Source organism: Schistocerca americana, chromosome X, assembly GCF_021461395.2.
Source record: "Schistocerca americana isolate TAMUIC-IGC-003095 chromosome X, iqSchAmer2.1, whole genome shotgun sequence".
NCBI lineage: Eukaryota > Metazoa > Arthropoda > Insecta > Orthoptera > Acrididae > Schistocerca > Schistocerca americana.
This window is the reverse complement of record NC_060130.1, coordinates 887,836,501-888,989,933: the sequence shown is the minus strand read 5'-3', so window position 1 is coordinate 888,989,933 and position 1,153,433 is coordinate 887,836,501. Positions and strand designations below refer to the sequence as shown.

The 1,153,433-nt window shown below is 43.1% G+C and overlaps 1 protein-coding gene, 2 non-coding genes and 2 pseudogenes across 3 annotated transcripts; 3 read left to right on the top strand and 2 right to left on the bottom strand.

The window, feature by feature from the left end:
* Positions 1 to 120,587: 120,587 nt before the first annotated feature.
* Trnas-cga lies at positions 120,588 to 120,662 on the bottom strand. The gene has a single exon. It is a non-coding gene; the product is annotated as a tRNA-Ser (tRNA).
* Positions 120,663 to 302,875: 182,213 nt separating this feature from the next.
* Trnat-ugu lies at positions 302,876 to 302,948 on the bottom strand. Its single transcript has one exon. It is a non-coding gene; the product is annotated as a tRNA-Thr (tRNA).
* A 131,005-nt stretch (positions 302,949 to 433,953) lies between these two features.
* LOC124554841 (ephrin-B1) lies at positions 433,954 to 989,066 on the top strand. Its single transcript, XM_047128503.1, has 6 exons — positions 433,954 to 434,123; positions 933,463 to 933,604; positions 968,927 to 969,095; positions 971,276 to 971,386; positions 976,669 to 976,839; positions 981,813 to 989,066. Exons 1-6 carry the CDS (start codon positions 434,005 to 434,007, stop codon positions 981,944 to 981,946), a joined length of 846 nt encoding a protein of 281 aa, XP_046984459.1. The 5' UTR covers positions 433,954 to 434,004; the 3' UTR covers positions 981,947 to 989,066.
* On the top strand, positions 474,706 to 474,823 carry LOC124557339 (annotated as a pseudogene).
* LOC124556897 lies at positions 814,709 to 814,826 on the top strand (annotated as a pseudogene).
* Positions 989,067 to 1,153,433: the final 164,367 nt, after the last annotated feature.

Here is a 1,153,433-nt window from a genome sequence, read left to right as displayed (position 1 = left end):
CGTTCTTCGTAACCAACTACGACTCCAGGCAAAGGGATGAGCCAGTTATCTTGTCGCTTTGCCACATCTCTCTATGGCGGTTTTGCTTCACTTTTCTCGTACGTACCAACTTCTTACATCAACATTCATACTGTCTTTTTGATTTTATTGTCCCCGAGAGGCAAGGGGAGTTAAAAAGAAAAGAAAGAAACAAGCAGCTAGAAAAGACGGCGATACAAGAAAATCCTCTACAAATTATTCCTCACTTACGAAATTCCAGAAAAATACTTACAAAAAACTATCCTTTCATATCAAATGTTTGAGATCAATCCGTAACTGCCGTACTAGATCTGATACACCCAGCATCTTGGCTGTGTCTGTGCACGGCTCTAAGACGTTCTTCTTCTGGACATAAGCAATAAAGAAAGTTACATCCGAGAGCAGGCTAAGGCTGTTCCCTATATCATTGATCTAACGTCTGTGTCGCTATATCCTGGCTGCCTTTCTTCTGTCCAACAACGAGTAAGTGTCTATGGTCCATTGTAAACACACACCGATCTTTTGTTATCCCCATCTCTTTCTCTTTTTCTTCCTTCCATCTTCGTTGGTTTTTTCATTCATCAGCTATTTTTCTGACTTTCCCCTGTAATCTCTCGCCCTTCCCTGGACCAATTAATTTCTCCGTCAGCTTTGATTCTTTCCGAATTAATTTCAGTCCCTTCTATAATTGGGCGATTAATCACATTTTACAAGAATGTTATTAGTAATGTACTTATCACAATATTCATATTACTGCGTAGAGGGCGACCTCGGGGAAGATCAGTTTAGCTTCCGGAGAAACGTGGCAGAACTCAGGGCGATACTCTAAGACAAATCTTACAAAATAGACAAAAGAAAGGCAAACTTACGTTTTTAACATTTGTAGATTTAGAGAAAGCATTTGACAATGCTAACTGGACAACACTCTTGGAAATTGTACAAAGAGCAGGGGTAAAATAAAGGGAGCGAAAAGATGTTCATAAGCTGTACAGAAGCCAGACACCTAGTGTCAAAGGCGAAGGACATGAAAAGCGATGCAATAGTTGAGAATGGAGTGAGAAATATTTGTGACCTATCCCCGATGTTATTCAGTCTGTACATTGAGCACGATAAAGAAGTAAACAAAGTATAAGTTTGGAAAGTAAATTAAAAGTTCAGTTAGAAGATATAAATCTTTGAGGTTTGGCGATGACACTGTGATTCTCTCAGAGTCGACCAAACACCTGGAACAGCTGTTGAACGAAACGGATAATGTCTTGAGAAGAGCTTATAAGTTGAATATCATCAAAAATAAAAGAAGAGTAGGCTACATGAAAGTAGTCGATAAAAATCAGGCAACGCTGAAGGAATCAGATTAAGAAATAAGACACTGAAAGTAGTGGGAGGTTTGCTATTTTGGTAGCAAAATTACTGATGATGGCCGAAGTAGACGGGATATGAAATGCATATATGAAGCTGAGAAATGTAAATTTAAGGGTTAGGAAGCCTTCTCTGTCTGCAGTGTCTTGGACTACAAGCAGATCAGACAAGAAAAAAATAGAAGCTCTTGAAATTTGGTGCTAGAAAAGAATGCTCAAGATTAGATCGGTAGATCGAATAACAGATGAGGTGGTACTGAATCGAATTGGGGAAAAAATGTGTGGCACAACTCGACTAAAAGAAGGGATCAGATGATACAACACATCCTGTGGCTTCAAGAAATCGTCATTTTGGTGATGGAGGGAAATGTGGATGGAGGGTGCTGAAGGGTGGGGGGGGGGGGGGGGGGGCGAGGATGGAGGAAATGCAGAGGGAACCCAAGAAGGTTCAGAATCACGTAGCTTGGAGTAGTTATTCGGAGATGAAGAGACCTGCACAGGATAGGGTAGCGTGGAGAGCTGCATCAAACCAGTCTTCGGACTGAAGACGACGGCAGCAGCAATGTTATTGTTATTTATTACATCGTTGCGCTCAGCTGATAAATGCGATTGAATTTACTTAGCTGGTGACTTTGGTTTCGACATCCAAAACTTCTTCATCTTCTCGGTGCAGTTTCTCTGCCTTTCTGCTGTCTAAGTGCTGTAAATTCCAGATCGCGGTTTGTCTGCTAATTGATGATTCTCCAGAAGTGTGTAGAATGGAGATCTATCCTGGATAATATCACCAATGACGCTAATTTCCTGAAGGACTCTTTCATTTTCAAGAAGACAATTGTCCTTAACTTTCAGCGTAACGACAAATTTGAAAATTATAGAATTTTAATCGTCTCCTGTTGAAAATGTCAGAAATTTTCTGACTGATAAAATTCTCGAGATTTCCTTTTCATCCATATTGCACCAATTCAGACTGGGCCAAAATTTTGAGTCTTTCTTTCTTAATATTCTATGTCTCAAAATATTGATAATGTCTCCAACTATTTAGGTTTCTGTTGCACATAATGCGGTTTTATTACTATGTTGTAGTGTTTTAATTTTAGTTCCGAGCACTTAATTTTTTGTTATGCCTATCCCACATGATTCTGTAGGCTTTTTGTAATTTAGTGATTCTGTTTACACGTTTCACGATTTAATTCTGAAGTCTGGATGATTTTTAGTGCAGTTTTGATTGCACCAACATGAAGCGGTTTTTACGGAATCAATCTCTAATATTGTCAGAGAGACTTTCTAGGTCGTCTGCGAAGGCCAAACGCTACAAATGAAATTTATTTTCACACAGTCTGCCGATAATTATTTCTTTTCTAGCATGAAGAACGTAATAGTAAAATTCATCTACTCTCTTTTCAACAGTGTTTTTTTTTCCTTTCTTTGCGAATGTACATTTCGAACTCACAGTCTGATCTTTACGGAATCAGTTGTTATGGAAGGACTGTCATTGCGATGTGAACACATTAGAAATGCACATCTGCTGATTTTGTTGTTTCCATTGTATATGACATCGGAATGGACAAAGTTACACATGTTTACAATGTTATTTTTTAGTATGTCTAACCCATTTTCTATGCACATTGTAATTTCAACTGTAAGATGTAAGAAATAGTGCCTGGAAGCCCTAAACGTACCAGGTAAAGTAAATGCATACTTACTTACTAGGTTATCCACATAAACTGGAGTCGGTCTCTGGCCTCACCAGTCAGCTCCATGTTCTTCGGTTCATATATTCTTCTCCAGCTAGTCCCATCGCACTCATGTACTCCTTGATCCCGACAATCCATCTCAGCCGTGGTCTCCATGTCTTCTTCCACCATTTTCCTGTGATCTGGCCTTCTCGACACATTACGTGCCCATTCCACTTGAATCTCCTCTCTTTAGTCACTGCCATAACATCCAGAGATTTGAACAACTCCTGCAGCTTGCGTTTGTTTCTTTTTCTCAAGTCGTCTTCACCCTTCTATTTTTTGGGTCAGATTCCTGTTCCTTATAGGGCCACGGGGTGTTTTACAGTCCTGTAGATACTAATCTTCGAAGATCTCGTTAGAAGCCTGGATTTAAGACGCTTTCCGAATGCAAACACAGATCTGTTTCCTGGTCCAGTTCCTACCATTATTTCCCGGTCTATCTCATTCCTTCCACTAACAAGAGGACCGCACCTACTCACCGGTTTCGTCCAAATTTATGGTGTACGTAGTGCTTGGCCAACAATGAAAGTCACAGAGGTTGGAACTCGAGATGGACAAGGATTTAATAGAAATACCACTTTTGGTGCGAGTGGGGTGAGACACGAGCCTTTTATATTAGCATAGTTTCCAGGTAGCGGTTGGCGAAGTAAGAATGGTACAGAATGATAGTAGCAGGGTCGTAGGGGCGAGTCACTATGAATCATTTTTTTGTTTTGTTACTTTCAATTTTTACGTTACTTGTGTTGTTGTGGTGTTCAGTCCAGAGACTGATTTGACGCAGCTCTCCATGCTACTCTATACTGTGCAAGCTTCATCATCAGCGAGTAACGACTGCAACCTACATCCTTCGGAATCTGCTTGCTGTATTCATCTCTTGGTCTCCCTCTACGATTTTTACCCTCCACACTTCTCTCCAGTACTAAATTGGTGATCCCTTGATGCATCAGAACGTGTCCCACCAACCGATCCCTTCTTCTAGTCAAGTTTTGCCACTAATTCCTCTTCTCCTCAATTCTGTTCAGTACCTCGTCATTAGGTACGTGAGCTACCCAGCCGGCCGGGGTGGCCGTGAGGTTCTAGGCGCTACAGTCTGGAGCCGAGCGACCGCTACGGTCGCAGGTTCAAATCCTGCCTCGGGCATGGATGTGTGTGATGTCCTTAGGTTAGTTAGGTTTAAGTAGTTCTAAGTTCTAGAGGACTGATGACCTCTGAAGTTAAGTCCCATAGAGCTCAGAGCCATTTTGATACTCCGTACAAATACTTTCAGAAAAGACTTCCTGACACTTAAATCTATAATCGATGACAACAAATTTCTCTTCTGCAGAAACAAATTCCTTTCCATAGCCAGTCTGTTTTATATCCTCTTCGCTTCGCCTATCATCAGTTATTTTTCTCCCCAAATAGCAAACCTCCTCTACTACTTTAAGTGTCTCGTTTTCTGACCTCATTCCCTCAGCATAACCTGATTTCAATCGACTACATTCCATTATCATCGTTTTGCTTTTGCTGATGTTCACCTTATTTCCTCCTTTCAAGACACTGTCCATTCTGTTCAAACTGCTCTTCCAGGACCTTTGCTGTCTCTGGCAGAATTACAGTGTCATTGGCAAACCTCAAAGTTTTTATTTCTTCTCCTTGGATTTTAATTCCTACTCCAAATTTTTCTTGTGTTTCCTTTACTGCTCGCTCAATATACAGATTTAATAACATCGGGGATAGGCTACAACCCTGTCTCACTCCCTACTATTTTACTTAAACTACAATTAAACCGTAATAATCCTCAAAATATTGTGCTTATCAATATTATCACAAAAAGCGTGAGAAAGAAAGAGAAACGAAAATTCGTGACTGAAAATAATTTCCAAGAAAAGATTATACTTACAGCGTACACGAGGACTCTGCAAATAACTTTTCAAGATGAGATTATAATTAAAGCGAATAGCACCTCGTACTCAGTTTCATTTTGACCTTCGAGCTGCTCTCGTCAGCTGCACGCGAACAAGTTTCTCTGTTTTTACCATGAATATCATCCCAACACTTCTAAATTATCAGCTGCAAAATAATAAAAGGATTTAATTTTATATTTATTTGCAATCCTAAATTTGCCTTTGCCGTTCCTTTTCATGTCTGCTGTGAAAATATTAGTAAATACAGTATACTGAGCATTATTTCCGTTTATTTGCACTATATGTAACGTTAACACAGAAAAAAAGTAGTTTGCACAGAAGGTATCGATTTCAAGACTGTCGCATTGCCGTTCTGTACTCTTTCCTCTGAGCCAACCGCTGCGTGGAAACAATACTGAAGTGAAAAGCCCACGTCTAGCCCGACCTGTGCCAAAAATGCAGTTTTCTAAACGCTTGGCCACCTAAAGCTCCCACTTCTGACACTTTCACTTCCAGTCAAGCCCCGTCTATACCATAAACTCATTCTTGATGACTAGTAGGCGCAAACCCCTAGTGAGGTCTGCCCCAAGGCATTTGAACTCTTTTTACACTTTCAATGGCATCACAATCCACATCTAAAGGTCTTTCATCATTCTGTGTGCTCACCACGAGATATTTGATCTTATCTGTATTCATCTTCATGCCTGCTGTCGTGCATAAATAAATAACAGCGCAAGTGAGTGTTTGTTAAACTGTGAAAACAAAAACACAGTGTGACAAGCATAGAGTACGTATATCTATAGAGTGAGCATAGCCTACCGTGCTTGTTCTTATTATCAAACCGGGAGTAGTAGCGAAACTTGAATATTACACATATTCGTCTTGTTTTATATACGTTTCTGCACGCTCGAGTTTTAGTAGCAGCTATGACGCAATATTGTCGTTGCTATGAATGAAAAGAGAAGTATGTGAAGGAACGACCAGTTGCTTTTCATAGGTATGTATAAAAAATGTATAGCTGTGAATGTCACATTCATATGAGGAAATTTATATGCTGGAAAATATAGAGACCGGTAATGTAAAGTCTTGTATTGTGAAGATAATTTCTGTGATTTTTTGGCCGTGTGTTTACAAGACAAGTGCTAGATAAATTTGCAAGTGTGTCTGAGTAAACTGCCAGTCATTGTATACATATTGGTGCTATGTTCATATGCAGATAAAATTTATAAATGACAATCTGATTAATTTCATTCAGTTTATGCAGGTTCTCAAACACTTGTCTATATCTAAGTATTTCTGCACGACACAGTTTCCCATAGAGTACCACTGTAATTAATTAATTAAAATGGAGATTCGACAATATGAGTAAGTGTAATAGAAAACGTAAAAAAATACTGTTGGCTGTCACTTCTTATCCCGTTACCGACAAAACATAAATAAAGTGGAATCTGAGCTATGATATAGTGGTGAAAAAGCACCAAAAATTGGTTCAAATGGCTCTGAGCACTATGGGACTTAACATCTGAGGTCATCAGTCCCCTAGAACTTAGAACTACCTAAACCTAGCTAACCTAAGGACATCACACACATCCATGCCCGAGGCAGGATTCTAACCTGCGACCGTAGCGGTCGCGCGGTTCCAGACTGTAGCGCCTAGAGCCGGCCGGAGTGGCCGAGCGGTTCTAGGCGATTCAGTCTGGAACCGCGCGACCGCTACGGTCGCAGGTTCGAATCCTGCCTCGGGCATGGATGTGTGTGATGCCCTTAGGTTAGTTAGGTTTAAGTAGTTCTAAGTTCTAGGGGACTGATGACCTCAGAAGTTAAGTCTCATAGTGCTCAGAGCCATTTTGTAGCGCCTAGAACCGCTCGGCCACACCGGCCGGCGAAAAAGCACAATACCATTGTTCTTCACGTCTTAACTCCAACTTCGGTTCCTGGTTTCAAATTTTTAAGATGTCTGTAAAACGCGTATACAAAATTTTACGGTGCTTCTGATTGTGATTTGTCCGTAGCAGCGAAGTACTAACACTTAAAATACGCTAAGCGCTATACAGGCTAAAATGCGCCGTCCCAAGATCACGTGACTTGAGCTGCAGGAGATGTTGAGGACAGAAATTTTCGTTCTGCACAGCCGATTGCTCACTCCATAGGCTAGATATGTATACTCTATGGCGACCAGTCACCAAAGTTTAAGTGTCTGTTTATGCTGTAATGAATGGAAGTAAAATGAATCGCAAGACAGCTGTAACTGGTGATTTCTTTATCGTCACAGCCGATTTCGCTGCATTAAAACAGCATCTTCAGCTGAAATACATAAGTAGGAAAGCATTCCATGTAATACATCTGATGAAAATACCATAACAATCTCTTAAAAATTGTAATATTTTTCGAGAATATTTTTGTACATCCTGTGTAAAGTATTTAACAGGCAGAAAAAAATCAAAATTAAAACGTACTTACAACAGCGTGACATTAGCTCAACAAGACGCTTCCAACGTTCGTAGTAAAAAACTAAATCCCCGGAGGGGGGAAGTTGTCAACATAAATAAATCAGGACATCGGGGTGAATAATACGTTGGCGCATTACGAGGAAAAAAAAATTATTATAAGTACAGTGAGTTGAAATGAAAGACTTTAATAAAGAAAGACCAAAATTGGGACTTCCAGCGAGCTGAATAATGTGCCCCATCCCCCCACCGCTCCGGAGCTTTCTCACGCCCTCCCCCCTTCACTCGCCCTCATACCATTATGAAAAAATGTTAAGACCGTAAGACTGATTGAGCAACAAACCGATAAGCGGATCCGTGTGGAATCCATGAAATGGAGGACACTAAATTAAAACCGCCACATACCGATATAGTTACTGGCACGCAAAAATGTTATTGTCAGGTAGACTACGCCAAGTGAAAGGACACCTAACCATGACAGAAATTTAAAATAATAAGATAACTTCAAGCAACGTAAAACGAGATTCCATACATACCCTGTGATGGTTGCAAGGAAGGCGGTCAGGTGTGTACCTTCGACCATAGATACTAGTAGACTGGCCTTGCTGTGCAGAAGCTATAGGGCTGGTGTGGCTCCAACATAAACCTCGTGACTGTTGGCAAAACGTGGCGGGGTTTCAAATCAGCGGTCTGCCATCCATTGTCTGTATCGTATTTTACCCACATTCCTTAATTGACTGCCAAACGCTTCCAACAAAAATTGCTTTTTTATTTGCGAAAAATTATGTCAGAACTACATTTGACCTGAATTTGTTCACAGTACCATTTAAAAAATCTAACAAATACATCGAACGCCCCTCTGGTGGGCAGCGGGACGAAATTACTATAAACTATCAATTAAAGTAAAATGTCGTCAAAATTCTTTTAAACAGTAAGAGTGGGCTCGTGTCAAGACTTTAAACATTGGATTCGTCGCGTTTTGAGCTCTAGTCACTTATAGAAGAAAATGGGATATGGGAATTATGTCAACTATAGCTGCCAAAATTATCGACTTTCGGAGCAGGTCCATTTTAGACTATCAATTTTAGGTGCACTTCAAAGGTTCAGTTCTTCTATTTTTACAAAAGTTTAAACTATCAGTTAAAAAAAATGATATTTTAGATGAAAGGTGAGACTTTGAAATTTCAGAAAATAATTTTGGAGCCTACATTTATTTAGTAGTATTAGAAGGTAGAAAAAAATTCTCTTCATGTGTCAACTATAGGTGCTCTTACCTTGTTATAATCTCACTTGTATATACAAAAAGGCGCGTATGTGGAGGTGGCTTAAAGTTTTTCCGTTTCAGGGCCTGTATCCAAAGCTCCCTTCGGTTTTCATCCTTAGGGAACCTATGAATGGGAACGAGAAACAGTCATGCTTACTTCTGTAACCGAATTATCACAGATACTTTCCAAAATGTAATATGAGTCTGACTTTCCAGGCATCACTTTCAACACTTTAATTTACGTGATACTCTATTTCAAGTGTAAGAAACATATAAACGTCACTTCAGCAGATTTCAAAAAATGTTCAAATGTGTGTGAAATCTTATGGGACTTAACTGCTAAGGTCATCAGCCCTAAGCTTACTCACTACTTAACCTAAATTATCCTAAGGACAAACACACACACCCATGCCCGAGGGAGGACTCGAACCTCCGCCGGGACCAAGCAGATTTCAATAAACGCATCTGCACTGTCATGGAAACACTTACACATGAAATGTAATGCCATTTCCCCCGACAAAACGCTGAGTACAGCCATAAGCGCAACACGAAACAACCATGTTTTGCCAACATTCACGTGACTTTAGCCCAGAGATGTTAGAGCCACAAAAATGACGTCAGGGCCGGTCTATTATATTTATGGTCGAAGGTGTGTACTCACATGGAAAGATGACATACGATGTGAGGCGCTAGTGACGGATGATAAGACCGCGATACAAGGTAAACGGGGCGGGATTTTTGAATACGGAAGGTAGGGGAGCGTCCTAACAGCGAAAGAACGTATTCAAAGACAGAATAATAAAAAAGTTAAAGATAACAATTACTGATTCAAGGGAGGGTAAATATAATAATGGAAAAAAGTAATACACGGAAAATACGTAGAATCACAAAGTGAATGAAATTGAAATCCACTTTTTAGACAATCAAAGTTATTCAAAATACCACAGACCCGCATTTTTGCTTATGAAGTGAGTGTGTTCTTTTAACGGATTAATGCCGGCACCTCTAAAATGCGATATTAGTATTTTAGTACTGGAAGCAATTTTTCTGACAGTAAATAATGCAATGACGAGAAACATTGCGCCTTTCTCCCAGGCAACAGTCTTACGCTGCTCTGATTTTTAAAGTGCCCCGTCGCCTTTTCTTCTTCAATATCGCAAAACTAAGTGTTAAACACCGTCGGCGCGTCCTCCTTTTAGCTCCACTTCTGTTTTAAATGCAGCGTGGCGAAACTAATGAGTGAGTCCATATGTAAGTGCTGCCATGTTTTCCGGCTGCCGCCTGACACAAAAGCATCCACGCCTCCTGACGAACCCGCGAAGCCTACAAACGAGTGGGCTACTCTTTTTCGGTTTTCATTTTTCGCCGCGTTTTTGTCTTTTTTATTGGGCGCGCTTGGCGGCGGCGGCGGCGGCGGCGGGGGCAGCGAGCGAAACGCGCAGGCCGTCCGCCGGCCGCACACGTGGCAACACGGCCCACAATTACCAGTAAGAACGTGTGAAGGTCGCCACCAGGCTCAGCATGGTAATCAGGAGGCCCGGCGCTCACACCGCCTCTGGCCGCGCGGACGTGTCTCTACGGCGGTATCGCTTCCCTCGCCGGCCGCAAAAGGAACGCGCCGACGTGGCCAGTCGAAAAAAGTTCAAAAATGATAAATGAAAGGAAGAGGCAGAGACAGAAACATCGGGGCGGTAAACTTCCAACGGAGCCCTCGTCTTCGGTTCGGTACGCCCGTAGGTGTTAAAGCTCACCCATTTCTGCATCTACATCTGCATCCGTGCTCTGTCAACCACAGTGAAGCGCAGGGCAGGCACTTTCAATAGACACGTTTGTATTTTTAAGGGCTCTCACACCTTCAAGAATATTGTCAAACTATCAATACACAGTGAGGTGACAAAAGTCATAGGATACCTCATAATATCATTCTGCCCGGAGTAGTGCATAAACTAGACGCAGCATGGACTCAACGAGTCGGTGGAAGTCCCCTACAGAAATATTTGAGCCATGCTGCCTCGATAGCCGTCCATAATTGCGGAACTGTTGCTGGTGCACGATATTGTTCTCGATTACTTTCATCTACATCTACATTTATACTCCGCAAGCGGCCGAGGGCACTTTACGCGCCACTGTCATTACCTCCCTTTCCTGTTCCGGCCGTGTATGGTTCGCGGCAGAACGACTGCCGGAAAACCCCCGTGCGCGCTCGAATCTTTCTAATTTTACATTCGTGATCTCCTCGGGAGGTATAAGTAGGGGAAAGCAATATATTCGATACCTCATCCAGAAACGCACCCTCTCGAAACCTGGACAGGAAGCTACACCGCGATGCAGAGCGCCTCTCTTGCAGAGTCTGCCACTTGAGTTTGCTGACCATCTCCGTATAGCTATCACGCTTACCAAATAACCCTGTGACGAAACGCGCCGCTCTTCTTTGGATCTTCTCTATCTCCTCCGTCAACCCGACCAGGTACGGATACCACACTGATGAGCAATACTCAAGTAGAGGCCGAACGAGTGTTTTGTAAACCACCTCCTTTGTTGATGGACTACATTTTCTAAGCACTCTCCCAATGTATCTCAACCTGGTACCCGCCTTACCAACAATTAATTTTATATGATCATTCCACTTCAAATCGTTACGTACGCATACTCCCAGATATTTTACAGAAGTAACTGCTACCAGTGTTTGTTCCGCTATCATATAATCATACAATAAATTATCCTTCTTTCTATGCATTCGCAAACATTACAGTTGTCTATGTTAAGGGTCAGTTGCCACTCCCTGCACCAAGTGCCTATCCGCTGCAGATCTTCCTGCATTTCGCTGCAATTTTCTAATGCTGCAACTTCTCTGTGTACTACAGCATCATCCGCGAAAAGCCGCATGGAACTTCCGACACTATCTACTAGGTCATTTATATATATTGCGAAAAGCAATGGTCCCATAACACTCCCCTGTGGCACGCCAGAGTTTACTTTAACGTCTGTAGACGTCTCTCCATTGAGAACAACATGCTGTATTCTGTTTGCTAAAAACTCTTCAATCCAGCCACACAGCTGGTCTGATATTCCGTAGGCTCTTACTTTATCAGGCGACAGTGCGGAACTGTATCGAACACCTTCCGGAAGTCAAGGAAAATGGCATCTACCTGGGAGCCTGTATCTTAAATTTTCTGGGTCTCATGAACAAATAAAGCGAGTTGGGTCTCACACGATCGCTGTTTCCAATGGGTGGCCAAATCATTCTCTCGAATTATCCAGGATATTCTTCCAACCAATTGCGAATATTTCTGACCCGGTGCATGGTGCTTTGTCACCCATAAAAATTCCATCGCTGTTTGGGAACATGAAGACCGTGAATGGCTGCAAATGGTCTCCAAGTAGCCGAAAATAAACTGGTTCGGTTGCACCAGAGGCCCCAGTCCATTCTATGTAAGCACAGCCCACACCATTATGGAGCCACCACCAGCTTGCATCTACATCTACATGGATGCTCTGCAAATCACATTTAAGTGCCTGGCAGAGGATTCATCGAACCACCTTCACAATTCTATGTTATTCCAATCTCGTACAGCGCGCGGAAAGAATGAACACCTATATCTTTCCGTACGAGCTCTGATTTCCCTTATTTTATCGTGGTGATCGTTCCACCCTATGTAGATCGGTGTCAACAAAATATCTTCACATTCGGAGGAGAAAGTTGGTGATTGGAATTTCGTGAGAAGATTCCGTCGCAACGAAAAACGCCTTTCTTTTAATGATTTCCAGCCCATATCCTGTATCATTTATGTGACACACTCTGCCATATTTCGCGATAATACAAAACGTGCTGCCTTTCTTTGAACTTTTACGATGTACTCCGTCAGTCCTATCTGGTAAGGATCCCACATCGCGCAGCAGTATTCTAAAAGAGGACGGACAAGCGTAGTGTAGGCAGTCTCCTTAGTAGGTCTCTTGCGTTTTCTAAGTGTAATGCCAATAAACCGCAGCCTTTGGTTAGGCTTCCCCACAACAATTTCTGTGTGTTCTTTCCAATTTAAGTTGTTGACAATTAGGATTTATTGCTTCGTGTTATCTTAGCCACGCTCGAACCTTGCAATCAGCTCTTACCAACCGAAATCGGTAGCCGCCTGACCAAGCCAAGGTTTTCCATTCGTGGGTCCAACCGATATAGTCACGAGTCCAGGAGAGGAGCAGCAGTCGCATCAGTTTTGTGCTGCCATATCCCATCAACAGCACATTTCACCGCACTGTCCCAATGGATACGTTCGTCGTACGTCCCAAATTGATTTCTGCGGTTGTTTCACACATTGTTGCTTGTCTGTTAGCACTGACAACTATAGGCAAACGCCGCTGCTGCCGGCCTCTGTGACCGAGCGGTTCTAGGCGTTTCAGTCCGAAACCGTGCTGCTGCTACGGTCGCAGGTTCGAATCCTGCCTCGGGCATGGATGTATGTGATGTTCTTAGGTTAGTTAGGTTTACGTAGTTCTATGTCCACAGCACTGGTGACCTCAGATGTTAAGTCCCATAGTGCTTAGAGCCGTTTTTGAACGCCACTGCTCCCTGTCGTTACGTGAAGGCCGTCGGCCACTACGTTATCCGTGCTGAGACGTGATGCCCCAAATTTGGTATTCTCGGCACACTCTTGACACTGTAGAAAAAAAATGGTTCAAATGGCTCTGAGCACTATGGGACTTAACTTCTGTGGTCATCAGTCCCCTAGAACGTAGAACTACTTAAACCTAACTAACGTAAGGACATCACACACATCCATGCCGGAGGCAGGATTCGAACCTGCGACCGTAGCAGTCCCGCGGTTCCGGACTGCGCGTCTAGAACCACTAGACCACCGCGGCCGGCGACACTGTAGATCTCGGAATATTGAATCCCCTAACGATTTCCGAAACCGAATGTCCGATGCGTCCATCTCCAAGTACCATTCCGCGTTCGAAGTCTGGTAATTCCCTTCGTGCGGCCAAAATCACGTGGGACACCGTTTCACTGAATCACCGGAGTGCAAAAGACAGCTCCGTCAATGCACTGCCCTTGTCTACCTTGTGTACGCGATCCTACCGCCACCTGTATGGGTGCATATCGCTATCCCAACACTTTCGTCACCTCATTGTAATGACCGTCTGAGAGCGCCTATTGACGTATTGTCGATACACCAGAAATACTGTCCGCCCCCGGTAACTGAGTGGACGCCGGCTCAGTAGCTCACCGTGTTCGGTCAGAAGGCTTAGCTACCCTCTGTAACAAAAACTGAGTGAACGGATCAACGAACAACCTGGACGAGTTCATCGGACGTCCGCCACGAACAATGTCAAAGAAAAATATGGAACAAAATGAGATTTAAAAAAAAAATGGTCAGCACGACAGACTGTCAATCCTAAGTGACCGGGTTCGATTCCCGACTGGGAAGATTTTCTCCGCTCAGGGACTGGGTGTTGTGTTGTCCTAATCATCATCATTTCATCCCCATCGACGCGCAAGTCGCCGAAGTGGCGTCAAATCGAAAGACTTGAACCTGGCGAACGGTCTACCGGACAGGAGGACCTAGCCACACGGCATTTACCAGAAATACTGACGAGCACTATTGATGGCCCTGAAAATATTCTAGGTATTTTCAATACATTCTGAATATATGATGTCAAGTATTGACGGATTGACGATATTCTGCCACGCGGAGTGGCCGCGCGGTTAGAAGCGCCATGTCACTGCGCGGCCTCTCCCACCGGAGTTTCTAGTCCTCCCTCGGGCATGGGTGTGTGTGTTGTTCTTAGCATAAGTTAGCTTAAGTAGTGTGTAAGACTAGAGACCGATGACCTAGCAGTTTGGTCCCATAGGAATTCACACAAATTTGAACATTTTTGACAATATTCTCCATTCAGATGCTGAGAGATCTTCGTGAACCCGTCACACGGCGTTGGTGTGCGTTGTTTATGTTTTCAGGTCGCCTTTGTGCATATCGTACCTCAGATTCAATTTTTCAGGTAGTCTTTTAACGCAAAACAATTTTAATAGGCGTATGCAAGCGTATTCATTGCATATACCACTTTCGAATGGTCAATGGAGAATTCTCTATGACACTGCTTACTTTATTAATCTGAAAATATAATGTAGGATGTTGAATTACATAGCAGTTTTGACAGAAGCTTCCACTATGAAAAATTCATTATCTGTAATGACTATCAAGAGGTCTGTGAAATGCACGTCAGTTTCACCAAATTACCACAAAACGTAAAAAAAATTTTACTTTGAATGTCTGAATATATTCTTGTCATACAGATATAACTGCTTCCAAACAATTTTACTAACTGTCTTTGATGACATTACAGAACTAGACTACAAGCTTTCAAATGATCTTTCTGCCACCAGAAATGGTTCAAATGGCTCTAAACTCTATGGGACTTAGAACTACTTAAACCTAACTAACCTAAGGACATCACACACATCCATGCCCGAGGAAGGATTCGAACCTGCGACCGTAGCAGCAGCGCGGTTCCGGACTGAAGCGCCTAGAACCGCTCGGTCACAGCGGCCGGCTCTGCCACCAGAAATCTCGAAATTACGCCTACTCTCTCGTCTACAGCGACTGATCCCTTATTGACGAACTTTCTTGTCTAGTTTATTACGTATCGACGTTAACAACACGTCGTACGATGCAGGGCTGGTCCAGAAATAGTTTATGAATTCTTTGGCGAACGTGATTCTGATTTCAGTCAGTCAACATGTCACAAGACGCTCCTCTTTTTTACCTGTTTTCTGACCAATATCCTCTTTTTGTTTACTGTTGTTACAGCTAATATAATTGCGGTACACGCTTTCGTTTGAGTGTTTGACATCTGAACCTTGTAAAATCGCGTTGTTAGTTGAAAATATTGAGAATAATATTGATGGTATATGGATTGCTTAAGTATATTGGAGATTTGAGAAACTAAAATTGTCAATAAACAATGAACGGGTGCAGGCCCCTTTACACATACAGTAGAACCTCTTTTATACGGTTCTCATTAACCCGATCGATAATCTTTTCATTTTTTTTTTAGTACTGTAACTGCAGGATATTTGATAGCCCGGAAGTAACAAAGGCTGTTTAAAGCCATACTGACTCTTAATCGAGCGTGAATTTTTCAAAGATATGAAAATGTTCTCCAGAGACCACTACCAGTCACACAATTTTGTCGAATTACTTAAATTAAGTAATGAAGTAGCATGCATCGAGGTACAAATGTGATCTGCAGTCCGCAGCGCGTGATCGTGCGGTAGCGTTCTCGCTTCCCGCGCCCGGGTTCTCGGGTTCGATTCCCGGCGGGGTCAGGGATTTTCTCTGCCTCGTGATGACTGGGTGTTGTGTGATGTCCTTAGGTTAGTTAGGTTTAAGTAGTTCTAAGTTCTAGGGGACTGATGACCATAGCTGTTGAGTCCCATAGTGCTCAGAGCCATTTGAACCATTTTTTTGATCTGCAGATTAAAAAGAAAGTGCGCATGGATGTTGAAGTAGTTTACAGTATTGGCATGTGTTATGTTCATACTGCGGAGAAAGAGAAGGATAACCTACTGTGAGAGAGTATTCGGTAGAAGTCTAGACCAGTGCCAGAGGAGTACTTACGTGTTTGGAGCAACAGTATCGTCAGCGCTAGCCGTTAGGTACGATGAGAAGGAAAGAGGGTGTGTCAGCCGCCAGGCCTACGCGGCCTACCACAGGACAGTGAACAGACGACAAATTCGGAAGTAACAGGAATATATTTTTATAAGCAAAATTATTAATTTAATATAAGCAGTGCAACTGGGTCCAAACCTAAAAACAGCCTCGTAATGTGTGAAACATCCGGAAGAATCAAATATACTGGGTGGCTAAAGTTAAAGTGCAGCTACCTTCAGAGGACCGTGTCGATTGTAGTTATCGTGCGGCAGCGAAAGTTGGTAGATATTCCAATGCGTTAACGCCAAACCAATTTACAATGGAAGAAAATTATTCCAACCTTGGCCACCAGGTGTAAATCTGGAACTGTGACTGCAAGAAACACGTATTTTAATGCTTCCATACATAACGCATTATTAACGGAACATGGGGAGAGGAGGTTAAACAAGTAAGAAAGGAATAATGTTGATTTTTATTATGAATCGCTGCACTTTGTTCATTATAAGCACTGGAGACGTCGACGAGACGCTGTACAGCGCCAGATTTGCACCTAGTGACCAAATTTGGAACTACTTTTTACCAGGGCGAATTGGTTCCGCCTTAACGCATTAGCATATCTACCGAGTTTCACTGTCATACGATAATTACACCCCACACCGAACCTCTGTAGGTAACTGCACCTTAATTATAACTACCCGGTATATGACGACAAAAATTATTAATACAAGTTTTGCGAGTAAAACTGTGGTATTCCAGTCTATCCTAGGCATCAGGCTAAGCTACAGATCAGTCTGTGCCACAACCAGGTTTTTTGGCTTCCACATTCGTTGGCCTCGTCAACTCAGAACCAAACTGTCACATTCCAAACCAACGTAAACCTCCGGCAAAGGTGCAGGAAGTCTGTCACCACAACCATGTTTTTTAGCTTTTACATTCGTAGGCTCGCCAAATCACAACTAAACTGTCACTTTCCAGCCTAACCACGACCTCGTAGTTCGCGACACACTCGGAAAAACTGTCACATATTTGCGACAACGAAGATTATAAATTTTACTACAGCTCGTTTGACTCACAGCAATTTAGACTGTGCTACTAGGTCCCAAACTAACGACAACTTCTTAATTCGTGGCATATTCGGAAAACAACAGTCAAATATTTATGACAGCCACGAAGAAGAGAATGGTTTCTATTTCGGTGGTAGATGCTCGTTTTCTTGTCTCTCATAGGTTACGTGGTAGTATCGTCCCATAGGTCACGCGAAGTTGACGCGCTGCCAACCTATGAGCAGTAGAGAAACACCGCCGTGACTGCCGCTGACCTTGTTTTAGGATTTAGCCGGAATATTCATTTTTTTTAATCACTGTCATTTTTCATGTGAGATGTATGTCTTTTTGTGATGTGTTTAGTTACCTCCATTGCTAAGCCTCCATGGACGTTGTTAACCACTGTCCATAAACTTGCAAAGGACACTTAATTCATCACAATCTACTCTACTGTGCAGTACAAAGAAACAAGATGGATGTCAAAACAAAGCCTATTTCGAGTTAACAATCGATGTGTCGATCTTGGTGTTATCTGTCAGTTGCAATGCCTTCTGCACAACTTGTAGTCGCATCTCGCATCTCCGATGTTGGTCGACGAAATATATTACAATAATAGAATGTAACGAAATGATCGTATGACATTATTTGCCAGGACTGATTCGGCCGCCTGGTTCAAGTCCTTTTTTTTTTTTGACACCACATCGGCGACTTGCGAGTCTTTGTGATGAAGACTACATGAAATGATTAGGACTGTACTAACGTCCAGTCCCAGAGCGAAGAAACTCCCCGAGCTGGCCGGTAATCGAACGCGAACCCCGTGATTTAAAAGCAGTGGTACTAACCACTAGACCGCGAAGTGCGGACGACAAGAGACTGTGATAATTTAATTTTGAAAACGACTATATAAAATTATTTTAAAGAACAAAAACAGCTACTGTCATTGGAACATAACAATCGAAATGAACTTTTGTATGCCCTCTTATTACGTTAGCCTTCTCATTCTCCACAGGACGGTCACAGCAAATTCCAAGACTGTAAAGAACAACTTTAATGCCTATGTGTACTTTATTTAAATGTTTTTCGTATTTCCATTGTAACCCGAAGATCAGGTTTATACCTCGAAACATGTTGCTTCATTAAATAATTTAAGTAAGACAACAAAATTTTGTGACTGGTCGCGGTCTCTTCAAAATGGTTCAAATGGCTCTGAGCACTATGGGACTTAACATCTGTGGTCATCAGTCCCCTAGAACTTAGAACTACTTAAACCTAACTAACCTAAGGACATCACACACATCCATTCCCGAGGCAGGATTCGAACCTGCGACCGTAGCGGTCACGTAGTTCCAGACTGAAGGGCCTAGAACCGCACGGCCATACCGGCCGGCTCGCGGTCTCTGATAAATCCTTTCACAAAAGGGACCGTTTCACACAAAAGGAACTCTTTCACATGGGACGGGGAAATAACGGTTTTTTGCTTTAATTTTTGACACTCGACGACAATAACCATTAATATTATTTTATTCGTGTTGGATCTCGTGAACTCCACTGCCGTCAATAATAGTTGGTGAAGAACGCAATGAGCCACAAATACTTTTAAAAGGTTTTACATTATTTTAATGCCGTAACCAGTTGCGGACTATAGAGTCCATTCCCTGATGAATAACTTTTCCAATTACATTAACGTATTCGTAAGCAGCACGTCATCCCGTCCTTCAGTATGTACGGGCGATGTTTCGTCTTGCTTTGGTTCTTATGTGCTTTTCAGGACGATTCAAAATAAAATAAAAACTTTGGTACGTAAACACTTCATGGTGTTGTTCATGCCAGTTCCAGCTTCACACATGTGGTTCACATTCGATGATTTTGTTTATGATGTTTACCATGTCCTTGATCGAAATGCCATCCGTGCAGGAAACGATCGTAACGACATCTGTTGACATTTTGTATGATTATATCGTGAATTAGACATGGGACGGGGAAATAAAGTTTGTTGCTTTAATTTTGGTCACCAGTGGACATACATAATTAAGTTTGTTAGAAACCCTCGGTGCGTAAGTCCTACCCGACTTATCCCAATTATTTTTTATTGCTGTTCTTCACACAGTGCTATGCCTATCACTTATTTAGTGTTGGTAACGTGGTATGTAACATACTTTACACAACTTCTCATAGTCTCCTAGTATTATTGTCTTCTTTACTGCTTTGTCTTTTTTTTTTTTACGTGTTAAGAAATATTCACTATTGATGTTTGAAGCATAATATTTGCATTTTAATCTATTTCAGCTTGAACATACAAAGTTTCAGCTGTTAGTCATGTGTTGTTGCTACATCCAAAAGATGACTGTAATTTGTGTGAGCTGGCTGACTCCAATTTTGACTCGTTGCTATGGACTACTACGTTTATGCGTTTTGTGCCCTTTCTCTAGAGATTGTGGCCATGGCTGTAACATATTCAGTTTCACACTACAGTAGGAGGATAAGATGTGAACGACATGCAAACCCCTTCTACATGAATGTATAAAAGTGAAGTACTCAACTTCACTTTGCTCAACCTTTGCGCAACGGAATTTACCCGTGACAAAGAATTAGCCATCGTTCCCTGGCTGACATAGTTTAAAACGTGCATGAAGGTAATCGACTTATTTACGTGACCCACACACGAAGTTCACGTGGAAGTACTAGAGCAGGTGTCATCTTTCGAAACTATCACTTTTCACATTATGGCTCTCTGTCCTCGCAACAGTCGGTCGAAAAATCTTCTATAGCTTTGATTGTAGACCTTCACAGTAAATAATTGTCCTATTAGATTGAAACTGCAGGAATAAGCAATTCATCTTTCGGTAGTATTATAGTTGAAACTTACAGCAGGTAAGGCAGGGGTCAGAGCGAGATTATTGGAGGAATCCTCAGGTTCTGTAATCCAGCCCCGAAAGATGTAGCCTGCAAAACCTTCGTTTGATCAGTAGTAGAATACTGCTTGTCAGTATGGGATCCGTACCAGATAGGGCTGATAGAGGAAGAAGAGAAGATCCAAAGAAGAACAGCACGTTTCGTCACAAATTCATTTAGTAAACATGAAATTGTCGCGAAAATTCTCATCCAGCACTAGTGGCAGACACTACATGAGAGGCGCTGTGCAACACTGCGATTTATTGTGATCATGAGCGATTTAGTTCACAAAGAGGCTTACTAACAACCGTTCTTCCAGCGGACCAATCGCTAGTGGAACAGGGAAGGCGGGAAATTTCATTGGTACACAAAGCTCCCTCCGCCACCACCATGAGATTACCTGGGGAATATAAACGTAGATGTAGATAGTTCTTCATAAAACTGATTTTGAGGTGGATATATGCTTCTTCCGACAGCGAGAATGGTGTAATAAGCCGTGTGCAACTGCTAGAGCATTCTCGTAATACTCATGAGTAGAGGAATTCCTTTCTTTATTAACGCCGTATATGAAGTCTATACCGCTGACTTTAGAATCTTGAGTATTCCAATATCAAATGGGCGTGATCTGCAAGTGTTAACAGACATGAGATGAGAACCTTTTCATCTGTGGCCGATGTGATGGGTAACATCACTGCCCCAGTCTGATGCTAGTTATTGTAGATGTCTGGCGTTTAGATAATGCTGGCTGAGAGAAACACGCTGTTTCAGTTATATATGAAGCTGCTGTTTTCCATGGCTTTATTCGTTTGATAACCGACCAAAAAATTGTCGCATTTCATTCCGTTCGTGCAACACCAGCTCCTTTAAGATAGATTTAGCTTTCAGGGGCTATCTAGCTTGCAGTTGACTTCTCTTTTTACTATCGAAACTGCAGCAGTCATCAGTTTTAAACTTCGTTTGAACGCAATAAGAGTTTAATGCGCATGGCTCTGTTGGAATAAGTGTGTCCTTGTCCTACGTATTTACTGCATCAGTTAAGGGGCGATTCATACTGTAACTTCAAATCGTATTCATTGTGTTTTTTGGCAGCATTAATTTATCCAGGGCACTGTTAGGGCTGAAAATTATGTTTATTCATAATCGAATCTCTAATCACTGGAGTTGTAATGCAACAGTCATGAAGCCACATGCTGAAACTTACTGGAAAGAAGTAGGACTTACCTCACTTATCATCGACGGCAAACTGTAAATAGAAAACAACGAAGAAGGTTAGCGGTCAGACGAAAAATGGAAACAATAAGAAATAGCAGAAGTGACAACGTGGAGAGAAGTTATTTCTATAATATTGCATCTACATGCGTGTTAAAACAGAAACAACACATGCCCTGTTGTTGAATAAGCGACCACGAAATTAACACTTTACGCGTAATAGTTAACTTTACAATGCAACCCATTAATTCTATGGTTTAAGTTTCCACTGTCGCACTGCATGGTGTTAAAAGTGCTAGGGAAGACATGAAACAAAATTTCCTAAACGCACCGTCCCAGAATAATTTTGAAACGCTGTAGAAAACAGTAATCAGGCTGCCTGGACAGTTTCTGAACCTCCTTATTCTGATTACAAGTCAAGCGCCTTTGCGATTGTGCCATTAAGTTTCATGAGGATTATGTAGTTTTCCGCCCATATCTTTATTATTCACAACATGTCTTTACGCCACTACAACTTCTTATGTAGAAAAAAATACGATAAAATGTCCAATATAAGAAATAAATTTTTGAGAAACCATACACAAAAAACAGCGGACATCTGGAGCGGTTATCTGACGAACTACGAAAACCTCGTGGCCCATGGCTTTCTCGGCCGTTGCGTGACTAGAGTTGTGTACGTGGACGACACAGCAATTTGAGTATACATTGTTAAAAACTCGTGTAGGAGGGAGAGGAAAATGATACAGTGGCGGTCCGTTACAGAAATGTAGGTGTTATTGTCGACTGCTATCAGTAATTTAGAAGGCGTAATTGCAGTAGTCCACCGATATTCTCCAGTTCCGTTGGACTGCTGCTTTTATGTTTCGGCTATCTAATGCCAGGGCACGGTATTCTAGGCACACATTGAAGGCTATGTAGACTATGATTTGGATGCGTACAGTATTTCTTCAGGACACAAAGACGCAGAGATATAACGACTTCACATAATCTTGAGTGTCATCATATTATTTGAGATTTTCACTTCTGTAGTGTTACACACTACACTCAGCTACTTCCAACTTTTATTTTATTTATTAATTCAGTTCATTTACGGTTCCTGTTTAGTGGTTACGACTATGAAATGATAGCGAATGTGAGAACAGTCTGTGTCTTACGGCATCATATTCTGCGATATCTCTTAATTGAGGAAGAAGGTAACTGTTGTATAGAAGGGTGTCCCCTCTATAACTTCTTGTAGACTGCTGAAACAGTTAGCCATACTGACAACAGCCTCATAGTGCATTCATTCTGTCATGAAGTTTTATGTCGAGAGACAACTGCAGTTGGAAAACAAAAGTAAAATTCATCTGTAAAGTACTATAAGGAGAAATGTTTTAAACCATTCACCAGTCAGTATGGCACAGAAAGAAGTGGTATATTAAGCCGTAAAAATCTTTGGTGACTTGCACTGTAACGTGAAGCATTTAATCCAATCTTAATTGGTTCAAATGGCTCTGAGCACTATGGGACTCAACTGCTGTGGTCATAAGTCCCCTAGAACTTAGAACTACTTAAACCTAACTAACCTAAGGACATCACACACATCCATGCTCGAGGCAGGATTCGAACCTGCGACAGCAGCGGTCGTGCGGTTCCAGACTGTAGCGCCTTTAACCGCTCGGCCACAATCTTAATTTAAAAATTGATGTACATATATATGTATGTATGTACAGAGCGACAATTATTGAACTATATGAAATAAAATCGTTATAATTTGGTTTGCGTCAGGACGTTCAAACTGCGTAGTTGGCCGCGGGACACGATGAGAATTAGTATGCGCTATATGATTTGGTTTAACGACGAAGCCCACTTGCATTTGCATGGGTTCGTCAATAAGTAAAACTAGCGCATTTGGGGGACTGAGAACCCTCAAAGGGTGATTGTGTGATGTGCATTGTCCAGTCACGGAATAACCGGTGCGATATGCCTTGATGGCACGGCGATTATCGAACAGTACGTGAAAGTTTTGGAAGATGATTTCATCCTCATTATCCAAAGTGACACTGATTTCGACGAGATATGGTTTGTGCAAGACGGAGCTCGAACCCATCGAAGCAGGAGTGTGTTTAATGTCCTGGAGGAGCGCTTTGGGGACCGCGACTTTGAAGAACTGCCCAAAAAGCACATCCAATCTCGCCCAGGAAGTTGAACAGCTTACTCTGCATTCTCCACGCCATCTGCTCATTTAAGTTTTTGAAAATGATTTCTTGAAAAACTAGAGAAACGCAATTGTCCTATCAGTGGACTGGGCATTTATCAAAAACCATTTTGCCGGTTAGAAAGTATAAGACGTATTGTGACGAACACCAGTTGCGGATGAAGAAAACGTGTCTTTTCTCTTTAGTCTGACAGTATCTGGTAGAGTTATGCTTCCTGGATTTCGGCATGTATTTGGCAACTAATATTAACTTTTGCTTACTTGTATTCTGTATGCTTGCTTAACACTCCTCTTAGAATGGGAGCCTTATCAACGAAGCAAGAGAGAGAACGTGTACGTCCTCTGTTAATGTATCGCATTGTTTTCTGTGTACTTTCAGTGTTTCAAATGTTTGTGCTTCGCGTGAGTGAGATGTGAATGAAAAATCACTCGAGTAATGGGATCAGTAGCTGTAAATAACCTTGCGACGCACCGCACCTCAGTCGTCAACCGAATTAGTCCATTAGACTAGATCACCCCGGTCAAAGAATTAAATTATTACGCGTTGTATAATTATATCATCAGAATTTCAAGCCTCAAGGCAGGGAAATTTAGAGCGTAAGAAAATAGTTTAGGAGCTTTTCTAAATTAATTTAAGTCCTCTTTGTGGCAGGAATATTGTGGGAATAAATGAGTCGTTTTACAGGTTGTTTTGAAACTACGGTATACAAATACAGCTGGAACTTGCTTTAATCACTGCAGGTGTAGTACACGCAATATTCCTAAGACTGATATTACGTATTTACACGTACTCATTCTAGAAAGAGAAACGTAAAACACTGTCACCGATTCTAACGATACTTGAAATATTTTGGAGATCTGCCATAGTAAAAATTTAAAACGCGATCGTTAGAGACAGTTGTTAGTTTACAAAAAGAAAAGAGGAAAAGAAAAACAACAGACGAAACAGTTAACCGTTGTCTTACGGTCTACGCCCACTTATTGCGGATGATAAAATATAGAAGTGCATCCTTGCTATAACATAACAGATCATAATTTACTTACTGATCAAACTTAAGCCCATCTTTCGGAACCATTGCTTTTCGTACGCTCTTCTTTCGTAACGATCACTTCACGTTACAACTTCACTCCCGTACGACGGGTCAAAGTGCCATATAAAGCAGTTTCTTAATTATCTGACGTTTACTCTTTCACTATTCTTGCCACAGATGTGACATTAATGTATTTCATGCTGCAAATGACAGTTTTACTTGATGAAAAGTGAAAGTAATTATACTGGATCCAAATAGAAATCCTGTGTTCGTATAAAGTTCTGGAGTAATTTTGCCCTTTGATGTAAAAGAACGTGCAGCTGCGCGAAAGGTGTTAGTCTCACGTCTAGGTATCTTAGTGTGTGCATAAAGCTACAGAGAGATCTAGAAACTGCAAATAAGTTTGAAGTGCACGGCAGGGGTACTTCATTCTGTTCTATATTAAGGTTTCACCACCCTTCCATTCACGAATGGAGCATAGGAGAAGTCGATACTTAGTGGGCTCAGTTCGTAGTCTAATATTAACTTCACAGGTCCTAGGCTTACGTTACAGGATTTTTTTCTGGAAAAGACAGAACTCATCACAAAGTAGATGTCTCAAACAAACCTAAGGTTGGTTGCCACATAGCATACAGTCGATAAAATTTCAATAAATGAACAAATTTAAATTATTTACTGAACGTTCTGTCATTTGATTGTATAGATCGTTTATTCTACTGTAGAACCATGATTTTGGCCTTAGGCCGTTTTCAATTGCGATAATGTTGGACATGATCAGACGTACATAAACAAAGCCATCGTCGAAATATTTTAAACTTGGTTACATAACATTGGTGTCACAGCATAAAAACGAAAACATATTCACGAAGTGTCTGGCAGAAATAAAACAAACATTTGTGACATACACTGAGTAACTTCCATAAAATGGTCACCAAAAGCAGTTGTGGCATGTGCAGGCACCATTATCTCAATAATCGAGGTACTAGTGTCTGTAAGTGTAACGACTGATTTTGGTGACAATTTTGTGACTCAGTTATTCAGCTTATGTCACTCAGATTTGTTTTATTCCTGCCAGACACTTCGTGTATATGCACTCGTTTTTATGCTGTGGCACCTGCATTATATAACCATGTTTAATATATGTCGACGATGACTTCGTTCATAGAATTCTGATCATGCCCAACACTGTTGTACTTGAAAATGGCCGAAGGCCGAAATCATAGTTGTACAGTAGAATGAACGATCTGTACAGCCAAATGGCGGAACTTTCATTTAAAAGTACTACATGACTGTGGCCCAAACCATGGTAAAACTATAAAGTTTAAATGACGCGAGTTCAAACGAAAGTGTACTCAACTAACTCTTGATGGTGGGACGAGCACTTGCCGTTGGTGACTGTAGAAACGTGTGCTCCATAGCAGGGAGAGAGACCACTTACAGTATTTTAAGACGTGTAAATAAATTTTCTGCGCGCTGATTCTAGAAACGTACAGTAAATATTGCAGTGACAGAATAGTGAAGAGCCGGCCGGAGTGGCCGAGTGGTTCTAGGCGCTACAGTCTGGAACCGCGCGACCGCTACGGTCGCAGGTTCAAAACCTGCCTCGGGCATGGATGTGTGTGATGTCCTTAGGTTAGTTAGGTTTAAGTAGTTCTAAGTCTAGGGGACTGATGACCTCGGAAGTTAAGTCCTATAGTGCTCAGAGCCAATAGTGAAGAAAGCGTACAGTTACTCGAAAATACAGAACAAAAAGTGAGAAGACTCAATTTTGGAGCTTGGGGCGTTAACTCAAGCTGCTGCTTTACCCGAGGGTGTGAGGGTGAATTTACGAAGATTGAAAAAATCGATGCAGGCGAATAGTTACGCTTCGTCTTTACTGTAAATTAAGAAACAGGGCTAAACATTTCTCTTTTATGTTTTCTAGCGAGTCTGTGGAAGAATATCCTGCCGTTTGATTGAAACTTGTGATTTCTATGTGGGACAGCACGCATGTGAGCTCAGGATATGACATGTTTTGTAAAGCGTTCGGACAGACGTCTTGTTCCGGCAGGATGTCACAAACATCACACCGCGACTCTCTTAATACGGCTAAACAGAAACGTACATCAATCGGCAACTGCCGCGAATGGCACAACCGGTTTAAATCGACAACTCAAGCAGAGGACGGCGAAAAAAGGCCCGCCTCGAAATGGAAGTCGGCTGCGGAGCTCCGCCAGGGTAATTAGAGAGCGCCGCTGCACATGGTAATGAACACATATGCACGGCACCGATGCTAAGCAGCGCGCAGCGCAGGGCATGAACTAAAAAAAGCCCGCTTTGTGTCCGTGTGTTTGCCCGAGAGCATTAACACGTTAATATAATGATCCGCTGTCATTTATTGCCGCGTCAGTCCGCTCATTATACACAATAACCATAGCTCAGCGTCCGTGCGACTTAGGTGGTATTATAAATAATGACTGATTGCGTAATTATAATAGAAATGCACTGGAGAAGCTTGAAAAAGAAAAACGGCCGTCAGCCTACCATGCTTTTCTTCGAGCACAACCACTGCAGACAGGCAGCAGATGCGTGTTCCTAAGTGGATGCACTGCCGCACACAGGCACGATGCTTTTTCTCTGCATCTACAGCTGCGCTCCGGTGTGTGGTGGAGGGTACTTAGTATACTACACTACTGGCCATTAAAATTGATACACCAAGAAGAAATGCAGATGATAAACGGGTATTCATTGGACAAATATAGTATACCAGAACTGGCATGTGATTACATTTTCACGCAATTTGGGTGCATAGATCCTGAGAAATCAGTACCCAGAACAATCACCTCTGGCCGTAATAACGGCCTTGATACGCCTGGACATTAAGCCAAACAGAGCTTGGATGGCGTGTACAGGTACAGCTGCCCATGCAGCTTCAACACGATATCACAGTTCATCAACAGTAGTGACTGGCGTATTGTGGCGAGCCAGTTGCTCGGTCACCACTGACCACTTGTTTTCAATTGATGAGAGATCTGGAGAATGTGCTGGACAGGGCAGAAGTCGAACATTTTCTGTATCCAGAAAGGCCCGTACAGGACCTGCAACATGCGGTCGTGCATTATCCTGCTGAAATGTATGGCTTCGGAGGGATCGAATGAAGGGTAGAGCCACGGGTCGTAACACATCTGAAATGTAACGTCCACTGTTCAAAGTGCCGTCAATGCGAACAACAGGTGACCGAGACGTGTAACCAATGACACCCCACACCGTCACGCCGGGTGATACGCCAGAATGGCGATGACGATTACATGCTTCCAATTTGCGTTCACCGCGATGTCGCCAAACACGGATGCGACCATCATGATACTGTATACAGAACCTGGATTCATCCGAAAAAATGACGTTTTGCCATTCGTGCACCCAGGTTCGTCGTTGAGTACACCATCGCAGGCGCTCCTGTCTGTGATGCAGCGTCAAGGGCAACCGCAGCCGTAGTCTCCGAACTGATAGTCCATGCTGCTGCAAACGTCGTCGAACTGTTCGTGCAGATGGTAGTTGTCTTGCAAACGTCCCCATCTGTTGACTCAGGGATCGAGACGTGGCTGCACGATCCGTTACAGCCATGCGGATAAGATGCCTGTCATCTCGACTGCTAGTAAGACGAGGCTGTTGGGATCCAGCACGGCGTTCCGTATTACCCTCCTAAACCCACCGATTCCATATTCTGCTAACAGTCATTGGATCTCAACCAACGCGAGTAGCAATGTCGCGATACGAACCGCTCGGCCACCCCGGCCGGCGAAACGTGAAAGGTATACGCAACAAATAAATAGAATCTTTTGAAATGTGGTGATACAGAAGAGCGCCGAACACTGGACGGATTATTGGGTACCTAATGTCCAGGTATTGTATCGAAGAGGGAAGGAAAGAACTCTATGGCACGACTTAACTACAGAAGGTATGCGTTAAGAGGGCACACCCAAGTTATCCTTTGAACTACGGCAACTTTTTTGTGTGGGAGAACTTTGCCTTTTGTTGGTAACGGTTCTATCTGGCTTCTTCCCAGTTCCTTAACGAAACAATATATGCGCCACTGTATGTATCACATGCAGGAGACATTTGAAGACTGGAAATATCAAACGCTCTGAGTGCCAGATCTCACATTCGTCATCAGAATCAAAAAACAATGTTTATATTTTTGTACATAGCTGCCGCACGGGTTAGCCGAGCGGTCTGGAGCGCTGCAGTCATTGACTGTGCAGCTGGTTCCGGCGGAGGTTCGAGTCCTCCCTCGGGCATGGGTGTGTGTTTTGTCCTTAGGATAATTTAAGTTACGTAGTGTGTATGCTTAGGGACTGATGACCTTCACAGTTAAGTCCCACAAGATTTCACACACATTTGAAGATTTTTTTCTACATAGCTTATGTTTTATTCATGAAAGTGTGGAGGTATTCTGATACCAGAGAATTTTGCTGTCGACCTCATCACTACAAAAAAAGCGAGTCCAATTAGGAAGTAAACGATTTACTAATAACGTTCTAGGTGTCATAACATGGAAGCGGCTGTTTGCAACCAGAAATAAGACAGTTGTTGTTTCAAGTGCCATTAATACTGAGGCACTACATTTTGTTTGTGGTAATACAAGTACAGAAATACAGCAGTAATATTTTAACTAGTAGAACTGTAGTTTTACAAAAGAATAGCGAAACTAAATTCGAGAACAGTCTTTCACTATTGACTTCTGTTTCTTACTAAACTCCATTCTTGGAATCAGATTATCAAATATTTGCTGTAGAACTCTTTGCGCTGTTGAGGGAGAAATGGCAACATCGTCGACAGGTCTTTCTGTTTTGCAGTTGATAAACATGGCCGGTATTCCAGGTAAAGTACAGCATGGCATTCATCATCCACTGTCTTTCCTCTTCTGAATATATAGAATGTTTTCATTCTTCTCTTTTAGAGTTAGATTTTTTAATAGCTGGATGAGTGTGAGACACTTGGATCATTTTATTTTTATTTTTATTACTGTTTTCGAAACTCAAATTATCTCTTTCAGTAACAAATATGTTTTACTGATGCAGACAAAAGCTTAGATGCACTTCGCTTATCACACACACTGTTTCATCAACTAAGTAGTGGAGACCTTTGTACTCCAAAGGGAATCACTGCTTGGAACACTGCTTGCGCCATCTAGTAACGAATATTTGAAACATATGTTTCCGTAATTTGACACTTGGACCTGCAACAGAGTACTGGGAACACAAGAGCACTGAAAACCCGTTTTTGAAAAAATAGCACTTAGAACGTTCGACACGTCAACTCTTCATTTCTTAATGGCCTTTTTTCCGCGTTTACAGCTTTGTCACATGTTTACAGGTCTTTATCGGTGTTTTTGCTTTGGCCTTTGAGGAGATGATTTACCGATAATCTGCAAAAATCTTTAGCCGTGCTCACTCAATCGCCGGCCGCTGTGACCGAGCGGTTCTAGGCGCTTCAGTCCGGAACCGCGCTGTTGCTACGGTCGCAGGTTCGAGTCCTGCCTCGGGCATGGATGTGTGTGTTGTCCGTAGGTTAGTTAGGTTTAAGTAGTTCTACGTCTAGGGGACTGGTGACCTCAGCTGTTAGGTCCCATAGTGCTTAGAGCCATTTTTGAGCTCACTCAATCATATCCAAGAAAAATCTACTTATTTTGCTTAATAGTGCAAACAACTGTCTTCCACAGTGACTTTCAAGTGTATATATATTATGTTGCATTTAGTTAATTAACATCGCTTAGTAGTGTTGTATCCGGAGCTTTGCAGAAATGGGAAATCTTTGTCAACTTATAATTTCGTACTTGCTTTTTTTCGCTTTATTTTACATGTTGTTGAAATGCAAAGACGTATCAAGACCAAGCTGTGCGGCCGCAGGTACCAATATCATGATGGTAATTCTCTGCAGCTTGCTGTCTCTGCAGTCAACAGTAGGGGAATGAGCGGTGAAAAAGCACCTGAAAGGTATCATACTACGCTTAGAACCAGTAGAAATAAACTGCCTCTATTGAATGACACGGGGGGGGGGGGGCATACTGCATCGAGCAAAGATGGGGAAGGAGAGATCCTCGAATAAGTTCTTGTAGATTCTGTGAAGGCGGAGAACCAGGGCTTTCACGTATTACAACAGCTAATTGAGGGAAAAGTATTTAATATCCAGTTTAAAGAAGATTTAACACACTGTGCAAGACTTCTTCCAATGAAATCTAGGGAAAATATATCATTTCTGATAAAAATTTCAGAATTTTCCTTGAAGGCGGAAGCGTGCGAATTTAAAGCTGCTTATTTCAATATCTTGAACATTTATATGAACATTTCTCTCCGGTAAAGAGTTCTCATAGTTTAAGTAAGTTTTTCTCTCGTGTTTGTTGTTTATGATACTTTAAGACATTTGGCAAAGTTAACCCATTCCTGACAAGGCAAACTCCCCATAGCAGCCCCTCAGATATAGTGGTTAGTGGACCCAGTGGACAGTGTGTCAAAAACTGAACGCAGATCAAGCACGAAAACGGGAAGAAGGTGTACTGGACTGAAAAAAAATAGAAAGAGTGAACGGTCGAAGAACAAGAAGTGCAATATAGAGCAACCGGGTAGATGAATGGCGTCGTGGTAAAGAGTTTACTGTGTTCAAACCTCCCTCCTGCCAATTTTTTTTTCTTCGCTTTTCGCTTTATTCAAATTTCTGTCTGTGTCGTGGTGTAACGTCCGTTTGCAACATCGAGTTGTAAGGTAGGGATCTATATCGACAGTTGGTTCTGCACAACTGCTCTATTGCCAGCCGAATGACTTTCGAATGGGAACTGCAAACGTTTGATGACAAATAGACAATTCAACCGAATCCTACACTGGAAAACACGTCTGGTGTGTCGTACATGGCATTACTGACAGTACGTGTGTCATATGATAGGAATCTCTTACCGACACACCTAATTTGTACGACTGGTAAGTGAGTGAGATACGCCTCCTTGCCCGATGTAGGTGTTCGTATGAATGTGAATGTGATCACGCCCAAGGAAGTGACGAAAACATAATAGTTTGTCACATAAGGAAATGAACAAAACTGTTTCACAATCACACAGATTCCCTGTGCTCTGTAAAAACATATGTTTTTAACGTTTTTGAAGTTGATTTCCGTTACGGAAGTCTTGAGTCTTGAATTCCTTTGTGGGAACATAGTTCGCACCCGTTGATTTGTTGTTTTCATCTCTGTGCGACGTAGTATCTCGCCTGCTCTAACTATTCGTCATATTTACTTGCGACCGTAACGTATTCTTACCACGTGACTCATATTCTATAAGCAATGTATAGTATGACAAGTGCCAAAACTATAGAAAGAGAACAAACATTTCAGTTGTCAGACGGACAGTTCATAATGTTGTGGGGAAAAAAAATGGCACGTGAGAGATTTGAATATGGCTCGCCCGCTTGGCAGTCCAACACCACGACCCGTTGCTGTTATAGGCTGCTCTTTATTGCAATTTTTGTTCTTGGGCCGTTCACTGTTTCTATTTTGATTTTTTTACAGTTCAGTACACCTTCTTCCTCTTTTCATGCTTGATCTGTATTCTATTTCTAACGGCCTGTCCATTGGTCCATCTTAACACTAAATCTGAGGGCGCTTGATGGGGAGTTTCCCTTCTGAGGTGAATTTGCTAGCAATGGTACCAGTTTTTAACGTGTAAACGTTTTATTAATTAATCATGTTTTCACACAAATTGTGAAACTTCAGCTCAGAACTAATGGTTCATGATGGTTCTGACGCATTTTTGTACATACCAGTTGTGAGAAAGAAAGACAGAATGTGGCAAAGTTGTCCTTGTTGACGGTGGCAGCTAAAATTTGTAGTTGGAGATCAAGACTCGTACACGGTAAACAAATTCAAACGGACGAAGGTTGCAATAGTTACTCAGATAAGAAGACAGTTGCACAAAATATATTAGCGAAGAGTTCATCTAACTAATCTTTGTATTGAAAACGACAACAACAGCAATTAAATCATGGCCCGCATCATTCTGCGACTTATCCAAAGCATTTGATTGTGTGAACGATGACATTGTGTTAGAGAAATTACAATTCTATGGTATAAATGGAACAGCATATGAGTGGTTTAAGTCATATCTACAGAACAGGAAGCAGAAAGTCTCTTTATGTGCTTCAAGTGATTCAAAGGAGTTTACCACTTCATCTAACTGGTGTGAAATTACATTAGGTGTTCCACAAGGTTCGATCATGGGTCCCCTCCTGTTCTTGATGTATGTGAATGATCTCCCTTCTTATGTGAAACAAGATGCTAAACTGACACTGTTTGCTGTTGATACAAGCATAATTATTAATCCAGTAAAAGAAAGTCCGATAGAAAATGATACAAATAAGGTATTTGGAAAAATTATTAATTGGTTTTCTGCGAATGGGCTCTGAACTTTGAAAAAACACAGTACATCCAGTTTTCTGCTACAAAAAGTATAATTCCTTCAATAAACATAACACATCAAAAGAAGTCAGTAGCCAGGGTAGAGCAAACTAAGTTTTTGGGTGTATATATAAATGAGAATCTTAATTGGAAAATTCATGTTTTGGATCTCTTAAAGTGACTAGTTTCAGCAACTTTTGCAATCAGAATAATTGCCAATTTTGAGGATGTAGAAATTAGTAAGCTGACATACTTTGCATACTTCCACTCTCTGATGTCATACGGAATAATATTCTGGGGCAACTCAACACTTAGGCAAAAGGTATTCACTGCTCAAAAGAAAGTATTTAGAATAATGTGTGGGGTTCGTAGTCGCACATCTTGTAGGCATCTGTTTAGAAGGTTAGGAATTCTTACTACTGCTTCACAGTACATTTACTCAGTAATGAAATCTTTTCTCAACAACATGGACCAGTTTAAAATCAACAGCGACATTCATGATTACAATACCTGAAAAAAGTAAGACCTACACTATCCTTTACTTAACCTATCTTTGGCACAGAAAGGGGTAAAATATGCTGCTATAAAACTTTTTGATAAATTACCAGATGAAATAAAATGTCTGACAGACAGCAGTAATAGTTTCAAAAACAAATTGAAATCATACCTCCTTGACAACTCATTCTGTACCACAGGTGAATTCTTGAATATGAGTAAATAAATCTGGAGATATAATATATGCATTTTGTGCCATTTGAGGGAATGGGATAGATAATAGCAATGTGTAGGTATAACACTAAAATGTAAAATAAAGAAAAAAAAGCTTGTTTCCTGTGCGCATTTCTTGTGGATTTGACACGTTCCACATCATAACGGGTTTTCCGTGATATTGATCAATGGAACACGTAACTAACTAACTAACTCATTACGTGTGCACGTAAGTGTGAGAGCTTGGCAAGATCTCTGGCAAACAATTTGATGCGAGAAGCCAAACCTTGCACCTCGAAGGGGCAAAGGTGCGGTAGAAAATGGAAAGTGAGAGACATTGTGCTTTTCGAGACATTAGTTTACACCTGTATAAAAATAAAGAATGCTCGACTGTATCCGTGGTGTGCATAATCAGGCGCTGTTGTGAGAGAGGCCGGCAAGTGTTCTCGGCGCGAGGAGCATCCTTGAGGTCTGTGGCGAGGCGCAACATGCCCCGACTTGTCTCTCGGAATAGCTCTCTACACCGGCTTTTGTCGCGTTATATCAGACTCCTAATCTTTCACCGCGACATCAAGCCGTGTACCTGCTCTCAGCCTCTAGTTGTGTTATGCTATTCACACAAGTGCCTGTAATACGACTTGTCTAATTAAGAGTACATAATGAACGACGGGAGAGTCACGCTCGTTTCTGTAACTGCAGTACCGACGACCGCGAACAACGCTATACTACGAGGGCAAATTACGGGAATGTCTTGTCCGAGCCAGTCGATTGAACCTTTGACTCCTTACGCGATAATTCGATGGAAGCGGCTAGTGTTGTTGCTCTCTGTGCGCAGTTTTTAGCGTCTCCTCGGCATTAAACTGGTCTTCTGCAGGGTAAGTGATCCGCCGAATCATTCTATGGTTCGTACGTTGTTTATTACACATCTAAATGCACACTCCGTAGGTTCCCCCTTCAGTGCACGGCGCAGGGTACTTCGTTTCAATTTCGGCTGATCGTTTTCTAACTTATTCGCGAGGTGAAAAGACACACACATGATTTTCGTATATAAAAAGCACGTGACTCCGTACCAATGAAGAATCTATATCGATATCTTGACGAGAGCACAATAAATAAAATGCACGTATCTGCAGTTAAAAATCTAAAAGGGATTACAGCGAAGAATTAAAATAGTAGCAAAAATCTCCCAAGTTTTATGACCAACCAAAGGCCTTTCAGGGTGCTGTGTAGCACCTACTTTGTTGAAATATCATCTGAACGAAGTTCCTAAGAATAGGTGAAAACGTTGGGAGGGACTGGTCTCTACACAGATGGGGATTGTGTGTCGAGCTCACTATTCGTCGATGGTCAAATAATATTGACTGCAGTGACTATGATATAGAGAAAATGATTTAGAAAATACAAGAAACGTACAATAAGGCCGGACTAACAATAAAGTTTTCTAAATCCAAATATTTATGTATAGGAAGAATATGACATAAAATTATCACAGCTGGTAAAACTCTTTAGGCATGTCAGAAGTAAAAATACCTGGTAGTTATAATCTCAGATCAGGGTTTATATAAATAAGAAATAAGGCGGAGGACTATACAGGCTACGCAAGCTATCAGTAAGCTGAATTCCATCCTTTGGTCAGATAAAATTACGAAAAAGACAAAAAGTGTTATTTGAATCAATAATACGAAGTACTTACTCATATGGCGCTGATTCCTAGGAAATTACAAAACAATACAGAAGACGACGTGCAAACGGATTTTTGGGAATTTGTGGAGTTTCAAGGCAACACAAGGCCCCAAATTTATAAATCAGGAACCAAATGAAGCCTTACATGTACATCACCGAAAAGATGTAAAGACGGCGTTTCAAATGGTATGGACGTGTGATGAGATTAGGAGATAGACGATGGCCGAAAGAAGTACTGTGTTGACAACCTCAATACAAGAGAAAAAGAGGAAGGCCCTTTGGAGATTCGAAAAAAATCGAGTGCAAGAGGATATGCAACGAAGAAATTTGAAAGAAGATTCATGCAAGGAGCGATAGAGTTGGACACGAGGTTGCCAGAAACGGCTTAAGGTGTAAACAACTCAAAAAAAAAAAAAAGACAGTCCCTATGACTCCTCACGTGCTTTAATACTTTTTATTTTATTCTCGTGTAGTTACAGAGAGTTACGTAACGGAGACAGAGAAGTTGTTGCACTGTCTACCTCTAATACCTGATCTCTAAAATTATTTAACACGGTTTCGCGAGCATCACGTCGCCTTACTTCCAGTAATTCCTATTTAAGACACTTTTGTCACACTTGTGCATGTGCTGCTCGAAGCTGTTACTATCCTAGCACCGCAGCTTTGAATTCCTTCGATATCTTGCCTCAAGGTCGCTTGATGAGGTCCAAAACCCTGGAGCACTGTTCTAGACTCAGTCTTACTAGAGTCTTGTATTCCCTAATAAACATATTGCACTTCTCTAATATATCTTTACCGAATATTAATCGCCTTTTATGCTTTCCTACCACAAATTTCAAGGAGGAAAGGTAGAAAGTTTAGGGTTTAAACGTTCTATCAAGAACGAGATCATTAGAGACGGAGCATAAGCTCGAAATAGTAGGAAATCAACCGTGTGCGTATTTTAGCAGCAATGCCATTATTTACTTAAGCGATTTAGGGAAGCCACGGAAAACCTAAATTTGGATGACCACTTGGAGATTCGAACCACCGCCCTCTCGAATGCAAGTCTCGTATGCCTAACAGCGGCCACCAAGCTAAGCTGATCTCCATGTTCATTCCATATCTCCTCATAATGTTGCTCCTAATTATTAAAGCCATGTTGCAGCCTCTAGATACTTTTTCCTCAGGCTGTAGGCTAACTGTATTAGATTCATTCTTTTGTTTGTGGTCATTGCATTTATAAAACCTTAATTTCATTTCCTTACAATATCCAGGGACGATATTGTTCCCAGCATCGTCTGCAACGTATACATGACTGTTTCCGACCATTTAAATGTGTTGAGAATAGAAACAAATCTTTTATCCTTCCTTGGGACACACGTCATCTTACTTTCATTTTTGTTGAATTTTCACTATTTAGTATTAAGTACTGGGTTAACAGTTAAAAATACTTATAGCAAATTATCAGTCACACATTTATGAAAATACTGTGTACGACCATGTTCTCATTATCGTTCCAAAACTTGCTACAGTGTTGAACACCTTTGGAAGCCTAAAGAAGACGGAATTCGCTAATCGCTTGCGTCTACAATTTACAAGATATCATGTGAGAGGTATCTCCCTATGTCGTAACGGTCAAGTTCAGAATATGCTCTTGAATCGTGCACCTGGTCTACAGTTCTGTTCTCCTTCGTTTTACCCTCCTTATAAGAGGGACGGCCTGCGTTCTTCTTCAGTCACGTAAAACTGTTCGCTCCGCGCGAGATTCTCTCTACATACAAGCAAGTAAAGGAGCTAATTCAGCAGGATATTCAATGTAAAATTTATTAGGAAATCCTCCGAGCCTGACGCTTTGCTCGCTTCATTCAAGGAAAAACGCCGAATAAGAAGCACAGTCCTAGATAATCTCGACCTCAGATATATCTTATCACCACACTTTCTATGTACCTGATGCTTTAAAATAATGAACTGGTGTTTTAGTCTGTCAACATAACACGGTAGTGCATTTTAGGTTCAAGTACTTGATATTAATGATAACAAACTGTCTGGATTCGATGTCCAACCTGTATCAGGACTGAAACTGTACTCCCAAAGACTAGAGCCTCATTTTTATTGGTAAACGTGCCTCAATTTTTCACCTGGTAGTTATCAAAGTAAGAAAACTGTAATTTTGAACAGAATAATATATCTGGTGAAATTTAGTGCAAATGTAATCTTTAAGTGCGAATATATGGTAATCATCTTCCTTCAGTCCTTTAATAAATGCATCAGTGAGAAAATTCCGCATTCACACTTCCATTTCCTGTAATTTGACATTTTTTACAAGTACTGGAAGGTACAAAAATTTACTCACACCCTGTTATTTACATTTCTAAGGAATTAATTTGTATCATTTGAAATTGTGCTGTCATAATGCTTATATTAAAATTAATGTTATGTATACATCTATTGTACATATAAAGCAGAGTGTATATATGTGTATTTGCGATACACCATGTAAGGTGCCTCTTCCGTGAGGAATACATTTTTACCAGTTTTAATAATTTATTGTCTCTTATTGATGCATTCACGATAGTTAGGAAGTGCTGTAGCCCGAAGCCGGCCATGAATCGGAGAGCGTTTCCCACGCTGGCTGGTTAGGTGACGAAGCGACCGTATGTCGCGAGTAGTGGGGTGGGGCTCGGCGCTGGACCGTAGCAACAAGCGTTAGCCTGGGAAATATACATGACGGGAAGTACCGCCATCTTGGCGCCAAAGTCATCGATTTTGTTTATTTATATTTAATAATTAAAGTCATTTATGACAACATGAATACTAGGAGGAGTCTCTCGAGATTTAAAACTATTTATCATAATTTTGCCTCGTTAAAATTCACACCCGTTCATTAACAAATGCATATCTTAGTAAGTACGAACTTGATCGGAAATCCACGAACTATGACGAAACTAGTAAGAGATACGGACTGCGCGCCAAAGTTGGCACTCGGCGTTAAGAGCTCTTCCTGTCTTGTTCGTTGGTAGCCATGCTCTCGGTTGACGAATAGTTTGTGACATGAGTGTTTCATTACTGATCTAATAGGAATAAAAGTGATATTACAGCATTCTGAATGTTACTTTCGAGTAAATAGATACCCCAAAGTTGATCGACAGCAATTTCAGATAGTTAGCTTCCACCGACAGAGACATCCAATGCGCCAATGAAGAATCTGCACGGGACGACATTTACGAGAGCTGCACCGCGCACTGGTAGGAGGAAATCCGACGACACGACCCACCAAGGCGGATCAAGGGAGGTCCGACTTACACTCGCAAATTCCGGGTGGAAATGCTGACCAGTCATACTGTACGGCACATATACCACCCTCTACAGACTTGCGGCTAAGATGAGTAATAACAGTATCAGTTTAGAAGCGAGGGCATCTTGCAACCTCCCCAAACCCCTGGATCGATTTCAACCAATTTGGCGCAGAAACAGCAGGCCTCACAAGTATCAGCAGTGTGCAGTTTATAACCTTCTGCTTCCAATATGAGCAGGGATTTGGGCAAAAACATGTTTTCTCCAACCCATACTATATAGGCTCCCCTGCACAGCAGGCTCCTTGTGTGAGAACAGTATCGGCTTACCAAATCAACTTGTTTTGCAGGGCAACCTATATATCAGAGGCAAAAAAAAAAAAAAACATATTCTAGGCACTGACATGTAGGCTGCCTTGTAGGACAGGCATATTTTGCTGAAGTAGTATCGAACTGCTTTACCAATCTGCTTTGCGTAGCGGCCTGTACATCAGGCGCAAATAAATGCTTCTCAAGCTCCTGATGAGCAGCTGCCCTGCATGACAGATGTGTCGTTTGAGTAGTATCAGTCTTCTTTATTGAACGGTACTGTACTGGTGAGCGTGGCTGAGAACAATTTGAGATGGACAGAGGAGGGGATGGACACAATGTGGGGTAGGAGGAAATGAATGGAGAGAGGGGAGGAAGGGGAGATGCATGAGGCAGGTGAAAGGTGTAGAGGAGTGGTGGGCAGGTGGAAAATGGAGAAGGGGAGACAGAAATGGGAGAGAGAGGGGGAGGAGGATATGATCAGAAGAAAAGATGAGGAAGATATGGTCAGAGAGAAGAGATGCAGGAAATGGACAAAAAGGGGATGAAGAGATGAAGATAAAAGAGAGTGGGTAGGGGAGAGAGACAGAGAGAGATGGGAGGAAGAGGTGGACATAGATAAGGGGGGGGGGGGGGAAGGTGTGTTCAGTGTATGTGTTGGATGCATAGATGGGTGAAGACACTGGGAAAAAGCTAGCATGGAAATAAATCGTAGAGTGGGATGTTAGAAGCCATGGAGAGGCTGTTGTTTGAGAGTGGGGAAAGTGTTACGAGACAAGTTAGGGAAAGATATTTAACATTCAGTTGTTAGTAGGAGCCTGGTGTTGAGGTTGCCAAGTAAGGAAGCAGGCCAGGTACATTTCACAAGTTTTGAGTATGCTATACAGACCATTTCTATGAATCTGCTAAGATAAAGTCTTCAGCCAGTCTAAATGTAATCGTTATGAAAATCAATTGGTAAATGCATACATTTCAGGAATGCTTGGCATGTACGCCACATTCAGTCGTAAACTGAGAAAAATTTTGTGTCGCGTTTCACGCCAAACTTTTTTTTAATTGCTTTATTCCGAGAACAGCGATTTACTTTCAAATATACGCCATTTTGACTCTTATGTCGTCTTGCTAATTCCATTTTTTCACCGTGTTCGCGTAACTGTAAATGAATCAAATAAAATAAATAATGGACGTAAGTTTCCCAGTCCTTACACATGCCGCCATTCCAGCTGCTTGTATGTCACTATTGCTGTTTCTTACATTTAAGCAGCTTCTCAGTTGTCCCCAGAACTCTGAATGAATGTCATTGTCACAAAATGTACGAGACTGCTCATATTAGGAAGTGGGACAACTGCGAAAAGGCCCGTGAGGTTTATACACTATTCCCGAACAGCAGTGAGCGACTGAGAAATGAAATGTCGTGTGGCTAGGGCCTCCCGTCGGGTAGACCGTTCGCCTGGTGCAGGTCTTTCGATTTGACGCCACTTCGGCGACCTGCGCGTCGATGGGGATGAAAATGATGATGATGATTAGGACAACACAACACCCAGTCCCTGAGCGGAGAAAATCTCCGACCCAGCCGGGAATCGAACCAGGGCCCTTAGGATTGACAGTCTGTCACGCTGACCACTCAGCGACTGAGAATGAAAAGAATGAAACATTTCAATGTTAGCCTGGGCAATGCTCATTTGTTATCTGGCCACGGACCAAGCCCTATGCATTTGGCTGTGTGTAAACCTCAGGTTGATTGTGCCTGTGGAGAGAGAGACCTTAGAACACCTACGTCTATACTGTAACCTCTGTCTACCCAGCAGCGAGTTAACTACCTCCTGGTCAGAATCGGTGGTGACATTCTGTAAATACAAAATCATTCCTATCTTAGTACTTTCCTATCTTCTTGATACACAAATCGTTAACTTTTAGCGCAAATGTTTTCTAATTAGTTTTTAGTTCCCATGTATTTAAAACTGCGACTTTGTTAAAACGCTATGAAACTACTAAGAAATCTAATTAGCTTCATATGATGTATATGTACAATTCAATACTGTGAAAACATGACCTGACTTAGTCACTAGGTGGATGGTCATTTATAAAGGGGAGCAAATAAAATAAAATGAAATAAAAATTATTGCAGATCCACTTGTGGCGTGATAGTGAGCAGCTGTTTAGGACTGTGTCCTTACGCTGTCATAAGTCTCATGAAAATTCTTCAACTCAGTAGCAGTGAACGAGCAGTTTACTACAGATGTGTCCATGCGCTCCTCCATAAGTATCATGGAAAAAGACGTCCAGAAATGATTCGAGCAATGGAAGGGCCGAATGCGGATTATTCAAACTCATACGGGTCATACTTTGAAGGCCGTTAACTGAACATATTTGGTAATTATACAAATTTGCAGGATAACTGCAGAAAACTGTTCGTTTGTTGGCAAGGTTTAAATCGAAATACGGTTGCTCACGAATGCGCCACGATAAACAAATTTTTAGCAGTGAAAGTAGAACAAAATGAATGGATGCAGGTGATCAGACAGAATGCTTACGTACGTGTCACCTGTCAGATTCGTATCTAGGAGTATCAGGATTCCCACACCATTACAGAGTCTCCACCAGGTTGAACAGTCCCCTGCTGACATGCAGCATCCATGGATTCGCGAGGTTGTCTCCATACCATTACACGTACAGGCGCTCGATGCAATTTGAAACGAGACTAGTCCGACCAGTCGAAATGTTTCCAGTCATCAACAGTCCAATGTCGGTGTTGATGGTCCCAAGCGAGGCGTAAAGCTTTGTGTCGTGCAGTCATCAAGGGTACACGAGTGGGCCTTCGGCTCCCAAAGCCCATATCGATGATGTTTCGTTGAATGGATCGCGCGCTGACACTTGTTGATGGGCCAGCACTGAAATCTGCAACAATTTGCAGAAGGGTTGGACTCCTGTCACAATGAACGATTCTCTTCAGTCTTCTTTGGTCCCCTTCTTGCAGGATCTTCTTCCGCCCACAGCAATGTCGGAGATTTGATGTGTCACCAGACTCCTGTTATTCACGGTACACACGTGAAGTAGTCGTACAGGAAAATCCCCACTTCATCGCTACCTCGGAGATGCTGCGCCCCATCGCTCGTGCGTCGACTAAAACAGCACGCTCAAACTCATTTAAATCGTGATAACCTGCCATTGTAGCAGGAGTAACCGATCTAACAACTGCATCAGACACTTGTCTTATATAGCCGCTGCCGACCGCAGCGCCGTATTCTGCCTGTGTACGTATCTGTGTTTGAATACGCATGCCTATACCAGTCTCTCTGGCGCTTCAGTGCAAATGCAGGTGCTAGCCAGGCCTGCAGGTTGCACTGTTGTATTTGACCACGAACTGTACCTATGCGTTTTCCTCAATACGTTGCCAGTGACAGTCTGGTCGGAACAGTGCTGTATGTATCGGTGAGTGCATTATGCCAGAGCTCTATGCGTTGGAAGATGAGCAAATTGTTGGTGCTCGTATCGTCGGTGCTTCCGTAGCCTAGGTAGCTGAAGTATTTGATGTTTCAACAGGTACCGTATCGAAGATTTATACGGTATGCAGGGAAAGCGGAGTAGCATCATCCAGTAAGTCACAGCGCGGACGAAAGTGTGTTGAGACCTCGTGACAGACTGTCATTCAAGAGGAGTGTGACGAAAAGTAAGAGGAAGTCAGTCAGAAAAGTCACTGAAGAACTGAATTCATGCTGACGGACCTCAGCACCGAAACAACACGAAGTGAACTCCATAAGCAGAAAACTGCAGGGTGAGCTTGAATTCCAAAAGCACTCATCAGTGATGCAAATGTCCGTAACAGGAAAACGTGGTGCCGAATCCATTAAATGGGGACTGGTTTTGTGAGTGCTATTATGAATTGTTGCATCTCTCATGGCCATCACGGTCTCCAGATTTCAATAGTGTTGAGCCTCTCGTGTCTACTTTTGAGAGAAGGATGTGTGATCGCTATCCACCTCCATCATCGTTACCTGATCTTGCCATTATACAGGGCGGTCCAGTGATCGTGACCGGGCCAAATATCTCACGAAATAAGCGCCAAACGAAAAAACTACAAAGAACGAATCTTGTCTAGCTTGAAGGGGGAAACCAGATGGCGCTATGGTTGGCCCGCTAGGTGGCGCTGCCATAGGTCAAACGGATAGCAACTGCGTTTTTTTAAAAAATAGGAACCCCCATTTTTTATTACATCTTCGTGTAGTACGTAAAGAAATATGAATGTTTTAGTTGGACCCCTTTTTTCGCTTTGTGGCAGATGGCGCTGTAATAGTCACAAACATATGGCTCACAATTTTAGACGAACAGTTGGTAACAGGTAGTTTTTTAAATTAAAATACAGAACGTAGGTACGTTTGAACATTTTATTTCGCTTTTTCCAATATGATACATGTACGTTTGTGAACTTATAATTTCTGAGAACGCATGCTGTTACAGCGTGATTACCTGTAAATACCACATTAATGCAATAATTGCTCAAAATGATGTCCGTCAACCTCAATGCATTTGGCAATACGTGTAACGACATTCCTCTCAACAGCGCGTAGTTCGCCTTCCGTAATGTTCGCACATGCAGTGACAATGCGCTGACGCATGTTGTCAGGCGTTGTCGGTGAATCACGATAGCAAATATCCTTCAACTTTCCCCACAGAAAGAAATCCGGGGACGTCGGATCCGGTGAACGTGCGGGCCATGGTATGGTGCTTCGACGACCAATCCACCTATCCTGAAATCTGCTATTCAGTACTGCTTCAACCGCACGGGAGCTATGTGCCGGATATCCATCACGTTGGAAGTACATTGCCATTCTGTCATGCAGTGAAACATCTTGCAGTAACATCGGTAGAACATTACGTAGGAAATCAGCATACATTGCACCATCTAGATTGCCATCGATAAAATGGGGACCGATTATCCTTCCTCCCATAATGGCCCACCATACATTAACCCGCCAACGTCGCTGATGTTCCACCTGTCGCAGCCATCTTGGATTTTCCGTTGCCCAATAGTGCATATTATGCCGGTTTACGTTACCGCTGTTGGTGAATAACGCTTCGTCGCTAAATAGAACGCGTGCAAAAAAAAACCGTCATCGTCCCGTAATTTCTCCTGTGCCCGGTGGCAGAACTGTACACGACGTTCAAAGTCGTCGCCATGCAATTCCTGGTGCATAGAAATATGGTACGGGTGCAATCTATGTTGATGTAGCATTCTCAACACCGATGTTTTTGAGATTCCCGATTCTCGCGCAATTTGTCTGCTACTGATGCGCGGATTAGCCGCGACAGCAGCTAAAACACCTACTTGGGCATCATCATTTGTTGCAGGTCGTGGATGACGTTTCACATGTGGCTGAACACATTGTGTTTCCTTAAATAACGTAACTATCCGGCGAACGGTCCGCACACTTGGGTTATGTCGTCCAGGATACCGAGCAGCATACATAGCACACGCCTGTTGGGCATTTTAATCACAATAGCCATACGTCAACACGATATCGACCTTTTCCGCAATTGGTAAACGGACCATTTTAACACGGGTACTGTATCACGAATCAAATACCGTCCGCACTGGAGGAATGTTACCTGATACCACGTACTTATACGTTTGTGACTATTACAGCGTCATCTGTCACAAAGCGAAAAAAGTGGTACAACTAAAACACTCATATTTCTATACGTACTACACGAATTGTAATAAAAATGGGTGTTCCAATTTTAAAAAACGCAGTTGATATCCGTTTGACCTGTGGCAGCGCCAACCATAGCGCCATCTGGTTTCCCCCTTCAAGCTAGACGAGTTTCGTTCTTTGTAGTTTTTTCGTTTGATGCTTTTTTGTGAGATATTTAGCCCGGTCACTGTCAATGGACCACCGTGTATTGTAGGAAGAATAGTATAAGATTCCCTTGAAAACCACAGTAGGCCTGTATTTATCCATTCCGAAACGACTGGAAGCTGTTTGAAATGCCAACGGTTTTTCTACTTCGTGTTAGGCAAGGTAATGTGTTGTGCTTTTGATGTTTCCATATTTCTGCCCATTCCTCTGTATTTGTTGCCATTTAGATCTAATATATTTTCATCATGGAGTCCCCGAACCATCTGTTCTAGGTAGTTTTGATAGAAGGCGTTTAGTAATGTTTCACAGAATATCTTGCCAAGTCCACAAAACTGTAATTATTCCAATTCATTGCTACATAAAATCCCCTCCGATGATTACAGTATGATTGGGAAACTTACGTGCCGGCGAAATGTGGGTTTCTCCGCAGTTTTCAGTGCCATCTGAATGTGAGTATGGTGTTCGATAGAAGATACAATTATAATTTTATGCCCACCCCTTATACTGAGACTTGCCCTAATAACCTGGCATGATGCTTCAGTTTATATCTCAGCTGATGTGAGTTTTTTGTTTACTGCGACAACTGTATCACCTGTTTGGAGTAGTCTGGCGATATTTAAGTAATAAATTTTTACATGAACATTTATAAGGTTGCTTACTTCCATTTAACACTACGTCAGTTCTTAAAAATATGTTTCAGTGAACACCATTAGCGAATTCTTTACAATTGTCTATTGAATAACAGATAAAAAGTTGCACAACATCGCATATTGTTTCGGAATTGTGATCATTGCATTCACAACATTTTAACAAAATATGTATGTTAGTAACATATAATGTTGTTCATGTAGATGTCTGCGATCTTCAGTGCACACGATACACCTACTATTACCGTTTTTCGTTCTTGAGACTAAGAAAATTTTAGTGTAGAATTCAGTGTATTAACAGAATGCTGCGCTACTCCTTCCTAACAAACAGTGAGATTATGTGTACGATGCGTTTTCATGAGGTACATAGCATGAGCCACGAACTACATTTTCTCAGAATCTCTCTCCCGCGTTTTCTTTTTTTTATTTTATTTTTTTTTTTTTTCCCAACATGCATGTCGCTAAATGAAATGAAATGAAATAGACCTTGTCTTCGTATCTCGTTCCGACCCTACACTGGATGTAAGATATGGTTCCGATCTTTTTGCACCACATAATTACCCGTAGGAACAGCGATAAGACACCAATTAACTTCTATCAGTCGTTTCGAAGAAGCAAGTAATTCATTTATCTGCAGTGTAATTTATGGGGATAGAGGACTACGATATAATTAGGACAAATTTGGAATTCCCACTTACGTTCCTATGAGATAAGAGTGTCAACGGAAGGTCTTATCTCGGTGTGATGACCCCTTTATTTGCTTTCCTTCACACAAGCAATAAACGGGCCGCATCCCTGGCTTCGCAGCTGAATCTTTGGAGCGCCAATTAAAATACCTCTTAAGTGCTGCGTTTAAAGCTTACAAACGTGCTCAAAGGAGGATACTGAATTTAACACCCAACTAACCTCTCGCAATCTTATCGCACATTCTTCATATTAATGGGTGATGGAAAGCCTACGCAGATCTCATTGGAACCGTTAAGCACGCACTGTTACTACTATAGAGGCATCGAGTGACGTGACTCAGTTGTTTGAAACTGTATACATATTCCTGAGGAACACTATTCCAATCTCGTGCTGCTGTCGTGCTTTAGAGTGCCTATATGTCTCTGCATGAGAATTCCAGCTTGGCTCCCTAAACAAGGACAGGATCGATTCCCATCTTGATCCTTGTTCAAGTGAGCTTGTGCTCTGCTCCACGAAGTCGATGAGACATTTTACTGCATACATTAATAAACCAAAACATTATGACCACTGCCCACCACGACGTTGGATGCTGCCTTGTGGCGTTGCGGGCACGTGACGATCTAACAAAAGTATGTAAGCGGAGAAGACACGGACGGGAGGGAGAGCACCCTACAGAAGATAGCAGCTGCAAATGGGGACATCCACTGAGATAACCGACTTTGACAAAGGGCCATTATTTTTACGCAGAGTCTCGACAACAGAGAAGCTGGACGAATGTTCACGTGCTACTGTCATGAGCATCTTACGGCAAGAGGTAGAAGGACAGTGAAATTACCATTAGGCGCTAAATGGTTGGACGACCATGACTCTACATCTATCTACATCTACATACATACTCCGCAATCCACCATACGGTGCGTGGCGGAGGGTACCTCGTAGCACAACTAGCATCTTCTCTCCCTGTTCCACTCCCAAACAGAACGAGGGAAAAATGACTGCCTATATGCCTCTGTACGAGCCCTAATCTCTCTTATCTTATCTCTGTGGTCTTTCCGCGAAATGTAAGTTGGCGGCAGTAAAATTGTACTGCAGTCAGCCTCAAATGCTGGTTCTCTAAATTTCCTCAGTAGCGATTCACGAAAAGAACGCCTCCTTTCCTCTAGAGACTCCCACCCGAGTTCCTGAAGCATTTCCGTAACACTCGCGTGATGATCAAACCTACCAGTAACAAATCTAGCAGCCCACCTCTGAATTGCTTCTATGTCCTCCCTCAATCCGACCTGGTAGGGATCCCAAACGCTAGTGTTTTATAAGCTTCACAGAACGTGGAGTTCGGAGGCTTCTCTGCTCTGTACAGTAGGTTAGATTATAATCTGTGGCATCTCTGCCGAAAGAGCACAATCCTGGTGCACACACAAGTGTTTCAGAACACACCGTTCACCGTACATGGTCGAACATCCAGCTCCGCAGCAGACCGCCCTTACGTGTTCACATGTTGAACCAACGACATCGCCGGTTACGATTGCTGTGGACACAGAACCATCGGGATTCGATGATCGTTGATCGATGGAAATGTGTCGGCTCTTCGGATGAATCACATTTTTGCGATACTAGGTCGATGGTCGTCTCCACAAACGCCGTCATCGAGGTGAACGACGGCTCCAAGCGTGAGCGCCACGGTGCAGCCTAGTGGGAGCAATATTATGCTAAGGGGGGCAGTCTCCTGCGCTTTCATGGCGCCTGTGGTAGTAATCGAAGACACTCTGACAGCTGCGAACCACCCGCAACCCCTCATGCTTGATGTCTTCCTCAACGGCAATGTCATCTTCCAACAGTACAGGGTTATTACAAATGATTGAAGCGATTTCACAGCTCTACAATAACTTTATTATTTGAGATATTTTCACAATGCTTTGCACACACATACAAAAACTCAAAAAGTTTTTTTAGGCATTCACAAATGTTCGATATGTGCCCCTTTAGTGATTCGGCAGACATCAAGCTGATAATCAAGTTCCTCACACACTCGGCGCAGCATGTCCCCATCAATGAGTTCGAAAGCGTCGTTGATGCGAGCTCGCAGTTCTGGCACGTTTCTTGGTAGAGGAGGTTTAAACACTGAATCTTTCACATAACCCCACAGAAAGAAATCGCATGGGGTTAAGTCGGGAGAGCGTGGAGGCCATGACATGAATTGCTGATCATGATCTCCACCACGACCGATCCATCGGTTTTCCAATCTCCTGTTTAAGAAATGCCGAACGTCATGATGGAAGTGCGGTGGAGCACCATCCTGTTGAAAGATGAAGTCGGCGCTGTCGGTCTCCAGTAGTGGCATGAGCCAATTTTCCAGCATGTCCAGATACACGTGTCCTGTAATTTTTTTTCGCAGAAGAAAAAGGGGCCGTAAACTTTAAACCGTGAGATTGCACAAAACATGTTAACTTTCGGTGAACTGCGAATTTGCTGCACGAATGTGTGAGGATTCTCTACCGCCCAGATTCGCACATTGTGTCTGTTCACTTCACCATTAAGAAAAAATGTTGCTTCATCACTGAAAACAAGTTTGGCACTGAACGCATGCTCTTCCATGAGCTGTTGCAACCCCGCCGAAAATTCAAAGCGTTTGACTTTGTCATCGGGTGTTAGGGCTTGTAGAAATTGTAAACGGTAAGGTTTCTGCTTTAGCCTTTCCCGTAAGATTTTCCAAACCGTCGGCTGTGGTACGTTTAGCTCCCTGCTTGCTTTATTCGTCGACTTCCGCGGGCTACGCGTGAAACTTGCCCACACGCGTTCAACCGTTTCTTCGCTCACTGCAAGCCGACCCGTTGATTTCCCCTTACAGAGGCATCCAGATGCTTTAAACTGCGCATACCATCGCCGTATGGAGTTAGCAGTTGGTGGATCTGTGTTGAACTTCGTCCTGAAGTGTCGTTGCACTGTTATGACTGACTGATGTGAGTGCATTTCAAGCACGACATACGCTTTCTCGGCTCCTGTCGCCATTTTGTCTCACTGCGCTCTCGAGCGGTCTGGCGGCAGAATCTTGAAGTGCGGCTTCAGCCGAACAAAACTTTATGAGTTTTTCTACGTATCTGTAGTGTGTCGTGACCATATGTCAATGAATGGAGCTACAGTGAATTTATGAAATCGCTTCAATCATTTGTAATAGCCCTGTATAATTGTCCGTGTCTCGGAGCCAGAACAGTGCTACAGTGGTTTGAGGAGCATTATAGTACACTCCCGTTAATGTCTTGGCGACCAAATTCGTCTGATGTAAATCCCATGGACCCACCCGTGTCACTATCTGGCGCCTTCAGCGCATACGCAAATAAGCAGCTCGTTATTTACGCTAATTATATGACCTGAGCGTAGACATCCAAAACCAGATACCTCCAGAAACCTACCGACAAACTGTCGGATCCCTGATACTCATAATCAGTGATGTACTTCGTTCCAAAGGGGGAGAAACAAGCTATTAAGCAGGTACCAAATGGTTCAAATGGCTCTGAGCACTATGGGACTCAACTGCTGTGGTCATAAGTCCCCTAGAACTTAGAACTACTTAAACCTAACTAACCTAAAGACAGCACACAACACCCAGCCATCACGAGGCAGAGAAAATCCCTGACCCCGCCGGGAATCGAACCCGGGAACCCGGGCGTGGGAAGCGAGAACGCTACCGCACGACCACGAGATGCGGGCTAAGCAGGTACCCATAATGTTTCATCAGTGTACTCGTTCCTTCCCCATTTCGAGTAAATGAAAGTCTAAATTTCTTCACTATATTCGATAACAAAGTGAAAGGTGAAAGAAAGGCAGAATTTGAAGCGAACAGAATAGCTATTCACATATTCAGATGATTGCCGTCTTTGTACTGTCGTTGCTAAAATTACTGTTAATAACTGCGAAAAGTTAAAATTATATGTCGAACCGGGATTTAAATCGGACCCCTTTCATTGGTGGGCACTGTTCTTAAGGCTAAGCGCACATTACTTGCGTCTCACTGGTTCACTGGCTTCATCCTACAAGACGCATGTGCGTAGTTGCGAGACCAAACTGCTCCTTGTTCACAGGTATATCCTTCGTAATTCACGTGTTTGTTATAGTAGGGCAACCAGTAACTGGGCACATCTCAAGCCGAAAAGCATGACCACCTCTGCCTATAAACCTTCTTGACTTGCAACTCGCACCATATATATTTACAGAGAGGCACTGACCACTTCACAGAGTAAACCATTCTTCTTTTTAACGCTCAGAGAAGTCTGAAGTACGTACCTGATCTCTTTCCGAACAACGACAAATTTTTTACTGTAGTCTTACTTCACGCAACTTCCTCGAATAACTTAATGGTAATAGTAAAGTTTGCCAGGTTCATTAAAATCGCTGGCGTTTCATGGTTACAGAACGAGCGTATTCTTCTTTTTTTATTTCATTATCGCGTTGAATATTAACATCGTCAAACCACCATAGCTATTAATTCCCGTTTTACTAGGCCAGCTTCTCTCTGTTGTCAACAAATCAAATGCACTCCCATCGTGGGTGGTTATACGACTTCGCACATTTTTCATGTAATCTGTCGCTCATGACAGTTTGAGTTTCTTACTCTACTTCTTGATGGTTAAAACATCCTCTAACAACTACAGCGTGATCGAGCGACATCTTTACAACTACATTCAAATCCTGGCTGGAATTTCCAAGTACCTTCGGTTGATGAGAATGATGACGGGTAGTGGAACCCGCCTACACGCTTCCGGAGGCCCTTGATGCTTAGTTTAAGCCAAACAATCTTACATGCAGTTTAAATCTTGTCACAGCAGATTCAATCCCTCTCTTGAACGCAATAAATACATAACTTCCTTTCCCTGTTAACTAATTGTTAACTTCGTTGAAAATTTCGGTGACATTTGTTATAATCATGTGGTCTTCACTCCACGTCGTTGCAATGGCATATGGGTCATCTAGCAATGTCGCTACTGGTGCTGTTGCTGTGGATTAGGTACGGATTTTGTAGAGTGGGATGTCAGCTGTGTTGTTGGTGCTTCACGGGGTATATATTGGAAGGATGTGGGAGCTCAACTGAAACAGTGCTACACTCAAACTGTGGTAGCAGGTAAGTGTCATAATTCTATTCCAGTTTTTATACAAATTTCACTTCCTAGTATCGCGTGAGTGTTTTCAGGAGTCCGTTAGTCCAAGACGTCGTTTCTACCGCTCCTGCGATGCTGCCCAAGTACTGAGGATAAAACATTCTACTAGCACCACGACAGGGCTCATCTTCCTTCAAACCGAGCGCAACCATACAAGTGCGCGTAAGTGACCTTTCTTTTTATTAATCGCTCATTGTGATTGTTAGGTGTGTTCCATGTGGCACAGTGTAACATGCGTAGGGGCATACCCAGCAAAATGAGTCACTTATTATAAATAAGAAAAAATTAACCTGACGTGAAGTCGAATCTAGAACATTTTGCACTAGAGTGTGGACGATAAGCTTTTCTTTTTGGTAGGGGTGGCGAGATAATGGGATACCAGAGGAGTAGCGGAGAGGGAGGGAGTTGGTTAAGAACATTCTTAACTCCTCTTCTAGCCCTTTCTCGAGCTCTTCAAAATGTTATATTCTTCAGCAAGTTTCCTTTGCTGTGTTCATGATTATTCACTAATAATTTGAGTTCTAAGAAATATGGTTCAAGTGGCTCTGAGCACTATGGGACTTAACATCTGAGGTCATCTGTCCCCTAGAACTTAGAACTACTTAAAACTAACTAACCTAAGGACATCACACACATCCATGCCCGAGGCAGGATTCGAACCTGCGACCGTAGCAGTCGAGCGGTTCCGGACTGAAGCGCCTAGAACCGCTCGGCCACCACGGCTGGCTTGAGTTCTAAAACAATAATTCCCTAGTCACTGGAACAAAAAAGACAAATTAGATGAAAACAATGAAAAGTAAAATAAGTTGTCTTTTCTTTCTTTGTCCATCAACTAAATATTTCTTTCTGTTGTTACGTCGTTACATGTGTTTGAATATTACCGCAGGGGTTTTTTTCACTGAGTTTCTTGCATTATATATTTTCTTATACTTTTAAAGAATATTTTGTAGTTGGTTGGTTTGTCGGTTGGTTTAAAAGGGGGGGAGGGGGAGGGGAATGGACCAAACTGCTAGGTCATCGGCCCCCTGTTCCGAATAAAACAATGCCACAAGGTTGAGAATAAAACAAGCGAGACTGACAACACAAAACGGAGAGAAAGGAAAAACCACAAGAACGACGGAAGGGCAGCAAACACTTAAATGGACAAAAGGGGAGAAGAAAACTACAGAAACACAAGAAACAGGCAGAAGAGATTAAAATGACAAAACAGGTTACCATGGCTGGCTGACCATGAGAATAAAAAAGAGAAGACAGCCATTCTGCAACACATTAAAACCTCCACCCTAAAAGCACTAGGATGGAGGACTCAGAGGGACAAAGGACATGCGCTGAAACTTAGATCAAATGATAAAACCCACCCTCACGAATAAAACGTAGAACTAAATCAGCCGATGAGGCGTTGTCAGATAAAATTAGCGGCAACCGAAGATTTCGTCGCAGGGCAGTCAAAGTGGGACAGTGCACCAGAATATGGATCAATGTTACCGGCCGCCGCATCGACACTAAGGTGGGTCTTCACGGCGCAGGAGGTAGCCGTGGGTCGCCCAAGCGTGGCCAAAGCGGAGCCGGCAGAGAACCACAGAGTCCCTGCGAGAGGCTCGCATGGAGGACTGCCACACATTCGTAGTCTCCTTAATGGCACGCAGTTTGTTGGGCGTACTGAGACTATGCCACTCCGTCTCCCAAAGCCGAGAAACCTGGTGGTGCAAAAACGAAAGGAGGTCAGTTGTTGGAATGAAGATCTTCATAATCGGTTTTTGTATAGCCTGTTTGGCCAGCCTGCCAGCAAGTTCGTTGCTTGGGATTCCGAGGTGTCCTGAGGTCCACACAAACACCACTGAACGATCGGACCGTTCCAGGGCACAGATGGACTCCTGGATGGTCGCTACCAATGGATGGTGACCATTCACCATCGAGCCTTCAGTATAAACCACTTCATGGCCTCGGTACATGTCAAGAATCGAGAGGAAGTGGCAGCGTAGAGCCGCGGGATGAGCTGAGTCCTTTGGGCCATGTGAAAGCCGCGGCCTAGGTGCACACGATGGAGGTGTAAGCGAATGGACCTCGAGTATAGGTAGTAAATGTAAGGACTCCAGTTCAGATAGAAGGGATCGGACGCGGACTGCTATTGTAAGCCCTGACCTGGGCCGCCGATGCGGGAGATGAACCGCCGTGGGTGGGAAAAGGAGATAGTAATTCGGATGAGCAGGAGAACTACGAACGTGTTCAACGTAACTGGCGAGCAGATGTGCACGCCTGACCACCCTCCGCCTGGACGCTAGTCACCGGACTCGTCCTGAAAGCTCCCGTCACTAGTCGACTGCCACAGTGGTGCACTGGGTCGAGTAAATGCAATGCTGAGTGCGCCGCCGGACCATAACCAGACTCCCATAGTCAAAACGGGGTTGAACAACGGCTCTGTAGAGCTGCAGCAGCGTAGAGCGATCTGCACCCCAGTTGGTGTTGCTCAGGCAGCGGAGGGCATTGAGGTGCAGCCAACACTTCCGCTTAAGCTGACGAAGGTGAGGAAGCCAAGTCAATCGGGCGTCGAAAACCAGTCCTGAAAATCGATATACACTCCTGGAAATTGAAATAAGAACACCGTGAATTCATTGTCCCAGGAAGGGGAAACTTTATTGACACATTCCTGGGGTCAGATACATCACATGATCACACTGACAGAACCACAGGCACATAGACACAGGCAACAGAGCATGCACAATGTCGGCACTAGTACAGTGTATATCCACCTTTCGCAGCAATGCAGGCTGCTATTCTCCCATGGAGACGATCGTAGAGATGCTGGATGTAGTCCTGTGGAACGGCTTGCCATGCCATTTCCACCTGGCGCCTCAGTTGGACCAGCGTTCGTGCTGGACGTGCAGACCGCGTGAGACGACGCTTCATCCAGTCCCAAACATGCTCAATGGGGGACAGATCCGGAGATCTTGCTGGCCAGGGTAGTTGACTTACACCTTCTAGAGCACGTTGGGTGGCACGGGATACATGCGGACGTGCATTGTCCTGTTGGAACAGCAAGTTCCCTTGCCGGTCTAGGAATGGTAGAACGATGGGTTCGATGACGGTTTGGATGTACCGTGCACTATTCAGTGTCCCCTCGACGATCACCAGTGGTGTACGGCCAGTGTAGGAGATCGCTCCCCACACCATGATGCCGGATGTTGGCCCTGTGTGCCTCGGTCGTATGCAGTCCTGATTGTGGCGCTCACCTGCACGGCGCCAAACACGCATACGACCATCATTGGCACCAAGGCAGAAGCGACTCTCATCGCTGAAGACGACACGTCTCCATTCGTCCCTCCATTCACGCCTGTCGCGACACCACTGGAGGCGGGCTGCACGATGTTGGGGCGTGAGCGGAAGACGGCCTAACGGTGTGCGGGACCGTAGCCCAGCTTCATGGAGACTGTTGCGAATGGTCCTCGCCGATACCCCAGGAGCAACAGTGTCCCTAATTTGCTGGGAAGTGGCGGTGCGGTCCCCTACGGCACTGTGTAGGATCCTACGGTCTTGGCGCGCATCCGTGCGTCGCTGCGGTCCGGTCCCAGGTCGACGGGCACGTGCACCTTCCGCCGACCACTGGCGACAACATCGATGTACTGTGGAGACCTCACGCCCCACGTGTTGAGCAATTCGGCGGTACGTCCACCGGCCTCCCGCATGCCCACTATACGCCCTCGCTCAAAGTCCGTCAACTGCACATACGGTTCACGTCCACGCCGTCGCGGCATGCTACCAGTGTTAAAGACTGCGATGGAGCTCCGTATGCCACGGCAAACAGGCTGACACTGACGTCGGCGGTGCACAAATGCTGCGCAGTTAGCGCCATTCGACGGTCAACACCGCGGTTCCTGGTGTGTCCGCTGTGCCGTGCGTGTGATCATTGCTTGTACAGCCCTCTCGCAGTGTCCGGAGCAAGTATGGTGGGTCTGACACACCGGTGTCAATGTGTTCTTTTTTCCATTTCCAGGAGTGTATCTCCACTCAGTGAGGGGATCGACAATGAGGTAAAGTTCTGGTTCCGGATGAACGGTACGACGCCGACAGAAGCGCATAACACACGACTTTGCCGCCGAAAACTGGAAGCAGTGGACTAGAGCCCATGACTGCGCCTTGTGGGTGGCTCCCTGTAGGCGCCGCTCAGCAACACCAATACTAGTGGAGCAGTACGAAATGCAGAAGTCGTCTGCATACAGAGATGGTGGACGGACGGTCCCACAGCTACTGCTAAACCATTAATGGCCACTAAAAATAGAGGGACACACAATACAGAGCCCTGCGGGACCCCATTCTCCTGGATATGGGTGGAACTATGGGAGGTACCAAATTGGACACGGAAAGTACGAAGCGACAGGAAATTTTGGATAAATGTCGGGAGCGGGCCTCGGAGACCCCACTCGTATAATGTGGCAAGGATATGATGTCGCTAGGTGGTGTCATACGCTTTTCGTAAATCCAAAAAGACGGCAACAAGGTGCTAGCGTCAGGGAAAGGCTGTTTGGATGGCAGACTCGAGGGACACTAGATTACCAACGGTAGAGCGACCCAGGCGGAAACCTCCCTGGCACAGAGCCAGTAGGCCACGTGACTCCAGGACCCAACACAACCGCCGACACACAATACGTTCCAGCAGTCTACAAAGAACGTTGGTGAGGCTGATGGGCCGATAGCTATCCACATCAAGCGGGATTGAGCACAGTTATGATAGTGCCCTCCCGTCATTGCCATGGAAAGACGTCATCGCACCAGATCCGGTTGAAGATCACGAGGAGATGTCACTTGTAGTCAGACGAGAGATGTTTAATCATCTGATTGTGGATCCGATCTGGGCCAAGAGCTGTGTCGGGACAATGTGCAAGGGCACTGAGGAGCTTCTACTCCGTAAATGGGGCGTTACAGGGTTCACTGTGGCGCGTAGTGAACGAGAGGATTTTCCTTTCCATCCACCGTTTGAGAGTGCGAAAGGCTGGGGGGTAATTCTCCGACGCAGAGGCGCGAACATAGTGCTCAGCAATCGCGCTTGCGTCGGTAAATGACACGACATTTGTGTTAACACCGGGAACGCCTGTTGGGGTCTGGTACCCAAAAGCTCTCTTGATCTTTGCCCAGACTCACTGAGCAAAGATTTGACAGACGATGCTAGTCCGGTCACACATGACATGCCCCACGAGGGGTAGCGTGTTGGAGGTACGGACGGAAACCGCTATTGGCAGAATGTACTAACTACGAAGTAAGCTTCGACCATCGGGAAGGCAGCAGGTAGACTATAAAGATGCTGCGTGTATAATTCCCCGCTAGTGGCCATTTACAGACGGTTTATGGAGTGTGAGGCCGATATGGCGGAAATGGAGAAGGCTGTTTTTTATTTCATGGCCGCCTTAAGAATAAAACTATTACTTTGGAGTACTGTCTGAAAAGCACTGCACTGATATTCACTCAGCATATGACAGACTTCGGTTTATTGGTAGAATACTATGGAAATGCAGTCAGTCTATTTAGGAGATTGCTTACAAATCACTCGTGCAACCAATCCTAGAATACTGCTCAATTGTATGGGATTCATTTTATAAAATTATGGTCCATCTGTAAAAGAGACCTCACATAAATTTGTAGTGCGACCCATTGGTGAGTACTGTTCGAGTGTTTGGGATAAACATGAGGTCAGATTAAAGGAAGCTATCGACAAAGTTTAGAGGCGGGCTGCTAGATTTGTTACCGGCAGATGCCAAAACAACACGCAAGCTTTACTGAGAGGCTTCGGGGACTGAAATGGGAATCACTGGATGGAAGGCGACGTTCTTTTCACGAAGCACTGTTGAGAAAATTGAGATAACCTAGAAAACAGGCATTTGAGACTAACTGCAGAACGATTCTACTGCCGCCAACGTACATTTCCTGTAAGGACCACGAAGATATGATAAGAGATATTAGGGCTCGTACAGAGGAATGTATAAAGTCTTTTTTTCCGACGCTCTATTTGCGAGTGGAACAGGGAAGGAAATTACTAGCACTGATATAGGGTACGCTCCGCCACGCATCTTACTGCGGCTTGCGAAGTACATATGTAGATGTAGATCCGTGCCAAACAGAACCAACAATGGATGTTGAAAATATACAGTGAAGGGCAGCAGAAATGGTCACAACAATAAAGAAATGTGATAATTCTGCTAGCGTTCTTTCTATGAAAGGAGCCCCTCGATGTCGCTGCTTATCAAGTGACGCTGTGCAACAGTCAGAGCTGCACCTGACTGCGAAATTATGCTGTTCCAGATAACAGCGGGCCGCAACACACGCACGAGCTTGACTATTAGGAAGAGTGCTCCTGGCGTGTAAGGTTCTGTTCGGATGCATGTATCCTTTCCGTGTACACAGGGAAAATACTGCGCTGTGGTCGGCAATGCCTATACAGTTCAAATGGTTCAAATGGCTCCAAGCACTATGGGACTTAACATCTGAGGTCATCAGTCCCCTGGACATAGAACTACTTAAACCTAGCTACTGAAGGATTCAATTCGGACGAGTCAATTAGCGAATGTGATGATTAAGGTTGTCCTGAATATTTTCAATAGTCATGATAACTGCGTTTTATATTTCAAGTATATATTTAAAAATCTCGATTGTGGTATTTTCCAATCATTCCTACAGATATTCCACGGAAGAACAGTGGTCCAAATATCCAATCAGACATGTAGATCTATCTTCATCTATACTCTGCGAATCTCTGTGAGCTGTTTGGCAGTGGCAGAAATTACACTGAAGCGCCAAAGAAACTGATAAAGGCATGCGCATTCAAATTCAGATACATGCAAACAGGGAGAATACTGCGCTGCGGTCGGCAACGCCTATATAGGACAAATGTCAGGCGCAGTTGTTAGATCGGTTACTGATGCTACCATAGCAGGTTACAAGATTTAAGTGAGTTTGAACGTGGCGTTATAGTGGGTGCATGAGCGATGGGACACAGCATTTCCGAGGTAGCGAGGAACTGGGGATTTTCCCGTACGACCATTTCACGAGTGTACCGCGAATATCAGGAACCCAGTAAAACATCAGATTTCCGACATCGCTGTGGCCGGAAAAGGATCCTGCAAGAACGGGACCAACGACGACTGAAGACAATCGTTCAACGTGACGGAAGTGCAATCTTTCCGCAAGAACCTTCAGATTTCAATGCTGGACCATCAACGAGTGTCCGAGTGCGAACCATTCAGCGAAACATCATCGATATGGGCTTTCGGAGACGAAGGCCCACTAGTGTACGCTTGATAACTGCACGACACAAAGCTCTAAGCCTCATCTGGACCCGTCAACACCGACACAGGACTGTTGATGACTGGAAACGTGTTGCCGGCCGAAGTGGCCGTGCGGTTAAAGGCGCTCCAGTCTGGAACCGCGAGACCGCTACGGTCGCAGGTTCGAATCTTGCCTCGGGCATGGACATTTGTGATGTCCTTAGGTTAGTTAGGTTTAACTAGTTCTAAGTTCTAGGGGACTAATGACCTCAGCAGTTGAGTGCTCAGAGCCATTTGAACCATTTTTGGAAACATGTTGCCCGTCGGACGAGTCTCGTTTCAAATTGTATCGAGCGGATGGACGTGTACAGGTATGAACACAACTTCATGAATCCATGGCATGTCAGCAAGGGACTGCTCAAGCTGGTGGAAACTCTGTCATGGTGTGGGGCGTGCGAAGTTGGAGTGATATGGGACTCCTGATACGCCTAGATAAAATTCTGACAGGTGACACGTACGTAAGCATCCTGCCTGATACCTGCATCCATTCATGTCCATTGTGCATTCCGAAGGACTTGGGAAATTCCAGCAAGAGAATGCGACACCCCACACGTCCAGAACTGCTACAGAGTGGCTCCAGGAACACTCTTCTGAGTTTAAACACTACCGGTGCCTATCAAACTCCCCAGGCATGAACATTATTGAACATATCTGGGATGCCTTGCAATATATTGTTCAGAAAGATCTGCATCGCCTCGTACTCTACGAATTTATGGACAGCTCTGCAGGAGTCATGATGTCATTTCCCTCCAGCACTACTTCAGACATTAGTCGACTCCATGACACATCGCGTTGCTGCACTTCTGCTTGCTCGCGGGGGCTCTACACGAATGAGGCAGGCGTACCAGTTTTTTTGGCTCTTCAGTATATTATCGTCGCATGTGTTAATATTTCTTCCCGGCCCGTTCACTATCAGAATTTGAGATGAATGTCGCTTATACTCTTCTTTACTAGCTGTTAATTGCCTATCTTCTTCTTGATTACCTATGCTGGCTAGATACTTACGTGGCTGAAGATTGTTACTAGGTGTTGTACTCGAAGACAGTTCTTGAAGTTTTTCTAAGTATGTTCATTTAGTATGTGCGGCTTCTTTCTTCGAACGACGTTCCTGTTACACTCGCTAGCACACACCAGTAATAACTTCAGTGCCTGTAGACGACTCACCTTATAGGATAACGTATTACGGCCTAACCGACAGGAAATTTTCGATTCAGTGCAATAAAATATTGTATTTAGAAGCCGTCTATGTGCATCCGAATCAAAATCTTGTCGAAACTGTAGAAACACCGAGTCAGCCTCTATCCTTGGCACTAACGAAATCATGAGCAGTGCGAGTTGAGTTGAGCATAACATAAGCTTTAGGAATCCATGCTGTTTCCCTTGGAGGTTATTATTTTGTTTCAGCAGGACACAATATTATTTGAATTGAGGTACCTTCTATAATTCTGTTACAACTCGATGTTAAGTCATGTAGGACGGCGACGGTAGTTCTGCCTATCAGCTCTAGTTCCCTTTTTTTTTTTTTTTTTTTTTTTAGATGGGTGTTACCTTCCATTTCCTTCCCAGTCACATAGAGTTGCTCAAGGGATTTGTGATGGATTATAATTAAGGGTGGAGCTAATAAAGTAGAATTAAACGATAATTACCACGAGGAAAGAGTGTTCAGTTTGTGGTCCTCGTGTGCATAGCGATGTCTGACACACTTTCTAGCCACTTGATGGCGCCTGGGGCACCTCGGGCGCTGTTCGCTTCTCTCCCAGTCCTTCCACCGGAAATCAAAACATAAAGACGTCGACCTACCGTCTAGCTATTTCCGACCTAACCTCTCGAAGGCACTCTCTTGGTGGAACACCTATCCAGTCATTATCTTTCTCGAAGCGGTTCTCGAATAGGCAAGCAAATCAAATATTTGTTTCTTCACTGGAAATTTGTAAATTCAACAGTGTCCAGCTTCATGAACTTCTTCTGTGGGTATTCTATTACAGCTAGACGTTGTCACGGACTATATCGAGCTGAGATTTGCAAGATCGCTGCGCCTGGAACCCGTGCTGATTCGTAAAGGGAAGTAGGGAATTTCAGAAACGGCTCTAACCAGAACTCTACCCACAAAATTTCGGAAGTTCTTCAGGGATATTTTCTGAGAATTTCTGTGCAAGGGGGCCGTGGTCTTCGATGACTCGCAACAAGATAATAATGTAATTAAAAAATTTATTCGGGTTGTTATCCCACTTATCCGTTTTTCTTTGAAAATTCACGCGGCAATGGGAATGTCTGTAACAGGCCGTCATCGAAACGTACAACACAAAGCACAGAGTAATGCAACAACCGTCAGAGGCGGAGGTACCATGATGTGATTGCCATCGCTGCGAGAACAGAACAGCAAAACGTCGATATGCCGCTCCTTCACTGCATTCAGTGAATCCATGCAGGAGGTGCTTATCGGTCGTCTCTTCATTAGTAAACCTATCCATATTGTTGTGTGCCACTGTTAACATGCAATTAAAACCGCCGGGAAGCAAACTCGAGATAGAACCAAGTAGTACTCAGTGTAAGCTTGAGGATGAAGAATAAAGTGGCCATTACTGTATCCACAGCAAGAACCGTTACTGAATGGAACAAGTTTGTTTCCAAACAAACCACACAGCGCGCACCGTCAACATTTGCATTGTTATGCCTATAATTTCACTGTAATACACAGCCAAGAAAAATGGAGATAAGAAATAAAACTAAGAGCTATTACTCTGTAACGAGCCAGCAGGACCACGGTTGCCATACACCAGAATACTTCGAAAGATGTCTGAACAGCATCCAGAAATTATATCCCTTTTAAAAATCACATTAAATCAATATATCAATTCTTACTGAATGCATTCTTCTTCATCTTCGACCACATTCGTTCCATACACTGCCCTCCATAAGTTTGGAAACACCATGCTGCGTATTACAACGGAGCAAGATAGAAGTGATCTATGTGAGTTACTGGTTGAATACGGAATAGCAAGCTCAAATAACGGTTAGTAATGACACGTACAGTATCGTACACTTAATTATTGTACATACACATACATATTGGAACATACTAATATTGCTCCGTTTTATGTAAACCGACATTACCTGTCCAAGCAGTTCTACTAAACACGCCAGGTGGCGCTAGTAGACCGCATGCCTATGTAGAGGTACGATATTTACATTTCTGTTCACTTGTAGTTGCGTTTGCATAAAGGTATAACACGCCGCGAAAGTAACTGAAAATGGCCCCAAAGTGCCAGATTCCTTATGAATCACGGGTAATCATAATCACTTTGCACCAAGAAGGCAATAGTATCCGACGAATAGCAAAGAAACTGATGATTTCCATCAGCGGAGTTGTCAAAACCATACACCGGCATCGAGAAACAGGCTCCTATGGAGATCGTCCTCGCTCAGGAGCACTCAGGAAAATATCAGTACGCCAGGAAAAGTATTTGGTAGTGGCCAGTAAACGTAACAGATTAAAAACTGTCCGTGAAGTGACTGCCGAACTAAACGCAACGAGGGATACACCGGTGAGTGTGTCAACAGTGAGACGATGCCTGGCAGGCAACAACCTCCGAGGTTATGTAGCAACAAGGAAACCACTGTTGCGCCCTGTTAACAAGACGAAAAGGCTTCAGTGGGCTAAGACACGCCAACATTGGACAGCGGGGGATTGGGAAAGAGTCTTATTCACTGATGAATTCAAGTTCGAAATATTTGGAAGTAAACGCCGTCAATTTGTACGCCGTTTACCCCACGAACGCTTGAATCCTCAGTGCGTAATTCCAACTGTAAAGCATGGAGGGGGTTCTGTGATGGGATCTTTTGGAGAGAATAAAGTCGGAGGTTTGGTGAAAATAGATGGAAAACTGAACGAAAAGGATTATCATGCCCTTCTCCAGCGACACGCTAAGACATCTGGTCTGCGTCTGATTGGAAATGGTTTGTCTTGCAGCAAGACAACGACCGGAAACATACGTCTCTCGTGTCAAGAACTATGGGAAGTCTCTAGAGGTTCGTAAAATATTGAAAAACATGGAATGGCAGCCCCAATCCCCTGATTGTAACCCACTCGAGATGCTATGGGATGAATTGCACAGGAGGATCCGAAAACGGGAAATCATGAGTGGGTCACAATTGTGGGAGGTTCTGCAGCAAGAATGGAGATAAATTGCAACTGAAACCTTGGCAAAGCTGACGCAGCGCATGCCGGGAGTATGCAAGGCTGTGAGGAAAGCAAAGGGTGGCTATTTTAAGGAATCGAAAATTTAATTTGTGAATCTTCCTGTGTATTATTTGGGCTTAATAAACATTTGGAAAACAACAAAATGCACTTTTATACTGTATTTCCTTTCCATTGTCTATAATTACTAGATGTTTTCAAACTTATGGAGGGTAGTGTATGATCAGATCTCTGCTTCCGGAACTGTCCGATGTTATTGGGCTGTTTTCTTTTTCTTTCTTGTTCGTCCCTGAAGACACTCTCTGAATTTTGTTCCTAAATAAATACATGTTATATGTGTCCATCATTCTGATGTTAGCTTTTTTTGCGGTCATTTAGTGTCTGTGTAAACCATGCTGGTAGTCCTGTCAGCTTCACAGTTTTACTAAAGATTTGCTTCGTCAGTCTGCCTGTCTGTCCGAAGAGCGTGTAAGGTGCCTCTTACGTGACGAAGACATTTTTACCAGTTTTAATAAATTATTGTCTCTCATTGATGTATTCACGATAGTTAGGAAGTGCGGGCCGCGGTGGTCTAGCGGTTCTAGGCGCTCAGTCCGGAACCGCGCGACGGCTACGGTCGCAGGTTCGAATCCTGCCTCGGGCATGGATGTGTGTGATGTCCTTCGGTTAGTGAGGTTTAAGTAGTTCTAAGTTCTAGGGGACTGATGACCACAGATGTTAAGTCCCATAGTGCTCAGAGCCATTTGAACCATTTGAGTTAGGAAGTGCTGTAGTCCGTACCCGGAGAGCATTTCCCACTCTGGCTGGCTAGGTAACGAAGCGACCATATGTGGCGCGTAGTGGGGTGGGGCTCGGCGCTGGACCGTAGCAACAAGCGTCAGCCTGGGAAATATACATGACGGGAAGTACCGCCATCTTGGGGCCAAAGTCACCAATTTTGTGTATTTATATTTAATAATTAAAGCCATTTATGACAACATGAATACTAGGAGGAGCCTCTGGATGTTTAAAGCTATTTATCATAAATTTGCCTCGTTGAGATTAACACCCGTTCATTAACAAATGCATATCTTAGTAAATACGAACCTGATCGGAAATCCACGAACTGTGACGAAACTAGTAAGAGATACGGACTGCGCGCCAAAGTCGGCAGTCGGCGTTGAGAGCTCTTCCTGTCTTGTTCGATGGTAGCCATGCTCTCGGTTATGAGTAGTTTGTGACATGAGTGTTTCATTATTGATCTAATAAGAATAAAAGTGATATTATGGCATTCTGAATGTTAATTTCGAGTAAATAGATACCCCAAAGTTGACCGACAGCAATTTCAGATAATAAGCTTCCACCGACAGAGACATCCAATGCGCCAATGAATAATCTGCACGGGACGACATTTACGAGAGCTGCACCGCGCACAGGTGGGAGGAAATCCGACGACACGACCCACCAAGGCGGATCAAGGAAGGTCCGACTTACACTCGCAAATTCCGGGTGGAAATGCTGACCAGCCATACTGTACGTCACATATACTACCCTCTACGGACTCGCGGCTAAGCTGAGTAGTAACAGTATCAGTTTAGAAGCGAGGGGATCTTGCAAGCGACATTCTTCTTTTGAGAATTTGATGTATTTTGTTGCAACATGTTCATACATTTCTTTGTTAGGTCGTGGCCTGTTGTATTCTGTTTCCATTGACCTTGGGCGAAATATGCTTCTAACGTCGTCTTTATATTTTCATAATTTTCTTTATGCCATCTTTCCGCACTAGATAAAGTATTTGTTTATTAGTCTTGGATGATGTTTGCAGTTTTTGTAATTAAATCGAATTCTTTCATAATATTGATGATTGATTCTCTGTCAAGGGAATCATATAATTTTATTTCTTTTTTTAAAATTTTCAAGTGGCTGAAGGGTATTTGGTAGTACACCAAAGAACACAGATACTGCAAATTGTATTACACGCCTCTACAGACCTTGACAATAATAATTAAGTCTCTTCCTGTCCGGGAATCACTGCAGTTTGTGCGAGTACAAGATGTGGACACTCAGCGACATATGGAGATTTAGGTCGGACCTGGAGGCGTGCTCCGATATCCGAAGTTGTTACAGCGACCGCTCGAGTAAAGAGGGAATCCGCGTTCGAGTCCGATCCAGCACCGATCTCCATTTGCCACCAATAAATTGTGCAGCACGCAGTCTAATCGTATAAACAGTTCCGAATACATTTCTTCCCCTTCAGACAAGCTGCGTGAAGGCACGCGCTAACACCTCGTCCCTGCTATGTAGCACAGCTGTTCACCTCACACGGCAGCTGCCGGTGGTAGCTTGCTCACGTGTCATTGCCTCAGAGCCGTGTGGCTTCCTTCTGCACTGCAATCAGCTAATATTCTAACAAGGGAACCTCCCCATCGCACCCCCCTCAGATTTAGTTATAAGTTGGCACAGTGGATAGGCGTTGAAAAACTGAACACAGATCAATCGAGAAAACAGGAAGAAGTTGTGTGGAACTATGAAAAAATAAGCAAAATATACAAACTGAGTAGTCCATGCGCAAGATAGGCAACATCAAGGATAGTGTAAGGTTAGGAGCGCCGTGATCCCGTGGTTAGCGTGAGCAGCGGCGGAACGAGAGGTCCTGGGTTCAAGCCTTCCCTCGAGTGATAAATTTATTTTCGCAAAGTTATGATATGTCCGTTCGTTCATTGACTTCACTGTGATAAGTTTAGTGTCTGTGATTCTATGATTTTGAGAAGCTGCACAGGTACACAGAGCAGTATTGTTTACGTGATCGTGTGTCAATTATCAAAGTTCAGGCACTTACACATAATCAACTTAGCTCTCCAAAATTCCAGAACGTGTTCAGATTTGCTTGGACATATGCAGGATTTGACGGTCTACACACGGAAAAATTTGAAAACGTTAAAAACAAGTTTTGACAGAGCAGAGGGAAAACTGTGCGACTGTGAAACTGTTTCATTCATTTGTTACAGGTTATGTGACAAACTCTTATGTTTTCATCACTTTTTTGGGAGTGATTATCACATCCACTTGAAAACCTAAATGGGGCAAGGTAGAAGAATCTTTTTACCCATTCGCCAAGTGTACAAGTTAGGTGGGTCGACAACATATTCCTGTCATGTGACGCACATGCCGTCACCAGTGTCGTATAGAATATATCAGACGTGTTTTCCTGTGGAGGAATCGGTTGACCTATGACCTTGCGATCAAATGTTTTCAGTTCCCGTTGGAGAGGCACGTCCTTTCGTCTACTAATCACACGGTTTTGCGGTGCGGTCGCAAAACACAGACACTAAACTTATTATTATTATTTTTTTTAATCTTATTTTGTTCGTTTTCGTTCGTTGTATCTGCTCGGTGCGGACGTCGAAAGACACCCATTTCAGTTCGTTGTTGATCCATTAACTCAGTTTCTTTATTACAGAGAACAGTTAGCCCTCTGACCGAACACGCTGAGTTACCGTGCCGGCATTACAGTGAACAGAGACGTCAATGAACAAACGGACAGATCATAACTTTGCGAAAATAGGACTTGAACCAAAGACCTCTAGTTCCGCAGCTGCTCACGCTAACCACGGGACCACGGCGTTCCTGAGCTCTGATTATCCTTGATGTTGCCCATCTTGCGCATGGACTACTCAGTTTGCATATTTTGATTATTTTTTTCATAGTTCCACACAACTTCTTCCTGTTTTCTCGATTTATCTGTGTTCAGTTTTTCAGGGCTTATCCACTGTGCCAACTTATAGCTAAATCTGAGGGGTGTGCGATGGGGAGGTTCCCTTGTGAGTACTGAAGGTAGATAAAAGCTTTCTTGGAAGTTTCACGTTCAAGAACGTGTGCAGAAACTGAATGCTGCTAGCTTCACTATAGGAAAATCTCTACTGTCTTTGACACTGAAACGCGAAGGCTTGGGTGCTTTGCCTACTTTTCCTCTGCTATCTCGTACGGTATCGCATTCTGTGGCAGTATTCTGTGGTAGCTGTGTACACTAAAAAAATGGTTCAAATGGCTCTGAGCACTATCGGACTTAACATCTACAGTCATCAGTCCCCTAGAACTTAGAACTACTTAAACCTAACTAACCTAAGGACATCACACACATCCATACCCGAGGCAGGATTCGAACCTGCGACCGTAGCAGCAGCGCGGTTCCAGACTGAAGCGCCTAGAACCGCTCGGTGAAAGTTTTCCTTGTGACTTTCCTTGAGAACTTTTCTCTGTAATGTGTTATTTACTCGTGCAGCCCTATTCTCGCACCATTTTTCGGTGTTTACTTATTTTTTTAGTTTCTTTTACTTAGAAACTTCTAATCAATATTCTGTACAATATGTCCTCACTCATTCCATGACCAAGTTGCTTTGTCCCGTGTTGTCCCAAGGTACCTGATAAATAAACAAATAAATACGATGTCTGGTAGCGGTTTCAAAAAGCTCCTATACAGCAGACATTATTGTTGTTGGTAATAAAGGCCAGCGACTACAAAGGCGCTGAACGACTGAAGTGCCTCATTACATGTTCTATACTACTGTCATTGTATTATCATAGGAATGAATGCGGCATTTTCTCCCACTCAGGCAGGGGTTCTTCTTCTTTTTCATAGCCGGCTTCGGCCTTTTAAGCCATTATAGAGTGATTATTTGTAACAGTTAACATGTGTCTAAAATGGCAGCTTTCATAGATAATCATTGGAAAGTGGCTTAAAAATCCCAAATCTGTTGTGAAAAGAAAGAAGAATAGAAGGCTTTGTGGGAAATAATATTATAGGAGAAGTATGGGATGATAAGGAACCGCATGATACGCCTGTAATCGTCTTTCACTGGAGAAAGCCAGAAGACCCTAATCTTGGCCATATGTATCCAGTTCGTTAATCTAAAGCATGCCGCGGCGAAGCTCCGCCTTCTGCAAGACATGCTGCGCCCGGTAGCATAGTGTCAGATTGATTGAGGAAAACGCCCCAGACATTATGTTGTTTCTGTGATTCTGCGCGTTTCTGGACCTCAATCCTGTCGAGCTCATATATCCAGTTTATTGTGCACATTATGTATCCTGATCGACTAATCTCTGCGAGCTGTGAACGGCGGTTGAGTGGTCATGGAGCAGGATGACTCGCCAGTACGTTCACTGTTGAATTGGAGGCACCTATGTAGAAGCGTGCAGCTACTGCCTTAGTGATAATTTGTTATGAGTGTGTCTCTTAACTGCTACTTAAAATACTATAAAAGTTGCATTGGTTATCTAGAACCCCGGATGTGACAGTCTTTTTGTTGTGTACATAGATCCGCGTAGTCAGCGCGTACACAACTTTCCCAATAGAGCGCGCCCCGCTAAGCACAACAGCGCAGGCGCAGTGCTCGTCCGTCTCCGCACTACGAGATGGCGCTGTCTTAGAGACGGACCAAATTCTTCTTCCGCCGATCCGCGTATTAATATGTAACGCAGCCAATGAGATTGCTGCTAACATGGAGGTAAGAATAAGGGGAGATGGCGCTACGTATCCCAGCCGTACTACGTTTTGAAGCCATGGGGGCGTGGCTCGCTGCCATGATACTCTGACCAACACATTGCCAGTGTGCTATAGCGCTGCGTGTATTACAGTCGCTAATTGCACCATATACACATGTAACGTCATCAGATTGGTTGTTTCAAAGTTTTTGTTTAAAATAAAATCTCGTAAAGGCGAAATTCCGCGTTTCTTCTGATTAAAAATAGTTTTTAATGTAATATTACGAATAGCTAGCCTTCAATGTAAACGATACAATTTTGTTAATTCAGTAATAAACGTGTATCACAAACTAAATAATAGAAACTGAAAACTAAGTTAGCTATACCCTCCCTCCAAAGCCCCATAAATACATCTTGTTTGTAATACGTACTGGGACATTTCAGTTACGTTACACTACTGGGAAACACTGTTCATTACCACCAATATTTACTGAAATACGGTACATAGAATGGCAAATGTACACAGTGTCCTGTTTAGGCCTATACTTTACGCCAGTTAATGTAGTGTTAGCTTTTAATTTGGTACATGATGAAGACAAAGTGAGTTACTCAACACTTCGATTATCGTCAATACGTACGTATTATACTGAAACGTGAACTTGAAAACTAAGAGTTTAATTATTTGAATTAACATACCTTTTGCAAATGTTTTGGGTGTGTAGGGAAAACTGATGGTACAGCACTTTCTCGGAGCCTTACTGTTTTAAGGGAAGTTCGGTCTATGTCCTCTTCTCGGAAATGCTGAGAACATATAGTGCTCCATTTAGACGCACGCCAATTCTTCCTCCTCACGGCATTCTCCCACAGAGCTTTCCGACTTTCATTTTTAGGAAATCTAAAATCATTCAGGATAAAAAACACGCTATAGTACAAGTACCGATGTAGCACACGTTCATTCACAATGAAGTTGTAAATTCACACTTAACGAGACAACTTACACATGAAATGTTATTCCCTTCGATTTCGCATCACAATCAGAACGATTCGTACATCCGAACAGCACACAAGTCACCATAATAGCGCAAAATCCTTCCAAAAGCGAGCGACAAGTCTAAACACACAAGCTTACAGCAGCAATGTTTTGGTCGGATTGAGATGGCTACCCTCGGCTTCACATAGCTTCACAGCTGTGACGTCACGGCGTCTCCCTCTATTCTTACCTCCATGGCTGCTAACGTAGAACCTTTTCTCCTCGCGGATCACACTCGCGCAGTGATACCTGAACGCGCGAGGTATTATAACGAGTGTACAGACGTCCGATTAGTCAGTCTGCATTTGTCTGCACCAGTCTGTAACAGTCTGCATTAGTCTGTAGTCAAGTTTCAGTCTGCGCCTAATAAGATTATCATATTCCTGTACATAGCCATGAAGAGAAATGTATAGATACTTTGTCAAGCATCAGAGATATGTAAGAATAAGATTAACGTACCAAGACCAAAGGAACTTCAGATTGTCAATTGTAAATAGCACCCAGAATCAAGTTACGTAAGGTTTATGCTTTTTATTATTTTAATAAATGTGTGTGAAAATTAATCAAGTTCTGTTTAAAGTTGGTCACCGTCAATCTGCTACTCTAAGCGTGCAAGTGGCATTTCTATCGTCAGAGCTAACGGCAGAAGATAAACACGCCACGATAAGACCACGAGACATATTTCTGACACTCGCCTACTTCGTTAGAGCGACAAGTCAAATAATCTGATGGTGTGTGTACCGAAGGTCTTACAGTGCGCACACCACACTTTTCCAACCACTTATTTGTAAACTCAAGTAAGCGACGTGGCCCACGCGATGCGGCGTACAACCCGCGGCTGGTCCTTTGCGTCACTTGTCGGACGCCGTAATTGGCGGGGCATGTGATTAGCACACTGATCTGCCGGCCTTCACCGTCGGCTGTGGAAACGGTAACCGCTACTTCTCCTTAATTATCTCCTCAGTTTTCCTCACGAGGCGGATTAGACTCGCTCCAGTCATCCCAGCACGGAAATTTCCCTGTCGATACAGGGGACAGAACGCGGATCCTCTATGTTGCAGTGACACCAGAGCTACTATGTCGGACCCGTGTATTTGAACTTACATTTTTTAAATTGATAAAACTCATTCAACGACTCTGACATCAGTGCACTACAGTGAACGTCCCGTAAGTTGTTGTTGTGGTGTTCAATCCAGAGACTGGCTTGATGCAGCTGTCCGTGCTACTCTATCCTGTGCAAGCCTCTTCATCTCCGAATAACTACTGCAACCTAAATCCTTCTGAATCTGCTTAGTGTATTAATCTCTTGCTCTCCCTCTACGATTTTTACCCTCCACGCTTCCCTCAAATAATAAATTGCTGATTCCTTGATGCCTCAGAACGTGTTCCACCAAGCAATCCCTTCTTCTAGTCAAGTTGTGCTACTAATTCCTCTCCTCCCCCATTCTATTCAGTAACTCCTCACTAGTTACGTGATCTACCGATCTAATCTTCACCATTCTTCTGTAGCACCACATTTCGAAAGCTTCTAGTCTCTTCTTGTTTACACTGTTTGTCGTCCATGTTTCACTTCCATACAAATACTTTCAGAAAAGACTTAGTGCCACTTAAATCTATACTCGATGTTAACAAATTTCTCTTCTTCAGAAACGCTTTCCTTTCCATAGCCAGTCTACATTTTATATCCACTCTACTTCGACCATCATCAGTTATTTTGCGTCCCAATTAGTAAAACTCTTTTACAGCTTTAAAGTGTCTCATTTCCTAATCTAATATCCTCAGCATCACCTGATTTAATTTGACAACATGCCATTATCCTCGTTTTGCTTTTGTTGATATTCATCTTATATCCTCCTTTCAAGACTCTGTCCATTCCGCTCAACTGCAACGCCTGTATAAGCTAAGTGTCTGGCGCAGTTGTTAGATTGGTTACTGCTGAGACAAAGGTAGGTTATCAAGTTTTATGTGAGTTTGAACGTGGTGTTATATTCGGCGTAAGAGCGATGGGACACACCATCTCCGAGGTAGCGGTGAAGTGGGGATTTTCCCGTACGACAATTTCACGAGTGTACTGTGAGTATCAGGAATCCGATAAAACATCAAATCTCCGACATCGCTGCAGCCAGAAAAAGATCCTGCAAGAACGGGATCAACGACGACTGAAGAGAATCGTTCGACGTGACAGAAGGGCAACTTCTCCTCAACTTGCAGGAGATTTCAATGCTGGACCATCAACAAGTGTCAGCGGGTACCCTTGATGACTGCACGACACAAAACTTTACGCCTCGCCTGAGCCCCTCAACACCGATATTGGACTGTTGATGATTGAAAACGTGTTGCCCAGTCGGACGAGTCTCGTTTCAAATTGTATTGAGCGGATGCACTTGTACAGGTATGGAGACAACCTCATGAATCCATGGACCCTGCATGTCATCAGGGGACTGTTCAAGCTGGTGGAGGCTCTAATGGTGTGGAACGTGAGCAGTTCGTGTGCTATGGGACCCCTGATACGTCTAGATACGACTCTGACAGGTGACACGTACGTAAGCATCCTGTCTGATCACCTACATCCATTCATGTCCATTGTGCATTCCGACGGACTTTGACTATTCCAGCAGAACAATGCGACACCCCACACGTCGATAATTGCTACAGAGTGGCTCCAGGAACACTCTTCTGAGTTTAAACACTTACGCTGGCTACCAAACTCCCCAGACATGAACATTATTGAGCCTGTTTGGGATGCCTTGCAACGTGCTGTTCAGAAGAGATGTCCACCCACTCGTAGACTTACGGATTTCCTCCAGCACTACTTCAGACATTAGTCGGGTCCATGTCACGTCACTTCTGTGTTCTCGCTGGGACCCTACACGATGTTATGCAGCGGTACCAATTTCTTTGGCTCTTCAGTGCATTAGACGTAATACTTGACGGGCAAATGGACGGCAACGACGAGGAAATCATCCACCGTACAATATTTTACCCATCTCCCAAAAAAGCTACACCTGCAGACATACTCCGTATGCCACCGTGCGTTGCGTGGCGTAGTGTACACTGTACCCTACTAGTCAACCCTCTTCCTGCACCACTCGCAAATACAACGAGGGAAAACGACTATCTACATGGCTCTGTATGAGCCCTAATTTCTCGTATTTTATCGTCGTGGTCCTTACACGAAATGTATGTTGAAGACAGCAGAATCGTTCTGCAGTCAGCCTCAAATGACGGTTCTCTAAATTTTCTCAATAGTGCTCCTCGATGAGAACGTCGCCTTCCCTCCAGAGTTCCCGAAAGATCTCCTAAATCCTTGCGTGTTGATCAAACCTGCCGGTAACAAATCTAGCACCCCGTCTCTGAATTGCTTTCACGTCTTCCTGTAATCTGACCCGGTGCGGATCGCAAAAAATCGAGCGGTACTCTGGAATAGATCGTACTAGCATCATAAATGCGGTCTCCTTTGCAGATGAACCACATTTTACTAAAATTCTCCCAATAAACTGATCAACCATACGCCTTCTCTACCACAATCCTCGCGTGCTGGTTCCATTTCACATTGCTTTGCAACGTCACGCTCAGATATTTAAACGACGTGACTGTGTCAAGTAGGACACGATTAATGCTGTATCTGAATAGCACGGGTTCTTTTTTCCCACTCATCCGCACTAACTTACATTTTTCTACATTTAGAGCTAGCTGTCAAATGGTTCAAATGGCTCTGAGCACTATGGGACTTAACTTCAGAGGTCATCAGTCCCCTAGAACTTAGCACTACTTAAACCTAACTAACCTAAGGACATCACACACATCCATGCCCGAGGCAGGATTCGAACCTGCGACCGTAGCGGTCCCGGGGTTCCAGACTGTAGCGTCTAGAACCGCTCGGCCATACCGGCCGGCAACTTGCTGTCATTCATCCCACTAACTACAATTTTGTCAAAGTCATCTAGTATCCTTCTACAATCACTTAACTTCGACAGATTCCCATACAACTCAGCATCATCAGAAAACAAGGCGCAACAAAATAAAGGTCAGTGTCTTGTTTGTTCCCAATATATTCGTCTCGCAAGCCGGAATACGACGGACATGATTCGTCATTCGAAGTACTATGAAATATTTCAAGGCGTTCACTTATCAACTAGTAGCTCTTCTTTTTTGCTAACAGTTATTTGAGGAGCACGTTAAATGATAAGTCAACGTGTGGAAAAAACGGAATTCCAATAGTAAAGTAAACTTTCCAGAGAAAGATACGCTTAATATAAAGCAAATTGGAACTGAAGTTAAGAGAACGGTTAGTTAAATGCTTCGTGTGTTTGTCTGTACGGCGGTAAAAGCTAGACTTTGAAGAAGAGAAAAAGAGACAAAATTGAAGCATTCGAGGTGAGGGTTTGGAGGATAACGCAGAAAGTGAAATGGGCGGAAAAACTGAAAAACAGTGAAATACTGGAAAGGGTAAAGAAACAGAGAACTAAACCTGGCAGAGAAAGGGAAAGCATACTGCATGGGGTATATAGTGTGAGGAAAAGGACTTCTAACAATAGCCATCGAAGGCGCAATGGAAGGACAGAATAAAATAGGAAAAATAAAAATAAAAACGCTGGATGGATTCAAGAGAAGAAGATAAATTACGGAACAATTGGCCTGGAAGAGAATCAGATGGAGACAGCAATTGTGTAAGGGATATGCCAACAGACAGAACAGCTTAGGATACGATGAATAGTGTGAGTACGAATATTAATGACGTTATGTTATTAATTTTCTGGAGTTGAAATTAGCAATCAAATCTTTCAAATTCAAATGGCTCTGAGCACTATGGGACTCAACTGCTGTGGTCATAAGTCCCCTAGAACTTAGAACTACTTAAACCTAACTAACCTAAGGGCATCACACACATCCATGCCCGAGGCAGGATTCGAACCTGCGACCGTAGCGGTCGTGCGGTTCCAGACTGTAGCGATAAAATCTTTCGTTTGTATTGCCATACATATGGTATGCGATATCTCTGTTTACTTTTTATTACCTTTATGCAGTTACTTCCTTTTCATTACTTACCAACCTTTTCTCTGACTTCACTTACGACAAATTATTTTTGACACTTACGTATTTCGGATTTGGAACATTTTAGGAGACGAATCGCTAAGTGAACTAGATCATGCGTCGCGGACTGTTACTGCTGTGGTATTTATTATTATTATTTATTATGAATCACCCAAAATAATTAAAAACAAACCATTGTACCGAATCAAATAAAACTTTGATCAGTCGCCCATTTTAGATGCACAACAAGTATTTGGATCTTCAGCGTTTTCGTTTGTTCTTGTAATTATTTCCTGTGATCTAATTATCGTGCTGGAAACAAAAAAGATGTTCAGGCACGAAGCCAATTGGACGTTGCAGGATGTGTGGTGATGAATTACTGCCACAATATCGACCACAAATAGAGCTGAAAATTAAACATTGTTTCTATTGCCGGCCGATGTGGCCGAGCGGTTCTAGGCGCTCTAGTCTGGAACCGCGCGACCGCAACGGTCGCAGGTTCGAATCCTGCCTCGGGCAGGGATGTGTGTGATGTCCTTAGGTTAGTTATGTTTAAGTAGTTCTAAGTTCTAGGGGACTGATGACCTCCGATGTTAAGTCCCATAGTGCTCAGAGCCATTGTTTCTATTATTTATAATAATAGGCATCGTAAACAGATGCAGTGTGTTTTGTGCCACGTAGTCTTTTAAAGCCTTCATTGATTGATTCTACCTTTTCCGATGCCTACACTGATATTTTTCCGCAGTATACTGGAAATGGATTTATCATATCGCTTTTATTTGCAATTTGATTACTTTTAGTGTAGAAGTCTAAGATTACAGATAATAAAATGTTTCGGGCTATTATGCCGTGGTCGAATGGATTTCACCTTAAAACCCAACGTTTCGTCCCCATCAACGGCATAAGGGGGATGTCGGATTCACACCCTGACTCTCTACTGACTACAGCAAAGTTCCGCGTCCACGTGCTTTCACGCAGTGGCGTGACGTCACATGTTTTGAATGAGCGACCGCAATTGGCCGTTGTCCACTGCCGTCGTCCGCTATTGCTAACACCCTATCATGGAAGACTGGTATACATCTTCATCAGCACCGGATCCAGGTGTCATTCAATTTCACGCCCTCCTCCTTCCAATTGAAATTCCTGGGGCGTTAAATCTATACGGCCTCTCTGTATAACATTTCATGGTACACGCTTGTGGCTGCTAGTACTTGAGTCCAGTCAAAATGAATGTGGTGGACTCCTGACTGCAAATCATCTCCCGCAACAGCTAATCTGTCTGTGTCCCCTCTTCTCCAATTGCCCTTGTGGTCTTTCAGTCGACTACGATTTTAAGGTGAAGTCCGTTCGACAACGGCATAATAGCCTGGAACATTTTACTAATTGTGATATTTCCGGTCGTGAGAGTTTACATTTTTACAATTCGGAGTCTGATATGTTCAACGAATTTTCACCATATGTAAAGTAGGAGACTGAAGTGTCTTTAGCTGTTTGGGGGTGTTATACAGGAAACACTTTATAGTATTGGCGGCAGTATCCCTAGTACCGGTGTCTTGCTAAAAGATAAACTGGTTTTTATCTGCAGCTGTACTCCCCAAACCACAACATAGTGCGTGGCGGATGTTATTTCATGTAGAAGGAAGTTTGAAAACTAGGCAACACACGTCGTCCCACGCTAATAAATTCAATGTCGCGTCTAGTCGCAGTGAAATTGTATCAACAATTTGACCAAGGCGGCGCAGACGTGGCTGACATTCACCGAGAAAGAACACCACCGACATCGCTCACAAAAAAAAAGTCCAGGCAAGCTTTTCGACAAGCTGAAAGAACATCTGTATCGACTGGTTCTATGACCAAGGAGTGGATTTCTATCGTCGAGGAATTGAGCAGTTGGTACAACGTTCCGACTGTTGTTTACTACACTAAACGCCAAAGAAACTGGTATAGGCATGCGTATTCAGATACAGATATATGTAAACAGGCAGAATACGGGGCTGCCGTCGGCAACGCCTATATAAGACAAGTGTCTGACTAACTTGTTAGGTCGGTTAGTACTGCTACAATCGAAGGTTATCTTCCCGTGCTACCATTTCAGGAGAGTACCGTGAATATCAGGAATCCGCTAAAACATCAAATCTCCGACATCGCTGCGGACGGAAAAAGTACCTGTAAGAACGGGACCAACGACGACTGAAGAGAATCGTTCATCGTGACAGAAGTGCAACCCTTCTGCAAATCACTGCAGATTTCAGTGCTGGACCATCAACAAGTGTCAGCGTGCGAACCATTCAACGAAACATAATCGATATGGGCTTCCGGAGCCGAAGGCCCACTCCTGTACCATTGTCACTCCACGACACAAAGCTTTACGCCTCGCCTGAGCCCGTCAACACCGACATTGCACTGTTGATGACTAGAATCATGTTGCCTGGTCGTACGAGTCCCCTTTCAAATTGTATCGAGCGATTGGACGTATACGCCTATGGAGACAACTGTTCAAGCTGGTGGGGGCTCTATAACGGTTGGGGGCGTGTGCAGTTGGAGTGATATGGGACCCCTGATACGTCTAGATACGACTCTGACAGGTGACACGTACGTAAGCATCCTGTTTGATCACCTGCATCAATTCATGTCCGTTGTGCATTCCGTCAGACTTGGGCATTTCCAGCAGGACAATGCGACATCCACACGTCCAGAATCGCTACAGAGTGGCTCTAGGAACACTCTTCTGAGTTTAAACACCTGCGCTGGCCACAAAACTCCCCAGACATGAACATTATTGAGCATATCTGGGATGCCTTGCAACGTGCTGTTCAGAAGAGACCTCCACCCCCTCTTACTCTTACGGTTTTATGGAGAGCCCCGCAGGATTCATGGTGTCAGTTCCCTCCAGCACTACTTCAGACATTAGTCGAGTCCACGCCACGTCGTGTTGTGGCACTTGTGTGTGCTCACGGGGCCCTACACGATATTAGGCAGATGTACCAGTTTGTTTGGCTCTTCAGAGTGTATCTACTTAACTAACTTGTAATTCGCACTTAAGTGGCTGGCAGAGGGTTCACTGAATTAGTGTCACACTGTTTCTCTACCGTTCCAATTACAAAAGGCGTGCACCGGGAAACGAACGCTTAAATCTCTCCGTGCGAGCTTTGATTTATCTTATTTTACCAGGGAGATTGTTTCTACATATATAGGCAGTCGTCAATAAAATATTTTCACATTTGAAGAAGAAAATTAGAGAATTAAATTTCGCGAAACGATCTCGCCGCATTGAGAAACATTCTGTCCTTTCTTTCGCAATAATACAAGACAAGCTGCCCTTCTCTGTACTTTTTCGACGTCGTCGACAGCAGAACTCTAGCAGAGAATGAACAAGCGTAGGGTAGGCACTATCTTTAGTAGACCTGTCGCATGTTCTAACTGTTCTGGCAATTAAAAGTAATCTTTGGTTTACTTCCTCACAATATCATCTATGTACTCGTTTCAGTTTAAATTATTCGTGACTGATTCCTAGGTATTTAGTCGAATTGTTAGCCTTTAAATTTGTGTGATTTATCGTGTAACCGAGCTTTAACGGATTTATTTTTGTACTCATATGGATGACATACAATTGAAACATAATTACCACTTTTCGCACCATACAGATATCGTGTGTAAGTTATTTTGCAATTGATTTTTATTTTCAGATTATTTTATTAGATGGTAAATGACAGCATTATCTGCAAACAACCTAAAAGGGCTGCTCAGATTGTCTCCAAAATCGTTTATGTAGATTAGGAACAGCACAGGGCCTATAATACTTCCTGGCGGAGCGCCAGATATCACTTCCATTTTATTTGACAACTTTCCGTCAATTACTAGCACCCAATTTGATTAAAAGCCGCTTGTGCGCTTGGTTACTGTCTTGAAAAATAGTATTATGTAGCTATGTCACTTTGAAGTGTAGTGCAACATTCAAAAAAAGTTACTTGGAGTGCCATAAAAACGTGTGACTTACTTTTTTAAGTCCCCTCGTAAAACTGCTTTGTAACACTTTCCTGGTGGATTAAGGGCAACGCCATTGCTTTTTGAAATTAAACTGTTGTTTCCATATTAACCTAGGCTAGAGGTTTTGAAGCAGCTAATTGATACGCGCAGTTACCGTGTATGACTTCGTTTTACGAGCCACGTACTGATACGCGCAATTACCGTGTATGACTTCATTTTACGGACTCGGTTTACGCTTTAGCATCCGCGACAGTCGCCACTAGTCAATACGTGGCTTCATACAGAGCCTTATTTTCAACCGCACTCCTAGGGGGAAGGTCTTACACTAAAAGTACCTCGATTTGCAAGAGAGGTCAGAGATTCTCGACAATTTGGCTGTTTTTATCGAGACAAATTCTCGTCCGTATTGCTATGTTTACATGAGGCGCAACTTCCGAAAGACGCAAAACGAATTTCAGAAACCGTTTTCCGCTGTCGTTTTTACGTGTTTAAGGCCTAAAACGGTTCTCCCTGAACGGTCAAGTCTCGGTTCGCCGATCGTCATCTGTTTTCCAAAGTATGAGGAATACCACTCAATCCACGATAAGAAGACTGCAGTATTGAATTGATACTAATGGTCATCACTCCAAACATCTCCTGTAAATGGACGTTCATGCCAGCTTTGTGACCTTCAAAGACCTTATTGTTGCACATCATTGGATTCGTCTCGATAGCGCCGGCCGCTGTGGCCGAGCGCTTCTAGGCGCTTCAGTCTGGAACCGCGCGACCGCTACGCTCGCAGGTTCGAATCCTGCCTCGGGCATGGATGCGTGCGATGTTGTTAGGTTAGTTAGGTTTAAGTGGTTCTGAGTTCTAGGGGACTGATAACCTCAGATGTTAAGTCCCATGGTGCTCAGAGACATTTCGTCTCGATAGCCACTATCAGAAAATAAGTACCAATCTATAGCATCCCATTTAGAAAAACAAAGTTGACCTTCATATCTCTGAAGCGACCCCATCTAGCAACAAAAAACCAAAGTCATATTATGGCCCAATTGTCCCATGCAACTTTTGTCCCACAAACGTTTTAGCTCGTACCACACTTTCGGAGTTATTCTTGGTGACAATAATTAGTGACATACCCTGTATATTTAGTAAAATTAATAGAACTGATTTTACAAAATTTTATGTTAAAACTTCAACATTATTTTAAACACATACAACTCAAATAACTAGGTGTTAAATAGTTTACTTTTATGAACACAGTTTTTATATGAGTTTTTCTTTATGTAAACGAAGATATCGATACCCGCTGGTATTGTACAATTCCTAACATATCATTGGTTTGATTATATTACAAGACTTATCAACAGTCGTTGTCAGCCCACGGTTCACGAATGGAATAGTAAAGGGGAGGGATTAAGTGTGATGCCGAATCGTCTGACGCCACAGAAGCAAGACGGCTAGCGATTTATAGAGAGAACAAATACCTCTTTCACATTCAGAATACAAGGGTAAGAGACTTTGTTTAGAATGAGAGGATTTGAAAATGCCTTGTGAAATATAAGCAATATGTCTAAGCAATTTGAAAAATCCGCCTCTAAACACAGATGAGAGTGATAATTGTTACTGATAACAGTCGATTCCGGGAAGAATAATACAAGAAATTTTCCTTGAAGCATCTATTAACAATTATTGCTATTTTTAACAAGTGAGGAGAAATGTCAATTTAGTAATCTCTAAAACTGCATCCGATACATAACTATCAAAGATTTAAAATAACCTAAGCTAAAGCTGTTCCATATTTTCGTGTGTTTTCCAAATTTTTGGCCAGGAGTTGCGTTTTAATAATTCATGGGTGTTTTGATATCGTCACTTATACAACAAAAAGTTACAATGAGTAATAACGTCAGACGCGATTCTGTATTTATTTCCAGAAGTGGTCTGAAGTCACATTATGCTTATAAACATCGCTCTATGATTACCTCACTTTCTGTGTTTGTTAGTTCTTTAATTCAACAATACTTCGTGTGGCTTATTAACTTTCTGGAAAACATGAAATTGTACTTATGATTTTCTTTACATTCCTACAGTTGGGCATGCAATTTTATTTTCCTACACAGCACTAGTGACAAGAATTCGCCAAAAAAATCTAACAATGTGTTGAGGTACGTGAACAAGTGCCAATTGACGCCAGCAGAGGTAAGGCAGCGGGTTAGAAGTGAGCTTCGTTACTCTGTTGTTAACAACGGAAATTTGAGTTTTGCAGAGGAGGAGAAAGGGTTGTGATAAACAGTTACTCATTGCAGTTGTGTCGAAAATGATCGGCGTGTTGTCTAAGCAAATCGTATTACAGGTAGCTTTCCTCTGAACTTGTCCCACAGTAGCGTTCTCTATCAATTGTATAACAGACCACTGTAGATGATTCTGGCTAGTGGCTATGAAGTGGAGTATGCAAATGAGTATGGAAATGAAGAGAAGGAGACGGGAGTGAAGCAGGGAAGCACAAAGAAGGCCATCAACTCGAACCTCCCCTATCCGACGAACATGTCACTTTTTTTCCGCGTAAAAAATTCTGTGGATCACAAAGTCATAGAAGACGGGACATTTTCAAAAGGATTGCTGAAAAACACAGCCATATTCTAGATGAGTATATCGTCACGGCATTTGTTATTGACGATTAAAGGAAAACGTTGATATTATATACTAAGAAATTCGAACCGAGAAAGTCAGCCCTATGTCTTCCACTTACATTTTCAATTGCTTTAGAGTACATGAATAGTATTGCGTTTTATTTAGAGAGAATACATCAGAATGACTTGACTTCATAAAAAATTTTCTGTGCTGCTCTCTAAGATTATTGTATGATAACCAATAAATTACTTTTAACAATTCCTGTCAACATTAACTTGAAAAACTGATTAGCTGAAGTTGCACAAGAAGAGAATCCTTTTATTCATTGCGCAACTCCCACTTTATTACTTAAAAGAGATTTTATATGCACTGGTACTTCGTTGAATACATTCGTACCCATGTATCTGACTACTTTCCGTAATAATTATGAACTTTTAATGTCTTTGTAGAGCTTTTTAAGTCTTGATACTAAAATAATGTTTTAAAGTAATTTTTTTGAGGGGAATACGTATCTTTTTTGAAGAACTCTGTTCAAATAGTTTAAGAAACAGATTTAAGGTTTTACAACAAATTTCTGTTCTGATAATTTTATCCATATGAGACGATATTCCAAAAAAATTGTTTTGTAACTCACTAGCGAATCGAAATGTACTGAACAAACTACTATTTTTAAAACACCTATACCTGTAATCATGTGTAATGCTATCTTAACTAAGGCACCTCGACCAGTTTATGGAGGAGGTTTTGCAGTACAATTTGAGATTTATCTATAGTCACAAAACCTGAACACCTGCTACTTACTATAGTTCATTATTTGAAAAAGTAATAGTTATGGGTTTTAGAGTTGTGTGAAAAGTACTGAACTGTGTGTTTGGAACCACCCACACTCCGGGAGACCTCTAGCGGATAGAACGGATGTTCTGAGTCTCTGATACAATGTTCCTTACTGATTTAGTTAGTTTATTCGTCCACAGATCATTTACACAATCTTAGTTGCATGTCATATTAATATAAAGAGTTAATTAATTTATACGTACACTCATATTATTATTACAGGGTTAGCTGTCAAATGATTTACATTTTATGTCCAAAAATCTCTTTTTACACACTTTCTTATAGACAAGTTAGCCGATAATCTCAAAAAATGATGGTACACTGTTTATTGATATTTCTACATTTGTCACTCCTTGCATACACGCACACACACACACACACACACACACACACACACACACACACTAATTACAGCTAATGCTGGGAGCATAGCGATACTTCTGCCTTCGTATTATGTTCTTCGTGTTTTCTCCTCCGGTTGTCTGAGAAATTGAATTCACGTTCTCCTTTGTAAACGAGATGTTGAGCTGAGGAAAATGAAAGAAGGTTACGATGTTATCGATCACAGATCTTGCGCTTAAGACTTTGCAGTAAGATGCACTCCTATTTGACTGCAAGGTGTATAATGGAAGACGTGTTTATTATTTATTATTAATTTTATTATTGACTTACTTTACTTGTTTCTCCAAGCTCTGCTCTATATCCTGTAAATAATGTAGTATATTTTGTGTAAGTAACCCTTGAAAGTGTAGCATGTGTCATTTAAAGGGATGACCTTATCGGACTTTTTAACCGTATGGCTTTCACTCATCTCTTAAAAATTATTTGGAAAATTTATTGTACAAATTTATTTCTTGGTATAAAATGGAGTTTTGTGCTCTTTTTCATTTGTTCTTGGAAAATATAAGTTAAATCTAGCTCGTGTTTCACGATCCTCAATGCTGTAGTTCGTAAAGTAATAACTAATGTTGTTCTTAACATACATAACCGACTACTCACGTGGTGTAGTTAAGAGTCCCCAGGTCTTCACAGTGAGCCCATTTACGATTTTTGGTTATTCTGATGGCCCTTTTCTGTAGTTCCGAACATGTGTCAATTGTCTGTGTACTGGATGACAGTAAAAATTCAAAAAAGATTCAGTAATTAAGGATTGAGTTTGTTGATAACTGCAGATACGGAGCCAGCTTTGAGTTCTGCAGACATAATTGAATTACAGATTAATTATCCTCGGCAAAGGTGAACCATTTACTGGCCTACGACTTAAATTTTCTTTATACTGGAAGAGAGATAGCTGATTATTCCCCTACCTTCATCCCATCCGAGTTTTCACTCCGGCTCTGTTACATTTTTGTTGACGGCAAGCTAAACTATAATCTTCCTTATTTCATATTACAATGTCTCTTTCTCACAAACGCTAGATATTTTCGTATTAATCACTCTTTTTCCATCTCTACAATAAGGAGATAATCGGTGCGAAATACTTCAGCTTTTTAGTTTTTCTTTCTCTACTTAGCTAATCACTACTCTTTCTATTTTTTTATGCCGTGGAGACATAATTTCCTGGTCAAGGTTCTGATTTTAACTGTATGCTCCCCTCATGCTCCGGACCTAGGAATCTCATCTTTGATCCACTAGGATGTTCATATCGCTCAGATTGTCTAAAAGTAGTAAATAATAGGATAGGAATTTCACTGCCTCTTCATAGACTTTATATACATTAGATGGATCTCTTTTCTTACATTTTGTCTGATACAAAGCTGTGTATTACTACAGTTCTGCGAACAGACCATACTATTTCAGACACCAATCGCAGCTTCATAAATTATAGGTGCAGTGATCTTACTGTACCAATTAGAGCTATCATTTCGAAAACTGATATGGTGATAGCGTATCTGTGTAAAAATACAGCTTAATTATTACAAAAAAGTAAAACAGCAACCATACACTGTTAGTAATACTATTTATTAAAAAAACTCTCAAGAATTTCACAAATTTATGCAAGAATTTCGATGTAAGTAACGCGAAGCTGAGTTCTTAACTTAGAAAGTTGAGTACGTTATATTAGTTTACTCGTGCGAAACTTTCACACTTTTATAGTTTTAAATAATGACAATATTTGGAACAAGTGTAGTCGTCGGGATAAAAGTAGTTGTGAGAATGAAGAGAAAACCTCTTTAAAAGTGAACCGAACGATGTGAAATAATAATCGTGAATTTATGGTACGTCCTTGTGTATACATTTCCATGTGTCCAAAAATGTGTTTTGGATTCGAAATGCCGGCAGGGGTGGCCGAGCGGTTCTAGGCGCTACAGTCTGGAACCGCGAGACCGCTACGGTCGCAGGTTCGAATCCTCCCTCGGGCATGGATGTGTGTGATGTCCTTAGGTTAGTTAGGTTTAAGTAGTTCTAAGTTCTGGGGGACTAATGACCTCAGAAGTTGAGTCCCACAGTGCTCAGAGCCATTTTAACCATGATGCCCTTTTGTCCATGATAGTTATGTCTCTGTTATATTAAATTTTTTCACAAATAATAAGTTGTAGTGCAAAATCGGTATGCCGTGTCGGAAGCCGATTAAAAACCTTTCTGACGATACCTTATTTATCTCTGTACGATTAGTATGTGCTGAGAAAAAGGTATGTTGACTTGGGAAATAATATATATGATCTTTAGGTCCAACTGCAGAAAACCAGTCCATTTTCTACATCGCTTATTGCTCTAGGCCACCACCACTACCTCTATAAGGAACTTCGTCACAACGAAAAACAACCGACATCGCAGGAACAGCAGGATCTGTACGTAATTTTAAGCTAGAACCGCGATCTGAGCACCACCCAGTCGGTGTGAAACCGGAACGGAGCTTTTTGATCCTAATAAATAGCTTTATTATCTGTGAATGGTTGCTTTTTTTACTTTTTTCGTAAGAATTAAACAATGTTTAGCAGTTAGATAATATTTCTCAAATTAGTAAAATTACTGGCACTTGGCACGCGTTACAGTGTCGGACAAATCAAACGGTAGAGCCAAAAGTACCATAGATTATTCGTCAACATACATGATATAAGGTCTCAAATGAACTTGATCGTCAAATGGAAAACTTATTAGCTGCGACTCTTTATTAAATAACTAGTGGTTTCTTGTTTTAGGAGCGCGTGTTGTTCGAAGCATCGTGCGGGCAGAGACCTGGAATGGGACCTAACAGCTGGGCCCTGGGAGGCGTTAGGCGGCCACTGGCCGCTCGTGACACAACTTTCTCCGCAGTGAAACACCCCCGCCCGTCGTTTCTCCTCAACCTCCGAGTCACGCGGGGCAGATGTGGGCTAGCTTTTCATTACGGGGCCGGCGATGAAACGACCAAAAAGGATACGAGTGAAAAGTTCGTGCCGGCCGTACCCAAACTTCGCAAGAAAATTGCCACGAATTTAAAAATGAGCTTCAAATGGTGCGAACGCTGCCGGCTTTCATTAAGTGTGGGAAATTGTAAGATTGCGCGTAGGGGTAACGGTCGTCCTGGACTTCAGTAATGTGTTGGAAAACACTTTCCAAGCGCTGAGTTCCGTCAGAGTAGTAGGGCCAGTTTCCCACACATTGCCTACCTTAACCATTATTTTATTGCCCACTCCCTCCCCCTGTGACGGGAAATGAAGTACCTCAATAAATACTACGACTACCTATCCTAATTTAATTTCATGGAATCAGTTTCCTCGCGACACTTTCCTGGGTGAACTTACTCACCTCAGGTTTGAAAACATTGAAAATAAAAGTTTGCTAATACCTGTTCCTAGTCCCGCCTATCAGGCGAAATTAACAGCATCTGTTACAGAAGTTGTCATTTCAGCACACACTCCAGTAGTAAGACCAAGTTTCCCGTATGCTATCTGGTGTGAATTGGATTTAAAGGCAATCACAGAGATTTAGTAGTTTTATCGTCAACAACAGAAAAACATATGAAAGGAACCTAACGTATTTTATATTGAGGAACTGTAATAAAAGCCGGCCGGGGTGGCCGAGCGGTTCTAGGCGCTACAGTCTGGAACCGCGCGACCGCTACGGTTGCAGGTTCGAATCCTGCCTCGGGCATGGATGTGTGTGATGTCCTCAGGTTAGTTAGGTTTAAGTAGTTGTAAGTTCTAGAGGACTGATGACCTTAGAAGTTAAGTCCCATAGTGCTCAGAGCCATTTGAACCATTTGAACTGTAATAAAATGTAAAGGAACGATTTAATGTAATAAGAGGGATATCTAGACATCGTCAGTCATTAATTTCAGTCATTCTATACGTAGGTGCTTTCAGCATATTGATATACATGAAACATATCAAATCTGTTAAATGAAGAAACACGAATTAAAATCAGTTATTGAGACAAATAGAACAAACCCATTTCTATCTTTTAGCAGCGGTTGTATTACAAAATCTGTGCTTTCATTTGAAGCAGGATTAACATCTCGCCGGTTCCTGCCCACTAAAATTATCCGAGTATTTCTCTTGGCTAAAATTGCAGACTCGGACATTGTGACTGCGCCCATATCACGATCTTCGCTTGAGTCGACTTGAGGCAGATTTGTTTTTTATTTCTTACAATCAGTAAAAACTTTCAGCTTGTGGATCGATACTGCACTGTCTTCACTTCTTAGCTTGTAACTTGGCTCTTGCGCTATGGAACACGTCTTAGTCCTTAGCCGAGATGGAGACGGATTCAGTATCGTACTGGGAAGGGGACTCAGAAAAGTGCCTGTAGGTGATATTGGCCTCATGTCCGCGGGCGGTATTATACACAAAGCTCACCCAATACACTCAACAACAAAAAGTTCAAATTTTTTGAAAAGTTACATTATTAGAGTTCCCATTCAAAGCTCTTTTATATGTTAAAAAGAGGAAGAAAATTTGGTCGCACTTACTTCACTGCTAACAACCTAATTATGAGCAACCTCATAAAAATTCCAGTTGCTTCATTGTCATATATATCATTAACAAGCTCGACGCACGGCGTGCATTGGCACCTAAAAGTTAGAGGTCGAGAGCACAAAATCAAACACGAGCTGAACTTTGCCTTCAGAGTAGGTACGGGCGGTGTAAGGCTCAGTGATGATATTTGGGAATGCACCCTAATGCTCATGGAGAAAAATACTCCTAGTGGAGAAATTGTGAACGTTGGGTGTCTTAGGAGGTAAGAAATTTTGGTGTCCTAGAAAGAAAGGTGTTTGATCTTGCCCACTCGTCGCTTATAGGATGGCTAAAGGATGTTGCATTCTCGGAATGTTATACAACAGTTCAAACAAATAAAATTAGTAGTTTTATTTCTATAAAGCAGAACTGATAAATCTAACTTTAATTATCATCTCTTGCACTCCCTCTACGATTTTTACCCTCCGCGCTTCCCTCAAATAATAAATTGGTGATTCCTTGATGCTTCAGAACGTGTCCCACCAAGCGATCCCTTTTTCTATTCAAGTTGTGCTACTAATTCCTCTTCTCCCCGATTCTATTCAGTACCTCCTCACTAGTTACGTGATCTACCCATCTAATCTTCAGCATTCTTCTGTAGCACCACATTTCTAAAACTCCTTTTCTTGTCCAAACTATTTATCGTCCATGTTTCACTTCCATACATGGCTACACTCCATACAAATACTTTCAGAAAAAACTTCGTGACACTTAAACCTATACTCGATGTTAACAAATTTCTCTTCTTCAGAAACGTTTTCCTTGCCATAGCCAGTCTACATTTTGTAACCACTCCACTTCGACCATCATCAGTTATTTTGCACCCCAAATAGTAAAACTCTTTTACGACTTTAAGTGTCTCATTTCCTAATCTAATATCCTCGGCATAAGCTTATTTAATTCGACTACATTCCATTATCCTCGTTTTGCTTTTGTTGAAATTCATTTTATACCCTCCTTTCAAGACACTGTCCATTCCGCTCAACTACTCTTCCAGGTCCTTTGCTGTCTCTGACAGAATTACAGTGTCGTCAGCAAACCTCAGAGTTTTTATTTCTTCCACACGGATTTTAATTCCTACTCCAAATTTTTCTTTTGTTTCCTTCACTGCTTGCTCAATATATAGATTGAACAACATCGGGGATAGGCTACAACCATGTCTCACTCCCTTCTCTGTCACTACTTCCCTTTCATGCCCCTCGACTCTTATAACTGCCATCTGCTTTCTGTACAAATTGTAAATAGCCTTTCGCTCCCTGTGTTTTGCTCCTGCCACCTTCCGAAGTCTAAGTTAAGTCGCAGGGTCAGTATTGCCTCGCTTTTTCCAACATTTCTATGGAATCCAAACTGATCTTCCCCGAGGTCGGCATCTACCAGTTTCTCCATTAGTTTGTAAAGAATTCATGTTAGTATTTTGCAGCCCTGACTTATTAAACTGATAGTTCGGTAATTTTCACACCTGCCAACACCTGTTTCCTTTGGAACTGCTATTATTATATTCTTCTTGAAGTCTGAAGGTTCAAATGGTTCAAATGGCTCTGATCACTATGGGACTTAACTTCTGAGGTCATCAGTCCCCTAAAACTTAGAACTACTGAAACCTAACTAACCTAAGGACATCACACACATCCATGCCCGAGGTAGGATTCGAACCTGCGACCGTATCGGTCGCGCAGTTCCAGTCTGTAGCTCCTAGAACCGCTCGGCCACCCCGACCGGCGAAGTCTGAAGGTATTTCACCTGTCTCATATCAGTAGTTCTAATGGAATGTTGTCTACTCCCAAGGGCTTTATATAACTAGTTTTAAAAATATACAGAATTTGTCTTGCCATAAAATTCTGTAACTGAAGGGTTAACAGTATATTCCAAATAGCTGTAATATATTATACAGCACTTACATGCGTAGAACCTTACATGTTTACAATTGCACCCAAAACACAACCTCATAGCAATCAACAACAAAAATTGTAGAAGATGCCAGAAAGTGTTCATGGCTGTTTCTGGTTCACATTCCTTACTGTAATTCTAAAATCAGTCACCAGACTGAAGTACCAATCAAAAAACATTAAGTGTTCCTAGGTACACTTCCCTCGAAGTACAACATTATCCCTGTTCTTTTGCAATTGTTATTTTGGAAATGCAACAGGCTTGCCAAAAGCGATAGGTACGCGACAGAGGAATGTTGCATCACAAACTAGTGACGTGTCGACTGATCTGTCTTCCTTTCTAGATGATGGAATGTAGCTAATATGCATTAAAAGTATACCTTAGAATTTATAGCATGCAGCTCATTTGCACCTGTAATCATTGATCTTTTCCGTGTCAGCGGTTCACGCTTACACAGCGCCAGGGCAGCCGTCCAGTAAGAGATTAATGCAAGGATTGCTTTCTTACTAACACATCTCCGCTGAGAGGCGAAATACTTCATTGGTCAACTGTCGCGAAATATCTGCGGCAACCTTCGAATAAGCATTTAATATGAGAAAGGCATGTAATAAGTGGCATTCCGCGGTAGACATTCCAGGAATATGCTATGTGGATCGAAGAAAAGTAGGGCTGGAAAGCGCGGCAGTTCCCTTAGTGGCGGGATCCGTATCAGGTTGTGTGTGCTGTGGACAGTAAACAGGTTTGTCAAGCGCTCACCGGCCGCCTCGTTGCTAGAGGAGCGTGTTTTAATTTTGTCCTTCACGGACAGCACAATGACTGCCCACGCCGTATGAACACTGGCGTGCGATATAAATAGGCGTTGTAGAGGAAGCTGCGAGATGGAACCCGTCCATTTCGTTCAACCGCATACCGTACCGGTCAGTGAGGCTGTGTTAATATCTAGCTGACAGCTACATGCGTAACTGGAAGATAAGACAAGACTGATTAGGGAGCAGCGTGACATTGCTATGCCGTGTGATTATGACACTGTGACAGAGAAAGCCACAGAGAACTACTTCACATTTATTTAATACAAGACTCGAGAAGAGCTTTTAGACGCTGCTTGCTGACACTGAACGGGTGCGCAGGGTTAAAAATAAGGGCCCGGTCTCTTGCTTGGCTGACCAGGATTCTGGGGCCCAAGACGAAAATCTGTTTGGAACTTTATAACATGCACAGTTGTGCGTTTCGACACGAGTGACTGCGAGATTTGTTTCATCTGTAATATTTCTTAAAATTTCATCTTTAAGGCCTCTTATACGAGTAATTTTATAAATAACACATTTTCATGCATCAGTCACCTATACAGGGTGTTTCAAAAAGGACGTTACATCTTTAAAATATCATATATATTTATTGAAAGAAGATATAGAGCTAGGTTTAGTGTTATTTTGCAGGGAAACACATCAAGGTTTTTTGACCTTAAAGTAAAGATATTGTATGTGGCTTCCGTTGGTTATCCTGCACACATCCCATCGGAAGTCAATTTCTTCCCAAACTCGCTGTGGCATTGCTGGTGCAACTCGCTTAGTGGCGGCGTAAATTCTTGCTCTATGTTCGGCTAGAGAAGCCGGCACAGGATCGACATAATCGAGTGGTGTCAGGTATGATGAACGTGGGGGTCATGCATTTAGCGCATCCATTGACCTGGAAAGCGGTCACTGAGAAAATCCCGGACGTCCGTGAGTTAATGGGGGGTGCACCATCTTGCATGAAATAAACATTTCGTTCTTGGTCTCCTCATCGATCTGTGGTATCAAATATTGTTGTAACATATCCAGGTACACAGTCCCGTTGATGGTTCTCTCGCGGAAAAAAAGGGGCCGCACACTTTGTTCTTGCTCAATGCACAAAAAACTCTCAATTTAGTGTTATCACGAACATGTTGCAATGTTTGATGTGGATTTTCACTGCCTTAAATCCTACAACAATGCGTGTTAAGTGAAAAGTCGACTCGTCAGAAACGATGATTTTGCCCAAGAAATGTTGATCCTCATGTAATCGATTTAGCAATCTGCACAGAAGTTCTTACGATCAATTTTATCAATGTATTTTATTTCTTGTACGATTGTCAAATGCAAATGTTTCTTCAACACACGCCAAACAATCGTATGTGGGATTTGCAGTTCGCGAGATGCATGCTGGGTCGATTTCGTAGGGCTGTTGACAAAACGACATCGTTAGATGTGCTTCGCCGACCTGATGATTTCCCATTTCTTACCGAGCATCCTGTTTCTACAAAACATTTATGCCGCTCATAAATTGCAGGCATACTAGGAGAATCTTTACAGTACTTGATACGGAAATTACGCTGAACTGTTGTCGCCTGTTTCGATTCTTTAAACCAAAACACTCTGCTAGCACGCTCTGGTCCAGCGAAGGCAGCCATATTTAACGCAGCTATCTCTAGCGCTCCTTACGGTGCGATTCGGCACTAGACCTACGGAAGACGAAACTTTATGTAGTGCTATACAAATTGGCGCTACAATCACCTCTATAGGTACTATGAATTAATTTATATGAATTTTCAAAGTTGTAAAGTCATTTTTAAGCACCCTGTATTTAGACTGAAGCGATACGTTTCGGTAGCGTCAGGCGCCCATCTACTAATTGTAAATCATTTTGTTTTTACGTTGCCGTGGGTGTGATCTCTGTTGCTTTGAGTGAGAAAACAAAGCACAGTTAGCAGATGAGTGCCAGGTGATGGCATCAAGCTGTCGGAACACGTCGTGGCAAACTAAGTTATGATATTAAAACGTGACAGAAACAGCGAAGTATGTTGTTTGTAAAACGCTTAAGGTAATCACAGGTCACATCCAGTTCCATACACGCTGTCTGACAAAAAAAAAAAAAAAAAATAAAATGAAGCACCCACAAAACGTGGTTGGATGGCAGTGTATCTTCGTACACGTACATTCCACCAGCGGCCAGCGGGTGGGTAAATGATTATAGAATTGCAATTTCTTGTGACAGGTTGAACGACCAGCAGAGTGCATTACTTTTGTTCGTGTGTAGTATTGTTACCAGGACTGGTAGGGTATATAAGGGGCGTAAACAGATTCACATGTTGGGCGATCGCTGTGAAGGACACGGCGATGCCGCGCACGTGTTTGAGACAGCGATATCAGCACCTGACAGAGTTTGCAAGGAGCCTCGTTGTTGATCTCCATTTGGCCAGCTGGTCGAATCGTGGAATATTCAGATTTGCGGGGCATTCAGATGTGAGAGTGGCCCGAAATTGGACTCAATCGGAATGTGAGGGTAGGGATACTCGTCGTCAAGGTTCCACTCGATACGTCTGAACACCACAAGGGACGGTCGTCGTACTGTTCATCAGCGTCTGCCATCCGAGACCAGGTAATGGACTCACTGCAAAGTTCTGTGCCATTCCGCATCATTGGTAGAAGGTGGTGGTGGTGGTTATTAGTGTTTAACGTCCCGTCGACAACGAAGTCATTAGAGACGGAGCGCAAGCTCGGGTTAGGGAAGGATTGGGAAGGAAATCGGCCGTGCCCTTTCAAAGGAACCATCCCGGCATTTGCCTGAAACGATTTAGGGAAATCACGGAAAACCTAAATCAGGATGGCTGGAGACGGGATTGAACCGTCGTCCTCCCGAATGCGAGTCCAGTGTGCTAACCACTGCGCCACCTCGCTCGGTCATTGGTAGAAGACTAGCAGCAACCAGACTAGGGTATTACCGTCCCTTGCACAGCCTGCCGTAAACAGGTTAACATAAACAACTGTGTTTGTAGTGGTGCCATGGTCGAAAAGCATGAACTGCTGATGAATGGCGTCGTGTTGTGCTCAGCGATGAATCGCAGTTCTGCATTACCCCAGAAGACCACCGTAGAAGATTATGCTCAAAATTCGAAGATCTGCTGATAGGGACTATTGATCGGTTTCGTCCTCGTGAAATAAGTTGTCCTGTAGTCTGCTCTTTCGTTGTGTCATTGATACAGCAATGGACACTAAGCCTGTCGACAAACGTGCGTTGCTGGTAGCATCTCTTATGTTGAATAATTAGGGTTTTGAACACAATCTGGGGGGCTACAGTACGGACAGCAAACGAACTCAACATCCCAAATTAAAAGGTGGAGAAATTCTCATGTAAGCAGTCTCTTGTTATTCGCAGCAGAGGTGAATCCCAGACAGCCGTTATATTAGTGGTTTTCTCTCAGTTATTTCTCAGTGTAAGTTTATTTCGGCTGTACTGTAACGTGGACACGTCTGATATTTCATAAACCGTTCTAAGTTTCTGTAAGCGTTACCTCATTAAGAAGTGATTTATTGCTGTATGGTTAGTATTCTTGACTGTTTCACTTCTCAAAGTACTGAAGCAACTGTTCCTTTTTGTGATACATTTCTACCTGCATTCGATAGCTTCTGAAAAGATGTGTTGAGAGATTTAAAACATCTCACTGTTCGCAGTGAAATATTTCGCAAAAATTGCTGGAAACTGTGAAACACGTAAGGACGACATTTACCGTTAGAGAACAGTTTCAGACCTGTTATGCAATATTGTGTGACAATTTTTGTTACACTGCTACGTTTCGGTAGGCTGCCTCACATACACGGTGATTCACGAAGATATGCAAATATTTTAATATTTTATTCTACTAGTAAAATTAAAGAAAAATGCATATAAACAAATGTTTAGTTACGGACTTAGGGCTAATAAAAGATTTTGCCTGAAATTTAGTAACTTCACTAACATGAAGGAATCGCAAAACCATATGAGGTTAAAGGAAAGCACGATTTCCATTAATTTTTTTTTTTATTGGTCTGGTGAATCTAACAAAACATTTCCCAGACGTGTATCTGCAGTAGTTTTGCAGAACAACTAAACATTTGCGGACCTATGTTTACATGAACTTTTTTTCTTTTGCCGGCCGGTGTGGCCGAGCCGTTCTAGGCGCTTCAGTCTGGAACCGCGGGACCGCTACGGTCGCAGGTTTGAATCCTGCCTCGGGCATGGATGTATGTGATGTCCTTAGGTTAGATAGGTTTAAGTAGTTCTAAGTCATAGGGGACTGATGACCTCAGATGTTAAGTCCCATAGTGTTCAGAACCATTTGAACCTTTTTTCTTTAGTTTTACTTGTAGAATAACAAACTATTTGAGTATCTTCGTGAATCACCCTGTATAATATACGGCAAACGTTTCGAGAAGTTTCCCTGCGAAGCGTGGCATGTGTTATGTCATTGAATTCCTCTTTTCACAAGCTACTGAATGCTGAAACAATTCTTAAAATGGTTGAAATTAGATACATTAACCGGAAAAGTACTCGCTCGTTTACATTCGATCACTTATTAAAACCCTTGTTCCGATATCACGCACCATTTATGATCTTTAGTCGTGTCGATGTTACAAAGTTCCCCAGTACATTATTCACCACTTTGAAGGGCAAGAAATCAGGACGGCTGTTGTTTCCATCGCCTTCTGTGCTGCGGTGGCCACCACGCTCGCCCATGGAGCTGCGGTACGTGCCCAATGAATATTTATGGCAGGAAATTGGCATCGCACAGCTACTTTCAGAGGGGAAGTGATGGCGATCGTGCTGAGTTGTAGATTTTCGTGTAAAATACACCTCAGGGGGCCAACTTGGCAGCAGTGAAATTCCGCAGGCAAACCCATCTCGGATTAATTTTCCAATTATTTGTCGGATTTTTCCATCCCCTCTGGATTACGGGGAATGATAATTGATATAATTTAAATGTAATATGTTTCCGGCGATTGCGTGGAGTGGCCTGTTATGACATGTTCCCGGTTTTTACCAATTGCGGAGTAGCAACAGTTTTCCTGTGCGGTTCGTCTCGGCACAAACCACCGAATTTCCTAAGCACATTTCATTGGCAGCTGAAATATACGAATCTATGATGGCATTACATCTAAGAATCTGAATTTATGCCTTACAGTGTCTGGAATGGCGGGCTGTGCGAAATACCCAGTACGTAGGCCTTCTCTATTACGATTTACCTTTACCGTTTGATCAACATCAGCCAAGTGAAATTCACCGTACAATAAAGGCCTTTTCTGTTATGGTTGGAGTGTTGCTCCAACAGAAACACCAACATCTTCTTCTACATCTATACTCTGTGTGCCACCTTACTATGTGTGTCAGAACGTACTTCGTGCAACATTGTCGCTTTCCCCATCTCTTGTTCCAGTCACAAATGGTTCGCGGCAATAATAACAATAATTATAATCAGCGTATGGCATTGGTGGCCGGGAGACCCCTCGCCGGGCGGTTCGGCCGCCGCTCCACAAGTTCTTTAACGCCACTACGGCGACTCGCGAGTGAATGAGGATGAAACGATGGTGAAAGACACACAACACCCAGTCACCTCCAGGCAGAGAAAAATCACCGACCCCGCCGGGAATCGAACCCGGGACCCCGCGCGCGGGAAGCGAGAACGCTACCGCAAGACCACGAGCTGCGGACGCGAGAGGAATGATTGTTGGTAAGCCCCATGTTAGCTCGAATCTCCCTAATTTTACGTTCATGGTCTTTTCGCGAGCTATACGTAGGACAACATGGCATGTGTTCTAATGTCATCCACCTGTCTTCCAGTAGGTAGTCAACTCAGTATTTTCTTAAGCACTTCCCTGGTCCATCTACCTTCCATCCGGCAGACTACACGTACCGTGCACCTATACTTTATATTCATTACACTCCTGATTATGTGTTGCGTATAGTTATGTTTCTTGGTCCATTTATTTGTTGTCCTGTCTCTTCCGGTAATTCCAGAGATTCATCTCTTAGCTTTTCAGTGGTTTTGCATAGAACGTAAACGTTCCGCTGGCAGTACTCAAACTGGTAATACATTCTCATTGTCTACATACCGTGTTCATACACACTGGAAGGTTAGCTAAGGTTAGCTTTGAAAACAACGTTTAGTTTGATAGAAGCGCTCCAGGGACTGCTACTCTTATGTTTAAGAATTTTGCCGTCCAGTTCAGTCGGTGTTTAACTGCCCGAACTACAAAAGCTCATCATATCTTATTTATATGAATTTTCTAACCAAAGCATGTTTTTGTATTATTATAATTGATTTTCCGGTACACCTTCGGATTTTATTACCCAGTGACACACACATATTATCTTTGAATGTTTTGGGCGATGTCATTAATTAGGATCACACCTTATATATTTAGTTCTAAACAGAGTTTAAGATTCATTTGTTCTGAAAGATGTCAACAGAACTGACTTTCGATTCTAAAAAGAAAACTTCCAAAAGCTAGAAAAAGAAAATAGTTATCTCTAATGCACAGCTCGCTACTCCACACATTCTGATTGTTGACAGAACTGCAAGGAGCATTAACGATCTCCGTAAGTGACATCGAAGAAAATGCTTCTCTACACTCTATGACTAAGCAATGACTTCCCATTTATTGCTTAGAGTTGTGTTTTGTTTATCACTTTCGTTTTAAAAAATCCAAGATATACCTACGCTGGCGGAAAAAATCGCAACACCAAAAAATAATTTATATAAACGTATGAAATTTTGGGAATACATTTGTTTTGGTAACATACTTTGGTGATTAACATTGCAAGGTCACAGTTTAACTTAAGTGTGAGATAAGCCACTGCAAATGTGAAATGTTGGTACACTAATAACTGGTGTAACCGCCTGCATGTTGAATGCCATCATGCAAACATTTGTGCTGTATTGTACAGATGCCGGATATCAGTTGCTGGGGTGGTGTTGTACGCCTGTTGCAATGTGCTCGATTGGAAACAGATCTGGTGACCGAGCAGGCCAAGGCAATATGTCGACAGTCTGTAGAACATAACGGGTTACAACAGAGTGTTAACCTGTTGGAAAACACCTTCTGGAAGGCTGTTCATGAATGGCAGCACAACAGGTCGAACCACCAGAGTGACGTACAAATTTGCAGTCGGAGTTCGTGGGATAATCACGAGAGTGCTCCAGCTGTCATACGAAATCGCACCCTGGACAATAACTCCGTACCAGATCGGGTTGACGGAGGAGATAGAGAAGATCCAAAGAAGAGCGGCGCGTTTCGTCACAGGGTTATTTGGTAACCGTGATAGCGTTACGGAGATGTTTAACAAACTCAAGTGGCAGACTCTGCAAGAGAGGTGCTCTGCATCGCGGTGTAGCTTGCTCGCCAGGTTTCGAGAGGGTGCGTTTCTGGATGAGGTATCGAATATATTGCTTCCCCCTACTTATACCTCCCAAGGAGATCACGAATGTAAAATTAGATTAGAGCATGCACGGAGGCTTTCAGACAGTCGTTCTTCCCGCGAACCATACGCGACTGGAACAGGAAAGGGAGGTAATGACAGTGGCACGTAAAGTGCCCTCCGCCACACACCGTTGGGTGGCTTGCGGAGTATAAATGTAGATGTAGATGTGTATGTCCAGTGAGTCTAGCACGCAGACAGGTTGGTTGTAGGCCCTCAACTTACTCCTAACCAACGCACGGGAATCACCGGCACCGAGGAAGAACCAGCTTTCATCAGAAGAAACAACAGACCTCCACCTTCCCCTCCAATGAGCTCTCGCTTGACGCCACTGAAGTCGCAAATGGCGGTACTTTCTGCAATATCGCAGAAGGAAAATCCAGTTTCTCGTAGCTCTATTACACGACCTCATTCAAACTCAGTAATGTCCTTATAATGAGGGTTTTATCGCCTTGAGGACATTCTCGACTAACATCAACCCACGAAGTCCAATCTCGAAGACAACCAACGACTGTTACAGCCCGTATTGAAAGCAAACCAGATTTTCATCCTTATGTCACTGGTGCAAAATTTGAATAGACATCGTCTTTCAGATGTAGAAACGCGCCTACCGACTTTCGTTTATATCGCACAACTCCTCCTTGGTGTTGCGATTTTTTTCCGTCAGTGTATATTTAAGACTCGTGGACTTGAAGGGTAGGCTAGTTGTACAGCAGGAACGGAAAGCTTTAAACTTTTTGCATTTGCTCATATTTTGGTTATAAAGAAGCTGCGAATAGAAGAATAACGATTTGATGGATATAACTGACCATGCACTACTCGCACTGACTGGCGATGTTGGTACTCATCTACATCTACATCTACATTTACATGATTACTCTGCAATTCACATTTAAGTGCTTGGCAGAGGGTTCATGGGAACCACAATCATACTATCTCTCTACCATTCCACTCCAGAACCGCGCGCGGGAAAAACGAACACCTAAACCTTTCTGTTCGAGTTCTGATTTCTCCTATTTTATTTTGATGATCAGTCCTACCTATGTAGGTTGGGCTTAACAAAATATTTTCGCATTCGGAAGAGAAAGTTGGTGACGGAAATTTCGTAAATAGATCTCGCCGCGACGAAAAACGTCTTTGCTTTAATGACTTCCATCCCAACTCTCTTATCATATCTGCCACACTCTCTCCCCTACTACGTGATAATACAAAACGAGCTGCCCTTTTTTGCACCCTTTCGATGTCCTCCGTCAATCCCACCTGGTAAGGATCCCACACCGCGCAGCAATGTCCTAACAGAGGACGAACGAGTGTAGTGTAAGCTGTCTCTTTAGTGGACTTGTTGCATCTTCTAAGTGTCCTGCCAATGAAACGCAACCTTTGGCCCGCCTTCCCCACAATATTATCTATGTGGTATATGTGACTGTAGGCTTTCCCAGCGTAAACTATTGATGAAGGTTTCTCGGGCCTCCAGCCGGGTGGTAGCGTTGATATCTCGCCACGTTTCGGGAGAGATATCAACGCTACCACACGGCTGGAGACCCGAGAAACCTTCATCAATATCTATATGGTCTTTCCAACTGAAGTTGTTCGTAATTTTAACATCCAGGTACTTAGTTGAATTGACAGGCTTGAGAATTGTACTATTTATCGAGTAATCGAATTCCAACGGATTTCTTTTGGATCTCATGTGGATCGCCTCACACTTTTCGTTATTTAGCGTCAACTGCCACCTGCCACACCGTACAGCAATCTTTTCTAAATCGCTTTGCAACTGATACTGGTCTTCGGATGACCTTACTAGACGGTAAATTACAGCATCATCTGCGAACAACCTAAGAGAACTGCTCAGATTTTCACCGGGGTCATTTATATAGATCAGGAACAGCAGAGGTCCCAGGACGCTTCCCTGGGGAACACCTGATATCGCTTCAGTTTTACTCGATGATTTGCCGTCTATTTCTACGAACTGCGACATTCCTGACAGGAAATCACGAATCCAGTCGCACAACTGAGATGATACCCCATAGGCCCGCAGCTTGATTAGAAGTCGCTTGTGAGGAACGGTGTCGCTCTCGCGGGAACTGACGTTATTAGTGGTGGCTGAGGTACTGCTTGTAACGATCACGGGGTGAAAACCTCACCGATGCACACCCTGCTACTTGCAAACAACATCATAGCGACCGCCAGCTTAACCTTGCATGACAAAACTCACTCATCACCATCAATGTAGTCTTACTCCGTTATTCCACAAGGCGCTCCCTGAGATTCTGGATTCAACCCATGCGTTTTGTGTACAATACAGCGATCAACAGCTACATGCAGTCGCCGTTCCTTTCTTTGGCAGTAAAGTTCTGGAACTATCGGGGGTTAAGACCATCCCATCGAATCCAACCCCAAAGCGATGCCGAGCCTCATCAACCTCACATGCGACGCAGGTCGTCGAATTTCCTCATCTGCTAGCAAATCGTTGGAATACTTTTCTTTAAATAAAACTGACAGTGCATGCTGCTTGCGTAATTACATATGTCAACTCTTTATTTGTGGTCTCTGATTTTTTTTTTTTAATCTTCTGTTTTTCTGTATCTACTAAAAGTAACATTCCTGTAGCTGCTCGCATTGCATTAACTGGAACAGCATGGTGGAATCAGCCTGGAAGCACTGGGACCATTAAATTTTGCGAGTCATATGAAATTGTGCAAGTCATATGTCTCTTACACATTTGCATGGTTTACAGCCGGACCTGCGACTTCGAGTTATTAAAAATTACCACAGATAACGGACTGGTGAAACACGGCTTCTGTTACGTTTTCATTAAAATAATCGAAATGTTGTTGTGAATGATATTGAACAAGCACAGAAGGAAGAGTAAGGAATCTGTACTGGTCTTATCACCGATTTTCTCATATGGAGTATCTTTCGCGAGACTACTTCTTGTGATGCATTTGAGGCAGTTATGATTTCTATGCCGATTTCCATAAAGCAATGAAGGATGTAATCCTAGTGATCTCTGATATAATTACTTTTTCCATATCACTCTCTGATGAATAATTATATACTATGGACTATTCAGAAAGTAAGGAGCGATCGATCACGAAATGGAAAGGGGAAAATCCGATGAAGCTTTGCACAGATGTGTTGGGTAGTGTCTCTAAGTATGTCCGTAGACAGCATCATGTCGCTCTTCTCAGTTTTGACCGCACAGTGAGCGTGTAAAGATGCCTAGAAAATAGTGTCTCCCGCCAAGTATGGGTGCCTGCCGAGAGATTTCGCCTGATTTCATGCAACCCCACATAGCTGTCATGACAGTTCTCGGCCGCATACTTTGGGGCAATGAGTGTGGTTCAAATGGCTCTGATCACTATGGGACTTAACATCTGAGGTCATCAGTCCCCTATAACTTTTTTTTTTTTTTAAAAAAAAAAAAAAAAAATTCTTTATTCTTCAATATATATGATACATATCAACCCACCACCTTATATAATTAGTGGGTCCTAGTTTATACAATTCTAATGTTACTACTACAGCTTACTCTATGTTAGTTTTCCTTTCCCCTATAACTTAGAACTACTTAAACCTGACTAACCTAAGGACATCACACACATCCATGCCCGAGGCAGGATTCGAACCTGAGACCGTAGCGGTCGCGCGGTTCCAGACTGAAGCGCCTAGAACCGCTCGGTCACACCGGCCGGCGCAATGAGTATGCCCTGCAGCGTTTTCGATGGGATCCCCTCATACAGCCCGGACTTGGCTTTCTGCTATTTCCAATCTGCTCCAATGAACCGCTGGCCATAAAGACAACATTTTGGCGCAGACAACGAGCTGCAGTCCAGCGTATAAAATTGTCGTAAGGCACAAGAGGCTGCCTTCTATGACGAGGGTATTGAAAATTTGGTACGACGCTGCGACAGATGCCAAGTCTGAGCGACGACCATGTGTAGAAGTAGCTGGAAGGCGTAGCTAACTGTTGCAAATAAAACAGTTTTGATTTTCGCTGAGGTTTCCATTTCGCGAAAGATCGTTCCTTATTTTCCGAATAGCCCTCGGATATATAGTTTTGTGTGTGTGTGTGTGTGTGTGTGTGTGTGTGTGTGTGTGTTGGGCTTTTAAATATTTATCTTATGTGCAACGCCGTAGTTAACTGTTGTTAAAAAATACGAGTTACCTAAGATGCCTTTCTTTCTTTCTTTGCAGGTGAGTCTTTCATCATATCTAGCACTGGGCGTAACAGGGAACACACTTTGCGAAGCACGAAAGGTTTGACATTTCTCAGCTTTAATTCATTTCTCAAAAGGTTATCTGTTTCTTCACAACAAATGCTGTTGTTACAATATTGTAAGTTGGTATACAATAAGAGTATATGCTGCTAACTTGCTCGGTGGTGTCATACTGTGTGTTTATCTTTACTGCTAGAATAACTGCAATTATTTATTTAAACATTGCTGAACATCTTATGTTTCCCGCATTGGACATGACATTTAGCACTTGTTTCCACAGCCGCACAGCGCACTAAGCAGTAACTAATAAGATCATAACAACTGACAGAAGTTCACTGCTCACGACACTCGCTCATTGCTATAAGAATCAGGATCTCCCAAAAGAATCTTCGGGCCCTAATGAAATTTTATTGGTACGGAAGATGGCAGAGATTGCGTTTGGAATATATTCCGCTCACTTGAGGCGCAAAACAAGTTTATTTTCAATACCCGTTCGGTCAGCCCACTGTGTTGATACATGCGGGAATGGAGTAAAAAACGTGTCGTTCGTTATCGAAAATTACCCATACGCTGTTGCAGGATAGAAAACTGGCTCATACAGATGTCCGATTTTCAGGTAACACCAAAGCTGCTATATAACGCAACAAATCCTGGGAGATATGAATGGCTACTTAAAGCTTCACGTTGCTAAAGTAAACCAAAGGCGAACGAACTGTCTTCCATACCATACTGTGCAGCCAGAGAGACTTGAATTATCACATGACAGAGCAAGCATTACTCTTAAACACAATGTTCTTTGTGAATGGCCACGTGATTTTAACGGAATATAATCTCCTGCGAGTTGGGGAAGTAGCACATCAATGTAATCTGAACATCCCTTCAATAAATACAGAGGAAGTGATCCAATCCGAACCACAATAGTTATGAACAACAAAACAATTGAACAACTCAACAAGTTCCTATATATTACCCATCACATCATGATATCGCCTGAAAGCTGAAGAAATCGTTTCTTTGTGGAACAGTGAAGATCTTTCGGAATATTAGATCGGAGATACTTCTGAAATTCTAGGAACTAATGGAAATTGCTTTATGCAATTAACTTTAATACAAACGAAGCAACAGACCAGAAGAGAAGCAAACGCGTAATCTTAGAAGCGTGGAAGGATACACCTTACTGGACAGAAAGAGAAGACGAACAAAATCAACTACAGATATTTATAAACAGTTTTTTATATTGCCGGGCAACAGTCATACAATAATTTTTAAATGAACACACCGCGATTTGGCTGTATTGTTGTTACCGTCAAACGTCTGGCATTTCGTGGGGGTGCGAATATCTTTCTTAAATGGTTCAAATGGCTCTGAGCACTATGGGACTCAACATCTGAGGTCATCAGTCCCCTAGAACTTAGAACTACTTAAACCTAAATAACCTAAGGACATCACACACATCCATGCCCGAGGCAGGATTCGAACCTGCGACCGTAGCAGTCACGCGGTTCCGGACTGAAGTGCCTAGAACCGCACGGCCACCGCGGCCGGCTATCTTTCTTAATTTATGGCCAATTTTGAGCTTGATGTCCTGGAGTGTATGTTAATGACATAAACTCAATCACTTGAAATGACATAAAACGCCGAAACCCGGGCCGTAGTTAAATAAACAACAATGCAGTCAAATGGCGGTGTGTTCATTCAAAAAACAGATATTTATCCTTGTCGAAATAGGAATCCAATACAGAGAGAAATAGAAGGAGCATGTTACAAGGATTGATGGGGCCAGTAGTCCAAAGATGTTGCTATACTACAATTTCAAACACGGAAGAAGACACAATGGACGAGCGAGAACGAGATGACATGTTTGAGACTTTTGAGGTCGGAACATACGGCTACGATGGTGATGATCATGATGGAAGAAACTCTTATGCTAGGCTGCTAAATCACTGCAGAGTATGAAGATGATAGTGTAATGTCATTGGCAGACGCCCAACTTACTGGGGCTTCTTGTGACAGGGACTCAGTGATAATTTCAGCTTTCGTTTTGGCAGTATTGACATACGCTAGTTGCTGTTTCTTAGTAATACTTCTGTTCTCCTTATATCCTGTCTAGGTGGGGGACAGGGGGTTTAACGTCGCGACGACAACATGTTATAGTTGTTGACCATGCGGTGGATTCCTCACATTCTGCTTCTATTGACACAATTTGACAGGAAAGTCCAGAAACCTCAAGCGCTTGGAAGTTGGGAAAGAACCACCTGCCAAAAATTTATACTGGAGCCTCACATATCTGTTATTCAGATTACACGCGGGGTTTACTTACAATAAATTCGATGTTTTTCGGAACACGTAACTAGCAATAGTAGCGTGCCGATATTGGACTTTACGTCCACGAGCGATCATATGAAACATTCATCGTTTACATGTCTACCATCAGTGCACGCAATGTTTTTGGTTATTGAAATTTCTTTTTGTGGTGAGTGCAGAGTTTTATGGCAATAGATGCTTCATATTTATTTTTCTTTAAGCATGTATTCATCCACTGCTGAATACCCACCTTACATACTCTTCCGCTTCATTCGATTCTGTGCCAAACGGTACCACTGTGTTTCGGTAGACCATTTGATACCATCGAGCAACTTCTTCTGGGCTATTTCAACGCTTCTTTTGTGAACCATCTTATTGCCCCACCTGGTTTGGCAGAGCTACGCCATTTGTCAAACACACTGTCATTTCAGATTGGTAACTCTCTCGTGAATGTGTTACCTGTGTTGTTTTTCTGATGACACCGAGCGTGATGGATAAGACATGGGACTGGCATTCGAGAGGACGACGATTCCAATTCCTGTCCGGCCGTCCAGAATTAGTGTTTTGTGGTCTCCCTAAATCGATTAACGCCGATATCTTGATGACTTCTTCGAAAACCCGATTTTTTCCCCCCAAGCCTGTGTTTGACCTCTAATGACCTCGTCGTCGACGGCACATAAAATCCTGATCTTCATTGCTTTTCTTCTGATGATCTCGTTCCTGGTTTCGTTCCCGAGGCTTATGCCCAGTATCTGCCTCACGATTGCTCTTCGTGTGCTCTGTAATTTATGAGCACTCAGCTTTGTCAGATCCATTGTTTCTGGACAATAAGTTACTACTGAGCAGACTGAATTATTGTAAACACACTTTTCAATCTTCGGTCGTAAAATTTCATGACGCATGTAAATGGTGAGCGATTTTAATCTATAATGTAACTGCGTAGGCTTCCGCGGCCAGAGTCAGTCGACATAGAAGTTTTCTGGGTATGGTACCGCATCGTAATGTATAAACGTTGGTTTTTCTCCATGGTTGCAACCGTGGCCGAAACGTTGGTTTTTCTCCAGCAGCAGTAGTTTTATACATTACGACGCGGTACCATACCCAGCAAACTTTTATGTCGACTGATTTTTATCTATTTTCTTGCATTTTTGCTGTTCTAACAAGGGAACCTCCCCATCGCACCCCTCTCAGATTTAGTTATAAGTTGGCACAGTGGATAGGCCTTGAAAAACTGAACACAGATCAATCGAGGAAACAGGAAGAAGTTGTGTGGAACCATGAAAAAAATAAGCAAAATATACAAACTGAGTAGTACATGGGCAAGATAGGCAACATCAAGGATAATGTGAGCTCAGGAGCGCCGTGGTCCTGTGGTTAGGGTGAGCAGCTACCGCACGAGAGGTCCTTGGTTCAAGTCTTCCCTCGAGTGAAAAGTTTACTTTCTTCATTTTCGCAAAGTTATGATCTGTCCGTTCGTTCATTGACGTCTCTGTTCACTGTAGTAAGTTTAGTGTCTTTGTTTTGCTGGATTCATATTGCCCACGGAATACATCTCACGTATTTAATGCACTCTCGTCCAAAGTAGCGAACAGCCAGGGAGCCTCGTTAGCAGGAATACACTCTCTTCCGTGCGCTTTAGTCGACTGACGTCGTGTGTTTCGATGTTTGTTTAGGTGTAGCGTCCCCATACTACGGCGCAATCACCTCGCATCGGCGGACAGATAATAACTGTCTGAAAATAAAAAATTAAACTTTTCACTCGAGGGAAGACTTGAACCGAGAACCTCTCGATCCGCAGCTGCTCACGCTAACCACGGGACCACGTCGTTCCTTACCTCACGCTAACCTTGATGTTGCTTATCTTGCGTATGGACTATTTATTTTGTATATTTTGCTTATTTGTTTCATAGTTCCACACAACTTCTTCCTGTTTTCTCGATTTATCTGTGTTCAGTTTATCAAGGCATCCACTGTGCCAACTTATAACTAAATCTGAGGGGAGTGCGATGGGGAGGTTCCCTTGTAAGGGTAATAAGCATTATTACGGATTTAACTGTTCACATTGCTGTTTAATTATGTGAAGAATTAAATTGTGGCTGTCAAGATAATTTGGATAAGTTATATCAGAAACGTCTCATATAGGAGTCATTACATCGTACTGTTTTTGTGTGCACTTTTATTATTTTTTTGTTGGGCCGGCCAGAGTGGCCGAGCGGTTCTAGGCGCTACAGTCTGGAACCGCGCGACCGCTGCGGTCGCAGGTTCGAATCCTGCCTCGGGAATGGATGTGTGTGATGTCCTTAGGTTAGTTAGGTTTAAGTAGTTCTAAGTTCTAGGGGACTGATGACCTCAGAAGTTAAGTCCCATAGTGCTCAGAGCCATTTGAACCATTTTTTTTATTTTGTTGTACGAATAATCAAAGAAAAACAATTCTGATAACAGCAATAATCGCATAAAAGAGATACATAGTTTGTAAAAGCACTGTAGTAGTAATTTCCTAATTTAGTGCGATTTTTTATACGTATTATATTTATTAATGCATAAGAGTGGAGTATTAGCATCTAGTATCTACTGCTATCTCCTGCTTTCGAGACTGTTGCATCTGGCAACATTCACCTCATGGCTTTACGTATGTCAATAAAACACAGCTGCGCCTTTTATTGGATTTCAGGTTAAACTATAGTTCCTTCTACAGTTAGCTGGATCAGCTGGTTGCCACATCCGAGATAGGCCACATACTCCAACAGGACTGCATCTAACAAAGTGCCTCATTGTGCAAATCAACCAGTCACTTCTTATGTACTTTATACACAATATCCATTTTTAAATTCTTTCCCGAACTCCTAGCGATAATGAATAAAGAGCAGGTTTTATTTAGTCTGAGTAAGTATTCACAAGAGTCACGTATATTCTGTAATTTATGACAGTAATCTCAGACTCAGGGTTGCAGTAGATATGGTAAATTTGCAAATTTGATTGATTCAGCGCCAAGCAGGATAATAATTCGTACAAGAACGGTAAATATGAAGAACCTATTAATGTATTTTTTCACAATTACTACAGATTTCATTTTAAATGTGATTACCACGAAAAATCGAATTTTACACAAAAAGATGGAAGGAACAGGACACATAAATTAACGTCTAGGCAGGCACAGCTTGCAAGATGTTGCCCACAAAGAAACAAATTTGCAACCAGTGTGGCTACACTGCATCGCACAGTCTTATTAAGAGACGTTCCAACTCCATATTTTCGAGCAAGATACTCAACAGCACATTTGAGCACGCAGTTAAGAGCCCTTTTGCGGGCATGTATATTAGATGAGTGCGCTGCTGGCTGTTACTTGGCTCATCTGCAAATTACTTTATGGCGACTTCGCGGCAGGTGTCGTCGGAAACGTAAGGCGCCACTTTCCGTAAACTTCTTCGTTTAACGACTAGCATTCACACAAGTGTACCGACTCTGGGACTGCAACAACTGAGGGATGCAGTAACGCTTCCGCGTTTACCGACTGTATTCTTCCGACATTTATCTGACAAGTTCGAACGGTTAAAACTCAACACTCATCGAGAGAAATTAAAAAAAAAAAATTATGTTGCTGCAGCAGCACTTCGAACTTTTGCCACGAAAGCGCAGCAGTGAGCAGTTGGGTAAGATGGCGGCAGGCGCCGAGAAAGCGTATGCTGTACTTCAAATTACGTCGCACCAGTCTGTCGTAGCTGTGGTGTAATGTGAAAGACTCACGGTTTACGCCTACTCTGTCATCAAACCTACCAGAACTGCGAGTTCGCATCAGCACTGCTTTTCAACAGCTTCATAGGGACCTGCTCCACCGAACGTGGGAAGAACTTGATTATCGACTTGATATCTACAGAAACAGTAGGCGGAAACACTTGGAACACTTGCAACATGAATTTTTTGTGAGTCTTTCTTTGTGTGTGCAAAATCATGTGAAAACATGTCAAACAATATACCTACAGCAAATTCGTGAAATCGCTTCAACCATTTATAATTCATTAAGTACTTACCGTGTCATGTTTCCCAAACTTGAATGTGCTGTGATAACCGGTCTTTCTATATTCTTTATTCGTTATCGAAGTGCAGGTATGGAGTTTCAACGAAGTGATTAAAACGAAACGGGATGGAACAGCACATGACAACGACAACATATGGATGTACAACATGATTTTCCGTGTATGCGTAGTCCAGTGCCAAAAGCCGCAGTGGTCATAAAATCCAGATCTTTGCCCCGAACTGTTCCAGTGCGCTGTGTTTTAATCACTTTACAGGAACTCCGCATTTGCAACTCGATGACGAATAATAGAAGTTAGGGCAACACAGCAACATCTATTTTGGGAAATATTACTTTGTAAGCAGTGGTTGTGTTACCATGTACTGTTTCAAACAAATGTTTAGCCTTTTAATAAATAATTCTTCATTTACCTTTCTTTCGAATCGACTGATCGTAAGGCTCTGCTACTCGGTAGTGTTTCTTTAGGGTTTTTTGCTTCTTTGGGCTTTAGACCTTCCAATATACACTGCACACTAATGCAGACAAATAAATGACCTCTATGAGTGGCAGAAGACACAGATTTCTCTATTTGAAAATCTTCTTATTCGGTTTTAGCAGGTCGAGCCTGGCTACTTCTCTTGCAAGAAAAGCTGCGTTCTTACTAGTGCTACGACAGCGATATCTTATACTGCGCGCAAATGGCGGTATGTTTGAAGACGGTCTGTTTCCCTCCCTATCCTTTTCCTGCCCGGGCTTGCGTTTCCTCTCCAACCACCTCGTTGCCGACGATCGTCGTCTACCTTTTTTCTCTTATAAAGCAGGAATATCTCGAAAATAAAACTCAAGGAAAACTAGAAGGAAGTGGTTTGGCGGTTTCAGATGCAGAGTAATTTCATTTCTGCCTGTGTGAGGCCAAACTTTCTCGAAGAAAAAAAATTGCCCACTGTTCTCTCACGGATTCGAACAACTTCATTGTTGTTTAGAAAGTAAAATAGTGGCTTTTGTAGTAGTTCTTCTGATTACATTAGCGAAATCGGCAGTTCGTAGCAGTACGAGCAGCAACTCTCAGACGTCGTTGGCACTGCACATACAGTGATTCAATCTTCGTTTATCAAGCTACAAGGAAAATGCTTCGTTTCCTTTAGAGAAATCTAAACAGTTAAATTTCACGTCGTAACACCGTTTATTTTGTAACTATCTTTTAACGGTGACTATGTATTCAAAAGATAAACAAATGAGTCACAACAGTGGCCGACGTTTCTTATTAAAATAAAAGAAGTGGAACTTCAGGAAGAAAAAAACTGTCGATCAACAAGATAAGACTGTCTTTTCTTTTACTGCAGTTTCTTCGTTAGCTACGCTGCGTGTTGCGACACAGACAAAACAAAAATCTGGCCTTTGCTTCCCCTACTTCATTAGCAGCCGTAACACCGAGAAACAAACTAGCCAGTAAATGTAAAAAAGACAGATAAACTTAAATGCACATTAGAGAGTCTTTGTTTAATTGAAACGAAAAATACTTTCTGTGGCCGAGATAGGTAAATATTCTATTACACGCATTATGTGACACCAGTTGGTGTAGTATAGTCTCCATATCACTGAAGCGTTATAAGGGTGGTTAGGTACTTGCTAGGCTACATATACCGTATAAAGTATAGCTTTAAAAAGTAGATTCGATTAATGTCGGAAGACATGAAGATATGGGTTCTGTGCATTTTGTTGGAGAAGGAAACCCAGTGAACAGCTGCAAATTTTTCACGAATTTCACACTGCTTAAAATCCTAAAGTAAGTTTCATCAGCGGCACATCTTGCTGGTAGAACATAACGCTCCTCTAGGTCGAACAGAGATAGTGCTAAACGAAATTTCATTTTCGTAGAACATTTTAACATTTTTTCTCATGTACGTCCACAATCGATAGTTTGAAGTACTGTCTCTCTTAAAGAGCAAGTCATCCTGATTCATTTATACCATTGTATATAAAGATTCACTTGGATCTGAGACTAAAAGTGCGCCGGCACGAGTGGCCGTGCGGTTCTAGGCGCTACAGTCTGGAGCCGAGCGACCGCTACGGTCGCAGGTTCGAATCCTGCCTCGGGCAAGGATGTGTGTGATGTCCATAGGTTAGTTAGGTTTAATAAGTTCTAGGCGACTGATGACTTCAGAAGTTAAGTCGCATAGTGCTCAGAGCCATTTGAACCATTTTTGAACTAAAAGTGCATTTTCAGTGCGTATAGACAACCAGGTTTTCAGCAGCTGTTGCCTTTTCTTTCTCGTCAACTATTTTCTTCCGTTTTAAGCTTACTATTACGTATATTTTAGAACCCGTGACTGACAATTGAATGTAAATACATAAAACTTCAACCAGTCACTTTTTTTAATAATTATTTTTTTCTACTCCATGAACCGATTTTCGAACTTTTTTAGGTTCATCTTCAGATAGTTTCTGGAAGTTACATCATTATTTGTTGCCTAATGCTGGGTGCTAGCTCTGTGACAAGAGGATGGAACACGATTTTTACATCGCCATGGATATTGTTTATCTGTCGACATGGATGTAAATTTAGTTTTTACTTATTGCAACAACATGGGCGGCATTTTTCCGTTAGTGTCCATCTGTCTGCTTCCATTTTGATGGCCAGTTGGTATATCACTTCACACGCATCTTCACAATTTATATTAATTTACACTGTGGCAGCGAAACTTCGTAAGCATCCAGCATGTGCTGTACAACTGCTGCTTGTAGGCCTATGCCATATCGTTTTGTCAAGATCTTTGTTACAAGCAACAGTTGTACAGCACATGCTGGATGCTGGCAAAGTTTCGCTGCCAGAGTGAAAATTAATGTAAATGAAAAAGTGTGAGAAGTGATATACCAACTGGCCATCAAAATGGAAGCAGACAGATGGACTCTAACGGAAAAAAGCCGCCTATATTGCCACAGTAAGTAAAAACTAAATTTACATTCATATCGACAGATAAACAACAGTCATGGCGATACATTAAAGGGTGTTTCATCTTCTTTTCACAGAGACAGCACCCAGCATTATGTTAGAAATAGTGATGTAGCTTCCAGAAACCATTTGAAGATGAACCTGAGAAGGTTCAAAAACCGGTTCATGTAATAATAAATAATTATTAAAAAAGCGACTGGTTGCAGTTTTACGTATTTACATTTCCTTCCGTGTCTGGTAGGTAGGTATTCTTCAGCACAAACGTAAGGAACACTGCCGAAGATTAATGGTTCAAATGGCTCTAAGCGCTATGGGACTTAACATCTGAGGTCGTCAGTCCCCTAGAACTTAGAACTACTTAAACCTAACTAACCTAAGGACATCACACACATCCATGCCCGAGACAGGATTTGAACCTGCGACCGTAGCAGCAGCGCGGTTCCGGACTGAAGGGCCTGGAACTGTTCTGTCACAGCGGCCGGCCCGAAGATTAATTTTGAATACTGAATTGTCTACGACCAGTCATCAGTTCTTGTCGATCCGCATGGTCATTGTTTTGTTTTCCATGCGAAAGGATGGGCCAAGAAATGAGTGTCTTGCATAAGAAAAATGGCACAGATGAATTAGTATAGACTCAGAAGCGCTACTGGACGCTCGAAGCTTGGATAAAAATCATCTGGTTCGATGAGTACATCAGGGTGGACGCCGATGAGAGGGTACGTACGAATCGATTACTGTCAGATTACAGATCCCTCTTTCTACCAGGCTTCAGTTTTACAGGAAAAGTTGATGGGAAAGAAATGAGACTGCTGGTACAGCAGCATCATCTGTCATAGACTGCAGAAACAGGCGCCTTCTCGAAGACCAAGTGCACCGTTTGGTCGCCTATAGCATCCTGCTGGAGACGAATACGTTCAGCGTAACAATCAAAAACCAAGGCGCTCGCCAATTGATTTCGTCCAAATTTATAGCACGCGTGGGGCTTAGTCAGAAATTAAAGCGACAGATGTTAGTGCTCCAGATGGCCAAGGATACAGAAAAAAAAAAATATTTTTGGCGACTGTCGGACGAGGCAATAGCCATTTATGTTAGCGTGGTTTCCAGACAGTTCTTTGCGCAATGCAAAGCGTATAGAACGGTTATCTGAGGATCGTGGGATAAAATCCCTCCGTGGAAATTTTTTCAATTTCTACAGTAGTTACATTGCGAATAAACGGAAATAATGTTCAGTGTGTCGTATTTATTAATATTTTCATAAAGTGCATGAAAAGGGGTCGAGAGCTAGCAAGCGAATGACCTCCGTAGTGGTAGCAAGCGTTGTCCGGTCGATGGGCGGATTTTACCTGGACCGGGAACCTATCCGTGTAGCTGTCGAGGTCCAAATGAAAGTAATAGAATATCAAGTCCTGTGCATCTTAATTACAATCTTTTCTTGAAAAATTATTTGCAGAGTCCTCGTGGACGTAGTAAGTAAAATCCTTTCTTGGAAATTTATTTGCAATCCCAGTCTTACCTTTGCGTTTCCTTTTCGTGCCTTTTATGAAAATATTAATAAATACAATATACTGAAGATTATTTAGGTTTATTTGCGGTATAAGTAACGTAAAAGTTGAAAGTAAAAACGAATCGATGCAACAACTCTCGGATTACCGGTCTGAGCTCTTTCTCGCCTTCAATAAAAACCACTGCAGCTGTTGTAAATCCGTTATTACAGGCACAACCGGTTTAGTAATTTAATTTGCAGTACAGTTTGGCTGTGAATGCCCGTCCAATAAACTGTTATATTCAAGACTGCCAGGCTCGGCAAAAAGGGCATCTTACAAGTATCTGAATGTCAAGACACCTCTAGCAAGATTGATAACAAACATTAGGTTTAATAAAACGTGTGTAACCCATAAGATTTGCTCCTGATGATATATTTTAAATCAGTGCCTTTAATAAAGGATTGACAACAGCTGCAGCAGTTTTTATTCGACATGCAAAAGTTTCGTGGTGGATGCCCGTCCAAAAAATTGTTATGAACTCTTTCTTTTAGGCCAACCGCTGCCTGCGAACTGGGTTCACATACAGGGTGACAATTATTGAACTATATGAAATGAAATCGTCATAATTTCCAAACGATTTGCGTTAGGACGTTCAAACTGCACGGTTGGCCGCGGGGTATGATGGGAATTAGTATGCGCTGTATAGTTTGGTTTAGCGACGAAGCCCACTTTCATTTGGACGGGTTCGTCAATAAACAGAGTGGCGCATTTGGGAGACTCAGAATCCGCATTTCGCGATCGAGAAGTCTCTTCAGCCCCAACGGGTGACTGTCTGGTGTGCAACGTTCAGTCACGAAATAATTGGTGCGATATTCCTTGAGGGCACAGTGACTACCGGACGGTATGTGAAGGTTTTGGAAGATGATTTCATCACCATTATCCAAAGTGACCCTGATTTCAACAAGATGTGATTCATGCAAGACGGAGCTCGATCCCATCGAAGCAGGAGAGTGTTCGATGTCGTGGAAGAGCTCTTTGGGGACCGCCTTCTGGCTCTTGAGTACACAGAAGCGACTGGCCGCCATATTCTGCGGATCTGAACACATGCGACTCCTTTCTGTGGGGCTATATTAAAGACAAGGTGTACAGCAATAACTCCTAAGCCATTACTGAACTGAAAACAGCCATTCACGAGGTCATCGACAGCATCGATGTTCCGACATTTTAGAGGGTCATGCAGAATTTCGCTATTCGTCTGCGCCAGATCATCGCCAATAATGGCAGGCATGTCGAACACGTCATAACCTAAATCCGAATATCTGTAATGACGTTTACATATTGAATAAAGTGTATACACAGCGTAGTTTGTAGCTAATTTCCTTTTTTCGTATTGTTTAATAATTGTCACCCTGAAAATCGTAAATGGCCAATATATATATAATAAATGCTTGGCCATCTGGAGATCCCACTTCCTATTTAAAAAAACGCAGTTGATATCCGTTTGACCTATGGCACCGCCATCTAGCGGGCCAACCATAGCGCCATCTGATGCTTATTTCGTGAGCTATTTGGCCCGGTCACTATCAATGGACCACCCTGTATAATAAATTTGGACGAAATCGGTGATGAGTAGTAGGCCCAGTAACAATATTAAGTACCCATTGACGAAATTTTAAGAATATAATTGTGGGTATAATTTACCAGTTTGAAAATGTGTGGTTATGGTAGACATGTGAGAAAACAGTGACGTATATGGATAAAAAAATAACATGGTATATGCCTGCAGTATTTTATTTATGAGAATTTATTATAACTTTACTGCGTATTTCTTCGAAACAACCAAACTATCGCTTACCATTTTTTAAGCCGAGGATTTCAATTACGTTTCGGAACAACATTTTCGTTTAAGTTTGATAAAAGTTCAATGTGTCCTTCACTGGATGTTCGACAAAAATCCAGAAGACAGTCAATTCGTCCCAGATTTTGCGAGCATGTTTGTAGTCACTAAATTCGCAGATGTTGCTATCCAGCGCATCCAAAAAAATGGTTCAAATGGCTCTGAGCACTATGGGACTCAACTGCTGAGGTCATTAGTCCCCTAGAACTTAGAACTAGTTAAACCTAACTAACCTAAGGACATCACAAACACCCATGCCCGAGGCAGGATTCGAACCTGCGACCGTAGCGGTCTTGCGGTTCCAGACTGCAGCGCCTTTAACCGCACGGCCACTTCGGGCGGCAGCGCATCCAAATTTTGTTAGAATGGGAGGCACATAGACGGAGTCTCTCATAAATCCCTACAAAATAAATAAATAAAAGTACATACCATGAGATCAGGCGACCATGGAGACCAATTGTGTTCGCGCAGTACATTGAGGCGGTACGAAAATCACATAGCGCAGTTGTAACTGAATTACACCTATTGGATCGGTGAACGTCAAACGCCGTTTGTAGCTGTGTTACCGCCATCTCCACTTGAGGCATCCGGCGAATATGAACGAGCGAGTAAACTACATCTACCAAAAGGCAGACCCCTCCGGGTAGCAACATGAACCGGCAACTTAAACCTGACGCCAAGGTAAACTTTTAGTTTCCTCGCATAAGTTAAAATTTACGGGAAGTTTCTATCTTCATGCACGTAGAGTTAGTGTCAAAAAATCGGATGAATATTTTTTGAAGCGCCCTGTACTTCCACCACCACAAATGGAACTGGCCAATTCTTGGTCGATCTCTGCCACACTAATGCGCTTCAGCGATGTCGGTTACGGACACGAGACTAAATTACGCAAATGCAAAATGTGCGGACCGTACGACGATTATGACGTAAATCAGAATTGGACTGACCCTCTTCACGATTTGTAGACTCTAAATGTAAATTCTGTTCCAGTCAGCAAGTTTTATATTGCAAGGTAAAATTGTGACTGCGTTTGACAGGTGACAGTTTTTGTACACAAGATTAAATTTTACGTCGCTGTTGGAGGACAGGTCAAGCAATTCAGTGCAGGTCTGCTCGGTCGGACTGCCAATATCTGTTGTCATAAAAATGCATTGAAACTTGAGTCTGGAAGTGGCAGACGGAAAGTTTCGGAGTAGTCTTTGTTTCTCCAAAACAGACGAAGTAATTTACTGGAAGTCTCTCCAGTGAGAGCAATATTCGTTTCGTCTTGCATTTCTTGTAAACACGGAATAAATTTTTTCCGTATACAAGAACGTGATTTTTAAATCTCGTAGGAGACCGCCCAAAACAAAGATCGTCGACGTGATGTAACGAAAACGTTGTAACATTGGGTGTAGCGAACAGTCACCTACTTTTGAACTGTCGCAAAAGTTTTCATAATAAGTAAATGTGCTTTTTACGTGTAGCCTGATAAGCATTAGGCTGCGCAGTGACGAAAAATCTGTATCTCTACCTCCATAGTGAGCAGCTCAGAGAAGTGCCTACGGTTGAATCAGTATTATCACGCATTATTCTTGCTGCATTGGAAGATGAGAAATAATTGCTGACACGATTCTATACGAGTTTCTTAAATGTAATCTTTCTTCCAGTTCTCTGCGAGAGCAGTAGGTGCACAGCAACAGGCGAGATTCCTCAGGTAACCGTCTCGCGGGAGTAACGGTTAAGTGATGAGCTATGATATCCTCCCTGATTTAAGGGAAACAAGATATGCTCACGCATTATTTCAGAACAGGTTGCAGAACTAGTTGCTGGCGAATCTTCCCGACTGTATGGTCGAAGTCGAGGAAGCTTTTTCGATTCAACAGAACCAGGAGCATCTCTGGAGGAAATGTTAGTAACAAAAAAGTTTCACAGACCACGACTATAGATCCCGAAGGGTTCAACAGCAATTAAGACAACCGGTCGCAAAAGACTTCATTTTTAGATCACAGAACTGTTTTCGAAAGAGTCTGCTTTGCATGAGGTCAGATCTGAGATTTGTATTTGGTCGGGTCACTGTAGTTCGTACCGTTCCGTGTAGATACGCCCACATATTAGCATCATGTGAATCTTTGAATTTGCACTCCACTAAGGTGTTGGAGAGAGTACTGAGATTTTCATTGATGTGTGCAACGTACGTACTTGTACGCAGGGTGTTTGTCACATATTCCTAAAGGAGGTAGTAGTGTAATGGAAGTCCTGTGTTCTGGCCCTCGACCGACCGCCATGTCATCCTCTGCCTATAGCGTCATCGGATGTGGTATGGAGGGGCATGTAGTTAGCACACCAGTTTCCCAGTCGTTGTCGCGATTCTTGGTATTGGAGCCGCTACTCATCGGTCGAGTAGCTCCTCATTTGGCCACCCAAGGCTGAGTGCACCCCTTTCTCATCCTCCCACCAAGGAAGTAATCCTTGGCAGAATCAGAAATCGCATCCGGGTCCCTTGCTTGACAGTCGCCCCCACCCCGCACCCCCCACCCCACCACCCCACCACCGACCACTTAGCTACGGAGGCGGGCTAGTGCAGGTGGTAGTACTGGTCAAAACTAAAAGAAAAATTCCGATAATGATACGTCTGTAAACCAGTACCTATTGAAATATGGGCTGTTGAAGATCCCCAGCGTTTTATTTATAGATGAGGCAAGATTTAGAAGAGAAGGCACAGTAAATTACAACAATATGCACGTGTTGGCAGCTGCAAATCTTCGAGCGGTGATGGAGATGAAGCATAGGGATCGCTTCAGTATCAGTGTATGAACAGGAATTGCCAGTGAGAGACTCATAGGGCCATCCACTTTACCGAGCAGGTGCTCTGTGTCGTCGACTTCTGCTTGATGAATTACCAGCGCTATTGGAGAACGCAACATTACGCTTGCAGAAAGACAACGACTGTATTTTATCCACTACGGTGAACCACCCCATTTTATGCGGGTCTTGCGACACTACCTCACCGTAACTTTTAATGGGCGATGGATTGGTCGAGGACGTCGTGTAGCATGGCCTCCCCGCATACCGCATCTCAGTCCATTCGATTTCTGGCTGTAAGGACATGCAAAGGAATCGGTGTATGTCCAACCCATTGAGAATGTGCAGATGTTACAGGAGCGTATGACCAATGCATGTAACGCAATCCGAATGGACCCAGGTGGATTTGAAAGAGTGCGTGATTCACTGTGAAGAAGGATGGAAGGATGTGTAGTGATGTATGATAACCACGTGCAGCACTGCCTATAGCGTGTACTTCTACGCAGCAAACAGATGGGAATGAGAGGTCGGTTTGGCCCATATCTCAACAGGCTTAGGTTTCTGGACATATCATTATACGAGCTTCCTTTCTAGTTTTGACCAGTGTTACCTCTTGTAGGAATATGTGATACTTTTTTAAACGTCATGTATTTAAAGTTCATTGCCAGAAACCCGTAATCTTACCCAGAGCAGAATAGCTATTCATGCGGTTTTTTCGAGCTTGCGCTTTTTACTCGGTAACTGCGTTATATGAGAAATTTGAAGTTACAACTAATGTGGAGCGTAAACAACAATTGTACCACCGGATGTCACGGGCACGCAATTGCGACTACCCGCCCAGCATAATAACCTCCATTCTATTATATTGCTAATTATTTTCTAGTGTTCCGTCAAACTGTCGCGTGTCATCTATCCTCCCGATCCTAAAGGCTACCTCAGATAGTATACCCAGCATGTTAAAGCACATTCATGAGCGGCTGATTTGGACACCTACGTAGTAGTGTGTAGCCCTGATAACTCGGCTGACATATGCAGACTCGATGAGACACCGAAAGTGTTGGAGAGCCAACCTCCTCCATGGCCGCTCACAGCTTCTTGCAAATCTCGGGGATTCGGAGCTGAATCCAAAGCGCCTTAGGCATGGGCTCAATAAAACTGAGGTCAGGTGACTTGGTGGATGGGGAAGGGGCGAAGTGTCGGCATCAAGCACTTTTATGTTAGTGTCATATCCCTCAAATACTTTTGACAAAATATGAAAGTCATGAGTTGGGTGTTGCAGGTGAAAAAACTGACGCTCGTTATCCAACCGAAGCATCGCTCGTTGGTGGGAGACTCTAGGAGACGTATGAGATGCCCAGATTCATGTTATGCAAACGATCACCACATGAGAGGATGTCCACCGCCTGTTGGCCAAGTTGCCTGCATCGCACCACTTGGTTTTCGACGTGACTGTACTCTGATACTGAAATGTATCAAAATGTACAGCGATTGATCGACATAGATTATCTCTTTTCATACCTTGAATACTCAGTGGTTCTATTCCAGCTCTCATACTAATCTTTGTGATCTAAAGCGTACGGTGAACAGAAGCGGTGAGTTCTGTACCTCATAACCAGGTGTCGGTTCTGGATAGATGTTGTCTAGCAATGAATTGACTGTGACCCGTCAGTGTGCTGGTACAGTCTGTGATATTCGACGGCGACTGTCGTCAGTGATAGATGACTCTGCAAGCAACTTCTTTCTGTACGATCATGAAACGGTAGCGTCTGAAAAGCCGACGGCGTATATGTAGTGCCCCATGAGCAATGCGGCGGACACCAACAAGGAAAGGCTCTAGCATCGCTCGTCTTGTTCTCAACAGTGACGCAGACGGCCACAACAGTACACGGTGTGGCGACGTTCCATTTACACTGCTGGCCACCGTAAATGCAACACCAAGAAAGACAAGAGGTAGCACAACAAAATTTATTTTGTAGATAACATGTTGACCAAGTATCAAATGATTACGTTTACAGACGTCTGTGACATGTGGTTCCTGCCAGAATCAGTAGCCAGAGTAGGCGCCATTGTTGGAGATCACCGCTGCCACACGTCTCGGCATTGAGTCAAAGAGACGTTGGATGTGTTCCTGGGGTACAGCAGCCCAAGCAGCTTCCATACGTTGCCAAAGATCATCTGGTGTGGCAGCTGGGGATGTAATCTGGGTCACTCGTTGAGCAACCATGGACCACATGTTTTCTATCGGCGAAAGATCCGGAGAGCGAACCGGCCAGGGAAGCAATTCAATCTGGTTATTGACGAAGAACCTTTGGACAATGCGTGCCACGTGTGGTCGCGTATTATCCTGTTGAAATATGGCTGTGGCCGAGACCTGAAGGTAAGGAAGGACAACTGGCTCCAGCACCTCGGATATGTAGCGCCGGTTATTTAAAGTACCGGCAATGCGTACTAGAGGCGTGCGAGAGTAATATCCAATACCGCCCCATACCATAATACCCGGTGCAAGACCAGTGTGGCGGTGCATAATGCAGCTGTCCAGCATCCTCTCTCCACGGTGTCTCCACACTCGAATCCGACCATCGTGGTGCTGCAGACAGAAGCGTGCCTCGTCAGTAAAGACAACGTCATTCCATTCTGCCGTCCACATCCATCTGTCATCACACCATTGGCGACGGAGACGTCTGTGGTTCTGCGTCAAAGGTAGACGAAGCAATGGACGTCTTGCGGACAGACCACTCTGCTGTAAACGGCGTCGAATGGTACGCGCAGACACTGGATGATGCGTTACAGACGCAATGTGCTGTGCTATGGTTCGGGATGTCACTGAGCGATCCGTCACTGCCATGCGCACAATTTGCCTATCAGCACGTGCAATGGTGCACCGAGGTGAATGCGATCGACCACGTCGGTCCGTCGTACCCTCCTGCATCCAACGGTCACATATCCGCATTACAGTTGTTTAGTTTCGTCCAACACGACTAGCGATTTCTCTGTATGATAATCCACAATCTCGGTAAGCCACTATCCTTCCTCTGTCGAACTCGGATACTTGATCAAAAGATGTTCGCTGTTGTCTACGAGGCATAACTGATCGTCTTGTGAAACAACCACAAGGTAAACACAAGTGCCGAACGTACACTCGTCGAAATCGCCAAGCCTTAAATGGCGCTATGAGGTGGCGCCACAGGCGCGCGTGATGTGCGTCTGCGCTGAAATTGTAATCAGTTGCATATCTCATCGCTGCAAACTCATGGTGTAAATTTCACTTGATTCGGATGCTTCCTTCAGGGTGTTGCATTTACGGTGGCCAGCAGTGTACGTGGCACGCTGGATACTTCCGTTTACCGTAGACCAAGTCAATACAGTAGCATTTTTAATTCGAATGAAACTAAATAGTTCCAAAAACCTCTCCAAGTCTCTCTATGATGTGTATATGCAGACTGAAGCAACGAATGGAAATCTGTACTTAGGACAGGATTCGAACCCATGTCCCCTACTCACAAGGCAGAGGCGCTAACCACTACACCACCCTGACACAGTGGCTTTGGTCTAAGGCGTGAATGGGAATTTGGATTGAGTATGGAGAGGTGCTAGGATAGACTGTGCCGTTGTTCAAACACATTGTGCCAGGGTTAGCACATCTGCTTATTGAGTACGAGACCCAGGTTCGAATCCTGTCCTTTGTACAACTTTTCGTTCATCGCTTCAGTCTACACATACGAATTTCTAATTTCAGTTGCTTGTGGGTATACACAAGAGAGAAAGTGCTGTGAAATAAACCTTTTCTAGTGGATATTAAGTATTTTCGAGAACACACCAGTTAATGCGAAGGTGCCAAGAAACTCTCTTTTTCCAGAATGAGATTTTTCACTCTGCAGCGGAGCGTGCGCTGATATGAAACTTCCTGGCAAATTAAAACTGTGTGCCCGACCGAGACTCGAACTCGGGGCCTTTGCCTTTCGAGGACAAGTGCTCTACCAACTGAGCTACCGAAGCACGACTGACGCCCGGTACTCACAGCTTCACTTCTGCCAGTACCTCGTCTCCTACCTTCCAAACTTTACAGAAGCTCTCCTGCGAACCTTGCAGAACTAGCACTCCTGAAAGAAAGGATATTGCGGAGACATGGCTTAGCCACAGCCTGGGGGATGTTTCCAGAATGAGATTTTCACTCTGCAGCGGAGCGTGCGCTGATATGAAACTTCCTGGCAGATTAAAACTGTGTGCCCGACCGAGACTCGAACTCGGGCTGTGAGTACCGGGCGTGAGTCGTGCTTCAGTAGCTCAACTGGTAGACCACTTGCCCGCGAAAGGCAAAGGTCCCGAGTTCGAGTCTCGGTCGGACACACAGTTTTAATCTGCCAGGAAGTTTCAACTCTCTTTTTGTTTTGTTTTTAGGGAAATGTTATCTACAACATGGACAGAAATGACGACAATGTAAGAGTACGAAAGGGAGACTGTAGCTGATAAAGGAGTAAAACAACTCTGTAGTCTATCCCCGATTGTATTCAGTATGTACGATCAGCAAGCCTTAAAGGAAACCGAAGCGATATCTGGAAAAACATTATTGTTCAGAGAAAAGAAATAAAATTGAGGTTTACCGACGATATTGTAGTTGTGTCAGAAATGGCAAAGGATCTCGAAGACCTGTTCAATGGAACTGATATCGTCTTTAAACCGGTTATTAGATGAATATCAATAAAAGTAAACAAAGCGTAATGGAATGTAGTCGAATTCAATCAGGAGATGCTGCGGGAATAATATTAGGAAATGAGACACTGAAAGTAGTGGTAGATGAGTTTTGTTGCTTTTGCATAACGTAATTGATTGCCGAAGTAGAGGGGATATAAAATGTACACTTGTCATTGCAAGAAAAGCGTTTCTTGAAAACATCGAATATAAATTGAAGCAGCAGGAAGTCTTTTTTGAAAGTGTTCCTCTGGAGTCTAGTCTCCTATGACAATGAACCGTGGACGCTAAATAGTTTAAACAATAAGAGAATGGAAGCTTTTTAAATGTGGTACAAAAGAATAATGCTGAAGGTTAGATGAGTAGATCGGGTAACTAATGAGTAGGTACTGAACTGAATTGGAGAAAAAGAGAAATTAATGGTAGAACCTGACTAAAGAAGGGATAGAGTGATAGGACACACCCTGAGTCATGAATAGTCTGTTTGAATGCAGAGCAATGTCAGGGTAAAAAGTGCAAAGGGAATCCAAGAAATGGCTAAAATAAACAGGTCCAAATGGATGCAGGTTGCTGTCATTCTGCAGGGACGAATAAGATTGCTCAGAATAGATTAGCGTGGAGAGCAGCATGAAAACAGTCTTATAACTGAACACAACAACAACAGGCTAAAATAAGAGTTTCTGCGTGAAATATTTCTTAGCATTATCTTTTGATAACATGACTTCGGACATTACTGGCACCAGTAACATGTGACGTAACTATCACTCGGTCCCCATCCATTTCACGTCTTCGTCAAGTTAATTGTTTTGAGCTGTAGACTTTCTGCAGTTGATCGATTTTATGTTTAATATGATATAACGTAGAGTGGAAAGTGTTTTATCTAATAAAAATAAAATAAAACTTGCGATCGATATATTCCTATGTATTATTTAGTTTCAAGTAAAGTTGGTAGCAAATCTCAACAAGGACTCTTATCTTATTTCATTAAGGTACATAAAAACCTGTTGCATCGCCATGAGGCCTACGAGCGGTATCCATAAAACGAAGTAGATGTTCTCCTTCACAAGCACGGCGAGAAAATTCTGGTTTTCAAACCGTTTGTGTGAAGTAGGAAAAAATGTATACGACTCTCCTAAAAAATTACAGAATCTTAACTTTAAAGAGCAGTTACTCTCAGCATAGAGAGGAAAAAACTATATTTTTATCTGCTCCTATTTTTTGTGTATAGTGATGAAATTGAAGTTCTGAGGTTAAGGTGTTTAACAACTACTGGGGGCCGTCCAATAACGTTTAGTACGCCCACTCGGCAGACTGCAGAATTTAAGCTGTGCTTCAGACATACAGGGTGTTTCAAAAATGACCGGTATATTTGAAACGGCAATAAAAACTAAACGAGCAGCGATAGAAATACACCGTTTGTTGCAATATGCTTGGGACAACAGTACATTGTCAGGCAGACAAACTTTCGAAATTACAGTAGTTACAATTTTCAACAACAGATGGCGCTGCAAGTGATGTGAAAGATATAGAAGACAACGCAGTCTGTGGGTGCGCCATGCTGTACGTCGTCTTTCTGCTGTAAGCGTGTGCTGTTCACAATGTGCAAGTGTGCTGTAGACAACATGGTTTATTCCTTAGAACAGAGGATTTTTCTGGTGTTGGAATTCCACCGCCTAGAACACAGTGTTGTTGCAACAAGACGAAGTTTTCAACGGAGGTTTAATAACCAAAGGACCGGAAAGCGATACAATAAAGGATCTGTTTGAAAAATTTCAACGGACTGGGAACGTGACGGATGAACGTGCTGGAAAGGTAGGGCGACCGCGTACGGCAACCACAGAGGGCAACGCGCAGCTAGTGCAGCAGGTGATCCAACAGCGGCCTCGGGTTTCCGTTCGCCGTGTTGCAGCTGCGGTCCATAATGACGCCAACGTCCACGTATCGTCTCATGCGCCAGAGTTTACACATCTATCCATACAAAATTCAAACGCGGCAACCCCTCAGCGCCGCTACCATTGCTGCACGAGAGACATTCGCTAACGATATAGTGCACAGGATTGATGACGGCGATATGCATGTGGGCAGCATTTGATTTACTGACGAAGCTTATTTTTACCTGGACAGCTTCGTCAATAAACAGAACTGGCGCATATGGGGAACCGAAAAGCCCCATGTTGCAGTCCCATCATCCCTGCATCCTCAAAATGTACTGGTCTGGGCCGCCATTTCTTCCAAAGGAATCATTGGCCCATTTTTCAGATCCGAAACGATTACTGCATCACGCTATCTGGACATTCTTCGTGAATTTGTGGCGGTACAAACTGCCTTAGACGACACTGCGAACACCTCGTGGTTTATGCAAGATGGTGCCCGGCCACATCGCACGGCCGACGTCTTTAATTTCCTGAATGAATATTTCGATAATCGTGTGATTGCTTTGGGCTATCCGAAACATACAGGAGGCGGCGTGGATTGGCCTCCCTATTCGCCAGACATTAACCCCTGTGACTTCTTTCTGTGGGGACACTTGAAAGACCAGGTGTACCGCCAGAATCCAGAAACAATTGAACAGCTGAAGCAGTACATCTCATCTGCATGTGATGCCATTCCGCCAGACACGTTGTCAAAGGTTTCGGGTAATTTCATTCAGAGACTACGCCATATTATTGCTACGCATGGTGGATATGTGGAAAATATCGTACTATAGAGTTTCCCAGACCGCAGCGCCATCTGTTGTTGAAAATTGTAACTACTGTAATTTCGAAAGTTTGTCTGCCTGAAAATGTACTGTTGTCCCAAGCATATTGCAACAAACGGTGTATTTCTATCGCTGCTCGTTTAGTTTTTATTGCCGTTTCAAATATACCGGTCATTTTTGAAACACCCTGTATATAAGTACTTTGCTACCTTCAACCGCCCTGTCGAAGTCTCGTTTGCTGTATTTTTTATGAAGTGAGATATTTTATTTGTGTGGAGACGCTCGGAATTGCAGTATTTGTTGAAACTACTTTTATTTCGTGACACTATGACATTTATGGTTTTATATTACCGGTTTCAGCGGTATTAAACTGCTGATTTTAGACGTAATAATAATAATCATAATAAAGAACAAACTACATAATCTTTCATATGACGTATGAGACACACTTGGTATCACAACATAATAAAACGTGCGGTAGATGGTCGTGTGGCTCATTGACGAGCTCACTTGGTTATAAATGCAACAAGCAGTTTTGCCGTACTTTATATACCTGAGGCGAGGAAAATGAAAACATTCAGCTTTCCCGTGCATTGGTATTTATAAAATGATACGTGAAACTGCGTTGTATAACATGTAATAAAATATGCAGTATCTACTGAATGAAACATAATCGAAAAAATCTATTATTTATCATTTTTAATACGTGACACGCGAGTATGTAAAATAACTCTTATCTATGTCGTGAAAGTACACTACAGGCCATTAAAATTGGTACACCACGAAGATGACGTGCTACAGACGCAAAATTTAACCGACAGGAAGAAGTTGCTATGATACGCAAATGATTTTCTTTTCAGAGCATTCACACAAGGTTGGCGCCGGTAACGACATCTGCAACGTGCTGACATGAGGAAAGTTTCCAACCGATTTCTCATACACAAACAGCAGTTGACCGGCGTTGCCTGGTGAAACGTTGTTGTGATGCCTCGTGTAAGAAGGAGAAATGCGTGCCATCACGTTTCCGACTTTGATATAGGTCTGATTGTAGCCTATCATGATTGCAGTTTATCAAATCGCGACATTGCTGCTCGTATTGGTCGAAATCCAATGACTGTTAGCAGAATATGGAATCGGTGGGTTCAGGAGGATAATACGGAACGCCGTGCTGGATCCCAACGGCCTCGTATCACTAGCAGTCGAGATGACATGCATCTTATCCGCATGGCTGTAACGGATCGTGCAGCCACGTCTCGATCCCTGAGTCAACAGATTGGAACGTTTGCAAGACAACAACCATCTGCACGAACAGTTCGACGACGTTTGCAGCAGCATTGACTATCAGTTCGGAGACCATGGCTGCGGTTACCCTTGACGCTGCATCACAGACAGGAGCGCCTGCGATGGTGTACTCAACGATGAACCTGGTGCACGAATGGCAAAACGTCATTTTTTTTGGGGATGAATCCAGGTTCTGTTTACAGCATCATGATGGTCGCATCCGTGTTTGGCGACATCGCGGTGAACGCACATTGGAAGCGTGTATTCTTCATCGCCATACTGGCGTATCACCCTGCGTGATGGTATGGGGTGCCATTGGTTACACGTCTCGGTCACCTCTTGTTCGTATTGACGGCACTTTGAACAGTGGACGTTACATTTCAGATGTGTTACGACCCGTGGCTCTACCCTTCATTTGATCCCTGCGAAACCCTACATTTCAGCAGGATAATGCACGACCGCATGTTGCAGGTCCTGTACGGGTCTTTCTGGATACAGAAAATGTTCGACTACTGCCCTGGCCAGCACATTCTCCAGATCTCTCACCAATTGAAAACGTCTCGTCAGTGGTGGCCGAGCAACTGGCTCGTCACAATATGCCAGTCACTACTCTTGATGAACTGTGGTATCGTGTTGAAGCTGCATCGGCAGCTGTACCTGTACACGCCATCCAAGCTCTGTTTGACTGTTTGACTCAATGCCCTGCCGTGTCAAGGCCTTTATTGCGGCCTGAGGTGATTGTTCTGGGTACTGATTTCTCAGGATCTATGCACCCAAATTGCGTGAAAATGTAATCACATGTCAGTTCTAGTATAATATATTTGTCCAATGAATACCCGTTTATTATCTGCATTTCTTCTTGGTGTAGCAATTTTAATGGCCAGTAGTGTACATTCTGAATACTTTCAATAAAATTAGGAACACTAAATAACAAATAGAAATTTTTGCATAAATGCTAAACAGTTTACATTTCTTTTTTATGAGAAGTATAATAGAATCTGCAATACAGTGTTGAAGTATTGGCTAAAATCCATTAGAGGGCTATTCCTCTTCGCCCGATGATTTGTTTATCGTACTGGCGACTGTTTCGAAAGGTAATTTCATCTATGATATTGGGATCTGTCGATTACATCGTTGCATAAGATAGCAACGGGCTTCTGGAACTTGAAGCAGTCGTGTGGAATAGGACAATTTGAGGTCAGATGATTGCTGCCAGTGGAGTGAATGTAGACTTGTAGGCGCTGCTTCGGTCGCCTTGTATAGCTTGAGAAAACTGTGCGAAACCAACCTGAGAAAACATTCATAAAATGTCTTCACCCTATTATTTCTGCACGTTAAATTGTAAGTAAAATGTACGGTGATTGTTTTAGGAAATTTGGACTTCAATGATTTTGAATTTAGTTCTGTTCAGAACAGTCAAAATTTTGCATCCGCATACTGTATCTTGTTTATAACGAATAGTCACGAAATGAAGAGTGTAATGCATAAATCGTTTAACTATTAGCGAGTAACTGGTACTGCTGTTTTATGTTCCTTTATTTCTGTATAATTCATGTCATGTTTCGCTCATTAAGACTCATTTTAAAACATGTTTCAGATACCAGTATTGGCGTAAAAGTTAGAATGTATGCGCGTTAATGGATTGTGGTTCAGATTTATTCACTGTAGGACAAACCGGAAAGTTTATCCGAAGAACGGCAATAACACGACTAAAATATGTTTCCTATTTGCTTTTATTCTTAGATGACGTGATAATCGCAAAGGATTACATAATTTACAGTTGATCAATTGCAAGAAACGTGTTCTTCCTATCTGTAATCCAGAATGCAAGTAAACCATTTTGAGAATATTCATTAACATTTTTGCGGGTTCTTGTTTTTCCTTATTTTACTTCCCTTCTCAGTTATGTACACTTCAAATTCATTCGTAAAATGTCTTTGTAGTTTCATTATTTGCAACCCATTTTGTGGATAATGAGACGCGTAAGCGATGTGCTGGATGAAAAGAAATGAAATATTATGTGATTTTTCTGATGATTTCACATTCCAGTTGTGGTATTACTGACCCTACTATGGACTTACAACGTTTTTTGTTGTAGTAAATCACTGAAAGACGTCAGACTGTACGGATCCACACGTGCATACTCACTCGTTTGCTGTAAATAAACAGCGCGTTATTCATATCAACGCCTAAACAAATACAAAACATATCTTATATTGTAACATAAGGTTTAACTATTTTTGTTCAAATGGTTCAAATGGCTGTGAGCACTACGGTACTTAACTTATGAGGTCATCAGTCCCCTAGAACTTAGAACTACTTAAACCTAACTAACCTAAGGACATCACACACACCCATGCCCGAGGCAGGATTCGAACCTGCGACCGTAGCGGTCGCGCGGTTCCAGACTGTAGCCCCTAGAACCGCTCGGCCATTCCCGCCGGCTTTTGTTCAACTGTGAACAGTGTGGTATCATAGGTACCATTTCATGAGTGTTAAATAATAATCGGTGTTGAGGTTCTTGGCATAATACAAATTCGTTTGCGATAGCAACACTTCACCGACACTAGCCTAATAATCTGCATACGACTGGACATGGTGAAGATAAATAGTTTGTAACAATAATAAATAGGAAACTGAAACCAATATTATTTTCATAACTGTCATTAAAGTATCATTAAAATACTTTTACTTAATTTCTACAGAACAATGCATTGTCAATAGCCATTCCCACCCGAGTTAAGCATCTAAGTAGAGATGAAAGCGACAGCGTCAAACTTTAGAATCCAGCAAGGATGTTTGAAATTGAATGTCTCGTTGCCAGTGAGTTCAGTAGAAACTGAGTACAAGCTCAGTAAAAGAAGGGTCGCCGAGGGAATGGACCGTAGCCTCGGAGAAGCAATTGTCGCGGCACTTCCCTTACATGGTATTGAGAAACCTTCGAAAACCTGAAACAGAATTTCCAGACAGGATAGTTCAATCCTGCTTCTCCCAAAATGCCACATCGCTTTGTAATGTCTTAACTGTACAAACAGTCATCTGCTGTCTACAAAATATTCTCGGTTAACACGTCGCGTCAAATCTTGATAAAATCTCGAACCTTCCACGAAATCTTCCACCGTCTTCCTCAAAAACAACTGACTGCCGCGGCTGCAGCTGTGGTGACCATTTATAGCCAACAGGCGGATAGTAATTTGTCGGCGTAAGTCCCTTAATTATCTGCAGTCCTAAAGGAAGTTGTTATCTCTGTAAAGTGAGAAAACGGAAAAGGAATTTGTGATAACAGAACGTGTCTGAACCACATTCATTTCTCGAGTGGAATTCTACTGTTTGTACCTAGAGCAGGTAAATTACAGCAACGAATGGCTACACAGATAGTTTCAAAGTAATCGTAAATTACAACAAATGGATAAATAGTTTCAAAATAACCATAAAATTTATTGCAATAAGACTAAAGTAACGTAAAACCAACATAAAAGCAAACACCGTCCGAACAAGCTTTGAAGGCGCAACGGCACCGACCGGCAGTCGTTCCATTCTCAGCCCTCAGGCGTGACCAAATACACTTGCGGGGGCCCATGTGGTCAGCACACCGCTTTCCAGGCCGTTGTCAGTTTTCGTCAGCGGTGCCGCTATTTCTCATTCAAGTAGGTCCCTAACTGGCCTCACAAGGGCTTAGACCACTCCGCTTGCCAAAGGCACTCGGCAGACCGGGACGGTGAGCCATCCAAGTACTAGCCACGCCTCACTGTTTAACTTCGGTGATCTGACGGGGACCGGTGTTACCACTGCGGCAAGGCCGCTGGCGTATGACCAACCTATCGACAAGAAAATAGAATAAATGATTAACGAAGCCATGGAATATGTTTAAGAGTTCGTGTATTTGCAGCAGATGAACACAGTGACTGAATGGACATGAGCAAAGTAAGCAGAGTTGTAAAAATGGCCTGCTGTGCCTTCAGAATACTAACTAGGATGTTCGAAACAAAGCTTCTCTAGAAAGGAAAATTTACAAGCCGGCCGCGGTTCTAGGCGCTTCAGTCCGGAACCGCGCGACTGCTACGGTCGTAGGTACGAATCCTACCTCGGGCATGGATGTGTGTGATGTCCTTAGGTTAGTTAGGTTTAAGTAGTTCTAAGTCTGGAGCACTGATGACCTCAGATGTTACGTCCCATAGTGCTTAGAGCCATTTGAACTGTTGTGTGTTACTAATGGAGGCCGAAATGCACGCGTTTTAGCTCACGCAGGCTGGCGTGAGGAGGGAAGAACTATACTGACGTGAGGTCTGGAACATGACAAGGAATTAGAATTCAGAAAGCGGACGTAATTAGTTTGATACTTAACTTTAACCCATTAATGATGAACGTCGCTCTTGAACATTATCTGTTCAGAATAGTAACTGAAAATGGCGCCTTGCTAGGTCGTAGCAAATGACGTAGCTGAAGGCTATGCTAAACTGTCGTCTCTGAAAATGAGAGCGTGTGTAGACAGTGAACTATCGCTAGCAAAGTCGGCTGTACAACTGGGGCGAGTGCTAGGGAGGTCTCTCTAGACTAGACCTGCCCTGTGGCGGCGCTCGGTCTGCAATCACTGATAGTGGCGACACGCGGGTCCGACGTATACTAACGGACCGCGGCCGATTTAAAGGCTACCACCTAGCAAGTGTGGTGTCTGGCGGTGACAGCACATGAACCATTTGAAAATTTACAGCCATTGTGTATGTTCAGTTTTGACTGCATGGCAGTGAGCCACGGACTTTTAAGAGAAAACAAATTAAATGTGATCTGGCAGGTTTTCTCAGCGTGATTGATTAATGGCATACTTCTGCGTGTGCATCCGAGTTGTTGTTTCCATTTTTGCACAATATTTCGACGACCGACCCATTCGTCTCCTTCAGGTGCTGCGAGTTTTGCTGTTATGTATAATCGCTGCGTACACTCCAATCAGACTGTCAATTACTGCTTGTCTAGCGTTGTTATTTGTAGCTGATTCTGAGTACGACTCTCGACATCTACTATGCCCTTTGATGCTCTTTTGTTCTTCAGAGTCCGCACTGGTAGTTCGTTAACCGCACATTCTCTCGGCGTTTTCCACCTCTGATGCAAAAATGGATACAGCAACTCCACAGTACACCCGGAAGTATACCATTAAACAAGCCAAAAACTGAGCTATAGGTGGAGGAATTGGTAACTACTGAGTGAGACCGTAAATTAAATATGAAACTATATGGGTCCAGAGACCTCTTCACGTCTCAAACATGTGTGATGTATATATACAGACTGAAGTGACAAATGAAAATTTGTACCAAGATTGGGATTCGAAGCAGGGTATCCTGCTCATGAGGCAGATGTGTTAACCACTATGCCAACGTAGCACAGTGGCTGTGAACAACTGCGTGGACTATCCTAGCATGCCTCACTCCTTAATCCAAATCCCATTCACGCCTCAGCCTACTTCGTATTCCCCCCACCCAAATTCGAACAGCATAGCAGTGGTTTTCCAACTGTAAAATAAATAGATGGGGTGATAGACTGGAGTGAATGATGTAATTATGACCATAATCAAAATGAAGTGGGCCGGCCGTGGTGGCCGAGCGGTTCTAGGCGCTTCAGTCCGGAACCGCGCGACTGCTACGGTCGCAGGTTCGAATCCTGCCTCGGGCATGGATGTGTGTGATGTCCTTAGGTTAGTTAGGTTTAATTAGTTCTAAGTTCTAGGGGACTGATGACCTCAGCAGTTAAGTCTCATAGTGCTCAGAGCCATTTGAACCATTTGAAAATGAAGTGGAAGTGAGCGTGAGATATATCCAGGCGAATGGATGTTATATAGGCCCAAGAAGTTCTTTTCTGAACTCCGAAAGTTAAGAAAAGATGGAGATGACGATCTAACGTGATGTCGGTGGAGTCATTAGAAAACATAGAAGACCAATGTGGGCTTGTATACCTGACGACTGTACAGCGTGGAAAAGGCTGGAGGTAGCCTTCATTCAGCAGTGGACGTCAGGAGGCTGGCAACGATATGGCAATGATGATGAGAATGATGTACAAAAACTCTCATAACTGGCATTAATGTCCTTATCATGTGGTTTTTCCTCTCGATAGCGAAGAGACTATAGCGCAATTTTTGATTTATTCGCCTGTTAGTGACACGGTTACAGAGTGTGAACTTTCATTTGCCACAGACAAGGCACTTAACGCGCCTTTCTCTCACGGCAAAACTTTGAGTAAGTTAAAATGCGAGGTTAAACCGTTTTCATTTATATGATGACTTTGCAGTTCACTCTTCAGTGTTCGGCAGAGGGTTCGTAGAACTACAGTTAGACTATTTCTCGACCGTTTCACTCTCGAATAGGACGTAGTAAAAATGAACACCCAAATCTTTCCTTGCTCTTATTTAATTAAGAATGCCATTTGTCCCTATGTAAGAAGGCATTAACAAAATATTTTGGCATTCGGAGGAGAAAGTTGGTGACTGAAGTTTCGCAAAAAGAGAAAAAAACGGAAAAAGCCCTTTTTTTAGTTATTACCACCCCAACTCGCTAATCATATCCGCGACAAAGTCTTCTGTGTGATAGCTCCCTAGATATTTAGTCGAATCGAGAGCTTTTAAGTTTTTGTTCCTTGTCACATAAGCGAAATTTAGCGAAATTTTTAGTATTCATGTGGAAAATACAACATATATCATTGTTCAGAGCCAATTGTCACTTTTCCCACCATACAGATATCTTGTCTAATTCATTTTGCAATTCATTTTGATCTTCTCACGACTTTACTAGACGATGAAAGACAGCATCCTCTGCAAACAAACCGAGCGAGGTGGCGCAGTGGTTAGCACACTGGATTCGCATTCGGGAGGACGACGGTTCAATCCCGCGTCCGGCCATCCTGGTTTAGGTTTTCCGTGATTTCCCTAAATCACTCCAGGCAAATGCCGGGATGGTTCCTTTGAAAGGGCACGGCCGACTTCCTTCCCTAATCCGATGAGACCGATGACCTCGCTGTTTGGTCTCTTCCCCCAAACAATCCAATCCAATCCAATCCTCTGCAAACAATCGCCCGCATCTCGTGGTCGTGCGGTAGCGTTCTCGCTTCCCACGCCCGGGTTCCCGGGTTCGATTCCCGGCGGGGTCAGGGATTTTCTCTGCCTCGTGATGGCTGGGTGTTGTGTGATGTCCTTAGGTTAGTTAGGTTTAAGTAGTTCTAAGTTCTAGGGGACTGATGACCATAGATGTTAAGTCCCATAGTGCTCAGAGCCATTTGAACCATTTTTTGCAAACAATCTGATAATTATGATGATTATCATGAATCTAAAAATACTAAACATCTAAGGTGCTCAGTCTCTTATTCTTTTTCATGAAAATTACAATTAAATTGTTGTTAATTAGCATATATATGATTAATTGATATCTAAATGACGTAGGTATTCGAACTGAAAGTAAAAAAAAAAAAAAGAACCGAAACGAGACTCGATACAGGAGTTACCAGTCTCGGCCGCAAATGATTTTTTTCCAACGTTCATGTATTTCACACTTCACGGAAACGATAGTAACGATAGAAAATACCCGCTTAAAAATTTACATCAGCCAGGAATCGAACTTAAGACCCGAATATGACAAGTGACCACTCTACCACACAGCCAGACTGCCTACCAAGAAAAATTGACCATACTTTAGCTTAATAAAGAAGGTCGGAAAATTTCAAAATCGATTTTCTCGAGAATTTCAGAAAGTTGCTCGTTTCAGTAGATGACTTCAGAACAGTTACTAGGAACTGAATCCTTCCTGACAGGAAATCACTAATCCAGTCATACAACTGAGACGGTACTCCATAGGGACCCAATTTGATTAGAAGCGCCTTTGAGGGCGGTATCAGAAACCTTCTGGAAACATAGAAATATGGAGATTCGCCGTTGACAGCACTCACTCCTTCGTGTGACGACCTTGGAAGGGACTTTGAACCGTAAAGTACATTCACATTTAAGACATTCTTAGAGTTGATAGCTGCTGTTTTTAAAGTAATGCTGTAAGCTTTGGCCCACTCCTTTAGTTTTAATACCGTTGCCATCCGAACGACAAAATATATGACAGACGCATGAAGTATTGTCGTTCGGTTTCCACCACCCTGACAGTTACTCGTTTTCAAGTCTGACGACAGTTCGGAAGCGAGTAAGGTAATTACGTTTCTGACATAAGTCGAATTTGGCAGCTGCCGATAAATTCGTTCCGTCTGCTGGTGTAAAAAGTAGCCCTTTGGAATAATCGCGCAGATCTGAAACAGGGCGGTGTAAATCGCGGATGCTCCGGGCAGCAGCATCGCCCACACTGTCGGTCGTTTACGAGTGTAGTGCCACCTTCCTGCCGCGGAATAACAACGGCGCGTAAATTCGTTGTGCAGTTTGGCCAGTTAAAATGCGAACAGCTTTACGACACGGGGTATGAATTATGCCCGAAGGATCTTCGTGGCTAAATTTTCAGCGACTCGGTGCTCTAAAGGGCATTGGAGTTGTGACGCCAGTATTTCACGCAGTGAGCGAATTTCGAATAGCAGGTGAGAGTGAACGTTTTGTTTGTGTCAAGGCTCGCGCTCACAGAGAAGTGAGAGGATGCCGTCCAATGGACGACGCTTTTCCCCCGCAATGGTGGTCGTCTCTCGGTCTTTTACCTCACACCCTAGTGTTGTTCCTTATGTACATCTACATCTACATTTACTCAGATACTCAGCAAGCCACCGTAAGGTGCGTGGCGGAAGGTATCCTGTACCACTACCTGTCATTTCCCCTCCTGCTTGACACGCAAATAGAGCGAGAGAAAAAGACTGTCTGTACGCCTCCGTATGAGCCCTATTTTCTTATATCTCATCTTCGTCGTCCTTATGCGCAATTTTTATTGCTGGCAGTAGAATCGTTCGGCAGTCAGCATCAAATGCCGGCTCTTGAAATTTTCTTAATAGTGTTTCCCGAAAAGAACGCCGCCTTCCCTCCAAGGATTTCCGTTTGAGTTCTCGAAGCATCCGTAACACTTGCGTTTTGTTCGAACCTACTGGTAATAAATCTGGCAGCGCTCCTCTGAATTGATTCTATGTCTTGCTTCAATCCGAGCTGGTACGGACCCCAAACACTTGAACAGTATTCAAGAACAGGTCGCACCAGAATCCTACATGCGGCCTTCTTTACAGGTGAACCACTCTTTCCTAAAATTCTGCCACAGTTTTTACACTCTCGTTCCACTTCATATCGCTTTGCAACGTTACGCCCAGATATTTAAACGACTTGACTGAGTCAAGCTGGACGCTTTTAATATTATATCTGAACATTACAGGTTTGTTCTTTCTACTCATCCGCATTAACTTACATTGCCTTAACTGTCCGTATACCCAGTGAAACGCTGTAAAGTGCTTGCCGGATGCTACTTTTTACTCTTGTTTACGCTGACGGTGACTCACAGATAGCACATATCTGTATCTCATCACAGTTACTAACGAAAGCCACAGGCTGTCCAAAAATTTTATTTGTGAGAAGTTTCAATGGCACAGATAATCGCCATCTAGCATAAAATAACAAGCTACTATACTTAACACAAAAAAAGGTTCAAATGACTCTGAGCATTATGGGACTTAACATCTGAGGTCATCAGTCCCCTAGACTTAGAACTACTTAAACCTGACTTAACCTAAAGACATCATACACATCCATGCGCGAGGCAGGATTCGAACCTGCGACCGTAGCAGTCGCGCGGTTCGGGACTGAAGTGCCTAGAACCGCTCGGCCACAACGGCTGGCTATACTTAAAGCAGATAGTACTATGTAGTCAGTTATAAAATACCAGTGAACTCCACCCACGATTCTTTAAACAGTTGAACTCCCATTTATAAAACAGTTTCAACTTAGATGATTGTATCCCGTCAATCCAAAAAGTTTCGATATTCGATTAATAAAAAATTCAGAAACGTTAATATGTTGATTTCAATGCTTCAGGTGCCTTACATAGTCTCCCCCTTGCTCTTGAGTAGAACGGACAGGACGTTCATACAGTCATGTGCAATTGAGAGAAAAGTACTTCTGTGGGACATTTTTCAATTCGCGCGTCACGTTGGCTAGCTTGAATATCAGTTATGTCGTGACAGCGTTGATCCTTCATGTGAATTTCTGCATTTTATCGTTTTGTAGTACGTCCATATTGACAACACCAAGTCTCATAACCTGTCATGATTTTTGCCAGAAAAGAATTTTCGGCGTCTTGCGTTTCAATCAAGTATCGGTAGGTGCACACTTGTCGTTGTTTTTTTTTGTCAAGGTGTGCGGGACGTACTTGGCAGCAGACATTTTTCTCTTCTTCACAACATTCTGGAGAATGCCTTGAACACTTGATTTAGAGATGTAGCTCCACCGTGATTGGTGGCACAACAATGTTGACACACTACGCTCGCACCTTCCACTATTCAACAGCTGCCTGCTCGCAACTGAGAGGTAGAAACAGATCTGTTGGAATGTTTGTCTAACAGTCGACAAATGATGCTCGAAGGGATCCCTGCGTCAAAAATCTACGGATACCAGTCACCGAATGCTGGCCCCCATTTCGACTGAACCAGAGGTGGGAATCTTCCTGCACGTCGGTCATAGGGCCTGAAAATGGCGTAAGGTACCCCCGAAACCGGTTGCTCAAACAATATAAAAACTGAAAATTTAGACCACTGAAAGGTGTTTTGATTCAACATTCTTTCTGTTGTTTATAGTTGTAAGTTCAAGGTCTCACCCTGGTTAGTGCGTTGGCGTCACGTATACGCCACGAACAAAATCAATCTCTAGAAATTTATAATTGAGTACTTCATAAAAGTAGTGTCTTATAAGTGCAATATCAATGAGTCACAACTGGAATAAGTCAACTCTTACAAATACCTTGGTGTTATAATCTGCAGGGATGTGAAATGGCATGGTGACGTAGGCTCAGTCATAGGTAAAGCATGGAGACTTTGGTTCATTGGTAGGATATAGGGAATATGCAGTGATTCTACACTGAAGCGCCAAAGAAACTGATATAGGCTTCAAATACGGAGATATGTAAATAGGCAGAATACGGCGCTGCGGTCGGCAACTCCTATATAAGGCAGCAAGTGTCTGGCGCAGTTGTTAGATCGGTTAGTGCTGCTAAAATGGCACGTTATCAATATTTAAGTGAGTTTTCACTTGGTGTTATAGTCAGTGCATGAGCGACGGGACACAGCATCTCCAAGGTAGCGATGAAGTAGGGATTTTTCCGTACGACCATTTCACAAGTGTACCGTGAATATCAGGAATCCGGTGAAACATCAAATCTCCGACATCGCTGCGTCCAGAAAAATATCCTGCAAGAATGGGACCAACGACGACTGAAGAAAATCGTTCAACATGACAGAAATGCAACACTTCCGCAAATTGCTGCAGATATCAATGCTGAACCATCACAAAGGTCAGCGTGCGAACCATTCAACGAAACATCATCCATATGGGCTTTCGTAGCCGAAGGCCCACTCGCGTACCCTTGATGACTGCACGACACAAAGCTTTACGCCTCGCCTGGGCCCGTCAACACCGACACTGGACTGTTGATGACTGGAAACATGTTGCCTGGTCGGACGAGTCTCGTTTCAAATGGTATCGACTGGATGGACGCGTACAGGTATGGAGACTGCCTCATGAATCCACGGACCCTGCACGTCAACACGGGACTCTTCAAGCTGGTGGAGGCTCTGTAATGGTGTGGGGCGTATGCAGTTGGAGTGATATGGGACCCATGGAAAGTCTAGATATGACTCTGACAGGTGACACGTACGTAAGCATCCGATCTGATCACCTGCATCCATGCATGTCCATTGCGCATTCCGACGAACTCGGAAAATTCCAGGAGGACAATGCGACATCCCACACATCCAGAATTGCTATAGAGTGACTCCAGGAACACTATTCTGAGTTTAAACACTTCCGCTGGCCACCAAACTCCCCAGACATGAACATTATTGAGTATATTTGGGATGCCTTGCAACGTGCTGTTCAGAAGAGATCTCCACCCCCTCGTTTTCTTACCGATTTATGGGCTGCCCTGCAGGATTCATGGTGTCAGATTCCTCCAGCACTTCTTCAGACAATAGTCGAGTCCATGCCACGTCGTGCTGGAGCATTTCTGTGTTATAGCGGGGGCCCTACACGTTATTAGGGAGGTGTGCCAGTTTCCTTGTTTCTTCATTGTATAAAGGAGATCTAGGCAGGTGTGCCTATTTCTTTGGCTCTTCGGTATATAAAGAAGATCGCTCACAAATACTTGTGCGAAACATCCAAGAACATTGACCAGGTGTGTGGGACCCGTACCATACAGGATTAACAATGGATATTGGACGTAGACTGACATGACAAAAGACATGGTCTACCTCCTAATATCGTGTCGGACATCCTTTTGCCCCCCATAGATCAGTAACTCGACGTGGTATGGACTCAACAAGCAGTTTAAAGCCTCCTGCAGAAATATTGAGCCATGCTGTCTCTATAGCTGTCTACAGTTGCGAAAGTCTTGCCGATGCAGGATTTTGTGCACGAACTAACCTGTCGATTATATCGCATAAATCTTCGATGGGAGTCATGTCAGGTGATCTGGTTGGCCAAACCATTCACTCAAATTGTCCAAGATGTTCATCAAACCAGTCGCGAATAATTGTGGCCCGGTGACATGGCACTGTCATCCATAAAAATTCCATCGTTGTTTGGAAACATGGAGTCCATGACTGGCTGCAAATGTTCTCCAAGTAGACAGGCATCCAAAGGATCGAATCCATTCCATGTAAACACAGTCCACACCATTATGGAGCCACCACTGTTTTTCACTGTGTGTTGCTGACAGTTTGGGTGCATTGCTTCGTGGGGCCTGCACCACACTCGAACCGTACCATCAGCTTGTACCAACTGAAATCGGGATTCATCCGAGCAGGCCACGGTTTTCAGGTCGTCTATGGTCCAACCGATATGCTCGCGAGCCAAGGAGAGGTGCCGCAAGCTATGTCGTGCTGTTAGCAAAGACACTCGTGTCGATCCACTGCTGTCATAGCCAACAAACGCAAAATTTCATCCGGGATGGTTCCTTTCAAAGGGCACGGCCGACTTCCTTCCCCATCCTTCCCTAATCCGATGAGACCGATGACCTCGATGTCTGGTCTCCTTCCCCAAAACAACCAACCAACCAAAATTTCGCCGTCCTGTCCTAACGGATACGTTCGTCGTACGTCCCACATTGATTCCAGCGGTTATTTCACGCAATATTTCTTATTTGTTTGCACGAACGACTTTAGGCAAACGCCGTTGCTCTCAGTCGTTATGTGAAGATCGTCATCCACTGCGTTGTCCGTGGCGAGAGGTAATTCCTGAAATGTAGTATTCTCGGCACGCTCTTGACACTGTGGTTCGCGGAATATCGAATTCTCTAATAACTACCGAGACGGATCGTCCCATGCGTCTAGTTCCAACTAACATTCCGCGTTCAAAGTCTGTCAGTCCCCGTCGTGTGGCCACAATCTCGTCGGAAACTGAGTGCAAATGGCAGCTCCGCCAATACACTGCCCTTTTATACCTTGTGTATGCGATACTACCGCCATCTGTAAATGTGCATATTGCTATCCCATGATTTCTGTCACCTCAGTGCATACAAAGAAGGGTAGCGCGAGTGGTCACAGCCTAGTTAGCCTCACCGGAGGTTGTCACTGAGATGCAAAAAGAACTGAATTGGCAGGCGCTTCAAGACAGTTGGCAACTATCCTGTGGAAGTCTACTTACCAAGTTTTAATAAACAATATTAAGTAAGCACTCTAGGAATACTAGGTGGGCCAGACTCAGTTAGGAAATAATATAAGAATTCTCAGAGAAAGCGGAAAAGTATCTTGAGTTGTCGGCTGATAGTACCACTGCTCTCCTCTTTTAGCGCCCTTAGTGGTATGAAGAAGGTTGTCTTCGAACAGCGCGTAAAATGTGTGCGCCTTTCCTTTGTTACGAACAAACTATGGGAAGTCCAACGACGACTGTTGGACGAAGCTGCGGTCCACAGGGACACAATCGCTCGAATAAACGGACAGTTTGACGCAAGTGACAGTGCTGTAAATCCAAAATCCCGACCAGTCGAAAACTGTCTGAACTGCAGACACACAAACACGTGTTGCTGCGGACGTGGCATTCTCTCCTGAGAAATCGATGTGTACCCGTCGCTTGTCGCTCCCGCTGAACATATCGAGAACAAGTTTCCGAATAGTTTTGCGTGACTTGAAGCTGACGCCGTACCATTCATGCCTTATTCGTGTGCTTAATGAGGACGACTTAGACAGGCGACTTGAGTTTGGTGAGGTGATGTTCACCAAGATTCTCCAGGACCTTGACCTCATGCGGAATATTGTTTGAACTGATGAGGATTGGTGAGAATACAGGGTGTTACAAAAAGGTACGGCCAAACTTTCAGGAAACATTCCTCACACACAAATAAAGAACAGATGTTATGTGGACATGTGTCCGGAAACGCTTAATTTCCATGTTAGAGCTCATTTTAGTTTCGTCAGTATGTACTGTACTTCTTCGATACACCGCCAGTTGGCCCAATTGAAGGAAGGTAATGTTGACTTCGATGCTTGTGTTGACATGCGACTCATTGCTCTACAGTACTAGCATCAAGCACATCAGTACGTAGCATCAACAGGTTAGTGTTCATCACGAACGTGGTTTTGCAGTCAGTGCAATGTTTACAAATGCGGAGTTGGCCGATGCCCATTTCATGCCAGTTATCTAAGCTGGTCTCCGTGCCGTCGTCTGTGCCAAAATGCTGTCCTCATACTTAGCGGTACATGTCAGGAAACAAATGAAAAACAGAGGGAGCCAAGACTGGGGGTGAATGTTGGGTGATCAAACACTTCCCATCGGAAACGCTGCAGGAGCGTCTTTGTTGCAGCTGTAGTGTTGTCATGAAGAAGCACAATGTTGCATGATGACAACATTCCTCTTCGCCTGTCCTGAACTGCTCTTTGTAGGCGACTTCCTCGAATCGCCTGATCCACTCGCCCAACAGAATCATCGGTTGACATTCGCTTCCTTCCCTGACCGTTTGCATCTGTACGTCCTGCTTCGATCCTCCTGCACCATTGCTATACTGTGCTGTCACTCATGACAGTTACGTTATGTAGGCTGCATGGAAATCAGGCGGAACCCCTCAGCATGAAGAAATCGAATGGCAGCACGTACTTCACACTTGGCGAGAAACACTATTTTCTAGGCATCTTTATGTGCCCTCTATGCGCTCAGAACTGAACAGCGCGTCGTGACGCGATCGACTGGCATACTAAAGACACCGCGCAACACGTCTGCGCGAAGCTTCGTCGGATTTTCACAGTGGTAATTCCCGGCCCGATCGGAGCTTGAAAAGAAATAACAAAATAAACAGCCCTCGTGTTCAAATGTGGGGTGAAGCAGCCTGAAATAAGCAATGCTCACTGTTATATGGTGTAAGGATTTCCAGCTGAATAGGTAAGTCTACGTCGTTGTGGAACTTCGAGACACATGCCAGTGGAGACGTAGTCGTCGAGATAATTTCTGCTGCCTCATCATCTCAGGTTTTTTCAGATTATTAGGTAGTATAGGGCACAAACTGAAAAAACAAATTGCCTTTCACAAACTGACCTGTAAGACGCAATTCCTTTATATACACAGTCAGTAGATACATGAGATCTACAGTCAGGATTCTTATTTCAGTTTCGTCTTGGTTAACTGTGGTTAACCGTCCTTTCCTCCGCTGCATTTTGTGAAAGTCCTTACTACTCCGAAAGTTTAGTCGTTACATTCAGATTGCGTCGATGGTCATAATCTCATATGAACTTGAGTAAAGGACAGACCGGCTTACAATATACAGGTTGCCAATTATTCAATTATATGAAATCAAATCGTCATAACTTCTGAACGGTTTGCGTAAGGACGTTCAATATGCCCAGGTTGACCGCGGGGCATGATGGGAATTAGTATGCGCATGCATCTTTTGGTTTTAGCGACAAAGCCCACTTTCATTTGGATGGGTTCGTCAATAAGCAAAATTGGCGCATTTGGGAGACAGAAAATCCGCATTTTGCGATCGAGAAGTCTCTTCGCCCCCAACGGGTGACTGTGGGGTGTGCAATGTCCAGTCACGGAATAACCGGTGCGATATTCCTTGATGGCACAGTGACTACCAAACGGTACACGAAGGTTTTGGAAGATGATTTCATCCCCATTGCCCAAAGTGACCCTTATTTCGACAAGATGTGGTTCACGCAAGATGGAGCTCGACCCCATCGAAGCAGGGGAGTGTTTTATGTCCTGGAGGAGCACTCTAGGGACCGCATTCTGGCTCTGGGGTACCCAGAGGCCACTGGCATGGGCCTCGATTGGCCGCCATATCCTCCGGATCTGAACACATGAGATTCATTTTTGTGGGGATATATTAAAGACAAGGTGTACTGCTATAACTCCAAAACCATTGCTGAGCTGAAACCAACCATTCAGGAGGTCATCGACAGCATCTATGGTCCAACACTTCAGCGGGTCATGCAGAAATTCCCTATTCGTCTGCGCCACATCATCGCCAATGATGGTAGACGTATCGAACATGTCATAAAGTAAATCCGAAGATCTGTAATGACGTTTACATGTTGAATAAAGTGTGTGCACGCCGTAGTTTGTAACTAATTTACGTTTCTTCCATATAGTTCAGTAATTGTCAACCTGTATATTGGTACATTAAAAACAAACAAGGCATTTCGAATTGGTAGGAAAACGTCGAGGTACTTCACGAATCTACTATCCCCAGACGGAGCTGACCAGTAAACGGAGAAAGTCGTAGTTTCCTATTAGTGCGCTCCCTGCGGTGACCTGCGGTACAACTGTAGATCGCGGTGGCCAGTCGAAGGAAATTCAGGGCGAGTTTATTTGGCCGATGCGTCGACGGAATGATATACCCTGATCTTCCTTCCTTCTTCCAAACACTGCTGGGCAGCTAATGCAGACTTACCGACCAGTGCCTTCCGAATGGGTATTTCCGTTACTTACGCAGGAATCGACGAGAAGACGGAGGAGGCGTTTATTTGACGAAAGACAGTGAATAGATATTCACTATGTATGTTCCACTATACTCAACATGTCACAAAGAGCAGCATTTTTTCTCGTCGCTAGTATGTTTTTGCAATCAGCAAATAAATTATTTTAAATTATGCCAAAACAAAGACCAGACATGTGGCCTGAAAAGAGAAAACTAGCTTCGTTCAGGGTAGAAATGTTAACTACTTATAAGTTACTTCGGCCTAAATAATTGTAAACTGTTTTTGCTAATATAACAGTTAAGAGCTAGGAATTATTTTCCTGTTACCAACAAAACTATGTACATCACTCGTTTTGTTACCTCTCTCTGGAGAGTTATTTAGTGCTCTCCACGACAAAAATAATAATAACTTTGTCAGTTTAGAATCTTTCACAACCATAGAGCATTTTGCACCCTTCTAGAAGCTACATGCATCCTCTTAGTCCACGAAATCCACTTTGTCCTATCAAATATCAAAATAATTTTGCACAGAACCGATTATTATGGATCTCAACATTCTATTCAAAAGAGATGGCAGTATATTTTAGGTACTTTTCAACGGCATGTTTAATCACTCTGATCCACACATAAAGACGAAAATTTCTAGAGGCTTCTGTTTGCAAATTTATCAGTAACTTTGGACGGAAATAGAAGGCAGTCAGCTCGATCCACCTCCTCGTATTTGTGCTTGCCGGACTTCCTGTTCTACAATAGCAAGTCGGAGGCTCCAGCTGAAATGGCGCAAAACCTCGGCCTCCGTAAAATCCACCACATCTTGAGAGAGGCATGAGCTGGAACGCATGTGAAGCAATTAGTTACTTTATAGTTATTTTAGTGTCTTTCACATCGACAACGAAGTGTTGTATCTCGCACTTCCGAAACTCAGTGGAAGGATAGGAGCCTCAGGTAGATCTGTCAACGGTTTCTAAACGACGTAATTTCCTGAAATAATAAAATACTAGAAGATTAAAACGTTGCACGAACCGAAATATGAGGCCAAGGAATAGAAAATCGAGTGAAATCGCTCAATACTGGGAAAGTGGCAAAGCCTAATTGGATAATTATACGATTCTAAACAGAGTACACGAAAAAAATTGCTCCTCTTCTAATAGCAGTGTACCGTATGTCGCTGGAGGAGCGAAGTGTTCCCACCGATTGGAAAAATGAGCAGGTCATTTCCGTTTTCAATAACGGTCTTCGAACTTAGGTACAAATCTACACTCCTGGAAATGGAAAAAAGAACACATTGACACCGGTGTGTCAGACCCACCATACTTGCTCCGGACACTGCGAGAGGGCTGTACAAGCAATGATCACACGCACGGCACAGCGGACACACCAGGAACCGCGGTGTTGGCCGTCGAATGGCGCTAGCTGCGCAGCATTTGTGCACCGCCGCCGTCAGTGTCAGCCAGTTTGCCGTGGCATACGGAGCTCCATCGCAGTCTTTAACACTGGTAGCATGCCGCGACAGCGTGGACGTGAACCGTATGTGCAGTTGACGGACTTTGAGCGAGGGCGTATAGTGGGCATGCGGGAGGCCGGGTGGACGTACCGCCGAATTGCTCAACACGTGGGGCGTGAGGTCTCCACAGTACATCGATGTTGTCGCCAGTGGTCGGCGGAAGGTGCACGTGCCCGTCGACCTGGGACCGGACCGCAGCGACGCACGGATGCACGCCAAGACCGTAGGATCCTACGCAGTGCCGTAGGGGACCGCACCGCCACTTCCCAGCAAATTAGGGACACTGTTGCTCCTGGGGTATCGGCGAGGACCATTCGCAACCGTCTCCATGAAGCTGGGCTACGGTCCCGCACACCGTTAGGCCGTCTTCCGCTCACGCCCCAACATCGTGCAGCCCGCCTCCAGTGGTGTCGCGACAGGCGTGAATGGAGGGACGAATGGAGACGTGTCGTCTTCAGCGATGAGAGTCGCTTCTGCCTTGGTGCCAATGATGGTCGTATGCGTGTTTGGCGCCGTGCAGGTGAGCGCCACAATCAGGACTGCATACGACCGAGGCACACAGGGCCAACACCCGGCATCATGGTGTGGGGAGCGATCTCCTACACTGGCCGTACACCACTGGTGATCGTCGAGGGGACACTGAATAGTGCACGGTACATCCAAACCGTCATCGAACCCATCGTTCTACCATCCCTAGACCGGCAAGGGAACTTGCTGTTCCAACAGGACAATGCACGTCCGCATGTATCCCGTGCCACCCAACGTGCTCTAGAAGGTGTAAGTCAACTACCCTGGCCAGCAAGATCTCCGGATCTGTCCCCCATTGAGCATGTTTGGGACTGGATGAAGCGTCGTCTCACGCGGTCTGCACGTCCAGCACGAACGCTGGTCCAACTGAGGCGCCAGGTGGAAATGGCATGGCAAGCCGTTCCACAGGACTACATCCAGCATCTCTACGATCGTCTCCATGGGAGAATAGCAGCCTGCATTGCTGCGAAAGGTGGATATACACTGTACTAGTGCCGACATTGTGCATGCTTTTTTGTCTGTGTCTATGTGCCTGTGGTTCTGTCAGTGTGATCATGTGATGTATCTGACCCCAGGAATGTGTCAATAAAGTTTCCCCTTCCTGGGACAATGAATTCACGGTGTTCTTATTTCAATTTCCAGGAGTGTATAAACCCACATCGCTGTCGTTATTATATTGTAGAATTCTGAAACAAGTTTTATGCTCGCGTATTAACAATCTTCTGGAGACTGAAAATCTCAACACGGATTCCGTAAATGACGATCATGGAGAACCCAGCTCGCTCAGATCGTCCACGGCAGTAGCCACCGGCGCCCACGTTGACACGGTATTCCTTGACTTGCAACAGGCGTTCGATACAGTTCCACACTGCAGCGTCATGAATAAAATACAAGCTTCTGAAATATAAAACTAGCTGTCCTTATGAATTTAAGAGTTCCTAGCAAAAAGAACACAGCGTCCCATTTTTAACGTGGATAAATCTGCAGACGTAAAAGTAACGCCAGGTGTATTCCACCATTACCATTATTTTTCACAGTCTATAAGAAGGGATCGAAAAGTTTCCGTTGGAAGGCCGTGCAGTCCAGGAACGGTATGCCAATCAGACAAAATCGCCATGAGCATTGTGGCAATCATCACACTGACGTACCAGGTTGAAGATACCTGTTTGGTAAAACCCCGTGTCCTGCTGCTTGAAGAAGTGGGTAACTACCTGCTGTACATCCTTGTCCGACAGAAATCGTCGACCTTTCAAGGCCGTTTTTAAGGGACCGGAGACGTGCTCATCGCATGGGAAGAGATCAGGACTATAGAACGGGTCCTCGAATGTTCCCTCTCGAGTAGGCATAACTCCTACGATACGACATGTGCGATATGGGGACGTGCGCTATCATGAAGCAGCAGAACCCCTGGTCGCTGTTCTCCCGAATGTTTCGCCTTCACTGCACACCGTAATTTCTCCAGCGTTGTGTAGCACCGTTCCTCAGTGATCGAGACACCAGGTTCCTTAAAATTAGTGGACGAGGCTGACCTCTCATATCGACTGGCGTCTAGTTTCCATTCGCAAACAATACGCAACTTGGCGCACCACTCAGCAATGGTGGTTTTCGATAGACATACAGCCGCACACACGTTCTTCGTTCTCCATTGCATATATACAGCTGTTTGTCCTTCAGCAACCAAGAAAAGAATAACAGCACATTGGTCCTATTTGGACGCATTTGGTAATAACTAAGCCATAGTTCACATTACAGCATTGTCCGGCCCCGGTAGCTGAGTGGTCAGCGTGACGGAATGTCAGTCCTCAGGTCCCGGGTTCGATTCCCGGCTGGGTTGGAGATTTTCTCCGCTCAGGGACTGGGTGTTGTGTTGTCCTAAACATCATCATTTCATCACCATCGACGCGCAGGTCGCCGAAGTGGCGTCAACTTGAAAGACCTGCATCAGGCGAACGGTCTACCCGCTGGGAGGCCCTAGCCACACGACATTTCATTTCATTACAGCATTTACCGCACTCACGTCGGAAGACGTGAGTGTCTCACAAATCTCTTGCCTAAATGTCGGTGCTCATATACCCGCATCGGAGTCGCGGTGTTGGGTTGTTTGGGGGAGGAGACCAGACAGCGAGGTCATAGGTCTCATCGGATTAGGGAAGGACGGGGAAGGAAGTCGACCGTGCCCTTTCAAAGGAACCATCCCGGCATTTGCCTGGAGCGACATAGAGAAATCACAGAAATCCTAAATCAGGATGGCCGCCGTCCTCCCAAATGCGAGTCCAGAGTGCTAGCCACTGCGCCACCTCGCTCGGTCGGAGTCGCGCTTCGTTGAATATACGTTGCAGCAACGCCCTCAAACGGAAACTTTTTGATCGCCCTTTAAATGGAATGACGCAGCAGTTAATGTCGGAGATTCCATTACATGAGGCTACTATACACAGAGAAGTCGCAACGTTAGATAATTGTAGTGCAATGCAAGAAGACCTGCCGATTAGCGCAAGGATTCGCAGTTGACTCTCATCATAAACAAATGTTAAGTGTTGTGCATAAATAGGCAGAAAGACCCATCATTGTGTGATTCAACGACTGGAGTACACCCACATCCATTAAATGTCTGGGGGTATGCATATGGTGCTATTTATAGCGGAACGACCACATGCAACGAATAGTAGTAATGCACATGCGAATCTCTCATTCCCTGGGGAATCCTCAGGAAGTGTAGACCACCAACAAAAGAGGTAACTTACGAAACCCTCACTGGACCAATACGTGAACATTGCTCAGCCGTCTCGGACTTTTAGCCGGCCGCGGTGGTCGTGCGGTTCTAGCGCTGCAGTCCGGAGCCGCGGGACTGCTACGGTCGCAGGTTCGAATCCTGCCTCGGGCATGGATGTGTGTGACGTCCTTAGGTTAGTTAGGTTTAAGTAGTTCTAAGTTCTAGGGGACTGATGACCTAAGATGTTAAGTCCCATAGTGCTCAGAGCCATTTGAACCATTTTTTTTCGGACTTTTACCCGACAGGATTGGCAGAGGAAATACAGAAGATCCAAAGAACAGCAGCGCGCTTCGTAACATGTTCATTCAGTAAGCGCGAAATCGTTATGGAGATGCTCATCAGCCTCACGTCGCAAACGCTACAAGAGACGTGTTGTGCATCACGCTAAAATCCCGAGAGTGTACGTTCCTAGAGGAGTCAGCGATTATATTGCTTCCTCCTACGTATGCCTCGCGAAAACACCATGAAAGTAAAATTGTAGAGATTCGAGCTTACACAGAGGCTTGTCAGGAATCTCTTTTACCGCGGACCATTCGCGACTGGCATTGGAAAGGAGAGAAGTGGTATGCAAAGTAACCTTCACCACACACCGTGAGGTTGCTCGCAGATGTAGATGTAGTGGAACAAAATGATCAGTTTCATTGATAAATTTTATATTGTTCATGGAAGGTACTGATTCATCATCATTATCATCATCATCAATTTGACGTGTACTACTGAATAAAGGCCTCATTTATAATTCTCTATGCAGTTCGGTATACAGGTACACGCATCCCTGCTGCTCCTTCATGTTTTCTAATATCATTTACTCAATTTGTTGCCTCTTGGACGCGAGCAGAGTATATCGTTGGTCCATTCTGCGTCCTAGAAGTGTCGTCTATCTCCGTATCATTTTCGTAAGAGTAATAATCATATCCCCGCTCCATTCTATTCCTTTATAAATTTGTTTGTTTCCATGTCTCTTCTAGTAATTTCCAACATGAATCCCTCAGGTTCTGAATCTTTTTCTAGTTTAGAGTCCGTGTCTCATTAACACAAGTCATACCTGGTAACAAAGAGTGATTCTTAGTTTTCTAGTACAACACATTGAAAGTTCAGTACCGAAAACTCTTTCTACCGTATCAAAGACACCCCAGGTTATTTTTACTCAACTCTTTATTTCTTTTCCTGTCCGTCCAGTCGTTTCCTTCAACTGCATTCAATAAATAATCCCATCAGTCTGAGAGGCCTCTCAAAAACAAAAATATAATATGTACAATAAAACAAAAGGACAACATGTATAATAAAACAAAAAGATAACATGCAAAATAATACAAAAATACGGCATGCAATACGAATGTCAGTCTTATGTCTCCTTAGCACGTATGCGTTCCACCTTTTCCCAATTGAGGGATCTGAAAACTTCGTCTAGCACAGATTAGAATAATTTTGGTGATATTGGACCTCCGTGTCCGACTCGTCTATCTTCTGGCTTTCACGCTATCCTGATGCTATTAAGTGAAATGTATTTTGTTGAAATTTAGTCAAAAGCTTTCTCAAAATCTATGAATTCCACGCGAGGTGATAATTCATTCTCTTTGCTCCAGTATATAACTTCGTTCAAAACTTCCAGGTGGTCCACTGCGCTAAGTGCTGTCATAATATAAAACTCGTAACCATTTAGCAAATATTTATCATCAACTCCTACTTTCATCGTACCAAGAAAACAACAAGTGAATCAGCATTTCAATATAGCCGAAAACAACTACATACATCCCAGTCGACTCATCACTAAATATTAGATACTAATTTATGCTAATTTTGTGAAGACAAAAAGGTTGCAAAGAGGATATTTTTCCATGACCGAGGGGGGCGAGTTGTTACTAAGAGACTGGACTCGTATTCCGATGAAGCAATTATCAAATCACCGTCAGGTAATCTCGAATTATCTTTTCCCATGATTTCCGCTATTATCTCACAAGAATGCAAACGTCTAATACCTCCCCCCATCCCTGTTCAGCTATCGCGCGAGGTAGCGAAGTGGTTAACACAATGGACTCGCATTCGTAAGGATTATGGTTCAAATACGCGTCCGGCCATCCGGATATGGGTTTCCCGTGATTTTCCTGAATCGCTCCAGGAAAACTCTGGGATGGGTCGTCTGATAGGGCGTCGCCGATTTCCTACCCAACCTTCAAAAACAAGCCGACTTTGTGCTTCTTCTATAATGACCGTGTCGACGGCAGCTAAAACTCTATTTCCCAACCCTTCCGCTTCCTCCTCTACCATCACCAATTTGCCATTAAGAAATGATTTCATACGCTCGTCAGAAGAACCTATAACAGCGCGAGACCAGCGCAGCGTGCTATTTTAGACAGAAAGGCTAAAAAATTATATGAAACCGGCATTGCAGATCGAGCAAGAAGATAAGTTATGAATTGTCGAAGTAATCTGGAGCTGAATAAAACTCGTGTTTCTGTCATCTTAAAATCGGTCTACAAAGAAAAGCGAAATGCTACGGTATTGGATACGGTTTGTGAAAAAGTGCTCTGGTGTGTTTTCTTTTTTGCCAGTCGTTTGCTCAGCACGGTTTGTTACGCATCGCTACAGCTCCCAACACACCAGAGGTCTGCAGAAATGCTCTGTTGCGCTTCCATTGAATCGTTTACGGTTCACAATTTCTCAATATCATTTCATCCTCCACCCCATCAAGCGTACTTTTAGCACACTCTTCTTTCCAGCACAGATCTTACATCTGTTTAGGGATTTCGCAGTAGAGTTTCGTCAATTTTCCCAGTAAGTTAGTAGTGGTAAGTCAGTGCTAACCCATATTAAATGCGGCAGTTTTGCAAGAAAGCAATGCAAATTAGCCATTGACGAAATTTTTAACAATAAAATTATGGGTGGAATTGATCATTTTAAAAACATGCCGTTACTGTAGACGTATTTGAAAACAATAACTTATCTGAATAAAACTGCTACATTGCAACTGCAGGGTGACAATTATTGAACTACATTTTAAAAAACGTAAACTGGTTACAAACTACGGCGTGCACACTTTATTCAACATGTAAACGCCACTACAAGTATTCAAATTTAGGTTATGACATGTTCGATATGCCTGACTCATTCCTTCGCTCTAAACGAACTTGAATGGTAAAGTCATTTAAGCTCGCAACAGATGAGTGACTGTAATTGTAGTGTGAGTGCGCTCAGGACAAGGAGATACGTTATACTTGAACTGGAAGTGGAATAAATTATCTGTGTCATACAAAAGTTTTCACATATTACAACCTCTTCATTATTATTAGAACATTTTGGAAGGGAAGTAATTATAGGATAGCCTCGGAGAAGAGACAGGACATGAACCGTAGGCTCACGGTCAGATTGCTATTGGCACGTGTACCTTGGGAGCAAGTTCGCCCTTCATAACTGGACACTTCTAACTTTCACTTACAGTGAAAATGTCCTTAATTCATTAGACAACAAATCAGAGGCAACTGGCATATTCTGTGACCTGTCAAAAGCTTTGACTGTGTGAATCACAGCATTCTTTTAAGTGAATTAAAATATTATGGCATCACTGGTAATGCTGCAAAGTGGTTTCAGTCATATCTTACTAACAGAAAACAAAGGGTGTTATTACGTAACACTTCAGCAGTAGGCAATCAGACGTCATCTAACTGGGAAGAAATTACACGTGGTGTTCCCCAAGGTTTCATACTAGGTCCACTACTTTTTCTTGTGTATATTAATGACGTATCATCTGTTACATTACCAGATGCCAAGTTTGTCTTATTTGCAGATGATACAAACATTGCAATAAATAGTAAATCAAACATAAATTTAGAAAGGGCAGCTAATAAAAATTTTAACTGACATTAATAAGTGGTTCATAGCCAATTCACTGTCATTAAACTTTGAAAAGACCCACTATATGCAGTTCAGAACTTCCAAGAGATTTCCTTCTAATGTATGTATAAAATATGACGACATGGAAATAGGAGAAGTTGAGAGTGTAAAATTCTTGGGATTACAACTTGATAATAAATTCAGTTGGGAGCGACACACTAACGAACTGCTAAAGTGCCTAAACAAGTCTGTGTTTGCAATGAGAATGATGTCACACATAGAAGATATAAATATAAAAAAACTGGAATATTTTTCTTCTTTTCACTCCATTATGTCATATGGTATCAAAATTTGGGGTAATTCCACAAACCGAGAAAAACTTTTTTGAGTGCAGAAACGTATAATAAGAGTAATGTGTAGTTTAAATCCAAGAACATCATGTCGAAACCTATTCAAAGAATTGGGCATACTAAACACAGCTTCTCAGTATATTTATTCCTTAATGAAGTTTATTGTAAATAACTTTTTCGAACTAACTGCTTAGCACACAGTATCAATACTAGGAATAAGAACAATATACATAAAGATTTAAAATCACTAACTCTTGCCCAGAAAGGAGTTCAGTATTCAGCAACGCATATTTTCAATAAGTAACCAGCAACCACTAAGAGTTTAGTTTCAGACAAGGCACAATTTAAACATAATTTAAAAGAATTTTTGGTGGCCAACTCCTTCTTTACCATCCATGAATTTCTCAACAAGTGCAGTAGACCATTTTAATGAAAATTTATTATACTTTAATTTTTGACAATACTTGGTTGTAACAGCCAAGTAACTAGCTACTGTGTGAATGATGGATTTAATGAAGGCAGATGTAAGTATTAAACCCGTAAATATTAGTAGTTAGTTTTAATTAATGTACATAATTTTACTGTTTGTTGACTGAGGATCATTAAAATTAATTAAACTCAAGTTTTTCTAATTACATTTTTGTAATGTGTTTATCTGACTTGTTCCACACCCAGGAGGATCCCCTCTTTTGTGGGTCTATGGAATGAATAATTAATGTAATCTAATCTAATCTAAATGTCCAATGCCTAACTTTCCTACCAGCCAGACTACAGCAATTAATAAACAACAACAAATCAGTAAACAGTAAGGGGATAGCTTACAGGATGACAGTTGTGAATTAATGTAAACGGATGACGTCTTTAGCAACACCTCTAAAACAATATTCACCACAATGCAGTTTCAACACCGTCTCTGAACATCACTACCGTCAAACACATTATGGAAACTAGTAAAGAAACGGTGCATCTATGACATTTTTGTCACATAAAAAGTATCGCTTGTTGTATCCTCTAAACACACTAAAATTTTGTGCAAGTAATGTTTTTACTCCTTGCACAATAATGTACTTTAATAACTCGTGGGAATACGCTAGCTCAAAGTCGTATGCTTTGATGTACCGCCTCTGTCTAAATGAACACAACGCAAACTTTCCCAAAAAGTAACGCTTTTTTAAATGTTTAGTGTGAACAGATGATTAGTTTGTACAACAAAAAACGCAATACAATTATATGGCAACAGATTTTTACCGTTAAGGTTCCTGTCACCAGCGTGATTATCAAGGATAACTAACTACAATCTGAATTTGGCTGGAGGCGAAAAATAATAGGTTGCACGATAATTACCTTCACTATGAGCGTATGTTGCTCTTCATAAACAAGCAAAGTGGAACGCGCTTGTAAAAAGTTTCACGATGTGAACGATATCCTCCTTCATATCGCGTTGTTTGACCTCTAGGAAACTCCGGTGGACGGAATAGGCAGTGAGCCATTAAGGTTTCGCTGTGTGTAACGAATTATGTGCGAACGGGCTAAGGCGAAAGTTTTTTGCCTCATTCATCCAGAGGTGAGCACTCTCGTCTTACTCGTTTTCATTGCAACGGTGTTAAGAATAATCTCCGTATTATGAGATTACGGCCTCCCCAAAATATTTCATTTAGATGCATTCTTCAGAAAAACTGTTTTAAATTACTTGTTACGTGCGCTAATGCGCTTATAATTACAGTCAAAGCCTGTCAACAAAAAACAAACCTGTTATGAATTAAATTCATCAAAATGAGTACAGTAGCCCTAAGTACGTAAGATTAAATTGCTCGCATCAGTTTCCAGTGCTTAACTGGTTGAAATTATTGAGTCGTTTAAAACTGTGTATTCTCTTCCTGCCATCACTCGCGCGCACAGTTTAGTTAATTACATCCGAAACATATCCGCTTCGGAAACTTCAACTAATAACTGTCGCATGGAAATGTTTCCCTTGTAAGAGATATGTCGTCTTTCTTCGGCGAGTTGTCGTGTGTCTACATATGAAGATGTGTTCCGTTTATCACGCCTACGTTCCCACATTCTCGCAACAACATATTTCGAGATTAGCCTCCTGCAGTGTCTTAATTTTGTGGTAAAACTACACAGAGAACACGACATTAACTTTGTTCGCAAAGTAATTCCAGAGTACGGTCTCAACGTTTGGCGAAGACAGTTAAATCTGTGAAGATGTGGCCCTCCTTTAAAGATGAGCTACACGCAAAAGGAGTGAGTCATTCACTTTATAGGTATTTATCCAGGTAAGTATTATGGTGACTGCAGCTAAAATTATTTTCCGAGGCCGCTATATTCAGACCTTCGCCGCAGGTCATCTCCTTTCTTCTACGTTGACGTGACATAACTTGTTTAATGTTGACGAGAGATCTTTTTTCTTTTCATTGAGCTGCATTTGTTGGGGTTCGCTATATGCGCTATCCATTTCGAAGCTAGATACACCTACGTCAGGATGCATAAATCAATCGAGGTCCGAAATGTTGTGCTATCTCATGCAAAACAGTGCTGTATACTTCCTTTCCGTATGTACAAACTTTATCTGAAAGCGAATTTACCTGTGAAACTACAGGGAAACCTGCACACAAATGGTATATACTGGGGCGATGCAGCAGAAAGACTTGCATTACAGGATTCAGGTGTTGACAAAGATTACTGAAAAAGATGAAATACTTAACTTCAAACAATGGGAAAATCCAGGACGGAATGTAACAATACCATATAGCGGAGATGCTGATTCGCGATAGGCACAATAAAAAGATTCACACAATCATAGCTATCGGCGCTAAGGCCTTTGTCAGCAGTAGACACACATGCACACACACACATACACACACACACACACACACACACACACACACACACACACACACACACACACACAAACACAAACACACGCGCGCGCGCGCGCGCGAACGCAACATGCACACACGTCTCGCAACTTCACTCCCGACGCCCATGGCTAGGTCCATGTTTGCAACCACGACACCATGCAGTGCGGTACAGATGGACCCAGCAACATGCCGAATAGACCGCTCAGGATTGGAATCACATTATCTTCACCGATGAGTGTCGCATGCACCTTCAACCAGACAGTCGTCGGAGACGTACCTGGAGGCAACTTGGTCAGGCTGAACGCCTTAGACGCACAGTGCAGCAAGGAGGAGGTTCCCTGATGTTTTGGGGTGATATTATGTAGGGCCGACGTAAGCCGCTGGTGGTCATGGAAGGAGCCGTAACGGCTGTACGATACGTGAATGTAATCCTCCGACCGGTAGTGTAACCATATCGGCAGCATATTGGCGAGGCATTCGTCTTCGTGGACGACAATTCGCGCTCCCATCGTGCATATGGTGTGAATGACTTCCTTCAGGATAACGACATCACTCGACTAGAGTGGCCAGCATGTTCTCCAGACATGGACCCTATCGAACATGCCTGGGATAGATTGAAAAGGGCTGTTTATGGACGACGTGACTCACCAACCACTCTGAGGGATCTATGCAGAATCGCCGTTGGGGAGTGGGACAATCTGGACCAACAGTGCCTTGATGAACTTGTGGATAGTATTCCACGACGAACACAGACATGCATCAATGCAAGAGGACGTGCTACTCTGTATTCGAGATACCGGTGTGTACCGCAATCTGTACCTCCACCCCTGAAGGTCTCGCTATTTGGTGGTACAACATGCAGTGTGTCGTTTTTATGAGCAATAAAAAGGGCGGAAATAATGTGTATGTTGATCTCTATTCCAACTTTCTGTGCAGGTTCCGGAACTCTCGGAACCGAAATGATGCAAACCTTATTTTGATGTGTGTATATTCCATAATTCTACAATAGATTGACCTCAGCGATATAGGCGTGTAATTATGTGCATTTGACCTACATCCCTTCTTGTAAACGGGAATGACCTGCGCTTCTTTCCAGTCCCTAGTTAACCTGTGTTGCTTCAGCTACTTACGATAAACTGCTGTTATAAGGGAAGTAAGTTCTTTCGTATAATCTCTGTAGAATTTTACAGGTATCTCATCTGGTCGAGATGTCTTTCCATTATTAAACAATTGTAGCAGCTTTTCTATTCCGTGATCATTTATCTCAATATCAGCCATTTCGGCATTCGTGTGATTATTGAAAGGAGGACCGTATTTCGATCTTCCGCTGTGAAACAGTTTCGGAAGTCGAGTTCAGTATTCGGCCTGATGAAATGTTATGAATTGTCCAGACGTCACAGCAGGTTGTTTCTCAGAATCGGGTGAAATGCCTCTCCGGTTTCATGCTTTTGTACAAAGATGGTGTTACTGCAGAATGATGTATCGTGCCAACGCACCAGCGTTTTGGCAGTGTTTTTGTATTTAGTCCAGCCTTCAGTCAATCATCTATATGACTAATATTATTGAAAACCATTGAGCACCCGATTTTCTGGTAAATTCCTGTTAAAATGACAGTTTATTGCGTAGAGTTACAACACTGCTCAATAGGAACAAGGTCGTCACGATTACAACATGACTATTAGTCACAGCGCAATTGTGAGCGATTGTTTTTCGACCTTGAACTGTGTCCTTACGCTATGTCAGGTTCATAAATATCGATCGACTCAGTGAGAGTTTTCTACCAACATGTTCTTCCACTACGCCGGATAATGCTGCCTGCAAATTCAGACACAACGCTGAGCCAGGAACTTTGCTTACTTGCCAAATATGTTAAGCGAATTCCAGGCACCTTCTACATCTACATCTACATTGATACTCCGCAAGCCACCCAACGGTGTGTGGCGGAGGGCACTTTACGTGCCACTGTCATTACCTCCCTTTCCTGTTCCAGTCGCGTATGATTCGCGGGAAGAACGACTGTCTGAAAGCCTCCGTGCGCGCTCTAATCTCTCTAATTTTACATTCGTGATCTCCTCGGGAGGTATAAGTAGGGGGAAGCAATATATTCGATACCTCATCCAGAAACGCACCCTCTCGAAACCTGGCGAGCAAGCTACACCGCGATGCAGAGCGCCTCTCTTGCAGAGTCTGCCACTTGAGTTTATTAAACATCTCCGTAACGCTATCACTGTTACCAAATAACCCTGTGACGAAACGCGCCACTCTTCTTTGGATCTTCTCTATCTCCTCCGTCAGACCGATCTGGTACGGATCCCACACTGATGAGCAATACTCAAGTATAGGTCGAACGAGTGTTTTGTAAGCCACCTCCTTTGTTCATGGACTACATTTTCTAAGCACTCTCCCAATGAATCTCAACCTGGTACCCGCCTTACCAACAATTAATTTTATATGATCATTCCACTTCAAATCGTTCCGCACGCATACTCCCAGATATTTTACAGAAGTAACTGCTACCAGTGTTTGTTCCGCTATCATATAATCATACAATAAAGGATCCTTCTTTCTATGTATTCGCAATACATTACATTTGTCTATGTTAAGGGTCAGTTGCCACTCCCTGCACCAAGTGCCTATCCGCTGCAGATCTTCCTGCATTTCGCTACAATTTTCTAATGCTGCAACTTCTCTGTATACTACAGCATCATCCGCGAAAAGCCGCATGGAACTTCCGACACTATCTACTAAGTCATTTATATATATTGTGAAAAGCAATGGTCCCATAACACTCCCCTGTGGCACGCCAGAGGTTACTTTAACGTCTGTAGACGTCTCTCCATTGATAACAACATGCTGTGTTCTGTTTGCTAAAAACTCTTCAATCCAGCCACACAGCTGGTCTGATATTCCGTAGGCTCTTACTTTGTTTATCAGGCGACAGCGCGGAACTGTATCGAACGCCTTCCGGAAGTCAAGAAAAATAGGACACGTCTGATTTTACCAACGACTGGATTTGTACTTTCCAGTCCTCGCAACGTTTGCGCAGGTTGTTTTCCACGAGATTGCACAGGAGTTCCATCAGTTTTACCTCCTGGCTGAGCAAAAGGGTATGCCTTTGGTAAACTCATCGTCCACCAACTGAGTTGAATTTTGATGATATGAAGTCATTGTATGTTGCATGGTGGACTGTGTTCTGTACAACCACTAGTCATTTCCTTTCCCGTTCCACTCGAAAATAGAGCAATGGATAAACGACTATCTGTATGCCTCCTTATGAGCCCTAATTCCTCGTATTTTATTTTCGTGTTCCTCACGTGAAATGTACGCTGGCTGCAATAGAATCGTTCCGAAGTCGGCTTCAAATGCCGGTTCTCCAAACTTTCTCAATATTGTTTCGTAAAATGAATGTCGTCATCCCTCCAGGGATTCCCATTTGGGTTCATGAAGCATCTCCGTAATCCTTAAGTGCTGATCGAATCTATCGGTAACATATCCAGCACGCATCTCAGTTGCTTGGATATCGCCCTTTCGTCCGACAAGGTGGGTATTCCAAACACTAGAGAAGTACTCAAGAGTGGGTACAGATCTCTCATTAATATGCCACGGCAAGTCTTACCTTAGTAATGCGAGCAGGCTAGTTTCTTTTGTGTTGAGCTAGTAACTCAATGGAAATCATAAGTTTCGGAAAACAATGTATGTATGTATGTAATACGACGTCTTAACGGAACTAAATTACCTATTACAGCTGTATCAGTAATGTTGTAATAAATGATTTGTCTCTAAATAACAGATCCGAGACAAACATACTGTCGGACAGCTCTTTCATCTGCAGTAGGTGTTACGGCGAAGGAGCAAATCACGTTGTCTGAGGCGGAACTTTCACTTCTCCTTCCAGCTGAGCACGATCTGGAGCTTTGCTCTTTACAGTAAGACACGCTTTGAAAGGCGACAGTTCTGAGAATCGTAGACGAACATTCCAACTGTATCATCTTGTATTTCATTGTCAAGAGCTAATTTATGTAAAATGTCATACGAACGGCAAAAGCGTTTCAATCCCGTAAGGTAAAACTATGCAACAAGAAGAGACGTATATACTCTTAAGTTTCTAACAACCCTAACTCGTACGCTACCTTTTGCCAGCCACTTTGCTGCTTCTCTGTAAATATATGTATGAGCACAGTCTCATAACGCATCCAAGCTGATAATATTGAGACAAAGAAAATTGCTATTTCAACGATAGAGACTGTGTGGCACACATAATTAATAGTCGAGGTCTGATGTTACCGAACACTTGAACCAAACGAACTCCTCTTCTTTGTTTTAAGTACGCAACCGGCACTCACTTCAATTGGATAATCTTTTCTATAATGCCATAAGCCGTTTGCGTTATTCTTGGTCGTCTTCAAATGCTTGTGCACTATAAATTAGTTTCGTCAGAATTGGTTGCATTTTATTGATGGTATGCATGGTTGCTTGGTTGGTTGATTTGGCGGAGCGGACCAAACAGCGAGGTCATCGGTCCCATCGGGTTAGGGAAGGATGGGGAAGGAAGTCGGACGTGCACTTTCAAAGGAACTATCCCGATATTTGCCTGAAGCGATTTAGGGAAATCACGGAAAACCTAAATCAGGATGTCCGGACGCGAGTTTGCATCGTCGTCCTCCCGAATACGTGTCCAGTGTACTAACCACTGCGCCACCTCGCTCAGTGATGGTATGCATGATTATTTGTTTAATGGGAAGTTAACGAAAAAATTGGAAATACTGGAGTCTATATTCATTTGAAACTGCTTACTCCACTCATGCCTAGGTCTCCATCCACAAGTTGTATCCACTACCAAATTGACGATGCCTTGATGCCTGGAGCTGTGACGTATCAACCGATCCCGTGTTTTAGTCAAGCTATGGTACAAATTTTTACTAAGAAAGATAAAAAACAACAAACAGATCAAAGAACAGAGTGTAGTGGAAGACGAATTGCGACTGTAACAAAAATGAATAGGAGGCATGCAAGACATGTAACCCGTAAATTGGATTGCAGATGAATGAAGTAAATTCCGTGTTGAGTTTCAAGAGATAAGAAACGACCGAAACAACAATGTAAGTAGTTCACAAGAGAACACATGAGGTCTTCATCTAGCAATAATTCTCAAACAGCTGACGCTCTAATAAATGTTACATAAAATGGTTGTAATAGAGGTTACTTTTTAAAAATTAATTTATTTTCGTGACCAACCTGAAATCGAACCCTTTCTTTTATCCCTAAAATATTTCAAGTTTAACCTCGCTCACCCACACCCTCTCACTCCGCTGACGGAAACCACTGTTGTAACGTTTTCGTCCAAAAAATTAAGAGACCGAGTTTGCTCCTGGCGTATAAACGACTTTAGTGCAGGAACTACGGTGGCAGCTTCAACTAAGAGCTGTAGACAAGAGACGTGCATTCGGCCAGTCAATTGTGAGCAGGCAGTGTTGAGTTGTGGACGTGCGACCGTAATGTAGCAGAATTGTTGTGTCATTAATCGCAGTGGAGCAGCATCTCTAAATCAAGTCTCAAGACATTCCCCAGAATGTTTTGAAGAAGAGAAAAGTATGTGCAAAGTTTTTTCTGCACACCTTGACTCCCGAACAAAAACGACGCGTGAACACCCATCGTGACTTGATGGAATGAAAATCGAGGACGGTTCTCTTCTGGAAGTAATCATCTCAGATGACAAGATTTGGAGTTATCAATGCGAACCGACCTCCTTCTTCTTTCGGTGCTATCCCGGTAGGATGATGGCGATCATGATTGTTAGTAACAACACGGAATAATTCTGTTGAAGACATACTGCACCAGCATCTAAGGTTTTTCCAGGACCTCTTTTGCTGCTGATTTTCCCTTGAAGTATTTTTTTGTAGCAAATCACATCTATTTGTATTACGCATGATATGTCCTAGACGTTGCAACTTTCAGCATTTCACTATCTTGATTAATTTAGGTGTTGTATTTATTCTTCTCAAAATTTCTATGTTTATCACTTTCTCGGTCCAAGGTATTCTAAGGATCCGCATATAAAGCCACAATTCAAAGGCCCCCAGCTTCTTCTCCGTGTTTTTATTTATGGTTCATGTCTCTACCCCATATAGAACAGAGTATACATAGCAGTATAGACGTCTAATTTTTGTTCTAAGAGTTAGGTTATGGCTTTTGAATACAGCACTCATAATCGGAAACACACTTCTTGCTTTTCCGATGCTAATCTTTATTTCTTGCGAGTTATCCCAATTATCATTTATTATAGTTCAAAGGTACGCATAATGTTTTACCCTTTCTATAATTCCTTGGTTTGTGACTAAGTTTACTCCTGTAAGATTTTCCTTATTTACGACCATGAGTTTTGTCTTTGTGGTGATTATTTCAAGCCCATACTGACTGCCAACTTTAGCGATTTTATCCATTAATAATTGTAACGCTTGAATAGTGTCAGCAAATACAGTACTATCATCAGCATGTCGAATGTTGTTTAACCTGATTCCATTGATCAAAATTCATTCTTCCACTTCTTGCATGGAATCTCTAAATATGAATTCTGAGTATACGTTAAATGGTATGGTTGACAAGATACATTCCTGTCTTACTCACCTGAGAACTGTGACTGCTACAGAGTGTTCTCCATTAGTAAGCAACACCATTGTTTGATTCCAGTACAGGTTCGTGATGATTCGCAGATTTCTTTCCTCCATTCCAGTATTTCTCAAAATCTCCCTCAATCAACCTACCACAAAACGAAAAAATGTAAAATAGCTCTGATGATTCGCCAAGACCGAAGAAGATGGGAATGTGAGGCACGAGTTGAACAACTTTCCAAATAAGGACATTTCTGTCACGTTCACATGATTGTATGAACGTTCTGTGCGTTGCGCTCAAGTTGCGGTGTAGAACAAGGGAAGCATTAAAGCCACTATCTTAACTTTTCTTTATTTTTCATTAATCGAGTCTCGAAACTTTCTGGATGGATGGGGTATGTCCTAGGATGTTCGTACGACATGTGGAGTGTACAACACCTCTGATCTTCTGGTACAGTAACTGAACTGATAGTCTAGTAATTATTTGCTGCATCCGTAAAGTGTTACTTGTTTGACAAACAAGTAGCAACATTCCTATTGTAACAGTTAAGGCTAAGTGAATCCGTTGATTTCCATGCCGCTGTCAGTGAAACGTTGAAACTCAAGGGTACGAAGAGCTGTTAATCTTCAGCAAATAACTTTAACGTACTTAGTTGCGTATTGTTGCCTGCAATGAAACGTCCTGCTTGGGTCATCGGTTGACGCAGGTAATTCTCTCTGAGCCTCTGTGCTGCACTCTGTGCGAGAAAGCAACATTGCTGACGGATTACTTGACGTTTTACACATTGTGAGCAGCCATAGCATAATAGTAAGTTATGTCCTTGGGGAAAATGACGACACCTTGTTCTAAGAGCGAGAGCAGATTTATGGCTACCTGCATGGGTTATCCTGCAACTGATAGGCAATAACCGTAGCTTAAAGTTTCTAGCGTGGCATTCACCTCCAGCGCTTCACCTGCACACTCCTGTTAACCGATCTACGCAGCCTCCTGTGATTACGTGCCACAGTCAAGAGAGTTAGAACATTCTCTCGATATCAAACGCCTGCTTTTGCGTAACTGATCTCTAAGAGCTTCTTCACTCATCTGAAAACAAGAGTGTGCACTGGAAGTTATAATTTGAAAATGGTGGACAAAATAGCGCAGAGAACAATAACAAATTCAGAGTACATCGCACAGAGGATTCTGCTGTGATGCGCCTAATAAATTATTAGCCTCGTCGTCTGCACTGAAATTAAGAAACTGGTGCCATCAAAAATAGGATATTATTATTCTTGTCTCAACTATCAGTAATGCTCACGAGAACTGCGGACCCATTTTTTCGATTTAGCTGCTTCTTCAGAAACTGCGGTAGCTGCCGAAGTTCTTAGCCAAATAAATGTTATCTAAACGACGGGAAAAAGCGTAGTGGAAAACGTATTTTTGGCAGGCAGTCTGTGTCCAAAAACATACATTTTGGAACATATTTAAATATTATTGAAATTTCTAGTTGTAAATTCAAGAACTGATCCGTCTAATACATACGTAAAAATGGAAAAAAATCGTAAAGAATTGTTAAGAATTTGAAGAGAAACTGGTATCTCCAAGGTATGTCATAATGGTACTTGCCAGATTGTAGGCAGCATTTCTAAATCTTCAGGATGATGACAGTATTAGACAGTGAAATTCTGCACAACAAGCCTACTTCCCTTTCTGTGGAATCGTTCTCTTCTTTTTTATTTTAATTTCTCCCTGATATCACATAATACCGACTCCAAAACGTCTCCATTCTACATGCAAAGTGATTTTCAATTTTGTGTTGATAGCAATAATAGTTCTACACTTGTCCCACACATATTCTATAGGGGACAGATTTGGGGAATTTGCTGGTCACGGGAGTGCTCCAACATCATGCAGTTTTTTCATAAACACATGTGCCGTGTGTAGACTAGCATTGTCCTGTTGAAAAATGTTGCCACGATACTGTCGGATGAGGGGTGGCACATAGGGCCGCAGGATGTACGTGAAGTACCATTAAACCATCAGAGTTCGTCATTTGGGACCAGCTGTGACCCGAATTGATACCAGGTGGCGTCCCACGCAATGGCGCTGAGAGCAACATAGCTGTAACTCTCCAAACCATTGGAACAATCAGACCTCTCCGTTGACGAGAATCGTCCTGTTGATAAATGGTACCGCGATACTGTCGCGTGGGAGGTAACACACAAAGATGCAGGACGTACGTAACGTAAAGTTGTGCCCGCATAGTTGCCTCAATCGACATCAGCTGTGACCTGAATTCATACCAGATGGACCCCACTCTACGACGCCAGGAGTGGTACCTCTGGGCGTCTCCAAAACACTGGTACCTCTTCATGGTTGCTGCCATACTCGACGATGATAACCACCTGAGATAGTGCAGAATTGGGGAATTTATGGTAAGGACTATGGGACCAAACTGCTGAGGTCATCGGTCCCTAGGCTTATACACTAATTAACCTACCTTACCCAACTTACGCCAGGGACAACACACACACCCGTGCCCGAGGGAGGACTCGAACCTCCGACGGGGGGAGACGCACGAGCCGTGGCAAGACGGCGCGGCTACCCCGTACGGCCATATAGTGCAGAACCGTGACTTATTGCTGAACACAAAGCGCCGCCATTCATCAGTTGTCCGTGCCTCCAGGCTACTCCGAACGCAGCCGTTTGTTTCGTGGCTCTAACGGCAGCCTACTCTCACTATCGCTAGTTTACGATCACATACAGTGTTGCAGGGACCCATTACTTGCTTTGGATGGCAGGTGCACATGCGAAAAGATGAGCTTGCTGCGCAGTATGGCGATCACCCCTTGTGATGGGCCTGCCTCTGTGGCCGAGCGGTTCTAGGCTCTTCAGTCCGGAACCGCGCTGCTGCTACGGTCGCAGGTTGGAATCCTGCCTCTGGCATAGATGGGTGTGATGTCCTTAGGTTAGTTAGGTTTAATTAGTTCGATGTCTATGGGACTGATGACCTCAGATGTTAAGACCCACAGTGCTTAAAGCCATTTGAACCTTCTGAAACCTTGTGATGGTAAGACGTGGTCGACCAGAACCTTTAGGACGAGTATACCTGTTCACATGCAATGCAACATCGGGCTACTGTCACATCCGAGTGCCTCACACATTTGGATATTACACGCTTCGACCAGCCAGCCAAATTGAGACCCACAATGAAGCTCTCTTCAAACTCTGTCCGGTGCTGGTAACACTGTTCTAGACGAGTTACGCGGCATCTCCGTGTCCTTCAGTGATCACTCAACACATGACGCTGCTCGCGCTACTTCTGTACCCTACCAGGCCTGATTACAACACTAAACATGAACACCATTAATGCACTTTGCTGGCCGCTGTGCCTGGCACAGAGAATTGTAACTCTAATCATTTCCGTAATCGCAGATGGTGTGTACGTGTACAAAGTTTCATTGAAATCCGACTATTTCTTCTGGGGGCTTCATTTATTTGTCAGGACGCGTATTGAAATATGCTCCTGGAAATTTCATCTACTGGACTACGGCTGTTGAAGAGCTGACACTAGGAAATCGAACTGCACACCTTTCATTAGAATGAAATGAAGAGCTATGCAGACATAGGAATGATCCAGCTACTATGCGGATATGGGAGACGTTCACTAGATGTTCTAAATTTAAAAAAAAATGGTTCAAATGGCTCTCAGCAATATAGGACTTAACTTCTGAGGTCATCAGTCCCCTAGAACGCAGAACTACGTAAACCTAACTAACCTAAGGACATGACACACACCCATGCTCGAGGCAGGATTCGAACCTGCGACCGTACCGGCCGCGCGGTTAAAGACTGTATCTAAATAAAAAGAATGGCGACTTAGTGTTGAGCTAAGAGCTTATGTAACCTTTCATTAATGATTTGTCAGTGTCGTCTCCATACTTCTTTGTAATTTATGCTTTTCCTCACAAAATCAAGGTTTCATTTGAGTGAGATAACGTCGCACCATACTCAAATAGTCTACAAAATAAGGGTCGATACTTTTATATTCGTCCATTACAAACAGCAATTTCAAGATCACAAAACGAAGATGAGCACATGGAACTTGAAGCTCCGACAAGTGGCTTGCAGAAACTACACTACTGGCCATTATAATTGCTACACCGCGGAGATGACTTGGTACAGACGCGAAATTTAACCGACAGGAAGAAGATGCTGTGATATGCAAATTATTAGTTTTTCAGAGCATTCACACGAGGCTGGCGCCGGTGGCGACACCTACAACGTGCTGACATGAGGAAATTTTCCAACCGATTTCTCATACACAAACAGCAGTTGACCGGCTTTGCCTGGTGAAACGTTGTTGTGATGCCTCGTGTAAGGAGGAGAAATGCGTACCATCACGTTTCCGACTTTGATTAAGGTCGGATTGTAGCCTATCGCGATTGCGGTTTATCGAATCGCTCATTGCTGCTCGCGTTGGTCGAGGTCCAATGACTGTTACCAGAATATGGAATCGGTGGGTTCAGGAGGGTAATACGGAACGCCGTGCTGGATCCCAACGGCCTCATATCACTAGCAGTCGAGATGACGGGCATCTTATTCGCATGGCTGTAACGGATCGTGCAGCCACGTGTCGATCCCTGAGTCAACAAATGGGACATTTGCAAGACAACAACCATCTGCACGAACAGTTCGACGACGTTTGCAGCAGCACAGACTATCAGCTCGGAGACAATGGCAACGGTTGCCCTTGACGCTGTTTCACAGACTGGAGTGCCTGCGATGGTGTACTCAACGACGAACCTGGGTGCACGAATGGCAAAACGTCAATTTTCGGATGAATCCAGGTTCTGTTTACAGCATCATGATGGTCGCATCCGTGTTTAGCGACATCGCGGTGAACGCACATTGGAAGCGTGTATTCGTCATCGCCATACTGACGTATCACCCGGCGTGATTGTATGAGGTGCCATTGGTTACACGTCTCGGTCACCTCTTGTTCGCATTGTCGGCACTTCGAACAGTGGACGTTACATTTCAGATGCGTTACGACCCGTGGCTCTACCCTTCATTCGATCCCTGCGAAACCCTACATTTCAGCAGGATAATGCAAGACCGCATGTTGCAGGTCCTGTACGGGCCTTTCTGGATACAGAAAACGTTTGACTGCTGCCTTGGCCAGCACATTCTCCAGATCTCTCACCAATTGAAAACGTCTGGTCAGTGGTGGTCTAGCAACTGGCTCGTCACAATACGCCAGTCACTACTCTTGATGAACTGTGGTATCGCGTTGAAGCTGCATGGGCAGCTGTACCTGTACACGTCATCCAAGCTCTGTTTGACTCAACGCCCAGGCGTTACAAGGCCGTTATTACGGCCAGAGGTGGTTGTTCTGGGTACTGATTTCTCAGGATCTAGGCACCCAAATTGCGTGAAAATGTAATCACATGTCAATTCTAGTATAATATATTTGTCCAATGAATACCCGTTTATTATTTGCATTTCTTCTTGGTGTAGCAATTTTAATGGCCAGTAGTGTATAATAAACTCAGTGGCGCGCTAATTCGCTCGGTGTTAATTAATGAGACCACGAAATACATTCGTCAAGTGAACGTCCTTTTTTTCTATAGATTATGCTAATGCAGTGGGAAATGTTCCAAGTTCAGTGAACTCAAGAGGCGGCGCCTTAACACGTTGCTTGGTTTATTACGGGACGTCCCAGTGGCCTGCGCTGCGGCGGCCGCGAGGTGATTGTATTGTGCGCCGCGAGTGGTATCTTAGGCCCTGCGTCATCAATCAGGGATGGCGCATATGGTTCCGGTTACAATGCTTATTAAGAGTTTTGTGCGGCCGAAAGAAATTTACTGCACGTACGTTCACAGGTGCAGCTGGCTCAGAAGGGACAGCGTGAAAGCCCATACAAGGCGTGAGACATCGCTGAGTTGTATGGGTGCATACCGAGCACATTGGCCTTCCCGCTGCCGTCTTCAGTGTCTTTAAGAAATATATGCCTCAAGGGTTTTTTACGCAGATTCTCGGCAAGAAGGGGCTTAATACCTCGTAATCGCTCTCACAGGTCGTGCCCCATCTAGTTCTCCCTCTCTCTCCCTCTCTGCTCTCTCTCTCTCTCTCTCTCTCTCTCTCTCTCTCTCTCTCTCACACACACACACACACACAAACGCACGCAAGCGCGCCACCGCTAAACATTCTCTTGTTGAAGTTTTTGTCGTAAGATTTTCGACCAAGAATTGGCGTTTAAGGTAAGCTAAGCTGCTTGACAGTTGCTAAGGCCGGTATTACACTATCAAATTACTTTGTCAAAGATTTGATCAAAGATGTGATCAAATATTCCGTCAAATATATTTGACAAAGATCTTTGACGTAGCGCTAGAAGGGGTATTACACTGTCATCATATTTTTCGTCAAAGTTCAAGATGGCTGACAACAACAACTTGTTATTCACTGCAGCAGTTGCATGTACCACAATTGCACTGTGTGCACATGCGGAAGAGAAGCGTGGGAAAAAAAAGGAAACGTATCTGGGTGAAGCCGTGGGTTTTACGACGGCAAGATAAAAGCATTGCCGGCCGGGGTGGCCGAGCGGTTCTAGGCGCTACAGTCTGGAACCGCGCGATCGCTACGGTCGCAGGTTCGAGTCCTACCTTGGGCATGGATGTGTGTGATGTCCTTAGGTTAGTTAGGTTTAAGTAGTTCTAAGTTCTAGGGGACTGATGACCACAGCAGTTAAGTCCCATAGTGCTATAGTGCTCAGAGCCATTTGAACCTTTTTTTTTCTTTTATATATATATATATATATATATATATATATATATATATATATATATATATATATATATATATATATATAAAGCATTCAACAAAACTTGTTACGTGAGCTTATAGTGGAGGACGTCAAGTCGTACATCAATTACTTAAGAATGGATGAGCATACATTTCTGTATGTGTTCAGTGAAGTGTATCCTCATATCACAAAGCACAATATCCACTTAAGAACAGCTACATCTGCATAAGACAGGCTCACTGTAACGCTCCGATTCCTTGCTACAGGAGAGGGTTAGGTTAGGTTAGGTTAGGTTAGGTCAGGTCAGGTCAGGTCAGGTCTGGTCTCCAATCTTCTTAATCTATTTCTGTATTCAGGGTGCCTCGCGTTATAAAGCGCCTCATCAGCTTCATACATCTCTATTAATTTTGTAGTTCTCGGCACACACCAACTGTATTTACAGGCAATGTTTATAAAAACACTACAGACGACAGAGCGCTGCAGCGATGCTAGCGCTCCACGTGGTAACATGTCACATTGCAGTGAACAGAAGACAAGCGACTTCTTTGATCAAATCTACAGCGAGGCACTAGATTTGATCAAATATTGGACGACATTTGACAAAGTTCCCTATTACACCATCAAATATCTTTAACAAAGATTTTTGACAAAGAAATTTGACAGTCTAATACCGGCCTAAGGGACAAGTGACACTCGCTACGGTACAACTGCCAATTGCTACGGAAAAACGGACAAATGCTAATGAAAACCCGTCCAGTGATAGCAAAAGGAAAGTTTAGAGGGCGGGACGTGTTAACTGCGCCGAAGCTTGTGCACGAACGCTCTGAATACGTTAGACAGACCGCGCCGTACGGTGTTTGATGAAGGTTATTGTGGAACCGGTTAGTGTGGCATTCCATATGGTACGGCAACATGTCTGCAAGACATCATTTGAGTGCTCACAATCGTGAACGAGGAGTTGGACTGCTCGAAGCCGGTCAGTGTCACTAATGTGACAGTAATGAGTGTATCCAAAAGTATCATCTCGGGATTTAAAATGGCCGCTAGAAGTGGAAATGCTATGTGAAAGTTTTTCGGTGGTCGTAGACTGTAAGATGATCGGTACATAACCCTAGTGCCGAAAAGGAAAGGACTCACTCCTAGGCAGGTCGCTCCAGACATCACAATCACTACCGTCAGAACCATTTCGCGACGATTAAATCAGGCTGTTTTGTGCGCACCAAAATGCATCCCACTTCAACCACGCCATCGTCAAAAATGTGTTCGTTGCTATAAGGAGCATGTTGTTTGGGGTCAGCAGCGATGGTCCGGTGTGATGTTCTCCGACAAATCCCACTTCACTGTGACAAGTGATTCTGGCCACCAGTTAGTGTGCAGAGAGAGGAAAACACATTACACATCACAGAAGGTTCATGAATGACATCATTATGGCCTAGGAGTTATGGTGAGTGCAGGCATTACGCACAATGGCCAAACACCACTGAATATCTTGGCGCGAGGTAGCGTCACAGCATAGCGGTACTGGAGGGAGATTATTCTAGATCGTGTCCGTCTGTTTAGGGATGCGAGAGGCCACGACTTTCTGATTATGGGCGACAGTGCTCTCCCACACAGGTCCGCTGAAGTTCAAACGTTCAAATGTGTGTGAATTCCTAAGGGACCAAACCGCCAAGGTCATCGGTCCCTAGACTTACACATTACTTTCAGTAACTTATGCTAAGAACAACACGCACACCCATGCCCGAGGGAGGACTCGAACCTCCGGCGGGAGGGGTCCGCTGAAGTGTTGGACAGACTGGAAAGTGAAGGGGCTCCCTCCGTCGCAGGTTCGAGTCCTCCCTCGCGCACGGGTGTCTGTGTTGTCCTTAGCGTAAGTTGGTTTAAGTTAGATTAAGTAGTGTGTAAGCCTAGGGACCGATGACCTCAGCAGTTTGATCCCATAGGAACTTACCACCGCCACTATAATTTTTCCCCTTCCCTATTCCATTCACGACTGTCCTAGGAGCTCCAATTTCCCACACATTATCGTCGTGGTCATTCCGCGAGATATATACGGAAGGAAGTAATGCGTTGCTCTACTTACCCTAGAACGTACGCTCTCAGAATTTCAAAAGTAAACCTCCGAGTGATACACAACGTCTCATTTGTAGCTTCTGCCACTGGATGGTGTTGAGCATTGATCCGTGACGAAACGTGCCGCCCTTCGTTGGATCTTCTCTGTCTCTCCTATTAATCCAATTTGCTAATGGTCCCAAACTAATGAGCAATATTCGAGAACCGCTCTTACAAGTAGTTTGTTATGCTACTTATTTCGTTGATGAATTACATTTCCTCAAGATTTTCCAAATGAATTTCAGCCTGTTCTGAGTTTCATTCAGTTAGTTTCATGTGGTCATTGTACTTCATGTCGCTTTGGACGGATAGTCCTAAATACCATATAGCTTCACTGTTTTAAGTGGTTTATCGGTAATAGCTTAATCGAACAGTATTGGAACTCTTCATCTCTTTATGCACACTATGTTACATTAATTTGCGTTCAGGGTCAACGTCCAGGCACTGCGGCCGGCCGGAGTAGCCGTGCGGTTCTAGGCGATACAGTCTGGAACCGCGAGTCCGCTACGGTCGCAGGTTCGAATCCTGCCTCGGGCATGGATGTGTGTGATATCCTTAGGTTAGTTAGGTTTAAGTAGTTCTAAGTTCTAGGGGACTGAAGACCTCAGATGTTAAGTCCCATAGTGCTCAGAGCCATTTGAACCATTTTGAACCAGGCACTGCACAACTCATTGATCCTCTGTAGATCTTTGTGCATTTCAGTAAAGTCTCCTGGCGTTACACCCTTTCCATCAAAGCTGATTCAACACGTTGCGCACATACTGAAGGAGCTCTCAGAGAGAAGTCAAAATACATCAGCTGATGGTCTTGGAAGTAATCCTGACCTAGTGAAAGCTTTTGAATGGCACAAACAACAACACAACAACTATCAATACACAAGTGCCTTAAGTGCAGTAAAGATAATCTACTGTTTACTATACAGTGTCGTACATTACAAAAGGTGTTCAAAATGGCGACCACCACGTTCAGTGCAGGCGCCATGTCTTGGTAGAAAGTTCTGGCTTCACGACAGGTTACGAGGCGACCTTGAAATTGGACCTCCCATTCTGATCCAACGCTTGGGATATGTGACACTGAGTAAGTCACTTACTTGCCCATATAGGTGTGCAGGTCCTCCGTCTAGTTGCATCCACATCTGACGACATATGTCAAGTGGTACATCATCTAACAGTTAATGAAAACCTTGGATCTCACTCTGTTCAAACGTGGCGGCGGGAGTGTGGCTCAGGATTACACCCAAGACCATAAGTCCCTAACTTGTTATATTTCGACTCCTCTATCGGCTCCTTCAGTTCGTGCGTAGCCATTTGAATCACCCTGTAGACAACAGCAAACAAAAAATGGTTCAAATGGTTCTGAGCACTATGGGACTCAACTGCTGAGGTCATTAGCCCCCTAGAACTTAGAACTAGTTAAACCTAACTAACCTAAGGACATCACAAACATCCATGCCCGAGGCAGGATTCGAACCTACGACCGTAGCGGTCTTGCGGTTCCAGACTGCAGCGCCTTTAACCGCACGGCCACTTCGGCCGGCAGACAACAGCATCGTTTGGAGCAGCTTCCAACGTCACCCACAAGACCATTTATGCATATTGTAAACAGTAGCAGGACTACTTTTATACTGCAAAATTAACCCCACACCTGTCGATTTCTTCCCGTTAAGAAGAACGCGCTAGGATCTGTCAGCGAGGAACCTCTGAATCCAGTCGCAAATTTGGCCCGATTCTGAGTAAGCTCGTATTTTATTCACGAAGCGACACTGCGGAATTGTATTAAGTTAATTCCGGAAGTCAAGGAACATAGCAACAAACTAGGCGCCTTTCTCTTCAGCGCATACGGCAATTATTTTATGAAAAACCATTTTATTCGTTCATTCTTCTTAAATATTCCGCCGTATCATTTCTCAGTATCTTATAAGCATTACAGGATTTTAGTTTTTTCGCTGACGCTCCAAACTTTCATCTAGACGATTACTGCCGCCGCCACCCAATTTTAGACCTTTTTTTTATGCAAAGTATATGTCGTATAATTACAAAGATTCCGAGTCCGCACATTCGTTCTAATTGCATTTCTGCCTAACGTCAGTGACATCATTACCATTACTCCCGTATTAAAACCGATGACTTCATCCTAATTTTACAAAATGGAATTTTGTGATCAACAGATCTTAGTGCATAATTTTTAGATCCATAATTCATGGATCTGAGGGATACATCTGAGCTGCTCGAGAGCTAAACCTTTTCAGCCTAAGGAAATTTTCTTCTGTTTGACTGTGTATACTAAGATTCCCAGAATTCACTTTATAGGTGGAAAACTGAAACCTCGTCTGAGATTGTTTCTTCTTCAATGTCTATGGTTCTTTCCGCAAATGATTTTGTAAGTGTCCTGGATCTATTGGTACCTCGAGCTATGCTCAAATGGAAGATATCATTGTTTTCTCTATCTGTCTGGTGTGTCACCCCTTCCCCCTCAAATGTTCCGATTTGTATCGAAGATGGTAGCTTCGAAACTGTCCACCATGTTGGTAACACAGCCTCAAGGGCTTTTCTCTATCCCATCACGTATTACTTGATTTTAAGTTTCTGTTAATAATAATTTCATGTGGCTCAATGGCCGGATGCAAGTCTTTCAATTGGCGCCACTCGGCGACTTGCGTGTTCCCAATCGGGGAAGCGGGGCATACAGTTTAACATGGAATACGAATCACGTGTAGTTCCACGGACTCCTCACATTGTTGAGAGGTGAAGGCTACATTCAAGGTAGACTGAAGATTTCGGTGGTCCGACTGTGGTTCGATCCAGCGACCTCTTGGTTTCCGAGCACGCGCCTTACCACTAGAGTCTAGTGACTAGACCACTACGCCCGACAGTGTGTGTTTATCCACATGTTCTTGGTTCAGAAGTTACTTCCACGCCTATGGATCACCCTTCAGTATGAACACATGGGCGACGCCAGTTGACGTTCAGACGATAAAAAATTGTCACATAGACCGATGGTTAGCATATGTTGGTACAAGCTGATAGTAAACGAGAAGTTATAAAATCACATGAGGGATGTATTTCGCACTTTCCGTTGCTGGGCGGGGGGGGGGGGGGGGGGGGACGGTTTAGTGGTTATGGATCATATGACCCCCTGTTACTTAGATTTCCTCGTCAGTGACCACTATGTCGCTTAACATACACTCCTGGAAATGGAAAAAAGAACACATTGACACCGGTGTGTCAGACCCACCATACTTGCTCCGGACACTGCGAGAGGGCTGTACAAGCAATGATCACACGCACGGCACAGCGGACACACCAGGAACCGCGGTGTTGGCCGTCGAATGGCGCTAGCTGCGCAGCATTTGTGCACCGCCGCCGTCAGTGTCAGCCGGTTTGCCGTGGCATACGGAGCTCCATCGCAGTCATTAACACTGGTAGCATGCCGCGACAGCGTGGACGTGAACCGTATGTGCAGTTGACGGACTTTGAGCGAGGGCGTATAGTGGGCATGCAGGAGGCCGGGTGGACGTACCGCCGAATTGCTCAACACGTGGGGCGTGAGGTCTCCACAGTACATCGATGTTGTCGCCAGTGGTCGGCGGAAGGTGCACGTGCCCGTCGACCTGGGACCGGACCGCAGCGACGCACGGATGCACGCCAAGACCGTAGGATCCTACGCAGTGCCGTAGGGGACCGCACCGCCACTTCCCAGCAAATTAGGGACACTGTTGCTCCTGGGGTATCGGCGAGGACCATTCGCAACCGTCTCCATGAAGCTGGGCTACGGTCCCGCACACCGTTAGGCCGTCTTCCGCTCACGCCCCAACATCGTGCAGCCCGCCTCCAGTGGTGTCGCGACAGGCGTGAATGGAGGGACGAATGGAGACGTGTCGTCTTCAGCGATGAGAGTCGCTTCTGCCTTGGTGCCAATGATGGTCGTATGCGTGTTTGGCGCCGTGCAGGTGAGCGCCACAATCAGGACTGCATACGACCGAGGCACACAGGGCCAACACCCGGCATCATGGTGTGGGGAGCGATCTCCTACACTGGCCGTACACCACTGGTGATCGTCGAGGGGACACTGAATAGTGCACGGTACATCCAAACCGTCATCGAACCCATCGTTCTACCATTCCTAGACCGGCAAGGGAACTTGATGTTCCAACAGGACAATGCACGTCCGCATGTATCCCGTGCCACCCAACGTGCTCTAGAAGGTGTAATTCAACTACCCTGGCCAGCAATATCTCCGGATCTGTCCCCCATTTGGGACTGGATGAAGCGTCGTCTCACGCGGTCTGCACGTCCAGCACGAACGCTGGTCCAACTGAGGCGCCAGGTGGAAATGGCATGGCAAGCCGTTCCACAGGACTACATCCAGCATCTCTACGATCGTCTCCATGGGAGAATAGCAGCCTGCATTGCTGCGAAAGGTCGATATACACTGTACTAGTGCCGACATTGTGCATGCTCTGTTGCCTGTGTCTATGTGCCTGTGGTTCTGTCAGTGTGATCATGTGATGTATCTGACCCCAGGAATGTGTCAATAAAGTTTCCCCTTCCTGGGACAATGAATTCACGGTGTTCTTATTTCAATTTCCAGGAGTGTACATTATCAAAACGCAGTAAAGTGCTATAGGCAACTAGGTAGGTGTTTCTAATTTAGTTGTTCAGAGGTTAATTCACATTGCTTGTCATAGAATAGGAGTGCACTTTAAGGAGACATGGCGACTGTATTGGGATTTGAAACGTGTGAAAGAGAGGGATTATACTTCAAGAAAACATGGTGATATTGCTGGGACGCGAACAGCTGATACGTCCTTTCTCCAGATTACCACCCCTTTGCGATGACTCGACAGCAGAGTCGTGTGACATTGTAAACAGTCAGTGAACACTGACCATGCGGTACAAAACCTCATAATTGCACTACTGGAAGGGGCCAAATTCACCTCTAGCGGATGGCCCCAATCGTCATCCAGCAATTCGGCTGCATTATAGTAGTACTAGATAATGGCAGATGACAGACCACACGTCAGGAATGTTAACTGTCGTTTCCATCAGAAGCGTTTTTAGCTCGCCACCCACTGAGGTGGGTGGTGGTAGTAAATTCCTATGGGACCAAACAGCCGAGGTCATCGCTCTCTAGGCTTACACACTACTTAATCTAACTTAAACCAACTTATGCTAAGGCTAGTACACACACCCATTCCCGAGGGAGGACTCGACTCGAACCTCCGACCGTGGAGGGGGGGGGGGGAAAACCGCGCGAACCGTGGCAAGGCGCCTGAGACCACGTGGCTACCCCGCGCGGCTAGCAGATAGATCAGCAGTGAACTTAGTACCGTGATAAGGAGCAAACAGTCTTTCGAATCGTGTAGCTCTTATGGTTGTGGAAGCATAGTCACCAAATACGTCTTCCCTGATGTACATCGATGATATATCTGCATTCGAAAACCTTACGCTGGCCCATCACTCAATGCCATGGCTGGCGTCACTGGGTAGGTTTCTAATCGTTCAGAGACACAGTGATCCCGTTATCCAGGTAAAATATTCTCCTAGTAAGGTAACGCCCGATTCAAAATACCGGATGTAACAAAAAGAATCATCCGATTTCGCATGCCTATATTTCTGAAACTAGGGCCTTCCGTCGGGTAGAACGTTCGCCGGGTGCAAGTTTTTCGATCTGACGCCACTTCGGCGACTTGCACGTCGATGGGGATGAAATGATGATGATTGGGACAACACAACGCCCTGTCCATGAACGGAGAGAATCTCCGACCCAGTCGGGAATCGAACCCGGACCCTTAGGATTGACATTCTGTCGCACTGACCACTCAGCTACCGGGGGTGGACATTTCTGAAGCTAAGAAACATATACAATGAATTTTGTTTTCTGATGAACGGTAAACTCAAAAAGTTTTAATTTTCATACCTGATCATAGGTGTTCAACATGCCCAGCTTGAGATGCAAGGCAATTGTCAATGCAGCATTCAAATTGTTCTCAAACTACAGTGAGCATTTCTTGAGCTACAATTTCCATAGCTGCTGTTATGCGATGTCTCAGTTTATTCATTGTTGCTGGTAACGGAGGCACATACACAGAGGCCTTTATAAACCCCACAAGAAATAATCACATACAGTGAGGTCCGGTGACGTTGGGAGCCAGCAATGTAAGCCTGAATCATTTGGTCCAGTACGACCGAACCATCGTTCAGTAACCTTTTGATTTAAAAATTCCCGCACTTTCAGTTACCAGTGTGACTGTGTCCCATCCTGTTGGTGAATGAAGTCGTTCGAATTAGTCTCCAACTGTGGGAAAAGAAAGTTCTCAAGCACATCGAGATATGTGCTTCCTGTAACATTGTTCTCGCAAAGAAAAATGGATCATACGCCTTTTCCCGTGAAACTGCACAAAACACATTAAATTTTGGAGAGTCCCTGTCATGTTGTACAACTTCATGTGGTTGTACTGTACCCCAAATTCTCACATTATGACGGTTCACCTTTCGATTCAAATGGAATGTTGCCTCGTCACTAAACACTAAACGTGGAAGAAAACTGCTATCCTCCATGTTGCCAAGAACGAAATTACAGAACTCCAAAAGTTGTTGCCTGTCACCTTCACGAAGAGCTTGCAGTAGCTGAATTTTGTACGGTTTCTTGTGTAAACGTCGACGCAACACACGCCAGACGTACATCCGGAGGCATGTTGAGCTGTCGAGCTGCACGGCGAACGGATTTCTGCGGACTCCTTCTCAAACTATGGCAGATGCTTTCGACGTCTGTGTCAGACAATCAAGGCAAATTCCCTTTACACAAACAACCTGTTTCTCGGGATTGCTCATGCCGTCATCTAATGCTCTGTGCTGTAGGAGGAGCCACAGCGTACCCAGTACGAAAGTCACTCTAAACAGTTATTACTGAACCGCACTGCTAAAACGTAGAACACAAAACGCTTTCTGTTGTCCCGATATCATTTTTACTAGGACTGAAGTGGCCGCACACTGCTGCAACCTAGCGGAAGCCATGTAAAACTCGAGAGTTTGCTCTTTCCAACAGTACGTTGTTCACACACAAATCTCAATTAACATAATAATTATGATTTTTTTTAAATCGGATGATTCTTTTTGATCACCCTGTACTTCAGTTTCTACATGATGTCATGCTTGAACAGCATCTGCCACTCCTCATAGCATCTCTCGGCTTACCAACTAAGTTACTTTATCGGTGACCTTTTTGGGAATTGCTGCTGAAGAAAACTCAACAACTGATAAGGTTTGTTTTTTTTTGTAAAATTTAAGGATAATTAAATTTGGGCATAATTTTTAGTGGCTTCCAATAAATTGTACGTCCACGAATAGCTGCACGGAAAATGTGTCGATGTGGGGAGATAACTTTCTTATGTAAATAGCATGTTCATTTTCGGAGGTATAAAGAGTTCGCTGCACTTCAGAGTATTAGAATCACACTCCAGTTTAAATAATAAATGTGCTATACAATTTACACTTCTGTTCGGCTCTCCTCTCACTTCGAAGGAGTTTTATTTTATATAACGTTGTCAAAAGTGTTCTCTGCATGTGGTACATTAGTAAACATGTGACAAGAAGTACTTTTCAAGTACCCTCATCTTTCCTAAATGTTGTCCAATGGCATAATTATACAGGGTGATTCAAAAAGAATACCACAACTTTAAAAATGTGTATTTAATGAAAGAAACATAATATAAGCTTCTGTTATACATCATTACAAAGAGTATTTAAAAAGGTTTTTTTTTCACTCAAAAACAAGTTCAGAGATGTTCAATATGGCCCCCTCCAGACACTCGAGCAATATCAACCCGATACTCCAACTCGTTCCACACTCTCTGTAGCATATCAGGCGTAACAGTTTGGATAGCTGCTGTTATTTCTCGTTTCAAATCATCAATGGTGGCTGGGAGAGGTGGCCGAAACACCATATCCTTAACATACCCCCATAAGAAAAAATCGCAGGGGGTAAGATCAGGGCTTCTTGGAGGCCAGTGATGAAGTGCTCTGTCACGGGCTGCCTGGCGGCCGATCCATCGCCTCGGGTAGTTGACGTTCAGGTAGTTACGGACAGATAAGTGCCAATGTGGTGGCGCTCCATCCTGCTGAAATATGAATTGTTGTGCTTTTTGTTCGAGCTGAGGGAACAGCCAATTCTCTAACATCTCCAGATACTGTAGTCCAGTTACAGTAGCACCTTCGAATAAAAAGGGACCAAAAACTTTATTGGCTGAAATGGCACAGAAAACGTTCACCTTAGGCGAGTCACGTTCATACTGAGTTGTTTCCCGCGGATTCTCAGTGCCCAATATACAGACATTGTGACGGTTGACTTTCCCGTTAGTGTGGAAAGTTGCTTCATCACTAAACACAATCTTTGAAACGAAAGATTCATCTGTTTCCATTTGAGCAAGGATAAAATCACAGAAATCGATTCTTTTAATCTTATTAGCTGCAGACAGTGCTTGAACCAATTTCAGACGATAACGTTTCATAACTAACCTTTTTCGTAGGACTCTGCATACAGTTGATTGTGGAATTTACAGCTCTCTGCTAGCTCTGCGAGTCGATTTTCCTGGGCTGCGAACAAATGCTTGCTGGATGCGTGCTACATTTTCATCACTCGTTCTCGGCCGTCCAGAACTTTTCCCTTTGCATAAACACCCATTCTCTGTAAACTGTTTATACCAACGTTTAATACACCACCTATCAGGAGGTTTAACACCATACTTCGTTCGAAATGCACGCTGAACAACTGTCGTCGATTCACTTCTGCCGTACTCAATAACACAAAAAGCTTTCTGTTGAGCGGTCGTCATCTTAGCATCAACTGACGCTGACGCCTAGTCAAATGTATAACTAAATGAAACTTTATAGCTCCCTTAATTCGCCGACAGATAGTGCTTAGCTCTGCCTTTTGTCGTTGCAGAGTTTTAAATTCCTAAAGTTGTGGTATTCTTTTTGAATCACCCTGTATATTACTCCAGCAACCAGCTTCGGCTCTTGAGGTGTCAGAGTGATAACACAGGAGGTCTCATTATTAAATATCCCTGTTGTCCTCAAAAAGTTTGAAGAAAATGCTCTCCCGAAGTTGTAATGGTGTCTCTCGTATTTTAAACATTTTTAGCACTAGCGTTCAGAAACATTGCACTGTTTTAGTTGCTATGGATGTATCCGCTACAACGCGGACGACCGTTTACAGACACAGACAACTGACAAAGAATGGCAAATGCGATCATATCGCGGTATAAAGGGACATCGAGTCTTTCTCGCTGGAAAACCTTTAGCACGGCTTGCGGCTCGGATAAATCCGATTTGGAAATCAAATATTTCCCGTAAGCCGTAAGCCGGTATTCCGGACACAAACGCGCCCCGACTGGTTCCTCAAATCTTTCGAAAGCCTCTTATAAGCCGCTGTCGATCCGCAAGTAATTGCACGGATCGGTCCTTCCTGTCGTTGTAGGCGGTACATTTTCAGTCCTCGTAATAGACCAAAATCGCCGAATTAACTGTTCTTCTGTTTCCCCAATTCCGTAAATCGTCGAAATTTTGAACCCTGCGTTGCATGTACTAAGTTTAAATGTGGAGCTTCTCACGGAGTCCATGCTTCTTTGTAGTCTTTCTTTAAAGAAGTAACCTTTGCAGAACACCATAACATTCAACTGGAAACGAAGAAGGGTATCTGACTATCATGAGGCTGTGGTTTAGTCCTATAGCCGTACTCTAAAACAGTCTTCATAAATTTAGACCATATATTACGGCTGTCAGTGAAACAAAATTCAGTCTTTAGAAACTTGTCGACTACTTGAGAACCGAAAGTGTCAGCAGAAAAACGAAATTCGAAATAACAAATATCTGAACAACGATCCCAAACGTTTCAAATATTACCTTTCCGAGTCAGCAAATGAAATAGCCCATTCTTAAAAAATGGTGAACTCCATGATCGACTTATAAGACTATCTGCTACATGAAGATTAAACAAGTATAATGAGACTGTATTAATGCCACAATTATTCATTGCGGCTGAAATTAAAAAAGCAACTTTTCATACACACATCAAAAAAGTTTTGCATCACCTCGGTTCCGAGAGCTCCGGAGCCTGTTCAGAAAATTGGAATAGAGATCAACATAAACATCGTTTCCGCCCTTTTTATTGCTAATGAAAACCACACATTGCATGTTATACCACCATACAGCGAGACCTTCAGAGGTGGTGGTCCAGATTGCTGTACACACCGGTACCTCTAATACCCACTAGCACGTCCTCTTGCATTGATGCATGCCTGTATTCGTCATGGCATACTATACACAAGTTCATCAAGGCACTGTTGGTCCAAATTGTCCCACTTCTCAATGGCGATTCGGCATAGATCCCTCAGAGTCGTCCATAAACAGCCATTACCAGTCAATCCCAGTTACACTCCTGGAAATGGAAAAAAGAACACATTGACACCGGTGTGTCAGACCCACCATACTTGCTCCGGACACTGCGAGAGGGCTGTACAAGCAATGATCACACGCACGGCACAGCGGACACACCAGGAACCGCGGTGTTGGCCGTCGAATGGCGCTAGCTGCGCAGCATTTGTGCACCGCCGCCGTCAGTGTCAGCCAGTTTGCCGTGGCATACGGAGCTCCATCGCAGTCTTTAACACTGGTAGCATGCCGCGACGGCGTGGACGTGAACCGTATGTGCAGTTGACGGACTTTGAGCGAGGGCGTATAGTGGGCATGCGGGAGGCCGGGTGGACGTACCGCCGAATTGCTCAACACGTGGGGCGTGAGGTCTCCACAGTACATCGATGTTGTCGCCAGTGGTCGGCGGAAGGTGCACGTGCCCGTCGACCTGGGACCAGACCGCAGCGACGCACGGATGCACGCCAAGACCGTAGGATCCTACGCAGTGCCGTAGGGGACCGCACCGCCACTTCCCAGCAAATTAGGGACACTGTTGCTCCTGGGGTATCGGCGAGGACCATTCGAAACCGTCTCTATGAAGCTGGGCTACGGTCCCGCACACCGTTAGGCCGTCTTCCGCTCACGCCCCAACATCGTGCAGCCCGCCTCCAGTGGTGTCGCGACAGGCGTGAATGGAGGGACGAATGGAGACGTGTCGTCTTCAGCGATGAGAGTCGCTTCTGCCTTGGTGCCAATGATGGTCGTATGCGTGTTTGGCGCCGTGCAGGTGAGCGCCACAATCAGGACTGCATACGACCGAGGCACACAGGGCCAACACCCGGCATCATGGTGTGGGGAGCGATCTCCTACACTGGCCGTACACCACTGGTGATCGTCGAGGGGACACTGAATAGTGCACGGTACATCCAAACCGTCATCGAACCCATCGTTCTACCATTCCTAGACCGGCAAGGGAACTTGCTGTTCCAACAGGACAATGCACGTCCGCATGTATCCCGTGCCACCCAACGTGCTCTAGAAGGTGTAAGTCAACTACCCTGGCCAGCAAGATCTCCGGATCTGTCCCCCATTGAGCATGTTTGGGACTGGATGAAGCGTCGTCTCACGCGGTCTGCACGTCCAGCACGAATGCTGGTCCAACTGAGGCGCCAGGTGGAAATGGCATGACAAGCCGTTCCACAGGACTACATCCAGCATCTCTACGATCGTCTCCATGGGAGAATAGCAGCCTGCATTGCTGCGAAAGGTGGATATACACTGTACTAGTGCCGACATTGTGCATGCTCTGTTGCCTGTGTCTATGTGCCTGTGGTTCTGTCAGTGTGATCATGTGATGTATCTGACCCCAGGAATGTGTCAATAAAGTTTCCCCTTCCTGGGACAATGAATTCACGGTGTTCTTATTTCAATTTCCAGGAGTGTATGTTCGACACGGTTAATGTCTGGAGAACATGCTGGCTACTCTGGTCGAGCGATGTCGTTATCCTGAAGGAAGTCATTCACAAGATGTGATGGGGGCGCGAGTTGTCATCCATGAAGACGAATGCCTCCCCAATATGCTGCCAATATGATTGCACTATCGGTCGGAGGATGGCAATCACGTATCGTACAGGCATTACGGAGCCTTCCATGACCACCAGCGGCGTACGTCGGCCCCACATAATGCCACCCCAAAACAGCAGGGAACCTCCATCTTGCTGCACTCGCTGGACAGTGTCTAAGGCGTTCAGCTTGGCCGGGTTGCCTCCAAACACGTCTCCGACGATTGTCTAGTTGAAGGCCTATGCGACACTCATCGGTGGAGAGAACGTGATGCCAATCCTGGGCGGTCCATTCGGCACGTTGTTGGGCCCATCTGTACCGCGCTGCATGTTGTCGTGGTTGCAAAGATGGACCTCGCCGTGGACGTCGGGAGTGAAGTTGCGCATCATGCAGCCTATTTCGCACAGTTTCAGTCGTAACACGACGTCCTGTGGCTGCACGAAAAGCATTATTCAACATGGTGGCGTTGCTGTCATGGTTCCTCCGAGCCATAATCCGTAGGTAGTGGTCATCCACTGCAGTAGTAGTCCTTGGGTGGCCTGAGCCAGGCATATCATAGACAGTTCCTGTCTCTCTGTACCTCCCCCATGTCCGAACAACATAGCTTTGGTTCATTCCGAGACGCCTAGGCACTTCCCTTGCTGAGAGCCGTTCCTGGCACAAAGTAAAAATGCGGATGCGATCGAACCACGTCATTGACTGTCTAGGCATGGTTGAACTACAGACAACACGAGCTTTGTACCTTGTTCCTGCTGGAATGGCTGGAACTGATCGGCTGTCGGACCACCTCTGTCTAATAGGCGCTGTTCATGCATGGTTGAACCGGCCGGAGTGGCCGAGCGGTTCTAGGCGCTTCAGTCTGGAACCGCGCGACCGCTACGGTCGCAGGTTCGAATCCTGCCTCGAGCATGGATGTGTGTGATGTCCTTAGATTAGTTAGATTTAAGTAGTTCTAAGTTGTAGGGGACTGATGACCTCAGATGTTAAGTCCCATAGTGCTCAGAGCCATTTGAACCATGCATGGTTGTTTACATTTTTGGGAGGGCTTAGTGACATCTCTGAACAGTCAAAGAAGCTGTGTCTGTGATACAGTATCCACAGTCAACGTCTATCTTCAGGAGTTCTGGGAACTGGGGTGATGGAAAACTTTTTTGATGTGTGTATTTACCAAAAAAATGGAAAACTTCGAGATAGTCAGTTTCCTTGGATTTCGAATTAAACATTTTCGGCATGAAACCATACAATGTGTCTTAGAATTATTAAAAAAATTTTGTGTGGTGCCTCCCAGATATGCCGTTTCTGTAGGAAGGTGAAAGTAATTCCTATTGTGGAACCAGGCAAATAGACTATCGAACGGAAATACTATCGACCAATCTTTTTACGTTGTCGGTTGTAAAAAAATCCTGCACGGAGTTTGATACTACATCGACTGATAGGTGTGAGTGAATAGCTCACCTCATACTCAACGCGCCACGTCTTAGGTCATAAATCTAAGCATGTGTAGGCTTGAGATGAAAATGAATTGATTATGGAGCGAGACGTGCAGGAAGAGAGTCAGAGGTTCTGGGAGGTACCGACAAGGATGTGGAGGCATACCGACTCCTGTCGGGTAAGTATCCGTGGAGCGAACATCTCGAGCGAGGTGGTCCCATAGATTATCGACTGGTTTGAAATCTGGGGAGTTTGGTGGCCAGGGGAGTACAATAAGCTCATCCTGATGCTTTTCGAACCACGCACGTGCAGTGCGAGTTGTGTTACACGCTGTATTGTCCTGCTGATAAATGCCATAGTGCTGAGGAAAAAGAAACTGCATGTAGGGATGAACATGACCCAAGAATAGATCCATACTTTTGTCGATTATTGTGCCTCCCAGAATGACGAGATCACCCAGGGAATTCCACGAAAACATTTCCCAGACCATAACGCTCCCTCCTCCGGCCTGCACCCTTCTGACGATTGTAGCAGCGTGTTTGCTCTCGGACGCATCACGCCTTACACACCAACGGTCGTCTGTCCGATGGAGCATGAAGCGTGAGTCATCTGAGAAGGCCACCTGTGTCATCCAGCTGCAGTACTGGCGTGAAAATTCCAGCCTCCGGCGCAGATGAACAGCAGTTAGATTACCAGGCGCCTGCTGCCTAGGTCCATACGGAGCAACGGTCATTGAGGAGACAGTGTTAGCTCCTTGGTCCATCTGAGCGGTCAGTTGCATGTCTATTCGCCCCCACACATCTCCTCAGCCGTCGTTCACCCCTGTGCACCACAACTACCTCGGCGGCAGCTTTGGACAACGACATTTTGCCATGAACGGCATACTTCAGCCATGGCGTCACGCAAACGATTTACAGACTTAACCGTTTTGGTCCTTGGCCAACGATCATACCCTCTTGGACGTCAGATAACTCGCTCCATTTCCGCATTACGACAACCACTACACTGTTTTCCACACCCCCCTCCCCCCCCCCCCCCCCAAACATGCTTATACACCCTCCGCTGCTAGTACTGCCACCTGACGTGTGTAGTTGGTTATCGCACGCTGTTGTCGACCCTGAACCGTGTAAATGGCGCGATAAAAAAAATTAAAATTATTTTGCCACAAGTCAGTGTGCTTGCCCTGACTTTATTTCGCGTCCACCCCGGCGACCAGGGTTCAAAAATGGTTCAAGTGGCTCTGAGCACTATGGGACTTAACTTCTGAGTTCATCAGTCCCCTAGAACTTAGAAGTACTTAAACCTAACTAACCTAAGGATAGCACACACATCCATGCCCGAGGCAGGATTCGAACCTGAGACCGTAGCGGTCGCGCGGTTCCAGACGGTAGCGCCTAGAACCGCTCGGTCAACGCGGCCGGCACATCTGTGCTGATGATATCGTTATGGTAACAGAAGTACAAGGGAGCGTATTTAAAAAAGTGGAACAGCAATTTTTCAAGCAATTACAGCCTTGGTACTGTATTGTGGAGCAAATCGACTTAAGCCAACACTCGCAAAAAAGAAGCTTTGTGTTTTTTATCTTCGCAGCAATCAAGCATCGAGGAAATTAGTACTCTCATGGAGAGACAGAATGCTGGAGTACTGATCCAATCGAAACTGTTTGAGAGTTGAAACTTCTTTGCAAATTAGAACTACGTGCCGCACTGGGCTCGAACCCAGGAATTTGCCTTGGTGGACAATGCTCTTAGCGACTGCACAATCCAGACACGATTGACAACCCACACTCACAGCTTTATCTCTATCGCTATCTCTCACAGAGTACAAACACAGAACACACACACTAGCCCACGTGAACAAGAAGCACCCATAACAACAAGCAAATGGTACACTCTCACTCACAACAACTAAGCAGCCCATAGAATAGGGCTGGCAGAGCGGTTCTAGGCGCTTCAGTCCGGAATCGCGCTGCTGCTACGTCGCAGGTTCGAATCCTGCCTCGAGCATGGATGTGTGTGATGTCCTTAGGTTAGTTAGGTTTAAGTAGTTGTAAGTCTAGGGGACTGATGACCTCAGATGTTAAGTCCCATAGTGCTTAGAGCCATTTAAACCATAGAATAGACTACATACTTAAAAAAACAAGGGCTAAAAATAGCCTACAGGACAGATAACTCAATGCAGGGAAAACTAATGACAACCAAAAGAAGCATAGACAGACACAACCCATCTGGTATTTACTAACTGACATGTCAGGATTGCAAATAAATTTAATATGTAGGATAGACAAGCAGAAACTTTAATACCCAGAACACAAAAGAGCATTAAAAAGTAATAGCTGCCATTCTTCATTTGCTGAGCAGCTTATGGACATGAAACACGACCCAACAGACATCGACACTGACTTTAAAATTCTCAAATGCAGCAACAACCCGCACAGAAACCTAATAATTGGAGGAAACTATCAAATCAAGTCATAACTGAAGCAAAGGAAGTAATAGATGAATACGCAGTTCTTTGCAACGGAACTCTGTTCTCTGCCCTCAAAGAACTATCTACTGTCTGCCACCTTGTTTCTGTAGTTTGTAAACAGTGACAGTGAAAGTTACTTAATGTAGGCCTTCACAGTGAATGATGTTGGTAGAACTCCGCTTACAGATGGTAAAATTATTGTTTATTAAAACACAACCGGTTTCACAGGTTAAAGCCACATCATCAGGTGCAACCTACACGGTAAAAAGCAAAGTACAGTGCCACCACATTTTTTGCATTTTAAAATAAATGAAGGAATGTCAAAAATACACTCAAAACGTTAAAATATGTAAGACAAACCGGTAGGTCATTTCAAATAAGATTTTAGGAACACCTTACCATAACTTAAATAACCCGCGATCTGCATTAACAGCGCTCTTATGCGAAGAGGGGAGCAGCGTCACAAGCACCTCGGAAAATTTAAAAATACTTCACAAAAATGAAAAAAGCCATATTTTGAATGTATTAGAGGAGGTGGAAATTTTTGGACATAAAAACGAAAACGCACAGTTCGCGTTGAACAACCGATTGGAATTAAAACACCATAGCATTCTGGCTGATTTTGATTGTTTGTATGATTAGGTATTAGTATGTAATAAAATTCTATATTATTCTCGCTTGTAAAGGTAGCGACCCAGCGTTCCTAGTCATGGGCGAGGCCCACGAGAAAGACAGTTGGGCGTATACGTACTAACAAAATGGTTCAAATGGCTCTGAGCACTATGGGACTTAACATCTATGGTCATCAGTCCCCTAGAACTTAGAACTACTTAAACCTAACTAACCTAAGGACATCACACAACACCCAGCCATCACGAGGCAGAGAAAATCCCTGACCCGCCGGGAATCGAACCCGGGAACTCGGGCGTGGGAAGCGAGAATGCTACCCCACGACCACGAGATGCGTGCCGTACTAACAAGAATTGCATCTTCTACTGGGATCTGCTATTATGAAGTCTTACTGATTAACAGTATTACAGCAAAATTTAAGTTAAGACAAATACTCGGTATGAATGGTATAACGGCTTGTTTATAGCATTTAGTCTCTTCTGCTCAACAGTCCCCATTTCAGACAAGAAGTGGTGCCCTATGCAACTGATAATTATTTTGACATGATTTTAATTTTATTGTTCCCCAGTACAGCCGCAACAAATTATAAGTAGGCCTATGGACATCAGATCATTGTAGGAGTAATAACAGTAAGACTCCATAATAGCGGATTCCAGTAGAATATGCAATTCTCGTTCGTACGTACACACCTAGCAACGAGTTAACGGATGTAGAAACGTAGTTTGCTGAGTTGTGCGAGCGATCCAACGCAGGCTACCTTCGTGTAGCACTCGTTGCGGCCTGTCTCTCTCGTAGGCTTCGGTCATGAATATATGACGTCACACCGTCCGCCAGCCAGCTAGTCTCTCTTTGTTGTTCCGTGCGCCGCTTTTACTTTGCCCTGCACGGAACGTCCCGGCTGTTCCCACTGGTACGACACTGCCACCAGGTACTTCCCAAATATTAATTTGCATAGTGCCTCGACTGAACACGTTAACAGAGACAATTTTTTTCGCCAATCCGGTCCCTTTTTAAAAAAATTTTAAGTCGGCTCATTATAAAATATTTTCTTTTTTCTTTTTGGTTTCAGGCAAATTTTAAAGAATGGAGAACGTCTTTACTTTTCGCTCGACAGAGAATTGACGATATTCTCTGCATAGTAAATATTGACTAGGAGCGATGGGTATGCCTAAGATCTTTCAACGTTTGAATATACACTCCTGGAAATGGAAAAAAGAACACATTGACACCGGTGTGTCAGACCCACCATACTTGCTCCGGACACTGCGAGAGGGCTGTACAAGCAATGATCACACGCACGGCACAGCGGACACACCAGGAACCGCGGTGTTGGCCGTCGAATGGCGCTAGCTGCGCAGCATTTGTGCACCGCCGCCGTCAGTGTCAGCCAGTTTGCCGTGGCATACGGAGCTCCATCGCAGTCTTTAACACTGGTAGCATGCCGCGACAGCGTGGATGTGAACCGTATGTGCAGTTGACGGACTTTGAGCGAGGGCGTATAGTGGGCATGCGGGAGGCCGGGTGGACGTACCGCCGAATTGCTCAACACGTGGGGCGTGAGGTCTCCACAGTACATCGATGTTGTCGCCAGTGGTCGGCGGAAGGTGCACGTGCCCGTCGACCTGGGACCGGACCGCAGCGACGCACGGATGCACGCCAAGACCGTAGAATCCTACGCAGTGCCGTAGGGGACCGCACCGCCACTTCCCAGCAAATTAGGGACACTGTTGCTCCTGGGGTATCGGCGAGGACCATTCGCAACCGTCTCCATGAAGCTGGGCTACGGTCCCGCACACCGTTAGGCCGTCTTCCGCTCACGCCCCAACATCGTGCAGCCCGCCTCCAGTGGTGTCGCGACAGGCGTGAATGGAGGGACGAATGGAGACGTGTCGTCTTCAGCGATGAGAGTCGCTTCTGCCTTGGTGCCAATGATGGTCGTATGCGTGTTTGGCGCCGTGCAGGTGAGCGCCACAATCAGGACTGCATACGACCGAGGCACACAGGGCCAACACCCGGCATCATGGTGTGGGGAGCGATCTCCTACACTGGCCGTACACCACTGGTGATCGTCGAGGGGACACTGAATAGTGCACGGTACATCCAAACCGTCATCGAGCCCATCGTTCTACCATTCCTAGACCGGCAAGGGAACTTGCTGTTCCAACAGGACAATGCACGTCCGCATGTATCCCGTGCCACCCAACGTGCTCTAGAAGGTGTAAGTCAACTACCCTGGCCAGCAAGATCTCCGGATCTGTCCCCCATTGAGCATGTTTGGGACTGGAAGAATCGTCGTCTCACGCGGTCTGCACGTCCAGCACGAACGCTTTTCCAACTGAGGCGCCAGGTGGAAATTGCATGGCAAGCCGTTCCACAGGACTACATCCAGCATCTCTACGATCGTCTCCATGGGAGAATAGCAGCCTGCATTGCTGCGAAAGGTGGATATACACTGTACTAGTGCCGACATTGTGCATGCTCTGTTGCCTGTGTCTATGTGCCTGTGGTTCTGTCAGTGTGATCATGTGATGTATCTGACCCCAGGAATGTGTCAATAAAGTTTCCCCTTCCTGGGACAATGAATTCACGGTGTTCTTATTTCAATTTCCAGGAGTGTATTTTAGACATTCCCTTATTAATTTTAATACCCACAAAATGTGGTGACACTGTACTTTGCTTTTACGGTGTCGATTGTAATCGACGATGCGGCTTTAAGACGCGAAACTGGTCTTATTTTAATAAAGAACAATTTCACCAGGTGTAAGCGGAGTTCTTCCTAACATCATGCCTTTCAACAGCTGCGGCTGCCCGGAGTAGAAAATAGTTCGTGACTTCACATTGAAGATAGTAGGGAAACCAGAAAGAGGAAGTGAAATATACAGCGCGCGCGCGCGCACGCACGCACGCACACACACACATACACACACACGCACACACACACACACACACACACACACACACACACACACACACACACACGCAAGCGCGCGCGCGTCTTCCATGTACAATTAGCTAATAGTAGGCATAACCATAATATTTCCAATCGTGAAATTTCGAAGAAAATAATATTCTGTATGGCTACAGATGGCAAAATTGCAAAACAAAACAATTGCCTTGTTGTTGTTGTGGTCTTCAGTCCTGAGACTGGTTTGATGCAGCTCTCCATGCTACTCTATCCTGTGCCAGCTGCTTCATCTCCCAGTATGTACTGCAGCCTACATCCTTCTGAATCTGCGTAGTGTATTGATCTCTTGGTCTCCCTCTACGATTTTTAACCTCCACGCTGCCCTCCAATACTAAATTGGTGATCTCTTGATGTCTCAGAAAATGTCCTACCAACCGATCCCTTCTTCTAGTCATGTTGTCCCACAAACTCCTCTTCTCCCCAATTTTATTCAATACCTCCTCATTAGTTATGTGATCTACCCATCTAATCTTCAGCATTCTTCTGTAGCACCACATTTCGAAAGCTTCTATTCTCTTCTTGTCTAAACTATTTATCGTCCATGTTTCACTTCCATACATGGCTACACTCCATACAAATACTTTCAGAAACGACTTCCTGACACTTAAATCTATACTCGATGTTAACAAATTTCTCTTCTTCAGAAACGCTTTCCTTGCCATTGCCAGTCTACATTTTATATCCTCTCTACTTCGACCATCATCCGTTATTTTGCTCCCCAAATAGCAAAACTCCTTTACTACTTTAAGTGTCTCATTTCCTAATCTAATTCCCTCAGCATCACCGGATTTAATTCGACTACATTCCATTATCCTCGTTTCGCTTTTGTTGATGTTCATCTTATTTCCTCCTTTCATGACACTGTCCATTCCGTTCAACTGCTCTTCCAAGTCCTTTGCTGTCTCTGACAGAATTACAATGTCATCGGCGAACCTCAAAGTTTTTATTTCTTCTCCATGGATTTTAATACCTACTCCGAATTTTTCTTTTGTTTCCTTTACAGCTAACTCAATATACAGATTGAATAAAATTGCCTTAAATAACATAAAAATCCAAGAAATCCACAGCATGTGGCAACAAGGCACACATACAAAACTTTTTCTGTTTTTCCAATATGTAAATACTGTTTTAAAAACTCAAATTTGTATGTGTGCGAGTAGTAAAGAGCATTTTTTCTGTTTTATACAAAGATAATAAAAAAAATCCACTGACGATGCTGAAACTTCAGTGAAACATGTCTGGGAAGTAAAACTAGCAATAAAAATTGTGTTTTGTTCAAGGTGAACCCTCTCCAAAAACAAATTTATCTCTTTGCTGCTTTCCAAACAATTCTCTAGTCTGTGACTAAGCCTCTTCCCCGCAATAACCTTCCTTCTAGGACGCTAATCCCTCAAGTTTCACAGTGGACATTCGGCTGCAGTGTGAAAGATTCACTCTGGAAATATTTGACTGTTACTGTAGATCTAGTTCTAACTGTTGCGGAAAGTGGCTCCAACATCATATCAAGGTCAATGGGAGGGACAACATTCTACGAGTTTTAGCCAACACCACTTGGGGAGCCAATCCACCAGGTGGGAAAGCTACTGTTTTACCAGCCTGCCTCTCCGCTACATGATACACTACCCAGTGTCGCATAAATCGAGACATGCCAAGGAAGTCGGCTGCGGCCTCAGTAAGAGTTGCGGTCTGATAGCTGGCCATCTTAAGACGGACCCCTACGGAGAAGCTTTATTTAATAACTGGCTTGACACCTCCAATAGTTACAGTAAGGGAGCAGCAGCTTAAGGAAACACAGACGAGATTCCTACCTCTGCACGACACTTGAGACATACTAACAACATCTCAATCACTAAAGTCCACCGCGGGTCTGCTACGGTCGCAGGTTCGAATCCTGCCTCGGGCATGGATGTGTGTGATGTTCTTAGGTTAGTTAGGTTTAAGTAGTTCTAAGTTCTAGGGGACTGTTGACCACAGAAGTTAAGTCCCATAGTGCTCAGAGCCATTTGAACCACTAAAGTCCATGCAAGACAAAGGGAAGATTAAATTTTAACATCTCGTCGACGAAGATGTCATTAGAGACGGAGCACAAGATGACGTAAGACAAGAATGTGGAGCAAATCGCCCGTGGCCATTTCAAAGTAACCATTTAGGCATTCGCCTAACCGATCTAGGCAAACCACCAGAAACTTAAATTTGGATGTCCGCGTTGCTCCAGAATGCGATTCGACAGTGTTAACAGTGCATTTACTGCAGATATCCATGAACAGCTCACTTCTCGAACGGAGAGATTGATAAAATCTGTGGGCAGTTGTTCGGTTCCACTAGCAGATGACGTTACAGCGGGATACGGAGAGGATTTGGGGCACAATAGTCATTATTATTGTTAGACGTTCTACTTACTTCGGCTGAATTCAACGGAAACATGTACAACTGTGGTTTCCTGGACGTTGCAAGACCACGCATCATAGTTCTGCACCCTCACCCCTGTCCTCTATGCTCTGATTATTGGTCTTTGAAATATTTTGTTTGTGCGCAGCCCATTAGAGTACCCAACCAGTTAGTGGTTAGTTAGTTACGTGTTCCATAGGTCACTTGAAAGATATTTTCATCGAAATTATGTGGAAAGAGTAGCTTACACGATATGTTTTAGTCCTACTCATGCGACTACGCCTAAAAACCAGTTTTTTTTCGCCGGCCGGAGTGGCCGAGCGGTTCTAGGCGCTACAGTCTGGAACCGCGCGACCGCTACGGTCGCAGGTTCGAATCCTGCCTCGGGCATGGATGTGTGTGATGTCCTTAGGTTAGTTAGGTTTATGTAGTTCTAAGTTCTAGGGGACTGATGACGTCAGAAGTTAAGTCCCATAGTGCTCAGAGCAGTTTGAACCATTTGAACCAGTTTTTTTTCAGTCTACCGGGTTTTAAATAAAAATCCGTCCAAGGAATGTGGGTTTTCCAGGATAAATTATTTTAGTCTAGGGTTAAAATTAACTTTGCTGCTTGTCAGACATTTTATGTTTGTGGGCAAATGATCAAGAACTTTTGTTGCTGCATATCGAACCCCATTTTGGCTACTGACAGCTTTAATAATGGAAAGTAAAGGGCATTTTTTCCTCTAGTGTTTTAGGTGTGGACATCGCTGTTCTTCTCAAATTTACATGGATTATTGATGAAGTTCATTAGCGAATATATGTATGTGACGGCGCAGCTAAAATGTGCAACTTCTTGAAGGGGTACCTACATGACGATCGCGGGTGAACAGCATATGTTATTCCTAATGCACGCTATTTTGTAATCATTGCACTCTATACTCCAGAAAATAATTCCGTAAACATTACTGAGTGGAAATATGCAAAATATGTTAGGGGGCTGATCCGTTATATCCAAGACTAACAATTATACAAACTGCAAAACTAGTTTAACTTAACGGTTTGAGAAGTTCAGTAACGAGAGGTACGTACGTTTCTGATCAGTATTTAATACTGTACTTTGAAACGTAAGATTAGGAGTAGTTAGTAATTTTTGAGACATCCGATTTAATTGAGCGTTCAGCTTTCTACTTATCTTTTGTCGTCATGGTTGCTTCATTTCTTTTTCTTCTCAAGTTTGGCTCATTTAAGTAATAGGATGACATCCGCTGCAAAAAGGATTTCTAGATTTCCTACGTCTTCATATATTCATTTAAATAAATTGTTTCAGGACACCTCTTTGTTTAAAACTGTAGAGGCTTTCATGGCCACTAGTTGACACATTGCTTGTTGGATTTCGTTTCTGGATCTTCTGTGGACATTTACGTAATGATTTTCTGATATTTCGCTGCCAACAGCAATGGAGGGTGAATCTTTGACAATGCTAGCCAGCCATTCGTGCTGGTGAAACGTCAGAAAAATGAAAAATAACGTCGGCCGAAGATACCGAAACGAAAACCTACGGGAATTGTGTCAACTTTTTGTTTCTTCACTTATCGTTTCTTACATTTTCCGTCAGTTAATATAGACAACGTCGCTGCTTAGATTCATTTCAGTCATATGTACGTTTTTCCTCACACACCTCTCTGAACAAACTCTACGCAGAATACTGTTTTACAATATATACGGCTTGAGCGCAAAGAAGATAATAATGAGTCATAGAGTGACTCGAATTAAACATATCTTCTTAACGAAGTTTTTATTAGTCATTTACTAGTTAGCATTAATAATTTGAATTTTTAAGCACAAGTAATTTTATATTTGTCGTATCTTCCTTTTATTGTACTACTCGTAAGGAACACATTATATAAATTATGTCTTCTTTCTTTTCTCTTTTCTTTCCAGCAGTTTTCCATTCATTCCCTATGTTTTTCTCTTCTTTCTTCTGTCCATATTGTGCCTGACTTTTTCTTTGTTTTCTCCTGGAAGCCCTTGAAACTTTTTAATTCTGCTCTGAACTTTTCTATTTCTCTTATTCCTTCCTTCGTTATTTCCATTTTCCTTAGGTCTTCGCTTACTTCTTTGATCCGCTGTTGCCGGTACGAAGCCCGGTTGAAAAAGGTGGAGGAGGAGGAGGAATAATACCTCTTTAAAAAACCTTGGATCCCTTGGCCCGGGTAACCGTGAAGACCTCGACGGCAGTGAAGACAGATGAAGATCACCGGCATGGCGGAACTGGTGGTGGAGGCAATCTTCCTTCTAGGGATAATATGAAAGCTACAAATTAAAATGCAAATGTGTCTGTTCCCGTATCGGGCTGTGTTTGGTCAGCGTCTATACCCCATGTGAGGGGAGGCTGAAATAACACTCTGGCACTTACAATCTCAGTTTTAAATGTGAATTGGTTCACATCAGTTCCCCAACACGAGCATCATATAGCTTGTGCAATATGCATCTATTGTAACAAGTTTTCGATATAATTCCATTTTTGAGGATACCACTCTTTGTATCAGAAATGGAAGAATTTTTGATTATTTTACAAGTTTTAAATGTGCAGTAATTAAAAATATCACTTGCATATGTTTTAAACTGCAGAAAATTTCGAAAGAACGTATACTTCAATAACAGTCAAATCATAAAAAATTTCTAGAGTATCATCATTTGATCATTTGAATGTGGGCACAATTCTCTGGAGCGTTTTATATTTACTCAGATGTGTACTTGGTATGAATGACTTGCTGGTGACAAGCAGAGAGATTTTGACTTTGTGCGTCGTAGGTGTGATATAGGTGTATCACGTTGTATGCTAAAACGATATATCGGGCTATGTACCAAAAGTGGGCGTGTCTCCCAGTTTCATTGGAAGTGGACGTTTTCGTTTGTGGGCTAAAACGGTTTAGGATCTTTATCTTGTTACTATTCGTGATTTTTTATTGCACATGAAAGGTATTATGCATTTTTGATTTGGCATGTAATGGAACGGCTGTGTTAATTTAATTGTGGGTGAAACAATTAAAAAGTTAGGATACTGTAAATTCCAGTATGTCTACGAAAGAATTTGCTTATAAAATCTTTGCATGACATATGCCGAAACATTGATGTGGTACCCACATCAGTTTTCCTTACAGGAGCATATCGAGCGTATACAAATATGGTCAGGTGGGTAACGGGTTTTTCAGACCGAAGTGGGTGTGCGTAGCAATGCAGAAGCTTCGGAAACGGCAAACGATTCAAGAAAGACGACTGTTATAACTCATGAAAATCAAGTCGTAAAACTTCAACACCCGACTGGATCGTGATAATAAAAATAGAGAAATCACGCTTAGCACAAAGATATAAATGATACACTTAAATTCTTCCAGTAGTGTAGCCGCGATTAGGGACACTAAAAGATCGTACAATGAAATGTACGCTCTACAATGCAATTTACTCCGATTTTCCGAGTATATAAATAGTTAGATTAAAATGCTTTCCATGAGACATGTCAGAGTTTTGTGCTAACATGTGGAAAGATGGAGACATGAATTCATTAGGATGTGCAAATGATAATTCAGTCATAATAGGTTGCCATTATGTTCTTATGTCCTTATCAGTGTTTTCTGGAAGTAGATGTATAATATACGGCAATTCTCAATGTTCTGGGTGGCGAGTATTTACCCGACTCTTTATCCACCGACATATTGAAGCACCTGCTTTTTTTTTCTTTTTTCCAGTTTAACGCTAAGCGTTTTGAAGAGTCGTTAGTCAGTCTTAAACGTATTTACATTAAAATAGAAGTTGTACAGGAGCATGAATATCTTACAAAGTTAATACGTTTACTGTCGTTATAGTAAGTTTTATAACCACAAATAGTTTCGTACGATACATTTTAAAAGCACACTGCTAGCGTCAGATGTTCAAATCTTTATACTTTATACTGCGTGGCATGCACTACTTTGAGGTTCACTGCTTTTGTTGGGCTGCTGATTAACCATGTAGCGAAATACTGTCATCTCTGACAGGAAAAACGTAATGCGAGCTACTTTGTGGCAACAAATTCTTTGTATGTTGTTTGTTTCATGAGACCTACATTCACTCATTTTTGTGAGAGTACAAAATCCGTTTATGGAACACTGAAAATGAAACCATCAGTGCAGTACACAGATTTTTACACTGGATTAGCGTTCATTGGGAGACTCTGAAGGAACAGGGTGAATATTTTAAAATATTCATTTGAATGCCTCTTTCATTCTTTGCAAAAAGTATTTTAATAACATTTGACGTAATGCTAATATCTTTGTATTAAAAATGTCTGTGGCAACAGTAATAGTCTTTGACCATCTCCAGCTAAAAGGTAAACATCCCAGCAATGAAGAAGCCAGAAGAATTATTTGTGTTTTCAATGTACCAGAAAAGGATTGGCAACTCTCATCATATATGAGTCTTAGGTTTCTTTCAAAATATTAATGAAATACGAACCACTGACTGATTCAAAACTAATATAAATTAACTTTTCTTTTTTGGTTGGGCGACAATTCTACGGCAACTAATAAAAACAGCACACTCAGCAAAAACATTGTACTTCAAAGAATTGTGTGTCAAAGATGTGGGCATATGTAGGCAATAGCGTGATGATGAGAAGTATCATGTCAAACTTATTCTGGTAATAAATTTGACTAAAGCTGAAGTAACTGGTTAACACTCGCAGAGTCTTGCAGTGATAGCTTGGGAATTAGCTACTGTTGTTTGTTGTGGTCTTCAGTCCAGAGACTGGTTTGATGCAGCTCTCCATGCTACTCTATCCTGCGCAAGCTTCTTCATCTCCCAGTACCTACTGCAACCTACATCCTTCTGAATCTGTTTAGTGTATTCATCTCTTAGTCTCCCTCTACGATTTTTATCCTCCAAGCTGCTCTCCAATACTAAATTGGTGATCCCTTGATGTCTCAGATAATGCCCTACCAACCGATCCCTTCTTATAGTCAAGTTGTGCCACACACTCCTCTCCAATTCAATTCAATACCTCCTCATTAGTTATGTGATCTACCCATCTAATCTTCAGCATTCTTCTGTAACTCCACATTTCGAAAGCTTCTATTCTCTTCTTGTCTAAACTATTTATCGTCCACGTTTCACTTCCATACATGGCTACACTCCATACAAATACTTTCAGAAACGACTTCCTGACACTTAAATCTATACTCTTTGTTAACAAATTTCTCTTCTTCAGAAACGCTTTCCTTGCTATTGCTAGTCTACATTTTATATCCTCTCTACTTCGACCATCATCCGTTATTTTGCTCCCCAAATAGCAAAACTCCTTTACTACTTTAAGTGTCTCATTTCCTAATCTAATTCCCGCAGCTTCACCCGCTTTAATTCGACTACATTCCATTATCCTCGTTTCGCTTTTGTTGATGTTCATCTTATATCCTCCTTTCAAGACACTGCCCATTCCGTTCAACTGCTCTTCCAGGTCCTTTGCTGTCTCTGACAGAATTACAATGTCATCGGCGAACCTCAAAGTTTTTATTTCTTCTCCATGGATTTTAATTCCTACTCCGAATTTTTCTTTTGTTTCCTTCACTGCTTGCTCGCTAAGTTAGTCTAATATCCCAGTTCAGTTTAAATCAACTGGAGGTAAAATGACGTTGTGTGTCAGCCTCTAACACTGCAGAACGAAGATCATGTTGTATTCCCATCACAAATCCGCCCCTACTATTTTGCTTCGCTCCTTCTAACCTACGCCAGTTCTCCCAGATATGCTATAGCTTCTACAGAGGTAAGATTGCTCCTGGCGCAGATTCCAAATTCGAGAAAACTCATAGCAGTCGATGAAGTACATAATACATATCAGCCGTGAGACGTTTATCCGATATCCGTGACGGAAATTTGCTTCGACTCACTGCTTCAATTTTTACCAATCGATATCGGCCCTCGAATGCACCTTGCACACGTCAGATCGGAGAAATTCACCCCTGGCAGAACAAATCATAGATTATAAGGAATTGCAGAGAACGTGCGAGAGAGGATCGTCATTTGGGCGCGCCTGGAGGTGCACAGACGAGCATATAATAATTCGGAATTTTCGCTGGGCCGGCTACGTCAGTGGCGAGAGGCGCATGGCAAGCTGAATGCCGCAGATGGCGGTAGGGTGTGAAGGGACGGCGGCTCGAGTGCACGCCGCGGCGGGAAGGGGCGCGATTTCACGAGGGACGCGGTTCAATGGGGCCTGGGTGTGGAGGGGGGGAAGGGGCGGGGAGAGGGGGCGGCACGCGCTGGCGCTACTAACCCGCGGGCCCGGGAATTACTGCGCGAATCAGTGCGACCGCCGCCTCAAAGAAGCTGCCCTGGGGAGAGGCGTGCGAAATGAGGAGAGGCGGTAGTAGGAGAGGGAGACAGACACAGGCGAGAACCGGGGGCGAAGCGCAATAAAAAAGTGTGAAAAAACTAACGCGTAGGTCGAGAGGCTCAACGCACATATGTGGTAATATATGCGTTACGGCGAGCCCCCGCCAGGCTTTGCGAAGCGAGTGACGCTGCGTCTGCCATAACACGCTCGCTGTCTCCGGGGCTCCGACTTCAATTCCCCTCGTACGGCCTTTGCGGTTTAGTCTTTTCTGCGATTTCAGTAAATCTGCACGCCTGAGCGGTAACGTCGTTCTGTTCCCCCGCCCCTCTGTCGCTTCGAACCAACCACACCTCTGCGGCGACGAAGGCTGCAGTTGGTAAAATTTTGTATCGTCGTTTTGAAACTGAAAACAAGGAGAACTTTCACTTTCACTTTCATTGACGTCCCATGCGATGAAGGCAGATATTGTGTCAGAACAGTTGTATCATACAAAATTTTGCAACTCAGTAATACAAATCACCTAATAAAATTAGTCGATGATCTAACGAAAGTTTTCTTTTTACTCATGAAACTACGTTTTAATTCTAAGATTTTGATTGGTTGCAAAGTGGCTTATTAATTTTTCCATATCTTAATATGACTACTCACAGTCAAAAATGACTCCAAGCACTATGAGACTTAACATCTGAGGTCATCAGTCCCTTAGAACTTAGAACTACTTAAACCTAACTAATCTAAGGACATCACACACATCCATGCCCGAGGCAGGATTCGAACCTGCGACCGTACCAGTACGCGGTTCCAGACTGAAGCGCCTAGAACCGCTCGGCCTCCGCGGCCGGCTTACTCACAGTCACGTTTATGCAATATCTCAGTTCAGGTTCTCTTTTGATTGCAATTTATCTGTTGTCGCAAGTGTTGTGTTGCAATCGTGACGCTATTTGTTGTGCGTGTGTGTGTTTGTGTGGTACGTATTTTAATGGACGCCCTATCAGGCAGCCGAGATTCAAAGGATTGTTTCTGTAGCTTTTGTTTTTTTTGCTTTTATATTATTCTTACCAGCTATTTCCCAAATACGGGTAGGCAAAGTCCATTAGTAGTTTCACATACTACGGTAGATTCATCATACGTGCTTCCTTAGTTACAAGTGACCTGCGGTGTTAATTAAATATGCAGTTGAGCAAATCTGTGAGCCAAACTGCTCTGAAAAACTTAAGGACGAAGTAGATTAAGTAACATGATAACCACTTGGTTGAAACGAATGAAAGAGAAGGAGCATGTTGCCCAGTCGTACACAGAAATTGGGACGTCAAATGGGGTGAGGTCTGCACCACTGTAGTGCCAAATGGGGTTGGCCTCACAACAGTTGAAGGAAAAGTGTAAGACAGCGTGTGTCAATCATCGAGCACTTACGTTGCACTGTGGTGGTGTTCTAAGTCACAGCGTGGCCCAGAGACAAAATTTGAATGACTTCACTCAGGAAAGAATCGTCCGGACGACGTTTGACGAATGTAGCCCAGGAGTTTGATATTGCTCACAGCATTGTTTTCCTTGCATAGGGAGCGTTCGAATCCACAGGCACTGCCAGAAGGAGAAGAGTTGACAACTACAGCAGCAGATGTCCGCTATATCGTACAACAGGCAAGAAGGGACCCGCGTCAAATAGCGGATGCAGTTGCAACCACATATAACAGGACTGCAAGGCACACAATCCTACGCTTCACTGGTGGCACCACGACTGCTTGGGGGCCGGAGACCAATGTTCGGGAGGACGACGGTTCAATCCCGCGTCCGGTCATCCTGATTTAGGTTTTCCGTGATTTCCCTAAATCGCTCCAGGCAAATGCCGGGATGGTTCCTTTGAAAGGGCACGGCCGACTTCCTTCCCTAATTCTATGAGACCGATGACCTTGCTGTCTGGTCTCCTCCCCCAAAAACAAAACCAAAAACAAAAAACCAATACGTTGCGCTCCGTTGACTCCCGCACATCGGCGGCATCATTTGCGTGCTCTACTCGGATGAGAGTGGACTCAGATTGAGTGGACTTTCTGGACATACCCTCATACTGCGAGAAGTAGGAACACGTAATGAAACCGGAACATGGTCGAACATAATGGTTTTGGTGACCCTGGTGCAATTGTGTGGGAAGGAACGTTGCATGGGTGTACCGACCCGAAAAACTAATATTACTATATCTTGTGAAACATAATGCATTTTGGAAGAAGAAACTATATCATTATTGCTGTCAACGAACTGCACATCAATTCCTCATTTCAATGTTACTTTCATCTTCGCAGGAGAAATATGATACCAGGCGAAAGATACATAAGCTAGCGTTCATTGTTAAGTTTAGAATGGTTAAGTTTATAAATCAACAGTGTTCTCCAATGATTTAAGAGTCCTATCCTGTCTAAACGCTGTTGAGGTAGCTGTTACAATTTTTCAGAGATTGTTTGGAAATACCGATCATCTCTGCAGAGGCTGCATACGTCGATTAGTTAGTTGAAGAGAACCAACTACGGTTTCGGCAGAAACTTCAGTGCTAACAGTTGAGTTATTTGCTTTTTATGGCTATACTGTTTGCAACCGACATGAAAGTAAGCAGTCCTGGTATACTGCATGTACCTATTACATGAGTATCCTGTAATATTTTACGGCTACAGCAGTGGGTGAAATTGTAGAACTCTCCAGGGCAGCTTAAAAAGACTTATCGGAAAGAATCACCTCCACAACCGATATTTTTCCAGTGGTTACTCACCGCATCAGCAAACGGGGGAGCTTACGTATGTGCTGGTCAGCTTGCCATAAATGTTCAATTTACACCTACAGCTACTTGAGTTCCACACGACACTACAATGGCCATGAGAAATAACACTTAAAGTTAGGCAACGAATATATCAGTTTCAAAGGAACTTGGTTGTGGGATTTTCAGCAGCATAGACCGCATCACACATGCCTCCTTAAGAGCAGGCCAGTGGCTGACTACTAAACGAAGCACCCGCTGGAATAAATATCCTCTCCAAACTGCGATTATTGTTCATCTGAAGAGGACATCTTACATTTTTAGTGTTACAACCAAGACACAAAAAACAAAGATCAAAAACACAACACAAAGTTTTCAGAATAGTTTTTCACTCTGGTTAGTAATTATTTTTATGACTTCCTGAGCATAAAAATTTATTTATAATTTATTAATTTGTAAAAGGGAACTCCAAAACTAATTTCAGTTCTGGTCTTTTACCGAGTTTTTTCGTTCATTTGGATAGGTTATGCTTTACAGCGTAGGTTTTAATCTTACAATCTTAAATTTGTTAATGAAAAAACGCTGTTTGAACTTTTCGAATTAATGTTGTCACGTGTTTTCTTAACTTTGTTTTTGTTGTATGAGACCCAGCCTGAAACAATTATAAATAAATAATAATAAATGCGTGTCCGTCCGAATAATGGCTCGGATCTGTGTTGGCCTTATCGCTTGGGCCGGATATAATATTGCAGGATTTGATTAAATATCAAAGACACATAATACGTATTAAGTATAAACTCTTTGTGAGTCGTGAGGTAATTTAAAAGAATCACTTGTCTTGTGTGCATCCTCCAGTTTTGTGTTGGAAACAGCAAAAAATATATAAACCTGAACAATCTTTTATATTATTGCTTGTAAATTAGATGCATGTATTCGTTTAGGGGCTACTTACGTACTCACTCCTACTACCACGATAAAGACGAATCAACTGAAACTACATTTACGGTAATGAAATAATGCCTGTAATCGATATGAAGTGAGCAGGATAAAGTGTACAACCTTAAGTTAAAAAAAAAAAATGAAATCCTGAACATCTAATTTGGGCTGGTGCTAGAATGAAACCACAAGTATGCAATGCGGAGTGCGCTTCAATACATTCTCTCTCAAATTTAACGTTTTTGCCGGACCGGTGCTGGAATACGGACGTACGTCTCGAAGCCAGTTATGTACCATCTAACCTGTCCAAGCTCGCCTTAACGGACTGACCGAGAGAGGTGGCGCAGTGGTTAGCACACTGGACTCGCATTCGGGAGGACGACGGTTCAATCCCGTCTCCGGCCATCCTGATTTAGGTTTTCCGTGATTTCGCTAAATCGTTTCAGGCAAATGCCGGGATGGTTCCTTTGAAAGGGCACGGCCGATTTCCTTCCCAATCCTTCCCTAACCCGAGCTTGCGCTCCGTCTCTAATGACCTCGTTGTCGACGGGACGTTAAACACTAACCACCACCACCACCACCACCACTTAACGGACTTAGATAAAGTTGTCACCGACAGGCTCAACCCTATTTCTCCCTACTCCGTACACAGTTGCTGGGAGCGTCACAAGACCGCAATACCTCGTTGGGTGGAAGAACATGCCGAAAAGTAGCTGATATACATCCTGAGTGCTATTTCCAGATTCATGTGTTTTGTCTTTTATTCTTCGTTTTCTTACCGTTTATCCAGTCTAGTACGGGGTCTGCTTTTTCGGGATTTGGAAAATTTTATTTTATTATTTAAACTTGTTACCGGATGCCCTTCCAGAAGCCACAGTCGAGGTAACCCAAGAGAGGGAATTCGTGTGCACCATCTGTCTGTGAATCGTGTAAACTTTGTTCTCAATGTTATTTTATTTTAACTGTTTTGGTGTCGTATTCTCTGAAGCAGAAGTTTGGAACGAGCCCAGCACTTGCCTAACGAACGTGGGAAACCGCGTAAAAAACACACTCACCGTCGTTAATCCGCCGTGGGGATTTCATCAAATGGTTCAGATGGCTCTGAGCACTATGGGACTTAACTGTTGTCATCAGTCCCCTAGAACTTAGAACTACTTAAACCTAACTAACCTAAGGACACCACACACATCCATGCCCGAGGCAGGATTCGAACCTGCGACCGTAGCGGTCACGCGGTTCCCGACTGAAGCGCCTAGAACCGGGGATTTCATCAGTGTCTGGCTCACCTTCCTGTCTCGCAACATTAGAGTTATTTCCAGACTGAACCTCTATATTTGCAGCAGGGTGTGTGGTACCACCTCCTACTGTTAGACAAATGCCCTCTAGAGGCCAGCACAAAAATGTTCAGATGTGTGTTAAATATTATGGGACTGAACTGCTAAGGTCATCAGTCCCTAGGCTTACACACTACTTGACCTAAATTATCCTAAGGACAAACACACACACCCATGCCCGAGGGAGGACTCGAACCTCCGCCGGGATCAGCCGCACAGTCCATGACTGCAGCGCCTTAGACAGAGGTTAGGAATCATTCCTGGGTATGTGTTGCGCTCCGCGTCTGCTCCAGGAGCCAAGATAGCCATTCGCGATACGTGATGTCCGCGCGTTGCAAGTACCCTTCATCCCCGCAGTGGTGTGTGGTCAGACATCATCATCCATTGTGCAGAACGTAGGTCCATATGCACACCGCTGCGAGACGTTATCCCTCTAGATAGCAGCCATCACAGTACCCAGAGGCAACAGTAATGTATACTATTCCAGAACACGGGCGCTGCCATAGCAGTTTCTTTACACTACCTTCGCAGACAGTAGTGTGCCGCAGGGATGCGGCTCAAGGGCAGACGTCGACAGTGACTCTCCATACCAAATCGCTAATCACCAGTGAACACTGCCCTACTCTTTCCAGTTCCACTCACGGTGGGCAAGACACCATATCTGCAGAGCAACGCGGTGTCCTTGCGTCGCCGGCCGGAGTGGCCGAGCGGTTAAAGGCGCTACAGTCTGGAACCGCACGACCGCTACGGTCGCAGGTTCGAATCCTGCCTCGGGCATGGATGTGTGTGATGTCCTTAGGTTAGTTAGGTTTAAGTAGTTCTAAGTTCTAGGGGACTTATGACCGCAGCAGTTGAGTCCCATAGTGCTCAGAGCCATTTGAACCATTTTTGTCCTTGCGTCCGAAGGATTGAACTGGCGGGTCGCCTATCGTACGGACCAGCCTCTCGAAGACAACGATACGCGGTGTAATGGGAGATGGGTGACCCAGAGGCCGGCGAGAGGTCTGTAGCAAGACCGTGTGCTATGTGGGTTGGACCTTCTCGGGCGCCTGAGACAGCATAACGACACTGACGTTTGGTTACAGCACACGGTCAACTGTGCCCTTACTTTCCTACACGCTGGAATCTTCTCCACAGCCGAAAAATAAAGCTATGGGCGTGGCTCTGAGCACTAAGGGACTTAACTTCTGAGGTCATCAGTCCCCTAGAACTTAGAACTACTTAAACCTAACTAACCTAAGGACATCACACACATCCATGCCCGAGGCAGGATTCGAACCTGCGACCGTAGTGGTCGCGCGGTTCCAGACTGTAGCGCCTAGAACCGCTCGGCCACTACGGCCGGCGCTATGGACGTCCATATCTTGCTGTATGCGGCTGGTCTCTAACCTGCGTAATATCATCTAAATATGTTTGCTGTGCCACACTGGTTACTAATGACTAGGACTCTGTGTGCCCAACGCCATAGGTAGCTCCAGAAACATGCTCAAGGTCTCTGCAAGCACAGACTGTTGCAGGGTAGGTACACTAAGGCAGGTTCACACGAGTGAACTAAGGCCGGTATTACACTATCAAATTTCTTTGTCCAATATCTTTGTCAAAGATTTTTGATGGTGTAATAGGGACTTTGTCAAATGTCGTCCAATATTTGATCAAATCTAGGGCCTCGCTGTAGATTTGATCAAAGAAATCGCTTGTCTTCTGTTCACACTTCACTGCAATGTGACATGTTACCACATGGAGCGCTAGCATCGCTGTAGCGTTCTGTCGTCTGTAGTGTTTTTATAAACATTGCCGGTAAATACAATTTGTGTGAGCCGACAACTACAAAATTAATAGAGATGTATGAAGCTGATGAGGCGCTTTAGAGCGTGAGGCACCCTGAATACAAAAATAGATTAAGAAGATTGGAGACTTGACCTGACCTAACCTAACCTAACCTAACCTAACATAGCACTCTCCTGTGGCAAGGAATCGGAGCGTTACAGTGAGCCTATCTTCTGCAGATGGGCAGTTCTTAAGTGAATATTGTGCTTTGTGATATGAGGATACACTTCACTGAGCACATACAGAAATGTATGCTCATCCATTCTTAAGTAATTGATGTACGACTTGACATCATCCACTGTAAGCTCACGTAACAAGTTTTGTTGAATGCTTTTATCGTGTCGTCGTAAAACCCACGGCTTCACCCAGATTAGTTTAGTTTTTCGTTCCATAGATCCGTGCTGAGGAGATCCTCGTGCATGTGGAACATGTCAATTTTTTAAAGCTGAAATAACAATACTAATAGTATGAATAAATACATCATTTGTTTCTATAAAAAATTTCGTCAATGGAGTAGAATGAGTTGGCCACTAGTAAGTCTTTCATGCTCCTTTTAAACTGATCTTTATTTGTAACTAAATTTTTTATGTTTGCTGGCAAATTATTGAAGATGAGTGTTCCTGAGTAGTGGACCCATTTTTGAACTAAAGTAAGTGCTTTTAAGTCCTTGTTCAGATCATTTTCGTTCCTGGTATTGTATGTATGAACTGAGTTGTTTGTTGGAAAAAAGAGATATATTATTTAGGACAAATTTCATTAAGGAGTAAATATACTGAGAGGCAGTAGTTAGTATACCCAGTTCTTTAAGAGGTTTCTGCAGGACGTCCGTGAATTTACTCCACAAATAATACGTATTACACGCTTTTGGACTCTGAAAACTTTTGTTTGATTTGAAGAGTTACCCCAAAATATTATACCGTATGACATTATGGAATGAGAGTAGGCAAAGTATGCAAGATTTTTCATTTTTATGTTGCCTATGTCTGCTATTAACACTCGAATTGCAAATACAGATTTGTTAAGGCGTTTCTGCAGTTCTGTGGTGTGTTCCTCCCAATTGAATTTATTATCAAGTTGTAATCCCAGGACTTTAAGACTGTCAACCTCGTATGTATGGTTCCTTTTTTTCCTCCACTTCTTTTCCGCATGTGCACACAATGCAATTGCGGTACGTGCAACTGCTGCGGTTAATAACAAGTTGTTGTCAGCTATCTTGAACTTCGACGAAAAATTTAATGACAGTGTAATACCCCTTCTAGCGCTACGTCAAAGATCTTTGTCAAATATATTTGACGGAATATTTGGTCACATCTTTGATCAAATCTTTGACAAAGAAATTTGATAGTGTAATACCGGCCTAAGTGCCGAATGTCAGCTGCGCGGTATGTGCAAGCACTGTCGTGGCGCACAGGCTAAAAGCAGTCAACACGGGCGGAACGCTTGCGTCTGCAGAATTTCGCCGCTTGCCAGCCACATCGCCCATAGCGATACGGAAATTGCGTGGCCGCAGCCGTAGTGCTATGGACCACGAGAATCAATTGGACAAGTTCACGTGGGCCGAGCTGCACGTTCAAAGAGGCCAGTTGACAGCAGGCTGCGTTGCGTTCTCCGTTCTATGTCTTTATCTACAATTTCTTCCACGACGTGTACTCTACATGGTGAGAAAATCGACACAGATTTAAATAATGGAGGCAAATAAGAATCATTGACTTTGTGACGTAAGGACCGATGACTACAAAGATAGCAATGAGAAAGATACTGCAAGGCATGACATCTACTGTCAATTATTTCTCGATTCCGCTTAACGTTCACACAGAGCGAGAAAATCTGTTGGCAAGTTTTCCTTTTCCCTTATTAATTATTATAATAATACGTTGAGTTAAAGGATCAGCCGGAATTTCAACAGAATTAGCGCTTTATTTTTTCGAAAGGCGCTACAAATTTTTATTCATAGATTCGTCTACAGGGATAACTTTTGAGAAACTCGTATCTTTCTCTTATTGTTGACATGTTAACATTTTGCTTCTTATGACACAACCTTGCAAAAAGACCAATTCAGATGAAATTTGATGGAATCCAGTAACGAGTCTATTTTTTAAAAGAATGCGCAAGTAAGGACAAGGCACATCAAATATTTACGAAAATTCGCAATAATGTGGTTTCTAAAGTACTCGCGGCGCCATTGATCGATGGTTGGATATCAGGAAACATGTCTAAAGCACATGGCTCTGAGCACTATGGGACTTAAATTCTAAGGTCATCAGTCCCCTAGAACTTAGAACTAATTAAACCTAACCAACCTAAGGACATCACACACATCCACGCCCGAGGCAGGATTCGTACCTGCGACCGTAGCAGCAGCGCGGTTCCGGACTGAAGCGCCTAGAACCGCTCGGCCACCCCGGCCGGCACCTGTCTAAAATACTCATTGTTAGTATAGAGATAAATATGTAATTTGTTAATCACTTTAATGTAAATATGCATAACAAATGCAATGAATGACCAATTAGAAAGGAACACCGGTTGCAGCATGCATAAGAATTTCTTACAAGGTGTGGCAAAGGATACCCACCCTACGCCCGTTTCGTGAAGAATAAGCACTAATGGTTTCCATACTTTGGCATCATATGATATAAGCCACACGATCGTGTTGGACAATCGGGTAATTGTAAACAGCGATACATGACTAAAAATAGAACATTAAGCAAACCAGTAAACACTGCTCGAAAACCCAGTGATGGGTAATGTGAGTCAACACTAGCTAATCAGTGTTTGAGATGAATTTACAAGTACAACTACCGAAAATAAAAATCAATATAGAACAATCAAATTAGCAAAATAGTACTTGTAAAGGGAAATGCATCTTACAGCTCAAATTCTGTCACATAGCACCTCAGACTTTGCTGCGCTGTCAAGCACATTAACAGCCTTCCTTGAAAAATAATTTTTCATTACGTCTCTATTACTTATTGCTGACACATTTCTTCCTCTCACAGTAATTGTGTTTCCAGTTTTGCGACAATCTCTCTCTCTCTCTCTCTCTCTCTCTCTCTCTCATACATAATTATGCAGAACACAACATGCTCTTGTTGTATCAACGGCAAAACCCATTTCGACATTCATCAATCGCTGGAACACACGTCATTTGTTCAAATGGTTCAAATGGCTCTTAGCACTATGGGACTAAACTGCTGAGGTCATCAGTCCCCTAGAACTGAGAACTACTTAAACCTAACTAACCTAAGGACATCACGCACATCCATGCCCGAGGCAGGATTCGAACCTGCGACCGTAGCGGTCGCGCGGCTCTAGACTGTAGCGCCTAGAACCCCTCGGCCACTCCGGCCGGTGTCATTTGTTCAACAATATGTCATAGGAACATAGAATGTACCTAGGAGGTCGTCAAAAAATGGTGATTGAAAAGACTCTTATCCATGTGGTGGTAGTACGTAGCTTCGTCATCTACATACAAACATGCACAGCTTTGCCGCGCGGAGTAGCCGCGCGGTCTTAGGCACCTTGCCACCCTCCGCGCGGCTTCTCCGTCACAGGTTCGATTTCTCCATCGGACATGAGTGTGTGTGTTGTCCTTAGCGTAAGTTAATTTAGGTTCGATTAAGTAGTGTGTAAGCCTAGGGACCGAAGACCTCAGCAGTTTGGTCCCATAGAACTTACCACAAATTTCCAGATTTACATGTATAGCATTACTATCTCACTGGCATTCTGTAAGCCACAGGGGTTCTGAAATATGCAATGTATTTTCGTCCGGGGGTTTCTTAAATGTCGATTTTTTTTAAAAAATTGTGCTATCTGAATATTTTCCTAACGAGCTAATAACAACAGAAATGAATCTACGATCAGAGCTAGCCTCTGTTGAAGAACAGTGGAAATGGCTTTGAGCACTATGGGACTTAACATCTGCGGTCATCAGTCCCCTAGAACTTAGAACTACTTAAACCTAACTAACCTAAGGACATCACACACATCCATGCCCAAGGCAGGATTCGAACCTGCGACCGTAGCAGTCGCGCGGTTCCGGACTGAGGGCCTAGAACCGCGAGACCACCGCGGCCGGCGAAGAACAGTGGAAAAGAAGTCCTTATATTTGTAAAACATTGACCCACTCGTCTTTTGCTTGAACAACCGAATGAGTTTAACATCAGTTGCCACTACGTAGTTTGGGAAATTGGCACCGATTTGGAATCCATTTGCAATATTCTGCCGCGCGGGATTAGCCGAGCGGTCTTGGCGCTGCAGGCATGGACTGTGCGGCTGGTCCCGGCGGAGGTTCGAGTCCTCCCTCGGGCATGGGTGTGTGTGTTTGTCCTTAGGATAATTTAGGTTAAGTAGTGTGTAAGCCTAGGGACTGATGACCTTAGCAGTTAAGTCCCATAAGATTTCAGACACATCTGAACATTTTTTGCAATATTCTTCCACTACTCTGCCACGCAGGTAACCACAAATCGCACAGCGCACTGCACACTGTTCTCACTGCGTCACCGCCTGTTAACTGGCCAATACTGCATGTACAGGATGAACAAGAACTGGATCGACAGGCTTTCCGAGATTGTTCAGGTATACCTTCTGAGGATCTTGGTGTAAGGGACCCACGATCTCCGCCGACTCTTTACACAGCAATAATGTAATAATGATTTATTTAATTTGTTGCCCCAATTACCTTTGTTTCTGAGAAAATACCTTCACAACAGTGAGAAAGCCTGTAATATGTAACCGCCAAAACGGACAACACAAAATTCAGGATTTTAGCCCACTATGCACAGCTACCGTGGTTCGCGTCGCTGCGGTGGCAGCTCAACTTTGCGTCATTGTGCCTCTCTTCCATGGCATCAGTGAACCCATACACTCTTCATCAGCATATATATCCATAGTACTGCTGTGTATCACCGTCAACGCACAACTAGAACTGCTGGAAAACAAAACCCAAGACAGAAAGTTCATTATCAAGCTGCGGCATCAGACTGTAAGACAACCATTAGCTAAATATCTAAAGCCAAGAATTAAATATATAAAACTTAGGTCAATATTTGGCCATTATTTAAAGATGTTAACGATTATAAACTTGATGTTAATTTTCCGTTCCGTTTTGCCAGAAGACTCAACAAAAATGGCATAACATTAGGGACTGTTATCGGGGATCTACAAATAATGTTAACATATCTGGTTCAGAAGCAATTAAAATATTGTAATACGTGTATACTGACCTAATATAAAGTTTGCCTGTAACTGATTTCATAAACGACACACAGAGACCGGTGAGGCCAACCGCCGTTACATCACTTATTTATTCGGGGATGGTTACAGATACGGCTATCCTTCCAGTGTTACAAACATTTTCAGTTTGTTAGCTACTATTCGCACACAGCAATGTGCGACTTGAAATAAACCAAATGTAAACTGGCCGTTGACTATATTTTTCACCGCTCTCGAAATATATCCTACAGATTTGCGAAGCATCATAATAAATGGCTCAGAGCATGGGACTTAACATCTGTGGTCATCAGTCCCCTAGAACTTAGAACTACTTAAACCTAACTAACCTAAGGACATCACACACATCCATGCCCGAGGCAGGATTCGAACCTGCGACCGTAGCGGTCACGCGGTTCCAGACTGTAGCGCCTAGAACCGCACGGCCACTCCGGCCGGCTGTGCAACAGAGCTGTTAATACAGACAGCAGCACAGGGTTCTGCGGTTGAGTGTACGAGGGCTAGTGTGATAATCAGTTCCAGTCTTGATTTTTTGCTGATAAGTTTTTCAGGGGTTGTTTATAGGCAAGTGTGCTGTAGAGAGTGTCACCGAGTGCGTAGGGCCTGGATTACAAAAAAAAATTGTTCAAATGGCTCTGAGCACTATGCGACTTAACTTCTAAGGTCATCAGTCGCCTAGAACTTAGAACTAATTAAACCTAACTAACCTAAGGACTTCACACACATCCATGCCCGAGGCAGGATTCGAACCTGCGACCGTTGCGGTCGCTCGGCTCCAGACTGTAGCGCCCAGAACCGCACGGCCACTCCGACCGGCCCTGGATTACATTCCAGTTGACTCAGTCATAATAAACGATAAGAGTTCTTTGTACTTCTCTGTTGTAGGGGAAACTATGTGACTTCAGTTCCGTTTGAATTAGGCTGGGGCCCCCGTTTTTCGAAATATTCACTAATTATGCCAACGTCTTCTGTCAGTACATCCCAGTTTGGGCAAAACTCGAATTTCGGATACTGATGACAATATCATCCGCATACATGAATTTCCGAGACGTTGTCGATGGCATATGTAAGATGTATATATTAAACATTAGACGAGCCAGTACAGGTCCTTGTGATAGGCTATTTTATAGACTATTGAAAATATTTGACTTCCCACGGAGGTGCACTTGGAAAAGTCAGTCTCTAAACATCTCACTGAATACACGAAGAAAGGATTTGCAAGGAATAAGTTGGTACAACCTAAATAGTAGTCCTTCGTTCCAAACTGTGTCATAGGCTGAACTTGATTTTATTGGAATCTTCTGTCTATGTAGGTTGTGAGCAAGAGGATCTGATCGCAACAGCCTATTCCCGGCGTAAAACCGGTTTGCTCTGGTGGTGTGCTATTGTTTACAAATGGTGTTAGTCGCACATAGCCGGCCGGAGTGGTCGAGCGGTTCTAGGCGCTTCAGTCTGGAACTGCGTGACTGCTACGGTCGCAGGTTCGAATCCTGCCTCGGTCATGGATGTGTGTGATGTCCTTAGGTTAGTTAGGTTTAAGTAGTTCTAAGTTCTAGGGAACCGATGACCTCACATGTTAAGTCCCATAGTGCTCAGAGCCATTTGAGCCATTTGAGTCGCACATAAAGTATTCAAAGTATTCTTTCAAGGACCTTCAAGTAAACGCTTAAGAGTGCAATTGGTATGTAGCTTTCTGGCAAAGCGATGTTTTTCCCAGTCGTTCCGTGATCAAAATATCATCCAACCTGCACTCGACTAGAGTTAGTCCACAAAGTTTAGCTTTGACTTAATAAAGTCTGGTGGCTTGTCATTCGATTGAAACGTCCAGCAGAAAATCACGATATCCAAATTTACAGTAAGTTAAGCACAATTTTTTGTTTATGAGTATTTAATAATTATTTTACACGACACACACTAGCAACACACTGCCACCCGTAGATATCCTGTTGCCTTACAGTAATGTTTCGCCTTTGCACTTCAGCAGTCAACATCTCCTGCATAATGTTGCATAGATTGGGGATGCGTGGTTGTTTCGGTGGACATAAGACGTACAGTTATTTAAATTCGGTCGACTATTTTTATTTATAGCTACGTACGACATTTAATATTGGCTACTAACTCCTACGAGCGATATAAACAAGCATTTAGACAAGGGTACACTGTTAGTGTGTCCATACACAATGCAAAACTATTTACTGAGATGCATTGTTTGCTAGAGATTACAAACAGCCACTGCATCGCATTTATGTATGCAAATAAACATTCAAATATTAATTTATAGTTATTATTATATTGCAGCCATCAAATTCATTAACAGAAAAACACTATGTAATCAAAGGTATCTGGACACATATATGTGGACATTAATATGGGGTGCATCCACTCTTCGCCTTTATGACGACTTGAACTTTGCTGGGGATACTTCTAATGAACCGCGCGGTATGGGCGCCTTGCCATGGTTCGCGCGGCTGCCCCCCGGCGGAGGTTCGAGTCCTACCTCAGGCATGGGTGTGTGTGTGTTGTCCATAGCATAAGTTAGCTTAAGTTCGATTAAATAGTGTGTTAGTCTAGGGACCGATGACCTCAGCAGTTTGATCCCATAGGAACAAACCACAAATTTCCAAAACTCTTAATGAGGTGTCTGTGGAGGAATGGCCATCCATTCTTTCTCAAGACCCGAAACCAGAGAAGGTAGTGATGTTGGACGGTGGATCTGCAGAGTAGTTGACGTTCTAACTCATCCCAAAGGTGTTCCATTGGGTTCAGGTTGGGACTCTGGGTAGACCAGTCCATTTAAGGAATGCCATTGTCCACAAATTGTTGCCCACAGAGATGTGTTACGACAGGTTGTATTGTCCTGGTGATACAGTCATCGTCTCCAAACTGTTCCTTTCTTGTACGCAATGCACAAAGCTGTAAAATGTGTTCATAGTCTTGCGCAAAAAATGGTTCAAATGGCTCTGAGCACTATGGGACTCAACTGCTGAGGTCATTAGTCCCCTAGAACTTAGAACTAGTTAAACCCAACTAACCTAAGGACATCACAAACATCCATGCCCGAGGCAGGATTCGAACCTGCGATCGTAGCGGCCTTGCGGTTCCAGACTGCAGCGCCTTTAACCGCACGGCCACTTCAGCCGGCAGTCTTGCGCATTTAGAATTTTCTTTACCACAATAAGGAGGTCACAACCTAAGGAGGAAAGATTTCAGCATAGCGTAATACAACCGCCTATATACTTACACTATGTTATCAAAAGTATACGGAAACCCAAAAAACATACATTTTTCGTATTAGGTGCATCGTGCTGCCACCTACTGCCGGGTTCTTCATATCAGCGACCTCAGTAGTTATTAGACATTGTGACAGAGCAGAATGGGGCTCTCCGCGGAACACACGGGCTTCGAACGTGGTCAGGTGATTGGGTGTCACTTGTGTTATACATCTGTACGCGAGATTTCCACACTCCTCAACATCCCGTCCACTGATTGCGATGCGATAGTAAAGTGAAAACGTGAAGCGACACGTACAGCACAAAAGCGTACAGGCCGACCTCGTCTGTTGACTGACAGAGACCACCGACAGTTGAAGAAGGTCGTAATGTGTAATAGGCAGACATCTATCAAGACCATCACACATGGAATTCCAAACTACATCAGGATCCACAGCAAGTACTATGGCAGATCGGCAAGAGGAGAGAAAACTTGGATTTCATGGTCGAGCGGCTGCTCATAAGCCACACAACACGCCGGTAAATGCCAAACGATATCTCGCTTGGTGAAGGAGCGTAAACATTGGACGATTGAACAGTGTAAAAACGTTGTGTGGAGTGAGAATCACGGTACAGAGTGTGGCAATCCGATGGCAGGATGTGGGTATGGCGAATCCCCGTTGAACGTCATCTGCCAGCGCGTGTAGTGCCAGCAATAAAATTTGGAGGCGGTGGTGTTATGGTGTGGTCGTGTTTTTCATGGAGGGGGCTTGCACGCCCTTGTTGTTTTGCGTGGCACTATCACAGCACCGGCCGACATTGATGTTTTCAAATGGTTCAAATGGCTCTAAGCACTATGGGACTTAACATCTGACGTCATCAGTCCCCTAGACATAGAACTACTTAAACCTACCTAACCTAAGGACATCACACACATCCATGCCTTTGGCAGTATTCGAACCTGCAACCGTAGCAGCAGCGCGGTTCCAGACTGAACATTGATGTTGTAAGCACCTTCTCACTTCCCACTGTTGAAGAGCAATTCGCGGATGGCGATTGCATCTTTCAAAACGCTCGAGCACCTGCTCATAATGCACGGCCTGTGACGGAGTGGGTGCACGACAATAACATCCCTCTAATGAACTGGCCTGCACAGAGTCGTGATCTGAATCCTATAGAACACCTTTTGGAACGCCGACTTCGTGCCAGGCCTCACCGACCAACATGGATACCTCTCCTCAGCGCAGCACACCGTGAAGAATGGGCTGCCGTTCGCCAAGAAACCTTCCAGCACCTGACTGAATGTTTGCCTGCGTGAGTGGAAACTGTCATCAGGGCTAAGGGTGGGCCAACACCATACTGAATTCCAGCATTACCTATGGAGGGCGCCACGAACTTGTAAGTCATTTTCAGCTAGGTGTCCGGATACGTTTGATCACACATGATGGCAGGTCACGTTCTCCAGGCAGTCGGCAAACCCAAACCCTTCCATCGGGCTGCTACAGGTTATAGCATGACCCATCACTGCAAATCACTCGTTTGCAGTCATTCACCCTCCAATGGCGTCGGTCTTGGCTCCATCTCAAGGATCGCTACAGAAATGTGTGGCTTATGAGGAGCTGCTTGACCATTGTACCCCACTATATTTAACTCCATACGAACAGTCAAAGTGCTAGCTGGACCGCTGGTAGCACTTTGGAACTCACGAGTGATTCCTTCCGCTGATTTCGTGCGCTTTTTCACAACCACCCACCGCAATGTTCTTCGGTCCCTTTCTGTCAGCATATGAGGTCTGACTAGCCTTGGTCTAGTTGTGGTCGTTGCTTCGCGTTTCCACCCGACAATCACACCACCAACAGTAGACTTTAGCAGCTTTAGAAGGGTTGGAATATTGCTGATTGACCTGCTACTAATGTGACATCCAATGACTGGTCGACGTTCGAAGTCAAAGAGCTCTCCTGAGCTCTGTTATTGATTCTCTACTGACAACACAGTACTCTCCGCCTCCTTTTATACTATGATAATTACGACATTGCAGTGCGTGTGTTGTTCCAAATCACGATTCAATGTTCCTTGGGACATGCATGCATGCGACTTTCAAGTGAAATACACTACTGGCCATTAAAATTGCTACACCACGAAGATGATGTGCTACAGACGCGAAATTTAACAGAAAGGAAGAAGATCCTATGATATGCAAATGATCAGCTTTTCAGAACATTCACACAAGGCTGGCGCCGGTGGCGACACCTACAACGTGGTGACATGAGGAAAGTTTCCAACTGATTTCTCATACACAAACAGCAGTTGACCGGCGTTGCCTGGTGAAACGTTGTTGTGATGCCTCGTGTAAGCAGGAGAAATGCGTACCATCACGTTTCCGACTTTGATTAAGGTCGGATTGTGGCCTATCGCGATTGCGGTTTATCGTATCGCAACGTTGCTGCTCGCGTTGGTCGAGATCCAATGACTGTTAGCAGAATATGGATTCGGTGGGTTCAGGAGGGTTATACGGAACGCCGTGCTGGATCCTATTGGCCTCGTATCACTAGCAGTCGAGATGACGGGCATCTTATCGGCAGGGCTGTAACGGATCGTGCAGCCACGTCTCGATCCCTGAGTCAACAGATGGTGACGTTTGCAAGACAACAACCATCTGCACGAGCATTTCGACGACGTTTGCAGCAGCATGGACTATCAGCTCGGAGACCGTGGCTGCGGTTACCCTTGACGCTGCATCACTGACAGGAGCTCCTGCGATTGTGTACTCAACGACGAACCTTGGTGTACGAATGGCAAAAGTCATTTTTTCGGATGAATCCAGGTTCTGTTTACAGCATCATGATGGTCGCATCCCTGTTTAGTGACATCACGGTGAACGCACATTGAAAGCGTCTATTCGTCATCGCCATACTGGCGCATCACCCGGCGTGATGGTATGGCATCCCATCTTGATGGACTGCGGTACCGTGTTGAAGCTGCATTGGCAACTGTACCTGTACACGCCATCCAAGCTCTGTTTGACTCAATACCCAGGCGTATCAAGGCCGTTATTACGGCCAGAGGTGGCGGTTGTGGGTACTGATTTCTCAGGATCTATGCACCCAAATTGCGTGAAAGTCCCCTAGAACGTAGAACTTCTTGAACATAACTAACCTAAGGAAAGCACTCACATCCATGCCCCAGGCAGGATTCGAACCTGCGACCGTAGCGGTCGCGCGGTTCCAGACTGTAGCACCTAGAACCGCTCGGCCACCACGGCCGGCAAAATGTAATCACATATCAGTTCTAGTTTAATGTATTTGTCCAATGAATACCCGTTTATCATCTGCATTTCGTCTTGGTGTAGCAATTTTAAAGAGCCAGTAGTGTATTTACGACATTGCAGTGCCTATGTTATTCCGAATCACGATGCAGTGTTCCTTGGGTCATGCATGCATGCGATTTTCAAGTGAAATGTCTCCCCTTTACGGGGCAATACATAATGGATGCATGCGTACGTGTTGCAGACACATGGCTGGCGACAGCTCGCGATCAGTGGGAAATTCGAGTTCGAAACTCGGCCTGGCACAAATTTTCGTTGTCATTCCATTATACAGCTGATGGTTGTCCACATTCGCAATTACTTATACTTTTCATGTATATCGTTTTATACAGGCTTCTCGTTCCATCTGATCATCGCATTACATAGGGGTTTCTGGATACTTTTGATCAGATAATGTACTCGCAAAAATTACCCACTCTGAGCTGTATGTTTCGCGTCACCCTTTTGTTCTTTTCACTGTTACTAAAAATTTCGATATCCTCAAATAAAACAGTTTGATAGACTTCACTAACAGTGCGGAGTGTCTTGAGACCGTTTTATATTTTACAGAATGAATGACTTATTTTTCTGTTCGTGGTAATTACTTTTTCTGCAGTGATATTAGATCTGTCACACTGCTTGTCGAATAATGACACCGGAACTAGCGCCACCGTTTTCCAGTAGCAAAAGGAACAGCCAAATGAAAAAGTGACAGGCAGTGTAGGCGACGAGAGAAACGGCCTAAGGACCTAAGACAGGAGAACACGCGGAAAAGGGACCGAGCTCAGCTAGATGTGCTGTTTAGCCGAATGTGTGAGCGCGGGTGTAAATCACAGCCGACGGCACCGACAGTGAAACCATAAACTTTATTTACAGCTGTCCGCTGGAGCACTCAGAAATGCCTGCTGCAATTAATGCCAGCGCCGTGCAACCTTTACGGCGTAATCCTGATGAAGTGGTCACTGGCACCGAAAAAATATGTAGCGAAGTGAAGAAAACGTATTAGGGCGCGCGCTGGATCTGTAATCCAAGTGGACGTGGGAACCTGTTGCCTAAACGGGGAAATGGATGCTCCGTAAAGACTTGAACGAGAAAGCGACTGCGACCATTGTTACAGAGCAGTCCCGCAGTGACCTCGGAGAGATTTAAGGAAACGGCACACCGTCGGCATATGGACGTGGAAACAGGCGGTTATGCATTGCTAATGACGGCTGGCAGACGATACATCTCTGCCTCGCCTCACACTCCATTGTCAGAAAAGACGTCGGTGTTCCTTAGTAGACGGCGAGAAACGCCCTTAACCACGCCCACATTTGCACCTCTGATTAACTAAAGCAGAAGTTATTTCCCTGGCAAATTTCGAAATCCGGAAGCTTGACTCAATTCTCCCCCTTCCTCAAAAATGGCTCAAATGGCTCTAAGCACTATGGATGGATCTTAACATCTGAGGTTATCAGTCCCCTAGACTTACAACTACTTAAACCGAACTAACCTAAGGACATCACACACATCCATGCCCGAGGCAGGATTCGAACCTGCGACCGTAGCGGTCGCGCGGTTCCAGACTGTAGCGCCTAGAACCGCTCGGCCACTCTGGCCGGCGATACCCCTATGTAATGGGATGGTTAGATGGAAGGAGAGGCACACCAGCCTCTATAAAAGGATATAAATGAAATGTATTAGTAATTGCGAATGTGGACAACCATCAGCTGTATAATGGAATGACAACGAAAATTTGTGCTGGGCCGAGTTTCGAACTCGAATTTCCCACTGATGGCGAGCTGTCGCCTGACCATTTGGCTAGCCGATCACGACTCACGGCGAGAGCCAAACTTCCATAAGTCGCGAGCCATGTGTCTGCAACATGCACATGTGCATCCATTATGTACTGTCTCGTAAAAACTGGACTGCATGATTTGGGTATCATCGGCGCCTTGTCTTGGACTTAAAAAATCACCACTTCAGCATTCTTCCACGGTGCAGGTATCCTTTCCTGCAGGAGACACTCGTTGCACAGTTCACGAATGAATGTCTAATTTATCACATAAGGCTTGTATTACTTAGGCAGAGATCCCATCCGGCCCTGGAGATTCTTCTCTTTTTCAGCCTTAAAATTTTTTGCCTCATTTCTTCGTGTGTGAAGGGGTACACAAATTTATTGTTTATATAGTCTACCCATAACATTTTTTGTAACCTATGCTGATCTGTCTCGTCTTCTTCTTCGTCATCACGAAGCAGTGTTTCCGTTAGCAGAGCATCTGACTTTTCCCAACTTTCTGTTAACGTCCCATCATTTCTTTTGAGCGTGGATAACACTGTTGGTGACCGTACTTTCTCGCAGACTATTTTGCATGATATTCCTAGGGATCAGTTTTCAAGATAGTCTCCACAAATTTTTTACCTCCTTCTATTTTTGTTTTCCATTATTCTTCCTGAAAACGTTGTTTAACATAAATGTATCTATGCACCTTTCGGATTCTAGAGCCTGAAAAAGAAATAGAGAAGATCCAAAGAAGAGCAGTGCGTTTCGTTACAGTTTCATTTAATAATCGTGAAAGCGTCATGGAGATGCTCCGCCAATCCCAGTGTCAGTCGCTGCAAGAGAGACGCTCTGAATCAATGTTAAAATTCCGAGAGAGTACGTTCCTAGAAGATTCAACCAATATAATGCTTCTTGCTACGTATATCTAGTGAAAAAACCGTGAAGTTAAAATTATAGAGATCCGAACTCAGACGGAGGCTTACCAGCAATCGTTCTTCCCGCGAACCATTCGCGTCCGGAGCAAGGAAATGTGGAAGTGATAGCAGTACACAAACCATCCTCCACCACACATCGTAAGGTGGCTTGCTTGCGAAGTATAGATGTAGGTGTAGACATCATAAATTACGTTTGCGTCGTGAGCGCAAGTAGGTGATCAAACACTGACGGAAATTCCGTCTACCCAAATGAAATTTTATGCCCCAAGAAGTAAATTTTTTTGCTAGACCAAAATGATTGAAAATTTTAATTGACTTACTTTTCAAATATAAAGCCTACCCTTTAGAGACTTAAACAATTCACAGATGATGTGTACAACGTACAGAAGCAACCAGCTACAATTTTGCTTTATTGGAAAAAAGTTGTGGCTGGTTGCTGCTATCCGCTATAAACATGCCGTATTACAAAACAATCACGGAACTCCGTAAACGTCAATATTTACCAAAACATCGTGTGTTCCTATGGTTTAAACAAAGGTCTGGTCGTTAACTTTGAGACAATAATTTTTCATCATCAGTTTTAATCCAAACACTCGTCTATTACGTACATAGCTTCCCTACGGTCAGGAGCAAACATCTTGTGGCTACTGTACGGCAGTTTGTTTTGAACAGTAGTGCTGCTGACAAGATATGCTGCTGTTACGTTCAACATTTGACGATGCCCCTATGGCTGCGTTACTTTAGGACACTGTTTTTATAAAACAGATCTAAAGATGGTCATTATAGACCGAAACCGGTAATCTGTTGGCAAAAAGTTTGTGACCATAGGCGTAAAGTAAAGGAAGTTTATTCTATATTTGGGTCACTGTTTATTCGCGATAATGTTGCAGCTTGTCTAACTGACTATGTTATTGTTAGAAATATGAACTTGCGCTAGTAATTGCTGAGTAGAGGAAGGATACATCAACTTATTCCAATAGTGGACTTGCTTCTATGTATAGCCCTGACAGTTCAGTGTAACAAAAGTGAACACTTCCAAAGGATGGTCTTTCGAACCCCAGTCGGTTCTAAGATGCTCTGCGACTTTCAACGTCCTTACGCCTCAGTCAAAACAGCATGAACTGTACTCTCGTCCTGCTGCCCTCCAATCGTAAACACAGCCTTAGGTATACGGCACTGTAATTGTAGGCTCTTCGACAAGGTCCATTGATCAGCCGTCAGGTATTGCACTAACGAGGACAACTTCTTTGCAGTCATCTCGTTTAACAAAGGTTTAATAATAGCGTGATTGCCTCGTTTATAAGTCCTCATCATACTGTTTTCGTTGACACTGACTCTAGATGTATATTATGCTCAGTAGTTAGTTTCACGGCAGTAGCCTTCGCATTAAGAGCAATATCCATCTATAGTACCCTCAGGAAGTTTAATTTTTGTTTCACTTGTGTGTTTTTCATTCACGAACTTTGTGAGGTATCGCAACACTAGATACAATGGCTGCAGGGAACTCTAGTACAATGGTTCGCAACTTGGCGACAGTTAGACACTGGAGGACTCGATTTTTATGGCCAGAATTAGAGGCAATTTATTTATTTACACATTGGCATACCTGTGGATTTCTTGCGAGAAATAAATACACTGACCTCGGCTTGCACGGAAATGTTGCGAATATTTTACCAATGAACTGTTGCAGTTGAGAACGTTCCAGTGTTCCCAGAACTGACAGTGGTCAACGCAAACAATCAAGAATGCTCATTCACAAATGAAATAGGCCGCACTTATCATTAGAAATACTTTCTACTAGCAACTATTTTCCTGGTTTAAAACATAGGCAAATAATCGCCTGGGTTACTAAGACTGTCTTCAGTGAAAGAATTGATATTTTTTGCTGATAGGGAAATGGGAGACAAATACAATCTTGAACTCCGTGGTGATAACACATTTGAAACCGACTTTTGACAACGCAGAACTGGCAATATTTTTGTGAAAGTTTTATGATGAGTATCCGTTATAATCGGGAAAAGTCTTGAGAAAACTGATTCCATTCGCCGCAACTCACATTTGTGGGTATAGTCTTCCGACTGATGTGCACTTGCCGAGAGCAAAAAGAATTTGGAAAAGTGGGTTAAAAGTAATCAATGACAGGGTGTTATTGACTCCTTAATTTCCGGTTAAATAAAACACCAACAAAACATTTAATTCTTGTTGGTTTGAAAGTTAACTGAATGTTATTTGCCTTATATGATTGTAAAATATTTATTATTTTTTAAAAATTAAGGTTTTTAGGTGATAGCCTATGTTAGGGATACTGCCTGACATCTAATCTCGTTTAGGAGTAATGATAACAGTACGGTTGTGAGTGCCCAAGTTGGTTCATTACTAGTGTATTAATTAAGTGGGACCCGACAATTTTTCTTCATGGAAGCCTGTAAAGTCCAATGTTACAATAAAGCAACACGTCGCAACCACAGCAGCAAAGCTACTGGTGAATCAGAACACTTCCAGAAATCAGCCACGCCGGCCGATGTGGCCGTGCGGTTAAAGGCGCTGCAGTCTGGAACCGCAAGACCGCTACGGTCGCAGGTTCGAATCCTGCCTCGGGCATGGATGTTTGTGATGTCCTTAGGTTAGTTAGGTTTAACTAGTTCTAAGTTCTAGGGGACTAATGACCTCAGCAGTTGAGTCCCGTAGTGCTCAGAGCCATTTGAACCATTTTGAAATCAGCCACTGTATGAGAAAAGCGAGAGTTTAACTACCAGTCGACAGCGAAGTAATTAAAGACGAGGTAGATGATCGAATTGGGGAAGAAATCAATCTTGTCCTACCCGATGGGGCCATGACGCCATTTGCCTTGAACGATTTAGCGAAGCTACAGAAAATCCCAGATGTAGATAGCCTGCCGAGTATTTGAATCTCGGCCCTCCCAAATGCGAATCCAGTGTCTTAACCACCACGCCACTTGCTCAGTAGGTAAAAGAAAGACGAGACGTCAGTGCACTGCAGTTATATCGCGAAACAAGTTCAAGAAATGTCCGCCCCCGGTAGCTGAGTGATGCCGGCACGGTAGCCCAGCGTGCTTGGTCGGAAGGTTAGCTGCTCTCTGCAATTAAAAAAAAAAAAAAACTGAGTGAATGGATCAACGAAGAACTTAAACGGACGTCATAGGACGTCCGCCCTGAACACATAGAACAAACTATAACGAACAAAATGAAATCAAAAAAAAAAAAAAAAGTGGTCAGCGCAACAGAATGTCAATCCTAAGGGCCCGGGTTCGATTGGCCATGTAAAAGGGTTCAAGGAACAACAATAAGAGAAAAACGAAAGACGAAAACCTATAAAATGATAGTAATGTTAACCAACTCTAGAAATAGGTTAATAGAATGAAATGTTTCTTTAGTTAAATGTAGCGTTGTTAATATATTTAAATAAATATATATGGTTACAAAAAAAAAAAAAAAAAGATTCCGGGCTGGGTCGGAGATTTTCTCCGCTCAGACACTGGGTGTTGTGTTGTCCTAATCATCATCATTTCATCCCTATCAACGCTAGAGTTGCCGAAGTGGCGTCAAATCGAAAGACTTGCACCCGGCGACCCTTCTATCCGATGGGAGGCCCTCGTCACACATTTTCAGTTCAAGAAATGAGGTGACGGTTATACCTGGGTGTTCTTATCATTTCATCCTACCACCTCACCTTCCCTAGAGTCGAACCCACGAGTCCGTTTGTGGAGCGCCATTAATATTCGTAATGCAAATGCCCCTCATTGTTGCGCCTTTAGTACAAAGGACCAACTTCTTCAGTGGGAATGCGGTGCACGTTTGAAGCAAAGGTTCTGGGGTATTTTGTGCTATCGTACTTTCCGGGCTGAGCCGTCGCGGGCTGTGGGGGGGTTTATTTCAAACGCGTCTCACACAACTTTCACAGAAAAGGGGCCTCACGTGTTATGACCGCTGAAAGGTGAAAAAACTGCACTGTCGGAGAATTCAACGGACCACTTAGGTGGACGGCCCTGGAGAGGGGCGTCGGGCCCCACTGCCCTCGCGTGCGCACTGAAAGGCGGCCATTGCTCCTCCCTGCCGGCAAACAAAAGAACCTTGTTCGTTTTGGCGCTGCATGAGAGAAAAGTCGGCGCGATCCGACGCCACGCTTCGCCGCGCTCTCGTCTCGAGCGGTTTGCCAACCCCAGTGAGGGGCTGCCCTCGCAGGCCACCTAGCCACCTCGCAAACTCCCTGATACCAACCTATTTCACGTTCTGCACCTTATCCTACTTCCAGCAACTACTGTCTACACTTCGCTAACCACCTTACGGTCTGTGGCGGGTATTTCGAGTACCACTGTCATTACCCCTCCCCCCTCCCTCCCTTTTTCTGTTACAACTGGGAATAGGGATGGGAAAAACCGACCGATTAATAGGATAGCGGTATTTTACTAGGTCTACAACTTTGCTTCCGCCGTTTTTCTCTAAGTTCGAGACTTTAGTGTAAAAAACTTGGTCACTGCCTTCTCCTAGCTTTAGGGCAGCATACGAATCCCACAGTGTATAAACTGGGCATCTTTTGAGGGGAGCCATGAATCGATCCAATTTTCCACTTTTTCGTATGACCGCAAGTGCTAGTCAGCTAGATGGCAGTCAGAGGGAGGCATAACTGGAGAATACGGCGGGTGGGGTAGAACATCCTATTTCAACGTTTCCAAGTATGTTTTGACGGGATTTTCGACATGGGGTCGTGCACTGTCATGCTGCAAAATCACTTTTTCATGTTTATCGGGCCCGCATCTCGTGGTCATGCGGTAGCGTTCTCGCTTCCCACGCCCGGGTTCCCGGGTTCGATTCCCGGCGGGGTCAGGGATTTTCTCTGCCTCGTGATGGCTGGGTGTTGTGTGATGTCCTTAGGTTAGTTAGGTTTAAGTAGTTCTAAGTTCTAGGGGACTGATGACCATAGATGTTAAGTCCCATAGTGCTCAGAGCCATTTGAACCATTTTGAACCATGTTTATCGCTCGAGTGTGGCCGTTTGTCTTTCAGCGCTCGGCTGAAACACATGAATTACTTTCGATAACGATCTCCCGTCGGTTGCAGTAGCATCGAAAGCCTTCTCTCTTTCAGAACCGTGCCGGTCATCAACGTCAGCCGGCCGCTGTGGCCGAGCCTTTCTAGGCGTTTCAGTCTGGAACTGCGTGAGCGCTACGGTTGCAGGTTCGAATCCTGCCTCGGGCACGGATGTGTGTGATGTCCTTAGGTTAGCTAGGTTTAAGTAGTTCTAAGTTCTAGGGGACTAATGACCTCAGATATTAAGTCCCATAGTGCTCAGAGCCATCAACGTCAAAATCATCATTCTTGAAGCATGGAAACCATCTTCTACGAAGTTCTGTCACCAACAGGCGTCTCATCATAGGTCTTACCCAGATTTTTATGAGCCTCAGCCGCAGATTTCTTCATATCATAGCAGAAAATTTAAACCTCCCGCAGATGACGAGAATGGGGCTCATAAGTTGACGTATTCAGTCGAGAATAACTTTGATGCAATCAAAAATCGACTGACATTTTGATGGCGTTATGTTCTCAAATACCTAAGTTTACTGTATGACACTTACGACGAACGACTGACACCACTACGTTCCACTACTGCCGTCTATTACAAAAGGGCGAAGGCAAAGTTGTAGACCTAATAGTTCTGAACAACTGTTGTTTTTCGGTATTTGTTTGGTGTCGGCTATAACAGGTGTTTTTTAACTATTAACCGAGTAAAAAACTAAATATAATTAGCTATAGCAGCAGTGCTAAAATTATTCGATTTCAAATAGACCTGACTTAAAAAGGAGTAATTTTCATTCATAAAATTTACATTGGTTTGAAATATTGTTTAATAGAAAACTGGAAAATCGATCAGTGTTTTTTAATAACAATGCCGTTAGAAACGATCAATAATCACGTAGCATAAGAACTGGTACAGTACTGCTGATACAATAACGTCCCTGTTGCCGTGTGTTGTGGCTTCATGCTGTAGTTTCTCGCTGTCGTCGCCGGACATCCGTTATATTGCCCAATGACACGGACCGTAGTCTGGAAATATTTTTACGAAGATTTTTTTTTTCTTTTTGAACGATGTCGTGATGCTTTCAGCTGCCATTCTCTTTATCTCATGTACGATTTTACCAAGTGGTGTAGCAATGAAGTACAATGATTCATTTGCTTTAAAAGATTAAAGATTTTTCTGTCATTCCTATGAAATATAGAAGGGCAATTAAATAATGGTAACTGCCATAAATACATTCATTCATAGAATACAATAAAAACAAAATGTAATTGATCTGCTGCCCGTGTCTACGTGATGTGCCTTTACCTTCTTGTAACCTTGAAAACAGACAAATGAATACGAAAAATAGAGTTCTTCAATCTCAGTTTTCACCTTTTACCACTGACTATTCGTATTGCCCAAGTAGTGTTATAATTCCCGATTACAACATGATTTTTGAACAGAGTTACAAAAAATTAGAATCAGTAGGAGAATAATGATTTTTTGTAGTACTCAATCACTTACCACTTTTCGAGAAAAGTTGTCTTTTACTTGCTGGTTTAATTTAATATTTTGATTTTATGTGTCTCGAAGCAATAAGCAAAAGTTTTTCAATCTTTTTTCGATTTATACATTTATTACGAGAAGTAATAGGAAGAAAAACCGAGAATCGGTTATTTGAAAAAGTGGTTATTTTGAGCGGTTTTAGGTCTGGTTAAACTGGCGTGGAAGAAAACCTGTGAAAGCGAAAACCGGTTGTCTGGGCGATAACCGCAATTCCTACTAGCTAATGGTGCTCCGAAACAACGCGCTTGATAGGGCCAGAAAATCTCTCATTACCCCTTCACGCACTTTTCGCGAGATATACAGGGTGTTCCGTTTATCTTGACTACCTCAAATAGCTTTTTGTCCAGAATTAAAACAAAAAATTGTATTAAACAAATTTTGTTTAGCTAGTAGCGGGATATTAATCATCATGATCGCCTTTCTTTCAAATTTATATATTAAGAAGATATGTACGGAAGTACGTCTTTTATAAATAGCACCCTATATTTTTTATTCCGTAATCTTCCACTTTTACTGAAAACCTGTCCAAAAACTTACCGCAGTCTACAATTCACGCAAACACGACATTATTAAAAGCGTAACACAAAATAATTTTGACACTCCTGTACTGACTAGCACATAGTGCAGGCACTCGGGATAACGAAACTCGTCTATTTGTTGGAGTCGGCAGTAAACAAATGGAAACACCAGGAAAATGCGAACTCGTGCTCTCCACAGACTAGTAGCATTTCTGTGTTACTTTCGTTCGAGTGTATTGTACTCACACAAGTCTACAACAGAAGACGGTTGACTTAATGATCGCTGTAATTTTCCTTGTGTTTCCATTTGTCTACTGTCAACTCCAGCTAGCGGACGAAATACATTACCCCGACTACCTGTACTGTGTGCAACCAAAAGAATCGATCAGTTTTGTGCTGCGTTTTTAATTCCGTTATGTTTATGTGAACAGTACACTATGATCCGTTTTTGAACAGGTCTTGCAGAGAGGAAGTGGATTACGGAATAAAAACATATAGGGTGCTGTTTAAAAAAGACGTTCTGCTGTTCGTATCTTCGTAACGAACAAAATTCCAAGATAGGCTGGTTAATGTCCCCATGGTAGCTAAACAACATTTGCTTGATACATTTTTGTTTTGCTTCTGGACAAAATGTTACTCCGGATGGTCAAGAAACTGGGACACACTACATGCAAGAAGAAATAATAAAGGGTTTTGCTAAAAGATGGACTCGATTTAATTAATTTTTTAGTCATGAAATATAAACTGGATATGAATAACCTATACAATGTTGGAAAGAAGAGGATCTAAAGTTTCGACATCACACACACCCATGCCCGAGGCGGGATTCGAACCTGCGACCGTAGCGGTCGCGCGGTTCCAGACTGAAGCGCCTAGGATATAAGTTTTCCTCTTCCCATCTGGATATAGATTATCCATTTTCAAATTATATTCCGTGAGATTAAATACCTTGGATCGCGCTTCAGCAGTAAAAATATCATAACACTGGATGTAAATGACAAAATAGCCTCAGGATCAAGATGTCTGTACGCTCCAAGCAGCCCACTCAAACATAAAACTTTGTCAATCGCCACAAAGATGAAGAAATATAACACTATCATCCGCCCAGTGGTACTGTATGGTTCGGAAAGCTGGACGCTTACCAAGAAAGAAAGAGAAAAACTGAATGTTTTCGAAAGGAAAAGTGATGAGAAAAATCTGGGGACCTGTGCTTGAGAATGACATCTGGTGAGTTCGAAGGAACACCAAAATTTATTAGATAATGAAGCAACGCACTATCGTCCAGAAATTAAAATGTAGGAGACTGCAATGGGCTGGGCGTGTGGCTGGAATGGAAACCAACAGAATTCCCAAGAAGACATTTGAGGGCACTATTCAAGCAGCAAGATCATTGGGCCGACCTCGCAGACGGTGGAAAGATCACATGGACAAGGACGTCGCAGCATTAGGAATCCCCGCAGGGCGGATAGAAACAGCGACAGGTAGAAGAAGATAGAAGCAGATCGTTGATGGTATACAGGGCCTGTGATCGCTGAAAAGAAGGAGAAGAGTTAAAAATTAATTAGACTGGTTCATCTTCTGCATAATCATCGTTGACTGATTGTTATAAGAAATTATCAGAAAGTCACACCGAAATACACGACGCCTGTATTGTAACATCTACCAGTGAAGTTGAATGAGCACCTCTGGGACGCATTGGTGCTTACCAAACAAATCCTTTGACAGAACGAGTAGCTTTCGTTTGGATCTTTTCCAGTCTATCAGTCATACCAGGTAAGCGTCCCAGACTGAGGCGAGATACTCACATATCGGTCGAACGACGGTTTTGCAGGCTTCCTTCTTCGTTGGTGGATTACGCTTCCTAAGGTCTCTGCCAACAAATCTCAGTGTGGCATCTGCCTTTCCTAGCCGGCCGCGGTGGCCGTGCGGTTCTGGCGCTGCAGTCCGGAACCGTGGGACTGCTACGGTCGCAGGTTCGAATCCTGCCTCGGGCATGGGTGTGTGATGTCCTTAGGTTAGTTAGGTTTAAGTAGTTCTTAGTTCTAGGGAACCGATGACCTCAGATGTTAAGTGCCATAGTGCTCAGAGCCATTTGAGCCGCACATAAAGTATTCAAAGTATTCTTTCAAGGACCTTGAAGTAAACGCTTAAGAGTGCAATTGGTATGTAGCTTTCTGGCAAAGCGATGTTTTTCCCAGTCGTTCCGTGATCAAAATATCATCCAACCTGCACTCAAATGTCGACTAGAGTTAGTCCTAAGTTAAGACCATTGCGCAACAAGACTGTCACGTTGTCAGAAGAGAGCCGTGTTCTTCGTTTCCCGCAGACATAATTCTGCTGCGGCAAGAACAGAATGTCATCACCATGTGGCAGTGAAATAGCACGGCAACTGGAAACGTACTCGAAAGCTTAACTATATGAGGCTGTACGATCCTTCTGGGCAAAAAGACTAAACTGGGTCCGCAGCTCGTGGTCGTGCGGTAGCGTTCTCGCTTCCCGCGCCCGGGTTCCCGGGTTCGATTCCCGGCGGGGTCAGGGATTTCCTCTGCCTCGTGATGACTGGGTGTTGTGTGATGTCCTTAGGTTAGTTATGTTTAAGTAGTTCTAAGTTCTAGGGAACTTATGACCTAAGATGTTGAGTCCCATAGTGCTCAGAGCCATTAGAACCATTAGAACCATCTGCCTTTCCTACGATTTTTTGTTTGTGTGGTCGCACCAATTTAAATAGATCCGTAGGCATACTTCGAGCTATTTAATGGATGAAACTGTTTCCAGTGATTGTTCGGCAATCATGTAATCATACAGTAAGGTGTCCTTCCGCTTATTTATGTGAAACACGTTACACTTGTTTATGTCGAGGATCAACTGCTAATACCTGCGACGAGCGTCGATCCTATGCAGTCTCCTTGCATTTCTTTACAATTTTCTAACGTTTCGACTTGTCGACATACAACAGCATCATCCGAAAACAGCCTAACTGAGCTGCCGATCTTATTTACTAGGTCATTACGTGTATTGTGCAAAATAATGATCTCCTAATAGTATCCTGGAATGCGCCCGAAGCTACTTTTACGCCTGAATATTTCTCTCCATTAAGTACGACACGCTATTTTCTCATATAAATACATAGGCTTCCACGGCTGACGTCAATCTCATTAAAATCCTTCTGAGTGTACTGCACGTCATCTTATAAAGTAATTAAAATTCCAGTATTTTAAGTGTTTTACAAGATGACGCGTCAGTACACCAGAAGGATTTTAACGAGGTGCTGTATTTTATAGGAATTCTTCACTTGAGTTACAAAGCTGGTCTGATATTCCGCACGCTCGTATTTTGCTCACTAGCCGTCAGTGCGGCACTGTATCGAACGCCTTATAGATGTGAAGGGAGACGGCGTTAACCTCGGCGTTTGTATCTACTGCCTCTTGACTACAGTGGACAGAACGATTTAGGTTTCATCTTAAGGGTACTTTGGAAGTTGCCTTTACATCTGTAGATTTTGTTCCATTAAGAGTAATATTTTGAGTTCTATCTGCAAGTAAGTCTTGAATCCAGTCACAAATCTGGTCGGATACTAAGTAACCTTTTATTTTTTAACCAATGGCAGTGAAATCAAGGAACCCAGCATCAACCTAAGCACTATTGTCTACCATGCAGTGGATCTCATGAAGGAACAGAAGAAATATTGAATTTAATTGATGAAAGGAGAAAATATAAAAATGCAGTGGATGAAGTAGGCAAAAAGGAATACAAACGTCTCAAAAATGAGATCGACAGGAAGTGCAAAATGGCTAAGCAGGGATGGCTAGAGGACAAATGTAAGGATGTAGAGGCTTGTCTCACTAGGGGTAAGATAGATACTGCCTACAGGAAAATTAAAGAGACCTTTGGAGAGAAGAGAACCACTTGTATGAATATCAAGAGCTCAGATGGCAACCCAGTTCTACGCAAAGAATGGAAGGCAGAAAGGTGGAAGGAGTATATAGAGGGTTTATACAAGGGCGATTTACTTGAGGACAATATTATGGAAATGGAAGAGGATGTAGATGAAGATGAAATGGGAGATATGATACTGCGTGAAGAGTTTGACAGAGCACTGAAAGACCTGAGTCGAGACAAGGCCCCGGGAGTAGACAACATTCCATTAGAAATACTGGTGGCCTTGGGAGAGCCAGTCATGACAAAACTCTACCATCTGGTGAGCAAGATGTATGAGACTGGCGAAATACCCTCAGACTTCAAGAAGAATATAGTAATTCCAATCCCAAAGAAAGCAGGTGTTGACAGATGTGAAAATTACCGAACTATCAGTTTAATAAGTCACAGCTGCAAAATACTAACGCGAATTCTTTACAGGCGAATGGAAAAACTGGTAGAAGCGGACCTCGGGGAAGATCAGTTTGGATTCCGTAGAAATGTTGGAACACGTGAGGCAATACTAACCTTACGACTTATCTTAGAAGAAAGATTAAGAAAAGGCAAACTTACGTTTCTAGCATTTGTAGACTTAGAGAAAGCTTTTGTCAATGTTAACTGGAATACTCTCTTTCAAATTCTGAAGGTGGCGGGGGTAAAATACAGGGAGCGAAAGGCTATTTACAATTTGTACAGAAACCAGATGGCAGTTATAAGAGTCGAGGGGCATGAAAGGGAAGCAGTGGTTGGGAAAGGAGTGAGACAGGGTTGTAGCCTCTCCCCGATGTTATTCAATCTGTATATTGAGCAAGCAGTAAAGGAAACAAAAGAAAAATTCGGAGTAGGTATTAAAATTCATGGAGAAGAAATAAAAACTTTGAGGTTCGCCGATGACATTGTAATTCTGTCAGAGGCAGCAAAGGACTTGGAAGAACAGTTGAACGGAATGGACAGTGTCTTGAAAGGAGGGTATAAGATGAACATCAAAAAAAGGAAAACGAGGATTATGGAATGTAGTCAAATTAAATCGGGTGATGCTGAGGGAATTAGATTAGGAAATGAGACACTTAAAATAGTAAAGGAGTTTTGCTATTTGGGGAGTAAAATAACTGATGATGGTCGAAGTAGAGAGGATATGAAATGTAGACTGGCAATGGCAAGGAAATCGTTTCTGAAGAAGAGAAATTTGTTAACATCGAGTATAGATTTAAGTGTCAGGAAGTCATTTCTGAAAGTATTTGTATGGAGTGTAGCCATGTACGGAAGTGAAACATGGACGATAACTAGTTTGGACAAGAAGAGAATAGAAGCTTTCGAAATGTGGTGCTACAGAAGAATGTTGAAGATAAAGTGGGTAGATCACGTAATTAATGAGGAGGTATTGAATAGGATTGGGGAGAAGAGAAGTTTGTGGCACAACTTGACTAGAAGAAGGGATCGGTTGGTAGGACATGTTTTGAGGCACCAAGGGATCACCAATTCAGTATTGGAGGGCAGCGTGGAGGGTAAAAATCGTAGAGGGAGACCAAGAGATGAATACACTAAGCAGATTCAGAAGGATGTAGGTTGCAGTAGGTACTGGGAGATGAAGAAGCTTGCACAGAATAGAGTAGCATGGAGAGCTGCATCAAACCAGTCTCAGGACTGAAGACCACAACAACAACAACAAGTCCTACTGATGTTTGTGTCCCATAGTTTTACTCTAAAGACTGTGACAGTTGCAACTCGGAGAAGAATACACGTGATTGAAATTAACTTTATACCACAATTTACGCATGCGACAATATCGGATGATGAAGATCGCAAAACTATACATGATAACTGATTCTGATAATTCCGTACAGTGTGAAGCACCTACAGGGTGCGATCGCGTTCGCTCCTAGATGTTTTTGCATGCGATCACAGGGTGTCAGCGCATGCTCCATGGAAAGCTCTGCCCACGTGGTTTCTATGCATGTCGACGACACATAACAGCAATTGCTGGAAGGCCATTACGAAAAAGATACCCACATGTCAGGTCACAATAGGAAACATTTAAGGAGACCTTCCAAGCCAAGGAATCACTGCTACCTGTCTGTCTGCAAAATTCTTCCACCCAGAAATTTCAGATGTAGGACAGGTATTAATTGTTGGGTACCAAAATTGGTTAGCACGCTGGTTGTTCCAACAATTCAAACTGTAGATCCATCAGTTTTCCCGTTCCGTAAGCGTCTTTGTCGATAGGTGCAATGTCCCATTGAAGAATCATTTTTTTTTAGTCAATGCCACTTTCACACTTTTTCGCGCGATTGTCAAGAAAACTTATGTTGTATTAACGGGCTGTTGTTTTACAGTTACCAGGGTAATCAATAAGAAGACTACTTTTTTATCCCAAAACCAGTAAGCTCAAGAGTCCAGTTTTGGCCACTACCCCACTTATGGCCACTTTGATGTAATTACTTTCTTTTTAAGCTACTTTTGAATACCAGCTAATCTTACAATAGCTTATTATAAACAACCTGAAATGTGCTGTTCAATTAGATATACAGCTATTTATTTGTTCTTGTTTGGAGTCACAATTTTGTGAAAACGTTTGTGTTGAAGAAGATGAATTTCTTACCATTTTTCTTTAAGCAACGCATAATCGTTCTTTCGTATTCTACAAGTTTCATTCAAACATGAGAAGAAACATACTCTGTTGGGGAGTAAGGTTAAGTATTACAGTTTCATTTTTTTAAAGTTAAATATGGCACAAACCAAAAACGTATCATTAAACTTTTATAGCCATTAAAAGATCCATATTTAGTCTAGGTTCCCTTCTATGGTCATGATTGTCCCCACAAGTAGAGACATAGGCTATATGTCTCCTGTTTTGGCCACTTTTAAAAGTCTGTATAAAACATCTATAATACACATTTGGTCTGCGTTCTAACTAGGCTACTTTTATTTAAGTAGCCATAGAGGATACTCCAAACACTTCTGGTACTTTTATGTCAAGATAGATCTAACTAATAGCACTGCCTGAGCGTCTCATATTAATTTATGTATTCTTGTAATAAAGTGAAACTTGCAATACGAATTACGAAAATATAACATTTTTTAACTCAATGTTTTTGAAACAACCAAAAAATAAGAGATCTCGGTATTCACTCAGCCGGAGGCTATTGTTGAGGGAATGAAGGCTGCTACTGCAAGCAAGTTATATAGTGCTCCAAAAACATTAAGAAATAAATTGCTGGTCTATCTCAACAAGAATGTACTGGGCACTGCGACCCACATTCTGTCTTAGGGGGAAAAAAGAAAAAAATAATTGTTGGACTTCGCTCTGGACTGTTCCAACATGGGGTTTCCAGTTACCGTGGAAAATCTCTGTGTATTATGCATTAACGTACTGAAAAGGCAAAGTTGTGAAGTTATAATGCTGCATTGCAAATAACCAACCTGGAAAAAAGTGAAACCATGGCTTTATTAAGAGAGACAAAGTTTTGTCACAAAAAGATGCTGAATGTTAATGAGGCTAGAGGTTTTATTACAGGAGAGAAAAATAATAAATTGTTTCCAGGAAGTATCTGAAACTCTGAATAATAAGGATATGTTGAACGACCCACAACAGATTTTTCAATATGAGAGAAATCTCTCTTTTCCAGGCCCCTAAGGGGAAATAATTTTATATTGTTTTTAAGCCAATATTACAATACTTTTTGTTAATTGTTTTCCTATTCCACTGAATCACTGTAACTTTTATTTACTTTATGCATCTTTGTTTTCTTACATGCTCGTATAAAGAACAAACTGCAGCCTAGCAAATTGATTCTACAATTATTTAAAGCCCCAGTTTTATCATATTATGTAACGGCCAAAAGCGGGGAAATGGCTGACCATAACTAGAGCTAATGTGGCCAAAGCTGAGGAAATACGCCATTTCGTATTCAATATTTTGTTTGCTTTTATGGCAAAACTTAGAACATTTGTTCCTATACACACTCCTGGAAATGGAAAAAAGAACACATTGACACCGGTGTGTCAGACCCACCATACTTGCTCCGGACACTGCGAGAGGGCTGTACAAGCAATGATCACACGCACGGCACAGCGGACACACCAGGAACCGCGGTGTTGGCCGTCGAATGGCGCTAGCTGCGCAGTATTTGTGCACCGCCGCCGTCAGTGTCAGCCAGTTTGCCGTGGCATACGGAGCTCCATCGCAGTCTTTAACACTGGTAGCATGCCGTGACAGCGTGGACGTGAACCGTATGCGCAGTTGACGGACTTTGAGCGAGGGCGTATAGTGGGCATGCGGGAGGCCGGGTGGACGTACCGCCGAATTGCTCAACACGTGGGGCGTGAGGTCTCCACAGTACATCGATGTTGTCGCCAGTGGTCGGCGGAAGGTGCACGTGCCCGTCGACCTGGGACCGGACCGCAGCGACGCACAGATGCAGGCCAAGACCGTAGGATCCTACGCAGTGCCGTAGGGGACCGCACCGCCACTTCCCAGCAAATTAGGGACACTGTTGCTCCTGGGGTATCGGCGAGGACCATTCGCAACCGTCTCCATGAAGCTGGGCTACAGTCCCGCACACCGTTAGGCCGTCTTCCGCTCACGCCCCAACATCGTGCAGCCCGCCTCCAGTGGTGTCGCGACAGGCGTGAATGGAGGGACGAATGGAGACGTGTCGTCTTCAGCGATGAGAGTCGCTTCTGCCTTGGTGCCAATGATGGTCGTATGCGTGTTCGGCGCCGTGCAGGTGAGCGCCACAGTCAGGACTGCATACGATCGAGGCACACAGGGCCAACACCCGGCATCATGGTGTGGGGAGCGATCTCCTACACTGGCCGTACACCACTGGTGATCGTCGAGGGGACACTGAATAGTGCACGGTACATCCAGACCGCCATCGAACCCATCGTTCTACCATTCCTAGACCGGCAAGGGAACTTGCTGTTCCAACAGGACAATGCACGTCTGCATGTATCCCGTGCCACCCAACGTGCTCTAGAAGGTGTAAGTCAACTACCCTGGCCAGCAAGATCTCCGGATCTGTCCCCCATTGAGCATGTTTGGGACTGGATGAAGCGTCGTCTCACGCGGTCTGCACGTCCAGCACGAACGCTGGTCCAACTGAGGCGCCAGGTGGAAATGGCATGGCAAGCCGTTCCACAGGACTACATCCAGCATCTCTACGATCGTCTCCATGGGAGAATAGCAGCCTGCATTGCTGCGAAAGGTGGATATACACTGTACTAGTGCCGACATTGTGCATGCTCTGTTGCCTGTGTCTATGTGCCTGTGGTTCTGTCAGTGTGATCATGTGATGTATCTGACCCCAGGAATGTGTCAATAAAGTTTCCCCTTCCTGGGACAATGAATTCACGGTGTTCTTATTTCAATTTCCAGGAGTGTAGTTGTAATGTACAGACTTTGAACCAATAGATACGGTTTTTTGAAGTGATTTGTAAACTTTTTTCCTTTAGTGAACATATAGCCTCTCATGAATTGTCCTTCAGGCGGCCACTAGTGGTGCCCCGACCATAGCTATAATCGTTCTTGTATATGAACTGGACTTTTCCACCGAGCCTGGTGGCGCTGCCATAAGACACTAGATCCTACGCAGGAGGACGGCGCTTCGAATCCTCACCCGGCCATCTACATTTAAGTTTTCGATTATTACACTAAAACGCCTAAGTTGGATGCTGGGATGGTTCCTCAGAAAGGATATGGCCGATTTCCTTGCCCATCCTTCCACAGTCCCAGCTTGTGGTCTGTCTCTGATGACCTCGTCCTCGGCGGGACACTAAGCCCTAATCTTTCTTCCACCCTCCTTCGAATTCTCCTTTCTTAGTCCGGGGATTCTACACACATCTCTAATCGCTGTTTCGTTTCTGGCATGAAGTGGAAGGACCACGACGAATTCACACTAACAAATGGGCGAAAAAAATTGTGGAGTCGTCCGCAGAATGAGGCCTCATACAAAAGTTGGTAGCTCACGACGGCACCACAAGTAAAGACAGTCCCTGACAGACGCATCAACGGATCGGAGACGTCGGCGCAGACACGGCCACACGTGTTTCCTTACGCCGTCGTAGCCGGTAAGTTATTTACACCCGAGCGCAGCCCATACCCTATAGCCTATGTAATCAATGACCATTTGTAATCACCGTTTACGACGACAGTATCGACTTAGCACAGATCCAGCTGCATACTAATAGAACAGTTACTCAGAACTTTATATCAAGTCATAGACAAATCTATTCTGATCTTAAACTATCATTCTGCAATGTACAAAGTGCTAATTGTTATATGTGTCAGAGACAGTATTAGATACACGTCATAGTGAGAACAATACTTGTTTCCGAAGTTAAGTATTTGCCATGCTCAAATTCTAATAAATTATTTGTGTGTGTGTGTGTGTGTGTGTGTGTGTATGTGTGTGTGTTGTAGTCTGCTCTATCTCCTCCTGAAGTAGACTTGCTGCAATACACCACAAAGTTATTTCGATTCGTCAGTAAGGTCCAAACATTGATAAGAAGTGTAAGTCAGCTTTCAACAAACGCGTCATTCATTTTGCACAAAGTTTTTCCACAGCTAATTTTTTTGAGTAAAATGTGTCGTACAGTTTCTGTATTTATATGGCATCAGATATTACACACAACATTAATTTCCAATCGTTCAGTACCTCGTTGAACACTTTTTCAGTACATACATCAGTGGTTTCAATTCTGAGACGCACTTTGATCTGCTTCAAGAGAAGCACGTCACATACGAATTCAGCAGCTCAGTTCTTAACTGTTGAAAATGAAGGAACCGAATTTTAGACCCTCACCAAACTTGGATAACTAACGTTGGAGATAAACCACTCGAAACAAAGATTTAATGACGGAACGTTAGTCCAGTTTATTCATTTGAATGGAGAAAACAAAACGGCATTATTCAGAAACGCTACACATAAAAAGATATTCTGTGGCTTAAGCAGACCCGTCACCGAGGTACTGGGAAACATATACCAATATAACAAAAACAAAATTTCATTGACATCGACACTATGTCTGTGTCATATCCCGAACTTCCCACCTTGCCGTTGTATCAACGGAATTTTAGGACCCCGAAAACATCTGCAAGATGAAGCACACCGAAGTGACAGCCTTCCTATGTTACTTTATGTGCATCACTGTACCATCTAATTCTAGCAGAAAACGTAGATTTCTCCAGGGCAACAGCGGGAGTACAGTATACATCAACAACATTCCATATAAGAAAAGTCGCCGGATTATAAAGAAATATATACGAACGGATCATAAATAGTTACAATGAATCATCATACTCTTCCCGGATCTTCAACCGGTTCATGCAATGATCTGGACACAATATATCCGCGGTACTTCTGACCGCCATATTCAGGTGAGAACAGTGTTTGCTACTTTTCCGGAACTGATTCACGCCATGAGCGGCGGCCATTTTATACAACGCGGAAGGCGAAGGGCGCGGAGATCAAAAATAGTTGCTGCTGCTCCCAGACGCAAGAGAAGGTACAGCGTCATCAATCATGAAAGATGGCAAAAACGCCGTTGTTGTTTTTTTTTTTTTAATTTGCGACACATCAGAGTTCCAAATTTTACTCAACGGGTAAAACTTATTTCTATTTATAATGTTGTCTGCCTGTCAGATTTCAATAGATTCTTTTAAAACACAGCCTCAATAGCTAGTGGCAGGGGCAACCATTTATGTCTTATCACAGAACATTGTGTGTCCGCGGTAAGTAGTGCTCCGCCCCCGCAGATTTCTCAGGCTGCAACAATCGTGTGTGGCGATGGTGTTTAATACATCTGTCGTTAATGGTGCGAATAATTTGACCAATATACGTTTCCCGTTTATGGCAAGGGTTTTGTTAAACGCCGGGCTTCCTCATACTATATCATCTTTTACCGAGCCAACGAGCGCTCTAATCTTGGCTGGCGGACGAAATACACGTTTAATATTGTATCTTTTTGAAATCCGTCCTATCTTTGAAGATATGTCCTCAGCATATGGAGGACAGTCACTATCGGTTCCGGCGGAGGTCCACCCTCGAAGGCACGACGGATCTTTCTGTCTCTGTAGCCATCGTGCTTGAACTCGAGCATAAGGTGTTCTAGCTCTTGTGTCAACCTATATGCGTATGAGATGAAACTGTCTTTGCCGACCTCCACAGGCCCCCCGTGCGTTGGTACGGCAGATGACAACGCGTTGCATGTAGATGTCCGTGTGCGTCGGTTTTCGATAAACTCTGTGTTTCAGAGTCCTGTCGTACTTTCTGCAGACATGTACGTCTAGAGACCGACGTTTTTCATCCGTTTGCGTGGAAGCTACTAGGTGCACAGTCGTCCCCAAAGCTCTCAGGGCAGTGAAAACAACGGACTGACAAGGCGTTCCAACGTCCATCAATTCAGAATTGGAACAGAGAGCAAGTAAATTTTTTATGAGTCCTGTAGTTCCTTATGACCAAACGAATAAAATAGGGAAAATTATAACATTTGTCAGAGTCAAATTTCATTTCCACATTTAACTAAACTGCAGACTAATTAGAGAAAGGTGCAATTACAAGTGAACACATACAGACATAAAATTCTAATCCTCCTGAAAATCAAACAATAAATCTATTTCGTGGTCTGGAGAACTGAAAGCAACTGTAATTGTCAATGAAAATAATTTCGCCTATTGAAGGAATTAACTAAATTACTTAACTTTATCCGTAATAAAATTACTATACTGGACACCTCTTTATGCCCATTTGATGACCTAAAAGTTGGGGACGTAAATCGCAACCTCATTCAGTGACGAAACTTACTGTATATCGCTTTACACTGTCCCATTCCAGACTGTAACATTACTGAATTCATGTTTATAACAAAGAAAGGAGTATAAACTGAAGTGAAAGTTATGTGTTAAGACCAGCGAAATGTGAAAATAGTACTACACAGTTGGTTAGTCACCAGTCGATATTAATAATAAACATGTAATTCTGTTATAGTTTCAACATGATTGTAAACACGCATAACGTTCTATAATGTCCACAACACCTTGCCATCTCTATGGAGAAAAAAAGTTGGTATGCCTGTGTTTTTGTTTGCACAGTCCGTTTAAACTGCTCCGTTTTACAGCATAAATTGTTAGATCTTGCCGATCAACTGCATTTTTTTCCTGTTGGGTATACGGATAACATGTTAAAGATATGAAGGAAGGGATCAACCAGAACTTCATCGGCTTCGAAACTCAACCGGTAATCGTCACAAGTAGGACACTTATTATAAATTACTTCTTTTCTCTGTGTTTCGTAGTGTAAACTGAGTTTGTTTTATAATCATCTGTTGATTTGTGGCTGTTTCATGGCGTTGGAGTCACTGCAAAATACTTTGACTTCAACAACGTGAAGCTCTTTCATTGAAATAGATAGTTATAACTTGAAGGAGTATCTTACTGCCAACGACCGAGAGCAGAACACTTTTATAAAGCGTATACTTCCGACAGAGAATGAATCACTGAGGTTCGAAATCGGTAACAGCCCTCTTTTCCCAAAATGAAAACAATAAAGCAGTTTATTTCTTGCCCTTCTAACTTCTGTTACTAAGTAAAGATAAAGCTGTCATCAATCCGAAGGTCGGTTTGAGCATCATAGTACTACTTTACAAGACATGTCCTGCTGGTGTTGCTATATCGTTACTTTCCCCGGGCCTTTACACCAACCAGTTACAGGGGGACCTATCGTTTAACTCGACATTTTGTGCATTAACAACAATCTCCAGACATCCAAGAAGTGTGTGTGTGTGTGTGTGTGTGTGTGTGTGTGTGTGTGTGTGTGTGTCATAGTTTTTTCCTGCAATGATGGATTATATTATTTGTATTTTCTGCATGGACAGTCATCATACGCATATAGAATTTTTGGACATACATTATGTTGTGGGGAATATTTTCTCGCGTCAATAAAGAAAACACGAACAACCTCTAAAATCTCATTTCTTGTACAGTGTTATTCCATGCAATCACGTTTCAGGATGACGAAAAATATTTGTGAACAAACAACGGGTACGTAACTTCTCAGGTTAATCACGAGGACACAACTCCGGAAAACTGTTTTTAGTTTAGATTGATTTCTCTCTCCGGCGCAATTTTCCCTCTTTTACGATGTTAATCTCGTTTGTGGTTCGTGCGCGACGCTAAAAAGTAGCATCTCATACGTTCTTGAACACCTGTTAGTTGCACAAGAATGCCGTAACCGTTTCTCTACCAAGTAACGGAAACCAGCACGTTAAATTAGCCATAATCACTTTCAGGGTTATACATATTTTAATAAATTTACGTACATCTCTCAATATATTTTCCAGATTATGTTCAAACATTGTTTTCTTGCGTAACAGAGAAATGAAATCTAGTATATTTTGTTGTGTTGTATTGTGAACAGTTTTTGTACATCTTAGAACACAACTTGCTCGCGTCAGTCTAATGGCAAGAATTGTTATCCTTAGGGAAATTACATATGTTTTTAAGTGATTTCATTGAATGCTAAATGCAATATCTGCCAAGGATATAGAACTTACAAATAATAATGTCAATTTCAATAAATATTAGTGGGTGATAATAGTTGCAACAGGTTGTATCTTACAGGAACTATCTGATCTTTTTCTCTAACTGAACCAAACTAAGGACAAAATTGATTCTACTGCATACACAACTTTTCAGAAGCACTCAGCGTGCTGTATTGCATAATGACGACATGCGAGAGATAATAATAATTATAAAAAATGCCCATTTCACTGTGGCAGTGTTGCTTTAAGTTTAGGTTATTACAAGCGAACAGAAATCTTCCTCGTGGTAGCTCGTCTAATGTTAAACAATGATCAACTGACTTTTTCGGCTGAGTTGAGACTACAAAAGTAACCATTTGAAAAAGTGTTTCCATCCTGAATCATACCTTCAACAAATAGGGTTTAAATGCGAAAGAGTAATACGACTGCAATGTATGAAAAAGAACTTAGTTTCGTTTTTTAGTTAAAGGAAATACTATGTAATTTTTTTTAAGTTTATTAGCTTTCACCGCGTATCCATACAGCCATCTCAGCACTGGAATTATGGTTCCACAGTTTGTTTTAACAGTGCAGAGTATACATTAGTTGAAGTCGTACCCTGGTACGAAGTTACATTTACTTAAAAATGGGATGATTCCGCCATTTTATATCCACATAATACTGAAAAGAGTAAACAAGACGAAAATGTAACGTAAGATACACAGAGGCAGTATGCTATAAAAAAAAACCTACTGGTAACACAATAAAAATGATAAAACGCCTTTGTTACACGTTAGGGATACTCCCAGTTCAATCCATATTAATGACTATGTATCTAAATTAACAATAAAATGCTCTTTTGTATGACCTTTGAGATTTTTTTCAAAAACTGCGGATAGGTAACTGAATATGAAAATTCCTGCCAGATTAAAACTGTGTCTCAGGCCGAGACTTGAACTCGTGAAAGTCCTAAGTTCGAGGTTCGACCCGGCACACAGTTTTAAACTGCCAGGAAGTTTCATATCAGTGCACACTGCGCTACAGAGTGAAAATTTCATTCTAGGCAACTGAATATTTGTGCAGGTCTGTAATTACCAACTAGACAACATATGAGAACAGTATACTCGTACAATAACCACATATGAGTATTACGGCCACACCTATAGATACACTAGTGTTCAGACAGTTTCACATAGGAGCAACATAATGACATACATTTATAGGCTGAGCGTTGCACACCCCGCTGAGTAGCACTTGGGAATATGGTCAGTTAATTCTGCTTTGGTCTCCTCCCGGCATTCTAAATACCAAGAGCAGTAGATTAAAGAATGTTAAATTCATAAAAATTGTCTGTAGCGTTTTCGGAACGGAATTTTATGAGGGGACAGACGCAGCTTACAAGCATCCTGGATTTTCCCCGTGTGCAGTCAGAGCGTTACGTCATGTAGTGTTGCAAAACGAGTACAAAGGCAAACCACCAAGGTCTGCTACAGACTGCGACTTATATTCATACTTTGTGTCGAGTAATGTGAATTGAACGTAAGAACGACGTTGCACACATGTGTGTGTGTGTGTGTGTGTGTGTGTGTGTGTGTGTGTGTGTGTGTGTGCGTGCGTGCGCGCACGTGCGCTCACAGGCATGGTTAGGCTCTTCTACAGAATAGTTTGTATCGTAAAAATGATGCAAATAACAGCATTTACTAGGCACAATCCAAATCGCAATACTCTAATTATATATTGCAAACAATATACTGCTGTTGCGCTAATAAACACAATATTTTCATTTAAAAAAACCTGGAATGATTTTTAAAATAATATATTGTACGAATGTCCTGGAATGTACCTTACAAAGTAAGCAGAATGAGTCAGCGACTCTGAAGATGTTGTGGTATATTGTATGTGTGATAAAGTTCAAACAATTTCACCATGTATTGACAGTGAAGCAGGTTGTCATTATAAAGACCCTCGTAAATCGTGTGGATGGAGCTGCGCTCTGAAGAATGTATAGATAAATACACTGGTGTCCAAAATTAAAACAACAAACGGAAATTTTGCAAGGTTGTGTTTATTTTGCCATAAACAATGTAAAGAATACAGAACGTAAACAACTACAACATGCATAACGGTAGACAAAAAGGTTCTTCGTTTTTTCTCCAATTTAACGGATTTGCACGCGCATTCCGACAAGTGGTTAATGTACTCAGTATGGGGCGTGACCACCTCTGGCAGTAATACAGGCCTGACAACGACGGGGCATGCTGTGAATGATGTCATCAGTCTCATGTTGTGGCAATAACGGCCATTCTTCCTGCAGAGCTGTTCGCAGTCTTGGAGTGTGGTTGGTAGATGCTGACGTGGTGCAAGTCGTCTCCCTAGTGCATCCCAGACATGTTCTATAGGATTCAAATCGGTAGAGCGAGCAGACCATGCAGTATCTTCCGTTCCCAAGAAAATATCAACCACCCGTGCTCTATGAGGTCTTGCATTATCGTCCATCAATACGAAATCTGGTCCCACAGCACCTCGCAACAACCGCAAATGAGGTGCCAAAATATCGTCACGATACCTGACAGCAGTTAAACCTTGCCGATTCACCCACAATTTCAGGAAGTGGGGTTCGAGTGGTAAACGTAATCCCTTCAAATGGTTCAAATGGCTCTGAGCACTATGGGACTTAACATCTGTGGTCATCAGTCCCCTAGAACTTAGAACTACTTAAATCTGACTAACCTAAGGACATCACACACATCCATGCCCGAGGCAGGATTCGAACCTGCGACCGTAGCAGTCGTGCGGTTCCGGACTGCGCGCCTAGAACCGAAGCATCATAATAACTGCCAGCAATAACGAAAAAAGGGAAAGTTCATTATAAAGCTGCGATGTCAGACTATAAGATATGAAATAATCAATTTTTTTATAAAATAGTTTTCTCAAAATGGGGTGAGAAAGACTGCATTGCGGAAAACACACTGCAATCACAAAACAGTAGTTTTTAATTTATTAGGCGAAAAGTAAAAGTTTACTGAGAAACTAACTACAGTGACGGATGTAGCTTTGCTTCTTTTACATAAAACAATTTTTCTAGAGGCACAGCAATTGATTCGATATTTCGGCCTCCACATTTCGTTCCGCAGCTCCCCGCATGGCTACTGGACACTGCGTATCGTTATCAAGCTGCGGCATCAGACTGTAAGACAACCATTAGCTAAATATCTAAAGCCAAGAATTAAATATATAAAACTTAGGTCAATATTTAGCCATTATTTAAAGATGTTAACGATTTTAAACTTGATGTTAATTTTCCGTTCCGTTTTGCTAGAAGACTCAACAAAAATGGCATAACATTAGGGACTGTTATCGGGGATCTACAAATAATGTTAACATATCTGGTTCAGAAGCAATTAAAAGATTGTAATACGTGTATACTGACCTAATATAAAGTTTGCCTGTAACTGATTTCATAAACGACACACAGAGACCGGTGAGGCCACCCGCCGTTACATCACTTATTTATTCGGGGATGGTTAGAGATACGGCTATCCTTCCAGTGTTAAAAACATTTTCAGTTTGTTAGCTACTATTCGTACACAGCAATGTGCGACTTCAAATAAACCGAATGTAAACTGGCCGTTGACTATATTTTTCACCGCTCTCGAAATATATCCTACAGATTTGCGAAGCATCATAATAAATGGCTCTGAGCACTATGGGACTTAACATCTGTGGTCATCAGCCCCCTAGAACTTAGAACTACTTAAACCTGACTAACCTAAGGACATCACACACATCCATGCCCGAGGCAGGATTCGAACCTGCGACCGTAGCAGCCCCGCGGTTCCGGACTGCGCGCCTAGAACCACTAGACCACCGCGGCCAGCGTCGTAATCCCTTCCCACACTATTAGGGACCCTTCTCGATATCGGTCTCTTCCCACAATGTTTGGATCCCGAAATCGTGTTCCATGTTCCCTTTAAAGGGGAATCCATCGAGAATCATTCTCCATACTAAATCGGGACTCATTTGTGAAAACAACATTGACCCCCTGTTTGACCGTCCAGGTGGCACGTTGATGACCCCACTCTACACGTTCCCTTCTGTGAAGACGCGTCAAAGGTAGACATACCGTAGGTCTCCGACAATATAGCCTTCTGCAAACAGTTTGCTTCGATGCAATACGTTCAGTGGACGCTGCGAGCTCACATGCCAGTTGCTGTGCAGTACCAAGGCGGTACTGTCGTGTCAAATAACAGTCTTCTCTTCTGAAGTCACACATAGTCGGCCCTGCCCTGGTTTTCGGGATACAGTTTCGGTCTCTATGAACTGCCGCCACATCCGAGAAACAACAGGAAGATTCACATTAAGCCATCAGGCCAAATCAGTTTGCGACTGTCCTGATTCATTTCTTTCTATGGCCCTCCACTGCAAGGAGTCTGCTAGGTATCTTCTCTGTGGCATACTCTGTGCCTGTGTCTGTTGTGCACAGCGATTGTGGATGTGGGGCTACCCGGCAAACACCACTTCGTTTCATAGGTGCCCTGACGACATCATTGGCATAGTTATCTGTTGACCGGTGTGGTGTCACCGCCAGACACCACACTTGCTAGGTGGTAGCCTTTAAATCGGCCGCGGTCCGTTAGTATACGTCGGACCCGCGCGTCGCCACTGTCAGTGATTGCAGACCGAGCGCCGCCACACGGCAGGTCTAGAGAGACGTCCTAGCACTCGCCCAGTTGTACAGCCGGCTTTGCTAGCGATGGTTCACTGACAAACTACGCTCTTATTTGCCGAGACGATAGTTAGCATAGCCTTCAGCTACGTCATTTGCTACGACCTAGCAAGACGCCATTATCATTTGCTATTTATCTTGTGATGCATGTACCGTCAGACCGATGTTCACCAATTATGGATTAAAGTTAAGTATTCCAGAAGCTACGTACCTTTTTTGCTAGTCTCACCTCCTTTAACTGTTCCAGACCTCACGCCAGCCTGCGTGAGCTTATACGAGTGCCTTTCGGCTTCCTCTCATAGTGGCTTGGCTGTCTTGCCAAGTCACAACAACCGGAATGCCGTCTTCCGTGCAGAACACGATCGTACGGACATCTGTTGACAGTTTGTGTGATTATATCGTGATGCAGACATAGGACGGGGAAACAGCGGTTTGTTGCTTTAATTTTGGACACTAGTGTAAAAAACCTCAAGAAAAAGTATAATGAATTCTTCAGAACAAGATAACACGGAGGACTGTGCGTCCACACAGAAGCTTCTTGCTCCAAAGACAAAACTTTACACGGATGTTTGATGCATGATAACGGGTCCCGCTTTCTCTGCAAGTCAGAAGACATTTGCTGTCACTTTGGGAACTTACCTGGGAGTCGGACATAAAGGGAATAGCCCTTCATTGATTTGTAGAACAGTGTGTATGTTAGCGTGCTGAGTGGAAACGACCATTCCCATGACAAGCACGCTGATGGCAGGTCTCCCGGAATACACACCACCTTCATGAACACGTCTGCGCACAGAGGTTGAGTATCACATTCCCGTGTGGCTGCAATAAGGCCAGCTCGTAGTTGCATTGTGGTCGCAGCCCTATTACTATTACTTCAAGTACATAACTACAAATGTGGGTCATCGGCAGGCGCCATAGTTTTTATGTTTGCACCAACAACAGTTTATTACAATTGCATAGCAGCAGCTCCAGAGGAGCGGATATAGTCACATACGATAACAGCAGCGCAGGCGACATGGACTGAAGAGAAATCTTATGTAGGAAGATTGCAATCAAGACCAGTCCCTTGCAAAAGATCCAATATCAGAGTTAAAAGTAAACAACCGATGTGCAGTCCAATGGAAAAAAAGTCCGTAATAAGAATCCGATAACATGAGGGGAGAGGTGGTATAGCTGTAATTGATGGTAAACACAGTACAGGCCGTACGCTGCAGAGTCGGTCACTCTATACGCTGTAACAAACCAGAGGTGTTGGCCACGAGATCTGACGAGATCGACAATATCTAGTGGAGATGTCTTCAAGTCTAGCACTGGTAGCGCCCTCGGTGATGCGCGAGCAGTTCGCCCTCTGGTGGGGATACCAAAGTAGACCTTGGCCATCATTGTCTGAATCTTGCAGACACGAAACCTGTGGCTAAAAGCTATTGCCACAGGCAATGAACAAAAGGACGCCAGTCATTTAACCACTTGGCCACTTCAAATATATGCCTAGCACCAATCTGCCAATGACTCTCCTCCGAACCTCCCCCTTAAAATATCGCAGTTCGCCAGTGACCCTAAATGCCACTCGATTAAATTTACTTGCTCCGATAGCAGTCTTCTCTCGCTGTCTCAGCACTGGCTGCCTTCTTTTTTCACATGTTTTCGTCTATGAGGCAAGAGAAATGATGCAACATGCTGCTTTGTCTGCATTACATTTTTCTGGGAATTTTTCACGTCAGCTACTCGCCACACTGCCATTATCATACCTTCAAAGCATCAAGTGACTGAATATCTCAACACTGCACACAGCTTTCACGGTCACATCTGCGACAAGCCTAATTTGTTTCATCTTTGCCGGCCGCTGGTGGCCGAACGGTTCTAGACGCTTCAGTCTGGAACCGCGCGGCCGCTACGGTAGCAGGTTCGAATCCTGCCTCGGGCATGGATGTGTGTGATGTCCTTAGGTTAGTTACGTTTAAGTAGTTCTAAGTTCTAGGGGACTGATGACCTCAGATGTTGAGTCCCATAGTGCTCAGAGCCATTTGAACCATTTGTTTCATCTTTGCTTAATTTCCCTAGATCGCCTTAGCTGCGTACCAGGCAGATGTTGCCAACTCCTTTCTTTTCCTTCCAATGTGTAACTACGTCTTTGCCACGCATAGTAATCATCATTTACTGTGTCGAGATCAAATACGACACAGCGTTTCTGCTAAGGAATCAGTAGTATGCTTCCATTACAAAAGCCGACCAGATGTTGATCAGAATTTGCACTAACTTTTTAACAGACGAAAACAAGAAAAAATGATAACTAATAAACTGTATATCGAGACCGCCTCTATTTACGAAAATTTATTTTTGCTTCCAAACTTCCAGAGTTTTGATACTGGGCACATAAGTAGTCAATTGTTTACGATGTTTTTTTTCTTTTCAAATCAACACTGTTAGAAAATTCATTTTCGCCCGTTTGAAAACCATATGTTGATAAACCTTCCGCTGTAAGGAAACGCACTACACCCCTCTGCTCTTCTATTGAAGCCACTTCTCTGTTTCCAGCACTGCTGACAAGGGAAACTCCCCATCGCCCCCCCCCCCCCCCCCCCTCAGATTTTTTTGATTTGTTGTAAGATGTCCCAGTGGATAGCTCGTCAGAAACTGAACACAGATAAGCGTGAAAACAAAAAGAAGGTGTACTGAACTGAAAGAAGAAGCAAAATATAAGCAATGAACTGTCCAAGCTCAAGATGTGAACATCGAGCGAGTTGCGAGAAGCACGCCGTCAGGGTTGCGTTGTCACGACGTTAGAATGCAAAGAGGGCGATCTGTGTTCGAACCTCCGTCATGCCCTTTTTTTAACAAATTTATGAACTATCCGTCCGGTCATTGACGTATCTATTCTTCTTCTGTAGTCTTGGCAATTGTCATATTATACATTGGCTATAGAATATGAATCATGTGGTAAGCATATATCACCGTCGCAAGTAAATGTGATGAATAGTGAGAGCAGGCGAGATGCCTCATAGACCTCTCACAGAAATGAAAACAACAAAGAAACGGGTGTAAACTATGTTACGAAGAAGGAATTCAAGAGTCAAAACTTCCAAAACGGAATAGGAGGTAGGTACGTCTGGAGATCCGTTCGTTACGCGTTGCTGTTGCAAACTGACGTTACACCACGATACGGACACAAATCTGAACACAGCGAACAGACACGTCAATGAAAGGACTAACAGTTCATAATTCTGTGGAAATAAAAGTGGAGCGCGAGGAAGATCTGAACCCGGATCTCCCTCTACGCAGTCCTACATTGTGACCGCATGACCACGACGCCACGGGCATTCGAAGTCGCGCGATGTTGCACATGTTGATCTTGGACCATTCGTTGTTTCTATCTTGCTTCTTTTTTCCACAGTTCAGTACACCTCCTTCTTGTTTTCATGTTTGATCTGAGTTCAGTTTTTGGCGGCCTATCCAACAGGCCATCCTAACATTAAATCTGAGGGGTGTGCGATGGGGATTTTCCCTTGTTAACAGTCCGTGTACGCTAGCTAATCCATCTCGAAAACCAGCACTAGATAAGAAGTTTCTCCACCCGAGTGAACGGGAACGCACTTCCGAACTCTTCTGAGCTTTCCACCTCTAGAGAACAACCTTTCTGCTCCATGACTATTATTAACTTTCGAAATACGAGTATGCCTCATCACCACCTCCACCTCAGAAGGCTCAATTCTCCTCCTGCACCCTACCACAGCTACTAATTCCTCGATTTCGAAAGCGGCTCACAGCCCCACGACATTAGCTTCGTTCGACTAAAGCTATCAAAATCAAGTGCAACCGTTTTCAGACTTTCTCTACTGCGCTTCGTTATAGTTTCGAGCGTCAAAGCTCTTTGGGTGCACTCGAACGTTGGAAAGTGTATTTCGCGTGTTTCGGTGTCTGGCCACCTGTAGCGCTAGCTGAACCTCTGCTCTCTTCACGTTGCTCAAATGTTTCTGATTTAAATAATGAAACAGTGCATCGGGTACGTATTTTTTTCATGCTTAGCACTACGAGTTTCGAGAATTTATTCTCATTATCAAGTGTAAATATTTATGTAAGTATTTTGTGTGTACTCTGTATTTGTGTTGTACCTCTGTTGCACTGTACTATGACGTCTTCTTGAGGTTAAGGTACCATGCTGTGTACTGCGCCTCTTACATTATGCAGAATCACAGACACACACTGTGAAATTTCACAAATCGTATGAGTGATGGTTTTATGCATGATGGAGAAGGCACAATATTTTATAATCACAAAAAGACTGCTACAGTGCAAGACAGGCAGCACAACAACGAAACACCATTGTAAATATTTGATCGTGACGATGAGAAATTCTCGAAATGCATCGTACGAAGCATGAAAAAATACGTAAGTGGTGCAGTGTTGCATTACCGTTTTTAAACAATGAATGACATTTGCAGGCTTTCCAAAAACATCGATTATGATGAATGAAATTGAGTCAAACGTTTCTACTTCCCATTTGTGGTTAGATCTCTTGGAGAACCAGTGATACAAAATGTTAACTGAAGACGTTTGCAATTATTCCTGACATCACTTTCTTCATCAAGATCCTGTTTACTTTTACATATTTTGATTGTACGTATATAATGAAAAAATTTCATCACTTTGTCTCATTGATTTTGGTAACAAAAATTTTGTTGCTGATTGTCAATGCATTGCAGATAATTCGTACCAATGTCAATAAAAAGCATTGTAGCAAATGCTCAAACATTACAAATACTGGAAATTATAAAATTTCATGACACATTTTCGTTCGGTTTAATTGGTAGGGAATGGCCACAACGTGTCCATTGGTTAAGAATCTGGTATGCAGCTTAATTTCACTGATACACTAATGGCCATTAAATTGCTACACCACGAAGATGACATGCTACAGACGCGAAATTTAACCGACAGGAAGAACATGCTGTGATATGCAAATGATTAGCTTTTCAGAGCATTCACACACGGTTGGCGCCGGTGGCGACACCTACAACGTACTGACACGAGGAAAGTTTCCAACCGATTTCTCATATACAAACAGCAGGACAAACAGCAGTTGACCGGCGTTGCCTGGTGAAACGTTGTTGCTATGCCTCGTGTAAGGAGGAGGAATGCGTACCATAACGTTTCCGACTTTGATAAAGGTCGGATTGTAGCCTATCGCGATTGCGGTTTATCGTATCGCGACATTGCTGCTCGCGTTGGTTGAGATCCAATGACTGTGAGCAGACTATGTAATCGGTTGGTTCAGGAGGATAATACGGAACGCCGTGCTGGATCACAATGGCCTCGTATCGCTAGCAGTCGAGATGACAGGCATCTTATCCGCATGGCTGTAACGGATCGTGCAGCCATGTCTCGATCCCTTAGTCAACAGATGAGGACGTTTGTAAGACAACAATCATCTGCACGAACAGCTCGACGACGTTCGCAGCAGCATGGACTATCAGCTCGGAGACCATGGCTGCGGTTACCCTTGACGCTGTATCACAGACAGGAGCGCCTGCGATGGCGTACTCAGCGACGAACCTGGGTGCACGAATGGCAAAACGTCAATTTTCGGATGAATCCAGGTTCTGTTTACAGCATCATGATAGTCGCATCCGTGTTTGGCGACATCGCGGTGAACGCACGTTGGAAGCGTGTATTCGTCATCGCCATACTGGCGTATCTCTCGGCGTGATGGTTTGGCGTGCCATTGGTTACACGTCTCGGTCACCTGTTGTTCGCATTGACGGCACTTTGAACAGTGGACGTTACATTTCAGATGTGTTACGACCCGTGACTGTACCCTTCATTCGATCCCTGTGAAACCCTGCATTTCAGCAGGATAACGCACGACCGCGTGTTGTCGGTCCTGTACGGGCCTTTCTGGATACAGAAAATGTTGGTCTGCTGCCCTGGCCAGCACATTCTCCAGGTCTCTCACCAATTGAAAACGTCTGGTCAATGGTGGCCGAGCAACTGGCTCGTCACAATATGCCAGTCGCTACTCTTGATGAACTGTGGTATCGTGTTGAAGCTGCATGGGCAGCTGTACGTGTACACGCCATCCAAGCTCTGTTTGACTCAATGCCCAGGCGTATCAAGGCGGTAACGGCCAGAGGTTGTTGTTCTCGGTACTGATTTCTCAGGATCTATGCATCCAAATTGCGTGAAAATGTAATCACATGTCAGTTCTAGTATAATATATTTGTCCAATGAATACCCGTTTATCATCTGCATTTCGTCTTGGTGTAGCAATTTTAATGGCGAGTAGTGTATATGTGTAACAGCATAGCATGCTTATTTCTACCTATGCCATCTCCCCTCTAAAGTGAACCAGCTTAATTTGCGCGTGTCATTTATAGCAATGAGTATAGTATGTGACCCCAATAATCGGCTCTCGCGATCGGATATCAGATTCTTGTATGGAAAAGAGAAAATTTATTCATTTTGAAAGTAACCCCCGGATTTATATAAGCAATACATTCCTACAGAAAAATCCTTCAAGGGAACAAAATTACACTAGGATGTATTAAATTTCCACAAGTTTGAGATATACAGTTCACTTAAAAAGCTAGCAGGAACATAGAACTTACTTTCTTCAATGAGAATGCTACGACACTGAACACAAAAAGCTCTGCGCATGCGCGCATTGATCTCTTTGCAGCAGGCTTATGAAAGGCTTTGGAGACATTCAAAAGAATTTCCTCTGATGAGTCGAAACTAGTTGCAACAGTCCATTGGCCGCATGTCCAACAGCTTGTACCAAGTCAGCTAGGAGAATGCCTGCGTCGAACACACGCGCTTGGTTGCAACGGTTGCAACTGTATCTCGAATGAACCTATTAATTTCACACGCCGACCAGCTTCCAGAGGAGGAAATAGTGACTGCGAGTGGCCATTTCCTGCTAACACTCAGAGTACACCTGTAAAGCGTTGCTTCTTGCCGACACTTTCACGAGTTTGTTTCCCATAGGGTACCAAGAAACGCCAGCCATTCTGTGGGAAAAGCACCCCATTATTGGAACCCAGTCCGTTATCTTCAGGCTGGAAGTGGCTGCAGTACCACGGACAATGGCAAACCGGCCCTGTCACTCGCAGTAGCGGACAGCACTTGCCCATGATCTCGGCCAGTAAATGATCCGCTACGCAGGCCCCCCATATTTCGGCGACAGATGACATTATTACAAACGACCATGATGAAGAACTTGGAGTCGAAAAGTGCACGTAGCATGAAGAAACCACTGCCTGCTTGTATGTGTCTTGCAGAGGCCACATATACACCTCTCAAGTATACTTGTTTTGTAAATAAAACCGCCTTTTCTTGCTGTAACTTAATTTATTTTTCCCAGACGTGTTTCGCCTTTTTCCTACTCTAAGGTATCTTCAGTAGGATCTAGAACGATACAGTTTTGTTATTTTTAGATTATCAAACAGTTCACATCTCGTTTTTTATATAAATAAAAGTTATAGTTTGCTGGCATCTGCGTTTCCTCTCATGTGGTCTAGAGGTCGCACTACCACTTCATTTCCGAAAAATAAGCACAATTTTATATTCCGAACTATTTCTTTCGCACTGTTCACCATGTATCTCCTTCTTCTTTGTAGTGCACTAGTATTCTTTTGCACTAGTTTTAGCTATTTGTTCGAAGACTGTGCTTTTAAAGACGCAAATTTTGTGAGTTCACTATATGTTTCCTCCTGTTTGGTTTGTTTACCAACATGTTGCCAACCTAACGAAATATATGTTGAAAACTAATGTCTGTTCATGATGTTCATATCTGCGTGTGTGTGTGTGTGTGTGTGTGTGTGTGAGAGAGAGAGAGAGAGAGCGTGAGCTGAAGAGTGTGCATATAGTTTATTTATTTATTATTTTCATTTTTTAAATAGTATGTGTGTGGGGAGGGGAGGGGGTTGCTAGTAGTTGAGTATTAGATTGTTGAATATGAACGTAACAGCTGTTAGAGAGTGGTTGAAAGCTTTGGTGATCAGCTGATTTGAGTTTTGGTTTAAGTGTTCTGTGGAGCGGTTCATGGACAAGTGAGTGACAAGGTGTTGGGTGGTATTGGTATTATTCTTATTATTGCCATTATGATAATAATCATCTTTTGGAGTGTTATTCTATTATTTACATACAGACACACACACACACACACACACACACACACACACACACACACACACGGATATAAAGTTCATGAACAGACGTTAGTTTTCAACATATATTTCGTTAGGTTGGCAACATGTTGGTAAACAAACCAAACAGGAGGAAACACATCATGAACTCACAATATTTACGTCTTTAAAAGCACAGTTTTCGAACAAATAGCTATACCTAGTTCTAAAGAATGCTAGTGCACTACAAGAAAGAAGGAGAAACATGGTGAACATTGCGAAAGAAAAAGTTCGAAATATAAAACTGTGCTTATGTTTCGGAAATGAAATGACAATGCGACCTCCAGACCTTATGAGAGGAAACGCAGATGCCAACAAACTGTAAGTAATTACTTATTTACTTAAAAAAACGCGATGTGAACTGTTTGATAATCTAAAAATAACAAAACTGTATCGTTCTAGATCCCACTGAAGATGCCTTAGAGTAAGAAAAAGGCGAAACACGTCTGGGAAAAATAAATTAAACAACAGCGAGAAAAGGCGGTTTTATTTACAAAACACGTTATTTCTGTGCTTGCTGCGGAGAATGGCCACGCAAACTAACTTGCTACACATCTCAAGTGTTGTTCGAGGACGAAACTTGACGTACAGTTCTTTGTTTATAGAGCAGAGTTCCCTATTTTTTAAAAAATCAAACAAAGACAAATACTTGAAAAGGTAACAGGTAAAGTACTTCCGCCGGACGCTGTGGCCGAGCGGTTCTAGGCGCTTCAGTCTGGAACCGCGCGACCGCTACGGTCGCAGGTTCGAATCCTGCCTCGGGCATGGATGTGTGTGATGTCCTTAGGTTAGTTAGGTTTAAGTAGTTCTAAGTTCTAGGGGACTGATGGCCTCAGATGTTAAGTCCCATAGTGCTCAGAGCCATTTGAGCCAAAGTACTTCCTAAACATCATTCATGTACAATGCCTGAAAAAGAAATAAAATAAACAGTAAATCAACATTATGAAACTGACTTCTACTATCTCTTGCTTCGATAATGCAATCATTACTCGTAATCTAACGAAAATGAGCAACTAAATAAAATTCTCCATCTAACATGACACGAATATAGCCTCGCAACCCTCCGCAAGAAACATCATTTCGACAAAAATAAACACCAGAATGCTTACAATTCTCCCAAGCCATAAGAACTTGCTTATTGAAATATAAGAATATGAATTCAGAAACAATAAATCAGGGTTCATTAATGCAAAATATATAAGCTAAGGAAGCAGCAGTCTATGCAGTAATAAATAAAACAAACTTCACGAAGCTAAAGAATCAGAGTATAATTTGTAGTCCACTTTTAAATTTTAAGTGTAACTACATTACTCTCAGATAGATTATCGTCTCAAAAGCACTGCAAAGGAGCATAAAATAACTAGAGTATAAAATTTAGAGAGCTACCTCTCTATCATATCACTGAAAACCAAAAGCCTATGAAATCAGCAGGTAAAGTGCAATTAAAATAATCGCCACTGAAGATGCATCACAAATAAAAGAAGCGAAGCGCGTATGGCAATGAACAAACTGCCTTCAGTTAATTGCATAGACGGAACATACCTTCACGAATAAAATATAGTTATTAGAAACTAACTTAAAATGAAGCCTACATAACCGTTCAAACTATCTATTTAAACTTGGGCGTGTCAGCAGCACAAGGAAACGTAAAACGCTCGTTGTTGAGGAATCACTCACCAATTAAAGGCATCCAGACCACTACTTTCCTCTGATCTCTACATTACAGAAAAGATCTCTATCTTCTGGTATCCATTTTCTCCGTTTCTTATTGCTGCTAGCCTTTCACTCTGGAATATTTCCGTAAAACCCTTCCACACTTGACAACTGGTTAGCAGAGCTCCGATGCATTTCCACTTTTGGACTTTGTTCAGAACTTATTTTTGAGAGCTCATTATTAACTGTTAATTGCCATATCTTTTATTCCTGACCGTGCCCCAACACCTTAAATATCTCTCCTCCTCTCTTCATATGCATCTCCTAGTTTATGTGAATTTTCTCTTCCTATGTTTCTAAACCCTTTGCTATTAGAGACACGTGACATGGCTACATCTGCGAAGGAAGGGCATCCAGCCATCCCTTAAGGGGACCTGGACCTCAGAGCCTGTAGTTTTTACTAGTATTTCTAAATTTAATAACGCCAAAACTTCAACAGATATTTGAACGAAACTTTAACCATATAATTAGTATATTGTGACATCTATTTGAAAAAAAATTGAAAACTGTGGAATACATAGTGGATTGAATATTGATTTTCATTTTGCGTACTGAATTATGTGTATTTTTAATTAACGTACGCTGTAATTCCACACTGTTCAAAATAAAAGGTAAAAACAAATTTTATTCTTTTAGCCATTAATTTGTGGCAACAGAAAAACAAGAATCTTTACCAATTTGTTGTTCTGTGTATCTTTTTAAAAACGTTTTTTATAAGTCAATTTTCTTCTCCCAATTATTTAAGAACTTATGACATACTGCAGCTAAAATTATTTAATATACTGTTGAGTAATGTGTTCCGCCGTGTAGATAAGACTTCCTTATTATTCATGCAAAATTCTGGTTTTTAACTTTAATATCGGATGAGATAACGTTGCCTCAGTATGCAAAAACTTTGATTGCGCGAAATTGAAACTAAAGATTTGCATGTCTTTTTCTTCTCAATGAAAACATGTCAAAACATGCCAGCTCCATAATCTTCTTGATTCTTAGTGTCCTTTTCCGCTTCTTTACTTTACTTCTTTTTTTTTTTTTGTTACTCTGGCCCCCTTTGCCATGCTTTCAGCAGCTCTTTCAGCTTCAGCGACACGTTGCCTGCCCACTCGTAGCAGCCCACTTTCCATGTTGTCCCCATTTTTGATGCAAGTCTACTCATCGTTTTTAAACTTTTTCATTTTACCATTTTACGACGTAAAATGCTTGAAATACGCGGTCAAAAAAACAGGTTACAATACGAAACCAGGGGAAAAGCATAAGTGAACACAAGTATTCTACTTGTATCGACGGAAAGGTCGACTGTAATAAATAGCTCCTCCTAGTACAGTCGATATGTTCTTCAAGGATGTTACACGAACTAGTAGCACTGGAAACAGCCACGCAAAAATTAAATAACAAGACATTGTAGGAAAGGTTTTGTGTTTGAGAGTATTGTCGTTACGCGATAAGTCACACAAATCTGAAGGCTGTAAATTCAACTAAATACTTAGGGATTACAATTAAAAATAACCTAAATTGGAACGATCACATAGATAATATTGTGGGCAGAGCAAACCAAAGACTGCGATTCATTGGCAGAACACTTGAAAAGTGCAACAGGTCTACTAAAGAGACTGCTTACACCACACTTGTCCGCCCTGTTTTGGAGTATTGCTGTGCGGTGTGGGATCCGCATCAGATGGGACTGACGGATGGCATCGAAAAAGTGCAAAGAAGGGCAGCTCGTTTTCTATTATCGCGAAATAGGGAAGATAGTGTCACAGACATGATACGCGAAATGGAGTGGTAATTATTAAAACAAAGGCGTTTTCCGTTGCGACGGAATCTTCTCATGAAATTAGAATCACCAGTTTTCTCCTTCAATTGCGAAAACATTCTGTTGGCACCCACCTACATAGGGAGAAATGATCATCACGATAAAATAAGAGAAATCAGGGCTCGCAAAGAAAAAATTAAGTGCTCGTTTTTCCTGCGTGCCGTTAGAGAGTGGGACGGTAGAGAGACAGCTTGAAGATGGTTCATTGAACCCTCTGCCAGGCACTGTATTACGAATAGCAGAGTAATCACGTAGATGTAGATGAGATTGTGACAACTAGGCATTCACGCGACACATCTGCTTTGGAAAGGCGTTTAAAAACGATAATAATGAGGGACATGGAAATAGGAGAAGTTGAGAGTGAAAATTCTGGGGATTACAACTTGATAATAAATTCAGTTGAGAGCAACATACTAATGAACTGCTAAAGCGCCTAAACAAGTCTGTGTCTGCAATGTCAATGATGTCAGACATAGAAGATATAAATATAAAAAAACTGGCATATTTTGCTTATTTTCACTCCATTATGTCATATGGTATCATATTTTTGGGTAACTCCACAAACAGAGAAAAAATTTTCTGAGTACAGAAGCGTATAATAAGAGTAATGAGTACTGTAAATCCAAGAACATCATGTCGAAACCTATTCAAAGAATTGGGCATATTAACCACAGCTTCTCAGTATATTTATTCCTTAATGAAGTTTGTTGTAAATAATACATGTCTTTTTCCAACTAACTGCTTGATACACAGTATCAATACTAGGAATAAGAGCAATATACATAAAGATTTAAAATCACTTACTCTTGTCCAGAAAGGAGTCCAATATTCAGCAACGCATATTTTCAATAAGTTACCAGCAACCATTAAGAGTTTAGTTTCAGACAGGGCACAATTTAAACATAATTGAAAACAATTTTTGGTGGCCAACTCCTATTCCATCCATGAGTTTCTCAACAAGTGCAGTAGACCATTTTAATGAAAATTTATTATACTTTAATTTTTGACAATACTTGGTTGTAACAGCCAAGTAACTAGCTACTGTGTGAATGATGGATTTAATGAAGGCAGATGTAAGTATTAAACCTGTAAATATTAGTAGTTTAATTTTAATTAATGTACATAATTTTACTGTTTATTGACTGAGGATCATTAAAATTAATGAAACAAGTTTTTCTAATTACATTTTTGTAATGTGTTTATCTGACATGTTTCACAGCCAGGAGGATTCCCTCTTTTATGGGTCTATGGAATGAATAATTAATCTAATCTTATCTAATTTAATCTAATCTACTATATATAAGGTACATATTTTTAGAATCAGAAAGACTCGCAGAATTTTATTATATAAAAATTCCATTTTTTGGGCCTTCACACGTACAGTCCCTTTCAATTAATCGTACCAAATCCGTTAATAAATATTCCTACCCTTCGCCGATGCGAAACAAAGGCACAAGGAAAAGAAGAAGAAGAAGAAGAAGAGGAAGAGGAAACTATGAACATTCCCATTGGATAAAATCTCCGTTGTAAAATTAGCCGATTCAAATGTGCAATTTTAATCGAAAGTTGCAACTGTTCGGAGTCATAGCGCGAGGCAGCTAGGTTTTCGTTTCAGTATGAAATTACGTGTTTACAATCAGCCGTTCTGTCGGAATGGAAGTAAGATGTTTCATTCACCATCCCCGTGCTCTGCGAAACAAGGAGACGCACTGTCGATATAAACTCCATATTCATCCTTTCACAAGCTGGTACGTCACCAACTCGGATACGGACGCAGTTCCAACTACAAGGGCTTAACAAGAGAACTTGGACAGCAAGTTCGTGTCTCGTCATAATCTGGAGCCACATCGCTACGTTCTCGTTCCCGAAAGTTAAGTGTAGCGGTTCGAGGTCAATAATGGTAGAGCGCGCAGCGGAATCGATGGAGACAGATCGGGGCGGCTGCGTGTTTTATGATTATTGGCCCCGTGGCTGATCCGCCGGTGGCTTTCCCCGCTGTTTCATTCCCAGCCGACACCTGCAGCGACTGCCTAATTTATCGCTTCCTGGCTGCGGCCGTGACGTTTATCGGCTCGGGCGCAGCTTTCATCATAGGCCGCAGGTCGTAAGGCGTCCGGCGGTCCGTCACCTCGCCTCATTACGCCGCTCCCGTGCGCGTCGTTTTTCTGCATGCTTTACCTTCATTACTCTCATCCCTGTCACAAGAGCTTACGACTTTCTTCGCGTATCTTTCACCGATTCCAAATTCACCGTTGCTTTTTCGTCATCCACGCCAAAAGCATAAATATTTTTCCTTCAAATTTCATTTTTCGCAACCATCACTCTCTACGTCGTCGTCTCCTTTCAATTCATCTTTTTTCCTCAACGCCTGTTGTTACTGTCACCTCCTGATGAGACCTGTAGCGCAGAACTACACTGACGGTAAAAAAATCGCAGCACCAAAAAATAATTAATGTGGAATAACGAAATTTCGGGAATACATTTATCTAGGTAACATATTTCAGTGATTAACATTACAAAATCATGTTGTTATTGTTGTGGTCTTCAGTCCTGAGACTGGTTTGATGCAGCTCTCCATGCTACTCTATTCTGTGCAAGCTTCTTCATCTCCCAGTACTTACTGCAACATACATCCTTCTGAATCTGCTTAGTGTATTCATCTCTTGGTCTCCCTCTGCGATTTTTACCCTCCACGCTGCCCTCCAATGCTAAATTTGTGATCCCTTGATGCCTCAGAACATGTCCTACCAACCGGTCCCTTCTTCTTGGCAAGTTGTGCCACAAACTCCTCTTCTCCCCAAATCTATTCAATACCTCCTCATTAATTATGTGATCTACCCATCTAATCTTCAGCATTCTCCTGTAGCACCACATTTCGAAAGCTTCTATTCTCTTCTTGTCCAAACTATTTATCGTCCATGTTTCACTTCCATACATGACTACACTCCATACAAATACTTTCAGAAACGACTTCCTGACACTTAAATCTATACTCGATGTTAACAAATTTCTCTTCTTCAGAAACGCTTTCCTTGCCATTGTAGTCTACATTTTATATCCTCTCTACTTCGACCATCATCAGTTATTTTGCTCCCCAAATAGCAAAACTCCTTTACTACTTTAAGTGTCTCATTTCCTAATCTAATTCCCTCAGCATCACCCGGCTTAATTCGACTACATTCCATTATCCTCGTTTTGCTTTTGTTGATGTTCATCTTATATCCTCCTTTCAAGACACTGTCCATTCCGTTCAACTGCTCTTCCAGGTCCTTTGCTGTCCCTGGTATTCTTCTGTAATATGTGGGTTGCAACAGCGTAGCGTTATTCCCCTCTTTTCACGTCTGACTTATTTCATGGTAGACTATCGAGTGTGATCTACCGATCTTGAGGTAGATAATCTCTCCTTTGTTACATAAACTGTACTAAGTAGTCCTTTGCTGTCTCTGACAGAATTACAATGTCATCGGCGAACCTCAAAGTTTATATTTCTTCTTCATGGATTTTAATCCCTACTCCGAATTTTTCTTTTGTTTCCTTTACTGCTTGCTCAATATATAGATTGAATAACATTATACAGAGGGAGACCAAGAGATGAATACACTAAGCAGATTCAGAAGGATGTAGGCTGCAGTAGGTACTGGGAGATGAAGAGGCTTGCACAGGATAGAGTAGCATGGAGAGCTGCATCAAACCAGTCTCAGGGCTGAAGACCACAACAACAACAAATACAGAATCATAGGTTACTCAAAACGCGAGATAAGCTATTGCAGTGTGAAATGCTGCTTTACTAACAACCGGTGTAACCGCCAGAATGTTGAATGCAAGCATGCAGACGTGCATGCATTATACTGTGCAGTTCCCGGTTCTCAGATTCTGGGATGGAGTTCCATGCCTGATGTACTTGGTCAATACGGGAACGGTTAATGCTGTTTGTGGATGACGATGGAGATTTCGTCCGACGATGTGTTCGATTGGAGGCCGATCTGGTGATCGAGTAGACCAAGGCAACATGACGACACTCTGTAAAGCACGTTGGGTTACAGCAACGGTATGTGGACGAGCGTTATCGTGTTGGAAAACACCCTCCGGAATGATGCCCGCGAATGGCAGCACAACAGGTCGAATCAAGAAACTGTCGTACAGATTTGTTGTCAGAGTGCGTGGGATAGCCACCAGAGGACTCCTGCTGTGATACAAAATCGCACCTCAGTCCATAACCGCAGTCGGCTGCATGTGGTCCACACCAACACACAGCCATCACTGGCAACGAGGCAGAAATGGATTTCATCAGGTGATCGAGTAGACCAAGGCAACATGACGACACTCTGTAAAGCACGTTGGGTTACAGCAACGGTATGTGGACGAGCGTTATCGTGTTGGAAAACACCCTCCGGAATGATGCCCGCGAATGGCAGCACAACAGGTCGAATCAAGAAACTGTCGTACAGATTTGTTGTCAGAGTGCGTGGGATAGCCACCAGAGGACTCCTGCTGTGATACAAAATCGCACCTCAGTCCATAACCGCAGTCGGCTGCATGTGGTCATCTGGCCTCGTACTAACCAACACACAGCCATCACTGGCAACGAGGCAGAAATGGATTTCATCAGGTGATCGAGTAGACCAAGGCAACATGACGACACTCTGTAAAGCACGTTGGGTTACACCAACGGTATGTGGACGAGCGTTATCGTGTTGGATAACACCCTCCGGAATGATGCCCGCGAATGGCAGCACAACAGGTCGAATCAAGAAACTGTCGTACAGATTTGTTGTCAGAGTGCGTGGGATAGCCACCAGAGGACTCCTGCTGTGATACAAAATCGCACCTCAGTCCATAACCGCAGTCGGCTGCATGTGGTCATCTGGCCTCGTACTAACCAGCACACAGCCATCACTGGCAACGAGGCAGAAATGGATTTCATCAGGTGATCGAGTAGACCAAGGCAACATGACGACACTCTGTAAAGCACGTTGGGTTACACCAACGGTATGTGGACGAGCGTTATCGTGTTGGAAAACACCCTCCGGAATGATGCCCGCGAATGGCAGCACAACAGGTCGAATCAAGAAACTGTCGTACAGATTTGTTGTCAGAGTGCGTGGGATAGCCACCAGAGGACTCCTGCTGTGATACAAAATCGCACCTCAGTCCATAACCGCAGTCGGCTGCATGTGGTCATCTGGCCTCGTACTAACCAGCACACAGCCATCACTGGCAACGAGGCAGAAATGGATTTCATCAGGTGATCGAGTAGACCAAGGCAACATGACGACACTCTGTAAAGCACGTTGGGTTACACCAACGGTATGTGGACGAGCGTTATCGTGTTGGAAAACACCCTCCGGAATGATGCCCGCGAATGGCAGCACAACAGGTCGAATCAAGAAACTGTCGTACAGATTTGTTGTCAGAGTGCGTGGGATAGCCACCAGAGGACTCCTGCTGTGATACAAAATCGCACCTCAGTCCATAACCGCAGTCGGCTGCATGTGGTCATCTGGCCTCGTACTAACCAACACACAGCCACCACTGGCAACGAGGCAGAAATGGATTTCATCAGGTGATCGAGTAGACCAAGGCAACATGACGACACTCTGTAAAGCACGTTGGGTTACAGCAACGGTATGTGGACGAGCGTTATCGTGTTGGATAACACCCTCCGGAATGATGCCCGCGAATGGCAGCACAACAGGTCGAATCGCGAAACTGTCGTACAGATTTGTTGTCAGAGTGCGTGGGATAGCCACCAGAGGACTCCTGCTGTGATACAAAATCGCACCTCAGTCCATAACCGCAGTCGGCTGCTTGTGGTCATCTGGCCTCGTACTAACCAACACACGGCCATCTTTGGCAATGAGGCAGAAATGGCTTTCATCAGAAAACGCAACAGACTCTCCAATCCACCCTCCAATGAGCTCTCGCTTGACACCGCTGAGGTCGCAAATGGCGATGGTTTGGGATCTGTGGAATGCACGCTACAAGGCGTTGAATCAGAGCTGTCCTTGAAGTAACTAATTTGTAACAGTTCGCTTTGTCACTGTCGCGCCCGCTGCCAGCAATCATGTACAGTGGCTACATTCCTGCCAAGTCTTTCTGCGATATTACAAAAGGAAAATTCACCTTTTTGTAGCCCTATTACACGACGTCGTTCAAACTCAGAGTGGCGTCTTTGTCTCCTTAAAGGCATTCTTGACTGACATCAACTCACCACGTCCAATCTCTAAGGTAACTAACGCTCACGACCGTTACAGCGCGCGTTTAAAGAAAACCTGATTTGCATTCTCATAGTGCCGCTACTACCGCCGCTCGTATGCGCCCAGCGCTAAATTTGAATAGACATCGTGTTTCAGATGTAGAAACATCTTCCGTTGATGTCGCACAACTCCTTCTTGGTGTTGCGATATTTTCTCCATCGGTGTATATCCTGCGAACCAGTCTGCAGCTCTAAGAGACCAAGGATATAAAAGTGAGGCGGAAACTGAGAACGGAGTGAGACAGGATTCTAACCTGTCCCTCCATGTTATTCAGTCTGTGCCTCGAGCAAGCAGTAAAAGACACTAAGGTAAAATTTTGAGAGGGAAATAACGTTCAGGGAAAAGACATAAAAACTTCAAAATTTGCCGATGACACTGTAATTCCGTCACTGAAAGCACAGGCATTACAAGATTAGTTGGACGGAATGGATAGTCACTATAAAGTTTATTTCAGTCAGTGCTCATAAAAACTTTTAGTGGCCACACCGGTTTCGATTGTCTAGTCGCTATCAATAGCCCCTAAACATTGCATGGCCGATTTCATTGAGGCTTCTATTAGAGTCTTCAATGAAATTTTACGATTGGACAGTGTTAGACACGAGCCGGTCGACGCCGAGCAGAATGCCGGGACTAGAAATAGCATTAATCTATCGATATAACGGAAATATCACTATTGTACTAGTACATCGGTATTTCGCTGTAATGACAAAATCGATACATTTCTTCGATATATCACGCTTTCATAATTATATACTCTGACTGGATATTGGATCAGAGTAATCAATGTTTTTATACATGACCTGCCCTAGTGGACGCGCGCGTTAAGGCACCGCTTTCGGCTTTCAGGAAGAAGCGCCGGCCCGGATCGAATTCGAAAGGGATTAACTACGAGAGTCGGTGTGTCAGCGAGCCAGGGAGTGCATTTTAGGCGGTTTCCCACATCCGACTACGTGAATGCCCGACTGGTACCCACGTCCCGCCTGTTTCTCGAGTCACAAACATTTGAAATTTTGTCACACTTTCGCATAGGATAACACTAGACGCAGACATTTGGTGTACACACATACCGTCCCACGGGGGAAGGGGAGATAACAGGAAGGGCATCTACCCACACTCAACAACTAACAGTTGTAAAACAAGTAATTAACATTTCGCTCCCGTGAAGATACTGGATAAATGCCAGGGATGAGACGAATGTTTTTCATACATCCTGACAAATTAACCGAATAAAACGAAGATTCGTTGAGTATTTTTAGTTTCACAATAATATGACACTTAATAAAGAAAATTAAAGGCACTGTTGAAATTATATCAGTTTTCTTCTTCTTCTTCCCTTCTTCTTCTTCTTCTTCTCCTTCTTTTTTCTTGGCCTTATCCCGCATCATTACGTGTTCGACGTGCTAATCAGGATTTGCCAATGTTAGTGGTAGAAGATGGCCTCATGCCCTTCCTGCTGTAAGATACCTTGCTGGGCAGGGCCAGTAGAATGTGAAGTGATACACACATTCTAATTACTTGCATTTATTTTCAGGGCAAAAGTTAGACAGCCAACAATTGAGGCAAAGTGATGTTCAGATACTCTCACTGATAATTAATTCTTCATACACAATAAGAATCTGTGGCAACTTCTTACTAACATTTAATAATGGCAGCCTGTGCAATTACCAATCTGACTAATGTAACATGAGGGTCGCGAGCAAAACTGAGCATAAATTGTGCAAGTATTCAGTGGTTGTCGTTAAACTGGATAGCACAGAATAGAGCTACTGAAGGTAATAATAGAACTATTGAAGGTAATACGTCACACCTGTTGTGGATTTTCGAAGCAGACTATTCATCATTTCACAAGGCAAATTTTCAGATTTAGGCTCTGAGATTATAAAATTATAAACTGAAATCAAATTCCCTACATCTCGTGCAGTAGCAACTCTGTCTTCCCATAGTGTAGCTTTGGGTGACCGATGTGATGTGAGCTCAGTTAGTGACAGCACCAGCGGCCCTCTCCTGTGGCTAAGTGTTGGATGGCTCAGAAATTTTCTATGTCCCCCAAACCATCAGATCAGATGGTGGCTGAAGTTGATGAAGACGGAGGAGTGGTAGCAGTGCTCCCAGAGGAGGCGAGACGTGGGTCGTTAAGGACTGAAGTTGACAAGCTGTAAGTAGAAGAAAAAGAAGTGAAATGATTCCTGTACGAGGGCGTCCAGAAAGGAATCCTCACATTGCTGCATTTTTAGAGTCATGCTCAACTTTACTGGCTGGGCTCTGAATCTTCTGAGCTCCAACCAATCAAAATGCTGCTCAGAGAGCACGGGTCGCCTTCTCTGGGCTATATCTTACTTGCTTCGCCAGTTATTTCCTTTCTGCCATTCTCTTCTGAAACAAGGTATTCCTTAGTATTCCTGTCTCTCTCCTTGGCCAATGGCACAGCTTCCCTCTGGCACTTTCGTGCTTCACTGTAACTGTGGAAAAACTGTGGATGAACCAATGCTCATAGGCAACTTAAACAAAGTTTTTTGTAAGAGCTACACATTCACGGCGTCTCATGGTTTTCACGGGCCTAGCTTCGGTTTCGCTTTCCACCTGCAAGATAGCTGTCTCTAGCGTCTGTCACGTAAGTCGGCTTTTCTACGTTTGGCTGACAACAGTGCATTTCGCTAAAAATCTTTTCTCACTCCACCTCATAATAATATTTGCATGAGCGGTCGCTACAGGACGTCCTAAATGTTGTCCACCTGCATGGCGGTGCTGTGGTATTTTACAAAACGCATGCTGCACCCAGCTGTGGCAATGATCGTCTCCTCTCGCTGGCCTTCTGAAAACGACTCAAACGTTCCCTGACTGCTCCAGCACTAGGCTCTGCGCTCGTGTCACGCAGTGTGCTTCCAAAACATTCCCTTATGTAAAACCAGTTTTAAATCTTTGTAAATTTAACATCATTTCAATTCTCGGATTGTAATTAATTATTTCTATCGATAGTGGGTCTCTAATATGAATTTACATGTCACATGATTTTTCCGAAGTAGTGTCCCATAACACCCTCGCCAACCCTTCACCAGTGGGATGGAATTACTGTACCCCATCTGTCCACGTATAGTGCTATCCCATATGAAAGTGTGAAAATGTTTTTGAAATGTTTGTGAATTGTGTAACTCAGGCTGGTCGTGGTTATCAGCCTGGTATTCACCAAGTAAGATGCGGGAAACTACATAAAAACCACATCCAGGCTGGCCAGCACACCGGTCCTTGTCATTAATCCGCTGGGCGAATTCGATTGGGGGCTGATGCTCACCCCAGACTGTGGAATCGGCGTGCTGATGCGTGCGGTTGTTGAGATTATAAAAGTGACTATTTGAAACAAGGAAAAATGAGAATAATTCTTGGAGGACCAAATTGGTACAGCACGCGAGGACGTGTTGGAACGCCACATTCTTCATGACAGAATGATTTTCGCTTTCGTCTAACATTTTGAGCAGCGTTGTTGTTCCTAAGATAGATGGCTCAAATGACTCTGAGCAATATGGGACTTAACTTCTGATGTCATCAGTCCCCTAGAACTTAGAACTACTTAAAACCTAACTAACCTAAGGACATCACACACATTCATGCCCGAGGCAGTATTCGAACCTGCGACCGTATCGGTCGCGCAGTTCCAGACTGTAGCGCCTAGAACCGCTCGGCCACCCTGGCCGGCCCTAAGATAGAGTCCTTGCCCGTTCTTATAGAGCTGGAAAGGGCTGCATAAGTGAAGAACGAAGACCATATGTTGTGCTTACGGCTCGAAGACAGTCAGGGCAAACCTATCCCGCAGCTAGTATGGCAATTCAACATAAAAGTTTTTCTTCCAATCAATAAATACATACTGCATGTTGAAAAAACCGTGTCAGCCAAACTAGAAAGATACTTGTCACGGATAAATGTCTGATTCAACCATTAAAAAGAAAACAAAAGAAAAAATGCCTATATATTCCAATTATAAGTGTTGTGCGAGTTGTTCGGCACAATAAGGTTGATACAAATACTCGCAGTCGTAATACTTCAAGTCTACATTAAAAGACCTTTAAGAGTGAGTCTTAAATCGATTTAAGAAGGCAAAAGAAAAATGTAATAATTTAAGAATGTTTCTCTAATCTAGATCACTTCTACAACACCAGAAGACAAGTGGCAAAAACAATCAGACAAGTCAAGAGGAAGTACCTCAAGGAACAGTGTGAGTCTATTGAAGAAAATTTCCGTAACTATAATGTACGAGACTTCTATAAGACCTTTGCTGGGAGAACCAATGGATACGGCTCACGAAATCTATGTTTCAGAAAACCAGATGGAAAACTAGCGCTCACAAATCGGGAAAATTGTGAGGAGCTGGCAAGATACTTTTCCGGACTCCTCAATTGCCCTGAACCTTCTTCAAGATTCCCTCAAGAAACTGCTATCTACACAAATCCAGAATCCCCACCACCTACACTAGAGGAGACCCAAAGACATATTCATAGACTGAAAAACAACAAGGCATCCGGAGAAGATAATATCACTGCAGAACTACTTAAAAATCTTGGACCAAATTCCCTCAAAGAACTCACTCAAATCATCACAGACATTTGGCAGACAGAAAAACTACCAGAAGATTGGAAATGCGCCCTAATTCATCCACTGCATAAAAAGGGAGACATGGCAGATATAAACAACTATCGAGAAATCTCCCTTCTCCAAGTCACTTATAAAATCCTCTCAGCTTGTCTTCTTCAACGAACACAAGAACAACTCGAACACAGTATTGGTGAATATCAAGCTGGCTTTCGCCCTCACCGATCCTGTGCAGAACAAATTTTAAATTGAAGACAACACTAAAATACAAAGCAGTCAGAAACAGTCCGATCATTTGTTCCTTTGTTGATTTCGCAAAGGCTTATGATTCAATCGATAGGCAATCTCTCTTTATTATCCTTGAGGAGCTAGGACTCGATCCGAAAACCCGAAACCTTATCAAAGAAACTCTCACAAACACAACTTCTAAGATAAAATTCCTGGGTGAAATATCAGAGCCCTTCCTGATCAAAACCGGCGTCAGACAAGGTGACGGCTTGTCTCCACTCCTCTTCAACGTTGTCTTAGACAAAGTCATCCGAGAATGAGAAAAAGAACTGAAGAATCAAAATTACTGGAAGCCTATACAACTAGGAAGATCTAAAGATGGTATTAAAATTTCATGCTTGGCATTTGCAGATGACGTGGCCATTCTAGCAGAAAACGAGACCACAGCAATTAAACAGATAGACATTCTCAAAGAATGCGCCGAAAAAGTTGGGCTACAAATTTCCTTCCAAAAAACCAAATTCAGCTGCTCAAAATTTGAAACTCAAAAACTGACTACAAAATATGGACAAATTGAGAGAGTTCCATTCTTTAAATACTTAGCGAGGTCCTAGAACCCACAGGGGGAGAGAAAACTGCACAAAAAGTTCGACTGCAAAAACTGAAAAGAGCATACTGGAAAACCCACAACATCTACAATAAAAAGTGTCTCTCCATTCACTCAAAAATACGACACTACAATACAGTAATCAAGCCCGAAGCACTATACGCCAGCGAAACACTCACACTCCATAGAAAAGGCGACCTGGAAGGCATCCTGAAAGAGGAACGCAAAATTATCAGAAAGATTCTTGGCCCAAAAAGAACGGAAGATGGATACAGGTTACAGTCTCGGAAAACTACAGAAAAATTATCTAACCTCGCCGCAGACATCCGGAAAAGAAGACTAAAATTTTACGGTCATATCCACAGACTCCCAACACCCAGACTCTCCCACAAAATTTTAATATACATTGAAAAATTGAAAACCATACCCTGGATACAAGAAACCAAAACAGATCTAGCAAATGCACAAGTAAATTCTTCAGAAGTTATAAACAGAAATGTATACAGGCAAAAAATCAATAGTTGGAAAGTACAACCCGAGAATGAAGTTTGCAAGAGACAGGGGACAAAATGGACAGAGGAAAGAAAGAGAATTCATGGGGAAAGAATGAGAGAAGTTTGGAGAATTAGAAAATTGAATCGGAAAAGCTTTGCGTGATCCGTATGGGTCCAATCGCACATAATAATAATAATAATGTTTCTCTAATAGATACAGAAATAACAAAAAAAGCTAGCGTAAGATTTATAAAAGGCAGCAGCACAGGATTTGAAATGCATTGTTCAGTAGTAAATATTTTGTAACTGAATCCGGAATTTATTGGAAACCGAAGTGTCAATCATAGATATGTTTGTAAATATTTTCGACACTAAAGCAACGAAATAAATGCGTATTCTCCAAATTTAGGTTGTGCAGTAGCTTTAAAGCTGCTCTTCTGGAGCGAAAATGACACGAGGCTTTAGAACAGAGCAGACATTTTACTTGTTTTGGCTGTGTATTTGGACCCAATGTTCAAAAACACAATTTTCTTATTCCATTTTATCCTCAAGAGCTCTTAACGAGGTTAAAAATTTCCTGCAGTGGTGCTATCGGAGACAGAGACTGAAACTGGCACATCCTTAAGGGGGAACGGCAGGGTAAGGAACGGAAATATTGCTCAAATTCAGGACTTTTTTTTCTTCGTAATGGAATGTAGTAGACAAATGTGGTTTGATGCAAAGAATAATGTATGCATTAAAGCTTTCATTGGTATTTTTATTGAAAAATATTAATTTTTCCACTGTATAATTGGGATTTTTCCAAAGCAGCTCTGAAAGAAAGTAGATAAACGGTTGTCGCTATAACTCAGGTTGTAATTATCTGAAACATGAAATTAACATATCACCCAGATCCTTATGATGCAGTTTTAGTTCATGGTAGGGATTTAAAAAAAAAAAAAAAAAAAAAAAAAAAAAAAAAAAAAAAATGACCACTTTTGTATCCCTCTTTCATGGCCGAAAAAATACTAAATATCAACATAAAAAAATCGGCTACGTTGAACTGAATAGAATTCACGACAACTACCATGCCTAAAAGCATGGTTTTGAGAAAAATGCTTTTAAAGGTTGACAAGTATTTATCATATAAAAGAAAGGGACAAAGCTTCAAACTTACGGGATGTCATCGATGCCTGTTTTATAACAGCTGTGCCCCGGGTTTCTGCCACTTTGACCTGAGAAACACTGATTTTCGTGTCTGAGCGCATCACCTCTGGCGCCTCTATCTTCAAAGAATCGGCTCATTTGATCGCCGATTTTGATCTGAAAGGCATTTGCTCCGTGCATTAATGCAGCACGGCCTACACTGAATAGACAAACTGCCAAATTTGAAACGATGTTGACAATTTCGCTTCAGCCGGATGTTATTTTTGTAGCGTATCTCTAAATGAGTCTATTAAAACTTTCTTTCACATTTTGAGTAAAATCTCCCAAACAACACTCCAGCAAATCGGGTTTACTCGATCGGTATAAATAGGGGTGATTGCATCGATAACGACTTGTGGAAATGGCGCTTTGTGTTTATGACTTTTCAATTCACCGTTTGCTTTAGCCTCAAACGCGTACGGAATCGTTACTTTTTGGAGTTCGCACATAATATTTTGAGGTGTAACTCTTCAATGTGTATACATTATAATTCCGTAATTTAACAAAATTGAGTTTTTTCGACAGTCACTCTGTTGTTCCCCATTAAGACAGGACATGACAGCTCCGTCGCAATGAGCACAACCAAGAAAGTGGGAGCGTTTTGTTCGGTGTTGCGAACCTTGACTCATTAGAAATATCGTTGTAATTGTCGACATCCATGAACATCTGTCAGAGAAGAAAACCTTTAGAAAAAAGGAAATATTATTTATTAATCTCACATCAGAGCTACTTTTTTTGACTAGACTACCTCAAAAATATTGGAGGTTAGTATATTTTACCTATTAGTGTGAATCGTGATACACACTCAAAAATGGTATAATCCACGCTTTTACAGCAACGAAAAATGGGTCTTGTGTCGAAAGAAAAAGAAAAGATTTTTCTCACTTTCAAACGTGAGTGTTACACATTGGTTTGTACATGTTAACGTTTGTTAGATTGAGTCTATTCCTGCATCGATAATTTTTATTAGTATTTAAATTGATACCGATTTTGAATATCATTCCTCTGATCTAACACTGAATTAAGATACTTAGTACAACTTTAAAAGGTTGGTTTTCAAATACTATTCTCAGTTTATAAGAACTATTTTCTCTGTGTTATCTATATTAATATAAGTGTCATGTAATTAACAAGCACTGTAATTTTCTTTATTTTAAAAGCAATGAAAATGCTGAAATGTTTATTTATAAAAATTAAACATTTTGCTAACAAAACTTATGTGTCAGTCTACGAAGTCAGACCTCTCATAAAACAAATGTAATTAATAACAAGTTCCTGTTCCAAATCTAGCAATTTTTTTCAAATAAGAATCACTGTCTCTGATACATCGAGAACGCAATGTAGCGGAAAGACGATATTTTATGTCCAATATATGGCCAGCGTCGATTCACTCAGACGATTTATCGAAAATTTTATGTATCGATTGTTATAAAAATTTTGCTATGTCTAGCCGTGTGGCACCGAACGCAGTGACTAGGAGCTATGGTAGCAGGCTCCGATGGCTCTCGGTTCAGTGTAACGAGCGTTTCTCGACACTGTCTGGAGATTTTGTTTTGTTATGGTTTTAGGGCGCAAAACTGCTACGGTCATTAGCGCCCGACTATCTGGAGAGGACGGGAACAGGTAGCCCTGTCTAAAACTTATTGCAAACTGAATTACTCTCGGCGTCGAGACGTGGTTCGACGAGAATAATTGTCTATGTAAGAACGCTACTGCGTAATTACACAGGAATGTCAGCCTCAAGACAACAGTATTCTTCCGCAATAGTGATGAGCGATGTTCATATTTTCTATGGTGCAGTAAGCTCTGACTTTATTTTCATGAACTGTAGCACTTGCCCACACGAAACTGTGCACGTTACTGACAATGAGGCTATCACACGAATGGAGAAGTCTTTGCATTCCCCGGACCTGAATCCCGTACAGAACGCGCAGGACTTCCTCGAGAGTCGTGTTTCGCTTAGGATGCCGCCCTCTCGGACCCATCGGGACCTGTAAATTGGATTGCAGGGGAAATGAGACAACATACTTACAGAACTTCTGAATAGCCCGGCAGTGCCTGTTCCAAATAGTTCGCCGCTCGAGCGTATCTAGTGCCGAGTTGCTTAGAGAGCGCAGGATGGTTACAGCTCTCATTCTCAAATGATACTGGTGTGAGTGCTGCTTTTTCTTCTTTGCACTGCGTCCTCCCGTGGTGAGGAATTTCTGCAGGTTAGTAAAAAAAAGTGGCATTATTTTTAAACGTTCATACGGACTTTCGATGTAAGCAAAATGTACACCAGAAATGGAGGAAGTAGGCATTCATTACAAGCTACGCACAGTTCTGCGAGAATAATGTGATCTAGACAGGTGCTGCAGATTAATGCCTTCCAAGAAAGTGGAAAAAATAAAAAAAGGAAAAATTTAACACCTGAGATTAAGTATGTAGTTTGAATTACAGTAGGTAGACACGAGCTTTTAATGCAAACCATTCAAAAACTAGAAGTTGCTAAGCCGGCAGTTCAGATATACATGCTGGCAGTTACTAGCAAGAGAGAAAAAGTAAACAAATGGATCAGGGAACAAACTCGAGTGGAAAGCGTAATTGCGGTTGCAATGAAAATAAATTTCTAACAGTTCTAGGCTTATCTTCAGATGAACCAGGTGAAAGTTAAATCTTTATTTCCGTAGCTTGATCTTTGTATCCTAAATCAGTCGTACAGAACATGTCGGATGCTGGAATATTTATAATGACAATACGTATTTATGTTCCTCGTGAAAAGCAATTAATTTGTGGCCAATTGGAAATTAAAATGGAAACTTCCAAGTGAATACTAAGAAGGGACTTCATAAAGGGAGATACATGTTGTTACGGCAGGCCAAGTAACTATTATTAAAAAAAAAATGTTCAAATGTGTGTGAAATCTTATGGGACTTAACTGCTAAGGTCATCAGTCCCTAAGCTTACACACTACTTAACCTAAATTATCCTAAGGACAAACACACACACCCATGCCCGAGGGAGAACTCGAACCTCCGCCGGGACCAGCCGCACAGTCCATGACTGCAGCGCCAAGACCGCTCGGCTAATACCGTGCGGCTAACTTTTATTGAATACGACACTACAGTCCAGGGCGACGCAGATACCTGACACTATTTTTCAACATAGTCACCAAGTCTGCGTTGACAACGCACAGAACACTCTATTAATCATTCAGTTCGTCGACCATAGAAATTAGAGCTGGGTCGTTCGCGAACTAATGGGTCCAAAGGAACGGTTCACCAAGATGAACGGAACGAGCGAAGAACGAATTCTAAAGAACGGTCTTTCATAGTTCACTTCGGTCGCGGCTTTCTATTTATAATTCCCGGGAACGGGAAACGGTCGGTCTCGTTCCCGAACGGCACGTCGGCCGGTCTCGTTCCAGCCTCGTTCCCGTTCCCATCTGTCTCGGTCTCGCTCGGCCGGAATCGTCCTCTTTAGCGCAGTTCCACTGACTACTGCTCACAGTTTGTTCCGTATAGAGTTGTTGTTCGTATCGGTCGCATTCCATGCCCATTTTAGATCTGTTTCAAACATTTTTTGGACTCTGAACTTATGGTTCTTTTCGTATTCTACTCAGCTTCCACGACCGGTAATTAAAATGTATTTTATAATTATGTAAACTACATAAAAGTTACGTGGTATGTAACACATACATCTTGTCAGGTAACAAAACGGCTTACTTCACTATTTCGATAAACAGCAGAAGAAATACTTGTAAAAATACAAGATTGTTTGTTATTACACATGCAAAGGAAGTCGGCACGGCACACACAAGTGACCATTTTCCGTTTTTTTATTTTTTTTTATCCAAGGTAAAATAGTATGTTCATTGTTATGGAAGGCAGACCGACTTACAACCGAATCAAGTCCGCGCTTCGTAATCGAGTGTATGGTGTCATATTTCGTAAAGAGAATATGGTAACTCCTACAATATTATTTCAGTGGTACAGTGTGGCGCACGAAAGATCGGCCCCGAGTACTAGACTGCTCACTATCGCTCACCAATCGTCATCTATTGTTTCGAAGTTGTTTGCATTAACTTACTTCTTATTTCGTCACTGCCTAATTATTACATGTTTATCTATTCTGCTCGTAGCGGTCAACAAATCGTGCGTAATTGGCGAGCAGTCTGTACTCGCGGTCGGTTTTTCGTGCTCCACCTTACATTATTTTACTGCGATCAGCCACATTACGCTACAGTTGACTAAACGAGATGTTCTGCAGAATCATGAAAATTACAAGTGTGTGAGAATTCTGTTATGAATGAAAACACTGTACTCCAGGAGGGAGGCAAGTGGACCCCCTTGGCGCCCTCCATCTTCAGCCACCTAAGCTACTAATTTTCAGTTTTTCATAAGAACCATATACCAAGCACAATGAACGGTGGACGAGTAAAAACGAACGGTTCCCAGAAAAGAGCGATCACCAGTGAACTAGTTCCCAAGGAGGAACGACTTTGCCCATCTCTAATAGAAACCCGCCCCTTGGTCGCAGAGCCATTCGAGAATCGCTGCGTGAACGTACTCTCTCTTTCTCCCCCCCACCCCCCACCCCCCTCCTGCCCCGCTCTCGACGATGTTCTTTGAACTTGCCGAAAATAGTGCCTGAGGATTGTCGTTTGTGGTCGATGTATGTAGTCTTCCTTCCCGATCAGAATCACCAACGCCTGTCAAGTTGTTGGCACCATTTCACCACAGCAACACACGACATTACAATATGTCCGCACATCGCCAGAATTTCGCCGCGAATCTGTGCCCAGTTTAGTCCTTTTGCCCACAAGGATCGTACAGCCTCATGTAGTTAAGCTTTCGAGTACGTTTCCAGTTGCCGTGCTATTTCACTGCCACATTGTGATGACATTCTATTCTTGCCGCAGCAGAATTATGTCTGCGGGAAATTAAGAACACGGCTCTCTTCTGACAACGCGACAGTCTTGTTGCGCAGTGGTCTTAACTTAGGACGACATATGTAACTTACCTTTTTGGAGTCCCTCTGGTAACATCAGTGACACCTATACCGTCGAAGTAACAGAATTTGTTTTTCGACACAACTCGCCGTATAACCATTACTCACGCGATAGATTAAAGTTTTGTCATCCATCTTCTTGTTACAGGGCCAGTAGCCAGTATCACGCTACGGAAATAAAGACATAACTTCGATGTGCTCCAACTGAAGATGAGCTTGAAAAGGCTCGAAAACTATGTTACGAAGATAAACAAATATTATGCTTATCCATTACGGATATTTTAGAACCGTGACTGTATATTAATGTAAATAAGTTATACACAACTGCAACCAGTCACTTTTTTCAATAATAATGCTTTATTACATGAACCGGTTTTCGAACCCTTTCAGGTTCATCTTCAGATGATTTCGGGAGGATCCGGGAAGTTACATCATTACTGGTAGTAGCATAATGCTGGGTGCTGGTTCTATGGCAGAAAGATGGGTCACACTTTAATGTATCGCCATGACTATAGCTTATCTGTTGATGTGTATGTAAATTTAGTTTTTACTTACTGCGACAGTATAGGCGGCTTTTTTCGTATCTGTCTGCCTCCATTTTGATGTCCAGAACACTTTCACACGAACTATATTAGTTCACACTTTAACAGTGACAATTTACCAGCATCCAGCATGCGCTTTACAACTGTTGCTTATAACAAAGATCTTGACAGAGAGAAATGGCATAAGCCTACTTTGTACAGAGATGTAATTTGTTGTTCTTTACATGTGTTAAAGTCGATATAAGGGCAAGTTTTTTGCCAAACATGATAACTGCTATTAAAAAAAAACTGCCTGTAACATACAAGTAGAAATAACATATCAGATCACCTGAAATTTGTTCTTGTAGTAATTTCTTATTATTTTATCTAGTGCTCTCATGTTATCGCCATTCTGATAAAAAAACTTGCCCTTATATCGACTTTAACACATGTAAAGAACAACAAATTACATCTCTGTACAAAGTAGGCTTATGCCATATCTCTCTGTCAAGATCTTTGTTATAAGCAATAGTTGTAAAGCGCATGCTGGATGCTGGTAAATTGTCACTGTTAAAGTGTGAACTAATATAGTTCGTGTGAAAGTGTTCTGGACATCAAAATGGAGGCAGACAGATACGAAAAAAGCCGCCTATACTGTCGCAGTAAGTAAAAACTAAATTTACATACATATCAACAGATAAGCTATAGTCATGGCGATACATTAAAGTGTGACCCATCTTTCTGCCATAGAACCAGCACCCAGCATTATGCTACTACCAGTAATGATGTAACTTCCCGGATCCTCCCGAAATCATCTGAAGATGAACCTGAACGGGTTCGAAAACCGGTTCATGTAATAAAGCATTATTATTGAAAAAAGTGACTGGTTGCAGTTGTGTATAACTTATTTACATAAACAAATATTTCAGAAAGTGACTGGTTGTAGTTTTCTGTGGCTACGTCACGGATTCTAGAACATCCATAATGGATAAGTGTAGTCAGATGGAAGATTCCAGCAAAGAACTCCCTTGGACCTAGATATAAGAAAAGAGCACGACGGCTACCGAATGGTAGATGGATAAATGACAGTATAAATAATGCGGGGGCAAAAAAAATTGTTGAAATGGCTCTGAGCACTATGGGACTTAACATCTGTGGTCACCAGTCCCCTAGAACTTAGAACTACTTAAACCTAACTAACCTAAGGACATCACACACATCCATGCCCGAGACAGGATTCGAATCTGCGACCGTAGCAGTCCCGCGGTTCCGGACTGCAGCGCCTAGAACCGCACGGCCACCGCGGCCGGCTCATGCGGGAGCAACGTGGATGAGTACATTTAAAATGCACCGTGCTTGGAGAAGGTGGGAGGATGCTTTTATTCGGCAGTAGATGTCGAGTGGCTGATGGTGAAGAAACGAACCCTGCCTGAGGTGCCCCTGGAACTGTCGTTTGAGGTGTCGCATCAACGTTCTGCACGAATCGTTAATAAATGGATACAACCCTAGCGACCATGTTCATGAGTAGACAGCAATTATCACGAAGCATGTGAAAATTCAGAGGCTGCTTTTGCGAAAAGTGCACATTGGATACATGATTTCCTTAAAAGACGTCAAATGGATGAAGCCATGGCAAAGTTAGCATTTACCTCCCCGCAAACCCAACTCGCAGCGTATTTTCACTTACAGCACTATTATTTTCGATCTAATGAGTTGCGGACGTATTACCTATAAAACTACTTGGTACAATATTTGAGTTCAAAGCAAATAATTTATTTATGAAGAAGGATTTCGTCTCATTGCAGGACGCTTTCTCACTGTTTTTTCGCGTGGATTTTCCGAGAGCGCCACAGGCTCGTTATGTTTCCCAGAGATTTCGAGCGAGCTCATATCCTATCCACAGATTCTTGTCTTCAACACGGAAAACTGCTGTGAGTTTCAAATAACTGTACCTCAGAAACTGTTGAAAATGGTGAAAGTGGCTTACATGAGGGTCATCTGACAAGTCTGGTAAAAAAAGACAGGGAAAACTATTTGTTTCTGATGTGTCGACAGAAGTGCCAACACAGTGTGGTTTGAGGAGACCGAAATACACGCTATAAGCTCACGCAGGATGGCGTGAGGTCTGAAACAGGATACGTAATGAATGCTATAAAGAAAAGTACGTAGCTTCTGGAATACTTAACTTTAATCCATCCTTGGTACATCGCTATTGACGATACAAGTGAGACTCTATAGTTTCAGACAATATACTGCTAATGGCGCCTTGCTAGGTCGTAGCCATTGACTTAGCTGAAGGCTATTCTAACTATCTGCTCTGCAAATGAGCGAGGCTTCGTCAGTGTGCATCGCTAGCTACGTCGTCCGTACAACTGGGGCGAGTGCTAGTACGTCTCTCTAGACCTGCCGTGTGGTGGCGCACGGTCTGCTATCACTGAAAGTGGCGACACGCGGGTCCGACATGTACTAATGGACCGCGGCCGATTTAAAGCTACCACCTAGCAAGTGTGGTGTCTGGCGGTGACATCACAGTTTCGTAAACAAATCACCTGACTTCTTGACAGTCTCCTCTTAGGGATATACACTTGGTCCAGCGATCCTGCAGGTTTTTCATCCCATCGGAAAAATACATCCTGTCAGACTCTGCAAAATACTCGTTGACTGCAACTAACACTTCCCCATTTTATGGGAATTTCTTACCAGCAAGCCTAAGTTTCAAGTTAGGGAAGAGGAAGAAGTTACTAGGAGCTAAGTCTGATGAACAGGGTGGAAAGGAACCAATTCAAAGCCCAATAAATGCACATTTACCATTGTTATCGCTGATGTGTGGGATGGTGCATTATCCTGGTGAAAGAGCACTTTTCTGCGTGCCGTCTTTGGTCTTTTTTCAGACAACGCAGGTTTCAAACAGTCCAACATTAGGGTCCAGTTATGGTTCTGCGTTTTTACAAGTAATCTATGAGGATTAATCCTTAGGAGTCCTAAAAACGCGTGGTCATCACTTTAACCAACTGACAAAATTGTCTTTGCCCTCTTCGGCGTACTTCCACAAGCCTTTGTCCACAGTTTTGACTGCCGTTTGGATTCTGGTGTGTAATGGTGTGTAATAACGGGCCCAAGTTTTATCAAGAGTCACAAACCGACAAACCGGCGGCCGGCCGCCGTGGCTGAGCGATTCTAGGCGCTTCAGTCCGGAACCGCGCTGCTGCTACGGTCGCAGGTTCGAATCCTGCCTCGGGCATGGATGTGTGTGATGTCCTTAGGTTACTTAGGTTTAAGTAGTTCTAAGTCTAGGGGACTGATGACCTCAGATGTTAAGTCCCATAGTGCTCAGAGCCATTTGAACCATTTTTGAACAAATCGGCGTAAAAGGTGTTGCGGATTGCGATTAACGCTGCCAGACATTGTGCTGAGATGCTGTGCGGGATGCGCTTTTGGTCGACTGTGAGCAGTGACATCAAATGGTGGCTAGAGCGCGCTTCGTCTCAGGGACTTGTCCGACCACGTTTAAATTCATTAAACCAAAAGTAAATGGTCTTCAAAAATGCTACAAAGTCCACGTGAACTTCACCTAGTTCTGTTTCGATTTGTGCGGCAGTCCAACCATTCAAAAAAATGGTTCAAATGGCTCTGAGCACTATGGGACTTAACATCTTAGGTCACCAGTCCCCTAGAACTTAGAACTACTTAAACCTAACTAACCTAAGGACATCACACACATCCATCCCCGATGCAGGATTCGAACCTGCGACCGTAGCAGTCGCGCGGTTCCGGACTGAGCGCCTAGAACCGCTAGACCACCGCGGCCGGCCCAACCATTCAAATGAGAATGTTTCATAACAGCACGAAATTCGGTTTTCTCCATTTACAGTCGCAGACGGCTGTCAGCAAGGAACTGTCTCCTGTATATTACTGAAATTCTTTATACGATCCTTGCAATAATCAAGCTTACAAACAGCTTCCCTTCAGGAAGTTCGATACTATCACTCTTGACATATGGAACGTTCCTCATAAAGCAGATTTATAAGATTATTCTATAACAAATCTCAATCTTTTTATGATACTATAGAAATTCTTCCAATCCATATGTGGCATACAGCAAACCAGTGCTTAACAGTATTGGTTAAAAACAGTCTTTGTTGCAATTTTAATTTTTTATTTTTCAACGACGCGTTTCGCCTTATTTAGGCATCTTCAAGTTATCTACATAGAAAACAGAGAACAGATACATCTATTTAAGAATCGCGATCGCGTTGTGCAGACTTGGATAACCTATAAGTATGTATAAACAGATAAACTATTGAAAGAGCAAATATCTTAATTTAGTATTTGTTAGAAGAATCCTTTAGTCAGTGTAGCCAAAGGCCATTGTCGAATATATCAGGCCAACACCGCCTTCGTTAAACTCAGTAAAAACTAGAAATATAAAATAGTAAAATCATTACCTTTTCTAGATGGACGCGGCGAGGCACCAAGATCTGCATAATGCGTTCACGTTCACAGGAGCGAGTAACAGAGTAAGATGGGGGCTCTGGTAGTAAGCATAACGCACCACAGCATCGTGTGCTAGTACTGAAGCCTAATACAGAATCACCTCAATAGGTGACGCTGCGACGCAGCTGTGATAAGAATGAGAAATCGCAAACTGGATGTACAGGGTGATCAAAAAGTCAGCACAAATTTGAAAACTGAATAAATCACGGAATAGTGTAGATAGAGAGGTACAAATTGACACACATGCTTGAAATGACATGGGGTTTTATTAGAACCAAAAAAATACAAAAGTTCAAAAATGTCCGACAGATGGCGCTTCATCTGATCAGAATAGCTCTAATTAGCATAACAAAGTAAGACAAAGCAAACATGATGTTCTTTACAGGAAATGCTCACTATGTCCACCATCATTCCTCAACAACAGCTGTAGTCGAGGAATAATGTTGTGAACAACACTGTAAAGCATGTCCGAGTTATGGTGAGGCATTGGCGTCGGATGTTGTCTTTCAGCATCCCTAGAGATGTCGGTCGATCACGATACACTTGCGACTTCAGGTAACCCCAAAGCCAATAATCACACGGACTGAGGCCTGGGGACCTGGGAGGCCAAGCATGACGAAAGTGGCGGCTGAGCACACGATCATCACCAAACGACGCGCGCAAGAGATATTTCACGCGTCTAGCAATATGGGGTGGAGCGCCATCCTGCATAAACATCATACGTTCCAGCAAGTGTTTATCAGCCAGGCTGGGGATGATGCGATTCTGTAACATATCGGAGTACCTCTCACCCGTCACGGTAGCAGTTTTGCTGTCCAGCGCCATCTGTCGGACATTTTGTAATTTTTTTTTGTTCTAATAAAACCCCATGTCATTCCAAGCATGTGTGTCAATTTTTACCTCTCTATCTACATTATTCCGTGGTTTATTAAGATTTCAAATTTATACTGACTTTTTGATCACCCGGTACATACACACTAAAACTTTATAAATGTGATGCACATAAAACACTGATAAGATGGAATTACTAGGGGCAACACCTGTGAAATGTTTTTATGATACTGTACTCCCATTCTGGATGAGAGGTTTCTAAGCCCCAACCAGCCATCCAGATTTAGTTATCCCGAAATTTCATAAAACTATGCGGATGAATTCTGGAGACAGTTTCTTCAATAATGCCTCGGACCTTCTTTGTCCCTGTCCAACTAAGTAAGTGTGCCGACACTAGTGGCCACGACGATGACGAAAGTTTGCTCTCTGTTCTTCCCGCCCTCGTTTGTCATCTGGTGTAGCTGACACCTGGAACTTGTAAAGTACACGTGGCGTTAGTGAGCATGGCGCCGACATCCCAACTGCTCGTTTGGGCTCTTCACTTGCAGACGGATAGGCCGTGCGTCTGCTCCCTGAAATCTCTCGACGGGCCCGCACGTTTCTGTCGTTACCGGCGTCGCATTACGGTACAGAAGGTCGGGCGAGATCACGGCAGCCCCGTTGCAACTACTCTTTACAGGTCGTTTCGTTCGTTACGGGAGCATACTGGGACGGCGCTGCTTTCTCTAGCGCGCTCGACACCCCTCCACCGCTTGCAAAGCTGGTGCGCGCTGGTAACGAGCAGACCAAGAATGGAGGCCGTCTGAAATGGACGATAAAGCAGACAGTGCAGTAAAATGTTTCACAGCCACCAAACACTTTCACAAGCGTTCCGTCTTGTACATTTATGGCCCTTTTATGCCATTTTTATGGAAACGTGAAGCGTTGGCAGGACGTCTCTTCTTTAACGCGCGGCGTTTGCTCCAATTGAAGTCCCTCCTCGGGCATATTCCCTCCGTAAGCTGTGGTAAGGCGGTCGCCTGCCGGCGGCGTAAAAAGAAAGAGACTTTCTATTGATTCCCAGAGCGTGAGATGGAAATCGGCGTAATATTTATATTCCCCACAAAGGGGCGGAAATTAAAGTTGCAGCGTGAGGTGAATTGAAAAAAAAAGTCTCTTGCATTTTGTTCGTGTATTGACCGAAACTTGCCACGTCTTGTCCGTGCAGTGGCGACTCGCTTTTACCGCGCCTCTTTACTTTTGTCTTTTCAACAAAACGCTTCTCTCGCACACAATCAAAGTAAAGCGGAATACCAAACAACCATCTTTAATGCTATTTTGTCTAAAACTGACATGGCGAGACCGTGGCTGTGTGCAACTAATGCAGGTTAATTCTTACATCGTCCGTTTTCGATTTTTATTATTCCACTGTGGCGAAGTATTTTTGGTGTGTTGTTGCCCTATGGTAGAAAACAGTATTAGAAGCGCTCTATGTGAAAATAACTAACCTCCAAACGATGAAACACAGCCTAAATAAATATGTGAGGTTAAGTGGTTATGGTATTCCGCGCGATTTTGTTGCAAAGTTCGACGTAAGTACCATAACCACTTAACCTCACTTATTTATTTAGGCTGTATTTCATCGTTTGGAGGTTAGTTATTTTCACATAGGGCGCTTCTAACACTATTTTCTACCGTAGGGCAACAACACACCAAAATACTTCGCCACAGTGGAATAATAAAAATCGAAAACGGACGATAATGTATAGTGTATCTTGAAAATCATGTGAACAGCCGTCTGATGAAGAACTTGCCAGTTCGAAACCGGTAACGGCGCTATTTACCTAAATAAATAGCAGTATTAATAGTGGCTGGCTGCTGTTTTCTTCTTTGTAAGAGTTAACCTACATTAACCATCTTTAAGGTAGAAACCAATCGACAGAGTTCAGTAATTAGTATTCTACGGAATACCGATTTAAAGCGACTTCAAAGCTACAGATTTTCATTTTACTTAAATAAAGTGCATTTTTAAAACGTAAGCGCAAAGTCGTAAGAGAAAATGTGGGCCCCGGTTATAAGATCGGCGTCCATCATAGAAGATTCAATAAAGAGCCTACAGTAAAATACTGATGCCGTTAGAAATTATGAGCGGAAGATGGGCATAATTTTATAATTCGTCTAGACAAATAAATGGCCGCAGGTTTACTGAAAAGGTCATTAAGATTTTCGGCACAATACTACAATTCTCAAATTTTTAAGTATCACAGAAGACTTGTAAATAATAGGAATCAGAACTAAAAATGTTTTCGAAGAAGATACCTCGAGAGGCGAGCAACAGCAAGAAGACAACACCTCCCTTGGATAGTGGGACGCAAGCAGACTAACTGAAATAATAACAGAAAAAAATGGCTCAGTTGGCTCTGAGCACTATGAGACTTAACTTCTAATGTCATCAGCCCCCTAGAACTTAAAACTACTTAAACCTAACCAACCTAAGGACATCACACACATCCATGCCCGAGGCAGGATTCGAACCTGCGACCGTAGAGGTCGCGCGTTTCCAGAATGTAGCGCCTAGAACCGCTCGGCCACCTCGGCCGGCAATAATAACAGACTCTGCGGAGCAGAAGAAAGTGAATTTCATAGCTAAATCCAGTAAGAATTAACGTGGTCCTACTTTAGCTCAATGAAAGAACAAAATCAAGAAGATTTTTTTAGAGTGCCTTAATTTTTTTGTTTTCTGCTTTACCCATACGGCTTATACTGCAATTACAAAATTGGTTTTATTTATCTAGCAACGAATTTCAAAACTCTGCTCTATCTTACGCAGCGATTATGTGTGCCTCCTGCAGCTAGTCGTCTACAATATTTCTTCCAAGCTGCTGTAACAACGATATCTGTATCTTTTAACACATACGGTCATGTTAAGATTTTTACTTTCGTTTATAAAAGTGTATCTGACGTACAACTGATATTTAACAGAGATCGTATTCCTGCTCTTTCTGTTTACAGAGGTACAGTTATGCTCACATGAAAACTATCACAAGTAGGTGCAAAACAGGTACTCTTCCGTAAACAGTCAGCAGTGCCTAGGCAAATACGCAAATCGCATTAGAAGTAGGGATGAGTATAGCAGCAGTTTGTTGGAAATACTGCAGATGATCAAACTGTAGAAGTACATTTGTACTAGCAAAGCCTCATAGGCAAATGAACATCAAAATGTGCTGCTATGCAAATGAAAAAATCTGTAACAACAGCGAAACACGTATGTTTAAAAAGGAAAAAGAAAAAGGTGCATTTTACTGACGATGGCATTCTAAAAATTATATTTACTATCAAGAAAACGTATACGTAAATAATGAGCTTTAAAATATCATGATTATAAATAATGATGACCATAATAATAATAATAATTAGTGTAAGCTTCGCTATGTTATGAACATTTATCCAGAGGGCCTTAAATTTTAGGGACGAAATTATGCGGATGACAGAGCAGCCTAGACTAAGACCTCTGGTATAGGGAAATAATGCCTGCAAATGAATATTTAGTTTATATTGACATAAACAACTTACATCTTATAGCAAAAACTGCTTCAAAGCGAGTCAGGCTCAATGATTGTAGTACAACGGCGCATAAAATTTTGCCTCACTCTCTCAAACATCCCTCTTGTCTGTTGTACAATAAGACAGGCAGCTATAACCTTCTAACCAATTCTCCTCGAATTTCTACTGTTGGTTTCACATACCAAAGTCTTCATATAACCCCACAGGACAAAATCCGTAGGAAGCCCGGCGATATCAAAAATGGCTCTGAGCACTGTGCGACTTAACTTCTGAGGTCATCAGTCGGCTAGAACTTAAAACTAATTAAACCTAACTAACCTAAGAACATCACACACATCCATGCCCGAGGCAGGATTCGAACCTGCGACTGTAGCGGTCGCTCGGCTCCAGACTGTAGCGCCTAGAACCGCACGGCCACTCCGGCCGGCCCGGCGATATCGCTTGACAAAATTGTGACCAGTTGAAATCTCGAATATGGAGCAATATTTCCCTTTTTGCAATGTAGATAAATTTGAGTTTAAATAATTTTATATTTATTTAGTTCAGTGATGAACTTCAACTACCGCTTTAGGTAGGGACTATAGGCGCATCAAAATCATGGTGACCAAGGCTGGGGTGGATTTTCTGAAAGACTGTTGAAAATAATGCACATCACTGGAAGAGACTATTAAAAAATAAAACATACGTTTCAGTGGAATATGATACAGCTGGTGCCTCTTATATTCCAAAGAAAGAATTAAATTTATTTTGGGATCTGTCTTTGATAAGAGATATCCACAAGACGCTTACCTTCATGACTCGTGAGCCTTGCTGAAATAGTGTACAGGTGAATAGCTGCAAAGGTGCGCAACAAATATGTTTCTAGTATAATGAATGAGAGAAATGTTCCGTAATTTAATATTGCCGGGACAATTACGTGCCAATTTAATTATTATTATTGCTATTAAAATAAGTAGATATGAGTAAAGACTCGCATTCCTTCCGTTTTAGATGTCTATGCTACTACGACAGTTCGTGGACTCTTTGACTTTCATTTCCTCGTTACCCGTGTTCGTTTCTGCACCCTGCAGAAGTTTCTACGCTGCCTAGGATAAAATTCTCACCAATTGTGCAACTGTGTAGTACGCTTTCCGTAATTTCGAGATGCTTCATCCCCTCGCTTTGTTCGGAATTCAGCGACAGTGGAGGGAATCCTGCTGCGGATGCGAATATTTCTGCCCCAGCTTTCCTCTTATTATTAGTGAAGTTTGCAGCCAAACTGACTGTTCTACTGCAGATTTTCTCCTCAGAGAAAATAGATCCCGTGGAATCTTTCACTCCAGCAAGCGCTTCACGGAAAACATTTTTCGACAGAGTGTTTCTTTGTTATAAAAATACAAATTTTTCGTAAATTCTTAGAATTAACGTCTACACACTGAATTATAATGTTCGACAAATAAAGGCCTGATTTTCCTTTGAGACATGATCGTCCAGTTCGTCATATTTACCTCCTTGCGTCTGTGCCAGGCCAGCAATCTCGGAGCTGAGACCATGAAGCGAAATTATATTTTGATCATGAATCATTTACAAACACACTGCCGTTGCACAGTCAAAAAGTCATTGTTACCACACAGTAACTGTGGTGCTTTATGGAACATGATTTCTGCAACAAGCTTCGTTCACAGGGAGTGTGATCAATATTTGTCTCCGACATTGCTCATTTCTGTTTAAGTCCTATGCAAGGAGGATCACCGGACTTCTGAAATTGAAGCTACCACATGATTATGGTGCAAATTACCACGTTTCCTAGAACTTTTGGTGGTTTCATAAACCCGAGCCAAAAAGGTTATTGAGAAATTCCAACGAGACCACGTGTAATGAGCACTAGGCATGGGCGGTGATTTTCTTGGTGGTTTACCGCTCTGATGCCCGAAAGTTAATCACAGCAGAGCGCTCTTGCGTCGTTACGTCCCTTGCGTAACAGAGGCTGCTACTTCTAAGAGTCCAGCAGCAATTTCACCGAAGCAGTGATGGCACAGCCCACGGAAAAGAAGTCACGTATGCAAAGACAGAACTTCACTTCTGGCTTAGCACAGCAGCTTTTTGCTGTAATTTGTAGCGTACAGAGCTAACGACACAACCTCTTCTCTCACCAAACTTCTATAAATTTAATAATTTTTTCATAATGCGGGGCCACAGTCATAATACAGGGTGATTCAAAAAGATTCCCACAACTTTAGGAATTTAAAACTGTGCAACGACAAAAGGCAGAGCTAAGCACTATCTGTCGGCGAATAAAGGGAGCTATAAAGTTTCATTTAGTTGTACATTTGTTCGCTTGAGGCGCTGTTGACTAGGCGTCAGCGTCAGTTGATGCTAAGATGGCGACCGCTCAACAGAAAGCTTTTTGTGTTATTGAGTATGGCAGAAGTGAATCGACAACAGTTGTTCAGCGTGCATTTCGAACGAAGTATGGTTTTAAACCTCCTGATAGGTGGTGTATTAAACGTTGGTATAAACAGTTTACAGAGAATGGGTGTTTGTGCAAAGGGAAAAGTTCTGGACGGCCGAGAACGAGTGATGAAAGTGTAGCACGCATCCAGCAAGCATTTGTTCGCAGCCCAGGAATTGGCTGTTCCCTCAGCTCGAAACAAGAAGCACAACAATTCATATTTCAGCAGGATGGAGCGCCACCACATTGGCACTTATCTGTCCGTAACTACCTGAACGTCAACTACCCAAGGCGATGGATCGGCCGCCAGGCAGCCCGTGACAGAGCACTTCATCACTGGCCTCCAAGAAGCCCTGATCTTACCCCCTGCGATTTTTTCTTATGGGGGTATGTTAAGGATATGGTGTTTCGGCCACCTCTCCCAACCACCATTGATGATTTGAAACGAGAAATAACAGCAGCTATCCAAACTGTTACGCCTGATATGCTACAGAGAGTGTGGAACGAGTTGGAGTATCGGGTTGATATTGCTCGAGTGTCTGGAGGGGGCCATATTGAACATCTCTGAACTTGTTTTTGAGTGAAAAAAAAAACTTTTTAAATACTCTTTGTAATGATGTATAACAGAAGGTTATATTATGTTTCTTTCATTAAATACACATTTTTAAAGTTGTGGTATTCTTTTTGAATCACCCTGTATATTTCTTTAAAGTCAGTACCGCCATTAGACTGTTGTTTATTTGCAGTGTAACATTTACACTTACACGATCATGATTTCTGCTTCAAAGTGCCATTATCAAGTGTATTAAGTGTTATACAGTGCCTAAGATGGCATACTGTCGTCTAACAACAGTCTAATGGCGGTACTGACTTTAAAGAAACTTCTTTAAATGACAGATTAGAATCTGGGGAGATTCACGGATTAAGTCGTTTTATTAAGAAGTGTACAGGGCATTCAGCAGCAGTTCTTGAACAGTCTGTAAATAGTCTATTAGATGATCTGTGACTGCACTACGCAGGTCACTAAGTCGACACACATGAGGTAACTGAAGTTTTTCTGGGAGCATCTGGCAAAATTTCTGTGGCTCCCTTTCATGTGTCAGACAAACTGCAATTCCTCCTGTGCCCATGTTAAGCCAATGTGATATGTACCCATGTCGATCCAATCTGATATGCATGCCATGAAGTTCATCATATATTCTGTAAAACTTTCAAAGCGCCACAAAAATAAATATAATTAAACTTAATTTTCGTAATTCAGTTAAGAAATTAAATGGCTGAAGTAGTTTTAGGAGTTTCCAAATGTTGTCGGAAGCAGGAGTTATTCTACCGATACTAAAGATTGTGTTAGCCGAGTTTACACGGAAGTGAATTTCATTGTTAAATTGGAGACACATAAACTTGAATTATCTGTTTCGAGGTTTCTCTTACGTTATTCTAATTTCTACGGTTACTAGAATGTTAGTAATGATACCCACAAATAAACAACTGATAAATGAAAAAGTAGTTTAAGAAATACTGAAACCAAGCACTTTTGTGTGTATTCATATCTATGCCAATACGCGTTTCGGTCTTTCACCCATTTTCTGTTGGCCTAATACATATTTCAATCTTCAGTTAGTGCACCGTTAAAACATCAACTGCAGTTTGGATTCTGCATCTGGCTTGTGAAAAATAACCGCATTTTTTAGCTACTATATTTCATGAGTTGAGTGTTTACAATACATTACTCATTAGATGTACATACTTTCTGTTGTACTTGTTGTTCCGATTTTTTATTATACATATAAATAAAAAGTTTTTTATATTATTTTATATTATATTTCATAACAAAAAGCGCGGTATCCGTCATGTTAGCGACTCACATCTTTCTTTGCATCGGAAAATAATGTCCATAGTAAAAGTTAGAATTACTTACATGTTCCTAGAGTACTATTTCTGGTTTAAGCGTGTTCATGACTAAAAAATTTGAAACTGCTTAGCAAAACGTACTGAGTGCTACGTATAGTTATGTGCAGCAGTGACTGGTTAGTTCAACTATACTGAATATCACAAAAATCATTTAGTACATTTCATGTAAAAGAAATAGTATTGCATATTTTACTCGCAGTTTGAGTGACATTTACAAAGAATGAAGACGGAACAACTGATTTACATAACTACTTCACGCATTGGATGGTCTTACATTGGATATGACGAAAGAAATATATGGTCTTTTGTTTATTATTAGTACTACGTTTTTTCATAGCTGTGTGTCGTTGCATAAGTAAATTATGGAAGTTCGTTGGAACTATTTTGGTGAGTAACTTTGTACTTGGTAATTTAGGATGTTTTAACGGTGTACTGTCTGAAAACTGAAATATGTATTGCGCAAACTCAAGATGAGTGAACGCTAGAAACGCGTATTGGCATGAACAGTAATACACAGAAAAGTGCTAGTTGCTGTATTTCTTAAAAGAATATGATCCATAGCCATGGAGCTACCGATATGCTTGATAGACCCATCCATGACAAAAGTATTCCGTATGGTATGCAGGATGTATGAGACAGCCTAAATACCGTGAGACGTACGAGTAAATAAGAATACAATAATTCCAGTTGCAAAGAAACCAGGTGTCGACAAGTGTGACTACTTCCGAACTATCAGTTTAATAAGTCGTGGTTGTGAGCCTGTATCACACGTCAATGTGCAAGATGCGTGCTCGTGTAGGCTTCTACGAATAATGTCCCTTCGTGTTACCTACGATAGTTCTGCACAAAGAAAAGAAGAAACAAAAGGAAAACCAAAAATAAATGAGAATTTTTTTGGTCCTTCAATAATATTGTGACGCCTTTTGTCACATTTTTCCACCTCTCATTTCATTTTCACGGGGATAGGATGGGCCATTGTGAAACTCTTTCGTTACAAATTCTCATTGAGTTTGGAGGCGGGCAAAGGTAGTTCCCAATTGTGAGCGAAAATAAATCTGATGCACACATACCTTTCTAAGTACTGGTAAGCTTAGCTCCAGTTGCTTGGCACTATAAACCAAAGTTTATGAGAGCACTTACTTGCTCATAATTTCTCTTTACTTGCTCTATTTTGCATAACCAGAGAAATTATACAGGGGGATTCGCATTAACGTTTAAAAACACCCGAAGCGGCGTAGATGATGCTGAGAAAAGTAATTTAAATAGAAGACACACAGGGACGCAAATTTCGGGGAAATACCTCATAGGTGGATGACTGATTTTGAAAATGTGACGTCACCAGATGAGGTAACTCACCGCCCGTGCGGAGCCTATTGGTATGTCGCACGTGATCGTCCCAACCCAAGTCAACGGGTTTACGTGCCCCACTATAGCGCGTGGGGCTCAGGGTTCGTCTTGCGTCTGGCAGGCAGTGTGCTCTTTTTTTTTTTTTTGCATTGCGTTAGACAGTTACGTACTCACATTGTGGAAAGATTTATTATTTTATTTACCGTTCTAGCGGTATCCGCTGGTTAATAGCATAGCACCGTACAATAAAAGCCTACCGTATTGCGTATGAAGTAAATAAATATAAGCTTCCGAACTGCATCACTACCACCAGTAAATGACCTACGTGCTCTTTACTATATCTAGACTCTAAACCAAGAAATAAGGAAACAAAGGAAAGAAACACAAAATAAGAACAGTTTTTGCTTGGTTGTAGCGAGGACAATAATTTTGTAACTTCTACGTTTACGACTGATTACATTTAGAAAAGGTGTTCGAAAACAGGGTAGGCTAACGGAACTGCCCCCTGTCGGGTCGGTTGGACCGGCAAGTGCAACCGCTGCACTTGTGTTTAGATACGTCATCTGGTGACGTCACACGTTCAACATTTGTCATCTGTTTTTGGTGTATTTCGCGACATTTGCGGCCCGTGTGTGTTATGTTAAATTATTTGTCTCTCAGCGTCATATACGTCGCTTCGGCGGTGTTTAAACGTTAATAAGTCACCCTGTATAAAAATTTAATGTAGAATTCTTACAGAACGCAAATTTTAGGAGAATCATATGTCATGCTGAGATTCATTAGCAGCATTTTAAGAAAATGCGATTCATTACCATGGAATAAGTTATTTACAAAATATCTTTCCCACCAATTATATTCTCCCCCATACATATCGAGAATTTACAATTTCCATGAAGGCTCAGCCTAAAGATGCCAAATACGGTCCTGTATACAGGTTGATTACGAGTGCGGGAATCTCATTGTTCTATATAATGTTGTCAAGTGACGCAAACCTTGATGAACTGAATCCACTTTTCCACCCATTTACATCTACGTACATATTGTATCAGCATGTGGTGAATTTGTCATTGTTATTCTGTGGGACTCAAGAAATTATGGTGCTACTGTTCCCACAAATATTATTATTCCACAGGTCTTAATAAAATTGTGTAATCTATCGAACAGACTTAGCTAGAGTCCCTATTAAAGAATTTACTTCTAGGTTACTGCACCAAATGTATGATGTATGTGCTACGCTGCCCTAAATCTGATATCAGATTCGGATATTAGCTGATATGTGCTTCGTCTTTAATGACACTGTCATAGACGGTATGTTAGCCTACAATTTTCCATGTTTTTTCCTTTTTTTTTTTACCTGCCCTCAAATCAGTCCAGTGTCAGTTGCCATACAATGAGTGACTGATTTTCTCTTCTCTCGCTTGAATGAAACGATCGCTGTGAATCGGCCTAAAGCTGAATTTTATAAAATGACAGCTGAGCTCAGGTTCTGTTGTATAATACGATGTCCATTTGTTTATGGCATAAAAGACTATGCAAGTACATATCGATGTTGAATAATCAATCCTTCTCATCCACTTCTAATTATCGGCATAGTTTTAGTTTCGTCCAATACAGGAAATTTTGTTAATGTCAAAAAATCTCAGTATGTGATTCATAGACCAACATCTTTTCTTAGATAATTCTTCACAGAATGCTGTCGGTGACAGTAAGGATGAAATAGTCAGTGTAATCCAAGGGAGACAAAAAGTATCCAAAACACAATGTTACCCTGCCAGTTAACGCTGCCTGGGTAGGCAACACAAACTCACTGAGAATTGTCTGTAACGAAAGAGTTTCACTATGGTCCGCCCTATCGACGTGTATACGAAATGAGAGATGCAAGAAAGTGACAAAAGGAGTCACAGTATTATTAAAAAAAATGGTTCAAAGGCTCTGAGCACTATGGGACTCAACTGCTGTGGTCATAAGTCCCCTAGAACTTAGAACTACTTAAACCTAACTAACTTAAGGACATCACACACAGCCATGCCCGAGGCAGGATTCGAACCTGCGACCGTAGCGGTCGTGCGGTTCCAGACTGTAGCGCCTTTAACCGCTCGGCCACTCCGGCCGGCAGTATTATTAAAAGAGCATACAAATTTTATTATTTATTCTCAGCATTCTTTTTCTAGGCAACACGATCTGACAATCCCTTATAGGAACCTACGTGAGGACGCGTCTTGCACAACGATATGTGGTACATAATCAGTGCCATTGTCATTAGATACAGCGACCATAGTTTACCACTGTATGCATAAACAAACGAAAATTTAATGATACCAACGCGGTTGTTACATGTGGACAGGCTGCCACCATGAAACCACTTATTGTATCATAGTCGTTACCAATGTCTCAGAATGTTTTATTTTTTAATACAGTCGACATAAAAAATGTTTACTGTATAGGAGAACTTTCCTAGCATGTGAGATGTTAATAATGACTCAGCACCATAAATATTCTCAGGGAATTCCAGAAACAGATAATAATAGTCTACAAGATCGTCTAAAGACAGACTGAATGGCGTGTCCTCAAGTTTCAGTTTTTATCGCGGTTGGGTACATATTCTCTGATGTGGGTAGCGGCACGTGATCGCTGCGAATCTGCGGGTCACATCCTGCTGGTTGTTACCTGTCGTATGTGGGCGATTTTTTACGGTTGGTAGCTGGTGCGAAAGAGCGCCCAAGAGCCCATCTCACTCGCTCTGTCCAGTAGTGTTACCTATCAGAAGTGTTGGACGCTTGTGACCATTGGCCATCGCAGATGCGTTAGCCGTTGTGACAGAGATGCCATTGACAACCTATCCCAGTCCGCAGTGACATTGTCTATATGCTGTGTGGGACACTTGCCTGTATGTAACTAGCGTTCCAGCGTGTGGAGCACGACTCCAGCGGTACCGTGCGGACAGACAGGGCAGAAGCCACGGGCACTTATGGAGCGAATAGTTGAAGATTTTTTTTTGTTTTGAATCATGGGACTTTTCATTTCGGAAATACTAGGGGAATTCAAATTCCGGAATCCAGAGTGTCAAGAGTGTGCCGAGAATACCACATTTTAGGCATTACTTTTCACTACGGACAACGCAGTGGCCGATGGCCTTCACTTAACGACCGAGAGCAGCACCGTATGCGTAGAGTTGTCACTGCCAACAGACAAGCACCACTGGGTGAAATAACCGGAGAAATCAGTGTGGGACGTACGACGAATGCGTCCGTTAGGACAGTGCGGCGAAATTTGTCTTTAATGGTCTATGGCTGCAGACGACAGACGCGAGTGCCTTTGCTAACAGCACATCATCTGCAGCTCCTCTTCTGGGCTCGTGACCATATCGGTTGGACCCTAGACGACTGGAAAACAGTGATCGTGGTCAGGTGAGTCCAGATTTCAGTTGGTAAGAGCTAATGGTAGGGTTAGACTGTGGCACAGACTCCACGAAGCCATGAACCCAATTTGTCAACAAGCCACTGTGCAAGCTGGTGGTGGCTCCATAACGGTGTGGGCTGTGTTTACATGGAATGGACTGGGTTCTCTGGTCATAATGAACCGATCATTGACTGGAAATGGTTATGTTCGGCTACTTCGAGACCATTTGCAGTCATTCATGGGCTTCAAAATGTTCAAATGTGTGTGAATTCCTGTGGGACCAAACTGCTGAGGTCATCGGTCCCTAGACTTACGCACTACTTAAAGTAATTTACGCTAAAGACAACACACACACACACACACACACACACACACACACACACACACATGCCCGAGGGAGAACTCGAACCTCCGGCGGGAGTGGACGCCCGATTCGTGACATAGCACCTTTAACCGCGAGGCCACTCCGCGCGGCTCATGGGCTTCGCGATCCGGAACCTGTCACCGGGCCACAATTGTGCACGATTGCTATGAGGAACATTCTGGATAACTAGAATGAATGACTCGGCCAGCGGTTCTAGGCGCTACAGTCTGGAACCGTGCGACCGCTACGGTCGCAGGTTCGGATCCTGCTTCGGGCATGGATGTGTGTGATGTCCTTAGGTTAGTTAGGTTTAAGTAGTTCTAAGTTCTAGGGGACTGATGACCTCAGAAGTTAAGTTCCATAGTGCTCACAGCCATTTGACTCTGCCAGCCAAATCGCCCGACATAAACCCAACCGAATAAATGTCACTTTGTCTACAAAGCCCTGCGTCGGCAACACTTTCGCAATTATGGGCAGCTATAGAGGCAGAATGGCTCAAAATTTCTGCGGGAGACTTCCAACGACTTGTTGAGTACATACCACTTCGAGTTGCTGCACTACGTCAGGCAAAAGTCCTCCCATGGTAGCTGAGTGATTGGGGTCCTCGGTGGTCTAGTGGCCAGAGGGTCTGGGACGTTCCGGCGCCTCGGTTGGGGCCATTCGCCCCAGCCGGGCGGGGGTTCTATCCCCGGCCGGCGCTGGAATTTTCAGATTTCTCTGCCCTGGCCTCCCGTGTGGAGCATGCCGGGAACCCCGGCTTCGGAGCCCACACTCAAACCGTAACCTGAGTATGCTGTAGCAAACACTGCTGGCTATTATCAAGCCGGCACGGTAACTCAGTGTGTTCGGTCAGAGGGTTAGCTGCCCTCTGTAATAAAAAAAACTGAGTAAATCGATCACCGACGAACTAAAACGGGCGTCTTGCGACGTCCGCCCCGAGCAGATACTACGAACGAAAACGAACAAAAATGAGATTAATAAAAAACAAAAGGGGTCAGCACGACGGAATGTCATCCCTATCGGGGCGGGTTCGATTCCCGTCTGGGTCGGAGATTTTCTCCGCTCCAGGACTGGGTGTTGTGTTGTCCTTATTATCATTGTTTTATCCCCATCGACACGCAGGTCGCCGAAGTGGAGTCAACTCGAAAGACTTGCACCAAGCGAACGGTCTACCCGACGGGAGGCCCTAGCCACACGGCATTTCCATCAGGCAAAAGGGCGTCCGAGGCAATATTAGAGGAGATCTCATGACTTTCGTCACCTCGGTATATAATCCTATAGTGTCAGACTCCTCTAAAGCAGTGTTAGAGTTATGTCATTGTTTTCAACACACTAATAATGCAGGGATATGTCCCGTTCATTGAAACGTAGACTTGGTGTGTAACAAGAGTATATTTGTTGCATTGTGCCAATTGTTTAACTTTGGATATCGATGCATGTTCCGGCGTGCAGTCGAGCGTCGGCACGCTGGTCAGGAACGGTGGAGGAGAGAGGGCTGTGAAGAAGACGTCAGCCAATAGTGAGCTGACCGACCCCTCTCTACGACGACATCGAGACAGCAGCGGCCTCTAGGCGAAGAGGACGTAAGCGCCGCACAGCCTGGCCACGGCCCAATTGAAGACCAACCGTTCTACGAGCTCTATAGCAGCCACTTAGGAACTGTATAATTTCGCTTGTATTAGCCATTGTCTATACTGAAGGAACTTCTTATTTGTCTGTCGTCATTTGCTTGCGACACAACACTGTAAATTTTCAAAGTTAAGTATCGTCATTTATCTTACTGTAATAAAAAATTCATTAGTACGGTTTGCTTGAATTGTTGTCTAGCAATCCGAGAAAGCAGGTTTCCTAGGCTTCCCATATTCGACGAGTAGGCAGAACACAACAATGCATCTGTTGAAACGTGGTTAGCTTACACGCTCGTTGCATCTGATTTTCTGTTGATAGGGTTCATCCTGCTGCCCTGTCCTGCCCGTCTACATAAGAGTTCAAATCACATATGTCATAACAGGGAAAATTTAGTGAACTTCGATTAAGGGGGGCAGGACGTCAAACGGGCCGACTTGGCGCAAGAGAGGCACCACAGGACATTTTAATTTCCACTGTCTATACTTTTACAAATAAATTCATAAAACTTTGAAAGCATGATCAGCAAGGATTCAGGATTCATACTCATAGTAGTGGAAGCTCAAAAACGTAACAAAATACATTTTTTTACATGTGAAATTTCATCATTTTTTCACTTACTACTGGCTGCATTTGTTGCTATAGGTACACTTTTCTTCCTAAGTAAGAGAGATTCTTCGATGAATTTTGCACAGCATACAAACTATAGTTACATGTGTATGAAACTCTAGAGTTTATTTAATTTATGAAAAAATGAATGAACTGTTACATTTTAAACTTCTTGTTTAGAAAAAAACTCAAATCTTATAGCTAATTATCTCAATTTTCACCACAGTTTTTAATAGATTTGAAAAATTCTAGAGTTTCATACACCTGTAACTACTGCTTGTATGCTGTGCAAAATTCATCGAAGAATCTCTCTTGCTTAGGAAGAAAAGTGTACCTAAAGATACAAATGCAGCCAGTAGTAAGTGAAAAAAATGATGAAATTTCACATGTAAAAAAAGGTATTTTTCTACGTGTTTGAACTTCCACTGCTATGAATGTGAGTCCTCAATCCTTCCTGGTCATGCTGACAGAGTTTTATGACTTTATTTGTAAAAGTATAGACAGTAGAAATTAAAATGTCCTTTGGTGCCTCTCCCGCTCCAAGTCGGCCCGTTTGACGTCGTACCCCCCTTAATGATATACGTTGTACAACATTGTTTTAATTCATAATACTTTTTTGCTACTTTGTAAATTTTTTTGTTGGTCGTGCATTAAACGCAACTGTTTGTTCTAATTTATTACGTTAGATTCAAATGGTCCAAATGGCTCTGAGCACTATGGGACTTAACATCTGAGGTCATCAGTCCCTTAGAACTTAGAACTACTTAAACCTATTTAACCTAAGGACATCACACACATCAATGCCCGAGGCAGGATTCGAACCTGCAACCGTAGCAGCAGCGCAGTTCCGGACAGAAGCGCCTAGAGCCGCTCGGCCACAACGGCCGGCTATGTTAGATTAGATTAGATGCACTTTTCGTTCCAATTAATCCACAGTAAGGAGATCCTCTGGGATGTGGAACATGTCAGAAAACAAGAATACACAATAAATATTTACAAAATAAGGACAGATATGCTAATGTACTTCAAACAGATCCCAAATGAAGTTGTCCTTGTAGGTGTGGAATCGGTCCAAAAAAATCATAAACCTATTATCATTTAAAAGGTTATAAAACTTCTCACCAAATATTAAATGCTCAGTACACTTAGGTGCATCTGATCATTCTTAGGCTATTGTAGGCACGCATCATCAAATAAAAAAAATGTTTTACGGCAGTTACTTTCAATCATCGCATCGTTGCACAAAATTTGTACAGAAGTTAGTTTGTACATAATGTTCTCATTATGTTATATTGTTAATAACACACACGCATCAATCGGTTCTGCTAAGAAATTCATCAGTGGAGTTGAAGGAGTTGGCCACCAATAAATCCTTTAGACTCGTCTCAAATTGAATTTCATTATCATTTAAAATTTTTTATGAATGGTGGAATGTATATTGCTGAAGAGTGGACACCTTTCTGAACCAAAGTACGTGACTTGAAATATTTGTGAAAGTTATTCTTATTTCTAGTAGTGATTCCATGAACTGAGCTGTTGGTTTGAAACAAAAAAAAGACATATATTTTAATAACAAATTTCATTACGGAATAAATATATTTGGAAGTATTAGTTAGTACCCTCAGCTCCTTAAAGAGCCCTCAGCAGGAATTCGTTGAGTTGACACCACAAATATTTCATACTGCGCGTTTTTGGGTTCAGCAAACTAGCTTGATGAGTTAACCCAGATTATGTTAGATGTTCGAATTATTTATGTATAGAAATGAGCGTTTTACATCTGTTAGATTGTAATATATTCCGGCAGTTCCTTTAGCCATACGTTGTACGTATCTGTTGCTTGAATCAGTGGGTCATATTTACTTGTAGCATTAAACATTGTGTTCAAAATGGTTCAAATGGCTCTGAGCACTATCGGACTTAACATCTGAGGTCATCAATCCCCTAGGCTTAGAACTACTTAAACCTAACTAACGTAAGGACATCACACACATCCATGCCCGAGGCAGGATTCGAACCTGCGACCGTAGCGGTCCAGCCTGAAGCGGCTAGAACCGCTTGGCCACTCCGGCCGGCTTTAAACATTGTGTCAACCCTTGTTTGTTACACACGTTACGCAGCTGTTATTTTAATCAGTGGAAATGTAACGTATTCGACCTATCACTCAGTATATTAGTTCCCACTAGATATGCCTATGATATGGTCCAAAGATCGCGGTGCCGTAGCAAAGTCGGCACCTCGCATCGATACCACAGAAGATAGCGATGCCTCGCTGTATACTGCAGCGACGAATGGGAGGTGCTGGCGAAGCTTCGCAGCGCCACCGCGCCGATATACAGCCGAGTAGAGAACGCTCACCCCAGTTCGTGATGAACGATTATGAGAACAGCACAGTCTTGAATAAGGCGCCAGTGTATTTCATACCTTATGCTGAACTTTAACTATGAACACGATTTCTATGTACACCAAGTGAAGAGTCTTGTAAAAACGTCTGTATCCAGTGATACTTTTATATTCAGAGACAGTCGTAAATACTCTGAACACTCTTCTTGAAATGGATTAGACAAAGTTAAGTAAATCTTCATATATGTCTTGTAATAAAGTGACTAATATTTCATAAATTGTAGTTGCACCCCACTATCTCCCAGAGCAATCAAAGAACCCGTAGTTACACCGGACGATTATAGTTTCGTCAGAACTTAACGGTCCCCTGTGCCACTGACGACACTCTCGTAATGCAGCTGAATCCCTGTATTTTGTCTTATTTTGTGCAGGTTCACTATGTTACTATCTTCCCTAAGTTACTGGAACTTACTTTATTTTGTTTCATACTATGCAGAGCAGGCGACATTTCAACCTCTAATTTGCTTTCTTGTTGCCCCTCCAGAGTTTGACTCAAGTATGGTTTGTTCCTCAAAAGTCACTGTACGACGAAAGCAGTGCACATATTGAATATGACTGTAGCTTCGTGTTTAAGTCCTTATTTCTGTACATTTTATTTATGTCATCGCAACTGTTTTTGTAACAGATGTAAGCTGCTATTGGATGCAACATAGAGATTGTTATCTGTTATGATTGTTACATTTACTCGTTGTAACGTATGACACACTATATACAGGGTGAGTCACCTAACATTACCGCTGGATATATTTCGTAAACCACATCAAATACTGACGAATCGACTCCACAGACCGAACGTGAGGAGAGGGGCTAATGTAATTGGTTACTACAAACCATAAAAAAATGCACGGAAGTATGTTTTTTAACACAAACCTACGTTTTCTTAAATGGAACCCCGTTAGTTTTGTTAGCACATCTGAACATATAAACAAATACGTAATCAGTGCCGTTTGTTGCATTGTAAAATGTTAATTACATCCGGAGATATTGTAACCTAAAGTTGACGCTTGAGTACCACTCCTCCGCTGTTCGATCGTGTGTATCGGAGAGCACCGAATTACGTAGGGATCCAAAGGGAACGGTGATGGTCCTTACGTACATAAGAGACCGGAACAGCACATTACGTCCACATGCTAACACCTTTCTATTGGTCTTTTTCACTGACGCACATGTACATTACCATGAGGGGTGAGGTACACGTGCACACGTGGTTTCCGTTTTCAATTACGGAGTGGAATAGAGTGTGTCCCGACATGTCAGGCCAATAGATGTTCAATGTGGTGGCCATCATTTGCTGCACACAATTGCAATCTCTGGCGTAATGAATGTCTTACACGCCGCAGTATATCTGGTGTAACGTCGCCGCAGGGTGCCACAATACGTTGTTTCATATCCTCTGGGGTTGTAGGCACATCACGGTACACATTCTCCTTTAACGTACCCCACAGAAAGAAGTCCAGAGGTGTAAGATCAGGAGAACGGGCTGGCCAATTTATGCGTCCTCCACGTCCTATGAAACGTCCGTCTAACATCCTGTCAAGGGTCAGCCTAGTGTTAATTGCGGAATGTGCAGGTGCACCATTATGCTGATACCACATACGTCGACGCGTTTCCAGTGGGACATTTTCGAGCAACGTTGGCAGATCATTCTGTAGAAACGCGATGTATGTTGCAGCTGTTTGGGCCCCTGCAATGAAGTGAGGACAATGTTTCAAGCGTCAACTTTAGGTTACAATATCTCCGGATGTAATTAACATTTTACAATGCAACAAACGGCACTGATTACGTATTTGTTTATATGTTCAGATGTGCTAACAAAACTAACGTGGTTCCATTTAAAAAAACGTAGGTTTGTGTTAAAAAACATACTTCCGTGCATTTTTGTATGATTTGTACTAAACAATTACACTAGCCCCTCTCCTCACGTTCGGACTGTGGAATCGGTTCGACAGTATTTGATGTGGTTTACTAAATATATCCAGCGGTAAAGTTAGGTGACTCACCCTGTATACAGTCTTAAGATTCAAGTCACTGGAATCTTACTGGAGCTATCGAACCTCTAGATCATCTTTGGTTCAGTTGGTAAACCATGATTAACTGTGCAGTTGGCAGTACGTGTAATCTCGTCATGAGCGCTAATGTTAACTACTATTGTAGCATGAATAGCTGCACTGTCTGGCACAATTCAAATGAAACCTGGTCAGTGCGTCTACCCTTGCCCTACACGTAATGTGGCACCACGTAACTGCGGGTGTGGTGGCGCCATCTGTTGGTAGAGAGACTGACGCGTGAGTACCGTTTTATGTTGCATAGTGCCAGTGTGGTTTCACGCTGAAGAGAAGGTTGTCACACAAGTTATCGTCCACTGCCGAACATGCAGGCGAGTAATCAGGAACAACGAGGAGTGATTCGATTTTTGGCGGTGGAGGGAGTTGGAGGCCGTGAAATGTATCGACGGATGAAGACTGTGTAGGGTGAGTACAGTCTGAGTCGTTCAAGTGTTGTGGATGGCGCAAACGATTCCTTGAGGGGTGCGAGTCACTGGAAGGCGATGCTCGTCCTGGACAGCCTCATCGTGTCATCACACCAGAAATGTCTACATCTACATCTACATTTATACTCCGCAAGTCACCCAACGGTGTGTGGCGGAGGGCACTTTACGTGCCACTGTCATTACCTCCCTTTTCTGTTCCAGTCGCGTATGGTTCGCGGGAAGAACGACTGTCTGAAAGCCTCCGTGCGCGCTCGAATCTCTCTAACTTTACATTCGTGATCTCCTCGGGAGGTATAAGTAGGGGGAAGCAATATATTCGATACCTCATCCAGAAACGCACCCTCTCGAAACCTGGACAGCAAGGTACACCGCGATGCAGAGCGCCTCTCTTGCAGAGTCTGCCACTTGAGTTTGTTAAACATCTCCGTAACGCTATCACGCTTACCAAATAACCCTGTGACGAAACGCGCCGCTCTTCTTTGGATCTTCTCTATCTCCTCCGTCAACCCGATCTGGTATGGATCCCACACTGATGAGCAATACTCAAGTATAGGTCGAACGAGTGTTTTGTAAGCCACCTCCTTTGTTGATGGACTACATTTTCTAAGGACTCTCCCAATGAATCTCAACCTGGTATCCGCCTTACCAACAATTAATTTTATATGATCATTCCACTTCAAATCGTTCCGCACGCATACTCCCAGATATTTTACAGAAGTAACTGCTACCAGTGTTTGTTCCGCTATCATATAATCATACAATAAAGGATCCTTCTTTCTATGTATTCGCAATACATTACATGGTTGCGGATGTGAATGCTTTAGTCTTGGACAACCGCACGGTGGACGAGGTCCATCGGTTACTGGGCATCAGCGTGGGCACCGCGCACATCTTAATGCATCAACGCGAACCTTCGGAAAATCTGTGCGCAGTGGTTTCCCCACCAACTGACCGCCGAACAGCGTAATACTCGAATGGCGCTGTCTTTGAGTCATCTGCAACGTTATCATGAGGAGGACTACTGCTTTCTGTCGCGTATTGTCACAGGTGACGAAACATGGTTTCACCATTTTGAACCGGAAAAAATGGAAATGTCGTGTGGCTAGGGCCTCCCGTCGGATAGATCGTTCGCCTGGTGCAGGTCTTTCGATTTGACGCCACTTCGGCGACATGCGCGTCGATGGGGATGAAATGATGATGATTAGGACAACACAAAACCCAGTCCCTGAGCGGAGAAAATTTCCGACCCAGCCGGGAATCGAACCATTTTTTCTTTCTACGTTATATGTAAAACCTATTAATATACACTCATTTTACAACTCAAGGCGTAAATGGCTTACGATTACTTTTCGTAACATTAAATTAAAATTGTTAGCCCCCAGGGAGAATGGAACTCCCGACCCCTGGTTTACAAGACCAGTGCTCTAACCGCTGAGCTATGGAGGCGAACCCGGGCCCTTAGGATTGACAGTCTGCCACGCTGACCACTCAGCTACCGGGGCGGACCTTTGAACCGGAAAGCAAGCAGTGGAAAGATGCGACTTCACCATCTCTAAAGAAATCAAAGGCCGTGCACACCAGTTTCGGTGTGTTATTTTGCTGTGCAAACCGTGCTGGTAACACCTCTATAACATTTTAGAGAAGGAAGTGGAATGGGATGTGCATGGTTAAAATACACAAACACAGTTTTTTTTACACATAACAATGGACATCCACGCAGCAATGTATTTGTAGTATTGTGATGTCTGTTTCATTGAAACCGTCACGTTTAAGCCTATAATTGGTTTTCATCCTTACATTAAATGCCCTTTTAACATTAATTCATTCACAGTCCCTTTCTCTAATACGAAAGTCACTCTCACAACACATTCAGTATCAGCGTTGAAGTTCAAAATTTCACTCTGCCTCTCACACGGAATATCGCCTTTAAATATTTCGTATTCGGTCTCTGTAAGTGCAGAACTTACTCGCGTTATGTGGCGACGACCGATCCTTTCTCGTACTTTCGTTGTCTTGATACCCTTTGTCTTGATCATCTTTTGCTAGTCTGCGTCGATATTCTGCCGAATTTTAAGTTCTTGAAATCTTGTCCTTTGCATCTCCTTTTCTTCGCTGATAGTTTCAAAGTTAGTACCTCTTCTTAAAAGTTTAGTATTTTCCTGCAACAAGGCTCTGTGGTAATTGGTTGGCTACTTATTCGTCTCAACCGTTTCTGCAACCTAAACGTGCTTCCGCCGTTTGAACACCGTCACCTTCTCCACGTTATACCTTCCGACTATTGCTGAAGATAAAAGTGGCTCCTTTCCGTAAAATTTCCACTCTTTTCCAGTAATTAAACGACGCATCTCTCCCGTACGTCTTTACACATCTATGTCCTAGTTCGACTCGCTTACTTTCATTTGTTACGTACGTCTTAACCAAAATTTGCTGTCGAACCAAAGCACTACCTCTTACATATGCACTACACAGAAATCTCGTAAAACAAGGGGCTGTACATATTTACGAGGGGCGATGAAAAAGTTTCTGTTTCAGCTCGTTGCTGCGGCGTGTGTGCAACGTAGCGCGACTCCGGGTCGGATATACAAGCATCGACATTTAGGTAGGGGATTAGTGTGACATTTCTGTCTTTTCAACATGCGTGTGGTAAATTCGGCAACGAAAACTGTGGTGATGTTATTACGAGCGTGCTGTTATTCTTTTCTCGGCCGCCGATGGACAAACACCGCTACTCGTTCATCGGAGAATGAACAATGTGTATGGGGACAGCATGTCTGTTGAAAATCGTCGCTGTGGAATGATGCGCTATGTTCCTTGCTGCTTCCCCATACCGAAAATGTAACGCAGAAGTTACGCCAACTCACGTGGGAGACACTGCAGCACCCGTCCTGCAGTCCTGATCTCTCCCCATGCGATTTTCCCCCTTTCCGTCCCTTAAAATAAGGTCTTCCTGTCGGACGAGGATGTGCAACAGGCACTTCTTCGCGTAGCGCAATACGTTGTTCTATAGAACGGGGTATCTTCAACTAGGTGCCTCTGGGGGATGTTTGCTTCAATGCTCACGGCAATTTTGCTTAATCGGCACACCGATTCTGGACTGCAAGGCCTTCGAATGGAAACTTTTTGACCGTCCCTTATATATTACATATCATTGGATTTGCACTGATAAATACACTGGCCATTAAAATTGCTACACCACGAAGATGACGTGCTACAGACGCGAAAATTTAACCGAAATGAAGAAGATGCTGTGATATGCAAATGATTAGATTTTCAGAGCATTCACACAAGGTTGGCGCCGGTGGCGACACCTACAACGTGCTGACATGAGGAAAGTTTCCAACCGATTTCACACACACAAACAGCAGTTGACAGGCGTTGCCTGGTGAAACCTTGTTATGATGCCTCTCCTAAGGAGGAGAAATGCGTACCATCGCGTTTCCGACTTTGATAAAGGGCGGGTTGTAGCCTATCGCGATTACGGTTTATCGTATCGCGACATTGCTGCTCGCGTTGGTCGAGATCCAATGACTGTTAGCAGAAATTGGAATCGGTGGGTTCAGGAGGGTAATACGGAACGCCGTGCTGGATCCCAACGGCCTCGTATCACTAGCAGTCGAGATGGAAGGCATCTTATCCACATGGCTGTAACGGATCGTGGAGCCACGTCTCGATCCCTGAGTCAACAGATGGGGACGTTGCAAGACAACAACTATCAGCACGAACAGTTCGACGACGTTCGCAGCAGCACGGACTATCAGCTCGGAGACCATGGCTACGGTTACCCTTGACGCTGCATCACAGACAGGAGCGCCTGCGATGGTGTACTCGACGAAGAAGCTGGGTGCACGAATGGCAAAAGTCATTTTTTCGGATGAATCCAGGTTCTGTTTACAGCATCATGATGGTCGCATCCGTGTTTGGCGACATCGCGGTTAACACACATTGGAAGCGTGTATTCGACATCGCCATACTGGCGTATCACCCGGCTTGATGGTATGGGGTGCCATTGGTTACACGTCTCGGTCACCTCTTGTTCGCATTGACGGCCCTTTGAACAGTGGACGTTACATTTCAGATGTGTTACGACCCGTGGCTCTACCCTTCATTCGATCCCGGCGAAACCCTATATTTCAGCAGGATAATGCACGATCGCATGTTGCAGGTCCTGTACGGGCATTTCTGTATACAAAAAATGTTCTACTGCTACCCTGGCCAGCACATTCTCCAGATCTCTCACCAATTGAAAACGTCTGGTCAATGGTGGCCGAGCAACTGGCTCGTCACAATACGTCAGTCACTACTCTTGATGAACTGTGGTATCGTGTTGAAGCTGCATGGGTAGCTGTACCTGTACACGCCATCCAATCTCTGTTTGACTCAATGCCCAGGCGTATCAAGGCCGTTATTACGGCCAGAGGTGGTTGTTCTGGGTGTTGATTTCTCAGGATCTATGCAGCCAAATTGCGTGAAAATGTAATCACATGTCAGTTCTAGTATAATGTATTTGTCCAATGAATACCCGTTTATTATCTGCATTTCTTCTTGGTGTAGCAATTCTAATGGCCAGTAGTGTACATACAGATAAGTAAATATAAAAAATTGATAAGATACAAGTTCCCATGATTTAACGTTGTACGCAACGTTAATCACTAATATGCATGATGTTTACTGACTTGATTCACAAGATACCAGTCGAACGATATAGTGATGCTGATCGGGAGAAACTGAGTTTGTTGATAGACGTATTTGTAAATGTGCTGAAAATCGCCTTTATTTCACGAGATATGAATAACTTAAGTTAAAAATAAATTATGTGCAGTTTCTTGAGCGTGACAACTTTGACACAGACTTGCAGTGACCTGGAGAAATCATAGTCAAAGGACGAAATAGGATTTCAGCCGTGTCTTCCTGAAGGCTAGTCGAGCGTCTTTGCATTGCACCATCTTGTTTGTTTAATGAGACGCCCCTACCTGTTTCTTTTCCATTGCTCACGCTTTCGAAGCCAATTTCTTGAACGGAGTACCTCGGAAGACGATTTGTTTGCAGTTCTGTTTCCTTCTACGAAGGAAATTACTAAATAAGCTTATTATCCTCGAAGACATCTATTGTCAACAACTAACAACTTCTCCGTACTCTAACAATGTTGCAAGCCCCACTCACGCGCAATTACTCGTGATGATAAAACGGATCTTTAATGGGAACGCCAGTTCCGCGCAGTTTGGTGCACTAATGGCACTGACTGCAGCAGAGAAACGCGAAGGACTTGTGTATACTTACTTCTCATGCTATTTTGACGTATATTTGTTGTCTTTCTTGGATGCTGCAATGTCCTCAGGCACGGAGTTCCCGTGCTCTCGGAGACATATTTGTGATCCCCCGCCGGCCGAAGTGGCCGTGCGGTTAAAGGCGCTGCAGTCTGGAACCGCAAGACCGCTACGGTCGCAGGTTCGAATCCTGCCTCGGGCATGGATGTTTGTGATGTCCTTAGGTTAGTTAGGTTTAACTAGTTCTAAGTTCTAGGGGACTAATGACCTCAGCAGTTGAGTCCCATAGTGCTCAGAGCCATTTGAACCATTTTTTTGTGTTCCTCCTCCTGGAGAATGAGCGATATGTTACAATTCATTTTATTATTTGGCACATACCAGTAATATTTGCTTTTCCACAGCTAGCCACTAACAAATTTTTGACATGTTCATAACAACAGATTTTGGATTCTTTGAGGCAATATGAAATGCAAGGCTGAATAACGACAGACGAAGTACTCTGTTGATAATTTTGGGTGCATTTAAAAATGAGATGATACACAGATGGCTTTAAAGTTTCGCAGTATAATGTAAAAATGATAACAGATGTGGATTTACTTTTATTTTCTATAGCATGGTTTGCAGACAGCGATCATAGCTAACTATTGAAATATTCTTTCTTTACCATTACTTAAATAACTTTATTTGCATACACTGGGAACAAAGAAATTGATAAAACGTATTGTTCTTTAATTATCTGGTAAATTAAATATGTAAAGAAGAAAAAATTTACCAAGTAACGTATACTGAGATAATATAATCGCCAAAGATGAAGCATGAACCATTACACTAACTAAATCGCTTACAGAATCCAGTTTTCTCAGTTCGCATAGACGATTCCACTGCTTTGAGATCTTCTCTTGGACTTTAAATATATTCATGGCATCCTGTGTTGAGGTACATAAACTTAAAGCAGTTTTTATTTATCACAATCTCCAACTTTTTCAAGAGAGTCCTACCAGCCCTTACAGATCACAAGAGCCGACCAAACACAACAGGAATAAATGTACCGTAAATCCAAACTATACATTGAAAAGTATAGAAATTTTGCTTGTATCTCAATTTTTATCACTTTCTGGCCGTGATCATCGAAAAGAGCTTTTTCGTTATAATCTAACCTGCAGTAAAGTAAACATCGTATAAGCTAGCGCTAGTAGATGTCGTAGATATAAACTTGCGCGGACATGAATGTGTGTTATCGATAAACGCCGCGAATATAATTACTTCCCGGTAGAGTAAAAATCGGTCCTACACTGCAAATTGCGTGCTGTGCTCTAGATTACATGTGTAGAAAACAACAATGTTGTGTAACAAACTTTCTACAGTCAAACTATCGGAAGGTTTAAGAATCAGCGAAGAAAGGACAGCAACCGTTATGCCTCTGTATGTACAGTATAAAGCCCTACCTTAAAGAAATGTGCTACTTCTGTACACTGATGCGAAAGCTTTCGAAATCAATTAGGCGAAATATGGGAAAGGTCAAATTTATATTCTGACTGGTTACTTTAAATCGTTAATGGCTTATAAAGTCACAGCTTCAAAAATTCATTGCGGAGAAAAATTGTGATAATGAGATTACGTCGCCGATATCATAAGAAGGAAGCGATTAGTAATTGGATTTAGCTTTTCTTATTTATCGCTTGAAACTTACAATAAATTCTTCTGAGATGACGTTGCCCACGTGTTACCATATGCAGCAGATAACTACATGAGCCAACTGCTCCTCTACTTCCATACATTTTTGGCCCGGACATACCAGCTGACACATCAATACTGTTTTAATGCAATTCGCTTGCAAGCGGTTCTATCTATAGAGAGACTGAAACACATTCATCTTAGTAGCCGCATTTGCAGTAATTGTCTGTTATTGCTCTCAGTAGCAGCATATGCAGTAAATGTGTCTATTATTGATCACAGTCCATTTGTGCTGCACTTTCAGCCTCAGCCGCCTTAATGCGGTGTTTTGGTATGACGCTGTTATCACGCTTACAGCACCTCGTAATAGTTGTAATAAATGTCTCTTTTCATTACTTTAGTCACCTATAGCCTGCCCCTTTTGAAACACCGCCAGTTCGGACAGACTTGAACATCAGCATTGTGAAATGCCCTCTACAGAGAGTCTGGGAGCTCTTATGCTTATATGAATTTTTCATCACACACAATTTTGAAAACAATGTCGCAAGTAGTCCATCTTTTCAACGTGTGCCGCTAGTTTTAGCTAATTTGATTCTGCGGTTTTTTAATTTAACTATCAGATACTCTTTGTTACTGTGAAATGACAATTTGCCTCAAGCAATATCACTTCACTCTTTTTACTCACTGTTTACATTAAATGTTTACTTGGACTTTGATTTTTATGGTTGTTATGACGAATTTGTTACAAAAAAGTTAAAAATAAGGGAAAAGTCAATTATCTGAAGAATAAAGTTTGAAGGACCCCCTTTTCTGTTTAATACCCATACATTTTTATTGCACTGAATATTACAACAATGATGTTGGTAAAATAGTTTCATGCTGTGAATGACAGTACCACTTCCATTTCACAACTTGCTCCCGTGTGTATAATGATGTGGCAACTTGATTACTGAGCGTGGAAGAATTATTTCCTTCCTCCTCTTCATCTTCTCCCCCCCCCCCCCCCCCCCTCTCTCTCTCTCTCTCTCTCTCTCTCTCTCTGTGAAAGAGACGAAAACTTATGAAGGAAATGAAAAGCCAATCACATCGAAATTCTGAAGTCGATATTTTAGATAACTGCACTCCGTCTTCAGGCTACAAGTGACCCATCAGGGCCATCCGACCGCCGAGTCATCCCCAGATGAGGATGCGGATAGGAGGGGCGTGTGGTCAGCACACCGCTCTCCCGGTTGTTATGATGGTTTTCTTTGACCGGAACCGCTACTACTCCGTCGAGTAGCTCCTCAGTTGGCATCACCAGGCTGAGTGCACCCCGAAAATGGTAATAGCGGCCCGGATGGTCACCCATCCAAGTGCTGGCTACGCCCGACAGCGCTTAACTTCGGTGATCTGACGGGAGCCGGTGTATCAATTGCGGCAAGGCCGTTGCCTTTAGGTAACTGGCAGTAAAGAATATACGTTCTGATTTGAAATTTCTGCTTCTTTCCTCCCAGTACGTACTGATTCTATGAAGGACACACTACTATATTAGGCCCGGAAGACATGGGGAAGAAGGGCAGTCTCAAAATTCCGTTGAAATGATTCAGTAAAATCTACAGGAGGAGCCAAATTGGATTCAGAGCTAATTCCTGAGTCCCAGTTTCTTAACGATTTAATCGTCTGATCTATCCCTTGTTTGTCGCGATCTCAAATTTGTGTTTCGGTCTCGGTAGTATTAGTATGGCTTAAACATTTGCAACCCTTGATAAACTGCTGGGGTACATAAAAGGTTGCGTTTGCGTTGCGAAGATGGCAAGGAAAGAAGAAAAAACAAGTCGAAAAGCCTACAGTCACCCAGAAGAAGAGTTAACCAACACTAAAAACCTGGAATGAAACCCATTCCCAATTTTCAGATTACGAAACATATTTCTTCGTTAAACTGGGAAATAATGATATCAACGTTAATATCTGTTTTCAGTGAGAGTTCGGCTCCCATTTCTTGCCACTGTCATATTTTTCTCATAAGGACGTTTTTAAAAAGACAGGAAATATCATGCACCATGGAAACGAATTATAGATGTTTCTAAAATACTCCATGCGTTAATAGAACGGGAAAAAGTCTAACATCGTGTATTCATGCACCGCACAACGTGTTGAATATTGGTTTCTAAACATATGAAGCTACTCAGAAACTCATTCGATGTTGGCAATTCATGAGGGCTCCACTGTACACGAACTGTCTGACTCAACCAGGCCTTGTGCTATTGGGCAATTTTACAAAAAAATGGTTCAAATGGCTCTGAGCACTATGGGACCCAACATCTTATGTCATAAGTCCCCTAAAACTTAAAACTACTTAAACCTAACTAACCTAAGGACATCACACACACCGATGCCCGAGGCAGGATTCGAACCTGCGACCGTAGCAGTCCCGCGGTTCCGGACTGCAGCGCCAGAACCGCACGGCCACCGCGGCCGGCGGCAGTTTTATAGATGTTCACAAGTTTCTTCTTACACACCACACTTTCATCCACACTCACGAATAAGACGATAACACATCGTGATTTACTAGAAGGCCCCACAAAATTATATGTGACCAGATAATGGTTTCGTCGACGTGGCGCTAAATCCTGAGGTTACAAATGGATATTAGGACACGAAACTGAACAATTCGCATATTTAGAAGACTGAACGTGCCACACATGAATTTACATGAAAGACTATTTTTATTTTAACTGCAGGATCAATTGGATATCAAACCTTGATTTTCCTGTTTTGTGTTGTCGTTGCCGTCGTCTTTAGTCCGACTCCTCATTTACGCATCTCTCCAGCCAAGTCTATTTCTGTTATGTATAGTATACTGATGCTGTACTGTGTTCCAAATGTAGAACAACACGCTAATAAGCATTTGGTCATAACACCTTGGCTCATCAGTGTAGTCAAAAATTAAAAAAATATTCCTAGAAAATGTAAGACAAAAAAGACGCGCAACGAAGGAATTATCCGAATGGAACGGAAATCGGTAGATGTGACGTACATGTACAGACAAGCAAATTATTACAACTGCAGAAAAACTGGATGATTTACTCAAGAGAAACAGCTTCACAATTTGAGTAAGTCAATGACGCGTTGTTTCGGATCTGTGCCTCATACAAGCGGTTATTTGGCTTGGCATTGATTGATAGAGTTGTTGGATGTAATCGTGAGGGATATCATGCAAAATTCTGTCCAGTTGGCGCGTTAGATCTTCAAAATCTCGAGCTGATTGGAGGGCCCCACCCAAATTTCTCCAAACGTTCTCAATTGGGGAGCGATTCGGCGACCTTGATGGCCAAGCTAGAGTTTGGTAAACATGAAGACAAGCAGCAGAAATTGTCGCCGTGTACGGACGGGCGTTATCTTGCTGAAATGTAAGCCCAGGATGGCGTGTCATCACCTTCTCCCTTCCTTATGTCCACTTTCTCGTCCGCTCACCCCTTTGTCCACTTACCCCTGTGTCCGTCTGAGCCTTGTTTATTGTTAGTGCGAAGGAAAGCGTGATTACGAACTGAAGTCGCTTGAAACGAACGGATAAATCGGTTGTCACTGGTATACGGGGTATGAGAGGCCTCTCTGGAAGCTGGATCTGTCAGGATAGTAGCATCAACGACAGTATTTCGCGTACTTTTAATCTGCGTATTGGTAGTATTATGGAGTTTCAGCCAATTCACATTCCGTAGTAATATTCCAGCCACAAGCCGGTAAGCCAAAATTCATCAAAATCAAATCAAATGGCTCCAAGCACTATGGGACTTAACATCTGAGGTCATCAGTCCCCTAGACTTAGAACTACGTAAACCTAACTAACCTAAGGACATCGCACACATCCATGCCCGAGGCAGGATTCGAACCTGCGACCGTAGCATCTGCGTGGTTCCGGACTGAAGCGCCTAGAACCGCTCGGCCATAGAAGCCGGCCAAAATTCATCTTTCCTGTTTTCTGTAAAACAGACGCTGAAGAAGAAACAAAGCAGCACATTGTTGTATATACAATTTTTGTCTGAAATAATATGAAGAGAAGGAATGTATTTGGCAGAAACAGTTTGTCTGCCGTCGTAGTTGGAACTGACTGGGAGAAAGAAAACAAAAGTGCGCACGTTCACAGCACTCCACAGCACGGCACAGCAGTTTCTTTCTAGCATTCTGTTACAACAGAAAATCGGTTCACTGTCGCTTGAAAAAATACAAGGTGTTACAAAATGTATATTCGGGTTTTAGTCCTTGAATCATTTCTTACATTCAACTTACAGCTACAAATAACACATCAAATGAAAGAGTTACTCAAACAATTTTTGTTACAAGTTTTCAATGTAAGCACCATTCGTCACACATCGAATCAAATGGTTCAAATGGCTCTGAGCACTATGCGACTTAACTTCTGAGGTCATCAGTCACCTAGAACTTAGAACTAATTAAACCTAACTAACCTAAGGACATCACACACATCCATGCCCGAGGCAGGATTCGAACCTGCGACCGTAGCGGTCACGCGGTTCCAGACTGAAGCGCCTTTGACCGCACGGCCACACCGGCCGGCACACATCGAATCGCTTGGCGAGTTCTTCCCATCCCTTGATCCATTTGCCTGGAGTAATTCCTGCAGCTAAGCTGTTTCTAAAGCCGGATATATCAGCTGGTAGCGGAGGCACATACTCAAAATTCTTTTTAAAGCCCTAAAGGTAAAAATCGCATGGCGTCAGATCGTGTGTGAACGTGGAGGTCATGGAAAACAACCTCTGTGTTCCCGGTCCCCTGCGGCCAGTCCAGCGGTTGGGTACAACGTCGTTTAACCAATCGCGTAATGAGTTATGCCAGTGAGACGGCGCACCATCTTAATGCCAGATAAAGTTCCGGTTCAGCTTCTTCCAATTGAGGAAAGAGACATAGTTCCAACGCATCAAAGTTAGAAACATCAGCTGCAGTTGCTTCACCGAAAAAGAAAGGCCCATAAACTTTTCGCCGGGATATGACACAAAAAAAAACATTCGATTTAGGGGAGTGTCACTGACAACTGTACCATCTTGTGTGGATTTTCTGACCTAGAGATGCGCACATTATCTGTGTTCACATTTCCACTCCGGTGAAATGTCGATTCATCACCGAAGAGGACACGATCCAGAAAATTTTCATTAACATGCAGCAAAATTTCGTTTGCAAAGTTGGCACGTAAACCGTAGTCTGTAGGCTTTAGAGCGTGTAACGACTGCAAACGTTACGGACGTAGTTGTAAGCCTCTCCTTAAAAGTCTCCACACAGACGACACTGTAATTGCTAATTCGCGACTAGACTTACGAACTGATTTCTTGGAGCTACGAATGAAAGACTTGCACTCGTTCAACGCATTTTTCGGTCACTCTTAGTCGTTCCATACTCTTCCCTTTCTGCACAGGTGTACGAAAAAAGTTGTCTGAGTTGTTCATTCATTTGAGGTATTATTTATAATTGTAAGTTGAGTGTAATAATGGTACAAAGCCTTAAAACCCGAATATTCATTTTGAAACACCCTGTGAATTTATATTAGTGAATCGTGTAAAATTTTGAAGTAAGTCGGTCAATAATTTTCTAGGTTACTGGCAACACTTTCCCCCTTTATATATATATTACCTGTATTAAAAAACATATCGCGTCACGTGTCCACAACTCCACCAGGCGGCATTCTCACGGTGGGCCATAATGTTTTGGTTGGTCCGTGCATTGTCTACACTGTAGACCCATCAGTGTATCACGTGGAGATAGGCTTGATCATACTAATTTGGATCCTCTCGCGGCGGTACTTTACCGCCGGGATATCTATCCGCACCAGTACTGCAAATTTGTATGTGCAAGCAAACAAAAATTAATTACGTAACAATTATAAAATTATTACAACTCTTCTTAGTTCTACGTTCTTTTTGTGTTCAGCATTTTTCCTCTGACAGCGTAGTGTCTTGCTCTTTAATATCCTGAGGGCTCTCTAACCTTTTTATATTAGATTCCACGCTTCACGTGTATGTGTTAGAAACGACATACAGATAATATCGGAATACGCAAAATATTTCGTTTGGCGATTAAAGCTCATAAAATACTCGTAGAAACTCTGTCACTGAAAAAGATTATTTTGTTAACTAACTAAAACAAACCATATTTGGCACTTTTTAATTCCATGATGCGTGTAACGAAATGACCTCGTGAGATCCAGGTGAAATGTTCATCTTTCTCTGCATAAATTGTTCTGCAGTGTTTGTTTGTTTGGCTTTCACGTCGGTGGCGTTTGATTGTTGAATTTAGCCTGGGTATCGCCACAAAAGCAGTAAAGCTTGTACGCGTATAGCATAATTTATCATTTTTGTGCGTACTCCAGAGATACTCCAAAAATATTTTACGCTAAATCACCGCAAGTGACAGATGCCGCATCTGTGCTTATTTAGTACAGTTTATGTAACAAAGGAGAGATGATCTACGTCAAGATCGGTAGATGACACTCGATAGTCTACCGTGAAATAAGTCAGACGTGAAAAGAGGGGAATAACGCTACGCTGTTGCAACCCACATATTACAGAAGAATACCAGGGACAGCAAAGGACCTGGAAGAGCAGCTGAACGGAATGGACAGTGTCTTGAAAGGAGGATATAAGATGAACATCAACAAAAGCAAAACGACGATAATGGAATGTAGTCGAATTAAATCGGGTGATGCTGAGGGAATTAGATTAGGAAATGAGACACTTAAAGTAGTAAATGAATTTTGCCATTTGGGGAGTAAAATAACTGATGATGGTAGAAGTAGAGAGGATATAAAATGTAGACTAGCAATGGCAAGGAAAGCGTTCCTGAAGAAGAGAAATTTGTTAACATCGAGTATAGATTTAAGTGTCAGGAAGTCGTTTCTGAAAGTATTTGTATGGAGTGTAGCCATGTGTGGAAGTGAAACGTGGACGATAAATAGTTTAGACAAGAAGAGAATAGAAGCTTTCGAAATGTGTTGCTACAGAAGAATGGTGAAGATTAGATGGGTAGATCACATAACTAATGAGGAGGTATTGAATAGAATTGGAGAGAAGAGAAATTTGTGGCACAACTTGACTAGAAGAAGGTAGGGCATATTCTGAGGCATCAAGGGATCACCAATTTAGTATTGGAGGGCAGCGTGGAGGGTAAAAATCGTAGAAGGGAGACCAAGAGATAAATACACAAAGCAGATTCAGAAGGATGTAGATTGCAGTAGGTACTGGGAGATGAAGAACCTTGCACAGGATAGAGTAGCATGGAGAGCTGCATCAAACCAGTCTCTGGATTGAAGACCACACACACACGTAGTAAATATTTGGTGCAGTACCACTCTCACTCGGCGCTTCAATGAGAACGAGAAAATTTCCATTACACTAGCGGAGTCAAACCAAGGACCCAATAGTCAGCACCCCATTATCTGAATCAGTTTGGTTCCTTATCGCAATTCAAAATAATTACTTTCGAATGACACCTCTGTCGCAACGTATTTATTTTTCTCCTTTCATCCACTCCCCCAGTGCTCTCCGGCCATGCTAACGTTGTGAGAAATTCTCAGGCTCTTCACACCGTCCGCATGAAGTGGCTCTCGTCAGCCCAATTAATTTCCTGTTGATTAAAGTTTGAATCTAAAGCGGTCTGCGTATCGGGCTATCTCGGCGAAAGAGGTGGCTCCCGGCGGCGTAACAAGGCCCTCGGCTGCTCTTTTTGCCGTCTATGCTCGCTCCGCCAAACACCGGTAGTCTTTATTGCAACGCGCCACTCTATATTTCTCATACGTAACCGCAATAACGCCGATTTAATCGAACTGGCCGCGCTATTACGGAGATACTGAACCCATCAAAGTTATGAAAGATAAGACAATATTACATATTAACAAGCGTTTCAGGGCTAGGACTCGTGGAACGTATTTTATTAACGAGCAAATGTGACACTGGCTTCCTTTTGGTCGTTTTTCGTTCCAGGCGAGGGTGTGAGCGTTCGGGCGGTCGCGTTGGCCGCTCCGCTATATTGCCTGGCCGTGGGGTCCGGCAAAACCCGCCGCAGTATTTCCACACGCCGGTATTCAAAACTGCCTTTCGTGGAAGCGTCAATACTCGTGGCAAATCGCTTTCAGTGAGGGAACTCGCCTCGCATAATCCGTCGATTAAGGAACAGTCTGCGGTAAAATATACGCGCGCCAGCGCGTCGCGAAGTAGGTGCCGCGGCACGCCGCAATCAAATTCCTAAAATATGGGCTGAGCACCGAATCGAAGGTACACTTTTCTGTATCCACGTGTCTTCAATTCAGTATTTAATGCGTGGCAAACAGACGTGGCGCTAAAGGCATTAAATATCTGTTCTCTGATTGTTGAATGTAATGATTGTGTATAGCGTTACCTTCGATGCCAATGTTTCCCTTGACATCATTAATGACCTCGGTGTCGACAGGCCGTTTAAAAGGAAACGAGTGCTTCGTCGTGTAACCTTCCTAAAAACTATGCGCCTTTCCGCAACTGTCAAGGAGCCTAATGCGTATGTTGCAGAAACTAAACTGATATGAAATGTAACTACGTAACACCAATAATTGCAAATTACGTGAAGCTACAACTGAGACGACAACAGAGGTTGTAAACTACGTTACCAACGATCAAAAATAGTTTGTCTTTAAATTTATGAAACACCGAACGAATAATTTCTTATATATCTTCCTACATGCTATAACTAATGTTACCTTTGCGACCCTAGCGAGTGACATGTGATTTTAATTTCACTAACCACAGCGTCACCTATCCCAATAAAAAACAGAAGCAGAGAATACTGCAGTGTGAATGCAATTTAAAAATGTGTTATCAGCCGTAGTGCTCTCTACGACATAATTGGTTTAGTGGAAATAGCTGTGATGTGATCTCTGTGAATCACACACCCTACTAATATTTGATACACCCTGTCAATCCAAAAAGTATAGACTATGGATTGATAATAAGCAGAGGAACGTTAAGATGCCGGTTTTAATGCTTTGGGTATTCCACGTAGTATTCCCCACTTGAGTACAACGCACAGAACTTTCATACAACCGTGAGGAACATTCAGAAAAGTCCTTCTTTGGGATATAGTTCAACTGGCGAGTCATACTGTGTTGAATGTTCGTTATGTCGTCAGACCGTTAACCCTTCTTGTGAATTTCTACACATTGTAATTTTGTGGTAGATTCGCATACACATAATTTCATTACCCGTGGTGATTTTTTCCCCGAAATAATTGTCCGCGTTTTGTATTTCAATCAAGCTGCAGCTGCCGTCCACGCATCGTTGATATGTTCGGAAGTCAAGGTGTGCGGAACAAACTTTGCACACACTTTTCTCCCCTTCAAAACATTCAGGAGAATGTCTCGAGCGCTTGATTCAGAGATGTTGCTTCCTTGCGTTTTTGTGACACAATTTAACACACTAGGTCGCACGACAACTATTTACCACTCTCTGCTCACGACTGCCTGGTCGAATGCACGTCTGTTGTTTACAGTTGTTAGTTCAAGCTGTGCTGACGTCACTTATACGCCGGGAATAAAATCATTCTCTGACGTTTTCGGATGAGCGGCGTGAGAATTCTTCACCATATCTAACTATTCAGCTCCCTTCGTCAGATTTCCTACTTCGGTCAAGTATTTTACGTCTCTTCGGTAATTGATGAATTTGTATATTGCATGGTATCTGGGGACTAATTTACCGAGGTCACGTTGAGAAGGTTCTAGTGTGAGTACTGGATCAATAATCCAAATTATAGTTCTTTTCTAATTCTATGTCAAGGAGCCTAATGCATATGTTGGAGAAACTAAACTGATATGAAATGTAACTACGTAACACCAATAATTGCAAATAACGTGAAATTACGGCTGAAACGATAACAGATGTTGTAAATTGCGTTAGCAACAATCAAAAATAGTTTTTCTTTAAATTTATGAAACACCGAATGAATAATTTCTTATATATCTTCGTACATGCTATAACTAATCTTACCTTTGCGACCCTAGCTAGCGACATGTGATTTTAATTTCTTGTGAGGAACATTGTGAGTCAGCTGTTTGAAATTTGAATAAATTCCTAGCAACTCTGTCCGGCACAACTTCATTACCTGGTTTCAGCGCGGTCTTGAAATGCTCCAGATGCATCACAATGGTTGAAAATGGAACATTTTAGGTGCACGTTGAGATGAATACACTAAGCAGATTCAGAAGGATGTAGGCTGCAGTACGTACTGGGAGATGCAGCAGCTTACACAGGATAGAGTAGCATGGAGAACTGCATCAAAGCAGTCTCAGGACTGAAGAACACAACAACAACAACATGTGCACGTTGACAAATTCTGTTAGAATTGAAATCTACTCTTTCTTTCCATCTTCATAGAAAAAGATTTACGCCGCGCCGGATTAGCCGAGCGGTCAAAGGCGCTGCAGTCATGGACTGTGCGGCTGGTCCCGGCGGAGGTTCGAGTCCTCCCTCGGGCATGGGTGTGTGTGTTTGTCCTTAGGATAATTTAGGTTAAGTAGTGTGTAAGCTTAGGGACTGATGACCTTAGCAGTTAAGTCCCATAAGATTTCACACACACAAAAAGATTTACACAAGATATATAAAACTATATTCTCTGAAGAGCTTAGGAAAGAGCCATTTTTGCTGATGCATTATGCCTCCAAGTAGCCAAATATTCAAGAACGTATCATATCATTTCAGTAAGTCTGGCCTTACTTGCATCATTCTATCAAATCTCTCCCTCTTTCTCTCTCTGCAGATATTTTGATATGTGTTGCTTGGTTCCCATAAACACGGCACAGACTTTACAATGTGATGTTTTCTGCATGGCCGTAACTGCATCACTATGTCGGCTACGCCTGTCAGTATAGACTAACCGTTTTGCGTCCATGTGTCCACACTTCAATACTTGACCTGTTGCACTGCGGAAAATAAGCATTGATGGCTTGCTCTTGCCACATGTACTTGGAGGTATTAACCAACCTAAAAACACACTGCTCCTAACAGGTATAATTGTTAGTTTGCATTTGAAATAAATGCTGTCTAGTACACCGTCCTCAGTCACAAAAATAAATATCTGCACTTATATCCGTTACGCAGTGGATGTACTTACAAAGCGAGAATGAGAGAGAGAGAGAGAGAGAGAGAGAGAGAGGGCGACAGAGACTGAGACACACAGAGAGATTTGTTACTACAGGAAATGTTCTTATGACCTACCAAAAACAGTATGTTTAGAACACGCGAACAGAGAAGTTACAGTTAGCGAATGACGTGGAATGAAACTGGCCTTGTTGATGAGACCATTGTGGTAGTTGCTTGAAATAATTCCAGGAAACCACGGTAACCTTAAATGAACATGTCCAGACAGATTTGAGCTCAACCCCTGAGCCACCTCACTAGATACTACCTTTTAGCACAGCCAGTGAACAAATTTCTTTGTGACTTCAGGCATATGCGTATACGTTTTCCTTTACCAATGATGTTTTAGTATTTGGGTGTTGTTCGTTTCAGAAGTTTTTTCGTGTGAGCACTATTCTATCGTAGGGGTGGCAAGAGCCTGGTTTTTTTACTGCTGTTTTGGACTTGTAAGCAATATGACTGTTGGACCAGGTGGTACATCAGTGAAAGGCTACGTCCTCAGTCGAGCAATGATCAGTTTGAGATCTAGTCATCTCAAAAGGATTAAGAAGGAAAATGAAGGTATAACGCCACATCGATGACTGAGTCATAATGAACACGACGCACGTTCTCGAATAGGAGAAGAATGGGAAGGAAATTGGCAGTGACCTATATTGAAGAATTCGTTTAAATCTGGTAGGCCGAACTGGCATCTGAACCCCGTTGCTCCCGAATGCGAGTCCAGCGCCTTGGTGATTGCACCAGCTGTCTCGACAATGTTACATCTGCATCTATATGGATACTCTGCAAGTCACACTTAAGTGCCTGGCAGAGGGTTCATCGAACCACTTTCACAATAATTCTCTATTATTCCACTCTAGAACAGCGCGCGGAGCCGGCCGCGGTGGTCTAGCGGTTCTGGCGCTGCAGTCCGGAACCGCGGGACTGCTACGGTCGCAGGTTCGAATCCTGCCTCGGGCATGGGTGTGTGTGATGTCCTTAGGTTAGTTAGGTTTAAGTAGTTCTAAGTTCTAGGGGACTTATGACCTAAGATGTTGAGTCCCATAGTGCTCAGAGCCATTTTTGAACAGCGCGCGGAAGAAACGGACACCTATATCTTTTAGTGCGAGCTCTGATTTCCCTTATTTTATAGTTCTGATCGTTTCTCCCTATGTAGGTCGGCGTCGGCAAAATATTTTCGAATTCGGAGGTGAAAGTTGGTGATTGAATTTCGTGAGAGGATCCCGCCACAACGAGAAACGCCTTTGCTTTAATTATGTCCGCCCCAAATCCTGTATCATGTCCATGGCACTCTCTCCCCAGTTCCGCTGTTTCGCAATAATAAAAAACGCGCTACTCTTCTTTGAATTTTATCAATGTACACCGTTAATCATATGTGGTAAGGAACCCACACCGCGCAGCAGTACTCCAAAAGAGGACTGATAACCGTAGAGTAAGCAGTCTATTTAGTAGATCTGTTACGTCCTCTAAGTGTTCTGCCAATAAATCGCAGCCTTTGATTCGCCTTTTCCAACTTAAGTTGTTTGTAATTGTAATTCCTAGGTATTTAGTTCAACTTACGGCCTTTAGATTTGATTGATCTATCGTGTACCCCAAGTTTAACGGATTCCTTTCAGCATTCGTGTGGATGACCTCACGCTTTTCATTATACTGGGTGTACTTGCAATTTTGTAAATCGTTTTTCGATTTGTTTTGATCTCCTAATTGCTTTACTAGACGATAAACGGCACCATCATCTGCAAACAAACTAAGACGGCGCCTCAGATTGTCTCCTAAATCGTTTATACAGGTAAGGAACAGCAGAGGGCCTATAACACTACAATGGGAAACGCCACAAATCACTTTTGTTTTACTCGATGACTTTCCGTCGATTACCATGAACTGTAACCTCTCTGACAGGAAATCACGGATACAGTCGCATAACTGGGACGGTATTCCATAAGCACGCAACTTGATTACAAGCCATTTGTGACATACAGTGTCATAAGCCTTCTGGAAATCTAGAGACACGAATTCAATTTGAAGTCTACTTGTTGCCAACCTAACGAAGTATATGTTCAAGACTAAATTCTATTCATGATATTTATACCGTGTGTGTGTATGAGAGAGAGAGAGAGAGAGAGAGAGAGAGAGAGAGAGAGAGCTGAAGAGTGTGTTTTTTTTTCTTTTTTTTGGGGGGGGGGGAGGGGGAGGTTGGTGGTTTGAATTGTATGGTGTGAAATATGAATGTACTAGCTGTTAGCGAGTGGTTGAAAGCTTTGGTGACAGCTGATTTGACTTTTCGTTTCAAAATTCTGTGGAGGGGTTAAATAAAAAAAACACTTTTCAGCTCTCTCTCTCTCTCTCTCTCTCTCTCTCTCTCTCTCTTGCTCTTTCTCTCTTATGCACATACGGTATAAACAATCATGAATAGAAGTTAGTCTTGAACATATACTTCGTTAGGTTGGCAACAGGTAGGTAAACACACCAAAGAGGAGCAAACACGTGATGGAGAGCCAAAATTTACGTTTATAAAAGCAATGTCCGAAGAAATAATAATATCGAGTGACAAAAGAACAATATTACACCAAGAAGAAGGAGAAACATGGTGAACAGTGTGAAGAAGGTCAGAACGCGAAGTTGTGCTTACATGTCAGTAATAAAGTGGTAGCGCGACCTCCAGATCAGATGAGAGGAAACGCATATCAGCAAATCGTAATTAATTGCTTGTTTACATAAAAAACGCGACTTGTGCTGTTTAATAATCTAAAAATAACAAAACTGTATCGTTATAGATCCCACGGATGATACCTTAGAACAAGAAGATGGCGAAACGCATCTGGGATAAATAAATTAAGTGGCAGCAGGAAAAGGCGGTTCTATTTACAAAATAAGAAGTTTCGTGAGCTCCTCTCAGGTGTGAGGCCTTGCGTTGCCCTGGAGAAGGAGACGTTCGTTCGCATGCTGCTGGCGACAGGAACGCTAATGTCGTTTCTTCCATTTCCTGAAGGTAGATCAGTACACTTCCGAGTTGATCGTTGCACGATGAGGGCGGACATAAAACATAATAACTCATTCAGAGTCCCAAAATCCCGTCGCGGTGACTTTACCGTCCGAGGCCGCTACTTTGAACATTTTACTTGAGGTGGTGTGGCGCCACACCTTGGATTACCGTTTCGTTTCCGGTTCGAAATGATGAACCCATCTTTCATCGTCTGTGACGACGTTCGACGTAAAATCGTCACGACGAGCCACGTAAAATGCAAACAATTCTGCACAGACGTTTTTTCGTTGCTCTTTATGGTCTTCCACTAGTCGGCAAGGGATTCGAGGGGCGCACAACTTTGAGCACCCCAACTGGTGGTCGAGTGTGTCAGCACTACCAACAGGTACGTCAATCTGAACAGCGAGGTGTTTAATTGTGATCCGTCGATCATCTCGAATGAGAGTGTCCGCACGTTCCAACATTGCAACATTGCACGAGTCATAGCTGTGTGCGGTCAAGTGATTAAAATTACGCAAGCTTTCCGCCAAGCACTCCTTGGCTGTTGTGAAGCTGTATGACTGCCAGTGGGCTGCTGATCGGCCCCTTATACACTCTATTGCCGGCTGTGACGTCACTGGTGCTTGCAGTATCGCCATATATGGGCATAACGTTCACTTGGTGCTCGCTTTAACTGCGCGATCGCTGGACATCGTGCCGTGCCGAGCTGCAGGCCACCGTCTCTATTTAGGGTCTTGTCGATGAGCTTTATTTCAATGGCTTCTTTAATTACACAATCCCAGTTACCGTTTGTGTGAGCCACGACGGATGTTTCGTCAAATTTATCCAGTGTCCGTTTTCTAAGGCATACTCAGCCAAAGCAGATTTCTCGGGGTGGTGTAGCCGATAAAACCTCTCATGCTCCTTCCTGCATTGTTCCACAGTGCGTACTGTCTGTCCGACGTATGACTGGCCACACTCGTAAGGGATGTTGCAGAACGTAGGCACTTGTCTTCTGAGATCTGCTGCGTGTTTAACTGGTCTCAGTAATTGACGGATTTTTGTCGGAGGGCTGAAGATCGATTTGATCTTCTGTCTTTTCACAGGCGGCTTATCTTGCCCGACACGGAGCTACAAATCGACAAGAAAGCAAATTTCTTTGCCTGCTCCTCATCGGTGGTATTACAGTGATTCTTGTTTGAAACTACTTCATTTATTTGATGAACGTTACAGCCGTTGTTCCTGAAGTTCTTGCATAGTTGGATCAGCTCATGAGGTAGGTTATCAGCGTGTGATATCATTGATATTTTACTCATTCTCATTTCAAACATTTGACGCAGCTGGAAACCCGACAACCTCTTATTCAATGTTACCACCGCGAGACACACAATGCGTTTGTTCACTGACATGTCTCCGTAGACATTCTGCAAGCGCTTATGAATATCTGCAACGCTCTGGTTTCCCGACGAAAGAAACTAATGACAGCTCTATGCTTGGGACGCACCTCCTTTACAAACGCCATTTTGAAGGCCACGTATAGCGCCGCCACCTATAGGAACTTCATGGAAATGCAGGGGCTAAAGCCGGAATATTCCACGATGTCCCACAACGAGCTGCAATTTTTTTCAACCGAAGCTGGCCAAGAGAAAAAAAGTCTTGCTTTACTTACTGAACGTCCCTCTGAAAATGTTATCGGCGTACATTTAACTTCTTATTCCATTTCTCTTGTCTATAATTCCCTATTCATATTTCTCTTTGGTTTCTTTTACCGTTTGCTCAGTATGCAGATTGAATAATGTGAATATGTTATTGAGCTCCTACTACTGCAGTTTCGTTTCCGTTCAAGTTACAAATAACTTTTCGCTCCGTGTATCGTGACGCCCCCTTCAGAATTTCAAAGATTTTAAAAAATTTTTATCTAAGAATCTGGGTCGCTCTTACTTACAGTGACGATTTAACTATCTGTACAGTTTTGCTACAAAATATCCTCAGGGGCCAGTGACTGCAGCGGGCGAGTATCGCAACCGACCACCGGCTTGCGCTGCTTTTAATGCTGTGGAGCATGCTTGCGGTTCTGTTGGCAAGCACACTCCGTGTTCCATCACTCCTCGCAAATGTCTGGAGGGGCTTAAGAGAGCTCAGCGGGAATAACGTTCCCTGTTGCCAGTCGAACTCCTAAATACTCTCGTAAATAGCTTCAGCTTGTATCAGAGGTGCTACTTTGCTGCAACAGTTGGTTGCTTCCATAGTGAGCAACTCCTTCAAGTGGTTTGTCTGCTACATCTCGCAATACTCCTAACTCAGGTATTCGTGGAACTTTATCGCTAGTATTGCTGATCACGGGAAAACTGTAGTTTATCCACAGTACTCCAATAAGAACGGCTCAATTTATCTCACTAGTTACAGGGTTATTACAAATGATTGAAGCGATTTCACAGCTCTACAATAACTTTATTATTTGAGATATTTTCACAATGCTTTGCAAACACATACAAAAACTCAAAACGTTTTTTTAGGCATTCACCAATGTTCGATATGTGCCCCTTTAGTGATTCGGCAGACATCAAGCCGAGAATCAAGTTCCTCCCACACTCGGCGCAGCATGTCCCCATCAATGAGTTCGAAAGCATCATTGATGCGAGCTGGCAGTTCTGGCACGTTTCTTGGTAGAGGAGGTTTAAACACTGAATCCTTCACATAACCCCACAGAAAGAAATTGCATGGGATTAAGTCGGGAGAGCGTGGAGGCCATGACATGAATTGCTGATCATGATCTCCACCACGACCGATCCATCGGTTTCCAATCTCCTGTTTAAGAAATGACGAACATCATGATGGAAGTGCGGTGGAGCACCATCCTGTTGAAAGATGAAGTCGGCGCTGTCGGTCTCCAGTTGTGGCATGAGCCAATTTTCCAGCATGTCCAGATACACGTGTCCTGTAACGTTTTTTTTGCAGAAGAAAAAGGGGCCGTAAACTTTAAACCGTGAGATTGCACAAAACACGTTAACTTTTGGTGAATTGCGAATTTGCTGCACGAATGCGTGAGGATTCTCTACCGCCCAGATTCGCACATTGTGTCTGTTCACTTCACCATTAAGAAAAAATGTTGCTTCATCACTGAAAACAAGTTTCGCACTGAACGCATCCTCTTCCATGAGCTGTTGCAACCGCGCCGAAAATTCAAAGCGTTTGACTTCGTCATCGGGTGTCAGGGCTTGTGGCAATTGTAAACGGTAATGCTTCTGCTTTAGCCTTTTCCGTAAGATTTTCCAAACCGTCGGCTGTGGTACGTTTAGCTCCCTGCTTGCTTTATTCGTCGACTTCCGCGGGCTACGCGTGAAACTTGCCCGCACGCGTTCAACCGTTTCTTCGCTCACTGCAGGCCGACCCGTTGATTTCCCCTCACAGAGGCATCCAGAAGCTTTAAACTGCGCATACCATCGCCGAATGGAGTTAGCAGTTGGTGGATCTTTGTTGAACTTCGTCCTCAAGTGTCGTTGCACTGTTATGACTGACTGATGTGAGTGCATTTCAAGCACGACATACGCTATCTCGGCTCCTGTCACCATTTTGCCTCACTGCGCTCTCGAGAGCTCTGGCGGCAGAAACCTGAAGTGCGGCTTCAGCCGAACAAAACTTTTATGAGTTTTTCTACGTATCTGTAGTGTGTCGTGACCATATGTCAATGAATGGAGCTACAGTGAATTTATGAAATCGCTTCAATCATTTGTAATAGCCCTGTACAGTATGGGTGCAAATGACTCTACAAATTTGAAAAGAAGCAATAAATAAATAAAAGTTTGTTTTCTGTATCAATGAACATTCACAAAGATGATGATAAGAAAATCAGTGCAGCAGATATAAGATTTCTAGTAAGGGAAACTCCCCATCGCAGCCCTCAGATTTAGTGGTAAAATAGCCCCGTCAAAAACTGAACACGGATCAAGCATTGCAGCTGGAAGAGGATCAACTGAAATGTGAATAAAAAGCAAAATAGAAACAGTGAAGGTCCAAGGTCAAGATGTGCATCATCGAGCGAATTGCAAGAACCACCGCGTCCTGATTGTCTGGTCGCGGTGTTGGACTGCAAAGTGGGAGATCTGTCTGCAAGTCTCCACCGTGGCCCTTTTTTTCGCAAAATTATGAACTTCCTGACCAGTCACTTACGTTTCTATTATCCTTCTGTAGTCTTGGCAGCTGTCATACTATACACTGGTGATAGAATATGAATCGTGTGGCAAGAGTATATCCCCGTCGCAAGTAAATGTGATGACGAGTGACAGCAGGCGAGATGGAGCATAGACCTGTCACAGAAATGACAACAACAAATAAAACGGCTGTGAACTATGTTACAACAAGGGAACTGAAGAGTTAAAACCTTCAAAATGGAACGCAAGAGTCATAACATGTGGTGCTCGTGTAGAACAAATAGGAGGTACGTACGTCTCCTTTCCTTTCACCTCGCTGTTGCAAACGGAAGTTACACCACGACACAGACGCAAATTTGAATACAGCGAACAGACACGTCAATGACCGGATGAACAGCTCCTAAATTTGTGGAAAAAAATGCGAAGCACGAGGGAGATTTGAACACGGATATCTCCGGTCGCATTCCAACACCTTGACCACATAACCACGACGCTGTGTCTGTTCAAATTCGTATGATACTATACATCTTAAGCTTGGACGTTCACAGTTTCTGTTTTGCCTCTTTTTTCCAAAGTTCAGTACACCTTCTTCCTGTTTTCAAGCTCGATCTGTGTTCAGTTCTTGAAAGTCTATCCACTGCGCCATCTTACCACTAAATCTGAGGGAGTGCGGTGGGGAGTTTTCCCTTGTAAGGAACTTTAACAGATATACTCTCTTACATCATCACTGAAACATAAGAACTTAAGGGAAGAAGTGCTAAACAGGATCTCCGCAAGTAAGTCACGTTAGCCGCAATATGTGCAAATGACTGAGAATGGAACACGCTAAGGTAATGACAACGTATCAACCCAAAAGTACAGACAGACGATGGAGTGGTTCATCAAATCGTAACTGGTTAGACGTCTAATCCTTGATGGGACATGATAATGATGACACGAAAACTTTTAGAAAACCAACATTAGACAAGATAAATTGAAGCATGTTGTTTGGATGAGATTGGTAACACGTTCTTTTATGAGATATCGCTGCAGTCACATTGTCTACTGCGGATCACATCATTTCCCATTCTTCCATCACGAACAAGGACAAAACCCTATCCTTAGCAAACTCCGGTTTTACAACTTCACCAACGTCAGTAATACATTAGTACCGTTAGTTCGCAGCTCGTGGTCGTGCGGTAGCGTTCTCGCTTCCCACGCCCGGGTTCCCGGGTTCGATTCCCGGCGGGGTCAGGGATTTTCTCTGCCTCGTGATGACTGGGTGTTGTGTGATGTCCTTAGGTCAGTTAGGTTTAAGTAGTTCTAAGTTCTAGGGGACTGATGACCATAGCTGTTAAGTCCCATAGTGCTCAGAGCCATTTGAACCATTAGTACCGTTAAAATGTACTAAGAAAAGACAAAAAATTATCGGATGGCATTGTTAAACAGAGCTGCTGCTCACTTATCAGCTGTATCGCGTAAACGAAGTTTATGAGAGTGTCTCACTTTGTTTCTGGGACTCTGTGAAAAGAAAAAAGTTAAATTCATGGAACAACCAGTGAAAAATTTTTATAGGTAGAATGCGATCCATTGCTCGTTAATAGAATTCGAACTGGGGTCGCCACTTCTTTTTGAATAGCTCCTCAGTTATTGAAACATGGCCAAATGCACACTTTCCTAATTCCCCCCCCCCCCCCCCCCCCCCCACGCGCACACACCTTTTCAGGGAAAAGCCCACAGTTGTACTTGGTATCGAAACCGGATGCTACGCTGGACTTTGACTTCTGAGTTACGAAAGCAAACGATTTCCGAATTTATAAATTCGGTAACTGCGATGCATTTTTATATCCGTTAGCTGTAAATTTACAGGCGTTAATGCTTCGAATGCTCATTTATCCGTGCGATGAAGATCGTATGTGTAACTGTGTGGTTTCAAAAAATGTGGTGTCATGTGTTCAACTAAATTTAAAGTAAAATATTCCTTATGGCCTCTCACTGAGAACTCTACAGGCATTATGAAGAAGACAGTACCACCAGAACATTTTTTACACGCTGTAAACGTCGAACAATGTCCCTTTTGTCGCTATCTGCTTCCAGCCGACCATCTGTCTTGGAAATACTTGCCTCCAACTTTTTCTCCTATTTTATGTGTTGCAGCGACATCAGACAGAGTAAGAAAACGAGGCTGGAGTTTAGCGCCCCACTGATGTGGAGTTCATTACAGACGGTGTGCTAATACAGTAGGACGACAAGGACCCATTCCGACATTCGTCTGGCGTGGTTTGGAGAATGTGTGATAAACCTAAAACTGGATTTTTAAACGTAGATTTGAATCCAGAAACTCTAATCCTCTCGAATGCGAGTCAATGTACTAATCACAGTGTCACCTATCCCAGAGGATATTGTAGTGTGAATGCAATTCAAAAATGTGTCTCTACGACATTATTGGTTTAGTGGAAATAGCTGTGATATGATCTCTGTGAATCACACACCCTGCTTATATTTGGTATACCCTGTCAATCCAAAAAGTATAGACTATGGATTGATAGTAAGCAGAGGAACGTTAAGATGCGGGTTTTAATGCTTTGGGTATTCCACGTAGTATTCCCCACTAGAGTACAACGCACAGAACTTTCATACAACCGTGAGGAACATTCAGAAAAGTCCTTCTTTGGGATACAGTTCAACTGGCGCGTCATACTGTGTTGAATTTTCGTTATGTCGTCAAACCGTTGACCCTACTTGTGAATTTCTACACATCGTAATTTTGTGGTATATTCGCATTGTTAATACAAAGTCTCGTCACCCGTGGTGATTTTTTCCCGAATTGTCCGCGTTTTGTATTTCAATCAAGCTGCAGCTGGCGTCCACGCATAGTTGATATGTTGGGAAGTCAAGTTGTGTGGAACAAACTTTGCACACACTTTTCTCTTCTTCAAAACATTCAAGAGAATGTCTCGAGCGCTTGATTCAGAGATGTTGCTCCCTTGCGATTTGTGACACAATTGAACACACTACTGTCGCACGTCAACTACAGGGCTATTACAAATGATTGAAGCGATTTCATAAATTCACTGTAGCTCCATTCATTGACATATGGTCACGACACACTACAAATATGTAGAAAAACTCGTAAAGTTTTGTTCGGCTGAAACCGCACTTCAGGTTTCTGCCGCCAGAGCGCTCGAGAGCGCAGTGAGACAAAATGGCGACAGGAGCCGAGAAAGCATATGTCGTGCTTGAAATGCACTCACATCAGTCAGTCATAACAGTGCAACGACACTTCAGGACGAAGTTCAACAAAGATCCACCAACTGCTAACTCCATTCGGCGATGGTATGCGCAGTTTAAAGCTTCTGGATGCCTCTGTAAGGGGAAATCAACGGGTCGGCCTGCAGTGAGCGAAGAAACGGTTGAACGCGTGCGGGTAAGTTTCACGCGTAGCCCGCGGAAGTCGACGAATAAAGCAAGCAGGGAGCTAAACGTACCACAGCCGACGGCTTGGAAAATCTTACGGAAAAGGCTAAAGCAGAAGCCTTACCGTTAACAATTGCTACAAGCCCTGACACCCGATGACGAAGTCAAACGCTTTGAATTTTCGGCGCGGTTGCAACAGCTCATGGAAGAGGATGCGTTCAGTGCGAAACTTGTTTTCAGTGATGAAGCAAGATGGTGAAGTGAACAGACACAATGTGCGAATCTGGGCGGTAGAGAATCCTCACGCATTCGTGCAGCAAATTCGCAATTCACCAAAAGTTAACGTGTTTTGTGCAATCTCACGCTTTAAAGTTTACGGCCCCTTTTTCTTCTGCGAAAAAAACGTTACAGGACACGTGTATCTGGACATGCTGGAAAATTGGCTCATGCCACAACTGGAGACCGACAGCGCCGACTTCATCTTTCAACAGGATGGTGCTCCACTGCACTTCCATCATGATGTTCGGCATTTCTTAAACAGGAGACTGGAAAACCGATGGATCGGTCGTGGTGGAGATCATGATCAGCAATTCATGTCATGGCCTCCACGCTCTCCCGACTTAATCCCATGCGATTTCTTTCTGTTGGGTTATGTGAAAGATTCAGTGTTTAAACCTCCTCTACCAAGAGACGTGCCAGAACTGCGAGCTCGCATCAACGGTGCTTTCGAACTCATTGATGGGGACATGCTGCGCCGAGTGTGGGAGGAACTTGATTATCGGCTTGATGTCTGCCGAATCACTAAAGGGGCACATATCGAACATTTGTGAATGCCTAAAAAAACTTTTTGAGTTTTTGTATGTGTGTGCAAAGCATTGTGAAAATATCTCAAATAGTAAAGTTATTGTAGAGCTGTGAAATCGCTTCAATCATTTGTAATAACCCTGTATTTACCACTCTCTGCTCACGACTGCCTGGTCGAATGCACGTCTGTTGTTTACAGTTGTTAGTTCAAGCTGTGCTGACGTCACTTATACGCCGGGAATGAAATCATTCTCTTGAGCTTTTCGGATGAGCGGTGTGAGGATTCTTCACCATATCTAAGTATTCAGCTCCCTTCTTCAGATTTCCTACTTTGGTCAAGTATTTTACGTCTCTTCGGTAACAGATGAATTTGTATATTGCAAAATATTCGGGGACTAATTAACCGAGGTCGCGTCGAGAAGGTTCTAGGGTGAGTGCTGGATCAATACTCTCAATTTTAGTTCCTTTCTAATTCTATGGTTCAAATGGCTCTGAGCACTATGGGACTCAACTGCTGAGGTCATTAGTCCCCTAGAACTTAGAACTAGTTAAACCTAACTAACCTAAGGACGTCACAAACATCCATGCCCGAGGCAGGATTCGAACCTGCGACCGTAGCGGTCTTGCGGTTCCAGACTGCAGCGCCTTTAACTGCACGGCCACTTCGACCGGCTTTCTAATTCTATGAAAGTCCTTAATCAGTATGATAAGTCACCAGCATTACAATAAGGAATCTTATCAGATCTACTGCAGAAATACCATAACGAGTATTTCAAATTCGACCATAAAAATTTCCTTCTAAAACCCAGCAAATTCGAAGATAGCTATCAAGTATGAGTGATCACTAATTTATTTTCACAATCTGTGAAACAAATTAAACTGAAATCAGAGTGACGTGTGGAAAGTGTAATCTTAAGATTGCTTCAGTGTTCAAAGTAGGTCAAATTCCTGAATATAACTGTTTCAATAAAATTAAAATTTAATAGAAAACAACTGTTATCCTTGTGTTCGAAATCTGGAAAGAATCAGATTACAAGCTTCATTTATTTACAGCTAGCCATGCTTGCGCCACCCGACATCCCGTACCGTCAGTCACTAAAAATTATTTTTGACAAAGTTCTTGTTATGGGGCAGCTGCAACTGCGTAACTCCATTTTGTAAAATGAAGAAACCGCACAACAGTTGCATAATCTACAATTTTTTATTGTGTACACAACCGTTTTCGGAACTCGAAAAGTTCCATTATCTTCTGTAAACTGTAATAATGAAAATATTGTGTTACACGACAATTAGAGGGGATCCTCAAGTCTTATGTGGCAGGTAAAGATGCATGCGGCTAAAATTTCTAAAATGAATTAAAATAAACTAAAAGAGAAAACAGGAAGTTACTTATAAACAAATCACTTAACCATCTGAGGTCATCCTCATTGGATGTAACTTTAAGTGTTTCGAAACCGATCGTGTACGTAGTAAAAGATTGTGGATTAACCAACTCCTGTGCGGTTTCTTCATTTTACAAAATTATTTTGAGTCGTGTTTTTGGTAAGACTAGGTCACCACTTTAAACTTCCAGAAAAATTACGCAGTTCGCCTTCGTTTGACATTATTCTGAATTCTTGGCTCTCGTTGCCCTAGTCCACACAGGAGTATTAATCTCAAAACAGAAATCTACAATTTATTGTAGACGAAATGTGTACGGAGTGGTTCTCTGGTAGTAATAAAAAATTTAATGCAGCGCGAAGCAGCGTGCAGAAATAACAGAAACCAGCGCTCTATGGCAGGCTAGCGTAAAGCAACTGTAGGTTGCAACCTAGGTTTTGGCATTTTTGGGTAAAGTTTCTGGTTACTTGCGAAAAGACTCGAAGGTCAAAGAAAACGTTTCTCAGTGCCACTGAATGTATAGTGAGCCCGTCTCAGTTTGTTGACGTAGACGATTGAGCACTATGAAAGAGGTAAATTGCATCTGATTTGATTTCTTCCACTCCCACGGGAAGGCAAACTAGAAAGGAAACGAAGAGCCACCGGTGTAGACAGCCAGATTAACGACAGTAAGTATTTAATTATTGAAGAGGAGCTGCTGTTTGCGCAAGATAGAAAGATTATGTACAAGTTTTTAATGTATAATGAAGCGTTCAGCAAGCAAAAAACTCTTTAATTAGCTTTCAGTGTCTAAGAAGGCATACAAAGAGGAGTACCGATGCAAAACCCCTCTTGCCCCTTTTTAACTAGGTCGTTGCACTCGAACTGTTAGGCCGATACGAGAAAGTTTTTGTATCAACCCCCAAGGGAATGGTATTGCAGTCCGAAAGATGTGCATCGGGAGAGGCGAATCAATCAAAATGAACAAGGATCAAGCACGACCTTGAGAAATTAATACCATTACTACGAAAGTATAAAATTTTAAAAAGTCGTGCCGTATGAGCAAGCTTCTCTCATTCCCCGCAGTGAAATAAAGTGAAAAGGATAATGCCTCGAAAGCACTTTTGATTTACAACTGTGTAACATTCAGTCTGGTACTAGAAAACGGATGGAACAAGGTTTTTGTTTCCTGGGAAATATAAACGACTCCTCTCTAAAAATATTACCACCTTAGAAACTTAATGCTTGAAAGTGACGTCGGTCTCTCAGAGGATGCAACACATATGAAAGCATGTAGAGCTCCAGGCGTACAGAGGCTCATGGTTCTAGGTTTGTATCTACGTCATACAGAGAATGACGACACAATTCTGGAAATCACTTCTCACAACAAGGCGTGCCAGTCTCAAATTAAATTTGACCATCGACGACAGTAGTCAGTTGGCGTTTAATACGAACACAGGAGTAATTAATATCGACTGTGCGTTACAGTCTTTCCCTGAATAAGGTTTCCAGGCCGCCTACATTGTCTTCAACGTCTGAAAAGTGCGTTTCTTGCTCATGACAGAATATACTACAATAACGACATCTTCTTTCATACTCCTACTGTCTGTTCTCCAATTTATGGTCATTCTTTGCCAGGTAATTAATTTTGTGATTGAAACATTTGCTCCTGTCTGTGATTTTCTCGTTTGGAAACGATTATTTCTGTTATGTATTTCGTCTATTTATTCGATCCGTAACATCCCTGCTTCTGCTGTCGGTAAATAGCTGGGATAACATAATGGCTTTGGTTCTTTGGGAGACAGGAGCTGATTACAGCGTTTTGTGAGATGATACGAATCCAGAGTGATATAGTGTTCCTAAGTTTCAATTACGGATACAAACTGTTTCGTAGCGTAGTCTGCTATCTCACATTTCTCTACGAATATTAAATCTACTGTGTTTGTAATACATAGTTTGTGAACTTCATAGTGTCATGACGACCACATACAGTTAAGACGTAATAGCTTTTGTCGCGTGGTAACTGTAGGCCTACATCTTAGCGACAGGATACAGAAGGAAAATCCCGGATTATTAATAGCGTAAACTGGGCTACAAATCGCGATTCCACCATCACAGTGATTTTTCTCCATGGCTAGGTGAAACCATTCCACAAGAATGGCGTGACGTTTATTTCTACAGTTCCTAGGTTTTCTCCAACCGTTTCTGAAACAGTGCCAGGTTCCATTTGCAAATATCTTGTTGCCAGGTATGCATTAAAAAAACGTAGATGATACAAAGCCCACCTGCCAAAACATCCTACTACTAAAATAATAATTATGTATAATTAATAATTATTATTATTATTATTAATAGTGGTGACTTTAGCTTTTCAAAATGAAACGCTAAACTACGGCATAAAAATTTAAGCAGCACACGAAATGAGCCTGGTGGAGCATCATTTTTGTGCGAGAATAGTATGGAATTGTACGTAACAGAGTACGATTAGTTGCTACCGAAAGAGTCGATTAGTGGTGCCACCATAAGATGATGTAATTAGTGTATGTAATGTGTATAAAGCAAGCATAAAATTCCAGACGACTGGTGGGTACAGTCAGGCAGCACGATGAATTTGTGGTAAACGTGTTACACTGCTTCATCAGTCTTGACGCAGCGCGAAACGAGGAGAACAGAACATTCATACCGCCCAAGACAGTTCTAATCGAAGGAAGGATGCAAGGTTACAACTTAGCGTCTCTTCTATGGCGTGGTTAATACATCTTGACGTACCACTTTTTCATATGGACCAGAATGGGGCCGGCCGGAGTTACCGTGCGGTTCTAGGCGCTACAGTCTGGAGCCGAGCGACCGCTACGGTCGCAGGTTCGAATCCTGCCTCGGGCATGGATGTGTGTGATGTCCTTAGGTTAGTTAGGTTTAATTAGTTCTAAGTTCTAGGCGACTGATGACTTCAGAAGTTAAGTCGCATAGTGCTCAGAGCCATTTGAACCATTTGACCAGAATGGGTAAGAAAATCGGTCTTGGCGTATTCAAAGTACCATCACTGTATTTTCTTGATATAACTCACGGAAATCACGCAGAACCTAAACCTAGATGGTCTGAAATTGAATCCCGGTCCTCTCGAAAAAGGATCTAGCTTCTCAAGTACTGCGTCATTTCGTTAGTTAACCCCGATCTGTCGCGTCTTACCATAGTAAGTACACTACCGCTCATTCATTTCAGTACACTCTGGTATTTCAGATTTACAACACAAATAAAACGTTATTTCTCACAAAATATAATTATATTAACTTCCACATATTTAACAAAATGACAATCATTATATTTTACTTTCATCAAAGTATCCTCACAAACTCAAGGAATGCGGTCAATCAGTTTTTGTAGGTATCGTGAATCTGTATGATTCTACACACCCTTAATAATATTCCAGAGATGCTCCTTGCTGGATATATTAACTTCGCTGATACGTCTGTCCACTTCATCCCAGACCATTTCAATGGGATTACAATCGCGGCTTTGAGACGGCCATAGCATATCATTCAGTACTTTCTGTTTTCCCTTTGCTGCAATGTACAGGGTGATTCAAAAAGAATACCACAACTTCAGGAATTTAAAACTCTGCAACGACAAAAGGCAGAGCTAAGCACTATCTGTCGGCGAATTAAGGGAGCTATAAAGTTTCATTTAGTTGTACATTTGTTCGCCATTTCAGCCAATAAAGTTTTTGGTCCCTTTTTCTTCGAAGGTGCTACTGTAACTGGACTACAGTATCTGGAGATGTTAGAGAATTGGCTGTTCCCTCAGCTCGAACAAGAAGCACAACAATTCATATTTCAGCAGGATGGAGCGCCACCACATTGGCACTTATCTGTCCGTAACTACCTGAACGTCAACTACCCGAGGCGATGGATCGGCCGCCAGGCAGCCCGTGACAGAGCACTTCATCACTGGCCTCCAAGAAGCCCTGATCTTACCCCCTGCGATTTTTTCTTATGGGGGTATGTTAAGGATATGGTGTTTCGGCCACCTCTCCCAGCCACCATTGATGATTTGAAACGAGAAATAACAGCAGCTATCCAAACTGTTACGCCTGATATGCTACAGAGAGTGTGGAACGAGTTGGAGTATCGGGTTGATATTGCTCGTGTGTCTGGAGGGGGCCATATTGAACATCTCTGAACTTGTTTTTGAGTGAAAAAAAAACCTTTTTAAATACTCTTTGTAATGATGTATAACAGAAGGTTATATTATGTTTCTTTCATTAAATACACATTTTTAAAGTTGTGGCATTCATTTTGAATCACCCTGTAGTTCGAACAGTATGCCGAGCGATGTTTTGGGTCATTATCCTGCTGTAAGGTGAACCCTTTCCCTATTAAGCGCAATCCACTTCGTATTGCATGATACTGAAGTATGCTGTGGTACTGCTTCTGATCCATACATCCTTCTATTTTCAAAATGTCGCCATTTCTATCTCCGGCAAAACATCCCCAAACCATAATAGACCCTCCACCATGTTTAACTGTTGGTGGAAAGCACTGTTTGGCTACTTTTTCCCCTACAAATCGGCGAACAAATATTCTCCTTCTGGTTCCAAAAATGTCGAACTGTGATTCATCGGTGAATAACACATTCCTCCATTCTTCCGATGTCCAATTACGATGTTTTTTAGCACATTCAAGTCTCTTCTGTTTAATTATGGGCCTTAGAAGGGGTTTTCTTGCTGTGACACATCCTTTCAAGCCGGCTTCAGTTAGTCTCCTTTTTACTATTGTTAACAGATATTGTTGTCGTGTTCATTTCTACTAATACTGCACGAATTTTGGGAGTTGCTTTGAATGTATTTCTCTTACTGGTAATTCTGATATATTTATCATCACTTTTAGCTGTTTTACGAGGTCGTCGTGGTATGTCATTATTGCTACCTGTTGTCATCTAGCGGTGAAGGGTGTATTGCACTCCCTCTATAGACACACAACACTGTTTCGCAATTTGGCGAACTGCCGTTCGCTACGGACATCACATCACTACAGGGAACAACACAGGTGCAGCAAATGCGGCGTCCGTCGACGAATAGGTAAACAAACATATCAGATAGGTACATAACGTTTATGTACGCAACATTATTTGTTGGATACTATTGTATCTCAATGACTACAAACAAAAATCATGACATGTGTACAACTGTTGTACAATTCTTTTGCTCCCTCAACCGTACCCATGGTATTAGACCTTACCTACAGAGAACTAGCTGTCGTTTACTGGGTGTATTGAAATTAATGAGCCGCAGTGTATTAATAATGTACAAAACACTGCCATGAGAGATGTTTGCAACATTACCGATTTTTTAAATATTTATTATAACACCCTGAGATTCAATTAGTCACACATGATATCTAGATTCGATCACATTTAATGATGATATTTAGATCGAAAAATAACTTAAAACTTTAATGAATATCTATTTAAGTAGCTAATATAGACAGAAAGTATTTAAAGTTCTTAAAGCTGTATCTGTCAGCGTTGTCAGTCTACGTTACCTATTTATTCAGGTACAATCTTAAGGATTTTAAATTTTAAATACTTTCAATCTGTGCTGAAATTTCTTACAATCACAGGGAAGAAGGAGCGACCTGTAACTTCTCCGAAGAAAATTAAACAACGAAGATCGCATTCAATACCATTTATTCCTGATGGGCGATTTCAACAGTTATTGTGAAATACGTTTCATCTGTTCAAGTTAGCAGCGAGCTTGCACCAATTCTTCCACCGCCGATCTTTTCCCTTCACAAGTAAATATTAACTAAGAACATCGAATAATGTTTTATCGTGTGTGACCATACGGGTTTAATTTGTTGTCCTGAAAACAAAAAATGGTTCAAATGGCTCTGAGCACTATGGGACTTAACATCTGAGCTCATCTGTCCCCTAGAACTTAGAACTATTTAAACCTAACTAACGTAAGGACAACACACACATCCATGCCCGAGGCAGGATTCGAACCTGCGACCGTAGCAGTCACACGGTTCCGGGCTGAAGCGCCTAGAACCGCTCGGCCACCGCGGCCGGCCTCCTGAAAACATAATTGACATATTTCGAAATATAAAAAGCGAAGTTTCCTTCGGAAATACATTTTCAGTCTAGTGAACTTGTAAAAGTATACTGTATTTTTGCTAGGAAGTGAAGCCCTTCACCTAACTTTTTTTAAGAATTCAGCTAATTAAATACAAGACTCATTGTATTTTCAACTTTAAAGCTGTCGTTTCGTAATCACTCTCGCATTTTCCTTTACGAAAGGAAAAATATAAAAGCAAATTCTCGGGTATAGCTCTAAGGTGCTTGCTGTGGACATATCTGCGTATACTTTAGTTGGATCCGATCGACTTAGGCGCCAGTAGAATCAGAATAAATTTGTACAGTTAAGATAAGCCCTAAATGCCCATTCCCCAACCCAGTGTCACGTTTACCGACTATAGTTTAAGAAAAATGTGAAACGCTTTACCAAGAGCAAGGACGGGTATCTTCTCTTTCGTAGCGATCTGTGCACTAACACGGTGGTTTATTTTAACGCCCGTTAACAATTACACAGATTATGACCACGAGGTATGCCAGGAAAAACAGGTTCATATTGGAGCCAGTTATTGACTTCCGCAGAACACCAAATGGAGCCGACTCAAGGTCATGCAGTACTCTGTGCAACTTTTCGTCGAATATCTCTACTACTGCTGCCGTATGTGAAACCTCTTCTAGGTGGTACTCGCAGAAGAAATGAAGAATATGCATATAAGGAGAGCGCTCTCTGTAAGCGGGTTATTCAGTCGATATGAAAGCTCCGTGCGAAAAATAAACGGACTGAGCTTAGAGGGGCAGAAAAAAGGGCGCCTGCTTTCGTGAGAAATTTTTATTCATATTTCACGAGGAAAAACTCTTTGCACTGGCGAGCGCAACTGCGAGCTGCACACCTCTGTTCGTCTGCAAGCAGAAATAAAGAGGAACCAGCCATGCACCCAACTACATCAGAAGCCGTTACATCGTCTCATATCAGTGACAAAAGAGAACAAAAGCATCATTACGCATTGTAACACCAGTTTCGTTGCCGGGCAGTGCGTGTCGGTGTGCGCGTACGGTGTGTAAGCTTAAAACAGAATTTTCATTGCAGATAAAACAAACACCGTATAGGCAATGACCTATACAGGGTGTTACAAAAAGGTACGGCCAAACTTTCAGGAAACATTCCTCACACACAAATAAAGAACAGATGTTATGTGGACATGTGTCCGGAAACGCTTAATTTCCATGTTAGAGCTCATTTTAGTTTCGTCAGTATGTACTGTACTTCCTCGATTCACCGCCAGTTGGCCCAATTGAAGGAAGGTACTGTTGACTGCGGTGCTTGTGTTGACATGCGACTCATTGCTCTACAGTACTAGCATCAAGTACATCAGTACGTAGCATCAACAGGTTAGTGTTCATCACGAACGTGGTTTTGCAGTCAGTGCAATGTTTACTAATGCGGAGTTGCCAGATGCCCATTTGATGTATGGATTAGCCAGGGGGCAATAGCCGTGGCGCGGTACGTTTGTATCGAGACAGATTTCCAGAACGAAGGTGTCCCGACACGAAGACGTTACAAGCAATTGATCGGCGTCTTAGGGAGCACGGAACATTCCAGCCTATGACTCGCGACTGGGGAAGACCTAGAACAGCGAGGACACCTGCAATGGACGAGGCAATTCTTCGTGCAGTTGACGATAACCCTGTCAGCGTCAGAGAAGTTGCTGTTGTACAAGGCAACACTGACCACGTCACTGTATGGAGAGTGCTACTGGAGAACCAGTTGTTTCCGTACCATGTACAGCGTGTGCAGGCACTATCAGCAGCTGATTGGCCTCCACGGGTGCACTTCTGTGAATGGTTCATCCAACGATGTGTCAATCCTCATTTCAGTGCAAATGTTCTCTTTACGGATGAGGCTTCATTCCAACGTGATCAAATTGTAAATTTTCACAATCAACATGTGTGGGCTGACGAGAATCCGCACGTGTGCAATCACGTCATCAACACAGATTTTCTGTGAACGTTTGGGCAGGCATTGTTGGTGATGTCTTGATTGGGCCCCATGTTCTTCCACCTACGCTCAATGGAGCACGTTATCATGATTTCATACGGGATACTCTACCTGTGCTGCTATAACATGTGCCTTTACAAGTACGACACAACATGTGGTTCATGCACGATGGAGCTCCTGCACATTACAGTCGAAGTGTTCGTACGCTTCTCAACAACAGATTCGGTGAGCGATGGATCGGTAGAGGCGGACCAATTCCATGGCCTTCACGCTCTCCTGACCTCAACCCTCTTGACTTTCATTTATGGGGGCATTTGAAAGCTCTTGTCTACACAACCCCGGTACCAAATGTAGAGACTCTTCGTGCTCGTATAGTGGACGGCTGTGATACAATACGCCATTCTCCAGGGCTGCATCAGCGCATCAGGGATTCCATGCGACGGAGGGTGGATGCATGTATCCTCGCTAACGGAGGACATTTTGAACATTTCCTGTAACAAAGTGTTTGAAGTCACGCTGGTACGTTCTGTTGCTGTGTGTTTCCATTCCATGATCAATGTGATTTGAAGAGAAGTAATAAAATGAGCTCTAACATGGAAAGTAAGCGTTTCCGGACACATGTCTACATAACATATTTTCTTTCTTTGTGTGTGAGGAATGTTTCCTGAAAGTTTGGCCGTACCTTTTTGTAACACCCTGTATAACAAAAATAAAGTAACGCGGGTATGATATTGAACTGCTACTGAAAATGTTATGGGGTAGGTATTACGGAAGGCCATATTGAACATTATTAGTAGTATTGTCCGAGCAGTGCGAGCAAGACTGCAGGAAGCATCGTTCAAAAATGGTTCAAATGGCTCTGAGCACTGTGGGACTTAACATCTGAGGTCACCAGTCCCGTAGAACTTAGAACTACTTAAACTTATCTAACCCAAGGACATCACACACATCCATGCCCGAGGCAGGATTCGAACCTGCGACCGTAGCGGTCGCGCGGTTCCAGACTGAAGCGCCTCGATCCGCTCGGCCACATCGGCCGGCGAAGCATCGTTCACACGGTTCGTTCTCTCTCTCTCTCTCTCTCTCTCTCTCTCTCTCTCTCTGGTACCCTTCCCCTTGGTCATTCCTCCTCCTTTCCTTACCGATCTTTGTGAATTCCCATTTTCCATCGTCACATTTCTACATGAATTTCACCCTTTACAGATCCCTACAGCACCACGGAATTTATGCCGTGATGTCTTATCACGTGTCCAGTTACCCTGACCCTTCTTCTTGTCCGTGTTTGCCATATATTCCTTTATTCCTCATTTCTTAACTTATCAACCCACTTAATTTTCAACATTCTTCAGTAGTACCACATCACACTCATTTCGATTCTCTTCTGTTCCGGTTTTCCCACAATCCATGATGCACTACCATACGTTATCAAGAATGAACTTCCTTAAAAATTTCTTCCTTAGTTTAAGGGCTATGTTTGATATTAGTAGACAACTTGGCCGTGTATTCTCTTTTTTCCTGTCCCAGAGTCCTTTTTATGTCATCCTTGTTCCGTCCGCCATGGATTGGTTTGCTTCCAATGTAGCAGGATTCTTTAACTTCGTCTACTTTGTGATCACCAATTTTGATGTCAATTTTCTCGCAATTCTCATTTCTGCCACGTCCCCTTACCTTCGTCTTTCTTCGGTTTACTGTCAGCTACATTCTCTACTCATTAGACTGTTCATTCCATTCAGCGAATACTGTAATTCTTCTTCAGCTTCACTGAAGATAGCTATGTGATCAACGAGTCTTATTAATATCGTTTCAACCTGAATTTTCATCCCACTCTTGAACCTTTCCTTTATTTCCGTCATTGCTTCTTCGATGTATAGATAGAACAGTAGAGGCGAAAGACTGCATCCCCGTCCTACACCCTTTTTAATCCGAGCACTTCATTGTTGGTCTTCCAGTCTTATTGTTCCCTTTTGATCATTGTATATATTGAATATTACCAGTTGTTCCCTGTAGCTTATTTCTATTTTTCTCTGAATTTCGAACAGCTTGCGCTTCTTGATGTTTCTTCAGTCATGCTTTCATATTCATGCGCAACGTCATGACTGCTTCTTTGGTGTCTTTACCTTTCCTAAAGCAAAACTGATCGTGTTCGAGCGCATCCTCAATTTTCTTTTCCACTCTTCTGTATATTATTCTTGTCAGGATCTTGGATGCTTGAGTTGTTAAGATGACTGTGTGATAGTTCTTGCACTTACAACGTCTTACTGTCTTCAGAACTGTGTGGATGACGTTTTTTCCGAAGTCTGATTGTATGTAGCCAACCTTATAGATTCTACGCAACAACTTGAACAGTCATTTGATTGCCACTTCCCCCAATCTTACAAATTCCGATGGAATGTTGTCTATCCTTTGTAGTTATTTGATATCAAGTCTTCCAAAGCTCTTTAAATTATGGCTCTAATACTGGACAACCTGTTTCTTCCATGTCGACTCTCATTTCTTCAATCACTTCATCAGACAACTTCTCCTCCTCACAGACGCCTTCAAGGTATACTTTTACCCTTTCCTACTCTCCGCTCTCTCGTCTGCGTTTAACAATGGAATTCCCATTGTATTCTTAACGTTGGCGCCCTTGCTTTTAATTTCACTGAACGTTCTTTCGACTTTTCCTTATGCACAGTCAGTGCTTCCAACGATCATTTCTTTTCCGATTTCTTCACATTTTACCTGTAGCCATTTCGACTTGGCATCCCTGAACTTCCTATTTCTTTCATTCCTAAGTGATTTACATTGCTGTGTTCCTGTCTTTCCCTCAGCCTTTTTGTACTTCCTTCTTTCGTCGATCAATTGAAGTATTTCTTCTGTTACTCAAGGTGTCTCATCCTCCCTCAGTACCGCAATATATCACTCCCTTCCACACCGATTCTTCTGTACGATTCTCTTAAATTTCATTCTACTTTTCATCATTACTAAATTGTCATATGCTCCTGGGTACGCCTTAAAATTCAGCACCTGATTTTAGAATCTGTATCTGACCATGACGTAATCTAGCTAGAACCTCCGGGACTAGTCGGCAAGACTAAGCACAACCAGGAGCACCTCCGAAGATGTCCAACGTAGCTTTGGACGAAACGTCAGGGATAGAAGAGTTCCATGGACCACGGCCATACAACCCGGAAAAATTCTCAGCAGCTTCACTCTTCAAATTTCTATTGAAGCACAACACAGTTTATTCTCTTAACATATCGCTAGCCAAGTCCGCTTCGTCCGTCAAGACAAAGTCTTCGACTAGCTCATTGCCCCACGCTCTCTTAGGCCGTCTCTTAACAGTCTGTGTAACTTCCCTTATACAAACCTCCCACCTAGAAAACCATGAATAGTTTAAGACGTTTCCCACGCGTGCAGAAAGGGGACGCATCTACATCTACATCTACATCCATACTCCCTAGCCACCTGATGGTGTGTGGCGGAGGGCACCTTGAGTACCTCTATGGGTTCTCCCTTCTATTCCAGTCTCGTATTGTTCGTGGAAAGAAAGATTGTCGGTATGCCTCTGTGTGGGCTCTAATCTCTCTGATTTTATCCTCATTGTCTCTTCGCGAGATATACATAGGAGGGAGCTCAAAAATGGTTCAAATGGCTCTGAGCACTATGGGACTTAATTTCTGAGGTCATCAGTCCCCTAGAACTTAGAACTACGTAAACCTAACTAACCTAAGGACATCACACACATCCATGCCCGAGGCAGGATTCGAACCTGCGACCGTAGGTAGGAGGGAGCAATGTACTGCTTGACTCCTCGGTGAAGGTATGTTCTCGAAACTTCAACAAAAGCCCGTACCGAGCTACTGAGCGTCTTCCACTGGAGTTTACCTATCGTCTCCGTAACGCTTTCGCGATTACTAAATGATCCTGTAACGAAGCGCGCTGCTCTCCGTTGGATCTTCTCTATCTCTTCCATCAACCCTATCTGGTTTGGATCCCACACTGCTGAGCAGTGTTCAAGCAGTGGGCGAACAAGCGTACTGTAACCTACTTCCTTTGTTTTCGGATTGCATTTCCTTAGGATTCTTCCAATGAATCTCAGTCTGGCATCTGCTTTACCGACGATCAACTTTATATGATCATTCCATTTTAAATTACTCCTAATGCGTACTCCCAGATAATTTATGGAATTAACTGCTTCAAGTTGCTGACCTGCTATATTGTAGCTAAATGATATGGGATCTATCTTTCTATGTATTCGCAGCACATTACACTTGTCTACATTCAGATTCAATTGCCATTCGCTGCACCACGCGTCAATTCGCTGCAGATCCTCCTGCATTTCAGCACAATTTTCCATTATTCCAAGCTCTCGATATACCACAGCATCATCCGCAAAAAGCCTCAGTGAACTTCCAATGTCATCCACAAGGTCATTTATGTATATTGTGAATAGCAACGGTCCTATGACACTCCCCTGCGGCACACCTGAAATCACTCTTACTTCGGAAGACTTCTCTCCATTGAGAATGACATGCTGCGTTCTGTTATCTAGGAACTCTTCAATCCAATCACACAGTAGGTCTGATAGTCCATATGCACTTACTTTGTTCATTAAACGACTGTGGGGAACTGTATCGAACGCCTTGCGAAAGTCAAGAAACACGGCATCTACCTGGGAACCCGTGTCTATGGCCGTCTGAGTCTCGTGGACAAGCTGGGTTTCACACGATCGTCTTTTTCGAAACCCACGCACTTACGAAAACTTATGAATTTTTCACATCTAGAGAAACTTCCTTACACCTTCCTGACTACGAACTTTCAAAATACGCCTGCATCCCACCTCCGCCCCAGAGAGCTCTAACTCGCCTCCTGCAGCCTACCAGGACCTCCGACCGACTCGTCAATTTTTTCAGCCGCTCAGAGAGCCACGAGGTTCGTTCGACTAAAGCTCTCACAACCGATTGTAACCGTTTTCAAACTGCGCATGGGTGGCGTCGTGATAGTTTCGACCGTCAGAACCCTGTGGATTTACTCGAACGCATATTTCGCGTGTTTCGTTGTCTGGCCACCTGTAGCGCTAGTTGGTACCTCTACTCTCTTCGCATTGCGCAAATGTTTCTGGTTTAAATATTGAAACATTACACTGAGTACTTTTTTTTCATGTTTAGCACTACGCGTTTCGAGAATTTATTCTCACTGCCAAGTGAAAATATTTACGTAAGTATTTTTTTGTGCTGTTTGTATGTGTGCTGTGCCTCTCTTCCACTATATTGTGTCGTCTTTTTGAGGTTAAGATACCGGACAGTGCAGAAAAACAGATACTGTGAAATTTCACAAACAGTTTGAGCAATGGTGTGATTGTGTCTTATTTTCTGCATAATGGAAAAGGCACAGTATCTTAAAAACACAAAAAGACGGCCTCAGTGGAAGACACGCAGCACAATACACAAACGCCGGCCGCTGTGACCGAGCGGTTCTAGGCACTTCAGTCCGGAACCACGCGGCTGCAACAGTCGCAGGTTCGAATCCAGCCTCGGGCATGGATGTGTGTGATGTCCTTAGGTTAGTCAGGTTTAAGTAATTCCAAGTCTAGGGGACTGATGACCTCAGATGTTAGGTCCCATAGTGCTTAGAGCCATATGAACCACAATACACAAACACTTGTAAATATTTGATCATGGCGATGAGAATTTCAAGAAATTCGTCGTGCTAAGCATGAAGAAATACGTAAGTCCTTCAGTGCTTCATTACCGCAGTGAAAGACTGAATGACAGTCGCACGCTTTCCAAAAACGACGATTAGGATGAATGAAAGAGTCAAACGTTTCACTTTCCCACTTATGGTCGGCATTTCTTGGAGAACTAGTGATGCAAAATAGTAACTGAAGTCGTTCGTAATTATTCCTGGCACCAATTTCCTCATGCTGTTTTCTTTTACATATTTTGATTGTATGCATATGATGAAAAAAATTGATCAGTTTGTCTCACTGATTTTGGTAACACAAATTTTGTTGCGGATTGACAATACATTGCAGATGATTAGTATCAATGTTAATAAATAACAATGTATTAATGCCCAAACATTACAAATGCCAGAAATCGAAGAAAAATTATTGTTAGTTTAGTTGGTAGGGAGTGGTTCAAAATGGTTCAAATGGCTCTGAGCACTATGGGACTTAACATCTATGGTCATCAGTCCCCTAGAACTTAGAACTACTTAAACTTAACTAACCTAAGGACATCAAACACATCCATGCCCGAGGCAGGATTCGACCTGCGACCGTAGCAGTCGCGCGGTTCCGGACTGAGCCCCTAGAACCGCTCGGCCACCGCGGCCGGCTGTAGGGAGTGGCTGCAATGTTTCCACTCGTTAAGAATCTGATATTCAGCTTCACTAATATACGTGTAGCAGCATAGCATGTTTATCTCTCTACAGTGAGACATTGTAATGTGCCCCTTTCATTTGTAGCAACGAGTACAGTAAGTGAATCCTCATTTTCGGCTCTTGTGTTTGGATTCTTGTATGGAAGAAAAAAATTTATTCATTTTGAAAGTGACGTTAAAGGACAGTGAGTTCCTATTACTTTGATACACCAGGCTATATATATATGCAACACATTTATACAGAAAAACCCCGCCGGCTGGCCGGCCGAAGTGGCCGTGCGGTTAAAGGCGCTGCAGTCTGGACCCGCAAAACCGCTACGGTCGCAGGTTCGAATCCTGCCTCGGGCACGGATGTTTGTGATGTCCTTACGTTAGTTAGGTTTAACTAGTTCTAAGTTCTAGGGGACTAATGACCTCAGCAGTTGAGTGCCATAGTGCTCAGAGCCATTTGAACCATTTTTGAACCAACCCCGCCGGCCGCGGTGGCCGAGCGGTTCTAGGCGCTTCAGTCCGGAACCGCGTGACTGTTACGGTCGCAGGTTCGAATCCTGCCTCGGGCATGGATGTGTGTGAAGTCCTTAGGTTAGTTAGGTTTAAGTAGTTTTAAGTTCTAGGGGACTGATGACCTCAGATCGTAAGTCCCATAGTGCTCAGAGCCATTTGAACCAGAAAAACCCCTTAAGGGAATAAAATGACACTAGGATGTGTTAAATTATCACAAGTTTGAGATATACAATTTGTTTAAAAGACTGGCAGGAACTTAGAACTGCTGATCTTCAACGAGGATGCTACGAGACAACACAAAAAGCTCTGCACATGCGCGCGCTGATCTCTTTGGGGCAGGCTCATTATAGGCTTTGGAGACAGTCAGAAGAACTTCCTCTCTGTTGCAACCGTCCACTGGCCGCAACTCGAACAGCTTTCACACAGTCACAAACCACGGGAACTGGGAGAATGGCTGCGTCGAACGCAAACGCGTGGTTGCAACGGTTGCAACTGTATCTCGAACGAAGCTACGACATTCCTTTTAACATGCAAGCGTTTCGGCCAATCAGCCTGCAGAGCAGAAAGTGGGCACTGCGATTGGCCATCGCCTGGTAACGCTCAGAGACTACGGTGAAGTGTTGCTGTCTGTCGACACTCTCGGGCGTTTGTTCCCGAAAGGTAGCAGGAAATGCCAGCCATTCTGTGGTAAATACTCGCCTGGCAGATCATCCAGTCGGGCCAGGTCAGCACGCGTAAGCCGGATTAAGAGAAGCCAGCCTTTTATGTCCAGACTGGTGAATGGCTGCAGTCCTGCAGATACTGGAATGCTGGCAGTCACTCACAATAGCTACCGGTACTCGCCAACGGTCGCGGTCCGAAAATGATCCATTACAAGACGCTCCCACTCTTGGAGAGCACATTTTTTCGACTCTGAAATTTCATGCATTCTCCCCTCTCTTCTAGTGCAGGAAATATTTTCTTTTTCCGACGGATGTACCTGGGATAAAGTTTAGATGAACATACCTACAATATAGCGTCGCTGTGTTCTTCCGAGAGCGCTACAATAGCGGTGTCGTACGAAACTGAATGCAGAATCGGCAAGCCACCATGTGTTTGCTTTTTCCATGTGCAACTAGAAAACTAGTGTTGTTTTTCCGTTGAGCACTAAGGGAAAAGGATGACCTTATGGGAAATGAGGATGGATGATGGGCACTTATCCTGCTGCCATCTTTATATCTTTGGAGTTGGTGACGCAATCCTTGTGCCAGGGTGTTAGACCGACTACTTTGTGCGGCTTAGCAAGGACTGAACGCGAAAGCGACAAAAAATTATTGAAGGTACTAGTACGGCACGGTGCTGTAAAGGTCCGTATCCATCTTGACTTCAGATCAGCGCAGAAACCGCAGCCGCACCAGCAAATCGGCATAATTTCCCCTGAGCAGAGTGACATATAAGAAAACCCAAGATATAGTGGTTTTAAGGCTGCAGTATTTCTCGTAATGGAAGGCAACGTTAAGTCTGCAGTTTGGTGGACTCACAGAGAACGATTACTATAAATGCGGCAGAATTCTGCAATGACAAAAAAGTCTATACCTAGATTCCAGGAGGTGGTAAGTGCACCTCTTTGCCCCCATTGCGGACGCCTATGCGTACCAAAGAAGGAAGGAAGATTGGGTTTAACGTCCCATCGACATCGAGGTCGTTAGGGACGAGGCATAAGCTCGGATAGTGTCAACGATGGGGACAGAAATCGACAGTGCTCTTACAAAGGAACCATCCCGGCATTTTCCTGGAGCAACTTAGGGAAATCACAGAAAACCTATATCTGGACGGCCGGACACGGGGTTGAAACGTCGTCCTCCCGAATGCGAGTCCATTATGCTAACCACTGCTTCACCTCGCTCCGTCACTCATACATACCCTCGTTCATTTTCGTTATGAAGAGTATCTTTTTATCGAAACAACGTACACCTCAGCTTGGGCCATTGTTACCGAGTGACATGGCGCAATGGCAAGACACTGGATGCGGCCGTTCATATCCCTGTCTGGTCTCTGTGATGATCACGGCCAGTTTCCTTCCTCATCCTTTCCCAATCCCAGCATGTGCTCCGCTTCTAATGACCTGAGGCGTTAAACCCTAATCTTCCCATAGTTCAGCTGTTGTCAATAATGCACTGAAAAACGAATGCGTGAAGAGATTTAGATCATTTGAGTTCTTTTAGTACTGCTAACATCCGGTGGTTATAATTAAAGTGCGGCTAATCACTTACTGTACGATAGCGAAATTTGGTAGATGTGCTAATGCGGAAATGATTTACGCTGGAAAAAATTAGTTACAATTTTGGCCATCAGGTGCATATTTGGAGCTGTACAGTATCTCGTCGACGTCACCAGTGCTCATATTGAACAAATCGTGTAAGTGGCGGTTAACATTAAATCAACATTATGCCTTTCTCAGTTGTTTGATCTTTTCTGCCCATGTGCTGTTCCTAATCCATTAATATGGAAACATTTATAAAAGTCTTTCTTGCATACACAGCGCCAGATTTGCACCTGTTGGGCAAAACTGGAACTTTCTTTTCTAGCGTAAATCGGTTCGACATTAACGCACTAGCACATCTACTAAATGTCCGCCCCCGGTAGCTGAGTGGTCAGCGCGACAGAATGTCAGTCTTCAGGGCCTGCGTTCGATTCCGAGTTGGGGCGGAGATTTTCTCGGCTCAGGGACTGGATGTTGTGTTGTCCTAATCGTCATGATTTCATCCCCATTGACGCAGAAGTCGCCGAAGTGGCGTCAAATCGAAAGACTTGCACCTGGCGAACGGTCTACCCGACGAGAGGCCCTAATCACACGACATTTACATTTATCTACCAAATTTCGCTGCCGTACGATAATTACAGCCCACAATGGATCTCTGTGATTAGTTTCACGGTAGCAAAAAATGTAAATGTCGTGTGACTAGGGCCTCCTGTCGGTTAGACAGTTCGCCGGGTGCAAGTCTTTCGATTTTGACGCCACTTCGGCGACTTGCGCGTCGATGGCGATGAAATGATAGTGATTAGCACAACACAACACTCAGTCCCTGAGCGGAGAAAATCTCCGACCCAGCCGGGAATCGAACCCGGGCCCTTAGGATCGACTTTCTGTAGCGCTGACCACTCAGCTACCGAGGGCGGACTTCACGGAAGTAATAACCACCTGTTACAATGACCATCATGCACGATCAAAATTTTTGAGTATCATAATGAGTAATAATCTTTTTTCTTTAAGATACATTGCAACAAAAATTACGTAGGCTAATATTTCTTTTCGAATGTAGATAACAAATGACTTACATTTTTTTAAGCCACCGATATTTGTTTACTATTCTCATTAATTTCTTAGTCCGTTATTTTCTGCTGTATGTTGTCTCTTCAATAATTATTCAATCTCTTTGTTCTGTTTGTTATGGGTTATATACAAAGTTACTATGAGGCTGAAAAAGTAATTTATTTTTTCCCATAATTTCCTATGTTGCGTCACATGTAAAACAGTTTAAGGGTACTGGTATTTCTATACGAATAAACGTGCACACAAGCCAATAAGTGGCACGTAGTTTTAAAAAAGTAGGACGTGGCCAAAATAAAACTAACACACAAAATATTTAAGTCTTACCGAAAAAAGATGCCTACGTGAATGATGAGGGAGGCTGCTCTTTACAGACGATAATTTCTAATTATCTCTTCGCTGTTTGCAGTATATTGTCAGGAAATGCCGAAAACGCTCTTTGAGCCACTTTTATTTTATCATTCCGTAATAGCTGTTCAAAACTTGACGTGGTACAGTCAGACTGATTATAGCTCGGAACCCAACAAAGGAGGTCACTAAATTTTATGTCGAATTCCAAAGAAAACATAACTAATAATTTTATCTTAATGCTAAGATACATTACGGCTCGTTTCTACGACATCAGTTAGTTTTACTCGAATCAGCAATACATTTTTTTTCTTTTTAACCTGCAGTATTTGCCTTTTCGTTCAGTTTTTCATATAAAAAAAGTGAAGGGCACTACCTATCGAAAAACAGAAACATAAACAAACAAATCAGACGTATTTTCTGTTCGGCCGTTTGCATCTTCTCTGGGTGTCGGATTTGTTTAGGTTTCGCTCATTGGCGTGCACAAATGATCTGTATGAATTTTCATTAGCATGCGTGAGTTTTTGTGTATCAGGGAGCTTAAAAATGCATCAGTAACATATCTTTCATATTTCCCAGTAGCAATAGGACGAAAAACGTCATTAATGACGTATCTTCGTACGTTTCCTTTCCACTGAAATTACATCAAGCACAAAGAGCACCACATGTAAGAAGCTGAGTGGCTTCGTGTCTACAGCTGCTTAATAAAGTCACAAAACGTTTTACTTACAGAAACCTTGTTTCTTCTCTGGTTACTTTGCCCATAAATGTGTCTCTCCAATTGTGGCAGTTGTTTCGCTCATTTGCTCTTTTAGTGTAGACACAACTGCTCTTTATAAGTCATCTTTAATGAAACGTTCAGCTCACTTAGCAAGGTTAATTTTACCTGTGAATCGTTATGCAAATCTCCTGAACAATATGGGGAAATGGAAGAGTGTCTTTGTTGCATATCTAGTCGCTTTGAATTCGCTGCGAGCTTCAGTTCGTAGGGGCAACTGGGTCTGATCTTACGTTCCGGCGGGGTTTACCTTGGTTTTCTTAACCGGCGTCAGGCGAATACTGGGCTAATTCCTTCGAAAATGTTGATGCTAATTTCCTTCTTCATCCATATCCTTCAATCTATCATAAAACAAATTTTACTGTCGAGGCAGTAGGTACTCCTCCTCTCGATTTTCACTTAATTAAGCTATGTAACACAGTAATAAAGAAACAACTGAATACATATAAGCCAACCGATCAATTTGTAGCAAAAAACTAATTAATATGGTTCTACAATACGCGACCGTCGTTTGTAGTGTTTCTCTACTGACGTCAACAAACCAGTTACACTGTTTTTTCATGACTGACGACAACTTCAGCTGGCTTCATAGGTCTAGGAAACTTAACATCATCGTACATTTACTTTTCAACGAAATAAAAAAGATCTCCCATGTTCTGTCTTCCGCTCCGATGAATACTTTGATTAGAGTTAAATGTTAATGCATGCAGATGAAACTCATATTCTCCTTCAAGTGGATACGGAAGTTTAACAAATACATGTGGAAATGGGTTTGAGAGTCCCTCATATGAATGCCTGCTGAAATTACAAAATGCTCGGTTTCGCAAAACCGTCACGACAAAGAACGAAGTTTGCTGTATTACCGTGAAGTGTACGCTTATGACGAGAGCCGCGTTCGCCGTAAGTACAGTCCTGCTGGCTTTCTCGAGCTTTTAACAAGTACTTGAGAAATTAGCTATGCCGCGTTGGAGTATTAAAGTGAATGCTGCGACCTGTGGAAATGTCGCAGTCTCTGCTTAGCCTACATGTCAGTTCAAGAAGAACGTTTACCCAGTTCTCCAGGAACAACAGGCGTGGTAGTTTAAATAACACCGTTGCTATCTTGTCATGAGTTTTTCTCTGTTCCTCTCTTTTCTCCTGATAGAATAACTGCAACTGCCGGATCATTGTCTTAATTTTCCTGTATCGCATTCCATTTTCACATACTGTTATTCCTACTAGTTTTATTCACTGCATCTCACTGCCCCTTTTGTCTTCTCCGTTTTCCCTGCTTCTTTGATTCTATATCTTGTCCTGCCGATTACTCCTCTCTCAGCTTCTCTCTCTCTCTCTCTCTCTCTCTCTCTCTCTCTCTCTCTCTCTCTCTCCCCTTCATCTACCTCTCGTCATAAAATGAAATAAACAGTGACCTTAAATTAATGGCTTTATATCATTCATTCCACTTCCTATATTTCTCGTGATATTCCAGACTCTATGATTATGCCAATGCAACCTTCAATCATTAATGTCGTACAACTGTCTCTCTTAGAAGAGCGCAATTTTATTCTATTTTATTCTTAAATGTGAAAACACGCAAGAAATTTAAGCAACATGTACTAGTAAGAAAACATAGGAAAAGCTAAATACTACCTTGGCTGCCTTGGAGATGTCACAGGCGATAGCTGGAGCCGAACGGCTTGTCTTCATAGACAGCGGTTCCTGTGAGCACTGATAAAAATATGGAGGAGCCAAGTCCGAGCCGTATGGCTGTTGATCAAACACGTGCCATTGAAAACGATACAGGAACGTCCTCATTGCCTATGCAGTGTGCGGTCAAAAATTGTCTTGAATAAGGAAATGCATGGCAGTTGCGTTGTATGGGATTGCATGAAATCAAGTTAAATCTCTCAACAGGCAACCGTACTTGGCAGGAGACACAGTTTTCTAGGCCTCTTTACGTGCTCACTGTGCGCTCAGAACTGAGTAGAGCGGCACTGCCCAACATATCTGTGCAAAGCTTCATCGGGTTTTCACTGTGGTTTCGATTTTGCGACCTATCGGGTTTTACTTTCCAAATAACTCCTGCGCATTTCGTTTATGGTGAGTCGAAAGAACATGGACACGCAGCTTTAGGTGTCTACAGGCAAAGATATACAAATTGGCGTTAGCTACAACATTCTATGTTTGTTGCTATTCATCAGCGACTGGGTGAAACAGGTAGTTTCAAAGGACGTGAAAACGGCTGAGGTTGCGTACGAAGCGTACGCACGCTACGATTTGAAGAAGAGTTGTTAGAGAGATTCAATGCAGACACATTCACAAACACTCGCGCTATGGCACACGCAGTGCAAAGCAACCACATAGTGGTTTGATGCATGAGGAGAAAAGGCTCCTATTCCGGTTTCAGAAGGCCCATGGTTTTGCTCCGCGTGTGGAGTTGGGGTAGTGGTTTTTCCAGCGTGGTGCCATGCAGCCGTAAGTCTTTACAGGAGAATGGAAAAACTGGTAGAAGCAGACCACGGAGAAGATCAGTCTGGATTCCGGAAAAATGTAGGAATACGTTAGGCATTACCGACCCCACGACTTCTCATAAAGATAGATTAAGGAAAGGCAAACCTACGTCCATAGCTTTTGTAGACTTAGAGATAGCTCTTAGCAATGTTGACTGGAATACCCACATTCAAATCCTGAAGGTAGCAGGGGTAACATATAGGGAGCGAAAGGCTACTTACAATTTGTGCAGAAACCAGATGGTAGTTATAAGAGTCGAGGGGCATGTAAGGGAAGCAGTGGTAGACAAGGGAGTGAGACTGGGTTGTAGCCTATCCCCGACATTATTCAATCTGTATTGAGCAAGCAGTAAAGGAAACAAAAGAAACAATTGGAGGAGGAATTAAAGCCCAGGGAGAAGAAATAAAAACTTTGAGGTTTGCGGATGACATTGTCAGACGCAGTAAAGGACTTGGAAGGGCAGTTGAACGGAATGGACAGCGTCTTGAAAGGAGGATATAAGATGAACATCAACAAAAGAAAACCGAGGATAATGGAATGTAGTCGAATTAAATCAGGTGATGCTGAGGGAATTAGATTAGGAACTTACACACTTAAGGCGCTAGATGAGCTTTGCTATTTAAGCAGCAAAATAACTGGTGACGGTCGAAGCTGAGAGGATATAAAATGTAGACTGGCAATGGCAAGAAAGTCGTCTCTGAAGAAGATAAATTTGTTAACATCAAGTATAGATTTAAGGGTCAGGAAGTCTTTTTTGAAAGTATTTATATGTAGTGTAGCCATGTATGGAAGTGAAACATGTACCATAAACGGTTTAGACAAGAACAGAGCAGACGCTTTTTGGAATGTGGTGCTACAGAAGAATGCTGAAGATTAGATGGGTAGATCTCGTAACTAATGAGGAGGTACTGAATAGAACTGGGGAGAAAGGAAATTTGTGGCACAACCAGACTAGAAGAAGATTTCGGTTGGTAGGATACACTCTGAAACATTAAGGGATTACCAGTTTAGTACTGGAGGGAAGCGTGGAGGGGGATGGGGGAGGGTTAAAAGGCGTAGGGGAAGTTCAAGAGATGAATACAGTAAGCAGATTCAGAAGGATGTAGCTTGCAGTAGTTACTCGGAGATGAACAGACTTGCACAGGATAGAGTAGCATGGAGAGCTGCATGAAACCAGTCTTCGGACTGAAGATCACAACAACAACAACAAACATGTTTTGTTCTTGGGTGAAGAACATTCAACCGTGAGGATGTGTTCAACGCTCACAACTGTCATATCTCACGAACGAGGTCACCAAGAAAAGTTTATCATAAAATAATGGACTGGGATGGTATACGATTACTTGATTGGCCACTACATATTTCCTCCTCGATTCACAGGCGATAACAATGCACGTTCGTTCGAGAAGTTCTGCCGGAATTACTGGAGAAGGTGTCACTTGCACTCTGTCTACGAACGTGGTTCTGCATGATGAGGCACCCACACACTTCAGTCTACCTTCCAGAACCCAAGTCGGATAGATGTTTGGAGATCGCAGGATTGATCAGGGCGGCCCTGTAACTTTGCCGCCTCGGTCGCTTGACCTCAACCCGCTGGATATTTTCTTGTTGGGTCATACCAGAAATGTGGAGTGTGAAGATGTTTGAACCATGCCCGCTATCTTTGAGCGTGTGCGTCAGTCAGAGGTCAGCAGATTTTAGGCGTGCTGCAATGCTGTACGCAGCATTATAAACACTTGCTCTAATATTATTTGATTTCTTGTAACAGTAGAATATATAGTAATGTTCACTGCTTGAAACTTAGTTAGGTTTAAGTTGTGCGAAGTCTAGGGTACTGATGACCTCAGATGTTAAGTCCCATAGTGCTTAGAGCCATTTCAACCATTTTTATAAATTGAACGAAGTATTATATAACTCATTATAACGATTTTCTTAACAGCAGCTGATGGCAACAGTAATGTGTCATTCCACTCTTTGCTTTCATGTAAGCACTATTCCGCAGTTTTATTTAAATCCCGGTACAAATCATGTGACTGCGAGAAACGTTATACGTTTAAGCGCTAAATCTAATATGTTTGAATTTATTGCTATATTTCTGAACTAATTATTTCACCTTTAACATCATTCACTGTCTTTTATCGTAACTTTCTAGTTACTGCTCCATTGAAAACTGCGTCATTTCACAAAATTAAAGCACATTCACTAATAAAATGACTCTCCCCCTCTGTTGCCCGCATCTCGTGGTCGTGCGGTAGCGTTCTCGCTTCCCACGCCCGGGTTCCCGGGTTCGATTCCTGGCGGGGTAAGGGATTTTCTCTGCCTCGTGATGGCTGGGTGTTGTGTGCTGTCCTTAAGTTAGTTAGCTTTAAGTAGCTCTCAGTTCTAGGGGACTGATGACCATAGATGTTAAGTCCCATAGTGCTCAGAGCCATTTTTTTTCCTTGAAACTTGTTTTCTGTTGTCTGCCACAGTGAATACTCTAGTGTTTCCTTCTCTTTTCTCTTTCCTTTCCTATAAACTAAATAGCCTGACTTTTTGCCTGAATATTGTCGTCGCTGAATACTTATCCTACACAGTAGTAAATCATAAGTATATACAGTAATGCAGTATTGCGAGTTTGGTATTTTCTTGACCTTCGTACCATCTGTCTTGTCCTCCATACCTGTAGTTCCTTTGCTTTCAAACAAAACAAGCATATTAAGAATGTGCTAGGAATTTACCAATTCTCATTCTCTGCGTTTCTTCTGCTCTACACAGAGCACCTCAAGCCTTCCGGGACCAAGTCATACGGACGATAGAGGAACGTTAAACTGGCTGAGAACCAATGGTTGGAAATGAATACTTCAGGCCGTACTACGTCTTGCATGAGCAGTGAGTGAGAGACGCGTGCCGGTGAACTGTTCGTGTCTCAAGTCAAAGAACCGCATCGTAAAACTGGTCACTGTCTACATACAATTAGCGAACAGTTCTCGAGGATAGAGCATTACTCATTACAGAAACTTGCTGACAGGCATTTAATATACTGGGTGTTACAAAAAGGTACGGCCAAACTTTCAGGAAACATTCCTCACACACAAAGAAAGAAAATATGTTATGTGGACATGTGTCCGGAAACGCTTACTTTCCATGTTAGAGCTCATTTTATTACTTCTCTTCAAATCACATTGATCATGGAATGGAAACGCACAGCAACAGAACGTACCAGCGTGACTTCAAACACTTTGTTACAGGAAATGTTCAAAATGTCCTCCGTTAGCGAGGATACATGCATCCACCCTCCGTCGCATGGAATCCCTGATGCGCTGATGCAGCCCTGGAGAATGGCGTATTGTATCACAGCCGTCCACAATACGAGCACGAAGAGTCTCTACATTTGGTACCGGGGTTGCGTAGACAAGAGCTTTCAAATGTCCCCATAAATGAAAGTCAAGAGGGTTGAGGTCAGAAGAGCGCGGAAGCCATGGAATTGGTCCGCCTCTACCGATCCATCGCTCACCGAATCTGTTGTTGAGAAGCGTACGAACACTTCGACTGTAATGTGCAGGAGCTCCATCGTGCATGAACCACATGTTGTGTCGTACTTGTAAAGGCACATGTTCTAGCAGCACAGGTAGAGTATCCCATATGAAATCATGGCGGTGAATCGAGGAAGTACAGTACATACTGACGAAACTAAAATGAGCTCTAACATGGAAATTAAGCGTTTCCGGACACATGTCCATGTAACATCTTTTCTTTATTTGTGTGTGAGGAATGTTTCCTGAAAGTTTGTCCGTACCTTTTTGTAACACCCTGTATAATTCAACAGGATTCAGTGCCCGAAAAGCCGAATGAATGTACAAAGACTAGTTTCGCAACATACGACATCTTAAGTGAAAGAAATTAATCGTCGTGGATATTACTAGACACTTCGTCGTTTTGGCCACAGTAACCAATGTTCTCGACAGAGAATTGGTCGCATAGTAGATTTTGAGGAGATGAGGTTGGATCACGTAGTGGAAAATTTTTCAGTAAGCACCCGTCAATTCTGTATTGATATGCACACTTACAAGGGTAGTCTGTTGTAACAGTCGCATTGCTACTATAAACAACGTACTAAAGCAATGGGACCAAATGATTTTGAACTCAGAATTCTGATTTGCCAGTGAATTCAGAATGAGATTTTCACTCTGCAGCAGTGTGTGCGCAATGAAACTTCCTGGCAGATTAAAACTGTGTGCCGGACCGACACTCGAACTCGGGACCTTTGCCTTTCGCGGGCAAGTGCTCTACCAACTGAGTTACCTAAGCACGACTCACGCCCTGTCCTCACAGCTTTACTTCTGCCAGTACCTCGTCTCCTACCTTCCAAACGTTACAGAAGCTCTCCTGCGAACCATGCAAAACTAGCACTCCTGAAAGAAAGGATATTGCGGAGACATGGCTTCTCCTGCGAACCATGCAAAACTAGCACTCCTGAAAGAAAGGATATTGCGGAGACATGGCTTAACCACAGCCTGGGGGATGTTTCCAGAACGAGATTTTCACTCTGCAGCGGAGTGTGCGCTGATATGAAACTTCCTGGCAGTGAATTATTTTGAAATGTATGCATTGAGACTGTTGGTCGTCATTTGAACAGTTAGTGCAAGCTGAAGTTTTTGCTGTTGTCGAGTATATTGTTGATGGCAATACAATCTAAATATTAATTTTGTTCTGTGGATGACGAACTGCGACTGTTATTTAAACTGGCGATTTATCTGGTAATAAATGTGCAACTAGTCGCTTCTTTTAGTATCGTATCAAAAAACAAAAAACAGCGACTGGTTGCATATTACCAGATAAATTTCCAATCTAAAAATTCGTCCGTCAGTTCCTCATCTTAAAATATTCAGTTTAGGAACCACTATCACCTGCACATTTTGACTCTAAATTGTATAACAGTGCATCCTGCCTAAGGTGCAATATATATTTTATCTTGACACAAAATTTCGGTTATTTTACTATTATCACTTCGCAAGACTGCATTTTTGGTTGTCGTCCAAGTCATGCATGTTCCAAGGAACATTTGATCGTTCTTCTTAGCAACGCGAACTTTGAAATACGGTACCGTTTTTATCTGCCTATACCCAGGCAGCGGCTTTCAATTAAAATGTCCTATCCTGTACGGGAATCACATAATACAAATACAGGTTGTGACGCAGGAACGACGACATATGGATGTTTGGGTGTGGTGGGTAGTCGCGAACGGGTAGCCCAGTCCGGCACAAGTTTTCATTATCGTCATTACCCTATACAGTTGATGACTGTCCGTATTCGTAACTGCGACAACATTTCATGTATATAACTGTTTCGTCCACATCTATTCCTTTACGCACGTACTGGAAATATTTATGCTTCTGAAGTTTTACATTTTGCTATACACTTGCGATTTCGGATGCCGTAACTGAACAATGTTAAATTCTGTCACTTCATTTAGGATTCATTCAGTCTCTATATTCGAGCCTGCATTCGGGAAGGCGATGGTTCAAATCCCTGTCTGGCCATTCAGATTTTTAGGTTTTCTGTGGCTACCGTAAATAGCTAAAGGCAGTTGTTAAGACGGTAATGGCCAATTTCCTTCCTTATCTTTCCCCATCCCGGGCTTATCTCTAATGGCCCTATCGCCGACGGCGTGTTAAACTCTAATCTGCCTTTCTCATTTTATGTTTGGTGACAGGGATAAGCAATTTCATTTTTTTCAGAATGAACACGTCTTTCCATTCAACAAGTCTTCTTCATAATAGAAGTCAGTTTGCTTCTGCAAGTCAGTGCCTGAAGCGTTCTCATCTTAGAATTTCCCCGTCTGATTACCGCTAATTTGATATATAGCTGCTCGGTCTTGTTGTCTGTGTCACTTATTGTCACAGTTACACAGCAATAACTTGACGCTCCTCTTATGCAGCCAAGGCAGAAAGAAAGAGCAAACTTGTCCATAATTAATCTATAATTACAACCCCACTTGGTGACTATATAATTACAACCCCCCCCCCCCAAATTGTGACCAGTTGTAGCACAATAATCTGCTTATCATTAGTAACTTAACGATGCTCTTCTCACACTTAGGAGATTTTGTGCTGGTAATCAAGTAGGAATGCAAGCTGCCAAATTTGGCTCAAATCCAGTGACACCAGAGGCAATTAAGGCCGGTCTAGAACAGCAGCTGCCACGTGTTGTGTCAAATGGGGAACTTCTTCATTAGCGCGGCGTAAGCAACAAGGACCCAAAATAGCTAACACCCTACAGAGAACTTAGCTTTTTGTTAACAAGGCTATAGCTCACCACTTTGCTTTTCAGTTATTTTCTCTATAAAGAACATTTTTACCTCAGTTGAACATGCAGTTGTTTACAATTTTTTAAAATGTTTCGTATACGTTTCTAGATTTACCGCACCCTGTTTAGCACAAGCCTTTGCATTTTCGTTCATCAGTTACGTGCTACAAAATCTTATTACAACTCTAAAATTTCAGCATGTTAGCTCAACTCAATGCGTCACGAAAATGCCTCCGTAATTTTACTACTTAATTCTCCTTGCTCCCATCATTATTTTTTTAAATGAACAATAAAAGTAAAAATAGTAGGATATATTATTATCACTTCTTGATATTAATTCCAGAGACTTGAACGTAGCACAAATATTGCTCTGTTCAGTGGAGAACAGAATTAAACTAAGGACTAAAAGCTTGGAAAGTATCATTTCAAGTTTGTAGCAAAGGACTGGGTGTGGTACAAACTGCTATAATTATGTTAGTAAAGTAATGATTCAGTATTCACCAAAGACATAAAATACCTGCGTTATCACTCACAATTCAAAATAAGGACCACGACTTCAGCTTTCCGTAAGGAACAGGTCTGGACGTAACTGTTTTTCTTATCGCGTGCCGTAACTTTCAAGGAATGGGAGTAAAACAAGGGGTTTTTGCCATGACTGCACTGCTTACGGCGACGTGTGACGAGAGAAGGCCGTCGAGATGTTATCAGTACGAGACCAACCTGCTTTCTCTGATGTCTCGGTGCTAACGACTTCCTCTATATTGTGAAATGCGTCAGTACAAGGTCTCGGCTACATTCCTTGTGAACTTAGTCCAATTATTCCGTAAGTCGGACGGAAGTTCCTCGACATTCTTTCAGTTCAACACTAATTGTGTATCGGATACTGAAAGTTACATCATTGTTTCTTGTCTTTTGCCTGTCGATTTCTTCTTTCGCCCTGTGCACGTACTCGAAAATTTTGCAAGATTTATTGTGATTACTATAAATTGGTTGCCATGATTAACTACAGTTTGTATATGCTTTCATACCTAAATGCCTTGCGTAAAGTAAAAAACTGAAACGGAATCTGTTTTAAAAGTTTTTCTTTGATATTTCAGTATAGTGCTTCACGCTAACCTCGCGTCAACACCGACCTGATCAAAGAAACGGCACGAACGTCTCTGGATAAGTCTGGAAAAATAGGTGTATGCCAGTCGTTTCATTAATCTATTCAATATATTCCACAAAGTAACTTTTCTTCCGGATTTATGCGATACTAGTGGCGCTTTAAATTGTCTGACGTGAAAACGAGGAACATTTAAGCTGTGATTCTGTACAGAAAGATAAATGGCAGCTAATTTAACAGAAGTTAACACCTACACCCATTTAGCATACTGCTGTTAACGATTTTGGATTATTTTTTCCGGGGATTTCTTTTACACGAAAAGAGGCGATAATTGAAACCTGGGAGATATGGAACTATTGTTGGAGGCAGAGGTGAAGGCATTGTCACCATTAAGAATGAGGTAGTTATTCAGTCTCTGATAGGGCACCGTACTTTCATCTCGGCGCTTTTTCATAACCCGTGACGCAGCAAGATGCTCTTGAAAAGCCCACGAGGGCCCCTTGTGCCTTTGACATGAGAGTGATGTGAAATGCCGCCTCGCGTGATATAATTTTGCTCCTCAGACTAGCATCATCTCACTGGTATATCTCAAGTATGAAAGTGACGCCTGCAGCTTCTCAACGATTTTGACTTCCTTCATATATGTTCGATTGTATCGAATATCCTTTCCAAAGCCAGACGGAGGATTCAGTTGATGCGCGAGCTTCAGGCGAAGTTCGTTATGAGTTTGTAGGCAATCCATTATTGTGCACTGTGATCTGGAAGACTTTTGTAGACGAAGATGCTCTAATGGTTTCCGGGAATTCGTCCGAATTAACCCACAGGTTTCGAATGACATCGGTAAACTACTATATCACAATCATCGTACCCTTGAAACCTATATCTGCTGTCCCGTCCGGTAGAAACAAGAGCAAAACATTACGTATTATTTGCTACGACTACAACGCAACTTTCTAGAATTATAAAGCTTACACGCTTTGGTTTGGCTCGGCGACTGACATCAAGGCCTTCAAGAAGCATGATGTTAAAATTTAATTAAAAGTTTAATTCAGTTACTTAATCATTCCACAAGACAAGTACCTATACTTTCGAAAATGATATTCGGAGAATTGTAACAAAAATTCTTAACTTCACAATCTAAAAACAAAAAAGGAAGAAATTATCCGTGCTTCGGAGTCCACGTCTGACTGTTAACTGGCTCGGTAAGTAGGAAAGAGGAAAGGAAGATTCGGTTTAACGTCCCGTCGACATCGAGGTCATTAGAGGCGGAGCACAAGCTCGAATTGTGTCGAGCATGGGGAAGGAAGTCGGCCGTGCCCTTTGAAAGGAACCATCCCGACATTTTCCTGTAGTGATTTAGGGAAATAATGGAAAACCTAAATCTGGATGGACGGACGCGGGTCTGAACCGTCGTCCTCCCGAATGCGAGTCCAGTGTGCTAACAACTGCGCCACCTCGTTCGGTCGGTAAGTAGGAAAACAAGGACGTACCAAATCCTGTACGACCTGTAAAACCGTAGGATGTTCTACGCGAGCTTCTGATTGAAGACAGCTACCTAATCAGAAATCCTGCTTAATCACGAGTGTGAAAATTCATTTGTAACTCTCATCATCGACATAACTTTAATATCAACTACAAATTAATAATTAATGCGTCTATATAACTAAAGGTTGCTTTGGAACTGCGGTGTTTCACTGGGGGCTGCGCTAATGGAAAGACGGGCAAGGATGGGACCCAAAGCCGGCGATTGTCTCGTGTAATGAACAATCCCGGAAACGATAGAAAATCTCAATTTGAATGAAAGGATCCGTTCCTCCCGAACGCGACTCTGGTGCTTTAACTACTGCGACATCTCGTCTGGTGGTCCTATTGCACATGGTATCTCCTTATCATCCTGTTGTTTGTGAGCACGCTCACCCTGTCAGTTTTTGGGAAACTTACCGCGTAACGCTGACTCGATAATATGTTGCTGCTTGACTTCAATTTTCCTTACTGGAAGCAGCGTCAGAAGTCAAAGTAACGTTAAGAACAATTCCCAATACTTACTGGAGATCTAATCAAGAAGTTTTACATTCTAATCCGATACTTACCCAGTATTTGATCACTTCGAACTATCAGTTTAATAAGTCACAGCTGCAAAATACTAACGCGAATTCTTTACAGACGAACTGAAAAACTGGTAGAAGCGGACCTCGGGGAAGATCAGTTTGGATTCCGTAGAAATGTTGAATGTTGGAACACGTGAGGCAATACTAACCTTACGACTTATCTTAGAAGAAAGATCAAGAAAAGGCAAACCTACGTTTCTAGCATTTGTAGACTTAGAGAAAGCTTTTGACAATGTTAACTGGAATACTCTCTTTCAAATTCTGAAGGTGGCAGGTATAAAATACAGGGAGCGAAAGGCTATTTACAAATTGTACAGAAATCAGATGGCGGTTATAAGAGTCGAGGGGCATGAAAGGGAAGCAGTGGTTGGGAAAGGAGTGAGACAGCGTTGTAGCCTCTCCCCGATGTTATTCAATCTGTGTATTGAGCAAGCAGTAAAGGAAACAAAAGAAAAATTCGGAGTAGTTATTAAAATCCACAGAGAAGAAATAAAAACTTTGAGGTTCGCCGATGACATTGTAATTCTGTCAGAGACAGCAAAGGACTTGGAAGATCAGTTGAACGGAATGGACAGTGTCTTGAAAGGAGGATATAAGATGAACATCAACAAAAGCAAAACGAGGATAATGGAATGTAGTCAAATTAAATCGGGTGATGCTGAGGGAATTAGATTATGAAATGAGACACTTAAAGTAGTAAAGGAGTATTGCTATTTGGGGAGCAAAATAACTGATGATGGTCGAAGTAGAGAGGATATAAAATGTAGACTGGCAATGGCAAGGAAAGCGTTTCTGAAGAAGAGAAATTTGTTAACATCGAGTATAGATTTAAGTGTCAGGAAGTCGTTTCTGAAAGTATTTGTATGGAGTGTAGCCATATATGGAAGTGAAACATGGACGATAACTAAACTCCTGGAAATTGAAATAAGAACACCGTGAATTCATTGTCCCATGAAGGGGAAACTTTATTGACACATTCCTGGGGTCAGATACATCACATGATCACACTGACAGAACCACAGGCACATAGACACAGGCAACAGAGCATGCACAATGTCGGCACTAGTACAGTGTACATCCACCTTTCGCAGCAATGCAGGCTGCTATTCTCCCATGGAGACGATCGTAGAGATGCTGGATGTAGTCCTGTGGAACGGCTTGCCATGCCATTTCCACCTGGCGCCTCAGTTGGACCAGCGTTCGTGCTGGACGTGCAGACCGCGTGAGACGACGCTTCATCCAGTCCCAAACATGCTCAATTGGGGGACAGATCCGGAGATCTTGCTGGCCAGGGTAGTTGACTTACACCTTCTAGAGCACGTTGGGTGGCACGGGATACATGCGGACGTGCATTGTCCTGTTGGAATAGCAAGTTCCCTTGCCGATCTAGGAATGGTAGAACGATGGGTTCGATGACGGTTTGGATGTACCGTGCACTATTCAGTGTCCCCTCGACGATCACCAGTGGTGTACGGCCAGTGTAGGAGATCGCTCCCCACACCATGATGCCGGGTGTTGGCCCTGTGTGCCTCAGTCGTATGCAGTCCTGATTGTGGCGCTCACCTGCACGGCGCCAAACACGCATACGACCATCATTGGCACCAAGGCAGAAGCGACTCTCATCGCTGAAGACCACACGTCTCCATTCGTCCCTCCATTCACGCCTGTCGCGACACCACTGGAGGCGGGCTGCACGATGTTGGGGCGTGAGCGGAAGACGGCCTAACGGTGTGCGGGACCGTAGCCCAGCTTCATGGAGACGGTTGCGAATGGTCCTCGCCGATACCCCAGGAGCAACAGTGTCCCTAATTTGCTGGGAAGTGGCGGTGCGGTCCCCTACGGCACTGCGTAGGATCCTACGGTCTTGGCGTGCATCCGTGCGTCGCTGCGGTCCGGTCCCAGGTCGACGGGCACGTGCACCTTCCGCCGACCACTGGCGACAACATCGATGTACTGTGGAGACCTCACGCCCCACGTGTTGAGCAATTCGGCGGTACGTCCACCCGGCCTCCCGCATGCCCACTATACGCCCTCGCTCAAAGTCCGTCAACTGCACATACGGTTCACGTCCACGCTGTCGCGGCATGCTACCAGTGTTAAAGACTGCGATGGAGCTCCGTATGCCACGGCAAACTGGCTGACACTGACGGCGGCGGTGCACAAATGCTGCGCAGCTAGCGCCATTCGACGGCCAACACCGCGGTTCCTGGTGTGTCCGCTGTGTCGTGCGTGTGATCATTGCTTGTACAGCCCTCTCGCAGTGTCCGGAGCAAGTATGGTGGGTCTGACACACCGGTGTCAATGTGTTCTTTTTTCCATTTCCAGGAGTGTAGTTTGGACAAGAAGAGAATAGAAGCTTTCGAAATGTGGTGCTACAGAAGAATGCTGAAGATAAGGTGGGTAGATCACGTAACTAATGAGGAGGTATTGAATAGGATTGGGGAGAAGAGAAGTTTGTGGCACAACTTGACTAGAAGAAGGGATCGGTTGGTAGGACATGTTTTGAGGCATCAAGGGATCACAAATTTAGCATTGGAGAGCAGCATGGAGGGTAAAAATGGTAGAGGGAGATCAAGAGATGAATACACTAAGCAGATTCAGAAGGGTGTAGGTTGCAGTAGGTACTGGGAGATGAAGAAGCTTGCACAGGATAGAGTAGCATAAAGAGCTGCATCAAACCAGTCTCAAGACTGAAGACCACAACAACAACAGTTGCCAAGCCGCAATTAAAACTTATGAATTTAAAAATTAGAACATTAATTCAAAGTGTACTTTGACAGAAACTGTTATTAAATGATGAATGAAACCACTGTTGCGTCTGTTCCTAAAGACCTCGTCTTCTACGGGACGGCCAGCTTGTGTGGCCGAGCGGTTCTAGGGGCTTCAGTCTGGAACCGCGCGCCCGCTACGGTCGCAGGTTCGAATCCTACCTCGGGCATGGATGTGTGTTATGTCCTTAGTTTAGTTAGGTTTAAGTAGTTCTAAGCTCTAGGGGACTGATGACCTCAGATGTTAAGTCCCATGGTGCTCAGAACCATCTGAACCATTTTTTCAACGGGACTTAAACTTCAGTCTTTCGTTTCAGAGTTCGGTGGGGTATCTTTGTTAAAGTGGTGTCGTTATCTGTCTTAACGCTAACTGCGTCGATCCAGAGTTGGAACAGGAAACAGGAATCAATGGTGAGTGTTTCGGAGTTATATGTATATATATGAGAAGCCAAGGCGGACATAAGACATTATAACTGGAATCGAAGTTCAACCACTGTCTGTTATTCACACATTCCACACGTCGGTTGCACTGCTTTTATATAAAATGCGTCAGTTTACGACATATGTGTACCTGATTTGTTTGTGAGTATTGCTAGATGCTGGAAATTTGCAGATTACTAAATAGCGCACTGGCTGAAGTTTAGTAAGCACGAACATTGTAGTCTTTAATACTGCTCTTGTAACTAGTTGTATATCTAAATTTTTTTCTTTGTTTCTAAATGATGAGTTGCGCCAGAAAATTTATGTCATTAGACACTAATAAGGGGAAAGTGCAAAACTGGCCATTATACGAAGTCAGTACCTTTCTGTGCTTCCTACGAATGGGGTTCTAATATGGAGTGTTGTAAGATAGTACACACGATATCACTGCAATGCCTACTCACCAGAACACCAGACTTAGATAGAAAAAGGAGTCCGATGTCGTGTATCTTCCAAAATGATGGCACAGAAAACTTCTGTTAAAGAATAGCAAAATGATGAACGGAAGTCGGTTGAGAAGTACTAAGAATGAGTTTAATTCAAATAACAAGGAGAAGAATATTACAATCTCTTGTTTTTCTTCTTTTTATTGTTTTTTTTTCATTGCGGTAGATCGTACTTAGTCTGCAGGAGATCGTACATTTGACACTTCATTTTTTGCCATTTGGCCTTACTCTAAGAATGACATATTTTATGGCTGTTAAACATAAAGAATGTTCTTTGCTGTTTGTACACATGTAAATATTAGTGTTTAAAATCGTAATTACAAATTTTGAAGAACACACAAACTGCAGTGAAACAAGTTTGGGATATACAAACAAAGTTGTGTTTTGCTAAAGGTGGACCCCATCCAGAAACATATGTATTTTTAAAGCAAACACGGACAAAAAAGCTTCAACATCAAGATGATGTTCGGAAATATTCAAAGTCGATTGTCTCGAGAATTTTTTTAGGGTTGCATCGAATTGCTTTGTTGGATTTATATTTGAATTTTGAACGTAATATAACAATTTTAAAAATCTGATTGCCTTGTGATCTTCTTGTGAGACATCCATTGGTAACTGGCCCCCTTTACACTCTCCTTCGATGATCATCAGGTGTCATAAATCCTGCATCTGTCGGCGACAGATGCAAAAACCCGACGCCATTGACCCAGATACCATTTCAGGTATTCATTTAGCCACCTTCTTATCGCAGCTTGGTGCTGGAAAAACTTTAATGTTGTTCGTAATGGGCGCTTAGAGACCAAACTGACCGTGTGGAGACGGTCCCGTATTCTCTGGATCAACACAGCACTCCCAGTTGCATTCGAAAAGATGGCACGCAAAGTGCTCTTTCGTTTTGTTCGCAGTGTCTATGAGTCATAACTTGTAGGTAGCCACCATCAGCTGGTGTGGTTGATAGTAGGCGTCCACTACAGGGCACATCTCCATGTTTTTGTGGGTCGTAATAGAATTTGAATGTTCGAATGATGTCGCTGCGATATAGGCCATTCCGGTGAGGTACTTCCCCTTCTGACAACTCTTCTTGCAGTAAAGGGACAACGTACACACGGTCTGTGCTTTAACTAACACTACCTGATATGTTGACAGACAGATGTGAACACAAACCGCATTGTCCCGTTCACGATTGGATAGAAAGCGCGCACTACTGAACTACATTGAGGGAAAAAAATTAAGTTATGACAGCTGGGAAACATTTTTTAGCGTCTTGGATGCTAGGCTTTTTAGAGGCTGGACAAAAATGCCAAAAAATGAAACGAAAGTTCCAGGTAGGAGTATTATCGTTTCTTGTTTATTATATTACAAATGACAATATACCAGCGCACAAGATAAAATGAATTGGTACGGCGCATTTGTTCAGTGCGTTGCACAGATCATCTCTCTCCCAGTACACAGCAGCAGTGTATGTATATCCAGTTCTCGTTTGCTTCCGCATTTTTCATGCATTAAATAGTATGTGACCCACAAAAACGATTTTCCCACATTTGCCAGCGGTATCCCTCGGTAGAGGGGCAAATTAATGTGAGACTCCACAGTAACTCAAATACTTAATATACTGCACAAATCTTGTTTAACAGCTGAGGTAGGAAATTAAACGACTCAAAAAAATCTGGTGATCAATGAAAAATCTTCGTCCTTAGAGAGACATGATGTGTAAACATGGTATTTGCATCGTACACTGGCAGAGAGCAGCAAATGGGTGGTGTAGGAGCCACGCGCTGGCTAAGATAACTCTTACCCTATAATAACTGTATTTGAAATTATTAAAGAGTGTTGCGTCGTCTCTACGAGTGTCAGCGGAGAGGATTGTTGACCTTCATAGAAACGCCAGAACGACGTCGAGGAGCAAAATTTGTGCGGTTAACGGAATTTCAACGGTGTCGTTTTGTGAGTCTGCGCGAGGCAGTTGTCCAGCTGGTTGGACATGAGGTATCAACTATGAATTGTCTTGGCGCCAGTGGCCCAAGAAAGATGCGCATGCTCCTTATCCTGGTCCACACGTCAGCAAATGGCCGGCCTTAGTGGCCGAGCGGTTCTAGGCGCTTCAGTCTGGAACCGCGCGGTCGCTACTGTAGCAGGTTCGAATCCTGCCTCGGGCATGGATGTGTGTGATGTCCTTAGGTTAGTTAGGTTTAAGCAGTTCTAAGTTCTAGGGGACTGATGACCACAGCAGTTAAGTCACATAGTGCTTAGAGCCATTTGAACCATTTTTGAACGTCAGCAACATACAGATCCACAGTTGGACCACCGCCTAAGGGAGCCCGTCAGTAGGGTTCGTTCGAAGGACGTAGTACACGCTAGTGTTGTGCTACGAGTTGGGGACGTTTCAGTACCACATTCCATACAGTATTTTGTATCAGTACTGATCAGCTCCGGTTCTACGATATTTCCGAACCGGACCAAAAGTTTAATAGGGGCGCCCCCCACCCCTACCTCTCGAGCGATTGAGACAGGACATCAAAAATTTTTAAAAAAAAGATTTTCAAAAAATATGTTCATTTTGTAACCCACATCTTTCTGACGAGTTTGATGTGTAAAACATATATGTTCCAGGAAATGTAAGACATGTTATTTGGTCTTAAGTGTGCGAATGTGCATCAGTGCCACGCCTCTTCACACAGCATTCTTCCATTCTTGCTGCTCTCTGCCAGTATACGATGCAAATACCATGTTCACACATCATGTCTGTCTAAGGACGAAGATTTTCCATTGATCACCAGATTTTTTTGAGACGTTTAACTTCCTACCTCAGCTGTTAAACAAGATTTGTGCAGTATATTAAGTATTTGAGTTACTGTGGAGTCTCACATTAATTTGCCCCTCTACCGAGGGATACCGCTGGCAAATGTGGGAAAATCGTTTTTGTGGGTCACATATTATTTAATGCATGAAAAATGCGGAAGCAATTCTTCCATCGCTCTGTGAAACTCAAACGTGTGTATTTTGTAATTGAAACCATCAAACGTATATTCAGGTCTGTGGAAGTTAAAATGTCCTGTGGTGCCTCTCCTGCTCCCAGTCGGCCGGTTTGACATCCTACCCCTCTTTAAAAAAAAACTAACATTTAATACTGAGTGGGATTATTTGTGACCGGGAGAAAAAGAACTTTCAGAAAATTTGTACTCTCTATTGTCTTATAGCTTTGTGTGACATAAAATTAAATCTAGGAAACATAAAACCAGTAAAGACGAGAGGCAAGCAAGACAGTACACATTTCCTCAATCCTTAGAGCCCAGCCTTTTCTTCTCTCTGCTCTTGCTACAGCTTTACATGGAGTGCTCCTTTCTGTGAAAAAATCTACTACCTCATCAAAGTTCGTGAAATATTTTGTCACATGAAAAATCAAAATGTCTTTGTCTAATACTAAAAAACCTGTTAATACGAATAGTAACCAAGACCAGTGTGGTTTCTCGATTTTATTGCGTCTAATGTGTCACTGTCTGCTAGATAAAACGAATAAGGTCTTTCTAATATTGCAGCAATTGTAACACACGCCAAATACGCGAGACTGATTTGACACAAATCGTCATTTTTATGTACCTCATTTATACAAATAACACGACAGAATATAATTCACGAAGTCCCAATATCAAATGCCTATTAGGCCTACTACATGCAAGAAAAATATGTTAGGAAATAGTTCCACATTTCATTCATATCCTCCAGTTTCTCAAGCACGAAAGCGAAAAGTAGTAGTAGTAGTATGAAATTTTTATATAAATTTGGATTCGTCATGTTCTTCCATATAATTAGTGTGATTCCCTGTTTCTTCTCCTTCCTCGTTCTAACAAACAATATTGTTGTCACTAATTCCGTCACTGTTTCTGCCACTGTCAAAACTCATTCTTCAGTTAACTTCACTAACCATGCCAGAATCACCAGTTGCGTTATCCCGCGTTTATTCTCCAGTCAGGCGTTATTACGTGTTCGTACAACGAGTTTTCCGCACTACTCCAAGAATAGAACTTAAGCGGCTGCGCCATCCGGTGTGGCCGAGCGGTTCTAGGCGCTTCAGTCTGGTCGCAGGTTCGAATCCTGCCTCGGGCATGGATGTGTGTGATGTCCTTAGGTTAGTTAGGTTTAAGTAGTTCTAAGTTCCAGGGGACTGATGACCGCAGATGTTAAGTCCCATAGTGCTCAGAGCCATTTGAACCTTTTTTTTTTTAAGTGGCTGCCAACCGGAGACTGTACAACTGGCCCTTAGTAGTGTGGCGTTCCGGCAAAAATTTTTGTCAAAATGACATATATGTTCGAGGAAATGTAAGACATGTTATTGGATGCACCGAGAAGATGATATGTAATCTTTCTTACTTTTTACTCCTGTTAATCGTTTAATCTGGTAGTCTGAATTCATGGATTTTGCTAATGACGATACAACCCGTATCATTCGCACACCCAATCGACAGCGACTGGCATTTACCCGTTTGGGTTTATTCGGCTCGGGTCGTATTGCCCCGTTCCCTTTTGTCCGCGAGAAAGTTTTTTATTTCCAGATGCGACGGTGATTCGCCAGGCACAGATATCACGTACACTATGCACGCATTTAAAAATCAGCTTATGATTCCTTCAGAAATCAACTTGGAATGTGTTCAAAAACCAACTGGGATGGGTTTGAAAATCAAGTGAATAATCGGTGGACCAAGGTGCGCTGGATGCTAGGCGCTTTGTGGAACAATTTTTTTTTTTTTTTCAGGAATACGAATTTGGCGCCCCCCGAAATTGCCGGCAGGGACAGATACCTCGGTTTGCTCACGCTAGATCCGTGCCTGGTACCAATAAGTAAAACTGTATCGATGCGTTCATAATATCAGAACAAAAGTTACGACTGCTTTTTATACAGGATGTAACTATTTACAAAGTACTACAGTTGTGTAGGAGAAGTCTAGACGAACGGTTTGATACAGTGTATTTGTGGTCAGTCAGTCTGGGGAGCAGCCTCAAATTGGCTTACAAAAGCTATCAAAACTACAGCGCATGCGCGACGCGCGACAATTTTTATGTCCTCTCGCCCTCTTACGCCACCGGCTAAGTCGGTATAAACGTTTGCAGCTCACATCTCTTTCTCGCTAAAATCGCCCTTGAATATTAAGCAAACATTATTCCTGCACTTACAAACTGTAAAAACGACGCTTGTTTAAATTCTGCCTCGTAATTTCATGACTTTTAAAACTGCAAAATCAACAGTTATATCATTCTCTCTCTCTCTCTCTCTCTCTCTCTCTCTCTAGTATGAGGTTACTGTGCTTGTTACGGTTTAAGTTCAGACCGAACTGTAAATATAATTAGTTTTAGCGCTACGTTCACGAAAGTCTATTTTTTTTATTCTTACGCGAGAGCTTAAATTACATACGTTAAAGAAATTAAAAATTATCAAATAACTGACTGATTTTTGTCGGAAACTGACAACTAGAGGCACATTAAAATTCCACGGGTCGGCCAGCCAGTGATCAACAAGAAGCCGTACTTTTACTCAGTGATATAGATAATGATAGATCTTCAAATTGATGAAGATGAGATTAACAAAGAAATAGCAATCGTAGAAAATTTAGCGAAAGTCGACTATTTTGCATCGCCTATGACTAAGGAAATGTGTAAAAAGATGTTCCGCGTTAAAGAAAGACCAAGTTTGCGGATCTCCGATATTAGAATAATGTTTCTAAAAAACATCAGCACAAATTTTTCAAAACACGAAAATAAAAACTGGATTTTCACCGCAAACTATATTAAGAATAACAAAAGTCTTATCGCCCATATAGCGGAAACATTAAATAAAACAGGAATATATACAATAGGCTAAAACGATTGTGAAAGGGTATGCATAGGGAAAACAGAGAGGAACATCCGGGATTCGGCCACCAGTTGGTGGACATTAATATTGAACGTGTCCGTCCTTCGCTTTCACGACAGCCTCTACTTTCTTTTTGGACACTTTCGTCTGAATGTCCGTGAGGAAATGGCTACCCATTTTTCCGAGAAGAGCCGGAACCACAGAAGCTAGTGATGATAGACGCTGAGACTAATTGACGTAGTACTCATCCATAAGGGGTGTTCCTTTGAGTTTATGTAGGGATTCTGGACAGGCTTGTCCACACCAGGAATGTTATTGTCCACAAACAATTGCCTCACAATACTGCTTTATAACAGGGTGCACTGTCATGTTGCTACAATCAATCATTGCTTGCGAACTGTTATTCTACTGCCGGCCGGAGTGGCCGAGCGGTTCTAGGCGCTACAGTCTGCAACCGCCCGACCGCTACGGTTGCAGGTTCGAATCCTGCCTCGGGCATGGATGTGTGTGATGTCCTTAGGTTAGTTAGGTTTAAGTAGTTCTAAGTTCTAGGGGACTGATGACCCCAAAAGTTGTCCCATAGTGCTCAGAGCCATTTGAACCATTTTGAGCCGGCCGCTGTGGTCTCGCGGTTCTAGGCGCGCAGTCCGGAACCGCGCGACTGCTACGGTCGCAGGTTCGAATCCTGCCTCGGGCATGGATGTGTGTGATGTCCTTAGGTTAGTTAGGTTTAAGTAGTTCTAAGTTCTACGAGACTGATGACCACAGCTGTTAAGTCCCATAGTGCTCAGAGCCATTTGAACCATTTTGAAGTCCCAGACAAAGTGAGACACACACGCAAACTTCGTTTTCACGATACAGCTGATAAGTTAGCAGCAGCGGTAGTAGAGTAGCTCTGTTTAATAATGTCATCCGATAATTTTTTCTCGTTTCTTAGAACATATTAACGGTACTAATATATTAGTGACGTTGCTGAAGTTGTAAAACCGGGGTTTGCCAAAGATAGGGTTTTTGTACTTGTTCGTGGTGGAAGAATGGGAAATGATGTGATCCGCAGTAGACAATGTGACTGCAGCGATATCTACTAAAAAAAAAAACGTGGTGAAAATCTCATCCGAGCAACATTCGCCAAAATAATATTGTAATGAAAACTGTCCTCCACAGTACATTACATCAAAAATTAACTTCCAGTTCTCACTACTTAACTAAATTCTTGTGTAGAAGGAAGCAAAGTATGCAGCCACGTACATGAATGGCCACTGCCTTATGAACTTTGTTGTAAAAATCCACGCTACAGTCGCAGGTTCGAATCCTGCCTCGGGCGTGGTGTGTGCGATGTCCTTAGGTTAGTTAGGTTTAAGTAGTTCTAAGTTCTAGGGGACTGATGACCACAGCAGTTAAGTCCCATAGTGCTCAGAGACATTTGAACCATTTTTTTTTTGTTATTCTACTATACGCAGTAAACAAAACTGTAATATATGCTCATATCCTTCCGCATTTAGCGTTTGCTTGATCGTAATAAGGGAAACACACCCTAACCACGAAACACACCCAGTTACAACAATACCACATTTTCCGTATGTCACTGTCGACACTACACAAGATGGCAGGTAACGTTCCTCAGACATTCGCCAGGCCCAAACCTTTCCATCGGACTGCTACAGGGTATAGCGTGATTCATCTCTCCAAATCATTCGTTTCTGGCCATCCACTGACCAGTCGCGTTTCTCTGTACACCATCTCAAGCGTCGCTTAGCACCGACAAAAGAAATGTGTGGCTTATAAGAAGCTGCTCGAACCTAGTATCCCATTCTCTTTAACTTCTTACGCACAGTCGTTGTGCTAACTGGACTGCCGGTATGACTTCTGAATCAGGATTATACTTTCCGCTGATTTCATGCGATTTCTTGCAACCACCCTGATTTGCTCGACGATATTTGTCCATCTTTAGATGAGGTCTGATTGGTCTTGGTTTAGTTCTGGTTGTTCCTTCGTGTTTCCACTTTAGAATCACATCACCAACAGTCGAGCTGGGTAGCTGTAGAAGGGTTGAAACATCCCTTATGGATTTGTTATTGAGTTGACATCCAGTGGCTGGCCCACGATCAAAGTCACTGTGCTTTCATGACCCACCCATTCTGCTGTTACTTCTTCTCTCTTGGCGGTATAATACTACCCACCACCTTTTATAATGGTAGGTCCGCTTGTTGTGACATTTAGTTGTCGATTCCGCATTACGTATGGGTGTCCGGATACTTTTGATCACATTGTATACGTGTCGAAACAGTAATTTTAACCTTCAAATCCCTCACGACGTAACGAATGGGAAGAATATGAAGTTTCCAGAAGATACTGAAATTTGTGGTCATTTTAAAAATCAGTCAGATACGCTCTTCAACGAACAAACTACAAACCAGAAGGCATGTCTATCATTTAATCACATTCTGCTTCCAGTGAATCAAAGCCAAATTAATAATCCCATGCTATGAGGGAAGCATTTAGAACTTCCAATATTCCCGTATCTTTTTATATTTTTGTTTTTATTACCCTTTACTTCTGAATATTGTCAAAAACGTGCATAGATCTCTGAAATTGTTAGTCTGTGTTGACCTTTATTTTCTTGATCAGCGATATGTCTTTGCAGATTCTTCCGCCGTAATTCTACCGAATACCTGTCAAAGCATCAAGAACATTTACAAATTGTAAACAAACATGAACCTTAACACATTATGTGAATACGCAGCTAACCTTAATTTAATGAGGTTATTGCTGTGGTGGTCACTGCTACCCATAGTATCAGCTTCCAGAAGCGGATGCAGGTCTGTGACTAACGAAACACTCAGTTGGAGGGACGTGCGAAGCAAAGTTATGTTTAATAATGAGAGCAAATCTTATCTTACCCTCATTCGTAGTCGACTACGAGGTCGTCGTCATATAGGAGAGCGGCAGTTGCCGAAATAGCTATAGCACACACATGTCCCTGTATGTGTACTTTCGGAATATTATCCAGTCGATGCTGTTTCCGTTCCTACACTGTCAGCGTGATACGCTCTTCCCACAGGACAAAATCCATGCACAAGTTATTCATGTTATCCAACACGCTCTCAACGATGAAAAGCATGGTTACCATACGTAGTCCCCTAAGAGATGATAGGACAGCGCCTGTTTCGGTCTGCATTAGCGGAATTACCCCTCGACAAAACATTAGACAGGTTGAAGTAGTATGGAGCACTACCTTCCAACATAACATACAATACATCTGTGGCCATCTCGAAACATATTTGCTATATTGCATTGTAGCTAGCAGACGCTATACATAATAATTAAATTGTTGTTGAAACCACTCTATTCATAGGTATATCACTCTATAATTGCGATCACTTTCAGTGTACAAAGTACAGAACATGAATAGAACTTAATTCAAATGAACCTTTCCTTCAGGGCGTACATTTATCGTATTATACTATCACATTTAAGACAAAATTGAGAGAAAGTGACTAACTGCTACATTTCTTAAATTTACAGCTATTTTAACTATTACTGAAATGAAGTACAAATGTTACTTAATATGCTCTTTTTTGTTTCAGGTAAGTCTTCTACCATATGAAGTATCGGCAACAAGAACAACCGGAGTGTGTAAAGTGCAAGAGGTTTGATAGATCCAAATTACATTCATTACTTAATAAGTTATTTGTAACTTCACAATCAAACAGTTGGTGTGCTATGGTAGGAAGACATATAATAACAATATACTGAGGTCTTTCGAGACCAGCACAAACAGGGAATGATTCATTTGTTAGTGCTGCTACTGATAATGGTGACTGCAGGGCAGACATTTGCTTGATTTTGGATATTATGTTATATAAACTTATCTTTAAAGGAGAGTAACGGAAATTATACTGACACAAGTGATATTAACTCTCTTCCATGTCGTTCTGTTCGGCATAAGTGGGGATAGGTCGAAAAAGGTTGCTATCACCTGACATCTAGGCTGACCTGCATGACCAGTATGTTGTGCAGTAGTGTGAAAGTGCATTCAGGGATTCTACATGTGCACGGCTGAGCAGAGAGAGAGGGGGGGGGGCAATAAGATGGACACAGGTAGGGGGAGAAGGAGATGGATAGATAGAGGCAGGAGGAGGAGGAGATGGACAGTGAGAGAGGGGGAAAAGGAAATGGACAGAGGGTGGAGGAGATGGACAGAGAGAGAGGGTAGGAGAAAGAGGACAAAGAGAGTGGGTAGGAGAAGAAGGAGAGGGGGAACAGTTGGAGATGAACAGAGAGAGAGGGATGAGGGGATGTACTGAGATATGTGCAGTATATGTAACATACAAGGATGTAATGTGCAAGGACGAAGCCACAGGTATAAAGCTCGTATTAAAATAAAGATCTTACATGAAATCATAGAATTAGTTTTGCTTGCTGCTTTGTTCTGCTTCTTAGAACAATAATAAAGAAATGGCTGATATATTATTAGTAGGAAGGTATAACACTATTCTTTTTCAAATATTATCTGGTGAAAAGACGCTGAAATAAACCTTCAATTCAACATGTCTCTCTTATAATCTCATCAACGTGTTTAAAATGGTTGAAAATTTTCACACACCCAAGACTAAAAAAATGATTACTTCAATACCACGTTTTTAATTTGGAGTTAAAAGTACAAAGCAATTTCTCCTAGCCCCATACAGATTCCTAACCCCTTACAGTTAGTTCTACATGGGGCACATGCAATACATAGTTGATGCACGAGTAGTTCATTTCCTTACTATTACACTAGTTATTAACTGATGTATGAATAGTTTGCCTCCTTACCATTATCTATTACATACCACAACCCCCCCCCCCCCCCCCGTTTTCTGCTTTAAATCTTACATGTATTGTCATAGCTATTAGAAACTCACAATCACGAATTTTCAAGACTATTTGTATGGGTTCAGAAATCTATATGAGGCTAGGAGAAATTATTTTATACTCTTTAGTCCGGTTTTAAAATGTCTCATATTAAAAGTTTATTTGCGAACTACCAGCGTGCTGGAATAGCTGTGGGTCAGCGACTTCTGTTAATCAGTACAACGAAAAACCAGCCCAAAGTTGCAAATTTTGCTTTTTTTATTCACTCGGTGATTAGCTTCGGGCCGAGACCCATTTTCAAATCATCGTAATATAGTAAAAAATGGTATTTTTGAAGATGTGGAAACCAAGACAAGAATGTACAGCGAACAGTTACAGTGCATACAGATAATTAAAGTGTTATCTGTAGAACTAGGCTCACATACATTTCCAGGGAAGAAACATGTGTTGGAAGACTCACAAAAATGCGGAAGAGCAATAAATATTCTACGAGAATTAAGGGTATTCCCTGACGAGCAGACCCCAGTGTGACTAAGCATTTACTCGACACCTGTCCCTCCTTCCCTAGACTACACATGTATCTGCTATGAGACTGCAGGCACATAGACCCTATTTAAACAGGACAAAATGGAGTACAAAGTGCTAAGCAGTGCGTCGATGCGATAAAATCGACATCAACAAATGCACTGTTGTGGGAGACATTAGAAGCGCCGCTACACCTCCGACCGCGTTAGCCCGCATGGAAGTTCATGAAAAAAAGTCAGTTTACGACAATGATGATTATGCAGAATATCCGAATGGTGGCGATCGACTATTTTACCGAGCCATATTGGATCAACAAACAAGCGTTGACATATGTTCTAGATTATTTTGAAACAGAACTCCAGCGAAATAAAAGTGATGCCCGCTACATCTCCACCGTGTTCCAAGAGCTGTTATCATACATCCCCCATACAAACAAAAGCACACAATTGAATTATACCTATAATAAATCTTCAGAGCATGTCAAGACGATACAAGAAGCCTTGCGACACATAACAGACGCCAAAATACTGTAAAGGGTGTCCTAGAAGGAATGATAAACTTTCAGGGATATGAGAGGGACGCTCATATGACACAAAAATGTCTAACAAACATGGGCTTTAAAACGCATATCTTAAAACCTAAGAGCACTTCCTCATCTTCGCTAATGTAAAAGACATCTCTTCTGTTGAGAAAGAGCTCGTAGTTCTTAAGGTATGCATTTTACGGCTCATGTTTACTAAACAATTTTATCTGTTTTGGTCCACGCTACCGCCTGCCAGAATATGGAAAGCAAAGATCTTGCAGTAGAAGAGATTTGTTTCATTGTATCGCAGACGAAGAAGAGCTCACAGCTCTTACGGTGTGCATTTTAAAGCCCATGTTTACTGGATATTTTTGCTTCGAATGATCGTTCCTGCCATATTCCTGAATATTAGCCATTCCTCCTGTGACATCCTGTATACAGATATGGGCAAGAATGCAAATGGCACAGGATAGGAATTCATAGACCTGACAAAAATTTGAAGATCTTATAAAGGGACTCCCGAGCAGAAGTCATGATCTTAAAAAATCGTTTTATACAGCGACACAACAATCCTGTCGTTTTTGAGATTATGCAGCAAGTAAGTATGCTAGAAAATCAGCAAAAAGAAGTCTCATTAATGTGGGTCAAACGCCAAAGCGGCATCCATGGCAACTGACAGGCCGAACAAAACTGGCTAAACAAGGTGTAGCTTCAGAAATGCCATGTCATCCTAAGGTACCGTATATTTCATACGACTTAAATGGACGACACGAATCAGTTGCGACGAGGAATGGAGTGGATAACGAACATCAAGGGGAAATATTATGGAACGATATACCCTGTAATCCCGTTAATGCACTGATATAAGAAGCACACGGTCTCAAGAGGATTTTATGCAACCAGTCCACGAATGAAGTTCAGTCACGGCCCATACAAATAAAACAGTTTTTGCGTCAGTCACTTGTTTATATTGCCACTACGCGTTTCGTTGGTTCACACCATCATATTCAGTTGGAAAATTGCTTTTTAACATGGCTGGTGTTGGTGAACCATCGAAACGTGTGGTGGCAAAATAAACAAGTGACTGACGCAGAACATTATATATACAGGGTGGTCCATGGATAGTGACCGGGCCAAATATCTCACGAAATAAGCATCAAACGAAACAACTACAAAGAACGAAACTCGTCTAGCTTGAAGGGGGAAACCATATGGCGCTATGGTTGGCCCGCTAGATGGCGCTGTCCTAGGTCAAACGGATATCAACTGTGGTTTTTTAAAATAGGAACCCCAATTTTTATTACATATTCGTGTAGTACGTAAAGAAATATATATATACCAACAGTGGCAGCCCTCATAATGCTGTTCATGAGTCACGATAATTTTAAGGACAACTCTTATACTGTCTGGGACTGATATATCACCCTCTTTCTAGTTGTGGCGAAGAAGAAGACATGAGACATATAATATTAGGGGTCCCGAAAAGACAAGACAGGAAAGGTCGGACGCTAAATTAACTGAGTTCTATGGGGTACAAAGGCCCCAACTACGTTACAACTCTTCTGGCAACAAACGAACGTTAGGGTGTATAAACTCATACACACAACTCTCAAGGAATTAGGAGTGTTCATATAATCAGCCAGTGGAGACTGACAATACCAGACTACATGCGACGCGGCCATTCCAAGGGAGCAGAGCCGAAAAGAAGAATCGCATTGCCTCGTTGACGGACTCCAACTGCCCAATACATTAGAAGACAAATGGGATACTTAAAGTATAGTGAATGTGTATTAGTTGTTTTAGTTGTAAATAGTATTCCTTTTTACGAACCTGCAGCACGCTGAAGGTGAAATAGGACTGCAACTTCTTTTTATTTATTGAAATAAATTATTAAATTCCGTCATAAGTTGCATTAAGAAGTATCCGTTATTTGTTGATAGTGACTAGTTTCGGACATTGTGCCCATTCTCAAATCATCCCATAAAAACAAAGTTACAGCAGATGTTATAGTAACTGTAGCAACGAGGCATGAATATTGGCAGTAGTTCCAGTTGTAATGCCGGCCGTTGTGGTCGTGCGGTTCTAGGCGCTTCAGTCTGGAACCGCGTGACCGCTCCGGTCGCAGATTCGAATCCTGCCTCGGGCATGGATGTGTGTGATGTCCTTAGGTTAGTTAGGTTTAAGTAGTTCTAAGTTCTAGGGGACTGATGACCACAGATGTTAAGTCCCATAGTGCTCAGAGCCATTTGAACCATTTTTTTTCCAGTCTTAATAATAGATCACTTACCGTCTTCGTGAGTAACTGAAATACAGTCAAGAATGCATATCTGGAACAGCCACAGCAGACAGTCCAAATGGCAATACAGATATTTTAACATGCAATAGGCAAGTTACAGTGAAGTGATGTTGGAAGACAGCAGCAGTTACCAGGTGACAGCGCCATAGGCCGCTCCCAGCGGTGTGCACAAACGACGAAAATATTTACTGTCTGAGCCACAAGTTCTGATATTGTAATTTTAACATTAAAAATTACACAATGACAAAATAAAATAAACTGTAACCACGTATTAATCGTAATCGACCTGAACTCCAATAAAGAAACACAACTGAGTGGAATACAGCGCCATTTGCGGCGTTATTCGCAAGTACATAGCCAGGTCACAGTACAATACTTTATGAACACTATGGGGATATTTTATGCAAATTTTGTTTATACTGTTTCTACATTGTGCGACTGCTACGGTCGCAGGTTCGAATCCTGCCTCGGGCATGGATGTGTGTGATGTCCTTAGGTTAGTTAGGTTTAAGTAGTTCTAAGTTCTAGGGGACTGATGACCACAGATGTTAAGTCCCATAGTGCTCAGAGCCATTTGAAACATTTCTACATTGTATTTAAAATTGCTTCAGCGGTCGGAAATTTTCACTGTAACTTGGGTATGTAACTTGTGAATCACATCGTATGTGGCGTTGTATTTTTACGTGAGTTATTATTACTGTAATGTATTTTGGGTCGATTAAGAACAAAATATAGTCATCCTTTATTTTATTTGCCATTGTGTTATTAATAAGGTTAGTACTACTGTAGAAGAGCGTTTGTTAAAGAATAAACATTTTGGTCTTTCGTGCACACCGCTGTTAACGGCCTCTGGCACTGTCATTTGCTTATTGCTGGTGTGTTCCAGCGTCACTTCTCTTCCTACTTTACACTGTAACTTGCCTATTACATGTTAAACTATCTGTATTGCTATGTGGGTTATCTGCTATGGCTGTTCCAAACATGCATACTTGACCGTATTTCGATTACTTATGAAGACTGTATATAGCCTTTCATGTATCGTATTATAACAGGAACTACTACAAATATCCATGCTTCATTGGTACAATTATTACAACATCTGATGTAATGTTTTTATCTGATGTTTTGAGAATGGAAACAATGTCCGAAACCAGTCACCACCAATACATAAAGGACACTTATTAATCCAACTTAAGAAGGAATTCTAACCATTAATTTCAATAAATATTTCTCTTGTTGTAACTGAATGTAATTCAATTTTTGTACAAAGAGGAACCTAGTGTACATAGAAAGCTATAGCAAAATGGATTCAAATGTTGTGTATAAAGAATAGTCAAAACTGACAGTTGCTTTAACGTGTATAAATTATGGTCATGAAATCAGCAGCAAATATACAAACAAAACGGTATTTAATCGGTGTCACCGATCGTAGAGAGTTACCATAATTGCTAAAACGGAATAATACAACCAAGTTTCGTCTACATATGAGCGTTAGTTTGATTTGTCTATGTTCCAGCAGACGTCCCAAGATCTCATCTGTCATAATTCTTTAGGAATGCCATAAAAATTCTACGAAATGTGGAGCAGAAGGTAAAGAAAGGAGACGTAACCAGATAGCAGGTAAAGAAAGGAGATCTAATCAGAAATTTCAAACAAGCATCTACTCACAGTTTGAATGTCCGGTCTCAGAAGGGCGCTATCAGAGCTTTAATTTCAGTCAACAAGTTGAAAAAGATATTGCATGTGACGTCCATTTATTCAAGCGAACATAAAGCGCTTATTGGTTTCTTCGACGTTACAGGTTAATCAGAAATCCCACCACTCAAAGGAAAATAAATTTACTTTATCTGAAGAAGTTTATTTACCTTGATAATGATATTGACTGAGACCTCTGAAATTACAGAAATGTTTCCAGAACAACATGGAATTTTAATTTATTCGTAGGTAGATGCAAACGCGACATCCTCTGTCGTCGTCCTCAGGAGATTTCAGTAAGACGTTTGGAGTTTTATTTAGTTAACTGGATTACCTCATGGAGAGGTCACGCAGTCTCGGGACTTCCAGGCACTACGAGAGATTATATCGATGTCTATGAATGAAGAACATTGGCAGTGACGCTGATTTCGTTAGACGGTGGATGACTAAAATTATTTCTCTGTTGCCTCTCAACATCGAGCGCTCGTTTCCATGCATCACTGTTCCGTCTAAAGTTGTTCCACAGTCCTATCTCAACGGCTACTCTGATTATAGAATCCTGGTCGATCGATGCATAGGATAATATTTTCATTTAATCAAATGTAACCGTATGTTTGTTCATGGTGGTGTGTTCGACAACAACAGATTTCTCGAAATCGCGATATTTGATATGGAGTCGGTGCGCTGCGAACGTTCTAAAATAGTTCGTATTGACTGACCAACGTAACTGTTGCCACATTCACAAGACTTCTTTTCTTTTTTTTTTAAATTCCAGGATCATCGCGACGAAGTTGTCTTTTATCGGGTGCAGCGTATCTCTAATTTTCATGGGTGATCGGAAATTGATTGACTACCGAGTCTGCGAGGGCTTTGCCTATTTTACTTCTTATAGCTCCAAAGAAAGGAAAGAGTCCTACAGGTTGATCATCTTCTGATGATTGAGCATCTCTGTGTTTTTGTTTCTCAGATGTGACCAACTTATTATCTCTTCGCTACAGCCGTTCTTCTGGAATACTTTTCTCAGAGATCTGTTGTCTAGATCCGTGTGTTCCATGTCACAAATAGTTTTAGCTCTATGAGTCAGTGTGTTTGAAACTGCCTTCTTTTGGACTGAATAATGAAGGCTTTGCTCACTGAGATATGGGCCAGTATGTGTTGGCTTCTGGTAAACAGAGTTCCCTAACCGACCATCTGATCTTCGTTCAAGTAGAAAATCTAAAAATGGTAACTTTTTCTCCTCTCTCCATTTTAGCGGTGAACTTGATATTAGGGTTCATACTACTCGTATGATCAATGAACAGGTGAAGAGCTTCGGTTCCAAGTGCCCATATCATATACAGTGTGTTACAAAAAGGTACGGCCAAACTTTCAGGAAACATTCCTCACACACAAAGAAAGAAAATATGTTATGTGGACATGTGTCCGGAAACGCTTACTTTCCATGTTAGAGCTCATTTTATTACTTCTCTTCAAATCACATTAATCATGGAATGGAAACACACAGCAACAGAACGTACCAGCGTGACTTCAAATACTTTGTTACAGGAAATGTTCAAAATGTCCTCTGTTAGCGAGGATACATGCATCCACCCTCCGTCGCATGGAATCCCTGATGCAGCCCTGGAGAATGGGGTATTGTACCACAGCCGTCCACAATACGAGCACGAAGAGTCTCTAAAGTATATTTGGTACCGGGGTTGCGTAGACAAGAGCTTTCAAATGCCCCCATAAATGAAAGTCAAGAGGGTTGAGGTCAGGAGAGCGTGGAGGCTATGGAATTGGTCCGCCTCTACCAATCCATCGCTCACCGAACCTGTTGTTGAGAAGCGTACGAACACTTCGACTGAAATGTGCAGGAGCTCCATCGTGCATGAACCACATGTTGTGTCGTACTTGTAAGGGTACATGTTCTAGCAGCACAGGTAGAGTATCCCGTATGAAATCATGATAACGTGCTCCACTGAGCGTAGGCGGAAGAACATGGAGCCCAATCAAGACACCACCAACAATGCCTACCCAAACGTTCACAGAAAATCTGTGTTGATGACGTGATTGCACAATTGCGTGCGGATTCCCGTCAGCCCACACATGTTGATTGTGAACATTTACAATTTGATCACGTTGGAATGAAGCCTCATCCGTAAAGAGAACATTTGCACTGAAATGAGGATTGATACATAGTTGGATGAACCATTCGCAGAAGTGTACCGTGGAGGCCAATCAGCTGCTGATAGTGCCTGCACGGAAACAACTGGTTCTCCCGTAGCACTCTCAATACTGTGACGTGGTCAACGTTACCTTGTACAGCAGCAACTTCTCTGACGCTGACATTAGGGTTATCGTCAACTGCACGAAGAATTGCCTCGTCCATTGCAGGTGTCCTCGTCGTTCTAGGTCTTCCCCAGTCGCGAGTCATAGGCTGGAATGTTCCGTGCTCCCTAAGACGCCGATCAATTGCTTCGAACGTCTTCGTGTCGGGACACCTTCGTTCTGGAAATCTGTCTCGATACAAACGTACCGCGCCACGGCTATTGCCCCGTGCTAATCCATACATCAAATGGGCATGTACCAACTCCGCAGTTGTAAACATTACACTGACTGCAAAACCACGTTCGTGATGAACACTAACCTGTTGATGCTACGTACTGATGTGCTTGATGCTAGTACTGTAGAGCAATGAGTCGCATGTCAACACAAGCACCGAAGTCAACATTACCTTCCTTCAATTGGGCCAACTGGCGGTGAATCGAGGAAGTACAGTACATACTGACGAAACTAAAATGAGCTCTAACATGGAAATTAAGCGTTTCCGGACACATGTCCACATAACATCTTTTCTTTATTTGTGTGTGAGGAATGTTTCCTGAAAGTTTGGCCGTACCTTTTTGTAACACCCTGTAGTGCCGTCAACATTGCGGAAAAATACAGAGGAGGAAGAGTTGAATGTAACGTTGCATTCTTCGTGTCTCCCCAAGGACTTTTGCGAACAAAGAGACCACATCCAAACTGACCATAATTTCGCCTGTGGATTTTAGGCATATCACGCAGCCATTGTGGCCCAGGAAACAGCGCTCGCAGATTCCGTATCACATTGTCTGGTAGCTCGGAATTCTTCAATAGTTTCGCCGTTTTTCTGTTGAATGATAAAGTAGGATCGTGCTTCACTGTTTTATACTGCTCTTTCCCGAAAGATACACTTTGACACTAAGGAAAACTGTGGCATTTGTCCAGTCAGCGGGAAGCACAAATACATCTTCCTGTCTTCGCAATGCACACAGTCCTTCCCTCTCTGCTCTACCAATATTTCACTTAGGCAGCTTGGCTGTTGCTAATATGTGACTTGTAGCGAGCCTTACCTCATTGGCGAAGTCCTGTGAGAGATTCCATACTGCTTGTTCCACTCCACTGATGATATCCACAACAAATGCGCGGCATGGAAGCGAAATTCAGAACTCCTTTTAGCACCGAGATGGTTCCATCGTCGAAGCTCTTGTTTGACAGATTCATGACCGTGTGTGCTATCGCCGTAGTTTTGCTTAGATGTGATTTTTCACTTGCTGCTATGGTCATATCAACCCGGTGAGAGAGTTGTAGACAGAAAGAGATAGCAATTACATAAACTACGGGTATTGGTATCCAGTTCTTATTGTGCATTGCGTATGATTTCTTTAACAATTGATGGCCTATTTTTAGATTTCTACATAAGCTAAAATCAGATGGACGGCAAGCTAACAGAAACTGAACTATCTCTCAGTGCGCAAAGCTTTCGTCATCTAGCCCAAAGGAAAGCAGTTTTAAACACGCTGATGCATAGAGATATGTTTATGATAAAGAGGACTTGGATGCTGAGACCAGTTATCTTAGAAACATACAGGGCTATTACAAATGATTGAAGCGATTTCATAAATTCACTGTAGCTCCATTCATTGACATATGGTCACGACACACTACAGATACGCAGAAAAACTTATAAAGTTTTGTTCGGCTGAAGCCGCACTTCAGGTTTCTGCCGCCAGAGCGCTCGAGAGCGCAGTGAGACAAAATGGCGACAGCAGCCGAGAAAGCGTATGTCGTGCTTGAAATGCACTCACGTCAGTCAGTCATAACAGTGCAACGACACTTCAGGACGAAGTTCAACAAAGATCCATCAACTGCTAACTCCATTCGGCGATGGTATGCGCAGTTTAAAGCTTCTGGATGCCTCTGTAAGGGGAAATCAACGGGTCGGCCTGCAGTGAGCGAAGAAACGGTTGAAGCGTGCTGACAAGTTTCACGCATAGTGATGTGAAAGATTCAGTGTTTAAACCTCCTCTACCAAGAAACGTGCCAGAACTGCGAGCTCGCATCAACAATGCTTTCGAACTCATTGATGGGGCATGCTGCGCCGAGTGTGGGAGGAACTTGATTATCGGCTTGATGTCTGCCGAATCACTAAAGGGGCACATATCGAACATTTGTGAATGCCTAAAAAAACTTTTTCAGTTTTTGTATGTGTGTGCAAAGCATTGTGAAAATATCTCAAATAATAAAGCTATTGTAGAGCTGTGAAATCGCTTCAATCATTTGTAATAACCCTGTATTCCTAAAGCATGGCTATAGCGAACGAGATATTAAGTTTGCCATCTCTTAGAAACAGAAACAGAAAGATACTTAATCATCAGAAGATGCTCTGCCTGCATCACTCCTTCCCCTCATCGGAACTACAACAAATAAAATTGTCAGAGTCCTGGGCAGACACAGAATTCAATCCATTTTACGAACACTTAAGAAAATTAAAGCGATGCAGCGACCAGTCGAAGACATCCTTGGTCGTGGTGTTCATGGAAATTACGAAATGTCTTACGAATATGGTAGCAGTTACACTTGTCAGCCAATACGAACGATTTCAGAACGTTGTGTAGAGCAGTGACAGCAGTTAAATACCGCGGTTTCGACAAATTTGACAGATCTACTGTTGCCGACACAGCCTCATTTACAAACATACGCTTCGTTTGACGAAACGGAGATATTATCCGATGCATCTATCTACTACCCATCGCCGCGCGGGATTAGCCGAGCGGTCTCAAGCGCTAAAGTCATGGACTCTGCGGCTGGTCCCGGCGGAGGTTCGAGTCCTCCCTCGGACATGGGTGTGTGTGTCTGTCCTTAGGATAATTTAGGTTAACTAGTGTGTAAGCTTAGGGACTGATGACCTTAGCAGTTAAGTCCCATAAGAACTCACACACATTTGAACATTTTACTATGCATCTGTCATCAACGAAGCCCTTGAAACCACTATGTGGAACAACACCTTTGACCGGGACAGTGTTACATAGAAACAGGCGCTTGATGCTGAAAGGCAAGAAGGAAATCAACTCATCATCCGACTTCCTACGAAATAAGCGTCGCTGCCTATGTTCCTCCATCATAGAAACGACATAAATTGTGATAGCATATGGAAATTCCGTTACTTCCGGATGTCTTCCTGATATAATTCGGGTATGTAAATAAATTACTGAAATCTTCTCACGACGACGACGGAGGAAATCGTGGAAAGCTTGAGACTGAATATAAATTTGACGCGCCAAAGCTCCGTGAAACAGTTGGCCAAGAATGTCGCCGCGATAAACTACTTTGTCATTCAGAGTAAGTTATCTTCGTTTTTGTCCGAAATATCTCCTTCTATTTATGAACTCCTTTTCTACCTCTCCGAATCCAATCAGTTTTAATGTGATTAGACTTTCAAGCCGATTAACGTTATACATTTGGTTAAATCGAAATATTCTCTTAATTTGACAGGATTGAATATTAATACACTCGCGATGACCATTTATAGAAGCGTTGAGACAAATAGCTTACACCGGCAAATGATCCCAAGTATTTGTTATTTTCGAAACTAAAAAGATGCAGGTCAAGCCCCTTTGCGTAAATTATTGATTGCAGTTGTTGGTTAAGAACTTGCTATTCCACAATGTGTCGGAGAAAAAGGGGTGTGAAATAATTTTAGTATAAGTCATTGTCATACATGAGGGGGAACAGTAAATGAGAATAATGACTATAACAGCCCTCTAGAGACTGGGCGCTGCTCGGTTACGACTCAATATAAGAACAGTTACTTCCTTCATTGGTATCATACTTCGTTGGGCCAGAATATTACGTTCAAATGTGTGTGAAATCTTATGGGACTTAACTGCTAAGGTCATCAGTCCCTAAGCTGACACACTACTTAACCTAAATTATCCTAAGAACAAACACACACACCCATGCCCGAGGGAGGACTCAAACCTCCCCCGGGACCGCAGAATATTATGGCCAACCAGTATCAGTACGCTTATAATCATATGAAGGCAACTTGAAACTGTAGGAATGGTACTTCCAGGTACCGGCGTACACAAAAGAGGTGTTCAGTAAGTAAAGCAGCACTTTTTGTTTGTAAAAGCAGGTTGGTTTCATTCAGGCTTACAATGCACCATATTATTCCCCACTCTTTTGGCTACAAAATCCTGTTTTTTATATAATCTGCGTTCAATGCGACGGCCTTACGCCACCTGATTGGGAAGGCCTGAATGCTCATGTCACTACTCGTAACCGAGAGCATGGCTACCATCGAACAAGACAGGAAGAGCTCTTAACGCCGATTGCCGACTTTGGCGCGCAGTCCGTATATCTTACTGGTTTCGTCACAGTTCGTGGATTTCCGATCAAGTTCGTACTTACTAAGATATGCATTTGTTAATGAACGGGTGCGAATTTTAACGAGGCAAAATTATGATAAATAGTTTTAAACATCCAGAGGCTCCTCCTAGTATCCATTTGGTCATAAATGACTTTAATTATAAATAAACAAAATCGGTGACTTTGGCGCCAAGATGGCGGTACTTCCCGTCATCTATATTTCCCAGGCAGACGCTTGTTGCTAAGGCCGGTATCACACTATCAAATTTCTTTGTCCAATATCTTTGTCCAAAATCTTTGTCAAAGATTTTTGATAGTGTAATAGGGACTTTGTCAAATGTCGTCCAATATTTGATCAAATCTAGGGCCTCGCTGTATATTTGATCAAAGAAACCGCTTGTCTTCTGTTCACTACAATGTGACATGTTACCACAGGGAGCGCTAGCATCGCTTCAGCGTTCTGTCGTCTGTAGTGTTTTTATAACCATTTCCGGTAAATACAATTGGTGTGTGCCGATAACTACAAAATTAATAGAGATGTCTGATGCTGATGAGGCGCTTTACAACGTGAGGCACCCTGAATACAAAGATAGATTAAGAAGATTGGAGACCTAACCTGACCTAACCTAACCTAACATAACATAACCCTCTCCAGTAGCAAGGAATCGGAGTGTTATAGTGAGTCTGTCTTCTGAAGATGTAGCAGTTCTTAAGTGAATATTGTGCTTTGTGATATGAGGATACACTTCATTGAGCACATACAGAAATGTATGCCCATCTATTCTTAAGTAATTGATGTACGACTTGACGTCTTCCACTGTAAGCTCACGTAACAAGTTTTGTTGAATGCTTTTATCGTGTCGTCGTAAAACCCACGGCTTCACCCAGATTAGATTAGTTTTTCGTTCCGTAGATCCGTGCTGAGGAGATCCTCGTGGATGTGGAACATGTCGATTTTTTTTAAGCTGAAATAACAATACTAATAGTATGAATAAATACAATACATCATTTGTTTCTATTAAAAATTTCGGCAATGGAGTAGAAGGAGTTGGCCAGTAGTAAGTCTTTCAGGCTCCTTTTAAACTGATCTTTATTTGTAACTAAATTTTTTATGTTTCCTGGCAAATTATTGAAGATGAGTGTTCCTGAGTAGTGGACCCCTTTTTGAACTAAAGTAAGTGCTTGTAAGTCCTTGTGCAGATCATTTTTGTTCCTGGTATTGTATGTATGAACTGAGTTGTTTGTTGGAAAAAGAGATATATTATTTACGACAAATTTCATTAAGAAGTAAATATACTGAGAGGCAGTAGTTAGTATACCCAGTTCTTTGAAGAGGTTTCTGCAGGAGGTCCGTGAATTTACTCCACAAATAATACGTATTACACGCTTTTGGACCTTGAAAACTTTTGTTTGACTTCAAGATTTACCTCAAAATATTATCCCATATGACATTATGGAATGAAAGTATGCAAGCTTTTTCATTTTTATGTTGCCTATGTCTGCTAACACTTGAATCGCAAATACAGATTTGTTAAGGCCTTTCTGCAGTTCTGTGGTGCGCTCCTCCCAACTGAATTTATTATCAAGTTGTAATCCCAGGACTTTTAAGACTGTCAACCTCGTATGTATGGTTCCATTTTTTCCCCCCACTTCTTTTCCGCATGTGCACACAAAGCAATTGGAGTACGTAGAACTGCTGCGGTTAATAACAAGTTGTCAGCCATCTTGAACTTTGACGAAAAATTTGATGACAGTGTAATACCCCTTGTAGCGCTACGTCAAAGATCTTTGTCAAATATATTGGACGGAATATTGGATCACATCTTTGATCAAATCTTTGACAAAGAAATTTGATAGTGTAATACCGGCCTTTAAGGTCCAGCGCCGAGCCCCACCCCACTACGCTCGACATATGGTCGCTTCGTCACCTGGCCAGCCAGCGTGAGAAATGCTCTCCGACTCATGGCCAGCTACGGACTACTGCACTTCCTAACTATCGTGAATACATCAGTAAGAGGCAATAATTTATTAAAACTGGTAAAAATGTCTGCCTCACGTAAGAGGCACCTTACAAGTCACAGCTATGTGCGGCTGCCCGGCACGGTAGGGATCGGACAGGTTTGCTTGACCTTGTTGCGATGATGACAGGTGCCTGGTTTAAGATTCACAGCGCTTTTGTTCACTGTCAAGTCTCCGTAGAAATTCTGGAAGCGCCTATGAATATCTGCGAATTTCTGGTTTTCCTCTAAAAGAAACTCAGTGAAAGCTCTCTGCTTGGAACCCACCTCCCTTACTGGCGCTATTTTGAAGGCTACGTATAGTGCCGCCACATATCGGAATTTCACGAAAATATAGGTGCTGTCCCTCAACAAACTCCACACTCTTTCAACCGAAATTGGCCGAAAAAATGTGTTGCATTACTTATTGAATGCTTCTTGAAGAAGCCATTTGACGGAGTCCATCTGTGCAGGATGGGGACTACCATCCAGTGAAGTCCTGACATTCCAGAACGAGTTCCGCGGAAATTTCGTGCCCCGTCCCATTTCCACGTCCTGCAGTCTTTCGCATCTTCCGAAAAGATGTGTTAGGGGAAAATCGCTGGTGGTCGAATAGACGTTTGACTTTCGTGTCTTGCCCAAGAAGGTGGCCGTCGGAGAACTGCGCGCTTTGTGAAGACTGATGGACAACGATCTGTGACGCAGCCTGCCGCGAACTGCAGTGCTAGAGCAGTCGTTAAGTGTTTAGGGACCCGCTGTACATCACGTGTTGCTTCAGATGAGGTTCCAGCGTGGACGACTCACGTACGTTTCGTTTTATCCTCGAAGCCGTTGCCAGGTGCCATTACAAGATACAGTGGAAACGAGTTACCTCTTTGATGAATCACCACAGGACTTGGATGACGTCCACGGTCGTACCAGAACACCACGTCCTCCAGGTGAAAGCCTGCTTTGCACTCGGGCAGCCTGGCGGCAGCAACATTACGCAGCGAGAGTTTCGTCTCGTTCTCCCTTCATTGTATGCTTGTTTAGGAAGGGGCTGGCAGTCTTAAGCCTATGTCAGTAAAACAGTAGTGCATACCATAGTTGTGACATTTCAGTGAGCATAACTGTGCATGTGGATATGTCAGAATCGTATCCCAGTGGACAAGTATGGTAATGAATTCAGTTTTATATCCTGCCTTCAAAATTGCCAAAGTACATTTCGTAACAGATGTACTGAAAATTTTCGTGAGCTTTCACCGACAGTCTACCTCCGACCACATAAGAAGGAATTATAGATTTCTGCCACGGTTTACTGCAGTTGCTTGTAAAAGTTAGACCATAATGATGTTATGACAACGTTCTTGGTACTCATTTGGGATCTCTTCATTTCTTCCTTAGGACTTATTTTGTGTGTGCCATTATCGACTCAACCGATACGAAATATAAGATCAATTGAAGTCGCACAACAAAAAGAAATTGTTTGTCGTCTAACAACAGTTTATCGTAAGTCGCTGGAGCAACAATGGATTTCAGGTGGTTGGACAAAGGCGTAGGTCATTGCCGTTTCCATGAAGGGTCACGAGCTAGACGCACATAATTACAGGTCTGTACAACTAACATCAGTCTTCTGGAGTGTCTTGTCACGGTCCGCGCGGTTCCCTCCGTCGGAGGATCCAGTCCTCCCTCGGGCATGGGTGTGTGTGTGTGTGTTGTCCTTAGCGTAAGTAAGTTTAAATTACATAAAAGCTTTATTAGGGATGAAGAATAGAAGATCTGTAGGGGTTCTGGGAAAAGTGCACAACATCTGTCAAAGAAATGGCGTACAAGACCAATTACAGAGCAGTGCGCTAGCGTTTGATCTCTGTATCAGTGAGGTATGACAGCAGACGTCAGAAGAATGTAAAGACATACCAGGTCGGTATAGCCCGTAGATAATTAGGGATCGCAAATGGGAATCTGTCGTAAGGGGGCGATGTTGCAAAAATTTAAGAGTCACGAATTCGAGGAAGACAGTCCTGCTGCCTCCATCGTATTTTTCGCAGAGGGTTCATGAGGAGGAGAGAGATGAAAGCGTGTACCCAGGAATATAGTCATTCTTTGCTCACTCAATAAAATGGAACTGGAGAGGAGATCTGTAATACTGATGCGAATTGACCTCCGCTATGCATTATACAGACTCTAGCGGATTATACGTATATTCGGTGAATGGTCTCAGAAAATAAAGGCAACAAGAGTTACAAACAAAATACCTCCTCTGGCCTTCAAAGTAATCACCATTTGGCTACAACACAGTTCTGGTATCGGTTGTACAGCTGTTGAAAACTATTATTAAACGCTTCTTGTGGAATTGCTCGAAGCACCGTGGTCACACGTTGTTGGATATCCGTATCATTACAGGAGATGAGACCTGGTGTTACCAATATGATCAGGCGACTAAGCAACAGTCAGTGGCATGGTGTTCATCTTCTTCCCCGCCTCCCAAATAAAGGCAGCTGACAAAATCCAAGATTAAGACGATGTTGATCGCCGTTTACAACAGCAAGGGCTTGGACTACCAATAATTTCTAGGCGCGGGAGTTGGGGTGCGTCTCCTGATCGTCTTGGTAGTACCAGGTCTCATCTACTGTGATGACGGGGATATCGAAAAACTCGAGCTGTTCCACAAGACGCATTTGTTGACAGCTTTACAACCGATCTCAAAAAAATGGTTCAAATAGCTCTAAGCACTATGGGACTTAACATCTGAGGTCATCAGTCACCTAGATGTAGAACAACTTAAACCTAACTAACCTAAGGAGATCACACACATCCCTGCCCAAGGCAGGATTCGAACCTGCGACCGTAGCAGCAGCGCGGTTCGGCACTGAAGCGCCTACAACTGCCCGGCCACAGCGGCCTGCCAACCGATGTCAGAAGTGCTTTGTAGCTAATGGTGATTACTCGAAAATTAGTGGAGGTATTTTGTATCTAAATTTTGTTTCCTTTGCTTTCTGAGACCGTTCGCCGAACGTTTCAGATGCACCTCGTATAATCAGACGTAGAACTCCGTATCACGTATGTTAATTGTTGTGCAAAACGAAACTACGTCCGTCTTGCCATTCCTACGGGTTCTTTGAATACTCTGGGAGACGGCTCATCACATTAGAATACACGAAATATTAATTCCCTTTATTACACAAATGCTTAAAAGTTTTACTTTGACACACATTGTTACCACAGGCCTGCTGATAATTTACAGCTGTCGTTGACTATCAAAGCATCACTTGATGCCCGTATTAACTGATTGTTAAAAAATTGTTCAAATGGCTCTGAGCACTATGGAACTTAACTTCTAAGATCATCAGCCCCCTAAATCTTAGAACTACTTAAACCTAACTAACCTAAGGACATCACACACATGCATTGCCGAGGCAGGATTCGTACCTGCGACCGTATCAGTCGTGCGGTTCCAGACTGTAGCGCGTAGAACCGCTCGGTCACTCCGGTCGCCTAACTGATTGTTCTCTTGGCGTACAAAATAGAACATTTCATCAGAAACTTTAACAACTGTTCTACATGAAGATATTGACTGCTGTGGCTGAGGTCGGGAACTGGGCAGAGCGCTTCCGTCCTCGGCTCTATATTAACCTCCGTTGCGAGGGCGTTAGTGTGCTGAGAGGGGAGGCGTAGTCTTCAGGATCGCCTCCTACACGTCGTTGCCGACTGCAGCGAGGCCTCGATAACGTCTGTGGTATCGGTATGTGTTACTCACTTTGGTGCTTTGGTGTGGCATCACGATCTCTGGCCGACACCACAATAACGATAGCGTTTCTCCCTCTTCGAACGACCGAAAAAGTTGGCGCAATTTTAAGTCTGTGGAATCGTGCTCGGGAGGATAGCGGTCCAAATCACCCCCACGCTATCCATACACAACTAGCCATTAAAATTACTACACCAAGAAGAAATGCAGATGATAAACGGGTATTCATTGGACAAATATATTATACTAGAACTGACATGTGATTACATTTTCACGAAATTTGGGTGCATAGATCCTGAGAAATCAGTACCCTGAACAACCACCTCTGGAAGTAATAACGACCTTGATACGCCTGGGCATTGAGTCAAACAGAGCTTGGATGGCGTGTACAGGTACAGCTGCCCATGCAGCTTCAACACGATACCACACTTCATCCAGAGTAGTGACTGGCGTATTGTGACGAGCCGGTTGCTCGGTCACCGTTGACCAGACGTTTTCAGTTGGTGAGAGATCTGGAGAATGTGCTGGCCAGGGCAGCAGTCGAACATTTTCTGTATCCAGAAAGGCCCGTACAGGACCTGCAACATGCGGTCGTGCGTTATCCTGCTGAAATGTAGGGTTTCGCAGGGCTCGAATGAAGGGTAGAGCCACGGGTCGTAACACATCTGAAATGTAACTTCTACTGTTCAGAGTGCCGTCAATGCAAACAAGAGCTGACCGAGACGTGTAACCAATGGCACTCCATACCATCACGCCGGGTGATACGCCAGTATGACGATGACGAATACACGCTTCCCATGTGCGTTCACCGCGATGTCGCCAAACACGGATGCGACCATCATGATGCTGTAAACAGAACCTGGATTCATCCGAAAAAATGGTTTTGCCATTCGTGCACCCAGGTTCGTCGTCGAGTACACCGTCAGGGGCGCTCCTGTCTGTGATCCAGCGTCAAGGGTAACCGCAGCCGCGGTCTCCGAGCTCATAGTCCATGCTGCTGCAAACGTCGTCGAACTGTTCGTGCAGATGGTTGTTGTCTTGCAAACGTCCCCATCTGTTGACTCAGGGATCGAGACTTGGCTGCACGATCCGTTACAGCCATGCGGATAAGATGCCTGTCATCTCGACTGCTAGTGATACGAGGCCGTTAGGATCCAGCACGGCGTTCCGTATTATCGTCCTGAACTCACCGATTGCATATTCTGCTAACAAGCGGTGGATCTCGACCAACGCGAGCAGCAATGTCGCGATACGATAAACCGCAATTCCGATAGGCTACAATCCGACCTTTATCAAAGTCGGAAACGTGATGGTACGCATTTCGCCTCCTTACACGACGCATCACAACAACGTTTCACCAGGCAACGCCGGTGAACTGATGTTTGAGAAACCGGTTGGAAACTTTCGTCATGTTAGCACGTTGTAGGTGTCGCCACCGGCGCCAACCTTGTATGAATGCCCTGAAAAGCTAATCATTTGCATATCGCAGCATCTTCTTATTGTCGGTTAAATTTCGCGTCAGTAGCACGTCATATTCGTGGTGTAGCAATTTTAATGGCCAGTAGTCAGTAGTGTATTTAGGTTTTTCATGTTTTCCCTAATGCCCCCAAGTCAAATGGAGAGATGGTACCTTTGAAAACGGGACGGCCTATTTCCCTATCTGTCCTTCACAATCGGAGTTTGTTCTCCGTCGTCAATGAGCTGGTCGTCGATAGCAAGTTAGGCCTTCTTCCGCCGAATGACAGTAAGTTGTGGTAGATACGGAAGGCGAAGTTTTCGACAAAGTGGACGTAGTGGCGGTGCAGTGTGTCTCTGGAAGCACGGGAGCTCCGAGCGCACTCGTGGGCTGCGATCATTAACATAGGCTGGCTGCGCGCGCCAAAGAGTGGGAATGAATCACAGGCGGGCGACCTACTGTTTCCCCAGGCGCAGCCACCCCGCTCATTATCTCACGTCCTCGCACCTAGTTCCCTATCGCACTCGCACTCCGCTCCCCACTGCAGTGGACTCGAGTGCTGCAGCGCAGTTCCTTCTCGCTCCGCCACTTGGGAGCTCGCAGCCCGCAGTTCCCGGCCTCCCTGCTGTTGCCACGTCCCGGTGCGCGCACACCCTCCGTCACCACAGCCCTCGCCGGTCCTTTCCTCACCTCTGAGGCCGCACACGTAACCAATAATGTACTCCTCTGCGTGCAAATCATCTCAACATTAATCTCCGCTACTTGGCGGCGAAACTTCTGTAGCTGGCCGTAATTGACTCTCCGCAAAGCCCCGGCTCTAATACTCTGTTACCCAGCCGCGCCTGTACTCTACTCTGGCCGACCCTTATACTAGTTTTTAGTTACGTTTCGACTATTTGCTCAGGGTTTTCCCGAGAGGAATGGCAAGCATTTCACAAGATGCTCGCATATACAGGGTGGCGCAGGGGAACGGGAAATTTTGAACGTTACAGTTGGCAGCACTGTAGCGCCGGCAGATGTTCGAAACTTTGCACAATTGATGTGAACGCATTGCCATTTGGTAATCATGGAGAATTGGACTGGTGCGGAACGTGCAGTAGCTGTGAGAGCGTTTTACAAAAATGGTGATGTGCGACTGCCGCGCAGAGAACATTTCGACACCATTACCAGTTCGGACGTCATGGACGTATCCCATCTGCGCATGCGATTACAACGTGGGTGCGTAAGTTAGAAGAAACAGGATCTGCCTTGAAAAAGAAACCACCAGGTGGCATTCCAACGGTACGTACCCCAGAGAACATTGCAGCTGCTAGAGCTGCAATCGAGAGAAGTCCTCGCCACTCCGTTCGACAGCATGCATCTTCGCTAGGGATTAAGCTACGAAGCTTACAAAGAATACTGCACGAATTAGACTTCCATCCCTATAAGTTGCAGATTGTGCAACACTTACATGAACGAGACCCAGCGTCACGTATGGAGTTTAGTAGCCAGATATTGGCTAAAATCAACGAGGACGCGAATTTCCTTGGTAACTTATGGATATCAGACGAAGCCCATTTCCACCTGAACGGATTCGTGAACAAACAGAATTTTCGTTATTGGGCACAGGACAATCCTTGTGAGTTTCACCAGCGACCACTACATAGCGCCAAGGTCACAATATGGTGTGCTGTATCATGTCATTGTGTTATCGGTCCTTATTTTTTTGAACGTGAGGATGGTAGTGCAGTGACAGTAACATCCGCTCGATATGTTGAAATGCTTCAAACATTCTTTACACCGAGACTGTAAGAGCTTAACCTTAACGTCGAAAACATGTGGTTTCAGCAGGACGCAGCCACGTCACACACTGCTCGACAATCGATGGCAGCAGTTCGTCAGTTGTTTGGAAGACGCATTATTTCACGTAACGGTGACATTGCATGGCCTGCGAGATCCCCTGATCTTAGTGTGTGCGACTTCTTCCTGTGGGGATATCTTAAAGGCAAGGTGTACCGTACACGTCCTGCAACAATCCATGAACTGAAGGAGAACATTGAAAAAGAAATCACTGCCATTCCCGAAGATTTGCTACACCGCGCATTCCAGAGTTTTCATAACAGGCTGTTAGAGTGTGAACGCCGAATAGGAGCACATCTTTCCGATGTCATCTTTAAAAAGTAAAGAGACACTTTTGGACATTTTGATTGTAAAGACATACTGAATAATGGCATACTGAATACATTCACTTTCGTTAATAAATTACTAGTTTTATGAATTTATTCATGGAAATGACGTTATTTCGAAATTTCCCGTTTCCCTGCGCCACCCTGTACAATGAAACGCCGGCCGGAGTGGACGAGCGGTTCTAGGCGCTTCAGTCTGGAACCGCTCAACCGCTACGGTCCGAGGTTTGAATCCTGCCTCGGGCATGGATGTGTGTGATGTCCTTAGGTTAGTCAGGTTTAAGTAGTTCTAAGTTCTAGGGGACTGATGACCTCAGAAGTTAAGTCCCATAGTGCTCAGAGCCATTTGAACCATTTTTGAACAATGAAACATCCCCTTTGGAAAATTATGAATTACTGTGCTGGTAGACTTCTACATTATTTGATTTTAAAACAGCTGAGCAGAACTGAATGTACTGAGACATTTCTCTCTTTACTTATTCTGATCAACACTAAACTGACACACAATATTTTTAGCGCAACGCAATCTGAATTTCAATAATCCCTACAAAAGAATGCCGTAACTAACAATAACCTGTACCTTTCATGAATCATTACCTCACAAAAATCTTCGTTACTCGAACTACTGCAATACAGCGAGCGCCAAAACTACTGAAGGCACTAACTACTGATAGGCATAGTTAGCAAATGAAAGATTTTGGTAGAGAATAAATAATGTATTTACCTTAATAGTGTTCAAAAGTCATTATATATATATATATATATATATATATATATATATATATATATATATATATATTCACAATTCGTGAATGGAACAGGGAAGGGGGGATCAGATAGTGGTACAATAAGTACCCTCCGCCACACACCGTAAGGTGGCTCGCGGAGTATAGATGTAGATGTAGATGTAGATATATCTCACACCCAGTCTTACAAATTTCCTTTTTCTGACGGACACACGTCCAGATCGTCCGCTCTCAAAACTCTGCCATCTCTCTCCCCACATCTACCACTGCTGGCGGCTCACCTCCAACTGCACAACGCTACGCGCTGTTCACATCCAACTGCCCAACACTACAATAGCGAATATTCCAACAATGCCAACCAGCCACAGATCGCACACAGCACAGTCAGTGATTTTCATACAGAGCGCTACGTGGCGTTACCAACATAAAAAGCTAAACAGCCTACTTACAACAATTACGACCCAAAATGTTCGTATAAAGACGTCTTCAGTTTTCTGTCGCTTTCGAGGTAAGTTACTTGAAGCTGATGCGTACAATTCCGATGAAATACCGGGAGGTTACGTGCAACTGCTCACGATGGTCCAGTGTGGGCTGCAGCTATTGTGCAGCAGCTGAACTTTATAGATACAATGCAGTGTGGGCGTTTCAAAAGGTGGCGGAAGATGACGATTGGTTGAGTAACATGTTGTGGACCGACGAAGCTCTTCACGCTCCGAGGGTCTGTCAACGCCCACAACTGCAGAATTTGGGCTACCGAAAATCCTAGAACTGTCGTGGAAACTCCACTGCACGACGAGAAAGTCACGGTATGGGTTAGATTTACCACATCTACCGTTATTGGGCATTTTTTCTTCGAGGAAATGCGTGATTCTGGTTTTCTAACTGCTACCCTGACGAGTGAGAGGTACGCCGATATGTTACAGAATCGCATCATCCCCAGCCTGGCTGATAAACACCTGCTGGAACGTACGATGTTTATGCAGGATGGCGCTCCACCCCATATTGCTAGACGCGTGAAAGATCTCTTGCGCGCGTCGTTTAGTGATGATCGTGTGCTCAGCCGCCACTTTCGTCAGTGCGATTATTGGCTTTGGGGTTACCTGGAGTCGCAAGTGTATTGTGATCGACCGACATCTCTAGGGATGCTGAAAGACAACATCCGACGCCAATGCCTCACCATAACTCCAGACATGCTTTACAGTGCTGCTCACAAAATTATTCCTCGACTACAGGTATTGTTGAGGAATGATGGTGGACATATTGAGCATTTCCTGTAAAGAAAATCATCTTTGCTTTGTCTTATTTTGTTATGCTAATTATTGCTATTCTGATCAGATGAAGCGCCATCTGTCGGATATTTTTTGAACTTTTGTATTTTTTGGTTCTAATAAAACCCCATGTCATTCCAAGCATGTGTGTCAATTTGTACCTCTCTATCTAAATTATTCCGTGATTTATTCAGTTTTCAAATTTATACTGACTTTTTTATCACCCAGTATTTTATTTGTTCCACACGCGTTCCGTCTTTTACGAGGACTATTAAAAAAGTAAGGTCCGATCGATCGCGAAACGGAAACCACAGTGAAAATCCAATGAAACTTTCCATAAATGTGTTGTACAGTGTCTCTAGTATGCCCGTCGTTCGCTTCACGGCACTCTTTTCAGTTCTGAGCGCACAGTGAGCACGTAAAGATGCCTACAAAATAGTTTCTCCCGCCAAGTGTGAGTGTGTGTGAAAGATTTCGCCTGATTTCATGCATCCCACACAACGTAACTGTCATGCCTTTCTTTCTTGATGACGGTTCTCGGGCGCACACTGCAATGAGGACGCGCCTGCAGCGTTTCAGTGGGAAGTGTTTGATCACTCACCGTACAGGCCGGACTTGGCTCCCTCTGATTTTGATGTCTGCTCACATGAACACTGGCTATGAAGGCAACATTTTCGCACAACCAACAAGCGGCAGATCAGCGTACAGAATTGGCAAAAAGCCCAGGTGTACAATGCTACGAGAAATGTCTCAGTCGGAGCGGCTACCATATAGAGAAGTAGCTGGAAGGTGTAGCTAACTGTTGCAAATAAAACATTTTTGATTTTCGCTGTGGTTTCCATTTCGTGACCGATCGGACCTTACTTTCCGGATAGCCCTCTTACTTTAAGGCATCTTCAGTGAAATAGTTATTCGAGTTTTTGTACGGCATCTGCGTTTCTTCTCATCTGGACACATCCTGGAGATCATATTATAACTTCACTTTCGAAACGTAAGTAAGTTTTCGTGTTACGAACGTTTTTGCACCCAACTTCCATCTCTGCGTCAACTGCTGTGGAGCACTGTTAGTCTTCTGTCAAAAATGGCTCTGAGCACTATGGGACTTAACTTCTAAGGTCATCAGTCCCCTAGAACTTAGAACTACTTAAACCTAACTAACCTAAGGACTTCACACACATCCATGCCCGAGGCAGGATTCGAACCTGCGACCGTAGCGGTCGCGCGGTTCCAGACTGTAGCGCCTTTAACCGCTTGGCCACCACGGCCGGCAGTCTTCTGTGGCTAGAATAACCATTTCCTTGAAGATGCCTTAAAGTAAAAGACGAAATGCGTCTGAAACAAATAAAATACATTGCAGCAAGAAAAGGCAGTTTTTATTTACAAAACTAATATTTCTGTAAGTCTTTCTTGAATTCGTAGCGCCAGATTTGCACCTGGTGGCCAAAACTGGAATTACACTACTGGCCATTAAAATTGCTACACCACGAAGATGACGTTCTACAGACGCGAAATTTAACTGACAGGAAGAAAATGCTGTGATATGCAAATGATTAGCTTTTCAGAGCATTCATACAAGGTTGGAGCCGGTGGCGACACCCACAACGTGCTGACATGAGCAAAGTTTCCAACCGATTTCTCATACACAGACAGCAGTTGATCGGCGTTGCCCGGTGAAACGTTGTTGTGATGCCTCGTGTAAGGTGGAGAACTGCGTACCATCACGTTTCCGACTTTGATAAAGGTCGGATTGTAGCCTATCGCGATTGCGGTTTATCGTATCGCGACATTGCTGCTCGCGTTGTTAGAGATCTAATAACTGTTAGCAGAATATGGAATCGGTGGGTTCAGGAGAGTAATACAGAACGCCGTGCTGGATCCCAACGGCCTCGTATCACTAGCAGTCAAGATGACAGGCATCTTATCCGCATGGCTGTAACGGATCGTGCAGCCACGTCTAGATCCCTGAGTCAACAGATGGGAACGTCTGCAAGACAACAACCATCTGCACGAACAGTTCGACGACGTTTGCAGTAGCATTGACTATCAGCTGGGAGACCATGGCTGCGGTTACCCTTGACACTGCATCACAGACAGGAACGCATGCGATGGTGTACTCAACGACGAACTTGGGTGCACGAATGGCAAAACGTCATTTTTTCGGATGAATCCAGGTTCTGTTTACAGCACCATGATGGTCGCATCCGTGTTTGGCGACATCGCGGTCAACGCACATGGAAGCGTGTATTCGTCATCGCCATACTGGCGTATCACCCGGCGTGATGGTATGGAGTGCCATTGGTTACACGTCTCGGTCACCTCTTGTTTGCATTGACGACACTTTGAACAGTGGACGTTACATTTTAGATGTATTACGACCCGTGGCTCTACCCTTCATTCAATCCCTACGAAACTCTACATTTCAGCAGGATAATGCACGAACGCATTTTGCAGGTCCTGTGCGGGCCTTTCTGGATACAGAAAATGTTCGACTGCTGCCCTGGCCAGCACATTCTCCAGATCTCTCACCAATTGAAAACGTCTGGTGAATGGTGGCCGAGCAACTGACTCGTCACAATACGCCAGTCACTACTCTTGATGATCTGTGGTGTCGTGTTGAAGCCGTATGGGCAGCTGTACATTCACACGCCATCCTAGCTCTGTTTGACTCAATGCACAAGCGTATCAAGGCCGTTATTACGGCCAGAGGTGGTTGTTCTGGGTACTGATTTCTCATGATCTATGCACCCAAATTTCGTAAAAATGTAATCACATGTCATTTCTAGTATAATATATTTGTCCAATGAATACCCGTTTATCATCTGCATTTCTCCTTGGTGTAGCAATTTTAATGGCCAGTAGTGTAACTTTTTTCATCGTAAATCGGTTTCGCAATTGACGTGTTAGAATATGTACTAAATGTCACTGCCATAGGATATTTATATCCCAGATTGGTTATCTGTGAGTAGCCGCAGTTTAATTATAACCACCCGCTATTTCTTCGGAGCATCAGTTTCAAGTAGCTTATCTCCAAAGCGACAGAAAATTGAAGACATCTTTATATGAACATTTAAGTTGAAATTGTGTGAGCGAGTACCTCGTGAAATACTTGCCATTCCACTGGAAAAGCAATTAAAATTAATATAAAGATCGGCCAGAGTAGAGTTAGCTGAATACAGGTACAGCTGTGTAACATAGTATTTGAGCCGCGGCGTAGTAGACAGTCAGCTACAGAAGTTCGGCCACCAAGTGGGGAAATAAATGTTGAGATGATTTGCCCCCAGAGGAGGACGTTATTGGTTCTTCAAGTAGCAAGAAGTAGGAGACTCCAGTTCTGCTCATGCGCGTGACCCTGATGGCAACTGCACAAACGAACCTAGTCACTAAGATTGGTCAATCCCGGTTCACTCTCCTAGATCTATTGTAAAGTGCCGCTGCTTGCCGACGCCTTCAGTAGTCTGCTTCCCAAAGGAAACCAGGAAATGCCGGCCATTCTGTGGGGAACCCCTCACCCTGGTAGACCACCCAGTCGGGCCAGGCCATCACCCGTTAGCCGGATTAAGAGAAGCCAGCCCTTTATCTCCAGACCGGAGGATAGCCGTAGCCCCACAGGGATTGTCACAATAGCTAGCGGCACTCTCCAACGGTCGCGGCCCGGAAATGATCAACTCCAAACATTAACTTTCTAAATCGAAGTTGTCCACATTACCGCCTCCTCCGTATTTGGCGGCTCTTCATTAACACCCCGAATACAAAAAATACTTCGTGCTTAATCGACTGGCTGTCGAGGGCTGCGACTTCATCAGTAAATCGATGTGTTTCTGTGTATTATCCCGTACACAAGCACAGTGAACAAGGAAATACATACCATTAATAGGCTTCACCATAGCAAGACCACTACGAACATGAAAGTTTAGACCTGTTCGAGATTTTGGATGTATCTCACCAGATAAAGAGCGGAATTAGCTGTGGCCACTGAACTAATTTATGTGTGCCTCTGACTGCTCGCTCAATAGAGAGTACCCATTCATTGTGTCTCATAGACTGACACACTCACTCTGTAGCGGAGTACTGAAATTTACTAGCAGATTAGAAATGAGTGTCGAGCCGGAGCACGTCTCACGTCTCCTCGAAACTCTATCTGCCGTTACATTCTTCCTAATAGATACGAGAGACAGTGGTTTAATAATGGGATACGTTTTAATCTTTCAGGAAATTTAATGAAAGGATACACTTCCTTTCAGTGTAAATATTAATCCGGTGTAAATTACACTGACAGTGACGTGTCTGATTTGAGAAAACTTGTTGCAGTACGAGGACGAAACTGTTTCGCGTTAGTACGCCACAACCATTACGTCCTTGGAAAGTAAGAACTTTCACTCCTTATGTTTTTCGGTTTATTATTTTCCCAAAATGTGTACGGGGCACTTCTGTGGAAATTGAAAGAGTAACAGATTCGAAGTAATGACTAAAACACTGGATTGTATGGTTGGAGCAGTTAGTGAGCATTCTCCACTACAGAGAAGTCACGGCCAGACGCATAACTTTAATCCTTAAGAACTTTCACTTGCTCTTATATTTTCCTGTTACTTAACGCACAGCTTAGAGTTACGTTTGTATCCTAGACACCGCGATGTGGGGTGTGGCAGACGTGATATCATTTACAGTTTTACTGTACGTGCCGTCTTTTTCGTTTTTGAGGCCTCTCTGCCTCATTCTCAGTTTTACAAGTAATATGGGAGTTGTGCAGTCTTTTGCGACTGTATAAAGTATTATTTGGACCAAACGCCTTTCGATTTGGTCCAGATTAATACTTTACACAGTCGTAGAAGACAGTACAACAACCATATCACCTGTACGAGTAATTGGATTGTGTGGTCCCAGAAAGAAGCTACTATCTGCCCGTCTTCAAGTGTCCCCTGATTACACCAACTCTGTGAGCTTTGCGTTACAAGTAGTTTGATAGAATTAGAATGTTCTTAGACACATCACCGTAATCGGGTGTACGAGACTTTGACAGCAGTGTTACCTTACTGAAGCTGAAATGATGACACCATTCTTAAGAAAAAACTATTGGTTTTTTCTTGTTTACAGGGTTCAAATGGTTCAAATGGCTCTGAGCACTATGGGACTTAACAGCTGTGGTCATCAGTCCCCTAGAACTTAGAACTACTTAAACCTAACTAACCTAAGGACATCACACACATCCATGCCCGAGGCAGGATTCGAACCTGCGACCGCAGCAGTCGCACGGTTCTGGACTGCGCGCCTAGAACCGCGAGACCACCGCGGCCGGCTGTTTACAGGGAACCAATCAGACATTGCCTTATATTTAAGTTAACAAAATAATTGCATTGCCGATTTCTATCTTTGAGAGTTCAAATGTCTCCCACTATGTGCTTTACATTAATGGTTGAGAGGTGAAGGCTAGGGTAAAATGAGGACTGAAAAATCCGTGGCCCGACCGGGACTCAATCCCGCGAACTCTCTGTTTCCAGACTTGTGCTTTACCGCTTAACCACCAGGCTGGCCACGTATCTATATGTTCATCTATAGGTTCTGATGAGTGAGTTTACGAGCATCAAAATATGTGACATATATGGCCGTACCTTTTGATTGTGTTGACTTACAAGCTTAAATTATTTACAACACCGTGGGATCTTATGTGACATAAATGTGAACTAGATACATGTATCTGTTCCTGAGAAAAAGAAGTATTAACAAAAGGATAGATAGACAGCTGGGCAATAAATAGCAAAAAATGTTTTTATGTGATATAATTACAATTTAGCAATTTCCAATTTTTTTTCTTTACTTGTATTGTGAAACCTTGCTTCTTGTTGAATTTCGTGATTCGAGATTAATGAGAAGCACCCTATAGGTTCTGATGAGCCAGTGTGAGAGCGTAGAAATATATGAAATATGTGACATAAATGACAGTATCTTCTGATTGCACTGACTTAGAAGCTTAAATCATTCAGACCGCCAAGGGACCGTACACCTTAGTATTTGACATGCAAGGTCACAATTATTGGACTATATGAAAAAAACGTAAATTGGTTACAAACTATGGCGTGCACGCACTTTATTGAACATGTAAACGTCATTACAGATATTCGGATTTACGTTAAGACATGTTCGATATGTCTTCCATCATTGGCGATGATGTGGCGCAGACGAATAGCGAAATACTGCAAGACCAACTGAAATGTCGGAACATTAATGTTGTCGATGACCTCCTGAATGGCTGTTTTCAGCTCAGATATAGTGTTATTGCTGTACACCTTGTCTTTAACATAGCCCCACAAAAAGGAGTCGCATGTGTTCAGATCCGGAGATTATGGCCCCCAGTCGAGGCCCATGCCAGTGGCCTCTGGATACCCTAGAGCCAGAATGCGGTCTCCAAAGTGCTCTTCCAGGACATCAAAGACTCTCCTGCTTCGATGGAGTCGAGCTCCGTCTTGCATGAATCACATACCGTCGAAATCAGGGTCACTTTGGATAATGGGGATGAAATGTTCTTCCAAAACCTTCACGTACCGTTCAGTAGTCACCGTGCCACCAAGGAATATCGCACCGATTATTCCGTGACTGGCCACTGCACACCATGCAGTCAACCGTTGACGGTGAAGGGACTTCTCGGTCGCGAATTGCAGATTCTCAGTCCCCTAGATGCGCCAATTTGGTTATTGACGAACCCATCAAAATGAAAGTTGGCTTCGTCGCTAAACTAAACTATACAGCGCACACTAATTCCCATCATGCCCCGCGGCCTACCGCGCACTTTGAACGTCCTAACGCAAACCGTTCAGGAGTTATGACGATTTTATTTTATATAGTTCAGTAATTGTCACCCTGCGTATTTCAACTTGATACCTAAACCCGGTACAGAAAAAAAGGGCCTTAACAGTCTGACAGACAGACAGACGGACGGTCGGACGGACGGAAAACGAAGTGATCCTATTTGGGTTCCGTTGTTAGCGATTGGGGTACGGCACCATAAAAAGGAAGGAAGATTGGAGTTGAACATCCTCTCGTCGACAGAAAGCTCACTGGAAGACAGAGCATATGCTCGGATTTTGAAAGGAATGGGGAAGGAAATCGGCCGTACCCTTTTCAAACGATTTAGGGAAATCACGGGAAACCTAAATCAGGATGGCCGGACGGAGATTTGAACCGTCGCTCTCCTGAATGCAAGTCAGGTTTGCTTACCACTGCGCCTCTTCTCTTTGTGTGACGAGTCTTAGAACATTACTGAACGCTGTGAGAACAGAACAGCATACTTCGAAAACGGTAAAGACGGTATTCAATTAAATAAAATATATAATGTGATTTGTGACAGATTTTTGTGATCTTTGTAAAAATCTTATGCACCTGAACTTACACAGAAGAGTTCCAGTCTGTCTCAACACGCTTCACCAACTACGTTGGCGCTGTGGTTAAGGCACTGGATAACTTGCAGCAGTAGTGAGATGCAAATCCCCATCCGACCATCTAGATTTACATTTTCCGTGGTTTCTCTAAATCGATTGAGGTAAATGCCGGGGTGGTTCCTTTGGAAATGACTCGATCGCCTTACTATCCTATCTTTGTCTATTCTGAGCTTGTGGGCTGTCTCTGATGCTCTCTCGTTGTCGACAAAACGTTAAACCCCACCCCTCCTTTCCTCCACCCCAAATTTATCTTTTGCACGTCTTTCTTCTCCATAACGCACTCGTCTTTGAACCTAGATCTTTCTCTCCGTTGGAAATGGTAATACTCGCACACGTTCACTGAACAATCAAGCCCTCCGAAGGTGCGTGCATCCGTAGTACGCTGTAGTAGAAGCGTGTGTTTATTTTGTCGTTATACATGTGTATCACTGTACCATAACCTAGTGACAAAGACCAAAACGATTGTGTATATTAAATTTAAGCCTTCGTACTGTTTAATACTTCATTATTATCAATCGCGTTACACACAAACAAACAGTGTATACATAGTCGGTAAAGTGACTGGTTCCATATCATTTCAGCACAAGTCATGAAAAAGAAAAAATAATCTATGCAACATGTAACACTCTAAAAGAAAGTAGGACACATAAGAGTCTCTTTTTGCTTGCTATTCAGCTACGTCATTCGCATCGCCATTCCACTGATTTTGCTGGCAGCATCCATTAAAGTTCCTTCACAGTACTCAACCAGTCGTGTGCCTTACTTAGCACGTGTATTGTAGCTAAACGATTTTCACTTATCAGCAAAATACTCCGGTGCTCAAAATACATCTGCGCGGATAGCGTAGAACAAGAACCGCTTCGATTTCAGATGGCGGAAGTCAGCTAAACAGAGGTTCAATGTAGTAGGCATATTAAGGATGAGAAATTTGACGTTAATTAAGACAGATACAGAGCTGATATCCCATTAATCTTGCAGATACTTAGCTAAATATGAAATACTCACGGAAGAGATTATTTGTATTATTCATGCAGACGGCACTCGGAGCTTATCGCCAGTGAAAATTAAGAAAAAGTAACTTCGAAGTACACCTCATAGAGAGTGTACAAATCTCTAGGTAAGTAATCAGTAAACGGGAGATTGCAAAACAGAGATCGCGGATTCAGCTCCCATCTCAGGCGTGTACATACGTTTTAGATGTACCGATATATCCTGCAAATACACGATAATATAACTCTGAATCTACTGTCTGCACGGTAATTTTGTGTTATGGTAGCTTTTCATGCAGCTGAGAACTTCTTTCGAAAGCGAATTTTCATCCGCAAAAAATGACAGCTCTGGGCAATTTTAAAAATGTACTTATGTGACTATATGATTGTTTTCCAGCTACCAACACGAATAATGGATTCACAAACAGAACTAAAGAGCCTTATTTCAATGATTTATTGGTAATCTTTTTTGGATGTTATCGCTATAAAGTCATAAGAACAGAATAGCAATCACATATATTTTCTTCGACATAACGTTTTGTTTTGGGATAAATAGGTTTTGCGTCTAAAGAGGGTTCCGTAAACCAGTTAGCGAAAATCTCAACTGATTCCACGCCCTTCCTAACAAAGAGAACCGCCAGGATAAAATTTTTCAATATTATATTCCGTTTTCAGTCACGCTTTGTTTTCTCTCTCTATTGTATCCCTACACTTTTCGACATTAGAAATCCATTATCAAGGAATTAAGTTTTCTATTTGTCTAAACAAAGTACTGTATTGCTTGATAACTGAATTATTATTTGTTGCCAAGTAACTGTATTCCTTCATAACAGAATTCTGATTCAGAAATGACCTGAACATGGGCGAAATGCCAAATTCTGTGATGGTGAAGCAACTCATGGTGCGAAGAAAACTTTACTGGGCCGTGAAATTTGTTTTATTATTTCAAAAAAATGGTTCAAATGGCTCTGAGCACTATGGGACTCAACATATGAGGTCATCAGTCCCCTAGAACTTAGAACTACTTAAACCTAACTAACCTAAGGACATCACACACAGCCATGCCCGAGGCAGGATTCGAACCTGCGACCGTAGCGGTCGCGCGGTACCAGACTGAAGCGCCTAGAACCGCTCGGCCACACCGGCCGGTTTTTATTATTTCAATGACATTTACATTTCAATTGAATTCGCTGTTTTCACAAGCAAATAATGTTCCTTCCACACCAACCAAGAAGTTAATGTACGATAAGGGGATGCTACGACAAATTGTCACTTAACGATTTCCGTGTCAACGTCGTTACCGAATTCGAAAATAGTTATCATGATAGATTCTACATGTCTCCTAATTATGAACTCGACATCAAATAATGACAGCTTTTTATAAACGATATCTCCACGAGGCTGCAGCGAGCAGATACACTCGACTTTGAATGGCTTACATAGAGTGTGATGGCCTCCCTGATCATTGTTGTTGTTGTTGTGGTCTTCAGTCCTGAGACTGGTTTGATGCAGCTCTCCACGCTACTCTATCCTGTGCAAGCTTTTTCATCTCCCAGTACCTACTGCAACCTACATCCTTCTGAATCTGCTTAGTGTATTCATCTCTTGGTCTCCCTCTACGATTTTTACCCTCCACGCTGCCCTCCAATACTAAATTGGTGATCCCTTGATGCCTCAGAACATGTCCTACCAACCGATCCCTTCTTCTGGTCAAGTTGTGCCACAAACTTCTCTTCTCCCCAATCCTATTCAATACTTCCTCATTAGTTATGTGATCTACCCATCTAATCTTCAGCATTCTTCTGTAGCACCACATTTCGAAAGCTTCTATTCTCTTCTTGTCCAAACTATTTATCGTCCATGTTTCACTTCCATACATGGCTACACTCCATACGAATACTTTCAGAAATGACTTCCTGACACTTAAATCAATACTGGATGTTAACAAATTTCTCTTCTTCAGAAACGCTTTCCTTGCCATTGCCAGTCTACATTTTATATCCTCTCTACTTCGACCATCATCAGTTATTTTGCTCCCCAAATAGCAAAACTCCTTTACTACTTTAAGTGCCTCATTTCCTAATCTAATTCCCGCAGCATCACCCGACTTAATTAGACTACATTCCATTATCCTTGTTTTGCTTTTGTTGATGTTCATCTTATATCCTCCTTTCAAGACACTGTCCATTCCATTCAACTGCTCTTCCAAGTCCTTTGCTGTCTCTGACAGAATTACAATGTCATCGGCGAACCTCAAAGTTTTTATTTCTTCTCCCTGAATTTTAATACCTACTCCGAATTTTTCTTTTGTTTCCTTTACTGCTTGCTCAATATACAGATTGAACAACATCGGGGAGAGGCTACAACCCTGTCTTACTCCCTTCCCAACCACTGCTTCCCTTTCATGTCCCTCGACTCTTATAACTGCCATCTGGTTTCTGTACAAATTGTAAATAGCCTTTCACTCCCTGTATTTTACCCCTGCCACCTTTAGAATTTGAAAGAGAGTATTCCAGTGAACATTGTCAAAAGCTTTCTCTAAGTCTACAAATGCTAGAAACGTAGGTTTGCCTTTCCTTAATCTTTCTTCGAAGATAAGTCGTAAGGTCAGTATTGCCTCACGTGTTCCAGTGTTTCTACGGAATCCAAACTGATCTTCCCCGAGGTTGGCTTCTACTAGTTTTTCCATTCGTCTGTAAAGAATTCGTGTTAGTATTTTGCAGATGTGACTTATTAAGCTGATAGTTCGGTAATTTTCACATCTGTCAACACCTGCTTTCTTTGGGATTGGAATTATTATATTCTTCTTGAAGTCTGAGGGTATTTCGCCTGTTTCATACATCTTGCTCACCAGATGGTAGAGTTTTGTCAGGACTGGCTCTCCCACAGCCGTCAGTAGTTCCAATGGAATATTATCTACTCCGGGGGCCTTGTTTCGACTCAGGTCTTTCAGTGCTCTGTCAAACTCTTCACGCAGTATCATATCTCCCATTTCATCTTCATCTACATCCTCTTCCATTTCCATAATATTGTCCTCAAGTACATCGCCCTTGTATAGACCCTCTATATACTCCTTCCACCTTTCTGCTTTCCCTTCTTTGCTTAGAACTGGGTTTCCATCTGAGCTCTTGATATTCATACAAGTCGTTCTCTTATCTCCAAAGGTCTCTTTAATTTTCCTGTAGGCGGTATCTATCTTACCCCTAGTGAGATAGGCCTCTACATCCTTACATTTGTCCTCTAGCCATCCCTGATCACACATATCGGAAAATATTGTTATCCACCTATGACGGTGTATGAATATTCCACATCCACATTTTTAAGGATTCCATTAATAGGTCACGTCATAGCCCCTCTGTGAGTTGTGCATGTACCTTGAGGACCAACAAACGTTTGCTTAGGACGCCTTTAAGAGTACTAACCCTGGGCTAGATACGAAGTATTCTTAGTTATAAATTATACGTGTCACAGAGGCTTCTCTCGGGAGACGAATTGAAGTCACGCCTCGATCAAACTAACATATCTCTGCGGCCTGAATCACTTCAGCGTCCCATTTTAATTAGCCAGCTAATTACAGTATAAATTTTGTTCATCATATTATTAGATGTTTCAGAAAAGTGTGAAACTGTGCCATTGGTGATTTAAATAATGAAAACTGCACCAGTTACTCATGTTTTGATGCTTAGCACGAGTTTCGAAAATGTATTCTCATTTTCAAGTGCGGTAGTCCACGTTTTATAAATAAGCAGTGTGCGTGATGATTTGCGTGTATGTGGTATGCTGTATAATGGAGGAGGCATAATAACTTTTAACCGTGAAAAAACGCAAGACAGACAGAAAAACACACATGCTAACACCACCAAACATATTCAAGTAAACGAATGCACTAATGCATAATAGATTCTCGAAATTCGATGTGCTAAGCATCAAAACACAAGTAACTGGTGCAGTTTCATTATTTAAATCAATAATGACTGAGTGTTTGCATTTTCATATATATATATATATATATATATATATATATATGAAAATGCAGATACTGAATATATATATATATATATATATATATATATGTGTGTGTGTGTGTGTGTTTGCATTTTCATATATATATATATATATATATATAAAACGTGGACTACCGCACTTGAAAATGAGAATACGTTTTCGAAACTCGTGCTAAGCATCAAAACATGAGTAACATATGAAAATGCAGATACTGAATATATATATATATATATATATATATATATATATATATATATATATTCAGTGTCTGTTAATTAGCATCAACACCAGATAGTAGTAAAATTTGAGGAAGAAAGGAAGGAAGATTAGAATTTATCATCTCCTCAATGATGCGATGATTAGAGACGGAGAACAAGCGTGTATTAGTCAAGAATTGGCCAAGAGATAGGAAGTGCCTTTTTCGCAGTAATTACCCCTTTTCCCAGCAATGGCGTTAAACGATTTTTAGGAAAACAGCGGACACCTCAAAACCACAATCTCTGAACGGGGATTTGATCCCCGCTTCTGCTAAATGCGAGTTCAGTGTTCTAAGCACTCTGCCACTGTCCTCGGTAGTAAAATTTAACTTGTGATGTACCTACGTTTGAAGAACGTAGCGAAGATCGAAAGAACAGTATACGTATTTTGACCGCCAGACAATATTTCATTCAATATGTTATCACATTATGTTTTTACCAAACAGCCGCATACTTCAAGTAATAGAACACGAGCTAGAGAGAACCATACAGCTGCTTTACGTTTATTTTCAGGAGACTGAAATATATGTCATTCTTGGTACACAATACCACATATCTCTACATCTACATCTACATGGTTACTCTGCAATTTACACTTAAGTGCATGGCAAAGGGCTCATCGAACCATTTTCATACTACTTCTCTACCATTCCACTCTCAAATGGCGCGTGGGAAAAAGGAACACCTATATCTTTCCGTTCGAGCTCTGATTTCTCTTATTTTATTATGATGATCATTTCTCCCTACGTAGGTGGGTGTCAAAAAATATTTTCGCATTCGGAAGAGAAAGTTGGTGACTGAAATTTCGTAAATAGATCTCGCCGCAAAGAAAACCGCCTTTGTTTCAATGACTGCCACCCCAACCCGCGTATGATATCAGTGACACTCTCACCCCTATTGCGCGATAACACGAAACGAGCTGCCCTTCTTTCCACTTTTTCGATGTCCTACGTCAATCCTACCTGGTAAGGATCCCACACGCCGCAGCAATATTCCAGCAGAGGACGGACAAGTGTAATGTAGGCTGTCTCTTTAGTGGGTTTGTCGCATCTTCTAAGTTTTCTGCCAACAAAGCGCAGTCTTTGTTTCGCCTTCCCCACGATATTATCTGTGTGGTCTTTCCAATTTAAGTTGCTCGTAATTGTAATTCCTAGGTATTTAGTCGAATTGACAGCACTTAGATTTGTGCGATTTATCGTATACCCAAAATTTATCGGATTTCTTTTAGTATCCATGCGGATGACGTCGCACTTTTCTATGTTAAGTACCAATTGCCACTTTTCGCACGATACAGAAATTCTCTCTTGATCATCTTGTAATTGAAATTGATCGTCTGATGATTTTACTAGACGGTAAATTACAGCGTCATCTGCAAACAATCTAAGGGGGCTGCTCAGATTATCACCTAGGTCATTTATGTAAATCAGGAATAGCAGATGGCCTATGACACTACCTTGCGAAACGCCAGATATCACTTCTGTTCTACTCGATGATTTCCCGTCTATCACTACGAACTGTGACCTCTCTGAGAGGAAATCACGAATCCAGTCATATAACTGAGACGATACTCTATATACACGCAATTTGATTAATAGTCGCTTGTGAGGAACGGTATCAAAAGCCTTCTGGAAACCTAGGAATATGGAATCGATCTGAGATACCTTGTCGACAGCACTAATTGCTTCATCAGAATAAAGAGCTAGCTGTGTTGCACAAGAAAGAGATTTTCTGAATCCGCGTTGGTTATATATCAATAAGTCATTTTCTTCAAGGTGATCCATAATGTTCGAGTACAGTATATGCTCCAAATTCCTACTGCAAATTGAGGTCAATGAAATGGGTCTGTAATTCAATGGTTTACTCCTATTTCCTTTCTTGAATATTGGCGTGACCTGTGCTACTTTCCAGTCATTAGGAACAGACCTTTCGTCAAGTGAGCGGCTGTATATGGTTGGTACTCCGATTCCGAAGAACATGAATTAAACTTTACCGTGTAAATTACCTTCACACAAGTCACCGACAGCTATGGCTTTTTCCCCTCGGTCAACCTGCAACTGATTTTATATGTTTGTTCTGTAGACACGCAACATCGGCCCGCACACTTGAAGCATGTCCGCGTAGAAGTTTGCTTAGTTTAGTCATTCCCTGAGAAATTCTGCCTCCAGCGATGACAGGTCCCGTATGGTGAGGTGGGCAGCATTGATATGAGCGGCTGACCACTGTCTATTGTGCTGGTTCCTCCAAGCTGTGACTCACCTGGTTTTGCCTCTGTCCGCATTTCTCCCTAGCACTCCGACGACATCCGCCTGGAACGTCAGCAACTGGCACTCTCACCTTTTCAAGTGCTTCGCTCAAAGTTTCTCTACCCGGACAGACTTAGTTGCAAATGCTTCTCGTTTGCATTCTGGCAGAATTTCTTTTTCTCTTTTCTTTTAAACGCACTAACATACAACCCTCTTGATCCTATATTACACAGCATTCTCAGTTTCAGACTACCTTTTCTCCTCCAGAATGAAATTTTCACTCTGCAGCGGCATGTGCGCTGATATGAAACATTCCTGGCAGATTAAAATTGTGTACCGGACCGAGACTCGAACTCGGGACCTTTGATAAATGTCCCGAGTTCGTGTCTCAGTCCGGTACACAGTTTTAATCTTCCAGAAAGTATCATACATTTCCTCCTGCTTGCTAGCCTACTTGCTAGTATCTAAAAGCTACATGGAATCAAGGAAGATAGTAAATGCTATTATTAACATTATATTTACTGATATTATATCAGATATTACATTATATTTTCATTACATAAATCAAGACATTCGCCACACAATTCAAGACCTACAGCTTAATTGGTAAAAGATTAGAATATAGGCAAAATTCGAGATCTCGTATAGAACAGATGACCCATCTGGTTTTGCCGGTCAACAGCAATAAGCCCAGACGGCTCAGCAGAATGGGCACACCGACGATGAAAAGATCATGTTCGACGTTTGCAGCAGGTAGAAGGGGTAGTACTTATGATGATAATTTAAACATCACAAGTTAGTATCATTATCACAGAATCAAAGATAACAGTAATGTCGGATTGTTCTGTAACTCGGTTTCTTACTTATGACTAAAGAGGGTGTGTAAGTTAATTGTGTGGTCGTTTAGTATCACTCTTGTAGTGTCCTTCTGATTCTTTTAAAATTATCTCTGAAACTCCTGGCCTTGCATGTCTCTCACCTCTGCGCGCTGAAAGCAGATTTTGTATAGAGCTAATGACTTCTTGCTGATACATTTCCTTTCTTTCTTTTTTTTTCAGGAGCTGCAATTTGCTTCCATAGTCTGCGTACACTAGCTTGTCTATATAGTATAAACCGTAATCCTTAGGCACAATCGTATTTATACGATCTTTTTTACGCATTCTTTGGAATTAAGCAGGGCCAACCAACTGTTTCGGTAGCATTTCTTTTTTATTTCACTTTATCCACTAAAAGCCCATATCCAAAAATTCCTGGAAAATGTTACTGCATGAAATATAATTTCTCAGTTTCATAACAGTTTCTCTGGAAATTTCAAAATTTACCTTTTCTTGGAAGACATTGGGAACACTAAAGTAAAGCTACCTTCTTCTCAAAGGCTGGTTTGAACACCTCAGGGCATTTTCCGTTGTAGGTGATACGACCTTGACTTCCTCCGATCCATGAACTGACTTACCCATTCAGTTGTAGGGGACCTACAGTTTAACGTGGCTCCGAACATCTGTGGAACCTGATGTTTTTCACCTATACAAATTATTGCCAGTGATAAAAGAAGAGGAAGTGATAGAAAAAAAATTTTAAACTACAGCGTTGGAGCCCACATCTTCGAAGTTTAGCCTGACACTACTTAGACAAACTGTAACTGGGTATAATAATGTATTGCTTTTGTTTCTTAGTGATACCTAGAGCGTACCTTTAATGAGCGTGGGCTGGTAACCATTCTAAACGGCTTTTGTCTCGACAGTATATAATTGTCCATTTATTTTAAGTGGACTACCAAAAACGAGAAGCTAAAGAACTGTGGCTTCTGACACTTTCTGCAGTGTGTGAGAAACCATTAAATTAAGACGCTGCATATTGCAGCCAATGAGCTATCAGTCTGATTTATCTTTCTAATGTCTCTGCTAAGTTGTTGGCGCCATTTTCAGTATAATTCTGTAATAAAGCGCATGGTAGTCTCCTTCCACCCTACCGCCCCCCCCCCCCAACCCCTCCCCCCCCTCTTTCCCGCAGGCCATAGTGCTCGTTAGCGTTTATTCCATTGTATGGAGTCCTTATTTCCTACCTGCAGCATTTTTGCGTCCTCTCTTCCCCGTTTTTCATTGAACTGCCAAGCCTGTTGTGATGCACCTCGTGTAAGCTACTCTCGAAATTCCTCTGTCATCTTTTCGGGTAGCAGACGATGTTTGTGAAACGTGTCAGAGAACTGCGAAACCCTATTGTATACGATTATCAAGTTTTACACATTTTTAAGCATTTAGCAGTACGTGAAGAACAGAATACGAAGAGCAGAATTAGCCCTAAGCTCTTTATGAAAGCGCTTAAAGACAAAACAGAGCCTGGCATAGCACTTCTGTCCAGAATCTAGCTTTGTAATGCATTCACAGATTTCTTTATGTTATGATTTTCAATGAAATATTTAGCAAGTGGGTGAGAAAGTTTTATGTTTATAACGAGCTATTAACAGCGGACAATCGGTGGTACGTGCAGTCGAAAAAGAAAATTCTTGTGATAATTCGCTAACGATTTTGGAAATTGTGATCATGATAGCTGCCAAGATACTGGAAGCTCCAAAGAAACACAATAACTACCTATTTATCAGACTGGATTCGTGATTTCCTGTCAGAGGGATTACAGTCAGCAGTAATTTACGGAAAATAATTGAATAAAACAGAAATGATTTCTGGCGTTCCCCAGAGTAGTTTTACAGGCCTTCTGTTGTTCCTTATCTTTATAAACGATTTACATGATCTGAGCAGCCGTCTTAGGTTGTTTGCAGATGATACTGTCGTTTATCGTCTAATAGAGTCATCAGTAGGTCAAAAAACAAATTGCAAAACGAGTTAGAAAAGATATCTGTAAGCTGCAAGAATTAGCAATTGACCCTAAATAATGAAAAGTGTTACGTCATCCACATGACATTTAAAAGGAATACGTTAAATTTTGGTTACTCTAAAGGCTGTGAATTCAACTAAATACCTAGGCATTACAATTACAAACGACTTAAATTGGAAAGAACGCATAGAAAAAATTTGTGGGGAAGGCGAACCAAAGACAGCGTTTTATTGGCCGAACACTTAGAAGATGCAACAGATTTACTGCAGAGATGTCTACGCTTCGCTTGTCCGACCTCTTTGGGAGTATCCCTTTCTGGGATCCTTACCAGATAGGATTAACGGAGTACATCGAGCACGTTCAAAGACGAGCAGCACGTATTTGTATTATCGCGAAGTTGGGGAGAGAGTGTCACTGATATGATACAGAATTTGGGGTGGACATCATTTTAAAAAATGCGTTTTTCGCTGAGGCGGAATCTTCTTACGAAAATTGAATCACCAATTTTCTTCTCCGAATACGAAAATATTTTGTTGACACCGACCTATAAAGGGAGAAATGATCATCACAATAAAATAAGGGAAATCAGAGTTCGCACGGGAAGATATAAGTGTTCGTTTTTGCAGTTCGCTGTTAGAGATTGGAACAATAGAGAATTATTGTAAAGGTGGTTCGATGAACCCTCTGCCAGCATTTAAATGTGATTTGCAGAGTATCCATGTAGATGTAGATGTAGATGCCAGTTCACTGATCTCTCTTCCACCATTTGCCAACATAAGCGACGGTTCACTAACGCCACATTCTCAGAAGAGACGAAACCACTCCTGATTAACGCAGTGCCAAGGATTTCACTAATTTAAAATATAGTCCGCAGTAAAGAAAATAATGTTTTTGTCTGCAATATGATGTGCACTGATTTCTGGTAGAACATGGCATTTTTATTGCCGAACTTCATTTCCGTGACGCTGTCGTGTTCATGACAATCCCCGACCGCCTACAACCAGCGAAAGACATTGTGGATGAAGAAATTCTAATTCTGACCTTAGCTACTATCGGGAAGTGAAATAAATTTAATGGTTCAAATGGCTCTGAGCACTATGGGACTTAAAATCTGAGGTCATCAGTCCCCTAGAACTTAGAACTATTTAAACCTAACTAACCTAATGACATCACACACATCCATGCCCGAGGTAGGATTCGAACCTGCGACCGTAGCGGTCGCGCTGTTCCAGACTGAAGCGCCTAGAACCGCTCGTCCACCCTGGCCGGCTAAATTTAATGGCAACAAGTGAAAATGGCAACAGGTGAAAATTTGTGCGGACCGCGACTCGAAACCGAATGTCCCGCTTTATGTGACCGGTCGCCTTAATCGCTTCGGTTTTCCCAGCACGCTTCACGTCAAACCCAAATTCCCAACTTGTCGCACACCACAGACGTAGGGTCCCCTGTCCATTACCGTTATTGCTCGCAGCCTCACGCTGATTCCCGCACGAGGCCTGAAGATGAGTTCATCTGCACTCAGTGATCATTAATTGCCATCGACGCTCATATACACTCCTGGAAATAGAAAAAAGAACACATTTACACCGGTGTGTCAGACCCACCATACTTGCTCCGGACACTGCGAGAGGGCTGTACAAGCAATGATCACACGCACGGCACAGCGGACACACCAGGAACCGCGGTGTTGGCCGTCGAATGGCGCTAGCTGCGCAGCATTTGTGCACCGCCGCCGTCAGTGTCAGCCAGTTTGCCGTGGCATACGGAGCTCCATCGCAGTCTTTAACACTGGTAGCATGCCGCGACAGCGTGGACGTGAACCGTATGTGCAGTTGACGGACTGAGCGAGGGCGTATAGTGGGCATGCGGGAGGCCGGGTGGACGTACCGCCGAATTGCTCAACACGTGGGGCGTGAGGTCTCCACAGTACATCGATGTTGTTGCCAGTGGTCGGCGGAAGGTGCACGTGCCCGTCGACCTGGGACCGGACCGCAGCGACGCACGGATGCACGCCAAGACCGTAGGATCCTACGCAGTGCCGTAGGGGACCGCACTGCCACTTCCCAGCAAATTAGGGACACTGTTGCTCCTGGGGTATCGGCGAGGACCATTCGCAACCGTCTCCATGAAGCTGGGCTACGGTCCCGCACACCGTTAGGCCGTCTTCCGGTCACGCCCCAACATCGTGCAGCCCGCCTTCAGTGGTGTCGCGACAGGCGTGAATGGAGGGACGAATGGAGACGTGTCGTCTTCAACGATGAGAGTAGCTTCTGCCTTGGTGCCAATGATGGTCGTATGCGTGTTTGGCGCCGTGCAGGTGAGAGCCACAATCAGGACTGCATACGACCGAGGCACACAGGGCCAACACCCGGCATCATGGTGTGGGGAGCGATCTCCTACATTGGCCGTACACCACTGGTGATCGTCGAGGGGACACTGAATAGTGCACGATACATCCAAACCGTCATCGAACCCATCGTTCTACCATTCCTAGACCGGCAAGAGAACTTGCTGTTTCAACAGGACAATGCACGTCCGCATGTATCCCGTGCCACCCAACGTGCTCTAGAAGGTGTAAGTCAACTACCCTGGCCAGCAAGATCTCCGGATCTGTCCCCCATTGAGCATGTTTGGGACTGGATGAAGCGTCGTCTCACGCGGTCTGCACGTCCAGCACGAACGCTGGTCCAACTGAGGCGCCAGGTGGAAATGGCATGGCAAGCCGTTCCACAGGACTACATCCAGCATCTCTACGATCGTCTCCATGGGAGAATAGCAGCCTGCATTGCTGCGAAAGGTGGATGTACACTGTACTAGTGCCGACATTGTGCATGCTCTGTTGCCTGTGTCTATGTGCCTGTGGTTCTGTCAGTGTGATCATGTGATGTATCTGACCCCAGGAATGTGTCCATAAAGTTTCCCCTTCCTGGGACAATGAATTCACGGTGTTCTTATTTCAATTTCCAGGAGTGTATTTATATGTGTGGTGTCTGTACTTTCAGATATGTCCGATAGAATAGACACCACACATATAAAGACTTTGTTGGCGATTTGTTGCTTCTTTTTTGAGACCACTAACTCACGATAATGATATCTCACCGCTCCTGTGCGGTTTAAGTGTCTGATGTTTCGACGCCGCATAACCAATGCTATTCTCAATGTGTGATACTGTGTCTGTGCATTGTTTTAACGGTCGGTGGAGCGTGCTGACCAACCGATTCGTCATTAACTCTATATATTCAGGATGCAATAGAATTGTATCTTCTCCGCTGTGGCCGAATTCCACCAACGTGGGAAGATTGACAAGTGAAACACCAGGAAAAATAATGGGGAGCGTCGTAGGGCATTTTATTATTATTATTAGTAGTATTAGTATTATTGTTGTTATTAGCGAATGTCCGCATTGGAGAACGATAAGCAGGTGATTTTCAATCTTTCTTAGGGTCCTTATTACTTTCCCAATATTTCTTCATTTCTCACCGAAGGTCTTCTTTCTTTCTTCGGTCCACTTCCGTCTGTATGGTTTTGGCTCCATCTGTGGAATGAACTTCCACTTACCAATTTTGCTTCCGAATGTGTTCTTGTCTGATGTATTTGTTACGTCAATTTTTGCTTTTGTCAAATCCTTCTTAGCTTCAATTACCCAAGGTACTGACGCTTTAAAGGATGTCACATAGTCGAATAGACGTTTAGTTAGTCTGTTTCCAGGTAATCTGTCTAGGTTTTCGTGGAAATTCATTCGTCTCTTTCTGATGTCAATTTCGATGTTTGATATTTTTTCTGTTGTCTCGATGGTTTGCAGTCTCTATCCATTTTGTGTGTATCGTGGTCCCAGAATTTTTCTAATAATCTTTCTCTCTACTTTCTTAATTTATTGTGAATTTAGTTTTCAATTCAGTGAGAGTGCTTCACTTGCATACGTGACTGTCTGTTTGCTTACTGTGTTGTATTGTCTGATTTTAGTGCCTTTTGACAGGCCCTGTTTGTTATACAAATTTGAAACATGTCCGGATGCTTTCTTTATTTTCTACAATCTGCTTTTTGTGCTATTTTTTCAAGTCCTATTCGTTCAGTAATTTCGCCGAGGTAATTACAATGTTTGACTATGTTTACTTTACCATAATTTGTTTCAAGTTTCGGAATATCTAACTTGGAACATATGAATTCAGTCTTCTCAAAGGAGATTTGCAGGCCAAACTTCTCTGCAAATTTCTTTGAGGGTCTCGATTTGTTTTACTGCTGTTTCTTCACTGTCGGTTAGAATAGCTCGATTGGTTTCCAAAAGTTTTGTTTTCTTAGTTCCATTTCCCATTCTTTTACTACTTTGTCTAAAACTATGTTGCATAATAGTGACGAGATCCTATCTCCTTGTCTTACTCCTGTTTAAACTAAGAACAGGTCCCAAAATTTCATCTATGAATTTAATGTCTGAATTGGTTTCTGAAAGTGTTTGTTCTGTCAGTTTTCGGGTTTTGGTGTCTAGTTCGCGTTCTTCTAGAATATTAAATAGAGATTGTCTATCTATAGAATCGGATGCTTTTTCTTAAATCAACAAATTAGCAGGCCATTGGTTTCGACCTGATTGCTTTAATTTATAAAGTAGTTTTTAGATTTATTATTATTATTAGTATTGTCATTATTATTACTCCAGTTCAAGCTAAAGATTAAGAACATGAGTAAAAATAATCGTAACAGTTAATCTGGCACTTTTACTAGTTTACTCAAAGAAAGAATGAAGTACTTCTCACCGCGCGTCGCAGGTTCGAATCCTGCCTCGGGCATGGATGTGTGTGATGTCCTTAGGTTAGTTAGGTTTAAGTAGTTCTAAACTCTAGAGGACTGATGACCTCAGATGTTAAGTCCCCTAGTGTTCCGAGCCACTTGAATAATTTTTTTTAAGTACTTCTCACCTGTAGGTATTTTCACAAGTCTTTCACGTACTTCTAAGTATGTATACTACTAGGAGTAAAGATTTTGTATGGACTTCGTGTATCTGGGGTATAGTATAACATCATTCTGACAAATTGTTCCAAAGACGCTTTGGGGTCGATATCGAATGCTGCATGCCTTCTTTACAAAAAATGGCTCAAATGGCTCTGAGCACTATGGGACTCAACTGCTGAGGTCATTAGTCCCCTGGAACTTAGAACTAGTTAAACCTAACTAACCTAAGGACATCACAAACATCCACGCCCGAGGCAGGATTCGAACCTGCGACCGTAGCGGTCTTGCGGTTCCAGACTGCAGCGCCTTTAACCGCACGGCCACTTCGGCCGGCTTCTTTACAAAAGGGAGTAGTCACAATTAAGCAGAGAAATACATTCACAGTTAAAGCAAGTGAAAAGTCTCTCTTTACTTTAAATGCTTAGGTACTGAGTACTAAGCAAGAACGTTGATTGCACCTTAATCTACATATGAATCTACATTTCAAAAATAAAATGCCCAGAATGCTGTTTTCTGGCCGTCGCCTTAAGTCGATGGAGAATTTTCTGAAGATGAATTGCCAAGTTATTGGTAACAAATTTGTATTTAAACACAGTTTTGTATGCGTTGGCGCCCTCACGCTTCGCTCTTTTGGTGATAACTCTGAACGGTGAACTATGGAGCGTCTGCAACACTTTAGCTCTGAATAACTGACTCCGTTTCTCGGTGGGAGGTTTTCCCTTTTGTCCACAGCCTTTGGCTTGTGAATCTGGAACGTTTCCAATGGACGATTTGAATAATTGCAGAGTGACCTTGCCAAAATCGAGCAATGAGAGACTCAAAATCGCGGAAAGAATAGGCCTTCCCGCCAATGTGTGAGGCACACATGATTTGGTGCGTAAATTGTGCGCTCACTTAGTATTATTATGAAATTTACACGGAACAGCAAATCGACGAAAATGTTCTTTGTGTTGTCTAGAGATCCTCTCCGTTCAAGAAATTGCAATGTAAAGAGCTAATGCGTACTTTTACCGTCCACCCTAAGGCAAAAACAAATAGTTTTAAGTAGGCGCGTAAGAATTAATAATAACCTTCTTAGGAATTAATAGTTAACCGTTGTTAAGCGTCTTAATAAGGAAGCTGATGAGACACACGCAAACATTTGCTGACTTGTTCCATTGCTGAAATTAATTTGCGTATTTTGGGAAGGTATTTTATAAATGCACTTTCCTACCTTAATAATGATAAAAATAATAATAGTAATGATAACAGTTATATTAATTAAATCACAGTTTGTATTTCAGAGGGCTTGCCAACTGAAAATGCCATTTACATACTTCCTCACAAAATATGGCCAGGATCAAACAAGAAAATTGCATCAGTTAGTGGTCTTCAGAGCCTTTGTCAGGCATCTGACTCTGTAAACCATAAGACTTTCCTATAAAAAATAATTTTGGTGAAACTGATCATGAAGCAAATGATTCGCATGTTATAGGTGCTAAATAACTCAATCATCGGAAGGATAACATTGAAAGCTTCCAGGTGGTTTGGTCTTATGAACACCGCTAACGTTTCTAAATGAAAATGGCCTTCAATTAAACTGACTGAACACAATTAACTTTCGTGTAAGTGATACTACTATTCTAATCAGTTGTCATCAGCGTAATAGAAGCATAAGAAATTCTAAATAATTTTTAAAATAATGGTTTAGTAGTTTATTGTATATTGTCTCATCCTCACTTTTGTATAAAATATGACACTCTAGATGAATGCAGTATATGGTCAGTTCTAAGAAAGCGTGGCTGATTTTTGTTAATCAGTCGGATGCGCGCGTACAGGAAATCTGAACTTGAAAACACATTCTGCATCTCCTTAAGCAGCCAGTTCACCAGATTTTCATCTTCTTGTTGTTCCACAGCTTAGAGAAATACAAATCAGTAAGTCAATATATTCTGCCTGCTTTGACAATTATTTTTCTTATTTGGTTTTCTAGTGACATATCAGATTTAACTTTAAAAGTACAGTAAAATATTTCTTCTGGAAATTCCTTTTCTAGGTACTTGCAGAACATGTAGTGTAAGAGAATAGCATACTTCTCACGTACGTTAAAGAAAGTGTTTCAGCGAAAGTGTGACCTTTTGTCGATGGTTCTTTATTTAGTTGATCAATGTTCGCTTCCTAATGGCTACATTAACGAGCTTCAAAGCAAAATGCATTTGGAAAATTCATTCTCCGTGCTAAATGCTATTGTATACAATTTTTCATAGTTACTTCTGATATAGTTATTTAATTCCCTACATCGTCAAAATCGTAGTAGCGTTCAAGTGGAAATTAACCATCTAATACTGAACTTTACTGCCATTAATGTATATCTCGACACTCTTTAGCTGTAAAATTGTATGGTGTGCTAAAAGCCAGTTGGCGGGACTGACTCTGGAGCATAAGCGCCGAACTGCGATAAAAGTAACGTAACTCCAGTTCAATAGAGGAAGTAAATCAGCAGACGCAGCTGTAGGAGTATTATAGCAGGTGATAAGGAATGGCTCGGTTGCAGTTTGAGGCCAAGTGCGATTAGAGCAAAATAAGTACTGAGCGGCAAGGTAAAAGGAACAGATGACCTAAACAGAATTTCCTTTAGCTGACTTCTGTGTAAGCGAATGATTATTTCTGCCCCGTAAAGCGAAGGTCACGCATTCGAGTCCCACTTCGGGTACAAATATTACGTGTCGCGATACTTGTCGTGTCCTTCATATCTTGTTAATGGATATGAAATGATAACATGTTGTGATGAAATGAGGTCATCGATGGATGAATGGATGGGTGCCGCGTTTGAGGTAATGACTTTTGGACTGCCGGTCGTTGTGGCCAAGCGGTTCTAGGCGGTTCAGTCTGGAACCACGTGACTGCAACGGTCGCAGGTTCGAATCCTGCCTCGGGAACGGATGTGTGTGATGTCCTTAGGTTAGTTTGGTTTAATTAGTTCTAAGTTCTAGGGGACTGATGACCTCAGATGTTAAGTCCCATAGTGCTCAGAGCCATTTGAACCATTTGAACTTTTGGACTAAAAGTTACAAGTTGATAAATTAATGCAAAATACTCCAATGTTCATACAACGCTTTTATCGACCGACGACTGCATGCGCACTACGAACCTGCTAAACAAAATCAATATTTGTGAATGATAAGCCGTATCCACAGAAGTATTGAGTTCACCTGCGATAATCAATGAGAAATGTATTAGCTTTCACTAATCGATGTTACATGGCTTTGCACTTCGCCTTTAATGACTACAAAAATTTTCTGTTCTCATTATATTTTCACCTGTCTGGAGAGTCGTGGCGCCTCTGGGACACAGCGAGGCTAACCTGACCGGATTGAATCAGCCTCGCGGATTAACGACGAGAGCTGGTGCGCTGACCAACCCAGATGTGGTTTTTGGCGGTTTCCCATATCCCACTCGATACATACCGGGCTGATATCCACGCTCCACCTCCAATACACGTGACATAAGTATTCAGAAAACGTTCTTCTCACTCTTACACATGGGATTTACTCTACACGCAGACAGTTGGGCTCGCAATACACGGATCCTTCCCTCTGCTGGAGGGAGGAGGGGGGAAAGGGGGGGGTACTAAACTGTTGACCATAAATGTTTAATCTCTTGAAACCAATAATTATAAAAAAATTTTCTTCACGTTCATAGCTCATTTTTAAGTTTTGGGGAACTGTGCAATCAATAAAAAAATGTTCAAATGTGTGTGAAATCTTGTGGGACCGCTAAGGTCATGAGTCCCTAAGCTTACACACTACTTCACCAAAATTATCCTAAGGACAAACACACACACCCATGCCCGAGGGAGGACTCGAACCTCCGTCGGGACCAGTCGCACAGTCAATGACTGCAGCGTCTGAGACCTCTCGGCTAATCCCGCGCGGCTGTGCAATCAATACCCGTAGTAATGTGTTTCAAGAGCAGTTACGCTATGCACCACGCACCATTTCGCACTACTCAGGTTTACTTGTGTACAGAATATGTAACTAGGCTGTTTAGGTTTTTATGTTGGTAACGCCACGTAGCGCTCTATATGAAAATCACTGACTGTGCTGTGTGCAGTCTGTGGCTGGTTTGCATTGTTGGAATATTCTAGTGTTGGGCAGTTGGATGTGAACAGCGCGTAGCGTTGCGCAGTTGGAGGTGAGCCGCGAGCAGTGGTGGATGTGGGGAGAGAGATGGCGGAGTTTGAGAGAGGATGATCTGGACGTGTGTCCATCAGAGACAGTAAATTTGTAAGACTGGATGACATGAACTGATATATATATATATATATATATATATATATATATATATATATATATATATATATATATATATATATATATAAAAATGACTTTAGCCCGCATCTCGTGGTCGTGCGGTAGCGTTCTCGCTTCCCACGCCCGGGTTCCCGGGTTCGATTCCCGGCGGGGTCAGGGATTTTCTCTGCCTCGTGATGGCTGGGTGTTGTGTGCTGTCCTTAGGTTAGTTAGGTTTAATTAGTTCTAAGTTGAGTCCCATAGTGCTCAGAGCCATTTGAACCATCTGAGCCATATAATAACTTTTGAACACTATTAAGGTAAATACATTGTTTGTTCTTTATCAAAATCTTTCATTTGCTAACTATGCCTATCAGTAGTTAGTGACTTCAGTGGTTAGAATCTTTTATTTAGCTGGCAGTATTGACGCTCGCTGTATAGCAGTAGTTCGAGTAATGAAAATTTTTGTGAGGTAAGTGATTCATGAAAGGTATAGGTTATTGTTAGTCAGGGCCATTCTTTTGTAGGGATTATTGAAAGTCAGATTGCGCTGCGCTAAAAATATTGTGCCAGTTTAGTGATGATCAGAATAAGTAAAGAGAGAAATGTCTGAGTACGTTCATTTTTGCTCAGCTGTTTGAAAATCAAATAATGTAAGAGGTTTATCAAATGGATCTGAGCACTATGGGACTTAACTGCTGTGGTCATCAGTCCCCTAGAACTTACAACTACTTAAACCTAACTGACCTAAGGGCATCACAGACATCCATGCCCGTGGCAGGATTCGAACCTGCAACCGTAGCGGTCGCGCGGCTCCAGACAGTAGCGCCTAGAACCGCTCGGCCACTCCGGCTGGCCATAAGAGGTTTATCAGCACAGTTATTCATAAATTCTTCTAAGGGGACTTTTCAAATAATGAAAACAATAAAATGCTAAATTTAGGGATAACTGGGTTGTTTGTATAAGACCCCATGTTTCTCTATTCAATGCATGTGCAGCAGAATGTCAATTTGTCAAGTGTCAAAAGAATGGTCAAAAATACACAAGATCAAGGGTAAGTAGATTAGAATTTAACGTGCGATAGAATAAGTGTCACGAGAGAGTGAGCAGTAGTTTAGTTGTAGAGGACTCGGGAAAGACATTCGGAATACGCTACAATATTTAGGAAAAATTGCGGAAAATTTAAACCTAGATAACTGGGCCGTCTTGTGATTGGTCTGAAGACTATCTAGGAGACAGAACCACGTACGTCGTTCGAAACTGGCAGAAATCGTCGGATATGACAGAAACGTCGGTACGTTCCTCTATGAAGTGTTACAGGACTTTGTGAGTAACGTCAGGAGTTCCACGCGAGTCTTCACGGACGACGCCGTTGTGCGTAGAAAAGTTGCAAATAGGATAAATTTAGCAAAATAGAGAAAAACCTGCAGAGGATGCTGCAGGGACCAAATAAATGTAACGTATTGTATATAAATAGTGTGAAAGGCCGTTATTGGATGATTACATCGTTGACGACCAATCACTGGAACCAGTCACAACTGTTAAGTATCGTGATTTCAAGAAGAACGACAACGTAGGATGAGCTTTAGGAAAGACAAATGCCAGATAAATTCATTGGACTAATTCTAAAGAAATGTAATTCATCCACGAAGAAGGTATTTTACAGAAACCTTGTTAGACTGATTCGTGATTTTTGCTCGACTGTACGGGGCGCTTACTAGGTACTATTAGTGGCCGTACGACAGAAGACTTAAAAGCAGCGTGGGTTTCTTGTAGGTTTATTTAGTTAGCACGAGACCATCACAGAGACTCTCAGCCAACTCCAAAGAGAGACGCTGTACATTACGTATAGAGTCCAAGCACCGGCAACCTGCTGGCCCAATTCACATACTTACGCTCGCGGGTCGAATCATCATGCAACGCGACAGCATTGCTCCTAAATCATTAACTCAAAACTATAGCACTCGTGACGTCAATGTTTATGGGGTAACGTTCCGACATGAATGGCACTCCTTTCTCTACATGCCACGCCAGCAAATTATGGCTCGAACCTCGCGTTGTTGAGAGTACATTCATTTTATGTTCATCCCATCTTCAGATATTTACATTTATTTACTTGTCGTGAACGTTGCTTTTTTACTTACGATGTTTTACAGTGGCTACCTTAAAAACCTCCACTGCAAAGTTCTGTAACGCCGTCGGTAAAGAAACACTGTTCACGACCTGTATACCCGATAAGTCAAACAAATCTGAAGACTGTAAATTCAACTAAATACTTAGGGATTACAATTACAAATAACCTAAATTGGAACGATCACATAGATAACATTGTGGGTAGAGCAAACCAAAGGCTGCGATTCATTGGCAGAACACTTAGAAAGTGCAACAGGTCTTCTAAAGAGACTGCTTACGCCACGCTTGTCCGCCCTATTCTGGAGTACTGCTGTGCAGTGCGGGATCCGCCTCAGGTGGGACTGACAGATGACATCGAAAAAGTACAAAGAAGGGCAGCTCGTTTTGTATTATCGCGAAATAGGGGAGATAGTGTCATAGACATGATACGTGAATTGGAGTGGCAATCATTAAAAGGCGCTTTTCGTTGCGACGGGATCTTCTCATGAAATTTGAATCACCAGTTTTCTCCTCCGATTGCGAAAACATTCTGTTGACACCCACCTACATAGAGAGAAATGATCATCACGATAAAATAAGAGAAATTAGGGCTCGCATAGAAAAATTTAAATGCTCGTTTTTCCCCCGTGCTGTTCGAGAGTGGAACGGTAGAGAGACAGCTTGAAGGTGGTTCATTGAAGCCTCTGCCAGACACTTTATTGTGAATAGCAGAGTAATCACGTAGATGTAGATGCAGATGTATATAAATCTGAAGATCGGGTGCCAAGCATCTAGGAATGTCATCATGGAAAAATAAACGACTATAAAGGCAACTGGTTGCAGCTACTTCATTATAAATCACCTTCAGTTTCAACAGTTGCAGTTTTCTAATACGTTCACAACAATCAAGAATTATTTACTAATGTTAATACAAGAAAGAATAGAAAAACAAAATACGGCAACGAGACAGGCAGTCCCGGTGGACAAGCAATCACGACTAACTTTGCGACTTTTCGCCTCAGGCAGGTCATTAGCCTGTTTGAAATTTAGTGCGTTAATATCTACTAAATATTATTAGCAAGCAATTTTTAACTGTTTGTCCAAAAATACTTTTGATGAGTTATCGCATAGGCAGGGGTTGTTTCTGTAACCTTAAAAAAAATGATCCATCTTTCCTTTGTTTGTTTTAAAAAGCTTAAAAGGCTGAACCGCTTGAACTTAACATATACCTGATGCATTAAGCAGAAAAACAAAGGAGGAAAAATGCGAACTGCAAAATGGGGAATATCTGAAGATGCACCACGGGCGGAGCGCAATGCGAGCGCCTCTCCCTGCCACGAATTCCTTCCGCGGGCCAGACTGAAACAAATCCACCCTTGGGATCGACTTAAAATTCCGAGAGCGCACTTTCCATGCAGAATCAAGCAAAATATTAGTTCCTTCCATATATACCTAGCGAAACGATAACGACAGTAAAATCAGAGGAATTCAAGATCATACAGAAGCACATCCACAGTCGTTCTTCCTACGCATCATTCGTGAATGGAACAGAAGAGACGGAAATTATTGTGGTAGGTGATGTAATTGCCTCCCACACACCATACTTTGGCTTTTGGAGTTTAAAGCTGATTCAGTTATGACGAATGTTCGAAACAAATGTACTCTGTATGAAGTGGAATATCACTAATATGTTAGAAGAGGTCGAAGAGAATGGGATAAGAGAAACAACGTGCTCAACAACGTTCAACTGTTTAGCGTAAAGAAAATTTTTAAAAACAAAGTTCATATCAGCTGATTCTTTACTGTGTCGTCTATTCAGACTTCACATGGATGGAAAACAGATCCCGCCTTTGTGAGTTCTCGACCAATTTATGTATGTCTGAGAGTGACATGTTGTAACTGCTATGTCACTTGTAATTGTCAATTATTCCTTTCGCATTTTCAAAATTTGTGGTTTACATTTAGCGTGTGCTAAAAATGTACCTGTAAAAAGTTTTGGAGGTTAGAAAAGTCAAGCGTGTTCATTCATGGTTCCAATTTTATGTGGTAGTAGCATTCCATTCATACGAATACACAGGTGAACTGCTTTTCATACTTTGCTGATTCCATCCATAAAGGGTGACTGAAATGTAGTATAAGAAGTAAAACATCAACAGTTTGAACAGTATTTCGAGGAGCGCATTGTGAGTTTCGCGGAAATATACAGAAAGTCGAGAATTTAGTTTCAGCACTGAAAAAAAATTCTAGAGTTGTCTGATTTTACAGCGAAAAGTGGTGCGTCAGATTATTATTGTGTTCGTTGAAATGCACATTTTACTAAACGTGTGTCTCCTCTGCACACAGTACGTTTAACAGCGAATTCTCACTGTTTCAAGCTGTATTATTTTACAAATATGTTTAAAAAATGACAGGGAGCATTTTCAGGCCTGTCACAGCGGTGACACTGTCGATGGGAAAATTAATTATTTTGCCAATTTCTTTCTTCTGTCGTAAAAGAAATGTTTCTGTTAATTTCTACGAAAACTGCATCATGTTTCAGGAAATAGTTTTCACTTTTTATGTTGATTTTGAGTTACCCAGTTTTTCAGGAGTCCTATACGCACTGGCAGCGAGCAATTTCGTCTTTCACAATACACCTACCTGCTTTCATGGAATGAATTCCACTGCTTCTCGACGAAAATAAAAATGAATGGTGGGCTCCATGTGGTTCGCAAGTCGTGCAGCGACCGTAAACCATAAAATTACCAAACATGCAGCAACCAGTCGCAGAATCATATTTTATTTATTCACTTTTGCAAATCGATTTCAACTGATTAACAGCCATCATCGGCGCTACAAATACAAGAATAAAAAAATAAAAATAATTAATAACAGTGACCAAATGAATAAATGTACGTGAAGCAACGTAAACCAATTAAATGTATATAGACGCATTAAACCATTTAAAATGAACATACAAATTTACCTTTCAACCAATATGTGCCCTGAGTAGTTGGTTGAAATGAAAATAAAAATGTAACGTGTTTTCCTGCTACTACAAATTACTCCTATACATGCAGACAAGAAGACCATTTCACCACAGCATTGTCCTTTCCTCTTAATGAGATGATATTTTTATAAAAATTGCCGTTTTTATATAGAACGACGTTGGTGCCTACAGACACTCAACGGCGAAGTTATCAGCGTATATAGAACGGTGTATTATTGTTATCTCCCAAGTTTCTGTTTATATATTCTTAATATGTGTAACGATCAATGTAGCCATGTACAGAAAAAGAATCGCACACATAAAAAGCAGCTTTTAATGCAGTTAACGGTTGATGAACAGTGAACTTATACGTAGAAAAGCACTCATACACGAAAACGGCTTTGATTTACATAGAGGTAGGACTTAAAAGAAGACCTAGTATATTTTCTGCAACTGGGAAGAAATCTACTTGAGCGCTGTTACGAGACAGGCCTACGTCCATTGGCTTTGCGGACCTGCGACGTCGTGTGTTGCGGGGAGTTGGTAGCTGCTGCTCGGTCGTCAGCCTTCGGTAAAACAGAAATAATTAGTTTTACGCTGCATGGAATTTGTACACAACTGTAGACATTCTATGTACGCAACAATAATTTGTATCGAGAGTGTCTCCGCGTTGGTTGTTGCTAACAATTGGAAGCAGACTGCCCGGCGATGACAGCGATGGTCTCTGGCGTCTGTCTCCCCACCACGCGCGCGGGAGGCTGGTCGCTAGTGCGCATGCGCGGCCATCACGCTGGCCGGCAGCAGTGGCGCTTTACGGCGCTTAGTGTGCTGGTGCTCCTGAGACGAGGATGTAGCCAATGTACAGTGCGTAAGGCTTTAGTGATCAGCATGCAGCCTGGGGCCGGCCTCACGCTTGTGCTCTTAGTGTCACTGGAAACTGTGCTTCTGTCCACCGTCAGTGACTGCACCAAATCCTTCCACGTGCACTGGAACACCACAAATCCAATGTAAGTGATGTGAAGACCACCATGTCAACCACGCTGTGAAGTGTTGTCCTCTCGTCACGTAGTTTTTACCGATTTTTAAGTCGTTCCTTCTTTTTAAAACTATCGTACCATATAGTGATTATCCAACTGTGTTGATTTTGTAGTCAGTAGCACGTGATGCGACAGCCAAAATCCGTACTCAGTTCGCACGTGTAAAACATGACAGGTTTCATTGACGAACGATGAAACCCGTCGAAGTTTGATCGCAGGCATGTCAAAACAACACACCAGAAGTATAACTGTGTGAAGATCATAACGAGAAAATGAAGAGGGAAGCAAGACGACGAACAGATATCAAAAAATAATGAGTGTCTAAGTGTATTTCAGGTATTACTGACTTTGGGACGTGATTGTCATGCGGGGATTTGAAATTTCAGTGAAATTCAGTTTTGAAGTCGTATCTTTCATGTCAGACTGGGAAATACCGTAGCAAGGATCTAGCGTTCTTTAACCTTTTGTAGTGTTCGGGAAAAAATGCAGGCTGTGTTGAAAAGGCTTCGGACTTGGCGAGCAGCACCAAAACTGCAGCGTTATGAACAACCCCTCGAACAACGTGATACATCTTTGGTGGACCCGGACAGGTTCCGTAGAACGCATAGTGTGAAGGAAGATATGAGATCCCCCGGAGTACACCGTCCAGTCTTTGGCGTTGTTGCCGATACGGCTGCACGGGGGGAAAAAAGACAGGTAGAAACAAGGGGAGGGAGCCAGAGAAAGAGACGGAACATGAGGATCAGCTGAACAATGAACACAGTAGGTGGATGCGTGTATGTTTCCGCCCGATCACATTCACATGAAAAATTTCTGGGCATCGCTGCTGAAAAATAATTACATTGTTCAATTTGTTTTCGTCAGTTCCTTTAGTTTTGTGTAGAGCTGTTTTATTTTTAAGGTAACGATGCTATTCCTTTAGTTTCAACAAAAATATAAATGTATATAAAAATAAATGAAACGTTTTCAGTTTTTTTTCTTTTTTAGTTTACCATGAGGTAGGTTTTGTTATAAAATCCATATAATGGACTGTTGTAGTGTAACGTTAGGGATTGTTTTGCGATTATATTTGCGTCTCAGATGGCAGGTTTTGCTTTGTTTTTGTTGTGTCGCCAGTAAAAATGAAGTTAGCCGAGGGATGCTGTGTGGTCTGGCTGTAGGCGCCGCGGAGCGTGGACACGTTGTTTAGCCCACTCCGTTGGCCGCCCTGCAGTTCTCCGTAGCTCAGTTTTTCTTCACGGAGACCGACCACGTAGAGTGCTTCAGCTTCTATCCACTACAGATTAAATGCTTTCCACCGAAAATACCTCAGTTCATGTTACATGCGATCACCTGACGAATTTTCTTTCCGGGTGACTGAATAACATTTGATTTTCCACTTTCTTTTGTATACTTTTTTGTGGAAGTAATATCTTTAGTGGATAAGCTTTATACAAATGATTTTTTCCCATACAGGGAATCGTGTGTAATATTAGTTTTTTTTATTTTTCTTTTTACTAGATTCAAATATTATCTGACAGTAAGTTACCTTGTAGAGAGTAGGTTCATGGGACTGATTGTTTTTAATACATGCTGATGGCTGATGTATGTAGATAGCTTGCGCCAAATGCAGACTGAGCGGCATTATCATAAAAACGGAAATATATAGTAGCCATACTTTAGTGTTCGTAGGAAATTAGCATTTCGAAGTACACCGAAACGTGCGGCCGTGTGAACAGCACCTCCCTTATGTGTCAACTCAGGGTACCGATGCTCTACCGGAAGCAGTTCCTGACATTAGGAATGCGCTCCGTGGAAGGCGATAAATCAGAAGCCGTGGGACACCGAAACCAGCGACCGGCGGCAACCAATGTTAACGCCCGCCCCAGCGTACGCCTGCCGTCCCATTGTTTGAAAATTAGCTGTGTGGAAGTTACGTCTGTGGTGTGCTCCTTTACTGCATAACGGACTTATCCATCCCAGCGTTAGGGAGAAATTGGTTTCCTGCCTACGAATGACATACACGGAGGGCATGCGATGAAAACTCCAAGCTTCCGTTTCGTGTACATCGTTAATAATAACGAACAAATCTCGGGAAATGATCAGGCACGTTGAAACCATGCCCAGGTATAACAAAACGGAAAATATGAAAATAAAAAACTAAAATCACAGAAGGTAGGAATCACGAATCATACCTGAAGGGAATTCTGTAAACAGGAGAAGAAGCATAGCGTACCTGGGGGGGAAAAAATGTCGACCAGTTTTTGTACCTGTCACTGGCGATGATGATATCAGGATGGCTTCCATTTTCACAGTTCAGAATGTATTAACATAGTAATTCAAAACAGCCTTTGTTTCTGACTGCAGCTTCTAAGGAGTCGCACTTAACGCAGGCGCACAGCTCGAAAATGTTGCGCTTAGTTCTTGAGACTGCATGAACTCAAAGTCAGTTCTACAATTATTACATTATTAATAGAAGTAAAACATGGAGCGTGCTAACCGTGAAAGGAAACGCCTCTGCCAGAATGAATTTGTCGCAGCTGTAAAGACGAAGAACAGGAGCAATATCGGGGCTATAGCTTTTTACGACAGCGCTCTGGTCTGTTACAGTTACTGCGTTCCGGTATTCGCAGCACATATAACGCTTCGTAAATCCCGTCTGCAAACGGCTAACACTCGGCTCTAACTGCGTATGCGAGTCGCGGTTTTTTTTTCCACTCCATGGATAAATGTAGAACGCACATGCAACGAGGAGCAGCAGCATCCTTTAGAAATTGTGGAAAATCTTAGTTTTTCTAGCAATCATGAACTTTTGCCATAGATAACAATAAATGTAGACGCTCGAAGCAACCTCAGCTATTGTAATTTTTTTAAAGAAAGTTCTATTCCTTTTTTTCGTTTTTTAACAAATTGTTGTTGTGTTAATGAGAAAACTGCTCTACAAAATTGTCGAAAACTATTTTATAGAAACAGTACTATTTCTTAAGAACGTCATCGTAGTTTCTATGAGAATCGAGTGAGCTTATAATTTTATATTGCTTACACGTGCGTGGAGGCCCTATCTATGAAATGATTTCGTTGTCTAAGGTCATAGTTCTTTTTCAGTATGTGCGCTAGGCACCTCTATTTAACTACAGCTTAATTTAACTGTTAGTTCGTTACAGTTTTTTTGCATGTATCTAGCAAAGAGCAGTTCATCCGAGAATATTTTATTGGCTTTTAAATTTCTGCATACTTTCCGGATATCAACAAAATCACATTCTGTCTCAACATCTGAGACTAATCACGGCTATACGGAAATAACTGATAAAACAAAAGCTTTGTCTTCTTTTTTTTAGCAGCTATTTATGAACATATACCGTTAAACTAGTTAATGTTACTGACATTTGTGTACGAATCCAAATGCCATCTTCGAACTAGTAGTTGCTCATTCAAATTTGAGATCCGCCCACCGAATCTTATTCTCTTTTCTTGGTACTAGGGCGGCAGATATTCTAAATTTTCAATGACCACTTCGAAAAATGGTGTCTTGATTTCTTCCAGTACAATATGAGATTATCAGTCCAGACACTTGTTTGTAATTGTTATTTTTTTAGATTCTTAAGAAATTCATTTTAGCATCTTACATTACGTTATAGGCCTCTAAATATTCATTTCATTTCTTGAGTTAGAAGTACGAAGATAATATGTTGCAGGAATTAAACATCTGACAAGTGCAAAAAGATTTCGTTTTCCTTACAATTTAATGAATACAGATAACCTACATGTTAGTTGCAAAAGCTCATCCGTTAAATAAGCAAAGAATACTCCGCTATGTGCCCAGAAAATAGTGCGATATCAGTACTTTGATTGTATGGAAGGCTGTTGTGTATTTGGGCGATCTTTCATTGTTGGAATTATGTGATGTGCCAATTGACGAATAAGGATCACCGCAAATCAGCTAATTATGGTATTAGAAGTGTTAAAGCGACTATTGGTTCTCTTAATAAAACATTTACAAAATTTCGCTGTATTGTATGGGACATAATATAGAAGATAGACAGAATATCAGCTGATACGTCCCAGTAGAACAGTTTCTCAGCATTTGATTACAAGAGCCACTGACCGCACTGAACGCAGATATGGAATAGTGACATAGTTCCATGAAGCATATTATTTTTTAAACAAGCAGAAACTTGTCATATCCGCACACTCAGTATTGCCGAAATTGAAAACTTCTATATGATACAAATTTCTAGCCAGTTGTAGGAATGTAAGAAAGATTGGAAGCCTGAATAGCAAGGTCTCTGTCTGACCATTTCGATTAATTTGTTCCGGCGTTACCTTAAATCACTCCAGAGGAATGTCGAAGAGCCGATTTTGGACCTCTACTTCTTAATTATTTGAATCCGTGTCCCGTACATGGGGGATGAAATCCCGTTGAAGAGTAACAACGAGAAACGAAGTTCTATGAAACATTTCATGAGAGCTTTTAAGTCACTGACGTAGCAAAATTGCTGAAGGTTTCACATGTATTATTTATTGTGAGGCGAAGTAACCATGCACAGAAACAATCATATTTTAGTGAAGTTATTATTTTGTGGATCAATAATTTAAATACAGTGTGTTGCAAGTGTTTTCTGCAGGACGTGCAGAGAGAATATGTGGTCAGTTAAAGCGACACTGTTCTGCAAAGTGGGAGAAAACAGTGTCTGCTGCACATAAGGTGAGACTGTACGCAGGGAATTGTGAAATGAATGCAGTGGAAGCGCAGAGAACAAGCCGGCTGTCATGTAATTTTAACCACGATGTGGGGCAATCACGGACTCAGCTTCCGCTGGTCGTGAAGTGAAAGCTGTACGTGAGTGCGCCGGCTCACCCAGCAAGCTAATTTCTGATTTGCCGCTCTTTCCATGCTAATTAAATATTGTCAGCCCATCTTATGACGCGGCCAGTGTTGGAGCGTTGTGCTGCCGAAGACAGATTACGCGCTACATTGTTTAAAACCACAATGGAACGTGCATTGCAGCCGTGGATCGTTCTATATAGCTGTACGAGGCGTGGCGATACTTTCGTAATCAATACAAAAGCTACCTTGCGTACTTCTGCGCAGCTGCCATTTTTCTTGAATAATAATACACGAAATTTACTGCATTTCTTCTTCTGCAATTCGTTGCAACACTCCTTCGATTATAAAGATTTGGAAAGACATTGGATGGAAATAATACATCTCCGTCGCGCTAACTAAAGTATATCTAATTTTTTAAAACACTCTCGGAAATATTCTTTCTATTTTTTGTGTCCACTGCTACCTTCGAGCAAAAAGTACATGGGAAACTAATAGTTGTCTCCAATTACCTGTTCTTATATTATCAACATTTAAAAGTGAAAAGAAGTAGTTCTCCGAAAGAAAACCGTCCGCTTGGAGCAAAGTATAAATGTTGATGAAGTATCAAATTACAAAAAGGACGATGACTGCGGTGATAACATAATTATGCATTTTAAACAATACCTGGCTTATGAAATGATTCATCTTCTCAGTCTTGGTCCACAGCATAAGATTCTTTTTTTTCAGTAACTGAGATTTAAAATATATAAAGTTTGATTTCAATTTAGTTACTTACTAGCATGAAGAAATTTTTTTAAAAAAAGTGTGGTATGATGATGTACTGAAGTGGTCGGGGTGTTAGAAAATGTTAAAATGAATGTAGAATACATTGTCTATGTGACCTGATGTCTTCAAAGACATATGATGCTGTTTACCTTACAAGGCAACTGAAGTGATGGTAAGAGTAAAATATTACTTGAAATTTTACAAACTCTTTTTGAGAAAGCGGATATTTCCTGTGTAAACACAGCTCAACCAAAAGTTACATCTGTTTTGGGTTACTTCATTTATTTTTTCTCGTTTTACAATCATTGAAAGCTTTGTTAGATGGAGTGTAGCTAAAACTGACCACAGAAGATAAAGGTGGATAGCGAATATTTTTCTAAACTGTTCGCCTCCACTCAAACGTTACGTTACGATCGCTTTTATCAGAAACAGGGATGTTATGATATGTGTTTTAACTGTAACATTCAGATAGTTGTGCCAATAATGAAAAATTACAATTTTATAATTTGACGCATAATTCCGACTCAGGGACCCCAAGTTGTAGACCATATTAAAAGTTTGCTCAAATATTGTATGTATCATGTACCTGAACAAACTGGCATATTCGTTATAAACTTCCCGGTATTTTCTTACGTCTGGAATATTATCCCTCGAAGGAAACTGAAAATGCGTTGATCAGCAGCTGGAATGGCTAAATTATGACGCGCCAGTGCGTTTGAAATTTGCTTCTTTGTTTACGTGTCTCGGAACAAGATGCGAACTCTTCAATTCGGCGTAATGAAGTAGCTCGCTATAGAACTGGCTGATTTAATTAAGAAGCTCTGTCAGTTAGATCCTGTACCGAAGCTAAAATTCATACGAACTGAAACAAAAGCACACAGCTCTTTGGAATTAAAGTTGTATACACGAATCTTGAGTTTCTAACAGAATTTTGACAGCATTGTAAATATATTCCCATTGGTGCTCCTGTAATAAGACGAGCGGCGTCTCGATGTCTTGGACAACATAGAGATAAAGCGAAATACTGTTCAAGGAAATCCAGTTTGTCATAGTTATGTCATTCGTTATTATTACTAAAGTGTCCATACAGTGGTAGACAACTGTAAATTGTCCGAGTTATCAGCTAAGAAATTGTGAGGCTGAAATCAAATGGCGTGAAAGAAAAAAAGCGCCACCGCAGAAAAATGTACATGCATTGAACATAGAACATTGAGACTTAACAAATATATAATAAAAATCCTACTTTATCTTGTGAAGAAAAGATGCACAAACCGCTCGATTTTGTATACGGTATGTATTCATCAGTTCAGACTTTTAAAAGCTTAGTTCCTGCCTACATAAAAGATTTTTAACTCTAAAAATCTCTATGCAAATGTGTCCGTGATGGTTCATCTCTAGTTAAAGCAAATTCTCAGTTAAAATTCTGATTAGTCATGCCTCCCAACGTGCTTCTCTATGAGGAAAAAATAGCGTTACTTCCAGTTGTACATAGGAGGAAAACAAAATTTAATCGTTTTTGTCATCAAGCTACTCATACGAACTCCAACATCATTAGAAATCTGTTGTCTCAATAATTAGCATATGATGTAAATATGTAAAACTACAACCAGTCACTTTTTTTAAAATAGTTATTTACTCATTCCATCAACCGGTTTTCGAACATTTTCAGGCACGTCATCAGATGGTTTTCCACAAGTTACATAGCATGATGCTGAGTCACGAGAGTCGCAACCAGCATCATGCTGGAAATAGCTATGTAACTTCTAGAAAAACCATCTGAAGATGAGCCTGAAAAGTTTCGAAAACCGGCTCATGGAATGAATAAATAACTATTTCAAAAAAGTTATTGGTGGCAGTTGTGTGTATTTACACTGAATAAACAGTCTCGGGTCCTAAAACATCCATAATAGATAAACTTAACTAGAATATGTATTTTCCATTTCTGTCTTAATGTATACTTGTGGCTCAGTACCAAAACTGTAGCCTAATTGTTTCATGTGCGCTGTAAACAGTTCGTTTACACCATTTTAATGCCTTCTTCTATCGTATCCGATTGAGAAATACCAAAATCTGCAAAGTCACTGGCAAAAATCTGGCGACTGTCACAGCTCCTGATATAATTGATGATTCTTAGCCGTAACTAATAGCAAAAAATAAGGACGACGGATTCTTCCACCGAAGTCTTCTGATTACTGACGTCGGCGATTAGCAAAATAAATTATATTTGATCGGTAGCTTTCTGTCCCGGAGTTTCTTTCATTTTCCTTTTTTAATAAATGAGAGATGTCGAGAAGTCATACTGCAAGGCTGCGACATGAAACGTTTCTTGCTCTTTAGGCACACTTACTTTTTTAAAAAGATCCAAACGAATTTTGGTGTGTGTAACACTGCTCTGTGAAAATCACTCCATTAGTTGTTTTTAAATTTTTGTTGTTGTTGATGTTAAAACTACACGACAAACGCAGATGCGCAATATTTTATTAGAATTACGTAAGATTGTAATCATTGATAATGCTACGGGATCGAAATTTTCCACGTAGTAATTCGGAAAAAAATTAAGGGAGTTTGGACAATACACATGTGACGTAAATAATTGTGCGATGCCGTGAAAAACGTTTCAAGCAGACCACTGAGCGAGTTATTTAGCCGTAACTAATTTCGGGGCCTAGGCTCATCTTCGTGCTAATTACAACATATTGCTCGTGTAAGGATAGTGGTCTTTCCATGAAATAATATAAAAAACCGAATGCATTCTTGCACTGTGTCGACGTGAAAGATGGAATGAAGTATTACTGTAAAGCTAATGTCATTTAACTGCGTCTAATCATTTTTGACGCTGAACTTATTTTGGAGCCATTACTAGTTTCAAGCTAATGAACGCTCGTATTATCTTTCCTTTCCATACGTCGTTAGCATATTGCTTGGTTGTCATTTAAATTTTTTGCTTATTTTAGAGACGAATTTATAGGAATGTGAAATTTCGAGCCGTAAAACATTTAAAATAATCTTTTAGAGAGCTCGTAAATAACAAAGCGAGTATTCTGAATAAGAAAGCATTTTTAATATTTTTTGTGGCTGAATCATTATTCTAACTAGCTTTTATTTGTCGCAAATAGTGACCCGGCGTTTTTAGTATTTAGTAGATGATTATACAACCACGTTTAGTAAAGGAGTTTTTGCGTACAGCCATCTGAAGAAGAGTCTGAAATAACTCGAAAAGCCGGCCGCGGTGGTCTAGCGGTTCTAGGCGCTCAGTCCGGAACCGCGCGGCTGCTGCAGTCGCAGGTTCGAATCCTGCCTCGGGCATGGATGTGTGTGATGTCGTTAGGTTTAAGTAGTTCTGAGTTCTAGGGGACTGATGACCACAGATGTTAAGTCCCATAGTGCTCAGAGCCATAACTCGAAAATTCAATAAGTCTGAGTTAGAAGTCAGTACAACAGGTACAAACATCTGTGACTTTGGAAAGGTTTAATGAAACTTCTGTGAACTGCAGTTGCGATCGTGGCTTTCAGACGTCAGAGGATGAAATAAAATTCCAGTTAGCGTTTTCTACGTTGCGATTCGGTTGCTTCGCTACTATGGAGCGTTTAAGCCATTCAAGGGCCGAGTGAAATGTATGCCAAGTGGGAGACACCCCCTACCTTTTTTCCTCGTTTCCCTCCAGAATACCTTACAAGCCTGGCAGCCGTAAGTAGTTCTCTCTGCGCTCTTAAATTCGGCTGCTCCATATCGCATGCTCCTCCTTAGCGGCGGGTCAACGGGCGTGCGTTTTCTCCTTGTTTACCGGTGCGTGCAATCGTTACGACTCATAACATCTCTTGCAGTCCTTTCTCCGCTACGTTTCTTGTCCTCCAGACTCTCACTCTCAATGGGACGTAACCACTAACAAGTTGGTCCGTGGAGCGAGCTCTTATATTACTTACTGTATTCAGCGTTTCGGGTGAGCGCTTGTTCCCCGGGCGGCCTGCTCTTACTTTCAGCCCCCTCCTGTCGTTTCTCTTAAAATGCAAGTCTTGTTGAATGTTCCTTGGAAATGAAAATTTTCAGTTTCACGACATCCATAGTCAGCTCGAAATGAATTTAAAAAAGGATTTCTTGACGGAACAGTCGCGTGTGCTGTGGACTTTATTATTTTTTTATAGAAGTATAGTCACTGACTTGCCTTCGTAAACTGAGATGAAAACTTTACTACAGTCACATGTAAAACAGTGAAAACTAGTTACTTCGTGTAGATCGAGCATTTACACGAGTCGCGCATGGCGAACAAAATAATATTCCGTGGAGACTAATTTTCCATTTTCGTTTTTTTTTATGCTCTTAAAAACATGTCATAAATTGGCAATATTTTCGTGTATTTAGAGGTTTCAAAACAATTTCGCCAGCGTTTGCGTCCGCCGGATACTTTTTTTATAAGCACATGTATGTTGTGGTTTCTTGAACTGCGTCTGCTTATTAATAATAAGACCTGTTCCCCTGAAATATTTTCAGTTAATATTATCCTGCTTTTACCCGAGCGCAACAAGTTACGATAACGATGTCAGAATTTCGTTCAACGACGGAGCTTGATTTTGCATTGACTGAGCGGAGGAAAGTCAGTTTTGGATGTGTTTCTTTTACGTTAAGTTTTGTATAAGTAACTAAGAACGACAATTCCGACGAATTTTTTGTGATTAGGTAGACCAATGAAATAGCACAAAATAATTAAAAGATCGATTTCACTGTACTCGATTCTTTAGACAAATAGATATGCGATTCTAAGAGAAAGTTAGAAACCAACACAAATGTAGAATCTGTACCATACAGCAAGAGAATGACTAAACCATGATACAGTTTTCTCGTCAGCTGTTATTAAGAAAAACATTCAGTTATTTTATCGAACGCTGTTTGTGTGAAGGAAAAATACTGGAACGTATGTTTTTATTTGGATACATATTCTGTCTCCGGTCATTAACAGATACACGCTTTTGGGCATATGTATTTCATTTTTTAGGGCGTTTCTTACCTTACTGCAACCTTAAGCAACCATTAAGTCAGTAACACAAATTACGCCTACGAACTGTTAAATACTAATGATCCTCAACGGTGTGCGTGTTGATCAAAACGTCTCATTCCCAGAATATAAGGAACATATGGCTCCAGTTATCGCTGCTTTTGATACGGAAGGCATCAAATCCTCGGCTCATTTTCGGTAAGTCCACTGCATTACGTTCCAATTTATGATCTCATTTTTCGGTAATAGCTTTTTCAAACAGAATTACAACTTTCAACTAAATTATAGGAGGGATAGAGTTTCCGGTGCTGTCGACATAGAGGTTTTTATAGAGTATTTACACAGAATCGAACTACCGGTGCATAAAAAATTATAGCGCAGAAGCTATCACTTGACTACATATTTTTTAAATTTTAATATAGTGCAAGACTAATAGGCTATATCTCAGAAAGTTGTAAAACCAGAGACACAAATTAACTGTTACCGTCAATATCATTTGTGGAAGAAGTCTGTTTGGCACTAGAATTTCTTTCGCAACTTCTAACACGTTTGCCTCTGACAAAATGTATAATGCCAAAAATGTTAGGTTTCTCCGCGTTTTGCACACTGTGTTGAACTGTATATTCCCTTAAAACGTGATGAGTAAGATATTCTCAGGTCGGAGAAGGTAAGAGTATAACAATAATAATTCGCATTATTCGTCAAGTAAAATTGTGCCAATCTTTTAAGGAAGATACTATTCTTGTGAGTGTATGCTTTTAAGAGATATTTCAGGAATTTACAATTATGCTTTTAATTGTAGATGGTATACGTACGCTGTCATATAATGCGGTTAAGAACATCGTTACTTTCAAAAAAAGATAGAGTGAACACATAAATGCCTACAACACTGTTTTTCTAAACCAGCAATCGCCACCCGCACTTATGGCACTGGGCGCCTATTCCATTACATTAAAAGTATACTTCACATATTACATAAGATAAGGAAGGGAAATCGAGTGGATTTATTTGAAGAACTTGAAAGTGTCATCAGTGACACAATACATGGTAACAAGTTATTCAATGACAGGTTAGAATGTAACAATGAAAATATATTTGATAGTTTCTTCATTGTAGAATGTTTGTTCTTGTAGTGTTAAAATTTATCCTATATCTGAAGGCAATCAGCTACTTCTTGAAAAAGAAAGAAAATAAAAAAATCTGTGTAAGCAAATAATGCAGTGAAAATCACATTTCGCCAACGTACGATGCTATAAATATGTTTGTACAAACATCTCTCTAGTCTTGACACGTAAGGTGTCCTTAAAGAATAAGAAGTATTTTGTTTTTCGGAAATAATTAGATTTTTCAGTGTTACACGCTCCAAAATAGTTGCATCAGATACTACATACTTATGCCAGTGGTTTTGCCATTCGCCGAAATACTTCTGGAAGTCGATCATTGGGATAGTTTTTAGGTCTCTCAGCGATGCTTTTTTAATCTCTTCTATGCTTGTAAAACGATGACTCTTTAGAGTTTTCTTTATTTCTGGGAACAGAAAAAAGTTACTAGGCGTCAGTTGTGGCGAATATGTGGTTGGGTCATCATTGCAGAATTGTTTTTGGCCAAAAAATCACGAATAAGCAACATATTGTGAGCAAGTTCGTTGTCGTGGTTCAAGAGCCATGAGTAATTTCGCCGCCTATCCAGGCGTTTTTTTCCGATTTCTTCACGCATACGGCGCTGAACATGTAATTAGTACTCTTTAGTAGATCATTCGACGTTGTGGCAAACACTCATGCTGTACTCTGCCGGTAAAATTTAGGAACAAAATGAGCGTAACCTTCGTGCATTTGATCGCACGTGTCGATATTTTTGGTTTTGGAGATACAGAATACTTCCACTGGGGCAATTGAGCCGTAAGTTTCGACGTCTTATCCATAAACATATGTTTGATAATCTGTTATGACAGAATACGTTCCACTAGTTGTAGATCAGGGGTAGTCAGCCTTTTTTACCAACCGCTCACTTTGTAGCTCTAGTAGTAGTAAATTTTCTAACCGCCACCCGGTTCCACATTAATGGTGAGTTGTAAAGTAGGGAAGTAACCTTATAAGATTTATCAACAAGTTAAAGCATATAATAGAAAATTTCACACCAAATACTGTGTGTCAATTTTTTTAAAATCCTAATTAAAATATTTTTTTAAACCCATACCGCCTACAATACACCATGAAAGCTGGAAAGCCCTATAGTGGGAGACTGGGGCCAGCCAAGTTGACTGCCACTGTTCTAGATCGTTGTTCTAGCAACTCCTGAGCAGCTTACATTCGCTGCTGCTTGGTTCGAAATTCAACAATTTGAAACAAACTTCGCCGTCACACGTTTCATACGCAAAACAGCCGAAACACTCGTGGAATGAGCAAAGTGTTACGCCAACATCATCTGCGAAATCTCAAATAGTGATTCGGCGATCGTTAACAATGATGTTTCTCCCTTTTACCACAGATTCATCTGTCGATAAAGTAGTTGGGCAATCTGATGATGAAATAGTTTGTCATCCAGGGCTCTAGTCGTCTTCAACGTCGTTACGATCTTCTTCGATATGCGTGTATTTGTCATAAACCATTTTTTTTTTACAGATAGCATACTCACCAAAAGCTATATTTAATATTTATAAAACTTTGCTACTTATTGATCAGTTCCTATGCCAAAATTTAATACAACATTTCTGATCCATGTTTATACAAAGTAAATAATCACAAATATTACGAAAACAGATGACAGACTAAATATCTGACATAGCTAGCTAGCACTGTACGTATACTTTTCAGACACATTTACCAACACAACAAAGAAAAACTAGTTCAGATCGGACTAATACAACCCGCAAAATGACGTAATTTCCGTTAGTTGTTGAACAAAACTCGTGAACTATCAAAAACTAAGAAAGGGTGAAATGACGGTGTTTTGCGCTTGCTCGAGTGCGCCACCACCTCTGAGTAAAAGTACTCTTGTGATTATTTAAATAACACAGCCCCATTAGTGGCGCTCACTAACATAATTAATATTTCTGGACAGGGACAACCTCACTGGCACCCCCAGGTGTGCACTTCTCAACATTGTATAATTAACCGTTAACGTACAAATTACAGGCTCCTGATGATGATGACGTTATACTGTCGAAACGCTTCGGGCAATAAATATTGTGTAGAATAAACGTGACTGAAGTTTTTTTTTTTTTTTTTTTTTTTTTTTTTTTTTTTTTTAAATCTTCGGTATTGTATACAGTTGAATCCAGTTGATGTGACAGTATCTTTCTCGGTACATTCTATTGCGAGCCTCCTACAGGCAGACAATTAGCTCTATTTGGTTAAAGAGAGGAACAAGGGTAGGGGGGAAAGACTAACGTATAAGGCATTCATAAGGAGAAAATTTAGGAATATGTAAACAGGAACTGTCGCACCGTCAGACGCACTCTGCTCCTCCTGGACGCGATTCTGTTTTCTTACTGCGCCCCCCGGTTGGGTTAATTCTTATCTCTGTGGGTGCCTCGGCTATTTTAGATAACAGGAAGTCAGTCCCTGCACACGGTAGCAGAACGGCCAGAGCTGGAGAATTTCTAGAATTCCTACCGACGATAAAAAGGGCTATCAAAAGTAGCGCCGCGTCAGCTGGGGCGAAAGTGAAGAACGGTACGCGGGCTGGCTGGTATCAGAGTGATTTCCCAGAATTAGCAGCGGCCGGTTTAAAACGTCAGCGCGAGGGGTCTGACCGTGATGACCGCCGTAGCGAGAATCGAAGGGCGGCCGCCGGTTAGCGTGGGCGGAGCGGGTCGACCGCTGCGCCTTCCTCCAGGTCGTTATCAGCAGGTGCTGGCTGGCGCTCCTCTTCCGTAAAACTTCCATCCCAAATCTGACAGCCGCTTTTACCAACGCAGAAATAAAAACAATTCGCAACAGTGTTCCGCGTGATATGTGTCATTTGGAGGGGGGGAAAAAAGTCTTGCCTGTCTTTCTCTGAGACCAAATGTGACTTTCTCACTTTTTTTCTCGCCTGTTCTGCCTACTGCATTTCAGGTATCTCCAGCGGCTTCGACGGAAACGGGGTGGAATACACATTATTGTGTGCTTCCGGCATGTCGAACAAGCCCACCTCCCTAGAAAGCATAAGGCGAAACGTATCCAGTTGAATATCAACCGCATCGCTTTCTGTTACAAAAGATGGTTTATTCATGAGCGAGAATGGCAACCATTTGATGTCGCATTATCTTCCCCTAACTATCGTAGCTCGAAGACAACTAATAATCGCTGTAAATCTTACATTTTCAGTGTTTGTGGTGTGAGCATTACATTTGTTTCTCAGTTCACTGCGTTCGTGGCAGGTGTAATATATTGCAGTTGTTACACGTATCGACCACCCGTATCAACTGGGTGTACGTAGTGTTACGGTGTAGTGATGGGCAGAGAGGCGACGGAATCCGACTTCTTGTTTGTCACGGAAGAGTATTCAAATGTATCTTGCTAAAACAGAATCAGCACAGAATTCTTCAGACATTTATATGACTAATACCACAAAAATACTAATATATGGTACGTGGGATAAAAAAAATTGATGTAGTTATTCCAGTGTAGAGCTTATGCAGAATACTGGCTTACATCCCTCTTAGTGCCATTCCAAAGGTGCTCAGAGAAATATTTAATAATTTTTTCCAGTTATACAAAGAAAACTAGTCCAGTTAACGCATACAACATTAGAAAGTGGGGAGTGTAGATCTTTGCTTTGTTCGTGCGTGTTCTTTGCGTCCTGAAGACAGACTTCTTATTTAGTTTTGAGTTAGCAAATTTGCATCGTCGTAAATAAATACTAGTGCAGTTCCATGTAGGAAATACAGAGTATCTTCCGTGTAACTGGAATGGTAATGAGTTTTCTATTATGATAACATTGATCAGTTACAGACTACGTTATGACCAAAGCTTAACTGTATAGCTACATTCGATGTGCAATACTATGGCTGCGAAGCTATTCATGCTGGGATATACTGGTTTTTAAGAATCATGTTTCAGCTATCTGCCCTGCTCGAAATAGGTCATCAAGCATTCAACGAATTTTATACAATTTATAAAAAAATTTTCTTTTTAAAATTCAGTCTTGACCGCACCGCGTATGCTACAAGAACATAGGTGACCTGTTTCGGTCATATCAGACCCATGGCATCCTTCGAAGATGGTAGGTGGATAGGTGTCAACAGTTGACATCACAGCAGCTGAGAAGAGTGCTCCACCTACCATCTTCGAAGGATGCCATGGGTCTGATGATGGTCATGTGATATGACCGAAACCGGTCACCTATGTTCTTGTAGCATACGTGGTGCGATCAAGACTGAATTTAAAAAAAAAAAAATTTTTTTAATTTTATGATGGCTGTTCCAAAAATGTTTATTAAAATTGTTTATACAATTTAGTTTAGGAGGAGGAGGGGATTTGTGTTTAACGTCCGATCGACAACGAGGTCAGTAGTGACGATGCACAGGCTCGGATTAGGGAAGGATGGAAAAGAAAAGCGGTCGTGTCATTTCGAAGTAACCATCCCGGAATTTGCTTCAAGCGATTTAGGGAAATCAATGAAAACCTGAACCAGGCTGCCCCGACGCGGGTTTGAACCGTCGTCCTCCCGAATGCGAGTCCAGTGTGCTAACTACTACGCTACCCCGCGCAGCACAGTTTAGTTTTGTAGCGCACCAGATGCAGCTCGCTATATTCTAAGGCCACTATGAGAACCTAAAAGTTTCACGTTTGTGATATATTTACGTGCATAAAGTTCCATAGAAAATGTTGCCTTTGAGCATGTTTTAAATATATTTGTACAGTTTGGAAACGCCAGCAAGTGGTATTTCACGCATGCGACAACCGAACTGAGGAATTCGAGCTTGGGAGAAAAGCCTCCGAATATCTCAGTGCTTTTGTAAATAGCACAATTTTTTTCTCGCGTTTGGAATTCTGACAACAGCCGACATTAGAATGGTTTCTAAATTAAAAAACTAAATAGTTATTGTAATTTACTATTTACTTCTCCGTGTGCTTATACACCCATCGAAAGTTCCAGGTTGGCGCATTGGTTAAGGCATTGGACTCACTCCCGGGACTAGTGGTGTTCAAATATTATAAGTTTCCCTGTGTTTCCCAAAGTCTATCAAGCGGAATGCCGTGATGGTTCCTGTGAAGACAATGCTGCCGATTTCCTTTACTATCCTCGTCCAATCCGGTTTTGTTTTCTGTCGCTAACTGTCTCAACGTGAGCATGACTTTAAAATCTGATCTTTCTTCATTCAGAATCTCTTTCAGAGAATACCGAATTTATCGTTACAGTAGTTTATATTCCCAAACTAGGCAAGCTGTATTTGTTATAAGTTTTCTCAGAACAGTATGTTGCAGAAAGTTGTGAAGAACGCATGATAGAGAGCGAAGGGAGATTGCGACGCAGTTGCGAGGGTACAATAAAAAAAGAAGAAACCATTTATGTGTAAAGTAAATACTTCAAAGGTCTGGAATTTAATATCCTGCCTTTTAGTATTCTCATACAAAACTTCATGTAAAACTGAAAGTCCCACTATAACTTGGGCGAGTTCTTTCACAGATCGGGAAAAAACAGGTGTGTATTACCTTCATTACTGAAGTACTATAGCGTAAAAACCTAACTGTCTTACTGTTAAAATGCATTTCATTTGCCAGTGTTAAGTCTGGTTGGTTTCAGAAGGCTGTTACCAGTTAGAAACGATGAACGGTTCCATTGAAACATGAAATATAGTCATATAAGAATATGTTAGACTCGTGGAGACAAAAGGGAAAAGATTAAATCATACGAGGAACGTCTTCCTTCGAGTTGAACTCTCTTCATACGATGCCCGGACGTGCTGTTGACTATTCTTTAGCACATTTTCCCTCTGGTGTCTCCAAATTCGAACCAAACCATTCTTCATACCGGCTTTCTTCTATATTGTTAAGGTTGCGAACTTCAGTCGATACATACAGTAGCCTTATCGGATCATTTCATTGTCCATCCCTCTGTGTGTCCGACTGTTAAGACCCCTTTTTCTCAGGAATGGTTAGAGATATCAAGTTGAAATTTGTGTCACATATTAAGGCCTTACAGGTCCTTGTCCGTGAAAAAACATTGAAGCTTCGAAGTCAGTGCAGTAAAGGGATACAGCTATTTTTTGATACTCGCAAACTGACTCAGCAAAACCTATAGGGTTCTTCACGTTGACCTGGAATCATGAAACTTGACAAGAAGCATGGTTTCACATTACAAATAAAAACATCCTAACATTGTTAATTTGTAATTATATCACCAATATTTTTGTTGCGATTACGAACTTACATTGCGTTCGTAATCTGTTAAAACTCTCAGGATCTATTGTAGAGGCTCTGATCTGGTTTTCAGTAATAGGTAGAGTGAGTCACGAAGAAGCTTTGAGTGTATAAATTACAAGTATTTCATTCTAATTGGCTGAGCTGTGATGAAGTCCCCTGCCGCTGTGAAAACGATGCATTTGCCATCTAGCGATGACAGGCGTAAAACCGCCCTACTTCCGCGCCACGCCGGTTCGTTATCCTTCCAGACATTTCCTGACAGTCTACGGCGCTACGCTTACGACATGCTCAGAATCCGTAATGTTTCAGAGCAAGGTAATACTCGTAACTGATGCACGATTGCACTTCCACTGTACTGGATGAGGTTTCAATATCCTATAAAATATCCACTGAAGCATTCCACAGAACAATTCAACATTTGCGTAACAATAATAGCCCTATGGCTGGCTGTACGTTTTCTTCTTTGGAGGCCTCCGAAATTCTTACCTGTAATCGCAGAAGGGACGAGAGAAGACGAAGTCAAGAAATGGTTCAAATGGCTCTGAGTACTATGGGACTCAACTGCTGTGGTCATAAGTCCCCTAGAACTTAGAACTACTTAAACCTAACTAACCTAAGGACAGCACACAACACCCAGCCATCACGAGGCAGAGAAAATCCCTGACCCCGCCGGGAATCGAACCCGGGAACCCGGGCGTGGGAAGCGAGAACGCTACCGCACGACCACGAGATGCGGGCAGACGAAGTCAAAGCATCTACAATTGCGAATTAGAAGGCATGTTAGCGAGACTTCAAAATTAATAAAATAAATTAAAAATCACACAAAAAATTTAAACTTAAAACTGAAAATTAATACAGTCTCGAAAGTCGTGGTTTTTCCCGGACAGAAAGTCTTGGATTTCTCCGGACAGATATCGGTAATAGACAAAAATTGTCGAGATTCTCGATCATAGGAATTGATGAACTCTCTATGTACATAATTATTTTTGTACGTAACCGTCGGAGCGACAGTCGTATTTGCACTTGTACGGTTTTTTAAGCATCTGTTCGCTTTTCCCGTACTCGACGCTTATGTTTTGCGTCTAGTTTTCGCTTCCACGTACGTTCCAGCGACGTGCTACATAACCCTACGGGAATAACGTCCTCTCTCTGTGTACGAGAAGCTCTGACCCACTGTTGTTACCTTCTTATGTGTTTCATACGTGTTTCAGGTGATCACAGAAGTAGTTTTGCATTACGTTATACTGACTTCTGACAAAGATTGATACACTAGCACTGACGTGTTTGGCAGACCTATACCCGCCAACTCGAGCGCAAATTTAGCTCACTTCTTGGTGATTACTCCTGTTTAGCAGCGAAGCGCTCGTCGCATTTTGACGTTGAAATAGGTCCAGCCGTTCATGTCATCGGATAATGCTAGCTCAAAAGAAAGCACAGAACTGATATATTGTCTTCACACGAAGAGGTGCAAAAATTTAACGTCTCATTGATATAAAATGTAATTCGAGCTGAATATTTCATTCTAAATCCTACTTGAACAACGTGGCAAAATTGTGAGGCATTTTAAGTATACTCAGCTGGATGATGATTAGACCCCGGATTTCGTGTTCACATAAGTTTCTCGGTCTTGGCGAGTCACTTTAAATTAGATTGAAGTTTATGTAAAGCCTCAGCCAATTGTTTTCTGATATTTGTTCAATATGACTAATCTTGCAGTCTTTGTTAACAAACAAGCATTCAACCTTAAAAAGTGGGTTCAGTATGTTATGTGACACGTATCAGCCTCGTCCAAGGAAGGGCATCTAGCTCTTGCTATAGATGAGTGTACAGCTATACTCTTCACGTTAGCTAAAATTGTGATTGATTCGTAACTAAAATAAGCCACATCATATAAATATCTGGGAGTAGCGACCCACGGAGATATGACGAGTAACGACGTCAAAGAGTCAGTTGCGGGTAAGACAAGTGAAAGGCTTCGATCTTTTGCTAGGTTACTGAGTACACGTAGTTTCTCTGCGGAATAAATCAGTAACAAACCACATGACCTGCACTGAGCTGTTCAAGTGCGTCGGGTCCATATCGAGCAGCATTAACAAAACATGTAGAGTATAAAAGAGGACAATACGAATGTTCACTACCTTGTGTTCTTAGCTGAAGAACTACATAGTAAAGTCCAAGAAGCTGTTTTGAAGATAAAATCTATGAATATTCATCAATCGCCTGTCACTCCGGTAGAAACGATAAACAGAGACTCGCGCATAGACTTCTACACAGTCATTTTCGTTAACTCCATCTTTGAATGGAGGGAAAGAAACCTTAATGTATGGAACAGTACCAGGAACGCACTGCTAGTCTACTGTAGAGTTTCGCTTGCTGCATAACTAGACGTAGACACCCGTGGCAAGCATTCTTGCTTCTAACAAAAAGTCATGCATAAAATATCGTTGGCTTCTGCAGAGATCAGTAGTAGAATAAACGAGGGAAACTTCCCATCGCACCCCTTCCCCATCAGATTTAGTCGTAAGATAGCCCGTCAAAAACTGAACACAGATCAAGCGTGACAACAGGAAGAATGTGTACTGAGCTGTGAAAAAATAAGCAAAATAGAAACAGTGAACGGGCCAAGCTCAAGAGATGCTGCATTGAGCATATTACCTAGCCATGACGTCGTGGTTATGTGGTTACTGTGATGCACTCCGAAGGTGGTGATCTGTGTTCAAATTTCGCTCATGCCCCAATTGCTGTTTTTTTTCTGTTCGCTATATTCAGACTTGAGGCGTGTCTGTATCGTGATTTAATGTCCGTTTGCAATAGCGAGGTGTAAGAAACGGACCTCCAGACGTACGTACCTCATATTTGTTCTGCACAAGTGCCACGTATTATGAATCTTGCGTTCCGTTTTGGAAGTTTTGACCCTTGAATTCCTTTGTTGTGTCATAGTTCACACCCGCTTATTTCTTGTTTTCATATCTGTGAAAGGTAGATGCGACATCTTGCCTGCTCTCATCATTCATCACATTTACTCGCGACAGTAATATATTCTTTCAAGTATGACAATTACCAAGACCACAGAACGAAAAAAAGTACGTCAACGACCGAACCGAAAGTTCGTAATTTTGTGAAAATAAATTGGGGTACGGGCGAGATTTGAACACTGTGACCACATAACCACAACGTCGTAGGTACACAATTCTGATCGATGCAGCACATCTTTAGCTCGGACCGTTGACTGTTTCTATTTTGCTTCGTTTTTCACAGTTCACTACACCTTCTTCCCATTTTCATGCTTGATCTGTGTCCAGTTTTTGACGGGTTATCCAGTGGGACATCTTACGACTAAATCTAAGGGGGTGCAATGGGAAGTTTCCCTTGTAAGTATCTACAGCCAGAAGACCTGTCTGGAGTTTCGGTAATAAATTATATACGCAAAATCTCCTCGTGCATCAGTCTATTAGTGAAAACCGTATCAAAATCCTTACAATAGTTCTTATGATTAGCCTCACACACAGGCAGAAAAAAGCGGCGGGGGACTTCATATATACGCTTCGAGACCCTGTGGATCACGCAGAGCATTCTTCCCATTTGAGCATTCTTTCTCGTCTTCCGCGATTCTCTCATTTTTTTCTCCGTAGAATCTCTCCAGTCTCCTTTGTCCCTGGTTTCTCTGGGACTTCAGTTATTAACCTCACATTCCACTTGTGTATCTTGTCTCCGTATATGTTCCTGTCTTCAATGTCTATGGGAACGAGTTGTACTTTTTCTAGGACAAGTTTGACTTGTGATCCGTGGTGTTGTTGACTTGTCTCCTTGTATGTATGTCAGAATTCTGTTGGAAAGTCTTGTTTGTGGGAGTCTTCTGATGTGCCTTTAGATCTTTAACCTTCTTCTTTTGACATCTGCTGCTGGGTTTGACATCTTCTCTGTCGTTTTCCTATAGTGTAATGTGAATCCCTCTTCTGTCAGCTTGGAGCTGAGAATTTTTCTCATAATTCTACGTTCTTCCTCCGGTATGCTTTCCATATCACTTTTTTATGGAGTGTTAGTGTCTCACTTGTGTACAGTTTTTCAGGTTTAGTTACTGTGTTGTAGCGTCTGATCTTTGTTTGAATGGGCAGCCGGCCGGGGTGGCCGAGCGGTTCTAGGCCCAATAGTCTGTAACCGCGTGACCGCCACGGTCGCAGTTTCGAATCCTGCCTCGGGCATGGATGTGTGTGATGTCCTTAGGTTAGTTAGGTTTAAGTAGTTCTACGTTCCAGGGGACTGATGACCTTAGAAGTTAAGTCCCATAGTGCTCACAGCCATTTTTTGAATGGACATGCATTTCTTATTACATATGTCTTATGTTTTACTGTTGTCTATGTCTTGTGTTTCTTGTAGTCGAGTCACGTGTGCGATCTTTACGCCTCCTGTAGGTTCGAGGATTTCACCTAGATATTTAAAATGTGTAAGTCTATCTTGCCATATTTTGTGTGTCATTTCTGTGTGTTTAATTTTGAGCAGAAGAATACAGACTTCTGGAAATAGATCTGCAGGCCAACTTCTACAGCAGATTATGTTAGTATTTCTGTCTGTTTCGTTGTTGTTGCTTCGTTGTCCCAGAGTATGGCCTGATTGTTGTGCGAAAGCTAGTTTTGAGATTTCAATCTTGCCCCGGACCGATCTATATATACTGAAACATAAAGAAAAGAAGCAGCTGTGTACACCTTTTTATTTTTGCTTTCGAGTACATTCCTGTCGATTATAGCACTTGACGTGTTATCGGGTAAGGTGACGTAGTGATTAACAAGCTGGACTCTTATTCATCTACATCTACATCCATACTCCGCAAGCCACTTGACGGTGTGTGGCGGAGGGTACCTTGAGTACCTCTATCGGTTCTCCCTTCTATTCCAGTCTCGTATTGTTCGTGGAAAGAAAGACTGTCGGTATGCCTCTGTGTGGACTCTAATCTCTCTGATTTTATCCTCATGGTTTCTTCGCGAGATATACGTAGGAGGGAGCAATATACTGCTTGACTCCTCGGTGAAGGTATGTTCTCGAAAACTTCAACAAAAGCCCGTACCGAGCTACTGAGCGACTCTCCTGCAGTTTTCCACAGGTGTTTATCTATGATCTCCGTAACGCTTTCGCGATTACTAAATGATCCTGTAACGAAGCGTGCTGCTCTCCGTTGGATCTTCTCTATCTCCTCTATCAACCCCACCTGGTACGAATCCCACACTGCTGAGCAGTATTCAAGCAGTGGGCGAACAAGCGTACTGTAACCTACTTCCTTTGTTTTCGGATTGCATTTCCTTAGGATTCTTCCAATAAATCTCAGTCTGGCATCTGCTTTACCGACGATCAACTTTATATGATCATTAAATTTTAAATCACTCCTAATGCGTACCCCCAGATAATTTATGGAATTAACTGCTTCCAGTTGTTGACCTGCTACATTGTAACTAAATGATAAGGGATCTTTCTTTCTATGTATTCACAGCATATTACACTTATTCGGGAAGACGCTGGTTGAAATCCCCGATCAGCCACCCCAGGTTTCTTTCCTGTGGATAGCCAGAATAGTATAAGGACTGCCCTATTTCTTCCGCATTCTTCTCTTAATCCGAGCCTTTGGTCCGTTTCAAATGACCTTGTCGTCGATGGAACCTTAAACCCTAACCTTCCTTCTTTTGTTTATGCAGTATTTCGGAACCACATTTGCGGACGACGCTTCGGTGAGTGGACGAGCGCGCGTCCGCCAGGAACTGGTGCGACGCTGTGGGTTGCGTTTCCGCGGCGGTGCCGGCCGATTTCTTGCCGCTGTTGCCGCCGCCGTGACAGGAATTACGTTTCCATTTCTCGCGAGGCACACGCCCGACGACAGCGAGGGGGCCGACGCGGTCTCGTATCGAGCGCATTAAATGATTTGTTGCCGAGCTGTGTCCCTTTGGCGCGCCAATGACGTGCTCCGCCGGACTCGGCTAATGAGTGGAAAGAGAACGCGGCCAGTACGTGACTGGAAAGTTGCGCGACAATGGGCTCGCCGCACTTTCTCCAGCCGTGACATTTGGCAAGGCCCAGCCGCGGCATTCTGGCTCCCCGCCTTGCGCAAGCCGCCGCTCGCGTACGTCCTCGCCCTTTACCGTTTCCACCATTTCCTCGCTCTGTGGCCGAATCTGCCCGCGGGGGCTGGAAGAAAGTGCCAGCAATGCCGACTGCCTTTAAGAAAGCAGTATACACATAAACAGACGACTGTGGAGAAAGAGACGCGGGAACAACACACGCAGACCTTACGTCCAGTACTTACACAATCTCCCGCAGCCCTCGGAAAATGTGAATAAATTACTGAAACACTTCGTGCTACACATTAAAAATCGTAGCTGGTGACGCACTTCATTATTTAAATCATTATTGACGCTGTTGCAGGCTATCGAAAAATATTGATTATGGTGGATAAAATGAAGTAACTACGTTTTTTGCTAGACGTACGCGCCGCGGGGGACCGACGCGGAAGGAACAAATGGACCGCAGACTTATAGGAGCCATCGTAGCATTCCTTCAAAATGATTTTGGGAAACATGAGGAAACTACGTCACTGTCGATGGGTTGTGACGTTTGAAAGGTATCCTGTCGTAGCTGCATGTAGTATAAAATACGACGTCAATCCAAAAACTTTAAAGACTGGATTCATAAAAAATAGACAAAATTAAGATGCTGGTTTTAATGGTTCAGATGTTCTGCGTAGTGTGCTCCTGCTTAAGCACAACGCTCAGAACATTCATAAGACCGTCAACCGCGTGAAATTGTTACAAAAAATTTTTATTTCATTTTTAACGTTAAGAGCAGCAAAACACTGACTCCCAAGCGGGAATCGAACTCGAGTCGCTAATGTTAGCAATCCACCGCGCTGACCGCACAGCTACCGAGAAGCAGATTAGGATGCTGTTCAACTTGAGCTTCGCATTGGCTTTTGAATGTCGATTATATCGTCGAAACTTTGACCCTCCAAGTGAATTACAAAATGGTTCAAATGGCTCTGAGCACTATGGGACTTAACTTCTGACGTCATCAGTCCTCTAGAACTTAGAACTACTTAAACCTAACTAACCTAAGGACATCACACACATCCATGCCAGAGGCAGGATTCGAACCTGCGACCGTTGCGGCCGCGCTGTTCCAGACTGTAGCGCCTAGAAACGCTCGGCCACCTCAGCCGGCCAAGTGAACAACTGCATATTGTCGTTTAGTGGTAGGCTCTTATTGATAACAACAAATCACGTTTCCCGTGATGACTTTTTTTTTTTCAGAACAAAATTATCTGTGTTTTGCATTTCATTCAAGTCATCCCAGACGTCTACCATTCGTTTTTGATTGTGAGTCAAGGTGTGCGGGAAAAACTTTGCTTACGCTTTTCTCTCCTTCAAAACACTCTGGAGAATGTTTTGAACACTTGATTTAGAGATGTTGGTCCATTGCGATTTGCCGGCCGGGGTGGCCGAGCGTTTCTAGGCACTACAGTGTGGAACCGCGCGACCGCTACGGTCGCAGGTTCGAATCCTGCCTCGGGCATGGATATGTGTGATGTCCTTGGGTTAGTTAGGTTTAAGGAGTTCTAAGTTCTAGGGGACTGATGACCTCAGAAGTTAAGTCCCATAGTGCTCAGAGCCATTTTTTTCCATTGCGATTTATGACAGAACATCTTGGATACACTACGGTCCCACGTCCAGCACTTAACACGGCTTGCTCATAACTGACTGCTGAAATGAATATCTGTTGGTTACAGTTGTTAGTTCAACTTGCGACCGAAGAGTTACTGAGCTTACGTCACCTATACTTCAGAAATAAAATCAGCCTTGGAATTTTTTGTACCAGCGGTGTATAGCTTCATAGCAACAAAGCAGAATAAATGCAATACTGGATAAAGAGTCGGATAGCAGTATAAGTCTCTTGGGAGAAAATATTAATACGTTGGTTTGCGCATATTAGCAGGCGTCCAGATCATTAGAGACGGAGCATTATCACACTTGGTTAGGGGAGTAAATAAATATCCCTGTATTCACGTGAAGTGGTTTTCATTACATTTGAGAGGTGCGGACCTGCTGTTGCTGAGACGAGGTGAAATATAGCTGAACAATAACAAAGCATTGTGAACGGAATATTGTAAAAGAGGTTTGTTTTTGCAGAACAAATGGTAAACGGGAAAATGTTGATCTACAGGTGTACGTGAATTTTTTATTTTTAATGAAGTATGAAAGTTAATAGTGCTAACAGTCTGGTTGACCTTAACCTCAGTTGCATGGAGGAGGAAATCGGCCGCGTTGAACGAATTATCTCAATATCAACGGGAAGTGGTAGGCACCATGTTTATGTGGCTTCCCAAATCCGGTTTTCGGCTAAGCGATTTCCTAGCACCGCTTCTGATTGGCCTTGTAAACACTCTAATACCGATCCTGGAAATGCTTGTTTGGTTGCCGGATTTCAGCTCCCACAACCGATTTTCGCTCTATGTAAAAGCTGTACCTCATCTGAGTAGCGAGTAGATTGTCACGTTGCTACTTCCTTTTTAAAATGTTACGTACTGAAGGGAAGATGATTTTGTGTGAGCTGAAGGAAAAGTAGAAGTGTTTGACCAACCAGGAAGTTATTCATATCCTTTATTTAATTGAAGAGAAACACACCTTTATCAGATGGAAAGATGTGCATGAATGCTGATATATTTGTTGAATTAGCAATATCGAAATGCTTTGTAACAAGATTGCAACCTCAGTAGCTGTGTAATGCATAAACTGCTGCCGGCCGGTGTGGCCGTGCGGTTAAAGGCGCTTCAGTCTGGAACCGCGTGACCGCTACGGTCGCAGGTTCGAATCCTGCCTCGGGCATGGATGTGTGTGATGTCCTTAGGTTAGTTAGGTTTAATTAGTTCTAAGTTCTAGGCGACTGATGACCTCAGAAGTTAAGTCGCATAGTGCTCAGAGCCATAAACTGCTATACCTGCTCTCTCTCTCTCTCTCTCTCTCTCTCTCTCTCTCTCTCTCTCTCTCTCTCTCTCTCTGCCTCTCTCCGTCTCCCTCTCCCTCCCCCCATTTAATGGCAAAGCCACTCGTACACAATCAGTGGCTGGCGATAAACATCCGTTAATTCCGTGACAGGAATTTATCTCTCCATCGGAAGAATTATGTTCATTCCAAGTTTCTATGATGTTGGAGTACAATATTGTTCCAGCAGTGGTCATTTGGTACATTTTTCCTCAAAACCTAAAACCGAGGCGCGAAAAATTCAATTTTCGACTACCGCCAATTGCGTGGCTTGTAGGAACATAATAAACGATAACTTCAATAAATCCTGCTCCTTCGGAATATGAATCCACTGCTAAATCTCAGTTTCAGCTCGCTCGCTGCCGTGGCCGAGAGGAAAATTGATGTGCAGTCCGCATGGCAAGACGGTTCACGGTTCGCATTCTGTCTCGTTGTTTGTAGCAAAACTATGTGTATAGATACCTGGCAGATTGCGTAGGAAGTGAGCGGCTGGGCGTACACTGAAATGAAGAGATCTGGGCTGCGCAGAGAGAGATAAAAAAAAAAGTGCTATCAAAGCTACCTAAAGGTCGACGATGACAACGCCGACAACAAAAGCAGATCGCGAGGAAAGCGGACTTGAGGTATGCCGGTGCTGGCCGCCATGTATTCTGCCTAATATTTCGGGATTGTGTCGCTCTACTGAGTGCGCGGCTCCACAAAATGGTTGGCATTTTTTTCTGATTTAACGGGCCGTAACGGCAGCTTGTTTTTGTGTCATTATTTTTCTTCTCCTGCTGGGAGGCGGACTTGGAAATCACACTGCTTCGTGAAACCGATTATAGCTATTCGGTCTCTCCGGCTTAGAGGAGAGTTGTTTCTCGTGACAGCCTTAAATTCAAGATTACGCTAAATGCTGAGTTATCACACGCACTCCATTATATTACTGCTTCCTGTAGGAATCCAGCATTCCTCTTTGTATGCGTATTTGAACAAGACATAAATTTAGTCAAACTGACCTATAATATTGAGTTAACTAGAGAAATGTAAGTTGCAATTTTTTTTCCCCTCTGTTGCACAACATGTTTAAGAAAGGACTGCACTCGGAAAATTCATCGCACTTGAGACTAGTTTTCAGCTAATGCTGAATTCTTCCCGGACGTATCCATCCCCCCCCCTCCCCCCACTACGCCAAATCCTCTCCCCTCACCGATCATCTTTTACCTAAGAAGCTTCTTCCTTTAATTTTAATCCTGAAAACTATGCACATAGTTATTTACATTTTGCTAGAGCAAGCAAGTTGAGAAACTTCCAGACTTCTCCCTCACAGTATCCTACTTTCCTTTCGGTACTCTATAACCTTTAAACTCACTTCCATGAACAGATACGGTCAGAATACAAATAACCTCTTATATGAAGACTTCATTTCTTGAGTAGGCATGATCCTATTGGAAAGAGCGACTGTGGAAAGGGGTAGAACTCCAGCCCAAATTCTATACCATGGAACAGCAGGGCATTATTCACATCCATAAAATCAGATCAGTGTCCGACTTGAAATGTTTCTTTACTTGAAGAAAGCTTACATCACATATGCAGATAAACAACATTATTTTCTCTGTGTCAACTGCCGTCTTAACTGTTAAAAATGTGGGGCTTGAACTACGTAAGTACCCATTTCATTTTTTTATACTGTTATTGAATTTAGTCGCTTCTCTCGCCAAATTTTAATTAAATTTTCTTAGGTTCTGTTGAAAGAATGTCTCAATAGTTTTGTTTAATTCAGCTTATTCTGTTTTAAGCTCTCTTAATCTGAGGCATCAAGGGATCACTAATTTAGTATTGGAGGGCAGCGTGGAGGGTAAAAATCGTAGAGGGAGACCAAGAGATAAATACACTAAACAGATTCAGAAGGATGTAGGTTGCAGTAGGTACTAGGAGATGAAGGAGCTTGCACAGGATAGGGTAGCATGGAGAGCTGCATCAAACCAGTCTCTGGACTGAAGACCACAACAACAACAACAACAACAAGAGCTTCCATGCTCATTTTAGATTTTAGTTTCGTTTGCTTTTTTCGTACCTGCAACCTCTTCAGCTGTTTGCGTTAGTGCCACTGTTAAATGACTGACCCCTGGCTCTGTATAACGTTCATTACCCAACTTATTGCTTAATATCCCCAAATTTTTAAACTAATTTTCATAATCTACAGTGTATAAACCAATTTCACAAATATTTCTTTGTAAAATCAAGTCCCTTATAGGGAGAAAGGCAAAGCCGTTAGTCTCTACTCTACTTTCTTAGACTTAATACTCTTATGCGACAAGCGTCCTGTTTCTGAACTTCGAAGGATTGTTTCATGTATCATTAGCATCGACCTTTTCTACTTAATTTCTGCTTTGAATTGCTAGAACAAACTGTAATCTCTAATATAATATTTCCAGTGTTGAGATGGCTTTATGCACACGTCCTGAAAGGCAATAATTTTAAAACGCTATTCAACTCATTTCGAACATTTTCATTTTTTATTAAATTTCTTTTTGTGTTGCCCTTCACTCTCCACGTTTATGTCATCTTTGCTGCTAGAATTATGTAACCATGATTTTTTTATTTATCCCTCTCTCCCTTATGTAATGGTAATGGTATAGCCGTGGGTTTATAAAATTTCATTTATGTATCGTTTCGTGGTTTGAGGTCAAGTGTTGTTTGTTGTTCCAAATGTTTCCTGAAATTTGTCCAGCTTTTGATCTACATTTTTATGACAATCATAACACGTATTGCAGCTTAGATATTTAAGATAAGACGACTATTCAATTATTTGCTTTTTCAATGCCATTTTGAGCATATTGGACATTTACCATTAAAGGGGATTACTTTTCTCTTGTGTAACGAAATTTTGATATAGTATTCTGTACATATTTGATTTAGCTGATGTGCTGATAACAGGATGTCATCTTCAAATTCTTGTATGATACTTTATCTCTGTAAATTGTAATACTCTTAAATTAGTTTGTATATCTTCTTTCATTCCTGTATGATTATCTGAGTTCCAGTTTTCAAGGACATTGTCAGTGTAGATTTTACCAATAGTGGTTGAAAGGGAAACCATCGTCTCACTCCTTGATTGATTGTTATCTCATTTGTCCTTTTCTCTAATGTATTTATTGCTATTTCCATTTCACGACATATACTTTTAATTGACATTATATGGTGTGGTGGGTAGCCATTGTCACCCATTGTTGCCCATAATTTATATATGTATATATTAGTTGCATTGTGTGTTTCCAGTTTTAGAAACTAGCCCATTTCGGTCTTAATTGTAGGTCTGTAGCTGCGTTTTACTTGCACACATTTTTCCTGTCTGACAATCTAAGATGGACCCAAAATCGGACGCTATGCAACTACTACGGCAATTGTTCCCAACATGGGGGTAATTACCCCTTGAGGGGTAAAAGCTAAACGATTCGATGCTGGTTCAGTCACGAAACTAAATTATTTTCATAAGATCATTACTTTTGTCATAATTTTGTAAGACTAATATTGAATATATACGTTATCAATAATTGCCTTTTCTCAATTAGTAGCATTAATCCTGTGGATGTTACAGGTTCCTTACATAGCCCACCCATTACACACATATGTTGTGCTTTTTCGCGTACATTGCCGATGATAAAAGTGAGACCTATATGTAACAAATCCAAATATCTCAAGAAAATCTCTTTTCCAAGTTGTAGGTAGTACCTTCAGCAGTCCAGAAATTGCTTCATTACTCAGTTCGAAATAGATAAATGAATTAATTGACAGTACGAACCAGCAGTAACTGCATAAGGGCTACTATAGTGCTGTACACATTATTATTATTATTATTACTAATGGCTGTTGTCAGACACAAAGCGTTAACAGTCTGAATTCTTTCAATTTCTGCCCGTTCAGAAGTAAGGAGTGCAGCAGTGCAATCAAGTGATTTACGAACAATAAGTCTATTGCACACATTTTAACTTGGCTGATTTTAAATGGGGTTGCAGTATGCAGGTGAAGCAAGTGGCGCAGCGGAGAGGAGTAATGAGGGGGAAGTATGTTTCGTCTTAAGTGTCTACCCTCATTGTGTGTAGTTAGCTTTCTTATCTGAGAAGAAGTTGTGGGTAGAACTTGCGATGCGCCAAGAATTCCTTCGGAATTCATTCTAAAACACACACACACACACACACATATATACACACACACACACACACACACACACACACACACACACACTCTAAATATCGTTCAACTTTCATGATTTTAAAAATAAAAGTGTTCCAAGAAAATTTAGTTTGGTGCTAAAGTTGGTGGTAATGTGGGGGACGGGGGATGGCGGGGGTACTAGCTAATGTCTAATTGCACTCAGGGGTAATGGTCTAAGAAAGTTTGGGAACCGGTGAACTAGGACTGAAATTTGCAGCAGACAGCAGCATCTGCTCGTACGGTTCCATTTATCGGTGCGATGCTCAGCTGGAGAAGAAGACACAGCTACTAATGAGACAGGCCACACACCGAGCACCGGCAGTGCCTTCATTCCGCGGCGTAATGCGGCAGTCACGGTGTGACCTGAGAGTTGACGCCGGCGGCTCGTAAAATCCAGGAAACACTGCGACCACATGTCAACACCGCGGCGCGGATGAACATCGCACTTTGTAAGGAGCCGTGTGAAACTCCAGGTAGCCGTTTTACGCTGTGCAATCCCTCTGCTAAACACACAAAAAAAAAAGGTTCAAATGGCTCTGAGCGCTATGGGACTTAACTTCTGAGTTCATCAGTCCCCTAGAACTTAGAACTACTTAAACCTAACTAACCTAAGGACATCACACACATCCATGCCCGAGGCAGGATTCGAACCTGCGACCGTAGCAGTCGCGCGGTTCCGGACTGAAGCGCCTAGAACGGCTCGGCCACCGCGGCCGGCCAGAAAGACTAAAGGAAACTTTAATAGCAATAGCTGCATCGGTATTTGATCAGACGTGTTTCAGTTACAAATGCATTGTTTTGCCACCACGTTATCTTCCTGTAACAAATACGCGAAGATTTTACAAAATTTAAAAGTTCAGCCCCGTGTTTGTGATTAAGCGAGCGCTTTGGAAAACATCTTCAATTTTTCTTATTAATGTAATAATGGTTACCAACAAACTCTAGCAAACACTGAAACCATCCATTGATTCAAATAAAGCAAATGTGTCTTTTTTAGGGACTCTATAACACTGGATGAAGAACCTCTTGCTATTCGCTCCATACTCTCCCTTATAAACATAGGCTTCAGCGATGATCAAATTCTCGCCTCAGAAATGTACGGAAATTCAAAGCTTGAATATTTTGCGTAGTTTCCACCAAGTTTAATTTAGTGCACGCGAGAAAGTTGCCTGCCCTGAGAACTTTTATCATACTATATTGGGTGAAGAATGTGATGCAGACTAATTCCGTCAGAATGCGTGTTCGTACATCTACAAATACACGAGGAAAGGTGATAGTGATTCTGAACAAAAAAATTCATACGAACATATGCCTTATTCTGAGTAATTTCCGAGATAGAACACATTTCTTGCACACTGCACAAAAATGGTTCAAATGGTTCTAAGCGCTATGGGACTTGACATCTGAGGTCATCAGTCCGCTAGACGTAGAACTACTTAAACCTAACTAACCTAAGGACATCACACTCATCCATGCCCGAGGAAGGATTCGAACCTGCGACCGTAGCAGCAGCCCGGTTCCAGACTGAAGCGCCTAGAACCTCTCGGCCACAGCGGCCGGCTAGTGTATACTGCTATTCGCTTTTTTATTATGCAGACAATGTCATTGTTTACAATGAATCACAATACTGTAAAGGAAGTAGAGACTTAACAGTTTCATACAGGACATTTGTGGTGTATCAAAGTCGAGGAACTACCTCAACTGGCTTACCAAAATTACCTAAGCTACAGCGCATGCCCATTGCCCGAGCTATTCAATATTCTTGCGCTCTCTTCGCGGAGGCTACTAGTCCTAAAAAAAATGAATCAGACATTTCTTATAGGAAATACAATATTGTTTAATTTTGTACTGCGACACGTTTTCGCTGGAGAGTGCGGTTTTCGAGTTGTTCAAAGAAAATATACAAAAATGGTATTTCCTCTACACATACTGTGGTATGTTGCAAACAATGACAGTGTCTGAATAGTACAAGAATTAAATAACATAAGTACACTTAATGTGTTCTGTCTCGGAAACCATAGCGCACACTTCCATAGGAAGTTTTTTTTTCCTTTTGTACAGAATTACCCCTCTAGGCATGTACATTTCCTCGTCACTCACCCTGTAGATCAGAGGAAAATATGTTTCGTTAGAAATATATTATGTCTTGAACACGAAAATTAGTTTAATGTAAAGTAAACATATGGATAATGATAATCTTTCGCTTGACTAGTATGTTCTTCTACAAGTAGAAGCGATAATGTTATATTTGAAGTGTATATCATAAGAGGCCGCAGCAGAGTTGAGGTTCAAAATGGCTCTGAGCACTATGGGACTTAACTGCTGTGGTCATCAGTCCCCTAGAACTTAGAACTACTTAAACCTAACTAACCTAAGGACATCACATACATCCATGCCCGAGGCAGGATTCGAACCTGCGCCCGTAGCAGTCCCGCGGTTCCGGACTGAGCGCCTTAACCGCGAGACCACCGCGGCCGGCAGAGTTGAGGTCCTTTATGTCAGTTTAGGAGGATACAGAGGAATCGATAAATTATTTTATTAAACAGGGCCCGATCGCTAGCGTATTATTGTCTGTTTAATTTTACAAGAGAATTGAAATAACAGAAGTGTTCTCAATATGATAGTAGAGGCAATGATAGTAAACTAACGACTATAATCGGTTCAAGAAGCAAAAATTTAATCCACTTCCAGTGAGCTCAGCCTGGTCTTCAATATGTACACGGAATGCCTCAGTAATTACCTGTTTGTACCATATGGCGCTGTGAAGTAAATTTGGAGACAATACTAACACAGAGAACAAAGGACTCTCTCAGTCAATCTGATTTAGTAAATCTGAAGATCGTCCTGAAAAAAAGAAAAAAGACGAGAATCAGAAACAAAAGAGACAGGTGTAACAAAGAGTGAGACGAGATGGATAAATACCATGGTATATAGCCTTGAGTAAACAAGAAGGGAAAACGAACATTGGAGAAGCATTCTGATTGCCGTAGTTTCCGTTTGTGGTTCGTCTGGAACTATGTCTGCGTTTAGTACCAGACGAGGGAAAGGGTCCGCGCTAAAATGTTGGATTTATTGGGGAGTCCTACCCAGATTCCTAGGGCATTCGTCCTAATTTACGTTGCTATGTGCAATCCTAAAGGCCGTCGATCTTTATCGAAACGTACGGCCCATTCTTTGCCCTAAATCTTGTCTGCCTGGAGACTCTAATGACCATGATGTCGGCCAGACATTAAACAAGAGACAGACAAGCCTGCTATTAACAACGCCTGCAACTCACAGAGGTCAGTAATCAAACACTGCCGCAGGAATAGCATTCTGCGCGGGGTTTGCGCCGTTTTTGCCCCGTTGCAGGATGTAGTCGTCAGTGGCATTTTGTGTTTCTCCCGGCCTGGGGGCGCAGTCGAGGGTGGCGTGGGCTCCCCAGCTGCTCCAGGTAGGCACAAACAGGTTTCCACCCCCGCCTGCGCAGGTAGGGACAAGCTGACACGTTGTCCCGAACATGCCGCTCACACGGCATTCCGCCACGGCCATCACCTTCCCGGCTCTCTTACACCTTACCGGCCCGGCTCTTTTGTCTTAGCTACCACGTTTTCTTCCGATCATAAGCGACAGATAAGGATTGGCCTATTTTTTCAAAAAAATTACAGTACAAATTTTATTACGATATATGTTCTCGCTCACGTAATAGCCTCACATCTCCGAAATAGCGTTAATCTTTGCTCTCCATATCTTAGGAAGTACAAATACTTTCATGAATTTTGAAGATTTAAAAAAATGTATTAATGGCATTTGGACGTCCTCAGCATTATTTACAACACTGAAGTGCGTAACAGCCTACAATCGTTTGAATTAAACGTGATAGAACTACCAATGCAACAATAATTAACAATTACAGTTTCTTGAAGTTAGGTAAGTGTTGAATTTGGCAACTGGTGTTTTGCCCAACATACGTGCTTAACGTGGACTAATCTGGCTGGTTGTGCATACCTCAGTGACAACGTGAATGTCCATTGATGATATATGTTGAAAACAAATTTTTCAGACGTTCGTCTACACACCAGTAAAGCAACGTACCATCTATTTTTAACATAAAAGCGCATAAGTAATCTGAAAATGAATTCCATAAAAGATACGAGTACGAAGCAGATAACAATGCTTTGTAAATACATTAACAAAAAACCAAATTTTGGCTGCTTTCTTCTGAATGTAACAGCTACGATTATCTCAAAATAACGATTTTTAACAAAACAGCATTAAAATTTGTGGTGTTTCAACGCTATTGAGCAAGTCTGAAGTATCCGTTTGTATTAGTTTTAAAATTGGTCTCTCATTCATCTCTCTCAATTCTTCATCTACCAGCGGTACTCATACACTTCATTCTCAGATCAAATATTGATGCTGACGTTAATACTAGCATAAACTGCCACGAATCACGATTAATTCTCTTCAGATATTTATTATTCCACGACTCATCTTCAAGCCTCAGCAGGCTCGTAGGCAAGTGATGGCACATAAATGGTGGTTATATTTAAACTTTCGTTACCGGAGAGGGCCGACATGAAAAACGAATCATCGTAAGATAATGAAAATTTGTGAAAAGTTTTGTAAGGGCACGCGGAAGAGAAATAACGAATAAACATGCAAAAAAATGTTCAAATGTGTGTGAAATCTTATGGGACTTAACTGCTAAGGTCATAAGTCCCTAAGCTTACGCACTACTTAACCTAAATTATCCTAAGGACAAAAACACACACCCATGCCCTAGGGAGGACTCGAACCTCCGGCGGGACCAGCCGCACAGTCCATGACTGCAGCGCCTTGGACCGCTCGGCTAATCCCGCGCGACAACGGATAAACCAGTGAAAGAAACACATTTTAATTTTCACATGAAAGCGTAACGTTTGTTGATTGCGTACCATGTTTACGTTTCATGTTACAAACGTTGTTCTATGTGACGACCATCTGCATTCACGACAGTCTGGAACCGCGATACCATTTCACGATTGTTGGCAACAGTTTTTAAACGGTGGACCATGGAATGTTCAGCTGTCGTGGCACCTCGTGCACTGCTTCAAGATTGCGACCAGCGTTCTCAGCTTTGGCAACAGTAACTGCTTCAACACTTTCTAGCGGAACTGGCCGTCTGCCTCTCGCAGTAGCAATTCCCAACTCGCCAGTTAATGCGAACTTCCGAATCATGTTCTTCAACCCCGATGCGGAAAGAGGACGTCTCCGTATTCATTTAATGCGTCGGTACCCGCGAAGAGGAGCAGCGCTATTGCTATTCTTTTGATATAATAGCTTGTTCAGCACGATGTTGGCTGTCTGCAGCAGTGATGAATATTGGAACTTGTGTTTCAACACTACGTCGCCGTACCAGTACCGACACCTAGCGGCAAGTCGTAACACTAACTCTGCTAACAATGCAAATCGCGCAGTGCCCCGTCTGAACATCACCCCTGTTAAGTTCGGTAGCCATACGGTAAATAGTTTTCTGACTACATTGGTCCAAGTAACGAAAGTTTAAATATAATCACCGTGTGTACGATTCTCCATGCAGATCTTTGCTCATACAGTATACGTAATTAAGTTATACACCAGTGTGAACAATAGCGTTCCGAAAACACATGGTTTACTCTCTTTAAATTAAGTTTTGTAAATTCGTCCGACTGAAACCCTGCTGTAACTTTTGCGATGAGCTCTACGTGGTTTACGATACCAAATACTGTAAATTTACTTCCTGACGATGAGCCATTTTAAGCTTGAAAGCTAGTTCTTGCGAAAAATAAATATCTCAAGGGAATAAATGGTACCTGGTTCCAGTTCCTGATAGTATTATCCGCAGTTTACTTGACAATTGCACCTCTCAGTGAATCCATAATGGAGAAGATAAATACTGTCACATACATAGAATTTCATTATGTGTACTATCTCTATCGATCTCTTTCTCTATGACAAGTTACTATGGCGAAAAATTTTCGGTTTTAATATAATAATCACGGCGTGTAATATCGGTCAAGCCATGAACTGAACGGCGTTAGGATAAGCTTTAACGATCTTCCTGAAATTTCAACTCTGGCTGAACAATTGACGAAATGACGTCAAATATTAGTGAGGCAGCGTATTACTAATTGCAAAACAGGCATGTAACTGGCGGCTAGCACCATTAAATTTCTGTTCCAGAGCCGTTGATGTCGGCGTTAATGCTCAGTGCGTATTGTTAAAAATCAAAATACAGGGTGATTCAAAAAGAATACCACAACTTTAGGAATTTAAAGAGCCGTTGATGTCGGCGTTAATGCTCAGTGCGTATTGTTAAAAATCAAAATACAGGGTGATTCAAAAAGAATACCACAACTTTAGGAATTTAAAACTCTGCAACGACAAAAGGCAGAGCTAAGCACTATCTGTCGGCGAATTAAGGGAGCTATAAAGTTTCATTTAGTTGTACATTTGTTCGCTTGAGGCGCTGTTGACTAGGCGTCAGCGTCAGTTGATGCTAAGATGGCGACCGCTCAACAGAAAGCTTTTTGTGTTATTGAGTACGGCAGAAGTGAATCGACGACAGTTGTTCAGCGTGCATTTCGAACGAAGTATGGTGTTAAACCTCCTGATAGGTGGTGTATTAAACGTCCGTAACTACCTGAACGTCGACTACCCGAGGCGATGGATCGGCCGCCAGGCAGCCCGTCACAGAGCACTTCATCACTGGCCTCCAAGAAGCCCTGGTCTTACCCCCTGCGATTTTTTCTTATGGGGGTATGTTAAGGATATGGTGTTTCGGCCACCTCTCCCAGCCACCATTGATGATTTGAAACGAGAAATAACAGCAGCTATCCAAACTGTTACGCCTGATATGCTACAGAGAGTGTGGAACGAGTTGGAGTATCGGGTTGATATTGTTCGTGTGTCTGGAGGGGGCCATATTGAACATCTCTGAAGTTTTTGAGTGAAAAAAACCTTTTTAAATAATCTTTGTAATGATCTATAACAGAAGGTTATATTATGTTTCTTTCATTAAATACACATTTTTAAAGTTGTGGTATTCTTTTTGAATCACCCTGTACTTCAACGAGTAGACAGCCCATCCTATTTTTGGAAATAAAACAATGCGTATGACATTTGTATAAGTGAAGGCAGTGAAAATGGATTACTACAAAGGAGACGAGACACATTTTCAGTTATGAAGACTGAGGTAGAAGGACAGCATTTTCATTTATTAAAAGCGAGTCACTCCCCTTGACACGAACAAAACGTAAGCTTTAATAGCCCTTAATTCTGAGTTGTGCGGTTCACGTCTTTGAACGGGGAGTCGAAATTCGTCACAAAAATTGAAGATACCTACACGTGTCGTAGTTATATTCGCTCTCAAAAGGAATCATTTCGAATGGTTGGTGCGTAAGTGGATATATTTCAGTCTGTCTCGATTATTTCTGGCTACATTGTAAGAATTCAGAGTTGGTGGTATCTGGTGCTCCATTTTGACTATAGCCGGGCTTGGCGGCGCGCGGGGTAGCCGCGCAGTCATAGGCGCCTTGTTACGGTCCGTGCGGCTCTCCCCGTGGGAGGTTCGAGTCCTCACTCGGGCATGGGTGTGTGTGTTGTCCGTAGCGCAAGGTAGTTTAGGTTAGCTTAAGTAGTGTGTGGGCTTAGGGACCGATGACCTCAGCAGTTTGGTCCCATAAGACCTTACCACAAATTTCCAATTTTTTCCAGGCTTGACAATGACAATACAGAATTTTCTAACTTAAATTTATTATTTTACGATTATGGCAGGTATTCCGTGTTGTTCAATATTTTTCATTATTCTTTTAAATTTCGCGAAAATACAATTTGTACGAGTTAAAAGTGCCATGCAACTTTCCTTAGCTAACTTACACCAGTCGTAAACAATCTCTGGCTTGTGCTGCTGTGTAGTGTAACCATAGAGCGGAGATGAATTTCGGCACCTAATAAAAACTTCGTAATTGTATTTTTATGAATTTTAATGGGAATGCAATAATATATTTATAATTAAAATTGTCTCCGTTTCAGTAAGAGGTCTATCAGCTTCAGAATGTTATGCCCAGATATTTAAATTTTCCTGTCAGTCAAATAATAGATTTGCATCTACATTTTACCATTAAACTGCTCGTGGTAAAATAAAAGTTTTCTCTGTATATTGTGACACCCCACAAGCTGCCATCAGGGAGAATAGCTCAATCATCACGGCTGTCTTACGACCGTACGTTTCAAACAAGTTAACCACTGTGTTTCAGGGGAAAATTCAAAGTACTTCGATCACTCCAGCATTACAAGACATATGAAATCAGATTGACCCCTCAGCCTTGCGCAGAGTTTGTGTAGTGTTGCAGCGAATCTGGAACACACAATCTATGGAAGAAAACGATTAGCATTTGGTGGGCGAGGAAAAAACTCTAGTCACGAGAACCGCCGTATATACGGTAAACGTCAACCATGTTTTGCGACCAGATTGGAAATTTTTCCCTGACATTAAGCGCATTGCATTTGCCTGGCTTGTTGGACACACAATTTTTTTCTCGACAGACTCAAGGGCACTGATATACAGTAATTTACCGACTGTTTGCCATTGCAAAGCTGGAACCATACATCTCACCTAGGAACACTATACGAATCTCCAGTGCACAATAATCTGTGTGTGGCTCTCGAAACAGATTGATGATGATGATGAAGTCCCATACTTCGTGATAGAGCGTAGGGGAACGATGCGGGAGACCCGCACCGCCGTACTAGGCAAGGTCCAAAAGGAGGTGGTTTGCCATTGCCTTCCTCCGACCGTAATGGGGATAAATGATGATGATGAAGACGACACAACAACACCCAGTCATCTCGAGGCAGGAAAAATCCCTGACCCCGCCGGGAATCAAACCCTGGACTCCGTGCTCGGGAAGCGAGAACGCTACCGCGAGACAAGAAAGGAAAATGAGGATGAAAAGTACACATTAGTCAGTAACATAATCACTTAATGAACAAAACGTATGAGAAAATCATTTTAAGTTACAAAGAAAAAGACTGAAAATGCACACTGCTTTGAGACCACATATCAGACTGTAAAAAGAGACAAATGATCATTTGGTGTATCTTAGTGTTTTCCTGTTTTTAAAATTTTATTAAAGGCAAGCGGAGGATGTGATTTTTTTGCATATGCATAAACGTTTTTAAAACCATTTAATTCGTGTATTTCAGTTCAATAAAAGATTTATATGAAAAAATCAGTAACCAATCAAGGAGAAAAATGTTACACATAGATCAAGGTTTGACCCGTTTTGGTTTACAGCTATGTTTGGATGTAAATTATACATCTGCATTATCATCCCCCCCCCCCCCGTCCGGAACAACAAATTACATGTCCTACACTTTTACGTCTATTGTTTCGAATTTCGTTTAAGTCTGTGATAGTGCGGCAACGGCCTTGCCGCAGTGGATACACCGGTTCCCGTGAGATCACCGAAGTTAAGCGCTGTCGGGCGTGGCCAGCACTTGGATGGGTGACCCTCCGGGCCGCCGTGCGCTGTTGCCATTTGTCGGGGTGCACTCAGCCTCGTGATGCCAACTGAGGAACTGTTCGACAAATAGTAACGGCTCCGGTCAAAGAAAACCATCATAACGACCGGCAGTGCGGTGTGCTGACCACACGCCCCTCATATCCGCATCCTCAACTGAGGATGAGACGACGGTCGGATGGTCCCGATGGGCCACTTGTGGCCTGAAGGCGGAGTGCTTCTTCTGACAATATATATAAATGACCTAGTAGATAGTGTCGGAAGTTCCATGCGGCTTTTCGCGGATGATGCTGTAGTATACAGAGAAGTTGCAGCATTAGGAAATTGTAGCGAAATGCAGGAAGATCTGCAGCGGATAGGCACTTGGTGCAGGGAGTGGTAACTGACCATTAACATAGACAAATGTAATGTATTGCGAATACATAGAAAGAAGGATCCTTTATTGTATGATTATATGATAGCGGAACAAACACTGGTAGCAGTTACTTCTGTAAAATATCTGGGAGTATGCGTGCGGAACGATTTGAAGTGGAATGATCATATAAAATTAATTGTTGATAAGGCGGTTACCAGGTTGAGATTCATTGGGAGAGTCCTTAGAAAATGTAGTCCATCAACAAAGGAGGTGGCTTACAAAACACTCGTTCGACCTATACTTGAGTATTGCTCATCAGTGTGGGATCCGTACCAGATCGGGTTGACGGAGGAGATAGAGGAGATCCAAAGAAGAGCGGCGCGTTTCGTCACAGGGTTATTTGGTAACCGTGATAGCGTTACAGAGATGTTTAGCAAACTCCAGTGGCAGACTCTGCAAGAGAGGCGCTCTGCATCGCGGTATAGCTTGTTGTCCAGGTTTCGAGAGGGTGCGTTTCTGGATGAGGTATCGAATGTATCGCTTCCCCCTCCTTATACCTCCCGAGGAGATTACGAATGTAAAATTAGAGAGATTCGAGCGCGCACGGAGGCTTTCAGACAGTCGTTCTTCCCGCGAACCATACGCGACTGGAACAGAAAAGGGAGGTAATGACAGTGGCACGTAAAGTGCCCTCCGCCACACACCGTTGGGTGACTTGCGGAGTATAAATGTAGATGTAGATGTAGATAGTGCCGTACGTGAAATGAGGCTTTTCGATCGCAGCTCTATTTTGAGGACTATGGTTAGAAGAGGTCGGCGTGACTTGGTTAAAAGATTTATAAGAGACTTCATTTAGAATGCTTTAGCATAACTACAGAGAATCCAATCAGGGTACATGGATCACGTTCTGAAGCATACTGCTACTAATTACGACTTGATCCTTGTACGGTGGCTCCCTCGCGCTGTTCGCATCAGCATCTATTATAAGGAACTGGGGCAAGTTGCCTGAAGTTGAACTTCATCCCAGAATGAACATGTCTGTTTATTTTCTCGCTTCCTGCGTGCTCATTCTGCAAAGCAGACACATTCAAAGCTTGCTCACCCCAAGCAAATATACAAGAAATCAGTCCACTGTAAAATGTTAGCTGCACCAGTGACAAGGTTTGCAACTAGTCTGTCAACAGTGGATTTGCAAAAATAAATTCTCACGGCAGAATGAACAGAAGTCGTTCCCATTAACATGTCTACACACAGTTGGAGCAAGCTTTCCTCTGTGTTCATAATTGTTAGACATTTATGTGGTTGTCGGAGAGCTGTGTGCAAAGGTAACATCCTCAATGCGAAGTTAAATCTCATCACGAAAGAGTACTAATTGAATTTAACGCTCAGTCATTAGGTTTTGTTTGCTCTTATTGTAGGGACTGCAAGAAAGCTTATGCATCTGTCCAATGTCAGTGCACTTAAATCAAAAAATGGCTCTACGCACTATGGGACTTAACATCTGAGGTCATCAGTCCACTAGACTTAGAACTACTTAAACCTAACTAAGCTAAGGACATCACACACACCCATGCCCGAGGCAGGATTCGAACCTGCGACCGTAGCGGTTGCGCGGTTCCAGACTGTGTAGCGCCTAGAACCGCTCGGCCACTCCAGCCGGCGCGCTTAAATCATTTGAGCTACTGAGTACATAAGAAGTTAGATTCTTAGTTCTCTACAGTTCTTAAGAAGAAACTCCGTATATCGGTTTTGACAATAATTGGTAAAAGCTTGCGATTACAACAGTTTCAAACAAGTATGAAATACAAATTCGAGAACTGTATTGTGTACAAAAACATTTGACGTGAATCATTCAATTTTTTTCACGCCAAGTTTATGTAATTGCTGGATCATCCTGGAAGGGATTGTTTTATGCAGTTTTGTAGCAGAATTCTCTGTATATTACGACAAAAAAGCAAACTAGGTAAGCTAGAACTCGATGCTGTTTACACTGAGGTCATTAGCCACCCATGATTATCATGTTTAAAAAAGAAATAGTTTGAATAGGTTGCGACCTCTTTGCAGGAACCATCTGGGCATGCACCTCAGATGATTTAAAGGAAAATACGAGAAACTCAAATCAAGATGAACCAACTGAGATGAGAACAACACCTGTTCCGAGTAAAAATCCACTGTAATTACCAATTCTTCACCTCGTTCAGTTCACGTTACATTTTGAACAGCGGACGGAAGCAAGAATACAATACATTTTTATTTGCTACAACTTCGGCGTGCCTGACATTGGGATGGCGCCGTTGTTATGCAAAACAGAGGTCGACTGGTATGTGTGCCATTGCTGCATGTGACTTTTGTATGCATTAATACTATACATTGGCTTCGAATTTCATGGTGAATTTAGGACACAAATGAGAAAGAAAAGAAATCAGTTATGTTAAGTAAATACTGTTTATCAGTAACATCTGTAGAGACGTTGGGATTTCAGGATAATGTACCAACTGTGTAATCAAATGAAAAAAAAGAAACAATAATTATTGGACAAACTTGAAGCGTGATTCGCAAAGAAGACTATTTCTATTCGACATACTTGGTATCATTTCATTCCTGCCTGTTTCAAAAACAAATGGATGAATCATTTCATACAGAACATCTGCTTTTTCTATTGTTAATTAAGAAGGAGGAAAATTATTTTATGTGTGTTAGTAGCACGCCTCCAACTCCCACTTTGCAAGAATTTCCACTGTGTGAAAATAGATGCAAGGGACCGTACATTTTCACTAACTTTAAAGCGTATACATCATAATGCTGTGCCTAACCCGTAGATGAACGTCGTGCTTTAAACGGAAGAGAGTTTCGAGATCGTATATTCAGCTGTGAATAGTGTGCAAATAAATTTGCTGTATATATAGTATGGAATATTAGACTTGCCAGAAGACATACTGAAAACGTCCTTAGCATTTGGTGTACAATCGGCACTAGTTTCTCAGGTGATAAAGAAGTTCTTCGGCGATCAGTTTCTGAGTACCACAGTCCAATCCTGTTGAGTGTTACTTCAGAATGAGAGGATATGCTAATTAGAAAAGCTTCCAGATTTCGCTTTCACTGGCAGCGAACCCTGCGTCTAGTCATTCTTCTTTGTTTCTTAATTTTTTGTTCGTCTGAGAATGTTCTTTTTATTTGATTTCGTCCAGAATTTAGCAACAGATTTGTATATGTCTGCAAGACGGATAAATGGCAGCATAAATTCTGTTCCACGTACATTCTATTGAAATACAGGTTCTCTGTTGGTTTATCACTTTTTAACTAATGTTTGTTCGAAATATATTCCTTTTATGTTCATTTGTTTGCTAGCTGATCTCCAGCGTAAAATTATCCTCTGTGCGGTTAAGAAAGTCTCACATTGCATGTCTTCATTAATGTCTTTCGTTGTTGCCAATATTTCACGTTCCTAAAATAAAAAAAAATGTGCAAACTATGAATATAATACTAGCAGCGAAATCCATAACTAAAATGAGTACAAGAGGGAATGAGTACAAAAGGGAATCAGATATCTCAGTAAATGTGTTTACAACAACTTATCTGTACCTACTAAGCGTCTTATGGGTAATGTGGTAGAGCTTACGGCTGAATTAAAGATCTATATTTTAGGTAACTCCTCCTACTCTACTGAAGTGTATTTTCACTGAAATACTCAAAATCTGGTGTTTATGTTATTTTGAAATGAATATTAGCGGTGTAATACAATAATATTACTTACGGTACCACTACCTGATCCTTCCAACGTTGTTCCACTCGCGAATAGTGCGTGGGAAAAATGATTGTCGGTAAGTCCCATACTGCTCAGAGCCATTTGAACCATTTTGTATGTGTGTGTGTGTGTGGGGGGGGGGGGGGCGGGGGGGAAGTAATATGTTGTCCGACTCCTCCTGAAAAGTGGTGTCCAGAAATTTCAATAGTTAATTCCTCAGTCATGCACAACGCCTCTCTTGGAAATTTCAATACTAAATCTCTCCGTGATCCACAAAGCCTCTCTTGTAACGTCTACCTGTGGAGTTTGTTAGGATCTCAGTAACGCTCTCTCGCCAGTTCAAAAATGGCTCTGAGCACTACGGGACTTAACAACTGAGGTCATCAGTCCCCTAGACTTAGAACTACTTAAACCTAACTAAGGACATCACACACATCCATGCACGAGGCAGGATTCTAATCTGTGACCGTAGCGGTCGCGCGATTCCAGACTGAAGCGCCTAGAACCGCTCGACCACAACGGCCTGCTCTCGCCAGCTAAACGATCTCGTCACGAAACACGCCGCTCTTCGGTGGGTCTTCTCTATCTCCTCTATCAGTCCTACCTAATTGGGATCCCAGATAGATGAACAATACTCGAGAATCAGGCCAACAAGCGCCTTATAAGCAACTTCTTTCGTGGGTGAATGTGAGTCTGGTGTCTGCTTTTCCCACCATCTGTTTTATTTGGCCATTCCACTTAAGGTCGCTCTGGATAGTTACGCCTAGATATTTTAGGGCAGACGCTGTCTGCAGCTGTTTGTAATCAATAGTGTATCTGTACGGTTGTGGAGTTATTCTGTTTTTATCATTCCCTCGGGAGTAATCATTTTATTAATTTCCTGAAAGTAGCAAATCTAAGATCTATGATTCAAAGAGTTGGTTTAAAGGACCGTAACAGTAACTCGCGTCGAATCAATACGTTTGTGACAAACTCCGATGATATAGGGATTTGAAAAATGCTGGGAGGTTTGTTATATCCGCTCCGGGTGCCGGCATGTGGACGCAGGCCGATTCGAGGCCGACGTCCTCGGCGCGCCGTGTCACGTGGTCAGCCTAAAGCACTCGCACGCCTCACCGCAAAAATTCAATCGCCGCATGAGCTTCCGGCTGCAATTACTGTTTCGCCATCGCACATTTTCTCTCTTGAGCTGTTGTACGAGGCCTAGCAGGGTGATGGCATGCGCACTGCGGCACAGCTGACCACTTCGCGGCGCACTTGCTTATTCGCCACAGGACTGCGAGCTGCAGCAGCTGACGTGGACACTGTTCCTATAGGAAACCGCCCTGTTATCCAGTTGCCTCTCCCCCTGCTGTGGAATGTTATCGAGTCGTGACTAGACATCCGCAGCAGTAGCTAATTCAGGACGCAAAAATTGTTCTTTTTTAAAAAAAATTACATTACAGTAGACGTACGACGTGAATCCCACGGCGAGGGATATGGAAGGAAATAAAATAGCTACATTTTATTTAGTCGCTGAAGGTAATGTATTATTGTATTACACTGCTAATATTCATTTGAAAATAACATAAACATCAGATTTTGAGAATTTCAGCGAAAATACACTTCAGTGGAGTAGAAGGAGTTACCTAAAATATAGATCCTTAATTCAGTCGTAAACTCTACCACATTACCCATAAGACGCTTAGTACGCATAGGTAAGTTGTTGTATACACATTTACGGAGGTATCTGACTCCCTTTTGTACTAATGATTCTTGAGCTCATTTTAGTTATGGATTTCGCTGCTAGTTCAAAATGGTTCAAATGGCTCTGAGCCCTATGGGACTTAACATCTGAGATGAGTCACCTAGACTTAGAACTACTTAAACCTAACTAACCTAAGGACAGCACACACATCCATGCCCGAGGCAGGATTCGAACCTGCGACCGTAGCAGCAACGCAGTTCCAGACTGAAGCGCCTAGAACCGCTCGGCCACAATGGCCGGCTCGCTGCTAATATTATATTCATAGTTTGCACAATTTTTTAATTTTAGAAACGTGAAATATCGGCAGCAACAAAGGGCATTAATGAATACATGCAATGTGAATCAGTTGCCTAAATACCAATATTTCGGGGAGGCCTCTGTGGGATGTTCTAGAGCTAATATCCTGAAAATACTTTCCTTGTAAGTTGACTTTCCCCCAAGAAAATTCCTTAACTCACTGGCGAATGGAAATATGCAGAATAAACTAGTTTCTACAGTTTTAAATCACCAATAGCATATATCCTACATACTGCAAATGTAGCTAAAGCAAAGGGCTTCATTCTAGTGATTTGCCAGTTAGGGTTCTGGGTACATGTTGTCTCAAAAGTTAAACAAACTCTGCTTTTTTAAAAAATTAAAAACCATTCAAAAGCCAAGACCGTATAGAATGTTTCTTTATTTAAGACATTCGGTTTCAACTCTCTTTGCTGACATCTTCATGTCTTAAGCATCCTTTTGTTGTAAAACACGTTCATTTTACGCTGCACCTCACACACAACGTATTTTACAACAAAAAGATGTTTAAGACATAAAGATGACAGCAAAGAAACCTGTTGTCTTAAATAAAGAAATATTTTATGCGATGTCGGCTTTTGAATGGTTTTTAACAATTAAAACAGATCGCCCTTCGAGACTCTCAAATTGCGAAAATTTAATCTGCTTCTTTTATTTCAGTGTTGCAGTAGACTTTTTATAGCTTGTGGAAAATTTGGGAATTTGTAGTAAGGTCCTGTGGAACCAAACTGCTGAGCTCATCGGTCCCTAAGCCTACACACTACTTAATCGAACTTAAACTTACTTACGCTATGGACAACACACACACCCTTGCCCGAGAGAGGACTCTCGCGCGGCTAAATTGTGGAATTCTACTATATAGGGTGGTCAAAAACAGTCTGAAAAGCTTGTAAGGGTGTGGCAGGGCAGGTTGTGCTGTGAAATAATTGTTAGCCGGCCGCGGTGGCCGAGCGGTTCTAGGCGCTTGAGTCCGGAAACGCGCAACCGCTACTGTCGTAGGTACGAATCCTGCCTCGAGCATGGATGTGTGTGATGTCCTTAGGTTAGTTAGGTTTAAGTAGTTCTAAGTTCTAAAGGGCTGATGACCTTAGATGTTAAGTCCTCAAACCACGTAACCGCATCTTACTAAAGCATTATTCTTAAAGAGTGCCTTAACGGACATACTCCTGTATGCAGAGTTAATTCTACTTTCTCCACTTTTTTCTCAGTGTCTGCGAACAAACAGTTTTCTTGTTGGCCTTAGAGTAAAAAGATTTTTTCTTTTTAACGGGTCGTATGTAACACTCCTCCCATCATCGTTCACGAACATAGTCACGAGAAGAAACCTAAACATACCTTGTACTTAGCTTTTTGGATCCATGCTCTCGATCATTTGTGATTGTCACTCACAAATTGCGTGACTACCACACTCTATGTCTACTTCACAGACTCCTCGTCGCGCAAGCACCCCAGTACCTTGCTTCAGAGATTAAAAACCTGTCATGCCATCATAATAGAAACACGAGGTCACTCTTATTTGGTATCCTAACTGTGCCCACTCACAAGACAAAAACTTTTGCAAACTCCTTCTCAGTTGCCGCTGTCCGCCTCTGGAACAAACTGCCCCTTACCTTGCGCAAAATTCAATCTCCTTCTGTTTTTAAGAAGATGTTGAAGCATTTCCTACTATCATCCTCATAAAGTTCTCCACAAAATTAATGTACCAGGCCAATCCTCTCATCTGTCAAATAGCAAAGCTAGCGTCTCCTATCTCGCTCCTGAGATGCCTTCCCCTTCATATATCTCTATTAGCCAGGCAATCTTCTCTTCCTTTATATTTCCTTAATTATGTTTCATCATGTCTATTCTTCTCCTCCCTTCACCATGAGTCTCCCTCATACTCCCTGCTGCCAGCACTCCTATCTAAAATTTGTCTCTTCAATAATGTCTAATTATAACAGTACTTATGATCTACGAATATAAACTCTATATGTATGTATTTTTCCAGGTGTACCTTTCTAATTGTTTATTTCACTTTTTGTACTAGATGTAGTTTAACATGCCTACTAAAACGTATGAATGTAAAATAAGTAGAATGCCTGGTTAGATGTAAGAGAGGGCCTGATGGCCCTAATCTTGCCAGGTTAAATAAATCAATAAATAAATAAGTAAATAAAATAAATAGTGCTCAGAGCCATTTGAACCATTTTTGAAATAAATGTTAAGGAAAAAATCGATACGTTGCGCCGTTTCCGATTTAATCTAGCTTTGAAGTTAGACGATCAGATCATCGCGCTCGCAAATTCAAGCAGCCCGCCAGAGACAGTGTCGTCAAACTTGTTCTTCGTTTGATTTCCTCAAATAGAACAAACGTAGCTTAAATTTATGACTTCCAAGCTTAAATTTATGACTTCCTAAAAAGGCTCATTTTAACTGGTAATGAGCGTTTAAACTAGTTCTACTCGTGTACGTGCCTGAATTTTACTCGCGCAACACCTGATTAAATCGGAAACAGCGCTACGTATGAGTATTTTTCTTAAGAGTCATTTCCCATATTTCACAGCACAACCTCCACTACAATACCCTTACAAGCTTTTCAGACTTTTTCTGGCCACCCTGTATAGCGACTGAAAAATTTATTTTACAAGATAAGATCTTTTAAGAAACATTCATAAATTAATCTTTCAAGTCCTGCCTGTGCCAACGATGTGGGCATCCTTCAATTCGAAATAATGTTCCTGTCCCCTGTCTTTATCAAAAGTGATAGAAAACAACAGTTATTTTGCCTGTGGTAGACCACGCCCATGATTCTAGGCGCTGCATAAGTAGTGTCTGAATTTATGTGTGCTGCAAACTGATAGTAGAAACTTATTGCGTACAATATGCTTCGAGATAACAGACGTGCTTTTGTTGCTGAAGCGTGCAGCGAAGCTCTGAAATTGCCAGCAGTCACCAGTTACAGCTCAAAGCGTTTTTGCCCTCCCGTGTTTCAGTTCCAGTTTAGACTATTTCTGTGACTGGCGTGCGTATTTTGTTTAGTTCGGAAACAGGCGGACGTGACGCCGCCAGCTCTTTTTGTATCGCTAAGCACGTGACAAACAGCCGCGAGAAGCACACACGAGACAGCCAGAAGCCAACACGGTAGCTTAGCGCAAGGGTCGCACTGTTCAGGCAGCCTCATCTGTCATTCACACGTTTCGTTCACAATGAATATGTGAGCCATGATTGATGTAGAAAAATTCATTAATTCGTTCCTCGCGACTACGTGACTCGAGATGTGTGTGCGCGAGAAAAAGGGCCTCTGACCGTTTTTTTATTTATTTTTTAATTTGTGCGATTTCGGCACCTCAAAACAGCTAAACGATATAAGAAGACTACAGTGCACCCGCGCCAGTATTATTGGATACAGCGACTGTCATACACTGTACAAGGTCAGCCTTATTAGCCCAAATTCTTAAAGCGACATGCCTGGTTCTTTCCCAGAGATGCCCTCATGATGTTTTCTGACGTATACCACACCTACCGAAGAAAACATCGCGTTGCGCTGTGCAACAAGTCCTCATTCCCCAATCCCGCTAAAAAGTTTTCTGACCTTCTTTCTTTAATATCTAGCGGAGTGGCGCAATGCTGAAAACACTAGATCCATATTCGGGAGGAGCGGGATTTGAATTCCCCTGTGGACATCCATGTCTATATTTTTCGTGGTTTCCCAAAATTGATTAAGAAGAGAATCCCTGGATTATTCGTTCGCAAAGTATACATACGATTTCTTTTGTGTCCTTGCTCTATGTAGGTAGGCTCTGAGCACTATGGGACTTAACATCTATGGTCATCAGTCCCCTAGAACTTAGAACTACTTAAACCTAACTAACCTAAGGACACCACACACATCCATGCCCGAGGCAGGATTCGAACCTGCGACCGTAGCAGTCGCGCTGTTCCGGACTGAGCGCCTAGAACCGCGAGACCACCGCGGCCGGCTCCTTGCTCTATCCTAGCTTGTGCTGTCACCAGTGACCTCGACATCTGCGGAACATTGAACACTAGTATTCCCATCTTCTTTATTTATTGATCTTGCTGCCTATAAGATTAGATAAAACGTTCAAAGAAGTTGCATTTCTGTACTGATTCCGAAGTTTTACAATAAACTATCCACGGTTCACCTTTTCTTAATGAGAAGCTATGGCATGCAAATCTTACATCATAAAAGACGAAATTTTAAAGTGCACCGTGCATCAGATGTACAAATACGGTGAGATAAGTCAATTATGAATAATATGTAAGGTGTATAATAAACGCTGTGCTTAGCAGTAACGCGCTATGATTCATTCATAGACTTACTATAACCCGCTGTGTTAAATCGCGCTGAACAGCTCGAATTATTGCTGCTAGAAGATGTTACAGCGCAAAGCAGTTTGAAACTTTCCTGGCAAGAGTTGCCGCTGTTGGACCACAGTTAATTTAGACACTGTGCTTGCTGTAATACAGTGCAACCTTCTGCCTGGATTCCACGTAAGTTTAAATGCCCTTTCTCCGATTTTTGTGCAGAAAGCATTATTTGGGAACATTTCTCGTGAATGCCGTGCTGCTAGTGAAGGCAATACAGTTTTTAAAGTGGATGCAAATAAATGGATATGGTAGAAACGGCCTTTGCTGTTATCGTGGATTCATCTGGCTATGTAATTAAAACTGAAACACGTTCCATCATCGGAACATCGTTAATTAGAAGAGAATATAGCTCTAATAAAGGGTCAAAAAGTAATTCGTCTGAGTTCGCTGGTGATACCACTGCGAATTTAGCTGTTACCTTTCTCCTGTGTAAGTCGAGTCAAGTATCGTATAGTGCTCTTCGGAAATTATTATCTCTAAAGAGCCAATTTGTTGTTATCGAATGGATTTACTAGCATATTCTTTTTTTAGAAAAACAATTCGTATATCAGTAATTTTTCACCGTATTTACTGTTGAACCTACGCATTATCACTCACCTTGTACAATGAAACATTACATACTCTTTTTCTCTGCGACTTACTACACCGTGCCTCAGTGACGAAACTTATAAGATACAAACTCTGCTGAATAAACCTGTCTCTGCCCTGCTGGGTTCACGAAAAAGATATAATGAACAGCGTGATATGTCACAACTGAAGATAAAATTGATGTCGAAGTGATTAACGAAATAACATTAGAACAAATACCTATTCGTATACTACGTCACTTCGTGCGTTTCTTTTTCTAAGAACATTAAGTGTCGGAGTGGCACAAGGCTGTAATCATCACGCCTGCACTGGAAGTGTAGCTGTTATATTGACAGCTCGGCGAACTTCCGCAGACCTTCGAGCTACAATAAACAACTAAAACAATGGGCATCCTCTGGCTTCGCCGATCATCTTGGCAACAAGACCAACCAGCCCACTTCGCTCCATGAACCGGCCCACGGTTCATTTTAGAATTTTATTTCTGCTGTTCAGTAAGTAGCATTAATACCTTTGTAGGAACACTTATCAGTCCAGTCAATAGGTTTTTACATTAAAATCAGTTGCGTACTGCAACAATATCCACTAATTATACACTATTTACTCGTGTCCTTTACATTGACAGCAGAAGAGCGCTCATTGAAATTGAAAGATGTTGTCTTCATACGAGAAAAATTTTATTTGTCCAGATCGCAATAAATACGTACATAGACGACTAGTTTCGGAAGTTTAAATTGCCATCTTCAGATTATCTACACACATGAACCATTGTGCCATTCCATGTACTACATTGGCTTCTACCCATGGACACATATGGGAGCAAATCGTTGAAGAAGACGCACCAGTGCAACGTGATATATGTCACAGCTGAAGATAAAATTGATGTCGAATTGATTAACGAAATAACATTAGAACAAATACCTATTCGTATACTACGTGTAAAAACCACCCTTGGGCTAAACATTCTGCCGTCAGCTGTCAGTACAGAGACACCAAACAACATCCCATGCCGGCCGGTCCAGCCGAGTGGTTCTAGGCGCTACAGTCTGGAACCGCGCGCCGCTACGTCGCAGGTTCGAATCCTGCCTCGGGCATGGATCTGTGTGATGTCCTTAGGTTTAAGTTGTTCTAAGTTCTAGGGGACTGATGATCTCAGATGTTAAGTCTCATAGTGCTCAGAGCCATTTGAACCAATATCCCGTGAACCAAATGTATTTTAACATAATTTTTTTTAGCACAAGAATGATTTTATCGTATGATATATGACGTTACACTGGTGTGTCTTCTTCAAGGAGCTGCTCCGAAATATATTTATGACTAGATGACAGCCGGCCGCGGTGGTCTAGTGGTTCTAGGCGCGCAGTCCGGAACCGCGGGACTGCTACGGTCGCAGGTTCGAATCCTGCCTCGGGCATGGATGTGTGTGATGTCTTTAGGTTAGTTAGGTTTAAGTAGTTCTAAGTTCTAGGGGACTGATGACCACAGAAGTTAAGTCCCATAGTGCTCAGAGCCATTTGAACCATTTGAACTAGATGACAGTTCACTTCTTGGTTCAATGGTTCAAATGGCTCTGAGCACTATGGGACTTAACTGCTGAGGTCATCAGTCCCCTAGAACTTAGAACTACTTAAACCTAACTAACCTAAGGACATCACAAACATCCATGCCCGAGGCAGGATTCGAACCTGCGACCGTAGCGGTCACGCGGTTCCAAACTGAAGCGCTTAGAACCGCACGGCCACACCGGCCGGCTCACTTCTTGGAGATGTACAGTGGTTGATATATGAAGGGCTTATTTCAATAGCGGTACAAGTCCATTTTTGTTCATTCTGAGATACAGAACCCTAAAGTTAAATGAACGCTGAAAAATCTGCAGTTGAGATATCAGAAATATTCCAGTATATATCTGCAGTTGAGATACCAGAAATATTCAAGTATATATTCTTGAATATTTCTGATATCTCAACTGCAGATTTTTCAGCGCTCATTAATCTTTAGGACTCTTTATCTCAGAATGAACAAAAATGGACTTGTACCACTATTGAAATAAGCCCTTTATATGTAGATGATTTGAAGTTGGCAATTAAAATTGTCGAAACCACTCGTCTATATATGTATTTATTGCGTCTGAGCTAATAAAAAGTCTCTAATAAGAAGATTACAGTTTAAGTATTTCATGTCTTTGATTATTTCATGTCTCAAGGCGAAATTTTACTTTGAGTAAAAAAAGTCGAGAAGAAAAGATGACAAGGTTGAACTCTGTTTTTCTTTCGGATAGACAATCTCACGCGGTTATATCATGAAACCTTCTGGCGGGAATGATATTTTTAACTTTTTTGCTGCCTTTAACTACGAAATTTTAATGATAATGTTGAACTTCAAAAAGTTCGTAAAGTATGATTTTGCCTCGGTTGTCTGTTTGGTCACAAAATATTTATTTCCATGCACTAGGTTGAAGCATATCGCACCCCGGCGAGAACAGTGACACAAAAATGCAGTACTTGAGAAAACTTGACTATTCTATAAAACTTATATTGAAATAGCATAAGCTTCCTTTTAAATTTCAAGTAAGTATGCCGGCAGTAAATTCCATTATACTATTCGTGCGCGTTGAGGAATTCCACACGTATGTTTCAGACATAAATTAAAAATTGCCGTTTTATGACTTGTGTCACTTTTCTTGCCGGGGTGCGATATCGTTGCCCGAATGCATTGTTTATGCCCCTTTACACGTTTGAAGGGCTGAAAGAGAAATGATCGGATTTGAGAGTGCAGTGGTGGGTCCAGTGCAGGAACTGGCGAAATGTGCGCCTGGCAAACTCGCCGATTGTTGGCCGCGGAGGCTTAGCGAGCGCCCCTTGTTTCGAGCTTAATAGCGTGCGCCACGGCTATCGGTCATTCATTGAGGAGCAGGCGAGTGAAATTGGTCACGGTGGTGGCTGGCCGCTGGTGATAACGGGCTAGATAATGTGCCTATCAACGCGCCCTTTCCCGGCGGGAGACACTTAGGTTCGGCTCAGTCTCACTGCGCGCCAAAAGGAGAAACCAAATAGTTTCTTTCACTGCTTTAATTACACGAGTTATTATACGGACGTACTATTATCAAGTGTATAAAGAGACGTTTCACATTTACATGTGATTAATGAATCAGGCATCGGGTCAGTTACTAAACGGTTACGGGCAGCGGCTCATTCAGGAAACGTTTATCCTTGTAATAACACGTACTCTTTGTAATCCGAAGCACTCACCAAAAAAAGATTCACAAAAAGAGAAAGAAGAATGCGAGGAGAGTGAGCATTAGGGCGCAGTTTTTACTGACGGCTCGTAAATACCCCCGCTGTTCTATTCGGCAGCCTGTGCCGTTTTGTTTATTCATTCGGAGCACCTGAATCGTATTCGAGTGTAAAAGTCTGAACGCTAGAACGTATTGCCGTCAAGAAAATTTGAAGTAGAATCGCCAATTCGTTATGCTTTCCGTCCTTCCTTAGTTGCTACTATACTCTAAAAGATGTAGTCCGTCTATGCAGATAAATAATAGCTGTTTGTTTTGTGCCGTAAGCATTCGTAAAGCATCTTCAGTACCCTGTAATACATGTTTCTTCATGAATATAATAGCTGCGTTATATAATTGTTAAATGCCGCCAAGTCGTCAAATTTGTGGTGTCTAGGAAACCTGCTTTCTCGGATCGCTAGTCAACATTCAAACAAATCGTATTAATGAGTTTTATTGTAAAATGAGAAAATACAATACTTAACTTTGTGTTACACAGATGTGTTGCAAGCAAAGGGCGACAGACAAAATAAGAAATCTCTTCAGTACCGATTTTGCCCTAAGCAAACTAAATGTTCAAATGTGTGTGAAATCTTATGGGACTGAACTGCTAAGGTCATCAGTCCCTAAGCTTACACACTACTTAACCTAAATTATCCTAAGCAAACTAACTGTGGAAAATTTCAGCAAATGGTTCTGAGCACTATGGACTTAACTTCTGAGGTCATCAGTCCCCTAGAACTTAGAACTACTTAAACCTAACGAACCTAAGGACATCACACACATCCATGCCCGAGGCAGGATTCGAACCTGAGACCGTAGCGGTCGCGCGGTTCCAGGCTGTAGCGCCTAGAACCGCTCGGCCACCCCGGCCGGCAAAGTTTTGACAAATAAGGGACTTTTAACTACCATTGGAAAAGGGTTTCATGGATGCCCAGCTTCATATCTGTATTGTCCGAAGCTAACTTATTAATAACGAATAAGAGACTCCGTTTTCATATTACCTGATTGCAAATATCGTTTCATTTGTTTTAAAGTACTTATTAACTGGATAATTTGTGTACAGCACTGTCATAGATAGTAACAGTGATCATTACAATAGTCCATTATCTCTGCCTGTCATACAAGCTGACTTTTCTAAACAAATATGCTTGCCTATTGCTACTACGACCTAACGTGCATATAGAGTACGAAGTGCAATTAAAATCTCAAACTACAGTTAATTGCTATTGTGGCCTTAGTTATATACCAGGTAAGAAGCGAACACTATGTTAGAACCTACAAATTTCGCATTTCTTTTCTTCTTTCTATTTTATATTCCTCTTTCTCACTGAACTTCTCTTCAACGACAGGTAAACATGACGGTTGAAAGTTAGAAATTAAAAGCAATAGTGCAAGGAAATGTATGTACAAAGGCTGTATCACAAAATTCATGAGGATTATTTCACGTCGTTGTACGGTTCTAGGCGCTACAGTCTGGAGCCGAGCGACCGCTACGGTCGCAGGTTCGAATCCTGCCTCGGGCATGGCTGTGTGTGGTGTCCTTAGGTTAGTTAGGTTTAATTAGTTCTGAGTTCTAGGCAACTGATGACCTCAGAAGTTAAGTCGCATAGTTCTCAGAGCCATTTGAACCATTTCACGTCGTTCGGTTCATTTTTAAATATGTTTATTTTCTACATCAGTACAACTACCTTTATCCTATCTACGACACTTACCCCAAATACTGTCATTACTTTAAACTGTAAAAGTGCGACGATTTCGCGTGGATCCCCTGGTTGGAAATAATTGACTAATAGGCTAGAGTTAAACACTACACAAATCACGAATTGTAAAAATTAGTGCAGACGATTTCCTCTTCTGACGTCAGTTGCTAGTGCACACCGGTTTAGTCAGTCTCGAAATGTCACTGCTGTGGTTCGGTGTCTTCATACCTTGGAACTGAGAGATGAATGCCCGTCTCTCGGAAGCAAATTGTCTAACAAGGAAACTTCCCATCGCATAGATATTTAGCAGTAAGGTGGCCTATCGGATAGCTCGTCAGAAGCTGAACACAAATCAGGCATGCAAACAGGAAGAAGGTGTACTGAACTGCGTGAAAAAGAAGAAAAATTTAAGCAGTTAACGGTCTGAATTTGTCAGTGTTGAGTAATGTTGATGATCATCGTGTCGTGTTTGTTTGGTCAGGCTGTTGGACTGCCGGGTTCAAATCTCACTCGATCCCTCATTATCTTTTTTCCCCCTTCACAAAAGTACAAATTTTCCGGCTGATCATTCACGTTTCTGTTCGCCATTTGTTTATGTGTCCTGGCGTAATATCAGTTTGTAACAGCGATTTGTAACGAAGGGACATCCAGACGTAAGTACCTCCTATTTGTTCTACACAGGTACCACATGTTATGACTCCTGCATTCCGTTTTACAAGTTTTGAGTCTTGAATTCCTTTGTTGTAACATAGGTCACACCCGTTTATTTGTCGTTTTCATTCCTATGCGGCATCTCCCCTGCTGTCACTATTCAACACATTTACTTGCGACGGTAATATATGCTTACCACATGACTCGTATTGTTTCAAATGGCTCTGAGCGCTATTGGACTTAACATTTGAGGTTATCAGTCCCCTAGAACTTAGAGCTACTTAAACCTAACTAACCTAAGGACATCACATACATCCATGCCCGAGGCAGGATTCGTACCTGCGACAGTAGCAGTCGCGCGGTTCCGGGCTGAAGTGCCTAGAACCGCTCGGCCACAGCGGCCGCCCACGCCCGGGTTCCCAGGTTCGATTCCCGGCGGGGTCAGGGATTTTCTCTGCCTCGTGATGACTGGGTGTTGTGTGCTGTGCCGGCCGGACTGGCCGTGCGGTTCTGTGCGCTACAGTCTGGAACCGATCGGCCGCTACGGTCGCAGGTTCGAATCCTGCCGCGGGCATGGATGTGTGTGATGTCCTTAGGTTAGTTAGGTTTAAGTAGTTCTAAGTTCTAGGCGACTGATGACCTCAGAAATTGAGTCCCATAGTGCTCAGTGCCATTTGAACCATTTTTTGTTGTGTGCTGTCCTTAGGTTAGTTAGGTTTAAGTAGTTCTAAGTTCTAGAGGACTGATGACCGTAGATGTCAAGTCCCATAGTGCTCAGAGCCATTTGAACCAACCCACAGCGGCCGCCTGACCCGTATTCTATGATGAATAGTGAGAGCAGGTGAGATGTCGCATAGACCTCTCACAGAAATGAAAACAAAAAAATAAACGGGTTGAACTATGTTACTACGAAGGAAATCAAGAGTCGAAACTTCCGAAACGGAACGGAAGAGGGATAACGTGGTACATGTGTAGAACAAATAGAAAGTAAGTACGCCTGAAAGTTCAAATGTTCAAATGCGTGTAAAATTTTATGGGATTTAACTGCTAAGGTCATCAGTCCGTAAGCTCACACACTACTTAACCTAAATTATCCTAGGGACAAACACACACAGCCATGCCCGAGGGAGGACTCGAACCTCCGTCTGAAAGTCCCTTCGTTACATGTCGCTGTTGCAAAGTGATATTACGCCACGACACTGACAGAAATTTAAATACAGCGAACGGACACGTCAGTGACCGGACGGAAAGATCGTAATTTTGTGAAAAAAAAAGGAATGAGGGAGATTTGAACCCGGTTCTCGCATGTCGGTGCCCAACACCGTGACCACAGAACCACGACGCGACAGTTATTAAATTTGGATCGTCACTGTTTCTTTTTTCTCCTTTTTCTCACAGTTTAGTGCACCTTCTTCATGTTTTCATGCCTGATTTGTGTTTAGTTTTTGACGGGCTATCCAATGGGGCAACTTACCATTAAATGGGAGGGGGGTACAATGGGGAGTTCCCTCGTAAGAATGGTAGAAATTTTAACTCTGTTGTAAATGGGAAACACTTCTAAACGGTTGTCTTTCTTTATTCGAACTGTACATATTATCAAATCCACAAACGTTTATTGACTTGTAACCTGTGCAGTGGCCAGGAATATTCTCCGCTTACCAGCAACAACAGATTCTTCCGAATTATCCCGTGTCGGAACTGACCGAACAAGGAGGCCTTTCCGCGCTGTTCATTCGGACGTACGGTGCCATAACCATTGTGCGGGTGCCCCAATTTGCCGCGCGGCTATCGGGCGCGCTGCGCAGCCACGGGGAACGACGCTTCACACGCGGTGGCGGACCATTCTCTTCCTGATTTACATGTTCATTGTGCCGGTCAGCAGCGCCCTTTCCGAAATGAAGGGGAGCGCTGGCCCGAGTAAATGGATAAAATGCGGCACTTTTTGTGGCGGCGGCCGGCGGCTAATGAAGTCGCCGCAAGACGGCGTCGGGCCGACGGCCACGTATTGTGATCCGCGCATTCCGATTGCGCGCGTTGTGTGACAGGTTATCGGCGGCGCACAGAACGCCGCTGTCCGCTCATTTACACAGGCCGGTCGGAGTGACGCCTGCCGGAAGGCGCTGACGAAAGCGTCCATTCTGCCCGCCGGCGCGTGGCGGCTCGCCAGCTTCTGCCGTCTGTCGTCGCCGGCTATTAATTTCTCACGCCGTTTCCACCGCCGCTCAGGTTTTCCTCCAGCACTACTTTGTTCACCGAGCGAGGCGGCGCAGTGGTTAGCACACTGGACTCGCATTCGGAAGGACGACGGTTCAATCACGCGTCCGGCCACCCCGATCTGGGTTTTCCGTGATTTCCCGAAATCGCTTCAGGCAAATGCTGGGATGGTTCCTTTGAAAGGGCACGGCCGACTTCCTTCCCTAATCCGATGAGACCGATGACCTCGCAGTTTGGTCTCCTCCCCCAAATCAACCCAACTACTATCTTTCCTGCACGTATGCTGTTTACCAGGATCTGTGATACCTATTTTGCGCAACAGAAATTAAATCTTATTAAAATACGTCATATTAAATACGTCATTCTGGAAACATCCTCCAGGCTGTGGCTAAGCCATGTCTCCGCAATATCCTTTCTTCCAGGAGTGCTAGTTCAGCAAGGTTCGTACGAGAGCTTCTGTGAAGTTTGGAAAGTAGGAGACGAGGTACTGGCGGAAGTCAAGCCGTGAGGACGGGGCGTGAGTCGTTCTTGGGTAACTCAGTCGGTAGAGCACTTGCCCGCGAAAGGAAAAGGTCCCGAGTTCGAGTCTCGGTCCGGCACACAGTTTTAATCTGCCAGCAAGTTTCATATCAGCGCACACTCCGCTGCAGAGTGAAAATCTCATTCTGGAAACATCCCCCAGGCTGTTGCTAAGCCATGTCTCCGCAATAGCCTTTCTTCCAGGAGTGCTAGTTCTGCAAGTTTCGCAGGAGACCTTCTGTTAAGTTTGCAAAGTAGGAGACGAGATACTGGCGGAAGTAAAGCTGTGAGGATGGGGCGTGAGTCGTGCTTGGGTAGCTCAGTTGGTAGAGCACTTAGCCGCGAAAGGTAAAGGTCCCGAATTCGAGTCTCGGTCCGGCACACAGTTTTAATCTGCAGGAAGTTTCATATCAGCGCACACTCCGCTGCAGAGTGGAAATCTCATTCTGAATACATCATATTGATTACTACACAAAGGAATTACAGACATTGGCTGCAAGTAGGCATTGATTTAAATCAATGGGGAAGGTTGAAAATTTGTGTCAGACTGGGAATGAGACCCGGGCTTCCTGCCTAGTAAACAGATGCGCTGACCACTGCACCATTCGGACACATTCCATGTCCAAAACAACAGACACCATTATGGTCCAGCCACTACTATGAATTAAGACACAAAGGAATTATAAACATTGGCAGCGAAGTGGTCCAAGCATGCTCCTAGTAAGCAGGAGGTCCGGGTTCGAATCTCAGTCCGGCACAAATTTTCAACTCTCCCCGTTGATTTAAATCAACCCCCACTCGCAGCCAATGTTTGAAAGTCCTTTGTGTCTTAGTGGCTAAAACTAAACTAAACTTCGCCCGAACAGGCCATGAAGGCCCAACGGAACCGACCGGCCACCGTGTCATCCTCAGACCACAGGCGGCACTGGAAGCAGATATGGAGGGGCATGTGGTCAGCACTCTCGGCCGTATGTCAGTGTACGAGTCCGGAGCCTCTACTTCTCAGTCAAGTAGCTCCTCAGTTTGTCTCACAAGCACCCCGCTTGCCAACAGCGCTCGGCAGATTGGATGGTCACCCATTCGAGTTTTAGCCCAGCCCGACAGCGCTTAACTTCGGTGATCTCACAGGGATCGGTGTTACCACTGTAGCAAGGCTGTTGGCAATTCTTAGTGGCTACTGGTTCAAACCAGTGTCTTGAGAATTTGGGTATGGCGGGAGACGTGCTAGGTAGTCCATGCAGTTGCGATGAACACTGTGTCCGGATGGCATAGTGTTCAGCGCATCTGCCTAGTAAGCAGGAGGACCGGGTTCGAATCCCAGACCGGCACAAGTTTTCAGTATTCCCCAGTGATTTAAATGAAAACCCATTCGCAGTCAATTACTGTGTCTCAATTCACAGAGGCTGGTGGATCAAAATGGTGTCTGTTCTTATACATTTTTGTAAAAGAATGATCGTTATGGTTTCCGCATTTCGTCAGCTTCGTGTGTCATTATCGAAAGAGAGAAATCTCTTCAGACAGATCATAAACTGTTTCACAGAAGCTACATGTACACGATCTAATAGCAGAATCTCTGTCAGAAATTCAAGACGACCTTACTGCTTAGTGCACGGTGCTAAAATGAGAGGACTTAAAGTAAATAGGACCAAACGGAGTATACATTGTCCCGGACTGAGTTTGTTCCAGGCATACAAGCGCAATGAACACTGTAACTACGGTGACAGCTGTAGCTAACAACTTTAAACAGCAGGAGATGTGCATTCAGCCAGTCAATTGTGAGCAGACAATGTTAAGTAGTGGGCATGCTGCTGTGGTATTTCAACGTTATTGTGTCAGAAATCGCAATATGGCTCAAATGGCTCTGAGCACTATGGGACTTAACTTCTGAGGTCATCAGTCCCCTAGAACTTAGAACTACTTAAACCTGACTAACCTAAGGACAGCACACACATCAATGCCCGAGGCAGGATTCGAACCTGCGACCGGAGCGGTCGCGCGGTTCCAGACTGAAGCGCCTAGAACTGCTCGGCTACCTCGGCCGGCCAAATCGCAATAGAGCAGCGTGACTAAATCACGTTTTCAAGACATTCTCCAGAATTATTTTCTGAAACAATAAGACACGGGTAACGAGATTCCGTGTTGTCAAAACGATTCTACCACGAAACGAACAACTATAGCAATTCACATAAAGGGTCAATGCTTTGATGACGTAAACGCCATTAAAGCCCACGTGACACGCAATTGCAAGAAGAAAGGACTTTTCTTACAGTTTTACACGTTTGTATGCACTTCTGTACGTTGTACTCAAATGTGAGGATACACTGTCGTGCCATATTAATGTTATCACCTGTTAAAAGCCTGAATAACAAAATTTTGCATTGCAGACCTCAGCGATACGTGCAGGTAGAGAGTCAGTAAGGTTCTGCACGGTGCCGACGGGGGTATGGACACATCCTCGAGGTCCCCGTATAACTAGCTGCTTAGTCTGTGTAAAGGCCGGCGGAAGATAATATGACCGTGCGTAGTAGCGGAAGCAAGGAAGAGTACAGTTCAAAAGTCCCGTCGACGACGAGATCATTAGAGACGCAGCAGGGGGTCGAATTGGGGAAGAACTCAAAAATGGCTCTGAGCACTATGGGACTTAACATCTGTGGTCATCAGTCCCCTAGAACTTAGAACTGCTTAAACCTAACTAACCTAACGACTTCACACACATCCATGCCCGAGTCAGGATTCGAACCTGCGACCGTAGCGGTCACGCGGTTCCTGACTGAAGCGCCTAGAACCGCACGGCCACACCGGCCGGCTGGGGAAGAACTGTGAAAGAAATCAGCCATGTCTGTTTTGAAGAAACCACCCTGTTAAGAGAGTTAGAGAAACCACAGGAAACCTAAATCTTGGTTATCGGACGTGGAATTGAACCGCCATTTGCATGAATTCCGTAAAGTGGATTTTTTTTTTGCACGATTCATCAGTTATTACCTCTAAGCAATATCGTGTTGCTAAGTGAAATGTAAATACCAGCTCACATGTAAGTCCGACAGTGCCTTTATGCACAGCAGCCCTTGTGTGTGAAACTAGTAACGGAGTTGCACTTGAGCTTCCAGACATTCCACGTTTTTTACCGTCAAATTGCGTGCTTGGTAGCCTGGACCCAGCAGGCGATCGAACTTTGTCTTCGTAGTAGTCCTTTTTCTGCAAATTTGCATGTCCGCCGTTAAATGGTGTGGAGTTCCGTTTTTTTATGCGCGTTCAACCTCCTGTCGACGGGAGGTCATTTTGCTTGGCTGTTGACAAGCTTCGTGAAAGGACTCACCGATTGAGGCATCATCGGAAGCTGAGCTTGCTGCAGTCGGGGATAGAGGCGAGTATACGAGGTGCATTCAAGTTCTAAGGCCTCCGATTTTTTTTCTAATTAACTACTCACCCGAAATCGATGAAACTGGCGTTACTTCTCGACGTAATCGCCCTGCAGACGTACACATTTTTCACAACGCTGACGCCATGATTCCATGGCAGCGGCGAAGGCTTCTTTAGGAGTCTGTTTTGACCACTGGAAAATCGCTGAGGCAATAGCAGATCGGCTGGTGAATGTGCGGTCACGGAGAGTGTCTTTCATTGCTAGAAAAAGCCAAAAGTCACTAGGAGCCAGGTCAGGTGAGTAGGGAGCATGAGGAATCACTTCAAAGTTGTTATCACGAAGAAACTGTTGCGTAACGTTAGCTCGATGTGCGGGTGCGTTGTCTTGGTGAAACAACACACGCGCAGCCCTTCCCGGACGTTTTTGTTGCAGTGCAGGAAGGAATTTGTTCTTCAAAACATTTTCGTAGGATGCACCTGTTACCGTAGTGCCCTTTGGAACGCAATGGGCAAGGATTACGACCTCGCTGTCCCAGAACATGGACACCATCATTTTTTCAGCACTGGCGGTTACCCGAAATTTGGTGGCGGTGAATCTGTGTGCTTCCTTTGAGCTGACGGACGCTTTGTTTCTGGATTGAAAAATGGCATCCACGTCTCATCCATTGTCACAACCGACGAAAAGAAAGTCCCATTCATGCTGTCGTTGCGCGTCAACATTGCTTGGCAACATGGCACACGGGCAGCCGTGTGGTTGTTCGTCAGCATTCGTGGCACCCACCTGGATGACACTTTTCGCATTTTCAGGTCGTCATGCAGGATTGTGTGCACAGAACCCACAGAAATGCCAACTCTGGAGGCGATCTGTTCAACAGCCATTCGGCGATCCCCCAAAACAGTTCTCTCCACTTTCTCGATCATGTCGTCAGACCGGCCTGTGCGAGCCCGAGGTTGTTTCGGTTTGTTGTCACATGATGTTCTGCCTTCATTAAACTGTCGCACCCACGAACGCACTTTCGACACATCCGTAACTCCATCACCACATGTCTCCTTCAACTGTCGATGAATTTCAATTGGTTTCACACCACGCAAATTCAGAAAACGAATGATTGCACGCTGTTCAAGTAAGGAAAACGTCGCCATTTTAAGTATTTAAAACAGTTCTCATTCTCGCCGCTGGCGGTAAAATTCCATCTGCCGTACGGTGCTGCCATTTCTGGGACGTATTGACAATGAACGCGGCCTCATTTTAAAACAATGCGCATGTTTCTATCTCTTTCCAGTCCGGAGAAAAAAAATACGGAGGCCTTAGAACTTGAATGCACCTCGTATAACCAAACGCTTCCTTAGTACGACAGTAATATCGGCGAGCACTCTTTCACAGTCTAAGGGAAGTACGCCAAGGGAAGAGCTACGAATCGTCAACTTTTTTTTAGCAAACATCGTTCCTGTGAGACACAACTAGCTCTTTATTCACATGACGTGTTGAGTGCTATTGACAAGGGATTTCAGATCGATTCCGTATTTCTGTATTTCCGGAAGGCTTTTGACACTGTACCACACAAGTGGCTCGTAGTGAAATTGCGTGCTTGTGGAATATCGTCTCAGTTATGTGACTGGATTTGTGATTTCCCGTCAGAGAGGTCACAGTTTGTATTAACTGACGGAAAGTCATCGAGTAAAACAGAAGTGATTTCTGGCGTTCCCCATTGTAGTGTTACAGGGCATTTGCTGTTCCTTATCTATATAAACGATTTTGGAGACAATTTGAGCAGCCGTCTTCGGTTGTTTGCAGACGACTCTGGCGTTTAGCGACTAATAAACTCATCAGAAGATCAAAACAAACTGCAAAACGATTTAGAAAAGATATCTGAATGGTGCGAAAAGTGGCAGTTGACCCTAAATAGTGAAAAGTGTGAGGTCATCCACATGAGTGCTAAAAGGAATTCGTTAAACTTCGGTTACACGATAAATCAGTCTAATCTGAAAGCCGTAAATTCAACTAAATACCTAGGTATAACAATTACGAACAACTTAAATTGGAAGGAACACATAGAAAATGTTGTGGGGAAGGCTAACCAAATACTGCATTTTATTGGCAGGACACTTAGAAAACGTAACAGACCTACTAAAGAGACTGCCTACACTACGCTTGTCCGTCCTCTGTTAGAATACAGCTGCGCGGTGTGGGATCTTTACCAGATAGGACTGACGGAGTACATCGAAAAAGTTCAAAGAAAGGCAACACGTTTTGTATTATCGCGAAATATGGGAGAGAGTGTCACAGAAATGATACAGGATTTGGGCTGGACATCATGAAAAGAAAGGCGTTTTTCGTTGCGACGGAAGCTTCTCACGAAATTCCAGTCACCAACTTTCTCCTCCGAATGCGAAAATATTTTGTTGGCACCGACCTACATAGGGAGGAACGATCACCAAGATAAACTAAGGGAAATCAGAGCTCGTACGGAAAGATATAGGTGTTCATTCTTTCCGCGCGGTACGAGATTGGAATAACAGAGAATTGTGAAGGTGGTTCGATGAACCCTTTGCCAGACACGTGAATGTGATTTGCAGAGAATCCATGTAGATGTAGATGCACTAATTCTTTTCATTACATATTGATCATACGCAGACTTCTGAGAATGAGATGTTGGGTATAGTATCGTAAAGAGGTGTATGCATTTGTGCTGTGTGTGGTTCGGAGTCGAATAACAAATGGGGGAAAAAGGATGCTTCTGCCGTTGCAATTACGGATTTCTGAAACGATTCATTAATAACTGTCGTAAAGACGATTCTTCTGTTTAGCTCAAAGGAACGGTTATGCCTGATCTATGACTGCAGCTCTAAATATAGGCTCTGTCTCTTAAGTAAATGGTCGACGTCCAAGGCGTTAGAAATGGTTATTTGCGGTCACGTTTGGCTAGAACTACTTTAAACCTTTTCTTTGTTGTTTGTTAACAATTCGTTTACTTATCTATTCACCGTGAGTTACTAGAATCCCAGGAAGAAGATCTACTGCCCTTTGCAACGAGAAAAATCTCGCAGTGGATGAGACACTGCGCCACCTTCGGAACGACGGAATATTACGGTTTAGCGTCCTGAAGTACCAAGTCGCATTGGGAAGGAATCGGCCATGTCCTAAGGGGAAAAACTTCCTGGCATTCATCTTAAGATATTTAGCGAAACTAGAAACCTAACCCTGCAACCTATATCTACATACATACTCTGCAAGCCACCGTACGGCTCGTGGCGGAGAGCACTCTGTACCCCTACTAGTTGTCTTTCCAGTTCCACTCGCAGACAGAGCGAGAGAAAAACGACCGTCTGTATGCCTCCGTATGAGCCCTAATATCTCGTATCTTCGTGGGTCTTACGCAGAATGTATGCTGGCGGCTGTACGATCGTTCTGCAGTCAGCTTCGGATGCCGATTCCCTAAATTTTCTCAGTAGTGTTTCCCGGAAAGAACGCCGCGCTCTCTCCAGGTATTCCCATTTGAGTTCTTGAAGCATCTCCGTAACACGCGTTGTTCGAACCTGCCGGTAACAAATCTAGCAGCCCTCCTCTGAATTGCTTCGATGTCTTTCTTCAATCAGACCTGGTACGGATCCCAAACACTCGAACAGTACTCAAGAATAGGCCGGAACAAGCGTCCTATATGCAGTCTCCTTTACAGATGAACCACACTTTCCTAAAATTCTCCCAATAAACCGAAGTCGACCGTGCGCCTTCCCTACCACAATCCTTAAATGCTCTTGGTCAAGCAGGACACTACAAATGTAGTGTTCCTTCACAGAATGAAAGAAGAAACGCAAGGTCCGATCCCCTTATCCGTCCTCGTCTAATACGTGCTGTAGTATACAGAGAAGTTGCAGCATTAGAAAATTGCAGCGAAATGCAGGACGATCTCAACGGATAGGCACTTGGTGCAGGGAGTGGCAACTGACCGTTAACATAGACAAATGTAATGTATTGCGAATACATAGAAAGAAGGATCCTTTATTGCATGATTATATGATAGCGGAACAAACACTGGTAGCAGTTACTTCCGTAAAATATCTTGGAGTATGCGTCCGGAACGATTTGAAGTGGAATGATCATATAAATTTAATTGTTGGTAAGGCGGGTGCCAGGTTGAGATTCATTGGGAGAGTCCTTAGAAAATGTAGTCCATCAACAAAGGAGGTGGCTTACAAAACACTCGTTCGACCTATACTTGAGTATTGCTCATCAGTGTGGGATCCGTACCAGGTCGGGTTGACAGAGGAGATAGAGAAGATCCAAAGAAGAGCGGCGTGTTTCGTCACAGGGTTATTTGGTAAGCGTGATAGCGTTACGGAGATGTTTAGCAAACTCGAGTGGCAGACTCTGCAAGAGAGACGCTCTGCATCGCGGTGTAGCTCGCTGTCCAGGTTTCGAGAGGGTGAGTTTCTCGATGAGGTATCGAATATATTGCTTCCCCCTACTTACACCTCCCGAGGAGATCACGAATGTAAAATTAGAGAGATTCGAGCGCGCACGGAGGCTTTCCGGCAGTCGTTCTTCCCGCGAACCATACGCGACTGGAACGGGAAAGGGAGGTAATGGTAGTGGCACGTAAAGTGCCCTCCGCCACACACCGTTGGGTGGCTTGCGGAGTATAAATGTAGATGTAGAATGATCCTTCTCTCATTTGCGATCAATTTAGAAGTTGTTAAGTACATCCACACTGGCCATGACTTCTAGGTAGCAAATATTTTGACCTCTACTGTCTAAGCATCATTATATACAGTACTACGCACGTCTAATAACCATAGACACTATATGAAAATCTTCCTACCAACTTCATGCAGTGACTCGTGTTCATCTCTTTCAAACAAGAGAGGTGTTCTTGTGTCTTACAACACTTAATTCCCGCTTAATGGTTCAGCTGTGGTCGCCGGAAGATCACTTTTTTTTTCAATGAAATTATAATCTAGTTAATACAACTTCAGAGGCTTCATTAATATCTGCCATGCTGGTGATTCGTTCCTCCTCGTCAAAGCGAACGGCAATGCATGATGTATGACGGCCGCTCTAAATATGTACGCCTCGTAGGCTAACTGCGTCTGTACGGGTGAGACTGTCAAACAGGAAAAAGACGGCCCAAGCTGTAAATCAGTCGTCAAAATATGCACATATTTACTGCAGCCGATACGCTTGTAAAATTAGACGTGGACTATGGGGACTCAGGAGATGGCAGGAGTCTTTTAAATAGTAATAACCTATTACTTGTAATATGTGCTTGCATTACAGACGACCGGATTTATCTCGTGGCTGCCAACTTCACAAGCAGTATTGCTTTTGACTAGCTGACCGAGCACTTGATGCAATAAGTTAAAAATAATCATTGATTGGCTACTATAGATTAATCATTGCGACAACTGTCGAGATACCGCTGTCGTGAAGTATGTGGGTTCGAGGTACTCCTAAGAGACACCAAGTGAGATTGTGCAAAAGTAATATACAGAAGTAGGACTGAGAAACAGCCGAGCTATAAATGCCGTTTTATAATCTACGTTTATACCCATACCCCCGCAAGCTACCGCATGATGCATGGGGAAAATCATTTGCTACCGGTAGCATTCCCACCCTCCACCACCCAGGGGCAAATTCGAAAATAGAAATCTAGGCGCTTCTCTGTGTGTGATCATTCCGATGTAATTAGTGTCTGAGCAATACGTGGAGTATTATGTTACTGGAGCACTGTTAAACTAATTTTTGTAAATTCTGAGCTACGTCTTCACGTAATTGAGATCGACGTTATGTGAAGAGTCTGCTACTGGAAAACTAAGACTGAAAAATCAATATGGAAATTATCCATTATGGAGCCTGATATGTGTTTCTGTAACGCTTGTGTGCTGACTAAACACAACTGTGTACAACTTTACTTTGATCGTCTCAGCTTTTAGAATCATCTTGATTTGCTAAGCATCCTGCTGAACAATAACACGACGCTCTTATGTTTGCATGCAAGAGTCTGTTGCAAGCAGAAATAAAGCAATACCTGGTTATTCGCCTTTCCCTGAACACGGTCTGCTGGACAAAAAACGTCCCAGAGTTTAAGAACTTACTCCAGTTTGTTATGAAGATTAGATTCGTCTGTTCTCACGGTTTTTTTTTCAGTCTATCTAAGATCGCCATAGACCGACAAATAAAATTTGAGTGACTAGGAAACAACGATACACCTTCAATTTCTCAAGAGTTGTAATTGATCTTCGATACGGTGCGGCTTGCCCACCGTTATTAATTTTACGACTCAGCTTCACTGGAGAAAAAGACGAATCCTCAAAGTAAAGACCAAACCAGGAGAGTTAGTCAAAGAAATGCGGCTATAACTTACGTCATGAGCAGTGCTAAAATCATTACACGAGCCTTTGTAGCTTGGCGAGAAGTTTATCAGACCTCGAAACCATACGTTCGGGGTGCGATTCTCAGTCAACTGAAAAGACTTAACAGTTCTTTCCTCAGCAGTATGGGATCGCAGGGTCTATTCAGTATCATCCTAACTGCCAGTTAGCAAAAGTAGGCATTTTATTTTAAGTCTAGACTTTGCGATCCAAGAGTGCCAATTAGAAACTTTTACTGACACAGTGGCAGCCTTACGTCTTATGATACAACATGCCTTTTGCTTTGGAAGGTTCAAGATCGTTATGCTATTTAACTGTGACTTTACTTTCGGGAATTCCTTGTATATTTGAAGAAGGTTACGTTCAAATTTCGCATAAAACGACATTCGAATTTCACACAAAACGGTAACCCACGTGTAAACTGTTCAGTGAGTGCAAGTTTAAAATTTAGGGTGAAAGGATATCAGCTGTAGGATTCGGTGACGGGATTGCTATCGTCTGTGAAACTGAAGAAGAGTTACAGGATCTGCCCAATGGAATAAACAGTCTAATGGGTACAGAATATGGATTGAGAGTAAATTGAAGAAAGACGGTGCAACTTATTATTTTTTTTTCTTAACTGTTATTTCTCAGCACAACCTACCCTGGAACACTTTTACAAGCTTCCCAAACTGTTTTTGATTACCCGGTATAGGAACTAACACAACTTCATACGTCTATTACATTTGTATGTACATATTTGAATCTGGCTAACTACATTCTTAGGCGCATGATGAAAATGTTCTAATAGACATCCAAAAACTGTAAGGCGATTTGGTTCACTCACTGTTTCTCTTTGTCGCGGTCCAACTGCGGATGTTCATGGTTGTCTGTTGCTACATACACGGACGCTTTTTGGAATTTGATTTAATAAACTCATTCAAATATTTAAAATTCAGCAGTTTATCGTTATTACCAACACAGAAAGAATAGCGCGTGTTTGCTAAAGAGTCACGTACAGCGGCACTATTAACTGTTACGCATATGCCGGCCGGCGTGGCCGAGCGGTTCTAGGCGCTTCAGTCTGGAACCGCGTGACCGCTACGGTCGCAGATTCGAATCCTCCCTCGGGCATGGATGTGTGTGATGTCCTTAGGTTAGTTAGGTTTAAGTAGTTCTAAGTTCTAGGGGACTGATGACCTCAGATGTTAAGTCCCATAGTGCTCAGAGCCATTTGAACCATTTTTTTGTTACGCGTGTCCCTTCGCAAAATTTTCTTGTTTCCCCTCTTTGCCGTTATTTCCTGCCCACGGCGAAATTTTGCGCGATGCTGCCGTGTCTATGGTCTACAAGATTCGCTGTTCTTGAAGCACGACCCGTCCGCTAGCAGTTCATTTGTTCATTCCTTGTGCGCCAGCCATTTCATACGAGCCTCGGTTGTCTTCGCTGACCTTACTCATCAATCAGTGCTTTGCAGCCGCAAGCGAACTGCGTGTTCGACCTTTTTTCTTTTTGAACAACTAGCTACGAGCATTCGTCTATATGTTACCGAGCGTGAAGAATCTGTCAGCTTCATGGCTGGCGTTATTATCGAGTTGCAGGCCTGCGATAACATTATGGCTTACGACGTTGCCGACTAACACGCCGTGTAGCCCATAGACCGTTGACAGCCGAAAATACTTGTCTCACGCTCTTTGCTTTTTGTGACGTATTTACAAATTTTGTCGTTTTGCACGAGTTATTTATAATATTACTCAAAACACAAGGTAATTAAAGACATTAGGTGCCAGTGGGCATTGATTTATATCAATGGGAAAAAATGAAAATTTGTGTTCGTTAGGGACTCGAACCCGGGTCTTATACTCACTGAGCAGATGCGCTGACCACTACACCATCCGGACTCAGTAGCCCCCACCCCCGGGTCGGGTTACCCTCGCACGCCTCCAGTGAGACCCAAATTCTCAACTTATACCACACTTATACCACAAAATACTGATGTAGTGCTCCTGCTCATTAGCCTTATTATTCGTGGCATATCGCAAATTCGTATGTGTCTTGAGTGATAATGACTGCAGGATCAAATTGGACTTCGCCTTTCGGACATGACTGTATGTAATTATTACAGATGCACACCAAGCGGACTCTTCCGGGAATCGGCGAGATGCCGTTCGTAATAAACGCTAAAGAGCAGACGCACTAGATCAGTAGCGAAATTAAAATTAAATCCAGGCCTTTAGCTGCTTATAGGTGTGGTGTCACCGCCAGACACCACACTTGCTAGGTGGTAGCCTTTAAATCGGCCGCGGTCCGATAGTATACGTCGGACCCGCGTGTCGCCACTATCAGTGATTGCAGACCGAACGCCGCCACACGGCAGGTCTAGAGAGACTTCCTAGCACTCGCCCCAGTCGTACAGCCGACTTAGCTAGCGATGGTTCACTGACAAATTACGCTCTCATTTGCCGAGACGATAGCATAGCCTTCAGCTACGTCATTTGCTACGACCTACCAAGGCGCCATTACCAGTCACTATTGTTGCTGTAAAACATGTACCGTCACGAGCGATGTTTACCAATTATGGATTAAAGTTAAGTATTCCAGAAGCTACGTACTTTTTTTACTAGACTCAACTCCTTTAACTGTTCCAGACCTCACGCCAGCCTGCGTGAGCTTAAACGCGTGCCTTTCGGCTTCCTCCCAGTGGATTGGCTGTCTTGCCAGTCCACAACAATAGGCGTTGATAAATATCCACTGGGACAGTTGTTAATGTGTGCCCCGACCGGAACTCGAACCCGGGATCTCCTGCTTACGTGGCAGACTCTCTATCCGTCTGAGCCACCGAGGGCACATAGGATAGTGCGACTGCAGGAACTTATCTCTGGCACGCTCCCCGTGAGAACCACATTCGCAACTTACTGTCCACACACACTACATATGTAGTGCCCCTGCCCATTATACTCATTACTCGTGGCAGCCAATCTTACCGAGCCCCGTAAGAGTTCGGGCAATGTGAGTGCTTCGGCACTGAAGAAGATCATTGGCTGATTAGCCTACCTATATGAAGGTGTTCCCTGTTCTTTTGGACTTGTCCGAAAGAACAAATACCATCTTCATATACATCAGTAGTGTGTGGTATGAGTTGAGAATTTGGGTTTTACGGGAGGCGTGCCAAGGTAACCGCGCTTTTGTGGTGAGTACTTTGTACGGGTGGAGGAGTGGTGAGCTTATCTGCCTAGTAAGCTGGGACCCGGATTCGAATCCCTGTCCGGTTCAATTTTTGAGCTTGCCCCGTTGATATAAATGATTTTTTCAACATTAAAAATTAAGAAAATTCTTTATAAAAGCCAGTTCGTGCATCAGGAATAAGCAAATAGATATGCGATAATTTAAGCACGTTCTTGGCGTTAGTCACTCTGCTCGTTACCCAGATGTCGGCGTAGGATGCCCTCTCCACATGTAAGACACAATATTTGTACTTCCGTGAAAAAATGCCCAATCCCGTCAATAAGAAAACTTTTCATTTAGAATGGCAGAACGCCCATCATAGTCTCTTGACGAACTGCGCGTTATTTGCTGTGTAGCCCATTAGGCAATAGCTGGGTAACATCTAGGTAGCTTTTATTTGTATTTGAAATATCCTTAAAACACACACACATACACCTGCATACTAGTTAATGCTTTTAGTACATCACTGTCTCCATTACCGCGTGAGGTGACGCAGTGGTTAGCACACTTGACTCGCATTCAGGAGGACGACGGTTCAAACCCGCGTCCGGCCATCCTGATTTAGGTTTCCCGTGATTTCCCTAAATCGCTTCAGGCAAATGCCGGGACGGTTACTTTGAAAGGGCACGACCGACCTTCTTCCCCGCCCTTTCCTTATCCGAAGGGACCGATGACCTCGTTGTTTGGTCCCCTCCCCCGAATCAGCCAACCAACTATCTCCATTGTTGGCACTTGTTGCGCGTGAGCAGTTTCTGTATACATTTTTCACTTGTTATTGTATTCATGCACGTACGGTGGCTTGTGGAGTATGTTTGTAGATGTAGATCTGTTGTCAAAGTTTACTTAAAATAAATGGTTCAAATGGCTCTGAGCACTGTGGGACTTAACATCTGAGGTCATCAGTCCCCTAGAACTTAGAACTACTTAAATCGAACTAACCTAAGAACATCACAGATGTCCACGCCCGAGGCAGGATTCGAACCTGGAACCGTAGCAGTCGCGCGGTTCCGGACTGAAGCCCCTATAACCGCTCGGCCACTCCGGCCGACAAAGTTTATTTCAAGTCGTCCTTTCTTAATGGTGTTGTCAACATGAAACGCTTGTTATCTCTTATCGGAGCATCAATCTTTTCCACCGATTCGACAGCCACTTTTCTCGGTAACACTCTTAGCTTTTTACTGTCAACAACCCTACGTTTCCCACAAAACATTTACGTCTTCATGTGTATCATCAATTCTTTCATTGGCTCGCACACACGAACAACGCAAATTTCTCGATTAATATCTGCCGCTATTACCTTATCTGCATTAAAAGCGATTCAGAACTAGATCTCGTGTAGCGGCGGTTTCAGATCGGTTCCTCTGTATAACCACTTGTTACGTTCCGTACACAATACACAACTAAAGGCAAATAGATCAAAACGATAACCATTGCGTAATACACGCGGTCGATAGTCGCGTCGCCGGCCGCAGTGGCCATGCGGTTCTAGGCACTACAGTCTGGGACCTCGCGACCGCTACGGTCGCAGGTTCGAATCCTGCCACGGACATGGATGTGTGTGATGTCCTTAGGTTAGTTAGGTTTAAGTAGTTCTAAGTTCTAGGGGACTGATGACCCAAGAAGTTAAGCCCCATAGTGCTCAGAGCCATTTGAACCATTTTCTGATAGTCGCGTCGCAGTCTTGCGCCAATTCGTCACCGCAAGCTACGTAGTTAATGAACTGTCACGTTTACGGACTACGCGTCGCCAACCCTCTTTGCCTAAGTTAATTACTACCTATGAAATGAACTCAGTCCGTGAAGCACTGTGGTTTTTCCTGCTTTCGGTAAGAACAAAAAATGAGATGACGCTCTCTGTTGTAGGTACAAGCTGAATTGTGTACTTAGCCTTCCTTCCATTTTCCAGTTTCTCTCGATCGTATTCGTGGAAATACGCCGACATTCTGGAGCGCCATCTCGCAGCAGATTTCTATGGGCAGCCTGTTACAAAGTTACGACGCTTCTAACTCAGGTGAAACGAGTATCACGACACGAGTGTCGGCTACCGCGCTGGCCGAGAAATCGCAGGCTAACTTTCTCGCATTGTCTGCGTCAGCCAGCCTCAACGTGTACAGGTCTAACCGGTGTTCGCACAAAGGACTCGTTCCGTACGCCTCCTCTGCGCAGACTTCCTCGTTTTAATTATGGCGCCACTGCAGAAGCATTTCGTCTGCCACGCGACCAGTTTCATTATTTCTTTCCGGAAGTATCACACACGTATTCCTAAGGCCGAGGAAACTGGTTGTGCGGCCCGTAAGCCACATCTGCTCTGCGTCACAGCGCAGCGGCACGTTTTGATATCCCGTTACTTACGAAATGGCCATCATTCGGCTCTTGCAATTGCAGGGTTATGTTTTCCTTTATTTTGCTTCATCGTCGATGATTATCTCGTGCGTAACGGTGTATGAGGAACTCATCTGCTCACCGCCAATCGGTGAGCGAGACCTAAATGGTTGATAGCTGGTTCGAATATATGAGCAATAATCATACTGGTTTTGTAGCTGATACATTTAAGATAACGAAGAAACATTTTCAGCGTCAAAATGTGCGGCTTTCACAAACAGTTTACTTCTCTACATCGTATGAACGTAGAAGGTAAGTCCACGTATGGCGGACAGAGTTGGCGGAATAGCTCAACCGATAATTTGGCTCAAATGGTTGAAATGGCTCTCAGCACTATGGGACTTAACTTCAGAGGTCATCAGCCCCCTAGAACTTAGAACTACCTAAAGCTAACTAACCTAAGGACATCACACACATATCCATGACCGAGGCAGGAGTCGAACCTGCGACCGTAGCAGCAGCGCGGTTCCGGACTGAAACGCCTAGAACCGCTCGGCCACAGCGGCCGGCTGCTGAAAAAGGTAATAAGTTTCTGATTACTGTTATTCGTATATTTCAATGAGATAAATTGTCCTCAGACCGGAGGTTAGTATGAACACGGTAACACTGTGCTGGTAAAAGCCGTATGGGATACGCTCTTGAGTTCCATTGACCTCTGAACTGACATACCCTGTCAGTTATAAGGGGAACTACGGTTTAACGTAAACTGCGAAACATGATGCACCTCAAAATTTTTCACGTCTGTAGATCGTTGACAAAGGTGAAAGACGTGATTAGCAGTAGGAAAAATAAATATCCAAGGACTGAGTAAGAATAGAGCCGCGAACTATTTTCAGTTGTAGTTTGACATTAACCAATTAGCCACAGAATAATCCCATTTATGTAGATGCCACTCCTTATTAAATGCGGAAAATATAAATAAAAAATGGAGCTTTTATTCTGCAGTGGAATGCTTGCTAGCGTGAAACAAGACCATTCTGAGTATGTAGTATCAACGTTCGATACCACACTTGTTAGAGGTTCCAGATATGGACCGCGGACCGTAATAGATATCGCTGGACCCGCGAGTCGCGACTAGCGCCGCTCCACAGCTTGTGACAAGTATCTAGCGAGCCCTCGTCCACTCTTGCTCTGGACGTCTACTAGGAATGTAGCATAGCCTTCAGCTGATAGGAAGCAACCTCTAACAAGGCGCTTAGTCAAGTATGGCATAAGTAATGCCTCCTTAGATATGTTTGTAATTATATATATGCAGCATATGAAGAAGCCTGTAACACAAGTTAAGTGCAATATATATTACTTTTTACCAACGACTGCTAATTATCTGAGTCGTTGCAGATACAGACTATACAGCCAGCTCCTTACCGACTTCATTGCCAAACCTGCAATATACGTTTCTATTTAGCATTGGCCACCTAGCATCATAGCAACTGACGACGGGAATCATAACAGAGTAATATGATGTTTCTGTTTCATTTCTGAGTTACTGCAATTCGTTTCGAACCGCACCTCATTTTCAGTCATCATCCAGAATACGTTAACGGATTACAGCTTCTTCAAATTATGCCCATACCGTAAAGTTCTATATATTGGCCACGACATCTTGGTAGATGATTGTTGCAGTGTCTGTGTGTTTATTGGTTGCATTTTTTCATATGGCTTGTCAAGCCAATGGCAGCACGCATCTCTTGCCGCAATTGTCACTAATGTATCTGGCTGAGGAGGCAGGAGCAGTGGTAGCATTGCGAAGCTTTTCCTGCCTCAATCTATCTAACAAGCCTTCATTATGCTTCGACATTCCAGATGATATATCATCACGCCACTCTGGTCTCATGCTAGCCCGTGCCTCCCCTCCGTTTGTGTCGATTCCAAAGCTCTCCATATCTCGTTTACAGGAGTCCTTGAACCTCAATTCAGGACGTCCTACAGGACTTTTGGCTATAGAGATCTCTCCAAGCATCACCTCACGTGGTAATCTGTCAGGATCGATACAGTGGACGTGGCCCAGCCAGCGGAGTCGTCTCTGCTTCAAGATAGCTGAAATACTGTTGCAGTTAGTTTTAGATAGCACTACTTCGTTGGTCACTCGGTCCTTCCACGTTACTCCTAGGATCGATCACAGGCACCGCATGTGGAAAGCATTAAGGCGAAGTTCTTGTTTGGCATAGGTAGTCCTTGTTTCCGATGCATACAATAGGATGCTGAGGACGCAAGTTTGATTTACAAAAATTTTGGTGGTCAAAGTGAGTTTGTTGTTTTTCCAAACACGTGTAGAGAGATTGCCAAAAGTTGTCGCAGCTCTTCCAATATGAGCACCACTTTCCTTGTCAACAGACATGTTTGATTCTATAGCCGGCCGGTGTGGCCGTGCGGTTCTAGGCGCTTCAGTCTGGAACCGCGTGACCGCTACGGTCGCAGGTTCAAATCCTGCCTCGGGCATGGATGTGTGTGATGTCCTTAGGTTAGTTAGGTTTAATTAGTTCTAAGTTCTAGGCGACTGATGACCTCAGAAGGTAAGTCGCATAGTGCTCAGAGCCATTTGAACCATTTGATTCTATAGTAGATCCAAGATAGCAGAAGTTTTATACGACTTGTAGAGTAGTGCCATATAGTGTAAGTCCTCGGGCATAATTAAATCGTCGCGCGCAGTGGCCGCGCGGATTCAAATCCTGCCTCGGGCATGGGTGTGTGTGGTGTTCTTAGCATAAGTTAGTTTAAGCAGTGTGTAAGTCCATGGACCGATGACCACAGCAGTTTGGTCCCTTAGGAATTCACACACATGTATAATTAAATCAAGTCTTGATATGTTCTATGTGGTCACCTGAAGATGGGGTGAGGTTCGGTCGTGTTGTAACTTACTAAAAATAAAATACAAACAGCAAAATTTGAACGTGCGTTGTGTCTAGCATCAGTACGGCTAACCGGACTCCTTGCACAGTCGGAGGCTCTTTATCTCCTGGCGTGGCAACAGGTTTTCTTCCTTTTTCGCAAAATTTCAGTATTTGCTTTGGCTTCTTTTCAGTCATTTTTGCGGAGTGCGGGAATGCCACGCGGAAAGTAGTGCTCCTGCGACACGTAAACATCGATTCGTGGCGAAACAAAGTAGGGATATTTATCCGCGCGGAGACGCCTCGCCCTGCTGCCCTCGGCTGCCGCTATCTGAGGCCGACAGAGAGGAATACTCCTCCACGGCGGACCATGTCGGGCCGCGAGAAACTTGGCTTATCCTGCACGCTATCGGAACGAAAAGAGCGCAGCCAGTTCTTAACACTTCCGAAGCAACCATAAGTTACGCGGCAGAAATACTGCAGCTCCCCTTTGTACGCTTTTTGCTGCTCCACTTGTACCGTGCGTGCTACTGCATATCCGCTCTGGCCACAGCGCCTCCGTGTTCCTTTCGTGCGTCTCGCGGATGCTATCCAGAAGATAATTCTTGGCGTTTACTGCATTGCTGTAACATCCATTCTGCTTTAGCCTGCCGAACAGAAATATTGCGAGGCAGGTGCTAGTCCATCGCGTGGTACATCTTACCATACTGCGACACGGCTATACGCATTACTTCGCCGAACGCCGCCGGAGACACGAGTTCGTGTGCAGTTTGCTTCTGTTAGCCTGCTTCGAGCAAACAATAAAGCCCGAGTAGACGGAAAATGTAGGAATTTAGCTCAAACTTTCATCGGACAGTGACTGTTGAAGCTACTTTATCCTTTTCTGCCACTGCGATTCTTGTTCTTGTTCTGGGACTCTCCTGCCGGTCCAAAAAGTTTCGAGACTGGCTCAGTAAAAAAACAGAAAATTTAAGAGGGGGGTTTAATCCTTCAGATGTTCTACACAGTTTCCCACCTTTTCAGTACAATGCACAGAAATTTCATACGACCAGCCTGTCGGAAGTCATTCTTTGGGATATTGTCATTGAACTCGTGTGTCTCTTTTGCGGCTTCTTCAGTCGTAGCCAACCATCACAGTTATTCTGCACTTTTTTCGCAATGATAACCAAAGTCTCATAACCTGTTACAACTTTTTCCAGAAAAGAACTGCCCTCGTTTTTCATTTCAATCAAGTCGCAGCAGGCATCCACCGTCGTTCCTTTTGTTTGGGAGTGAAGTGTGCAGAACAAACGTTGCACACACTTCTCTCTGCTTCGAAACATTCTCGAGAACGTCTTAAACACTTGACGTACGGATGTTCAGGTCGTTGCTGCACAATGCCTCATTGACGGCCGCCATCCACTGCTTAACCCTGCTTGACTTGATCGTAACTGGCATTATTTATTTCTCAAGTAAAGACCTGCTACCTGTTATTATATAGCAGTCGTACATTGTGTGATTTTACATGTTATATTATACAAATTCAGTTTTATTGCTTGCGCATTTTTCTGTTAAAAATTTTACGAAAGGGTAATATATATATCTTATTTTTAACTTTGTCCTTCCGGTATTGTTTAAACTTGTTGCTAACTTAGGTAACGATAATGAATAAAATACATAATACACTCCTGGAAATGGAAAAAAGAACACATTGACACCGGTGTGTCAGACCCACCATACTTGCTCCGGACACTGCGAGAGGGCTGTACAAGCAATGATCACACGCACGGCACAGCGGACACACCAGGAACCGCGGTGTTGGCCGTCGAATGGCGCTAGCTGCGCAGCATTTGTGCACCGCCGCCGTCAGTGTCAGCCAGTTTGCCGTGGCATACGGGGCTCCATCGCAGTCTTTAACACTGGTAGCATGCCGCGACAGCGTGGACGTGAACCGTATGTGCAGTTGACGGACTTTGAGCGAGGGCGTATAGTGGGCATGCGGGAGGCCGGGTGGACGTACCGCCGAATTGCTCAACACGTGGGGCGTGAGGTCTCCACAGTACATCGATGTTGTCGCCAGTGGTCGGCGGAAGGTGCACGTGCCCGTCGACCTGGGACCGGACCGCAGCGACGCACGGATGCACGCCAAGACCGTAGGATCCTACGCAGTGCCGTAGGGGACCGCACCGCCACTTCCCAGCAAATTAGGGACACTGTTGCTCCTGGGGTATCGGCGAGGACCATTCGCAACCGTCTCCATGAAGCTGGGCTACGGTCCCGCACACCGTTAGGCCGTCTTCCGCTCACGCCCCAACATCGTGCAGCCCGCCTCCAGTGGTGTCGCGACAGGCGTGAATGGAGGGACGAATGGAGACGTGTCGTCTTCAGTGATGAGAGTCGCTTCTGCCTTGGTGCCAATGATGGTCGTATGCGTGTTTGGCGCCGTGCAGGTGAGCGCCACAATCAGGACTGCATACGACCGAGGCACACAGGGCCAACACCCGGCATCATGGTGTGGGGAGCGATTTCCTACACTGGCCGTACACCACTGGTGATCGTCGAGGGGACACTGAATAGTGCACGGTACATCCAAACCGTCATCGAACCCATCGTTCTACCATTCCTAGACCGGCAAGGGAACTTGCTGTTCCAACAGGACAATGCACGTCCGCATATATCCCGTGCCACCCAACGTGCTCTAGAAGGTGTAAGTGAACTACCCTGGCCAGCAAGATCTCCAGATCTGTCCCCCATTGAGCATGTTTGGGACTGGATGAAGCGTCGTCTCACGCGGTCTGCACGTCCAGCACGAACGCTGGTCCAACTGAGGCGCCAGGTGGAAATGGCATGGCAAGCCGTTCCACAGGACTACATCCAGCATCTCTACAATCGTCTCCATGGGAGAATAGCAGCCTGCATTGCTGCGAAAGGTGGATATACACTGTACTAGTGCCGACATTGTGCATGCTCTGTTGCCTGTGTCTATGTGCCTGTAGTCCTGTCAGTGTGATCATGTGATGTATCTGACCCCAGGAATGTGTCAATAAAGTTTCCCCTTCCTGGGACAATGAATTCACGGTGTTCTTATTTCAGTTTCCAGGAGTGTAGATTGTGGATGTGTTTTAAATTAAATTAAAAGTGTATGTAATGGAAGTAACAAGAGATAGGGATTTGAGTTAGATATGATGTGAAAGTTCTTCCCTTTATACCTTCTGCGTGTATGATTACATCTGTTACATATTTTGTCTTGAGAGTGGTAATTCTTAGTTTAATGTATTCACTGACAGGTCGTATGCACGTCTGTGCAATTAGTTTTCCATTTGTGGTAGAAACGATTGTCGCTATGTAGCCACATGGTTTCAAATATTACCGCAGTGGTCGTTTCGCGAGGTTGTGAGGTAGAAAATAATACGCTACTGGACTTTTCTTGTACTAACGATCTCGGAATTTGAACAGTAAATCTCTTCGCCATGCATAGCGTATGTGCTGTAGCGCGACGAAACGGGCTTTTCTTCATTGGATCTTTTCTATTCCCGCTATTCATCAGAATCCCAGACTGAAAATCAGTACTCGAGAATCGGTCGAACGTCGACATTGTCATGCTGGGCGACTGCTGCTTGTTCGTCTGTTGAGGTGTTAGTGGATGGCGCACTTAAAAGGTTTGTGTGTCTAGCACTTCGGTCTCATGCTACTGCCGTTAAAAAAAAATAAAAATAAAAATAAAAAAAGCGTTAGTACACTGTTGCGCCGTTCTTCTTAACAACACTGGCACTGCAGCATCATATTTATCCCTGATACAGAGCAGCAACTTTCAATTAATATGTCTTCTCCTGTACGGGAATCACATAATATGTGTACGAGTACAGTGTGTGACAGCCCACCCGGTTAGCCGTGTGGTCTTTCCAGATGATTGGGAAGGAGCGCCTGGTCCCCGTCACGAATCCGCCCGGCGGACTTGTGCCGAGGTCCGGTGAGCCGGCCAGTCTGTGGATGGTTTTTAAGCGGTTTTCCATCTGCCTCGGCGAATGCGGGCTGGTTCCCCGCATTCCGCCTCAGTTACAGTATGTCGACGATTGCTGCGCAAACAAGTTCTCCACGTACGGGTACACCACCATTACTCTACCACGCAAACATAGGGGTTACACTCGTCTGGTGGGAGACGTTCCCTAAGGGGGGGGGGGGGGGGGAGGTCCACAGGGGGCCGAACCGCACAGTAACCCTGAAAGAGTTGTTCGGTGGGGGCGGCGGATGGGTGAAGTGGACTGTGGTAGTTGTCGTGGGGTTGTGGACCACTGCGGCTGTGTCGGGGACGGAGCGTCTTCGTCGTTTCTAGGCCCCCGGTTAACATACAATACAGTGTGTGAAACAGAAACGACGACGTATGGAAGTTTGGGTCCGGCCTTGAGTTGTTCAGCCAAAGCGGTTAAGGCGACCGCTCGCGCAAAGCGGTACCGGGTTCGAGTCCAGGTCCATCACCTTTTCTCACTGTCGTCATTCCCTTATACAGTTGATTTGCGACTACAATACATGCCAATTGGGAGTTAAAAGTAAGATTGTTGGAAGTCCGATGCAGATTTGGCACAATAAAATTCGTCAATAAAAATCGACTGCTGGCAGAATTTTCTTCAGTGCTTATCATGAAAAGTCAACGAAGTTGCGAAATGGTGACTGGCAAAAGATGAAATCTTTTTCAAACCGGTACAGGCCGCCGCGTCCGTGGATGTCCCGGATGATGCCGGCGACATATTTTCCGCACGTCGTCACGGCGCGTTGTCGCGCTGTCGCTGCGGTGGCGTATGCGTCATACGTTTTCCCACAAGTAAGCAGTTACACGAAACGCGCATACGTGCCCACGGCATGAAAGTGTGAGTCAAGGGTGGAGACGTAAGCCGTGTAGCCTGGAGGAAATGGGTGGATCCTCGAGGACACATTTCCGGCAGCCTCCAGGAGTAACCGTCCCGGAGCGCCGTGCGTGCCTGCTGGAGGCACAAGGTGAGGCAATTTCCCAGCCACTTTTGCTACGTGTCGTGCACGTAAGCGAGTCCGCGTAAGGCTACCTGGCTTCGAGATGGGATCTCTCCGCCAGCGGTGACCCACCGCACGCCATTAGACGGACACGGGCTGTCTCGGCCGCGTGAAGAACTCGTACAGACGCTAGCCACGCACACCGCTAGTAGCTCTCCTCCCATCTCCCTGATTTATAACTACAATTTTTTGAGACCGAAGGGCTCAGGTAGTGCAGTGTCAGGTTAGCAATTCGGAAACCTTAAGATTAATGAATCAAGTCAGTTTTAAACTATAAGCCGTAAGGAATCTTTCAACAAATCTAAGGTGATGGCATTCGAGGGGAAATATCCGATCTGTTCAGAGATTGTAACTGCCAATAACATTATCGAGCAGGTTAGCAAATGTAGCTGTTTAGGATGTTTGTTGACCAAGACGAAGATCTCAGAAATAAAATGGTTCAAATGGCTCTGAGCACTATGGGACTTAACTTCTAACGTCATCAGTCCCCTAGAACTTAGAACTACTTAAACCTAACTAACCTGAGGACATCACACACATCCATGCCCGAGACAGGATTCGAACCTGCAACCGTAGCGGCCGCGCGGTTACAGACTGTAGCGCCTAGAACCGCTCGGCCACCCCTGCCGGCTCTCAGAAATAAATTGAAAATATTCCATCTGATTGTGGCGCTATAAGTGTAAAGCTTACTAACAGAACACGAAAACAGACAGTAATGAATACTTATTAAATGAAGGCGTTGTCTACGGTGTTGTATAGTTGCGAAAAACAGGCTCTAGAGAGACAGCAGAAAAAACATATTGAAACTTCCGAGAACAACTACGTAGTGATCAAATAACAAACGAAAACGTTAGACAGGTACTATGTTGTTGTTGTTGTTGTTGTTGTTGTTGTGGTGGTCTTCAGTCCAGAGACTGGTTTGATGCAGCTCTCCATGCTACTCTATCTTGTGCAACCTTCTTCATGGCCGGCCGCGGTGGTCGTGCGGTTCTAGGCGCTCCAGTCCGGAGCCGCGCTGCTGCTACGGTCGCAGGTTCGAATCCTGCCTCCGGCATGGGTGTGTGTGATGTCCTTAGGTTAGTTAGGTTTAAGTAGTTCTAAGTTCTAGGGGACTGATGACCACAGCAGTTGAGTCCCATAGTGCTCAGAGCCATTTGAACCATTTGAACCTTCTTCATCTCCCAGTACCTATTGCGGCCTACATCCTTCTGAATCTGTTTAGCGTATTCATCTCTTGGTCTTCATCTACGATTTTTACCCTCCACGCTGCCCTTCAATACTAAATTGATGATCCCTTGATGCCTCAGAATATGGCCTACCAACCGATCCCCTCTTCTAGTCAAGTTGTGCCACAAATTTCTCTTCTCTCGAATTCTATTCAGTACCTCCTCATTAGTTATGTGATCTACCCATCTAATCTTCAGCATTCATCTGTAGCACCACATTTCGAAAGCCTCTATTCTCTTCTTATCTAAACTATTTACCGTCCAATGGTTCAGATGGCTCTGAGCACTATGGGACCTAACTTCTAAGGTCATCAGTCCCCTAGAACTTAGAGCTACTTAAACCTAACTAACCTAAGGACATCACACACATCCATGCCCGAGGCAGGATTCGAACCTGCGACCGTAGCGTTCGTGCGTTTCCAGACTGTAGCTCCTTGGACCGCTCGGCCACCTCGGCCGGCCATTTATCGTCCATGTTTCTCTTTCGTACATGGCTACACTCCATACAAATACTTTCAGAAAAGAGGCTTCCTGACACTTAAATCTATATTCGATGTTAACAAATTTCTATTCATCAGAAACGCTTTCCTTGCCATTGCCAGTCTACCACCTCTCTACTTCGACCATCATCATTTATTTTGCTTATCCACTTCCTTTAAGTGTCTCATTTCCTGATTTCATTCCCTCAGCATGACCTGATTTAATTTGACTACATTCCATTATCCTCGTTTTGCTTTTTTGATGTTCATCTTATATCCTACTTTCAGGACACTGTCCATTCCGTTCAACTGCTCTTCCAGGTCCTATGCTGTCTCTAACAGAATTACAATGTCATCGGCAAACCTCAAACTTTTTATGTCTTCTCTTTCATGTCGCTCGACTCTTATAACTGCAGTGTGGTTTCGGTACAAGTTATAAACAGCCTTTCACTGCCTGTATTTTACCAGTGCTACATTGAGTATTTCAAAGAATGTGCTCCATTCAAAATTGTCAAAAGGTTCTCTAAGTCTACCAATGCTATAAACGCAGGTTTGCCTTTCTGCACCCTATCTTCTAAGATAAGTCGTAGGGGTAGTATTGGCTGGCGCGTTCCTACATTTCTCCTAAATCCAAACTTATCGTTCCCGAGATCGGCTTCTACCAGTTTTTCTGTTCTTTTTTAAGGACTTCGTGTTAATATTTTGTCTAATTACATATCGCACACAAAATGTAAATTCGCAATTACCGAACTGTTACGAAATAGTTTTAATAAAGTGTGTTTAAATCAAAAACAACAATATTTTTTTTTCATGTTTCGGTCTTGTATGTCTCGCGGAAACCCTCGTAGAACATGCACGATTGCTTAGAAATTTGCATCGGCTAGGAACCGTTGCAGATGTGCATTTTACCACAGAGCCATGTGACCCGTCCACAATACGGCCCGTAAATTACTGAGTTAAAAACGCTCGGAAAATTTCAAAGTCGATTTTCTCGAGAATTTTTGGGAGTTGCATCGGCCCTCTTTGGTAGACTGATATTTGAATTCTGAACTTCTCGCACCAAAAATATAGAAAAATTACAAAAATGCGAGTGATGTGTGGTCTCCTTGTAAAATAAAATGTACGCTTTGTAATGTTAAAGACGATCTCGGTCCCTGAAAGCCGGGCGTGTGTCGCATTCCATGCATGTCTTAACGTGGGTTGGTTGGTTGATTTGGGGGAGCGGACCAAACAGCGAGGTCATCGGCCCCATCGGACTAGGGAAACATGGGGAAAGAACTCGACCATGCCTTTTCACAGGAAACATCCCCGCATTTACCCGAAGCGATTATCACGGAAAACCTTAATCAGGATGGCCGGGCGCGGGTTTGAACCGTCGTCCTTGCGAATGCGAGTCCAGTGTGCTAACCACTGTGTCACCTCGCTCGGTGATAGACACCCCCGACTAAAACAACCAAACAAATCAACTCTCACTGAGCACTTTCTCGAATATAATCGTGGAATGAAATACGATAAGACCAGTAACGCGATGCAAACGCCAAGTTTCAAGGTAGAACGTAATTAAGGAGTCTGTGCAAATAAAGATGCCAGAAAGCCTAATAAACGAGGACGGAGGTTTCAATTTAAATAATGCTCGGGGTCCGGCACTCAATTTATTAAAATCTCGCCGGCCATCGCGTCCACCGGAGCCGGAAAACGCTGAGAGAATTCGTGTTTCACGGAATATCAGTGCGAGCTCCGGGATACAAAAGGGCTTCAAAGGGCGTAGTGGGTGTTGGGATTCGACATCAACTACAAATAGCGACGTCAGAGCAACAATATTGTCTGGTTGAAGTCCAGGCAGCAGTTACACATAACAGCAAACCTCGCAGCACCTGAAGAAAAGGGCTGGGTTGGTCGTAGAGACCTTGTACAAAAAATGTAAAAAGCTAGGCAGAACACCAGGAAGCTCACCATTAATCAATCACGCCGAGAAAACTCGACAGACTGTTAGTTTTTATTTCCTATACTAATATTTTGGTGGGACAATATTGTTGGATGTGCGTCTCCTGATGGTATTCGCTCGTATTAAACGAAGCCGCAACGAGACGCACCGTTCATTGAATTTTCACTATGTCAGTGTGTACAAATATCCAAACATACGAGCAATACTCAAGAATCGGTCGAGTGGAGCTACCTGACTCGCGGATGAATTACGTTTCCTACAACTGGTTTCACGTGGTCGTTTTAATTAATGCTCCCCCGGGCGCGTTATTCGTAGATATTTTACGCTGTTCGTCTCGTAGATAAGAATGACTATTGCTCTTAATAGTCATCATTTCCTGTAGATAAACAATTGAAGTAGCAGCTGAGCAAGAATGACTGTAATTATGAAAAAACTAGTTATTTTTCCACTGATTAATCACCAACCGTTTTATCAAAAAATAATGCATCCTTCCACGTATTTCTGTGCAAATTGCTGAACCAGCTTCAACGTCTGACCTCGATTCAAATGTTTAGATGAAGTGTTGGAGGTAGATTCTCGAAATATTTTACGCGAGTCCGACGTAACAGACATGAAACCATGTAATGGAGCATGTATGTAATGTTTCTTATGCTTCATTCGCGAAGAAAACCGACAGAAGATAGCGAGCTGAACGAGTGCTTCTATGCTGAACGTTGAACACGAATTTATGAGTGCGTATTACATTTTGCGGTATGCGTTACAGTGTTTACATAATCAACTAGCAGCCTGATACTCCGATTGTTGCGCTCCAAATGTCACGAGAGTGCAAGCTCAGATTAAGAGGATGACCAGCCAGCATCAGCAAAATGGACACGAAGGGAGAGTTTCGGGCGCACCCCACGGGAGTGTTACAGGGCCGCTACAGCTCAAGATATACAGGGCTATTACAAATGATTGAAGCGATTTCATAAATTCACTGTAGCTCCATTCATTGACATATGATCACGACACACTACAGATACGTAGAAAAACTCATAAAGTTTTGTTCGGCTGAAGCCGCACTTCAGGTTTCTGCCGCCAGAGCGCTCGAGAGCGCAGTGAGACAAAATGGCGACAGGAGCCGAGAAAGCGTATGTCGTGCTTGAAATGCACTCACATCAGTCAGTCATAACAGTGCAACGACACTTCAGGACGAATTTCAACAAAGATCCACCAACTGCTAACTGCATTCGGCGATGGTATGCGCAGTTTAAAGCTTCTGGATGCCTCTGTAAGGGGAAATCAACGGGTCGGCCTGCAGTGAGCGAAGAAACGGTTGAACGCGTGCGGGCAAGTTTCACGCGTAGCCCGCGGAGGTCGACGAATAAAGCAAGCAGGGAGCTAAACGTACCACAGCCGACGGTTTGGAAAATCTTACGGAATAGGCTAAAGCAGAAGCCTTTCCGTTTACAATTGCTACAAGCCCTGACACCCGATGACAAAGTCAAACGCTTTGAATTTTCGGCGCGGTTGCAACAGCTCATGGAAGAGGATGCGTTCAGTGCGAAACTTGTTTTCAGTGATGAAGCAACATTTTTTCTTAATGGTGAAGTGAACAGACACAATGTGCGGATCTGGGCGGTAGAGAATCCTCACGCATTCGTGCAGCAAATTCGCAATTCACCAAAAGTTAACGTGTTTTGTGCAATCTCACGGTTTAAAGTTTACGGCCCCTTTTTCTTCTGCGAAAAAAACGTTACAGGACACGTGTATCTGGACACGCTGGAAAATTGGCTCATGCCACAACTGGAGACCGACAGCGCCGACTTCATCTTTCAACAGGATGGTGCTCCACCGCACTTCCATCATGATTTTCGGCATTTCTTAAACAGGAGATTGGAAAAACCGATGGATCGGTCGTGGTGGAGATCATGATCAGCAATTCATGTCATGGCCTCCACTCTCTCCCGCCTTAACCCCATGCGATTTCTTTCTGTGGTGTTATGTGAAAGATTCAGTGTTTAAAACCTCCTCTACCAAGAAACGTGCCAGAACTGCGACCTCGCATCAACGATGCTTTCGAACTCATTGATGGGGACATGCTGCGCCGAGTGTGGGAGGAACTTGATTATTGGCTTGATGTCTGCCGAATCACTAAAGGGGCACATATCGAACATTTGTAAATGCCTAAAAAAACTTTTTGAGTTTTGGTATGTGTGTGCAAAGCATTGTGAAAATATCTCAAATAATAAAGTTATTGTAGAGCTGTGAAATCGCTTCAATCATTTGTAATAACCCTGTATATAAATAATGGGTGCATAACATCGGGAGCTCCGTGAGGTAGTTTGTGGATGTTACTGTTGTGTATGAGAAACTCAGAATCCAGACAAGTGTTGCAAAATTCCGGAAGACCAACAAGGATCGACGACGGTGAAGGGACAAATAGCTCAACCTAAACATAAACAAATGCTTTTGCTAACAGCACAACATCGCATGCAGCGTCTGTCCTGGTTTCATGACCATATCGGTTGCATCCTAGACGACTGGAAAACCGTGGCCTGGTCAGATTTTTCCGTATTTCATTTGGTAAGAGCTGATGGCAGGATTCGAGTGTGCCGCAGCCCCACGAAGCCATGGACTCAGGTTGACAACAAGGCACTTTGAAGCTGGTGGTGGCTCCATAATGTTGACTGTGTTTGCGTAGAATAGACAGGGTCCTCTAGTCCAACTGAACCGATCATTAACTGGAAATGGTTATGATTGGCTACTTGGAGACAATTTGCAGACATTCGTGCTCTCTGTGTTCCCAAACAGAGATTTTTTTTATCGATTACAATGCCCCATATCACCGGCCACAATTGTTTGCGATTAGTTTGAAGAATGTTCTCGATAATTCGATGAATGATTTGGCGACCCATGACATGAATCCCATCGAAATTGATGGGACATAATCGACGAGTCAGTCCACCCACAGAATCCTGCACCGGCAACACTTTCGCAATCATGTACGGCTGCAGAGGCAGCATGGAGTATTATTTCTGCAGGGGACTTCCAAAGACTAGTTGAGTCCACGCCAGGTGAAGCTGGTACACTACGCCGGGGAAAAGGAGGTCCGACGCAACGTTAGATGTCCGATTACTTTTCTCACCTCACTGTAAGTTGTGCACTTCACGAAACTTAAAAATGAAGTTTCCTTTGACTACCCGTGTAAGTGAGTGATCGTTTCAAAGTCTTTGCGTAAAACGTCTAGGTATAATAGATCACGGGGGTAGGTCCAGCAGAATTAAAGTACACTTCCCAGGTTGTAGATACACGTTCTGAAGGTGATCTTGTGCAAAATCACTGTGTCAGTTTACTGGGATGAGTAGTATGCAGCGCACATGGTTAGAAGGCCCAGCTAGATCGGTGAAATCTCGTTGTCCCAGGACCGGCGAATACTAAAGGACACCTAGCGTCGCCAGTGGCCGCTTCACATGAACTATCATCTCTATACATTTTATATATACATTTACGTGGAGAGCATACTGAGATAAGAACGCAAAATCAGGAGAAAAGTTCTGGGCCCAAACCTGACGGGTAGGGACACAGATTACACTCTAGGAAACCACAGAGAAGCTGTCAAACGTATCAGTAGATGTCAGAAGAAGAAGCAGGCTGCCACCAACAAGCCTCACCAACAAAATTCTGACATGCATGCAAGGGGCCAAGTCATCAATACCATGGATCACACAACTCATACTTGACAAATCGATTCAATAAAAGTTCAAGACAGAGAAAGAGACTCGCAGGAGAAAAAAAAAAAGAGAGCATCACCCGACTTAATTCGACTACATTCCATTATCCTCGTTTTGCTTTTGTTGATGTTCATCTTATATCCTCCTTTCAAGACACTGCCCATTCTGTTCAACTGCTCTTCCAAGTCCTTTGCTGTCTCTGACAGAATTACAATGTCTAATTTTTCTGAAATTGTAATCATTTGGCCGGCCGAAGTGGCCGTGCGGTTAAAGGCGCTGCAGTCTGGAACCGCAAGACCGCTACGGTCGCAGGTTCGAAGCCTGCCTCGGGCATGGATGTTTGTGATGTCCTTAGGTTAGTTAGGTTTAACTAGTTCTAAGTTCTAGGGGACTAATGACCTCAGCAGTTGAGTCCCATAGTGCTCAGAGCCATTTGAACCATTTTGTAATCATTTGTTTGTCTGTACATGTACATCATATCTACCGATTTCGGTCGCATTCGGATAATTACATCGTGGTGCGTCGTGAGAACTGACATCTTTTGAGGTTGTCCACGTTGAATCTAGTATCGGTGGCCAGTAGTAAAAATCATCTGAAGTATGAAGTACGGCAGCTGTCGTATCGCTGCCTGGGATCGACTCGAGACGGCAGTAAGTGATGGTTTTTGGGGTGGGTGCATTTTAGCAGCCGCTTGCCAGGGTGAAGATGTACGAGTAGAAGCGGATTAAGTGCTCGCTAACCTTTCTTCGTGTGAATAGGTACCACCCACCGGATCGTCTTCCTTCGCGTGGATTCGAAGTCCGTCCGACTCCTCACTGTTCGGCCTTCATAGAGGGTAAAAGTTGTGTTCAAGTGTGATGAGGTAAAGAGAAAGGACACTGTGGTTTACGAGGTTTGTCCGGAAAATACGTATAAAAGTTGAATAATGTCTTTATGTTACAAGTTGCAGTCACCGCAAGGTGGGACTACTGCTGTAATCAATCCCATCAACGCTCAGTTCGATTCAGAGCACTCTGCGTGAAGGTGGGAGTTCAAAAAATGGTTCAAATGGCTCTGAGCACTATGGGACTTAACTTCTAAGGTCATCAGTCCCCTAGAACTTAGAACTACTTAAACCTAACTAACCTAAGGACATCACACACATCCATGCCCGAGGCAGGATTCGAACCTGCGACCGTAGCGGTCGCGTGGTTCCAGACTGTAGCGCCTTTAACCGCTTGGCCACTCCGGCCGGCGAAGGTGGGAGTGTGCGGCAGCTTGTTGACAGTTACCCTTTTTCACCTGCCGTCGGCATGGAGCTCTCTCTGATAGAGGAACAGCGCGTCAACATCAAGTTTATTGCAAAGCTAGGCAAGAATGGCCGTGAGATTTTTGAGTGTTTGAAACAGGTTTACGGAGACAATTATCTGAAGGAACCAACCGTGAACAAGTGGTTAAAAAGGTTCTGGGATGGCCGAGAAGAAGTGAACGATGACCCTCGCCCAGGACGCCCGTCGACATCGAGTCCCGATGCAAATGTTGAACGAATTCGGGCTTGTGTTCTTAAAGGCCGTAGATTGACAGTCAGAATGATTGTTGACGAGCTGTCAATCCCCAAAACAATCGTTCACGAAATCGTGACACAAAAACTTGAAATGAAGAAATTGTGTGCGAAAATCGTACCGAAGCTCTTGACGCCCGAATAGAAAGCAAAGAGGGTTGAGTGCTGTGAGGATTGGTTGGAAGCAGAGGAACGAGGAGACTTTCTCAACCGAGTCATCACTGGAGACGAGTCCTGATTTCACGAATTCGATGTGGAGCTCAAATCTCAAAGCAAGGAATGGAAACTAGCAGGAGTACCGAGAACAAAAAAGTCGCGAAAATCGAGGTCCAATGTGAAGACAATGTTGATTGTTTTCTTTGATTCTAGGGGCATTGTTCACAAGGAATTTGTCCCTCCCGGCCAGAGAGTGAACGGAAATTTTTACTTTGAAGTTCTGACACGTCTCAGAGCTCGTGTGGCCCGAGTTCCACCGGAGTTGGCAGAGGTGGATCCTTCATCACGACAATGCGCCCGCTCACACGCCGCTCGTTGTGCGCGAGTTTTTGGCCCGAAGCTCAATCACCGTGACAGACCACCCGCCTTATTCTCCCGATTTAGCCCCATGTGACTTCTTCATATTCCCGAAATGGAAGCCGGCCGCGGTGGCCGTGCGGTTCTAGGCGCTCCAGTCCGGAGCCGCGCTGCTGCTCCGGTCGCAGGTTCGAATCCTGCCTCGGGCATGGATGTGTGTGATGTCCTTAGGTTAGTTAGGTTTAAGTAGTTCTAAGTTCTAGGGGACTGGTGACCACAGCAGTTGAGTGAACCCGAAATGGAAAATGGTGCTTCGGGGCAACACCGACTCGAAGGAAGGCCTCGGTGCTTGTAGGTGACGTCACGTCAGCTAGGCACGGCGAACGCCAGGTCTGTTGCAGGCAGAAACGCCTGGGCGTGCTCATCACTATAAATCTCTTATTTTTGGACAAAATGTTTGGTAATGTTTTGGATTCTGCAGTTTTATTTAGATGAAAGATTTTCTTACTATCGTAAAGCTACAAATGAAGATCATAGTTCTGTATTACTAAATCCTGTCCAAACAATCGTAGATCAATATGAGACGACGCTTTGTCCCATTGCAAGCTTCGGAAATTTTACATTCAAGTAACTATATTTACTTGATCCATTTTGTTATCGAAACTTACCCCAACCCCCTTACAATCAACTCGTTCCTTTTATTTATTTATTTTCGTTTGACATCGTCACTGGAATTGTGAACTAATTTACATGTGTAAATGTCCAACTGTTGCCAGTCATTAGATTACAGTCGTTTTCAACGAAAGAAATTCTAAACAGGAAACAAAGTAGCTTCATACATCGAAAATACTGCTGAGCTTAAACTTTTTTAAAAATGCACATTAGAAAAGATAAATATTCCCCTCTTGCAACTGAAAGATACGATAAAAAAAATTTATTTGATAAAACAAGTATCTCTCTTTTGTCTCTTCTTCTGTCCCCAACCCCCTCCCCCAACGTGTACAATCGTAAGATATTTCATTAACATTCAGTGCTCCTCACCCCATAGTCAACCAAGATACCTAAAGAAGAGCACCAATATGTTCACAGTTTCTTGTAAAAGCAACCCAGTACAAACGTAACTTCCTCAGATTTACAAATAAGGTAAAGAAGCACGAATTCTGTTGCTGCTGGACCGTGAAGTTGTTTTTGTATGTCAATCCATAAAACAGGTGAAAATTTAAGTTCAGGAGTACACTATTTGTTAAGAAGTGTAATGAATTGCACAATTAATTGATTGCAGAAATCTCTCAGGAGAATTTGTGTGGGTCAACTACGGCCAATAGTTTCACATTTTCCTGTGTCAGGGAGGGAGACACCCCCATTATGAGTATGCCTGCAACAGACCTGGCGTTCGCCGTGCCTAGCTGACGTGACGTCACGAACAAGCGCCGAGGCCTCCTTTGAGTCTGTGTTGTTCGGGGGCGGCACTTGGGAGATGTGCAAGCCATCAAGGCGGAAACGACACGGCAATTGAACAACAACACAACTGAAGATTTTCAGCAATGTTGGCAGAAGTGTATCGCATCTCAGGGCGAGTACTTTGAAGGAGACCATATTGTAATACCTGAATAATTGTAAAATAAAGTTATTATTCAACTTTTATACGTATTTTCCGGACAAACCTCGTATAGCCGCAACAGAAAACAAAGTAGATGGTTAACACATACCTGCCAACTCTCCCGATTTAGGCGGGAGACCCCCGATTTTCCACTTTTTCTCCCGCCTCCTGATTATTCCAGTATTTCTCCCGATTTTTACTAGTTATCGTCAAACTTACGATATTTGTTTTGAAAACCCGCCATTTCAGTTTTTTTTTCGTCAGTTGCCGGAATTCGTTGCGTATTAGTCGACCTTATCGATACGTATCGAAGTTTATAGAAATCAGGATGCCGCGCACGATTTATATATCGATATTTATATTTCCTCTTTCCCGCGCATTTGGTCGAAGATGTACCCGTGTCCCGTAGTGCACATGTAGTAACCTCTTTCCCGCGCATTTGGTCGAAGATGTACCCGTGTCCCGTAGTGCACATGTAGTAACCTCTGTAGTGCACAGTGTTCTGCTTGGACGTGTGTTGATGCATATTGTCGTAGTGTTTTGATTCGGGGCTTTTAAACATGGCCAAAAAATGTAACTCCGTCTTCTTAAAACAATTTTCGGAACTGTTTCCGTGCATTATCGAGTCGAGGAAAGGCCCGTTGTTCGCTTTTTGTACCGTTTGCCGATGTGATGTTTGTGTATCACATGGTGGACAAAGTGATGTTTCCAAACATGTGGAAACAAAAAAGCACCGAGACAATTTGAAGTGCGTCAATAACAATAAAAAACTGGAATTCAGCGACAAAAGTGAAAGTGATGGAGTGATAAATGCTGAATGTTTATTTACATCTTTTATTTTAGAACATAATTTGCCGATTAATTGCGCTGACAATGCGAGTCACCTGTTCCGGAAAATATTCCCGGATACAGTACAGCGAAAAAATACAGCTGCGGAAGGAAAAAAATTACCGCAATTATCGGAGGAATGGCAAAAAAGGAAAAAGAAGAAATCGTAGACATTTTGAAAAAATGGCCATTTTCTATTGCAACGGACGGTAGTTTCTTTATGTTTTTTTTAGCCATTATAAAGCTTTGTGGTGCCTTAGAGGAAAACTTTTCAGTTGTCGTAGGTGTATACAAAAATGAGCCACAGCTTTTTGATCTTTCATATCTCCTGATTTTTAAAACTGAATCTCCTGATTTTTGGTTTTTGAAGGTTGGCAGGTATGGTTAACAGCTGTCGCTCTGAGGCCGGGGATGGACAGGGACTGGCAGCGAGCGGTGGTGGTCGGGGTGGGTGCTTTTTGGCAGCCGCATGCCACAGCTGGGCGTTTTGGACGAGTGTGCGGCCGGGTAAATGTCGATCAGTGGAACGGACGGAGGAGCAAGCCGGGCCGGAGCGCCAAAGGAGCGCACGGTTGCCAAGTCTCGCGGCGGCGGCGGCGGCGGCTGCAGCGGCGACCTGGCCGCGGCCGGACGCCCAACGGGACTCCGATTCCTCTGCTGCGCAGGACCACGCGCCCACCGCTCTCTCGCCTTCCTCCGTCTCTAGCCGCAGCTGCTGCGCCGCTCGCATCAGCCAAAATAGTGCTGCTACGTCGTTAATGACCCGGCTGTTCAACCCTGTTCTGCCTTAACTAGGAAAAAAAGAAACTGCCTAATACTGCAGTCAAATACTCCTCATTTTATTATACCGTGATCCATTTCGAAACTTCTAGCTTCATCATCAGATGTTGTTGTTGTTGTGGCGGCGATAGTGATGCTGGTGCTTGTGGTTGTGGTAGTTTTTATTTATTTATTTATTTATTTATTGGCGAACAGGCTTAGATGGTGGGGTCATGTTACACGCATGGGAGAAGCAAGGTTACCCAAGAGACTCATGGGTTCAGCAGTAGAGGGTAGGAGGAGTCGGGGCAGACCAAGGAGAAGGTACCTGGATTTGGTTAAGAATGATTTTATGCTCCAGACTGAACGCTGAAAGGCATAATCAGTCTTAAATGATGATGATGATTTATTTATTGTTCCGTGGGACCAAATTAAGGAGAAGTCTCCACGGTCATGGAACGAGTCAATACATGAAATTATAACACGATAGTAGAAACACATAAAATGAAATATAAGAAACGTATACAGGCGACAATTCGAAAGTTTACATAAAGAAAATCAACAATGTAACATTGGAATTTGCTTAATTTTTCAGCTCTTCCAGGGGCTCCGCGACAGAACAGAAGGAGTGAGCCATGAGGAAACTCTTCAGTTTAGACGTAAAAGTGTTTGGGCTACTGCTAAGATTTTTGAGTTCTTGTGGTAGCTTATTGAAATTGGACGCAGCAGAATAGTGCACTCTTTTCTGTACAAGAGTCAAGGAAGTGCATTCCACATGCAGATTTCATTTCTGCCTAGTATTAACTGAGTGAAAGCTCCTAATTCTTGGGAATAAGCTAATATTGCTAACAACAAACGACATTAAAGAAAATATATACTGTGAGGGCAATGTCAGAATTCCCAGACTATTGAATAGGGGTCGACAAGAGGTTCTCGAACTTACACCACATATAGCTCGAACAGCCCGTTTTTGAGCCAAAAATACCATTTTTGGATCAGAAGAATTACCCCAAAAAATAATGCCATATGACATAAGCGTAGGAAAATATGCGAAGTAGATTACTTTTCGTGTTGAACTGTCACTTATTTCAGATACTGTTCTAATGGTAAATAAAGCAGCATTTAGTTTCAGAACAAGATCCTGAACATGGGCTTTCCACAACAGCTTACGATCTATCCGAACGCCTAGGAACTTGAACTGTTCCGTCTCGCTTATAATATGCCCATTTTGTCTGATCAAAATATCGGTTGTTGTTGAATTGTGAGTTAGAAACTCTAAAAACTGAGTCTTACTGTGATTTAGCATCAAATTATTTTCTACAAGCCACGAACTTATTTCACGAACTACATTATTTGATAATGTTTCAGTATTACACACAAGATCCCTCACTACCAAGCTGGTGTCATCAGCAAACAGAAATATTTTTGAATCACCTGTAATACTAGAAGGCGTATCATTTATATAAATAAGAAACAGCAGTGGCCCCAGCACCAACCCTTGGGGAACGCCCCACTTAACAGTGCCCCATTGGGCCTGAACATCACTACCACTCTCAATATTGCGTAGAATTACCTTCTGCTTTCTGTTCTTAAAGTAAGAGGCGAACCAATTGTAAGCTACTCCCCTTACTCCATAATGGTCCAATTTCTGCAGTAATATTTTGTGGTCAACACAGTCAAAAGCCTTCGTTAAATCAAAGAAAACACCTAGCGTTCGCAACCTTTTATTTAATCCGTGCAAAACCTCACAGAGAAAAGAGAATGTAGCATTTTCAGTTGTTAAACCATTTCTAAAACCAAACTGTACATTTGACAGCAAATTATGTGAATTTAAATGCTCCAGTAACCTTGTAGATACAATCTTCTCGATAACTTTAGCTAACACCGATGGCATAGAAATAGGTCTATAATTGTCAACATTATCCCTGTATCCCTTTTTATAAAGTGACTTCACTACCGAGTACTTTAATCGGTCAGGAAACCGACCACTCCTAAAGGAAAAGTTACAGATATGGCTAAGTACTGGGCTAACATACATAGAACAATGACCTTCATTCCGAAGATTGGTTTTATCTACATCACTACTCTACATTTCACACCCAAGTGCTTGGCAGAATGCCGGACATTTGCCACGCCGGATATTTGCCACACCGGACATTTGCCACACTTGCGCCTTCGCCAGGTAGCGATCCCTCAGGTAAGGGACGCCCTTCCTCGTACTTCTGTCCGCTTTCAAACCGCCGTCTCCACATCTTACTCGATACAGCCAGTACGTAAGGGACCTTCTTCTTCGACATCTTGGCGAAATACAGAGCTTCTTTTCCGAAATCGAAATATTTATATCTTTTGGGAAACGAAAGCAGTGCCGACGATTATGTCAGTATTTATTTATTTATTTTATTTATTGCCAAATTATAGACCTGTTACCTGATGTTTAAAACAGGTCGTACATCTTATAATTTTCGTTTTTCATCTTTTTACAGTTTTCTTTCCTTTTGTTTTAACTGCAACATTTACAAAGAATGATACTTTTCAAAATAACAATAATTTAAGGTTGAAATATAAATAAAATTTTCTTGAAGATACGTTAGATGAGAGATTTGTTAGTATCATCACCGAATGTGACTGACGGTGAATACCTCGGAATAGTTTCTTCGAGTCGTTGACCGCCAGTCACACACACACACACACACACACACACACACACACACACAAATGGTTATTAGTAGAGAAATAATGTTGTTTATCCTATTTATTACTAATTCTATGTATTAATTTCTTTAGGTGCCCATCCATGTACAGCATTTGGTGTTTTCTTGGCTAGATTGGCAGCACTTTTGCTTATTTACTGTCACATCTCAGCCTCCTCCTCCTGTTTCTCCTCATTGACACTATTTTCGTTGTCGCTGTGGGTATCGCTGTCCATCCTCTGGAGATTGCTGTTACGCTGCACATAGGCATGTCGGTAACGTCGTGTCCGAATATACTCTTCATGTGTTGTTTTTGAAATACTGTTTGTCAGTGCGTTTAATTGTGCACGTTGTTCTTCGTCTCTTATTGCCGTGTATCTATCTATGTCTGTATCTGTGTAATCTAAGTGTAGTGTATGTCTATTGTTCGCGTATTGCCCGCAGAAAAAGACAGTGTGTTCTGGGGAACCTTCTTCCCCGCATATGCATGTAGGTGTCTGCCTCAGACTCACGCGGTTTAAGTGCGTGGGATAAGGTCCGTGCCCGGTTAAGAAATGTACCATACCGCGGCTGGGATCGATATGTCTCATTCTCAACCGCTCCCTTATGTCAGGGAGGAAGTCGTGCAGTCTACGTCCCTTATCACTTACATCCCACTCACCTTGCCATGTATTCAAACGCCAGCTTTTAAGGTGACGTATCGTCAGTATGTAATTACGTCTGCCAAATATAGATCCCTCTGTCTGTACGGTAGCTTCCTTTCGCGCTTACTGATTGTGATAGAAACAGTCCATCGCCATGGGAGCAACAAGAAAGGAACGCTGTAAACAGAATGCGAAAGTACGCTTATCATTTCTTTTTGATCGCTGCATTTGTGCCTACTTTAATTACTACACCTGCATACCCAAAAGACAATAAGGAAAGAAGAAATGGGTATGTGAATGTTTGAAAAGAAGAACGACATACTCCATATTAATTTACTCTTTAAAATCCGATATCCCTTGCGGCGAAACATTAGTTAATATAGCGGGACAGTGTTCAAAACATGACTGAAATTACGTTCATAAACAGAGATAAGCACATCTATGATTGACATGTCATCTAAAGTCGATGTACAATTTTTAAATGTTAGAAATAAGGAAATGAAGTAATACAGAATGCTATGCTTGTACTGTACATTGTTGTTCTGCATTGTTTAGTTCTGGTATTTACAGGGTCACAGACAAAGCATCCTAGGTTTTGGAGGGAAAAGCCGTAATTGTAATGATCTCCACTACAACAGAAACAAGAAGCACAACTTAAGGAAAAATAATGTAACGTGTGTTCCAGCTCACAAGCGACATTGAAGCAGGCAGTTCCTGTGACTTAGTATGGCCAGAGGTTGTATTCGACAACCGGAATAAATTAATAACTGGTTCCTTTTACCAACCCCCGCTCTCAGATCAAACAGTTGCTGAACATTTCAAAGAAAACTCGAGTCTCGTCGCAAATAGGTACCCTACTCACACAACTTGGCAGTGACTTCAATATACCTTCCGTATGTTGACAGAAATACATTTTCAGACCCTACTGTAGATAGAAAACAACTTCCATAATTGTTCTAAAAGCTTTTTATAAAATTATTTTGAACAATTAGTTCAAGAGGCCATTCAAATTGTAAATGGTTACGAAAACACACTTGACCTCTTACCTACAAATAATCCTGAGCATCACGACGGATACAGGAATTAGTGAACACACAGTCGTAGCGAGGCTCAATTCCGTAACAAAGAAATTCACCAAAACTAAACGCGAAATATATATTTTTATAAAAGCAACTAAAAATTCGGTTGACGTCTTTCTAAGAGACAGTCTCCAATCCTTCCAAACTATGTAAGTGAAGACCTTATGTGGCTTAAGTTCAAAGAAATAGTATCGACAGCATTCTAGAGATGTATACCAAATAAATTAATAGAAGACGGAACTGATCCCCCATGGTACACGAAAAACGACAGAAAGCTGCTGCAGGAGCACCGAAAAAGGCAAGTATAATTTAGACGAGCGCAAAATCTCCAAGATTGGCGAAGTTTTACTGTGGCTCGAAATTTGGTACGGATTTCAATGCGAGATGCATTTAATAGTTTCCACAACGAAACTCTCTCTAGAAAGCTGGCGGAAAATCCATAGAGATTCTGGTCCTATGTTAAGTAAACCAGCGGAAAGGCTCAGTAAGTGCCTTTACTGCGGGTCGGGCGGCGACTGAGGAGGAGGACGACTAGGGGAATAAGGGGGGCGGGGGGGGGGGGGGGGGGAGACAAGGGACCCAACCCTTCGGAGCAGGTAAAATCGTGGCAAATGTCCGCCGTGGCAAATGTCCGCACACCGCTTGGCAGAGGGTGCACAGAACCAGTTTCAGACTGTATCTCGACCGACGGACTTTCTGATAGCACGATTTTTCCTTGCGGGCTCTGATTTTTCTTATTTTATTATGATGGTAATTTCTCTCTTTGTAGGTAAAAGACAAGAAAATATTTTCGCATTCGGAGGAGAAATTTGGTTATAGAAATTTTGTGAGAAGGTCTCGCCGTAATTAAAAACGTCTATGTTTTAATGGTTGACATTCCAGCTCGCGTATCATAGCCCGCTCTTCTGCGAACGTTTCCGATATCCTCTGTCAGTCCTATCTCGTTAGGGTGTCACACCGCGTAGCAAGACTCTGAGAGGAGGGTCAAGTGTAGTATAGACAGTCAGGGGCGATTCTAGAAGTCAGTCAAGGGGGGATGGGGAGGAGGCTTGGCGGAATGGAATGTGACTTAACAAAAGGAAAGTTGGAGCCCTCTACCGACAATTTAGTAAAATTTGGTGTTGCTTAAAGTAGTTCTTGGTAACTGTTTTGGAGTTCAGGGTAAAAAATGTGTATTAATAAATAATAAGACGCCCCTTTTAAGTTAAATGATATTTATTGGTTTCGGTAGTAAGCTATTTGCAGCTCTTATTCTTTTGTTAAAATGTGTTTGGAATACATTGCAACCTATATTGCTACATAATTATAAAAAAATGATTGAATCTGTTGGAGTAATATATTCGCTGATTTCTAAAGTCATTTTATCCAATGTAATATGATACTCCATGGATGGGGCTATAACCGCCATAGCCCCCCACCCTCCTCCTTGCTACCGCCCCCGCAGACAGTCTAGTAGATTTTTTGCATCTTCTAAATGTTTTGCCAATAAAACGCAGTCTTTGGTTCGCCTATCCCACAAAATTTTCTACGTGATTGTTTCAATTTAAGTTGTTCATAATTGTAATCCCTAGGTATTTAGCCGACCAGAGTGGCCGTGCGGTTCTAGGCGCTACAGTCTGGAACCGAGCGACCGCTACAGTCGCAGGTTCGAATCCTACCTCGGGCATGGATGTGTGTGATGTCCTTAGGTTAGTTAGGTTTAATTAGTTCTAAGTTCTAGGCGACTGATGACCTGAGAACCTAAGTCGCATAGTGCTCAGAGCCATTTGAACCTAGGTATTTACATTAGTGGACAACCCTTAAATTTGTGTTATTTATCGTGTAACCGAAATTTAACGAGATTCTTTTTAGTACTCACCTAGAGGCCCTCACTTTTTTTTGTTCAGTGTCAGTTGCCGCACCATATAGACATCTTGTCTAAATCATTTTGCAGTTCGTATTGATCTTCCAACGAAAGTATTATACGGTAAACGACGGATTCATTTCCTTGGGGAACGTCAGGTATCGTCTCTGTATCAGTCGCTGTCTTCCCGTAGATTACAACTAACTGTGTCACTTGTAACGGGAAATCACTAATCCAGTCGCAAATCTTAGCACAACTGGTGCAGTTCCCACGCGACTCAATTTTGTGCAAGTCTCTGTATTTCTGCATATCTCGTGCAACCCACATCCAACTGTACCTGCTCTGTGTAGTCAAGCGTTGTTTGGTTTCCCTCTACAGTGGTTACCCTCCACTATCAAACTGTCGAATACTTGCTTCAGGATACGTACTATCAAACTGACCCCTCCTCTTATTCAAGTTGCCCCATAAGTTTCTTTTCTCCTCATTTTGATCTAGTACCTCGTCATCAGTTATTCAATCAATCCACTTAATTTCCAACATGCCTCTGCAGCATCACTTCCCAAAACCTTATATTCTCTCCTTGTCTGAACTTCCGCACAAGGCTATACCTCACACAGATACCTACAGAAATGTCTTCCTAACACTTCCCATTCGCTATTAAAATATTTTTCTTTTCGAGCAGTGCTTGTTTTTCATTTATCTATTCATAATTACACACTGGTGCAATACATAATGCAACTGCATTACAAAATGGTTCAAATGGCTCTGAGCACTATGGGACTCAACTGCTGAGGTCATTAGTCCCCTAGAACTTAGAACTAGTTAAACCTAACTAACCTAAGGACATCACAAACATCCATGCCCGAGGCAGGATTCGAACCTGCGACCGTAGCGCAACTGCATTACATATCGTGCATGTATTAACAAATTTATTGACCTCTTCAGATCTTGTGATCGATTAACGACCGTCACGTTAGTATTAACAATGTATGTACGCAAGGGACAAATGTGTATAGTAATTGACAGCCACATTATACAGCCATGTTGCGTGGCTTGCACATTTAAGAATAACCTGATTATGATTCATACCTTAGCTTAACAATAAATAGAAATAAGGAGGTATATAATACTCCAGTGTCGTCACGTATTTGTGTCAGAAATAAAGTTAAAACAGGAAGGCTGATGAGCTAATTATTATAAAATGGGGTACCATTCTTTAATAAAAGAACAAACACCTGTAAGTCGTTCCCACTCAGCTTATATATTACCTAGAGGAACCATATGATATTAAAATGTTGGAAACTTCTGCGTAATAAGGTCAGTAATAAAGATGTATGCACACATACAGTATGTAATGTAATTATATCAATATTGCACTGGTTTATTGAATGTCTACCGTGATGAGACCAGAAGCGCCGAAATCGATTTGCTTCATTCTTTTGCCTGTATACCTACACGGGCTCGGCTTGGTTATTATCGGATCTGGCATTGTTATCGTGGGAGGGTGCCCGGATGTCCTTCGTATCGCCACCCTTTGCCACCCCCACTCCCATCCCCCGCCCCAAAAGTGCGGAATTTGTGTACCTCAACTGTCTGCCCGTAGTGCTATCCATCTGAAAGTGTGCTAGCTTTTTCTAAATGTTTATGAATCGAGTAACTGAGATGGTACGTGGTATTCACCTAGCGGGGTTTGGGGAACAAGCGTGGAAATCGATCATGATACAATAAAATGGAGAGCATTAAATTGCTGCCTGAGACAATTTCTTTTTACGTAATTAATCATACAATTACGTTCCCCATAGTCCCATCAAGGATGGAAAGTTTAAATGCCTATTCTTCCTTTTTTCCTTCCTTTCTTGATCCACGATAGCCTCCGTGACTTCACAGGCAACTTTCAAAATTTTTACTACCTGCATTTCAATTTATTTATTTCCTCAGTAGCTACTTTCTGCTATTACTGTCTGTGACGAAATGCTGGATCTGTTCCTGAGATTGAGATTACAATGGAAATGTGATCACCTAGTGAACCACCAATTTCGAAACAATTCTAGCATCCTACTGTTGCCGCACTGGTCGTCAAAAGTAGTCAGTGAGAATGTTTTGCGAAGAAAGAAAGCGAAACACTTGTGTCAAAAATGTTACTTTATACGGTTATGTAGACGGATATTCCCTGTCAAAGAAATCGTTATAGATTTTAACGTTTGAGAGGCCAGAAGTACAAAAAGCAAACATGACAAAGTAACTGAAGACACAGGATTAAGAGACACGTTTCATACCGGTAGATGTAGTAGTTGTCTTATATAGCAGCAGGTGTGAGACATTCTAACTACTTTTTATTATACGTCCGCAGCTCGTGGTCTAGTGGCTAGCTTTGTTGCCTCTGGATCACGGGGTCCCGCGTTTGATTCCTGGGCGGATCGGGGATTTTCTCCGCCCAGGAAGTGGGCGTTTGTGCTGTCCTCATCATTCCATCATCATTCGGGAAAGTGGCGAGACTGGGCTGTTCAAATACTGGGAATTTGCACGGGCACTAATAACCACGCAGTTGAGCGCCCCACAAACCAAATATCGTCATTATTCCATTTGTGGTTGCAGTCACCTGAAATATTTTAGGTGAATAAGTGATAAGAAATGTGTTGTTGTGGTCTTCAGTCCTGAGACTGGTTTGATGCAGCTCTCCATGCTACTCTATCCTGTGCAAGCTTCTTCATCTCCCAGTACTTACTGCAACCTACATCCTTCTGAATCTGCTTAATGTATTCATCTCTTGGTCTCCCTATACGATTTTTACCCTCCACGCTCCCCTCCAATGCTAAATTTGTGATCCCTTGATGCCTCAGAACATGCCCTACCAATCGGTCCCTTCTTCTTGTCAAATTGTGCCACAAACTCCTCTTCTCCCCTATTCTGTTCAATACCTCCTCATTAGTAACGTGATCTACCCATCCAATCTTCAGCATTCTTCTGTAGCAACAAATGTGAGTGGAAAATATTAACAAAATTATGTGCGAGGTAAACGTTATTCCAAAGAATTGCAGTTTTTTGACGGTGGAGGGAACTGTAGCTCAGATACAAATTTGATGAAATAATAAAATATAAACAAATTTAACAGGTTATTTTGAGTGCTGACTGGAGGGTGTGTTATCAGATATGAAGATGCTGGCACCAACGGAAAGATAATGAAAAGTACATTTTACAAAAAGAAACATTTAAGGGAAAAAGACAACAATGATACGAAACACCTGCAAATAGTCGAATCCTGGATACAGAGCCATTCCCCCGTGCTCATCATACCTTTTTAGGCTTACTGGGCGTTAATGTCTTGGTTTCACGTGCCGAGATTGAGGTTCGGTGTGCTTTCTGCGTTCTTACGCTCCTTTACGCTCCTGTAATTAACAAAATATGTGTAAATGATCGCAAAAGAATATCACGAGCAAAGTCGATTGTAAATCTCATAGTTTTGTTGGCAGCTGTTCTTGCGTGGATGTGCTTACACCGAACAGCAAATCAGTCTCGAGAAAGCGTAGTTCTAGTGGTAACTAAATGAGGAGGCCTGAGACCGAGTGCAGGTATAGATATTATAAACGAGTTTTGCTTTAAAAGATGACGAACTTCTGAGAGCTACTTAACTGTAGAGTTTCTCAGCAAAGGCCATGTGCCTACTGAGGCACTTGGCTTAACGAGTCATCAACTTTGACAGTAGGCGGTGAGAACTTGTTCGCGCAGCCGTTCATGCACCTCACGCTTCACATCAACTGATTGGAATCGCTTGCCACGAAAGTGATTTCTCATCGCTACAAGAGGTACAAATAAGAGGCGCAAGAGCGATCTTGAAGCCTGTTGATGGTGTGAAACATGAGAGTTACACACCAACAGGGGCTTTAAATCCTATTTGGTATTTAGCAAAGAGGCCAACTATGAGACAGAACTGAAGAATACTTTTCTTGACGCGTATATGTCATCTGTTTGTTTCTAATGTGTTGCATGTTTATGTAGGGACATTATGCTCTAAATTTTATTTCAAGAACGGCATTTTACGTCAGTCAGTGGTGCTTAAGGATTAAATATATCCATCTACTATGCTGGGCGATCAATCCGTCATTTAGTGAACCTTAAAAAATCAACGATAACGGAGTGTTTACCAATACGATTATCCAAAGTAAAACTCACATCGACACTGAATCATGCTTTCGAAAACATGTGATTGGTGGTTATTAGTGTTTGAAAGACAGTACATTCAGTAGGTTTAGATGACCTTTTTGGACATTATTGAGAAGTCGATCACTGAGCGTTTTTGTTTAGGCCTGTAATCTGCATAACAAGTTCCAAACGAATGTTGAGAAACTCAGAGAATAAGAGAATAGGAAGAATGGAAGGTTAATGTTTCATCGACATAAATTTAGTTGGAGGCCAAGCGCTGTGTCAGTTGGAGAAGAAAGAAAGAAATTTGTTGAGCCTCACTTGGTTAAGAAACTATCGCAGCATTTGATAGCAACTAATTAAGGAAGTCACAGATGACCAGACAAAGAATCGAACGCCGCTCCCCTTGAATACGAGTCTTATGTCTTACTGACTGCATTACCTCGCTATGCGATGTTAAAAAGAGAGGAATAAGTTTCGGTTGTTTATCTACATCTATATCCACTTGGATACTCTGCAATTCACACTTAAGTGCTTGACAAAGGATTCACCGAACCACATTAACATTCTCCAACAGCGCGAGGGAAAAACGATCGCTTCAACCTTTACATGCGAGATTTGGTTTTTCTTATTTTTATCACGATGATCATTTCTCCCTACGTAGGTTGGCGTCAACAAAATATTTTCGCATTCGGAGAAGAAAACTGGTGATTGAAATTTCGTGATAATATCTCGCCGCAACGAGAAACATTGCTTTAATGATTCCCACCCAAACTCGCGTATCATATCCGTGACACTATCTCATTTATTTCGCGATAATTCAGAACGAGCTGCCCGATTTTGAACTTTTTCGATGTCCTCCGTTAGGCATATCTAGTAAGGATTACATACCGCACAGCAGTGCTCCAGAAGAAGACAGAGACGCGAGTGCACGCCGTATCTGTAGTAGACGTGTTGAATCTTGTTAGTGTTCCGCCAGTAAAACTCAGTCTTTGGCTCGCTTCCCTTCAACTTTTTTTTATGAAATAGCTCAAATTTAAGTTGTTAGTAGTTGTAATCCATTGCTATTTAGCTGCCTTTGGCAGCCTATAAAATTGTATAATTTATCGCCTAATAGGAATTTCACGACTTCCTTTTAGTACTCGCGTGGTTGTCTTCACACTTTCTGTTTTTTATAGTTAATGGCCAATTTTCACATCTTACACATATCTTGCCTAAATCATTTTGCAGCTAGTTTTGATCTTCTGATCACTTTACTAGAGTCGGTAAACAGCAGGACCATCTGCAAACAATCCGACAAAACTGCTCAGATTGCCTGCTAAATCATTTATATAGATTAGAAACAGCAGATGGCGTGTAACACTTCCCTGGCAAACGTCAGACATCACTTCTGTGTTACTCGGTGGATACATGGAAGTGTATGTGTGTGTGTGTGTGTGTGTGTGTGTGTGTGTGTGTGTGCGGTGTAACTGCAATTATAAGGATTCGCGAGTGTGTTAACCGGGAAGTTGACATTGTCTGCTGTAACAGGTTATTCAGTGGTCTGTGCGCGCGACAAAGCTGGCAAGACGAACGACCGGCACGCGGTGGCATTCAGAAGCATAAAGAACAAGCGCGTTACAGGAGCGATCGCCGTTTTCAAAAGCAGCACGAGCACACGCAGGTCGTGCTGCTGCTACACTGCCATCACGCCCCTAGTCTGCCAGGTTTCTCGACGCAGTCTTTGCGCTTCTGAACGTATTAAGTACAATTTACACTAGCCCTAACCTATGTCTTCCCCCTCACCAAAAAACGAAATTTATCTTGTTATCGAAACAATTCATTTTATGAGAATTTTGCATATCACTAATCGGAGGTTAGCGAGGTAAGGTGGCATTAACACTGATAACACTCAACGTCAAGAATCGCTTCACGTACCATGAATCACAGTGTAGCTGAATTGTTTATAAAAAGTATGACCGGCCTCTGAGGCACAGGGTTGACTGGGGATTACCTGAGATGGGAAAGACGTGAAATACTACTATAAAATAAGACGGGCGTTCAGTAAGTAAGGCAACACATCTTTTTGCTTGGCCAATTTCCATTGAAAAAAATGCGAAATTTGTTGTGGGAAACCGTGGGATATTTCCGCTGCAGCCCCTATAGTCTCATGAAGTTCCGGTTGGTGGTGGAGCTATACGTAGCCTTCAAAACGGGGTCTGTAACGGAGGTACCTTCCAAGCAGAGAGCTGTCGCTGAGGTTCTTCTGGCTGAAAATCAGAGCATCTCAGGTATTCATAGGTGTTTGCCGAACGTCTAGGGAGACCTGGCAGTGAACAAAAGCGCGGTGAGTCTTTGGGCGAGGCGTATATCGTCATCAAAACAGTCGCGCAAACCTGTCCCATCTCCCGCGTGCCGGCCAGCCGCACACAGCTGTCGCTCATGCACTGTTGGAACGTGCGAACACTCTCATTTGAGGTGATGCAAACGAACTTCTCCTTCACATTGACGACGCAAGGCCTCACGCAAGTCTCCGCACCCAAGAGGAGCTCACGAAACTTCATTGGACTGTTCTTCCTCATCCACCCTGCAGGCCGGATCTCGCACCGCCCGACTGCCATTTATTTCCCCCAGTGAAGGATGCACTCCGCGGGAAGTTCACACATCAAAAAAAGTTTTGCTTCACCCCAGTTCCCAGAACTCCTGAAGATAGACATTGACTGTAGATACTGTATCACAGACACAGTCCCTTTGACTGTTCAGAGATGTCACTAAACCCGCTCAAAGATATAAACAACCACGCATGATCAGCGCCTATTAGACGGAGGGAGTCCGACAGCCGATCAGTTCCAGCCATTCCACCAGGAAGGAGGTACCCGGCTCGTGTTGTCTGTAGTTCAACCATGACTAGACAGTCAATACCGCTGTTCGATCGCGTCCGCATTTTTACTTTGTGCCAGGAAGGGCTCTCAGCCAAGGGAGTGTACAGGCGTCTCGGAGTGAGCCAAAGCGTGGAGGAGATACAGAGAGACATGTCGATGACATGCCTTGCTCAGGCCACCCAAGGGCTACTACTGCAGTGAATGACCACCACCTACGGATTATGGCTCGGAGGAACCCTGACAGCAACGCCACCATATTGAATAATGCTTTTCGTGCAGCCACAGGACGTCGTGCTACAACTCAATGTGTGCGCAAGAGGCTGCATGATGCGCAACTTCACTCCCGACGTGCATGGCGAGGTCCACCTTTGCAACCGCGACACAATGCAGCGTGGTACAGATGGGCCCAACAACATGCCGAATGGGCCGCTCAGGATTCGCATCACGTTCTCTTCACCGATGAGTGTTGCATATGCCTTCAACCAAACAGTCGTCGGAGGTGTGTTTGGAGTCAACCCGGCCAGACTGAACGCCTTAGACACAATGTCCAGAGAGTTCAGCAAGGTGGAGGTTCCCTGATGTTTTGGGGTGGCATTATGTGGAGCCTACGTACGCCGCTGGTGGTCATGGAAAGCGCCGTAACGGCTGTACGATACATGAATGCCATCCTCCGACCTTTAGTGCAACCATATCGGCGGCGTATTGGCGAGGCATTCCTCTTCATGCATGACAATTCGCGCCCGCATCGTGCACATCTTGTGAACCTTCAGGATAACGACATCGCTCGACTAGAGTGGCTAGCATGTTCTCCAGACATGAACCCTGTCGAACATGCCTGTGACAGATTGAAAAAGGCTGTTTACGGACGACGTGACCCACCAACCACTCTGAGGGATCTACGCCGAATCGACATTGAGGAGTGGGACAATCTGGACCAACAGTGCCTTGATGAACTTGTGAATATTATGCCTCGACGAAGACAGGCATGCATCAGTGCAAGAGGACGTGCTACTGGGTATTAGCAGTAACGGTGTGTACAGTAATCTGGACCACCATCTCTGAAGGTCTCGGTGCATGGTGGTACAACATGCAATGTGTGGTTTTTATGAGCAATAAAAAGGGCGGAAATGCTGCATATGTTGATCTCTATTCTATTTTTCTGTACAGGTTCCGGAACTCTCGGAAGCGAGGTGATGCAAAACTTTTTTTGATGTGTGTAGTATGTTGATGATGTGGAGGTTCTTGATGCAGTAAGACGTTGGCTCCGACGTCGGCCAGTACAGTTGAACCATGCTGGTATACAGGTCCTGCCAGGAATGTGGCGTACGGCCGTCGGATTGGAAGGAGATTATGTTGAAAAATAAGGTTTAGTAGCCAAAAGAGTGGGTAATAATATGGTGCTTTCGAATCCTGAATAAAACCTACTTGCTTTCAGAAAGAAATGTGTTGCATTATTTACTGAACGCCCCTCATACACTGTCACGCCTACTCCAAGTCACATGTAACAAAAATTTAGTTTATAAAACAGTCACGTGTAGGAATAAATGCCTTCTTCCGAGTCAACACGCGACATTGTCTACTGAAGTTGGGAGGTGGATTTCCTGTACCCAACCATGCGGAATGTATCGATTTACAACACAATCCGCATGGAAGCTACAACGAGAGTTAGAGGTTCTCCGGTTGATCAAGACATGGCTCAGACAGCCAACTGATCTTCTGGAACATATACAAACAATATGAGAGTGTGATCTGGGACGAATGACTAAACATTTATGTTTTTGTTCCATGGCCATCTACATGCACACGTTCTCAGATTCAGACAATGCTGACATTAGAGCATTAGTGACTGATAGATAATGTGCACTGAAAGTGGTTGTAGTGAATACGCTGGTAATATCGTTTGAGAATTTCACATATCAAACGTATTTGACACAGGAGGATGTTTGATGCCTGGTAAGAAATGGAAATTGCCATTGTGTTAGACACATCTTGCTAAACTGTAAGTCTGACCATTTAAGTTACGGGTACAGTCTAGGCCCACAAATGCTAGAGACGGAGCACAAGCTCGGATTACGAGAGGGAAGGCAATAAACTGGACGTGCCCATCTCAAAGGAACCATCCCGGCATTCACCTGGGATGATTTTAGAAAATTACGGGAAACCAAAATCTGGATGGCCCTTCGGTGATTCGAATCGTCGCCCTCCCGAAAGGAGAGTCCAGTGTGCTAACCATTGCGCTACCACGCTCGGTGATTGCAGAATAGCGGCGAGGTTCCGCAGCTCATATACTATTGATCATCACTGGTACTTAAATCACATCTTCAGTATTTTCCAAGACTAAGAAACAGTTGGAAATCGAGCAGCTTCGCAATACAGTGAAGAATAATTCTCAACACGATGTCCAGTCCAGCGTTGAGGTAACTTTTTGAATCGTGGGTCTCGGCTTGTTGCAGTATGAGGTTCTGGTAACCTTTTTCATTTCCGGTCGAAACAATAAAAGTCACGTTTATCATTATCAGTTACATATATTGTATCATTCAGATATCTTTGATTATGAAATCATAAAGTGACTAGTGATTGTCATTGGGACAGGTTTCACTTCTTTCTTCTATTGAGTGTTCTTAGATGCCAATTCCGTGACGCTGTAAATTTGTAACAATTCCCCGGAAGCTTATTTTCACAAGCACATGGCATCCGAGTGATCTATAAAGCACCGCTCTTTAAGAATTTGTATTTCTGTGAAAAAAAGGAGACCGGGCTGCCAAAATATGCGAGACGAATGACTAATAGGGCGCAGGATGCGGTTCTCTGGTTTGGCTGTAACCCACCGGACGGACGCATGTTCCTCTCGGGACGCGGCTGTTTGCTATTCCGCGTTCGTCTCACCAGAAAGCTTATGTAGATGTCTGGAGAGGCCGACGTAATTCTTGAGAGCGGCGTGCGCCTCCCAGCTTTGACGCAGTTAATATTGTCCGCACGGTGGCCCCGCCCACAGCAGACGATGTTCCCGTTTCCTGTGTGTCATCGCATCGCGCGCGCTGTTTCTCGAGGCCTGACTCAGCCCAGAGTGCATCGCTGCTACTTTTAACAAACCTTTAATCTGTTGCCCCTTTAAAATCAGACCTTCGTTGGCCGCTGACGCCACTGGATTCGCTTTCGAGAGGACCGGAGTTCAGATCCTGGGGCGGCCATCCCTATTTCTGCTCTCCACAGGCCTTCGAATGCTTCGCAGGTGAAAGCCTGAATGGTTCCTTTGAAAAGAACGCGGCCGACGTCTCTCACTGTCCTTTTCCATTCCGGTCATATGCTCCATCTCTTACAAGTTGGTTATCGACAGAACGTTAAACCATAATCTTCCTTTCTTCGTAGGCCGTTTCGATCCTTTTTTCAAGGAATTGAATGCAGTGTTCTCCAATCATTCACGGTTTAACTTAAGAGGAAAACCCTCTTTACGCATGTGAACACTACTGACGCTCCCTGTAATCGCTGCACTAGGTGGAACGACCTCTTGTAGCCGCGCCGGCCGATTTGGCCGAGCGGTTCTTTGCGCTTCAGTCTGGAATTGCGCGACCGCTACGGTCGCAGGTCCGAATCCTGCCTCGGGCATGGATGTGTGTGATGTCCTTAGGTTAGTTAGGTTTAAGTAGTTCTAAGTTCTAGGGGACTGATGACCACAGATGTTAAGTCCCATAGTGCTCAGAGCCATTTTTGAACCTTGTAGCCGGAACATTGGTCATCGGCGGGAATTCTCGGTAACAAAATAATTTTGTATAAGTCATTATCAATATATTTTATATCAGCATACATAGGATAACTGAAAAAAATTAAGTTCTAACAAAATGGTAACGTACTGATGCAAATCTCATTTTTTTCGCCCACAAAATCGAGACAAAAGCGTGCACCGAAAATAGACTTTTGAAGATATCGCGAAACGGGTACGTACGCCGATAGAGAATTCAGTTTACAATCTCGGAATCAAATTCCGATCAAAATCGTATGTTTCGTTCTCAAGTTTTGTTTCCCGCAAGTCTGAAAAATGTGGTTTCGAGAGAAACGCGTTTAAAGATTTATCTTACACTTTTTGTAGTTAAGTTGTGAACGCATTCATTCTAGGCAGGAATCCCGTATCGAAAGCGCGACCGCAACTGAGACAAATACTTCTCATTTTTCTTTCATCATTGTCATTGCTAATGCAGTAAGTAAATCATCGTCTCAAACGAAGAAAAAGAGTTACAACACTAATTTTGTTAAATTAATACCGGTATTAATATTCGATTTCCTGTAGTCTTGCAATGAGAGAATCGGATATTAATACAGCCTATTTTTTTTAGTCCAAGAGGCTACAACTGACCTTGCCTGGAACTCAGTAAACAAATGAGCAGTTATGTCTGGAGAATACTGTACTACTGATAGCAGAAGGGATTAGGCGGTAAACTAGCGTCTGTCAGAAACTCTACAGGTCTCTTCTCGGACGCGTCCCGAGCGGACGAGAATGTATCACTTGCCTACGAATGATGCTGGAACGGCCAAACTGGTCGTCGGATTAAGAAACGCATTAATTCCGGAAATCGAAATAGCGCTCGTTTATCTTTTTGCCCCGCTGCATAAACTGAGATGTACGTACGGGCCGGACATCAGCTGCATAGTAGGCGGAAAGAAATATGAAAGCAGCAAAAGGAAGATATAAAAACGGGAGGAGCAGCAATCCGCTTTATTGTGAGCTCTCCTAAATCGATCAGCAAGCACCCTCTGTACATTTTTTTGTGGATTTGCATCTGATTAGGCGGCGCGCGCTGCCCGGACAGAGTCAATGTGGGAATATGGCCAGGTCAGCCGGGAACACGAGTTGTGGGACAAGCGGCGGCGCGACGCCTCAAACGAGCAGCGCGCGTCTCTATCTTCATAGCGGGCTTCAATTAAGTCACAGGCAGCGCCAGGCTACCAGCAAACCGGGCAAATTTGCTGTATTCCTTATTAAAACTGCCGTATTCCCGTTTGTTAAGGAACAAAATTGTTTCTTTAAAGTGGTAAATGGCCTCTTATGACTGTCATAACTTTTATTTATTGCGATTGTGATTACAGTTTCGGCCGTTCGCCACTTTGAAGAAAAATATCATAAATGATTTCTTTTACTTTATTGCTGATTCATTCCTTCGTCCCCTGGTTGGAGGTAACATGCCGTTCTAAATGCACAAGCATTTACTCTAATACAAGTAAAAACTAAACTAAACTCCGCCCGAACAGGCCATGAAGGCCCAACGGCACCGACTAGTCGCCGTGTCATCCTCAGCCCAAATTCGTCACTGGATGTGGAGGGACATGTGGTCGCCGCGCGGGAATAGCCGAGCGGTCTTAGGCGCTGCAGTCATGGACTGTGCGGCTGGTCCCGGCGGAGGTTCGAGTCCTCCCTTGGGCATGGGTGTGTGTGTTTTTCCTTAGGATGATTTAGGTTAAGCAGTGTGTAAGCTTTGGGACTGATGACCTTAGCAGTTAAGTCCCATAAGATTTCACACACATTTGAACAGTTTGGCATGTGGTCAGCACACAGCTCTCCTGGCCGTATGTAAGTTTACGAGACCGGAGCCGCTACTTGTCTTTAAGTAGCTGCTCAGTTTGCCTCACGAGGGCTGAGTGCACCCCGCAATCTGATACAAGTAGTTTTTAATTATTTACGCGATATGATTTTTAAAATTCTTAAGTGCAGGACTTCACACTGTAGGCCTTTGTAAAGAAATGTTGAAGCACCTATGGTGAAATGGCAGGGATCTGTAACCAGAGGGGATAATTTGGGAAAGGAGAGTTTGTAAGGTTCTGGTAGTGTAGTGTGGGATACCACTGGAGCAGGAGAACTATTATTTGGGGATGGGTGTAATGCTAGAGAGTAGGCGCTATGGCAACATGGGATTCAGGATAGAACGAATGGATCACGCCGTGGTTATGAGAAGCAAAGAGTAGAAGACCGATAGAAGAGAAAATCGAGAGCTCATTCTGGGATGGGAAAAGGAATAGGTTGGATATGGTAGGAACGGTAACTGTCGTCGAAGATCTCATTTACCGAGAGAGGGAAAGTCTGTTAAAATTGCATAGGGAGAGGATACGGAGAGGATTAAGTTGTAGGGTTAGGGGGATGTGTTGGTATAGGTGCGGTAGCATACAACGATTGAATGTTAGATGTAAAACAATGAGGTGGTTCGAGTCTAGTTGGCGGGACGTGCAGGATATACGGAGGTGTTCAGTGTGTGGCAGGAAGTATGAGGAAGTGATGAGCTGGTAAAGCATTCGTGTAGAAATGCGTAAACTGATGCAGAAAGCAAGGAGAGAGTGACAGAACTTTGGTGGACTGTATATCCGGGCTACATTGGCACTACAGAGAATCAAGGCTTTGTATGCGCTGAGAATGGTGGAGAAATGCAATCCTCATGTTCAGCCGGTTATAAGTTTGTCTGTCTGCTTTTTGTTGGGTGGTTAGTAGGTGAGGTTCCAGAGTCTTGCCAACTCTGCTTATATCTCGAACGTGATAGATGCTTAAAATTCCTGAGTTGTACCCAAAGAGCTGGTCGGATATGTCCATTTTGAAGGGCCGACTACCTGTCGTTTTGGTTGCTAACTGAAGTTTTACCAAATGTTTTAAAATCGTGCGTGACGTGTTAAATTTGGAAGATGCCCGGTATCCAACACAATATACGAATCTGAAAAGTATGGATATAATTTTCAGTGTCAGTTGGTAGTGTCCAGTGTTCTGTGCGTACTACAGTATGTAAGTCGTTTGAAGGATGATTGGCACTGGTTGGCCGCACAGTACGCCGCTCCACGTAGTTTTGATGCACATAGCGTAGTAGTCGAGGTTGATAATGCGCTCTAGTATAGTGGCACAGTACTAAGTTAACGCCAATTCGTATCTCTGTAGTAGAAGAATCTTTTTCATAATAGCAGTTGGGCCGGAAAAGGCAGGGAGAGTGGTGTCAAACTGCTGCTGATAGCAGCTTCTGCTTCAGTTTCCTGATCCCAAACATCTCCTCAGTATTTCATGGAGAAGATATAACACTTCCCGGAGGCGATCAGTTACTTGGTCTGCTGGATGGGTGTAGTTGAGGGTTAACACATCCTTTTGTGATAATAATATACGCTAGACCCGTGCATTTCTGCACTAAACGGATGCTTAAGACACACACACATCTCTAAGGAAAAGTGCCAATGTGCACAGACAGCAGTCAGCAATGCAAAATGAGGCTCATTGGCACAGGCTCACCAGGTAAATAGAGAATATACCAGAAATAAAGAAGATCCCGAGAAGAGCGGCACGTATCGTCACGGGTTCTTTCAGTAAATGCAAAAGTGTGACGTAGATTCACATCCAGTGTGATTTACTGGTAAAGTCCGAAATTGTGCGTTCCCAGAAGAGTCAAGCAATATATTGCTTCTTCCTACGTATTTATCCCAGGAAGGCCTCGATTGTAAAACTAGAGAGATTCAAGTATAACGACAATCATTCTTCCCTCGCACGTTTCACGACTGGGACAGAAGTACACTATCTGATACAAAGTATCTGGACACCTATTAGTGTACTTTTCATGGAGTGTGTCCATCCTTCGCCTTTATGGCTGCTTGAACTCTGCTGGGGACATTTTCAGTAAGATATCTGAATGTCCGTGGAGGAGTAGCAGACCATTCTTCCTCAAGAAGTGAAACCAGAGAAGGTAGTGATGTTGGACTCTGGATCGTTAAAGGAAGTCGACATTCTAACTCAACCCAAAGGTGTAGCATTGAGTTCAGGTAGAGATTCTTGGCACGTCATGCATTTCAAGTCTGTTCCTGTGTACAAACCATTCCCTCACAGTTGCTGCTTTTGCATTGTCACGATTATGCAAACAGTCATTGTCTGCGAACAGTTCCTCTACTGTCTGCAGATGGTGTTCATATCCTTCCGCAATAAGAGGACCACATCATAGCCACGAAAATCAGTCTCATACAGTGGCACCACCTCCTCCATACTTCACTGTTGACACTAGACATGATGGTGGCAGTGTTCTCCAGGCACTGCCAAACCCAAAGCTTTCCATCGGATTGCCATAGTGTATAGCCTGATTCATCACTTCGAATCGCTTACAGTCATCCACTGTCCAGGGTGCCTATTCTGTATCTTTCCGCCATTGTGCCGATCTTTTCGGTACTCAATAGCACCGAACGGTCTGGTACTCGAATTAGTCTCTCTGCGTTATTCAGTATGCATTTCGGTAGCGATACCGTTCGGTTCTAGAGAACCGAAGCGCTGTTGTCGGATCGTGTCGCGCAAGCCAATCAAAAGCAAGCAACCGCAGATCCGCGCATGCGCACTGCAGCGCGCACAGCGCCACGAACACAAAGCGTCTAGCAGACGACACAGGCGCGCTATTCTTCCAAGTACCGAAAATTGCGTTTACGTTGCCATAACGCATGACGCCGCATTCCATCGAGCTGACGTGCCCGCCTTCATCGCCCTTGCCGCCTCCTTAACAGTTTCAGGCGCAGTATATCTATTTCCATGATTCTCAACTGAAATGCATAAAAATTTTTACACTTTTTCTGACCGCATGTTTCCATGCATGCATAATAACGATAGCGTATTTCACTGTATTCTGCAGATTGTCGTAAATGCCGCATTATGTCATCTTATTCTCATTCACAGCTGACATCGTGTTTTGGATTTTACGTTTCCGAAAATGAGTTAGAAATAGTGTGTAGTACCACATTGTACTAATACATGTACTGTATAAAAACACCCGGAAAATTGATTCTGAGAGTTTCAAAGAATAAGAAGATAAACAGACTGTGGTTATAACACGCTCCTAGAGATCCAAATGATTAAGTAGCCCACTTCCCTATATGATGCACAACGATTTGGGTCTTAAAAAAATTGTTCAAATGGCTCTGAGCACTATGGGACTTAACTTCTGAGGTCATCAGTCCCCTGGATTTATAACTACTTAAACCTAACTAACCTAAGGCCATCACACACATCCATGCCCGAGGCAGGATTCGAACCTGCGACCATAGCGGTCTACACAGGGGTGTCCGGATACTTTTGATGAGATAGTGTATATGAAGTGCCCTCAGCCACACACTGCAGTGTTGCTTACGAAGTACAGATGTAGCTGTAGATGACTTTTGTGGCAGGAACCTAGGTATAGTATTCCCTGCTTATTTGAACTTTGTCATTTGATTTTCAGTGTTGCAGCAGCAGAAACTTCAAGTACGCAGTCTGTGTAAAGTTTCCATTAGCAAGCTTGCAGTGTTTCCGAGCTCGTGGCTTCCGTTAAGGGCGCAGTTTCGCACCGCGGTGGCACGGCGTTTGCGTAATAGAGAGCAGATTCGTTTTCGTGCGGTACCGCGACCGCGAGCACAAAGAGCGCCCACCTCGTGACAAGCGGACCCCCAGCAGCAACGCGTTCCCAACTTTCTCTCGTGCAGACAATGAGCGCCGGGCCGGTGTGTAATTACCGCGGGCTGCATCGAGTCCCGCCGCCGCACGACCTCCGTATTTCTCCGCGGCCGCTGCTGATCGGAGACAACGCGCCTACACGCCGTGCCGCCGCTGCTGTGGGGAATTCCTCTCCCTGATCTACGCGCCTCCTGCCTGCATCTTTACTCACTTGCTGCGGCTTTAATGACGCTAAGCTCTCATCGCGGGAAACGCTGATTCGGTTTTGTCCCGGCGCCGTGATTAATCCGTACGTTATGTACTGAGCGAGGTTGGTACCGCACTCGTATTTGGAAGGAGGGGGTTTGAATAGTCGTAATGTAATTGTGTCTCCAGAAAGGAGTGATCGACGTATTATACACTTACACAAACTAGGCATACTGTCTTAGGGTAACATAGTGACAGTCTTGAATTCTTTTTTCCAGCTTCAGGTCACATTAATTTGTATCATTATCGGTTTCGACTTAATTCCAACTCATCATCGGCTTATCTTCCTAAAACGAGAGAATAAGGGGGTGGTAAAATACTCGGAAACTAAATCATAAATGAAACTAATTTCTGTGCCCATTTACACATACAATTGAAAGAAAAACAGCCCTCGGTCACTATTTTTAACAAATTAACCTGGTTTCAACACTGCTAGGAGTGTCATCCTCAGAATTTAAATCAAAGAATGCACTATAAGACACTGGACTCGCATTCGGGAGGACGACGGTTCAATCCCGCGACCGGCCATCCTGATTTAGGTTTTCCGTGATTTCCCTAAATCGCTCCAGGCAAATGCCGGGATGATTCCTTTCAAAGGGCACGGCCGACTTCCTTCCTCGTCCTTCTCTAATCCGATGAGACCGATGACCTCGCTGTCTGGTCTCCTTCCCCAAAACAACCAACCAACCTTATGACGTTTTTAGTCATATTCTGTGACGACGTTATAGAATATAGACCATTCTTTCATTTAAATTCTGAGGAAGACACTCCTAGCAGTGTTGAAACCAGGTTAATTTGTATCATTACCGGTTTCGACTTAATTTCAACTCATCATCGGATTATCTTCCTAAAAAGAAAGAATAAGGGGGTGGTAAAACACTCGGAAACTAAGTCATAAATCAAACTAATTTCTGCGCCTATTTACACATACAATTGAAAGAAAAACAGCCCTCGGTCACTATTTTTAACAAATTAACCTGGTTTCAACACTCCTAGGAGTGTCTTCCTTGGAATTTAAATCAAAGAATGGTCTGTATTGTATAACATGGTCACAGAATTATGGTGTTTTTACTCATAATTCTGTGACCATGTAATAGAATATAGACCATTCTTTGATTTAAATTCTGAAGAAGACACTCCTAGCAGTGTTGAAACCAGGTTAATTTCTTAAAAATAGTGACCGAGGGCTGTTTTTCTTTCAGTTGTAACTATTTATGGTCTCTGAACGTGCAGCCATGAACAAAATTTTGTCATTTACACATACTTTATACGTAGTAATTCGTCAACCGAACAAGCCTGGGGAGGCGCCTACGATTAGATACACTTGAGAAAAACCTTGAAATTTTTCCAGAATGAGATTTTCACTCTGCAGCGGAGTGTGCGCTGCTATGAAATTTTTATTAATTAAATTTTTATTAATTAAAAACTACGCACTATATTTATTAAACGAACAAAAATTATTTTCGTAAACAAGATTTCTTCGAAGTGCTTTCTGATCTGTTACTGATGACTCTTCTTCCTTGCCCAGCTGAACTAATGCCAAGTGTCTAATGACTCAAATCACGTCGGTTTAACGTTGAGTCTCCCTCCTTTCCCAAATTTTTCTATATCTACACAGCAGTGTCTCAGCACAATAGTAGTCAACATTTCCCGTCTGAGCCAAACCTCTCTGTTTCTATTGATATCTCCCATGGTTGCTAACATAAGCTGAATAGGAATATGTGGACTACAGATAATCCAAAGACTGAAACTTCCTGGCAGATTAAAACTGTGTTCAGGACCGAGACTCGAACTCGGGACCTTTGCCTTTCACGGGCAAGTGCTCTACCATCTGAGCTACCCGGTACGACTCGGCTTTAATTTCGCCAGTACCTCGTCTCCCACCTTCCAAACTTCACAGAAGTTCTTCTGCGAACCTTGCAGAACTAGCTCCCCTGGAGGAAAGAATATTGCGGAGACATGGCTTTGCCACAGCCTGGGGGATGTTTCCAGAATGAAATTTTCACTCTGCAGCGGAGTGTGCGCTGATATGAAACTTGCTGGCAGATAAAACTGTGTGCCGGTCCGAGACACGAACTCGGGACCTTTGCCTTCAATGACTGGCTCTGGAAAGTGCCTAATCGCAGTGTTTTGGTTTCTGATAGAGAGCTGCAGTTAATCCTGAATATAGGTAACGCGCCACCACTACATCTGCTGTAGTTAAGACACTGAAATCGTATTCTAGAGTAAGAGCTTTTTTTTCGTATTCAGGAACATTGGGGTGAATACCACGGGTGGCTGTCGTGGTTTAGATTTCCGCGGTTTTCCTAATAACTTAATGCTAATACTGGAATGTTCCTTTAAACAGGCGGTGGACGACTATCGTCCCCATCTTTACCGCATAGGTCTTGTGTTTTGACTCTACTGATGTCTTTGTCGAAGAGACGTTAATGTCTAACCTTCCGTCTTCCTTGCCTTTACCACAACGTACATTTTTTCTCGTACTTACAGGAACGGCCTCAAGACAACGTGCCGCGAATAAAAGAAACAGACTAGCAGATATTAAAAGTGTAAATTTGGAGTTTAACGTCCCATCGACAGTGTCGTCTCTAACGACGAACAACTGCTGCTAATCAATAGAGGTGGGGAAAAATACCATTTGGTGGAAGAATTACTCTGGCGGTTGCCTCACGTTGTGTGGGAAAATAATGGGGAATCATGACGTTCAGACCATATTTTGGACGCGCCTCTTCTTGAATACATGTCCAGTGTTTTACGAATCCTCCACCTCTCTCGGCTGTTTTTGTTCAACAAGAGCGTTGAACCGATGTTCAGACAATTCTGGCGCACTTTAATCTTACACAGACAGCTGTCCAAGAAACACGTCTTGGTTGGTTTATTTGGGGGAAGGGGACCAAGTACCGAGGTCATCGGTCGAATGGGATTAGGGAAAGATGGGGAAGGAATTCGGCCGTGCCCTTTCAAAGGATCCATTCCGGCAAAACACGACTTGCATAGCGTGTGTTGCAGTCAAACAATCAAGTATCAAAATTATTTAGATTTCAGCATGGTACGTGCGTCAGTGAGCACACAGAGCTAGCAATGGAAAACTTCGTTGACTATTGGTTATTCCGATGGAAAAGAGCATCACAATTTTACGCCGTGTATGGTGGAGAATCGGTAGATGCCTGAAGACATGGACTGAAGGAGCGTGAAATTATGCGTGCATATGAGTGAGTAAACATTAGACGTTATGCTGTTTGATGCTACAAGTAACTAGAACGTATAAAGTTGTAACACAACATATGAACCAGTGACACTACGTTTCCATACTTTTCGGTCCAATATCTTGTTTCAAAATTTATGAGAACTACGACAGACCAATGGCAGCAAGCATCTCCATTACTGCGGTGGTGGCATTTTTGGCATATCTCTACCTAAGTAAATAGAAACGTCAGTGTGCCCGAATAACTCGATCTAACGAGAAATAAATACCGCAACAGCTCCTTTTACGGATTCCAACCACTCTTCTGACTGCGTGCTGCGATTCATCGCAGAGTCAATGACGAACCGGTGGCCATTTGAGCGACCGACATCTCGTAAATGCCATCGTAATTGCAGATAGCGCAAGCCGTCAGAGATCGTTACCTCCCTTCTCCCACTGTGGGATCTCCGCCTTGCTCGTATTATGTTCCGCTACCAGGAAAACTTTCATTTATTACTTCCTCGTTTTCTCTGTTCCTAACCTGCTACAATAGCCTCCTCTTCCGATCACTATCCGATGTAGTTAACTGTAGTCACTCACTGTGACTCGCCTCGTTTTTGTTTTTTCCCCTATCATTGCAGTTTGAAACTAGAGGAAACAATTATATGAACCTGGCAATTAAGAATCCTGCTGATTTGAAAGTATGTCGGTCATTTCAATACTATGCATTAAAAGAGCCACAAAGCGGCGTTCCAGTCTGGAGAACTTCCTTACGCTTTACGAGGTGCGGACAGTTTCCCAACGCGTGAGGCATTTCTGGATAATGCGCGTTTGGAGTTACTCAACCACTTTGCTGAGATCTAAATATAAGAGGCGGAATATAGGACGCATCTGGAAAAGATTCTCCTGTAGAATAAGAAGTAAGTATATAATTCTGAGGTTTCTCTTCAGACGTTAGCGAAGTAAGTAAACTCCGTACAAACCTAAGTTCGTTCCTATCTAACACATTAAAAAGGTGTGGACACCACATTGGTTAACTACGCATGGCCCTGTTGGAGAGGTATACCAGTGCCTTCCTCCGACCTTTGAATTGAGTTACCCTGACAGTAATAGGGGGACCTACAAGAGAAGAAGTAAGGCTTGGTTGTAACTGAATGTAATAACCTTCAGAGCAAATTAGGAATCCTTATATCAGAGCAGCAGTGCCAGTAAGACTTAGAGATAACGAAAACGTTTCGTGTAGAGCACTAGCTGTGAAATATCTCGGCAAATACAAAGCTCTAAAGACTAGCCCACTGTTAGGGCATTCTTCCCATTCAGTAATGACTATCATCACCGCAAAACCGATGGTGAAAGAACTAACCACAGCCTCTCGTATTTCAGCCACACTACCCGACAGAAAGCGTTGTTGGAACGGCTACTGATTCAAACATGGTAGCAGTATACATGTTAGTTACTCCTACAGCTACACACATGAGACGCAACCAAAGGGCGACATACGAAATAATCAGTCTTCCTCAAAATAGACAATTCCAAGTCTGCACTACATAGACAGTACAAGCCGATTAACGAACGTTGGCGCTGCTATCGGCGTGGCTAATCTTGAAGCTACTGGGCTGTCACCAGTCGGTCGCGGCGCTCTTGTCCTCTTGAAGTAGGGACCGCTGCTGTAGCGTTGTCGTCCTGGAAAGAGGTCCGCTAAGGGTGCGATTGGCTTACTTCCTCTCACAACCCTCTCTTCCCTGTCGTTCGCGACTGCCGTGCCGGCGCTTGACTTTACGCCCTAACAGGTATAACCAGTCTACAGCTCCTACACTACTTTCAGTTCTGGTGATGGAAGGTTTTTTGTGAATGGAAACAAAAAGGGCCTTGGTTAAGTGGTATACCTTTGTATTGTGTCTCATGCAATTTGACACTTACTGATGTCGATCCGTCCATGGGATGGATACGTTAAACTCGGTCGCCCCCTTTGCTGCAATTCGAGTATCATATTCAACACAATATTCCACATTTCCTGAGCATTTTCATCTACACTAAACAGATGGAAACGTATGGTGAAACAGCATTGCCCTCTGGCCTCTCAGCTAAACATGTTCAATAACACTGGTTTTTTTTCCTTTGTCATAGATGGCTACGTTAGTTAATTTGCTCATGCCGAGTGATAACGGGCGATCTGTAAATATTCAACTTGGAGAGAGGCAATTTCTGAGCCAAGATTGCATTTCAAAAAATGGTTCAAATGGCTCTGAGCACTATGGGACTTAACTGCTGAGGTCATCAGTCTCGTAGAACTTAGAACTACTTAAACCTAACTAACCTAAGGACAGCACACACATCCATGCCCGAGGCAGGATTCGAACCTGCGACCGTAGCGGTCGCGCGGTTCCAGACTGAAGCGCCTAGAACCGCTCGGCCACTCCGGCCGGCCAAGATTGCATTTGTAAAACCTTTATGTACGATGATGGGTTTTAGTAAACAGAGTTACGATCATCTGATCTCATTACAGGTTAATACATGTGGCCAATTTGAGATATAAATGTATTCTATACCTTAATTAGCTTGACAGACGTAAGGTGCATTGACATGTCAAAGTTGAAATGTCAGTTCAGCGGCGCTTTTGCATCTGTGATATATTCTGCGAGCGGTTCTAAGCGCTACAGTCTGGAACCGCGAGACCGCTACGGTTGCAGGTTCGAATCCTGCCTCGGGCATGGATGTGTGTGATGTCCATAGGTTAGTTAGGTTTAAGTAGTTCTAAGTTCTAGGGGACTGATGACCTCAGCAGTTACGTCCCATAGTGCTCAGAGCCATCTGAACCATTTGATGTATTCTGTGACCTGTAATATGGGACGGATGCACTTGGCGAAATATTTTGTAGATACTGATTTTAACTGCGAAGATATGGTATACACTCGTTTTAATTTTGACACGCCAGCAATTTAAGACACGGAGTACATTTATAGCTCAAATTGGCCACATGTTTTAATATGTACTGATATCAGATGATGGGAACTCTGTTAACCGAAAGCCGGCCGCTGTGGCCGAACGGTTCTGGGCGCTTCCGTCCGGAACCGTGCTGTTGCTATGGTCGCAGGTTCGAATCCTGCCTCGGGGATGGATATGTGTGATGTCCTTCGGTTAGTTAGGTTTAAGTAGTTCTAAGCCTAGGAGACTGATGACCTCAGATGTCAAGTCCCATAGTGCTCAGAGCCATTTCAACCATTTTGTTAACCGAAACCGATCATCGTAAATAAATATTTTACAAATGCGAACTTTGCCGAGAAGTTGAAGCCCTTCAAAAATGGGTCTGAGCACTATGGGACTTAACTTCTGAGGTCATCAGTCCCATAGTACTTAGAACTACTGAAACCTAACTAACCTAAGGACATCACACACACCCATGCCCAAGGCAGGATTCGAACCTGCGACCGTAGCGGTCGCACGGTTCGCACCTAGAACCGCTCGGTCACCCCGGCCGGCTGACCCCCTTCAAGATGGCTATATTAATTTAAAGTGAACGAAATGCATCCCACGCACGTGCGTATGTGTGCGAGGGCGGGAGGGGCGTTGTTCGTATTGCACTGCGGCAGTTACTACCTGGAATCGTGAAAGCCGATTTCATATGACTTCGTCGCCAGCAGAACAGTAAAAACAACTAACAAAAGGAAAGTTTAATAACCGTTTATCAGTTAATAATTCTTTGCGAAGTTTTGTAGGAGCTTTTCATCGATACAGCTCGTTGAAATAATTGTTTTTGCCATACAGTTGTTTTAAAAGTTTCATATATGTATCGATGAGACGTATGATTCGTTATTCATTGTGAAGTAGAATTTCTGTAACAACATTTATGCTGCGTCGTAGCGTATATGTACTTTCTCGCTGTATTGTTTTGCTGCCCATTACGCCAACCTGTGCAGTATCGCCGGTGCAGCAGGTTTCAAGGTCACGCCGAATTAAGTTCGCAGTGCGGCCGACGAGTCAGATCTAGAGCTGTACATTGTCTTAAGGGAAATAGTAGGAAATGAAGTTTTGGTGGGAGAAGGAGCTGGGGAAGAGGGGAGCGGCCGTATTGACTCACCTGTTGAGGCCAGCGGCGAGTGTGGAGCGCGGCCCGCGTGGCGGCGCGGCGACCTGGCCAGTCGGTCGTTGACCGCCGGTCGGCGTGCGGTACCCAGCATCCAGCCCGCCGCTCAATCACTCCTATTCATCTGCGGCGCCGCTTCTCACAGCGGCCTACCTGCACGGCTGTGTCCTTCCTCACAAATTGCGAGGCTCGCTCCTGCGTTTCCTCCGTCTCCAAACAACGTACCCGTCAAACTTTAGGAAAGCGGCACGCCGTCAAAGTTGCAGCCACTTAAGACTGCGTCACCCGTTTATCTGACTTGATAAAGTACACTACTGGCCATTAAAACTGCTACACCAAGAAGAAATGCAGATTATAAACGGACAAATATATTATACTACAACTGACATCCGATTACATTTTCACGCAATTTGGGCGCATGTATCCTGAGAAATCGATACCCAGAACAACCACCTCTGGCCGTAATAACGGCCTTGATACGCCTGGGCATTGAGTCAAACAGAGCGTGTACAGGTACAGCTGCCCATGCAGCTTCAACATGATACCACAGTTCATCAAGAGTACTGACTGACGCATTGTGGCGAGCCAGTTGCTCGGCCACCATTGACCAGACGTTTTGAAGTGGTGAGAGATCTGGAGAATGTACAGGCCAGCGCAGCAGTCGAACATTTTCTGTGTCCAGAAAGGCCCGTACAGGACCTGCAACATGCGGTCGTGCATTATCCTGCTGAAATGTAAGGTTTCGCAGGGATCGAAATACGGGTAGAGCCACGGGCCGTAACACATCTGAAATGTAACGTCCACTGTTCAAAGTGCTGTCAATGCGAACAAGAGGTGACCGAGACGTGTAACCAATGGCACCCCATACCATCACGCCGGGTGATACGCCAGTATGGCGATAACGAATACGCGCTTCCAGTGTGCGTTCACCGAGATGTCGCCAAGCACGGATGCGACCATCATGATGCTGTAAACAGAACCGAGATTCATCCGAAAAATTACGTTTTGCCATTCGTGCACCCAGGTTCGTCGTTGAGTACACCATCGCAGGCGCTCCTGTCTGTGATGCGGCGTCAAGGGTAACCACAGCCACGGTCTCCGAGCTGATAGACCACGCTGCTGCAAACGTCGCCAAACTGTTCGTGCAGATGGTTGTTGTCTTGCAAACGTCCCCATCTGTTGACTCAGGGATCGAGACGTGGCTGCACGATCCGTTACAGCCATGCGGATAAGATGCCTGTCATCTCGACTGCTAGCGATACGAGGCCATTGTGATCCAGCACGGCGTTCCGTATTACCCTCCTGAACCCACCGATTACATAGTCTGCTAACAGTCAGTGGATCTCGACCAACGCGAGCAGCAATGTCGCGATACGATAAACCGCAATCGCGATAGGCTACAATCCGACCTTTATCAAAGTCGGAAACGTGATGGTACGCATTCCTCCTCCTTACACGAGGCATCACAACAACGTTTCACCAGGCAACGCCGGTCAACTGCAGTTTGTCCTGCTGTTTGTATATGAGAAATCGGTTGGAAACTTTCTTCGTGTCAGTACGTTGTAGGTCTTGTCACCGGCGCCAACCGTGTGTGAATGCTCTGAAAAACTAATCATTTGCATATCACAGCATCTTCTTCGTGTCGGTTAAATTTCGCGTATGTAGCACGTCATCTTCGTGGTGTAGCAATTTTAATGGCCAGTAGTGTATCTGCAACTAATTTGCGAAAAATAGCCGTGTAATTAGCTGACGGAAATATTAAGAATGAGCATGAGACGGTTTGGAAACAATTTTCAACGACAGAGAGTAATGACGGTCTCCCTACATTCACACAGCGGAACGTAGCAGCTTTTTCCTACCGAAGTCTGCTTGTTAGGTTGGCCTGCCTAGAGCAGCCTCGGCCCCGATGCCTGTCAGTTCCACGTCCAATCATCGTCGGAATCAGCTTCTTTCTGCATTGTAAGAGTGGACGAGTTTTACCACAGAGCTGCCATCTCTTCCGCTGACGTGCTCGGCACACCAAAGTCGTGTTGTGAACCGTAGATACCAACCTAACGAACGATGGGTTTGTAAACTTTCAGCGTGAGGTTCTTCATACCTGATTCTGTTACACCCCACACAATGATTACATACAGGTTCGATTGAATTTAAGTTGCTGTAGTTACGCACAGAAAAGACTCGAAGAGGCTAAACTAGCGTGGGGAGCTATAAAATCAAATGGCTCCAAGCACTATACGACTTAACATCTGAGGTCATCACTCAAAATGGTTCAAATGGCTCTGAGCACTACGGGACATAACTTCTGAGGTCATCAGTCCACTAGAACTTAGAACTAATTAAACCTCACTGACCTAAGTACATCACACACATCCATGCCCGAGGCACGACTCGAACCTGCGACCGTAGCGGCCAGGTCATCAGTCCCCTAGACTTAGAACTGCTTAAACCTAACTGACCTAAGGACATCACACACATCCATGATTCGAACCTGCGACCGTAGCAGCAGCGCGGTTCCGGATTGAAGCGCCTAGAACCGCTCGGCCACAGCGGCCGGCGGAGAGCTACATTAAATCAGTGCTCGAACTGAACTGCATCCACACAATTCCTGTACTGCCTTCTGGGGATTGTAGAGGGGATATTGTACATAAAATTTTGCCCATATTTGGCAATGTAACGTTTCGTTGCAAAGCGCCAAAGAAACAGGTATATGGAAGCGTATTCAAATATACAAATATGTAAGCCGCACGGTATTAGCAGAGCGGTCTAGGGCGCCGCAGTCACGGATTGTGCGGCTGGTCCCGTCGGAGGTTCGAGTCCTCCCTCGGGCATGGGTGTGTGTGTTTGTCCTTAGGATACTTTAGGTTAAGTTGTGTGTAAGATTAGGGACTGATGACCTTAGCAGTTAAGTCCCATAAGATTTCATACACATTTGAACATTTTTGAACAAATATGTAAACAGGCAGAATAAGGCGCTGCGGTCGGCAACGCCTATATAAGACAACAAGTGTCTGGCGCAGTTGTTAGATCGGTTACTGCTGTTACAATGGCGTGTTATCATGATTTAAGTGAGTTTGTATGTGGTCTTATAGTCGGCGCACAAGCGATGGGACACAGCATCTCCGAGGCAGCGATGAAATAGGGATTTTCCCGTGTGACCAATTCACGAGTGTACAGTGAATATGAGGAATCCGGTAAAATATCATATCCCCGACATCGCTGCGGCCGGAGAAAGTTCCTGCAAAAATGGGACTGACGAGAATCGTTCAACGTGACATAAGTGCAACTCTTCCGAAAATTGCTGCAGATTTGAATGATTGGCCATCAACAAGTGTCAGTGTGCGAACCATTCAACGAAGCGTCATCGATATGGGCTTTCGGAACCGAAGGTTCACTCCTGTACCCTTGATGACTGCACTACACAAAGCTTTACGCCTCGCCTGCAACACTGACACTCGGCTGTTGATGACTGGAACCATGTTGCCTGGTCGGACGAGTCTCGTTTCAAATTGTATCGAGCAAATTGGTGTATACGAGTATGGAGACAACCTCAGGAATCCATGGACCCTGCATGTCAGCAGGAGACTGTTCAAGTTGGTGGAGGCTCTGTAATGGTGTGGGTCGGGTGGATTTGGAGTGATATGTTACTTCTGACATGCCTAGATACGAGTCTGACAGGTGACACGTACGTAACCATCCTGTCTGATCATCTGCATCCATTCACGTCTATTGTGCATTCCGACGGACTTGGGGAATTCCAGTAGGACAATGCGACACCCTACACGTCCAGATTCGCTACAGAGTTGCTCCAAGAACACTCTTCTGAGTTTAATGACTTCTGCTGGCCACCACACTCCCCAGACATGAACATTACTGAGCATATCTGGGATGCCTTGCAACGTGCTGTTCAGAAGAGATCTCTACCCCCTCGTACTCTTACGGATTCATGGTGACAGTTCCTTCCAGCACTACATCAGACATTACTCGATTCCATGCCACGTCGGTTGCGGCATTTCTGCGTGCTCGCGGGGGCACTATACGATTTTAGGCAGGTGTACCATTTTCTATGGCTCTTCAATGTAAATCTCAAGATAGGGTCACTTTCAAGTCTCCTGCTTCACGGTACACACACAGCGGAGTGACCAGTGTGTTCTACAAAGCCCATGGCATGGTCAATGTATCGAGTACTCATCGTCCGGTTCTTTTCTACGTGACGAAGGACGTCTTATTCAAAGTCAACAATTCTCGCAGCCCTTGGGAAAAAAATGTAAAGTTCCGCGTTTCGGCCCGGGGGGGGGGGGGGGGGGCAGTTTGATCGACCGCCGTGTGATCTCTACCAATGGCGTCATCGGATGCGGTATGGAGGGGCAAATGGTCAGCACACCGCGCTCTCAGTCATCGTCGGGTTTCTTGACCTTGGAACCGCTAGTAATCGGCCGAGTATCTCCACAGTTGACCTCACGAGACTGGGTGCACCCCGTACCATTCCTACTGCCGTGGAAAAAAATCCCTGGCAGTATGAGGAATCGAAACCGGATCCACTGCATAGCAGTCAGCCAGCCAGTCTTTAGGCTGACGACTTATTTACTTATATCCCGAATACGAATCTAGTGTCTAAATCACGGTCCACTTTTCCTATGTCATCCCTTGTAAAGATATGACACTTCTACTAAGTAAGTTATATTACAGATACGACGCTTTTTCACGTATATCTCTTAATGTTCAGTTATACGTGGTAAAAGTTATTAAAACCGACAAACTCTGCGAGGTTGCACGGGACTCCTGAACAAATACTTTTTCTAACTCCCTATTTTCCTGTGAAGCGATTTTAAAACGGTACAGAGTTTCCATAAACAGTGGGAGGTTTTATGGGACACTGCATACACCTTTTCTAATCTGTTTTCCTGAGAGGCACCATTTTACGAAGGCATCATATCTTACGTACGGAAGATAAAAAGTAACTCAAACAAGTATTAATTCTTTAATACCAAGAGACAACAGCATTAAAATAATGCAGTTATTTCAGTTACAGTAGAGGTTCAAAAATGCCTTTGTTGAAACTTCCTGGCAGATTTAAACTGTGTGCCCGACCGAGACTCGAACTCGGGACCTTTGCCTTTCGCGGGCAAGTGCTCCACCATCTCAGCTACAGAAGCACGACTCACGCCCGGCACTCACAGCTTTACTTCTGCCAGTATCTCGTCTCCTACCTTCCGAACTTTACAGAAGCTCTCCTGCGAACCTTGCAGAACTAGCACTCCTGAAAGAAAGGATATAGCGGAGACATGGCTTAGCCACAGCCTGGGGGATGTTTCCAGAATGAGATTTTCACTCTGCAGCGGAGTGTGCGCTGATATGAAACTTCCTGGCAGATTAAAGCTGTGTGCCCGACCGAGACTCGAACTCGGGACCTTTCCCTTTCGCGGGCAAGTGCTCTACCGTCTGAGCTACCGAAACACGACTCACGCCCGGCACTCACAGCTTTACTTCTGCCAGTATCTCGTCTCCTACCTTCCAAACTTTACAGAAGCTCTCCTGCGAACCTTGCAGAACTAGCACTCCTGTAAGAAAGGATGTAGCGGAGAAATGGCTTAGCAACAGCCTGGGGGATGTTTCCAGAATGAGATTTTCACTCTGCAGCGGAGTGTGCGCTGATATGAAGGTAGGAGACGAGATACTGGCAGAAGTAAAGCTGTGAGTGCCGGGCGTGAGTCGTGCTTCGGTAGCTCAGATGGTAGAGCACTTGCCCGCGAAAGGCAAAGGTCCCGAGTTCGAGTCTCGGTCGGGCACACAGTTTTAATCTGCCAGGAAGTTTCATATCAACGCGCACTCCGCTGCAGAGTGAAAATCTCATTCTGGAAACATCCCCCAGGCTGTGGCTAAGCCATGTCTCCGCTATATCCTTTCTTTCAGGAGTGCTAGTTCTGCAAGGTTCGCAGGAGAGCTTCTGTAATGTTTGGAAGGTAGGAGACGAGATACTGGCAGAAGTAAAGCTGTGAGTGCCGGGCGTGAGTCGTGCTTCGGTAGCTCAGATGGTAGAGCACTTGCCCGCGAAAGGCAAAGGTCCCGAGTTCGAGTCTCGGTCGGGCACACAGTTTTAATCTGCCAGGAAGTTTCATATCAACGCGCACTCCGCTGCAGAGTGAAAATCTCATTCTGGATGCCTTTATTGACTTGTAAACTCACACTGGCAGGTCGTGTTGCGTCTGACACGATTAAAGGCTACAGGAGTATCTTTGATTTGTCTTGCTGCTGCTACTATCCGGGCACCCGAGGCTCTTCCGATCCAACAGTATTGTAAACAAGTTTGCTCGTCTCCCCCCACACAAAAAAGTCCAGAGGGGTCAAATCAGAGGATCGAGTGGGCTATGGTACATGACCACCTGTGCCAATCGAGTTTTATGGAAACTGTTGGTTCAGGAATCGACGCACAGGACGACTGAAATGTGCCTGCACCCCGTCAAGCTGGAACAACATGCACCATCGTGTAGTGAGTGGCACGACATCTAGCAATTCTGGCAATTCACTGGCGAGTAAATTAAAATAATGCCTACAATTTAATGGTCTAGGTAGGAGATACGGTCCAGTTAAGGTCATTAACAACACTTGATGAGCGCGAGGAAATGCGGCATGTGGATGAAGCTCACTCCAATACATGCGAACTGCATATCGAAGACGTCATCACACTCGAACGTTGGTTCGTCTGTAAACAGCACTGAAGATGGAAATGAAAAATGCATTCGTCACTGTTCCAGGTACAACTGCGAAAACTGTGCTGTGAGGGGATAACCACGTGGTTCTATGTTGTGCGTGTGCTGTTAGTGAAATGGTTATAACAACGGCACATGAAGAACGTTTTTTACATTCAGCTGATTCATCCCCATGTCATATGCAGTTGCAAGAGTATTTATGGAAGGATATACGTCCACAAGGAGCAGGTCAGTTGCAAAGTTCATACTATGCGATTTCGCCCCTGCCCACGTAATCTTCTGATCCGGTCTCACGCAAACGTTGATATACAGCAGTAAACGTTGAATGATGCAGGATGCGGCGAGTGGGATGTTGTTGTTGCTAAATCCGCTGTGCTGCTTGTGGTTCGGTATGTAATTAGCTCCAACCATATCACTGTACTCACTACAGGTGTATCGCTCCATTAGTAAACAAGTATCGTACTCGGCCAAAAGTACAACTAAATACGAATGTGGATCAGCTATTACAACTGAAGAGCAACGTATGCGCTTTGTCGGTACAACAGGAACCGTCACAACAGCAAATCAGTCATTACAACTGAAGAGCGAATATGTACGTCCTGTTCCGGATTAAAAAGTGCTCACAGGAAATTATGACATCAGAGAAAAATATTTATTTTGGTGTCCCGTGCAGCCCCCCAGAGTTTGTCGGTTTAAATAATTTTCACCCTGTATTCACGTTATTGCAATCTTAATATGTGTAAGGGATGTGTCGTCTTTCCATTTCTCACATTTCGCTTCATTCCTGTTCTGCTTTACCTTTCTGTGTGTTGAATATAAGGTCGAAGCGCTCATATATTTGCGCCGGTACGAGACATTCACTTGATACTTCCGTAATGAAGGGAGTAGCTATGAGATCTGAAAATTATGTTAGTGTGATCTTAGGTCGTAAATTCCAGTTTTCTGCATTGTTCTGCGTCGACATGTCCGTCATTAAATGCTGAACTCATCCTCCTTTAGTTTGACGTGAAAGGAGAATGGAATTGGCCACAGCCATCATTTTCGTGCAGTGAATTCGGGCGGGAATGGAAAGACTAATCAGGACGTCATCAGGTTTCGCATTGGGCGCTTGCTCGTTCCGTCGTGCCGTTTTAATGGAATTACAGGCGAAGTTTCCCAGACGTCGTTCTCAGCGCTCGGGCCCTCCGCATCAGCTGTAATCTGGATTACTTCCTACTACCGCCAACGTGTCATTACGCTCGTTTTATCCCTCTTTCTTTCTGATTCCACATTTTTCCCCCTTCTGTTGACATCGCTGTGCACCCTGTTCGCCATTACAGATTTGTGATTCGTATATTCAGTGGATGCAGCGGACGATATACGGACAGTGCTTCAGCATTGATCGTCACCAACGCGTTATCGGCGTGGACATGGGTGGGCGCATTCTGTAGGACTCGGGTGTTGCTTTTGCGGCAAGAGTAGTTCACATTTTCAGTATGTTGTAAACTGAATGACACAAACACAAGTGAGATAAGGCACTTCATTATTCTGTTCATAATAAAGGGAATTATGTTCTGCCTGGTTATGCAGACAGCAATATCTTATTGCTCAAACATGTTTCATCACATTTATACCATCATCACTGAGAAAGGTTTTTATTCGGATCTCTAAAATACAACATGTTTTACCGAACAATGACTGGGCGAAAAATTAGATATGTTGTAATCATTACCTTCATCTCTGGAAGATTACAATAAATACAAAATATGTTAAGATTACCAGAATGAAATTTTCACTCTGCAGCAGAGGGTGTGCCGATATGAAACTTCCTGGCAGATTAAAACTGTGTCGGACCGAGACTCGAACTCGGGACCTTTGCAAAAGTCTCGAGTTCGAGTCTCGGTCCGGCACAGAGTTTTAATTTGCCAGGAAGTTTCATGTTAAGATTAGTTTTTCGCCATTCTTGCCATAAAAGACGTATTTTCCAAACCTTAATGACCTAACTAATGTTTGGTGATAATATGATCAGACGGAACACTAGTTCTATAATTTACCCTTCAAACGTGGCTACCGCTAGAGGATATAATACCAAATGATGATACCATTCTTGCTTTGCGTAGCCTTGATTAGTTTCCAGGTTTCTCGAGTATCAGTTCAGTAGGGTGAAGCGAGAGAGGATCATCTCGTCCATGAGGAGTTCTTAGAAAGGAGACACAATCTCAGCTGTGGAGTTACATGGGAAGGTCTTAGCTTTATCAGAGGCATTCTAGCATGTAACTAAACCTACACCAAGATGCGTGGATGGCTACTTAAGCCCAACTGTTCTCTGATATGAGTATACTGTTTTAACCATTGCGCACAGTAAATACTTCAGGTGGCATATCAGTAATCAGAAACGGCATTCTCCCCATACCTCCGGCACCACCCATCTGCCTGTTATTCACTCGTTGCCTGAAACCTATGGAGTGAGATTTCTAAGAGTCCGGCATACCACCCTTCAGTCATCTGTCATACTCTTCGTCTTTGCCAGCGGTAATCCTGGGGCTCTGTTTGTGCAATGCGGGAGTGCCGATATAAGTATCTGCTTTGTAGACAACATTCTGGGGGAGAGGAAATGTAGACCAACACACAGGTACCGCACAGGCCGTACACTCCGAACGTGATAATCTTAATCAAGCTGTCCATCACAACAACGAAAGCTAAGCCGAAGAGCGGGACTACAAAAACGATTTAAGCTCCTTTAAGGGAACTGTCAAGATCAATTTGCCGGCCCAGTCGACTATCTATTTTTATTTGTAAATTAATCTTTAATCACATTCTGTTGCTCTCGTGTTTTAGGCGAGTAAAAAGTGCTGTCATTTTTTTCTAGCTATAGTGTTAAGAGCATTGTCCGTTGTTGATGGAGAGTTGACGTCTTCTTACAGACACTGCCAGTTATGCGTCCTGTCATTCATATAAAACGCGCATAAAACGAAGTGCGATTAAAATGTACAAAGTATTTTGCTAGAAATGATAGCATAATATGCTTTGGAAATGTTACGAGATCCAAACATAGTTCTTTCCACATCCAGCGAAATGGTGCACTGGTGTACTGCATTCGCATTCAGAAGGAGTAGATTTCAGATCCCCATCTGGCCTTCCATATTTACCTATATTCAGGGTGTTACAAAAAGGTACGGCCAAACTTTCAGGAAACATTCCTGACACACAAAGGAAGAAAATATGTTATGTGGACATGTCTCCGGAAACGCTTACTTCCCATGTTAGACCTCATTTTTTTACTTCAAATCACATTAATCATGGAATGGAAACACACAGCAACAGAACGTACCAGCGTGACTTCAAACACTTTGTTACAGGAAATGTTCAAAATGTCTTCCGTTAGCGAGGATACATGCATCCACCCTCCGTCGCATGGAATCCCTGATGGCGCTGATGCAGCCCTGGAGAATGGCGTATTGTATCACAGCCGTCCACAATACGAGCACGAAGAGTCTCTACATTTGGTACCGGGGTTGCGTAGACAAGATCTTTCAAATGCCCTCATAAATGAAAGTCAAGAGGGTTGAGGTCAAGAGAGCGTGGAGGCCATGGAATTGGTCCGCCTCTACCAATCCATCGGTCACCGAATCTGTTGTTGAGAAGCGTACGGACACTTCGACTGAAATGTGCAGGAGCTCCATCGTGCATGAACCACATGTTGTGTAGTACTTGTAAAGGCACATGTTCTAGCAGCACAGGTAGAGTATCCCGTATGAAATGATGATAATGTGCTCCATTGAGCGTACATACTGACGAAACTAAAATGAGCTCTAACATGGAAATTAAGCGTTTCCGGACACATGTCCACATAACACCTTTTCTTTATTTGTGTGTGAGGAATGTTTCCTGAAAGTTTGGCCGTACCTTTTTGTAACACCTTGTATATATCAGGAACAGCAGAGGTCCCAGGACGCTTCCCTGGGAAACACCTGATATCACTTTATTATTTTTTCGAACATATACGTAACGAAAACAGCTTCAGTTTTGATTGCTGCTGCGTTCCTCCGTGATACCGTCATCAATAACGATGGCGAGATTGAAATTAATATACGTTGCAAAGAAAAAATATCCTTGCAAGCACTTGGCAGTAATTTTCGACGTATATACGTGCAGGAAAGTGGAGCAGAAATGCGACGCTCCGGGTGAGGCCGACGTGGGCGGCGTACGGAACATGAAAGCGGGCGCCCCCGCGGTGATCGTTTTATTCGGGTTCCTGTGCGCGCTTATCGGCGGCACGCCGTTTTAGGGGTTCTGTGAGCACAAAGGCGCGGCTCCAGTACAAACTGACGTGTCGCAGCCAGCCTCGCCCCCACACCCAATTTTCAGCTACGGTGCTCCGGGTTCCTCCAGACTCGCAACCGGTTATGAAAAGTACGTTTTACAGGATTTCTGGCACTCATCAACTGGTCAGTGCCAGCAGTTTTTCATCGAGGGATGACATTAATAAAAGAGGGCGCAAAGTATCGACGCTGGCCGAGGCGTGCGCGGCTATTAATAAAAGAAACCCTGCGATGATCCGAGATAATACGTTGTCGGGTCGTAATTTGCACGAAGCTGGAAAACCGCCGATTTCTGCGGTATTTATGGGCGGGAGAAAAACGTGGGCGGCCTTTATGGCGAAGGAAGAAAAACTGGCACTTCTGTAGGCCGCAGATTGCCGTCCCTCAACAAACAACGCTTTTTGGGAACCCGTAACGAGTCCTCGGGCGAAAGACGAATAGCACCGGCATAGGCTGCCTATTTTTCGCTGTATTCCAAACACGTCGGCCGCTTTCAGAGAGGGTTGCAGCCGAATAGGTGCAGTGCCTGCACAACAACGCAGCATCCAGCCGTACGTCACTCTCACCTGCGTCCGTTGCACTTGTAACATTTGAATTCGAAAAAGTCTGATACCGTGGAGGCAATCGGGTAGTTGTGAATATCGGTCCACTGTGTGATCGAAACCTATAATTGAACCTTTTGTCACATCGCATTAGGAAATTCAGCTCTGATTCATGGTACACTACATTTCATGAATTATTTTGCTCTACAATACTTATATCTTACAATCAGTACTTTGAAACTGAAATATAGGCCTACTTCTTCCTATTTCTTTCTCTCTTACACACACACACACACACACACACACACACACACACACACACAAATTGGTTCAAATGGCTCTAGGCACTATGGGACTTAACATCTGAGGTCATCAGTCCTCTAGACGTAGAACTACCTAAACCTAACTAACCTAAGGAGATCACACACATCCATGCCCGAGGCAGGATTCGAACCTGCGACCGTAGCAGCCGCGCGGTTCCGGACTGAAGCGCCTAGAACCGCTCGGCCACCACACACGCACACACACACACTACGCTCCCCCTCTCGACTTATTAATGATATTCGTTCCTAAGTAATTAAAAATTCATCGCACAAGAATGCTGCTGCATAATAAACACATTTGCATATAAGAAGTTCGCAAAATACTTTCTTAAGTTTTTTGAGTATTGCGCCGAATGAAACGCTAGACCCCGAAGGGCTCTTAGTGGAGTTCGATTACCAGTCCGTTCATTACGATTTAGATTATCCATTCTCGGCAGATTTAATCGGCTGTAAGCTTTCGGTTTTTCTTGACTACAGAGAAACACGAGATGACGTAGTTGAGATTCGTGATATGGATGCGTACGAGGTAGCACCCTACTAATCTAAGTGGATTTCAGTTTACAAATGTATTTTTAGCATCTATATCTACATCTTTACTCCGAATGCCATAGTGTAGTGTGTGGCGGAGGGTACTCCATTCACGGATGGCACGACAGAGCGAGGTGGCGCAGTGGTTAGCACACTGCACTCGCATTCGGGAGGACGACGGTTCGAACTCCCGTCCGGCCATCCTGGTTCAGGTTTTCCGTGATTTCCCTAAATCGTTCCAGGCAAATGCCTGGATGGTTCCTTTCAAAGGGCACGGGCGACTTCCTTCCCCATCCTTCCCTAATCCGATGAGACCGATGACCTCGCTGTCTGGTCTCCTTCCCCAAACAACCCAACCCAACTAGTGGTGAGCAGAAATCTTATAATTACACATTGCACTTGTACGTTGTGCTGTCCCCGAGTTTAACCTTCGTTTCCAAATTGTCATATCGAATGACTTCCCACCTGCAGATAGGTAGTGCAGTTACCAGAGTCGCAAGGCGAGACTTGCGCCGACGAACTGACGCTTGCCTCATCGCAAACGACGCCCATACTGAGCATCTGTGGTGTGAGCTACAAACTGGGACAGATTCTGTGACCACTGATGTGTGCCAGCAGTATGTCTTCTAGTTTTTGCTCAATCGCTTTCTGGAAACCTGTAGGTACTTAAACGAGTCATCCTGTGTTGCAACCCCACCCCCCCAAACCCCTTGGAAAACGTAACGGTGAAGAACATTCTTTTCATACTGTTACTTCTGACTAAGACATTAATTAAAATAAGCACTCATTAAATTTTTGAAATGAAATTGGCAGTCAAAGGGTTATAATACTCGTTGGTTTTATAACGTTGCCCAATAATGTTTTCGAATGACAAGGAACTTCTAGCGCTTGGTGACCCCACACACTGCAAACAGTATGTTGCTAGTGAGTGGCATATATTTGTTGTTGCATTATTAAATGTTCTCTATAACTAACCAATGCATCAATAGTGATGTCCTAATAGGTTACTCTTTTATGCTTTGATAGAAAACCACATATCATTGGTGAAACGAAAGTTGGTATGCATATACAAAGATACTGCCCTCAAGCCAAAAAAATAAAAAGATCTATTGAGCAGTTAATAGATAATCGAAAGTAGTTGTTTCATCCGTGAGGAAGGACCACGTTTCGCTTCCCGCCGCCATTACTACTTTCGATAGAAAATTCTGCCACCCCGTAACTTATGCAGTCTGCAAGATATCGTAAATATTTAGTTAGATGGCGCTGCAGTCGTCTGAAATTCAGGACCAGCTACCGAAATTATCTTGATGTGTTAAGAGTGGACCACTTAAAAACTATAATTTTAGCACGCTAGATTATCAACACTTCATCCACCGATAGTACATGATTGTCAGGAATGAGTTTCTCAACTACACTTGTACCCGCATCTTCGCTGTCCATATCATCGTGTTATTAATAGATCTTTACGAACAATATGAATAGACGAAGAAAATAGGTCTGAAAGTATTACAAATGGCCGGCCGGTGTGGCCGAGTGGTTCTAGGCGCTACAGTCTGGAACCGCGCGACCGCTACGGTCGCAGGTTCGAATCCTGCCTCGGGCATGAATGTGTGTGATGTCCTTAGGTTAGTTAGGTTTACGTAGTTCTAAGTTCTAGGGGACTGATGACCTCAGAAGTTGAGTCCCATAGTGCTCAGAGCCATTTGATCCATTTTTATTACAAATGGCCACAGAAACAACGATTAGCAAACTGTTTAGCTTCGTCAGGATTCGTCTCAATAAGGGTCCTCAATGAATTATTTCTGTTGTGAAAAAACAACATAGCTTCTCTTTATCATTTTGTCAAACTGCGTTGGCGTACAAGAATAATGCTAAGAAACCTCTCAGACAGTGGTTAAATACCTCGATACTATTGTAAATTTATAATATGAATTATAAATTTCAAAGTTGACCTGCATCTCACTAATCAGGACGACATTGAGGTAATTTTTACGGAATTTAAAACCGTATTATGAAGGTTTAATTTCTGTCGAAAGTATTTTATTTTTTCAGTGACTCATCTGTATTGTAGACTTTCGTACCCATGTGAAGAGTAGGCAAGTCGGGAATGTATGAACCACCCGGCATTCAGTAAGAGGTGCGTGGAAAACAGCCTAAAAACGGCACCAGCATCTGTTAGCACACTTGCTATGAATTGGGTCGAGTGAGGCCGGTGAGGCGTGAGGTCTGATAAGCAACGGCGGCAGTGCGGTTATTTGGCAGCACGGTTTGCCATAAAGCTGCCAGAGCGCTGCCCGTCTCCCGGCTGACGCGCTGACTCACAGTTACTGCCGACAGCTGGCTGTCACTCTGCGAGGTGCGGGAAATGGGCCCGTTCGATGTTTTCTGGCGGTGTGTGGAGCCGCGAACGATAACTCAGACTGGAGAGGCAGCAGAATGTTGCACGACGCACATTAAGAACTGTCCGGGTAATTGTGCTAGCCTGAGAAACGGCGCTTGTTGTCTTCCCACTGTGGAATGCTATTTCGTTAGTCTTCTGCAATCGTGGCTTGTTTTCGCTCAGAAGCACCCCATGACGTTGCTTCTCGCGGAGTCCGCCGAGACTCCCCGCGTGTCTCGTTAGAGCAATACGGAATCTCATCTCCTTACCGCAAGAGGTTGCGTTATGCGGTCTGACTTTTACCACCGTAGTAAACGAAAGTGTGTGCATGAACCTGCGGTGAAGTGCAGCTGGTCTGGTAACACCCTCATCACCCACTTATATAATATAAACGTGGTGTTGGTGAGGAGTGCCCCTCCTGATATCTACGTACTATGACCCAGCGCGTTTAGTCGTGCACGTTCTTTCCTGGACTCGTGAGCGTTAGCCGTGACTTGAGTCGTGCATGGAGATTTCAACACTCCACATGTCGACTCACCATTAAACCTGAATGTTGCCGAAAGCAGATCCCTTGCTCACATAAATCGACACAGGACTCTCCCTGCATAACTGGCCGCACGTGTCGTTTCTCAGGTTTAAGGAAAGCCAGTGGGGCCGCGCAAACAGAATACTGTCGTGTGAAAACCAGCTTTGGGCACAGTTACTGCTTTATTATCGTACTGTGGCCCATGTAGGTAAACAATCAACCACACACGGCGGGAAGTAGTCTGAAACTGATGACGCAAATTTTACAGCTTGCTTTCGATGTGGAAAAGCTAATGCGTGTATGTAAGAGAAACCTTCCAGTAACGTTCGAGTACACTATTACTGGTATGCTCCATGACTCAGCCGCTTCACTTATATGTCCAAGCGTAAATATGGGAGAGGACATGATATGGGTCCGGCCGCGGTGGACGAGCGGTTCTAGGCGCTTTAGTCCGGAACCGCGCGACTGCTACGGTCGCAGGTTCGAATCCTGTCTCGGGCATGGATGTGTGTGATGTCCTTCGGTTAGTTAGGTTTAAGTGGTTCTAAGTTCTAGGGGACTGACGACCTCCGATGTTAAGTCTCATAGTGCTCGGAGCCATTTGAACCATTTGACATGATATCAACAGGCAAGTAAGTTACTGGGAGGATTCAGGGAATGTATAGTGCACATATAAAGGAGGCTGCTACAGAACGCTTGTGCGACCCTTTCTTGAGTACTGTTCGAGTGTTTGCATGCCCATTAGCTCACATTAAAGAAAGACATCGAAGAAATTGATTTGTTATCGGTAGGTTCGATCAAATGGCCCTGAGCACTATGGGACTCAACTGCTGAGGTCATTAGTCCCCTAGAACTTAGAACTAGTTAAACCTAACTAACCTAAGGACATCACAAACATCCATGCCCGAGGCAGGATTCGAACCTGCGACCGTAGCGGTCTTGCGGTTCCAGACTGCAGCGCCTTTAACCGCTCGGCTACTTCGGCCGGCTAGGTTCGATCAGTTTAAGAGTGTTTCGAAAGTGCTCCGTCAGCTTAGGTGGGAATCCTTGAAAGAAAGACGTAAAAAAGACACTGTGTTATCGAAATGAGTATTTATTTTAAAATTACAATTTGTAAAGCAACTATTGGCATCAGTTTCCTGACATGGTTACGCTGCACTGATACTACGATCGAAACAACGAACACTAGTAATGTTACCTTGGGAATCCGATACATTCCTGTGCCAAGAGAGGGAAGTCTGTTTAGCACCTCCTGGGACTAGTGTGAAGAAGCGGTTGTTACTGCAGTACGAGACCTTCCGGGTTGTAGGATCGCTCAATAGTGGGACTGTTAACACCAGCAATCAGAGCCACCGATATGCTAGCTGATGTGAAGCTCTATAGGGAGGGCAGAAAGGGGAAGCTGCGTTGCTCTTGCCGACGCTGACTCAGCGGCACGGTGCTCTCGCCGTCGCATTGGTCCGAGCCTTCCTTTTTCAGCCTTCTCAAAGGGCACTGACTCAATGATTCGGTCGATATTGTCAGGAACCGTGGCTGGACTTTGTCCACGAGCGGTATGCAGCTCTACGGCGTGAATGGATACTGTTGGAAAATTCCGTTCCACAAGCCTTACCTATGCCGTCGAGATACCTACGGAGAGAAGTCGTTTGTTGACAGGTAAACCAATGTAATGGGGGCTTCAAACGTCAAATGGAAAGAGAAAGGCGAATCTTCCTCGCTTTCTTGACGTCTTCCGGAACGCTGTTGATCCTGATTCGTATTACAACAAAATCATGCAAATGGTCGCCATTAAACCGGTGGATTGCCTGACCGAGAAGGCACGATGGGTGTCGACGTGTCGACTAACGTGGAAGTTAACCTCGACGATTTTTCTCACACTCATCTCGATGAATCGCTTGATTCTAATCCGTCTGCTCTATTTGGACATACCACTCAATATACGAAAGTCATAGGCTGATGGACCAGATATTTGATAACGTTCCCAATTTTCTGTCTAGACTCGACTGATACTATGTACGATGCCTAAGTAAAGTACGTAAAACTGTAATGCTATAGCTGCAGCTTTGTTATTTATCTTACTCCGATACCCTCTCATGGATCGCACGCTAACAGTGGTTAACAGACTGGGCAAGTTTACGGTCTCACTTGTCACCATTTGTGGTTAAAAGACTGGACAAGTATTCATGAGGAGGGGTATAACCGTACGGCCATTCTGATGTAGTTGCTCCGTGCTTTCCCTAAATCATTTCAGGGGAATACCAGGATGGTCTCGTAAACAACTCTGTTACCATTTTCCTAGCCCCTTAAGAGCTGAGCTCCTATTGATGTCTATGAAACGTTAAATTCTAATGTTTCCTTCCTTGCCGCTACCTATTCATATACGCAAACAGGAAAGAACGAAAGCGGTAGCGGTTAGAATACCACGACAACGATGGCTACAGTGGACCTATTACGAAAACAACAGACAAAACAACGTGAATCACTGCACCAAAGCAATATCCATTCTTTTTTGTATTTTCCACCACCTTACAACAAACCATATCTATAGTTTATTGTTATTAACACTTTTTTACCCTACATATTTTTAGTAACAGCTCCATTGGACAAACATGGAGAAGCAATTCAACAAAGGAACCACTTCGATATCGGCTAGGAATGATTTAAGAAAACCACGAAAATTTGAACGGTCGGATGGAAGCCTGAATATTCTAGTGTAAGTACAGTATGTAAATTATGCGACTTCTCGCTACTACTGCGGAAGAACAAAAATCGTGACAGAGGACTACAGAACTCAGACTAAATTCCCGCCGGGAATACAGGCGCAAGCATGTGGTAAAAAAAATTTTGCTGTTTCTGTTGCATTCGTATTGAGTGCTGTTATGTAATTAAACTCTGCAGGAAGTCTGTTATTCCAATGTGGAACGGCACGGTGATTAAGATGTTGAACTCGAATGCTGGATAATCGGAAAAGTAGTCCCCGCTCCACATCACTGAATTGCGTTTTCTGTGAGGCCCGACACTCAGTTCAGGTGAACACTGGGATGATTCCCTTACCAAGTCCGAACGGATTCCATACCCCACTTTCGTACAACTCAAACAGGGCTCCAAGTGTTACGTCATCGAATGATAATTTCCAAGTCTCATCATCCGGATAAGCCTCTTGTTGTTTCCCTGACATTCAGAAAAATGAATGTTGAGGCCTTCCTTACCGATGTCGTTATCTCTGTCAATATATCATGTCGTTAGGTCGCATCACCGTAGTGATCGTGTACTACATACCTATTCTTAATGCAGACTGACCCAAACTTCGCGCACTCGGTCGCCACAACACGATTTACTGCATATTAATAGTACAAAAATACCTTAAACAAAATTTCATCCCGTGCATAATTTCGGTAGAAAAATGACGCCAAAGAAATATAATTTTGGCAGCTTTCTATTCAAATGTACAATAAGTATCTGCTCTCAGTACTGAGTAGCTGTGCTGCCCATTTTGTATCCAGTGGAGACCTCCGAGACAAGAAGATAAAGAAGTATATAATTATGTTTTTTCCTTTATTTATAACGAGAAGAAAGTTGTTTTGCATATTGTCAAGAATGATGACAAATTAACTAATTAAGACATGAGTGTCAGTGAAACTGATTGTAAACCGTGAAGCTAAATAAGCTGCCCGACGAAGGCACACATGGCAAGCACAAGGAAGGGTTGTAGGGGAGGTTGGAGGCCCTCAAATATGGAGCTGGTAGAGCTCTGCGTTACAATACTCGACTTCAAAGTTTCTTCTGTTGTCTTCCACTCTCCGTTATAAGGTGCAGTCATATGAAAACGATACAGACGGTGAAAAGTTGAAAAAGTTGCTCATTATTTCAAAAGTAATCGCCATAACTGTTAATACATTTATCCCACTCTGAGACAAGAAGGTCAGTTCCTTAACGGAAAAACGTTTATGGCTTCCTACAGAACCATCATTGTACCCAAGCGCGCAATTCTCTGTCCGAACCAAATCGACGCCCACGAATGTCTTTCTTCAGCGCACCAAAAATATGGGGAGAGATTGGGATTGTACGAACGATGTGTGAGAGCTTCTCAACGAAACTCCTGCAGCGTAGTCGAAGTAACCTCGGCAACATACGGGCGGGTATTATCCCACAACAGAATGATGCTGACCGTCAGTATTCCTGGACGTTTGGACTTGATGACGCGTTTTAATTTTTGCAAAGTGTCCACGTGCCGCTCTGCGTTAAGTGTGGCACCGTGTTCCAGAAAGTCAATGAGAAGCAGGACCCTACAATCGAAGAAAAAAGTCATCATGACATTCCCGGAGCTGACGACCCCTGTTGTTTCGACTACTCTCAAGAAGTTTAGTTGGGAAGCCCATGCAAATCCTCCACACAGTCCCGATCTCTCCCCCATGCGATTTGTGGAGCCCTGAAGAAACACAATGGGGGCCGTCGATTTGCTTCGGAATGTACCCCTGGATACATTCATGGTACCGTTGACGACCGCAGACATTTTTCTTTGAAGACAGTGATAGTATTCTCTCACAGTGGGATAAAATTTATTAACAGTTATTGCGATAACTTTTGATTTAATAAACTGTTACTTAATTTTTCCATCTGTTTCGTTTTCATTTAACTGGCACACACATTTTGGTCCTGTGGCCTCTCATTTCTTTCTGAATTGATTGTTACACTTCCTGTTTATTTCTGACGTTCATTATCAATAATTATATTCAACGCTAAATATATAGTTGTAGTATACGCACGGTTTAAAAGCAAGGAAGATTGGGTTTAACGTCCCGTCGATATCGACGTCATTAGAGACGAAGCACAAGCTCGGATGAAAATTAGAAAATACACTACTGGCCGTTAAAATTGCTACACCAAGAAGAAATGCAGATGATAAACGGGTATTTATTGGACAAATATGTTATATTAGAACTGACATGTGATTACATTTTCACGCAATTTGGGTGCATAGATCCTGAGAAATCAGTACCTAGAACAACCACCTCTGACCGTAATAACGGCCATGAAACGCCTGGTAATGAGTCAAACAGAGCTTGGGTGGCGTGTGCAGGTACAGCTGCCCACGCAGCTTCAACACGATACCACAGTTCATCAAGAGTAGTGACTGGCGTATTGTGACGAGCCAGTTGCTCGGCCACCATTGACCAGACTTTTCAATTGGTGAGAGATCTGAAGAATGTGCTGGCCAGGGCAGCAGTCGAACATTTTCGGTATCCAGAAAGGCCCGTACAGGACCTGCAACATGCGGTCGTGCATTATCCTGCTGAAATGTAGGGTTTCGCAGGGATCGAATGAAGGGTAGAGCCACGGGTCGTAACACATCTGAAATGTAACGTCCACTGTTCAAAGTGCCGTCACTGCGAACAAGAGGTGACCGAGACGTGTAACCAATGACACCCCATACCATCACGCCGGGTGATATGCCAGTATGGCGATGACGAATACACGCTTCCAATGTGCATTCACCGCGATGTCGCCAAACACGGATGCGACCATCATGATGCTGTAAACAGAACCTGGATTCATCCAAAAAAATGACGTTTTGCCATTCGTGCACCCAGGTTCGTCGTTGAGCACACCATCGCAGGCGCTCCTGTCTGTGATGCAGCGTCAAGGGTAACCACAGCCATGGTCTCCGAGCTGATAGTCCATGCTGCTGCAAACGTCGTCGAACTGTTCGTGCAGATGGTTGTTGTCTTGCAAACGTCCCCATCCGTTGACTCAGGGATCGAGACGTGGCTGCACGATCCGTTACAGCCATGCGGATAAGATACCTGTCGTCTCGACTGCTAGTGATACGAGGCCTTTGGGATCCAGCACGTCGTTCTGTATTACCCTTCTGAACACACAGATTCCATATTCTGCTAACAGTCATTGTATCTCGACCAACGCGAGCAGCAATGTCGCGATGCGATAAACCGCAATCGCGGTAGGCTACACTCCGACCTTTAGCGAAGTCGGAAACGTGATGGTACGCATTTCTCCTCCTTACACGAGGCATCACAACAACGTTTCACCAGGCATCGCCGGTCGACTGCTGTTTGTCTATGAGAAATCGGTTGGAAACTTTCCTCATGTCATCATGTAGTAGGTGCCGCCACCGGCGCCAACCTTGTGTGAATGCTCTGAAAAGCTCATCATTTGCATATCACAGCATCTTGTTCCTGTCGGTTAAATTTCGCATCTGTAGCACGTCATCTTCGTGGTGTAGCAATTTTAATGGCCAGTAGTGTAAAAAAAAGTACACGTAGACCCGGAATCGAATTCTCTGACACAAAAATCCACCCACTGCATTAACTGGGTAGCACACACATGCTATACCGAATCATGATACGTATCGCAAATTTTATTTTCAGTTTTGCCAAAATGCCTTTCTTTGATGTCCATTTTCTACCGAAACTATGCACGTGACGATATTTTGTTACAGACATGTTTATATTGTTAGTATGCAAAGAACCGTACGCGAGCTTGCCTCACACTGTGTAAATGGGCTTATTTCTCGCCACTATTTGCAGGGCCGCATCTAGTTTCTAGCTCACTGTTCACTTACGCTGCAAGCCGCTCTGTAATGTTCAGCAGCGGATATTTGTTGCTGCCAGTGTCTCAGTGTCAAAGATCAAAACCGGTCTGCGACATGTTTAATAAATTCTGACCTTAGCGCTTGGCCTCGAGTGTTTATTTTCCCATCTGACCTGTCTGAAGCACCCAGACTTTTCAGCAGCTTTACTGATTTAGAATCTTAAGTCTTTAATGGATTTAAGGTACTTAGTATGTCTACGCCAAAATATCTGATCTGTACGTCACCTGCTCAATGGGTTTAGTCCCTCTTCCTGTTCTGCAGCTGACAGCATTTCTCTTTGTAGAATCTACAAACTGTGTGTGTGTGTGTGTGTGTGTGTGTGTGTGTGTGTGTGAGAGAGAGAGAGAGAGAGAGAGAGAGAGAGAGAGAGAGAATTTTTTCGTGCCTGCAGATTTATTGGATAGTCCCTCTCCCAGCAGCAACATGTTCATCATTTCCACATTGTGTGGTCTCGGTTAAATATTTGACATTAGAGTACGTCTTGTAGTGTTGAAAGATATTATTAAATCTGTCCTATAATTTCCAGTTCTCTTTCAGAGCCGGCCGCGGTGGTCTCGCGGTTAAGGCGCTCAGTCCGGAACCGCGCGACCGCTACGGTCGCAGGTTCGAATCCTGCCTCGGGCATGGATGTGTGTGATGTCCTTAGGTTAGTTAGGTTTAAGTAGTTCTAAGTTCTAGGGGACTGATGACCACAGAAGTTAAGTCCCATAGTGCTCAGAGCCATTTGAACCATCTCTTTCAGATGTGTAACGCAGGCATCCATTTCTGAAATGATAGCTGATAAATGTACGCGTGGACGAACCCTTCACCAGAGATCAATGACTACATGCGATGCGTGGAAAGGGAAGAACGGCAGTGCTTTTAGATGTCATGCGGTACAGCTGAAACCAGAACAGTTTTGATGTGCAGAGAATGTTCTGATCTGTCACTTGGACTTCATTATACATCACGTCCAATAGGTGTTTGTCCTGTGGTGAACAGGAGAATGTCACAGACGCCGTTGAAAATCTTGTGACATCTGCTAACATAGAATGAAATCAAATATATATATGGCTATACCAGCGGGCGAAGGAGGCCCTCATTTTTCCAAATATTAAACTTTGCTATCATGAATCTTCGACGCGAAGGGAACTAGCGACGTTAGATTTGAATTTACGCGAATTGGCGTAACATACGGTCTGGATGAGATTCTGAAGTGAGTTTACTCACATTAGTAGATGAATCTTGAACTACACTCTAAGGTAAGCCGCACCGAATAGCGTGTATACGAACTAAATTTGAAATTTTTCATACGAAAAAAGTTGGACAGATGCACAGTTTTCCCGCTAGAGGGTCTTATTAAAATTCGTCTGGTTAAGCGTCGACATCTGCCCTAAATCTTAGTGGAGGAAATGATCTTGTATTTACGTCACTGGAATTATTCAGACTGTCTGTAGTTAGAAACGAGTTTTGTCTCACCGAGAGGGGTATCTTCACTCTTCGGCTTTCATGTTGTTAACAGTCTGCATGATATTTCCCACAAACTTTGAGTTGAAGCTATCGCCTATTCGTTTATTTCTTTGGATGGTAGAAAGCGCATGGCGTGTGAGGCGCTGTTCATCCATATAAAATCCAGAAGAGTTGGTACAACACATAGTTGAATCTGTAGTGAATAAGTAAATTTGGATATTAAGCTCCCGTTGATTAGGAGGTCATTAGACAAGAGACAACGATTATACGTGAAATCATTATTTCATTTGCACAGTTTAGACAGTCATTAATATGCAGGTTCCACTCATGAATTTATGTGCACGGAACGAAGTTTCAGCATCTGTAAATCAACATATTGTACATGCTAATATATTTAAAACATCATCTTAGAACATTACTTACCAGTATCTATCTCTACACCACAAGTCTGGCGTATTTCCTCGTACGAAAAGTCTAAGGTTGCTTTCATGCGGGACTCCATGCCTGCCGGTTCATTTCGACATAACTATTGCATTCCACATCATAGGGAATCTGCCTTAAGTAGTCATACCTAGGCTTGCCCCTGTGATTCTTTCCTGCATCCATCCCTTCAGCCGCTGTTCTCAGCAACGACTCAGGTTAGACAAAATGAAACTGGCTCGGAAAATAATTCATGCATCTTAAGATACGCAACCCAGTTTACATCTGCTGCACCAAGGGCAGATTATATAAGTCGGGTTGCCTAATTTAAGGTGCGTGTAATATTTTCCGGGCCAGTGTTATAAGTATTTTGCCCACCCTGTAAGTGTTCAGCCAATTCTATCTCTTCGTTTGATTATCTTCTTCATTACACATTCTTTCTCTTTGCTGGACGTCTTTATTGCTTACTCAGGCGCTCATTCTGAGCTCTGAAAGTCTGCTGTAAGACCACATTTCAGAGGCTTCTAATCGTTTCATTTCGGTCTTCCGCATTGACCATGTTTCGCCCGCATGCAGAGCCGTGTTCCAAACATATCGAGAATGTTTCTCTGATCCAAAGATTTACGCATTTGGAAATTAGGTGCCGTTTCTTTTTTTAGTTTCTTGACCAAGTTTGACTGCTGTGTCCGCCGTAAGATACGAGACACAGCCACACACAGAGAGGCAGCACATCGCAAGGCCAACGTCCAGAGAGGGCAAACACAGTTCTGATCAGACGCCACAGAGGGCGCACACAACACGGACTATATTGTGCTTTCGCCTTACGTCACCGAAGTAGGTCCCAAGTGGACATCCATCCGCCGAACACTGATGAAGGCGGACGCACCGCTCCACCCACTATCGACTGTTAGTTCGACAGTATCAGCACCGCGCCTCAAGCAAGCATCAGGACTTACCTACAGTCGTCGAGGCCATTCTACTGTAATTTCCGCCGTAGGCTTTTTTCTGCATATCCACCTGTTGCGTGCATCATTGCCATACCTTTATTTTTATGAGCATATTATAGCCATTAACTACCACTCTTTCCATTTCCTTAAGCACTCGGATCGGTTCCTCTCCTTTCAGCAAACTACTACACGTCATTAGCAAACTCTATCGTTCATCTGTAAATAACTCTTACTTTCCTCTTTTCCTCTTCTGCACAGGGTGAATTAGAAACCCCACAGATGTTTTGTATTTTGCTATTAGGTTACCCGTGGTCTCCGATGGCTCGTTACAGAATTATGATGTAATCATTATTTATTCAGTTTCCTAAACCAGTGACATTTGATTCTGTGAAAACATATTCGAAACAGTGTGAACAGAGTTCGGGATCATTCTGTATAGAAACTGACAACGAGACAGTACGATCTTCCTCACACCGTTTTCATTCGTAATGAGAGGATGTTTATGACACGACTAGGACTTTGACATGTGTAAACAGTAGGACGCAGCTTTCGACCGTTTTTAAGATAATGCACGCTTTGTAGGGCCACTAGTGTTCACGCGATCCGCAGCCGAGAGAGTAAGCACATCGTTTCATATTTGCGCGGTCTCTGGATCGAATCTCGCTGCCGGTTGTTTATTTTTCAGTCCCACCCAATTCTAACAACAGGCATATTATGATCGTGAAACGTATCAAAATCCAATCATTCATTTACTTTTTTCCTAATCTTTAACATAGAAAAGGGCAAAGTTTTTTTCCTTAAGGTGATAAACACATAGTCGTTTTATTTAGTTTGCGGTTACCTACGTTTGTGACAAGTATAATGTGTTAACTATGCAGCATTGCACGAATCAGGGGTATAATGATCATAGAAACACGGATAACAGTAATTATCGTGACATAAAGCAGATTTAAGGAGCGTCAAATGTTTGTATGTCCATGGTTTTGTTTCAATATGGCTACTACAAAACAAACTTGGAGAGGAGGAGATTAGTGTTAAACGTCCCATCGACAACGAGGTCATTAGAGACGGAGCACAAGCTCGGGTGAGGGAAGGATGGGGAAGGAAATCGGCCGTGCCCTTTCAGAGGAACCATCCCGGCATTTGCCTGAAGCGAGTTAGGGAAATCACGGAAAACCTAAATCAGGATGGCCGGAGACGGGATTGAACCGTCGTCCTCCCGAATGCGAGTCCAGTGTGCTAACCACTGCGCCACCTCGCTCGGTAAACAAACTTGATTTACACCCATAAACGGTACTCGGTCGTCACGCAATTTCGCAGCATACCTTGCATATCGAAGCGTAGCATCAAATATTGGTGCAGATAACTCAAAAAAAGATGTATTACCTTTCATTTATTTTATTTTACACGTCTAATTCCGTTGGACCAAACTGAGGTGAAAATGTCCAAGGTCATGGAACGCGTCGGTCAATGAAATAACAACATAAAAGTAATAACATATAAAATAAAATGTTTATGAACCCAAATAATAGACAGGTCGTAAGTTTATATAAACGCAATCAACAATATAACATAGGAATCAACTTAATTTTTCAAGGAACTCCTCGACAGAATAGGAGGAGCGGCCCATAAGGAAACTCTTCAAAATGTGTGTGAATTCCTAAGGAACCAACCTGCTGAGGTCATCGGCCACTAGACTTACACACTACTTAAACAAACTTATGCTAAGAACAAGATACACACCCATGCCCGAGGGAGGACTCGAACCTTCGGCGTGAGGGGCCGCGCAATCCATTACATAGCGTCTCAAACAGCGGGGCAGGAAACTCTTCAGTTTCGATTTTAAAATATTTGGATTACTGCTAAGATTTTTTAATGTTTGAGGTAGCTTATTGAAAATGGATGCAGCAGTATGCCGCACACCTTTCTGCACTAGAGTCAAGGAAGTGCGATCCAAATGAAGATTGGATTTGTGCTAGTATTACCGGAGTGAAAGCTGCTAATTCTTGGGAATGAGCTGATATTGTTAACAAGAAATGGCAGTAAAGAATATATATACTAAGAGGCCAATGTCAGAATACCCAGGCTAGTGAAAATAGGTCGACAAGGGGTTCGCGAACTTACACCACTTACTGCCCGAACTGCCCATTTCTGAGCCAAAAATATCCTTTGAGAATGGGAAGAGTTACCCCAAAATACAATACCATATGACATAAGCGAATGAAAATAAGAAAAGTAGACCAGTTTTCGTGTCGAACCATCGCCTACTTCAGATACCGTTCGAATAGTAAAAATGGCAGCGTTAAGTCTCTGAAAAAGATTCTGAACGTGGGCTTTCCACGACATTTTACTAGCTATCTGAACACCTACAAATTTGAACTGTTCAGTTTCACTAATCAAATGCCCATTCTGTGAAATTAAAGCGTCGGATTTTGTTGAATTGTGTGTTAGAAACTGTAATAACTGAATCTTACTGTGATTTAGCGTTATTTTATTTTCTACAGGCCATGAACGTATGTCATGAACTGCACTATTTGAAACAGAAACAAAGTTGCATTCAACATCCTTTACTACCAAGCTAGTGTCATCAGCAAACAGAAATATTTTAGAATTACGTGTAATGCTAGAGGGCATATCATTTATATAAATAAAGAACAAGTGTGACCCCAGCGCTGATCAATACCCCCCCCCCCCCAATTTGACCGTGCTCCACTCAAATCCCACTTCACAGCCATTCTCAACATTGTGAAAAATGACTTTCTGATGTGTGTTGTTAAAGCCAGAGGTGAACCAGTTGTGAGCTACTCCCCGTATTCCATAATGGTCCAACTTCTGGAACAACAGCGAGACAGCTAGTTAAGATCCAGATGTCTCGCGCTTGTGAAAGCGCTTACTCGCTCCGGTGTGGACTCGTTGCAAATAAGCGACCATATAAAATACATAAGCACGCCTAAATTTTTCAAACTCTTATCTGCTCGAAAACGGTTAAGTGTTGCGTCTTCCTGGTTACACATGTTGAAGTCCTAATCGTGCTCTGCACACCCTGTCAGTACGAGTCAAATCATTTAGGGGAAGTTCGCACGGTCCCTTCGTAATTTTCATATTTCCTGATTTTGGCCTCTTATGCTGTGCTCTCTGAATTTACTACTCCAGTCTCTTTCACACGAACAGCACTAGAGTTCATACACATTGTCGAAGAATGGAAAGCACTTTATTCCATCTCATATTATCAATAGCCTTCCGAATTCAAACATTACGAATCATCTCGAAGGGAACGATCTATTGATACGTAATCAGCATGGTTTCAGAAAACATCGTTCTTGTGGAACGCAGCTAGCTCTTTATTCGCACGAAGTAATGGCCGCTATCGACAGGGGATCTCAAGTTCATTCCGTATTTCTAGATTTCCGGAAAGCTTTTGACACCGTTACTCAAAAGCGACTTCTAATCAAGCTGCGGGCCTATAGGGTATCGTCTCAGTTGTGCGACTGGATTCGTGATTTCCTGTCAGGAAGGTCCCAGTGCGTAGTAATAGACGGCAAATCACAGAGTAAAACTGAAGAGATATCAGGTGTTCCCCAGGGAAGCGTCCTGGGACCTCTGCTGTTCCTGATCTATATAAATGACCTGGGTGACAATCTGAGCAGTTCTCTTAGGTTATTCGCAGATGATGCTGTAATTTACCGTCTAGTAAGGTCAACCGAAGACCAGTATCAGTTGCAAAGCGATTTAGAAAAGATTGCTGTATGGTGTGGCAGGTGGCAGTTGACGCTAAATAACGAAAAGTGTGAGGTGATCCACATGAGTTCCAAAAGAAATCCGTTGGAATTCGATTACTCGATAAATAGTACAATTCTCAAGGCTGTCAATTCAACTAAGTACCTGGGTGTTAAAATTACGAACAACTTCAGTTGGAAAGACCACATAGATAATATTGTGGGGAATGCGAGCCAAAGGTTGCGTTTCATTGGCAGGACACTTAGAAGATGCAACAAGTCCACTAAAGAGACAGCTTACATTACACTCGTTCGTCCTCTGTTAGAATATTGCTGCGCGGTGTGGGATCCTTACCAGGTGGGATTGACGGAGGACATCAAAAGGGTGCAAAAAAGGGCAGCTCGTTTTGTATTATCACGTAATAGGGGAGAGAGTGTGGCAGATATGATACGCGAGTTGGGATGGAAGTCATTAAAGCAAAGACGTTTTTCGTCGCGGCGAGATCTAGTCACCAACTTTCTCTTCAATGCGAAAATATTTTGTTGAGCCCAACCTACATAGGTAGGAATGATCATCAAAATAAAATAAGAGAAATCAGAGCTCGAACAGGAAGGTTTAGGTGTTCGTTTTTCCCGCGCGCTGTTCGGGAGTGGAATGGTAGAGAGATAGTATGATTGTGGTTCTATGAACCCTCTGCCAAGCACTTAAATGTGAATTGCAGAGTAATCATGTAGATGTAGATGTAGAAACTTTATGAACACAGTATATGGATCCTTGTTTTTCTTAAATTTGCCCTCTATTATTAACTGCAGTGATAAAATTGCTTCTCGAGCACCTCTACTTCTCCGAAACTGGTCCTCTCGTAATCTACTTTCAATTTCAGCCCTGAAACTTCGCAAACGAGCTTTTCGATACGCTGTATAAATCGTGTTTTAAGTAACGTGTGCGTGAACTGCCAACGGCGGCTCTACTTTACGCTCTGAGTTAAGGCGATAGTAATTCGACAAGTACTGAAACCCTAAAAAATTATTATTTGGAAAAAAAGTGGAGCAGGGCCGCAACGAGGTGAAGGTATTAGCAGTGTTGGTGAATACGATATGACGGAACTGGAAGACAGCTGGCCCGAGCGGCGGCCGGCACCGGCACCGCAGCTGTAAGCCTAAGAACTGGAATAACAGCCAGGCGGCCGGATTTAAATATGAACGCGGCAGATGAGCAGTCGGGACGGCTGGAGTTAATAAGCCGCGTGAGCCGGCCAGGCCGCCGCTCGAAATATGGGAACTGAGATCGGGGCGCAGCCACATCCGAATAAATCAGTTATTGTAATGCCGGTGTCGGATGACAAGACTGCTCTTTGACTTAGCGCTAGAATTCAGATATGTTTATGACGGTGGATATAACATTACATCGGTCTTCGGCATTACTATGCGAGCTTTCCTAAAGGAGCTTACTCGGACAACGTCCATTCCAGAGCAGCCTTCGTCACATATAAATCGTGTGAAATGTTTATTCTGTCGTCATTTTCCCCGTCTGCAAGGACGTGCGCCGGAATTACATGTCGTCGTATCGTGTGGAATGAGCTCAGTTTGTGCATTCGAATTATGTGCTAGCTGTGTTCAGTAACAATGAAGCAGCTTTATCCTTTTTTTTTTTTTTTTAACCTAAGGGTTTAATCTCCTTTCGACGGCTTGACCATTAAACACGGAAATGAAGTAGTTACGTTGTCTTACCAGGAAATATATTGCGCCGAATGAAACGCTAGACCCCGAAGGGCTCTTAGTCGAGTTCGATTACCACTCCGTTCATTACGATTTAGATTATCCATTCTCGGCAGATTTAATCGGCTGTAAGCTTTCGGTTTTTCTTGACTACAGAGAAACACGAGATGACGTAGTTGAGATTCGTGATATGGATGCGTACGAGGTAGCACCGTACTAATCGAAGTGGATTTCAGTTTACAAACGTATTTTTAGCATCTATATCTACATCTTTACTCCGAATGCCATAGTGTAGTGTGTGGCGGAGGGTATTCCATTCACGGATGGCACGACAGAGCGAGGCGGCGCAGTGGTTAGCACACTGCACTCGCATTCGGGAGGACGACGGTTCGAACTCCCGTCCGGCCATCCTGGTTCAGGTTTTCCGTGATTTCCCTAAATCGCTTCAAGCAAATGCCGGGATGGTTCCTTTGAAAGGGCACGGCCGATTTCCTTCCCCATCCTTTCTAATCCGATGTGACCGATGACCTCGCTGTTTGATCTCCTGCCCCAAACAACCAACCAACCAACGGCCGGTGCACAGAAAGTAAGATATCGGTTCCTTTCTGCATGAGTCCGAAATTATCTAATTTTAGCGTTTTGCTCATTCGTGAGATATACAGTATACGGAAGGAAGTAAGGCGTTTCTCAGATCATGTTGGAAAAAAGGCCTTTTGAATTTTCTGAGTAAGTCTCTCCGCAACGCACAACGTCCATTTTGTAACGACCCCCGCTGCAGCTGATTGAGTATTTCTGTGACATTCTTACACTGACTGGAGAAAGCCGTGACGACTTGTGCAAGAAACACATCAGCTATCAGTTACAGGTCGCGTCGAATTTCTCTTATTTTCGATGATTTCAAGCTCTGGGATCTCATCACCAGGCGTTCGCTACAGAAGACGGATGAATAGCAGCAGAAATAATTCAGTCGTGTTAATACGAATTTGTCAACGATTAGGAGCGACGTTTACCGTTGCTAGCGCAAACATTGTTCAGTCTCGTGTGTAGTAAAAACATCGACCGATTAGTCCACGATAATTACTTGTATTTAAAGAGATTTTAAGAAATATATTCCTTTTCACCACTCTTACTTTGAGAGCAGATTTCTTCTCCAGTGAGCTGATGAATCGTGTAACTTCAATTCGTGTGAGTTCTTGCCCAAAAGTTGTAGGTTTGTCATATTTAGCACTGTCCGTCGACAAGCGTGGTATCACGTAAGCAGTAGACTTACATATTCTTTCTTTATAGATTTTAGTATATCGTAACTGTTGTGGTCGGGTGTCACTTACCAGCAACTTGCTGTAGATATACTGTTTGCTGACCGAGCGAGGTGGCGCCGTGGTTAGACACTGGACTCGCATTCGGGAGGACGACGGTTCAATCCCGCGTCCGGCCATCCTGATTTAGGTTTTCCGTGATTTCCCTAAATCGCTCTAGGCAAATGCCGGGATGGTTCCTTTCAAAGGGCACGGCCGACTTCCTTCCCCGTCCTTCCCTAATCCGATGAGACCGATGACCTCGCTGTCTGGTCTCCTTCCCCAAACAACCAACCAACCTATACTGTCTGCTGAAAAGTATCTGGACTCCCGTATGAAAAGCGGAACTGACCACTATATGTAACGGCAGTATAAAAGGAAGCAGGGAGTATTGTGTTGTCAGTAGAGAAGCATTAACGGCAGAAGTATCCGCTCAGGAGATCTCATTAACTTTAAACTTGGATTGATGATCGGATGTCACCTGAGCAACAGGTCCATCAGGGACACGTCAACTCTTCTAGAGCTACGCAGGTCGAGTGTTGGTGACGTGTCTGAGCAGTGGAACGGCGAAAGAACATCCACAGCCAAACCATGACCAGGGAGATCTCATGCCAGGGACCGTCTAGCATTCTGGTGAGTGACTGTAAAACACGTGAAATCGACAGAAAAAATCGCTCATGAGTTCCAAAGTACAACCCCCAGTCCAGCTAGCACAGTGACTGTGTGTAGGGAGTTGAAAAGACTGGGGTAAAAGTGGTGGAGTAGCTCAAGCAACCTTGGGGTGATGTTAGCCACTGGGAACTGGACGTTAGGAAACGAATGATTTGGAGTGATGAATGAGGCCGTGTCATCCTCAAAATCAGGCGTCACCGGTTGCGGGAACGGAGGGGCATGTGGACAATACACCGCTCTCCCAGCCGTTGTCAGATTTCGTGACCGGTGCCGCTGTTTCTCAATCAAGTAGCTCTTCAACTGGCCTCACAAGGAATGAGTGCACCCTGCTTGCCAACAGCACTCAGCAGATCCAGACGGTGACCCATCCAGGCGCTAGCCAAGCCCGACAATGCTTCACTTCGGTGACCTGCCGGGAACCGGCGTTACCACTGCGGCAAGGCCGTTGGCTTATGGATACCACAACAAACTTAAATGAGGAGGGTGAGATGGCTATTTGAACCCACTGCTTCCGAGGGCAAATTTTGTGTACGATCACCGTGCCGCCTCGATCAGCCATTTCATTTGCAGGTGCGTTATGTAAGACTGTAGTGGTAAGGACTTGTCCATGGAAGCATAGTTTCAGGGTATTAATCTGGAATGAAATCGTAGCTTTCAAAAGGAACGTTCCACAAAAATATTGTAGACATGACCGGTAGCTTTGAGAACTGTGACGTGTCAACAAATAGCGATGGGATCGCCGGGTGTCCTGTGGTAGGGATATTGCCATCCAGTAAATACGCACGATTTTACATAGAACGTACTTTGCTTTTGTCTCAGCATATGACAGGGACTTAATCAGCAGTCTCTTCAGTAACAATGAAGAACCACCTAATCAATACAAACTGAATAGAACTATGCTGCGAAGTCACGAAATTGGCAGTCGTAGAAGGTCTTCTTACTTCCACAGTAAGATCACTTTTTTCTTGTGATCTTGCATTGGCTGCTAATAACAATAAAAATCAGAGCTTAGCATTAAATACTGTAACTGAAACTAGTCCGAGAAGAGTGGTGTACTATGATGGAATGGACGAGGTAGGTTGACGACCTTTTGGTCTGGAGCGCCAGCAAGCCAGACAGGATTTCCGGTTTCCACGCCTACCTAGATAAATGACGAGCTGGTTTAACAGTTTTGCCCTCAGAAACAAAAATGCGAACAGTTAAAACATGAAAATACACAAAAAAATACGGTTTGCAAAGTCGGCCTGTGCAAAGGGCATATAACGAAGGAAAAGAATGTAAATATAGGTTAAAATGTGAAGGCAGGTCCAGCGCTATCGTGCAACTAATTGCTTGAAAAGAAGAAGAAAAAGAATTCTTTTGAAATTTAGATTCCATTTTTTTTATTAGCCTTAAATATGGAGATTTCTGTGTCAAATACAGCTGATTCTAAGACGCGTTGTCCATTGAATCGAGCGTCAAGACAGCACAGTTCGGTGCTGGCGAAGTGGACGCCTGAGGTAAAAGTCTGAGAGTGTGTGAAGAGCGCCGAGCCACACCGTCGTTAGCATTCCACATAAAACTGTAAGTACCGCGTGTAACAACAGGACTACAATACCGCCAGCAGAACGTTGTGGATAAAGCGCTGTTATGTGCAAAGCCACTTTTACTTGCGGGACTGCTGTACTGTTCCTTTGCGTGGATTCTAAGGAAGAAAGGCTCCCAGCGTGGTAACTCAGAAGTTTATCCAAATAATATTTTGTTCTGGATGAAGGAGGAGAGAGGAGAGGTATTTGCCGCTGTAAAATGGATGGCCACTCCTATAGTTTCTTGATGCAATAATTTACCAACAGCCGTATGTATTGTACAAATTTACTTTATTTTATGAAGTACATAAGGGTCCTAATGAAGTGTCTACGATGACCTGGTGTTTGATGATTTTATAGTACGATTGCATTGGTTTACTTCGGGAATTCAATTGGGTTTTAAGACAAAGTCTTTTATGCTTTTTATCGTTAAAAATGCGGCAGCTGTTTCTCATACCACACATAAGTAACTATGTGTTCTGACATGATTGTCACATTTTCTTGTATTTTAATTTATTTTATTGTTATTTATATTAGTTAATTTTTATTAAAAAATTCTTCCACTGTTCCACTGGACATACGAATGTATGCAGTACACCTGATGTGTTGCATGGCCTATTAGAACTGTGTTACGGTTTTATGAATAACAGCGTACACATATGTTCATATATCATGCGTTATTTGAGTAAAACAGGGAAAACTATTAACAACAGCATGACATAGGCAGAATCATATGTGCCCTAATGTTACCTATAGTTTTAATGATATACAGTATATCTCTTTGAGCCACTTACATAGTTAACATGATTCCTGTCAATTGTTAACGTATGTTCTATATTTTTTATAGTAGTACATTTCTCCTACTCATTGTACAGGGGCCTGAAGATGGCATCAATGTAATGCCGAAACTGGTAAAAAAAATTGCACATAGAAGTTCATAAAATAAATAAATTTCAACAATACATACGGCTGTTGGTAAATTATTGCATCATGAAGTACACGCCAGCCGTCGTCCCACGATCCATAATGGATCAACGAAGAACTATAGTTTGTTAGCACGTAAGAGTGCTTTCTTGCTGGAATGGTTCAAATAGCTCTGAGCACTATGGGACTTAACATCTGAGATCATCAGTCCCCTAGAGCTTATAACTACCCAAACCTAACTAACCTAAGGCCATCACACACATCCATGCCCGGCGGTCGCGCGGTTCCAGACTGAAGCGCCTAGAATCGCTCGGTCACAACGGCCGGCTCTTGCTGAAATAATACTCCATCAGTCCTCTATTCTGCAGCTCCCCGACTTTCGATCACTTTTTGTTGTGTTGCTGTTGGCCCCTTTATAGACTGTAGCTTTTCCGCAGATATTCTAGCTCTCCAAACGAAGTTACGTATGCTACTTATGTGTACATTACTGTTCCTGGTAGCAAATATTTGTTAATTTAGTGCTTCATTTTACCATATTGTGACGCATTCCGTGTTTGTTTTGCTTATTTATGTGCGTTATATGCATAAAAAGGCAAATTACTTATTAAAATGCTCGTTACTTAATCTAATGTAATTCAAATATTCTGGTGATTGGGTGGAACTACGGAAGTGTGGAAGGCGAGAAGGGTGAGGAGGCAAAGTCTGCTACACGTTGTAACGGAACCTATTAAAGGCTTTATTTTACCGAAGTATGCGAAACCCTCCAAATTCAACCAGTTTAACGAGTATTTATGATTATAGAAAAGTTATTGCGTATGTTAACAATGATTGCATAACACGTCTCCATAAACAGTCAACCCATTAAATTATACTGAATAACTGACCCACCCAAAAGTTATTATCACTTGATCACTGATACAGCAAATGTCATCATATAAAAACACTAAGTTCATCTGAAATAATTAATATGAAGTACGAAAAATAGTGGCCAACTTACGTATTTTGGATCTCCTTAAATAAAAATCACCCAGTGAAACCTATTCGTTCACTAGGACCGTTTTCACTCAGTATTCACGTAAACACCCCTATTTTAGACGAAAAACAATGTAATTCTTAATACTTCATGTTATTTACTTATTTATGCAAATTAGAGAAGTCAATTGACAAACTTCTAAAAAACGGCCTTTTTGTAACAAAGAATTATTCTGTCAAATCAACAAATCTGTCATTTTAATAACCTGTTAAATTATGTCACTCGATATAAATTAATAACTTTTCTGCACAAATTACGATAACAGATGTACATGTGACTTATAAACTATATCTCTTTTTAGTAGTTCTTTGACAAGGTTATAAATACAAGCAGCAAGAAGGGTCGGGAGCGGAGTCTGAATGTCACTTCGGTAAAGTGTATGTGTGTTATTGTTCGAGGTCGATAAACATTGCAGAGAACATGTAAAAGAAGTGCTACTTTGTGTTGTGTCATTGTCTTTGGTGGACAGTGGAATTACGATGGCCACCAGAGTAATAAATATTTTAAGTTTAAATATTTGTTGGTTTCGCTCATTATTTATCATCAAAAGCACATCAAAAACACGGGACCTCATCTTTTTACCCCTAGACAACCATATTTAGAGCCAGCATTAGCATCGAGACACAGCAGCGATCCAACAAGCAGCAGCGATTACCACAATGCATTTTAATGGCGCCAACCTAACATCATGTGCTAACAAGCTCCGTAAATGGGAGTGAAATAGTGCGATTATAGCAACATCTACGACTAGGCGACCATTATAAAGTCATTGGTTGCTATCATTGTTGTTGGGAGTATAATGACTTTTCTGGAATCAGCATGGGTTTTGAAAAAGACGGTCGTGTGAAACCCAGCTCGCGCTATTCGTCCACGAGACTCAGAGGGCCATAGACACGGGTTCACAGGTAGATGCCGTGTTTCTTGACTTCCGCAAGGCGTTCGATACAGATCCCCACAGTCGTTTAATGAACGAAGTAAGAGCATATGGACTATCAGACAAATTGTGTGATTGGATTGAAGAGTTCCTAGATAACAGAACGCAGCATGTCATTCTCAATGGAGAGAAGTCTTCCGAAGTAAGAGTGATTTCAGGTGTGCCGCAGGGGAGTGTCATAGGACCGTTGCTATTCACAATATACATAAATGACCTTGTGGATGACATCGGAAGTTCACTGGGGCTTTTTGCAGATGATGCTGTGGTGTATCGAGAGGTTGTAACAATGGAAAATTGTACTGAAATGAAGGAGGATCTGCAGCGAATTGACGCATGGTGCAGGGAATGGCAATTGAATCTCAATGTAGACAAGTATAATGTGCTGCGAATACGTAGAAAGATAGATCCCTTATCATTTAGCTAAAAAATAGCAGGTCACCAACTGGAAGCAGTTAATTCCATAAATTATCTGGGAGTACGCATTAGGAGTGAGTTAAAATGGAATGATCATATAAAGTTGATCGTCGGTAAAGCATATGCCAGACAGATTCATTGGAAGAATCCTATGGAAATTCAATCCGAAAACAAAGGAAGTAGGTTACAGTACACTTGTTCGCCCACTGCTTGAATACTGCTCACCAGTGTGGGATCCGTACCAGATAGGGTTGATAGAAGAGATAGAGAAGATCCAACGGAGAGCAGCGCGCTTCGTTACAGGATCATTTAGTAATCGCGAAAGCGTTACAGAGATGATAGATAAACTCTAGTGGAAGACTCTGCACGAGAGACGCTCAGTAGCTCGGTACGGGCTTTTGTTAAAGTTTCGAGAACATACCTTCACCGAGGAGTCAAGCAGTATATTGCTCCCTCCTACGTATATCTCGCGAAGAGACCACGAGGATAAAATCAGAGAGATTAGAGCCCACACAGAAGCATACCGACAATCCTTCTTTCCACGAACAATACGAGCCTGGAATAGAAGGGAGAACCGATAGAGGTACTCAGGGTACCCTCCGCCACACACCGTCAGGTGGCTTGCGGAGTATGGATGTAGATGTAGATCCAAATTTTTCATTTTTTGCAGGTATATCAAACTCAATTTTAGAGTAAAGTGAAGTTCCGCTTTCTGGCCCTAGATGGGCCTGTCGGGCCCGATCGACCGCCCTGTCATCCTTTGTCAGTGACGTCATCGGATGCGGTTCGGCGGAGCATGTGGTCATCACAACGCTCTCACGGTCCTTGTCGGGTTTGTCGACCTTGGAACCGCAGCGACTCGGTCAAGTAGTTCTTCTGCTGGCCTCACGCGGCTGAGTGCAGCCCGTACCTGTCCTCCCACGAAGGAAACATCGCTGGCAGTGCCGGTAGTGGAACCCGGGCCCCGCGTGGCAGCCAGCTGCGCTGACTTCTCACCAACGGAGGCGTACTCACAAGGGGACCTCCCCATCGCACCCCCTTCACATTTAGTTATAAGTTGGCACAGTGGATAGGCCTTGAAAACCTGAATACAGATCAATCGAGAAAACAGGAAGAAGTTGTGTGGAACCATGAAAAAAATAAGCAAAATATACAAACTGAGTAGTCCATGTGCAAGATAGGCAACATCAAGGAGAGTGTGTGCTCCGGAGCGCCGTGGTCCCGTGGTTAGCGTGAGCAGCTGCGGAACGAGAGGTTCCTCGAGTGAAAAATTTATTTTCAGACAATTATTATCTGTCCGTCCGTCCGTCCAATGCGAGGCAACGCCGGCCGAAGTGGCCGTGCGGTTAAAGGCGCTGCAGTCTGGAACCGCCAGGCCGCTACGGTCGCAGGTTCGAATCCTGCCTCGGGCTTGGATGTTTGTGATGTCCTTAGGTTAGTTAGGTTTAACTAGTTCTAAGTTCTAGGGGACTAATGACCTCAGCAGTTGAGTCCCATAGTGCTCAGAGCCATTTGAACCATTTTTTTTTTGCGAGGCAACTGCGCCGTAGTATGGGGACGCTACACCTAAACAAACATCGAAACACACTTTTTTGGGAGTGATTATCACATCCACAAGAAAACCTAAATCGGGCAAGGTAGAAGAATCTTTTTACCCATTCGCCAAGTGTACAAGTTAGGTGGGTCGATGACATATTCATGTCATGTGATGCACATGCCGTCACCAGTGTCGCATAGAATATATCAGACGTGTTTTCCTGTGGAGGAATCGGTTGACCTATGACCTTGCGATCAAATGTTTTCGGTTCCCATTGGAGTGGCACGTCCTTTCGTCTACTAATCGCACGGTTTTGCGGTGCGGTCGCAAAACACAGACACTAAACTTATTACAGTGAACAGAGACGTCAATGAACGAACGGACAGATCATAACTTTGCGAAAATAAAGAAAGTATACTTTTCACTCGAGGGAAGACGTGAACCAAGGACCTCTCGTTCCGGAGCTGCTCACGCTAACCACGGGACCACGGCGCTCCTGAGCTCACGTTATCCTTGATCTTGCCTGTCTTTCGCATGGACTACTCAGTTTGTATATTTTGCTTATTTTTTTTTCATAGTTCCACACAACTTCTTCCTGTTTTCTCGATTGATCTGTATTCAGTTTTTCAAGGCCTATCCACTGTGCCAACTTATAACTAAATCTGAGGGGGGTGCGATGGGGAGGTTCCCTTGTCAGTCTTAGAGAGTCTTGTGAAAAATTATTGTTTCTAATTATCAGTTTTTTCGTTTACTGCTTCCACCGCCAAAGAGTAGACTCGTATTTGTAGAAAGCCCTAATCCTACTCTAACATTTCGGCTTTTAATTTGACCCTTTTCTCCCAGCGACTAAAAGCTACTGCCGGTATGTTACCTTCAACATAGCCACGTCAAAAATTTCTCCCTTTCCACCGTCAGGGATGTCATTTGTAATGGGACAGTAAAGCCTAAACAGAAAGCCGATAATATCAAATTTCCCTGAAAGAATTGAGAACGCTTCTTTAATACCTGCAGTGTTAAAGTGCAGTCCCACAGTTCTTACGTGAGACTTCTTGGTATGTATAGAGGCTGAATCAGAACTACACCGACAGACTTTCGAGGGTCTGCAGGGATACTGTTGTGTGGCAGAAGAGCCAACACCGTGGTACTAGTGGAGGCCGAAATGTACGCGTTTACATCACGCTGGCTGGCGTGAGGATGGAAGGACTGGAACATGACAAGGAATTAGAATTCAGAAAGCGGACGTAATTAGTTTGGTACTTAACTTTAATCCATTAATGATGAACGTCGCTCTTGACGGTACATGATTCACAATATTATCTGTTCAGAATACATGCATAGTAACTGAATATGGCGCCTTGCTAGGTCGTAGCAAATGACGTAGCTGAAGGCTATGCTAAACTGTCGTCTCTACAAATGAGAGTGTATGTAGACAGTGAACCATCGCTAGTAAAGTCGGCTGTACAACTGGGGCGAGTGCTAGGGAGTCTCTCTCGACTAGACCTGGCGTGTGGCGGCGCTCGGTCTGCAATCACTGATAGTGGCTACACGCGGCTCCGACGTATACTAACGGACCGCGGCCGATTTAAAGGCTACCACCTAGCAAGTGTGGTGTCTGGCGGTGACACCACAGATACCTTGCTAGAGTATTTTGGTATAAGTGACTCACGGTCTCTGGCGGCTCGTTATAAAGTAGTAATGTAATTGTGATTTATTCGGTTTGTTACCGCAGTCACGTTTGTTTCTGTGAAAATATCTTCTTAACAGTGAAGACGCCTGTAATATGCAATAACCAAAACGTACATCACACAACAGAGAGTAATGGGAAAGTTGCCATTGCTCGGGCAACAGCTCAGCATCGCGTCGTGGTATCGCTCTTCCATTGCACTCACTGAACCCATCCACACACGAGATGTATATCGGCCAACTCTTCATCAGTTACAGTATCCATAGTACCGCTGTGTATCACCGTTAACGCCTAACTAACCGTGCCGGAAAATAAAACCATAGACAGAACGGAGCAGGGTAGCAAGTTAGGGAGGGCAACACAGTCGTGCCGGCCGGGTGGCCGAGCGGTTCTAGGCGCTACAGTCTGGAGCCGCGCGACCGCTACGGTCGCAGGTTCGAATCCTGCCTCGGGCATGGATGTTTGTGATGTCCTTGGGTTAGTTAGGTTTAAGTATTTCTAAGTTCTAGGGGACTGATGACCTCAGAAGTTAAGTCCCATAGTGCTCAGAGCCATTTGAACCATTTTTGAACAAGTTGCATGTTTTTAGGTTGGTTAGTACCTCCAAGTATGTGTGGCAAGAGCTAGTCATTAATGCCAATTTTCACCTGGGCAGCAGGTTATGAGTTGGAATATGGGCGCAAAATGGTTAGTATATACAGACAAGCATAGTCAGTGGAGTAGTTACGACTGTGCAGAAAACATTTGGTCGTAAAGTTTGCGATGTGTTTGTAGGAAGACTGACGTAGAGAAAAATCGTCCAACGCACTGATGTGTGTATATTTTAAGGTACTACGTATAAAAATATCTGCACATATACCCGTTACATCCCATAGTCTACATAATATTCATATAGCGACGTCGGTTATCTGCTTCTCTTGCCGTGCTCCTTAAAATTTGAGCACTGATACGAGAGACGTTTCAAAATTCTAATAGAACACGAACAGTTACTACTGCCATTATAAAAAGTTAAAAAGAAATGGCTCTAAGCACTATGGGACGTAACATCTGAGATCATCAGTCCCCTAGACTTACAATATACAAACTACTTAAACCTTACTAACCTAAGGACATTACACACATCCATGCCCGAGGCAGGATTCGAACCTGCGACCGTAGCAGCAGCGCGGTTCCAGACTGAAGTGCCCAGAACCGCTCGGTCACAGCGACCGGCTATAAAAAGTAGTTTACATAAATTTTCTGCTCGTATAGCTATAAATGTTAATGACTGTTTAGTACGTCGTTAGGCATAGAGCTAAAGCTCAGAGGCACGAAGCAAACATAAATTTGAAACCGAAGTGATGTTTTGATAATTAATCAAATCTGACGGATTGGAAAAAGTATCTATGCAGTCGGTACTAATAACGTTTAGATTGTAGTTATTAAATAACAGTCACTGAGAGGAGTTACAGAAGCTACAGTATTTCTGTCAAAAGAACAAACTTGAGAGAACAATTAAAAAGCTTTCTTTAAATATAATTAGAGCGAAATACTATTCAGCCAGCCTCAGCTACAAATGTGCTCACAGTTTTCAAATATTATGTCTTGCAGCCGAGATATTTGCACCTTTCACCACAGTGCGAGGTTGTTCACAGATGGAAGTGATGCCCTGCGATTTTGTAAAGCCTTGATTCCGTGTGAATTGCCCTTTCCTTTCCTAATCCCCGGGTTCCCGGGTTCGATTCCCGGCGGGGTCAGGGATTTTCTCTGCCTCGTGATGGCTGGGTGTTGTGTGCTGTCCTTAGGTTAGTTAGGTTTAAGTAGTTCTAAGTTCTAGGGGACTGATGACCATAGATGTTAAGTCCCATAGTGCTCAGAGCCATTTTCCTAATCCACTACCGCCGGTCGCGGCGAAACGCAGAATGCTAGCCTCAACTCGTAGAAAACTCGTTACAAAGAAACCCACTTCTTTTTACTCCAACGTTTCCGTCATTACCTGATAGTAAGAGCAAGTCTTAACAAACGTGAAAATCTAGCGTATTGAGCAGCTCGCGTTTTCTAGCATTTGAATAATACCACACAGTTTTGAACTGAAACATCCCCTGGTAGCTATTCATTAACGTCAATTAATTAACGTCAGAGTGACGTTAAATGTGGCTGTGAATCCAGATCGCGCACGAATTGTTCTTGTGTTATTCGTCGTTCAGTTATCAACATAGGAATATCACACAAACTGCCACGTTTTATGTGAATGCCCCTAATATTTTACAAACAGAGCGATATATTGAAACATAAATGATATTGAAGAGAAAATATTTTGCTATGCAGTCAATATTAGAAGAATTTGATTAATGACGTATTGAATTAATCTATCTTTTGAAGGACCGAGACACTTTTCAGTTCAGGTAGAAGTCTCGAATAGAGTCCCGGTCTGGCACGTAGTTTTAATGTTGGTAAGTTTCGAAAATTAATTCTAAGATCATTTTGAATGCTTGTACTCTATTCCAGTGATTGGCGTTTTTGTTTTACTTCGCTTTAGTCGCAGTTACGTTTGACGTTATCATTAACTGCATGGACTATTCGAGTGTTTTTTGATTGGACCACCCATTATGTGGATCTTGATACAGTTACACAATTAATACTTCGAATTTGCAATTGCTTATGTGTGGCTGTTAATTTTTTGTTTTGGTTTATACAAGATTTGTGCACTCTAGCGCCGGCTGTAGCCACTCGTGGGTCGAGTCATAACAGAGCCTCCAGAATGAAACCCCGGTGAAAACACACTACGCTTTCAAAAGTGTACGTCGCATGTGGTGTATAACAAACGTTGCACTGGAAACTGGAACTTTTCCGCTTCAGAAGCCACCGTCTGCCGCATAAGGGCGCTTCGCTACGAGAGCTAAAAACAGCCTTCCCGAACAGCATACACAAGTGACATTTCTTGTGAGCCGTTTCTGAAACTTCCTGGCATGCAGCCGTTCCCACAAAACGCCTGTTTCTACGCCTCAGAAGTCTCGTTTTTATGATTATCTTTTCAGTGGCGAGCCGAGTTATACGGTTGCCGGTTAATTTGGACATGGTGAAGCCGGCGGGCATTGCCTTTCCGACTCATACTAGCTGCTTTGAAGTTTTTAAATGATATGCCCGAAGACGCAGAATAGCACGTCTTTATATCTGCACGACTTCCGTTTCAAACACACTCGGGCTGCAGTGAGAGAGCTGACACGAAACTCACGCCGGTGCAGCGTCTGTTGTTCGACCCACATGTCGTAAAAATGTTTGTGTACGCCGGCACATTCGGAATGGAAGTCTCAATGAAAGTCCTACGACTCCGCGCCCGTGCTTTCGATGCAGCTAAGTGCATCTAAATAGATGGCGCTCCTCAAAATAGCTTCTAAAGCCTTATTTCATTCATTCAAATTTCTAGACCTAAGTTAAGCCATGTACTTCTTTTATTCTTACACTTCTGTTCGTGTTGATGGTGCATACATCGGAATCATTATCACAATTTTTGCTAACGGTTTTACTTCGTGTTATAATCCTACTGGACAGCACTGAAGTCGAGTGTAAAAGCTTTGACACAATTGCTATGGGTGTTGCTGGGTAGAGTGATTAAGAGCAGCTGTTCGCATTTCTTCTAGTCTAACGAGGGATAGAAATCTTCGGGGCTTTAGAGGTTTATGAGAAACCCTTAGCACTCTGGCATTCTTAGCGATTTTTCCAGGAAAGAATAAAAATGAGGTAGAATCAAAATATATTCGTGGTAGCGCAGTTCAGGGACATAAGAGCGTCTGCGAGGTATGAATGGAAACAAAAATCCCAAAGCTACATAGAGCAGAGTGGTTTCATATCCAGCAGTGCTCTCTCTCTCTCTCTCTCTCTCTCTCTCTCTTTCGCTCTCGACATCACAAAACAAGCACACACACACACACACACTCGTGGAAAAATGTAGTGAGAAGACATGTCAGTGAAACACTATTTGAAATATTAATACAAAACGCTTTACAGAACCTGGCAGCATTTATCAAAACACGCAAATTAAATATGCCGTACACAAATTTTAAGGATACATATGTTGATGGAATACGTGGGAAAAACATGAAATCCTTGGATTTGCAACTATATAGAAGCATTACACGAATATGGACAGTCTTCAAAAGACCTAAGATGGTATAAGCGAGGTCTTTTCATATGAAAACAAGTAAGAAGAAAACTGAAAGCTTGATAAGTGGCAGTCCGTCGACAGCAACGAAAGTAAATATGTATTTCACTGACATGTCTTCTGACTACATTTTTCCACGCTCGTGTGTGTGTGTGTGTGTGTTATGTTGTGTTGAGAGAGAGAGAGAGAGAGAGAGAGAGAGAGAGAGAGAGAGCACTGCTGGATATGAAACGACTCTGCTCGATGTAGATTTATGATTTTTATTTCCATTCATACCTTGCAGACGCTCTTATGTCCGTGAACTGCGCTACCACGAATGTATTTTGATGCTATCTCATTTTTATTCTTTCCTAAAACAATTACATATCTAGGTAGTATAATAATGGAGAATGGTAGAACCTGCAAGGAGATTTAAATGCAGAATCACAAAAGCTAAAACATCATTCAGTAAGAAGAAGAAACTAATAATATCGCAAAGTATTGATCTGAACAAAGGAAGGCAGTAAGTAAAAAAGAAATATTTGAGCGTTGGCTTCTGTGATTTAGAAACACGTGCAGTAGGGGAGCCAGAACAAAAAAGGCATGAGGCATATCGGAGAAGAGTTATTAAGTTCTAGTGAACGACAGAATAACCAATGAAGAAGTCTTCAGTAACGTAGCAGAGAAACGATGCTCCTGGACGATCGTTTAAACGCATTGATGCTCAATGATCCACCCAGTGTACTTTTGAACTGGCAAATGTGATGAAATGTGATCATTCCACCATCGACCATCGTGCAACATTTACATGCAGTGGCGAAGGTTCAAAAATCGGGTGTATGGGTACCGCATGCTCTAAGCCAAAATCACAGAAATCAGCGGGTCATATGTGCATCTCTGCTTGCTCGTCATCAACTGTCCAATGAAGAACATGGACCATTCCTATACCCTATCGTCACTGGTGACGAGAAGTGGTGAGAATGCCAACATAAGGAAAAGAAAGGGATGGTTGAGCCCAAACAAAGGTAATGTTATGCATCTGGTGGAATAGCGACGGTGTTATGTACTGTGAATTTGTAAATAGTGAAGGAGAATATATTATTGATGGCTAAAGTCTCTGTTTTGTGTATCTGTTGTGTTTGTTAAACTTATGAACAAACGCTACGAACTTATGCACCGACCTAATGTAATTGTATTTATTGCGACTATGTTATTTAAAAACTTTCTGTCACAGAAAATTTGGATTACTTATAAAGCATAGGTTTTGGGTTTGAGTCTGCTTCGGTCATGGGTTTAGATATTAAATATGTAAAGCATTAACAGGAATGAAAACATGTGCATGTGTACGGTGCAATTATTGAATTATATGATAAAACTGCGTAAATTAGTTACAAACTATGGCGTGCACACACTTTATTCAATATATAAACGTCGCTATAGATGTTGTCATTTAGGTTATACCATGTTCGATAGGCCTGCCATCATTGGCGATGATGTGGCACAGACGAATATCGAAATCCCACATGACCCGCTGAAGTGCCGGGATATCAGTGCTGTCGATGACTCCTGAATGGCTGTTTTCAGCTCAGCAAAGGTTTTGAGGTTACTGGTTCAAATGGCTCTGAGCACTATGGAACTTAACTTCTGAGGCCATCAGTCCCCTAGAACTACTTAAACCTAACTAACCTAAGCACATCACACACATCCATGCCCGAGGCAGGATTCGAACCAGCGACCGTAGCGGTCGCGAGGTTCCAGACTGTAGCGCCTAGAAGCGCTCGGTCACTCCGGCCGGCTGAGGTTACTGCTGTACACCATGTTTTTAATATAGCCCAGCAAAAAAGAGTCGCATATGTTCAGATCAGTGGAGTATGGCGGCCATTCGAGACCAATGCCAGTGGCTTCTGGGTACCCTAGATCCAGAATGCGGTCCCCAGAGTGCTTCTCCAGGACATCAAACACTTTCCTACTTCGATGGGGTCGAGCTATGTGTTGCATGAACCACATCTCGTCGAAAGCAGGGTCACCTTGGATAATCGGGGTGAAATCATCTTCCAGAACCTTCACGTACCGTTCGGTAGTCACCGTGCATCAAGGAATATCGCACAGATTATTCCGTGACTGCACACCACACAGTCACCCTTTGAGGGCGAAGAAACTTGTCGATCGCGAAATGCGCATTTTCAGTCCCCCAAATGCGCCAACTTTGCTGATTTTTTTGACATTTTCACGTGTAAATGGCCGACAACAACAGGGCGCGTGGGCATGAGTATACTGATTCCCATCATACCCCTCGCCTAACCGTGCTGTTTGAACGTTCTAATGCAAACTGTTCAGAAGCTATGACGACTTTATTTCATATACACTACCGGCCATTAAAATTGCTACACCAAGAAGAAATGCAGATGATAAACGGGTATTCGTTGGACAAATATATTGTACTAGAACTGACATGTGATTACATTTTCACGCAGTTTGGGTGCATAGAACCTGAGAAATCAGTACCCAGAACAACCACCTCTGGCCGTAATAACGGCCTTGATACGCCTGGGTACTGAGTCAAACAGAGCTTAAAAAATGGTTCAAATGGCTCTGAGCACTATGGGACTTAACTTCTCAGGTCATCAGTCCCCTAGAACTTAGAACTACTTAAACCTAACTAACCTAAGGACAGTACACACATCCATGCCCGAGGCAGGATTCGAACCTGCGACCGTAGCGGTCGCGCGGTTCCAAACTGTAGCGCCTAGAACCGCTCGGCCACTCCGGCCGGCAAACAGAGCTTAGATGGCGTACACAGCTACAGCTGCCCACGCAGCTTCAACACGATACCACAGTTCATCAAGAGTAGAGACTGGCGTATTGTGACGAGCCAGTTGCTCGGCCACCATTGACTAGACGTTTTCAATTGGTGAGAGATCTGGAGAATGTGCTGGCCAGGGCAGCAGTCGAACATTTTCTGTATCCAGAAAGGCCCGTACAGGACCTGCAACATGCGGTCGTGAATTATCATGCTGAAATGTAGGGTTTCGCAGGGATCGAATGAAGGGTAGAGCCACGGGTCGTAACACATCTGAAATGTAACGTCCACTGTCCAAAGTGCCGTCAGTGCGACAAGAGGTGACCGAGACGTGTAACCAATGGCACCCCATACCATCACGCCGGGTGATACGCCAGTTATGGCGACGACGAATACACGCTACCAATGTGCGTTCACCGCGATGTCGCCAAACACGGATGCGACCATCCGAGGCATCACAACAACGTTTCACCAGGCAACGCCGGTGAACTGCTGTTTGTGTATGAGAAATCGGTTGGAAACTTTCCTCATGTCAGCACGTTGTAGGTGTCGCCACCGGCGCCAACTTTGTGTGAATGTTCTGGAAAGCTAATCATTTGCATATCACAGTATCTTCTTCCTGTCGGTTAAATTTCGCGTCTGTAGCACGTCATCTTCGTGGTGTAGCAATTTCAATGGCCAGTAGTGTAGTTCAATAATTGTCACCCTGTATATGTGTTTACAATTACTCTCATAAGCCGATAAAAGTATTTAACTGCTAGTCGTCTCGCGGCTGAACTTCAGGGACGAAACAAGGCGGATATTGAACTTACCTCGAGATACTGGGCATTGTGCCAGGTTTGGAGCGTCAGAGTAGATAATTGCTGAAAAAAATGCAAGTAGTCCGTCTGAGGGATCTGCTCTCATCCATATCTAAGAAAGAATAAAACAAAAAGCGTCGACTATGATGTAGTCTGACAGCGTCTGAAATGATGTGCGCAGTTGATTTTGTAGCCGGTTTTGAGAAATTATGACACAAAACGGTGGCAGATATGAATGTTTGGCGTTGTGTGATCGCCGGTGAAAGCCCGCGCCCACTGAGGAGATGAAACGAGGCTGTGGCGGCGTGGAGGAGGGCGTCGGAGTTCCCCCGGTGTCAGGCAGTAACACACGGCGTCACTTCACACGGGCCGACGCGGGCCGTGGACGCCGTCTGGGAATCTTGGCTCTTCTCCATCGGCCAAGAAATCCACGGCAAAAGATGTAGTAGCCTTCGGCATTTGCGGCAACTCAAAGGGACGCTCGGCTGTAACTCTCTGGTGCGACGTGGCCGCGCGAGACCCAACACGTGCTCGCATCCGACAAACGTCACCTTAGTGGATTCAATGCAGAAGAGCCACTACCGCACCTTACGGTACGTTCTATAAACTGCCTTTCCACTCTGCGCCTGCACCCGACTCTAGGAAGACAGCGTAATTTACTGTCGCTCTGTTCTCCAGTCCACGACAATTTGCTGTTAAGTTTTGAGACAAATTCCCATTCGTCTTCTCCCTGTACGACGCATGAATGAACTCTCATTAGTAGTAGGTGCGACTTTTTCTGTGAGCTTTGCTTCCTCACGCGCCCGCTAGGCCATCTCCTTTTCACCACCGAGCCTTCATCACTGTTTCTAAACAACATAACTCATTCCTCTTGCGTGTTCTTGGAATCACTTCCTAAGTGATTTTATTACAAATGCATCGATCTTAGTGGAGCATGCTGGAATTCCACATCCGTCATGAAAATTGGAGACTCACACGAATCTACGATATCACACGGTCTAATCACATTAGACGTGCAATATACCACTCACAAACGACAGGCGGCAGCACAGCGAAGGGGGTGGGGGTGGAACATTGCAGTTGTTGATATCGTAATTAGGAAACGGTAGCAATTTATCTGGCATCCAGAAAGGCATGCATGATCAGTGGCTTTCGGGCAACGCGTGGAACCATTTCCGAAGTTGGTAAATCATTTGTGTGTTGTCGTGCTATCCAAAACCGAAGTCGAGGCAGCTGTAGTACACCAAGGGTCATACGCTGAAGCGCCAAAGAAAGGTGTAGGCGTGCGTATTCAAATACAGAGATATGTAAACAGGCAGAATACGGCGCTGCGGTCGGCAACGCCGATATAAGACAACAAGCGTCTGGCGCAGTTTTTCGATCGGTTACTGCTGCCACAATTGCAGGTTATCAAGATTGTAAGTGAGTTTGAAAGTGGTGTTATAGTCGCCCTACGAGCGATGGCACATAGCATCTCCGAAGTAGTGATGAAGAGGGGATTTTCCCGCACGACTATTTCACGAGTGTACCGTAATATCAGGAATCCGGCAAAACATCAGATCTCCGACAAGTCAGCGTTACGCAAATTGCTCCAGATTTCAGTGCTGGGCCTTCAACAAGTGTCAGCGTGCGAACCATTCAACGAAACATCATCGATATGGGCTTTCGGAGCCGAAGGCCCTCACCTGTGCCCGTCAACGCCGACATTGGACTGTTGATGATCGGAAACATATTGCCTGGTCGGTCGAGTCTCGTTTCTAATTGTATCGAGCAGATGGATGTGTACGGGTATGGAGACAACCTCATGAATCCATGGACCCTGCATGTTAGCAGGAGACTGTTTAAGCTGGTGGAGGCTCTGTAATGGTGTGGGGCGTGTGCAGTTGGAGTGATATGGGACCCCTGATACATCTAGATACGACTCTGACAGGTGACACGTACGTAAGCATCCTGTCTGATCACCTGCATCCATTCACGTCTCTCGTGCATTCCGACGTACTTGGGCAATTCCAGCAGGACAATGCGACACCCCACACGTCCAGAATTGCTCCAGGAACACTCTTCTTAGTTTAAACAATTCCGTTGGCCATCAAACTCCTCAGGCATGAGCATTATTGAGTATAATTGGGATGCCTTGCAACGTGCTTTTCAGAAGGAATCTCCACCCCCTCTTACTCTTGCGGATTTATGGACAGTCCTGTGGGATTCATGGTGTCAGTTCCCTCCAGCACTACTTCAGACATTAGTCGAGTCCATGCCACGTCGTGTTGCGGCGCTTCTTCGTGCTCGCGGGGGTCCTACACGATATTAGCCAGGTGTACCAGTTTCTTTGGCTCTTCAGTGCATATTCTCTTTAGTTTGTCTTCTTTCCTTCGCCGTTTCATTAGGAAAAATACGACAAAGTGCTTGTATTTTTTTAAAATGCAATGCACTTTGGCATATTTTTCCTTTAAACAACTGATAAAGTGGCACTAAATACCCAAATATTCTTGTGCAGTGCGGAGCAGACGACATGCTGTTGACCAAAAACATCTATGTAACAGAAAATATTATCCATCTGAAGATGGGCATGGGAGCTCGAAACCGGTTATGGCAGTAGAATAAAGCATTCAAACAATATTTGTGGCTGGATGCGTCATTCACCAACTACATCGGACAAGTTGTAAGGCTGTATGCTTTACTCCTCGTCTTATAGATTCCTGTGGCAGTATTTCAAGATGGCAGTGTTTCAACACAGATAAATAGGGATTCTTGCCTGATTTTATCACTCGTGGAACTCGCCCAGTTGTACCAGTAAAAGTGTTGACCTCATGTTGGAGCTAAGAATGTAATTGCTGAGCAACATCTATCAGTCTGTTTCATTGAATTCTACGCTATCGTGAGAGACAGTGCGTGACTGCACTGGTTTTGGGCATTTCTTTTGTGAAATTTCTCCGCCTCCGTGGTCTAGTGAGTAGCATTTCTGGTGACCATCTCAGATTTTCTATGGCGGAAATGTGTGGAAGGAGCTTCACTCAGCCTCGTGATGCCAAAATAAAATAAGCAGCGAATATGACAATCATGTTGCCATCGCTGCGTCAAATGGGAAGGTTTGCACTAGATTGGGGACCACAGAACTTTTTGTTATTACTATGTCTTTGTATAATTACGAGTCACGTACGTGACTGTAAATTAAATTAATTTCAAATTATTCCTTGGAGACACTAAAAGCAATGTACACGTTAGCAACGAATTTTGTGCTCTGCTTGCTGTTCCGTCTCCTCATTCGATTTGTGGCTCGTGATCGTTTCGGAACACTAAAACGAAACAATATCTCACACGTACAGAGTACCATTCTGTGCGAGATCAGACTATTCGTTTCAAGGGGCACGGTTAATGTCCTTCTTGTCTACCGGAATGCTCACAATACATTTAACCTGCTCAGGGACTCATTCGTGGTTACCACTTAATTACCGACCTGGCACAACCCACGAAGTTTCAGAGACGCGTGGGACATGTGAATCGCAGCTGAAATTCTGTGGAATGACGCTGAGCTATTAGCCATTGTTTCGTTGTGACAGTGTCGTTGTCTTCATTTATCGAATTCGCTATAGTTAGCGTTGCTGCTAAAATATGCCGTTATCGGTTTTAACATGGCGCAAATATAGTTCGCATGAGGCAGCCCGCTGTGAAGGACAGAAAAATGCGAAGCAGGACTGGACGGAAAAGTGGGGAGAGCATGAGAGACTACTGTTATAGTCCTATCTGCCTGTAAGTAATGTCGCAGTTATATTGCTATTCCTTAGTAACAAAATAGTTACTTTGAGCATTTAGCAGTGTACGGGAAGATTTTTGGCTCAGAAAAAAAAAATGAGCTCATTGACAATGCCACTATCCTCCGTTGCACAATGTTATGGATTTGGGGCATTTCTTCCTTCAACCACAGTGCGCATTACACTTGGGACCAGTTAAATACCGTTTCTCAAATATTCTAGGTGTGAACCTGCATATCATTTACGATGGCAAAATAGCGACACACTCATGCTTGCTGTCCTAAAATGGGGCCAGATTTCGAGAAGATCTTTATTATTCGTGGCCGCGACGCGCAGTCGCTGAAATGAGAAATGTGCAACATTGCTGTCCATTCAAATCCCACTGTCGCGAAGATTGTATTTACTTGAATAATATCGTAGATTTTAACCATTCTGTTTAAACTCCGAGGCACGTCTGAGCTTATAGTGTTACACGACGTCATTTTACGTTTTTCTTGCAAACTCACTTTTTACGACGACATTTGTTTACCCTTGGGAGTCAGCAGTTGCCGCTGCAGTAGCTAATGAGCAGTGCTTGCAACAAGCGACTGGGGTTTAGCGACATTAGCTTCTGAATAGTAGCGATTTCTGAACACCTCGAAATGTGCAGTAAACGTTTTGTTGGGGAACAGATGTATAAAGTGAAACAGTAGACTTTCAAGGCATAGTCACACACCGCATCAATGTTACGCTCGTAATTGTCGCTCTCGGGATGAAAGTCTCGTCTGAGTTTACTGGCAGCATTAAACGCGGAGGATAAGTTTGGAACATTTACTGTGTTATATAACACTTCTGCGGTAATCGTTAGGCGTAGGTAGACATTTACAGAAAATTGTAGGCAGTATGTGAGACAGATAAGTTGCTGACAGAAGCGTGCAAACATCCTTTAAAATTTTACACCGGTCGAGAGCATGTTTAGCAGCCAGTCGTAAATGGGGGAAGGTGGTAGGATGACTGGCCGCATTTACGAAGTGTGTACTTTCGGTTTGAAAAGTTGCTGTAGTTTTTCGCCAGAGAAAGCACTGCCCCTCCCGTTACTGCTTTGTTACGATACATGAATGTAGTTCGTACGATATTGTCGAGCAAGTATACGGGTCGATTACGTTCGAAAATTACATTATCTTTGTCCCTTCATAATTCTGGTTTCTCTGTAGGGACAAAGAGTTTAAATTTTGATAAAATGAAAACACAAGTAGTCTGGTAATCGTTATATACGTTAGCTCATCTCCGGTTTGGTCCATATTTGAAGAAAACAATATGGATTTGTGGGTCTGTCATCCCCAAACTAATTTCGGTGCTAATTTCGCCATCGGTGGTGTTCATTACTTCTTAAAACATATACAATCTGCGTCATCCCATATCGTGTGTGTTTTTAATAATTAAAAAATCTTTGATTGTAGCGAAATTATTTCTGAAACAATTTTGGAACGCAGTTTTTCAAATGGATCAAATGGCTCTAAGCACTAAGGGGACTTAACATCTGAGGTCATCAGTCCCCTAGACATATAACTACTTAAACCTAACTAACCTAAGAGCATCGCAGACGTACATGCCCGAGGCAGGATTCGAACCTGCGATCGTAGCAGCCGCGTGGTTCCGGACTGAAAGGGCCGGCCGGCCCCAGATTTTGCATTAGAGCAAACCCACAGATCCAGTATTAATAATCCGGTAACAGTAGTTGGGTTCTGAGGTGCGTCGTATAGCGTTATAGACGCAACATAATAAATTTTAAAATACCGATGACAGGCAGCACAGTTCCGCTACTGCCGCCCTTCGCAAGTGCCAAACAGGTCATCTCCAGGGAGAGAGACAGTCTTGTCTGACGACACTGAGGGCATGGTCCACCTGATTGAGCAACTCGTTTCCACTGCTCCATGGTTCAAAGACAATGTTCCTACCCAACTGCAGTTCTAATTTACGACTTCATCGAGACAAATAGGACATAAATACACGGTGTCTAACGCGCAGCTTGGTTCAAATGGCTCTAAGCACTATGGGACTTAACATCTATGGTCATCAGTCCCCTAGAACTTAGAACTACTTAAATCTAACTAACCTAAGGACATCACACAACACCCAGTCATCACGAGGCAGAGAAGTTCCCTGACCCCGCCGGGAATCGAACCCGGGAACCCGGGCGCTGGAAGCGAGAACGTTACCGCACGACCACGAGCTGCAGACTAACGCGTATCTCCGTCTGTAATGATATTAGCCGACCGCTGGTAGTCATCCACAGTGCAGTATTCCAACGTCAGTTGCGCCAGATTCCTTTTTACTCTGAATGAACGAAGATTAGGATTTAACGTCCCGTAGACAACGGGGTCATTAGAGACCGAGCACAAGGTCGGACTGGGTACTGGGGAGGAAATCCGCCGTCCCCTTTCAAAGGAACAATCCCAGCATTCACCGTAAGCGATTTAGGGAAAATACGGAGAACGTAAATCTGGATGGCTGGATCGCGATTCGAACAGCTGTTCTCCAATGGCCATGTTCTTGGACGAGGGCGCTTGTCTGTTGACAGTTTTACCGCTATTCGTCCAGTTAAAATAATTATTGATGACGGCAGGCCGTGAAAATTTCTAAGACCGCTGCGTGCCGAACCGCCCGGTCATCAGAATTTAACTTCTGTTAATGTCGCTAATCCACAGTTTTCGCGAGTCTTGCACCAGCTGGAGGGTTTCTTTGTGCACTTAGCACTTGTTATATGTCTCCCTTTCTGCGTTACATCTCATCCATGTAACATAGGATTGACTGTCTACATCTACATCTACATCCATACTCCGCAAGCCACCTGACGGTGTGTGGCGGAGGGTACCTTGAGTACCTCTATCGGTTCTCCCTTCTGTTCCAGTCTCGTATTGTTCGTGGAAAGAAGGATTGTCGGTATGCCTCTGCGTGGGCTCTAATCTCTGATTTTATCCTCATGGTCTCTTCGCGAGATATACGTAGGAGGGAGAAATATACTGCTTGAGTCCTAGGTGAAGGTATGTTCTCGAAACTTCAACAAAAGCCCGTACCGAGCTACTGAGCGTCTCTCCTGCAGAGTCTTGCACTAGAGTTTATCTATCATCTCTGTAACGCTTTCGCGATTACTAAATGATCCTGTAACGAAGCGCGCTGCTCTCCGTTGGATCTTCTCTATCTCCTCTATCAACCGTATCTGGTACGGATCCCACACTGGTGAGCAGTATTCAAGCAGTGGGCGAACAAGTGTACTGTAACCTACTTCCTTTGTTTTCGGATTGCATTTCCTTAGGATTCTTCCAATGAATCTCAGTCTGTCATAAATGATCAGCTGATCAGTGCAGACGTCTAGATGAATTCTTGAAAAAAAAAAAAAATGGTTCAAATGGCTCTGAGCTCTATGGGACTCAACTGCTGTGGTCATCAGTCCCCTAGAACTTAGAACCACTTAAACCTAACTAACCTAAGGACATGACACACACCCATGCGGCTCCGGACTGAAGCGCGTAGAACCGCACGGCCACCGCGGCCGGCTCGAATTCTTGAGCTACAACGGTTAATGACTCAGTAATTAATATTCTTCCTTAGCATGACCAATAACACCGTAAATATCATACTTTCCTGTGCATCATTCTAAGTAACCTCTCCTTCTGTGGGTAACTGTCTTCCCAGTATTAAGAGCTGGCTTATAATTACTGATAAATTCCAAATTAATCACAAATTCAGCGAGATATTCCCCATGAACATGTACCTTTTACTAGGCGGCTTCGTGAACTAAATCATTATTTTTATTGATATGGTGTTCTTACATGACGTGATATTGTCTGACTGTTCTCTGTTATTTAAAAAAAAATTCATAAGCGGCATTTCTTTTTTTCCACTAAACATGCCTAAATTTTCTTTGTTGATCAGCTCACGTATCGAAATGTATACTCTTCTCGAGCAGGGGGGGGGGGGGGGGGGGGGGGGGAAGATTTAATGCACAGCTCGCACTCGAAGTGACTCTGATTTGGACACGCCTGTGCAGAATGCGCGGTACGTACAATACGTAGTTGCCATAATTTGTGTGTATATTGTGTGTTAATAAAAGGAGCTGCAGTCCTTGGGCTGGCATTGTGTTATGTGGTGACTGATGTGTGGCAGGCTGCGGCCGAGATGCATCTGAATAACAAGAAACCAGTCTGTTGGCGGATGCCGTTGCCACGACCTGTTGCAACATCCCGGCACATTTCTGCAGCATTTTCACCTTCACATTCTACCTTACTAGCGTTCACAGTTCCGAAACATAAAAAGTCCATAGCTAATAAATATCTGTTAATGCAGGCTACTGACAGTTTGTTGGGCATCGTATTAATGACGGGTAGACGTGTAACTCCAGAGGCAGAAACTATGAGTTTCATTCGTACGCTTATTGTTTCTCCTTTTGTCAGTTTGCAGTCTGGGCATTAATACAGTGATTTCACACCACTTAAATTTGTTCCATAAACGATTTAGGCGAAACGCTGGTAATTACAATGGATTGGTATTTGAAAGGGTTCACCTTCTAATTCTGCAAATACCGTTTAGATTTACTCCTAATTCTGTGGTTCGTTTGCGGTGTGGGTGAATATCAGACAGAAAATCTAAATATCCTGGGTTCAATCCCAGCTCTGTCCTAGGATTATTCCTGTAGTTAACCACTTGTAAATGCGAAAAATGTCAAGTTGCACATTCGACTGGAGTTCACGTTAACCCGCCCCCTATTGCTGGCTGGCTAAATTAGTTCAAAGATCAAAGAAAGCGAAGACCATATCACCTCCAGTAAGACCTATCTAGGAAAACACTGTGGTGTTCAGATCAACTTTCTGGACTGACGACATTTACGGTTTTTTGTGTGTGTGTGTATCGCTATAATGCTTAGATAAATGCTCCCTTTGTGTACGTCAGCTGTTGCTACTTAGCCTATAATTCTTCAGATAGGCTTATTTATCATTTCCAGTGCTGCAATATCTCACGCAATTTTCTTGTATAACAAATGGAGAGTATTAAATACAAGCTTACCGCCATACTGCTCAGTGTATCATAAAGGCTCTCACTTTTAGTCCTCAAGGTAACAATATCCATCAAACGTAACCTAGTTAAAATTTTACCTGAACAGCAAACGTTTAGGATCAGAACGTAGTAGTTTTTTTTTAAGTGACAGGACGGTGACTAACGTTCTCTTGCTGAGAAACGCTTCCCCTCAGAACGCTGCAGTTTCCTGCAAAGCGGCTTTAGAAATTACAAATGCTGGATGACCTTTCGGAACGCTTCAGCGATGCGATCTACCCGCTGGAAGAAAGTTGGAGAAAATTCGTGTAACTGTGGCAGTGGTTCGGTAGCATGGTCATTTAGGCATCAGTTTAGAACTTCAGTGGTTTAGTGTGGATCCCTGAATGGTCTGTAATCAGAGGTTCACCTATAGTGGTCCTATGTGCATATGATAACTGCCTGTTACATGCCATAATTTGGTCCCGTATATAAACCAGGCTATCTGAATAATGTCTGTGAGTTATCTTCATCTACATACATACCCCGTAGGGTGGATGGTCGGCCGATGTGACCGAGCGGTTCTAGACGCTTCAGTCTGGAACCGCGCAACCGCTACGGTAGCAGGTTCGAATCCTGCCTCGGGCATGGATGTGTGTGATATCTTAGGTTAGTTAGGAACCTGAAACAAATAATGAAAGCCTTACCTAAACAAGCTTTAGTTATCATTAAATTTCCGATTTTCCTCTTCATTTACAAAATAGGACCAAAATACTAGCCCAGTTTGGCATCAAGATCTTAGGATGGTACCTCCGCTTTGATAAAACGTTTCCATGGTTAAAATAGCCCTCAGTCAGTTTCTATACGAGATTCCATTACATGCACTCATACATAAATCTTAGGCAACATATGGTTCTCGCTGATGTCTGAGAGAATATCGTGATGCCCATTATCCACACGCGAACGGAACCGTGCCCAGTGCGTGCCAAGTACCTGCTCTGCTCCCCTGGGTCTTTTGTCGCTGTACGCTCTCCCGTCTTCCCTTAAACATGCGTTTTAACTGCGGCGGCACACAGATTCTGCATCGACGGGTGCGGAGCATGTTTAACTCGTCATCCTTGTTTTTGTGCCACGCTGAAGACGCGCGGTATTCTTTACGAAGGAGAAGAAGAGGCCCTGCCACGCAGTGCCTGCGTCAAACAATTGGACAGACGGATGTCTGAGAGAATAGCCGTCGCAGCCATTGTAAGGAAAATTCCACTTCTATTGAGGTTACAGGGCCGCTTGTCTTGCGCGCTCCTGATCGGTGTTGCGACTCTGAAAGGTGGGACAGTTAGTCGGCTCTCTGCCATTACGCGAATGCCTTCGTGTCTTTGTGCCCTCGTGTTGTTAACAATGAGTCTTTAACACTAGTTTTGATGTATACACGTCCACTCATGTGGAAGCAGCAAGTTCGACTGTCGATGGAATTGTAACTACACACTTTACTCCCAGCATATAGCTTATGTCTGCCCGAACCACTTATATTTAATGTTAAACATTCATCTCTGTTTCATCCATTGTTTCATAAACGACTCAGACTGCATCAAATCTCAAATATGTATGTGCAAGTTCTCCTTCATCTACAAAAGTCATTATTTCGAGTAACATACAATGATATTTCTTACGCTTCCTGTCCGTCTTCACATACTGCAGTGGCTAAGACAAAATTACGGACAATTCTACACCAGTTTTTCTATCATTTTTGTAATTTTCTTCTCGATTTTTGGAAATGTCTTAACCAAGTTTTTGGCTACACATTTCTCTAAAAATCGACAACGTACAACTTTTAGTCGTTATTACTTACAAAAGTATCCCTCCAACATTGATTAGGCAATACTGAAGCAAAAATTGAGATGGTTTTGTAATACTCTTATAATAGACTTATTATAAAAACATACATATAAGGTGCGATGAAAAAGTTTCCATTCGAAAGCCACACTAACCCCCGGCCTGCATTTCGGTGCTTATATACCCGCATCGGATTCGCGCTGTGTTGCATATAAGCTGCAGCAACGCCCGCAAACGGAAACTTGTTGACGGCTCCTTATGTTACTAATGAAATATATGGTAACTAATCAGGTTACCCTCCATTCAGAGGCTGTAGCACGCAGCGACCGTTATTTTGATTAGTAAATAATAGATTTCAGCTATCAGTCGTCCATTGGAATTTTTATTGGCAGATCTAGATTTCAGCTAGCAACTAGCCATTCTCAATGCACTATCCCTTTTTGATAAATGCAAGTAATGACGGTTGGTCTGGCTTTGTACACAGGTCATTGAATACTCATTACATGCATTGACCAAAAAAGGATGGCTAGTTCAAATGGGTCAAATGGCTCTGAGCACTATGGGACTTAACAGCGGAGGTCATCAGTCCCCTAGAACTTTTAACTACTTAAACCTAACTAACCTAAGGACATCACACACATCCGTGCCCGAGGCAGGATTCGAACCTGCGACCGTAGCAGTCGCGTGGTTCCGGACTGAAGCGCCTAGAACCGCTCGGCCACCGCGGCCGGCAATGGCTAGTTGCTAGCTGAAATCTAGACCTGCCAATAAAACTTCCAAAGGACGACTGATAGCTGAAATCTATTATTTACAAATGGTAACTAATAACCAGAATAACTCAAAATTTTTTTCTAATTATATCAATACGTTTGTGAGATCCTCAAAAAACACATTTGTCTTTCACAGCATTCGGGAAGCAGAAGGTACACAAACCATTAGAATGAACTACAGAAGCCGAATAGTATAATAACTGTACTATAGTTTCTGCTACCTCAGTGTTGTAGCGAGTCTCTTACATTTGTCTCACTAATATATCGTAACTTCTATTAATCTTACTCTAAGGAAGTACTAAATTCCACACCCTTATACTAGTTACAGAATAACTCGCTCACTGAAGAGTCTGTTACTAAAGGAGAGGTAGGACGTTAGGAATAACTTCGCTTCCCCTAAATAGAGACCTCCGAAGGAACTGCAGGATAGTGATACGTAGCAGTTATCCGTATTATTCACACAGGAGTGCCTTTGAGAGTTATAAGGCTAAAATCCCCATCTGAACATTCACATTTAGACTATCCTTCGGTTTCCCTTGACCACTTCTGGCAAATTTCAGTGCGCTTCCTTTGAAAAAGTCAGGCCTAATTTCGTTCCCTATTCTACTCGAATGTGAGCGTGTGCATCCTGTATCATCATCACATTTTTATTGTTTTTTTTTTGGGGGGGGGGGCCTCTAACTATTGGCGTCAAATACGAGAATAGTAGGCAGCCATACAAGCCCTTGGTACCGTTACCTATAGATAGCCCGAGCTCGCATACGAAAAGCAGGCCACTATGAAGAAACAAGACAACATTTGACTACCTACCACTAAGTGCATGGACCGGGTGTAATTCTCCATTTGTGGGTGAGATTCGTCTTTTAAAACACGGCGAGAGCGAAATAAACTTTCGTGACTAACCGCAAATTTTTTTATCTAGTTTCTTTCGAATTCGCCGCTGGCGCAGTTCCGCTCAGACAAGCCGTCAACAGCACTAAATGAGATCGCTTGCGGCACGAAAAGTTAATTTCATTGTGGTGTAAAATATTTGATATGTGCAGCTATGGTTGTAAGCTTTGAAGGCATGTCGGTCGGAAATGCAAGAGACTGCAAGCAAAAGAAATCGGCGAACGTTATAGCCATCATCTCCAGATAGGGAGCGAGACAGGCGGAATAAGGATCGTCTGTGCAGTAAAGATATGACTGCGATTTAAGGCGTTATCCGAAGGCAGTGCGCATAATTTATAACGTCTGAAACAACTTCGATGGATCCCATATCCGGAACACAAGAAAAATCTCGCCTCGCTGTTTGATAAAAAGACAACATCGTCAACGTCAGAGGCGAGCCTTCCTTTTTCTGACAGTCTGTTTCACAACTGCCTACGAATCTGTGCCTTAGTGACGGCGCGAAAATTTTGCTCAGTACTGGCTCCATATTCCCACAGTCATAGACGAATTTCTGCATGTTAACGTCGTTGCGCTGTACCCTTGAGGCCGCCTTATGTTTAAAATGCCAACCAGAAATTCCATCCCCGGAAACTTTTTCTTTTTAACAGAGTGCACCCTCGTTATCTGAAACACAGTCTTTTCGAGTTGCGCCTTGAGCATCATTCCCGAAAGGTGTGAATGATAGCTTTGTTCCGGTAGTGTTATGTAATCCCGCACCGCCATCTGACTACGAGGCGTGAGCAATGGAACGCTGTACACACACAATGGCGTGTTAAATCGTCCAGTTTTTTATTGACGCACCGTAATGGAACAATATGCTTCAGTCCCAACAGTAATAAATGTTTTCTCAACAATTCTCCGTCGAAGTTGAGCATAATTTCGTGTTTACTTGGTGTTTTATGTGTATCACGTCAAAACGTGAAAACAAAAGAAGTTAAGCCAACGTAGTACTTACTCTTCATCCTGTTTTGGCTATTCGCGGGCGAAGAATGAAATCTCTTGCAATTATCTCTGGTTATGGGCGCGGTCTTCACACTTGCTTCTGGCGTTCTTTTCTTATCGTTCTGTTGTTTTGTTCCCCTCTGCAACAGCTGTTGCCCGGTTTTTATGAGCGAGCAGTGGGCACCCTTCCGTCAGATTGGCGTACTTTACCTTTGCCCGGAAACGTAATGTCAGACATGTAACTCCAATAAACATTTCACTGTGTAATGACATGTTCCAGTACAGATGAATATGGCCGTGTTTTGGAATACAGCTCTCTGAATTTTGAGAGGTATATTTCAGTTTTATTATGTCTGTATTACGGGCAGAACTTTCGCCAATTTACATGTTCTTCCTTATCTGTTTCTCGCGTACTGCTAAGTGTAATTCATTGGTAATACTCCCAAACGTGGGAGTGTATGAGAACTTTTTTAAATTTTACATTACATCATTGAAAAAATACTTATTTTTTGTACTTAAATATCTTCAAGACGATATTAAAAAACTAATTAAGGTTAAGTTTTTGTTTGTCTCGAAGGTTATGAGATAACCAGTTACATGTGTTACAGAATGATTCACATTTCTCGCTATTTTATCTGCGTCCATTATTGACATATATTAACATACATTGTCATGCGCGTTATGAATCGAGAAAGCGCAAGTTAGAACGTTGCCCGCATAAGCGTACATTTGTATTCCTTGAAGTTGTATAATCACAAAGTACACTCCAGAGACTCGAAACAAGGCAATGATAGTGAAACAGAAACTAACATTTGCCGAAGTTTTCGTTACCTTCATTCTCTAAATTTGTCTGGTTCATACCTTGTGAAATGGTAATTGTGGACGCGTTAAATAACGGCACCTTTAACTGCGGCGGTACTCAAAACAAAAGCTTAGTTATTACAGTATTTGGGTACGTCTACAAACGCAGAACTATCCTCCAAAGTTCTAAAAAGATGCAGAGAAATGTACATTTGAATAACCTCACACGTTTTACAAAAAACTGTATTAGATACTTCCAGCCGGCCGGAGTGGCCGTGAGGTTCTAGGCGCTACAGTCTGGAGCCGAGTGACCGCTACGGTCGCAGGTTCGAATCCTGCCTCGGGCATGGATATGTGTCATGTCCTCAGGTTAGTTAGGTTTAATTAGTTCTAAGTTCTAGGCGACTGATTACCACAGCAGTTAAGTCGCATAGTGCTCAGAGCCATTTGAACCATTTTTTAGATACCTCCAATGAGTAATTTCTCTTGAGGACATGCCCCCACCCCCTCCCTACAAACTCCCTTTACTATGTCACCTCAATGTAGGCAATCTTCCGGGCCACATGTATCAAGCGTAGAAAGGCTGACCACGATGTGAAAGCGAAGGTGTGTAGAAAGGTTTATATCGCACGCAAGCGTGCCGTATTTTGACTGAACAGCTACCAATGCCACCTTCCGTACATTCTTCTGAAAGTGCGAATATAAATTAGTCTCCAAGGTAATATCAACAGGACTCAATTCGTTTAGTCGAATTTCTCCGCAGACACTTTTGCTTATTCCAAGACGTCTACTTTATATCTGTAGCGGAATAAATTAATCAGAGAGTGTAAAGGTGGAATTCAGCCAGAGTATGCAATTAAAATACTCGATGGTTTAGGTTCAAGCTACGAGAGAGAGAGAGAAAAATATTCTTCTTACGGCAGACTGGATCTGAATTAACACAAGAAAAATACTGAAAATCTTGCTCTTGTTAGTCGTCTGTAGCAATTTATCATATTAGATAAACAGCCTGACACCCATTTACAAAATCAGAATGTCCAACGATTCCATGTAGGGGTTTTGCTTTTAATTACCCAAACATAAGCGTAAATGTGTTCGGTTACGCAGTAATCAAAATCACCGTTTCCATGTCACGCCATTGTGCTTAAAATCAATGTTCTTGATGTTTTTTCCGGAAAGCTATACCGTTTATAACAAGAACAACGTAGCTATAATGCCATTCCCTCTGTCGTGACACACTACTTCACTAGCGTGTCGTAGCTGGACGTTTATGTTCTGTTCGTCCAGTCCATCCCGTTTATGCACAATTAATATTCGCAACACAGCAGATATTTATCGTTACGGCGCCTCATCTTTCTTTAGTCTGTATCCCAAGATGCCAGCCGTGCCCGGTTCGCGTGGAGGGTCGTTGCTGTACGTATACTCTGAAATCTGATACGACACTTTTCTAGTCGCCTTGTTGGCGGCACTTAATTTAAAACATTGCACATCCCGGAGATGCCAGCAATAATTGCACGTTAACTTGTTCCCTGAACGCAGAGGGGAACAACTAACGAGACAGTATGGGAGATGGTCATTTGCATGCATTGTAGATATAATAAGAAAACGTGTGTGTGAAACCCGTATTGCACATGAAGTTCTTCGCGTGCACGTTGAGCCTTCCTTATCATCTCGACGTAGCCTTAGTAGGTCTTACATCTTCCTTGCACTTTCACTCGTAGTATTAACCAGAGATCGTTATTGCAACAACGAAGCAAAATGACCAGGTGAGGTTTACTTTTGCCGTGTGCTTTATGCAGCACAAATAAGGTGAAAGTTTCCTGGTGTGTGTGTGTGTGTGTGTGTGTGTGTGTGTGTGTATTGTGTATTGAACAGCACAACAGGCCACAGCAGTCCACCAACCCCACCGCCGCCTCACACCAAACGCAGGGGTTATTGTGGACACTCCCCCCCACCCCCCCCCCCCCCCACCCCCCCGACCCAGGGAACGTCTACGTCTCATACCAGACGAGTGTACCCCCAGATGTTTGCGTGGTAGGGTAATTATTGTGTACGCGTGTGTAGAGACAGTGTTTGCGCAGCAATCGGCGACATAGTGTAACTGAGGCGGAATAAGGGGAACAAACCCGCATTTGCCGAGGCAGATGGAAAACAGCACAGGCTGGCCGGCACACCGGACCTCGACACTAATTCGCCTAGCGGATTCGTGCCGGGGAACGGCACGCCTTCCCACTCGGGAAGCAGCGCGTTAGATGGCTCTGAGCACTATGGGACTCAACTGCTGTGGTCATAAGTCCCCGAGAACTTAGAACTACTTAAACCTACCTAACCTAACGACATCACACACATCCATGCCCGAGGCAGGATTCGAACCTGCGACCGCAGCGGTCGTGAGGTTCCAGACTGTAGCGCCTTTAACCGCTCGGCCACTCCGGCCGGCTAGCGCATTAGACCGCGCGGCTAGGCGGGTGGCAAGTTTCGTGGTTATCCATTAAGGAAAGTGGAGTAGCAGCCGAACATGAAGTACTTGAATAATGATAACAAAACCAACAGCTACCAGTTTCGACACCAAATGGTGTCATCCTCATTTCCCATGTGTAACCTGCCATCAACAACCGCAATGACAAAGACCAACGAAGTCTTGAGATGGGAACAGATATTAAGTAAATACACCAGCACATGCAACGAACAGAGTCGCATGCAGCAAGGCCAATGTTAATTGTATTCCGTACTTTGGTAGCAGTAACAAGCCCAACAAGGTCGTCTGACTATGCTGGGCTTCCTGCTGCTAGGAAGGTACATAATGCAGTTGATTTTGCTCCCGCTGCATACGACTCTGATCGTTGCACGTGATGGCGCACATGTTTAATAACTTTTCCCATTTGAAGACTTCGTTGGTCTTTGTCATTGCGGTTGTGGACGGCAGGTTACGCCTGGGGCCTGAAGATGACACCGTTTGGTGTCGAAACTGGTAGTATGACAGTTCTGGTCATCTTCGTTAGGTTTGTTTGCTTTTATTGTCCTAATACTTGCCGCTATGGTTCCTCAGGACTGGACATTGCCGATCCATTTTCAGGTTTTGTCTTCCTGTGTAATAACGTAGTATTGGATAAAAGAAATTGAAGTGTATGGGTGTCCCTTGAGCACACTCAGTCATTTCCAGCAAAGCCCAGTGAAAACAATGAATGTACGTTCTCTTGGATAGGTCACGTAACTGATGACACCTCGCTCCGGCTTAGGTGCTCCTCACTTGTTTCTGGTATTACATTTGGTTCTTATCCTACCGACCCGCAGTGCCTTTCTTTAGCAGTGTTGACCTCCAACGAGCAGGGTGGCGCAATGTTTAAGACGCTGAACTCGTTTTGTGGAGAACAGCAATTGAAATCCCCTTCCAGCCATCCATATTTAAGTTCCACTTAAGGCAAGTGCAGACACGTTCCCTTTCAAAAAGGACACGGTTGGTTTCACTCCATCTTCTTTCCCATTGCGATCCTGAGCTTCGTAGTAGACAGGACATTGGCTCTAAACTTCCATTACTCCTCAGCGTATATGAAATCCTTAGTAATAAGCCTAATTTTTCGTTGTGTATTTGCTCCAGACTACTACAACCTCCAACTTCCAGAATCTTTCTTGCAGTAACATAATGTCGATTTGCATCGTTAACTGAAATCTATTTTCTACTACCGTGTAGATAACACCAAAGCTGTCTTTTCTTTCCTCATTTCATTTGGGTTTCCAACAGATAGTTTTTAGAAATTGTATTTGCGATTCCGCCACGCTCTATGAAAAGCAAGCTACATAGCTTCTCGATATCTCCGGCACATTCATATGATAAATACAGTACCAGTTCAGTTACATAACCTGGATGATCGTGTGACGACCCCACAATCTACCATCAGTGACTGCACTCAACTATTTGCAGTCCAATTAGATTCAGCCTCTAGCTTTCGTCCATCCATCGCTTCCTGGTATCCAAGTGGACGTGTTCCTTCGGGTCTTCCTACTAGCGTTGAGCCGGCCGAAGTGGCCGTGCGGTTAAAGGCGCTGCAGTCTGGAACCGCAAGACCGCTACGGTCGCAGGTTCGAACCCTGCCTCGGGCATGGATGTTTGTGATGTCCTTAGGTTAGTTAGGTTTAACTAGTTCTGAGTTCTAGGGGACTAATGACCTCAGCAGTAGAGTCCCATAGTGCTCAGAGCCATTTGAACCATTTGAACCTACTAGCGTTGCATTGGCACATGGGGTTTTGGCATCCGAGTCACATGTGCTGCCCATCCAAGTCTTTTTGCCTACATTTTCAGAACAGTATTTCGTTTCCACATCAGTTCGTTCAGTTCAAATGGTTCAAATGGCTCTGAGCACTACGGGACTTAACTTCTGAGCTCATCAGTCCTCTAGAACTTAGAACTACTTAAACCTAACTAACCTAAGGACATCACACACATCAATGCCCGAGGCAGGATTCGAACCTGCGACCGTAGCGGTCGTGTGGTTCCAGACTGTAGCGCCTAGAACCGCTCGGCTACCCCGGACGGCTCGTGCAGTTCGTTGTTCTTCCTTCTCCAGTCACGTACACCTCGCATTGGACAGTGACCTTCCTTAAGATTTTTCAAATACTGTTCGAGAAGCGTTCAATAAGTAAGCGGCACATTTTTTTGGTCAGTTTCAGTTGATGAAAAAATGCGGAGTTTGTTATGGGACATACTGGAATATTCCCGTTTCAGCTCCTGTAGTTTCATGAAGTTCCGATAGGTGGCGGCGCTATACATTGACTTCAAAATGGCGTCTGTAACGGAGGTTCGTTCGAAGCAGAGAGCTGTCATTGGGTTTCTTTGGCGGAAAAGCAGAGCATCGCAGGTATTCATAGGCGCTTGCAGAATGTCTATGAAGACCTGGCAGTGAACCAAAGCACAGTAAGTCGCACACAGTGTGACTCCCGCAATGTTGGAACGTGTGGACACTCTCATTCGATGTGATCAACCGATCACTACCAAACACCTCTCTGCACAACTGGACGTCTCTGTTAGTAGTGTATTAGCCCTCGCCGCTTAACAGAAGACTATACCTTCCGACTTCCTTCTGTTTGGTCCAATGAAGGATGCACTACTCGGGAAGCAGTTCGTGGATGATCCGTAGGTTATTGATGCACCAAGACTTTGGCTGCGACGTCGAACAGTAGAGTGGTACCACGCGGGCATACAGGCCCTCAGAGTAAAGCCCTCGCATTGGACGAGGATTATGTTGAAAAATAGGGTTTTGTAGCCAAAAGAATGGGGAATAGTATGGTGTATTACAATCCCGAATAAAGCTAACCTACTTTTAGAAAAAAAGTGTTGCATTACTTACAGAACGCCCCTCGTATTTACAGAACTTTTCCTCAGAGGTTGTTGAATTATAATGTTGTTCAAAGTAGCAGATGAGTATTTCTGATCAAACTTACATTTCCACTTGAAGTGCACTTTAGTTACTGTGGCACCGCAGTCTGTATTAGCAACTGGTCATCATTCGATAACACTTGGTGATTCATGTAATGTGTATCCCAAGATACAAGGCGTGTCTAATTTGTGCGTGGGATAGCCCCCCCTCTGTTCAAATGGGTTCAAATGGCTCTGAGCACTATGGGACTTAACAGCTGAGGTCATCAGTCCCCTAGAACTTAGAACTACTTAAACCTAACTAACCTAAGGACGTCACACACATCCATGACCGTGGCAGGATTCGAACCTGCAACCGTAGCGATCGCGTGGTTCCAGACTGAAGCGCCTAGAACCTCTCGGCCATCACGGCCGGCCCCTCCCCTGTTGGCGTGTCTACTTGTCCCCCGTGGGGTCACACAAGCTGTTGGAACTCGGCGTATATGCCTCGAATGAACGATACTTACTCATTGTTGCGATTGGTCGCATGATTTACTGTCGGCGCGACTGTGGGTGCAGATGCAAGCGTGCCGGTGTAGCAAGCGGTACGACGCAGTAATTATCTGGCCGGAATGCATGAACCAGACCGCAGTCGTTTGGCCATAGTGAGGGTCATTCCGAGAAACCGTCTCCGGCCCTTCCTGTTATTATCGGCCATCAGCGGAAATAGCTTCACCTGCTATTAGTATGTCGTTCTGCCTAGCGGTAATCTACGGAGATTCCCATTTGTCGAAAAGGCATTAGGGTTTCGTCGTGTACCGTTGCCGACGACATCGAAACGGAGAATTATGAATGAGCGTCGTACTCCGGAGACAGGCAGGAGATTGGTGGCTGCATTAATATCCGCAGGCAATCCTACACGCACAGATGATTTAGTATTAGCAAACGTCTAGCATCTTCTGTGTACCTTTGAGACGTCTTCAAGAAACCCTAGGTTTCTGTGATTGTACGGTTTTCGCCGGCCGCGGTGGTCTAGCGGTTTTAGGCGCGCAGTCCGGAACCGCGCGACTTCTACGGTCGCAGGTTCGAATCCTGCCTCAGGCATGGATGTGTGTGATGTCCTTAGGTTAGTTAGGTTTAAGTAGTTCTAAGTTCTAGGGGACTGATGACCACAGTAGTTAAGTCCCATAGTGCTCAGAGCCATTTTGTACGGTTTTCCGTCTGACAACTTCTGTTTTCCCATCTAGCAATCATTCCTCTCGTGCAAACAGCAATTAGCTAACTTTGCTGTCGCAAACATTGTACGTCGGGAAGACAGTAGGAAGATCGTGGAAAGATCACAGATAGAATCGTATATCAGCCGTGAGATGAAGATGTCATCCGGATTCCCATTTGTATATGAACGAGCGAAAGTACTTTTTAAGAACTGCAGATGATACTTTTCCCTTTGGGGCAGATGGGACCATAACACATCTTATTCATATAATGGAATTTTTGTTTCATATCTGGGTAATGGGGAGCAATATTTTGAAAACATCACTCATAAATCATTTTAGCCAACCAAAAAGTGAATGAAAGTTGTCCACTTTTCGTTGATTCTGAACGTCTTACAGTAAGAGCATGTGAGTACTATCGTCCCAAGTGGGGGAGCTGCGGGATTGTGCTGCTCTTAGACTCCAGTAAATGACAACATGTCATTTACGTTCTCCAGTTATTACTTTATGCGTTCACTCCCGCATTGTATGATTCCAATGGTCACCTTAATGTGTTTCCTTATATGGATATGGTGTCTGTTCTTTCGGACATGTCAGAAAGGACAGACACCATATCCATATAAGTATCTAGTTACGGCAATACCAGCCATGACCTTTTCTTTCTGTGCGGATGCACACATATTACCCGAACTCTTTCGGGACTTGGTAAAAATGTGTTCCACGAGTAATGAGTGTGTTGGATAGGGACACTGCGAATGTAGTGTGTGGACATCTAAGGTGAGAATGTGGGTCTCGCGGGAAGCGTGCGCGAGATAGTCCCTGCAGTCGCACTATCCTCTGTGCCCTCGGTGGCTCAGATGGATAGAGAGTCTGCCATGTAAGTAGGAGATCCCGGGTTCGAGTCCCGGTCGGGGCAGACGTTTTCACCTGTCCCTGTTGATATATATCAACGCTCGTCAGCAGCTGAAGGCATTAACATGTAATTCAAATTTAGTGTGTTTCTTCCACAACGCGTTTCTAAAGAAAAAGTAGTTTGCATTTAGGATCACCTGTTAATCTTTCCACCGATCACTGATGGATATCCGTGACGGACCATCCTGATCTTACATTCCTCGTGGCTATACTGGATCAGTTACGGCGACTGCGAGAGTGTTCCACACACATAATTATAACAGCTCCATTCCTCAGTCCAACCAGTTCGAGGCGGCCTTACACTCGAAGGGATGCTAAGTATTACAAAAGTAATTGCAGAGTGCGATAATGTTACGACAGTAATAACCATGTGGCAGCGCAATTAATATTCAGTGTGAGATGCCGTGGCGATGGGAGCTGAAATGTAGGTATGGTGGTTACCGGCGTCATTCCGATTTACGTTTCGGTGTTATTAACGAATAACGTTCAGCTAAAATTTTCAAATTTAAAATTGCTATGAATGCTTTGACGCTTTGATGTGACCTCGTAGGTTTTTTCGGCGAAATGTACGGTTTGTAAGTTTTTGAGGTTGCAGCTCAGTTGTAATTTTCTTCGTACGATACTCATACAGCTTCTCTAGTCGTCTTCCTCTGGTATAGCTCGCTGCTCGGACTCAAGCAAACTGTGAACGGGACACAATGTGCGCCGCCCTGGCGATTGTTTCGTGGCGCCGTCAGAGACGAATAGTCTCACAGAAATGTAAGGCTATAATGATGCTATCATCATTCGCTGTGATAATTTTATGCGTTACAGTATCTGATGAGATGTATTTGGCCACCCTTATGAAATGCAGAATTGACGAATAGGCCTATATGTCACGAGAGACGGACGCGCCAGAATGAAAGGAGGCGGGGAGCATTGTGTTGTCAGTAGAGCAGCAGCAACAGAAGAATGGGTCGTCAGGAGATCTCAGTGGCTTGGAACGTTGACTAGTCATTGGGTGTCAGCTGAGTAACAGATCCATCAGGGACATTTCAACCCTTGTAAAGCAGCGCAAGTCGATTGTTGGTGATGTGATTGTGAAGTGCATACGCGAAGGAATAAGCACAGATAAACCAAGGTCAGGCAGATCTCATGTACTGACCAAAAGGGACCGTAGAGCATTCGGGCGGTGGTTGTAGAAAATGGCATGAAACCTGCAGAAGGAATCACTCGTGAGGCTCAAAGTTCTACCAGCAGTACAGCTAGCGCGTGGGGAGTTAAAAAGGACGGGGTACAGCTGTCAAGCGCCTCCTCATCAGCCACGCATTTCTGTAGTCCGTGCTAAGGAACGGCTGGAATACTGTAAAGAGCGACGCCACTGGGCAGTGAATGACTGGAAGCGAGTGGCTGAGTGATGGATTATGTTATACCCTGTGGCGATCCGATGGAAGGGTTTGGTTGTGGCGAATGCCTGGGAGAACGTTATGTGTCACCATGTGTAGTGCCAAGAATGATGTTACTATAATGAGGTGTTTGTCGTAGTTGTGTGGTCCCCTTACTGCGCTTAAGAAAACGCCAAATGTCGAAGGGTATGAACACACTTTTCAGTCTTGTGTACTGCGTATAGCAGAGAAACAGTTTTAAAACTATGATAGTTTACATCAGCATGACAATGCACCCTGTCATAAAGCATCACCTTTGAGGCAATGTTTTGTGTACACTAACGTTTCTGAAATGGACTGGCCTGTCCAGAACCCCAACCTGAATCCAATGGAACACCGCTGGTGTGAACTAGGACGTCGACTATGCTGCAGATCCCAGCGTCCGACAACACCATCTTCAATGGTTTCGGTTCTAGAGGAATAACGAGCTGCCTTTCTTCCACATCCATTCAGACGCCTCATCGTACGTGTACCCAGTAGAGCTCATGCCAGTCCTAAAGGCAAACAATGGACACACCCTATATTAATCCCCGCTTATAGAAGTACAGATACCGAGCGAGGTGGTGCAATGTTTGGCACAGTGGACTCGCATTCGCGGGGACGGCGATTCTAACCCGCCACCGGACATATTTATGTAGGTTTTCCGTGATTTCCCAAAATCGCTTCAGGCAAATGCCGGAATGGTTCTTCTGAAAGGGCTATGGTTCAAATGGCTCTGAGCACTATGGGACTTAACTTCTGAGGTCATCAGTCCCCTAGAACTTAGAACTACTTAAACCTAACTAACCTAAGGACATCACACAACACCCAGTCATCACGAGGCAGAGAAAATCCCTGACCCCGCCGGGAATCGAACCCGGGAACCCTGGCGTGGGAAGCGAGAACGCTACCGCACGACCACGAGCTGCGGACTCTAAAAGGGCACGGCCGATTTCCTTCTCCATCCTTCCCTCATCCGTTGGGACCGATGACCTCGCTGTTTGGTCCCCTCCTCCAAATCAACCAACCAACCGAGTTCAGATAATTTCGATCACGCAGTGTATGCCTTGCTACGGATGCTATGTTTGTTCATTTCGAGACCTACTTTGTTAAGTGGAGTCGGAATGTTCTTAAAAGCTATTTAAAAAAAAAAACAGGCCGGCCGTGGTGGCCGAGCGGTTCTAGGCGCTTCAGTCTGGAACCGCGTAACCGCTACGGTCGCAGGTTCGAATCCTGCCTCGGGCATGAAAGTGTGTGATGTTCATTTGGTGAGAATGGCTCTGAGCACTATGGGACTTAACTTCTGACGTCATCAGTCCCCTAGAACTTCGAACTACTTAAACCTAACTAACCTAAGGACATCAAACACATCCATGTCCGAGGCAGGATTCGAACCCGCTACCGTAGCGGTCGCGCGGTTCCAGACTGTAGCGCCTAGAACCACTCGGCCACCCCGGCCGGCTTGTGTGTGATGTCCTTAGGTTAGTTAGGTTTAGGTAGTTCTAAGTTCTAGGGGACTGGTGACCTCAGATGTTAAGTCCCATAGTGCTCAGAGGCATTTGAACCATTAAAAAAACAGTTTCATCCGTATGTACCAAGCTTCTGCTGTCAAGGTGCTATGCGCGCGGTCGTGTTGGGCATTCGAAGTACAGCTGCAATGTGGCAGACGTAGGTTATTTACTTAAAAGGTTTTTTGGAAGCAATCGAGGTTTCTCGTCTTCCCGCACGGTCATCCTTAGAGCTTGAACTTCAGGCCAGTTCATTTGACAAGTCGTGCTGCCGTACAACAGCATGCATTCCGAGTTGTTTTCTGGTGTTAACCATGATGTAGCTAAGGGTGCCTTATGTTATGCATGCTCTGTTCTAAGATTAAAATGAGTTATTATTACTTTAAGATTTTCTTTTTTCTTCGATATAGTTATTGAGTAGTAAGCTAATAGCACCGATGTAGGCTTGACCTGCAGACTTAATGCTGTAAATTTGGAGGCCTGTTTAAGTGCGATGTAATTTTTGTAATAGACTATTGGTTCGTCTCAATTTTCTGTGCGACTTTTATTCCTTGACGACGGCAGGAAGCAATTACTGGGACGGCGAACAGCGCGTCTCGTTCACATTTGAACCGAGTCCACACACACGAGGAAAACAGTTGTGGGAGTTTTCATAATACCGTGTAAGGAAAAGACACATGGGGTTCAAAGGCGAAAAGTTGCAAAGTCACGTAAATTTTCAGATGTGTTGAGAATTGACGACTTCTGTTGTAAAGCAATATGTAACTGAGACGAACGGACAGACGGTGTGAATATCGTCTTGTTGTAGTTCCCACACGTTGCGTTGGAGTTCTGGATCATTAGACGTGGATTATTTTGGATTGAAATATGGGTGGCCTTCAGTATATGCAGTACATAACTGGACAAAGATAGGTGGCCCGGCGTCGAACCGGGCCCCCTTGGAATACGCATGCAGCTTCCCCGCCTAACTTGGCTTCGGTTGGTTGGAGAGCTCGCTTCTTTGCATCAGATTTCACTAACAAATCTGGTTCGACGGCCGCGGCGGGAACCAGTCTGCATTCGAAGAGTCAGTCTCTGCTCCAGACGTATGGCCTTTGTCACCGATGCTCCGTGGGCTGCAGCTTCGTCGCTTTAAATTTTAATTCTCAAAACTTAGGGAAGTAACATTCCCAAAGAATACCAACAGTTCACTTTTGCCCGTACGACAACATGACTCAAAACTGTTGCATACTTCTCTCTATTTACGATGGAGTCACTTCTTGTGAGTCACGACTTGTGGCGGCTACTCCCTTACTTAGAAACGTGTCTGCAGATGTGAAAGCGTTTTGTAAGGCGTGACTGTCTCTTCTTGCATTGATCGCCATCATCTACACGGAAGAGTACTTCTCTTCTCTGGAATGAGATGAAAATTATGACAGAGTCGGATTCATAGACAAATCTTCCTTTGGATATTTCGTAACGAATGAAAACATGGCTCGGACGTGGATTCAACAATGTAAGTGAACTCATTTCGACTGGTATATGTCCTTTGTAGCACGGTGAGCCGCGATCTTCCACCATATTTTGTCCTCTGGCGGTCCTTTTCAGATAGCCCAATGGCAGAAGCGACTGTTCGCGAAGAGCAGAAAATGCTAGTTCCTAGACTGATACAGATTTTCGTTAGTCATGAAACATTCTTGCCGTTAGAGTCCGGGATTTTCTTCTCATCTTTCAGTTTATCATCATCACTTCCATGCATTTCATGAAAGCGAATCTCCAATTCCGTTTAAATTTTCTTTTTATAAATAGTTAGCAGTTTTCGCTGTTCCAGCAATACTTCTGGCGCGTCATTTTACCTCGTTTGGATAATGGTTTCGAAGAATTTTATCTATAAGTAAATGTCGGAATGTTTCTTTTCGGTATAGCAGGTAGCTTTACAAATCTTTGCCTGCTCCTAGCCAGTGCTCTGACCACAGTGAATTTCCTGTCAACAGATCCCCCTAATCCGCGGAAAAAAAGGAATCTGGTGATCCGCATCCACCAAAGGAAGTTTGGAATGAAACATATCGTCGACGTTGGTCTCATTACAGCCCTTAGCCGAGCGGTCTAAGGCGCTGCAGTCATGGACTGTGCGGCTGGTCCCGGCGGAGGTTCGAGTCCTCCCTCGGGCATGGGTGTATGTGCTTATCCTTAGGATAATTTAGGTTAAGTAGTGTGTAAGCTTAGGGACTGATAACCTTAGCAGTTAAGTCCCATAAGATTTCACACACATTTGAACATTTTTGAACATTACAGCCCGATCTCTAACTGGGGTGGACTAGGATGGTGGATGGAAATGTCGTGACCTGTCTGAAGGAACCATCCAGAGATGCGTCTGAAGTTACTTCTGGAAACAACGAAAAATCTAAATCAGAACGGTCGAACGGAGATTTGAACGTCGATCGTGTCGAAAACGAGTCCTGTATCTTACGCTCTGCACCATTTCAATCGGTAGGATCAGTAATCTGACTATATGTTGAAATTAAATAAGGTGTACGGTGTTAACAGGAAATAATACAAATGTTCTGGAGAACATATGAATATGTGGGTCTACAAGTACTTACAGGACCAATGTATACTGTGCTATTACCTGTAATATTAAATTAATGTTAGTGTCGTACACGTTGCTGGTTTTCAATTACATGAGATTGGTTTTCATGGTGCAAGTAGAAATTAGCAAACTTCGTTTACTGTAGTTCTTGAAGGATACCTGGACATGTCAGGTAGTGGTGTTGTCTCACTCTTCCTTTAACACGAGACATTTCCGAAATATTGCTATGAATCCACATGAAATTCTTCTTATGTACAAATTGACACAGGCGTGTCTGTTACATGGTCGTTTTACAGAAGTTTTTTTGACACGACAGACATATAGATACATTTCTACGGAGACAGTCAGTGGGGCTAATAACCAACAGATATTACTAACACGATGTAAGATACTTTCAGTCTGCCGTTTCATTATGCTTGGTGGTATAATGGAGGCATAGACCCAGTGTATATTTCCAGCTAAAGCGCCATAATAGTTGAAGAGAGTACGATGAAACTGTGACCCATGCAGATAACAGAGGCAGCCAGTCCGACGTTTAGTTACTTTGGACATACGGCGTGCGTTTAGCGACCTGACACTATAATCAAGGTAAAGAATGACTTGTCGGATCAAATTACCACCCGCGCTTCAACTATCTGCGCGCATTGAAAGTCAAAGAGGAGTACCGTTTTCCCCTCACCTACATCTGACAAATTGCACCAACTAGTATGAAATACAACCAATGAAGTAAAGAACGCTACTGGGTAAGGAATGTACATGTTTGCTTTACTGAATAAGCATTGATGTTGTTGTTGTCTTCAATCCGAAGACTGGATTCTTGCAGCTCTCCACGCTACTTTATCTTGTGCAAGACATTTTATCTCTGAATAACTACTGCAACCTCCATCCATTCGAACTCGTTTACTGTATTCGAGCCTTAATTGCCCTCTATAATCCCTGCTAGTCTCCGCCCCTTCTGCAGCGCATGTACTTTACCTTAATTAAAATGTTAACTATTCAATGATGTCCCATAATGTGTCCTCTCAACTTATCCCTACTTTGTGCCGTAAAGCTCTTTCCTCCTCGCTTCGATTCAGTACCTCTTCATCTGATCCCCGGTGTACCCACCTGATCTTCAGCATTCTTCTGTTACACCACGTTTCAAAACTTGTGTTGCCTAAAGCCCTGGGTACTGCCTTACATATTGAAATAGGTGTAGTAATAATGACTTGAAGCACACTGTTGTATGAGTGTGGATTACAAATACGACATTTTATTTAATGCAACTTAATTTTTTCTAATTCAAAGTGAGTAGGTTGAACTGCATGTCTGTTCCTGGGATAAATGATAACTTATCAAAATAGGCAGTGTTTTCGACATCTTCAGCGGCTTACATTATTTCGTTTAGATTTTTAGTAATCTGAAAATGTGCTTCAACGAGCATGGGTTGGGAATCTTACGGGATGCTCACAACTAAGTCAGAGAAATCACTAAGCATCGATATAACACAGGCAAATTTTGTCAAACGCGTCCGGACCGTTTGGAGTTACAGGCTCTTTGATGATATGTGCTTTCCACAAAAGATGCATGTATGCATTCACAAAAGTGTTCACAAAGTGTCGTCTGAACTGTAGATCCGCTTTCCTCAGTTAGATAACTGGGGTAGGTTAGGGACACGCAAGTGGCCAAAGTTGCCGCCAGTTGGGAGACTTATACTCGGCCATTGAGGCACAAAAGCGATTATTACGTTTTGTGAAATTTGCATGCTATGCGTGTGTGGTGTGTTCAACGTACTTAGGTTTTTTAACGCGAAGTTACTAAACGGCCATAAAATTGACGACTGCAGTGGGGTATAAAACAGGACATTTGGTATGTAACATAACATTGAAGATCTAATAATTTTAATTAACTAATGCATAATATCTACATCTACATGGATACTCTGCAAATCACATTTAAGTGCCTGGCAGAGGGTTTATCGAACCACCTTCACAATTCTCTATTATTCCAATCTCGTATAACGCGCGGAAAGAATGAACACCTATATCTTTCCGTACGAGCTCTGATTTTCCTTATTTTATCGTGGTGATCGTTCCGCCCTATGTAGGTCGGTGTCAACAAAATATTTTCGCATTCGGAGGAGAAAGTTGGTGATTGTAATTTCGTGAGAATATTCCGTCGCAACGAAAAACGCCTTTCTTATATATAATTTATAAATTATGACTTTCTTGGAATCAAATGTGGAATAGTACATTTTACGATGGTTTAGTAGCAATGTAACATTTTCCCTCCTTCAGTGTCCTAGGGTTAAGCAGTGCGGGATTAATGTATGGATTACAAAGCTGGATGTTCGGTTGCTTTTTTTTTTTTTTTTTTTTTGGCAAAAGAAACTTTCCTCGTATGGAATTTAAATACAATTCCCCAATCCCTTTGCTCATGGAGGCTTCTCGGGTAATTTAGTCGCAAAGCATCTGAGTGAACACCTTGGCCTGGTTTCTGCAGTGCTCATTAGGAGCGACAACGACGTTATGGGCTGTACCGCAACGGTTAGCCAAATTACGTGGACGCGAGCGCTAACAGCATTTAGGTGGTGCAGCCAAAGTCGTAGCGTTTTGCCCCCGGGAACGGAGGGCGCAGGTAGTTTGCGCAGGCAGCCCCACGGGCCGTACCCACTTCCTGTTCCCCCTCCTGCCTGCTGGGCCGCCTCCCACAAAAACAACGGGCTCCGGAAAACCTGTTACACGGCGTATATTAAACTAACTTTTGTTCATTAATGAATGTAACTGGTTAGCCTGCGAGCGGGGGGACACGGCGACCGTCGTGAAGGAGAGAAGACTCCCGACTTGTCTCCGGACACGACGTCACTTAACAGCCGCTCGGTATTTAATGAAACGTCCTCGCGAATCCGTCTGCCCGCGTCGCTGTTCGAAAATAAGACGCGCCACGCGTTTTTGTTGAAGTCGACGTGTGTGGCATCCCAATAGTCGCGACAGCTGCGCTCTCGTTAACCCCGTAAGCGATATATCACTCGCGCTTCTTGGCATCTTTTCCTGCCGGAGCTATTGTTGTTTGCGTTTATCGGGGGTATCCCAGCGACTCAAGGAGTACTTGTTTCTTTTCAGCTATAATTGTTTCGCTTGCATGTTCTTTGTTTTCATACAACGCAGGGAATCAAACGTTTGTAATTGGTGTCCGTGAGCTGTTGTTCAGCAGTTGATGTGTGTCTGCATTGAACTCGAGCCATGATTTTTCTTTCTCATGAGGTGTTATTACCCTTTTTACTTACGCATAAACAAGTAGAAATACATTCTACTCTATAATGTATTAAAATATAGTACCCTCTTTTACAAATAAATTCTTTAATACAGTTCCCTGTTTCAACACGTGCAGTATGGCCAAGTATGAGAGTTGCAGGTACGAATGTGACGAAGCCCTGACCTCGTATTCGGCTTTATGTGTGATAGCCAGGAAACACTTTTCATTCTAGCAACTCTCTTTGTAGATTACAACCATTACTTGTGGCTGTTGATACCACGTTGTATTAAGCGCAAAGAATCGCATAAAAACTTTCCAGTAATTGCTACGCCCACTATTCTGCCACTTTTCAGGGTTTGTGGACATGTTAAATACCGTAAAAGTTAAATAATAAACTTCTTCATTCATTAGGTCAATAAGCTCGGTACTTTGCAGGTGTTTAACGGAAATTCCGTATAAAATTATATATGGTGTCCATAAATTATCTTTATAACCTAAGCCTTTAATATCTTTAAAACTATAGTAGATATTAACAAATCGTCTTCAACATGTTATAAGATAACTCATAAAGTTTTGTTTCCTCATTCTCCTCCGATTGCGAAAACATTCTGTTGGCACACACCTACGTAGGGAGAAATGATCATCACGATAAAATAAGAAAAATTATTGCTCGCACGGAAAAATTTAAGTGCTCGTTTTTTCCCGCGTGCCGTTCGAGAGTGGAAAAGTAGAGAGACAGCATGAAGGTGGTTCATTGACACACTGCCAAGCACTTTATTGTGAATAGCAGAGTAATCACGTAGATGTAGATGTAGATCAGTGTGTGCACCCTTAGTGGCACGTACAACGTCTAGTCAGAATTCCATTTCTGTCCATGTACGATTCAAGATCTCCACGGTGACATGTTCAAATGCATTGCGAATGATTGCCTTCAATCCCTGTAGGTCTCTAACCTTGGCTCGGTACACGAGATCTTTTACAAAACTCCACAGAAGTAGTCTAGTGGTGTGAGCTCACGTGATCGTGGCTGCCATCGAACTGGTCCATCTCGTCCAATCCACCGATCTGGAAACTTTTCGTCTAGAAATTGACGAAAATTTAGGGACCAGAGGGGTGGTGCACCATCCCGCTGGAATATGACATCAGGTTGCAGGTGTTCCGACTGTGGCACAAGAAACCGTTGTAACATGTCAAAATAAACACAACCGTTGATGGCAGACTTAGAATTAGAGACACTTCGCACTTTGTCTCGTCCCTCCCTGGTCTTGCACATATCCTGCAGGAGAAACAAAACTTGGGTCCATCTTCTAGCACCAAGCACTACAACATACCCTCAAATACGTATTTAGCTTTGTGATCGCATGTCTTCTTAGAACGTCGAGGAGTCGAGTTCCAAATAATAAAACGCCATGCCATTACTAAGGGTTCAAATGGCTCTGAGCACTATGGGGCTTAACTGCTGTGGTCATCAGTCCCCTAGACCTTAGAACTACTTAAACCTAACTAACCTAAGGATATCACACACAGCCATGCCCGAGGCAGGATTCGAACCTGCGACCGTAGCGGTCGATCGGCTCCAGACTGTAGCGCCTAGAACCGCTCGGCCACTCCGGCCGGCCATTACTAAGGGAAGTGACATCAACTAGCCCTAGTGAGACAAAGCGTTAGTCAAAAAATGATATACGCGTTGTACACCCATCGATAGTCTCTATAAATAATAAAAAGTTGCGCCACGGATTTTTTTTTATTTTCATATCTTTCGGATCACAGCGCGTTTTCCTCCATCAGCACTTCGCCTTACTCAAGTTTTGCTACCGAGCAAAGTTGCGCCGTGGTGAGATACTGGACTCACATTCGGAGGACGATGGTTCAAATCTGCGTCCGAACGCTCAGGTTTAAGTTTCCCTAAATTGCTTAAGGCAAGCGTCGGGATGGTTTCTTTGAGGATGTCTGTAATTTCCTCCTTTATCTTTTGTCAATCCATGATTGTGCTCCGTCTCTAATGACTGAGTCGCCGACGGGATATTAAACCCTAATCTCCCTTCCACTTCAACCTTCACTATACTGTCTTCATTCACACTACTGATAATTTTGTTATGACCTACTATTCTTGTTTCTATGTATTTAACCATAAATATCTGAGTCTAGCATGTTAAAGTAGGCATGCCACGTCTTTGCCGTTTGCATATAAATCAATACTTCCTATGAACTCGTTTCCAAGCAATGTTTTTTCTTTACGTATGCCCTTATAATCTTCTGTCTGTATTGGATACTGAAGGTTTGCTTCAGCACTAGCGGTAGCTGATACTTAACTTATTACGTGTTTATACATTTACAGTTAGGTAACATAGTGGACACCGTCTGCTATTTGAGTGTGGGGACGGAATGCACCGGTAATTTGCGGCTCTTCCTTTGACGGTGTCACGATCGTATCACAAGCTAGTGCTCAATAGCTCTCTTGTCAAACCAGCACCGGAATCAACTAATGTGTCGGGCGCCTTTTCCGACGTGGTCATTGTCTCGCCGGCTCTCTGGTCTGCGCTATTTCTGCGAATAACGGCACCGCCATCAATACGCTCTAATGATGGCGGAACGATTGGTCGCCAAGATACGGCGAAGCTACTACGAAAATAGCTTTCTAGAGGGTGGTGAGTAATATAGCCGGATGTTCCAGAACTGCGGTACCAGCCCCATTACTCAAAATCGGGCAGTAGGAGCATTTTCAAGTAGAAATCGTTATAGGCAAGCCTATAAGAACGAATGGAACGGTGAACTTCATACTGACTGGTAACTGCAGAAAATTAAGTCAACCTTAGAATCTGAAATGGTTTGCCTGGTACACAGCGAATGCTGACGAATAGAGGACGCAGAACAGAACATTTTTTGCCTGGAAAGTTTTACAGTAAATTGGGCCAACTCAGCAACATCATCGGAGAGTCTTCATGGCGATGAAGTACAACCATTAACCAACTTCGTAGGACAATAGATCCTCCTAAAGATGTATTTTAATGTTACAGTGAGTATGATTTTGTTTTCCAAAATAGCTATTCTAGCCACAGTGGCGTCCAGTCTTGTGAACTTTTTGTATCTGTAGCTGATAGCGGCAAGCATAACTCTGGAATTTCGTCTTTCATCTCATCTGTCGCTTTAGGGCGTCTTTGAATCCTTGTTTTTATGATGCGTCCCGTAAAAGGTTAATGAAGGTGAACTGATGGTATTCCCAATCGACACAAGAAATTTTTATTTAAGCTGCAGCTGGGCATCAAGGAGTAAGAAATCAAGTACACCGTGCAGAAAACAAGCGAGTGCATTTCTTAACAATGTCCCAACAATATCTATAATTTAAAAATCATAAAATAAAAGGAAAAAATACTTTTATTTAGGCATAAGACACACAACATTTTCGGTTATAATGTTAAGAAGATGTCGTTAAGGATATCGATTACACTAAAAATTTTCTTTTTCTTTCATTAAGCGTTGTTCGGTTCGTGAGCACTAGTAAGAATTTTTTATGATACCGAATTAGCACAACTCGCCAAAAACTTTCTAAGCAGAAAAGTCACTTTCGATAAGTGTGTTCACCTATACTAATTTTGTACCATCTGTCACTTAAAATTAAGCCGGCCGCGGTGGTCTAGCGGTTCTAGGCGCTCAGTCTGGAACCGCGCGACTGCTACGGTCGCAGGTTCGAATCCTGCCTCGGGCATGGATGTGTGTGACGTCCTTAGGTTAGTTAGGTTTAAGTAGTTCTAAGTTCTAGGGGACTGATGACCACAGATGTTAAGTCCCATAGTGCTCAGAGCCATTTGAACCATTTTGAACTTAAAATTACGTAGTTCATTTCGTTTCCTCCCGTTTCCAGACAATGTGAGATTTACCATTCCATTCGTCCTTCAGTTTTTGCCACCACTAGTGTGGTGGAACATACTTTGAAAGTTGGTCTTCAATATCCTTTACGTTATTTAGATATAGCTTTTAGATACTGTGATGCAAAAAACAAAACAAAAAATTATGTTTCTGGTAAGTGAAGTGTAACTCATGGGTAAATTAAGTGTAGCTCATGCTTTCCCCAAAATAAAGCCACATCTTATCACCGTAGCAGTTGCACGACTCTCCGTGGGTGTTTTAACCAACATATGGATATTCTGATACTGACAATGTTGAACAAGATTTTGAAGTGAACTGTGTAGTCAAAAATTATAGTTTGTGTCAGGTAATGAGCAATGAACTTGCAACTCGCATTTTTTTATCACCGCATGATAATCTTGAAACTCTGGCTGGCGATGTGTCATTTTTTCAAATTTTCCAACACTGTTCACTGTTGTGTACAAAAAGTGAAAAAGAACGACGTTCTTATTCTGCGCCAATACAGTACCACAGGAAATATGTGTTCACCTTGCACTGCTTCAATAGCAACTACTATAGAACACCTAAAGGCTCAACAGAGGAATAAAGCCGCTGCAAGAACTACACTGCTCCAAGATCTGTCTACTACCGTATGTCCCTTCCATTCCAGCTATGCGCCGAATGGATGGAGTAGCCTCATTCTTCTACGAAAAAAATGAGAATTTATATATTTATTACAGAGGAAAAGATGTAAAAGTGAAGCTGTCCGATTCTTCAGTTCACCTAAACAGCAGTGTTAACCATTACCAAATAGTTTCATACGATTAAAGCATCATTTGACCCCTTTTGTTTGATTATGATGCGTACCCGCAAAGCTAATGGCGGCCGATTTAGAGTACGAAGTATAATTTTTACCACTAAAATAGGAAGATTTTGTTCACTTGTGGCACGCTTCACGTGTTTCACAGGTCCAGAATATGATGTGTTTTAACGCTTCTATATGAAGATGAGGCTGTAGTGCTTCGGAAACAAGTTAAATGCTTTTTGTTGTTGTGGTCTTCAGTCCTAAGACTGGTTTGATGCAGCTCTCCAAGCTACTCTATCCTGTGCAAGCGTTTGGTTTCCTTTACTACTTGCTCCGTGTACAGACTGAATAACGTAGAGGAAATGCTACAACCCTGTCTCACCCCTTTCTCAACCACTGCATCCCTTTCGTGCCCCTCAACTTTAATACGTGCCGTCTGGTTTCTGTACAAGTTGCAAATAGCCTTTGGCTCCCTGTATTTTACCCCTGTTACCTTCAGAGCTTCAGAGTATTCCCGTCAACACTGTCAAAAGCTTAATTTATGTCTACAATAGGTATAAACGCAGGTTTGCCGCGCGTGTTCCTACATTTCTCCGGAATCTAAACTGATCTTCTCCGAAGTCGGCTTCTACCAGTTTTTTTCATTGTTCTGTAAATAATCCGTGTTTGTATTTTGCAAACATGACTTGCTAAACCGATAGTTCGATAACATTCACACCTGGCAGTACCAGCTTTCTTTGGAATCGGACTTTTTATATTCTCCTTGAAGTCTGAGGTTATGTCGCATGTCTCCTGCACCTTGCATACCAGATGGAAGAGTTTCCTCATGGCTGGCTCTCCCTAGCTTATCAGTACTTCTGACGGAATGTCGTCTACTTCTGGGGCCTTGTTTCAACTTAGGTACAGAAAATAAACCGTATTAAATTCAAAAATCGGCTGTTTGTATACTATGACAACAAAACCGTCAATAATAAAGTAACGCTTGCTGTCACATGGGGCAAAAACTGGTTCAGGTGAATTTGAATTCCAGCCTGGTGAAACGTGAAATTCGCAGGGCAACGTTTTGACGTAACAGAGTCGCTAGCCTGGTGCGCAATGCGTCTGGATGTGAGTTGATGTGGTGGGGCTAGGTGCCGGAGCAGCTGGGTGCGACGAGCGTGATACGTGTGTGTCTGAGGCGCAGGCAGCGTGCGTGCCTTCCTCCCCCGCCGCCCGCGCCTTTGTTGGTGCGCATCCCCCGGCCGGCCACTCCACGGCGCGCCGGCTCCCACCCCCGCTCCCCGCCCCCGCCCCCCAGCGATCCTTTTTCTTGCTGCACCCTCGTCGCTTGACACGGCTACACGTCGTTTACGGGCGCCGCTGGCCGCTGTTAAAAGCACGCCGATCTCCTGCCCAGTCGTTCTGTTCTCCGTCTTCTGTTCACCAGCCCGTAATGTTTCACTTCCCAGCAAATTCGTCTTCCCGCTTCCACCCGTCCACGGGGCAGTTACCGATACCGAGCGTTCTCACCGACCGTCAGGTAGGCTCATGTGGTGGACTAAACAACGTGAATGGCGACTGTTTTGCAACTTCGATTCGATATGCAAGTAGCTCAGTTGTTTGTTTTTTACTGTTGCGAGGGGACTTCAGAAGTAAGTGAAACATTATTATTACAGGCCAAGTAACTTTTATTGAATGCTGCACTACAATTCCAAGTGACACTGATATGAGGGGCGTTTAGTGCAACAATTTTTTTTCCTCGACCGATTTCCGTTGAAAAATTGCAGCATATTCCTCTCTCAACCCCTATAGTTTCATGAAATTCCGATAGGTGGCGACGCTACACTCAGTCTTCAAAATGGCGTCTGTAACGGAAGTGCGTTCCAAGCAGAGAGCTCTCATATTTGTAGGTGCGTACAGAATGTCTACGGAGACATGGCTGTGAACAAAAGCGCGGTGAGTGATTGGGTGAGGTCGTGCCAATCTGTCCGATATACAGCGTGCAGGCCCGCCGCACACGACTGCGATTCCTGTGATGTTGGAACGTGCGTACACATTCATTCGGTCTCTGCTCTTCCATCATGGCCAGGGGACATTGGCTGGTTAGGTAATTGTCAGTATCAATGAAATTCTCCAACAACCGTGTAACTGAGATGTTCTTTTACTTTATTTTGAAGGCTACCAGTTTCGGCATCCCATCTTCGAATGAAACACTAGTGAAACGGATGAATTCACGACATCCAGTGATATACGGCACTATGTGACATTATCGTTTATTTGGACAGATGCCTATGGAGCCTGAAGATGGCATAGTGGAATGCCGAAACTGGTAGCCTTCAAAATGTGTTGACCACAAAATATTACTGCAGAAGTTGGACCATTATGGAGTAAGGGGAGTAGCTTACAATTGGTTCGCCTCTTACTTTAAGAACAGAAAGCAGAGGGTAATTCTCCGCAATATTGAGAGTGGTAGTGATGTTCAGTCCCAATGGGGCACTGTTAAGTGGGGCGTTCCCCAAGGGTCGGTGCTGGGGCCACTGCTGTTTCTTATTTATATAAATGATATGCCTTCTAGTATTACAGGTGATTCAAAAATATTTCTGTTTGCTGATGATACCAGCTTGATAGTGAAGGATCTTGTGTGTAATATTGAAACAGTAACAAATAATGTAGTTCATGAAATAAGTTCGTGGCTTGTGGAAAATAATTTGATGCTAAATCACAGTAAGACTCAGTTTTTACAGTTTCTAACTCACAATTCAACAAGAACCGATGTTTTGATCAGACAGAATAGGCATATTATAAGCGAGACGGAACAGTTCAAGTTCCTAGGCGTTCGGATAGATAGTAAACTGTTGTGGAAAGCCCATGTCCAGGATCTTGTTCAGAAGCTAAATGCTGCTTTATTTACCATTAGAACAGTATCTGAAATAAGTGACACTTCAACACGAAAAGTAGTCTACTTCACATATTTTCATACGCTTATGTCGTATGGTATTATTTTTTGGGGTAATTCTTCTGATTCAAAAAGGGTATTTTTGTCTCAAAAACGGGCTGTTCGAGCTATATGTGGTGTAAGTTCGAGAACCTCTTGTCGACCCCTATTCAATAGCCTGGGAATTCTGACACTGCCCTCACAGTATATATTTTCTCTAATGTCGTATGTTGTTAGCAATATTAGCTTGTTACCAAGAGTTGCCAGCTTTCACTCAGTTAATACTAGGCAGAAATCAAATCTGCATGTAGAATGCACTTCCTTGACTCTTATGCAGAAAGGAGTGCAGTATTCTGCTGCATCCATTTTCAATATGCTACCACAAGAACTCAAAAATCTTAGCAGTAGCCCAAACTCTTTTAAGTCTAAACTGAAGAGTTTCCTCATGGCTCACTCCTTCTATTCTGTCGAGGAGCTCCTGGAAGAGCTGAAAAATTAAGCAAATTCCAGTGTTACATTATTGATTTTCTTCATTTAAACTACGACTTGTCACCTGAATATGTTTTTTTTTAATTTCATTTTATCTGTTTCTAATATCGTGTTGTAATTTCATGTATTGACTCGTTCCATGACCATGGAGGCTTCTCCTTAATTTGGTCCCACGGAACAATAAATAAATAAATAACAAAGAAAATGGTTCAAATGGCTCTGAGCAATATGGGACTTAACTTCTGAGGTCATCAGTCCCCTAGAACTTAGAACTACTTAAACTGAACTAACCTAAGGACATCACACACATCCATGCCCGAGGCAGGATTCGAAACTGCGATCGTAGCGGTCGCGCGGTTCCAGACTGAAGCGCCTAGAACCGCTCGGCCACTCCGGCCGGCAAAATTAAAAAACATCTCAGTTACACGGCTGTTGAAGAATTTCATTAATATTGACAATTCCATTCATTCGAGGTGATCGACCTCGCTGCTCAATTGGACGTCTCTGATGGTAGTACTGACAGACTGGTCCACCATTTGGGGTACTCAGAGGTGTGTGCCCGACTGGTTCCTTGCCGCGTAACAGAAGACTATAAAGAGCTTCCATCTGTTTGGCCCCATGAAAGACGCACCCCGTAAAAAGCAGTACGCGGAGGATGGAAAGGTTGCCGAGGCAACAAGACGTTGGTTCCGACGTCGACCAGTAGAGTGGTTCCGTGTGGGCATACAGACCCTCCCAGTACGGTGGCGTAAGGCCGTCACATTGAACAGAGATTATATTCAAGATAGGATTTTGGAGTCAAAAGAGTGGGGAATAATATGGTGCGCTGGAATCCTGAATAAACCAACCTGCCTTCAGAAAAAAAGTTGTTGCATTAATTATTGAACGCCCCTCCCACGACACAATTTTTCAACATAGTCATCGAGTCCCAGTCAACATCGGTCGGAACGCTCTACCAATCGTTCAATTCATATTACGGGGGTGCTTCGTGAACCCAAATGGGAGTCCCTGTAGGAAGACCACGCTCTTTTCGCAAGGCACTATTGCAGAAATGTAGGGAACCGGCAGTTGAGCCCGATTACAGGACAATTCTACTGCAGCCAACGTACATTTCGCGTAAGAACCGTGAATATAAGATGCGCGAGATTAGGGCTCGTACGGAGATTTTTAGACAGTCGTTTTCTCGTCACTCTTATTTGCGAGTGGGCCAGGGAAAAAAAGGACTGGTGGTGGTATAAATTACCCTCCGCCATGCAACGTGTGGTGGTTTGCGAAGATTGCATGTAGATGTAAATGTGAACGTTCGCATCGTTGGAAAATATTTTTTCTTCAAGATCCACTTCCAGTTTGCCGCCGGCCGGAGTGGCCGTGCGGTTCTAGGCGCTACAGTCTGGAGCCGAGCGACCGCTACGGTCGCAGGTTCGAATCCTGCCTCGGGCATGGATGTGTGTGATGTCCTTAGGTTAGTTAGGTTTAATTAGTTCTAAGTTCTAGGCGACTGATGGCCTCAGAAGTTAAGTCGCATAGTGCTCAGAGCTATTTGAAATCCAATTTGCTTGAACGTCGTCGTTTGTGGTTGCTGTCAATGGCCTTCCATACGCCATCACCATCAGCCACGTATGTGCGTCCTTAATCAAATTGTTAACACCATTTCATTATGGCTGGACGCGACGTTGCATTTGGTCGATTTACTGCCAGAATTTGACGATGAATTTCTGTGCAGTTTAGACATTTTGCGCACAAGGATCGTACTGTCCCACGTACTTCGAAGCTACTTTCCAGTTGCCGTACAGTTTCACTCGTATATTGTGATGCACCTGTTATCCTTAAGGTGCATCCACACAGTGCCATTTTTGAGTTCAACTTTGAACATGTGCATAATTTTTCAACAGCGTAACTACGCGTGCGCATCTGTGCATGCCTAATTTCCTGGAAATGGAGACCGTGCGTAATGCGCATTGCTATCCGCCTTCGGTGCGAGAGTTGCTCATTTTAGCAGACAGGCCGCAGGAGTGCATATTTGTTTGTGTGCAGTGTTGAGGTTGTGCTGTGGAGCGATTTACGAGCAATAATGTCTGTTGATCCCAGAGGATGCTACGGTCGCAGGTTCGAATCCTGCCTTGGGCATGGATGTGTGTGATGTCCTTTGGTTAGTTAGGTTTAAGTAGTTCTAAGTTCTAGGCGACTGATGATAGTGCTCAGAGTCATTTGAGCCCCCCCCCCCCCCCCACACACACACACACACACACTTCCCAGAAATGCTAAACTGGCGATTCCGTGATGTCTCAGATGTTACGTCCCATAGCACTTGGAGCCATTTCAACCAAGACTGCAGCCGAGGATTCATCATCTGTAGTTGTACGAGGTCGTCTTGATCGACCCTTATGCACATCACAAACTGTTCCATGAACTTCGAATTTGTCTCGTAGATGTTTAATTGTTGCAGAAGGTGATACTGTACCATACTCACTTCTCTGCTGTCTCTGAACCGCAGCAACGTTGTCAGACTTCCGGTACCACATCCGCGCGTCAAGGGTCAAACATACATCCGCGGTGTTGAAGTTACTTTATTGCCACTAACTGGGTTGAGAAGCGAGAGCAGCGATTTTGGTGCCACCTGTTGAAGAAATACAGCATTATTTTCTCCCGCAAATTGACCCCTGTAGAAAGAGAACTACATTTTCTGTAACAGTCCAAAGTGTGTAAACATTTTTTGATGCACCCTGTATTTCAACTGGTCAGAGGGGGAGGAATTTGTAAGGGAAAGTACAAGCATAAAGACGTCTGTGTGTGTTTAAAATTCAGCATAAACTATCGTCTCTTTACATTCCAGAAATTTGTATGCAACTCCGAGAACAGGAGGGTAGTGAATTAAAATAAAGAATTGTAAAATGACACATTCGAAAGCCAGGGGCCATTAAAGGATACCAAGGCATCGGCCGTCCCATCCACTAGAGTCACTATAGGAAAAGCATTGGTTTGAGCTCGTTAGACATGTGTTGGACTGCGCGACAACGTATTTGTGTGAAGAATGAAAGTTTTTGCACTGGAACAGTCTCGAACAGTATGATTATCATTCGTGTCTGTACGGAATGTGTGTGAGGGAGGGTGGGGGTGGAAATGCGCGTGGTTCAGATACCAGCTAAGCCTTAGTTTCCCACGTTTCAGTAGAGAGCAGCCAATTAAGCTAATAGGTCAGACGAAGACAGCGGAAAATCGCCACAATTAGCATTTTACCTCGTGCAGAATTTCAGCTCCCACCGAACTCATTAATGCTCGAGCAACGGTAAAGTAAACGTTACCCTGGATCAAAAGTCCGTCTTACTTACCTCGCTAAATGCCTTTAAGTCGCTATCAGTCCGCCGCAACTACGGACCCAAGTGCCATCCCAGGTCAGCTGAATGCATTCTTCTTTTATTTTCAACTTTATTTCCTTCTTAGACTATATCTAAATCAGATAACACAACTCCAAACGTATTGTACGGAATGAACTAGGAAAATTCAGTCGTATTGTCTCACCCTTCGTGTGACACTGCTTACAGAAATACGTTAGAGATAGCAGAGCGATAGTCTCATTATTATTCTCGTTTGCGTGATGGAGTCGTTAAACATTTTGCATCTGCTGTAATCTGACGCGCTGCTGGGAATTAAGAAGCTAATCCACTGGAACAGATGCCTGATCAGAGCTGTCACATCCAGATTTTGCAGGTTGGATATCCGTTTAGTACACACATTTTACATGCTGTTACACGACTGTAAGAAACTGGGACATATAATAAGTCTCATGGCATTCATCTGATTTATTTAAATAAACCGTGGAAGATGGGAATGAGAATCGAATTGGCTGGTCAATGTGAAGCAGTTGTCTACGAATGCTCATTACTCGTATATTAACCACTGTTCATCTCACTCAGCTGATGGCGTATACTTACTAGAGACAACATAAACACCCTCTGGGGGAGGTGCCGATTTTGTGCGCAGCGACAGTTTTTGTCTACAAAAAAAGGAAGAATACATCAACAGGTCGAAATGATGACGTGAAGGATTCGATAAAGCGTATTATCGGACAGTAAAAAACAAACATGTCAACAGCAGAATATTGAACATAATAAATATACTAGGAAATTTTGGAGTTGCTTGAGTCTCTGTGTAGTAAGTGTGCAGCAGCTTTACGCTAACTTTTCCCATTCGCGGCCCATTGATCTCATGAAAAATTTCTTTGCGCCCTCAAGTCAACTCAGAGGTTCTTCACTCATTTTCTTTTACTTTTGCAGCTCGCAATTACTTTTAAAGCCAAATTAATCTTTTAAAGAAGTCTTTAAATAGCATCTAATCATCCCGTAACGTGGAAGCAACATAAGGCGTAAATTTCTGTATACGGATAAAAAGTACTTCAGTTGTGCGTTTATTCGTTAGTAAAGAAAACTGCCAGACTTTTCTCAGAGATTTGATTATCGTAACAAAATCATTCAAGAGACAGAAGGTGAGAATGTTGAAAACAATCATGCAGAGAATAACGTAACGCAAAGTGTCGACGAACAGTAAACTGCAGTAACTGCTTGTTGCTAGGAGGTCTAAGATGGGACGTTCTCAGGTAGGTTCTCTAATTATATGCTCGAAGTGATTTTCGGACAAGACTTTCAGAATAATGTCACACAGATCTCTGTCTCTGATATTATTTTTGATAGCATGACTCTCCCAATCCATCCCTGGCAAGTTAAAATCACTGAAATCACCCCCTGTTACGACGGCATGATCAGGAAAGTTATTAACAATATTCAGCAGGTTCTCTCTGAAGCGCTTTACCACTACAGCTCCTGACACAGTTGGTCTATAAACGCACCGGATTGCCATTTTTGACCGAACTTTGATTCTTAAATTCACCCAGATTAATTCACATTCGAAATCCGTGATAATCTCGCTAGATAATAACGAATTCTTTTCTGTAGTAGATACGCCGCCATCATTGGCGACTAACCTATCCTTACGATAAATATTCCAGTCTGAACTTAAGATATCGTACCTATTCACTACCGATTTCAACCAGCTTTCTGTTCCTTATACTATCTGAGTGTTATAACTTTCAATAAGCTATTAATTCTGGGACCTCCCCTTGGATGCTCTTGCAGTTTAGGGGAACTCGGGGCAGAATGGAATAGTAGGGCACAACGCGATCGTGTGTAGACTGGAGAATGCTGCAATGTATTGCAGTGACATGTAGCTATGTCTCCAAATGGAAGTGAAGCTGCGAGAACCATTTTGACTTGGTTTGAAATGCGACTTGTAAGCGAACGGTTGCCCTTCACGTTCCCAGTTCTTTTTTTGTAACTTTTTTATGAATTTAAAACCAAGATAAGTCGTTAATCCATAATTGTATGACCTTAAATCACATGTAATCTTAAAGTGCCTGCCATTCGCTATACGTTAGTTTCCTAATACGTTTAAATCCGTCAGTTACTATCTTCCACAAAAATTGTTAGCCTGAAATGTGCTCTTGGGGAGGAACGGGACGGGACAGAATGCCCCTTAATGTTTTGGTGCAAGTTTATTTCAAACTGTATAGTTCTACTTTATCCTTGTTTTTTAAATGATGAGAATTACGTTACAAACTGATCGACAGCACTTCGAAATTAAATCAATGGAGATAGTAATTTCGCCTTGTTTATGTTCTGAAATGGGAATTTCAAAGGCACCAGGAGAGTTTAATGTAACTAAATCAACGTTGGAAAGATACTTTCGTAAAGCTAAGGATAATCCTAGCTATGGAGTTGACAAATCTGATCGGAAATTTGAAAAATGTGTTCATTGCAGAACATAAAGACAAGCTGGTAGCGTACGTGAAGTCAATGGAGAGGAGATTTCGTAGTCCAATAATAAAACATTTCATTGTCAGATTATTAGCCAATCAGCTAGCAGAAAGAAATGACTTACCACATAGACTTGACAAAGAAACTTGTCTAGCTGGACAGGACTGGGTTGTGGGAATTATTTCTAGGCATCCTATATTGTCTATTCACAAGCCAGGCAATACATCTGGTGCGCGAGCGATGGGATTCAATAAAGTAACATTATCAAAAACTTCGTATGAAGCATTTAACTATACAATTTTTAAAATGTCACTAAAATATTTTCTTATTGTTAACGATTTTTTTGAAGAGTCCGTATTTCATAGTCTAATTTGTTCATTAAAAACTTTTGTATCTTAGTTTTAAATTATAGTCCTAATAATTTCAACATTTATGCAATAATTTCGCAAAAAATTCCCTCCCACCCTGCCTCGTGGATGGGGTGGGACAGAACGGGAAATATGCAAGCATTTCTTTGAATAATGTGTAAAAATAAAAATACAAGACATACAGTTTTAAGTGGTTTTCAAGTATAGTACTTTAGGTTATAATACAAAGTGATTTTTTACCCCTTTAAGAAGCGTTTTCTTGTGGTTTTATATTTTAACAAAATCTTTAAACATTAAGTATCCGCCCCGAGTTTCGCTACTAATATCATATTAATGTCAGTGCGTTTCACTGAGATGACTAAATACGTTGTCGGCTGTCCCGAGGTTATCATTTACGATGAATTATCTGCAAAAATTGTAATACTTAGCAGGCTATCGTGGATCGTACATTCGCTGTTTCTTCTCAGGATATCTTTGTTTGTAGTTACAACACCGGCTAATCCGCTGTAGAAGCGCGGAGTGGCCGCGCGGTTTGAGGCGCCATGTACCGGATTGCGCGGCCCCTCCAGCCGGAGGTTCGAGTCCTCCTTTGGGCATGGGTGGGTGTGTGTTGTGCTTGGCATAAGTTAGTTTAAGTAGTGTGTAAGTCTAGCGACCGACGATCTTAGCAGTTTGGGCCCTTAAGAATTCACACACATTTGAACATTTGAACAATTCGCAGTACCTGGTTATCAGATACTACAGCTACGATCCATTGGCAAAAAGTGCGGAAATCGATCCAGTTGCGTTTCTGCCAGTTACTTTATGATCTGCGATATGGTTTTTATTATTCTAGAATCTGCATGCCCAGATACTAATGCCAAACGAAGCGAGGAATATGGAGGTAATGAAATCATAATACATATCTAATCATTGACGGTATGTTACGATATAGTAACGCCCGCAGTCCATCTAAGAAGTATTTCCACATTTCAAACGTGGCCTGACGGTAACCTCAGAAACGAAAAACGAGCAGGCACTCGCCTCCCTCCCTCTGCTACGGATTTACTGAATGCTTATGTGGTAAGCTGTTATTCGTTTTCGTATGTTTTTTGTTCCGTTTTTAGTGAAGAACAGCTGGTGACTAGCCGACGGAACATGTGACTGACGGAGAAGTTGGCGCGTTATTTGAGATGGCACACTTCAAATGGGTCAAATGGCTCTGAGCACTATGCGACTTAACTGCTGAGGTCATCAGTCGCCTAGAACTTAGAACTAATTAACCCTAACTAACCTAAGGACATCACACACATCCATGCCCGAGGCAGGATTCGAACCTGCGACCGTAGCGGTCACGCGGTTCCAGACTGTAGCGCCTTTAACCGCACGGCCACACCGGCCGGCTGGGACACTTCGCCAGCAACACAGGTTAAACCGGCATTGCCGCAGGGAAGTGAGCTGGATAGTTAAATGTCTGCTGTCCTTTATTAAGGATCTATAAAATGTCAGGAAAATGTGTTCCCATACGATACACTTATTTGCTACTAATATTTAATGTGAGAAGATCTTGCAGCACGTAAATTATAGTCAGAGAAATTAATATCAAACGAACCGATCAGTTTCCAAGAAGATACTATCGGAACAAAAGGAAAGCTTCTACATTCACTCAAGTGCGGTATCGATTCATTTCACAGACTTCACTTATGTCCGTCTTCTGTAGCCAGGTAAAAGTACCAAATAATATAATCCAAAATGGAAATTAAAAACAACAATTTTAGCAAAATTCCTTCCGCGGTTGTGAGCAGTTGTAATGTCGCAGTGTTTCTTTGATGGTTACGGTATCGAATTTTGCAGGGGAACCACTACTTTGCACAGTCACTAATACTTGTCCCTAGGTACTGATTCATCCCCAGGCCCACCACGGAACACGACAACGAAGAACAAGCAACATATCGTCATCTGAGCGCATGACTTGAAACGTGCTAGCGTTATGAAAAACAATGCCAAGACAGTAAGGAAGATTGACTTTAAATTTTCCGTCGACGTCGAGATCATTAGGGATTGAGCACCAGCTCAAATTGGATTAGAGCTGTGCGAGAATGCGACGTGGCCATTGCACGCGAACCATCATGGTATTCACCTTAACTAATATTTGGAAAACCACGGAAAACCTAAGACGAGGACTTCAGTACCGTTCTTCCCGAATGCGACCAGGTGCCTTGAGCGGGTTAGCCGCGCGGTCCGGGGCGCCCTGCCTCGGGTCGCGCGGCTCCCCCCGTAGGAGGTTCGAGTCCTCCCTCGGGCATGGGTGTGTGTGTGTGTGTGTGTGTGTGTTGCTCTTAGCGTAAGTTAGTTTAAGTTGGACCGATGACCTCAGCAGTTTGGTCCCATAGAAACTTACCACAAATTTCCAATTTCTGAGAGCCTTAACCACTACACACGCGTTCTGTGATTTCCAATAGATTGCACTCTTCACGTCTCATGGAACCCGTCTAAGCATCATGCAGTTATTCAACGCGTTAGTGACGTAACGCTCAATGACTAGTCCACATTCGAAGTCAGTGAACTCACGTGACCGTCCCGTTGTGCTGTTAGTGCTTCCCTACTGAAAACACAATACAACCCGTCTCCTTTTACACTGGCGGGTCCGCTTCTCGTGATATCTAGTGGTCGGTTCCGCATTACATATTGGTGTCCAAATACTTTTGATCAGATAATGTGTATGACGCCATTTGGATACTGTACGGAGGAGCTCGGGGTAAGGGAATCGCTGTTGTCAGGCTTTGGATCTGCTGCTTCTCTATCAAATAGCCTACCAATTAGCCTCACGAGGCTGAGTGCACCTCATTACAACCGTCCCACCGAGGAAATATCCCTGGCAGTACTGTATATTGAACCCGTGTCTTTCCCACGGCACGGACACGCTGACCGCTCACATACGGTGACAGACCATAGAATTGTAGGTCCCTACAAATGTCGAAGCTCTTATATTTGTTAGTTAATTTCGTAGAAGCCGGCCGAAGTGGCCGTGCGGTTAAAGGCGCTGCAGTCTCGAACCGCAAGACCGCTACGGTCGCAGGTTCGAATCCTGCCTCGGGCATGGATGTTTGTGATGTCCTTAGGTTAGTTAGAACTAGTTCTAAGTTCTAGGGGACTAATGACCTCAGCAGTTGAGTCCCATAGTGCTCAGAGCCATTTGAACCATTTTTGAATTTCGTAGAAATTCCATGAAAAATACTGAAATTATGTAACATGTAAAAACTGGTTTTATTTTAGAGATACGTGTGTGATAGAAGCGACCCGAAACACGACATCCACTTTGCTCGCTGATGTTAGAAGTGCCACAGCGTGTGGGAGCGTCTGCATGACAAAGACAATTTTCGTGTCGTGCTTTCACACACACACGCTGCTCTTCCACTAAACCTACCGAGTAGCTTTGAAACTAGACACTCGACGCCACAGCTTTCACGTTGGCGGCGCTACGTTTTTCCCTCGTCTTACCTCGTTTCATCCCTCACGTGAGCTGCCTCCGACGAAATTCACACTGTCGGCCCGAAAAGAAAGGTGGAGAGCGCCACCCGATGTAGAGTGCAACAGCTGGATGAAAAGTACAGAGCGGGGGCCCTCGAGCCGTGAATCGTCCCCTCGCGCGCGGCCAATCTGGCGCGGCGCCGTAGCGGATCCAGATAAGCCCCTTTGCCGTCGCCACAGTAAGCGCCGAGGGGCGGCCGACCTAACCACAATTCTCGGCCGCGCTTCAAAGCTTGTTTGAATAAAATCGAGTAACTCTCGATCACGTGTTTCGAGCGCGATTTATAACACGGCCCGAAAAACCTAAATCATTACATGTCCAAAATGTGCTATCACACGTGCGGCGAGGCAATGGCTCAATGGTAGGTCTGTTCCTCAGAGAGCTCGTTTAGCGTGTGCCCGTAATTCATAGCTACAGATGTGCTTTCAGTGAAATTGTGACCGCCCTCACCCCTCTTCCAGCATTTCCAACAGCCTTTTGTCACGATTGTTTCAACGCTTATGTTTCGAGCTGAAAATCCCCCTCTGGCAGTTTCGCCATGGCATTTTATAGAACATTGTCCAATCTCTCTCTCTCTCTCTCTCTCTCTCTCTCTCTCTTTCTCACACACACACACACGAGGACCAAACGTGTAACATAAATGTGCTGAAGTCCTAACTGTGAGACAGTAGTTTGGCCCTTGTTCGCAGCACCCGAACCTTCAATCTTCTCGTGGTTCTTCTAAGCCACCCAAGAGTAACCTGCAGTACTTTCTCGTGCCTTTACCGTTCTCGTGATAAATGTGATTATGTTTAATATTTAGCGAGCCCACCGACGACGAAACGCCATTTACCTGCCACGAAAGTAAAAGAGCACAAAAGCCAGAATATTCCTTTCTCTATTTTTTGGAGTCGTCAGGCAGCGGAAAGTTACGTTGGGTTCGGAGTACAGTTTTCAAAAGAAAATTTGACCCGGGTAAAAATGTATACCAGACGAAATAATTCTGAGAAGTGATTCATCGTGTCGATTATGAACTACATGCTCTCTAGTCAAGAATGAGCGAACTATATGCTGAACTTCGAACGTGTCTTCTGTGTGGAGTAGTTCACTGTCCATACGTATACTACGGAAATCTCTTCACTCAGAAGTCAAAGACAGTAATGTGAGCTCAAATAAACTGTGTGCGTTGCTCTCCGAACAAGCGCCTTACCACAGGATACTACGACCACAGAAGCTAGTCCAGTACAGCTTGTTGCTATTCCATCTCAAATATCAAGTAATTCGTGTTCAGATCTGAGGGAAGTTATTGACTGAATCATTCATTCGGAGATAAATCATGCTTGTAACGGCGTCATTAAAGAAGGAAAGCGAGTATTTAACCTATAATTGAAAACTCTCTCCACCACAACGGGTACCTGAGCAGCAGGACGAGCGCTTTCTTCAAAAGTCAGAGCTGTGGTAATACTTTACACATTGCTAGTACTTTGTAAATGTAATGTAAAAATACTTTTGTTTTGGGAGTTCTTGTGTCTAAATAAGTTGTTGAAGAGATCTGCGTCGCCAGAATGAATAGCAGTAACGAAGAATATCTTCTCTACATCTCGGTTATAGGACCGAGCGCAAGTTCGGAATTGGGCAAAGCTTGGCATTTCTCTTCCTCTCTCTCCCTCCTTCTCTCCTTCCTTCTTTCTTTTCTTTTCTTTTTTTTCTAAAAAAGAAGAAAGGGGGTGTACATGATTTGATGAGAGGCAATACCACTCTGCATTTTAGCGATTATTTATTGTTCTTAATGTTACATCTGTGGTAAGTGCTGTTTTCTGACTGAATGTTTTCTGTTTCAGGTGAGTGCCGTGGTCTTCGCAGACGCTCCCTGCAGGCTAAGTACCTTAGCGCTGCAGCCTTCACCCAGACACTAACACAATATTCAATAGTTACACACTAACGGGAAAAAATCGCTACACTAAAAAGCAGTTGTGCGAAACAAACGAAAGTTGATTGGCATGTTGCCATATCTGGAAGATGACGTCTATTCAGATTTCGCGCCAGTCACATTAGAGAACCGCTAGTAGTACCACTATGAGGATGAAAATCAGGTTTGCTTTAAATACACGCTGTAACAGTCGTAACCGTTAGTTACCGTTGATACTGGGCGTGGTGAGTTCATGTTAATGAAGAATGCCTTTAAGGCGACAATTACGCCATTATCAACACCTCACCGAGTTTGAACGAAATGGTCTAAAAATGAAATGATATTGTGGCATTGTTGGCCGGGAGTTCGGCCGCCGAGTGCAAGTCTTATTTCAGTCGACGCCACAATGAGCGACTTGCTTGCTGGTCATGAGGATGAAATGAGGACAACACAACACCCAGTCCACGAGCGGAGAAAATCTCCAACCTGGCCGGGAATCGAATCCCGACCCGTTGCATGGGGTGCAAGCACGTTACCACTCATCTAAGCAGCCGGACGAAATCGTGTAATTGAGCTACGAGAAGGTGGTTGTTCCTTCTGTGATACTGCTGAAAGATTTAGCAGCAATGTAACCATTGTACATGATTGTTGCCAGCGGTGGTCACTACGAGGTTCGGCAATAAAGTAATGAGACTGATGTGAAAAAAAAAATGTTGCTTACCGTTTTGATCAAGTTTAGTGTTGTCTCCTTCAAAGTAGTTCCCTTCTGATTGCACACACTTTTCCCAGCGCTTCTGCCATTAATGGTAACATTTGTGGAACTCATCTTCTGTAATATCCTCCAAGGCCATCGTCACAGCTTTTTGGACATCTTGTGTTGTTTGAAAATGGTGTCCCTTGACGGCCGTTTTGACTCTTGGAAATAGAAAAAAGTCTCACGGAGCGATATCTGGTGAATAAGGTGGCTGTGGTAGTACTGAAATTTGTTTCGAGGTTAAAAATTGCTGTACTGGCAGAGCAGTATGGGATGGCGCATTATCGTGATGCAGAACCCAATTATCAGCAATGTTGGCATGCATACGAAGAACTCTTTTTACGAAGTCTTTCTAAAATTTCTTTGTAGTAATATTGGTTAATTGTTTGTCCAGGAGGCACCCACTCTTTATGAACAACTCCCTCGGAATCAAAGAAGCACACAAGCATGCATTTCACTTTTGATTTTGACATGCGAGCTTTTTTTGGTCTGGGTGATCCCTTTGAGCACCATTGCGAACTTTGGCGTTTTGTCTCTGGATCGTACTGAAAAAAAATAACTTTCATCGCCAGTGATAACACGGCTTAACAATTCTGGATTGATTTCCGTTTGCTCTAGCAGATCGGCTGCCACATTTTTCCGTGTTTCTCGCTGTTGTGGTGTGAGATTTTTGGGGACCAGTGTTGCACAAATCTTTCTCATACCAAGATCTTCAGTTATTGTTAGACGAACCGTTTCTCCATTAAGGATCAGTTCTTCTGCAATCATTTTCACGGATAATCTTCGATCAGATCGTACGAGTTCACGCACCCTAGCCAAGTTGACATCCGTCCGTGAGGTTGATGGTCGTCCACTGCGGTCTTCATCTTCAACATTCGTTCTGCCTTCACTAAACATTTTATGCCAACGAAGAGCTCTTGACATAACCTCCTCTCCAAAAGCCTTCTGAAGCTTACCGTAAGTTGCCGTCGCGTTTTCATCCAATTTAACGCAAAAAGGAATGGCTTACTTTTGCGCAATATTATGTGGTTCCATTTCCGTGATTAGAGACGTGTTAACTTATAACAGCACAACTCTCGACTGAGCAGTTGCATCGATGTACCGCTTGGACTAGAAGCAGCTTATAGACCAAGGTCAGAGATATTGTGCCTACGCAAGCCTGCAGGGTTGCCACATCTTGCAAAGAAAATCAGTCTCATTACTTTATTGTCGCACCTCGTAGATTGTACGATCGCAGGAAGACCATACTCCCGACAGCCACGTGGCACTACCGAGACGGAAGACCGTCGTATTCAGCGTATGGCTCTGGTGCATCGTACTGCATCAGCAGCAGCAATTTGAGCAGCACTTGGCACTACAGTGACACAACGAACTGTTGCAAATCGGTTACTTCAAGGACAGCTCCGATCCAGACGCCCTTTAGCATGCATTCCATTGTCCATAAAGCACCGCTCTTTGCGACTTCAGAGGGTCAAACCAGAGATCATTAGAGGGCAGAGTGGAAGTCTGTTGTGTTTTCTGATGAAAGTTGGTTCTGCCTCGGTGCCAGTGGTGGCCGTATGTTGGTTCGAAGGACGCCATTTGATGGCCTGCAACCAAAGTATCTGCGTGCTAGACACACTGGACCTAAGCCTGCAGTTATGGTTTGGTTGCGATTTCGTATGACTCAGGAACACTCGCGTGGTTATCCCACGCACCCTGACTGAAAATTTTTACGTCAATCTGGTTATTAGATCTGCTGAGCTGCTGTTCATGAACAGAATTCCAGGGGGTGCTTTCCAACAGGATAACGCTCACCCACATACCGCTGTTGTAACCCAAAATGCTCTACAGAGTGTCGACATGTCGCCTTGGCCTGTTCGATCACCAGATCTGTCTCCAATCGAGCACATATGGGACGTCATCGGAAGACGTCCTCCCCGATACCTGAGTGGTCAGCGGGACGAATTGCCGTCCTACGGGCCCGGGTTCGATTCCCGGCTGGATCGGGGATTTTCTCCGCTCAGGGACTGGGTGTTGTGTTGTCTTCATCATCATTTCATCCCCATCCGACGCGCAGGTCGCCCAATGTGGCGTCGAATGTAGTAAGACCTGCACCAAGGCGGCCAGACCTGCCCCGTACGGGCCCTCCCGGCCAATGACGCCAAACGCTCATCTAACGACAACTCCAATGTCATCCACAAACAGCACTAACCATCCTTGTAATGATGGACTAAGTGAAACAGGCATGGAACTCCATCCTACAAACTAACATCCGGCGCCTGCACAACACAATGCATGCGCGTTTACATGCTTACATTCAACATTCGGGCGGTTACACCTGTTACTAATGTACCAGCATTACAACTTGCGATATTAATCACTTAAATATGTTACCTAGACAAATGTATTCCCGAAGTTTTATTACAGTAATTTGTTTCTTGTCGCGATTTTTTTCCGTCAGTGTATATACCAGATGACTGGGTATGGCCAATAAGCATCTATAGGCTGCTCTTCTTCAACAATGTAAAGTTGATTCCGAATGATTCTAAATGTATTGGCTGCTTAAGCTGTAATGCATTCAGTACTCATCGTCATATAGACCATAGACTTTATTACATATTGTAATCAAAGTTCGTCCATTTTCCACGAAAAAATAAGTCTCTGAAACGTCAAAGAGAATCCGATAAAGACTTGCACTTTCCAAAGATTATACAATTTTTGCTACTTCCGTTCTGTCTCTGCGTTAGGCTGATACCTTTCAGAATGTTCCTCGTATCACGGAAACATTTCGCACTGATAGAAAGGCAGTTTCCAATAACTAAGTGCTTTATGAAGTAAGGGAAGAGATTCGGAGAATATGTTTTGTTATGGATGCTATTAACAATCATTTGGCACTTTCATACAGTTCTTAGATTCTCAGTTTTGTTATTATGTTCTTCGTTTCGGCATATTTGTAGTTTCAGATAACTGGATGCCTAGGGTCTATAATTTCTTCGATTCATTACCCGCTCCAGTGATAGACCAACTAGTACTGATTGCTTCGAGATGTATCTCACCAGAATATTTGTACGAAAGGACTTGGAAGAGCAGTTGAACGGAATGGCCAGTGTCTTGAAAGGAGGATATAAGATGAACATCAATAAAAGCAAAACGAGGATAATGGAATGTAGTCGAATTAAGTCGGGTGATGCTGAGGGAATTAGGTTAGGAAATGAGACACTTAAAGTAGTAAAGGAGTTTTGCTATTTGGGGAGCAAAATAACTGATGATGGTCGAATTAGAGAGGATATAAAATGTAGACCGGCAATGCCAAGGAAAGTGTTTCTGAAGAAGAGGAATTATTTAACATCGAGTATAGATTTAAGTGTCAGGAAGTCGTTTCTGAAAGTATTTGTATGGAGTGTAGCCATGTATGGAAGTGAAACATGGACGATAAATAGTTTGCCGGCCGGGGTGGCCGAGCGGTTCTAGGAGCTTCAGTCAGGAACCGCGTGACCGCTACGGTCGCAGGTTCGAATCTTGCTTCGGGCATGGACGTGTGTGATGTCCTTAGGTTAGTTAGGTTTAAGTAGTTCTAAGTTCTAGGGGACTGATGACCTTAGAAGTTAAGTTCCATAGTGCTCAGAGCCATTTGAACCATTTTTTTGATAAATAGTTTGGACAAGAAGAGAATAGAAGCTTTCGAAATGTGGTTCTACAGAAGAATGCTGAAGATTAGATGGGTAGATCACGTAACTAATGAGGAGGTACTGAATAGAATTGGGGAGAAGAGGAGTTTGTGGCACAACTTGACAAGAAGAAGGGATCGGTTGGTAGAGCATGTTCTGAGGCCTCAAGGGATCACAAATTTATCATTGAAGGGTAGCGTGGAGGGTAAAAATCATAGAGGGAGACCAAGAGATGAATACACTAAGCAGATTCAGAAGGATGTAGGTTGCAGTAAGTACTGGGAGATGAAGAAGCTTGCACAGGATAGAGTGGCATGGAGAGCTGCATCAAACCAGTCTCAGGACTGAAGACCACAACAAGAACAACAATGTGTACACCGTTTTCTCTTCTGTTTCTAATGTGTCGAACCTGCGTGGTATCCGTCCGCATAGTCCAAAATCCTGTTGTAACAATTCGTTCCGGCAATTTGCATCTTTCATCACTCTACTTCTAGGGATGAAATGTCAGCATCCGTTATAAGCATTACATGCCGTACGTATAGCCACAGCGATTAAGTATTGTTACTGAAGTCAGTTTAAGTCTTCGTGTATTCGAAGAGTTCACATTTAGGCTTCCATCGAAATGGAAACGCGCTGACAGTTCTGTACATTCAAGTGCCGTCTCAATTACTTCGACCGGTAAGTTCCACGTCCGGCGTCTAGGTTTCCACAATCATATACAAAGATAGTTTTTGCCTCAGATAGACGTTTCGTACTTGCAAAGAAGATATACGGGAAACAATGCTCATAATGTGGGGATGAGCAACGGGTAAATCGTAAAAGGTTAGAAGCAAAATGCTTGCTAAGCCACGAACTGTAATGCAGACATTATCCTCTTAACGCGGAACATCTACTAAAAAACTGGATCGGATTAAACGAGCATTGTTGTGTGGTGTTTTTGCCTCGTTATTGCGGCAGTAATATTACAGTAGTAATGCAGTGTGAAAGTCCTTTGATTTTGCTGAAAAACACGTCTGCTCAATGAAGAGGGTTGCGAAGCAGTGGCTTCAGCGAGAGAATGTGGGAAATTTTCCCTGAAGTGAAGGTCTGTAAAAATGGGCAAAATTTTTCTCAGTAAAAAAAAAATGGTTTCTGGAAATAGGCCATGCGTTATTGTGTGGCCGATCTCAAAGTGTACGTTGTCACGTTTTTAAACCACGCATGACGATAGTGTGAAATAGCTGAAATAACGCCGATGCGTCGCAAACCTGCCGCACCCTCAGGTTTCTGGTGTCATTCAACCATTTAAAGGCCCGTATTCGGGAAACACGAAAAAACACCAAATGGCACAGAGCGTCCTCTCGGGTTTAGGAAGACAGAAAGCCACTTCTGATGAATGAATAAGCCGGTGCTGCTTATCCAGCTTTGAGAGGGGGAATCCTTTTTCATCTCTAAAAACAAACTCTCCGCCAAGCGGGCTTAAAGTGGCTTCTGTAAACCTTCAGTTCTGCATCGCAGCGACGATTCCTAATTCTTCCGCGTCCCCCGTTCCCGTGAGAGCGCCAACGTGCAAGAAGACCTCTTTCTAAACCCACTTTCGTTTCAAGAGGTTCCATTGAAAGTGTGTAGTCGATGTTCTGTGCGAACCATGGGCATAAATAAATTTTGTCGCCCCAGGCGTTACGAGAAGCATTTTCGGTGCATATAATTCTTTGAACCTGTAGGCGATATTACCGTGCTTCTGACGTCCCTGCTGTGGTGAGTCGGTATATCGGGAGTACACATATCAAAATTTTTTTTTAAACGTGTAAAAAACCAAAGACATTTCATTACTGCTGTGTATTACGTTTAAGTGTTTTGTCGGTTTGCAGAGTATCTAAATTTGTTGCTACTTGCCAAAGTAACAACGGGCTGGCAATTCCCCGTGTAATTCGACATCGAACACCTTTTTGGTAACCTTATATCGGTGGAAAACTTTGTCATCTCAGTTTGAAACACGCTGAACAACATAGGGCTGAGTCTTTCTTATAATATCGTAGATAGCGGCTGAGTTAACTAAAATACCAGCTGACGATCAGGCGCCAAGTAAATCCATGCACAAATTCAAAAGGGAATGTTACGGCCAATAATGCAAATTGAAAACAATCCGATTTTTATATGTATTTTGGGTCTAAAAGTGCTACATCTTCAGTTCCTGCCGAGAGTAGAAGGACAATATCGCATAAGGACAATATCGCATTTTGTTTTAGTGGGTAACTGACCCAGGTGAAGTAGTGAAGAAATAGATTCTTTTTCTGACGTACTGAGTCGTGATGTGAGTTTTGTATGTGTAAGGTGCATCCAATCACTACAGCCAAATGCCATAATTCGCTTTCATTAGCATCGTCTTACTCTACACTTTTTCCGTTCCCTAGCCAACATCAGTGGCAAATGAGATCGATGCTGCAGGACACGTAATTCTACTTTGCATATAGCCGGTGTTCCACACAATACTGTAATTCACCACACAGTTTTCTGGCTATCATTCACATTTATTCTCCGTTCAGAAATGCTGTCGTTACAGTACTAGACCGCACCGTATTATGCTGTGTATTAACACTTCATACACGCAGATTTATTTGCTTTCAGGTAACACATTTTCTTATAGGACTTTAGTATACAAAACGCCCTGAAGTACAATACAAATAAAAGTTTTGAAGATTATAGGCGATATCAAAGGGTGTGTCAACAATTTTCTTAAAGGAAATAACTTCAGTCTGCAGTCTCTTTACGTTTATTGTTCAATGTCTCGCCGCTCATCTACTAGTTACATAACGTGTATTTCCATAGTACATTTTGAATTTACCTTAGCAAGCTCGTGTAGGAATTTAAAAGCAAAATTATAGAAGTTGTGTATGGAAGTGGCCAGGACGCAAATACAACTTTACCGATTCTCAAATTGCCCATAGCACAAATAACAATTAGAGAATTGCGACCAAAACCAATGAAAAACTGAAAATGCTGATCAATGGAGATCTTACTGTCAATTAGAGACTGGCGACTAATATCAATGAAAAACTGAAAATGCTGATCAATGGAGATCATAATGTTGAGGGAAAGATGCACCGTAAGACAGAAAAATTTTGAAGAGTGTGATTTTCTTATAATGAAACAAAAAACAGAGGATTTCGTGTAGATCTTTCAGTTAATGTACTTCTCGTCTCGGTAATAATATTTCGACATTGCAGCTTACTTCGTCAATCGTTCTAAATGTACTGATTTTCTACTGTTTTTGCCGGCCGAAGTGGCCGTGCGGTTCTAGGCGCTACAGTCTGGAACCGAGCGACCGCTACGGTCGCAGGTTCGAGTCCTGCCTCGGGCATGGATGTGTGTGCTGTCCTTAGGTTAGTTAGGTTTAATTAGTTCTAAGTTCTAGGGGACTGATGACCTCAGAAGTTAAGTCGCATAGTGCTCAGAGCCATTTGAACCATTTTTGTACTGTTTTTATTTTTTAATTTGTGTTTCCAGTTTCATATATGCCTTAACTTGTTCCGTCTTGTACCTGACTGATCACAAGATTTACTGAGAAATGCATAGCACCCTTCCCAAAAATAAACTTCGTGGAGTATTAATCATAGTACTTTTTGTTAAAGAATATACATATCCGAATGCGGTTCACTGACATTTGTACCGTGTGTATTAATGACAACACTTTCACTGGTACTGCAATTACAGGTCTTAGTTCTGACTTACAATCCTACACTCTCATCTACGTTGCTGCTACAGAAGCCTCGTCACTGAAGGCAAGAACTTGAAGGTCCATAATGAAAGCAAGGTGAAATTCTATTAAGGGGACGTCTACATCTACATCTACATGATTACTCTGCAATTCACATTTAAGTGCTTCGCAGAGGGTTCATCGAACCACAATTATACTATCTCTCTACCATTCCACTCCCGAACAGCGCGCGGGAAAAACGAACACCTAAACCTTTCTGTTCGAGCTCTTATTTTATTTTGATGATCATTCCTACCTATGTAGGTAGGGCTCAACAAAATATTTTCGCATTCGGAAGAGAAAGTAGGTGACTGAAATTTCGGAAATAGATCTCGCCGCGAAGAAAAACGTCTTTGCTTTAATGACTTCCATCCCACCTCGCGTATCATATCTGCCACTCTCTCTCCCCTATTACGTGATAATACGAAACGAGCTGCCCACTTTTTGCACCCTTTCGATGTCCTCCGTCAATCCCACCTGGTAGAGATCCCACACCGCGCAGCAATATTCTAACAGAGGACGAACGAGTGTAGTGTAAGCTGTCTCTTTAGTGGACTTGTTGCATCTTCTAAGTGTCCTGCTAATGAAACGCAACCTTTGGCTCGCCTTCCCCACAATATTATCTATGTGGTCTTTCCAACTGAAGTTGTTCGTAATTTTAACACCCAGGTACTTAGTTGAATTGACAGCCTTGAGAATTGTACTATTTATCGAGTAATCGAATTCCAACGGATTTCTTTTGGAACTCATGTGGATCACCTCACACTTTTCGTTATTTAGCGTCAACTGCCACCTGCCACACCATACAGCAATCTTTTCTAATTCGCTTTGCAACTGATACTGGTCTTCGGATGACCTTACTAGGCGGTAAATTACAGCATCATCTGCGAACAACCTAAGAGAACTGCTCAGGAATAACAATAACACTCGTCTATAGCTAAAGTTATATACATGGCGGCGAAACGAATATAACATAGATTCTACAGTTTACTGAATTGCTGATAAGTTTGCATTAATCACTTTAATAATAATATTAATAAAGACATCAAAGCTAGTGACATCACCAGGTGTTACTGTATTACATGGGAGTTATTAGTTCTGCTACGTTACAGAATTAGCGAACGTTCTGAAAACACATCGAGATTTCGGAAGAACGCTATCATTCTTACCCTGACATTTATGAAAGTTAGTACAGGCGAGAGTGCAAAACAGTTCAGATTAACGATAATTGAAACGTACTTGATACGCATGCCTCGTTGGCAGGCATAACAGATGGGTACAAGCATTCGGTTCTAGTGAGCAGAATGGGTCGTTAGTGCTTCGGAGTTTGGTAGATGTGCGATCTTTTTAGTGAGAGTTTTAATGACCGTAAAAATTTTCGCTCTTAAGTGAGGGCGCGTTCTTGGTAAATCGTAAACGTCAGACGGCTGGTTACGGCTCGTCCTCTTCCTTTTTGGTCCTTCGTATCGCAGTAGGTGTTGCGCGGAGACCGCCACCTTCTTGCTTCGCGGCTTGTCAACAGCTTAGTAATTAGACGTCCGCTCGCTGTTGCCTTATTTTGCACCGTAATGGGTAACAAGGGGCAACGCATTTATTAACTGACCGGCGTGGGAATCACGTGAGCCAAGTTTGGACAAACCGTGAACCTGACTCAGCCTCGTAGTGATGATTAGGTTGATGGAGAGAGTCGGCATAGTACTGCATTTTTTGCCATGTCAAGTGGCCAATTCCACGCCCAATCGTGCCTCTGTAGGAAGCAGTCAAGTATGACACTAAGCTAGCGCAGAAATCGCACCTTACGTGAGCAAAAGAGTTTAAGAGGAACGTACCTGTTGTAAAATAGAAATGAAAACAACCTGTTCTATGGTGTACACTGAACGGCGTTAGAGCAATATTACGTTCGCCTGTTAAATGAAAACAAGTTTTCTCTAAGAGAAACAGTTGCGTAACTATCGGAGTATGCATTTAAATGTGGAAATGTTTAGACCTTGAAACATTCTAGGATGTCGTACTGCGCCGTGGCGATTGTGCGACATGTATATGGGAGAAAGAGAGTAATGAGTTTACACAAACGTCTTTTATGTGCGTTTTTAAAATTTCGAGAAAGAAAATAATGTTTGATATCACGTTCACAACAGTGTCATTGAAAATCACACCCATGTTCATGTTCGTTTCGGCTAAGGAAAAAGTTCTTTGTGCTGCATGTAAATGACCACGCTGGTATACACTGGGTGTGGTTTAGTGTCTCCATAGAAAGGTTAAAATCATGATGGCCGAACGGGGATTTGAAATCCTCTCTTTCGGAATACTACTCCTGTCTATTGCGCCTCCTCGCTCGGGTCATAAATTTACGACTAAGCCCTTACGTGATGCTAGACATCTTTCTCTTCACGGTAAATGATGACATCCAAAACAGTTGTAGGATAAAGATTTATTAAAATTCTTGACCACGGCTTCGGTATATCTAAATATACCTTCATCAGAAGTAAAATACTCTAAAATCGCATCCTGCAACGGAGATTCATAAAACAATTGTGCCAAAGGCGTCGTCAGTAGTTAAAACATCATCTCCATTTATACAGCATGACTATGGACAGAGGGGCGATGCGAACACAGCTTAACTTTAATCTCCATTGCAGGATGTAATTTTAGATATTTTACTTCTGATGAAGGCATATATATATATATATATATATATATATATATATACAGGGTGTTACAAAAAGGTACGGCCAAACTTTCAGAAAACATTCCTCACTCACAAAGAAAGAAAATATGTTATGTGGACATGTGTCCGGAAACGCTTTCTTTCCATGTTAGAGCTCATTTTATTACTTCTCTTCAGATCACATTAATCATGGAATGGAAACACACAGCAACAGAACGTACCAGCGTGACTTCAAACACTTTGCTGCAGGAAATGTTCATAATGTCCTCCGTTAGCGAGGATACATGCATCCACCCTCCGTCGCATGGAATCCCTGATGCGCTGATGCAGCCCTGGAGAATGGCGTAATGTATCGCAGCCGTCCACAATACAAGCACGAAGAGTCTCTACATTTGGTACCGGGGTTGCGTAGACAAGAGCGTGGAGGCCATGGAATTGGTCAGCCTCTACCAATCCATCGGTCACCGAATCTGTTGTTGAGAAGCGTACGAACACTTGGATTGAAATGTGCAGGAGCTCCATCGTGCATGAACCACATGTGTCCTGCTTGTAAAGGCACATGTTCTAGCAGCACAGGTAGAGTATCCCGTATGAAATCATGATAACGTGCTCCAATGAGCGTAGGTGGAAGAAACTAAAATGAGCTCTAACATGGAAATTAAGCGTTTCCGGACACATGTCCACATAATATCTTTTCTTTATTTGTGTGTGAGGAATGTTTCCTGAAAGTTTGGCTATACCTTTTTGTAACACCCTATATATATATATATATATATATATATATATATATATATATATATATATATATAGGGTGTTACAAAAAGGTACGGCCAAACTTTCAGAAAACATTCCTCACACACAAAGAATATATATATATATATATATATATATATATATATATATATGTGTGTGTGTGTGTGTGTGTGTGTGTGTGTGTGTGTGTGGTTTCGGTGTGTGTGTGTGTGTGTGTGTGTATATATATACACCGAAACCGTGGTCATGAATTTTAATAAATCTTTATCCTGCAACTGTTTTGGCTGTCATCATTTACCGTGAAGAATTTCAACAGTTGCTGTTTCAGCCATGTTTAAAATCTTAATATCTTTCTCTGCCATCTGTTGAGCATTCCTATTTCACAACCTCGCCAAGGTCGCTTATACTGGACGGGGAATGTTCAACAGAAACGGAAGCAGCATCTAATACGTCGTAAGCAAACGTAGTAAGTGCTTCATTAGTCCTTCGTTATTCTCAATGTACATGATCCAGTCACATTAATGTGATCACCGCACGACGTCAACGTGCAATAACCACTCACAGACGGCAGGTTGCAGCACTAGCAGCGTAGGGTATATAAAGCATCTCGGGACAACATGGAAAACAGTGCAGTCGTTGTCGGAAACGGAGCGATTTATCTGACGTCCGAGAGGGCATGATCAATGGCTTTCGGGCCAAGGGTGGAAGAATTCCCGAGACTTTCAAATAACTTCCGGGAATTCAGCCAGGTAACACTTTCAGCGACCGCCGATATTTTGGCGGGAGAACACCCCGCCATTTTCAAGGCAAACTGCAACGGACATGCAAATTTAAAACCTCGCACCTATAGCGTGTATCATTTGTAAGTGGTACGGATGTACCTGTTGCTCACGCAGAACGTCCCAGACGATACTGTGCCTAACACTCACTGCACGCGCAACTGTTCGAGTACTCGTTGACGCCGGCCGGGGTGGCCGAGCGGTTCTAGGCGCTACAGTCTGGAACCGCGCGACCGCTGCGGTCACAGGTTCGAATCCTGCCTCGGGTATGGGTGTGTGTGATATCCTTAGGTTAGTTAGTTTTAAGTAGTTGTAAGTTATAGGGGACTGATGACCTCAGCAGTTAAGTCTCATAGTGGTCAGAGCCATTTGAACATTTTAAACTCGTTGACGGGTTCTCTTCAGCGCGATGCAGTAAATCCTCCTCAAATCCGGGCGTGCGGCGTTGCCGTGGAACGCAGTCCTACATCATCACGTTGAAGGTACTTGTTTCTCGGAACCGCTGTGTAACTCGGCCAGAAAGTTCGTGTGATGGTGTGCTACGTTGCGGAAAACGTTTGTGATACAGCCGACTAACGGCTTTTCCGTTAACTCTAGTTTCGCCATACACAAGGAGCATGTCTGTGTATTCCGAAAACGTGTACCGAACCGTGTGTACTGCATCGGAGACGCACAGACACTGAATAGATCTCGCAGTAAGGCAGACGTTGTCATTGGGCGACCGTATGACATAACAAACGTCAACCTGTCTACACTACTGCAAACCAGGACAAGCAACTCTGAGACTTTTCTCTATCCCTCGACAGACGTGGACGCTTTGCACCTTTGAATTGAAACCGACGTAGAACGGAGACGGCACGTTTCCGGCTACGGTTTCCTATTCAAAATATTATGTGCTCAGTCACCTGTACAAGTCATAGAAGTATGTAAGGAGAATTTCCGAACATCCTGTACTAGGGCTGTTCGGAAAGCAAGGTCCAGTCGGTCGCGAAATGGAAACCACTGTGAAAATCAAATATGTTTTGTACCAACCGCTAGCTACACCTTCCAGATACTTCTCAACATAGGTGCCGCTCCAACCTCCGTTATAAGTGGTACGGGTGTACCTGTTGCTCATGCAGAACGTCCCAGACTATACTGTGACTAACACCACTGCACGCGCAACTGTTCGAGTACTCGTTGACGGGTTCCCTTCAGTGCGATGCAGTAAATCCTCTTCCTACGACGAGTGTCGTAGTATTAAGGCAGCCGCCTGTTCTTTTCGCCAATTCTCTACGCTGGTCCACAGTTCGTTTTCTTTGTCAAAAAGTTGTCTTCATAGTCATCGATTCAAGTTATCAGAGACGAAAATCAGAGAGCCACGTCCGAACTGTATGGTGAGTAACCAAACACTTTCCATCGAAAGCGCTGCGGAAGCATTCTCATTGCCTCTACAGTGTGCGGCCGAGAATTGTCATGAAGAAGGATATGCGTGACAGTTATGTTATGTGGGCTGCATGACATCAGGCGAAGTGTCTCTCAGGCCTACATACTTTGCGGGAAACATTACTTACCTAGGCATCTTTACGTGCTCACTGTGCACTCGGAACTGTAAAGAGCGACGAGACGCGATCGACAGGCGTACTAGAGACACTTTCCAACACATGCGTGCAAAACTTCGTCAGGTTTTCACTGTGGTTTCCTTTTCGCACCTGATCAGACCTTACTTTCTGAATAGCTCTCGTATGTTCTCACAGTTACACGTAGCTGGCGTGTTACCGAGGGTGCAGTGGTTAGCACACTGGACTCGCATTCAACCCGCGTCCAGCCTTCCTGATTTAGATTTTCCGTGATTTCCCAAAATCGCTCATGGCGAATGCCAGGATGGTTCCTGCGAAAGGGCGCAGTCGCTTTTCTTCTCCATCCTTCCCTAATCCAAGCTTGTGCTCCATCTCTAATGGCCTCATCGAACGTTCTACATCTACATCCATACTCCGCAAGCCACCTCACAGTGTGTGGCGGAGGGTACCTTCAGTACCTCTATAGGTTCTCCCGTCTATTCCAGTCTCGTATTGTTCGTGGAAAGAAAGATTGTCGGTATGCCTCTGTGTGGGCTCAAATCTCTCTGATTTTATCCTCACGGTCTCTTCGCCTGATATACGTAGGAGGGAGCAATATACTGCTTGACTCCTCGGTGAACGTATGTTCTCGAAACATCCACAGAAGCTCATACCGAGCTACTGAGCGTCTCTCTCGCAGAGTCTTCCACTGGAGTTTATCTATCATCTCCGTAACGTTTTCGCGATTACTAAATGATCCTGTAACTCCTCCTCCTGTCGTGTTGACAGCGCAATGAAGATCCTTACGTAACAACTGAAGCCCTGATGCCGTAGCTGTGATTTTTAAACGTAAGTTAACAAAGTAAAAGTGCTATTGAAGAGACAGTGTATAGGATTTTATGATAAAGGTTAGCTATCGTTTGCCAGAGTTGCAGCTGAGAGGCCGGTCATCACGAGTGTTTGTAACGGTACGGGATGTGACATGGCTGAGTTGTTAACGTGCAGAGAGTGTAAACACGGATTTGGCCGTCCTGGCGCTCCTGGGTGGTCCGCGGCAGCTAGCGGTGACGTCTCCTTATGCACCGGCCTCCGTCTGCGAAGGTTAAATACCGCTGCGCACCACGCCCGTGCCTTACGTTCCGCAAATCTGGCCGCGCCGCTGATCTCACGCGTGCACTCAATGCCAGCCGCCATTACGTGTCCCGCCCGGTCTTTCGTTTACCGTGCTGCGCCTTTTATTTCTCCTTTGTGAAAGTTGTATAAATAGGGCACGTTTCTCACAGCGTGCGTAAAGTAGTCGCATTAATCACACTACATTTTCCTTTGCGTTGGTGTGACCCGAACGCCTCCGTTGTAGTCGTCCTGCCTTGTCACTCGAACGTCTAGTGCCGAGTATCTGGCTGTTTTTATTTGACAATCCATTTCGTGTCGACTTTAGAATTCTGGGAAAATTTCTCTTAAATTCAAAGTTGTGCGAAAACACACCGTAGCTTTGAAACGTTCTCTCATTTTCAGAGAACGAGCGTTGAAATAATAATTTTTTTTACGTAACTATTCACTCACTGCACTGCCGCGTGTTGTTGAACATTTCATGTTGGACATGGCACTTTCTGCCCGTACTTGCGTAAGATTTTCTAATAAATCACAACTATATGTCGTTTCCGCCAAACATGTTTCAGCAGAGACGTGGCGTCCTCAGTAGGCGTTACTTTATTTTCTCTTTAGATTACATTTCATTGCTCTCCGACTGTGTACCCACAGCAGCCATTCCATATTTTGTTGATCAAAACCTCTTAAATAAAAGCTCCCTAGGCTCTACACAGGTCCACTACAACAAAAGAATGCTGCTTTAAGTATAGAGCTATAGCTGAAATGTGTTGAGAGAAGCAGAAAAACGAAATTTAGTCTGAAGAGGAAGTAAATAACGATCCACTAAAGTTCCCACAGCTCTGCGTAAATACGTTTGGACAAACTCATATATATGTGTTCTGGTTCAGATGGCTTTGAGCACTATGGGACGTAACATCTGAGGTCATCAGTCCCCTAGAACTTGGAACTACTTAAACCTAACTAATCTAAGGACATCACACACATCCATGCCCGAGGCAGGATTCGAACCTGCGACCGTAGCGGTCGCGCGGTTCCGGACTGAAGCGCCCAGAACCGCTCGGCCACAGCGGCCGGCCTGCATGTCTGGATGATGAGACATTGTTGACAATAGGCAGTTACCCGATATTACTTCGGAATAAATTCGCTGACTGATAATCAATTCGGCTGCGTTGGGTATGGATGTATTACCTGCTAGTGACATACGAAAATTTGCGCCGGAGCGGGACTCAAACCCGTGTTTCGCGCTTATCTCCAGCGGTCGTCTTAACCAGTGATTCACTGGGAACCTAATGGTTAAGGCTATCGCTCGCGATAAGCGGGATACCTGGGTTCGAATTCCGGTCCGGCACAAATTTTTTTGTCACCAACAGATAGTGAGTGTATCTGTACCTAACACAGCCGAAGCCGGTATATTCGCATTCAGCGAATTTGTTTCGAACAGACATATATCTGTGTTTTGGGAGGAGGCAGACCCTGTTAAATATTTCGATCAGTAATGGTTCAATACATTACTGAATCTCGTTTGCAAGACTGGAGCAGAGTCATTCGGAGTTAATTCAAACGAAATTTCTGTTTTAGACAATGTTTCCAATTTGTTTTTTCCTTGTCGTCGGTCGAGTACATGATTAACAATAGGGTCGGCAGGTGTACATCAGAAATACCATTCACTGTCGACAGTGCCTTGTCGACATTGTTGACAACACTTTTTCACCTTTTTAAAGATATAAGTACACTGATGACTTGTAAGTCAGATATTCGTTGATTACGTAGACTAAATCCATTTTTGCACTATATTCCTAAAAATTTTCTTCGTGTTTTCTCAGCAGGCCATAGTACTTAAGCACAGTGGCTGTGGACTCGATAAGTCAGTTAACTACACAGCGGTACACTACCCATCCTTCTTTATCTCACATTAAAGCGATTCAGACTTGCACGCTCCTTCAGGTGATTTAATTCAAATTTCTTTAGCTATACTGTTATTCCAAAAATATAATAAGGTACTAATTTAGAGACGTATTTTCTTCGACGCTACGACTAAGAGTATTCAGTGCCACCTTTAAATGTGCAAATGTTCAAATGTGTGTGAAATCTTATGGGACTTAACTGCTAAGGTCATCAGTCCCTAAGCTTACACACTACTTAACCTAAATTATCCGAAGGACAAACGCGCACACACACACACACACCCATGCCCGAGGGAGGACTCGAACCTCCGCCGGGACCAGCCGCACAGTCCATGACTGCAGCGCCTTAGGCCGCTCGGCTAATCCCGCGCGGCCACCTTTAAATTCAACAGATTTTCTTGCCGTTAACCACTGTGCTAATGACTTGTATGAATACAACACCAAGTAAAAGTATGTTATTGGAATAACTGTATAGGTAGGGATGTTTGATAGAGTACAGCAAGAACATTCATAATGCAACCGAACAACAAGCAGTAGCAACATGACAGAATTATGACATATTGTGGAAAGAGTCTTCATCCCTTATGGAGGCATGGATCACTAAAAAAGATCGCTGTTTGCGTCAGTTCATCAACTAATCATCTTGCAAGTTAACACAGTAATGTTATATGTGAGCGTCTTGTAAGTCCAAATCTGTTACTTCCATTAAGTGTTAGTGAATTGTTTAAATATTTGACAATACGTCGCAAATACTCCACTCAGACCCACCTGCCACGTCCAGTACTATCAACCCACAATTCGTCATAACGCACTTTGGCTTTCGAGGCTCTGCGTGAGAGATACATTAACCAAAGAAGTGACTTATCGGTAAAGTAATGGTAGAGCTCTGTTCTAGGTGCAGTGTGGCTGCCAAGCCACGAAACATGTGAGATGTAATAGATCATGCCTTACTGCCTGCCTATTATTTATTGAATATGTAAACTGGGACGATATAGAACGGTATTAGGCATAATAAAGATCAGACTTCAACAAAACTTCTCGTCAAATTTTTGATTTCCCTTCAACGATATTTCCCTATTGTCACTGGTGGTTATTGATTTATAGCTGTGATATCAGGAACCTTAGCAAAATATTGTTTGCACATTCACAAAGTTGCCTCCTGTATTTCTCTTTTAGAGTTTTGTGACTCATTTCTAGATGGTAGCATCTATTGTCTGGGAAACATTTTTTTGTGTACTGTGCAGCTAGAATGTCGTTACACTGACAGGTTCTAGCAGTATAATTTTCCAAATTGTCTCATAACCGTGGTTTTCTCGTCTGTTCTGGTACACAATTGAATACTGCTCACTGTGAATAAATATGAAGACAAAGTAGGGACTTCTCTCTTGCTATTGGCCCATAAAATGAAACGGTACTCGATTATAAACAGAGCCGGACGTCACTTAAAGCCAGTGGCAGCTGCTTGAAGGCATCGCAAGACAATTTACATGACGCGACCTGGATGCTGCACTCCGAACGAATCAGGGCCGAAAGTCCTGCCAGCCAGACTGACCCCTTAACGAGCCATTCACAAACAGATTATTAGACTGAACAGTAAACAAGGAGCTTAATATGTGAATACAGTCGGAAGAAGTGTTGTTCGTTGAAGATGTATAGTATTCTTTTCGCTCATAAGTTTGAGTTCAACGATCGCTCGATGACGTTTCTCTCTTACGTCAGATAGGAGTGAAAGTAACCGCCGTGTCGTAATTGAAGCGATTAATTTAGACCTGCAAAGTAAATCGGGACAGCAATTAGATGCCACTGCGGTTTCTGGTCGTTCTGACGTAGGACGTCCACGTTTCCTCTAAATCATTCGTCGCCGCTATCGAATTCATTAACAAATGAAGTAACAAGGAGTTCAGCCAGCGTATTTATCAAAGTTGTACAGACGTACGCTGTCCGTAATTACCTTGTTGATGGAGTGCCTTTGACATTAAGAGGCGAAAGAGATACTAATTCTGTCCACATGACTGTCTTATTTTCCTAGGATTAAACTGAAGTGAGCTATGTAATTTCGCCGCTACTACTACGACATAATGAATGTTGTGGTTTTTTTTTGTGATTCGTAGCATCCGTCTTATTTACGCATATCTTCCGACTATGCGACGACGAAGTTGTACTTGGCTTTATTCATGTAGAGCGTATTCAGTGTTCGTGCCATTATGCGAAAGCAGCTTGTAAGCAGAAGTACACGACAATATTAACGAAGTTACAAAACTGTGGTGTGAAATGCACAAACATTAATAAATAGTGTATGTAATTATACGTGTTTAAATTCTTGCCAGAAACGAATTGCGACAGTACACGCATACAACAGATAAAGCGTTTCAGCCTTTATATGAATATCTGGGTAGGGTGGGGGGTCGCGAGACGTATAACCGCTCACATTCGAAAAATGGAGGGATCAAATGCCGTCTTTAATCATCCGTATGTAAGTTTTACACGGTTTCCTTTATCGCCTAAGCGGAAAAGGGGAATGCTAAAGTGGTTCCATGGCCGATTTTCTTCGCCATCTTTGTCCAGATTTCCCTCTACTTAACTCGGTATCGGTGAAATTTTATATTCTAACCAGTCTTCCATAATTACAAAAACACAATTAGGTTCTTTACTTATAAAAGAAGACTATATTATCCGTATCCTAGGTTCAAATTGCTCTGAGCACTATGGGACTTAACATCTGAGGTCATCAGTCCCCTAGAACTTAGAACTACTTAAACCTAACTAACCTAAGGACATCACACACATCCATGCCCGAGACAGGATTCGAACCTGCGTCCGTAGCGGTCGCGCGGTTCCGGGCGAGAAGCGCCTAAAACCGCTCGGTCACAGCGGCCGGCGTATCCTAGGTCAGAAGATAGTTACCTAGTAATAAGAGCAACCAACTGTACAATTCTTTTTATTTCTCGGAGACAGTACATGTTTGAAAGCGTGTTTAAAGAGTGGCTGGTTTCGTCCGTATAGTGGTTGTCTCTAGAAACCATTAGTATTAAACAACAAGTAGTGCATCCCCGACGTTAGTTGCTGAAGAGAAGTAAAGTCTGGCCAGAACCGGTCACAATAAAAAGAGTGTTACTGTGGTCCTACATACAAAGAATACAAATAATGGTGTAATGCATATCACTCACATTTCTCCATGCACAGAAATTTTTTTTCTTTCCAAGAGCAACCAACTACCGCGTTAGATTACACCGCGTGGAAAGAAATTGTGTGTTAATCCTTAATACTGTACTTTAATAGGAGCTGCTGTTCGGTTGACAGAAGGTCTTTATCAAAAACACAACTGTGCTGTGGGGATTTGTTGCCGCAATTTTCGTGTTTCTTTTAGAGAAGTTTGCGTTAGTTTTAACTGCATTCGAACTAAAATCCCAGCGCACTGTTTCAAGAGCGACGTTACTCATTATTGAAGAGCTATTCATATATTGCGTGAGGTAAATTACCCGCTTTGTGATAACTGTCATCGTTTCACAACTGCCGTAACTCTTTCACCCTAGGTACCATAAACAGCAGAACGCATGAATGTTAAAGTACCATTCCTTTAGAGAAGATATTTCCAAGCATAAGCGGAACGAGAGTTTGCCACATTCACGAAAAGATGAACAAATAGTTCCTCTTAACCGTTCGTCCATTCTTCTTTGAGAAGTGCGGATTTCACTGGCGAACGTTATCTTCCTTTTCGTTCAAAAGCGTGCAGTACACTGTTTATGACCGTAATGCCGTGCGTCCTCTCCCCCTCCTAAATATTGCCGAAATGTGAAATCGTTTCCTATCCGACGCCAGAGGGACATTGCAGTATATTTCGCTTCTAATAAGTTCTGTTATTTATAACCTCATAATTCACTGAGTAGCATATTAAAATTCATAGCGTTATTACTCTTCCTAAGAAACGAACGGACGAAACAAGGTGCGAAAGAGCCGTCAGCAGCGGCGGCGGCGGCGGCGGCAGCGGCGTGGGCGAAGACCGCAGCTCCAAGGTCACGCGCGCCGCCGCGCGGCAAAAACTCGCCGCAGCCGACCCTCCGAGCTCTGAGCGCCGGCTGTCCGTCCCACTCCAACACGACACTCGGAGCTCGCCAATTCCGTATGGACGCCTCAGGACTCCAGAAGCCACCAACCGCGAGCTGCCCGAATCTGTGCCGAAATGAAAGGGAACGGTAACGTAAAGCCCTGTCGTGGGTAAGGCGGGCGGAATAGTTCGGTTCGTTCGTCTGATACTGGGAAGGTGAAGTCAACCTACACTACTGGCCATTAAAATTGCTACACCACGAAGATAACGTGCTACAGACGCGAAATTTAACCGACAGGAAGAAGATGCTGTGATATGCAACTGATTAGCATTTCAGAGCATTAACACAACGTTGGCGCCAGTGGCGACACCTACAACGTGCTGACATGAGGAACGTTTCCAACCGATTTCTCACACACAAACAGCAGTTGACCGGCGTTGCCTGGTGAAACGTTGTTGTGATGCCTCGTGTAAGGAGGAGAAATGCGTACCATCACGTTTCCGACTTTGGTTAAGATCGGATTGTAGCCTATCGCGATTGCGGTTTATTGTATCACGACACTGCTGCTCGCATTGGTCGAGATCCAATGACTGTTAGCAGAATACGGAATCGGTGGGTTCAGGAGGGTAATACGGAACGCCGTGCTGGATCCCAACGGCCTCGTATCACTAGCAGTCGAGATGAGAGGCATCTTATCCGCATGGCTGTAACGGATCGTGCAGCCACGTCTCGATTGCTGAGTCAACAGATGGGGACGTTTGCGAGACAGCAACCATCTGCACGAACAGTTCGACGAAGTTTGCAGCAGCATGGTCTATCAGCTCGGAGGCCATGGTTGCGGTTACCCTTGACGCTGCATCACAGACAGGAGCGCCTGCGATGGTGTACTCAACGACGAACCTGGGTGCACGAATGGCAGAACGTCATTTTTTCGGATGAATCCAGGTTCTGTTTATAGCATCATGATGGTCGCATCTGTGTTTGTCGACACCGCGGTGAATACACATTAGAAGCGTGTATTCGTCATCGCCATACTGGCGTATCACCCGGCGTGGTGGTATGGGGTGCCATTGCTTACATGTCTCGGTCACCTCTTGTTCGCATTGACGGCACTTTGAACAGTGGACGTTACATTTCAGATGTGTTACGACCCGTGGCTCTACCCTTCATTCGATCCCTACGAAACCCAACATTTCAGCAGGATAACGCACGTCCGCATGTAGCAGGTCCTGTACGGGCCTTTCTGTACACAGAAAATGTTCGACTACTGCCCTGGCCAGCACATTCTCCAGATCTCTCACCAACTGAAAACGTCTGATCAATGGTGGCCGAGCAATTGGCTCGTCACAATACGCCAGTCACTACTCTTGGTGAACTGTGGTATCGTGTTGAAGCTGTATGGGCAGCTGTACCTATACACGCCATCCAAGCTCTGTTTGACTCAATGGCCAGGCGAGTCAAGACCGTTATTACGGCCAGAGGTACTGACCTCTGAGGATCTATGCACCCAAATTGCGTGAAAATGTAATCACATGTCAGTTCTAGTATAACATATTTGTCCAATGAATACCCGTTTATCATCTGCATTTCTTCTTAGTGAAGCAATTTTAATGGCCAGTAGTGTAGCTGTGCTTAGTAGTGTCGGGTAGTCACTATCTGTATGACCCCGCACCTATGCTAGTTACTGTTCTGTATATACATGCAGAGATAAGGAGCCTTATCCGAAAGGAAAAAAAAAGAAAGAAAGAAAGTGTGAAACGGCTGTAAGATTTTTAAGTTGGAAGAATATCTTGACCATCGAGGCATCGGTCACGAACAGCAACTGTTGTGATTTGCGGGCTTCTCATCAGATGAGAGTGCGGGCATCACTGTAATTTGGCGGCGAACAATAAATTCGAGAGGGCGAGGGGAGGGGGCGAGTTGCGAAATTGTGCGGTATCTGATCTGCTGCGATCGCGGTGCGAAGGTTACTGCGCGTAAAGAGGCACGGGTCCGTAACGACCACGGTAACGCAAAAGGCGTTAGTTCTCATCAGCCCAAACCGTTTTTGTAGCGTCGCCGCTGCGTCTGCGTCCGCGCATATTATTTCCTTTTGTTGTGTTCCTCTCGTATTGCGTATTTTACGAGTCATGCTTTAGGAGTTGTGAGACGGCTGCAGCCGAGCCGCGGGCGGGCAGTTAACAGGCGCACGCACTCACAAAGGCTGGCGATTTCATTTCGAGAAGCAATCACCACGTCTGCCGCTGCCACTATAACCCAGCCGCGTCCGGAATTGTCGTTACGCAAAGATACGACTAGACCGGAGCGCATCCTCCTACGGGAAACCCATTGCAGATCACTGACTCAGTGACAGCGGGGTTCTTGCGGTCTTAGACATCGGCATCACCGACCGCGAGACTCTTTGTGCTCACCACACATCGCTAAGGGAGGGTCCATTGCACGTTGCTCGAGCTGCAGGAGAGGTCAAACGGGTCGTCGGGGGTCGAGACGGAGTAATATTCGGTTCGGTAATCGTGGCGAAGGAAGCGATCTTTCAAAGCAACCACTCTGGTCTTCGCTTGGTGGCCGGACGATCAATGAAAGCCGTACACCTCTTGTTGGCTGCGAGGGCACAGTCGAAACATCCACAGCTGTAGGGTTCAAGCCCCAGTCGGTCCTGGCATTTATTCTGGCACGTACCAGTTCCACCTTCGATATTGCTATCTCAGTGGGGAAAATAATCTTGGCACCGTTGTTCGGATTCAACGTTAAACTATAGGTGTAATCCCCCCTCCCCCCCTTCGCCATACCTGCGTGCATAGGCCAGTTCTCAGAATTGACAAAGGAAAGGGGAAGAGGATGTAGAAGAAGATGAAATGGGAGATACGGTACCGCGTGAAGAGTTTGACAGAGCACTGAAAGACCTAAGTCGAATCAAGGCCCGGGAGTAGACAACATTCCACTGGAACTACTGACGGCCTTGGGAGAGCCAGTCCTGACAAAACTCTACTATCTGATGAGCAAAATGTATGAGACAGGCGAAATACCCTCAGACTTCAAGAAGAATATAATAATTCCAATCCCAATGAAAGCAGGTGTTGACAGATGTGAAAATTACAGAACTATCAGTTTAATAAGTCACAACTGCAAAATACTAACGCGTATTCTTTACAGACGAATGGAAAAACTGGTAGAAGCCGACCTCGGCGAAGATCAGTTTGGATTCCGCAGAAATGTTGGAACACGTGAGGCAATACTGACCCTACGACTTATCTTAGAAAATATATTAAGGAAAGGCAAACCTACATTTCTAGCATTTGTAGACTTAGAGAAAGCTTTTGACAATGTTGACTGGAATACTCCCTTTCAAATTCTAAAGGTGGCAGGGATAAAATACTGGGAGCGAAAGGCTATTTTCAATTTGTACAGAAACCAGATGGCAGTTATAGGAGTCGAGGGGCACGAAAGGGAAGCAGTGGTTGGGAAGAGAGTGAGACAGGGTTGTAGCCTATCCCCGATGTTATTCAATCTGTATATTGAGCAAGCAGTAAAGGAAACAAAAGAAAAATTCGGAGTGGGTATTAAAATCCATGAAGAAGAAATAAAAACTATGAGGTTCGCCGATGACATTGTAATTCTGTCAGAGACAGCAAAGGACTTGGAAGAGCAGTTGAACGGAATGGACAGTGTCTTGAAAGGAGGATATAAGATGAACATCAACAAAACCAAAACGAGGATAATGGAATGTAGTCAAATTAAGTCGGGTGATGCTGAGGGAATCAGATTAGGAAATGAGACGCTTAAAGTAGTAAAGGAGTTTTGCTTTTTAGGAAGCAAAATAACTGATGATGGTCGAAGTAGAGAGGCTATAAAATATAGCCTGCAATGGCAAGGAAAGCGTTTCTGAAGAAGAGAAATTTGTTAACATCGAGTATAGATTTAAGTGTCTGGAAGTCGTTTCTGAAAGTATTTGTATGGAGTGTATGGCAGTGAAACATGGACGATAAATAGTTTGGACAAGAAGAGAATAGAAGCTTTCGAAATGTGGTGCTACAGAAGAATGTTGAAGATTAGATGGGTAGATCACATAACTAATGAGGAGGTATTGAATAGAATTGGAGAGAAGAGGAGTTTATGGCACAACTTGACAAGAAGAAGGGATCGGTTGGTAGGACATGTTCTGAGGCATCAAGGGATCACAAATTTAGCATTAGAGGGGAGCGTGGAGGGTAAAAATCGTGGAGGGAGACCAAGAGATGAATACACTAAGCAGATTCAGAAGGATGTAGGTTGCAGTAAGTACTGGGAGATGAAGAAGCTTGCACAGGATAGAGTAGCATGGAGAGCTGCATCAAACCAGTCTCAGGACTGAGAACAACAACAACAAGGCCATCTTATAATATGCAATACGAGCATAACTACGAGGGCTATTCGGAAGCTAAGGTCCGATCGGCGAATTGGAAACCACAGTGAAAATCCGATGAAGCTTTTCACAGATGCGGGCAACGGCCTTGCCGCAGACGGTACACCGGTTCCCGTGAGATCACCGAAGTTAAGCGCTGTCGGGCGTGGTCGGCACTTGGATGGGTGACCATCCGGGCCGCCAGGCGCTGTTGCCATTTTTCGGGGTGCACTCAGCCTCGTGATGCCAATTGAGGAGCTAGTCGACCGAATAGTAGCGGCTTCGGTCAAGAATACCATCATAACGACCGGGAGAACGGTGTGCTGACCCCACGCACCTCCTGTCGGTATCCTCCACTGAGGATGACACGGCGGTCGGATGGTCCCGGTAGGCCACTCGTGGCCTGAAGACGGAGTGCTTTTTTCACAGATGTGTTGGACAGTGTCTCTAGTATGCCCGTCGACCGTATCACGCCGCCCTTTCCAATTCCGAGCGCACAGTGAACAAGTAAAGATGCCTAGAAGTTAGTGTCTCCCACCAAGTATGAGGATCTGATAGCCTGGTGAGAGATTTCGCCTGATGTCATGCAGCCCACATAACGTAACTGTCATGCGTTTCCTTCTTCATGACAATTCTCTGCCGCACTTTGCAGAGGCAATGAAGATGCTCTTGCAATGTTTTCAAAAATGGTTCAAACGGCACTGAGCACTATGGGATCTATCTAAGGTCTTCAGTCCCCTAGAACGTAGAACTACTTAAACGCAACTAACCTAAGGACATCACACACATCCATGCCCGAGACGGGATTCGAACCTGCGACCGTAGCGGTCGTGCGGTTCCAGACTGAAGCGCCTAGAACCGCAACGTTTTCGATGGGAAGTGTTTGATCACCCATAACACAGCCCGTAATTAGCTCTCCCTGAGTTTCATCTCTTCTCGCATGAACTGCTGGTTATGAAGACAGCACTTTGGCACAGGCAACGAGCTGTAGACCAGCGTAGAGAATTGGCGGAAAGCACATGCGGCTCCCTTCTATGACAAGGATACTGGAAACTTAGCACAACACTACGACAGATGTCTAAGTGGGAGCGGCGCCTGTGTAGAGAAGTAGCTGGAAGTTGTAGCAAATTGTTGGAAATAGAACGTTTTTTACTTTCACAGTTGTTTCTATTTTGTGATCAATCAGACCTTACTTTCGAATAGCCCTCGTAGTAAAGGTCACTCGAATTTGTACGCCTAAGTCACGTTTTACTGTGGCGCGATATACATCTAGACAGTGATACTTTCAATAATCCAATACACGTGTTGATGAGAGCCGTACTGCATATCCCTGGGCATGCAAACACGCCAATAACGTAGTCTTTGAACGGTGGCTCTCTGTACCAGGTACAAAGCTTTTAAATGGGTCTGACCTCGAAGTTATAACGGTTCCTTCACTCTCAATCACTTAACGGTAGAGAAGTCTCTGGAGCAGAATCTGAGGTAGATAGGAAAACAATTTAAGAAAGGTTAGAGTTTAACGTCTTTTTAACAGAGAAGTCACATTGTTGCAGGAGAACACGAAACTGAACGAGAAGGGGAAAGAAAACGGGACTGGCATCTAGACTCATTAGAGCATTCATCTAGGTGTGTTCGCGAAACTACGAAATACCTGCATTAGGGCAGTCGGAAGGGAATTTGGTCACCACTTCTCTATGCTGGGATTTCAGAGCCCTGCCCTTTTTACCGTTTGTCACGGTGGATATACACGAAGTTTGAAAGGAATCGACCATGGCCGTGTTCGAGAGAGTAGTTCGGCACTTGACAGAAATTATTTAATGGGAACTCTGGGGATTTAAATTAAGATGGCCGGTTCGTTGAATGCATGGTGTCCCTGAAAAAATGCTAAATGTTCAGAGGGCATAGTAAAGTAAACATAAGCTCTAAAACATATGTCTTAAAAGCTCTGAGTATTCCTTCATCTTCGATATTGTCAAACAAGTCACTTCTACTGAAAGCTCTCTGCTTTCGATATTTTCGGCAATGGTCCTATGGACCAAAGCAAGAAAAAAATATCCAGTAAACATGGGCTCTTCAGTAGAAAATATATGTTTCGCTATAGCGAAGATGAACAATTGCTCATACCTCCTATAAGGTATGCATTTTAGTGCCTTTGTTTACTACAATTTTTTGCTTCGAATAATCGTTCCTGTCATATCCATGAACACAGCCTGTGTACCGTGCGCCCCACCAATGCCAGGTCGTTCCTAAAGCGTTGCGCCACCTGCTTTGGTTATGTGTACAGGACACCGGGATTTACCCAACAGAGAAAGTACTGTTCCTGCCAAGTGCTAGAACGTACAAGCTCCTTCTAGTCGTAATTTTCAGCTCTACATGTATGTGGAAGTAGTGGGGTAATCGTACAATTTCGAGGGCGTTCCATTATCTATGCCTCCCGCTTTCCGAAACAATATCCTTGCTCCTAAGCGAACATACCAAGAGGGACTATTGCGTGTACTAACAGTTGATGGGAACGTCTATTCGTCTTTACTTTGACGACTGTCTGGCGAACACTGTAGAGCATCACAGCGGCAACACCTCCCCCTTGGGCCTGTGGGAGCGGCGCCAAAAGAAGCGCCTCCTACTGTGTGAATACACTTTGCTGGCGCGTAACATCGCTCGCTAGCTTTTCAACATCCAAGTCGCTTGACTAACTGGAAAACACAAACTCTCAAACTTCCGGATATCCGATTTTTTACTTCTACATTTCACAAACGGTGAAGTCACGTTCTGTTTCTAGCAGGAATAGCAAATAACGCTAGTGTAGACCGTCTCCTTTGCCGGCTGCTCCTGGACTGTCAATATTATCGTGATTACGTGCAGAGGCACTGGAGGCATGACGCTAAGGGTCCGTAGTAGAAACCTCCATGAAGTGTCAACCCTTACCATGCTTTGACGCAGCCATAGGCGAAGAAATATTTGGGGGTTATCTATACCTATACTAATAATAAAAGTGCAAAACTGTCGTGTCTGTAAATTAAAAATGCTAACCAAAAACTGTTTGCGGGTGATGTAGGAAAGAATATAGAATGTAATAGAGCTGTCTTTATAAAGGATATTAGGCGGAGTCCGCAGCTCGTGGTCGTGCGGTAGCGTTCTAGCTTCCCGCGCCCTGGTTCCCGGGTTCGATTCCCGGCGGGGTCAGGGATTTTCTCTGCCTCGTGATGACTGGGTGTTGTGTGATGTCCTTAGGTTAGTTAGGTTTAAGTCGTTCTAAGTTCTAGGGGACTGATGACCATAGATGTTAAGTCCCATAGAGCTCAGAGCCATTTGAACAATTTTTTTTTTTTTTTTTTGTTAGGCGGAACTCCGCGTACAGCTGATAAAATTGTTGTTCATTCAAACACGACCGGTTTCGGAGCTTTAAGCCGCATCGTCAGGTGATCCTACTTGGTAAACAGCAAAGTACTGTGTCACCACATTTTGTGGATATTAAAATTAGTTAAGCAATGTCTAAAATATACTCACAACGTTAAAAGATCATAGGCATACACATCGCTCCTAGTAAAGATTTACTATTCAGAGAATATCGTCAATACTGTTCCGAGTGAATGGTAAAATAGAAGCGCCGCTGCTTTACCTTTCGCTCGCCATAGTATTGACGATATACTCTGAATAGTATATTTTTACTAGGAGCGATGGATATGCCTATGATCTTTTAACGTTGTGAGTATATTTTAGACGTTCCTTAACCAATTTTAATATCCAGAATCTGTGGTGACATTGACTTTGCTCTTTACCACATAGGTTCACCTGATGATGCGGGTTAAAGCCGCGAAACCGTTCGTGTTTTAATAAACAACAATTTTACCAGCTGTAAGCGGGGTTCTTCCTAACATCTTCAACAAATGTGGTTGCCCTGAACACAAAATATAATCTTTAAAAACTTTGTCTGTCTGTTTGAACATGCGAATGTCCAAAAGTACTAGCCGAATTTTCATGGAGTTTTCACAGGCAGTTTGAGCGTAGCTCGGGGCAACAGGTAGGTTTATTTCATCAAAATCTGATCACGGAAAAACATATCTTAACTTAAATTTTTAGGAGTATACCCAGCTTAGTAGTTCGGATATTTACCTCAGTGCCGACCGGGGAGGCCGAGCGGTTCTAGGCGCTACAGTCTGGAACAAGGCGACCGATTCGGTCGCCGGTTCGGATCCTGTCTAGGGGATGGATGTGTGTGATGTCCTTATTTAGTTAGATTTAAGTAGTGCTAAGTTCTAGGGGACTGATGACCTCAGAAGTTAAGTCCCATAGTGCTCAGAGCCATTTGAACCATTTACCTCAATGACACAACCATTACGTTGCAGTACAACAAAGAATCAGTAGATGACACAATCAGTCTCGTAGTACGCGGAATAGATAGTACTATTTTTTACGTCCGTGACAAAAGTATTTTCGGGAATTAACTCAGTGACAGAATCAAGTGCCACGGCTTTATCTTTACGAATACAAAGTAACATTGAACTTACTCGACTAGGATATAAGGATTTACTTGTTTCGCCGGTGTATTAAAACCTTAACGAAATTTCTTTGCTTCTCTGCGTAGGTTTCATTTATAATGGTTCAAATGGCTCTGAGCACTATGGGACTTAGCACCTGTGGTCATCAGTCCCCTAGAACTTAGAACTACTGAAACCTCGCTAACCTAAGGACATCACACACATCCATGCCCGAGGCAGAATTCGAACCTGCGTCGGTAGCAGTCGCGCTGTTCCGGACTGAGAGCCTTGAACCGCTCGGCCACCGCGGCCTGCGTTTCATTTATATTTGACTCCTAAAAGTGAGTTTATTGAGTTTACTGTGTGATTCAGGTACCCGCTGATTACATTTTGATTACAAATAAAAATCTGTAGATCATGGCCGAGTCTTTTCAGTGCACTAGAACGGCTAAAAGACTATAGCGTCTCGAGAATCCAACGAATAGTGTGAGACGAGACTTGAAGCGGCTCGAGCACATCAGGATGTAACTCCTTCGGAAAGCTACACGCGACGTAACTCCGATCGAAAGCGTCATGCGTTTTCTCGCTCCTCACCACATGCTATAAACAAGTCGCGTGGCCATAGATACTGCGTTCCGTGCAGTGCGAAATTGGGGTGGTTCACCAGTTGATAATACCTAGTCTTTCGAAACAGGTATTGACATTAAACAACGTATGTCAGCACTGACTGAAATAAGCTCTACAGTGACTGCTTAGAATACTTCAAAAATATCTTTCAGGGTATAAACCACGAACATTCGAATCTACCTCTTAGGCAAATAACAACTCGCATACAAGTAATCGTTTTTCCCACATGCCATCTATGAACAGAACTAGAAAAAAAAGTAATGCAAAGTGCAGTACGCTCTCTCACTCGCTTCACAGTAAAACCCAGACGTAAATCTGGGTGACATCTTATCAGTTACGTCCCTTGGACACTGAAGCCTTTAGGGGGCGAGAGAACAGGTTTAATCAGATCGCTGGCCATTGAGACCGAGCGGTTCTAGGCGCTTCAGTCCGGAACCCCGCTGATGCTACGGTCGCAGGTTCGAATCCTGCCTCGGGCATGGATGTGTGTGATGTCCTTAGGTTAATTAGGTTTAAGTAGTTCTAAGTCTAGAGAACTAATGACCTCAGATGTTAACTCCCATAGTACTCAGAGCCATTTGAACCAATTTTAATCAGATCTGTCGTAAGAGAGGTAATTCGTTTTGACACCATCTGTAAGTGAAACTTTTATGATCCATCGCCATGTGTAATTAACATTTCATGCATTTTCAGTGAACGGCCTGTATGCAAATTGCAAGATACCATGCGACTAATCGGTATGGAATGCCATAGGAAAGTGCGCGTCGGCGTGTGCTGGATTTGAAGCTGCTGAAGTAGTGCATTTCTCGCCTATAAGATGAGTGCACTGGGTGGACGCGCCTAAGCGGGCGAGTTTCGTCGTCTTTCGGTGCCGCCGCGGTCTCCCAATTTCCCTGGCAGCTAAGCGACAGTCTGCAGGAATTAGGTCAATAGCGCGGTCGGGTGACGTCACTCATAGCGGTTGTAGGTCTTCCTCCGCCTTCTCTGGCCAAGTGCCGCCTCCAAATTTCTTCAACAGCCTTTAGATGTGTCTGGCACCAGTAACGGTTTCAGCATAAGATACAGTTCTGCAACGTTGCCTAGTAAACAAAAGGCGTGCTTCGTTAGTGCTGGAACAAGTATGCGATTGGATAGAAGGCTCACTTAGCAAACATAAAGTACTACATCGTTGTTCATTGTTAACGTGGAAACGATGTCATAAGTATTGCAATTTACTCTACTCATTCCTCTCTCTCTCTCTCTCTCTCTCTCTCTCTCACACACACACACACACACACACACAGACATCTCGCGATTAACGCAGCCTCTTGTAACTGCATGGAGGACATGTCGAAATAATCAGGATTATATAGAAACCTTCTGAAGCAATAGCGCAGTTAGTTTAGATTGCAGCTTCAAACCACTCACGAAACTTGCAACAGGAAGGAAAAGCCGCAGTGATTCCACGACATATAAATATAAAGATTCTAACGGAGTGCATGATTTAGTTACTATCAAGAATAAATTTGCCACAGTTACAACAGACAATCCTTAATTACACTCCTGGAAATTGAAATAAGAACACCGTGAATTCATTGTCCCAGGAAGGGGAAACTTTATTGACACATTCCTGGGTCAGATACATCACATGATCACACTGACAGAACCACAGGCACATAGACACAGGCAACAGAGCATGCACAATGTCGGCACTAGTACAGTGTATATCCACCTTTCGCAGCAATGCAGGCTGCTATTCTCCCATGGAGACGATCGTAGAGATGCTGGATGTAGTCCTGTGGAACGGCTTGCCATGCCATTTCCACCTGGCGCCTCAGTTGGACCAGCGTTCGTGCTGGACGTGCAGACCGCGTGAGACGACGCTTCATCCAGTCCCAAACATGCTCATGGGGGACAGATCCGGAGATCTTGCTGGCCAGGGTAGTTGACGTACACCTTCTAGAGCACGTTGGGTGGCACGGGATACATGCGGACGTGCATTGTCCTGTTGGAACAGCAAGTTCCCTTGCCGGTCTAGGAATGGTAGAACGATGGGTTCGATGACGGTTTGGATGTACCGTGCACTATTCAGTGTCCCCTCGACGATCACCAGTGGTGTACGGCCAGTGTAGGAGATCGCTCCCCACACCATGATGCCGGGTGTTGGCCCTGTGTGCCTCGGTCGTATGCAGTCCTGATTGTGGCGCTCACCTGCACGGCGCCAAACACGCATACGACCATCATTGGCACCAAGGCAGAAGCGACTCTCATCGCTGAAGACGACACGTCTCCATTCGTCCCTCCATTCACGCCTGTCGCGACACCACTGGAGGCGGGCTGCACGATGTTGGGGCGTGAGCGGAAGACGGCCTAACGGTGTGCGGGACCGTAGCCCAGCTTCATGGAGACGGTTGCGAATGGTCCTCGCCGATACCCCAGGAGCAACAGTGTCCCTAATTTGCTGGGAAGTGGCGGTGCGGTCCCCTACGGCACTGCGTAGGATCCTACGGTCTTGTCGTGCATCCGTGCGTCGCTGCGGTCCGGTCCCAGGTCGACGGGCACGTGCACCTTCCGCCGACCTCTGGCGACAACATCGATGTACTGTGCAGACCTCACAACCCCACGTGTTGAGCAATTCGGCGGTACGTCCACCCGGCCTCCCGCATGCCCACTATACGCCTTCGCTCAAAGTCCGTCAACTGCACATACGGTTCACGTCCACGCTGTCGCGGCATGCTACCAGTGTTAAAGACTGCGATGGAGCTCCGTATGCCACGGCAAACTGGCAGACACTGACGGCGGCGGTGCACAAATGCTGCGCAGCTAGCGCCATTCGACGGCCAACACCGCGGTTCCTGGTGTGTCCGCTGTGCCGTGTGTGTGATCATTGCTTGTACAGCCCTCTCGCAGTGTCCGGAGCAAGTATGGTGGGTCTGACACACCGGTGTCAATGTGTTCTTTTTTCCATTTCCAGGAGTGTATTAGAACATCTTGACACAGAAAAAGCGTGTCGTAAAAAATGGTTCAAATGGCTCTGAGCACTATGGACTTAACATGTGAGCTCATCAGTCCCCTAGACTTAAAACTACTTAAACCTAACTAACCTAAGGACATCACATACATCCATTCCCGAGGCAGGATCCGAACCTGCCGCCGTAGTAGCAGCGCGGTTCCTGACTGAAGCCATAACGGCCGGCAAAGCGTCTAGTAGCTGAAGTTACTTATTACGTTATTATGAAATAATGTCAAAAACAGTTGTTACATATAATAATGAGCCGCCCGAACTGGCCGAGCGGTTCTAGGCGCTACAGTCTGGAACCGCGCGACCGCTACGGTCGAAGGTTCGAATCCTGCCTCGGGCATGGGTGTGTGTGACGTCCTTAGGTTAGTTAGGTTTAAGTAGTTCTAAGTTCTAGGGGATTGATGACCTCAGAAGTTAAGTCCCATAGTGCTCAGAGCCATTTGAACCATTTATAATAATGATAGTTAACTATTATTTACTATTACATATTCAACATTCGAGTACTTCTTACGAATGTGACATTTAGTGAAGAGAAGCTCTGGACGAAATCTTACACTGCGAAAATCGGAACTACTATAGACTAGTTTTATAAGCGGTATTGACTGCTGTGTCGTTAGACTTACTGTGAATCTTGAATTCAGGAGAGAGAGAGCAAAGGATTCCGCAAAATGTCGTCATTGTTTTGTTAAGTCTCATTTCGCCTCTAGCAAAGTACATTCGGTCGCAGATTATACATAATCATCAACGTTCTCTGCGACCTAGCATTAGAAACACAATGCAGCTGCATTTTCGAGACTCATCCTTGTCATCCGGCCCTGTACGATGCTAGCTAGAATTTGATTGTATAACACAATTACCTCTTATCTGCTGCGTGTGTGTGGGGTGAACAGTGCCGGTGTGTATTTAGCGTCTTGTCGATATCGAGGTCAGAAGGGGCGGAGCGCTAGGACACTCGTCTGATGTAATTTAAGGAAACCGCGGTAAACATAAACAAAGATAGGCAGACAGGAATTGAAGTCCCGTTGGCTCACGATAGAAGCCCAGTGACTAAATCACTGCTACATTCTCTCAGCAGTGTGTGAGTGTGTGTGTGTGTGTGTGTGTGTGTGTGTGTGTGTGTGTGTGTGGGATTGGTGAAGAGGGGAGAGACAGAGAGAGAGAGAGAGAGATATGATAACGTATGTGGTAACGATGAGGTGACTTTCTTGGTATGTGCTTTTAAAGCTGCAGTTTTAAAACAAGTCTGACAAAACATATCCGTATACTTCTCACGTAAGCTCGAAATTTAAGACTTCTTTCCGCGGCAAAGCGGACGCCTCAGCGCCTCAGGTGGTTAGCACGTCAGAGAGAAGTTGCCGTCTAGTGCAGCTGTTGTCATTACTTGTGACTTTCTTCACGCTGTAGTTGTTACCGAGCCGTTGCAATGTGTTAAGGCGGAGCGAGACGGGGATGGAGGGAGACCGCAGGCGCGAGGCTTTGGGGATTAGCGAAGTCCCCGTGCCTGCTGCGAGCAGGCGACAAGACAGCCCGAAGAAAGAAGACACACGCACGCGCCGTCGCATACTCGCTGGCTTAGCATATCGATCCCGCAACGTGGACGACGGGCTGCGTTTCTTGCGATTGCCATCCCGTGCTCGCAGCCGCGTGTCCAAGTAGCGCAGTTTACCTTTGCTGATACCATTACGTCGAGAGCACTACACGCCTCAGCTGTCATATGGCTGCGAGCCAATCGTGGCACGCGCTGGTAATTGTCTATCTCCCGGCACGTCCTTCACGACAATACAATATGCCCGCCCCTCTGCACAATTCTTGGATGGAGTAGCTTCTTCAGCTCCCCGCACGCCTTCGTCGGCGCCCGATGATGAAGCACTTCGTATCGTTGCCCCTCGCCTCCGTCATTATCAACGTGTTATATTTCTCTGTAATTCAGCTTCCTACGCCATATACCGCATAAACTGAATTTGTTTTGGTGTTTAATACATTCCGAAGGAGACTTTTGTTAAATAAAATCAGCCCTTTCGCGACTATATAATACCACAGAATGTAGATGAGCTACACGTCTTCTAAATTATCATTTCGAGGATGTTTACCTGAGAATGAGGTATGGTTCAAATGGCTCTGAGCACTATGGGACTCAACTTCTGAGGTCATTAGTCCCCTAGAACTTAGAACTAGTTAAACCTAACTAAGCTAAGGACAGCACACACATCCATGCCCGAGGCAGGATTCGAACCTCCCACCGTAGCGGTCTCGCGGTTCCAGACTGCAGCGCCTAGAACCGCACGGCGAGAATGAGGTATGAAAAAATGGTTCAAATGGCTCTGAGCACTATGGGACTTAACAGCTGTGGTCATCAGTCCCCTAGAACTTAGAACTACTTAAACCTAACTAACCTAAGGACATCACACACATCCATGCCCGAGGCAGGATTCGAACCTGCGACCGTAGCAGTCGCGCGGTTCCGGACTGCGCGCCTCGAATCGCGAGACAACCGCGGCCGGCATGAGGTATGAAAGACTGAAGAGTTATATACCGAGTGATCAAAAAGTCAGTATAAATTTGAAAACTGAGTAAATCTCGGAATAATGTACCTAGAGAGGTACAAATTGACACACATGCTTGGAATGACATGGGGTTTTATTAGAACCAAAAAAAATACAAAAGTTCAAAAAATGTCCCACAGATGGCGCTTCATCTGATCAGAATAGCTCTAATTAGCATAACAAAGTAAGACAAAGCAAAGATGATGTTCTTTACTGGAAATTCTCAATATGTCCACCATCATTCCTCAACACTAGCTGTAGTCGAGGAATAATGTTGTGAACAGCACTGTAAAGCAAGTCCGGAGTTATGGTGAGGCATTGGCGTCGGATTTTGTCTTTCAGCATCCCTAGAGATGTCGGTCGATCACGATACACTTGCGACTTCAGGTAACCCCAAAGCCAATAATCGCACGGACTGAGGTCTGGGGTCCTGGGAGGCCAAGCATGACGAAAGTGGCGGCTGAGCACACGATCATCACCAATCGACGCGCGCAAGAGATCTTTCACGCGTCTAGCAAAATGGGGTGGAGCGCCATCCTGCATAAACATCGTACGTTCCAGCAGGTGTTTATTAGCCAGGCTGGGGATGATGCGATTCTGTAACATACGGTATCGGCGTACCTCTCACCCGTCACGGAAGCAGTTACAAAACCAGAATCACGCATTTCCTCGAAGAAAAAAGGCCCGATAACGGTAGATGTGGTAAATCCAACCCATACCGCGACTTTCTCGTCGTGCAATGGAGTTTCCACGAAACTTCTAGGACTTTCGGTAGCCCAAATTCTGTAGTTGTGGGCGTTAACAGACCCTCGGAGCGTGAAATGAGCTTCGTCGATCCACAACACAATGCTCAATCAATCGTCATCTTCCGCCATCTTTTGAAACTCCCACACCGCAAATGCCCTCCGCTTCACTAAATCGCCAGGTAACAGTTCATGATGCCGATGGATTTTGTACGGATAGCATCGAAGGGTACGCCTAAGTGCCAACCAAACAGTAGTGTATCGAATGCCGGTGCGACGTGCGACTGCACGAGTGCTGACTTCCTCGTGCATAGACGAACCCGCTACAGTCTCCATTTCTTCCTGAACTGTCTCAGCAGCATTACACCTTGTGCTCGGTCGGCCACTACGGGGTCTATCGTCTAAACAACCCGTGGCTTCGAACTTCGAAATCATTCTCGCTACAGCTGCATTTGTCAACGGACCTTTACCCGTTCGAATCCCCTTCCTATGGCGATAGGATCGTGACGCTGAACTAGCACATTCCCCGTTCTGATAATACAGCTTCACTAAAAGTGCCATTTCAGGTAACGTCAACATGCTGCGACTGCTGGCGTATCAGATTCTCCCTATTTTTTTCTTTATTGTTATTTTAAACCTGTACAACAGGCAGGCTGTCAGCAGCATTCTACGCCGCTCTTCAGCCAGAGGATACACAAAGAAAAGAAACACTGAGAAGACACATAAGTTACAGAACGGTGAGCAATAAAACAGTAGACACATAAAGACAAACACGGAGCCGTTCACACGCGACGATAATCCACACTGCAAACTGTTGATACGACGCACAAACACTGAAGAAGACGATGGCACTGGTGAACGATGGAGTGTGACGGTGAACACTGAACACTAAACATGACGGCACACACGAAACACTGATGGCGGTGATCTCCGGCGCGCGAATGTCCACGTTGCGTGTGCGAGTTGATTCTCCCTCTCATTACAGCTCCTTTATATACGATTGTCATGCACAGTCACTGACGTTTTGCTGTCCAACGCCATCTGTCGTACATTTTGTGAACTTTGTCTTGTTTTTGGGTTCTAATAAAACCCCATGTCATTCCAAGTATGTGTGTCAGTTTTTACCTCTCTATCTACAATATTCCGTGGTTTATTAAGTTTTCAAATTTATACTGACTTTTTGATCACCCAGCATGAAGCCAATCCATTACACCATGACCGTTTGTGTGCAGTTTGTTAGTCTGTATGGTATCTGTTGTTTTTTTGCGTTATTTACATGTGCTATTAATGTTGAATTTGAAATATTTCCTACACACAGTTAGATCACTCACAGCCTGGTGACCTTTCAGGCTGGAACCGCGCGACCGTTACGGTCGCAGATTCGAATCCTGCCTCGGGCATGGATGTGTGTGCTGTCCTTAGGTTAGTTAGGTTTCACTAGTTCTAAGTTCTAGGGGACTGATGACCTCAGATATTAAGTCCCATAGTGCTCAGAGCCATTTGACCTTTCAGGTTAATTGAATGTAGCAATCTATTTATGACTATAAATGGCAATACAGCAGCATAAGTACTGTACATTATCCACTGTCAAGGTTCGCAAAATGTACACGGTAGAAAAAAGTTAACTTAATATCCTACACCACTGCATAACGGAAGGAACGTTGGTAGAATACCTGCTTATATACCACTATACGTCTAGCAAATAAACTAATAATTAAGTCAGTTGTGTTAATGACTTTGTATATTGTCAGATTCCACGGCGAAAACCTCTTGAAATGTTGTAAATAATTCTTCGATACCACGGACTCCCGTTGTGTAACACACTCGCTGGAAATGAACTATTAAGCAACGACATGTGCTCTTTTTCTGGCTATTAGGCTCCTACCCTTATCTACATCTAGATCCATACTCTGCAAGCCACCTGACGGTGTGTGGCGGAGGGTACCTTGAGTACCTCTATCGGTTCTCCCTTCTATTCCAGTCTCGTATTGTTCGTGGAAAGAAGGATTGTCGGTATGCCTCTGTGTGGGCTCTAATCTCTCTCATTTTATCCTCATGGTCTCTTCGCGAGATATACGTAGGAGGGAGCAATATACTGCTTGGCTCCTCGGTGAAGGTATGTTCTCGAAACTTCCACAAAAGCCCGTACCGAGCTACTGAGCGTCTCTCCTGCAGAGTCTTCCACTGGAGTTTATCTATGATCTCCGTAACGCTTTCGCGATTACTAAATGATCCTGTAACGAAGCGCGCTGCTCTCCGTTGGATCTTCTCTATCTCTTCTATCAACCCTATCTGGTACGTATCCTACACTGGTGAGCAATATTCAAGCAGTGGGCGAACAAGCGTACTGTAATGTACTTCCTTTGTTTTTATCCAGCTTGGTATAGGTCCCACACGCTTGAACTATGTTTTGAGTGCATCTCAGTAGCATGCCAATAAGTATTGTAGAATTCTTTGACATACAATCACGATAACAAAGCTCTCTATTCGTTTAAAGCGCTATAGGAACGCCATGATCATTCCATTTCATCTCGGTGTGGAACTAGCCGCAAGTACGAGTGCATCTGAGAGGAATCATTCCTCCACGAGGTAATAACACCACTAACGCAAGACTACCATGTTCTCTTGTGTTATTCTTAACTTAATACAAATCGATAAATCGTATATTAACCAGAGGGATTGTATTTAACTGCATGAAATGTAAGATACTGTAGCGGTTTCAAGATTTGTGACTCAATAATAGGATAATATTGTGCAAACACCTTGAGATAATGCATATTCTCATGAACGCTGCATGTGCAGCTGCTTACCGTTTGTTATTATCCATTACCATTTCCTTTTTCTTCTGTTGTCACAGAAATTTTACGCCTTACATAAGGTTCACTGTGCCATTTAATACAGATGCTGGTATCGCCTTCAAACAAAACTTCCTTCGATGATGGGAAGTGTTACGGTGAACAGTGCCCGACACAGAGCACTGAGATACTCTATAAGTAATTTTCTAACACGTTAGAATGTAATATCCGTCCGTAGTACGTAGTTCTGCCCTCTGTTGCCTTCCAGAGATATTACACTAAAACCAGTTGCAGGCAACTCCGTGCATACTGTAACAGTATAACTTCAGATGCAAAACGTCGTGGCTGATTACTTGAAATGCATTAGGTAAATTTAGCAAAAGTCTACGGTTAAATTCGCGATATTTTACACTAGAGGTTTTCTTCAGGAAGTCATGTAGATAAAAAATGTAGCTCTTTCAGTTGATCAGTTTTCCCCGTAATTTATTTGAGCATTCATTAATATTGTGTTCTTGCTTAAAAAGTTACGTAACCTTTATTACCTGAAACCGTCATAAAATCTGGAAGAGTAAGGAGCAGTAATTCCGTTAGTTTGCAGTTCCATATATCATATGTGTCATCCCGTTTAGCAGCTGGTGCCTGGGAAGTAACTAAAAAACAGAATTTTAACAGAAACATTGAATATAGCTCCGAATTCCGAAATGTTAAAATTGTATAAATAAACTGTAATGTTGGCTATCCCGCGGAAAGCTTTACGTGATTTTTGGCGGAGGAGAGAGACGATAAATTTTCTTAGCTGGGTGACTTCACCAGACACATGCCTCTGGGGACGACGGATTCAGCTTTGTGAAGGCATGCAGCAGAAATTATGTAGCGAGAGAACGGGGAATGTTGGTGGCTGGCCGAGAATAAGGAAAAAACATATAAAAGCAGAAAAAGTTAAAACGAAGGGCAGAATGTTGAAATTAGAGTAAGTAATAGCCCGTAGGTATGAGCAGAACGCAATAGAAGAGCCGGTGTGTTATCTAACACGTTGGAAGCTTCCACAGGAAAATTCCTCGTGCTCGAGATGCCCACTGTGAGAGCTTTCCTTTTGCGACCTAAACAAATAACGGATGATGGCATCGAGTGTCACCACCTAAATGGCCGTGAAGCCGACGACACATTAACAGTTTGTACAAGTTCATATTTCGAAAATAAACAGTGGGTTGGAGATGTTCAAACACAGCAACACCGCGAGTTTCTAAAAATCACAACGGTGCTATTAGTCCACTCAAGACACATTTACACCACAGAGGCAGGACAATAGTTCACAAATTTTGTAATGTCATTAATTAAAATGAAAGCTGACGCTCTAGCCCGAGAGGTGATGATCATCACGTTTTATTGCTCAGTTTCTACCGAGCGAGGTGGTGCAATGAAAAGCACATTGTACTCGCATTTGGGAGGCCGCCGGTTCAAATACGCTTCCGGCCATTCAGATTTAGGTTTTCCATGATTTTCCTAAACCAATTCAGGCAAATGCTGGGACGGTTCCTTCGAAAGGATACTAAAAAATTTCTTCCCCACTCTTGAATCTTTCCGAGCTCGTGTTCCGTTTCTAACAATCTCGTCGACGACTGGACGTTAAACCGTAATCTACTTTCCTTCGTTCCATAACTCGATTCTCTAAGCCGTGACAGCAGTGTGCGATGTAGGTACACAATATCTGTCAGTCACCTTTTGAGATATTTTCCTTTTATGTTTTAATGTCAGTCTTCCTCTAATACATGTGTTGGAAAATACCTCAGCTGACTTCAACTCAGTTTGCAGAACAGATACTCTGGTCCTAATCGGAACACACGTCTGCATTCATGGAGTATAGGTTACATTGTGAGCGTGTAAAATAAGCCGTGGCAAATGTGTAACGCCTTCATTCTCCTGTAATTGCCATATGTTTTAATATGAATGTAGGTGCTGGGAAAGGAGTGAGACAGGGTTGTAGCCTCTCCCCGATGTTATTCAATCTGTATATTGAGCAAGCAGTAAAGGAAACAAATAAAAATTCGGAGTGGGTATTAAAATCCATGAAGAAGAAATAAAAACTTTGAGGTTCGCCGATGACATTGTAATTCTGTCAGAGACAGCAAAGGACTTAGAAGAGCACTTGAACGGAATGGACAGTGTCTTGAAAGGAGGATATAAGATGAACATCAACAAAAGCAAAACGAGGATAATGGAATGTAGTCAAATTAAATCGGGTGATGCTGAGGGAATTAGATTAGGAAATGAGACACTTAAAGTAGTAAAGGAGTTTTTCCATTTGGGGAGCAAAATAATTGATGATGGTCGAAGTAGAGAGGATATAAAATGTAGACTGGCAATGGCAAGGACAGCGTTTCTGAAGAAGAGGAATTTGTTAACATCGAGTATAGATTTAAGTGTCAGGAAGTCGTTTCTGAAAGTAGTTGTATGGAGTGTAGCCATGTATGGAAGTGAAACGTGGACGATAAATAGTTTGGGCAAGAAGAGAGTAGAAGCTTTCCAAATGTGGTGCTACAGAATAATGCTGAAGATAAGGTGGGTAGATCACGTAACTAATGAGGAGGTATTGAATAGGATTGGGGAGAAGAGAAGTTTGTGGCACAACTTGACTAGAAGAAGGGATCGGTTGGTAGGACATGTTTTGAGGCATCAAGGGATCACAAATTTAGCATTGGAGGGCACCGTGGAGGGTAAAAATCGTAGAGGGAGACCAAGAGATCAATACACTAAGCAGATTCAGAAGGATGTAGGTTGCAGTAGGTACTGGGAGATGATGAAGCTTGCACAGGATAGAGTAGCATGGAGAGCTGCAACAAACCAGTCTCAGGACTGAAGACCACAACAACAACAACAACAACAAGGCTTTTTAGAATTTACTACATTCAACTTAGTTTTACATCAAATAAAAGTGTAACTCAAAAAAATTCTCTTATAAGTGTTAAGTCGGGCAGGTCAGCTGATAGCGGAGCCACATACACATGATCATTTATGACTCTCCAAAGGTAAAAATCGCATGAACGTGGAGGCAATGTGAAACAACTGTTATTCGGTCCCTTGCGGCCAGTGCAGCGGTTGGGTACACGTCAACGCCGTTTAACCAGTCGCGTACTGATTTATGCCAGTGAAACAGGCGGTGCACTATCTTGCTGCCCAGTAGAGTTCTGTTTTTCAGCTACTTCCAGCTGAGGAAAGAGCAAGAGTTGTTACGCGTCAAGATAAGAAACGCCCGTTGCAGATGCGTCACCGAAAAGATGGGCCCATAAACTTTCCGCCGGGATATGGCACAAAAAAATTTCCGGTTTAGGGGAGTCTCGTTGCAACTGGAATTTGCCGACCCCCATGCTAGCGTATTGTGTTTGTTCACATTTCCACTTAGATGCCGAGAATTCTTCCGGGTTGTATGGCCGTGGTCCATGGAACTCTTCTATCCCTGACGTTTCGTCCAAAGCTACGTTGGACATCTTCGGAGGTGCTCCTGGTTGAGCTGAGTCTGAGCCAAGACTCACCACAACCAGGAGCACCTCCGAAGATGTTCAACGTATCTTTTGACGAAACGTCAGGGATAGAAGAGTTCCATGGACCACGGCCATACAACCCGGAAGAATTCTCGGCAGCTGAAACATTGTATGATTCCACTTAGATGAAATGTCGATTCCTCACTGAATACGACTCGATCCACAAAATCTTCATTTTCATTCCGCAACATTCCGTTTGTAAAACTGGCACGTCAACTGTAGTCTGTATGCTTTAGAGTTTGTACCAACCGCATACAAAAAAGTTTGAGTTGCACTTTCATTTTGATGTATCATTTATGATTTTTCTTTAAGTTGAATGTAAAAAATGCTACAAATCCTTTAGTCTCCGATACTCGTTTGAAACCACCCGTGCTTTACACCCCAGTTACCAAATAACGTCTTTCGAATACTGCGGCAACAAATTCTTCACGAATTGAAAGTACCGTACTCAGTTACGACAGCCGTGTCCAACAACTGAACCAACGCTTTGGTCAGCAGTAATACCGCACCCGGCCTTGGCTGTGAAACGAAGCTGAAAATTCCTGTCCGTGGTAGTGTTGACATTTTCTATCATTCATGTGTAATTTACGCGCTCAAGTGGCAAGTACGACAAACGCCGCGAGTTTCATATATGGTGCTGGCCATTAAAATCATAAATACCGAAATTATGTTTCATTCCATGGGAATGATAGTGCCGCACGACAGCAATGTAATTCAGGACAGAAAGAAGGTCAACATTTTCATCCGGAGAGGGTTGAAGGTTGTTAGACAGAGAGCGAAAAAGGTAAAAATCTTAGGGCGCAAGATCAGGTGAATAAGATGGGTGCGGAATAACCTCCCAACTCAACCCTTGTATTCTGTTTTTTATCAGTCTAGCAGAATGCGGGCGGCCATTATCGTGTTGTAGGATCACTTCACGCAGTCTTTCTGGACGCTGTTCTTGGATTGCGTCTGCAAGACGTCTCTGTTGTTGACGATAAATGTCATCAGTGATGGTTACACCTCCGGGAAGCAATTCGGCGCACATCACATCGTCGCTGTTCCACCAGATGCATAATATTATCGTTTGAGGAAGCGCGTAGAATTTTTACGGGAAGTTGCTATTTTGTTTGGGCCAAACCATTCCTTTCTTTTCCTTATTTTAGCATTAAGACACCGCCTGCCGTTGTGGCCGAGCGGTTCTAGGTGCTGTAGTTGGAAACCGAGCTGCTGCTACGGTCGCAGGTTCGAATCCTGCCTCGGGCATGGATGTGTGTGCTGTCCTTAGGTTAGTCAGGTTTAAGTAGTTGTAAGTCTAGGGGACTGATGACCTCAGATGTTAAGTCCCATAGTGCTCAGAGCCATTTGAACCATAAAGACGTCATTTCTCGTCACCAGTAACGATACAGGATAGGAATGGTTGTCGTTGTTCACGAGCCAATTGAGACGAGCAAGCAGAGGTGCACATACGGTTATCCGCTTATTTTTGTGATTTTGGCTTAGAGCATGCGGTACCTATACACTAGGTTTCTGATGCTGCCCCATTGCGTGCAAATGTCACACGATGATGGAATGATCACAGTTCATGAAATATGCCAGTTCTCGAGTAGACTGACGAGGATTATTGTGGATTAATGCGTTTAATCGATTTTCGGGTGGTTGGTTGGTTTGTGGGGGTTGAAGGGACCAGACTACAAAGGCCATCGGTCCCAATCGAACTTCATGTTCTATAGCTACATCTACATCTACATTTATACTCCGCAAGCCACCCTCTGTGGCGGAGGGCACTTTACGTGCCACTGTCATTACCTCCCTTTCCTGTTACAGTCGCGCATGGTTCGCGGGAAGAACGACTGCCGGAAAGCCTCCGTGCGCGCTCGAATCTCTCTAATTTTACATTCGTGATCTCCTCGGTAGGTAAGTAGGGGGAAGCAATATATTCGATACCTCATCCAGAAACGCATCCTCTCGAAACTTGGACAGCAAGCTACACCGCGATGCAGAGCGCCTCTCTTGCAGAGTCTGCCACTCGAGTTTGCTAAACATCTCCGTAACGCTATCTCGCTTACCAAATAACCCTGTGACGAAACGCGCCGCTGTTCTTTGGATCTTCTCTATCTCCTCTGTCAACCCGACCTGGCACGGATCCCACACTGATGAGCAACACTCAAGTATAGGTCGAACGACTGTTTTGTAAGCCACCTCCATTGTTGGTGGACTGCATTTTCTAAGGACTCCCCCAATGAATGTCAACCTGGCACCCGCCTTACCAACAATTAATTTTATATGATCATTCCACTTCAAATCGGTCCGCACGCATACTCCCAGATATTTTACAGAAGTAACTGGTACTAGTGTTTGTTCCGCTATCATATAATCATACAATAAAGGATCCTTCTTTCTATGTATTCGCAATACATTACATTTGTCTATGTTAAGGGTCAGTTGCCACTCCTTGCACCAAGTGCCTATCCGCTGCAGATCTTCCTGCATTTCGCTACAATTTTCTAATGCTGCAACTTCTCTGTATACTACAGCATCATCCGCGAAAAGCCGCATGGAACTTCCGACACTATCTACTAGGTCATTTATATATATTGTGAAAAGCAATGCTCCCATAACACTCCCCTGTGACGCGCCAGAGGTTACTTTAACGTCTGTAGACGCCTCTCCATTGAGAACAACATGCTGTGTTCTGTTTGCTAAAAACTCTTCAATCCAGCCACACAGCTCGTCTGATATTCCGTAGGCTCTTACTTTATCAGGCGACTGTGCGGAACTGTATCGAACGCCTTCCGGGAGTCAAGGAAAATGGCATCTGCCTGGGAGCCTGTATCTAGTATTTTCTGGGTCTCGTGTTCCTGAAGATGTTCCTGGAAGTGGAGATTCACTAAAGCCAAACAATCCTCCTTAAAACAAGAAAAGCATTTTCTTACCGAGACCTGTCCAGTGCTGGCCTCTTTGGCCGAGCGGTTCTAGGTGCTTCAGTCTGAAACTGCGCTGCTGCTACGGTCGCAGGTTCGAATCCTGCCTCGGGCATGGATATGTGTGATGTCCTTAGGTTTAAGTAGTTCTAAGTCTAGGAGACTGATGACCTCAGATGTTAATTCCCATAGTGCTCAGAGCCATTTGAACCATCTATCCAGTGGCATTATCCCCATACACCGCGCAAATGTTTCTGGCTGCCTCCGCTGCTATCAAGCCGAATACTGAAGATAAGCAGAAGAATGTGTCGGAAATGTTCCGATTTCTGCACTTGACTCCACTTTTTAGCGTCCACAACCCTACGCACTGCCTCCAAACGACAGTATGCGACCTCAAATACCAACGGTGAACTACGAATAAATAATGACAGTCGATAAATAAACTGGAGGCAACCGGAATGCCGACGTGCAAACAAAAACGCAACGAACTGACACACCGACATTATATATGACCCGACAGGGTCCATGCCCCTGTAATATCACAGTAGCGACTTTTCTTGCAGCGTCATCTCTGAACATTACAAGAACAGTCGCATCACACATTCCTCAAGGGCCCCCATGTTAGGCGCGTCGGTGATAACGTATTTGGTCTAGACATCGACATGACCGATTCCAACAAACCGTCCTTCGGAAGCTCGTAAAACGCGGGCGCGCACTTGCGTTTATTTACTTTTTGCAGGGGAGATAGATAAGCAAACGGGCAGCTGTCGCGGCGCATCTCCCGGTCTGTGGCATTTCCCTTTTTCTCGGCGCGTTATTTATCCCCAACACGAAAGAAGCGGCGGGTGATGGTGGCCAGCTGCAAGTTTGGCGCAGATAAGGCACGGCCGAGAAATAAACAGCCGGCCCGCCGTTATGACTGACAGGCGACTATTTCACGGCGGCGCGCCCATTTGCATACGGATGGCCGTCGCAGTCTCCGTGTGGGTCCCGCCGCTTAATTGCGTGTACGAGTCGCGCCGAGCATTCCACAAAGAAATGTGCGCACTAGCGCTCGGACAAAAGCGTGAAAATACGACGTATTCGTCGATCGTCGTATCCGCTAGCAGAGGGTATTACAGTCCCGGCAGGGAGCATGTGCAGACAGCGTTTCCTACTCAGAGTCGGACAAGGGTCAGACACGGGAGATTCGTGTCGTACACGAAACTGCTGGCCACGTTCTTTAGGTTAAGCGACGGCATTCGCACGATTCAGCAACTTTGGCTCAAAAATGGCTCTGAGCACTATGGGACTTGACTTCTGAGGTTATCAGTCCCCTAGAACTTGGAACTACTTAAACCTAAGGACATCACAAACATCCATGCCCGAGGCAGGATTCGAACCTGGGTCCGTAGCGGTCGTGCGGTTCCAGACTGAAGCGCCTAGAACCGATCGACCACAACGGCCGGCTCCTTGGCTCGTGGCCACATCTGTTGGACCCTAGACAACTGGAAAACCGTGGTCTGGTTAGATGAGTCCCGATTTCAGTTGGTAAGAGCTGACGGTAGCGTTCGAGCGTGCCAGAGACCTCATGTAGCCATGGACCCAGGTTGTCAACATGGCACTGTGCAAGCTGGTGGTGCCTCCATAATGGTGTGGGCTGTTCAAATAGCTCTGAGCGCTATGGGACTTAACATCTATGGTAATCAGTCCCCTAGAACTACTTAAACCTAACTAACCTAAGGACATCACACAACACCCAGTCATCACGAGGTGTGGGCTATGTTTACATGGAGTGGACCGGATCTTTGGTCCAACTGAACCGATTACTGACTGGAAATGTGTATGTCCTGCTACTTGGAGACCATTAGCAGCATTCATGGACTTCATGTTCCCAAAAAACGATGGAATTTTGATGGACGACGATGCGCCATGTCACCGGGCCACAATTGTTCGCGATTGGTTTGAAGACCATTCTGGACAATGATGTGGCCAGCCTGATCGCCCGAACTGAATCGTATCGGACATAAGCGAGAGGCCAATTCGTGCACAAAATCCTGCACCACCGACACTTTCGCAATTACGGACGGCTACAGCGGCAGCACGGCCCCATATTTCTGCGTGGGTCTTCGACATGATATTAGGAGGTATCACCTGACTTTTGTCAGCTCAAAAATGGCTCTGAACACTATGGGACTTGACTGCTGAGGTCATCAGTCCCCTAGAACTTAGAACTACTTAAACCTAACTAACCTAAGGATATCACACACACCAATGCCCGAGGCAGGATTCGAACCTGCGACCGTAGCGGTCGCGCGGTTCCAGCTGTAGCGCCTAGAACCGCTCGGCTACCCCGGCCGGCTCAGAGGTAATAAAACTAATAAAATCCTGCATTCACTGACAATGTGGTGAACAGTCTGGTATGGAGCCCCGCAGTCACGAGCTGGATCAGGCAGATTCTTCCACTTAAAGAGAGCAGGGATGCTCTCTTTAAGTGGAAGAAGCTGCCTGATCCAGCTCGTGACTGCGGGGCTCCATACCAGACTGTTCACCACATTGTCAGTGAATGCAGGATTCGAGCCTATCACGGCGCCACGGAGGACTTCCTGCTACCAACTCCAGATGCAGTGCGCTGGATTCAAGGACTGGATATTCAGTTGTAAAGACAAACTGAAATTTCTTGTGTGTCAATATGTACATATGTATATGTAATTTCATGATATGTCTGTATTAGCCATACGCTAAATAAAAATAAGTAGCGATAATTTTAATATGTGGTCTCGAGTGTTCGATTACCCAAGTTTAGCATTTAATGCGGGAAGATGACGAATTCTCTGTCACGAAAATGTCAAACGCCATTCACAGGCATACACTTAATATGACGAATTCTCTGTCACGAAAATGTCAAACGCCATTCACAGGCGTACAGTTAATATATTAAACGTTCATTCTCCCAGAATAACAGTAGAACGCCATAATGTCACTGGGAGCGCGACGCTTTCAACCGACCCAGTTATTAACGTTCAATATGAGGCAAAACCGCAATGTTAAAGAACGTAGCTGCACCAAAAGGTAATGAGGCCGTAAAATTTGAGGAGTGAGGTACAGTTAATCCCTTTGTAGTGGGATCGCTTTGTGCGTGCAACTCCGAGACGTCCAGCCGGTGCGGGGACAATGTTCGCCGTGCGGCGGATGGATGAGACTTCGTTACCGCTCTCCGCTCCGCATTAATATTCATGCCGCACTGCCATTCCCACTGGAATATAGCCTAGCTCACTTCCTGGCTTTCCTTTGCCATCAGCTCTATCGCGATCGCAACTATCACAATTAACTACCCGTTACACCCTTCCGTTGTGGAGCCTGGAGTGACTTGACCTAACTCAAATTCGCATAGCGGACAATGACAGGTACCCGCTGTTCTGTCAGAACAGAATTCTACCACGTAGTTTCCGCACGGCTGGTAGACAGACAGGGAAATGTTAGGAACAGAGTCAGGATGGTTATTAGTTAGCGTATCATCGTCACTGCGGTCAGTTAGCTGGTTGGTTAGGAAGCTCTCAGTCAGGCAAGGGTACGCAGACAGCAGACTACATCCTAGTCAATGAACCTATCACGGCATTTTCCATTATCATTATAGGGGAACAATGTGGAAGATATAAGAGATTGGACTGAACACCGATCTACTTGAATACGCGGCCAGTGTCAACCACAGCACCGCTTCACCAGGTACCAGGTGTACCGGTATGAAATGAGTGTTTTTTTGTGAAAATGAAACACTATTTTCGAACTGAAAATTAAAAACATTTTATTTAAAGTACTGACCTTTGCTTTCTATACATTTTGGCCACCTTTCTGGCAATTTGTGGACACCACGCCAATAGAAACGTTCGTCTTTTGAAGCAAACCAATCAGAAACCCAATTTTCGACTTCTTCCTCAGCCAATGCGTGTCTCATTGATGAAAACAAATGGTAGTCGGAAGGGGCGAAGTCTGGTGAATATGGCGGGTGGGGTAGCAGCTCCCACCCAAGTGTTTTGACTATATCCTGAACCAGTATTGCTTTGTGTGCAGGTGTATTGTCGTGTAAAAAAATTACTTTGCCATCTCTTCTGGCCCATTCTTGTCTTTTTTCGATCAGTGCGTAGTTCAAATTGATCATTTGTTGTCTGTAGCGGTTAGTATTCACAGCTTCACCGGGTTTTAGATGCTCATGATACACCACACCTTTCTGATCCCACTAAACACAGAGCATTGTCTTCTTGCCGAGTCGATCTGGTTTTGCAGTCGATGTTATGGTTGTTCCGGATTACCCATGATTTTTCCCGTTTAGGATCCTTAAAATAAATCCATTTTTCATCGCCAGTAACAATTCGATGCAAAATTGATGTCTTTGAAGCAAAATTTGACAAATGGTTTTTCGGTTTTCCATCTGTCTTTCATTCAATTCATGTGGTACCCATTTCCCACACTTTTGGATCTTTCCCATAGCTTTCAAACGGTTATAAATTGTTTGTTGTGCAACATTTAGCATTGCTGCCATTTGCTTCTGACTCAAAGTATCAACTTCATCCAATATTGCTTGCAATTCGGGGTCTTCGAACTTTTTTGGTGATCTTCCACGTTCTTCATTTCTTACATCAAAATCATTATTTCGGAACCGTTGAAACCATCTTTTGCATGTTGCTTCTGATAGAACATGATCACCATATGCCTCGGCAAGCATTCGATGCGACTCTGCAGCACTTTTTTTCAAATGAAAACAAAAAATTGATGCTTTCCGCAAATCATCACTTTCTGGTACAAAATTCGACATTGTTAACACGATGAAGACATATGATGTTGTTTGTTCCGTGACTTGATGTATACTAAATATCTTTGACAGATGTCGTACCAACCAAACAAAAAAAATTAAGGCTCGTTCACAACAAATGTTCCTTATCGACACATTTGTATCTTAACACTCATTTCATACCGGTACACCTGGTACATACAGTACAGTTACAGTGGGATGACAAAAGCCATGGGATACCTCCTAATAGTGTGTCGGACCTTCTTTTGCTTGACGTAGTGCAGCAACTCGACGTGGCAAGAACTCAAAAAGCCGTTGAAAATCCCTTGGATAAATATTGGACCACGCTGCCTGTTTAGCCGCCCACAATTGAGAAAGTGATGCCAGTGCAGAATTTCGTGAGTAAACTGAACAGCCGGCCGCTGTGACCGAGCAGTTCTAGGCACTTCAGTCCGGAACCGCGCTGCTGCTACGGTCGCAGGTTCGAATCCTGCCTCGGGCATGGATGTGTGTGATGTCCTTAGGTTAGTTAGGTTTAAGTAGTTCTAAGTATAGGGGACTGATGGCCTGAGATGTTAAGTCCCATAGTGCTTACAGGCATTTGAACCATTTGAACAGAAAACACCGGCATGTAGCCACCACCGGCTTGCACAGTACCTTGTTGACGACCTGGCTCCATGGCTTCGCGGAGTCTGCGCCACTCTCGAACATCACCATCATCTCTTACCAACTGAGATTTGGATTCATCTGACCAGGCCACGATTTTCCAGTCGTCTAGGGTCCAAGAGGTGTGGTTAAAAGCCCAGGATAGGTGCTACAGGCGATATCGTGCTGTTATGGCACTCGCGTCGGTCGTGCCGGCCCCTGTGGCCGAGCGGTTCTAGGCGCTTCAGTCAGGAACCGCACTGCTGCTACGGTCACAGGTTCGAATCCTGCCTCGGGCATGGATGTGTGTGATGTCCTTAGGTTAGTTAGGTTTAAGTAGTTGTACGTCTAGGGGACTGATGACCTCAGAAGTTAAGTCCCATAGTGCTTAAAGGCCTTTGAACCATTTGAACAGCAAACACCGGTATGGAGCCACCTCCGTCTTGCACAGTACCTTGTTGACAACCTGGCTCCATGGCTTCGCGGAGTATGCGCCACTCTCGAACATCACCATCATCTCTTACCAACTGAGATTTGGATTCATCTGACCAGGCCACGATTTTCCAGTCGTCTAGGGTCCAAGAGGTGTGATCACGAGCCCAGGATAGGCGCTACAGGCGAGCCCGCATCTCGTGGTCGTGCGGTAGCGTTCTCGCTTCCCACGCCCGGGTCCCCGGGTTCGATTCCCGGCGGGGTCAGGGATTTTCTCTGCCTCGTGATGGCTGGGTGTTGTGTGATGTCCTTAGGATAGTTAGGTTTAAGTAGTTCTAAGTTCTAAGGGACTGATGACCTAAGATGTTAAGTCCCATAGTGCTCAGAGCCATTTGAACCATTTTTGCTACAGGCGATATCGTGCTGTTATGGCACTCGCGTCGGTCGTGCCGGCCTCTGTGGCCGAGCGGTTCTAGGCGCTTCAGTCAGGAACCGCACTGCTGCTACGGTCACAGGTTCGAATCCTGCCTCGGGCATGGATGTGTGTGATGTCCTTAGGTTAGTTACGTTTAAGTAGTTCTGTCTAGGGGACTGATGATCTCAGATTAAAAGTCCCATAGCGCTTAGAGCCATTTGAACCATTTTGAACGTTGGTCGTCTGCTGCCATAGCCCATTAGCGCCGAATTTCGCCGCACTGTCCTAACGGTTACGTTCGTCGTACGTCCCACAGTGATCTGTGGTTATTTCATGCAGTGTTGCTTGTTTGTTAGCACTGACATGTCTACGCAAACGCTACTGCTCTCGGTCGTTAAGTGAAGGCAGTCGGCCACTGCATTGTCCACTGTGAGAGCTAATGTCTGAAATCTGATATTCTCGCACACACTTGACAATGAAGATCCCGGAATATTGAATTCCCTATTGATTTCCGAAATGGAATGTCCCATGCGTCTAGCTCCAAATACCATTCCGTGTTCAATGTGTGTTAATTCCCGCCGTGCGGCGATGCTTTTCACATGAATCACCAGAGTACAAATGATAGATCGGCCAATGCACTGCCCTTTTATTCCTTGTGTACGCGATATTGCCGCCATCCGCATATGTGCATATCGCTAGCCCATCTCTCTTGTCATACCAGTATATTATGTTGTTTTAATATAAATTCAGCGCAGTGGAGGGATCTTGTTAACTTATGAATGATTTCTACTTCAGGATACTTCTTGTAAAGGAACAGCACCATAGTAGTCGCTGTTTTAACTATTTGTAGCTAGTCAAATAAAACAATGTCCTAGCATTAAACTTCTGTGACTTAATTAAAAGCGACATTGTTCAAGATACAGAACTTCACCTGCAGAGGGTTGTGATTTTACAAAGCTTGGCCTTCTTGCCAATACCAGCAGTAGGTTAAGCTGGTGGAAAGCTAATCGTAGATATAGTTTTGGTTTACGTTAGGTTAGTGAAAGCACCCCGGCTCCCGGTGATAGGCGGATATGATGTCCATAGTAGGTGCTAGAAGAGGTCGACAAAGTAAAGAGACGATTCTGTGTTTGACGGCCATTCTAGCTCTGCAAAGCTCTGGAATAAAGGAACATTAGTGTCACTAAGACTGTAGCTTGACCAGTCACAATTAATAATTGTACCATCATGTATTTGAAAGTAAGTGCCACTTTTATTTTTTTTTAAATGTGGGCATATCAGCATCACACGGTAATTGAAATTTTGTGCACACACATGCTCTGGCATATAGTATCTTTGTAACAACTGTCACTGATATGTAATGACTTCCCATTGTTGTTGCCGGCCGGAGTGGCCGTGCGGTTCTAGGCGCTACAGTCTGGAACCGAGCAACCGCTACGGTCGCAGGTTCGAATCCTGCCTCGGGCATGGATGTGTGTGATGTCCTTAGGTTAGTTAGGTTTAATTAGTTCTAAGTTCTAGATGACTGATGACCTGAGAAGTTTAGTCGCATAGTGCACAGAGCCATTTGAACCATTGTTTTTACGGAAAAGGAAATTCATCTTCACTACCCAAGCGTCTGAATTACCTATTTGTACGCACAATTAGCCAGACATAGATGATATAAAATGAGGAACCTCTCTGATTTTCAAAACAACAAATAATTGTTTCGTGCTTAGAAGGAGCAAGTTTATCGCAGATTTTCAGTGTCAGGGCTATCGTTAGCATCATTATCCAACCTGATCACAGCAAGCGATACTTGCACCAATACTGGATGAGATGGCGGAGTGGTTGGCACCAGGGTTCGCATTCGGAGGGGCCGGTATTCAAATCCCCGTCTGGCCACCCAGATCCTGGTTTTCCGTAATTTCCCTAAATTTTTTTGGAAAAGAAAACATATTTCCATCCTTATTCATTTCTAACGACGCCGTCGTCGACAATTTCAAAAAATGGTTCAAATGGCTCTAAGCACTATGGGACTTAACATATGAGGTCATCAGTCCCCTAGACTTAGAATTACTTAAACCTAACTAACCTAAGGACATCACACAGATCCATGCGCGAGGTAGGATTCGAACCTGCGACCGTAGCAGCAGCGCGGTTCAGGACTGAAGCGCCTAGAACCGCTCGGTCACAGCGGCCGGCGACAAGTCTTTTATCCTAACCACACTTCTTCTCTTCGTTGAAACATATAATTATAGTGGGCGAATACAAATTCCAACTGTTCCTGTTGTCAAACAAAAGGTCATAGCAGTGCGGCGTGAAAGTCGGAACTCGATATGCAGTCGCAGTCAGACGGAAAACGCACAAGCGTAACGACCGCGATCTAGTGACGATTTCAGGAGGCAAAGTTTGGCGAGACCATGCAACGTTTCGCTGGAAGCACCTCCGTGATGTTGTTGGTGCAGCCTCGTAGTATTCAGTCGGTTCTCTACTCTTCAAAGACCAATTGTGGCTTAGGATTAAGCAGAGGTTTCATGTTATCGGACGTATTCGTTGTAGTAGAATTCCTTCCCTCACAAAGGACTTTTTTTTCACCCTTATCGCTGACAAAACTATGCCCTGTGTTACACAGTAGATATCTTGGAATAATTCATCTATTGTATCTCTCCTTTCTGTGGCCATTCGCATAAGTCGTGTGTACCAAAAGGCATTAAATTAAAATAAAACTTCATTAAGGCTTAGGGGGAGGGATGCAATAGAATTTACGTATACTTAAGATTTTACATCGGGCTAACGTATATTAAACGAAAATCAGATAAGATGTTGAGACATTCCGTAGCTTTTGTTATGAAATAAAAGCTGCATTTTTTATTTGATTTACTGCGTCATTTCAGCTTATTTGTCCACAAGAAACGAAAACTATTTACTATACTTTTTCTAAGTATACTATTGATGATGAACAAAGGTAGAAGTCAACGCGAACTTGACCTATACAGTCCGCTGAGGTTGTGTTGAAGTATCAGCTCCACCATTAGCTGCATGTTAGTTGAACTAGGACGAATGAGTCTGGAAGCTTTGTGTCGCGTAGGGGTCGGCCAAAGTGCAGCACATATTCTTTTCGTGAGAGAATGAACGGGAAGTCGTCGCTGAATGAGTACAAGTTCTGAGTAAGTGGATCTGCTATTCTTAACTACAACCACTTCCTCCCGGCATAGGCCAACTGCGGCTCTCCAGCACTTACACAGTCGGCTTGTGCGGTAAGCTACCACTTCGATAGCTACGAGCGTCGATCTCGTTAATAAGTAAGCCTGGCAGTTATTTAATATGAGAGAAACACACATGGAAATTCAGTATTTACATCTTTCTAATCTGTATGGACAATTCACGCGTTACTAACAAAACTGGGAATACCAACGCTATGTCTATAAAAGTTTACACTCTTCAGTTCTTATATCCTGAATTAGCAACATACCAACGGTCCCTTCAGTTATTACTGATGTGTGTCAAATTTTGTTGGTTGAAGGATCACACTTGGACACCGTACGTTTGTACGACGTACTGTGGTCTTACCATAGCAAATAGTTGAATTGACTTCTCATTTGTATTGCATATATTTTAGAATACCTTTCAGTACCACTATACTTCAGGACATAACTCTTTATTTCCTTAGTAATTTAGTCACTACTAGTTCCTAGGTTAAAGTCTGATTATCAGCTGCTTATGCTCGATAAAATCAAATATGAGCTATCACTGTATTTTCTGTGGATGTTCGGTGGGATGGTGCCCCTTAGAAGATATTACTTTCAAATTGTATATTCTGAAACAAATATTAAAAAAAAAATTTGTTGGGTTGAATAATTGTAAAAACTAAAAAAGTTTTTGTGTGACCATATGAAATCTTTCTTTGTGAAGACTGCCGTGTACCAGCTGAATTAAACGATAAGGTCTAATCAAGGAATACTAATAGCACTGAAGTTATGTTGACAAAAACTGATAGAGAGGTCATGCGTAGGGATCAGTTGATATATTCGTGGAAGACAATGAATTAACTATGAAGTGCGGCACAGATACCATATGGAACTAACGGCGATTGATAATCCCTGTTTCAGAGTACACTGTAATGACTTCTTGATGACATAAAATATTGAGTAGCTGGGCCCTAGTTTTACCATAAAAAGTCACCTGAATTTGTAACTAGACCCACAACTTACGAATTTTTCAGTAATTTTGGGGTATAGAGAAGAGTAAATACACATCATTTTCATGTACCTAATAACGGATCGGTCCCCGCGCATATCGTTTGCGCATTATAGTCGAATATATGTTTTTCGTCGCATCACTACTGCTTGTAGAACAAAACGTATAAGGCATTCTGTATTCCGACATTTCATGGGTTGTTCTGAGATCTAGCGTAATTCACTTGACCAGCTTCTTTAACTTTTCCACTTCATTTCCAGTGAAAGGAAACGGTGAAACAACACAGTACATGCCACACGCACGCACGCACACACACACACACACACACACACACACACACACACACACACAAATCATTGCCTTTCCTTGCTCACGTTTTAGGTACGTATATCGAGATCACCTTCCATGTCACTATTGACTGTAACATCATTCTGATGTAACTTGGGTCCAATGTGATACTGGCCTACCTTCTCCCAAGAATTTACTTTGTTAACGTGCCCTACATGTTCTCCCGTTAATAATGATCGAGAAACGAGACTGATTTGTCTTTCTCATCTTCATCAAATGGAACTGGAAAACTAATTAAGACGTCGAGAATACCTTTCATTCTCCATGACCCTAAACACATCCACCACACTTTGCTAGTTTGCAGTTTTTCCCCTTAAATTTGAATGGCCCACAAAATTCAGTGACACTATTGGAAGTTCTACTGCTATCACGAGATGGTGGTTCAAAAAAATGGCTCGGAGCACTATGGGACTTAACTTCTGAGGTCATCAGTCCCCTAGAACTTAAGAACTACTTAAACCTAACTAACCTAAGGGCATCACACACATCCATGCCCGAGGAAGGATTCGAACCTGCGACCGTAGCGGTCGCGCGGTTTCAGACTGTAGCGCCTAGAAACGCTCGGCCATCCCGGCTGGCTCACGAGATGGTGGGGTTGAGGAATATCTCTCCATCAACATCCTGAAATGTGTCATTCCATGTGATATAGCCAAATATTTCGATATTATACTAGCGATATATGATTCTATTGTGCGTTTTTTCTGGGCGATATTTAAAGGAAAAATGTTATTGGCACGCTTGCCGTGTCAGATTTGGACAGGAAATGAAAGTTGTCAGTTTTAGTCATTTCAGTGAATGGAAATGAACATTTAAGAACTTTTTGGAAGGCATTAAACGTTGCGCGGCAAAGAAAAGAAAGCTGCTGTCGAGGGTCGATATAGGTAATAGACGGTTCATGGAAAACTGACATGTGATTTGCGTATGGCTTGCACCCCATAACAGTTGTTACTGTGCCAGCGTTTCCATCTTCAGAAACATTCTTCAGCGCCGGAGGCTGCTTTGGAAATAAAGAAACACCGAGAGCCACTTTACTTTTTTCGTGTATCGTGGAAACAAGAGAAACCTCTCTCCCGGAGCGTCTTGCTAGTCAGGAATTGAGCGTCCGTTAAGTTATGTCTCATTGTCTGTCACGATTCTTTCTAGCTGAGGCTTCCCTCCTACAGTCATGGAGCTCCGACACCAGTCCGTTACTGAAAGTGTGAAACATTGTGCTAGCGTAGCTCTCACCGCTACGCGCTCTGCAGAAGAAGTGTCATAACTCTACGCTCCTACTTGACTTCCTTTCATATAAATAATGAATTTATTAACTGTAGTAGATATGTGAAACATGACCGGACAGTCATGTTTCGAGTCAAATACATTTATGTAGAGAAGATTCATTCACAGGAATGCCGAGACCAACCAGCATCGTCACCATTTTTTCTTACTGTTCTTTTTTTATTCGCGTCGCCTCTGGAAAAGTACAATGGCTTCACCTGACCCTGCGTCCTCTCCGCGGTTGTAAACGTCGATGATATTGACGATAAAAGCCAGACAAAGATACTGCTGCTTTGTGCTCACGCTTTCAGTTTAACGACCTGTCTGCATCACTGTCAATGCGTATGCCTCACCACAAATCAGCCACATACAACAGGATAGAGAGACGGCGTAATTTGCCCAGGAAGAAATATGGAAATTTGTGGTAAGGTCTTATGGGACCAAACTGCTGAGGTTATCGGTCCCTAAGCTTACACACTATTTAATCTAACTTAAACTATCTTACGCTAAGGACGACACACACACACACACACACACACACACACACACACACATGTCCAAGGGAGGACTCGAACCTCCGATGGGGAGAGGGGGGGGGGGGGGGGGAGCCGCGGGGACCGTGGTAAGACGCCGTAGACTGGCCCAGTAAGAGTTTATTATGCCATTCTGTGTTCTTTTTGTGACAGAATCTGTGAAATTTTCCAGCATTTTTGTCGGAGAACAGAACAAAAGCATTGTCGAGGGTGGATGGGCTGCTACACACTTCGTGCAAACCACATATTTGAAATGTCTCATTTTGTCTCCTAAAGTAAAAGAAAAGTAGTGCGTCAATACTGCGCTGAAGTTGTAGGTGTAGTCCTATTCTCAGATCAAGCCACTTTTTCTTTCTTTTTTTTTTTTTAACATCGCTCTTATAGCGAAGTCATTAGAAGCGATTCAGACTCAGACAAAGTCTGGTGAACGTGTCCACAGATGCCTTGCCTTGTTCATGGAACTGGGGTTGTCTGTCAACATAAGACGTAATTTAGCAAGAACATTTCAAAACGAAGTTAGGATTTCACACACTTGGATGTACTATTAATTATCAAATTTTCAACTGCCTTTACTTTGGTCAAACTACAGACATTTTACTACTAAAGTTCAAAACTATTGTTGGTTTCGTTTAAAACAATAACAGGAAATCCACCGTCGCTCATATTTTTTTCTGAATCACATCACACCATTAATTATGCCAAGTCTAATTTAGAAATCACACAAATCAAAAGGAATCGAATTTGAAGTACATGAATTATACCTAAAATACGCACAATAATAACTTTCATTTATTTGTATGTGAAGCACTACATCTGCTTCGAATAATGAGATCGTCTCCTTCTTCTTTATCGTTATTTACCACTAAAATGGATCGCACCTTTCTTATTACTGTTAACGCTATACTCTCCGCTAATTGTTCTACTCCTTTCAAATCCCACAAATACCTTTACTAGGATCAGTATTCATTCATTTAAAAGAGAGAAATCATCAGTTAGCTAACAAATAATTGCTTTAGATTCATTGCCAACTGTTTTGAAAACGGCTGAATCAAACAATTACCCATAACGTAATGTACTTGAGGAGTTTGCCACAGAGAATAATATTATCTCTCTTGTTCTTTTACATTGCATTTCATAATGTTGTGATTCAACGTTCTGCAGTTAGCTGAGTGAAGTACAGAATTTAAAACCTCTTCATATGCTTGTTTTCAGATTTTGTCTTCCATTTGCTTCTCGAAATATTAGTGCGAGTTATCGTAGGGTACAATGGAACAGCCGTTCACCGCAGCACGAGAAACGCGAGATGAATCGCTGCCAGCGAACGATAAGCGAGGAACTGTTTCGAATACGATTCACGTCCGAACTGCTGACGCGGCCGCACTAAATGCTCTCCCCGGTACCGTTAAAAATTGTGAGCTTTCTTTATCTGCTCTCGCGAAAGTAATTTCCGCATTTTTATTTCGGTTTTTCACATTAGAACTTATCATACATCACGGTTACGGCAAGTCGCGAGGATAATTTATTCTGATACGTGAACTGCTTGGCTGAAGAAACAGTACGTGCGAAGATAACGTAATTCACTGTAACGCCGAGAAGAGGAAGAGGAAAAAAAACGAATTACGAGCGCAAAATTTTGGCAAGGTGAAGGTTTAAGATAGTTATCTCACTTGTAAACGGTCCAGGTATCAACGACCTACTCGCGATTCGCACGTGGACAAGCAATACTGCGCATTCGATTCAAAAACTGAAAAACAAAATGTTTACAATTTTTTGATCTTGTGTGTAACTTAAGAAGCTCACTTTTATTCAGCAGCATTTACTAGCAAGGCACGTTTCGGCAGCATACCGCTATCAGGTGCTTAACAGGTACACGTACATTATTTTTTGATTAAAGATTCCTTTGACGTATGAAGAAGTCTCTGTGCTTGGTGTGCTAGTGAGCTTATGTACCGAAATTACTCCCCATACAGAATGATTTATTTTAGTGTGGACGAGTAAATATTTGTAAATACATGTGACTGAAGCTGAAAAAAATTAAATTTTTTTATAAATACAGTGCTATTACAAATGATTGAAGCGATTTCATAAATTCACTGTAGCTCCATTCATTGACATATGGTCACGACACACTACAGATACGTAGAAAAACTCATAAAGTTTTGTTCGGCTGAAGCCGCACTTCAGGTTTCTGCCGCCAGAGCGCTCGAGAGCGCAGTGAGAAAATGGCGACAGGAGCCAAGAAAGCGTATGTCGCGCTTGAAATGCACTCACATCAGTCAGTCATAACAGTGCAACGACACTTGAGGACGAAGACGAAGTTCAACAAAGATCCACCAACTGCTAATTCCATTCGGCGATTGTATGCGCAGTTTAAAGCTTCTGGATGCCTCTGTAAGGGGAAATCAACGGGTCGGCCTGCAGTGAGCGAAGAAACGGTTGAACGCAAGTTTCACGCGTAGCCCGCGGAAGTCGACGAATAAAGCAAGCAGGGAGCTAAACGTACCACAGCCGGCGGCTTGGAAAATCTTACGGAAAAGGCTAAAGCAGAAGCCTTACCGTTTACAATTGCTACAAGCCCTGACGCCCGATGACAAAGTCAAACGCTTTGAATTTTCGGCGCGGTTGCAACAGCTCATGGAAGAGGATGCGTTCAGTGCGAAACTTGTTTTCAGTGATGAAGCAACATTTTTTCTTAGTGGTGAAGTGAACAGACACAATGTGCAAATCTGGGCGGTAGAGAATCCGCACGCATTCGTGCAGCAAATTCGCAATTCACCAAAAGTTAACGTGTTTTGTGCAATCTCACGGTTTAAAGTTTACGGCCCCTTTTTCTTCTGCGAAAAAAACGTTACAGGACACGTGTATCTGGACATGCTGGAAAATTGGCTCATGCCACAACTGGAGACCGACAGCGCCGACTTCATCTTTCAACAGGATGGTGCTCCACCGCACTTCCATCATGATGTTCGGCATTTCTTAAACAGGAGATTGGAAAACCGATGGATCGGTCGTGGTGGAGATCATGATCAGCAATTCATGTCACGGCCTCCACGCTCTCCCGCCTTAACCCCATGCGATTTCTTTCTGTGGGGTTATGTGAAAGATTCAGTGTTTAAACCTCCTCTACCAAGAAACGTGCCAGAACTGCGAGCTCGCATCAACGATGATTTCGAACTCATTGATGGGGACATGCTGCGCCGAGTGTGGGAGGAACTTGATTATCGGCTTGATGTCTGCCGAATCACTAAAGGGGCACATATCGAACATTTGTGAATGCCTAAAAAAACTTTTTGAGTTTTTGTATGTGTGTGCAAAGCATTGTGAAAATATCTCAAATAATAAAGTTATTGTAGAGCTGTGAAATCGCTTAAATCATTTGTAATAACCCTGTATTGTAGTCTCAGACCTGAACAAATTTCATATAAATATAAGTTTAACTACAGAAAGGCTTCGTCCAGTTCAGAATGTATCATGTCAATCGGTATTTAACATTTGAGCGTGTATTTAAGTGCCACAATGTTTTTTACTTGACAATTAGAGGAAGTTACGGGTAGTGGAATAAATCTGATGAATATGGTGATTATTCCAATACTTCGTACTGTGAATCCCTCAGTTTCCCCAGTGCAAAAATTTCCTCTGAAATCTGCATCACTTCTCCTGCATTTTTCCATTCAGTTGAACCAGGGTCTTTGCACAAATTTTTGCCGATTATCATTTCACACTTAACAGCGCAATCAGTACGATGAATCCGCTTTAACCTCCCAGAACGCGATGACCGTAAGCTTTGCGGAATATGGAACAGCCTTCACTTCGTCTGATGCAGGCCGACTGACTTCACTGGTTTTATTGATGTTTCCTTCTTGGACCAACATCCCATGCGTAGTAACAAATTGGTGCAGAAAGTAATAGCATTCTTTTATTTTAAAAAAAATCCGCACTTTCGTTTCCAGATTCGATTTTGGTCAGCGTGCATCAAAAGGGACTGATCTTACATAAAGCTTTCTCGCAATTAATTCTTATCTAACATGGACAGTACAGTTTCTTCTGATGTACCTATGACGACGACTATATCATACACCTTTAATCTGCAACCGACACACATCATATTTCTCACCTTTTCGCCGGCCGCGATGGTCTAGCGGTTCTAGGCGCGCAGTCCGGAACCGCGCGACTGCTACGGTCGCGGGTTCGAATCCTGCCTCGGGCATGGATGTGTGTGATGTCCTTAGGTTAGTTAGGTTTAAGTAGTTCTAAGTTCTAGGGGACTGATGACCACAGATGTTAAGTCCCATAGTGCTCAGAGCCATTTGAACCATCTCACCTTTTCGGTATATTCGTTGCACTATGGGGTTACATTTGTGGCTCATCCTTCGTATGGGTCGTCGTCAAGAGAAGTGCAGCATGCGTTTGGATAAAGTAACACATTTCTTGACATAAATCTTGTCAGTTTTGGAGGAATTCCTCCATTAACAATTACTCGTCCAACACAAACAAACATTATGATGGTTTATCTGTTAGAGCAAAAAATAAAAAGTAATAAATGAAGATAATGTCCGATAGGGACTCGAATCGTTGCTTTTTACGTATAGAAGTCCAACGCCTTAGCGCAGAATCACGTAATTAGTTGGATGATTTATGAGTAGAACAGTGTCAAAAAATTGTGTCTTTCTTTAGCCTGGATACAGGGCGATTTTGATGCTGAGCACAGATGATTACGAATATGCATTGCCTAACCAGGACTACATGGGACAATTGCTGTCAGAAAATGGAGGTATTTGTAAAATATTTTAACCTCAGGTTGATACCAAGATAAAATCCATCGACTGTGGTTCCCGTTTTCTTTCTGTTACTTTCCCGAAGAGGGCTCTAATTCCTAAGTTTTTCTGAATTTTAAAAAATATTTCTAATAATTAATATTATGTCCCTATAATGGCTAGTAAGTTTCTGTGGACGAATAGGAATCTGTACATTAATTTATTGGAGAAACTTAAGCCGGCCTGGGTGGCCGAGCGGTTCTAGGCGCTATAGTCTGGAACTGCGCGACCGCTGCGGTCGCAGGTTCGAATCCTGCCTCGGGCATGGGTGTGTGTGATGTCCCTAGGTTAGTAACGTTTAAGTAGTTCTAAGTTCTAGGGGACTAATGACCACAGATGTTAAGTCCCATAGTGTTCAGAGCCATTTGAACCGTTTGAGAAATTAATTTATACACCAGTGTGCAATGGGGAAAAGTTGTTATAGACGGCATTTATTGTTGTCTTATTTCTTGTTGCTCAAGGGGTGTGCAATGCTGTTTCACGTTACACTATTTCGGCGGCTTCACAAATGCCTCAAATGTTACATTCTTTAGGATACGTGCATGTAACGCTAGTGTAATGTCGTAGTTGTTTTGTTGGTGATACGGAAAATAGAAGATGAAACGCGGTGCCACACCTTTCCAATAACCCGCTGATATTGACGTAAACAACCGACAGTTGCAGACTCTACAACCTGGAGTTGGAGGAAACTTGTAAGAAATGACACCAGCACACGCCAAGAGCGCCATAACAATACAAATGAGACCGGTCTGTGACAATCGATTCGCAACCCTTCAGACTGGTGGTGTAGCGCGAAATCGTTTTGACTAAGAAGCAAATTGCTACATATTTCCGCAAATTCCGAAGCAAACTTGAGGCAGGGAACAAGACGAGATAAACCGATTAAGTGCTTTTAATAAACGGAAATAATCGTTTAATCTGGTGTTTGTGATCGCCAGAAACTGAATTCGACTGCTGTCTCTCAGAGCGTCTCGCATATTCCAGCGGCGGGCGTAGCGGCGCGCCTAACTAAATTTCTTAAATTCGTAAACTGGCGCAAGTTGGCGCGTCGGGAAAGTTTGGGGCGGAGCGTCCCACCGTTCCGGTAATTGTGAGAGGAAATTCGCGTCACGGCACTGAGTGCCGGTCGCAGGGCCACGGGAGACGGGGGAGCGACGGGCGCAGCTTCTATTAAATGATGGAAGACGTCACCAGCTGAGAGGGGGGAGGGGAGGGGAGTAGGTGGCGTCGTGGTGGGGGGCGGCGCCGGCTGGGGTTGCCTGGCGCGGCGCGTGTTAAAACTGCCACTACGCCTTCACGAAGCTGCACAAATTTTTAATCACTCCGCGGGGACAGGTTTTCATGTGGAGTGGCTGGGGCGGCCGCCATGTGTGGATGCCCTTTCTCTCGTGAATGGGATCTGATTCAAAGCGCCATTGTTGACTCACGCTCAGCCGTGGGGCTCAAGTTGCTGCTGGTTATTACTGGGAGTGCGCGCGCCTCGCGCGGCGTCTGCGCGCGTCGGCATCGCGACGGCCGGCGCTGCGGCGCCGCGCGTCAAATCTAATTTGGCGGATAGGAAACGGCCCGCACGTTTTCTCTGCCCGTCCCCGCCGCGGCGGAAGTAATTAGTGTCGCCAGACATCGATCAGTTATTCAGCCTCGGCGGCTCGCCGTGGAAGTCATTAGCGCCGCGAACGTCTCGAGCTGAAAAAGAAAAGAGTCCGCGCTTTATGAAGGTAGCGGCCTTGCCCTTTTGTATATGGTCAAGTTCACGGATTTGACCCCACAAGGAAAGCAGGATCTTCGGCCGTAAGCTCATCTATGATGTACTGGCCACTTCGCTGACGAGAGGCGGGAGGTGGAGGGAATCACTGCCGACAGTTTGGTTATAAATGGAGGACATGCTCCTTATTACGGCATTCTTTTAATTAATTACACTTCTTGGTAATTCTCAGATACTCTTCGTGCTTCACACGCCACTTACCGGATTCGTTTATGGGTAATTACACCAACTGAAACTCTCAGACGTAGACGGTACTGAACGACTTCCTTTGGAGTTCGCTATGGCACGCATTCGTGAACTTCATTTGGGACGTAGTTTTCTCTTTAAGAGAAGAGATTCTAGAAGAATCAGTCAATTTTAAGATGGGACTGTGTGTGTGTGTGTGTGTGTGTGTGTGTGTGTGTGTGTGTGTGTGCGCGCGCGCGCGCCAATAATCTGTGACACTTTTTTGCTGCCCCCAAATCTGTCATTGTTGCGCCGGCCGGGGTGGCCGAGCGGTTCTAGGCGCTGCAGTCTGGAATCGCGCGACCGCTACGGTCACAGGTTCGAATCCTGCCTCGGGCATAGATGTGTATGATGTCCTTAGGTTAGTTAGGTTTAGGTAGTTCTAAGTTCTAGGGGAATAATGACCTCAGCAGTTAAGTCCCATAGCGCTCAAAGCCATTTGAACCATTTTGTCATTATTGCGTTATCCTGGTACTACGTACGTTAAAATCTAGAATAGTGCGGCTCGAGGAGAGCGAATCCGTGAGTGTCCTGAAGGGCTAGTATTAACACGATTGGGCGTTAAGTTAGTTACACCGTAATTTTATACTTTTCATGACTTGTAACTTTCTCTCCCTGTCGTCGTTCATGTTTGGAACCATTAACCTTCAAGTTATTTCCATCTCAGAAATTGTAGCGGAACGGCATACAAACGGCGCATTTTATAGATTCTATCGATAGTCGATTTTTCACTTGAATTGAGGACACCTTGTATTTGCTTCTAGGCACCTGGAAAACGTTGTTAAGATTCATTGTGAAAGACAACGGCCAATACCATCGCCACACCTAGGCTATGTGAGCTGTTGACACATTCTCTTGCACAGACGTATTGGAGAACTTGTGCTAATATAGTGTAAGGTGTTAATATTCATCAGATATGCAAACAAAAGACTACCTAGATTTTGATGAAATGATAATCACAAACTTTCTTCTCTCGATTGTATGTAATCAGTTTTTCATGTTGAAAATTATTTTCGCTCGACCTATATAACGTGTTGAACCACATCCTAACACAGATGAACAACTCGTAACAAATGGTTCAAATGGCTCTAAGCACTATGGGACTTAACATCTGAAGTCATCAGTTCCCTAGACTTACAATTACTCAAAACTAACTAACCTAAGGACATCACACACATCCATGCCCGAGGCAGGATTCGAACCTGCGACCGTAGCAGTAGCGCGATTCCAAACTGAATCGCCTAGAACCGCTCGGCCACAGCGGTCGGCAACTCGTAACATTTGGGAGCTATTTGTCGTGGTGTGGTAGCTGGAGGTCGTGTTTCTACATTGAAAAGTTTCTTCGTCCTGTGACTAGTTTCAGCGAAGTCGATCCGCGTAGCAGCTGTGGACGAGCAGTTTGCTACAAACGTGTTCCAGCGCTCGCTCGAGGGCGGAAGTGGGGTAACTCCTACACAGCCTACCGGTAAGTGAAATGCAGAAAAGTACTGAGAAGAGGCACGAACTAATGCTTACGTTTGTGGATCCAAACATCAATAAAGAATTTACTGAAGCTCGCATGATACATTTTTCCGGTGGAGCATAAGAATGCATCTGTAGTAAACCGCCAATAAATTGCCACTATGTACATCGATTTAAGTGAAATTTGTCACAGCGTAAGAACTCAGTGGTCGAAAAACAGTCTCACGTTAACACGCCGCGACAAGTATTTCCTGAGGAGTGCGACCAGTCTTGTTCGTAATGTGTCAAGCTAATAAACCAGATTAACGCTACGTTTACGTTTAGGTCATTATAGGAGGGCCAGTAGCTCAGCAGGATGGGAAGTAATATACCAAATCCACGAGAAAATTAAATATGGTATTGATATCTCCTTAGGGTATAAATTCCGTTTCTGCTGTATGTTTATTAGTTTGCCCATCGCGTTTCTCTTCTTTTGTTTTCCAAGCTCGTGCAGTAGTCTATAATACATACTTTGTTTCTTACTGTATTTTTATATTACATATGTGATGGAATAATTCTGTGCTTAGTGAAGCCTGACATTGTCAGGGAGGAGATGGCGGTCTTAATGTAGTTTATTAAATAAAAAATTTTTAAAGTAAAAGCTTTTAATGCCTAGCGGCAATTTTGCCATTACAATTAGATGGTTCAAATGGCCCTGGGCACTATGGGACTTAACATCTGAGGTCATCAGTCCCCTGGAATTTAGAACTACTTAAACCTAACTAACCTAAGGACACCACTACATCCATGCCCGAGACAGAATTCGAACCTGCGACCGTAGCGGTCGCAAGGTTCCAGACTGAAGCGCCTAGAACCGCTCGGCCACTTCGGCCGCACGCAGGATTCGAACATACAACCGTAGCAGCAGCGCGGTTCCGGACTGGAGCGTTTAGAACCGCACGGCCAACGCGGCCAGCTATTACAATTAAAGTACGAACTTTAGTTGTAATAGGAAAATAGCGGTCTAGGCATTAAAAGTTCTTTACCTTAAAAACTTTTGTTTAATAAAATTCTGAGTTTGTTTCTATATTAGTTTTTTAACTATTTTTAGGCTAAAAACTACTTCTTGGCGTACACGTTATTTAGGTTTTTAGCAGATTTTATGTGGTTCTGTTCACGTATGTGACGCAATGCAAATGTGTTTGATTTTTCTATACAGTCCAGGTTGTCCTTTTATTGGCATGTGCGTACATATTTCGCGATTTTCATACTGTTTGTTGTTTGTAGTGTTCAACTTCCGAGGTTCATGTCGTATTATATTTGTTCTGTGGTGCTGTACGCAGATTAGTTTTCCGTTGCTTCTTTTTACGGTAACAACATCACACACACACACACACACACACACACACACACACACACGTGCGTGCGCACAAACACGACGCACACAGAGAAGGAGTTTATATTCTGAAAAGGTACAACGATTTCATTTCGCGACTAAGGGCTGACAGAACACATAAAATGTTGAAATCCAATTTTAACGGCCTGATGGCAGTTACAACCACGCTCCTTCCGAATGGTAGTGAAGTGTACGTTGTGCTACATCGCTCGAAGTTTTCAGCGATTCCACTACTTCTGGCAAACATACATACGCCAAAATATATTTTTAGTGCTCCTACAAACGCGTCAGGTGTCTAAATACTGAGAAACCGTACACATTATATGTGTAATGAAAGGTAATTGTTATGGTTAAGCGATTGTAAGCATGCGGCAAAGATGATAAGCACGAGGCCGTCCGCTGCTCGTCGCGGGACAGTCTCCCTGAATCCTGTTTCCACTCATAATCGGGAAGAAGATCCTTTCCCGGTGACGGCATTCCTATGTGATTACGACGTATCCTGGCCGTCGGCTCGAAAATCGGAGGCTCCAGGTAGAATGTAATCAAAATCCGTGAGAAAGGAAGGTGACCACAATGGAGCGAGTAACGGTGCTGGCTGCAGGCCGCTCGGACGACGCGCGTTTCCCCTACCTGCCGACAAGCGGTAAACTGCTTTGGCCGAAATGGACGAAAATTGCTCCTCCCGCGAGAGCGACAGGTTTCTCTCAAAAATCAGCATCGTGTGAAACACGTCCCACGCTCAAGGCACAGCTTGGAATGCAGATTCCGTCTCCTTACATATTCTTCGCGGCTGTGGTACAACAATCCCAAGAATGAAGAACGCCCAAGAATGAATTCTTAGGTGATATGGTAAAGAGCCTCATACTTTTGCAAATTGTCGGTTGGACAGACTATTTAAAGACAAATAAATTTGTCAAAGTATTGTTAAATCAGCAGCAAAAATCTTGTAAAGTTTGTAACTGCTTAATGTACTCCTGTTTTTATGAATTACCAAATTTCGTATACAGAAGTGAAATACAGAATGCAGCAAGGCAGAAAAATAATAGGGTGTACGAATTATGTTCGCTGGGACAAAAACATTACTAACAACAATAAAAAAAGTTGGTAGGCTAATAGTTGAATCTTTCCTATGCTATGGATGAGAAAAACGGGTTTTTTAAATGTTGATATCAAAGGACGACTAATAACTATGAAAATGCGTTATTTACGAAGGAGCGCCAGAAAATCAAGAATCGAGAAAAATACTAAAAATGAAGCAAGAGCTACAATGGAGGCAAATGAAACAGTGATAGAACTGAAAGAAAATCATTAAAGTGTTATTGACATTTGTTGATAATGCCAGATCATCAAGGACCAAAAAATGGTTCAAATGGCTCTGAGCACTATGGGACTTAACATCTGACACTGGACTCGCATTCGGGAGGACGACGGTTCACTCCCGTCTCCGGCCATCCTGATTTAGGTTTTCCGTGATTTCCCTACATCGTTTCAGGCAAATGCCGGGATGGTTCCTTTGAAAGGGCACGGCCGATTTCCTTCCTAATCCTTCCCTAACCCGAGCTTGGGCTCCGTCTCTAATGACCTCGTTGTCGACGGGACGTTAAACACTAACCACCACCACCACCACTTAACATCTGAGGTCATCAGTCCCCTAGAACTTAGAACTACTTAAACCTAACTAACCTAAGGACAACACACACATCCATGCCCGAGGCAGGATTCGAGCCTGCGACCGTGGCAGTCTCGCGGTCCCGGACTGAAGCGCCTAGAACCGTTCGGCCACCGCGGCCGACCATCAAGGACCAAAAAGAAAAAAAAATTTAATGTAAACAGCCACGGACCACAGTGTTCTAAAGAGACATCATCAGCGAAATGATGGAGCATCGCGCTGTATGCAAGGCGAATGCCCTGAAGAGACAGGCTTGACAGAAGATAACGGGGTTATAGCAAAATGTTGTCATTAATTGATCTTTGTATTAATTAATCGCTTAATATAGTTCAATCAAAATTCGTTATAAAAGTAAATCGCTCATGTCTACATGAAACGAAAACGTAAATCATTCCAGATACTTTTCTCTTTGCTGTCTGACACTTCTCTGAAGCCTTATTTCGATCGATATCTCTGCAGTAATGAAGATGTTGGACGTTAACATCCTGAGTACTTCAATATTTAAAAAAAAAAAAAGAATTTGACATTGTTTAAAGTCGTTGAGTAAAACTTAGTAATTTGAATATGAGTAACTATTGCATCGTTCTCTGCCGTACTTATAGCCGACATGTTGTCCACGGAAGAACGTTTTGAAGTTTCTCGCGCTTAAATACAGACATACAAATTGACGAATTTGGTTGGAGGGACATATTGTTGCCACTCCCAGTTAGTTGCTGGAATGCGAAAATTGTTCCGCTGGTTTGGCGAGTCACTGTTTCAAGTGTAATATGAAACAATGTTTCAATGGTTCAAATGGCTCCAAGCACTATGGGACTTGACATCTGAGGTCATCAGTCCCCTAGACTTAGAACTACTTAAACCTAACTAACCTAAGGACATCGCCCACAGCCATACCCGAGGCAGGATCCTACCTGCGACCGTAGCGGTCGCGCAGTTCCAGACTGAAGCGCCTAGAACCGCTCGGCCACTCTGGCCGGCGCCTCTTGAAACACCACACACTTTTCCCAATCTTTGAATTCACGTAACTCTGAGTCACATGAAATACACTACTGGCCATTAAAAAGCCATACCACAAAGATGACGTGCTACAGACGCGAAATTTAACCGACAGGAAGAAGATGCTGTGATATGCAAATGATTAGCTTTTCAGAGCATTCGCACAAGGTTGGCTCCGGTGGCGACACCTACAACGTGCTGACATGAGGAAAGTTTCCAACCGATTTCTCATACACAAACAGCAGTTGACCGACGTTGCCTGGTGAAACGTTGTTGTGATGCGTCGTGTAAGGAGGAGAAATGCGTACCATCATGTTTCCGACTTTCATAAATGTCGGATTGTAGCCTATCGCGATTGCGGTTTATTGTATCGCGACATTGCTGCTCGCGTTGGTCGAGATCCACTGACTGTTAGCAGAATATGGAATCGGTGGGTTCAGGAGGGTAGTACGGAACGCCGTGCTGGATCCCAACGGCCTCGTATTACTAGCAGTCGAGATAACAGGCATCTTTTCCGCATGGCTGTAACGGATCGTGCAGCCACGTCTCGATCCCTGAGTCAACAGATGGGGACGTTTGCAAGACAACAACCATCTGCACGAACAGTTCGACGACGTTTGCAGCAGCATGGACTATCAGCTCGGAGACCGTGGCTGCGGTTACCCTTGGCGCTGCATCACAGACAGGAGTGCGTGCGATTGTGTACTCAACGACGAACCTGGGTGCACAAATGGCAAAACGTCATTTTTTCGGATGAATCCAGGTTCTGTTTACAGCATCATGATGGTCGCATCCGTGTTTGGCGACATCGCTGTGAACGCACGTTGGAAGCGTGTATTCGTCATCGCCATACTGGCGTATCACCCGGCGTGATGGTATGGGGTGCCATTGGTTACACGTCTCGGTCACCTCTTGTTCGCATTGACGGCACTTCGAACAGTGGACGTTACATTTCAGATGTGTTACGACCCGTGGCCCTACCCTTCATTCGATCCCTGCGAAACCCTACATTTCAGCAGGATAATGCACGACTGCTGGATACAGAAAATATTCGACTGCTGCCCTGGCCAGCACATTCTCCAGATCTCTCACCAATTGAAAACGTGTGGTCAGTGGTGGCCGAGCAACTGGCTCGTCACAATACGCCAGTCACTACTCTTGATGAACTGTGGTATCGTGTTGAAGCTGCATGGGCAGCTGTACCTGTACACGCCATCCAAGCTGTGTTTCACTCAATGCCCAGGCGTTTCAAGGTCGCTATTACGGCCAGAGGCGGTTCTTCTGGGTACTGATTTCTCAGTATCTATGCACCCAAATTGCGTGAAAATGTATTCACATGTCAGTTCTAGTATAATATATTTGTCCAATGAATACCCGTTTATCATCTGCATTTCTTCTTGGTGTAGCAATTTTAATGTCCAGTAAGTATGTGATGAGCAATACTTGTCTGGTTTGACTCCACCTACACGCTGCAAAAACAAAATTTCAAATACCTGCCGAAACACCAGGGACAATGCGACTGCCGGAGAGACACTCTGTGTAGGCACATACCGTTTTCTCTACCGCCCCATGCGAGAATGAGGGGTATCAATAGTGGTGCGAAGCAGGCTGGGCTTTGTAAAGAGCAGTGGCTGGCGGACAGTATGTGTAGCTGTGTGGCTTGGCAAATGGCGGGGACTGCGAGATTTCGGCGTCTTTTGTGGCTCAGGGAGCAGCCGGAAAGCCACCTCCTGAGCGGTAACTACTCGTCCCCCTGCCCCCTGGCCGGGCACTTCGCTATCAGCTGCCCGCTTTCTGCCGCCGACGCTTTCAGTTCCCCTACTCCGCGAAATTTCGAGCCCGCTCGCTTAGAATTTCGTCCCGCCGTAAAATTGGCTGTGAACAGGAATGACAAGAACTCTGAAAGCGAATTTTTACAGCCTCTCCAGACAGTTAGACGTGAGAAAGAGACGCCTTTTGACGGAATTTTTCCTTATTAGTCGCGCACGGGCGTCGCTTTTAAGGAGACGGATGTCGGGCTACATATTCTAGCACCGAATATTTTCAGACGGCAGCGGGAGAAGTTCAGCAATCGCTGGAAACTCGTAATGTTGAGTATTGTTGTACGAGTGGTCATCAGTCCGAAGACTGTTCTGATGGAGTTCTCCACGCTAGTCTATCTTTTCGAGCCTTTTCGTATCTGCGTAACTACTGCACCGTATATCCAATTGAGTCTGCCTTGGTCTCCCTCTGCAGTTTTTACCTCTGCAGCTACCACCATTACAATTCCTTAGTGCCTCAGGATGAGCCCTATCAAGCCATGCTATCTTATTGTGCTATGAACCTCATTTCTCTCTAATTAGATTCCGTACCCTATTCGGTAGTTATCCGGTCCAGATATATTAATTTTCAACATTCTTCTGCATTACCAAATTTCATAAATTGCTGAAGTTGATCTCAGTGACGATCCAGGCCAAAAAATTTCGTGAAATGTCGGAAAAATTGAAACAAGCAGAGAATATGGCAAAAGTAGAGGGTTACCCAAAAGTCCATTTGAAAATCCAATACTTCACGGTATAACGTAAGATGAGAGGCAAAAATTGACACACATTCTTGTAATGACATGGGGTTTCATTGAAACCAAAAAAGTATATAAAATGACCAACAGGTTTCGCTTCATATGATACAAAAGCAATAATTAGCGTAACAGTTGATTTTTTAGTCGAGATGACGTTCTTTATAACAAATGCTCAACATGTCGGCCGTCATTCGTCGACAATAACTGTAGTCGAGGGACAGTACTGTGAACAGCACTGTACAGCCTGTCTGTGGTTATGGTGAGAAATTGCCGTCGATTGTTTTCTTTTAGCACCCCTAATGAGGACGGACGATCGCGGTAACCTTGCGACTCCAGATGACCTCACAACCAATAATCACACGGATTGAGGTGTTGAGACCTGTGGAGCCAAGCATGGTGGTCGTGGCGGCTCAACACGGGATCCTTACCAAACGATGTCCGCAAGAGATCTTCCACAGGTGTAGCAATATTGGATGGAGCGCCATCCTACACAAAAGTCGTACCTTCCAGCAGGTGTTTATCACACAGGCTACGGATGATCGGACTCCCTTTCTCTATACGGCTCATTTTATACACGATTCTCATGCGGCATTGACGGGCTGATGTCGAACGCCATCTGTTCTTCAGTTTTTTTCACTCGTTTCTGGTTTCAATAAAACTGCATTTTATTTCACGCATGGCTGTCAATTTTTCCCTCTCCGCCTTCATTATTTCCTGAAATAGAACAAGCCGGCCGCTGTGGCCGAGTGGTTCTAGGCGCTTCAGTCTGGAACCGCGCGATCGCTACGGTCGCAGGTTCGAATCCTGCCTCGGACATGGATGTGTGTGATGTCCTTAGGTTAGTTAGGTTTAAGTAGTTCTAAGATCTAGGGGACTGATGACCATAGATGTTAAGTCCCATAGTGCTTAGAGCCATTTGAACTATTTGAAATAGAGCATATTCACATGTTACGGACTTTCGGCTCACCCTGTACTTAACATAATTTTAATAATACTGATGTTACCGAATACCGTATACCATAGATTGCGCACGTACTCTGCATATTGTAATGTTAAGATACTAAGAATATTTTGTTTTTCGTATGACATGAAAGCGCTGATCTTGCGAAGTGAAATAAATGGTCAGATAAATAAAGAGTGTGTGGGTGAAACTTATGTGACTGAATGTCAATGCTACGCCATTCTCATTTACAGTGCAGCGCAGATGAATCGTGAAACAAAGTACCATTATCCCTTGCCGGCGCTGTATCTGCGGGTGGCTGAGTTCGAACGTGACAACGATCGATGTGCAGGAAATGGCTTTTGCTTACTGTTAACGTTGTGGTTGGTACAGGACAGGCTGCCTCGACCGTAGAAGTACGGCCGTAATGGCCCGTGCAGCTCTGTGAGGGTGTTCGATGGATGCTGGAGAACTGCAGCGTGTGTGGAACTCGCGTCGTCGGATCGACTCCGTCTGCTGTCGTCTATATGCTCCACAACAGTGGGAATCTGAATGCACCGCTGACATCTTGACTGGCACAAAGTAGCATTTTCGAACGACTCCTATTTCAGACTATTTCACCGTGATGAAAGCATGCGGGTTGGACGCATTTTGATGGTAATCCGGCAGCCGACACTGATCAGTGTCGTACCAAAAAACACCAAGGGTTTGGTTTGCTATTATACAGGGTGGTCCATTGATAGTGACCGGGCCAAATATCTCACGAAATAAGCATCAAACGAAAAAACTACAAAGAACGAAAATCGTCTAGCTTGAAAGCGAAAATCAGATGGCACTATAGTTGGCCCGCTAGATGGCGCTGCCATAGGTCAAACGATATCAACTGCGTTTTTTAAAATAGAAACCCCCATTTTATTAGATATGCGTGTAGTACGTAAAGCGAAAAATGCGGTCCAACTAAAACATTCATATTTCTTTACGTACTACACGAATATGTAATAAAATGGGGGTTCCTATTTAAAAAAAACACTGTTGATATCCGTTTGACCTATGGCAGCACCATTTAGCGGGCCAACCATAGCGCCATCTGGCTTCCCCCTTCAAGCTGGACGAGTTTCGTTCTTTGTAGTTGTTTCGTTTGACGCTTATTTCGTGAGATATTTGGCCCGGTCACTATCAATGGACCACCCTGTATACAACATGCCATCCCGACTCATATTTGTTGAGGGTAGTGTTTTTAGAGCCGTAATACTGCCTCTCCTTTAGTCATATTTCGGTAGGGTAACGCTCTGCCTCGTGTGGCAAGGTATTCAAGGAATTTGTAAGAGTTGTCGAACAACAACGGTGGAGCACCATTACTGTCTTGAAGTGCGAGCGCTATGCTTGGTCAGCAACTTGTTACTTAACACTTTGTAAACTCGAATGTAAACTGTGTGAGATTTCTCAGATACATAACCACGCCTTCTTTTATTTCCTGCCCAGACGTTTAGAGACTCGGTTTACAACACGTGATGGATTCACACGATACTGAATTCAGAGATGGTTCTCTGTCATGAAATCTTGATCATATACAGAGTGGTCAGAAACAGTCTAAATAACTTCTAAGGGTGTTGCAGGGTGGTTGGGCTGTGAAAGAATGTTAAGTAAAAAATTTGATATGCTGCGCCTTTTCCGAATCAATTAGCACAGAAGTTAGCTAATCAGGCCGTTGCGCGCACAAATTCAAACTGCTCCCCAGATACATTTTGTATCAGTTGTTTACATAGCGTAGATGATAGTACACGAGGCTGGTCAGTCTTTGGCTCGGGTTCGATCGTTACTGATGTCCCATGTCCAATTTTTGTATCGGTCTGTAATTCGGTTGCAGGAAACCGAACGAAGAACGTGACACCGATTCTGCGGGCCGCTTTAATTGGCGTACGTAACGGCGCAACGTATCAATTTTTTCTTAACAATTATTTCTTAGCAAAAACTACCCTGAGACACCCGTACAAGCTTTTCAGATTGTTTCTGAGCACCCTGTATGTATTGCCATGTCCCTAAAAAAAAAAAAAAAAAAAAAAAAACAACGAGCGAGGTGGTGCAGTTGTTAGCACACTGGACTCACATTCGGGGGGACGACTGTTCAATCCCGCGTCCGGCCATTCCGATTTAGGTTTTCCGTGGTTTCCCTAAATCGCTCCAGGCAAATGCTGGGATGGTTCCTTTGAAAGGGCACGGCCGGCTTCCTTCCCTAATCCGATGAGACCGATGACCTCACTGTTTGGTCTCTTCCCCAAACAACCCAACCCAACCTAAAAAAGGCTGCAAGTTAAGGTTCAACATCCCTTCGACGACGATATGCAGAACAAGCTCGTATTGGGGAAGGGTGGCATAGAAAATCAGCAGAGTCATTTTTTTCAAAGGAACCAACCCCACATTACCCTTCAGCAATTTACGAAAACTCCAGAAAACCTTGATCTGGATGGCGGAACAGGCTTTTGAACCTCTGTCCTCCCTAATGCAAGTTCAGCCTAGTCCTTAATGTGTGGTACGAAGCTCATTTTACAAAGGCTATTCGGAATGGAAGGTCCGATCGGTCGTGAAGTGGAAACCACTGTAAAAATCCAATGAGGCTTTGCACAGATGTCTTGGGCAGTGTGAAGTCGAAACCACTGTAAAAATCCAATGAGGCTTTGCACAGATGTCTTGGGCAGTGTCTCTAGTATGCCCGTCGATCGCGTCACGTCGCTATTTTCTACTCTGAGCGCGCAGTGAGAACGTAAAGATGCCTAGAACAATAGTGTCTCCTGCCAAGTACGGAGGCCCGGTGAGAGATTTCACCTGAAGCTCTGCATCCCACATTATACTGTCATGTGTTTCCTTCTTCAAGACAATTCTCAGCCGCATTCTGCAGGGGCAATGAAGATGCTCCTGCAACGTTCTCGATGGGAAGCTTTGATCGCCCACAATATAGCCAGTGAATGGCTCCCTGTGGGTTTCATCTGTGCTCACATGAACCGCTGGCTGTGAAGACGTTTGGCACAGAGAGTGATCTATAGACTTGCTTAGAGAAAGCACTGGCGGCTGCCTTCTAAGACGAGGGTATTGGAAAGTTGGTACAACGCTACGACAAATGTCTAAGTCAGGTCGGCGACTATGTAGATAAGCAGCTGAAGGCTGTAGCTAACTGTTGCAAATAAAATATTTTTCATTTTCACAGTGGTCTCAATTTCGCGCCTAATCGGACCTTACTTTCCGAATACCCCTCGTAGTTACGTGTTTCCGTCTTGGTACTACAGCTTCCCGCACATTATACTAGGGCTGTTCGGAAAGCAAAGTCCGATCGGTAGCGAAATACAAACCACAGAGAAAATCAGAATAAACTGTCTCTAGTATGCCCGTTGAACGCGTTATGTCGCTCTTTTCAGTTCTGAGCGCGCGGTGAGCACGTAAAGATGCCTAAATAATAGTGCCTCGCTCCAAATATGAGTGCCTGTGAGAGATTTCGCCTGATTTCATGCAAACCCACACAACATAACTAGCATGCATTTCCTGCTTCATGACAACTTTTGGCTTCACACTGCAGGGGCAATGGGGACGCATCTGCTGCACTTTCGATGGGAAGTGTTTGATCACCCACAATGCAGCCCAGACTTGCGTCCCTCTGATTTTCATCTCTGCTCATGCGAATCGCTGGCTATGGAGAAAACATTTTGGCACAGAGAACAAGCTGCAGATCAGCGTAGAGAATTGGCAGAAAGCACTGGCGGCTTCCTTCCATGACGAGGATATTGGAAAGTTAGCACAATGCTTCCGCAGATGTCCCAGTCGGAGCTGCGACTATGTAAAGAAGTAGCCGGGAGGTGTAGCTAACAGTTGTAAATAAAATATTTCTGATTTTCACTGTGGTTTCCAATTCGCGACCGATCTCACCTTACTTCGCATTCTACGTTCCCTTTCTTGTGGCTGGAGTACAAGACTTTTCAACCTCCTGCCTCCCACAATATCTCGTTACGTATATATTTATCTGCATGTTCCATGTTTAGCGCCCTGTAAAGATCAGAATCGTCATAAGTAATCTACATAATATATTGCAGCTTTTTTTAGAAGAAGCTCAAGAAAAAATGAGCGTTAAATTTCTAATGCTCCGTCGACGTCATGTCGTTAGCTCGAATTACATAAACAATAAAGATGAGCAGCCTCATACTTGTTAAAAGAACAATTTTGACATTCGCGTTCTGTGCTTCAGAAAATACACGGAATAGTTTTATTAGGATGTCAGGAGGTACGTGTGTGTTCTTCGTTTTCCAAAAGGTCCGGTCTGTCGCGAAACGGAAACCATAGATAAAATAAGAAATGTTTCATTTGCAACATTTAGCTACTCCTTCCCGCTATTTCTGTACATTGTCGCCACTCGTACTATGACACTATACCCTCGTTTTAGAAGGCAAACGCATATGCTTTCAGTCTATTCTCTACGCTCGTCTGCAGCTCGCTGTCTGTGCCAAAATGCTGTCATCATAGCGAAGAGATGAAAATCAGAGGGAGCCAAGTCCGGGCTGTATGTTGAGCGATCAAACGCTTTCCTTCGAAAATGCTGCAGGATCGTTTTTGTTGCAGCTGCAATGTGCGGCCGAGCATTATCACAAAGAAGGACTATGCCTGATGACAAAATTACTCTTCGCGTTTTCTGAATTGCCCTTCGTTACATGATTTTCTCGATCATCGGTACGTCCTGCTTCAAAGTTCCTGCACCGTTGCTGCACTTCCTTGTCACTCAGGCGGAACCCTTTAACGTGAAGAAATCGAATGACTGCACGCACTTCACACTTTGCTGCAGACACTATTGTTCTAGGCATATCTACATGCTCAATGTGCACTCAGAACTGATAAGTGTGACGTGACGCGATCGACTGGCATACAAGAGACGCTGTGCAACACGTTTGTGCAAAGCTTCATTGAATTTTCAATGTGGTTTTTATTTCGCGACCGATCGGGTTTTAGAAAAAAAAAAAATTGCCCGTGTATATGTAAAACCAACCCTTCCGGAAAAAAAGTTAAATGTCCCAGCCACTGCTACAACTCGCTAAGTTTGCTGGCCCAAAACGTTGTGCAACCCTATGTCAGTGAAAACTCTGATGAACTGATAGTAAAGTATGTGACGATATGTCGTTTCATCAACAAGATATCGGCTTTGTCGTGTTTGATCTAGTTTGGAGCTCATCGTCAACAGAAGGTGACCAAACGTTGTTTGAGGATGTCGCTGTTACCCAATAATAACAGAATATTTTATCAGTGAAATTTGCCGAGAAATCGCTCGTTCACAAGTAGTACCCTATGTAATTACGGCTTTGGGAAAGCTCTGTTGCACATGGAAAACCGAACATTGCCCAGCTTAGAAGCATTTTATCAGTTCCTAAAACCGATTAAATCCACATCTCAAAATATCAGACAGGACGTATGTATAGGTAAGCGGCCATGATTGTGCACGAACACAAAATTTTTCTATCTTGACCACACTTTACTGTTTCTTATTTTGATTACGCACTTAGGGTAATTGCCATCTTCCATCGGATCAGATACTTTAAAACGTCAATACAATGTATATCGTCAAATAGTACCGTGTGGTTATTATTAATGTGCAGCTACTAAAGGATGTGTGCGCTGTAATTATCGTACGACAAGGAAACTAGAGCAGATATAATAATGCATTAATGCGGAACGATTTACGCTGGAAAAAAATTAGTTCCAATTTTGACCACCATATCTGGCGGTGTACAGTATCCTGTCGACTTCCCCTCTGGTTATATTGAATAATTTATTTATTCGGCGGTTGATAATAAAATCTTTCTCACTTTTTTTATCTCTTCTGCCCACATCCAGTTTCTACTCCATTACATATGGAAACATTTCTATATGTCTTTCACGCATTCACAGCGCCAGATTTGCACCTGGTGGCCAAAATTGAGACTAATTTTGTTCCGGCATAAATCATTCCCCCATTAACGCACCATATTTCGCTGCCATACGATAATTACCGCCCAAACTGGACCTCTGTGAGTAGCTGCTCTTTAATTACAGCCACCCGCTACATAGCCGTACGCGATGTAGATGTAGATGCGGGTGTTGATGTAGGTGAGTATGCACCTACGCCTTATACGAGTGTATACTGTTTGACTTTATACACTGTACTGATGTTTTAAAGTATTAAATCCATATCTCCTGAACCCGGGAACAAAGTCTCATGTTGTTTGTAGATTATCGAATTTATGCATTGTTTTGGTTACATCGGTCACCTGGGCATGCCCTCTGTCAGTGTTCACGCTCGGTTTGGATTCGATGGTAGGCAGTAAAGCCTCCGAGATTCATTAAACTCGCAGATTTGAATTAAAAAGTGGTTATATCGAAGTGTAGGCGACGGAATGTATCTGAGAATATTTGTGCGCCAGTGCGACGAGCAGGGAGGGCTGCACGAGCGGCTGTGGGCAGACCCGCCAACCTCCCTCGACACAAAGAGGAAGCATTCGGCTCAGCTGCCTGCAGCTTTTACCTGCGGCTTTGTCCTCTCCGAGTGTCGCCGCCAAACCTCTCAGCCGTCTCGGGGGTATACATTGGCTCTTCTCGCGTGCCACCACTGCGGGCTACTCCGCTGCTTTCTGGCATTAGTGAATCGTGGAAACGTGGCGTGCGCAGAGCCTCCGTCGCACGTGAAACGAACGAAAGCGCGTTCATTTCCTCACGGACACACGAGAATTTCGTCAGTTGCTTTATTTTCGTAAGTGAAACAAGTTGAAAGGCAACACGCCTGCAGTTTTTAGGTTAACTGCATTCAGCAACACAGGAAAGGAACAACTACACAGTATAACACCCAGGAACTGCCACTAATCAATTTAAGAGACTGCCTACAGTACATCTGTCCGTCCTATGTCAGAGTATTGCTGTGCGGTCTGTGATCCTTACCTAGGGGTGCCCGGTCCAAAAATAGAAAAAGTCGGACTCGGAGTTAAATTTAGCCGAACATTTTGCCCTGAAAGCGGGAATAGATATTTTAAATAGAAATCGTCAGTTGACTATTTTCAATCGTTTATTAGTAATCAATTACAGTCTTTTTTGCGACATACACGTTAAAAGTGCGTCAGCTAAAAAAACAATCAGTAACCAACCTTATAATTCTGCAGTTATGATAGCATATAAGTGCTCAGTCGTCTTAATTGCTCTGTTTTCTTGCTAAGATAATCGTATGTCAGAATAAACAAAATAAACAAGTATCTGTTATTCTGGGACGAAAAGCGAAAAGATATTCAGTAACTTTAGTAGTCATTCCAATTAGATTTACAAAGAAACAATAATCGGTAGTCGACTATTAATATTTCTCATTTGAACCCACTTTATTAACAACATTATTTTTCATGGAGATAATTTCGTAGAAGATTTTAAATTACACAACAACAACAATATCGCCTTTTTGACTGAGTCGGTATGCAGTTTATTTCGTTCCTTTGTCGATTAAGAGTTTATGAAAGAGAACACCCTTTCGCCGTTGACATTATGGGGTGAAATTGAAAAGTAATATTTTGCCAATTTCAGTAATTCCGAATACAATTCTTGATTATGACGTGATTTGAAGTAAGATACCCACTTTTTATCAGTCAAAAGCTTTTTAAAGACAGAGTCGTCGGTTTCTGTTTCATTACATTCTTGAAATTTTGTCACTGAAAGAATGTACTGTCGTCCAGCTTTGCGTTTTTCGTAGAATATCACAGGTTAGTATATATCTGTGAGGACGTGCTGAAACGTAATACGACCGAATTTTGCGTGTGAAAACTCTTAAAGCTTTTTAAAATAAAACAAGCGTTATTAACATTGTACATCTTTATTCTACATGACTACAGATTTACAGCACTCTGGCGCGAGAGGGCCTCGAATTGCAGCGTGTAACATGGATATGTGTAACGTAACTACGTCGGTGTGTGAAAAATTGTGCTGTAATCGAGTTTCGAATTCGAAAAGTTCGTCCACACATGTAACACCTTCGCCTTCAGCCTTACAATGCCAGAACACACACAAGCTCTGCGACATCTGTGAGAATCCGACGCCTTAGGTTCACTATTATCGACCTTTCACCATGCAGTCTCCACTTGGACCCATCCGGTTTCATTCTTTTTCCAAAACTGAAAATGACATGTGTGAGAACTTCACTTTGACAGTGGTGAGGCGGTGCAAGCGGAAGTGAGGTTGTGGCTCCGACAACAACGTCAAACATTCTACAGTGACGGTATCAACAAACTGGTCTGTGGTTGAGTGAAATGTAATCCTCACTAGGGTGATTATGTTGAGAAGGAAATATGTACACATAAAGAATAGAGATGCAGAATGTTAATAACGTTTGTTCTACATAAATAGTTTTAAGACTTTTCACATAAAGAATATGAAGGCATTATTTTTTAGCACGCCCTAGTATATATTCTTATGGTATATATTCGTATGGTATATCTCCTTATTCTTCCATATAGCATACTTATTCCTCACGCTGGTGTTGTTACCTTGGTACGGACCTTGATTGTATATTCCCTAATTCATCGCTAAAACGCGTAGCAAAAGCTGGACTATCCGGACCGTACATATTTGTCCGTGTACGATTGTAATAATCTAGACACCTACCAACCCTATCCTCATCAGATAATATTGACGGAGAACAGCGATAAAGTTCAGAGAAGGGCAGCGTGTTTTGTATTAGCGTGAAATAAGCGAGAGCGCTTCACGGTTATGATACGCGAGTTGAGGTGGCAATAATTTTAAACAAAGACGTATTTCGTTGTGAGGAGATGTTTTCACTAAATTAAAATCACCAATTTCGCCTTCGAATCGAAAAACATTTTATTGTCTCCCCTGTGCATAGGAACAAATGACAATTATGATGAAGTAGGACAAGTCAGAGCTCACACGGAAGGGGTGTTTATTTTTCCCACCAGCTATTCGAGAGTGGAACGGGTGCGAAATAGTCTGAAACTGACTCTATTATAGTTCTGGTACGGGCTAAAGTGTGAATCGCAGAGTAATAATCTAGACGTAGAGATGACAAATTCCGATAACTGTCTTAAAAATTCCATGTTTGCTAATTAATCCCCAGTGCGTATTTACCCATATTTTGAATGGGTATATTTACATGTTTTGTCGTAAAATTCATCTTTACCCTACACATTAAGTTGAGATGACTACGCTGTTCCCAAACCAGTAACCTGAGGCCCCGCACCCTTAAGCTGTGTTGCAAAAGGTACACCGGCGATAAACAAGTATAACTCAGTTTTTAAAACAGCCGGCGGAATTTGTAATTTAATATCACGAGAGAAATAGTATTTCATTGTGGTGCAGCATGTACAAGTGAGTTTATTCCAAAAATGGGAACGCGTAACTTGTTTCAGTAGGGCCAAGAGTTCTTGCACCGATGCCATTTTTGCCTTTGAAGTTATTTAGATGAGCGCGATGCGGAAGTTGAGTGAGTAGGGCCGGCCGCCAGATAAGGCGGGCAGAAATCTTGAGTGTCAGCGGGGAGCACCTCTGTGAGCTCCGCCTGACGACAGATGTTCCTCTTCAAAGTGGCCGAACCGGAAACTGCGCTCCGCTTCCTGGAAAGACCTTTGCTGTCTCTCACCGGCGGCGGGAACGCCATGCACCAACCCAACCCCGCCGTGCCACTGAGCTGGCCACGCGAGCGGAAGTCTTTGTTCCGGCCTGCAATTCAACTGCAGTATATTTCATTTTGTAGAATCACATCGACGCTAACTAAAGAAAATATGTTCACATGACACGAGAAATTCCTGGCTCTGTATATTTGTGAACTGGGAATAATTCCAGTCATGCTGGCGTGCTCTTCTCGCCACGTCACACTTTCCTTAAATACCCACTCACTCCTGTCCCAGCGTAATTTCAAACGCCTTCTCCTCCAAATCATAATATTGCATACGGGATCTATCCGCCCTGTCGATTATAATCTGCTAAACGCCTTCCATTCCAGACGGTGGCTTCAACCCATACATTCCTGTGTAGCTGCAATTAGGGTTGCCAGGTCCAAAAATAAAAAAGCTATAGTCGGTGTTATTTTTAGCCTGACATTTTACCCTAAAAGCTGGGCAACTATTTTGGACCGAAATAGATTCTTCTGGGACGGGAAACGGAAATATCCTCATTAGATTTGGCCGTCTCAGTTCGACTTACTTAATGTAGGATACAGACAGAAGAACAACGATATATATATATATATATATATATATATATATATATATATATATATATATATATATATATAGGGTGATTCATAAAGAATAGCACAACTTTAGGAATTTAAAACTCTGCAACGACAAAAGGCAGAGCTAAGCACTATCTGTCGGCGAATTAAGGGAGCTATAAAGTTTCATTTAGTTGTACATTTGTTTGCTTGAGGCGCTGTTGACTAGGCGTCAGTGTCACCTTTCTTCGAAGGTGCTACTGGTTCAAATGGCTCTGAGCACTATGGGACTTAACATCTATGGTCATCAGTCCCCTAGAACTTAGAACTACTTAAACCTAACTAACCTAAGGACAGCACACAACACCCAGCCATCACGAGGCAGAGAAAATCCCTGACCCCGCCGGGAATCGAACCCGGGAACCCGGGCGTGGGAAGCGAGAACGCTACCGCACGACCACGAGATGCGGGCGAAGGTGCTACTGTAACTGGACTACAGTATCTGGAGATGTTAGAGATTTGGCTGTTCCCTCAGCTCGAACAAGAAGCACAACAATTCATATTTCAGCAGGATGGAGCGCCACCACATTGGCACTTATCTGTCCGTAACTACCTGAACGTCAACTACCCGAGGCGATGGATCGGCCGCCAGACAGCCCGTGACAGAGCACTTCATCACTGGCCTCCAAGAAACCCTGATCTTACCCCCTGCGATTTTTTCTTATGGGGGTATGTTAAGGATATGGTGTTTCGGCCACCTCTCCCAGCCACCATTGATGATTTGAAACGAGAAATAACAGCAGCTATCCAAACTGTTACGCCTGATATGCTACAGAGAGTGTGGAACGAGTTGGAATATCGGGTTGATATTGCTCGAGTGTCTGGAGGGGGCCATATTGAACATCTCTGAACTTGTTTTTGAGTGAAAAAAAACCTTTTTAAATACTCTTTGTAATGATGTATAACAGAAGGTTATATTATGTTTCTTTCATTAAATACACATTTTTAAAGTTGTGGTATTCTTTTTGAATCACCCTGTATATATATATATATATATATATATATATATATATATATATATATATATATATATATCCTCCTTATCGTATTTCTCCTTACACTTAATCCTCGCACTTACGTCATTAGCTTGGAACGGGCATTAGTTTGTTATCTCTACTTCATCGCTAAAAAGCTGTAATATCTCTTTGTATTCTACTAATTATCCCTGCACAATTCTATGAGTGAATTACGTTTCCTACTTGACCATCTATATACTCGCAGAATCGATGCGCAAAGTAGTGCAGTACTGTTACTATTCCATGAGCGCACAATTACTCTTTGTAATATCCTCTCTGGTGTGTGTTAGGAGGACTTCTAGGATCTTCTCCGTGCCGAATAGCCGCATTGAATAATTGTAATTTTGCTATCAAGATTACTGGAAGAAAGAGATTGAAAATATATTGTACGCTAATCAAGAAATATACACTGAGCATTTACATCAAAGGCCTGTAAGGAATTTCATTATATATGTATTCTCTAATTGGAAATTTGCACGGAGGTGTCGTTTCGTTGGTAATCAGAAGGGAACTTCCGATGAATTGGAAACGAACCTGCAGTTATTAGATCCAAGAACTCCATTATTTCATGGGATAACTAAACTCATCAAAGCAAAGTTTCCCCTTGATCTGAGGTTTCGCGACTGACTACGCAACGCAAGAAAACCAAGACATTTTATTTACACAGGATTGCAGATCGCTGCGGACAAGGAGAGTCATCGTCCGATTCTGATTAAGCAAGTAAAGCTTAATTATAACTTTCTTGAGCGACTGTGATGACTGTGATATGGCTGTTTATGAATGAGATCATTTAAAAAATACTAATAACTAACTTTTCTCCTCACCAGCAACCAGTATAAACACAATATTAATTAAAATTATAAAGCCTTAGGCCGGACTTGTACATAATTATTTGGTAGGCCACGACCGTAAAAAGCGGCCAGTACAGGCTAAGCCAGACGACGGTGTGGAACATTCTCCATGACAATTGTTACTACCCTTATCAATTACAGCGTGTGCAGGGACAGCGACAGACTTTCCACATCGGGAACAGTTTTGTCATTGGTTTCTTCACAAGGTAACCAAAATTCTGGGGTGAGTGTCGTCCATCCTATTGAAAGATGAGGCCACCTTTACGCGGAGTGGTATCTTCAACTTTCACAACAGTTATCTGTGACATAGTATGTGGAGTCCACACGGTACGGTGACAGCGAATCATCAGCATCGGTGCAACCAGAACGTGTGGGCCGGAATAATTGGTGATGGTGTTTTAAGACGAGTCTTCCTTCCGCGTCGCCTAACAGATCGGAACTATCGGCGTTTCTTGTGGGTGATTTTGCCTCCCCTTCTGGAAGAAGTGCTATTGATTATTCGAAGGATTATGTGGCTGCTACATGATGGTGCTCCAGTCCACTTCGCCGTTAACGTCCGCACGCATCTCAATCGTGTCTTCCCTGGTCGATGGATCGGACGAGGTAGGTCCAGTTGCATGGCCTGCTCGTTCACCGGATCTCAACCCGTGCGATTTCTGGTTATGGGGCCATTTCAAAAGTATCGTGTATGCAGATCCCATTCCAGATGTGGAGACACTGGGGCATCGTATTCACGCTGCCTTTGACACTGTTCGGATGCAGCCTGGCCGACCTGAACGTGTGAGACAGAACATGCTACGGCGCGTACACGCATGCGTTGAGGCACATGGAAACTATTTTCAACACGTACTGTAAATGTGGCTGCATGGTACGGCGCGTATTAGACCGCAGTCTGTGTAAAAATGTATTATTGTATTGACCCAAATGGTCTCTAGCATTGAACCATGCATTTCCGAACATAGTTCATTAGACCTTTTTTGTCCCGTTTCCTCTCATGGATCAATCCCTTGAGTTTGTACACGGTGAAAAAATCACACGCCCCCTTCGTACTGGGCGAATGTTGGTGATGAAAATTGACTTCTTTTAAAGACTTCCAATCATCAGTGTCATCTGAAATAATTTTCTGGGGCAACTGCGTATTAGGCACAAAATATTCGTTGCATCTAAACGTGTTGTAAGAATAACCTGTGGTGTCCCACCATCGAATGTCACGCAATTGTCGAAAAAAATTAAACATGTTGACAACAGATTCAGTATAAATTTACTCTCGTATGAAGTCTGTTGTACATGCCCTGTCACAATTTCAAAAGAATACTAGAATTCGAAAAAATAATATTGGAATCAAAACTGTCCTCCACGGTACATTACATCAAAAATTAACTTCCACTACTCACTACTTAACCAAATTCTTGTGTAGAAGGAAGCAAAGTATGCAGTCACATACATGAATGACCACTGCCTTATGAACTTTGTTGTAAAAATCCAGTTGTGTAAACCATGCTCATCTAGTCACATTTAGACAGGGAAATTGTATAATACTTGTGAATCTGTTGGCGCGTGCAAATATGATTCACGAAACATGTAAAGTAACTGAACTGACAGATCTAGAATCTTCCGCGCACACAAAAGTGAGACGGGGTCAGATGGAAAAACAAAATACTGTAACCAGCCACATATTTCACACGACACGTTTCGAAGTATTATACCTTCATCATCAGGTGGATTTAAGACAATTAATACTTATGTACGACTTTGTATAACCTGTGGCACTGTCTTTCAGTGTTCACAGCCTACTTTGCCAGTAGTATTTTCACCGTATGCACTTTCTACAAACTGAATTATGCAAAGATGTTGCTTAAAATTCAGTGTGTAGAAAGTGTTTATGCTGAAAAAAGACTTGAGAAACAGCCACTAAAAGATAGCGTCACAGGTTACCCAAAGTGAGTGCCTATCACGTTTTTTTCCTTGTCTTGTCTACACTAGTACTTTTAAGTTCGGAGGGGAACTTCCGTGGATGTTGGACACTTTCCCTACACTGTCACTGGTGGTTTGTTTCCTTTTCCCCGGTCAGCTTGCTTCACATCTAATGAGCTAGACGTCGAAGAGGCGTAAAACTCCCACACCAACTGCACGACCGGTTCCCGGACCGTAGCAGATCACCTGGAAACAAACTGATTACGGATTAATGGACTCCTCGCCGGCAGACATGGAACGGCGGGAAGTTCGGGCCGGGTTTACGCGTTAAGCGAAGCCGACAGTAGTGTCATGTAGACAAAGTCACGCGGGCATAAAATTGTCAGAATTTAGCGCCTGGGAATTAGGACCGAAGCGGGTGCGCGCGGGCTTGTGTTGGAGGCTATAAACCCGCAAGGATCGAACAAGCTGTTATACGACGCCAAAAAATCTTTCGAGGACGAATTTCCGGTAGCAGATCCTGGACGAAGAATCAATAGCCATTAGCGGAGACCGCGTTCGCAGCAATTGACACTTGACTACGGAGCGTCTAAATGGAAAAGTTCGCTCCCAGGGTACTCTTTTTACCACAGCACATTACGAACCTGTATCAGGTGGCGAGATCGGGCATCTGGGAGAAAAGTTTGATGAAAATATTTGAGAAATAGGTAACCACCTCCTCTTTTCCCAGCATAGCCTCCCATTTTGCTCGTCGCACATATGCGTTCGTTGATTGTAGTAGGTACTGTTCAGCAGCTAGACGTTCTGCAGTTACTGCCAGACATCAGCGGTCTCGAATAAACGCCCAGGACCAGCGGCCAAACGACATGTATCCTAGCCTCTACTCTGAGCCGTCGTCAAATGGACGTAAAGAGAGGCACGTGATTAACACACTACTCTCCAGAAGACAAAAATAACCGTTCGAAGAGACCAAAAGTAAAATGACTACGTAAAACTAGCCGTAGGACAAGAGGATTCTAGGCTGAGATTCGTTGCAAGAATCCTAAGGAAATATACAGGGGTGGACAAAAATTTGGAAACACCAGAAACACAACTTATTGCCTTGCCTGATAAGGTATAGGAAAAACCTTGGCATTCAAAACAGCTTCCAGCCTCCCCGGAATGAGTAAATACAGCTCCTGTTTAGTTTTCGAGGGGATCTTATATACCAGAATTTTTGCAAAATATTGGCAAGCTCAGGTTACTATGCCGGCCGCTGTGGCCGAGTAGTTCTAGGAGCTTCAGGCCGGAACCGCGCTGCTGCTACGGTTTCAGGTTCGAATCCTGCCTTGGGCATGGATGTGTGCTGATGACCTCAGATGTTAAGTCCCATAGTGCTTAGAACCATTTGAACCAGGTTACTATGATGGAGGTGGATTGCAATCACGCACCCTTCCCTTCAAAGAAGGCTCCAAAGGCTCAGTATTAGTGAGATCTGGTGACCGTGCAGCTCACATAACCAGCCCTGGACGACGCGAGCTCTGTGAAAAGTGGCCCCGTCCTCTTGGAACTCAGCGCCACCTTTGGGGAACAAATATTGTGCCATGGGATGGACCTGATCAGCCAGAATGGTCATGTAATCCTTAGGAGTAATGGGACGGTGCAGAGTAATTATGGAGCCCATGAAATACGACGATTAGGCTGCCCAAATCATCACCGAACCCCCGCCATGCTTCACTCTCTGGGACGTAATCTCGGCCAGAAGTTGGCAACAGTGTGAAACAAGACTCATCCGAACAAATTATTTCTACCATTGGTTTTTATAGCTTCGGCATCACATTTGCCTGTTATGGTCAATTGCGTCACTGATGTATGGTTTTGGACTTCCAGCTTGCCCTGCAAATCCCTCTTCTGGAGCGCCCTCCGTGTTGTTGTATTGCTGGCAGGGTTCGCGAGTGCGATAGGCAGTTCTGCAGTGATCAGTGATTTTTGCGGCAGTCGTCCTCTTATATTTCGCAACAATGCTCTTTTTTCTGCTTTGCTTGGTTTAAATCTTTGAAACGATGCCTCCTGAAACACCACACTTTTTTCCAAATCTTCAAATTCAAGTAACTCCGACATAATGCACTTACAGCCACACAGAACACCGTTCTGACCATGACTGACACTTGCACCATAGTGAGGTCATTGCACAGGTGCCGTTTGTGGTCAAATACAACGGTGCCACTTGCAGACTTCGCTAGCATCTGCGTTGATGTTCAGGCATGCGTTTCTCGCTTTGTTTGCATATTTTTGTCCAAACCCAATACTCCATCTTCGAAAGAAGTGGAGTACAAAGCACTCGTTCGACCTGTTCTTGACTATTGCTCACCAGCATTGATAGAACAGATAGAGAAGATACAAAGCAGAGCGGGTCGTTTCCTCACGTGTTCATTTTCTGAACACGAGAGCATTTACGGAAACGCTTCACAACCTCCAGCCAAAGACGCAGCTGAGGCGTTGGGTACGACGGTGAACTTTGCTGTTAATGTAGTAGAGTCTTGTACCAGGGAAGCAAGGGTGAGGATGTTATTACGGGTTTTAACTTTTAATAGAGTCCATGTGTTGTGGTACAAGCTCTCCATAATAATCCTCTTGCAGACATTATCGGTAATCTTGCTGTTACAAACTTTAGTCTTGCTGCTAATCTCGATCTGGTCGCTAAGCACTATCGTAGCCTGAGTGAGTCAGTGACAGTGAGTTCGTGAGGCCTCCGATCAGCGGCGACGGCCTAAATACTGGATGTCGAGAGGGCATTGGCGGCTTGCTTGCGAGTGTGTCTGTGGCCTCTCTCGTAATAGGCGCGGTCGATCCAGCGTCTACTATCGATCTTCGCGCAACATCTTTGCCGACCGGTATGCTGGCGACATCTTACGCCAGCACAGTTAAAATTTTAAGAACACAGCGTAGCAAGGAGAGTCGGCAACATTTCACTCCCTCCCTCATATCTCGAGGAATGGCAACGGCGAGAAAATCAGAGAGTTCGTGTGACAGTCTTTCATACCACACAGCATTCGCGAATGGCAGAGGGAGGGGGCGAAGCAATAATGGTACCAAAAGTACCTTCACCACATCCATAAACTGGTTTGCAGAGTATACATATCGATGTACAAAATAAGAATTATGGTACTGACGACGACCAGCCGATTGCAGGCACACAAACTGAGATTGGGGAAGGATGCGAAAGAAAATCGGTCTTTCTGTTGTCAAACGAACCATTCCCGGTTTTGCCCAAGGGATTTAAGTAACCCACGGAAAACCTAAAACAGGTTGACCACCCTCTCAAATACAACTCCAGCGTGTTTATTACCACTGCACAGCACTACCCGGCCCATTATGTTCCCTTTCCAAACTGGAGCCTCTGTTTGTCTTTCAGTTGTCCTTGCGAGTCTAAGCTCCAGTATTACCACCGACCAATACTTCTTGGAAATATCGCGTATTAGATGTGGCTTCTCAGTGTTCAGATTAACTGACTGACCGCAACTACGAAGTTAAATCTTGCGATGTCAAGGACTGTTCACAAATTTCGCAGCTTTGTTGTCGGTTGGACATCACATGTACATGGTGAGGTTATTATTTAGCCGGTCGCTGTGGCCGAGCGGTTCTAGGTGCTTCAGTCCGGAACAGCGCTGCTGCTACGCTCACAGGTTCGAATCCTGCCTCAGGCATGGATGTGTGTGATGTCCTTAGGTTAGTTAGGTTTAAGTAGTTCTAAGTCTAGGGGACTCAGATGTTCCGTCCCATAGTGCTTAGAGCAATTTGAACCATTTTTGATATTATTTTCTTTGTTGTAGATACAATCAAGAGAGGTGTCTTAGAGGTATTACAGCAATATGTATGACGTATCTGTAAGAAGTTTAAGATTGCATCACATGTTGGTCTACGGTAATTGAAGACATATTAAACGTTTTTTGTTTATTGTAACGAAAAAGCAGCGCAGAGTTCAGGAGCAGTTCCGGTTAGAACCTATTCGTACTCTTGGATCTAGGTTTCTATCGTTATCAATAACATGGTTTCTGCAGTTACCTAACGGCTGTGCCCTCTCTAGTTTACATTTAAGTGTCTGTCAAAGTGAATGCAATTTTCACGGTACAGTGTGTGCCAAGTACTTTTGTTATTGATCATTGACGTAAACCTATTTAATAGCTATTGACAAAGCGACAGCGTCTTTTTTGTCTGTCTCTGGCATTGTTCGTGAATATCGCGCCTAAAAAATACAAGCTAGATGCTCACTGAAGAAACATTCCTCTTTTATAATAACCGCTACCAGTCACAGTTTGTCGCTACCTTGGTTAAATTGGTATTAATAACAACCAGAGCTAAATATTAACAAACTGTGATTGGTAGCCGTTAGTATAAAATCGTAGCTTAGTTGCCCTCCAAACAGATTATGTGGTTATAGTAAATATATTTATGAACTAGCAACCCACACCGGCTTCGCACGGGCAGCATTAAGTATCTATGGCCGCACGCCTTGTTTACAATTTGTAGTGAGGAGCCAGAAAATGCATGACTCTCTCGATCAGTGTTACCAAGTGCCTCGCTTTCGGAAGGAGTTTTCAAAGAGGGAGTTAAAGTCTGATATTCTCAGTTTTTTAGCCATCCTCGTGTATTGAGGACCCAACTCTTCTCTAGGCATTTTTTATTCGTAAACAAAACGAAATCAAAATATAATAAGTAAGCACCAAAATAACTAAAGTAACTCAATACATTCGTTTTTCCTAGCCAAAAAGTCAATTATAAATAAAACCTATCAAAAGAAGCAAAGCAATTTCGTTAATATTTAATAAGAAAAGCGAAATAAATAAATCTGCATATCCTAGCCAAATAAATTCAGTGTGAATATATTCGTAAAGATGAAATGACAGTTTCAGAGACTTTACTGGTCTCGTGCAGATAAGATTTTATTTATATAGACTGACGCGGCGAGTGAAAATTTGTACCGAGGCCGGGAATTAAACCAGGGTCCCTTGCTTACTGGGCAGGCGCGTAAGCCACTAAGCCACGTTGGCACAGCAGTTCAGACAGCTGCACGGATTACCCTGGTACGCCTCCCTCCTCCGTCCAAGTTGCCCCTTACACACGAACAGAATTACTGAGGCTCTCCATGCTCTGGAATAGCACCTCAGCATCGAACTGAAATGGGTAATACTGCCTGAAACTCAGGACCAAGTAGTGATACAAATGAAATGACACAGCTTCAGAGATTTTACTGGTCTCGTACAGATATGATTTTATGTATATAGACTGAAGCGGCGAGTGGAAATTTGTAGCAAGGCCGGGAATCCAAGCCGGGTCCCACCTTCGCACAGCAGTTGACAGAACTGCACAGATTACCCTCCCTCCTGGATCCTGTTCGTGTGTAAGGGGGAATTTAAAGTGGACTGGGGCCGCAGTGAGAATTTGAATCGAGAAGGGAGGCGTGGCAGCGTAATCGGTGCACTGCTTTGCCGAGGTGGCTTAGTGGATAACGCACCTGCTTGTCAGCAGGAGACCAGGGTTCGATTCTCGCCCTTGCTACAAATTTTCACTCGCCGCTTCAGTCCATATCCATAACATCTGAACTAATAAGCTGGAAGACACTTTAAATTATAGTTTTTCATGATCCGATTCTGATGAAATAAAGAGTATCCTTTGCACCAAGGTAAGCTAAAGTTATCTGTGAAAACTCCATGGAAATTCGTCTAGTGGTTTTGGAGATCAGGGTGTTCAAACAAACAAACATACCAAGTTTTTTTTTTAGAAAATGTCTTATTGTATTCTGTTACACTATCTACATCACCCACAATCAGTTTTTGGCAAGTATTTTCAGTGTACAGACACGACGGTTTTGCAGTTTGATTATTGATATATAAGATACAGATTAATTAATTATAAGGAAGTCATAGCAGGAAAAAAAACAGCCACTATTGTTATAGATTTCTTCTCAGCTGGGGTTAGTACAACAGATTTCAAATCCACGTGATTGATATCGGATGAATATTCTTCTTCCATGTTGTACTTCGTGTGTTGTACTGCATTCTCCTAAGCAACTGTAACTGATGTTCATTTTTCTGTGCTTTCTTGTATTGACTGCATAAATACGCAGCAGAACGGAACCTGTTGTTCCAACCAGATAGTCAACTTGCAGTCCTATTCGTGCAACGGGAAACGTATCCATTTGTTTATTTACGAGATAAATTTGAGCCTAGGGGGCGATAAAGGTAGATATGAAGTGTCTCTCGGCCGTGCGCCGTTGCACATTTGGCAGCTGTATGATGTATCACAAAAAGTCCCTGTATACGAGGTCAGCGCGCCAGTCGTGGGATTTAGTGAGCGTTAATACGGAGGGAAACACTGCACCGGCGAGCGTGAGGATCTATTCCGACGATTTCCCAGTGCCCCACCTAAGCAAATGCACGTCTTCTCTGCTTCATGATACGAATAACACGATTAACTTCTCAGCAAAGCTTATACCTTTCTCCAATAGATAATGCAACCATTACTTTTCACACCTGATTGTGTTTTCTTCCTATTAAGACCGTATTGCTTGTTGATGACCATGTAATAGTAAGTGACAATAAGGCTGCCTGCTGTAAGTCCCATATGGATTTAAGCAGATAGTTACAATGCACAAGCTGGAAATCTCCGTTATCATAATTAAATCTCCGGCTTCAGAGTGTTGTTCTCCTGTCAGGCGCATATTAATAGTAAATGAGTATGCCGTCTAATATACGTTCCTCGGATGTGTCTTCCCGAGCGAGACCGCACTGGGTAACCGGGCGGTGTGAGGCGCATTGCCACGGATCGTGAGCGGCTCCCCGCGTCGGAGGTTCGAGTCCTCCCTCGGGCATGGGTGTGTGTGTTGTCCTTGGCGTAAGTTAGTTTAAATTAGATTAAGTAGTATGTAAGCCTAGCGACCGATGATCTCAGTAGTTTGGTCCCATAGGAACTTACCACCAGCCCTCTTCCTGGGCGAGGTGACGCTGTAGTGAAAACAATGAATCCCTGTTCGGAAGAACGGGGTTCAAAGCTACTCTAGCCATCAGTTTAAGCTTTCCGTTGTTTCCCCACATCATCGTATGCAAATTTACGTCATGTGTCGTTCACATTCTAAATATCGCCCAAACAAAGAACCAAACAAACAGGAATAGGTACTGAAGGATTGGAAAATAGATTTAGAGCAATAATAAGGGTACAGAAGACAAGAGGCATAAGCTATAGCGTTGTGATTTCCTGCGTAGTACTGGGTACTGATACTGGACGCAATGATTCACTAATGCGTGCATGCGTTAGCAGGCAGTTTCTATTACAGTGGAGCCAAGCAAACAGTAGGATCTTGTGCTTCAACCACGGAGGCAGCGGGATTCGCATCCCACTATAGTCAACGCAGTTGAAGGTTTCGTTGTTTCCTTGAATCGGTTAGGGCGAATACCGGGATGGCTTCTTCGAAAAGGCCACGTCCGATATCCTCTCCGTCCTTGACGTATTCCAGCTTATGTTCTGTCTCTAATGTCAACGACGTCGACGGCATGTTCAACCTCGATCCTTGCCTTCCTCCCTTTCTTCAAATAGTAACAGTGAAGGAAGGAAGACAAGTTAAAGTGAATATACACTGAAGAGCCAAAGAAACTGGGACACCTGCCTAATATCGCTTGGGGCCCCCGCAAACACGCAGAAGTGCTACAGCACGACGTGGCATGCACTCGACTAATGTGTGAAGTAGTGCTAGAGGGAACTGACGATGAATCTTGAAGGCCTTTCCATAAATGCGTAAGAGTAAGAGGGGGTGTTGATCTCGTCTGAACAGCACGTTGCAAGGCATCCAAGGTATGCTCAATAATGTTCATGTCTGGGGAGCTTTCGGCCAGCGGAACTGTTTAAACACAGTGTTCCTGGAGCCACTGTGCAGCAATTCTGGGCGTGTGGCGTGTCGCATTGTCCTGCTGGAATTGCTCACGTCCGTCGGAATGCACAATAGACGTGGATGGATGTAGATGATCAGACATGATGCCTGTCAGAGTCGTATCTGGACGTATGATGTGTCCCATATCACTTCAGTTACACGCGCCCCGCACCATTACAGGTCCTCCACCAGCTTGAACAATCCCCTGCTGACATACAGGGTCCATGGATTCATGATGTTGTCTGCATACCGTACACGTCTATCCGCTCGATAAAATTTGAAACGAGACTCGTCCGACCAGGCAACATGTTTCCAGTCACCAACAGTCGACTGTCATTGTTGACCGGCCCAGGCCAGGCGTAAAGCTTTATGTCGTGCAGTCATCGAGGGTACGCGAGTGGGCCTTCGGCTCCGAAAGCCCATATCGACGATATTTCGTTGAATGGTTCGCACGTTGGCACTTGTTAATGGCCCAACATTGAAATCTGCAGCCAGTTTGCAGAAGGATTGCACTTCTGTTGCGTTGAACGATTCCCTTCAATTGTCGTTGGTCCCGTTCTTGGAGTATCTTTCTCCGGCCACAGCGATGTCGGAGATTTGATATTTTACCGGATTCCTGACGACGGTTCAATCCCGCGTCCGGCCATCCTGATTTAGGTTTTCCGTGATTTCCCTAAATCGTTCCAGGCAAATGCCGGGATGGTTCCTTTGAAAGGGCACGGCTGACTTCCTTCCCCGTCCTTCCCTAATCCAATGAGTCCGATGACCTCGCTGTCTGGTCTCCTTCCCCAAACAACCCAACCCCCAACCCCGGATTCCTGATATTCACGATACACACGTGAAATGGTCGAACGGGAAAATCCCCACTTTATCGCTACCTCGGAGATGCTGTGTCCCATCGCTCGTGCGCCGACTATAACACCACGTTCAAACCCACTTAAATCGTGATAACCTGCCATTGTAGCCTCAGTAATCGATCGAACAACTGCTCCAGACACTTGCTGTATTACATAGGCGTTGCCGACCGCAACGCCATATTCTACCTGTTTACATATCTCTGAATACGCATTTCTTTGGTGCTTCAGTGTATGTATACTCAAGAAAGATCTTGTATATTTATTGGAATCAAAGTTTTCGACATTTGTTACAGGCTATCATCAAATACAATATTTAGTAAGAAAGAGAAAGCTATAAGAGAGTACGAAGTTGATGTGACTAAAACACTCAGTGCCAGTATACTTATGCTAAGAACAACACGCACACACACACACACACACACACACACACACACACACACACACACACACACACATACGCCCGAGGGAGGACTCGAACCTCCGACGGGAGGGCAGGTTAACTTCAAAAAAATGGTTCAAATGGCTCTGAGCACTATGGGACTCAACTGCTGAGGTCATTAGTCCCCTAGGACTTAGAACTAGTTAAACCTAACTAACCTAAGGACATCACAAACATCCATGCCCGAGGCAGGATTCGAACCTGCGACCGTAACGGTCTTGCGGTTCCAGACTGCAGCGCCTTTAACCGCACGGCCACTTCGGACGGCGGTTAACTTCAAATACAATATTTAGTCAGAAAGAGAAAGGTATAACAGAGTACGAAGTTGATCTTGATGTGACTAAAACACTCAGTGCCAGTGTACGAGTAAAATATAAAATGTCGTAAGCAATTCGTACTTAATCACTGGGGAGGAGGAGGAGGATATTAGTGTTTAACGTCCCGTCGACAACGAGGTCATTAGAGACGGAGCGCAAGCTCGGGTGAGGGAAGGATGGGGAAGGAAATCGGCCGTGCCCTTTCAAAGGAACCATCCCGGCATTTGCCTGAAGCGATTTTAGGGAAATCACGGAAAACCTAAATCAGGATGGCCGGAGACGGGATTGTACCGTCGTCCTCCCGAATGCGAGTCCAGTGTGCTAACCACTGCGCCACCTCGCTCGGTTTAATCACTGGGAATCTGAGTTCGTCAGGAGGGAAATGATTCAGTTAAAACTACGGATGTTGTGCAAATTGAATTATAACGAAAGTTATGCACATTGCATTGTGGCTGACATCCCCCAGTGTCCTCTTCTTTATGTTAAAATCGCACACGGCCTGCTCACGTCATATCTTCAGATATGAAGCGTTGTGTATTCTATCTCACCGTGTTCCTTGTACCTCCTATGATCTCTAATAAGAGTTCGTAAAAAACAAATTCTATTACATAAATAGCTTCCGTCGACTGGCATAGCGGTCTGTAGAAGTGATAGTGTCGCTGGTGAGAGCCATACGAGTTTAGTTGAACGTGTGTCCAGACTGTGGAACGGCGGCTGAGAGCCTTGCAGGGGTGCAGCTGCCGCTTCGCCCGTGGGGAGGGCAGCCCACCCCGTCTGCAGGTGGCTCCACTCCAAGTATCGAGGACCTGAAATCCCCAACACGAGAGGGGCGCGGGCCCAGTCTGCCAAAAGGTCTACTCTTCATTATCGAGTGTTCGCGTAAAAGAATCACCCGAAAGCAAGATCAGTGAACCAAAAAATAAATTAATTTTCAACTACTTTTAGTAGAATTGTTTTTAAGCTTGTATTTCTTAAGAATATAATTAATCGAGGTATGCACTGTCCGTCAGAAAAGTTCCGAGACTCATTTTATTCCTGGGATACATGCGACGTCAGCGCAGTAACTACAGTGCCAGCTTGAACAAACAACTGTAAACAACAGATGTGCATTCGACCAGTCGACTGTGACCAGGCAGTGTTAAGCCATCGACGCACGAGTTAGCTAACGTTAACGTGGCGCTCTGTGAGTTTTGTGACGTCACTTCCTGCTACTCCACGATGAGGAGCCATTTCGTCGCATGAAACTGAAAATAAGTTCTGCGATATTTCGGCAACGTCCCACATAAAGTAGAACCAATAGGAAGCAAGAACGCTCCCTACGTCATAAGCAGAAATGAAGACGCCGTACTGTATTTGTAGTGTTCGGTAGACACCCATATTCGGTGTATTTTTAAAGTTCGTTAGACCCTATGAATATATGCTGTTTTTAAGAACCAGCACATTGACTGTCTCGAGAACGAATCGTTGTTTGTACGATTTGTTGTAATAAAATGAAGGGAAACGTCATATTTGTGGTTGAAGAATTTTCGTATTTATTTTTGCGTGTTACTAGAGTAAGCCATTTTAAGGCTGAAATGGCTCTGAGTACTATGGGACTTAACATCTGAGGTCATCAGTGCCCTACAACATAGAATTACTTAAACCCTTAAACTAACCTGAGGATATCACACACATCCATGCCCGAGGCAGGATTCGAACCTGCGACCGTAACGGGCCCGCGGTTCCAGACTGAAGCGCCTAGAAAGGCTCGGCCACAGCTGCCGGCCCATTTTAAGGCAACGGCGCATTGAAGACTCATGAAAACGTGTCTTTTTTGTTGGAATTTGTTATAATTAAATGTCAATCAATAACATTTCGCCGATTCTGGTCTTTAGGACACTGTAATATAAAATACGGAGTTCTTAGTAGCAAAGTTTCAGCATAGCGTGGTTGCCTGAGACTCCACGTTGCGGAACTCAGAGTAAATCACTAAAGGATTTGTGTTCTGCTGAATGCAAATCTTTTTTTTTTTTTTTCACCTTTGCGTTTTCTAAAAAATTGTAGGACCTACCTACGAAATTCTGTAATGTTTGATGTTATGTAAATATAAGTGCGAGCTCTGTCAAAAGTGTTAGATTTGATGAAATTTTATGAGCTGTTGTCTTTACAGAGTGGACGTATTCCACCTTCACGGATATCGAAGTTTTATTTGAGTACGCCACAGTGAGAACAAATGGTTCAAATGGCTCTGAGCACTATTGGACTTAACATCTGTGGTCATCCGTCCCCTAGAACTTAGAACTTCTTAAACCTAACTAACCTAAGGGCATCACACACATCCATGCCCGAGGCAGGATTCGAACCTGCGACCGTAGCAGTCGCGCGGTTCCGGACTGAGCGCCTAGAACCGCTAGACCACCGCGGCCGGCACAGTGAGAACATGACTAGCATATGGGCAAAAGAGGAAATGTGCGTTTTAATAGAGCTAACACAGGAATTCTGCGCGCATTCATTTTTGTGAACAAACTGTGTGGTTTGCGAACCAAATAAAGCCACCTGCCGCTGGAGAGTGCAGAGAGCGCAAAATCACATTAACCAGCTGGCGCCGTGTGATGTCGGCGCTGTCTCTCGTGACGTTGGATATGTCGTCTGCGTGCACCGCAACCTTCGCTGCATCGTCCCGTATGCCGATGGCTTGCCAATGTAATGGGTCAGCGTTGTGGTGTCGCAGATCTTAACAGAGCAGCATCTCTAACTCAAGTGTTCGAGAAATTCTCCGGAATGTTTTAAAGAAGTGAAAAGTTTGTGATTCCGTGCGCCTTGGCTCCTGAACGAATCAACGACGTGTGGAACGCCTGCCGCGACTTGATTGAAATGCAAAACGCAGACAATTCTTATCTGGAAATAGTCATCACAGGCTTCGAGACTAGTTGTTATCAATACTAACTTACCACAAAATGACTAAGCACAGAAATTCACACGATGGGTCAACGCTTTGACGACATAACCACCAACATTCGAGCCAATGTGATGCGGGAGTTGAAGAGCACAAAGGACTGCTCTGATAGTTTCACACGATTCTCTGCGTTGTATTCAATTGGGGGAAGGTTATGTAGAACAGCTGATATTAAAACCGCCATCTTAACCTTTCTCTATGTGTTACTAATCCAGTTTCGAAACTTTTATGGGCTAGCGCGGTATGATGTTGCTTTTAAAGCGATCAGCGGAACTGTACTTTTGAAGGAAACGACGGTTAAGTATGCGCCACTGTCGTCCCCAATGTGACATCTCGCACTGATAATTTATGCTGTTTCTCTGCTGCGGAATTAATTTGCTTTTATAGTCTGTCGACAAACTCAATAGCGGCAGCACAAATTTCCCCTCTCCTTACCTAGCTACGTCACAATGAGTGTGAATTGGCTGCTTCGCATTTTTTTTCCCTTAATTTTGCGTTTGATATTTAATACACCACACCATAATTCCCGTTTATAGCCCATCAGTAAACAAAATCAGCACACAATACAATAATCACCTTGGAGGGAAGAAAACCTGATAATTAGGTCAGAGCTGGGTAGAGACCATCGAATCCAGCAAACGTTTTCCAAATAACCACTGGTTGTTCACAGTACAGATTCTGAACAGATAAGATGCGTGAGAGCTGCTTTGACTGAATCAGTTATTGTTAGACTTGTGACAAGACATCCGCTGTACGTCTGATAATCTCCTGATCGTTAACATTCTCAAGCTGCTTTTCACAATTAGTTCACGATCACACAGTTGATTGAGTATATTTCGGAGGATTCCTGTGGTTCAAATATCGTATTCCTGTGGTTGGAACATCGTTTGCCAAATAGTTAACAAGCACATTAAAAAAGTTATTCCCGTATAAGTTTATATCCACAAAAGTTAGATGTTATTCCTCTACAATTATTTCCAGTGTCTCATGACGATGTGTTTATAGATGTGTAAATTTCTATAAAGTTTGGAGCTCCGTCTTGGATTCAGTCCATCACTTGATGATTCCAATTGCGAGTGTCTTGTAGTTTGAAGTAGGACCACTTCTCTGTTTAATTTGTATCTGCATAGCGCCCCGAAAACAGTTCATACTGCGAAGTTCTTAAATCATGGCGACGCAGTTTTCGGAGAAAGAAAGACGTCTGTGGAGTATATTTATATTTCAGTAAATGCGTTAATAGTTTACCCACGTTTCATAGAAAAAGAAAAACCTTTTTGCCTTACTGTTTTTATTTTGTAATTCATCTGAACTTTTTGCAGAGTCAGTCAATACATGAATCTTCCTCGTTTTTCGCGTAGTGTCGTGTGCAGAGCATATTTCTACCACGGAAAATTAGTCCTTATTGCATAACATGGCCGGCCGCGGTGGTCTCGCGGTTCTAGGCGCGCAGTCCGGAACCGTGCGACTGCTACGGTCGCAGGTTGGAATCCTGCCTCGGGCATGGCTGTGTGTGATGTCCTTAGGTTAGTTAGGTTTAAGTAGTTCTAAGTTCTAGGGGACTGATGACCACAGCAGTTGAGTCCCATAGTGCTCAGAGCCATTTTTTTGCATAACGTGAAGTAGTTTACGTGATGTTGACTTCTGATTTGTCGGAACTATATTCAACGGTTTCGCTCCGAAGAGTTTTCTGTGCTACTTGTGGTACGGGATAATTTTTATAGCATGTCTGTGCGGCAGTTTTAATGGTCTGCCGATTATGCTCTCTTACCGCAGGAAGAGTGCTTTCATTTGCAGAATACGGATATCGATTGCTTATAGCTGTTGTAAAAAAGAATTTTCAACATCTTGTTGAAAAGTATCGTTTCATGTCGCTGAAATGAATGATACTTCGCCCAATATACCCTCCAGTACTGATATCCTTCTGGCAGGTCAGAATAATTTGCTCGCTATACCTTCAAACATGCACATCGTGATACCAGCTTGTGCCGTTGTTGCTGGCCAGCTGTTGTGTGACGTAGGTTGCTGATGATTAAAGATTCTACTCCGTGTCTTCGTTTACGTCGTCGCTCTTGGCGAGTGGGAGAGCCTCTTTCTGGCACCGAGTCACACGGAAACCGTTAGCCTCTCACGGAGGTGTGGGACTCCAGATGGCCGGAATGACGGCAGGCCTATGCGAGGCGGCGGCTTCCAACTGGTGCAGATTTGTGGTGTTGGCACGCCTGACTGACGTTTCTCCAAGCCGTCTACGCCAGATGTGCGGAGTGCTAGCTGGCACAGCTTTGCCACGCTGCCAAGCACAAAACATTGGTACAAGGTTAATGTCCTCCATTCACGTCGTTATTGCAACAGGCAAGTGCGACACGTGTGACAACTTTGCTTCGGTGGTATACTTGTTACAGTATGTCAGACTACCAGGTGATTTGTTTTAGTGTATCGCCAAATGGGCACTTTCGGAACGGTTTTAGACACCAATGTTGGAATTTCGTCACCAAAAATTGTTTCTCTCGGCGGAATTTGTTATTATTTCGGCGAATTTGATGTACAATTACGTTAAAAGTAGAAACACCTATGAATTTTCTGCTCTGCCTCCTAGAAAGGCGTGTATGTTGCAAACATAGAGTTCTCTATCGAGAGACACTGTCCCATAACAGGAGAACGAAACGAAAGAGATCTGTTTCGTCTAAAGTTCGACACAATTTGCAAATTTTTACTTTAGTGAATATTTAAGGTGTGTTGTCAGACAAGCTGACAAGATAGATAGAGCTCGTTTTACGTTTCTCCGTTTCTTGAAATTCAGACCCTGTGAAATGAAATTCCATAGTGAGCAGCATATACTTTTTTTCATTTAATTACTAGTTTCACCACGCACTTCTCATCCTGTTCTTATGCTCGTGGACTCCCTCTTATTTCGAAAGTATGTGCTACATATTTTAATCAAACCCTAGAGTTGCAATGCATGTGTCGCTACCTGGTACCTAGGACGCAACCTTAACAGATATATGCAATAAAATGCGAAATTGCTCTACTGTTCAAATGGTTCAAATGGCTCTGAGCACTATGCGACTTAACTTCTGAGGTCATCAGTCGCCTAGAACTTAGAACTAATTAAACCCAACTAACCTAAGGACATCACACACATCCATGCCCGAGGCAGGATTCGAACCTGCGACCGTAGCGGTCACGCGGTTCCAGACTGAAGCGCCTTTAACCGCACGGCCACACCGGCCGGCTGCTCTACTGTACCGATAAACATTCATCCAAAAAGTTTCCGGGGAAGTGTTCGTTAGGAGTGTACCAGTGAACTTGCTAACTAGCACACAAGACCAGAAGAAAATCGATAAACAGCATTCACTGTAACCAAAGTACCTCACAACCAGAAGGAATAGTACGAAACATGTCCTGCTGTATTTAATCTCACCATTTCCGTTTTTCAAAACAAAACGGACGTTGATTGGCAGCTGAAAAACTGGATGTATTGAACACTACATCGATACTGGAAGGAAGTCTGTAGCTATTGCAGCACAGAGTTCAATGAACTAAATTAGTGGTAGAGAAGAAGGAGGAAAAAAGCTGTTTGACGTGACTGGTCGCCCGAAAGATTGGAAGGAAACGCTGGGCGCATAAGTGTCACGCAATGCCGTCTCAGTGGTGCGTCACCAAGGATACCCAACGTGTTTCGTATCGTAGATGATTTCGTTGCGTGTCAGCTAATGTGTATGGGCTCGAGACGCACTATCATCTTACTCATTCCGGAAGTATTGGCCTCAAATTCTGTAGCACCCTTTCTACATTGTGTCGTCAAGCGTTTCGAAGAGTGCGGTGTTCCATCATACAGTATCAACTATGATGAAGCTCGACAGTGGAGACATTGCGGAGTATTTATTAACGACAGGGAAATCAGAATTTTGCAGCTGACATTCGCATGTAAATTCGTATAATGTTTTTACGTTCGGCACCTCCGGGAACTAATTTAGAGTCAGTATAAAGTATTTCGGGACTCGTCCGCAGCTCGTGGTCGTGCGGTAGCGTTCTCGCTTCCCACGCCCGGGTTCCCGGGTTCGATTCCCGGCGGGGTCAGGGATTTTCTCTGCCTCGTGATGGCTGGGTGTTGTGTGCTGTCCTTAGGTTAGTTAGGTTTAAGTAGTTCTAAGTTCTAGGGGACTGATGACCATAGATGTTAAGTCCCATAGTGCTCAGAGCCATTTCGGGACTTCTCACCTTTGAGTATGCAGTTTGTCCTGTCTAGAACTGTTCTTTAGCGGTATTCATCGGAGCTACAATTTTCGCTCTTCTGGTCCTACGTTGCCTCTCACAGTGTCAGACTTGGGTACTACTACTGACGAATATAACGTATGGGAGACACCGAAATTCAATCCAGCTGATTAAATCATCGTACACTGAGAATAACTCGAATTGTATGATCGCGGATAGATACGACAACTGATCAGAGATTCTTTTAAGATTTATGATATCGGTTTGTAGGAAAGTAATGAATGAAATACCTCATATGAAAATCATGGTAGAAAACGGAAGTTAGCACGAATCTTTTTTTCATTTTTGCAGTAAATTAATGTTACTGTCTTTAAAGCGGTTTGTGTAACATAAATGAAAACAGCTTTTACTTTGCCATATACATGGTGAAACCTTGCTTCTACAGCTTACATTTAGTGTTTCAGCTAAGAAATGTGTTTGTGTTGTGTGCGATTATTCGGATACGTCATCCAAATGTTTAATTGCAGTTTAGATCGAACCTGATGGTGCGATTTTCGACAGTGGTTACGTACATTTTTCCTTCCATATCATGTGGTCGATATTACACGGTAGGTAACATGCTGGACAGAAAGAATAGCGTTCTCAGACATTTGTACCCTTTGAGTCGGTCAGTTTGTATCACCATTTACAGCCCTGAACGGTAAGTTCGACGGTGCGAAATGCCACCATTCTGTAATCGAATGTAAATTGCATAACGTTAACTTCCTCTATCCGGTGTGACTGTGAGGGGGATAACCGGTGAACAAATTTTGCTAGAGCGGGTGGCGCGAAATGACCTCTGGCTATTCGTTAATTTGATTTAATCCTATTCGCTAGCGGATATTAACGTCGCAGTTTTATTTCGGTGGAGAAGCTGGAGGGTCAGAAACACAATCAAGGTGGCGGTGGTCACGGAGAGAGGCAAACTAATATCTGTGGCGAAACGTCCTGCGTGCCAACGGTCGCTGTACGCTCAAACAACAGCGCCATATTTATAATTCCGAGGAGTCCCCGCTGTTAATGGCAGGGCTTTCGACAAGTGATTTATCCATTTGTTTATGAATGCTGTTGCCGTTAGAGGCGCGTGTTGCTTTTGGCCTGTTGTCCAGCTCCGCTCCATATCCGCCTGTCGAGCAGTCCCGGTTCCTACTTGTGTACGGGCATCTTTCAGATTTATTAATAACTTAGCGCTTACAACTTTCGTGGGCTGGCCCGCACTCTTTCTCTCAGGCCATTCCCACTCTACATCTTCCTCGACATTTACATCTGGACTCTTGCGCTCACGTTGAACTTAACGATGAGTACAAGCCTCAAGACTTTATTTCCTTCTGCTCTCTCGCTTTTTTGCCCAGTTTTGCTCATTTTTGTGAAGTAGCCTGACCTTTGAGATCGTGGTAGCTTTACCGTTGATAAAAGGACTGTCTGTCTTTTCCGTGCTACAGCATCTGCAAGTCAAGATCATTCGACCATCGTGGATTGGCAATGGGTTTTTGAGACCAGATTCCATTTCTCACATACTTCTGACGCTGATTTAGTGTTTAAGGAGACCAAACAGTGGAGATCATCGGTCTCGTATTCACCTCCTGGACAGAAGCGGTGTACTGTGTCTGTCTGCGTGTAGAGTAAATTCTGTGTGCATGTATGAGAAAGCGTTCTATATGTTTACGTAGCGTGTATCTGACGCGGAATATACCAGGCCGTTCACACCTAGTGGGATGTGGGAAATTGCCTAAAAACCACATCCGAGATGCCAGACACACCGACCCCTCATCGTTAATCCGACAGGCGAATTTGGTCCGAGGACAGCACACCTCCCCGTCCCGGAAAAAATGGAAATGTCTTGTGGCTAGAGCCTCCCGTCGGGTAGACCGTTCGCCTGGTGCAAGTCTTTCGAGTTGACGCCACGTCGGCGACTTGCGTGTCGATGGGGATGAAATGATGATGATGAAAGACACACAACACCCAGTCATCACGAGGCAGAGAAAATCCCTGGCCCTGCCGGGAATCGAACCCGGGACCCCGTGGACGAGAAGCGAGAACGCTACCGCAAGACCACGAGCTGCGGACCACGTTCCGGAAGAGGTCGTGTTTATAAATACGGCAACCAGTGCGAGTGACATTTGTTTCTCTTCACAAGTTCACCTTAGATGGAGAGAAATTTATAGGCGCTATCGGACTGCGTGTACTCTGTTTTATGCGTTTTCGTACAGTGAGCGATTTACGTGCCGTGTAAATCAGGCGCAAACGAGGAAACAATGCAGCATTTGGCTAAACGACTGTGGAAAACCGTGCTTCTTCCCAAGGTTTCTATATCCGTGAAACTTTAGTGCAACTTCGTCAAGGTTTGATTTCTTCTCTGGTATTAGAATAAGGCAAGAGAATTTATACACACGTGATCATTTACACTCTGCCAGTCACTGTTGTATCTTCGTTTATTGGAAGGCACACCGGATAGAAAGGTCAACTCTAGACAGGTACAAATCCCATGTGTGAAACTAACAGCTATGGCGCAGTTTGTTAACTGTTGCACCAGAAATTCTCTGGTTTTAGTGTTCTTATTTGTTTGTTTGTCTTTTGTTGAAGTTTTGTAGGTAACTGTCTGTGATATCTTCTGAGGATAAATTGTACAGCCGGCCAGGGTGGCCGAGCGGTTCTAGGCGCTACAGTCTGGAACCGCGTGACCGCTACGGTCGGAGGTTCGAACCCTGCCTCGGGCATGGATGTTTGTGATGTCCTTAGGTTAGTTAGGTTTAAGTGGTTCTAAGTTCTAGGGGACTGATGACCTCAGAAGTTAAGACCCATAGTGCTCAGAGCCATTTGAACCAAATTATACTGTTTCAAATAGGGCCGCGAAAAGCACGTCTGAACTACCTGAACTGAATATAAAAACTTTCCTCTTTGTCATCCTTTCCGAAACCAGATTTACATCTTTTGTCTTAAGCTTTGGAGAAATACCGGCTCCCGTGAGATCATCGAAGTTAAGCGCTGTTGGGCGTGGCCGGCACTTAGATGGGTGACCATCCAGCCGCCATGCGCTGTTGCTATTTTTCGGGGTGCACTGAGCCTCGTGATGCCAATTGAGGAGCTACTCGACCGAATAGTAGCGGCTCCGGTCAAAGAAAACCATCATAACGATTGGGAGAGCGGTGTGCTGACCACATGTCCCTCCTATCTGCATCCTCAACTGAGGATGACACGGCGGTCGGATGGTCCCGATGGGCCACGTGTGACCTGAAGACGGAGTGCTTGCTTAGTGCTTGTTTGGAGAAATAAACCCCAGATTGCATTCTGCAAAGTAGTACCAGTAGTTATGCTGGAAGAATTAAGCAAAGCTATAACAGAGTTTTGGATGGTTTCTTCAGTCATTTACTTTGTAGACTCATTTTTTAGTAATATTTCTTAACATTAAAAGACGAGTGCTAGTAGATCTACGTCAGCAGGAATTGTCGTAAAGTTCATTGTTGATAAAAGTATGGAGTACTATTTTTCTGACTACTCTCAGTATTTTTGTTATTGTTTACGTGCAGGTTACTTGCACTCCTCATTACTTAATTGTAATCTTCATTTAAACATTTCGACTTTACTTTGACTTTCGCTGAGATCGTGTTCCCAGCTGCCTCACACGCGGTACAAGTGTGCGCCATTGCTGAATAGTTCACTGAAGCAGAGCCGTGTTATAACCAGTGAAGCCTACACAAAAGGACATTCGGCGTCCACGAGCACCGCTGATTAATTAATCGAATGGCCGCATGTGACCTGTCATCTGGCTTGAAAGCCACCTTGTTCTGCATCCATTGTAGCGCCAATGCGTGTGATTGTCTTAGCGAGTACGGAGTGAAGAATGCTGATGGGACAGTCATTCCTTACATGAAGAATGTGGCCTGTCTTGCGGGCCAGCGTCATTACAGCTTTGGTTCTGGATGACGAGACATATTTCCTCTTTAAGCACGCAGTGCGCATTTTAGGCGCACGCCTCGAACAGTCAGATCCGTGGCTTGTACTAAGTACATAACTAATGTACGATATTAACTCTGTCGTCCAGTAAATTCCCTGATTAAGTTCAGAAAAGGAAGACAGAAAAAAAAAATGATGGGAATATGTAGAGACGTGGAAAAGTTAGAGAGAATTCAGCGAATTGGCTTACGCTTGAAAGATGACAGCATCTGAAACCACGAAATGTAGCCCTTTAGAATATTCAGCATTGACTTGAAAATTTTCTAAAGTGATATGAGAGGTAGCAGTCGTTTTGAATTTTTGCTGTTTCTCACAAGATACAGTAGGGTCACTTGTGACTTAGGGGAATGAGGATGTGAAATGTACCGCCCAGCGAAGTAAAATGGAAGATGACAGCGGAGTTTAGTAAAATTATGAACACAATGCTGATGAGCCGGATAGTTTATAGAATTCTTAGTTTACATCGCCGAACGCGCTGTATATCTCTCTCTTACAATCACCTCCTCTCCTCTGTAAACTAATAAATCCTCTGCGCTCTGTACCTCCGTTTTCTCTTTCACCTGTAGTGCATTGCCTACTATTCCCATAATTTTACGTTATCAATATCCAACTCATATAGCCGTGTGATGATTCAAGCCGCTGCTTCCATAACCTCTGTGCGTGGTATTTGCTCAGTGCTTCGACTGCAATGCCGAATTTTTTATTATTCTGTTCACTTTAACTCGTAAGTATTTTTTTTCGATTTCCTCACAAAGTTCATACATTACCGAACAGAAGAGAATATTCAGTTGATACTGTTACCATACATATATTCTCAGTTACTCATTTTCATTGTAGCCTCAATGAATTATGATTTAGATATCCTACAGCCTTTTCCCTCCTGTTAACTCAATGTTTTCGAACAGTGTTCTATCTGTGCATTCGCTATCAGAGACAAATTCGAATACAGTACTCAAATTTCTCTTACGTTATTTAATCTTTTCCGATCGCTTTCGAATATATCTACATGTACGATGAGATATTCCGGTTTCAAAATATAATCTCTGGAGCCTGATTTCAACCCTCTTATCCAATCTCTAACGTAATGTGATGAGATTTTCTAGTAAAGTTTATAGATTACATAACTTACAAATCGTTACAAATCTTCTGGGAATGGGGCAGGAAGCAAGCTGCATCTCCTAGCGACTTCTCGGAGCCATCATTTCGCTTTCTTCCGAATTTTTGAGATTTTTTCAGGAGTTTCTTTACTTTATTATATGTATCTCCTATAATTTTCTAGTTTTTGATGTTTAGTAACCACGTTCGTGAATTTTATCCACTGCATGCTGCCATTATCTTTTTTTTTTTTTGATTGCTGGTTCTTGGAACCCATTGACTGTAATATTCTGAGAGTGAGATACTGGAGCGAGACACGTTAGTGCAATAATTTCCGCTTTCCTTTTTATCTTTGTAACTCGTTTGTGTATCGTTCTCACCATTCAAGTGATCGGTTTTGCGTCTGCAGTCATCAGTCGGCCCGTTGGTTTGCACATAGCAGTGCTTTACTAGGCGTGGCCCTGTTGGAGGTTGTATGTGCTTTCCTTCCTCTGACACCCAGCGAATTATACTCTGCGGGGACTCACAGTTTAATGTGAGCTCTGAATCACTGAGCAACACAATCATTCACAGAAATGTAGGAAGCACCAAGTGGCAAATATCCGAGGAACGACTTTACTCTTTGTGACTCGGTAGCTCAGTAGTTAAATGTCAATGCCTGACGTGTCAGATTCTATTCCTGGATAGGAGAGGAAAATTATACATCATTTTCCCCAAAAATAGTCTTTTACTTATAATATTCTTAATAACTAAGGTCAAGTATGGGTTACTTTTTTAACGTGTTAAGGAACAAGAATTGTTATGCTTTTTATCCATCCTACAGCTGGCTCGATCCTTGCTTTTTTATTACGTAATTTTGTTACTGATGGGCGAAATTATTAACGTTTATTTGTGTTTTGTATTCATATACGTTATTAGTCCAATTTCCACGGCCGGGATTGTTCCGAATTTTATTTGACAATAGCTAATCGCCACCAGTACATATGTCAATACGTTTCTTCCATTGGGTTATGAATTCAAGCTCTGCCGCCAGATCACTGAAATCTTAGAAAAAGAGTAAGGCGGGCAGTGTAGAAATGATCAGGACTAACGGATATGATGAAGTTTTTTTTCTTAGTATCCTATGAATCTCACTGAAGACGACAGATAGTTATAGTATAAAATCGTAGACTAGTAAAAATCCTACTTATTTTATAATCTGAAAAATATGGCGAAACCATCATTGCTTACAAACGTGTTCCAGTAAGAAACGATTCTTAGTATGAGGCAGAGACATAGCAGGCTGAACATGAACGCAGCTGGAGGTTGCAGGAGTAATAAAAATCCTATTTATTTTAGAATCTGAAAAATATGAGGGAGCATGTTCTGAGTGAGGGCTACAGATAATAGCTACAGTCTTATGTTGTTCGCTTAGCAATCACAGACCCAAAACTCAACCTGTCAGAAGCCTTGGTAATCAACAAACATCTGGCCCACCGTCCAGATTTAATAGTGAAAGACCAGACACAGCTTAATACTTGCCCTCTTCTAAACTTCTTTTAATCCTCTCAGTTCTCCATTACTTTCCACACTCTGTTCCTTTCTATTCCTCCGTTTTGCTGTACTTATTTACCTTTATTTTAATGTGATTACTAATGTGCTCTATGCATTCTGCTGTTATAATTTTCATTTCCATCTTTTACTCTGGTCCTCTATCATTTTCCATATGTGACACCACTTCAAGTTATTCATTAGTAATTTGTCAAGCACTAATTTATTTTATCGAGATTGTTGATGTAATGTAAATTGTTATACAGGCGCTGTTTTTCGACTTTCCAGGGTTGCTCCCTATATATTTATTTATTGTTCAAATTTCTGCCTTTTTAATTGCATTACCACCTCATTGTCAAAGATGATGTTTACTGCGTGTTCGTGCCTCTACCTAGATTTGTTAACATATTTTCCAATGTTGTCTACAAATATTGCGACTATCGTGACAAAAATAGTCAGTCAAGGCCTAATGATAACCTTGTAAGCCGAAAACCGGTTAACTAAATCAATTAATTGATCCCGTAGACCATATATATATAATATTGTACTTTTAATTTATTCTTATGTCGTTCTATAAAGAAGTGACGGAAGACTTAGTTAACATGTTGATTTCACAACATGGATTTAAAAAGCAATGTGGTAATGCCACCACCAAGCCACCATCTGTGTTGCCCCACGTCGCTTGACCGACACGGCCGTTGAGACTGCGAAGAGAGAAAAGATTGCTTCGCGAAATTTCGTTGCTTACCCCAGGTGAGAAGATCTCCATTAGCATGTGTGACGCACCTATGCCGCAGGAACCTCTACAGGCATGCGTCAGCATCCGTCAGGGAAATCCTTATACTTTTTCTTGTCGTTCGCTTCTTTTTACCTGCCAGCTCAGAACAAGCTAAATTGCAGCCGGCATACTTGTTTCACGTTTAAGAACGGCCATTGTATCCCTAAGTTTCAGGTGTTGTATTTTTAAGGTTTGCTCCAGTATCAAGAGGTTGCAATATATGTTTTTGTTTTTTAGCTCGTGCCTTGCCATCATTTCGACACTAAAGTTTCGTGGGAAGAAGGAAGGAAATGTCGCGTCACTTTGTTATAAAGCGAACGCTCTGGAGCGTTGCGCCCGAAGTGTAATAAGAGAATTGAGAGCACATACAGGATGTGCTAGAGGTGATTGTTGGTGGTGCCGTTGGTAGGTGCCCGTTGCTATACGATACCTGGTGATTTGCAGTCTGCGGACATAGATGCAAAATATACATAACCACCTCCTATTTTACCAAGCGAAAGTTTGGCAGATGATGAAATGAGGGACATTACAGTTCACAGTACCGTGTTTATCCTCTCACATTTCTCGCGGGATTAAAGAGAGTAATGGAAGGAAACGGCTCTGGAGCCGCTACAAGGCAGATGCTGCTGTGGATGCGCGGATACCGACGCCTACGGAGACGTTTCCTTCTCGGTAGGCTCACGATAGCTGCTTTTACTTAAGATGTCACTTCTAGGAATGTAAAACATAACAATTGTTTAATTTTTTGTTTGTTTATTTCCAGATAGTGCATATTTCAGACGTATTTGAATGTAACGCAAGTAAATCGAAGCAGTGCCTCTACGTTATAATCATAATCAGCTATTTGACGCTGCTAAACATTCTATTCGCATTCATGTTGTTCCTGCATGTTTTGTAGTGTAATCTACCCACCTTCCATTAGATTGTCGTTTCAGTCTTCCTTATGTCGTGGAATCCAGCAAAGAATTTCGTTACTCCATCCCCCATCAATTCCCCTAGATACATGTCTACTCATATCCATTTCATTTTCACGACAGTTATAATTAAATCTTCCGCTCCAGTCTGTACCTAGATCCAGTTATTTTGTTTTTCCGTCATTTCCAGTAATGCAACAGCGTATCCAGTATCTGAGCGGGGAGGCTGCCTTTATTAGTTTCGCTGTGGAAGAAGAAACGGTTTTTAAATTTCACGACACGGTTCTGGATACACTTACTAGCCGCCAGTATCCATTACATGTTCCGCCCTTTTTGACACTGAAGCTGAACAGATACTTTAATCTGTGCCGGCCGTTGTGGCCGAGCGGTTCTAGGCGCTTCAGTCTAGAACCGCGCGAAAACTACGGTCGCAGGTTCGAATCTTGCCTCGGGCATGGATGTGTGTGATGTCCTTAGGTTAATTAGGTTCAAGTACTTCTAGGGGACTGATGACCTCAGGTGTTAAGTCCCATAGTGCTCAGAGTCATTTGAACCACTTTAGTCTGTGTGCCAGGCAGGATACGTCTTTGGTGTGAAAATAATGTTTTTCTAAGGGAAGTGGGGGCAGATCAGATGTCTCTGCACCCCCTCCCACCCTCCCCATCCCACCCCTAACCCTACTAGGACATCTGTGACAACATGTATTCATTGAGTGCTCGCTGACCGTCTCTCAGGCTTTGAATGACAGTAAAAACTGCACAGGAATTTTCCAATGAATGACACGTAGGGTTACCATATTTCCAAATGAAAAAAACCGGGGGGCTATTACAAACTATCTTTATGTGAACCACAGTGGTTTAGCTTTTTTTTTTTTCCTGCAAATGTATGTTTCTCTCTTCGTCGAACTTTCTCTGTAGTTATAACTGACAACCAACAAATTCTTTACACATTGTACAGAAAGTATATTTCTTTCATCAGTCCAATTTTTAACCTATTTAATAAGGAAAATATTATTTACACAGCTGCATTGCGTGCATGGATTGTAAAAAAAAAAAAAGTATTGCACAACTTTCAAAAGCTGTGAATATTCATCCCCAGAACGATTGTTCATGAAATCACACCATCTAACACATACAATTTTCTCTAAAAATGTCGATCTGGTTTCCAATCTGAGCTGTTCACTTAGAAACATTTTTAGGCGATATATAATTTGCGTGCGCATCAAGCTTTCTGCCTTATGTACGTTTCTCCCTTCTAGTAGAAATGGAAATTAATTCATGTAATTTTCCCTTAATTTGCATTTACAATTATCGTTAGGCGTATTCGAAACGTTGTCTTCAGTCACGATAGCTAATCTCAATGACGAAGCCGCTGACTCGGTGCGCCGTACTCTAGTCTAGAGGAGCGAAGCTGAATATCAAGTCGCCGTGCCACGACAGTCGACGATCGTCTGAAGTGTTGCCAACCTGCTTTACTTTCTCCCAGTTTACGTCCAGCTTCAGTTTTAGTCCGCCAGGTGACACTCGACATCACAGAACAATAGAGAGCCTGTATACAGAGAGAGTGGCCATAGGTGAAGTTGCCCGTGATTGGTTGATTAGCTTTGGCGCCATTTTTCTGCCAAACGTCTCTCGCGCTTTTTATGTTCGCCGTGCTTTTGAGTTGAAGTTCAGAGGACTTTGGGAAACGATTAAAAGGTATTTGAATTATTGAGAGACTTGTTATGCGTTGTGCATGCATGTTCGATTTAGTTGTATATCTTTTTAGTACGTAATTAGCGTTTGCATGCATAGTGGTAGCATCACGAGCTTTTCTGAAGCCAATATCTGACAGTCCTTGCTGGAAACGGAAAGTTCCTGTAATTGTTGTGCCATGCTCATTCGAGTTTATAGCGTCAAACTTTATTTCGTTCCGAATCAGAACACTAGGCATTATTTTGTTTCAGTATTATTGCCTGACTGCTGACGCAGTCAAGTTGTAAGCACGTTTTTCCCAGTAGTCGTGGTTGCAGAAACATTATTCGTAGTAAATAATTGTAGGTACTCTTGAAGATACGGTAGTTTTCTTATTATATTTGGTCTTTATTACAGTAGCCTACATTTAACATTACCTGATTTTTGTAATCTTTTTCGTTTGTTAGCTACGAGAGGTATTCAGTATATATATATATATATATATATATATATATATATATATATATATATATATATATATATGAAAGAAAGTCGTAAGCAGTTGTTTACTTGTGACATGCAAAACGTTTGAAGAAGTGACTAGAAATACTAATACGTCTCACACTTTTTGCATGTCACAAGTAAACCACTGCTTACGACTTTCATTCATTTGGCGTAATACAGGTACGTTAAATCTTTAGCGTTATGCACTTCCGATACAAAACAAATGCTATACACTATATATTTTTTATTTACGTTACTTTCATTGCAATATGTCTAGTAAACGAACTTTAAAGGAGAGAAATGCAAGTCACGACTAATTTTTACAGCCACTGTATCAAATTTCCTGTGCTGTACGTAGTAGGCTACTATGAGTATATTATAGCTGTAAAGAAAGGCATTTAACGAATGATTCCGCCATATTGTCTTGTGCTTTTGATTCGGCGAGTGTGTACTCCACTGCTCCACTACTGGCCATTCAAAAGTCCCGCCCGCAGTTTGGCAGAAAAATGGCCACCGTATCGGCCGGTTGGCCACTCTCTCCCTGTAAAGGCTCTCTACAGAACAACCTGACATGGAAGTACAAAACTCGATTTTTTTTTTACTGTTTTATAAATTTGCAACCGAGAGTTGAAATAGAGCATTAAAAACCTAATTGAATCCGGATTGCTAACCCTAATGACACACCACGGGCACACAATGTAAGCTACGTGGTCGGCCAACTGAAGCGCGATTATTGCATCACTAACACGCCGTTTGGAAACCAAGTCCGAATGTACAGCAGTCGACTGTATTTAACATTTTGGACTCAGTTGTTAAGAAATACGAAACGAGAGTCCCGTTCTCGGCGGCTGCCACGTCGAGTAATTTCGTCTGAGGGCGAGAATAGGTCGTGGTATTTGCTGGGAGAACTATCCCGCCGTTGGGTGCAGAAAGCGAGGGAAAAGCTGAACCGGAATGGCTAGGCAGAGCGGCGGCTCATCACGGTAGGAGCCATTGTCTTAGACCGCGGCACCTCGCTTTGTGCCTCCCAACAAAGAAGTGCAGCCCGCTGCTCAAAGCCAGACAGCCCGCTGCATTCCGCAGATACCGCCCCGGGACCTCTCCTCTTATTTTACTTCATTTCCTGCATGCTTTATTCGCCGCAGATTCAACTTACGCTCCCATCTGTGATTGTCTGCAATGACTCCTCGCGTCGCATCGAGGAATGCTGTACAGCGATTGTTCATTTACACAACTTTTTGTGTGCCGCGCTTGTTACCTGAACTCTCCGTGCCTCAGCAAAACACAGCTCGTAGCGGCTGGATCGTTTCATTGGGAGATAAATGAAAGATGATTTAATTGAGAGTTGATTTAACTTGTTTACTGCGAAGGGTGGTGATCAGACGAGGACTTTTGTAGGAACCATCCCGGTATACGCCTCAAGTGATGAAGAAAAAATACGAAACGCCAAATGATGATCGGTCGAGGCTGGCTAACACCGCTGGTCTGGAATGCGAATCTAGCGCGACAGCGATGGAAATACTATCGACGACAGTGCTGCAAAAGCAGAGTTACTAAAAACAGCCTTCCGAAATTCGTTTACCAAAGAAGACGAAGTAAATATTTCAGAATTCGAATCAAGAACAGCTGCCAAAATGAGTAACGTAGAAGTAGAGATCCTCGGAGTAGTGAAGCAATTTAAATCACTTAACAAAGCTAGTCTTCCGGTCCAGAATGTATGCCAGATAGGTTCCTTTCAGAAATGCTGATATCCAGGGGTGATCAAAAAGTCAGTATAAATTTGAAAACTGAATAAATCACGGAATATTGTAGATGGAGAGGTACAAATTGACACACATGCTTGGAATAACATGGGGTTTTATTAGAACCAAAAAAAATCAAAGGTTCAAAAAATGTACGACAGATGGCGCTTCATCTGATCAGAATAGCAATAAATAGCATAACAGAGTAAGACAAAGCACAGATGATGTTCTTTACAGGAAATGCTCAATATGTCCACCATCATTCCTCAAAAATAGCTGAAGTCGAGGAATCATGTTGTGAACAGCACTGTAAAGCATGTCCGGAGTTGTGGTGAGGCATTGGCGTCGGATGTTGTCTTTCAGCACCCCTAGAGATGTCGGTCGATCACGATACACTTGCGACTTCATGTAACACCAAAACCAATAATCGCACGGACTGAGGTCTGGGGACCTGGGAGGCCAAGCATGACGAAAGTGGCGGCTGAGCTTACGATCATCACCAAACGACGCGCGCAAGAGATCTTTCATGCGTCTAGCAAGACTTTTTTTTTGTTCTAATAAAACCCCATGTCATTCCAAGCATGTGTGTCAATTTTTACACCTCTATCTACATTATTCCGTGGTTTATTTTCAAATTTATACCGACTTTTTTGATCACCCGGTATATAAAAGATATTAACAGCTCGATCACATACAACTGTTCGCTCAACGAAAGATCCATACCCACAGACTGGAAAGTTGCACAGGTCACACCAATATCCAAGAAAGGTAGTAGGAGTAATCCACTAAATTACAGGTCCATATAGTTAACGTCGATATGCAGCAGATTCTGGAACATATTTTGTGTTCGAACATTAGGAATTAACTCGAAGAAAATGGGCTACTGACACACAGTCAACACGGATTTAGAAAACATGGTTGTCGTGCAACAGAAATTGCTCTTTACTCACACGAAGTGTTGAGAGCTGTTGACAAGAGATTTCAAATTGATTCCGTATTTGTAGATTTCCAGAAGGCTTTTGACACTGTACTACACAAGCGGCTTGTAGTGAAATTGCGGCTTATGGAATATCGTCTCAGTTATGTGACTGGATTCGTGATTTCCTATCAGAGAGGCCACAGGTAGTAGTAATTCACGGATAGTCATCGAGTAAAACAGAAGTGATTTCTGGCATTCCCCAAGATAGTGTATAGGCCCTTTGCTGTTCCTCATCTATATAAACGATTTGGGAGAAAATCTGAGCAGCCGTCTCAGGTTGTTTTCAGATGACGCTGTCGTTTATCGACTAGTAAAGTCATCAGAAGATCGAAGCGAATTGCAAAACGGTTGCCGGCCGCGGTAGCCAAGCGGTTCTAGGCGCTTCAGTCGGGAACCGCGCGACTGCTACGGTCGCAGGTTCGAATCCTGCCTCGGGCATGGATGTGTGTGATGTCCTTAGGTTAGTTAGGTTTAAGTAGTTCTAAGTTCTAGGGGACTGATGACCTCAGATGTTAAGCCCCATAGTGCTCAGAGCCATTTGAACCATTTATTTGCAAAACGATTTAGAAAAGATACCTGAATGGTGCGAAAATTGGCAATTGACCCTAAATAACGAAAAGTGTGAGGTCATCCACATGAGTGCTAAAATATATCCGTTAAACTTCTGTTACACGAGAAATCGGTCAAATCTAAGGGCCGTAAATTCAACTAAATACTTTGGAATTACAATTAGGAATAACTTAAATTGGAAGGAACACGTAGAAAATGTTGTGGGGAAGGCAAACCAAAGACTCCGTTTTATTGACAGGACGCTTATAAAATGTAACAGATCTACTAAAGAGACTGCCTACACCACGCTTGTACACCCATTTTTAGAATACTACTGCGCGGTGTGGGATCCTCTCCAGACAGGATTGACGAAGTACATCGAGAAATTTCAAAGAATGGCAGCATGGTTTGTATTATCGCGAAATAGGGGAGAGAGTGTCACTGAAATGATACAGGATTTGGGGTGAACATAATTAAAACAAAGGCGTTTTTCGTTGCTGCGAAATCTCCTCACGAAGTTTGTCACCAACTTTCTCCTACGAGTGCGAAAATATTTTGTTGACGCCGGCCTACATAGGGAGAAATGACCACCATAATAAAATAAGGGAAATCAGAGCTTGCACCGAAAGGTATACGTGTTTGTTTTTTCAGCGTGCTGTACGAGATTGGAACAGTAGAGAATTATTGTGAAGATGGTTCAATGAATCCTCTGCCATGCACTTAAATGTGATCTGCAGAGTATCCATGTAGATGTAGATGCGGTGTTTTAGGTAGTACGCCACCTCGCTACGTCAGAATGCAGACGACGTATAATTTCAGAAAAATTAACGATAGGATTTTTCCCCACACGATACTATGCGTGTTAGCACAACTTCCCGTCTCCCTGCCTACCGGCATGCGTCAGGCGATGAGGTTGTACAGCGTGCTGAGTATACTAATCCTAGAACATTCCAATACCCGCAGAGAAAAGGTCTTTCAGTAAGTTGAGCAGGTTACTTCGAAATGGATAGCGCCTTTACAGGGATGACGCTGTTGGAGATTATCTCGTTCTGACCAGCCAGCGAAGTCCGCCTGATGTAGAAGCACATGCAGCACAATGTGAAATTCGCGCCACGCGGTAGGTTGGCATTTCTCTCTGGCACAAAACATTGAGAAAAGGTCAAAGTGATCTCGAGAGCCAAAGAAATTATCAGGACCGGCCAGGGATCGAACGCCGAACTTCTGTATTTTAGTCTGCACTTGCTGCCGGATTATTTTTACCACAGCTGGTTGAAAATGGACAGTTTCTTTAAGTGGGTAACAAATTACGAGAAAGAGGAAAAAGATTACAGGATAAATACCTTAAGGCGATGAAACCCTGCTTGGAAACGAAACGTGTTGTTTTATATTACAAAGACAACACAAACTGTGAAGATGACACCAATGAAACTTACAGATCACATGTTGATTTATGTGTTGGCTTATTCTATAAGTCTTAGATGAATAAATGCTTACTAGTACTTAGACACAATATATGTACGATATCAAAACACGGAGGCTATTATCACAGAACATCTGCAGCATCTGTTCAACAGGCATCGATTATGAGAACGAAGTCTTCCACGACGGCACTTATATGTAAAACATTCTCGGTTTTCCCTGCCACGTCAATTCGGGATAAAATTGTCTACCAATCAGAAGCTGTCCGCGGGTTATATAAAGCCACTGCAGCAGCAGTGAAGACAGTCAGTTGCTCCTGACGATGACGATGGAGGCTATTGTCGGAAGCTTGAGATTTTATACCGAATTGACGCGGCAAGAAAACCGAGTGTGTTTTACATATAAGCAGCGTTTACTTAGAAATTCTGTCACTGGTGGTGAAATCAGAGCACACTCACGAAAGCTCTCGTCTAGCTACTTCTTAAGTTTGCAGCGCTTGATCGTTTATTAAAATTTTATTTGATTTCTGTCTTTGTCAGATGCTAGCGAAATCACTGTACTTTTCGTGATCGAAAACTGACATGTCTGAGTTTCACTTTTATTGTTCCAAACTATTCCCCTGAACATACCAGCAACAAGTTACTGTAGTCACATTTTATTTCTGCGCTCATCACGTAAGTCGAGTGCCATGGCATCGGTATTAGGTAGTGGGGGTGATGGTGGTGGTGGTGGTGGTGGTGGTGGTGATACGATCGTCAGAATACGTAAGGAAAGAAAATATTGACGCAGAAAACTGTTCTTAAGTTCTGCATTACTGATCTGATGCAGCCCTTGACAAATACCGGTACCTGTTAGCTATTGTATTGTATTTAAAGGACTGATGTGTTGTTTTTGACACAGAAGAACCTTGACAATTCTGAAATTCTTCAAGAAAGTAGAGAAAAGATTGCCAGATGAAAACTCTGAAGACACCTGTCAGCTGCGTATCAGTGCACAAGAAACAGAAACGTTAAGCTCACGTGATTTCCCACACGATACCCTACAGATCTAACGAAACGCTGTTACATTTATTTTCCTTTAAGTATTGTTTACCATGCAATCCATCATAAGCAAGCAATATCTACTGTTGAAGATGCCATAATGGGAAATGAACTACTTATTTGATTTATGTAATGTATTGCTTGCTATCTTATCTGGTATCCATGTCGTCGTGGCAGGATAAACTGTCTGCTGTAACCTTACAGGGAACTGTTAATTCTCATCCTGCAGCAGGTCCCGTTTGTATTTGTGGAAGAGCCAAGCTCAAACACATCTCTAACTCTGGTCAGCTTTTTCAAATTTTTCCACTGCCAGTTCCTTCTGCCTTCAGCCAACTGAGCTGATTCTTTGCCCCGAATGACTTTATTGTCCAAAGAACGTTTAACAGCATCAACGAGAACTTCATGTAGAATGTCTGTAAATTGTTTTCGGTTGTTCTGATAGGTTCTCGGGCACAGTATTTCAACAAGGCTGTTGCTTTTAATTGTCAGATTCGAAGGATGACGTGCATTTAAATATTATTTAGTTTCCACGATAGCTCATTTGACCCTACTACGTCCAAGAACCTTCGAACTAGTTATTACGTCGGCAAAGCCTCAAATGGCGATGATTGTTTACACCGAACCACTAATTGCACTGCAGTAAATGTTTTCGTAAGCAGTGTTTGTTAAGGTTCACATCTAACCTTGAATCGGTTAATTGGTACTTACAATCTCGTCCAATAACTTTCCAATGGCATGATGCATAATCCTTTTCTGAAAGGACCACTTGGGGTGAATGTTTATTTTGACCCGCCATTTAGTTTCCTAAACTGAGCAGCAGTATGTCAAATTTGCCTACAATAACTACCCACAGTTCATTGTTAGCAGTCAGACTTGTTGTAGTGGATTCTATAGCTTCTTAAATAAAGCTGGACTAAATACATCTAGAAGAACAACAAGCGAAGATTTGTAGGCCACTGGCCTATGAAATGAAATAAATTATCGCTATAGGATAAGAAAATAAAGAAAATGTAACAAGCACCAAAACGGAGCATTGTTCTTTTCCTTTTAGGTGGGAGCGATTTCCTTCTTAGCCGAGCTGACATAATTAACTTCCATCCGCAGAGTCGCCAGAATTTATTGCTTTATCTTTCCCAACATCGCACGGCCTCTCCGGCGGAAATTATTCAGTCTCGTAAAGCAGAGACTGTTTTATGTTATTCTTTTGGCACGTTCGCGTGTTTGAGGTCACTCAGCGGGGAAGCAGCACGTATGTGACTGGAGAGACGATATCGTCTACGGGTCGGCCGTTTCGGAGGTAAAATGTGTGAGCCGGTGGGAAGCTGGCGCGTCCCACGCCACGAATCGAACCGGCTGCCCCTGGGCTGCGCGTTAGTTCCCTGTTCGATGTAAGTACGTGTCCAGGAGTTGTCATTTTTGTTGGGCCTGTAGCAGGTGTAGCCGTGAGATTCGTCCGGCGCGCTACTCGGGCAGGTGAGAAGTAGTTTTTTGTCAAGCGTGGCAGCTGGCCACTCCTCGAAGTCACGCCGCGCAGGGGTGTCCGGAGCCGGCGCCGGCGCGCCGGTGTGGCGTTTGCGAGTCGGCCGCCACAAAAAAAAGACAACGCAGCCGCCTCGCCGGGGCTCCATACAGTGTCCAGAACAGCCCGCCCCGTTTTTATCTGAGCCCGGCGCGATAAATTTCTCCCTTAACGAATGTAAGCGCTACAGAAACCCACTGCAGCAGCTATCGAAGTCACCCTAACGTCCACTGTAATACGAATAAAAAACGTGCGGGGGAAATATTCGGAACACCCACAACAGATCACAAAATTTCCACCTTAAAGGATCAGGTGCCAAGAATATAGCTGTAGTCGGCAGAATAACGCACACTTAAGTGGAAGTAGCCCATTTCCGTGTGTACTGAGGAATATTTTCCCATAATCATTTCACCGCAAATGTCGTTTCACATATAAGTCTGCCACTAATGAAGAAATTCCACAAATACAGTATACAAGATTAAATATGCTTCGAGATGTATGCAGTTACATTTGTTGGCTGATTAGCTGAGGTGAACGAACACCTCTGACTGAAATAATGTCTTGGTTATGTGTGACGTCTTTTCTAGCTGCAACAAGTTTTTATTTCGACATTTACTTCGACAAAGTGCGTTCCGTTTTATAGCGTTCTGTGGCTGCGATAAGACCACAAAAACAAACTCGTTTAGGACGAAAATGCTTGCGTATTTCTACATTTTTCACATAGCTTCCTGGTGCTGACGCCACCCTAAAAGCGGGGGCTTCTCTTCTCAGACGGCACACTCCTTTCCAGGTGCACCCAATCTGAGTTGGGCTGCCCTCTTTTTTGTTTAGCGTTCCGTCAACAGCGATGTCTTTACAGAGATCATTACAGGAGGGGAAGTCTTCTGTGGTTCCTTCAAACCACTCCCAAAGCTCGCCGGCACGGTTTGTTAAACAAGGTAAACATCGATTCCTTCCCGAGTTCTTGACAAATCCGTGTATCGGTGCCTTGCCTCCAATGACATCGGCGCCGGTCTGAAATTAAGTGAGCAAACACACACACACACACACACACACACAAACACACACACACACACACACCATATGTAAACACCAAAAGCGGGTTAGTAGGACAAAATATGACGCACAAAACCCCCTTGAGATACTTGAATGAAGGATGTTTGATCTTACCCTATATGATTTTTGTCTGTTTCGTAGATTTTTAAAAATACGCGACTCACACCGAAGCTCAAACTAGGAAAATAGTACAAAATTTTATAAATAAATAGAGCACAGGCACGAAAGTAAGTGACAGCACTAATAAAGAAAGACGAAAGTGCCCCTTTGACTTTCAGATTCGAAAGCAAAGTTGTTCTTTTCTGGGACCAAAGAGTCAAGGAGAGGAAAGGAAAAGATAAGTCTGGGAAAACCGAAAGAAAGAAAGCAGCAAGTTGCAGAACATCCCATACGAAAAATTAGGGACTGATGGCCATATAGTTTCGTCCGTTTCTCCCCAAACCAAGCAACCAACCTACGAAAAATGACAGAACACAGTTTCATCGACCTCGAACTCATCTTTCAGCACCTCTAGACGTTTTCAGTAATAAGTTCTTCTTTGATTTGTCGTTTATGGTTTTCTATACTGTTCTCATTCACTCTTCTTTCTCTTTTCCTATAGAAAACGGAACTCTTTTAAGTTCAAGCTCCTGTAAAGATTCTCGCGTTAACGCTATGAAAAGTTTTTGTTAAGCAGCTAACTTACGCATCCAGTTACACGCATATGAACTTCCAGTCCCGCCAATTCCGAAATTTCAGGTGCGATTGAAATGACACGAAGAAAGTGATTGCGTACATGGAAGCAGATGATCACATCAGAGCCAGAAATGACTTCCGTGATTTAGTACCCAATCTGCCGATATGTCTTGTACAAGACGTAGTGTGAGTGTCAGCAGCGATATTAGTCTCCCCCTGCCCATGGTTGGTAGCAAGCCCGCCATGGAAAATATCGTGATATTGCTGTAACGAACACCAAAGCACATTCAAAAGACGCGCTACGTAAAATAGGCACTAAACATCGAAACATGTACAGAGTGGTGAGTCGCTGGGACTCTCGCTCTCAGAGAACCGACGAAGGAATCGTGGAAAGAACAATTTTGTTAAACCGATATAGGGAAACGTAGGTCGTCCACGCAGACTGTGGATTATTTTATTTGCCATTTTCCATCGATGCCCCACAACGCCCAATGCCAAGTTTAACATTCTGCTCAACATACAAAGCGTTCGTCAGGCGCAGTCTGTGCGTTCATATCACACTGGTGGCTAATGGGTTGCATATCGGAAAGGCTACCAAAGGAACTCTGAAGAGGTTTCGGCACAACCGTTCTTCCAGAGTAACGAATCTGTGTATTTCAGAACTGGGACTCCCTCTTGCAAAATGACCAGACTGCAGTCGTGCACGACATATATATATATATATATATATATATATATATATATGTATATATATATATATATATTGGCAAAAATAGTGAAGCACCCAGAAGGAGGAAACCAAGTGAAACTTTTTGGGTTGACAAGGCATGTGTTGTTATTATATATATATATATATATATATATATATATATATATATATATATATATATTGGCAAAAATAGTGAAGCACCCAGAAGGAGGAAACCAAGTGAAACTTTTTGGGTTGACAAGGCATGTGTTGTTATTACAGAGATTACAAAATCGAATCAAATTTACAAAAAACTTTCCGGTATGAAACCACGTATCAGTTTGACGTTGCATCCCCTCTGGCTTGGTTGTATGCAATCATTCGGAACGTTGTCATAAAGTCGTTGTATGCTCTCCTGAGACAAGATGGCCCACAGCTGTTGTACCTTATGCTTGATATCTTGGCCATTGCTACTGGGACGGTGTACTTCGTCATCACGCAGACAGGCCACAAAGACGCGTGTCGTGTGTGCACGAGCATTGTCCTGTTGAAAAATGACACCACGAGACTGTCGTGTGGGAGGGGTAACATATGAGGACGCAGGAAGACTGCGACCTACCGTTGTACCGTCAGTGTTCCCTCAATCATTACTAGCCGTGACCTGAAGTCATACCCGATGGCTCCCCGTACCAGGACACCGGAAGTAGCACGGCTGTGCCTTTCCAAAACATTGGAAGAACAGGGCCCTTGCCCAGGTTGCCAGCACGCTCGCCGATGGTGGTCACCAGGGGTAATGCGGAACCACGAGTTATTGCTGAGCTCAGTGCGACGCCATTGATGAGGAGTCCATGCTTCCCGGTCACGGTAGCGCTTCAAAAGCAGCGGTTTTTATTGTGGTGGTACCGCCAGACTACGCACGGGATTTGTGGTTCCCCAGTCCGGTTGCCTATAGTCTCCGACCAAAGACGCGTGATTTCAGAGAATGTTGCAGAGAGTCCATTATTTGTTCTCGGATGGCAAGCACAGATGTGAAGGGGTTATGATGTGCTTGGTGCACGATATGCCTATCCTCCCTTGTGGTAGTCAAACGTGGTCGACTGTAACCCGGACGAGGAGAGCGCCTACGTTCCCATAGCGAATGCCCCACAAACCTGAATATTGCACGATCCGACCAGCTGACCAAATGGAGACCCACAATAAGGCCCATTTCAAAGTGTTTAATGCGTTGATAATGTTTAATGTTACACGTGTACACGGGATCCTTCACAGTGATCACTCAACGTGGTAATAACATCAAACACGAACAACACTCTTGCACTCTGGTGGGCATTCTTCTTGTCACAGAGAATTACATCTCTTAATCATTTACATACCCCCAATGGTGTGTACGTGTTTGAGGTTACATTGACGTTCGGCCACTTGTGAGTGTTTCGCTTCTTTTGACAGGCAGTATACTGTTTGCCTTCTGTTACCTTCACCGTTTCATCTGTCATTTTTTACCTCTTTCACTTCTGGCAATATTTTTTAATGTGAATAATATTGTGTTGCACAGTAATTTGGAGCTATTTTTAAGCTGTGGGCGCCCCTGTTACTAGTTAGGTAAGTCAGTTCAAAGGTCGAAGGATTACAACGGTATACCACCTCCGTTAGACGAATGCCTAGTAAAGTACTGTGGTTTTCAAACTAGGCTTTGCGTTGCGTCGGTAGTTGTAAAAACTGCGCACTGTTTGTACAGGGCAGCCGTTCGTCATCTTCAGGTGCAACTATGGGTGGCTGTTGTCACTGCACCTGCAGCTAGCTGCATTGTAGAAAAGTTGTGCAGATCGCACAGCACCATCCGATGCAATGTCCGAAAACCTTTCAGACAGTTATTACGTTGGGGAATGTTCCAGCATAACCACAAACGACGGCACGAAGGTGAAAACGCAAGAGCAGAGAAGGCTGTGAGACGACGAGAGCCAATAGCCCGCTGACAAGGACCGCACCACGGCAGAAGCGGCCTCTGTACGAAGAGAATATAAGCGCCGCTCCTGCCAACAACGGTCGGACAGTAGGCGACGGCCGGCCTAGAAGACAGCACTACGATAGCCGTTATTAGTGATCATATGGACTGTGTGACAAACTTGCATTGACATTGTATATAGTGAAGGACATTGACTGTTTGCCTGTCGCCAATCGCTTGCGACACGTTCTTGTAAACCAAAGTTAAGTATTGTCAATCGACTTTATTGTAATAAAAACCTTTACAATTAAATGAATACCTTTAGCTGCATACAGGCGTTGATGTAAGTCAACGGGGACAGTTGAAAATGTGTGCCTCGACCGGGACTCGAAGCCGGGATCTCCTGCTTACATGGCAGACGCTCTGTCCATCTGAGCCAAAGAGGACATAGAGGATAGTGCGACTGCAGGGATTTATCTCTGGCACGTCTCCCGTAAGACCCACATTCCCAACTTATTGTCCCGCACTATATTCATTGTGCCCCTGCCCATTGTACTCATTACTCGCGGCTTTTTATATATATAAAAACCATTAATGTGATTTGCTTGAATTGTTGTTGTTGTGTACATACTTCCGCGTAGTCAGCGCGTACACAACTTTCCCATTAGAGTGCGCCCCGCTAAGCACAACAGCGCAGGCGCAATGCTCGTCCGTCTCCGCACTACGAGATGGCGCTGCCATAGGGACGGAACAAATTCTGCTTCCGCCGATCCGCGTATTAATATGTAACGCAGCCAATGAGATTGCTGCTAACGTAGAACCTTCTCTCCTCGCGGATCACACTCGCGCAGTGATACATAAACGCGCGAGGTATTATAACGAGTGCACAGACCTCCTATTAGTTAGTCTGCATTTGTCTGTAACAGTCTGTACGAGTTCTACATTTGTCTGTACTAGTCTATAGTCAAGTTTCAGTCTGCGCCCGATAAGATTACCATAGTCCTGTACGTAGCCATGAAGATAAATGTATAGACACTTTTCTCAAGTATCAGAGATATATGTGAGAATAAGATTAGCGTACCAAACCAAAGGAACCTCAGATTGTCAATTTTGGTCACCGTCAATCTGCTACTCTAAGCGTGCAAGTGGCATTTCTATCGTCTGACCCAACGACAGAAGATAAACACTCCAGAATAAGACCACGAGACAGATTGTTGACACTCGCCTATTTCGTTAGAGCGACAAGTCAAACAATCTGATGGTGTGTGTGCTGAAGGTCTTACAGTACGCACACTACAGTTGTATAGGTATCCGAGAAGGCAGCCTCCTTTAGGCACTCTTGTAAGAGACGAGTGGGCAGGAGCCCACAGGGAATGTCTCAAACAGCGCAACCTTTGGCTTGATAACACCTTTGCCTTTTTACCTTCGCTGTATCCTCTGGGCATCCTCTGTTTCCCTTTCCCTGTTTAACTTTGGGAGAAGTAACTTCACGAAACGTAATTTGGATGGCCCAAGTCACCAGACTGCCGTCTTTAGTGAAGGTTCGTAAGACATTTTGTATGTTGGGGGGAAAAAGCGAAGATAGCAGGATGTGGAGGTGTTGGAAAAATAGTGGAATCGAGAAGATTTTTTTTTTCCCCGTACGAATGGATTCACACGAAATTGTTTGTGCCGAAAAGTGTGTCCAGCGCGATGGTGAGTCAGCTGGGCGGCAGAGGGAGGGCGAACAAAGGGAGGCGAGTGAAGGAAAGCAGGGCCTGGAATTTCCTGCGCGGCGACAGGAAACACGATGAGCCGGAACGTGTCGTAGCTCATTCACGCCCGCCGTCGCACACGCGCTTATGTTTATTCATCACGCGCAGGTTCGCACACGTGTACCGCTCCTCTGCCCGGCCACTCGCTCACCGACTAATTGGTAATTATGCGCTTTATCCGACCTAATGCATCGAGAAATAACAATCTGTGTAGCTTAACTATCTTTATTAAATGGCTGTTTGTACTTATCTTGTAATTACATGGCTCGTTCCTAGTCTGTGTCATGTCGGCGTCGCCGCTGCCAACAGAATAGGTCCATGAAACTGCAAGTACCCATCGGAACACGGAATATCAGATATCTATAACCAGACATATTATTTTGTGGATGGGTGTTTCGGAGAATTTTACAAGGCTACTGGACATGTCGTGATATTACAAGTTAAGGACAACAGAATAACGTAATTCATATATACTCGCATACTACACACGTACAAGTCTAGGTAGTCAGCCGTTGACTTAAAGTAGGAAGCATCCAGGCATTTGCGTGAAGTAATTTAGGGAAATCACAGAAAACCTAAAGGAGGATAGCGGGATGCAGACTGTAGCCGGAATACAAGGACAGTCTGTTTAAGATGGTGCTACCTCATACGGTTTGTCCCCAGTCAATAGTACAGTTTTGCAAAGAAATTACTTAATAATGTAAAAGGGTAGTGCTACACTGTTCATTCATTTATCACTCCCAGACACTGCACACACTATACATACTTTTAGCTGACACCAGGACTATAGTGACGATGTTTTGTTTCCATTGTGTGTGCCCCAAATTCCTATTGCCTAGTCTGAAAAACAGAGCCAGCATCTCCCAGTAACGAGTGAGATGCCGAGCTCAGATAGAGGATAATGTGTTTATATACATTGCATTTCTGGGAGAGTAAGTTTTCCAGAAAAGAAAAAAGGAAGAAAACCGTACTGTGGAAGTCTTATTATGTACTTGTGTTATATATTCTACCAAATCCCTTCTATGTGTTATATAAGTAATTCGTCATTGTATAGAATGTATTGTGTAACAAGTGTTTTTTAAGTGCCTTATTACATAAGTTCGTTCAAGTAATCTCTTGAATCTCCTCGCACAATTTATTTTACAGTTTATTCCTAGGTTTAAAATGTTGTTTTGATTTTTATGGTTCAAATGTGTCCGGCAATCCTGATTTTAAAGGCAAAGGTCCCGAGTTCGAGTCTCGGTCGGGCACACAGTTTTAATCTGCCAGGAAGTTTCATATCAGCGCACACTCCGCTGCAGAGTGAAAATCTCATTCTGGAATCCTGATTTTAGTTTTCCATGATTTCTCTAAATCGCTACAGGCAAATGCTGGGATGGTTCCTTTCAAATGGCACGGCCGATTTCCTTCCCGAATCCGAGCCTGTGCTCCGTCTCTAAGCACCTCTATGCCGACGGGAGGTTAAACGCAAATTTCATCCTCGTCCTCCTCCTCCGAGTAAGGTAGCTCTGTGGTAGAATTTTATTCATAATGACTGAAAAACTCTGCAGTTATCTAGAATGACAACAAGGGAAAACGTTGTAACCAGACACAGTTTCCTCGAATCAACATTTCATTTAGTCGTAACTAATTCCGGACGCCAAACTGATTTTCATTAGCTCTCTTTTGTAAAATAATTGTGAGTACAGAATAGATTCTGAACAACTCTTCTACAAGCAAGAGAAGCTAAGGGAAATATTGTGGGAGTATTGTATGCTGCAATCTGAAGACGGGCGTAGAGCCGGACTAGCTTCGGATAACTAAATAGTTCATTCGGCAAAATTTTTAGCGGTTGCAGCAATAGTTCGAAAGCGGGCACGGCCGCTCTTGGTTTTGATATTCACGACTATATAAACTCTCAGGTGCTGTAACACTGTAGAGCGATACCTGTTTGATCTTCTGCTCAAGATATTCAGGACAACTGTATTGGACAGGCGTATGATCAGTACACTGTTCTCGTGGTTTTGTCACTTCTCTCCGTATTCGTGTTCCTGTGGAAGATGCCTGAATCCCTTTGTTCTGTCACCACCAGAACTCGTACCAGACGTCCACTATGGAATAGTTGGGGTACTCCACCGATAGTACTTGCTGATTATATTCCAAATTTGAGATCTCCAACGCTAAGATGAATCCGAAGAAATAAAACTGTAGGACACTCAGCTCCCATTGTATAGGCGTTTATATCAAATCTAGGGCAATTGCCAATGGCTTCATCTTAGATAGTGCCACTAAAACATTCAAACGCCAGGGTGGTTCCTTCAAGAAATCCGTAACTGACTCCTTTCCGTTTTGTACAGCTGAGCGAGCGCTCCTCATTTAAATTAATTCGACGTCGTCGGAGAGTTAAGTCCCATGTCGAAGAAAGCAGAAAGAACGTGATGAAATGAGAAAATTCTCGAAAACTACATCCCGTTCCATAAATTTCTTTTACTCTATGACCATTTTCTTATGCAGGTCCAACATTATACAACGCTTTCATTCATGGAATTTTTGACAGCGTAAGAGGTTACAGCGCGGTATTTTGACAGCTGCTAATGTTTTTTAAAAGGTGGTTGTGACTCGTTGCTGTTTGTAACATTACCGTAGGAAAAAAAATCGTAGGGTTAACAACTATCCTCGATACATTGATTTTATGACCGTAATGGACGAATACAGACAATGGCGGAGGACTTCAGATAGAAACAATCGCAGGAGCTGACATCTACATCTACGTCGTTACTCTGCAATTCACACTTAAAGTGCCTGGCAGAGGGTTCATCGAACCATTTTCATACTACTTCTCTACCACTCCACTCTCGAATGGCGCGTGGGAAGAAGGAATACCTAAATCTTTCCGTTCGAACTCTAATTTCTCTTATTTTAGTATGATGATCATTTCTCCCTACGTAGGTGGGAGTCAACAAAATATTTTCGCACTCGGAAGAGAAAGTTGGTGATTGAAATTTCGTAAATAGATCTCGCCGCAAAGAAAACCGTCGCGTATCATATCAGTGACACTCTCACCCCTATTGCGCGATAACACGAAACGAGCTGCCCTTGTTTGCACTTTTTCGATGTCCTCCGTCAATCCTACCTGATAAGGATCCCACATCACGCAGCAATATTCCAGCAGAGGACGGATAAGTGTAATGTAGCCTGTGTCTTTAGTGGGTTTGTCGCATCTTCTAAGTGTTCTGCCAACAAAGCGCAGTCTTTGTTTCGTCTTCCCCACAATATTATCTATGTGGTCTTTACAATTTAAGTTGCTCGTAATTGTAATTCCTAGGTATTTAGTCGAATTGACAGCCCTTAGATTTGTGCGATTTATAGTATACCCAAAATTTATCGGATTTCTTTTAGTACCCATGTGGATGACCTCGTACTTTTCATTGTTTAGTGCCAATTGCCACTTTTCGCACCATACAGAAATTCTCTCTAGATCATTTTTTAATTGGAGTTGATTGTCTGATAATTTTTAAGATTCTGGGTTCGTATGCTAGAGGAGCCCCAATCTGGCCACAATGATTCAGGTTTTCAGTGGTTTTTCTAAAGTGCTTAAAGTGATTACCGTGAGGCACCATTTTACATCGCCAGAGTCAATACTTCCTAATATATTTGTTCATTTTAGGTTTGTGCCACATTTATAATGCCACGCCGTCGATGGGACATTGTACTCTAACTCACTTCCTTTTCTTGCACCTGGATGATCCGTTGCTTATTGAGTTTTTAACAGTTTTTGGTACTTCCACAACATCTTTCTTGTAGTACTATATAACAGACGGAAATCATTGGATTGCGTACGTCATTCTTAACAACTAGCTTTAAAACATGGATGTTCGGAAGAACTCCACTTATGGCTTCTAAAATTGTTGTTTATTAAAAGAAACCGGTTTCACCGCTTAAAGCCGCACCATCAGGTGCAACAACGTTAAAAGATCCTATGCATACCCATCGCGCCTAGTCGAAATTTACTATTCAGAGAATAACATCAGTACTTTGGAGAGCAAATGGTAAAGAAGACGTGCTCCATTCTTTAACCATCAATGTGACAGCAGGGCAAGGAAAAGGCGGCCCGCACTTACGACAAAGAAACGCTTTTGCTTTGCTGTGCACCGAGCTGCCCCGCTGTCGCACAGATGCAGGCAAATTTTAAAGAATGAAGCACGTCTTCTTTATCTTTGGCTCGCCACAGTATTGACGATATTCTCTGAATAGTAAGTTTTGACTAGGAGCAATTGGTATGCCTGCGATATTTTAAGGCTGTTGCACCCAGTAATGCGGCTTTAAGCCGCGAAATCGGTTGTGTTTTAATAAACAACAATTTCACTAGCTGTAAGGACAGTTCTTCTTTACATCATGCCTTTCAACAGCTGGGGTTTGTAAGGGGTCCGTAGGCCCTTACTATAACTTTGCACTCGGCAAAGGTCGATAGGGTGAAGAATCGATTGTGACGTGTTGCGAGAGCGAGTGTCGAGATGCGCCAGAGTGGTTGGCGGGAATGGTATGTATGTGTGTGTGTGTGTGTGTGTGTGTGTGTGTGTGTGTGTGTGGAGGCCATTATTGGAATACAGGGTTTTTAACCGAGAAGGGTGTCACCATCGCCGTGGTTAGACCCCTAAATAATAAATAAATACTGAGAAAGTGATGAAGTATCTTTATAAAAGTGATCAGTGACGTTACTAGTGCCGATATTTAGTTTCGCGTCTACCGCGCCGGCCTAACCTTGGATTGCAGTGTTGGATGCAGTGATGGATTAGCGTGTGACGATAATGGCAAATGAAGAAAGCCTGTGCTGAGATTAGCCGTAATTAGATATGTATGACGAAAGCAGTGGCTGTCTCCTTTTTGTGTTTTGAGAAGAATATAAGTTCGTAATTAATAAAACTGTGTTGGTGTTCCTTATTACCATACATTCAGTATTATAGTATTGAACAGGACGAACTGGAAAGTAACAACTTCCGTAGGAGTCAATTCCGATTACCAGCCCCATCAGGTTCACGGTCATGTTAATAATAAATATTGGGCTGCTATTCGATCAGATCAGGTCGGGATAAAAACGGAGGTGTTACAGGTTGCCCGGAATAGTTTGGCTTTAAAAATATCAAAAACGTTACTGTCTGCTTCTAAGGCTGTAGCTACTACAGAACAGTTGAAAATAATTGTGTTGCTTACGTCATTTTTAAAAACTGGCTTTAAAAATACCAAAAACATTACTGGCTACTTCCAAGGCATTAGCTGCTGGGGAAAAATGACTCTTACTTATTACTTTTAGCGAATACACAAATAGACAGATGAAAGCCTTCGTGTTAATTCGCGGCTTATTTGTCAAATGCAAGCGCTTCGATCACGGCGCAAACGTTGCTTGCGTAACACAATTTTTCTGGTATAAATTGCTTTTTCCGGCAAAGTAACAGATTTTTTTTTTCGTCGGCGCTCTCTTCGATTAGGGTGGCAGTTGCCCATCAGTCTTCTTTTGAGGATCTCATTAATCTTTCTACAGGAAAAGCAAACGGTAGAGTGAGCCGCTACCATATTGACAATGGACGGCGCGTGTTGACCGTAACAATCAATTCGAAAATGAGCTTCGGCCCGTGGTTTTTCTGTGTAGGAATAAAATATCTCGTTTGGAGCGAGTGCGTGCGTGAGCTCGCGACGGTCTCGTCCGCGGCCATAAACAGAGCGGGCTGACTCAGCGCGGTATTAAGTTGGCTCCGGCCGTGATTTGGGGTTTCCTTACCGTAAATTCTCGCCCGTCGTGACAACGGCTTACCGGTCGCTCCTCGCCCTCTGTAGCTGCTAATTGGTAAGAATCCTTTTTGATTACACGGCTAAGAACGCCCGTGCAAGGCTCTTCAGCCAAATTCTATGAATTTGGGACCTTTTTTCCTGCCTGTTTACATGCAGTGACGGCACCTTTTTAAGATTAGGGGCATTACCATTCCGTCTCGTCGCCTGCGTGGCGTTGCTCCGCGGCTAACGCATTTTATTCCTGTTTTACAGAGGCCGTCCTCCCGCTTTCGTTTTTTCTTCCGGTGTGGTTTTTGCCTTTTGAGCACGACAGCGGCGCGGGGTTCGCGTTTAGTGAGACACATTCGTGACTGTTCTGATGTGGTTGGTTTCGTTCCTCCCCGGCCAGATCGACATGCCGAGCGAGGTACCGCAGTGCTGAGACACTGCGCTCGTATTCCGGAGGACGCTGCTCCAATTTCACGTCTCCCCGTCCAGGATTAGGTTTTCCGTGGTTTCTCTAACCAGTTAGGAGAAATTTTAGGATGCATCTTCCTTCGAGCGCTGAAAGACCTAAGTCGAAACAAGGCCCCGGGAGTAGACAACATTCCATTAGAACTACTGATAGCCTTGGGAGAGCCTGCCCTGACAAAACTCTACCATCTGGTGAGCAAGATGTATGAGACAGGCGAAATACCCTCAGACTTCAAGAAGAATATAATAATTCAAATCCCAAAGAAAGCAGGTGTTGACAGATGTGAAAAGTACCGAACTATCAGTTTAATAAGCCACGGCTGCAAAATACTAACACGAATTCTTTACAGACGAATGGAAAAACTCGTAGAAGCCGACCTCAGGAAAGATCAGTTTGGATTGCGTAGAAATTTTGGAACACGTGAGGCGATACTGACCCTATGACTTATCTTAGAAAATAGGTCAAGGAAAGGCAAACCTACGTTTCTAGCATTTGTAGACTTAGAGAAAGATTTTGACAATGTTGACTGGACTACTCTCTTTCAAATTCTGAAGGTGGCAGGGGTAAAATACAGGGAGCGAAAGGCTATTTACAATTTGTACAGAAAACAGATGGCAGTTATGAGAGTCGAGGGGCATGAAAGGGAAGCAGTGGTTGGGAAGGGAGTGAGACAGGGTTGTAGCTTATCCCCAATGTTATTCAGTCTGTATATTGAGCAAGTAGTAAAGGAAACAAAAGAAAAATTCGGAGTAGGAATTAAAATCCATGGAGAAGTAATAAAAACTTTGAGGTTCGCCGATGACATTGTAATTCTCTGAGAGACAGCAAAGGACCTGAAGAGCAGCTGAACGGAATGGACAGTGTCTTGAAAGGAGGATATAAGATGAACACCAACAAAAGCAAAACGAGGATAATGGAATGTAGTCGAATTAAATCAGGTGATGTTGCGGGACTTAGATTGGGAAATGAGACGCTTAAAGTAGTAAGCGAGTTTTGCTATTTGGGGCACAAAATAACTGATGATGGTCGAAGTAGAGAAGATTTAAAATGTAGACTGGCAGTGGCAAGGAAAGCGTTTCTGAAGAAGAGAAATTTGTTAACATCGAGTATAGATTTAAGTGTTTCCGGTTTCCATAGTCCAATGTCGGTGTTGACGGTCCCAGGCAAGGCGTAAAGCTTTATGTCGGGCAGTCATCAAGGATACACGAGTGGGCCTTCGGCTCCGAAAGGTCATATCGCACGCCGGCACTTGTTGATGGCCCAGCATTGTAATCTGCAGCAATTTGCGGAAGGATTGCACTTCTGTCACGTTGAACGATTATGTCCAGTCGTCGTCGGTCCTGTTCTTGCAGGATCTTTTTCCGGCCGCAGCGATGTCGGAGACCTGATGTTTTACAAGTTACCTGATATTGACGGTACACTGGTGAAATGGTTATATGGGAAAATCCCCACTTCATCGCTACCTCGGAGAGGCTGTGTACCGTCGCTCGTGCGCCGACTGTAACACCAAGTTCCAACTCATTTAAATCTTGATAACCTGCCATTGTAACAGCAGTAACCGATCTAACAACTGCGCCAAACACTTGCTGTCTTATACAGGCGTTGCCACCCTCAGAGCCGTATTCTGCCTGTTTACATATCTTTGTATTTGGATGGGCATGCATATACCAATTTCTTTGGCGCTTCAGTGTGAATATAGGTAAAACATCAACACTGCAACGAGCCAGTGGATAACACGGGTATCGTGTACCAAATGCTGAGAACAACTTCCGAAATTTTGTCGAAGTAGTTCCACTTCAACCTCTACTACTTCAGCGTATCTCACGCAGGAGATGGCCGTTGGTTGTGCGTCCTGTCCTAAAGATTTCCTGACAGCGTCCCTGAAACACGACTCGCGAGCATTCCCTACGTACGGAGCTTACTGCCCCTTCTCCAGCCTGTTGGCTATCGAGTGGATGTAAAGTACGGAACTCCACGGCGTCGACACCACGATTGGTCAGTCATAATCTGGTGTGATACACGACAGCTGAAAAGCGCTCAGTCGTTACATGCTCCCGGATGCTTAATGCAAGAGACCGATACGTTACGGCGTAGCTGCCCTTGTAGCCAATTGAGCAGCACGCCGTGGACACGATGGCCGTGACTCGGCTGTCTGGTCCGCGAAGAACCGCTGCCTCCGGTGCCCGTCTCGGGCCAGTACAAATGTCTCTAGCAGCCGGTTATCAGCCTTTCATTGGAAACCGACGCATCTTCTGTGCGCGCCTCATCTTCTCTCGGGCTGACGAATGTGCGATTTCACTTCCCGACTCTTCCGTCTTAATTCGTCTTCGACACAATCCGCAAAGCGCTGCAAATGAACTCTATGGTGCTCTATTGAGATCACGACGTTCCCTTCCCAGAATCTTTTTTTCTCCTATCCGAGCAGACATGCGCCGTCTCTAATGATCTCCTTGCCAACAGGACAGGTGAAGTCGACTTTTATAGCGTTACTATACACTCAATAGGTGAACTTCCCATCTTCTTATCTCCCCTTCCTCTTTGTATGCGATCTGATACCGGTTGGTGTATTGCCAGTCCCGCTCTCAAGAGAATGTGCGCAATGTAAATAACTTTCGTTACATTTTGTTGTCTTTTGACCTCCTCGTGCAGAATAACGCGCTAGCTTGCGAAACAGGTGTGATTATTAGGTGTTTCTTCACGCTCGTATATGCAAACGCTGGGGTGGTAACCAATATACGCTCCAGAAAATTCGGTACACAGGAACACTTAAAATACGTTAACAGAAAAAACAAAGTTTCCACGTTTCGCAGACAAATGACACACGACTTCTCTTGCGTAATACATCTGTCAAATCGTGAAAAACAGCAGACCGTGTACGACAGGATAAACACTAGGAGAGAAAGAGATAGTTTCATCGTAATTTATTTTGTACATGTCGTACTTTACCTGGAAGTATGTGGTGGTGAAGAAACTATGCAGATACACTGATAAGAAAATTCCGGATAACCACTATTTAGTTCGTCAGTTGTGGAATGGCCTTTACTTGCTCTTCGAGAACCACATAAGGAAAAAGCTCCGTCCGGAGAGGCCTCGGAAGACCTAGTGGTAGCCGGCCGGAGTGGCCAAGTGGTTCTAGGCGCTTCAGTCTGGAGCTGCGCGACCGCTACGATCGCAGGTTCGAATCCTGCCTCGGGCGTGGATGTGTGTGTCGTCCTTAGGTTAGTTAGGTTTAAGTAGTTCTAAGTTCTAGGGGACTGATGACCTCAGGTGTTAAGTCCCATAGTGCTCAGAGCCATTTGAACCATTTTTGAACCCAGTGGTACCAACCAACCGCCGTGTTATCCCCAAAGGCGTCATCGGATGAGGTGATGGAGGGGCGCAAAACGCCACGAGAGGTAGCGACTAATGCGTTTGTAAGAATTACATGTTGTTCAGATGTGTATAGTGGAGAATGTTGGTCAGATGTGTGGAATCAATTTCAACAAAACGGGAAAAGGCAACAATCGTATGCGTAAGACAACAGAGATAGTCATAGACTTATTTTATGTATGTAATCACGGCAAAGAAAAAAATTCAAATAACCGTAATAGTAAACCTGTCAATGAAGATGTTTATTATTTCTCAAAAATCAACTTTCGAAATTTCAAGAACCGGTTTTCAATAAGAATTTATGAAATATCCTGCTGCCTTCTGTATCCCGCTTCTATGGGCATCGCCGAGCGGTTATAGGCGCTTCAGTCTGGAACCGCGCGGCCGCTACGGTTGCAGGTTCGAATCCTGCCTCGGGCATGGATGTGTGTGTCGTCCTTAGGTTGGTTAGGTTTAAGTAGTTCTAAGTTCTAGGGGACTGATGACCTCAGATGTTGAGTCCCATAGTGCTCAGAGCCATTTTTCTATGGGCATCGTAAAAATGCTCTTGGGTTAATTATAATTCTCACAAAGGCATACAAACAATTTTTCTTTCCGTATTGCGTCCATAAATGAAAAAAACATTGATTATTTTGTGTGTGTGTGTGACTTAACCTAAATTATCCTAAGGACAAACACGCACACCCATGTCCCAGGGAGAACTCGAACCTCCGCGGGGACCAGCCACACAGTCCATGACTGTAGCGCCTTAAACCGCTCGGCTAATCCCGCGCGGCTGATTATTTTAGAATGAAGAATACCAAACAATAAAAATACAAAAACAACAGAAGCGCACAAGCGATTTGCTGTGTGAGCCTTTAGTATACAGTCTCACAGATCCAAACCCACCTAACGCCTGACAAATTCACGAGATAGAATATTAGAAATGGGACACCTCGAAGCGACCAGTGTTCGACATCCCAGTATTATTCCTACCCTGTGGACTCTTTAACTGAACACGTTAAAGTATACCATAACCCTATCTAAAAATAGTGAAGGGAGATGGTACTAGTTTTCTGCCTCTTGCTGTTTTCCAGGCGCTTGGTTCTTTCATTATTCTCGTAGACAGCGACAGTAAATTAAGTCTCAGAACGATGTCGCTCCATTAACTGCTACTTTGCGCATTTTTACAAATGAGCTGCAGTTTCTAGAGCAGGTGATAGAAACGCAAGTAGGCTTTTTGTCTGCACTACGTCATTATTTTTATAACTGATTACCAGCTAATTATGTTCCACTTTTGCCCTACGTTAACGCCGGAAGTGAAGCAGTTAACCCGTTTTGACGTTGATGACCAAATGATTCATCCGCAGAATTTCGTCATGGATGGTACAGGAAAGGTACGGAAAAAATTAATGGTGTCTGGGATTTAGAAACTCAGTCCTTCCGATTTCAAGCCCACTGCTTCCATCTGGTACAAATATAGATTATCCAAACTGTTGAGACGTTGCTCCGTACTGCCTATAGGTCACTTACATGAATCCTTCAGTAATGTTCCCAGACATCTATCTGTATGATAGTTGTAGCACCGATCCGTCATTCCACCAGAGAGCACAGGAAGATTTGGAGAGCACGTCTAAAACTTATAACAATAATAAAAAATCTACGAGATTTTCGTGTTCGTGGCAGGTTTGGAAAAAAACCCGAGTGCATTACAGCTTGCAGTTCCAGACATAAACATCAAACCTGCCGGAAAATATATCAGTCTGCGGCTTGTTCACATAGCTGTTTAATGAAATCCGTACTCACTGCGTATTTTTTATTAGTGTAAGAGGCATAGATAGATTTCTTGGTCTCGATTGTTTTTTATTATTTTTGGTGATTAACGCTGACACGACTCATTCATATGAGGGATGAAGATACTCGTCTCTTTTTCCTCCGTGCAGTTTTAATGAAAAATGTTCATGTCTCCCTTTACAATGGCTTCAATTTATGCCTTGTCATTCATTAATATCTTGTCTAAAGGGTTTAATTTTTTGTGTTGTAATCTCAGATTATGTAATTTTCTTTTTTCTCCTCCCTGACGCGAGAGCCTACAACTGTGCAGAAACGCTGTGTCATATTTTGCATTACACTTTACAATATGTTGTCACTCTGCGTAAATCACAGATTCATAGATTTTTACGCCTTCATGTCTCACAGTATGCTGAATATATGGATCCTTTTTCAAAGGTGTGGGCAGCTTTGGGGAATACATTTTGTTAGTGAGAACGAATAGCATATGTAGCAGTCAGTCATATGGTTATTAAAATTATGCACCTTAAGTCGGTACATTGTAAAGGAGGTGAAACGTAACATCAAGTGAGACGTTCCTTGATCTAATAATAGTAATTTCGTGTCTCTCAGCGGCCAAGTGCAAGTCTTCCAATTGGATGCCAATTCGGCGACTTTTGTGTCTCTAACTTAACCCAGTAATCCTACTGGGGAAAGAGGACGTACAGTGTTACGTGTAACCCGAACCACGTATCGCTCATAGTGAATCTTACCATTGCTGAGAAGTGAAGGCTAGGTTAAAGGCTGACTGAAAAATTTCCGTGGCTCGACCGAGATTCGATCCCGAGCCTCTCAGTTTCCACTCACATTTTTCTCCGATCCTTTTTATTGTCGTCTAACATTTTCGTCGCATGAAATCTTTCAAATTCTAACGATGAAAACTTTACTCGGTTATTTAATACGGAGGGTTGCCAAGTCCCTGAACGGACGCGCTGAGTTGCAGCGGCGGCACCGCAAGATAACCATACCCGACTGTTTATCTTGTAGACTGCTGCGACTGTCCCATCGATTCCGTACTAAGCGATGTGGTTCGCTACTGTTGTATCACCTTAATGTATTGGCACTGCTCTAGCAGAAACTTGTCAGACAATAATACGGACCTAGAAATATTCTACGAGACTGAAAAGTAATACATCCATGTTTTAAAAGTGAAAAGTGCTTTTTAAACAAAACAAAAACGTTATTAAAATTCTACATCTTTATTCTTCACGTTTACATATTCATTTCTCAATATAGTCACCCTGTCGCCGATCAAATTTCTCCCAACGAGAGACCAGTTTGTTGATATCGTCATCGCAGAATGTTTGACTTTATGGAAGGAGCTACAAACTTACCTCTGCTTCACAGCTTCATGGCTATCAAAGTGAAGTCCTCGAACGTATTCTTTAAGTTTTGGAGACGGATGAAAATCGGATGGGGCCAAGTCGGGAGTTCATGGAGGATAGTCGATGACGGTAAACCCAAGGCGTCGGATTGTTGCAGATGTCGCAGCGAACGTGTGTGGTCTGGCATTTCCATGCTGAAGGAAAGGGTACGCCATGTGTGGACGGACTCTTCGAATTCGAAACTCGAATGAAGAAAGCTTAAAGAAGGGCAGCTCGTTTTGTATTATCGCGAAATAAGAGAGATAGTGCCACAGACATGATACGTGAATTAGAGTGGCAATCATTAAAACTAAGGCGTTTTTCGTTGCGACGGGTTCTTCTCATGAAATTTCATTCACCAATTTTCGCCTCCGATTACGAAAACATTTTTGGCACCCACCTACATAGGGAGAAATGATCATCATGATAAAATAAGAGAAATCACGGCTCGCACAGAAAAATTACAGTGCTCGTTTTTCGCGCACCGTTCGAGAATGGAACGGTAGAGAGACAGCTTGAAGGTGGTTCATTGAACCCTGTGCCAGGCACTTTATTGTGAACACCAGAGTAATCACATAGATGTAGATGTTTCTCTCGCAGCGACATAGTTACAATTTGGAGCCCTCTAGCGGCGGAGGACTGCAAATTTGTAGACGTGAAGATTTAAGATGTAGACTGTCAATAACGTTTGTTTTACTTAAAAAGGTTTAAGAGTTTTCACATAAAAAATCCGGAGACATCACTTTTCAGCACGCCCTCGTATAGGGTTGTATTACTGTATAATCGCAACATTTACAATTTACTGCAGTCTGTCGATGCGCAAAGATTTTTCTTCTGACTGTTGCATCTTACTGATTTTAATAATTGTCGAAGTATGCGCTAGTTGTAAAATTAGTAATCGCAGGTGCCAGCACTTTTGATCAACAAATCCTGTCACATTCGAGTGCAATCTGTAGAAATATACAAATGGCGAAATAATAAGACCGCGCCCGTACAGGATCAGCGCAGAAAAAGAAGAAAATAAAACTTAAAGCATCGTACGCTAGTTCGTGTTTTAACTGTCTGTTTATTACTATTTATTATTATTTACTATAAGCTAATTATAAACAAAAGAGTAAGCAATCAGTTTGTTTTCACTGATGTCGGCAATTTCAGCTCAAAGAACATAGAGAAAAAGGTCATATCTGTAACGTGGAATAGCTTTGGTTACTTTCCTCAGTTTTAGCCGGACTGTTGCTATTAAGAGCTCGTGATCTCATCGGCAGTCAACTCCAGGTCTTATTGTAGTTGACTGAATAGCAGTCTTACTCCTCTGTTTTCAAAATATATAGTCACTTTTATTCCTGTATTTTCCAGCCAAGTCAAGTTATAGAAGAGTTGTTTGGGTGGCTGGAACATTGGATTAGAAACAACCAACGAATTGACTTGGCAGAATTCTAGGATTTGCTTTACCTTCAATGATATACAGCGCATTTTACTGGCAGTGTGAGAAGTAGTAATAGTATCTCATCAAACCTGACGCAGGGAATTTATGAAGAAAACTTAAAAGCAACTGGTCGCTGATTTCCAAATGAATTGACGACTTTTAGTGTCTAATTGTCACTTACACTACTCTTTCTTTGTACTTTACAGATTTTTACTGTGTCCATTTCCTGAAATCCGAACACTTGTTAACATTCGTGAGATCTTTCGCAGGGGAGAAATTTATGACAGTGGTACAGAAACTGGTAGACGTGGAGGAAATTTTAGAAATCTTATATTTTAGAAGCGGAATTTGTCCGAGGTGTTGGATAACGATGGTGATGGTTTCAGGGCTACCAACGGTGTTGTTACCAGAGCCCTTGTTGATTATGAATCAACACATTTAATGAGATGAATAAAATCTTTCCTCACAAGCAATCATCTTGAGACAGTTGGCCCTTGTGACGCATATTAGAGATTTGAAAGACTGTTTGGCAGTGACAACATACATAACAGTTCTTATCAGTACACCATGCAAGTTCTTGCACCGTTCCGCACACCTTAATAAAACTAAAATATAGCAATGACGTAAAATACGAAGTAAGACGAGAATTTCCTGAAAGTTTTGCCCCAAGCACTTGTAGCTGACTGAACACTAATGTTTAAAAATGTGGGAAAGAGCCAGCCGCTCTCAGAACAAGTAAAAGTAGTTTAACATGGACGTTAAAATTGCTCAAATAAAAACCTGACTCGCCTAGTACTTGATATCCTCCCCACTGACTTGATGCTACAGTTTCAGAGTTTTTGTGTGGTCCACAAACAAATCCTTAGTTGCAACAAGATGATGTTGCAGTAGCTGCTAAAACGCATTGATTATAACAAAGTTTGCAGATCTTAGTTTGAGATGCCAGTAAATTTTCTCTTCACTGTACCTTTCCAATAAACTTTCGCGTACATATATTGCATGGTTTATAGTATAGACATTTCCAACATTTCCTTTGTTGTCTTCATGTAAGGAGGCATTTCAGTCAGGATATTTCACTCATTTCTTTGCATAATCCAGCATAAAAAGCCGTTATTATAGGTTTCTATTCCAACAGTGCTGTCGGAGACTTTTCGTTCGGTGGTCTCCGCTGCAAGAGTTAAACTCTTAACTTCTTTCTTGTGTCTTTCATTCCTTGCTAGACAGCTTCACATTCACGTGTAGCATACACATTCTCGGCGGTAACCATGTTCTCCCATAGGAAATAATCGTATTCCTTTGTTCGCCTGCTGCGTTGTATGTATGCAATAGCCTCCGTACGTCGTCTCTTCTGCCTGTATTTTACTGCCACAAATGTTACTGCTTCGCCGTAAGCGCTACACAAGACCGTAGCTGCGACACTGCAGCGAACATAACGCGGAGACAAGAGTTTTGCATCTGCCGAGTAGAGTCGATTGCTTCCCACCGAGCCATTATGCGTGAGAAAACAATGAGGCGCACGCAGCCAATGGTAGACGAGCCTGCCATGAAAGTGGGCGGGTCCACTTCACACTAGCACCGCCTGCCGGTACATGCGGGAGTTAAGAGGTAGAGAGAGGGTCAAGGCTGGCGCGGTGCCGGTCCGCAGCCTTCTAACACCTCGGCCACAGCCTTCTAGCACCTCTGCCGCTGCAACCACACGCGTTTCTCGTAGCAGTCGCCGCAGATTCGCTAGCTTCGAGCGCGTAAGCGAATACTTACGGTGCAACAACGTTCTGTCTCGGGAACATCCCTGAACGTACCACTAAGTAGTTAAAAGGAGATATATATTTGTTTTCACATGAAGTAAAGTGCTTCGTTCGAGTCAAAGATCTTCCATATGTGTATTTCCATTTGTAATTCTCGGGCTCCTTTGCGTACGTAGTTATATCGCGCTAATTCCTTAGCGTGAATTCAGTGTCATCAGTATTGAAGTCCTAGCAGTTACCTCTTGTATGTGAATTCCAATGGAAACACTGACAGCCATGTGTACGATGTCCACATACATTTTCCCACTTTTGTCTTTTCTTTTTTCTCCTGTTGATGGCTATAATAAACGCCTTAGTGAAAACATTGGTTACGACTCAAGCAGTAACGAAAATGTACATTCAGAATGACGAGAAAGAAAAAAATGACAACCGCCAAACGGACACAAACTAGAATAGTTTGTGGTAAGTCAAACTGTTACTATGTCTAACGAGCATTATATTTTGGATGACACGGAACATGGCGTCTGTTCATTCTCTTAACAAACACTTTTTTTACTGTCGCACAAAATATAGGAGAGAAATTTAAGTGTCTGATTAAGGTCAATAATTTACATCTTCACTCAATTGAACTGCAGAGCATGCAGCATTCAGTTTCTTAGATTGGCTGTGTTAATTAGAAAGATTTAAAATCGGCCGACCGGAGTGGCTGAGCGTTGCTAGGCGCTTCAGTCTGGGACCGCGCGACCGCTACCGTCCCAGGTTCGAATCCTGCCCCGGGCATGGATGTGTGTGATGGCCTTAGGTTAGTTAGGCTTGAGTAGTTCTAAGTTCTAGGGGACTGATGACCTCCGATGTTGACTCCCATAGTGCTCAGAGCCATTTGAACTACTTAAAATCGGCTAATAAACATACAATGATTTGCATGCTGACGTTATTCCAACCACTAATGTGAGTGTGTTTCTCAGTTAATATTATAATTAGTCAATTCGTAGGCAATAAAGCTGATGAAGAGCAGTGCTGAATCACTTGTTTAACCGTTTCCCAGAAAGAGCGTACCATTGTCCATTTTCAAATTAAATGTAATAAACCAAAATCCTAGTAGACACGCTTATTTGTGCTACTCAATGTATTCTTTACGAAAGACATTCACATTCAATTCGGGCATTTCGTTGCATTGTATTGTTCGTCCACATATACTGTCCCGAACATCTTGTTTCACGAGTTTGTTTTTGATCAGCCTGCTGTGAACAATGTGTTTTGAGGTATTTTCCATGGCCGAGCAGCTTGGGCTAAATGGCCTATAAGATTTTCATTCCTTTTGGATACCTGTTAAGGTAATAGCATGAATACTTATACTTAGATACATAATCTGCTCTGCTATTTCATTCTCTAAATTACTGATACCTGGCAACACTTTGACGCTCCACTACATATGGCATTATTTAAAATATTTCTTACACATCTATCTGTAGCACAGAGATTCTCAGACTGAGGTCAACGTTCACAGTTTCCTGTCTCTCGTATTAGAAATCCAACTCATTTACGCAGAATTAAATCACGGTTTACTGTTTCAGTGGTGTCAGTATCTAAGCTGTCTAGTAGCATTTTGCTCAAATGGCAGATATCTTATTAAAACAGCAACAGATTTGTCATAAAACCTCCATTTCCACACCTGAGAAACGCAAAATCCAACCAGTTGTAATTCAAAGAAGAGATGAAGTACATATTTTAAAAAGATAGATGTTCGACCAGGATTGAAGTAACACAAAGAAATCATGAAGAACATAAATTCAGATGGCTGTCTGGGATTTGAAGTGTATTTTTCCTTTCTTGCATGCAGTACATGTATGGATTTTTGTGCACTTGTGCGGAAGTAAATTTCTGCTTGTCCGCCCGGAACGACGCTCTGCAAACTTTACACAGTTACACATGTCACAAACGATGCGCAAGGGGCAGGAGAGCAACGGTGGTTAGCTTTCGTTGAAATTCAGTCCAGGCTGAGACAGCGACTTTATTAGCGATTCAGGAAAAGAAGCCGACTGTTGTCTTGAGTGAAAATATCGACCTTATGGAGCTGCAGTGGCTCGATGAAAGCGTTAGTAAAATCAAGCAAGCTGACATGGCTAGGTTTCGAAACACTGATCTCCTTAATATACGCCTGCGATTGGTCTTGCTGACCATCTAGAAAGTAAAACTAACGGCAAACGCCAGCAGTGGCTGCAAGACCCGCAGGCATTGGCCACGCGGCCCACTGTGACGTTTTTGTCGCATAATAGCTTACTTCTTTATCATTGTGTCTCGTCTGACTTAGTGTCCTGTCGACATTGTTGTGTTAGAGGCAGAGGACCAGCTCAGGTAACAATGGAAACGAAACAGCGTGACATTCATCTGGGGTAATGCAGGGAAAGCGCGGAGGTGTAAATGAAGGTGGACGGTCCAACATTGAAAAGTCCCTCCTTCCAAGGCGAAACTGGTTTGAAACTTCCTGGCAGATTACGAGGTGCATTCAATTTCTAAGGCCTCCGACTTTTTTTCTAATTAACTACTCACCCGAAATCGATGAAACTGGCGTTACTTCTCGACGTAATCGCCCTGCAGACGTACACATTTTTCACAACGCTGACGCTATGATTCCATGGCAGCGGCGAAGGCTTCTTTAGGAGTCTGTTTTGACCACTGGAAAATCGCTGAGGCAATAGCAGCACGGCTGGTGAATCTGCGGCCACGGAGAGTGTCTTTCATTGTTGGAAAAAGCCAAAAGTCACTAGGAGCCAGGTCAGGTGAGTAGGGAGCATGAGGAATCACTTCAAAGTTGTTATCACGAAGAAACTGTTGCGTAACGTTAGCTCGATGCGCGGGTGCGTTGTCTTGGTGAAACAGCACACGCGCAGCCCTTCCCGGACGTTTTTGTTGCAGTGCAGGAAGGAATTTGTTCTTCAAAACATTTTCGTAGGATGCACCTGTTACCGTAGTGCCCTTTGGAACGCAATGGGTAAGGATTACGCCCTCGCTGTCCCAGAACATGGACACCATCATTTTTTCAGCACTGGCGGTTACCCGAAATTGTTTTGGTGGCGGTGAATCTGTGTGCTTCCATTGAGCTGACTGGCGCTTTGTTTCTGGATTGAAAAATGGCATCCACGTCTCATCCATTGTCACAACCAACGAAAAGAAAGTCCCATTCATGCTGTCGTTGCGCGTCAACACTGCTTGGCAACATGCCACACGGACAGCCGTGTGGTCGTCCGTCAGCATTCGTGGCACCCACCTGGATGACACTTTTCGCATTTTCAGGTCGTCATGCAGGATTGTGTGCACAGAACCCACAGAAATGCCAACTCTGGAGACGATCTGTTCAACAGCCAGTCGGCGATCCCCCAAAACAATTCTCTCCACTCTCTCGATCATGTCGTCAGACCGGCTTGTGCGAGCCCGAGGTTGTTTCGGTTTTGTTGTCACATGATGTTCTACCTTCATTAAACTGTCGCACCCACGAACGCACTTTCGACACATCCATAACTCCATCACCATATGTCTCCTTCAACTGTCGATGAATTTCAGTTGGTTTCACACCACGCAAATTCAGAAAACGAATGATTGCACGCTGTTCAAGTAAGGAAAACGTCGCCATTTTAAGTATTGAAAACAGTTCTCATTCTCGCCGCTGGCGGTAAAATTCCATCTGCCGTATGGTGCTGCCATCTCTGGGACGTATTGACAATGAACGCGGCCTCATTTTAAAACAATGCGCATGTTTCTATCTCTTTCCAGTCCGGAGGAAAAAAAATCGAAGGCCTTAGAACTTGAATGCACCTCGTAAAACTGTGTGCCAGACCGAGACTCGAACTCAGGACCTTTGCCTTTCGCGGGCAAGTGCTTTACCAACTGAGCTACCCAAGCACGACTCACGCTCCGTCCTCACAGCTGTACTTCTGCCACTACCTCGTCTGCTACCTTCCACACTTAACAGAAGGTCTCCTGCGAACCTTGCAGAACTAGCACTCCTGAAAGAAAGGATATTGCGGAGACTTGGCTTAGCCACAGCCTGGGGAATGTTTCCAAAATGGTTTCATAACCACAGTGCACGCCATTTGAGAAAAGTGGGGTGAATAGAATATCCTTCCTGATAAAGGGAAACACTGAAATTTAGCAATATAGTTTAGGATCGGAATGGAAATTTTGCGAGGATTGGCGTAGATCTGGTTCAGACCGAGATAGCTAGAGACCTTTTGGCTTCTACCCTAGCACTGGAACCGTTGCATTGCCATTCTCAGAATCCCAGGTCTCTTGTTATCAGTGTAACGTAAGTTATATCCGCTTTAGAGTGATCCTGGTTTCGGCATCCAGCAGGATTAACAAGTGAAGAGTCAAATCGACTTCAGTGGAGACAATGTTGCGCTCATACATGGCTTTTCTGAGATCAAAAGCAGAGTTCGGGACTGCAGAAGGTACTAAGGAAGCCAGGGAAAACAATTTTCCGTCGAGTTACAGGTATTTCGGATGTGTTGGGAAACGTAGCGGGTAATGCAGAACTCAGCGATCGCTTCAACATGCGAGTACGTCGCCGTGGAAATCCATTTAAGTAGCCCACTAAACGTTGGTCGGCACTATGTAACCAATGAATCGGTACCGGCTACTCTGTCTCTCCCCTCCCCAATATACGAGAGCGTGCGGAAAAGTAATGCCTCCAAATTTTGCACGTAAAAACTCTTAAAGCCATTTACATAAAATAAACGTTATTAACATTCTACACTTTTATTCTATATGTCCACATATTTATTTTTGAATGTAGTCGCCCGGGCGACGGACACATTTCTCCTAACGAAAGACCAGTTTGTTGATACTGTCACTGTTAGAGTGTTTGACGTTATTGATGGAGCCACAGCCGCACCGCTTCGTCAGTATCAAAGTGAAGTCCTCGATGGTGTTTTTTAAATTATGAAAAGAGATGTAAATCGGATGGGGTCAAGTCGGGACTGTATGGAGAGTAATTGAAAACAGTGAACACAAGGCGTCGGATGGTTGCGGATGTCACAGCATTCGTGTGTCGTTCGGCATTGTCATGCTGAAGGAAAGGGTTCTCCATATGTGAACGAACTCATCTGCGGTTAGAAACTCGATTACAGCAAGCTGACCGACCGAGGTGGCCGAGCGGTTCTAGGCGCTACAATCTGGAACCGCGCGACCGCTACGGTCGCAGGTTCGAATCCTGCCTCGGGCATGGATGTGTGTGATCTCCTTAGGTTAATTAGGTTTAAGTAGTTCTAAGTTCTAGGGGACTGTTGACCTCAGAAGTTGTGTCCCATAGTGCTCATAGCCACAGCAAGCTGTAGGAGCCCTGTAGCGGCAGAAGGCTGCAAATATGCGTGCATGTAGAATAAAGATGTAGAATTTTAATAACGTCTGTGTCATTTAAAAAGCTTTAGAGTTTTCACATAATTATTCGGAGGCATTAGTTTTCAGCACGCCCTCGTATAGACACTGACGGTGGTGTTCGAGAAAAGAATTTATAACATCCCTGCCCCACCATGAAGATTTATATTTTCCGCGTTTTCCCTAAACAGATTACGGCGATTGTCGGGACGGTTCTTCGTATTCGTCTGAGGTGACTTAGTAATAGCACATAAATGGTAACTGAGAATGGCCGCACAAACATTAAAATGTCGCTCCTCTCGAAGACGAAACCGGTTCCTCTGCCATTGCGAACTTCTGTCACTCGCAATGGCAGAGATTCACGCCACTCTTATGTAAAGCAGATTAACTAGGACATTCGACCTAGAAAATAGGATACGACCCACTGAAATTTACCGGTATGGTCCTCAGCCTTATTTTTTCCATCCTAAGGTTTCTTGATTTGAGCGCGGCACATGGTAAAGTTGTGTATCTGACCTTCAAAAATACCTGCATAAGCAACGTTGTATCCGTCTGTTGGGAATTGTTCTCCACGAAACATATGGCAGCCTCCTTCCTGTTAACGTGCTACGTCCCACGAAACGTGTAAGGAGAGTTACAAAAGATAAAGAAAGTATCTTGCTACCTGTTTGAAGGCTACGGCCCGTTTATAATCGACACGTTCGTGCAACAAAGCAGCGTATGCTGTTGCCATCTGTTGTTGCTAGCCAGACTACAACAGAACAGGAAGGATTCATTATGCAAACGATGTAACGCTACTTCGAGAAAGGAATGTGAACATGTCGGTTAGATTACCTCGCAGTATGATGAGTTAGACATTTGGAATGTATCAAGTACAAACCAAGGTTTGTAAAACAAAACATCTGCCGAGGTATCACTTCAGGGAATATCAGAGGAGGAGGGTCACGGCTATCGATACTTGAAATGATCTCGTAATGAAGAGATGTGGCCTTTTCGGTTTTTGTTAATCTGCAACGTTGTGGCAGAAAGTGTGGCTGGAGCGATGTACTTGTGACCGCAAGTGTTTACCGGAGTCGGTGCGGCCAGGGTCAAGGTAACGGTCTCTCAGCCTCTGCCGTCGCTGTTCGCAGCCGCCAAACCGCTCAGACATATCCTTCTCTTTTCCCTTTCCCACCGGCGCACATTATCCAGAAATGTTGCACATCGAGGACGTTGCGCAAAAGTGGTCGCACAGCACAGGAAAGGGTCGCAGCTTACGAGATACGTCGTTGCGCAACGTAAGACGCTCAGTTATCATACTTGCTTGTGCATTGTGCATTGTGACCATGAGTTTAGCTTTTCATCGGCGTAGCGTTTCTAGCGACGCTTGCGGTGCCCTTACTTACAAGGGAACCTCCCCATCGCACCCCCTTCAGATTTAGTTACAAGTTGGCACAGTGGACAGGCCTTGAAAAACTGAACACAGATCAGTCGAGAAAACAGGAAGAAGTTGTGTGGAACTATGAAAAAAATAAGCAAAATATACGAACTGAGTAGTCCATGTGCAAGATAGGCAACATCAAGTTTATTGTGAACTCACGAGCGTCGTGGGTTCGTGGTTAGCGTGAGCAGCTGCGGAACGAGAGGTCCTTGGTTCAAGTCTTCCCTCGAGTGAAAAGTTCAATTTTTTATTATCTGTCCGTCCGTCCGTCCGATGCGATCACTTTTTTGGGAGTGATTATCACATCCACAAGAAAACCTAAATTCGGCAAGGTAGAATAATCTTTTTACCCATTCGCCAAGTGTACAAGTTAGGTGGGTCGATGACATATTCATGTCATGTGACGCACATGCCGTCACCAGTGTCGCATAGAATATATCAGACGTGTTTTCCTGTGGAGGAATCGGTTGACCTATGACCTTGCGATCAAATGTTTTCGGTTCCCATTGGAGAGGCACGTCCTTTCGTCTACTAATCGCACGGTTTTGCGGTGCGGTCGCAAAACAGAGACACTAAACTTATTACAGTGAACAGAGACGTCAATGAACGAACGGACAGATCATAACTTTGCGAAAATAAACTTTTCTCTCAAGGGAAGACTTGAACTAAGGTCCTTTCGTACTGCAGCTACTCACGCTAACCACGGGACCACGGCGCTCCTGAGCTTAGACTCTCCTTTATGTTGCCTATCTTGCGCATGGACTACTCAGTTTGTATATTTTTTCCATTGTTCCACACAACTTCTTCCTGTTTTCTCGATTGATCTGTGTTCAGTTTTCCAAGGCCTATCCACTGTTCCAACTTACAACTATGTCTGAGGGGGGTACGATGGGAAGGTTCCCTTGTTAGCAGGGGTTTAACGACTCAGCGGCTTCGTGATCGTTACAGACGAAGAACTTAGCACTGTCGGACAAAGCCGGGGAGGAAGTTCGGCGTGGTCTAGTGTAAGAAATCACCTCGCTATTCCACAGAAAGCCTCCTTCGAAACACGAGATCAGTGCCGAACCACTGCTCCCCAACCTTCGATAGCACTGAATAGAAAATACGGCAGTTGGAAGTAGTGTCAGTACGATGCCTAGCGTCTTGCACGTATATTAGGGTACTGAAAGTCTTGTCGACAGCATAATAATGCACATTTGGAAGGGTGTGAAAGGCATTCGGTTGTTACTGTACATAAGACATCTTTTTAATGTCTGTCTGTAATGTGCTGTGGGTATTATTCGACGTTTAAAGTATGACAACCGATATAGGAGTCCGACAAAAATTTGCTCGATCATGAATCCTGTTCTCCTCTTCTTCCTCATTATATCTCCGTTATTGGCAGTCGTTTTCATTGCTTCTGCCCTCTCCCGTTTTTTTCATTGAAAACAATCTCGTGAGAAACGGATCTCTTTCGCTTGGGCAAATGAGATCCTAGAATCGTAGTATGAAATCCCAAATCTGTATTTAAGTGCTATGTAAGACTACAACGGAATACTTACGCCATGCCTGTGTAGGAGATAAATGACTCACTTTTTTCATTGGATAATTTATTTGCCTTTCTGTCCGCCCCTTAGCTGAGCGGTCAGAGCGTCTGACTCCCATGCAGCAGGCGCGGGTTCGATTTCCGACATGGTCGGAGATTTTCTCCTCTCGGAGACTCTGAGTTGTGTTGTCCTCATCATCATTCCATCATCATCGACACGCAAGTCGCCCAGTGTGGCGTCAACTGAAAAGACTTTCAGCTCGGCGGCCGAACTTCCCCAGGTGGGGACCCACAGCCATCAATGCCGTACGATCATATCTACATCTACATTCATACTCCGCAAGCCATCTGACAGTGTGTGGCGGAGGGTACCTTGAGTACCTCTATCGGTTCTCCCTTCTATTCCAGTCTCCTATTGTTCGTGGAAAGAAGGATTGTCGGTATGCCTCTGTGTGGGCTCTAATCTCTCTGATTTTATCCTCATGGTCTCTTCGCGAGATATACGTAGGAGGGAGCAATATACTGTTTGACTCCTCGGTGAAGGTATGGTCTCGAAGCTTCAACAAGAATCCGTACCGAGCTACTGAGCGTCTCTCCTTGCAGAGTCTTCCACTGGAGTTTATCTATCATCTCCGTAAGGCTTTCGCGATTACTAAATGATCCTGTAACGAAGCGCGCTGCTCTCCGTTGGATCCCCTCTATCTCTTCTATGAACCGTATCTGGTACGGATCCTACACTGCTGAGTAGTATTCAAGCAGTTGGCGAACAAGCGTACTGTAACCTACTTCCTTTGTTTTCGGATTGCATTTCCTTAGGACTCTTCCAATGAGTCTGTCTGGCATCTGCTTTAGCGATGATCAACTTTATATGATCATTCCATTTTAAATTACTCCTAATGCGTACTACCAGATAATTTATGGAATTAACTGCTTCCAGTTGCTGGCCTGCTATATTGTAGCTAAATGATAAGGGATCTTTCAAATGGCTCTGAGCACTATGGGACTTAACTACTGAGGTCATCAGTCCCCTAGAACTTAGAACTACTTAAACCTAACTAACCTAAGGACATCACACACACCCATGCCCGAGGCAGGATTCGAACCTGCGACCGTAGCGGTCACCCGGTTCCAAACTGACGCGCTTAGAACCACACGGCCACGCCGGCCGGCTAAGGGATCTTTCTTTCTATGTATTCGCAGCACATTACACTTGTCTACATTGAGATTCAATTGCCATTCCCTGCACCATGCGTCAATTCGCTGCAGATCCTCCTTCATTTCAGTACAATTTTCCATTGTTACAACCTCTCGATATACCACAGCATCATCCGCAAAAAGCCTCAGTGAACTTCCGATGTCATCCACAAGGTCATTTATGTATATTGTGAATAGCAACGGTCCTACGACATTCCACTGCGGCACACCTGAAATCACTCTTACTTCGGAATACTTCTCTCCATTGAGAATGACATGCTGCGTTCTGTTATCTAGGAACTCTTCAATCCAATCACACAATTGGTCTCATAGTCCATATGCTCTTACTTTGTTCATTAAACGACTGTGGGGAACTGTATCGAACGCCTTGCGGAAGTCAAGAAACACGGCATCTACCTGGGAACCCGTGTCTATGGCCCTCTGAGTCTCGTGGACGAACAGCGCGTGCTGGGTTTCACACGATCGTCTTTTTCGAAACCCATTTTCATTTGCCTTTCACCCATCCATCTATCTACCTGTCACTCACCGAGTAAGGTAGTGCAGTAGTTAAGACACTGGCCTTGCATTTAGTACGACGGTGGTTCAAATACCATTCCAGCAGTCACTATTATTTTTTTTTTTCACTTAAGGCAAAGGCAGCGACAGTTCCTTCGAAAAGGAGTAGACTGATTTCCAGCGCCAGCCATATTCATTCCGAACTTGTACTCCGTCTCTAATGACCATCGTCGACGAATCGTTAAATCCCAATCTCCCTACCTTTCATTTGGTCCAGCTGACTTCGCTCTGTATTGGTGCGGCTTATGGCTGCTGCGTTACGTCATTTTCTGTCACCCTCTGTAATCAGTATATGTATCAGTGCACGGCCTCTCCTTTTTCGCAAACCCATCTCCTCCACTGATATCTTGAGACTGTATAGATCTCTCTGCAAACTTCGCGACACAGTAAAAATTTCGGAAGGTTACTTAGAGTAAAGTAGTTTTTTTAGTAGTCAGGGTTTTACTGGAGGAGGGAATTTATTTTGTAGTAGTCTGTCTCATCTTTAGCATTACTATGAGTGGCCTCCGTACTTTCGTTGCCAATATTTGGCCGGCATAAGGGAGGAGAGACGGAAGTACGACCACTATGGACTGTGCGCAATAATCTCGAGCTTATTTGTATAGTGAGATGTGAGACTGCAGATGGTGATCAGAGACGTTAAACCCGGCGCTCCCCCTGGTGCTATTTAAGAAGTAGAAGTTCTGTCACCCGATTTCGCTCACTCCCTTGTGCTCGCAATGATTAAAATGAAAACTTAAATGTTTACGTTGAGTATCTGTACGCTATTTGTTAAACCATGTGCATGTTGTGTTTTCCACTTTTTTGAGTCACCAGCCTTCTAACTGGTTGGATGTGGCCCGCCACGAACTGCTCCCCTATGCCAGCCTCTTCATCTCACAGTAGCATATTCAACCTACGTCCTCAATTATTTGCTGGATGTATTCCAATCTCTTGTCTTCCTCTACAGTTTTTATCCTCTACAGACCCTCTGGTATCATGGAAGTTATTCCCTGTCAGAAACGTCACAGTTTATGGTAAAGTAGCCCTGTTAGGTTGTTTGCAGATGATGCTGTTACTTACCGTCTTGTAAAATTATCAGATGATCAAAACCAATTGCAAAATATGTATAACTGAACCACCGTTGCCGGTGTTGGTTTGCTGTCTATTCTGATGAGAAGAACTGTATCACTGAACTGTTCACAGTAATACACTCAGTACAAAATATAAAACTCCTGTAAAGACCTGCAATGAGCAACTGGTTGTAGTTTTCTTACAAATCATCTGCCATCTTAGTCACAGTCATTGTTCCGAGGCCCGCCCGGTTGGCCGTGCGGTCTAACGCACGGCTTTCCGGGGGGGAAGGAGCGCCTGGTCCCCGGCACACATCCGCCCGGCGGATGTGTGTCGAGGTCCGGTGAACCGGCCAGCTTGTGGATGGTTTTTAGGCGGTTTTCCATCTGCCTCGGCGAATACGGGCTGGTTCCCCTTATTCCCACTTAGTTACACTATGTCGGCGATTGCTCCGCAAACAAGTTCTCCACGAACGCGTGCACCACCATTACTCTACCACGCAAACAGGAGTTACACGCGTCTGGTGTGAGACGTTCCCTGGGGGGTCCACCGGGGGCCGCACCGCACAATAACCCTGGGTTCGGTGTGGGGCGGCGGAGGGATGAAGTGGACTGCGGTAGCCGTCGTGGGGTTGTGGACCACTGCGGCTGCGGCGGGGACGGAGCCTCTCCGTCGTTTCTAGGTCTCCGGTTAACATACAATACATTGTTCCGAACCCAAAATTTTAAACACTTCTTAATTATATGAAGACAACGGCCTTGCCGCAGTGGATACGCCGGTTCTCGTGAGATCACCGAAGTTAAACACTGTCGGGCGTGGTGGGCACTTGGATGGGTGACCATCCAGGCCGCCATGCGCTGTTGACATTTTTCGGGGTGCACTCAGCCTCGTGATGCAAATTGAGGAGCTACTCGACCGAATAACAGCGGCTTCGGTCAATAATACCATCATAACGATCGGGAGAGCGGTGTGCTGACCCCACGCCCCTCCTATCCGCATCCTCAACTGAGGATGACTCGGCGGTCGGATGGTCCCGGTAGGCCACTCGTAGCCTGACGACAGAGTGTTTTTTTTTTCATAATTATATGAAATCCAGGCGTAGCTCCACGGCTAAGTGATTAACTGTTCAACAAGTCCAAAGGTATCGGGTTCGAGCCCAGGTTGGTCCTATGATTTTTGTCATTTACCACTTCTTTCACCTCTCTGATTCTTTAAAGAAAAAAAGCGAAATTCCGCGTCCTGGTCCTGGATGAACCAATCGTGCCCGATGGACCACCGTGCCATCCTCTGCCAGTGGAGTCATTAAACGCGGTATGGACGGGCATGTGGTTAGCACACCGCTCTCCCGAGTTTCTTGACCTTGGAACCGGTACTAATAGTTGGTCTCATAAGGCCGAGTGCACCCCGTACCAGTTCTCACACCAACGAAAAATTCCAGGCTGTATCGGTAATCGAACCCGGATACACTGCGCGGACCACTCTGCAGAGGCAGACTTTTGGATTGTTTGTTAATGTGAGACATGCCGAGTTCCAGCGTGGTTCAAAGTCCACGTTAAACCGTAGGTTCCCCTATAACTGGCAGGGCAAGTCTGTTCAGCGGTCGGAGGAAGGCAACGTACCATCTCCAATAGGACCGTGCCTAGTGAAGCACTGTACTGTTCAAAGCAACCTTCCGGTTGCCGACAGCTTTACCTTGGGCAAACAGCGACTTCACGAAATAAGCCACAGCAGGAAAGATGCCGTCAGCCAGCATTGGTTGAGGCTGCCGTGTCCGCACATACACGCAGGACCTGACCGGCTGGCTACCGGCTGGCTACCTGGCCCCGCCGACACAAAAAGGGACTGCCAGCTCATCACTCACCAACGCCACCTCCAGCTTATTTCCACTTTCTGGAGCCGCACATTTTTCTCCGCATCTCGCCACAAATAACCAACAGCCACTAACTCTCCGCTCTTGTCGTTGGCTTACTACTACCATTCCTAAACCAGTTCTTTACCCCGTCACCGTGCTGCTATTCGCACAGCCCTGTTGCCCTACACATTTTCGCTTATTTACGATTTGTTTCGAAATCTTCATCCACACTTTCTTGTCGCGGAACTGATTTACGTTAATTCCTGTCTGATTTTGCAAGTTTTTATCCTTTGTTCACAAAACAACTTCAGTTTACTGTCCGAATGAGCTTCATCTCGAAATATTTGTCTGTTTCTTTCTCGAATCTTACCTTCCCAGCCAAACAATATTTATTTTAGTTGCTTTCGAAATTAACCCGTGTATCTGTCGTACCACTGAGTGAACTTTTCGTGCTCGGGCTCACAACCGTATTAAATTTCTTGAAGTAAGTTATTCTACATCTACATCTACATTTATACTTCGCAAGCCACCCAACGGTGTGTGGCGGAGGGCACTTTACGTGCCACTGTCATGACCTCCCTTTCCTGTTCCAGTCGCGTATGCTTCGCGGGAAGAACGACTGCCGGAAAGCTTCTGTGCGCGCTCAAGTCTCTCTGATTTTACATTCGTGATCTTCTCGGGAGATATAAGTAGGAGGAAGCAATATATTCGATACCTCATCCAGAAACGCACCCTCTCGAAACCTGGACAGCAAGATACACCGCGATGCAGAGCGCCTCTCTTGCAGAGTCTGCCACTTGAGTGTTCTAAACATCTCCGTAACGCTATCACGCTTACCAAATAACCCTGTGACGAAACGCGCCGCTCTTCTTTGGATCTTCACTATCTCCTCCGTCAACCCGACCTGGTACGGATCCTGTGGCACTGTTGCCTTGTATAGGAAATAAGCTCTTTATTCCGTTGACGATTAGCTGATTTCGCTCTGTTAGACATTATCAGCGTCATACCAAAAATATGTACCGTTCTTAGACTTGTCACCATGCCATGATCAACAGGGCGGTTTGCAAAGATAAACTCGTAATGGTACTACAGATTCTCGTCGAATGGCGTAATATCTTACGACCACTGACGTGAGGTTCTGTAAGTAGAACGAAAAAGTACAAAGTTCCAGCGCACTCAAATAGGTCAGCATACATATTTAAATAAATTAAACATGACATAATCAACGTCTTAATATCAAGTAGCATGTGCGTCTACGAGTTCAGGAATGGAACCATATTGATACTTCCGCTTTGCTATGTGTATTATGAGCCGGCCGGAGTGGCCGAGTGGTTTTAGACGCTACGGTCAAGAACCGCGCGGTCGCTACCGTCGCAGGTTCGAATCCTGCCTCGGGCATGGATGTATGCGATGTCCTTAGGTTAGTTAGGTTTAAGTAGTTCTAAGTTCTAGGGGACTGATGACCTCAGATGTTAAGTCCCGTAGTACTCAGATCCATTTGAACCATTTTTGTGTGTTATGATATGCGGACAAATGGAAGCACATAACGTACCACTTTTGTCTGATGTTGCTTGGTAGTGCCCAAGGGGGCGCAATTAGCTAATTACCCGTGAAATAAGGAGATTATTTCGAATTTATAACAGCCTCAAGCAGGAAAATGATTTATTTTAAGAAATTTTAACATTAGTTCTATTATTCTTTAGTTTGTTTGTAACATTGCAAAATGATACTGCTTTACAGCTGTTTCCAAGTTTCATAATGTTGTTGACACACCTGAGCTAATATCACACGTAAGACAATGACAAAAAGGAGAATAAGACAACATAGTCAAGCTCACGGTGTTGTGGCCTTATTCAGAATGCAATATGTATTAATTATATTACTTGTAAAGTTGTTACAGAATTCTTTTTATCAGCTCTTAGAGATCATTGCAGGCAAAACCGGAGGAGAGGCTGCAAATAACGCTTTAAGATATTTCAGGTCTCAGTAAGAGAAAACTTCACTGATAATAACATCGTACCCGCCAGAATGACGAACAAAAAAAATGGCTCTGAGGACTATGGGACTTAACTGCTGTGGTCATCAGTCCCCTAGAACTTAGAACTACTTAAACCTAGCTAAACTAAGGACATCACACACATCCATGCCCGAGGCAGGATTCGAACCTGCGACCCTAGCGGTCGCGCGGTTCCAAACTGTAAATGACGAACACAGCGAGAATGTTGGCGCTCTGAAATTTTTATTTCTGTCACGGCTCACGTATGTACAACCTTTATTTTCCAGTACAAATCATATCTATTCAAAAGTTTAAACTATGTACGGGCCAAGCTACTTACACAGACGACTTTGCCTCACTTACTCCACATTTTTCTGACAAACTTTGTTTCTATCAATCCTGAATTATTAAAATGACAATCGGCTCTGTTCTTTCTACGAGTATTTGAGCTCGCTTATGCTATTGATTTTGCTGTAATGCAAGCTCAACCACAGCATTTTTTCTCGCAGAAATTTTTATCCCACTGGCCGAACTCGCTAAGACTTAATCACCATTCACACGTTTTTCGTTCCGTTTTAGTGTAATTACCTTAACATAAAGTGTTCCTTGTCTAGAATTTTTCCTGCTCCATCTACTTCAGTAACGTTTTGTCTGAATATGTTCTCAATAGGAACGGTTGTGATCTGTATTTTTTTTTTCCAGTCATGCTTATGTTGGTTTACTATGGCGTCACAAAGCTACTGCAGGCAAATGCCACAATTTTTCTTCAGTTTTTTCTGTCCTTTCGAAGCAAATGGTCCTTCTCTGTTGAAAATAACTGACAACGGCAAGTGTACTCCAACTAAGACGCATTGAAAATTCCAAGTGAAATAGATATTGTAAATAGCGTAGGGGCAACACTATTAAAATTATCAAAACTACTTTTTACAAATATTGGGAAGCTACTTTGACATCAAATGATGACGCATGGCTAACTATTCCTGGGGAGCAGAATCAGTCTCTTTCGTGAGTAGTACAACATTGAGTTCCTTCTATATTAAACATATATGTTGTACCAACCCCTTCAAGTCACAAATGTTCGTAATTAAATGTTTATGGGAAACATGGCGATAGTGCACAACTTTAGAATCGAAGAGGGAAGAGTTCGTTGATCCTTTAAATCTTTCCAGATATCCTCTTTCTCGTGATTTGCGAAATCTCAAACCATGAGAACTTCACCTTGACTAGACTCCCGCTTCCTCCAGAATAAACTATGTGCGGCCTGCCGTTCGATACACGCAATTGTTATGGTATTCCCTCTAGAGTTGCTCTTCCTGCCGTCCGTTTGCCTTATCGTTGCGAAGCCGCTTACTGTTAATTCATTGGAGATTTGAAACTTCGCCTATGAACCCTGGGATTGGTGTATACCAGCGTCTGCTCCCACTTGTACGTAACGACGACAAAAAGTAGAAAACAAGATTAAAGTTTATCGTCCCGTCGACATCGAGGTCATTAGAGACGGAGCACTAGCCTAGATTGGCACTATGTGGCGCAGCGTGGTCATCAGATGCGAGTGATTCGTCTGAATTACTTGTGTTTTAAGGAAACAGAAAACTTCAGTTGTTTCGACGAATAAAAGTTGTAGTTTAAGTGATTTATTTAGGTCTGAATGCGTTAGGAAAATGAGCACAGAAATCGCATGATGACTGTTGCCGATTATATAAGTCATTGTTACACATTCCTAGAAAACAGTGTACGAGTAAATGGTCGAGATGTTGCAAGAATTTTCTTTTTTAGCGCTTTAAGCGATTTTACCTGTGGAAGTGGTCGATACATGAGAAAAATAGCTCGGTGAGACAGTTCACTGTTTTGGAAGAGGGCGGAGGCATACCACCTGTGACAGGATGAAGCCATACTGAAGCACTGAGGTGTTATACGTAGAAATATTTTTGTGGCTGACGTTTCAGCAATTCGAGTGGTAGAGGCCAACCGTCAACTGTACATTCAAAGCATGACTGACCACACTCCAGCAACACTGCACTCTGTCTATAACAAAGTTAATTAACTATAACCATAAAGCAAAACCTCGAGTTTGAAATATGTTTTATTTTGTTGGGAAACTGCAGTAAGGTTAACGCAAAAAAATTGAGGTTTGTCTTTCTTTTAAGTCAATTCACACCGTACGTGAACGGAACAGAATGCGAGGGAAAGTCGTCGCCAAATGGAGGTGTGTCCACAATACACGGAAAGTCACTTCACTTATCCCACTACTGAACGGTCAAAGTGAGGTTATCAGATACTATCCGTTATACAAAAAATCGAAATATGTATGGCTGGTCCCGACGGAGGTTCGATTCCTCCCTCGGGCATGGGTGTGTGTGTTTGTCCTTAGGATAATTTAGGTTAAGTAGTGTGTAAGCTTAGGGACTGATGACCTTAGCAGTTAAGTCCCATAAGATTTCACACACATTTGAACATTTTTGAAATATGTATCAAAATTAAGGGTACCGGAAAAAGTAATATACAGGGTGTAAATGATTACTGTTTGCAACGTACTACAGTGATGTGAGTGTCTGTTCCAGGATGATTTTAACGAAAATCTCGCGCGGCGCAGATGTGCTGTAGCGTAAGTGTTTTTTGTAGACCAATTCGAGTTTGTTTCCCAGCTTGAATGACCGCAAGTGCCCTATTTTATCCATTGTCTTGTTTTCTTTCTAAATGCCAAATTACGTCAAAATCACCGTCTTTTTCTTCGTCGATTTATATGTCCACTGTTGCGAAAGGTCTTGTTAATGCAAATTGTTTTACCTATGTATGGTATTATGTACACACAGTGATAGCTTTTTCTTTATGCAGCGATTATTGAACCAACCATTTTTCGCTTTCATATATTTGCCAATTTTGTGTAAGGGTACTGATAGAAAAAATATCCAAGTCCTCATACAACCTTCAAAATGTTCAAATGTGTGTGAATTCCAAAGGAACCAAACCGCTGAGGTCATCGGTCCCTAGACTGATACACTACTAAACTAACTTAGACTAACTGATGCTAAGAACAACACACGCACCCATGCCCGAGGGAGGACTCGAACCTTCGGCGGGAGGGGCCGCGCAGTCCGTGATAGGACGCCTCAAATCAAGCGGACACACTTTCGAAATGTGCAACAGAAACAAATCAAGCAGTAAATATTAAGAAGACACAAAATAGACCACTGTAACATGCATGAACACGGTGAGATTGGGCTAAATTCCGATGTTAGATAAGGACGCTCCAGCCGTAGTCCTCCATTCACCCCCATTTTCAACGCAACGTCAAAGTTTCTCACCGAGAATTCTTGACGATGTCATTCCGTTCCGTTAGCAGTTTGTGAGAATGCCACCATTTGAAATGGACGGTGGAAAACATTTACATTCCGTTCCATAACATCTAGTGAATCTGCTTAAACGTTTTCGTCGCGGTTCTTGTATGTTGAATGATGTCTGTAGCCTTTAGTAACGCACAATTTCAAGGTAAATTGTTGCTATGGCAGAAAATTTCCTGCCGTATGTTTTCAGATGCGGACTACTATGCATGATCTGTTCTATCTTTCGATAACTTCGTCTCTTTTTTATTTTTTTGTGCCACCTCCACATGAACGCGTTCGGGACAGCATACTTACTCAGAACAGAAATAGACCGTGGAAAGAAACCGGTGTACCTTTAAAGGAAATTCGCCCGATATTCGTCTAAATCAGTTAAGAGAAAACACGGTAAAACTAAGCGGGAATTGCCAGATCGTTATTCGCAGCACGATCGCGAGGAGTACGAGGCCATGCCGTTTCGCCAGTCCGTGCGAAAGGACGTGCCAAGCGCAATGATGTGAAAGGCGACGCAATGCACTGCCCTCGAGTGCGTTGCCGCCTTGCAGAAGCATTGGATCAATCCAGCCTTCACCGCGCCACGGACACGCTGGCGAAGCTTAGCTGCCGACGCCAATCAAATAGCACTTGCGTTATCGCCGTGCAGCGCTTTCAGTTAGCAGAGTGGGCGGCGGGGGAGGCTGAGCGATAATTTAGTACGCAAATTAGTAAACTCTGGCCGTCATGTCAGCCAGCGTGCAGATAATACTCTTTATTAGCCGCTAACCATTAGGCGTACACGCACGGTAAACTGAACTGTAGGTCATGGCATTCGACATTCCTCTGAAGCTGCCGGCAACGTTGCTCACGAAAGGCCCGTCTGTACGAAAGCACAAAATGTAACGTTTCCACGCTGTACGCGATTTACATCGCCGTCCTCGTCAATAACATCTCATAAAATACAGGGTGGTCAGAAAATTTAAGAGCTAGAGGCGGTGTCGCCAAACGTGTTCTTCGTTCGGTTCCCTAAAACAGACAAAAGAGCGATACAAAAATTGGACATGGGACAGTAGTAAGGATCGAAACCGAGCCAAAAGCTGAGCAGTCTCGTTCGCTGTCCTCTGTTCGATAAGAACAACTGATAGAAATTATACCTGGTGGGGCGCTTGAATTTGCGCGCTCAATGGAGAGACGTCTACAGACGTTAAAGTAACCTCTGGCGTGCCACAGGGGAGTGTAATGGGATATAGTAGATATTGTCGGAAATTCCATGCGGCTTTTCGCGGATGATGCTGTAGTGTACAGAGAAGTTGCAGCATTAGAAAATTGCAGCGAAATGCAGGAAGATCTGCAGCGGATAGGCACTTGGTGCAGGGAGTGGCAACTGACCCTTAACATAGACAAATGTAATGTATTGCGAATACGTAGAAAGAAGGATCCTTTATTTTATGATTATATGATAGCGGAAAAAAACACTGGTAGCAGTTACTTCTGTAAAATATCTGGGAGCATGCGTACGGAACGATTAGAAGTGGAATGATCACATAAAATTAATTGCTGGTAAGGCGGGTGCCAGGTTGAGATTCATTGGAAGAGTCCTTAGAAAATGTAGTAGATCAACATAGGAGGTGGCTTACAAAACACTCGTTCGACCTATACTTGAGTATTGCTCATCAGTGTGGGATCCGTACCAGATCGGGTTGGCAGAGGAGATAGAGAAGATCCAAAGAAGAGCTGCGCGTTTCGTCTCAGAGCTATTTGGGAAGCGTGATAGCGTTACGGAGATGTTTAGCAAACTCAAGTGGCAGACTCTGCAAGAGAGGCGCTCTGCATCGCGGTGTAGCTTGCTGTCCAGGTTTCGAGAGGGTGCGTTTCTGGATGAGGTATCGAATATATTGCTTCCCCCTACTTATACCTCCCTAGGAGATCACGAATGTAATATTAGAGAGATTCGAGCGTGCACGGAGGCTTTCCGGCAGTCGTTCTTCCCGCGAACCATACGCGACTGGAACAGAAAAGGGAGGTAATGACAGTGGCACGTAAAGTGCCCTCCGCCACACACCGTTGGGTGGCTTGCGGAGTATAAATGTAGATGTAGATGAACGGTCTGATTGGCTAACTTCAGTGTTAATTAACTCCGAAACTGCGCAACGCATGGAGTTTTTAACAATTATTTCTCAGCACAACCTGCCCTGCAGCATCCTTGCAAGCTTTTCATACTGTTTCGTACTACCGTTTAGAATGAAAAGGGCTCTTTCCCAAACAAACACCCTTCGCTTTGTTGGCACGGTTAGTTCGGAAATTAAAATACGTAAAACGCTTTAGTAACATCTTCGTGGAAATATAATTTCACATTGATACGTCTACATATATTTTCCAGGGACCACGTTGTGGTGTGTAGCAGAGAGTACTTTGTGTACGAAAATCATTTCCCTCTTTTCCTGTTCCAGTAGCGAATGGTGCGTGGTAAGAAAGATCGTTGGTAGACCCCCGTGCGAGCTCGGATCTCCCTGATTTTATCTTCGTGTTCTCTTCCTGAAATATATGTAACAGGAAGTAAATTAGATATTACATCGGATATACAAGCCGCCGCAGACCTGGCGTTACGAAGCTTCGCCTTCGATTTCGGAAGGTCTCAATTTCCGACTTAAACTGCACCTCCGCCTCCGACTGCCGATAGATTTGAAACTGAGGTTTCACCGAAGTTGATGGTTCATAGTTTGAACATCAGATTTCAAACACCCAAACTTGGAACAGCAGCAACAGTGTTGCCAGCCGCACAGCCCAGGTGGTCATGGGACGCTGATCCCTCTCGAGCTGCCTCGGCCCACCACAAAGAACTACCGCTGCATGCAAATCGCCTTAGGTATTCCCGCTTTGGGGCGGATTAGGAGAACCTTCTGTAGAAAAGAAGAGTATTCGGAAAGCGGAAACTGGAAATCTCCTACACATGGATGGCTTTCAGGTCGCTGGTGGAGGCCCGAATAGTCTTCAACACTTTCGAGACGGGTCTCAGTCATCGTGGTTGGGGCAGCTGGACGGCTGTTTTTAACACTTTTCCGACGATGATAGCATTGTAACTATAAATACAGTCAATTCGTGTGATATGCCACTTGAAACGACGAAATTTGCTTTAAGTATTCGTAAAAGCTGGGTTACAGGTATGACATAGTAAAATTAACAAATGTACATTTTTACTCAGCCAAGTTTTTATTTCGAAAAATAATTTATATTACGATTTGGGCTCCACCAGCACGTTTCTTTTCGGTACGTTTTTGTCTTGTGGCCCTTACTGACAGACAAAAGTAGTATGGACGCAGCACAGCAGCAACATACAAGGCGCTGTATTCGATGACAGACAGGTCAAAATTCGAACACTACGCGCTAGGACAATTCGGATGTCCTTTCTTGTGCTGTCTACGCGCTTACCGATAGAGGAAGGGATGCGCAATGACAGCTACGAAGTTTTACGCTCAGCACGAGCAAGACACGTGCGGCGTCCGCTTGAGTAACTACCGTAGCATGAGTCCTACTAGGGTTCCGTAGCGAAACTGTTAAGCCTCTCGTTAAGTGCAGTCAGTCGTGTACTGTTCATTTAATCCCTGTGTGATGCAGCGTGCATTTGTCAGCCACATCTAAGCCAGAAAAGTAATCTTAATGAAGCCCCCGAGAAGTGAGAGTTGGAATTACTTCAGCGAAGTCGGCGCGGAATTTTTTTTTTCAAGAATAGTTAAAATCCTCAGACATCGTCAATACAGGGTGGGGCAAATAAAAGTGGTCCGGGGAACAGAGTTCCAGGGTGCAAAGAAACACAGAAGAGGAAAGGAAATACAGAGCTAACCTGACTATAGCAGATGTTGAAAGTGACCACCACCTCTTAGCACGTTTGGGCCTCGATCAACAAGTTGCTGATGGCGGATCGAAGCTGGACTGCTGGAATTTCTGCAGTCTCATCCTAAATGTTCTGATGCAGTTCTTGAAGACTATGAGGGTTGTTGCGATACACCTTAGACTTGAGGGCTCCCCACACAAAGTAATCGCGCACTGACAGATCAGGTGACCTGGGTAGCCTTCTAGGGCCGCGACCGGACTGACCTCTGCTAACGACTCTGTCAGGCGTGCAGAATGTATAAATAGGCTCCAAGTGTGGTGTCACCGCCAGACACCACACTTGCTAGGTGGTAGCTTTAAATCGGCCGCGGTCCATTAGTACATGTCGGACCCGCGTGTCGCCACTGTGTGATCGCAGACCGAGCGCCACCACAAGGCAGGTCTAGAGATACGGAATAGCACTCGCCCCAGTTGTACGGACGACGTAGCTAGCGATGCACACTGACGAAGCCTCGCTCATTTGCAGAGCAGATAGTTAGAATAGCCTTCAGCTAAGTCAATGGCTACGACCTAGCAAGGCGCCATTAGTAACATTGCATGTATCTAAAGAGTCTCACTTGTATCGCCACAATCTCCAGATGTACCAAAAAGGATGGATTAAAGTTAAGTATTCCAGAAGCTACGTACTTTTCTTTATAGCATTCATTACGTATCCTGTTTCAGACCTCACGCCATCCTGCTTTAGCTTTGCGCGTGCCTTTCGGCTTCCTCTCATTGTGTCTAGGCTGTCTTGTCTAGACACAACACCAAGGTTCGGCCGGACCTATGGGAGTTGCTCCATCCTGTTGCAAGTCTTTTCTTCCTCCGTTAATGCTACCACAAATGGTTTCAACATGTTGGCAGTGTAACGCGCCGAAGTCGGCGGCTGATGAAAGATGGGACCAATAATAAAGCGGCGTGTAGACACTGCACACCAATCACGAGCCTTCTGATCGTGCCATGGTGTTTTGTGGTAGTTATGCGGATCCTCCGTTGTCCGGAAACTGTGGCTCTTTGAGATGACAGAACCACTCAGATGAAACCAGGCTTCATCGGACATAAAGAACAGATCCATGCCCAAGCCATTCTCAGTGAACAGCCACTCACAAAACGGGAGGACTCTGAGGAGCATCTGCTAGGTTTAGTGCACAAACACCAGAAACTCGGTAGAGATGCACGTGCAGGTCCAAGGAGTATTCGTTCGCATAATCGACGTGATATGCCGATCTCTTGCGACAGGCGTCTGGTTGATTTGGTAGGACTCTCAAGCATTTTCTGGTGAACTGTAACCACATTTTCTGGTGTGCGGGCAAATTTCGGAATGTTTTTTGACATGTTCAAAACAGATCCTGTCTGACACCATTTTAGGACTAAGCGTTACATGGCACTCTTTGCTAGCACGTTGACACCTTTTAACTCCTCAGCAAACAACTGACCACACCGTTTCCACGAACACCCGCTGTTCCGCTGTGAGTGCCAATGTCCCCTCTGCACTGCCCCACGCAAACTGACACAGTCATCACTTCGCTCTGAACCGCTGCGGCTCACGTGGCGAGCGTACACGTGGTGTGCACGGGTCACGGTGTGTCGCTACATGCGACATGATGTCCAGTCGTATCCACTCGTCCGGACCACGTTTGTTTGCCCCACCCTGTATTAACACGGCAAGAATCTCCATAAGAAAGAAGTGTCTGTCCCACCATCACCCACTTATTCCATGCTACAGCAAATTAAGAACGGGTGACCATGGAAGTTACAACTAAAAATCTTTGATAACTTATCGAAAATGGAATACGTCGAGCGCCAAGTCAAAAGCAATTGAAAAAATGATGTATAAAATGATTTCTCTCCAAAACTTCTCGTTTATTTCGTGGATGGTCTTGGTTTTCAACGTCGAGTACAGTTTCTCTTGCCAGACCATATAAGTGACGACGTTACTTTTAATTTTCATTAGACGTATTACAGTATTTCCGTCATGTCTTGTAATCGTTAATTAGATGTTGTGACCAGGCGAAATAGCTTTCGTCTGGCCATATCTGTGGGTTCATTCATTGCGCTGGGAGAACGCAAATCAAACTAGAATACATGAAATATTCGTTAACTGCATTACATACGTGAATAAAAGATTTTCTTAACTTGGTCACAGTTCCTTGCCATAGGATTGCTGTGTAATTTACAACTGTCACTGACTAGCAAAGCACTTTTTAACAAACTGTTCTCTTGAAGTACAAAGTGCAACACATACAAAAGTACATTTCATCAGAAACAACTGTTGACTGATGTAGCTGAGGTGACGAGCTGAAATGAGCTCTATATTGAGGGCGTTTCTTCTGAAGTGTCTCCCACTGATTGTTGCGTATTGTTGTGAGCCCTCGTTAATGTCTGTGCTGTCGATTCGCGCTGCCTAATTTAGTGTGGTACTACGATCTCTGGATGATACCACATTATTTTTGTTATTCAGATGTATAAACTGATAATTTTGCGGATTAATGTTCGTATTCAGAAATGATAATTACGTAAATACGGCCTCCGACTACGACAAACCAATTGCACACCCGGCGAATCTTGAGTCTATCTCGGATAAAACAACTTCCGTTACATTCCTGCACTAAACCGTCCTGTTCTTTATCTTTGCATTCACTGACGGTACTTATGGGGGAAAGATTTAACATCACGTCAATAACTGGGTCATTAGGGCAGGAGAACCAGCTTAGCTGGAGATGTATGTATGAAGGGATCGACCTCCTTGGTGAAAGAACTATACTGACATTCGCATTACTTGATTTGGAGAAACTACGGAAAATCACGATGGACTGAGGAGCATCAGGAGTCGAGTGCCTACAACCGAATGCCTGCCAGATCTTGCTTATTCTGAGGAAAGAAAACTTGTGCTCATCTGTAGCTTAAAGTCAAAACAAAACTACTAGAATAGCACAGGGGGTAAAACAGCAGAGAAGTTCGACCTCTGTAACATCAGTTTCGGCACTCTGTCGAAGATATTACGGATACGTGTTCTCGTGCTCTTCCACTGAACTGAAGAAAAGGAAAAACAAACTGACAGTTGTAATTTAAACATGGCAGCTGCAGACGTGACGTAATCGTATCGCTTTGGTGAGATATGGTACCCATCGAGGGGAGCGATACACTCCGATAAACTGCGATGTAGATGTATTTTATTTTTGGTCTTTAAGAGTTCGACAGGCCCAGCGTCAGCTATTTTTAATACAGCATTTGATAAATTTTGAAAGAAGGTGCCTCTGGCATTGATTTAACAGAGACAGCTCGGCCGGGTATTAAAAGGAAACACTTGAAAAGGCTGGCCGAGTCGTTTGTTTTACGGGGTTTGATCAATGCGGCGAATTAACGCAGAAGGCAGTTGAATGGGCAGCGCGGCCGACGAGTCAAGGAGCGGCGACTAGAGATGGGATGATAAAGATTTGAGGGGCTTGTGTCGCCTTATCGTTGTTTGACGAGTGCTCGCAGAAAGCTGTTCGCTCCACAAAGCCGTCTGCTTTCCTTTCAGGACCTTATCTGGCCGAGCACGATTTGAATGAAGATACAAAACAGTTACAAAGAGACTTCAGCGTTTTGTGGACAGGCGGATGACAAAAGCCATAACGGCTCCGGCAGGCCAAACAGAGTGCAATGAAAGCGGCTCCAAGTAGCGGCTTTTCATTCGCGGAGGCATTTTCCCAGAATCTGTTGGCCGCGCGGATCGTTTACCACGGTTTCTCTCTTCCGATTGCAGCTATGTATCGAGTCCTTTTGAGTCCAGAAGCCTTTAAAACGCAAAAATCTCGTTTCTCGTCTTCAACGTAGATGTTTTAAAAATGATCGTAATCTCTCAGCCTTCAAATTTGGCCGAGAAACGCTCATTAGAGCAGGATTTCTCCAGATCTAAGTCAACAGGTGATGAATCTGAAATTGAAAAACAGCATTGAATTTATTTATTTATTTTTTTGTAAGGTCGTAATAATACTCAACCTCCTGTGGCAACTTACATACTGCGTTATGCGAAATGTTGCGGGATAATTGTCGATTTGTGTAACAGAATTGTGATTTTTTTTGCCAAAATACTTCGTGTCATTGAGGAAATAATTATTTCAGAGTGTAGCAGGTATAATCTACTGGCCGAGCGGTTCTAGGCGCTACAGTCTGGAACCGCGCGACAGATACGGTCGCAGGTTCGAATCCTGCCTCGGGCATGGATGTGTGTGATGTCCTTAGATTAGTTAGGTTTAAGTAGTTCTAAGTTCTAGGGGACTGATGACCTTAGAAGTTAAGTCCCATAGTGCTCAGAGCCATTTGAACCATTTTTTTGTATAATCTACTAGGCTCCTAATCGGGAGAGCGGGGTTAAATACCTAGTTCGTGCATCATTATTTAAGTTTTCTATGGTGCCCTAAACCACGTCGTACTGCCTTTTGATCAAGGCCACAAAAGCTGCACATCGGCAGTAGCAGACAATGCACGGAGATCAGGGAACCACAAAATTCGTTTCTCCGATTCTTGGGTTATATCAGGATCCAATTATTTCTACGTTCGGGTACAGAGAGGCCAAAGAAATTTGAAAGCACAAAAACAACTTTGACACAAAAAGGGAGGATTGAAATTCGACAATTTGTGGGAATTAGTGATAAATAAAACAAACAGCGCCAACCCGTTCCCACTGCAAGCCATATTATAACACGTCGGCGCGACTCTGCGAGCTAGGCTGCGATCTGACGCTATCACTAACCGACGCCTTATTGTACTGATATCTGAGATTCTATAGCCTCTAATGGTGCCTTCAGCATTGGAAAAAGAAATGTGAGGCTAATCCCATAATAGAAAAATCAAATATCTGAACTTTCCGCCTGTATTCACTTTTCACATCACAGTATCATATAATAAAGCGTTAAAGACTATAATCGTTTCTGGTAAACGAGAAATCATCCTTTTGGAGTGATCCATGTGCTCGAAAAAACTTCCGCTAATTCCTTGTTTTCGGCTGGAAATATGTTTTCGTGGCGCAGATACGTTGTAATCCGCGGCCTGTAGTTTCACATGACCTCGACTGATTCCAGCACTGATTCAGTGCTGCAGAGATTTCATCATAGTAATATCATTTGTGTGATCTGACTTTGTGTTGGACATCAGCTCCATAACTTCATACGCAGAAGACGACCATCATCGCAATGTGGTGTATGCTGGTCTGGTTCGTACGAAAAGGATACCGTATATTCCATTCGCAAGGATTGCCTGCTACGACCATAAATAATGCTTTCCAAACAGCCTTGATGTCAACAGCATGCCACTCCCAGTGGTCACGACAACGCCCCTCGATTATTATCCAATAACGACTTACGCCTGTATTCGGACGTGCGTATTTGAAAACAGTCTTACGAATAATGGATGAACGATTTTCGGTGTCGTTTCTTTCTGTTTCATGTTCGTTAGTGTTGCCAGATACAGTCGTATTCATGAGAATTTATTGCCTTCAATTTCATTAAAATTGAAATAAAAACGCAGAGGGCGGTTTTATGACGAAAAATGAAACGGTTGGAGAGAAAGTCACAATCTATAATCCCGTCGATGTCGGAGGGCGTTGGACGAGTGTTACGTCCGTTATAGATGTGTGAAGGAATCGTCGATGACCCTGCTCAAAGTGGCAGCCCGTCATTCGTGTGCAGTTATTCTGCACTATCGCGGTAAACCAAGTTCAGGGCGATCAGGCGTCAATTTGAATACCCCTCTTTACAATCGCAATTGGAAAAAAATGAGTCGAAAAAAATGAGTTAATGAAAATCATTAACTGTGTTGTACAGACATCCGTTACAACTTATCTCGGTAAGATGTTCATTATGAGGCTGACATGGCTGCTACAAGCTTTGACATCTTAGTCTCGAAGAATTATCAGAAGAATTAAGCAGGTTATTTTTTTTTATTATTATTATTTTACATGTCTAGTTCCGTAGGACCAAATTGAGGAGCAAATCTCCAAGGTCATGGAACGTGTCAGTACATGAAATTACAACATAAAAATAATAACAGAAAAAATAAAATGTTTATGAACCCAAAACAAATCAAGCCATAAGTTTAAATAAACGCAAACAACAATATAACAGGAATCACCTTAATTTTTCAAGGAACTACTCGAAAGAATACAATGAATTACCCATGAGGAATCTCTTCAGTTTCGATTTGAAAGCGCGTGGATTACTGCTAAGATTTTTGAATTCTTGTGGTAACTTATTGAAAATGGATGCAGCATTATACCACACACTTTTCTGCACAAGAGTTAAGGAAGTGTAATCCGAATGCCGATTGGATTTGTGCCTAATATTAGCTGAGTGAAAGCTGCTAATTCTTGGGGATAAGCTGATATTGTTAACAAGAAACGACAGTAAAGAATATATATATATATATATATATGTCGACAAGGGGTTTGCGAACTTACACCACTTATTGCCAGAACTGCCCATTTCTGAGTCAAAAATATCGTTTGAGAATGGGAAGAGCTACCCCAAAATATAATACCATATGACATAAGAGAATAAAAATAAGCAAAGTAGACTAATTTTCGTGTCGAACGATCACTTACTTCAGATACCGTTCGAATAGTAAAAATGGCAGCATTAAGTCTTTGAACGAGATTCTGAACGTGGGATTTCCACGACAGTTTACTATCTATCAGAACACCTGGGAATTTGAACTGTTCAGTTTCATTAATCACGTGCCCATTCGGTGAAATTAAAACGTCGGGTTTTGTGGAATTGTTTGTTAGAAACTGTAAAAACTGAGTCTTACTGTGATTTGGCGTTAGTTTACTTTCTACAAGCCATGAACTTATGTTTTGAACTGCACTATTTGAAACAGAGTTAATGTTGCACACAACATCCTTTACTACCAAGCTATCAGCAAACAGAAATATTTTAGAATTACCTGTAATATTGGAGGGCATATCATTTATATAAATAAGGAACAGGAGTGGCCCCAACACTGATTTCTGGAGCACCCCCCATTTGACAGTGCGCCACTCAGACCCCACATCACAGCCATTCTCAACACTTTTGCTGTCTGCTGTTAAAGAAAGAGGTGAACCAATTGTGGCCTACTCAACGTATTCCACAATGGTCCAACTTCTGGAGCAAAATTTTGTGATCAACACAATCAAACGCCTTAGTTAAATAAAAAATATGCCTAGCGTTCGAAACCTTTTGTTTAATCCATCCAGTACCTCACAGAGAAAAGAGAATATTAGTGTCAAGCTGCTTTCAGTCCATGAGTGATTGTCGCAAGCCAAAGAAATGAGTAACTACTTTTCGGTCAGAGTGTAGTTTTCAGGTCCGTTTCGACACTATTGAATGCTGCACTGGCCCCTATGTTTCATCTCACGAACTTCCCTTCGAGTTGTTCTTGTTCTTTTTCTTCTTCTGGCGCAACCTTGTCTATTACAGATGTTCTCACCTCACCAGTTCGCAATTAATATCCTGGTGCCCTGAAAAGATCAGGGTGCCTTCAGACCATATGCTGACGTTGGTAGGCCAGCATATTCTTCCATTGTCAGAATCTCTTTACTGTCATAGGTAATACTGTTCGATGTGTCTAATAAATTCTTTTCCTCTTGATGGATCAAAGAAATTAACTGAAATGATAACAGCTTATCAACTAAATCAAGCGCAAATAAATAAAACTGAAATACGGATAATTCCACTTGCTTCACCCTCAAAAGGAGCATATGATTTTCTACCTTAACGGTGTTGCGTTTCCGTTTAACGATCTTAGTGACATAAGCGAAGATGATGATGTTTGGTTTGTGGGGCGCTCAACTGCGCTGTCTTCAGCGCCCGTACAAAGTACCAATTTTTTCACAGTCCAAACTAGCCACTGTCACGTATGATGATGATGATGATGATGATGATGATGATGATGATGAAATGATGAGGACAACACAAACACCCAGTCCCAGGGCAGACATAAACAAAGAGAAATGTTAGTACAATAAGGTTAGTCATTTGCTGTGACACTTCTTCGCCGATGAGACACTAGCACCAGTCAGAAAACGTCTCCAATCTGTAAGAGCTACGTAGGTGAAGAGGAACTCTCATAACTGAAATGTTCCACTCAACAATTCGACCTCTGTGCACCAATCCTGGACTTGAATAGAGATCTTTCCTTTCTTCGCTAACGACTCAAGTGTTTAGTGGAAGGTTTTATCCGCGAGCTAACTTATGCCCGAGAATTAGTCATTCTATGAGTCATCCTTTCTACTATATGGTAGTGCTGCTCTGTAGAAATTGGAACTATAAGTGAGAGATGGTGGTCAATTGGATTTGAGCATCCTAGAATCTTTACTTGAGTAGAGCGAGCACTGTCTACGATATGCAGAAATCTTGGATCGACGCCCCTGTTTTAATTTGCCACAGAAATGAGCACTGCTGTCTGAAGTTACACTTTGTGATCAAAAGTATCCCGACACCCCCAAAAACATTCGTATTAGGTGCATTGTGCTGCCACCTACTGCCAGGTACTCCATATCAGTGACCTCAGTAGTCATTAGACATCGTGAGAGAGCAGAGCAGAATAGGGCGTACCGCGGAACTCACCCACTTCGAACGTGGTGGGGTGATTGGGTGTCACTTGTGTCATACGTCTGTACGCGAGATTTCCACACTCCTAAACATCCCTACGTCCACTGTTTCCGATGTGATAGTGAAATGGAAACGTGAAGGGACACGTACAGCACAAAAGCGTACAGGCCGACCTCGCCTGTTGGCTGACAGAGACCGCCGACAGTTGAAGAGGGTCGTAATGTGAAATAGGCAGACATCTATCCAGACCATCACACGGGAGCTCCAAACTACATCAGGATCCACTGCAAGTACTATGACAGTTAGGCGGGACGTGAGAAAACTTGGATTTCATGGTCGCGCGGCTGCTCATAAACCACACATCACGCCGGTAAATGCCAGACTACGCCTCGCTTGGTGTAAGGAGCGTAAACATTGGACGAATGAACTGTGGAAAAACGTTGTGTAGAGTGACGAATCACGGTGCACAATGTGGCGATCCGATGGCAGGGTGTGGGTATGGCGAATGCCCGGTGAACGTCATCTCCCAGCGTGTGCAGTACCAACAATAAAATTCGGAGGCGGTGGTGTTATGGTGTGGTCGTGTTTTTCATGGAGGAGGCTTGCACTCCTTGTTGTTCTGCGTGGCACTATCACAGCACAGGCCTTCAGTGATGTGTTAAGTACCTTCTTGCTTCCCATTGTTGAAGAGCAATTCGAGGCTGCCGATTGCATCTTTCAACACGATCGAGCACCTGTTCATATTGCACGACCTGTGGCAGGGTGGTTCAAATCAAATGGCTCTGAGCACTATGGGACTTAACATCTATGGTCATCAGTCCCCTAGAACTTTGAACTACTTAAACCTAACTAACCTAAGGCAGGGTGGTTGCACGACAATAACATCCCTGTAATGGACAGAACGCAGCATGTCATTCTCAATGGAGAGAAGTCTTCCGAAGTAAGAGTGATTTCAGGTTTGCCGCAGAGGAGTGTCGTAGGACCGTTACTATTCGCAATATACATAAATGACGTTGTGGATGACATCGGAAGTTCACTGAGGCTTTTTGCGGATGATGCTGTGGTATATCGAGAGGTTGTAACAATGGAAAATTGTACTGAAATGCAGGAGTATCTGCAGCGAATTGACGCATGGTGCAGAGGAATGGCAATTTAATCTTAATGTAGACAATTGTAATGGGCTGCGAATACATAGAAAGAAAGATCCCATATCATTTAGCTACAATGTAGCAGGTCAGCAACTGGAAGCAGTTAATTCCATAAATTATCTGGGAGTACGCATTAGGAGTGATTTAAAATGGAATGATCATATAAAGTTGATTGTCGCTAAAGCAGATGCCAGACTGAGATTCATTGGAAGAATCCTAAGGAAATGCAATCCCAAAACAAAGGAAGTAGTTTAAAGTGCGCTTGTTCGCCCACTGCTTGAATACTGCTCAGCAGTGTGGGATCCGTACCGGATAGGGTTGATAGAAGAGAGAGAGAAGATCCAACGGAGAGCAGCGCGCTTCGTCACAGGATGAATTTGTAATCGTGAAAGCGTTACGGAGATGATAGATAAACTCCAGTGGAAGGCTCTGCAGGCGAGACGCTCAGTAGCTCGGTACGGGCTTTTGTTGAAGTTTTCGAGAACATACCTTCACCGAGGAGTCAAGCAGTATATTGCTCCCTCCTAGGTATATCTCGCGAAGAGACCATGAGGATAAAATCAGAGAGATTAGAGCCCACACAGAGGCATACCGACAATCGTTCTTTCCACAAACAATACGAGACTGGAATAGAAGGGAGAACCGATAGAGGTAGTCAAAGTACCCTCCGCCACACACCGTCAGTTGGCTTGCGGAGTATGGATATAGTTGTAGATGTAGAATGGAAGATGTCATCAAGGCTAAGGGTGGGCCAGCACCATACTGAATTGCAGCATTACCGATGGAGGGCGCCACGAACTTTTAAGCCATTTTCAGCCAAGTGTCCGGGTACTTTTGATCACATAGTGTAAGTAAGATTGAAGGTAATGCCACTCGATTGCTCGGACGGGTGTTCCTAGCCAGTCTGAAGTGATCTCTTCATTTAATGGAAATGAGACTGATGACAAACATTTGAATGTTCTGTGGGGGACGTCGTTACGCAGTTTGACCAGTGAGGCACACGTTTTATAGGTGCGGCTTCTAAGTGTGACGGCCCGAAGTCGATTCCCTGTCTGACCCTCGGCATATAAACTGTCCTGAGTCAGCGACTGTGCGCGCTCACTCTTTGTTTGCCTTTTGCGAGCAGCAGTGTGACGTTAAGCAATGAACCCATCGACACCTACGCTCCCGCGTCCCGTAGCTACAGCTGGGGCAGTGAGCGAGCTGCAGCCGCCAGCCGTTCACTTCGCCGTCGCCGTTCCACAAGGACGCCGGCAACACGGACAACGCCCATCCCTTCAATCATCCAACTCCTCCACATTCGCAACGTTCGAATGCCAGCCGCACAGGAGCCCACGGAGAAAGCCGTTTTGTCTGCTGTTTCTGCGTGCGTGGCCAGCGAAACAATGCCACGGAGGTTTGTCTGATTCACTGACAACCACGGGGGCGGGTTAAGAAATTATTGCTAAAGCGACAATAGTGTGCTGCCAACTTCTTGTAGGCCAGTCGTGATACGACCGATTCTCACGGATTCCTAGGAACTTAACAAATTAATTAGTCTAGGAGGAGGTCTAGATTATGTCTTGTCACATCGTAACGGCAGGACATTAAAGAGAGCTGGAGTCTAATTCCAGCAGAATTCATAAGTGGGGAAAACGAGAATCATATCCTCGTTCACTTCACATAATTTTGGGTTTCCATGGTTTCCGTACACCACTTCGAAGGAATGCATGGTAGTTTCTTCAAAAATGTTGAAATGTGTATGAAATCTTATGGGACATAACTGCTAAGGTCATCAGCCCCTAAGCTGTCACACTACTTAACCTAAATTATCCTAAAGACAAACACACACTCATGCCCGGGGGAGGACTCGAACCTCCGCCGGGACCAGCCGCACAGTCCATGACTGCAGCGCCTTAGACCGCTCAGTTTCTTGAACAGGAAAACTGTCAATTCTTTTACCCATCCCTCTCCAAACGACCTAGCGCACTTTTGAACAGATCTCGCCGACACCTTGAGGATGCCCGCTTGTGCGATGGCGGTCGACTCGGAGGCAAGCCACTTCGAATCCTAGTGTTGGAAAAGTCTTAATTCCTGTACTGGGCTGGCAAACGGGGGAGAGGTGGTGGCGTAAAGTTCCCGATCGCCAATCTTATGGGACTTAACTGCTAAGGTCATCAGTCCCTAAGCTTACGCACTACTTAACCTAAATTATCCTATCCAGTGTCCTGGATAAAATTCCAAACCTCTCCGCCTTGTCTCATCAAGTAAGAACGTGTGACGCTGTTCAAAAAATGGCTCTGGGCAATATGGGACTTAACACCTGAGGTCATCAGTCCCCTAGAACTTAGAACTACTTAAACCTAACTAATCTAAGGACATCACACACATCCATGCCCGAGGCAGGATTCGAACCTGCGAACGTAGCGGTCGCGCGGTCCAGGACTGAAGCGCCTAGAACCGCTCGGCCACAACAGCCGGCACGATGCTCAAGGTGATCCGTCCATTGAATGGAAACGTTAAGCTCGGCGACCCTCTAGCTGATATAAGAGGGGAATTAGCTATGTTCCGGCACAGGGTTTCAACCTTTCGTTTCCCTTAATCCATTACAACACTAAACCAATACCACACAGAAACACACTTGACACTTCGTAACAGGTGGGAGGAAGGCAACGGAAACCATCTCCGCTTGTACCTTTCCACGAATTCCTGCATGTGCTCCACTTGCACTCATTTCCTGAGCACGGATCCACTTTGACTTTTGATTGTTCCACTAGTAACTTGTTTTAGAGACAAAAGTTGAAGCAGCATAATACGCGTGCAAGTTGAACGAGTGGAACCACATTAAATTCTTTAGCGTGCAGTAGAAAATACATGCAATTCATCATCGCATCGATACAGCTCGTTATACTAAAATGCTGTTATTTCTTAACCGCGTCCATTAAGAGTTTTGTACACTTTGGCGAGTGAAAATGTCTGTGTGAAACGTACGCAATAAATAGTAGCTGAATTAGAGCTTCTAATTCTCACGAAAACTTGACTTGACTTAGTTCCTTTGGCCCCTCTGGGGGCATAGGTAATCCAGGAGAACTCGCTATCCGTCTCTGTCTTTGGCCAATTTGCCTCAATTCTGCCCAGGTCTTGCCAACTCTTTTTGCTTCCCCTTCCACTGTACTCTTCCATGTGCCCCTTGGTCTTCCTCTCTTCCTTGTTCCCTGGGGATTCCATTTCAATGCTTTTTTCTCGATGGCTCCATCTGGTTTTCTCAAGGTGTGCCCCAACCAGCCCCACTTTCTCTCTCGTATCTGGTCTTCTATAGGTATCTGGTTTGTTATTCGCCAGAGCTCCTCATTACATATTTTTCCTGGCCACCAGATATTCATGATGCGTCGAAGACATCTATTTATGAAGCTTTGTAACTGGGTTGTTGTCTTTTTATCCATTTTCCAGCTTTCACTGGCGTACAGGACAGCCTTCACATTTGTATTAAAAATACGGATTTTTGTTTTGTATGCGATATTTCTATTTTTTCATATTGGATACAATTGTATGAAGTCAGCATTTGCCTTTTTAATGCGGTTTTTCACGTCATCTCCAGCTCCACCATCTTCCGCCACTGTACTACCCAGATACAGGAATGAGTTGACAGTCTCCACTCGCTGCTCACCTATTAACAGGGGCACCTCCATGTTCCCTGAATTTACTCTCATTTCCTTTGTTTTGCCTGTATTTATCTTGAGGCCAGCAGTCTCTGCTTCTTCTTTCAGCAAGTTTAATTTAGCTTGCAGATCAGTCTGCCTTGGTGCTAATAAAACTATGTCGTCTGCAAAATCCAAATCCTCCAGACGTTCGTGGATCCCCCACTGGATTCGTCGTCTCCTGCTTGCTGTGACTCTTCTCATAACAGAGTCTAGAATGAGTAGAAAAAGCGTTGGTGACAAAATGCAACCCTGCCGGACTCCAGTTGTTACTTTGATGGGCTCTGTCATATTTCCCTTGTGGAGTATGCAGCATTCGTAGCCATCATATATATCTTTTATGATGTTTAAGATCTTCTGTGGTATGCCATACTTCCGCAACACCTGCCAGAGCACTTTATGTTTCACGAAATCGAAGGCCTTTTGAAAATCAATGAATGCCAGGTACATGGTTGCTTGGAATTCTTTGCTTTGCTCTAAGATGATTCTGAGAGTGTTAATAAGATCAACACAGCTGCGTTGTGCCCTAAAACCGGCCTGTTCTTTACGCAGTCGCTTTTCAAGGGATTCTTTAAGTCTGTTTAAAATAATTCCGGTGAGGACCTTACTGGGCACTGACAACAATGTAATACCACGCCAGTTTTTACAGTCTGACAAATTTCCCTTTTTTGGGAGCTTTACCACCAAGCCATTTTTCCACTCCTTTGGAGATTTCTCTTCAAGCCAAATATGCTTCAGCAAAGGATCGAGCATTTTAACAGTACTTTCAATATCGGCTTTTAAGAGCTCCGGTGCTATGTTGTCTAGGCCTGGAGCCTTTGTATTTTTTAGTGTTTTCAAGGCAATCCTAATTTCGTCCATTGTGGGGCACTGCAAATTTACATCTTGATCTTCTTCGACTTCCTCTGGAACATCTCTTACCTGTTCCTCTTGGTTGTCTTCACAATTTAACTGTTCCCTGAAGTGCTCCTCCCATCCCTGTAGCTGTGCCTGTTGAGTTGTAAGCATCACACCATTCTTGTTCTTAACTGGTCCTTCATGTCTGAAGTTCTTCATTGACAACCGTTTGGTAATGTTGTAGAGCTCTTTCATATTCCTTGTCTTGCTGCCTCTTCTGCTAATTTTGCTTGCTCATCTATCCATTTCCTTTTATCTCGACGTAGCAATGTTTTCACTTTTTTGTTCGCCTCCGTGTATTCTTTATGCGCTTCGTCCTTCTGCGCTCTTGTCTTACAAAAATTTAACTTAAGTTTTAGTTCTTTCCTGTGGCTGATTTCATTCCACGTAGCATCGGAGATCCATTCCTTCCTTTGATGCGCCTTAAATCCTAGAATTTTTTTCTCCCACATCTAAATAACTGTTCTTGATTTTTTGCCAGCATGTTTCAATTCCCTCTTCCATAAAGTTTTCTTCAGAGGGGACCTGGAATATGTTTTGTAGTTCAAGGGCAAATGTTTCTTTGATCTGTTGGTCTTTGCCGGCCGGAGTGGCCGTGCGGTTCTGGGTGCTACAGTCTGGAGCCGAGCGACCGCTCCGGTCGCAAGTTCGAATCCTGCCTCGGGCATGGATGTGTGTGATGTCCTTAGGTTAGTTAGGTTTAATTAGTTCTAAGTTCTAGGCGACTGATGACCTCAGAAGTTAAGTCGCATAGTGCTCAGAGCCATTTGAGCCATTTGTTGGTCTTTTAATCTTGCCACCTCTGTTTTCTTGCGCCTATGATTGAGCTTGGTTCTGTTTGCCACTATCTTCAGTCTGAATTCCGCCAAAACTAGGTGGTGGTCACTTCCAACGTCTGCCCCTCTTCTATTTCTGACATCTAACAGAGAGTGTCGGAACTTGCGGCTTATGACTATGTGGTCTATTTGATTTTCGGTAACGTGGTCTGGAGAAACCCACGTTATCTTATGGCAGTTACGATGTGGAAACAATGTGCCTCCAATGACTAGGTCATATTCAGCGCATGCATCTATCAACAGTTCACCATTTACATTCCTGATCCCCATGCCATGCACGCCCATGATATGTTCAAGCCCTTCATTTTCTGAACCAACTTTTGCGTTCAAGTCACCCATTAAAATTTTTATGTCCCTAGAATTTGTTTGTCTAAGGACTCCGTTAAGCTCTGTATAAAATGCATCTTTTAATTCTCCTTTAGCTATTTCAGTAGATGCATAGCATTGAATTACAGTGACATATCGCACATTTGTTTTAAAGCGTGCTGTTATTATCCGTTCTGAGACTGGTTTCCACTCCAGTAAGCTCTTCTTGCTGCTTTTAGATAGTAAGAACCCTACACCATTCCTGTGCATCGCGTCCTCACCTGTCTGAGCCGCATACAGCAATACTCCACCATTTTGTGTTTGGAATTCCCCAGATTAGGGCCACCTTACTTCACTTAGTCCCAATATATCTAGTCGATAGTTCTCCATCTCTTTTTCAACCTGTCTTAGCCTCCCTGCCCCTCTCTACGTCCTTACATTCCAAAACCCGATACGGGTTTTCCTTTTCAGGGCAAAGGTCATATCCTTAAGATCCATCCGGCTGTTTCTCCTTTTAGTTTCTGTGATATGTGTTTTTTGGTGGTGCGGGTTATTAGCCCACAGCCCCCGAATGTCCTGGTGGGGCTGCCACCTCATGGCGTGGACACCTGCCAAGGTTTTATTTCAGGGCCTTATCCCTTAGATAGCTTGTCTTCACCACGACTACAGAACGCTATCCATCCCTTCGCAGCAAGGCCTATGTGCATCAACGTTGTCGTGGTTTCCAAGGATCTTCCGCTGTCCACATTAGGGGACTGTGTCTGCTGCCACACAATCACAAGGCGGAAAAGGAAAGGAAGGGAATGTATAGGATGGGACAGAACAGAATAGGATAGGACAGGACACGACACTAGACGGGACGACGCCCGCATCTCGTGGTCGTGCGGTAGCGTTCTCGCTTCCCACGCCCGGGTTCCCGGGTTCGATTCCCGGCGGGGTCAGGGATTTTCTCTGCCTCGTGATGGCTGGGTGTTGTGTGCTGTCCTTAGGTTAGTTAGGTTTAATTAGTTCTAAGTTCTAGGGGACTGATGACCGTAGATGTTAAGTCCCATAGTGCTCAGAGCCATTTGAACCATTTGAACTAGACGGGACGTTGTGAGACACACCTTGTCTGGATCGTCTATGGAGACCTGTCCGGCTTGGGAGGCCCTGCCGGTAGTTACACCACCGCCGGCATAGCCCTCCACTTCATTGGATCACACAAACCCCCTCGCCCACACGGACAGTGTTCCGTTAAGGCGGTGTCTCTTGAGAGGGAATTCTCACGAAAAGCGTACAAATTTAGGTGCAAGTTCCCAGTTTGCTATACCAGCATACAGTGGAAATAATCGTAATTTTCTTTTTCCGTGAAGTAAGGGAACGAAGATTGGATTGTAACGCCCCTGTTTCACATATAAATTAGAGATGGAGCAGTGGCTCAGTTCGATAATAATGTGAGAGATGTGATGTCAGACAGCTACGGAAAATTTACGTAAGAATGTCTGGATGGGGATTGGATGATATGCTGCTTAACCAATGCCCAAATCAGCTAAATTTCGATTACGCGATGAGCCACTTAAATCTGAAGGCTGTAAATTCAACTAAATACTTAGGGGATACAATTACAAGTAACCTAAGTTGGAACGATCACATAGATAATACTGTGGGCAGAGAAAACCAAAGACTGCGATTCATTGGCAGAACACTTAGAAGGTGCAACAGGTCTACTAAAGAGACTGCTTACACCACGCTTGTCCGCCCTATTCTTGAGTACTACTTTGCAGTGTGGGATCCACATCAGGTGGGACTGACGGATGACATTGAAAAAGTACAAAGAATGGAGCTCGTTTTGTATTATCGTGAAATAGGGGAGATAGTGTCACAGACATGATACATGAATTGGAGTGACAATCATTAAAACAAAGGCGTTTTTCGTTGCGATGGGATATTCTCATGAAATTTCAATCACCATTTTTCTCCTCCGACTGCGAAAACATTCTGTTGGCACCCACCTACATAGGGAGAAATGATCATCACTATAAAATAAGAGCACAGAAAAATTAAAGTGCTCGTTTCTCCCGCGTGCCGTTCGAGAGTTGAACGGTAGAGAGACAGCTTGAAAGTGGTTCATTGAACCCTCTGCCAGGCACTTTATTGTGAATAGCAGAGTAATCACGTAGATGTGGATGTAGTCCAGTTTCTTTCCTTCTTTTAACATTTCGTTAAGGGAAGGACTATTAGGCTGCGCTCGTGATTATTCCATGACGGAGCGAAGTACACAGTGGTTTTGTGAAATCAACATATTGCAACTCAGGTTTTGAATTCGTCTGCCACCGTTGATAAGCTGCGCTTTCTAACGTGGTGCCATCTAGTATGGTGTTAGCTACGGTTCCGTTGATACGTTTGTAGGCAAGAATCGGTTTCAGCTGTGTGTAATGTTATGTGTTAGCTATGACCTCACCAGCGATCGGGAACTCTCGGATCCTTAACACTTGGCAAATTGAAGCATTGCTGACCTTAGCCGAAGAAACCTCGTTGTACTAGTCACTAACTGCGACGGAGAGTGGACGTAGATATTGTTGGCGGCTATAACTTGAAGCTTGCCACTCATGATACAGGCGTGCACCTTTCTAATTAGCATTGTTTAAGGTCGCTGTCTAGAGGGTACATAGGACGGATGGGAAAGTGGAATCTCTATCGGATCCTGGGACAAGAAACTTCGTGAGTCATAGGTAGCAACAGACGTTCTATCGTCTGCTGCTTCCGTGCGCTTTTCCACCGAAAAAGATTTTTATTGAAGTATTAATAATTTTTTTTTAATTTTTGTGCTACGCGGCTAAAGAAGACACGAACTTTGCGTGGAAATTCCTTCCAGCGCTCTTTTTCTCGCAGCTTGAAGGCTAATCTACGTCTACATACAAACTCCGCCAGCCATCATATGGCGCATGGCCGATGGTACCTTGTACCACTACCAGTCATTTCTCTTCCTGATCCTCTCGTAAAAACAGCAAGGGAAAAACGACTGTGTATAAGCCTCCGCAAGAGCCCTAATTTCTCTACCTTATCTTCATTGCCCTGACGCGAAATGTACGTTGGCGACAGTAGAATCGTTCCGAATTCAACGTCAAATGTAATTGTGCTGTTAATAAAATTACAAAATATGTTATTAATTTCGCACAACAGTCTTGGAAGCATGTAGTGGAGAGCCAGGAACAGGAACTAATTTCTGGAAATATATCATTTCCGCGTTATAGGGAAAAAACTGTAAAATAGTCTGTTGCAATCGCTTGGTGCCTCTGACTGAAAGAGATTGGGTTTCGGTATTTATTACATTTGTAGGCCAGTGACTAATATGGTAAACAATAACCAGTGGTGTGGGACAAGAGGAAGGTAGAGCTTTCATGTGCCGCACTGCCCAGCCCCCTCCCCCCACCCGTGATCTGCATCCCTTGGTTGGCCTTGATACTGATTTGTCATGAGTTCGTTGCAAATAATTACCAGAGTCAGTAAAATACTGTCATTGGTTCACCTAGAAAACGTTGGAGAGTGCGACGCAGTATTTTACACATTTCTTCCTGCAGCACTAAAGCGGTACGTTTCTGGACATTACTGCGTTTTGAAAATGGATTCGGTCCCTCACTGGAAGGCCCATTACGAGGGGCGTTAAAATAAGCAAAGCAACACGGTTTTTTTCTGAAAGCTGGTTAGTTTTATTCATAATTCCGATACACCACGTTATTCCCCACTTTTTTTGCTACAAAACCCTATTTTTCAACATAATCTCCGTTCAATGCGACGGTCTTACGCCAGCTTACTGGGAGGGCCCGTATACCCGCATGATACCACGCTACTGATCGAAGTTGCAGCCCAAGTCTTGCTGCACCAATAACCTCCCCGTTATCCACGCACTAATTCCTGCGGGGTGCATCCTTCATTGGGCGGAAACGATGGAATCCGGAAAGCGAGGAACCCAGTGGGCTCACACCTTTGAGCACAAGAGTCTCAGCACCACCAACCGAGACATCCAGTCGTGCAGCGAGGCGTTTGATTCTGACCCGTCGATCACCTCGATTGAGAGTGTCCGCACGCTCCAACATTGCAGGAATTGCAGCTGTGTGCGGCCGACCGGTACGCGGGAGATAGGACAGGTTTGTCCGACCTTGTTTAGGTGATGAGAGTCGCCTCGCACAACGACTCACCGAGCTTTTGTTCGCTGCTAAGTCTCCATAGACATTTTTCACGTGCCGATGAATGTCTGCGATGCTTTGGTTTTTGGCCAAAAGACCCTAAGTGACAGCTTTGTGCTTGCACTTCCATTACAGACGCCATTTTGAAGGCTACGTCTACCGCCGACACCAATCGGAACTTCATGAAACTAAATGGGCTGAAGCGTGTGTATTCCATGATGTTGTTGTTGTTGTGGTCTTCAGTGCAGTGGCTGGTTGGATGCAGCTCTCCATGCTACTCTATCCTGTGCAAGCTTCTTTATCTCCCAGTACCTACTGCAACGTACATCCTTCTGAATCTGCTTGGTGAATTCATCTCTTGGTCTCCCTCTACGATTTTTACCCTCCACGCTGCCCTCCAATACTAAATTGGTGATCCCTTGATGCCTCAGAATATGCCCTACCAACCGATCCCTTCTTCTAGTCAAGTTGTGCCACAAATTTCTCTTCTCTCCAATTTTATTCAATACCTCCTCATTAATTATGTGATCTACCAATCTAATCTTCAGTATTCTTCTGTAGCGCCACATTTCGAAAGCTTCTCTTCCCTTCTTGTCTAAACTATTTATCGTCCACGTTTCACTTCCATATAGGGCTACACTCCATACAAATACTTTCAGAAACGACTTCCTGACACTTAAGTCTATACTCGATGTTAACAAATTTCTCTTCTTCGAAAATGCTTTGCTTGCCATTGCCAGTCTACATTTTATATCTTCTCTACTTCGACCATCATCAGTTATTTTGCTCCCCAAATAGCAAAACTCCTTTACTACTTTTAGTGTCTCATTTCCTAATCTAATTCCCTCAGCATCGCCCGACTTAATTCGACTACATTCCATTATCCACGTTTTGCTTCTGTTGATATTCATCTTATATCCTCCTTTCATGACACTGTCCATTCCGTTCAGCTGCTGTTCCAGGTCCTTTGCTGTCTCTGACAGAATTACAATGTCATCGGCGAACCTCAAAGTTTTTATTTCTTCTCCATGGATTTTAATTCCTACTCCGAATTTTGCTTTTGTTTGCTTTACTGCTTGCACAATATACAGATTGAATAACATCGGGGATAGGCTACAACCCTGTCTCACTCCCTTCCCAACCACTGCTTCCCTTTCAGGCCCCTCGACTCTTATAACTGCCATCTGTTTTCTGTACAAATTGTAAATAACCTCTCGCTAACTGTATTTTACCCCTGCCACCTTCAGAATTTGAAAGAGAGTATACCAGTCAACGTTATCAAAAGCTTACTCTAAGTCTACAAGTGCTAGAAACGCAGGTTTGCCTTTCCTTAATCTATTCTCTAAGATAAGTCGTAGGGTCAGTATTGCCTTACGTGTTCCAACATTTGTACGGAATCCAAACTGATCTTCCCCGAGGTCGGCTTTTACCAGTTTTTCCATTCGTCTGTAAAGAATTCGTGTTAGTATTTTGCAGCCGTGGCTTATTAAACTGATAGTTCGGTAATTTTCACATCTGTCAACTCCTGCTTTCCTTGGGATTGGAATTATTATATTCTTCTTAAAGTGTGAGGGTATTTCGACTGTCTCATACATCGTGCTCACTAGATGGTAGAGTTTTGTTAGGCCTGGCTCTCCCAAGGCTGCCCATGGTGTCCCACAACAAATTCGCTGTTTTTTTCAAAAATGTGTTGCATTGCTTTTTGAACGCCCGTATGGAAATAACAGCAAGCTATGTCAGTCACAGGATTGAATTATAATGTGACGATAGCATAATTGCAATATAAGGCTGCTCGTCTGCCCGTAAATAAAGGTCCAGACGTAGACCAAAACGTCCATGTGACGGGTAAGAATGGATCTTCTCTTAAGCCGAGAGAGGAGCAGCAGAGAAAGAAGAGTGCGGGCTCTTGTATCATCCTTTGGAGGGGATCGAGAGGAGACTTGTTGCCTGAGTGCCTTAGAGCTCCTGCAATATGTTTCCAAGAGGCACTCGATCATCCCCGCCGTTACACTTGGCACTTCTATATTATTAATTAAGAAAATTAGCTAATTAGTAAGCAGGCTGCGGCATGTACTTTTCTGTCTGGGGCAAAATTCCTTGACTTCAGGTGCACGCAGATCAGTATGCCGAATTAATTAAAAACTTCTGGCATGCAAAACAGCTTGGTTTTGATAACGACAGCGGCTTTCCAGAAGCAAGCCACAAGGCTGCGTGGAGATGCTTTCAAATTTGTCGATCCTCATACTATGCAACGGATTTTTGTGGTTTTCTCTTTGCCGTCCTCTTTCTGTTTGTCGAATAACGAAACTTGAAAACTGTTCTGCGCTAAGCATAAGTTATCGCGTGTTACACATGCAGTTTCTTAAAAGGTCTGTAAAATAGCGTCTATGTTTGCGGAAAAAATATAAAGCGTGATATAAACTATACCTAAATTTTCATGTGTGTGTTAGACGCTGACACGTACGTTTCGGACATTTTCGTGGTGTTTCGTCTATTCTTGTTTCTCTCAGGCTTCAGTTCCTCCTCTCTTATTAGGCTGACATGCTTTCTGCGAACCTCAATGGAAAGAAATTTTGATAATAGCTTACTACTTTTGTGAAAGGTTATTATGATGTTGTGGCACATATGACATAAAAAGGGGATGTCAAACTAGGGCAGTTCTAAAATAAAAATTGTGTTATTCCCCGAGGACGTACTTCAAATGGGAAAGACTCTTCAAAGTTAGAGGTTTTCGTATGTGATGTCGTCCATAAAGGACGACTCTTTGTGGATAGATGCACGGACTCGCATGTGCTTTTTTAAAACCGGAGGAGGTTGTAGGGAAGCAGCCTACTCACGCCGTATAAAATTCTCATCAGTCTTTCCATTGTGTGCCAGCCTAGTCAGCTGTAACTAGCTCTGACGTCATAAATGTTGCGCAATACTTTAAAAATCAAGTAAATTACCTGAAACGTTTCTAGCATGTCAGGAGTAATACTAAATCAATATGTGTTGAATATCAGTTCAATAACTTTAACCAGTTTCGACATTTGGACGTTTTTCTGTAAAAATCATTGGCGCAACAGAAAAGAGCTAGTAACTTAAAAATTTATATTTAGATTCCTTTTTCATAATAATTTAATAGAAACAGCACTTTGGATCTCACAAATTAAAGTTTTAGTGGAAATTCATGATTTTCTGGTTTTTGTCTTAAAAATTAAGGAAGCAAGATGGATTAAGTAGGCTAATAAATAAGGCTAGGATGTTTATATTTAAGTAGAATGGAGATCCGCTATAACCATAAAGATGTGAGAAGTTTCATTTGAATAACTATAAAACTATAGCGATAGCGTATTTCCAAAGGGCAAGTTCAGAGCTCGTCTACTACGTGTAGTGTAATTAAATTAATTCTCTCGCCCAAAATATTTGACTTAGCCACGTCAGACTTTTATTATGATTACTTACCTGTGTGCTGAGGCACATTTAAATTGAGAGCTTCATCGGCCATCAGCAAAGGAAACGATGATTTATTGAATAACTTAAAGTGGTGCATTACTAGCCCAGCGGCTAGTCGGGAGAGCAATTTTGATCAGGCGTTCCCTTAGCCGTCCGCACCGCGGCTTTATGTATAAGAACGCTGCGCGAGAGAGGAAGGCCCCAGTTCTCTCCAGACGCTAAATAGCACACCATCTGTGTCGGGAGTCGCGTCGCGTCGGTATCATTGCTATTAGAGATGGGCAAACTGAAACACGTAACTGTTTCGAAACAAATGAAACAGTACAATGTAATGTTTCGATACGGTGTTTCGAAACAGTGAAACAGTTTGTGTTTTGTAATCTAATAAACCTACACATTTTATCATCTTGAATGTCTACTGTATAAGTATGTCCATATAAACACAAATGAGATGCGAGAGCGCTAATCATATCGCAAAAAGTATGAAACTATCACTTAGGCGTCTTGGCAGTTTCGTATTTCCTGCAGTAAATGCGCTGCTTTTGTGTCATGTGACCTTCATACTTTTCAATTGGCTGAGGAAAGCCTTAGCTGAAGGCAGAAGAACCACCACGAACGGAACTGGAGGTGGGAGCAAACTGCAGAAACAACAGGTATGCTACTGGGATTCCCACATTCCATTAGTATGGCTAATATACCCATCCTGCTAATTTCCATGCACACAAAGGGAATCATTGTGGATAGTAGACACAGTGACTATAGACTCACAAATAACGCCAAATAATTCGAATAAATAATAAAATATAACAGAAAAGAAATTTTGTGTTTCAAGGTGTTTCGAACCGTTACTATAAATTTACGATGCTTCCCGTTCACCATAACACTATCAGTGATATGTCAAACAGATTGCTTGCAATTATACCTACATCAAATTTATGTACATGTCTAATAACTGTCACTCTACGCCTTTTTTTATTTAAAAATGTTGTAGTCTTACTTGCATTTCTTAATATGATTACTGTACATGAACAGAGAAGCGTATGTTATAAAAAAAGTGCAATTTAACTGAGTGATTTTCACATATTTATTATTTTGAATGCGAATAGTATGCGTTGTTTTATTGTTTGGTTAGTGTTTATAAAGCAGATGTTACGCCATTTCGGAATAGGACAGTCAGCTAGAAACGAAGCTTTATTTTCGGATATCTTAAGGTTCATGCTATTGCTTGTCAAAAGATTTCGACACTCTTGAAAGTGGTATGTTGTGTTTCAGTACCTGTGCCGAGCCCGAATCACTGTTTCGATACAATTAGTCCGTTCCAGGCGCAGGTGGACTGAAACAGTCTTATTTTGAAACTACGATACAGTTTCTGTGTCTGGCTCGAGATCCGACACAGGGGCGGAATGAAACACCACTGTTTCGAAACAGTGAACCATAGCCGTTCCGAAAAACTGAAACAGTTCCAGGTATCGATACACTGTATCGAAACATAGAAACAGTGGCCAAGTCTAATTGCTATAAACAGCCTCGGATGCCGTATTAAGTTACTCGGGATACGCGTAACCATGAAATCGTTTTCGAGTGAAGTGTTGATTCTGGGATAACTTTAATGATATATCTTCAGTTTGCGTATGTCGTATTTTCACGTGCCGTCGCGGGACAAACATTCTACCATTATTTAGCGTGGCGTTTGATGAACATTATCATCAAATTATGGCGAGCATTCACTTAAACATTTAATTTGGACAGTTATAGTTGCATCAGCGCATTAGACTCTGAACTGCTCTGGTAGTTGGATTGTGTGGTTTATTTATTTATTTTTTTTTTGTCTGTGACTTTCAGAATATAGCGAACGTTTTTTCACGATCGTTTTTGGTTATGAATCCCAGACAATCTCCTAATTCCTCAGAGCTATAAGCTCTTCTCAGATGAAGTGGGCACTAGGAATTCTAATTACAGGCTTCACGTTTTGCTAATCACTTTCTGGTTGCCAATATTGTAGGTAGAGAGCCAGCGTTGAGAACGGCAAAAGACAGCATAAATAATACGAACATTTCAATATAAAACAATTAATTCCACCCGCCGCCCCACATATGCTTAATCGCCCGGGAAATGTTTCTACCTTACAAACCAAACATTAAATAATAAACAGCATAATTCCACCCGCCGCCCCACATATGGTGCATCGGCCGGGAAATGCAATGTTTCTGCATTACATAATACAAAACAGTTTAAATAACAATTCCACCAGCCGCCCCACAAGGTCGTTTCCTAGGCGTGCCGCAATCTAGTTTAGAGTGCAGAGTTTATGACAACAAACGTGGACAGTAAAACTGAAGATGGAACCCGCTGGCGCAGTATGTAGGATTTCAGTTTCTACTCGATACAGTGAATTCTATTTCCATTTCAAGGCGGTAAACTGTGACACCGTTTTCCGCATTTTTATGATCGTCGAACGCTTACTTGGCAGAATTTCAACTGATCAGTGCAAGTTCCCACTGCATGTAGTATTCAGTTGTTCGTGCGCAACGACTTTTACCTATATGTCATTCTAATCACTGATTTCACCATACACGCACTAATTCTTTTACTAAAATTCCGATCAAGTCATACTGATCTGGACTTAAATTGTCAACGATTAGCAAATGGCTCTGAGCACTATGGGACTCAACATCTGAGGTCATCAGTCGCCTAGAACTTAGAACTACTTAAACCTAACTAACCTAAGGATATCACACACATCCATGCCCGAGGCAGGATTCGAACCTGCGACCGTAGCGGTCGCGCGGTTCCAGCCTGTAGCGCCTAGAACCGCTCGAACGATTATCAGTTCAGACGAATTGTGGAATGGTTCTTCCGGCATTGCTACGGGAGATCACTCCTAGGTCTGTCTAATTAAATCAGCCTCGATGGGACGTCAGTACTAAAAACAAAAAAGAAGAGAAGGACTCGGGGAATGTCATATGTCTGGTTTGCGCGTTAGGTACATGTAGGGGAAATTACCCTAAATTAAGGCCGCCCATTACTTACTACCCTTTATTAAAATCAAAAATGGGTTTACACACAACGTAGTTAAATGAAGCAACGACGAAGATCTGTGTTACACAGATTAAAAAAGGTTTCGCGCTAACGATGCAGCATGAAAATGTAAAATCTTTGTATACTAGCATTTTGCCACACATCTTTCAACTAGTATTACAGCTTTTGGTACCTTACTAAAATTCGCGTGCTGTTCTTATAGCGCAGATGATTACTAATTCCCACACACAACAGTGAAGTCAGAGCTGTTAAAAAGTAAGGGCCACTATCATGGTTTCAAAATGTACTATCGAATTGCTCGAACAATTCCTTAGATAGATGTGTATGTTACACGTCACTCTAAGGCGCGAGAGATTAAGAATATTATACTAATAGCGAGTATATATTAAGCGTAAGACTCGTGGGAACTGGTGTGGATTCCAATTGTCAATATTAGCTTGCAGTGTTACGCAACACCGGTAGCGAAACTGTTCGGGCGATTAAAGTATGAACATGTCGTTCTTATCGAAGCATTCGGTTAAGATGCTTCGTTTTATCATTGTCCGCAGTATAGTGCAGAAATTACGGACTTCGAGACGTGTTTAAGGAATTCCTGAAACTTTCGAGATGCTAGCCATAATTCCACAACGTCTTTCTGCTGATGTTGAGCGCCGGCCGCGGTGGCCGAGCGGTTTTAAGGCGCTTTTCCGATGTTAAGTCCCATAGTACTCAGAGCCATTTTGTTGTTGAGCTACACAGTTCTCTATAGCCTAATCAGTCGTTCACTCGTTCGAATTTCGTATATCTAGGTATCATACACCAACACTGGATTGAAGAGCAGATCAAATCCCTTGATACAGGAAAAATGCGAAATTTGTTGTGGGATATCGTGGAATATTACCGCTTTAGCCCCTATAGTTCCACACAGTTCCGATAGGGGGCGACGCTATACGTAGCCTTCAAAATGGCGTCTGTAACGGAGGTACGTTCGAAGCAGAGAGCTGTCATTGAGTTTCTTTTGGCGGAAGACAAAAGGCTTGTAGAATGTCTAAGGAGACCTGTCAGCGAACAAAAGCACGGTGACTCGTTGGGCGAGGCGTGTGTCATCATCGCAACAAAGCCGCGCAAACCTGTCCGATCTTCCGCGACAGCTGTGACTCCTGCAATGTTGGAACGTGCAGACACTCTCATTCGAGGTGATCGACGGATCTCAATCAAACACCTCGCTGCACAAATGGACGTCTCTGTTGGTAGCGCTGATACACCCGTCCACCAATTGAGGCACTCAAAGGTGCCCGCTGTTTTCCTCGCCGCCTAACAGGAAACCGTAAAGAGCAACGAATTACCATCTGTGCGAAATTGTTTTCGCATTACGAGATCGCTGTAAAAGTTTTTTGCCGAACATCGTCACAGGCGATGACAAATGGGTTCATCACTCCGAACCGGAAACAAAACGGCAACCCATGGAGTGGTTCAAAAATGGCTCTGAGCACTATGGGACTCAACTGCTGAGGTCATTAGTCCCTTAGAACTTAGAACTAGTTAAACCTAACTAACCTAAGGACATCACAAACATCCATGTCCGAGGCAGGATTCGAACCTGCGACCGTAGTGGTCTTGCGGTTCCAGACTGCAGCGCCTTTAACCGCACGGCCACTTCGGCCAGCCATGGAGTGGTGCCACACCACTTCTCCTTCGGAGAAAAAATTGAAAGCCGCACCTGCAGCCGCTAAAGTCATGCAACGGTATCAGGGACTCTTAAGAAATTATTCTGTTTCATGTTCTCCCTCATGGTGCAACGATCAACTCTGAAGTGTATTGTGCTGCCCCTTCTCCATGACAAGGCAAGGCCTCACACAGGTCTGCTCACACGACAGGAGCTCGCAGCACTTCACTGGACTGTTCTTTCTCATCCACGCTAGAGCTCAGATGTCGGACCGTCCGAGTTCCATTTGTTTCGCCCAATTAAGGTTGGACTCTGCGGGAAACATTACGTAGATGATTGATTCAGCCCGTCAAGGTGGCCGAGCGGTTCTAGGCGCTTCAGTCCGGAACCGCGCTGCTGCTACAGTCGCAGGTTCGAATCCTGCCTCGGGCATGGATGTGTGTGATGTCCCTAGGTTAGTTAGGTTTAAGTAGTTCTAAGTCTAGGGGACTGATGACCTCAGATGTTAAGTCCCGTAGTGCATAGAGCCATTTGGTTATTGATTCAGCAAGATGTTGGCTCTGACGTCTACCATTGGAGTGGTACCATGAGAGTATACAAGCCCTCACAGTAAGGTGACGTGAGGCCGCCGCACTGAACGGAGATTACGTTGAGAAATAGGGGTTTCTTGCCAAAGGAGTGGGGAATAATATGGTGTGTTCGAATACTGCATAAAACTAACCTGCTTTCATAAAAAGAATGTATTATATTACTTATTGGACACTCCCCGTAATTCGTGCCAGAATCAGAGTGAACTTCTTGACTGAATCATTCATTCGGGGATCATGCTTGTAATGACGTCATTAAAGGAGAAAGAGGATATTCCACGCATTGTTGAAAACGCTTGTTCTACAACACCTGAACGGTAGGGCATAACAGTTTTCCTCTGAAGTCAGATGTGTGACAATACTTGACACGTTGCTAGTACTTCGTAAATGAAATCCAAAAATAGATGCAAAAATAGTTTCTTTTGTAAGTGATCTTATGTCTAAGTAAGGTTACTGAAGATCTCTCTCGTCAAAAGAAAGGCAATATAGCACAACATTAACGAAGACTGTCTTTTCTACATCCTAATTATGTTAAAAAATGGAAGATTTTCTTTATTGCCCCGTCGACGAAGAAGTCATTAGGTTCAAATGGTTCAAATGGTTCAAATGGCTCTGAGCACTAAGGGACTTAACTTCTCAGGTCATCAGTCTCCTAGAACTTAGAACTACTTAAACCTAACTAACCTAAGGACATCACACACATCCATGCCGGAGGCAGGATTCGAACCTGCGACGGTAGCGGTCGCGCGGTTCCAGACTGTAGCGCCTAGAACCGCTCGGCCACTCCGGCCGGCGAAGTCATTAGGGACCGAGCACAAGTTTGGCTCTATGTGAAGTTATGAGAGGAAGTATTGTTCTGCATTTTAGCGTTGATTTGTTGTCTTTAATGTTAAATCTGCATTAAGTGCTGTTTTCTGACTGAATGTTTTTTTTTTTCTTTCAGGTGAGTGCCATGGCCTTCGCAGACGCTCCCTGCAGGCTAAGTACCGTAGCGCTGCAGCGCCTACCCAAACTCTAACACAATATGTGTCTATTATCCTGGGTAAAGCCAACCTACTTTCAGAAAGAAACAATGTGTTGCATTACTTACCGTAAGTCAGTATGTCGTTCTTAATGGGGAGGCATCGACAAATGTGCGACGTCATCTGTTCTCAAGACGCGAACTAAATATCGGCGACGTAAATAGTGTCTGTGACACGGATTTCAGCTGGGCGACAACTGGTTGAAATCCACTGCGTCGTTAAAATATTATAGATTCGACTAGGGAAGATAGCTGTAGAAATTATGGACCGTAAGATACCAAAAATATTAACCCACGTGAAATTGACGCAGCTGCAATTCGCGTACGTTTCTGACAGTAACACAGAGATCTGTGTTCAATCCCTTCAACACCCAGTGAGGTATCGGTGGGGAACTAGCGAGCTAAGTTAAGGAGAAGTAGCGGATCTCACATCGTAAGCCGACATTCACGACTGAGAGAGCATAAGAAGGTATGTTTAGCGTCCAGACGATGTTGATGTCACTAGAGAAGGGAGTAAAGCTGATTTGGTTGAGGTTGAGGTAGAGTATTAGTCTGATTTTTTTCTTTCTTTTTTTTCTTTTAAGGAATCATTCTGCCATCCGGCAGAGAAGATTTGGGGAAAACGCGTAAATCTGAATGAGGGTATCAGGATGGGAATTTGTATGCTACTATCCTCGGGTACTTGAGCATTGTCAGTTCACTGTGGTATGTCTGGAGGAGAGCAGTTCTGATGGTGCGGTCATGCAGTGTAGCGACAGATCGAAAGGCCAACGTCCTGAAAGATGCTTCTAACAACGAGTTGCCTGTAGGACCCTCCCAGTTGTATCCGGATTTCTAGAATGTAGGGAATGCTGTGTGAAGAGCGGTGTCCCCTTCCCTGTCTGCAACACGCATAGAGAATCCATTTGAATAAAGAATATATAATGAAAGCTAGACGTCATGCGGTTTCTCCCCAGCTTACAGCAGTTGATTTCGAAGCAGGCAGTGTGGGTGATGTAATTACAAGGCTGCGAGCGGCATCAGGAGACTAGTTTTCCCACGGCCTCGCCGGCACAGCCATGGTGCCACTTGACGGAGTTGATGTCCAACACTGTGAAAGGTTTATTTTCGAAGACTGCCATTTTGTAATTAACTGCACGGAACATGCTGAAACACTTCTTTGCAGTATTAGTCCGAAGGGCGCTTTCAGATAAGCCACACACAGCAAAATGTGTTATTTCATTTTGACACGCATGCAACCTTGTTTCACTTTACCATCGAGCTCGTATGTCGTCATATGATTTATGAATAGCTACTTCATAGCAGAATGAGATTTTCACTCTGCAGCGGAGTGTGCGCTGATATGAAACTTCCTGGCAGATTAAAACTGTGTGCCGGACCGAGACTCGAACTCGGGACCTTGCCTTTCGCGGGCAAGTGCTCTACCAACTGAGCTACCGAAGCACGACTCACGCCCGGTCCTCACAGCTTTACTTCTGCCAGTATCTCGTCTCCTACCTTCCAAACTTTACAGAAGCTCTCCTGCGAACCTTGCAGAACCGGCACTCCTGAAAGAAAGGATACTGCGGAGACATGGCTTAGCCACAGCCTGGGGGATGTTTCCAGAATGAGATTTTCACTCTGCGGTGGAGTGTGCGCTGATATGAAACTTCCTGGCAGATTAAAACTGTGTGCCCGACCGATACTCGAACTCGGGACCTTTGCCTTTCGCGGGCAAGTGCTCTACCATCTTTTTTTTGTTTTTTTTTTTTCCAGACCGCTTTTTTTTTCGCGGGCAAGTGCTCTACCAACCCTTTTTTTTTACAAACTGAGAGTACATATATATATATATATATACACAAAGCAACAGTTCTTCAAGGTACCAGTTAAACATACACAAATGAGTGTTAGGTAAACAAATTATTAGAATAACATTAAACACAACAAAATATAACATGTCCTATTTTCTTCCCTTTTTTTATTTTTTTTAATAATCTGTATTGAACAAACTAAAAGTACATATATGTTCACTATGCAAGAGTTCTTCAAGGTACCATTTAAACATATACAAATGACTTAGTTAAACAAAACATATTTTAAAAAACATTAAATACAACAAAATATAACATATTCTGTCTTCTTCCTTTTTTTTCTGGTCGATGCATGAGAACGTGGATAAGGGTGTTGCATCATGTGACAGGTAGTCATGGCACACCCCAACTTTGAGGGGGGTCAAGGAAGACGCTGCGGAGATAGCCGGCAAAAGTTCGTCGGTAAGATGTTTTTCGGGTGAAGGTGTTATGCGCGGTCACAACTTTGTACCAGAAGTCGAGGACTGTATGCGGACCACTCTGAAAGAGGTATTCTAAAACCTGTCCTCGAAACCAGATTAGGGTATGGTGCTTAGCAAGAGGGTAGTGAAATGTCTGGGGCAACAACAGGAAATCCGGGGTTACTGTCGTTGGCGGGGCACGGAGGTAAAAGCCCACGATTCGTTGGATGAGGAGCCATACGTTTTGTTTCAGGGGGCACGTAAGACGGTGCTCGTTGGTGTCTTCGAGCTGACAGTCAGGGCAGAGTGGGGAGGTAGCCAGTCCTATGCGATAAAGTCGACTATTAGTCGGGAATTTGCCATAGACTAAAACGTACCAGAGGGCAGACACAGACGACGGTAAAAAGGGTGCATGCACACACCCCCAAACCGTTCGCCAGTTAATGTCAGGATGCTGTAGCACCATGGGGTCGCAAGGGTTGGACAGCACAAACAAACGATAATAATCTTGTGTACGGGGAGGACGGGTGACTGGAAGATCGGCCCGAACGTAGCTGAGTTCTAAGAAACAATTGGCGACGTGGTACAATAATGGAGAAATAGGTGCCACATTGATCGGTGGATCGAGAGAAGCTGGTCGGAAGATATCTAAGAGACTGCGCGTTAAGGACGGGACCGGCCCCTGCCAGTGCCACAACAGAGTGTGGATAAAGAGTGCAGAAGATCGTGCCCGCACGTTGACGAGTCCGAGGCCACCTTTTGCAGGAGGCAGTGTTAGAGTGTTGTAGCGGACTTTGAAAAGTGCCCCTGCTGACACGAAATATCCAAAGGCTGATTGGATGAGGCGGCCAAGGAGTAACGGCATTGGGAGGATCTGAGCGACGTGTACCAGTTTAGGGGCGACATAGATGTTGACATAGGACACACGTTGGAGTTGGTTTAAGTTACGGTGCACTTGACCGCGGACATGGTGCCGAATCGACTGCAAAAGCCGCCGGTAAGCCAGGGCCACTGTGCGGTGTGTGGAGCTCGTAAATTCGATACCCAAGTAACGAAGGGTGGTACTGACTGGGAGTGGAGTCGGCACCATAGCCGGGAGGCCGCGCCCAATGTGCATCATAGTCGATTTACGGACATTAAGAATGCTACCAGAAAGACGTCCATACTGGTGGATCCATTGGATGGCGTCATTGAGTTCCGTGGAGGAGCAGGTGAGAAAGAGGAAGTCGTCCACATAAGCCCTGCAGTGAAAGGTGTAGTCACGCAAAGTGAGACCCTGCAGTCTAGAGGTAAGACCAGTGATGAGGGGCTCAAGTGCAATGGCATATAATAAAGTAGACATAGGGCATCCTTGACGCACAGAGCGGCGTATAGGAATCGGTCCTACAAGCCTCCCATTGACTTGTACCATCGAGACCGCGGGAAGTAGTAACCGGCGAATGGCATCGACAAAAAGTAATGGGAACCCCATACGTGTCGCCACCATGAGGAGGAATGAGTGCCGAACGCGATCAAAGGCACTCCTGAAATCGACGGATACCAGTGCTGCACGAAGGCGACAAACCGACGCCAGTGCGATGAGGTCACGGCATTCTCCTAGGGCTGTTTGTAAGGCGGCCCCACAACCACGTGCAGTCTGCTCCGGTGAAAGGACCGTAGGTAAAACAGTGCGTATGCGCGCTGCTAAGAGGCGTGCATAGATTTTATAGTCTGCATTCAGTAGTGTAAGGGGGCGATATGCAGGTACATGAGACCCTCACTTCGGCTTTGGCACAGGTAGAAGAATGCCAGTGACGAATTCAGGTGGAATTGGGAAGGACGGAGTAAAGAGTTCCTGCACTATTTCCGTCCAGCGAGGAAGCATTAACGTGGTGAACGCCCGGTAAAACTCCACTGGGAGACCATCTGGTCCTGGTGATTTGTTCTTGGCCCCTTTGTTGATCGCATCTACCACCTCTTCTGCGGTGATTGCAGACATCGTGGACGTTGACTCCGCTACGGTGAGGGTCCGATCAGGGGAAGGACGGAGATCATCAGGAATTGGAGTTGCCATCGGTTCATCATCATAAAATTGGCGATAATGTTCAGCAAAGGCAGACACCACTGCAGCCTGTGTTGTGTGGTGAACACCATCGGAGGTCGTGATGTTGGGTACAAAAAGTCGACGTCGACGACGATGGTCGGATGCGGCATGGATTGTGGATGGGGTTTCGTCGTGGAGGAGATCTTGTCGTCGGGAACGCACCATGCAGTCGTGCACGTTGGAGAGAGAGGAGACGAGCTTTAGTACGCTGTCGTTCCCTATGGGTGTCAGGTGATGGAGGGAGCGCATCGAGCTCACGGAGGACGGCGTAGTGAAAATTTGTGGTGTCTCGATGCCATGCTGCTACTTCCTTGCCACATTGCATGAAGACCTTTCTGATCGCAGGTTTGGCACATTTGAGCCACCAATGGAACGTGGATGTGTACTGCGGGAGGCGTCTTTCGCAAGACGCCCATGTAGTGGCAATACATTGTCGGCAGTGTGGATCATTGAGGAGGGAGGCATTAAGCTTCCAGTAACCTCTGCTGCGCCACACTGACTGAGGTGGCAGAGCCAGGGAGCAAATGACGGCGTAGTGGTCCGACAATGCAAGGGGCCATCGTTCAGCTTGGGCGACTTCATTGCCAAGGTGGGCAGAGACATAAAACCGGTCCAGTCTGCTCGCAGAATGTGCTGTATAATGGGTAAAACCGGGGGTATTGCCACGAATTTTCTCCCAAACGTCCACTAGATGAAAATCTTCGATTAAGGTGAGCAGCGCCGGGCATGGCGAATAACGAGGCATTTGGTCCTGCGGATGGAGGACGCAGTTGAAATCGTCTCCCATGATAAGACGATCATAGCGTCCAGAAAACAGGGGCGCCACACCATGTCCGAAGAAAGTGGACCGCTGCCGACGGTTCGTGGAGCCAGACGGAGCGTAGATATTGATGACGCGCGTGTCGAAGATGGTAACAGCCATGCCCCTTCCACAGGGGAGGATTGTCGTGTCCTTGAGTGGGATTCCTTCGCGTATGTAGAAAGCCACTCCACGCCCTGATTGATCACATGTGGACGTGTATGAGTCGTAGCCGCAGACTGGTGGTAGTGTGGCAGCGCGTACTTCCTGAAGAATGGCGACGTAGACGTCAGAGGCCCGAAGCATGTCACATATGAGTTTCAGCTTGGGTGCAGTGCCGATCATGTTGATGTTCAGTGTGGTGAACCGGTACGTTTCGTCTCGGTGGTGGTGGACGCGCATCTACCATCACCAAGGGAAGTATGAAGAGGGCACCGACAGGAAGTCCCGTCACATCAGCTGCAATGCCTCGCTTTGATGTTAACAGGCAGTCTTGTCCGGCGGAGGCAATTCATCAGGAGGAGGGAGCGTATCTACCTCAATGTCGTCGGCCCATGCTCCTGTGCCGTGGGTCTGTCCAATGTCCATGGGAATTGCGTCGTGGTGAGAGAGATCTGGAGTCGTCGGCGGGGAGACAGGCGTCTCAACTCGCTCACCGATCGTTACATTGTGCGTGGCGACCTCCGTGGTGGTCCCGTCCTGCGAAAGGTCTTGTTCATCGTGAAAGTTGTTCGCCGACCTGTGCGTGGAAATGTCGGCTGGTTGGGTGTCGTCTTCGTCGTCGCGGGTCGCGACGCTTTGAGAGCCCGTGGGTGAACGGCGACGGCGTTTGCGCCTACGTGGCGAGCGTTGTTTGCGCACGTGTTCCTCAGTGTCGGACGACGGCAAGGAGGAGCGTCGACCTGGTTCGAAGGCGTCGGTAGGTACAATGAAATTGTCAAACAGGTGTTGTGAAGAAGTACTGTCCTCCTCAGCGTCCGGTGCGGGAGCCTGTTCGGCGGCAAGGTTGTCAGGGGGGACGTCCGCACCGCCCATAGGTGACTGGGACGGTGGGACGTGCCGATCGGAAGGACCGGGCGACGGACTGGACGAAACTGTAGACGTGGCAAGAGCCGCTGCGTAAGTGACCGGTAGGGCGGTCATCGTGGGTGTGACGGACGCTTCCGACAACGGGAGCTGCGCGACACGTCGTTGAATGCATTCAGACCGTAGGTGACCTTTCCCGCAACCGGAACAGGTCCGAGGTTGGCCGTCGTACATTATAATGGCACGGCAGCCTCCGATACGCAGATAGGAAGGCACGTGTTTCTGCAACTCGATGCGGACCTGTCTAACGCCGTTTAAAACGGGATAGGTTTGCAATTGTACCCATCGTTCGGCAACATTTTCCAGAACGTTGCCATAGGGACGGAGCGCCTCGATGACGACGTCTGCAGGTAGTTCGAACGGCAGTTCGAAGATCCTTATCGTCCGTGTGCCGAGACCTGCGTGATCGACGGTAACGGGTCCGACGTTGCCGTCGGAATGACAGAAGCGCAGTCCACGTTTAGCCTCTTGAAGCACCTTGTCGCACGCCGCATCGCTGATCATTTTGACGTAGACGGTACTGCTGACTATGGACAAGTGGATACCAATTAGATCCGTTGGTGGTATTTTAACTTCATCGCGAATAAATCGTTCCACCTACCTCCAGGGCCCTGGGTCGGGCGAAGTTGGAACAAAAGTTGAAACTTAATGTCTTCTTCCGATAGTTGTGCGCCATGGTGGTCTAGAAGGGAAAACGGCACTTACAGCGGCCGAAGTAAACACAAACACACCGTGCGCGCCTCGCCCGCAGCGCTCTGGCGCGTGACCGCCTCGCAGCACTGCCGGCGGCAGACTGCCACCATCTGAGCTACCGAAGCACGACTCACGCCCGGTCCTCACAGCTTTACTTCTGCCAGTATCTCGTCTCCTACCTTCCCAACTTTACAGAAGCTCTCCTGCGAACCTTGCAGAACTAGCACAGTTTTAATCTGCCAGGAAGTTTTACATCATAGCAGTTACGCACTGACGGCAGGCGAAGAACACACAACCTTAACCTTAGGCTATTCCTAGTAGTATTTACCAGAAACTGCATTCCTGTGTTTGTTTCTAAAAAGCGGCAATTCTTTAGTACAGTATCTGTTAGATCTGATGCACGATTCCTGTTTTATTTACTTGGCAATAAAAACAATACTTCAACCGCTGCACGCCCTTGCACGCGTTAGATGCAAATACGATACCCTGTAACTGATGACAAGCTCGAAAGAAATTCCATCAGGACCCATCACTTGGCGGCAGACTTTCAAAATACTCCCTGTGCTGCTTTACATTTACAGAGTGGGCTGCTTAACCGGAGGCAGTTTAAGTATGGAGAAATCTCCATCCAGAAATTCCATAATGAAAAGTAAGTTCATTTGGAGCAATGGTTTCGTTGCCTATACAGCGCATCGCTGGTCCATCTTTCACATTTGATAACACTGATAGATGGACTTGGTCACATCTGACAAATAATGACACACATATCTAACGTAGTTTGCAACTGTGCTTTCCCGAATCGCTGTGGCCGAGCGGTTCTAGGCGCTTCAGTCTGGAACCGCGTGACTGCTACGGTCGCAGGTTCAAATCCTGCCTTGGGCATGGATGTGTGTGATGTCCTTAGGTTAGTTAGGTTTAAGTAGTTCTAAAGTTCTAGGGGACTGATGACCTGAGATGTTAAGTCCCATAGTGCTCAGAGCCATTTTTGAACCCGAATCGCTCGTTGCCGTTCTCTGATAGAAATCGTCATTTGTACTTAACCTAGACTCTGCGTTTTGGAATTCTGAATGCTCTTATTACTTCTCTTCAGTTCCAACACTTTCTCGCGAATTCAGAGGTCTGCGTATAGGACCTATGCAATTTGAAGCATCAACACAACGGCCCGAAAACGAATGAATGATGGATACTCTTTTACATTACTGGAAATGTTAGCAGTACATTTTTTCCGTAAATAGTTTCAGTTACCTTGTATATTAAAAATTTATTACTGTAGCGTGTTGTTTGTTACACACGGAGTTTTGCGTGTGAAGATATAAATTTGTCGCAGGTATCTCTGTACACTCTTACAGGTCCATGCTCAGCAATGATCGCTGTTCAGATTACGATAATGGTGTTTTCTTTTCAGTGCATTTATAACATGTGCCCAGGACCTTATCTGTCACAGAAGCCTGATAAATAAACGCCGGTATCAGTCTGTTGCTGAAAATCGATTTCCTCCGACTCTAATTGCTGCAGATCTCGCACGCTTATTCCCGCCACTCTTATTTATTTATTTATTATTATTATTATTATTATTCTACTTGTACACATGTACCAGGGAAGCTGATTCGCCTCCGCTATGAACTCGGCAGTAGATCCTTCCAGGAAATTTAAAATTAAGTCCTGATAATATCTCGCTGTTATTTTAATAGGCGCTCGTATCATGAAATCAGTTAGCTGGAACTTTCAACACCTAGTATCCTGTCGCGGTAATTTTCTTTTAGTTTCATGTGTAGTACCTGTACGTCTAATTATCACTCGGAACCACACGTATGGGATTCCCGATATTGCTATGAAAATAGTTTGCACAGTAATATAGGTGACTGGACCTCTCAGGAACTCTAAATTAATTACGTTTGTCGCTCCCGAGTGTGAAAGAGAAAAAGTGTTCAGTCCTTTGATGGCTACAGAGAACCGTACGATGGTCCCTCTCATCCAGCAAATTCCTTTTCCTGTTTTGCGTCGAGTATCTCAGCCCTTAAAGTAATATCTGTACCTGCAGTTAACGTGTTATAGTTTTTAGTTAAAATGTTATAGTTTTCTTGATTTATTTGCTTACGCTTAAGACATCGACTCACAAAAAGAACGGCGGTTAGCTTTTTAACGGCTAGTCGATAGCGATGCCATTAGAGACAGCATGCTAGCCCAGTTGAAGGTGTTCATAGAGTATTAAGGAATCATCCAGGCATTTGCTTGGCGTAGCATGGGGTAACCATTCTTCTTCCGAAAGCGAGTCTACTGTCTTAAGTGCTGCTTTACCTCGTTCATTTGTCTATTCAAAACTTTTAGCCACAGGAAAGTAATAAAGTGGATTTTAAGGTACTAGAAAGTGGATTTGAAGATGCTGTTCGGAAAATCTGGCGTCATGTGGAAACCAATACTAGTTCTTCTAGTTTCGTATTTGACAGTCCGTAAGAGAAACATGTTTAAAACTAGGGTCGTTGCTCTCCAATTATTTCTATAACAAACAGCTGCCTATGTGACTTTGTTGGCTACACAGAAGGTACAATAACCCTTTCTTCAGTAAAAATATTCTTATGTTATGGTCAGGTGAAATGCAGTTCTCCCAACTTACTCGGTAGTAGGAAAGTCATCCTTCATAGAACTCTCTCTTCTGTCAGTCCACTTTCAGAGCTACATAAATAACATAGAAGAAAGAAGTAACGCCTAAGTACCCATCATCATGACACGACGTGCGTTGTGTAATAAAATGAAATAATTGTGACTAAAGGTGATGTTTATTATCCCTTCTTAAAAGTCGTTCCCGTTCTATGCTTAGCAAATTCTATCTGAGACAAGCTTTCGGCTCGTGGTGTGGTAACTGCACTGCCTCTGTGAAGTGAACTGCCGGGACCATGTTCCGGTCCAGTGACAAGTCTCAAAGGTTCATTCAAGCTGCATTCGAAAATGAAAGTTCCGATGTAGAAACCAGAAGAGCTGGTGTAACTATAACAGTTCATAATAGTTCTTTCTGATCACTAAAAGGATCCCGTCTACGACGAGATCATTAAAAAAAACGAAGTACAAGTTTGAAGCATTTACCTCAAGCACCGGAGAGAAACGTTTGAAAAAACTAATTTGGGTGATCGGACGGAAATCTGAATCGCCGTTCTCCCGAAGATGAATCCACTTCCCTCTCTCGATAGACCTAACCCCTAAGAAACAAGTTATTCATGTTCACGTCCTCCCAGAATGGGAGGTTTTTGTTGAACGTGCGGATGAGTTGATTACTGGGCTATTTATGATCAAAAAATTATCCGCAAGCAAATAGTATCTCTTTAACGGTTGTACCAACCTATGCAGTAATTTGTCGCACGACGTGGCCATTCAAAAGTGGATGTACTCCCCGTATTATCTGTGTGTGCCGAATGTGCGATTTTTCTGACAGCGCAGAGATACATATACAGGATGATTCCTTGACGGTGTTACGAACTTTCCGGGATGACGGAGAAGAGTAAATGTGTAAATTTGAGGTGAGGGACCCTGGTACGAAAACGACCGAGTCGAAAGATATAAGCGAAAACCTTCTTCTGCAAGCTCTTGCTTTCCATATTTTGGAAGGAGGCGGTACAGACAAATGGTTTAAATGGCTCTGAGCACTATTGGACTTAACTTCTGAGGTCATCAGTCCCCTAGAACTTAGAACTACTTAAACCTAACTAACCTAAGGACAGCACTCACATCCATGCCCGAGGTAGGATTCGAACCTGCGACCGTAGCAGTCGCGCGGCTCCAGACTGAAGCGCCTAGAATCGCTCGGTCACAGCGGCCGGCCCTTGTTTTGGTCCTCCCAAAATATGGAAAGCAAAGAGCTTGCATTGGAAAACGTTCGCTGACAGAGGTATCAGAAAGATTTTCACATGCACTATTGTTTCACCGCAACTGTGACATCCTAGTGAGCTTTTTCGTTTATTTTTCTGAAATACATAAATACATGTTATATTTCTCCATCATCCCTGGAATTTGTAACATCGTCATGGTATCGCCTAGTATATTTTTCTACTTCGCTGCTGCGAGGTGACAGGTTTTCCTGAGGTTCTACCCACCCTGTGTGTGTGTGTGTGTGTGTGTGTGTGTGTGTGTGTAGGTCATTTTGAGCAGTATTCTTCGCCGGTACATAAATGATACGAACTGCCGCCACACGCGTTCTATTTGTATATCACGATTCACATTTTCACGGAGCCTACATGTTTCATGGACAGATGACACGAGACTGTATCTTCCCACATGAAGCAAGGATGGGCTCCTTCGCCTCTAATGACCTCGCTGTCAGCGAGACGTAAAACCTTAATTGGATGCGATGAGGCCGCACAGGCAGATAAAGCAGCAGGGCCGGTGAACATGACCACAACACACATCCTCGCCACGGTTTTACTGTTCCCTATCGTTCCCACTTATCTCTTCACTTAACATAGTGTCTCGCTCTTCTTCCCCTAATGAAGGCTCTTTCACACTGGTCAGAATTTGTTGTCTGCACCTCCAGGGCGTCAAAAATACGACGTATGTCTTACAGCACGCGGGGAGCGACCGGTCTTAAAACTCACATCACAACCGAAATAACCCTCTTGAAATGTAGATTTTGTCCGAATAGCTGCCATATAACAGTTGATAGAAGCAGAGTTAGTATATGAGCCATATACAGCGACGAATTTCGCGAATGAGACGAAACACTTACCATTGAATCCTTTTCAGTTAAAAAACCGAGCAAAGGTAAAAGCATCGTAAGAAACTTGCCTAGTGTAGATCTGTAGTAGTTGCAAGATTCCTTGGGGCGTCCGAAAGAGTAGTTCCCAATATACGTGAAGAATTTTCTAATTATAAACTAGCTCGAAGTCTGACATCCGAAATACTTACCAAATCTCATTTGAACATTCCATCTTGTATGAAACTGTATTATCCTGCTGCAAAAATCTGATATCCCAGACTTGAATGAGAAGTGTACAATCCGTATTAAACATAAAAACAAAATAGCGAACGTTTTCATGTCAGTCCAAACATAAATGCTTGCCCTCTATACATCAGAGTCCCTAACTACTGTTTTAATGTAATAAAAGACATTCGTAGTTTCCCTGAGTGATTACGTTTGTATCAGACACTGTAATTTTTCCAATAATAGTTCAAATTTAGTATTTAGGAATTCGAGTCGTTTAATGAATATTTACATACAATTTGTTCTCCACTCGGTCATCCGGACGTAATGTAATGAAAGTAGAAAGAAAGAGGCTGGCATTGCTTACTGGGAGACCGAACGGGTTGGCGTAGTGGTTAGCAAACTGGACTCGCATTTGGGAAAACGACGGCAAATCCCTGTCCAGCCATCCAGATTTAGGTTTTACGTGAATTCTCTAAATCGCTTCAGGAAAATTCCGGGATGGTTCCTTTGTAAAGGCCACGGCCGATTTCCTTCCCCATCCTTCCATACTCCAAGCTTCTGCTCCGTCCCTAATGACCTAGCCGTCGACGGGACGTTAAACTCTAATGCCCTCCTCCTCTGGTTTACTGGGAGACCCCCGAGTTCGAATTCGACGGACAGATCAGCATGAACACTGTAACACGACTTACCTCCACGAGTCACTGCGGAGATGTGTGAAATATAAGCCAGAACGTAGGCGCAGAGACCGGGAACCGGTACGCCATCACCGCTCTGCCCCTTGCGAGACAAATACTGGCGATGAAAGATTCTTCAGCCCTTAAGTTTCGAACCCTCACCTCAGAGTTACCACAGAGTAGCTCCTTAGATTAAGGATCGAGCGTTATCCACCGTAAACAGAACAATGAGTTAAATAATTTTCTGTCGACGTCAGTCTTCGGCAGCGGAGCAGTAGCTCGGTTGGACGTAGGCAGGGAAGGGAAATGGCTATCGCCTACTACAGGAACCATCTCAGCATTCATCTGAAGCAACGGAAGACCTGATTCACAACAGCTGCAAGAGGATTTCAGCCCCGATCCGCTCCCGTACCAGTTCAGTGTCTTAACCACCCAAGAACTCGCTCGGTGTACAGCAGGCAGTTTTCTTTGCAGCACCAGAGTCACATCACACCCAGAATGCCTTTTTTCCCCTATTTCTGCAGCGAATTATCTCTCGACAACAGTTCAATTATCAGAGCACCGTCCGGAGGCCGGTGTCTCAGCTGGAGTACGGTGCATTCTTAGCTGTTCACATGTAGCACCGGTCTGTCATATTCTTTTCCGGCGATCAGTTACGCCGAATCCATTTCTACGAAGTGCGCCGACTGTTTCGAAACGAGAGTGACCAGAACGAATTACTTTCATCACAATGAAAATGTTAACGTTCCCGTCCGTTGCTGACCGCAGTGATGATGTTGCAAGGTCCGCAAAGATGATGACAATAGCGGCGGGAAATCTCGGATTCGTTACGCGAGTACGCAGACAATAAAGTTTGATTTAAGATCTCTGTGGCTACTGTATGGCGCTCGACGACAGGGACGTTGTTACGGACGGGTATTCTGGTCAAATCTCGGGGAAAGAACCAGCGTCGGCTTCGAATGTGGGAGCACGGCAGATTTGCTCGGACGTTCAGCGTAGAATTCCACCCCAGACCCCGGCGAATAAGAGTGCAGAGTCTTAAGCGGCACCACCACCTCGATAGGCTGCGAATAAACCACAACCGGCGAAAGGAGTTAGCGATTCGATTATCATCGAGAGGGGCGAAAATGTCGGACAGGAGAGACGGTAACTATGCGCTCTAGGTAACGACATGGAAATCACTCGAAATAAGTTGACGCGCTCGTGTACATATGGGCCCGCGTAACGACGCTAGACCACTCCGAGGTGATACCGCTGATTTGCTTCGCAGTTTCCTCAGAGCTCCGACGAAGAAATTGATCAGAGATTCAGATACGTGAGAGGAGGAGTGAACCAGGTATAGCGCTATTAATTTTCTTTTTGCTCGTGTGTAAGGCGCGCGTGACGGCTAACGTCATACGCAACCGCGTGGGAGACGGAGATGCGGGACGAACAGATGATAAATGACGAGGCAACGGCTGGGATAACGAGGAGCTGCCACGGCGAGCAGAAAGGCCCGCAACGTGGAAAAACGCCGCCGACTCACGTGTCCTCTTTCACTTTTTCCCGCGACCAGCGCACCGAGCTTTTACGTCGACCGACGTCTTGAGCAGCGCTGCCGAAACAAAACTATCCCAGCAGCCGCTGCTGGCTTCCAGATCTCCTCGCGATAACTTTCGGACGCTCGCCCGGCCTGAGATTCGCCAGCATCTCAGTGACTCAGGGCTGGAACGAACGCACGTCGTCAGGGAACCACTAATTAAACTGGCGCATTAATGCCACGAATGACCCTACCGATATAAGCTACTGATCCGTGGAAACAGTGCACAGACAAATCGGTCACTGAGACTGCTGCATACTGAGGTGATACCGCTGTAGCTGTTGCAGTCGTAAACTCAATATGCTATCGAGCGACGGGTTTCAGAATACTAATGACTCCAAACCACTCTACAGACCGTGACTTCGATTTTCCGTGGTTTCCCTAAATGACAGTCTCCTCTAACAAAAAAAAAAAAAATGGTTCAAATGGCTCTGAGCACTATGGGACTTAACATCTGAGGTCATCAGTCCCCTAAAACTTAGAACTACTTAAACCTAAGTAACCTAAGGACATCACTCACGTTCATGCCCGAGGCAGGATTCGATCTTGCGATCGCAGCGGTCGTGCGGTTCCAGACTGAAGTGCCTAGAACCGCTCGGCCACAGCGGCCTGCCTCCTCTAACAACCTCACTATTGGTGGGACGAGAGGGGTAAGACTGGAATTTAAAATCTCGTCGGTTGGAGAAATATGGTACCTTGTTCAGGGAACTGTACAGGTATTTACCTTAAGTGACTTAGTCAAACTACGGAAACTAAATCTGGACGTCCAGATGGCAACACAAATCCCGCTCTACCTCCGTATGAATACACTGGCGTAGCCAGTTGGGCATCTCTGCGGCTGTAGTAGTTGTGCGTATTGTCAGTCTCTCCGTGTTGTTATTACAGCTATGAGTCCAGAGACCGCTTTGATGCAGCTCTCCACACTTTATCTTGTGAAAGTCTTTTCGTATCTACATAACTACTGCATCTTACATCCATTTGAACTAGTTTACTGCATTCAAGTCTTTTCCATTACCAAATGAACATTTCACGTTCTTAGGGTAAGCTGTGCCGTGAAACTTTCTTGTCCCACCCCATTATATACCATGGTTAAGAAAAGCACGGGTATTTAAAAAACAACCCAGTGGGTAAAATAGGGCTTTTATGGGTTTTATTGTATGTTTTGGATTTTTGGTATTGGCGATTAAATAGTTGATTTTAAATTCCTAGGCGCTACAGTCTGGAACCGCACGACCGCTACGGTCGCAGGTTCGAATCCTGCCTCGGGCATGGATGTGTGTGATGTCCTTAGGTTAGTTAGGTTTACGTAGTTTTAAGTTCTAGGGGACTTATGACCACAGCAGTTGAGTCCCATAGTGCTCAGAGCCATTTTTTTTAAATTCCTATGCTTAATTTACTCAAAACACTAACCCATTCATAAAACTACTTTATTAGTGTCTCTTTTCTTGTCCTGCCAGCGCTGCATTTATTGAGAGAATCTTCTCCACCTATGGGCTTGTTTCCTCAAGACCAGTAAATAGTTTAGGCGAAAAAGGACCGAGAAATTGGTGCAGACCTATAAATTACTGCATGCTTCCTAAAAGCAGTAAACTGCACTTTACAGTCATTATTATTCTACATCAAGCTATTTTTTAAGCGTAGATGTTACTTAGCTGTATTTCTTATATTTCAAGAAAAGTTAAAACACAATGTTAATAAAATAAATTCTTGAAGTAAATAGTTGCCTTCAATAAATATGACGTTTTTTTTAAATTTGCATGTAGCTAACTATGTAACATTTCGTTTGGTAATTAATTTTTCATAATTATGGTTGGGTTTTGTTGGTTTTTTATTTTCTTAAAATACATTTGGGGGGGGGGGGAGTCCGGTTAAATTACAACTACCCTGTTATTTACACGTCTAACCTTTAGTATTCTTTTATAACCGCCCATTTCAAAAGCTTCCATTCTCTCGTAGTCTCTGCTGTTTATCGACCACGTTTGACTTCCATTTCAGGGTTCCCTACAGACACATTCAGAACAGACTTCCTAACACATTTGTATTAGTCTAGTGACCTGCCCCGTAGCGCTAACAACGAGAGGTCCCCAGCGGCAGGCTCGACTTTTTGAAACCAAATATACGGTGATGTAGGTAAAGATCTCAGGTACCACACCCTGGTGGGTCCTCGTTTGCGAAAAGAGAAGTACGGAGGAGGTGCTGTTACTGTATGGGTGCTTTGGCGTTTTTTGTGGTTCGGTGTGGTCCCGTTATTGCGATCAAGAAAACGCCAAGTGCGGACGAAAATGAACGCATTTTTACAACGTTGTGTACTGCGTACAGTAGAGCAACAGTTCGGACGCAATGATTAAATCACCATGGCAATACATCATATGTGAGGCAGTGGCTTGTGGACAATGACGTTCCTTAAATGGACTGTCCTGCCGAAAGTGCCGAGCTGAACCCAAAGGAATAGCTTTGGGATGAGTTAGAACGTCGACTTCGCTTTAGACCGTAATGCCCAACATCAAACCGTCTCTCGTTTCTACTCTTGGGGAAGAATGGGCTGCCATACTTCCACAGACATTGGCACATCACTGAACGTGTCTGCAGCAGATTTCAAGCCGTCATAAAGGTGTAGAGTAGACACAGCCCATATTAATGTCAATTAATAGCTGTCGGGATTCTGTTTGTCATATAGTGTATATGTCATGTTCGAGAAACCTCTTTCTGATATTGCCAGTCTGTAAATGATATACTTCCTTCTGCCACCGTTATTTATCTTGTGGTGCAGGTAGTGGAACTCACCAGATCATGGCTATCGAATTTTATTGATGTATGCAGTGACATGGCTCCGAGGAACGGAGAGATACTTTTTTAGGACTAATATTTAAGGCAAAGCACAAGGCTGATCGTCAAGTGAACATCAGAAAGCTGGCCACAGCTCCGTATGCAGTCAGACTTGTTGACATCCTGGTGAGGAGAGGGCGGTGCTGTGATGTCTGGGCGAGGGCAACACCCCGGGCACAAAGGCGACTAGCAGACGCTGGCATACAGGCAGAATGCCCGTGAACCTTCTAGGAGGTTCGGGAAGACTCTTCAGACAGACCTTCAGAAGAGTCATGGAAAACATCTCTATGAGAGAAACTCGCAAAAAAGCCTCTGAAAAATAAGTATATAAACAGTCAGTACCTGAGTTAGCAAGGAGCGATAACCAGGTAGCAGCTAGGTGAACTACAACAGCCGAGTGGTCGGAAACAATCACTTGTAGAGTGACACTTTGACGCTAGTGTAGTGAAACCTACGAGAAGTTTGTAACATTCGAGGGAGGATAACTGAAGTTCCGACGAGTATCCAGCAACAATTATTATCCTGAGTTTTCTACCTGTTAGCATAGAACAAGCTCTGTAGAGTTTGTCTCTAGTAGTAAAAACGAGTAATAGTTGATATTTTCTGTGTGTCAGAATGGAAAGAGAAACAAGCGTTGTCTTGCACTTGTCTCCTATTGTGGTTACAGTATTTGCTTGTATATTGTCGGAACGAGTTGAAAGCAGAGAGATCGTCTCTGATATCAGAGGTGTAACTCAGGAACCAGGAGTTACTGGGGACGACTAACATGTAGAGTGGTGGGGAGTACTCTCTGATTTGTCAAGGTATAAAGCCACTGTGCGACATCTCTCTGAATAAGGCTGAACTATTGGGAAATACATTGTTCTTAAACTGAATCCTTATGTGTTTGCACCCTTATTCATTTCCAACGAAGCCAACAACTTCCGCTCTCCGTTCCAAAATCACCTGTGCTAAGAAGCATCGTAAAGACTTTCTTCCTATTGCACCATGCAGGCGACACTTCCGTCTAAAGCTGGTGATAGGACAAATGGAACATTACAATAACATCGATGGTCAGTGGCAGACGACATCATAGAGGCTCTTTGAAATAATGAAAAGATACTATTTCCATATGTTGGCTATTGTCGCAGGAAAATAGTACGCTTACATATTGTGTCCATGCGCCATATATCTTACAAGAATTTTCCGTAGAATTAAAATACTGTAGTTACATTTGCTCAAGAACAGCAAAATCTAACCATAGAATGCCAGAATGTGGGAAAGTTGTAGAAGTCTTCGTTACTTTGAACGGACTATTTTGTGTGTCGGAATGTGGCAGAAACAGCACAAGTGGTGAGCGGCCCAGACACATGTTTCTTTGGGTCTTCACCGTTGGGGCAGCGCTGGATTGTGGATGTGCCCACTTGACTGGAATAAAGTAATATATTTTAAGCAGTGATTTTTGTTTTGTTTAGCCCAACCAGCTGCATTAAGTGAACAAATATCACGTAACGCTAGTATTGGCAAGATGCTAAGCGAAATCGTCTCTAGAGAGAGCCAATAAGTTAACAGAAACAACGAAGAGATTTTTCGTAGTGAGCAGGGCCGATTAGTGTTACAATGTCCCGGGACGCGACAACCTGTTACTTTCAGCAGCTCATTTCCTAATCTAATTCCCTCACTATCACCTAACTTCATTTGACTACATGCCATTCTCCTTGTTTTACTTTACTTGAAGCTCATCTTGAATACATTTCGTTTAGGCGGATTCATAGAATTTCATCCTAGTTCCATACATTTAGGAAAGGCGTAATGGAAAATCTGTATGAAAATATATTGTCGGTGAAGCTGCATCTGTAGGTGATTACCTATCTCTGTTCTAAATGTAACACGAACGAGTGCGGTGACTATCGAACCAGAGATGGCGACTGTATGTGCAAAAAATGCCAGATTTGCAGCTTGAAATTGTTACACCACTGCCTCACACCAGTAGTGGCTGGAGGCTAGTTGACAGTCCGGCGGGATAATGCCAGATAATGATGTTCCGTGTTCAAATCAGCCTCGAGGTTGAAGACCGCGTTAGTTTATGACCTCATGTTGGTGCAAAGACTACCTTCTGAAAGTTTTGTTCTACATGCGTATAGAAAAATCGTCGAATATTTTTGCCCAGGCTGCCTGAGGTCACAAACGATTCTCGCTGTGTGGCGTATGCTAACAATACGTAGCAATTCTGTCACTGGCGTGCTTTTGGTATGCGAGCAAGAGAACGTATTGACTTGTGTGCAAACCCGGGGGTATAACATGCAGACATGGCGGGGTGGAAGTGCTTTGAAGTGAGCCTGCGGTCTCTGACGTTTGGCCACAAAGGAACGCGGCGCAGCTGACCCTGCCACCAAGTAACCACGCCCCGACAACCCGCGCTCTGATCCAAAACTAGCCATACGTTTGTTTTAACACTTTATTATATTACTCGATTACGTGGTGAAATGAAATACTGAATTCAGCTACGAATTTTCATTGATGTTTTTATGACTTAGAAACACAAAAGATTGTAACAACTACAGAGGTATCTCTTTAATCAGCGTTGTGGGTACAATCTTCTCAGGTATTGTTGAAAGGAAAGTGCGAGTATTAGTTGAGGACAAATTGGATGAAAATCAGTGTGGGTTTAGGCCTCTTAGAGGTTGTCAGGACCAGATCTTTAGCGTATGGCAGATTATGGAGAAGTGTTGCGAGTGGAACAGGGAATTGTATCTATACGTTATAGATCTAGAAAAGGCATATGAGCGGGTTCCTAGGAGGAAGTTATTGTCTGTTCTACGAGATTATGGAATAGGAGGCAAACTTTTGCAAACAATTAAACGTTTTTACATAGATAGTCAGGCAGCAGTTAGAGTTGACGGTAAATTGAGTTCATGGTTCAGAGTAATTTCAGGGGTAACAAGGCTGCAATCTGTCTCCATTGTTGTTCATATTATTTATGGATCATATTTTGAAAACAATAGACTGGCTGGGTGAGATTAAGATATGTGAACACAAAATAAGCAGTCTCGCATATGCGGATGACTTAGTTGTGATGGCAGATTCGATTGAAAGTTTGTAAAGTAATGTTTCAGAGCTAGATCAGAAATGTAAGGACTATGGTATGAAGATTAGCATCTCCAAAACGAAAGTAATGTCAGTGGGAAAGAGATATAAACGGATTGAGTGCCCAATAGGAGGAACAAAGTTAGAACAGGTGGACGGTTTCAAGTACTTAGGATACATATTCTCACAGGATGGCAACATAGCGAAAGAACTGGAAGCGAGGTGTAGCAAAGCTAATGCAGTGAGCGCTCAGCTTCGATCTACTCTCTTCTGCAAGAAGGAAGTCAGTACGAAGACTAAGTTATCTGTGCACCGTTCAATCTTTCGATCAACTTTGTTGTATGGGAGCGAAAGCTGGGTGGATTCAGGTTACCTTATAAATAAGGTTGAGGTTACGGATATGAAAGTAGCTAGGATGATTGCAAGTACTAGTAGATGGGAACAATGGCAGGAGGGTGTCCACAATGAGGAAATCAAAGAAAAATTAGGAATGAACTCTATAGATGTAACAGTCAGGGTGAACAGGCGTAGATGGTGGGGTCATGTTACACGCATGGGAGAAGCAAGGTTACCCAAGAGACTCATGGGTTCAGCAGTAGAGGGTGGGAGGAGTCGGGGTAGACCAAGGAGAAGGTACCTGGATTCGGTTGAGAATGATTTTGAAGTAATTGGCTTAACATCAGAAGAGGCACCGATGTTAGCACTGAATAGGGAGGATCATGGAGGAATTTAATATGGGGGACTATGCTCCAGACTGAACGCTGAAAGGCATAATCAGTCTTAAATGACGACGATGATGATGATGATTTTTATTACTGTTAGAACGTCTGAAGAGTCCTAGTTGGTACTTTTTGGTGCAATGAGCTGATTTCTAGGAATTTGGGCGGTGTTTTGCTCCAGAATTTTAACGAAAAAATGATTTTAATGAAAAATCGGAAGCTGTACTTGTTTGTTTTGTCTTTTTTTTTCAATGTTACAGTAATCGCTAATACGTCAAGCGTTTTCACGAACGAGGTCACTGAAGAGCGGTAGTATGATACAGCTGGACACACAAGTTGCCAATTTCGACCATGGTATCGGAAGAACTTTCATCACCTCTAATTGCCTGAAAGGGAGAAGCGGTGACGTAACATTCGTAGCACCAGACTAAATGCGAGCTATAGAATAAATTCCAAACCTAACCACGTTACCTCATGAAGTAACGGCATGTGATACCATTCATGGTAAACGGTCCGTCAGATAAAGGTTTTGAACGTGCCGCCGTCTAATTCATTTGACATAATTCTGGCGCAATACAGTGATGCATCAGTCACTAGAACCCCGTGTGGTTCAGTCGTGAGCACAAAGGCAGACTTTCCAGGGCTATCGTATACCCTCATATCAGGATACTACCACAAGACTGGGCTAAATGGCAGTGAACGACAAAGGACGTGATCGCGCTTCCTTTCCATTTCGTATGTAGCCTTTTGATCGATACCCGATCTCTTCCTGTTCCTCTCTTCTCAAATGAAGTCGTTTACCTGAGATCCGGACAGCAGCTCGCAAATCGCATCTGCATTTTATATAATTGTACAGGCCGGACAAAATAAAACTGGCCCAGGATATATTTCATGCACTTTCTGGTAGGCAACCCAACTTACTTCATCTGCCCCAAGTGGGGATAATGTAAGTTGGCTGTCTGTCTGAAAGCGTGTGCAATATTTTCTGGGGCAGTTTTATTCGCCCACCTCGTACATATTTTCCTTCCGCACACTTATTTCTGTTAATAACGCTAGCCGTTTGGCACTGAGCAGAGGATGAGTAGCTTCAGAACAATCGTACGGTATCACGAACAAAACTTAATTTGCTGTATTGTTCTATTCCGTAACATTTTTCATAATTACTGTACCCTTAAAGTCCAAGCAGATCTGACGAAACGTTACACGTTAATTTCCAGTCGAAGGTCAAGATTAAAATGTCTCTCTTTTCCCTAAAACTAAATCGGTTACATAGCGTCAATTGCCATTGGATTTGACGTTCACGACATCGATCTCCTCTTAGGTATTAAATTTGTCGCATTTGCGTGTCGACACTCACGCCACCTTTGGTACGTATGTAGCGGTGGCAGCAAGACAACCAGCCACAAATTTTGTATACTGAACTTTATCATCACAGGCACACCTATAGACGGCATTCAGTGTTCATTCTGGCGCTCTACCAGTTGCCATCTGTCATTACAGTGCAAGCAGAGTAATCATTTCATGCCTCCAGTGGAAGCAAAACGTAATTTCGGACGTAGTAATGCGAAATGATATTCACTTTTCCGATAGCGCTAGCGGATACGTATTAAATCAAAGCCAACGCCTGGTAGCAGGCACGTATTTATTGCTTTATAAATTAGCGTAAAGCGTTTAGACAGCAGGCTGTCATACCTGCGTGCCTTCCTTTTACATTATATACGTTCACCCCCTATCAGTTCGCGCGTATAAAATGGATGAAAGAAAACCACCTGAAAAATTCTGCTTGCGGTTGAGAAGCATCGTGTAAATTTATTTGCCAATATATATGCGAGTAGTAGTCGTACTTTGCTGTAAATTAATAGTTATAAGACCAGTCGTAAACTCCAAGTTCCATTTGCTGACGGATTACATAAAATTACGCGATATCGGTATCCTGTGTTAACGGATAGTCCGATGGACACACGTTCTGACGTAAACAAGGCTTCTGCTTTTACGACAATGTTTCGGCTAGACATATATAACAATATTGACTCTCTCTTTCTCTCCCTCTGCGCTCTTCGTTTCTTTATCATTCTCCCCGTACTGTTTGCACGCAATCTACAGTCGTTCGTTGCGAATCTGGGATTTATTTCTGTATCCATTTAGTCACATCATCGTAACTTAGTCGAGGGAGGTATTTGGGGAATGCAATCGGTAAGCGAACTGCGCAAAGTCTAACGCGTATTGAGTGACGAAGTAGAACCACTCGCACGATTTCCTAAAGGGGCGTCAAAAACTCGTTAAACTTGATGTCAAGCTTGTCATTGTACCTTGCGAACATTTGCTACCTCTGTAATAGTCATAGTTATTTATTCAGAATTCATGCTTGCACTAATATCCCCAGGTATTATGAACCGATACAGAGACTGTCAAAGCAAATGTGATGTGTGCCCATTTAAAATGGTTGGGAGTGTAATTATTGTACTGCCAGCATTTAAACGTATTAGACTTCTGTTAAGCTGAGCATTTTTTCTAGTAACTATGGAATCAGTTTTGCATTTACGAATAGGAGAACATATTTACGGTGTTGGTTCAGTAATACGTAAAGAGTAAGGATTTTTTACCACAGCCTTGAAATTGAAGAAAATTCGTAGGATGGTTCACAATTGTTTTGTGCTAAGTGTGTTTTTAGCTGAACACTGAGAAGCGAGTTTCGCGTTCGTAGCAGTATGTTGCCACGAGTCACAGCCTGTAGCAGGATAAAGTGAAAAGTGCGTAGACACGCTGATGCCGGTGTTAGCTTTCACGTGCAAGAGAAGAAGATGGAAGTTAACGGCCGTGGAAAATCTAGAAGAGCCATTAGGCGGTGATCTGACGCCGACCGAACGGTATAAAAGGCCCAAGAGAACACCGGCTCTTAACACTTAGCGCCTTCACATTAGCAGCATTTCAAATTAATGTAATGAAGGCTTTAATTGGTGACCGTCTTTCGTTCTACCTCGACTTGGACGAAAACGTGTGATACGCGTATTTATTTTTCAGGAGCAACATTTCACTCGCTTCTCAAAACACACTGGAGGTTCAAGAAAATGACTAATGAGTGTGACAAAACATTTAGGTAATCATGTTTCCGCAAACTTGTTTCTTAATTTAGATCGCACTGTGTGTGTGTGTGTGTGTGTGTGTGTGTGTGTGTGAGAGAGAGAGAGAGAGAGAGAGAGAGAGAGAGAGAGAGAGTTTGTGTTTCGACTGTTTTTCAATTTCTTTGTTCAAATGAAAATGCAGAGAATCTTTCTAAATGTTCCGGTAAGTTATAATTGACGGCTTCTTCCCAGCAGCACTCGAGTGACGGAAAGACCATCTATTTGAGAGGAAGTGCTTCCGTTGGTGCAACATTATGATCGCCTTTAAATACCGATTTATTACGGAAGGGGAAATCGAGGTACTGTCGGAAGACGGAGTAATCACGAAGGTTAAAATCATTACGTCGTCGAGATACGATGGCGACATATATTCGGCCGGTTCCTGCAGCTGTCTAAAAGATAGGTCTACCGTTATGCCGAGATAGTTGTGGTCTGTCGACATTATCCAGACCCAAAAATATACCTTTCTCTGGGGTTTGTTCATTTATGTAGCAGTACAAGCTGTGAAGTTTTACCGGAGCTTCCAACAAACTTTTTAGCCTCATTTTCTTTTTACCGATCTACTCGTTCTGATTCTCATCTTCCTACTGATATGAATAGTATTTTCCACCAATAATAATAGATTATAAACAGCTGTGTGTTTCCATAAAACATTTCTGTAGTGATTCAACAAATTCAACACTCGCTTACGCGTTTCGATATGTGGAGTGTATACTGTCATTACGGAAATCACGATTTATCCCGATAGCTTAGCAACTGCGGTAACGTACTATCGCTCTCGAATGTAATTCTCATCTATCTCAGGGTCCATGCTTCATGGAAACGTACTCGACTTGGATAAAGTGCACAATAGTCAAGGATACACACCTGACAAGCTGGCTTCAATAGCAGAACGTTCTGACATTCATTAATCTTCACGAGTCACACCAGATAAAAGTTACGAGCCGACAATTTTAATATATCACCGTAAGACTACCAGCACACGGAAGTGTATTGTGTATAGATCTTTTGCAGCGCAAAGTTGTTTTATGTTCTTACGGAAATAAAGAGGGGAGTTGGGCCCAGTACATTCCTTATTAGATCCAAGTCCGACGGGCGCATCACAATAAACTGCCACAAGCCCTCACTGAACGAGTTTCTATAAAGAACATCAGTGTGTAACAGGAGGCTTTGACTCATTGTCCACACTAAGGCAAGTAAAATACACGTTGTATATTTTAAGGACATCTCGTGCAAAAATTTCTGTGGTGGATGTGCCGAATTGGTGCTGTTGCTAACCGTGTGAATCTTGGGTGCACTAATTCGTTTCTGCGTATGAAACTCTTCGTTCAATAAACGGAAACATATAACAAACCATCCTTTAGTGACATGTAAAAGTTAACACATACAGTAGGTCCGAATTGTCTTCAGAAGTAAAAATGCGTGTAACTTTCAGAAATATGGCGACAGTTCTTTCAAGACTGCAGGCGACGGGTTGAATGTTTCTTGTTACGGAACATGTACAGAAACAAGCAACAGTTTATGATAAAACTTCCTTTACGGACATTCCACGTCAGCTTCTAAGCGAGTTGCGGATGTACGTTAATTATGTTTACAAGCGGACACGCGTAAAATTTCAAACTCAATTTGTAGTTGGAATGCGCCATAAAACTGTATGCCATACGCGTTTCTGACACCGAGAAGCTGCAGCTGCAGATCAGATTTGTATTTTTTTTTCTAAATTAACTTACATAACAGTTTCTTCCGTTTTCCCTTGCAGGGACTGCTGCAACTCGCTCACTGAGGCTGTGCACAACATATTAGGCTGCTCCTTACATAAAAGAGTTGGTCAGGAAGGAGGTCTTTTATATGTTTTCTTCTTTCACATCAACTATACATCTTTTATTTATCTTTATAAGAGACGCATTGCTGGTATTATTACAGTCTTATCTGGAAATGTGCAGCAGTAATTAAAACAGCTTACTCTTTCTCAAGAGAAACGTGGTTAATATCCGTATCCAACCTGTCTTAGTGCTTTATATGCTCTACATATCAACACAATTTATCGTCTTAGAGACTCTTCGAGACAGCTAGAGAAGGAACGCAAGATCAGAAAGTTAAGTTGGGGTATACTGGGGAAGGGAGTCGTTCATTGTTTCTTGAAGGAATTATTCTGGCATCATTAGTCCCTATGTAGGGGGGCACAAAAAATTATATTTTCACATTCTGAGCAGACAGTTTGCGATTGAAATTTCATGAGAAGATCCTGCTCAAACGAAAATACCTTTGTTCTAATGATCGCCACCCCAGTTTGCGTAACATACCCGTGACACACTCTCCACTATTTCGCGATAGAGACTCTTCGTGCTCGGCCGGCCGCGGTGGTCTAGCGGTTCTAGGCGCTCAGTCCGGAACCGCGCGACTGCTACGGTCGCAGGTTCGAATCCTGCCTCGGGCATGGATGTGTGTGATGTCCTTAGGCTAGTTAGGTTTAAGTAGTTCTAAGTTCTAGGGGACTGATGACCACAGCAGTTGAGTCCCATAGTGCTCAGAGCCATTTGAACCATTTCTTCGTGCTCGTATTGTGGACGGCTGTGATACAATACGCCATTCTCCAGGGCTGCATCAGCGCATCAGGGATTCCATGCGACGGAGGGTGGATGCATGTATCCTCGCTAACGGAGGACGTTTTGAGCATTTCCTGTAACAAAGTGTTTGAAGTCACGCTGGTACGTTCTGTTGCTGTGTGTTTCCATTCCATGATTAATGTGATTTGAAGAGAAGTAATAAAATGAGCTCTAACATGGAAAGTAATCGTTTCCGGACAATGTCCACACAACATATTTCCTTTCTTTGTGTGTGTGGAATGTTTCCTGAAAGTTTGGCCGTACCTTTTTGTAACACTCTTTGTAGTTGTTCGTGGCTGTTTGATACCTGACGCTGCCAGTGCCAAAGTTTACTACGTCAGCATACTCCTTATTATTGCATTCGATTTCCATCTCTAAGGTTCGTTGTCTAATATACATCTCAGATACAACAAACAATATGTGTGGAATACCGATCACTGACGTGGGGAGGCGAGATCTAGGTGAGAAACGAAAATTCCAGTGGATATCAGTCCCAGTCGCCTGCTCTAATGGATAGCCGTTCGAGGTGCGATAGTGGGTCGTTAGCAGACGTTTAGAAGCGGATCATGTGACAGAATGAGTCAGTCGTCTGCCACTCCATTAGACCAAACGAAGAATTTGTTTCCTAACGACTGCGAGGTATTTTAACAACCACAGTGATTACTGTAATCTGGGACACAGGTTAGGTAGTTTTGGTTTACCCGCTGAGCATGTGGTTCCGCGAAGATGGTTCTGGTACCCCAGAATAAACAGTTACATGCTATTTGGTCTGCTGTAGCGTACTGTATTCCAGGTCTTTGTTAGAGGGTGTATACCTAACAAACTGGGCTACCTAAACTAGACTGATTAATACTGCAAGATATAGATTTATTCGGTTGGTCTCGTATGCTAACCACGCGGCCTTCCCTCTGTAAATGCAAATGATCATGGTCCGAGCCTTCCTGTCAACAGGCGGCAACCTAAAATCTATTGGACAACTTGTGCCCAAGCCAGCAGTGTGTTCCGTTAGCAACACTTTCAAAAACAGCATCGTGTATTAATTGTAGAAGATATTGGAGGCTCCTTAGGTTATAATCTCGTTGGGCTAAGACAAACCGTTAAAAGAAAGAAGAGGTGAATCGTTTTTATTTTATTAACATTAACTGGCATTACCGTTCGAGCGGCTGTCTGTTTTCTCGCGTGCTTCGTGATTGCTGACAATGGATATCTGATTTATTACAAGTATGAGTGCCCCAAGTAAAGTAGCAAAGACTGCTGACAGCTAGAGTAAGACAGTGACGGAGACTACACTTGTGAACAACATGGACATGGGCCTTGACGAAGCACCTGACAATGGTTAGGTTTTAGGGGCCACTTTACATAAATGTTATCCAACGAGAGACCAACTAATAGCCTACGAAGTTCCAGTGGTACAAAATCAAGATCCCGTACGGCCTGTGGCATATGTGAATGACACCACTGCAAAAGAACGGCACCATCCTCAGTGGTAGCACACATGTTGACGATATTCAAAGTACCAAGGCGAGAATCATCACGTGGTCCTAGAGACGGAATGCCATGATATTACTAACACCCCGTCGCAATTACTGCAAACCGTTAAGCAGCGAAATAATAACTCAACCGACTGTTTTAGTAGAAGTCGGAATTGGCTGTCAACCCTCCGTTTTCCAGATAAATGTTCTATATCACAAAATGAACTAGGGCAATATCTACATTTTCATAGATACTCCGCAAGCCAGCGCATGGTGCATGGCGGAGGGTGCCTTGTACTAGTACTAGTCATTTCCTTCCCTGTTCCACTCCCAAGTGGACCGAGATAAAAGATTGTCTATACGCCTCCGTGAGAGCCTTAATTTCTCTCATCTTGTCTTCGCGGTTATTACGCGAAATGTACGTTATAGTCAGAAGAATCGTTCTGCAGTCAGCCATAAATGCTGTTTCTTAATAGCGTTTCGCGAAAAGATCGTCGTCTTCCCTCGTTGATTCCCATTTGAGTTCACGAAGCATCTCCGTAATATCTGCGTGTTGACCGAAGCTAGCGGTAACAAATGTAGCAGCAAACCTCTGAATTGCTTCGATGTCTTTTTTTAATCCGACTTGGTCAGGATCCAAACACTCGAGCAGTACTCAAGAATGGGTCGTTCTAGTGTTCTATACGCGCTCTACTTTATAAATGAGCTACACTTCCCTAACATTCTCCCAGAAAAACGAAGTCGACCATCCAGTGGCGGATAAAGACCCCATGTAAGTGTTTGTGAAGGGCTATACTTCCAGTAGCGTTAGACTTCGTCCTGCTGTGTCTGTCGGTAAACTAACCTTCCTTGGAAGTATTTCTGTGAAATAAGATGTAATCAGTATGCAGCCATTGTGCACCACAGCTCAAATCATGTTGCCCACATTGCCAAGGAAAACACATGTCAACAAACGCAAAATGTCGCGAACGTCGACATCTCGCTGCAGTGGAGGGAGAGCGCCACCCCTTCCCCTCCCCATCTCCAGCTATTACGACAGAGCGCTCATAAGCTGGTGTTCTGTCGTTGCCACCGAACAGAACTGCGTCGCAGAATCCCCCTCTGTTACACGTAGTTCCTGCAGACATCAGTCAAAGGGAGAAACATAACCATCACGTCACAGCTAAATACCGAATAATTTGTGATTCATGGCCAATAGTACATTCTAAAGTTAATTCTTATAACCTGCATCACCATCTGAGTAGCTGCCAGGGCATGAGCATAAGCACCTGAGCCACAATAGGCATCTGGTTATCGACGATATCGTCTTGTTCACAGACCACAAGTGGTATACAGGAGTAACCGAAGAAATTTGTATCGGAAATCCATCATAGCACACCACCAACAGAAAACATGCTTGTCTATCTCGATATATCGTCCCAAATGTAGCACAAATCGGCAGACATTTACGCATGTAAGCCAGTGATTCCAGAATATCAGAATAAGGAAACGTGCGATGTGCCTTTCTCTGTCCAAAAATATCCGTTTCCAAAATATTTCAGTTGGCGAAAGAAACCCCTGCTTCATCTGCCGAAGCTGTGGCCGTAATAGAAGGCTCTTCGTTAAAGTTAATTTGTTATATTTTTCATAACTTGTTAAATTAATTTTTTCATTGTATGTCAAGTAATTTATGTACCTGTTACTGGGTATATTGAATTTTGTTTTTATTTGTTTATTCTCCATATTATCTCAATGTATCTGCCTTTTTGCGCCAGAAGCAAATAATATAATAGTAACGATGATAACGTTAGTTGTTAGTGCACATGTTATTTGTTGCTCGATGGTTTAGTGAGTAAGTGTCAGACTACAAGTCGAAAGGTGAAAGCATGTATCATCTGTTGGCACTAGGTTTTTGTCACTTCGCGTTTCTTTCACCTTTGGCTATGATCTGTGTTCATTAAAAATGCCAAGTTGCACTGTGGGGCGAAGTTCACATTAGACTACAGGTCCTCCTGAAAATCTGTGAGTAAATCGGTTCAAAGGTAGAAGAAAGCGAGGGCATACCATCTCCAGTAGAAACACGCCTAGCAAAACGCAGAGGAGTTAAAACCAAGCTTCGAGGTGAGAACTGCTTACTTTCACGTATGTTATGCGCGTGCGCAAGAGAGAAATTTACCTTACTCAAATGTCACATGTCCTTCACGTTTAGATCACCATGTGACTGAAGATGTTTGGAATTTTCTGTTTGAAATTCAAAATTGTTAAATACTGTGCGTAAAATCATTCCCTGCAATACATAACATTTTCTGCAATAAAGAAAAGGCGAGAGATCCTAAAATTAAACACTGATTCCGAGATTGGAATCAACAGTTATTCGAAAAATAGGCACCAGCTTGTACACGTTGTGCAAAATAGTCTTTCTCGGTGTGTAATTTACTATAACTATAAAGAACTTACGAGCTACAATGGATGCTTTAAGTACTGTACCTAGCTTTTGCGATCCAGTGTGTAATGTATAACACACTTAGTTGCTGCAGAACGTGCTACGAAAATGTTTCATAGTATAATCTTCGGGTACAAGTGCGACTTTTTTTCCCAGACACTAATATTGTGCCATCCTAATATTCGCTAGCAGTGGTGTGCCGTGAAATACCGCATTTTAATGACTGTGGAGTAACGCTGCAGCAAAGCGGCTCATGTTGAATAACAGAAGCTCACAGCCGACACTATAGGCGCACTTTAATGTTTTCTTACAGTAATGCAGGAAAAGCTTTAGGAAGGCTGTTATATTACGGACGTAAAGTGAGTGGAAACTAAAAGCAGTCTGCCGTAACAGAGCCCTGTTAATAACACGTCCATGGCCGGCGTATGCATTCCGGAATTGTAACTAACGTCCAGTCACGCAACAAGAAGCACAAGTTAACACTGGACGTAGGCGCACACCTTTACCGTCGAGAGCGGACCAAAAAAAAGAGTTCCTGTAGAGCAGTCTGAGTCATACCGCACTTGTTCATGAACAAGCTGCATTATTACAGTTGCACAAAATTTCGGAATGTGTTAAAATTTTATTCAATACACAGTCGTCTATTTTGTAGCGTAAAATATTATGTTTTGACAATATTTTTAGAATAAAAATGCGTTCGATTTCGGAATTCCTCAAAAGGCTTGCAAGGGACAGTACCAATTGTAAACGTCTGAAACAAAGCTACGACGTACGTTCTTCTGTTAGTCCGGGTATCCCTCATTCAAATTCAACTAAATACCTAGGTATTACAATTACGAACAATTTAAATTGGAAGGAATAGAAAATGTTGTGGGGAAGGCTAACCAAAGACTGCGTTTCATCGGCAGGACACTTAGAAAATGTAACAGACGTACTAAAAAGACTGCCTACACTATGCTTGTCCGTCCTCTTTTAGAATACTGTTGCGCGGTGTGGGATCATTACCAGATAGGACTGACTGAGTACATCGAAAAAGTTCAAAGAAAGGCAGCACATTTTGTGTTATCGCGAAATGTGGGAGAGAGTATCACAGAAATGATACAGGATTTGGGATGAACATCTTTAAAAGAAAGGCGTTTTTCGTTGCGACGGAATCAAGACATTCCACTCACCAACTTTCTCCTCCGAATGCGAAAATATTTTGTTGATACCGACTTACATAGGGAGGAACGATCACAAAGATAAAATAAGAGAAATCAGAGCTCGTACGGAAAGATATAGGTGTTCATTCGTCCCGCGCGCTATACGAGATTGGAATAATAGAGAATTGTGAAGGTGGTTCGATGAACCCTCTGCCAGGCACTTAAATGTGATTTGCAGGGTATCCATGTAGATGTAGATGTAGATTTGCGTACTTAATACACAAGGAAGTAACATTCTCGTAAAGAGTGTTCAAAAAAATGGCTCTGAGCACTATGCGACTTAACTTCTGAGGTCATCAGTCGCCTAGAACGTAGAACTAATTAAACCTAACTAACCTAAGGACATCACACACATCCATGACCGAGGTAGGATTCGAACCTGCGACCGTAGCGGTCACGCGGTTCCAGACTGAAGCGCCTTTAACCGCACGGCCACATCGGCCGGCGTAAAGAGTGTCCAAAAATTGTTGCATGTACATCTATGAGTGCTGACGTGTGTTGATATTCCGTTCGTTTACGATGCGAGATCATGCTTTTCTAATTGTTATTTTTGATCTTTTACGTTTCTTCCTTCACCCGATTCTGTTTCTTCTTCTTTCAAGGAATCTGCAACTGTCTGTTACGGTCACAGAGGAAATTGTTACCAATGTACCCTTGGTCTTCTAATGTCTGTTCCACTATTGTTCTTGCGATTGTTCCACATTGGCCTCGTACATAATTAGTTTGTGATACGTATCAAGGTGCTGGAAGTGAGACACTGGTTCTGTAGATTATTTACCTAGAATTATCTGCTGATTTGCCTCTAAGAGACACAGTCTTGGTCTTTTGTGCAAAGGTCATCATCTTATATCTTCAGCTGACCTGCTGAAGCTAATGTAGTGACCCCTTAACGGCATCGTCATCAGTTTATTGAATAGTAACTTACATATCAGCAAATAGGAATGTAGGTAGCCGGCCGGTGTTGCCGTGCGGCTCTAGGAGCTTCAGTCTGGAACCGCGTGACCGCTACGTCGCAGGTTCGAATCCTGCCTCGGGCATAGATGTGTGTGATGTCCTTAGGTTAGTTAGGTTTAAGTAGTTCTAAGTTCTAGGGGACTGATGACCACAGCAGTTGAGTCCCATAGTGCTCAGAGCCATTTGAACCATTTTTTTATGTAGGTAAGTGCTTTCTTCCAGTTTTTGATTCTAAGTTCTTTCTCTGCACCTTCATTCACTAATTACATACACTTTGTAAATATTGGAGGTTTTTTTTTTCAGTATTATTTTCTTCATAGTATAAGCTTTTCATGACGTCTAAAAGTTGGAAGAAATATCCCAATGGAGGTATAGTTTGATTCAATTTAAAGATTTTTCGTAATCTATAAAAGCAGGGTATTATCTCATGGTTACACTATTTTCCTCTTGCAGTTATTGAGAGAAATATTAATTTAGAACCATGAAAAATATACCCTAGCGTAAACTACGCAGTCGTAGTGTGACTACGAGTACCAGTTGATATCTACCTGAAAGAGTTCAGTGAAGGACGAGATCGAAATGTTCTGTGGAGTGACTGAAACACGCGTAGGATGAATGAAACAGTCTGCTATGGATTGTGCTTCTCTAACCATCAAGTAAGCGTGTGCTTGTTGGCGAGGGACATGGTAGGGACAGAAGGGCCACGTGTTCCGCGGAATCCACCTAACGGGACTTGCCTGGCCTGTTTCCTGTTCACAAACAAGCCCACCACCCGGAAAGTACAGCACAGGGTATTTCAGAAGCCCGTTGCCGCCCCCTCCCCACGCGTTCTCTTCCATTCCTCCCCCCACCCCCCACCCCACACCCCTCCACCAATAAGTGAAACAGATTGTCGCCAAATACAACCCCGCGTGTGCAGTGATTCACGAAGAGATGCAAATATTTTAATATGTTATTCTACAAATAAAACTAAAAAAAGTTCATATAAACATAGGTCTGCAAATGTTCAGTTACGGAGTTTGCCTGAAATTTAGGAACTCCGCTAATATGAAGCCAGAGCGAAAATAAATTCGAAGATTGTTGTTGCAGAATTTTTGTTGTTACGTCACTTTATTTTGTCACATTTTAGTATATCATCCAGTCTTTTGAATTTTCACAGTAACAAAGCCGAAATTACACTGTTCGCCCAGAAGATTAAAATACGTCCGATCACATCAGAGGCATGCTTACTACTACTTCACTATGTAGTAATAACCATATTCCAAAGGGTTTACCATTTTTCTTGACAAATATTTCTATTGATTTCGATTATTATTTCATAAATGAATTCCGAAATAAACAAACTAAACAGTACTAGATTGCGTTATTAATAATAGAAATTTTAAGTGTTCCAAATAATTCGTAATTTCAAATGTTTCTAAAAAAATAATTTCATCTGTACATTCAGAACTAGTACTTATCAATTGTAACATCGAAAATAAAGTAAATTCTTTTCATAAATTTTAGCTTGAAATATAACATATTGGGTCTAAAATTATATGAAAGTTTTCAGAAAAGCATCTGAGATAATACGTCTAAAATTTGAAAAATAATACTGGTATCGACAACTACTGTTGAGGAAAAGTAATGCTAGAGGAGGATGTCCCGCTACAGGTTCGAAGCAACTATTCAGAAATATTCACCCTCCAGTCACAATAGTGGCGGCATTAACTCATATATCTTCTATCCTGTCTTCTGTTTTTGCTCTCCTTAAATATCAAAACATCATTTATACAGGGTGAGTCAGTAGGAAAGACGCGATAGTAGTAGTGATTCTGAACAAAAAATTCATATGGACATATGCCCTTTTGCGAATGGTTTCCGAGAAAGACACGTTTAATATAACTTTTGTACGTTTTTCTTTAATAACTCGAAAACCGCACAGTCCAACAAAAACGTGTCTCAGTACACAATTAAACTGAATTAAATTTGTTACAAAAAAGGTCCTATTTATTTTTTGTCGAGGTCTAACAGTTTGCGTGGAGAGATCGCGAGAATATTGAAAATCTCGAGCGACGCGCGTGCGCTGTAGCTTATGTACTTTTTGTAGGCCAGTTTGAGGTAGTTTCCCGACTTGGTAGACTACAAGCGTCTTTTATCAAAATGTTCGTCTCATCTTCCTCTATATTACTGTGGTACGTTGTAAACAATGACAGTGAATAATACAGAAAATAAATAGAAATACACATTAAAAGTGTTCTATCTCGGAAACCATTCGGAAGAGGGCATATGTCCACATCAAGTGTTTTGTTCAGAATTAGTAATGCTATCACCCGTGAAAACACGTACCTTTCCTCCTGACTCAACCTGTATTTCCGTTTTAAATTTTATGTTCAGTTATCTGGTTTAATAAGATACAGACAAAACAACAGCAAAAGATGTGCAGGCGGGAAACGGTATGTGCGGATTGGGGCCCTAGAGGCAGACCCCCTGAGATCCGTCAACCCGACATAGAACCAAATCAAGACTCACTTTAAGATATAAGGTGGAAGGTCATTGAAAATAATGTGTTCACATTCGCCTAGCGGAATTGCGCGCGGAGATAGAACCAGTAATGGAGAGGAGAGAGTATCAAATCTCTATCCGTCCATCTTGACGCACATTTCCTGTGGTTTGCGTAATCTTCCGAGGTTAACGCTGGTTCGCTGTTCACAAGTTCACGAGCAACTTAGCCCGCACCGCTGCTCGATACAAGTTAGTGTCCTATCGTTAATGATCTCAGTGTCGACCGGGCGTTAACTTCACACTCTTTCTTCTTCTACCTTTTCAAATGGTTCAAATGGCTCTGAGCACTATGGGACTTAACATCGGGGGTCATCAGTCCGCTAGAACTTAGAACTACTTAAACCTGACTAACATACGGACAGCACACACATCCATGCCCGAGGCAAGATTCGAACCTGCGACCATAGCGGTCGCGAGGTTCCAGACTGAAGCGCCTAGAACCGCTCGGTCACAAGGCCGGCACTCCCCTTGCAACCTCCTCAGTGACTTCGGCTGTTACCTAAACGTACTCACTTTTGGAGAGCGAATATCGCGCTGCAAATGTAATTTTTAAGAAAGTGATAATCCCTTTTAATAAAAGATACATCTGATAATTCTTTGCCACGTCGCGACCTCAGTCGGTGGCGATCTTGTAACTAAGATTTCAGGCTGATGTCGAGCTGGAGTTGGGTGCATTCGAGTGTCATGTAATAAAGTCACTCTAGGCGTCCCAGCGAAGCACGGAGACTGTCGCATCCCAGGGTGCACCCTCATATAAGGCAAAAATTTTTAGTTGTGACAAGAACACAGGCGGAGAATTAGCATTATAGGTACCGGTAGCTGTCTTGTAAACACCTTTCCTTTGCTGTTGTGCAGTCGCTTTTGACTCTCGGTCCTTTCTATTTCTAATTAGCGCAGGCAGCAGTGCCTATGTGATATAAATAAAAGGTAGTCATTAGATGCTTAATTAGCGTCGCGGTGCTTCAAAGAGATTCCTGGGCGCGACAGGAAGCGGCTGCGTCGCCGCCCATATATCAGCGTGGCGTTCCTGGCGCGCAAACAAATCCACGCTTGTTCACTTTCCGTGCTCCTCCTCCCGCCAGTTTCCGCAGCTTTAATCGACGAAAACGAATCCATCACCAGCCGGGACCCTCGGGTTGCTCCTAATTCGGCCACCGGATTGTTGCGCTTTCGGAAGGCCGGACTGCTGTGCTTAAACTGCATCGTGGCACCGGTATTACCAAAATGAATGGATCGATTGAAATGATATTCCCAACGACAACATTTTTCGCATTCCCACATTCGTACATCTCATTACTACTCGGTTCTTTTTTTGCAGTAGCTGTCTCGAAGAGAAGAGATTAATTTGGAATTTTGTTCGCCATAATTAGGCCGAGACTAAATGCAACTGCTCAATTTCATTGATACAACTGATGTTCGACATCTTTCATCCACTTGTCTCTGTTTGTGGCGGAATGCAGCTCACTGATTATCGTAATACATACAAAAATGCTGAGGCAAATCGAGAACCGTTCGAGCAACACTGCAGCAGGAAGCTTTTTAGCAAATCGCGCAAGACGAGAAGTTACATTTGGGGTGATTTCCACATACGACACAAGTCCAGACAATTAATCGACTCATTTGAGAAAACAGTTCGACGAAGTTATTTGGTTAAAAATTCTGTAAAATGATCGATCGTGCCAAAGTGAGAAGCAATGAATACCATTACAGTTCCCTGATTTTTACGACTGCGAAATACTCTCTCTTTTCGTAAATAATGCATAAATACGTTATCTGTACGACCTGCACATTAAAATGTCTGTACTGGTAAAAATCAGAATTGAGATTAAATTCCTTTGACTCTTCAAAATACAGTTGGTATATGATGACATTTATAGACAAATTTTGTGCCCACTTATCTGAGGCAACATGAACAGATACGTGGTAACCCAATGATGACAGACACACTCCCTTTAACTAAGGAGAAAAATCACCGATGACCGTTGAAAAGATCTTCCTAATCTTCAATAGAAGGCGTTATTCAGTGCACGGTTTTGTGACTGTAAGTATGCGGAACACAGGGAGTGAAAAACAAATTTTGAACCTCATTCAATTACAAACAAAGCAAAGTGAAAATTTGTTGGCCTGGCTGTGGTTTGTGGTTAAACATGCACTTTTTTTTAACAATGGATGTAAGGTGATGAAATCAGTGAAGATGCAGTGACTGGAAATGATATGTTTTTGGGTGGAAGGATGCTGAAACAGCTACAGCACAATTTTCAGCCAACATATGATAACGAAGACAATATTGTGCTGTGTCGATAGACTTAAGTCTCGCATTTTGCACATATGTCGACTGCTTCTGTGAAGCGATTAACTGCAAACATCAAAAAGTGGTGTCTTACACTCTCTTCTATTAGGCGTCTTAAATTTCGTTGGAAGGTACATCGCTCCAATGGAAAAAAATCTTCGTTGCTTCAGTATCGCGACAGATCAAAGCGGTATGTGCCTTGCCTTACAGCAGTACGCTCAACAGTTTCGAGTGCTGTCAGTTGTCGAAATTCTTGTCTCGTTATCTTCAATGGTTCAGGATATGTTGAAGGTTAGCAGCTTTTGCGACCCACGCCACAAAATCGAAAAGAAAACTTTATAAATGTGGGATACGAAACAGAAAATGTGACAAGTTCTGGATGAACTTGCTTAGACGAAATTTACTTTATACTGAAGATGAGTGAAATGGACATTTACCTGTAGAATTAGAGAAGTTTTCATGCTGAATCACGTACATTTGACGGGTAAATGTAGCTTTCGATGACATTATTTCATTCTCTTATTGTAAAGAAACTGTTATCACTCTAGTTCAATCCCAGTTCGTGTTAAATTCTGCACCCTCAGAACGAGATCGTCTTTTTTTGTGAAGAGATATAATAGATGTTAACTGTTTGATCGTCACAGAGGCGGGAATACACGTCGCTGAAAAATAGTAATGAGGCCGAAAATATCTGCCTTGGCTCCATCTCGCCTCGTTGGTAGCGTAAGACGAGCCACACCTGCCGTCGTCGCACAAATATCCATGTATCTCATTATAGAGCACAGAGACTTATTCATAGGACACGCAGCTGTGACAATATTGCCCTCTAGGACAGCAAAAGCATACCTATTACTCGCGCATTTCCCAATCAGTGACAAATTACATATTATTGAAGCAAGCTAATTAGAAGCAAAAAGTCTTGGAAATCGTAGACTGCAAAACAGTATGAAATTATGTTAGCAACATAAGAAAATCAGTCCGACAAAACAGTTCTGACCACGTTCAACCTGACGCTCATACAGTAAAATCAAACGGTTGACTTACGTGCGAGGAGTACTTTTATTGTTGTCAGTAACAAACTGCTGTTAATTCAGGTTGTTAGTCTCTTATTTAAATGGCGTCTGAGAACCGAAAAATAGACGCAACACGGACCAGTTACATTGACGATAATACTGGCAATAATTGTGGAGGGCCGGCCGCGGTGGTCTCGCGGTTCTAGGCGCGCAGTCCGGAACCGTGCGACTGCTACGGTCGCAGGTTCGAATCCTGCCTTGGGCATGGATGTGTGTGATGTCCTTAGGTTAGTTAGGTTTAAGTAGTTCTAAGTTCTAGGGGACTGATGACCGTAGCTGTTAAGTCCCATAGTGCTCAGAGCCATTTGAACCATTTTTGAATTGTGGAGGTAAGTCATTTCACTTTGGCACTCTGAAGATTGCGTATCGTATGTGACCTTCCCATCTTTCAAGAAACGATGATATACTCCTATTTTATGAAATTGTGTCCGTCCACTGTTGTAATGGCCAATAAATATTTAGCTGAAATGTCAAGCTGTTTTGACCAGGGGCAGCAAAATAAATATGCAGCTTGCATATTTATTTATGTATTATTCAAAATAAAATATTATGAACTATCTACACCGTTTTTGCATCGTACTTTGCGCATTAACATCGAGAAAACGGCGATCGGAATGGTCTGCTGTGTCAGATCCTGAACTTCTTGTAAATCGCTCACAGTTCATGCGTCTCCAAATGCTTTCGCAAATCATATGTTCCCTCGTGAAATTTTATGCTAATAATGGGGACTTAAAAAGAACGGCTGCAATCAGTCTGTGAACACTAGAGACAGAAAGCTGTACATTGACGACAGATTCATGAGACTAGTACAGAAAGTGTGCACTGTTTTGTAAAGTGTATTTCGTATAGGTTTCCTGCGTAAAAGTAAAATTTGAGTGGTAAATAAAAGTTGTAATTTTACTTTTTATTTTATGCAGGTTTTCCTCGCATTACTTCTAAATCGTTCGTTCTGTCATACTATTCAGATGTCTATACCACTCAACACTCTTTTCACGTCGTTTGTTATAACCAATGTTCTGCGAATTGTGTGCATAGTGGCCTATTCTATAACTGAGTGTATTTTGGTTAGGTGGTCCCACTGAAGCTGAAGAAAACAAAACGTAGTGTTGCAGGAATTGAATGAAATTATTCTTATGTCATGAAATTATTTCTGGTGATGATGCAGTAAAGTTCAGCCATGGCGGCTGCTTGCCAAAATCTTTCACTGTCTTCTATCAATGCGGAAGAACTGGAAATAACACCAACGTCTACCCAGCAGTTATTGTTTGACAGAGCTCCAGAGATAGTTGAAACTTGGGCACAGACTGCACCCTTTAGTGGTGCGTGGATGAAGTACACACGTGAGAAGTCTTTCTCCAGTCTCTTACCGTAAGGACGTTAATTCGCCATTTACTGTTGTTGCTGGAGCTTTCACAGGATAATGTTAATTTTAGCAGCGCCAGTACTGTTTAGAAGGGGAATCGGCGAGTAATTCAGCTGCTCCGGTGAGGTCTGGGAAGCCAAAGCATGGCTGCCTTTCTTGTCATACCGCCAGCCGGAGGAAGCGAGTCGCGGATGAAATGAAACTGGTGTGTTTTACGCAGACGCAAAACTGCTTTTGTGGAAGCAGCGAGCGCCGGTTAGCGAGATGAGCGCGCTGATTAAATTCCCGGCCAGGAAGTCCTCGTACAAGTTTTCGGTTTCCCTTAATCAAGACAGCCACCCTTTGTTAAGCGCACGACTTTTTTCTGTCCAATTCTGCACTCAGAATTAATGAAAGGACTTTTGGTGCATTTACGTAGATGGCATCTGCAGAAGTGTCGCATTCCATTTATGCCTCTCTTTTATGAATTTTGACGCAAACGTAGTCTGTTTGTGCCATAATGCACTTAAAATACGTAAGCGCGATGGTATTTAAACATTCGACATGGTCAACACTGCCAGTTACTCGGGTAGCTGGGCAGTTATTCGTCCTAATCAACTGCTTAAGATGCGATGCTATAGTGGCAAGGAATTTCCAAAATCTTGCAAGACAGAGTGAATGAAATCACGGTTCATGGAAGAAGAAGGACAAAAAGAAAGGAAAATTAGCGTGGCCATTTGAGACGGAACACAAACTCGAATTAAAGAAAAGTGGAGAAGGAAATCGTCTCTGTCCTTGTAAAATAAAAAATCTCGGCCTTGACCGCAGATGATTTAGTGGAACTACAGAAAATCTAAATCAGGATGGCCGGACGAAGATATGACCCCCGCTCCTCCCGGGCACAGGTTCAGTGTCTTAACCACTGCATCATCTCCCTCGGTAATGGTTCTTGAACACATGTAGTGAGCCTGTAACAGACACTAACTTCTCCATTACCAGATTCAGTGTTTGCTAATTATCAATTTTGTATGTACACAGATCTCATCAGTAATATTAGAGCTATAGGTTTTTGTATTTCTAAGCCATTCCCAGGAGGATCATTGCGCAAGTTTCGAAAAGAGGACGGTAATCAGTCACCGCAATATGCGCTGAGAAACAAATTCCGTACATTTGATTTTCTTTAGCCATCTCGGAATTTTTACTCTCGTAAATATAATTGCCATGTAATATCCCTGTACACAAGTCTGAACTACGCACTTTATAAACAGCTTTTTTTTATCTTGTTCTTCTCCTCCTCCTACTTCTTCCACTACAACTACTACTACTGCCAGTTCGAGAAAAACTGTAACGGATCATTTTCGGGCTGCGTCCGTGGGCGAATGCTGGCCGCTATTGTGAGCGAAGCGCCGGTTTCCGAGTGACGGGCGAACTGCGGCTATTCTCCAGCGGCAAGATAAAGGGTTCGGTTCCACTAATCCGCTTAACGTGTGGTGGCCTGGCCCGACTGGGTGGTCTTCAAAGGAGGAGTGTGTTTCCCACAGAATGGCTGCTGTTTACAGGTACCCTTTGGGCAACAAACTTCTGAAAGTGGAAGTGTCAGCTGCAGCAGCACTTTACGGTAGCAGGCAATGACCAATCGCAGTGCTTGCTCACTGCTCTGTAGGCTGATCGGCTTAAATGTCGATTGTGAAAAGAATATCGTGGAGCTATGAACATCTTCGAAATTGAGGAGTCGGTCGGTGGCCCCGTTAGTGTGCAAGACACTAGTTTGAGCTATCTGGGGCGCAGCTGATGTGGAGGTGTATTTCGGAAGTTCGTAGTCAGGGAGCAGTAAGGTTGTTCTCTAGATGTGGAATGTTCAGTAGTATGAGGGAGTGCTTTCCCTTTCTCGCGCGGGGAACGCCCTAATCTATTGCTGGTTTTCGAGGTTGGCGTTGATGTTAGCGAACGTACGCGGACTGTTAAGTAAGAGGCGGCCTAGCAGAGTGTGAAGCAACTACACTGAAGAGCCAATAAACTGATACACCTGCCTAATATCGTGTAAGGCCCCCGCGAGCACGCAGAAGTGCCGCAACACCATGTTGGACGGGACTAATGTCTGAAGTAGTGCTGGAGGAAATCGACACCATAAATCTTGCAGAGCAGTCCATAAATCCGTAAGAGTAGGAGGGGAGTGAAGGTCTCTTTTGAACAGCACGTTGCAAGGCATCCCAGATATGCTCAATAATGCTCACATCTGTGGAATTTGGTGGCCAGCGGAAGTGTTTAAACTCAGAAGAGTGTTCCTCGAGCCAATCTGTAGCAATTCTGGGCTTGTGGCGTGTAGCATTGTCCTGCTGGAATTGTCCAAGTTCGTCGAAATGCATAATGGACATGGATGGATGCAGGTGATCAGACAGAATATTTACGTACGTGTCACTTGGCAGAGTCGTATCTAGACGTATCAGGGGTCCCACATCACTCCAACTGCACACGCCATGCGTCATTACAGAGCCTCCACCAGCTTGAACAGTCCCCTGCTGGCATGCAGAGTCCATGGATTCATGAGGGTGTCTCCACACCCGTACACGTCCATCCGATCGATACCATTTGAAAAGAAACTCGTCCGGCCAGATAGCATGTTTCCAGTCGTCAACAGTCCAATGTCCATGTTGACGGGCCCAGGCGTGGCGTAAAGCTTTGTGGCGTGCAGTCATCAAGTGTACACGAGTGGGCCTTCGGCTTCTAAAGCCCATATCCCTGTATTTGAATATGCATGCCTGTACCAGTTACTTTGGCCCTTCAGTGTTAGCTGGAGGCATTGTGTAATGAAGGAAGAGGACTTGGCGAGGGTTATTACAAAAAGAATAAAGTGTGTTTTCCTCCAATAGAAATATTTAGTGTGCAATTCACTTGTATTTCTTTACCCTCATTGACTTTAGACAGTTTTCCTGTGTCATTCACAGAAGAGATGGGAGGAAGCGGTTAGTGACGGTGTAGTGACTGGTGGCAATGTTTGCTGTCCAATCCAGTAGTCCAACTTGGTTTTTTTTTAAGGTAGTCAAATGGCTTCAGGGCAATGTCACAAAAGAGATGACTGTTGGGTTGTCTCGCGGGTCCAGGCGAGGCTGACGACCCTTATTTGACTCTATAGCGTAAGTCTAGTAGGGCCTAGAAATCGTCCAGGTTCGCTAACAAACGTTTGGAAGGACGTCTACTACGGAATAATACGTCGCTTGCTTTATTTCGTGCACCACACGGCGCTAAGCGTTTGTAGACTCGCCGCGACTGCGATAGGACTTCACCAGACGCTACAGAAGCTCTGATACGACAAATGAGGAGAATCGTTTCCAAACGAAGTTTAAATCCTCAGAGGGCTATCCTGAGTTAGGTTTTCAACTTCTCCCATAAATCGTTCCAGGAGAGTGCTCGAATGGTTCCAGAAAAATGTCTGTCGGTTATTATCTACCTCAGTCTTGATAACTCAAATCACCTCAATACCGACAGGGCGTAAATCATTTTTCCTTCATTTACGAAATACATTAAACGTAATTCGAAATAAGCAGTAATTCGGACATAACCGTTCGATAAAATTCAATGCGTTTGTGTCCGCTATGGTCTGTGTAACTTTAACAAGCGCTTTAGACGGAAAGACCCGTTAAAGTTTGATTACACGATTCCTAGAAAATCACTGGTAAAACAGGTATCTGGAAGTATTCGTAGGGAGCGATATGAAGTGGATCGACCACATAAAATTAATCGTATGAATGGCAGATGTCAGACTAAAATATATATTGGCAAAACCCTCAGTAAATGCAGTCTACCCACGGAGGAGGTGCTGTAGCTTACGAGCCCCTCGGTCGACCGAAAGCTGTGTATTGCCCTTCAGTCTGGAGCCCTTGTTTGAGTAAGCCGGCCGGAGTGGCTGAGCGGTTCTCGGCGCTACAGTCTGGAACCGCGCGACCGCTACTGTCGCAGGTTCGAATCCTGCCTCGGGCATGGATGTGTGTGATGTCCTTAGGTTAGTTAGGTTTAAGTATTTCTAAGTTCTAAGGGACTGATGACCTCAGAACAAGTCCCATAGTGCTCAGAGCCATTTGAACCATTTTGATCTCTCCAGTATGGATGCATCTCAGGCTCGAACTCTTACGGGAATCGGCGAAATGCCGCGATTAACGAGAATAAGGAGCAAGGGGCACTACATTCGTAGTTTATGGATAGGTTGAGAATTTGGGTCTGACGGGAGGTCCGTGCAGCTGCGATGACCGCTGTGACTGGATGGGGTAGTGGTCAGAGCATCTGCTTACTAAGCAGGACACACGGGTTCGAGTCCCCGTCCGCCACAAATTATCAGCCTTCCACATTGATTTACATCAGTGCCTACTCGCAGCCAGTGTCTATAATCCCTGCGTCTTAATTAATTAATGTCTTGCTCTTGTCACATGTACTTAATGGTACTGGCCAACCTAAAAACAATCCACTCCTATTAGCTATAATTATTAATCTGGAAATGAAGTAAATTCTGATGTAATGTTGTTCAGTACACTGTCCTCAGTCACCAATAAAAATATCTGCACTTATATCTATTGCACTCTGTGTATGGAGAGATTCGTATTATCCGCCAGGGTAGCCGAGAGCGCTAACGCGCTGCTTCCTGGACTAGGGTGGCGTAAAGCTTTGTGGCGTGCAGTCATCAAGTGTACACGAGTGGGCCTTCGGCTTCTAAAGCCCATATCCCTGTATTTGAATATGCATGCCTGTACCAGTTACTTTGGCCCTTCAGTGTTAGCTGGAGGCATTGTGTAATGAAGGAAGAGGACTTGGCGAGGGTTATTACAAAAAGAATAAAGTGTGTTTTCCTCCAATAGAAATATTTAGTGTGCAATTCACTTGTATTTCTTTACCCTCATTGACTTTAGACAGTTTTCCTGTGTCATTCACAGAAGAGATGGGAGGAAGCGGTTAGTGACGGTGTAGTGACTGGTGGCAATGTTTGCTGTCCAATCCAGTAGTCCAACTTGGTTTTTTTTTAAGGTAGTCAAATGGCTTCAGGGCAATGTCACAAAAGAGATGACTGTTGGGTTGTCTCGCGGGTCCAGGCGAGGCTGACGACCCTTATTTGACTCTATAGCGTAAGTCTAGTAGGGCCTAGAAATCGTCCAGGTTCGCTAACAAACGTTTGGAAGGACGTCTACTACGGAATAATACGTCGCTTGCTTTATTTCGTGCACCACACGGCGCTAAGCGTTTGTAGACTCGCCGCGACTGCGATAGGACTTCACCAGACGCTACAGAAGCTCTGATACGACAAATGAGGAGAATCGTTTCCAAACGAAGTTTAAATCCTCAGAGGGCTATCCTGAGTTAGGTTTTCAACTTCTCCCATAAATCGTTCCAGGAGAGTGCTCGAATGGTTCCAGAAAAATGTCTGTCGGTTATTATCTACCTCAGTCTTGATAACTCAAATCACCTCAATACCGACAGGGCGTAAATCATTTTTCCTTCATTTACGAAATACATTAAACGTAATTCGAAATAAGCAGTAATTCGGACATAACCGTTCGATAAAATTCAATGCGTTTGTGTCCGCTATGGTCTGTGTAACTTTAACAAGCGCTTTAGACGGAAAGACCCGTTAAAGTTTGATTACACGATTCCTAGAAAATCACTGGTAAAACAGGTATCTGGAAGTATTCGTAGGGAGCGATATGAAGTGGATCGACCACATAAAATTAATCGTATGAATGGCAGATGTCAGACTAAAATATATATTGGCAAAACCCTCAGTAAATGCAGTCTACCCACGGAGGAGGTGCTGTAGCTTACGAGCCCCTCGGTCGACCGAAAGCTGTGTATTGCCCTTCAGTCTGGAGCCCTTGTTTGAGTAAGCCGGCCGGAGTGGCTGAGCGGTTCTCGGCGCTACAGTCTGGAACCGCGCGACCGCTACTGTCGCAGGTTCGAATCCTGCCTCGGGCATGGATGTGTGTGATGTCCTTAGGTTAGTTAGGTTTAAGTATTTCTAAGTTCTAAGGGACTGATGACCTCAGAACAAGTCCCATAGTGCTCAGAGCCATTTGAACCATTTTGATCTCTCCAGTATGGATGCATCTCAGGCTCGAACTCTTACGGGAATCGGCGAAATGCCGCGATTAACGAGAATAAGGAGCAAGGGGCACTACATTCGTAGTTTATGGATAGGTTGAGAATTTGGGTCTGACGGGAGGTCCGTGCAGCTGCGATGACCGCTGTGACTGGATGGGGTAGTGGTCAGAGCATCTGCTTACTAAGCAGGACACACGGGTTCGAGTCCCCGTCCGCCACAAATTATCAGCCTTCCACATTGATTTACATCAGTGCCTACTCGCAGCCAGTGTCTATAATCCCTGCGTCTTAATTAATTAATGTCTTGCTCTTGTCACATGTACTTAATGGTACTGGCCAACCTAAAAACAATCCACTCCTATTAGCTATAATTATTAATCTGGAAATGAAGTAAATTCTGATGTAATGTTGTTCAGTACACTGTCCTCAGTCACCAATAAAAATATCTGCACTTATATCTATTGCACTCTGTGTATGGAGAGATTCGTATTATCCGCCAGGGTAGCCGAGAGCGCTAACGCGCTGCTTCCTGGACTAGGGTAAGCGCGCCGGCCCCAGATCGAATCCGCCTGGCGGATTAACGACGAGGGCCGATGTGCCGGCCAGCCTGGATGTGGTTTTTAGGCGGTTTTCCACATCCCGCATGGGGAATACCGGGCTGGTCCCCATGTTCCGCCTCAGTTCCATGGCTCGCAGACATCTGAACACATTCGCACTATTCCATGGATTACGCTCGATGCAGACAGTTGGGGCCCGCATCTCGTGGTCGTGCGGTAGCGTTCTCGCTTCCCACGCCCGGGTTCCCGGGTTCGATTCCCGGCGGGGTCAGGGATTTTCTCTGCCTCGTGATGGCTGGGTGTTGTGTGATGTCCTTAGGTTAGTTAGGTTTAAGTAGTTCTAAGTTCTAGGGGACTGATGACCATAGCTGTTAAGTCCCATAGTGCTCAGAGCCATTTGAACCATTTGAACCAGACAGTTGGGGTACACTAATTCCGTTCTGGGGAGGGGGGGGGGGGGGTACGGGGTGGCGGCAGGAAGGGCATCCGGCCACCCCTTTAACATTAACATGCCAAATCCGATTAACGATGGCTGACACTGCGGGACAAGGCTCAAGTGATAGATAGAATGGAGAGATTCGTATTGATCTCTTTTGCCCAACAAACACTTTCTTTAATTTATACATTAAACGTATTCGAAACTGCGATTATGGACAACCTTCAGCTGTACAATGGGGTGACGACAATGGAAATTTATACCAGACCGGGACTCGAACCCGTATTTCCCGTTTATCGCGAGCGATTGCCTTACCAGTTGGCTATCCGCGCGCGACTGACTGCCAGACCCAAACTTCCATATGTCATCAACCATCCGTGTACAACCTGTACTCGTACATCCATTATGTATATTCTTGTACAGATGAGACATTTCACTTTAGTCTCGCTTGTCTGGTGTCGGCGGATAAATGCGATATTGCAGTGCCTGTGTTATTCTGAATTACGATGCAAAGTTCCTCTGGACACACACGCCTGTCCAAAGGAACTTTGCATCGTAATTGAGACTAACATGTTGTTGTTGTGGTCTTCAGTCCAGAGACTGGTTTGATGCAGTTCTCCATGCTACTCTATCCTGTGCAAGATTCTTCATCTCTCAGTACCTACTGCAACCCACATCCTTTTGAATCTGTTTAGTGTATTCATCTCTTGGTCTCCCTCTACGATTTTTACCCTCCGCCCTACCCTCCCATACTAAATTGGTCTCGCATTCGGGAGGACGACGGTTCAATACTGCGTCCGGCCATCCTGAATTAGGTTTTCCGTGATTTCCCTAAATCGCTCCATGCAAATGCCTTGATGGTTCCCTTGAAAGGGCACGGCCGACTACCTTCCCCGTCCTTCCCTAATCCGATGAGACCTATGACCTCGCTGTATGGTCTCCTTCCCCAAACAACCCTCCCCATTACCTACTCATTAGTTACGTAATCAACCCATCTAACCTTCAGCATTCTTCTGTAGCACCACATTTTGAAAGCTTCTATTCTGTTCTTGTCTAAACTATTTATCGTCCATGTTACACTTCCATACATGGCTACACTCCATACAAATACTTTCAGAAACGACTTCCTGACACTTAAATCTATACTCGATGTTAACTAATTTCTCTTCTACAGAACCGCTTTCCTTGCCATAGCCAGCCTACATTTTATATCCTCTCTACTTCGACCATCATCAGTTATTTTGCTCCCCAAATAGCAAAACTCCGTTACTGCTTTAAGTGTCTCATTTCCTAATCTAATTCCCTCGGCATCACCCGACTTAATTCGACTACATAGACACTACAATATCGTACTATTTAACATTGGCCGGCCGCGGTGGTCTCGCGGTTCTAGGCGCGCAGTCCGGAACCGTGCGACTGCTACGGTCGCAGGTTCGAATCCTGTCTCGGGCATGGATGTGTGTGATGTCCTTAGGTTAGTTAGGTTTAAGTAGTTCTAAGTTCTAGGGGACTGATGACCACAGCAGTTGAGTCCCATAGTGCTCAGAGCCATTTGAACCATTTAATATTGGTGCAGTTTCTCAAAATATAATTCCAAAAGACAACAAGGAGTGAGAATATGCAAAATAGGCCAAATATCTTGTCTTTTGGTCAACACAATGAGAGAACAGAGAATGCTGATAAGTTTATGTGTGTCTTTATTTTATTTTAACTTATTATCCAACTGTACCCACTCTGTGTTGCATTAGTAAATCTCCAGTAATGTCCATTTCTGGTGTTGACAGATGAATACGTTTGCCTCATTTTGCAGATCATTGCATACTTTCACCGACTCTGAGGGCCCGGTGTCAACGCGGTGTTGATCGTCAAATTCGAGCGCCGCCGCACCAAACCGAAAACGGTGGCAGTAACACATCCGAGGTCCAGTGTCCGAAAGTCGGGGAGAAGGAACGTGTGTTCGGGCGGTAATTGACAAGTGATGTGGAAGAGCGAAGTCCGTCACATTTAGTGCGCGTTTGCGTGGTGGCGTCTGGGAGGGGCTGCGACGGTAATGGAAGCTGCAGGATAAAGACGGGAACAGTAGGCTGGCATGCCCCGCATCTCGTGAGAGCAGCTTTCACGGCGGCATCGCGCGGCTCGGGTTTCGGGCGCACACGTGCTTCTAATTGGATGCGACATGGAAGGGATTAGGTTGCCGTAAGATTTTGCGCTACACACGTGAAGTGCGGCTTCCGTGGGGAGCTCGCAGGCATATAGCCGGCAGCACAATGGCTGCCGCCGCAATTCCTCCACACGTTCTCAGCTCCGCGCTTCTCTTTTCTTCTGGCCGAGCCGACTTCCCTGGGAAGCCCGAGCTCGACGCGCCAGGTTTACGAAACATCGAGGTGGCAGGGCTCGCTTCCGCCGGGGACGGGGTTCGAGTCCCCCGTCGGCCCGCCTGAAATAAGTTTTCTGTGGTCTCGCTGAATCGTAGAAGGGTAGGGAGTGGAATGGAGATACCTTTGTCCAGCTGTCTTCACGTAGACGGGGTTCTAAATTGGAACGTACTTTGCATGGCCGACGGCATGCGCGTATAAAATTTTCGCGGTGTTCAAACCGTGCCATGTATCGAGGTTTTTAAACTATTTACTGTCTCCTTCGTCAGGAGCAGAATCAGATGTTACATCCTTCCGGAGAGGCAACTGATTTCGCCGCGGATATCTTGATGAAGAACGTGGTGAAAAGCTACAGTTCAGACACGACGCACCTTAACATCGACAAATTTGTGTGGATATTAATGGGCTAGTATTGGATCTATGACGCGAACTACGTTTTCAAATGCCGCTGGAATCTGAATGGCCTGACGCACATTGATAGGTCAGAAGAACCATTTTCTGGAGCGCCACATTCAAATGACATTGCAATCATTCACATACAATTTTGCTCTGCCCGTACCACTTCAGACTAATGCCAAGGAGATAAATGCACTTCTTTCTTTGTCCAAATAATGCAGTGTTCTAATGTATTGCGTAGTTGACGGGACATGAAACCTGTCTTCGGAAAAACGGTACAAAAAGAAAAAAGCTCCGTAGAAAGTAAAAAGAGAAGGAAGAAGACGACATCAAGCCCACATTTCGAAGACAAAAATTAATGTTTCATGTTCATTACAAGTACGTACTCATATTAGTGTCTGGCAAAGTCTTCGATATTGTAATGCTACTAAGACTGTTCAGTCAGACCGATGACCTCGTAGTTTGGTCTTCTCACGCCTTTAAACAAACCAAACAGTTCAGTGCGTTAGTCACCTTGTTACCGAGATGTAAATGCCGACAGTACTGGTTTAGGTTCGCAAATCCGAGGGCGCTGTTTAGTGAGGTTAGGTTGGTTTTCACCTCCCTCTACCAGAATACAAGGCTGATTCTCTGTTCCACTTGAAATAAATACTGAGTAAACACAACGGCACGACATAAATGTGTGAACTGGTCGTACACGTAGCTGAGAAATCATACGAACCGTCTTTACAGCGAATAGAGAACATGCTTCAGTACGTATGTACTTGATTTTTCCAACAGAAAGGTAATTTTAGTGGTACCATTTTTTAGCATTTGGTAATTATCGAGTAGGGGCTGGCGGCCAGTTTTCACAAGAACTGTAGTATCTATCATCTCGAGTAAATAATGCACATAGACTGAAAAGAAATTCGAAAGTCATTGTACAGTAAATGGCTCCGAAATGAACATACATTTATTTTTTCATGTTGAAACTGAGATTTACCTGCAGGAGAAAAGTGGAAGACGGTTGTCGTATCTTGTTTAAAACAAGAGAATAATTTAATAACTGCTTTGCAGTTTGTATAGCGTATTTGCTATAGTTTTCAGTATTTTTCGGGCCTATCGGCACATCCTCGACGGCCGCTGTGGCCTAGTGGTTCTAGGCGCTTCAGTCCCGAACCGCGCTGCTGCTACGCTCGCAGGTTCGAATCCTGCCTCGGGCATGGATGTGTACGATGTCCTTAGGTTAGTTAGGTTTAAGTAGTTTCAAGTCTAGGGGACTGATGACCTCAGATGTTAAGTCCCATTGTGGTTAGAGCCTTTTGAACCAATTATTGCACATCCTCAGGCAAGTGTTACTTAAGTGTAGCTTAACGTTTAAATACATTGATGAACCAAAACATCATGAGCACTGTTCACCACCAGATTTAATGCCGCTTGCAGGCGTTGTCGGCACGTGATGCGAGAAGGAAAGTATATAAGCGTAGAATATTTTAACGATGATACGGGCCACGAATGAGGAAATCCATTGAAATATGTGAATTTCGGAAAGGGAAGATTGATATAGTCCGACTCTTGGGAAACAGTATCTCGAGAGTGGTTGGTTGGTCGATTTGGGGTGGGTACCGAACAGCGAGGTTATCGGCCCCATCGGAGAAGGGAAGGCTGTGGAAGGAAGTCGGCCGTACCCTTTCAAAGGAACCATCCATCCTTGCATTTGCCTGTTTAGGAAAATTACTGAAAACCTAAATCAAGATGACCGGTCGCGGGTTTAAACCGTAGTCCTCCCGAACGCGTGTCCAGTGTGCTAACCACTGCATCACTTCGCTCGGTCATCTCGGGAATGGGGAAGCTGATTGGCTATTCACGTGCTAGTGTCGTGAGCATCTGTGGAAAGTGCTTGAATGGCTGTGAAACCTCGAGTAGGCGCCGAGGTGTTGGACGTCTACGCCAACGTGGAGGTAGGTGATTTGCTCCCTCTGGAAGCAGGATAGGCAGCGATCTGTGGCAGATGTGACGATAGCGTACAGTGCTGGTGCAGGCGTAATTGTTTCGGACCACACCGTTTAGTGCACGTTGTTGAACATGGGGTTCCGCAGCAGACAACCCCTGTGTGTTCCCATACTGACCCAAAGACATTACAGTTGGCACGACATCAGAAAGACTGGGCCGTATACCAGTGGAAACGTCTCGTCTGGCGGATAAATCACATTTCTTGTTAGACCAGCTCCATAATCGTGTCCGGATACGCCATCATCTTGGCGAACGATTGCTCGAAATATGCATCGCGCCAAAGACACAGGCCAGTGAAGGCAGTATTATGCTACAGGAGGCATTCCACTAGGCTTCCACGGGACCTGTAATACGCAATCAAAGGCACCGTGACTGCTGTAGGCTTCGTGAACACTATTGCGGTCCACCTGCATCCCTTAATGCTTGTTGTCTTCCCTGGCGTCGATGTCATCTTGCAGCAGGGTAACTGTTCGTGTCACAGTGCCAGAAACGTCCTACAGCGAGAGCATGATAGTGATCTCATGTTGGTGTCTTGACCAACATATTCTCGCGATCTGAACCCAATGGAATACAACTTGGACGTTATCGAACCGCCAGTTCCGGTACCACTTATCTCCACAAATCTGCCAAGGACTTTTCGAAATCATACCACATGCAGAATGGCTACTGAATTGCATTCCAAAGGTGGGCCAACTGCTACTCAAGCAGGTGGTCATAATGTTTTGGCTCAACACTATAAGTGATGCTCAACTGTTATCATCTAAAAGTAGGCAGCCTGTCCCGGAACACATTTACATCTGGGCCTAGAAGCCAGAAATTATACTACATCTTTCTTGTGTGTGCAGAATCAATTGTGCAGTTGATTTTAGACTGTTTTTTCAGGCGAAATACAGACTTGAAATTTTAAATATAGCTCAGAAGTGGGTGCAATGCAATATTAACTCCTTTCTATCCGATTCACTTAGCTCTCATAGAGAGTGGGGGGGGGGGGGGAGGGTGAAAAAGAATGCTAACGCCTGACATGCCAGCCGCACTGCAGGACCGGTGTGCTGCGCGAATAGTATCGGAATAATTTCCAGGCGGAGTGCGAGCGAATAGACAAGGCTGAGCAGAGAGAGGCAAGAAGAAGAGACTGACGTCGCTTTCTTGTCTATCTGTTCAGTACAAATTTTGCAGTTGATTTTAAATAAACTTTCCGATGAGCTACAGACCTTAATTTTAGATATACCTCGGAACTGTGTGACAATGCGTAATAACTCGCTTTATTGTCTGGTGTGTGGTGAAGTGTATTTTATGTACCACTGCTAATTCTCCCTTTTTTGCTCTTCCATACTTGAATGGTTCGCTGGAAGAACGAAGGCTGTTAAGCCTCTGTGTGAGCTCTGATCTCTATAATTTTTACTCTCACCATGTTTTCGCGAGATACGCGTAGGAGGAATCAATATATAGTTTGAGTCAGGTGAAGAGAAAGTAAACCTGTAATTTTTTTACATGTCTCTTTTGTAAACTCATAAAAATGTTTGAAATCAACTGAAAAATTTCACACACACAAGACTATAAATCAGAAAATAATTGTGACTTCTGAAATTTTCCCGGCGTATTTCTTCTTCTAATAATTAATAAATTATTAGAAGCAGAAAATAATTATTTAAATAAAAATTATTTTTTTATGTATCACGTTTTAAATTGGACTAAAAGTATAAAATATTTTCTCCTAGCCCCATACAAATTCCTAACCCCATACAGATAGTCCTGAAAATGTGTGATTGTGGATTTTTGATAATGTAGCTATGAAACTACTTGTAAGACTTAAAACGAAAACCGTGTGGTCCATGCAAAACATAGCTGATGCATGAATAGTTCATCTCCTTACTATTAAACTAATTACTAATTTATACAAGAATTGTTCATACCCTTACTACTATTTATTGCATGTGCCACTCGTTTCTTGTTTTAAATCTTACAAGTATTTTCATAGCTTTTAAAAATTCACAGTCACGATTTTCCAGGATTATCTGTTTGGGATTTGGAATCTCTATGGGGCTAGTACAAATTATTTACACTTTTTTGTCCGATTTAAAAACATGGAATATTACAAATTCATGTTTATTTAAGTAATTTTTGTACAACAACTACAGCCTGCGAACACTTTCTGCTTTCCCTTCTGCTTATTTTCTTACCAGGTTCCAGCAACTCTTACGAACAGTATACCAGTGCCCTGCGACAACACACACAGGGGCATATAATTTAGAGGATAGCAATAATGGCGATCACAACGAAGTTTGCCGGTGATGATGCGTTGCCTGTTGAGAGGAACTCTCGCGAGAAAATTGTTTTGACCTTTCGTTCAACCTTCAGGAACAGGCGGCTGGTATAGTGACTGACAGTTAGCATTTCACGCACTTACATACGTCCTTCACGCGATTGGTTGCTATAAGGCGGCTCGCGGGGGTAGAAAGATGAAACGGGTCAAAATATGAAAGAGAATCACGAGAGAATTTAGAGCATTGCGGAATGATTCTGTCTAAAAGATAATAAACTGCCCATCATAAAGCGTCTTTGAGGTACTTAGTATTCGTAATAAGTCGCATGAGGATGACGAACTAACCCTTAAAACCAGGTGAACCTGTTGCAATCTCCGTCATTAGCGAAAGTTTGTAATATACACACTTAAGGATCTCGGGAGATAAAGAACGGAGAAAATGCATCTTTTAATGCGAAAGTGTCCAATTAGTAAACAGAAATTCTTAGAGCTGTCACATGAACGCCGATTCCACAAAACATGATGTCAGCGACAGTAGTAAAACCATACGAAAGCGACTGGATGTCTTAATTTGTGTCTCTGGCAAGCAGGCTTCAAAACTCACTATTATCTTTGTCGAAATGGCAGAAGCGTAAGAAAAGCTTCTGTTTCGGTGTATGGTGGCCTGTTAAGAAACTAGCGTCGTGGCAGTAATGTGGTTTCATTTGTCTAAACCGTGAACATTATTTGTACCACTGTCATTACTACTATCACACATTCATTGATTTAGTTTACTTAATTTCTTAGTTTTTCCCCATATTTCTAATTTCTAGAAACATACTTCTGTAAAGGGTTTTCATGCCCTACTTTCGGTTTTCATGCCCTACTTTGAAGTGTCAATATTTTCCTTGTTGGTGAAGGTAAAATACAAAGTGTAGATGTAAGTAGCAAGCTTCATTAAACGTCTTGCAAGGTGTACAGTCCACACTCGCCAAGTACTCAAAATGGGGCGGCAGCTTGCAAAACGTCCTTATTTTGTGAACCTATAGTACATTATTTGTTGTTAGTCTATAGTGCCGAATCTACATTTTCAACCATGTGCTAACCGGGGGAGGGGGGGACCGAAAAATCGCGAAATTTTCTCACTTGTTCCAGTTTCTCTCTCTCTCTCTCTCTCTCTCTCTCTCTCTATATATATATATATATATATATATATATATATATATATATATATATATATAGTCCTAAGGCAAAAAGCACTTGCTAAATTCTTCTAGTGCGTTAAATTTCCTGCAGTTTGCACTGGTTAAATGACTGTTTACATAAGATACTTACAAAGTTACAGAGCTCCAAACAAGCGGCAAATTTCTCAAATCTTAAAAATACTGCAAAAATTGGCTGTTTTAGAACCATAATTTTTACAGTAAGAAAACACAGTGCCCACACAAGCGTCTACCGACAACAAAATGTGTCAAAGGCTTCCTAATAACAAACTGTTTTCTATGAACGTGATGTCACAACTGTTTGCATTCCTACCAGATCACGGGAAAATATTGCGAATACTGGTTTGAGAAATGTTACTTTCAAAGTAAATTTCTTTTAACGCAAGATGGTTCAAATGGTTCAAATGGCTCTGAGCACTATGGGACTCAACTGCTGAGGTCATTAGTCCCCTAGAACTTAGAACTAGTTAAACCCAGCTAACCTAAGGACATCACAAACATCCATGCCCGAGGCAGGGTTCGAACCTGCGACCGTAGCGGTCTTGCGGATCCAGACTGCAGCGCCTTTAACCGCACGGCCACTTCGGCCGGCAACGCAAGATGAATTACGTTATGTATAAGAATATGCGATGAATTTCTTAAATTATGGAGCGTTTGACTCTCATTAAAAACTCAACACTTTCAGGACCAGCCACCTAGAAAAATTTTGGACCCAGAAGACCAGCCCGTTATGCCATTATTTAAAATTTTACTGGCTCGTTTGTGTTTAAGATATCTTAAAGGGTGGCACACGTTATAAAAAAAACCAGGACTATACGTGACAGCTTAGCTTTTCTTGTACCGATACTGTACGTATATTAATTTAAACCATTAACTTTTCATCTTTGTTTGTTCGCGCTAGTTACCAGTCGTGCTACGATTGGCTGACTGTATCACGTGTCATGTGCTCTGAGTATCCGCTGTAAGTGGCTGGGGAGATCACGTGACGTGATCTATGATTGGCTGACAAAAGCGCATCGCAACATCGAGTTCAGTGCTTCGGAAGCAACCGTGCTGTTTTTGTTGGCCTCGTATTCATTCTTTCGTAATACGAAAATATGCAGTGCACATGTCGCTGCGCATCAAAGAACTTCCCAAATCATGTTGTTTTTTGCTGGTTCTCGTTTCCTAAAGTGCCGGGAAAGTGCACAAAATTTTACCATTTAAAGGATTCATAACTTTACAGTTCTTGTTACTTAACAAAGGAAAAAAATTTACTTCTAGTTGGGATATAGTGTATTTTCACTCTGGAATAAGTGTGTTTTTAACTGGTAAATTCGAGATACATCCGGGAATTTTCTTCTGATCAGTGTATACACTTTGAACATTTTTATAACGTTTTTTTAGTTGCAACAATTTACACTTTTTAAATACACATGTAGCTGATAAGAAATGTGATTTATAAGGGGGGAGGGGGGAAGTGTTCCCTCGGTTGTTAAGCTTTGACATTCAGAAGCATGTGCCATGAAAAACCTGCGTTTTTGCCATTTTTTACGCTCCTTAGCTGAAATGAACGTCCCGTTATGGGTAGGGGGCTGTTCTTGATATTGAGCGATGACCGTTAGAGGCATCTGCCATTATTCTTTACAAAGAAGTTGCACATTTAAAACTATAATGCTAAAACCAACGCTTTTTGAAGTTGTTTATAATTTGGGATTTTTGCTGTGCTTTTGAAGCTCTGTATTTCGGTCATATTGTGGTGCAAATGTACGTTTGACCAATGAAATTTGTTGAGCATTTTACGCTCAGCAAGAAAGGTCTGAGTGCTTTTTTCTTACGACTCCACTGGAAAAAATTTATAGAAAAAGAACTCAACAAGTGCCAAAATTTTGCGGCTTTTCGGCCCCTCACTAGTTGGCACAGAATTCTGGAGTTTGTAAACTTGGCCAATGATGACAAATGTCAATGCTCGTTCGGTAGGGAAATAATTTGTGTGTTGGATAGAGCGGGGAGGGGTCGATGAGGAAAGTGTTTGTCCGGAAGCACATCTTCCAACACGAACATTTTGACTTTTTAATTCTCAGACTGCTATCGAATTTTTGTAAATATTAACTCGGGACATGCGGAGAAGTTTCTTAATAAGCCGTTGCGCAACATTTGTGGGCGCCTGTTGCTTAGCCAGCGAGACGGTGACTGATCGATGAGGGAACTGGGAAGATGTGACTGGTGCAGGTTGCGAACATAAACATGTCTAAACTTTATCGCGCTATAAACACCGACGTAGGCTGATTCGTACCGAAAGCGAACAGCATTCTGGTATACGTTTCATTAATTCTTACGTTGTTCAAGTCGGTCGAACGAAACTAGTTCTGATTCCACTAACTACAATTCATTATCCGCTCGACAGATTTCGGTAACGGATTCTCATAATGGAATACAAATGTCCCATCCTCTCTCTCTCTCTCTCCCTCTGTGTCTAAACTCTGATAGGCTAGTTTTAAAGGACGTACGTGACAGCTCCTTCTTGCAGCCTATTTACTGAGTGATTTCTTGAATGCTAGAATGCCAGGCTTATCATTTCTCGTCCGAACACGACTGACGCACCTGCTAAAAGCTTGAGCATTTGAAGATTATGAGGTTACAACATGGTTCGAAATGCAAGCTGCCCCGTAACTGGTTGAATACAGGGAGCTCGGAAACCCCCGTTACAAACTTCTAGGACTTGTGGAGGGGAGTTCAAACGGTTCAAACGGCTCTGAGGACTATGGGACTTAACATCTGAGGTCATCAGTCCCCTAGAACTTAGAACTACTTAAACCTAACTAACCTAAGGACATCACACACATCCATTCCCGAGGCAGGATTCGAACCTGCGACCGTAGCAGTCGCGCGGTTCCGGACTGTAGCGCCTAGAGGGGAGTGAGTACATAACATTTTGAACAGGAACTTATGTTCGCAAACGTACCGTTTCCGTTCGACGACGGTTACGATTCAGATGATTAACTTATCCACATCTGCGTGAGAAATTGATTAGGCGTGACGCGGTACAGTTATTAGGTAACATTATGAAAGGAAGCATAACGGAACATCCATTGATCACTTAAGCACACTTGTTCGTTTTAATATTTAACCATTACTTCTATACATCAAAAAAGAACCCAGCAAACTCTACGTACAGAACAGTACCGATGTAATACATACACTCCATCCCACCTGGTGGCTTTTCAATCCCAGAACTCGTGCCATCAGATCTTCCTCTGTCTATACAGGAGTCTCATAAATAAAACTTCGCATACAACCCCACAAGAAGTAGTCCATAGGAGTGAAATCGGTCGATCGCGGCGGCCCTATTGCATACCAGGACAAGTAACTCCGAGACTTTTCTCTTTTCCCTCAGCAGATGTGGACGCGTTACACGTCTGAACTGAAACCGTCGTAGAATGGAAATGGTACTTTTCCGGACATGGGTTCCTATTCAAAACATTATGTCCTCATTCCCCTCTACAAGTCATAGAAGTTTCCCAACGCCCTGTATACTGATTACAAGGTTGTAGAAAATGAAATATACACGTTCCTCTTCATTTACACCCAAAATCCGCCTGCTTCATAGTTTGTACTGGCAGATAAACCATGCCAGTACTTGACTTGAGTGATGCCTCTCTCCTTTGGGTGTTCTTTCTTTCCTATTAATAATAATTGCTGAGGCTTCCATTCTGATGAGCAGTACTTAAGAATCAGTCTAACGCGTGTTTTGTAAGTCATTTACCATTTCAGCAGTTAGTATCGGGTCGTGATCCTACTTCATGTCGCCCAGGACGGTAACTCGCAAATACCGAGTGATCAAAAAGTCAGTATAAATTTGAAAACTGAATAAATCACGGAATATGCAGATAGAGAGGTACAAATTTACACACATGCTTGGAATGACATGGGGTTGTATTAGAGCCAAAAAAATACAAAAGTTCACAAAATGTGCGACAGATGGCGCTTCATCTGATCAGAATAGCAATAATTAGCATAACAAAGTAAGACAGAGCAAAGATGATGTTCTTTACAGGAAACGCTTAATATGTCCACCATCATTCCCCAAAAATAGCTTAGTCGAAGAATAATGTTGTGAACAGCACTGTAAAGCATGCCCGGCGTTGTGATGAGGCATTGGCGTCGAATGTTGTCTGTGAACATCCCTAGAGATGTCGGTCGATCACGATACACTTGCGACTTCAGATAACCCCAAAGCCAATAAACCTGGGAGGCCAAGCAAGACGAAAGTGGCGACTGAGCACACGATCATCACCAAACGACGCGCGCAAGAGATCTTTCACGCGTCTAGCAATTTTTTTGGTTCTAACAAAACCACATGTCATTCCAAGCATGTGTGTCAATTTGTGCCTCTCTATCTACATTACTCCGTGATTTATTCAGTTTTCAAATTTGTACTGGCTTTTTGATCACCCGGTATATTACTGTTGTCTCTGTTGCCTCCGATTTCATTAGAGTAATTGGCTTTCTGCACAATGCACAAATTTATTAGCTTTCAGGGTACGCTACCAGTGCAGGAAGTACTCGAGTACTGACGGTGCGAGCAGACATTTGCGGCAGTATGTAGCCGTTGGGGCCTCGTGGCAGTCAGTCGCGCACGTATTGTGAGGCGGGCAGCGGGCAGCGTCCACCCAGCACGGCGCGGCGGCCAGTCTGCACGCACCTCGCCGTTCAAGGCCGCACCGCGCCGGGCCGCTTCACACTCAGGCTTCTCTTATTTTTGTATCGGTGCCGCCGAAGACGCCAACCACTGACTCGCCTCACAGCTCCCACCACGTCATTTGTCCCTCTGAGAGAATAGGTGCACTCGTGACTGCGCGCACTGCCACACCTTGCGATTCGCAGTTACGGATTTGGTCACCCAGACATTACGACAGGAAATATCCGGATACCACTCGCGTAACTCTCCATAAATGTCTCCCAAATCTGGATTAGTTATCTGTTTTACTGAGAACGGCTTCGAATTTGTCGTAATAACCTTTTTTCCCTGGTGATGGGGCCAAAGTTGGTGATCTTTTCGGTCTGTAGTGACTGGGGAAAGTCATTAGTAGCGTAAGTCAGAAATGGCTCTGAGCACTATGCGACTTAACTTCTGAGGTCATCAGTCGCCTAGAACTTAGAACTAATTAAACCTAACTAACCTAAGGACACCACACACATCCATGCCCGAGGCAGAATTCGAACCTGCGACCGTAGCGGTCGTTCGGTTCCAGACTGTAGCGCCTAGAACCGCACGGCCACTCCGGCCGGCCGTAAGTTAGAACTCTCGAACCCTTTCCATCCTTTGCATGTACACACCCAAACTCTGCAAACCGCTGTGATGCTCTTGGAAGAGGAGGTCATTTCCCTTTTTCCCATTACACTCGCACATAAAAAGCGGTCAAAGTCATTGCGTGCCATAAATCGTCTAATGTTTTCTGTGCGCTCCCTGTGGTAGCAACACGTAGGGAGCTGTAGTGTATTCATACTCTCTTTACCTAGACTCTTCACTTAATACTTGTTCTACGAGGGTGAGTCAAATGAAAACCTTAAATTTGTAATGACAAATCGAAATTTCGCGCCGTAATCCTGTAAGTTGGTAAGCGTGCTACAAACAGCGTGCAGAATGGCCTGTAGGTGGCAGCATAGTGCAGATGCACACATACCGTCGCATCATCAGTATATAGATAGCCGCCCCACTCGCGACTTGCAGCATGGAAGAACAGCGTTCTGTTATTCGGTTTTTGCGTAGTGAAGCTGTGAAACCTATTGAAATTCATCGACGAATGAAGGTTCAGTACGGTGATGCATGTTTGTCACAGCAGCAAGTCTACGAATGGAGTAGGAAGTTCGCAAATGGTGTGACTTCAGTGGAAGATGCTGCTCGTCCAGGTCAGGCACAACGAGTTGTGACTCCACACAACATTGCAGCAGTTGAAGCCATAGTGAAGGAAAACCGCCGAGTGACACGGAATGACTTTGCAGCGTGTTTACAGGTTAGTCATGGGTCAGCACACCACATTCTGCACGATGTGCTCCAGTTTCACAGAGTGTCTGCAAGATGGGTGCCACGGTAGCTGACTCCTGAAATGAGAGAACGACGTGTTGATGCTTGTGAAAAACTTCTTCGGCGCTTTGAACGAGAAGGTGATGGCTTCCTTGCAAGAATCGTTACTGGGGACGAAACCTGGATTAACTTCCACCAACCGGAAACGACGAGAGCGAGCAAGGAATGGCGCCATTCCTCACCACCAAAACCAAAGAAGTTTCGAACAGAACCATCAGCAGGGAAGGTTATGCTGACTCTCTTTTGGGACTAAAAACGGGTCATTTTGGAGCATTACATGCCTAGAGGGACCACTGTCACCAGTGCATCATACACAGATCTCCTAAAAATCATCTGCGGCCTGCAATCAAATCAGAGCGACGTGGACTGCTGTCAGCAGGTGTCCTTTTGCAACATGACAATGCAAGGCCCCACATTGCCCGTACAACAGTTGCAACAATCACAGACCTGCACTTTGAGTGTCTTCCTCATCCACATACTCACCAGACCTTGCCCCCAAGTGATTTCCATATGTTTGGGCCACTCAAAGACGCAATGGGAGGAAAGAAGCTCCGTTCTGATGAAGAGGTACGCCACGCGGTGCGTGAGTGGTTGCGCGGAGTACCAAAAGAATTTTTTTCCACAGGAATTTATGCACTTTGCAAGCGCTGGAGTACTTGCATTGAGTGTGGGGGAGATTATGTTGAAAAGTGATACAGCTTTGTACCACTTCTGCACAATAATTAATATTTTAAAAAATATTCAAGGTTTTCATTTGACTCACCCTCGTAGTAACTTTTCGAGGAATAGCTGAGTTGTTTTCAAGCTCCTGCCAGTTCAATTTTTTTGACAGTTCCCTGACGCTCTCCCACGAGTCAACCAAACCTGTGACTATTCCTGCTGTTCACATTTGTATGGTTCAATATCCATGTTAGTTCTGTTTGATATGGATCCCAGACGTTAGAGCAGTCTTCCAGGATGAGGGTGCACTGGCGTTTTGTAAGCAATCTCCTTTGCAAACTGACTGTATTTCCCCAGCGTCTTACCAATGAGCCAAGACCTGTGACATTCTTGATCTACGACTGTATAAGTCTAGTGTTTCAGTACTTGCCACTGCCTCTGTATGGCTGAAAATATATTTGGCAGATGAAATAGCCACATCATAAAATGTGGATGATTTTCCGACTGCGTGCTGAAAAGTAATGCCTCCGAATATTTATGTGAAAACTCTCAAAGCTTTTTAAATAAAGAGGATGAAGGAACATCGCATCGTTCTTCTTAACAACACAGACGCTGCACTATAGTATTTATCCACCGCTACAGGTCAGCGACTTTAAATTTAAAATGTCGTCCCCTGTACGGGAATTACATAAAGTATGTACGAGTAAGGGCTGTGACGCACGAATGAAGCCACATGGAAGTTTGGGTCTGGCCGTCAGTCTTGTACGGATAGCCAAAGCCGGCACGGTAGCTCAGCGTGTTCGGTGAGAGGGCTGGCTGCCCTCTGTAATCAGAAAACTGAGGGAAAGGATCAACGCTGAACTTGAACGTGTGTCATGTGACGTCTACTCCTACCAAGGGAAAAATGGGTTAAGACGACCGCTCGTGCAAAGTTGGCAATCCGGGTTCGAGTCCCGGTCCGGTACAAATTTTCATTGTCTCATTCCCTTATACAGCCGATGGTTGTACGTATTCACCACTGCGAATACATTTCATGCTTTTAAATAAAACGAACATGTTAACATTCTACATTTTTATTCTGGATGTCAACGTACTTGCAGCATTCTGCCGCTAGAGGGCTCCGAATTGTAGCGTATAACATGGCGGTGTGTGGCGTAACTATGTCGGTACGTGAGGAACTGCGTGCTGCAATCGAATTTCGAAGAGTTCGTCAACACATGGAACACCTTCTCCTTCAGCATGCTATTGCCATACTGCACGCGGCTCTGGTGACATCTGCAACAATCCGACGCCTTGGGTTCACTGTCATCGACCTTCCTCCATACAGTTCCGATTTGGTCCCATCTGATTTTGTTCTGTCTCCAGAACTTAAAGAACACGTTCGAGGACTTCAGTTTGAGAATGATGAGGCTGTGAAGCTGAGGTGAAGTTGTGGCTCCGTCAATAAACTCAAATATTCTACAGTGACGCTATGTACAAATTGGTCTTTCTTCTGAAGACAGGTGTTCGTCGCCAGGGAGAAAAATGGTTCAAATGGCTCTGAGCACTATGGGACTTAACATCTGAGGTCATCAGTCCCTTAGAACTTAGAACTACTTAAACCTAACTAACCTAAGGACATCACACACATCCATGCCCGAGGCAGGATTCGAACCTGCGACCGTAGCAGTCACGCGGTTCCGGACTGAAGCGCCTAGATCCGTTCGGCCACCGCGGCCGGCATGCCAGGGAGACTGTGTCGAGAAATCAACATGTAAGCATGAAGAATAAAGATGTAGAATGTTAATAATGTTTGCTTTCTTTAAAAAGCTTTTAGAGTTTTCGCATAAAAATTTCGGAAGCGTAACTTTTCAGCACGCCCTCGTATTATAATTTTATAAAGACGGAGTCCAGACTCGGAGAGGTTCCATAGACTCGAGGAAGGAAGGAAGGAAGGTTAGTGTTCAACTTCCAGTGGACAACGAGGTCATAAGAGACGAGCACAAGCTCGGAGCCGGCCGATGTGACCGAACGGTTCTAGGCGCTTCAGTCCGGAACCGCGCGGTTGCTACAGTCGCAGGCTCGAATCCTGCCTCGGGCATGGATGCGTGTGATGTATTTAGGTTAGTTAGGTTTAAGTAGTTCTAAGTCTAGGGGACTGGTTATCGCAGATGTTAAGTCCCATAGTGCTTAGAGCCATTTTTGAACAAGCTCGGACTATCAGATTAGGGAGGGATGAGGAAGGAAATCGGCCGTTCCCTTTCAAAGAACCGTCCCAGCATTTGCCTTAAGCAGTATAGAAAAATCACGGAAAACCTAAATCTGAATGGCCGAATGGGGATTTGACTGTCCGATGTGCTGACCACAGTATTACGTCTGTCGATCAGAGACTCCAGTATGGAACACTCAACCAGATAAGATTATGTTTGAAACACTTGTAAACACCAAAGGTTGCGAATGGGGAAACGTGAAGGAGAACCGTAAACACGTTGGAAATAATCAGTGAAGTCTGTACTTCCCCATGCCTCTGTGTAGTCTATACAACATTCCTCCGACAGTAAAATTCACTGCACGTGAGGGACACGACAACAACAGTTTCATCTCGTACCAGAAGCATCTTAACTGCCCAGGTGTTGTGGAAGAATGTGGCACTTCATGCAGTGCAGACGTATTTTGAACTTCTACGAACTACAAAACGAAAACAATGCTTATGTAAAAAGGAGCGTGGCGAAAGTACTAAAAACTGTTACTGAAGGAAACGCTGTGTTTACTGAGCTGTTTGCGTGTGTTAATTACACCTTTCACGTTCACAGCACTTTGCCTCGTGACTCGAAGAAAGCTGTACCAGTTGTTCCACGAACAATAAAGCTCTCTTACAGTTAACAAGTGCTTCTTTCGGCTGATCTATAGAAAAAGATATGTTTTCTACAATTTTCCGTCTTCTGCTTCCCCCTTCTTAGCACCTGATGAGGCCTTTTTTTTTAAAAAAGAAAAAAGACTGTCTTTTAAAGATGGTATTTCTGCAGCAGGTTCCTGCAGGCTTGTATTTCCACTGTGTATCCTGTCCTTCATGATTATGGTGTTAATGATGATGATCACCACCACCACAATCTCTTCAACATTTACCACTACTACAAGATTTATTGCTTATAGTAGTGTTTTCCTTACTTTCGCCCGGATGAATTCGTCCACGCACCACTTATCGTCTTTATCCTTGTTTGTTTGGGGCTGCAAAACTCTGTTTTACCCATTTCTTCAGAGAATAACAGTTCATCGTGGTTAAAGTGTTCCATGGTTTCTCAAAAATTATTTCAGAGGAAATTCAGAGAAGTTCTTCAAACAAAGTCAAGATACATTTTCTTCCACATCATCTCCAACTTCAAAAAAATGCATCATCTTTACTGAGTACGTTAACAGGACGTCAACCTCGAAAATCCGTTTGATTCCTTTTTTTAAAAGCTTATACATATTGCTTAATGCTTATGGCGTTGCATATCAACGGTTTGGGAAAAATGTACACTTTGTTGAGGTTGTAAGTTTAATGGTCACTTACTGCAGTTTTTTAAACGTTAATGTCGGGAAAACAGTTCGGATCCCTCTGATATACAACAAGAGAGGTTATTGTTTCGTGGGCTCATGGTCGTTTTAGAGAAAAAGCAATAGCATCGATTTGAATTTAAGCTCGGATCATTGTAGCTGGAACAGTAAAATATCAAAGAAAGTGTGCGGCGCCTATGTGCTTGTGATATCATTAATTTTCTCCATGACAATTTACTTTCACTGCCTATTTATACAGCACATTCATGACAACTGCACTACACTCAAACACGAAAAAAACGGACGCACCACGAAGAAACTTCCGAATGGGAAGAAAATCGGAAGATGTGATGTACATCTGCAGAGAAACAAATGATTACAGTTTCAGCAAAATTGGGTGATTTATTCAAGAGAGAGAGCTTCACAAATTAAGCGTTGTTGCAAAATAGTTCAAATGGCTCTAAGCACTATGGGACTTAACATCTGAGGTCATCAGAACCCTAGACGTAGAACTACTTAAACCTAACTCTAAGGTCATCACACACATCCATGCCCGAGGCAGGATTCGAACCTGCGACCGTAGCAGCAGTGCGCCGGTCGGGGTGGCCGAGCGGTTCCAGATGCTTCAGTCTGGAACCGCGCGACCGTTACGGTCGCAGGTTCGAATCCTGCCTCGGGCATGGATGTGTGTGATGTCCTTAGGTTAGTTAGGTTTAAGTAGTTCTAAGTTCTAGGGGACTGATGACCTCAGAAGTTAAGTCCTATAGTGCTCAGAGCCATTTGAACCATTTTTAGAAGCAGTGCGGTTCCAGACTGAAGCTCCTAGAACCACTGGGCCACACCGGCCGGCTGCGTTGTTGCAACTATGGCTCCCTTGGCATTGATTGACAGCGTTGTTGGATGTCGTCCTGAGGGATATCGTGCCAAATTATGTCCAACTGGCGCGTTAGAGGGTAAAATCCATGAGCTGGTTGGAGGGGCCTGCCCATAATGCTCCAAACTTTCTCATTTGTGGAGAGAACCGGCGAGTTTGCTAGCAAAAGTACAGTTCGACAAGCACGAAGACAAGCAGTAGAAACTCTCGCAGTGTTCGGGCGGGCATTATCTCACTGGAATGTAAGCCCAGGGTGGCTTGCCATGCAGGGAAACAAAACGGTGACTGGTTTGATGCAGCTCTCCATGCCACTCTATCCTGTGCAAGCTGCTTCATCTCCCAGTACGTACAGCAGCCTACATCCTTCTGAATCTGCTTAGTGTATTCATCTCTGTCTCCCTCTACGATTTTTACCCTCCACGCTGTCCTCCAGTACTAAATTGGTGATCCCTTGATGCCTCAGAACGTGTCCTACCAACTTCTCTTCTCCCCAATTCTATTCAATATTCAATACCTCCTCATTAGTTATGTGATCTACCCATCTAATCTTCAGCATTCTTCTGTAGCACCACATTTTGAAAGCTTCTATTCTCTTCTTGTCCAAACTATTTATGGTCCATGCTTCACTTCCATACATGACTACACTCCATACAAATACTTTCAGAAACGACTTCCTGACACTTAAATCTATACTCGATGTTAACAAATTTCTCTTCTTCAGAAACGCTTTCCTTGCCATTGCCAGTGTACATTTTATATCCTCTCTACTTCGACCATCATCAGTTATTTTGCTCCCCAAGTAGCAAAACTCCTTTACTACTTTACGTGCGCAGCTCGTGGTCGTGCGGTAGCGTTCTCGCTTCCCACGCCCGGGTTCGATTCCCGGCGGGGTCAGGGATTTTCTCTGCCTCGTGATGACTGGGTGTTGTGTGATGTCCTTAGGTTAGTTAGGTTTAAGTAGTTCTAAGTTCTAGGGGACTGATGACCATAGATGTTAAGTCCCATAGTGCTCAGAGCCATTTTACTATTTTACGTGTCTCATTTCCTAATCTAATTCCCTCAGCATCACCCGAGTTAACTCGACTACATTCCATTATTCTCATTTTGCTTTTGTTGATGTTCATCTTATATCCTCCTTTCAAGACACTGTACATTCTGTTCAACTGCTCTTCCAAGTCCTTTGCTGTCTCTGAATTACTTAAACCTAACTAACCTAAGGACATCACGCACATCCATGCCCGAGGCAGGATTCGAGCCTGCGACCGTAGCGGTCGCGCGGTTCCAGACTGTAGCGCCTAGAACCGCTTGGCCACTTCGGCCGGCGGCGGGCAACAATCAGGTTGGTACCCCACAGCTGCCCAGGGCGTCATCAGAAATGTTTTCGCTGGTCATCGGGGCTCAGTTTGAAGCGGGACTCATCACTGAAGACAATTCTACTCCATTCAATGAGACTCCAGGCCGGAGACGTGTCCGGAGACTCCCCGTACGGCAATGGGATACCAACTTGACTGTCGCCAGCCCAACGGCCCGACAGACAGGAGTGATGGTGTGGGGTGCTGTTTCTATCCGTAACGGGACCAAATGGTTCAAATGGCTCTGAGCGCTATGGGACTTAACTGCTGAGGTCATCAGTCCCCTAGAACTTAGAACTACTTAAACCAAACTAACCTAAGGACATCACACACATCCATGCCGTAACAGGATCCCTTTGGTTGTCCTCCGCGGAACTCTTACAGCACCGCGGTACGCCGCCGATATTCTACGCCTCGTTTTGTTTCCCTTCTTGGCAACGCATCCCGGGCTTACATTTCGGCAAGACAATGCCCTCCCGCACACGGCGGGAGTCCATACTGCTTGTCTTCATGCTTGCCGTGCCTTACCTTGGCCACCAGCAAGGTCGCCGGATATCTCCCCAATTGAGAACGTTTGGAACGTTATGGCCACGCCCCTCCAACCAGCTCGTGATTTTGACGATCTAACGCTCCAGTTGGACAGATTTTGGCACGATATCCCTCAAGAGGACATCCAGCAACTCCATCAGTCAACGCCAAGCTGAATAGCTGTTTTCATAAGGATAACGATCATCCTCCTTTACCTCCTCTGCATTACTGCAGATGACGTGTCACTGAGCACATTTGTTTTATGCATGCAGCACACGTGAGGCGCCTAGTTGTTTCCACTGCACTGTGTGGAATACGAAGGTTCTGTTATAGTTCACTGACCTGCTGTCTTCAAGTTGATGTCCCCAGCACAGAAAACAGCACGCAGGTCGTAGGTTCTGTATCTTGAGGCTGAAACTGACTTTTAGCGAGGTTCTGTTCTGAGATAATGTATCACTTCTTTGGGATGCCACTCGCGTATTTTAATATATGTACACGAGAAGACTACTTGATCTTAATACAACACCTTCCTGTTACAGCAAAGTTCATGATCAAACACAATGTTTACGAAAATGTATCTTTATTTGTGGCACGTGTCTGTGCCTCATGACTACCGGAGTGAATCTTTAAATACTGTGTACTGACAAACACATCCTGCCACAGACAACATGACTGTACATCTCGACTGCCTAAACCAGAGTGACGAACAGGAACTTAAATAAAAAATGGAAACTCATCCTTCGACAGATAACATGTCTGTCCTTCTCGACTGCCTAATCCAGAGTGACGAACACTTGGCGCGCCATACCAGAAAAGGCGTGACCCGAACGCTTCCGAAGTGCTTCGTCTGCTATTTCATCAGTGTTTTGTTTTTTATTTAAATTGTTTTTAATAATCCTAAAAGCCGGCCGGTGTGGCCGAGCGGCTCTAGACGCTACAGTCTGGAACCGCGCGACCGCTACAGTCGCAGGTTCGAATCCTGCCTCGGGCATGGATGTGTGTGACGTCCTTAGGTTAGTTAGGTTTAAGTAGTTCTAAGTTCTAGGGGACTGATGACCTCAGAAGTTAAGTCCCATAGTGCTCAGAGCCATTTGAACCAATTCTAAAATGACTGATTGATAGTCAGCTGTTGAGAGATATTTGTATTAAAAAGTGAAGTCATTCCAATGAGTAGTTTAACTAATAATAATATCTATAACGTTTTGGCCCCCTTGCTCCGAACACAGCAGCCAATCACAGAGCAGTAGCATTATGCAGGCGGTCTTTCTCACGGGAATGGTACCGAATCTAACATCTGTCACAGGTACCTCACACCACATTTCGTCATCTATATACTTCTTGCATCTCCACCGCTCTGGGAACAGCTTCTTGGAGCCTAATATGATGGCTGACTGAGGCAGGAATATTACAAAGGGCCAGAGGTGGATCAACGCGTTGTTGACCTGCTCATTTTGTGAAGCTCTCTCGCTTGAATAAGTCATCCAATTATTCCGAAATTGTAGTCATTTGTCTATCTGTACATTTAGAACACATCTACTGGTTTCCGGCCCATTCGAATAATTCCTTCGTGGTGTGTCATTTTTTAATCTTAGAGCAGGGCCTCCCAACCTTTTCAGCTGGCGGACCCCTTCTTCAGTCGAAAATTCATGGCGGACCCCTAGTCAATCATGAGCACATGAACTTTAAATTTCAGAGCAAAACACATGGGAACTGAAATCTTCTTAATGCATGTGCCATGTTCCCAATGACTCCCCCCCCCCCCCCCCCCCCCCCGAAGTATCAAAAGGCTTTTGATTGAGAGATAAATGAAAACAACTTGAAATTAACGATCCAATTTGAATTGTAATTGACATTTCACACGTTGGAGCTGCCTTCCTCCAAGAGCAATCGACGTCACGGCCAAACTGTTCGCTGTTGACAAGCTGCTGCCTGTGGTCTGTTCACTTCCACTGTTTGGCAACTGTTGTGTAAGGAACATGAATATTTCGTAACAGTCGTGTGTGTGTGTGGGGGGGGGGTTTCGTGAAATCCGAAGAAAAATAGAAAAATGTTCAAATGTATGTAAGTCTATGGGACTTAACTGCTGAGATCATCAGTCCCTAGTCTCACACACTATTATCCTAAGTTAAACTTCCGCTAAGGACAACACACACACACACACACACACACACACACACACGTGCCCGAGGGAGGACTCGAACCTCCGACAGCGGGAGCCGCACCAATGTTTTCGTTTGTGTTGCCGACTGTCAAATATTATTGCCAAAGACCGAATGTTATTGCCAACTTTCGAGTGCTATACACATGTTTTTCAAAGGAAAAAAATAGTGATGAATTTGATTTTCACATTTTTATTCAATAATTTTACTCATTATTTGACACGATTTGGTGAAAGGTGGCCGCGGACCCCGTAGAAAGAGCCGGCGGACCCCTAAGGGTTCCGCGGACCACACGTTGGGAAGCCCTGTCTTAGAGCTTAAAAAGGCTCCTAATTACAGGAGTTTATGTAATTACAGGAGTTTATGTGGCCGCCTTTGGGTAGCACAGTTTCCGCGCTTCCTGTTTCTGGACATGAGATGTTTCTTAAGTCTGTCTCTCATATCGCGCTTGGCACATGGGCGTAGCGGCAGCGGCTCCATCACATGCGTGTCAGAGCAGGCGGGGTTATTTATCGGGAGCTTCCTTCCTTCCGGAGAGGGCCGAGGGAGAGAAAATTTCTGCTTTGGCGTTCGAAGCTTTTATCTTTATGCGACACCATCTCGGCCATGCCAGAACAGTAGCCGTAGCTTAATGACGCCAACGGCAATATCCGTCGCGTGTAGGGGAGCGCCTCGGGCGCTGATCTTAATGTGGAGCCGAGTGCGCGCCAAGATTAAAAACGAAGAGGGTTAAAACCCGGGCCTACACGAGACCGGCAACCGGAATCCGCCAGCCCGTCCATCTCGCATACCTTGCCACATCGAGAACCTACAGTACCAGCAACCAAAGATTGTCTTTGCTGAATAAGAAATATTTTCTTGTACACACTGAAATATAAATATATTTCATGCAATTTCCATTTGCCCTCCGCACGTCAGCTTCTGACAAAAATTCATTTCAGCTGTCACTTCTTTCAGACATGTTTTTATCGACGCGCTAGTAATCAGAGATATTGATTTTGATGAAACTGTAATTACGGTATGAAACTTGGCATGTATTAATTTATCGTTGTCGCACACATCATCCCGAATATGTGATTGCAGGCTTTCACGGAGTGTTCCGGAGATGAAATCTTCTCGAGTGTTCAGCCGGGAGGTGGCGTCATCTTGTCGCAACGTGTCGATGAGTTACGTACTCAACATCGTCATGTGTCGCCACAATTGAAAAAAAAATAGTATTTGCGCGTTCTGCTTTAACTTATTTTTTCAATACTTCGCTTTCGTGCGCGCAGCATCAGTATGATTCGCTTTCCAATCATTTGTGTATTTTTTCTACTTTGCGACTGTATATTCCATCCAACAATGTATATTTCACTTTTTACTGCTTCCGTCCCCTCCACATGACGACGTACTGAAATTTTCCTATCACGAGTACTCGGGAACCGTGTCACTTTCTGTTTTCCACGCCTTTGTAGGTGAAATATTGAAATATGTGTAGAATATTGGACAGAAATTAGATTTTTTTCCACATTTCCACTTTTTCACCAGTTTTAAGTCTTTCGTTTGAAAATAATACAAAAAGTAGCAACTGTTGCTACTGAAATATAAAGCAGTTCAATTGTGAGAATAGTTGGTAACTTGACATCGTTGATACTTGCAAAATCGTTTCTGTATAAACATGTGCCATATAGTTAAAATCATGTTCTAACTTGACGTGTACTGTTTTAAACCTACAAAGTGCTATAAGTATGAGTCCCAGACACGTTCTACAACCCGTTTCGTCGTAAAGTCATCGTATTATAATTCTTCGTGCCTTTGCTTTGAATTTATTTTACATTTCTGACAGCTGAACACAGAGATAAACACAAACATACGTTCGTGCCCAGTTGTGAGGACATTTCCTTCGACGCCGTCTTAAAATTCGTCGGTTAGATTTACGAATGTAATCGAGAACAGATGTCAGTCATATTTGATGCCTTCGACCCGTCCTGAAAGTTCACCGAGTTCGCTGTCCATCTTTATTTGCAGCAATACTGCTCCATTCGACGGACGTCGGATCGATAAGGTTGTCGACGCTGAGGAGGGTCAAGGAACAATAATGGCTGCCATAAAACACACGTCCACTTTACAGGGGAAGAATGGCCATGGGCTGCACACAGCCGAACGTTAGCAAATGGTTGCATGTTCCTTCACTCACATCGCTCGTCTTCCTAAGTCTAAGCCGACGTTAACCAAGTGCTAATGTACGATATATTTTCGTGTGCTTTACGTTCTGCCTCCAATTGTCGGCAGTCAGCTGTCAGATACTTTTCCTCTTCCTATTACGAAAATTGTAATGCCGAATTTCTGTAGAAATAAAAAATTCGAGAATCGTTGGGCATTTCATGGAACTAGACGATGATCTACGAAGTACGGAAAGTATGAAACGCAAGCGACATCAGTATTCTGTCTTACATTTGTCTTAAAAGTCACATCCCGGTGCAAAGCAGGGGGTATCTGGGTGTGCGACAGTCGCTCTTCTTCCCATTGCATTCACATAGCGCAACATAACGCACTTCCTTAGTCTTATAACTTTTATTATCACGCTATACATTCTCCAGAGCTGTATACTAACACTTCTCGTGGCTCGAAACATCTTTCTTCACGGGTATTCCACTGGAATTGCTTGTTTCTCCCTTTCAAATTCTCAAACCGATAAAACAAATGCGGAACAACGAAGACTCGACTAAAATTTTATGCAAACATCCTGGTCTGAATGACTTGTCGGACCTAACGATCATCTGCCATGTGCGCTTCAACCTGTGATAATATCCTGAAGAACATACACGCATTGCCAATGCTACATCTTCATAATACTTCATCAGGATAGTGAGCAGTTCGGAATTGAAAGAGGAACCAGGCAAGAAGTATCCATATTGCTAAAACTATTTTCAGCAATCCCAGAGGAAGTTTTCAGATCCTTAAAGTGAGAAAACGAAGAAGGAATACGTGTTAAAGGAACATGTCTGAACCAGGTTTGCTTTTCTGATGACGTTGTACTGTTTGCTTGTAGTGTATGTAAAACATCGGCAACGAATGGCGGAAGTAAATAGAACAAATTTGAAAGCAGACTTGAAAATCAATAGTAACAAGTCTAAAATAATGTATAATGAACACACCGAAAAGAAAATAGTACAAATTGACAATGAAGTCACAGAACCAGTTGATGAGTTTTTGCGGCGAGGGCAGCTGAAGATGACGACACGATGGACAGCTAAAGAAATAAAGAGAACAATAAATGTTGGGGACTGATAGGAGAAGCAGGGAAACAAATAAATGGATTAGGGAACAGACCAGAGTGGAAGACTTAATTATGACTGTAATGGAAATGAAATGGTAGTGGGAGGTACAGGTAACTAGACAAATTGCTGACAGATGGACCAAGGAAATTATCTACAGCCTTGTGAAACTCCGAACTACAATTAATGGAAAGTGGGAAGACGACACCAGAAAGCATGCAAGAGCAACGTGGATGCTTATAGCGTAAGGCTGTAATGCTTGGGAAAGTCTAGAGACTGCCCTATCTAGCACTGAATCCCAAATGGATGGTGGCGGTGAAGAGGAGGAGGGCGCGCTTGTTCGACCCTCGGCTGGCTCACGTGCCTATCTCGTAAGCCGTCGTTCTGATGTGGCCGTGTACCAACAAACCCTCCTTGTTTTCTGAAGGAGAAACGGCGTACGCTACTATCTGACAAAACAACACAAAAACGTAGATTTGAACAAACGCGCAGAACAGGCGCAATCTTCGCGCCGCTGAACACGAGTGTGAAATGAAATGCTCGACCTGTGGGTCACGTGACTCAGAACGTGAGCTTTCGCGCGTTCGCGCGTATTTCTCTAAACTGTTTCCAAACAGAAAGGTAAGCGCGCGAAACCCAGCTGTCAGGAGGAAATGAAACGATGTGCGCATACATTACAGACAGAGACGCATTGTACGCGCCATGACCGCACAAACAAAGAACCTTATTCACGGATTGAAAACACCGCTCACCTCATAGCGTCAGCCGGAAACATGCAAGCTGTATGGACCGGCAAGAAGATAAAACGTCATTGTTCGTCATAGAAAGTCCCGTACTGGAAGCGGGCTCGAGTGTCCCTGGGCGCAGATCTAGCTTCAGAGTGACCCAGTCGACACCGGAAATTCTTATGCCAATTGCTGTTCATATTTTTCGCGAGAAGAATTATTAAAAAGTAAATACCTCGTTCTGCAAAGTAAGAGAAGCACCAACTACCCTACTAAAACCTACTGAAAAGCAGCTTATCACTATTCAGTTAACGTATGACAACGAGGTGCAGTTGTTTCGGTCATAAGGTTGGTTTGACGCAGTTTGTAACATTTTTTGATGAGTCAAGAGAGAAGGCCTTCGCCACGACTCTTTGAAACAGGCTCCTCCATCACTCCACCTTCGTATTGGTTTGTGACAGTCAGATGCTGGCCTCCCAAAAAGCCCGTAATAACGTGAATTTTGCGACGTAACTGGGCGTCGTTTATAACGAAGAATCGAGACCAAGAATTAACTGGCCGGCCGGAGTGGCCGAGCGGTTCTAGGCGCTGCAGTCTGGAACCGCGTGACCGCTACGGTCGCAGGTTCGAATCCTGCCTCGGGCATGGATGTGTGTGATGTCCTTAGGTTCGTTAGGTTTAATTAGTTCTAAGTTCTAGGCGACTGATGACCTCAGAAGTTAAGTCGCATAGTGCTCAGAGCCATTTGAACCAAGAATTAACTACCACTTAGCCCGCATCTCGTGGTCGTGCGGTAGCGTTCTCGCTTCCCACGCCTGGGTTCCCGGGTTCGATTCCCGGCGGGGTCAGGGATTTTCTCTGCCTCGTGATGGCTGGGTGTTGTGTGCTGTCCTTAGGTTAGGTAGGTTTAAGTAGTTCTAAGTTCTAGGGGACTTATGACCACAGTAGTTGAGTCCCATAGTGCTCAGAGCCATTTTTGAACTACCACTTAGGAGTTATATTCGTCAGGTTCTGGCTCCTCTCTGTCCCCGGCGCTACTGCTTTGAATTTCCTGATTTTCCTCTACCTGATTTTCCTCTAAAACACTTCAGGTGAATACCGCAGTTAAATCACCTACAATTTCTATTGAAATCTACGTCCAATTGGGCTTGTCATCGATTTTCCTTTCGTAGATTCTTCTCAGATTCTTGTGATAGTAGCCGGCCGGTGTGGTCGAGCGGTTCTAGGCGCTACAGTCTGGAACCGCGCGACCGCTACGGTCGCAGATTCGAATCCTGCCTCGGGCATGGATGTGTGTGATGTCCTTAGGTTAGTTAGGTTTAAGTAGTTCTAAGTTTTAGGGGACTGATGACCTCAGAAATCCCATAGTGCTCAGAGCCATTTTGTTGTGATAGTGCCGTAATTGTTTACTAAGGAACACACAATGTTAAGGTGAGTGATGTTTTAGGCTAATTAAACGATCATAAAACAGGTCACTTCGTTGTTGTAGGCTTGGTCTACGAAGCAACAGTTCAGCGTATTTCCGACATACAATTTACTCACGCGTACCAAAAATGGTGAATATTGTACTTATTCTCAGTGCACAAATTCGTTACGTCATTGCGTGCCAGCCGAGCGCATTCGACTTGAGAACGTCCATCGAGAGGGAAAAGACTTGGTTATTACTGGAACCGACACCCCCGACATCTGCCCGCACCCTTGGCCGTAAGCTTTAGCAAGGAAAAAGCGTCGTGGGAAGCGGGCGCAGGTGGAGGCGTCTAATGGACCGCCTGACAGAGGAACATAAAGTTCAATACGTGCCGAGTGCCATTTGCAGAGCACACAGCCTCCGTGCCACCAGCGCTCCACGATTGCTTGCCCTTTCTGGAACCTTCCAGAGACAATAAATCTCTACGCCTCTTCCATCTGTATGATAAATTCGTCAAATATGGGTACATAAAGAAGGAAAAGAAAAAGACTGGCATATTCTATTTTTATTCTGAACTCTGTGGGACGAAAAGGTACACAAGATGTTAATTTGTATGCTTTGTTTTCTGATATAACGGTTCTTATGTGAATTTGCTTAAAGTTCCATTTGTCGTATTGTTTGACTCCTTTTAGACGAATTTCAGATAGTCCTAACGTTCACTTTCATCGCGAGAAAGCGCAGTTATCTTAAAGTTTTTTGTAGCACTTTTCCAAATTTACGAGTTCGTCTTTAAATATTACTGAATTTCTTCACTATTTGGTGACCATCTTTGTGCTATCTCCCGAAGTCTGTACGAAATCCTCTTACGTGATTTATTCTTCCCTCGCTCTCCTGTCCAACTTCTCAACACACTGCGATTATTATGACACAAAGAACGATTGAACGAATGAATAAAACTTCTCTCCTGGTACAACACTGCACCAGTTTGGGGTGATTTCAGGAAATAAGGAAATGTTAAAGTTACGTTGCGGTACGTGAATTAATCCTAATACTCCACAACATGTTTATTCGCTCTAAAAGTGTACAAAACTCATGGATCCAAAGGCGATCGGGAGGCCGTGTTCATGTTTTGGTACAACAACAAATGCCATTTCTTCCATAATCAGTGCGGGGGTTAGTGTGGAAAATGTAGTTCTCGAAGAGCGTAGATTTCTTTTATTGCCTCTTCTGCAATGCAATAAAAAAAACACTTTTGATACCTGACACTCGTATTTTTAATTGTAGTTTAATGATAAAAACAACGCCTATTTTTACAGACGTCAGATTACAAGCTTTCTTTTAACGCTAAATTACAGTAAAGCAGGCAGATACTCACGTTATATCCTAGGTTGTGTAAGCAATGCATACAGAAAAATTCAGCATTTGTTGTCCACTGAGGTCTTTCTTCCTTGTGCTGAAGGCTCTGCCGCAAACAAGGTGCAATATCCAAATTTCAGTCACGAGTTTTAGCTGCTGCAGGGCTCCTTTTCAGTATTTTGTAAACCAGTCATTCGAATGTGCTCTACTTTTTTAGTTTTCCAACATCGGATAATTTTCTTACCAAGTCTAGCAGTAGCCAGTGAACTGTTCCAGGAAAATGCAAACAAAATATTATTCCTACAGCAGCCAATAAGCAAAGTTGTTATTGAACGCTGAGCAACGGTTTCGTTCGCCAGCAGACGGATACGAGATAACTGCTCCGCTGCACCATCAATCATCGGTGACATTTTGTGAGTAAAGATACACCCTAAACCGTTTTGCTAGAAGACATGAAAGTCTTGATTTAGTGTGGTACCCAACCGGCAGTAGACTTCTTCCCGACTGCCCCGACGGAACTTACCTGGATCTTAGGAGCAGAAAAAAATTTCCGCAAAGTCAAGAGGACGAGTATTATGTGAATACGGAGTCAACAGAAACCTTTACCTCAGTAGCTCTCAAACATTTTTTGGTTCCCGGCTCTTTGAATATATCAGTTTTTCCTTAGCACCCTAAGTCATAACACTGTGTATTTAGTGTGACTAAAATCCACAGTTGATGCGGTTAAGTTAGTTTAAAAATAACTGAAACACACGTTTGAATTTAAAACGCGTATTTGAGTTATTTTTTAACATTTTACTGAACAAACAGCTACGGTTTCACTATCCCAGTTTTCGACTAAGTAGCAATTTGCTCATTAAAATAATTAGTGCTGTATATGAACTTTCTGTTCATTACATAACTTTCAAATTTTTGGATGAGATTGGGTATGACTATCCTCATTTCCTGATCCATGTCAATTATTTGCACAGTATTTAGTCCTTGCTACAGCGATCAGCGGAAATCCAGCTTCACACGAATCAGATCTTGCAGATAGAATTAAGGTTCATTGAGCTTTAGTACTGCACAACGGATATTAATCTTTTTTCTGATAACCAAAAAATCACAAGATGCATGCTGTAAAATTGTGCCTCTAATATAATATCGCAAGATAGCTCAATAAGATTTTCTTCTTCTAACGAAGTAAATTCAGAATGTGTTTTGATTCTAAATGGGTCTGACTGTGCCTCGAATTTGTCTGCATTGCTTGGAAGTATTTTCAAACCATTTCATTAGCTGTGATAGATGCTCTTTAAAAGCAGTTTTTATACTGCAACACAAATCAGCTTCGTTGGAGATTACCAACTGGTGCTGAAAGGAGCAGAGGACAGCATTTGCGTCGCTTTTGACGTCACGTCCTTCACTCCGGACGTTTTATCCTTCAGCCGGTAGGCGAAGCTGTACGCAGGAATGCGATTGGCATTCCCATTATACATATATCCGTTTTTACGTCGATCAGAACCGCATGGCACGTACCATACAAATGACTGTGAAACAGTTCAGTGGGTTTTTATTGACCCTCTCTGTATCTGTTACTGTTGCTGAAGATTTTGTATGGTCTACCTAAATCGCTTATGGCTGGTGCCGAAAGGGTTCCTTTCAAAAGGATGTGGCTGATTTCTCTTCGCATCCTTTTCCAATCTTCGATGACCTCGACGTCGACGGGACGTTAGACCTTACCCTCCCTTCTTTCGTTCCTGTGAATGTAAAGACTAAGCCCTAACTATTTGTTGCTGGTAATTATAATAAAAATGTATTTAATGAAACGATCTGCACATTAAAACTGCGACACTAATAGGCACTCGAATCCGGCGCCATTCGCACTACATGAGCTGTGAGCTATTCAGGCACACTTCGCGGTCACTCCAAAAGATTCAGACCACCAGTGTCTTCCTCCACTTTCGTATGACATTTCACGATGATAATTTTTATAGATATATTTATTTGCTTTGAATACTTACTGAATGTAGCTGATACTTCTTGACGATATATGGCTCAGGTTAAGATCCAAAATTTTTATTTGCCAGAAATGACTATTGATTTATTTGTTTATTTAAAAACATGAGATAGTGTGAAAAACTGTTCCACTAAAACTTTTTCCCCCACCAGCCACAGTCATTTATGTATATAACTACTGAAATGCACATTAGTTAATGTTTGACTTTCTTTTTTGTTGCAGATTTAGGATAGACAACACCGATCACATAATAGATGTGAATAAAGGGAACATACCTTTCGAGTACGACCAGGTGAACATCATCTGCCCAGTCTACATGCCTGGAACTCACGAGGAAGACGCTGAAAAGTATATCATATACAATGTGAGTATTGCTGCATTGCCAGTATTCTGTATTCTTCACTGAAAACATCGTATGCGGGACATTGTTAGTATAAAGTTGGTAGCAGTATTAAGAGAATAGCTTTTCACAAATAAGTGTGTCCACAGAACTGATTTCAGCAGAGTTTCCTCTTGTTTCCACCTGAAATGTTCTGAACATTTGAAACTATCCTCTACGATTGGATCCGAGTCCAGAGATGAAGTAGTGATAATTGTTCAGGGGGAGAAGAGTGGGGGAGGGAATCAGAGAGAAGTTTGGTTGATGACCAATCTCGAGATTTCACTAGATGTGGTGTAGTGAACCACATAATATCTCAATAATGGGCGTGAAATGATAGATCCAGAACGAGAGTACAGTGTCCCAGCCACCTCGACCGTGTTTGGCGTTTGAGCAGATAGAGCATGAGCATAACTGTGTGTCAGGGGAGGCTTGAGGTCATGACACTCTTGAGTCTGGAATGACTGTAGCAGCTCGCAGGGGAAAAATTCAAGGTAATGGAGGAGCATGGATGAACATGCAGATACGAACGTGTTTCGTGCAACACGGTATGCTGTCGACACTTTCAGAATGAAAGACTGCCCATAATACACAGGGAGATGTAAAACTTATGTCGAAAGAGGGAAATTTGATGCCTAGTCCGGCAGTAATGAGATAAATTTTTTTTTAGTTTTACTTCCCGAAATCGCTCCAGCCCACTGTCATGATGTCTTTCAACACGATTTCAGCCGATACTTTCTTCCGTTCCAGTAAAACATGCTTTAGTGCTCCCTCCCTAATGAGTCACCCACAGAATACTAACAGAAAATATTCGGCATATTATTCGAGCTAAAGATCGAAAACTGAGCAGTAGATTTGCAAAGAAGGCTGAAAAATTTTTCTTGGAACAGAGAGAAGTTTTTTGAGAGGTCTCCGGTGTCTTTCTGTTAACGGGAAGGTGTGAAAGGGAGTGCTATAGGTCGACGCTTGTGGAAGTCTTAGGCGTCGGGTCTAGTATCCCATCCGTCACGGCTTCCCTGTTCTCTGTTCGCGTGATCCTCCCATTGCCGACGTCTGCTGGTCCGCGACACTCCGCCACTTCGTGCCTCACCCTGCCCTCACGGCAGATTAAATTTAGACGCACTAGCAGTTATTTCAAATTCTTGTTTCGCACGCTGCGTGAGAATAGGTCACTGTCTCAACCTTTTTTCTTTAGAATATAGAGAATTAATGGTGTGTTGTCGAAACGTGATATCACGAGACCATGGCTGTGTGAAAATACAGGTAATTTCGTATTCAAATTATAACTGCATTTCTTCTCTTTATTCAAAACAGAGCTGTTAACGGTTTCAAAACTGATAGGTTCACCTTTAGACAACAGCATGCATTTTACATTTGTCTTTAAGCAGTTAGGTGTTAACAGAGAAATATCAGACTATTCCTGCCGAGTGCACTTACGAGGGCGTGCTGAAAAGTGATACATGCGATTTTTTTTATTCTGTTATTAATATCAGTTTAGGTATTCTGTGTCGTTCGACAGCTGACAAATTACTCCCGCTGTTATTCGAGGAACAAAACTGTTAGAAACATCTGACAAGAAATAGCAACGAATACATCAAAAAATACTCAGGGAACGATAAATGTCTTGACGTACATTGCACGAAGGCTCTTGGGATTATCTTGAACGGATGGTTAAGGGAAAATATAGGTATCCTGAGTAGCACAGATTATGAATTTGAAACTGACAAGGAACTATTGTCTAAGAATGAAAAATCTTGTCTTAAACTTTGTAGACGTCAAAAAAGCCTACGACTCCGTAGACAGAGCAACACTCTTCAGCAGGCCAGAAGGATTCGGCGCAGACAATAAATTTGGGAACAGTTAAAGAAACATTGAAAAAAAAAACAAAGTACTTAATAAAATTCCGTGGAGATATTTCGGAACCATTCGAAATAAATACTGGTATAATGCATGCTGACGACCTCTTTCCGTTGCTCTTCAACTCCGTTTCGGAAAAGTTAGTAAGGGAATGAAAACATAGACTCACGAAAAAGGAATGCAAGAAATCAGATTGCGATATAAAAAATTCTAACGTCAAAATCGGCTGTCTAGCGTTTGCAGATGATTAAGCAATATTTTCGGAAAACATCGATGCAGCAACTAAGCAAATCAGCCTGTTGAAAGAGACAGCGGAGAAAGCTGGATTACAAGTTTCTTTCCAGAAGACAGAATTTATAACGAACATTTAAGTTGCTCCAAAATACAGTATACGGTAGAATTAACAGTGGGTATACATTTAAGTACGTTGGGGAAATAATACAACCTAGCAGTCTACATAAAGAGGCAAACAAAAATAGAGCCTAGAAAATGGAAATGGCGTATCAGTTAACGAAGGGCATTTACAACAAAATATCACTCTCAGTAAAAACAAAAGTCTAACATGACAACACTGTCATAAAAGCGGAGAGCCTTTATGCAGCAGAACGTTTAGTCCTCCTCAGATTGACGATTTGGAGAAAAAGGAAAGGGAGGTACTACAAAAAATACTTGGTCCAAGAAAATTTTCGAGTACGTGGATGAGAAGAAGTAAACTATCTGATGCTCTCAGGAAAAGAAGAATTTCATTTTATGTGCACTGACTAAAAAAGTGTTTGACCGTTGCGACAAAAATCCCAAAACGCATATTAGTTGGTTCAAGGTAGTGAAACGGACTTAGCAGAAATCAATGTTACGAAAGCAGACATTCTACACAGAAACAAGATTAGTAAGTCGCGAGTTTTCGGGAAAAGATGAGACAGATGAAAGAAAAAAGAACACAATGAAAGAAGGAAGAGATACTGGGAAGACTGAAAATCGAGAAAGAAGACAACATCATGAGGAAGTTACTTAACGTGGTCTGTAGATGACCAAAGAAAGAAGAAGGTATTTCAAAAATTCCCCTGAAGTACCGAGCGATGTGGACTACATCCATTTCTATCCAATTTCGCGTTAAGGTTGCTCACGGGATCGCGTGAAATATTCGCAGATATCAGCAAACAATGAAAAGATCGTGGCCCTGGAGTCTCGTACAGCTTTCGGTGTTGAGTCTCCGTGCTGAAGATAGGCGGGAGAACCTGCGGAGTCGCGGCTTCGCGCCCCCCAAGGTATTTGCGGTTACTCGGTATCGAAGCTACCTAATGACGTGGGCCGCTCCCCCTCATTTTCACCAGAAAATGAGCCGCCGCAATTGTGGTGCCAAAATGCCACGGCGTACAGGAGTGCAAATTAAAGTTGGGAGGAAATGAACCGCAGGCTACAGCGCCGCGCTAATCCCGTCGTACTGCCGCGGATTGTACTTCAGTACTAAGTTCCATAAATAATGGTAAATTTTATTTAATAACGCGTGAATTGCTTAAAACTGAGCAGACCGTATGTACGAGGTGCGGCTAGAAAAAAACCGGACTGATGCTGGAAAAAACATTTATTTACAATTATTTACAATTTCATGTTATCTCCTTCAATGTACTCTCCTCCTCGGTCTCTACACCGCTCCATACGAATTTTCCACTGTTCATAGCAATGCTGCAGATCATTTTCGGTAAGTCCATACATTACTTCCGTCGCTTTTTCTTTTACTGCTTCAACAGTCTCAAATCTAGTTCCTTTCAAAGCTGACTTGACTTTAGGGAAAAGAAAAAAGTCACAGGGTGCCAAATCAGGTGAGTAGGGTGGATGATCTAAGATGGGAATGTTGTGTTTTGCCAAAAACGTCTTCACTGACAACGCACTGTGAGCTGGGGCATTGTCTTGGTGAAGGATCCATGACTTTTTTCCCCACAAATCGTTCCGTTTTCTCCGTACTCGCTCACGTAGGGTAGCCAGGACGCTAATGTAGTAATGCTGATTCACTGTTTGTCCCTCTGGTACCCAACCAATGTGCACAATCCCTTTGATGTCAAAAAAACAATCATCATTGCCTTGAATTTCGATTTTGACATTCGTGCTTTTTTTTGTCGTGGAGAACCAGGAGTTTTCCAATGCATCGATTGGCGTTTAGTTTCGGGATCGTAAGTAAAAAACCACGATTCATCGCAAGTAATAACATTTTGTAAGAAGGTGGGATCACTTTCAATGTTTTCCAGGATGTCAGAACAAATCATTCTTCGGCGTTCCTTCTGTTCAATTGTGAGACACTTTGGAACCATTTTTGAACACACTTTGTTCATGTTGTAACTTTCAAGAAGAATCTGCCTAACACTTTCCTTGTCAACTCCTGTTAACTCAGACACTGCTCTGATTGTTAAACGGCGATCTTGTCGAACAAGTTTACCGATTTTTTCAATGTTTGCATCAGTTTTTGCTGACAATGGTCTGCCAGTGCGAGTGTCATCACTGGTGTCTTCGCGGCCATCTTTAAATCGTTTAAACCACTCAAACACTTGTGTTGGCGATAAACAATCATCGCCGTACACTTGTTGTAACATTACAAACGTTTCACTTGCAGATTTTCCTAGTTTGAAACAAAATTTGATGTTGACACGCTGTTCTTTCCGTACACTCAACATTTTCCGACGCACAGACAAAACGTCAACTACTTAAAACAGACGCCACGGGCAGACTGAGTGCAGGAGGCAGATGAAACTCGAGCAGTAGGCGGAGCGAGAGTCACGTGACAGGCCACGCGACTTTCAGCCTTATTGCATTCGTTTTATTGTTTCACCAGTACTAGTCCGGTTTTTTTCTAGCCACACCTCGTATATCTAAATGCCATTAACAACGTTAAAAGGTAATCACAAAATAAAGTGAGAAGATCAGTAAACAACATGCCAATTGATTAAGCTAGCAGATTTAGCGTTTCTTATACTTTAGAGCAACGGGTGCAGCGACGGCCTTCTTTCAAACACAGTCCCAGCAGCAAGAGTAAGCTCATAGTTTACGGACAGCTGGCACCATCAATCTTTCCAGTATGAGGACTGTGATCAGGTTTTCTTTCCCACATCTCGTGTTCGTTCTCTGACATTTCACGAGTTTTGCAACGCCTGATTTTCTTCGTATTGGTATGTAAGCGCAGTTTACACTTCAGCATAACCATCAAACTGTTCTGGCGGTGACTGATGACATGCTTGTCTTGACGAGCGTGATTAAATGTGGCAGCCTTCCCCGGTTGGATTCCACACATGGCGTCGGGCATGGTGGTCTAGTGATATAGTGCGAGCGCGGAGACCATAAGATCACGGGATCGAATCCCGGTTAGAAACCGGGCCTCTATGCTAGCAATGATGAACAGATATGCCGCCGGCCGGTGTGGTCGAGCGGTTCTAGGCGCTGCAGTCGGGAACCGCGCGACCGCTACGGTCTCAGGTTCGAATCCTGCCTCGGGCATGGATGTGTGTGATGTCCTTAGGTTCGTTAGGTTTAAGTAGTTCTAAGTTCTAGGGGACTGATGACCTCAGAAGTTAAGTCCCATAATGCTCAGAGACATTTGAACAGATATGCCAGAAACGACACGTGGTTCTCTTTCCCCGACAGCTGTACTGGAAATGCTCAATTGAAAGAATTTGCAAAGAGGTGCCTGAACATCCCTCTTCAGGGATATGAATCTCCTTTTTTTCCGGACCTGGGACCATCAGTTAATATTTACGAATGCCTCAGTTCGTTTGCGAACTTTCAAGCCACGAATGTACTGGGATTTCTCGTATGTCTAGTGGAACTTCACTGACGTCAACATAAACTGGAAGTAAGCCATCTAACATTATTGCGACCCTCGCTAACTAACAACGAAGAAAGTATCGCTACTTTACGAAAAGAAATAGAATATATTTAAGATTAGTCAAGTTAAATAAAAGGGATGTAATTTATTTAAGTTTAGTCAAGTTAAAAACTGAAATGCACAATAATAAAGTTCCACAATATTTATTTTACGCTGAAGCGAAAAAAGTCGTAGGATAGCGATATAAACAGATGGCGGTGGTAGTATCGTATACACAGGGTATAAAAGGGCACTGCATTGGCGGTTTCGTGTGATTATGTCCGCACGACGAAGACTTTGAACGCGGAATTATAGCTGGGATATTTCATTTCTGAAATCGTTAGGGAATTAAAGATCCCTACATCCACAGCGTCAAGAGTGTGCCGAGAATACCAAATTTCGGGCATCACCTCTCAGCACGGGCAAAGCAGTGGCCGACGGCCTTCACTTCACGACCTAGAGCAGCCGCGTTTGCACAGAGTTGTCATTGCTATCAGACAAGCTACACCGCGTGAAATAACCGCAGAAATCAGTTTGGGACGTACGACGAACTCGTCTATTAGTACAGTGCGGCAAAATGTCGCGTTAATGGGCTATGGCATCAGACGACCGACGCAAGTGCCTTTGCTAACAGCACGACATCGCCTGCAGTGCATTTCCTGGGCAAGTGACCGCAAAGTTTGGACCCTAGAACATCAGAGGCAGCTTCTATCTGTATAAAGATTATTATTTCTAAAAGTTGAAAATAACAATCTTAGTGCGGATAGAAACTGTGTTTGATGTTCTATGGGCTGTCTGTTCAGTCTTAAGTTGTCTGATGATGGGCTAACAAGCTGAAAGGCGGTTCGCAAAAGAAATATAAAATGAATACGGTGGAACATTAAAACTATGGATTTCAGTTTTTAATAAATGTTTGTGTTCCTCCAAGTGCCGACGGATTCATTCCATTAATCAGTCAAGTTATTGTTGTTAGATAGCCACTTCTGGTAAATTTTGAAGCGTTTTGACTGCGCTAGAATAAAAAAAAAAACAAGCAAGCAGCTAAATTGAAGTGTAAGATACTTCTGTCAGTCTTAGCGGCTTAGGACTAACATAGGCTGTACAGCAAAATTATGGAGACGTTGTAGATTGCTCACCAAGCAGCGAATGCCAGAGCACGTAACGTTCTTGAACGTTTGCCTCTTAGAGATTTCGTATAAATCATACATGTGATGTATGAAATACGCTGTCTGTTGTGGTACTTAGATTTACAAAAATTACGTTTAATAACATAAATTAATTTGTTGTTCTTTCGTTATACCTATCGTCGCTTAAAAATATACAGTTCCCGAAATATGTAAAATACCCAGTATGTAATTAGTTTTCCAGAAATTTCTGTTGTATAAAACTTAAATGATCTATCTTTAAAAAAAGAAGGAAAAAAGATGGTTCAGCGGGTAGATCCAAGCCAAAATATCCGCAATCCTTAGTCAGTCCTAGTATTTTATGCTGTCACTTCTGGCTTCTTTTTCTCCTAGATTACTAGGGTGAAAAATGCTGGGTTCTAATGTGTTTCAGATTAAACAGTAGGTCCTCAATTTAAAAGTCGGAGGAAGGCAATGGACAGCAATTCCTAAAGCACCGAAACATATTCGCACCGACTTAGAAATATTCGTCATTGATGTGGTGCACTCTCCTAATGAATAAAAACGTTTGAATACGGGCATAATAGTTCATATAATAATAGTAACAATAATACTGTTGATATTGATAATAATAATTGTAATGCTCAACCGATAATTGTAGAAAGCGTTTAATATTACAACTGCAAATCGAATCTCACATTACATAGAATCTTAATAAATTTTGTAACTGGATTTTGATTTGCTCTGTCATCTTCGTACAACAACGCACGGACATGTGCAAAATCGATCCCTTTGCTAACTTTACACAGTGAACGACAATATACTGTATAATACAAAATTGAAATGAACTTCTGAAATTTATCGCTACAGCGCAAAAACAAAAACAAAAAATGATGATACTTTTGAAACAATGTGAAACGTTTTGTACGGATAAAACGTAATAGCCCAGGGAACATTTTGCCACAGTAAGACGATGAGGTACTGGTATTACCAATGTAACACTGAAAAGTGGATTTCCCCATTTTTCAGTGAACATCTCTTAGGACTTAGAGAAAACAAGACACAGAACACCAAGCTAAAGAACTAGAAGCCTCTCAAAGTACAAAATATTTAAGTCGACAAATTTATAGGCTCAGTTTAAAGCCAGTAAAAAAAATTATATGCCCTTTCGAATCTCCAGTGACAATGCTGGCAGCGAAATGTAAATTGTAACTTCGAGATTTTCCTTTACTTTGGATTAAGTCCGGCTGCAGAAAGCGCTGCCGACCGCTTCGCTCTGGAAATACGTCGACTTCTTAGCGTAACACGGCCAGTTTTGTGTTAATAGCCTGTTTCTTGGGTAATGACCTGTCTCCCGCTGTAACAGCCGTGGTTTGCCGTGCCTTTTCTCCAGCTGTTTCATTAAATTCATTCCGTATTCTTGCGCAAGTACACCGTCAGCTAACAAGAGCGGCTAATGTGTGTAGAGAAAACACTTTGAAGACTTAACGTAATCCATGGTTACAGAAACATTTATGATATAACCGCTGCTCTCTTTATTCCGACTGCATATACTACGTTTGAGTGCCTCTGCTTCACTCTTTGTTTTCGTACAGAGTCATGATTCCATAGAAGTTATTTGATGACGTCTTTGTGGGATCTACCGTTGGAGAAATAGTGGACTGCATCTGTAGTTGTGATGAAGGAGATGGAACATTAAAACGTTTCATCAGCGTTATAGTTTCAGCTTTCGAGGAATTTTCTTGATTTTTAAACACGTCTCTGCAAATTGTGAACTCTGGGTTTTGTGAACCATGAAGAAGTTACAAGACATTTTCGATGAAGCGAACATGTTCTCTGACGAAATGGAAAAAAAAGTAATTTGTTAATTTCGACTGAGAGAACAAGAAGACCGCATACAACAACGAACAATACTAATCATAACTACTGAAGCGAAGGGCTTACACAAAAAAAACGGTCATCTGGGTTGAGGATCGGTTGTTTTACAAGAGAAACGAGGCGTGTTACTGATTTTGACTGTTTGTGGATTATGTTATTTTCGGCGACGATTCCATAGCATGGACTGTGTGGATTCTTTATCTGCTCCCTCCATTTCTTGATTTTGACGACACACGGACGTACCATAGCCGCAGAAATCCGTGAGCCTGTTGCACCAACAGTCAATTTTGACGTTACGATCCTGTCAGAAATGCCCTTTATGAAATAATGGTGAGCTTCTATTTGCGCGAACAGATGTCGGTTCACTTCGGGTCGATAGTCCCGAAGTTACCGTTGCTGCACAATACTGCGTACCTTCGAGACTGCCAACATTATGCTGTATTGTATTCAGTTGTTTCATAGTCTACCTCGATAGCTGAATGGTTGCCGGCACGGGGTAGTTCAGCGTGTTCGGTCAGAGGGGTAGCTGCCCTTTGTAATAAAAAAACTGAGTGGATGAATCAACAAAGAACTTCATCGGGTGTCATAGGACGTCTGCCCCGAACAAATGCAACGGTCAAAATGAGATTATAAAAAAAAATGGTCACCGCGACGGAATGCTATGCTACGGGGCCCGTGTTCGATTCCCGGCTGGGTCGGAGATTTTCTCCGCTCAGGGACTGGGTGTTGTGTTGTCTTCAGCCACACGACATTTCCATTTCCAGATGTTTTATATGATAGAAATGGGCATGCCTACGTTTTTATAGGGAATTATTGTGTTTGTAATCAGTTGATCAAATAACACACTAAAGAAAACTAAAAAGACGAAATAAAAGAATTATTTTTAACTTCACCGCCGGCCGGTGTGGCCGTGCGGTTCTAGGCGCATCAGTCTGGAACCGCGTGACCGCTACGGTCGCAGATTCGAATCCTGCCTCGGGCAGGGATGTGTGTGAAGTCCTTAGGTTAGTTAGGTTTAAGTGGTTCTAAGTTCTAGGGGACTGATGACCTCAGGTGTTAAGTCCCATAGTGCTCAGAGCCATTTGAATTTGAACCATACAGGATCTGTATTTATCCATTCCGAGACAACTGGAAGCTGTTTTTTTTGAATACCAACGATTTTCCTACACCGTACTTGGCAAGTTTGTGATGTTTCCATGCTTTTGCCCACTCCCTGTACATGTCACGATCTATTATGGTGCGCAACAATCTAAACTTCTGCTTATACATTTTCTATGACCAGGAAAAGTGTGTGACGTGGTTATAATCTTCTATTAGTATTTCGTATTTATTCGAACTGCAAAGGTAAACTGGAGCAGTATCCCCCTTCTCGGTTCTTCGAAACCTCCCAAAGTCGCATCCACGCGTAATTCGTTATGTTGACTCGAGAAATAAAACCGAGGTGATCGTTTTAAATCTGCTTCAGCAAAAGTGAATCCCTAGTTGTAATCGGGGTGAGACCGGTAGAAGTCCGGGTCTAAACTCCATGCCGGCCGGGGTGGCCGAGCGGTTCTAGGCGCTACAGTCTGGAACCGCGCAACCGCTACGGTCGCAGGTTCGAGTCCTGCCTCGGGCATGGATGTGTGTGATGTCCTTAGGTTAGTTAGGTTTATGTAGTTCTAAGTTCTAGGGGTCTGATGACCTTAGAAGTTAAGTTCCATAGTGCTCAGAGCCATTTGAACCATTCACAACTTCGTATTTTTTCTTAATTATCACGCACAAGTTTTAGAATCTTTTCAACATTACCAAAAGTCCGCCGGTGTTCCGATTGTAATTAGCTACCAGTTTCCAAGGTTTGGGATACTGGAAAAGAGAGGAAACATGATTTTCTGTACCTGAACACTCGTTGTCAACTGTTAGATCGTTCTGAAATGTAGACTGTACGCTGAAACTATTATCTTAGGTCTCCACTGACTTATCCATGTAGGCAGCCTTCTACACACACTAGCTATGGTTTTCCATTATTTCATCCAAGAACCTTTATGTGCTACCTGCTTTACTATAGTTGAACTTAAACGCATATTGTATTGGACACATGACGTAGCTGCCTCCGGAGATGGGGTTGCTTACTCAGGTTTAGCCGGCCGGTGCGGCCGAGCGGTTCTAGGCGCTTCAGTCTGGAACCGCGCGACCGCTACGATCGCAGCTTCGAATCCTGCCTCGGGCATGGATGTGTGTGATGTTCTTAGGTTAGTTCGGTTTAAGTAGTTTTAAGTTCTAGGGGTCTGATGACCTCAGATGTTAAGACCCATAGTGCTCAGAGCCATTTGAACCATTTTTTACTCAGGCTTGTGCCGTGGTGCTCGACTCGTACTCTCGGTTACCATAGTGACGTATAGATGCCAATCACAAGACTTTGCGCCTATGTCTTTGGTTAAGTTCAAAACCGTTCCGTAGTGTCTTATTGGAGTGAGGACATGTGATACTGTTGACGGTGCTCCATCCGTCGGATGGGGATGTTAAGACCGTTTGTTCCCTTTGTGTTATTTGAGGCCAGAAGGTAATGTTCCGGCTCCGCATTTCGCCCTCTCTCTTCTCAATGATGAACGTTACACCAAACTTTTTACGCCCTCACTGCAGTCATCTACACTAGACAAATACGACACTCACATTTTGTGAAGTAAAGGTGCCATTCCGCGCGCCTCGCCAATTAGGTGACCTCGGGATCTCCAAGACAACATTACCATACGACTTCACTTTAATATTTGAAACACGTTGGCATAGTCATCCCAAGAAATGGGAACTTCAACAGTGAACCGTAATCAGAGCCAGCTGTCGTACGTAATTCAGTCATGCTGAACGCAAAGCTCTAACATTGATTTTCCTGGAGATAGGCGACCTCAAGTTCAGTGCGAAATGTTGGCATCCTAAATAACCGCAAATTGATTCAGCTTTATGGCCTTCGTGCAAGAAGAGTCCTGGCATTAGTCTCGAAAGAGTCAGACTCTCGGACAGTGGCCCATTACTCACTGGCCACATAAGTAGTGTCGATTGCAATATAGTTACGATTCAGCGGTGCGCGGAATGGTAATTGCGTCCCAGGAACACGAATCACGCGGGAGCTGCTTCGTAGTACTCGCGCCGCTCCTCGTTTCGTAAGAAAATTGTTGGCAGGTGTAACTAACGGCGTTGTTATTACCGGACAGCAGCCCGCAGTGAGACTGACAGCAACACTGCCACCTGGCGTGTCAGATGCATCACGTGATAATCAAATCCTTCGGCAATCGATTCGATCTCTAATCAAGGATTCCGCAGCCGCTGCCCGAACATCCAGAACAGAAGCGTTAATTATGTCAATGGAAATCGGCCCCTTTCCTTTCTGGATTCCGTATTTAAGAATGCGAGGGCCGTCCAGAGACAGCCACGTGGAGCAAGGCGGGACCATCGCAGGAGGAGAGTAATTAAGTTCTCAACCAGTTGTACTCAAGTTTACGAGCTCGAATCCACCTGCGATCGTTTAATCCCCGCGAACGTACGAATTGGCAATACGCTGTGTGTATGAGTTCATCTGCCAAAGATTTGCACACACTTTTCACGCATTTCATGGATAGTGCCATGACTTAGTTTATATGGGTGACTTCATTTACATCCGCGAGCTACAGAAGAGAAGCATTCACACTGCGTGTATGTTGATTGTCAAAAAAAAAAAAAGTGTGTACACCACAATGTAGGAGTAATTTATTTGTTCTACAAATACACTGACAGAAAAAAAATCGCAACACAAAAAATAATTACATATATATATATTGGCCACGACATCTTGATAGATGATTGTTGCAGTGTCTGTGTGTTTATGGGTTGCATTTTTTCATACGACTTGTCAAGCCAATGGCAGCACGGCATCTCTTGCCGCAATTGTCACAAGTGTATCTGGCTGCTGAGGCAGGAGCAGTGGTAGCATTGCGAAGCTTTTTCTGCCTTAATCTGTCTAACAAGCCTTCATCATACTTCGACATTCCAGATGATATATCATCACGCCACTCTGGTTGGTTTGGTTGTTTGGGGGAAGAGACCAAACAGCGAGGTCATCGGTCTCATTGGATTAGGGAAGGACTGGGAAGGAAGTCGGCCGTGCCCTTTCAGAGGAACCATCCCGGCATTTGCCTGGAACGATTTAGGGAAATCACGGAAAACCTAAATCAGGATGGCCGGACGCGGGATTGAACTGTCGTCCTCCCGAATGCGAGTCCAGTGTCACGCCACTCTGGTCTCATGCTAACCCGTGCCTCCCATCTGTTTGTGTCGATTCCAAAGCTCTCCATATCTCGTTTACAGTAGTCCTTGAACCTCAATACAGGACGTCCTACAGGTCTTTTGGCTATAGAGATCTCTCCAAGCATCACCTCAAAAAAAAAAAAAAAATGGTTCAAATGGCTCTGAGCACTATGGGACTCAACTGCTGAGGTCATTAGTCCCCTAGAACTTAGAACTAGTTAAACCTAACTAACCTAAGGACATCACAAACATCCATGCCCGAGGCAGGATTCGAACCTGCGACCGTAGCGATCTTGCGTTTCCAGACTGCAGCGCCTTTAACCGCACGGCCACTTCGGCCGGCGCATCACCTCACGTGGTAATCTGTCAGGATCCATACGGTGGACGTGTCCCAGACAGCGGAGTCGTCTCTGCTTCAAGATAGCTGAAATACTGTTGCAGTTAGTTTTAGATAGCACTACTTCGTTGGTCACTCGGTCCTTCCACGTTACTCCGAGGATGGATCTCAGGCACCGCATGTGTTAAGCGTTAAGGCGACGTTCTTGTTTGGCATAGTCCTTGTTTCCGATGCATACAAAAGGATGCTGAGGACGCAAGTTTGATATACAAGAATTTTGGTGGTCAAAGAGAGTTTGTTGTTTGGAAAACAAGATCTTTTCACGACAATATGCGTGGCTCTGTAATCTTTGATGGCAGTACATCTAAACCAAAAGTTGTCGCAGCTCTTCCAATGCGAGTATCAATTTCCTTGTCAACAGACATGTTTGATTCTATAGTAGATCCAAGATAGCAGCGTAGTGCCATCTAGTGTGATATTCGGCTTTGTGTTAGCACCCTGAACCATAATTACGGTCTTACTGCTGTTTACACCCATCGAGAATAGGTGGCATGCGTGACTACATCTTGATACTAGCTCTTGCAGCTCTTCTGCGGAGTTCTCAACAATTGCAGCATCATCAGCATACAGGAGTTCACGCGCGACTATCTCGTAGCGCTTTGTCTTACTCTTCAGAAGACTGACAATGTACTCCAACATTGCAATTCTCGAAAGCCACTTGGAGCAGACGCGAGAGGAAAATTCCAAAAAGTGTAGGTGCCAACACACAGCCTTGTCTTACGCCACAGTTCATACTGAATGGTTTAGATGTACTGCCATCGAAGATTACAGAGCCACGCATATTGTCGTGAAAAGACCGTATTAAAGACAGCAAAGTTGGGGGACATCCAATTTTTGCATAGAGTAATGACATTTCGGGAATGCATTTGTCTGGGTAACGCATTTAAGTGATTAACATTGCAAGGTCACAGATTAATGTAAGCCCGAGATAAGCTATTGTAAATGTGGAATGCTGCTACATTTATAACCGGTGTAACCGTCAGAATGCTGAATGAAAGCGTGCGGACGTGCATGTATTATGCTGTACAGGTGCCGGATGTCAGTTTCTGGGATGAAGTTCCGCGCCTGTTGCACTTCGTCGATCAGTAAAGGGACGATTAATGCTGTTTGTGGGTGACGCTGGAGTTGTCGTCAGATGATGTCGCATATGTGCTCGACTGGGGACAGATCTGGAGATCGAGCAGGCCGAGGCAATGAGTCGAAACTATGTAGAGCATGTTGGGTTACAACAGCTGTATGTGGGCGAGCGTTATCCTGTTGGAAAACACCCCCAGGAGTGCTGTTCATGAATGGCAGCACAATAGGTCGAATCACCAGATTCACGTTCAAGTTTGCAATGAAGGTGCGTAGGAAAACACGAGAGTGCTCCAGGTGTAGGTCCAGTGTGTCTAGTACACACACTGGTTGGTTGGTGGCCATCAACTGACCTCATCCTAATCAGAAGCCGGCCATCACTGGCGCCGAGGCAGAACTAGGGGAGGTGGGTTCATTTATCGAATCTCATTTGAAGTTCAAGTTGTGGAGTTGTGCTTGAGTTTACATAATTCAATTTTTCAACTGTGGCTGTGGTTTATTGACCAATTCTACCTTCTCGTTTACAGATGCAAGGTAAGCCGGTACGATATTTATGTACGAGTTTTGTAATGGAAACGCTGCTGCTGCGTCTAGAGAATACGGCAGATGATTTTCTAACAATTTTCTAACCACAGATCCGAACGCCCAAGTGAACAGAGTGTGGATGAAGTAGAAGGCAGTGTTCAGTTGATTTTTACCTGTAAGGATGGTTGAAGAGCGGAGTTTACAACGAAAAAGCGAACTAGAGACGAATTGGGTTGGGCTGTTTCGGGGAGGAGACCAGACAGCGAGGTCATCAGTCTCATCGGATTAGGGAAGGACAGGGAACCATCCTGGAACCAAAAATGTGTGAAATCTTATGGGACTTAACTGCTAAGGTCATCAGTCCCTATATCCTGGAACCATCCCGGCATTTGCCTGGAGCGATTTAGGGAAATCACGGAAAACCTAAATCAGGATGGCAGGACGTGGGATTGAACCGTCGTCCTCCCGAATACGAGTCCAGTGTGTTAGCCACTGCGGCACCTCGCTCGGTGGAGACGAATTGATCGTTCGGTTTGTGAATAGCGGTACCCTCATAACAGGACGCCAATACGATTTCTCGTGGTGTTGTGAAGAGAACTGGAAATTGCATTAAAGTCGGGGGTGTAATTTATGTATGTAAACTGTGACCTTAATCGTTTCCGCCTTGCCTAAAACTTTGTCTAGGTATTTGTTTGGGTTACATTCTAATAGCTCTGTACCCAGTAAAAACTGGACACGTGTTTCGTGGAGTGTTTTACTTGAATTAGTCTATACTTCTATCTCAGAAAATATTGGATTGGTGCATAAATTTGCAGCGTTTTCCATAAGTTTAATAAACACAACAGATACACATAATAGAGACTTTATTCATCAATAAAGCCAGCCGGTGTGGCCGAGCGGTTCTAGGCGCTCAGTCTGGAACCGCGCGACCGCTACGGTCACAGGTTCGAATCCTGCCTCGGGCATGGATGTGTGTGATGTCCTTAGGTTAGTTAGGTTTAAGTAGTTCTAAGTTCTAGGGGACTGATGACCTCAGAGGTTAAGTCCCATTTGAACCTATTCATCAATAATATATTTTCCTTCACTATTTGCAACAATCTGACAAGGCTGGGGTAACTTTTCAATTCCGCGACTGTAGAAATCGCATAGTTTTAAGGCGAAGAATTCGTCGATCCATGTTCGGAGCGCATTTTCATCCGGAAAGGAAGTTACTTGAGGGCTGTTCAATAGAGAGCGGAAAAGATGAAAATCTGAGGGCGTAAGGTCAGGTGAATAAGGTGGGTGCGGAATGACTTCGCAAAGCAACTCCTGCATCGTGTTTTTTTCAGCCTAGTAAAATGCGAGTGGGCGGTATCGCGGAGTAGCATCACTTCACGCAGTCTTTCTGGTCGTTGTTCTTGGATTACATCTGCTAGACGTCTCAGTTGTTGACAATAAATGTCAATAATGATGGCTACGGCTCGGGGAAGCAATTTGTAGTACAACGCACCGTCGCTGTTCCACCACATGCGTAACATTATCTTTGATGGATGCACGTAGGTCTTTGTACGGAGAGTTACTGCTTTGTTTGGGTTCAGACATTCCTTTTTTCCCTTACGTTATCATAAAGACGCAATTTCTCTCACGATGGTGGAATGATCACAGTTCCGTACATACGCCAGTTCCAAAGTACGCTGATGTGGATCATTGTGGATTAATGCGTTTAAACGGTCTTCATCAAACCCAAATGAAATGATCGTACGGCATTGCTAACCGGGAGGCCCCATCCGGGGAAATTCGGTCGCCGAGTTGAGTCTTATTATAGTCGATTCCACGTTGGGCGACTCGCGTGCCGGTGGTGAAGATGAAATGATGATGAAAGCAACACAGCACCCAGTCCACGAGCAGAGAAAATCTCCAACCCGGCCGGGAATCGAACCCGGGCCCACAGCATGGGAGGCAAGCACGTAATCATTCAGCTAAGCAGGCGGACAACCCCAAAGATCTTCCTGAACGTGCAGAGTCACTGATGTCAAAACGATGCTCCGTAAAATGAAAGAACCATTTTCTTGCCGTGCTCTGTTCAGTGACGTTATCCCCAACACGGTGTACATGTTTCTGGCGACCTCCGGTGCTGTCAGCTCTACTGAACTCAAACAGAAGAATACGTCGGAAATGTTCCGTTTCCTCCACTTGTCACTCCATTTTCTAGCGTCCACATCTCCTCTCTCTCTCTCTCTCTCTCTCTCTCTCTCTCTCTCTCTCTCTCTCTCTCTCTGCAAATGATAGTATGTAAACAACAACGAACAATGAACTACAGATAAAAATGACAATCGATAAATAAACCCCTAGCAACCGAAATACCAACATGCAAAACAAAAACGTCATGAACTTATGAACCAATTTAATATTTGGTCTTCCTGTATAAGTCTCCTGCAGGACAAAGACTTGTAGTTATTTGTCTTTAATAAATTCACTGCAGATGGGACTGAATAATTGTGGGGCGCGTACGATGTATAGGGGAGGAAATAAGGATTTGTCGATGTGCAGGCAGACTTAAAAATTTCGACAATAGTTTCCTCAGGAGGAGAGAGAGAATCTTATTTATTATATTTAACGAATAAATTCTAAAGGCACCGAAAGCTAAGCTCCAGTTGTTGTATTTAATCTGGACTACCACACAACTCGTTTCTGGTATCAGGTTTTCATCTTCAGATACCTTATGTTCACATGAAGTACAGCGTTACACACCATGTCAAAGTTAGTTGGAGGTTTAGCGTACCGTTGCACATAAGACAAGGTTCCGGGAGGATTTACTTCCACATCTTGTGAATTCTTAGTTCCATTTGTAATCTTCCAAATGGTTTAAAAAACTTTAGATTTTTCATGTGATAATTTCGGTTTGGGTGTCGAAAGTTCGTATCGTCACCCTTACTAATTATCTGTATCTAGGAAGAGAAGCGAAAACTGAGGAGAGAAAAAAAGTGTTTCACCACTAGGACCTTACAGGGAAAACCATCACTCTATGTGCGCGAAAAAGAACGTACTAATTGCGTTATAAACAATTCTGGTAAAAAATGTGTTAGTCACAGTTATGGTTCAGTTTTCAAACATCTTTCAACTGTCTTTTGAAGTATGATTAAATGCCAGCGAACTTGATTGTCACAATCAAATATACTCCATTTTCTACTCAACGCCAATTTCTGTTTTTTCAGTTACTGCATAAATATCGTAAAAACTATCCGCTTTGCACATAGCTTTCATGTTTGCTTACTCATTGTACTTATTTATTTATTCCGCCTAGTAAGAGTAACGTTTTACTGTGATCTTAAATTTTTTTGTGTGTTCCATTATTCTGCCTTTTACAATAAATATTTATTTTTAATAGCATATTGTGCATCCGAATTATAGTATCTTCTTTCAATAAGCAGTTCCTACTACGGCAGAAAAATTTTCTTTCGTGTTTCTGAAGTGTACGAGTGCTGTTATGTTTATGTTACAGTTTCACTTTCCATCCTGTCTTTCGAACAGTAAATCGCTGCAATATCATATCGCAAGAGAAACAGTAAAAATTCAAATTTTCCCGAGTAATTGGAATCAGAATGAAATCCTCACTAAATTTCTCATTTTGTCGGCTTTGCAATCGCTTTATTCTGCATGTAACTTTTTCCTGGCCACTCTTCGTTATTACCTATCACCCAAAGTAATTTATGATGTTTCCGAAAAATTTCACCCAGTGAATAAAGGGTAAAGTTGCGACCGTTATAATTATTAGTATTTTACCGATAATATGAACCTTACGTGAACGCGTGCTGTTCCTTAATAATGAACCACGTTATTAGCGACAGAATTTTCAGCTCCCGCCCCCTCTCCCCCCCCCCCTTACCCCCCTTACCTCCCCCTCCCCCCAAACGACGTCTGCTTTCTGTAACTGAGGTCAATGTTGGCGTATTACTTCCCCAAGCTGTATTAGGAATGTTACTACAAATCCTTTGAAGTCTCTTACTCAGGATTTTCAAATTTCTGTTAGCAGGCGAACTTGCATTGACTGCGCAAGCTAGTGCGGTGGGACTCGACCCAAAGGTATCCGCTTCGAATCCTCGTGATTTTCATTGCCGGCGTTTGCCCATTGAAGGGTGGAAAGGCGACTACGTGCAGTCTCTTAACGCAGGGTCTCTCTGAGTCTAGTGATGCAGATGGTCGTGGCTGGATGGTCAGATGGGAACGTTGACTGAGCGGATTTTTCAATGGAACCAACCGGGTGTTGGCGTTAAGAGATTAGGGAATCTGCAGAAAACCTTATTCTGGATGGTGACCCTACTCTCATTACAAATTCTTCCCTAATAATACAACATTATACTGTATCAGGTAGAGTGACACTCACCCTTACGATACAAGGCGAAGAAAGCAAATGACAGATCACCTTCAATAGAATATAACCCTAGACATTCTTGGGGGAGTTCGTCTTAGGGCACAACGCTCACTGGTTCTTTGATTAGTAATACCGAGCTGCGGCACAAAATTTTGATAAATGTAATCGCAGAGCTCATTTAATTACATTTTTGCCTCTGGCTTCGTCAGAGTGGAAATCGATATTTCATCAATTTTCTGCTTCACCGCTCAGATCGGCAACTGGCATGCCATAATAGTTTTACGCAGCGAATTTCCAGAAATAAAGTTATTTTAAATAATTAACGTGTTGGAATTTTCAGGCATCCGTTGATTAATTTCTGACGGTTTAGTCTAATGACGTTTACCGATGGCTGTGACTTCAGTCTGGTTGACAGTCTTGGGGGAGTTCGTCTTGGGGCACAACGCTCACTGAGTATGGGCCTGACTTTTGGTTCTTTGATTAGTAATACCGAGCTGCGGCACAAAATTTTGATAAATGTAAGCGACTGAAGCGTATCTCAGAGCTCATTTAATTACATTTTTGCCTCTGGCTTCGTCAGAGTGGACATCAGTATTTCATCAATTTTCTGCTTCACCACTCAGATCGGTAACTAACATGTCATAATAGTTTTACGCAGCGAATTTCCAGAAATAAAGTTATTTTTAATAATTAACGTGTTGGAATTTTCAGGCATCCGTTGATTAATTTCTGACGATTTAGTCTAATTACGTTTACCGACGGCAGTAACTTCAGTCTGGTTGACAGTAAATTTTGCAGTATTTTAATTGCTTGGTACTCTACAGTCGAAAACGCTGTAAAATATTCTTCAGTTCTTAGAACCAACAATGAACGGTACCAATAACTTTTCAAATGGAATGTCTTCTAATTGTTACCTTTTCTTGTTGAACAACGTATTGTAACTTTTGTAGTAAAATGACAGATGAATATTTCCATGGGCTTTAGCTTTGGATTTGCATTATACCTATGGCCTTGTAATTTGGTTCCTCTCAGTCCCGCTAATTAATCATCAATCCACTGTATCAGCCCTTAGCGATAACCGTAATAGAAACAGTTACGCATTCCCTACGAGTTTCTAAATAAATTTCCTGTATATCTAAGGGAGGAATGACGACTAGGTCATTAGTGATGAAGCGCAAGCTTGGGTTAGGTAAAGACAGAGCAAAAAGCCGACGGCGACCTTCTCGATGGAACCACTCGGGTATTTGCCTTAAGCGTTTTAGTGGATCTACGGAGAATCTAATTGTAGATGGTCCGATGAAGATCTCACACAGATTCTACCGAATCAAGTCCATAAGTCCTGTACCTTTCCTTGTCTTTTTCCCTCGGGTAGGGTGGCGTATCTCTCTTGCCGCTTCCAGCTGCTGGAGTTTGGAAACGGACCTTGCTGTCAGAATATTTGTTGCTTTTGCCGTGGAGCATTTTTGTGTGTTTCTCGACTTAATAGGGTTCCTATAGCAGTCAACTGTCGCCAGAGAACTGTCTCCAGCATTACGCCTTTGCCTCCCAGCAGCGAAGGGGTAGCGGAAACGATGGCTGGATATGCTGGTAATATTCAACGGCACAGATGTATGGGAGTTTAGTGTCGCTGCCTGGTTGTCTTTCGAAACATACTTGCATAACGCCCCTCAATCCTCTATTACACCGACCGGAGTGGCCGAGCGGTTCTAGGCGCTACAGTCTGGAACCACGCGACCGCTACGGCCGCAGGTTCGAATCCTGCCTCGGGCATGGATGTGTGTGATGTCCTTAGGTTAGTTAGGTTTAAGTAGTTCTAAGTTCTAGGGGACTGATGACCACAGAAGTTGCGTCACATAGTGCTCAGAGCCATTTGAACCATATTTTTCCTCTATCACTGAGCCCTGCGCTTGAATTTAAAATGGCTGCCCCTCACCCTAACAGCAGAATCTTCCTCTTCTCAAATTTTCCATCTATTTTAGGCTTCTTAATTGCAGTGAAAGTCTGCTGTATCTGTCTTTTTATTTATAACTACTGAAAGCTTCTCACCACTGGAGTGTGACATATGGCTGAAACTATCGTTGACGTTCAAAATAAAAGTGTCACCTTACTGATAGCTTTTCTGCCTTCCCTTAAAGACAAGACCACAGCCGAGTTCTCTTTGGAACTTTGTTCTGTCCAAATTGGCTGAGGTGGCGGTTCGAATCCCCGTCCGGCTATACAGATTTGGATTTTCCACGATTTCTTTTAATCGCTTATTACGGATTACGGGTTGGTTTCTTTGACAGAGCACAGCCTATCTCCTTCCCGTTAACCTCTCTGAGCTTGTCTCCGTTTCTAATGACATCGTAGTCGACGGAACATGAAACACTTATCTTCCTATTTGTGCTGTGTCCAACAAGCTCGTGTTCCGTCGGTAATGACCTCGACGTATATGGGACGTTAAACTCTAACCTTCCTTCCCGCGTTCCTCCTCTTTGAACATTTGCCTGAGGTATGTCGGATTCTCGTCTGCTGGAAGCGGCGACTTCTGACGCCGCAGTCTAAACGTCGCGCGAGGAACCTCGTGGATGGCCATTTCAGTTTCGCTTCAATTCATTTACATATTTTGGCCGTCCACGTTGCCGCAACTTTTGGGCCCTCTGCTACGTCTCAAGTGAGCGGCGCTGTGGGCGTCCCTCATAGCAGTTGGCCGGCCAGTCTCAGGTGCTAGGGCGCTACTCGTTCCCAGCGGCCGCTTACGAAAGGTCACCGCGCCACGGCAGTACGCTCACCGGTAATGGGTATCACGCACGAGCGGCGTTCATTTCCCGAGGTCGGCTGTCGTTCTGAGGTTCACTGGGTCACGGTTTTCATCATCCGCCGAAGGTGAGTGCTGCGTTCTTCCGTCTACTGAAGTTCAAAGGGGACAAGTCTGTCACGAAAGGAGCACCAGACTCATACGCTGGATCAGTCCTACGTTTACATACTGGTTGTATTGATCGATTGAGGGGCCAGGGCCAGTCTTTAGATCGAATTCACAATCCCGAAGTAGGAGAAAACATAATTTCGAGATAGCTGCCGAGTAAGACGCACAGGCATTTGTTGTATTGGAACAGTTATGTGACTGGATTTGTGATTTCCTGTCAGAGAGGTCACAGTTCGTAGTAATTGACGGAAAGTCATCGAGTAAAACAGAAGTGATTTCTGGCGTTCCCCAAGGTAGTGTTATAGGCCCTTTGCTGTTCCTTATCTATATACACAATCTGAGCAGCCGTCTTCGGTTGCTTGCAGATGACGCCGTCGTTTATGGACTAATAAAGTCGTCAGAAGATCAAAACAAACTGCAAAACGATTTAGAAAAGATAAAATGGTTCAAATGGCTCTGAGCACTATGGGATTTAACTTCTGTGGTCATCAGTCCCCTAGAACTTAGATCTACTTAAACCTAACTAACCTAAGGACATCACACACATTCAAGCCCGAGGCAGGATTCGAACCTGCGACCGTAGCGGTCGCGCGGTTCCAGACTGTAGCGCCTAGAACCGCTCGGCCACTCCGGCCGGCTAGAAAAGATATCTGAATGGTGCGAAAAGTGGCAGTTGACCCTAAATAACGAAAAGTGTGAGGTCGTCCACACGAGTGCTAAAAGGAACTCGTTAAACTTTGGTTACACGATAAATCAGTCTAATCTAAAAGCCGTAAATTCAACTAAATGCCCTAGGTATTACAATTACGGACAACTTAAATTGGAAGGAACACATAGAAAATGTTGTGGGGTTAGAAAATGTTGTGGGGAAGGCTAACCAAAGACTGCATTTTATTGGCAGGACGCTTAGAAAATGTAACAGACCTACTAAGGAGACTGCCTTCACTACGCTTGTCCGTTCTCTTTTAGAATACTGCTGCGCGTTGTGGGATCCTTACCAGATAGGACTGGCCGAGTACATCGAAAAAGTTCAAAGAAAGGCAGCACGTTTTGTATTATCCCGAAATACGGCAGAGAGAGTCACAGAAATGATACAGGATTTGGGCTGGAAATCATTAAAAGAAAGGCGTTTTTCATTGCGATGGAATCTTCTCACGAAATTCCAATCACCAGCTTTCTCCTCATGAATGCGAAAATATTTTGTTGACTCCGACCTACATAGGGAGGAACGATCACCACCATAAAATAAGGGAAACCAGAGCTCATACGGAAAGATATAGGTGTTCACTCTTTTCGCGCGCTATACTAGATTGGAATAATAGAGAATTGTGAAGGTGGTTCGATGAACCCTCTGCCAGGCACCTAAATGTGATTTGTAGAGTATCCATGTAGATGTAGATGCAGAAGTTATTCAAGAACATGTCGTCCATACGCACATCACTGGCTGTTTTTGTACGACAAGGGAAGATTTGATGTTCCGCAAATGCGTTTTTAAAGTATTTTGTCTAAGTAAAAAATTCCTATCGTTTTTTCGGCCACAGAGTATTGTGCTTCAGTGTGGTGCAATAGTTATCATACCAGCCTCATCGATGCGCAGCTCAACAACACAGTAAACGTGATTACTGTTACAAACAGATCAACTGCTGTCTACTGGCTTACCCTGCTAAGCAATATCTGTCCGCACAGATTTGCAGAACCGAGACCCTGCTTAGAGATTACCGCAATATGCAGCAGAATAACCATTCATTGCGACATACCTGTCTTACGAAGAAATAGGCTTAGTTCGAGACACCCGCCACTACTGTACGCTGAACAGTTAGCTACAAGTAACCCCTAAGTGGGAGATCTCAGGAACGAGAACCGCCAACTTATTGGTCATCACCAAGAACGAGAATGATTGGAGAAATATAACTGTGATATTGTGTGTGTCGAACTCGACAAGAAACTGTGAAGTAGAACCCGCATTTAATGTGGCCGCTTCTCTGACTCCCTTTATAAACGGGGTGTTGTGGAGTCTCCGAGTTGTGACTGTGTTGCAGTGAAACAATAAGTCAGACATATAAGAGAAGAGTGCGTCCTACGATGCTATAAGGGCACATGGAGTGATTTTATGAATTCTATTGCCACAGCGATGGAATGGATTAGAAACCTAGCTATAATGTTTAGTTGACTTTGTTTTATGCAGTGACATTCATTACGTATGTACTGCATGTGTGTGCCATACTGACACTAAAAACTCCGTCCGAACAGGCTTTGGAGACCCGACGGTACCGACCGACCGCCTTGTTATCCTCACCCACAGGCGTCATTGGATGCAGATAGGGAGGCGCATGTGGTGAGCATGCTGCTCTCCCTGCTGTTGTTAGTTTTCGTGACCGGAGCCGTTACTTTCCAATCAAGTAGTTCCTCAATTGGTCTCACAAGGGCTAAGTGCTTCCCGATTGCCAACAGCGCTCAGCAGACAGGACGGTGACCCATTCAAGTGCTAGCCAAGCCCGACAGCACTTAAAGTCAGTGATATGACGGGAAACGGTGTTATCACTGCGGCAAGGCCGTTGGCGTGTGCCATACGAATAATAATAATTCCTATAGTCACGATCCAGGGTGCTAAAAATTCTCAAAAATCTTTCGAATTTTACCGAAATTCCTATTACATCTGTATTATTTTCAGGTGGCTCATTGGTAAACTGCTAGACTGCAGAGCCAAATATTTTGAGTTCTTTCCCAATCAGTCCAAGGATTTGTATATGACGTTTACCGCTTCTTTCACCTCTGGCAGCGTTTCTTGGTGTGAAAAATGCCGAGTTGCACTGTGGAATTTACGTTAAAACTCTGCGCCCCCTATAACTGGTTAGGTAAGTCAGTTCAAAGGTCGGAGATAGGAAACGATATACTTCCCTCATTAAGACGATGCGTAGTGAAGTACTGTGGTCTTCAAAACAACCTTCGGGTCGATAACAGCTTTACCTTTACCACAGATTGAGTCTGCTGTCGTATTGCCTCTATATGTGCACAGAAAGAACGGAAAAAGAATATTACACGTAGTTACCATTCCTCAGGAAACAACTAGCGTTACTGAATATTACACATTTCTCGCATATTTACATATTTTAGCGGAGTCAGCGTTCTTTTATCGTTGATACTGCTTTCTAAGTCCTTGACTATGAGTGAAATGTGTGAGAACTGTCGGAAGATAGTGAATTTTTTAGGAATAGATTTCACAACGGGAAGTGCAATATGGTGATGTACTGGAAAGCTAGAGAGGCATTATCACAAAGCTGTGCAATATGCGGTAGAAGAGCATTGCTCTGTAGTCCGTCCATTAAGACGCCTTTTTCTCAGGAACGGATAGAGGCACCAAGTTGAAATTTATGTCAAATACTAAGGCCTACGGTGCCTTAGCAGTGTAAATAATTTAAGCTTCTAAGTCTATGTAGTCAAAAGATTCGGCCATGTATGACACATATTTTGATACTCGCAAACTCCTCACTCCTCAAAACCTATGGATGAACTACTTGTACACGTAATTAAGTTTGCACGGATCCCTCAGAGCGCGAATCCTAGTCGCAGTTTCCTTTATATATATATATATATATATATATATATATATATATATATATATATATATATATATATATATATATATATATATATATATATACTTGAGAAACATGTCTCAGCAGCGGACGTAGCCAGGTGGAATGGAGGCTCACGCAGAAGTAGGAATTATGCAGCATGTTCCAACCGTGACAAGGGAGCCTGACAGCGTGAGACACGTATGGATGAAGACAACGTTGCTTTTGATGGCTATCACGGAAGAGTTGAAGGAAATACTAGGGACTGAGTACCGGGCCACCAGAATTTTTGTAACAAGCGTCAGGCTAAGTTGGCTATCAATGACGTAGGTCCTTCAAGCAGAAGAAATGTTACGATACCAGGAGATGGTGGTGGTGGTGGTAGTAGTGATAGTGGTGGTGGTACTGGTGGTGGGTGTGACGGAAAACAGTTTTGACAGGGACCAGGTATGTGAGATAGGTGCTGCTTTGAGCAAGATAGCTTTCTCGATTTGCGCCACCCATATACGCAATTGTCGAGCTCTGCAGGCGACATGACCGGCCGCACGTTAATTGTGTTGTAAAGCTCGTTAATACAAGTCTGTGGGTGTAAGTGAGAAACATTGTCTTCGGGCAAGTTGCACTGTTGCCAGTTAGGACTATCGGTAGATGGGCATTCGGCAGGTTATGGCTAACAAGGGAAAATTGGTTAGGCTGATCAGTGCAAGTGTGGTGTGTCACTGTCATGCCCGGGTTCCCGGGTTCGATTCCCGGCGGGGTCAGGGATTTTCTCTGCCTCGTGATGGCTGGGTGTTGTGTGATGTCCTTAGGTTAGTTAGTTGTAAGCAGTTCTAAGTTCTAGGGGACTGATGACCATAGATGTTAAGTCCCATAGTGCTCAGAGCCATTTCACTGTCATGACACGAGTTGTACCGGTCGGTACATGGTGGGGTCTTAGCTTTACTACTGGAGAGGTCGACATGATAGTACAATATATAAAATATGGGATCACTTTATTACAACTTGAACAAGATGAAAAATAAACATCGTAACAATTCATGTGCATAGGGATGTCATGTGAGTATTCATTTCTGTCATTCAACCTTAATGTATCATTTGATGTAGAACAAGATACTAGTCTCTTTACACAGAGTACAGTCGACGATGAACTTTAATGCAGAGGTCTGTTGGATTGGGTTGATTTGGGGAGAGGAGATCGAACTGCGATGTTATCAGTCTCATCGGATTAGAGAAGGATGGGGAAGTAAGTCGGCCGTGCCATTTCAAAGGAACCATCCCGGCATTTGTCCGAGGCGATTTAGGGAAGTCACGGAAAACCTAAATCAGGATGACTGGACGCGGTACTGAAACATCGTCCTCCCGAATGCGTGTGCTAACCACTGCACCACCTCACTCGGTCAGAGTTCTGTCGAATACAACTATCGCACTGTTGACTCGGAAAGAACGTGGTGCTATCGTCTCTGACAATGATTTCTGACTGGGCTGAGTGACACTGTACTCAGACGTAAGTAAACGAGCGGATGCAGTGGAAAGTCTTTTGCGCATGTCTACGCCACCGTCTCCCATTCGTCGTTGCTTCAGGCAGCGACTATGTTTACTTGTGGTTCCGTCGCGAGGTACCAACCTTGCATTGCCGATCCTCTAGGAATAGACTAGTATCGGAATCAAACGATTCCAGGGTCCTCGGCATCGATTGTTTGTTATTAAATCTTTTTTATGTCAGCGTTCTTATTTTATCTTCACATAGCAGTGCAGTTATACGACAATAGATAAAGAAGGGAGCAAAATAAAAAAAAACTTTTGTCTGTCTCAAATGTCATTACATCTGATAGTAAAGCCTCCCCCACTGTAAACGGTTTAATATTCAAGAATACATTTATTATCGAGAAACACTTGCAAGCTCTTTAATACATTCAGTAATAATTTTGTTATCAGTAGCCATTCTTCAGTAATATTCAGAGATTTGACACGGATTGTAAAATGTGTTATATTACAAAGCGATTACCTAAGGACTATGTTTTTTTTAATTTTTATTATATAATTTTTTATTAATACCGTCCTGCTCTCTGGGCATATCACCTCTCGCGAAGAGGTTCGTATCAGTTTAGGTTGATGAGGTGTTGTAGAGGTGGCAGCCATCCTCCAAAGAACATTACGTCGTTTTGTACAAGACAGGGCGCTTTTATATACCTCGGGCGAATCCGAATGCGCGGCATTTCAATAGCGACCGGTAGACCGGGATACTTGGACGCCCCTAAATGGCAGGCTTTCTTTATTGCAGGTTTGGAGCTGCATGTCATTAGGATATGCAAGTTCAGCTGAAATGCAGTGAATGTCGCCCCTGCATGTCCAGAATTTCGTCGGTCAGCGACGCTTCTGTGGCTACGACTGACATATCTCAAATACACTTTCGAAGCCCGTTTAAGTGACTGTCAGTCTTCCATTCACGAACTATTTTCCATCATTTAATTTCCTATAAGCGCCGCGCGGTGAATAATTCCTAAAAGATTTGTAGCTTAAAGCAAGTTCTCGTAGATACAGATCTTACAGCAGGTTCGCTATAAGCTTTGCTATTCTTGATCTTTCGATTCATTTATAGCCCAAAGAAAATGTGCTTGTTTTCTACGATACAGTTGTTGCTGTCGTTATACTTTTTCTCTTTTAGCAATAAGATTTAGGGGTACTACAATTTCAAGAAACTACAAAAACGTAGAATTTAGAACAAATTTTGAAACAAAAATAGAGAAAAAATAATTCGGTCTGTTCACTTCTAAACGTGACGTACGTTTATTTGGAAACATGTTGCTCGATATTATACCTGCAAACTTCCTTTCATTTCCTGGATCAGTCTTTGTCTTAACAGTTTGTTAGAAGCGTACAATCGTGCAGCGTGTCATCGTGACCGAATTGTCGGAAAAATTGCTAAAATTTTAGACTGTCACTTTGTCGGTCTGTAGCCTACATTGTCATATAACTTCTGTAAGTAATATGGCCAGGGTACCGATATTTTCTCAGCAACTATAGGAAATAAATAACAACTTACCATTTGACTTAAGCCCGAAAGCAAGATGAGTCGAACTAACTTTGATATGTGAATGTTCACTTTAGACGGCTTTAGGAAACAACCATGCCTATCATTCAAACAGAATACTCTGAAGTGATTATCTTAGTTCATTTTATTTTTCCTCTTCATGCACCTTTTATTTTTCACCAATGCGAATTGGCACCACACATTTGGATTATAGAGTAGCGCGTTAAGATGTGTGCTGTTTTATTTTCATTCTGCAGCGGAGTGTGCGCTGATATAAAACCTCCTGGCAGATTAAAACTGTGTGCCGGACGGAGACTCGAACTCGGGACCTTTGCCTTCCGCGGGCAAATGCTCTACCAGGTCCCGACTTCCAGTCTCAGTTCGGCACTCGGCGTTAATCTGTTTCATCACAGTTTGTGACGGCATTTGTTTTCCCACGAACAGTTCTTCCCTCTGCATGCAACATTTCTGTTACATTGAGCGGTTATGCGCTGGTGAGTGAAGTAAGAGTTTATGTTAAAGTGTACGGAGCTCATGTGTAGCCTAAATAATTTAATGGCTAGACTTTTGTTGCTTACATGTGATGGATTTCGATAACCCTCAAATGGCGTGAGTAGGAATAAATCGTTTCATATCCGTTTGAAATGAAAATAACACCTGCCATAACATGCAGTTAACAGTAAACGCCTGAATATGACAGGCTGCTGTCAAAACACGTCATGCAAAATTTGCGTTTGGTAGAATTGAATCGCGAGTAAAGGGGAAAAACTAATAGTTTTTCATTAATCACAAATGTTTCAGCACACCTCACCAAATTCCATTCCTATCATGTACAATATATAGAATATACTCGTATTTTGTGATAGTGCAGTTTGAATTCTGTTACAGGAACGAGAAACAAAAAGTACGAATAAATTTGTGTTCACTGTCTCTGCAATTATGTCATAGATTCGACATGACATGATACGGCGTAAAATGATGTATTTCTATTGATCACTAAACATAGTAGTAATGTCGAAATTACATAGTCTTCTCTCGGGAAGGGAATGGGTTGATGTTTCCGTCTTACGACTTCACAGTATGGGTGAAATGTATTCATGTTCAAATGTTCAAATCTGGTGCTCATTTGTAGTATTGAATATGAAATTAAATTATGCCCGTTGTAAGACATTTACCGTTAGTTAGCAAAGCTTGGTGGTAGCTGGAATGCGCAAGAAATCTGCCGATGAGAACTACAGTGTCTATGAGTCAAGAAAAGGCAGACACACTTTCGATAGTCAATATCGATTAATCAGTACGTCGTTAATTTGGAAATCGCAGATACCTGTCGTCATCATTATAAAATGCTATCGATATTCTGGTATATCGATATTTTTAGCGCTGCCGTGATCACACATTATAGGAGTGAGTAGATTGTGGTCACTGGCGCCGGCCGGAGTGGCCGAGCGGTTCTAGGCTCAGAAGCACTATACATCAGTAGTGTAACACGAAATACTCAGATGGGAAATTGACACTCACTCCGATGTTGGACAAGACATTCTCATCCTCATGTTGATGTGGCGTGGTGAGGGGAGGGAAATACGACCACTGGTAGAGATGGCGGTGACTCACCAGGTGTGGGGACCTTTCAAAGCGGCATAACATCGAGAAAGAAAAAGAAAGTATTTTAAAAAAGAAGAATAAACAGGATTGCGGTGGTACGGTCCCTTCTGAACGCCGAAGACGCCCCGAATCTTCGGAGGTTGCCGCCGAAACGCTCGGCAACGCACGACGAATGGCCGCAGAGACTAGGTCGCGCAGAGAGGACGGAACCGATGGAAGAGACGCGAGTAGTGTGTCAGGAGACGAGGAAGGTAATGTTTGTGAGCACCTAGCCGGCTGCGACTGTTATTTATTGGTGGCGCGGCGGCAGGACGTGAGTGTTTACTGGATACAGTGCCAGGGAGCAGACCACTGTTTATAAACACGACACGCGTTGCTTACCGCGCGCGCAGTCCGCGAGGAGTCCACAGCCATTCTGTACAGCTGGCCCGCTCGCGGCTTTGATCACTGCTGCCGAGGCGGCGGCGCCGACCTCCATTGTCGCCCGAAAGCAGGCCTACAACGAGGATACTGACTATCTTCGTAAATACGTAATTGCATCAAAAAAATTTCATTGTTAGTACGTTATCCTGGACACGGGTGTTCATACACGGTCCAGTCACATCAATGTGACCATCGCCTACGTTCGACATCAACGTGCAGTAACCACTTACAGACGGCAGCACTAGCAGTGTAGGGTATATAAAGCGTGTCGGGGGGAAACGGAAAACAGTGCTGTCGTTTTCGTAACGGCTAAGTTTGTAAACTGTTCGCGTGCCGCCGTGGTTAAATCATATTGTTGTTGTTGTTGTTGTGGTCTTCAGTCCTGAGACTGGTTTGATGCAGCTCTCCATGCTACTCTATCCTGTGCAAGCTTCTTCATCTCCCAGTACCTACTGCAACCTACATCCTTCTGAATCTGCTTGGTGTATTCATCTGTTGGTCTCCCTCTACGATTTTTACCCTCTACACTGCCCTCCAATACTAAATTGGCGATCCCTTGATGCCTCAGAACATGTCCTACCAACCGATCCCTTCTTCCAGTCAAGTTGTGCCACAAACTTCTCTTCTCCCCAATCCTATTCAACACCTCCTCATTAGTTATGTAATCTACCCATCTAATCTTCAGCATTCTTCTGTAGCACCACATTTCGAAAGCTTCTATTTTCTTCTTGTCTAAACTATTTATCGTCCATGTTTCACTTCCATACATGGCTACACGCCATACAAATACATTCAGAAACGACTTCCTAACACTTAAATCAATACTTGATGTTTACAAATTTCTCTTCTTCAGAAACGCTTTCCTTCCCATTGCCAGTCTACATTTTATATCCTCTCTACTTCGACCATCATCAGTTATTTTGCTCTCCAAATAGCAAAACTCCTTTACTACTTTAAGTGTCTCATTTCCTAATCTAATACCCTCAACATCACCCGACTTAATTCGACTAGATTCCATGATCCTCGTTTTGCTATTGTTGTTGATCATCTTATATCCTCCCTTCAAGACACTGTCCATTCCGTTCAACTGCTCTTCCAAGTCCTTTGCTGTCTCTGACAGAATTACAATGTCATCGGCGAACCTCAAAGTTTTTATTTCTTCTCCATGGATTTTAATACCTATTCCGAATTTTTCTTTTGTTTCCTTCACTGCTTGCTCAATATACAGATTGAATAACATCGGGGAGAGGCTACAACCCTGTCTCACTCCCTTCCCAACCACTGCTTCCCTTTCATGTCCCTCAACTCTTGTAACTGCCATTTGGTTTCTATACAAATTGTAAATAGCCTTTCGCTCCCTATATTTTACCCCTGCCACCTTCAGAATTTGAAAGAGAGTATTCCAGTCAGCATTGTCAAAAGCTTTCTCTAAGTCTACAAATGCTAGAAACGTAGGTTTGCCTTTCCTTAATCTAGCTTCTAAGATAAGCCGTAGGGTCAGTATTGCCTCACGTGTTCCAATATTTCTACGGAATCCAAACTGGTCTTCCCCAAGGTAGATGACAAAATGGCACGATGCAAAACCGGTCCGAGCCAACTGTGGTGCACCATGGGCCATAGATGTCAGGGGCAAACGACGGCTGCGGAGATAGACGAGCAGCTGTTGAGCAACTGACCGTACAGACGAACCAAGGGGCTACCAACAGTGTCTCAACGACCGGTCAGCGAACGTTGCTGCATATGGGCCTCTGCATCAGGCGCCGGGTCCGTGATGATTCTGTTCATGGGCGATGAAGGATGGAATTTGGACACCAGTACCGCAACTGGACGTCCACTGAGGCGGACAGGTGGCCTTTTCAGATGGACCTAATTTTATACTCCATCGGACGATGGTCTTTGGCGCGTACGGCGTGGAACGTCTGAAGCAAATACCTTGCAACAATCGTCGGGAGGATCCAGGCCGATAGGCATTCCCTATGTGATCTCGTCATTCTGAAAGGGACAATGGATCGACACAAGTACGCATGTATCCTTGGGAACCATGCCCACCCCTACATGCAGTTTGTTTTTCCTCTGCACGATGTGATCTACCAGCAGGACAATGCAACCTGTCACACAGCTCGCATTGTACCTGTGTGGTTCGAAGAGCAACAGTATGAGTTTACCGTACTCCCCTGGCTACCAGACTCACTGGATTTAAACGTAATCGAAAGTCTGTGGGACCACCTCGATCGGGCTGTTCGCGCCATGGATGCTCAGGTGAGAAACCTAGTAAAAATTGAACTTTTCATGATTTTGAGCCTTTCCGGAGTCCCTTAAGACATTTGCACGCAATTGGGAAAGTTAAAAATCTGGTACCGCATGCTCTAAGCCAAAATCACAAAAATCAGAGGGTGGCCGTACGTGCGTCTCTGCTTGCTCATCATCAATTCTCTCGTGAACAACAGCGACCATTCCTATCTTGTAACGTTACCGATGACGAGAAATTGTGTCTTTATGCTAAGATAAGGAAAATAAATGAATGATTGACCCTAAACAAAGCAGTAGATCCCCGTAACAAAGACCACCGCGAATCCACTGGCGGAACGGCGACGGTGTGTTGTACTACGAATGGTTTCTCCGAGGTGTAAGACATCACTGCTAACATTTATTGACAATAACCGAGACGTCTATACAAGAACAACGACCAGGAAAATTGCGCGAAGTGAGGTTGCTCGACGAATACACCCGCCCGCATTCTGATAGAGCTAGACTGACGAAAAACACTATGCGGATGTTGCACCCTCAGATTGTCACCTTTTCCGCTCTACATCGAACAACCTTCAAGGAATTTCCTTTCCGGATGTAAATGCGCACTGAACATAGCTGGATGAGATCTTCGCCTCAAAAACACGTGATTTCGACAGTCACGGAATCGAAAAATTACTCCAACGTTGTCAGACTGTTTCAATAGCGAACGAGAATACATGATTAATGACTAATGTATCTGTTATGTGAATCTGTTATGCTTATTAAACGTATGGAAAAACGCTGCGAACTTATGCACCAGCCAAATAGTTTATAAAATGGCGTAGCAAGGAGAAATATACAGTACCGTGTCCTTGTTATCATCAGAGGGGTTTTGGGAACCCCATGTTGTTGTACTGAAGCACATGCAAGACATTTTTGGGTGTAAAATCCTTTTCATAGAATGTTTGCTATCAATTGTGGAAACTAACTACAATCAACTTGAATGAGCAATGAAGACCCATATTGAGATATGCCATCTTGATTACCCTGTTGACTCGCATTTTTATTTATGAATCTTTATATACATTTTTTTCTTCTATTTGTGAAAAGATTGTTGTTTCTATGCCTGCCCATCTCCAATCATAATCTCATTTCTAAACCTTTCAGTGGATCACTTGTTGCTATTAGAGATAATGTGTGTATATGTAATCATTTTCTAATTTACATCTTCTGATATATGGTTTTTGTGTTGATTGTGAACTTATGGTCCTAATACAGAGGGTGGACAAAACATGGAAACACCAAAAACACAACACATTATGATGCCTAATACAGTGTTTCACTGTTGGCAGCTATCAGTCTGCATCACAGGTTTGGGACAGCGTAAGACAGTCATAAACTTGGCCAGAAGTTGGAAATACGATGTAATGAGTATCATTGAACCAGATGACTTTGTTTCTTTGCTCTGTATTCTACACTTTATGTCTTCAGTTTTCCTGATACAGGCATTTGCTTCACCGACGTGTGCGTTTGCAATTCCAGCTTGCCCTGCAGTTCACAGCTTATGGTGCCCCCTTCATGTTTTTTTTGTGCTAACAGTTTGCAAGTGTGACAATCAGTTCTGCAGTGACTTTTGCAGCTGTTGTCCTCTTATTTTTTGTCACAATCCTCTTCGATCATTGTCTATTACAATCCCTCGACACACACTTTCATCTTTGCTGTGGCTTAACGGATGACATTTTTCCACTTTCCCTTTATACATTGCCTCTTGAAACACCAATAACTTTGTTTTTTTGGTGGCAGAAGCACTTACCATAAGAGCACCAACAATTTGCGTATGTTCAAATTCACACAGCATAATGCACTCACAACTACACAGAACACTGTTCATGGTCAAATACAACAGCGCCATCTGCAGACTTGGCAAGCATCTGCATTTATGTTCAAACATGCGTTTCTCATGTTACTTTCATATTTTGTCCAACCAGTGTACTATACCATGCAGATGCTTATATTTCTTCACTTTGCAACTAAAGCACATATTTTTCACTCTGTTATGAATATTATGTTTTACTTGTATATGTTGTTGTCTGCTTTCAATAAATGATTTTATAATATTGTTGGTGTTCCCACTTATTGCTTAGTAATGTAATGTCTGTAATAGAAACCAGACATTCAACTCTAGAAAATGTTTGGAATTGTAAGAAATCTCATATTAATTTGTTGTTCCAGGTGTCAAAAGAAGAATATGATACATGTCGGATAACAAATCCAAATCCTCGTATCATAGCCATCTGTGATAAACCATACAAATTAATGTACTTCACCATAACATTTCGGTCGTTTACTCCTCAACCTGGAGGTCTTGAGTTCCAGCCAGGACAGGACTACTACTTCATCTGTACGTATATATGTGAAGCAAAGACCATGTTTGGTGTTCTTGTTCAGTATGAACCAACTTTTATGAAATATTTGTGTTTGAACATACATTTGACTGGAGAAATTATTCTTGTTATCCTTAGGTTTTATTCAGTAGTTCCATGCAAGTGCTTTGATACTAGGTTTATTAGAACTAGCATGAATTTAGAACAAATATTTATTATTCACCACAACTGCAGTATAACAACACAAGGTCCCATCAGTGATTTCTGGATATTTATATTTGCAAGATTGTCTTTAGCCATCAATATTTGCAAGTGAATCACTACAAGCATTTGCTTTTGTAAAATTAGTAGGCATCCTCTGCTTAGTTATATGATTTAATAGTTGGTTTTGTAACACCTGAATGCAGTTATATTCATTTAATGATTTACATGATTGTTATTGATGGGAGTAGACACTGTGGAATTTGAGAAGTGGAAAATAATCAGTAAAAATAAATAAAAGAAAGGGAAAAATTGCACCCGAGGTTGCCAGGATTATTAGTGTGCGTATGAATCTAACAAAATTATGCAATGACTCCCAGTATATGGATGCAGGTGCCACATTGTTGATGCTTTTCCAAGAACCTATTTTTTTGCAAAACTTATTCCTCACATTTTGCAAGAACTGTGAAATTATATGCCCATTTCATGAAATTTCTCTCTCTGCACTGCATGATAGCTTTTTTTATGTACCAGCTTCTAATTAAAGCCAGTCCATTTGGTATGTATTGTAAGGAGCATTTTTCTTGTTTATGCACACAGCTTCACTGAGAATTCAGGAGTGTTTGCAGAATTCTAGAAATAAAAGAAAGGGAGGTTTCGAGTCAGCTATTTTGTCAGTATAGAGATCATTAGAGACTAACCACAAACTCACATAAAACTAAGGAGAAGTTGGGATAATGAATTAAAATTCTGGGTGAAGAAATAAAGATTTTAATGTTTACCAGTGACATTGTCATTCTGTCAGACATGGCAAAGGATTTAATAGATCAGTTTAAAGAAATGGATAGTGTCTTGAAAAGAGATGATATGAACATCAGTAGAAGTGAAACAAGTGTAACGGAGTGTAATTAAATGGTCTGGGAATGGAATGTAACATTCTGTTGACATTGAGCTCATTAGAAACGCAGCACTAACTTAGCTAGTCAAAGAAGGAGATAACCATCTGTGATCAGTTTAAGGAAAAATTTCTGAATTTTTTTCATATTTGAATATTTGTCTGCAGTTTTGATTATGATGATCAGTTATCACCTGACTTTTGACATTATAAGCTCAAAGGTGTTCTATAGAATAAACAAATACAAACAGTACCATACATTCAAAGTCTGGATTCTTAATTGCTAAGTGTGACACAGTTGTGCAAAGGATTAAAATTAAAATTCCATTAATGCACGAAAGAGTCAGATTATAAGTGCTCTTCCTGCTTTTTTTATGCTGTCAGATTTCTAAAATTAAGCACAACAGGAACTACGTTTTTATCAACTACGATGTGAAATACAGTAATACTTATAGGATAGTTAATAGTTTATCTTTGGGTGCGTTCAGAGCTTTTACAATGTGGCAATAGCATCATTCGCTTCTTTTATCACATAAGTCCTGTTTTCTGTAGAACTACTTTTATGCAAGATACAGCAATTTTCCACAAGAATTTAGAGGCTAACAAACAATTTCACAAGAGAAAGAAAGATAAATCATGAAGGTTTCAGGATGCAAACACGAAACACTGTTCTTATTTCTCAGTTTTGTACAGTGACATAGACTAGTGGGCTATAAGCATTAATGACTGGTACCATGAAATATAGATCAAATTTATGATGCATTTAGAAGCCTTGACTCCACTCTTAGTATTTCTAAACTGTGTACATGATTTGCACAATGATATTATTTCAGACACAACAATATGAATCTGTTCTCGTGTAAACCTGGTTTTTTTTTTTTTTTTTTTTTTTCCCCCCTACTATCTCATAGTGATTAATAGCAACTACTCTTTGTAGATATCTCCCACCAGAAAATTAATTTCATGTAGTTGCACCGAGTTGCTCATTACCAGGCTTATGTGTATATGCAAATATTTATAAATGGATGGATGTTTCTAGAATAAAAGTTGCATCCTCTTTTTGTGAATGTTTGTTCTCATGTGTTACTTTACTGTCAACAGCAACCTCATCTAAGGATGACTTGCACCGCCGCATTGGTGGTCGCTGCTCATCACACAACATGAAAGTTGTGTTCAAGGTCTGCTGCCGTCCCCAGGACCACAGCAATCAGAGTGAGTATTTGAAGTAGGGTGTAAAAATTTACTGTTTCTGTGAGTAATAATTTAATTGTGGGAAATCATATGATGAAAGACGACAAAGAGAGAGCAAGGAGTGGGAGAACAAAAAGTCAAAGTAATGTAAGTTGTGACAAAAAGTTATGCGGGGGGCCTGCAACCATAATATAATTTGTGAGAACTTTTTATAGCTCTGTAATGGGTCATTTAAAAAGCAACAGATCTCTTCTTGTTAAATCATTATATTTCATGTGTTTCAAATACATCCCATCCTCAGAACGTCTTCCAAATGAAATACAAACGTCATGAGAGCATAAGCGTAACATACTCTAGGTGTTAAGAGTAAAAATATTAGAAGAAATGTGCAAGTTTGTAAATGATTTAATGCTTATGTACTATATTTTAAATTTGTTGGTGCAGCGGCACTCATTGTCAATTGTAAATGCATATACTGCCTACAAATTTCACATATTTCATTGTTTTTTAAAAAAATACTTTGTTAATACAGTTGACACCATACACCAATAAAGATGCTTCTCCCATTGCCTGATACCCCGTCCCTCTGCCCATTCAGGTTTGGGTGAATTTAATTCAGAGCATATGGTGATTCTGACTTTGATTTTGCATTTGACACTGCTATGTGTTTTTTGCCTCTGACTTGTAAGTATTGCATTTGATTTGTAACTGCCACAGTATGCACCCCCCTCCTCCCCCTCTGCCCTCGCCTCCTTTCCCTCACTCCCCTTTCATCTGTTTCCCACAAGCCCCAGTAACTCATGTGAGTCATTGATCTTTTCCATTTATACACTTTCAATTGATTGTTGCACACTTGGTTCAAAAATGAATGGAGAAATGTTGACACACAGAAGTTAGCGAAAATATGTGTACCTATAAAAAGATTGATGCATAAAGCATGCAATACAACTTCTTCCTTCATGCCTTAGCAAAAACCGAGCGAGGTGGCGCAGTGGTTAGACACTGGACTCGCATTCGGGAGGACGATGGTTCAATCCTGCGTCCGGCCATCCTGATTTAGGTTTTCCGTGATTTCCCTAAATCGCTCCAGGCAAATGCCGGGATGGTTCCTTTCAAAGGGCACGGCCGACTTCCTTCCCCGTCCTTCCCTAATCCGATGAGACCGATGACCTCGCTGTCTGGTCTCCTTCCCCAAAAACAACCAACCAACCTTAGCAAAACACCTTGCCAAGAACATGAGAAAATTTTGGTCCTAGGGTCAAAGGCTTCTATCCAGTTGCTCGTTGAGCAGACAGCAGAATGAAAGCTGAAGTTTAAATCTTGTGTTTAAGAAATCATTTATGCAGGAGGATCGTCCATACATACCACTGCACCACTGGAGGTATAGTAAAAGGCATCTGTGGCACAGAGAATGATCTTAATGAGTTGAAAACAAGTGCCAAGTCAGATGGAATACCAGTTCAATTTTGACCTCTTAATTAACTTACATTTATTGCGTATCTTCCACCCAGTGCAAAGTCCCAGTTGAATGGAGAAAAGCACAGGTGATTCCTGTATATAAGAATGGTAAAAGAATGGACCCGCAAAATTACAGACCAATATCCTTAACATTGGTTTGCTGCAGAATTCTTGAACATGTTCTGAGTTTTTGAATGTAATAAATTTCCTTGTCCACAAATCAGCAGTGGTTTAGAAAGCATCATTCATGCAACACTCAGTTTGTCCTTTTCTCACATGATATCCTTCAAACAGTGGATGAAGGGGAACAGGTGGATTCCATATTCCTAGATTTCTTGAAAATATTTGATGTGGTTCCCTCCTGCAGACAGAGGTCGGAGCATAGGAAGTAGGTTCCCAGATATGTGAGTGACTTGAAGACTATTTAAGTAATAGAACCCAGAACATTATCCTCAGTGGTGAATGTTCACCAGAGACAAGGTTATCATCAGGAGTGCCCCAGGGAAGTGTGATAGGACTGATATTGTTCTCTGTACACATAAATGGTCTGATGGATAGGGTGAGCAGCAGTCTGGGACTATTTTCTGGTGACACTAATATACAAGAAAGTATTTTCATTGAGTGACTGTAGAAGGATGCAGGTTGACTGATACAGAATTTCTGTGTGGTGTGATGAATGATAGCCTCCTCTGAAAATAGAAAAATATAAGTTAATACAGTAAGAGAACCTGTCTTTCAACATTTAATGCAGTATTAATGATGTGCTGCTTGACACAGCCACGTCAATTCAATCTCTCGGTGTAATGTTCCAAAGCTATATGAAATGGAATGAGCATATAAGGACAGTGGCAGGGAAGTTGAATGAAAGACTTCAGTTTATTGGGAAAATTTTAGAAAAGTGTAGCTCATCAGTGAAGGAGATCATGTGTAAACACAAATGTGTTGCTCGAGTGCTTGGCATCCCCATCAGGTCGGAGTAAAGGAAGACATCAAAGCAATTCAAAGAGAGCCTGCTAGATTCGTTACTAGTAGGACTGATTGATACACATGTACAGTATTACAGAAATTCTCCAGGAACTCAAAAGAGAATCCCTGGAGGGAAGAAACTGTATTTTTTGTGAAACACTATTGAAAAAATTCAGAGAACAGGCATATGCGGTTGACTGCAGAATGATTTTACTGTCACCAACATACAGTTTGTGTGAGGACAACAAAGACAAGACAAGATTAGGTAAATTAGGACTCATTTGGAGGCATATATGCAGTTGTTTTCCATTCACTCCTTTCCCTTCACTCTTTTCCCTTCACTCAATTTGTGCGTGGTACAGGAAAGAAACTGACTATAGTCTGATCCATAAACGATGGCAGTCTGCGCAGGTCGAGGCACTGATGGGGAAATTGTGCCATTGCTGGTTCCAAGTGACGGTTGCAGTGTGCACATACAGGTGCTTTGCACTTGAAAAAAGTGTATATCCTGTAAATTATGTCTCTCACTTGTTTATGTAGAATTTTTCGCTTACACCCATCATCAGCCATGATACCTCACAACAAATGGAATAAAAATTCACTAAATAACTTGCTGTTATGCTATTCAATGCTCTCACTGGTGACTGAATGCTCAATGGCTGTTTGAGAATGCATGATAGCAGGTGCACAGAACAAGCCTAAACTCAGTCAGCATTGTTCATAACTCCAGTCACTTGCAGAGTATGTATGTAGATGTAGACTTATTGCTTTTAAGTTTTGCCTTATAAGAGTTCTGCTCATGTTATCTCTACATTTTTCTAATACTATTTTGTTATTAACTTGTCGATTTATTCTTTTTGTAAGCTCTTAATGCCAATACAACTATGCTACCTAGTGGTATATTTTGGTAGCTACGTTCTGTAACAGCGGCTCACCATCAGTTGAGCACCGAGGTTGAGAATTTACTCATGAGATGATCTTCTATGTATTAAGGCATTTTGTTTGATATGATTGCTTTATTGTGAAGTTTTCTTTTTTTCTTGTATTTTTGCTCTTAATGTCTACTGTGTGTTATGCTACTGCTCTCACAACTTTTATATTTCGTTTCACAGATATTCTGAGGATATGTTTTTTTTAACAAGGCTTCTGTTATTTTCAAGTGATCCGTTACAGCAGTGTATAAGAACTGCCCACAAAAATTTTAAGTAATTTCATGATGATAATTCCTTATCCAAACATGGATGGAAAATATCTTTCATTTAATCCAGTGTCCTAAAATTAGCTGTAGTAAAGGCGGACACCAGCGTAAGAATAACTGAAAAAATGCAATTAATCTATGGGGGACATAGCTCACAGAACCTTTGTTTGACTGATTCTTAAGTATCCATCTTTTTACGACCATACAGGTGAGATTAACAGAGGTTCATGTAATAAGCATAAAATTATATTGAGATGTTTATCCAATTCCAGTAGCAGATAGAAGGTATTGTGCATTATGAAGAGTTCTCCTCTTAAAAAGCTTGAGTGCCTACAAACCTCGTATTACTTTTTCCCACAATTACAGATGATAAAAATGAGAAAGTTTGAGACCATATAGTATTTTTCCCATTACAAGCCACATTTTCTGTCAGTACATATTATGTGTCTTTAATGCAGTGGTTTCCACAGCCTTCTGCATCTTCATATCATTGATCATTTGTCCACCTGTAGATGTAGCTTCCCATTCAAGGGGTGAGAGGGTGCCCTGAAATACTATCTGCTCATCTGTCCTCTTTGGACAATGCTGTTGGCAGAATGATGGTGACTCCTTATACCAGAAATCTTCAGCCTCCATAGCAGATGATTTTTGTTCGAAATGTAAACAGTGACTGGGATCCAATCCTGGATACAGATTGGTTAAACTAGTAGTGAGCCACTATACCTAGACCACAGTTAAACAGCATAAATAAGAGAATCAAAGTATTTGAGGTCCGGCGTTACCCGCCAATGCTGAAAATGAAGTGTACTGATAAGAGGAGGTTCTCCGTAGAATCAATGAGGAAAGGAATATATGGAAAAAACTAACTAGAAGAAGAGAGAGGATGATAGGACTTGTATTAAGACATCCAGGAATAACTTCCATGGTACTAGAGAAGCTGTAGAGAGCGAAAATTGTAGGGGCAGACAGAGATTAGAATATATAAAACATATATTTCAGGACAGTTGTATAAGTGCTATCTTGATATGAAAAGATTGGCAGGATATTGTGATGGGCTGCATGAAACTTGCCAAAATACTGATGAGCAAGGAGAGCAGAGTTTTACATACAGGGTGTATGTGCAATGACAGTGGCACATGAAGTACCCTCCACAACACACCATAAGGTGACTTGGATAGTATGGATATAGGTGTAAAGGTTTCATAACATTTGTTTCTAATCATAATTTTTGTTATGTAAACAAGCTAATGAGTAGTTTTGGAATTCTTTAATTGTTATTGGTGTGCTGGTAGCACATACAGTGTGATGAATATTTTCCACCAGAGCTTAAAAGTTAATTGAGATAATTTATCTATTGTGCAACATAAGACTTGTGGAAGTAGGGTACTAAGCCGTACTAGTACCACTACGAAGCAATGTATGACATGATTATTCATGAATTGTTTTATTCCATAGAGTGAATTTACAGAGCTTAGACACTGTTACAATGTCGAGAATGTGCTGCTAGTCCCTGCTTTTTCTGCCCCCAAGGAACCTCTCTCTGTTGTGTCAAGAGGGGTTTTGATCTCTTGAAGCTCTCAATGTTCCCATAGCCTACTTACAGATATTTGTTCTTTAGTATTCAAAAACTGATTTTTTTCTGATGGAGCCATTGTATTAATTTGGACTAATTATTTTTCAGCCATCCCAAACAAGCAGGCCAGTACAACAGTAAGCTCAACCGCAGCTACAACTGTTGTGACAACTACTCCCAGCTCAACCACTTTGTCTGCTTCAACCTCACAGAAGCCCACATCTTTCAAGGACTTAGATGCATCTACACACAATACAAAGTCTACTCCAAAGAAGACAAGTAAGTAAAAAATAGCAAAAATATGCTAAAATCTCATATTATTACTTTATACATGGTTTATTTATGTATTTTTTAATTTACTGCTTATTAGCCTGATCAGATTAGGGCCTCATGGCCGTGTGTTGCAGCTGACCAAGAAAAACATGTACCGAACAAATGTTACATAACAACCAAAATATTAATAATAATAATAATTGGTAATTATGATAATAATAGAGGTCATTAAGAATGATATTAATTAGTTTAGCACATTGGAAGCCATCATTACTATTATCAGAAGTGGAAGGGATAATGAAACAGGAGAAGACTGAAATGTGGCTGTTTCGAAAGAACATAATTCCAGTAGAGAACTCCGGCGACAAGAGGTGGGAAAAGTGATGAGGAAGGGAGGGTTGACAAGAGTGAGCTGTAGACAAATGTATGCAAGTTTGAAAGGATTTTAATTTCTCTGGTATTTTGAGGAAGAGTGTTCCACAGTTGGGTTCCTGATACAGAAAATGCTTTAGAAAACATGGCACTGGTATGTAGTGCTACAGAGAGGATTTTATTTTGCTGAGAACAAATATTTCTACCGTGCTGTTCATATAGTAGTGTAAAGGTTGAAGATAAGTAAGATGATACAGCAAATACAGGATATGATAATCTCTAAGTTTGTCGGCACCTAGCCGTGATAATTGTTCATAGGCGAGTGTGATATGGTTGAAATAGCTTACATGATGAAAGTATTGCACACAAGCATTCATCCCCCGTTCCAGCAGGCAGGAACTGTCAAATGAAAGTCCGTGGAGTGTAGGATCACCATAATCAAGAATGGTGAGTGTTAGTGACTCTGTGAGTTTCTTTTTAAGCTCAAGAGCAAATACTCTCATATTTTTCTGTCTTATTTTTCTGTCATGAATGAAGTGATGCTGACACCTTCTTACAAATTGCAGTTGTGTAAGTGCTGGTCCAGAATTATCCTAAGTTCTTTGCAGAAGTGGAAAAGGTTATTTCTGTGCCATTTAGTGTTAAAGGTGGAAGGGTTGTCTGAACTGAACACACGATTAACTTATAATGAGATAAGTAATTGGCCCTGTACTGATCCTTGTGGACTCTTGGTACTAAATTCCTCCATTGTGGCCTATATATCTCAATCGTTACACACTGTTGGCGAGACATAAGGTATGAGTGGAACCATTGTGCAACACTTGAAGCAAAATTTTGACTTTCAAGTTTAGCAAGCAGAATATCAAAGTCGACAATGTCAAAAGCTTTTAAGAAGTTCAAAAAGGACTTAATAATTGCCTGTTGTTTGTCCATAGCTTGTTTCATTCCATCATTCACTTATAAGAGCAGTCATCATGCTATGTTTTTGCTCGAAACCAGACTGGTATTCACTTTAAAAGTTATACAGTGTTAAATAGTTAGTAAGTTGTTTGTGAACTATGTATTCTAAATCCTTGGACAATCCTGGTAGAATGCAGGTGGGCCTATAGTTGGAAGAGTGTTTGGCGGATTCCTTTTTGGGTAATGATGAATTTGGGGGGAAAAAACTCATCATATAAGTGGGTAAATACAGAATAATGTAACAGGAAACTATAAGAACAACAGATTATGCTTGAACAGGAATAAAAAGTAATAATGTAAATGGAAACAGTAAGAACAAACAGAGAAACATTGTAACTAGGATTATGTTATTAATGAATAAATGATAATTTGACAGTAAATTAATAAGCAGGATCAAAACCCTGTGGGAATAATGAAATTATAGTGAAATTTAAACTGTTTTAGTATTGGAAGTATGAAACTGAAATATAAGTTTATAACCAGTAGTACAAGTAACCCTAAACTAACAAATGGTAATAACAGAAGCTGTTTCAAGAAAAATACTACAAAATAAAATGTTTCTGTATGAAAGAAGTTCATTTTGAGCTCACAAAGCATACACTTGTAAGGTCTGTGTTGTTGCTCACTTATTTCTTAGCTGCAGTTGTCTTCACAATTATCCTGCCATCCCAGGTCCACCCATTCAGCACTACACTGTTCAATATTTTCACCCTTTCAGATGTAAGTTCCTCTCCTATAGTCAGTCCTCACTTGGCTAGTTTCTTTTTTGTCGTAAAGACTTCAGAATGTTTCTGATAGGACATGAATTTCACTATGATAGGCCTGAGTTTTGCTGAGTTTCCCAACCTGTGACCCAATGTGTGGCTCCTATCAACATCAAATTCTGAAAAGTGTATGCCTAATTTTTCACAGACAGCTTTGAGGAATATGTGATCTGTATTTTACCCAGGTTCTTCTGGTACACTGAAGGCCCTGAGATCGTTGTGTCTCTCATTTGATTTCGCAATTATCTGTTTTTCAAGCACATACACTTTCTAATTAGCATTGGTAAGGGCCTTCAGTAGGGCACTAACCTCGCCTGCATCAAGTTGTGTGGTGCTCTGTAGGGCACTAATCTCGGTCACATCAAGTTGTGTGAAATTCTGGATTTTCTTGAGCACTGTGGTGGAGGTGGAGTCAGTGATGGCTCACACGACCAGGTTGGGTATACTGGCAAGCTGCAGTTTGGCCATTACTTGAGAGCAGATGAGCTAGCCGATGTCTGCTAGGATGCGGGTCGAAGTGGATGCTTCTGCCAGGGTTGCCTAGACTTCTGTACTGGTGACGTCGCTTGTGGTGGAATCGCTGCACACTCCTTGTCATCTGACCTTTATTTTCATGATACATGTGTGAAAGTGCAAACGAATAAAGAGTAGCATGGTTAGAAACCCTCAACACATCATTTACAGAGATTATTCACAAAAGTGTGACTGCTATGGAACACCTTCAAACTTTAAGTAAACTGGTGAGCTGTAAGGAGCACTATTCAAGAGAGAGGTGCAGCTACATAGTGCTGCCTGGACAGACAATGCAATTCACCAGCCAAACAGCAATCCCAGCATTGTCTGTCCAACCAGACATTGTAGGTGCACAACCTTCCTTGCAGTCTGCTGTCACACTTAGAAGAATCCTTCACACACCAGGAATTTAAGGATGCAGCACATAGATAGGATTTGTGAAACAATGTTGGGAAAAACAGAACCTCTTACAATAGCTCTGCTGATATGTGAATCTCTTGAGTACACTGTTTCCTTTATTACTGTTGGGTCCTACGGCAAGGAAGTATAGCTGTTAATGGTGGATGCAGTTTATATTGTTTGTATACCTTTTTTCTTGTGTATAAAGTCAATTGTTTGAGGTTTATTTGTATATTATAATCCACTGCATATTGCATTGTGTCTTGTCTCTCTCTATCCTTTTTCGTTATATTGTTGCTTTTCCAATCTGGAGTTTCCATTGTTTGTCTCAATATCAACCATACAATTTTTATTTTGTCATTCCTAAGTGGGTGAATATTTCTCTATTCATTTATCAAATCCCAGGAGAGTAATATTCATTTTTTAAGATAATGTTGTAAGTGTCTTTGGGTGCACATAAACTACCATTGCCATAGACTGAATATGAAGGTTACTGACTGAGATTTACTAACTGATAACTTGCATTTCACACTAATGGTCATCCACAACGTGCAGCTTGTCAGAAAACCAACAACTGCAACAATAATAAGTGTGCAAGGGTGATGATACTAATGTTTTAGACATGTGGCTTACATCATAAGAGACAAGACAGAGCTTCCAAACAACAGAGAACTCTCAGATTACCAGGTTTTGGTCAAGTCTTTTGAGTCTATTAGGCAAAATATTTTGCTCGTATTATTTGCCATCCCTTAGATTGTGCAAATGTACGACATCTCATACACCATGTGCAATCAACCTGGAAAACCTGAGAGACCACAATAGAGAGAACTGAATTCAGAAAATTCACACTAATGAGCCCCTTTGAAGAATATGGTGCCCCCCCCCCCCCAAACACACACACACACACACACACACACACACACACACACTGTCTGTACAATTGCTGCAGTGTGAGTCTCAGCTTCAGTTTAAATTTTTATATTGTTACGTTCAACTCAAATTTGTCCAGAAGATTTTGATGTGATCGCTTAACAGAAATATTTTTCCTTTAGTGTTTGGTGAAGATAGTGACATCATTTCTGCATGAGGTCCACACATTTCTTTTGCACCTGCTTGAAATTTTTCATTTTAAAGGATGACTTTCCTGAATACCATCTACAACAGAGGGGTAGCTGTTTCCCAACAAACTACCCATTCTCTGCCTTTCAGTCACTCACATGACTTCAGAAAATCCCAGTTTCACACACTAAGTCAGATTGTAATAGCCACTTGCAGACTCCATTTTCTTCCTCTGTTTACACCAAACCACTCTACAGTTTCTACAAAATAACTGAAGTAAGGTACAGTATTGGAGATATTTGGAAACAATCCACAGTATTTTAGCATATGGAATTGGTTTGGCATTACTACTTCCCATTGTGAAGCACATCAACTGATTGATGTCAGTTGTTGCTATAGTTTCATTGCTCACTACCAAGTGATAACTACTATCAAAATATGACTGTTATAGTTGGTTCTAATTATAAGAAAATTCAAGACATCTGGTGTTTCTGAATGAATACAGCTTTTGTTCATGTATTAGCAGTCTTCAAGTAAATACTAGTTTCTACATTCTGAGTTTCTTCAAAGAGGAATTTTGAAATATCACACAGATTCCCTCACCATAGAAGCTGGAGTGTCTGATAAAACATCGCTCCATGAGTAATGTATTATTCATAAAAATAAGTATAGTTGTCTGTGCAGTTACCTTAGAGGTAAAATTAGTTATTGTTTTGCACTTCAACTTTCATCCAAAGTATCTAAATTTATCAGCTATGATAAGAAATCACCACATATCTTAGAAGCAAATTTTCACTCAAACAAATGATTTTTTTAGTGTCACAATATAAACCATTAAAAACATAAATACACTCAAATATACACTCTGTTACATATATGTAATCCATTTTTCTTGTTTTTTTCATGTTGCAGAGGATTACAATGATCATGAGAATGAAATCTTGAAGAATGAAGAGCTAACACTGAACAATGCTGCAAATAGTCACGGTGTGATGATTATTGTGAGTGGACTGCTTCCAGTCGTGGTTCGTCTAGTTGGGCGGTGAGGAGGCCTCAACATTCAACAGACTCCTTGTAATATAAGTGTACATTATTTATATGTGCCATTTGTGGCTTTTGACTGAATGAGGAAAGAACAATTTCAATCTGGCACTGCTGTGTCTCTCACTCTCTCTTTATTCTTTGTCCCATCCCCTATTCCTGCTTCCTGTTCCCAGGCCTTTCAACAGACATTCCAGATCAAAGAACTGGCACCAAGCACAGAATTTCCTTTTCCTGGAATAATGTATGTACAGCCATTATAATGAATGAGAGAGTAAGTACTTGTTTTTTCCTTGTGTTAAATAGCATTCATCTGTCTATATGTATGTGGATGTGAGTGAAGCTGGAATCTTCATTTAGATTTGAATGGTATCTCATATGTTTTAATAAGCTTGAGCAGACCAATCATACAAACTTGTGTGTGACATTTATAATATGTGGTATAGTGATTGTGTAACCACTAACAGGGAAGTGAGAAAAACTTTAATAGTGTAAATTTTATTAGCCTTTGTTCCCATAGCTGCAGCTTGCAGGAAGAAATACATTCACTTTGGTTCCACTGTAGTATTTATAACAGTTTAATTTTATTTCTTGAACTGAACAGGTGTAACTGTGAATGAAAATCTCATTGTTAGATGCTTTTGCAGTTATAGTTGGAACTGATACTGTAGAATCTGGAAGCATAAATTATGAAGAATGTAACTAACATATTCCTTATTTATGAGGTCACCATTGCTTAGTGGTGTAAAAGATGTTGTGTTTTAGAAATGAACATTTCTGTGTGAAAGTGCAGCTACTTGAAGAAGAATGCATGTTTAATGATGACATTGAATTTGTGCAGTTACATGAATGTGCACATTCACTCATGAGACAAGATGCATGTTGACTTTTTGAGAAGTATGTTGTGATAGTAACTAGTGAGTAGGTATATACTATTATAAAATGCCATTGTAAACAAAGTACTATTTCTTATAGTTGCCTTGTTACAGTGTATGAAATATTTTCTAGTACACAAATTATAGAGGGATGGTATTCACATAAAACCATAGTAAAATATCTGTAAATTACAATTTGGCAGTCAATTTTGGAAGCTTCTCACTTTAGTGAATTGTTTGCTGTATGTTGCTGCATCCGCTGATATATTACAAGTGGTGCTTAGTCATAAACTGTCTTAGCTATTGTTCACCAAAGCGTTTGTTTACATTTACCTTGGTGCTCAGTCATTTCAAGCATATGACCTGGGCACAGAAATAAGGCTGTGATATTTAGATACTGTGGTAGAAAATGGTTATCAAATCAAATTTTTCATTGAAACATTCCTAAGTGGGTCCGATTGTGAGGTAAATAAACCTTTAACCCTGCCATAATTTTACTGTTGGATTTGTGCCTTAAAATATCTGAGCTCTACCCGTGTTTCTGAATTTCATATGCTACATATATTGCCCAGGCCAAATGCTTTACAATACAGTGCAGCATTAGACATTGATCAAAATCAAAAAGGAAAGAACTGTGAAAAACCCACTCCCTTCAGTTTCAATATGATTGGGTGTAATGTAAATATTAAACATTTGTGATGTTGCTCTTAATATTTTATTGCTTGTCAATTTATTTCTTATGTCCTGCTAGTGTGATTATGTAGTGCTCCATTACTTTTTCCTTCTTTCTCTTTTCTTTCTTTTTTATACTTTTACTTGGAGAGAGTTTAAGAAAAATGACAATACAGGAAAGAGAAGCATATAATTTCTGGTGAAAACACTGATTTTTGTAATGTCAGTGTCCATACGTATTGTTGTTCTCAGCTAGCAACATGATACTGCAGACATTACCATGGAAAAGTCATCAAGAGACATGAAAGCTGAGAATCTAAATTAAATTCTATTGTAGTTGAAAACAACCATTAGTTGTGCTTTGTAATTACATGTATATACGGTATATAAGTATTTAAGTGCCATAAATGGACGTGTTTGCTGTACATTTTCCTCCTTTCACATGAAACATTATTTCAGTGAAAATATGTTATTCAAAATGTATAGTCTTATATCAGAGTAAGTGACTAAAATATCTACCTGTATGGTTTTGTCAACAGAAAATAATGTAGATCAAACTCCTGGAGCACAGCTACAGCACTCTTGGCAGCTGAGGTACTTATTTTACAAATTAAAAGCGAAAGAATAAAGTTAAGCTGATGAGATACTAATTCAACCTAGATATGTCAGAGTCAACATATGAGAACCTTATATCCATTACTACTATTCTTGCCATCCAGCAATGTGGGCAAACCAAGGAGCATGTTTTCTTGTCTTGACCCACTATCACTAGTGCACAAAATAATTGGTAACCTTTATAACGTATTGTGCATTCAGTGCCTTTGAAATTAAAGTATCGAGGAGATGCGGTTATTGGCCAGCATTGTCACAATACAATGTTTCAAGCAAAAGATGGGCCAGGAAAGTACTGAGTAATTATATGAAATGCTTTGTGTACTTATATTTTAAGATTTAAGCTAATTGAGCTCAAAGTCCTAAGATTTTCTTTGTATTACTGACCCATCTTTTGTTTGATGAACTTGGCCATATCTTGCCTACGTGTTTTGTGAATATATTGCTCATGTCATGTCAAGACAGTCTATATGCAATGGAATTGATGTCGAGACATTCATAAGTCAAGCTCTGTCTGTCTTAGACTTCAGTAATATAGCTGAAAATGTACTTTTTGATTTTTACATCATTAACATAATTCTGACACTTCATCAAAACTGACCTGTTTGAACTATGTACTTAGACAAATATCTTTTAAGTGTATAGATATAATTCACCATTTCTTGCTTTTCGAATTCCAACTGCGCATCTGCCAGTAACTAATGGAAGGAACTGTCATGGAGTCTAAAAGCATCTGCTGTTTATTTTTTCTGTTCTGTTATACAGACTTTTCACTTCTGGTCTTGGTTTTATCCTCTTGAGTTCATTTGCATAATTGCCAAAATACTGTCGCTGCATGCCTTCACAGATGTATAAATATTACACTGACACTACAGGATATGTCCAATATTTCAAGTCTTGTCTTGATCTATTAAATACTGAAAAGCTCCAAAGTAATTCATTATTTCACTAGTCATTCATTCCATGTTGTGCTCTGCTGAGCTTTTCATTCATGTTAATGAACAGTATTCACCATGTACTTAAAAGCTACTAACTTCATCATCTTTCCGAAACAAGTATTGTATGAAAATGATTGCCTTGTACTCTAAGTTGCAGAGCCATATTCTCTGCAATAACAAGAGACGGCGGCAAAACTGGTTTCTTTTTCAGGATATGTATTAATGAAAATTTCAGTATTTCAGGATGTAAGTTGTTAATGAATGTGTTGCAAGAAAGGTATAGTGACATGTATTGTGTACTGCCATTCAAACCAAATAATTATACACCTATGACTAGTAGGGTTTTTTTTAATGACATACACAGAATTCTGGTTTTAAAATTGTAATGCCTATGACTCTTTTTTTTAATTTACCAGAGTACCTGTACATTCCAAAATACTTCAATAACATCCAGAAACATAAGCTCATCTGTTTGATAAGTATCATAAAATATTAAATAGTTTTGTATTTAAATTATTACTTTTATAGATTAAATATGTGAAGCAGTGTCATTTTTAGAAGTACTGCACTATTAATAATTCAGTGATAACAGTTTTTTAAAATGTTATAATTTTGCATTGGTTCTAATTTATGGATTTGTAATTGTTTCGGAAATTCATAGACTAAAACTTAGATCATTACACAGATATTAGTTTACAAAATTGCAGATATTTATTCTACATCTCCAATGGTTTCTTGGATATGAGAATGAAGATTAAACATATTTTTGTAAGTCTCCTTAAAAATTTTCTTAATCTAGAATCAGAGTGATTCCTCTGTATATATATTGTGAATAAATCAAAACAAGCTTATTTACATAACTGATATAAGTTCAACAGACTATGAGCATAGTGCTCAAATCAAAATTACAGTGTTGCAGTTTTTGTTTAATGTGTGATACTCTACTAAAAGTCGTAGTATTTGGTTCATTGCTGCTGTTAGCTGTCTACATGTGTGCAGAGAAGCATGCACATATATGGGTGTGCACAGAAAATCTGCACGTGCATACTCACTTCACCCATAATCACATGCGCACACACACATAGACTCACCTAACTGGGATGTGGGGAAAGGCGATTGAGCCAAAGTATGTTGAACAATTGCATAATTGGGCCTACTTTCTGTCTCTCTTTCCCTCTCTGTCTGTTTCAGTGTGTGTGCATGTGTGTGTGTGTGTGTGTGTGTGTGTGTGTGTGTGTGTGTGTGTGTTTGTGAGTGAGAGAGAATATTTTTGTTTCTTTGTGTATATTGGTGGTATAGCATGTGTGAGCATGTACATTGATGTATATGTTAGTGCTTCTGCACTTGTGTGAGTGTGAAATAAATGTGTATTATGTAGAAAATAGAAATAGACTTTAACCTATTCTAAATCCTCTCATCAGCAAAGCCTATTTATTGAACAAAACTTTACCAGTGTTTACATGCTCATGACTCAACAACTTGTCTTGAAGCTGTTATTGATGAAAACCAATACCATTACAGGAATTTCATTTATGTATTTTTACATAGCCCTTTCTGCATTCCAGAACATTTTCCTGTTTGAACTGAAACTGCCGCAGGGTACAGCAGCAGTTAAGTTCATTTGAAGGTAAATGACAGTCCAGCATACCAAAAACTTGACAATATTTTGATCAGTGTAGAGCTGGTGTACACTTTTAAAGTTTAGTTCTGCTCAAATACTGAGTTATTTCCCCCAGACAGCAGTTTTAAAGATATTACATGCACAGTAGATTATCAAGTTGGTGTCTGTAAATGAAACACAGCTGTATTATCTTTATGTCTTTGTTGTGTGATGATCTTGTGTCATATAGATTTCTGGCATGTGTAACAGGGTTACTGATATGCATATTTTCAGCCTTTTTCATATACTTTGTTATAAAACGCTTATTTATGTTTACTTAAGCACTGGATTTTTTTGAGAACTATGTTTCATTGGTAGCACTATTTTCAGAATATGACATTTTTGTGAGACGTAAAATTTATTATTTTATGAAATCATGTGCTAGTTGTGTCAGTGCAATTCTGCAGACCATAAATTGATAGCTTCAGTTACTTTTTCAGTGATTTAAAACAGTGTTATACTATTGAAATCAGTGTAATAATATGGCAGTTGTGCATCTGGCCTGATACACATATTTTCATAGGATAAGCATACATTTAATTCTATTGGTAATCATCTCTTCATTGCTTATTTTAGAATGCCCAAGAGTAAAATTTCAATTACTGTGTGGTTCCTGCTCAAGCACTCAGTTTGTAACAGCGTTACACATTGGAACAAATAATTATCTTTTTAAAGTTCTTGCTATTGTTAGGACCTTCCTTTATTCTGTGCACTTTCCTATGTTTCTGTTGTACAGAAATTACAAATGAGTATAACATATTATGTATTTTTATAAATAAGCAAGCTTACAATAACAAATAGGTTCTTATTCATGGCCTAAACAGGAGACATTTTCTTCAGTTAATTTTGATATGGTTTATCAGTGCTTCTGATCCAAGTTGCTGACAACATTGTCTGAATATAAAACATTTTCCTTCACCTGCACAGTATATCTAGAAATAACAACAGTGGATGAACTGGGTTCTCTCCTTCCCTAAGTGCAGATTTAACAGTGTGTATTAGAAATTATTTTCATTTGTAAGTGATGTACATTGCAACTCTGTTGTTTACATTAACACATACCATTCAGAATTTTTAACCCAATTAGCTTCCATGCATAATGAATTATCCACTGCACATAATTGAATAATGGAACATATTTATTTTTGTTAATGTAACAGAGAGTTTTGACAATGATTTACTGTACAAATGCAATGAGTAAATATTATTTGCACTTGACATGAACAGATAGGTTTATAAAATGTTCCGCTACTGCTGTCACGTTCTGATGTGTATACAAAAGTGTATATGAGAGTTTAGACATTTTCATGTGCGAATAACCTCTCCGGACCTGGATTCAATCCTGGATAGGAGTAGGGATTTTTCCTCATTCCAGTCCTCCAATAAGCCCACAGGGTCACGTAGCCTGCTATCAAATGAGAACCAGTAATCTTTCCATCTCGTAGTGCCATGGAGAAGAAAGGTTGCAGTGTGCCTGCAATCAGACCAATAGCCCAGTCATGGGCTTGAGCCACAGATTTTACTTCACTTTTTAAATAAACATTCCCACAAGGAAGAATACTCTTTCTAAGGTCTGTTTCTTCTCTGTATACAAATCAACTGTTTTATTATTATTTTTATTATTTTAAGGAATTCAGTTTCCACATGGTTCTAACCAAGAGGTTTGTACTTTTCTGGCCTAATTTTTTACTAATTCAGTGCAGCACATATGGAGGTGATGAGGGAATTGTTTTGTATTTTGTAATCTCATGTTGAACATGAAATACAATAAACCTGCTATCACTATCATTATGCATGAAAGGACTGTTTCATTTTTTGCTATCTTCCAAGACCTAGTACAAGCCATTTATAAATTACTACATTCATAGAGTTTTACTATTATATTTAGCCACTGCTGTTCTCAGAATAAATGCACTGTCAATTACATGTATGTTTCCAATAGAAATGTTTTTTTTTTTTTAATACACATAATAAACAGTGAGGATTTGAGGAAATTCATTGTGATCAATTACTTTGGTCATCCTTTATTACACACAGAAAATTTAGGTCTGCAATTATTGTGCTGATGTCAACTAGTTGTTGTAAATCAGCTGTTCAAAAAGGTTAATTATTTCATCTGTCTGTTTAATGTTTATAGAGATATATATAATGTATTTCCTTACAAAAGTACTCATCAGACTGTATACATAAAAAAATACAGTGATCTGATATATGTGTGCAGAAGTGTAGTGGATTTGTCAAATGGTACAGTGGATGTTTTTCCTGTTATTTATATTCAGCACCTTTGTCACTATACACCATAATCCATGATGGGAAATATTTTATAACTGACTTTTGTACAGAATAAAATATAATTATTGTAACGTGAGTCAGAATTGATTTTTAATTTTTCTCTCTCCTTACTAATCCCTCACAGAGCTGACATTGTTTCATCCTGCAATGGCTTAAACATTAAAATATGTTAAAGAAGCTGTATATAAATCAGAAAAGACTCTCTCTACATGTCACTTGTATCAACATTATAAGAATACTTCTGCAACTCTATTTTAATAGATAACAAAGTAGTAAAATATGAACTTCTGGTATGGTTTTGACAATAAATATGACTAAATTATAAAAATTTCTAAAGTATTCAATTCAGGTAAGGCTTCATACTTTTAATTTGCTGTAATATACCACACAGAGGGGGAGAGGGGGTGGGGTGAAGAAAAATAATAATGATGATGCCAACTGACTTTCATTTTAAGTTCTAAGGACATAACAAGTAATATATTTCTCATGGCCATTACAGTATTTAACTTATGGAGGAGGCATTACACTACTTTCCAATACAATGAAAGCAAAATACTTTTCCTTCCCTGTGCAGTATGAGGAATAATTGTGGTTAGATGGTTAAAAGTCAGCATTTTAAGCAGGTGAGTTGTTATTGTTGAATCACGATGCAGTGACGATTGACTCATACACCGAGTTGTCATGCTGACACAGAATAGTACAGATTCCAAACTGTATGAAATTTGGCTATTGCCCAAACCATTTTAATTGTGCCACCGGCCCAAAGTTTTGATCTAAGTTCAAACCATGAAACAGTCACAGACACTCACACCAGGTACACCAAATTTCACTGTACTCACATCATATACCCTGATAAATATTGTGTGCCAGACATCTGCCTGGTCACACATTCATGTGACTTCAACATCAAACACTGTGACCCACACTCTTATAAAAACTAGTTCCTATGTTCCTCAGATGAATAATGTAATTTTTTAAACTACTTTATTTAATTACTCTTATTCTAGTAACCAGTCATATGATCTCTGAACAGATCATTCTTTCACTGCCCTCGGAACTGTAATTGCACTTTACAGTGGCTATCAGTGTTATATGATAGCTTAGTTGTGTAGCACACTTCAGAGTCTGGCAATCTTCCTTAGTTAATTTGTTAGACCTACTGGACCTATGACTGAGTATAGTTTTTTTTTAATGTTTCTATTTACCATTAATATCTTAAACACTGCACCTGGGCACACGTAATTGCTGTAAAAGCTCTGTGATGAAATACCTATGCTTGCATTATGTCTGTTGTACCATTGGACAGATAACCTGATATCCCACTGAGTATGGTCAATGGGACTTTTAGTGTACAAAATGCTACAATACCTGTATCAGTAATCTGGTGGTTTATAGTCCATTTTTGAACTATTTTATTACTGCAAGTGGAATGAACATTTGGCAGGTGAACCTACTCATTGAACAATAAATTTTCCATATTTGTCTACTGTGTGTTTAGTTTAATTTCTGTTGAAGAGAAAACAGTTTGAAATTTATATTCTTTATTCTTTTTGGGAGAAAATGTAAACTATGAAACAGATCTCACCTAGACACACAATTACATTCCCTCCTCTCATTTGGACAAAACCAACAAAACATGACAGATTACTACAGTTTAGGTAACAAACAAGATGGAGAACTGTTTAAGACACTGGACTCAGAATTAAGTACATAAATACACAGAGGTGACAAAAGTCATGGGATACCTCCTAATACTGTGTCGGACCTCCTTTTGCCTGGTGTAGTGCAGCAGATCAACGTGGCCTGGACACAAGTCTTTGGAAGTCCCCTGCAGGAATACTGAACCATGCTGCCTTGTAGCCATTCATAATTGCGAAAGTGTTGCCAGTGCAGGATTTTGTGCACAAACTGACCTCCTGATTATGTCTCATGCAATCTGGGTGACCAAACCATTCACTCAAATTGTCCAGAATGTTCTTCAAACCAATCACAAACAAATGTGGCCTGGTGACATGCCACATTTACATCCATAAAAATTCCAATGTTCTTTGGGAATGTGGAAGTACATGAATGATTGCAAACGGTCTCCAAGTAGCCGAACATAACCATTTACAGTCAATGATTGGTTCAGTTGGACCAGAGGACCCAGTCCTTTCCATGTAAACACAGTCCACACCATTATGGAGCCATCACCACCTTCCACATTGACCTGTTGACAATTTGGATCCTTGGCTGCATATGTGCCATTCTTGAACACTACCATGTGACCAGGCCACAGTTTTCCAGTCATCTAGGGTCCAAGCTATATGGTCATGAGCCCAGGAGAGGCACTGCAGGTGATGTGCTTGTAGCGAAAGCGCTTGTCAGTTGTCGCCTGCCATAGCCCACTAACACCAAATTTTGCTACCCTATACAAATGGATACATTCGTCATACATCCCACATTGATTTATGTAGTTATTTCACACATTGTTGCTTGTCTGTTAGCAGTGACAACTCTACGCAAACACTTTGCCCTCAGTCATTAAATGAAGGATGCTGGCCACTGTGTTGTCCATGATGAGAGGTAATGCCTGGAATTTGGCATTCTTGTCACACTCTTGCCACTGTGAATGTCAGAAACTGAATTCCTCAATGATTTACAAAATGGAATGTCCTATACTTGTAACTCTAACTACCATTCAGCATTCAAAGTCTGTTAATTCCCATCATGTGGCTTGATTTTATACCTTGTGAACACAATACTACCAGCATTTGTATATGTCGCTATTCCACGACATTTGTCACCTCAGCGAAAATGTAAAGAAACCCATCAAACACCAAACCAGATGTTTCTAATGTCACAACTGATGTTGGGAAAAAAAATGCTGCAGTCTGATCCTTCTTCTTTGCTTGGAGGTTTTGCAACACTCTCTCGTAATCAACAAGAGAATGTGCATCAATGGAATCAAAGCTGTCCACTACCTGAAAGTGGTTTGTTAAATGGATACAAGCAACCAGTTATTACTGTACATCAGAAAAATTTCACCCATGTCTTCCAATCAGTCACTTTTGTTTTGTTTTATATAACAATGAAATTTATAGAACATGTGCCTTTCTTAACTGAAAAACGGTTTGGGATTACCAGCCAGAGAGAGAGAGAGAGAGAGAGTGAGAGTATAATGATTATCTTAATCAGAATGAGATTTTCAATCTACAATGTGTGCAGATCATCCAGACCGAGGCTCGAACTCCAACCTTTTGCCTTTCACAGGCAAGAGCTCTACCAAATGAGCTACACAACCATGACTCAGGACCCGTCCTCACAGCTTTACTTCCAGCAGTACCTTGTCTCTTTCCTTCCAAACTTCACAGAAGCTCTCCTGTGAAACTTACAGAACTGGCACTCCTGGAGGAAAGGATAGTGTGGAGAAATGGCTTAGCCACAGCCTGGGGGATGTTTCTAGAAGGAAATTTTCAGTCTGCAGCAGAGTGTGTGCTGATGTGAAACTTCCTCACAGATTAAAACAGTGTGCTAGACCAAGACTCAAACTCAGGACCTTTTGCCTTTCACGGGAAAGTGCCAGGAAGTTTCATATCAGCACACACTCTGCTGCAGAGTGAAAATTTCGTTCTGGAAACATGCCCCAGGCTGTGTTCAAGTCATGTCTCCACAATATCCTTTCTTCCAGGAGTGCTAGCTCTACAAGTTTCACATGAGAGCTTCTGTGAAGTTTGGGAGGTAGGAGATGAGGTACTGGTGGAAGTAAAGCCGTGGGGACAGGATGTGAGTTATGCCTGGGTAGCTGGGTCAGTAGAAAATTTACACGCAAATGGCAGAAGGTCCTGAGTTCGAGTCTCGATCTAGCACACAATTTTAATCATCCAGGAAGTTTCATTATGTTAATTGGTAATACTCTATGAGTGATACCTAAGGTATGCAATGTTGGGCAATATGTTGCTACTGGATTGTGAGAGAACAGAAACAAAATAAACTGGGGGACAGAGAGCAAGGGATAGTGGAGGTGAGCGGTTGGGTGTTGGGTGTAAATCCCACTGACCACATTAGAATATGCCTTACCAGCTAACTGTAGCACTCTTTAGACTTTGTTAGATGTGTTGCATGAAACACGAATGTAAGATAGTTGTAATCTGCATACAGTGTTGATGGATAATAATGGATTGTGTAAATGTGTTTTGTAAACTACCACAAAGGAAATGGCTAAAATTAAAAATTGCACCCCTTCAAAAAACACACACTCTATTTCAACTACTAAATTCTGTCAGACTTCACATCACTCTACACCATTACAACTATTTATCCAGATACTAAGTCTGGCAACTCCACAAACAGTGCCTCTACTGTGCAGAGGGGCACCATCATCTGAGAGACGCAGTACAGTGTATTTCAGGTAACTACAGTGAGATATGACGGATGTGCGTGTCTCCACCAGCAATCTTGCTAAGTTCAGACAATCTATCACCAATAGGTTCTGTTGTAATGGCGACCGGAACGGTTGCGGGGTTGAAGTGTTGGAAAACGTGGTGGGACCCGTGGAGCGGCCTGTGAACAACAACAAAACGGGAGAGGACAGGCACGACCAATGAAGGACAGAACGAACAACAACAAGATTGAAACAATGGAGTAGCAAGGAAACCTAACAACCACGTCCACTCGTACACAGAACAAGAAAGTAAATAAGCTGTCTAAGGCGAGGCGATGTGTCCAGAGACGTACGCAAGGTTAGACTGGCTGGCTGAGCGAGAGGCAGGCGCTTAAGTACTCTATCGGGGACGCCGCTATTGGCCACTGGAACCACGTGTTCCACTGTGGCGCTCTCACAATAAATGCGGGCCAGGAGGCGCGTGCCGCCACAGCTTACGGCGCGATGGTGCAAAGACCTCTAGGGGTCTTCGACGTCCATGACATCTGGCGGGGATTCAAATTCTGCGGCGCGCGATACCAGAGGTTCTGTGAGCGGTCTTGCTCATGCAAGGAGAGTGTTAAGAGTTTTAAAAGGACCCAGGATTAATAATCTGTACTGCTGGTTGATTTTTTCCTTTTTTTTTAAAGACAGTAAGAAAGCAAAGATCCTAGACAATAGCTGCAAGGAGTCTAGTGAACACTGTATCTATTTAGAGAACAAAATAAGAGCAAATAACAATGGAAAACTTGCATATGCTTGCCCAATCAGCAGAGCACATGTGCTAAGTAAGTCACATGAGGTATCTTCGACTTTGACACTCTTGATTTTAGAATGGACACAGAATTTTATGTTCTTTGATCCTAGAACACCTTTTGTTTGTTCCAATGTTTTCCTCACTAATTACTTGTAGAAGTACAGCAGAAACATGCTAATCCAACCTCAGATGGTCAGTCTCCCCACTTAGTCCTGTCCAACCATCCCATTTCTGGTGTTTGTTAGGACTTGTCGATGACTCATCATCTGTGATATGGATCACTAGGTAGTTGACTGTTGATAAGTGTGATAGTTTGATAAGTTTTAGTACCAAATAACTTGTTTCTTACTCAATCAGTAAGTGTTATTGTGCACATATTTGTTTTATTAATTCATAACAGTGTTCTTCTTACATATTAGAGTGTGTAAAATTAAATAATAATATCACCTAAAGGTAAACATGTGACACTCTTTTGTGGAGAAATTGAAAGTGCTTGGAACGTTAGATGAGTCTCTTTGAGACATTGCAAGTGAAATAAGGATTGGGCTAACAAGTGTTTAAGACTAGAGAAAAATAGGAAAACCCTTGAAAGTCATAATATGGCAACGGACAATGAGAAATGACTGAAAATATGCAAGACTTTGAAGAAGCCTAAAAGTGAAATTCTTTGTGGGCTTGGTCTGAACAGAAGAGAAGAAAAGAAAAGGAACTCTGTTGTCTGGACCAATCATAAAAGAAATGGTACTGCTTCTGTATAAAAAAATTAGATGGAGACAATCAAAATGATAAGTTTACATTGAGAGAAGGATGGCTACAATGGTGGAAAAAATGGCATTCAAAATGTAATTATTTTTGGTGGGAAACTGTCTGCTAATGAAACAGTGCCATTGAACTTGTTCCAAAATTTAAAAGCTTAGTTAAAAGAGCTTAAGCTGACCCCTGGTCAAGTGTATAACACTGATGAGTCTGGCTTAAACTACAAAGTGCTCCCTACAAGAACTCTTGCTGCACAAAATGAGTCTGTAACATGTCAAAACTTGCCAAAGGTAGAGTAACTATTTCTCTCTGCAGTAATGCTAATGGCAGCCACAAGATACCATTCTCTGTGATTGGAAAGGCAAAAAGCTTAGAGAATTCCAATACATTAATACGGCATCACTACCTGTATACCAACATAACCAGAAGTCAATGTGGATGGAATGCAGCCTCTTCAAGGAATGGTTTTATCACCATATCAGCCCTGAAAAAAAGGTCCATAAATGTGCCATATTGATACTTGACAATGTGACATATCAGCCATCTGAAGACAAAATTGAAAATGGTGGAACAAAAATTTTATTTCTTCCTGCCAGTCCAAACCATGGGCCAGGGGATCACTGAGTGCCTGAAAAGGCAATATTGTTGAAAATACATTGGATCAATTTTAGAGGACACAAGATGGCAGCAGATTATTTCAACTAATCAAACCAATAAATCCAAACAACTGATAAAGCTTGAGAAGAAATTTCAGCATCAATGCTCGAAAAAGCATGGCACAAACTGTGGCCAAAAATGAAGGTGAAACATCAAAAGGAATGAGTGAAAAGAATCAAGATGAAACAGCCATTGCAACAAGTGATGGAAGTTAAGACACAAACACTCCAGTGATTTTTATGGATTCGCAAACCTTATAACCAGATGGCAAGCCCAGTGACATACATAAGTGGATCAGTACAGCTGACATTGACTGCATGACGGAAGGAGAATTAACTGACGACCAAATCATTGACACGGTAACTCGAACAACTGATGAGAATGAGAAAGATGATGACAATGAAGAGAATCAACCTCTGGCTCAGGTACCACATATAGATGCTAAAAATACATTTGATGTAGCCTTCAGTACATCGAACAATGCTCTATGTCTACCCCCATAAATATTTTGTGGATTAGGAAATGGTGGAACATTGGGGCAAAATCAAGGTTGTCACTTGCTAAGCAAAAGAACATTCCATACATTTTTGTCCTGCTTAAGAACAGAACATATTTCATCATGTGATTCCTCATGTTTTAAACAGTTAAATGCAAATCAGTTGTGTCAATGCAGTACTGAATTAAGGCATGTAAGTTTTTAAAATTTCACTCACATTAGCAATATCTTACTGTACAATACAGACATATTTTATAGTAGAGTCAGTACTGTCTGTTGTACTTTTGTGTAAGATTTTTTTAATGTGTTGACATTTTCTTTTTTGTTACTGTTTTATCACCAAACAATATTGCAGACTGTATTTCCAGTTGAAAATTAAAGTTGTAGTGCACTGTATCATGATGTTGTGGGGCAATATGTGTGTTCCTCTGATAATCTGACCTTATACACACACGCACACACACACACACACACACACATACACACACACACACACACACGTTCAGTATCGTCTGACAACAGGGTAATGGCTGTATCACGCTTTTTGATTTGTATAGCTGTAAAACTGAGTCATGCAGTGATAAAAACAAAGTGTGTGTATGTCAGGGAATGCCTCTCATTAATTACAAGTTGGAAAAGCTGGAGATATTAGAAAGAAGAATATTTTGGAAAATCATGGATCCAGCCCTGGTTGAAACTGGCTGGAAGCTTCGGAGCACCAATAAAATCTACAAAAAGATGGAGAAAATCTTGGAGATCATGAAAAGAGGAGGTTATCATTTCGAGGACACCTGTACAGAATGGACAAAACCAGACTAACAAAAAGGATATTCGACTACCTGTGGAAAAGAAGACAACAACAACAACATGGATTAAGGAAGCTCATAAAGATCTGGAAAGGTTCAACATTCAGGAAGTTCAGATGTTAAATAGAAATACATTTTGGACCATGATTCAAAATTTGGAAAGATTTCAAGTCAAAAGAACTAAGAAGACTGGAAGAGCCTGACAGATGAATAGATGCAACAGCACAGTGTCCATATGAAGGAGTAGTGGACAAAGAGGAAACTTCAGAAAGGAAAAAAAAGAAAGAAAATAGAAAACTTGAGTCACAGTAAATAGTAAATGGCATGTTAGATGTTCAGTGCACCACATTGTACTATGAAACTGTATTCTTGAGTGACATGGGTCTTTTATGTTATATTTTTACCAGCCCCTACTCTGTTTAAATAATCCATGCCTGTATAGTATGTATTACTTATGGGACATGGTTTATGTCCATTCTAAATATATGGTGAACATGCTGCTTTGAGTTTTTTCTTTGTTTTTTGCTGGCAAATAAAAGTTAAGTTTGGATCTTGTAACAAGACCTCCCATAGAGCTGCTAGTTATCATTAACAAAAAGGAAGATGGATTAAGATTTAACATACTATTAGTGTGAGGTAATTATAGATGGAGTACCAGGTCATATTGGGCAAGTATGACCTTCGAAGTAACTACTTCTGCATTCACCTGAAATGAATCTACATCTACATTTACCTGACTATTCTGTGATTCACACTGAAGTTCCTGGCAGAGGGTTCATTGAACCACTTTCAGAGTATTTCTCTACTGCTTCCCTCTTGAAAGTGCATGGGAAAAATGAACACACAAAATATTTTCATGTGAGCCCTTATTTCTCTTATTTTATTATGATGATCATTTCTCCCTATGTATGTGGGCATCAACAAAATATTTTTGTTTTCAGTGGAGAAAGTTGGTGTTTGAAATTTCATGGAAAGATCTGCTGTAAGAAAAGGACAAGTGTAGTGTAGGCAATCTCTTTGGTGGATCTGTTGCATATTTACCTTGACTTCTATGTTATGGCACAAATCTTTCAATAATTGGGCTCTTCCTACATCAGTTTCATCTACCGTTTCCAAAAAGACAAAGTTAAATGACCATCTCAGAAATGTCATTTTGAATGTGTCATTAGAGATCTTATCATTTTTGTCAATAAAAAACCTGACCATCCTTCTTGTAGGAAAATTCACTATGGCAAAATTATTTTTATTGAATTCTTGGCCACCTTCGTCCTCCTTCTTGTCCAGTTCTTCATTTCCATTTAACTCTTGCTGTTCTACATCACTGTTAAATGTTCTGGAGGCAGAATCAGAATCACAAGAGAGGGATTCCCTGCTTTCAGCACTGACACTATAGCTTTCACTGAAGTCCCTGACAACAATGTAACACTAAGTGCTTTGCTTGGTGTGGCATTTCTTTCATTTCATTAGAGTGAAGTTGTTTCAATTGCATTTTGAAGGCTCCTGTCCGAGTAACTTCTTGTGAGCTCATGTCATGTGTGTGTGTTTCTTCTGGAAACTGTGAAATGACTTTATTGGGGCAGAAAGGGAAAATTCCTGCATTTAAAAAACCAGATATAACATAAAATTTATAAGTGATGACTGTCTTACCAAAGTCTCCCTTCAGCAACCTAGGAAATTCAGATTTTTCTAACACCCCTCCATTCATCCTTTTCCAGTCATCTAGCATATTTCTCCGGACAAGTTTTAGGGGTCTAAAACAAAGGCCACATTAAGTGACTGATACAAATGAGCAGAGTTAGGTGGCAGAAGCGCAAATTGAATGTCATGCTCCTTGCACAGTTTAATCATATCAAGTGATAGATAACTCCAGAGATTATCACCTGTCACCACTTCTGGTTCCTCTAAATGCCAGACATAAAGCAAAACAATTAGAATAAACCACAATTCGAACATTGTTAGGTCAAGCCAACCACTCTGATTCCTGTTATAGTCTGCACCAGATAAAGCTCCTTTACTTCAAGTACTGCAGAGATGTTTTGCATCCCGAACCGTGTACGGTGGGAGGACTGCGCCATCTGCAACCACTGCTATCATTACACTGATACTTCTCTTAGAACTATCCACAATCCTTTCTGGCTGTCTTGTACCCCATTTCATTATTACTTTCACTTTTCCAGGATCATAAAAAAAGTTGGTCTTCTCATATTTTATAATGTTGGAGGGAGGAACACCATTCAAGGACATTTCAAAGTTCTTAAAATAATCAGTCACTGTTTCTCATGTAGGTGCTGCCCTTGCTGCTCTTTACATTTTCACTTACTCTAACTGTTCATTCCTTGTTTCTTTTTGAAAAACATGTTACCATCAGCAACAAGGTTGATTCGTCACGAAAACTTTTTTTAGTCCACCCTGGTCAATTAAGTGACCCCTGAACAATTTACATAACATCATTACTCCTCAAATCAAAACTCCATTTTGCACAACAGAATATTCCTTTGACCAGCTTTTTTGTCTCTCTATTGGTTAATGCTGTTTGGCCACCTATTTTGTATTCATATCTCTTCTTGATATTTCAATTTAACATTTTATAAGGAACTGCATATTGTTCTGAAACTTTGTGAATTCTTAAGTTTTCTAATTTGACAGCCTTCATAGCATTTAGAAGAAATGCTAGGTTGCAGTTGGATTCCAAGTTGGTCTGAAGACCACAAATTCACCCTACAGAACAGCAATTTTGTAATTAGGCATGCATGGTGTTTAAGTGGTATTAACAATGAAAAAAATATGAAACAATAGCACTCAAGATGTTCATATGCAAGTAAAAATATTACAACTTACCAATTACACACCAGAAGTACCTGAACACAGCATAAGTTTTTGTACTGATATATTTACTTCATAAGTGCTGCACATGAATTACACATCTACTGACAGAGTCTTTTGTTGGTACCACGTGCTCCAACACGCCATTCTTGTAGGCAAATCAGTCAAGAATTTACAAGATAGCTGTGGTGTTCTTGTTAAGACGCTGTCCTCAGACATCCAAATGTTGAAAAATAGGTAAATGGTCAGCTTCAAACCATCTGTGTGGATTCATCTCATTTTATGGTACATATGTTGGCAGCTATTTTTCTGAAATATTTACACCCTTTTGGTGATGGAATTTCAGAAAACTATGTTTAGTAAATTTGCTTTAGTGCCACTGTCATCGGTAAAATTAACATTCCTACTGTGCAGTGAAGGTATTGATTGAGGAACTATAGCAACCTAAATTTGTATGGCTGAACAGGAAAGTTTGCTTTGATCCATACACCAACATACTGGCAGACATAAACCACTCACAGCACATGTAAAATATGCACCTTAACATGAATTTTAGTTATTTTTGCGGTATCACATCCAATGGGTTTGCCGACACACAAGCAAATTGGCATTGTTCAGCCCAACTTGGACATCAAAATAACATCACAAGTAAGATTTTTTATTCACTTTAATTGATTTCAAAAACTCACAAGCAATCTGTTATATTACAACCTAACCTATACCTCAGGCTACACTACAGATCCGATCACTTTACAATGAGACTGAGTACTGTTTCTGCTTATTGCTTGTGACCCTTCTGTGTAACTTGAAAATTGTGAGTTCAAATCCCAAAAAGTGAACTCCATAGATAAGGACTGCGTTTACTTAGGACCAGTATGTAACTACTGCATGACACGTTAGTTACTCCACAATGAAGATAGACCTCTGTGGTAATTACATGTTGAAGATTTCATTACACTTAAATTGACACCCGTATTAGTCCTTAAAACTAAAAGGTTTGGTTAGATTAGATGGTGAGGATATCCGTAACAATGAGGAACAAGTCAGAAAAAATAAAAATACATGGTACATACTTAGAAAAGCATGAATACCCTTCCTTATAAGATCCTAAGGAAAGTTGTCCTGAAGGATGTGGAATAAGTAAAAAACTTTAAACACACTTTCATTTAAAAATTATACAAAACATTAGTAATGTTTGGCAACGGCCTTGGCACAGTGGTTACACCAGTTCCCGTGAGATCACCGAAGTTAAGTGCTGTCGGGTGTGGTCGGCTCCTGGATGGGTGACCATCCAGGCCACCATGCACTGTTGCCATTTTTCCGGGTGCACTCAGCTTCATGATGCCAATTGAAGAGCTACTCAACCGAATAGTAGCGGCTTTGGTCAAGAATACCATCATAATGAGTGGGAGAGCGGTGTGCTGACCCCACGCCCCTCCTATCCGCATCCTCCACTGTGGATCACACGGCGGTTGGATGGTCCCGGTAGGCCACTCGTGGTCTAAAGATGGAGTGCTTTTTTATTAGTAATGTTTAAAAATATACTTATTTAAGTGCATAAGATAATTCCTGGGCGATTGTAGTCAGGTATCATCGAAAGAAAACCATCTACAATGTATACTTACATTGATCGTATTACTGTACTGAAGATGTGCAGCTCTCACATTCCAGTAGAACATTCTTAACTGGGTACTAGCAGTAAAAGGCAGCCTGGGTAACTGACTAGTGGGGTAAGGATATCAAGTATAACAAAGTGGGACTTACATCAAATGTTAGAAGTATTCACAATCAAGCTTCAATTGTTCACTAAAAACAGTATGGTAAGGTGCTTAAAAATATTATTAGGAAGGCAAAGAGTATGTGGGATTCAAGTAGAATAGCTAATTCACAGGATGAAATTAAAACCATATGGTCAATCATGAAGGAAGTGTATTGTCAGCAGCACAAGGTTGACAATATAAAGTCAGTTCATAGTAAAAATATTTCTGTTACTGATATCTCAGATATATGTGCAGCACTTTACAATCACTTTCTTAGCATAACTGGTGGATTAAATCAAAACTTAGTTTCTACAGAGAATCATATATCTCTCTTCGAAAACGCTTTTCCAAGATTGATGTCCAAAACATTCCTGTGATACAGACAAGGGGAGATTGAGTCAATAATTAAATCACTGAAGACCAAGGACTCTCATGGATATGATGGAGTGCTTAGCAGAATATTTAAGTACTGTGCTGTACACGTTAGCCCTGTACTTAACCATAGTTGTAATTTTTCCTTTAAGAAGGGTCAGTTTCCTAAACGATTAAAAAACTCAGTAGTAGAGCCACTTTATAAAAAGGGAGAAAGGGGCAATGTAGACAATGTTAGACCTATTTCTATGCCATCAGTGTTTGCTAAAGTTATTGAAAAGGCTGTGTATATAAGGATAACTGATCATTTTATTTCACATAATTTGCTGTTGAACGTACAGTTCGGTTTTATAAGTGGTTTAGCAACTGAAAATGCTAGATTCTCTTTTCTCTGTGAGATACTGGGTGGATTAAACAAAAGGTTTTGAATGCTAGGCATCTTTTTTTATTTAATTAAGGCGTTTTATTGTGTTGATCACAAAATATTGCTCCAGAAGTTGGACCATTATGGAATATGGGGAGTAGCTCACAGTTGTTTCACATCTTACTTCAACAACAGACAGCAAAAGGTCATTATCCACAGTGCTGAGAATGGATATGATGTGGAGTCTGAGTGGGGCATGGTGAAATGGGGGGCGAGAGGGGGGGTTGGGGGGGGGATGTGCACGAGGGATCAGTGGTGGGCACACCCCCATTCCTTATTTATATAAATGATATAACCTCTAGTATTGCAGGTAATATAAAATATTTCAGTTTTCTGATGACACTAGCTTGGTAGTAAAGGATGTTGTGTGCAACAATGGCACTGGTTCAAATAGTGAGGTTCATGATGTAAGTTCATCACTTAAACTAACACTAAAACACTTAAACTAACACTAAATCATAGTAAGACTCAGCTTCTACAGTTTCTAACACACAATTCAACAAAACCCAACATTTTAATTTCACGGAGTGGGCATTGATTAGTGAAACTAAACAGTTCAAATTTCTAGGTGTTCATATAGATAGTTAACTGTCGTGGAAAGCCCACATTCAGAATCTTGTACAAAGACTTAATGCTGCCATTTTTACTGTTTGAACGGTATCAGAAGTAAGTGATCGTTCGACATGAAAATTAGCCGGCTTTGCTTATTTTCATTCACTTATGACATATGGTATCATATTTTGGGGTAACTCTTCCCATTCTCAAAGGATATTTTTGGCTCAGAAATGGGCAGTTTGGGCAATAAGTAATGTTAGTTCGCGAACCACTTGTCAATCATTGTTCATTAGTCCAGGAATTCTGACAGTGGCCTCTTAGTACATATATTCTTTAATGTTATTTCTTGTTAACAGTATCAGCTTATTCCGAAAAAATAGCATCTTTCACTCAGTTAATACTAGGCAGAAATCCAATCTGCGTTTGGATCACACTTCCTTGACTTTTGTGCAGAAAGGTGTGCAGTGTACTGCTGCATTCATTTTCAGTGAGCTACACCAAGAAATCAAAGATCTTAGCAGTTATCTGTGACATGCACTTTCAAATCGAAACTGAAGAGTTCCATCATGGGTCACGCATTCTGTTCTATCGAGGAGTTCCTCAAAAAATTAAGCTGATTCCTGTGTTATATTGTTGACTGTGTTTACACAAACTTATGGCTTGTCTTTTTTTGGGTTCATAAACATTTTATTTTATATGTTTTTACTTTTATACTGACTCGTTCCATGATGTTGGAGGTTTGCTCATCAATTTTGTGCTTGGCCACTGATAAAAACTGTAGGCTCCTCTTCAACTGTACTTTTCTATGGTTGTTGGCAAATTATTGATAATATATATATCTGAATAATGGGCACCTCTCTGGACCAAAGTAAGGGATTCTTAAGTCATATGTGTAGATCATTTTTATTCAAAGCATTGATTCCATTAACAGAGCTGATGGTTTGAAATACAGATATATTACTTATGACAAAATTTAATTTACAAATGAATTTACTGAGAAGCTGTAGCTAGTGCATCCAGTTCTTGAGCAGACCTCTGCAGGATATTCTTGAATTCACACCACAAATAATTTGTATTATATGATTTTAGACTCAGAAAACTTTGACTTGGAGTGATGAGCTATTCTAAAATACACTTTATTTATGAATGATACATCTGAAACTCTGTATCTAATCTGCAGGCTCTGTCGATGTACTATAAAGCCAAATGTATAAGAGATTAAATATTAGAAACAAAATCACTAATATTGTACATTTTCCATGAAATTTAACATACACAAATCTTAACAATCAATGATCAGAGCTAAACATACATTTGAAATAAATAAAAGTTGTGACTGGTATAAAATAAATAACATTAAAACTAAATCAATCATGCACAGTCATAGTAGACAAATACTCCCAGCATTGTTTCAACTAATAATTTGTTGAAATGTGAGAGGTGGTTGAAAGCAAGGACCATTTTACGTATGGGGGGTAGTCATAATAAATTTTAACTATTACATCATAGAACCAAGCTGGGACCAATAAAAACATGGTGATGGTGTTAGACCTTCTCTACCTATTCACTGTTAAAGGCAATACATTTTTCTCATTGCTGGATGAGTTCAGCCTAAGTCAAAACCTTGGGTGTAGAAGTCTGCATTGTGGCCATTCAGGCAGTGTTTCACCTAGAAAATCACCTCAGCATCTGTGTGGCATTCTGGAAATATGTGCCGCAGAGTGGTTTTTTCATCCAAGGAAAGAGGAAGGAGCCACTGGCTGCCATGTTAGAAGACTATGGGAGACATGGCAAAACTTGATTGCCTGAAGAAGCAGAATATCTTATTGTGCTCTTTGCAAAATGAGCTGGCACATTGTCGTGGAGCAAGAACACTCCTTTGAACAGCTTCTCATGATACTTTGGTTTGAGACCCTCCCGGAACCTCTTCAGAAGGTTACAGTGGTTTGCTCCTGTGATGGTTTGCCCATTGTGAGCACTATCTGTAAGCACCATGCCTCAGCAGTCCAAAAAAAATGCTCAGCATCACCTTGCTCGATGATGACTGGGTCTTTGCCTATTTAAGCAGTAGTGAAGCCACATGTTGCAGCTGTGAAAAATGGCCCCAGTACAGTAATTCATTTTTGAAAATATCAACTAATTTACAAATAATTTAGGAGATGTGTCACAGATTTAGGTGATGTGTCACAGAAAGCACACAAGCAAGATGGCAATGTCCTCAGTCTTGTTTACCTTTCATTGCCTCTATTATTCATTTCATTAGTTACATGTTCCATAAAACATTTGAATGATTCCTTTATTAAAATGATGTTGAATGAGTCAGTTTACAGGATATGTATACCGGTACATGATTAGTGTTAAACATTAGTGAACACAGTATCATTTTACTCTTACTCATGCAACAACAATTTAAAAAAAAGTTTTTTCATGGCTACCAGTATGTAAATACAAATTTGTCAATGGAATAAAAGGAGTTGTCCAGGAGAAATGAATTTAAATTAGGTTTAAAACTTGCTTTGCCACCTGTCAGACATTTTATGTTATTGGGTAAATGAACAAAAAATTTTATTTCTGCATACTGAACACCTCTCTGCGCCACTGACATCTTTAACAAAAGGTAATGAAGATCATTTTTCCCTCTAGTGTTGACAGTGTGTACATCACTGTTCTTCTCAAATTGTGATGGCTTATTTATCATAAATTTCGTTAATGAAAATATGTATTGTGATGGCACAGTTAAAATGCCTAGCTCCTTGAAGAGGTATCTACATGATATCCATGGGTGAAGACCACATATTATTCTTACTGCTCGCTTTTCTGCAGTCAATACTTTCGTTCTAAGTGATGAGTTACCCTAGAAAATTATGCCTTACAACATTAATGAATGGAAATATGGAAAATAATTCAGGAGGTTGATATGATTGTTTCCAACAATAACAATTATACAAAAAGTAAAAGTAGTTGAACTTAATTGTTTGAAAAGCTCAGTAATATGCTTCTTCCAGTTCAAGATTTCATCAAAATGTACACCCCGAAATTTGCAGCATTCTGTCTCTTACTGACTCCTCCAGCTCATGTGCTACACTAATTCTTGATATGACTATCTTTGTTGTACAGAACAGAATGTAGTGTGCTTTTCCAACATTTAGGGAGACTACATTTTCAGACAACCACTTAATAATTCTTTTGAAAATATCATTTACTAACTAACTCTTATGTTGCTTTCTCTATAATGGGATTTATTATAAAACTAGTATGGTCTGCAAAAAGTACCAATTTTGCTTGTTGGATGTTAAGTGGAGGATCATTTACAAATACAGGGTGGTCCATTGATAGTGACTGGGCCAAATATCTCACAATATAAGCGTCAAATGGAAAAACTACAAAGAACAAAACTTGTCTAGCTTGAAGGGGGAAAGCTGATGGCGCTACGGTTGGCCCACTAGATGGTGCTGCCATAGGTCAAATGGATATCAACTGTGTTTTTTTAAAATAGGAACCTCCATTTTTTATTACATATTCATGTTGTACGTAAAGAAATATGAATGTTTTAGTTGGACCACTTTTTTGCTTTATGGTAGATGGCGCTGTAATAGTCACAAACGTATAAGTATGTGGTATCACGTAACATTCCGCCAGTGCGGAGGGTATTTGCTTCATGATACATTACCTGTGTTAAATAGACAGTTTACCAATTGTGGAAGAGGTCGATATCGTGTTAATGTATGGCTATTGTGATCAAAATGCCCAATGAGTGTGTGCTATGTATGCTGCTCGGTATCCTGGATGACATCATCCAAGTGTCCGGACCGTTTGCCAGATAGTTACGTTATTTAAACAAACAGGAAGTGTTCAGCCACATGTGAAACATCAACCATGACCTGCAACAAATGATGATGCCCAAGTAGGTATATCAGTAGCAGACAAATTGTGCGAGAATTGGGAATCTCAAAATCATCAGTGTTGAGAATGCTACACCAACATCAATTGCACCTGTACCACAGTTTTATGCACCAGGAATTGCATGGCAAAGACTTTGAACATCATGTACAGTTCTGCCACTGAGCAGAAGAGAAATTACGGGATGATGACAGATTTTTTGCACGCGTTCTATTTAGCGACGGTGCGTTATTCACCAACAGCGGTAACGTAAACTGGCATAACATGCACTATTGGGCAACGGAAAATCCACGATGGCTGTGACAAGTGGAACATCAGCAACCTTGGTGGGTTAATGTATGGTGCGACATTATGGGAGGAAGGATAATTGGTCCCCATTATATCGATGGCAATCTAAATGGTGCAATTCATGCTGATTTCCTACGTAATGTTCTACCGATGTTACTACAAGATGTTTCACTGCATGACAGAACGGCGATGTACTTCCAACATGATGGATGTCCAGCACATAGCTCAAGTGCGGTTGAAGCTGTATTGAATAGCATATTTCATGAAAAGTGGATTGGTCATAGAAGCACCATACCACGGCCCGCACGTTCACCGGATCTGATTTCCCTGGATTTCTTTCTGTGGGGAAAGTGGAAGGATATTTGCTATTGTGATCCACCGACAACACCTGACAACATGCGTCAGCGCATTGTCAATGCATGTGCGAACATTACGGAAGGCGAACTGCTCGCTGTTGAGAGGAATGTCATTACACGTATTGCCAAATGCATTGAGGTTGATGGACATCATTTTGAGCATTTATTGCATTAATGTGGTATTTACAGGTAATCACACTGTAACAGCATGCGTTCTCAGAAATGATAAGTTCACAAAGGTACATGTATCACATGGGAACAACCAAAATAAAATGTTCAAACATACCTATGTTCTGTATTTTAATTTAAAAACCTACCTGTTACCAACTGTTCATCTAAAATTGTGGGCCATATGTTTGTGACTATTACAGTGCCATCTATCACAAAGCAAAAAAAGTCGTCCAACTAAAACATTCATATTTCTTTACGTACTACACGAATATGTAATAAAAAATGGGGGTTCCTATTTAAAAAAATGCAGTTGATAGCCGTTTGACCTATGGCAGTGCCATCTAGTGGGCAAACCATAGTGCCATCTGGTTTCCCCTTTCAAGCAAGACACGTTTTGTCCCATGACAAACAGAAAGTGATTTTTGTAGCAGTTTACATAAAATTGGTGCAGTGTACTACCACAAGATGTCAGGAATTGACAGAGGTGGTAAAATGTATTTCTAAAAGCTTTGGGACACCCATGAGTTGGTGGTAAGTATGCTTCCCAAGGACCACAAATGACAGATTAATTTTGTGCTAAGTATACTTCCGACCTTTGGAGGAAAGAGAGCCACTTGTATGAATATCAAGAGCTCAGATGGAAACCCAGTTCTAAGCAAAGAAGGGAAAGCAGAAAGGTGGAAGGAATATATAGAGGGTCTATACAAGGGCGATGTACTTGAGGACAATATTATGGAAATGGAAGAGGATGTAGATGAAGATGAAATGGGAGATATGATACTGTGTGAAGAGTTTGACAGAGCACTGAAAGACCTGAGTCGAAACAAGGCTCCGGGAGTAGACAACATTCCATTAGAACTACTGACGGCCTTGGGAGAGCCAGTCCTGACAAAACTCTACCACCTGGTGAGCAAGATGTATGAGACAGGTGAAATACCCTCAGACTTCAAGAAGAATATAATAATTCCAATCCCAAAGAAAGCAGGTGTTGACAGATGTGAAAATTACCGAACTATCAGTTTAATAAGTCACAGCTGCAAAATACTAACGTGAATTCTTTACAGTCGAATGGAAAAACTAGTAGAAGCCAACCTCGGGCAAGATCAGTTTGGATTCCGCAGAAATGTTGGAACACTCGAGGCAATACTGACTCTACGACTTATCTTAGAAAATAGATTAAGGAAAGGCAAACCTACATTCCTAGCATTTGTAGACTTAGAGAAAGCTTTTGACAATGTTGACTGGAATACTCTCTTTCAAATTCTAAAGGTGGCAGGGGTAAAATACAGGGAGCGAGAGGCTATTTACAATTTGTACAGAAACCAGATGGCAGTTATAAGAGTTGAGGGGCGTGAAAGGGAAGCAGCGGTTGGGAAGGGATGAGACAGGGTTGTAGCCTGTCCCCGATGTTATTCAATCTGTATATTGAGCAAGCAGTGAAGGAAGCAAAAGAAAAATTAGGAGTAGGTATTAAAATCCATGGAGAAGAAACAAAACCTTCGAGGTTCACCGATGACATTGTATTTCTGTCAGAGACAGCAAAGGACTTGGAAGAGCTGTTGAACGGAATGGACAGTGTCTTGAAAGGAGGATATAAGATGAACATCAACAAAAGCAAAACGAGGATAATGGAATGTAGTCGAATTGAGTCGGGTGATGCTGAGGGATTAGATTAGGAAATGAGACACTTAAAGTAGAGTTTTGCTATTTGGGGGGCAAAATAACTGACGATGGTCAAAGTAGAGAGGATATAAAATGTAGACTGGCAATGGCAAGGAAAACGTTTCTGAAGAAGAGAAATTTGTTAACATCGAGTATAGATTTAAGTGTCAGGAAGTCGTTTCTGAAAGTATTTGTATGGAGTGTAGCCATGTATGGAAGTGAAACAAGGACGATAAATAGTTTGGACAAGAAGAGAATAGAATCTTTCAAAATGTGGTGCTACAGAAGAATGCTGAAGGTTAGATGGGTAGAGCACATAACTAATGAGGAGGTATTGAATAGAATTGGGGAGAAGAGGAGTTTGTGGCACAACTTGACAAGAAGAAGGGACTGGATGGTAGGACATGTTCTGAGGCATCAAGGGATCACAAATTTAGCATTGGAGGGCAGCGTGGAGGGTAAAAATCGAAGAGGGAGACCAAGAGATGGATACACTAAGCAGATTCAGAAGGATGTAGGTTGCAGTAAGTACGGGGAGATGAAGAAGCTTGCACAGGATAGAGTAGCATGGAGAGCTGCATCAACCCAGTCTCAGGACTGAAGACAACAACAACAACAACAACATACTTCCGAAGCTCCTTCCAGAAACTACATATGTGGTAACCATACTTCCCAATAACCACTAAAATACTGTTGTTTGGTGGGATTTATACTTCATACAGTCCAGAAGGTGATATTTCACAACAAACAGAAACTACAGCTGGTGCAGCTGACTGCCACTAGATGCCAGGAGCATACAGAAGTGGTAACACATAATCCCTTAAACACTGTAAATAAATACATTTAGTGGTCCACAAAAGGGTTAAGCAATTATAGATAGTACTAAAATGACTTAGTGGAAACAACTGGGAAGTTCTTGTAAGGTTAAGGGCACTTAGAGTTAATGATGACTAATGTTTGTTTGTTTTTCACAGTAGCATTCCCAACAAGAATAGAAGGATGGAGCCCAATAGCAGCTGATAATTTATTCATAAATATAACTGCATTCATGAAATAGATATAATACCCATAACATATGGTTTGTCTGAAAATGATGGTCAAATGTTAGCAACAGAGCATCACCATCCCTCTGGTTTAGCTAAGAAGGGAGAAATCAGTTTCACAGTCATACTATTCTGACAGAATTTCCTGCATGAACAGTGTGAAGAGGTAGACAAGAGCCATGCTCTAGATGATAAATTTAATTATTTTTACAATTATCCTTACAACAGTATGAATCATTTTTACTTTACAGCAAGTCAGGAACAATTGCAGTGGAAGTTGAGAGAGAGAGGGTGGATGAAATCTGTGATTTAAAGAAAGTCTTGTGTCATTAAGAGCAAGCTTGATTTAATACAGAAGACTGGCTCTAATCAAGAATTAAAGGTGCACCACGAGAACTATAGCAAAATGCTTCTTTGTGTCATGGAAAAAGCAAAAACCATACACACAAAAATCAAAATTCCAAGAACAAAGCAAAGGCAATTTGAAGTATTATTAAGCACAAAATGAATAAACCCACTAAGGCACATGATATTGAACTCCCTGGTCACTGTATCAGTGAAAAATATGTTGTTAAATTAAAAACAATGGCCACTAATACTAACATTAACTGTAAACAAAGAGAGAAAACTAGAACATTGAAAGCATATTCATTAGATTTACTTAGAAAGGCATAGTATACTCCGCCAATAGATAGCAGTTTTGATACATCAATTTTTAGAGAGGTTAAAAAATCACTGAAAATCATTGACTCTTCACTTGTGATGGTATTTCAACCAAAATGTTTAAAACTTTGGCTGCTTTGACTGGGTGCACCTTGAGTTACCTTGGTGACCATTCAGTGAGTCATTTCCTGAAAAAAGCTGAAGTATGCAACTGTAACCCACATCTAGACAAGTGAAGATAAGCAGGTGACCTTTAATTATAGACCCATTTACCACACTTTCCGTGTTCTCAAAAAATTTTGAGAAGCTAGCTTATAACAGTATATTTAACTCCCTTTCTGACAATAACTTTCAAACAAGAGTTTTGCTTGGCTTCAGTAAAGCACTCTCTACAGAGGAAGCAATATATGGTCTCACAAACTCTTTTCTGGTAGAATTAAAGTACAAGGAAAAAGTCATTTTGGTATTTTCTGTGACTTTACCAAGGCCTTCAGTTGTGTACTTCATAAACTCTTATGGCCATTAAATACATTCACTTGTCATGGATTGAGTCATACCTTAATGATAAAACAAAAAGGTCACATATCAACTAAATTTGGAGTGGGGTAAAATTAGATGTAGTGTCCTGCATGCAAGGTTATGTACTTATATCACCCCTGTCCTCAGCATACACAAACAGTTTACCATAGACAATGGAGGACTCCTCATATATTTTGATGACACATTTGTTCTGAGAAACTGGTGCAAACACATTCATACCAGACAGAGCTAGAAGGGTAATGGAACAAGCTTACAAGGAAATAAAAAGTGCCAACAATCAGTTTGCAAAAATCTGCAGACATTTTAAAAACGTGAAATGCGTTGATATGAGCAGTATTGGATGTAGATTTCACACGCAACACAGACTTCACCTGAATAGCTTGGGGAAAGAATATCTGACAAGCCTGATAACCAATGTAATAAAAAGCCACCAAAATAAATTCAAAACCAAAACGATAATTGCATCACCATCGTCTGACTCCAAAACGAAAACACTTCAAAAAAATTCATTAGAAACATCATCAGCACCAGTAAAACATGTAAAAAAAGAGGAAATTTTAACAGAAAGAACAGTGGACTTCAATTTCAATGACAAAAGAACTACTGTTCCTCATCATCCAAATATTATTTTAGATGAAAATAAGAAAAACGAGAAGACTCCAAGTTCACAAGGAAACATAGCAGTAGTGGCAGAACCAACATCTGAAGCATCAGAAACAGTGTCACCATCAACAACAACAAATAGAAGACTGTTGGACAGAAGAAATGCTGAGCCTCCTTCTCATCTCAACGATTTTTTATGTGTGAGCCTGAAGAAAAAGAAGGGACAACAGTAGGTAGTGTCAAGTGTCTCCTCTCTCCTGTCTCAAGACAAACTCCAATGGATTCTCAGTCAGGTAACAGCACTAATAGAATGAAAAAGCAAGAGGAAGGCATCTCTTCCTTTCATCAAAATATAAGGACCCTCTTAAACAAAACAGATCAACTCCTTATTAACATTAGTGAAAAGGACAGTATAAATAATGCTCATATTTTGTGCTTAACTGAGCACCATGTTACTGATAAATGTGCCTTGCCATCTATAGTAAGTTATAGTTTAGTAACATACTACTGAAGGGAAAGTAAAGATAAAGGTGGAGTAGCAATTTATGTTAAGGACAGTGTAGCATACAAAGCTATAGATATTAATAAATATTGTGTGGAACAACAATTTGAGGCATGTGCCACAGAAATAATAACTAAATTCCACCCAATAATAGTGTTGGCTGTCTACAGGTCTCCTTCAGGTGACATAAAAACTTTTCTGCGTTCAATGGAACTCCTTCTGTCAGGGTTACTTTCAAAAGCAAAGGATATTGTAGTTTTAGGTGATTTCAATATAAACTTTATGATAGAAAATAAGAATAAAATAGACTTTGAGATTGTGATGACCTTACATAATCTGACATCAGTAATAACCTTCCCAACAAGAGTTACATCCGAGTGCCAAACTATGATAGACAACATTTTTTTAGATGTAAGTAGACATCAGAATTATATTGTCAGGCAGGTTATAAGTGGGCTTTCAGATCATGATGGACAAATTCTCACTCTTTATAATGTTAATCTGTTCAAAAAAGAATTTCCTCAATGGAAATTCATAAGAGTAATAAATGAAGAGGCAAAAGGAACTTTCAATCACAGGTTGCAGCAAATGGATTGGTCTTTAGTATATAGCCATGATGATGTTGATACTAAATTTAACTGTTTTATAAATGAATTCTGTGCTCTTTTTGAAGAAATATTTTCCAAGAAATGGGTCAGAAACAGTGCTTCCAATTCTGTTAGTAAGCCTTGGATTACAAAAGGTATAAAACAGTCATGTAAAACCAAAAGGGAAACTTATGCTGCAATAAGATTCTGTAAAGATGTAGAAAAATGGGAACACTATAGATTATACTGCAAAATTTTGAAGAAACTAATACAGAAATCAAAAGCCCTTTATTATGAGAAGAAAATTGATAATTCTAATAATAAAATAAAAACAATTTGGAGCATTGTAAAAAAAGAAACAGGAAGAGATACAACAAGCAAAGAAGATGTAAATAAAATCATATATGAAGGTACCCTAGTAGATAACCCCAAAACGGTGGCTGAGATTTTTAATAAACACTTCCTATCAGTAACTCAACTGATTGGTTGCAAACCCAATGTTGATGAAGCTGTAACTCTTTGTTAAGCAGTATATTCAAACACAATTTCAGAAATGAACCTTAATCCTGTCACTGTACAAGAAATTCAAAAAATCATCATGTCTCTAAAACGTACACACTCGGCAGGGGTTGATAATACATCTAGTAATTTATTGAAATATTCTTGTGTGTGGATAAGGGACATTCTCTGTCATATTTTCAATGCTTCCCTTCAAAAAGGTGTTGTTCCCAGTAAACTTAAGTATGCCATTGTGAAGCCCCTGTACAAAAAGGGCGATAAAGCTGAACTAACTAACAATCGACCTATCTCTTTGCTGACAGCTTTCTCCAAAATTCCAGAAAAGCTAATACATGTAAGAATTACTGATCATCTCATGAAGAATGGAGTTCTCAGCAAGAGCCAATTTGGCTTTCAAAAGGGCCGTTCAACAGAAGACGCAGTCTACGCACTTGCAAATGAAGTCCTAGAAACCCTTAATGAAATGCTAGCACTTGGTGTCTTTTGTGATTTATCGAAAGCGCTTGACTGTGTTCATCACCAGATTCTCTTGCAAAAAGCAAAATTAGTAGGAATAAGTGGTGTTGCAGGCAATTGGCTACAGTTGTACCTCCAAGACAGAAAACAAAATGTTGTCTTGAATAGCTTGGGTGGAGTATGTGACACTTCCTCAGATTCTGAATGGAGTTCCATTACATGTGGAGTGACTCAGGGCTCAGTTCTTGGGCCACTATTATTCCTGATTTTTATAAATGATCTACCATCACGTACAAGCCTGCCATGTAAATTTACATTATTTGCTGATGATACCACAATTTTTATGAGCAGTAGAACACACAACAATCTTGAGGAACTCATTAATCACATACTCTCAGATGTGGTTAATTGGTTCAAGGTGAATGGTCTCCCATTAAATTCCAGTAAGACCAGCTTTGTTCAGTTCTGTACAAAAACAGAAAAAGAGAGAGAGATAAGTGTGACATGTAGTAATCAACCAATAGTAAGAATGGAAACAACACAATTTCTTGGAGTGCACATTGACAAGAAAATGAACTGGTCGTCACATATTATTGATCTCTGTAAGAGGCTTGGCTACCTATGCTTTACGGGTTGTCACTACATGTGTTGAACCTAATGCTGCAAAAGTGGCATACTATGGCTATTTTCATTCTCTCATTGAGTATGGAATTATTTTTTGGGGCAACCAGCCATTAGCAAGGAAAGTGTTCATTGCACAGAAGGGAGCTTTAAGAATTATACGTGGATTGCGCCCAAGAGACTCGTGTAGAAATATACACAACTACATGCCAATATATTTTTTCTCTCATGTGTTTTGTTTGTAAAAATACAGAGATATTTCAACCAAACAGTAATTATCATGAGCATAACACATGGAGGAAGAATGACATACACAGCGAGCTCAGAAATTTGAGCTTGGCACAAAAGGATGTCCACTACACTGGAGCAAAACTCTTCAATGCTCTTCCTCCTGAAATAAAGACAGAGATTCATAACAAGAGTAAGTTTAAGAAAGCACTAAAAGTATTTCTGCTAGAAAAAGCTTTTTACAGTCTAGATGAATTTTTAACTAAATAAATTGTAATATTTTAATATTATATAATACAAGTTGACATAATGCCACTAAGAATGTTATTTAACCTGAGCTCTGTATCTGTTTTCTGTAGTGTTTTAATGATTATAAGAAAATATGTATTTTCTTTTTCTGTATTGCTGCCCAAAGAATTTACTGCATAAATTTTTATATAATTATGTACTCAAATTTCTGTATATGCTATAAGATTATCAGATTGTATTCGTAAAAAACTGACTTGTTCCACGTCCTTGTGTATCCAACACAGTTGGACCTATGGAACACGAAATAAATCAAATCAAAACAACTGGTTCTCAACAAATGGCTTAATCTTTATGAGGCTCGTATTATGAAATGCAGTTGCAGGGGAAGGAGTAGAAGAATAGTTACAGGAGAATATGGGCTTGGGACAAGGAATGAGAGAAGAGAAAGGCTAATTGAGTTCTGTAATAAATTTCAGCTAGTAATACCAAATACTCTGTTCAAGAATCACATCAGGAGGAGATATACTTGGAAAAGGCCAGGTGATACGGAAAGCAGATATAAACTCAGATCACAATGTAGTAGTGATGAAGAATAGGACGAAGTTTAAGAGATTAGTAGGAAGAAACAATATGCAAAGAAGTGGGATACGGAAGTACTAAGGAACAATGAGATATGCTTGAAGTTTTCTAAGGCTGTAGATACAGCAATAAAGAATGGTCCAATAGGCAGTATAGTTGAATAGGAATGGACATGTCTGAAAAGGTCAATGACAGAAACTGGAAAGAAAAACATAGGTACAAAGAACGTAATGCAAAGAAATCAAGGTTAACAGGAGGAATACTTCAGCTGATCAATCAAAGAAGAAAGTACAAAAATGTTCAGGGAGCTTCAGGAATACAGAAATACAAGTCACTGAGGAATGAAATAAATAGGAAGTGCAGGAAGCTAAGACAAAATGGCTGCATGAAAAAGGAACAATGAGATATGCTTGAAGTTTTCTAAGGCTGTAGATACAACAATAAAGAATGGTCCAATAGGCAGTATAGTTGAATAGGAATGGACATGTCTGAAAAGGTCAATGACAGAAACTGGAAAGAAAAACATAGGTACAAAGAACGTAATGCAAAGAAATCAAGGTTAACAGGAGGAATACTTCAGCTGATCAATCAAAGAAGGAAGTACAAAAATGTTCAGGGAGATTCAGGAATACAGAAATACAAGTCACTGAGGAATGAAATAAATAGGAAGTGCAGGAAGCTAAGACAAAATGGCTGCACGAAAAATGTGAAGAAATTGAAAAAGAAATGATAGTGGGAAGGACTGTCTCTGGATATATGAAAGTCAAAACAACTTTCGGTGAAATTAAAAGCAAGTGTAGTAACATTAATAGCGCAACTGGATTTCCATTGTTAAATGCAGAGGAGAGAGTGGATTGGTGGAAAGAGTACACTTGAAGGCTTCTATGAGGGGGAAGATTTGTCTGATGTGATAGAGGTAGAAACAGGAGTTGATTTAGAAGAGATAGGGCAAAAGGGCTCGATAACATTCCATCAGAATTTCTAAAATCATTGGGGGAAGTGGCAACAAAATGAATTTTCACATTGTTATGTAGAATGTATGAGTCTGGCAATATACCATCTGACTTTCAGAAAAATATCCACACAATTCTGAAGGCTGCAAGAGCTGACAAGTGTGAAAATTACTGAACAATTAGCTTAACAGCTCATGCATCCAAGTTGCCAACAAGAATAATATACAGAAGAATTGAAAAGAAATTGAGGACGTGCCAGATAACAATCAGTTTGGGTCTAGGAAAGGCAAAGGCACCAGAGAGGCCATTCTGATATTGCAGTTGATAATGGAAGCAAGACTAAAGAAAAATCAAGACACGTTCATAGGATTTGTCGACCTAGAAAAAGCATTTTAAAATGTAAAATGGTGCAAGATGTTCAAAATTCTGAGAAAAATAGGGGTAAGCTATAGGGAGAGACAGGTAAAATACAATATGCACAAGAATCAAGAGGGAATAATAATAGTGGAAGACCAAGAATGAAATGCTCAGATTAAAAAGGGTGTAAGACAGGGATGTAGTCTTTTGTCCCTACTGTTTAATCTGTATATCGAAGAAGCAATGATGGAAATAATTCAGGACTGGAATTGAAATTCAAGGTGAAAAAGTATCAATGATACAATTCACTGATGACATTGCTATCCTGAGTGAAAGTGATGAAGAATTGCATGATCTGCTGAATGGAATGGACAGTCTAATGAGTACAGTTTATGGATTGAGAGTTAATTGAAGAAAGATGAAATTAATGAGAAGTAGCAGAAAAGAGAACAGTGAGAAATTAACATCAGGATTGATGGTCATGAAGTAGATGAAGTTAAGGAATTCGGCTACATAGGCAGCAAAATAACCAATGAAGGACAGTGCAAGGAGAAAATCAAAAGCAGACAAGCACTAGCAAAAAGGGCATTCCTTGCTAAGAGAGGTCTACTAGCATCAAACATAGGTCTTAATTTGAGGAAGAAATTTCTGAGAATATACGTTTGAAGCACAGCATTGTATGGTAGTGAAACACGGACTGTGCGAAAACTGTACAGAAGAGAATTGAAGAATTTGAGATATGGTGCTGCAGACAAATGTTGAAAATTAGGTGGACTGGTAAGGTAAGGAATGAGGAGATTCTGTGCAGAATTGGAGAGGAAAGGAATATATGGAAATCACTGATAATTAGAAGGGAAATGATGATAGGACATCTGTTAAGACATCAGGGACTGACTTACATGGTACTAGAGGGAGCTGTATAGGGTAAAAACTGTAGAGGAAGACAGAGATTGGAATATATCCAGCAGATAATGAAGGATGTAGGTTTCAAGTGCTACTTTGAGATAAATAATAATAATAATAATAATAATAATAACAAATTATGAAATTCCAAACAACTAATAATGACATACAGGCACTAGAAGTAGAGATCAATGGATACACACTGGGTGAAACTCTGTGTGTGAAGTCGCCAGGCATCCACTTGGGTTATACAACTGTAGTGACACCAACACACGGGTAATTGAACCAAAAACTCAGTTCTGCCAGCTCACTGTGCTGACCTGCTGCCTGAAATACTAGAGAGTACTCTGGATGTGTTCATTTAGTATTTTCATATTTTACTCCTGGATATCTCTCTTATTCTGTTGGCTTGCAGTCTGAATTGCATACTTTCACTCAGTATTGTCCAGAGGCACTACCTTTCGGGACGATGCAACTACAGTCGGAAGAGAATTTATTTTGCAGAAGCTTGCAGTAATATTATGTAAAGTTTGATAAGCAAACATCTTGCAGAAGCCTTTTCAGGGACCTTGGATTTCTTACACATAACGCCAATACACTGCTCACTTTTTTTGACATCAAAACAAAAGGGTTTTCTACTGTGTTCTCAAAAAGGTCATCTAAAACTAACAGAAAACAGCTACATTCCCCTAAGGACAGAAAGCAAAGTTAAGGGGATTACAGCTGTCTAAATTTAGCCAACAATATAATTACACTGTCAATTTACACAGGCACTGGGATACAAGTAAACCAGCTGACAGAAGTTGTTGAACATAATGATTTAGAGACAACCTTTGAAAAAACAGAAGTAATGACCAATATAAAAGACGTTCCACCAAAACTCCAGAAACAATAAGGGCACATTAATAAACAAGAAAATTTATGTACCTTGGGTGCATAATAATAAACAACAGATCTGAGAAAAAAGCATTTGGGAATGAATAGGTAAACTTAAGATAGCCTGCCAAATATTACATACCATCTATAATAAAAGAATGCCTTCCCCAGAACACCAGAATATGTCATTGTATAACTGTTCTGAAACCAGTACTTTTGTGTGCAGCTGAAACACTTTTCTTGACTGGCTGTGAATGACTCTTTGGCAAACTGGAGAAGAAAAAGTGCATAAATTATTGCAGGGACAATGAGATCCAGTAGGATGCTGAGAGCAAGTAAACACAGATTGATGTATAGTCTGCAAGAACTGAATTTTATGACTTTGATATGGATACCATTAACAGTAGTCCAGTACAGATAGCCTTCGTCAGGTAAGTGTATGTAAATCACAGATCATATAACCTTAATCTGTATCTGAGAAGGTTTTAAGTAAACAAAATTTTATAGAACAAAAATTTTACATTAGTTTTTGGTCATATTAGTTTCATCTTCACCTTTTTATGGGGCTACTGTACTGAGCAGACTGTGAAAAATTAATGCATAATAGCCTATTAGCATCATCAGCCCACTGCCATATACTTCTGGATAAAGGATTCCTCTACATGTGATCCTGTATTATAGGCTTCAGCATCCATTTGCTCTTTTATATTTTCGAATGTCACCCATCCAGGATCCATTAGACTATTTTAATGGTGTTTTCTAATCTCTACCAGTTATTTGTCTGGCTACATGTCACATCTGTCTCCATTTTACTTTCGATACAGATATAATTACATCTCCCACTAGAACATATTCCCTGCTTCATTTGTTTCTTTTCTTTTCCCTCCTACTAATTCATAACATTCATTCCTCCAGTCACTACTGAGCAGCCCTCAGTTTTTGAATGGTGCCTTGGCACACAGCTCAGAGGTGTGCTGGACTGAATCCTGCATTTGTCTGGCAAAGCAAGGAGAGGTAATGATGTATAGTTCCTGATCACCAATCTTTACATCAGTGATCTGGATTAAATTCCTAATCTCTGCATAGCATCTCATGAAGGAAGGTCATGTGACACTGTTGACTGTGATCCATCTGTGACATGAGGATGTTAAGCTCTCCAGCCCCCTAGGTGCACTTTGAGGCCAGCACTAGGTTTCACACTCTCCCTCCTTTCATCACTATCACCACCATAAAACACAAATGTAATAGTACACTATGCATTCACCCATTACACTCACCTACACTATACATGTAACGAGGCATTATACGTAGCAATTCCAACTGGCACCAAAGTCTCATTGGTCGGCGGTAAGAGCCAATTGTTGTGCCTTTCGTAATTGAGAGTATTGAATGGACGTATATAAAAAATTTGATATTAGCACATGGAATGAAATAAAAATGTTGTGTATACTAATTTTGGATCATCTGATTTCAGCATCGTGTCATTTCCTAACTGATTTATGTGTCATGTCATGGCCTTTTAAGTTTATAGCAGTTGTTTCTGATGTGCAGTTTTTGTGAAAACTTTACATGGAATTCATTCATTTTGAAATGCTAAAGAATATTTTTTAGCACCTGGGGAAAGATTAGGTCAATTTTGTGGTTTAAATTTTCTTGGGGCAACATTCTTAACAAAATGTATTTCAATGTCCAGGGAACTATCACTTGCTGTTTCAGAAGACTTAACACGTAGCGTTAAGCATTTTCTTCCCTAATTAGCTGCCCCTCTCAACCCATTTTACCACTTCAAAAGCAGCGCTACATGCTCGAATCACAGATAAACATTATTTTAAATGATCAGTAATTGGTTTTGTAGAATCATAATAAGACAGAACTTCCTAGAACAGTAGTTGCTGTAGGTGATCCTGCCAGCATTGGTCAATCGAAAGTGGTTGTCTTGTGCTATTGTCCAACTGCAGAGTAGGCTGTTATCCTGAACGGTAAAGTGTGGAAAAGTATATAGGATAGCATGTATTGTGTGCTTGTCAAGTAGGTGATGCAATTTGGAATTTCAGTTAGTTGAGAGTTAATCAGGGTAGGTCTAATGATTAATTTGCAGGCTGTTAATGAGTTTTAGACTGCTTTCTTCAGTGGCAAACAATCATCGGCTGTTTGTTTGCAAACACAAATTATGTGTGTTGCCACCCAGAAAGTTTTACATTGAAACTGTCAACAGTAATTTAGGACATTTACTTCTCCACAACTTTAAATCCATACAGGAATTTGACATTTTTCTGCATAGGGGTTCTTTATACTCCATGAAATTCAGATCCATATATGTTTTATAAATTAGGTCTTCACATGAAACTGCTGACACTCTTCCTCCAGAAGTGCAAAATTGAAAAGCAATATGTGTTTTTTTACTGAGAGACTGTCATTTGAAAGTTAGAGATATTAATGGTGTGCAGAGGGATACAAAAAAAATGGTAAAACTTTACAAAGGGCTGTCGGGGAAATTTAAGACTGCAGAACAGCTGATTTGTGAATCAATGTTTCATATGATTTTTTTTTCAAATTAAAACATGAGTGGGGGAAGATAAGTGATCAGATTTTATTGTCAAAAGTAAGAACACATTCGCTCTTAATCATACATGCATGGGTGTTGCCAACATCTGCACATGTGCGGCCCACTGTAAACTTTAGCCAAAAAACTGCACTTTTGAGGTGAATCCCACAAAACACAAAGGTGACGTACTCCGCCATAGTAGTGTCTCAGGATACCATGTTACCTCACCTGCTTGCCAGTGTTACATATTAGAAGTCTCTAACTTTCCAAGCAGTGAGTCAACAAACTGAAATTTGTTGAAAATTTTGTATTGAGAGTACTCACATTTCCAGGACTGTGTATTCCCAATATCTAAAGGCTCTAAAAATTAGTGATGTGATAACTTTATCATCACTGACAGAGCCACAGCAGGTGTCTACAGTTTTCAAAAGGTTGCTTTCTGCTAAGATGATAATTGTGGACGTTTAGAAAATAATATTTATATGTTGCTCACTTCACTTATTACATCTGGAAACGTGTATTTTCTCTCACTATGGCTGCTAATGGGTTTTGCCACTTTGTACCAAAACTGTACATTTAGAGCGATAGACCATTTGCTCAGTCTCTGTTCTGAAACGAGAACTCTGTTTCATGATGAGCACATTATAGAGGTATGAAAATTTGTGCAAGAGGTGGACACTTTCTATTCCCTTCCAATTGATAGTGAAAAAAAGTGTTAACCAAGCAATGTCCTCAAATACACTTTGCCATGTGGAAAAAAGATAAAAGCTGATTTCAATGAAAGTTTTTAAGAATGCTGCATACATAACAAACTAGTTTGGATACATTACATCTGCCAACCTGATCCCTGAAAGTAATTGGAAAGAGCAGTGCAGTAAGTGATAGGACATTTCTTGACAGTTTTAAAATTTTCCACTGCTTGCTTAAGTTGTAACAATACATACTAGAGATGTGATATTAATTTTCAATCTAATCAACATGTCAGAATCTGAGAACAATGTAACCCATTGTGGAAGCAGGATGGATCTGATATTCATTAAGTGCACAGTGCGAAAGTATGTACTCATGCTTATTGTCATACAAAGTAAGTTAGGATGTGACAGCAGAAACATTTTGAAAGGCTCTCCTCCTTGAATTAATCACTGTATCACTTTTCTCTTGTCGCAAAAACAGTAATTTTTTGGTGTGAACAAGGAAGGCGAATGTTACTTACATTGTTTTCAGTCCATACAAGTAAGACTTGTATACAGTACACCCTACTGCTTTTCTTACTGCACAAAGTAAGCTGTTAAAAGCAAAGTTGGATGCCCTATACAGTAACAGTGAGATCAGTACTGCAGCATACTTGCACAATTTTTGGAAACAACGTGGAAACAGCTAACACCAAAGAATTACCTGCTGCTCATTATGATCTTACAATTAGTACAGTCTGGAAATTCATAGTTAATACAGTTTTAAAGGCATCACTCATATTACAAAATGAAAGGAAGGCTGCAGGTAGAGTTTTTGTTATAACCTGTGGGACATCTCATTATAGTGCACACCTACAATGCATTGCTTTTGAAATTTGATTGTAGTTATGATATATACAGTTATTGGTTTGTTGATAAACTCAATTGTTGAAACTGCACAGCTTTGATATTGACGAAGGGAACAGTAGAGCATCTACAAAAAATAAACTTTCCATTTTCTCCGTAACCATTGTAACTTTGGGTGAGTGAAGATGAATTGGTAGTGACAGGCGGAGTTACATACAACCTTGAAGTTCACAAAATGCTTTTACCTGTAATGAAACAGGTGCAAGATTTTTTTAAAATAATGCTCGTATCACATTTTGGTCAAATATTTGTAAAGTCAGGCACACAAGTTGGTTTTCGTTGTACAAAAAGTACTTTTCAAAGCAATTAGCTTCTTTGGATAATCACTTGTTGCCTTCTTTTGATGATGATGATGTCCTCCTCGCCGTGTCCGGCGACAGCGACTCCATCAGTCTTCTCTGTCCTTTTTGTGGTAGGCTCGGATGTGGCTCGCGAATCCGAATTTCGCTTTAAATATCCTGTTGCATGAAGCACAGTGAATTTGACCAGCAGAGTTGTAAGTATACGTGAAGACAGGCTTGAGCTGAGATTTCCGGAGCTCTCTTTTAGCATCCAGGTTCATTAGACGCTTTTGCTCAAATCGTTTGATGCTCTTATGTACAGTTGATCGCCACTCCGATCGGCGCAATGCTAGCTCCTCCCAACGGTTGCTTGGAATGCCACAGGCTGCAAGGTGGCGTTTAATGGTGTCTTTATATCGCAGGTGTTGACCACCTTTCCTCCTCTTCCCGCACAAGAGCTGCGAGTAGAACACCGCTTTAGGTAGCCTACTGTCATCCATGCGTACTATGTGACCACTCCATCTCAGTTGATGTTTCATTATTAAAGCTTCAATACCAGCCAGTTTCACGCAGCACAAAATCTCCGTGTTTGGGACACGGTCTTCCCATTTGATGCGCAGAATTGATCTCAGATATCGAAGATGAAATTTATCTAGCTTTTTAATGTCAGCTTTGTAACAGCACCAGGTTTCCGAGGCATAGAGTAAGGTGGATAATACTACTGCTTTGTAGACTGCAATTTTTGTTTGTAGTTTGAGATCATGTGATTTCCATACTCGGTCATTAAGCTTACCGAAGGCTGAGGCTGCGCTGGCTATACACGCTGTGATTTCCGTTGTCAGGCTGTTGTCACTTCTAATTTGGCTTCCCAGGTATTTGAAATTTGACACATTTTGCAAGGGTTTGTTATTTATCTCAATACTGGAGTCATCTGCATTAAGACCTCTAAGTGGCTGTTTGAGAACTTGCGTCTTAGTGATCCTAATGGCTAAGCCAAATGTTCTGCAGGAGGCATTTAGCAGCTTTATGTGAGTCTGAAGAGTTTCGCAAGAATTAGCCATCATGCATACATCATCCGCGTAGAGAATCTCTAAGATGGATAGTTTGGTTACGCGACTTTTTGTTCTGAGGCGAGAGATGTTGAAGACACTTTTGTCTGTCCTTGTGTCGAGACTAATTTGATTACTACAGGCTTTGGTCACGTCTCTCATAACAACTGCGAAGTAAAGTGAGAAGAGTGTGGGAGCCAGAACACAGCCTTGTTTTACACCACATGTCATGGGAAACTGTTCTGAGAGCTTGTCTTCATGGCGGATTTTTGCCATCATGTTTTCATGAAACTGCCGAATCAAACTGACAATTTTGTCAGGGCACCCAGTTTTCTTTAGTATGATCCAGAGAGCTTCCCATGGGACACAATCAAAAGCTTTTTCCAGGTCTACAAAGCACATGAACAAAGGCCGATGTTGCTCTAAGCTTTTCTCTTGCATTTGTTTGACAACAAATATGGCATCCACTGTGCCTCTGTTTGGGCGAAAGCCATACTGGATCTCTGGTAGCAGTTTTTCTGCAAAGTGTGTTAACCGGGTGTTAATTATGTGGGCAAGGACTTTTCCCGCTGCTGAGAGAAGAGAAATGCCCCTGTGGGAGCTGCAGTCTGATATGTCACCCTTTCCTTTATAGATCTTGGAAATACAAGCATCTTTCCAGTCTTGTGGAATCATTTCATACTCCGAAATCCTTAAGATCAGAGCAAACAATGGTTTCTTGATGTTTGGCCCCCCATATTTATATAGCTCTGATGGCAAGTTATCTAATCCTGCTGTTTTGTCATTTTTCAGCTTAGCCAGTGCTGAAATGAATTCATTGTAGGAAGGGGCATCCGCAAGTTGTTCCTCAACTGGCAGGTCTTCAAGTGCTTCTATGTATGGAATATCGGTTGTCTGATGGTCGGGATTAAGAATGTCACTAAAATGTTCCGCCCACCGAGACAGGATGTCGCTCTGTTGCGTCAGCCGACAACTTTTATCTTTGTTATAGACTGGTGCTATCTTCCCAACTCTTGGACCAAAGATAGTTTTCAGGGACTCAAAGAATCTGCCCGTTTGGTGTGTGTCGGCATATAACTGTATTTCATTTGCTTTATTTGCCCACCAACTGTCTTTGAGAGCACGTACCTTCACTTTTAGATTGTAATGCGCTGCTCTACACTTGTTATCATCAGGGGCGTGAAGAGAGGTTCTGAAATCATTAATTAGCTTTCTGATCTCTGGATCTGAGTCGTCAAACCAGTCCTGGTGCTCCTTCTGAGGCTTTCCCAAGACTTCTGAAGCACAGCCACGCAGTCTGCTAGCGTATGCACTCCACTGTTCATCTACAGGGGCAGATTCAGATGTCAAAAGGCCATTGACACCAAATTTTTCATTCAGTTTTGCTCTCATAGTCTGATCATTGGCCAAGATTTTGCAGGACAATTTTGTTGGTATTTTGTGTGAAGCTCGGTGTGGTGCCTTCAAAGTTATCTTTAATTTGGACCTCACGAGTCGATGGTCTGTCTATCCCTGAGCGCCTCTCATTGCACGTGTGACCAGTACGTCACCAAGATCTTTTTTCCGTACTATCACATAATCCAGAAGGTGCCAGTGTTTAGATCGCGGATGCATCCATGTCGTTTTATATTTTTCAGGCAGATGAAAATATGTATTTGTCAGACAGAGTTCAAACTCGGCACATAGAGTTAGAAGATCCAAACCATTCGAGTTGCATTTTCCAATCCCATGGCGACCGAGGACTCCATTCCAAGCACTGAAATCATTCCCAACATGGGCATTGAAATCACCAAGTAACAGAAGTTTATCTGCAGAAGGAATATCCCTAAGGACATGTCGGAGGTCTTGGTAGAACTTGTTCTTCTCTTCATCCGGAGATGGCAGTGTAGGTGCTTATACATTGATCAAGTGAAGATATTTCTTGGATGCCAGGTGAAGTCTGAGTGTTATTATTCTGTCACTGATACCTTTTGGGAGTTCTGTTAGTGAACATGCCAATTTAATGCGTATGGCAAAGCCTACCCCACTTTCCGCCCTTTCAGTGGATGATTTTCCACTCCAGTAGTAGGTATAACCTCCGAGCAGTTCACATAACTGTCCAGAGTCACTAAGATATGTTTCGCTTATGGCAGTAATGTCGATGTTATATCTAGCCAATTCCCTTGCGATAAGTCCTCTCTTTCTCTGTGGGCGCTGATTATGGTCGTTATCCTGTAAAGTACGGACGTTCCAGACTCCAATCATTAGATATTTAAGGTAACTGTTTATTTTATTATTTTTTTGACCGCATATGTTTGTGAAAAAGTGACCGCAGTTTGCCACTTGTGCTGGGCTGAGATGGGCTATGTTTAGGCCACCTTTTCTAGGCCCCTCCCTGGATTAGGGAAAGCAGAGCGATCCTAAATAGGGCTGCTTTGTTGTCTGACGAGCTGCCGAACCAGTCCTCCCGTCTCTCACGAGTACCAGAACGACCATCACCGTCTGACCGCCTAACGTGCAGAGCACCAACTAAGGTTCAGGTACACCAAACCCTTGCCTCACCATCAGTACTCCATCACCGCAGGACTTTCAAAGCTCATAGTCCATTGAAACTTTGCCGGAGTCATCTGCGCGTGAAGGTATTTAAAGTGGACAAGCAGTTGCGCAGATGCAGATCCACTCTCTCGTCCTCTGCCTCTAGTTGGCAGTGGATCGTAGGGCCGATACGACTGGCAAGAGGCAGGGGATGCAGTGAATGGCCATATGCCACTGGAAGTATCCTGACATATGCCCTTAAGGCACATCACAGGTGCCTTGCTTCGTCAGTACAGAAGCCGTGAGTGTTTACCTATCGATATTACCCGCCTCCTACACTGATGAAGAGACTGACAGAAGGGAAGAAGGAAAGGGAAGGGACTGGAAGGGAAAGGGAAGAAAGGACGGTAGGATAATCACTTGTTGAAATGAATTGTGCTTGCTGTAGCTGCAAGAGGGCACATGTTCAGAGAACTAGGTCATAGATTCTTTCAAAGAGTACGTAATGATCAACACGTTTTTCGAGCTAACGTATTCTCTACTTTGGTGAACTTCTCTTACATTATGATCTTTCAACCTATGTTGTTACCTTTCATTGTCCTTTATGCCTCAAACATTGCAGACCTTTATAATTGTAGTTATTTTCAAGATACAATAAATTTTGCTTTTAATAAGTCAATTATAAGATGGAAGATAACAAGAACTTAAGACAAGATTTGTCAAATGCTCTGTGGGGAAAAATTATCTTCCCGACATTGTTCTAAACATTCTGTAGTAGAATTGCAGTGTCAGCAAATTACTATGGACCACCACCCTCAAGAATTCAACCATGTAACTAAATCAGATTTTAATTACTACATGCATTTGTCATTTACAATTGCAGTAGCATTAGCCTGGGTTTGTGACAGACATTAACTGTTACATTACATTGTAAACAACATTTCTTGCCCACAGCTATATCAGTTTATTCATTACAACCAATTTTGCTTGCTACAGACGATTGTTAAGGTTATAACACATGAGATGTACATCATGTTATTCAGAATGTATTCAAAAGCAACTGTAATGTCCAATTAATCTCCATGTATAACTAATTACAACTGATTCCATTTCCTGTCAGTGAATGTTACAGATCCATTTGAATACATTCTGAATAACATGATCAGATGTACATAATCTTGAAGGTGGTCTGTAGTGACCAAAATCGATACAGCTGTGTGCAAGAAACATTGTTCAGAAAGTTGTTAATAGCTGTAAATCACCACTTAACAAAACTCTATTACATTTCAGTTGCTCAGTTCTTAACAGTTTATCTTCCATGCTTCCATTTTGTGCTCATGTGGCAGATGAATGAAATAAACATTGACACAGTTAGTTAAGGTTTGAAACACAGGAGTAGAAGTTGAACACTTAGCACCTGTATTAAATTAAATTCTGAAAGAATTCACTTACTGGGACCAAAGATAGTTCATACCAACATGAGATTATAGTCTACTTGGTTCACATCACCAATCTGCAACTATGCTGCTATCACTAAGGTAACAATCTTATCATCCAAGGATCAATAAAACACATTAAATGATATAAAAAATATTTTATTTAATTATTAAGTCTCTTCAGGACACATTTCCATTATATACAGAAGTAACAAAAATGCTTGAAATCATTCATAAACATAAGAAAACATTTCTTAAGAAACCGAGGGAAACATTACACCAGTCATTCCCAAAAATCAAAAAGAGTATAGATATATGACAACCATCATGCTGTACATGAACCCACATTATTATAGACAGATACCAGCAAAAGGAAAAACCTTGAACAGACATATACAACAAGATAAGGACATGTGTACAATTCAACGAAAAGATGTGTAACATTTGAAAATAGTGGGTAATTTATCTTTGTACATACAATAAGAGAAAGAATCTCACCTGGAAAGAAAGGATATGATAATGCTTCTTGGTGATATTTACATTCCTTAAGTTAAACACTATTCTACTTATGTGACAGGATTATTTGGTGATTTATGTTATGAGATGCTATACATCATCATTCTTTCTCTGTAACCCATTATGAAAAACAAAAGCTTTACTGTCAGCCAATCCCAATACAACAAGAATGATCAGTTAAGAAACTTTACCAAATGAAAGCAGCATTGGCATGTTGATAGAGACACAAACAAACACAAACACACACACAAAATTCAAGCTTTCGCCACCAACGGTTGCTTCATCAGGAAAGAGGGAAGGAGAGGGAAAGACGAAAGGATGTGGGTTTTAAGGGAGAGGATAAGGAGTCATTCCAATCCCGGGAGCGGAAAGACTTACCTTAGGGGGAAAAAAGGACAGGTATACACTCTCACACACACACGTATCCATCCGCACATATATATATATTTTTTAGAGGGAAACATTCCACGTGGAAAAAATTAGATGACAGATACAAATACCATTTGCAATTAACCATACCAATGTTGACTTGGTTTCTGCTTTTATGCAGTATGATGGCCCAACTGAACAGCTCTGTCAGGAGGGTCAATATGCAGCTAGATCAGCTGCTTCAGGCAACTACTTTGTCAGGCATAGGTTTGGTTCCTGTTGATGCATTGTAGGTGGGACTTCACCAGGCATGGCCAGCATCTGAATAGGAAAGGGCTGAAAAGAAAAATCCTTGGGGGGTGGGGGGCAGGCACATACTTGCGGGAGTAACTCTTTTTTAGGATACGAACTTATGCTATTAGGGTTATTGCAAATTTTGGTGATAAAAATATCAGTAAATTAGCTTACTATGCCTATTTTCATTCACTGCTTTCATATGCTGTCACATTTTGGGGTAATTCATCATTAAGAAAGAAAGTATTCATTGCACATAAGTGTAAATCAGAATAATGACTGCAGCCTATCTAAGATCACCTTGCAGACATTTATTTAAGGAACTCAGGATATTCACAGAACCTCCACAAAACAAATATTCACTTATGAACTTTTTTTGTTGTTAATAATTCATCCCAATTCAAAAATAACAGCAAAGTGCATAGCTATAATAGTAAAAGAAAATATGATCTTCATTATTCTGGGTTATATCTGACTTTGGGATGAAAAGGGGTGAATTATACTGCCAGAAAAATCTTTGTTCATTTACCTAACAGCATTGAAAGTCTGATAGATAGCCAAACAACATTTGAATTTTTAGATATGATTTTTACATATGAAGTAGTAACTGTTTCATAGTCTCACAGGATGTAATATGGCATGGTTAGTGTAAAGTTCTATATAGCATGCACAGAGCACAATCTCTCTGTTGGTAGCCTACAGCTGAAAGAGCAAATGTTCCTGAGTTAATTGCATATGGTATTCTAATGCTACAATCTTGAGAAGAAATTATACCTATTAATGCAAGTGTGCTGCGTAACACCACTGTTGACTGTGGATGAATCTGGTGCAAGATCCCCTGTTATTTACTGCCTCACTACACATGCTAAGCTTGGCCTATGCAGGTTTTTCTTAGATCAGATACAAAAGTTCACTAGAAACACCAAATACAAGACGACAGTCAGTCTCATGAACAAAGCTTTTATCAATACAGTTTGGTGATTGTGACAGCTACTACAATGCCAGGAGAGTGTAGTTATGGGTTATAGTGACCACAGGTTATGTGCCTCGCATGCTGGCCAGGAGTGGAGACAGAAGACATGCGCAAAACGTAAATGGCAATTCAATGCTAAAGAGTACTGTGTACACAATGCTGAAAACCCTGCACTTACAAGCACAAAAAGAAAAATTCTCAGAGCTATTGGATGGTTTCCTTACTTGTCTTTTGCATATACATGGTCTCAGCTACTGTTTCCACTCCCCAAGAGGTCTTGTATAATGGTCTCAATTTCTGCAGAGGATGGTGTTGCAAATGACTGTTCCTTCTTTCCACATGCCTTCCTTACTGATTGGAACTGTCTCTGAATCCTGCATGTCTCATTTGGTGGAGCTGAAGTTACTGGAAAATGCGGACCAAAGAGTTCTTTTTGCAATGTAATGCCAGCCCTCATTTCTTTAATTAACTTATCAAATGATGCAAATAGAGAGCCTGCAGTTTCGCTGTTAGCACTTCTTGCTAATTGTTGCACAATAGTCAGCCTGTCTTCCAAAGCAGCTCGGTAGTCAACAGTGCTGCCAGCAGCTGAAGTCTGCTGAGCAACTATTTGTGTTAATTCCTGCACAGATGACTCTCCGCAGAACCTGTCCTGCATAGGGAGCTTTACGGTTCCTTTGCTGATTTCCATTGCATGAATGTGTTCACAGAGGTTACCCTTGATCAAATTGTCTGTGCAAGAACACACATAACTGTGCACACAGATCTGAAAAGAAATACAAAATAACACATTATACGCACATGTGGATTAACATCTCTCAAATTGGCACAAATGGTTGTTACACCTAGGAATTTAACTGTTGAAAATAAGTGTACATACCTTGCACTCAGGACAGGACAATGGGCATGCAGCACAAGAGTTCTCTGTATAGGTGACAGTATATGGGGGCCGATTAGAAAGGGTGTATACATGCCATGTGCCATCTTCAACGCAGTGTATCAGTTCCTTATTGATACCACAACCTCTTCTGTGACTCTTACTTATTTCAGCACTGCGTCTAGTTCTCTCTGTCCCCTTAAAAACCCTTATTAATCTTTGAAAAAGTGAGTCCCCCGTTCTGTGAAACAGGTCCTGGATACATTTATCTACCCTGTTATTTATCTTCAATAAGTATGAGTATTTAAGAGTTTTGTGGTTTGCTCCTAAGAACATATTTGTATTAAGGCCAAGTCCAATTCTGTAGCTGTATGCCCACATATGTGCCCTCCATGCATATCTATCTTTAAAGTACTTGCCAAACTCCTCAGTTCCTTCCTCCTCTGCACACATATATGCTAATGCTATAGTTACTTTCAGCAAGCAGTGGATCAAACATTCTCTAATGAAACTGTCTTCTTACCTTTGTTTTGATGTTTCCAGTACATTTTTTAATCTGCTCAAAGAAAACTTGCATGGACCATGTGTTAGTATGTGTACTGAGGCATAAGAAACTGGACATCCAGCACCAAATTCATCCACAGTCAACAGTGTGGTCAGATAAAATTTATACCTATTAGTACCATGTGTGCTGTCTATCAAAACTTTTTCTGCACAGAATTTTTTTGCCATTTTCTGCTGATACTCAGTCATAAGGACTATCATAAAGTCACTTTCTGATAATTTGTTTCCATTATCCTCAGTGCCTTGGGCTTTGTAATAAATCACCAGGGAATCTTTCCCTAGGCGCTCTTGTTGTCTCACCAACAGATCGACACTGGTTGCATCATCTTGGTGTGAACTACTATCGTCCAGCTTGTATGCTTTCCTAATATTTCTAATATCTTGTTTGCTTAAAAGATGAACTGTTCTGGAGAGTCTAACTTGAATGCTCTCTCTCACTTTCTTCAAAATTGTAGTATCAGGAACACCTTGTGCAATTAATTCAGCAACCATTGCCCTGTCAGCTGTGGTCAGATGTAGGCTACCCACAGAGAGACTGTGTCCTGTGTGTGTCCTGTAGAACTTGACATTAACCATGTTAGATGACACATTTTTGACTACCAAACAGGCAGGGCAGGTGCCACCAATTTTGATTGAAGGTTCCCTTAACCTTCTGCCTGAAGCTGTTTTGTCAGCATATCCAGAACGGTGGCAAAAAAAAAAAAATCACATTTCTGTTTTCCCCTTGGTCTTATGAAGGAAACCGTCTCTTCAGCTTCCATCTGTTCCTTCCACAGAAAGAACTCTGAAAATAAAATTACAATGAATAAGAAATACAAACTCAAGTACAGCATTTGTGTGTTATTCTGAGGAAATAATTTAGTTGAAATACACAAGATAACACTGAGTAAGGTCAAAACATATTAGCAGCTCTCTAATAATTATTATAAGCAAGGTGCCTGAGAAATAATGGTAATGAAGACAGTCTTTCCTACTCGTGTGTCATAGAATTTGAAAATGGTTGTGGTATGTACATACAATCAATGTCAGAATGCTTTATGCCAACATTCCAAACTAACCGAAGCCTAGGGCTACACTACAGATCAGCCTGTCACCACCACCAAGATTTAGAAACATGTAGCACGCTGGGGCAAATCCAGATTAACAACTTAATAAGTCCAACAGTTTAGAGTTGTTTAAGTTATACACTGAAGATATATTACCAATCATTGATTACCCTATGATACTTTCTTATCTATGTTTACATTAATGATACTCAACATGAATACTAATAAGTACTAAATCATATCATTAACTCACTGGAAAGTACTACATATGTAAACAATGTACATCAGTTATCTGGAAAATACAAATATTAAACTATAGTACACATTTCTTTCCTAGGCTGTACATATATATTATTGCAATGCTTCACCCTCATATGTCAGTACAAGCTTTTTCTTGTATTAAAATTTGTTCCACACACGTCACACAAGCCTGCCACACCACGAGTCACACACACACACACACACACACACACACACACATACACACACACACACACACACACACACACACCAAGATAGGTCCCGCGAAAATCATACGAAGTGTTCAAAGATCTACCTACAAGCAGCTACGTCTCATTGGCTCTTACCGCCAGCCAATGAGATATCGGTGCCAGTTGAAATAGCTACATATAATGCCTGGTATACATGTATACATACGCCAACCCTGTTTGTTAGGGGAGGGGATGATGTGCACAAATGAAGGACAATTTTTCTGTCAAGCAGCTGAAGCCATCCCATGAGATATCCTAATGGTAGATGAAAATTTAACTGCCACTATTTGGTTGGCAAGGGTAGGAAAGGCAGTGACGTAATGGTCCTGATCAACAGTTTTTACACCAGTGTACAGAATGAAGACTGAAATCTCTCCACAATATCTCATGAACAGAGGGCACCCTAAACTTGTTATCGGTGATCCATCCTTCAGACAGGGATATTAAGCTAGGCATTACACTTGAGGTATGAGCTATGTGTGAACACTGTGTTACGCCATCTCACTTCTCTCATCAACATCATCATCATCATTATTATTATCATCATCAACAACACAAACATAAAACACATTACTCATGCATCCATTACAGGTGCCTACACTCTACAAATACATGTATGACAACTCTCTCACATCCGTTAGGGGAAGGCAAATGTGTGAGGATGAAGAGCCCCCCTCCAACCAGCAGCTGGAACCACCCCATGGGATTTCCTGATTGTCAGTGAAACTTTCACTACCAGTACTTGGCTGGCAATGGGAGGAGATGCAGAGCTATAAAATATCTGATGAGTGGTCTTTACATGAGTGTCCTGGATTAAGTTCCAGATTTCTGCATAATATCTCACAAACAGAGGCATGTGAGACTGTTGATGGTGATCCATCCATCAGATGGGGACATTGAGCTTGTCAACCCCCTTGGTACTCTTTGAGAGTAGTGGCTATGTGCCAGCACTGGGTTTCACCCTCTCCCTTCTCTCATCATCATCATCATGATTATCATCACACAAAACAAACGTAACACTACATTGTGCATTCTCCCACTATATTCATCCACGCGCTACAAATTCATGTATGATATCTCTCACATACATGCAAGAAGAAGGGCCCATGACCCCAGATCACGAACACTCTTCCCAGTAAGTGGCTGAACTCTCACTGTTGATATCCTGGACTAGATGGAACTTTCACTGCCATTATGCAGTTTGCATGTGGAGGAGAGGCAGTCATTAAAGTTCCTGGTCAACTGAATTAAATTGCAAATCTCTCCACAGGGTCTCATGAAGAGAGGGCATGTGACACTGCTTATCAGTGATCAATACATTGATGGGGACAATAATCTCTGCAGCCCCACTGGTGCTATTTGAGAAGAGTGGGCTATGTGCCAGCACTGCAATTTCACCCTCCCCCTTCTCTCATCAACACCACCACACAACAAAAATGTAGAATTACACTATACATGCACCAACTGTATTTACCTACACTCTATAAATACACCTCTGACAGCTTTCACATATCTGTAAGGGGAGAGGCCCACATTCACACAGTAAGAACACCGTTTCCACCTAGTGGTTCAAATACCTAGTTGGATTTCCTGTAGAGGGATCTAACTAACACTGCCAGTATTCACTGGCAAAGGGAGGAGAGGCAGTGATGTAAAGTTCCTCATAAACAGTCTTTACACCAGAGTCTTGGATTAACTTGCAAATCTCTCCACAGTGTGTCATGATGGTTGGGCATGTGAAACTGCTAGCAGTGATCCATCTGTCAGATGGGGACATTAAGCTCAGTAGCCCCCTTGCTACTATTGGAGAGGAACAGGCTGTGTGCCAGCACTGAGTTTCACCCTCTCACATCTCAGATCGTCATCATCATCATCATTAAAAGTGCCTAAACACTATGAATACGTGTATGACAACTCTCACATATCCATTAGGAGAAGGCATATGAAGGGAAAGCTGACAAGTCCCATGGGACATACTGGTGGACAATGAAACTTTCACCACCAGTGGAGGAGATGTGATGATATAAAGTTCCTAGTCAATGGTCTTTATGTCAGTATCCTGGATTAAGTTTTAAATCTCCCAAAAGTGTGTCAGGAAAGGAAGGCATGTGACACAGTCAAGAGTGATCCATATATCAGGTGTGGACATTAAGCTTGGCAGCCCCCTTGGTGCTATTTGAGGGGAGTGGGCTACATGCCAGCACTGGGTTTCACCCTCTCCCTTTTGTTATCATCATCATTATCATCATCATTGTACAACACAATTGTAGCATTACAATCTTCATCCACACACTACACTCACCTATACTCTATAAACTGATAAATGGCAACTGTCACATATCTGTAAGGAGAGGTGTCCATGTGCATGGAAGGAGGACACCATTTCCACCACGTGGCTCATCCACACTGTCAGGTAACATGGTGATCAATAAACATACAGTGATCAATAAACATACAGTGCTAGTATTTTGGTGCAAGAGGCAGAAAGACTTTGATATAAAGTTCCTAATTAACAGTCTTTATGTTAATGTCCTGCATTAAGTTTCAAATCTCTCAACATGAAGTGAGGGCATGTAACCCCACTTATCATCAATCCATCTATCTCATGAGGATGTTAAGCTCAGCAAAACCCTTGGTTCTATTTGAAAGGAGTTGGCTGTGTGCTGGCATCACTTAAGTTTCTCCCTCTCCTTTCTCTCATAGTCATCATCAGCATCATCATCATCATATGGGACAAGTGTAGCACTACACTATACATACACATATTACACTCATCTACACGCTATAAATACTCATATGACAACTCTCATGTATATGCAAAGAGAGAGCACAGAGGAGGAACGCCCTCTCCACCATGTGGGTCAGCTATCCCCAATGAATATCTATTTATTTATTTATTTATTTGCACGTCTAGTTCCATAGGGTCAAATTGAGGAGCAAATCTCCAAAGTCATGAAAACATGTCAGTACATGAAATTACAACATAATAATGAATACTTGACGGAGGAGATAGAGAAGATCCAAAGAAGAGCGGCGCGTTTCGTCACAGGGTTATTTGGTAACCGTGATAGCGTTATGGAGATGTTTAGCAAACTCAAGTGGCAGACTCTGCAAGAGAGGCGTTCTGCATCGCGGTGTAGCTTGCTCGCCAGGTTTCGTGAGGGTGCGTTTCTGGATGAGGTATCGAATATATTGCTTCCCCCTACTTATACCTCCCGAGGAGATCACGAATGTAAAATTAGAGAGATTCAAGCGTGCACGGAGGCTTTCAGACAGTCATTCTTCCCGCGAACTATACGCAACTGGAACAGAAAAGGGAGGTAATGACAGTGGCACGTAAAGTGCCCTCCGCCACACACCATTGGGTGGCTTGCAGAGTATATATGTAGATGTAGATGTAGAACAGATAAAATAAAATGTGTATGAACCCAAAAAAATTCAAGTCATAAGTTTAAGTAAACACAGTCAACAATATAACATTGGAATCAGCTTAGTTTTTCAAGGAAATCCTCAACAGAATACTGATGGTGTATGAAACTTTCACTGCCAGTATTTGTTTAGGAAGGGGAGGAGAAGTGCAGTGTTCAGGGTTAAGTTCCAAATCTCCCACAGTGTCTCATGAGGAGAGGCATGTGAGATTGTTGATAGTGATCCATCCATCAAATGAGAACATTAAGCTCAGCTCTGTAAGAGGAGGGGCCATGTGCCGGCAACAGGTTACGTGCACTCCCTTATCTCAATTTCACCATTATATTAGATTAGATTCAGTTTTCATTCCACAGCCCCAAAAAGTGAGATGATTCTCATGGGTGTGGAACATGTCAGAAGTTATAACATAAAAAACATAGAACATTTGAATACAATACTCACTTCCTTGATCATTTGTCACGAGATTGTCAAAATATGTGAATCCATTATAGTAAACTGGAACTGGTAATATTTACAGAATTAATACACTGTCAGAATGGAACACAGTTATGCACTTTTAATAAATTTATCATATAAAACATATCTAATCTTGACTGTTGTGACCAAGTGCTGTTGAAACTGAATTCTAACAGGCATTTTTACTTAAGCTGGTCTAACAATCCCTGTTGAGATATTCATCTACAGAGTAGAAGGAGCTGCCTACCAAAGGTCTTTCAAACTTTGTTTAAACTGTGCTTTATCTGAAATCAAGATTTTAATGGTTGCTGGTAATTTATAGAAAATGTGTGTTCCTCAATATAGGACTCCATTTTGGACCAAGGTAAGTGACTTTAGGTCTTTATTTAGATTGTTCTTATTCCTAGTATATACTGTGTATGGAGCTATTGGTTGGGAACAAAGAGATATTACTTGCAACAAATTTCATTGAGGAATAAATACAGTGGGAAGGAGTGGTCGGAATACCCAATTCTTTGAACAGGGTTCTACTTCATGTTCTTGAATTTACATCACAAATGAGTCTTGTTACATGCTTTTGTACTCTAAGAACTTTTATTTGGTTTGATGAGGCACCCCAGAATATGAACCTATATGACATAATAGACTCAAAGTACCAAAGTATTTAAGGTTTTTTATATTTATATCTCTTACATCTGACATCATTCGCGTTGCAAGTACAGACTTGTTTAGGTTGTTCCAAGGCATACCATCAGACACCTATGCATCCACCGGCCAATTTGAATACTGTTACATGCCTTATGGATTGAAAAACGTTGCGCAAATGTGGCAGTGGTTCATTGATTCCATTTTGCTTCCTCTGCCATTTGCTTATGCTTACTTAAACGATATACTGATCTTTTCCTCCTCTGCTGAGGAGCATCAAGTTCACCTTCATGCAGTTCATTTGGCCCTCGCTGCCAATGGCGTGGTGATCAACTAAGATAAATCTCAACTGTGTTCCACATCAGTGACCTTCCTAGGCCATACCGTCTCCGCCGAAAGCCTCCGACCGATGAGTTCTCTTGTCAAAACCATACTTGATCTCCCTCTCCCCGAGGATTATGCTCAGCTCCATCGTTTTCTGGGTATTGCTAATTTTTATCGCTGCCGTATTATTCAGGGTGCCTCCATCCAAATGGCCCTCACTGATGCCCTCTCTGGCAAGTAAACCACTAGGAACTGGAAGTTGCAGTGGATCAAACTCATGCTCGATGCATTTGGTAACTTTCAAACTGCCCTCGTCAAGGCCATCATACTCACTCATCCTGATCCTGAGGCCCGTGTCTCGATCACTACCGACAGCAGTGACTCAGCTGTGGGTGCTGTTTCACAACAGCACACCACTGACTCCACCTAACCCCTCCACTTATTTTCCAAGAAACTGACTAAGAGCCAATGTAAATGGTCGGCTTTCCACCGTGTAGTGACCCCGAGGGGTTACCTTTCATGATCTATACAGATCACAAGCCACTCATGGATGCTAAGGACCTTCCGTTAAGGCGTTTCCACCATATGGGCTACACCTGTCAGCACTATTCCGACACATGCTGTATCCATGACGCAGAGAACATTGTGGTGGACTACCTTTCCCACGTCTGTGTGCTAACCGCACTGCTGAATCTGGAGGAGTTCGCCCAACTTCAGGCTGAAGACAATGATATACAGCGCATAATATCAGACAACAAGTCATTGCTCTCTGTCCAGCCCCAGATCCTACACGGGTCTGTGATCCCTGTCCTTTGTGACACCTCTATGGGCACACCCCGCCCCCTGGTCCCTACCATCCTTCGTCACGGAGTCTTTACTGCCTTACATGGCTTGGCCCACCCTGAAATTCGAGCCACGGCGTGGCTGGTTACGGAGTGCTTTGTCTGGCCCAGCGTGAAGCTGGATTGCCGCACTTGGACCTGTGCGTGCATCCTGTGCCAGTGCAGCAAGGTCGGCAGGCACACTCAACCACCATTGAGCAAGTTTGACATTCCAAAGGGGCGTCTTCGGCACGGCCATATCGACGTCCTTGGTCCTCTCCCCCCTTCTGAGGGTTACAGATACATCTTATCGATCACCAAACGCATGACCCGCTGGGTCGAGGTGGTCCCTCTTATTGACATCATGGCTTAGACCATCGCACATTCTTTCATCTCAGCGTGGTTTCAGCTGTCCCCTTTCTCTCATAACTGATCAGCGATGCCAGTTTGAGTCCGTCATCTCTGCAAGACTCTGCGGCATTGCCAAATTTCACATCACGGCTTACCACCCACAGGTGAATGGCCTGGTTGACCAGTGGCACCACACACTCAAGGCCGCGCTAATGTGCCACGGCGGCTTATGGTCCGAGGCCCTCCCGTGGGTCCTGCTGGGTATTTGGTCGGCCCATAAAGAAGACTTGAACACCTCGCTTGCTGAGATTCTATACGGTGAACCCCTCCTCCTTCCCACCAAGTTTGTCAAGGATTCACCGTCAGCCACTACTGTGGATCTTCCTGCACTGGTTGAATGGGTTTGTACGCATGCACATACCTCCGCACCCCCGTTCCACGCCCTCACTCCACCCCACCTGTGTTCATCCATGAGAACCTTGCTTTGTGCGCCTTTGTGATGCTGCGGGACGACACTGTGCATGTAGCCTTGCAGCCGCCTTATTCGGGCCCTCATACCAACCATACGTGACAACCACACAGACATTTAAAGCAATCATTGCATGCTTACACAGTCTGGTATCCATTGTAAGTTACTTGTTTCATCGGCCACGTTTACTAATGAAATGTAACAAACCGTATGAATTCGGTTCTGAGTAACGAATACTTTGGCTGACTCTAAGTACCGAATAAATATATTTCGTTTCTCGCGTCTATCGATACGATCTGTGTAACGGAAACGAATATGGAGCATGTGTATATTGGAAAGCGGCAACGGCGACTGAGGTACGAATCGTACGGATACGAATTATCTGGCGTTGCTAATCGATTCGGTATGCGGAATGTAACTCGTTACTGCACTTCGCGTATGGCTCGGCTGTCTCGGTTCTGCTCAACCGTTTCTGGGAGATTTAAGCCGGCCGCGGTGGTCTAGCGGTTCTGGCGCTGCAGTCCGGAACCGCGGGACTGCTACGGTCGCAGGTTCGAATCCTGCCTCGGGCATGGGTGTGTGTAATGTCCTTAGGTTAGTTAGGTTTAAGTAGTTCTAAGTTCTAGGGGACTTATGACCTAAGATGTTGAGTCCCATAGTGCTCAGAGCCATTTGAACCATTTTTAGATTTAAGTATGCGCGCATCCGCGCGCTGTTTAGAGAATAGGGTTTGTGTTGCACAAGCTTTGTTGTATAAATTTGGTTTCGTTTAAAATATTATTTTTGGAATTGGAGTATTCTTTGTTCATATTTACTGTGAGGTAAGTAATTTACACAGAACTACTTGACGAATTTTAAGTGCTTAGCTCTATGATTTACATGATTATTATTTGTTATGACACATTTTAGATCTTACGTCTTGGCCTACGTTTGCAGATTAATCCTCGATGATCAGCAGGTCCACCTTTAATGCAAACACAATGGTTTTTTATATTTTACCTGTAAATTACACTGAAAATAGTAATGTGCTTACTCGTACTACATAACAGTTTTGCGATAACATTAGGGTAGTTAAAATATATCTTCAAGTGGACTGTCAGGATGAATTAGAGAAGAGACGACCTGTAATGTTAAAGAAGGAGATGTGTGGCTCATTTCACTATTACTGGTGCCTCGAAGTAAGTTATCCAAGTGCGTCACTGCAAGACAAGGCGTCAAAGCGAGGCTACCATTTCTCATACATAGGACCGACAGTGTGGCAGCAAGAGTCATACTGGATAAAATATGCAATGATTTCGAAGAAATATAAAAATCCTATGGTTATACCACATAAACTGGAATTAGCTGACGTGACGCTAAAATGGATGTTCTAATGGAAGAGCTGCCTGGAACATTATAACAGCTACCTGTAGATGACTATTACCTTTTGAATTGGGACATAAAGCAAAATTTCGCCGGAATTTTTAATAAAATCGAGATGTGCGACTACCGAATATCAAACCACGACTTCTGCATGGAAGGAGACAGCCTGGGAAGCACCAACGTGATTGTGGACAACGATAAGGCCGTTGGAATAGACTCTTTTACGTGGATAATCTCCAACTGTAGATTAAAGAAACATAACAAGTTTACATGTCAAATCATAAGTGAGTGGATGCTACAATATACAACTACAGAATGGATCGTGTGTTTGACCCTGTCCAAAACTGTTTAAGTGTTTTAAACTCTAACAAACAATATTCACAATGTGATCCACTGTACTCTGTCTCAGTCACATCCATGTAGCGTCAGCTAACTAATAACTTAAAGAACAACTGTTGTCTGGTGTTTAACAACGTTCTGTAGTTTGTCTACCGGGGTAATGAGGATATCCGAAAATTAACTGTTGTGCAAGTAAGTCTGCTAGACTCTCAATACCGAGAATAGCTTATAAGTTACCTGTGCTCTGTCTGCATACAGTTTTCATTATCTGCCTGTAAACTACATGGAGATTCTTAAAACTGAATCCACTACAGACAATATAAGTGCTACACGGAAGTGCTACAAGGTGCATTCAAGTTCTAAGGCCTCCGATTTTTTTTCTAATTAACTACTCATCCGAAATCGATGAAACTGGCGTTACTCCTCGACGTAATCGCCTTGCAGACGTACACATTTTTCACAACGCTGACGCCATGATTCCATGGCAGCGGCGAAGGCTTCTTTAGGAGTCTGTTTTGACCACTGGAAAATCGCTGAGGCAATAGCAGCACGGCTGGTGAATGTGCGGCCACGGAGAGTGTCTTTCATTGTTGGAAAAAGCCAAAAGTCACTAGGAGCCAGGTCAGGTGAGTAGGGAGCATGCGGAATCACTTCAAAGTTGTTATCACGAAGAAACTGTTGCGTAACGTTAGCTCGATGTGTGGGTGCGTTGTCTTGGTGAAACAGCACACGTGCATCCCTTCCCGGACGTTTTTTTTTTTTGCAGTGCAGGAAGGAATTTGTTCTTCAAAACATTTTCGTAGGATGTACCTGTTACCGTAGTGCCCTTTGGAACGCAGTGGGTAAGGATTACGCCCTCGCTGTCCCAGAACATAGACACCATCATTTTTTTCAGTACTGGCGGTTACCCGAAACTTTTTTGGTGGCGGTTAATCTGTGTGCTTCCATTGAGCTGACTGGCGCTTTGTTTCTGGATTGAAAAATGGCATCCACGTCTCATCCATTGTCACAGCCGACAAAAAGAAAGTCCCATTCATGCTGTCGTTGCGCGTCAACATTGCTTGGCAACATGCCACACAGGCAGCCGTGTGGTCATCCGTCGGCATTTGTGGCACCCACCTGGATGACACTTTTCGCATTTTCAGGTCGTCAAGCAGGATTGTGTGCACAGAACCCACAGAAATGCCAACTCTGGAGGCGATTTGTTCAACAGTCATTCGGTGACCCCCCCAAAACAATTCTCTCCCATTTGTCGATCATGTCGTCAGACTGGCTTGTGCGAGCCCGAGGTTATTTCGGTTTGTTGTCACACGATGTTCTGCCTTCATTAAATTGCCACACCCACGAACGTACTTTCGCCACATCAATAACTCCATCACCACATGTCTCCTTCAACTGTCGATGAATTTCAATTGGTTTCACACCACGCAAATTCAGAAAACGAATGATTGCACGCTGTTCAAGTAAGGAAAACGTCTCCATTTTAAGTATTTAAAACAGTTCTCATTCTCGCTTCTGGCGGTAAAATTCCATCTACCGTACGGTGCTGCCATCTCTGGGACGTATTGACAATGAACGCGGCCTCATTTTAAAACAATGCGCGTGTTTCTATCTCTTTCCAGTCCGGAGAAAAAAAATCGGAGGCCTTAGAACTTGAATGCACCTCGTATATTAAAGCAAGAGAAACATCTTTCTCTCAATCCAGGACGTTGTTCTCCACAATACCGTCAGTCTTAAGGAAAAGAACCAATGTGTAGAACAGACTAATGCTATGCCCATTGAAAAAATTACGCCTTTAAGCGCAGGTAATGTGGTGTGGTTACGAAAAAGAAACTGGAAATGGAAGAGATGGCAGCCATAACAACTGCCATGAAGGAAGAATATCAACTGCAATTTGCAAAAGAAGAAGTTATTGTAAATGTAGAGGCAAGACTTACATGTTGCTTTAAATACAAGGTGTGGCAAAATCAGGCTACTACAGGAGAATGTAAAATATCTGCATTTACTGTTAACAGCAATCTTAAGTGGTCATATGTTGAAGTCCTGGCCGAAAAGGATGGACGGGAGGACATTTATTACAATAAAGATACACGAAATCACTGTTTGTAAAGCTTTAGTCTCACCTGGATCTGTTTGAAAAGGATGGTTACTCTGTATCTAAGTGTACTGCACTGGAGGTTCTATCTCTTTCCAGTCCGGAGAAAAAAGATCGGAGGCCTTAGAACTTGAATGCACCTCGTATATTAAAGCAAGAGAAACATCCTTTTCGGCCAGGACTTCAACATATGACCACTTAAGATTGCTGTTAACAGTAAATGCAGATATTTTACATTCTCCTGTAGTAGCCTGATTTTGCCACACCCTGTATTTAAAGCAATATGTAAGTCTTGCCTCTACATTTACAATGACTTCTTCTTTTGCAAATTGCAGTTGATATTCTTCCTTCGTGGCAGTTGTTATGGCTGCCATCTCAACAACCATTAGCAGAACTTAAAACCAACGGCATAATAACATTTAATGACCACTCGTTTGCTAAAGTTGTAAACATAAAGTGCTATATGGAAATTCCACAAGAATGTGTGGCAGAAGAGCTGGTAGTTTACACCCAGAAAGATGTGGACTGTTACAGCAATAGTATTATGCAAGAAATAAGAGAGAACATTAAAATCACCGGATGCTCGCATCTAGAAGAACTTCTCAGAGAAACAGAGTAACTGTTAAAGCCATAAAAAGAGATAGTTTACAGGAAGAAACTTAGATATGTAGTGGAATTCGAGAACATACCTTCTTTGTACATGTCAAATTACTGGCTGGAAAGAGAATTAGAAGATTCCAATGTAGATTTAAATTATAAGTTAAAAATTAAGCTGGATGTTATTAAAACTATGCCAAACAAAAATAAGGAAAGAACCATATTCTGTGTGAAAATGTATGTGTAGGACATAATAAATATTTTTGTATGAACATATTTCCTTGTCTTATTTGCTAACCTAATAAAAATAAAAAATGGCCTCCTACTTATGATAATCTACGTGTGTAGGATGTGGGTAGGAGGATGACCTTGAAAAGTAACGGAAACTAGGTAGCCACAGGCACAGTAATTCTTGTTTCTCAACTATATGAGTTCTTATGTTTTTGCTGCTGCCACCGATGTCATGATCATGTGACTGGATGTAGTGTTCCTGCATTCCTATTAGCTCCCACCAGTCGTCAGGTGGGGGAGGGAGTGAATTCTGTGTTTCTATTGGTTCCTGAGGGAAGTGGTGGGCAAGAAGAAAATCCTTTTCAAGTGCCTTTTGTGGCAGTTTCATGAACTAGCTCAGTCGATCCCTGCAAGTCAAGGTGTACCACAAACATGAAAACATTCCAACAAGACAACACCACCAACCTGCAGCAGTGTAATTATGTAATTAGGACATGTAGTTGCTGGACATGAGATTTTCATGCCAAATACAGAGAGCCAACCTCTGAAAACTGAATTTTATAAATAAACAATATATCATCTGCTATGTAACTGGCAATGATTTCAATTTCATATCATGAGCTCCTTCCTTTTCAGCACAGACTGAATCTTTTTCCTGTCAGTTTCCAGATGGGGTGAGGGGGGGAGGGGAGGGGAGAGCTGAGGGATTTCTCAGCAGGGGGAGGGGGTTATTATTGATAAATTTAATTAATTAGTCAAAAAAAAAATGGTTCAAATGGCTCTGAGCACTATGGGACTCAACTGCTGAGGCCATTAGTCCCCTAGAACTTAGAACTAGTTAAACCTAACTAACCTAAGGACATCACACACATCCATGCCCGAGGCAGGATTCGAACCTGCGACCGTAGCGGTCTTGCGGTTCCAGACTGCAGCGCCTTTAACCGCACGGCCACTTCGGCCGGCCAATTAATTAGTCAATCGATTCGGTATCAACAGTGTGCTTGTATGAGTGAGGGGGAGGAGGGAAGGTCGTGGATATCCCAGAGGGGTGGGGGAGGGGTGGGGAGGTTTCCATTATCCCCAGGGGTCATGAATCAACACGCAGGGGGTCATAAATCATTTAACAGAACAATGGGTTTGCCCCTGAATGTATGCAACCTGCAAATACGAAATGAACTCTTTTTGCCCTACTAATGCTGGGAGAGATGCCACAACTGTAGGATTTCCATATGGCGTATGTCATCATTAGTAGGAACCCTTTGTGGCACCAAGCTGATAGGGGCACCAGTTTGCCCTAGTGCAAGAATTGTATAGAGTGTATATCATATTACTAGCAAAAACTGACATGGGTGATAGAGGGATAATGGTAGTGGGAAGTGCAGCATTCCACCACCACACTGTGCAACAATGGTGAGGGGTGGGCCGGACGTCAGATCCAACAATTCTGAGATACATAATCACCCCTTCTCCAAGCGGGAGCTGGCTTATCGCAGTGTCTGAGGCTAATGATGCTGTGCCCTACTTCAATAAAATCCGATACAATATACACTCCTGGAAATGGAAAAAAGAACACATTGACACCGGTGTGTCAGACCCACCATACTTGCTCCGGACACTGCGAGAGGGCTGTACAAGCAATGATCACACTCACGGCACAGCGGACACACCAGGAACCGCGGTGTTGGCCGTCGAATGGCGCTAGCTGCGCAGCATTTGTGCACTGCCACCGTCAGTGTCAGTCAGTTTGCCGTGGCATACGGAGCTCCATCGCAGTCTTTAACACTGGTAGCATGCCGCGACAGCGTGGACGTGAACCGTATGTGCAGTTGATGGACTTTGAGCGAGGGCGTATAGTGGGCATGCGGGAGGCCGGGTGGACGTACCGCCGAATTGCTCAACACATGGGGCGTGAGGTCTCCACAGTACATCGATGTTGTCGCCAGTGGTTGGCGGAAGGTGCACGTGCCCGTCGACCTGGGACCGGACCGCAGCGACGCACGGATGCACGCCAAGACCGTAGGATCCTACGCAGTGCCGTAGGGGACCGCACCGCCACTTCCCAGCAAATTAGGGACACTGTTGCTCCTGGGGCATCGGCGAGGACCATTCGCAACCGTCTCCATGAAGCTGGGCTACGGTCCCGCACACCGTTAGGCCGTCTTCCGCTCACGCCCCAACATCGTGCAGCCCGCCTCCAGTGGTGTCGCGACAGGCGTGAATGGAGGGACGAATGGAGACGTGTCGTCTTCAGCGATGAGAGTCGCTTCTGCCTTGGTGCCAATGATGGTCGTATGCGTGTTTGGCGCCGTGCAGGTGAGCGCCACAATCAGGACTGCATACGACCGAGGCACACAGGGCCAACACCCGGCATCATGGTGTGGGGAGCGATCTCCTACACTGGCCGTACACCACTGGTGATCGTCGAGGGGACACTGAATAGTGCACGGTACATCCAAACCGTCATCGAACCCATCGTTCTACCATTCCTAGACCGGCAAGGGAACTTGCTGTTCCAACAGGACAATGCACGTCCGCATGTATCCCGTGCCACCCAACGTGCTCTAGAAGGTGTAAGTCAACTACCCTGGCCAGCAAGATCTCCGGATCTGTCCCCCATTGGGCATGTTTGGGACTGGATGAAGCGTCGTCTCACGCGGTCTGCACGTCCAGCACGAACGCTGGTCCAACTGAGGCGCCAGGTGGAAATGGCATGGCAAGCCGTTCCACAGGACTACATCCAGCATCTCTACGATCGTCTCCATGGGAGAATAGCAGCCTGCATTGCTGCGAAAGGTGGATATACACTGTACTAGTGCCGACATTGTGCATGCTCTGTTGCCTGTGTCTATGTGCCTGTGGTTCTGTCAGTGTGATCATGTGATGTATCTGACCCCAGGAATGTGTCAATAAAGTTTCCCCTTCCTGGGACAATGAATTCACGGTGTTCTTATTTCAATTTCCAGGAGTGTACTACTACACTTGCAGACAGCATCAAAGGTAGTCCTAGAATATTGTTATTCAGTGCGGCATACAAGACAATTTCCTAACTTAGAAAGGGAACAATTTTGATGCCTATACTCAGACCATGAAAAGAATAAACATGCCCAGTAGTCAGAGAGCAATCACCTTAACAAGCTGTTTAGGAAAGACCCTGCAGGTAGTGTTCAACCACTGTTTGGTCTGGACATTAGACATCAGGTGGTTCTTAAGCTGCACTCAGTGTGGGTTCTGTTATATCTGCCTGGTAGCTCATTTTTCTTGTTTTTCAACCCTCTAATGTTCTGATGAAAGAAATTAATTTTATTTTTATGGAAAATGTTACACTTGTTATAGTCTTGTACTGCTCTAATTTCTTTTTATACTCTCTGTCTGCAACCTAAATCCAACCTAAAAAAATGTGTCCCTTTGATCCCAGTAATCACAGGGATTTTAACTTGTGTGTTTGTGGCCCTCATTACACTTTCTGCAACGTGCTCAGCTAATTGTTCCCTCCCCTTGTCCTTACTGGGTCTCCTGTCAGCACCGGCACTGTCACAGCTTGCAGTAGTGCCATTGCCGAGCCTGTCTGGAATGACATCAGCCCTGTCGGCAGTCTGAACTCACTAGCCCTGTCACGGACAGACCTAGTGTCATTGCCAAGCCCGTCAGCAATGATGTCAGTCTTGTTGTCCGTGTGGATGTCTCCGGCTCTGTCCTGAGCAGCCCTCACATTCTTGCCAAATCAATCAGTGACAACATCAGTCTTTTTCCCAGATCATCCTTCGCCATCCCTGTCCCAGTCAGCCATCATGTCATCGACCATCTTGTCAACACATCTGCTAGCCAACTTTTCTGTACTGCCATTGCCTGCCGTGTCCTAGCCAGCTCTCCCATTGTCATCAAATCTGTTGGCGATGATGTCTTATTGTTCATCTGTCCATCATCAGCCTTGTCCTAGACAACTCTTTTGCTGTTGCTGTCAAGTCATTGCCAGGACTGCCTATGACATTGTCCATCTGTTCTCGCTGTCACCCCTGTTCTGACTGGCCCTCCTGATATTGAGAGCCCTGTTGACGCCAGTGCCAGCTGTCTTGTCAGAGTGCTCAACGCCAGATCTGCTGTGGCTGGCCGTCTCGCCACCATTGACGCCAGTGTTGAGCACGGTCCACTCATTCCTGCTAGCATTGCTGTGTGTCGTGGCTGCTCCTGTTGTTGCCTGCCCTGACACCAGTTTCACCATTCACACTGGTGCTGCTGATTCCATCATGCATTTTGCTGGGTCCTGGGTTGCGCCTTCTTGAAAGATTCGCCGAAGCCCCACTGAGACTCGCCACTTGTGATGGACGCCAGTTGCCGTTCTCCTACACAGACCAAGTATGCTTGTTTTATTGTGGTCATTTCTTGAGTTAATTTCTTGTTCACTTTAGTATATACATGTGCCTGGGACCGAGCGAGGTGGCGCAGTGGTAAGATACTGGACTCGCATTCGGGAGGACGACGGTTCAATCCCGCGTCCGGCCATCCTGATTTAGGTTTTCCGTGATTTCCCTAAATCACTCCAGGCAAATGCCGGGATGGTTCCTCTGAAAGGGCACGGCCGACTTCCTTCCCCATCCTTCCCTAATCCGATGAGACCGATGACCACGCTGTCTGGTCTCCTTCCCCAAAACCAACCAACCAACATGTGCCTGGCACCAAGCTTTTGCGAATTTTCTATTCTATCCTTGTGTATCAAAAGTTACTGGTCCTACACCCCTATACTCAATAGTCTTGTTATTTTCCCTTGGATTCTTATTCAGTAATTATTATTCAGCAATTTCCATTGTTCTTATACACTGAAGAGCCTGGTACGCCTACCTAATATCGTGTAGGGCCGTGCGAGCACGCAGAAGTGCTGCAACACAATGTTCCATGGATTCGGCTAATGTCTGAAGTAGTGCTGGAGGGAACTGACATCATGAATCCTGCAGTACTGTCCATAAATCCGTAAGAGTACGATGGGGTGGAGACCTCTTCTGAAAAGCACGGTGGAAGGCATCCCAGGTCAATAATGTTCATGTCTGGGGAGTTTGGTGGCCAGCAAACGTGTTTAAACTGAGAAGAGTGTTTCTGGAGCCACTCTGTGGACGTTCTGGACGTGTGTGGTGTCGCATTATCCTACTGGAATTGACAAAGTTCGTCGAAATGCACAATGTACATGAATGGATCCAGATGACCAGACAGGATGCTTACCTACGCGTCCACTGTCAGAGTCGTATCTAGACGTATCAGGGGTCCCATATCACTCCAACTGCACGTGCCCTAGACCATTACAGACCCTCCACCAGCTTGAGCAGTCCCCTGATGACATGCAGGCCCGTGGATTCATGAGGTTGTCTCCATACCCATACACATCAAACTACTCCATACATCTTGAGACGAGACTAGTCTCGTCAGGCAACATGCTTCCAGTAATCCACAGTACAGTGCTGTTGTTGACGGGCCCAGTCGAGGTATAAAGCTTTGTATCGTGCAATCACCAAGCGTACACGAGTGGGCCTTGAGCACCGAAAGCCTATATCGATGATGTTCCATTGAATGGTTTGCACAGAGACACTTGATGATGGCTCAGCATCGTATTTTGCAGCAATTTGCGGAAGGGTTGCTCTTCTGTCACTTTAAACGATTCTCTTCAGTCGTTGGTCCTGTTCTTGTAGGATCTTTTTCCGACCTGTGAGTTAACGAGCATTGCGCTCTCATTTAAATATATGGCCGAAAGAGTCAGCCTACAAGAATTCTGAAAGAACCCTGTCACCCAGGACCACATGCCACAAAGTGTGCAGATTCACCACGAGATGGGGAAACTCATAGGCGTCTATTGTCTATTGAGGCCTAAACACTGTAGTGTGTGAGTGAGACAGACTAGAAACTACGTCATAGGGAAACCCAGTAGAAGACGTTTGTGGCCAAGGAGACACAGCAGTGTTAAATATGGCGGACCTAAGATCGGCCATAAACGGAAACATTTATGAAAACTATTTAACCCTATAATAGTGCAGGGAATCAAGCCACAGTAATTTTAATCTTAAAAAAACTCCTCCCGAACAGGCCATGAAGGCCCAACGGCACCGACCGGCCGCCGTGTCATCCTCAGCCCATAGGCTCACTGGATGAGGATGTGGAGGGGCATGTGGTCAGCACACCACCCTCCCAGCCGTATGTCAGTTCCCGAGACTGGAGCCGCTACTTATCAATCAAGTAGCTCCTCAGATTGCTTCACAGGGGCTGACTGCACCCCGCTTGAAAACAGCGCTCGGGAGACCGGATTGTCACCCATCCAAGTGCTAGCCCAGCCCGACAGCGCTTAACTGCGGTGATCTGACGGGAAGCGGTGTTACGACTGTGGAAAGGCCGTTGGCAATTTTAATCTACCACCCTTTATAAATTTTCATGATGGTCCCAATAAAACCTGAATATTGATCATAACTATAATAGTTTGTTTAAAAAATCAGTAAATTTAAATTATCAGTATTTTCAGTTAAACATCAGATCATCATTTCCTCCACAAAAAACACATTCAACGATGACAGCATGACACCTTATTGATTCATTAGGCAATAGAATATTTGTTGTAAAGTTTAGTGCATAATAATTACGTAATTACTTTTGTTATTTATTTATTTATCTGAAACCACATTGGTGCAAGGCTACTGGCCGAGACATTCAAAGTTAAGAAGAAATTGTATTGGTTTTATGTAAAAAAAATTAACGTTTATTATGTAATTGATATTATTGTTACTTTATTTAGAACGCGAAAGTGGTCAAGTTTTGATTATTTAAATGTGTTAATACGCGATATAATGTAGAAATAGCTGTAGCCAATCAGATGGACGGCTTAAGGAAATGGATTTGCCCTAGTCAGCGAAGCGAGGATATTTGGCGCGCGGGAAACGCGGCCGGGGACGGAGTGCTGGTGCAGACAAGTCTGTTCTAGACACCAAAGAGTAGAGTTCGGCGGGAAGCACCAAAGGGCACAGTTCGGGTACAGACGCGAACGCAGACGGTCTGTCTTTGGGCAGCTAGGAAGTAAAACGACGTAGAAAATTTCGCGTTGTGTGGTACCGCGGGACTTAGTCTCTGAGTGGTGAGCAGCCGCGCGACTGGTGTGAACTCTTTAACTTTTCCTGTGAAGAATCGGACTTGTGTTTCGCGATGAGATTGTGAGTGATCGAACTGTGTCAAATGGATATGCGCTCGAGTGTAACAGTAACTCTAAATACGACCACTTTCGCTATTAGTTTGCTTTCTGAATAAACATTATTCTAACCAAGTCGCCGCTGTCTGGCCTACATCATTTATGGGTCGTTAATTTAGTTCCCGATATTATTGTTACTATTATTATATGTTATGTTAACTTTGTATTTCGCAAACTTGCCATCAGCCAGAGAATTTAACCAAAGCGTCACAAGTGTCTAATTTAGGGCGTGAAATGCGACACGTGCGGTTGTTGATCGTTCCAAATCCCTGGACAGTCAGTGTAAGTTGTGGGCAGTCTCCCCCTGTGACTACGGTGTATCTTTGAGATGGCAGTACCATATCTTTTTAAGGAGGGGGAGGGATGTTGTATCCTTTTGGTAGTCATTCCTCCACATACCATGCAGGCCATGCTGGCAACCGACCTGATAGTATATATTTCAACACTGAGATATTGCCTTGTATGGTCTGGGCCACTTACCATAGAGTTACACATCGTCTCCACAGCATCTGGGGGCACCAACCTCACCAACAGGCAGAATACTTGTTACAGCACAGAGTGATGTCAGCAGAGCACTATTTTGCTACACCTGCTCAAGTGCCCTCGCAGTGCCACGCAGATATCCATCCACTCCTGACTACTTATGCCACTGCTGGACCATGCAAAGTCAGTTAACGCCATTCGCCTCAAGTCGTCAGTAGCAGAAGCTCCATCCGGCTGCATCAGCAGTTAAGTCTCAGCACTACAAGTTGGCAGTACCAGCAGTTCTGTCTCAGTTTTTCTTGCTGTCAGATTCGGTCCAGTTCATAGTGGTCTTCAGCAGGAATACATCAGCCATCATACACCAAATAGAGCGGCCCAGTAACATACCAGGTCTTCATACTGCTGCCTACCATGACTCTAGGGTTCATGGTGGAGGCACATCACAGACAATGTCATAGCAGAGACATTTCTGATGTATGTAGTTGTGTGTATATTCGTCCTAGGACAGCAGAACTGAGTTTTGTTTTGTTAAAAAACATTTATTAGTTTAAAGTGTCTTCAGTACAATGACACTTTAGGTTCAGGAGGTGTCGATCCACTGTTGACAACATGACCCAATTATAGGTGGCTATACGGCATGCTTTTCTATATAAGCAGCATTGTACAGGGATACTTTTTGACAAAAACTATAAAATAAATAAATAAATGAAAATATAAAAATACTAAAACCCATCTAGTATTGTTGTAACATAAGATATCATATAATATGTCACTACATCTACAATATATCTGAAATTTAAAAGCGCTGGCCAGTGTGGCCGTGCGGTTCTAGGCGCTTCAGTCTGGAACCGCGTGACCGCTACAGTCGCAGGTTTGAATCCTGCCTTGGGCATGGATGTGTGTGATGTCCTTAGGTTAGTTAGATTTAAGTAGTTCTAAATCCTAGGGGACTGATGACCACAGATGTTAAGTCCCAATGTGCTCAGAGCAATTTGAACCATTTTTTTGAAATTTAAAAAAGAAATAATTACAAACTAGATATTTTTTGTTTGAGTGAACATTAGGCTGCAGAGAGTGAAATTACAGTTATTAAATTTGATAACTATAGCACAGCAAACATTTATTGCAGAAATTTGGACATAAGAGATGGTGTGGCAATCTCTATTTACTACTGATTCAGTCCTACTGTTATTAAATTGGATCTAGATTTTTTGAGTGGAGAAGAATTATGAAGCTGCTGGTATATTGATTGACAGTTTTAAGTTAGTAATATTATCCTTGCACAGATCACCTAAGGGTGAAACTTGAACAAGCCTCAGTGGAAGAAACAACACGGAAGAAATGGACAGATGACAGGAATTAATGAAGAGGTTTCGGGAAGAAAAGAAAATGTATCTATGATTGGTTCAAGTACTCATACTCTGCTAAACGGGAATAATTGATAATAATAATAATAATATATACCCCGTGGAGGCCCGGGAAAAGAATTGGCCTCCGGTATGTTCTGCCAGTCGTAAAAGGTGACGAAAAGAACAAACCACTAATAGGGCTAACTCCCCTTTTAGTGTGATTAGTTGGTTCAGGACAGAACTAATGAAGCCTCGGACAAGCGTTGCCATGGTCGGGGACGACGCTTGAACCCTATGCCCGTCTACAATGGTAATGACACTGCTAACCACACGGAAACTGATTTAAATCCAAATAGAGGTGTATTGCAGGCTATGCTTCCTGCAACCACCCTAGAAGGAAAACAAAGACAGAGGATGAGACGGTCAGATGAAGTTAACCGACACCTATGTTCTGTTATTACGAAGCAACAAACTTAGGAACCAACACAACTGGATACAGATCACAAGTATACACAACATTTATTACCCGATACCCAGAATTAAAATTTTTAACAGAACAATGACTAGCTGATCAGATCCGTGTAATAATCAAAAATAACAGGATACCCCAGTCAGAATTAGAAAACATCAAACAACAAGTACAACAAATACTGGAACAAAATAATGTGCAATCAGAAGAAGAAGAAGAAGAAAATTCAGTAATTGACTCAAACATCCCAGAGCAAACAAACAAAGAACAACACCCATCAATTAAACAATCAGAGGAAAACGAAATCTTAAGACAGCCACCAGAACAAGCACAAATAGTACACGAAGTGACACACATGTTAGATACAGAAGAAAAATTTCAGCTGACATATATAGAATACAAAGACACAAATACAGACATTAGACCATTCTTGCATAGACCACCAAATAACCCACAAGTCGAAACAACAATAACAACTATCAACACAATCATACACAACAAAATAAATGAAAACACAACTATGGAAGAGTTACAACTACTGGTTTATATAGGAGCACTCACTACACTAAATATACACACTAGGCCGAGATCAGAACCAACCAACACACAGAAGAAACCCACAAAACCAGCATGGCAACACGAGCTACAGATCAGAATAGAAAAACTGAGAAAAGATGTTGGACAGCTAACACAATTTATAAGAAATGAAATATCAGACAAAAAAATGAAAAAGGTTAGGTAAAATCTCACAACAAGAAGTGATAGAGCAATTAGATGAAAAGAAGCAGAAATTACTAGCATTGGCCAAATGACTTAGAAGATACAAAAAAAGTGAAAACAGAAGGAAAACAAAACCAAACATTCAACACAAACCAAAAGAAATTTTACCAGACAATAGATAACACACACATTAAAATAGACAATCCATCAAACATAACAGACATGGAACACTTCTAGAGCAACATATGGTCAAACCCGGTACAACATAACAGGCATGCACGGTGGATACAAGCAGAAACAGACACATACAAGATTATACCACAAATGCCTGAAGTGATAATTTTGCAACATGAAGTCACCCGAGCAATTAATTCTACTCACAATTGGAAAGCCCCTGGAAAAGATAAAATAGTAAATTTCTGGCTAAAGAAGTTCACCTCAACACATTCACATCTAACTAAATTATTTAACAGTTACATTGCAGACCCATACACATTCCCTGATACACTTACACATGGAATAACTTATCTGAAACCTAGAGATCAAGCAGACACAGCAAACCCAGCTAAATATCGCCCCATAACATGCCTACCAACAATATACAAAATATTAACTTCAGTCATTACACATGAATTAATGACACATACAACACAGAACAAAATTATAAATGAAGAACAAAACGGCTGTTGCAAAGGAGTACGAGGATGTAAAGAGCAACTGATAATAGATGCAGAGGTGACATATTAAGCTAAAACTAAACAAAGGTCGCTACACTACACATACATTGATTACCAAAAAGCTTTTGATAGTGTACCCCACTCATGATTACTACAAATGTTGGAAATATACAAAGTAGATCCTAAATTGATACAGTTCCTAAACATAGTAATGAAAAATTGGAAAACCACACTTAATATCCAAACAAATTCAAATAATATCACATCACAGCCAATACAGATTAAGCGTGGAATATACCAAGGAGACTCATTAAGCCCTTTCTGGTTCTGCCTTGCTCTGAACCCACTATCCAACATGCTAAATAATACAAATTATGGATACAATATTACTGGAACATACCCACACAAAATCACACATTTGCTATACATGGATGATCTAAAACTACTGGCAGCAACAAATGAACCATTTACTAAAGATAACAGAAGTATTCACCAATGATATAAATATGGCTTTTGGAACAGACAAATGTAAGAAAAATAGCATAGTCAAGGGAAAACACACTAAACAAGAAGATTACATATTGGATAACCACAGCGACTGCATAGAAGCGATGGAAAAAACAGATGCCTATAAATATCTAGGATACAGACAAAAAATAGGAATAGATAATACAAATATTAAAGAAGAACTAAAAGAAAAATATAGACAAAGACTAACAAAAATACTGAAAACAGAATTGACAGCAAGAAACAAGACAAAAGCTATAAATACTTATGCTATACCAATATTGACCTACTCATTTGGAGTAGTGAAATGGAGTAACACAGATCTAGAAGCACTCAATACACTTACACGATCACAATGCCACAAATATAGAATACATCACACACATTCAGCAACAGAAAGATTGACATTAAGCAGAAAGGTAGGAGGAAGGGGATTTATCGACATAAAAAACCTACATTATGGACAGGTAGACAATTTAAGAAAATTCTTTATAGAACGAGTAGAAACTAGCAAAATACACAAAGCAGTCACTCATATAAATACATTGGCTACACCACTGCAATTTCATAACCGCTTCTACAACCCTTTAGATCACATAACATCAACAGATATGAAGAAAGTAAATTGGAAAAAGAAAACACTACATGGCAAGCACCTGTATCATCTAACACAGCCACACATCGATCAAGACACATCCAATACATGGCTAAGAAAAGGCAATATATACAGTGAGACGGAAGGATTCATGCATCCAATACAGGATCAAACAATAAGCACGAGATATTACAGCAAGCATACTATTAAAGATCCCAATACCACAACAGATAAATGCAGACTTTGCAAACAACAAATAGAAACAGTAGATCACATCACAAGCGAATGTACAATACTAGCAAATACAGAATACCCCTGAAGATATGACAATGTAGCAAAAATAATACATCAACTACTTGCCATACAACATAAACTAATAAAACAACACGTTCCCACATACAAGTATACACCACAAAATGTACTGGAGAATGATGAATACAAATTATACTGGAACAGAACCATTATAACAGATAAAACAACACCACATAACAAACTTGGCATCATACTCACCAATAAAAAGAAGAAATTAACACAACTAATCGAAATATCCATACCCAATACAACAAATATACAGAAGAAAACAGGAGAAAAAATTGAAAAATACATGCAACTGGCTGAGGAAGTCAAGGACATGTAGCATCAGGATAAAGTTGACATTATACCAATTATACTATCAACTACAGGAGTCATACCACACAATATCCACCAGTACATCAACGCAATACAGCTACATCCAAATGTATATATACAACTACAGAAGTCTGTAATTATTGATACATGTTCAATTACCCGAAAGTTCCTAAATGCAATGTAACATATACCATACAGTTAAAAGGAAGTCACGCTTGATCAAGGTCCGCGTCACTTTCCATTTTTAACCAGACATAATGTCTGAGAAAGGAAAGAAATAATAATATATAAACTTACTGGTGAAGTTCTTAATGCTACTGAGAGTGTGTGCTTTTTTGGATAAGATAAGATTATATTAGACATAATTTTTGTTCCTATTGAGTGAGGAGATCCTCTTGTATGTGGAACATTTCAGAAAAGAAGGATACAGAGTAAACACTTACAAAATAGGAGTAGATATGCTAATGTACCTTCCACAGATACCAAATTAAATTGCACTTGTGGTTGTAGAATAGGTCAAAACAAATCTTAAGTATATTTGCATTTAAAAGTATATAAAACATATTAAATGTGCACTTAGGTGCATATGGTAATCTTAAGCTATTGTAGCTAAGTGTCATCAAATTAAAACAAAAAAAGTTTTACAGCATATATTTAAAGTGATCACATCACTGCACAAAATCTGTACCAAAGTCAGATCGTACACAATATTCATATTATTTGATATTGTTAACATACATGCATCAGTTGATCCTGCTAATAAATTCATCAATGGAGTAGAAGGAGTTGGCCACTAATAAATCCTTTAGGCTCTTCTCAAACATAACTTTGTTATCAGTTAAACGTTTTATGGCTCCTGGCATGTTATTGAAAATGTATATTGCTGAATAGAGGACACCTTTCTGAACTTTGTGAAAGCTACTCTTGTTTCTAGTATTGATTCCATGAACTGAGCTGTTGATTTGGAAAAACAGATATATTTTTAATGATAAATTGCATTAAAAAAATATGTTGGGAAGCAGTAGTTAGTATCCCCAGTTCCTTAAACAGCCCTCTACAGGACGTATTCCATGTTTTTGGACTTGGGAAACTTTTGCTTTGCTTTATGGGAAATATTTCCATAAGATATTATGGAATGAAAGTAGGCGCAGTGCGCTAGCTTTTTTTTATTTTCATATCATCTACGTCTGACAACATTTGCATAGCAAACAGAGATTTCTGTAGACACTTCAGCAATTGTGCGGTGTGCTCCTTACAGTTAAATTTATTATCAATCTGTAATCTCAATAATTTAACACTGTCAACTTCTTCTAGCTGCTTGTCGTCATATTTTAGGCATATACTGGCAGGAAACATGGTTTCTCAACTGCATATAGTATGTTTTTTCAAGGTTTAGTGACAGAGAACTAGCTAGTAACCATATATTAATGTCCACAAAAGTTCATTAGCCGACCTTCCTAGGGCTATACTTGATTTACCTTTTCCTGCAATTTTTATGTCATCTGGAAACAGAGTTGACATCTGATAATGTTACTGATGAAAGGTCGTTGATATACACAAGAAAAAGTAAGGGCCCTAACATGGAATCCAGGGGGAGACCACATTTTATTAGTTCAAAATTGGATGGTGCCTTCCAGTTTAATACACGTCTTTTTTCTATTGACATCCTTTGTTTTCTGTCAGAGGTACAGTATTTGAACCATTTTGCAACATTTCCTGTTACACTGTAATATTCTAATTTACTTAAAAGGATATTGTCATTTACTCAGTCAAGTGTCTTTGACAGATCACAAAATCTACCAGTTGGCTGTAATTTATTGTTAAATGAATTAAGTACATTCTCACTGTATGTGTTGGTATCCTTCTATATATCAGAACCTTTTGTAAATCCAATTTGTGATATGGATAATATTTTTTTGTGGTCAGATTTTTAAGAGGAGAACTGTGTATTATCTTTCCTAAAATTTTTGAACTACATGCAAAAGTTAAATTGGAAGGAAGTTTGATGGTATTTCTTTATCTCCTTTCTTATACAAAGGCTTAACTTCAGCATATTTCCACCATTCAGAAAATGTTCCACTGATAAAAAGACTGTCAATAGAAGTAACTTAAAAGGTCACTAAACTCAGAGGCACACTATTTAATCAACAATGTTGATATATTATCATAGCCTCTAGAATTTCTTCTGATTTTATGGTGGATATTATTTCTACTGGTGTTGTGAGGATTGCACTTATATTATTGTAGCTATTTGTAGTGACTGGTCTGAGACATTCCATGTCAGCTTCTAATGAACCTGATAAACCCATCTTTTCAGTAGCAGTTGTGAAGTGGTCATTGAAAAGTTCAGTAACATTGCACATATCTGTTATCTGTGAATCATTTACTTTTAATGCTATGCACTACTCATCACCTCTGGTTCTACCAGTCTCTTCCTTCAGTATATCCTATATTGTCTTTATCTTGTCATCTGATATGTCTATCCTTTTCTGATAATGTTCAAAATGTGTGTGAAATCTTATGGGACTTAACTACTAAGGTCATCAGTCCCTAAGCTTACACACTACTTAACCTAAATTGTCCTAAGGGCAAACACACACACCCATGCCTGAGGGAGGACTCGAACCTCCGCCGGGTTCATTCTGATAATGCATTTGCTTTGATGTCCATATTACTATTTTCAATAATTTTCAGAATTTTTGTAATGATCTATAGTATTTATGTCAGAGCTGTTTCTGACTGGTGGATATACTTTCCTTTCTGTCTTACAGGATACATTAACTCCTTGAGCGAGTCATGCCTCTTTTATAGACTTTGGTCTCATCTGCGTTAGTTTTGGGGTGGGCGGGGGGGGGGGGGTGGAGAAGTTTTCACATAAGTTAAGGACATTATAAATAAAATAATTTTATTTCTCATCCATGCTATGAGCATTGTACACATCGCCCCAGTTTATGTCTTTGAGGAGTTTCCTAAAACAATCAATTTTTGGCTTACTACCTTCTTGATCTCAGATTATCATTACTAACATTTTGCAGAAGAAACTGCATGTCATGGTCTGAGAGGCTGCTTGTTATTGGTTTTATAATACAATTTTGTTCATTTGACGTTCTCTTAAAGATAGTAACAATGACCATCTTTGAATCCTTAGATATTCTAGTTGAGAAGTTAACAGTATGAATTAAGTTGAATGGCTATGCTACTGATTGCAACAAGTTATTACTGAAAGAGTTTTCAAGAAAATCTACATTAAAATCGCCAGCAACCACAAATTATTTCTTTTTTATTGTTAAATAGGCCAATAGAGCTTCAAAGTGATTTGTGAACAGATTAAAATAACCTGCTGCTGCTTGGTATATGCTTACTACCATCAATGATTTATTATTATGAATTTCGACTTGTATTGCACATGCCCCATATGTTGCTCTAAGCAAAATTTACGAACTTCTATGTTACTAAATTTATGGCAATTTCTGATGAATATAGCAGCTCCTCCATCCTACATTTCTGCCATACAAAAATAAGAAGCTAACCTAAATCCTGCGACGCTTAACAAATCTGTACCAAGGGTCACATGTTATTCAGAGAGGCAGATTATGTCAACTGGATTGGGCCGAATGGGCAGTCATTACGGCGAAGACACAGGCCGCAGATCCGGAACTTCGCCGATATAAGCGGTTTTGACAAAGGGCACATTGTTGTGGTGCTGTGGCTGGAAACGAGAATCTCTGAAACGGCGAAGCTGGTCACCTATTGGCGTACTACTGTCTGGAGAAGCAATGGAAAGTGGTTGAAGGATGATGAAATAACGAGTAGACCTTATGGAATTGGACGACCACGTCTCGTCACAGAATGTAGATCGGAGGATCCCCCAATGAGTAATCCAGGATAGGGAGCGATCTGTGGCAGGTCTGACGAAAGAGTACAATGCTGGTGCAGGCACAAGTGTTTCGGAGCACACCATTCAAAGGCCATTGTTGAACATGGCGCTCCACATCGCACGACCACTATCGGTTTCTGTGTTGACCCAACGACATCGTCAGTTATGATTGCACTGGGCACAGTATCAATGATTCTTCACCGTGGATCAATAGAAATGTGTCTCCTGTAGAATGAGTCGCATTTATTGTTAGGCTGCTTGCACATAACACGATTTCGCCCGTACGGGCAAATTTTCTTAGTCGACTTTTGAAGAGCATGAGACTTTTCACATTGTAAGGTTACAATACGGGCGCGATTTTTAGTCGTGTTGCAGCCGTCCAGCGCCACTGCCGCCACACGGCACCGTGCCATTGCGTCATTCACACCGAACCTGGTACCATCAGATCCAGTGTTCACACTTGCTACTGACCAAGAGGTTACACGCATTCTAGCCCAACCATCGGCGACGACATTCGATATGCTAGCACAGCCGAAGTCTCCTGGGCTATAATGCATTCCGCTGCATTTGCTCGAGTATCATGTCGTTTTTGGAAACCCAGAATCTACTATGTAGGAATCAACATGGATTCCGGAAACAGCGATCGTGTGAGACCCAACTCGCTTTATTTGTTCATGAGACCCAGAAAATATTAGATACAGGCTCCCAGGTAGATGCTATTTTTCTTGACTTCCGGAAGGCGTTCGATACAGTTCCGCACTGTCGCCTGATAAACAAAGTAAGAGCCTACGGAATATCAGACCAGCTGCGCGGCTGGATTGAAGAGTTTTTAGCAAACAGAACACAGCATGTTGTTATCAATGGAGAGACGTCTACAGGCGTTAAAGTAACCTCTGGCGTGCCACAGGGGAGTGTTATGGGACCATTGCTTTTCACAATATATATAAATGACCTAGTTGATAGTGTCGGAAGTTCCATGCGGCTTTTCACGGATGATGCTGTAGTATACAGAGAAGTTGCAGCATTAGAAAATTGTAGCGAAATGCAGGAAGATCTGCAGCGGATAGGCACTTGGTGCAGGGAGTGGCAACTGTCCCTTAACATAGACAAATGTAATGTATTACGAATACATTGAAAGAAGGATCCTTTATTGTATGATTATATGATAGCGGAACAAACACTGGTAGCAGTTACTTCCGTAAAATATCTGGGAGTATGCGTGCGGAACGATTTGAAGTGGAATGATCATATAAAATTAATTGTTGGTAAGGCGGGTACCAGGTTGAGATTCATTGGGAGAGTGCTTAGAAAATGTAGTCCATCAACAAAGGAGGTGGCTTACAAAACACTCGTTCGACCTATACTTGAGCATTGCTCATCAGTGTGGGATCCGTACCAGATCGGTTTGACGGAGGAGATAGAGAAGATCCAAAGAAGAGCGGCGCGTTTCGTCACAGGGTTATTTGGTAACCGTGATAGCGTTACGGAGATGTTTAATAAACTCAAGTGGCAGACTCTGCAAGAGAGGCGCTCTGCATCGCGGTGTAGATTGCTCGCCAGGTTTCGAGAGGGTGCGTTTCTGGATGAGGTATCGAATATATTGCTTTCCCCTACTTATACCTCCCGAGGAGATCACGAATGTAAAATTAGAGAGATTAGAGCGCGCACGGAGGCTTTCAGACAGTCGTTCTTCCCGCGAACCATACGCGACTGGAACAGAAAAGAGAGGTAATGACAGTGGCACGTAAAGTGCCCTCCGCCACACACCGTTGGGTGGCTTGCGGAGTATAAATGTAGATGTAGATGTAGGAAAGCCCCTGGTCATGATGGCATTCAAAACCGTGTCCTCCAGGAGTTCACGGATAAAGCAACTGAGTACCTAACACACATAACGAATGCCATACTAAAACACCAACACTTCCCCGCCTTTTGGAAGACGGCCAAGGTCCTGATGTTCAGGAAGCCGGGGAAAGACCACAGCCTCCCACAAAATTACCGACTCATCAGCCTTCTGAGCTCGCTCAGTAAGATTGTTGAGAAGGTGATTCTGAAACGCATCACTAGGCACTGCATAACAAATGACATCCTGAGACCGGAGCAATTCGGCTTCAGGAATCACTACTCCACAACACAACAACTCCTACGGGTCGTTGAACATATAACACATGGCTTCAACATAAACAAAGCTACAGGGGCAGTGTTCCTGGATATCGAAAAGGCTTTCGACCGTCTATGGCACAACGGCCTCATCCGCAAACTCAGCGACGGGGGATTCCCTGACGGGCTGCTGCGTCTAATACACTCATACCTCACAGACAGGAGTTTCAACACTGACGTGCAGGGAAAACAATCAACACAACACGGTATACACGCGGGAGTACCCCAGGGAAGCATCCTAGGGCCCCTACTGTTTAACCTCTACATAAACGATCTCCAAACCACACACAGCACAATGATGGCAATCTACGCGGATGACACAGCCATCCTTGCGCAAGATTGGAAACCATCAAACATTACGTCACGCCTACAGACTGCACTCAGAGTGGCCGAGCCTTGGTTGGAGAAATGGCGTGTTAGAGAAAACGTCGACAAGTGCGAAGCCGTTCTGTTCACTAGAAGACCGAAGCAACTGCGCAAACACCGCTACTGCAGACCAATAACTCTACATCCACGTCCAATACGTTTCCGCGAGAAAGTCAAATACCTCGGTGTCTGGCTGGACCGGAAATTACTCTGGGGGGACCACATACAACACATGACCAACCGAGCTAGCGCGAGGCTCAAACAGCTCTATCCTATGCTCAACAGGCGTAGCACACTGAACAGAAGGGTGTCGAGGTCCATGTACATGATACTTATCCGACCCCTGATGACGTACGCAGCTCCTGTCTGGGGATACGCTGCGCCTACACGCCTGCGCCGTCTGCAGCTCATACAAAACAAAGTACTCAAAATCATAAGCAATGCTCCACGATACACACGCATCGCGGACCTTCACCGGGAATACCGACTTGAGACTCTCACGGAGGTAATCCACAAACTCACCACAAGACTATACAGAAACTCCAGACATTCGCAGAACCCGTTTATTCTGAATCTGGGGAACTACGACCACAACCATAGATGGAAACATAAAAGACCAAAAGGCATACTTGTAAGGACATAACATCTATGGCCAAGCATACGCAAACATAACGGCACAGGCGAGCCCCTGTTAATCAGACGCCATTACTGGATATCCAGCTGGAATACACTGCCGAATAACTGGCACCACACAGGGAAGCCGTACCGTACACTGCATACAAACAAGCTCCACACATCCCCCACACAGTGAGATGATCTATGGCCGATCTCCCACTACTGTATAACGATCTTGATTGTTCCAGGAATGCAGCAGCAGCAGCAACTGGGACACATCGCCATCGCTTGTCATGGTAATGATGCATGATACCTATACTAACAAATCCAACCTTGCATGAGCTATCGCAGCTAGTAAGCCACTACTGCTCTTACTACCCATCCCACTGTCGCAGAGGTTTTTTTCCCACGGCACGAGCCATGGCACTTTTTTCCCTCTGCTCTTCAAATCGCTACCCTCACTCGCGTTTCGTCCACTATCTATCACCTGATGGACCGTGTTAATGCGTAGCCTTACCCAGACGCACGGACAACATCACAGCCCAGCATCCTGTGATCCAGTTACTAGACAACTAACATGTTTACGGAGGTGACAGTAGAACTTTTGGTTTGGTCACCACGTTGGTGCGGGCGTGGAGGGGCCCCATCTCTCTTTTACGGCACCGTGCCGTACTCTCGGCTCAGTGGCCTACGTGACCAAGTGCACGCGTTCACACTACACGATTTCAGTCGTACGGGAGCTGTCCCCAGTGTACGCCTCAGCCATTTGCAGTTATCCGACCGCAACCATTTTTAATCATTCAACAACCTCCATTTCCACCTAAACAATATACAGGGCCTAGTTTTTTCCAGTCAGATTACAACTAGCGTAGAAGAACATTCCTTGTATCAGCATAGTCCTATATGTGGACTGCAAAATCATTCAAAGGAAGCACACCATTCAACGCCTCTCCAAGAAAGTACATAATACAAACCAGAAACACAGACAACATCACATGACCTGCACCAAATTGTTTACAGTGACTCACCACAAAGTGAAAATGTTGCAAGTCCGTCTATTTCTCCTACAGGTAATTCCATATTCCGATTTCTTCAATTGATATGATCAATTTGTTTTTGGAACGTCACAAATAATCTACCAAAACAATAACCACAATGAAATCCATAATCTGATCAGAAACCTACAATATTTGTATTTTCCGAATTTCATATTTGCTCATAATTGTATTTTTATTGATAACATAATCTGAAATCCAGCCTAATAAATAAAATTGATAATTTTACATTACTGCATAACCATCCTTCCTATTTGTATGGGCGCGGGATTAGCCGAGCGGTCTCAGGCGCTGCAGTCGTGGACTGTGCGGCTGGTCCCGGCGGAGGTTCGAGTCCTCCCTCGGGCATGGGTGTGTGTGTTTGTCCTTAGGATAGTTTAGGTTAAGTAGTGTGTAAGCTTAGGGACTGATGACTTTAGCAGTTAAGTCCCATAAGATTACACACACATTTCAACATTTTTATTTGTATGCTACTTTGGTAAACAGAAATATAGTAAAAGAATTTATATTTAGAATTTGAAAAAATATAGCAACAAGAGTTTATACATGCATTATTTAGCTTCAATGGCATATTTGTTCAAACACCAGTAATAACAAAGCTGTATTTAAAAACTTCCCTTAAAGTCACAGCCAGCATTTCAATAGGCTGTATACAGTTCCTGAATTGCGTGTTTTGGCGTTGCAGAACATTCATCGAAGGAGCCAACTGACATACGAAAGTAGTTAAAAATCTTTCCGTCGTCGTTTCTCAGGTCTGCAAATAATGTGTAGGAAACCCCGACTTCCCCACGTCTCAGATTAATTGGATGAACCCAGTGAAGGCGATTGCGCCTTCGTCTTCCCCGACGTCGATACTGTATCCATAATGCAATGACTTGTTCACGATTCATAATAAGAACTGTACCAGGTCACACGTTGAAGGGAACTGATGTTCTTGTTTAACGTTTAAAAATCGTTCAGTGTGAAAATCAACCGATTACGATTTAAACCCGTACGGGCGAAATCGTGTAATGTGCAAGCAGCCTTACACCAGGTCAGTGGTAAGATCCTCACACGGCGTCATCCAGGCGAAAGGCGGACGAAACACGCACCGCGCCACAGATGCGGGCCGGTAAGTGCAGAATTATGCTATGGGGTGCAATGAGTTGGGCTTCCGTGGGATCTGTGGCGGTAATCGAAGGCATAATAACAGCAATTAACTACGTAAATATAATTGCGGACCACCTGCATCGCTTCACGCTTGAAGTCTCTCCCTGTGGCGATGACATCTTCCAGCATGATAACTGTCCGTGTTGCAAGATCAGAATCGTGCTACAGGGGTTGATGGGCGTTATAGTGTACTCACATTCATCTCTTGGCCAGGAAATGGGACTGACTTCTACCCATTGGAACACACATCGCGCGCCATCTGCATGACTGTAAACCACCATCCCGTAACTGCGGGAATTGCTTGACCTGTTCATAGACATCTGGTGCCGCATACTTCTGGAACCCTGTCGACGACTTTTAGAATCCATACCAAGCAGACTCTCTGTTGTACTGTGTTTGAAAAGTGGAACAACACGCTTTTAAACAGGTGGTCATAATAATTTTGGCTCATCGGTGTTCTACATCTACATCTACATTCATACTCCGCAAGCCACCTGACGGTGTGTCGCGGATGGTACTTTGAGTACCTCTATCGGTTCTCCCTTCTATTCCAGTCTCGTATTGTTCGTGGAAAGAAAGATTGTCGGTATGCCTCTGTGTGGGCTCTAATGTCTCTAATTTAATCCTCATGGTCTCTTCGCGAGATATACGTACGAGGGAGCAATATACTGCTTGACTCCTCGGTGAAGGTATTTTCTCGAAACTTCAACAAAAGCCCGTACCGAGCTACTGAGTGTCTCTCCTGCAAAGTCTCTCACTGGAGTTTATCTATTATCTCCGTAACGTTTTCGCGATTACTAAATGATCCTGTAACGAAGCGTGCTGCTCTCCGTTGGATCTTATCTCTCTCTTCCATCAACCCTATCTGGTACGAATCCCACACTGGTCAGCAATATTCAAGGAGTGGGCGAACAAGTGTACTGTAACCTACTTCCTTTGTTTTCGGATTGCATTTCCTTAGGATTCTTCCAATGAATCTCAGTCTGGCATCTGCTTTACCGACGATCAACTTTATATCATCATTCCATTTTAAATTCAAATGGTTCAAATGGCTCTGAGCACTATGGGACTTAACTTCTGAGGTCATCAGTCCCCTAGAACTTAGAACTACTTAAACCTAACTAACCTAAGGACATCACACACATCCATGCCCGAGGCAGGATTCGAACCTGAGACCGTAGCGGTCGCACGGTTCCAGACTGTAGCGCCTAGAACCGCTCGGCCACTCCGGCCGGCACCATTTTAAATCACTCCTAATGCGTACTCCCGGATAATTTATGGAATTAACTGCTTCCAGTTGCTGACCTACTATACTGTAGCTAAATGATAAGGGATCTTTCTTTCTATGTATTCGCAGCATATTACACTTGTCTACATTGAGATTCAATAGCCACTCCCTGCACCATGCGTTAATTCGTTGCAGATCCTCCTGCATTTCAGTACAGTTTTCCATTGTTGCAACTTCTCGATATACCACAGCATCATCCGCAAAAAGCCTCAGTGAACTTCCGATGTTATCCACAAGGTCATTTATGTATATTGTGAATAGCAACGGTCCTACGACACTCCCCTGCGGCGCACCTGAAATCACTCTTACTTCGGAAGACTTCTCTCCATTGAGAATGACATGCTGCGTTCTGTTATCTAGGAACTCTTCAATCCAATCACACAATTGGTCTGCTAGTCCATATGCTCTTACTTTGTTCATTAAACGACAGTGGGGAACTGTATTGAACGCCTTGCTGTAAGAAGCCATCTTTCAGCTTGTCTGAGACTCCAGAATTTATGGGAGCACAATCTGTCCTACACAAAGGCCATGCGAGCTACAGCTGCCCATATTTCCAGCTTTGGGATTTACTCATTTCCGGTGCTGCTCCTCGTCTTTGCACCCGGCTCGCCTGCTGCAGCTGCTGTGGCCCACCCGGTCGCGATGTGCTCTCGACCCTAGGGTCACACAGAGTCCAACCGTACAACAATTTCATCTTTGCTGAATACCAAGCCTAGGTGGACCAATAACTCGCCTACATAGTAGTAACATTACACACCTACACTCAATGTGACACATTACCTCGCTAACTTGGTACAAGAAATCGCATCAAATTTGACGTACTTACAGGGGACAGACACAACAATGCGAACAGTGGTAGTAACGGGATGGTTGTGTTTGACGGTCAGCAACCCAGGTAAGGCCTGTGTCGCGCTGGACTGTGCGTGTTCAGTACGGACTAGGCATCAGTGCAGGTTGTTTACGAGTAGTGCACACTTCGTATTTGCATTCAGAGGCCGAGGTCGCCGTGCAATGAAAGACCTAACAGAGTTCCAAAGAGTGCAGGTTGTGGGGGCCGGATTAGTTGCAGCATCAGTAAGCAGGACAGCCAACTTATTGAATGTTTCAAGAACAATTGTCTCGACAGTCATGACAGCCTACACAAAACATGGAAAGATATCGCCGTGTAAACGTAATAGTGGGCGCAAATCAGTACTAAATGACAGATATCGTCGTACACTAACACGACTTGTGTCAAAACAACACAAAACTACGGCAGCTAAAGTGACTGCAGAGCTCAATAGTCTACTTCGAGTCCCCGTATCTATCGACACTGTCCGCTGAGAACTCCATAAAGCGAATATTCATGAAGGAGCTGCTATACGGAAGCCATTAGTGACGACAACCAACGCAAAGAAGCGTAAAATGTGGTGTCAGGAGCAAAAATCCTGGACGGTTAATCAGTGAAAAGACGTCATATGGTCGGACGAGTCAACGTGTTCGTTATTTCCAACATCGTCCGGGTTTACGTCTGGAGAACTACAAAAGAAGCCTACAATCCTGATTGCTTGATTCCAACGGTTAAACACGGAGGTGGAAGTGTGATGGTGTGGGCAGCCATATCATGGTTACCTGCCGGTCCCGTAACTCTCAAAGACCGTGTTACAGTCAACGATTACGTGAACATTTTAGGTGATCAGGTGCACCCCATGATCCAAATGTTGTTCCCCAACAATGATGCCATATTTCAGGATGACAATGCACCCATTCACACACCCAGGACAGTACAACCGTGGTATGAGGAGCACGCAACTGAACTGCACAGTCCACGGACTTGAACGTTATCGAACCATTGTGGGCGGTGTTGGAGCACAGAATTCGGAGCAGATTTCCGCTTCCCTTGTCACTACAGGAGTTCAGAAGAGGTTCTGATCGAAGAGTGGCATAATATTCCACTGGAGACTATACAATTATTATATGCCAGTATTCCAAGAAGAATCGTAGCTGTATTTTGGGCAAATGGGGGTCCAACCCCTTATTAATAAATCATTCCCAAGTAAGTACAGGTGTTCACATTATTTTTCCTATCCTCTGTACATGATAAATAAATATACAACATAGATAATGGATTACTCTACTTGTGTGTCAGAAATAAGCATCTTTGTGATGGTGTATGAAACAGCTTAAGTTTTGAAAATGTAATACAAATTATAAAATTACAGCATATTAACTAAATGCCAAAATAAACATAAATTTAAATAAAGCCTCGAGTCACCTCGTTCTTTTGAAAAGCTTTTGCGCTCACTTGATAGCATCTTTTGCTTTGACCACTACATTGTAACACTTCATTTCCACCAACACAACACACGATCGGTGTTCTGGAGTCGAAGTTCAGATGGCACGCTTGGCCAAGCACAGCACCGAAACGCGTGTGAATCCGCGGTCACCGTCAGTGCTGAAGTACGATAGCTGTCGAAATATGACTGTGATATAATCATTAATAATCATATGACTTCCCGAATCCCCATAGATCAGTCACTGAACGCCCCGCCCAGTGGAATCGATACATCCACGAAAAAATCGCAAGCAGAAGCTGATTTACAGCGTGGGCAAAGCATTTTTGATTCAGCTCGACATTTCAAACAGCCTATCTACGTTCCCACAAGACAACGTCTTTCGTGCTGTGAAATTTGTCCGACACCATAAATCAACAAAATTTTTTTATTTAACTACAATTTCTAATTAGAATCTTTAAAACTAATACTAACTTGTCCAGAAATTGGCAATTTAACGTAACTCAGACGACAACTGGATCAAAAATTCGGCAAATGCTAATACTTATTTGCCATAAAATACGATTTATCCCCGGATTTTATTCTCATAAACATATTACGAACATATCCCCATAGTTTTACACACATAAAACCATTCAATACCTTTCCAAAATAACATACTTGCATCTTAGAATCATCCCACGTAATATACCCCAAAACGTAGCTCATCCTTTGCACGTAACTTCGTGTTTTACTTCCAAAAGCAATTAAAAATTTAATAAGGTCTGATGACCTCCATGCACCAAATTTTATGCGATCAATAATTACAAATAAACTACACACATTACACGAGGAACCCATCCAAAATAGTATAAGTAACACATTTAAACAACCCCTTGAAAGTTCTCCCCAAATCTTACATACAATACAATTTATTCATCTCTTTCGTAAATAACCAAATTAATTATGTTCTGCCGACCTCCGCGTACTAAGAGTCTTGCGGCCAATTTCGACACTCTCCTTCTCTCCTTGCACTAAGTTGTGCCTCCACATATCTTACATACATCTCAAATTCACCAGTATTTACACGAAATTCTTAAAACTGCACATGAAATACACTTATTTACATACTTATTAATACACATGCCATTCTTCTTTTACAAGATGCAACTCTGCCACTGTTGCCTCTTATGACATTTATCTCGCCAGTGTGAGTATCTTTTGAATCTCACTTTCTTCCGCTTTTTCACCTGCTTTCACAGACTCTTATGTTTGCAGACAAAATTTGTGAGCACAGCTGGAATACTATTTTCAAATTAGAGAAAAGCACACTTTCTCTGTTCATCAACATTGTTTATTAAGCAAAATCCCCAAGGTTGGCGATATTTTACAGAAGCTCGAAATTTAGCGCGGACTTCAATGCGAAATGCTTACAATAGTTTCCACTACGAAACTTTGTCTCGAAACCTGGCAGAAAATCCAAAGAGGTTCTGGTCGTATGTGAAGTATGTCAGCGGCAAGACACAATTAATGCCTTCTCTGCGCGATAGCAATGGAGATACTATCGAAGACAGTGCTGCTAAAGCAGAGTTACTAAACACAGCCTAACGAAATGTCTTCAGAAAAGAAGACGAAGTAAATATTCCAGAATTCGAATGAAGAACAGCTGCCAACATGAGTAACTTAGAAGTAAATATCCTCGGACTAGTCAAGCAACTTAACTCACTTAATAAAAGCAAGTCTTCTGGACCAGACTGTATACCAATTAGGTTTCTTTCAGAGTCAACTGATGCATTATCTCCATACTTAACAATCATATACAACCGTTCACTCGACGATAGATCCGTACCCAAAGACTGGAAGTTGCACAGGTCACAACAAGTTAGTAGGAGTAATCCACTAAATTACAGGCCCGTATCTTTAACGCTGATATGCAGCAAGATTTTGGAACATACTGTATATTGTGTTCGAACATTATGAACTACCTCGAAGAAAACGATCTAGTGACACACAGTCAACACGGATTTAGAAAACATCGTTCTTGTGAAACACAATTAGCTCTTTATTCGCATGAAGTGTTGAGTGCTATTGACAAAGGATTTCAGATTGATTCCGTATTTCTGGATTTCCGGAAGGCTTTTGACACTGTACAACACAAGCGGCTTGTAGTGAAATTGCGTGCTTATGGAATATCGTCTCAGTTATGTGACTGGATTTTTGATTTCCTGTCAGAGACGGCACAGTTCGTAGTAATTGACGGAACGTCATCGAGTAAAACGGAAGTGATTTCTGGCGTTCCCCAAGGTGGTTTTATAGGCCCTTTGCTGTTTCTTATCTGTATAGACGATTTGGGAGACAATCTGAGCAGCTGTCTTCGGTTGTTTGCAGATGACGCTGTCGTTTATAGACTAATAAAATCGTCAGAAGAGTAAAACAAACTGCAAAACGATTTAGAAAAGATATCTGAATGGTGCGAAAATTGGCAGTTGACCCTAAATAACGAAAAGTGTGAGGTCATCCACATGAGTGCTAAAAGGAGTCCGTTAAACTTCGGTTACACGATAAATCAGTCAAATCTAAGGGTCATAAATTAAACTAAATACCTAGGAATTACAATCACGAACAACTTAAATTGGAAGGAACACATAGAAAATGTTGTGGGGAAGTCTAACCAAAGACTGCGTTTTATTGGCAGAACATTTAGAAAATGTAACAGATCAACTAAGGAGACTGACTACACTACGCTTGTCCGTCCTCTTTTAGAATACTGCTGCGCGGTGTGGGATCATTACCAAATAGGATTGACGGAGTACATTGAAAACGTTCAAAAAAGGGCACCACGTTTTATATTATCGCGAAATGTGGGAGAGAGTGTCACTGAAATGATACAGGATTTGGGCTGGACATCATTAAAAGAAAGGCGTTTTTCGTTGCGACAGAAACTTCTCACGAAATTCCAATCACCAGCTTTCTCCTCCGAATGCGAAATTATTTTGTTGACAACGACCTACATAGGGAGAAACTGACACCACGATAAAATAAGGGAAATCAGAGTTTGTACGGAAAGATATAGGTGTTCATTCTTTCCGCGCGCTATACGAGACTGGAATAATAGAGAATTGTGAAGGTGGTTCGATGAACACTCTGCCTGGCACTTAAATGTGTTTGCAGAGTATCCATGTAGATGTAGATGTTGATTCAAAATGTTTTCTATTTTTAAGCACCTCCTTTTCACATTCTTCTATTCTGCCTGACAAATTGTTAATAGATGTGGTGATTCTTTCCTCTAGTGCATTTTTCCTCAGCACGCAATTCTTAACATTGTTACCCAGCTTGTCCTGTATTTTTTACAACTTTTTCTACCTCATCGACTCTGGTCTTTACCAGGCCAGCCTCTTCAGAGGTGCCGAGCGGTATTAGGCGCTACAGTCTGGAACCGGGCGATCGCTACGGTCGCAGGTTCGAATCCTGCGTCGGGCATGGATGTTTGTGATGTCCTTAGGTTAGTTAGGTTTAAGTAGTTCTAAGTTCTAGGGGACTGATGACCTCAGAAGTTAAGTCCCATAGTGCTCAGACCCATTTCTTCAGAGGTCTTGCATACGTCTGCTCATATACCTTTCAATTCTGTGTCAGTCACTCCTTCAGTATCTGATTTAATTTCGTCTTTTACACTCAAGCTTTCACACTTTCAGTATGTGATTCGAGGGCACAATGTCCCTGTTCCGTCTTTGTACGCAATGACCATATACTAGATTGAGCTTCTAGCAAAATTTGCGTTAATTGTGACAGTGTATTGTCTGATAGCTTAATTCCTCTCTCTGATTTTTGACTGTCTGCCCCATCAGTATGCACCATTTCGACACTACCATGTTCAGATTTGGGACTAACTGGCCCACTAGCAATGTACACTACTGGCCATTAAAATTGCTACTCCAGGAAGAAATGCAGATGATAAACGGGTATTCATTGGACAAATATATTATACTAGAACAGACATGTGATTACACTTTCACGCAATTTGGGTGCATAGATCCTGAGAAATCAGTACCCAGAACAACCACCTCTGGCCGTAATAACGGCCTTCATACGCCTGGACATTGAGTCAAACAGAGCTTGGATGGCGTGTACAGGTACAGCTGCCCATGCAGCTTCAACAAGATACCACGGTTCATCAAGAGTAGTGACTGGCGTATTGTGACGAGCCAGTTGCTCGGCCACCATTGACCAGACGTTTTCAATAGGTGAGAGATCTGGAGAATGTGCTGGACAGGGCAGCAGTCGAACATTTTCTGTGTCAAGAAAGGCCGTACAGGACCTGCAACATGCGGTCGTGCATTATCATGCTGAAATGTAGGGTTTTGCAGGGATCGAATGAAGGGTAGAGCCCCACGGGTCTTAACACCTCTGAAATGTAACGTCCACTGTTCAAAGTGGCGTCAATGCGAACAAGAGGTGACCGAGACATGTAACCAATGGCATCCCATACCATCACGCCGGGTGTTACGCCAGTATGGCGATGAAGAGTACACGCTTCCAATGTGCGTTCACCGCGATGTCGCCAAACACGGATGCGACCATCATGATGTTGTAATCAGAACCTGGATTCATCCGAAAAAAATGACGTTTTGCCATTCGTGCATCCAGGTTCGTCGTTGAGTACACCATCGCAGGCGCTCTTGTCTGTGATGCAGCGTCAAGGGTAACTGCAGCCATGGTCTCCGAGCTGATAGTCCATGCTGCTGTAAACGTCGTCGAACTGTTCGTGCAGATAGTTATTGTCTTGCAAACGTCCCCATCTGTTGACTCAGGGATCGAGACGTGGCTGCAGGATCCGTTACAGCCATGCGGATAAGATGCCTGTCATCTCGACTGCTAGTGATACGAGGTCGTTGGGATGCAGCACAGCGTTCCGTACTACCCTCCTGAACCCACCGATTCCATATTCTGCTAACAGTCGTTGGATCTCGACCAACGCGAGCAGCAATGTCGCGGTACGAAACAACCGCAATCGCGATAGGCTACAATCCGACCTTTATCAAAGTCGGAAACGTGATGGTACGCATTTCTCCTCCTTACACGAGGCATCACAACGACGTTTCACCAGGCACCGCCGGTCAACTGCTGTTTGTGTATGAGAAATCGGTTGAAAACTTTCCTCGTGTCAGCACGTTGTAAGTGTCGCCACCGGCGCCAACCTTGTGTGAATGCTCTGAAAAGCTAATCATTTGCATATCTCAGCATCTTCTTCCTGTCGGTTAAATTTCGCATCTGTAGCACGTCATCTTCGTGGTGTAGCAATTTTAATGGCCAGTAATGTAATATATTACAACAGTATTTAAATAAAAGAAATGTTATACGCATTCGGTCACACTCAGGCCAGGTACAATGATTACATTAAAGGTTTGTTCATAAATAAAGATGCTAGAATTCTGTGCAAATGCGCCCACGTTAAATATTAATTAATTGAAGTTCAATTTTGTTTAAATAGTTATTTATGGCTTCTTCACGGAATCGTCTTTTCGTTATCTTTTCATTTGTGGTGTCTGCCAGTTTTAAATTAGCACAGTTTTTTTAATAGGACTTGGAATCAACGTTTGAATAAAATTACTGGCAAAATAGTAAACTGTTCATTAATTAAATACACAAGTATGACAAAATATGAGGCAATCGTGCTGTATTCATTTGCTGTGTAATTGTGTGGGATATGATGTTGCGACAAACATTTGCATAATGAAACAGATGTAAAGGACATCGTAATCAATAAATAAAACAAATGCCCTGTGGCTAGGGCCTCCCGTCGGGTAGACCGTTCGCTTGGTGCAAGTCTTTCGAGTTGACGCCACTTAGGGGACTTGCGCGTCGATGGGGATGAAATAAAGATCATAAGGACAACACTACACCCAGTCCCTGAGCGGAGAAAATCTCCGACCCAACCGGGAATCGAAACCAGGCAGTTAGGTATGACATTCCGTCGCGCTGACCACTCAGCTACCAGGGACGGACAATAAAACAGATGCACAGACATAGCTTTTAGGGGTGATGGCTATAGTACAATGGTATCCTCTGAGATAACATCGCATGAAGCAATTAAAAATTGTTAATTCAATGGCTCATTATAAAATGTTTATTCGGTGTGAGATACTAACTTTTGCAGTTTTAAAGATACTGAAACATTGTTTTGCCGTTGGATGTACCTCATTTTTCAGACATCGCAGATGTATTCATATTAGCGTTAATATTTGACTGCAAATTATTATAGACTCTCAAAGAGCTGTAAGAAGCCATCTTTCTGGTTGTCTGATACTCTCACATTTTTTGCAGCGTTGTCTGTAGTACAAAAAGGCTATGCACGCTGCAACCCTTCAAAAGCCGTGTTTTGAAATTTACCCATTTCTGTACCCCTGCTCATCATTGCGACTGGCTCTCCTGGAACAGCTGCTGTGCCCCCCCTCCCCCCCCCCCCCCCTCCTGGCCACGATGTACCCACGGCCTTGAGGGCGCGTAGCGTTTAGCCGTACAACAATTTCATTTTTCCTCATTACCAGGCCTAGGTGGACGATTAACTGCCTACATAATCATAACGTTACAACTGAGAGCTGGCTGAAACCCGAAGTAGAATTCTCTGAGGTAACGCGAGACATGGAACGAACATCAAAAAGACGGATTAGACCATAGGAGGTGGAGTGTTCTTTGCTGTTGACAAAAATACTGTGCCTATTGAGGTCGGAATCGAATGTGACAGTGAAGTTATTTGATCACATATACATTGAAGCGCCAAAGAAATTGGGATACCCAGAACAACCACCTCTGGCCGTAATAACGGCCTTGATACGCCTGGGCAGAGCTTGGATGGCGTGTACAGGTACAGCTGCCCATGCAGCTTCAACACTATACCACAGTTCATCAAGAGTAGTGACTGGCGTATTGTGACGAGCCAGTTGCTTGGCCACCATTGACCAGACGTTTTCAATTGGTGACAGATATGGAGAATGCGCTGGCCAGGGCACCAGTCGAACATTTTCTGTATCCAGAAAGCCCCGTACAGGACCTGCAACATGCGGTCGTGCATTATCCTGCTGAAATGTAGGGTTTCGCAGGGATCGAATGAAGGGTAGAGCCACGGGTCGTAACGCATCTGAAATGTAAGCTAATCATTAGCATATCACAGTATCTTCTTCCTGTCGGTTAAATTTCGCGTCTGTAGCACGTCATCTTCGTGGTGTAGCAATTTTAATGGCCAGTAGTGCACATGTACGGATGGGCGTTCTCGTGTCCAAACGTTGCCTCATTGCGCCAGCCGTCTGCAGTGATACCCTACTTTGTTTGACAACTTCAGTTGCGTTCTGTGTAAGGAAAAGGCAACAGACAAAGAAAACGCAAAAGCGACTGTATGTAAAGAAGTTTCTAAATAACAGAGGTACGAGAAATTCGAAGTGATGAAAACCTTTTGCTTACAAATTTCGGAAGGAGATCGCAGGTAGATTTTAGATTTTCTGATTGAAAAATGCAGCTATAAATCTGACAATGAAGTTTCGTTGGCTAGTAACGGGCGAATTACATGTCAGTTTGAACTATTAAAAAAATAATAAAAAAATTATTGAAAAATAAAGCATTTCACTGATTACTCCCCATACTGAGTAATACTTAGAGAAGATCATTAGTCGTAAAGGTTAATTAACTTTAAATGAGTCATTTGCATTTCATTTGTTTACACAACTGTAATCATAAAAGATTATATGCAGTTAACATCCTCGGACGTGACAAATTTGGGAATTTCATAGACGCCAGGATCCACTAGAACAGAGGTTATGTTTCCCAATTTTGTATTTTTTGCATCATCAGTGTGCTTCTTTTCTATTTCTAGTAGTTTATTGAGGAGCTACACATTCCCCATCACTTCTTTTGTTGAGATGGCAGACTCCTCAGTTGTTGTACTTTTAAGTTGACGTAGCATGAATATTCCACACTTTTTGTACAAATTTTTCATAAATTTCTGGCTTATTCTTTTGTTTTCCTACTTCCAAGCATACAGTACCTTAGTCTTCACAGTAATATGAGCGGAGACTTTTTATGTAATACTGAATGCTCAGGATCACACATCTCTAATTTTTATCAAATAATCTTCGGAAGCGACATCCCATACGACTTTTCTGTGTCTGTAAGCGTCTATAAACTTAACCGAGATTCCTTTGGAGTCAACGGACATTACTGCACGTAAATCGCTTCAGAGCGTAACCTCAACTCACTACACAAACACACATGGGCCCCAGCTGCCAATTATCTACTGAAAAGCACAAAGATTCCCACCGATGGCGGTCGGCAATCTGCCTTAAGCACGACTTCGTTTCCAGGAAATTACTTATGCTCAAATGCGCATGCGTAGTTGCGCTGTGGTAAATTAACGCGATTTCGCAAACTTGAACACAAAAAAAGGCATCGTGTGGACGCATCCTCAAAATCAAGCCGGTTTCATGTGCTGCTTTAGACAAGTTTACGGAGGGCGGCCCTGCATCACGCATGCCTAGTGGGAGTGGGCATTTTGCTTGCTGATGTCAGCATTACAGAGACACCTATGGACAAAATCTTCAGTGAATAGACTAGGCTCAAAGCTAAGTTGGACGAGAGCAACCGGAACACAGTAAGAAAGGAATACGAGCTTTCTCCTCACCAAAGTCAGTGGTACTGGTACTACAGACATTTTGGCAGAAATGCAACACAGTGCAGAAAACCTTGATATTGCATTCCTTTCTTACTGTCTTCCGGCTGCTGCTATGGCGCGGAAACCCATATTATTGCTTCTCAAAATACTAGTAGTAGATGATAATATTTTTCATTAATACTTTTGGGTAGGTATGGTAGTAAAATGTATTTATTTGTAAAACTCAATACTGCAACTTGAACCGTGGGCTGTTCTCAAGTTGAGATTATGTTCTTGATTGCGACCATGTTGTGGGTATTGCACTCTTTAAATTACAACATGAATATGTTGCTCATATTCTGCTTAATTTTTATTCCCATTCGTAATAGTGAGTGAGGTAAATGATTCCGTAGGTGTATTTGTTTCACATGAAATAGAAATTGGTTTCATCACATGGTGTTCTGTGGATTCATGTCTATTTTTTACTGGTTAAGAATTCATGTGTGAACTGCTCGATTTAAATGCTCTGTAAGCATATAGCTCGCATTGTGCGTCATTTTTGTTACCACCGTTTTTCGTACCCTCGCATTTAATGGAGGCCACCGAAATTTTCATTGACTTCTGCTAAAATGAACTGTTTTCAGAACCAGTTAATAATGTGTGCAGGCATTTGCATCACTATTGTCGCATTCTTAGTATTTGCAGGGAAGGCTGTTCTAATCGCCAAGAATATAGGGCATGGAGCCTACTCGTCTACATGTATATCCACACTCTGAAATGAAATGTCGTGTGACTAGGGCCTCCCGTCGGGTAGACCTGTCGCCTGGTGCAAGTCTTTTTAGTTAACGCCACTTCGGTGTCTTGCGTGTCGATAGGGAGACAACACAACACCCAGTTCCTGAGCGGAGAAAATCCCTAACCCAGCCGGGAATCGAACCCGGGCGCCCTCGCACGGCTTTCTGCCGCTCTGACCACTCAGCTATCGAGACGGACATGCACAGCCTGCAAGACGCTAACATCCATGGCACTCAGTCACAAGAAGCAACACCATTCAGGGCAGAATTACATACTCACTTCGAAAAAAGAAAATGGTTCAAATGGCTCTGAGGACTATGGGACTTAACATCGGAGTCCATCAGTCCCCTAGAACTTAGAACTACTTAAACCTAACTAACGTAAGGACATCACACACATCCATGCCCGAGGCAGGATTCGAACCTGCGACCGTAGCGGTCGCGCGGTTCCAGACTGAAGCGCCTAGAACCGCTCGGTCACAACGAACGGCTACTCGTTTCGAGACAAGACATAGCAAAGCTAGACGCCAGTACTGCCAAAACCTGCTAACATGGGGTTCTCCATTAAATGTTGGAAAGTACAGAAAACTGACGCAAACAAAAATAATATAGAATACGAGAAATATACTTACAGTGCATTTAAATCGAGCAGTTCACACTCAGATCCGTAAACAATAACAGATATACGTAAGCCAGGAGGACACCGTGTAAAGAAAGCAACTTCTGTTTTATATGAAACAAAAACAAATTTGGAATTATTTATCCAATACAAAATTACGGGTGCGAGAAGAACGCATTCAGAATACGTGTAACATATTTACAATACAATTCAAAGAGTCGAATACACATGAGAAGTTGTAATCAGAAGCAAACAATGATGAAACCAACTTCAGTTAACTATGAACGAAAACAAACATATAATACTAACAATCAGCCAATAAGAAAGTGAGATGATGGAGTGATTAGGATTTCTAGGAGTGATAAACTTGGAGTGCTCCAAATGGCGTGGCGGCAAACCAAGGGCGTGTTACAGGAAGTCCTTGACTTCCTCTTCAGATTTGTTTTCGCTGCCTGGTGGCCGGGGTGCCAACGCACACGACTAGAGGGTACTCGCGGATGTTTTCGACTGCGTCTCAGGTATGCGGCTTCGGCCTCCAAGTTCAGAAGCCCATAATTAAATAAATATTCGCCGTCGTAATATGCCCACTTGCAATGTGTATTGTAAAATCCTTCTTTAGATTAATAACAAAACATGAAGCCAGGTTGATTGTCCGATTAAATGTGATAACAGCAACTGGATATCGCAGAAAATACAAGATGGTCGCTTTCGATCTCTCATTTCGGAGGTCATTAGCTAAATAAATACCAGCCGTCCGATATGCCACTTACAATATGCACAGTGCACTCCCTTTTTAGTTGAATAACACAATATGAAGCCAGATTAACGGCCCGATTTCGAGGTATCGGCAACAGAATGTAGTGGGAAATACGCGCTTGGGATCCTCGGTGATAGCTTCGGAGGTCAATAACTCGATAAATATGCACCGTGGCATAAGCATCTAGAGAACACTCCTTCTTTTGGTCAGTAATGAAACGTGAAGCTAGGTTAATGTCCGAGTGTGAGATACCTGCAACTGAATATGGCCGAAAGTACTAGATGTATGAGTTCAAAAAGAGTTCAAAAAGATGTACGAGTTCAAAAAGATTGAAACTCGTAGAGTGAGCTGTAGGCTGTAAATGATATTTATTTTACTCTGAGATGATAAATATAAGAGAAAAGGGGAAAAGTACCTTGAGCAGAACTAATGAATCAATATTTAGCATTTAAATTTGGCAACGACTTGAATAAACATTTCACTTACTCACTTGATAGTGCAAACACCAATTTTAACTTTGGGCAGTGGATAATGTAGAAAAGGATACATAAATCTGAATGAGGGCGCAGTATATGTCTGTAAGGCAGAAGACGTAGGTTTCTTTACTTTTGCACAAAAATGAGTTGGCCAATAAAAGGTGGTTTTGGAGAAAATCATGCACATAAACAGAGCCAAATAAAATGGCCGCCACTAGTCATAAAGTAATACTACATTAATACATCAAAGGTACACCATTCTTGGTATGCTTGAATGTTCATCGCATTCTGAGATATCTAGCTACCAGCGCACTTTCTGGTGCAGATTCGAAATTCACTCTGGATGTTTCTCTTTTTCGTAGAAGATTTTCCTGTTATTACAGATCTACATTTTATATTTTCTTGACGCATCTACAACTTTCAGTGCGTCATTTCGTAAACTAATTTCGTCGATGTTTTTCCGCTTTTTTTCACGCGGTATAAATGTTCGACACGGTGCCTCTTGAAATACCAAACGCTTCGGCTCCCTCAGTTACGGAAGTATTCACCACACGAGAACTATCAATTTTCGCACGTTCGAATTCACTTAGCTCCGACATAATGCACTCATAACTACACAGAACACTCTTCTGACCACGACTGACAACTGCAATGATTGAGGACATGTCACAGCTGCCGCTCATGCTCAAATACGAGGACTATTCGAAAATTAAGATCCGATCGGTCGCGAAATGGAAACCACTGTGAAAGTCAAAATTGTTTTATTTGCAGTAGTTTGCTAAACCATCCAGTTGCTTCTCTACATAGTTGCAGCTACGACTTAGACATTTTTCGTAGCATTTTACCAACTTTCCAATACCCACGTCATAGAAGGCAGCCACCTGTGCTTTCCGCCACTTCTCTAAGCTGGACTGCAGTTCGTTGCCTGTGCCAAAATGTTAGCTACATAGCCAGCGGTTCATGTGAGCAGAGATGAACATCAGAGTCGATGATCAAACACTTCCCATCGAAAACGCTGTAGGGGGTCCTCATTGACCTTGCAGTGTGTGGCCGAGAATTGTCACGAAGAAGGAAATGCATGACAGGTACGTTAGGTGGGGTTGCGTGATATCAGGCGAAACCTCGCAATGGGCACCCATATTGGCGGGAGACACTATTCTTCTATTCATCTTTACGTGCTAACTATGTACTCAGAATTCAAAAGAGTGACGTGACGCGATCGCCAGCCATAGCATAGACATTGTCCAACACATCTGTGCTAAGTTTCATCGAATTTTCACTGTGGTTTCCATTTCGCGACCTGTCGGACCCTACTTTCCGAACAGCCCTCGTACAACATCGCAACGAATAGGTATTTCTAGCATGTGCATTTATATTCAAGCATGCATTCCTCGTGGTGTTTCCAAATTTTTGTCCAATGCCTGTATTGCCGTAAACATTTACAGCCAGTAGTGTGTATCTAATACGTGTGGCAGCAGTTCATGTGGCATAATGTCGGCGGCAAATATTGTCAGGATATACTGTAATATGCAATTTGTAATGCCCGTTTGAGCATACCTTAGCCACCTTGTCGTCGATTGGGCGCTAAAACCTAATCTATCTTCTTCACCGTCGTTCGACTTACAGAGTGGCAATTCAAAAAATGGCTCTAAGCACTATGGGACTTAACATCTGAGGTCATCAGTCCCCCAGAACTTAGAACTACTTAAACCTAACTAACCTAATGACATCACACACGTCCATGCCCGAGGCAGGATTCGAACCTGCGACCGTAGTAGCAGCGCGGTTCCGGACTGAAGCGCCTAGAACCGCTCGGTCACATCGGCCGGCAGGGTGACAATTATTGAACTACATGAAACGAAACGTAAATGAATTCTAAGCTATGACGTGCACATACTTGATTCAACATGTAAACATTACTACAGATATTCGGATGTAGGTTATGACATGTTCGATATGCCTGTCATTATTGGCGATGATGTGACGCAGACGAATAGCGAAATTCTACATGACCTGCTGAAGTGTCGGAACATCGATGCTGTCGCCGGCCGGAGTGGCCGTGCGGTTCTAGGCGCTACAGCATGGAGCCGAGCGACCGCTACGGCCGCAGGTTCGAATCCTGCCTCGGGCATGGATGTGTGTGGTGTCCTAAGGTTAGTTAGGTTTAATTAGTTCTATGTTCTAGGCGACTGATGACGTCATAAGTCGCATAGTGCTCAGAGCCATCGATGTTGTCGATGACCAACTGAATTGCTGTTTTCAGCTCAGCAGTGATTTTGGGGTTATTGCTGTACATCTTGTCTTTAATATAGCCCCCTCAAAAAGGAGTTGCATGTGTTCAGATCCGGAGAATATGGCGGCCAATCGAGGCCCATGCCAGTAATCTCTGGGAATCTCAGAGTAAGAATGCGGTCCCCAAAGTGCTCCTCCAGGACATCAGACACTCTCCTGCTTCGATGGAGTCGAGCTCCGTCTTGCATGAACCACATCTTGTCGAAATCAGGGTCACTCTGGATAGTGGGGGATGATATCATTTTCCAAAACAACCCGCTAGGGTAGCTGAGAGCGCTAACGCGCTGCTACTGGACTCGGGTAGATCGAATCTGCCCGGCGGATTAACGACGACGGCCGGTGTGTCGGCCAGCCTGGAAGTGGTTTTTAGGCGGTTTTGCACATCCCGCTAGGTGAATACCGGGCTGGTCCCCACATTCCGCCTCAGTTACACGCGTCGCAGACATCTGAAACACGTTCGCACTATTTCACGATTTACACTGGATGCAGACAGCTGGGGTACACTGATTCCATCCCTGGGGGTACGGGTGGCGGCAGGAAGGGCATCCGGCCACTAAAACTAACCTTGCCAAATCCGTTCTAACCACGCCGACCCTGCGATCGCTGCGGGATATGGCGTAAGCAAAACAAAGAAAGAAAGAAATCATTTTCCAAAACCTTCACGTATCGTTCGGTAGTCACCGTGACATAAAGGAATATCGCACATATTATTCCGTGACTGGACATTGCACACCACACATCACTGGTTGAGGGAGAAGAGACTTCTCGATCACGAGATGCGGATTCTCAGTCCCGCAGACGCGCCAATTTTGCTCATTGACTAACCCATTCAAATGAAATGGCCGACAACAAAAAGGCGCCTGCGCATGCGCATACTAATTCCCATCATGCCCCGCAGCCAACCGTGCAGTTTGAACGTTCTAACGGAAATCGTTCAGAAGTTACGACAATTTTATTTCGTGTGGTTCAATAATTCAAAAAATGGTTCAGGTGGCTCTAAGCACTATGGGATGTGGTCACCAGTCCCCTAGAACTTAGAACTACTTAAACCTAACTAACCTAAGGACATCACACATATCCATGCCCGAGGCAGGATTCGAACCTGCGACCGTAGCGGTCGCGCGGTTCCAGACTGTAGCGCCTAGAACCGCTTGGCCACTCCGGCTGGCGGTTCAATAATTGTGACCCTGTAAATACATCTAGGGTGCTCAATTTATTCATAGGTGTGGTTCGCGTCCCCGTCGGAGCATATGGGAAAAGACTTAACTCAGTTCCAACAACGAGCGGAGCGGATCTAGCAGGGAGCTCCTCAAGGTTCCGTAATTGCTTCCCTTCCACGTGATATCAGCGGTGTACTGGACCGGCTGCGGTTATTACCGTTGGGATCATTACCGCAGTTGTCCTCGGCGCGTGGCTGTGACGGCGGCGTAAACTGCTGGCGGCAGATAAGGTGTGCAGGACATAGCAGCGGCAGTCGGCGTCAAGCAGGAGCATGTGGCCGCTGGTGCTGTGGCTGGCGCTCGCCCAGGCACCGCCGTTGGGTGCAGACGCTGCAGACCCGCTGCTTTGTGCCACCACCGTGAGTACACAGCTTACACAACGCTAAGCATGTCGCTGTATTAAAGCTACTAGTTTCAGTCAAACAATAGACGATCTACTTCTACATCTACAGGGTGTTACAAAAAGGTACGGCCAAACTTTCAGGAAACATTCCTCACACACAAAGAAAGAAAATATGTTATGTGGACATGTGTCCGGAAACGCTTACTTTCCATGTTAGAGCTCATTTTATTACTTGTCTTCAAATCACATTAATCATCGAATGGAAACACACAGCAACAGAACGTACCAGCGTGACTTCAAACACTTTGTTACGGGAAATGTTCAAAATGTCCTCCGTTAGCGAGGATACATGCATCCACCCTCCGTCGCACGGAATCCCTGATGCGCTGATGCATCCCTGGAGAATGGCGTATTGTATCACAGCCGTCCACAATACGAGCACGAAGAGTCTCTACATTTGGTACCGGCGTTGCGTAGACAAGAGCATTCAAACGCCCCCATAAATGAAAGTCAAGAGGGTTGAGGTCAGGAGAGCGTGGAGGCCATGGAATTGGTCCGCCTCTACCAATCCATCGGTCACCCAATCTGTTGTTGAGAAGCGTACGAACACTTCGACTGAAATGTGCCGGTGCATGAACCACATGTTGTGTCGTACTTGTAAAGGCACATGTTCTAGCAGCACAGGTAGAGTATCCCGTATGAAATCATGATAACGTGCTCCATTGAGCGTAGGTGGAAGAACATGGGGCCCAATCGAGACATCACCAACATTGCCTGTCCAAACGTTCACAGAAAATCTGTGTTGATGACGTGATTGCACAATTGCGTGCGGATTCTCGTCAGCCCACACATGTTGATTTTGAAAAGTTACAATTTGATCACGTTGGAATGAAGCCTCATCCGTAAAGAGAACATTTGCACTGAAATGAGGTTTGACACATTGTTGGATGAACCATTCGCAGAAGTGTACCCGTGGAGGCCAATCAGCTGCTGATAGTGCCTGCACACGCTGTACATGGTACGGAAACAACTGGTTCTCCCGTAGCACTCTCCACACAGTGACGTGGTCAACGTTACCTTGTACAGCAGCAACTTCTCTGACGCTGACATTAGGGTTATCTTCAACTGCACGAAGAATTGCCTCGTCCATTGCAGGTGTCCTCGTCGTTGTAGGTCTTCCCCAGTCGCGAGTCATAGGCTGGAATGTTCCGTGCTCCCTAAGACGCCGATCAATTGCTTCGAACGTCTTCCTGTCGGGACACCTTCGTTCTGGAAATCTGTCTCGATACAAACGTACCGTGCCACGGCTATTGCCCCGTGCTAATCCATACATCAAATTGGCATCTGCCAACCCCGCATTTGTAAACATTGCACTGACTGCAAAACTACGTTCGTGATGAACACTAACCTGTTGATGCTACGTACTGATGTGCTTGATGCTAGTACTGTAGAGCAATGAGTCGCATGTCATCACAAGCACTGAAGTCAACATTACCTTCCTTCAGTTGGGCCAACTGGCGGTGAATCGAGGAAGTACAGTACATACTGACGAAACTAAAATGAGTTCTAACATGGAAATTAAGCGTTTCCGGACACATGTCCACATAACATCTTTTCTTTATTTGTGTGTGAGGAATGTTTCCTGAAAGTTTGGCCGTACCTTTTTGTAACACCCTGCATATCTATACCCAACAAGCCGCCTTATGGAGTGTGGCGGTGTATCCCGTACAACTGTCACTTCTCTAATTTTACTTTTGCGGTCTTTTCACGAGATAAGCGTATGAGGCGCAATACGAGGATGTGCTGAAAGTAACGCCACCGGATTTTTTATGTGAAAACTCTTAATGCTATTTAAATAAAACAAACTTCATTAATATTCCTTGAGACAGAGAAGTTGCTGTCCGTGCATCAGCACGGCTTTAGAAATCATCGCTCCTGCGAAACGCAACTCGCCCTTTTTCACATGATATCTTGTGAACCATGGACGAAGGGCATCTACATCTACATCTACATCTACATGATTACTCTGCAGTTCACATTTAAGTGCTTGGCAGAGGGTTCATCGAACCACAATCATACTATCTCCCTACCATTCCACTCCCGAACAGCGCGCGGGAAAAACGAGCACCTAAACCTTTCTGTTCGAGCTCTGATTTCTCTTATTTTATTTTGATGATCATTCCTACCTATGTAGGTTAGGCTCAACAAAATATTTTCGCATTCGGAAGAGAAAGTTGGTGACTGAAATTTCGTAAATAGATCTCGCCGCGACCGAAAACGTCTTTGCTTTAATGACGTCCATCCCAACTCGCGTATCATATCTGCCACACTCTCCCCTATTACGTGATAATACAAAACGAGCTGCCCTTTTTTGCATCCTTTCGATGTCCTCCGTCAATCCCACCTGGTAAGGATCCCACACCGCGCAGCAATATTCTAACAGAGGACGAACGAGTGTAGTGTAAGCTGTCTCTTTAGTGGACTTGTTGCATCTTCTAAGTGTCCTGCCAATGAAACGCAACCTTTGGCTCGCCTTCCCCACAATATTATCTATGTGGTCTTTCCAACCGAAGTTGTTCGTAATTTTTACACCCAGGTACTTAGATGAATTGACACCCTTGAGAATTGTACTATTTATCGAGTAATCGAATTCCAACGGATTTCTTTTAGAACTCATGTGGATCACCTCACACTTTTCGTTATTTAGCGTCAACTGCTACCTGTCACACCATACAGCAATCTTTTCTAAATCGCTTTGCAACTGATACTGGTCTTCGGATGACCTTACTAGACGGTAAATTACAGCATCATCTGCGAACAACCTAAGAGAACTTCTCAGATTGTCACCCAGGTCATTTATATAGATCAGGAACAGCAGAGGTCCCAGGACGCTTCCCTGGGGAACACCTGATATCACTTCAGTTTTACTCGATGATTTGCCGTCTATTACTACGAACTGCGACCTTCCTGACAGGAAATCACGAATCCAGTTGCACAACTGAGACGATACCCCATAGGCCCGCAGCTTCATTAGAAGTCGCTTGTGAGGAACGGTGTCAAAAGCTTTCCGGAAATCTCGAAATACGGAATCAACTTGAGATTCCCTGTCGATAGTGGCCATTACTTCGTGCGAATAAAGAGCTAGCTGCGTTGCACAAGAACGATGTTTTCTGAAACCATGCTGATTACGTATCAATAGATCGTTCCCTTCGAGGTGATTCATAATGTTTGAATACAGTATATGCTCCAAATCCCTACTGCAAACCGACGTCAATGATATAGGTCTGTAGTCCGATGGATTACTCCTACTACCCTTCTTAAACACTGGTGCGACCTGCGCAATTTTCCAATCTGCAGGTACAGATCTATCGGTGAGCGAGCGGTTGTATATGAATGCTAAGTAGGGAGCTATTGTATCAGCGTAATCTGAAAGGAACCTAATCGGTATACAATCTGGACCTGAAGACTTGCCCGTAGCAAGCGATTTGAGTTGCTTCACAACCCCTAAGGTATCTACTTCTAAGAAGCTCATGCTAGCAGCTGTTCGTGTTTCAAATTCTGGAATATTCCATTCGTCTTCTCTGGTGACGGAATTTCGGAAAACTGCGTTCCATAACTCCGCTTTAGCGGCACAGTCGTCGGTAACAGTACCATCGGCACTGCGCAGCGAAGTTATGGCATCAGACGGATGCTATATTCTTTGACTTCCGGAAAGCGTTTGACTCGGTACCCCACTGCAGACTCCTAACTAAGGTACGAGCATATGGGATTGGTTCCCAAGTATGTGAGTGGCTAGAAGACTTCTTAAGTAATAGAACCCAGTACGTTGTCCTCGATGGTGAGTATTAATCGGAGGTGAGGGTACCATCTGGAGTGCCCCAGGGAAGTGTGGTAGGTCCGCTGTTGTTTTCTATCTACATAAATGATCTTTTGGATAGGGTGGATAGCAATGTGCGGCTGTTTGCTGATGATGCTGTGGCGTACGGGAAGGTGTCGTCGTTGAGTGACTGTAGGAGGATACAAGATGACTTGGACAGGACTTGTGATTGGTGTAAGGAATGGCAGCTAACTCTAAATATAGATAAATGTAAATTAATGCAGATGAATAGAAAAAAGAACCCTCTAATGTTTGAATACTCCATTAGTAGTGTAGCTCTTGACACAGTCACGTCGATTAAATATTTGGGCGTAACAGTGCAAAGCGTTATGAAGTGGGACAAGCATGTAACGGCAGTTGTGGGGAAGGCGGATAGTCGTCTTCGGTTCATTGGTAGAATTTTGGGAAGATGTGGTTCACCTGTAAAGGAGACCGCTTATAAAACACTAATACGACCTGTTCTTGAGTACTGCTCGAGCGTTTGGGATCCCTATCAGGTCGGATTGAGGGAGGACGTAGAAGCAATTCAGAGGCGGGCTGCTAGATTTGTTACTGGTAGGTTTGATCATCACGCGAGTGTTACGAAAATGCTTCCGGAACTCGGGTGGGAGTCTCTGGAGGAAAGGAGGCGTTCTTTTCGTGAATCGCTACTGAGGAAATTTAGAGAGCCAGCATTTGAGGCTGACTGCAGTACAATTTTACTGCCGCCAACTTACATTTCGCAGAAAGATCACAAAGATAAGAGAGTTTAGGGCTCGTACAGAGGCATATAGGCAGTCATTTTTCTCTCGTTCTGTTTGGGAGTGGAACAGGGAGATAAGATGCTAGTTGTGGTACGAGGTACCCTCCGCCACGCACCGTATGGTGAATTGCGGAGTATGCATGTAGATGTAGATGTATTCTACATCTTCATTCGTCATGTCTACATTTTTATTTCTCAACATATCTACCATGACGACGAACGCATTTCTCCCAACGCGAAACCAGTTTGTTGATACTGTCACTGTAGAATGTTTGACTTTGTTGACGGAGCCACATCCTCGCCTCGGCTTGGACCACTTCATCACTATCAAAGCGAAGTCCTCCAAGGTGTTCTTTAAATTTTGGAAACAGATGGCAGTGAGATGGAGCCAAGCTGAGACTGTATGGAGTATGATCTGTAACAGTGAACCCAAGGCATCGGATTGTTGCAGATGTCGCAGCGCTCGTGTGAGGCCCGACATTATCATGTTGAATGAGAGGATGCTCCATCTGTGGATTAACTCTTCGAATTAGTGTTTTAATTTTTCTGAGGATCTCGCAGAACCGTGCACAACACCTTGAACATCCCAGAACACTGCGAGCATAGCTTTGCATGCTGATAGTATAGGTCTTGAACTTTTTTGACGTTTGGGGATTTCAATTGGAGGCATGTTTTCTGCAGTTAGAAATTCATTACATCACACTGTTTCTCAAGCACCGGCATACTCTGAAGAGCCAAAGAAACAAGTAATATCATGTAGGGCCCCGCGAGCTCGCAGAAGTGCCGCAACACGACGTGGCATGGAGTCGACGAAGGTCTGAAGTAGTACTGGAGGGAATTGACACCATGAATCCTGCAGGGCTGTCCATAAATTAGCTAGAGTACGAGGGAGTGGAGATCTCTTCTGATCAGCTCGTTGCAAGGCATGCCAGATACGCTCAATAATGGTCATGTTTGGGAAGTTTGGTGGCCAGTGGAAGTGTTTAAACTCATAAGAGTTTCCTGGAGGGAGCCATTCTGTAGCAGGACGTGTGGCGCGACGCATTTTCCTGCTGGAATTGCCCAGATCCGTCGGAATGGATGAAGGCGATCAGAAAGGAAGCTTAAGTACGTATCACGTGTCAGAGTCTTATCTAGAAGTATCAGGGGTCCCATATCACTCCAACTGCACACGCCCCACACCATTACAGAGCCTCCACCAGATTGAACAGCGCCCTGCTTACATGCAGGGTCCATGCATTCATGAGGTTGTCTCCATGCCCGTACACGTCCATACGCTCGATACACTTTGAAACGAGACTTGTCCGACCAGACAACATGTTTCCAGTCATCAACAGTCCAATGTCGGTGTTGACGGGCCCAGTTGACGCGTAAAGCTTTGTGTCGTGCAGTCATCAAGGGTACAGGAGTGGGCCTTTGGCTCCGAAAGCCTATATCGACGATGTTTCGTTGAATGGTTCGCACGCTGACACTTGTTAATGGCCCAGCACTGGAGTCTGCAGCAATTTGCGGGAGGGTTGTACTTTAGTCACGTTGAAAGATTCTCTTCAGACGTCGTTGATCCCGTTCTTGCAGGATCTTTTCCGGCCATAGCAATGTCGGAGACTTTATGTTTTATGGGATTATTTATATTCGCGGTACACTCGTGAAATGGTCGTACGGGAAAATCACCACTTCATCTTTACCTCGGAGATGGTGTGTCCCATAGCTCGTGCGCCGACTATAACACCACGTTCAAACTCACGTAAATCATGATAATCTGCCATTGCAGCAGCAGTATCCGATCTAACAAGTGCGCCAGACACTTGTTTTCTTATATAGGCGTTGCCGACCGCAGCGCCGTATTCTGCCTGTTTATATATATTTGTATTTGAATACACATGCCTATACCAGTTTCTTTGGCGCTTCAGCGTACTTACGTTACACACCACCATTTTACTTGCTACAGATTGGAGCTCCCTAGCAGCAGAGGGTTGCAACTTGCGTGAGTGAAGCGAGAAAGGCGACCGAGTAATGTGCATGACATGTAATATCTCAACCGATGTTGAGAATAGAATAAAAAATTCGGAGGCATAACTTTTCAGCACGCCCTCGCTCGTATATCGGCTGACTCTTCTAAGAAGGTACGCCCTCGGAATTTTAACAGTAGGGTACGCTGGGCACGATTGTGACGGGATGCGGTTGTGTCAGAGCTGTTATTGCCGAAACTGTCGGAGGAGCGTACGAGGACAAAAACGCGCGGCTTGCCTGTCGGAACGTGTTGCACAGTACTACCCTGCCTCGCGCAGTTACCGATTGCAAGGACCCATGCTGTATTTTGGAGACCAAATGAAAGTTTTCGTAATAGGATTACCTCGTTAATTGTGTTTTTATTTCTACAGATAGAAAATTGAGTGTTTTTCCTCTCTATGTCTTACAAGGGGAGGCCACGACGCTGCAGTCACAGGTTTACTTCAAACTTCGCTCACCTTTAGTAGGTCATTAAAACAACATAATGTGCAAGTAGTACGGTACACTACTCTGGCAGTTCCGAGAAAATAGCAATAGAAGTTTTAAGCATCAGTTATGTGCCTTATGTATCTGTGCATAGGTGCTGGACGTTAAGAGTTCATGGTAGTCAAGTGATTAGCGTTCGAGCGTCGTAAGACGAACATGATGAGATGAATGTTCTACTATCACTCAAATGTGTTTATTAACTTTTTTCATTTTTCCATCACGAGTCATATTATTTAATTTATATGACGTTTCAGAGATAATATACACTCCTGGAAATGGAAAAAAGAACACATTGACACCGGTGTGTCAGACCCACCATACTTGCTCCGGACACTGCGAGAGGGCTGTACAAGCAATGATCACACGCACGGCACAGCGGACACACCAGGAACCGCGGTGTTGGCCGTCCAATGGCGCTAGCTGCGCAGCATTTGTGCACCGCCGCCGTCAGTGTCAGCCAGTTTGCCGTGGCATACGGAGCTCCATCGCAGTCTTTAACACTGGTAGCATGCCGCGACAGCGTGGACGTGAACCGTATGTGCAGTTGACGGACTTTGAGCGAGGGCGTATAGTGGGCATGCGGGAGGCCGGGTGGACGTACCGCCGAATTGCTCAACACGTGGGGCGTGAGGTCTCCACAGTACATCGATGTTGTCGCCAGTGGTCGGCGGAAGGTGCACGTGCCCGTCGACCTGGGACCGGACCGCAGCGACGCACGGATGCACGCCAAGACCGTAGGATCCTACGCAGTGCCGTAGGGGACCGCACCGCCACTTCCCAGCAAATTAGGGACACTGTTGCTCCTGGGGTATCGGCGAGGACCATTCGCAACCGTCTCCATGAAGCTGGGCTACGGTCCCGCACACCGTTAGGCCGTCTTCCGCTCACGCCCCAACATCGTGCAGCCCGCCTCCAGCGGTGTCGCGACAGGCGTGAATGGAGGGACGAATGGAGACGTGTCGTCTTCAGCGATGACAGTCGCTTCTGCCTTGGTGCCAATGATGGTCGTATGCGTGTTTGGCGCCGTGTAGGTGAGCGCCACAATCAGGACTGCATACGACCGAGGCACACAGGGCCAACACCCGGCATCATGGTGTGGGGAACGATCTCCTACACTGGCCGTACACCACTGGTGATCGTCGAGGGGACACTGAATAGTGCACGGTACATCCAAACCGTCATCGAACCCATCGTCCTACCATTCCTAGACCGGCAAGGGAACTTGCTGTTCCAACAGGACAATGCACGTCCGCATGTATCCCGTGCCACCCAACGTGCTCTAGAAGGTGTACGTCAACTACCCTGGCCAGCAAGATCTCCGGATCTGTCCCCCATTGAGCATGTTTGGGACTGGAAGAAGCGTCGTCTCACGCGGTCTGCACGTCCAGCACGAACGCTGGTCCAACTGAGGCGCCAGGTGGAAATGGCATGGCAAGCCGTTCCACAGGACTACATCCAGCATCTCTACGATCGTCTCCATGGGAGAATAGCAGCCTTACATTGCTGCGAAAGGTGGATATACACTGTACTAGTGCCGACATTGTGCATGCTCTGTTGCCTGTGTCTATGTGCCTGTGGTTCTGTCAGTGTGATCATGTGATGTATCTGACCCCAGGAATGTGTCAATAAAGTTTCCCCTTCCTGGGACAATGAATTCACGGTGTTCTTATTTCAATTTCCAGGAGTGTAGTAAAAAAACCACGTGTATTTGCATGAAGTTTCAGTTTATGCTTTCCAAGTTTGTGTGACAAATACCATCCTACAACGTGTGTTTTCAGCAGCACATGCGAAGAGTAATTGTACATGTGGGTTCGCACATAGTGACTTACTGTATTACAAATTGTGATAACGTCATTCGCATCATTAGTTATCGATATTTGACTTGAGCTTTCCAAGCTCGCATTCGGGAGGACGACGGTTCAATCCCGTCTCCGGCCATCCTGATTTAGGTTTTCCGTGATTTCCCTAAATCGCTTCAGGCAAATGCCGGGATGGTTCCTTTGAAAGGGCACGGCCGATTTCCTTCCCCATCCTTCCCTCACCCGAGCTTGCGCTCCGTCTCTAATGGCCTCGTTGTCGATGGGACGTTAAACGCTAATCTCCTCCTCCTCCTCCTCCTTTCCAAGACCGTCTCTCGTCCTCGGAAATTTAATTACAAATAATAAATAGTCAAATAGCATATGAAATTCACTACAAATTCATGAAAATACAAGTGTTTTTTTTTATTATATTACTTCTCAATGTCATATAAATTAAACAATGTAACCGGCATTGAAAGAAATATGTAGATTGAAAAATGATTATGGGGGGAATTAGAACAGTCGCATTCTGCACGACCCAATTGCAAAGCGCGAACGCTAAGCGTTTTTTTTTTTTTTTTTTTTCCTGATTGCCTTTCACGGGTAAGTGCTCTACCGACTTTTTTTTAAATATAAGATAATCTACATGTATCACAAGAAAAAAACTTAATTCATGTCTAACAAACATAAGGAAATCAAAGAATTGCACACAATTATTGGGTGTACCTAAAGGGTCAAACACTTGAAATATTTGGGAGAAACAATAACGGATACTGGCATAGAAAAAGAAGCTGTCAGACTTCGAGCAGCTAAACTTAGGAGGGCACACATTAAAACACAGAAGCTGTACAACAAAAAATGTCTATCTCGAAATGCAAAGTTATTACACTACAATACCGTGACGAGAACAGAAGTTCACTATGCAGCAGAAACACTCTCCTTCAAGAACAAAGAACTAATAGATGAGCTCTATAAGAAGGAAAGAGTAATTCTGAGGACGATTTTGGTGGAAACAAAAGAATTAGTGAAAATGGGTAAAGATGAGCAGTGAGAAGATGTACCAATTTATTAAACCAGTCGCAAAGGAAATGAGAAAGAGAAGGCTGACGTTCTTTGGCCATCTGGTGAGAATGGATGATGGCAGATTAACGAAGAAAATCTTCAATATATCTCAACAGAGGAAAACACCCAGCTCTTGGTTGTAAGGAATAAAGAAATACCTCGGTGAACTTGGGCTTAACAGAAATAGACGCAGTGAATAGGGACAAGTACAGAAAGGCAATTACTGAAATCGAGGTTTTTCAGGAGGCTCCAAAACGGAAGACCAACAGGAAACTAACAGCTGAAGATCTGGCAAAAATGGCAGCAGGCAGAAGACTAGCCCGAGCGAAGAGAAAGAAAAAAGTGACCATGAAATGGAATTTGTAACGCAGCCTTTAGTTGGCCAATTCGTGTAAATAAATAAATAAAATAACCTTCGCTGCATGGAAACAATTGCAGCCTAGTGACGACTTCACGTTTCTCTTCTCGAAGGAATGGATTCCACTGAGTACACAGTCATGTCCTGATTGTCCCGTGCGTTGTTTTCCAGATTTAGTTTACTATTTCGGCTTCTCGTAACTTGGAGCGCGCCACTCTATCGACAGTGCACACTTAAAGTTGCATCGTCGTTGCTCCAGATAAAGACGAAAGTAGTCTCCTGTCTTTCTTTTTTTAAGGATATAACTCAAAGAGAAATGGTTGTTTCGAGCATGCCTGTAGCCTAAGAGCTAAATGTGCCTTCATATTTCTCCAAAACACAGAACATTATTCTAAAGGCACTAACCGTGCGCCGAGCACTCATCAATAAACAAACAAACTTTCTGAAAATTTAAACATAGCCGTTATGTGAATATAAAGAACCTTGAGGATACACATCTTCCATTGGGAATAAGAATGATTTCGTTAAATCAAACTCCTTCTGCAGTGTGAGAAGGCAGTAAGACACGACTACATACGTAGACGGTGCTCTTTGCTTTGTCACGCTGTATTCAAAACTGCCGGCAAAATAGCCACCCATCTGGGCCTTCCATTTTCTTTGCTGGGAAATTTTCGCGTGCTCTTGCAACAGGTCGTATTGAAATTCGACTAGAGATTTGCTATTCCTTGCCAAGCAGAACTCTACGAACTTACCCATGAGCCAATAGGTTGAAAGTCGTTTCTGATTTAGATAAGGCCATCTTGTGGGAGCGAGCAGTTCTTCCAAAGCTATATTGTCATCAGTCGTGCGGTTCATGATGGCCAGTTTCTGTCGCGTCCGTAGCCATACCACGTTAGCGGCGCCACAAGTAAAACGGTGAAGTACAGTATCAGTATTCTGACAGTCCAAGCATTGGTCGGTATTTGACAAGCCGGTCTTAAAGAGACGCTCATTTGTGCTTGTGGTGTTGTATCAAGCGCAATACCACGTAGCTCTTACATGTGACGGTAAGGTTGTAACATGAATGTTTTGCCAAACTCGACTCCATCTACATCTACATTTATACTCCGCAAGCCACCCAACGGTGTGTGGCGGAGGGCACTTTACGTGCCACTGTCATTACCTCCCTTTCCTGTTCAAGTCGCGTATGGTTCGCAGGAAGAACGACTGCCGGAAAGCCTCCGTGCGGGCTCGAATCTCTCTAATTTTACGAGGGCTATCCACAAAATACATTACGTTTTGGAATTAAAAATAAATAAAGTATTGAAAATTTTTTTATTATATACAGATGAAAGCCACACTTAAATACTACTTTTGTACATAGTTGCCATTTAAATTAAGGCGCTTATCGTAGCGATGGACGAGCTTGGAAATTCCTTCGTCGTAAAATTCGGCCGCCTGCGCCTTCAACCACGTGGTTAATCAGTAACCCGGTAGAAATAGGGTTTTTGTGGATTTCCTGGAAAGAGGCACTGTAATAAACTCTCAAAGGTATTGCCAAACTCTGCACAACCTCAGAAGAGCAATACAAAACAAGCGCAGGGGAAAGTTGGGCTCAAAGATCTTGCTGATTCACGACAACGTCCTGGCCCACACGGCAAATGCCACTCGTAAAGTTCTCGAATCATTTAAGTGGGAGTTGTTTCCTCATCCGCCGTGCAGTCCCGACCTGGCACCGAGCGACTTCCATTTATTACCAGCAATGAAGAAGTGGTTGGCTATGCAGCGTTTTGATGACGACGCACAGCATAAAGAAGAGGTAACCACGTGGTTGAAGGTGCAGGCGGCCGAATTTTACGACGGAGGAATTTCCAAGCTCGTCCATCACTACGATAAGTGCCTTAATTTAAATGGCAGCGATGTAGAAAAGCAGTATTGAAGTGTGGCTTTCATCTGTATATAATAAAAAAAATTTCCAATACTTTATTTATTTTTAATTCCAAAACGCAATGTACTTTGTGGATAGCCCTCGTACATTCGTGATCTCCTCCGGAGGTATAAGTAGGGGGAAGCAACATATTCGATACCTCATCCAGAAACGCAAGCTACACCGCGATGCAGAGCGCCTCTCTTACAGAGTCTGCCACTTGAGTTTGCTGAACTCCGCCAGCAGTGGTGGATGTGGAGAGAGAGATACCAGAGTTTTGAGCGGACGATCTGGACGTGTGTCCGTCACAAAAAGGAAATTTGTTTAGTTGGATGTCACACAATTACGTACAGGGTGAGTCGCGTAAGACGTAACACCCCCTTTATTCCGGAGGCGATTGCACGTATCGGCATCCGGTTTTCGGCGAATCATAGCGGACTATGGGGCACATACGTTGGTACATGCACAATAATCACAACGTTTATATTGACCGAGATAATGAGCCAAGTACATGTTTTACCGAGCGAGATGGCGCAGTGGTAGCACACTGGACTCGCATTCGGGAGGACGACGGTTCAATCCCGTCTCCAGCCATCCTGATTTAGGTTTTCCGTGATTTCCCTAAATCGTTTCAGGCAAATGCCGGGATGGTTCCTTTGAAAGGGCACGGCCGACTTCCTTCCCAATCCTTCCCTAACCCGAGTTTGCGCTCCGTCTCTAATGACCTCGTTGTCGACGGGACGTTAAACACTAACCTAACCTAACCTAACATGTTTTATAAATGGGACGCTATACTTTTTTTACCATCATTCGAACGCTCTGGAAAAGACGCGTATAGTGATGTAACGCATATTCCGACTTTTGAATGCTATTAGCCGGCCGCTGGTGGACGAGCGGCTCTAGGCGCTTCAGTCTGGAACCACGCGACCACTACGGTCGCAGGTTCGAATCCTGCCTCGGGCATGGATGTGTGTGATGTCCTTAGGTTAGTTAGGCTTAAGTAGTCCTAAGTTCTAGGGTACTAATGACCTGAGATGTTAAGCCCAATAGTGCTCAGAGCCATTTGAACCATTTGAACGCTATTAAGGTAAATACATTGTTTGTTCTCTATCAGAATCTTTCATTTGCTAACTATGCCTATCAGTAGTTAGAATCTTTTATTTAGCTGGCAGTATTGGCGCTCACTGTATTACAGTAGTTCGAGTAACGAAGATTTTTGTGAGGTAAGTGATTCATGAAAGGTATAGGTTATTGTTAGTCACGGCCATTCTTTTGTAGGGATTATTGAAAGTCAGATTGCGTTTCGCTAAAAAAATTATTGTGTGTCAGTTTAGTGATGATCAGAATAAGTAAAGAGAGAAATGTCTGAGTACGTTCAGTTTTGCTCAGCTGTTTGAAAATCAAATAACGTAAGAGGTTTACTAGCACACTCATTTATAATTTTTCTAAGGGGACGTTTCAGTACACCTTAGGAAGTATAGCGAAATTTATCAGCGTGATTTTTCGCATCATATCTAGAGAACGGGTGGAATTCTCTCGTAATACCGCTCGGAGACAGTTGAGCTTCATTTTCCAATTCCAGGCCGCTGTCTTGACAGGACATTTGCTAAACCGTATTCCCAGAAGTTTGATGGTATCCGCTTCTTCAACTGGTCCTGTTGCAACGAATCATATCCCTCTGCCTAACTGTAAAATGCTAGATTTACTTACATTACTTTTAGCTCCAGAACACGAACTATACGTCTGAATGCAGTCATGGACCGTGCGGCTGGTCCCGGCTGAGGTTCGAGTCCTCCCTCGGGCATGGGTGTGTGTGTTTGTCCTTAGGATAATTTAGGTTAAGTTGTGTGTAAGCTTAGGGACTGATGACCTTAGCAGTTAAGTCCCATAAGATTTCACACACATTTGAACATAAACGTCTGAATCACGTCCTGTATCCTCATAACATCGTTCGGATCAATCAGATACACGGCCAGGTCATCAGCGTAACATCTGCAGACATATTTGTTGCCTCCACTTTCAATTCCAGGGAGCTTGACAAGTAATGATCGTAGAATAGGCTCGATTGATATCGAGCACAGCAGCACGGAGAGGGGGCAGCCTTGTCGTATCGACGCTAGGATGGAAATTCTCGCTGCGCATTGTCCATTGACAAGAATTCTTGAAGTTGCATGAGTGTATAATCCCCTGATGAAGGGTTAACTACAATTTTCAACACGACATGTAGCAGGTAGTTGTGACGGTCCCTATCAAATGCTTTGCCCATGTCTGACGCCATGATGTCCACTCTGCAGTTGGACGCCGAGGCGACAGCCGCTGCGTCCCAGTATTCTTCCAGCGCTTGCTGTATTGTCCTCCTTAGAACGGCACACGACTGATATTGACCGATGAGGCGACCTGCAATGGTGTTCAATCGACGAAGCAATACTCTAGCAACTATCTTGTAGTGAGCGTTTAGGAGCGATATAGGACGCATGGTTTTCAAATCATTAGTACATCCACTTTTAGGAACCAACACTATAAGCCCTTCTAAAAACTAAGAGGGAATAGTGGCAGACGTAGGTATTTCGTCCAGCACTCCAGTCAGCGTACTACAGATTAAATTCCAGTATTGTAGGTAAAACTCTACTGGTAACCCATCGGGTCCAGGAGATTTGTTCCTCGGGCTTCCTTTCAACGCCGCGTACAGTTCTTCTGTAGTGATAGTAGATTCCAGTTCTGCGTTTTATGCATCCGTCGCAGTCGGGTCAACGTAGTTTAAAAAGGCCTCGCAGTTGTCGCTGTCGACAATGTCGCCTTCAGCATACAGTCTCGTGAAATAATCATGGACAAACTTTTTGATATCTTGTTGGTGGGTAAGTTGGATTCCATCATCATTTCGGAGAGAACATATGTGCAGCCAGCATACTCTTTTGAATTCGGCCAGAAGGTGGAAAAGCGCAGTTTTTTCATTCTCAATGCCGCTGTTGTGTCTCGATCTTATTTTAACTCCCTCTATTTCCTGTCGTTTCATAGCGGTTATGTTGGCCTTGATCCGTTTTATTCTCATGGTGTGACGTGATACATTGGCGGTATATGCGTATAATTCCCTTAGGTACTGGAAGTAGAATTCCACTGTGTGTCTTTCCCAATGTTTGTTTTCAAAAGCGTTGCGTTTGAGTAATGTTCGTATTTTAGGTTTTGCATGTGTTACCCACCATTCCATTTTAGTTCTGTAGCGTCGTATGTTCCTTAAGCACATTTCCCAACCTCGCTTTAACTCATGCACAAGCCCAGTGTCCATCAGGTGTGAGATATTGGATTTCCAGACACTTCTACCCCGAAATGTCCTTTGCCTGCCGGCCGGTGTGGCCGTGCGGTTCTAGGCGCTTCAGTCTGGAACCGCGTGACCGCTATGGTCGCAGGTTCGAATCCTGCCTCGGGCATGGATGTGTGTGATGTCCTTAGGTTACTTAGGTTTAAGTAGTTCTAAGTTCTAGGGGACTGATGACCACAGATGTTAAGTCCCATAGTGCTCAGAGCCATTTGAACCATTTGTCCTTTGCCTGGTCATGCTAATCGTAGCCACAACTGCCAAATGGTCAGACAAACTGACTGGATGAGTTTCGACGCTGAGAACACTATTTCTTAGGCGACAAGACGCGTAGATGTGGTCTCTGCGACTCATGGAATGGTTAGTAGCATAAGTGAGCCCTGGGTTCGTTCTTGGCTGGCTGTGCCAGGTGTCTATGAGGTGCAATCTCCCAGTTACAGGCATATGTTAGGATTGTGCGTTTGGTCGGCGGCGGAAAGAACACAGTTAAAGTTACCACCAAGAATGGTGTTCTCGTCCGCGGGATTGATTAACTGAACTGTACTTTCCTGAAAGAAGGTAGAGCTATCCAGCCTGGCTTGCGAACCGGACGGGGCGTAAATATTAATAAGCTGAGCTGTCTGTTTCGACAGAAATTCCTCTTCCACTCACTAACTTTTTATCACCTCTAGGTATAATCCCGTCCTTGAATAACGTGTTAGTGCCGCTTTCAGGTCCTCTATTGAGGATAGCATTGTATCCTGCAATATGCTCCACTCTGTCTGTACACACTGCCTGCAACATGACTATGTCTATATCGACAGCATATATAAAATCACGCAGGCATTCAATTTTTGTCAAACTAGTGACTCTGTTAACGGTAACTATAGCTATACTATACGACTGTAAATCAGTGCTACTACACATTTCTATCAGGCTTCTATTCGCAGCTGTCTATTAATAGAAGTTGCCGGCCGATGTGAGCGAGCGGTTCTAGACGCTTCAGTCTGGAACCGCGAAACCGTTACGGTCGCAGGTTCGAATCCTGCCTCGGGCATGGATGTGTGTGATGTCCTTAGGTTAGTTAGGTTTACGTAGTTCTAAGTTCTAGGGGATGATGACCTCAGATGTTAAGTCTCGTAGTGCTGAGAGCCATTTGAACCATTTTTGTTAATAGAAGTTGTCTACCATGTCTGCATCAATCGCGCCGAGCTGCAACGGGTCGCGTCCGCCATCGTGTGTTGCCGGCAGATTACAATCCTCCGTATCCTCATGCCAAGTTGAGTTGTCCTGTGCTGTTGCAAACACGTCCTTATTATTAGGAGCGAGGTTGTCAGTAATGCTATCGCTATGTTCTTTGCCAAAAATCGCGGATTACATGCTTTGCAGTTTGTTACGACTCGTTTCTCCAGAGACAGTAGATTCAGCGTCTGCTGCTTGCGATGGGGGGTCTCGTGTTGGACGGAGTTCCTCTCCTTCGTTTCTTCGTGCCTTGTCTGCAAGTGCCGGCCGCTGTGGCCGAGCGCTTCTACGCGTTTCAGTCCAGAATCGCGCTGCTGCTATGGTCGCAAGTTCAAATCCTGCCTCGTGCATGGATGTGTGTGTTGTCCTTAGGATAGTTAGGTTCAAGTAGTTCTAAGTCTAAGGGCCTCCACCGATGAACCATGGACATTGCCGTTGGTGGGGAGGCTTGCGTGCCTCAGCGATACAGATGGCCGTACCGTAGGTGCAACCACAACGGAGGGGTATCTGTTGAGAGGCCAGACAAACGTTTGGTTCCTGAAGAGGGGCAGCAGCCTTTTCAGTAGTTGCAGGGGCAACAGTCTGGATGATTGACTGATCTGGCCTTGTAACACTAACCAAAACGGCCTTGTTGCGATGGTTCTGCGAATGGCTGAAAGCAAGGGGAAACTACAGCCGTAATTCTTCCCGAGGGCATGCAGCTTTACTTATGATTAAATGATGATGGCATCTTCTTGGGTAAAATATTCCGGAGGTAAAATAGTCCCCCATTCGGATCTCCGGGCGGGGACTACTCAAGAGGACGTCGTTATCAGGAGAAAGAAAACTGGCGTTCTACGGATCGGAGCGTGGAATGTCAGATCCCTTAATCGGGCAGGTAGGTTAGAAAATTTAAAAAGGGAAATGGATAGGTCAAAGTTAGATATAGTGGGAGTTAGTGAAGTTCGGTGTCAGGAGGAACAAGACTTTTGGTCAGGTGAATACAGGGTTATAAATACAAAATCAAATAGGGGTAATGCAGGAGTAGGTTTAGTAATGAATAAAAAATAGGAGTGATGGTAAGCTACTACAAACAGCATAGTGAACGCATTATTGTCGCCAAGATAGACACGAAGCCCACGCCTACTACAGTAGTACAAGTTTATATGCCAACTAGCTCTGCAGATGACGAAGAAATTAAAGAAATGTATGATGAGATAAAAGAAATTGTTCAGATAGTGAAGGGAGACGAAAATTTAATAGTCATGGGTGACTGGAATTCGATAGTAGGAAAAGGAAGAGAAGGAAACGTAGTAGGTGAATATGGATTGGGGGGAAGGAATGAAAGAGGAAACCGCGTGGTAGAATTTTGCACAGAGCATAACTTAATCATAGCTAACACTTGGTTCAAGAATCATGAAAGAAGGTTGTATACATGGAAGAAGCCTGGAGATACTGACAGGTTTCAGATAGTTTATATAATGGTAAGACAGAGATTCAAGAACCAGGTTTTAAATAGTAAGACATTTCCAGGGGCAGATGTGGACTGTGACCACAATCTATTGGTTATGAACTGTCGATTAAAACTGAAGAAACTGTAAAAAGGTGGGAATTTAAGGAGATGGGACCTTGATAAACTGACTAAACCAGAGGTTGCACAGAGTTACAGGGAGAGTATAAGGGAAAAATTGTCAGGAACGAGGGAAAGAAATACAGTAGAAGAAGAATGGGTAGCTTTGAGGGATGAAGTAGTGAAGCAAGCAGAGGATCAAGTAGGTAAAAAGACGAGGGATATTAGAAATCCTTGGGTAACAGAAGAAATATTGAATTTAATTGATGAAAGGAGAAAATATAAAAATGCAATAAATGAAGCAGGCAAAAAGGAATACAAACGTCTCAAAAATGAGATCGACAGGAAGTGCCAAAATGCCTAAGCAGGGGTGGCTAGAGGACAAATGTAAGGATGTAGAGGCTTATCTCACTAGGGGTAAGATAGATACTGCCTACAGGAAAATTAAAGAGACCTTTGGAGAAAAGAGAGCCACTTGTATGAATATCAAGAGCTCAGATGGAAACCCAGTTCTAAGCAAAAATGGGAAAGCAGAAAGGTGGAAGGAGTATGTAGAGGGTCTATGCAAGGGCAATGTACTTGAGGATAATATTATGGAAATGGAAGAGGACGTAGATGAAGATGAAATGGGAGATACGATACTGCGTGAAGAGTTTGACAGAGCACTGAAAGACCTAAGTCGAAACAAGGCCCCGGGAGTAGACAACATCCCATTAGAACTACTGACAGCCTTGGAAGAGCCAGTCCTGACAAAATCCTACCATCTGGTGAGCAAGATGTATGAGACAGGCGAAACACCGTCATACGTCAACAAGAATATAATAATTCCAATCGCAAAGAAAGCAGGTGTTGACAGACGTGAAAATTACCGAACTATCAGTTTAATTAGTCACAGCTGCAAAATACTAACACGAATTCTTTACAGACGAATGGAAAAACTGGTAGAAGCGGTCCTCGGGGAAGATCAGTTTGGATTCCGTAGAAATGTTGGAACACGTGAGGCAATACTGACGTTACCACTCACCTTAGAAGAAACATTAAGGAAAGGCAAACCCACGTTCCTAGCATTTGTAGACTTGGAGAAAGTTTTTGACAATGTTGACTGGCATACTCTCTTTCAAATTCTAAAGGTGGCAGGGGTAAAATACAGGGAGCGAAAGGCTATTTACAATTTGTACAGAAACCAGATAGTAGTTATAAGAGTCGAGGGACATAAAAGAGAAGCAGTGGTTGGAAATGGAGTGAGACAGGATTTTAGCCTATCCCCGATGTCATTCAATCTGTATATTGAGCAATCAGTAAAGGAAACGAAAGAAAAATTCGGAGTCGGTATTAAAATCCATGGAGAAGAAATAAAAACTTTGAGGTTCGCCGATGACATTGTAATTCTGTCAGAGACAGCAAAGGACTTGGAAGAACTGTTGAACGGAATGGACAGTGTCTTGAAAGGAGGGTATAAGATGAACATCAACAAAAGCAAAACGAGGATAATGGAATGTAGTCGAATTAAGTCGGGTGATGCTGAGGGAATTAGATTCGAAAAAGAGACACTTAAAGTAGTAAAGGAGTTTTGCCATTTGGGGAGCAAAATAATTGATGATGGTCGAAGTAGAGAGGATATAAAATCTAGACTGGCAATGGCAAGGAAAGCGTTTCTGAAGAAGAGGAATTTGTTAACATCGAGTATAGATTTAAGTGTCAGGAAGTCGTTTCTGAAAGTATTTGTATGGAGTGTAGCCATGTATGGAAGTGAAACGTGGACGTTAAATAGTTTGGACAAGAAGAGAGTATAAGCTTTCGAAATGTGGTGCTACAGAAGAATGCTGAAGATAAGATAGGTAGATCATACAACTAATGAGGAGGTATTGAACAGGATTGGGGAGGAGTTTGTGGCACAACTTGACTAGAAGAAGGGATCGGTTGGTAGGACATGTTCTGAGGCATCAAGGGATCACCAATGTAGTATTGGAGGGCAGCGTGGAGGGTAAAAATCGTAGAGGGAGGCCAAGAGATGAATACACTAAGCAGATTCAGAAGGATGTAGGTTGCAGTAGGTACTGGGAGATGAAGAAGCTTGCACAGGATAGAGCAGCATGGAGAGCTGCATCAAACCAGTTTCAGGACTGAAAACCACAACTACAACAACGACAACAACAAGGCTAGGGGACTGATGACGTCAGATATTAAGTCCCATAGTGCTTAGAGCCATTTGAACCATGTTTTTTTTGGTCTTCAAGTCTTGCTGCCATCGCTTGGTTGTCAATACCGGCGTCCTCCTCCGATGCCCCTAGATGGTTGGCTTTGGTGGGTCTTTTCTCAAATTCGGTGCATTGGTAGGTTGGTTGTTCGTGTTTGCTGCGCCTTTCTGAATCATTATGGTGTTTGTGAGTTCCTCTGATTTTCCTCTTCCTCGATCTGACAGTACTGACTGCAGTTCGTGATTTCTTCGACATTTGTTGATGTTGTTCCAGGCTGTCCCATGGCGTGCCATGTAGTTTCTGTCGTACATGCTTCGCTTTTTCTCTCAAGGTGGGCGCAAGTTTTTCAGCTCCTTCGCGGACAATCCTGCGTTTTTTGTTTTCGTTTTCGTTGGGTGAGCTTGCTGATGGTTCGTCGTTTGTCATCTGTGCTTCAGTTTCATGTGAAGACTGCTTCTCGTTGTTCGGAGCTACGGTCGTGTCAATGTCTGCCTCGCTGCCTCGTTCAGTGTCAAAGGGATGAGTTGTAACTGTATCTTCTAGAATTTCTTCTGCAGTGGTCGTTCTCGTTCGAGTGCACTCTTCGACGTGGTCCGTAGTGTTATCAATAACTGTCACTGATGTCGTAGCTGGGGTTCCACGAACTGCTGCGACGTACGTTATCTACATCTACATCTACATTGATACTCCGCAAGCCACCCAACGGTGTGTGGCGGAGGGCACTTTACGTGCCACTGTCATTACCTCCCTTTCCTGTTCCAGTCGCGTATGGTTCGCGGGAAGAACGACTGTCTGAAAGCCTCCGTGCGCGCTCTAATCTCTCTAATTTTACATTCGTGATCTCCTCGGGAGGTATAAGTAGGGGGAAGCAATATATTCGATACCTCATCCAGAAACGCACCCTCTCGAAACCTGGACAGCAAGCTACACCGCGATGCAGAGCGCCTCTCTTGCAGAGTCTGCCACTTGAGTTTATTAAACATCTCCGTAACGCTATCACGGTTACCAAATAACCCGGTGACGAAACGCGCCGCTCTTCTTTGGATCTTTTCTATCTCCTCCGTCAACCCGACCTGGTACGGATCCCACACTGATGAGCAATACTCAAGTATAGGTCGAACGAGTGTTTTGTAAGCCACCTCCTTTGTTGATGGACTACATTTTCTAAGCACTCTCCCAATGAATCTCAACCTGGTACCCGCCTTACCAACAATTAATTTTATATGATCATTCCACTTCAAATCGTTCCGTACGCATACTCCCAGATATTTTACAGAAGTAACTGCTACCAGTGTTTGTTCCGCTATCATATAATCATACAATAAAGGATCCTTCTTTCTATGTATTCGCAATACATTACATTTGTCTATGTTAAGGGTCAGTTGCCACTCCCTGCACCAAGTGCCTATCCGCTGCAGATCTTCCTGTATTTCGCTACAACTTTCTAATGCAGCAACTTCTCTGTATACTACAGCATCATCCGCGAAAAGCCGCATGGAACTTCCGACACTATCTACTAAGTCATTTATATATATTGTGAAAAGCAATGGTCCCATAACACTCCCCTGTGGCACGCCAGAGGTTACTTTAACGTCTGTAGACGTCTCTCCATTGATAACAACATGCTGTGTTCTGTTTGCTAAAAACTCTTCAATCCAGCCACACAGCTGGTCTGATATTCCGTAGGCTCTTACTTTGTTTATCAGGCGACAGTGCGGAACTGTATCGAACGCCTTCCGGAAGTCAAGAAAAATAGCATCTACCTGGGAGCCTGTATCTAATATTTTCTGGGTCTCATGAACAAATAAGGCGAGTTGGGTCTCACACGATCGCTGTTTCCGGAATCCATGTTGATTCCTACATAGTAGATTCTGGGTTTCCAGAAATGACATGATACGCGAGTTATCGGTAGCTGTGACACGGTGGGTGGAACAGGTGCCTCCCCCGTCAGTAGTTGTGTCACTCGGCGCTGGAGACACTGAGCTCCCACGTGTTCAGATGGTTCAAATGGCTCTGAGCTCTACGGGACTTAACATCGGAGGTCATCAGTCCCCTAGAACTTAGAACTACAGAATCCTAACTAACCTAAGGACATCACACACATCCATGCCCGAGGCAGGATTCGAACCTGCGACCGTAGCGGTCGCGAGGTTCCAGACTGAAGCGCCTAGAACCGCTCGGTCACAGCGGCCGGCTCGCGTGCTTGTCATGTGGAGCCACATCCAGCGCACGTTCTAGGCTGCCCCTCATAAATATCAATAGCCCTATATTCACAGACGTTAACATAGGAGGGAAAATGTTTTATCAAGTCCATTTTAACCTGCCGCACACCATTTACGACCAGGAATTTATGTGCACTGGACCACTTCTCAGCAATGCTATTTAGAATGGTGCCATAAGGCTTTAACACTGAATTAATTTGCTCTGAGGTTATTTCAAATGGTAGTTCAAAAACTCTAATACTTCTGATTCCAAGTCCGGCGTGAGTAACTTTAACATTACGCATATTGCGGTCAGAATGTTTGAACTTTAAGTTGTTCCCATATAATTCTACAATTTGGTCACATTTTTCGGGACTCTTTAACTTAAGATAGACGGTACTACTACTGATCGACAGATGCATTCCTATTATATCCTCACCTGTTAACTTAACTACTTCTTCCAGAAAGTCCTCTACTTCAAACGATTTAGGTCGTGCATAATTATTGTCAAACATAAGCTTAAAAAAAATGGTTCAAATGGCTCTGAGCATTATGGGACTTAACATCTGAGGTCATCAGTGCCCTAGAACTTAGAACTACAGAATCCTAACTAACCTAAGGACATCACACACATCCATGCCCGAGGCAGGATTCGAACATGCGACCGTAGCAGTCGCGCGGGTCCAGACTGACGCGCCTAGAACCGCTCGACCACAGCGGCCGGCTAAGCTTCAAAGTATGTTTCCTTACGGGTTCTGCCATTAGAAATCGAATCTGCTCTGCGCGAATAAGTTACGAACGCTCTACGGCGCTACACTCACCGACAACAACAGCGCACGGCCGCTAGCAGCCGAGACGTAAACACGGCTCACTTTCGCGCGCCACAGCCGCCAAGGGCCGACTGCACTTCACCACTACGACTTCTTACAACTGGCGCCTTCGCTCAGGCACATCAGTTATATAAATGGTTCAGATGGCTCTAAGCCGGCTATATAAATAGTATTTTAGACACAAGCCTTCAATTACTTCAACAAGACGACTGTGATTGCTCCCATCACCACCAGATCTATACCAGGGGGATCGGTTCATAGTTAACAATACTAGTATTCAGTCTGAAACTGGCATCGATTCAACTGGTGTAGTCATGCCTTATACACACTCGCCCAAGGATGAGCAGCAGGAAAAGGTAGGATGCACATGCAGCCATCTGGGGAAACTTCAGCCAATGGGTAGATAGAAGTAGTGGATGCTGGCGAATAGTGTTAAAACCTCCCAAAATTGTAGGAATGTTCTTGGAAAACAAGATTCCTGGTACTACTTACGGCAGGCAGAACCGCTGCATGTAGTCATAATTGGATAATAAATTACAGTGACAGGATACACAGTTTCGGGGACCAACAGTTATAAAAAGTTTCTGGCAGATTAAAACTGTGTGCCCGACCGAGACTCGAACTCGGGACCTTTGCCATTCGCGGGCAAGTGCTCTACCATCTGAGCTACCGAAGCACGACTCACGTCCGGTACTCACAGCTTCACTTCTGCCAGTATCCTGTCTCCTACCTTCCAAACTTTACAGAAGCTCTTCTGCGAACCATGCAGAACTAGCACTCCTGAAAGAAAGGATATTGCGGAGATATGGCTTAGCCACAGCCTGGGGGATGTTTCCAGAATGAGATTTTCACTCTGCAGCGGAGTGTGCGCTGATATGAAACTTCCTGGCAGATTAAAACTGTGTGCCCGACCGAGACTCGAACTCGGGACCTTTGCCTTTCGCGGGCAAGTGCTCTACCATCTGAGCTACCGAAGCACGACTCAGGTCCGGTACTCACAGCTTTACTTCTGCCAGTATCCTGTCTCCTACCTTCCAAACTTTACAGAAGCTCTTCTGCGAACCATGCAGAACTAGCACTCCTGAAAGAAAGGATATGCGGAGATATGGCTTAGCCACAGCCTGGGGGATGTTTCCAGAATGAGATTTTCACTCTGCAGCGGAGTGTGCGCTGATATGAAACTTCCTGGCAGATTAAAACTGTGTGCCCGACCGAGACTCGAACTCGGGACCCGAGTTCGAGTCTCGGTCGGGCACACAGTTTTAATCTGCCAGGAAGTTTCATATCAGCGCACACTCCGCTGCAGAGTGAAAATCTCATTCTGGAAACATCCCCCAGGCTGTGGCTAAGCCATATCTCCGCATATCCTTTCTTTCAGGAGTGCTAGTTCTGCATGGTTCGCAGAAGAGCTTCTGTAAAGTTTGGAAGGTAGGAGACAGGATACTGGCAGAAGTAAAGCTGTGAGTACCGGACCTGAGTCGTGCTTCGGTAGCTCAGATGGTAGAGCACTTGCCCGCGAAAGGCAAAGGTCCCGAGTTCGAGTCTCGGTCGGGCACACAGTTTTAATCTGCCAGGAAGTTTCATATCAGCGCACACTCCGCTGCAGAGTGAAAATCTCATTCTGGAGTTATAAAAAGATTCTCGGAAGCACACATGTGGCAACTAGCATCCCTGTGTTGTTATAATTGAGCGATGATAAATCGTAGTGACAATTTGCTTAGTTTTGATGACCAGATGATTATAACATGTTCGAACTGAAAGCTTGTTTTCAGAACAGCGTCTGACAACTATCTGGATGACGATAAGGAAGGAGTCTACTATCTATTTCAAAGCATCTCGGGTGGAGGCCTGTAATATGGACACATTGTGTTGAGCATTAGGATAAGCGAATGTGTGAACGGAGTCGAGTGGTTATGATGATATGGATAATAAACGGTGCTTTGCTAACTCTTTTTGATCCCAGCAAGACCAAGATATGCGACTTGACACGTAAATAACTAACGAATGGAGAATCTAAAACAAGTTGCTTCTACCAAGTAATTGTTCATTCAATAGCTCGTGAGCCCCCTCGTGCATCAACACGAATAGTAAAGTGTGCATTAGAAAACCACTGTCTGTAGTGCCTCCGAAATGTGTGGTTGGATTTTTAAGTGTTGGCTACGTTATAGTTGGGGACCAACCAACGCATCTCCCTCATTAACCCTAAGAGAATTTCGGTCACGAGTTCAAATAAATGCAGGCAGGAATTTGCAGTGAAAATTATGTTCCTTACACACAGCGCTTAAAATATTTAACGAAACTGAATTTATTTCAAATAACGTGGCATTTATCACAACCAAATTCTTAGAAAAATTCCAATGCATTCGCGAGGCGACCTACAGCACACACATGTACAGTCTATCCCAGGTCTCAACTCTCACTGCTAGACGAATGCGAAAGAAAAACCTAGCGCAAAAGTGGCCGCCGCTGTTTAATCCCTCGTCTTGATGCGAGTCAGCTTCACACAATTCCCTCAGCATCATCTGACGTAATTCATTCACACTGCATTATCCGTATTTTACTTTTTTTTCATCTAATACCATCATTTCAAGACATTGCCCATTCTGTTCAGGTGATCTTGCAAGTTCTTTACCGTCTCTGAAGAGTGACAGGATCACCAAGAAACATTAAACTTTTTTTTCTGTACCTGAAATTTAATTCTCTTTCCAAATTACATCTTGGTTTCCTTTGCTGCTTGCTCGATGTACGGACGGAATTACACGGGAGACTGGCAACAAACCTGTCTCATTCCTGCTCGATCGCTACCTCCATTTCATGTCCTCCAGTTCTTAGAATTGCAGTTTGGTTTCTACACGTGTTGTAGATAACATTTCACTCGGTGTATTTTAACACTGCCAACTCTATAATCCCATCCAATGAATTCCAGTCAACATTGTCAAAAAAATTTCTCAATTTACAAATTCTGTAAATGTGGGGTTATTATTAAGGCATATGATCCATTCATGCATTCCTACATTTCTCTGAAACCCAAACTGATCGCCGGCAGGAGTAGCCGGGCAGTTCTAGGCGCTACAGTCTGGAACCTCGCGACCGCTACGGTCGCAGCTTCGAATCCTGCCTCGGGCATGAATGTGTGTGATGTCCTTAGGTTAGCTAGGTTTAAGTAGTTCTACGTTCTAGGGGACTTACGATTTCAGAAGTTAAGTCCCATAGTGCTCAGAGCCATTTGAACCATTTTTGAACCAAAACTGATCGTCTCCAAGCCGGACTCTACCAGCCCATATGTTTAAGAGTTTTTACTCGAAAACGGGGAAAATACCAAATTTCGTGACATTTTAAAAACCACCGATTGCGTGATGTTCGTTGCATCATAATTTAAAAGAAATTCCCTTGCCCTTAGCTGTTGCATATATATTAAACACTGATTGTTGTTGTTGTGGTCTTCAGTCCTGAGACTGGTTTGATGCAGCTCTCCTTGCTACTCTATCCCGTGCAAGCTTCTTCATCTCCCAGTACCTACTGCAACCTATATCCTTCTGAATCTGCTTAGTGTATTCATCTCTTGGTCTCCCTCTACGATTTTTACCCTCCGCGCTGCCCTCCAATGCTAAATTTGTGATTCCTTGATGCCTCAAAACATATCCTACCAACCGATCCCTTCTTCTAGTCAAGTTGTGCCACAAACTCCTATATTCCCCAATTCTATTCAATACCTCCTCATTAGTTATGTGATCTACCCATCTTATCTTCAGCATTCTTCTGTAGCACCACATTTCGAAAACTTCTATTCTCTTCTTGTCTAAACTATTTATCGTCCATGTTTCACTTCCATACATGGCTACACTCCATACAAATACTTTCAGAAACGACTTCCTGACACTTAAATCTATACTCGATGTTAACAAATTCCTCTTCTTCAGAAACGCTTTCCTTGCCATTGCCAGTCAACATTTTATATCCTCTCTACTTCGACCATCATCAGTTATTTTGCTCCCCAAATAGCAAAACTCCTTTACTACTTTAAGTGTCTCATTTCCTAATCTAATTCCCTCAGCATCACCCGACTTAATTCGACTACATTCCATTATCCTTGTTTTGCTTTTGTTGATGTTCATCTTATACCCTCCTTTCAGGACACTGTCCATTCCGTTCAACTGCTCTTCCAAGTCCTTTGCTGTCTCTGACAGAATTACAATGTCATCGGCGAACCTCAAAGTTTTTATTTCTTCTCCATAGATTTTAATACCTACTCCGAATTTTTCTTTTGTTTCCTTTACTGCTTGCTCAATATACAGAATGAATAACATCGGGGAGAGGCTACAACCCTGTCTCACTCCCTTCCCAAGCACTGCTTCCCTTTCATGTCCCTCGACTCTTATAACTGCCATCTGGTTTCTGTGCAAATTGTAAATAGCCTTTCGCTCCCTGTATTTTACCCCTGCCACCTTTAGAATTTGAAAGAGAGTATTCCAGTCAACATTGTCAAAAGCTTTCTCTAAGTCTACAAACGCTAGAAACGTAGGTTTGCCTTTTTCTTAATCTTTCTCCTAAGATAAGTCGTAGGGTCAGTATTACTTCACGTGTTCCAACATTTCTACGGAATCCAAACTGATCTTCCCCTAGGTCGGCTTCTACCAGTTTTTCCATTCGTCTGTAAAGAATTCGCGTTAGTATTTTGCAGCTGTGACTTATTAAACTGATAGTTCGGTAATTTTCACATCTGTCAACACCTGCTTTCTTTGGGATTGGAATTATTATATTCTTCTTGAAGTCTGAGGTAATTTCGCCTGTCTCATACATCTTGCTCACCAGATGGTAGAGTTTTGTCGGGACTGGCTCTCCCAAGGCCGTCAGTAGTTCTAATGGGATGTTGTCTGCTCCCGGGGCCTTGTTTCGACTCAGGTCTTTCAGTGCTCTGTCAAACTCTTCACGCAGTATCATATCTCCCATTTCATCTTCATCTACATCTACATCTACACTGATAAGGAAACATTATTCCAAAGTGATTATACAATACAGCAACACAGGATTCAGAAAGCATTGTATTCTAGCGATGGATAAAATTTGCATCGTTAGTAACTGACCAATATGAGGAGGAGAGGAGGTAAAGTTTCTAATGATTCCACATTGTAAAAGGGAACACTTTAATTATAGTTGAAAGAAGCTTTTACTGTAATATAGGTAAGTCGCTTTGGAGGTCGGAAGAAGGCAAGGCATACTACCTACTAAAGGACGTTGCCATCCTAACCACCCTCTGAGTTATGGTTAGCTTAACCTTTAATATGTTTGTACTGGACAGACCGTCTCGTATGTGGTTTGATTCCTGGAGGAAAGACGGTACTGGTTTAGTATGAATGGTGGAGAATTTTTCACTGGGCAGTGAGCGGAACAATATTTCGGCAGCGCAGCACTTGGCCCTGAGAGAGCCCCTGGGTTCTCCACCAGTCGGTCTCTCTGCCACCATAAAGGGGTGGGGAACCAGGCGCCTCAAATACCCTGCACGCTGCTGCGCCTTTTGCGCCAAAAGATGACCTGCGAATCACAGTAAGTTCCATGTAAATAATTCCTGGAGATAGTATGACCGTTAATTCATAAGCAATTTGGCAATGGTAGCCACCATCTGGCAGATATACGCTATCTGACTCAAAGTATCCGGACAACTGCTAGTGGATTTTAATAAGGGATGAGTCTACCCGTCGCATTTTTTGGTAACTTCAACTTAACAGAGACAACATTTAATGAGTTATCTTAATATATGTGGAGGAATGACAGATCATTCTTCCTCAACAATCAAAACCAGAGAATCTACTGATGTTGGATGCTTCTGCCAGGAGCAAAGTCTACCTTCCACGTCACCCCAATGGTGTTCCATTGGTTTCAGGTCGGGACTCTGGGTAGGCCAGTCCATTTCCGGGCTGGCCCATAAACCACCGCCTTATAGACGCTGCTTTATGTTAGGGTGCAGTGTCATATTAATACAGTCAATTACAGTGTGCGAACTGTTCCTGTACTGTACACAGTACACACTGCTCTAAAATGCGTTCATATCCTGCCTCATTTTGAATTTTCTTTAGCGCAAAAGGGGGATCACACCCTCATCACAAAAACACCCCAATATAGCAACACCACCACCTCTGTACTACACATGATGGCAGGTAACGACCTCCAGGCATTCGCCTAACATAAACCCTTCCATCGGATTGCCATAGAGTATAGCCTGAGTCGTCACTCCAAATCATTTGTTTCCAGTCATCCAGTGTCGAGTGACGTCGCTCTTTACACTACCTCAGGCATCGTTAGCATTGACTACAGAAATGTTTGGCTTATGAGGAGTTGCTCGGCATTCGGAAGAACGACGGTTCAAACCCGCGTCCAGCCATCCAGATTTAGGTTTTCCGTGATTTCCCTAAATCGCTCCTGGCAAATGTCATATGGTTCCTTTGACAGGGTGCGAGGTGCCGGGGCTATCAGTGTATTTCACACTAAATTCTTCTAGAATCTACATATGTAAATGATGCTCTAACCCCCCCCCCCCCCTATTCTAACTCCGACTTTTGCTGTTGCACAAGGATTAAAAAAAATACGCGAACTGACTCTAATCAACCCTGCCAGTGGAGTAGAAGAGAGTTTGGCACCTGCAATAATTTAATTTGATAAATAAGTTAAATAAACGAAGGTTTCATTAACATAGTGAGGAATGATAGGGTTGCTCTACCGATTAACGGAATGAAAGTTCTGTCCAAAATAACAATATGATTTATTAAGACTAAACACATAATAATAAACAAAAACACATGAAACATTTACAATACATCAAATTGGCTCAAATTGGATACTTAAACAAACGCTGTGAATGTGAAGTTGTCCCTAAACTAGATTGTGAGGATTATGACGAAGTGGTATGTGGAGCCAATTCCTTGCAACTCAAATCTTAAGAGAAAACACATAGCCAACCCAACATTAATTGCTGCTACCCAAGACAGAACAAAGTTAGAAAAAGACGAACAGGCGCGCTCTGCTGAGCTCTGATTATCACCTAGGAAAATCCCTGTCTGCCGGTGCTGCTGTCTTCTTAACTGCAAGAACACGAATTGGCGTACCGGAGGCGATGGCTGGTTGCTTCGACGGCCCGTCGTGGTGATGATAACGTCGCGAGTATAGCCCGAAACAAATTGTCCTGGCCTAGTTGTTCCACACTAAAGACTTCCTAGCAATACAAATGCGCCTCTGAGGGAGACGAAGAAAGCTCGCCACACAATCACTGACGGTAGTGATTGATTTTAACAAGCGAAGTCACCCAGTAACTCCGATACAGTCAACATTAGCCAAAACTGCTCAAGACAGACAACATAGGCCTCTTGTACACAGAACGCTCAATTGCCAACTGTACACGGAAAGTTACGTTGAAGTCGAAACTTCAGCAACTTCGTCAAACAGTTACAATTAAATAAAAGTATATTAGGCAGCCCACGGAAGGCAGGCTGACCCGAGCAGAGAGAGCTCAGTCTTGTAACCTACTTCCACCGAAAGGCGAGAGACGACTACTCTCAAGAGCACCCGTACAAAACCGAACACAGAACATTCCCGCCCCCACGACAGTGGCCGTGGTTAACCGCTCCAATCAGCAACTCGAAAACCGGCGGAAAATTCCACTCTATTGCCGGAACACTACCATTCCACCAATGGAGATTCTTGGCGCCAATTTCTTCTCTGATTTTGCTACGTCACGGAGCTATGCCCTGAGCAAGCCAATCACAGTTACTATTTTGCAGAAAGCGCGGCAATTTTCCCGCCACAACTGCCTGGGTACACAAGTCATTCCCACGCCTCGCTGGTAGCCCGCCAGAAAGTGTTTTCGCTAAGTTTCTGCGAAGTAACGGAACCTTTAGCCCAGCCGCTACTTCAGACCCCTCCAGGCATGTCTTTTGACAATGTCGGCGTCTGGAAAGCATTCACTCGACTCTCTCACACCCGTCGGCTTACCCTTTCAAAATCAGCAGAGCCCACCTGTCACCGGACCACCCAGGTGACGAGAGACGCTGCATGGGAAGTCCGCGTGTGAAGGAATAGCAACTTTCCACCGCATGCAATTAGAGAGGAGAATCGTAAGATAGAAATATGAGAGGGGGCTCATGCCACCTCTCAAGGGCACAGCCGATTTCCTTCCTCATCCTTGACCCAATCCGAGTTTGTGTTCCGTCTCTGATGACCTCGATGTCGACGGGACGTTAAACCCAATCTTCCTGCTCGAACATTGACCACATTCTTTTTAACTCCCTATGCATATTGTGCTAGCTGAATTGTCGATAGCACTTTGGAACCTAGTGAGTGATTTCTTCCACTGATTTCACGTGATTTTTAAGCTACCCTTCATAATGGTTGACGGTCCCTATTCGTCAGTACATGAGGTCCGCTTGGTGTCGGTTTAGCTACAATTGCAACTCCACATTTCCATTTCTAAATTGCATCAGCAACAGTCGACATGGACAGCTTTAGAGGGATCGAAGTGTCTCTGATGGGCTTGTTACTGAGGCAACATCCACTGACCAGTCCACGTTCGAAGTCACAGAGCTCTCCAGTCCTACCCATTTTTCTGTCACAGCTTCACTAAAATAAATGCAGTCTGTCCGAATGTGCACACCTCTGAAATCAGCACAGTGTCCTCTGCCTCCTTTTACACTGTCGGGTCCGCCTCTCGGGACATCTACTGATTAATTGCAAATCACATATTTGTGTCCGGATACTTTTGATCAGGTAGGATATCTGGGTATATAAATCGCTCAGAAAAAGATTTCGATCACCAGCATATCTGGTAATGCATATCTGTTTAGATTCAAGGGTAGCAGGATTGAAAGAATAAGCCTTACGAACCTAAAAAATAAAACAAATGCAATCTGTTCGAAAGTGCACACCTATGAAATCAAAATCTACTGCTGGGTAACATTCAATTGCATGTTTCTTTACACCGTGCCTTGTAATATGCTCGACTCCTCTTTAGCATGCTGTCTACAAGTTGGTAGAGGCGTTGTTGCCCAAGCACGTAGCACTCTTCGACGGCGGCCATCCTGAAATTATCCAGCGTGTGAAGACGGTTCCCGCAAAGACACACTGTAAGTTGCAACTGGTCCCAATCGTGCTTAGTCGGGTTCATGTCACAAAAAGCATCAGATCTGCGTATTCGGTTGATTCCCTCCTCCTGGAGGAACGTGTTCACAAGGTGGACTGGGTTTACTCGTGACTCATTGCCTTTAAAGATGAACTCGTCTCCTAAATGTTGACTGTACGGCTGGACAACAGGTTGAATGATTCTGCCCTGTAGCTGCAGAGCCCTCATATTACCCTCGACGGACAAGAGAAGTGGCTGACATCCATACCTGATACCAGACCAAAACATGACAGACCCACCCCTGTGGTTCTCCCGTGGGATGCGTGCCTGACGAGTGGATTCGTACCTGGCTGAATCCACACCATTCTATAACTATCATAGAGCGTCAAACAAATGCTGCATCCGTCAGTGAGGAGATCCCGACGCCACTGAATCAATTTCCGTGCCCATTTTCTACATGTACCCAGTTTCCTTTTTATATTGTTTCTCTAATGGATTCCTAGAGGCAAAGCTGAGAGAGTTGTGTGGTGTCTGGGTCGAGGCGAACCTCCCAATTCCCTATAAAACGTTATTGTGCAGTTCTGCTATATTCTCTTTAGGATACTCCAAGATGGTACTCCAGGCGGGTGTAAAATGAATCTGGAAAACGGAAAATAATAAACGCTAAAATGAAGATTTGGCCCTGTCTGAATATCCCCTGAAGCAGATCTTAGGATCTCTTAATTCTATAAATTAAAATCTAAACATAAGTGAATGATGAAGGCAACGAATCCTACTAAATGATAAACGTTGATCCTGCTTATATATTTACTATAGATTTTAAAAAAACCTTTATATCACAAAGTTTACATTTCCTAAGCAAAATTACTAATCAATTGCCCAGCTCTGCCCCCTATTATGAGCCCGCGATCTAATATCAATAACGCGAAATGACTGACATCATCTACGTACCAAACACTAGAAGACACTACTTTCAAAGATGATCTACTGTGGTGTGGAACCTCAGTGGAAATAGATTAACGTGATAAACAGCTGTTTAGCTTTTATAGCCCTAACAAGCCGAAGCAATTTGCGATATCACTGTATGTATTGCATCCGGTGCATCGAAGTGATGGTTCTCGTACTCGTCTGCGACGATGGAAGAACTCCAGCCACAAACAAACTCTTTCAACACTAGGACAGCAGAAGGCGGTCATCTGACTAGTATACTCTAATACTGTGTTCTCCTCTCTGTGTTCTACAGACGAGGAACGCGAACTCCCAGCCACAAGGACGGAGTTCATATAACGTTTCAACGTGAGTATAGGCCGAGGAAGTGCTCTCAATTACTGAACGCTGCGTACTCAACGACGACTTTCATTCCAGAGGTGAAGCCCAGAATCGTATAGGTTCGCAACAGTACAGTGCCTAACTGTTCTAGCTATAAACTCTCCTGAGAGCAAAGACAGCAAGTCCGTCTGTACCAAAAAAGCTGATATCGAGCGACCGTCACACACGGGCGCTCACAACGGAAGACCACGTCTCTCCAGCGCTGGCTTCCCAGCAAGGCTCGGCTCCCCACCATCGTAATTCCGAAAACGAATCATATTCCTGAAATCACGGAATATTCTTCCTCTCTACAGATTCTTCCGAACGCCGACCAACCATATTTTAGTCTTTTGTCGTCCAGCACGGAAAGTTTGCGAGGAAAACCCTATGCTTTTGCAATAGTAAGCTTCTGAGTAAAAATCCTTGGAAGTAACCCAGCCTGCGTGGTTTCCGACGTGCCGCTTTTTCGTTCCTCTCACCTGTGTTCAAGATTTTCAGCGTTCGGTAGTATTATCCGGTTATCCTTGCGGCCCCTACTACAATAGCGGCCGGCAGTCACCCTATTGTGCTCCAGAGCTCAGGTGCCACGACGTCTGTTTAGCTACTTCCTGTATTTAAGCAGGACCAACACCTGTGCGGGCCTTCCACCCAGAGCTTGAGTTTTGCCTGCCGTTTCATCTCCACTGGCGTTCGAATCTCTACCAGTATAGGCAATCATTCATTACGCCGTTTCTTATACTAAAGACACTCCGTCACCTTTCATGCAATAATCATTAACAATTATTTACAAGACGTACAGGGCTATTACAAATGATTGAAGCGACTTCATACACTCCTGGAAATTGAAATAAGAACACCGTGAATTCATTGTCCCAGGAAGGGGAAACTTTATTGACACATTCCTGGGGTCAGATACATCACATGATCACACTGACAGAACCACAAGCACATAGACACAGGCAACAGAGCATGCACAATGTCGGCACTAGTACAGTGTATATCCACCTTTCGCAGCAATGCAGGCTGCTATTCTCCCATGGAGACGATCATAGAGATGCTGGATGTAGTCCTGTGGAACGGCTTGCCATGCCATTTCCACCTGGCGCCTCAGTTGGACCAGCGTTCGTGCTGGACGTGCAGACCGCGTGAGACGACGCTTCATCCAGTCCCAAACATGCTCAATGGGGGACAGATCCGGAGATCTTGCTGGCCAGGGTAGTTGACTTACACCTTCTAGAGCACGTTGGGTGGCACGGGATACATGCGGACGTGCATTGTCCTGTTGGAACAGCAAGTTCCCTTGCCGGTCTAGGAATGGTAGAACGATGGGTTCGATGACGGTTTGGATGTACCGTGCACTATTCAGTGTCCCCTCGACGATCACCAGTGGTGTACGGCCAGTGTAGGAGATCGCTCCCCACACCATGATGCCGGGTGTTGGCCCTGTGTGCCTCGGTCGTATGCAGTCCTGATTGTGGCGCTCACCTACACGGCGCCAAACACGCATACGACCATCATTGGCACCAAGGCAGAAGAGACTCTCATCGCTGAAGACGACACGTCTCCATTCGTCCCTCCATTCACGCCTGTCGCGACACCACTGGAGGCGGGCTGCATGATGTTGGGGCGTGAGCGGAAGACGGCCTAACGGTGTGCGGGACTGTAGCCCAGCTTCATGGAGACGGTTGCGAATGGTCCTCGCCGATACCCCAGGAGCAACAGTGTCCCTAATTTGCTGGGAAGTGGCGGTGCGGTCCCCTACGGCACTGCGTAGGATCCTACGGTCTTGGCGTGCATCCGTGCGTCGCTGCGGTCCGGTCCCAGGTCGACGGGCACGTGCACCTTCCGCCGACCACTGGCGACAACATCGATGTACTGTGGAGACCTCACGCCCCACGTGTTGAGCAATTCGACGGTACGTCCACCCGGCCTCCCGCATGCCCACTATACGCCCTCGCTCAAAGTCCGTCAACTGCACATACGGTTCACGTCCACGCTGTCGCGGCATGCTACCAGTGTTAAAGACTGCGATGGAGCTCCGTATGCCACGGCAAACTGGCTGACACTGACGGCGGCGGTGCACAAATGCTGCGCAGCTAGCGCCATTGGACGGCCAACACCGCGGTTCCTGGTGTGTCCGCTGTGCCGTGCGTGTGATCATTGCTTGTACAGCCCTCTCGCAGTGTCCGGAGCAAGTATGGTGGGTCTGACACACCGGTGTCAATGTGTTCTTTTTTCCATTTCCAGGAGTGTAAATTCACTGTAGCTCCATTCATTGACATATGGTCACGACACACTACAGATACCTAGAAAAACTCATAAAGTTTTGTTCGGCTGAAGCCGCACTTCAGGTTTCTGCCGCCAGAGCGCTTGAGAGCGCAGTGAGACAAAATGGCGACAGGAGCCGAGAAAGCGTATGTCGTGCTTGAAATGCACTCACACCAGTCAGTCATAGCAGAGCAACGACACTTCAGGACGAAGTTCAACAAAGATCCACCAACTGCTAACTCCATTCGGCGATGGTATGCGCAGTTTCAAGCTTCTGGATGCGTCTGTAAAGGGAAATCAACGGGTCGGCCTGCAGTGAGCGAAGAAACGGTTGAACGCGTGCGGGCATGTTTCACGCGTAGCCCGCTGAAGTTGACGAATAAAGCAAGCAGGGAGCTAAACGTACCACAGCCGACGGTTTGGAAAATCTTACGGAAAAGGCTAAAGCAGAAGCCTTACCGTTTACAATTGCTACAAGCCCTGACACCCGATGACAAAGTCAAATGCTTTGAATTTTCGGCGCAGTTGCAACAGCTCATGGAAGAGGATGCGTTCAGTGCGAAACTTGTTTTCAGTGATGAAGCAACATTTTTTCTTAATGGTGAAGTGAACAGACACAATGTGCGAATCTGGGCGGTAGAGAATCCTCACGCATTCGTGCAGCATATTCGCAATTCACCAAAAGTTAACGTGTTTTGTGCAATCTCACAGTTTAAAGTTTACGGCCCCTTTTTCTTCTGCGAAAAAAACGTTACAGGACACGTGTACCTGGACATGCCGGAAAATTGGCTCATGCCACAACTGGAGACCGACAGCGCCGACTTCATCTTTCAACAGGATGGTGCTCCACCTCACTTCCATCACGATGTTCGGCATTTCTTAAACAGCAGATTGGAAAACCGATGGATCGGTCGTGGTGGAGATCATGATCAGCAATTCATGTCACGGCCTCCACGCTCTCCCGACTTAACCCCATGCGATTTCTTTCTGTGTGGTTGTGTGAAAGATTCAGTGTTTAAACCTCCTCTACCAAGAAACGTGCCAGAACTGCGAGCTCGCATCAACGATGCTTTCGAACTCATTGATGGGGACATGCTGCGCCGAGTGTGGGAGGAAGTTGATTATCGGCTTGATGTCTGCCGAATCACTAAAGGGGCACGTATTGAACATTTGTGAATACCTAAAAAAACTTTCTGAGTTTTTGTATGTGTGTGCAAAGCATTGTGAAAATATCTCAAGTAATAAAGTTATTGTAGAGCTGTGGAATCGCTTCAATCATTTGTAATAACCCTGTACGTGACAATGTCAGTCTCCTTTATATATTCATATATACGATGTACAACCTATCACACGATACCTAATTGTGTTTGTAGATCACGGCAAAGTATATGGAAGGTCTAATCTCCCTATTGCGATTAAAGGAATGCTGATTGACTGAATTGTGTACACAAGCCAGTACCTCCAGTAGTGTATGATTTGCTGTACTTAGCGATTACACGTGGCAAAAAACGTATTGGGAAACAAGTTTCCGACCAAAAATCACAAACTGTATAAGACATGAGGAGGGTGCAAATCTTTTTGTGCAGTGTAAATGGGAGTCAAATGAAAACGAGACAGATGGAAAAAAGTGAATAATCTGTTTATTATTTCAAAAGTAATCGCCATAGCTCTTAATACATTTATCTCACTATGAGACAAGACGATCAGTGCCTTCGTGGAAAAGTGTTTGCAGTTGCCTACGGAATCATGATTGTACCTAAAAGAGCATCTCTTCGTCCGAAGCAAATTAAAGGCCACGAATGTCTTTATTCAGTGCTCCAAAAATATGGAAATCGCATGGCAAGAGATTGGGACTGTATGGAGGATGTGTGAGGGGTTTCTAGCGAAACTTCTGCAGCGGGCGGGCTCCCATATGGCCAAAACTACACCGACTACGCTGCTAAAGTTCCGCTGGGAAACACTTACACCCCCCCCCCCCCTCATAGAGTCCCAATCTATCTCCATGCATCCCCCATATGTTTGGAGAGCAGAAAACAGACGTTCGTGGTCTTCGATTTGCGCTGTTATTTTATCTGCGGTTGCGACAGTCTTCACCTGATGATGACCTGACAAGGCGAAAACCGCTAAATAAAGAAATAAAAATCGGTGCAGATCAACAAGAAACTACTCGTTATGGAATTACACTGAAGCTCCAAAGAAACTGGTGTAGGTATGCGTGTTCAAATAGAGAGATACGTAAACCGGCCGAATACGGAGCTGAGGTTGTCAACGCCTATGTAAGGCAACAAGTGTCTGACGCAGTTGTTAGATCGGTTACTGCCGCTACAGTGGCAGGTTATAAAGATTTAAGTGAGTTTGAACATGGTATTATAGTCGGATCACGAGCGATGGGACACAGCATCTCCGAGGTAGTGATGAAGTGGGGATTTTCCCGTACAAACATTTCACGAGCGCGCAGTGAGTTTCAGGAATCCGGTAAAACATCAAATCTCCGACATCGCTGTGGTCGGAAAAAGATCCTGCAAGAACGGGATCAACAACAACTGAAGAGAATCACGTGACAGAAGTGCAACCCATCCGCAAATTGCTGCAGATTTGAATGCTGGGCCATCCACAAGTGTCAGCGTGCGAACCATTCAACGAAAAATTATCGATATAGGCGCCGAAGCCGCACTCGTGTACTCTTGATGACTGCATGACATAAAGTTTTATGTCATGCCTGACCCCATCAAGAGCGACATTGGACTGTTGATGACTGGAAACATATTGCGTAATCGGACGAGTCTCGTTTCAAATTGTATCGAGCGGATGGACGTGTACGGGTATAGAACAATCTCACGAATCCATGGACTCTGCATGTCAGCAGAGGACTGTTCAAGCTGGTGGAGTCTCTGTAATGGTGTGGGGCTCATGCAGTTGGAGCGATATGGGACCCCTGATACGTCTGGATACGACCCTGACAGGTGAAAAGTATGTAAGCCCTCTGTCTGATCACTCGCATCCATTCATGTCCATTGTGCATTCCGAAAGACTTGGGCAATTCCAGCAGGACAACGCAACATTCCACACGTCCAGAATTGCTAGAGAGTGGCTCCATAAACACTCTTCTGAGTTTAAACACTTCCGCTGGCCATCATACTCTGCAGACGTGAACATTATTGAGCATATCTGAGATATCTTGCAACGTGCTGTTCAGAAGAGATCTCGACCCCCTCGTACTCTTACGGGTTTATGGGCAGCCATGCAAGATTCGTGGTGTCAGTTCCCTCCAACACTGTTTCAGACATTAGTCGAGTCCCTGCCACGTTGTGTTGCGAAACTTCTGCGTGCTCGCTGGGGGCCTACACGATATTAATCAGGTGTACCAGTTTCTTTGGCTCGTCAGTGTATTAACATGTTCTGCGAAGCATCGATCGATAATTTAATCAGTGTTGTATAAGAACATCTAGGGAAAAACTTCAGAGCCATGTAGTCCAACACAAAAGAAACCGCTTTACTCGACACATCCGAAGGAAGGAAGGAAGATTAGAATTTAACGTCCCGTGGAGTGCGCGGTCTTCAGAAATGGAGCACAAGCTCAGATCACGAAAGGATGGGGAAGGAAATCGGCCATACTCTTTCCAAAGGAACTATCTCGGCAACACATCCGAGGTTATACTGCATATTTAGTGGCCTACAACAACTGAAGGTCAAGAAGAACTGTATTGCCTTCGTCGTGATGTTGTGCGTGTTAGTTCCGCTAACGCCTGCAATCATGACTTCCGGCTAAAAATATCTTTCTCAGGCGTGGGTGATTAATCTCCATCCCAGGGACAGGCACAACCTTTTTAACAGCGCTTGGTGTTGAAGTGCTGTGATGTCAGTGTCGTAAGTGGCTACTTAATGTCCCTCCAGAAGGTTTGTCGAGTTGGAGAAAGATATTGCACGACACTAACTTTTCCTATGAAAGATAATGCTTTTATCTGCGGTAGTTACTCTACCCGCATTATAAGTAAGCTAGAATTTCGTAACTGTATGTAACTCAGTGAAAGGGCGAATTTGACAGAATATTCGATGCGCGAAATATTAAGAACCACTAGCAGACCGAAACATTGATTCCCAAGAAAGCCCAAAGAGTCTGTCTCGAATATAGGACCTGCGGTCTAACGTGCTATTCAAGCGAAAATTTGTTGCCAGTTAATGTCAACAAAGAGAAAGAGTCCTATAGGTGAATATAAATAACACTGAACAACAAATTTGAAGTGAAAGTGTGTAAATTCCAAGATTTTGAGTTAGTTTTCTTTATTTCAGTATAAAATTGTACAAAATCATTATCTTCATAAATATTTAGCTCTAGCTTTTTTAAAAAAGTAATCTACATTTTTGTAGAAATAACTCACTAACTAAATATGCATTCATGTTCCAAGATTTAGCACAACAAATTTTAAGTGAATAATTACTTGAATTATGTTATGTGTTATGCCTTTATAAATTTCAGTGCCGTTCTGGAAGTACAAAAGTAAAATATTAAGAAAAAATGAAGATAATATTACATGATTGAAAATACTTCGTAAGTCTACTTTGTACTAGAACTATGTAATGCACAAAAGAAAATATATAAATTAACTGGTCACAAATGTATATCAGGGATTACAAATGTTAAATTTCCATATGTACAGTATGTACAATTACATATTTTGTTCAGAGATAATTTCTGAAGATGACCGTTTTCGCTTGGCTTTACGTTTATACACATACTCGGGAACATCCCTTTTGACAGTCCAGCAATAATCTACTAAAATAGTAGGGCTTCACTTTCCGGCATACCTTTTCTCAAATGTGGCAATATCTTGATGAAATCGCTCCCCACGTTCATCACTTACTACACCACAATCTTTGGGGAAGAAGTCAAGATGACTATGTAAGAAATGCATTTTCAATGACATGTTGCAACCAAGTTTTTCATAAGATGACAACATGTTATCTACAATCTCCTTGTAATTTATTGTTCGTTTGTTCCCTAAGAACTGTAAACAGACTGTCTTAAAACATTCTCATGCATGCTTCTCATCACCTTGTACGATTCCATCAAAAGTATGGTCTAGAAAAAGCTCTCGAATCTGTGGGCCTGCAAAGATATCTTCCTTTACTTTGGCATCACTTAAGTAAGGGAATTTTGGCCTTAAGTACTTAAACGCGTCATCATCTTTGTTCATTCCCTTAACAAAGTTTTGCATGAGACCCAACTTGATGTGCAAGGGCGGGAGTAGAATCTTTTTAGGGTCTACTAGAAGTTCACTGTTAATGTTCTTTATACGTGGTTGAAGAGATTTTCTGGTGGGCCATTCATGTCTACTGCAATGAGATGCACGAGCTCGGTTATCCCATTCACAGAGAAAGCAGCAATATTTAGTATACCCTAACTGCATACCTAATAGCAGTGCAATCACTTTCAAGTCACCACAGATCTGCCATTGAGTGTCCTTATACTTGATGGCTTTTAGTAAAATTTTCATGTTTTGGTATGACTCTTTCGTATTCACACTATGCCCAACTGCAATAGAAGGAAGCTCATTACCAATAGGTAAAAGCACTGCTTTTAAGCTCAACTTTGACGAATCAATAAAGAGTCTCCACTCATCAGGGTTGTAATTAATTCTGAGAGCCTTCATGAGACCATTTATGTCTACACATGCCACAAGACTATCTTGCATGTTAAAAAAAGCAGTGAACTGTTGCTCTCTTCTGCGGTAGAATGAAACATTTACATTGCTCTCCAGAAAATTGCGCTGCTGCAATCTTATTGCTAAAATCTCAGCCTTAGTTTTAGAGAGCTCCAAATCTCTAATTCTGGGTCTTGTGATGTACATGGTTCAGGACATTCAGATTCTCCATCAGAAGTAATCTCGTACTCTGTCGGTGGTTCAGATATTGGCAATCCTTACCCATGTAGAACTGGACGTATGGGAGATGTAATGCTAGGATAGATCACTGTCCGCTTCTTCTTCTTAGATATTCCCTTCTTGATAGAAGGAACCACACAAAAGTAGCAGTCACTGGCATAGTTAGTTGGCTCATGCCAGATCATGGGCACTGCAAAGGGCATTGAACGTCCCTTCCCAAGCATCCAGTTCCTGAGGTTGCTGGCACAAGTGTTGCAGATCACATGTGGAGCCCAGGGTTTATACTGATCACCTATTTTGCACCCAAAATAACAACTGTAAGCATTTTTTATCAATGGAGTTATTTGCTGTTTTTGTGAAGCAAATGTCACTTCTCCGCACACATAGCAAAATGTGTCAGCACTGTTAACACAAACTCGTGGCATTTTTGTTCACTTCAATAGCAGTCAACTTGAACAACTGGTAGTTAATCTGGAAACAAATGTGCAAAAATTATTACATGCATTAATAAAGTCACTGAAGTTGAAGAGGAGGGGGACAAAAATATCACTAAAATTGGTATCAAAATGTTTATATCCAAAATGTTGCACACAGGTAAGACCAGGGACAATAATATAATCCATTGTTACTAGTTATTATGACTTTGACAAACCGTTATAATATTTGATTTTAAACTTTACATAAAAATCCGTATATAATTATCTCACCGTAATAAAACAGTGTAAAATGAAAACTAGAGCTAATTTTGAATTGTCTTTGTGATATTCGCGATCAGCACATTAGAATCGATAGGAATTGGCTATTTTCATTCGATTTACATTTTAATTGTTGCACAGTTATAATAGGTACACCAACATCCCAATCTGTTGGAAATTCAACGAAGATTTTACAGTTTATTTACTGAATTTGAGCTGTGCTTGAGTACTGCAGTCCCTTTGAAGTGAACTTTGTCCGCGCCTCTGACTTACTTCGTTGACGACTATTCACTGTTTTCCATATTAATCAAAATTTCAGAAATTTACCTAAGATACTTTTTTTGAAGCAAAGGAATTTTTGTACGATTACCAGGAACTAGAAACTTTTTACTTGATGCTTTATGTCGTAGGAACTGAACTTTTGTGACACGTGGATGTGGTAAACCACCATTAATGGACCGCACGGATTTTTTTAAATTAGAAAGAAGTAATGGAGGAAATGATCTTAATAAAGCTCCATCATCCATTAAAAAATTTTACTTCTGTGCAGACTAAAGAGAGAAGGCAAGCGGTGACTGAAGCGAGAGGACATTCAGGAAGTATTGACAGTATTGATGCTTGTTGACTGTGAAACGGATAGTAGACTGTACAGTCTAAAAAACTCTCCTTACACATTTTCCAAAGACCATTCCGTAATAATATTAACAATATTGCATGTGCTCTGAAATGACTCAGTTTTCTATGTCGAAAATTGTGATCGGTGGCTCTAGTAAGTGTTCTCTACCTACTATTACTTATTTTTCTCTTTTTACTATATTTCCATAAAGCACAATCTATATGAGATTCCTAGAAGTTGTGAGCAGAACTTAGCCACCTCCGCTCTGCGGTTACTCAGATTGCGTACTCGGAGCAATAGATCAGTCTGTGGGGAGTTTCACCGGCGTATTCACTTACCATACTGACTAAAAAATGTTGAGAAATGTAAACAGATAATCGACAAAGCTGTTACTACAAACGTTACGCTGATGATAGCTAGATCCCGTTTAACAGTACACACGACGACCTTACTAAAATGCATTCACAACTAAACAGTATGAAAGATAAAATAAATTCATCAGTGAAATTGAGGATAATAACTACACTAGCTTATATGTTGCAAAGTGGTTTGCTTTCCTTATGTTAGTGATATCTCGTTAACATAGGCAGACGTATCAAGAAAAATCAATGAAATGGGTGTTCTGCTCTCCGGCGCAATTGCTAAGCATGCTGAATCCAGTAAAATGCGATTTTGGTGACGATACCAAGAGTATACGAGAGAAATCGTAAACTGACTAGACGTGTCGCACCGTTGAAGCCAGATGTGTCTGCTGTGACGTCTACGTACATCACAACAGCCACAAAAATTTTGCATTTCCGACCACTGTCTACGTAACGAACATCGCATGAAGTATGGAGAGACCAAGATACTCTCGACCTACTGGGACTCCGTAATGAAAAAAAAGTCTAAGTACGTAAATACAGGAGATCAGCTCATTAAAGTGTGGAATCCAGCGGTGACGGCACTAAGACCTCATTTGTCGCAGAGCAATCGATACAGAGCGATGTAGGCTCGGAGTCAGAATTGCTAAACTGGGCCCTAGCAACTTGCTCGCTTACATACTCATACGCCGGAGCAAGGTGCTTAGTGTAAGGCTGTGATCTGTTTCTCTGGCAAGGACACTGGGTGTCAACTTCCCCTCAATGACGCTACAGCCCTAGCGTAACAAAAGTTGGATTTCCATAACAGTTACAGACGCATCGGTACCTCGAAATGGCGAGCAGCTGCCTTTTGGAAATATTCTGCTTTTACTACGTCTTCATACGCTGTGTCTCGAGGGTAGTTCGGGCAATTATTACGGCAGGAAATCCTCCAATAGAACGTTGTTTGAAACATTTGTGTAGTTCAAAGAATTAATGAGAAACACATATTGTTTGTTGTGAAAGTAATGCCAGATGAAGTGTATAAAGCCTTGGAGGTACAGTGAAGAACGACAGAAACTGCTACACCTGCCTAATACCGTGTAGGACCCCGCGAGCACGCAGAAGTGCCGCAACACGACGTGGCATGGAACCGACTATCGTCTGAAGTAGTGCTGGAGGGAATTGACACCATGAATCCTGAAGGGCTGTTCATAAATCCGTAAGAGACTAGGAGGTGGAGATCTCTTCTGAACAGCACGTTGCAAGGCATCCCAGATATGCTCAATTATGTTCATGTCTGGGCAGTTTGGTGGCCAGCGGAAATGTTTAAACTCAGAAGAGTGAACTTGGAGCCACTCTGTAACAATTTTGGACGTGTAGAGTATCGCATTGTCCTGCTACAACTGCCCAAGTCCGTCGAAATCCGCAGTGGACATGAATGGATGCAGGTGATCAGATAAGATGCTTATGTATGAGTCACCTATCAGAGTAGTATCCAGACGTATCAGGTGTACCATATCACTCGAACTGCACACGGCCCACACCATTACGGAGCCTCAACCAACTTGAACATTCCATTGCTGACATGCAGGGTACATGGATTCATTAGGTTGTTTCCACACCAGTACACGTCCATCCGCTCGATACAATTTGAAACGAGACTCGTCCGACCAGGCAACATGTGTCCAGTCATCAACAGTCGAATGTCGGTGGTGACGGGCCCAGACGAGGCGTAAAGCTTTGCGTCGTGCAGCCATCAAGAGTACAAGAGTGGCCCTTCTGCTCCGAAAGCCTATTATCAATGATGTTTCGTAGAATGGTTCGCACGCTGACACTTGTTGATGGCCCAGCATTGAAATCTGCGGCAATTTGCGGAAGGGTTGCAGTTCTGTCACGTTGAACGATTCTCTTCCGTTATCATTGGTCCCGTTCTTGCAGGATCTTTTTCCGGCCGTAGCGATGTCGGAGATTTGATGTTTTACCGGATTCCTGATATTCACGGTACCCTCGGTACATCGGAGATGCTGTGTCCTCTCGCTCGTGCGCCGACTGTAACATCACGTTCAAACTCGCTTAAATCTTGATAAACATCGTAGCAACAGTAACCGATCTAACAACTGCGCCAGACACTTGTTGTCTTATATAGGCGTTGCCGACCGCAGCGCCGTATTGTGACTGTTTACATATCTCTGTATTTGAATACGCATGCCTATACCAGTTTCTTTGGCGCTTCACTGTATAAAGAAAGGTAAGGTGCCTGGAGATACGTCTTTCAACAGAAATCATAAAAGGAAACGGAAAAGAAAAATAAAATTAACATGCAAAATTATTTACAAAATGGCTCTGTTATAAGATCGTTCTCCAAAACTGAAATAATGACGTCATTGGTTTACTTTTGTTCATCTCCATAGCTGCATGGTAAGCGTCGTTAAGTGCCATGCGGAGAACCTGGGTTTGTTTTGTGGTACTTCCGGGGATTATTCCTTTGTGGGAGGATTAGAAAGGGTCTGTTCAGCCTTATGATGCCAAATGAGGAGCTTCGTGGTTAAGTAGCGGCTCCAAGGATAGGAAAGCTGACAGTGGCCGGGAGAGCCGCGTGCTGACGCATGCCATGCAGTACCGCATCCGCATGACGACATATGGCAGCGGATGACACAGCAGTCTGTGCACAACGCGCGGTGCTCTGCGAATGATTGCCGAGTTACAATGCTCTGTCAAAAGCAACACATAAAAAACTACAGACCCGTCAGTCGCCTCACCATAATGTAGGACCGAGCGAGGTCGCGCTTTGCTGAGGCGCTGGACTTACATTCGGGAAGACGGCGGTTCAAATGCCCGTTCGGCTATGCGGTCTTGGGTTTTACATATACTTCCTAAATCTCTTAATGCAAATGGGCGATTTCTTTTCCCATCATTCCCCAATGCGAGCGTGTGCTCCGTCTCCAACGACCTCTTCGTCGACGAGAGTTTATACCCTCAACTTACTTACTTCCGTATTCGTTAAAATAGCTACCACCAGCGTGGAAATAACATTGAAATTTAATCGGATAAAGGAACGAAATTACACTACTGGCCATTGAAATTGCTACACCAGGAAGATGACGTGCTACAGACGCGAAATTTAACCGGCAGGAAGAAGACTCTATGATATAGAAATGATTAGCTTTTCAGAGCATTCACACAAAGTTGGCGCCGGTGGCGACACCTACAACGTGCCGACGTGAGGAGAGTTTCCAACCGATTTCTCATACACAAACAGCAGTTGACCGGCGTTGCCTGGTGAAACGTTGTTGTGATGCCTCGTGTAAGGAGGAGAAATGCGTACTATCACGTTTCCGACTATGATAAAGGTCGGATTGTAGCCTATCACGATTGTGGTTTATCGTATCGCGACATTGCTGCTCGCGTTGGTCGAGGTCCAATGGCTGTTAGCAGAATATGGAATCGGTGGTTTCAGGAGGGTAGTACGGAACGCTGTGCTGGATCCCAACGACCTCGTATCACCAGCAGTCGAGATGACAGGCATCTTATCCGCATGGCTATAACGGATCGTGCAGCCACGTCTCGATCCCTGAGTCAACAGATGGGGACGTTTGCAACACAACAACTATCTGCACGAACAGTTCGACGACGTTTACAGCAGCATGGACTATCAGCTCGGAGACCATGGCTGCAGTTACCCTTGACGCTGCATCACAGACAGGGGCACCTGCGATGGTGTACTCAAAGACGACCCTGGGTGCACGAATGGCAAAATGTCATTTTTTCGGAAGAATCCAGGTTCTGTTTACAGCATCATGATGGTCGCATCCGTGTTTGGCGACATCGCGGTGAACGCATATTGGAAGCGTGTATTCGTCATCGCCATACTAGCGTATCACCCGGCGTCATGGTATGGGGTGCCATCGGTTACACGTCTCGGTCACCTCTTGTTCGCATTGACGGCACTTAGAACAGTGGACGTTACATTTCAGATGTGTTACGACCCGTGGCTCTACCCTTCATTCGATCCCTGCGAAACCCAACATTTCAGCAGGATAATGCACGACCGCATGTTGCAGGTCCTGTACGGCCCTTTGTGGATACAGAAAATGTTCGACTGCTGCCCTGGCCAGCACATTCTCGATATCTCTCACCAATTGAAAACGTCTGGTCAATGGTGGCCGAGTTCAAAAATGGTTCAAATGGCTCTGAGCACTATGGGACTCAACTGCTATGGTCATAAGTCCCCTAGAACTTAGAACTACTTAAACCTAACTAACCTAAGGACAGCACACAACACCCAGCCATCACGAGGCAGAGAAAATCCCTGACCCCGCCGGGAATCGAACCCGGGAACCCGGGCGTGGGAAGCGAGAACGCTACCGCGATGGCCGAGTACTGGCTCGTCACAATACGCGTCACTACTCTTGATGAACTGTGGTATCGTGTTGAAGCTGCATGGGCAGCTGTACCTGCACACGCCATCCAAGCTCTGTTTGTATCAATGCCCAGGTGTATCAACGCCGTTATTACGGCCAGAGGTGGTTGTTCTGGGTGCTGATTTCTCAGGATCTATGTACCCAAATTGCGTGAAAATGTAATCACATGTCAGTTCTAGTATAATATATTTGTCCAATGAATACCCGTTTATCATCGGCATTTCTTCTTGGTATAGCAATTTTAATGGCCAGTAGTGTATAAAGCGGAGTAATGCGTAGGAATTGGCGTTTTGTCTAGTATTAACCATTTTGACTCAGTTTCAACGAAGCCTGCACTATCAGCCTTTGAGAAACAATTCTGTAATTCAACATATTGTAGTGTGATGAAGTATTCAGGTAAACCAGAATTCCAGAGGTTGTTCAGGGATACCATCTGAGTATTTTGGTATAAGGCACAGGCTCCAGCAGGTCATTACACAGTTATTTCATTTCCTTCCGTTTTTTGCCCTAGTTAGCTTTGCATCTGTATTTACACTGATAATAGTCTATAGCAGTGCAGAAGTCCATTCCATGCGCCGTGCATCTTGTTTCCGTTCGCTCATAGGACCTGCTATTCACAACAGTAATGTCTCTCGTAACTCGTTGTTCTCAAGTTTGCATTCAGTACAGCTCGGTTCTGTGAAGGATTTTGTTTTGCAGTGATGTTAGTTGTGCATTAACAGTGATACACAGCATTACTACGGATAGGCTTACTGATGCAGAAGAGTTGGCCGATGTGCACCTCATGTCTGGCTTCACTGAATGCAATGGAAAAACGGCACAACGACGCTGTAGTGACAGCTCTCATACCGAAGGCAATCACATAGCACTACATTTGAATCTGTTCGTAGGCGCCTGCCGTGTTAGAATGGAAGACACTGGCTGTGTGAGGTACGCTAGGACAACCGATATGGAAGAGAGTGCGTTACATACGATTATGTAATAAGTTATTTGTAAAAAAGTATTGTATACCAGAAGTAAATCTAATGATTGTCTCTAACTAGAAGTCTGTAAATATATGTGAATACGAATTAGCTTATTTTAAATTGATCTAAATTTGTAAATACTTTGACGTGTCCTGTATCCTTGTAAAAAGAGATCTACGGATGAATAAAGCTGCTACTACTACTACTGCTACGATTGGTGACAATCCTACCTCTTGTAATCGGTGCGTTGCACGAGCTCTGAATACAAGCCAGTCAGCTATACTGACGGTAAAAGTCGCAACACCAAAAAATAATTAATGCAGAGTAATAAAATTTTGGGAATACATTTGTGTAGGTAACATATTTTAGAGATTAACATTGTAAGATCACATGTTAATGCAAGCGCAAGATAAGCCGTTGTAAATGTGATATACTGGTACGTTAATAACAGGTATAACCGCCAGAATATTGAATGCAAGCATCCAAACGTGCATGAATTGTGTTGTACAGGTGCCGGATGTCAGTTTGTGGAATGGAGTTCTATGCCTGTTGCATTTGGTCGGCCAATAAAGTGACATTTAATGCTGGTTGTGGATGACGCTGCAGTTGGCCGATGATGCCAGCCGCTGTGGCCGAGAGGTTCTAGGCGCTTCAGTCCGGAACCGTGCTGCTGCTACTTCCGCAGGTTCGAATCCTGCCTCGTGCACGGATGTGTGTGTTGTCCTTAGGTTAGTTACATTTAACTAGTTCTAAGCCTAGGGGACTGATGACCTCAGATGTTAAGTCCCATAGTCCTTAGAGCCATTTTATCCATTAACAACACAACACAAATGGCTGTGTAAGTAGTTATGCCGTCACTGGGAAGCATGGACTTCTAATGAATCGCATTGCATTGTTTTCACTGAAGAACAGCGGTTCTTCACTACTACCGATGAACATCTTCGGCACCGAGCGAGGTGGCGCAGTGGTTGGAACACTGGACTCGCATTCGGAAGGACGACGATTCAAACCCGCGTCCGGCCATCCTGATTTAGGTTTTCCGTGATTTCCCTAAATCACTACAGGCAAGTGCTGGGATGGTTCCTTTGAAAGGGCACAGCCGAATTCCTTCCCTATCCTTACCTAATCCGATGGGACCGATGACCTCGCTGTTTGGTCCCCTCCCCCGAATCAACCAAACATCTTCAATGATCATGGGAGCAACCTGGGGAAAGATCCCATTCTTCCAATGTTTTGGAGAGGCAAAGCAGTGTTACTCCGGTATACCTGTCTCGTCTCGTATCACCTCTCAAGCGAAAATAATGTAATGTTATTATGCAACAGGATAATGCTCATCTACACATGGCGTGTGTCTGTATGAACTATCTGCATGATTATAAGTTCTTTCACGGCCAGCAAGATCTACAGATCTGTCCCTGACAAAAAATGTATGGGAAAAGTTCAGGCATCAACTCCATCCCAGTTAGATGAAATTAGTCTTAGGCCATGCAACTAAAATTTATTTGTATTTAATACAGGTAAAAGACATTTCAGTATAACCCATGGATTCATTTTTGGCTAGGTGTGCATCGAGTAGATGGCCACCTAAGTAAAAGCGTCATAGGAAATATGTAATCAACAGAAGATGAAGACAACTCCGCTTTCAATTCTGAATTTCCAAATATCCTTATGACGTATGATATACAGAGTGAACCAGAAGGCCACTGACAAACTTTTAGAGGTTGTTCAGGGACACCTTCCGAGGATTTTGTTATGAAGACCCACACTCTCCAGTTGGTCATTACCGAGTAACGCCATGTCCTACCTGCCACTCATTCACACATCGTTTTCTTCGAATTACACATGTGTTCTGCGGATGGTTTTGACACCAAATCTTTCATCTGTGAGATACAGGTGAGACCAGTGTCGTATCAAGTTCCTTCGCCTGTGATGACGGCTACCCGCTTCACAAACGTGGTCGACAAGTTGCCTGCACTCCAGCTCTGTAAGGGACACTCCTTTAGCAGATCCCGATGTCAACAGTAACGCAATGACAGTAAGCTGGATTGTTTCCTAAACACGCCGGTCTGTTTTGAAGAAGAACTCCAACTGGCACCAAGGAAGCATGCGGCGCTAGCGTCACCACATGGAGGTGTCAGCCTCGAGACCAGTGGTGCGCTCTTCCCGAATAACAGCGCCGCAATCGGGAGCACTACTTTGCCTACACCAATCACGAGCTCTCCTAGAACTAAATCACTTCGCCGGGCGTGTATTTATGATGGTGTCTGGCCACTCTCAGCCAGTTCAGTTCACTGAGCCACTGCAAGAAGTTCTGATGCAGAGCGATCTCCAGGGTCTACACCTCGAAGATACCACACCGCAACCATTACGAGCAGGCAGGCGTCAGCAAAGGAACTTCGTCTCTTCCGATTTGTCCTCCCTTGGGAGCAGTGGTCAGAGACCAATATTCCTGTGTGGAACTTAAGACTTTTAACTATGGACTTTGATCACCGTCTTTATAGGACATTTGATCGTGAAGTGTTCAGTGACTCTGATCTTCGTAATCCTTTGTGGTGAATGTGTCAGCTTTCATGGGTTTGCACATAGACAGAGACCGAACGAGGTAGTGCGCAGTGGTTAGCACGCTGGACTCGCACTCGGGAGGACGACTGTTCAAACCCGCGTCCGGCCATACTGATTAAGGTTTTCCGTGATTTCTCTAAACTACTTAGAGCAAATGCTGGGATGGTTTCTTTGACAAGATTTCGGCCGATTTCCTTCGCCATTCATCCCTAATCCGTGTCTGTGCTCCGTCTCTAATGACCTCGTTGTCGATAGGACGCTAAACACAAATCTCTTTCTCCTCCTCCTCCATAAAAGGAGACTAAATAATGAACTGGTTTAACAATCATTAGTTAGCGGCAAAGTTCATTTGTACTGAATTTACATCAGTAGTCAAGAAGGATAATTACTTGTGTTTTGCATATCTGTGTTGGAATGACAAATGTTGATTGCATACAACAGACAGAAATTTGAGACACTTCATCTCATTACTATTCAAATCACAGACTAAAAAAAAGTGTTGGGAACAGATTTTGGAAATTTTCAGAAGAAAAAATTCTGACTTACAAGAAAAAAGAACTCAGTGCTTAAACAGTATTTATTTTTTCTTCATTTTAGTGAACATCAACATTTTTTAACATAACACATATTTAACAAAACACTCTGCAAATCTAGCTCTCAGAGCAAGAACAGATCATCTTACTCAACCTTAATACCTAACATAGTCTTTATTCGTTACAGAAGAGGAGGAAGAATCTGTGGGGTTCTTCTGGTCGTGAACTGCACCACAGTAAATCCGTAAAGTCGGGATCGTTAGGAAGAGACAGTATATATGTTACAAACAGGCGTCTTTTCTCCAGACCGTTTGCGGCATATGAGAAGAAGAACAAGTCGAAGATGCATACGAAGACGAAACAGAGCCGTGCCTTGTGCGGCTGCATCACGAAAAAATAACAAAAAGACAGAAGATGAGTATGGCTCGTTAACTAAGGGGACATTGTATGCCCTATGCGCCAATGTTAAATTATCGAATTTTGTGACCCATTATCTTGGAAACTTTTTAAGACACCATCTTACAGTTTTCCATAATTATTAAATGCACCTTTCTAGATACACTAACCAAGAATTATTACTGAAATTGTATTGTGGGGCATGTTATCCTTTTTTTTCGAACACTCAATTTTTTGACAGAATTTTGTAAATAAATGAAGATAAAAGCAAAATAACTCAGGATATTTTAATTATTCTGCTTCCATATGTGTGGAATCTCACACAAGGCATGCTGTGAAAATTTCTTGTCTCTACCATCAGTACCTTTTTAGAAAACTGGTCATTTGTTGCAAAAAATATAGTTCAGATATATTGAGGTTTAAAACTTTTTTATTACAAATTCTTATACAGACTTACATTTCTGCGTCTTTTATGCACTAGAATTGACCTGGCCCATAGTCTGTCTCTTCTTCAGTGTCACAACAGCCCAGTGCTTGCCTCCTCCTTTTCTTTCTTGCTTTTTTGTCATTTGCTGAGCAGCTAACTCTGCTTCACGTACACGAAGCTCATCCAGTTCCCCCAGTCCTTTATCTGTGTTCTGTCCAACTCTTACCCCTAACATCTCCAGAACCTTAAGTATTTCAGAGTTCCCACCATTAAAAGTTATTAGGCCAACAAATACATTTTTAGGCACACAGCACCACACAACATTGTTGAAGGACTCATCCACATTCTGGGTTTTCTCATGTAAACACTTCTTTAGTAGCTCAGGATTTTCCAAATCTCTGTAAATAGGTTTAATTGCCTCCGTTACTGGCAAAGGAAGAGAATGTCACCTGTGTCTAAAGTTACTTTCCTTTTTGATGCACTAGGGAGATTGGTCACTTCAGAAACATTACCGTGGTTTCCTTCGCTGCTAGCGTTTTCAAGTACTTCAGAAGAAAATGGAGGTATCACATATCCATCTGTGTCTGTATCCACTGTAGTGACAAATGAGTTGCAGTTGTCCACCTATCAAAGTAACACTGTGATAAGAAAGATAGGCAGTAGCAAAATGTCAGACAAACTTTCGAATATCAATTATTTGTTTACAGTGTTAGACAAAGTGAAAGAATTAGTCAGTGCAAAAGCAAATTCATTAAAGAGCCAGTGCCTTCTTCTACAGAACATTTTAAATGATATGTGCGGTTCTGTAGATGAAGAAAAACATAAACAAATTCAATTCTTAAGTGAGCAAGTTAAGTTGCTATGTAGCACTGAGGAAAACTATAGGTTTAATCCTCACTTTTCTGTATTTTGTTGTATCCTGCTTTCCATCTCCCCTGATGCCTACAAATTTTTCAGGTCTTCTGGCCATCTTATTCTTTCTCATCCAAGAACTTTACGGAAAATATGTTCCTTATATAGTAATGGTCATCATAATGAACAAAATTAAGGTGTTATGTTCCTGTATATTAAGGAAAGATTTAAAACTTTGCAGGAAAGTGATTGTATCATTTCTTTAGTGATGGATGAAATTCATATTAAACCTTATCTTGATTACAAGGGAGGAAACATTGTGGGAGCAGCATTTAATAGTGAGAAGGCTGCTGCTACAGCATATGTCTTTATGATTCAATCATTGCTGTCTTCTTTTAAAGAAGTAATGCATGTCCTTCCAGTGAGAAACCTTGTAGCTGAACAGTTATTTTTGTATCTGAAGAAAATAGTATGTGGCCTTCATTACATTAGTTTCAAAGTTATTTATGTAGTGAGCGACAACAATGTTATAAATAGGAAATCTGTGGCACTTTTTAGCTCACCTCCAAAATTCAGTATAGTTTACCCACATCCAGCTAATCCAACTCAGCCACTATTATTTATAACTGAAGGGGCCGGAGAGATATAGTCATAAGCCAAACTTTTGTCGAAATTGAGATATTCACGCTATGACATTCTTAACGATGCCCTCATTATCTTGGACTGAAGAAGTTCCGTCTTTCTCCAACAGCTGTCAGGTGATGACGTAGTGTAGTTCTATACTCTGCCACCTGGTGTCATTTTCAGAAGATACATAGTCACAAGCCACATCAAAATGGCTGAATACTCACGTACATATGACGGTGCTTCGCACCTTCTAGGCGCATATGGCAGTAACAGTAGTTTAAATGAGAATTCTGATCCTTTTGACAGTGATGGTGATGAGTCTTGTGACCATCAAGCATCAGTACTAGCTCAGAAGATGTTTCGGTAAGCATAGAAAAATATTTTTTACTGGTGATCATTGTTCAGTGGCTTGTGACTTTGTTTCCCGTAACATTGCTCTCACAGTTGATCGTCGCCTTTTGTGTTAATGAGACACCTTTAGAGCCTAATTTTAATGATCGCTGATTGTAATAATAATATAATTTTCATGGCTGCAAACTTGTAAGAATATTTTTATTATCAGTGGCACTTCAGCGGCATCTAATGATTTGTGTGGCTTATGACCATATCTCACGGAAGTTCTGTGACTATTTTTCTATTCCAATTCATTTTGTTCATTCTGAGATACAGAGTCCTAAAGTTAAATAAGCGCTGAAAAATCTACAATTGAGATACCAGAAATAGTCAAGCATATGGCTTCTTGCTAGAGATGAACCTTTGTTTCTGTTTGTCTGGACCATTAATGTCAGAAGCATTATAGACAGAAAAGTGGAGATAATGGACTTGCACCACTATTGAAATAAGCCCTTCATATAAGTGCTATAGGAAACTAATCGGAGAAGAAGAAAATATTTTCCAGGCGTTTTGGGACATAGGAAACTTTAACACCCAGAATACTTACCAAATGTGTTGTATGAAAATGGTACCAAAAAAGCGAAGGTTCGTTTCACTTTTTTTAAACACGAATGGGCCAACTGTCACAAATTTACTTTACCTTGTTCTGCTTCACATTTCTTTCTTTCACAGCTATCCAAAAACGACTACAAAGCAAATTTCATCTAGAGCTGTGACATTTTCATACAATGTGAAAGTAAGTGGAATGGAAGTGATGAGATGCAAGCAATCTTTCCTCAGGGCTCATGGTTTACAGAACCACACAAGAAGTGCAACAGCAAATTCATTGTGACGAAAATACACAGACAAGACTTCAGAAGCTTGGGCGATCTGAAGTCATTAATCTCGATACCCACTCTATTCAGATCTAGAGGTCCCATTCGTTTTAGTGAAGCGACTCAATTTAAGTTTGAGTATAAAGATCTCTTCACCCTAAGTGTGAAGCACTGCTACTCGGATATAGGAATCTTCATGTCAGTGGATCGACGTAGCAAGAGGAAAAGAAGATCTGCTAAACCAGATCCATTTCAGATGCCAATAAAATATAGAAAGCCACTTCAAATTAATCAGAAAAAGATTGATGACATACTGTCTCTTAAGGCATACATACCTGCAGCATATCAATGCTGTTTCCAGTCATGTGCTGGAAATAATGTGAACGATAATGACGTAGAAGAACTTCCTTGATTTCACATTTACAGTGTAAAATAAAGTATTAGACTGACTTATCTGTTATGTATGTGTGTATGTGAAAGTGCAAAAATTGTTGAAAACTACTTGTTGTTATATAGGGTGAGTCACCTAACGTTACCGCTGGATACATTTCGTAAACCACATCAAATACTGACGAACCGATTCCACAGACCGAACGCGACGAGAGAGGCTACTGTAATTGTTTAATACAAACCATACAAAAATGCACTGAAGTATGTTTTTTAACACAAACCTACATTTTTTAAAATGGAACCCCGTTAGTTTTGTTAGCACATCTGAACATATAAACAAATACGTAATCAGTGCCGTTTGTTGCATTGTAAAATGTTAATTACATCCGGAGATATTGTAACCTAAAGTTGACGCTTGAGTACCACTCCTCCGCTGTTCGATCGTGTGTATCGGAGAGCACCGAATTACGTAGGGATCCAAAGGGAACGGTGATGGACCTTAGATACAGAAGAGACTGAAACAGCACATTACGTCCACATGCTAACACCTTTTTATTGGTCTTTTTCACTGACGCACATGTACATTACCATGAGGGGTGACGTACACGTACACACATGGTTTTCGTTTTCAATTACGGAGTGGAATAGAGTGTGTCCCGACATGTCAGGCCAATAGATGCTCAATGTGGTGGCCATCATTTGCTGCACAGAATTGCAATATCTGGCGTAATGAATGTCGTACACGCCGCAGTACATCTGGTGTAACGTCGCCGCAGGCTGCCACAATACGTTGTTTCATATCCTCTGGGGTTGTAGGCACATCACGGTACACATTCTCCTTTAACAAACCCCACAGAAAGAAGTCCAGAGGTGTAAGATCAGGAGAACGGGCTGGCCAATTTATGCGTCCTCCACGTCCTATGAAACGCCCGTCGAACATCCTGTTAAGGGTCAGCCTAGTGTTAATTGCGGGATGTGCAGGTGCACCATCATGCTGATACCACATACGTCGACGCGTTTCCAGTGGGACATTTTCGAGCAACGTTGGCAGATCATTCTGTAGAAATGCGATGTATGTTGCAGTGCTCTCCGATACACACGACCGAACAGCGGCGGAGTGGTACTCCAGCGTCAACTTTAGGTTACAATATCTCCGGATGTAATTAACATTTTACAATACAACAAACGGCATTGATTACGTATTTGTTTATATGTTCAGATGTGCAAACAAAACTAACGTGGTTCCATTTAAAAAAACGTAGGTTTGTGTTAAAAAACATACTTCCGTGCATTTTTGTATGGTTTGTGTTAAACAGTTACACTAGCCCGTCTCCTCACGTTCGGTCTGTGGAATCGGTTCGTCAGTATTTGATGTAGTTTACGAAATATATCCAGCGGTAACGTTAGGTGACTCACCCTGTATACACTCCTGGAAATGGAAAAAAGAACACATTGACACCGGTGTGTCAGACCCACCATACTTGCTCCGGACACTGCGAGAGGGCTGTACAAGCAATGATCACACGCACGGCACAGCGGACACACCAGGAACCGCGGTGTTGGCCGTCGAATGGCGCTAGCTGCGCAGCATTTGTGCACCGCCGCCGTCAGTGTCAGCCAGTTTGCCGTGGCATACGGAGCTCCATCGCAGTCTTTAACACTGGTAGCATGCCGCGACAGCGTGGACGTGAACCGTATGTGCAGTTGACGGACTTTGAGCGAGGGCGTATAGTGGGCATGCGGGAGGCCGGGTGGACGTACCGCCGAATTGCTCAACACGTGGGGCGTGAGGTCTCCACAGTACATCGATGTTGTCGCCAGTGGTCGGCGGAAGGTGCACGTGCCCGTCGACCTGGGACCGGACCGCAGTGACGCACGGATGCACGCCAAGACCGTAGGATCCTACGCAGTGCCGTAGGGGACCGCACCGCCACTTCCCGGCAAATTAGGGACACTGTTGCTCCTGGGGTATCGGCGGGGACCATTCGCAACCGTCTCCATGAAGCTGGGCTACGGTCCCGCACACCGTTAGGCCGTCTTCCGCTCACGCCCCAACATCGTGCAGCCCGCCTCCAGTGGTGTCGCGACAGGCGTGAATGGAGGGACGAATGGAGACGTGTCGTCTTCAGCGATGAGAGTCGCTTCTGCCTTGGTGCCAATGATGGTCGTATGCGTGTTTGGCGCCGTGCAGGTGAGCGCCACAATCAGGACTGCATACGACCGAGGCACACAGGGCCAACACCCGGCATCATGGTGTGGGGAGCGATCTCCTACACTGGCCGTACACCACTGGTGATCGTCGAGGGGACACTGAATAGTGCACGGTACATCCAAACCGTCATCGAACCCATCGTTCTACCATTCCTAGACCGGCAAGGGAACTTGCTGTTCCAACAGGACAATGCACGTCCGCATGTATCCCGTGCCACCCAACGTGCTCTAGAAGGTGTAAGTCAACTACCCTGGCCAGCAAGATCTCCGGATCTGTCCCCCATTGAGCATGTTTGGGACTGGATGAAGCGTCGTCTCACGCGGTCTGCACGTCCAGCACGAACGCTGGTCCAACTGAGGCGCCAGGTGGAAATGGCATGGCAAGCCGTTCCACAGGACTACATCCAGCATCTCTACGATCGTCTCCATGGGAAAATAGCAGCCTGCATTGCTGCGAAAGGTGGATATACACTGTACTAGTGCCGACATTGTGCATGCTCTGTTGCCTGTGTCTATGTGCCTGTGGCTCTGTCAGTGTGATCATGTGATGTATCTGACCCCAGGAATGTGTCAATAAAGTTTCCCCTTCCTGGGACAATGAATTCACGGTGTTCTTATTTCAATTTCCAGGAGTGTAATTTTCAAAATACGACCTTTGAAACCTATTTTGTGTTCTAAATTATTTTCACGGAGACACAGTCGTAAGCCATTTTCGACCACATCATAATTAAAATGACTCTCAAATTAATGTTAAATAACAGAAAGAAGATCATGTAAATGTATTAAAGTATAATTAAAAGCAAGGAGGAAGTGTCTGTTTAGTCTTCAACATTTTTATACTTCCATGAAACTTTAAAGTCGCTGTGTCTCAAAATTAGTTGAACGTGGCTTATTACTACAGGGCTATTACAAATGATTGAAGCGATTTCATAAATTCACTGTAGCTCCATTCATTGACATATGGTCACGACACACTACAGATATGTAGAAAAACTCATAAAGTTTTGTTCGGCTGAAGCCGCACTTCAGGTTTCTGCCGCCAGAGCGCTCGAGAGCGCAGTGAGACAAAATGGCGACAGGAGCCGAGAAAGCGTATGTCGTGCTTGAAATGCACTCACATCAGTCAGTCATAACGGTGCAACGACACTTCAGGACGAAGCTCAACAAAGATCCACCAACTGCTAACTCCATTCGGCGATGGTATGCGCAGTTTAAAGCTTCTGGATGCCTCTGTAAAGGGAAATCAACGGGTCGGCCTGCAGTGAGTGAAGAAACGGTTGAACGCGTGCGGGCAAGTTTCACGCATAGCCCGCGGAAGTTGACGAATAAAGCAAGCAGGGAGCTAAACGTACCACAGCTGTTTACAATTGCTACAAGCCCTGACACCCGATGACAAAGTCAAACACTTTGAATTTTCGGCGCGGTTGCAACAGTTCATGGAAGAGGATGCGTTCAGTGCGAAACTTGTTTTCAGTGATGAAGCAACATTTTTTCTTAATGGTGAAGTGAACAATGTGCCAATCTGGGCGGTAGAGAATCCTCACGCATTCGTGCAGCAAATTCTCAATTCACCAAAAGTTAACGTGTTTTGTGAAATCTCATGGTTTAAAGTTTACGGCCCCTTTTTCTTGTGCGAAAAAAACGTTACAGAACACGTGTATCTGGACATGCTGGAAAATTGGCTCATGCCACAACTGGAGACCAACAGCGCCGACTTCATCTTTCAACAGGATGGTGCTCCACCGCACTTCCATCATGATGTTCGGCATTTCTTAAACAGGAGATTGGAAAACCGATGGATCGGTCGTGGTGGAGATCATGATCAGCAATTCATGTCATGGCCTCCACGCTCTCCCGCCTTAACCCCATGCGATTTCTTTCTGTGGGGTTATGTGAAAGATTCAGTGTTTAAACCTCCTCTACCAAGAAACGTGGCTGAACTGCGAGCTCGCATCAACGATGCTTTCGAACTCATTGATGGGGACTTCCTGCGCCGAGTGTGGGAGGAACTTGATTATCGGCTTGATGTCTGCCGAATCACTAAAGGGGCACATATCGAACATTTGTGAATGCCTAAAAAAACGTTTTGAGTTTTTGTATGTGTGTGCAAAGCATTGTGAAAATATCTCAAATAATAAAGTTATTGTAGAGCTGTGAAATCACTTCAATCATTTGTAATAACCCTGTACATCTCTCTGACCCCTTCCATTGATTCTGTCCACATCCTTAAGTGTATACGTAATAAATGGGTTAATCAAAAGGAATCTCAAGTTTTCGTCAAATATCCACAATTTGATGGAAGCTGTGATGATTGTTAGGTGTTAATGGCATCTTTTGAAGCAGTGAGGCAGCTTCATAAGATTGAATGTAATGGTCTTGTGGCCTTACTTTAAAGTCTCTTTATCCATCTTCACTTGAGAAACAGAATGTGAGCATTGTTTTGCAGGTATTCAATGAATATACAACTGAAGCCGTTTCAACTATAGAGGAACAGAAAAACTTATTACATTTCCAGCCAACTGGAGAATTTATTAAAATTATACTTACATGGTGGAAAATTGTAAATGGTAAGACAGTTCACAAAGGTGGTCGACTAAATGATTCCTTCTAGTGCTCTCTGCCTTTAAGTAATAATCATGAAAAATTGGTTTTTCTGGAAAAGTTTCTTGTGTGGCTCGACAGGTGGAAGGACTTACACCTAAAAAATAATACCTTTTCAAAGGAAACCCATATAGCTCTGACACACACAACCTATGGTTTGATTGAGATGGTGAGGTACTGTGCCAAAGAGCTTGGTTTCACTTATTTTCCGCCTGAAAAAATACAACTGATTCTCTGTAAGCAAGGTTTAGCAGTTACTGATCAATGGCTGGCTCTCAGTATCTCATATCTGTGAGACAGATTTTTGAGGTGCAAGCCGAGATGAGGAGAACATGTTACCACTCATGCTGAATTCAAGTACTTTTGGTAAACTGTCTGTTGCTGAAGCATGCACCTTTAATTGTAATGATGACATAGAAGAGACTACACAAACAGACTCTGAGTTTATGGTTGACGTTATGTATTTGGAGGAAGATGTCAGGCAGGCAGAAACATACCTTCCAATGTTAACATATTTAGCAGGATATTGTGTTCGCAGTGTACTGAAGAAACAGCAATATGAGGTGTGCAGCAAATACCTTCTCTTAGACGAAGAAATGTGCCTGCAAGGCGACCAACATCTTAGTTTAATTAAAAATTTGGATAGGGGTGGTCTGTGTTTCCTCAGCCTGATGTTGTGAATGGTGTTATTTACAATTACATTACTGTACAGCAATTAATATCTGCCCCTAATGCAAAGAAATGTTTGTCATCCAACAGTCAAAGGGTACTTGTTCAAAATGTAACCATAAATGCTGTTCAGGAGAAAAGTTTCTTCTTAACAGACTTTGTTTGCAGTATGGTCATTTGGCAGACAAAATACTGAAGATTTTAGTCAAAGTATCCACCAATGCATTATTAAACATTTACATTAAGAAAAAGAATGTCACCTTTACTGCTTCTTTTAAAAAACAGAAGCTTAGCACATTTTAATTTATGTACAGTTTACATGCTAGGACATTTATCAGATGTCACAGGAAATTTCTGTTAAGTGTCACACATTCAATTAAACTGTATTTAGTCCAGTGAAAGCAGAGGAAGGTTCTAGGATCCATATTGGAAGTCATAACTGTTTCCATGCAGGCTATTCAGCTGAAATAAATACTTTCCCCAGCACTAATGGCTGGTTTCAACCTCATCATTGTCAAATGTTATCAGATTGTGTACACATCCATCTGTGCACTTCATATTGGCCTAAGGTTGAAACTGGGCCAGTTTTTCCTAGTAAAGCCTTTGTCTTCCAGCTATTCTGTGCAGAAATATTTACATCCTTCTTTCAATTTGTTGAGCCTGTGCTGCCCAACAAGAAGAAATCTGTTAAACTAATTCATGTAGTTCATTACAACTATGTACATAATTAGAGGCTAATATTTTGGCATGCACACATATAAAACTTACAGTAGCATATTGCAGTACTACATAGGGACAGCCAAAAATGGATTGCCCCCATTTTCCTGAATCAGAATGAGACCAGGGTGTTTCCTAATGTAGTTACTTCTCACAACAGCTGTCCATCTAAATTTTTATACAGGCTGTCAGTATTGTTCCATATGTGTAACAATTAGTTATTGCTTTGCCTGTATTATTTTACTGAGACACAGTTACATACTAGTAGTTGCTTATTCCACTCACAGTTTGGAGTAGCTTAATATCAGACACAGTAGTTGGTCTCCATTCCCAAATTTGCGTCTCATGCAGACTGTGACCCGTAATTTGTTACTAATATTATTGCTTTTTTTTTAAACTTTACTCATAAAACCACTTTAATTTGGAATCAGTGTAAAATCACTACAGTTTTGATTTATGTTGTACATCTGTAGTTAATCCCAGAATTAGTTCCTCCAATTTACTTTGCTAACACATAAGTTCATTACAAGGAAACTGGCCTGCTTGTAGCTTATGGCAGGGTTTTCGACATATGTTGCATAACTGTGCAGTAACGATATAAAAGAGTTGTTTCAGTTGTGGACCAGGTATTCAACTGTAATGTGAGGTTGCTCTGATATGTCATCATACTCAGTATTACCATTACTTATTAGTTTCCAATGACTAGCTACATTTTCACTTTGTTGAATGTCCTTCGGTAGTTCATCATCACAGTTACATCTTTACACCATGGTCCATACCCTCCAACAAATGTTTGTTGCTCTGTTACCCTGGCTGAGTTACTACATATGTCAGCAACATAAGTCATCTTTAGTCACAATCATTAAATTTTATAGACAGTAAGACTTGTGATGTAACCTGTTACATGCTTCTGACACGTTTTGCAACTGTGTCATTTTTCACAAATTACAATATATCAAATGTGTACAACATATCAGTCATTTTGTGTAATTCCACTGAATAAAGAAAAACCTTGCTGCCTTTTAAGATGGAAATTGTGACAATTGTATTTCTGTTATGGAAGCAGGATGTGCCCTGGATTTTGTAACAGCTTTTTCAGGAAGTACATGTACATATGTCTCATATAATAAATTATTGTTCACTACTTCTAGTGTTTTATACAACCTACATTAACATAAACTATTAATAATAATATTATTTTAAGCATGTTGAGGACTACAATTCTCATGTTAGAGTAATCTGTCTTCATATTACAACGAATTAAACTTGCTGTAATCACCAGCAGTGATTTGAGATCTATCCCTGGAGTTACTAAAGTGCAAATGTGAATTGTAGGTCCCTTGTGCTGAAGCTTACTAGAATTCTTCGTATCGTATGCAGCATTCCCTTTATTTTTCAGGATAGCTTGATTCCCTTAGTGAGTCACTGTCTCTTGCAATCACTTAGGTAGACGCTTAATGAAATTATCTTAGGAAATACAGCTTGAAACAATGGAACAAATTAATCTAGAAATAGGTTTAATTTATTATTGACGTTTTTAGCTTGATACATTGTCCCATTCCAACTGAACTGCTGAAACGTGTGCTGAAGGTTTGCAGATTTTCATTGTTAACTTATACAGGGTGTTTGGGGAGGAAAGGTCAATATTTTAAACAGTGATAGTATAAGTACTTCTGAACAAAAAATGTTATATGGACATAGGTCCGCAAATGCTTTGGGAGGTATGGGTATTGAAAGGAACTTTAAATCTGCAAAATTGATGTGTACAGCGTGAATGTTGAAAGGTATCTGCTGGAATCCTTTCATGTTAATTTCTTAAATCTGTTGTCATTTACGGCATAAATTCCTCTTCTAAATTTACTGTGGCGTTTATGACTATCTGGGAGGAGACTGAGTAGTGGAACGTGTTACTTTTACACATAAACAAGAACGATCTGTCACACTACTACACTTTAAAACAGAGTTTATATGTAATTCATGTCACACAGTCTCATACGGAACCTACATCCGCTTTCTTTTATATACTGTATATGATAAGATACTGTCATCCCCCTTCCCTTCTGTGTGAGAGGATGAATGAGCAAATGTATTTCTAGTTGCATGCTTGAGGATAGCAGACAAGCCTGTCTGCTAGAGAACAGTAGGACCAACGTCGGAACAGGTAGCTACGCTTTCTAAAACCAGAGAGGTTTCTATTCTTAGTATGGTCCTGCCCGTCCCTTGTCATGTTGGTATAGGAAGCTGCCCCTCTGGCCACATCCGTTTGTATTTGTGAGCCACCCTCAGGAAGGGATCACGGCAGTCTGTCCGCGGCAAGTGTCTGAAGTGGTAAGATCTCCGGCTAAGTGCGTGTCTGCTAAGTCCGTAGGACAATGGATTTCTTAAGTATCTCCTAACTGAAAATTTAATCACCTTTATTTCAGGTTTATCTCTAAAATATCTAATGTTATCTTAAATTGCAACGCAGTGTAATTCAAGTGTGAAGTTCAGAATATATTCCGGTAGTTGCTTTGTCACTACTTTGAGAGTAAAGTGGAACCACGTGTTGATCAGTAACTCTAACTAAGATCATCAATCTTAAATACAAATGTGCGTGAGATTATAACGTCTCATCTTGACAATATTTTCCAATATGGCAACTTTTCTTTATGTTCAACCCACGTGGGGTGTACTTTGCGAGACCAGTACCAAGTACTTATACAATTGTTTGACCCATCAGGTTAATAGTAAGACGTTAGTAACCAGTTCGAGGTTTTTCTTTTGTAAATTTCTTTTCAATCTAATTTATTTTAATTATCAAAATTATTGTGGAGTTACACTCTTTGTGTAAACCAAGTTGACCACGTGAAGCATGTGGTGTAATCATCAAAGTAGCCCTCAGCTATTCTTTTCGGGAAGATTTCACAGAGAGTTAGTATGAATTTAGTATACTAGTGTGTGGTAATTACATGACGGAGAGGATTGCGCTACGAACGTAACTTCTTTGGGTGAAAATTGAATCGGTTGGTAGTGGTTAATTTCCTCTTGCATATGTTTCAACGTTCTTCGTGTGTTATTTTATGAATGCAGTGTTGTATGCAGTCTCCCAATTTTGGCTCCATATTTGATGTGTTCTGTAAGATTACAAACTCACATTTTCACAATCCTAAATAAGGCACCAGTTTAGTATGAATCAAGTTTAATATGCTGAAATTTCAATGATCAATGTTAAAATAAATTTCCAAATATAAACTGATTTATTTCTTTTTATTTAAATTCTCTTTTTGTATATATATATCACCGGTTGTCGTATGACGATTAAAAGATTATAATTAATGTTAGTCTGGATACCTGGTGAAACAGTTGCTCAGTAATGCAAGGTTAACTTCCCCAGACAGCTCACAGCTTTTAACCAACTTTTATTGTCTATCAGTACCGCTTTCATAGCAAATTAAAGCATGTGTACGCAATACAATTGGACCGTAACGTGATTTTCTTGAAAACAATGCTACAGAGAATTAGTTATGTTACACATTTTTACATAATGTTTATTTACTTTGCATTTAGTCAGTGGCGGCTCGTGACCAAAGAAGATGGTGGTGCACTTTGCTCATGAAGGAAAACATCAACAAAAGAGAGAAAATCAGTACACTGCTCATGTTTTTGTAACGCCTGATATAAACAGACCGCTCGCTCGTGTCACTCCTGCATCTACTCATAATAAAACCAAAAGATGTACACAGAAAAGAGTATTACTTTTGCAAAATAAAAGGAATTAAAATCAACTGCAGCTCTATGTACTCAAAAAGTGATAGGCAAGCCTTTCTAACCCTTTTCAGCAGGACTGATGGTAATGCCGCTCGATTTTATCTCTGAATTTGGATGTGGTGGCGATCACTTGTACAGGATAAAACGTCCCCTTAGAAAAATTTATACATGACTGTGCTTAAACTGACACACAATATTTTTTAGCGCAACGCAATCTGACTTTCAAAAAATCCCTACGAAAGAATGGCCCTGACTAACATTAACCTATACGTTTCACAAATCACTTACCTCACAAAAATCTTCGCTGCTCAAGCTACTGCAATACAGCGAGCGCCACTACTGCCAGCTAAATAAAAGATTCAAACTACTGAAGGCACTAACTACTGATAGGGATAGTTAGCAAATGAAAGATATTAATAGAGAACAAACAATGTATTTACCTTGATATCATCATATATAAATATAGCAGTTCATGACAAATTACAAATCTCCGCCATCTCTCTCTCCACATCCACCACTGCTGGCGGCTCACCTCCAACTGCGCAACGCTACGTGCTGTTCATATCCAGCTGCCGCTGCCCAACACTACAATGGCAGACAACAATGCAAACTAGCCACAGACTGCACACAGCACAGCCAGTGATTTTCATATTGAGCGCTACGTAACGTTTCCAATAAGAAAACATAAACAGCCTACTTACATAGAGAAAACATAAACAGCCTACTTACATAGCCCCCATGCTCCCCACAAAAAATTTTACAAATTTTTTTTGGGCAGTGGCCAATAATGATTTGATAAAATTTTTCATAATTACAATAACAAAGAAATCAAATGCACACGCTTATTGATACAATGTGGGTCAAAAGCTAAAATTTTCTCACAGTCCATAAAGACAGTCCTCATCATTCGTCACAGTAAAATTGCAGTGTTTTTCCCAAAGTCTGAGCAGTAAAGGAAAACGCACACAGAAGTAGTGGATTTCCATGCAATCTTGAAGAAGTAGTGTTGTCCTTCCAACGGAACGACAGTGCTGACTCTTGACATGCATACAGGTAATGGGCCACAACAGAGCAAACCCACAGCAGAGTCAGTCGAAATTTTGAAGAGTATTCGTAGGTAGGTCATCACAGAGCAGACCCACTGTAGTCCTGGTAGAGATTACGGTATTGGTGGGCCACCAGAGGTGCAGACCCACTGCAGTCCTTGTAGAAATAATGGTATTAATGGATCATCAAAGATGTAGACCCACTGTAGTCCTTGTAGAAATAATGGTATTAATGGATCATCAAAGATGTAGACCCACTGTAGTCCTTGTAGAAATAATGGTATTGGTGGGCCATCAAAGATGCAGACCCACTGTAGTCCTTATAGAGATGGCCAGCAGCCATGTGTTGTGACTGTGCAGGTGCACAATCACCATCGAAGAGTCTTGCGGGTAATATAGCAAGTCCATAAACCACCACTTGTGCACTCACAAAGTTTTTGAAATTGTCCTTAGAACCAGCAATGCTGTTATCCAGTCCCTTGCTGAGTTATTAACACACATGGAAACACAAGCAGTCCCAACTTCTCACATATTGTCCATATACTATGACCAACAGAAACGTGTGCAGTGAAATGTAACTAACAAGTTAATAATATCATGAACTGGTGACAATTACAATTTTATAACATAAGAGTACACTAACAAAGGTACAAAATACATCATTAAAAACATAACAATACAGATAACATTTGTAGTACCGGCTTTACAACAGAATAGAAATAAACATATACATCAGTGGAATTATGACATGAGTACATACATAAAAGATCACAATAACTTTTGAAACATCAACTTCACACATGAGCATTGAACAGAACAGAATTAATAATGTCTAACATCTTTACAAAGTAAATAACATATTATTAATGCCAATTATATTCGAGGATAACAGTATTCCTCATCATAGTGAATGTAGCTTAATATTAAAAGAAAAAAAAATTCTATGAAACTACACAGAGACAGGAAGAAAACAAATACACAAGGGTACACAAACATATAGTGGGATAACACAAAAGGAAAGGACAGGGTTTGTTGTACTGCAGTATTTTGCAAACAAAACTTTCTTTACTTCTTGGAGATCTCCCTTCATTCATCATTATTCCCAAAAAGTCCTATCTAAGCCTGCTTTCTGTATTCTGTTCATATCCTCTTTCAAAAATAGTTTTTCTCCACTATACACTACTTCTTTTATTTGGCCAAACCATTTTCCTATAGATTCTCAA

Coding starts and splice junctions, on each gene's coding strand:
- LOC124554841 (XM_047128503.1), top strand. CDS start 434,005: ATGCAGCCTGGGGCCGGCCTCACGCTTGTGCTCTTAGTGTCACTGGAA. Junction 971,387..976,668: donor CCAGGACCACAGCAATCAGA/GTGAGTATTTGA, acceptor ATTATTTTTCAG/CCATCCCAAACAAGCAGGCC. Junction 976,840..981,812: donor GTCTACTCCAAAGAAGACAA/GTAAGTAAAAAA, acceptor TTCATGTTGCAG/AGGATTACAATGATCATGAG.